At 40.4% G+C, this 1,042,149-nt stretch overlaps 1 protein-coding gene, 11 long non-coding RNA genes and 2 pseudogenes across 21 annotated transcripts, besides 32 other annotated features; 8 read left to right on the top strand and 6 right to left on the bottom strand.

The window, feature by feature from the left end:
• Positions 67,502-68,086: an enhancer, noted in NCBI's record as "NANOG hESC enhancer chr3:66050608-66051192 (GRCh37/hg19 assembly coordinates)". NCBI's record gives its function as "activates a minimal SCP1, AML or CMV promoter by ChIP-STARR-seq in naive H9 embryonic stem cells {active_cell/tissue: H9 hESC(naive)}" and the evidence as "EXISTENCE:reporter gene assay evidence [ECO:0000049][PMID:30033119]".
• Positions 76,418-76,940: an enhancer, noted in NCBI's record as "NANOG hESC enhancer chr3:66041754-66042276 (GRCh37/hg19 assembly coordinates)". NCBI's record gives its function as "activates a minimal SCP1, AML or CMV promoter by ChIP-STARR-seq in primed H9 embryonic stem cells {active_cell/tissue: H9 hESC(primed)}" and the evidence as "EXISTENCE:reporter gene assay evidence [ECO:0000049][PMID:30033119]".
• LOC105377128 (uncharacterized) lies at positions 92,725-94,066 on the bottom strand. Its single transcript, XR_001740440.2, has 2 exons — positions 93,821-94,066; positions 92,725-92,967 (listed from the first exon to the last, which is right to left on the bottom strand). It is a non-coding gene; the product is annotated as an uncharacterized LOC105377128 (long non-coding RNA).
• Positions 94,014-94,133: a silencer, noted in NCBI's record as "silent region_14503". NCBI's record gives its function as "represses an Ori minimal core promoter by ATAC-STARR-seq in GM12878 lymphoblastoid cells {active_cell/tissue: GM12878}" and the evidence as "EXISTENCE:reporter gene assay evidence [ECO:0000049][PMID:35858748]".
• On the top strand, positions 94,101-779,493 carry MAGI1 (membrane associated guanylate kinase, WW and PDZ domain containing 1). Of its 6 annotated transcripts, none has more exons than NM_015520.2 (25): positions 94,101-95,023; positions 510,931-511,047; positions 639,388-639,507; positions 654,221-654,427; positions 662,535-662,736; positions 679,679-679,761; positions 684,962-684,997; positions 690,170-690,227; positions 693,007-693,140; positions 695,772-695,864; positions 702,138-702,320; positions 702,879-703,499; positions 731,549-731,580; positions 741,661-741,877; positions 745,793-745,876; positions 749,396-749,487; positions 750,950-751,142; positions 753,465-753,758; positions 757,074-757,274; positions 768,073-768,166; positions 768,294-768,354; positions 769,411-769,554; positions 771,682-771,820; positions 773,867-773,955; positions 775,887-779,493. In NM_015520.2, the coding sequence occupies exons 1-25, from the start codon at positions 94,711-94,713 to the stop codon at positions 775,941-775,943; spliced, it is 3,864 nt and encodes a 1,287-aa protein (NP_056335.1). In that variant the 5' UTR covers positions 94,101-94,710; the 3' UTR covers positions 775,944-779,493. The 6 variants fall into 6 exon arrangements, with proteins under 6 accessions (NP_056335.1, NP_001352833.1, NP_001352832.1 ...); NM_001365904.2 differs by having other exon boundaries at positions 662,532-662,736; NM_001365903.2 differs by having other exon boundaries at positions 662,532-662,736; positions 757,071-757,274.
• Positions 95,086-95,913: an enhancer, noted in NCBI's record as "H3K27ac hESC enhancer chr3:66022781-66023608 (GRCh37/hg19 assembly coordinates)". NCBI's record gives its function as "activates a minimal SCP1, AML or CMV promoter by ChIP-STARR-seq in primed H9 embryonic stem cells {active_cell/tissue: H9 hESC(primed)}" and the evidence as "EXISTENCE:reporter gene assay evidence [ECO:0000049][PMID:30033119]".
• Positions 95,914-96,741: an enhancer, noted in NCBI's record as "H3K27ac hESC enhancer chr3:66021953-66022780 (GRCh37/hg19 assembly coordinates)". NCBI's record gives its function as "activates a minimal SCP1, AML or CMV promoter by ChIP-STARR-seq in naive H9 embryonic stem cells {active_cell/tissue: H9 hESC(naive)}" and the evidence as "EXISTENCE:reporter gene assay evidence [ECO:0000049][PMID:30033119]".
• Positions 96,742-97,571: an enhancer, noted in NCBI's record as "H3K27ac hESC enhancer chr3:66021123-66021952 (GRCh37/hg19 assembly coordinates)". NCBI's record gives its function as "activates a minimal SCP1, AML or CMV promoter by ChIP-STARR-seq in primed H9 embryonic stem cells {active_cell/tissue: H9 hESC(primed)}" and the evidence as "EXISTENCE:reporter gene assay evidence [ECO:0000049][PMID:30033119]".
• Positions 108,705-164,304, top strand: LOC124900543 (uncharacterized). The gene is made up of 2 exons (XR_007095951.1): positions 108,705-157,063; positions 158,267-164,304. It is a non-coding gene; the product is annotated as an uncharacterized LOC124900543 (long non-coding RNA).
• Positions 121,646-122,238: an enhancer, noted in NCBI's record as "OCT4-NANOG-H3K27ac hESC enhancer chr3:65996456-65997048 (GRCh37/hg19 assembly coordinates)". NCBI's record gives its function as "activates a minimal SCP1, AML or CMV promoter by ChIP-STARR-seq in primed H9 embryonic stem cells {active_cell/tissue: H9 hESC(primed)}" and the evidence as "EXISTENCE:reporter gene assay evidence [ECO:0000049][PMID:30033119]".
• Positions 121,831-122,125: a silencer, noted in NCBI's record as "tiled region #976; HepG2 Repressive non-DNase unmatched - State 14:Gen5'". NCBI's record gives its function as "represses a minimal TATA promoter and a strong SV40 promoter by Sharpr-MPRA in HepG2 cells {active_cell/tissue: HepG2}" and the evidence as "EXISTENCE:reporter gene assay evidence [ECO:0000049][PMID:27701403]".
• Positions 123,153-123,653: an enhancer, noted in NCBI's record as "H3K4me1 hESC enhancer chr3:65995041-65995541 (GRCh37/hg19 assembly coordinates)". NCBI's record gives its function as "activates a minimal SCP1, AML or CMV promoter by ChIP-STARR-seq in primed H9 embryonic stem cells {active_cell/tissue: H9 hESC(primed)}" and the evidence as "EXISTENCE:reporter gene assay evidence [ECO:0000049][PMID:30033119]".
• Positions 132,407-132,921: an enhancer, noted in NCBI's record as "H3K27ac-H3K4me1 hESC enhancer chr3:65985773-65986287 (GRCh37/hg19 assembly coordinates)". NCBI's record gives its function as "activates a minimal SCP1, AML or CMV promoter by ChIP-STARR-seq in primed H9 embryonic stem cells {active_cell/tissue: H9 hESC(primed)}" and the evidence as "EXISTENCE:reporter gene assay evidence [ECO:0000049][PMID:30033119]".
• Positions 132,922-133,436: an enhancer, noted in NCBI's record as "H3K27ac-H3K4me1 hESC enhancer chr3:65985258-65985772 (GRCh37/hg19 assembly coordinates)". NCBI's record gives its function as "activates a minimal SCP1, AML or CMV promoter by ChIP-STARR-seq in primed H9 embryonic stem cells {active_cell/tissue: H9 hESC(primed)}" and the evidence as "EXISTENCE:reporter gene assay evidence [ECO:0000049][PMID:30033119]".
• Positions 168,036-169,235: an enhancer, noted in NCBI's record as "P300/CBP strongly-dependent group 1 enhancer chr3:65949459-65950658 (GRCh37/hg19 assembly coordinates)". NCBI's record gives its function as "activates an origin of replication core promoter dependent on BRD2, BRD4, P300/CBP, MED14 and CDK7 cofactors, with strong dependence on P300/CBP, by STARR-seq in HCT116 cells {active_cell/tissue: HCT116}" and the evidence as "EXISTENCE:reporter gene assay evidence [ECO:0000049][PMID:35650434]".
• MAGI1-IT1 (MAGI1 intronic transcript 1) lies at positions 178,461-260,205 on the top strand. The gene is made up of 3 exons (NR_145422.1): positions 178,461-178,579; positions 230,211-230,422; positions 257,969-260,205. It is a non-coding gene; the product is annotated as an MAGI1 intronic transcript 1 (long non-coding RNA).
• Positions 207,722-239,203, bottom strand: MAGI1-AS1 (MAGI1 antisense RNA 1). Its single transcript, NR_046575.1, has 3 exons — positions 239,102-239,203; positions 218,838-218,928; positions 207,722-208,119 (listed from the first exon to the last, which is right to left on the bottom strand). It is a non-coding gene; the product is annotated as an MAGI1 antisense RNA 1 (long non-coding RNA).
• Positions 217,171-217,465: a silencer, noted in NCBI's record as "tiled region #14829; HepG2 Repressive non-DNase unmatched - State 19:H4K20". NCBI's record gives its function as "represses a minimal TATA promoter and a strong SV40 promoter by Sharpr-MPRA in HepG2 cells {active_cell/tissue: HepG2}" and the evidence as "EXISTENCE:reporter gene assay evidence [ECO:0000049][PMID:27701403]".
• Positions 229,327-230,226: an enhancer, noted in NCBI's record as "H3K27ac hESC enhancer chr3:65888468-65889367 (GRCh37/hg19 assembly coordinates)". NCBI's record gives its function as "activates a minimal SCP1, AML or CMV promoter by ChIP-STARR-seq in primed H9 embryonic stem cells {active_cell/tissue: H9 hESC(primed)}" and the evidence as "EXISTENCE:reporter gene assay evidence [ECO:0000049][PMID:30033119]".
• Positions 230,227-231,127: an enhancer, noted in NCBI's record as "H3K27ac hESC enhancer chr3:65887567-65888467 (GRCh37/hg19 assembly coordinates)". NCBI's record gives its function as "activates a minimal SCP1, AML or CMV promoter by ChIP-STARR-seq in naive H9 embryonic stem cells {active_cell/tissue: H9 hESC(naive)}" and the evidence as "EXISTENCE:reporter gene assay evidence [ECO:0000049][PMID:30033119]".
• Positions 231,451-231,745: a silencer, noted in NCBI's record as "tiled region #7664; HepG2 Repressive non-DNase unmatched - State 19:H4K20". NCBI's record gives its function as "represses a minimal TATA promoter and a strong SV40 promoter by Sharpr-MPRA in HepG2 cells {active_cell/tissue: HepG2}" and the evidence as "EXISTENCE:reporter gene assay evidence [ECO:0000049][PMID:27701403]".
• Positions 263,870-264,371: an enhancer, noted in NCBI's record as "H3K4me1 hESC enhancer chr3:65854323-65854824 (GRCh37/hg19 assembly coordinates)". NCBI's record gives its function as "activates a minimal SCP1, AML or CMV promoter by ChIP-STARR-seq in naive H9 embryonic stem cells {active_cell/tissue: H9 hESC(naive)}" and the evidence as "EXISTENCE:reporter gene assay evidence [ECO:0000049][PMID:30033119]".
• RPL17P17 (ribosomal protein L17 pseudogene 17) lies at positions 288,545-289,142 on the bottom strand (annotated as a pseudogene).
• Positions 341,798-341,970: a silencer, noted in NCBI's record as "fragment chr3:65776724-65776896 (GRCh37/hg19 assembly coordinates)". NCBI's record gives its function as "represses an EF-1alpha promoter that drives an FKBP-Casp9 reporter gene in an ReSE screen in HepG2 liver carcinoma cells {active_cell/tissue: HepG2}" and the evidence as "EXISTENCE:reporter gene assay evidence [ECO:0000049][PMID:32094911]".
• Positions 350,407-413,848, top strand: LOC107986018 (uncharacterized). The gene is made up of 2 exons (XR_001740441.2): positions 350,407-351,691; positions 387,431-413,848. It is a non-coding gene; the product is annotated as an uncharacterized LOC107986018 (long non-coding RNA).
• Positions 370,428-371,065: an enhancer, noted in NCBI's record as "OCT4-NANOG-H3K4me1 hESC enhancer chr3:65747629-65748266 (GRCh37/hg19 assembly coordinates)". NCBI's record gives its function as "activates a minimal SCP1, AML or CMV promoter by ChIP-STARR-seq in naive H9 embryonic stem cells {active_cell/tissue: H9 hESC(naive)}" and the evidence as "EXISTENCE:reporter gene assay evidence [ECO:0000049][PMID:30033119]".
• Positions 444,362-445,763, bottom strand: ILF2P1 (interleukin enhancer binding factor 2 pseudogene 1; annotated as a pseudogene).
• Positions 534,514-535,065: an enhancer, noted in NCBI's record as "NANOG-H3K27ac-H3K4me1 hESC enhancer chr3:65583629-65584180 (GRCh37/hg19 assembly coordinates)". NCBI's record gives its function as "activates a minimal SCP1, AML or CMV promoter by ChIP-STARR-seq in primed H9 embryonic stem cells {active_cell/tissue: H9 hESC(primed)}" and the evidence as "EXISTENCE:reporter gene assay evidence [ECO:0000049][PMID:30033119]".
• Positions 592,813-593,721: an enhancer, noted in NCBI's record as "OCT4-NANOG-H3K27ac-H3K4me1 hESC enhancer chr3:65524973-65525881 (GRCh37/hg19 assembly coordinates)". NCBI's record gives its function as "activates a minimal SCP1, AML or CMV promoter by ChIP-STARR-seq in naive and primed H9 embryonic stem cells {active_cell/tissue: H9 hESC(naive and primed)}" and the evidence as "EXISTENCE:reporter gene assay evidence [ECO:0000049][PMID:30033119]".
• Positions 622,796-623,491: an enhancer, noted in NCBI's record as "NANOG-H3K27ac-H3K4me1 hESC enhancer chr3:65495203-65495898 (GRCh37/hg19 assembly coordinates)". NCBI's record gives its function as "activates a minimal SCP1, AML or CMV promoter by ChIP-STARR-seq in primed H9 embryonic stem cells {active_cell/tissue: H9 hESC(primed)}" and the evidence as "EXISTENCE:reporter gene assay evidence [ECO:0000049][PMID:30033119]".
• Positions 623,492-624,187: an enhancer, noted in NCBI's record as "NANOG-H3K27ac-H3K4me1 hESC enhancer chr3:65494507-65495202 (GRCh37/hg19 assembly coordinates)". NCBI's record gives its function as "activates a minimal SCP1, AML or CMV promoter by ChIP-STARR-seq in naive H9 embryonic stem cells {active_cell/tissue: H9 hESC(naive)}" and the evidence as "EXISTENCE:reporter gene assay evidence [ECO:0000049][PMID:30033119]".
• Positions 724,194-724,733: an enhancer, noted in NCBI's record as "OCT4-NANOG hESC enhancer chr3:65393961-65394500 (GRCh37/hg19 assembly coordinates)". NCBI's record gives its function as "activates a minimal SCP1, AML or CMV promoter by ChIP-STARR-seq in naive H9 embryonic stem cells {active_cell/tissue: H9 hESC(naive)}" and the evidence as "EXISTENCE:reporter gene assay evidence [ECO:0000049][PMID:30033119]".
• Positions 730,116-730,615: an enhancer, noted in NCBI's record as "H3K4me1 hESC enhancer chr3:65388079-65388578 (GRCh37/hg19 assembly coordinates)". NCBI's record gives its function as "activates a minimal SCP1, AML or CMV promoter by ChIP-STARR-seq in naive H9 embryonic stem cells {active_cell/tissue: H9 hESC(naive)}" and the evidence as "EXISTENCE:reporter gene assay evidence [ECO:0000049][PMID:30033119]".
• Positions 730,616-731,117: an enhancer, noted in NCBI's record as "H3K4me1 hESC enhancer chr3:65387577-65388078 (GRCh37/hg19 assembly coordinates)". NCBI's record gives its function as "activates a minimal SCP1, AML or CMV promoter by ChIP-STARR-seq in naive H9 embryonic stem cells {active_cell/tissue: H9 hESC(naive)}" and the evidence as "EXISTENCE:reporter gene assay evidence [ECO:0000049][PMID:30033119]".
• Positions 742,451-742,951: an enhancer, noted in NCBI's record as "H3K27ac hESC enhancer chr3:65375743-65376243 (GRCh37/hg19 assembly coordinates)". NCBI's record gives its function as "activates a minimal SCP1, AML or CMV promoter by ChIP-STARR-seq in primed H9 embryonic stem cells {active_cell/tissue: H9 hESC(primed)}" and the evidence as "EXISTENCE:reporter gene assay evidence [ECO:0000049][PMID:30033119]".
• Positions 742,952-743,452: an enhancer, noted in NCBI's record as "H3K27ac hESC enhancer chr3:65375242-65375742 (GRCh37/hg19 assembly coordinates)". NCBI's record gives its function as "activates a minimal SCP1, AML or CMV promoter by ChIP-STARR-seq in naive and primed H9 embryonic stem cells {active_cell/tissue: H9 hESC(naive and primed)}" and the evidence as "EXISTENCE:reporter gene assay evidence [ECO:0000049][PMID:30033119]".
• Positions 745,873-751,970, bottom strand: LOC124906246 (uncharacterized). Its single transcript, XR_007095952.1, has 3 exons — positions 751,893-751,970; positions 747,392-747,532; positions 745,873-745,949 (listed from the first exon to the last, which is right to left on the bottom strand). It is a non-coding gene; the product is annotated as an uncharacterized LOC124906246 (long non-coding RNA).
• On the top strand, positions 801,809-873,374 carry LOC107986094 (uncharacterized). 2 transcript variants are annotated; one of them, XR_001740740.1, is made up of 4 exons: positions 801,809-802,850; positions 821,026-821,078; positions 821,446-821,539; positions 873,277-873,374. It is a non-coding gene; the product is annotated as an uncharacterized LOC107986094 (long non-coding RNA). The 2 variants fall into 2 exon arrangements; XR_001740739.1 differs by lacking the exon at positions 873,277-873,374 and having other exon boundaries at positions 821,446-823,601.
• A 66,141-nt stretch (positions 873,375-939,515) lies between these two features.
• On the bottom strand, positions 939,516-958,080 carry LINC02040 (long intergenic non-protein coding RNA 2040). 2 transcript variants are annotated; one of them, NR_183715.1, is made up of 5 exons: positions 957,943-958,080; positions 944,123-944,313; positions 943,653-943,750; positions 941,456-941,615; positions 939,516-939,748 (listed from the first exon to the last, which is right to left on the bottom strand). It is a non-coding gene; the product is annotated as a long intergenic non-protein coding RNA 2040 (long non-coding RNA). The 2 variants fall into 2 exon arrangements; NR_183716.1 differs by lacking the exon at positions 944,123-944,313.
• LOC105377127 (uncharacterized) lies at positions 954,040-971,392 on the top strand. 3 transcript variants are annotated; one of them, XR_001740735.2, is made up of 5 exons: positions 957,681-958,436; positions 965,527-965,859; positions 967,108-967,282; positions 967,416-967,580; positions 971,306-971,392. It is a non-coding gene; the product is annotated as an uncharacterized LOC105377127 (long non-coding RNA). The 3 variants fall into 3 exon arrangements; XR_001740736.1 differs by lacking the exons at positions 957,681-958,436; positions 965,527-965,859 and adding an exon at positions 954,040-954,288; XR_940926.3 differs by lacking the exon at positions 965,527-965,859.
• Positions 978,516-979,289: an enhancer, noted in NCBI's record as "OCT4-NANOG-H3K4me1 hESC enhancer chr3:65139405-65140178 (GRCh37/hg19 assembly coordinates)". NCBI's record gives its function as "activates a minimal SCP1, AML or CMV promoter by ChIP-STARR-seq in primed H9 embryonic stem cells {active_cell/tissue: H9 hESC(primed)}" and the evidence as "EXISTENCE:reporter gene assay evidence [ECO:0000049][PMID:30033119]".
• Positions 985,993-986,752: an enhancer, noted in NCBI's record as "OCT4-NANOG-H3K27ac hESC enhancer chr3:65131942-65132701 (GRCh37/hg19 assembly coordinates)". NCBI's record gives its function as "activates a minimal SCP1, AML or CMV promoter by ChIP-STARR-seq in naive H9 embryonic stem cells {active_cell/tissue: H9 hESC(naive)}" and the evidence as "EXISTENCE:reporter gene assay evidence [ECO:0000049][PMID:30033119]".
• Positions 1,010,601-1,010,770: an enhancer, noted in NCBI's record as "experimental_70913 CRE fragment used in MPRA reporter constructs". NCBI's record gives its function as "activates a minimal promoter by MPRAs in K562 erythroleukemia cells, with activity observed for the non-introgressed 3:65108009 variant allele {active_cell/tissue: K562}" and the evidence as "EXISTENCE:reporter gene assay evidence [ECO:0000049][PMID:34662402]".
• LOC105377125 (uncharacterized) lies at positions 1,017,865-1,025,467 on the top strand. The gene is made up of 3 exons (XR_940925.3): positions 1,017,865-1,017,989; positions 1,024,097-1,024,219; positions 1,024,994-1,025,467. It is a non-coding gene; the product is annotated as an uncharacterized LOC105377125 (long non-coding RNA).
• Positions 1,025,468-1,027,222: 1,755 nt separating this feature from the next.
• Positions 1,027,223-1,029,340, top strand: LOC107986017 (uncharacterized). The gene is made up of 3 exons (XR_001740438.2): positions 1,027,223-1,027,352; positions 1,027,993-1,028,573; positions 1,029,045-1,029,340. It is a non-coding gene; the product is annotated as an uncharacterized LOC107986017 (long non-coding RNA).
• Positions 1,031,218-1,031,418: a silencer, noted in NCBI's record as "peak4686 fragment used in MPRA reporter construct". NCBI's record gives its function as "represses an SCP1 promoter by STARR-seq MPRAs in K562 erythroleukemia cells {active_cell/tissue: K562}" and the evidence as "EXISTENCE:reporter gene assay evidence [ECO:0000049][PMID:32103011]".

Here is a 1,042,149-nt window from a genome sequence, read left to right as displayed (position 1 = left end):
CAAACCTGCACATATACCTTCTGAACTTAAAAGTTGGAAAGAAAAAAAAAAAGGAACTGAATAGATGTGAGTTTAAATCCAATTAACCATTTATTATACAGTCAGGCACCCCATAATGATGTTTTGGTCAATGATAGCATATAAAACAGTGGTCCCATAAAGATTATAAAGGAGTATAAAGAAAACCTATTCTGTTTTCTTTCTTCAATAATAAATTAACCTTAGCTTGCTGTAACATTTTTCCTTTTGAAACTTTTTAATTTTTTAAACTTTTGACTCTTTTGTAAAAACACAACTTAAAACACAAACACATTGTACAGCTGTACAATTTTTTTTCTTTATATCTTTACTCTGTATTTTTTTCTATTTTTGAAATGTTAAATTTTTTTTTTTTTGAATTTTGTTGAAAACTAAGACAAATACATACATTAGCCTAGGTCTACACAGTCAGGATCATCAGTATCACTGCCTTCCACCTTCACATCTTGTCCCAGTGGCAGATCTTCAGTGGCAACAATAAGCATGGAACTGTCACCTCCTACAGGGACAATGCCTTCCTCTGGAATACTTCCTGAAGGACCTGCCTGAGGCTGTTTTACAGTTGATTTTTTTTTTTTTTTTTTTTTTTTTTTTTGAGACGGAGTCTTGCTCTGTCGCCCAGGCTGGAGTGCAGTAGCAAAATCTAGGCTCACTGCAACCTCCGCCTCCTGGGTTCAAGTGATTCTCCTGCCTCAGCCTCCCGAGTTGCTGGGACTACAGGCATGAGCCACCATACCCGGCTAATTTTTTTTGTATTTTTAGTAAAGACGGGGTTTCACCATGTTAGCCAGGCTGGTCTCGAACTCCTGACCTCAAGTGATCCATCCGCCTCGGCCTCTCAGAGTGCTGGGATAACAGGCATGAGCCACTGCCCCAGACCAACTTATTTTTTATATATGTAAGTAGAAGAATGAAGCCAGGCACAGTGGCTCACGCCTGTAATCTCAGTAGTTTGGGAGGCCAAGGTGGGCAGAGCACTCGAGGTGAGGATTTTGAGACCAGCCTGGCCCACATGGTGAAACCCCATCTCTATTAAAAATACAAAAATTAGCCAGGAGTGTTGGTGCACACTTCTAATCCCAGCTACTTGGGAGGCTGAGGCAGGAGGATTGCCTGAACCCGGGAGGCGGAGTTGCAGTGAGCCGAGATCTCACCACTGCATTCCAGCCTCGGTGACAGAGCAAGACTCCGTCTCAAAAAATAAAAAATTATCATATCCTGTAAATATCTAAACCAGTAATGTAGTCGTTTATTATCAACTATTATGTACTTTACATAATTGTATGTGCTGAAGTTTTATACAACTAACAGTGCGGTAGGTTTGTTTACACCAGCATTACCATAAACTTGGGAGTAATGCATTGTGCCATTGATGTTAAAGGCTAGTCAATAGGCAATAGGAATTTTTCATCTCCTTTATAATCTTTATGGAACCACCGTTTTATACACTATCTTTCGTTTACCAAAACATCATTATGAGGTTCATGACCGTATAATCAATGCTTAATTGGATTTAAACCCACATCTATTCAGTTTCTAAGTTGATGCCTTCTCCCTTATGCATTACCTCCTTATTGAAAAATAAGCTTGTATTCTTTTTAAAATTGACTTTACGGACAGGTGTGGTGGCTCACGCCTGTAATCTCAGCACTTTGGGAGACCGAGACAGGCAGATCACCTGAGGTCAGGAGTTTGAGACCAGCCTGGCCAACATGGCAAAACCCTGTCTTTACTAAAAAATACAAAAATTAGCCGGGTATGGTGGTGCATGCCTGTAATCCCAGCTACTCAGGAGGCTGAGGTGGGAGAATCGCTTGAACCCAGGAGGTGGAGGTTGCAGTGAGCCAAGATCACACCACTGTACTCCAGCCTGGGCGACAGAGCAAGACGTTCTCAAAAAAAAAAAAAAAAAAAAAAAAATTGGCTTTACATGTTTATTTTAAAAATAATTCCAGCTATGGCCGGGCGCGGTGGCTGAAGCCTGTAATCCCAGCACTTTGGGAGGCTGAGGCGGGTGGATCACGAGGTCAGGAGATCGAGACCACGGTGAAACCTCGTCTCTACTAAAAATAGAAAAAATTGGCTGGGCATGGCGGTGGGCGCCTGTAGTCCCAGCTACTCGGGTGGCTGAGGCAGGAGAATGGCGTGAACCCGGGAGGCGGAGCTTGCAGTGAGCCGAGATCGCGCCACTGCACTCCAGCCTGGGAGACAGAGCGAAACTCCGTCTCAAAAATAATAATAATAATAATAATAATAATAATAATAATAACAATAATTCCAGCTATGTAAGAAAACACAATAAGAAAGTAAAAACTACTCAAATTCCCACCATGCAGTGGTTAATACTTGGATATATTATTTTCAAGGTTGTTTTGATTGCTGTTGTTTTTGTTTTTGAGATGGGTTCTCACTCTGTCACCCAGGCTGGAGTACAGTGGCGCAGTCACAGCTCACTGCACCCTCAAGCTCGTGGCTTCAAACAATTCTCTCACCTCAGCCTCCCAAGTAGCTAGGACTACAGGCACATGCCGCCATGCTTGGCTGTTTTCCAGTTTTTAAAATACATCTTACAAAACTGAAATCATCTAGTAATAACATTCTATAACCTCCTTATTTTCACTCAACAGGATATCAGTACCATTTTTTCATTAAATATTTTAAGAACATGGTTGCTTATCACTGCAAATAACTCCTTCATATTAATGTACTAATTTATTTAAATGATTCCAGTAACATTTTAAACCAATTTTGGTTATCAAAATCTTTCATCTTAGATGTTTATTCTATAAGTGGAGTTATTGCGTGAATAACTCATAGAAATCAGAAATTAAGACTATAAGGTTTCCAGCCTGGGCAACATGGCCAAACCCCGCCTCTACAAAAAAATATAAAACTTTGTTGGGCATGGTGGTGCACGCCTGTAGTCCCAGCTACACAAGAGGCTCAGGTGGGAGGATTGCTTGAGCCTGGGAGGTTGAGGCTGCACTGAGCAGAGATTGTACCACTGCACTCCAGCCTAGGCAACAGAGTAAGACCCTGTCTCAAAAAAAAAAAAAAAAAAAAAAAAAAAAAAAAAGACTATGTGTTTTATCAACAGTTGCCTGTGCAATGGGCTAAAGAGCAGGGACTTCCAAACAAAGAAAAAAAGAGTTATGTATAATAAAGTATAATAAAGATATTAACGTGTCTGAATGCTTTATAACACACATTTCTTTTTTTTTTTTTTTTTTTTGAGGTGGAGTCTCACTCTCTTGCCCAGGCTGGAGTGCAGTGGCGCGATCTCGGTTCACTGCAAGCTCCGCCTCCCGGGTTCACACCATTCTCCTGCCTCAGTCTCCCGAGTAGCTGGGACTACAGGCACCCGCCACCACACCCGGCTAATTTTTTTGTATTTTTAGTAGAGACGGGGTTTCACCATGTTAGCCAGGATGGTCTCGATCTCCTGACCTTGTGATCCGCCTGCCTCGGCCTCCCAAAGTGCTGGGATTACAGGTGTAAGCCACTGCGCCCGGCCTATAACACACATTTCTTAAAACTAAAAAGAAAAACTTTTCATTTAGGCAGCACTTACACAATACCAAAAGATTCAGGTCAAGAATGAAAAATGATGAAGATGGAAAATTATCAGGCAGTTTTGTCTAAGTGCTGAATCATCTGTATGATTTTGGTAATATCTGGGATGAAAGTGTACTTAGTCTTTAAAGTACAGGGGGAAAAACAATACAACCACGCTGCAATCTAGAAATGAAATGCAATGAGATATGTTTTGAACATTTCTATATGAAGCATAAAAAGTCACTGGGAAATGTGAAGTAAGGTGGTATTACAACCACAATGTTCACTGACATTTTTCCACCCTTCACCCTGTCGAGTCTCTTGCAAGCAGACTTGAACACACCTGCTGAGTTGGGTCTAGCCAGAATTTTATAGGAGCTATAGTTCTCAACACACAAAAAGGGGTTTGCTTGCATGTGTAGCATATATTAGATAAAGGATAACTATAGCATAAAAATATTGGGAGAAAAGAGCTGGCAGCAAGAAACCATACAGCAACAGCCTCAAGAAGAAATAGGTTCAGTAACATTTAAATTGCTTATCGTGACTAGCCAGCCTTGCAGATGTAAAAAGCACCTTTCTCCATAACAACTGACTTACTAACATGAGCATGTGAGAGCCCTTCTAAGGCTATGTGGATTAGAATGTGGCATACCAAGAGTTTCACCCAATGCCACAGAGATCTTCTTCTTTGATAGACTGGCTAATAGGTTAAACAGAATTTTCCTAGAATTATTCCCTCTCTTATAAGTTGCCCATATCTCACTTATTTCCCTGAAAAAAAAATTTTTTTCTGGCATTAAGCTTTTTTTTTTTGAGATGGGGTCTCGCTTTGTCGCCCAGGCTGGAGTGCGGTGGCACGATCTTGGCTTACTGCAGCCTCCACCTCTTGCCTCCCAGGTTCAAGACATTCTCCTGCCTCAGCCTCCTGAGTAACTGGAATTACAAGCGTGAGCCACCACGCCCAGCTAATTTTTCTAGTGTTAGTAGAGATGGGGTTTCACCATGTTGGCCAGGCTGGTCTCAAACTCCTGGCTGCAAGTGATCTGCCCACCCCGGCCTCCCAAAGTGCTGGGATTACAGGTGTGAGCCACCTTGCCCCAGCCACATTAAGCATTGTTAGGCTTTAAAAAACAACAAGGCCGGGTGTGGTGGCTCACGCCTGTAATACCAGCACTTTGGGAGGCCAAGGTGGGTGGATCACCTGAGGTCGGGAGTTCAAGATCAGCCTGGCCAACATGGAGAAACACTGTCTCTACTAAAAATACAAAATTAGCTGGGCGTGATGGCGCATGCCTATAATCCCAGCTACTCAGGAGGTTGAGGCAGGAGAGTTGCTTGAACCTGGGAGGTGGAGTTTGAGATGAGCCGACATCGTACCATTGCACTCCAGCCTGGGCAACAAGAGCGAAACTCTATCTCAAAAGCAAACAAACAAACAAACAAAAACAACAACAAGCAAAAACTCCCTCTCATGCTCCATTCCGTGATCATTTACCATTATTGTCAAGGAACCACCTTAATTTTTGCTATCTGTGAGAGAGAGGAGGGAGGGAAGGGAAGGGGAGAGAGAAGCACCAGAAGGAGAAAAAAACCTCATCACAGCTCTGAGAGAATGTTTAGGAAAAATAAGGATGATTTATCCCACATCTTGAAGGCTGGATTTTAAAGAATTAGGTAGACATAGTTATATGCTTTCTTGACTGGGATTACATTATAACCAACAAAGGATTGGTAAAATCACAGTTGATCTTGGCAAAGTCGCCTCTGCCTCATCATTCAGAATTCAGCTCCGATGTCACTTCCTTGGAGAGCTGCTCCTTTGACTCCCAGGTATAATATAGAACCTGAGTCAACTTCTAACTCCCCCTTATTATTAAGGACCCTGCACAGCACTTGTGGCTATTACATTTGGAATTTTTTACAAGTTGGTGTGTGTTTGCTTCCTTGTTTTCTGTTTGCCTGCACTATAGTGACAGCTTCAAGAGAACATGGTTATTAGTCTTATGGACGGTATTGCTAGTCACCTACCCAAGATGCATTTAATTGTACCCTACTTCCCAAGTTTGTTTACAGAAAACAAGGAGCCCATCAAAGAAAACAAAAGCAAACAAATGCTACATTTCTTAGCTCCCCTGCTGCTAGGGGTAGCCACAAGATGTGCAAAGAGATACGACCAGAAATTGTTGTGTAGAGCTTTTCGGGAAAGCATCCTGGAGGGAGGAATCCTCTGGAACATACCTTCTCCCCTTCCATTTCCCCTTCCTTAATGGAATACAGACACTGCTGGAGGGAGAGCAGCAAGCTGGGACGACATAGAGAAGGTAGAGGCAGGCATGGTCCCCAGTGGCCCCTTGGAGCCACTGCGCAGGCACTGGACTGTCTGTGTCTAGACTTCTAATTACAGGAGAAAAATAAAACCCTTATTTGGTATAAGCCATTGCTGTCGGTGTTTCTGTCATTCCCTGACAAAAGTCATTCCCAGTTGATATATCGCAGTATTCCTAGTACTTTGAACAGTGTCTGGCACATGGTAGATGTTCAACATTTGTGGAGGGGGGTGAGATTGAAGGTTATTCACCATCAGGCCCTAATATAAAATAATAGATATATATTGGAGTTCGAAGATGCCAATTAACCATATTCCTCATTCCTAAGGATTCCAAGTCAATTGACAATAGACGCAGAAAATAAGAGTTTCTAAATGACCTTTCACTCATTCATTCATTCGATATTTATCGAACTCCTATTATGCAGCACACACCATACCAAGCAATGCGGATAAAGCAGCAGATGTAACAGACCAAAATGCCTGCCCACGTGGTGCCTTTATTTAGTGGTAGAAGAAAGACCATAAACAAGATATATGTGTGTTCTAGGAGTTGGGGGACGATTTGAAGAAGAGAATCACAAAAGTCCTCCCTGAAGAGTCATTTGAATATAGTTCTAAGGGAGCAATATGGGACTATGCGAGGGAAGAATATTCTAGGCAGACAGTAGAGCAAATCTGTGGGCCTGTCGTGGACATTTTCAAGGTCTTGACCGTATGCCTCAAGTTTTCCCATTTTAGTGCCAGCCTGATGTCAAATGACCAGCATCATCACCCCTTATGCCTGAAGGCCTTCTCTGGGCACTGGACCCTGCCTTACCCCAGGCCTGAGACAGTCCCCTCAGGAGGGCTAAGATTGTTCACCCCCGAAGTGCAAGCTCTACACCGGCTCCCAAACCTTGCCAGTGGAATTGAGATCAGTTGCCCACAGGGGTAGTTGGCTGAGGGGCACGCCCTTTCCTTTCCATCTCCTTTCCCAATTTCCTTCACTTTCCAAAAAAACAATTTATATTCAAATCCTTGTCTCCAACTCTGTTCCTGGTGGAGGACACAAAGTGAGAAAGACCCTGAGTTTGGATATGTAAGGAGGCCGGGATTGCTGTACCTGAGGGAGGGAATGGAGAGAGTGACATAGAGTCATGGCACAAGGTCTTGTAGGACCCCACACACTCCAGCTTTTATGCCAAGATAGGAAGCCTTTGGAGGGTTTGGGGTATGGCCTTGACTTACGTTTTAAATGTTCACGCCAGGCGCCATGGCTCACACCTGGAATTCTAGCACTTTGGGAGGCCAAGGTGGGTGGATTGCTTCAGCCTAGGAGTTTGAGGCCAGGCTGGGAAATATGACAAAACCCTGTCTCTACTAAAAACACAGAAATTAGCCCAGTGTAGTGGCACACACCTGTTGTCCCAGCTACTTGGGGGACTGAGGCAGGAAGATCGCTTGAACCTGGGAGGTCAAGGCTGCAGTGAGCCGAGATGGTGTCGTGACACTTCATCCTGGGTGACAAAGTGCAACCCTGTCTCAATCAATCAATCAATCAGTCAATCAATCAATCAATAAATGCTCACTCTAGCTGCTGTGCTCAGAATGGGTGATAGGAGACAATGTCGGAAGCAGGGAAACTTTTTTTTTTTTAAATAGAGATAGGGTCTCACTATGTTGCCCAGGCTGATCTTGAACTCCTGAGCTCAAGTGATCCTCCTGCCTCAGCCCCACAAAGTGCTAGGATTAGAGGCAAGAGCCACCACACCCGGCCTGGAAGCAGGGAAACTTCTAATAAGGAAACTATTACAACTAGTGCAGGTAATAAATGATCGGAACTAGGGTCAGAGTGGTAGCTTTATGACTGTCAAAGCTGGAGTGAAGAACACTGCCTAGACACAATGCCAGCATGATCTTCCCGTCCCTGGTCACCTCAGTTGAATTCATCCTCCAGTAGAGCAGCTGGAAAACCTCAGACCTCCAGGTGCTGAGCAGAGTCAGCATTCACAAAGTCACACACTAGGGTCTGAGTCCTGGCTTCATCACTTACTACCAATGTATCTTTGCCCAAGGTGCCTAATGTCTCTAAGGCTAAAATATATTACCTACCATATAGGACTGCTGTGAAGAATTAAATTAAACGAGAGAATGTTTGTAAATTGCTGAGCACAATGCTTGGACCAATAAATTACAGCTTTAATATGATCATTCTGATTATCATACTTCATCAATTATAAGACATCATAGCTACTAAATGCCTTGTTATTTATCTACCTCCAAGGAAGAATAAAAATGAGGCCACTTAAATATGACGCAAGGTCTTAATGACAGTCCTGCATTACACATGAATGAGACACATCAGCTCTTCCCTGCTTTGAAGTATCTTTTTTTTGAGACGGAGTCTTGCTCTGTCACCAAGGCTGGAGTGCCGTGCCACGATCTCAGTTCACTGCAACCTTTGCCTCCTGGGTTCAAGCCATTCTACTGCCTCAACCTCCCCAATATCTGGGATTACAGGTATGCACAACAACGCCCAGCTAATTTTTATATGTTTAGTAGAAATGGGGTTTCACCATGTTGGCCAGGCTGGTCTCAAACTCCTGACCTCATGATCTGCCCATCTTGGCCTCCCAAAATGCTGGCTTTACAGGCATGAGCCACTGCACCCGGCTGAAGTATCTTTCATCTGTTCCAAGGAATTTGGCCATTTCTCCTGCCTTCAGTTGCATGATGTGTGATGGGAAATGCTTTTGCATATATCTGAGAAACAGCATGAACTCAGTATAACTGGCAGCTTCATCTCCTTGAGGTTGTCTGTCTTCTTAGATTCCTTCCACAAAACACTTAGAGGAATTGATGTCATTCCTCCTTTGACAAATATTTGTTTCAATAACATCATTTGCACCCTGCTACTTTACTTCTGTAGCCACGAAAACTGTGAAAACCGTGGATATAATAACTTTTCTTTTTAGTGCTGAATCACTGTGTATTCTTTCATAAAGTATATAAATGTCCATGAAACTGAACATGTATGGTTCCAACCATGGGCAAAATGTCATTGAAGCAACACTTTTGGATGTATCTGACTAAGTTAACAGATTCATAAGCAAGAAAAACTACATCATGACCCAACAGAAATGGATACTCATGTGTGCTAAAACTCACATACTATGTTTTTAGCAGCAGTAGGGGAGAAAAAGTAAGATCTTTTCCTCACCCATCACAAGGTTCATGGCTGAGGCCCCTGTAACAAAAGGTGACCTAACAAGAGAAAAGCATACAGATTTATTTCATGTAAGTTTTATGTGACATGGGAGCCTTCACAAAAGAAGACCTGAAGAAACAGATACAAGTGTGTACTTTTATGAAGAATCATGTCAAAGTATAATTGGAGGACAAAAGGGTATGATCTAATGGGAATAAGCTGGGGGGAATTTACAAGGTCTATTTCTTCAGATTCTTCTTGGCATCTCTGTGTCTTCATTCCTTTCCTCCAGGTATAGGGAGGACCTCTCTGGAAGGAGAGTCTAATCACCTACTCTCAGGGGAAGGTCAGCTAGTTTTCATGGACTACATTAGGGGAGAAGGGTGAGACAGATCAGAGAGACCTTCTTGCTTCTGTGGTTTTCTCAAATGCCAAGGTGCCATATTTTGGACGTAGCATGTCCTGAACCCCATTCACAACCCTATTCATAAAAGCCTCAGACTGGAAACCTCCCAAATATCCATCAATGGCGGAATAGAGAAATGTTGGTATATGCGTACTATGAAATACGCAGCAATGAGAATGAATAAAAAAGTACTAGCAACAACATATGTAAACCTGACAGATGTAATATGGAGAAAAAGAAACCAGATAACAAAATACAATTCCCTTTCTATGAAGTTCAAAAACAATCAAAACTCATCTATGCTGTCAGAAGTCAGGAGAGTTGCTACTTGCGGTGGGGGTGGAGTTGAATAATGACTGCTTTTGAATAAGAGAGGAGCATCTAAGAGGCTGATAATGTTCTCTTTCTGGAGTTAGGTGCTGACAACATGGGTGTGAACGGCTTATGAAAATTACAATTCACTGAGTTGTGCACTTATGACTTTTTCTGAAGTTATTTTCATTTTTTTTGAGACAGGGTCTCACTCTGTCACTGGCACTGGAGTGCAGTGGTATAACCATAGCTCACTGTAGCCTCGGATTCCTGCGCTCAAGCAATCCTCAACCCTCAGCTTTCTCAGTAGCTGGGACTGCAGGCACGTGACACCACACCTGGCTAATTTTTATTTTGTAGAGATGGGGGTCTTGCTATGTTGTCCAGTCTGATCTCAAACTCCGTGCCCCAAGCAGTTCTCCTGCCTCAGCCTTCCAAAGTGCTAGTATTACAGGTGTGAGCCATTGCACCCGGCCATTTTTCTCTAAGTATACTATAGATCAAAAAAGTTAAAAATACTGAAGACCCAGAGTGTGTTTACATATTTATATGTGTATATATATAGATATATACACACATACATACACATACATGTACATAGCTATGTGTACATGAGTGTATATAACTATAAAACTGATCTTTATTGGGATGAAAAAGTGACACTTGAGTGAGGGATGACTTGTCACATCTTATAAAATTTTACTGATTGAAATTTTATGTAAAACATACTCAGAAGGCTGAAGCAGGAAGATTACTCGAGGCCAGGAGTTCAAGACCATCCTGGGCAAAATAGCAACACTGTGTCTCTAAAAAATATATATTTTTTTTATTGAGACAGAGTCTCACTCTGTGGCCCAGACTGGAGTGCAGTGGCGTGATCTCGGCTCCACTTCCCAAGTTAAAGTGATTCTCCTGCCTCAGCCTCCCAAGCAGCTGGGACAACAGGGGCACACTATCACACTCAGTTAGTTTTTAATTTTTTCGTAGAGAAAAGGTCTCACTATATTGAAAAATATTTTTTTTAAACTTTTCTGCAAAACAAAACAATCAACACTTACTTCATTCTTTGCCTCTTGCATGTAGTTGCAATCAGAAACATTTTATTGAATAAGTAAAATAACTTTCTTTTTATAATTTTATTTTTGTTTTCTTTCAAGAAAAATTCCCATTGAACCTGCATGCACCCCAAACACTCACCTATGCTATGTACTGAAGTTTGCTCTTCGTTTAAAGTGTTTTTATCTAGTGGTAGTTTTCCTCAGATAATTAGGACTTCCTGTGAGTGGAAACCGCTGCAGAAACACAGCAGAAGAAACAAAAATTTCTTCCTTGGAAAAGCTTGGAAAGTATTCCTGCAGAAATGTGTAAAACTGTGGCTTCTGACACAAGAATCCTCAGCTCAGAAGGTCAAGGCTCAATCATTAGATGAGATGAGACTGATGAACTAGAGGAATGCCCAGGATTCAATGGCATTGTTTTCTCTGCACACTAGAAAATTGTCTCTTGTTATTTAGGCTGCAATTTACCAAACTTCCAGTCATTTCCCTTCACTTCTGTAATAGCCAAGGAGGTGAAGAAGACTGAAATATTCTCCCCAGGAATACCCAACCTTCTTTTCCTACACACTATAGTGTAATTACTTTTCATATGTTCTTACATGCTTGGCTGCACGATTCAGTTTACATTCCTACTCCATGAGTAGATTAATTTATCAACCAGTTGAAAACTATCAACAGACTTCCAGATACTCCAACTAGATTAGAAGAATCACCCAGCCCAGCCCAGCCCAGCCCCGTCTCTGCATCTGCGAAATCATGACATATAAGAAAACGGGGGCCGGGCACGGTGGCTCACACCTACAATCCTAGCACTTTGGGAGGCCTAGGTGGGTGGATCACCTGAGGTCAGGAGTTCAAGACCAGCCTGGCCAAAAATATTAAAAATACAAAAATTAGCCAGGCATGGCGGAGGGCACCTGTAATCCCAGTTACTTGAAAGGCTGATGCAAGAGGATCACTTGAACTCTGGAGGTGGAGGTTGGAGTGAGCTGAGATTGTGCCACTTCACTGCAGCCTGGGCGAAAGAGCAAAACTCCATCTCAAAAAAAAAAAAAAAAAAAAAGAAAAGAAAAGAAAATGGTTGATGCTTTAAGTCACCGGGTTTTGGTGAAGTGTGTTATGCATCAATACATAACTGGAACAGCAGCAATTTGTTTCCAATGATGGGTAACTATAAGGAAATACACTAATTTTTGTAGATTTGGGAAAAGACTGAGAAACTTATTAACCCCAAGAGAATTGCAAAATAAGATAACTGAAATAAATCTTAGAGACCCATTGGTACCAATGGGTCTTTTATTTTATCAATTTTTTTTTTTTTTTGAGACAGAATCTTGCCCTGTTGCCCAGGCTGGAGGGCAGTGGCCCAATCTTGGCTCACTGCAACCTCTGCCTCCTAGGTTCAAGCGATTTTCCTGCCTCAGCCTCCCGAGTAGCCGGGATTACAGGTACATGCCACCACACCTGGCTTTTTTTTTTTTTTTTTTTGTAGCGATGGGGTTTCACCCTGTTGCCCACGCTAGTCTTGAACTCCTGAGCTCAAGCGATCCGCCCGCCTCAGCCTCCCAAAGTGCTGAGATTAGAGGCGTGAGCCACCACACTAGCCTCTGATTCCTTTTTGTTTATCTATTTTTTTTGTAAGAGACAGGGTCTCACTCTGTTGACCAGGCCGGAGGGCAGTGTTAAGATAATAGCTCAGTGCAGCCACAAACCCCTGGGCTCAAGCAACTTTCCCACCTCATCCTCCCAAAGTGTTGGGATTACAAGCATGAGCCACCACGTCCAGCCCCAACCTTTACCTTTAAAGTTTCAAGGTCAGCCCGTGTTCCTCTGCTCTTTTCAAATACACTCAATCCTTTGGTAATTTCTTTCAGTCTCATGGCTTTAAACATCATCCATATATCCTTAACTCCCAAATTATATCTGGCCCAGACCTTTCACCTGAACTCCAGACTCGCTTATTAAACTACTTACTCAATTTCTCCTCTTGGATGTCTAATACATATGTTGAAATTCGCCTGGCCAAAACTTGACTCCTGTCCTTCCACCCCACCCCTAACTTGTTCCTCATGCAGTCTTCCATATTGCAGCAAATTTCAACTCCATTTATCCAGTTGCTCTGGCCTAAAACCTTGAATTTCATCCTTGCATGCTCTCTTTTTCTCACTTTCTGTAGCCTATCCACCAGAAAATCCTGTCGGCTCCATCATCACAATGTATCCAGAATCCAACCGCTTCTATCACTTCTGCTAACAATAAACACCCTGGTCTAAGTCATCATCATCTCTCCCCTGGATGAAGCCACAGCTCACAGCAGCTGGAGGATGGATGCCCCTCTAAGTAAAGGGGATTTGAGCAGGGCACTGACAGCATCCACTCCAGTGACAGCACACAGAGCTGCACCTACCACCCATGTCATCAGGCTCTCCATGTTAAAGCTCTTTGCCTTGCAGCACAGATACTTACTCACTCATTTGACAGACATATTGTAAACCAAAAAGTATCTGAGACAAGTCTCAATCACTTTAGAAGTTTATTTTGCCAAAGTTGAGGACACACCTGGTAGACAAGTCTGTACCTTTCTCCAAAGATGACTTTGAAGGCTTCAATATTTGAAGGGGAAAAGCAGGCTGTGGGAGAAACAGGGAGGGTACGGTCACATTCCTGAATCCACACGTTGCAAGAGAAAAGGAGCAGGTAAGGGAAAAGCTTACTATGTGTCCTTCTTGTTCTCAATAAATTGTCACTTTCCACAAGATAAGGTGAACACAGAGTGGAGACATTTAACCTTTAATCTGCTGCTATCCGCTTAGGAACAAAATGAAAGGCAGTTGCTTGCATCATGACTCAGCTTTCAGCTGAATTTTTTCCTTTTGGCTTAGTGAATGAGGGTCCCAGAGTTTTTATTTTCCTTTCACAATATCCTGAGCACTTACTCCACGCCATGCGCGTTTCTTTTTTTTTTTAGACGGAGTCTCACTCTGTCGCCCAAGGCTGGAGTGCAGTGGCGTGATCTCGGCTCACTGCAACCTCCGCCTCCCGGGTTCACGCCATTCTTCTGCCTCAGCGTCCAAGTAGCTGGGACTACAGGCACCTGCCACCACGCCTGGCTAATTTTTTGTATTTTTAGTAGAGATGGGGTTTCACCGTGTTAGCTAGGATGGTCTTCATCTCCTGACCTCGTGATCCGCTTGCCTCGGCCTCCCAAAGTGCTGGGATTACAGGCATGAGCCACTGAGCAAGGCACGTGAGATTCTTGGAGCTCATACATTTGCCCCCTAATATTCTAGAGGGGACAATGACAAGCCTGGACTCAGCAGTGACCAGATTGATTCTTTTGCATTGTCCCTATAAGATCCAGAATTATTTTAGTTTCTTCCTTCTTACTCTGTATATAAATTGGTCTTCAATTAAATAGGAAAAATAGGCTGGGCACAGTGGCTCATGCCTGTTAATTCCAGCACTTTGGGATGCTGAGGTGGGCGGATTGCTTGAGTTCAGGAATTTGAGATCAGCCTGGGTATTATGGCGAAACCCCATCTCTACCAAAAAATACAAAAATTAGCTGGGTGTGGTGGCATGCGCCCATAGTCCCAGCTACTCGGGAGGCTGAGGCAGGAGGATCACCTGAGCCCAGTTGAGGCTGCAGTGAGCTGTGATCAGGCCACTGCACTCCAGCGTCGGTGACAGAGTGAGACTTTGTCTAAAAAATATACATATATATATATGAGAAAAATAAACATGTACACATATAACATACACACGTGTATATATTAATATGTATTTGTGTATATATACATATATATGTTTGTATAAATATAGGGAGAAAACCAAAAAAGTTTTATACGTACATATACATTTTTCTAGTTTCTGGGATATGTGTGTATACATATGTATGTATGTATACACATACACACTTACCTTTAAAAGTTAGAAGGCCTCAGGGTAGACCCTGGCCTAAGCCACCAGCTTTTCTTCTTTCTTCATCTTCTGATTTCTCTAGTTGATGTCACCCAGTCCCACGGCTTTAAAATCCACCTACTTATTTGTGGATGACTCCTGGTTAAAAGAGAGGAAGGGAAGTGCTTAGTGCGATGCACTGGCAATGAAGGACCACCCGTTCAGGCTTCATTTGAAGACACAACCTTAAAAGTGAAATTGCCGGGTTGGCTGGCTCACGTCTGTAATCCCAGCACTTTGGGAGGCCAAGGCAGGCAGATCACAAGGTCAGGAGTTTCAGATCAGCCTGACCAACATGGGGAAATCCCTGTCTCTACTAAAAATACAAAAATTAGCCAGGCGTGGTGGTGCACACCTGTAATCCCAGGTACTCAGGAGGCTGAGGCAGGAGCTTCAGCCTTGAACCTGGGAGGTGGAGGTTGCAGTCAGCCGAGATCGTACCACTGCACTCCAGCCTGGGCGACAGAGCGAGATCCATCTCACGGAAAAAAAAAAAAAAAGTCAAGTTGGGGAACTTACAGCAAAACTAAAAAAGCTTTTTCCAAAGTGAAGAGTCCACATAAAACATGTGGACCAGAGTGTGAAATTGAGTATCCTACCTTCTTCATTTCCCACTGGGAGAATTTAAGAATATAAACATGCTGCCTGGACCCACATGTGAGACAGCTGGGCTTCTGTGTAGTTATAGATATACTCTAAACATCACTAAGGCTAGGGCTATGTTCTCAACCGGGGAGTGGTTTTGCCTCCATGGAACATTTGGCAACTGACTGGAGATTTTTTTCAGTTGTCAAAATTGGAGGGGAGGCCGGGTATTGTGGCTCACGCCTGTAATCTCAGCACTTTGGGAGGTGGGCAGATCACCTGAGGTCAGGAGTTAAAGACCAGCCTGGCCAACATGGCAAAACCCTGTCTCTACTAAAAATACAAAAATTAGCTGAGTGTGGTGGTGCCTGCATGTAGTCCCAGCTACCCAGGAGGCTGAGGCAGGAGAATCAATTGAACCCAGGAGATAAAGCTTGCAGTGAGCTAAGATCAAGCCATTGCACTCAAGCCTGGATGACAAAGCGAGACACTGACTCAAAAAAATAAAATAAAAAATAAAAATTGGACGGGAGATGCTAATGGCATCCAGGTAGAGGCCAGGAATACTGCTAAACATTCTACAATTCACAGGACAGCCATCCAGACATTATCTGGCCCCAAATGTCAACACTCCTGAGATTTAAAAACCCTGGGCTGAGGATAAGTCCTTTCTCTTGCCTGTCCCCTCCACCCTCCCATTCTATCCCGCTTTGGAGCTCTCATCCCTTCAATGATGTTCTAATTTAAATACTTATGACTCTATCAGTTTAGACAACTACTTTTCACAGTCTAAGTCTCAGTTTCTGTAGTAGCTAACCTGCAAAGATTGCCTCCCATAAAACACACCTCTTGTATTTATGCCCTCAGATAGTCCTCTATCCTTGAACCTGACTCATTTTAACCAAAGGGATGCCGCAGATGTTACACAAAGCTGGATCTGGGCCTAAGCCTTAGGAAGGCCTGGTGGCTTCTGCTTTTGGGGGCGTGAAGGTGCCATGTACGAAGTCAACATGGAGAGGCCATGTAGACAGAGAGAAGCTCTGAAACTGCATGAGGAGAGAGAAAGGACCTGTGTCCCAGCCGAGCCCAGCCTTCTGACTATTCCTGTCAAGGCATTAGACAAGCCCATTGAGCCTCATGGTAACTGTAGGCAATGCAGACATCCCAAGGAACAGAGGAACTGCCCAGCTGAACCCAGTCAGCTCACAGAATTCTAAGAGGTAACAAAACAGCTATTGTTTTAAGCCAGGGAGTTTTGAGATAGTTTGTAATGCAGCAACAGACAACTGAAACTGTTACCTTATCTCTCTACAATGAAAAGATGGTATGAGATCAGATTTCAAATTATTTTTAGACTCAGAATCCTAAACAAAATCTTATCTGGAAGCACAATATATGTATATCTGTGAGGAATGCTTTTTGAGACGCAAGGACAGAAAACTCTGCACTGGTTTAGACAATAGTGGCTTCTTCCTCACATGGCAAGAAGTCTGGAGCCAGGTGGTTGCCGGAATTGGTTCAGTGACTCACGGAGGTCAGAGCCAATGTTTCTGAGATTCCAGGCATTCCTGTGCTTACAGCCACATGGTCACAAGATTGCTGTTGTAGTGGCAGACATGATGTTAGCATGGAAGGGAGGAGGAAGACAGGAAAGGACCATATCAGCCACATATGTCCCTTTTTAGTAAGAAAATAAAAGCTTCCTAAAAACTTTAGCAGCAACTGCTAAAGTGGCTTATTCTCACATTTCATGGGCTAAAACTGGGTCATATGCCAATCCATAGCTTCCAGGGAGACTGAGAAACTGAGGAAGAGGATTGTCATGAATGACCTTGACCACACTCCATAGCTTGAAGTTGAGCCCATTTCCCTGCACACAAAAATCAGGGTCAGGAAGAAAGAGTGAGGGAAGGGTTCTGAGCAATAAATAACTAGCTTCTGAAACAATGTAAAAAAAAAAAAAAAAGCATAAAATGCAGTTAATCTGATTGAATTAGGGGAGATGGGGCATGTATTTCTATCAGCTCAGCTCCTCCTCTTTCCTGGCTATTTCCCGCTATATCCTGGATCCCAGGGGACTCCAACAAAACCCCAGTACTCCAGAGACCCACGTCTAAAAATCACTCAACTATATCTTAACAAATCTTCCTGCTCTAACATTCTGGAATCTGTACAGTCAATTGATGTAATTTCTTGTCGTTATCAATTTACATACTTTCTATATGGTGGGATAAGCATCTTAAATTTTACCACCTGTCTCAGATTGTGAGAGCTCCCCTTTCAGTATCATGATATTTCATTGTCATTCTTTCATTTATCAAGGTCCTTTAGGAAACCCTCATATCTCTCCCAAGTGTAAAACCAGTAACAGAATAAAAAATATTTTATCGGCCAGGCGTGGTGGCTCACGCCTGCAATCCTAGCACTTTGGGAGGCTGAGGCAAGTGGATTGCTTGAGCCCAAGAGTTTGAGACCAGCAAGCTGTGATCAAGCCATTGCACTCCAACCTGGGCTACAGAGGAAGACCCTGTCTCAAAAAATATATGTATATATTTTTTTCTTGATCATTGTTCCAGTGATCTTCACAAGTACTCTGTGAGGTAGGTATTATTACTCCCATTTTACGGATGAGGGAATGAAACTCAGGAAGACAAGAAACTGGACCACATTTACACAGTTCTGGAACTGCCACCCAAATCATCTGAGCCCATATCAAGAACTCTTTGTACTTACTAAATTCTACAATCTCAGACAAGCATCACGCCTGTAATCTCAGCACTTTGGGAAGCCGAGGCAGGTGGATTGCTTGAGCTCAGGAGTTCAACACCAGCCTGGGCAACATCAGAAAACCCTGTCTCTACCAAAAATACAAAGCAATAGCCCAGCATGGTGGTGCATGCCTGTAGTCCCAGCTATTTGGGAGGCTGAGGTGGGAGGATCGCTTGAGCCTGGGAGGCGGAGGTTGCAGTGAGCCGAGATTGTGCCACTGCCCTCCAGGCTGGGCGATGGAGGGGGGACCCTGTCTCAGAAAAAAGAAAGAAAGAAAAAGGGCTTAAGTTAATATTTAAAAATGTAAAAATATATTAAAAACAGAGGAAAAAAATTCTAGAATTCCTTCCAGTACCTGGGAGTAGAGTAGAGAAAAAGTCAAATGAGGTTTTTGCTCTCATGGTATTTATTTTCTAGATGAGAAAAACACTAAAAAGCACAAACTGGGGCAAGTAAATAAAGCCATGACTCTAGCTAGTACATTAAGGAAAAGATACAACAGGGCAAAGTGTTGAAAGAGTACTGTCAGGATAGGGTGGGAGCTCCTCTCAGCCGGGTTATTGGGGAAGCTTCTCCGAGAAAGTGGTCATTTGTGCTGAGAAAGTCTCAGCCATGAGACTGGGGAAAGAGCTCCAGGTCATCATGAAGAACTTGCGTATCTGAGGCATTTTAAGGAGACCACTGTGGTTGGACTGGTGGAAGGTAGGGAGGAACTGAGGCCAGAGGAGAGGTGAGAGAGGAGAGTGGGAGCCAGCTTGTTCATTTGTACACAACTGGTTACTTCACAAAGCCCACCTTCCCCAGGATGCTATTCAGAAGATGCACTCTGCTTTCACTTTTATCTCCTTTGAGGATCAAGAACTAGAAAGTTCAGACCCCATGATGCAGATTCTGGAACCTAGTGGTTTTCTAAAAGTAGGCTTGGAAGAGAAATGGAGACAGAGAGTCAAAGGATGAATCTTCCTAATCATCTTTCTTTCTTTTTTCTCATTTAGAAGCTGGCACTGACTAGATGAATCATTGTCTTTGCAGCTAAGAATTGCTGCGTCAAGAAGATATGACACTTTATTTTATGGGGCATACACTCCATCTGTAATATATCTCTCCTGGGGTTAGGGAGCCAGTGCAATGATACATGCTCCAAAATAGGCAGGAAGAGTCCTAATGTTCCTAGTTCCACAGCTTCAGAATTTATGGGATAAGCCCTGGCTTTCTATTAGAAACCAACAAATAGAATTGATAACTTTAAAATCCCTCTAGGGTAAGGCAAACAAATGGATTGATGTGTCTGCCAGCAATTAGCAATACCACAGCATTATTGCCCTAATAAACTTCACATAAGGCGTTTGGGTGTTTTTTTTTTTTTAAATTAAGATAAAGACTGGAATTAGAAAGTTAGATGTGCTCCTTTTAAGCTAGAGCACCAGAAAGCTTCCACAGACAAGGAGAATATTTTAGTGTGCAGGTGAGACCTGGAACCTCCACAGGGATTCCAACAAACCCCGAACATCATTTACAAGTTTTCTTTTTTTTGGGATGGAGACTCGCTCTGTTGCCCAGACTGGAGTGCAGTGGTGCAATCTCAGCTCACTGCAACCCCTGCCTCCTGTGTTCAAGCGATTCTCCTGCCTCAGCCTCCCAAGTTGCTGGGATTACAGGCACCTGGCACCACACCTGGCTAATTTTTGTATTTTCAGTAGAGACGGGGTTTCATCGTGTTGGCCAGGCTGGTCTCGAACTCCTGACTTCAGGTGATCTGCCCGCCTTGGCCTTCCAAAGTGCTGGGATTACAGGCGTGAGCCACCGTGCCCAGCACAAGTTTTCATAACAAGACACTGGGAAAGAAACTGGAGGTAAGCACCTTTGCCCTTTGATCAGAGGGCTAAGATACTTTTTTAAAAAGTTCAACATGATGGTGGTATAACCTGAAACAAACCAATGACTGAGGGGTTGATACTGTGCAAGCACCATCCTCACGTGCCTGCATACCTGACGATAATTGCTAGTGTCCCTTTACTGAGATGAAAGGTCACTAAAGACCCTCAAATGTTAAATACCTTGACCAGTGTCAATATTTTATTCTGCAGTCCTCAATGGAACAATAGTAAGCCATACAATAAGATGATGATGATGATGATGATGATGACGACTACTATGAAAACAATAGCTTCTGCCATTCACTGAGCATGTATTATGTGCCAGGAGCCTGACATGTTTTATCTCATTTAGCCCTTACAATACCCATGTAAGGTGGATAGTAGTATAACAGATATTATTATTATTATTATTTTTGAGATGCAGTTTCACTTTTGTTGCCCAGGCTGGAGTGCAATGGCATGATCTCAGCTCACTACAACCTCTGCCTGCCTCCCGAGTTCAAGTGATTCTCCTGCCTCAGCCTCCCAAGTAGCTGGGATTACAGGCACACGCCACCAGGCCTGGCTAATTTTGTGTAACAGATACTATTATAATACTGCGTGGTGTTACAATGCCCATTAAACTGCAAATAAAGCTGAGTCTAAGTGTTCAGTAACATTCCCAAGTTCACTGAGATACTTAGAGGAAGATTTAGAATTTTATGCTTTTGAATCTAGAGGATGTGAACTTAGTCACTACGCATTCAGACTCTCAAACAGCAGTTGTGCCAATATGATCAATTTTCTGTTTTTAAAGGTCACTGGAGAGCAGCCAGATGCTTCCACTGAAGCCGCTTCTCATTTTCAGTGAAGGGTCTTTTGCTTATCTGTTGCCCAGTGGCATAATCACAACTCACTGCAGCCTCTACCTTCTACCTTCCTGGATTCAAACACTCCTCCCATCTCAGCCTCTCAAATAGCTGGGGGCTACAGGCACATCCCACCATGCCCGGCTTTTAAATTTTTTTGTAGAGACGTAGTCTCATTTTGTCTTCCAGGCTGATTTTGAACTCCTGGCCTCAAGATATCCTCTCACCTAGGCCTCCCAATGTGCTGGGATTACAGGTGTGAGCACCATGCCCAACCTAATTCAGTTGCATTTCCAAGTTCACAGGTTCACAGTAAAGAAATATGTCAGGCCCAGACAGAGGCAGCCTAAAGTATATTCTAACTTGGTTGGCTAGTAGTCCATATTCCATGCCATATGGAAAGGCCAGTTTGCACATTGCTTGTTTTCTAGGAAAAATGCCATGAAAGAGTTCAAGCTTCTTAACAAAACAAAGGTAATCGCAGTAAAATTTCCCGTTTGGAAGGAAGGAAAGAAGGAACGGGAGAGGAAAGGGAAGAGGAAGAAAAAATGAAGAAAGGAAGGGAGGGAGAGAACACTTTCTACAGCATCCTAATGCACATCCATGGGTTGTCCTAAACCTCATTTAGGTTTCTGCAATGTCTAACAAAAACATTCCTAGGCTAGAAGAATTCTTGGCCGAAGATCAAGGGAGACGCCCTTCTACCTATCAGCCTCTGATCAATTAGTTCTTTTTGCAAGGTACTGAGAAACCAACTCAGGACTCCAAAAGATGGACATCAGTTAGAAAAGTTTTCATCAAAGCCCTTTTTATTTTCCACTCAAAATGCCATTAAGTAATATATTGGAACACAGACCCAGTAAACCTTCTCAGGTGCTTCCCCTCTCCTGGTCCATGCCCCCCATTCATGTGGGTCACCGTTCCATTCCCAGGGTGTGGGATCTGCTTCCTGAACTGTTGCCAAGGGGATGGGTTACACAACAGGAAGAGAGGAGGTGTTGCTCCTTATGGGCGTAAGCCTCGGCCAGTGGGAACAAACCAACGGGAAATGCAAGATAGGAGGGTGAGGAGCAGATGGATCTCCCCTGTTTTTCCTCTCCCAGGGACTATTTCCAGTCATAGTTCCCCTCTGCAACCCTTGCAGAAAGAACTGTGTGCAAACCAAACAAGCCTGCTGAGCGGCCCACGTGCCTCCTCATGACTGGCTTGAGATAGAAAGCATCACCTTGCTTCACATATTTCCTTGCCTGGCTTGTCTTTTGCCCTCACCATCTCGCTGGGTTTGAAACTCCCAGATCAAAATTGTAGTGCCTTCCTCATGACTGCACAGATACAGAACAAACTCTTTGAGCTGAACGGCTATTTGACCAAGTTCTTGCTTGTGGGATGTGAGCAGATGTGATATATGCAAATTCCAGAAAATGCCCCTAAAAACAAGCAAGTTTATACCTCTCCCTCAACACCCCTTCTCTCTCTATCATCCTCCTCCTCCCTTTCCTTTCTCTTTCTCTCTCTTCATCTATCGCCACCCCACACAATGGCTGAGAATTGGCAAGAGTTGGAACAATCTTGGATGCTATATATCAGTGGCATAATGAACCAGTCAATACTGTGTTTTTAAGTGAAAGAGACACAAACTTTTATATTTAAAATAAAATTGGACTGGGTGCAGTAGTTCATGCCTGTAATCCCAGCAGTTTGGGAGGCTGAGGCAGGAGAATTGCTTGAACCTAGGAGTTCAAGACTAGCCTGGGCAACACAGCAAGAAGACTCCATCTCTACAGAAACACAAAACAAAATGAACAATAATAATAATAATAATAATAATAATAATAATAAAATTGCATTAGGCACCTTAAGCTTTGCCTCAGGCTCTACTTTCTAAAGAACTCAAGCCAAAGCCAGTCTTAATTTGTATTTTGTTTGCCAGCTCTCTTCTGGTGAGGACCCTTTTTGTTTTTTGTTTTTTGGTTTTTGTTGAGATGGGGTCTTCCTCTGTTGCCCAGGCTGGAGTGCAGTGGCACAATCATGGCTCACTGCAGCCTCAATGCCGTGGGCTCAAGTGATCCTCCCACCTCAGCCTCCCAAGTAGCTGGGACTACAGGTGTGTACCACTGCACCCGGCTAATTTTTGTTTTAATTTACTTTTTGGTAGGGACAGGGTCTCACTATGTTGCCCAGGCGGGTCTCAAACTCCTGGGCTCAAGTGATCCACTCTCCTTGGTTTCTCAAAGTGCTGGGATTATAGGCATGAACCAACACACTCAACTGAGGACACTTTTTTGAATTCTACTAGAAGTCCCAGCTAAACTAGAAGTGCTGCTCTGATTTAGGAGGGCAAGTACATCTGAAAATAAATTCTTCCATGGTCGAGCATAAAGACATAACTTGGACCCAGCTTTTCCCTCTGCTGGATGACTTTCTTTCATGACTGAGATGATCGGCAGATGACATCTGAATGCAACTTCTTTCCTTCTCTTTGGAGTATTAGGCAGTTGGTTGCCTCTATTCTCAAATAGAAATATGACAAAGACAGAAAGTATGCTCAAATTCTCATGATGTAGAGAAAGACAGAAGTCTTAAGAACTTCCCAGGCTTTTATTCTCTTCCTGGTAAAAATTTTTAAATTAACTCTTAGGAATGAGCTAGCCCAGGCCTGGCAGTGCTATCTTTAGTGTTCAACTCTTGCAACATTAAAGAAAGACCCCTACAGAGCAAATGGCCAAGGCCTTGGCCAGCTGAGGCAGGATCAACCAGAAGTCCCCTGGCAAAATATCTAAATCTAAGGGCAATATATCTGGAAGTAGAAATTAGGTGGATTACGAAGACGATATGAGAAAAAAAAAAAGCCCCAAACATTTCCCTCTGATCCAGCAATTCTTTTAAGAATTTGCCTTAAGGAAATTATTAAACAGTTAGGATTACTATAAAATGATACTTACGATAGAGTTGTTCATGTTAATATAATAATACAAAAAAACCCCACAAATTAACAGAATATGCTGTTAGAAACAGTTATATAAATTCTAGTATATCCACGTGATGCAATACTAGGTTGTCATTCAAAATGATGATAGAGATTTCTATTTTTTGACCAGGCGCAGTGGCTCATGCCTGTAATCCTAGCACTTTGGGAGGCTGAGGTGGGCAGATCACCTGAGGTCAGGAGTTCAAGACCAGCCTGGCCAGGATGGTGAAACCCCATCTCTACTAAAAATACAAAAATTAGCTGGGTATGGTAGTGCATGCTTGAGTACCAGCTACTCAGGAGGCTGAGGCAGGAGAATCGCTTGAACCCAGGAGGCAGAGATTGCAGTGAGCCGAGATCGCACCACTGCACTCCAGCCTAGATGACACGGCAAGACTCTGTCTCAAAAAAAAAAAAAAAAATTATATTTCTCAAGCTGAAAAAGAAGCCCATGATATATATTATTTGACTTTTTTTAAAAAATGTTACTAAATGCAGTAAGATGGTGTCTGTATTCTAGAATAATCATTCTTGAAGTGTGGTCCCTTGACCAGCAGCCTCAGAGTCACTTAGGAACTTGATAAAAATGCAAATTCTTGACCTCATCTCAAACCCACTTAATCAGAAACTCTGACAGTCAAGTCCAGCAAGCTGTTTTAATCAACTCTCCAGGTGATTTTGAGGCATGCTAAAGATTGAAAACCACTGGTTTAGAACAAAGAGGAGGTTGCTAAAACATATTTGCAGGGGATAAGTAAGAGCCTTGTCTCCCCTTTGTTATTCTATGTTATTCTAACAAAGCCCAGTACCAGGGGTATTAGGTGGAATGGTCAGTAATAGAAAATACCAGCTCAAATGGTCTTAAACAATTGGTCAATTTGTTACTTCACATAAACTTGGAATATGGCAGGTTCCAGATCCTGTATTTAAGACTCCACCTCCATTTGTTCTGATTCTTTCATGGATTTGCTTCATTTTCGGCTGGCAGCCAGATGGCTGTTGCAGTTCCAGGCATCACATCCAGACATACCACATCCGGAGGCAAAAAGGGGCCGTCTCTGCTGGAGTCTCTTTAGCACTAAAAAACCATTCCCAGGAGCCCTCCACTACAGAGCTATGCCAGTGTTCCTCATATCTCATATTTTATTAGCCAGCCTGGGTCACATGCTCATCCCTAAGCTAATTGCTGGTGAGAGGAATAAGAAAGCCCTGATTAGGGCTGGGCACCATGGCTCACACCTGTAATCCCAGCACTTTGGGAGGTTGCGGCTGGAGGATCACTTGAGGTCAGGAGTTTGAGACTAGCCTGGCCAATATGGTGAAATCTCATCTCTACTAAAAAATACAAAAATTAGCCAGGTATGGTGGCTCGTGCCTGTAATCCCAGCTCCTCAGGAGGCTGAGGCAGGAGAATTACTTGAGCCCAGGAGGTGGAGGCTGCAGTGAGCCAAGATCGCACCACTGCAGTCCAGCCTGGGGCGACAGAGAAAGACTGTCTCAAAAAAAAAGAGAAAGCCCTGATTAGCTTAGATGAAACAAGATTCGCCCCTAAGCTAGGGATAAGATCACCTTCCCTGCTGAACATGCTGAACAAAACTGAGGTCCTGCTAGAAAGACAGAAAGGGAGAAAATGGCTTTTTTTTTGACAGAGCTTCGCTCTCGTTGCCCAGGCTGGAGTGCAGTGGCGCAATCTTGGCTCACAGCAACCTCTGCCGCCCGGGTTCAAGCGATTCTCCTGCCTCGGCCTCCCAAGTAGCGGGAATTACAGGCATGTGCCACCACGCCTGGCTAATTTTTCTATTTTTAGTAGAGACAGGGTTTCACCATGATGGTCAGGCTAGTCTCGAACTCCTGACCTCAGGTAATCCACCCACCTTGACCTCCCAAAGTGCTGGGATTACAGTTGTGAGCCACTGTGCCCAGCCTGAAAACAGCTTTGGGGTAAAAAACAAACTGCCTGCTACATTTGATCTAGGCTCAAAACAGCTTTTCTGTATTTTTCTATAAAACCCATGACTGCCACAAGTAACTTGTTAGGTGTGTTTTAAAAAATGGAGGTTGCTGGGTTTGTTTTGTTTTGTTTCTAGCCATTTCCTGTTTTGGAAATGACTCTTGAGTTTCAAGAGGAAGAAGAATTATGTCATACAAGGTTTTCTTTCTTCTTTTCTTTTAAGGCAGCTTCAAAGACTGACAATACTCCCGGCCCCTCCACTGTCTGGGCCGCTGTGCAACCTTCCAAGTGTGAAGTGACAGCCTTGTGTGTGATCTTTCTGCCTTCCCCAAGTTTGCATTTTTGACATTAAAGTTTACTTTTTAATTAAAAAAAAAAAAAGACTGACAATACTATGTGCTAGCAAATTGGTACAAACACTTTGAAAAACTCTTTGGTATTATCTACCAAAGCTAAATATTCATTTATCCTATGCCCAAGCAATTTCACTCCTAGGAATTCTGAGAGACATGTGTGCATTGGTGTGCCAAAAAAAAAAAAAAAAAAAAAAAGTTCATAACAGCTTTCTTCACAACAGCACCCAACTGGAAACAATTTACATATGTATAAACAAAATACGGATCGATCAGTTGTGGTAGAGACATACAAAGAAATAGGACACAATACTGAAAACGAACAAGGTGCGGCTACTTCCAACAGCATGAATGTATCTCACAGATACCAGATCAAATGAAAGAAGTCAGACATAAAATAACAGATACCATATGATTCTATTACATGAAGTTCAAAAACAGGCAAATTCAATCTAAGGTGATGGAAGTCAGGAAGAGTTGTTACCTACACTGAAAAAGAAAAATTTCAAAGGTGGTCTTGCCTCACCAGACCAATAGATTTTATAATCAAAGCAGTGCAACGGGTGCAAAAAAAAAAAAAAAAAAAAAAAAAAAAAAGACAAATAGACTTGTGGAATAAAATGCCCAAATATAGATTCAAATTGAAATGAACACTTTTAGCGTATGATAAAGATGGCACTTCAAATCACTGGGGCAAAGACAGATTTTTACTAAATAGGGCTGAGAAAAATGAATAGCCACTTGTAAAAGATAAAATTAAATGCATATTTCCCATCACGCACAAGAATAAACTCCAAATGGACCAGGAAGCTAAATGAAAAAGGAAAAAATAAGTAAAACTATACATATACTAAAAGAAAACATGGGTGAATTCCTCATTAACCTTAATGTAGGGAAAGACTTTATAATGACTCAAAAATCCTGAGGCAGTAAAAGAGGGATAAATTTGACCGCATAATGTGTATTTTGTCACACACATTAACAATTATGTATGACAAAAAGACAACTGGACAAACCTAAAGAAAATATTTGCAATATGTATATATAAAAAAAAGACTAATATCTCTAGCTGGGTGTGGTGGCTCACACCTGTAATCCTAGCACTTTGGGAGGCTGAGGTGGACAGATTGCCTGAGCTCAGGAGTTCAAGAACAGCCTGGGCAACAGGGTGAAACACCGTGTCTACGAAAATAAAATAATAAAAAATATTAGTCGGGCATGGTGGTGCACGCCTGTACTCCCAGCTACTCAGGAGGTTGAGGCACGAGAATCACTTGAACCCAGAAGGCGGAGGTTGTAGTGAGCAGAGATCACGCCACTGCACTCCAGCCTGGGCAACAGAGCAAGACTCTGTTTCCAAAAAGAGAGAGAGAACATTTTGAAATTAGATTAAAACTAATAAAAGAAGGGGAAAGACACATGGACAGACAATTCAGCACAAAAAATACATATGTACAGATGGTCCTTAAAAATACATATGTACAGATGTACAGTTGACAAGATGTGCAAACTGCCCCCCAATTAGATAAATGTAAATTAAAACTATATTGAAATACCATTCCCCACCTGCTAGATTTGTAAAAATCAAAAGGTATGACACCCTGGGCGTGGTGGCTCACTCCTGTAATCCCAGCACTTTAGGAGGCCAGGGTGAGCAGATCACTTGAGCCCAAGAGTTTGAGACCAGCCTAGGCAACATGGTGAAACCCCAATCTCTTTAAACAATATAAAAATCAGCCAGGCATGGTGGCGTTCACCTGTGGTCCCAGCTACTCAGGAGGCTGAGGTGGGAGGATCACTTGGGCCTGGGTGGTCGAGGCTGCAGTGAGTCATGATCAAGCCACTGCACTCCAGCAGGGGTGACAGAGCGAGACCCTGTCTCAAAAAAAAAGTATGACAAATCATTCTGATAGCAAGATCATAGGGAAATAGACACTGTCATACACTGCTGATGGAAATACATGATAGTACAATCCCTACAGAGGGGAATTTGGAACTACCTGACAAAACTACCCACTAACATGTTGAGCCAGCAATTCCCTTTCTAGCAATTCATAGTGGAGACACATTTCCAACAATATAAAAATACACACAAATAATTACAGCATTGTTTGTCATTGTAAAATATTGGAAACCACCTACATGCCCACAGATGGGATACTGGATGAATAAACTGAAGCACACTCACACAATGGAGTATTGTGTTGCTGTAAAAAGAGAATGAGGAAGCTCTCAATGAACTGGTATAAAGTAATTTCCAATAGCATGTTTCAAGTGAAAAAACAGAGTATCTGTAGTAGGCTACCTCTGTGTAAGAAAGAAGGAGATGAAAGGAAATATACAAGGGATGGACACCATGGAAACTAATGAGACTGATTAACAACAGAAAAGTGGAAATGGGGTGGAAAGAATGGGGAAATGGGAGTGGGGTGGAACATATGAAAGGAGAATGACATACTTCTGAGTATAGTTCTAGATTCCAGAATCATGGTAATGTTTTACATCCTAAGGAAATAAATACATAATTGAAATCAACCAGAATGTAGGGAGAAAACAAACAGAATACAAACATTAACAAATAAAACTGAGACACCACTAACAATAATCACTGGGTGTAGGGGTTGAGCAAACTAACCTAAGTAAATTTAGAACACAATATTTTTTTTTTGCTACGTATTACAAGACTAAAAAAATGTACACAAATATTGTATTCTAGTTAAATTTTATCTTCAGAGGGGTATGGATTACCAACTCTGAAGCTATGCTATGTGTGTTCATGTGCCACCACACCCAGCTAATTATTAAATTTTTTGTAGAGACAAGATCTCACCATGCTGCCCATGATGATCTTGAACTTCTGAGCTCAAGTGATCCTCCCGCCTCATCCTCCCAAAGTGCTAGGATTACAGTCATAAGCCACCACGCCCAGCCAGAACCACAGTTTTATAGACATAGCTACACAGCTATACAGATAGATGTAGAAATAGAAGTAGATGCGTGTGTATGTTAGTATACACATGTATGTGTCCAAGTGCTTTCTGCTCAAAGGACCTAGAAGCAACAAAAGAAATGACACCTCACAAGCAATGAGCCCAGGTCTGTCTCTATGCCATTCCCCAGTGAAAATAATAAGGGTGTCTTGGCTGCTCACAGTGGCTCATGCCTGCAATCCCAGTACTTTGGGAGGCCGAGATGGGAGAATCACTTGAGGCCATAAGTTTGAGACCAGCCTGGTCAATGTAGCGAGACCCCATCTCTAGTTTTTTATTATTAAAAAGAATAAGAGCTTCTTAAAGAAATGATTGATTCCAGCACTGGGGCAGGAAAAGCACAAGACGAGTCTGGAACATCTTATGGTTGCAGAAAGTAGACACAGGAGCAAGCATGAAGGCAATCCCAATGACCAAAGCTGGGACAATGTGAGCAACAAACACTGGCAGTGATGGGTTATAACACAAAAAATAAAAGAAAATAACCGTGAGTACAGGCTGACACTAAATGAATAGTTGGTAAATAAATATATAACATATATAATTATAAAACAATTTTAAATGTACTTATTAAATTATATTTAGTATATAAAATTTAAGTAACACATTTAAATATTAAGTATATAATTGAATAAAGAAGTAAATGGGGGCTGGGCGCGGTGGGTCACGTCTGTAATCCCAGCACTCTAGGATGTCAAGGCGAGCAGATCATTTGAGGCCAGGAGCTGAAGACCAGCCTGACCAACATGGCAAAACCCCATCCTAAAAATACAAAAAATTAACCAGGCGTGGTGGCGCATACCTGTAGTCCCAGCTACTCAGGAGGGTGAGGGACGAGAATCACTTGAACCTGGAAGGTGAAGGTTGCAGTGAGCTGAGATCGCGCCACTGCACTCCAGCCTGGGTGAAAGAGCAAGACTGCCTCGGAAAAAAAAAAGTAGGCCGGGTGCTCACGCCTGTAATCCCAGCACCTTGGGAGGCTGAGGCGGATGGATCACTTGAGGTTCAACACCAGCCTGGCCAACATGGTGAAACCCCGTCTCCACTAAAAACACAAAAATTACCCAGGTGTGGTGGCGGGTGCCTGTAATCCCAGCTACTCGGGAGGCTGAGGCAGGAGAATTATTTGAACCTGGGAGGCAAAGGTTGCAGTGAGCTGAGATCACGTCACTGAACTCCAGCCTGGGCAATAAGCAAGACTCAGTCTTTAAAAAAAAAAAAAAAAATTAAATGGGGAGAAGGGATACCTCTTTCTTACAATAGAATTCCAATTCATAAATGTAGAAGGAATGATCAAAGTAGAGAACCACTATTTGGCAAACAGCAATAATGGGTGCTAAAATTAGTAGGTAAATGTATGATGAGTAACAAGATATTTGCATCATTTCAAAATATCTCCCAACAAGATATTTATTAATTAGAAAGGCAGAAATAATAACTTTAAAGTTGAGAGATCTGGAAGATATCGCCTTTATCATGTGATCAAGGCTAACATCACTACCAGTGAGACATCATCATGTACCTCCAGATAGTAAGCACTAAGAAGGGCGTAAGATCTCTGTCACAGCATTGCCAAAAATGCATAGCCTGAATTTAATCATGAGGAAACATCACACAAACTTAAATTGAGGGATATTATATAAAATAACTGACCAGCCTCTTAAACTGTCATAAAAGACAGGAAGGACAGAGGAACTGTTCCAGATTGCATTAGGCTAAAGAAACATAACAACAGGATACAATGTGTGAACCTGGCATTGATCCTGGACCAGAAAAAAAGATATTCGTGGAAAAATTGGTGAAAGGTCTACAAGGTCTATAGAATTCTATTGACGTTAATTTCCTGGTTTTTATAAGTATTTCATGACTTGGGAAAGGTGAGTGAAGAGTAGGCAGGGATACTTTATACTACTTGGCAATTTTTTTGTAAGGCTGAAATTATTTCAAAATGAAAAGTTAAAAAAAATTTAAATATTAGTTATCCTTGGAGGAAGTACCAATTAGGAAGAGTATGAGAAAACCTCGGTGCTGGAAATATTCTCCATCTTGATCTGGGTTGGAGGTATGTGGTTGTATACTTTATTTACTTACTGATATTTTTATTTTTATTTTTTGAGACAGAGTCTCATTCTGTCGTCCAGGCTAGAGTGCAATGGTGCCATTATGGATCCCTGCAGCCTACACCTCCCAGGCTCAAGCGATCCTCCCACCTCAGCCTCCTAAGTAGCTGGGAATACAGGTACATGCCACTATGCCCAACTAATTTTTTTTTTTTTTTTTTTTTTGGAGAAACAAAGTCTCTCTATGTTGCCCAGGTGGTCTCAAACTCTTGAGCTCAAGCAATCCTCCCTCCTCAGCCTCCCAGTGTTGGGATTATAGGCATGAGCCACTGCATGCTGCATGTGTACATGTTTAAATTATGCAGAGCACTGAACACTTAAGATTTATGCACTTTGCTATAGGTACGTTATTCCTGAATTTTTCTAAGTGTTGATAAAAACCTACACAGATTTACTTCAGCCAAGTAAAGTTAAAGAGTAAGGCTGGGCGCAATGGCTGATGCCTGTAATCCCAGCACTTTGGGGGGCCAAGGCTGGTGGATCACCTAAGGTCAGGAGTTGGAGACCAGCCTGGCCAACATGGTGAAACCCTGTCTCAACCAAAAATAGAAAAATTAGCTGGGCATTGTGGTGGGTGCCTGTAATTCCAGCTACTCAGTAGGTTGAGGCAGGAGAATCTTTGAACCCGGGAGACAGAGGTTGCAGTGAGCCGAGATAGCGCCACTGTACTCCAGCCTGGGTGACAAAGTGAGACTTCATCTCAAAAAAAAAAAAAAGTTGAGGAGTAAGCTCAGTGATTTACATTGAGCTAGGCTCCATAAAAGTCCAGAAAACTGGATGCAGCGGCTCATGTCTGTAATCCCAGCATGTTGGGAGGTCAAGGTGGGCAGATCACTTGAGGTCAGGAGTTCGAGACCAGCCTGGCCAACATGGTGAAACCTTGTTTCCACTAAACATACAAAATTAGCCGGGTGTGGTGGCATTGATCCTTCATGACCTAATAGCAGAGGAAATTATAGTACCATTCTAATTTTTTTTAAAAGATAAGGAAACCAAGTCTCAGGGAAATGAGAAGACATTGGCCCCCCAGCCAGAAACTGGCAAAGCAAGCATTGCCAAGCTGGCTGTGTCTAACTTCCAAGTCCAGAACGTTTCCTGCATCCCACATTGCCTCAAACAGGAAGATTTTGACTTTTATTTTTTAAAAAATGAATTCTGAGTTATTTTCTATAGCTGTAATTGTTAAAACCTGAACTCTGGTCACATTTAGCTGCATGCTATTTTTAAAAAACCACAAAAAGGAACAAGATAATGTCCTTTGCAAGGACATGGATAGAGCTGGATGCCATGATCCTCAGCAAACTAACGCAGGAAAAGAAACTGAAATACCCCATGTTCTCACTTGTAAGTGGGAGCTGAACAATGAGAACACATGGACACATGAGGGGAAACAACACACACTGAGGCCTGTCAGGGGGCTGTGGGGATGGAGAGCATGAGGAAGAATAGCTAATGGATGCTGGGCTTAATACCTAGGTGATGGGTTGATCTGTGCAGCAAATCACCATGGCACATGTTTACCTATGTAACAAACCCGCACATCCTGCCCATGTACCCGAGAAATTAAAATAAAAGTTGAGGGAAAATATGCCTAATTAAAGAAAATTTTGGACACTTAGTTCTTTTTTATTTAAAAAAGAAAATGAGACTTCAAATATTGGAAGAAAAACCTCAAGTCCAGCTTTTATCAACTAGACTTTTTTTTCTCCTTTGGCTAACTTTTGGGTTTCACTTCATTAACTTTCCCTTTAATTTAAGTTGATCTATCACTAATCATAACAAGATAATAGAACAAGTTCAGATAGACTCACTGCCAAGTCAATGGACAATGACTAATTTCTTAGCAAAGTGCTTCTTTGTATTACTTTGCCACACATATTAGAAACTGGTCTATTGCACCTCAAACATCTTTTATTGCAATTAGTCCAGGAATCCGGAAATCACCTCAATGGATTCATGGATTCACATAGTTTAGCTGTGTCCTCTGTGGGCTGCCTATTGTTTAAGACCACCAGCCTTAAAATCTGATATACCTAGTGCAAGTCCTGGGTCTGTTGAGTTGTTGTTGTTGTTTTGTTTTTTTTCCAATGGTATACCTTGGGCAGTGTATTTAACTTCCCTGAAATCTAATTTTCTTATCATTAAGGTGAGATAACTATTACTCCTTACTGTCCTTGGGTTGCTGGAGGAATAAATGAGATAAAGCCTGTAAAACACTTCGCATATTCCTTGGCACGTAATCATTGTTAACTATTATTATTATCTGACACTAATCTAAGCTGACTGGTATTATATTCATTGTTCAATTGCTCATTCCAGGCGGCTTCACTGAGGACCTACTATGCACAAAACACTTTGAAGGATATCCTTTTATTATGTCAAAGCAAAATAATTTTACTCTGGAATTCATTCTAAAGACGGTGAATGTCACAGAAACAGAAAACCAAATACTGAATGTTCTCACCTGTAAGTGGGAGCTAAACATTGGGTACTTATGGACATAAAGATGGCAACAATAGACACTGGGGACTACTGGCTGGTGGAGGGAGGGAGTAGGGGCAAGGGCTGAAAGACTGTTGGATACTATGCTTAGTACCTGAGTGACAGGATCATTCATAACCCAAACTTCAGGATCACATCATATACCCAAGTAACAAACCGGCACTTGTACCCCCTGAATCTAAAATAAAAGCAGAGAGAAGGGAAGGGAAGGGGAGGGGAGAGGAGGAAGGAAAGAAGGAAAGTTGTTGAGTGTGTGTCTACAAAGTACCAGCCATGGTATCAGGTGTGGGGAAAACAGTGGCAAATAAGACAAAGTCCCTGAGCTCCTGATGCTTATGTTCTACTGAGAAGAAATAGACAATAAACAAGTAAACAAAAACACAAGATGATTGCAGTCAGTGGAGAAGGTAAAACAGGTTTACGTGATGGAGAGTGCCTGAGGGAGCCACTGGTTGTCTATGGAAGCCTCTCGTTTTCTGCCCTTTCTGCCCTGACCTCTCTGATTGCTTAACTGCTCGAGGAGCTCGAGCAGACACATTGGAATGGAAGTAGGAGACACAGATGGAAGGGGCTTTGATACTGGGCACCATTCTTTCTACACCAGCTTCTCTTGTCTAAGCCACTGTTATTTTGTGGTTTTGGCCCTCATCATCTAGCTTAATAATAACCAAAACAGTTACTTTCTTCTGAGGACATTTCAGCTCCCAAAATAAACAAATATGAAAGTCTGGAAGAAATTGAGAGTTTGATTCATAAAAGTAGAATGTCAGAAATTACAAAGTACAGTAGTAACAATTTAGGTATATTTTGTGAGTATCTTTAATTAGCATTTATTGATTACTAATTTGTAAAGCATCATTCATATTCTTTTAAACATCACAGTAACTTTGTAAATTACCTACCTTGAGCCTCATTTGAAAGACAGACAAACATAATCCGAGCAAACAAAAAACTTCTTAAATAAGTGACTCAGCCAAGATTTGAACCCAGGTATGAGTGAGCTTTGGGTCCAAATGCCTAACTCCTTCCTCATACCATCTCTAGAGTTAACAGGAAAGTAGAAATGAACTGAAAAGATAGAGGCACGTGACAGAGATAAAGGAAGTATCAAATAAATGACATGCATAAAAGGAGGTGAGAGCAAGAAGGACGATGGAAATGAAGAAATGGTGAAGGCCACGTACATGGTCCTCTCGCTGGTGACTTGTTCTAAAATTGTGTGGCTGGAGACAATCATACACATTACAAATGAAAGCACTGTCTTATAATCTAAGGGTACTACCCAGTGCAGGATTTCCTACCTAGGAAAGAAAGCACTCAAGCTTTGTTCTATGGCAAGGTATGGCTTTTGGGCCAAGATGTGCCTGAAGTCTGTTTTTATAAATAAAGTTGTATTGACACAAAGCCATACCCATTCATTTATGTGTTGTCTCTGACTCTTTCACACTATAACGGCAGAGATGAATAACTGCAACAAAGACCTTATGAACCTCAAAGCCTTAAATATTTACTATCAGGCCTGATACAGGAAAAGTTTGCCAACCCCTGATCGATGATATAGCTGACAATCCAAAGATCTCCCTGGTTATACTATTGCAAGCTCTCCTAACACATCAAGCTGAAGCATTGGGAACAACAATCTATTTCCTCTACTTTTTCCACTTTTGAACATATACTATTCAGGGGAAATGCTGAACTTCTATATCCTAATGAAAACTTAAATTAAATTCTCAGCAAAACCAAATCCATTCTGACTCCCCTCCTATGTGTGAGTGATCCATTTAATTCCCAGTATCTCTGAGACCGTACCAGGAGACACTTCCTGAATCTTGTCAGCATACGTTTTCATATACACCTGCTACCTTGCTTAAAAACATGACAGTAGCTTTAATTAAGCTTAAATCCACTGATTCAATTTTTATTAAATCATAATAAACTAAAGCAAAAGAAAATAGGGAAACTTGCTACAGGGAAGATGGCTTGTAGAATGTCATTGGTAAATACAGTGAAAAAGGGCATCTTGGCTATATTTTTGAACTGGCAGAAAACTGCAGTGGTTACATTATTCAGGAGTAATATAATACTCTCACACATTCCCGGAGGGCAGAACCTGGGGTTTTAATCATTTAGTAGTGCACTTGCATCGAATCTTGCAGATTTGTCAAATGCCATAAATGAACCACGATTTCATCTATTTTGCTCTTTTGGGGCCCGCTCAATTTTTTATCCACAGCATGAGCATAGAAAGTTGGGAAGAGAAAGCATCTTTCCCAAGAACTCCCAAATCTCCAGGTTCTGGCCAAGCTGTTTGAGAAAGAAGTTGGCGATGGACTTCAGATACCTCCTATAATCCAGGTTTCCCAGAAGCCTATGAAACCGCCTTTGTGAAGATTATGACAGTGAGAAAGTCTAGCATGGCTGACTCCTTCTTGCTTCTAGCCTCACAGGCTGGCTGTCCTCGCTTATTCCCAGGCACAAGCCAAGCTAACCATGGGAGGAATTTACTTTATGGTTTAACATTAAAGAAAGGATGATAATAGTCCTTCCCTAAAACTGACACTCTCCTTGTTCAGGGACTGAAACTGCCTTTGTAAGACTAATGAAAAGCCACAGGCTGGGCAAAGTGGCTCATGCCTGTAATCCCAGCATTTTGAGAGGCCAAGGCAGGAAGATTGCTTGAGCTCAGGAGTTCAAGACCAGCCTGGACAACAAAGCAAGACTCCATCCCTACAAAAAATTTAAAAATTAGCTGGGCATGGTAGTAAGTGCCTGTAGTCCTGACTACTCAGGAGGCTGAGGCAGGAGGATCACTTGTGCCCAGGAGTTTGAGATTGCAGTGAGCTATGATCGCATTACTGCATTCCAGCCTGGGTGACACAGCAAGTCTCTGCCTCAAACAAAACAAAACAAAACAAAACAAAACAAAACAAAACAAAGGCCTCAAGATTAGAATTATAGGAGTGGCTTGAATTTTGCTAAAAATGTAAGTGTAGCTTGCCCCTCTATAATTGGTTACTGTGCTGGAGGTCCTACTTCCCCAATTGCTTCTATAGATAACATCACTATTGTAGAACCTAAGGTTGGTCTTTTGAGATGTTTTTCAAACTTCTGCATTCTAGTGACCAACTGACTTCACTTGGACCCATGGCTCATGATAGCTGGTCCTGTGGTCCCCACCCAGAGGCTGATTCTGTGCAAGAGGATCATTTTCCACATTCCTATAATTTCATCCCCAATAAATCAGCAGCACACATTCCCTATCCCCCGCTAGCCAAAGTGTCCATGAAAACCCCAGCCTTTGAATTCTGACAGACTAAATTTGAGTAATAAACTTCCCATCCTTCCATTTGGCTAGCTCTAAGTTAATTAAACTCTTTCTCTATTATAATACCACTGTCTCAGTGAATTGGTTTTTTCTGCACAGTGGGCAAGATGAGCTCATTCGGTGATTACACCTCCTTTAAGGCAGGAGAAGCAGAAATAACTGCAACATTGAAATTTTTTCTGGGCCTCTAATGGGAACCACTTTTGGTGATGTTTGATTTACATGCTTGGTTCACAGTGGCCATGTGCATCTTATGACGCTTGCCTCGATGTGATCCTTTTCCTGTGTAATTTCAGCCATGTGTCATTTCTGTTTCTTCTTGGCTTTAGTCACACTATCATAAGGCTTTCCGGGGTAGGGGGAAGTGTACAATCAATCTCCCTGGGGATTATTCACTGGGTGGATTATACATGGTGTGTTTCTTATCCCAGCTGGAGTCTCACATACCACCAAACATGAGCTCAGCAACACACTCCTCCATCATCTTGTGTGTTTGGGAAACAAAAACCAGTTTGAATGAGTTAACTCTGGCATCCACCTAAGAAAAACAGTAAAGCTGGGCAATTAAGAGGACAGAATTTAGCAGTAAGACCAACTTGATTCCAGACATCAGTTTTGCCTCTGCCTGGCTGTATGGCCTGAAGTCACTTAACTATTCTGAACCTCTGTTTCCTCATTTTAAAAATAGTCTGGCAATACTCAGTTCCCAGGCTTGCTGAGGGTTAAACAAGTACACACATACAGAGAATTTAGCTTAGACTAGAGAGGTGAAGGAGAAGGATTGCTTGAGCCCAGGAGTGTGAGTTCAGCCTAGGCAACATAGCAAGATACATCTCACAAAAAAAAAAAAAAAAAAAAAAAAAAGAAAGAAAGAAAGAAAGAAAGAAAAAAGATCTTTAGAATAAATGTTCATGAAGAAGACTAAATTTTCCTCTGAGAAATTTTGAAAAAAAATCAACAAAGCAATAGCAATATGACCAAAAGACATTGACAGGTCACAAAAAAAAAATATAAGGGTCTCTTAACCATATAAAAAGACATTTAATCTCATTTTTGTTTTGTTTTTGAGACAGGGTCTCACTCTGTTCCCCAGGCTGGAGTGCAGTGGTGCGATCATGGCTCACTGCAGCCTCAACCTCCCTGGGCTCATGTGATCCTCCCACCTTAGCCTCCTGAGTTTCTGGGACAACAGGCACATACCACCACAGCTGGTTACTTTTTCTATTTTTTGTAGAGACAGGGTTTCACCACGTTGTCTAGGTTGGTCTCAAACTCCTTGGCTCAAGCAGTGCACCCACCCCAGCCTTTCAGTGCTAAGATTACAGGCGTGAGCCAACACACCTGGCCTAACCTCACTTTTAATTAGAAAAATCCACATCAAAGCTATGCAGGGATATCATTTTTTTCCCTATCAAGTTGGCAAAAATCCAATCCAAAAGTTTTACAACATATCTTATAATCAATAGGAGAATTAAGCACTCTCATCCATTGCTGGTGAGAGTCCAAAATGGTGCAACGCTTTGGGGAGCTGATTGGCAATCCCTATCAAAATTACAAATGCATTTATTTTTTTACTCAGCAATTTCACTCCTGGGAATTTGTTTTACAGCTAAACCTAAACCAGCACTATATGAAGTTTCAGATACACCCTTGTATCGATTGTAGAGTTGTGTGTGAGCCAGAGGCTGGGAATACCCAAACACTCATCTAGAGATGAGTGGGTGAATAAGCCACAGTACTTCCATACAATATTCACAGCTATGAAAAAGAGAATGAAGTTCCCTATGCCCTGTGAAATGTCACAGGAAAACAATTAAGTGAAAAAGGTAGCATGCAAAACAGTAATATAGTATGCGAACTTCTACGTAAAAGGAGGGAAAATAAGAATATATTTATATCTGCACAAAAATAAATACCAGAAGGCTCTGCAGAAAATTAATAAGAGTGGTTACATACAGGAGGCCGAAGGGTAGTAAATTAGGTAGGTTGGGTCAGGAATTAGAGTAAGACTTTTGATTCCACTTTTATTTTTGAACCATGTGACTAAATTATCAACTCAAAAAATTAAATCAAGCTAAAGAAAATGATTAATGTCTTCTAAAATGAAAAAAGACTTCCAAAATCAGTTGGAACTCATATTTGAATTACCTGTCATTTTGGATATACTGTATTTATGGCCCCTTGCTGGGTTGTAAACCTTGAAGATGGAGCATGCCTTATATAAACATCACTATAACCTGGGTGGCCAGCCATATGTCTTCCTCTCCATCAGAGTTAAGTGAATACTTTTTACTAAACCAATGAATACATGAATGAACTTGCGGCTTTCAGGTGCAGAGACAATGATCATTAGCTGACTATCAGAAAACTATCAAACAGTCAAGAAATGACATGAAAACAATGAAATTTTTCTTTCTTTCTTTCTTTCTTTCCTTTTTTTTTTTTTTTTTGACAAAAGACAGAGTCTTGCTCTGTCACCCAGGCTGAAGTGTAGTGGCACAATCACTGCTCACTGCAGCCTCCATTCCCAAACCCAAGCAATCCTCCTACCTCAGCCTCCTGAGTAGCTGGGACCACAGGTGTGTACCACCACATCCAGCTACTTTTTATATTTTTCATAGAGACAGGATCTCCCTATGTTTCCCAGGCTGGTCTCAAACTCCTGGGCTCAAGCAATCCACCTACCTCGGCCTCCTGAGTAGCTGGGACTACAGATGGTGCACCACCATACCTGGCTAATATTGTTTATTTTTTTGTAGAGAAGGGGTCTTGCTATGTTGCCGGGGCTGGTCTCAAACTCCTAGTATCAAGTGATCCTCCCTCCTCGGCCTCCCAAACTGCTTCAGTTAGAGACATGAACCACCATGCCCCGCCAAAATGTTCATTTTTATAATGGGAAGTAGAAAGTAGACCCACTGAAGAGCTCGACAGAAAAGGAAAAAACCCAACAACTATAAATGTATTCCGTCTCTGAACTCTACAAACTACTCTAATCCAGTTTCCTCTGGGGGACTACATTTGAAACTGAAACCCAAACGCAACAGCAGCGCTTTCTTGACAAAGCTGGAAAAGTCCACAATTCTGCCGCTGTTCCTGTCAAACCTGAGGAGTGCCTTGTTAGGTCAGAGAACAAATTTCTAGACAGAACTTTCGACTCTTTCCTCATCACCAATTCCCTTAATAAGCATCGGGGGGAAGATCGTCCCAAACAGATGACTGATAAGATGTTTCCTATGCCCAGAAGACAATAAAAATTTGTTCATCCACACTTTTACTTCCTGGATCCACAATAATTTATTTTAAAATGTCATCTCCCTTACTGCAGGGTGGCTGATTTATAGATTAGGCATCTGTTTCATATAAAGGTCCCCAAATGGAACAACAATCTTATGTTTTAACAAAACAGAGAACTCGTTTCATAAATCACTTCCAGCCTATCTGGTATCTCACACTGAATATCTTTTAAATCCAAGCAGATTTCCTTCTCTTCAGAGCTTGTCCTGCAAGTTGCTATCAAGAACAGGAAAGCACACATATACTTCAAGCTGTTGCAAGACTCCAAAGAAGTGTGGTGGCTCATGCCTGTAATGCCAGCACTTTTGGAGGCCAAGACAGGCAGCTTGCTTGAGCCCAGGAGTTCAAGACCAGTCTGGGCAACATGGTGAAACCCCATCTCTACAAAAAATACAAAAATCAGCCGGACATGGTGGTGCGCACCTATGTAGTTCAGCTACTCGGGAGGCTGAGGTGGGAGGATTCTTTGAGCCAGGGAGGTGGGAGCTGCAGTGAGCTGTGATCACGCCACTGCACACCAGCCTGGGTGAGAGTGAGACCCTGACTCAAAACAAAAACAATAACAAAAACAAAGAAGCAATAATAAATCTAGAAATCAGTCTCTCTCTCTTTATTTTTATCCTATAATAAAACCATTTTAAAATATTTTCAGGATGAAAACATTTAAGATAGTCAATGTCCTCAGAAAGCTCCTAACCCAGAAATTTGCAAACAAATGGAATTAGTTGGTCACTCCCTATTGCCTCGCCCACAGCAGACATGCCTAATTCATTGATCCTTTCCCACTGAGCTTGCTGAGGCCCTGCTGTACTTCTCAACCCAAAGTTCCAGGCAGCCTCTATCAGGAACAGCAATTAATATGCAGGATGGAATAATCCAATTCAATCACTTTTATGGTAGCAGAACTGAGAAATAGAAGAGGTAAAAGACATTGCCAACATCACACAGTGAATCAGCGATGCACCTGAAATATATTCTTAAGTACTGGCTCTAGCATTCTTCTTTGCCTACACCACCACATGACTTACATTACCGAGGTCAAATTTGAGTTTGTTCTATGTCTGTGTGTGATCTTTGTTTTACAACAGAGCAATTCTCCTTTCTAAAAAAAAAAAAAAAAAAAAAAAAAAAAAAAAAAAATCCTTACACATCAAAAAAAACATATGCTGCTTTCCAAATAAAGAATTTACTTGGCTGGGCACGGTGGCTCATGCCTATAATTCCAGCACTTTCGGAGGCCAAGATGGGTGGATCACCTGAGGTCAGAAGTTCGAGACCAGCCTGGCCAACATGGCAGAACCCTGTCTCTACTAAAAATACAAAAAAATTAGCTGGCCATGGTGGTGGTCGCCTGTAATCACAGCTACTTGGGAGGCTGAGGTAGGAGAATTGCCTGAACCCGGGAGGTAGAGGTTGCAGTGAGCCAAGATGGCACCATTGCACTCTAGCCTGGGCAACAGAGCAAGACTCTGTCTCAAAAAAAAAAAAAAAGAATTTACTAATCATTCCAATACAAATGATTTGGTAGCTGCTGGCAGCCCGCCACTCTAAATATCATTTTGTTTTAGCAATAATCTTCTTTTCTTATCAAATATGCTTCTTCCTCAATACAGGAGGGATAATTGTTATTAAACAGGAAAAGACTTTTCATTTGGGCTAACAAACGACGAAGTGATGAGCAGGGATGCATGGACAATACCCTCCATCACAGTTGCACAGCAACACGGTGAAGCTGTAGTGGCTCTTTCATCAAATTGTTACCAGGTTTATTAAATTTTTTAACCGGGCTTTATTTTTTCTTTCGCTTCAACCAAAATTTCTTAGAATTACACAATGTCAGAGCCAGATGAGACCTTATAATTCATCTGATTAAACAACTACAAAAATGTTGGAGAATCCAAGAAATGATTCAACCAGCATAACACAGGTAGGGCTCAGATCTCATGATTCTGAGCTCCTTCCATTTCAGGGTCCCACAATACTGAGGTCAAAGTGAGGATTTTCCTGTCTAGGAGAAAATGTAAAACATACTTAGTTCTCAAATCAATGCTTTTCAAACTCTAATGTGCATATGGATCACCTGGGGGATCTTGTTAAGCTACTGATGACGTAAGTCTGGGATAGGGCCTGGGAGTCTGCATTTCTAGCAGCTCCCAGGTGATACTGATGCTGCAGACCCATGTACCAGTGTTCTGTTTAGTCCAAAGAGAACCACCTGGTTCTAGCAAAGAATCTTCATTAGATTTCTAACTAATGAGTCACACACAATCACTGTCAATCAGGTTATCTCATGTTGCATATAACTGAAATACAGTTTACATGGTAATGGGGGTTTATAGGGAGAAACTGGCTAATTAAATGAGTTGGGTTTGATAAGGTACAGAAGGAAGTAAATTCATCTCCCCCATTGCTATCTTCAAATTTTCTCTGTTGTGTTTTCCTTCCCTACCCCAACTGAACATCCAGGGCAGATTGCCTGGCATCTCCAAAAACATTCAAGTAGTAACAATCATTTTCAGGACTACAAATGTCCAATGTAGCATAATAGCAAAACTTCAGTTTCTCATCCAAGTAAAGCTTTTCTCTCCAGCAGCTCAGACCTAACCCCAGATGAGAAAGCAAGAGGGATTTGTTGTTTCTTTCCTTGTTCTGCCTTCTCTCTCTCTCTCTCTCTCTTTTAGCCAGAGCCTTGCTCCATCTCCGAGGCTGGAGTACAGTGGTGCGATGTCAAGTCACCGCAACCTTCGCCTCCCAGATTCAAGCAATTCTCCTGCCTCAGCCTTCCAAGTAGCTGGGATTACAAGTGTGCGCCACCACACCCGGCTAATTTTTGTAATTTTAGTAGAGATGGAGTTTCGCCATGTTGGCCAGGCTGGTCTCAAACTCCTGACCTCAGTGATCCGCCTGCCTCAGCCTCCCAAAGTGCTGGGATTACAGGTGTGAACCACTGTGCCTGGCCTTTTTACCTTCTTTTTTAACCACTCTCTGATACTCCTATACCCCATAGGATTGGGATTGGGAGTGGGAGAGGAGCTTATGGAAGGGAACAATATGTTCTCACTGAACTGGTGATATATCTCAAACATTGCCTCTTTTCCTACTGGGGCAGTTTTATCAGTCTTTCGAGACTCACCATCCCCCACACCCCCAAACTAGGGACTTCTTTTTTTTTTTTGAGACAGAGTCTTGCTGTGTCATCCAGGCTGGAGTGCAGTGACACGATCTCGGCTCACTGCAACCTCTGCCTCCCGGGTTCAAGCAATTCTCCTGCCTCAGCCTCCCAAGTAGCTGGGATTACAGGCATGTACCACTGTGTCTGGCTAATTTTTGTATTTTTAGTAGAGATGGTATTTCACTATGTTGGCCAGACTGGTCTTGAACTCCTGGCCTCAAGTGATCAACCTGCCTCAGCCTCCCAAGTAGCTGGGATTACAGGCATGCACCACTGTGCTTGGCTAATTTTTGTATTTTTAGTAGAGATGGTGTTTCACTATGTTGGCCAGACTGGTCTTGAACTCCTGGCCTCAAGTGATCAGCCTGCCTCAGCCTCCCAAAGTGCTGGGATTACAGGCGTGAGCCACTGTGCCCAGCCCAAACTAGGGACTTCTTATGGTGGCCAATTTCCTTAGTAAATGCATTATTTTGCTGACTTCTTATGTGGCCCTTCCTGGCCTACTCTAGTGGTACAGCCCATACTGCCACATTCTGCTACACTCTTCTGCAGAGTGGGGTTCTTTCAACAGATTAAAACAAGGCTACCATGCCAACAGGGCATCCACCCTCTTGGTTCAAAGCTCACCCTATAGGCTTTGCCACCACAATGTTCCCATCAGCCTCTCACCTTCAGGCTTTTCCATATAAGTCAGGTTTCCTCCAAAGTCTGGGAAACTATTCAAGCCCTTCTAAGAACATTTCCATTGTGCCCTAGTGGATGCCATGTTGCCAGTTTAAAAAAAAAAAGTATCGACCAGGCACGGTGGCTTACACCTGTAATCCCAGCATTTTGGGATGCTGAGGCAGGCAGATCACTTAAGGTCAGGAGTTTGAGACCAGCCTGGCCAACATGGTGAGACCCCCATTTCTACTAAAAAAAAAAATACAAAAATTACCTGGGCATGGTGGTGGGCACCTGCAATCTCAGCTACTTGGGAGGTAGAGGCAGGAGAATCATTTGAACCCAGGAGGCAGAAGTTGCAGTGAGTGGAGATGGAGCCACTGCACTCCAGCCTGGTGACAGAGCGAGACTGCCTCAAAAAAAAAAAAAAAAAACATGAAAAACTGTACAGAATGTTAACCTATGGGGTTTTAATTTCTAGAGCTATATATCTGTCATCCAAGAAAAGGTTTCCAGAGTACAGAATAGCTTTATATTTTCAATAAACTGACACATTCTACTAGCATAATAATTGGGTACATGGCATTCATTTCAGTTAATTAGAGCAATTGAGCATATACTAATTTCCAGGCACTCCTTGAAGTGGTAACACAGTAAGATTGCTATGAATTGATGATAAAAGTATTATTAGAACTCTGGTAGCTGACATTTTCATTTTTCCCCATGGAAAAAATATATCATAAAGACCATTAATCTTGTGGTTTTGAATCCTAGAATTGTTCAAATGGTAGGACTGAAGCACATTTCTAGAATGTGATATGACTAGCTATCTTACATGATGGTTCCTGATCCTACCAGTGCTAGGGCTAGTTCACTTTTTTTTTTTTTTTGGAGACAGGGTCTCACTGTGTCTCCCAGGCTGGAGCGCAGTGGCACAATCTCTGCCCACTGCAACCTCTGCCTCTGGGGTTCAAGCCATCCCCCAACCTCAGCCTCCTGAGTAGCTGGGACTGAAGGCGCGAGTAATCACCCCTGGTTAATTTTTTGTATTTTGTGTAGAGCTGGGGTTTCACCATGTTGCCCAGGCTGGTCTCAACCTCCTGACCTCAAAGGGATCCTTCCGCCTCAGGCTCCCAAAGTGCTGGAACTGTAGGCGTGAGCCACTGCGCCTGGCTAGTTGATATTTAGTATTTCTTCATAGTCAATTCAACATAATAACATTTCTAGAGTAGACACCAAGCCCCAAGCACTTGGCAAGGAGGTTGAAACTATCTGTGTTGCAATGAGATTTCTCTTACACCAAACATTTATTAACATTCACAGATTCATCCACAGTGAAAATGATCATGGTACTCCATTAATAATTTGCTTTATATGGTCCTAATCAAAGGGACTTAACCAAACAAGCTAGTGTCAGTGCTTGCCTTGCCCACAGCCCCCTTCTAAGGCTTCTTTACACTTAGGTTGCACTCTTTTTTCTTTGAGATGAAGTCTTGCTCTGTCACCCAGGCTGGAGTGCAGTGGCGCAATCTCGGCTCACTGCAACCTCCGCCTCCCAGGTTCAAGCAATTATCCTGCCTCGGTCTCCCGAGTAGCTGGGATTATAGGCACCCACCACCACACCCAGCTAATTTTTATATTTTTAGTAGAGACAGGGTTTCACCATGTTGGCCGAGCTGGTCTCGAACTCTTGACCTCAGGTGATCCGCCCACCTCAGCCTCCCAAAGTGCTGGGATTACAGGCATGAGCCACTGCGCCTGGCCATAGGTTGCACTCTTGAGCCATGTGGGACTCCACCACTTAGCTCAAAACTGACTGAAACTGACAGCAGCACTTGAGCCTACAGCAGCCACCTGTAAGCTGGACAGTGCCCTAGGAGATGGTTCAGGACCAAGAATTTAAAAAGTCCATGGTCATTTCAATTACATTCTTCCCTAAGGATACCAACCAACTTCTTTTCTAAAGAATCAAAACCTGGGCCAGGCGCAGCGGCTCACGCCTGTAATCACAACACTTTGGGAGGCCGAGGCGGGCAGATCATGTGAGGTCGCGAGTTCGAGACCAGCCTGACCAACATGGAGAAACCCCATCTCTACTAAAAATACAAAATGAGCTAGGCATGGTGGTGCATGCCTGTAATCCTAGCCACTCGGGAGGCTGAAGCAGAATTGCTTGAACCCGGGAAGTGGAAGTTGTGGTGAGCCGAAATCGCGCCATTGCACTCCAGCCTGGGAAACTCTGTCTCAAAAAAAAAAAAAAAAAAAAAAAGAATCAAAACCTGAACCATCTTTTAGTCTCAACTTGTTCAAAAGCTGAAAAGGGTATGGAAGTGGGGAGTGAGAGGGGAACCTATAAGAGATGATCCCTGCCCACAACCATGCAGGGTACAATACACCAAAAATAAATGGTCCCTAAGCCTGAGAGCTTACTGTTAAGAGTAAAACACAAACTAACAAGGCACTGTAGGAATCTAAAATTTGTCATCTCTGTTTTTTGACCCAAGAATGCTACTTTTAGGAATGGATCCTAAGGAAATAACTAAACAAGTACCAAAAGATGTATGCATGGGATCATCAGTAGCAATGGCAGTTTTCATAAGAAAGAAAAAACTCAACCTAAATCAATAAGAGATTGGGTAAATAAATACATTTACATAGTGAACTATCTACCTACATATTATTATAGAAAGAACTCCATGATAGATTTAGCCAAAATAATGTTTATATAATGAATCATATACAGTATGTAGTTATATATATATTTTATAAGAATATAGGCTATAATGTTAATTAAAATGATTCAGCTTAAAGGAGAGCTTTTGCTTTCTAATGTATGCTTTTCTGTGTTTCCAATAGTTTTTACTATGTTATGATACATTTGTAATCAGAAAAAAGATAATTAAAAAAATAAGTAATGAGGCCGGGCATGGAAGCTCATGCCTATAATCCCAGCATTTTGGGAGGCTGAGACGGGAGGATCGCTTGAGCTCAGCAGTTTGAGACCAACTGGGCAACATGGTGAAACCCTGACTCTACAAAAAACACAAAAATTAGCCTGGTGTGGTGGCTTACATCTGTAGTTCCAGCTATATCGGGACCTAAGGTGAGAGGATTGCTTGAGACTAGGGAGTTGAGGCTGCAGTGAGCCATGTTGGCACCACTGCACTCCTGCCTGGGTGACAAAGCAGGACTCTGCCTCAAAAACAAACAAACAAAAACATCAACAATAAACAAACAAATAATGGGCTAGGCCCAGGGGTTCACACCTGTAATCCTTTGGAGGAGGAGGAGAAGGGAGGATGGCTTGAGCCCTGGAGTTTGAAGTGACAGTGAGCTATGACTGTGCCACTGTACTCCAGCCTAGGTGACATAGGGAGAGTCTATCTCTTAAAACAACAATAAACAAAACCAAACTAATAATGATGCTATAAAATGAAAGCCCTAGGCCACCACAGTGTCTCATGCCTGTAATCCCAGCACTTTGGGAGGCTAAGATGGGCGGATCACCTGAGGTCAGGAGTTCGAGACCAGCGTGGCCAACATGGTGAAACCCCATCTCTACTAAAAATACAAAATTAGCTGGGCATGGTGGTGCATACCTGTAATCCAAGCTACTCAGGAGGCTGAGGCAGGAGAATTGCTTCAACCCGGGAGGCGAAGGTTGCAGCGAGGCAAGATGACGCCATTGCACTCCAGCCTGGGCAACAAGAGCAAAACTCCATCTCAAAAAAAAAAAAAAAAATTTAAGCCCTAGTTTTTTTACTTTGTATATGTCTTTTGTGAAGAACCTACAATATACTAGATTAATGCATCCAAAAGGAAATGTAATGAGTCACAGATGAAATTTTGTATTTTCTAGTTCCTAATAATATATCTTATGCAGCCCAACGTCTAAAAATTATGATTTCAACATATAACCAATATAATGACACTGAAATATTTACATTCTTTTTTTCCTAAGTATTTGAAATCCTCTGTGTATTTACATAGAACATTTCAATTCAGACCATCTTTCAAGTGGTCAATATCTACACTTGGCTACTGTATGGGATAGTGCAGTTTTTTGTTTTTGTGGGGTTTTTTGTTTGTTTGTTTTTTGAGATGGAGTTCGCTCTTGTTGCCCAGACTGGAGTGCAATGGTGCCATCTCGGCTCACCGCAACCTCTGGGTTCAAGCAATTCTCCTGCCTCAGCCTCCCGAGTAGCTGGGATTACAGGAATGTACCACCACGCCTGGCTAATTTTGTATTTTTAGTAGAGACGGGGTTTCTCCATGTTAGTCAGGCTAGTCTCGAACTCCCAACTTCAGGTGATCTGCCTGCCTCGGCCTCCCAAACTGCTGGGATTACAGGCATGAGCCACTGCGCCCGGCAGTAGTTGTTATTTTTAAGGAGGATAATTTTTAAACTTTTAGGTGCATAATTTCTGAAGTTGTTTGATTCTGTTTAAATGATTGTTAATTAATATTATTTTGGTAATCTTTGAAAGACTGTTGCTAGGTTTTTGGTTTGTTGCATTTTTTTAAAGAAAATGCTGGTGTAATAAATACTTTTTCCTGAACAAACACACCTTGGGTGAACTCTTACCTCTCTATTTCTCCTTTCCTTCTCAGTTGTTGACAGGCAGGGTCAAAAGTCAGAATCTTTAGTAGATATATTTGTTGCCGGTCCCTGGAAGGAGGAGGGGCGATGGACAGCAATAAAAGGTCACATTTATCAGAGGTCCCTTACTGCACCACTAGAAAATGACTGCAATTATTATCAGGGCTCCCTGAATAATCAAAACGACATATATCAAAGGTCTGACTCATTCTGAAGAGTTACTCCCCTCCCCTTTTTTGTTTTTTTAGTGTTTTACAAAGAGTAGCACCACCAAGGGGATAGTTATATTATCTGACCATCAACAAGAGGGGTAGGCTACAATAGAGACCACAGAGCACAGTGAAATCAGGCAGATCTGGGCTTGGGTGTCTCTGGGCTTCCATATCCTCAACTGTAGAGCAGAGATTATAACACACAACCTATTTCAAAAGATTCATTTTTAAACAACTTTGTATCAAGTGTATAATACATAGAGAAAAGTGTACACATCTTAAGTGTAAAATACAAACTTCACAAATTAAATATACTCGTGTGACCATCACCTAGATCAAGAAACAGAACACTCTCAATACCCAGTAGCCTCCTTCTCATCCCTACCCTCTGTGTTACGTTTCTACTGCAATGTAACCTGCTACTACAAATTGAGTAGCTTAAAACAACACAGATTTATTATCTCAGTGTTCATGGGTCAGGAGTGCGGGCACAGCTTAGATAGATCTCAGGTCTCACGAGTTAGCAATCAAGGTGTCAGCCAAGGCTTGGGTTCTCATTCAGGACTTGAGCTCGTTGCAGTTGCTGGCAGAATCAGTTCCTTATGGCTGTATAACAGAGGTCCAGCTCCCTTGCTAGCTGTTGGCAGGGGCCCACTCTCAGCTCCTACAGGCTGCCCAGTTCCTTGCTGTGTGGTTCCTGCCCCCATATACAGGTCACAACTGTGGGTCCCTTCCAGGCCAGAAGCACCTTGTTTGTCACTGTGACTTCTGTCTCTGACCTCTAACTGCTCATTTTAAGAGCTTGCCTGATTAGGACAGGTCAACCCATGATAGTCTCCTCAGTGATTAGGGACCTTAATAACAGGAGGGATACCCCACTAAGTCACAGGTTGCACCTGTACTCAAGGGACAGGGATTATATGAGGGAGCAACCTAGGGGGCAGGTATCATGTCCCCCACCTTAGAATTCTGCCTGCCTCACCATCCCCTAAGACTAACCACTACCCAGTGTCTAACAGTATTTTTCAAACTTCATAAAAATGGAATGTTTGTGAAATATACTCATCTTTTGTATGTAATTGCAGATGATTCATTTGCATTGCTGCAGAGTGTTCCACTGTGTGAATATACCACAATACCATAATTTATTTACCCTTTTAAAGGTTGATAGTTAAACTAGTTATAATGTATAGATTTTTTTAATGAGTAGGAAAGACAAGGAAACAACTACCTCTCAATTAGGAGTTGCAGAATAAAAATCATTTTAAGCATATGCAAAGAATTTGAGACATGAAAGAGTTTTACATATCATCTTAGAGAAAAAGGTGGTGTTTGGTAAGTTTTTAGTTTTTTTGTTTTGAGACAGAGTCTCGCTTTGTCACCCAGGCTGGAGTGCAACGGCATGATCTTGGCTCACTGCAATCACCACCTCCCAGGTTCAAGCAATTCTCCTCCCTAAGCCTCCCAAATAGCTGGGATTATAGGCACCTGCCACCATGCCTGGTTTGGCTAATTTTTTTTTTTTTTTTTTTTTTTTGAGACAGACTCTTACTCTGTCACCCAGGCTGGAGTGCAGTAGCATGATCTTGGCTCACTGCAACCTCTGCCTCCCAGGTTCAAACAATTCTCCTGCCTCAGCCTCCTGAGTAGCTGGAATTACAGCCGTCCGCCACTACGCCCTGCTAATTTTTGTATTTTTAGTAGAGACAGGGTTTCACCATAATGGCCAGGCTGGTCTCAAACTCCTGACCTCAGGTGATCTGCCCACTTCAGCCTCCCAAAGTGCTGGGATTACAAGTGTAAGCCACCGTGCCTGGCCTAATTTTTTCCATTTTTTTAATTTTATTTTTTCGTAGAGACAGGGTTTTGCCATGTTCCTCTGGCTGGTCTCGAACTCCTGACTTTAGGTGATCCACCCACCTCAGCCTCCCAAAGTGCTGGGATTACAGGTGTGAGCCACTATATCCAGCCAACATTAATTTATCGTCTCAGTTTTTGCAGGTCTGAAGTCTGGGCATGGCTTACCTGGATTCTTTGCTCAGGGTTCTCATAAGGCTGAATTCAAGGGGTCAGCCAGGCTGCATCCTCATGTGGGGCTTGGGGTCTTCTTCCAAGCTTATATAGATGCTTGCAGAATTTGATTCCTTGTGTTCCTAAGACTGAGTTTCCCACTTCTTTGCTGACTGTCAGCTAATGTCTGTGCTCGGCTGCTAAAGGGCCCCACGGTTCCTTGCTGAGCGCTCCTCTCCGTAGGCGGTTTGCATCACCACTTCAGAGGAGCAGGGAAATCCCTCCACGTGAAGTTACTGGCCCTTTCGAAAGGGGCTCCAGCATGATGAATTTAGGCCCACTCAGAATACTCAGAATAATGTGCCTTTTAATTAACTCACAATCAACTAAGAAATCAGTCAATTGGCTGGGTGCAGTGGCTCATGCCTGTAATCCCAGCACTTTGGGAGGCCAAGGCGGGTGGGTCACAAGTTCAGGAGATCAAGACCATCCTAGCCGACGTGGTGAAACCCAGTATCTACTAAAAATATAAATGTTAGCTGGGCATGGTGGTGTGGGCTTGTAATCCCAATTATTTGGGAGGCTGAGGCAGGAGAATCCCTTGAGTCCAGGAGGCAGAGTTGGCAGTGAACCAAGACTGCACCACTGCACTCCAGCCTGGCGACAGAACGAGACTCCATCTCAAAAAAAAAAAAAAAAAAAAAAAAAAAAATATATATATATATATATATATATATATACACATATATATCAATCGATTAATCAATCAAGGTTGATGGGCATTTGGGTGGGTCCTATTTTGGGGCTGTTACTAGCAGTGCTGCTACGAACATTCTAGAACATGTCTTTTGGTGAACACATGTATTCATTTCTGCTCAGTATATACGGAAGAATAGAATTGCTGGGTCATAGGGTTTGCATACACTCAGTGTGGAAGATACTGCCAAACAGTTTTCCAAAGTGGCATTACCAAGCTGTGTACCCACCAGCAGCGTTAGAGCAGCCCACAAGACTGTTTGGACAGTTAAAAGATGAAATCATGATAAATAACTTAGGACAGAACCTGGGATATAGTAATGACTAAATAAAAGGATTTTCAATAGAAATTAATACTAACTGTTATTTTCTGCTACTCTGTTAAAGTCTATGGGGTGTGTATGCCCAGCTTATTCATATATCCCTAGTGGGTCGCCGAAATTTATTAAATAGCCAAAGGAACATGTCAATGTTGGCCTCTTGTCCAAAAACAGTTTCTTCAGACTTTCATTTACTTTCCTTTTCCTTGGCTCTTGCACCAAGGCACACAATAAGGGGGTACTGAGGGATCTCCAATGTTAATACCTGAAATTAGTCTTCATAATAGGCCTCACAGAGAAGGTGGTTTCTTTGGGCCTAGGAGCAACAGGCTATTAGGCTATACCATCCAGCCTACGTGTGTAGCAGACTACACAATCCAAGTTTGTATAAGTGCTCTCTATGATGTTTGAACAATGAGGAAATACTCTAATGCATTTCTCAGAAGGTATCTCCATTATAAAGCGATGTTTGACTTTATTTACATAGCATTTACATTGGATAGGTATTATAAGTAATATAAAGATAATTTAAAGTACACAGGAGGATGTGGCTGGGTGTGGTGGCTCACGCCTGTAATCCCAACACTTTGCTGGGGCTGAGGCAAGAGGATTGCTTGAGCCCAAGAGTTCATGCCCAGCCTGGGCAACATAGTGAGATTCCATCTCATTAAAAAATAAAAAATAAAGAAAAAAGTATACAGGAGGATGTGTATAAGTTATATGCAAATAATACTCCATTTAATTAAAGGGACTGAGCATCCTTGCATTTTACTCCCCACCAGGGTCCTAGAACCAATCCCCCTTGAATACTGAATGATGACTGGCCCTTGCTTTGAAACCTCATCTAGGGAAAGATTCTGTGTCCTTTTGCAGGGAATTAAGTGAAACTCAGGCCACATAGCAACAATGAAATGTTAATCTTCTATACTTAGCTATTTTTTTATCCAAGGGCTCAGACATGTTAATCAATTCTTCCTAATTGCTTATTAGCCATTATTCCTAATAGAGGGAATGAGTCACAAGCTTCAGCTGCTTGATTCAAACTCTTTGAAGGCCAACTCAAATCAAGAGAAGTAGTAATCAAGAACTAGGAACTCTGCAGACTAATTCTCAGATAAATCAAAGTTCTTGCCTAGGCCCAAAGATCTTTAGCAGTTGGCCTGGTTTCAAAAAAAAAAAAAGAAGAAAAAGAAGAAGATAGACTGATTTTAATCAGATGGTCACTGAGCCTAACTTCCGATTCCTCATTTGTAAAATAGGGCAACGGAGAGCATCTACATTATAGGGTGTCAATCATTCATTGATTTAACAAATATTTAATTTCTACTTTATACCAGGCTCTGTGCCAGGCAATTAATAAGTATTTCTTAGATGTTAATCATGTATCAGCTATTATCACTGTAAACACTTATTTGCATATCGACTATCAACCTTGTGGGACAATAACTGAAAAATGTGGTCTTAAGCTGGCTTTACACTCCCCTTCAGACTCACCCTATTCACATACATAATTTTCTTTTTCATTTCAAATACATAATTATATGCCCACTGTCTACCACTGGTGTGGAGCCAACTCCTCAAGCCTGAATCCTCAATTACTGTGGTCAGAGAATGCAAACTAATTTTATTATCAGCCTAAGTGCCTCAAAATTTAAAAGGCAAACATGCCACACTTCAAAGTTACAGGGGAAAGTTTTGGGGATTAACTGTCATTTTGATTATCTGCCCCACATTTCCCCTTCCATTAGCTAAGAAACATTAGGAGGCAGATCACTAGACACATCTGAAAGTGGACAGGTTCACTTTTACAGGAGAGATTCCATTTCCTCCTATACCCCCAGGCCCCCGCACCCCAGCTCCCAGGACTCTACGTGAAACTATCAGTGGGAAAACATTTCCAAAATGCTCTTTATCCCCATCCTCATAGAGAAGACCTCAAATTTGCTTTCAGCCTTATTCATATGGTTCAGGAACAAATATTAAATTAACATCAGCAGAGGAACAAAAGAAGGTTGCAGAAGCAAAAGAACAGTATTGAATAGAATATTCATCTCTGAATATTCATCTCTGAAGCCAAAATACTTGGGTTCAAATCCTGGCTGAGGATTGCCTGGCTTAGGGTTGCCAGATAAAATATAGGACACCCACTTAAATTTGAATTTCAGATAAACAACAAATAGTTTTTTAGTATAAATATATCCCATATGCAGATTTAAGACATATTTCTGCTAAAAATTTATTTGTTGTTTATCTGAAATTCAAATTTAACTGAGTGTCTTGTATTTTGATTTGCTAAGCCTGGTAACCTGACTCTGTTTACTAGTTTTGTGATCTAGGATAAGTTACACAAACTGTCTGTGTTTGTTTTCTCATCTGTAAAATAGGAACAGCAAAAGCATATTCTTCATAAAATGGTTTCAGTAGTCATTTTTGCTGTTCAACAAATGTGTCTGGTTCTCTTCCTTCCAGAAACATGGCAGGATAGCACTTCCCCATCTTCAAAGTTAAAGGAAGCCTGTGACTTGCTTTAGCCAAAGAAAAGTGAGCACAAGGGAAGTGTCATTTCCAGGTAAAAGGGTCCCCTATCCTACCTTCTCCTACCAGATCCAAGGAAGAGACAACTGTGAGGGAGAAATATACACATGAGGTTCTAAACATTGAAATCCAGGAGTTGTCACTGCAGCATAACTTAGCTCATCCTGACTGAGTGTGTTGTGAAGATTGCAAGAGTTAATAATTGTTAAGGATTTAGAACATGCCTGGCACATAGTAGGCACTATATACTTATTTATTAGGTTAATAAGAAATCTGCAACCTTTTCCTGGTACTAAAAAAGATTGAGATAGGCCTTGCTTGCTAGCTATCATTCAGCTCAGGCTGCCATAGCAAAACACTGTAGACCGGGTGGCTTAAACAACAGACCTGAATTTTCTCACAGTCCTAGAGGCTGGAAGCCTGAGATGAGGTTCTAGTGAGGGCTCTCTCCCAGGCTTGCAGATGGCCACCTCACTATGTGCTGGTCTTTCCTCAGGTGCATGCATTGCACATGTGGAAAAGGAGCAAGATCTTTCTCTTTTCCTGTTCTTAGAAGGCCACCAATTTTATTGCATTAGGACCCCACCCTTATGACCTCCTATGACCTTAATTGCCTCTTCAAAGCCTTCCCTCCAAGTACAATCATATTAGGGGTTAGTGCTTCAATATATGCATTTGAGGAGGAAACAATTCAGCCGACAGCATCATACAAGGTTTGGTAATACACACTTATTGTCCAGCTTTCCTTCTCCAGGCTTAAGAAATCAAATCTATCCCTTTTCCATAGTGATTGGTAATAAACTCTCTAAAGAGCAGCATTTAGCTTAGGGAGTCCCTTTAATCATTAGACAGAATGTTTATGCCTAAAACACTTCTGATATGGGTCCACTCAAATTGCAGCATGGGTTATAACAGAGCAGTGGACTCAATTGCAGATGACCAGGGCTGAGCAATCTGCGGAAGCCAGCCATGTGCACAGTAATTCAGAAAAGGCAGAGAAACCGGATCCAGGGGGAAAATCACAGGCAGTTAATGAGAATCAGATGCAATGTAATTCAGACCGCAGTGCACATCCTGATCTCTGGGCACAGGGAATTACATCCATAAACAGACCAGACTTGATTTTATGCAGCACTTTCATTCCCCAAAGAATCCCAAAAGCCTTCCAAAAGCACACTCTTGTTACTGGTAGCTCAGTGGTGTGGAAGACAAACAGAAAAATGTTGTGTTCATAACTCAGGCACAGAAACTTTGTTAGAATCCAGGCCATCCACGTGGGCTAGCTTGACTGGAATGCCAGGTGACCCTTTACTGGTATGAAAAATGTACTTTTTTTTTTTCCTTTTAGATGAAAACATCCTTATAAAGGAAATCCAAGTATGCACGAAAGAAGCTTTTAAGCTTAGCCAGGGAACCACAGTTAAAAAGTACGGCATACATATCAGACTCACTCCATGGATATCTACATGTATGTGCATATATATTTATGTTTATATACCATGGAAACAAACTTTATAAAATATTACTTATCCTTATTATATGTGATGTATTCTGCACTAGATCTTAGCCAAAAGGCCAAGAAGTGATATGTGATGTGTTCTGATGCTATGGATCCTATTTTACTTCTTTTTTAAGTTGATCATTATTTGGTAATTGATATGTTGATTTTAAAACCACTTCTGTGTACAATATTAGATTTTGAAACCCATTTCACTAAAGATAATGAAAGAGAGTAGAAGGCTCTGATACCATGACACTTCAATCATAATACAACATTTGGCCCTGGGACAGTTACTTTACCTTTTTAGGTCACGAGTCACTGGGATTCTTTCACTTTTAACTTGTCAAGTTTTTATTTATCTATTTATTAGAGACAAGGTCTCCCTCTGTCACCCAAGCTGGAGTGCAGTGTCACCATCATAGCCCACTGCAGCCTTAAACTCCCGGGCTCAGGTGATCCTCCCACCTCAGCCTCCTGAGGAGCTAGGACTAAGAGGCACACCCCACCATGCCTGGCTAATTTTTTTTTATTTGATTGTAGAGATGGGGTCTCGCTGTGTTGCCTGGGCTGATCTCAAACTCCTGGGCTCAAGCGATCCTCTTGTCTTGACCTCCCAAAGCACTAGGATTATAGATGTGAGCTGTTGTGCCTGGCTACCTGCTGAGATTTTTATGTATGGCACCTATATATAGGTAAAGCAAAAACATCCTGAAACCAACTTCATGTGATGAGATTATTTTGGAATTCCTATGTTGATTCAAAGTTGTGGGTTACAGCAGGCGGAGGTGGCAGTGAGCCGAGATCCCGTCACTGCACTCTGGACTGGGCAACAGAGTGAGACTCCGTCCCAAAAAAACAAAAACAAACAAACAAACAAAAACAAAGTTGGGGGTTAAAAATAGGGAGAAAATCCATTTTCTTCTGGCACTACACTGAGCTTTGGGTGGCCCCTAAATTTGTCAGAATTTTTTTGGTTGCATGTAGCAGAACTTCCTCCCATCCAAACAACACAGAAAAAATTACTGGCTTAAAGTCAAATGGTCCAAGGTCTGTATAGGTGTCAGCATAGCTGGCTCCTGATTCTGAGATGATGCCACTATTCTTCTCCATCTCTGGGTCCTGCTTTCCTCTCTGTTTGCTTTATTCTCTCCTGTTACAGACAGGGCACCCCCTTGCACCAGAGAAGATGTTTAGTAGCAGCCTGACAACCGACAGGAAAGAGGGTACCTCTCCTGACTCTTTCAGCAAAAGCTCAGGCTTCTCATGATCCCAGCTTGGGCTACATGCCCATTTCTGAGCCAATCACTGTGAACAGGGACATGCCTTTCTCCAGTTACTCAGGTCTGCGTCATGTGCCTACCCACGGTGCATAGTAGTGGAGTCAGATCAACCAAATCAAACAAATTTGAGAATGTCATTATTACACAAAGGAAAACCAACTGGCCATTTCTAAAAGACAGGGGCAAGAATTTTAAGCGGATGATGAAAACAATGGCCACTACTGTCCTCTAAGCAGATGTCTTTGTCTGTTTTGTGTTGCTATAAAGGAATACCTGAGGTTGGGTAATTTATAAAGATGAGGTTTATTTAGCTCACAGTTCTGCAGGCTGCATAAGCAGCACAGGGCTGGTGTCTCCCTAGTTTCTGGTAAGGGCTTTTGTTTTGGTTTGTTCGTCTTTTGAGATGGAGTCTCTTTCGCCCAGGCTGGAGTGCAATGGTGTGATCTCACTCACTGCAACCTCCGCCTCCCAGGTTCAAGTGATTCTCCCGCCGGAGCCTCCCGAGTAGCTGGGATTACAGGCACCCACCACCAATCCTGGCTAACTTTTTTGTATTTTTAGTAGAGCCAGCGTTTCACCATGTTGGCCAGGCTGTTCTCGAACTCCTAACCTTAGGTGATCCATCCGCCTCAGCCTCCCAAAGTGCTGGGATTACAGGCATGAGCCACTGCTCCTGGTCTAGTAAGGGCTTTTGAGTTGCATCAAAACATGGTGGAGAAAGTCAAATGGGCACCAGACACGTGTGAAGATGGATCAAACCTGGAATCATCCTGGCTTTATAACAACCAATCTGGTGAGAATGAATCCATTCCTGAGAGAGCAAGAACTGTTATATCTGTCTCCATGATCCAAACACCTCCCACAAGGCCCCACCTCCCCACACTACCTCACTGGGGATCCAATTTCAACATGAAATTTGTTGGAGACAAACACGCCACATCCAAACCATAGCCCCAGATATACCACCAATCCCTCCCTGTTATTTATTTATTTATTGAGTATCTTTTTTGAGATGGAGTCTTGCTCTCTTGCCCAGGTTGGAGTGCAGTGGCGTGATCCCAGCTCACTGCAACCTCTGCTTCCTGGGTTCAAGGCATTCTCCTGCCTCAGCCTCCTGAGTAGCTGGGATTACAGGCGCCCACCACCACCCCCAACTAATTTTTGTATTTTTGTAGAGACGGGGTTTCACCATGTTGGCCAGGCTGGTCTCCAACTCCTGATCTCAGGTGATTCACCTCGGCCTCCCAAAGTGCTGGGATTACAGGCATGAGCCACTGCGCCTGGCCTCCCTCCCTCTTATTTAATCTTAAAAGTACAGAGAAGAAGCTGGAATTTTATCACTATACTTGGAGAATACTTTTCATCCAGAGAAATCCTGACATTTTCTCTCTGCAATGTCTTAGAAGTTAGAAGGTGTGACAAGGGATTCTCCTAGCTTTCAGATGGAAAACTTAATGTGCCATGAATTTCTGGTCATAAGCCTAAGAAGTAAAAACTCTTTGGGGCCTTTTAGAAGTTATCTCTCTAGCTTTACACTCATGGCTTATAATGTCGTAATTGCCTGGTGGTTGTACTGCAGCTGCCTTTGCAAACGGAGTTTCAACCCGCAGGTCACCTTGGATTAACCAATGTATTGTGTACTCAACCGACGGGCTGAACTGCCAGAGTCATGAATACTTGCTCTGTCTCACACTGAAAAGCACATAGAAAGGGAAAACACATACATACATACAAAACCTTAACACAATTTGACAAAAAGGGGGAAAGCATATTGGAAAAACATGGCTTGAGTGTGATTATTTTCCTCCATTTCACCGAACACCATTATTCTGGGAAGCAATGCAAACAGAGCTGAGGCTTTCAGACTGCAAATATTATTGCTCTGCATTGACGTGATAAACTTGCTGAAACAGAAGAAGACAGAATAGAAGGAATAGTCATGGACATTTTAGCATACAACCCTCTATGTAAGACTAACAGGGCCAGAGTTTGGGGTTTTGCTCGTTTGCTTGCTTTGTCTTGTTTTTTTTTTTTTAATTAGTTTGGATTTTGTTTTTGTAACAATTTCTCATAGAATATTTCAGTTCACATTGGGGAAAGGCTACCTGGCTGTGATGTAGGCACATTTATCATCATAAGAAATGGACAGATTTCCTTTGATAACACTATTTTGCGTGGGGTTTTAGACACAAAATACAATAATTATTTCTTTGTAGATACCACATACGAAACACAGAAACTAGTGGTTTTCTCACTGCATAGAACATTTTCCCTTCCTTTACCCTTGTATTTTCTCAGCCTTCAGATCTTGGCTTAAATGTCAGGCCATAGTTTCTTAAACATTAAACATAAGCAAAAGTAAACAAAACAACCATACCATCAAGCAATTCCATTTCTAAGAATCTATTCCAAGAGAAATAAAAACATATATCCACAAAAAATCTTGTACATGAATATTCATAGCAACATTATTCATGATAGCCAAAAAGTGGAAACCACCCAAATATGCATCAACTGGTGAATGGGTAAACAAAATGTGGTAGAGCTGCCCAATGGAATATTATTCAGCCATAAAAAGGAAAGAAGGCCAGGAGTACTGGCTTATGCCTGTAATCCCAGCACTTTAGGAGGCCAAGATTGGTGGATTACTTGAACTCAGGAGTTCAAGGCCAGCCTGGGTAACATGGTGAAACCCCGTCTCCACACACACAAAAAAAATTAGCTAGGTATGGTGCTGTGCACCTGTAGTCCCAGCTACTCAAGAGGCTGAGGTGGAAGGATCAATGGATCCCAGAAGGTGGAGGTTACAGTGAGCTGTGAACATGCCACTGCACTCCAGCCTGGGTGACAGAGCGAGACTCCACCTCAAAAAAAAAAAAACAAACCACGAATACATGCTACAACATGGATGAATCTACAAAATATGCTAAATGAAAGAAGGTGACACAAAAGAGCACATGCTGTATGATTCCATTTACATGAAATGTATCGGAAAAATACATCTATAGAGACAGAAAGTAGATTAGTGATTTCCTATGGCTGGAGGTGGGAAGAGGGATTAACTTAATCAGGCATGTGGCTTCTTACTGGGGTAACGACAATGTTCTAGCTTGTGTTATGATGATAGTTATACAACTCAGCATATTTACTTTCTCTTGTTACCTAATTTAGAACTAGGCTGCCCAGGTTTGAATCCACTCCCTAACTTTGTGACCATGAGCAAGTTATTTAACTACATTATTTCATCATTGGAAGATGGAATTTTCATGAGATGTTAAGGTTCTTGTAAAAATTAAATGAGATGATACACATACATGTTAATACATGTGCAGTGCTTAGAACAGTGCCTGGGACATAGTAAGTGCTTCTCAGGTGTTTGTTATTATCTGTATATCCCATATCTAGACAGATACAAAATAATGTACGTCTGCTTGGCTTTTGACTGCCTAGAAGTGTTTGTGTTCACTTTAGGCTTGCATCACAGGCATCTGTACACTCTTCAACAGCAAATGCTCACAGGGTCTCACTCTGCCACTCAGGCTGGAGTGCAGTGGTGTGGTCATGGCTCACTGCAGCCTTAACCTCCCTGGACTCAGGTGAACCTCCCACCTCAGCCTCATGAATAGCTGGGACTAGAGGTACATGCCACCATGCCCAGCTAATGTTTGTGGTTTTTGTAAGGACAGAGTTTCACCATGTTGCCCACACTGGCCTCAAACTCCTAGGCCAAGCAAACCACCCATCTTTGCCACCAAAACCAAGAGATCCTTTAATCCCTAGTCTTGGGTTCTCATCAATGTAGGTTGTCTTTTAGTAACAACTCAACAAACTCTTATTTTATTTTATTTTATTTTATTTTTTAGACTGAGTCTCACTCTGTCACCTGGTGGCATAAACTTGGCTCACTGCAACTTCCGCCTCCTGGGTTTAAGCAATTCTCCTGTGTCAGCCTCTCAAGTAGCTGGGATTACAGGCACCTGCCACCATGCCCAGCTAATTTTTTTCATTTTAGTAGAGACAGGGTTTCACCATGTTGGCCAGGCTGGTCTCGAACTTCTGACCTCAAGCAATCCACCCACCTCGGCTTCCAAAGTGCTGGGATTACAGGTGTAAGCCACCATGCACAGCCAACAAAGTCTTTTGTACTAGCATTTATTCCATTTGTTCATCGATTAATTGAACATTTATTGAATATACATTAATTGAATGCCAACGATATACCAGTGTCCTAGGTGCTGGGGATTATATATGGAATGAGACACAATCTCTGTCCTTAATAAGTTTATAGTCAGAATGAGAGGTCCCCAAAACTAACTGGGCATGAGAAAAACAATAGGATAATAAGGTGGGATGTGGAGCAGGAAGGTTTTAGCCTTCTCTCTCTCCCGTCACTAACCTGCATCAATCCCTGAAAGCTACTTCTAATTTAAAACACAATTGTTTTAAAACTATGTAATATATGAATAAAAACACCTTAGAAATAGAAAACTTTGCTATTTTTGTTGATCTGTAAGAGGCAACGTAAAAGCAGTGTGGTTGTTATGCAGACAATTTTATGGTAATTCTCCTATGGGTCACTCTCTCAAATTCCGATCCTGAGTTTCTTCTCTATAGCAATTCTGTAGCTTTCAACATGCCGTAAAGTTTTGCTTATTCGTTTACTCTATTTTTTGAGATGGCATCTGACTCGGTTGCCCAGGCTGGAGTGAAGTGGCGTGATCACAGCTCACAGCAGCCTCCACCTCCTCAGGCTCAGGTGATCCTCCCACCTCAGCCTCCTGGGTAGCTGGGACTACAGGTGTGCGCCACCACGCCTGGCTGATTTTTTGGTAGAGACAGGGTTTCACCGTGTTGCCTAGGGCGATCTCAAACCCTGGGCTCAAACAGTGCTCCCACCTTGTCCTCTCAAAGTGTTGGGATTACAGGTGTGAGCCACTGGGCCTGGCCAGGTGGTAAGTTATAAAGCATAGATCCACTAGACTTTCTGAATCAGAATCTATAGGGGTAGAGCCCAGGCACCTATTTTTTGTTTTTAACATAAAAATGTTTATATTGGTCACATATGCAGAAGCAAAACAGAAGATTATAAGGGGTATTAATGAACAGAATCATGTGATTAGTTTTGTTTTTTCTGCTAGGTGATATCTTTTTTTAAAATTTCAATAACTTTAGTGGTACAAGTGGTTTTGGGTTACATGGATAAACTGTATAGTGGTGAAGTCTGGGCTTTCAGTATACCCCTCACCAGAGCAGTGTACCCTATACCCAAGAGGTAATTTTTAATCCCTCACCCCTTCTAACCCTCCCCTGGCACCTATATTTTTAACAACCTTCCCAAGGGTTCAGTTTATGGACCTGCTTTTGGGAACCACTGCTGTAAATCATGGGTTGAGGAGGGAATATGAATTAAACTAAAGGTATGGAGGCCAGCTAGGAGGTGAGAGATTGGGACACAGTGAACCAGGCTAGGAGGTTGTAGTAGGCTCAAAAATAACCCCCATGGATGGCCATGTCTTAACCCTTGAACCTGTGAATGTTACTTTACATGGCAAAAAGACTTTATAGATGTGATTAAGTTAAGGCTCTTGAGATGGGGAAATTATCCTGAAGTATCTGGGTGGGCCCAAGATGTAATTACAATTGCCCTTATAAGATGGAAGCAGAGTGAGATTTAACTGTAGGAGAGGAAATAGGTCATGTGACTGCGGAAGCAAAGAGAGAAAAAGTGATGTAGTAGAAGGAAGGGGCCACAAGCCAAGGAATGTAGGTGACTTCTAGGAACTAGAAAAGACACGAGGCCCAGGTGCGGTGGCTCACGCCTGTAATCCCAGCACTTTGGGAGGCCGAGGTGGGCGGATCTTGAGGTCAGGAGTTTGAGACCAGCCTGACCAACATGATGAAACCCCATCCCTACTAAAAATAACAAAAATTAGCTGGGCGTGGTGTCGCAAGTGCCTGTAATCCCAGCTACTCAGGAGGCTGAGGCAGGAGAATCGCTTGAACCCAGGAGGTGGAGGTTGCAGTGAGCGGAGATCACGCCATTGCACTCCAGCCTGGGTGATAGAGCGAGACTCAGTCTCAAAAAAAAAAAAAAAGAAAAAGAAAAAGAAAAAAAGAAAAGAAAAGATACAGAAATGGATTCTCCCTTAGAGCCCCCAGAAGGAATCAGCTTTGCTGACACCTTGATGTTAGACTTGTAAGACTCATTTCAGATTTCTGGCCACCCAAACTGTGGGAGGATACATTTGTGTTGTGTGAAACCACAAAGTTTGTGGTTATTTTTTATAGCAGCCATAGTAAACAAATACAAAGGGAAAACCAAAAAACCTAATACAGACGTAGTAGGAGGAAAACCATTAAAATTTAGCAATTGATAGGGTCTATTTAGGTTAAGAGAGAGGAGGAATCAAGAATGAGCCTAGATTTCTAATCATAGATGGCTGCTGTCATATCAATAACAGGAGGAAGGAAAGAATATAATTAGTTGTTTGGCCAGGTGCGGTGGCTCACAGCTGTAATCCCAGCACTTTGGGAGGCCGAGGTGGGCAGATCATTTGAGGCCAGGAGTTCAAGACCAGCCTGGCCAACATGGTGAAACCCTGTCTCTACTAAACATACAACAATTAGCTAGCGTAGTAGCGCATGCCTGTAATCCCAGCTACTCAGGAGGCTGAGGCAGGGGAATCACTTAAACTGGGATGCAGAAGTTGCAGTGAGCTGAGATCATGCCACTGCACTCCAGCCTGGGTGACAGAGCAAGACTCCACCTCAAAAAAAAAAAAAAAAAGAATATAATTAGTTGTTTGGATGGTTGCTAGTATGATGCACAGGTAAAGAGGGCCAGCAGACATTTGGATATGCAGGGCTGAAGTTTTGATTCTGTCATTTGCAAAATGGACAAAATAAAATATTCTTGTCTAATGGTTGTGAAGACTAAAGGTAATACATTCAGAAGTCTAGCATGAATAGGTATTCAAGTGTTAGGGGAAATATCTTTACCACAATATGGTTCCAGGATCTGGGATTTGTTGTCCATCCCAAGGCATGGGATGAGACTCTGCCCCTAATCCCTACCCTCTTCCCATCAGCCTATTTGGCAGAATGCAAAATAGTAGCTGGAGCAGTCACTGAAACGGTCATTAACACCAGCTAAGACTTTGTGGATTGCAGATTCAGCGCCTGTGGAAAGTAACTCTATTGACCATAGAAGAAGACACGGGCTAATGCAGCTGGTCAATATTTTCTAATCGAGTAAAGCCTCATTGAGACAGAGGCTCAGCTGAAGTTTATCTTTTCCTCTTTTTAAAGAGAAAGAGTTTGGGAAGCAAATGAGTTTAACAAGATTTCCAAAGGGAATATTTAAACGGCTTAGAAAACAAAGTGCTTTTAATCACCTTCAAACACTTGAGAAGCACCATTTGCGATCCAAGTGATACTTGAATCGCACACCATTTTTTTTTTTTTTTTTTTTTTGTGAGACGGAGTCTCGCTCCGTCTCCCAGGCTGGAGTGCAGTGGCGCGATCTCGGCTCACTGCAAGCTCCGCCTCCCGGGTTCACGCCATTCTCCTGCCTCAGCCTCCGGAGTAGCTGGGACTACAGGCGCCCGCCACCACGCCCGGCTAATTTCTGTTTGTGTTTTTAGTAGAGATGGGGTTTCGCCGTGTTAGCCAAGATGGCTACTATCTCCTGACCTCGTGATCTGCCCGCTTCAGCCTCCCAAAGTGCTGGGATTACAGGCGTGAGCCACCGCGCCCAGCCAATTGCACACCGTTTCTAACTCTTTATTGCGCAAGTGCTCAGGGCAGACCTGGAAATCATTTTATAGCCCGGTTCTTTTTCCTGAAAATCATGAAACTGTTTCCTTTAAAATGTGTCTTCATTCCTTACCTTCCACTAATTCTGACTGGCTTTTCTCTAATAAGGAATCAGGCTAAGTTTTGATGGATGTTTTTCCTCCACCATGTCAAACAAAAACCCAGTTCTCAATAACATCTTCTTCCTCATGTCCATATCAAAGCCATTACCGAGACCTAACCATTTCCCTCCATTTCCTTATACTTTCACCTTCAAAATTCTAGTCCCAGCTTCCATCATCTCTTAGCTAGACAGCTGCAACAGGTCCTTCTGTGGTTTCCTGAATCCTTTCTAGTGCCCTTCCAATTCTCCATCCTGACAACAGAGACTGATCCCAAACAAAGTGTAGCATCTGAAGTCGGACTGAATAGGATCGCTAGCTGTGGGGGCTTTAGCTCACAAGTAATCTTAATGAGGCTCATTATCTTCCTCTACAAAACAGGATAATAGCAGTAACTGCTTCTGAGGTTTGAGGTAAGGATTAGGTGAGTGAAGTGCTTCTCATAGTGCCTGCAAATAGCAACTACTCAGCAAATATTCGGTGTGGTTACTGCTACCAGCCTATCAGGACAATCTCACTTGTTATTATAAACATGCACATGTTTATTATAAAACACTCATTCATCTGTTTATATAGGTGAAGTGCCAAATGGCTCAGGACTTTTCTTTCCCATAATTTTTGAGGCAAGCAATAATTAGAAAATGCATATGATTTAAATGAAACCAATCATACTTCTGAACAGTAAATTATACACATTATATAAAAGGAATATAAAAAATATGGGTAGATAGACAGTTTTATGGTTCTCCCCTTAAATAAGTTAACAAAATTCCTTTCATGCTCCTCCCAGTCTCTTCTCCCAAAAAAAAAAAAAAAGGATTTTTTTTTTTTTTTGAGATGGAGTCTCGCCCTGTCGCCGAGGCTGGAGTGCAGTGGCGCGATCTTGGCCCACTGCAACCTTTGCCTCCTGGGTTCAACTGATTTTCCTGCCTCAGCCTCCTGAGTAGCTAGGATTACAGGCGCCCGCCACCATGCTCGGCTAATTTTTGAATTTTTAGTAGAGTTTGAGTTTTGCCATATTGGCCAGGCTGGTCTCAAACTCCTGACCTCAGGTGATTCAGCCATCTCAGCCTCCCAAAGTGCTGGGATTACAGGCGTGAGCCACCCCACCCAACCAACAAAAAAAAAAAAAAAAAAGGATTTTTAAAGAAATAAAAATCAAGTAGCCAGAGTGGGCTATTAAGTATTCAGAGGGGCACTTTATCAGAATATGAAGAAATAATTAAATCCTTAGCTGACCAAATATAAACCATGAAAAGTCAGAAAGTAATGCTGCCCCCAAATTCTCCTCCATTGGCAACTCTTCCTAAGCACCAAAGTGTGTTTTCTGTCAGGTGATTCCTTTTATCTTAGGAGCCCCTCTAATCACTCAGAATGTGCTCTGCATTGGGTAATTCAAAAGCAAAATCTCTCACAACCGAATTTTTCAGGAAAAGCTCATTAACTCAATGTGAGGGAAGCATTCCCTGAAGCAATGAAAATAATATTTTTAAATGAAATGCCGTTTTCTTACTTTTAAAGGACCCAGGGCTGGAGTTAGAACTTCAAAAGGCTCTAAAGACTGACGAGGTTCTGATGGCCATGCCCATACCCTACTTGGTATTTCAAAATAAAATCCCCCTTATGGCCAGGCTCGGTGGGATTATGAGTGGCTCACACCTGTAATCCTAGCACTTTGGGAGGCCGAGAAGTGTGGATCATTTGAGGTCAGGAGTTCGAGACGAGCCTGGCCAACATGGTGAAACCCCCATCTCTACTAAAAATACAAATATTAGCCAGGCACGGTCGTGCATGCCAGTAGTCCCAGCTACTAGGGAGGCTGAGGCAGGAGAATCACTTCAACCTGGTAGGTGGAGGTTGCAATGAGCTGAGATCACACCACTGCACTCCAACCTGGCTGACTGAGTGAGACTCTGTCTCAAAAAACAAACAAACAACAAAAACAATTAAAAAAAACCTAAAGTAAAATAAAAGCTGCCTGAAAAGAAGGCCAAAGTTGTAGTTTTCCCGCCAATACTACATCATTGATTTTCTTGAAACAACATATATTTAATTCTTTCTTTTTTTTATTTTTGTCGATGTGCTTTCAGGAAAGTGTGTGTGTGTGTGTGTGTGTGTGCGCGCGCGCGCGTGTGTGTGTGTGAAATTGCTTTGCTGGTAACTAAGTACATGTTCAATGTGCCTACCAAGGGCTGTAAGGCAAGAACTGTAAGGACAAGGGCCTGCATATGCACATCAAACTAGTCTGGCACAGAGTGATCTAGCAAAGGTGGAATTTAGAGGCCTGGGCTCAAATCCCAGCTGAATCACTTACCAGCTGTCTGATCTTGGGCTAGTTACTCTCTCTGAGCATCAACTACCTTGTTTGTTGTTGAAACACTGATGTGTGGCGATTACAGCAGGTACACAGAAACACAGTAAGGGTCCCCTAAATGGTAACTAAATAACAGTATACAGCGATTTGCCATTAACCAACCACTTATATGTAAATAAAGCCTAAGCAAAGCACTATTGATTTCCTTAAGTAGACTAGCCTGGCACCCTTACAAATGCTTAGTTTTTCACAATTCTCTTAGCATATTTAGAGGACAAAGAATTGCTCAAAAACTCCACAAATTTTAATTTAGCAGAATCGAAGTTAATGAGTTTTCGGTATCCTAAAATGTAGAGAGAAGGAATGAAAAGAGAAGGGAAGAAAATTATATTTAAAATGACCTAAGGAAAAAATACAACAGAATACATACGATGTCAGAGGATTTTAAGCATTTGGAGAGTAAACAAAATGTTATTTCCAGGAGTATGTTTATTTTATTTTATTTTATTTTGAGACGGAGTCTCGCTCTGTTGCCAGGCTGGAATGCAGTGGCACAATCTTGGCTCACTGCAACCTCCGCCTCTCAGGTTCAAGTGATTCTCCTGCCTCACCTTCCCAAGAAGCTAGGATTACAGCCGTGCCACCACGCCCAGCTAATATTTTGGTAATTTTTTTGGTAGAGATGGGGTTTCACTGTGTTGGCCAGGCTGGTCTCAAACTCCTGGCCTCAAGTGCTCTGCCTGCCTCGGCCTCCCAAAGTATTGGGATTACAGGAGTGAGCCACTGTGCCCTGCCTGCAGGAGAATGTTTAATGTCTGCTGGGAAGACCTACTTTTCTGAGAATATGAAGGCTTTCAATGCCTGCTCAATTATTTTGTGTCTTGTCACAAGACGCAAAGGATATCCTTGTTCTTAGGAAATACACACTAAAAATAATAATATTTAATACTGAGGATGATTTTTTTAAAAAAGGAAGCTGGGTGCAGCAGTTTATGCCTGTAATCCCAACACTATGGGACACCAAGCTTCCAGGAGGAATGATTGAGCCCAGGAGTTTGAGACCAGCCTGAGCAACATAGCAAGACCCGTCTCTGTTAAAAAATTTAAAAATTAGGGAGGCGTGGTGGTGCATGTGCCTATAGTACCAGCCACTCAGGAGGCTGAGGCAGGAGGATCACTTGAGCCCAGGAGTTACAGCGAGCTATGATGGTGCCACTGCACTCCAGCCGGGGAGAAAGTCTCTTAAAAAAACAAAAACAAAACAAAAAACAAAAAAACAAAAAAAACCCTCCTATAAATCAGTAATAAAAAGACAAATAATCCTGTAAGAAAATGTGGAAGACTTAATGAACACTAGAAAATACACCAAAAGTAAATAACCATTTCAAAAAGATTGAGACCTTGTCTCTAAAAGAAAGGAAAACATGGCTCACGCCTGTAATCCCAGCACTTTGGGAGGCCGAGGTGGGTGGATCATGAGGTCAGGAGATCGAGACCATCCTGGCTAACAAGGTGAAACCCCGTCTCTACTAAAAATACAAAAAATTAGCCGGGCGCGGTGGCGGGCGCCTGTAGTCCCAGCTACTCGGGAGGCTGAGGCAGGAGAATGGCGTGAACCCGGGAAGCGGAGCTTGCAGTGAGCCGAGATTGCGCCACTGCAGTCCGCAGTCCGGCCTGGGCGACAGAGCGAGACTCCGTCTCAAAAAAAAAAAAAAAAAAAAAAAAAAGAAAGGAAAACAAGAGATGCTGTCATTTAACACATCTGAGGACACTTCCTCACCCCTGGGGTAGTCATTCATTCAACAATCTACTGTCAGCCCTTGTATTAGATACTGAGGATAAAATGACCAAGATTCATGTGTGCCCCTCACTCACAGGGAGCATAGAGTTGGTGATGGGAGGGAGAAAAAGTGTACCCTTGAGGACATTTATTGAGACGTACCTATGTGCCAGGCACTGCTTTAAAACATTATATATGTGGCCGGGCACAGTGGCTCATGCCTGTAATCTCAGCACTTTGGGAGGCCGAGGCGGGTGGATCACCTGAACTCAGGAGTTCAAGACCAGCCTGACCAACATGGTGAAACCCTGTCTCTACTAAAAATACAAAAATTAGCCAGGCGTAGTGGCGGGTGCCTGTAATCCAAGTTACACGGAAGACTGAGGCAGGAGAATCACTTGAACCCAGGAGGTGGAGGTGGTAGTGAGCCAAGATCGCACCATTGTGCTCCAGCCTGGGCAACAAGATCAAAACTCCATCCCCCCCGACAAAAAAAAATCATATATACAAGTGGATTTATTATGGACTTCAGTGACAGTACTGAGTCAAAAGCTATGTAATTCTCATCTCTCCTTTTCTTACAAAGTTACCATTGAAAACTGTTAACTGAAAAATGGCAACAACCATTAAATTTAGGTTTCTTGAAAAAAAGTCTATGTAAGCCATTTTAAAATAGGTTTGTGTTCTTCAGAAATGTCATTATCATGAAAGACAAAGAAAGGCTGAGGAACTGATCAAAATCAAAGGAGGCATAATTATTAAATGTAACATGCAACCTTGGTCTGGATTCTGTACTGAAGAAAAAAAATGCAACAAAAGTTCTTTTTGGGTCAATTGACAAAATTGGAGGATAGATGGTAGATTCAATAAAAATATTGATCAATATTTAATTACCTGCAGCCGGGCGCAGTAGCTCACGCCTGTAATCCCAGCACTTTGGGAGACCTAGGCAGGCAGATCACAAGGTCAAGAGATTGAGACCATCCTGGCCAACATGGTGAAACCCTGTCTCTACTAAAAATGCAAAAATTAGCTGGGCATGGTGGCATGTGCCTGTAGTCCCAGCTACTCGGGAGGCTGAGGAAGGAGAATCGCTTAAACCCAGGAGACGTAGGTTGCGGTGAGCCAAGATTATGCCATTGCACTCCAGCCTGGGTGACAAGAATGAAACTCCATCTCAAAAAAAAAAAAAAAAAAAAGAAAGTTTTGCATATGACAAATGACAAAGTAAATAGGCAGACGTTAACAGTTTGTGAATCTATGAAAAAGGGATGTGAGAGTTTTTTAATACTATTCTTATAATTTTTCTTGACACTTGTAATGATTTATGAAAAGAAGTTTAAAAATTACATACATATAAAAAACAGCATTCCTAATAGCACAAAGGTAGGAATGAAAATTCCGAGCACACACCCTCTGCAGCTGGGTATCATTAAGAATGATGTCCCATTGTGACCAAATATTAAAAGTTTGATCCGCCATGGTGAATTTCCATGAATTTGGGCAATAAAATGAAACATTCTCCCAGTCTAGGGTTTTATTATCATTCCCCTGGGAATGTATACTTGGTCAGATATTCTTTATTTTGGCACCAGGTCACCCGCCATTCCAGAATGTGTTTTGAAGTCAATTCATCTCTTAGGCCATCCAAATATTGAAAATGTCATTAAAATATAAGGTAAAACTGAACAGGTTTTTATCCTGAAATTCCCCCAGTCCATTCCTATTTCTCTTCATCATTGGGGAATTTTTGCTTGTAATCTGAAGTCCCTAATGAGCTTAGACTCTTGATTGGTCAAACATAACTTTGCCCCGATTTAAAGTTTTTTCCTCATTTAACAATGTGATTTATATGCTAACTTACACATATCTCAGGAGGTGAAGGATTCAAATACCAGCCATGACTTGGGACTTTAAAAGAAATAACTTTGTGTAGGCTCAGTTATACATGGAGAGAAAATTCTTACCTCATGGAGATGATGTAAGAGACAATTATCATTTGCAAAACGTCTCAAGGTCTTAAGATGAAAGGGGTCATTTGGGTGTATCAGACTGTCATTTTTATTATGGGTTCTCTCACATTTCTTTGATATTATACAGAGCACAATCATTTTAGCCTGTTTCCTCAGAAGTCTATGAAGGTGGTTGCCTCATTTTGCCCATTAAACAAATGAATTTACTTTCCCTTGGCTGCAGGAAATGTTCCTATCAATGGAATAAAAAATAAAGAAACTCATAGGCCTAGCCATGTTGCTTCTCCTTTATTTTCACTGGGTGACTAACTTAGCTATTTTATTTTCAATTATTGTTTGGCTTTATTTTTTATAAGAGATGAGGCCTCGGTCTGTTCTGAGGCTGGAGCACAGTGGCCATTCAGAGGCACAATCATGGCACGCTACAGCCTTGAACTCCTGGGTTCTGGATCCTCCTGCCTCAGCCTCCCAAGTAGCTGGGTCTACAGGGGTGCACCCCCATGCCTGGCTTGTTTTACTCAATTTTTGTCATGTTATTGTTTCAGTTTAATTTCATTAAACAAACTAATTTTACCTTAGTATGTTTGAATCATAAGCACATGGCCAAATAAATTCCACCAATAGTTATTCAGCACCTACCATGTGTTAGGCACAGAGAGAAAACGGATAGACAAATAGACTCAGTCACTGATCTCATGAAGCTCAGAGTCCAGTCAAGGAGAAACAAGAGAAACAATCACACGATTAAGTATTTAATTTTATTTTTCTGTTTTTATTTTTAAATGTTTTTAGATGGAGTCTTGCTCTCTTGCCCAGGCTGGAGTACAGTGGCCCGATCTCAGTTCACTGCAACCTCCGCCTCCTCAATTCAAACTTTTCTCCTGCCTCAGCCTCCCAAGTAACTGGGATTATTGGTGTGTGTCACCATGCCTGGCTAATTTTTTGTGTTTTTAGTAGAGATGGGGTTTCACCATGTTGGCCAGACTGGTCTTGAACTACTAACCTCAAGTGATCCGCCTGCCTTGGCCTCCCAAAGTGCTGGGATTACAGGCGTAAGCCACTGCACCCAGCCAAATACTTCATTTTAAAGTTTGGCAAAGGCATAAACAGAAAGTAAAGAATGAGACAAGGGATTATAAAGATGGGCTTGATGTAAATCAATTTCTAATAGATCTTTCCAGTTCTGGTTGTAATGAATGTGATCACAGATTTTTCTCATAGGTCAGTTATTTTAATAACACATTAATTTGTCAGAAACCATGCATCTAGGCCACAGGAAGAGTTCAGAATCATTTTCTTATCAATGCTTCTTATTTTCTCAGAGTTTTAATATTTTTGAGGATTACATGATGAAATGGAATATTGCAACTGTAGAAAAAAATGGCAAATACTGAGCCAAAATTGGTTCTTACATACTTGTTGGTAAAAATCAAGAGGAAATTAAATATTTTTTAAAAGCACAAAATAAACAATATTGTAGCAATGAATTAAGGAACAAACTATAGGACTCACTTCCATTCCTGAGATAACATCTAGTTAGTTATTAAATGCTTTCTATCTCTATAGAGTAAAGGCTCAATAAATGATACATTTGTTGGGCTCATACTGCCTTTTTCACTTAAAAGTATTGAATAATCTTGCATAGAAATGACCCCCTTCTGGTACACATCCAAGATTGAGTACTGAAATAACTGTAAAACTCTCATAGGCAGTCTCTTAAGTACAGTTACACATCGCTTAACGAGGGGGTCATGTTCTGAGAAATGTACAGGTAGCAGATTTCCTCATTTTTTGCACACCGCAGAGTACACTCACAAAAACCTAAATGGAACAGCCTACTACACACCTAGGTTTTATGGGATAGCCTGTTGTTCCCAGGCTGCAAACCTGTGCACCATGTTACTGTGCTGAGCACTCTGGGCAATTGCAACAGAATGGTAAGTATCTGTGTATCCAAACATATCTAAATATAGAAAATGGGCCAGGCCTGGTAGCTCACGCCTGTAACCCCAGCACTTTGGGAGACTGAGAGAGGAGGATCCCTTGAGCCCAGGAGTTTGAGACCAGACTAAGCAACATAATGAGGTTCTTGTCTTGATGAATTTTTTTTAAAAAAACTAGCTGGGCGTGGAGGTGCACACCTGTGGTTCCAGCTACTTGGGAGGCTGAGTTAGGAGGATTGCTTAAGCCCGTGAGGTGGAGGTTGCAGTGAGCCATGATCACACCACTGCACTCCAGTATAGGAAACAGTAAGACCCTGTCTCGAAAGAAAGAAAGAAAGAAAGGAAAGAAAGAAAGATGAAAGAAAGAAAGAAAGAAAGAAAGAAAGAAAGAAAGAAAGAAAGAAAGAAAGAAAATGTATAGTAAAAATACAGTACTAAAATCGAATGGGACCAATGTTGTATATGCAATTTGTCACTGACTGAAACATTGTTATGTGTTGCGTGGCTTGTGTTAATAGGTCTAAATAACCACAGAGGACTAGACATTCATTGGACCTATCACCTGCTTCTTAAATAAGCATGTGATATTAGGCCCTGGAGGTAACAATCAGCACTTAAAATACTCCCTGGCACATACTGACTGCCCCAAAATATTTGTTGATAAATGAATGGATGGATCAATGAATGAGAAAAAGAAATCTATCTATTTGTAGGAGAAAAGAGGGTTATATGCCAAAAACTAAGCAACCAAACCCAGTTTTTGAATTCTTCTACTCAGCATCTCAAATTTAAAACTTTTGGTTCAACAGCCTGTGTTTACATAGGCTATTGTTTAGAAGAGTTGATACAGCTTTCAAACAAAGCAGCATGTACAACACTTGTTGCAGCTTTGTATATGGTAGCTAAAGGTTACAGCCTGTAATCCCAGCACTTTGCGAGGCCAAAGTGTGAGGACTGTTTGAGGCCAGGAGTTCAAAACCAGCCTGGGCAACATAGCAAGACCCTGTCTCTATAAAAATCTTTCAAAATTAGCTGGGTGTGGTGGTGCGTGTCTGTAGTCCTAGCTACTTGGGAGGCTGAGGCAGGAGGATCTCTTGAGCCCAGGAGTTCCTGTTACAGTGAGCTGTGATTGCACCACTGCACTCCAGCCTGTGTTACAGAGCAAGACCCTATCTCAAAAAAAAAAAAAGTTAACAACCTAAATGACTCCCTGTAGGAGCTTGGTTAAATAAATTACAGAACCAAAAAATGAAATAGTTTGCAGCTGTTTAATAATTTTAAGTACACTTCCTCAGATACCTGAGAAGGTATTTGTTGCTGTTGCTTCATTTCACTGATTAAACAAATTCCCCCCACCACCCATTTACAGGTAGGGTTCATAGCAATAAAATGAAGAATGAAAAATTTTGGTCATGTTGCCCTGTTTAAGAAGCAGCTTAAATATTTTCTGATGCGGAACAACCTCTAAGATACATTTCTGAGCAAAAATAGCAACGGTAATATAGTACCATTTGTGTAAATTAAAGGGAAGATCTATGCACAGAATATCTTAGAAAGTACACACAAGGAAATGTGCAACAACTAAACTGTTGCCTTTGGAGAGAGGAACTGAGATGAGTAGGATGGATACCCTCTTCTCACTGTATACCTCTTTGTATGGTTGGCATTTTTCTAAAAAAACACACATATTTTTACTTAGTCAAAATTTCATTTTTATATTTAAGGGATAAACTCTTGGAAGATTTCACTTAAAAACAAAACAACTTAAAAGAAGATGGATCTTGGAGCAATTCCACCCTCATTCTGATATTCTATAGATGCTGCTGTATTTTTAGAGTGCACAGAACTGTTTCTGGATTTCTATCACCCTTACCAGCTAGGACAATTTGGATACCAGTTACAGAAGTTCCAATTTAAACAATAAATAGAATCTAGGGCCTTACCTAGCAGAAAAGTCTAGAAGCAGAGTATGCTTCACATGTGATTTGATTCCAGGCTTGACCCCTGTTTCTCTTCAATTCTTTCAATCTGGCCTCCTCTAAATTAACACTGTCCCCAGGCTTGGATCCCCTCTTGGTGGCAAAAAAAAAAAAAAAAAAAAAGTCGCCCCCCACCCCACCAGGCCCTGTACCTACACCATCATCACCAAACTGTGCAGAATGAAGGGTGCCTCTGTCCCTGCATTACAAGTACAACCAACCAGCATATTTTATTTATTTTTATTTTTTGAGACAATCTTGCTCTGATGCCCAGGCTGGAGTGCCGTGGTATAATTTCAGGTGACTGCAACCTCCACCTCCTGGATTGAAGTGATTCTCCTGCCTCAGCCTCCTGAGTAGCTGGGACTACAGGCATGCGCCACCACACCTGGCTAATTTTCGTATTTTTGTAGAGATGGAGTTTTGTCATGTTGGACAAGCTGGTCTCAAACTCCTGGCATCAAGGGATCCACCAGCCTTGGCCCCCCAAAGTACTGGGACTACTTCCCTGTATGTTGCGGGAAGTCAGGAACATGAAACGGAGGGACCGGCTGAAGCCATGGCAGAAGAACGTGGATTGTAAATCTTTCATGGACATTTATTAGTTCCCCAAATTAATACTTTTATAATTTCTTATGCCTGTCTTTACTGCAGTCTCTGAACATGGATTGTGAAGATTTCATGCACACTTATCACTTCCCCAATGGATACCCTTGTCATTTCCTATGCTTGTCTTTACTTTAATCTCTTAATCCTGTCATCTCGTAAGCTGAGGAGGATGTATGTCGCCTCAGGACCCTGTGATGATTGCGTTAACTGCACCAATTGTAGAGCATGTGTGTTTGAACAATATGAAATCTGGGCACCTTGAAAAAAGAAAAGGATAACAGCAATGTTCAGGGAACAAGAGAGATAACCTTAAACTCTGACCGCCGGTGAGCTGGGCGGAACAGAGCCATATTTCTCTTCTTTCAAAAGCAAATGGGAGAAATATCGATGAATTATTTTTCTCAGCAAGGAATATCCCTGAGAAAGAGAATGCGTCCCTGAGGGTGGGCCTCAAAAATGGCCCCCTTGGGTGTGGCCATTTTTTATGGTCAAGCTGTAGGGATGAAATAAGCCCCAGACTCCCATAGCGCTCCCAGGCTTATTAGGACGAGGAAATTCCCGCCTAATAAATTTTTGGTCAGACTGGTTGTCTGCTCTCAAACCCTGTCTCCTGATAAGATGTTATGAATGACAATGCATGCCGAAACTTCATTAGCAATTTTAATTTCGCCCCATCCTGTGGTCCTGTGATCTCGCCCTGCCTCCATTCGTCTTGTGATATTCTATTACCTTGTGAAGCACGTTATCTCTGTGACCCATACCCTATTTGTACACTCCCTCCCCTTTTGAAAATCACTAATAAAAACTTGCCAGTTTTATGGCTCAGGGGGCATCACGGAACCTACCGACATGTGATGTCTCCCCTAGACGCCCAGCTTTAAAATTTCTCTCTTTTGTACTCTGTCCCTTTATTTCTCAAACTGGCCGACACTTAGGGAAAATAGAAAACAACGTACGTGAAATATCAGGGGTGAATTTTGCCTGATATCTGGCTGAATTTCCCCCGATACCTGTAGTTACAGCTACTTGGGAGGCTGAGGCAGAAGAATCACTTGAACCCGGGAGGCGGAGGTTGCAGTGAGCCGAGATCATGCCACTGTACTCCAGCCTGGGTGACAGTGAGACTCCATCTCAAAAAAAAAAAAAAGAAAAAGAAAAAAGAATACTGTTTTACCATGTGGTCATTTCACTTATTAATACAAAGTATTAAATGAGCAAAGGAGCACCCATCTATGATATGCACAATCACCAAGTCAAGATAGAAACCCTGCCCCAACTCAGTATCATGAATGTCCCATTTGGATTCCTTTCCCCCACGGAAGGAGTTCCCCATGGTCCTGGTCAGCTTCTATCTGTGGTTTTGAAATAGAAATCACAGCTTTGAATACTGCCGAATTTGCTGGCCTTTTCTAAACCTGGAATCTGGCAGAACCAACTACTCCCAAAATGCAAGCTGCATTTTCACTATTGAGGCTTTCAGATGGTTATGTCAGATTGTTTGAGTTGTTAGACAGCCAGTCAGCCAGTCAATAAATACAAACTGTGCCCTTTCTGTGTGCCACATTCTGAGTAGGTACTTAGCATGCAGTAGTTAACAAGACAGGGTCCCAGCTGCCCCCCTACCCCTTGCCCAGCTTGGTCCAGCAGGGAAGGCAGACGGCAAACATATTTATTTAAACAGCTACATACAAACTGCAAGAAATCCTGTGTGATTTGTCCCTTGCTCCTGTCTTTCAGCTCCTCAAGGATGCCTCCCCCCTCATTCTCTGCAAGTCAGACACTGGATCTTTTATTTCCTAAAACTAGAGCTGTTTCTTTTCACCCCTGTGAACAAAGACTCTTCCCTCTATAAGGGAAACACCCTTCCAGTACCATATTCTTTTGTTGTTTTTTTGAGACAGTCTAGCTCTGTCAACCAGTTTGGAGTGCAGTGGCAGGATCTTGGCTAACTGCAACCTCTGCCGCCCAAATTCAGGCGATTCTCGTGCCTCAGCCTCCCTGCTAGCTGGGATTACAGGGATTACATCCCATGGCCAGCTAATTTTTGTATTTTTAGTAGATATGGGTTTTACCATGTTGGCGAGGTTGGTCCCAAACTCCTGGCCTGAAGTGTTCCTCCTGCCTCAGCCTCCCAAAGTGCTGGGATTATAGGCATGAGCCACTGTGCCTGGCCTGCAGGAGTATGTTTAATGTCTGCTGGAAAAACCTACTTTTCTGAGAATATGAGGGCTTTCAATGCCTGCTCAATTATTTTGTCTCTTGTCACAAGACACAAAGGATATCCTTGTTCTTAGGAAATACATACTAAAAATAATATTTAATATTGAGGATGATTGGTTAAAAAAAAGGAACCTGGGTGCAGTGGCTTATGCCTGTAATCCCAAAACTATGGGAGGCCTGGCCTCTTCCAGTACCATATTAATCACTTCTTCTTCTCTGGATTTCAGTTGAAACTACATTTCCTAAGGGAATACTTCCCTCAGATTCGATCAGGTGTCTTTATAGTGTCTTCCAGCCATGTCTGCATTTTCCGCTTGGCACACAGTCCCTTTAGAATTAGACATTTATTAGGCAGATATTTGATTACTATCTGTCTCCCCAGCCAGACTCTATGCCCCATGAGGGTAAGAGTATTTGCCTATTGTTTTCCACTTTGCTTTTCCATGCCACACCAAGCAGACTGTCATCTCAGGGCCTTGGTTCTTGCTGATCCTACTGCCCAGAACACTGTCTCCCAGATAGCTACTTGATCCACACTCTCACTGTCTTCAAACCTCTGCTCAGTTCTGAACTTAGCCACGAGGCTTCCCCTTATCACCTTGTACATAACAACAATCCTAACCTTGGGCATCAAAAGTCCCCCTTTCCCCCTCCATAGCACCTATCTTCAGAGACTCTATTTTCTACTTTGTGTATTGCCACAGTAGAATGTAAGCTCCATGAGAAGAACGCCTTTGCCCAATTAGTTAAGGGCTTTTCCCCCACTAGTTCAAAAGTGCCTGACATATCTTAGGTGCTCAATAAATATTTATTGAATTAAAGGACGAATCATTACCTAAGGTGTAGCAAATTGGCACATGATAAGCCTTGCAAATATTTTGGGAATGCCTGCATGAGGACGTACACGTGCTGCTAAAACAAATACAAGACATTTAACCTAGTTGGAGGAGTCACGTAAGGTAGAATGGAATAAGAAAGAGGGGGCTGGGCACAGTGGCTCAAGCCTATAATCCCAGCACTTTGGGAGGCTGAGGCGGGTGGATCACTTGAGACCAAGAGTGCAAGACCAGCCTGACCAACATCGTGAAACCCCATCTCTACTAAAAATACAAATATTAGCCAGGCATGGTGGTGTAGGCCTGTAAACCCAGCTACTCCAGAGGCTGAAGTGGGAGTATCTCCTGGGCTTGAGCCCAGGAGGTGGAGCTTGCAGTGAGCTGAGATCATGCCACTGCACTCCAACCTAGGCAACAGAGTAAGATCCTGTTTCAAAAATTAAAAATAAAAAAATAAAAAAATAAAAAGAAAGAGGGTTTCAGCCCTTTTGATGATGTTAATCCAGTAGGTCAAATGTCAGTCAAACTTTCTTACAGTTGGTGGTTAGACTAGAATGTACAAACAGGAATGGGAATAGTGTTAAACCCTTCACTCCCCAAATTTCCATCTCTCCCAACCCCCTTGCTCTTCAACATATTTTCATTCAGCTGGCAGTTTTTGTAGTTCTGCAGTTTCTTGCCAAGAACAGAGATTGAAAATGTCCCACAGAGAAATCAGCATCAGGGTTAACCAACTGGAAGCCAAACCCTGCAGTTATTTTCCAGCGTTCCTCAACTCCCAGGAGAATCAGAGCAAAAAAAAAAAGGAGCAGAGGTTAGAGGGCAGGGTTCTAGAAGTGTCATTCTCTTACATACAATGTCTGAGTTGTGTGGGTGGAGGGACTGTAGAGGGTATGGAACAGAGAGCCTTGTGCCTGAATCTTTTGGGAGATGAATTTCCTCTCCCTCTTTACATGTTCTGGTCTTTTACTTACTAATGATACTAAAGGAGCTATATGGTTTCTCCTGGAGCTGTGTCAGGATTTGCTCCATAAATTACCTGGGAGGATGCCATATGCAAATACAAGAAGAAATAGCAGTCTTAGTATTCATGGTGACAGCTTAGTTATCCTCAGGGGAAGGGAAGGAGAAGTAGGTATCTTTTTTCTTAATAAAGTTTTTCCTATCACCTCCGAATTCCATAGCTGTTCTTGGAAACAGGTTGGAATCAGCCTAGAAATTTTAGTAACAACAATTTAGCCTAAATTTCAACATAATGCCATATAATAGTTATAGTACATTGCTATACTCCTTTGGAAACTACTTTAAAGATCTATTCACACAATACTTTTCTGGGATGTAGGAAGCCTCTCAAGGAGATAAAAGCCATTCAAAATATGATTGTTATCTCCCTAAACCCAGATCAGTTTGCTTTTAATGTAGTTATCACTAAGAAGATTAGCAACACTCAATTCATACACAAAGAAAGAAAGAAAGGAACAAACTATATATTAACCATCAACATCATTATTGTTAGGCTAAATGACACCTCATGTGAAAAGTATTTCATAATAATAGCAATCATACTCATTTTATGGTTGAGGACAGTGGAGCTGATATAGGTTATAAGACTTCTCTGAGGGCTGGGCTCAGGCCTGTAATCCTAGCATGCTGGGAGGCTGCAGTGGGTGGATCGCCTGAGGTCAGGAGTTCCTGGTTCAAGCGATTCTCCTGCCTCAGGCTCCCTCCCAAGAAGCTGGGATTACAGGTGCCCGCCACCACACCTGGCTATTTTTGTATTTTTAGTAGAGACACGGTTTCACCGTTGACCAGGCTGTTCTTGAACTCCTGACTTCAAGTGATCCACCCGCCTTGGCCTCCCAAAGTGCTGGGATTATAGGCATGAGCCACCATGCCTGGCTGAGCATGGGCTTTTATAACTGGCAGAATCAAAGCCCTGTGCTTTCACATAATGTCTAGACATCCTCAGGCAAGTCTTTTTTTTTTTTTTTGGAGACATTGTTTTGCTCTGTTGCCCGGGCTAGAGTGCAATGGCATGATCTCGGCTCACTGCAACCTCTGCCTTCCAGGTTAAAGAGATTCTCTGAGATCGTGCCATTGCACTCCAGCCTGGGCGACAGAGCGAGACTCCGTCTCAAAACAAACAAACAAACAAACAAAAAAACCCATGCTCTAAATCAAGATGTTCTGAGCACTATAATATTTTTATTTTCTGTAAGTTATATGTTTATATTATATACCACATTCTATATTATTTTAATATGTCACAACTTTGTAATGTTGCCAGAGTGGTTTTTTAAAAATTATTTTAGGCCGGGCACAGTGGCTAGCACTTTGAGAGGCTGAGGCAGGTGGATCACTTGAGGTCAGGAGTTTGAGACTAGCCTGGCCAACATGGTGAAACCCCGTCTCTACTAAAAACTACAAAAATTAGCCAGGCGTGGTGGCAGGCAACTTTAATCCCAGCTTCTCAGGAGGCTGAGGCAGGAGAATCACTTCAACCTGGGATGTGGAGGTTGCAGTGAGTCGAGATTGCACCACTGCACTCCAGCCTGGGCAACAGAGGAAGACTCTGTCTCAAAAAATATATATGTATTTAAAATTTATTATTATATATATATATTTTAAAAAAACAGGTCTCACTATATTGCCCAGGCTGGTCTTGAACTTCTGGACACAAGCAATCCTCCCGCCTCAGCCTCTCAAAGTGCTGGGATTGCAGACGTGAACCACTGTGCCTGGCCTTTCTTTTTTTTTAAATGAATTTTAGGTAAAATTGATATAAAATAAAACTCCCCATTTAACCATTGTAAAGTATATGACTCAGTAGCATTTAATAAATTCATAATGTTGTGCAACCATCACCACCGTCTAGTTCCAGAACCTTTTAATCCCCTCCCAAAATAAATCCCATAACCCTTAAGGAGCACCATCCTCACTCCTCCTGTCTTCAGCTCCTGACAACTACTAATGTATTTCCTGTTTCTGTGGATTTGCCTATTCTGGACATTTCATATAAATGCGATCATACAATATGTGGTCTTTTGCATTTTCCTTCTTCCACTCACCAATGTTTTCAAGGTTGTTTTATGTTTGAGCATGTATCAGTACTTTCTTTCTTTTTATGGTTGAATAATATTTCATTGTATGGATATACCGCATTTATTTATCTATTAATCCATTGAGGGACATTTGGGTGTTTCTGAATTTGGCTGTTGTGAATGTTACTTCTATGAACATTTTTGTACAAGTGGTTTGTTTGCACACCTGTTTTCAGTTCTGTTGCATATATATATACCTAGGAGTGGAATGGCTAGGTCATACAGTAATCCTATGTTTGACTTATTGAGGAACTGCCCACTGTTTTCCACAGCAGCTACACCATTCTACAGTCTCTCCAGCAATGTATGAGGGTTTCAATTTCTTTGCATTCTCACCAACATTTGTTATTCTCATTTAAAAAAAAAATATACTCATCCTAGTGGATGTATAGTGGTATCTCCTTGTGATTTTGATTTGCATATCTATAATGACTAATGATGTTGAACATATTTTTCATGGGCTTCAGAGTGTTTTAAGATAAATTTTAATTTTAGAAAAGTCTTAGGTTTATAGAAAATCTGCAAAGATTATATAACAGTATGTTAGTAACACAATCCTCATGTAAAATGTACTGGAAGGTATCTCTATGCTTCCTCCACTTCTTCTGTCTTAGGCCTTAAATTTTTTGATAGAGAAACATGTCATTGGAGCACACTATAGTTATATATTTATTTAGAGATGGTGTCTCACTCTGTCACCTAGGCTGGAGTGCAGTGGTGTGATCATAGCTCACTGCATTCTTCAGCTCCTGGGCTCTAGGGATCTTCCCACTGCAGCCTCTTGAGTAACTAGTACTACAGACATACACCACCATGCTCGGTTAATTTTTATTTTTGTAGAGACAGGGTCTCCTTTTGTTGCCCAGGCTGGTCTCGAACTCCTGGCCTCAAGGGATCCTCCCACCTTGGCTTCCTGAGTAGCTGGGATTACAGGCATGAGCCACTGTACCTGGCTCACACTATAATTACTAATGAAGGCTCTAGCAATATTGCTTATTTTGCCTTAAAACCATAGGGTAGATATTACAGGGATGTTAGAAATTAATAAATGGAAGTATATAGCACAGTGGTTAAGAACATGGTCTTGGTCCTTAGTCTCAGTGACAACAGGTCTGAATACTGGTTATGTCATCTTTGGCAAGATACTTAACCTCTCTGAACCTCATTCTAAATTTGTAAAACAGGGATAGCATCTACCTTATAGTGTCATGAGGATCAAATGAGAATGGCATTGAAAGCACTTATGTGCAGTGTTAGGCACATTGTAAACACTCAATAAATGAGATGTTTACTTTGTTTGCTTGCATTTACTTCATTTTATTTTTGAGATAGACTTGCTCTGTTGCCCAGGCTGGAGTGCAGTGGCACAAACATGGCTCACTGCAGCCTCAACCTCCCGGGCTCAAGCGATCTGCCTGCCTCGGCCTCCCAAAGTGCTGGGATTACAGGTATGAGCCACCATGCTCAGCCTACATTTAAAAGCACAGAACAATCACCTAATTTGTCTGTGTTCTCATAGTTGTTTAGGATCCATGGAAGACCATCATTCCATCTCAAGGTCCTTCATTCATTCACGCATGTATTCATTCATTTTTCAAATATTCATCGAGTCCATGTTGTGGGTCAAGTTGGCAAGGAGCTACCAAGGTAAATAGTAGTCAAAATCATTGAACCAGAAGCAGAAAAACCTAGAATCAAACCCCAACTGCCATTTCCTAGGTTTGTGATGCTCTACAAGTTACATAGCCTTATCAAGCCTCTGTTTCCTCACCTGTAAAATGGGAATGCTAATACTCCCTGCCTTATAGGGTGCAGAGGATTAAATACATGTATCACATAACGCATTTACCAAAATGCTCAGCACCATGAGCACTCCCTCAAAAAACGTTAGCCATTGTTGCTATTGTGGTCATGATTTTTGTTAAGACAAAGACAAATTATTGTAAAGATTTAATGTGACAGTAAATGCAAAGATTTGTAGCAGTGCATGCCATGTTGTAAATGTGTCTCCATATAAATGTTATTCTTCTTTTGATTTGTTTTTCATCCATTTAAAAATGTAAAGCCATTCTTAGCTCATGAGTCAGACAGGGATAGGTTAAGGAATGGATTGACTATGGGTTGTAACCCCTGGCATAGGGCATTGTAGGCAGAAATGATAATTTTTATTTTATTTTATTTTATTTTTTTTGAGACAGAGTCTCACTCTGTTGCCCAGGCTGGAGTGCAGTGGCACTATCTAGGCTCACTACAACCTCTGCCTCCCAGGTTCAAGCGATTCTCCTGCCTCAGCCTCCCAAGTAGATGGGTTTACAGGTATGTACCACCACGCCTGGCTAATTTTTGTATTTTTAGTAAAGACGGGTTTTCACCATGTTAGCCAGGCTGGTCTCCAACTCTTGGCCTCAAGTGATCCACCTGCCTTGGCCTTCCGAAGTGCTGGGATTACAGGCGTGAGCCACTGTGACAGGCCCAGAAAGGATAATTATGGTTTCATGAAAAGTTTGTTTCAACCATATGTATATATGTGTATGTGTGTGTGTGTGCTAGTGATAAAAATACATCTCCTATTGCAAACAGCAATCAGAAAAGTTTGAAAAACATGACTCTAGAGAAGGTTCTCAGCTATCTGGATAGCAGTATCAGGAAATACCAGCTTGCCTTAGCAAGCAGATTGCATAGCTTTAATAGTTTCAGGCTTTAGTGGTATCAATTCAAAAAGTGAAGTCATACTGAGATTATATGATAAAATTAATAACTTAAGGAAGGTAAGTCTAGTCTAAAACAGTCTAGTCTCAAGCCAGGTAACCCTGTATTGTAAGTGAGTTAAAAAAGAAAAAAAGATTGTTTTCTAGTTTTTGCTTCCATCACTCAGCTGTGAGTATTCCCAGCACTCTCAGAGTTCTAGAGGCAAGGTCACAAGATCAAGGTCAAACATCTGAAAAATGTAGATGCTGTGAGTTTGGAAGCAGAAACATTCCCAAGCATATGCCAGCTTGTGCATTCAATAAAGCAGAGGGCTAACTTAATAATGAAAATTGCAGGATCTTCCAACACTTGGCTTAATTCAGCAGTTCTCAGCTGCATCTAAAATCCCTGGGGTACTCCAACTCGGGCAGGCTGAATATCCAAGCCAGGAGTGTCAGGAATGTTCAGGACACAAGGACTCCAAATTTGGGCACTGACTCCCCCGGGGATGTTGCTCATAACCACTCTGGGTTTGTCTAAGTCTCCCCTCAGTTAGGCAACAGTCCATAAAAATGAGTTTAAAATTCTAGGAACGTGCTAAATCTGGAAAGTGAGTAATACATTATCTTTCTGAGTCCTCATTCATCTGGCTATACAGTTTGGTGGGGGCCAATTTTCCAAAGATGGCACAGTTCAAGGAGCAAGGTTGCTCAGACTCCAGATTGCTTCGTTATCCCGAGTCATTTTTCAAAACCCCACCTAGTGTTTGCTGGATCAGCTTTGTGGCAAGATAGCATTGTCCTTTATGGAACTATATATTCACATCGTGGGCAACTTTAACCACCTTAGAACTCTGTGAATGCCTCCATAAAACATATCTTTGAGTATCATAATGTAATCATAAAGCTGGACTTTGTCTTTCACTTCTCAAAATACTTGTAAAATAAATTAGAGGAGAGGAGACAAGAAATTCTTCTAACAATGGCACTTTTAATTTCTAATGCCATGTTTACAAATTAAAATCCTCCCTAATGAGATGTCCTCCACGGTAACCTGGGTTTCCCTGTCATTGACCTTACCAAGTACTGATCTTTTTTCTTGTTTCAATATCAAATTGGGAGGTAGGCTTCCTCCGGGGGTTGGGGTGGGGGGGAAGTGTCTTTTAGTGCTGTGCCATCAGTCCCTACAAGGAGTTGACAAAATAAGTGTTTAATCAATAATTGCTAAAAAAAAAAAAAAAAAAAAAAAAAAAAGGCCAGCTGTGGCCAGGTATGCTGGCTCATGCTTGTAATCTCAGCACTTTGGGAGGCTGAAGTGGGTGGATCACTTGAGGTCAGGAGTTCGAGACCAGCCTGGCCAACATGATGAAACCCAGTCTGTATTAAAATACAAAAAATTAGCTGGGCATGGTGGCAGGTGCCTGTAATCCCAGCTGCTCAGGAAGCTGAGGCAGGAGAATTGCTTGGAGGAAAAAAAAAAGTCAGATGTGGTGGCTTACACTTGTAATCTCAGTACTTTGGGAGGAGGAGGCGGGAGAATGGCTTGAAGCCAGGAGTTCAAGAACAGCCTGGGCAACATAGTGAGACTCAGTCCCTGCAAAAAATAAAAAAATTAGACAGGTTGGTTAGTGTGTGCCTGTGGCTGAGCTATGTGGGAGGCTGAGGTGGGAGGATTGTTTGAGCCCAGGAGTTGGAGGCTGTAGTGAGCCATGATTGTGTCACTGCACTCCAGTCTGGGTGACAGAGTGAGATGCTATCTCAAAACAAACAAAAATTGCTGGGCTGGGCACGGTGGCTCATGCCTATAATCCCAGCACTTTGGGAGGCAGAGATGGGCAGATTGCTGGAGCCCAGGAATTCAAGACCATTCAAGACCAGCCTGGGCAACATGGCAAAACCCCGTCTCTACAAAAAATACAAAAACTAGCCAGGCGTGGTGGTGTGTACTTGTAGACTCAGCTATTAGGGAGGCTGAGGTGGGAGGATGGCTTGAGCCCAAGAGGCAGAGGTTGCAGTGAGCTGAGAATGCGCCACTGCACTCCAGTCTGGATGACAGACAGAGCCAGACTCTGTCTCAAGAAAAAAAAAAAAAATTGCTAAATGAATGAATGAATGAATGAATAAAAACAATCTACCAACTGTCATGTGCCATCATGGGATATTTAATTGTTATTTTCAGTTTAGCCTCAGAGAAACTCAAGACTCATTTTGGGACATTTGAAATCAATGTTATGTAGTTTAACGAGCCATCTGTATTAAACAAGTATAACACTTGACTGGCTTCCATTGTAAGGGGTTCAATCCTGCAGTGTTGCCAGCTTTAGAATATCTTCAAAACATCTATAAAAATATGGGCCAACCACTGCAGCTTTGATTGAAATCAAACTCCCACTATACTTGAATTCGTGGAACCTTTAGGTAACTGCAGAAAAGGAGACCATGATAAGAGTCTGCAGAGGAACCCACCTCGATGAGGTTTCCCTAAGGAGCCCCAAACACTCTGCCAGGCTTGATTAGGCAGCTGATGAGGTTTTTGAATCACTCGTGTTTATTGTGGAAGCCACCGCAAAGCAGGCAGACTCTACCTCTACCCTCAACAACTGAAATTGCTTTATTAGAGACTGAAGTTTCTCTATTCCTTTTCCCTCCTGTTAGTGAAAATCTCCTTTTGGCTGGGATTGCTAAACCTGGATCATGTAGGCTGCTTGTAGCTAGCTATCTTTCCTGGCTGGCTGGAGAAGACCCATCTGTATGTAGTGGGAGAGGGTGAGGGCAAGACAGCAAAGGAGAATCAAGACACAGAGAGAGAGAGAAAGCTGAGGATGTCACTTGAACCTCTTCATCCAGACATATTGAAAACTAGTTTCACCTCTGGTCTTGCCACTTACATGGAGTAATATATTTCATTTTTTGCTTAAGGTAGTTAAACTGGGTTTCTGTCTCTGACAATCAAAAACACCCTAATACAAATTGTTATTTTAGCCTTCTTCAGAATCCTAATCATCAATGGACTATTAAGATTAAATAAATTTGGAAACATTCAGAGAATAAAATATTATTCAATTATTGAAAGTAATAAATGCAAGTTCATGTAGGTCCAGTATAAGATTCACCAAATATAAAAAGTGGTTAATTATTGGTGGTAAGATTACAAATGATTTAATTTAATGTGCCTGTTTACTTGTCTGTTTTAAAAATTTCTTGCAAAAATTTATATTAGTATGGTATTTTTAAAAATATGGGCATTTTACCCTTAGTTTCAATGTGTATTTTCCTTTTTCTCCCTCTCAGTTCTGTTTTGGTACAGTAAATTGATAAAGATATACAATAAAGAAGAGGAAGGTTGGGTGTAGTGGCTCACACTTGCAGTCCCAGCTACTCAGGAGGCTGAGATGGGAGGATCACTTGAGCCTGGGAGGTGGAGGCTGCAGTGAGCTGTGATCTTGCATTCCAGCCTGGGCAACAGAATGAGACCCTGTCTCAAAAAAAAAAAAAAAAAAAAAAAAAAAAAAAAGAAGAAAAAAAGAAATATAGAGTAAGCCATGTTCTAATTACCATATTTTGACAAAGTTGATGGGAGACAATATAAAAGAGGTACACACGTCTGTTCTCGGGAAAATGAGAGTTTCCTGTTCTCAAGGAAATTAAGTGTTAGTAAACCATCAGGTATAGTTTCAGTGGAATTATGGAGGATGATAGGATAATTTGAGATACTTAGTGTTTTATATAGCTGAACCATTTGGGAAATTTTAGGAGAGATACTCGTGATACATTTTTTGATTTCCCTTGGTTCCTCAGACCAAAAGTCTAACCAAATATTCCAGTTCCCAAGATTTATTTTTTTTTTGCACTTAAGTGAAACAGAACATTAACCAGGATTTAAACCCTTCCTGGAGTTACTTCCAGGGCTATTAAAATAATAGTTCATATATGATGTCTTGAAAAGTCACACAATTGTCACACAATTTAATATTTTATTTATTTATTTATTGAAATGGAGTCTTGCTGTGTCACCTAGGCTGGAGGGCAGTGGCATGATCTTCGCTCACTGCAACCTCCACCTCCTGGGTTCAAGCAATTCTCTTGCCTCAGCCTCCCTAGTAGCTGGGATTACAGGTGTGTGCCACCACGCCTGGCTAATTTTTGTATTTTTAGTAGAGATGGGGTTTCACCATGTTGGCCAGGCTGGTCTTGAACTGCTGATTTCAAGTGATCTGCCTGTCTTGGCCTCCTGAAGTGCTGGGATTACAGGTGTGAGCCACTGTGCCCAGACTTATTTTGTTTTTTATTTTTATTTTTTGAGACAGGGTCCTGCTCTGTTGCCTAGGCTGGAGTACAATGGTGCAATGATAGCTCACAGCAGCCTCGACCTTCTGGGCTCAAGCAATCCTCCTTCCTCAGCCTCCTGAGTAGCTGAGACTACAGGTGGATGTCACCACACTTGGCAAATTTTTTGTATGTGTTATAGAGATGGGGTTTCACCATGTTGCCTAGGCTGGTTTCGAACTCCTGGGCTCAAGTGATCATCCACCTTGGTTTGCCAAAGTACAACATTTTATTTTTTCTTGCTTAGCTGAAAGTACTAAAGGGAGGAATACTATGGTCAGAGGAAGCTACCCTGGCTTCAATCTCCCCTACTGGTCTTCTGCCCTGAGTTACCTGTTTGGAGTCGGTTACCCTACCGTATATAACCTATTTATACTAAAACCTCTAATGTATGCCTCCTGATAGCTTTCTTCAGAAATTAAAAAAATAACCAATTTATATGTCCTCCTTTGCCCCTGCAACTGACCAACTTATTTCCCATCCTCATATTTTCAGAAAAAGGAGGAAAATTACCACTTTAAACTGCAATGACACATTTCTTTAATCACAACTGGAAAACTTTGGAAAGAAATATATTTCGGAGAAGGGAAAGAAATGCACATTTCATATTCGTTTTTTTTTCTTCCCCCTAGTAGAACTAGCTATATACAAATAAGATCTTAATTTGTCTAGTGTTTATTCTGTTATAGTTTATTTCTCAGCTGAATCTACCCTCTGTATTAGGAGTTCATTGTTGAAATGCTTATGCAATAATATAAGACTGTTTGGCATGTCACCTGTACTGCAGCCTAAACACTGTAGAAATGTTTGCAAATTAATTCTCTTTGCATTCCTGAATTATTTGAATCTTCAAAGCCCATAGATGGAGAACAGGAGATTGAGTTCTGGAGTGAAACACTGTATCCTTTAGCTTAAAGTGAAGAGACAGAAAGGAGGGGGACTTAATTACTGTGTATACACTATGTAGCAGATTCAAGAGTCCAGAGCATGCTGTTACCCAAATATGCTAAATGGCCACATCCTATCCTCTCAGACTACAGTGTTCTGAGCATGGGTTTTGGGTCATGCCTCCGGGTTCACTTCCTGGTTTTGTTACTTGTAAGCTCTGGGGCAAGTTTCTTCACTTTCTTAGCTTCATTTTCCTCAGTTATAAAATCAAGGTCATTCCTGATAGTTCCTACCTTACACAACTGTGGTGATTGCATAAAATAACTCACATCAGCTGGGCGCGATGGCTCACGCCTGTAATCCCAACACTTTGGGAGGCCGAGGTAGGTGGATCACCTGAGGTCAGGAGTTTGAGACCAGCCTGGCCAACATGGCAAAACCCTGTCTCTACTAAAAAAGCAAAAATTAGCTGGGCATGGTGGTGTACTCCTGCAATCCCAGCTACTTGGGAGGTTGAGGCGTGAGAATCACTTAAACCCAGGAGGCTGAGGTTGCAGTGTGCCGAGACGGCACCACTGCACTCCAGCCTGGATGACAGAGTGAGAGTTTGTCTCAAAACAAACAAACAAACAAACAAACAAAAACCAAACAAAAAAACCCCCAACTCACATCACTACGCTGACATATACAGTAAGCTTGAAAGTTAGGTATTTTATAGCATTATTTCTCCCAACAGAATGTATTGCCAAATTCATAGCTAAAGTGAGACAAGTCAGAATACTAGGATCTTAGATCTATTCAGGAAAAATCTACTTCACAATGACATAACTATAAGCTCTTTTCATTGAAAGTAATGGCAAAACCTGCAATTACTCTTGCACCAACCTAATATAAATACCCCTGTTTTGGCAACCAAATCTAAACTGGCTTTGGATCAAAGGTCACATATTACACAATTTCATGTCATACTTCATCCATTTATTCAACAATTTCATGTCACACTTCATCAATTCACTCAACAACTGTGTATGGTGCACACTCCACACAAGGCATGGTTCATGGTTTTTGGTATTGAGGTTTCAAAGGTTGGATAGGAGAGAGATGATCTCTGCCTTGAACTTCTCCAGTCTGGGACACAGGAACTAGACCAGGTGAAACACCAGCCGGGAAGATGCAGAGGGAGCATCCTGGAAACTGGCAGCCTTGGCTACTTTGAAGGTTCAAATTATTTTTCCTTTTCCTGAATTAGAATAATGTCTATTCTCTCCATATTGCCCTCTGTGCCCACAGGTACTACTCCTTCTTTTGGGGCTTTTCCACATCTAAAACCTGACGTATGCTAAATTCCAAGTTCTTTCCTTTCTCAGCTGCTGTGGTGACACCTGGAATCCTGGCAAGAGGGGGATGTTGTTGCATTGGGAGGAATCACAAAACGCCTGGTCTTGTCCAGCCCTTGGACTCCCCCAGGCAGAGGTGAGAGTTGAGTGGAGAGGTAGGGGACTCCTAATTCAAGGTTGGTTGTGGGTATTCTTAGCAAACAATTACACTTTACTAGAATATGAAGTGGCAAAGTGGGGAAACACACAAGGCTAAGCTTACTAAGCTTACTAATGATTTGCAGGGGAATCTGTGACTCCCCACTAACATGGAAAGTAAAAATGTACATTTTTGTGGAAAGAGTCATTTGACAAATATTTTAGCATTTGCTAGTACGAGGCACCATTCTAGGAACTGGGAATAATACATCAGTAAACCAAACTGTCAAAGTGTCCTGACCTCCTTGAGTTTTTATTTTACACAGAGATGTGGATCACAGGTTTATTTGACAAAAAGGTCTGGGACCCAAACAATGCTTTGGAATCAAGATACTAAACCTATGGTGCTCAGCGTTGTGTACCAACAACACATAAGGGGAACCTTAAAAGTTCAAATGACTTAGCCCTTCCTTGACATTCTGATTGGCTGGATCTGTGCTCGGGTTTGATAATTTATGTTTTGAAGTGCTGTTCATATTGACCTAGATTGCTTCTGAAAAAAAGCTGGAGACAAAGTTCCTCTCACCAAGCAAAGCCATGGAAAATTGGTCACCTCCTTTTTTCAGAAACACAACAATGCAATGGGATTTTCAGTTCTGGATATCCCAAGAGAGAAGCATCAACATCCCTCCTTACTTTTATTAGCTTAGAATAGCACCCTACAATGCTTTAAAAGGATGTTTAAACGTATGCCTAAACCAGGTATGGTGGCTCACATCTATAACCCCAGCACTTTGGGAAGCTGAGTCAGGAGGTTGGCTTGAGCCCAGGAGTTTGAGACCAGCCTGGGCAATCAACATAGGGAGACCCCCCCATGTCTACAAAAAATCAAAAAAATAAAACTAGCTGGGCATGGTGGCATGTGCCTATAATTCCAGATACTCAGGAGGCTGAGGTGGTAGGATTGCTTGAGTCCAGAAGTTCGAGGTTACAATCAGCTAGTCGAGCTACTGCACTCCAGCTTGGGGACAAAGCAAGACCACGTTTCTAAAAACACCACCACCACCATCAAAAAACAAACACACAAAGTATGCCCATATTTTCTAAGTTCTAGAAAGGAGAGGATAAATTATCATACTTACTAACTTGAATCCCCAAATGATTTCCCAATTTTCTTCCCAAATAGTAATACTACTATTAAGAATATAATGAGTTTTTATTATTTGCCACTTTATAAGTGTTTTCCCACGTAATACTTCCAAGAACCCTGTGAGGTCTTGTTCTACTTATTTGATCAGCGAGAAACGGAGGCGCGGAGGTCACCAAGCTTGCTCAAGGTCACACAAGGGTGGACCCCTGAGCCTACCTCTCAACCTCGACTGCTGTGTCCATCCTTTCTTCATCGTTTCAACGTACCCCCCTCATTTCTTGGAATCTCTCCTGTGACCAAAGATGAACAAAATTATACATCACTAAAGAGGAAAACAAACTGCTGGGGAGACTACTCAGCAGCCTGATTTGAGGAGTATTTGGGAAGGGCAGCCTTCCTGTGGTATGGGAGTCTTTCTGTCCGCCACCTCGCCGGGACAGAAGTCACTCCATCCGCACCCCCGGGCGACCTCCGGAGGCCGCAGCTACCCCCGGGCTGCGAATTCCGAGTTCTCTCACGCCCCCGCGGGCGCCAGGACGCAGGGCATGTCCGCGCCCGGCGGGGATCCTTATCTCCTGGCCCCGGAGTAGGTCCGCAGGCTTCTCGGCCCTGCCAGGAACTTGAGGCCGGGGCAGATGATTGACTGGGTCCAGCAGTCTCTGCTGGCAGGGCAGTTGAAAAGCTAGAGGGATCTCTTTTTTGGTTGAATACCTGAACCCACACTAGCACCATGGCTTCTCTCTCTTGCCTGTAGTTTCCCGTGTCCTAAAAAGTTGGTCCCAAAGTTTAAGGATGCGGGTGTGTGTAAGAGCGCGTGTGACCCGCACAGGGATCCCAGTTGGGGAACCGGAGGATCCCACCGTCCCCCTCCCCCGGGTCGCAGAGACCCTGGCAGACCCCGCGCCAGGACCCGAACCCGCAAGCGCAGGGCAGGCAGGGAGGCGGCGAGCGCCCCGGGGCGGGTCTCGGGGGTTTCAGTGGGACCTGCGGCAAGGGGGGCGGCGAACCAGCCGGGCTGGGTGACCGACAGCCTGGCCAGCCACTGGCCGAGGGCGGTTAGGAGGCTTAGGGCCGGCGCGAGTGCGTGCGCGTGTGCGTGAGTGTGAGCGCCAGGGTGAGTGTGGCAGCCTCCCCAACCCCCACCTGTTTGAAATGGTTTTCAAATGCCAAAGCCAGATTGCCCGGGTTTCAAAAGTTGCAAACAGTTGGAGTAAAACACGTGTGCGGCCCTCCAGCCCCAAAGGAATCCGCGGAGTCCAGGGCACTGAAAGAAAAGGAGAGAGGATAGGGGTTCAGGAAGGGTTGGGGGGGAGTTGCCTTCTCCCGGCAGGTCGGTTTTAGGACCCATCGGGAAGCACGTTGGAATCTCTCCCTTCGGGGAGGAGGGGAGGGGTGGGCCGGCCGGCTGGCGGCCGCGGGGCGCATGCGCGCGCGTCTCCTGTCGCCGGCCGCTGCGCTCCGCGGCGCGGAATAGAATGAACTGTAACAAAACAAGCCGAGCCTTTGTATCTGCTTAAAGGGGCCGCGAGCACTTACCTCCCGCCCTGCTCCCCGCCGCCCCGCCACCGCGTCTTCAGGGCTCCCGGCAACTGGCTGGAAGGGCTTCCCTCACCCTCAGTAACAGCCTGCCAGCGAGGAGAGGCGAGCCGGGCGGGAGGCAAAGAGGAGGCACCGCATTTGTAAAAGGCAAGAGAGAAAGGAAGGAAGGAAAAAAAAATAACCCGAGCGGCGCAGAGTGGACTCTGGTCCGGGAGAGCACGGGCGGGCGCCGGAACGTGGACCCAGAGGCACCGGAATGCAAACAAAGCTCGCGGGCGCCTGTGCGGGGCTCGCGGGGAAGCCCAGAAAGTTTGTTTTATGATGGCTTGAGTGCGCGAGCGTGTGCAGGGGAGCGAGGCTGCCAAGTTTCTCTCTCCTGTTTTGTGATTTGGGGAGAGATGTTTCTCCCATGAACAAGCGGAGGCTTGGGGGCTCGTGCTGTGGGGGGCACCTGTCTCTCGTTTTATTTTTTTGGAGGAGGGGTGTAACTCATCATGTCCAAAGTGATCCAGAAGAAGAACCACTGGACTAGCAGGGTTCACGAATGCACCGTGAAGCGGGGACCCCAGGGCGAGCTGGGGGTGACGGTGCTGGGAGGCGCGGAGCACGGGGAGTTTCCGTACGTCGGAGCGGTGGCGGCGGTCGAGGCAGCGGGGCTTCCCGGCGGCGGCGAGGGCCCGAGGCTGGGCGAAGGGGAGCTGCTTCTGGAGGTGCAGGGGGTCCGGGTGTCCGGCTTGCCCCGCTATGACGTGCTGGGGGTCATCGACAGCTGCAAGGAGGCCGTCACCTTCAAGGCCGTCAGACAAGGTAAGGCAGGGCGCGCCTTTGGGGGGCGCCCCGAGAAAAGGAGGGTGGTCTGTGGGCTGCCCCTTATTCTCGATTTCCTGCTTCCCTCCTCGGAGCGCAGTGAAGAGAAGTTGAGGCCGTGCGCCCTGTGGTGGCGGTGAAATACACAAAGTTGTTGCGAGGTTGAGGGTTGTTTGCCCACCTGCGTTTCGAAGAGGGGGCTGGGTTTGCGCAAGGTAGCGGGGGGACGTTTCTCAGGCCTGGCTGGCCAACCTGTTATCTCCGCCACTAAGTGCAGCGCAGTCTCGCCTGCACCCGAGAGAGAGTTGGGGAACTGAGTCAGGGGCATGGTGGACGCTGTCCTGGCTCCTTGGGGGAGGGATGCAGCTGGCGTTCTTTGGCCACGAGTCAGTTTCCATACCTGCTGAGTGGGTATACAGAAAGAGAGGGTCTGTAGTTTATTGGACCTCCCCCATCAGAAAATCTGCTTCACCCCGCGACCCCTCCAGGTGAGCTAGGACACCACTGCCTGGCGGTTCCTGAGCCCGCCGCCAGAAGAGCCTGCATTCACCCCTCAGCCGGATGACGCATGTGTCTCCACCGTGTGGCTCAGCCATACACTTGGGAGGGGGAGAGGGGGAAGGGGTGCTTGCTTTTAGCTCGAATCGGGTCCAAGTTTACCCTCCCACCACCACCATCATCGTCATTATTGATGATGAAAATGAAGCTACTATTCATTGTTGGTTTACTACATGCCCGGCTCTGTGTAAAATACTTTACTTGCACTATCTCACTCCGATTCACAACAGTTCTAAGAACGAGTTGTTCTTATTTATATACCCCAAATTAGAGATAAGGAAACTGGGATTGATACTGGTTAAGTGACTTGCTCAAGGTCACACAGTTGCCAAAAGCGAGGGTTTGAGCCCTTGCTGCAGAGCCTTAAGTATGGAGGAGGAAGGAGTGGGGGGATGACCCTACCGCACTGAAGGGGCTGATTCCTGAGGAGGGAGTGGAAGCAAATTCCTCTCTCAGAAATCTGTAGAGGCCTTTTAAAAGATGCATTTGCTGGCTGCTGGTGATGTAGGTCCCTTACATCTCACTTTGGTACAGACAAGGGGCTGTCCTCATGTCAACCCAATGGAGACCAGCTGAGGCCCTTAAAGGGCTCCCTTGTGCAAGCAAGTGCCATGACGCAGGTTCTCCCCAGTGAAAGCACCGAAGGAAGTCGTGAAGTTGAACATGGTGAAAAGTTCCCATGTGTTTCCATAAGGACAGGCAGCAGCTGGAGGAATGTGTCAAAGGAAGGGCTGGGCCTAGCTGGTCCTCTCTTGGAAACAGGCGTGCTCCAGATGAAATGGAGGAGGGGGCGGCCGACTCGCCTGGCCTTTTAGCAGCTTTGGGAGCTGAGGAGCTGACACTTAGCTATGGAAAGCTCCTTGTATTTATGACTTCATTCTCCACTGGGATACCTCCTCCAAGAAGCCCTCCAGAATCCTGCTAGGATGCACAAATTCTTCCTCCTTTGGGCTCCTTTAATGTCTACTTTGTGGCTTTTTTACTTACTCTGAACTCTGAGTTAGGTCCTCATTTCCATACAAGGTAGTGAGCTCATTAAAGGGAGAGATTGTGCCTCATTCCTGGCATACCTCTCCAGGTTTTGCTTGAGGTTCAAAACCTTTCCTGGCCTGACAATGCGTCTTCCTCACACTGGCTTTCCTGTGGGTATTACATAAGCTAACACGTGGAAAGTGCACCCAACAGTGCCTGTACATAGTAAGTGCTCCATAAAGATTAGCTATTTATGTTTGAATTGATTTTAGCAGCTATTTATTTCTGAAACTAGTTTTTAGTGTCAGGAACCTGGATAATTATGACTTGATAGGGCTGTAGAGAAAATACTGTGTGAAGGCATAGGATGGGAGCAGCTGCAGGTCTCAGTTCAGGACCATTTTGGAGAAAGGGTGGAGGAAGGACAGGCAAGGGTACCTGCCCAACTAGGGGGATGCCTCGCAGTGTCTAACGGGTCCTGAATAGGGGCTGGCTTGCAGTGTTTGCAGTGTGCAAGATGCTGCATGGGCTTGTGTCTCTTCCTTCCACTAGTTGCCAAATTTCTGGGAGGCGATGTCCCAGGGCTCTCTCATCATGGAGTTTAGGAAGGCTTGGTGAGATAATCAAGTGGGTTTGGAAACAGACACCTCTGAGTTGAAAGGAAACTGTAGTGTCTCCAGGTGTTAGCTCTCTTCACCCCTTGTGCACAGATTGTTCACAGCAGGGGCGAGTGTGTGGGTATGTTTCTGTGTGTGTGTGTATATGTATGTATGGATGGATGTACGTGAATCTACTTGTAATGGGATAGAAATATGATACTGATTGGGAAACCTGAATGGCCTGGAATTCATTGCAGTCTGAAAGTGACTATTTCATGTAATAATTACACAGGCACAGTTGGATCTTCTGACGTCTTCATTACCAGTAATGATGGCCCTAGAAACCATTTCACCAGTTTTCTGCTCCCTCTTCCATGTTGAGAATATGATTTAGATTGTATGACAGAATTGCTCTTAATGTGTCTTCATTACTGTGCCTTTTAAAGTCATATCAAGCAGGCTCATACTTGGTATATGGTAAAGAAAAATACTACTTTTGTGTTGTTTGCATCCCAAGTTAGCCACTTCCAGGGACACAGATCACTCTGGATACTGTCTACATGGTGGGAGAAAATTCTGTTTTTCTACTTCATGGCAGTTCTCTGGAAAGATACATGGACCAAAACTGTCTGTGACAGGACTGGATTGTGCAGGAATCAAACTCAATGGATCTGCCAGGTTGGACTTGGTTCATTTTAAATGGAGAAGACAGTCCTTTGTCAGGTTGGAGTTGGTTCATTTTAAGTGGGGAAGACAGTACTTTGTCATAAAATGCCTTTACAAAGTTATATATAATTATGTGTATTCAGGTATCATTTACCTATAGTAAAATGCATATCTTAGATATATAATTTGATGAGTTTTAAGCGATGTATGCACTCATGTTAATCACTCAAATGAAGATAGAGAACATTTTCATCACCCCAGAAATTTTTCTCATGTTCCTGTCCAGTTAATTCCCCCCTCCCCCTGCACCATAGATCTACCATAGAATAATTTTGTCTTCAACTTCATAAAAATGAACTAATGCAGTATGTACTCTTTTGTGTTTGGCTTTTGTTACTCAACAAAATATTTTGGAGATTTCGTTTTGTTGCATGTGTACTTCATTTGGTTCTTTTTTTATTGCTAAGTAATATTCCATTGTATACACATACCAGTTTGTCCTTTTGCTTGTTTATGGACATTTGGAGTATTTACCATTTTTTACTATTACGAATAAAGCTGTTATTAATGTTTCAGTTGCTCTACATCTTTGGCCATCTTTGATTTTGTTTGTCTTTTGAATTTTAGCCGTCCTAGTATATGCTTCGGAAAAATGTAATTAAGGAAACTTTGATACAGGATATAAGATGTCGCTAGTATGTATTAAGATCTTGCCTTAGAATATAATAGGTGCTTGGCTAAGCTGATGCTTCGTGGGCATTCTCTTTTTCAGTCCTTACAATTGGACTCAGATGTTAGAAGCTGAGGTTCAGAGAATTTGGGTAACTTTTCCAAGGGTCATACCACAGTGGCAGTAGAGCTGCAACCCAGCTCTGTCTGATTCCAAAGCCTGTGCTCCCAATTCCTGGGACAGTAGGTCTCCAAGTGAGGTCCTCAGACCAGTGGCATTAGTATAGTAACCTGGGAACTGGTTAGAAATCCAGATTCCTGGGCCCCACCTTAGTTCTACCAATTCAGAAGCTTTGCGGGGGATGGGGTTGGGGTTGGGGGGTGGGGTAACAACCATGGGGTGTTTTAATAAACCCTCAAGGGATTCTGATGGGCTTATTAAGGGATTCAAGGGTTCAGTTTTAAGAACTACTGTACTAGGGTATAGACCAAAATTGAGAAGATGACATCAGATGAGACAGGTGACCTGGGTTCTAGAATAAGCTCTGCCAGTCACATTCTTGGAGCCTACATTTCTCTATGCCAAAAATAAGTGGGTGAGCCTCTTCAGGTTATTTGTGCTCGTGAAATCCTTTGTTTCCATGAATCACCCAGACTCCAAAGGTTTAAAATGGTATGATTGTAGTTTCCCAAAGTGGTGTATTACAGGTCATGCTTACATATTTTTGCAGGTGAATTTTGTGGTTTTTCAAATTACCCAGGAACTGTAACTATCCCTCTACTTTTTGTGTATGTGTGGCAGTGTGGAGATAATAAAAGAGATACAATTTAAAAGCCAAACCAAACCACCACCAGACCCTTCCCCTCACTGTAATGAGGGAAATTGTGATCACATATGGTTGAATATAGTTCTTTGTGTGGTTTTTTGTTTTGGTATTGTTTTGATTCATTGGAATGTATGACAATAACTCTCATTTTAAAACACAGGGCCTTGTCTTTCAGAGTTGTTTGGTTTCTCATGAATCTCTGGTCTTGCTTCTTTCTCCTCAGTGACCTCCTTCTGGTGTGCTGTAAAATGCTTAACAACCAGTGCTAGTAGTGGGTAGACCCTGATTTATAGCATAGCTGGAGTTGGGAAGAGACGCGTATACTTGCTGTTCCCAAGCCAATGTGAGCTGGCCCCCACACACCACTGACTGCATATAAGATAGTGCCCTTGTGGTGGCTCACCTGTAATCCCAGCACCTTGGGAGGCCAAGGTGGGTGGATCACTTGAGCTCAGGAGTTTAAGACCAGCCTGGGCAACATGGTGAAGTCTCTACCAAAAAATACATAAACTAGCTGGGCGTGGTGGCGAACTTCTGTAGTCCCAGCTACTCGGGAGGCAGAGTGGGAGAATCGCTTGAGACCAGGAGGCAGAGGTTGCAGTGAGCCAAGATTGTACCACTGCACTCCAGCCTGGGTGACAGAGTGAGACCCCCATCTCACACACACACACAAAAGATAGCTCCCTGAGTAAAGTGCCATTCCCTCACCCTGTTTGTTCCTTCATAGCCTTGACACAATCTCGTATTATCTTCTGTTGTTGTTGTTGTTGTTTTTTTTTTTTTTTTTTTTGAGATGGAGTTTCGCTCTGTTGCCCAGGCTGGAGTGCAGTGGTGCGATCTCGGCTCACTGCAACCTTTGCCTCCCGGGTTCAAGCAATTCTGATGCTTAGCCTCCCGAGTAGCTGGCATTATAGGCATGTACCACCATGCCTGGCTAATTTTTTGTATTTTAGTACAGGTGGGGTTTCGCCATGTTGCCCAGGCTGGTCTCTTGAGCTCAGGCAATCTGCCTGCCGCCTTGGCCTCCCGAAGTGCTAGGATTGTAGGCGTGAGCCACCGCAACGGGCCCTGTTTCTTCTTTATTGTCTGTTTCCCCTCCCATGAGAATAGAAGTTCCATGAAAACAAGAAGCTTGTCTCTCTTGTTCACTGCTGTATTTCTCAGTGTCTAAAAAAGACCCAGCAGGGCCAGGCGTGGTGGCTCATGCCTGTAATCCCAGCACTTTGGGAGGCCGAGGTGGGTGGATCACAAGGTCAGGAGTTCAAGACCAGCCTGGCCAAGATGGTGAAACCCTGTCTCTACTAAAAAAAAAAAAAAAACAAAAAAATTAGCCGGGCGTGGTGGTGGGCGCCTGTAATCCCAGCCACTAGGGAGGCTGAGGCAGAGAATTGCTTGAACCCGGGAGGCTGAGGTTGCAGTGAGCTGAGATCGCGCCACTGCACTCCAGCCTGGGTGACAGAGTGAGACTCATCTCAAAAAAAAGACCCAGCAAATAATAGGTGCTCACTAAAATTGGTTGGATGCCTGAATGACTATTCCATTGTTTCGGAAGGTAAGTGCAACTAGGCCACTTGCAACATCTTTCCTCCCTTTCTCTCGATTTGTCTTTTACTTCTTGTTTAGGATCCAGAGGTCTTCACTTTCTCGTAATCAGATCTTCCAATTAGCAGGCTTTCTGTGTCTAATAATTTATACTGGGCTATAAATGACTGACAAGGATTAATGAATCCTATTCAAGTATTTCTGCCTGTTGACTCTAACTGAAGTTTAACAAGTGAGCCTCTAAACGTGAAATTTCAGATGTTCAGCAGGCAGGATGATGAGGATTTTTTTTGTTGATGTGGGACCTGTGTCCTCATGCCTAAAAATGATTCTTTCCCTCCGTTTTCTTGCAGCATTGTCCCTGTGTACTTTTTTTTTTGGCTAATAGCAAATCAGATCTTTGCTACAGAACACAATCCAATTTTAGCCCTCTCGCTCTTAAATTGTACTTTGTATTTATGTCTTTTTTTTTTTAACTTAAACTTTCAAAAATCAACCTGTTTTTGTTCTTGGTGCCAAAAGACCACTCTTGGAAGGATATTTTTAGGTTACACTGTGGAACACTGTACAGGTTTTACAAAAAATGAAGCAAGGACGTACAACGCACTTGTCCATCGTTTCCAGTGGCCACCCCTTGTCATTGGCTGTGTTATTTAAAAATAGATTAACTTGACCTTCTGTGGCAATGGCATACAGTTGGCTCACCGTGTTTCTTGGCATTCATTACCCAGCTGGTTTTAGATGGCAGAATTGATGATATCCACCAAGGGGAATTAAGTGGTTTATAAGAGAAAACATTCTGACATCTCCTTACCACAAGGGTTTACATGAAGGATGTTGCTTTGTAAACGAGGGTTATTTAATGCAAAGCACCACTCTCTGGTGTTAGTGGCCCTTTCCTTGAGTTTGTATATACAAGTAACAGGATATACTGATTTTGTATACACTGAGAATAAAGGCTGTCAAATTCGTTAAGGGCTGACATTCACATCCTAAAAAAGTAGGTTACTGCATGCCTGCCTGTCTTTTTGCAGCTCATATGTGAGATCTGTAACCTTGAAAAATCCCTAGTACACACTGGTGCATTGCTAGACTTCTCCCCTATGGAGGTCGGCATCGATGTAGTATTTCTTATGAATTCATTTTGTTGTTTCAACAGATGTCAAGGTTGGTCCTATCATATTGACTCTGCTTTCTAGTTAAGTGTCCTGTGGAGGGTCTAATGTGTTCTGGATGTCAACTTTTCCGAAGGCATGTAGCAAAATTAGAAAATGTAATTTGAGCAGTGTCTTTTATGATTAAATAGAAATCTTCTCTTTTTATGGCTCAGTAATTACATAATGGAATAATCCATTATTAATCATTTCTGTAGTCTCTGTATCTGAGTGAAAGCCGAAGTCCTTATAGTGACTTCCAAGGCTGCCCGTGACCTGTCCTAAGGATATTACTTCTCTTTCTCTGTCCTGCCTGCTAGTGCCCACCTGATCATCTTACAGGCTTGCTATCTCTTGAGCTTCAAGTCTTTCTGAAATGTCACCTGCCCAGTGAGGCCTCTTGTGAGCACATTATTGAAAACCATAACTCCACTGCCACGTGTCATTCCCTGTTCCCCCTCTCAGCTTTATTTTACTCCATAGTATGTAGATCGCTTCACCACAAGTAAATTTCTTATTTTACCTCTTTCTCTAGAATGTAAGCTCTGAGATGGCAGGAATGTTGTCTTGTTCTCCCACAGTATCCCCAGTAGCAAAAACAGTGCATGGTGCCTAGTACTTGCTTGGGTATTTGTTAAATGTTTACAGTCAAGTTTAGAACTAGAATAAATCTCTTCTGAGGTCAGTTACCTCTGAAAATGTAGATATATAGAAGTCCCTGAAAATTTAGGTGACTGATGATGGATCACATTAAAGTTGGTTAGAGTTTAACATTTACAGTCAATGGCTGGGGCTAAAATAGAGCTTAGCCGATTGATCCAGGAATATTCTTAAAGTCAGTGAACATTGCTGGCCTGCTTCAGTTGGTCTTAGTATTATGGGTTTACAAGTAAGAACATGTGGGTCCTTGGTTTCTTGTCAAGAAGGGGAGGGAAGAGTCCACTGGAGTCTCCTTGGAGTCAGAGATAAGGTCACATTTCCAATTTTAGGTTTCCCTGCATGGAAGAGGTCCTTGACTTTAAAATTAATTGAGTGTCCTGATTTTCAGAGGTTACTTTGATTTGGGAAATGACGGTAACAAGGGGTACCAGGTGGCTGATCCAAACAGGAGAGCTGAGGCTACTAGAGTCACCATGAAGATCTTGTCGAGTTAGGGATAGGTCTGTGCACAGCATCCCTTACTTAGCCAAGTCATTGGCCTCAGTCCACTTTCAGTCCTGTGTGCTCCCCACCAACATGAATCCCTAGAAGGCAACTCTAGGTCAGGATTTGAATGCACAGGGCTTATCTGGGAGGTGCTCCCAGGAAGTTCCAGTAGGGCAAGGAAGAGGTGAGACCAGTGAGTCAAGAAGGCCAATGGAGATGCTTTAAAGAGCAAGTCACCACTGTGTGTCTAAGGCAGCCCCATGCTGAGTGTGTCATGGAACTTTGCAGACTCTCTCACCCCTAAACAGACTGAGAGGTTCTTCTGGCTGTGTGTATAGACTTTTTCTGTTACCATCTCCAGTGTCATGAAGATGAGTTCCATAAGATAATTACATTCTCATGGCTAAGGTATCAACCCCACCATTACTGTGGATGGAGGCATTTGTGTGTCTGTTTAATGGGCCACAGTTATGCTTCTTACAATAAGGATAATCTTTACTCCTTTATGAGACAAGACTCGAGGCTCTCTTTATGGACAGGGGCATGATGGTGCAATTAAAAGGCGATCGTGCCCTGATTATAAGCCATGTTTCAAAATTACTGCTATATATAGTGTCATCAGGACCGTAGTACTGCTCATAAAATGATCCACAAATAGCAATTTACTGATGTGTCATAGAGTCAGATTTTGGACCCAAGGTTGGCTTGGGTGAAGAGGCAGGCTTTACACTTTATGAGCTGGGTGTTCTGGGGCAAGATGCTGAACCTCTTTGTGCCAGGTTTCCCCCTCGGAAAATGGGGATAATAATGATACCTACTCTCTAGGGTTGTTGGAAAAGTAGAAAGTAAACCACATGACACAGGGCTTGGCACATAGTGAGTGCTCAATAAATGTTGGCTTCTGTAATTGTTTGAATGCTCCCCATTTGAAAGCCCTTGGGAGAGAAGAAAGAATCTCTTGAGAGATGGAGATTGCAGTGTACAGTTCTCTGGAGAGCTTTTCAAGTCTAGAAAAAAAACACTCTTTTTTCTGCTTGATTCAGATGCTGCCTTTTTGAAAGGCTGAGACTGGATTAGTTCAGACAAGTAGGAAGGAAGCCTCCGGACCTCACGGAGGTTTGAGTTGCCCGAGTTTCTCCCACATTGTCCTCGGTGAGGAATTGCTTTTAATGATTGTTCGCAGGTCGCAGGTTGTGGTAGTGTGGAGGGAGGGCGAGTTCTTGCGTGTTCAGGCAGGCTTTTACCATCAACGATGATTCTTGAGAATGGGACTCTGTGGTCCTCTCATCTTCCTGGTACCACGTCTGGGCTCCTACATCAGGAATGGCTGGGGAAGCAGTGGGGCTTAGTGGTCATAAGGGTTTGGAGTCAGACCGCCTGGGTTCAAATCCAGGCTCTCGCACTTCCCAGCTGAGAGACCAGGGACAGGTTAGCCTCCCAGAACATCAGTTCTCCCAGTTGAAAATGAGAATGTTACCTGTGTCATAAAGTGGTTGTAAGGATTAAATGAGATAATGTATGTAAAACTTGTACTACCCTGCCTGGCTCTTAAGTGGTGCTCATTGAAGTACCTACCCTACAAGCAGCTGTGATCTTTTCTTTTCTTGATCTCAGCTCACTGCAACACCCACCTCCTGGGCTCAAGCGATCCTCCTACCTCAGCCTCCTGAGTGGCTGGGACTGCAGGCATGCACCCACCACACCTGGCTATTTGTTTGTTTGTAGAGATGGGGTTTCACTACATTGCTCAGGCTGGTCTCGAGCTCCTGGGCTCAAGCGATCTGCCTGCCTTGGCCTCCCAAAGTGCTGGGATTACAGGCATGAGCCTTCGTGCCTGGCCAGCTGTGATATTTTCAGCTGAGAAATGGAGGTACGTCAGTTAGTGCCTCTGAATCAGTGGTTCTCAGCTGGGGGCAAGTTTGTTCCCCAGGGGACATTTGGCAACGTCTGGAGCCATTTTTGGTTGTCACAATTAAGGAGAGGGTTGCTTCTGGCATCTAGAGAGTAGAGGCCCGGGACCCTGCTGAACACCCCACAATGTACACAACAGCCCCTCAAGGGAGAATTATCCAGCCCAAAATGTCAGTAAGGCTGAGGTTGAGAAAGCCCCTCTACAGGCATGACTCCATGCTTGATACTGGGAATCTGAGTTAGGAGGGATATGCTAGTAATTGTAACTATTATTTATTGTTCCTCTGATACATCACTTAAACCCAGGTTAAGGGTTTGTCTAGGTAGATGAGCTTATTCTCATTTCAGCTGTGAGAAAATTAGCTTGAGAAGTCAGGTTCTCCTGGTTCCCTGACTGCTGACCTAGGTGAGATTCAAACTCAGATCTATCTGATTCCAATAATCTTACTCTAGGTTTCCATGTTAGAAATGCCTTGACAGCAGGGGCATGGTGGTTCATGCTTGTAGTCCCAGCTACTAGGGAGGGAGGCTGTGGTGGGAGGATTGCTTGAGCCAAGGAGTCCGAGGCTGCAGTGAGCTATGATGGAACCACTGCACTCCACCCTGGGTGACAGAGAAAGACCCTCTCTTTTTTTATTATTTATTTATTTATTTATTTATTTATTTATTTATTTATTTATTTATTTGAGACGGAGTCTCATTGTCACCCAGCTTGGAGTGCAGTGGTGCGATCTTGGCTCGCTGCAAGCTCCACCTCTGGGGTTCACGCCATTCTCCTGCCTCAGCCTCTCGAGTAGCTGAGACTACAGGCACCCGCCACCACGCCTGGCTATTTTTTGTATTTTTAGTAGAGATGGGGTTTCACCGTGTTAGCCAGGATGATCTCGATCTCCTGACCTTGTGATCCGCCCGCCTCGGCCTCCCAAAGTGCTGGGATTACAAGTGTGAGCCACCGCGCCCAGCCGGTCCTCTCTTTTTTTAAGAAAAAGAAGAAAAAAAAAAGAAAAAAGAAAGAAATGTGTCTACCCCATAGCCTGGAGCCCTCATGTCAATGTAGAGACACCGGTCTTAGGCTGGCCCTTTTGCTGCCAGAGAGACATGCTTGGTGACCCCACGGAAGATAGTCCGATAAATAAAAAATGGTTTCCCAAAGTGTTTCCTGCCAAAAAACGGTGTGCTGCTATATATTTTCAAGCAATTCTGCTTAATTGCCGCCATCTCCTCTTCTCTCTGATCAGTCTCACCAACACTGTCCATTCTTTCCTCCCGTGTGCCCTCTCTCTATCCTCCATGCACTTCATTATTTCAAAGAGTCACAATGGTGCCTTGTAACTATAGTTTTGCCCAACTGTCTCCCATACTAGATTATGTGTTTCTTGAAGGCAACATCCTTATTTTATGGATCTTTGTAGTCTCTGCCCTCTGTAGGTACTCAGGAATATCTGTTGAATTGAATTCTTTTTGAGGGTAATGAGTAGGCAAAATTAAAAAAAAAATTGTCTGAGATCTTGTTGGCTAGAAAATCCATGTCTTATTTTTAAAGCATATTAAATATACTTAGCCATATGTCTGACTTTTCCGTGATGATTTAAGATGGTTGTCTGCCAGTTGTTGTAGCATTTTGAACTATAGAGAAAAATATTGAATTAATTATGTTGAAGGTCTTAGAGGGCCTTTATTCTGGCCAGATGTGTGCATCTGCTTGCGCCTGTTGCTTATGTAATGTGGCCGTGGAAGGTACCACCTTGGCCTGGTTTAAATAGTATTTTACCACCTGGATTCTTGGCCAAGCGTTAGAATTTACATCTGATAGGGAGAGCATGTTCATTTCCTCCTCCATCTATCAGCCTGTTTAAGTCTGTGTGAGTTAGTTAAGAATTCAGAACTCAAGATCAAGTTGTTAAAAAAAAAAAAGCTTTCTCCGGTGTTGCAGCATGTGTTTTTTTAACATTTTATTTTATAAAAAGCGTAGGCATCTAGATTTTGGTTTCTAATCTTTTAAAAACTTAAATAGTATCGTGACCTTATATGACTATCAATCACTATCTAAAATTGGTCTGTGATTCCACAGCTTATGTATTTTCCTGGTGAAATTTAAATTTTTTCTCATTTAAACAATGTATACAATACAGAAATATGTTAATATGGCAGAAAAATATGTCCGAATTGCCCGTAATCCCACCCCAGAGAAATACATGTGTTAACACTATTTTTATCCAGACGTACACATACACACACACAGACACACACACATACACAAACAGAAACACAAACATATACTTTTGAAGATGGGGGGGCTTTTTCTTATGAAAATAAGACTGTACAGTACATGCTGTTTGGGTGGGAGTTTTCTTCATGCCTAACAGCATATCATGGACTTTTTTTGTTTGTTTGTTTTTTTGTTTTTTTGTTTTTGAGACAGAGCCTTACTTCTCTGTCGCCTAGGCTGGAGTGTAGTGGCACGGTCTTGGCTCACCTGTATCTCCTGGGCTCAAGCGATCTTCCCATCCCAGCCTACTGACTAGCTGGGACCACAGGTGGGTGCCACCGTGCCCAAATAATTAATTTTTTTTTGGGTAGAGACAGGGTTTCACTGTCTTGCTCAGGCTGGTCTCAGAATCCTGGGCTCAAGCAATCCACCCACCTTGGCCTCCCAAAGTGCTGGGATTACAGGCGTGGGCCACTGTGCCTGGCCAATCATGGACTTTAAAAAAATACTATATGTAGATCAAGTTGACTATTTCAGTGACTGCAAAATTTATTTTTGGTTACTTTATAATATAATAAGCTCTACTTTAAGGTTGAACATTTAGAGTGTTTTCAGTTCTCTTTTATATAACATATTGATGACTACCCTCATACATACATTTTAGCGAACATCTTCAGATATTTTCTTTGGATAGCTATCTAGAAATAAAGCTGTTGGCTCACATGAATTATTTCTTTTTAAGGCTTTTGGTATCCATCATCATTTTACCCCCCCAGAGAATATATTAACTAATATCCCTTCTGGCTGTATATCGAGAGTCCTGTAATTTTTCACTTATCTCACTTGTAAAGATAATACCTTCTACTGGAATTGTTTATTTATGGTGGTCTTCACAAGTCAGAAACTGAGTAGTTTTTTGTTTGTTTGTTTGTTTTGGAAACGGAGTCTCACTCTTGTTGCCCAGGCTGGAGTGCAATGATGCGATCTTGGCTCACTGCAACCTCCGCCTCCTGGGTTCAGGCAATTCTCCTGCTTCAGCCTCCCGAGTAGCTGGGATTACAGGCATGCACCACCACACCCAGCTAATTTTGTATTTTTATTAGAGACAGGGTTTCACCATGTTGGCCAGGCTGGTCTTGAACTCCCGACCTCAGGTGATCCGCCCACCTTGGCCTCCCAAAGTGCTGGGATTACAGGCGTGAGCCACCGCGCCCGGCTGGATACTGAGTAGTATTTTAAAGGACAATTAGGGAGTGGTGGGGACTAGGATTACCTGGAAGGGCTTATTCTGTTCAATGGGAAAAGCTGCCATTCTGCTTTGGCCTCTTGCTGCCATGTAGGAACATTGGCCCGGTGTTTCTAGTGTAGATTTTTCAGGTTTTCAAGAGAACCAGAAGCCTGTTCTTTTTTTTTTTTTTTTTTTTTTTAATGAACTTTGCCAGTTTTAAAGCACTGGTTCAAAGTTTTCTTTTTTTTAAAAAAAGGGTGAACCAAACAAAACACATCTGGGAGCCATATTTGGTCCTCAGATGACAAGCTTGCAATGCCTTGTTTATATATTTGTCTCTCACTTGGTTTCTCTCATACTTCATCTCTCCAAAAGCAGTAATTGCATTACTCTTTCTGTATTCTCAGGGCCCAGGATACTGACCAACTCACAAAAAGGGTCAGGAAATGTGTGTTGAAATGAATAGTACATTTTGGAAGTGGTCTACTTTGGCATTATAGTCCATGTAGGTTTATTTGAGGCCCAGCTGGTGACAGCTTTCCAATTCAAGTTATGAAGAGCTGGGGAGAGAGCATATTTTGACAGCTGATCATAATTCTTGGAATATTTTGTCCCAGGGCCCTGGTCTGCCGGGTCTTAGAACTGGGTGCAAAGTCACATCTTGAAATTGATGTTCACGTGAATTTGAGTTCTTAGTACAGGAATAGAATCTATTCTCTGCCCTGAAGTGATTTGATTGTGAAATGTGTAGCTTTACCAACAAGAACGAATGAAGTTTATGTATACCATTTAGGGAGGTTTTAAATTTGGCAGGAAAGTTCCTAATAATACAACTTGTTTGGACTTTTCTATAGATAAATTGGGACCCTAACCTTTACCCCAGGAGTGGACAGTGTCAGAACATGATTAACCTCTAAGACCGGTAGTCATCTGTTTTTCAGTGCCAGCATTACATGGTAGAATTTTGTTTTTTGTTTTTTGCAAACCAGTGTAGCCCTTCTTGCTTTCCTGCCTGCATAATGGATTGTTCTGCATTGCATAATTCATGTCGGGCACCAGGTTTGCTGCACTAGGATGAGGAAAGGGATTCAGGTAATTCAGATGAGAAATTTAGTCAGTGCAGTTTTTTTTCTATCAAGGAGCCAAGAAAGGTCCTCTATTAAATTAAAACTATAAAATTGTCAGCAAAAGTCCAATGCAGGGTTAAAATCTTACTTGGTTTGGACTTGTACTGTGTGTCTTTTCTCTCCTTCTCTAGTCCCCTTTCCCCCTCCATTTCCATATCAGAATGGAACATTCCAATAGACTGTCTAGGAATTCAAATTTTAGATAGGATATTCTATATGTAATCCAGAACTTCTGATGTGAGATGCAACTTAGGAGAGTTTTCAAGTTTAGACTACTGTATGCCCCGATCCACTTCCTTCATTGTGGTCACTGCTTTTGGAGCACCCAGAAGTCCCCTAGCTTGGCGTGAAGTTTGACTTCTTTCTGCTACTATAAAATGCTCAAGGATAATGTGGCACAAAAAGCTTATATTTCATGGTGTTTCAGGCTGGGCGATCCCAGGTTAAATTTCTGTGCTTTCGTCTTTGTTAAAGAGTTTAGCCATGTCACAGTGCAAATGCACAGTTAAGTTCCTCCACAGTGTATATGAAACCTGTTTTATTTCAGTTAGGATTAGCAGAGCACTCTAGCTGACCCTAAGTGAACTCTAGGTACATATGTGATAAATGCATATTGCTATATGCCACTGAGGTTTCGTGATTGTTAATTATATGGCATTATAATGGCAATAGGTAACAGAGACAATGAGATTCCATGTTCGAATGGCTGACACGTGTCCAAAAGCTATGGGTTAATTTGGGACTTTGAATCTTGAGTTTAGGCAAAGATGGAAAAAAATCCCCAGTAATTGTTCATTCCAGTGTAAGGACAGCAGATGAGACTGTTGTTTCGGATACCTACATCCAAGGAAATGTCCTGGCTTCTGCCTATTTGAATCTATGAGCCACATTTATTAACCCTATAAATTTATTTTTCTTTTAAAATTAAAAAGAGAAAACTTTTGAAGACACAAAGTGTTATCTCAATATTGATATATTATACATGTGTCATTATTTATAAGAGAAAAATCGGGAAAATAGGATGCCCAGCAAAGGAAAAATTCATGTAGCTGTTGCCTAGGTATGTCTCTTCAACTCCGTGGGAAAATACTGCCATAGGGAAGAAAGGCCCTGGCTTTCTTAAGCAATGTGAATTTGTTTCTGCGACATTTTAGCTAAAAATGTAAGCTCAAGATATTCTGTGTGAAATAAATTATCCCAAAGAAAGATAATTGTGAGAAGAAGCCATTAATGGGAATAAGACAGCTGGTTGTAAGGATTGGAGGCTTTTTTTTGGTGGAAGGAGCTTATCCATGGGGTTTAATACAACATGGTGAGTCACCCTGTTGCCTGAATTCCAGAGGGGAAAGAGACATTCGGGAAAAGGCTGCGGGGGAAATTTGCAGTCCTGTGCACCTGTTACCAGGCACTTATATTCACCTGATGGCTGCTAACAGATTGCAGGCACAGCTTCTTGAAGAAAATCATCAACTTTGAACACAGTACCCCACACATTGGATTTGGGTGAATGGAAAGTATATCAGAATTACCTGGGAGAGTTTTCAAGTTATAGTCACCGGGGCGTGGCTTTATTAGTGATTCTGACTCATGTCTCCCTGCTCAGCACAGTCCTGATACTCCACCTCCAAAGAGTGGTCCACAGAACAGCCACTTACATAGAATCAGGCAGGGTGTTTGTTAAATATGGGGATTACTAGACCCCATCCCAGACCTACGGGATCAGAATCCTGGGGGTGTGGACTCTGTGAATCCAGTGTTTAAAGGTGCTCTGGCTGAATGTGGCAAGTCCAGCGTGTGATGCTCCAGGCTCTAAAATATTGGCCTTTCTTCCAGTTATCTAACAAGTGATGGTAACAGACCCCACTGTACACTCGAATGAACACTGATTGTGGGAGGCAGTCAAGAATAGAAAGACAAATTGAGTTATTTGAGCTGCAAGTTCTTCTAGGGGGCAAATGCTAGGTGTGTGCATATGTGTTTGTGGAAGTTCATTTTCTTGCTTCAGGGTTTTAGTAATTTAGAGGGACCTTTTCCTCTGTACCATGCTTGCCCTTTTAAGGCAGAAAGGGAACTCCGGTGGAAAGACAGCATTGACTAATAGAACTTTCTGTGATGATGGAATATTCTTTATCTACACTGTGCAATATTTTATTCCCTAGCCACATGTGGCAATTGTGTACCTGTAATGTGGCTGAGGAACTGAATTTTACATTGTACTGACACACAGTTTAAATCTATCTGCTTGTGGCTAGTGTCTACCGTATTGAATGGCACAGAAGACAGTGCCTCCACAAATAGTGAGGACAGTTACAGATCTTTGGTGTCACATCCAGCTGCTCCAAGACACGGTTGGAGTGATACGTTGGGTTGATGCTTCTTAACTTTGAAAGCTTGGGGTAGATCATGTTTTAGTGTCCTTTGGCCTTTTTCTTTTTAATCGGTACATTTACCGATGACAGTTTTCTTAAGCTCAGCATATGGTAGTGCGCTCATTGTCCCAGGTGAAGTAGGTTAGGGGTGATGTTTTCTCCTGTTGACTGCTCTGTCTCCAGCACCTGTAATGAGTGAATATAATGGATGACTGAAAAGTGATTTCAACTTGAGTATTTTATGCAGGGTGGGAGACTCTGTGTTACCCCGAGGTTGTATAGTTAAACTGTTGTATCACTTGATGCTTTTGGTTATAATTAATTTAAAAAATGCAACTCAAATGGCTTAGGTAGCAAAGGAGATGAACTGATGCATATAACTTAGAATTTCAGAAGGATGGAGCTTCAGGTATGGCTCAATCAGCGTATGGGTCCAATTTCTCTGTAATTTGCTTCAGAGCTGCCGATAGTCTGTATTGACTACCTGTGAAGATACAACCTACATATCTGTAATGGACAGCCTTGATTCTCTCAGAGCTGCTGTTTTCACCCTCCTCCTGTCTTGAGCCTCAAAATGGCTCTTCTTTTTGAGATAGAGTCTCGCTCTGTCACCGAGGCTGGAGTGTAATGATGTGATTTTGGCTCATTGCAACCTCCAGGTTCAAGCGATTCTCCTACCTCTGCTTCCCAAGTAGCTGGGATTGTAGGCGTGCACCACCATGCCCTGCTAATTTTTGTATTTTTAATAGAGATGGAGTTTCACCATGTTGGCTAGGCTGGTCTCAAACTGAGCTCAAGTGATCCGTCTGCCTCAGCCTCGCAAAGTGCTGGAATTATAGGCGTGAGCCACTGCGCCCGGCCAAGATGGCTCTTATTTGCAGATGGATAACAGGGGCAAACGGGTGATATGCCTTGTTACTCACAGCCAGGGAGAGAGAGACCCAGAGGAACGTCATGTACTGTGTGCTGAATGCCTTAGTTCTGCAATCCCTAATCATTGATGCTTATGCAAATTGGTGCCCACTTGCAGTAACGGGTGGGGTCAGTCCTTATCTGGGCCTTTTGACTGTTGCACTGGGAGCAAAACATGGTTCCCTAAGGAAGAGGGAGGTGCTGTTGAGAAGAGAGAAGCCATGGAATAGATGCCAGGTCAAGTAACCAACTGATCCCCACTTCTGACAGCTACCTCCAATGGGATGGTGGATTTAGAGAAAGGTCAAATTGGACAGGTGCCATGGGAAATTTAATTGCAATTGAGTATGGATGAGGTAAGAGTGGACTCCTTGGATATGAGTTTTAACTTGACCCGATGAGTTAAAAAATACAGCTCCCATTTATTGATCATTTGTTACCTGAGCTCTTGTCAAACTCTCCACAGACACTATCTTATTATTATTATTTTTGCAACAACTTTGCAAGTAGATAAAATTTAACCCATTTTAGTGATGAAGAAACCAAGTCTTAGAGAGGTGAAGTAATTTGCTTTAACTTAACAGCTAGTAAACTGCAATTCTAATCTGGTTCTAATTGCAGAGCCTGTGCTGTTAAATAGTATTCAAGATCAGTGGTTTTCAACTGAGGTAATGTTGCCTTTCCAGGGAACATTTGGCAATGTCTGAAGACAGTTTTGATTGTTACATCTGGGAAGTGCCACTGGTATATAGAGGGGTAGGGGTCGGGGTACTGTAAACATCCTTTAATGCACCAGAGAGCCCACTGCCAACAAAGATTTATCTGGCCCAAATGCCAATAGCAGCAAGATTGGGAAACCCTGCCTTCTAGTTCTCACAGAATTCCCCATAGATTCACTCACCATCTCCTGAGCTCACTTTATTTTCTTCTTAGCTCTCATCACCATCTGAAGTTAGCCTGCCTATTATCTGTTCCACTGGAGTGTAATCACTTGAGAGCAGGAATCTGATCCATAATCCATGTATTCTACTCTCCTTATGGCCAGGCAGTACCTGGCAGCTGAGCAGCATAAACATTTGTGGAATGAATGAGTGAATGAATGAACCAATCAAGATGGCATCCTTCTTGGTGTGGGTAGGTACCTTCCAATTGGATATGGCTCAGGGAAGATACGAGAATTTACCGGAAGCCTTGAACAGTTCTGGGGAACAATGGAGACACACTGTGGCTTCCCAAAGGGAAGAGCGAGAGGTGATCAGACAGCCAGTTCTCATTCTTGCAAAACTTGACAAGCAATGACTTGAAAGAGGAGGATGGGAGGTAAGTAATGAGACCAACCCATGCTGTGCTGAGTGAGGTGAGAGTCAGAGCTCAGGTGGCTGATTAAGACCCCGAGCACTCAGAATGCAGAAGGCTGCAAAGAGGGTCACCAGCCCATCAGCGGCCACCAAAGGCTGTACCAAGTCCACCTGGAACCTAGCCACAAGGGATGGTGATCATGATCCATGTGAGGCAAGATAGTTTACTGGTTACAGTGGTCACTGGCCTATTTTCAATTCCTTCACCGGCCCTTACCGGCTGTGTGACCTTGATCACTTGCTTAACCTCTCTGTGCCTCAGTTTCTGCATCTATTAAAAAAAAAATGCCTGGCTCTTTGTGCCTGGCTGGAGGCCACTTAGCCTAGAATTTTGGAATCCCAGGGTTTAACTCCTGGCACTGAATACCCTTGTTGGAAGGTAGAGAATGGGATGTCACCTCTGGGGTACTAGAGTATGGCCAAATGCTGTTAACCAGGCAGTCAGTCTTTGGAAGAAAATACTCTGCTTTTACATCCCCTGGTGGTAGCAGAAAGTTACACGTGTGAAAATATGCAGGGGCTGCTCCTGTGTGTGTTGGGGTGAGGGTGTAGTGGAGGTTAAAGGTATTTTGTTCCAGCCAGGCTTGTAAAAGAAAACAACATTAAATGGGCATGTGCAGACACCCCCCCCCCCCACCAAAGTGTCCTTCCTTATCTTTGTCTCCTGGTTGTGTGTTCATGAAGCACAACCACCAAAAATTGTGGACCGCATCTCTGACCAAGATCAAAGGAGGAAAAATAAATGAGTCCAAGACAAAGCAATTTACAGATATTAATTCCCAAAGAAGAGTAAAGATGTTTGCTTTTTCTCTCAGCTTGTTGGTTCTCAGCATTCTCATTGTTTAACTATTCTAATGGTTTCTGCCTCCTTCTTTGTGTTTTCCTAAGAGTCCTTTCTTTTCAAAGTTGGGATGACTTCCAGCTCTCACCTGCCCAATCTGTCCTGTCACCTGGCTGTTGGGCTTCATGTATGAAAGTGAAAACCGAGGAGAGTAGACCTATACGGATGATAACAATAGTGGAGCTTGATTTAGTGCCTCTCTACTCAGGCTTTGCACTGAGGGCCACACGTGCACCATCCTTCATCCTTAGCACGTGCTGTGAAGTGTGTGTACCATCCTCTCCAGTTTAGCGGTCAGAACCCTGAGCCTTGGAAGTTGTTACTTGTCTGAGATTAGGTGACAGCAGATTAGGTGACAGCGGTGGGTTTCCTCTAGCTTGGTGTTCGTCAGGAGGCTGCATTGTTGCCTGGTGACAGGTGGCAGGATCCCCTTCAGGGTGTGATGTACCATTGTGTGAATTAAGGGTAGGTGACCCCCTGGAGTTTGATCTGAAGAAAGCTGAGGCCAGGCACCCTTCCTTGCACCCTCCGTTGGGAGGGAGACGTTGGTGCCTTGGCGATGGTTTCACTGCGAGCCTGGCTCATTGCAGCGCGGAGCTTCCCGGTTTTTCCATCTGCAGCCGCGCCCTGCGCGTGTTGAGACACAAGTGCTTGCGTCTTCCCGCACTGACTAACTCCTACTTTCTCCTTGGGGTTCCCGGCAGTGCAACTTGGCACTTCATGAACGTAGCAAGGTTCTATGAGACTTAAACAAAATTGTGGTAAAATATACGTAACATAACATAAAATTAACCATTTTAATTATACAATTAAGTGGCATTAAGTATATTCAGGTTATTATGCAGTTATTACCACCATCCATCTCCAGAACTTTTTCATCTTCTCCTACTGTGCCTATTACCAACTCCCCATTCCCCTTTCCCCTGGCCCCTGGTGACCTCTAAATTTCTTTCTCTGTGAATTTGACTACTCCAGATACCTCATAAAAGTGAAATCGTACAGTGTTTACCCTTTTGCGACTGGCTTATCTCAATTAGTGTAATGTCCTCAAGATTCATCCACGCTGCAGCGTGTCAGAATTTCCTTCCTTCTAAAGTCTGAATAATATTCCATTGTGTATGTACCCCATTTTGCTCACCCTTCATCTGTTGATGGAGATTGGGTTGTTTCCACCTTGTCCTATTTGACTTTTATCTTCCCACTCCCCTTGGAAGCAGGTGGAGTCAGATTTTCTTGATGTCCTGACCTCCTCCATTCTGCTTTTCTTTCTTGCTCAGTTTTGCCTGACTTTCCCTGGGTCTCTCCGGAGCACCACTTACCCAAAGTCTCCAGCTCCGGTGCTGGGGCACATATTGCCAGAGTAGAGCCTTGCCAGCAACGTGTCCTCGTCGCTTCTTTGCAAAGGGTGTGTGTATTGGTCAGCTGTTCTTCGGTCCCGCCATCAGCTTTGACCCAGTCGACCCTTCCACCTTTCTGGCTTGGAGGCTGTATGCTCAGTAATTATGTGCACAGGATTTGAATTTCATGTAGTCCGGGTTCAAATCTGGTCCTGCTGCTTCCTTGCTATGTGGCCTTGGGTACATGTTTTTACTTCTGTGAAGTAGCAGTAATAAGAGCACATATCTTATATGATTGCTACAGGGATTCAATGAAATGATGCAGTCAACTCTCGGCATGGAACACAGAGCAAAGGCAACACTGAATGACTGATAGTTATTACCATATTAATTTTGTCAGTTTTCCTCCTTTGAATCTGATCACTTGATTCTAGGCTTGTGGAGGCGCTGAATAGACTTCGTAATTGACTCAAAACACTTCTGTTTTAACACTCTGGGTTTTTATCTTCTTTCCTGGCACCACTACCTCCTTTGAGATTTTATAGAGCTGAATTTGTTGGACCAAATTATATGGAGCATATTTGATAGAAACACATTCTAAGTATACTGTCTTTATGTCCTCATGTTATTTCCTTTCGATTTCTTGAAGTCTCAATTTAGTCACCACTCTGTAGGAAGCTACAAATGATGATAGAGCAATTAAGTGATCCCTGAGTCTTTAGTGTTCTAGAATGATTGATGTACAGATAGAAAGAGAGAAAATGCGTATAGACATTTTCCAATAAACTTTATGTCAGGGTAGTTTCCTGGTTTGGTCAATTTTTCTTTCTGTTGATTATTCCAGTGTAGATGGGATAAAAATTAAGCTACTAGACATTTATTGCTTATAAACTTTTTGGCATATTTAAAAAATATCATCTAATTGTTATTTTAAGGCAGTAGCTATAGAATATCTAGCATATATGTACCCCTTACTCTATGCCATCCTTTGCTGGAAGTGCTTTTTATCAACTCATTTACTTCTCAATCAGCTCTATGAAATGTGTTATAATCATTCCCATTTTTGAGAGTAGGAAATTGAGGCACAGAGGAGTTAAGATTTTTTTTTTTCACTGCTGTTAATGGTAGGCAAAGTTGGGAAACAAACCAGGTTCTTAGGTTCAGGCTGGGAGGGGGTTGGCTGCGTCCACAGTTATCAATGAGGAAATGGATGCCTGCAGGACGTAAGGTGCTTTACTGGGCTCAGCAGAGCCAGGGCTTTATATCCAGGTCTTTTATATATCCAAAGCTTATTTTTATTTACCATAGCTGTCTTAATTTATCAATTAGTACGTGTGTATTATGTCTTTGTATTTCTATTTTTATTTTTTAGATTTTTTTTTTTTTTTTTTGTAGAGACAGGGTCTCACTGTATTGCCTAGGCTGGTCTTGAACTCCTGGGCTCAAGCAATCCTCCTGCCTCAGCCTCCCAAGGTGCTGGGATTACAGGCATGAGCCACCCTGTCTGGTCTGGGAGAGGGTGCTGGGTGAGGGGATGGTGGTGGGGCAGGATTAAACAGTGCTGCAGGCATTCCCAGAAGGAAAAGATCATGTAGCGATGATTTGTTGTCAGTTAGGGTTAGAACTGGCCTTAAGGGGAAGGTAGTATTTGTCTGTAGGATATTTATAGAGATGGGGTGGAATGTTATTCTAAGTGGAGGCAACAGTGGGAGCAAAGGCCTGGAGGCAGGAAAATTCCAAGTGTACCATGGACCCAGAGTGTCTTAAGTTAACATTTAAGAAAATGACGGAATGAGATAGCATGTGTCCTTTACCAGCCTGGCAGAATTTCACAAGTGTTTATTAACTCTTGGTCTTGAAATGATTTGATAAGGCCTCTTTGGAGAGTATTGAGAAGAACCTATTAAAAATGGTAACATTTTGACCTAGCCTTTCTACCACTAGAAACCTATTCTTTGGAAATACTCAAACTCATAAAAGATATATGTGGGGCTGTGTTCTCTATATAGCATTGCTTGTAAAGACAAAAATTTCAAGTTGGCTTATATGTGTTGTGGGTGGTTGAAAAATTATATGGTATCTCCCTACAGTGGCTTATTCTGTAGTCAGTTAAAAAAGTGAGGTGGATCTCTGTCCTGACATGTAAACAGATGATGATATATTAAATAAAAAAGTAAGAGACAGCATCTATAGGATGATCCCATTGTTATATCACAGCTACTGCTGACCTGGTTGGGTATGCTTGTGTGTGCCTTAAAAATAAAAAAAGATCTGGAACAACAAGGATATGTTCCCTGTGGCTACCTCTGAGAAGGGTGACCATATGTCTCGGTTTGTTTGGGAAATATCTGGTTTACACCTGTTGTTCTGGTATAATTATTAATAGTACCCTCTTTCAGTGTTTGGTGAACTGCTTTGGATGGTGAATTATGTGTTTACCCTACCTTCCTCTGAGGATTGGAATTGGGGCAAGAGAAATGGGAAATGGGCTGTGACATAGGTGACTCGTTGGTGTAGTTTACAGCAAGCAGGTATTATTTTTATGAGGGAAATTGAGGAAGATGGCCCTGATACATTATGTAGTGGTTCACTGCGGAGCCACCATTGCATGGTCTTTATCAGGGGAGAAGTTACCTTTTTTCTTTTCGTCAGGTGTATGAGTATCTCCGTTTTACTTAAATAAGTCTTCAGTCAAATCATTGACGATGTTTTCATTGTCTGAGAAAAGTGGGTAGCATTGGCCCTAACATGCTTTTTCAAATACCTAGTGGGGATGTTTGCATTTCTTTCTTTCTTTTTTTTTTTTTTTTGAGACAGAGTCTCACTCTGTTGCCCTGGCTGGAGTGCAGTGGTGCGATCTCAGCTCACTGCAAGCCTCACGTCCTGGGTTCAAGCCATTCTCCTGCTTCAGTCTCCCGAGTAGCTGGGACTACAGGTGCCCGCCACCACGACCAGCTAATTTTTTGTATTTTTAGTAGAGACGGAGTTTCACTGTGTTAGCCAGGATGGTCTCGGTCTCCTGATCTCGTGATCCGCCCACCTTGGCCTCCCAAAGTGCTGGGATTACAGGCTTGAGCCACCGAGTCTGGCCTCTATCTTTTTCTTTAATTTGGTTCCAAGGTAGTTGGATTGAAGTTCTTTTTTTTTTTTCTTTTTTTTTTTTTATTTGAGACAGAGTTTCACTGTATTGCCCAGGCTGGAGTACAGTGGTGCAATCTTTGCTCACTGCAACCTCTGCCACCTGGGTACAAGTGATTCTCCTGCCTCAGCCTCCTAAGTAGCTGGGATTACAGGCATGTGCCACCATGCCTGGCTAATTTTGTATTTTTAGTAGAGATGGGGTTTCTCCATGTTGGTCAGGCTGGTCTCAAACTCCTGACCTCAGGTAATCCACCCGCCTCGGCCTCCCAAAGTGCTGGGATTGCAGGCGTGAGCCGCTGTGCCCAGCCAGAATTGAAGTTCTTCTTTGGGAAAACAGCACACCTTTTTAAAAAATTTAAAACTGTGACCCTCCCCACCCCTGGGTTCCTCAAACATAAATTTAGACACAATAGGAGTTAAAATGATTAAATGAGCTACATGCAAACTATTGACCTAGAGTGGGCTTCAGAGTTGGCTAGGTTCCTCTTTTCTTTGCTTCCCAGTAAAACCCTAGAGGAAATGGGGATGGGTGGGAAAGAGCTGCAGTTAAAAAATAGCAGTGATTCAGATTTACCGGACATTACAGGGGCACTTCTGATGTGCCAGGCACTGTGCTAGATGATTTCACATCTGTCCCCTTATTTATTCTTTTTTTTTTTTTTTTGAGATGGAGTCTCACCCTATTGCCCAGGCTGGAGTGCAGTAGCACGATCTTGGCTTACTGCAGCCTCTGCTTCCCAGGTTCAAGTTGTTCTCCTGCCTCAGCCTCCCAAGTAGCTGGGATTACAGATGTGTACCACCATACCCAGCTAATTTTTGTATTTTTAGTAGAGATGGGGTTTCGCCATGTTGGCCAGGCTGGTCTCAAACTCCTGGTCTCAAGTGATCCACTCGCCTCAGGCTCCCAAATGGTTGTCTGTTTTTATCTCTCATCCATTTCTACCTCTGCTTTTCTGAAATTAGCTAGTTATTACTGAGTCTTAATATTTTTTTTTTGTTTCAAGGTAAGACTGGTGATATGGAACTTTTAATACTACCTCTTCTCATATTTATATTTATAGGAAAAACTTGGAATGAATGTTTACTGCATAAAGTATAGTTTGTATTATTCATGTTGAGTGGATCATGGTGTAATTCCTTTTTATTTGCCCTCTGCTAAAAAAATAATTTCTAAGATGTTACTTGATAACTTGTCCAAGAAAAGTTTACTTAAAAGTTTGACAGATTAAAGCCTGTATGCATCTGGAAGTTTGGTGTTTTGGGTTAACTGAGCATAGAATGTTTCAGTGGCTGTCATTCTTTTGAATTTGAAGGATGTAACTTTGAAATACCATTTTGTTGCCCATCCTAACTAAAACAAGCAAAAGCAAATCGATATAGACAAGGTTGTGTGATGTAGGGGGAGTTACAGCTAAGGAAAAAGGAAGTATTGGACATCTGTTGGGTATCCTATTGCCCTTTAAAAAAGTTAACTCATTTTTTTCGCTAGAATTGCATTTTACTTGACCTTGAAAAAAGGACAATCCAAATAACTTAATACTATTACCTGGCCATACTTCACTATCTCTCATTCCAGTTTTTTTTTTTTTTTTTGGTTCAGCATATTGTCTGGCTTCCTGGAAAGCAAACTCAGAGATGATTACCATATAGGACATTGGTTAGGGAATGCTTTTGGAATCAATTCCTGTTGAAGGAATTGGGCTGGAGGAGAAGTTAGGCTGTGAAGTCGTCTCAACCAAGGCCCAGCCGACCTGCAGGAAGCTCTGACATTGAGATGGTTCTTCAGTATTGTCCTGGGTTGGGATGATAGGGCAAGGCTTGTATACCCTCAAGTCAACAAGGATTGGAGGCGGCTGTTCTGGGAAGGCTATGTGACCTCAGGGAAGGTGACTCTCTGCAGCCAACACAAGTCTTGGAGGGGGATCCTGGAGGCGGGTGGCATAGTACAGCATAGTGTTCACTGCATGTGGGCATATGACATAGGGGTGTATGTTTGTGTGTGTGTAATTGGCTTAATAAGCACCACCTTCTTCAGTAACATGACCAAGAACACACATCTGGGAAGTGGGTGTGCTTGGATTTGAGCTCATGTTTGACTAGCTTTCAAACCTATCTTTTCGTCGCTCTAGGACTGTTGCAACGTTTGTTGTCGAGAAAAGAATACTTGGGCCGTTCCCTTTCATTTTCCCTTTGGCGCATTTATGTGTGCTGCCATGTGGGGACACCCTTGAAGTTAGCTGAATTGGCTTCCTCTGGTATCTCCAACCTTTTGTCACAGAGAGTTGAAAGGAAAGGTAAATTCTTTTGTCCTAAATGAATCATCAGCTGGAAGAAAAGTCTGAACTCTAGCCCTCTATTATATTCCCCAGCCAGGGATGACTTTGGGCAAATTGGTGTCCCTCCAGTTCCCTGGGAAGGCACTTGACTCAACAGGCCTCTTTCCATTTAAATACCACAGGTAACACTTGGCTTCCTCTGAGAAAGCTTTCAAGTCCTGCCCCTTTGCTTACAGCTGGCTGGCATTCTGTGTACCCACTACGGCACTAGGATGAGACCGGCCATAAAATATTTGCTCTATGCTTTTATCACTGCCTGGAAATCCTGAGGGCAAAGGTGCTTTGTAAACACCAAGTTGGTAGTGAGTGGTGTGCAGAAAATTTGGAAATAAACACAGTTCAGTTCATGTAGGGGTTATGGGACTTCTCCAAATACCACAAACTGGAAATTCTGAAAAGAAAGTTAGATTTTATCAAAATTTGGGTGTTTGGGATTTTCAAAGAGCTGTCCTACTAATGACATCAGAGCCCCATATAGCCAGAGAAAGCTTCGTTTCATTATAATGGTGTAAGTGAGGAACGCCTAGAAGTGTGCTTGTTTTCAGCCTCTTATCATCTGCCGGCCTGCACCCTGGTCAGAGGATCAGATTCTTTCAAGAGGCAGTTTCTTTCATTCAGCCTTTTACTTGAGTGAAGCAGGCTTGTTGGGCATCAGTGAATATCATGCTAAGAGTTCCGTAGTTCAAGGAGACCTAGAATAAGGGGGAAAGCACTTTGTGAATTGCCCAAGTTATTGCCTAGGGATATGCATATTGGGAGCCCTGAGGAGTGGCCAAGGCACCACAGAACAGAGACTCACACTCAGTACCTGAGCAGGCTCCTTACTTTCTGTATACTTTTTGTTGTAAAATGGAGTTAATAGCAGCACCCATTTCATAGTGTTATTGTGATGACTTACTAATACATGTGATGCTTAGCATTGCTTAATGTTGTGGCTAAGCATTTTCTATATGTTAGTCGTTATTGTTTTTAAAAATAAACAATGATTCTTTTTTTTTTTTTTTTTTTTTTTTTTTGAGACAGAGAGTATCACTTTGTCACCCAGGCTGGAGTACACTGGGACAATCTCAGCTCTCTGCAACTTCCACCTCCCGGGTTCAAGCGATTCTCCTACCTCAGCCTGCTGAGTAACTGGGATTACAGGCACCCACCAGCATACCCATCTCATTTTTGTATTTTTAGTAGAGACAGGGTTTCACCATGTTAACCAGGCTGGTCTGGAACTCCTGACCTCAAGCAATCCACCTGCCTCACCTATCTCGGCCTCCCAAAGTGCTGGGATTATGGATGTGAGCCACTGCACCCAGCCAACAATGATTCTTTTAGGTTGAAGAGTTAATGTGCTCATGAGGGCAGGTTGAGAACCACAGTGCTGTGTAAAGATATACATTTTTTATTGAACACCTACTATGTGTTAAGTTTCATGCTTAGAGCTTTGTAGACACTACTGTTTAATTCTCTCAGTAACATTATTATGTAGGTATCGTTAGGCATTCTTAGGAACCTTGGAAAGTTTACCTTGTGTAGGTAGTCAGGGGTAGAACCAGGTCTTGAATTCAGATATTCCTTACTTTTTTTATTTTGAGGCAGAGTTTTACTCTTGTCGCCCAGGCTGGAGTGCAGTGGCATGGTCTTGGCTCACTGCAACCTCGGTCTCTGGGGTTCAAGTGATTCTCCTGCCTCAGCCTCCCGGGTAGCTGGGATTACAAGCACCGGCCACCACGCCCGGCTAATTTTTGTATTTTTAGTGGAGACGGGGTTTCTCTGTATTGGCCAGGCTTATCTCGAGCTCTTGACCTCAGGTGATCCGCCTGCCTCCCAAAGTGCTGGGATTATAGGCGTGAGCCACCGCACCTGGCCGGATATTCTTTATTTTTAAGAATCTGAAGTACTATGCATCACTCCCTCCAATGTCCTGGGGCAGCCACCAGGCATATTCATCTTTGTGTGTGTTTTTCTTTTGCTTTAGCACTGGGGCACTTCTTGCTTATTTCTTTGGTAGGAAAGGGGCTCAGTTTGTCTTGTGGGGTTGGTGGCAGGCAGGCCGGCTTACGCCTGATACGGCCCTGGGTTAGAAGGGAAGGGAAGATAAACTTTTATACAAATGGGGATAGCTGGGGTCTGAGACCTGCTTCCTCAGTAAAATTCCTGGGATCTGCCTATACCTTCTTTTCTCTAACCTGGCATACCCTGCTTAAAGCCTCTCAGGGCTTCTCTCTGTTCTTAGGATCAAAGTATTTAGAGCTACAAGAGCCCTCATGGTCTGGCCCCTGCCCCCCGGCCAGCTTCATTGTACATGTGGTGTTCTCTTGTCGTTCCTGTAATGTGGTATGCCATGGGGTCTTTGCACAAGCCTTTCCTCTTTGGCTGGACACTGTTCCCTGCCCCCCCATACTCTTCCTACTTAATATGTAGTCATCCTGCAGATTTCAATTCTAACATCATTTTCTCCAGGGATCCTGGCCTGACAGAATCTCATCTTGTTTAATGCTCTCATAAGACCACTTGTTTCCCTTTTGCAGCACTTGCCACTCAGTTGTATCTTTATGTGCGTTTGTGGTTGTATGGGTTGTGTCTGTTCCCCAGAATGCCCAGCTCTGAGCTGCGTGAGGGTCAAGGGCATTGCTGTGCCTGCCAGGTATAGTGCCTACATGTGGTGGGTGCTCATGTTTTAGAGACTAAATGGAGGAGGAGATGAGGAAAAGATTGAAATCTCTCGGTTCACCAGATGGTGTAGGGCCCAGCATTGTAAATTCACACGTTGACTGTGCTTGTGAATTATCTGGGGATGCAGGTCCTGATTCAGTAGGCCCAGGTTGGGCATCTCTAACAAACTCCCACGTGATGCTGATGCTGGTCCTATGAACTATACTAAATAGTAAGAATCTATGGAGCCAGGCTGGGCATGGTGGCTCACACCTATGATCCCAGCACTTTGGGAGGCTGAGGCAGGCTGATCACCTGGAGTCAGGATTTCAAGACTAGCGTGGCCAACATGGTGGAACCCCATCTGTACTAAAAATACACAAATTAGCTGGGCATGGTGGCACATGCCTGTAGTCCCAGCTACTTGGGAGGCTGAAGCAAGAGAATCGCTTGAACCTGGGAGGCGGAGGTTGCAGTGAGCCGAGATCAGGCCACTGTATTCCAACCAGGGTGACAGAGTGAGACTCTATGTCCAAAAAAAAAAAAAAAAAAAAAATCTATGGAGCCAGATAAGCTCCAGAGGACTAGTGTGTGGGGCACACATTCTTCCCTCCTCCAATTTAGTATCTTTCCTTCTCTTCTGCCCTAAGGAAAGTATAGCAAATACACTGAAATGGTTATTGCTGTACTAGGGCTCATCTCACTTATGAGCTATGTTCCTTGTTGTCTGCAGTATATTTTCTTGTTTGAGTCAAGCCCATCCATATTACTGCTACCAGTTCCCTTGATAAATGGTCCTGAAATGTTTCCTCGGAAGCATCAGCAACAGACCTACTGACAACAGCTGCTTAGGATGCAGTTAAGGAATTTCTCTTCAGCCTTGCACCATTTCCCTTATCCTGCACATTTATGCTCTTGAGTTTCCTCTTCCTCGCTCTCCTCCTCCTCACTAGAGTTGGACTGTGTTGGTGACATGCTGTGTCCAAGTGTTTAGAGTCAATTCCTGATTTCTCAGGCAGCGATTAGATTTTGAGTGTGTTGCTCAGCTTTCCTGCTTTTTGGCTTCCTAATTCTTCTGTTTACAACTTGATTCTTACCTGTTAATGATATAGGAAAAGAGACAGTGTGTCATTGGGAAGATAGGATCGCCGTGGGGCTTAAAGGAGACAATGAGATAGAACTGATAAAGTTCTACCGAGGCAGGTCCAGGGACTCCTTCCCTCTTGAGCGCCATGGGACCCAGCATCTGCACTGTACCCTGAGTGTAGTCAAGCTTAATAGACTTTACGTGACATATGTGATCTTCAGGCCAGGTGTGGTGGCTCACACCTGTAATCTCAGCACTTTGGGAGGTCGAGGTGGGAGAATTGCTTGAAGCCAGGAGTTTGAGACCAGCCTAGGCAACGAAGTGGGACTCTGTTTCTACATAAATAAATAAATAAATAAATAAATAGCTGGGCATGGTGACATGCACCTGTAGTTCTAGCTACTTGGGAGGCTGAGGTGGGAAGATCACTTGAGCCTAGGAATTTGAGGTTGCAGTGAGCTATGATTGAGCTACTACATTCCAGACTGGGTGAGAGAGTGATACTGCATCTCTAATAAACAAAACAAAACAAAACAAAACAAAACAAAACAAAACCATGTTCTTCAAAGAGAGGACCGCTAAACCAAGAAAAAACTGAAACAAAAATTTAAAACTCATAATCCCATTCCCCTGTTTTATTTATGTGTCTGTGTGTTGATATGTTTTTATGTCATACTTTCTTTAAACGACAGTATTATATGTGACATCATTAGAAACCTCCTTAAAGTTCTGGTACCATAGGATGATCAGAGTCTAAACAGATGAAAAAGCTTTACTTCAGCATTGCCTAGGGTTTGACATATGCTGAAAATAAACCATTCTAGTTTGTCTTACTCATATGTATATGTATAGACACATATACATACCCATACACACATATATACATATATACCTACACATAAACACATATACATGTATACCTATATGTGTGTATATATGTGTCACAAGTGAAAAGTTACTTGTTTGACTTTAGGAGAAGCTTTTAAGACTTTAACATTTGAAATAAAATGCTGGGCAACTTTCTGTCTTTAGAAGGTGGGATTTCATTTTTTGTCGTATCCAATACTGGCAGTAATAGTTTTTCAGCCTCTCATGAGTTAATTCACATTTGCTGACATTATTCATATAGCAGCCAGCCACACAAGTGCTTCCATACTGGTTGCTGGTTCCTGTCTGGTGGACAGCTAAATCCTCATGAGCAATAGACAATAAGGGCTAAATGAATGTGATAGATTTCTGTTTACTTGGCTGTGTCTGGTAGTGGTAAAGTCACAAATTTCAGTGATGGGAAGAATTGAGTTGTCACTTAACAAATTACTGATCTCTCTAAATATAATTTTTTATCAGCTCAACATAACCCAAGTAAATCCAGAGTTTTGAAGTGACTGACTCGAGGCCCAGTGTGTCATTCAAAGAAATCCAGTCCAGGAACCAACCCTAGAAGTGATTGCAATCTTATTGGAAGTCAGGTGATTCCCTTTTGCAGCCCTTCCTAAGTGCCCTTTCCCTCTCTGTTTATTTGTCATCATTCCATCTCTAGATTCCTGGTAGATCCATGGGAGATGCATGGAAGATCTCTTTGTGGTATGTTTCTTGTCCTCTACCAAATCTCTCCCTGGCATGGTGCTGCCATTCCTTTTTGTGTCATCTTCTTTCCTTGTCTTTGTCCTTCAGCTATTTTCTTCTCTCCCTTTGATTTCCCCCCTTCCACTCACACACACTGATGGCCTCAATATGTATAGTAAGACACAAGGGGAAGGCGTGGGAGATTTAGGAATGGGGTTAGTGCTGAGTGGGAAGTGCTAAAGATTTTCTTAGTGGGTGAGGAGAGGCAAAGAGGCTGTGAATATTGATTTTGAACAGCTGAGGATGAGGCTGTTACTTATAAGATGAGGATATTATCCTGATGGGAATGGTGTTCCTGCTTAGTGATGTAACCAGAAGTCTGAAAGGTGGGCCTATTTTGTCCTTAAAACATAGGAAGAGCCTGTAGTATCATTTTTAGGTTGAGACAAAAGAAAATCAAGATATGGGCCACTCATTGCAGATGATCTTCTCTGCCTCCCCATCTCCTGCTTGGCCCAAAAGCAGCCTGCTGGGAGATGCAGCATTATTGAAGACTGTGGTCTCCCTTGCAACACATTCAAAGATCTGTAGGTCACATTGATTCTTAGTTAAACCTAACCCACAGCTTTGCATATGGGACTGCTTTAAAACAGCTGCCCTCTGTGATCCATTAAAAATAAAAAAGCCATTTAACATGGCAAATTCATAGTTTCATAGATTTTATCTTGATGTCATCTGAACTTTGGAATTATAATTCAGCAGATGTTTTAATACTCTTGTACATTAAATCAGATGTCAATGGGATACAGAAGGAACCAAGCTGCAATAAAACAGCAAAGGTATATACAATAATATATGTTGAGGACCCTTCTAATTGTTGCCAGGAGTAGTGTTTGTAATCATGGCTTCAAAGGCACCTTGGTGGGCTTCTGTGGCTAAAACCCCATTCTTCTAGCTCTCTCCTGTGATCTTTTGCCTGTCAGAGTTTGCTTTAAATCTGCGATAGTCGAAGATGCCTGAGACTCAGAATTTTTGGACTTACCTTGTTCATGGGATTTCATCTATCAGTGGTTTGTCTGCAATGGCAGATTGCATTTTTTTCCCAAAGTTGGTGGCAAAAAATAGCTCCCATGCCAGATACAATGTGAACTTGACTGTGCTTCCATGGGAGTGGGGAAGGTGATGTCTATATACCATCCTTTTAAACCTGGACAGACCTTTGTGATTATCTGGACCAACAGAGTATGACAGAAAGTCACACCATGTGACTCTTGAGGCAGGACCGTAAAAATGCCATGTGCTTCTGCCTTGCTATCTTGGGATGCTTGTTCCTGGATCCCAGCCACCATGCTATGAGGAAGCCCAGACTAAGCCCACACAGAGAGACCACGCAGAGAGGCCACGTGTAGGTGTTTCGGCCGACAGCCAGTGTCAACCTCTAGACATGCGAGTGAAGATGCCTCCGGATATTCCAGCCTTTAGCCATCAAGTCACCCCCAACTGAAGCCCCAGACACTGTGGAGTCAAACTGTCCCCATTTCTGTCTGACTTCCTGAACCACAGAACCGTGAGCATAATGAAAGGGTTGTTTTATGCCACAAAGTTGAGGTGGCTTATTTTGGAGCATTAGTAACCAGAGAGAGAGAATGAGGAAAGTCCTTGGCTTCTAATAAAATCCGAGCAGGATTTTTTTCCCCACATCTGTTTTGGCGAACAGGAGCGTCAGCTTCTGAATTGTTTTAGATAGTCTCACAGGTATAAAGGAAGTAGCATTTTAGTTTACAAAGGGGGTGGGAGTAGATTATTGTGATGTCCCCCGCCTTCTCTTGTTACTATTATTATAAACAAATAAACAGCTTGTCTGAGTGCAGTGGTGTTTACAACTGGTTGGTCACAACTGGTTACAGATTTCTTTGTTCTTTCTCTACTCTCACTACTTTACTTGACTAACCAAAAACCAAACAAACAAAAAAGTGAGAATTTGCTCTACACAGTTACCAAGTTACCCTTAAAAACAGTTGAAGCTGGCCAGGTGCGGTGGCTCACGCCTGTAATCCCACCACTTTAGGAGGCCGAGGTGAGTGGATCACTTGAGGTCAGGAGGTCAAGAGCAGCCTGGCTAACATGTGAAACCCCATCTCTGAAATACAGAATACTAAAAATACAAAAATTAACTGGGTGTTGTGGTGTGTGTCTGTAATCCCAGCTACTCAGGAGGCTGAGGCAGGAGAATCTCTTCAACCTGGGAGGTGGAGGTTGCAGTGAGCCAAGATCACACCATTGCATTCCAGTCTGGGCAACAGAGTGAGACGAGGTTTCACCATGTTGGGCCAGGCTGGTCTCGAACTCCTAACCTTGTGATCCACCCACCTTGGCCTCCCAAAGTGTTGGGATTACAGGCATGAGCCACCGTGCATGTCCTGCCTCTCCTCTTTAACCTTGAATCAACAAGCCAAATCTCCACTCTCCATTACTCTGTGGCTGAATTGCAGTTGCTGTGGTGTGTCCTTGTCTCCACATGGGGAGGTGGTGGCGAATGGCTGGTAAGAAGGAGAGGGAAGGAGGGAAGAGTTTGTATTAGGGTTTATGGCTGCCCCTGTGACTCTGCTGTTCAAGGGGAAAGGGCTTTGTAGTTTTGCACCAACTGCCCTGTTCATCTTCACAGTCTTACAGGTATCAAAGTTATCTCTTCTTCTTTCATATGTTCAGGGCAGATGGATCAAAGCAGTTCAAAGGGAAGTTTTGCCTAAATACATGACTATAGATCTAATACTCCCTGGGACTGTGTATATGTGTGTGTATGTAGTGGTTGTTGTTAATTCCAGCTCTGTACTATTAATAATTCTCCTGTTAGTGTCAATCATTAGGTGCAATTTACCTGTCTGGACAAATGGCCCTTACTATGCTTGTTGTACCTGAAAATACCAGGAAGGCCACCTTTGAAGTGCAGTGAATCAGAAGCACTATTTTTGAAAAATAGGCCAGGTGCAGTGGCTCATGCCTGTAATCCCAGCACTTTGGGAGGCTGAGGTGGGCAGATCACCTGAGGTCAGGAGTGCGAGACCAGCCTGACCAACATGGAGAAACCCTGTCTCTACCAAAAATACAAAAAATTAGCTGCGTGTGGTGGCGGGTGCCTGTGATCCCAGCTACTCGGGAGGCTCAGGCAGGAGAATCCCTCTACCAGGGAGGTGGAGGCTGCAGTGAGTCGAGATCGCGCCACTGTACTCCAGCCTGGGAAGAGAGTGAGAGTCTGTCCCCAAAAAACAAAAAAAGAAAAGAAAAATAGTCTATGTGGGACAGGTGAGTTTTAAGCAGCATCAAGTCATTTCAGAAAAGACAGAGATCTTCACCACCACCCCCCACCCCATGAAATGTCCCTAATTCCTACCTAAGAGCTAGATCCTTACAAATAAAATTGGAAATGGTAGTATTGTGTTCTGTATGTTTGCATTAAAAGGAAACAAAATGTCAAGTGATTAAAATTGGTACCTCAGGGAATTATTTATTATAGAAACATTTAATGCAGTGAGATCTCCCCTCCCCATCCAGACGTGTTTTTTTCTTTTCTGCAAATTTGCCCAGTGTTTCTGAAAATGCGAATTTAAAATGCCTTATTTCTAAGCTAAATATTGAAGTTAATCCTTACCTGAGGAGAACTAATGCAGGCCCCTTTATTGCCAAGAGATTTTTGTGCTTGGCATTTGTTTTTGTTTATGAGACTCAATCTATGAAATTGAGGCAGGAAGCCTGTCAAGTGGCTTCAGAAGGTCTGAGCACACTGGGGCTTATAAGACTTGAGGCGGGAAGTGGTTGATCAAACCTGAGCTTGCTTTGGGAACAAGTACTGAGGCAAGGGGAAGGTTTGGACCTTGCTAGTGATCATATAGGATCACTTTTGTTTAATATATGTGAGAGCTTTCAGCTTCCGTGTTTTTCTAAAGGCTTTAACAGCTTGGCCTGTGGACAAGCAATTATTTAATTAAAATTGGCACAGATGTCCAAAATTTTCCATTGTTCTTCAGACTACTTGTTTTTTGTTAGGTAGACACATTGTTATGAACTGGACAGGAAGCAAAATTGGAAGGGCAGGTAGGAGCAGCTGTTAAGGCCACGGACATGTAAGTTTCTGCATTATATAGGGTTGGGGTCTGCTTATTTGTCATGTGATTTTAAGCCATGTTATGTAACCTGTCTGAGCCTCAGTTTCCCCCTGTATAAAACAGGGATAATTATCGGACCTGCCTCCTCCAGTTGTGAGGATTCAGAGGGATCTTGTCTGTCAAGTGTTTACATTTTAGATTTTTATTGAGTCCTGTGAGGCTGATACTCTTTTCTTTCTAGCATGACATTGCAGTCGTTTTATAAATCTTGGCATATCTGAACTTTGGTCTGTGGATAAGTTGGTGGAGGTTTTAGTGGTTTGGATCTAGCATAATCATAATAATTTTTAGATATTATATATCTTTTTTGAATATTCAAAGTTTATTTTAAAATTTTCTTTTTGAAAACCTCACTGAGGTGAGTTCTTTACTCCTGGGAGGTCTTCATCCCCCTTCACCTATTCCATCCTAATCGAACCAATTCCTACTTGTTCTTCAAGACTGAGCTCAAATACCATGGCCTTGAGATCCTCCACCCCCAAATACTTAGGGGCCTTCTCTGGGCACCCTGAATTTGTTTCTTCTAACTACATTCTATTATTTTCTAAAGACCTTTCTGTCTCCCCTATTTGATAGCAGGTCCCTTGAAGAGAATAATTTCATCTTTTCCATTTTGCTATGTATCTCCAGCACCAGGACAAGACATCTTTATAATATCTTAATACATGCCGACTGCAACTTTTGGAGCTTCAATTTCCTAATTGTTCACTGGGTCATTGGGATGACTAAATGAAATAATGGCTGTGAAGCACTTTAGACAGGGCCTGGCCTGCCATGGGTTTTCATTAAAATTGGTGGGCTGAGAGGATAATAATTGCTGCCCTTCTGTAAAAGCCTGATATGAAAGGTTTAGCCTGTGATGCAGGATGTTGCCCTGCCATGGACAGGAAGTAAACACCCATTAACTGCCCATGTTGGGCCAAGCCCCTTGTGCTGAGTCCTGCCCCACCATGGGGGCTGAGCAGAGCTCTCTGGCTCACCTGCTTCCTGGTTGAAATACTCCAGTGTGGAATACCTTTCATCATGTCTGGTGCCTTTGGACAGTTTTAGCTTTTATTTCCCACAAGGCCCATCTTGTGCCATTATTTACCCTTGGTAAGTAATCAAGGTAGAAGCATCACAGTATATGTGTTGGGATTATTTTTGCCTTAGTCGTATTAGGTTTAAAAATTTTTTTTTTTAAACCCTGCGTTTATTTCAATAAGAAAATTTAATTGGGGTAGGAAGAAAGAGATGGAGAAATAGAGATTAAAACAGAACATCACCTCCCAGCCTGGTTTCTTGAGCCCAATTGGAGGCCTTAAAAGGCATCTGGGGAAGGAATGTCAAGCTGTTTTATCATTAAAAGGGAACAAGGGCTGGGCGCGGTGGCTTGAGCCTGTAATCTGGGCACTTTGGGAGGCCGAGGCGGGCAGATCACGAGGTCAGGAGATCGAGACCGTTCTGGCTAACACGGTGAAACCCTGTCTCTACTAAAAATACAAAAAGAAAATTAGCCGGGCATGGTAGCGGGCGCCTGTAGTCCCAGCTGCTCGGGAGGCTGAGGCAGGAGAATGGCGTGGACCCGGGAGGTGGAGCTTGCAATGAGCCTAGTTCGCGCCACTGCACTCCAGCCTGGGGGACAGAGCGAGACTCCGTATCAAAAAAAAAAAAAAAAAAGCGTGGGGGGAACAAGACCTGATTAACCAGAGTACATTTTCTCAAGATATGGTTACCTAGTTTAACTAAAATGTCAAGTTTCTTTACTTTTAGGTAGAGTAAGGTTAACTCTGTGTGGTTACAGTGGCTCTCTCGGGGGCAGATAGGTTACTTATTAGTTCGAAAGCACAATTGGGGAACACAGACTTCTCGAACTGGGCTGTATTTGCAAAACATGATGCAACTAGTTCTTAATGGCAAAACGATTGTGGAGCATTGGTGTGTCCTATTGTGGCTTAAAAGGGAACTTAGCAATCAGATAATAAAGAAAGGAATAAACCAACATTAATACCATGTGTAGAAAGTGATTTGAGATGGAGAAAACGATTAACTTCCCAAGGTGGTCTGAAAGTATATGTTAAAATAGACTTGTTTTATTCATGGAATATTTCACCATATATTTGCCATAAGGCCTGAAGACTCTGTTAGGTGCTTTTCCCATTTTTTTCCCCTCACACTTGAGGGGTAAAGAAAGATATCGGTAGGTCATAATCATTTATACATGTGAAATTTTGATATTGCATATGCTTGGCACATTGAAAGTAAGCATATCAGTACCATAGATGAGGAAGCATATTGCTCCCAGATTTTATTGATTCTTTCTCATTTCTGCCTGTCTTTCCTCTCCTTATCCCCCTAAATTATAATTTCATTGAAAAAGGGCTTCTTTTCAACACACACTGGTGCCTGTCAGGGAGTGCGGGGTTGTGCGGAGGAGAGCATCAGGAAAAATAGCTAATGCATGCTGGGCTTAATACCTAAGGGATGGCTGATAGGTGCAGCAAACCACCATGGCACATGTTTACCTACCTAACAAACCTGCACATCCTGCACATGTACCCCGGAACTTCAAATAAATTTTTTTTTTAAAAAAGGGATTCTTTTATAGCCCTTACCTTGAGTGATAAAGGGTCAGAATGAAAAGGTACTTCTAGAATGTAATGCGATTTTATCCCCATTTAGATGTGATTCTATTCTCTGTTAAGAAATGAAATAACTGTAAACACAATATGTAAGTGAACTGTTAAACTACTTCCATTAAATGTTTCAAGTAATGGAAATACATCAACACTAACCCTACAAGCTATGTGCCTTAAAAGTTCATAGCCTCATTTTTATGAGCTTCAAGGCTTTTTGCATTAGATGAAAGGAATAGTACCCTGTAAAAATTGGTATCTTATGGGCTTGAAGCTTTCACCAGCATTTTAGGAAAGGAAAGGGTAAAAAAAAAGAAAAACCCCCCAAAAAAACCATCAAATGGTTTCAGAGTATAATCTACAAATGGGATAAGTGATCATTATCTTTTGGCTCTAGTCAAATAAGGAAGGCCTAACAGATTAGTCTTGGTCTCTTAAATCTTAACCTCTAAATATGTAATTTTTATTAAAGGAGTATATTCTAGAGTAAAAACTAGGCTTAATACTTGATTTGTTGCAGAATTGTCACAATTAATGGGTTTTTGCAAGTGCTAACAAGTTGAGTCTTTTCATTTGTTACTTCAGCAAATGTTTATTGAGAGCTTGCTGTATCACTCATTTCTTGGCACGAAAAAGCTATGTAACAAACTACCCTAAACTGTGTGGCATTCAGCATGAAGTATTCTCACACTCAGGGGTCTGCAAGTTGACTGGGAAACTGTGCTGTATGTGTCTCATTCTGCAGCCTGGTCCTGGGACTGACATGACACACTGTCATTTCAGCACATACCCAGAGCAAGTCAGGGAAGTATAGTCTTCCCATGAAGGCTGGGGGAGGAGGAGGGAGAGAATATTTGCCAAAAAAAATAACGGAATCCACCACAACTACTGTTTGTTTTTTTTTTTTTTTTCCCGAGACAGAGTCTAGCTCTGTCGCCCAGGCTGGAGTGCAATGGCGCAATCTTGGCTCACTGCAACCTCTGCCTCCCGGGTTCAAGCGTTTCTCCAGCCTCATCCTCCTGAGTAGCTGGGGTTTCCCCCTGTTGGTCAGGCTGGTCTTGAACTCCTGACCTCAAGTGATACACCCACCTTGGCCTCTCAAACTGCTGGGATTACAGGCAGGAGCCACCACACCCAGCCAACAACTACTATTTTGCCTTGTCTTGTGAGACTAGAGTTGGCGAACAGTCCTTGCTCTCATGGGTCTTAGGTTCCTGGTGTCGAGGGGGAGAGGGTGTGTGTGGAGAGGGAAAAGAGGAAACACAAAAGCAATAGTTGAACAAGAGAATTTTAGATGGTGGGTAGGTTGACTTGGTACAGAACTCCATGAAATTTCATCATGGATATGATATTTTCTTTTTGAGACGGAGTCTTGCTCTGTCGCCCAGGCTGGAGTGCAGTGGCGCGATCTCGGCTCACTGCAACCTCCGCCTCCCAGGTTCATGCCATTCTCCTGCCTCAGCCTCCCGAGTAGCTGGGACTACAGGCACCCGCTACCACGCCTGGCTAATTTTTTGTATATTTAGTAGAGATGGGGTTTCACCATGTTGGCCAGGAAGGTCTTGATCTCTTGACCTCGTGATCCACCTGCCTCAGCCTCCCAAAGTGCTGGGATTACAGGCGTGAGCCACCGCGCCTGGCTGATATTATTTTTACTGAGTTCTGTGAGGCCGATATTCTTTTCTTTGTAGCATGACATTGCAATCATTTTATAAATCTTGGCAAATCTGAATTTTGGTCTGTGGATAAGTTGGTGGAGGTTTTAGTGGTTTGGATCTTGTATAAGGTCTTGCACAGTGCTGCTGGTGGTCAGGGTATGTGAGGAGGTGCTGCCAGACCACTTCCACTGAGGTAGGGTGGGTACATAGATGCATTTTTAAGTACTCCCTACAACAAAAACCATTCCCTGGGGAATGTAAAGTGCTGGAGGCAAAATAATCTGCAGAAGAAAATCTAAAGAACCATATATATCCCAATTAAATTTCTGCCTCTGCTAAGCAAATTGAGAAAATCAGCAGTCTGGTTCCTTTTCAGCTGTGAGAAAATTGGGAATAGAATACCTGACAAGGTGTGTGTTGGAGATGACGTCATTCGTGTATGACAACCACAAGAGTTGCTTGTTAAGAAGCAAGTATGCTAGTCATTTGATGACTTAATCTTTTATCTTGGCCGCCCGGGGCCTTCAGTTCAGGGTGTTGATTTCATCAGAACTAACCTAGAAAGAATGATATGAAACTTCGTGAGTGCCCGGCCCTCCGATGGTCCCAGCTGTCCCAGCACAAGCTGGAGTGTCTATTGCTTTACCTGGCAGAGAGCTCCGGGCTCAGAACAGGAAATGTGGGAGTTCTCCACCCAACTTTGACAGACGGGAGTGGAAAGGAGTGAAGCGAGCGGAAGTCTGACTTCATTTTTGGTTTTCAGACTGTCAGACTGGAAGGGTAACTTTAAGTGGGGGCTCGCTTCCCCCCCCCCCCCCTTAGTTTTTCATTTATAGTTATCACTAAATATATTCCAATGATGGAAAATTACGGCTTTTTACTTGCCATTTGGCAGCTGTGCCTGTATCTCTTTTTTAGTTTTTGGTGTGTATTTTAAATTTAGTTAGGATTGAATGGGGTGGAATTATGAGATTTAAAAAAAAATGAAGTGTTGCACTGTTAATTTAGGGTTAGGTGCAGTATAAAAAGACAAGTTATAATAGTAGCTGGCAATTATTGAGAGCTTATTGTGTTCTGTGTTGCAGGTGAAGACCTTGAAATACATGGTATCATTTTTTTTATCCTCCTTAACATTCTAGGAGGTAGGTGCTGTAATTATTTTCATATTCTAGATGAGGAAACTGAGGCTCAGAGAAGTTCAATAGTTGCCCAGTTGCGAAGTTCAGTAGTGTTACCTAACTAATGAATGGTGGGTCGTAGATTCCAATTTAATTTGTAGGTTCTGGGACCCAAATTCTTAGAACTCTGGTTATTTTTTAGAAAGCTGAAAAAGATCCCGTTTTTGTTTTGTTTTGTTTTTTGAGAAAGGGTCTTTCTCTGTCACCCAGCCTAGAGTACAGTGGCACGATCATAGCTCCCTACAACCTCAAACTCCTGGGCTCAAGAGATCCTCCTGCCTCAGCCTCCTGAATAGCTAGGACTACAGGTGCATGCTACCACACGCAGCTAGCTTTTTAATTGCCGCACAATTTTTTGTCTGAAAATATTCACAGGATTCCCAGAGAACAGACTTAGATAGCTGTTGAGGAGGATAGAAATGAATGCACTGAATAATTACAAATGGGAATAGAAGGGCCCGGTGGAGCAGCGCATGCTCAGCTGGAAGAGATTATGGGAGGTTGTTAAATTTGCTGCTTCAGGAATGTGCTTGCTGGTCTGTCATTTTCTCTCCTTCCCTGACAATAGTTTGAATAGGATTTGAATTTACCATTTGGGGCCTCGTGATACATTTAGGATCTGATCTCTTTCTCAAAAAAAAAACCCTTTAAGGGAGCCGTATATCCTTATGGGGAAATGGATGAAAAGGATGTGTCCTCTTGTCTGTATCACCTCTACTCTTTGAAAAATATTTAAATTTCTTATTAACTTGAGCTTTCAGTGGGATTGAATTGACCTGTCTTATTATTTCTTGGCTCTCCTGCATTGGGACGGTGTGAGCCACTCACCTACTAATGACTCATTGTAATTATTGGCTATTGCTGAACTCCTCTGGACAGCACCATTGTGTAACAAGTCCATCTCTAGACCATATTGCATTTGTTATTTATGTTTTTGCTTATCTCAGCACCTTTATGGAAATGTGTTTCTTGTTGTCTGTCTTCACCAGGGAGAAGCCAAGGCTGAGTGACTCATCAGAGGATCACGGTTCCTTCCGAGTTTTCTAGAGCCTGCAGTATGGGCAAGAGTTGAGGGTCAGTGGGGAACAGACAATGTTTTTGTCCCCGAGAAACTTATATGTGGATGGAGGAGCTTTCTGTCTAAGAACTCCATGCCCCTCAGGTTTAGCACCTGACCACTTAACCCTTTGTTTCTTTCCCATGGTTAAGGGAAACAATGAGTTAATTTCCTCTCTGCAAATGACTGGTCTTTGTGGAGGACAGAGGAAAGAGGAATGGAGCCAGTGATTGAAGTTTGTTCATTCATTGATGTGTGTAAGTTACAGTCAGCTGTTGGCTAGATAGCCTCAGTGAAACCCACTTCATGTGCCTAGAGAGTCCCCTCCTGTTGAAGGTACACAGGGCTTGTGCACCACTTTAAGAGTGTGGTAGAAGTGATGATACTGTGATTCCAGCTAAGCAATTTGAGCCAGCACCCAGCTGTCTGAGCCATTCTAGCTGGGACCCCAGATGGTTCACCCCAACAGATAGCTCAGGGAGCTGAGACAGAAGATACTGCATTCCCTGTTCACATTCTAAATGCACAGAGTTGTAAGAGAGATGAAATGGTGGTTGGTTGTTCTAAGCCACTAAGTTTTGGGTAGTCTGATATAAAACAGTAGATAATTGAAACAGATACATTCAAGAAGTCTTTAGTCAGCACCCAGGGTGGACCGACTGGGTTGCCTGTCTACCTCAGGGGGTGCTTAGCATATGAGGAGGGGAGATACTAATAAGCATTTCTAAGTTGAAAGTATTTTGAAAAGGGCACTGAGTCTCTCACTCTTTGCTGTGTTCTAGAGCATTGCATCTTGGAACCACTCACTTTCATGCTTTAGTCATTTACCAGTGTTTTTTTTTTTTTTTTTGAGATGGAGTCTTGCTTTGTCGCCCAGGCTGGAGTGCAGTGGTGTGATCTCGGCTCATTGCAACCTCTGCTTTCCAGGTTCAAGTGATTCTCATGCCTCAGTCTCCCAAGTAGCTAGGATTACAGGCACCCACCACCACGCCTGGCTAATTTTTGTATTTTTAGTAGAGATGGGGTTTCACCATGTTGGCCAGGCTGGTCTCGAACTCCAGACCTTTAGTGATCTGCCCATCCCTGCCTCCCAAAGTGCTGGGATTACAGGCTTGAGTCACTGCATCCGGCCTACCATATTTGTTTTAGTGTCTCATGGCTGTGGGTTGTCCTCTCTTATTTAGGAGATGGTAAACTTCTTGAGGGCAGGCAGGGAATTACCTTTCTTCTCTGGGGAGGGAGCACAGACTAGAGGTTATGGGCATGAACCTTGCAATCAGGTAGAATTTTGTTCCATTTCCAGGGTTAGCTAATTGTGTTACCTGGGAGAAGTTGACTTACTGACCCCAAGCTATGTGTGTGTGTGAGTGATTTATTAGCTACAGGTAATGCTTACTTCACAGAGTCTGAAAATGATGTAAGATGATGTCACACAGTGGTTGATGAGATCACACTTGAACTGCCTAACTCACAGGCTTGTGATCAAGTTTCATTCAATTTGATTAAAAGAAAATTAAGCGTATCAAGGGTGTAAAGGCTACAATGGTGAACAAGTTTTTGGGTTCAGTCCATGGAGGCTTGAACAGTGCTTGGCACCCAATTAGTGCCCCATAACTATTTGTTGAATGAAAGACTAATGTGTGAAGTGTGTTTCTCTGTGAGTTATTCTTGTTCAGTAGGTGTTCAGTAAGGGCTTGCTGGTTCTTCTAATTGCCTGTGGGTTTCTGCTGCAAATCACCCATCTCTAGCTACATGGGTTCTTGTTCTGTCAACATAGGTCCACACCCTGTGGAATAAGTGAGGCAGAGGTGTCATTTTAAGCCTCAGTGGGGAAACTGGTATCAGATGGGTTGCTGGTAAAACCATGTAAAGCAAAAAAAAGAAAATGAGTAATCTGTCATTTATAAGCAGCTCCATGTGGCCTGCTGTGATGGCTCTCAGTTAAATGGGATGCTCTTAGACATTTCATTTGCATATGAAGCATCTGGAAATAAAGCTGTAATGAAGCCAGGTGCATGTAGTCCCAGCACTTTGGGAGGCTGAGGCAAGAGGATCGCTTGAGCACAGGAGTTCTAGACCACCCTGGGCAATATAGTGAGACCCTGCCTCTACTAAAAATAATTAAAAAAAACATAGCCAGGCATGATGGCGTGTGCCTGTAGTCCCATCTACTCAGGAGGCTGAGGCGGGAGGATCTTTTGACCCAGGAGATTGAGGCTGCAGTGAGCCATGATCATGCCACTTCACTCCAGCCTAGGTGAGAGAGTGAAACCCTACAATAACAACAACAACAATAAAAATAAAGCCGAAATGATGCCCAGATTCTTGGAAAGAGAAAGGAATTTCTGATAAAGTCTCTGCCCCTTGTTCCCTTGTTGTCTTTCCTGGATCTGGAAGGCGTTGGTGGTATTGAGGGTTTTATTACTCAAAATATGGTCCATGTGCCAACTAGCAGCTTTCACATCTCCCGAGAGCTTGTTAAATACAGAATTTTGGTTGCCCTCCCAGATGTATTAGATGATAATCTGCATTTTAACAAGATCCCCTTGGAAGGGTCCTTGGAAAGCTTTGGTTAGACAGTCCTGGTATTGAAGGGAAGCAGAGTGTTGGAAATCAAGGGAAAGGTACTGCTTTCTGGCAGGCAAGACATAGCTACCACAGTTCACTGTTTTTTGCTCAGGTTTTCTTCAATGCAAACTGCACTCAGTCCATGTTATTTCACCACAGACAATAAAGGCTAGTACTCAAGGATCTGGAGGAGTAGAGGAAATACTTGTACTAAATAATCTATGGAAGGACTGTCTTTGTCAAGATATAGGTGAGTCACTGTTTCCTTAGATGTGCAACTGTGTGGGTTATTCAAGAAAGGGAGAGCTGACATTTATGAAGTGCCTATTATATGCCAGTTAGTGTATGAGGTACCTTCTGTGCATTTTTTCATCTGATTCTCCTACAACTTCTTGAGGATGTTATGGTTTTGTGAGGTTAACTTACCCATGACCAAACTCCGACTTTCTCTGGCACCCAAACCCTTCCATGCCATCATCTTGCATGCTTGTTTCTCATGGCATTCGGATTTATGTATTTTTATTTTTATTTATTTATTTTGAGATGGAGTTCTGCTCTTGTCACCCAGGCTGGAGTGCAGTGGTGCGATCTCGGCTCACTGCAACCTCTGCCTCCTGGGTTCAGGCAATTCTCCTGCCTCAGCCTCCCGAGTAGCTGGCATTACAGGTGCCTGCTGTCATGCCCAGCTAACTTTTGTATTTTTAGTAGAGATGGGGTTTCACCATGTTGGCCAGGCTGGTCTCAAACTCCTGACCTCAGGTGATCCACCCACCTCGGCCTCTCAAAGTGCTGGGATTACAATCACGAGCCACCGTGCCTGGCCTGGATTTATTTTTTAAACTGATACCACCGTGTGATTTAGGGAAGAGTCTAAGCAAGAAAGATATCTAGATCAAAACTCATATTTGGTCAGTCAGAGCAAAGTCTTAAAATGTTGTAGTGTTTGTTAAGTATTAGAATTTCATTGCATCAGAAACAGGCCAGGAGGTAGTCTGCTTGCATTAGCTCACCCAAGCTATTTCCTCAGTTTCCTGGGAACAAGAAAAAGCGACGTCTGGTTCTGTCACCTAGGTTTCATAAGTACACTGACACTGGAGAGGAACACTTTCATAGTACCATTGAGGAAGGACACTCAGAAATGGTATTGGAGGCAGAAGTGTCAAATGTAAGTCACTTGGAAACCAGCTTCATGAGTTTTGCCATATTCATATATTACAGTATCATTAACTTTCTTTTTTTTTTTTTTTTACCTTTTTTTTTTTTTTTTAGACAGAGTCTCTCGCTCTGTCGCCCAGACTGGAGTGCAGTGGCAGATCTCAGCTCATTGCAACCGCCACCTTCTGGGTTCAAACAATTCTCCTGCCTCAGCTTCCTGAGTAGCTGGGACTACAGGCGCATGCTACCACGCCTGGCTGATTTTTGCATTTTTAGTAGAAATGGAGTTTCACGCTGTTGGCCAGGCTGGTCTCCAACTCCTGACCTCAAGTGATCTGCCCACCTTGGCCTCCCAAAGTGCTGGGATTACAGGTGTGAGCCACCGTGCCCAGCCTCATTTACTTTTATTTTTTAGAGACAGGGTCTCACTCCATCACCCAGGCTGGAGTGCAGTGATATGATCATAGGTCACTGCAGGCTCAAACTCCTGGGCTCAAGTGATTCTTTTGCCTCAGCCTCCCAAGTATCTAGGACGACAGGCATGCACCACCACATCCAGCTGAGATCTGAGATTCAAAATCAGAAGGTTTGATAGAGAATTAGAAAGGAAATAATTTTTCCCAAAATATGATTTACCATTATTTATTTCTGTATCTGTATATATACCACCTAAGTTCTTCTGCACAATGGCCTATATATTTGAAGATGACTAAGTTTTTATAGTCAGCATTCTCTTTCTGAGCAGGTCCAGTTTACAACACTTGGCCTTTAGGAATGTTACGTTATACTGGGTTCAGGCTCATCATAGTTACTCTGTGCTAAGAGGCAAACCGGCTCAAAGGAACATCATGCCATAGCAGGAACTGAAATCTGAAGAATGAATCTTGAAGCATGTGCTTGAGAATGGCCTGACAGCTATGCTCATCTGGTGTTAGAAGCTTCGGCTAAACAAGGAGAGTCTCCCTTACCAGAGGGTCATTCTTTGGTAGGCGGTACTCATCCTAAGAGACTTGTAAATCTTCCGTTAGGGAACAAGCCTGAGCGGTTGATTTAGATGTTGGTCTTCCCTCAGTAACCTCCCTAATCTTTAACTTTTCCATTTTTGCCAGTGGTGGAATGCTGACCGAGAACCTGCCTGGTATTTATAGTACTTGGAGCAAGATACTGAACTTGAGTTCATGATCCCGCACCTTGCCGTGGTGACTTGTATTACCTCTTTCTTTCCCTCCCCTGCCTCACGTTAATCTCACTCAGGTCTTGCCAGCTCTTCCTCCTGTGTCTGCTACTTCCTCTTTATTTCCTCACAAGATAATCCTCTTCATTATCATCATCATCATCATCAGATCTCTAGACTTTAGTCATTCTTGAACTACTTTCTTAATTTCTTCATATCTGTGTACCACCTGAACCAGTTTTATTTATATTTTTCTTTCAATCAAATTACTTCTTAAACTTTAGTCTGTAAAAACTGTAAAATCATAGGTTTTATATGACAGCTAACTTTCCCCAAATATTCAGTAAAATGAACACAACAACTGTATAACATTAAAAAATTATGTCTGGGTCAGGTGCAGTGGCTCATGCCTGTTAATCCCAGCACTTTGGGAAGCTGAGGTGGGCGGGTCACTTGAGGCCAGGAGTTCGAGACCAGCCTGGCCAATGTGGCAAAACCCTGTCTCTACCAAAAATACAAAAATTAGCCGGGTGTGGTGGCTGGTGCCTGTAATCCCAGCTACTCGGGAGGCTGAGGCAGGAGGATCACTTGAACCCAGGAGGTGGAGTTTGCAGTGAGCCGAGATCATGCCACTGCCCTCCAGCCTGGGTGGCAAAGCTAGACTCCATCTCAAAATAGATAAATAAATAAAAATAAATTTATGTCTGGTATTACAAATTCATCTCACGTACCACTCCTGGCTCATGTACTGTTTATACTAATCTTTGACCTATAGCAGTGGTTCTCCACAGTAGCATTACATTAGACTCATGTGGGAAGATATAAAAAAATACCAATGCCTCATGCTTCACTGATTAAATCAAAATTTATGGGAATGGAGTACAGAACTTCTAAAAAGTTCATTGGACAAGTCTAGCGTGCAGCCAGAATTTAAAAACACTGAGCTGAGAATGTGGTCAAATATCCTTCCCATCTTCACTCTCTACCTGTTTGAATGTATGTTTTACATTATTTCTATATAAATCCTCTTAAAATCTTCCATGTTTGAGGCTTACTGGTTATATAAAGGCAGTGACAGTGCTTTGAATAGTGTCTGCATAGGAAGCATTTTAAATGTGTAATTTTGTGATGGAGCGTTGGTATAAAACTGAGCAAACCTAGGTTCTTGGCTCTGTCCTTCGACTTATTAACTTGAGGATTACAGGCAGTTGTCTGCATCTTTCTGAGCCTTAGTTAAGTCAGCTGTCAGATGGGGAGACTAATCCTTACCAGGCATATCTCCCAGAATTGAGTAAGGGTCGAATGAGAAAATATATTTTTAAAATGGTCTGTTAACTGTCTTCAGGGAATCAGGGCATAAAAATATTGTTAATAAGTCAGTGGGTGGGGGTGGTGATAAAAAATAGAATAGGAAAAGTTTGAGGACAAAATATTTCATATTAGGTGTGATAATTCTTAAAAATGAGTTCTTTCTAATTATAATGATAGAAGCTGTGCCATGTTTTTGCTCTTGGACTGTTGATTGTCCTCAGAATGAGACAGCTGGGCTCATCTTAGTGCTTGAACTGAACAACAGCTGCTAATTACAACTCAAGGAAAAACTACAGGCTGATCTGATTATGGTTTCTAGAGGTTAGACTCCCTTTCACTGTATCTCATTGTGTTCTTTGTTGTGTTTCTGCTATGGTAGGTTAACTCTGGTTTTGCCCTCATTTGTAGGTAGATTCCTGGAAGTGGCACATCTCTACGTTGTTAGTAGAAATCTTGCCTTGCAGCCGCTGATGGCTCATCTGGAGTGATGTGACTGAGGAGAGACCTCCACCCTCCCAATCTGCCACTGTACTTAGGGGTATTGTCTGCATAACCCCCTTCACTGGGGCCAGTCGCCAACATTGTCAACAGCACAGTTATGCCTGCTTTAACTTTCACCTCAAAAATAGCTGACCACTCTGGCTTCTGTGTTGAATGAAAAAAAATAGGATGTCACCAACACAAATGGATATCCTGAATTTCGGGACAAGTGTAGATTTGAGTAACTTGTAGGGGTCCCTGAATGTTTCCTGGTACTTACTGACTTTGTTTTCATACTTGATTGGAATGTCTTGAGCCCCAAATAGGCTCTGAAAAGCTGAGAGGTTTTTTGTTTTGTTCATTTTTTAAGCTTTTAACAATGTGTTCAGATAATAACTTACACTTATATCTTCAACCCGTTTTCAGATTCATGGTCTTATTTTGTCCTTATAACACTAGGAGGCAGGGGCATGCAAGTGCAGGGGCAGTCCTTGAATTTATTTACAGTTTTGATATGTAATTCGTGATGGACTTTACCACACTAATTTTTATTTTTAAAAGTACTGTAGTCGGGAGCAGTGGCTCATGACTGTAATCTCAATACATTGGGAGGCCAAGGCAGGCAGATTGCTTGAGCCCAAGAGTTTGAGACTAGCCTGGGCAATGTGGGGAAACCCCATCCCTACAAAAAATGCAAAATTAGCTGGGCATGGTGGTACTCACCTGTAGTCCCGAATTGCTTGGGCCCAGGAGGCAGAGGTTGCAGTGTGTGGGGATCATGCCATTGCACTCCAGCCTGGGTGACAGAGTAAGACTCTGCCTTAAAAAAGAAAGGAAAGAAAAGCAGGCAGGCAGGAAGGAAGAAGTGAAAGTATTGCATTAATTCTTAATTCTTGAGGGTTTTGGTGCCTCTTAAATTTTGCACCCAAGGTAAGTGGCTCGCCTGCCTCACCCTAGTTCCTACCCTGGCCTCCCACCTCTAATGTGCAGTTACCTACATCTTAGCTTCATATGCCAAGCACTGTGTTCGTTGACTTACAAATGTCTGTTATGTCTTTGATTTAATCCTTATACCAACCCTGAGGGGTCGGTACTGATGCCATCTCCATTTCATCTAGGATACTAGAGCACATGACAAGGTGCATGCCTTGCCCAAGGATGCACATTAGGAATAGCAGAGTTCAAGCTCTTCCCTCCCAAAGTCACATGAGTGAAATGTGTAGCTATACTGGTATCCCTTGACAGGTAGGCTTAAAATCCCTTCTTTAGGCCAGGCGCGGTAGCTCACGCCTGTAATCCCAGCACTTTGGGAGATCGAGGCGGATCACTTGAGGTCAGGAGTTCGAGACCAGTCTGGCCAACATGGCAAAACCCCGTCTCTACTAAAAATGTAAAAATTTAGCCGAACATGGTGGCGTATACCTGTAGTCCCAGCTACTCTGGAAACTGAGGCAGGAAAATCACTTGAACCTGGGAAGTGGAGGTTACAGTGAACTGAGATCATGCCACTGTACTCCAGCCTGGGCAACAGAGTTAGACTCTGTCTCAAAAAAAAAAAAAAAAAATCCCTTCCTTAATTGCACTACTTACCTTCATTGTAAAGAATGGACAGCTGATAAAAATTACATTATTCTCAAAGTACCAGTCCAGAAACAGCTTGTAAGAAGACCGTTGGACTATCACAAGCTAAACATAAATAATGTGACACCTATCTTAAAGAATATTTACGCAAAAAGCTTCTAAGGTGCCAGACGACATTTCAAACACGAATAACAACCCACAGGAGAAAACAATCTCAGCTTCCCAACCTGAGCCAGAACCAAGCTTTTGGAAATCCTGGTAAGGCCTGCACACATCTTGAAAAGGAAATCGGGTGCATCCAGAATGAAAGGACCAAGGCTGTGTGCACTTGCACCTGGGGAACATCAAGGCAAGAGCTAATTTTAGGACTGGCTGTCCTGCTCCTGCCCTTTATCTTAATTACATACTTCTGTTAATAGAGCTTAGCAATTGGCCCTGATTCAGATGCAAGAGACAAATTCAGGTGCACATCTCAACTCATCTAGGGATAAAATTAGCGTTTAGGTTGTAAGGGTATTTATAGAATCTATTTCTTCAGCTGAGCTTAGATATTTCTACTAAGATAAGACAATCTTTTTTTTTAAAAGTTAATATGGGTAAAATTGGGACTACATCAACAGAAAAAAACAATGTCATTTATCAAGGATGGTATATAAGTTTCATGTGCCAATTCCAATAGAGAATGATGTTGCAAACATGCCTGTGTTTAGTGAGAAGAGGCACCATGATCAATCAGCTATGTCTGGCTGGAAATGGAAGGAAATGACCACAAACATCTGGCCCATTTGCTCCTTCTATCCTATACCCTTTTACCCTTGAGCTGATTCTCCAAAAGCCAATGAAGGGCAGAGAATCTATCAACTAGGGAAGACGTCTTTACAAATACAGCATTTAATACATTCTTCTTGACTAACAGTTCTAAGCCAAGTCACTGAGCATGTTCAAATGGGGCACTAGTTTAATTGCTTTAGTTTCAAAATTGCCATTTTCTATTTCCAGTTTTCTTGGGTTTTCTGCAGTGCCACTCACTATCCTTTTCATCTGAACTCAGAGATGCAAAAAATGTGAGCCAAACTGGGTCTATCCCAACTGACTACTGAAAACCACCCCCTCTCCTTGCTCTCTTGTGAGCAGAGCTTCCATTGTTCTGAGACAATATGACATTTCCTCCAAACAGGTAGTTAGTAAATAAACCATCAAATACTGGAAACGATGTTTATTTTAAGTTTTCAAAGTACCAGGGGAAAAAAAGACGAGAGATTTCCACTTAAGAAAGTCTATTAGTCCTGTCCTTATTTCAAAAATGTTCAATTCCATGTAATCTTTTGGAGTATGATACCTAAAGGAATTTTCAATGAGACTTGAGACAGGTGCATTTCCAGCTTTTCTCAATTGCTTGGTGTGTACATTTCCAAGGAGGAGCCTGTATACCAACTAATTCTAACTCTCAAAGTCCATTGAGAACATTTCTGCATATGACCAAAATGATCAGGCTACCAAACTGGCCACTATGATCATTCTAGCTGTTCTCATAAGAGATTAAATTCATGAACAAGGTGTCAGCTTGAATGCTTCTCTGGCCTTACTTGACCTGCCACCTCCCATTCATATAATGTTAACAATAACTTGTCATGTGTTTGTGAAACACTGTGAACTTCTCCATCCAATAATATTCAGTATGTTTCCAGTCACATGGTCAGGGTAAAGTCATGGCTATCTCGCTCCTCACAGAAATCAAGAGAGTAACAGAGCCTTTTGAAAGTCACACATGCTCAGTAAATGAGGAAACACTGGGGTTGACATCAGTACCAAAGCTGGGGTAGGAAGGGCTACTACAGAGAACTGGATGGAGAGTTAGAAGGCCTGGGGCCTCTGCCCCATTTTAAATGAACCTCAGACAAGACCTCCAAATATCTGTCCTCAAGTTGCTTCATCTACAAAGAAAAGAGAAAACTTCCCCTTGTCTCCATGGTACAAAATTAATCTGAGAATGAAATGGTATTTTGTGCCAGGCATGGTGGTTCACACCTGTAAATCCTAACACTTTGGGACGTTGAGGCTGGAGAATCACTTGGGCCCAGAAGTTCAAGACCACCCTGGGCAACATAGTGAGACTCCTATCTCTAAAAAAAAAAAAAAAAAGAAAAAAAAATTAGCAAGGCATGGTGGTGCATGCCTGTGGTCCCAGCTACTCCCGAGAGTAAGGCTGAAGTGGGAGGATCACTTAAGCTGGGGAGGCTGAAGCTGCAGTGAGTGGTGATCGTAACACTGTACTCCAGCCTGGGCGATAGAGTGAGACCCTGTCACACACACACACACACACACACACACACACACACACATTTTATTTTGAAAATATTATATTAAACGTGTTTTAAAAGAAGGAGAGGGGAAATATGAACATGCAGATTGGTCATCACAGTTCCATGAAGCACTTACATCCCAGTATCAACAGAATTTTTAATAAATAAATGGTGTGTTTGAGGATCCATGAATGCAAAACCGCATCTTTCTACTAACCACCAGATTCCTAGTACCCAACACACTATTTATATAGTTTTTAGATGGTGTCTCACTCTGTCACGCAGGCTGGAGTGCAATGGCACAATCTTGGCTCACTGCAACCTCTGCCTCCTGGCTTCAAGTGATTTTCCTGCCTCAGCCTCCCAAGTAGCTGGGATTACAGGTTCCTGCCACCATGCTTGGCTAATTTTTGTATTTTTAGTAGAGATGGGGTTTCACCATCTTGGCCAAGCTGGTCTTGAACTCCTGACCTCAGGTGATCCACCCGCCTTAGCCTCCCAAAGTGTTGGGAATTACAGGCATGAGCCATTGTGCCCGGCCTACACTACCTTTTAAGAAGGCACTCAATTACTATTTGATGAGTAAAATATGACAACATGAGTACTTCCTGGGTGCTAGGTACGACTTCAAGTACTTTAGATGCATTAACTCATTCAAACCTCCCACCAACTTATAAACTGTACTATTATAATCACCTTATGGGGTGAGTACCATCACTATTCCCATTTTACAAATATAAAAAACTGAAACATAAAGAAGTTAAGTAATTTGGCAAAGTTACCCACCCTGGAAGCGGCCATTGTCAACTAATGTTCTCTCTAGGAGGAGTGCTGAGTGACTGTGTTAGCCAGGGCATCAGTGAATAAGTGACAGAATAATTGGGAGGGAGAGAGAGATAAGGAGGGGTGGGGAAATGACTTATTTAAAAGACTGCTATCAAACTCTAATTTCATTTTTAAAAAATTTTAAAACATAATATTCACCTAAAAAGAAACTGTATTTGGAGAAGAGCACCGAAACTTAGAATCAGGCTATCTAAATCTCATTGTCTGTTGAAATTCTTTTCATCCAAACTATGTGAGTGAATTTTAAAAGACAGAAAAGTCCAGAGTTGAAATGCTCACCAGTGGTTTTAAAGTCATTTCACAGAGAGGCCTCGGAGAGTCTCATTGTACTCCACATTATTCACATAAAAGAACTTCACTTAATTTTCCCCAGCTTCAAAGGAGAGCACTACTAAACATTGGTTCATAAATCAGTAACTACTGAAGCAGAAGGCAAGACCAGAGAAATAAATTATATGCACATATAAAGAAAAGCAAATATTTATGTCAGAAGGCAAACAAGTTTTACTTTATGATGTGTCTTGAACTTTTCCTCTATTCTGAGAAACCCCTTGCATTAAAATATTCATTTTCCCAGCCTGGGCAACAAAGCAAGACCCCATTTCAACAAAAACAAAAATAACCTGGGCATGGCAGCATGAGCCTGTGGTCCCAGCTGTTCAAAAGGCTGCTGCAGAAGGATCCCTTGAGCCCAGGAGTTGGAGGTTGCAGTGAGCTATGATTGTGCCACTGTACTGTAGCCTAGGTGACGGAGGGAGAGCCTGTCTTTAGAAAAATAAAAAAATAAAAAATCATTTTCCTTACTGTTAAGAAACAAACAAACAAAAATATATATTTTTTGAAGTAAGCCAGGACTTGTGCTCTCAGGACCTCTCATGAGAGCTTTTAGTACCTGGGATGCATCAGTCACAAAGGGCTTCAAATGTAGATTTTTGGCACTGGTGCCTACTGAGCTTAGATATACAGTCACTATAATGGTGACTGAAATGACAATACAATCATTACGATGTTACACATGAGCCCTATTACCAGACCACACACTCTACAATACAAGACACTGATAATTAATATTTTTTATGAGACCATAATTGTCTCGTAATGGCAGTCACTCCACGTGGCATATTATGTAGGCATTAAAAGCATTGATTTATTAGGTATTGATATTTAAAATATACCATCATTTTTACAGCTGTATTCTGGCATTTCTTCCCTTTTTAAATGCACCATGGAAGTTGCCCAGGTGTCTCTGGACTTCTGCTCAGGGTGGATGGCATGAAGCATTTCCCTGGTGAGAAGGAGAAAGGTCAAGAGCAGGACTCTGCCTTTTTTTCTGTAAAATGCACCTTGCAGATGATAGACCTTGCACCAAAGAAGGGGCATGTGGCATGCCCAAATGTCGGCCAAGAGATAAGCAGAGGGTGGGAATTAAAACCCCAGGCCAGTCTCAGGCTGAGAGGATCATGGAAGCCTTCTTCCTAAGTCAAGACCTCTTCCCAAAGCCACAGGAGAGGGCCGATGCTCAGGGAACTCGACCAAGAGGTGCAGGCACTTGTTAGAGTAAATCCAGCTCTGGTCAAAATGGCACTGCAGGAAAAATCTTCCTTCACTGTTTTATTTTAAGTTACATAGTGAAAGTCTCCAACCCTGCAAGGGGAGAAAGTGTTTTAAGAGATTGGTCTCTGGAGGCAGACAGATGCCTCGACTTACGAGACCTGATACAAATGATAAACTCTATGTAAAATACATACATGCTATCTCTTGAGCATTTAATACTGTATTAGTCTGTTCTCACACTGCCAATAAGGACATACCTGAGACTAGGTAATTTATAAAGAAAAATAGGTTTAATGGACTCACAGTTCCACATGGCTGGGGAGGCGGCACACTCATGGTGGAAGGTAAAAGACATGTCTTACATGGCAGCAGGCAAAAGGAAAAAATAAGAACCGAGCAAAAGGGGTTTCCCCTTATAAAACCATCAGTTCTTGTGAGACTTATTCACTACCACCAGAGCAATATGGGGGAAACCACCCCCATGATTCAGTTATCTCCCACCGGGTGCCTCCCACAACACGTGGGAATTATGGGAGCTACAATTCAAGATGAGAAGGGTGAGGACACAGCCAAACCATATGAAGTACTAACCACATATATCTAATACAGTCTCTCATATAATATTTTATAAGTCTGTGAGGGGCTATTATTATCTCAATTTTACAGATGATGAAACTGAAGGCAAGTTGTTTGTTCAATGTCAGGCAGGATTTGAGAAACCAGAATCAGAATCTGAAGTCAGCATAACTCCAAAGTTATGCTTAATGGTCATATTTTACCAACTCCTCAAAAAAGCCGAAGTGGGAGCCAAAAGGTTCACCTGCTTGCTAAAGCAGTACTGTCCAACAGAACTTGCAGTGATGTTTAAAATGTTCTACAGTGGAGCTATCCAATATAGAAGCTAAAAGCCACACATGGCTACGGAGCTCTTGAAATAAATGTGGCTAGTGTGACTAGGAAATTAAATTTCTTTTCTTTCCTTTTCTTTTTTTTTTTTTTTGAGATGGAGTCTCACTCTGTCACCCAGGCTGGAGTGCAGTGGCGTGATCTGCAACCTCCGCCTCCCGGGTTCAAGTGATTCTTCTGCCTCTGCCTCCCAAGTACCTGGGATTACAGGCACACGCCTTGATGCCCAGCTAATTTTTTTGGATTTTTAGTAGAGACTGGGTTTTACTATGCTGGCCAGGCTGGTCTCGAACTCCTGACCTCAAGTGATCTGCCTGCTTTGGCCTCCCAAAGTGCTGGGATTACAGGCATGAGCCACTGCACCTGGCCGGGAAATTAAATTTCTAATTCTATTTCATTTTAATTCATTTAATTGTAATTATTTAGATTTAAGTAGAATAAACATTGGACGGGGTAAGCTCTACAGCACATATATAATCTGTGGCTGTGCTTGCACTAATAAGCGAGCATTCCAACTCTCAGGCCAGGGCCTCTTCCACAATACCAAACATTAGGGGACCTGTGTACTAACTAGTTCTCTTATATATACCCATCATTTAACCAGTCTGCACCTCAGCTACTGATAAGCAACTCTGTGCTAAGTCACAATGACTTCTCTATCTTGCCTTTTTTTTTTTTTTTGAGATGGAGTCTCAGTCTCTTGCCCAGGCTGGAGTACACAGTAGGGCGATCTTGGCTCGCTGCAACCTTCACCTCCTGGGTTCAAGCGATTCTCCTGCCTCAGCCTCTCGAGTAGCTGGGATTATAGGCGTGCACCACCATGTGTGGCTAATTTTTGTATTTGTAGTAGAGACGGTGTTTCACCATGTTGGCCAGGCTGGTCTTGAACTCCTGACCTCAGGTAATCTGTTCACCTTGGCCTGCCAAAATGCTGGGATTATAGGCGTGAGCTACCACACCCAGCCATTACCTGTTTATTTTTCATATACCTATGTGCTATATTTCAAATGATCTCCAAAAGTATGGCTTAGAGAGGCTAAGTAATTTGTCCAGTGTCACACAGCTAATAAGGGGCATGACCCAGAATTTAAAACACCTAACTTTTTGGCCCCAGCTTTTTAAAAGCTGGACCTTAAAGCCACCACTGTTTGCTTGTATAATTAATCCCACCACTGTTCACTTGTCCCACCCTCATCCAGATGTGTCGGTTGCCCAGGGACAAGGCCATGTGCTGAAGGCCATGTGCTCAGCAGCTTTTCCGGGAATGATGGTCAGTTTGTAGTGACCCACTCTAGAGGCCAGTTCCTCTTTAATCACCCGCACATACTTTCAAGATGACTCTCTGGAGTCCAGGGTGCTGCTTAATATTGGAATATTGCTGAGCTCACAGTTTATTGAGAAGACTGATTCTGAATTTTTGGTCTCTTGGCCTGGTGCTGGAGCCATCTGAGCTATGCAGCCCGACACTGGAGTAATTGGCATGTCCTATTAACACCTAAGCTTTTCCTTTATGAGCACCCTTTGGATTGCAAGCCATCAAGTTTATCTACCTATCGACTCTTTGCAGAGGTGTCACATGGTTCCCAGTTTCTGATCCTGACCTGCATTCTGAAAACAAAATGAGGAACAAAGAAAGAGAAAGGATATTCATTTCTTTGGGTACTTCAAGGTTCTAATGAATGAAACAGAAATGCTGCCATTAAAATTCCCTGAAGCAAGACAACAGTGAGTTTTACTAGCACATCACCAAAGAAGTTAATCAGGTTTCCTTGGGGTTGCTGGGCTACGTTGCTTTGAAGAAAAATAGCACTTCCCTGAAGAGTAAGAATAGCTGAAACCACATGTCCCAGCGAGCTTTCAGCCAACTGCTCCTGAAGGAAACGGAATTTAACTGCGAGAATGGTTTTTGTTGGATGACGTTTTGATTAAGCAACAGGCTACTTTTCCACCCCGGGAATGTGATCATTTGAAGATAGATATATTATGACCCAAATAGAAGCTGGAGTAGAAGGAAGGGCTTGTAGGCTGAGGTTATGCCTTATTTGGTAAATTACTATAAGAAAATTGAACTGGGTGAGTTTAATATTCAGTCCTTATTTTCTGTTCCAGACATCTTGATATCTCTGTGAGTAGCTGTGGGGGGTGGCGGGGGGGGGGAAGAAAAGAAAAAAACTTTGGCTGTTCTTTCTAACTTGACTTCTTTTTCCAGAATTTTAAAAAAACGTGAGTGAGATGGATAGTTGGGCTCAGTGAATGAAGGAAGAGATGCTTTCTGAGTCCTCGAAATTATTGCTTTGTGAATGAAGAAATTAAGAGCTGAGCCAGGCGTGGTGGCTCACACCTGTAATCCCAGCACTTTGGTAGGCTGAGGAGGGCAGATCACTTGAGGTCAGGAGTTTGAGACCAGCCTGGCCAACATGATGAGACCCCGTCTGTACTAAAAATACAAAATTAACTGGGCGTGGTGGCGCATGCCTGTAATCCCAGCTACTCAGGACGCAAGGCTGGAAAATTGCTTGAACCTGGGAGGCGGAGGTTGCAGTGAGCTGAGATTGCACCATTGCACTCCAGCCTGGGCAACAAGAGTGAAACTCCATCTCAAAAAGAAAAAAAAAAAAAAAAAAGAAATTTTGAGCTGAGTCACCCCATTGTAGGATTTCAGATGACACTTGCAGTGATGGAACTGAGGATACTGTTAGGAATGGGGGATAGGATCCCTGGGTTGGAAGTATTTGGGGTATGATAGGAGAGAAAAAGGAAGTCCACCTAGGCTAGGAGACAGTCAGCTCCCTCCCCTGGCCTTCTCTTCCAAGCATTCTAGGCTCCTGGAGATTCAGCAGTGAGCAAGACAGAGCAGGTCTCTGCTCTTGTGGGAAGGAGGCAGAATTTCCTACTTATCAGTGTGGATTCTAGAGCCACAAACTTCCAGACTTGGATCCCAGCTTTACCATTTAGTGGTTGTGTGTCTTGGACAAGTTACTTAACCTCTTTGTGCTTTAGTTTTCTCATTTGTAAGAGGAGGATAATATTCTTACTTGCCTTATAGGCTTGTGAGAAACTGAAGTGCTTAGAACTGAGCCTGTCACATAGTAAATTTTCCATACAGTGTAAGCTTTAGCTTTGATCAGCTGCTATTATTATAAAGCTTACCATCTTGTGTGCACACATATGGCACGTAATAGGCATGTGAGTGAATAAATGCGGAAAAAAATAACAGCTAGTTTTGAGAGATAATGGGTAATGCAATAGGTGTTAGATGCACTGGTCAGGGAAGGCCTCTCTGGAAGTTAGAAACTTGAGACAGGACCTGGATTTTGAGTAGGAGTTGGTCTCCTGGTGATCTGGGGGCAGAGGACAGCGGGCAGAGGGAGCAGTGCCAACAATTCACCGAGGCGGCAAAGAACGTGGCAGGTTTGAGGAAGAACTAGCAGATGAATGTGGCTCAAGTCGGGCACAAACAGGAGATGGAGGCCTGTAGGGCCTTTCAGGTCATGGAGATGAGGTTTCTTTTTTTTTTTTATTTGGTAGTGGCAGGAGGATGGAGTCTCACTCTATCATCCAGGCTGGAGTGCAGTGGTGTGATCTCGGCTCACTGCAACCTCTGCCACCCGGGTTCAAGTGATTCTTGTGCCTCAGCCTCCTGAGTATCTGGGACTACAGGTGTGTGCCACCATGCCCAGCTCATTTTTGTATTTTTAGTAGAGACGAGGTTTCACTATGTTGGCCGGGTTGGTGGTGAACTTGTGGCCTCAGGTGATCCACCTGCCTTGGCCTCCCAAAGTGCTGGGATTACAGGCATGAACCACCGCGCCCGGCCGAGTTTTGATTTTATTATAAGGGTGGCAGGTCCAGCTGAGCGGTGGCGTGATCTGGTTTCGAATACGCTGTTCTGGGACACTGAAAGCATACTTACCTGTACCTAAGTGTGTTTTCAGGATGAAGTCAAGTGGAGTCCTCGTAGGTTGAGGGTGACAGTGACAACAAAGTGATGATGTTGACAACCTTTCACATATGCCACTGCGGGATGGTGGTGGGGCCAAAGGATTAGACTCCATGATGACCTATGGTCTCCTTTCCAATGTTGAGATGCCTAAAGCACAAGTTAGATGGAAAGAAAACCTATAACATCACAATCATTTATAAGTAGGTATTGAGCATCACTAAAAAGCCCAGGGTGCTTTAATTGACATTTTGGTTTCCTGGAATTGGGATTTGAAAGATTACCTGCTGAGATGGTTTCCATTTCTTGTTAACTTGTAATATGTGCACAATTTCTGCTTGAAAATACCTGTAAGAGACACCACTGAGAGTGAAGCTGTCATTTGAGGATGCCTTCTACCTGTTGTACCTTTTGAACAAAGCAAGTGTGAAAGCATGTAATTTGAATTAGGGCAGGTAATAAAGCTTCTGCTAATTTACGATGACACTGCACAGCTTCTAAGTCTTCTTCATGGTTTACCTGTGCCTTAAGCTAAGTGTGTTTCGATTAATTCTTGTATGTAATTGAGTTTGGTTCAAAGTCAAACGTGAGGGTAATTAACTCCAGAACATGATCAAAATATTTTTTAGCCATCGACAAACTCATTAGTGAGAAAGGTCTTTTTTTTGTTTGTTTGAGACAGAGTCCCAGTCTGTCACCCAGGCTGGAGTGCAGTGGTGCCATCTTGGCTCACTGCAACCTCTGCCTCCCAGGTTCAAGTGATTCTCGTGTTGCAGCCTCCTGAGTAGCTGGGATTACAGGAGCACACCACCACACCTGGCTAATTTTTTGTATTTTTAGTAGAGACAGGATTTTGCCATGTTGGCCAGGCTGGTCTTGAACTCTTGTCCTCAAGTGATCCACCCTCCTCCGTCTCCCCACAGTGCTGGGATTACAGGCATGAGCCACCATGCCTGGCCCAAAAAAGATCTTTTAAATAAATTTTGTATGGCCTACATCTTAGCATCCCTCATCCCACTCCGTTTAAAAAATGGCTATATATAAGTAATTACATCATTTAAGGTATTGGTGATGGTTTGCTTAATTCGTGAATATCTTATGACTTTTACAATATCATCTTATGTCACATAGGGGTTGTCTAGGGAGGAGCAGCAAAAAGTCACCACCAGTGCAGAGAGACATAGCCGAGTTCACCAAATGTTCCTGGCTTCTTGGCACTCAGAGTAGAACTGGGATGAAACACTTGCAAAGGACAACTTTGAAGGCACCAACCTAGGATGAAGCCATAAATAAAGACTGTCCTTTGGAATGGAGATTCTCCATCATTCAGTAGCAACTGACTTCAGCCTGGTATTTGTTTCTCTTGAATTTCCAGCTCAAAAATATAATTTGAAGTATTTTGTATTAGTACATGCCAGCCACTGCCACCATCCCTCAGAAGCATCTTACATAAGGAAGAATGTGCAAAATAAGGATACTCAGGCTTGATACGGTCAGAGAAGAGCTTGAGAGAGTCAACAGCTGTCAGTTATGACTTAATCTTAGTCCAAGTCTGAGTGACATTTCATTGCAAAGGAAAAACTAGAGAGAAATCAGTGTAAAGATTTGGTGATGCAAAAATCATCTTTCTTTATTATTTTATTTTATTTTTAATTTTTATCTATTTATTATTTTGAGATTGGGTTATGAGACTGTCTAATTTTTGTATTTTTGGTAGAGAGGGGATTTTGCCATGTTGCCCAGGCTGGTCTTGAACTCCTAGGCTCGAACGATCCGCCCACCTCCACCTTCCAAAGTGCTGGGATTACAGGCTTGAGCCACTGTGCCCGGCCTAAAAACCATCTTTCAATTCAGACTTGGGTAATAAGGCATTCTAGAAAGTATTTTCTTAAATTTTATGCCTTATATAAAATGTCGAAGACCCCAGCATTTCAATATGCTGGTATGAAGACTAGAAATGACAGATTATTTTGTGGTCTAAATTCTTTTTCCTTTAAGTTTGGCCTGTGCTCCATAAAGAGACAGACATAATTTTGGAAATTCGCTTTCTTGGCACTGATGTGTTTGCTGAGTCAAGTCTTGAATTTTTAGAATGAAAACGAACTATTGCCATGAGTTGAAAGTTGGGCAGGAAGAACATTTCAATCATTTTTGGGTTAGGAAGAAAATCCAAGTTGACATTTCTCATGGATATTTACTGTTTTTTTTTTTTTAAATAGCTATTTCCCTTTTAATCTTTGCAACATAATATGAATGATTTGAATAAGTTTTTGCAGCTGTACAAAAATAACCCTGCCTATGGTACTATGTTAATTTGTTACTGGCTTTGCAATTTAGAAGATTTGATTATTTCAAACTCCACAGCCTCTATGATGTCCTCCAATGATCCCTGCCTTCTTGTATTTACACCTTCGTGCAGTCTGTTCCCAGGTCTGTGAGACCAATAGCCTAATGATGGCGTTTCACTTCCAGGATAAGGTTATAAAAATCTGCCTTCTGTCCTAGTCATCCTTTCTATTTCCCTCTCTCTTGGATCTCTTGCTCTGGGAGAAGCTATGCTGTGAGCAGTGCTGTGGAGAGGCGCACACAGTGAGGAACTGAAGCCCCCTGCTGACAGCCATGCGAATGAGCTTGGAAGAGTATCCTTTGGACCAGTCAAGCTGTAGATGACTGCAGCCCCACTAACACTGCAGAGGTGTGAGAGATGTTGAGCCAGAACCACCCAGCTAGGCCAGTCTTGGATTCCTGACCCACAGAAACTGTCAGATAATAAATGCTTATTGTTTGAAGCCAATAAGACTGGGGTTACTTGTTACACAGCAATAAATAACTGATACAAACTGGCAACATAAGGTTGGTTAATCCATGCATCCATCCATCCATCCATCCATCCATCCACCCATCCACCCATCCACCCAGCCACCCGCCCACCCGCCCACCCATCCATCCATCCACTCCTCCCTCCCTCCCTTCTTCCCTCCCACTCTCCCTTCTTCCCTCCCACTCTCCCATTTGCTCACTCTTTATGCTTTCAACAAATGTTTGAGGGCCTACTATTTCCCAGGAACAGTGCATAGTGATTAGGATGCTAAGATGATTGCCACAATCCATGCTTTGAAGGAGCAAAATATCTAGTTGTCTTCAGCAAAACAAGAGTTGAATTCTACTTTGTTACTTTCATAGTATTAAATTTGAATTCTAGAAGTAAATAAGAAAGATTTTATTTTTCTGTACCTTTCCTTTTTTAATATTCTTCATGCTAATTCTGAAAAAGGAACAATCAACATCCATTTAAACCATATTTGATGTATACTATAAAACTGAATTTTAGATGAAATTAATGCAAAGCATATTTTATGGCATCAGCATTTATAAATTATGTAATGCTTTAAGTGGATTATTTGTCTTCACTGTTTACATTTTTTTCCCTGATTATATGAATTGTTCTGAAAACAAAAAGGTACTAAGGAATTTAAGAAAGAAAATGAGACTTGGGTCAAATAAATAATAATATTGATAGAGTGCTTTCTCTATGCCATACTCTGTGCTAAGCAATTTATGTACATTTCTTTTATTAATCCTCACAAGGAATTGTAAGTATTATCCCTATTTTATGGATAATGAAACTAAGATTTAGAATAATTAGGAACAAAGTCCAAAAATCAGTAAGAATTGAAGGTGAATTTCAAATGCAGAACTAAGCTCTTAGCTGCTCTGTTGTGCATATGTTTATATGGCTGTGTAGTGACATGCAGTACCATGCTTCGGGAGTGCATAGTTTGGCTAGGAGACATTCACTTATACCATCTCCTGTGTGTACACAGAGCCCTTAAAGCGTGGTTTGGCCAAATTTGTATCAGAGTATCATGGGAGCTGCAATAGTCAGAACTTTAAATGGTGTATCTTATTAAATCGTGTACAACCCAAAGGAAATTTTTTCTACTTCCCTTACAAAGGTACTGAAGATGAAGAAAAAAGAGTAGAAAATACCAGGTTAGAGAACTTAACAAAAATTTACTTTATCTCATAACATTTTGGTGACTGTTAGGAAAGGGGGCTGAGATGAGTGAGAATAGGGGGCACCTGTTCTGCTGAGAGGAGAACAAATTGCCTTTTATTTATTTTATTTTATATTTTATTTTATTTTATTATTTTTTGAGACAGGGTCTCACTGTGTCACCCAGCTGGAGTGTAGTGGCATGATCATAGCTCACTGCAGCCTCCAACTCCTGGGCCCAAGTGATCATCCCATCTCAGCCTCCCAAGTAGCTGGGACTACAGGTGTGAGCCACCACACCTGGACTGCCTTACTTTTCATCTGAGTAAAAGTGTAGTTGGTAACCACCAGGAGGTAGTATACTAGTGAAGTGGTTGGGAGAACAAGACTTGATTGATTGGCTCTGGCTTTCATAGGAGCACCGCTGTCTTTCATATGTTTAACTTTCATCAACTTGCTGGAACTCATTTGAGCTTATTTTCCATATATAAAATAAGAATAAAACAAACATGTTTTTGTGTTGTTCTGAGGATTAAGTGTATGCGTATATGTGCCTAATAAATGTGGACCGTGAATAGTTGAGTATCTGACTGCTTCTCTTGATGTTTTTCCCCTTGTTGTTCTTCATCGTTATTCTTATTGTTAGCAGCTGATCTCACCCAGTCCTAGCCCTTCAGGGGGGATCATAATGATTTTAGCAAAAATACATGATATTTTGGACTGAATAGAAACTGCAAATAAAAGGAAGTGAAATGGCTCTGGCCGAGTAAAGATCATATAGTGCCTACTGCCCAGAAGTTGTTTACATAATAGAAACAAAGTTAAAAGGAATACCTAATTAATTAATTTATTATAATTTTAATAAAGGAAGAAACATGTATATGTCACAGGCATATGTCTTAGACATAGGAACCTGACTGCATCAGAAAATATTTAAAACTACCAAGATGTAGTCAATTAACCAGCAAAATTTCTTCTGCTGGACATTTTCTAAAATATATTCTCTGCTCCTTTCTCGCAATAGTTAACAATTTGAATTAGCAACAATGGCTTTATGTTATAAACCTCTTTCCACGGTCTTCTCTCCTTCACCTTCTTTTCTGCTGCTAGTGTGTGTGGACTTCTTGTCTGCTGTCTTCTGTCCCTGTCAGTTTTTCAAATGAGAGATAAGAACTGCTTTGCAATGTGAGGTGGCAGAATTAGGGACCAGTCAGGCTGCCAGGCTGGAGGAAGGTGGGCCTGAGCAAGCCTTGCCCAAGCACCTCCTTTCTTATTTCCTAGAATAGTCTGTTGCCCTTTGCTAGTTCTCTCATCCCTGGCTAACAGCTTGTCCTATTTGCCTTTGGATTTTATTATCTGCTCCTTCTTGCTGAGGTACGACATGATTATTAAGTGTGCCCAAGAGGAAACTCCATTGAGCTCTTGGGGTGAAGCAGCGTAAGAAGTTTGCTCCTTAGGAAAAATAAAAATCTTAACTGGTTCTGGTCCTTGGTCACTGGTACAGAGGTGGAGAGAAGTAGAGCTGGTTAAAGTCCAGGGAAGTGTGTCAGGCAGGAAGCTGGGAGGGCTTCTCCCAGCAGGGTGCAGGAAGGCTTCTGTGTCTTGTGGAAGTGATGATGTGCCCGAGTCTGCTTCACGAGTCTTTGTAGATGATAACAGGGCTCCTGTGAGCCCTCAGGTTGTTCACAGTTTGTTTTCTTTGAATTGCGTGAAAACATGTGCTTGACTTGGATGTAGATTTTATTTCCTTTCAGGGTGGAGGGTTGCAGACAGTAGAAGATGTTGGCTGCCAGCTTGGAGTGACTGCCAGGGACAGCTGAAAGGGGAAATTTAACGAGAATGTTGAGGCCTGAAGTGCTTCAGGGAGCATTTCAAATTGCATCTCTTTAGAATCAGATGGTCTCCAGAGATCATAATGGGTTATGAGAGGTGCCAGGGTTTGTTTTCTTCAGGCTCAACATCACTTAAGACCATAATCCATAGACTCTTAAGGAATGAAGCACAGTTCTACATTGGACCCACCTTCTTCAAGGATCTGAGGCTTAGTGGACCTTTTAAATAATGATTCATCAAATGTCATAGTTCATGGTTTTATTTATGTATTTTTGAGACGGAGTCTCGCTCTGTTTCCAGGCTGGAGTGCAGTGGCACAATCTTGGCTAACTGCAGCCTCTACCTCCTGGGTTCAAGTGATTCTCCTGCCTCAGCCTCCCGAGTAGCTGGGACTACAGGCGCCCGCCACCATGCCTGGCTAATTTTTGTATTTTTAGTAGAGATGGGGTTTCACCATGTTGGCCATGATGGTCTCAATCTCTTGTACCCGTGATCCGCCCACCTCGGCCTCCCAAAGTGCTGGGATTACAGGCATGAGCCACCGTGCCCAGCCTATTTATTTATTTTTTAAAACTGATCTATCTGTAGTTTTAGAATGCAGCTGATCCTTAGCCACACTGTGGCAAGTATTCATTATTCTTTCAATGTTCTCTTGGTGGCAAAGCCATGACCATTGAGACTTAATGTATCTGACTCTTGCTATAAACATGCTGTGTAACAAACTTCCCTGGAACCCATAACCTGCAACAGCAAGGATCTCATTCTCTCAGTCATAGCTTTGTAGGGTAGCTTTACTTAGGGTGTGGGTTGGCTGGTGTTGGCTCCAGAGTGTGGGGTTGGGTTCAGGTTTGTTCCATTTATTTCTGGAGTATAGGGATGCTGTAAAGAATTGTGAGCAATGGTTCAGTCCACCATACCATATTAAGCTTTCTTGATTCTTTTTTTTTTTTTTTAACAAAATTGTAAAGTATACCTGACACAAAATTTACCCTTTTAGCCACTTTTGCATGTACACTTCTGTGGCATTAGTTATGTTTATATTGTTGTGCAGTCGTCACCACCATTCCTCTCCACAACTTTTTCATCTTCCCAAACTGAAACTCTTTATCGATTACATATTAAGTCCCCACTTCCTGGTACCCCCGATCCCTGGCAACCAACATTGTATTCTAGCTCTATGAATTTAATTATTCTTGGTACCTCATATAAGTGGACTCATAGAGTATTTGTCCTTTTGTGATCGGCATAGTTCACTTAGCAAAATGTCTTCAAGGTTATTCACGTTGTAGCATGTGTCAAAATAGTGTTCTTTTTTAGAGCTTAATAAATATTCTGCCATGTATGCACACCTCGATTTGTTTATTCATTCATCTGTTGATGGACAGTGGGTTGCTTCTGTTTCTGCTCCTTTCTCACTGAGTTCCCATTTTTCCTATGGGTGGAACCATCTGAGTTGGTTTAATGACTTTTGCCAACCAAGACCCTGAGCCCAATCCTATTCATTCCTTTATTCAGCAAGTACTTATTAAGCCCCCATGGTATGCTGGCAACTGTTCTAAAGGAGCTTAAATGCTCTCAGTACTTAGAGCTGTGCTGTTAGGTGGTCGAGGGTTACATGTGTCTATTTAAATTTAATTAATGAAAGTCAAATAAAAAATTTTAAAATGCAGTTCTTCGATAATAGGAGCTGTATTTCAGGTGCTTAATAGCCCCATATGGCTAGTGGCTGCTGTTTTGGACAGCACATGATGGATATCTTCTTGCAGAAAGTTGTGTTGGACAGTACTGACTTAGAGGGTTTAGGGAAAGCCCTATAGCAGTGGTAAAGAGCAACAACTCCTTAAACCACAAGCTTATGAAGGGGTCACCTTGTGAGTGCAAGCGTGCTCTAGTTATTCAGCCACATTTGAGCCAAAAGCTAGGCAGTCAGCGTCCTTCCCCAGCACTTGGGAAGGTGAATGAGCAAGCAGTTCAGTTTCTCCCAGGTCAGTGGCAATTTTATCCCCTAGGGAGCACTTGGCAATATCTGGAGATATTTTTGGTTATTGCAACTACGAGGAGGGGGAATGGAGGCCAGGGATGCTGATAAACATTCTACAATGCACAGGACAGCCACCCCCCAGCCCCTAACACAGAACCATACCAGCCAAAATGCCAGTACTTCCAAACTTGAGAAATAACTCCGCTCCCGGTGAAATGGTTACAGATAACAGCTAGGAACTGTGAGAGCAATGTTTTGTGGCATGTGGAAGAAGCTACTATTGTACAGTGAGAGGAAATGAAGTCATGAAGATGGAGAGACTCCCCACGGTGTTCAAGTCTTCACTTCCCTTGTTCTCCAGACCAGCCTCAATTCTTCCCTTGGGTTCTATGAAGGACCTCAGTATGATAATAACTTTACTCTTTCGCTTGAATTACTCTGAGCTGAGTGTTAGCCTTTTGCTAAATGTTCCTAATACAGCAAATTACGTAGTCCTTCTTTTGATTGTATCCCATGTAAAACTTGGTCTACAAATATGCTCTCTGACTACCTTGGATTTAAGGTCGTCTCATCAAATGTTTAGCATACGATAAGCATTTAATTGCATGAAACTTACAGGGATGTTATGACTAAATTTCAAACAAACCATTACATTTCCTATGAATAAAAGTTTATTTTAAATGGTCTTATGTAGAATATTCGTATATATGTAATTTAAAGTGAGAAAACTGTGTAGAATTAAAAAATTCAATCATAATAAAAAAGGGTATAGAGTGAAAAGTCTCTAATATCCTGACTTCTCCAGTTTCTTGTCCTAGAATTGTTTATACGTATACAAGTATACTTGTTTCCCCTCCTTTCTCTTGCTCGCCTTTAAAAAAATATAATATATATATATTATATAGAGAATCTGTGTGCATATACACACACACCTTATTTTAAAAATGATATGTGTATATGAGTTTCTGCTCCTTGTTTTTTTCCACTTCACGTTTACAGCTACATTTTAGAGCTCTTTTTCCATCAGCACCAAGATGGATTCCATTCTTTTCAATGACTTGGAGTTTACCTTTGAATCAGTGTTCTGTATGTAATTCATTAAGCCTGTCCTCTGCTGATGAGCATTAAGGTTCTTTTCAGACTTTTGTTTTTACAAACAATGCTGGAATCAGTAATATATCGTTGTATTTTGATCTTTATGCACATATAATTGCATTTGTAAAATAAAATCCCAGTAGTGGACTTTCCTGGTTCAAAAGGTGGACACATTTCATGTTTTTGTTCGATATTGCCAAATTGCTCTTTCAAAAAGATGCATCATTTTTCACTTTTGCCAACTGTATAAGAACATGCCTAAAATTTAATTCCCTTTCTTACCATATTTTTCTTTCCATTTCTGTCTCTCATTTACTTGCTTCCCTTAGACCTAGTCTAGAAGCTGTCAGGCTTTCAGTTCAAGGGTTTATCTCATTACATTCCGTACAGCACCAGTCATAGGAGCATTTGTGAAAGACATAACCTGTCTCCTTTGAGAGCACTGCCTCAGTTTCCTCCTTGACCCCCAGGTGTGGGCATTACCGCTGCAGACTCACGCCTCCTCCCCTTTAATCGCTGGCTCAGCTTCACCTGGATGAAATCCCCTTCCTCACTCTTCCTTCCCTTCCATCCCCTGGGAGGTCTTCAAGAGCTGGTACTCATCTATAGAGCCTGAGAAGTTGAAATCTGTTAACTTGCCTTGGGTGCTTGCCAGTACTTAAAGACAGGCCTGGTTGGACCACTGCATTCTTTGTCTTTGTAGGAGAAGCCATATTTGTTTGCATGTACAGCGTCAAGAAACGTTTCCTGTCGACTGCTTTGGCCTGGCATTTCCATTAACACTTTCAATTGGGAGATGGTTTCTCTAGCTTAGCTGGCAGAGGACCCAGTTTTACAGCCCATCTGCTTCTCTCTGTTTCTCAGCCATTGGCCCCAGTTGGGGCAACCTGTAACTGGAATCTGTGGCCTATAGATTTTAACTGGGTTACTTTTTGGAGGGGAGGCAGGTCGGGGTGGGGAAATCCTTTCATCCTGACATTATTGGCGTAACCTTTTTTTTCAGTACGCTTCCATCTTTGAGGAGGAGATGACACTCTGGGCTCTTCCTTGCTCTCCTCCCGATGTTTTCTTATGAAAAATTTTAAACATACAGCAACGTTGAAAGAATTTTTTAGCAAACACCTGTATGCCCGCTACTTAGATTCTGCCACTGACATTTTACCATGCTGTTTTATCACATAGCTGTCCAACTGTCTATCACTCTGTCTACCTTTTTGGGCTTTTTCAGTGATGTTTCTCCAGCATTTCAAAGGCACCATGGTATGGGTAGTTAGGAATATGTGCTGTGGTGCCAGACTGTCTGGGTTTGAATCCTGGTCTACTGTCCACTAACTCTGTGACTCTGGGCAAGTTGCTGAGCCTCTTTGTGCCTCAGTATTGTCATCTGTATAATGGAAATCGCGGTAGTGCTAACTTCATAGAGTTTTGTGAGATTAAATGTATTAATACATGTACGACACTTAAAACAACGGTTACTGTCTATTAACCATTTGGTATATGAAAGAGAGTAAGTGCTAAAGTAATGTTCATTTCATGGATTTAAAAAAGACTAATTCAGTAGGTGTCATGGATTTTAGGGAGAAGCAACTGTGTGCCTGGTACTGTGCCAGACATTTTATGTACATTGCCTCATTTGGTCTTCAAAACCACCTTAAGCAGATTATCCCCACTTGCAGATGAACAAGCTGATGCCTCGTAATTAGCAGCAATGGGGTTTGATCACAAATCTATTTTATTTCTATGGCCATAATCTCTAGGCTTTGGCCGCGCCCCCACTCTCCCCGCTCCCCCCTACCCCTGCCCACCTATCCTGGAGTACAGTGGTGCCATCATAGTCCACTGCGACCTCGAACTTCTAGGCTCAAGCAATCCTCCTGCCCTGGCCTCCCAATAGTTGCCCTTTCTCTTTTTGTCAGTCGCAAGATGCAGAAATTTCAGGATTCTATAAGGTGGCAGAGATTTCTGTGATTGAATAAAACAAATAGGTAGACGCACCTAACTATTATTTATTATTATTATTATTTTGGTGTAACTTTTAGCTATTGAAAAGTCAGTCTTGCAGAAGAGAGAACACCTTGCTGTTTTTTGTAGTTTGGTAAAATACTGTCCCTTCCATTAGTATTTCCAATTCAGAGGGCTTTTGCTGTATGGGCTTTAACTGACTTAGCTGAATAGGAATTACCATGGGGTATTTTGGCAGTGCCATCATTGGTCACCTGTTTAGCTTCTGAGATGCTAGCAAATTACTCTTAGTTTGTTGTCCAAAATATTTTGTGGGAAGAAGGTTAGAAAATAGAAATAAGTATACTACTGACTCTATCTCATACATGGAAGTTTTGAGGACAAACCACACTCCAGTTGGTCATTTACCCTAGATTGTGGCATTGATACCGTCTTCTATCTCTGAGAAGTAACCCATAGTAAGCAGTATAAAGAGGAGGGTGACTGGTGGGGCGTGATGGCTCACATCTGTAATCCCAGCACTTTGGGAGGTGGAGGCAGGCGGATCACTTGAGGTCAGAGTTCGAGACCAGCCCAGCCAACATGGCGAAATCCCATCTCTTAAAAATACAGAATATTAGCTGGGCATGGTGGTGCATTCTACTAGGCAGACTGAAGCAGGAGTGTTGCTTGAACTTGGGAGATGGAGGTTGAAGTGAGCCACTGCACTCCAGGCTGGGCGACCGAGTAAGACTCCGTCTCAAAAACAAACAAACAAAACCAAAAAGAAAAAAAAAAAGGGTGAAACAGAGTCCTCAGATTTTGTCTTCTCACTTGAGTTCCTGCTTCAGTTCAAATTCATTCCTTTCCTCCTCTTCCATTAATCCTTTCTCAGTTCTTGAGATTACATCAAGTAAGTCTCTATCAGGTGTTAATATGTCTTCAGCACCCCCTAACATTTGCTAATTTTCCTTCCTAATTGAGAGACCATACCTTTTAATGGCAAGATTTTGCTTTCAATGTATTTGCTTTTAGTTACTTCATTTTTATGGCAGCTGGTTCTGCATGTCTATTCCTAGAGGTGATATGAAGTTTCCATTTAAAATATATTTAATTACATGAAAATAAAGTGGTTTTAAAAAGGGTAACGTGGAATAGTAGAAGTGGTACCCATATGTGGCAAAAGTCAGGAGGCTGGGATGCAAATGATGGAAGTTCTTTTGAACACTGAATTAAATGATCCTCGGAGTTTGTATGTCTGGTCTCCATTGACAATGGATACTCTGGGCAGATGGAACATTTACCAAATAGTTGCATCTGTTTTGAAGGTACTCAGTGGAAAACCATTTATACTCTACATCTGTTTCTTGGCTAAGAAAAATATATGCAGTAGATTCTGGCCACTTAGGAAAGTTTTAGAGCAAGGCTAATTATGCCTTGGGGCTTTGGCGAATGTGCTTGTCTTTATGAAAGAGTCCTTGGCATCATCAGTACCTAGAAGTAGATATGCATATGCATATAGTTTCCGGGAGAGTTTCTTATTGAAATTCTTTCCATTTCTTGTGTGGCCTGGACATCCACAAAAAGGGGACTGTGTATCTGTTGGACTTGGGGGTGGCTTCCTAAGGCTGTTGAACATAAAAAAGGGGCATCCTCAGGGAATCCCCTGAAAGTGAACCTAGGATATGCCTGAGGATTTGCATGATTCCTGGGGATTCTGGTCAGGGAGACAAAGGTGTGCAGCTGCTCAAAAAATCTGTCTGAGTGGAGTTAGTGCTAAACAACCTGAAGTTTGGAGAGGAGTGGAAGTTAAGGGCGATAGCCCTGCCTTGAAAAGAGAACCACATACTCACCGGTGATAACTTGTGGACAGTTCATGGAGCTATGAGAATGGGAGCAAATGAAAGAGATGGTGGTTCCCCCCGCCCCCGCACTACCCCCAAGATGTATAAAAGGATATACCTTTCTTTCTATCTCAATAAGAAAGGAACCAGTGACTCATGCCCTGTTCTATGAAGTGTTCTTCTCTCTATGACTCATTCACTCTCTGACCCACAGATATAAGTCCCTGTTTGGAGTGTCAAGGTGATTTCAGATGACCTTTCTTTCTCCTTTGTAGGGTCTGATTTTGATATCAGTAGGGAGGTGATACTCCCACAGTTAGGGCTGCCATACCTCAGCAGGTGAGTGGTTTGGCTTCTCTCAAGTCTTAACATTGTTTTTGTTTGTGGATCTCTGACGCTAAGGTAATTACTGGGGGCAGAGGTACACTGTGAATGAGACAGGGACAGGATATTGAAAGACAGGGCAGGGCAGTTGCTGTGCTTAATGGGTTAAAATTGTGTTGGTTTCTCAGTCTTCAGGATGGTGGCTCAAAGCTTCCTTGCAGAAATGTGATGCAGTAAAGATTAATGTTAACACCCTTAACAATTATATTAGATGAACTAGACTCAGGAATCTGACTCACTGCCCTTCATTGGAAGCTTGGCTTAGTCATTTCCCAGCCTTGTGGTCTCAGACAAATTTCTTAATCATTATGAGCTGTATTTGTCTAATATATGAAAAAGTGTTGACCTTCAGTCCACAGATATCATTAAGTACCACTCTATCCCTGGCATTGTGCCAAATCTTGAAATAAATAAATGTATACAACAAGCAAAGCTCTCTGTCTTTATGAAATTTTTCTCCTGTTTTGGGAGTGTTGTGCGATTTCAAGTAAAATAGTGCATGTTAAAGTAGTTCGCATAGGGCCCTTTTAAAATCATATAAGAATTATTATAGAAAAGTTACAAACTGCCCATCCTACATTACATTGTCATTATTTTTATTTATTTATTTATTTAGAGACTGAGTCTCGCTTTGTCACCTAGGCTGGAGTACAGTGGCGCGATCTTGGCTCACTACAACCTCCGCCTTCTGGGTTCAAGTGATTCTCCTGCCTCAGCTTCCTGAGTAGCTGGGACTATAGGCGCATGACACCATGCCCAGCGAATTTTTGTGTTTTTAGTAGAGACGGGGTTTCACCATGTTGGCCAGGATGGTCTGGATCTCTTGACCTTGTGATCCACCCACCTTGGCCTCCCAAAGTGGTGGGATTACAGGCGTGAGCCACCACACCTGGCCGAGCTACTTTTTTTTTTTTTTTAAGAGACAGAGTCTCGCTCTGTTGACCAGGCTGGAGTGCAGTGGTGCGCTCTCGACTCACTGCAACCTCCACCTCCCGGGTTCAAGCAATTCTTCTGCTTCAGCCTTCCCAGTAGCTGGGACTACAAATGCCACTCCCAGCTAATTTTTTTTTTTTTTCCCCACTGTGTTGGCCAGGCTGTTTTCGAACTCCTAAGCTCAGGCAATCCATCTGCCTTGGCCTCCCAAAGTGCTAGGGTTACAGACGTGAGCCACTGCGCCTGGCCAGATTGTCATTATTTTAACAGCAGAACTCTCTGAACAAATTACTTCATTGTTTTATATGCAGTGTTTAAAAAAAAAAACTCATCTTGTTTTAACTTTTTTTTTTTTTTTGCTGACACTTGAGGTAAAACCTAATTTCTCTGCTCATTTTTTTGTGACTTTCTTTTTCTTTTCTCCTCTTCTTCTTCTTTTTCTTCTGCTTCTTTTTTTTTTTTTTTTTCCCCCCGAGACAGAGTCTCGCTCTGTTGCCCAGGCTGGAATACAGTGGCATGATCTCTGCTCACTGCAACCTCTGCCTCCCATGTTCAAGTGTTTCTTGTGTCTCAACCTCCTGAGTAGCTGGGATTACAGATGTGGGCCACCACGCCCAGCGTTTTTAGTAGATATTGGGTTTCACCATGTTGGCCAGGCTGGTCTTGAACTCCTGACCTCAAGCAGTCTTCCCACCTCAGCCTCCCGAAGTGCTGTAATTACAGACGTGAACCACCTCGCCTGGCCAGTGTCATGACTTTCTAATGGACGTTTTGATGTAACAAAGCTGATCTTCCTAAATAAGCAAGTTGGAAAGTACATTTGTTGTGTGTGTAGTTCCTGGAGGAACTTTAGTACACTTGAAAAATACAATTCAGAGGCCGGGCGCGGTGGCTCACGCCTGTAATCCTAGCACTTTGGGAGGCCGAGGCGGGTGGATCACGAGATCAGGAGATCAAGACCATCCTGGCTAACATGGTGAAACCCCGTCTCTACTAAAAATACAAAAAAAAATTAGCCGGGCATGGTGGCGGGTGCCTGTAGTCCCAGCTACTCAGGAGGCTGAGTAGGAGAATGGCGTGAACCACTGCAGAGCTTGCAGTGAACGGAGATCGCACCACTGCACTCCAGCCTGGGCGACAGAGAGAGACTCCGTCAAAAAAAAAAAAAAAAAAAATACAATCAGATTAATGTCCATGAGAACAAACAGTCCAAATATGCTTTCTTCTTATCTTGAAACTACTGATATGACGGATAGGAGGAGACAAACAACCTCTTCATGAAGACTATGCCCAGTCACTTCATGGAAGCTGTCCCAATTTGGAAATAGCTTTTTCCAAAGCACTTAGCTGATTTGCTCAGGTGGCTCCCAGACTCTTAGCTCTAACCAAGCAATTTGCTGTAAACTTCTTTCTTCTCAGCACAATGGAACATTCATGATGTTTATCTGGCAGAAACTTTATTAAGGGAAGCCTGACAGGAAGGTTGGGGGAAGAGGAATGGAGTCTGTCTTTATTGGAAAGTTTGTTTCTTGAAACGTGTAAAATGACACGAATGGATGTGGTTCTTTGATATCAGTTCACCTCCTGACTGCGCTGAATACAAGGAACCCTGTTTTCTGCGGAATGCCTTAGTAAGGCACTATCTAGGCACTCACTAGACCTTTAAAAACAAGTCATTAGTTTCTCCAAGAGGGCTTCATTTTAATATTATTTTCTAAGATACCCTGCATAGCATATTTAAGGGTCTTTCTATGTTGAATGCACAAATGATTTTTCAGTGGATTTTTGGGGGGTTTTTACATGTTTTCCTTAATTTACATGAGGACTCTTTATTATACTGATCATCTATTTAGTTAACAGTGTACAGTTCAGTTATGCATTTTGCAGTGTTGCATAAGGAACTGGAGTTGAAAATAACAGTTGTAGTTACCACCCAGGAAGGGAGGGGCTGAATAACTGAATGAATTTAAAGAGGTGAGGGGAAATGCATTATGGGTAGATAGTACCAAGCTCAAGGTGACTTCTGTAGATTTGTGTTGACTAATTCTTCGACTGGACAGAGACCAGTTCGTTTCCTAGCTGTCTGTCCTACCTTTAATGCATTGCAGTAAGTGGTAATAGCCTGTTGCAGGGGTACACCAAATGGACACAGGAATGCCCCCTTCTGCCTTCCCCTCTTATCCCTAGATGAATGGTGTCATGGAAATTCAAAGGTTATTCCGGGATTTCATGTTAGTTGAAAGCAAGTTTTCTTATTTCTCATTTGGCATATCAATTTTTGCAGGCCTGCCATTTCAGGCTGGCCCATGCTCTGTACTGCCTATAGCATAGAAAAGACAGATGAACTTATAGCTTAGAGCCAAGGTACAGAAAGTAAATAAGAGTGATGTCTTCTTAATAGACAAGGAAGGAATCTATTTAACTGGGGTATTTCAACTCTTTTCTCAGAATTTTCTTTGTGGCCATATAGGAGCAAGGATGGTGAAGTTATATGGAAACAAAGGTGGGGAAATTACAGACAGAAATGGAAGAGTTGAAAGGAAGGAAGGATAACAAGAGCCCACCTCCCTGCAGTCTGCTCAAGGGAAATCTTGTACAATTTGTGTGGACAATGAAATTTATAATTTTGGCTTCAAGCTTGGGTGACTTTCTCCTCTCTGATTATAGGAAAAAATATTATAATTAAATTAGGATTACGCACTTTTTCCCCTCTTCAGTGTCCTTACATAGGACAGACATCCTTCTTGTTTGGTGACCACAGGGACCAGTGACATCCTAGTTTTCTTGGAATTGTTTGTACTTATTGCTTTATTAGAAACCGCCCTATAGTCAGATGTCTTGCCCACCCTTCTTCAGTTCTTTTCCCCCAAGATGTCAAAACCCTGGTGAGGAATCTGTGAAATGTGAACTATGATTTGGTTGTATGAGGTTCAGTGAAACAGCTGGAGGTTTTCCCAGCAGAAGGCTAACGCAGAATTGTCTAGACATCACTTTTTTCTTATCTAGTCAAGCTTTTCTGGGAGCTTTTCCACATGAGGAATCTAGGCTCAAAGGAAAATCAGTTTGACTGGCTAAAAGCTCATCTGGCAAGTTTAAATCACTCCGGAAACATACAGAGCTGCAGTCATTGGTTTGACAAGAACAGAAAGATACTTGTCTCTGTTGTTGCTAGTATTAAAAGAGAATTTATTGGCCGGGCGCGGTGGCTCACACCTGTAATCTCAACTCTTTGGGAGGCTGAGGCAGGCGGATCATGAGGTCAGGAGGTCGAGACCATCCTGGCTAACACGGTAAAACCCTGTCTCTACTAAAAAATACAAAAAAATTAGCTGGGCGTGATGGCGGGCTCCTGTAATCACAGCTACTCTGGAGGCTGAGGCAGGAGAATGGTGTGAACCCGGGAGGTGGAGCTTGCAGTGAGCCGAGTTTGCGCCACTGCACTCCAGCCTGGGCGACAGAGTGAGACTCTGTCTCAAAAAAAAAAAAAAAAAAAAAAAAAGAGAGAATTTATTTATTTGTCCATTAAGACATTAGGATGGGCGTGGTGCCTTACACCTGTAATCCCAGCACTTTGGGAGGCTGAGATGGGAGGATCACTTGAGTCCAGGAGTTTGAGACCAGCCTGGGAAACATAGGGAGACCTTGTCTCAATAATAATAATAATAATAATAATAATAATAATAATAATAATAATAAAAATGCTGGGATGGTGGCCCATGTCTGTAGTCCCAGCTACTTAGTAGGCTAAGGTGGGAGGATCTTGAACCCAGGAAGTAGAGGCTACACTGAGCTATGATCACACCACTGCACTCCAGACCCTGTCTCAAAAAAGGAAAAACCAAAATAACAAAAAGAGCATCACTCACTTACTGTGCACAGACATAGTGCCTTGCCCTGGGGAATCAGTGATGGGTAGAATAGTGATGTTCTTTGTACTGAATTAAATCATTGTATAGCTAAGAGGATAAAGACAACTTGAGTAAAGGGCAAGTAGGAAAGGAATAATGTCTTAAGGGAGTAGAAGACAAAGGATGCAGTAGAGAGGAAGGAGAAATCAGAGAACGTTTGAATGCAGTAAGCTTGAGGTGAGCCTGAGATATTTTTGGAATTTAACCAAAGGAAGGGGCTGTCAAACAAAGCTAGTTCAGAGTCCCAGGATTTGTATCTTTTGGAGTGACTGTGCCCTCAGAAACTTCCAGAGACTTTTAGAACTCATTCAGGCTTTGGCTTTGGCAGTTGTAAGAAGCACCACAATTCTTTCTACTCTGGACAAGGGGCAAAATGTGGTTTTTTTTGTTGTTTTTTTTTTTTGAGTTACAGTCTCACTCAGTTGGCCAAGCTGGAGTGCAGTGGCACGATCTCAGCTCACTGTATCCTCTGCCTTCGGGGTTCAAACGATTCTCGTGCCTCAACCTCCCCAGGAGCTGGGATTACAGGCACACGCCACTGTGCCCAGCTAATTTTTGTATTTTTAATATAGACAGGGTTTCACCATGTTGGCTAGGCTGGTCTCGAACTCTTGGCCTCAAGTGATCCTCCTGCTTTGACCTCCCAAAGTGCTGGGATTATAGGCCTGAGCTCCCCCGCCTGGCTAAATGTGTATTTTTGCTCACAAGCACCATGGGCATCAGCTTTAAACCTCCGATATATGGGCCATATTACCCGGAACTCTGTTGTCTTCTGTACGACTTTTGGAAGTTAAGTCTACCCATGCAGATAAGGATATTTAATTCCACACTAACCTCAGCTTCTCTTAGGAACCACTGCAGAGAATGCCCAGTTTTTACCCAGTCTAAGGCTATTTTCGGTCAAGGCATGAAATGACTTTGTCATTGCAGTAAACCCTAGTCACTGTGCAGGTAAGCCTCTTCTTGAGATGGATTGCATGCATACCTTTTTGATGATACAATAAGCAGGTCTTTATTGGATGTGAACAGAGTTTAAAATGTTGCTGAGTTGAACATTGGAGGGTGAAGGGATTTCTCCATAGAGTTGTTCCTGCATGTTAAGAATATTGAGCTAAATTTAGAATGTCTTACACTGTACCTATTTTTTCCTGTGTAAGTCTCAAAAACTTGATTTAGACTTGAAGGTTTTATGAATGTCCCTACTTTTTTGTTTTAAGAGGGAGGAAGAGGGAAGGAGAGGGAGGTCATTTGATTGAGAAGGGCATAAATCGCAGTGGATGAGTTACCACAAAGTCAGTCCATATGGGTTACAACAGTTCAATCAAGAACTAGGCCAGGCGCGGTGGCTCACACCTGTAATTCCAGCACTTTGGGAGGCTGAGGCGGGTGTATCACCTGAGGTCAAGAGTTAGAGACCAGCCTGAACAACATGGTGAAACCCCCTTTCTACAAAATTAGCTGCGCGTGGTGCTGCATGCATGTAATCTCAGCTACTTGGGAGGCTGAGGCAGGAGAATCACTTGAACCTGGGAGGCAGAGGTTGCAATGAGCCAAGATCATACCACTGTACTCCAGCTTGGGCAACAAGAGCAAAACTCCATCCCAAAACAAAACAAAACAACAACAACAACAACAAAGAACTAAAACATAATAGCAACCAGGAAGCCCCCGGGTAGGCTCGCTCCCTGGTAACCATTGTCCTGACCTCTATTCCCATTTTCTTGTTTTGGAACTTTGTACAGATAGATTCACTCAGTATGGATTCTTTTATACCTGACTTCATTTCCTCAACATTGTATTGAGATTTGTCCATGTCGCATGTAGCTGTAGTTCATTCCTTTTTCTTTTCTTTTTCTTTTTTTTTTTTTTGAGATGAAGTCTTGCTCTGTGGCCAAGGCTAGAGTGCATTGGTGCAATCATGGCTTATTGCAGCCTCCACCTCCCAGGCTCAAGCGATCTTCCCACCTCAGCGCCGCGGGTAGCTGGGACTACAGGCATGTGCCACCATCCTCAGCTAAATTTTTTTTTTTTTTTTTTTTGTAGAGACAGGGTTTTGCCATGTTATCCAGGCAGGTCTTGAACTCCTGGCCTCAAGTGATCTACCCATCGACGCCTCCCAAAGTACTGTATTATAGATGTGAGCTAGTGTGCCCAGCCCATTTTGACTTCTGTATAATACTATAGCATGCATATATCTACATTTACTCATGTGTCCTACTTTTGATGAGATTTGTGTTGCTTGTAGTTTGGACTATTACAAATTATTATACTGTCATTATGCCTTTTGGTATATATGTATTTTCATTTCTCTAGGGTATGCCTCAGAGTGGACTTGTAGGATTGGGTTAGACTATGCATTTTTCTAATCCCAATAACATAATTTTTTTTGAGAAGGATTCTCACTCTGTCACCCAGGCTGGAGTGCAGTGACGTGATCTTGGCTCACTGCAGCTTCTCCCTCCACGGTTCAAGTGATTCTCCTGTCTCAGCCACCCAAGTAGCTGGGATTACAGGTGTGTGCCACCATGCCAGGCTAATTTTTTTGCATTTTTTATATAGAGATGGGGTCTCATCATGTTGGCCAGGCTGTTCTTGAACTTCTGACCTCAAGTGGTCCTCCCGCCTCAGCCTCCTGAAGTGCTGAGATTACAGGTGTGAGCCACCATGCCCTGCCTTCAATAGGTAATTTTAAGCAGTGTTCCAGCTCTTCTAGTTTATGTTACCACGAGTAGTCTATGGGTTTCCATTATTTAACGTCCTTGTCGGCGCTTGGTATTGATGATCTTTTAATTTTAGCCACCTGAAAGTATGCCTACTTTGAATTTTTTAAATTTCTGTGTTTCACTGTAAAGAAATGAGAGTGAGGTTTAGAGCCAGAAACTCTGAATGAGTTTAGCTTTAACCCTGGTTGAAGGGCTACTAGGTGATCATTTGAATCCTTAACTGAAGGTGGGGCCATTTTGTTAGACTTCACCCTACAGAATCTCACACACCAAGGTCCAAATGCCGGTGGCAGGCTATGTAAACCTACATAGTTATTTACCTCTTTGAGACTCAGTCTCCTTATCTGCAAAGGGATGTCATTTTAAATTCCTCACCGAGTTGGTATGAAGAGCATCAGTCATTCCACCAAAAAGCACTTAGTTCCTGGCCCATAGTTATTATCAAACAGTGAGTCACAGGAAGATGCGGCTAGCTACATTGCTGTAGAATACTCTTATATTTATTTTAGTTTATCTATTTTTAGGGGAAACAAAGTTATTTCACCCAGAGCATTAGACGTCAAAAGTCGATATATCCTTTCTGGAACTGCCTTGTTTGTTTGATGTCCTGGTGTTTTGAAGGCTGGCATGTTTATGGCCGGGCAGAACCATAAACACTCCTTCGGCCCAGGGCTGCCCTGGATTTGTGTATATTTCATACATGGGCAGTGGAGAAGGAAATCATCTTCAGCTTGTGTTTTGACACAGAGAAGTTTTGCTTTTCGTTTATCTACTCTCTGCATCCTCCACCGAAAACAAACAGAACACTCTGGCATGGGTAAATATTGTGACTGGCGGCCTCAGTGGTGTTGTTTTTCCCTTTGCTACAATTGCTGAGAGACTGATGGTGGCATTGTAGAAGATCCATGGTTGTCATTCTGATACTTCAGCCAGAACCATAGCAGTTCTGGAAATGAAAAAGTGAAGTAAAGAAAAATAAGAATTACAAGACAATTTTTTTTTTCCAAGGGAAATTGTAAGGCATTTCAAGGATGGAAAGGCAAAAATGTTATATGGTTTTGCATTTCTTCTCCTAGCAGCGATATTCATCATGCCACCACTCCTGAGCCTTAGAATAGATAGACTCTTCAAAGACAGCTGAGCTTCATTTCAGGTGGGTTCCCTCCGAGCCTTCTCCTGCTTCATTTGCCCTGCTTAGTGAAACTCAGCTAGAATCAAGGTGCAACTGGTCTAGGAGGCTAGGAGAGGTGTAACCACTTACTATGTAGCCACTGAGAGTTTGGCCTGGTGGAATTTCATTTGCAATTAATTACGTTTATTTATTTATTTAGTTTTAAGAGGCAGTGTTGTCCAGGCTGGCCCTGAACTGCTGGGCTCAAGTGATCCTCCTGCTTTGGCCTCCCAAAGTTTTGGGATTACAGGCGTCAGCCACCACACCTGGCCAAGGTTATTTTTTATTAGCTTAAAAAGTTATTTACCTCTAACGTGTTTTCTTCGCTTCCCCCCTCCTCCCTGTCTCTGTGTTTCTCCCCATCTCTCATTCTCTCTTTCTGTCTCTGTCTCTCTCTTTCGGGAAGTTAAGTAAGGGAAGAAAGACCAGATGAGAGAGGTTAAAACTGCTGGGCTCTGATTTCACAAACAGGTAGTCTTTTGCTAACTGCATGATTTTGAGCAAATTCCTTCATTTTTCTAAGTCTCAATTCTTTCATCTCTCAGTGGAGGTAACAGTTGTACCTCTTTTGTTATGAGGGTTATGTTCAGAATGACAAATGTCAGAATTTGCACAAATAGCAACAGCTGCCCTTACCTGGCACTTCCTCAGTGCCAGGCACTGTTCTGAGTACCTGCTTGGTATATATCCCAGCAGCCCTGGGGGTTGGGGCCTGTGGTTTATAGGTGAAGAAACTGAGGCAGAGAGTGTTTAAGAAACTTGACTTAAGATTCCTCCAGCAACAAGTGGCAGAACTGAGATTGGAGTGCGAGGCTGTGTAGTCCAGAGTCGAGGTCCTCTGTCGCAGCACTGCCATTTCCCCGCCGTGCCGCCTGACAACACACCCCGCCCCTCCTCCTTCTCTCTGTAGATAACTATTTCAGTTTGGCATAACTTCCTTTGTAATTTGTAGCAACAAACCTGGGGTCAGACACTCCACTGCCTGTGCATCTTGCCTGTTTCCGGATCCGCCGTGTCACAGACATTTTCTATGTCAGTGCCTATGGCTCTACCCAGGTAAAAAATTAACCACCTTGGCAAGCGCTGCCCATGTCGCTCCTGCTTGCCGGGGCTGGCTTTCTTTCAGAGCAACCCCGTTCTAGCTGGCCTGCTGCCTAGGCCCTGGCTTTCTTTCCCACAAAATAGCTTCTGAAAAAAACTGTGGGAAACAAATGGCTTCAGAGGTTTTTAGAAACAGAAGTGCAAACTCTAACAAATTTCATCTGGCCCAAAAATGTTATTACCCAAAATCTTGAAAATATTTTCTTATAGGATTATTCCCCCAAGGTTGTTAATCTGAGAACGATCCAGGCCTAATAGGCCTGACTTTTTGCCCCCTGATGTTGGAGTCTTGAGTAGTTGAGTGCCGGAGTATGGGGGGTTGGGGTAAAAATATTCCTCTGGAGGAAATGAAGTCATTTTATTTAACATTATAGCTACCACTGGGACTCTATCATTTTAGAAAGGGAATGCCAGTTCACACAGCCAAATGAAGCTTTTAAATTAGTCCAAGAAACCTTTTAAAAGGTAGCACTAGGTTTTCAGTTCCACAAACATTTATTGAGTCTATCTGTCCTAAAGATTTTTGCCATAGTTAAATTTTACCTAACGAACATTGCCTTTCTAGATAAATGTTATTGTAACATTATCTGCTTCTCTCTTTCAGTGGTTGGCATTTTACTTTCGGTGCTACAGAGTGGCAGCAAGCTACACTGTTTCTGTGCTGAGGTTGTTGTCTGAGAGAGATTTATCTGGCCCTGTGAGCCCCGCACAGCAGGGAGACAAACCTTGATTTGTTCAGTGGAGGAAAGAATGTGGCCTTGTACACCTGCCTCCCTGGATACACCTGTAGGGCTGGTTTCCCTGCTGAAACCTCCCTGTGGAGCTCTTGACACTGGTGCAATTGGCTCAGCCCTGGCAACAGTGTCAACAGAAACTGGGCTCGGAGGGACCCAGGTTTCCGTGTCCTTCTCTTGCTGGTTAAATCCCAAGTATGTGTGTAATCGCTCTCAGGCTGGGGAGGTGAAGTTGAAACCTGGCTTATCACTGGGCCTAGATTCTCCTGTAGCATATTTTAGATAAGAGTGGAAAAAATGCCAGGCCCAGCATTAGCTGCCCTGAGACTGAGGAGCTTTGTTTTTCCTCATGAAGGCCTTTGGTTTCGTCTGGAAATCTGCCTGTGAATAGGCCAGAAGGTATAAAGGCAGCTGTCCTTACTTATCTAGTTTTAATTTTTCAGCAAGTGATTTGGAAGCAAGAATGAAGATTTGATCAGAACCTTTGCTCACTTGCAATGAGTAGAGTCTTGTTGCTTGTTTTCGTTTGGCATTGCCCTCCCTTTGAGAACACCATAGGCAGCTGCTCTCTGTTGGAATTCCAATTCTGTGACCTTGGGCAAATTACTTAACCTTTCCCTGAGCCTCAGTTGTCTCATCTGTAAAAGGGGGATAATAATAGTACTTGACTCATAGGTTGTATTAGGGATTGCAGAGTTAGTATTTGTAGTCCTTAGAACAGTATCTGCACATGGTAAGTGTTATGAAAGTGTTTGTCAAGACAAACAACAGGAAATACTTTGTACAGTTAATTATATGAAGTGCCAGTGATATTTATGTGGCTTTTTGTTGTTGTTTGTTTGTTTTTGAGATGAAGTCTCGCTCTGTCGCCGAGGCTGGAGTGCAGTGGCATGATCTTGGCTCACTGCAAGCTCCACCTCCTGGGTTCACGCCATTCTCCTGCCTCAGCCTCCCGAGTAGCTGGGACTACAGGCGCCCGCCACCACGCTTGGCTAATTTTTTGTATCTTTAGTAGAGATGGGGTTTTACTGTTTTAGCCAGGATGATCTTGATCTCCTGATCTCGTGATCCACCCGCCTCGGCCTCCCAAAGTGTTGGGATTACAGGCGCGAGCCACCGTGCCCGGCCTTATGTGGTCTTTCTGGTTGGTAAATATTCTAACACACACAAATTAATCATTAGATCAAAAGAATTGTGTTTTGGTACGTAGTTAAGGTGCTCTTTTCTTTTAAATATACACTCCTTGCTGTTCTTCCTGTTCCCTTTGCAGAGCAAAAGTATCGGAAAAAAACAAGTGCAAGCACTTCCTTCTAATATTGGTTTAGTTGTGGTCAAAAACAGGAATTATGAGTCATGAACACCAAATTGACAGGAATGAGCCAAGGCAAAATTACATCCTAAGGATGGGGGTCATCTTTGACAAACAGACACACAGATTCATCAGGCATTAAAACAGCATTCTTAACCTTGGAATCCACGGGTCCCCAAAAAGTCTGTCAGAGAAATAGGGGATCTGCAAATTTGGGTGGGCTAAGAGTTATCTATCTACACTTTCACTAACCCCTAACTGAATTTGAGCATTTCCTTGAATTATGAATGTAGGCAACAAACCACAGTGACAGAAGCAATACTTATGACTTTGTCGTCAGTAGGAATCTCAGATATTTTAATATCACATTGCAATCTCATTTACTCTTATCACTACAGTAGCTAATAGATTCACCATTATTTATTTATTGTTCTTCAGTGCCTTAAGAAAAAGCATGATTATTTAAGAATATTTTGCTCACTACAGTTCAGTATAATTAGGTTCCTTTGGACTCTTACATATTTTATTCATTTATAAACATTATTCTGAGGTAATAATAGTCATCACCAGACTGCCAAAGAACTCCATGCGTAAAAATGATTAAGGAGTTTTAAAGTTGAAGGCTTAAGCTGATTGGAATCTCTAGAGCTGTTCTGTCCAATAGAAATATAATGCGAACCACTTGTAATTTAAAATTGTCTGGTAGCTACTTTAAAAAGAGTAAAAAAGAAGTGAAATTAATTTTAATAATACATTTTATTCAATTAGATATATTTAAAATAATATTTCAACAGGTAGTCAATAATAAAAGTTACTTGTGAGATATTTGACGTGTTTTTCATACTGTCTTTGAATCAGATGCGTAATTTATACTTCAGAGTATATCTCCATTTCGATGCAACAGTTTCATTGGAAACATTTGATCTGTTTTTACGTTTAACAAAATTTCACTGAAAAAGTAGATTCAGGTGGTTCCAAACACAATGAAATGTTTTCCACTAACAGCATTGAGTATTTTCAATTTGAATCATTGAAGATGAAATAAAACGAGAAATTCAATTCTTCAGCCATGTGAGGTATATGACAAGTCCTCAGGGTCTGCTGGGGGTTACCATATTGGACCATGCAGCTCCAGAGCCTGACTACATGCAGAATTCTCTGGGAGGAGAAAACAGTGATTGAATGGATGCTTTGAATGCGGCCCAACATAAATTCATACATTCATGAACTTTCTTAAAACATTATGAGATTCTCTCTCTTTCCCTCTCTCTTTTCTTTTCTTTCCCTCCCACCTTCCTCCCTCCCTCCCTCCTTTCCTTCCTTCCTTCCTTCCTTCCTTCCTTCCTTCCTTCCTTCCTTCCTTCCTTCCTTCCTTCCTTCCTTCCTTCCTTCTCTTTCTTCTCACCAACTATCATTGTTCCTAGTGTATTTTATGTGCGGTCCAAGACAATTCTTTTAATGTGGCCCAGGGAAGCCAAAAGAATGGACACCCCTGCCCTGAGGTATCCCTGCACTCTATCTGTCCCTGAGTAGGTCCTCATGTTGGTAGTGACAGCACACAGTGCATACCTCTGTCTGGGACTTCATTTGATTCAAGGGAAGCTTTTCCATTTAAGTGGTGGCTTTTGCCGACCAGTGGGGGGTAGCATTTTGTAATTTCCGTTCCAACCAGTTGAAGAGGGATTTACAAATTCTTGGAAAGATGATAATTTTTTTTCCTTTGAGCAATCTTTGGTATAACAACAGAGTTTAATTTACATAGGGATTTTTAGTACTTTGCTTATATTCTTTGTTTGTTTTTCTCCTGTAGTGTTTTCTAGAGAGGGTGAGCTGCAGGGCACATTTTAATCTTTTAAATTAGTTTTTCATGGATTCTCAACATACTTTCTCTGAGGATCCTTCAACAGCGAGGGCGGGGTACAAGCCTGGGCTTTTAGTCTTTTGGGGCCATGGGAGAATATGCAGATCTATGCAGAGTACCCTTACCAGGAGGGTTCTTTGAGGCTTCAAAGAACCCAGATCTTTGGCTAAAGTTGTTAGAAATGTCTTTTCCTTTTCAGGAGTGGTCTCTGAACTAAAGCTAGGTAATTTCAGCCAGTGCTAAGTTACCCACTTGGGTGGTCTAGTCTACTTTCATCTCCTAACTTGTTTAACTTTAATACTGAATGTGGCTTTTCGTTTCTTTTGATTAAAATTGACAAGCTGTAAAGTAAAAAAAAAAAAAACAGTAATATTGCTAGTTCTGTTTTTTTTTTTTGTTTGTTTTTTTTTTTGTTTTTTTTTTGTTTTTTTGTTTTTTTTTTTTTTGATGATCTGGCTCTGTTGCCCAGGCTGGAGTGCAGTGGTGCCATCTCGGCTCACTGCAGCCTCCCCATCCTGGGCTCAAGTCATCCTCCCATCTCAGCCTCCTGAGTAGCTGGGAATATAGGCACATGCCACTCTGCCCGGCTAATTTATGTATTTTTTGCAGAGGCAGGGTTTCGCCATGTTGCGCAGGCTGGTCTCAAACTCTTGAGCTGGGATTACAGGCATGTGCCACCGTGCCCAGCCCCAATCTAGTTTAAATATAAAACTGGAGCCAAGATATAAAAGTAAAAGAAACTTTTTTCCCTAGATAGGAAAGTTTAAAAACTTGGGAATTTAGATAGATGTGGAGGTTTAAGTTTAGATCCTACCAGTAAGTAGACTCTCCCCATGTAGCACTTGTGGTATATCTTAGCACTTTGGAGAGAAAGTTGAACTCTTTTCAGCCTTAGAAACTTGGAGGCATGTCTCATACTTCAGCTGAATGCTGGACATGTTGAATATTATACTGTGCTAGGGCTTGTGACCAACAATAAAAAGTACATTTCCTTCTTTTGAGGGATTGTAGTCTTGGTAAAATGAAGCAGTAAACTTGGTCAAGTCTAAATGACGATTGAGACAGAAGATAACATTTGTCAGTGAATTCTGTTTTGTTTTCTTAAGTCTGCACCTAACAGGAACTTAGCAATTTCCAGCCAGCTAGTAGTAATAACAACAGAAATAGCAATTGACCTTTAACACCTCGTCCAACAATGTTTAGTGGGTGGTTACTCTGTGTTAAGCATTATTCTAGAATATAGGGACACAAATGTTGGACACAGCTTGCACAGGTTTATTATGCAGGTGATGGGAAGGTTTCTGATATGACACGTGCTCTGGACCAAGGGCCTTGCATTTTAATAAGTGGAGTGAATAAAAATTTATAGCCAAATGTCATGTTGGCAGCAATGGAAGTGTGCTCCGGAGGTGACAAATGCTTTGAGGAATATAGAGTGTCTGACAGCACAATGTGAAGAAATGACAGCTGCCATCTTTGCCTGTCTTTTTCTCTGTGCTGCATTTGCTTTGCTCTTGTCACCTTTCTTAGGCTGGTTACTGGGCAGTTGGAAGAGACTGTGGAGAATTCAATTCAGTTGTTTGGCTTAGGGACATAAAATTGAACTGCATAATTCATGGATAGGTATCTGCAGCATCGTCTTCGTGCCCTGTAGAATGGGTTGACTGCCAAAGGATTTTACGATTCTAAAATCCTAACAGATTTTAACAGTTGCTTAAATATTATTTCTTGGCATATATAGCTTTTTAAGTCTGTGGGTCAAAGATAGATGTACTCATTTGAGACTTAGTGATTTGTTTTATAAGTATGTTGAATAAGTTGAGCCAGTTTGAATTGTGTCCTTCTCTTTTAAAGAAAAGATTTCCCAAATTTAAACCTGGATTTAGATGTTTTTTGGGTTAACCCTACTGAACTTTCCAAAATTTTCAGGCTTCTGGGCCTAACTCAAACTGTAATTTCATGAGGCCGGCCAAGTGATTTTTAATCTCATTTAAAAGTTACCATAAGCTCTACTTGAACCATTTGGGTTTTAGTATAATAAAAGGGCACATGTATTGGGTTTTTTATTTAGGCTATTGCAATAAAGAGAACTTTCATTAATGAAGAAAGTCTCAAAGAAAAGGCAGAAAATTTGGGGTTTTATGAAACAAGGGAGTCATTTAGGAAGGCTGGAGATATATCTTATAATATTCCAGGGCAGAGTGTCCATTGCTGCTAGCAGCAATTATTTTTAAAAAGATACTGCCAGGCTGGGTGCAGTGGCTCATGCCTGTAATCCCAGCCCTTTGGGAGGCTGAGGTGGGCTGATCACTTAAGGTTAGGAGTTTGAGACCAGCCTGGCCAACATGGTGAAACCCCGTCTCTACTAAAAATACAAAAAAATTAGCCTGGTGTGGTGGCATGTGCCTGTAATCCCAGCTACTCAGGAGGCTGAGGCAGGACAATCGCTTGAACCTGGGAGGCGGAGGTAGCAGTGAGCCAAGATCGTACCAGTGCACTCTAGCCTGGGTGACAGAGTGAGACTCTGTCTCAAAAAAAAAAAAAAAAAAAAAGAGAAAGATATTGCTGATTGCTGGGCACAGCAGTTGCTCAATGCCTGTAATCCCAGCACTTTGGGAGGCTGAGGCAGGAAGATTGCTTGAGCTCAGGGTTTGGGACCAGCCTGGGTAACATAGTGAGATCTCATCAATACTAAAAATAAAATAAATTAGCTGGGCATGATGGTGCATGCCTGTGGTACCAGCTACTCAGGAGGCTGATGTGGGAGGCTCGCTTGAGCCTAGGAGATCCAAGCTGCAGTGAGCTGTGATTGCACTTCTGTACTCCAGTCTGGGTAACAGACCGAGACCCCGTCTCAGAAAAACAAACCAAAAAACTGATATTGCTGATTAAAGCTTTCACTTGAAAGCCTCAACAGTTAATCAGAAACGTACAATTTATAATTAGTGTAAATTGAGCATAATAATTTTATTATAGCTTATCTCAGTGTATTCATTTGATGATTTAAAAATATAAATATAGGAGTTTTCATCCCTTAAATTTATGTCAGAATTTAGAGACATGTTGTATTATTCTTTGTGTTCCTCCATTTTAGGTTGATTGTATAATTTTTCCAGGTTTTAAATATATTTAGGAGATATTTATACCTTACATATGCTGTTTGGGGTATTACAAATTCTAATCCCAGAATTACTATAGATAAAACCATAAATATAAAATGATAGGGGCCTATTATCTTAGCATTTTGTTAGTCTGCTTTTAGGAACCATTTGCTATGGCTTACCAATACAATTTTCTTTCAACATTAGGATCCTCTTTCCTTGAAGAACTACAGGAAACACAAGCTCGGGAGTTATTTTACATAACAATGAGGATGAGATGTTATTTGTTTATAAGTTATTCAGTGTCTAAAAGCCTTAGGGTACCAAACATAACACAAGATAGAAAAGAAACAAATTTGCCTTGACATTTAGCTGTAAATTGAAATTAATTCATATAAAATACTGAGGTGAAACACTTCAGTTGTAGAGTTTTGCATACTGCTTAGCTTTCATGATTTTGTCACTTTAGATTTTAGTTCAAAAGTGTGCTTTTAAACTGTATAAACTCATTAGCTGCATAAAATTCTCCAGCTATCCACTTTTTCCTATATTTTCTTACTCTGCAGGTGAAAACAGCATTTTTAATATTTAACATTCTTAAGTGATCTGTTTCATGTGGATTGTTTTTCGTTTTCTTGTCCCTGGCCCTACCTCTTCTGGAGTCAGCGCAGGCTGGTGGGTGCGCTGCCAGATCTGGGTGTGCGTGTGTGGTGTCAGGATACCATTATTGGGAAATGGATGACTGCAAAACAGTGAGGCCTACTTGTAGGCAGATGACATAACCAGCAGCTCACTGAATGCCATTGCCAAGACAAATAGGTTTGAGCTCTCCCCTCTTGGTGGCTGTTCTCGTCCATGCTGAAAGTCATTGCCACCCTTGGCTCTGCTTTTCTCTAACCTGGAGGAGGTTGCTGAAATTTCTGCCCAACGGAAAAAAAAACCAAAGGGACCAAAACAGGATGTAAGCAAAGTTTTAATATTCCAAACCAGGAAATAAATGATGAAATGCAGAAAAGGCAGGGAGGAAATTCTAACTGGCACCAAGTTGGGAGGTCAGCGTCAATAGCCCACAAGACGCTGACGAGGACTTGTAGTTCCCGAAAGTTCTTTAACTTGTGTTTCTTGTGAGTTGAAGTAACACATTTTTTATTCCTTCTTCATCACCACCCTTTCTAATTCCCAGTCATCACCCTTAGTGCCCTGGGAGGGCATGCAGGAATGGCAGGAAGTGCCAGGACCTCACTTGGACAGATACCCTCGGTGGCCACCCCCTTCCAGTGTCCATGCTGTAGGCGGACCCTAGGGCCAGGCCCAGAGAGCTTTCTAAGGTGCATTTCCTCTTAAGTAAAACATAAATTAGAGAGCAGGAAAATGTTGGCTCTTGATTTTTTTTCAGGGAATTTATTTAATAAATACTATTTTAATACTAAAGATTTTTAAAAGAATGATTACCACTTTATTGCTTGCCTCTCAAGTGTGCCTTTAGCCACTGCTCTGTCTCTAGCACCTAGAACAGGGATTGGCAGTGTTAGAAGAACAACTTCAGCCAAATTAAATTTAAAGAAGTTTAAGTGAGCAACGAATGATTCACGAATTGGGTAGTCCCCAGAATCACAGCAGATTCACAGAGACTCCAGGGATGCCCTGTGGTCAGAATAAATTTATAGGCAAGAAAAGAGAAATGACATACAGAAATCGGAAGTGAGATACAGAAATAGCTGGATGGGTTACACCTTGGCATTTGCCTTATTTGGAAAAGAGTTGAACACTCAGCAGTGTATGACTGGTTGAAGCATGGCTACTGGGATTGGCCAAGACTCAGCTATTGTTACAGCTGCATACTCCTAAATTAGTTTTTCACCCTTGTCTACCTATTAGACAAGGTTGGTCCACAAGGACTCAAATATAAAAGTACAGAGTCCTTCTCAGGCTATACTTAGTTTGCTTTCACAGCAGATACTACATACCCATTAAGTTTTCATGAAATGAATGTGTGGTCCCCAGATCATCAGCCTCAGAATCTCCTAGGTGGTCATTACAAAATAACTATTGGGTACTAAGTTTAGTACCTGGGTGATGAAATAATCTGTACATCAAACCCTCATGACACGAGTTTATCCATATAACAAACCTGCACATGTATCCCTGAACCTAAAGTAAAAGTTAAAAACAACAACAAAAAAACCAAATGCAGTTTCTTGAGTCCACCCTGGCCCTTCAAAATCAGGATGTTTGGGAGAGAGCCCACAGACTCTGCATTTTAAAAAGGGCTTCCCCACCAGATCCATTGGTGCTCCCAGATTTGAGCACTCTTGCCCTACGGACACACCACTTGTTTCCAATTTCCTTGTTGCTTTTCATATATGTTGTAACGTGATGGATGAATTTGGTTCCCGTCCTCTATTTCATGCCCCATCACAGCAATATTATGTAATGGATATCCTCAATATAATGAATGAATGCTAATATTACATAATGAATATTTGCCTGGTTGTTATATTTTAATGCTGTCGGACAAAATTGACACTCTCTTTATTACCTAACCATTTCCCTATTGTTGGGTTATCCACCTCTCTACCCCAACTATCTTCCCTTATTCTGTAATGCTGCAAAGAGTATGAAATTTAGACATATATCTTTGTTTTATTTTTTAGCTATTTCCTTGGTGAGCTGGTCATACTTCTAGAAGTTTCTTGCACACAGGAGATCTAATATCCAAAGGACTCCCTTCATGGCTCCCTCCCTCCGTCCCTTCCTTTTCCTTCCTTCTGTTCTTTCTCTCTTTTGCTCTTCCTTTCCTTAGTTCTTTTTCTCAAAAAAAGGCATTGGAAAGCTATTAGCATTTAAATAGCACTTTATTTTTTTTTCCCTTGAGATAGGGTCTTGCTCTGTTGCCCAGGCTGGAGTGCAGTGCTATGAGCATGTCTTACTGCATCTTCAACTTCCTGGGCTCAAACTATCCTCCAACCTCAGCCTCTCGAGCAGCTAGGACTACAGGCACGTACCCCACATCCATCTCATTTTTTTATTTTTATTTTTTGTAGAGATAGAGTCTCGCTATGTTGCCCAGGCTGGTCTTGAACTCCTGGGCTCAAGCTGTCCTGCCTCTGCCTTCCAAAGGGCTGGGATTACAGGCCTGAGCCATTGCACCTAGCTGAGCACTTTCAATTTCTGCTATCTTGCCTGCTTAACAAGTAACATTCCCTTTTAAGGGAAAAATAATCCAGGGTCACTTTTTATTAAATTTTACTAAGAAATGGCAAAACTGCTTAATGGAGTTGAACCAGGATTCTTAAACAGCTACTTGAGTTAGGCACAGAGTTAGGCACTTTTAGATTCAGTCAGAAAGAATGTTTTTTTCCTGGAACTCAACTTTTTTCATTTGAGAAATATGAAAATTGGCCCACAAGCTATATGATGCTGCCCTGTCACAGTGGAGGAAAACAATGCCCAGTTCACAAATAAGTTTTGAGTTCTGTAGAATGAATATATTTCTTAATTGCAGGATATCTAATGACTTGTACTGTTGTTAAGGTGTACAAAGTAAGGCTTTCTCAAACTTTCTTGAACATGAAACTCTTTAATATGTTGTGATACTGCTTCTCTACAGAATATTCTTCTTGGAATACTCATCTAAAGCAGTGTTTTTCAAATTGTAGGACAAGATTAGTGACTGTAGTGAAATCTGTACTGTGGATTACAAACCAGAATCTATATACACACATATATATATACACACACACACACACAATCACACACACAATTAGTGCATCACATATAGTAGGGTATTGTTTCCTGAGAAGTTTTTTTTTTTTTTGAGATGGAGTCTCGCACTGTCACCTGGGCTGGAGTGCAGTGATGATCTTGGCTCACTGCAAGCTCCGCCTCCCGGGTTCAAGCGATTCTCCTGCCTCAGCCTCCCGACTAGCCGGGATTACAGGCGCCTGCCACCACGCCCAGCTAATTTTTTGTATTTTTAGTAGAGACAGGGTTTCACGATGTTGGCCAGGCTGGTCTCAAACTCCTGACCTCGTGATCTGCCCACCTTGGCCTCCCAAAGTGCTGGGATTACAGGTGTGAGCCACTGTGCCTGGCCCTGAGATGATTTTCTTTTTTCTAGGGCATGAGTGAAGGTTCAGAGAGAAAAAGGGACATTTTCAAAGAATGTTTCTCCATCTTCTCCCAGCAAAAGAAACACAGAACAAAACAAAAATACAGCCAATCTGGCACGACGAATGCAACTGTAAACATTATAATTTCTCCATCAAATAACAAGAGTTATATAGATTGTATTTGTTTAACAAGCACTTATATACCACTTGCTATATATAAACAGTATTGTGAACATTTTACAAATTTGTTTTCTTTTGAGACAGAGTCTCCCTCCACCACCCAGGCTGGAGTGCAGTGGCATGATCTCGGCTCACTGCAACCTCCACCTCCCGAGTTCAAGGGATTCTCTTGCCTCAGCCTCCCGAGTAGATGGGATTACAGGTGCACACCACCACGCCCAGCTCATTTTTGTATTTTTAGTAGAGATGGGGTTTCACCCTATTGGCCAGGCTGGTCTCGAACTCCCAACCTCTTGTTATCTGTCTGGTTTGGCCTCCTACTAAAGTGTAGGGATTATAGGGGTGAGCCACCGCACCTGGTCGCATTTTACAAATACTGATCCTCAAAATAAAATTTGATCTGCATAACAACCCTCTAGGGTGTAGGTGCTATTATCTGCCTTTATGGATGAGGAAAGTGAGGCACTTGCTAACATTCTGTATGATATACTTAACTGTAAAATCAGAAAGTGACAGTAATCATTAGAACTTTGACCTCATATTTAACAGTGGTAGTTAGAAACCAAAAAGGGAGCCAACCCTTTTATATTAGAGTCGGGATCATGCCAAATGTTTTTTCTGGCCCCCGGGTAATGGGGCTGGGAGACCAAGAAAATCATGTCCAAATCCCAGAATGATCAACTGTCTGTTTGAGGCTACTAAAAGATAGTAGTTCTCCAGAGCACAGATAAAACGTCTTCAGATATCATTTGCTCATTACTGGGCAAAGCATGTGAAAGCCAATCACTCTCAGTAAGGAATTCTTTTGGTTTACAACTGAATATTTCACTAATGTCAGGATTTCTCCTTTTGGTGGTTTTGTATGTGTTTTTTTTTTTTCTGCAAATGGTATTATATTAGCCATTAAAGTAACACTTCTCTCAGACTGTGCTGTGCATATAGCAACATGCTGTGTGGTAAAGCTCCTGGTCACAGGTCAGGAAGGAAAATGGCATTTTCTAAGAAAGCTAAGGCTGGGTATGGTGGCTCACGCCTATAATCCCAGCATTTTGGGAGGCCAAGGCAGGCGGATCACTTGAGCCCAGGAGTTCAAGACCAACCTGGGCAACACGGCGAAACCCCTGTCTCTACAAAAAATAAAAATAGTTGGGATGATGGCTCATGCCTGTAGTCCCAGCTTCAGGAGGCTGAGGTGGGAAGATTAATGGAGCCCGGGAGGCAGAGGCTGCAGTGAGCCAAGATTCCACCACTGCACTCCAGCCTGGTCAGCAGAGTGAGACCCTGTTCCAAACAACAGCAGCAACAACAACAACAGAAAGTTAATACTTTTCCTTTAATGCCTGAAAGCCATTGGGAAACAGTTCTTATTTCTGAGGATGTTATTTTCTTCATTTATGAGAGAAGCCAAACTCAAGAGCTTTAGACTTTAAAGTTGGGGTTTTCATTTCAGTGGTGTTCAAATAGCAGTGGTTCTTAAGGGGAGGTGGGGGTGGGGATGTTGTCCCCATAGGGGACAGTTCACAATCTAGACTTATTTTTGGTTGTCAAAACTGGGAGAGTGCTACTGCATCTACAGGGTAGAGGCCAGGGATACTGCTTCAACATCCTACAGTGCACAGAAGCAATAACTAGCGCCAAATGTCAATAGTACCAAGGCTGAGGAAGCCTACTTTGGAGCAATCTGATGCCGTTTTGTATTAGTGAACTGTCTTGGTTTTAACTAGGGGCAATATAATTCTTTTTTTTTTTTTGAGACGGAGTCTTGCTGTGTCACCTAGGCTGGAGTGCAGTGGCTCAATCTCGGCTCACTGCAACCTCCACCTCCTGGGTTCAAGCTATTCTCCTGCCTCAGCCTCCCAAGTAGCTGGGATTACAGGCACCTGCTACCATGCTCAGCTAATTTTTGTAGTTTTTAGTAGAGATGGGGTTTCACCATGTTGGCCAGGCTGGTCTCGAACTCCTGACCTCAGGTGATCCGCCCACCTCAGCCTCCCAAAGTGCTGGGATTACAGGCATGAGCCACCGTGCCCGGCAGGGGCAATATAATTATAATTCTTTGTACCTTGGTTCCATTTATAGTTTTTTTCTTGAATACTGTTTCATGTGAAATTACAAATTTTGAGGGTGGAAGCAGGGGAGGGAAGAGGTGACATCTGGTGTCAGTTGCCAGGAAAACTGTAATACCTCTTAGAGTTTCCCTAATTGAATATGACGGGATGGTTTAAGGTTTGGGGTTTGTGAGGAGTTGAGAGATCTTCCACTGAAACGTGCTATGAACAAACTAAATCATGGTTAATACCTTGTGGGTTGCCTCTGGATTGTGCAGTCTGATACGCACTTTGGTTACATTTATTTTGTTTACTCCTTGTAGTAGTTCCATAAAATTCAGAATGTTACCAATACTAAAGCTGAGGAAACAATCTCAGTAGAAAAGTAATGGGACCCGTGTTATAGACTGAATGTGAATCTCCCCAAAATTTATATGTTGAAATCATAACCCTCAATGTGATGGTGTAAGGAAGTGGGACTGTTGGAACCTTTGGGAGGTATTTAGATCATAGGGGTGGAGCCCTCATGAATGGGATTAGTGCTCTTATAAAACAGACCCCAGAGAGCTTTCTCACTTTCTTTTCTGCCACGTGAAGATACAGTGAGAAGATGGCAGTCCATATCCCAGAAGAGGGTCCTCAGCAGAATCTGACTGTGCTGGAACCCTGATCTTAGACTTCAGCCTCCAGAGCTCTGGGAAATAAATTTCTGTTATTTATAAGTGACTCAGTCTATGATATTTCGTTATAGCAACATGAACGGACTAAAACATCCCCTAATTTCTTGTGAGAGTGTGGCATACAGAGTAAATTCTTTGAGCAGCCATTCCTAGTATTGCTTTCCCTAAGCGCTCTCTGCTTTGCTTGGAATAAGAGGTAGGAGGGTTTGGAGAACACTCCCCTGGGTGTTATTCTAGTGCTTCACTGCTTTCCCTCTTAAAGGGCGGCCTAGCCTAGCTCCTGGCACATGTTTGCCAGTGATGTAGAAATTCTGTTTCTAAGGATTAAAGAGGTAGGGATGAAAATAATTAGGCAACTTGCAGCCTCTGCCACACTCATATTTCAAGATTCTTCTTTGATTTTTTTCATTTTAGTCACTTAATGATTCTTCCTTCTTGTTTTATTCTTCCTTGATCTCCAGGGACTGTAAAACAATCCAGAAACTTAGTAATATTATGAACAAGCATTTATCAGCTGGCCACAATGTGCTTATTAATGTTCAAATACTATGAGGAATGTCAGCTTTGCTCCCCAAACCTTGTTAGACTCAAACCCTCATGAGACTTGATACCATGACTACTAATGTCCTTTTATTCCCCAAATCGATTTCCCTTTCCTTTCTTACTGGGTTTTAGATGCAGATGACACAGTCCAGGGAAGATCGGAGGGCCTGTCTGAGTATGGAGAAGTACGAGCTGGTATTTTATATAGCCTATGACACTCCTACTTAATGACTTAGATGGGCTCATAATTTCACATTCACCATTGAAATATTTTTTCTGAAGTTAGAAAATGAACCATCGTTAGGGCTATTTGACAATATTTCTTTGGGATACTTTTCCTCATTCAGTTTGTTTATGAGTAATTTAAGATCCACTGTCATCATCTACATTTAGCTGTTGGTAATTTGTGCGGAGTTCACATTGAGTTATTGATTTTACCCCCTACAGTGTAAACATGAAAGACTATGAAATAATGATCTTGCTGGTGAAATGTTTGTATATTTTTTAATAATGAGGACTAAACATTTGGCTGTATGAGTCTTCCTGCCCATAGGAATAGAAATGTGGAAACCTGCAGGAGATACAAAAGGCATTTTTTTTAAAAAAGGGAAATAGAAAGACTCTTCATGTACAACTGTAGGGCCACAATAACTTCAAAAGAATTTATTTCATTGATGACTTAGTAGCCCATTTAATGCATAATCCATGTTAGTTCAAAGTAAACTAGTTTATGTGTTTTTCTTTTTCTTTAGCAATATAATTTTAATAAATTGATTTTGGGATGGGGGCGCAAACGAATTACTAGTGCTAGTGTTTTACTCTAGTGGCTGAGGTCTCCTAAATTAATGAGTTAAACAGGACAGGATATAGCATCAGAAGAGAGTTCCTGCTGTTTACCTACAATGGTTGCATCCTCACTAAAAAAATATGCACTGCCCTCTGCTACAAAGACACCCACCAGTTCTTTTGTCTTTGAGGACTGTTTCCCCTTGTGCTCTGCCAGTCTATCACAATAAAATGATTTCAGTGATGTGGTCTCATTGCAGGAAATGTTTAATGAGTCTCAGGAAAACTATAAATAAATCTTAGGTCATTGTTACACCGAAGAACATCTTCAGGCCTTAGATAATTAGGATGTCCCGCCTAGGTTTATTACGAGAAATCTTCATTCAAAGAGGTGCATGCTTGATACTTTATTTTAATTTATTTTATTCTGGGCTTTAAATTGTCCTGTCTCAGTGCGGAAAAGGAAGAAGTGTCAAGTCTCTTGGCGAGTAGGGAGGTTGTCATTTTTAACAATGTCCTTATAAGATGGAGGGGACATTCAGAGGTTGGTCATCTTGTCCATCTCCAGCCTGCAAATATTAATAGTACTCGAATCACCTTGAACAGATAAGTGAGAACAGAGCTTGTTGTTAAAGGTCCTTAAAGACCTTTATTTATATTAAGTTAATATATTTAATATAATATTTATATTAGTTCATTTAATATATTTATATTAATTTATTTAGTATAATTATGTTAATATATTATAATATTCATATTAATTTAATATAACATTTACATTAAAGCACATTTCAAAATTGTTTCCCCAAGTAACATTTTAGTTAACTTAAATGGAAAGAAACTGTTCCTATCCACTGACCTAATTCTTTATTTCTCATGGAAGCTCTATTTTTATTTGTAGCTTAGGTAATTGAAGAATGTTCTTGGTAGCTTGAAGTCTGTCTTCCTTGTATGCACTTGGATTTGATAGGAAGAGTGATCATATTGACCCATAATATGGAATATACTTTTTAAGGTCAAGTTATCTGGTCAGCCATTTATTTCCTAATAGAGTATTGCTTGATCCGTATTCTCTTGATTCTGATAATGTCTCTTTTTCTTTTTTTATAAAAGTACATTAAAAAAATAAATGCCATATTTTATTTTCCAACAAACGGAATGATAGCCTGATTAATTCTTATTTGGGCTGGAGTAATCATCTAACAGAACAATGTCCCTTAGGCAAAATCTTACTTAATTTTGGTGTAGTTTCATTACTTATCTCTTTCCCTTTTTTTGGTGTCAAACCTTACTGTCTGCAGTGGCTCTTCTGCTTGTCAGAAGTTAATTAAGTTGTAACTAAAAAAACCCCAAAAAACCCACAAAATAAAAGAAGTGGCTTAAAAATTCTATTTAGCAGGTTAGGCATAGCCAGTTGTGCTTGTGCTTATCCAAAGCAAGCCACCTAGCAAACACACATGCACCCTGATGGCTTCACACCGCAGAGGCTGCCGGTGCCTGTGGTCAGACCATCATCCACAAATTGCTTCACCAGGGGAGTGCTCTCAGCCCCTGACACAACCTCTCTCTTTCTCTGTGGGCCTGTGGGCCACCTCCAGGAAAAACCTGACTTCTAAACAATTTCCTGGTGAGCCAGCTGGGGAAGGAGAGGATTTCCGTAGCTGAACACTGAGCACGGCCATTCAAAACAGACAAAGCTAGCAAGCGTTGGAAATCTGAGGCAAAAGGGCAAGGGAGAAGTGTCAGGGTGGGGCTGGCTGAGGTCTGCAAATAGGCTGCAAGAGTTTTCAAGGTGTTTGTCAGGCTGCCATTCTTTTGACAGCTCTTCAAAATCTCAAACAGTAATAACTTGCTATTGGAATTCAGATTTCAGAACATAGGCCTCCTTGTCTATTGCTAGTTTATTTCCCTGATGAGATTCTCTTCCTGGGACAGTGGGTGTGGTGTAGGGTTTGCTCTTGGTAAGCTATACAAAATTGTTAATCATCAGGAGGAGATACTGTCTGTGGAGAAAATTAGGTAGAGATTAAAACAACCACCACCACCACCATCACCACCACCACCACCATCACCACCACCACCACCATCACCATCACCACCACCATCACCACCACCACCACCAACAACAACAACAACAACTTTGAACCTGAGCTCAGTGGCGCACACCTGTAGCCCCAGCTACTCAGGAGGCTGAGGTGGGAGGATTGCTTGAGTCCAGGAGTTTGAAATTGCAGTGAGCTGTGATTGTGCTACTGTACTCCAGCCTCGATGGCAGAGTGAGACCCTGTCTACACACACACCACACAGATACACACACACCCCGCACGAGACTTTGAAGGTGTAAGGTACTTTGGAGATTGCCCTCTTCTATAACTAACATATTAAAATGTACCCACCTTCCTGATGAAATATAATATATATATATCTACATAAGATTTTTTTTTTTTTTTGAGAGGGAGTCTCTGTCACCCAGGCTGGAGTGCAGTGGTGTGATCTTGGCCCACTGCCTGAGTAGCTGGGATTACAGGCGTGTACCAGCCACACCCAGCTAATTTTTGTATTTTTAGTAGAGACGGGGTTTCGCCATGTTGGCCAGGCTGGTCTCGAACTCCTGCCCTCAGGTGATCGGTATGCCTCAGCCTCCCAAAGTGCTGGGATTATAGACGTGAGCCACTACACCTGGTCACTACCTAGGAATTTTTGATTTGCAGTTGACTTGCTGTGGGTTACGCTTAGGAATTTTGATTCTGCTGTTTCTCTTTGTATTTTGCAGTCAGTTCCCTTCCTCCCACCATATTCCTGTTATTTCTAGGGCCTTGGGAGGTTTGTTGGCATAGGTACTGTGTCTGTGGTACTAATGGATTATGTCAGTCTGTTCTTAAAACCCTTCCATGGCTTTCCATTGATTTTAGGATGAAGGTCAGTTGAAGTCCTTAACCTGGTCCTGTGTGTTGTGGCTTTTTTCTGTCTGCTGCCTAACAAAGCCCCCAGGCTTAGTAGCTTTAAAGAAAACCAATGATTTGTTATTGCTCATCATTTTGTGAGTTGGCCAGATAGTTCTTAGGCTGGTTTCACCTGGGCTTACTCATCTGCCGAGTTCACCTGGGTGGTGGTTGAGCTGGAAGTTCTGATGTGACTTCCTTCACATGTCTCTGGCCTTGGTACTGGCTGTCCTCTGAGGCACCTTGGTGTCTTTTCCACAATGGTTTATTTTCCTCCAGTAGGCTAGACTGGCTTCCTTATTTGGCAGTTTCAGGGCAGCATTTCAAAAGCAGGAAGGTGGAAGTGGCAAGGCCCCTTGAGGCCCTTTCTTCAGAGCTCACACAGTGTCACCTTTACCACATTCTATTGGTCAAAGCAACTTCCAGGCCAGCCAAAATTCAAAGGGTGAGGTAGTAGACTCTACCTCTTTTTTCTTTGAGACAGAATTGCGCTCTATTGCCCACTCTGGAGTGCAGTAGCAGCCTCATGGCTCACTGCAGCCTCAACCTCCTGGGCTCAAGCGATCCTTCCATCTCAGCCTCCCGAGTAGCTAGGACCACAGGCACATACCACCACAGTCAGCTAATTAAAACATTTTTTTTGGTAGAGATGGGTTCTCACTTTTTTGCCCAGGCTGATCATGAACTCCTGCCCACCTCGGCCTTCCAAAGTGAACCACCATGCCTGACCTCTACCTCTTGATGGAGTTTGCTGCAGAGAATTCAATCTACAAAACCATTCTTCTTATTCATTCCACATGCCCCCTTTTGTTCAACATTGTAATCACTAAACCTCTTTCAGTTCTTTAAACTCACCTTGTTCTCCAGCTTTTGGCCTGAAAACATGTGTTTCTCTCCACCTGAAATATTCTTTCTTGCCTGTTTTTTCTAGCTGACTGCTATACATAGTTTAGGTTTTAGCTTCAATGTCATTTACTAAGGATATTCTTCCTTTCCAAACACCCTAGATTTGGGGAACTGTAACCTCTCTTCTTTGATCGAATAGTTCCCTATGCTTTCCTTGTCATAATAGCACTAATCATTCCTTTACTGGAATGTTTACTTTTTGTTTTTGTTTTGTCTTTCCTGATAAAGGCAGGACTGGTATCTGTGTTGTTCTTTACTGTGTTTGTACCAACCACAGTGGCTTACTATAGATAGGATTAAATAAATACTTGTGCAATGCAGATTAAATTGGTGCAGATTACTTATTGATGTTTGCTCACAAGAGGATTTCAATGTTCCCCTTTGGAATGTCCCACCACAACCTCCCCTTAAAAAAAAAAAAAAACAACAACTTTTTCTTCTCAGCCCACAATCTGGCACCATTAAATGGCCCAATATAAGAGGGACTCGGTTTTATAATTAGGTTGGGAGCCTTTTTCTTAAATGTACTGCACCACAATCTGGCACCATTAAATGGCCCAATATAAGAGGGACTCGGTTTTATAATTAGGTTGGGAGCCTTTTTCTTAAATGTACTGCACCATTAGTCCTGTTAAATCACTTGCTAACATCAAATGAATGTTTGGAAAAAGTCCTACTTGTAGTCTATAAAATAGATGGTTAAAGATGCCACCTGAAGGTAAGCCTTTATTTGTAAAGAACAGAGAAAGATTTTCCCCTGCTTTATCCGACCTATTGTTTCTTCTTTTTCTGAACCTCTGTTGTATTTAGAATCATGCCTATAATCCTACCATTTTGGGAGGCTGAGACAGGAGGATCCCTGGAGGCCAGGAGTTTGAGACCAGCCTGGGCAACCCAGCAAGATCCTCTCCCTATCTTAAAAAAAAAAAAATGGTAAAATATATTAAAAAAAAAAGAATCAGTTCATTACCCTAATTACCCTCTAATTATTCTTGTGCACATCTTGGTGTCTCACCTAGATTCACCTCTTTGAAGGAATAGGGATTTGTTTTTGTTTTTGTTTTTTGTTTGAGACAGAGTCTCGCTCTGTCGTGCCCAGGCTGGAGTGCAGTGGCGCGATCTCAGCTCACTGCAACCTTCGCAGTTCAAGTGATTCTCCTGCCTCAGCCTCCCGAGTAGCTGGGATTACAGATGCCCACCACCAAGCCCAGCTAATTTTTTGTATTTTTAGTAGAGATGGGGTTTCACCATGTTGGTCAGGCTGGTCTCGAACTCCTGACCTCAGGTAATCTGCCCACCTCGGCCTCCCAAAGTGCTGGGATTATAGGCATGAGCCCCCGCACCTGACCGGAATGGGGATATGTTTATAATACATTTATTTGCTGCTGTGCATACATATGATGATAAACAATTAATAAAATAGGCTCATTTAAGATATCTTTCTTCTTTTACTCCGAATACTATATTTAGTGTAACTTTGGAGTTTCAAGGAGTATCTATCCTAATCTAGCCAATTGTAGCTAGCCTCCAAGACCCCTCCTCTCCTCCCAATAATTTTCACCTCCATATATTCATGGCCTTGTATGGACTCCTCCTAAGCTGAGTAGGACTGACATTCAAGCCAACAGTATGTGGTAGAAATGGCACAGTATTGTTCCCAAGGCTAGGTCGTAACAGAATTGTGGCTTCTGCCTTGCTTTCTTGGATCTGTCACTCTGGGGAAGGCTAGCTGCTATAGTATGAGGACAGACAAGCAACCAATGAGAAAGGTCCACGTAGCATGGAACCAGGGTCTCTCATCAGCAGCCATATTAGTGAACCATTTTAGAAGCAGAAGCAGATCCCTCAGCCCCAGTCAAGCCTTCAGATGAGTGCAGCCCTGACCAATATTTTGATTGCAACCACATGAGATCCTGAGCCACGAACTAAACTGTTCCTTACTTGTAGAAACTCTGTGAGATAATAAATGCTTATTGTTTTAGGCCACTGCACTTCAGCCATTTTGCATTCTCTCTGGACTCCAAGGCTAAGATATGGCTTTTGTCTTCAAGTGGATTAATATTGAGTTTAGTCCTGGAACAGGTTCTTTCAGCCATACACACTTAAACAAAATACTTATTGAAACAAGTATAACTGTAAGCTTCCCTGAATGCCTGATTTTCAATGGAGCATTTGGTCTTAGGTGCTGCCTAGAGGCAGATGGTATTCTCTTTCATATCAAGATTTAAACTTTGAAAAGATAGGACTGTTAAGTAAATGTAGTCTGGTATAGAGTAATGTAGCATCATACTTTATTTAAACATAATTATGAATCAGCTTTGGTTGCAAGTAATAGCCTAAGCAGGAAGGATAATTTATTATCTAGAGACGGCAAAGTCTCATGGAACCCAAGGGGAAGGATGGAGAGGGCCTCATGAAGGATCTTCTTTCCTCTGATTATGTTTCTTTCTATAGATGGGCTTTCTCTGATTTTCCATCTACGAGGTGGAATTTGGAAGCCCCTTTGGCTCTCTTATTATATGATGGCTTTAGTCACAGAGAGTTTCTGTGGTTTAGCTTCCTGGAAAGAGAGAATTTCATAGGTAGAGCTTCAATTAGGTGCCGATGCCTAAGGCAATCAGCCATTGCTGGGGTGGGTGGAACTCTAGGGCTGCCCGGAGCTTTTTTCTGTTGATGGTATATATATGTTCGGGATGGTGGGAATGCTGAAGGGGATTGTGTTCCAAAGAAGAAACCTAGGGGGCAGACACATACCTCAAAGTTACCTGCTATGGGAGAGAGCAGTTTTAGAAAACATATTACCTAATCTTTCTTTTTTATTTTTGTTTCGTGAAACTGAGTTTCACTCTGTCGCTTAGGCTGGAGTGCAGTGGTGTGATCTCAGCTCACTGCAACCCCCGCCTCCCAGGTTCAAGTAATTTGAAAAGAACATAATCCATAGTCTTCGAACAGACCTTGTTTGCATTATTTTATGTTGGTTGGGAGAGAAAATGTGCAAGAAAATAATCTACAAGTCGTATCAGAAGAGTGCAAGTTCAAGGCATTCTGTCCTAACAAATAAAACAGTTTAGTGAAGTATTTTGAAATATTTGTAAGCATTTGTGTCCACAAACATTAGAAAACTCGATACGATTTTTTCCCCTGTTTCCATGTGTTTGGATTTTCAATCTGTTGATTTATCTCTGTGGCTGATTTTCTGGACTATTTGGTAACTCCAAGTTTCAGGAAAGTATTTAAAAATGTGATAGTATTACAATGGAGAGCAGGTAGTTTGGTGTCATCAAGCTTTTCTATGAGTTGGCGTATACACTTACCCTTCTCTAGTCACAGTGCAATAAAAAATATAGGTAGTGATTTTCATTGGTTTCCAATGATCTGTTTCATTTGAACCCACAATTGGGTTCAAATCCACATGTAATGGCAGGTTTTCATATGCCACAGAGAGGAATAATAGCGGAACTGTTTTTTTACCCTGTAATATAAGTTGAAGAGAGCACAAGAATGCAAGTGGACTTTTACTGTTGTTGTTGAGACAAGGTCTTTCTCTGTCACCTGGGCTAGAGTGCAGTAGCACAATCTCGGCCCACTGCAACCTTGACTTCTGGGCTCAAATGATCCTCCCACCTCAGCCTCCCAAGTAGCAGGGACTACAGTGTCTGCCACCACACCTGGCTAATTTTTGTATTTTTTATAGACACAGGGCTTCGCCATGTTGCCCTGGCTGGTCTGGAACTCCTGTGTTCAAGCTGTTACTGGAAAGGGGTCTCGATCTAGACCTCAAGAGAGGGTTCTTGGATCTCACATAAGAACTTGAGGCAAATCCACAAAGTGAAAGGATGTTTATTAAGAAAGCAAGGGAGGGCCGGGTGCGGTGGCTCATGCCTGTAATCTCAGCACTTTGGGAGGCTGAGGCGGGTGGATCACGAGGTCAACAGATTGAGACCATCCTGGCTAACACAGTGAAACCTCATCTCTACTAAAAAATATAAACAATCAGCTGGGCGTGGTGGCACGCTCCTGTAGTCTCAGCTACTCGGGAGGCTGAGACAGGAGAATGGCTTGAACCTGGCAGGTGGAGGTTGCAGTGAACCAAGACTGTGCCACTGCACTCTACCCTGGGACACAGAGTGAGGCTCTATCTCAAAAAAAAAAAGAAGCAAGCAATGGAGTAAAAGAATAGCTACTTCGTAGGCAGAGCAGAAGCATGGACTGATTGTTGGCTATTTTTATGTTTACTTCTTGATTATATGCTAAACAAGGGGTGGATTATTCATGAGTTTTCCAGGAAAGGGGCGGGCAATTCCCAGAGCTGAGGGTTCTTCCCTTTTTAGACCATATACGGTAACTTCCTGACGTTGCCATGGCATTTGTACACTGTCAGGACACTGGTGGGAGTGTCTTTTAGCCTTCTAATGCATTATAATAAGCATATAATGAGCAGTTAGGAGGACCAGAGGTCACTTGCGTTATCATCTTGGTTTTGGTGGGTTTTGGCTGGCTTCTTTACCGCAACCTGTTTAATCAGCAAGGTCTTTGTGACCTGTTTCTTGTGCCGACCAATCTGATCCTGTAACTTAGAATGCCCAACCTCCTGGGAATGCAGCCCAGTAGGTATCAGCCTCATTTTACCTAGCCCCTATTCAAGATGGAGTTGCTGTGGTTCAAACACCTCTGACAAAGTGATCTGCCTGCCTCTGCCTCCCAAAGTGCTGGAACCACAGGTGTGAGCCACCGTGCCTGGCCACAAGTGGACATTTTGATAAATACGTCTCCATCTTATTTGGGGAAGTTAGTAGTAAAGACTGAGACACAATGGAAAGACCTTGGTTTTTCCTTTAGATACAAATAACATTTTTTTTTTTTTTTTTTTTTTTTTTGAGACGGAGTCTTGCTCTTTCGCCCAGGCTGGAGTGCAGTGGCGCTATCTCGGCTCACTGCAAGCTCCGCCTCCCGGGTTCACGTCATTCTCCTGCCTCAGCCCCCTGAGTAGCCGGGACTACAGGCGCCCGCCACTGCGCCCGACTAATTTTTTGTATTTTCAGTAGAGACAGGGTTTCACCGTGTTAGCCAGGATGGTCTCGATCTCCTGACCTGGTGATCCACCCGCCTCGGCCTCCCAAAGTGCTGGGATTACAGGTGTGAGCCAACGCGCCCGGCCTAGAAATATAATTTTTAATGTGATTTGCCCTTCTAGGAAAGCTGTGAGATACACAGGGGAAGTATTTTCCTCTTTGGCTGATAAAGGAAACTGCAACTTGGTTCAAGTGACTTGCCCAAAGTTTCATAACTCTTAGTAAAAGTCAAAGAATGGATTAGACCCCAGAATTTCTCCCCAGCCCACTCTCCATTCCACAGGCCTTTGGTGTAACTCAGCTTCTTACCCTGAATTATTACCATGGATTGATTTGCTCTTTGAGGCCCTTTTGTTTGTGGGCATTTGTTGGAGTTTTAAACTTTTATGGCTTTTGTGCCCCGAAAGGGTCTCAAGTTATTCAAGATAGAATTATCTAGTATCTTATGTGGATTGCATTGTTGAATTCTTGACGTAAAAATCTTCCTTGGCTGGGCGCGGTGGCTCACGCCTGTAATCCCAGCACTTTGGGAGGCCGAGGTGGGTGGATCACGAGGTCAGGAGATCGAGACCATCCTGGCCAATATGGTGAAACCCCATCTCTACTAAAAATACAAAAATTAGCTGGGCATGGTAGTTGGGGGTCCCAGCTACTTGGGAGGCTGAGGCAGGAGAATCGCTTGAACCTGGGAGGTGGAGGTTGCAGTAAGCTGAGATCGCGCCACTGCACTCCAGCATGGTGACAGAGCGAGACTCGGTCTCAAAAAAAAAAAAATCATCCTTGATATCTGCATGTGTGATGACTGAGTTTTTGTCAATTTTAGAAAGCCTACATATGAAATGAATTTGAGTTAGATTGAGGAGAAAGGATGAAAGGATGAATGAGGTATATAGATAGGTTGTCCCAAACAGGGGTGCTCTACAAACAGGTTCATTGTCACAGGTTTTTTTCTTTTTTCTTTTTTTTTGCGGCATTGTCTCCCTTTGTCACTCAGGCTGGGGTGCACCGGCAGGATCATGGCTCACTGCAGCCTCGACCTGCTGGGCTTAAGTGATCCCTCCCGCTTCGGCTTCCCAAACTGGTGGATTATAGGTGTGAGTCTCTGTGGTTCTGGGCCTGCTTTTTTCATTAAATAAGCTGAAAGCATCAATGATAGCCTCTTATGTCCTGCCCACCCATTATCATTGTATCTCAGAAAACTCATGCTAATTGCATTTTTAATTAAAACTGTTTCAGTCATCTTCGGGGTCCTTTTGAAGTACAGAGAAGGTTTCATTATTTTGCTTAGAGGCTGAAATAATGGGCACCCTGCAAGGTGTGGTTTTCCTTATGTAACAGCTCTCATTGTGGTTGCATTTTTATTTGAAAACGTAGGTTTTAAAAGGGAAACTACACATTTCATATTTAAAAGAAGGCATTGACCCATTTTCTCTAGTGATTAGAACCGTGGAAATTAGACTTAATGTAGTTTGACATGTACTATAGAATTTTAGTCTTTCGGCTGAAAGGAAACAATGGAATACAGCAACTAACTCAAAGTTACTTGCTTGCCACCGTGACAATGTTGAGAGATGTAGTTGAGATTCCTGCCCTCATAGAGCAGTTGAGGCCAGCGGAAAAGCAATACATTGATTTCATCTCATGTGCTCCTGACAAATGAGGTCATCCAGTTTCTGTTGAAACAATGGTACCAGTTCAATATCTGAAAAACTTTCTTTAAGTTCATTCTTATATTCTTGTTGCCTCAAGTTCTCAGAGCAAGTGCAATCAGTGCTAGTTAATGGTTAAGAACCAGCTCTGGGCAGGGAGCACTGATTGTAGTGTTTGCCAATTTCCTTTGTATAAATGCTCCCTCCACGGCCAGTATTAAGTGACCACTGTAAACTCAGTGAACCTAGTATTGGGAGGAGTTGCACACAGTTGGCTGTCTGGTGTTAATATGTATCAGTCATTGCTCTACACACCAGGGGTGCATCAGTGAACACTGCTGTAAAAAAATCCTTGTCTTCATGGAGTGGGGCCGAAAATAAATTCATGTAAAAGTAACTCGTGTTGCATATTAGGAGGTGAAAATTCTAAGAAAAAAAAGAACAGAGTGAGGGGGATTATGTATACTGAAGGGACTTGGGTTGCAATTTTAAGTAGGGTGATCATATTCCTCAAGTGGCTTAATTTTCAGATACTCATCATTCTTGATTGCTTTTTCTGAAAAGGACATGCTGTGTTAAGTAGTTGATTTTCCTGAGCGCCAGGTGTGGTCTGCTTGGCTCACTGTGAGGACAGGATCTCCCTTCCCTTGATTCAATCCCTGACAGGTTAGGAATGAGCCTAAGAGTCCCTTCTCTCACCTCAGAACCCTGTCATACTCTTGGCTGATGTTGATCTTGTGGTCAGCCCAAACCACAGTCCCTTTCCACAGGAACTGCCAGCCAAGCCAGGTTTTCCTCATTGTATCATTTTACCAATGATTGATTGAACCTAAAAGCAGTACTTTACATTGATAGCTTTGATTTCTCATTATGTAAAAAACCTACAGAAGCACCCTGATTTCTTGGCAAATAAATCTGCATTTGTGACATCCTTAGTTGTTAATGCTGCTTGAAGCAATGTTTTCCAGTGTGGGACCACCTGTGATGGGTGAGGGCATTGGGAGCAGTTCACACTTGTGGCATTAAATGGCTTTGGATCCTGCAATGAGACAGACCCTTTGCAGGTCACATTCAGTGGGCGTGATTATGTGGTGGAGAAAATGTTAGTTTGGTGCCTGTGAGTCTTTAATATCTTCTTGCACTAGCAAATCTACCTTTTCAGGAGATGAAAAGGCAGAGTTGTTACCGGAAAGGGGTCCCCATCCAGACCCCAAGAGAGGGTCCCTGGATCTTGCACAAGAAAGAATTTGAGGCGAATTCATAGAGTAAAATGAAAGGAAGTTTATTAAGAAAGTAAAGAAATAAAAGAATGGCTACTCCATAGGCAGACCAGCCCTGAGGGCTGCCGGTTGCCCATCTTTATGGTTATTTCTTGATTATATGCTACACAAGGGGTGGATTATTCATGAGTTTTCCAGGGAAGGGGTGGGCAATTCCTGCAACTGAGGGTTTCTCCCCATTTTTATTTATTTATTTGAGACAGAGTTTCACTCTTGTTGCCCAGGCTGGTGTGCAATGGCGCAATCTCGGCTCACTGCAAACTCCGCCTCCTGGGTTCAAGTGATTCTTCTGCCTCAGCCTCTTGAGTAGCTGGGGTTACAGGTGTGCACCACCGCGCCCAGCAAATTTTGTACTTTTAGTAGAGATGGGGGTTACACCATGTTGGCCAGGCTGGTCTTGAACTCCTGATCTCAGGTGATCCATCTGCCTCAGCCTCCCAAAGTGTTGGGATTAGAGGTGTGAGCCACCACGCCCGGCCCCCATTTTAGACTATATAGGCTTTCTGATGTTGCCATGGCATTTGTAAACTGTCATGTTACTGGTGGGAGTGTAGCAGTGAGGACAACCAGAGGTCACTCTCATCACCATCTTGGTTTTGGTAGGTTTTGGCTGGCTTCTTTACTGCAGCCTATTTTATCAGCAAGGTCTTTATTACCTGTATCTTGTGCTGACCTCCTGTCTCATCCTGTGACTAAGAATGCCTTAATTTACTGGTAATACAGTCCAGCAGGTCTTAGTCTTATTTTATCTAGCCCCTTTTCAAGATGGAGTTGCTCTGTTCCAACCCCTCTGACAGAGGGAGGTGTAGGGAGGGAAAGAGGGAGAGAGAGAGAGAGAGAGAGAGAGAGAGAGAGAGAGAGAGAAAAGAAGACTTCAGTCTTGGATCTTCTGCAGATGACAGTTTTTAGGTAACAATAACATTCTTTTATTTACATTGTATTTATTTTTCAGACTACCTTCTATTTAGTGTAGGTGATAACACACAATAATGTAATAAAATTTCCTTTCAGGTTAAATCTATTGAAGTTAAAAAATGACTTCATTTAAAGAAATACTAAATAACAGAAATGATTTTGATTTGAATTTTTCTTTTACTAGTTGTGTGATCTTGAGTAAGGTACTTAGTACTTGCCACCTCAGTTTACTTATCTGCAAAATGGAGATAAAAGCATTTACCTCAAAGGGTAGTTGTGAGGATTATATGAGTACATATGGCCAGGTGCAGTGGCTCACGCCTGTAATCCTAGCACTTTGGGAGGCTGAGGCAGGTGGATCGCTTTAACCTAGGAGTTCAAGACCAGCCTGGGCAATATGGTGAAACTGTCTCTACAAAAAATACAAAAATTGGCAGAGTGTGGTGGCTCGTGACTGTAGTCCTAGCTACTCAGGAGGCTGAGGTGAGAGGATGGCTTGAGCCCAGGAGGTGGAGATTGCAGTGAGCCAACATTGCCCCATTGCACTTCAGCCTGGGCAACAGAGGGAGATCCTGTCTAAAAAAAAAGTTAGTCCATTAAGGATGGTTAAGGTTATATGAGAGAGCTATTACTATTTTTTTGAGAGGTTGGGGTTCTTTATTTTTATCAATCTAACAAACGTTCTAATTGTTAAAGGAGTATTTAGTGTTCTAGGTTATAGAAATAGAAAGAGGAATAACCAGTATTGTGTGACTATAGTGAACAAAGTTCCTGTTGTTTTTCTCTTAACTCTGCATCAGGGAATTATGTGGTCACTGGCCTTGGGTTGTTTGCAGTTGTCCTTGTTGGGTCAAGGTGGGCCTTTTTACATCAAATCTGGGCAAGGTGCCCTTTATTGTCATTCTGTTTGGCCTTTCAGCCAGCTTTTTGTGTATAAGTAATACAAAAACAAAAAAACAAAACAAAAAAAAACACTACCTGCACTGAGGCCTTTTATTACCTTGGAATTTATTTCCAAAGGAAATTTCAAGGACAATTCAGTGGAAGAAGAAGTGGAAATCTAAAGGTGACTTAAACAGGCATCTGGTTTTTTCTTCCTCAGCCATCTCATGGCTTAAATGATAAAGTCTTCTCAATTCCTGGATGAGCAATGGAAGTAGACGAGGCAGAGACACAGTCGTCATGGAGCAGTGTATCCCATGGTGAGCTCTACAGGACTTGAGCTCCCCCAGTGATAGAAAATGTTTTATGGGGAGATCAAAGGATCTTGTGGTCAGACAAATTTGGCTAAGACCGGCATATGTAAAGCTCAACAGACTTATTTGTTTTCATGACTTCTCTCAGAGGGTTTTTATGGACAGAAATTCATCAAATGCTCTACAAAAGAAAATAATAATAACAATTACCTTTTATTTAGCACTTAACTATGTGCCAGGCATGACTGTGAGTACTTTACATGGATTAACTCGTAAATTCCCACAACAGTCTTATGAGGTAGGCATGGCTGTTTATTCTCATTTGATATATAAGAAAACTGAAGCATGGAGCAGCGAGGGGCAGTGTGGGATGTGGGGTTTCCTAACCGAATCTGACCAGAGACAGGTTTAGTGGTGGACCTTCGGTAATTAAGAGCCCACCAAAGCAATCTGGGAAACCTGCTCTAGTACTCTAAGCAAGCTGTGACTTACAGGTAGATAATTTGGGGATGCGGGATGGCCTCATTCTTGCCTCATATTGTTTGAGCATTCTGATTCCTGCCACGGAAATGATGGCTTCTCCTAGAATCCTTGTGTTATATAAATTCACCTCCCAATGATATTCTTGCTTGGTTTGATGCTAGAAATTCTTGAAATGGGACTCATGTATCTTAAAGTGACAGGCTTAATTTTCTAATTTTACAGTGTTCTGGGGAGGGAGATGCAATCCCACTGCTGTAGACCGACCTTTCTTAATTCGGGCATTTTAGTAGCTTCTCTGGAAGGCAAGAATTTGATATGTGGAAAGGAAAGACAGGTTTGAATAGGGCTTGTGATCCTACTTTAGTCCAGTGAAACAGCACTTGATTAATAAATCATTTAAATCTTCCTAAAGTTAAAATGATGGAAAATGCTACTTTTTAAATCAAGGTTTTAAATGAGTGTCAATTGGTAAAGAGCCATAATGGCATTTTTTACAGATGGTCTTAGCTTCAATTATTCATACATCTCCTTGAATTATTTTAGTATTACCCAAGAGATGAAATAATGTTGGATAAATTACTGCTTCTGCTTCTGTGGACAGCTGAGTCTAATACTTAAAAAACACTTTAATTATTTTCTGTTAATATTACTCTTAATATAAAATTCAGGTGCATTGATGCTGCAAGATTAGGTGCTTATCCTCTACAGTTTCAGAGCTGATGCTAGTTGGAATTGCTTCTTTGTGGTAATGAGGAAACAACGCTCTTTTTTGCATATGGAGAGAGCTGTACCTTAGGCCCAACATGTTACTTGGCCAAATGTGCTTGTGCAGTGTACCCCCTGTACAGCTGTATGTGATTGGCCAACCTTATCTCTTATCTCCCATAGCAGCCTTAATGTCTCCTTGTTAACTCTCATCTCACTTAAAGTTACTTGTTGAATGTCTCTCATTCTTGCTAGAGGGTAGACTCCCTCAGATATGGCATATACTTGTCATATTTATTCCAAGGACATAACAGTGCCAGGTACCTAGTGGGCTTTTTATGATGTTTATTATTTAAGATGTTTATTGAGGCCAGGCGTGGTGGCTCATGCCTGTAATCCCAGCACTTTGGGAGGCCGAGGTGGGCGGATCATGAGGTCAAGAGATCGAGACCATCCTGACCAACATGGTGAAACCCCATCTCTACTAAAAATACAAAAAGTTAGCTGGGCGTGGTGGTGCGCGCCTGTAGTCCTAGCTACTCGGGAGACTGAGGCAGGAGAATTGTTTGAACTTGGGAGGTGGAGGTTGCAGTGAGCCGAGATCACACCACTGCACTCCAGCCTGGGTGACAGAGCGAGACTCCATCTCAAAAAAAAAAAAAAAAAGATGTCTGTTGAATGCAAGCTTAACATGTGCATGCATGGACGGGTGGATGGATACATACGGAATGGATAGAGCAAGTATAGGTCTTACATAGAAGAATTAGAAATCTTTTGCCTGGGGCATGTGATCCTGGGATCTTGGAGTCAAATTGCAGGCCAGTATGGAATAATCAAATTTTATCTAAGCACTTCTAAGCCCTAAGGGAAGCTATAATTTGCAAATCTCCTCTGTTTTGAATCTCTTATGTTCAGCATAGCCAGATGTTCCTGTTATCAAGAAAAAAATGTTATGTTTTCCTATTATGTATAGTCCTACCAGAGTTCCTCATAGACATAGTTGTAAGTTGGGTCTTCTAAAGACTATAGGAAGGAGCAGGAAATACGCCAGTGGTTATTATTTGACAGAAACCTGCTGAACTTCCAACTGGCTGGTTCTTATTACTGTCTCTCCTTTCTGTACACCAATTTTCTTTGGGGATGAAGTGCTGGCATTGCAATGCTCCGTTGATTCATCGTGTTCTCCTCTCAGGTGTCATCATTTCCCTGGGCTGCTGTAATAAAATATCACAAACTGGGTGACTTAAAACATCAGAAATGTATTCTCTCATAGTTTTGGAAGCTAGAAGTCTGAAGTCAAGCAGGGCCTTGCTTCCTTTGAAGGATCTATAGATCCTTTGCCTTCCTTGTCTCTTTCTAGCTTCTGGTGGTTTCCAGCAATCCTTGGCATCCTTGGTTTGTATCTGTGTCATTCCAGTTTTTACCTCCTCTTCACATGGCTGTCTTCCTTCTGTGTGTGTCCATGTCTCTGAGTATCTGCTCATTTTTGTAAAAGGACACCAGTCATATTGGTTTTAGGGATTACCCTGATTCATTATGACCTCAACTGATTATATCTGCAAAGGTCCTATTTCTAAATAGGGTCACATGTGGTTCCAGGTGGACATGAACTTTGAGGGGATGCTATTCAACCCCGGTATACCAGGTTTTATCTCTTGCATTGGTTGCTAATGCATGAATCTAGGTCTAGTCTCTGCTGTATTTTTGTGTGTGACCTTGTGCATGTCATTTCATCTCTTAGAGTCTCTGTTTCTGTAAAAGGGAACTAATAATAGTACCTGTATCTTAGGCGATTTTGAAGGTTAAATGAGTGATGGAGATAAACCATGTTAACAAGAGCTAGCACATGGCAGGTACTTGATACACTCCTATAATTATTATTATTCGTTTTTCATATCTAACCAAAATGCATTTTGTATATTCTTTCCTTTTGTGTAGTGTGTGTGTGTGTGTGTGTGTGTGTGTGTGTGTGTCGTGTGTGTGGTTGGAGATAGGGTCTCACTCTGTTGCCCAGGTTGGAGTGCAGTGGCGCCATCGTGGCTCACTGCAGCCTCAACCTCCTGGGCTCAGGCTAACTTTCTTTCCTGATTTTCTTCTGTGTTCCTTTAACTTTTACTAGCAGGCTACAGACAATTGTCAATCATTTTGATTGATTCTCCTTTGATTGATTTTGTGGAATGACCTTTTCTTGAGGAGGAATGGATTAAAAGAGTGGTAAGAGCTTCTGTATTGATTGGAGGTTATTCCAATATGGTGGTAAAGATCTTAAGAAAATTATAAGTCAGCCGGGCACGGTGGCTCATGCCTATGATTCCAGTACTTTGGGAGGCTGAGGTGGGAGGATCACTTGAAGCCAGAAGTTCGAGACCAGCCTGGCCAACATGGTGAAACCCCGTCTCTACCAAAAAATACAAAAATTAGCCAGGCCTGGTGGCGCATATCTGTAGTCCCAGCTACTCGGGAGGCTGAGATGGGAGAATTACTTGAACCCGGGACACAGAGATTGCAGTAAGCTGAGATTGTGCCCCCTGCACTCCAGCCTGGGCAGCAGAGTGAGACCCTGTCTCAAAAAAAAAAAAAAAATTATACGTCATTGCTAAAATACAGATTGATTTAATAATCTTATCTTCTCAAATCAATTTTTTTTGTTATACATTGGCCTGAGCAAAATACCACGTAGTAGCTTTCTTCCAACATGGCAAACATTGTTAAATAATTCTGCAGTGGGTTAAAATGATAGTAAAAGTCAAGATTATATGTTTGCATTTTCTGTGCAATTATAACTTCTGAACTGAACTCAGTTTGGCAGTAGCGTCAATTGTAACTAAAAACTGCAGCCCAATTCCATTTTGTTTTTTTTTTTTGAGACAGAACCTTGCTCTGTCACCCAGGCTGGAGTGCAGTGGCGTGATCTCGGCTCTCTGCAACCTCTGCTTCCCGGGTTCAAGCAATTCTCCTGCCTCAGCCTCCTGAGTAGCTGGGATTACAGGTGCCCGCCACCTGGCCCAGCTACTTTTTGTATTTTTAGTAGAGACGGAGTTTCACCATGTTGGTCAGGCTGGTCTTGAACCCCTGACCTCGTGATCCACCCACCTCGGCCTCCCAAAGTGCTGGGATTACAGGCGTGAGCCACTGCGCCCTGCCATTTTGTTCTTACCAAATGTAAATGTTGTCATATAAATTAAAACCCATGGGGGGAGGGTAATTCAATTAATCTTAATTTTCATTTTCTTCTGAAATGTGAAATTAAATAAAAGTTGTTAAAAATGTTTTTGGGAAGGGGAAGAATGGGCTAAATTTAATTGTACTATATTGTTTTAAAAATATTTCTTAAGTCCCAGAAGAGAGTGAAGCTTATAAATATGGAATGCCTTGAGGTGATTGAATCTAGGAGAAGAGAGATTAGGTTTTCACCTGACACATGTATTATACCTTAAAAAGAGATGGTTCAGGATTAGAAATTCATACGGTGTTTGTGTGTGACTGTCAGAATTTGATGGAAGATCCAATATGTTCTGTTCCCCACTGCTTAAAACTAAAAAGAAGATAATTTTAGAGCCCTTGTTTTTTAATATCACTGTTTTTAATGACTATCACAGGGGTCTTTGAGAAATTGAGGGCACAGGTCGAGGTGTTTAGCTGGAAGGAAAAAATACAGCAGGATGCAGGTGGAAACCAGCTCTTTAAATAGATGGCTAATATGTGTAAATGAAGTTGGCCAGATTCTGTGTGGGCCCTAAAGGATGTGAACAGGACTGTTGTGGGTAATTTGTGATGTGCAAAACTCCCTAAAATAAGTGTGGCTGCCAAGAAATGTGGTTTGTTCACTGATTCAGAGCTTTCCAAGTCTAGTCTGGGTCATTGCGAGAAGTTTGTGTGAATTTAAACATCGGACCTGAAGTTAGACCAAGTGACCACTTAGATTTATTTCATTCCTGAGTTTCCAGGAATCTTAAGTTGGTGACCAATGGGATAAGATTGAAAAAAGTTAAAAGGGGTTAAGATGATGGAAGGTCTGTGATGTCTGGCTAAAACTGAGAGTTCTAGTGTTCAAAGCAGTAGTTAGATATCAGGAAGCAGGCTGACAGACTGTATGAGAGAAATTATTCCAGCCGTGTATAATGGTCACTGTTAACAAAGCCTCGAATGGGGGAACGTTGCCTTTTTCTAACTTGAAAAATGTGAGAGAGAGAGAGAGAGAGAGAGAGAGAGAAGGAGAGAGAATGAGAGAATGAAAATATATCCAAGTTACCTCCTGATACCTTCTCTTGTGTAAGCATTTTTTGTTTGTTTCTTTTTTGTTTGTTTGTTTTTTCTTTTTGTTTTTTTTTGAGACAGGGTCTTGCTCTGTCACCTGGGCTAGAGTACAGTGGCACAACTGTAGCTCACTACAGCCTCAAACTCCTGGGCTCAAGAGATCCTCCCCCTTAGCCTCCCAAGTAGCTGGGACCACAGGAGCGTGCGCCACTCCTGGCCAATTTAAAAATTTTTTTGTAGAGATGGGGTCTCCCTGTGTTGCCCAGGCTGGTCTCAAACTCCTGGGCTCAAACGATCGTCCTGCCTTAGCTTCCCAAAGTGCTGGAATTTACAGGCATGAGCCATTACATCTGGCCCTTGTGTAAGCATTTTGGAGGTTAAGAAGTAGAAAATCAAATTGTTTTTACATTTATAACTTCAGAATGAGAAGTCAGCATTTTGTCTCCTGGGGGGAAAGCTCCCTCAAATTCAATGAAATTAGTTTAGTGTTCTCCAAAGGAAAAGCCAGTGAAATTCTGTTGAGCAAGGATCATGAAAACTGATAGTCTTCAGTCTTCACAGATCAATGTTAACCATACTATCTGGTTTCATGTGTAGTGAGTGCCCTTGTGGGCACAGTATTGTTTCCCAGAATAATTTGGGATTCCAATTTTATACCCTTTTGGCTAGTTTACATTTTGTTTTGTTTGTTTGTTTTTTTTTTGAAAATGAGGATTATTATCCTTCCTTGAGAAAAACAGATCACTCTGCAGTATAATTGAACTCCTCTTAACTTTTTGTAAGCATTCTCCTTAACTTGCATTTATTTGTTGGTAGGGATAATTTGAAGAGAAGAGCATTTTAAATTCTTTGAATTTAAGCAAACAATAATTTTAAGCTGACCTGCGTAGTCACCAAGCAATAGGATGAAAACAACTCATTTGTTGGCAAAAGAAATCAGTTTAAGAATGTTGTGGAGGCCGGGCGCGGTGGCTCACACCTGTAATCCCAGCATTTTGGGAGGCCAAGGCAGGCGGATCATGAGGTCACGAGATTGAGACCAGCCTGACCAACATGGTGAAACCCCATCGCTACTAAAAATACAAAAATTAGCTGGGCGTGGTGGTGCACACCTGTAATCCCAGCTACTCGAGAGGCTGAGGCAGGAGAATTGCTTGAACCTGGGAAGCAGAGGTTTCAGTGAGCCGAGATCGCGCCATTGCACTCCAGCCTGGTGACAGAGCGAGACTCCGTCTCACAAAAAAAAAAAAAAAAAATGTTTTGGAGCAAGAGTATAATGCACAGGTGAATATATGTTCCCAACCCCAGATTTTTAACCAAGAGAAGCAAAAGTAGAGTGCAGAAAATTGACCTGAGAGAGTTATGTAAGTTTCTTCTTAAACTACAGATGCCCTTCTAGGTATTTAATAAAAATGCTTAATGATAGGAATTCATGTTTACTGATTCTGACCCTACCTCAGTGTGTAGATATTCTCTTTGTAACTGTAAAATTAGTTTCATTCTTTTATTTTTCTGAGTAGCTGTTTAAAAACAATAGACTTCGTTAGAGCATTTTTAGATTCACAATAAAATTGAGAGGAAGGTACAAAGATTTCCTATGTACCCTCTGCTTCCAGCCTGTGCACAGCCTCCCCCATTATCAACGTCCCCCACCAAGGTGGTACATTTGTTACAATTGATGAACCTACATTGACACATCATTATCACCCAAAGACCTTAGTTTACATTAGGGTTCATTCTTGGTGTTGTACATTTTATAGGGTTGAACAAATATGTAATGACACGTGTCCACCATTATAATATACAGACTAGTTTCACCGCCTAAAAATTCTTGGTGCTCTACTTATTTATCTCCCCACTCCCCTAACTTTTGATCTTTTTACTGTCTCCATCGTTTTGCCTTTTCCAGAATGTCAGATAATTGGAATCATATAGTATGTAGCCGTTTCACATTGGCTTCTTTCACTTAGCACTATGCATTTGTAAGTTTCCTCCATGTGTTTTCATGGCTTGATGGTGTGTTTCTTTTTAGTGTTGAATCATATTGCCTTGTCTAGATGTACCATAGTTCTTTTATCCATTCATTTACTGAAGGATGACTTGGTAATTGCACATAAAGCTTTTATAAACTTTCATGTGCAGGTTTTTGTGTGGACATAAGTTTTCAACTCCTTTGCTGAATACCAAGGAACATGATTGCTAGCTAGATTGTGTGGTAAGATTATGTTTAGTTTTATAAGAAACTGCCAAACTGTCTTCCAAAGTGGCAATATAATTTTGCATTCCCACCAGCAGTGAGTGAGAGTTCCTGTTGCTCCATATCCTTGTCAGCATTTGGTGGTGTCAGTGTTTAGGATTTTGGCTTTGCTAATAGGTGTGTAGTGGTATCTCATTGTTGGTTTTATTTTTCAATTTCAAAAGTGCTACTAGTGATGTAGAAGGATAGAGGAGAAAGGAAACCCTGTAGCCCCATGTAACTCCTCATCCTTTAGAGTTAATGGTATAATATGTATCTTTCTAGATGTTTCTCTCTTTATGTGTAAGAAGGTGGAAATGTCTAAGGATAAGCTTAAGAAATAAAAACAGATTATTTCAATTACCTTTGACATTATAAATTTAAAATATAAGAAAACACCTGGCAGTCCAGACAAATTTTTAAAGAAGTCAAAGTTAACTTTTTTGGACCATTAATATATTACGTGTATGATTATCCAAGATTTTAAAAAGTATACAATGAGAACAGTAGAACTTATCCCTGACAACTGTCTTCTCCTATCCTCATTATTTCATTATTTGGTTTCTCTGGAGGTAGTGGCAGGGTGTGTGTGTGTGTATGTGTGTGTGTGTGTGTTAGTGTGTGTATGATACATGTACTTAAGTAAGAAATTCATGTATATAGGCCAGGTGCAGTAGCTCACATCTGTAATCTCAGCACTGTGGGAGGCGATTGTGGTTTGGCTGTGTCCCCACCCAAATCTCATTTTTAATTGTAGCTCCCATAATTCCCATGTGTTGTGGGAGGGAGCTGGTGGGAGATAATTGAATCATGGAGTGGTTTTTCCCATTCTGTTCTTGTGGTAGTGAAAAAGTCTCACAATATCTGATGGTTTTATAAGGGGTTTCCTCTTTCACTTGGCTCTTATTTTCTCTCTTGTGTGCCACCACGTAAGGTGTGCCTTTCGCCTTCTGCCATGATTGTGAGGCCTCCCCAGCCACATGGAACTGTGAGTCCATTAAACCTCTTTTTCTTTATAAATTATCCAGTCTTGGGTATGTCTTTATCAAGCAGCATGAGAACAGACTAATACAATGGCTGAGACGGGAAGATCACTTGAGGCCAGAAATTTGAGATCAGCCTAGCTATCATGGCGAAACCCCGTCTCTACTAAAAATACAAAAAAACTGGTTGGGTGTGGTGGCATGTGCCTGCAATCCCAGCTTCTTGGGAGGTTTAGGCATGAGAATCGCGTCAACCCGGGAGGCAAAGGTTGCAGTGAGCTGAAAATGTGCCACTGCGCTCCAGCCTGAGCAACAGAGCAAGACTCTGTCTCAAAAAAAAGAAAAGAAAGAAATAGATGAATATATATATATAATATACTGTGTATTGAATATTATAAATTATATGTATATAAATATATACATATTATATATATTCACATTTTATATATGTATCATATAAATGTATATGTATTTCTTACACAGAAATGATAATAAATACACAAATTTGCATCTTGCTTTTTCAACATAAATCAAAGCTTGATTCACTAAGTTGAGTCCTTTTTTCAGGGTTATTTATTTTTAGAAATAAGGAAGCACAAATGAACTGCTTTGTCCATAGAGAGGAAAGCCAGGAAGTATAAAATGCCATTAGTTACCTGATAGTCATCATTTTACCAAGCAAAGAGAAGGCAGTTTTCAGGAAAGCATATGGAATATGGCTCTTGATGGAACTACGTGCCACTTGAAGGATACACTGGATAACCCAGAGGGATGATTCACAACCAGTGCAGCTGTAAACTTTTCTTTTAATTAGGTAGGAAGCACCTGTGTGTTATTCATCGTTTTTCCTCTTCCCAGTCCAGTCTCTTCAGGGATTTTAAAAAAAGAAAAAGACCCAAACAATTTGGAATTTAAATTTTCTGTAGGAGAAAGCAGCCAGTGTCTAAAAAGGGGCAAGTGTGCAGATCATCTGCTGGAAGACAAGGTGAGAAGAGTAACTTGAACGGGTGTGAATTTTAGAGGGCAAATGACTGTGCACATTGCAAGGTGTTTGGCATGGAGCGATGTGTTAGCATCCCGTTGGTGTTTGGATTTATGCTTCTGAATTGAGTATTTAAAAATATTTAACAGAATTAATGCTAAATATGTACAAGCTGCTGTTCAAATGTGAACAGTCCTAGCATTTGTATCTCCTGTGGGCTCTGAGCATTACCATGAGATGGCACCAGCATCCTTTCATGACCTCTGTGTGGCAAGAGGCTAAGTGAGACTGGTCATATGATTAGCAGTTTCTTGCAAGGGACTGATCAACATCATTTACCACACAATTTGCCTAAGAGATTGACTTTGTCCTTGAATGAGTTGTTCTAAATGTGCATTATAATGCTAGCCTAAATATGCTTTGTAAAAAAATTATCAACTATCATTTATTGAGTGCCTACTACATGCTGAGAGCTTTACAAATTTATTCCTGTGTAACTTTCACTACTATCCCAAGGGGGTGCTATTATCTTCATTTTATAGATGGGGAAGTTGATGCTCAGAAAAGTAACATATCTTACCCGAGGTCATGCAGCAGGTTACTCTAAGCAATTGAACTCTGTTGTACAGTGCTGAAACCCTTTGTATATGTACATATATCCTGTAAATATCCATCCACCATAAGCAAATTTGTTTGGCACATTTGGGTTGATACTGTTCTCAACTTTGTGATTTGTAAATTTAATATGCTTATTAGGCATTTGTCGAACATTAGGCTCAAATCCTCTTAAGGATGGTGGCCTTCCCAGAGCTCTCAAACTGGTAGCCTGTGGGCTGGATTTGGACTGCACCTGTTTTGTTTTGTCTGAGGGGAGCTAGAGTCAGCACTGTGTTTTAATTGAATTGAGCGTGAATGCCTTGAGGCTTGGCTTGAACTCTCAGGTCCCCTCTTAGTCTCCATAATTCTCTACTTTTTCAGACATTGTCTGCTTCACTAGTTGAGGTTATCTGCATGGCCCCTGATGGCATTTGAATTTGTGATGAAACCAGGAAGTACCCCAGTTTGAATGTGTTCATTTGTGGGTTCAGATTAATTAGTTAACAGATCGATCTTTGTTCTGAAATAAATGTTGCTGGATTTATGTTGCTCACTATGCAACAGAGAGTTGACTTTTTTTTCCAGGCTTTTCACAGGAGGCCCTCTGTTGGTAGAAGTCCCCGCCGGGTTTATGCTGGCTGAGTATGTATGCTGACCTGTGGATGTAGTCATATGGTGCATCTCTTGAAGGCTGATGTTTGGTTGATTGTAGTATGCCCTGAGGTGATTTTGATCATGAAGCTAAACCTAATGGAGAAAACATGAAAGCCAATTAGTTGTTAATAAGCATTAGGGGAGAAAGCAGGGTCTAAGATCCTCTTTTCTTCCTTCTTTGTCTCCCTTTGTCCTTTCTAATGGTCTCTCTGGGTTTAAAGCAATTGCTTTCTGGGTCCATGTGAGTGTTTTCTAAATTGCCAAGAATATTCAGGAGTGTTAGAACCCCTTGAATTGAAGATAAAGACCTTGGGATACACAGTCAGTGGTAGAATTCCTCCATGGTACTCTACTCACATTGCCTTCAAAAAATACGATATGTTCCGAAGGAATTTCTCCTCCCTGTATTTCCTCTGTTAACTGTCTTCTGCTGTGTTTTCAGTTTGTTTTCTGTGGAACACCTGCCTGAAGGATGCTCTTTGCAAATAAGTTTGCAAAATGCTTTTTATTCCAATACTTTGTTAGGGATTTGAAAGGCATCTCATGGTAAATGCTCCAAGCAGTACTGTGTTTAAGGAACCTGTTTTGCCCAATGCAGCATTTCCCAAATTAGTGAACTAACAGAACCCTTTCTGGAATCTCTCCTTTCTGAACACTACCTCCCCATCTTCCGAAACAACCTATACCTATTAGCTTTCTACAGGCCATACTTTGGGGTTGCCTCTCCCAAATTTAGGTCAGAATTTAGGTAGAAATTACCTGAAAGCATTGAACCATGTTTTGGATTTTTTGGGGGGGTTGGGGAGGAGGAATAATCCTAATTCCATCTAAATGCAATTTTGTCAAATATGAAAAAATGGTTCTCAAAGAATTGAACTTCATGGCTTGGAAGTGTTTATTTATTATTTTTTGTTTGTTTTTTGAGACAGTCTTGCTCTGTTGCTCAGGCTGGAGTTCAATGGCACAATCTCTGCCCACTGCAACCTCTGCCTCCTGGGTTCAACCTCCGCCTCCTGTGCCTCAGCCTGCTGAGTATCTGGGATTACAGGTGTGCACCACCACGCCTGGCTAATTTTTGTAGTAGGGTTTTCACCATGTTGGCCAGGCTGGTCTCGAACTCCTGACCTCAAGTGATCTGCCTGCCTTGCCTCCCAAAGTGCTGGGATTATAGGTGTGAGCCACTGCGCCCAGCCCCTTATGGCTTGGTAGTATTTAAAGAGATCAAACTAGATAAAAGTTTACTTTATTCTTCATGATGTCTGATAGGTTGTTTGCTGATATAGGTGCTGTGTCTGGTTTTCCTTTCATGACTTGTACCTAGTGTAGCTATTTATAGTGTATTTGACAAACTTTTCCACTTGTAGACTCAGGTAGGCCTGCTTGACCTCCTCTGGGGATATTTGTTAATGTCTTGTCAGAGTTGATAAAATTTTCCATGTTCATGCTTTCTTTTGATTCTCATAATAATCTTCTAAGGTAACTAAAAAAGAATCCTTATTTTCACATTTGATTAAGGAAGCTGGTCCTAAGAGATTAAGTCACTTGGTCAGGGTCTCTTGGTGAGGTACTTAAGTGAAATTGGTTTTCCAGGTGCTGGTCTTCCTTTTCCAAACTAATCCTACTTTGCGTGTGACCTGAAAAACATTTTTTTGTTACCTGTTTTTGTTTGTTTAAACATGTACTTGTTTATTAGACGAAACAGGGAGCCCAAATAAAACCAGATGTGAGCTGCTTTTAACCATCCCTGAATCGTAATGATCCATGTGTGAATTATCCCTTTGTAGCTAGTTTTTAATCCCAGACTGGGCTCTTCCAGTTTTTCAGCCTGCTGTTCAAGTCTCCCCAGCCCCTGACTTGGTTTTGTCAGAGCAGATTAGAGAGAAATTCTACAGTGCGAGAACACGATGTGTATGATTTAGGAAGCAGAACTCTTTTTTTTTTTTTTTTGAGATCAGAGTTTTCTTTGTTTTCCATTTACCTGAAGTAATGCATTGTTTCATTTAAACTTAAATAGCTTTCAAGATTGGGTTCATGAACATGTCAGTGGGCAGAGTTTCATATCTAGACTCGAGAGATGACAAAATAAATATGTCTAAGATAGAATTATTTTCACACCTGCCTTTTCCCTTTCAAGTTCTATCATCAGTGATTGAGAATTTAGGCTTTCAAGGGCACACTTGGATTTAAATCTCAGTTTGTCCATTTAGTAGCTGTGAATGCCCTTGGGCAAGTTAATCTCTTTGCCTTGGACTGGTTATCCTCCAAATGGGATAACCCTACCTATAATGAGGAATGAAATGCAGTAACGAACAGGAAGCCACTAAGCACAGTGCCTTACACAGAAACTTTAATAATAGATAAAAATATTTGTATCACCTTCTGGGTGCCAAGTTTGATGCTAGGAAATAATCCAATGGGCTATAAAAGTATGATTTGGTAATTTGTTTGGAGCATGGGTAAATGAAAACAGTAAGAATACATAATAGGCTTATATAAAAGTTTTGAAGAGAGAGCGGTTATGCTGTTGGGGTGTGGCTTTGAAGGGCTTAAAAATAATCAGGGGTGTTGAGTTTTGATCCCAAGGTTTAAGAATGACTTTAATAAGCATGCAAGTTAGGATATAGTTTGGTCCTAAGTGCAAAAAAAATCTACCCTGAATCCACCCTAAGCAGAAAATAAATTTGTTGTGAACAAACAATAGATACATGGAGCAGTTTACAGGATCTGAGAAACACCTGAAAAATGGGATCAGAAAGGTGGACGCTGGGCAGCTCTGGGGCTGCTGGTGGAGGGAGCTGAAGCCACATCTCTGTAGAGCGTCCCCCGGAGGATGAGCCAACTCCAACCCTTTTCTGTCTTTTTCTGCTTGAGATTCAAATTCCATGGACAAACGTTCAAATGTCCCAGTTTGAGTAAAATGTCTAAACCAGCCTATGGAGATAAGTTATTTTCATTTGACAAAACTGGGTTGCTTCTATCAGAAATGGGGAAAATAGATGTTGGATAGCAAAAGTCCACCATGTCCAGGCCAGGCGCTGTGGCTCACTCTTGTAATCCTATCACTTTGGGAGGCCGAGGCAGGCGGATCGCCTGAGGTCAGGAGTTCGACACCAGCCTGACCAATATGGTGAAACCCCGTCTCTATTCAGAATACAAAAATTAGCCGGGTGTGCTGGCGTGCACCTGTAGTCCCAGCCACTCAGGAGGCTGAGGCAGGAGAATCGCTTGAACCCAGGAGGCAGAGGTTGCATTGAGCCAAGATCATGCCACTGCACTCCAGCCTGGGCTACAGAGCGAGTCTCCATCTCAAAAAAAAAAAAAAAAAAAAGTCCACCATGTCTGAAAGAGGCCTCAAGGTAGACACCCATCTACTGTGTTGGATAGGTGATGAGCAGAGATTTAACTACTAGGTCAGGACCTTCATGTCGAGAAGTAAAATTAAAGAGGTATTTTGGGATTATGGCCTGAAAGTGATAGGAAGCTACTGTAGAGTTTTGATGGAGGTTGGGGGCACTCGTTTCTAACGCAGGATGTTTTAAGTAAGTAGTTCTTTAATAAGTAGTAGTGACTCTTTTCTCAGATTAGATGATCACTTTCCCAGCTATCTCATGCTTCCATGTCCTCCATCGTATCAGTGTTTGGCATGGTGCTGCCCCAACAACCACTTCGATTAGTATGTAAACAGGAAAGCCATTTGCAATGGTGGCGTACTTTATTGGTTGTTTTTCAGTGATTGATTTTCAAGGGTGCTTGTTTTTCCTCTGGAATATGCATTTGAAAGACTTGTGTATTTTCAACAGTACAGCATTGCATTTATCCTCATTTTTAAATGTGTTTTCATTGTGATAACTTTTTCATGGGGGGATAAAAGATCTTTTTCCAAATTTGAGATTCTCAATTATATCTATCTCTTAACAAAAGTACTCTGTAACTCTTCACTTTGGCAGCCTCAAATACTTAAACATGTTTATTGTTTTATATTCAGTTATTTAAGGTAATATTATCCAAACATAGACAGAAGGTTATGAGCTAGATGAGGGGTCCCCAACCCCCAGGTCATGGACTGATGCTGGTCTGTGGCCTGTTAGGAACTGAGCCGAACAGCAGAAGGTGAGCAGTGGGCAAGTGAGCATTACTGCCTGAGTTCCGCCTCCTGTCAGATCAGTGGTGGCATTAGATTCTCATTGGAGTGTGAACCCTGTTGTGAACTGCACATGTGAGGGATCTAGTTGTGCGCTCCTTATGAGAATCTAATTAGTGCCTGATGATCTGAGGTGGGACAGTTTCGTCCCCAAACCATCCCCCACCCCTGGCCCATGGAAATATTGTCTTCCACCAAACCGGTCCATGGTGCCAAAAAGGTTAGTGATCGCTGGTGTAGATACTATCTGGGTTTGATTATCTTGCTTGGAATCCCCACATCCCTGAAATAAAGCGGGCAGCAGCTAATTTACATTCTTTTCTTTTTACATTTTTTTAATTTTTGGGGATACAGGGTCTCACTCTGTCACTCAGTCTGGAGTACAGTGGTATGATCACAGCTCACTGCAGCCTTGACTTTTTGAGCTCAAGTGATCCTCCTGCATCAGCCTCCTGAATAGTTGGGATTATAGGCACCCACCACCACACTGGCCTAATTATTATTTTTTGAGACAGGGTCTTGCTTTGTCACCCAGGTTGGAGTGCAGTGGTGTGATCACGGCTCACTGCAGCTTCAACCTCCCAGGCTCAAGCCAGTCCTCCCACCTTGGCCTCCCAAGTAACTTGGACTACAGGCATGTGCCACAACACCTAGCTAATTAAACAATTTTTTTTTTTTTTGTAGAGATGGGGTCTCAACTTTGTTGTGCAGGCTGATCTTGAACTCCTGGGCTCAAGTGATCCTCCTGCTTCTGCCTTGCAAAATGTTGAGATTACAGGCATGAGCCACCATGCCCAGACTATATTAACTCCTTAAAGGTGGGCTATGGAAATAATGTTGATACTAGCCCTTCAGTGATGGTGTCAGTACGGGAAGAGAAAATTTATATACTTGAGTACATTTTGAGGGTAGCTTCATGAGGCACTGTGAGCAAAGGCTTCTGGTAATGAGAATACTCTACCTGGTCATAGACACACCTTAACTTGATTCCCAATTGTGCATGGAATTGGCATTATAAAAGACCATCCCTAGAAAATGGGTTATTTGATCACAACTAGAAGTCATTCTCTATATTTTAGAACCATAAATTTATGACTTTTATTAAAAAATTGACTCATGTCAGCATTACATGCTGAGAATAAGCAGACTTCTGAGTGTCTGCCCCACTGTGTTGCAGATTGAAATGTAGACTATGAGTGGTCATTATGGTTAATGACCAAGAGAGTCCTCTAATGATAAGGCATGCTGGAGAGCTGCCCCAGGAGTCTGTTAGAAAGGCTGATCCACATTTTCCAGAGGGGAAGTCGGCCAGGGAGTCCTAATATCCTTTACGCTGGACAGCTCAGATACTAGTTTTTACGTAGCTGATTTTTGCAACCTCACTTATTTCATGGAGAGAAAAATATAGAAGATGATTTGCAGGAATTAAAAGTTGTTTCATTCGGAAATAATAAGGATTGGCCGGGTGCAGTGGCTCACGCCTCTAATCCCAGCACTTTGGGAGGCCGAGGCGGGTGGATCACGAAGTCAGGAGTTCAAGACCAGCCTGGCCAAGATGGTGAAACCCTGTCTCTACTAAAATTACAAAAAATTAGCCGGGTGTGGTAGTGGGTGCCTGTAATTCCAGCAGAGAATTGCTTGAACCCGGGAGGTGGAGGTTGCAGTGAGCTGAGATTGCACCACTGTGCTCCAGCCTGGGTGACAGTGTAAGACTCTGTCTCGATTAAAAAAAAAAAAATTAAGGATTATTGTGGACAGTATTGGCAGAGAGAAGAGTGTTCAACACCAGGAAAAAGAGGTTGGTGTTTTGTTGTTTCGTAGACATTTTCTGCGTATACTACCTTTGAATGTTTCTTATTGTGTGGTGTATGTGAGCTAGCAAAATATTCAATATTTGATGTCTTCTGTTATTTTGGATTCATTTATAAGAACTTTTCCTTCAGGGCATGTTTGTTTATGAGTGGCGTTTGGTGTATTTCTTGTGTTAACTTTGATTCTTTTTTAGTTGTGTTCGTGTGGTATTTGCATGCTCCATGAATCGTAAGAATTTCAGATAATCATAAGCACTAGAGAGAAAGTGAAACAGAGGGATTCCACAGAGAGTGATGGAGCCGGGGTAACACGTGACAGGGGACATTTTAAGTTGAGACGCAAGTATGAGGCCAAGTCAGGCAAATGGATACTGGGAACAAGAATGTTTCCTAAAAAGCCAGTGACAAACACCAAGACTCTGAGGCAGGAACAAGCCTGAAAAGACCATCAGATGCTTGAGAAGGTAGTTGGGGTGGAGAAGGAATAGCCTCAGGCTCACAGGAGGTTACTGTGAAGTCACCTAGAGGGAGCTATGGCAACTCTGAATGAGAATTCAGAACTGGGCATCTGAAAACACCAGATCCACTGAAGACTTCAACCTGAAAAAGGTAAAGTCTTTTGGTCATTTCCAGAAGGCAGTGGATTCCTAGATTTTTAACCAATCTGTGCTTTTGCTTTTAATGTGCCCGTTTTACTTCCAACGTTGCTTATATTTCCATAGCCAAAGCTTTACTGGCTGAGTTGTTGTAAGTTCCAGGGAAGGCGGGTGTGGGGGGATAAGTACTTTGCATGTGGTGACTTTCAAAGGATTTGACAGCAGAGACCTGGGTTTAAGTCTTGGTTTTGTCACTGACAAGCTGTAGGACTTTGAGCAAATAACTCAGCCTTACCAGGTCTCAGCCTGTGAAAAGGATAATCTCATCCACCCACTAGAGTTATCTCAAGGATCCATGGGAATAACATATATGTTAATAAAATGTTTATTTTCAATAATACTATGCATCATGCTATATTTGAAACCAAAGGGAGTTAAGCAGTAATATTTTTAGCAATTTGAAAAATCTAATTAAGGGCTCTCCTTAGGCAGTAGAGTAGAATTCATGTTAATTTTGTCATCGAGCCATTTCTTTTTACAAATCCTTAGTCTTCACCAAGTGGAGTGTTTTTTTTTTTTTGTAAACAAGAGGCAAGATTTTTCTCACTGAATTTGTGGATCAATGCTAGAGACAAAAGGGAAATCTCATTTCTCTACCACTGTTCAGGTCCAGAAGTACATTGTCAAGTTCTTTTTCTTTTTTTTTTGCCAAAATTTACTAGGATGTCTGTAGATTTTTTTTTTTTTTTTAAGACAGAGTCTTGCTCTGTTGCCCAGGCTGTAGTGCAATGGCGTGATCTTGGCTCACTGCAACCTCCACCTCCTGGGTTCAAGCAATTCTCTTACCTCAGCCTCCCTAGTAGCTGGGATTATAGGTGCCCACCACCACGCCCACTTAATTTTTGTATTTTTAGTAGAGATGGGGTTTCACCATGTTGGTCAGGCTGGTCTCTAACTCCTGACCTCAAATGATCTGCCCACCTCAGCCTCCCAAAATGCTGGGATTCCAGGCATGAGCCACCACACCCAGCTAAGATGGCTGTATATTTTGATTTTGATTATTGAAACTTTTCTTTGTCTTTGGCATTTCCCTTGAGAGTTTAATGAAAACATTGACTTTTGTGGATACTTTTGTGGAGGGCAGGAATGGGCCTGGAAGAAAGGTGGGGGTGATATCCCCTGGGAAAAGAAGCCCACCCATTGCATCTTCCCCTTGCTGTGGTTCAGCCCTGTATTAAACTGACCAGTGGACATGCTGCCCTTTCAGACTGGGCTGAAATTCCTTCCCTGCTCCCATCTGCCTGCCTCATCCTAACCTCTCTTTAAGCACCCAGCCCTGGTGCTTCCTTCTTCATGGAGCTTTTACGTGCTATTCCAACCCACATTGATGTCTCCCATCCTTGAATTCACTTCAGACCATCAGTCTCCCTTTCCTAGTTTAGTCCTATTTCGAGTAATATATTCTTTTTATTATTAGATGCTACCATTTTCAAGATGTGCCTTCATAGTAACAGTATATTTTCAGGGAGAAGAATGACACACTTCTGCATTATTAGCTAATGGAAAACACATGCTCAAATATAGTGATGTTAAAGAAACCAAGTGAGCAAAAGCAAGGTTATGTTTTTAATAAGAGAATGCCTTAATTGTGGATAAACCATCCCAGAAACTCTTTTATTTCGGTATTTTAAAAACACTTGGAGAACTCTTTCTTATATCCGGAAAGCACCACAAAAATCTGTCAGATGAAAAGTCTGTTCTGATCTGTGTGGTGCATTCCTGCCTAGATATGTAGTCATTTACTACTGTGTAGTATAATTTGAGTAGAGTGCAGTCCTCAACTAAGTTGTTAGACTACATTTTGTCCTTTTTCTGTAACTTCTGAGTAGTGTACTCTAAATTTGCTCTGTAGACCTGAGCTGAGGTGCAAAGTCTGTTTTTGTTAACCTGTGCACAATGGTATAAATATAGAAATTGAGACTTAGAATTTAGAAATGTAATAGTAATTGGCTGAGTGTGTAATCCTAGCTCCTTGGGAGACTGAGGTGGGAGGATCATTTGAGCCCAGGAGTTCAAGACTGATGTGGGCGACAGAGTGAGACCCTGTCTCTAAAAAAATAAGAAAAAGAATTTTTTTTTTTTTTTAAGGCAAGGTCTTACTCTGTCACCCAGGGTGTGTACACCACAATGCCCAGCTAATTAGAAAAAAAAAATATTTCATAGAGATGAGGTCTCACTAGGTTGCCCAGGCTAAGAAAAAGAAATGTAATTGCACAAGACAGTTGTCTATCTGTTGAGTTTAATAATTAAAAGTTGGGTCTTGTATTTTGTAGGGTGTGCTTGTGTTTTTTCTGGTCATTAATTTTTATTATCTTTTGATACTTTGGGAAATAAGAAACAGCTGGTCCTTTCTCACAACTAGTTTGAGAAGCAGTGCTCTAAAACAGTAGTTCTCAACCCTAGCTGAATATCATATCATTTAAATCACATAAACCAGATTTAATATCAATTAAATCAGAATCTTGGGGATATAGCATAGGCATCAGTATTAGTGTTATTCTTATTTTTAGTATAATTTTTAAGCTCCCCTGTGTATTGTAATGTGGGGTTCTGGTTAAGATCCCCTATACGGAGTACCTAATTTTGTTGAATCATATTGATTTCCATTGCAGAGAAAGTTCCAGGATGAGGCGTTTTCTTGTCCTGTTACCTGCTTAAGCTTTGTCTCCAAATGCTGTCCAAAGAGGGGATGGGCAGCCTCAAGAGGCAGTCACCACCTTATGTGCCTGGTCACCCTCCCCATGTGGCAGGTGCTGCATCCACATAATGACCAGCATATGGCCCTGACCTCCTGGAGCTTCCAGTCTAGTGAGGAGAGGGAGGCAGGCTGTAAACAATTAAACTCTTCACTATTTTGTCAATGATACTTGTGAACTGAATGGTGGGTAGGTGATCTGTCTTAGCCAGGGTGGTCTAAGACCTGGAGAATGAGAAAGCCAGAGATAGGATTGATGGAGAAAGGGCATTCTGGGCTGAGGGATGGTGGAAGCTACATCCTAGAAGTGGGCAGAGCTTGGAGTGTTGGATGAGGGTAGGTCTGGGGTAGAACAGTGGGAGCTGGGTTGGGAAGGGCAGCAGAGGCCGGGCCGCAGGGCCCTGAAGGCCGTGGTCAGGGTTTTGGATTTTGTTCTAAGGGCAGTGGCCATTCACTGGAGGGGTTTTAGCAGGAACCAAGTTTCCTGTCACCCAGTTTGATATATCAGAGGGTGGATGTCTCTTTGAAGATGTGGTAGGTGAGAAGGGGCCTGAGATTGTGTGACCTTATCACCCTTCTAATCCTGAGAGTCAAGCAGGCAAAACAGAAACTGACATAGGGTTGGTCATTCCAGGCCATTCTTGCCCTCATGGGCTCTCCTTGCTGCATATTTTGTGAAATATCAGCCATCAGGGTAGTGGTGTCTCATTACTGTCTGGAATTAGTTGGAAAGTTGAGAACTGAATCAAAAAGTTATGGCACAATCTTGACAGCTTCCTCAAAGATTAAGTAGTCTGTGCTCCTTTCTAATTTGCTAGATTTACATGGTTTTGAGGAAATTAGAATGATTTTCTTTCTTTCTTTTTTTTTTTTGAGAAAGAGTCTTGCTCTGTCACCCAGGCTGGAATGCAGTGGCACGATCTCGGCTCACTGCAACCTCCACCTTCTGGGTTCAAGCGATTCTCCTGCATCAGCCTCCCAAGAAACTGGGACTACAGGTGTGCACCACCACACCTGGCTAATTTTTGTATTTTTAGTAGAGACAGGGTTTCACCACATTGGCCAGGCTGGTTTTGACCTCCAGACCTCAGGTGATCCTCCCACCTCGGCCTCCCAAAATGCTGGGATTACAGGTGTGAGCCACTGCGCCTGGCCTAGAATTATTTTCTGTGCCTGATTTTAGGCAAATCGAAATAAGCACTTAGGAAGTTTGAGTAAATCAAGCTGACTGGCAAGGATAAAAACAAAACCTTTCAGAAAGTACCTTCTTTTCCCTCTGTCTTAGGGAAACTGATCTCTGGAGAAGGTGTGTGTACGTGCAGGCATGCGTGTATGTGCGTATGTGTGTGTTGCATTACATTTGATAAGAACATTTCATGAGTGCTCTTTGTGTGTCAGAAATTTCATTCTTATGCTGCCCTAGGAAGTAGGCATTGCTGTTATCCTGGTTTTTTAAATGAGGAAACTGAACTCTAGAGAGAAGTTACTTGCCCACAGTCACACCTGAGTTAGAAACGGCATCCAGGATACATACCCAGGACTCCTAGTCCAAGCTTCCACTTGCCACTCCTGTACTAATATTAAGACTTCAAGCTGTGGTGGCTTATGCCTGTAATCCCACCACTTTGGGAGGCCAAGGTGGGAGGATCGTTTGAGCCCAGGAGTTCAGAACCAGCCTGGGCACCATAGAGACCCTGTCTATACAAAAAATAAACAACATTGGCTGGGAGTGTTGGTGTGTGCCAGTAGTCCTAGTCCCAGCTGCTTGGGAGGCTGAGGTGGGGGGATTGCTTTAGCCTGCGAGGTTGAGGCTGCAGTGAGCCGAGATTGCGCCAGTGTACTCTAACTTGGGTGACAGAGTTATACCTCTCCCCACCACTCCCCCCAAAAAAGACTTTGAGCTGAGAACCCCTGCTGATTTTTACTGGATTGACCTTGGTGTTCTCATTCTAGCCATTTAGTGACACCTATGACCCTTTCATTCTATTCCTTTTGATCCTTAATTTCTGATTTTGTTAAAGCTCCTTAAGGCAATTTTCATTTTCTCTCTGCTTTCCTGGTAATGTTGGCAGGGTGATGCTGCTGATCTGGTCTGATTCCCAAGCTGGAGGTAATGGCGTGTGTCCTGCCCTAGTGCTGCTCCCTGATGGGGAGCATGCTCAGTTTCCTGCATTCAGGTACGAGCAGAGACTTGGCAGGATCCGCCCCGTTCAGAGTTGCAGGAAGAGCCCTGGATGCCTGTCGCAAATTGGAATAAGTGGGAGGGAGCCACAGGCTGGTACAGGTAAGAGAGCTCAAGCTCTGTCTTTTCACAGCTAAAACTTAGCCCTTCTGCTGTGATTCTTAGGAGGGCCAGGGGTGCTTCCTGCAGGAATGAATGACTTGTAGGAGCTTACTTTACATACGCAAGGGGCTGGGCTGTGGCTGCCTTCTCAAGTTCTCAAGTCCGTGTCTAGGGGCTGCTATCTTCCTGAATTGCTGCGAATTTTACTGCTAAGGAACCATCTTGGCTGAGTTTGTTTTCATTCTACTATATGAGGTTGGGCTTGCATTCAGACTGGGAGCAGTCTGTGGCTTCCCTCCTTGTCAGATACTTTGGAGGTGGGAGCAGTGTTCAGGAACCTGATTCTCTAGGCAGACACAATTGCGATGTGAGAGTTTTCTCTCTCCTACAGCTTTGCTTGTTTGTCTCCCTCGTATTTGTAAAGCAGTAAAATACCAACCTGTAAGATTATTGTTTAGTAAACATAAGCAAATCCAGACATTTATTCCCTACTATTGCTATATTTAGAAATGATCATTAATCCATATCAGAGAACTCTCACAAATATATGTTATTTTTGCATTCCTTAGCGTTTAATAAATATCATGGGGAAACATTAAGAAGTATGTTATCCTTTTGAGGAGACCAGTCTTGGTAGTTCTTTTTGTGTAGTGAAAATGATGTATTAAAAAAAATAATGAATTTTAAAACCTCGTAAGTATTTTCTGCAGCAAAATAAGGATGTACTTGTAAAAGTGCTAATTATTGGAACCCTGTGGGATAGCAGGCATTTGTGAGTTTTTAGGCATTCTGGGATGTATACATGCAAAATTGTGGAGGGTGCTGAGGAAATGAGAACAGTAGAATTAGTCTATACAAAATTTGCCTTTTTCGCAGAATCTGGGGATTGGACCAGAGCCCCGATATAACTTGAACAGAAGTTATTTGTGTATGTAGATAAATGATTTTCACCGTTCTGAAGCTTAACAGAAATATTTTCAATAGGGAAAAAACCTTGCCGTTGCAGTTCTTTATTTTCCACAGCGATAGCAAGCCACAAGTGAGAGAATGTTTTTAATTGAAATCACATAACTTCATCTCAGCCAACTTCCAATTGCTTCCCCTTTGCAGCGTTTTGCCAGAGTTTCAAACAAGACTGTACAAGAAAGGAAAAGAATGTGGTATTCACAGATACTAAAACATTGTAAAAACAACGCTCATATCTCCAGCCAATTTCGTCACCACGTGACTCTCACCCTTCCACCGAGGATGAACAGAAATGTCATCCATACACTTTCTCTGAGCTCCCAGTCTCTGGTCTGGGCCTGCATGGTGGATTCCTCATCATTGGAAAGACCACCCTGGGCTATTTTGCTCTTCCTTTTGTGTGGCGTCATCTTTTATTTTTTCCTTGTCTCTGGATTGTTTTGGTTAGAGAGGAATAGTCTTTATGTTGGGCTCTGCGTTGCAAGTAGTATAAATGCTCTTGAGCAAAAATAAAAAGAGGATGTTTACTGTAAGGGTATCTGAAGCATACCCAAGGTAAGGGTTATCCAGTGTAGGCCAGTTTTGGAAACACCCCGGGACTAAGACTTTGAACCTTATCAGGTTTTTCTGTAGGTATTTTTCATTTCCTGCTGAATGCGCTCTTACTTCATTCTTCTGTTCTCTCAAAATAGACTGATCTGCTTCCCAGAGCCTGGCTGTCCACACTCCTAGCATATACTTCTTCCTCTCAAGGGTTCATCCAGACTGAAGCTGGAATCTCTTAGTTCTGATTGTAAATACCAGGGAGAAGGATTCTCAATGGTTCATAATAGGTCAGATGTCTGCACCTGTGGCCAGCGTAATGGCGTTCTATGCGAAAATGATGGCTGAAAGTATGTCTTTTGTAACCTATAGGGGTAAGAAAATGGCTAGAAGACTGGGGAGACAGGGTATTCATCTGGTAACCTGGTGGTGTTCACCACAGTTGCCTTTTTGTGTTTCTTTGTGGGGCCTCTTACTAACTCCCTCTTCACGCCAATTTCAAGTTCATCAAAACCTAGTCAAATGGTGAGTATTTATATGTGTGGTGTTGGACAGACAGATATGGCTAAGTAATTCTGTACTAGTATATTATGATTAAGTGAACATTTATTGAGTGCTTACCATATACTAAGCCCTTTTTCAAGTCTAACACTAGGCAAATAATACATGACTCTTTTAATTTTTGCTCACACCTTTATCACCTCTTCCCAATTATAACACTGTGTTTTCTGTCTACCTCTTACACATCATGTTCATTGTAGTGAGTGAGAAGTTATCTTGAAGGTTGGTTAGTGATGTTGTGACTTTTACCTTTTATGTCCTGGGTGATGGATGGGATTTTTAAGAGTTAATGAGTCCAAGGATGCCTGACATAGGAAAGACACGATGTTGCGTGTGTCCTTGCAATAACGTGCAAAGCAAGACGATGGGTGTATACTGCCTATCTCTTGTCCCCAAGACAAATCCATTAGTGTAGAAAGCTCGTTTTTTTTTTTGGGTCCAGGTAATTGTAATCATGGGACACATGATAATGTAAAAGCTAATCTGAAATTCTTTTGGAACTTTGATTACTCCCTTTGATCTAAGTATGTAAGTGATTAACTGCAAGATATGTGAAAAATGTTCCTTTCCCCTCATCTTTGGAAGCAAGATCTGTATTTCTGTGGGTGCAATGCCATCTTAGCACTCTCACTTTGGACTTGACCAAGACTTCTATGGTATCTGAAAAATTAGTGCATCAGGAAGGGTTTATTTTAATTTGGGTTCCTTAATCCAGTTTTAACTTTATCCCCCTTTGAAAGTCCCATTCAGAATGTAAGCAAGTTAGCAGAAGTATATATGAAACTGTATTAGATATATCTTTGGGGCTCCATATGTATGGAGAATTAACATTGGCACCAAGGCCCTTGCTGCAAATTCATTTTTCCAGCATAAAACATGAGAATAGGTCATAGTTGTTCTTTCTGTTTTCAGCTCTCTTAATTTTATTCCCCTGGTATTGTTGTCTGTAGGGATTTTTATCCCAGTTATGTCACAAAAGGATGGTAGTGTTTTGCCATGGTGGCATTTCCATTATCTGTCAGCACCTCTGAAATGATCTCAGTTTTTTCTGAGGTTGACATTTCCTCCCCTGCCTTCCTGTGATCTGTTTTCATTTCTTGATAAGTCTGATTTCTTCAGCGGAATGGTCATAATGGGACATGTTATTAGTAAGAATTGTAAAGAGAAAATGGACCTGAGTAGTTATGAACTTCCTTCCTCTGATGACTCTTTTCCTGGAGCTGAATCCTCACATTTTACTTTTTCCACTGTGAATGTATTTTCTGTTTTGAAAGATATCCATTTAGAATATATTACTTAAAACACCTTTAGGCTGGGCGTGGTGGGTCACACCTGTAATACCAGCACTTTGGGAGACTGAGGTAGGAGGGTTGCTTGAGCCCAGGAGTTCCAGACCAGCCTGGGCAACATGGCGAAACCCGTCTCTACAAAAAAATTAGCTGAGCGTGGTGGTGGTGTGTGCCTGTAGTCCCAGCTGCCCAGGAGGCTGAGGTGGGAGGATCACCCGAGCCTGGGAAGTTGAGGCTTCAGTGAGGCAAGATTGTGCCACTGCACTTCAGCCTGGGCTGCAGAGTGAGACCCAAGTCTCAAAAAAAAATTTTTTTAAATTTTCTTTAATTATTTAAAAATATATTTACTTAAATTGACAAATAATAATTGTACATATTCATGGGGTACATATGATATTTTGAAAACATATAATGTATAGTGATCAGATCAGGGTAATTAGCATATCCATCTTCTCAAACATTTATCATTTCTTTATGTTGGGAATGTTCAATATTTTCCTTCTAGCTAGTTGAAACTATACAATATATTATTATTAACTATTACTTTGCCTTTGGTTGCTGTCATTTTCATTTGCTTTTCTATGTCAGTATATTTTGAAGGACTTTGTATACTAAGTGTTTCAAAATAATAGGAACTTTTGTGAAATGAGACATAGCAAATGAAGGAGCCATGAACTTACTCCTATTTTCTATACCTGTCAACAATTTGAATTTCAGGGTTCTTTTGTTTTGTTTTGTTGTTTTTCTTTATTTGTGTATATAATTTTTTTACACGTACATATGTACACATACAAATGAACAAGCCTGTGTGCATTTAATTTTTACAAGTAAATGCCTACTTTTTATGATGCCACACTAAACTCTTCCATATTACTGCCTTTCCCTAGGGTTTTGTAAAATAGTGCTTTATCTCCAAGCTACTACCCAGCCGCCTTTTATTTAAAGTGTTCAGTGGACCATTATTTGGGATGAATAAAAATTCGATGTTATGCCACAGAAAGGTAGGATTTTGGGGAGAAACAAATACAGGAAACAGGTGGAAATAGATACATTGAGAAGAATCCTTTTGAGCAGGGATTTTTGTAGAAAACATTAAACCAAATCGTATATCAAACTCTCTGGCTGGTGGTCAGTCTAATCACAAGCATTTATTCTTAAGTGTCCTACAGAGAGAAAAAGCTGTTTATGGCTGTATCTTGAGTTAAATATTTGGATTTGGACTGCAAGTTAATTTTAGGGAGAAAACATCTGTCTTTCTGAAAACAGTATGCCTTTAAAAGTGATCCCTGTGGTAGAATGTTGTTGAAATGCTTAAATGCTTTCCATTAAGTTTTTTTTTTCCCCCCTTTTCCTTTCTTTCTTTTTTTATTTTTTTTGGACAGGATTTTACTCTGTTGCTCAGGCTGGAGTGCGGTGGTGCTATCATAGCTCACTTCGGCCTCAACCTCCTGGGCTTAAGTGATCCTCCCACTTCAGCCTCCCTAGTAGCTGGGACTGCAGGGGTACACCACCATGCCTGGCTGAATTTTAAAAAAAAATTTTGTGGAGACAGGTTCTTTTTTGTTGTTGTTGTTGTTGTTTTTTAATTATACTTTAAGTCCTAGGGTACATGTGCACAACATGCAGGTTTGTTACATAGGGGTACATGTGCACAACATGCAGGTTTGTTACATAGGTATACATGTGCCATGTTGGTTTGCTGCACCCATTAACTCGTCATTTACATTAGGTATTTCTCCTAATGCTATTCCGCCCCTGCCCCCCACCCCACAGCAGGCCCCAGGGTGTGATGTTCCCCACCCTGTGTCCAAGTGTTCTCGTTGTTGAATTCCCACCTGTGAGTGAGAACATGCGGTGTTTGGTTTTCTGGGAGACAGGTTCTTGCTGTGTTTCCTCAGCTGGTCTGGAACTCCTGGGCTTAAGCTATCCTCCTGCCTTGGCCCCTCAAAGTGTTGGAATTAAAGTCCATTAATTTTCTAATGCAAAAGAGTGTGGTACATGTTTATTACAGAACTATTAGGAAGAGCTAACCCAAAAACTCACCTGTTTTTCCACCTATCAAATATAACCAGTTTTATTCTTTAGTGATGTACTAAATATAGTACAAATAAAAAAACAGTATAACAACTATTTACATAACATTTGTATTGTATTAGGTATTATAAGTAATCTAGAGATGATTTAAACTATACAGGAGGATGTGCATAGGTTTTATGCAAGTACTGTACCATTTTATATCAGAGATGTGAGCATCTGTGGATTTTTGGTATCCAAGGGGATCCTGGGAACCAATTTTTCTCGGATATGGAGGGGCAATTGTATTATTCTAGTTGTATTATGTGTAGGTGTATAAAATCAAAATTTATATTGAACAGTATACATTTTGTTACTTGAATATTCATTTCCTGTGAAATCATGAACAGGTTGCCATGTCAAAGAAAAGCCTCACCTGCTTTTACACTATCATTTTAAAGTTTTACTTAGTATTTCATTGTATGGATGTATACTGTCCATATTATTGTTGGGTATTTAGGTTGTTTCCAGTTTGTTTGTTTGTTTGTTTGTTTGAGACGGGGTCTCTGATGCCCTGCCTGGAGTGCAGTGGCACAATCATAGTTCACTGTAACTTCAAACTTATGGGCTCCAGCGATCCTCCTGCCCCAGCCTCCTGCATAGCTGGGACTACAAGTGTGAACCACCGTGTCCAGCCAGTTTTTCATGTTTTAAACAACTCTTTGTTGAATGTCCTTGTAGCTAAATCTTTGTCCACATGATTCGTAGTTTTCTTGGACAAGCTCCACAGATGTGATATTCCTGAGTCCAAGGTTTTGATAATTTCAAGTCGTTTTTTCTTCTTCCTAAACCACATATAACTAAATTGTCCTCGATTGATAACCTTCCTGTCAGCCATGGGCATGGTTGTACTTTTTTTTTTTTGTCGTGATTACTGCTGTTAGTGATAATAATAAAAATACTTATTATATACGCTGGTGGGTTTCAGTTTTGACTGGGACTTCAGTTTTCTTCCTTGTCTGAGTCCTGTTACTTATGCCTGAATTTAAAGTGAGTGGGAACATTGGCCTTTTGTCTATTGCCTATAGGGAGAAAAATACCGCAGTGGGTGGAGATTTTGGTCTGGCTGGGGGCTTCCCCATGTCAGCCAGGCTGTTAGGTACTATTGAGCTGGTCCTTGCAGCATCACTTCTTGAGGTTTACAGAGATGCAATGGTAGTGGGTCAGCCTGTATTCCTCTCCAAGCTGGGGGCAGGGGCGCTGAGTGAGTGTTTCCAACAAAGAACAACCTGGGTATCTATCTGCTTGTAGGCAGCTAAGGAATGCTGAATAATTAATAGCTTTCCAGGGAAATATTACTTGCTATAGTTGAATATTCTTTTGGATTTAATGCCAGCTATAGTTTGATGATTGAAAAGTCCCTTTGAGGAAAAAGTGTTTAGAAGCAAATATATTGATGGTACTGATAAATACTGTTTTTCAATGTTAAAATGGAGGGTAACTGACGTAAGTTTGGATGGGGCTTCATCATCTCAATGACTTTGATTTTAGCCATTACTGTGCACTTGGCACATGAAACTATAATGAATTTAGGTTAAGTTATTCCCTTTGATACAGAAAGCTGCCGGATAGATAGATGGTCATTGATCATATAAAGAGTCTTTGTAGGGATTTGGAAAGAAAAAATTAGATTATTGTTTGAAGACAAAGGTAGTGTCTACCATGCCTTGCCTTCTCGAATGAATTGTAGTACTTTTGAGAATTCTGGTCTCTGACCCTGAGGGTGGCAGTTTAATTTCTGAAACCTGAAGGTGTCACACAAACTCAGACCAGCAAATTGCCTGTATATTTCACATGTTGTGTTCCTTAATGCCCATGGTTAAGACATTGAGTGGAGAGAATAGGGGCTGGAGAAGAGGTGCTGAAGTTTTGAATGGGGGACTCTGTGTGTTGTACTAGCTGTGAACCCGTCTAGGGAACAAGTGCTGACACTGCCCACTTAGAAGAAGACACATTTGTTAAAGAAGTACAGTTGCCTTTATGTCTGGCATTTTAGTTAACCAGTAGCAAAATAAAGGACTGATGGATTTATTATCAGATTATGCCCAACCATGCACATATTGCCAAGTCCTCCATGAACATCACAGATATCTAAAATAAAAGAGACGTTTTTATTTGTTTTAATAAATAACATTAGCTAGCACCTCCGTTTCCAACCATTCAGTCCTGTTTGGAAATGCCACAGTGATGGGTGTGTGTTATTTTGAACTCATGTGAAGGTTCCATGACAACGGTAAACATTCATATTGCACATTTTCATAAGGCAGTGAATCTGGATGAGGCAAGTGGCCTCAGCCGGCAATAAAGATGTGTTATGAAATTTCCCATGCCAGAAGAGACACTCATAGCTGGGATTGGCCTTTTCAAAAGCAGTTGATGGTGATGAGTGATAACTCCCCTTTTAGTTTTGGCATCAGATGGAGTTTGTAGCTCATTGGCTTCATTGTGTTGCCTGGGTATCTCCTATTTAGACTTAATTGGATGGTTTGCACCACTGTCCTAGGTGGTTGCTAGTCTTTTCAAGGACTATCCTTACTGAATACTCTTGGTATTGTATTTCTCTTTTCTTACACGAATCCTCAATTACAACAACAAAGAAAATGCTAACATTTGACATCACTGGTAAACTAAGAATGCTTTAGATTAGGATTTCCATTTGCTGCCTTTCCAAATTTGATAATTTATATTTGGATATCCTTTTAGCATATTTTTGGTGGAATGGTTCACTTTATTATTATTTTTAAAAGATGGATGTGTCCTAGCTTTCACCAAGGAACAACTCAGTTTAGATGGAATGTTTTATAAATATGATGTAATGGAAATTGAACAGGATTTGGAGTCACAAGGGCCTGTGTTGGCATCTTAGTGCCATTATTTATTGTGTGACCTTGGGCAATCACATAGCCTTTCTGAACTTCCATTTTCTCACTAGTAGGTAGGGATGATATTATTGATTGTTATTTAGGGGTTGTGGCAGAAATTATGCTGTTCTTACAACTTTGAGATTCTTTCCATAGGGAGGCGGGTAGTGATGTCTCGTTCCTTCTTTTTGTATGGAGGGGTGGCCATGTGATTATGGTGGAGCAGTGCTGTGAGACTTCCAAGATAGGGTCATAAAAGGTGGTATAGCTTCTACCTGGTTCTTTTGGGACACTTGACTTTGGAAACCAGCTAGGAGGCTGCAGGGGAGCTCAAGGAGCCAAATGGTGAGGCCACATCCAAGTGTTCCAGGGGAGGTGAAACACACCTGAGGTTTCAGATGATTCTAGCCCTGGGCCATTGAGTTGCCTGCAGTCTTCCCAGTGTAAGATTCAGACATCAGGAAGCAGAGACAAGCATTTCAGCTGTGCTTTGTACAAATTCCTGACTCACAGAAATTGTGAAAGATAATAAAATGATTGTTGTTAGTTTAAGCCGTTATATTTTGGGATGATTTATTACGCAGCAGTAGATAATTGTAATAAAGAAATCATGAATTCAAATAGTAGTTCTTCTTCTAATTTTGCATACTGTCTTTACCACTTAGTAACTGTGTAACCTGGGGCAAAATTTGTAATTTCTTTGTGTCTGTTTTCTTAATTGTAAATGGGACTCGCGTAATTCCCTCTGGACTTCTGATGAGAATTAGTGATTTAATACTTGATACGCTCAATAAATGTTGCTTGTCATTATTTTCTATTAAACTATATTGTTGGATTTTTGAGAATGCATGAAGAAACTTAACGTTAATTGTGTTTTGATTTTTAAAGGCGTTATGTAAATTTTGTTTTGTGCTTTTCTCCAGGCAAGAAACCGGTTTGAATGTAATTTTCATGAAATGAAAAAAAAAAAGAAAAATGAATAGTAAATCTGATGTTAGTATCTGCCATTTATTTCACATTTTTTTTTCTGAGGTTGTATATGTCTGGGAACCTTTGGCTTTGCTTGGTAGAAAGAGGACTAATGACTCCAATTAGAGGACATCAGTAGAGAAGAAGGGATGAAGGATGGGAGATAGGAAAGAAATCTTATTTTCAGTAACTTATGTGCCAGAAACTGCACTGTAGCCTTTTACCAGTGTAGCCTTCTTAGATACTCTGAGAGAGATAATAAGAGAAGAATGGATTGTTACTTAATTTTTATCGTCCCTGAAATTGAGGTTGTTAGTGTCCTTCTCTGGTGTGTTACCTGGGGAAAGGAACAATGATTGCAGTTTTACTTTCAGGCTAAAAGCTACAAATCTGAGCTCACATTTCTGTTTGTTTCTGCCTCTGACCCTGGGTGGCTTTGTGACCTCTCTAAGCCTCAGTTTCTTCAGTTGTCAAATGGGTCTAATAGTGTTTCCTATTTCCTGTCATTGTTAAAGAAGAGCCCATGAGAATCTGTTTCCTAACCTAGCTTGGTCATAAGAATGATTGTAATGCATTTTTTAAAATAATGGGACCCATCCCAGAGCTACAGAATTAGAATTTCCAGGGATTCTGTGATTAAGTGCCCCAGGTAAGTCTTACTGTTAGGCTGATTTGGGAGACATTAAAACAATGTGTAAAGTTGAACAGTTAACACCTAATACATAAATGTTAGCTGCTGTTATAATTATACTTAACATTAATTTAATGTTTTAGGTAAGTTCTTTTATATACGTTCTTTAGATTTGCTTTGGTAGGTTTTGATAATTTCTAAAAAATAAACACAAGAATGCCTTGTATGCCACTTAATAAAATGTTGGTATGCCACTTAATAAAATCTGATTCTGCTATTATTATCTTAAACAAAATCTGATTCTGCTATTATTTTATGTCCATCAAAAAGTTATGCAAAGTTTTCTCTTTTTCTTTCCTCTCTGAAATATAGACGATCATAACTAAGTTAATGAGTTTCCTCCCAACCTTTCCTCTTGAAGCTTAGGAGGACCATGGATTGAGACATCTTTTTCTGTAACATAATTAAAGAAAAATAGCTTCACAGTTAGGGTCACTGAACCTTGAGGGAATTTGCCCATTGGCTGCCCATCAGGCTGTGATCAGAAGTTTTCGTGTTATGTGTTACATAATTAAGGATGGGGAATAGCTATTTCAGAGACTCTAATTAAAGACTGTGTTCTCTATATAATGAGTATCTATAATGAGTTTTCTGTATAAAGTATCTATTTAGAACAATATGGGAGGGGGTGTATCTCATTGTCCAGCATAATCCTATAATAACTGGTTACTTGTCACAAATTTGAATTGGAGCAACACGGGTATATATATATATATATATATATATATATATATATATATATATATATATATATATATTATACTTTAAGTTCTAGGGTACATTTGCACAATGTGCAGGTTTGTTACGTATGTATACATGTGCCATGTTGGTGTGCTGCACCCATTAACTCATCATTTACATTAGGTATATCTCCTAAAGCTATCCCTCCCCCTCCCCCCACCCCACAACAGGCCCCAGACAACAGGGGTTTGTATCCCAGTCTTCCAACACCTTAGGGCTATTGTCATGCATGTTGCTTGTCAAGTATTTTGCTGAATACTTTGGAGTATGGTTGCTTTTGTCACCCTTGGTTATATTGTGTATCACGTTGACTCCTGCAAAATAGTGGGGAAAAGTAACCTTGGTAATGTATAATTAACTTATGAAGTAGAAAATACTTCTGTCCCTTAATCTAACATTTTAGTTTGTTGGGGCTTATTGTGCTAGCAGCCCAGGCTTCTCTTCCCGTTGTGCTTTAAGGGTTTTATTGATGGTGCTTACCTAAGTCCTAGTTCAGTGATTGGTCAGTGATGGGTGGTAGCGCCTGGCATATTACCAGATTTGTAATAGGTGCTCAGTAAATGACTTCTTACCATTACAGTTATCTGTCTCATTCTTTAAAGAGCAAGTAGTTGTCCATGTTACAAACCCATTAGAATAGTTTTTTTCTTCTTGTTATTGGTTTCTTTCTTTCCTTTTTTTTTTTTTGTGTGTGTTTTTCTGTGACAGGGGCTCACTCAGTCGCCCAGGCTGAAGTGTAATGGCGCACTGCATCCTCTGCCTCCTGAGCTCAAGCTATCCTCCCACCTCAGCCTCCCAAGTAGCTAGGACTACAGGTGCATGCCACCGTGCCTGGCTAATTTTTGTAATTTTTGTAGAGATGGGGTTTTGCCGTGTTGCCCAGACTGGTCTTGAACTCCTGGCCTCAAGCAATCCTCCTGCCTGTCAGCCTTCACAAAGTGCTAGGATTAGAGGTGTGAACCACTGCCCAGGCTGGAATAGGTTTTGTTGTCTAAACAAACGAGGCGATACATTTTATTTTTGTTTTTCTTTCCAAGTTAATGTTTTGTGCTGTTCCAGCTGTCTATTGACAAGTACAATAGGAGGAGTTCAATCAATGTAGCTTATTGGGATAGTTCTAAAATTGGAATCTGGGTTGCCATTCCAGCTGTATGACTGGCCTTGGGCAAGATCCTTCAACCATAGTGGTTCTCAACTTGTACCTCTTATAAATGGATGGGCTGATATTTTGTGACTTGTTCAACTCCTGAGTTTTTGGCTATGTGAATCTGCTCGTTCTTTTAAAGAAGTGTTTGCGTTGGATGTGGTGTTAAAGTTGGAATGTTCTTGCAAGTCCTTTGGGAAATTTTGGTCCTTGGATCTGTGCTGGGCCTTGTTCAGACATGAAATGAGAAAAATATTGTTGAATTTTATAAAGCTTAATGTTTTGAAGTTGGATGCACAAGAACATGTTTCTGACCTCCTCGGTGTGTGTGTGTGCCTGTGTGTGAGTTGGGAAGGCATATGATGAGTTTTTTTGTTTGTTTGTTTTTTGTTTTGAGACGGAGTCTCGCTCTGTCGCCCAGGCTGAAGTGCAGTGGCGCTATCTCTGCTCACTGCAAGCTCCGCCTCCTGGGTTGACGCCATTCTCCTGCCTCAGCCTCCCGAGTAGCTGGGACTGCAGGCGCCCGCCACCACGCCCGGCTAATTTTTTTGTATTTTTAGTAGAGACGGGGTTTCACTGTGTTAGCCAGGATGGTCTCGATCTCCTGACCTCGTGATCCGTCCACTCGGCCTCCCAAAGTGCCGGGATTACAGGCGTGAGCCACCGCGACTGGCCGGCATATCATGAGTTTTTAATGTCATCTGGAGCTAAAAACTGGTTGCCCACTTTTATTTTTTTCTGTGAACAGCATGAGGTAGACATTAAGATAACAATCTGTTGAAAGGCACAAAGCTTGCTTGTGTGCTTTGGCTTTTATAAGGAACACTGCAGTGACCATCTTCATACATGTGGCAGCATCCTCATGCTTCTCTGTTGTGAACACATACCAATACATTTCTGTATATACCAGTACATTCTGCTTATCTTTTTGGTGTTGGCTCAGGTGGCTCCCCCTCCAGGAAGCCTTACCTGACAACCCCCCATGCCCCCATACTATGAGTGTAAATTTTCTCAATATAGTAGCTCTCAATAGATGGTAACTGACATTATTATTTTCCTTATTAGTACAGATTCTTTCACTGTTGTGTTACTTACTGTTATGTTAAGGCCTCCCAAGTTAAACTCCTGTGTTGCACTGACTTTGGAATGCAGACTACTGTTTCTGGCAGCAGCTTTTAGGCGAGTATTTCTCCCCTGCCTCACAGATGTTCAAAAGTTGGTTGGCATGAGCTTAGAATTTTTTGAACGTCACCAGTGGTATTCAAGAATAGTCATTACTATGACTCATGATGTAGCTGAATAGAGGAGAGAACAGAGAATCATGACTCTGTACTGAAAATGTTGAGTGTGTCGCTAAGCCCAGAAGAGAAAAGTCTGTGCAGATACAAAATATGTAGCAGCAACTGGTCTTCTAAAAAGACAGAAACAGAAGGGGTTCTTGCCTTTTTAAAGTGATGGATCTTTCCCATCTCCTTGCCCACATTCTCTCCTACATATCAGATGATTACTTTCTTTGCTTATTTAATTCAGCCATCTCACTCTGACCCATGGACATTATATCAGCCAGGTCAACTGAAGGATCACTCTGGATTAGTGTGGTGGTTTCAGTCTTTTAGAGGCTATGCTTCAGAAAGTTTCACAGATGCTTACTTAATATTAGTTGTACTTTTAGCGTCTCTTGGTTTTGGAAAACTGCTATGAATCTGATAATGAATAGTACTAGCCTATAGAGGTCATTATACATTATATCTTTGTAATATTATATTTGTTACATATGTATACATACACACATATATAAATATATACATAAACATACACACATATATGGCATCTGTATATTATAGAAAATACTTTTACTCACATTTTTTTAGCGCACAGATAATTTCTGGTGTACCTGTAGAATCCCAAACCCCTTGGAATAACCATTTTCCATCTGTCAGATTTTGTGGTTCATAGTTTTTGGGAGCATTGAATTGGAAGGTCTTGGGCATCCTGGCCAGTCTTCTGGCTTTTTTCTTTTTTTTAGAAAGGAGAAATTAAAGCTTTTAGTTCTTTAAACTCAGTATTTCATTTTTGAGTGTTTAAAAAAAATCTTAAAGATTCTTAAATGTGTATGTACTTGTGTATATGTGTGTGTTTAAGACTTGTGAATCCAGTTGCTAGTTTTAATTCTAAATCTCCTTTCATTTCTAATGTCATTAAAAATTTTATCCCATTTACTACTTGTATAATTTTATTTTCTTAACATCTGCCAGTGGTAACTTGCAATGTATTCCAACATGTTTTTCTTCTTAACGTAGCCTCATAGGAATTCTTTTGGACATAAAGGTTTATAATGGGCCTCTTGAATACTTTGGTTGCCAATGCTAGACATATACTAATTCCCTGCTCAGTACTTCCCTTGGCTCTGACTCTGAAGATGAAAGACATAGTCTTCCTTTCTCAACCTCTCCTTGACTATTCTTGTGCTTTTGTAAAGTTATTGAGATGGGTTCTGATGCTTCATATGGCTTCTTAGATTTTAAGTCCTGTCACCATTAGGAAAAATCTGTTCTAGGAATGTTTGAAGTTCAGGGCCTTCACACACAATTATGTAGCAGCTTTCTTACCATCAGGTTGGATAGTGGGAATTGTTTTCACAGTAGAGAGAAGGTAATTTCGCTAATCAACTGGGCACCTTTTATAAAGATTGGGTTTTGCTGATCTCAAAAAATCTTAGTTTGGTGATAGGTTCTTTATGAAACACAGAATATACCATATTGAACTAATATCAACTTGAATGATACAGTCAGTTATTGAGAGTGTAATATACAGGTTCTAATAGTTGCTAACGATGAATATGATGTTAATGTTTGTTTTATGTGCATGATCATTTAGGATACTGTATCTATGCTGTTCTCTTGTGTGGAAATAAATTCAATGAATAATAGGTCACTCAGTAAGTGAGATAATGGGCAATGTACCATATCCTCATGTGGTCTTGAAAGCTTTAAGACATTGATCGAAGCTCAAAGATGAACTGACTTACTATCCAAATTGAAAACACTGTGCCTTAGATAATAGTGGTGTCCTATGATTGTGAGCTTATTAACGTCCTAACCAGACATAGAATTTTTATTTTTCTGTCTCTTTAGTTTTTCATGAGTTTTATGTTTACTGTCTCTGTCTAAGAGAAATTGTGGTATTTGGTAAAGGTAAGGAAGTTAAAGAAATAGATACAGGTTTTATGGTATGTTATAGTTTTTTTTAATGCACAGTAGAAGTTACAGGTTTATGAATTTACATCCCAGAATTCAGAAGGCTGTGGTTTTATTTGTAGATAGAAATCTTATTTCCCCCTCTTGCCCCTGCCCTTTTTTTTTTTTTTTTCTGGTATCAGTCTGCTGTACAGAGTTCTAATATGTGCTTTATTTTTGTAGTTTTTGTGTATTACTAAAGTAATACATGTTTGTGGCAAAAATTCAAATAAAACACAGGAATATAAAGTAGAAAACTAAATTTTTCCTGTTATCTCCTTCTGTTCTCAACCTAAAATTCTAATCCTCCAGAGGCAACCAGTTTGGGATATATTTTTTCAATTTTTCTATACAGATAAAAATATGCATATGATCTTTGGAATCTTTTTTTGAGATGGCATACATACTTATTTTACTCATGTCTGAGAATCTTGGTTTCAACTTAGACTATTCTTAATCAGTATTTTATATTTATTTTAAGTGCACCTTGTATTTTATGAGTTTGCACAGAAGCCTTTGACATTAACTAGGTACTTTATTTTCTTAAATTATTAAGAAATGACAGTGGTGTATACCCATTCTGAAATGTTTTTTGGAGAAGAGATGTGTAGGATCAGGTAGGAGAAATTAATAGTTTACTGGTTCAATACTGGTTATTTTGTTCAAGCTTTCTGTGTATCAGCCAACATATAGGTTTGGCTGCATTAGCAGTTACCTCAAATCACAGTGGCTTCAATATAGTAGAAGTTCATTTCTACCTTATGTAACGGTCTAGCCATGTAACAGTCCTACGCTACTGTGATTCTGCAAGGTTGGGGACTGAGATTCTGTCTCATATATTGCTCTGTCATTATAGAGATATTGTCCTCCTGTGCATTCTGGCTAGTGAGACGGAGACAAGAGGAGAGCAGGTCTCTTCTCTTCACAGACACGGCTTGGAAATGACACACTGTGCTTCTGCTCACATCTCATAAGCCAGACCTTGCTCGTGTGGCCATAACTAGCTGCAACAAAAGCCTTTAATGAGGGCAGCCATATGCTCAACTGAGAGTTTGGAGGAAGGGGAGAATGTATTTTTGGAGGTAACTCAGTCTTTGCTGAAGATCATGCCTTTATTATTTTTTTAAAAAGAGAATCTTGAGACACGCTTATTTGAGATTAAATGAAAAATCCCTTTGATGTACCAAATGAAAAAAAATTGCTATTTAGAATATTTTCTTGTCCTCATCCATTTATGCAGTTTGACTGTCAAAAAATACAACATATAATCTTGCTAATAATAGGACATTTACATATGAACTTTCTGTGCAGAATTGGTGTGAAACAGTATCTTATTAGGTAATAAAACTATGCAAAATAGGGAGATACGGAATATAAGAGCCTATTTCTCAATGGAATGAAAGGTTGGCCCATTACAGTTCTAAACTTAAGTATATAGCACATTATTCTTTGTAAGGTGATTTTTGCTTTCAGTTATACTTGTTTGCATAGTTAGATAATATAGATAAATAAAACTGTAACATCTCCGCTCAGAGATAACCACCATTCAATATTTGATTTTTAAATAGTATTATGTAGTATGAGTGTATATGTGTGTATGCATGTATACACATGCAGACAGATGCCACCTATAAGCACATGAGCATTTATTGTATAAATTATAACCATTTCGTACTGTGTTAGTTCGTTCTCACGCTGCTAGTACACACATACCTGAGACTGGGTAATTTATAAAGGAAAAAGGTTTAATGGACTTACAGTTCCACATGGGTGGGGAGGCCTCATAATCATGGTGGAAGGTGAAGGAGGAGCAAAGTCAAGTCTTACATGGTGGCAGGCAAGAGAGCGTGTGCAGGGGAACTGCCCTTTATAAAACCGTCAGATCTCATGATACTTATTCACTATCATGAGAATAGCATGGGTAAAACCCACCCCCATGATTAAGGTACCTCCCACTGGGTCCCTCCATGACATGTAAGGATTAAGGAAGCTACAATTCCAGATGTGATTTGAGTGGGGACACAGCCAAACCATATCACACACTCTGAGTTTTGTTTTTCCCCCTCATTATACTTGATAGGGAATAACGTTCACAATATATGTGAAAACTATTTTTTTTTTTTTTGAGACAGAGTTTTGCTCTTCTTGCCCAAGCTGGAGTGCAGTGGCACAATCTCAGCTCACTGCAACTTCTGCCTCCTGGGTTCAAGTGATTCTCCTGGCTTAGCCTCCCAAGTAGCTGGGATTACAGATGCGCACCACCACACCGGGCTAATTTGTGTTTTTGGTAGAAATGGGGTTTCACTGTGTTAGCCAGGCTGGTCTTGAACTCTTGACCTCAGGTGATCTGCCCACCTCGGCCTCCCAAATTGTTGGGATTACAGATGTGAGCTGCTGCGCCCGACCTGAAAACGTTTTTTCATCCAGGTATCTATTTTATGACTGTTTTGTAATTTATTTTATATGTGATTTTTTTGTTGAATATTTAGGTTGTTTCTGAAGTGCTTTCATAAACAATGATGTGATGAACAATTTTTGTGCATACAGCCTTATATATCTCTCTGAATATTTCCTTGAGACAAATATTACATGTGGAATTACTTGGTTTTAGATCTTTAGGTTTTGGTACATATCATGCTAATACAAATTTTCTTATACTCTCTCCAATCCTTAAATCTCTGTTCCTCTAACAGAAAACCAAATTCCATGTGCTCTCATTTATAAGTGGGAACTAACGTTGAACAGCAGACACTGGGCCTCCCAAAGTGGGGATGGAGAGATGGAGGAAGGGGTTGAAAAATGCCTGGTGGGATTGTGTTCATTACCTGGGTGACAGGATCATTGGAAGCCCAAACCCCAGCATCATGCAATATACCCATGTAACTAACCTGCACATGTACCCCCTGAATCTTAAAAAAAAAGAAAAAAGAAAAGAAAATCTTTGTTCATTTGATAGCAAAATTAGTTGTTTAATAGCTCAGTATTTTAGTAGTTAGAAAATGGATTCAAGTTGTCTTAAATGTATTCTTCCTTAATTTTATCTCACATTTTGATGCCATGCTTTTTGTATTTAAGGGAAGTACTTTTTGGCCATTGTTCACCTATCTTGTGTGTTTCTAGATGGGAGCTTGGTCAAGTTCTCCCTTCGTTCTTCCACCCCATGTGGTACAATTTTTCCTTGTGTATCAGTAATGAGTCTGCACTTGGATACCTCATGCACAGTATCGCTATGTGCTATATGCACAGTGTCACTAGTTCCTTGTTGTATCTAAGAAAAGGCAGCACATGGCAGGGTGGAGAGAGTTGGTAGGCTTTATTCGGACGTGTTTTTCTTTCTGTTACATTGTGAATTCAGGAATCTAATTAGTTGACCATCACCTTGAAATCCCTTTAATAAAACCTGTGGTTGGTTTCTTCTACTCTCTGTTTATCTTGCTCTTTTCATTCTTGTTCTTTTCCCTTTAAGATAAGTGTATTCTGTCTTGCTTTTCTGCTAGAGTCTCATTTCATTTTCCTTCTTTCTGATTTTTTTTAAAAGCCTTTTAGGGAATGATTCAGAAAGAATTCTTTTCTTTTTTCTTTTTGGTAGACTGGGGAATTAAGACTGAAAAGTTTATTTCTTTCGATGAACAGGAAATGTTCTGGCTCCAGTAGTTTATTCGGGGGAGTGACATTTTGCAAAACGCCCACAGGCAATTCATGTGTACACAAAACCTAAGATAAACAGTTGTTACTGCTGCAGCCATTGTTTCTCCCTCTGTCTGAGGGCAAGAGACAGGGAAAATCAGACTGAGGAGAGGGTTAGAACAGTGGGAAATGCAGTGGCAATTCAGGAAGGTGTCATTTGTCTCACAACTGGATAGTCTGATGCCAGTGTTTAAAGCAACACTTCTTTTTCATAGAATATCTTCTGAAACTTGTGAATATTAATAATTCAGTAAAGGACACATTCCATGTAAACTGGGTGGTCTTCCAGAAGTAGAATCTCATAGCAAATTGCCAGTTTCTGTACAATTCCAGAGCTAAGTCTTTGTTATAATTGTTGTGAAGAATTGTTTGTCTAGCAAGTATTAAATTCTTCCTTACTGTGACCCACCCTGTTTATAAAATATATATTCTTGTTTATTCTTGAGGGTTGCGTTTCAGAATTATTTGATTTTACTTCTTTTAGACTGGAATTTGCTAGTACAACTTCTGTGGAGGAGGGTTTTGTGAAATATTTTTTTCAACTTGTTTAGGTAACACAAAATCCAACTTCAATAACTGTTGTGTAGTAAAATGCCTGAATCCTTTTTTATGCCATTTGCTAATATTTTGGGCTCATTTCGAACATATGCTTTTAAACTGTACTCTTCACTTGAGTGGCTGTGGTATTGCCAGACCTGTGACGTTTTACTACAGCTTGAGCCACGAAATGACTGGAATGTTAAAAGAAACTGGGGAGATAAATGGGTGTATAAATTGTTGATGTAGGCCACTGGTTAGGGGCAGCTAAGATACCTGACTGCTTGTTTGTGAGGTCAACTTGTCCTTTCTCTTCCCTTTTCCCTTTTCTTTCCTTTCTTTTTTCCTTTTTTTTTTTTTTTTTGAGACAGGGTCTTGCTCTGTTGCCCAGGCTGAAATGCAGTTGCGTGATCATGGCTCACTGCAGCCTCAACCTCCTGGGCTCAAGTGATCCTCCCACCTCAGCCTCCCAAGTAGCTGAGACTACAGGTGCACACCACCATGCCTGGCTAATTTTTTCTGATATTCTGTAGAGATGGGGTTTCACCATGTTGCCCAGGCTGATCTTGATCACCTGAGCTCAAGCCATCTGCCTGCCTCAGCTTCCCAAAGTGCAGGGATTACAGATGTGAGCCACTGTGCCTGGTCAACTTGTGCATTTTTGGCGTGCACATTTTCTTTTCTGATTTATTCTCTTCTTTTTCCTTTCTTTCTCTCTCTTGCCTCCTCCTTTTTTCCCCCCAGTTGAGGAATGTCTCCCTTAGTCTTAATGGGATGGTCAACCGAGGTTCCCTGCCATCCTGTAGATGGGAAAACATGTAACTTAAGCTCTGTCAATCAGACATACTCTTCCTGAATTTGAGTATGGAACTGAGTGATATAAAAACTATTCACCCAGAGGTGAACAGAAGAGATTGCTAGTTCCTGCCTCCTAGGTCTTTAGAGTTATTTTGATTTCCTACCTTCCTAAGGCGATTTCTTCAGCTTTGTCTTTTGTGTCCATGTAGTAAACAGCTTTTTCTTCTTTAAGTTAGGCAGAGTTGGTTTCTGTTACTAACTGAAGAAGCCTGTCTGAAAGGTACATCTTAGAGTGATCCCAAGGAGCCTCACAAAGGGTGTTTCCCAAGAAACTCACATCAACCCACCTCACAGAGAATGATACAGAGATCAAAATGACTGCTTATGAATTTACAGAAAGAAAACCAACTTTCTTTGGATAGAATGTTTATTGTTGCATTTTAATGCATTTCTCCCTGTTGGCAAACCTCAGAGGGGAAGTCAGGAGTTTCCTAAACTGAAGGTTGCTTGGGGAATAGGAAGTGTTGTCATTTGATCTGTGATAGAACTTGATCTCCTCTTGACAGGCCTTGGATGGGCACTGCCTAGCTAGGGCCGTTTCCTCTACTGGCTTTCCAGAGGCTCTTATGCCTTTTTGACCACAACCTACTTAGATGAAGAAAGGAATTTAAGGGCTTCCTCTCCTATTCAGCCCAGTTGCTAAAAAAAAGTGCTTGGATGAACACTAGGAGCTGAATCCCCCTCCCATAGACTTGAGAACACATTCCTGTACACCTAGACGTTCTTAAGACAAAATAAAAATCATTTGATGAGCTTACAAATGTGTGATGAGCTTATTATACTCATATGGAAGTCCTAACTTTTTTTTTTTTTGAGGAAGGGGTCTGGCTCTGTCACCCAAGCTGGAGTAGAGTGGTGAGATCATGGCTCACTACAGCCTCCAACGCCTGGGCACAAGTGATGCCCCTGCCTCAGCCTCCTGAGTATCTGGGACTATAGGCACACACCACCATGCCCAGCTAATTACAAAAAATTTTTTAGAGATGGGGTCTTGCCACCCTGCCCAGCCTAGTCTTGGACTCCTGGCCTCGAGTGATCCTCCTGCCTTGGCCCCCCAAAGTGCTGGGATTACAGGTGTGAGCCACTGCACTTGGCTTTGTCAAGAGATTTAGATCCATCATTTATGCATTGATCAGATATTTATTATCTGTTTCCTAATACCAGGTACTCTCTTATCTAAGAGTATTGGGTGTTTAGCAGTGAACAAGTCCCAGTGCTTGCCTTTCTTAATCTCAGGGTGCAGAAGAGTTAAAATCAGATGCCAGAGTGGCTCATTTCTGTAATCCCAGCACTTTGGGAGGCTGAGGCAGGTGGATCGCTTGAGCTCAGGAGTTCAAGACCAGCCTAGGCAACATGGAGAAACCCTGTATCTACAAAAAATACTAAAATTAGGTAGCCCCAGCTAGTTGGGAGTCTGAGGCGGGAAGATCGCTTGAGCCCGGGAGGCAGAGGTGGCAGCATGCCACTGCACTCCAGCCTGGGTGACAGAGGGAGACCCTGTTACATACACACACACACACACACACACACACGCCAGAGATATTTTATTTCCCATGAAAATGCGGAAGAGGACGAAAGTGATGAGATATTGCTGAGATGTGTCCCAGGCCAACAGTAGTATCTTTCTCTTTTCTTTAATTCAGGAGGTTACAACTAGTTTTTTGGATTTTACTCTCAGTGCAGTGGAACTAAGTGAATAAAACTTAAAAGTGTTTCTTCCCTGCCTTTGCTGCTGTGATGGGCTAGTGAGGATGTTCTCCCGGTGGAATCTAGTTGTCAGCCGTTTATTATCTCCTCAAGTTTGAAGCGTGGAATGCTACTTTTATGACATGGCCATTTCATATGCTGATTCTCCCACCTCATCTGTCATAAAGATATTTGTTTTGGGACCAGTCAGCAGTATTTCTTGTTCATAATTGTCCTGCCAACATATAGCTCTCCTTTGGTGATACCATTTCCAAATCCCTGATGTTTTGGCTGAATTGTGACACATGGAGTCCTTCCTGACAGGGGATATGAGATGTTGTATATATACCATTTAGCCCACAGTGACATGCGCTAAGGGTCACTGATTTTGGCTACTACTGTGATGATGACAGCAGCCATCACTGCCAGCACTACTGTTACTACTGTTATCATTACTACTGTGTGGGTTTTTACAGGAATTTTCTTCCAAGGCTATTTTTTTTTTTCTTTCTTGAGACAGGGTCTTGCTCTGTCACCCAGGTTGGAGTGCAGTGGTGCAATCTCAGCTTAATGCAACTTCTACCTCTGAGGCTCAAGCAGTCCTCCTGCCTTAGCCTTCTGAGTAGCTGGGACTACAGGTGTGTGCCACCATACCCAGCTAATTTTTATATTTTTAGTAGAGACTGGGTTTCATCATGTTGCCCAGGCTGGTCTTGAACTCCTGCTTCGGCCTCCCAAAGTGCTGGGATTACAGGCGTGAGCCACTGAGCCCAACTTTTTAATCACACAGATTCTAGTAGCTGATGCCATGTGTCTGTTAGGGATGACAAGGGCAGGAACTACAAGGGGAGAGGAGAGACTGTAATAGGTAATTAGAGAATGGGCTTCAGAGTTCATCAGACAGACCCAGTTCAGCCCACTTATCAGCTGTGTGACTTGAGACAAATTTGTGATTCTTTCTAAGGTTGGTTTCCTAGTCTGTAAAGTGGGAATAATAATAATAACCATCATGAAATGATAATGCTACCATTTTGCTCCTTTCTATGTACCAGGTATTGTACCTAGACTATCAACTTCAAACCTTATAACTCTAAATTGAGTTGTAGAACTCATGATTATTCCCAGTTTACAGATGATTCTGAGCACAGAGAGGTTAAGAACTTTGCCTGAGAACACACAGCCAGCACATAGTAGAGCTGGGATTATGTCACAGGTGGTCAGGTTGCCCAAGGTTGTTATAATATGTGAAGCTTTAAGCATGATGTCTCCTAGGTAACATTTATTCCAAGTGTAATAACATGATCATAAGGTAGGCTTTAATTGTTAAAGAGACCTGTTTCTTCCCTTAATCGCCTGACTTCTCTCTGCTTGGAACCTTTACTCCCATATTCAGATTCTGCCTACTGTGGTGGATTGGGGCCAGGTCTTCCACTGTCCTTAGCAATGCAAAATGATTGCCGAAAACAGGGGGCTTAATGGTGGACCCTGGGACTCCCAGCGAACTTAAATGCTTCTCTTTGCTCTCCGCTTCCACCTTAATGTCTAGCTTTGTATCAACAAGTTGAGAAATTTTCGGCCGAGTCTGGTGCATTGATGAGCTGAGTCACTCCCAATTAGGCTGTGGGCCTGCCTGGTGGGGATACTCTTGTTTACCAATGAGCACAAGTCTTTTTGGTGGTTGTTTTTCAAACGTGGATTGATGGTATGGAAGCCATTCTAAAGTGAGGCTTGTATTGACTTTGATCACTGCAACCCCCAGCAGGAGCTCAGGCAGCAGGGGCAGGTGAAAGGAAGTCAGGCGGGCTGAATGATGTGGAGGAAGGCCTTGGAGAAGGAAACTGCCCACTGCAGAAAACCATACTCACCTCTGCTCTTTCCCCTACCTATACCTGTTTCGTAGATAAATTGGAGGCAGCTTCTGGTTGGAGATGGTCGTTAAATCAGTCCAGGCAGCCTTCCTTTGAGCTGTGATCAGGAGCAGGGCCCTGGGCTATTTGTAACCAGCAGACAGCATTGAAGCAAAGTGTAATATTTAAACTGCCACAAACGAAATATGCATTCATGGTGGGAAACATATCCATTTTGTCACTGGTGTGCTTTATCTTTTACTTTTATTTCTTCCTTCTAATATTGGGGTATAATAAACACTTATTCGAGGATGGTAGAGAATAATAATTTATTTTTTCTTTATTTTGGCAAATAAAAAAATAAGTCTGCGTTCTTTTTTTTTTTTTTTTTTGAGACTGAGTCTCGCTCTGTTGTCCAGGCTGGAGTGCAATAGCGCAATCTTGGCTCACTGCAACCTCTGCTTCCCAGGTTCAAGCAATTCGCCTACTTCAGCCTCCCAAGTAGCTGGGATTACAGGCACCCACCACCATGCCTGGCTAATTTTTGTATTTCTGTCGAGACGAGGTTTCACCATATTGGCCAGGCTGGTCTTGAACACCTGATATCAGGTGATCTGCCCGCCTTGGCCTCCCAAAGTGATGGGATTACAGGCGTGAGCCACCGTGCCCGGCCAAGTCTGCATTCTTATATCCAACTTTTGACTTGAAGCCTGGAAACCGTGTTAGGTGAGGTTTTGCCAAAGCCCAGTGTGGTTTTGTGATGTCCGTGTTCCTGTGTTTTTTTTCCTTTTTTTTTTGAGACAGAACCTCACTCTGTCACGTAGGCTGGAGTGCAGTGGTGTGATGATGACTTACTGCAGTTTCCAACTCCTCGGCACAGGTGATCCTCCTGCCTAAGCCTCCTGAGAAGCTGGTGTCACAGGTGTGCGCCACTGTGCCTGACTAATTTTTTAAAACACTTTTTGTAGAGACAGTGTCTCACCATATTGCCCAGGCTGGTCTCAAAGTCCTGGGCTCAAGCAGTCCTCCTACCTTGACTTCCCAAAGTGCTGGAATTACAGACATGAGCCACATGCCTGGCCCCATGTTCCTGTTTTGTTATGGGGTGTTCTGTTCTCATAGATGATCAGGTTCTTTTCCAGTGATCAGAAAGCTTTTGAGTTTGTCTCTACAAAAATACAAAAATTAGCCAGGCATGATGGTGGGTGTCTGTAATCCCAGCCACTTGGGAGGCTTAGGCAGGAGAATTGCTTGAACCTGGGAATCAGTTAAACTAAAATACAGGTGACTGTTTTGGTAGGAAAATATTTTCCCACCTTCTTCTTACCTTACTGATTTCATGTCTGAGAGCTAAGACACTTTCTCCAAGTGTCTTAGAGGCATGCTGTCTTCTTCTGGATTCAAATTGAGGTCATCTCTGGGGAACCTCTCTACGTGGATACAAGTGGAGAAAAACACATTAAAATATCTGTGGGTGTTTGAGAGCTGCTCACATTTTCAGGGAGGCTGCCAACATTTATGTTTGTGCCCTAAGTATTGTATAAGTCCATGCCCTGAGATGTTACTCATCCCAGTTTCGTGTTTGTTGGTAAAGAGGGAGTTGTACCTTGTAGAGTTTCATTTCTTCTCTCCCATACATTGACTCATATTGGTGATTATGTCAAAAACTACTTAATTTGTATAAAGGCATCTCCAACAGCAGTTTATATAAATCCCATATGGGAAAAGGTCCCATAAGTTGGACCACAGAGTATGTTGATCACAGCCTGGAATTTGGACTCACACTTGCATTTGAGTCCCAGCTTAAACTTGGATAAGGTTTTTGTTTTGTGTTAATTTAATTTTTACTTAAAAATTAGAGCATAGGCCAGGCGCAGTGGCTCATGCCTGTAATCCCAGCACTTTGGGAGGCCGAGGCGGGCGGATCATGAGGTCAGGAGATTGAGACCATCCTGGCTAACATGGTGAAACCCCGTCTCTACTAAAAATACAAAAAATTAGCTGGGCGTGGTGGCAGGTGCCTGTAGTCCCAGCTAATCGGGAGGCTGAGGCAGGAGAATGGCATGAACCTGGGAAGCGGAGCTTGCAGTGAGCTGAGATTGGGCCACTGCACTCCATCCTGGGCGACAGAGCAAGACTCTGTCTCAAAAAAAAAAAAAAAAGCATGATACATGCAGATAATCTTAAGAAATTCAAAAGTACTTTAAGATTTATCACAAAAACATTAATCTTTAATATCACTGCTGCCCATTCTTCAGTGTGACATCACAGAGGGCACCACCTTTAACTCTGTAAGCTGTTCCTTCTGGCATTTCCCTCTATATTTAGAAATGATATGTTCATATTTATATTTATTGTGATTTCAATTTTAGGTATTATCTATTGTTATTTTCTGTTATCCCTGGTAAAGAAGTTGAGGATTTAATTTTGTTTTACTCCGTAAAACCCACACTTTTTTCCCGTCTACCTTATTCCTAACTACATAGTAGTATCAGTACATCAGCATTTCTCAGCTGAGCCACATAGGACACTATAATTATATTGCCTTTTTTGGGGGGGGTGGTGAGTGGGTTAGGAGATGGATTCTTACCATATTGCCCAGGCTGGAGTGCAGTGGCTGTTCACAGGCGTGATCGTAGCACACTGTAGCATTGAACTCCTGGGCCCAAGTGATCCTCTTGCATCAGCCTCCTGAGTAGCTGGGACCACAGACATGTGCCACTGTACCCAGCTGTATTGCTTTTTTATGACGTGAATAAAATGCTTTGCTTTTTTTTTTTTTGCTTAATTTTCTTCATCCTCATCTCTAATTCTTCCCTAAACTCTCCAGCAAAACTGAAAAACCCTCACAGCAGAACTGAAAAACCCTCACAGCATAGCTAAACCTATTAAAGAATCCATCAGTCCCTTAAAAAACGAATGCTTGGTTTCCTCCCTCTTACTGTTTTCTGTCCACTTGCTTTAATGTGGACTGGTTGGTTTCTATGTTGATTCCACAACTCTCATCCCCTCTCAGCCACAGTTCCTCATCTGTGCAATGAGGATAACAGCGGTCTCAGGGAGGTGTTGTGAAAATTTAACGAGCTGAGACAGGAACAGCAGTGGCGTGAAGTAAGAGCTCAGTCAGTACTAGCTGTTATTATTCCTTTATCTTCTTCTTCATTATTATGTTAGGCTGTGGTCACTAAACTGTAATGCATCTTTAAGAATGAGGATATAGTAGGGCTGGAAGGGAACTACAGTATGACCTATTGTAGTCCTTCATTTTCAGAGAGGCCTGGAGGAGATAAGTGTCTTTACCAAGGTCATGGGGCTGATCGATATGGAGAGGCAGAGCTACAAATAGATCTGTGCACCTCTGACATTGGTCATAGTCATGTGTTTTTTCCATTTCCTCATGCAACCTCAGTAGCCTTAAGGGTTTTGTAAAAAACATTTTGTAAATTTCGTAGTCATTTATTCTCCTTTTTCCTGATTCCTTTCTTTTCTGAAATACATAACAGCTTTATTAAGATATAATTCAAATACCATACAAATCACTCATTTAAAGTTTACAACTAAATACTTTAAATATATTCAGAGAATTGTGCAGCCATCTCTGAAGTCTAACTTAACATTTTCATCATCTCAACAACAAACCCTTTACCTTTTCTGTATCACTCCCCTACCCCCAAGTTCTAGGCAGCTACAAATCTGTTTTCTGTCTTTTTGGATTTGGCTATTTATATTTCATATAAATGTGAACTGCTGTGTGAGGTCTTTTGTGACTGGCTTCTTAGCATAGTATTTTCAGTATTATTTACATAGTAGCATGTGTCAATTCTTTATTCCATTGTTTGTTTATTTGTTTTTTGTAGAGACAAGGTATTGCTGTGTTGTCCAGGCTGGTCACAGACTCCTGGCTGCAAGTGATCCTCCTGCCTCAGCCTCCTAGAGTGCTGGGATTACAGACGTGAGCTACCACACCTGGCTTTTCATTCCTTTTAATGGCTAAATAATGTTCCATTCTATAGATACATATTTTTTTCCCCATTCATCAGTTGAAGGACATTTGGGTTGTTCCTAGTTTTTGGCTATGGTGAGTAATACTGCTATGGATATTCATGTACAGGTTTTTGTGTGAACATATGTTTTCATTTCTCTTGGGTACATACCTGGGAATGGAATTGCTGGTTCAAATGGAAACTCTTTAAGTTTTTAGTAACTGCCAGACTGCTTCCTAAAGCAGCTGCACCATTTTACATTCACACCAGCAGTGTATGAAGGATCCAGTTTCTTCACGTCGTCACCAGCACTTGCCTGTCTTTGTACACCAATCAAAGGTGTATGAAGTCGATCTCATTGTGTTTTTCATTTGTATATCCCTGATGGCTAATGATGTTGCCCATCTCTTAATGTGTTTATTTGGTCTTTTGTACATCATCTTGTGGAAAAATGTCTGTTAAGATGGTTTGCCCATTTAAAAATAGTGTTATATGTCTTTTATTATTGAGTAACAGTTCTTTATATGTTGTGGATACAAGTCCTTTATCAGATGTGTGATTTTAAGTATGTTCTCTCATTCTGTGGGTCATCTACACGTTCTTAAAAAATTTTTTGAGACAGAGGCTTTTTAAACAAATTTTTTTGAGACAGAGTTTACCTCCCAAGCTGGAGTCCAGTGGTGAGATTTCGGCTCACTACAACCACCACCTCCTGGGTCCAAATGATCTTCCCACCCCAGCCTTCTGAGTAGTTTGGACTACAGGTACATGCCACCACACCTGGCTAATTTTTGTATTTTTTGTAGAGATGGGGTCTTGCTGTGTTGCCCAGGCTAATATCGAATGCTTGGGCTCAAGCTATCTGTCTGCCTTGGGTTCCCAAAGTACTGGGACTACAGGCGTGAGCTGCTACACCTAGCCTGCATCTTCACTTTCTTGATGGTATCATTTGCAGCACAAAACTTTTATCTATTTTTTTTCTTTTGTTTGTGGTTTTGGTTTATATTTAAATAGGCTTCACCTGACCCAGGGTTTTGAAGATTTACTTTTATATCTTCTAAGAGTTTCATAGTTTTAGGTTTTACATTTAGGTATATGGTCCATTTTTTTTGTGTATTGCATAGGAAAGGGTCCCAACTTCATTCTTTTGCATGTGGATGTGAAGTTTTCCCAGCACCATTTGTTGAAAAGGCGATTCTTTTTCTGTTAAATTTTCTTGGCACCTGTGTTGAAATCAAATATGCAGAGGTCTTGACACACTGTTACTGTCCAGTCTCTACACATGCTGTCCTTCTCTCCCACAAAGTGTAATAATGTAATAATGCAATAACGTGCCTGATAACCAAATGAGTGGATTTCAGCAGTCCCCCTTTGTCTGAAACCTTTGTGATCAGAGGGAATAAACATCTTAGAGGCATGAAGCCCTTGCTCAGATAAGGAGAAGATAGAGAACCAAAGTGCCATAATGTACCAAGTAAAAAGCATCAGATGTGCCAGAAAATAAGCAGTAGGAATTAACTTTGAGGGTTATCACAGGAACACTATGTAGAGTAAGCACAAGCAGCTCAGCTGTGGACGAGCTTTGCTGTAGATTTTGCTGCAAACCTCTGCAGGCCTGAGAGCTTGCCGTGGGTCCAGAGAGCAGCAGATGTACTTGGCTGTGACGTCACTGGATGTGTCCTGATCTACTCCTTCTCCTTCTCATACATGAGGTTATCTGAGGTCTCAGCCAAGAGACAAATCAGCACTTTACCCACGGACAGCACCAAAGCTCGCCATCTTGGCCGCTGCCCCAGAACCTTGGAAACTTCTGCAGTGAAATGGATTCTGATTATTTTTATTACCTTTGTTCTTTTTTTAGAATTGAAGTCTGGAATACATAAAGTGTGTTAATATTAAGTGCAACTTCGTGACCTTTTAATTGAGGTATTACTGTGTAACCATCACCAGATTAATATATGGAACATCATAAGTACCCTGGGAGACTCCTTGTGCTATTTCCCACTCAGTGCTCTCCTCTTAAAGAGGTCAGCACTGTTCCGGTTCTTCTATTACCATATATTTGTTTTGCCTGCTCATGAACTTCAAATAAATAAAAACTATGGTATGTACTCTTTTATGTCTGGCTTAATTTGTCCAGTATGTTTGGGAGACATGACCCTTGTGTTGTGTGTGTCAGTAGTTCATTTTTATTGGTTGTATAATATTCACTTGCATGTACATACAATAAAATATTTATTTTTCTATTCATATGCATCTGGGTAGCTTGTAGTTTGGGGCTATTTTCAATAAAGCTGCTCTATTTATTGTCTGAGTGTTTTGGTAGACATAAACACTCCTTTCTTTCATTTGTTTGGCTTTAGAAGACACTGCCAATAGGTTCTGATTTGTATCCTCTTCTGTTTTAATCTCACACTCAGCTTTATGCTTAGAGTGTGTGTTTGTGGCCTCCAGTGTGTGCAGGTTAGGGACAGGAAAGAGAAAGAGAAATTGATGAAGGTAGAATGGAGAAGGGGACAGGCTAATATGTATTAAAGAAAGGGAAGACAGTGGAGAGGAAGAGTTGGAGACAAAATAATTATTAGTTGGGTACATAAATTTTTAATATGGATTCAAATTCTAGCTCTGCCATTTACTAGCTACTTAATGTTAGAAAACTTAAGTCAACTCTAACAAGCACCTATATTATAGGGACTGTGAGCAGTATATGAAGCATTGCCTAAAAGTAACAGCTCACATTTACCAAGGGCTTTCCATTGCTAGTCATTGTGCTAATGTAATTATTTAATTTGATCTTTACAACAACCCCATGAGCTATGTTCTGTTAATTTTCCCAGTTTTCCCAGTTAGGAATTTGGAAGTCTGAGAGGGTCAGTCCCCAGGTTACACAACTGGTTAGTAGAGCGAGAACTCTGATAAGTTGACACCAGTGTATTGACTGCAGAAGACTGGGAGGCAGACAAAGAGAATGTCTTTGCTTATAGACAGGAACAGGTGGAGAACTGTTACCGACCCAGGCAGAATAGAATAGCAGCCAGTGATTCATCCAGGGCTTTCTGGGCTGCTCCAATAAGGGACAATGACTGCGTGGGGTTAGGGAGAAAGGAAAGTTGGAAATTTTCTTTTTGTAATATTTAGCCTTATCTGAAGGGCAAGGTTTTGAGTTTCTGTCCCAGCATTCAGTAGAAAACTTTGCACAGAGGTAAACCTAAGTAGTTATGATTCCTGCTCACCTTACTTTAAGTCCCCCAGCCTGATTTTTCCTAAGCCGGATCCCTGAGCCTGCGTGTTCCTTCCCTCCACCTCACTCCACCTGCTGTGTTTCCAGCTGTACTGGCCTCATGCCAGCTCTTGACTGCTGACTGCTTTGGCCTCTAAGCTGTAATACTGGCCTCCTGGGAAGCACCCAGAATTCCACAGTTATTTTCCTCTCTTTCCCCTTCAGCAATTCCCAAATTTGCTTTTCTCAGTGTTGTGCTTTCAGCTGGCTGGCTGTGCTGCAGTCACGCTGTCCCAATCCTGGAGCAAGTCAAACATTAATTACACAGGTGCATGAAGAAAGAGTGCATGCATTCTTCTCTCCCACAACCCCCAACCCCAGTTTCAACTCTCCCTCACTCCCACCTTGAGGCATTCAGTGTTACCTGGTTGAATATATATATTTTTTGTTTTAAAAATATAACTATTAGGCTGGGCATGGGGGCTCATGTCTGTAATCCCAGCACTTTGGGAGGTGGAGGAGGGTGGTTTGCTTGAGTCCAGGGTTCAAGACCAGTTTGGGCAACATAGTGAGACACCATCTCTAGAAAAAATACAAAATTAGCTGGGCGTGGTGGTGTGTGCCTGTAGTTCCAGCTTCTCAGGAGGCTGAGGTGGAAGGATCAATTGAATCCGGGAGGCAGAGGTTGCAGTGAACTGTGATCGCACTACTACACTCTGCCCTAGATGACGGAGTGAGACTGTGTCTCAAAAAAAAATTTTGTACTTATATTTATATGTGTATGAGATGGAGTCTCATCTCAATTTATTGCCCAGGGTGGACTTGAACTCCTGGGCTCAAGTGATCCTCCCACCTTGGCCTCCCAAAGTGCTGGGATTACAGGCATGAGCCACCATGCCCGGCCTGAATATCTTTTCACACTTGTAGGAACATATAAAAGTCTTAGTCTTTCTTCATTTCCTTTTCATTCTTTCTTTTTTTTTTTTTTCACTAAAATGGTAAAATCCCACTATGAACAGTCCTAGTTTTCCTTCTTCTCTACCCTCTTTCCTACCCCCCCCACCCTGCCTCTCTCCTGTCTTTCTCTGTCTTCCTTCCCTTCTCCTCTCCCTCCCTCCTTCTCTACTTGATTTGACTCTCTTACTGTCTTCCTTTCTGCCTCCCTGTCTTCTTCCCCTCCTTCCCTGCTCTCTTTCTCATTTTAGTGAGTCACTGCCTTGGTCCATTCATGGAGCCGGGGCCAGGGGATAGATAGAAAGATGCATTAAGACACACCCTTGCCCTCTAGGTCCTAGAGAAGAGATCAGGGTGCATGGGGAGATCAGAATGTGAATAGCTCATTGCTACACAGGCTTTCCCTATCATTTGGACAGTCTTTCTCTTTCACTTAATGAATGAAACTGAAGGGTTGTTGGAGGCCCAGGCTTCCAGTATTGAATTGACGTTGGATCCTGGGAATTAAAAAAAAAAAAAGTATCTCAGTGCTCAGGCAGCCTATTAAATTAAGTTCAGTCCCTGCCCTTCCTGTGTTTGTTTACTGATCATTACGCACATTTGTCAACATTATAGGCTCCTGTCTATGATAGAAATAAATGCTCAGCATCCGTGTAGAACAAATCGCTCTTTCTAAGAGGAAATGCATTTAATGAAGAATGGCTCTCCCAGATTCAGAAACAACTTGAGGGTAGTAATCAATGGCCTGAGCTATGAAGCCAGGTACAGAATGCAATGCAGATTTCGATTTCTAGGGTAAAGAATAGGAGAGATGCACTGAACGCTTACTGCGTGCCAGCACTGGGCCACGTGCTGCACATGTGTCTCTTGCCTTCTCATTCTCATGAAATAAGCAGCACTACAACCGCTTAATTGCAGGTGAGGAATGTGAGACACCAAGCGGCCAGGATCCTCATTTCATTTCAGTTGGATTAGAAATATTTATGGAGTACCTACTATGTGCCATGCTCTGTTGTAGGCCCTTGGAATACATCAGTTAAAAAACAGTCTTGGCTGGGCGCGGTGGCTCACTCCTGTAATTCCAGCACTTTGGGAGGCCGAGGTGGGCGGATCACAAAGTCAGGAGATCGAGACCATCCTGGCTAACACAGTGAAACCCTGTCTCTACTAAAAATACAAAAAATTAGCCGGGTGTGGTGGCGGGTGCCTGTAGTCCCAGCTACTCGGGAGGCTGAGGCAGGAGAATGGTGTGAACCTGGGGGGTGGAGCTTGCAGTGAGTGGAGATCACGCCACTGCACTCCAACCTGGGTGAGAGAGCAAGACTCTGTCTCAAACAACAACAACAACAACAACAACAACAACAACAACAACAACAACAACAAAAAACCAGTCTTGCCTTTGGGATCTGTACATTCTAGTGGGGATGGCAGGTAGGGTAGGATAGATGACACATTATAAACATAATCAATTAGTTGTTGTTTTTTTTTTTTTTTTGAGACGGAGTCTCGCTCTGTCACCCAGGCTGGAGTGCAGTGGCGCGATCTCGGCTCACTGCAAGCTCCGCCTCCTGGGTTCACGCCATTCTCCTGCCTCTGCCTCTCCGAGTAGCTGGGACTACAGGCGCCTGCCACCACGCCCTGCTAATTTTTTGTATTTTTAGTAGAGACAGGGTTTCGCCGTGGTCTCGATCTCCTGACCTCGTGATCCGCCCGCCTCGGCCTCCCAAAGTGCTGGGATTACAAGCGTGAGCCACCGCGCCCGGCAGTAATTATGAGGTATGTTAGAAGTTGATAGGGGCTATGGGCAAAGGAAAAAGTAGGGCAGGGTCAGAGGGTTGAAAATGTCCAGGCAGGTAGCAGGTGGTAGTATTACATGGGGTGATCAGGGTGGACTTTGTCGAGAAGTCAAGAATTCAGAAAAATATGCAAAGTATTGAAAAAAGCTAGTTTGTCTTAGAATCTAGCTACAATTGTTTAAGAACTCATTTAACAAGTCTTTGCTGAGCTGGGTCATGTAGGAATGGTTCTTGTCACCCTTGCCCTGTAATGGCCTGTGGTTTTTTGAGGGAGATTAGTTAGCTCCCAACATATAATTAGGTGCTCAAGGGAATAATGCCGACAGATTTCCATTGGCATTAAGAGCAGGAAAGACTGGATGTGGGTAAGCATTCTCCCAAAGATATATGCTGAGTGCATTTGTGATACCCCATAACTGATACAATGAGACACTAAGGCATTTTTCCAGGGTGCAGGGAGTCTGTCTAGAAGGTTATGTGGTGAATTCATGACAGGCCCTCTGTTCAGAGTCAAACAGCATTTTGAATCTGCGCTCTACCCGTCAACATTTGGTGTGTTGTGTCACGTCTTTGAGATTTGTTTTCCTCCTCTGTGAAATGGGAATATTCATACTTAGCCCAAAGGTTGATGTAAGGATTGCTGAGAGCATTTAGTTTGGGGTCTCACACATGTTGAGTATTTACTGTGCAGTGGTGATCACTGTCATCCATCCTCAGTTTGCAGGATCATTTGAGGTTTTGCCTCAAGGTAAACCTCACTGGCAAGGTGGCTGTGATAACAGTTAGTTTCTTAAAGGTAACTGGAACCTAGGCCAGAGGAGAGGCTGTGGTAGGAAAGCACTGGAGCGTCTTTCTTTCTCTACCTGAAACAGGGCCAACTTTCCAGAACAGCATATGGACCCTAAGAATTCATGGGGATTTTTCTCAGCAGGCAGACTTGTAAGCAAATGACAGGGCAGGGAGGAGCAGCTTATGGATTCCTGATAGATCAGTGGTTACAAGGAGGCACTTTTGGGACTGCCATCTGTTCCCATCCTCCTCAGACCTGACGCCTCCTCAGACTCCTGGACCCTGAGTCTCCAGTGCAGAGTGGAATTCAGAAAGCACAGTAAATGGCAGGGCTTCTTGGGGGCTAGGGTGTGGAGCTGTCTTACTGTGCTTGTTGTACAGCCCACTCATACCCCCACTCCCACCCCTTTTTTGATTCAGGGTCTCGCTCTGTTGCTAAGGCTGGAGTGCAGTGGTGAGATCATGGCTCACTGCAGCCTTGCACTTCTAGGCTCATGTAATTCTCCCACCTCAGCACCACCACCTCCTCTCGCCCCCACAGTAACTGGGACTTTAGGCGTGGGCCACTATACCTGGCTAATTTTTAATTATTTGGTAGAATCAGGGTCTCCATATGTTGCCTAGGCTAGTCTCGAACTCCTAGGTTCAAGCAGTCTTTTCACTTCGGCCGCCCACAGTGCTAGGATTACAGGCGTGAGCCACCATGCCTGGCCTCCCACTCACACCCTTTGAAGTTAGGGGAACTGGGTTGATGATGCCAGAAAAGCGTTGTGGAGCTTAACTTTTTAGGAATTGTTCTACAGTTGATTGATGTGTTCAGAAAATGCTGCTGCCAACAGCGTGCCAGGAATTGGACAAATGACGATAGCATATCTTCGTCCCTCAGGGACCCCCTGGCCCTCAGGTAGTAGCAGCCCAGGGGTTGCAAACTGGTGGCCAGTGGATGCTGGTGGTTGGAAGATGATGAGTGCCAAATGCTTACTCTGGGCCTGGTAACTTTCTAGGTATTCTGGATAGATTAACTCATTGAAACTTCACAACAACCTTGTGAGAGACATGTTCTTAATGGTCTCCAATTTCCAGATCAGGAAACTAAGCAACTCACCCCAAGGGCATGCTCATGGACCCTTGAAAAATAGAGAGATTTCCCAGACATCTAGGTCTTCAGCTTCTCTTTAAAAAGATCTGAAGCTAGGTGGATGTTGCTGAGTTCACATCCTGTCCGGGACAGCCAGCAGCAGTCCAGCTGATTGACCACAGTCTCCACCATCCACTCTTGTGTGATGCCTCCCTTCTTCCCTGTTTACACCGAGTAGCTGACTTCTTTTGCTCTTGGTAAGGGACCACAAGTTATGTTTGTTTGTTTGTTCTTTTTTCCTAGCTGATTTGATGAACATGGCAGTGCCTTAGGAAACAATCAAACTTAGAAGACAGAAGTTTAGACCTCTGGGATGAGGGGAGGTGACAGAGAATGTAAGAAAGGTTTAGTAGGCAGTACCCACAGTGGAATTCATATGTCAGCCCTATGTATATATATAAATGAGATGCTGCATCTCTTTAGTTCTTTTGTTCCAAAGTTCAGGTTATACAGGTTAGTCTGTCATTGCCTGGTCTTTCTGTGCTGGTGGGAGCAGGTAGCGGTTGGGTGGGAGGGATTATGAATAGTCGTTCAAGGCCTACTGAGATCTTAGATCAACCTGCTTTTCTGAATCCCAGCCTAGGATTTTCTTTTCCTTTTTCTTTTAGTGTTTCCTTTTTCTGTTACTGCTTTTTTTCCCCTCTTAAATGCACATTGCATTAAAAAAAAAAAAAAAGAAGTAGGCACTCAGGAGGTTGAGGTGGGAGGACCGCTTGAGCCCAGGAGGTTGAGGATGCAGTGAGCCATGATCACACCACTGTACTCCAACTGGAGCAACAAAACAAGACTCTGTCTGTTAAAAAAAAAAGAAAAAAATTGAAAACAGCAAATACCAACAATTCCCCCAGCCACAGTTATTCTTTATACGTAGTATATATTTTATATAATTTACATGTTTTATATTTATATATTTAATGTATTTATATATTGCATGTTTACTTAATAATTGTAAATTATATGTTTACATTACAAAAATTGAATCAAAACAGTGCATAATGTTTTGAAACCTATTTTTCTCTCAGTCATATGTTATGAACATCATTCCATGTCAGCTGCTGCCATTGTGGTTTTAAAAGCTTGCAAAGTATGGCCTGGCATGGTGGCTCATGCCTGTAATCCCAGCACTTTGGGAGGCTGAGGTGGGTGGATCACCTGAGGTCAGGAGTTCGAGACCAGCCTGGCCAACATGGTGAAACCGTGTCTCTACTAAAAATACAGAATTAGCTGGGTGTAGTGGCGAATGCCGGTGATCCCAGGTACTCTGGAGGCTGAGGCAGGAGAATCGTTTGAACCTGGGAGGTGGAGGTTGCAGTGAGCCGAGATTGCGCCATTGCACTCCAGCCTGGGCAACAAGAGTGAAACTCCATCGCAAACAAAACAAAACAAAACAAAAAAACACTTGCAAAGTGCTTATTTTTTATTTTTATTTTTTGAGACAGGATCTCACTCTGTCACCCAGGCCTGGATTGCAGTGGTGTGATCTTGGCTCAGTGCAACCTCTGCCTCCAGGCTCAAGTGATCCTCCCATCTCAGTCTCCCAAGTAGCTGGGAGTACAGGTGTGTGCCACCACGCCTGGCTAATTTTTGTATTGTTTGTAGAGATGATGTCTCACCATGTTGCCTAGGCAGGTCTTGATCTCTTCAGCTCAAGCGATTGCCTCGTCCTCCCTAAGTGCTGGGATTACAGGTGTGAGCCACTGCACGTGGTCAGTGCTTTTTTTTTGAAGTTTAACAGGTGCCGTTTAGGATTTTTCTGATTTTTTATATTGGCTCACATCCTAGACTATTTATTTGGTAAAAATCTAGGAGAAAATTATACCATCAAAGGGCAGAGAATGTGAGTTTATGCTGACTTGGTTTCCTTCTGGTTTTTTAGTAAACATTATCGTATGTTATATAGACCCTCTCTGTAGGTGTGTCTATGTAGTTGTGTGTATGGCATAGTTACAGATGTACATATCTACAATATTGAAGAGGAGTGCTGCTTAGTGTCTATCCGAGTGTTATATCAACCCTCTCTGTATGTACGTAGGTGTGTGGATGGCATAATTACAGGTGTGTATATCTACAGTATTGAAGAGGAGTGCTGCTTAGTGTCTTATCATTTTGATAATGATGACCATTTGCATATCTTTCTTTATCCCTGCCAGCCTTTAAAAATATTGATTTTCCCAATATTTGTAGCCTCAGTAGAATCTTCATTTTGTGACTGTAGTTTAGATTTGGACAGTGGCAGGTTGAGTAGGCAGGACTTCCATATTAGTCTAATATTTCTGTCGAATGGCCATGAAGAGCCACCTGGTGTTCCTCCCACAGCCTGGAGGCAGGTGGCAGAGTTACGGAGGCAGAGTCTTGTTCCCCACTCCATTCTTCACCTTCTCCTCTCTGTAGTAACCTGGTTCAATCTGGGAAACCAGAATGAAAAGTACTGTTTTTCCTGATTCTGCTATGCAGCTGTGCAGGGCTGGATGTGGCCAGTGTAGCTGTGTGGCACGTGACATGGAGTCTGCCGTCTCGCTGACGGGTGGCCTTGACAGTCCAGGCTTCCCCATCACAGCTGCCATTTTTGTAGTTGGTGAGCAAAGCAAGAAAGCAGGCCACTTCCTCCACATGTTTAGGAAAGCTATTTCATCCATCACTTAGTAGGAAATTAACCCTGGCCTGTACCAGGGAGAAAGAAGAGCCTGAATGAGGTCATGATCACTCCACATAGATCCTTTCAACCTTGGCTAGAAAAATCCAGTGTTGAGCTTTTGGTGAAGAATCTTCCAAAATTTAGGTTATACAGGTTATTTATTTATACGTTTCTCTATGTCTGTGTGTGTCTGTGTATGTATTTAGGTTGACAGATGGGTATAACCTTTTTACAAAATAGGATCATGCTATACATGCTATTATATAACCTTATTTTTTTTGGTTTACGTTTTTTTCATTTTGTTTCATATTCTGTTGAATGTTTATTCATTCACTCACCCTATTTACAAATAAAAAAGAGAAATATTCTTTCCACTCTCATTTATTTAGTAGTAGTTAGAGAGCAAGACAATAATCAATTAATTATACCAAATCAATGTGAAGGAGCTCTGAGGGAAAGTTACTCTGGGAGTGCCTAACAGAGGGGACCAGTTTCTAAGGAAATGACACTTCAGCTAGAATCTGAAGACTAGCATGTGGAGGTAGAATTGGGGTAGGAAAAGAGGGGACTATGTCGATTTTTATAGATGTATAATATTTAATTTATGGATATGCCATAATTTATGTATCAAGTCATTTTGGGTTGCGTTTAGATTATTGCTGATTTTTCATCTATTTTATCCATTTTGATGGATGGATTAGAGGCTTTGAACTCTTAGTCTAGCAGTAGAGTGGATCTGTCTGAATTTGCCAACGTTCTCATTTGTCTTTCTTATGTCCAGTGACCCACATTTGTATATCTCAACCAGGGCTGTCAACAAAGGTAATTGACCTGCAAAGAACTTACATCAAGGAAGTGGTCTCACTTTTATGATATTTGAGGCCAAGTAGTCATTTCTGGGCATACTACTTAATGATACGTGGAATGTGCCCTTATTTCTTTATGATTTTAAATTTACCCTATACAACATACCAAGTTCCTACTCATTCCAGCTAGTGTGTTAAGGATTAAGAATATGAAATTGAAAGGCTCTTAGCCTCTCTCTCCAGAAGTCCTCAGTAGTGTGAAAACACAGAGAGACACTTGGCTATATATCATAAGTAATAGTCTTGTAGTAAAGGAGTGAGCATAGTCTGTTCTGTCTATTCTGGTAGCCAGAAGACATGGTAACCAGTATCACATGAGCTCCTCAGAGGAGATGGTATTTGAACTGTTCCTTGAAGATTGATCCGAATTTTGTCAACTATTAAGGAATTTGGTCCTTTCTGATAGAAGGAACTCTGAGAGCAAAGATTTTGAGGATTGGGAAGGTTTATTAATGCCTGGTACTTATGGAAAGTACTAGGTACATTACTGGCTTCATGGTGAGAAAGGGGCTTGGAGAGTAGCTGGGCCTGGATTAGGGGAGACCTTGAATGCCATGCTAGGGAGGTCAGGTTTCATTCTGTAGATAGTGGGAACATACCAAATGTTTAAGAATGGAGAAAGGTAATGTTAGCTGCCATAACAGAGAAACTCCAGAACCTCTGTGACTTAATCTGTGAGAAATCTATACTTTCTTCACAAAATTTCCAAAAGAGGTGTTTCTAATTAGCAGGTGACTCTCTTCTAAGTGGTGATTCAGGGCTCTAGGCTCTGCATTTTGTGGCTCTGCCATCTGCAGCATGTGGTTTCCATGCCACTATGCACACTTGTGATGAGCTGGTGGAAGAGGAGAGAACATGGACTGTCATGAAGTTTTTTATAAGCCAAGCCTGAAATGGTCTCATGTCACTTGAGTTCACATTTCTGTTAGCTATAGAACCCAGTTACATGGTCCCACCACGTTACATGTGAGGCTGTGGAATAGAAACTAGGTGTGTGATGCAGGGTGAAGAGGAACAGAGTGGTAGATCCTGCTGTGCTGCTGTTTATGGCAAATTAATTGTGATGATGCTGGTGTTGAGAATGATCTAGAGGAGAGAAACACAGAGACAGAAAGGGAAGAGGGCTCATGGGGAAGGCATGAGTAATTAGATTAATGAAGTCTAACATTTATTGAGTATGAACTCTGTGGCAGGTGCTGTTAAATACTTAATACACATCAACCATATGAGAATAGGTACTGCTCTTTCCCCATTTTATAGAAGAAAAAACTGAGCTTATGGGGTAGCTTGCTGAGAGAAGAACCAGGATTTTCAGACCCTGGCTAGTCTTAGTCCAGCGCGTGAGCTCTTAACCTCTAATGAATGCCTCTTGCTAGGCAATGTTACCTTTCTGGGTATTCATAAAGAAGAGAAGGTAAACAAAAGAACCATGTCTTACATGAGGTGGACAGAGCCTCATTAGACATAGTGCAAAGAGAAGAATTGAAGATAAATAAGATGTCAGTTCTGGGAGCCTGGTGGTGCCAATTAGAGAGACAGGGCATGGTCTTTGTGACTTTTTGTGCAAGAGGTCTTACCGGTTGTTCCAGATCTGCCATCTTATGATGCGTGACGTGATTTAGCACTGTGGACTGCACATGCCTGCTAATATCTCAACAAGTTGCTTTATAAGGGTTTTTGTTGGCTGCTCTGTGTTGGTTTTTCAAGAAAAGTTAGATCCACATTTTAGACGGGACAATGAAGGCCCAGTCCCTGTGATTCAGCCATTGAGTCACTCTGCTCTTCATTGTACGAGTGTCTTTTTTTTCACGGCGCCCCTTCCCTCTGCAAGCTCCCACTCACCATTATGACTGAGGTCAAGTGGCTCCTCACTCTGAAACTTTTCATTGCCTCCTTGGACAGAGATGGATTTCCCTCTTCTCTGTTCATGCTGCACTGTTACCCATCTTTATTTATAATAATCTCTTCTGGAGTCTATTTTCCCTATTACAGTACTAACATACCCAGTTTCAGTGGTTTATATACAAGAGGTGTTAGTAAGAGGGGTAATACTTTTTCTGCAGATAAGGGGTTTAGTTCTTTTCTCCCCATGACTATATAAAACAGGGATTGCAAACTCCAAGTCTTTAGAGTCAAGAGGGTAACTCAAGAGTGACACTGGCCTGGCTGAGAGGGTCAGAAACTTTGGGTGGGGTGGTGACTGGACCAGAGAGTACTCACCTGGTATAAGAAATTCAAAACTTAATTAAAAATCAAACAAACATTTTGTTGGCACGTCAAATATTTGCAACAGCCTTCTTCAGCCTCCACGTTTCCACTTTGTGACTTCTGTTAAGGAATACGGCTCCTTGCCTCCCTGCAGCTGGAAAACTAGAGCGAGGGGGGCTTGCTTTCTGTCACTCATCCTTTTGAGTGTGTCCCTGGCCCCATGATCAAAGGCCGCGTTGTGGCTGTGCTTTGGCTGTCCCTCTCACATCCATGGAGATGCTGCTGAAAATAAGAACCTTCCTTAAAGAACAACCTATGCCCTTCTTATTTGAATTCTCTGTTACCCTAGAAGTAATGGGTAAAATAATGATTATTGTTTGTTACTTTGAAATGGTATTTGAATTTGAATTTGAATTCGAATTCTCTATGTTACCCTAGAAGTAATGGGTAAAATAATGATTATTGTTTGTTACTTTGAAATGGCTTGACAAATGTATTTGTCGTGTTGGACCTGGCTGAAATCTCTGAAGGACAATCTGCCTTCTCAGAGAAGCTGGGGAAATGGAAGAGGGAATATTCCTCACCGTGAACCTACCGCACGCATCCTGCCTTTCTCCCCCATGGAATCTGTTCAGCAGCACTGGCTGCCACGGGGAGGACAGACTCTTGACACCATCCTAGGGGACCTTTCTCTGGCACCTGGCTGAGCATGCCATTACCATGGCAGATCCCCATGGCTCCTGTTAGAGATCCCTGCAGCACACTCCGAGGACCTGTTCCTCTTTTTAATCGGTGCGGAGGGAGGGGAACGCGCGGGCTGCCCGGATCGGTGGCTTCTGACATGCCCCTGATCAACTCTGCCTCCGTGTCTCTATCTGTAAAGATGGCTCTGTCAATACCCTTGTCTGCAGTTCTGATATAAGGATTAAATACAATCACATATTTGTCAAAAGACAAAATTACAGTAAACTTAGTTATAGATCTAATTGGCTTTTATTTGCGATTCATAAATCTGAGCAGCCTCCTTCGAAATAGAATAAGGGCTCCCTCTGGGCAGTAGTAGAACAGTGAGTTTTGTTAGGTGGGAATGGGGAAATAGAAGAATAGAAAAAATACCTGATTAGGCTGGATGCGGTGGCTGACACCTGTAATCCCAACACTTTGGGAGGCCTAGGCAGGTGGATCACCTGAGGTGGGGAGTTCGACACCAGTCTGACCAACATGAAGAAACCCTGTCTCTACTAAAAAATACAAAATTAGCCAGGCATGGTGGTGCGTGCCTGTAATCCCAGCTACTCGGGAGGCTGAGGCAGGAGAATCGCTTGAACCCCGGAGGCAGAGGTTGCAGTGAGCCGAGATCGCGCCATTGCCCTGGGCAACAATAGCAAAATTGTGTCTCAAAAAAAAAAAAACAAAAACAAAAACAAACAAAAAAACACCTGATTGGTTAGCATAGGTTACTTTTTGGTAAGGGTTAAAGCAGAGGGGACCTACTTATTTTGCTGACTCAGGTAGACTGGAATCTCCTGTTTTCAAGAAAACCTGGTCTGTTTGGGGGATCTATCTGCTTCCTTAAAGTTTTTTTTTTTTGTTTTTTTGAGATGGAGTCTTGCTCTGTCACCCAGGCTGGCGTGCAGTGGCATGATCTCAGCTCACTGCAACCTCTGCCTCCCAGGTTCGAGTGATTCTCCTGCCTCAGCCTCCTGAGTAGTGCCACCTCACCTGGCTAATTTTTGTATTTTTTGTATTTTTAATAGAGGCGGGGTTTCACTGCATTGGCCAGGCTGGTCTCAAACTCCTGGCCTCAGGTGATCCACCCACCTCAGCTTCCTAAAGCGCTGGGATTACAGGCATGAGCCACCATGCCCAGCCCTGCTTCCTTAAAGTTTTAAGTTGCTTATGTGGCATTTAGCATGAGTGACTCCATGCTAAATGGAGTTTCAGTTTTTTCTGATTTGTAGGGGTCTAATGCAGGTGCTTAGCTAAAACAATGGCCTCCCATAAAGTTTAGCTCTTTTTTTTTTGTAGACGGAGTCTCACTTTGTCACCCAGGTACCTCCTGGGTTCAAGTGATTCTTCCACCTCAGCCACCTGAGTAGCTGGGATTACAGGCATGCGCCACCATGCCCAGCTAGTTTTTGTATTTTTAGTAGAGACAGGATTTCACCATGTTGGCCAAGCGGGTCTCGAACTCCTGACCGCAAGTGATCTGCACACCTCAGCCTCCCACAGTGCTGGGATTACAAGCGTAAGCCACCATGCCTAGCCAGTTTTAGCATTTTTAAAGCACATAGCACAATATCTGGCACACAGCAGGCCAACGTGTACATGATTCCTTCTTCTCATCCCTCCCTTTCTTGCTCTTTAAGTTTGACAGCTCCAATTATACTTATGGTGGATACAGAGAAACGTGGTGTTAGCTCATTCAGAAAGGAAGAGGAATTAACTGAAATAATAATACAAGCCAATCAGAAAATAGGATTTGATTTATTACTATTTTAATTTATATGCAGTTGGAGCAGATATATTTGCATAAAATGTTTCTTGAAAATTGCACTGTGGTTTCACCCCATGTCATCACAGATGAGTTTTTTGCAGAGATAATTAGACCAGGTCATTGGTGGTTTTAAAAAGCAAAGATTTCTGGTCACAAGGCTATCTTCCTCCTCCTTTCCTCTTCTCCAAAGATAGATATTCATAATTAGATCCTGTGATGAGATAAAGAGTACAACAGATTTAAAAGGAAAAGAATCTTCATTTCCTTCTGGGAAGAAGCAATTATTTAGTTATTCTTTATTTGAACTTTGAAAATCTTGGTTCTTATCTTTTACCAATTTATTAATAGCATTACCCAGCCAATCAGAGTCACAGATCTATAAGATGAAAAAATTAGTTGAATGCAGCAGAGACCCATTGATGTGTTGTCTCCACAACTGGCTTGTGTCATAGATGGTAGGCTGAGCTCCTTTTCCTAATCATTATGTTTATAAATCACAACATCACTTCGTATTATGTCAACATGGAGCAGTGAGTTCTTTGTCAACTTACCATATTATGTCAACATGGAGCAGAAGTCTTCTGGAAAGTTCTGCTGGTCATGAGTTTTGTTTGATGCTAAGGATGGCATTTATGCTTAGGCCATTATTAAAATATTATATTTGTTAACATCATTTTAGAATTAATATTATTTTTGTTTGTTTGTTTGTTTTTGAGACAATGTGTCTCTCTGTCACCCAGGCTGGAGTGCAGTGGCACAATGTTGGCTCACTGCAGCCTCAACCTCCTGGGCTCAAGCAATCCTCCCACCTCAGCCTCTGGAATAGCTGGGACTATAGGCACAAGCACCATACCAGGCTAGAATGAATACTATTTAAAACACTAGGTTTTCATGAATCCCTGCCTAATCACCTAAATGTTGTGTGATTAGACCCATTTGTTCCCCCCCTTCTTGCCTTCCTACCTCTTTTTAAATGTCTAAGGGATGTTTTCACTGTGTCCCCACGAAACGAATGTCACACAGGTAAAGCAGGCCCTTCTGTGTCTGTCCCATCTATGTGGGTGGCAGACTACAGCACCACCTGACTAGCTTCCTAGTACATAGCAGTTTTAAAAATTTCACCAAAGACAGCATCTAAAGTTTATAAACCTTTATAAGGTCTTCCAAGGGGCAATATACTTGGAAGAGCTAAAAATCACAGCTTTGCTGACCAGCTTTCTACGATATGGTATGGCAAATATCTCTACCAAGGCAGCCTGAGCGATTAGCTCTGGACCCTGAACCGTGTGACCCAGCAGGACCCTCTGCTCTTGTTTTCTTCTGTGTGATTTGGGGCTGATGATAGCTGCCCTGGCTGGAGTAATGCAAAGATTAGCAGTTGTAAATTAGAGAATAGCTAAGAAAGTCTTCTGATTTGCAAACAATCATAGGGTGATAATGAACAAAAGTTTATCAATTTTTAACTTCTTCAAATGTGAAGAATAGGACATCTCTGCAGCATTACTTGGTAGCATTTCTGTGTTTTGATGGTTCATAAAATCTGAACCAGTACTAGATTTTTGTGCTGTACTCTCTCATGTTTCTTTTCTCCAGGAAACTACTTGCCAGTCCTTGTAAAGATTAGCTCTGTTTCCTGTTCTAAATGCTTCTGACCATGACTCTGGCAACTGACCTTAAGAACAAAGGCCAACTGCTATTGAGAAAGAAGGGCTGCCTTTCTGCCAGGTGTAGCCTGTGCGTGTGCAGTGGCCATGAGCCCCAATAAGCCCCATTACCTCTGTTGGAGCTGGCCAACTCCTGTCAAGTAAACAGGGCCGTCAGGGTGTATTGGTTTTCATGTGATTCCTGTGTTTCTGGTAGGTTAGTTGACAGTTTCTAATATGTCACTGGATTAAGAGAAAAGGAAGTCTGGATCCATGGGCGATTTGAGTTCCCCTTCCGTTAGGCGTCTCATGAACTTGAGCATGCCCAGAAACTCCCATGGAGAGGCAAGGTCCTGTTAGTTTGTGCGGCTGGCTGGAGCCAAGAGACCGTTGTAGTTTTGCAGAGAGGGTTAAGACCATCAGCTCCCAACTTCAGTGTCCCAGGCATCAGTATGGAGGGGACACACTGACCTCTTGAAAAAGTGCCATTGACATTGAGGTGTAGCACGTGATGATGTCCTTACTTGTTCATCTGAGATATGTCAGAATGGAGGGGAGGAAAGCCTGGCGTGTTGTCTTAGAATCATTGTTTTCTATAGTCATGCAGCATCTGTGTCACCCGATGACCTTCTCCAGGCAGGGCTGTGAGGAAAGAACACAGCATTGGGCAGCATTGCAGTTTGGGTCAAATTGGATCAGATACCTGAGTTCATCGAGTCTTGCTCTGGTCACACTTTATTGAGTAGGACATTGAGTGTCACCATCTGCCATTCATTTTTAACTTCTGCCATCTGGGAGGGTATGTTACAGGGTTGTGGGAGGCAGGAATGGATAAGCTGTGCATTTGATTGGTATAGAGAAAGTTATGAGTATACAGGGAGGTAAAACCTGCATTCTACTCTTCTGGAGTCTTCTATTCCCTTTTGCTTTTTCTTCTCCCCAACCCGAGGGCGATGCCTGGACACCCTACCTAGACCTTTACTATCCACTATGGTAGCCATTAGCCATATGTGACTATTTAAATCGAAATATAAGTTAGTTAAAATTAAACATAATAAAATACTCCTCCCACCCAGTCCCTCAGTTGCCATAGTCATATTTCAAATGCTCAGTAGACACATGTAGCAATCATATAGGGCAAAGCAGATCTAAAATACATCCATCATCAAGAAAATTCTGCTGGTCAGTGCTGGACACAGTAAGCTCTGGAAGAGTCCTGTGTTGGTCTAACACCATGTCCTCAGGCCAGAGCCAGGGGTGCCTGGCATGCGAGAAGCTTCCAGTGACTAGCTGTTGCGTAAGTGAGGGAAAGAATGAGTGAGTGGATACACATGAATGAAGGGCTTCATTTCACATTTGCTTGAATTGGCATGGTGCTTTTCCCCACCAGAGCCAATGTATCTATGGGGGTTAATGGGCTATCCGGTGTTGGTTCTTACAAATCTACATGTGCTATCTCCTACTTTCTGATTTTATTTAATTATGTTTTCTTTTCTTTTCCTTTCTTTTCTCTTTTTTTCCTTTCTCTCTCTCTGTTTCTCCCTTCCCCTCCCCTCTCTCCTCCCCATCTCCCGTCTCCTCCAAGGTCTTACTCTGTTGCCCAGGCAGGGATGCAGTGGTCTCATCATTGCTCACTGCAGCCTATAACTCTGGGGCTTAAGTGATCCCCCCTGCCTCAGTCTCTGAGTAGTTAGGATTACTGGTGCAAGCCACTATGCTGGGCCATTTTATTTTATTTTATTTTTAAAGTTACTTTATTTTATTTGTAGAGATGGGGGTCTTAGCTTGCCCAGGCTGGTCTCAGACTCCTGGCCTCAATCAATTCTCCTGCCTTGTCTCCCAAAGTGTTGGGATTACAGGTGTGAGCCATCGCACCAAGCCCTTTCCTCCCATTTCTTTGGTACTGTTTATCTCTTTCTGCGGATCTCAAAGCAAACATTTCACAGGCCTTTTTTTCTCTTGTGGACTCACAAGGCTTCCTGCTTATAATGGCATCTTTTAATGAGCACATCCTGTCTGCTGGTTAGGGTGCTAAGTGCTTCAGGCTGTAAACTCACCCCCGCCCCCCACGGATTTGGGCAGGTTTTTATCAGCCCAGAGTTTAAATAATAATTTTTATGCTTCAGGTGTGGCACACCCTCTGCAGCTGCAGCCAGCACCATCCATCCCCTCTTGCATAATACCCAGCAGATGTTGTACGTAGTTATTTATATTACCTTCCTTGTCCCTGTAGACGTTTGACTTTGCAGCCCTTGATTAGGGGATGCTGTTTACGTTTCCAAGGTGTCATACTTCTCCCTTTGGTTGTGGACTTCTGTGGACTTCTCCCTTTGGTTGTGGTTGTAGGTATTCCCCTTTCAGTAGTGTGACCATCTGTCATGGCTTTGCACCCTGGGAGGTTTGCAGGAACTGCGAGTCATGGTGCTACCAGATGAGCCAGGCCACAGCAGCTCATTTAGGTGACAGAGACTAGCTGTGTTTTTAGGTTTGTGCCTCATTTGCAGAACCCTCTCGTGGGACATTTTATTCAAATTCTTCCAAACAAAACTTCCTTGAGTAGTATTTGTAAGAACAGCATTGAGCTTTTCCATGAACATATTGCAAAGTTATCCATTTTTCAGAAAAGGTGGCTGTTTATTTTAATCACATGGAAATGGTGGTTGTGAAGACGCTGGCATGGGAATTTCTGAGCTTTTGAGGAGAACTCAGGATTTTCATGGAGAGATGGAGGCACATTATTGCCTCATGCACCTATTCTTTCAAAGTTGTATGTACAAAGCACTGTCACATTTACTGGGACAGCAAAATCCTTGAGTGAAAAGGAGAAAGTGTATTGCATGTACTCATGTCTCCTTGTTTCTTTCTGCTACTTCTTTGTTGTGTTTTGTCTTAAATTTGAAACAGGGTCTCACTTTGTTGCCCAGACTCTTCTGAAACGCCTGGCCTCAAGGGATCCTCCCATCTCAGCCTCCTGAGTAGCCGATGCTTTTTTTTTTTTTTTTAAACCTTTAAATAAAAGATTAGAATTTTTACACAGCTAACCTGTTTTTGTCAGGGCAACTTTTTTTTTTGAGACAGAGTCTCGCTCTGTTGCCCAGGCTGGAGTGCAATGGCATGATCTTGGCTCACTGCAACCTCCACCTCCCTGGTTCAAGTGATTCTCCTGCTTCAGCCTGCTGAGTAGCTGGGGCTACAGGTGTGCACCACAACACCCGGCTAATTTTTTTTGTATTTTTAGTGGGGATGAAGTTTCACCATGTTGGCCAGGCTAGTCTCCAACTCCCAACCTCAGGTGATCCACCAGCCTTGGCCTCCCAAAGTGCTGGGATTATAGATGTGAGCCACCACACCTGGCCTGTCGGGGCACTTCTTGATTGAGATAACCACTTTCTCCCTGGAAGGCTTCCATATTGAGTATCAGCAGCAAAATGCATCAAACAGAGAGAAGCATTTTGAAATCATTTAATAAAATATGGTCTTGTGAGGATAGAGACTGCTTTTGTTTCCTTGCATTCAGCTGCCCTTTTTTGGATACGTCTCAGGTTTTACTTACTGATCCAGAAATTCATTGCTTGTCTCCCTAATATTAAGTTAATGGGGAGGTTAGTGTGGGCAGAACTGAGAAATGAATACGTTTTGATACATTCCAACTTCCCAGCAGCTGGTAAAAGCATGGTATGCATTTTAGACTTTTGATATTGAAACATTTGAGGGATGGAACTCGTGTTAAAAATTTCGTCAGCACAAAGTATGCATAGGTGAATGAATTAAGATCTTATCTTTGCCCTACTAGGAATTTACCTATCAATGCATTAAACATGTACTTATAGAACTATTTATATCACACAAGCAAGGTGATGTTTATGGTTTCAGTTGAGCTGTTTACCACATCATGTTGGGTTGGGCTATCATTAATCTGAAGACTTATTTTTAAATCTTGAGTTATGAATTAACAAAGATGCTGCTGATGTGTCCCAGAGTAGAAACCACAATTAATTTTTTTTTTTTTCTTGAGACGGAGTCTCGCTCTGTCGCCCTGGCTGGAGTGCAGTGGCACAAATCTCGGCTCAATGCACTTGGTTCCCGGAGGGAACCTCCACCTCCTGGGTTCAAGCGATTTCCCTGCCTCAGCCTCCCGAGTAGTTGGGACTACAGGCACGTGCCACCATGCCCGGCTAATTTTTTTTTTTTTTTTTTTTGTATTTTTAGTAGATACGGGGTTTCACCGTGTTAGCCAGGATGGTCTCGATCTCCTGACCTCATGATCTGCCCACCTCGGCTTCCGAAAGTGCTGGGATTACAGGTGTGAGCCATGGCGCCCAGCCAAAACCACAAATATTTTCTGATACTTTGCCGATTGCTTAAAATTTGTTGTTGGCCAGGTGCAGTGGCTCACGCCTGTAATCCAAGTACTTTGGGAGGCCTAGGCGGGCAGATCACCTGAGGTCGGGAGTTCGAGACCAGCCTGACCAATGTGGAGAAACCCTGTCTCTACTAAAAATACAAAATTAGCCAGGCGTGGTGGTGCATGGCTGCAATCCCAGCTACTTGGGAGGTTGAGGCAGGACAATCACTTGAACCCGGGAGGCAGAGGTTGCGGTGAGCTGAGATCATGCAGTTGTGCTCCAGCCTGGGCAATAAGAGTGAAACTCTGTCTCAAAAAAAAAAAAAAAAAATTGGTGTCAAGTGTGTCTTCAAACATTTTTATGGTAATGGAGGTGTGTGTATATACGCACGTCTGTCTAGTGTTTACCTACTGGGTAGAGTTTTACATGTTGTTCCACCATCTGAAACACAACGTGAGAGCAATAGTAACAAGCAAGATATGTTTGCTCACTACCCTCCTCTTCCTTTCTGGGGAGGCTCAAAACTGATGCTGGCCAGGTGCAGAGAGCCCATCCTAGACAGCAATGCTACTTCCATCGCCAGCTACCTTGTTACCTTGTGGAAGACACCAGCAGGATAACCTTGGCAAGGATTTCTTCCTTATGATAGGGCCACCAAGGAGGACAGATATAGGTAGTGATGATGCATGAACTTGCTTGGTATTTAGGCTGTTTACAGCCCTACCAGATATCTTCCTGGTTTGACAAGTTTGCCTTGGGCCCACAATTCCTTGAGCCTTCCCACTTCCAGCTCAATGTATTCGCTTTTATTCCTACTTAAAAACCTTCCCCATATGATTCAACTTTTGGCCTTTATCCACATTCCTCTCAAATTCTTCCCCCGTTCTTGCCTCTTTCGCAGATCAAAACTATGCAATATCTTCCTCCTTATGATGCATATGTTCTAAAACTTCTTTGATTAAACTTTTTTATATTACTGAACATAAACATTCGACTTCTGCCTGTATATTTTTGAAAATATTTCCAAACATATGTGGCCATCTTGTATGTGTATGTACATGTTAGCCTAACACATTTTTTTTTTGAGACAGAGACTTGCTCTGTTGCCCAGGCTGGAGTGCAGTGGCACCATCTCGGCTCACTGCAGCCTCTACCTCCTGGGTTCAAGCGATTCTCCTACCTCAGCCTCCTGAGTAGCTGGGATGACAGGTGTATGCCACCACGCCTGGCTAATTTTTGTATTTTTAGTAGAGATGAGGTTTTGCCATTTTAGCTGGGCTGGTCTGAAACTCCTGACCTCAAGTGATCCGCCCACCTCGGCCTCCCAAAGTGCTAGGATTAGAGGCGTGAGCCACCGCGCCTGGCAACCTAACAGATTTTTTTTTATTTAGTTTGCAAGCTTACACTCCATCACCAGTGCCCATCAAAATCCAAATAAGGCAACAATGTAATACTCATAAGTCATTGTGTGGGAGAAAATAAGGTAATCAAGAGATCTGCAAGATAATAGTCACTTTTGTACAGTTCTTGTTAATATGCAGAGCACTTTTATGTATATGATCTTCTTTGATAGCGTCAACAATCCTGATGTGGATATTAGTTTTATCCCTGGCTGAGAGATTTAATTACTCATTTAGTCAAACTCCAGGCATAGTTCTAGGTACCAGGCATACAGCAGTGAACAAAGCTAAGTCCCTGCCTTCTAATGAGGCATTTTTTTTTTCTCCAGATGAAGTCTCGCTCTTGTCCCCCAGCTGAAGTGCAGTGGCGTGATCTCGGCTCACTGCAACTTCTGCCTCCCCGGTTGAAGCAATTCTCCTGCTTCAGCCTCCTGAGTAGCTAGGATTACAGGCACCTGCCACCCTGCCTGGCTAATTTTTGTATTTTAAGTAGAGACAGGGTTTCACCATGTTGGCCAGGCTGGTCTCGAACTCCTGACCTCAGGTGATCCGCCCGCCTCGGCCTCCCAAAGTGCTGGAATTACAGGTGTGAGCCACCACGCCGTGCTTGAGGCATATTTTTAAAATAAAGGTAGCCTGACTGGGGCCTAGAGCAAGGTTAATGACTGTTCTCAGCCGTGGAGAAAGTAAGGGAGGGAGTGAACGTTGCATCCTGGTTGTTTCTGTGTCGGTGGCTTTTCTTCTAAAGCACTGCTTATTGGTCTTTTTCTCCAGTGTGCCCCTGTAAAAACAGAGGACAAAAAGCCCAACATTACTTTGACAGCTTGAGTTCTATTCTAAAAGTTCATCCAGAGTTTATATCGTATTCTATTATATATCTTTGTTTTAATGGAAAACTCTTTTAGATGATGTAATGTTCCTCCCTTGTATCTTTACATTCCAGGAAGAGGTGTCTTGCTTATCTTGACACTTCAAGGATATCTTTGCATTAGGATGACTAGCCATCCTGGTTTACCCTGGATTGAGAGTGTTCCTGGGATGCAAGACTTTCAGTTTTAAAACCCAGAAAGCGCCGGGCAAACTGGGATTAAGTTTGCATATGGTTTCCAGGTTTTTCCATACTAAAAGTGGTCAAGACTTAGGCAAATTGTGACAGTTGGTCATTCTAGTTTGTATACTGCAAAAGAAGGGGACTGCATTTACCATAATTTACAGCATGACACAAACACATGGGTTCAAACTCTTAGTATGTTCTGTAACATACATTTAAATTAGCACTATTTTTTTATATATATAAAGAAATAGGGTATTCAAACAAGTTTGGCTGGTAATGTTTTATTTCACTTCTAATATCAGTGATTTAGAAAAAAATATAGGGTATGACCCTAGATCATAATAGTATATAAATGATATAGTACATAATTGATAAATTAATTTCAGATACATATTCTTGCTTTGAACCAAATTAGTAAAGTGACTAATTTATCTGCATTTCAGAGAAATTGTGCAGTTTAAAGTTGAATCTAGAGAGGGAGAGCTGGTTTCTTTGGGGTTAAATTTCTGTAGATTCCCAAACACTGACATCAAATCTTTAGTGGAACCTGGAAAAAGGAAGGAGAAAGTATTTTAGCTCAGTTAATGTTCTTCCTTCGTTAGATGTGATGAAAAATACACAGTCTAACCATTGTGTAGAAGAAATACTTGTTTCTTAACAGCAGCAACAAAATGTCATTTATTAAGCACTTACAGACATCTTACCAGGCTTTATTCTTTATTTCATTTAGTTGTTACAACCAGCTTATGAAGTAGTTTATCAGTCAGTATTAGACATCTAACAATAACAGACCAGCAACCCTCAAATCCCAGTGAGATATATATATGTGTATATATGTATATTTGATGATATATATGTATATTTGATGATATATATATATGTATATTTGATGATATATATATATATATATGAAAGTTTACTTTTAGCTTAGGATACTTGTGCAGCAAATAGGTCAATGGTAGGGAGATGGACTGTGCTCATCACTGTCATTCAGACTGACAAAGAGGCTACCCAACATTGCTGGTGTTTGTGCAGAAGGGAAAAGAATGGTCTGGGTCAGGTGCAGTGACTCATGCTTGTAATCCTAGCACTTTGGGAGACTGAGGCGGGTGGATCACCTGAGGTCAGGAGTTCAAAACTAGCCTGGCCAACATGGCGAAACCCCGTCTCTACTAAAAATACAAAAACTTAGTCAGGCGTGGTGGCACATGCCTGTAATCCCAGCTACTCGGGAGGCTGAGGCAGGAGAGTCACTTGAACCCTGGGGATGGAGATTCCAGTGAGCCGAGATTGCGCCACTTCACTCCAGCTTGGGCAAAAAGAGCAAAACTCCATCTCAAAAAAAAAAAAAAAAAAAAAAAAAAAAAAAAAAAAAAAGAATGCTCTGAATAGTCTTGAGCTGCCAGTTAAGTGTTTGGAGTGCAAGTGATTTGCTTCATTTTGCATACAACTCACTGGCTAGAACCAATCACATGGCCCCACTCACTCACAAATCAGTAAGCCAGGAAGTGTCCACAGCAGCAGAGAGCTGGAAACATTTGGTGATCTGCTGTGGTGTGTACTATGGCAGGAAGTCTTCTCCACTTGAAGATGGGGGACCTGAGGCTAAGAGAGTTTAAATAACGATCAAGAACATTCAGCTTGCAGGTGACTGGGCTCAAACTCAGGCCTATCTGGGTCTAGGACCCAGGTGTTTAACTGCTAAGCTATAGGTTTTTCATCTCTTAATTAATTGTAAAATCAGTTTCTTCCCTTCAGTGAAAACTCTCAGCTTAGAAAGAAAATAAAAAAAAAAAAAAGAATACAACTTATGTTGGGTAACTTAAGAGAGCAGTTGTTTTCTTTGTGCAAACTGTGCCTCAAGTTATTTTCAGTGTATTTTAATTAAAGATTGCCTGTCAGCTCTTTGGAAGTGTCCCATTATTGCAAGTTGAACAATAATAGGTCCATGGGGCCAGGAGTAAGTGTACTTCAGTGCTGAAGTAGATTCTCAGGCCATCAGATATCGATGTCAGCTTCTTATTAAGCCTGCTCAGAACCAGCGTAGGATACGAAACATTCTAAGTTGCTTCGCTTTGCTTCACTTAGCTCGCCACTTTAATTCTTCCATATGTTTCTCATTTGGTTTTCTTTTATATGAAGTTTCATTTAGGATAACATGCAGTTCCCCATGTTCACCATTCTTCCAGTAAACCAAACAGAGACACGTGGTCTGACAAAGTGGAATGCTTCTGACTTCTTCTTTTTAATTCTGGCAATAAATTGGGGAAATGAATTTCCTGTCCTTTGGGTAACTCTTATTCTCTGGTTGTCTCCTTTGTTCTTCTATCGGGGAAGGGTATTGATCACTTCTGAGCTATCCAAGATCAACCAAAATGTTGAAGTCTCACTGTGTTGCCCAAACTGGACTCAAACTCCTGGACTCAAGGTATACCCCAACCCCAGTCTCTCAAGTTGCCGGGACTACAGGTGTGAGCCACCATGCTTGGTTCCAAAACTACATTTAAATCCCAGCTCTGCTATTTCTGTGACGTGAGACAAATTCCTTAGTTAGGCTGAGCTTCAGTGTCCTCACTTGTAAAATAGTGAAGAGCGTAGTACCCAGTGGAATTTCATCATCAAAAGCACATTTAACTTATACAAAATCATCTCTGCATCCTTAGCATAAAAGAATAAATAAACGATTGAGAGGATGAATGAATGATAGTTGAATGATGTGTTGGTTGTTCCCCATGATGTGTAAGCTCAAGAGTACTCTCGGGATTTTAAATTCATGTATTTTGATATTTATCATACACATTGATAAATATATTTAAGAAAATGCACTAGAGATGAGACTATCTCCATATGGATAAAAATAAAATTTGTTTAATATGTTAGTTAGAATTATATGAATATGAAATTAAAGATTTCTTCCGTGGATCACTTTGACAACAAGAATGCTGTCCAGATCTTAATTTTATGGCCTGTGTGGACTTAGATTTTAGAGGAAAAAAAACCACCAGGTGGTGCCGGCCAGAAAAGAAATAGAAACCTAGCTAGGGTATTTCCATCCAGGATACCCTTAACAATTTGGGAATTCTAAAGCATTGAGCCATCTGCCTCAGATTTTATGTTATTAAGTACATTGAAATTCTTGAGCTTTAAATCCTCATGTAGAAGACTCTGTCTCTGATTTGTGATTTGTCATGCTACATTCTTTTAGCTGATAGGATTTTTGTATTTATAAGAAAGAAAATTGCCTCTAGTGATCAGCTGTTGCTTTTTGCACAGTCATTTCATTATGTTGGCAGTGTTTTCATAAGTACCGAACTTCAGGGTAGTAAAAATTTGGTTTAGGAAATAATTGTCCTAAAATTGGTATAAACAAATGTGCTTAGGGTTTTTTTTTTTTTTTTTTTTGTAAGACATTGCTATTCTTTGTAATCTGAAAGGACAAGTCAATGTTTCTTTCCTTTGTTTGGGGGAGTAGGACCCCAGAGGATGAAAGCACCAGATAATTATATTTGTCAACCCATCCATCCTTTCAAATATGTATTTAATGCTTCCTCACAGAGGCAATGTGGTATAATGGCTAAGACCATAGGCCCTGGAATTAGACTGCCTGGATCTGAGTTCTAGCTGTACCATTTCCTACCTGCCTTGGGTAAGTTACTTTACCTCTCAGACCTTCAGTTAATGCCATCTGTGGTGGCAATAATAACAGAACCTGCTTCAGAACTGTTACAAGGCGAAAGCACATATTTTTACAGAGTGTGTGCTCAAAACATATTGGTGATCATGACTGCTGGTACTTTGAGGCAGTTGCTACTCAGACTTACTATAAGGACCTTTGTGGGGCCCTATTATGACTCTGGTGGCAGAGCATCATTTAACTATAACACTCTGGAAGATCTAGATCATGACCCCTGTTTTACAAATGAAGTGTGGTTAGAGTAGCTAAGTAACTTACTAAGGTCACTCAAAGGCCAAACCTGCATCCATTGTCTCAACTTTGCCCTTGATTTGCAATTTTGCAGAGTTTGGGGTGAAGTTTCCCTTTCCAGCTGCTATTCACTTGAGACCGCACTACATAAGGGCTTGCATCCTAGAATAAGACTAGTTTTCAGGCAGACTCTAGCCAACTTTAGGAGTCATTTTCATAGATTCTAGTGATGATCTTGAAAATAATACTTTCACATAGCCACTGCCTTCTGTTGGAGGGGCTGGTGGCTGCTGGATTTATAGCTGCCTGGTCCCTGTTCCTTTGCTCTGTGTATGTCTACCCACGCACAAAGTCAGTTTCGATGGCTTCTGACCTTGGCAAATGAAGTGTTGTTGCCAAGTAACAAGTGGCATTGTTACTACTGGTTTGAGGCTTTTATTCCCAAATTTTATAAAAGAAAGATTTAAGCTTTTTTAGCCCGGCTGTCTACCTGCTTTTCATCTTTGAACCAGAAAAGGACAAAAGAATCTGATAGGCTTTGCAGGTTAACTTGTCTGGCGGATCACAAGGCCAGCAAACTATTGGCTGGCATCCTGAATGATACTGGAAGCAAAACAGCAAAACTTACCTTTCGTAAAAGACTGTGAAACTTCTAAAATTCAGGTTGTCATTTGGAACCAGAGAAGGTCGAGACAGGTGTGGCTGGAACAGATGGGGAGGAAGAGCTAAGAGCTGCCACATGGGAGTGAACTTAACACATCAAGTTCTTCAGTCTGGCAGTGCAAAGGCATAGCAAAGACATGAAATTGGTGCAGTTGTGAGTGATGTGGTAGAAATATGTTGAGGTGTTTGGACCCGGCTGGAAACTAAAATTGGTTAATTTAAGATCTGATGCATTGGATGATGAAAAATGTAGCAATAGGTGGCATTTTTTGAGTGCCTACTCTGTTCCAGACACTGTGCCAAAGCTAAACGAGAATTATCTCATGCATTCCAGTGTGGTAGATATTATTATTATGCTCATTTTTGGATAAAGATGGTGAAACTTAGTGAGATTAGTTGACATGTATAGTAAGTGATGGTCAGATAGCAAGTTCAGCGTTACTCCAGGGGCCCATCATGTTAACCACGACACTCTATGTGCCCAAGGATTGCTTTCTTTTCTTTTCTTTTTTCTTCTCTTCTCTTCTCTTTTTTTTTTTGAGATGGAGTCTCCCTCTGTTGCCCAGGCTGGAAATGCAGTGGCACAATCTCAGCTCACTGCAACCGCCGCCTCCTGGGTTCAAGTGATTCTCCTGCCTCACCTTCCTGAATAGCTGGGACTACAGGCGTGCACCACCACACCCAGCTAAGTTTTGTATTTTTAATAGAGACGGGGTTTCACCATATTGGCCAGGCTTGTCTCGAACTCCTGACCTTTTGATGCTCCCACCTCGGCCTCCCAAAGTGCTGGGATTACAGTGTGAGCAACCGTGCCCCGCCTATGCCCAAGGATTTCAATGGGCAGAGGAAATACTCAGATGAAGGAAAGGGTTGAGCAAATTAATGCATGGCCACAAAGAGTGCTGATGTCTTCCTAAACTTTAAGAGTGGAGTTAGGGATCCCTGGGGTGTCCTTTAGTGGGTGATTGGTAGGTAATAGTCTGTATCATTTTTCGTAATTTAATTCTATGTGTTTAGATTGGATCCAATCTGCACTGGAAAATGCTCTAAAATAAGCCCTAGGTCTTGCATGAATTGGGTTTTCAGTTTCTTTTTAAGCTGCACTTTGAGAACTGCTTCTCTGGACCCCTGTTCCTGAAGTATGCCATTTAGGATTCTGGTTCAGTAAGATCTCAGTTGATCATGATGTGTGTGGAGGGTGTGTTTTGAAGTTAAGTGGAGTTCTTTGGCAAGATCAGAGCTTTCAATATGTTAAAACTTCAGGGCTCTCTGAGAAGAGGACATAGCTTGTAGTGTTCTCGAGACATTTAAAATTGTTTTACTTGGATTTATTTTATGCCAAATTTATTCTTGTGCCATACGTTTTTGTTTCTTCAGTTTCTTCTGGGATATCCTTTTCTTCTGAGTAACTTTCTGTTCTGCTTTAGGAACAATTTGTACCTTTTCAGTCAAGATCATCTAGATGTGGCAGGGAGAGCTCGTGTATCAGTTAATCTGACCGTGTGAGCTCTGCAAGTCCTGTAGCACATCTTAGGTGCTTTGTTCACCCGGATCTGCTCAATGACCAGAGAATCTATATCCAAACTCTTAAGTTCAGCATGACTCTCTGCATTTTTACACATGTGCAGCAAAAATTTAGCACTCTTTTTGGGCCACCGACCCAGTGTCCAGCCCCACTGTTTGGCCCAGACACACCTACCAACTCCACTGTTGTAGCTTTGGAATGGCACACATTGCTTCTGTCAAGTGACATCTTTTAGATACTTGGTGGCTTTCATATCTGCATACCCTCGATGGCCTGGGTGGTTCCACAGGTGTTCTTGCAGTGAAAATGAAAATTTTAACCTGTCAATTTGCATGCTTTTTGTGGGGGTTTCTGGGTCAAGAGAATGGTGAACCATTTTCACCTCAGGCCATTTAGGGGAAGAGCCCCAAACATTTTTGACCATAAAACTCTCTTCTCTCAGAGCTTTGCTGAGACTGGAGTTGAAACTGGACTAAAAGTTTAAACCTTGCTTTCTTTTAGTTCCATTCTGTTTTGGTTGCTTTGATGTCAAAACAAAACAAAACAGTCCATACTGTTTAAGTCATGGTGATGACTTATTTCCCTATACCAGGAACCTGATGAGGAGAGCGAAATGAAGAAGGGGTCCTCTAGAATCTGGGGGTCTTTGGAAATGAGTGAGTTAACTGGTGGGTAAATAAGTCTTAATCTTGGCTGTGGAAGTCTGTAGCTGGGAAGGTACATTAGTTATCTAGTGCTATGTAACAAACTGACGTTTATTTACTTTACTCCACAAGTTTTTAGCTTAAAACAACAAACATTGAGCATTTCCTTGTTTCTATGGGTCAGTAACTGAACACAGCTTAACTTGGGATCCTGAGCTTCAGGTTTCTTATGAAGATACAGTCAGACTGTCAGTTGGGCTGCAGTCTCATCTGAAAACTTGCCTGGGATGGTGGGGGAATCTCCTCCCAGGATCATTCTCCTGGTTGACAGTCCTTGCTCCCTTATTCCGTGGACCTCTTGACAGGGCTGCCACATAATATGGCATGTGGATCCTTCTAGGAAAAAGGATCCAGGAGATAATGAGAGATCACCTAAGACAGAAGACAATCTTTTTATAACATTATCTTAGAAGTGACATCCATCACTTTTGATCAATTCTTTTTATTAGAATTGAGTCAATAAGCCAGTACTACATTTATGGAGAGAAAAGTATTCAGGGTTATGAATACCAGGAGGTGGGGATCATTGAAGACCATTGTAGGAGCTACATATTATGGATGTGTAAGAAGGGACAGAGATTTTTTGGTAGGGGAGACATTTTTCAGTTTTCATTTTATTTATGGTGAGGAGACAGGGAAAAGTGTAAGAGAAAAGCCACTGTCTCCCATTGGAAGGATCATATTCCACAGTCTAAGAGTAAGTAGAGAAGATTAACATACATGTCAGACTGAATAAAGAGCAGTAGGTCACCATGACTTCACCTTCCAGGAGAAGCGCCCTGTTGGCTCTGAAGCTTGCTAGAAAAAAGAAAGGAAGGAACAAATTATAGAGAAGCATTTTACTATGGTCCAAATATTTGTTTCAGCCAGATTAAATTTTATGTTAGAAGTACACATTTATGGCTGGGCGCAGTGGCTCATGCTTGTAATCCAAGCACTTTGGGAGGCCGAGGTGGGTGGATCACCTGAGGTCGGTAGTTCAAGACCAGCCTGACCAACATGGAGAAACCCTGTCTCTACTAAAAATACAAAATTAGCCCAGCGTGGTGGCACATGCCTATAATCCCAGCTACTCGGGAAGGCTGAGGCAGCAGAGTCGCTTGAACCTGGGAGGCGGAGGTTGTGGTGAGTCGAGATTGCGCCATTGCACTCCAGCCTGGGCAACAAGAGCGAAACTCCGTGTCAAAAAAAAAAAAAAAGTACACATTTATAAAATTTCAGGGGATATGGAACATTGAAAAAGAAAGAGAAAACAGGTGTGAATTCCTTTACTTGATTAAATAATCTTTTACACCTCCTCCCTAACTGGATTGTAAATTTTAGTGTTACAAAAAGATGGTATTGTTTGTTATCTCTTAGACACCCAGGAGAGAAGATCAGTTTCTTCTTGCTCTCTAGGAAAGGGCTCCATAACTCAGAGCATTGACATCTGTTTTGACGTTTGAGAAATGGCAGTAAAAATTTGAGTCAATACTCTTCATATAGTGGAGGTCTGGAGCAGGAACTGGAAAGGTAGACTGAGAAAAATGCTCAAACTGATATTTATTTACTTATTATTTAGATATTTTGTTAGTAAGATTGAGTTCCTTCTTGTCTATAGTACCAAAATAGATAAGGATCCTGTTTTTTGAAATGAACCCCAGTTGCGCCTTAGGCATTGTGAGTTGGCTCATTTCAAACCAGTTGTAATATGGTTTTTTATTCTCTAAATTTCGGGACCTGATGCTAAGGAATGTGAATATACAGTTAGGTTCCTGTGAACCCTGTGTTGGTTCAAAAAGGCTGGTGGAGGGAAATTTATGACACTAAATGCTTATATTAGAAAAGAGGAAAATTGGCCGAGCACGGTGGCTCATGCCTGTAATCCCAGCATTTTGGGAGGCCGAGCCAGGTGGATCATGAGGTCAGGAGTTCAAGATCAGCCTAGCGAACATGGTGAAACCTCGTCTCTACTCAAAATACAAAAATTAGCTGGGTGTGGTGGCGGTCACCTGTAATCCCAGCTACTTGGGAGGCTGAGGCAGGAGAATGGCTTGAACCCGGGAGGCGGAGGTTGTGGTGAGCTAAGATCGCACCACTGTACTCCATCCTGCATCTCAAAAAAAAAACAAAAACAAAAACAAAAACAAAAAGCAAAACAAAACAAAACAAAAAAACAAAGAAAGAAAGAAAAGAGGAAAATTTCAAATAACAGTTTGGAGCCCCTACATCAAGAAACTAGAAGACGAGGAGCAAAATAAACCCAAGGCAAACAGAAGAAAGGAAATAAAGGTAACAGAAATCAATGAAATTAAAAACAGAAAACAATAGAGAAAATCAGTGAAACAAAAAGCTAGTTCTTTGAAAAGTTCAATAAAATAGACGGTTATCTGGCAAGACTAACAAATAGAAAAAAAGATACAAATTATTAATATAAAAAATAAAATGGAGGCTGTCACTGTTGATGTCACCATGCAGATACCAAAAACGTCTAGGGGAATAATACTCTGAACAACTCTGCGCATATCAATTTCATGACTGAGATGAGATGGACCAATTTTTTGAAAAGCACAAACTACCACAACTTACTATCAAATGGATAATTTGAATAGCTCTATTATTTTTAAGGAAATTGAATTTGTAATTTGGCTCTCCCCCATCTCTAGGCCCAAATGATTTCAATGAAGAATTGTAGCAAATGTCTAAAAAAGAATTAATAGCAACTGTATATAATTTCTTCCAGAAAATAGAAGAAGAGGAAATAATTCTAACTCACTTTATGAAGCTAGTTTTATCCCGATATCAAAACTAGACCAAGATAATACTAAAAACAAAAACAAAACAAACAGCTACAGAACAATATCCCTCATGAATCTAGGCCACCCCCCACCCACACCAAAATCCTTAACAGTATCTTACCAAATCAAAGCCAGCACTATTTGAAAGAATTCTACTACAACATGACCAAGAAGGGTGTATTGTAGGGATATAAAGCTGGTTCAGTATTTAGAAATCAATCAAGGTAATTCACCTTATTGACAGGCTAAGAAAGAAAAATCACATGATTATATCAATTGATGCAGAAAAATTATTTGATAAAATGTAATGCCTATCCATGATAAAATCTCTCAGGAAAGTATGAATAGAAGGAAACTTCTTTAAACTCAATATGGAGTATCTACATAAAACCTGGAGCTATCATTGTACTTAATGGTGCAAGACCGAATGCCTTCTGCCTAAGGCAGTGAACAAAGCATAGATGTCCGTTTTCTCCACTGCTATTCAATATAGTACTGGAATTTCTAGCTAGGGTAGTAAGGCAAGACAAGGAAATAAAAAACATACTCTGGAGATGAAGAAATAAACTACATCTTTGCAGGTGATATCTTTGTCTACAGAGAAAAGCCTAAGAAATCTACCAAAAAAAAAAAAAATCTTAGAACTAATAAAGGAGTTCAGCAAGGTCACAGGATACAAGATAAGCTTACAAAAATCAATGCTATTTCTATATACTGGCAATGACCACATGGATACTGAGTTTAAAATGTATACCACTTACAATTCCACAAAAAGGTATACTTAGGTATAACTCTAACAAAATATATACCAGATTTAGTATGGTGACAACTATAAAGTGCTAATTAAAGACAATAAATGAGACCTAAATGAATGGAGAGATACCTCATTGCATATATTGAAGACTCAACGTCGTAAAGATGCTTTACAACATGACTATATTTGTTTTGCAAGTAATGTCTCTCAGTTCATAACTTATTTTTTCATCTTCACAGGTCTTCTGTGTAGCAAAAGTCTTGAATTTTGATAAAGTCCAGTTTGTCAGTCTTTTCCTTTTATGGATCATGCTTTCAATGTCGTGTCTAAGAATTCTTCTCCACGCCCTATGTCCTGAAAGTATTCTCCTGTGTTTTAGCTAAACAGTTTTATAGTTTATATTTTACATTTACATCTCTGATCCATTTTGAGTTAATTTTTATTTAAAGATGAGCTTAGGCTCAGCTTATTTTGCCACTATTTGTTGAAGACTGTCCTTCCTCCATTGAATGTGTTTGCGCCTTTGTCACTCATGGAGCGGTCATTTCCTGTAACAATGTCCTCTTCTGGAATGCTTCCTGAAGGACCTGCTTGAGGCTGTTTTACAGTCAATTAAAAAAAAAAGTCGAAGGAATACATTATAAAATAATGATATAAAGTATAATATAATAAATACATTAACTGTAACATTTATCGTAATTATCAGGTATGCACTGTACATAATTGTGTGTGCTGTACTTTTCTATGTCTGGCAGCACAGTAGGTTTTTTTTACATCAGTATCACCACAAACACATGAATAGCTAGAATCTTATGATGGCTACAGTATCACTAGGCAATAGGAATTTTTCAGCTCCATTGTAATTTTATGGGACCACCATTGTATATGTGGTCTGTTGTTGACTGAAATGTTATGCAGTGCATGACTTAATAAAGGACTCATCTAGAATTTATAAAGATGTCTCAGAACTGAACATTAAAAACCAAGCAATTCAATTATAAAATGGGCAAAAGACAACACAGATGGCAAGTAAGCACTTAAAAAGATGTTCAACATTACTAACCATTAGGGAAATGCAAATTAAGACCATGATGTGTTATTACTACACAGAGAACAGCTGAAATAAAAGATAGTGGCAACACCAAATCCTGGTGAGGATGCAGAGAAGCTGAGTCTCTCATACATTGTTGGTGGGAATGTAAAATGGTACAAACACACTGGAAAATGATATGTCCATTTCTTAATTAATTAAATATACATTTACAACAGGACCCCAGTCATATTCCTAGGCATTCACCCTAGAGAAATGGAAACTTATGTCCACACAAAAACCTGTACATGATTGTCCATAGCAGCTTTGTTTATAATGTTCAACAACTAAAGTGTGCTACAACAGCTGAATGGTGAAGCAAACTGTGGTACATCCATGCCATGGAATACTGTTCAACAATAAAGAGGAACAAACTATTGATATACACAATAACTTGGATGGATCTCAAAGGCATTATGCTGAGTGACGAAAAAACAATCTCTAAAGGTCATATATTGTATGATTCTATTTATGTAATATTCTTGAAATGATCAAATTATAGAGATGAAAACATAATATTGCCAGGCATGTTGTGGAGAGGTGTGTATGCACTAAAGGAGTAGCACAAGGGAGATGTTTGTGGTGATGAAATATTTGTGTATCTTTTTTGTTTTTGTTTTGTTTTGTTTTGTTTTGAGTCTCACTCTGTCACCCAGGCTGGACTGCAGTGGCGGGATCTCGGCTCACTGCAACCTCCATCTCCTTGGTGCAAGTGATTCTCCTGCCTCAGCCTTCCTAGTAGTTGGGATGGCAGGCGTGCGCCACCACACCCAGCTAATTTTTTTGTATTTTTAGTAAAATACTGTGCCCAGCCAGTTGTGTATCTTGATTGGGGTGGTGGTTACACAAACCTTTATGTGATAAAATAACATAGAACTCATACACAAATATTGCAATGCCAGTTTTCCGGCTTTGAAGTTGTACTACGGTTATGTAAGATGGAACCTATGGGGGAATCTGGGTGAAGGGTATGCACAACTTCTCTGTTCCATCTTTACCACTTTCTGTAAACCTAAAATCTTTTCAAAATAAAAAGTTTAAAAATAAGACCTTCATGGGTTGGTCAAACTGAGTTTGAGAAACCCTGTATTAGACCTTTAAAGACGAATAAGGAAGTGTGAAATTTGAGGTTGTGCCTTTTAGGAACTAGCTAAAAATATCAAACAGGACACCAGAGATGAGCAAAACAGACCAACATAGATTTAAATGCTGACTGAAACCACTCCTGTGATTTTAAAAAGAAAAATGTAAAGAAAGAAAATGGCAAATTTGAGTTACTTCGCGCTTTGCATTCGTATTTAGTGTTTATACCTTAGAGAAGATGCTCACTGTTACCAAGCATCAGGACGTTGGCCCCCATGGTTGGGTAAGCAGCTGGGTGGGGTCGTGGCATATTTTATAGAAGCAGAGGACGAAGGCATCTACTGGTTATGGTTCCCTTGTGTGAGCTGGACAGATATAATGGTCATCTGACTTTCCAGGTGTGTGGGCAGTGGAGAATGTTGCTGGAAGAATTCCAGGAACTCTCCTATCTCTGGGAGGTCGTGGCATCAACCATCCCTATTTTCATATTGTGCTTTATCTTCCGTCAGCAGGTGTGGCAGCTGAAGTTGATACTCATCTGTGGGGTTGTTCAGACAGCTGCTGTAGAAATGACAGCCCTGATGGAGGTGGGCAGCGCCAGGCAGGCACACATCTGCCTTTTTGCCTGGAATTATTTCTAGCAGGAGGTGATTCCCATATTTTACCTGTGTCTTCTTGGAGCTGAGGTACCATAATACTTCGTGGAGAAGCAAGTTCTGTGTTTTTTATTTTTTTATTTTTTTTGCATTGAAGAAAACCTTCATTTTTTCTGTCTTGATGGTGTCAGTAGTTACTTCTTAGGAACCTCTTCCAAAAGGTGTCACATTTAGGACCTATCTGTGAGGAAAGGTCACAGGTATGTAAGATGGTGGCATTATTCTTGTTATTATAACACCTCCCATTTATATTACAATTTAACAGTTTCAAAGACAGTGAGCCAGGGCAGATGATTGCAGGTGTGGTGTTTTTGGCACCAGATATTTACAAAAGTGATGGCTCCACAAAAAGCACAGCTCGCTCTTTCTCTCTTTCTCTTTCTCTCTGTCTCTCTCTCTCTTTCTCTTTTTCTCTGATGGAGTCTTGCTCTGTCGCCCAGGCTGCAACCTCCGCCTCCTGGGTTCAAGCAGTTCTCTGCCTCAGCCACCCGAGTAGCTGGGATTATAGGCGCCCACCACCACGCCCAGCTAATTTTTGTAGTTTTAGTAGAGATGGGGTTTCACCATCCTGGCCAGGCTGGTCTTGAACTCCTGACCTCGTGATCCACCCGCCTCAGCCTCCCAAAGTGCTGAGATTACAGGCGTGAGCCACCGCGCCCGGCCTCTTTCCCTTTCTTTAGACAACCATCATCTTTCCTATTGGTCTCGTCATACCTATCTGGTCCTGTCTTTGTCCTGTGCTTCCTTATTTTTGTCCTTTATTCACGATCCTTATCACTAAGCCACTAGTCCTCAGCCATTTTATACTTTAGAGATTCTTTAAGAAACCAGAAAGGTGAATGAACATTATACTGTGCCTGCAGAGTTAGATTTATTTCTTTGTTACCATCCAACATATCACTGAGTAGAGTGGTTTATTCTTCTGACTCAGATCTTGCATGTGTTCATGGAGCAAATTATTCACATTTTGCAATGATGACATCATTTTTTCTTTGGCTTTGTAATGTTATGCACTGTACCTTTTACCCCTTACTTGGGAATGGTTGTACCTCCCTTCCATCTTTGGTCTGACAACCTGCTCAATGCAATGTCTGGTTGGTAGATGACAGCACAGCAGTGTGCCCCTTGGGAAATGTGGATGAGATGCCACAAGCCACCAAACTTGTGCCTTGACATTGGGTCCTCAGTTGAGCAGGTAACCCCCAGCTTGCTTGCCTGCAGTGATGTGGACTTCAGTTCTGCTCTCATCTCTTATCTACCATACCAATTTTTATAATTAAAACAGGAATAAACAAGGTGCTTAATGTAATCTGCAAGGGAGAAACAGGGCGATTGAACAGAAGGGCTGCATTCTGGTTTCAAGCACAGGGCGGGAGAGTCTATATATGGTGCAGAGGGTGCTAAAATTGTAAATATAAATTCTTAAATCTGCCAAATAATGGTCTGTAAATAGTGTAAAATAAGAATGTTCTCATTTACATTTAAATAGTTTAGATTTCTTGTTTTTCACTACAAAAATATAATATTAGTGCAAATATTATCTGGCAATGAAAGTAAATACACCAGACAGAGTCGTTGATTTCTTGTATATAGTCATCTGTTTTCAAACACTGGCTTATCACGAATGGCCTTTATCATACTCATGAGTTCTATTTGTTAAAGTGGCAAGAATCAGAAACTCAGGAAATGCAAATGCATGGGATTAGGAAATTCATTGGCTTTGGGTTGAAAGTGAATATTTTCTCTACTTGCTTGATACAAGTTAACTTGCTGGTACATTTGTCATTGCTATTAAGTGGCCCCTTTAACACTATTTTCTCTTCCTGCCAGACAAGTCTGAAATAATGAATTTTTTAACGTCCTTATCATATAACTGTAGTTTCTTGTTTCCTTGATGTGAATAAGGTAGTTACATAGTACTTAGTCCCTGACAGTAAAATAAATATTATACCAGAGGGGCACTTAAAAATATTGTAGAAAAACCAAAATAGAGCTTTTAAAAAAGTTTAGGCAACCCAGAACAACGTAGAAAAAGTAAATTGGAGAAAAGAGAAACAGAGAAGAAACAGAAAACAAAAAATAGAATAAAAACCTTAAGACCTAACACATTAACAATTTTATTAAAAGCAAATGCTCTAAGAACATCAGTCGAAAGACAAGAGATTGGCAGCGTGGACTAAAACATGACCCAGCTATATGCTGTCTTCAAGAAACTCACTTCAAATGAAACAATATAGGCAGGTTCAAAGTAAAAGGATGGAAAAAGGTGTGTAATGCAAACACCAATCAAAAGAAAGCAGTAATGGCTGTATTAATGTCAGATAAAGTAGACTTCATAGCAAGTAAAATTACCAGAGACAGAGAGGGACATTTTATAATGATAAATAAAAGGGTCATTCCACCATGTCGACATAGCAATTCTAAATGCCTATGCAACAAACAAAAGACCTGCAAAATATGTGAAGCAAAAACTGCTAGAGATGAAAGAAGAAATAGATACATCCACAATTATAGTTGTAGACATCAAAACCCCTCTCTCAATAATTGATAGAACAACTAGAGAGAAAAATCAGCAAAAATGTGGAAGAACTCAACACCATCAGCTAACTGAATCTAATTGGCATTTATAGACCTTCCACCCAACAAAAGTAGAATAGATATTATTTTCAAGCACCTACAGATCGTATACCAAGAAAAACCATATCGTGAGCAGTAACACAAAGCATGAAATTTAAGAACTGAAATCATACAGAGTATATTCTCCAACCATAGTGGAATCAAAGTAGAAATCAATAAGAGAAAGATAGCTCCAGCTACTTGGACTTCCTGAGCTATTTCCTGAACATGTTAAGCTCATTCACACTGTTTGAGGTTTCTGTGTGGAATGCTCTTCCCTCAGATTTTTCTCCTGGATGATTCATTCTGAGCTTTAAATTCAATGCCATTTCAGAAACTTCTGTAATTACCCAATCTAAAGTAGCCTTTACAGAACCTCCTTTAGCTAATATCTTCATGTTCCTACCTCCTCTTACTTTCATACCGTCCTGTTATTTTCTTCTTAGCACTTATTATCTGAAGTTACCTTTGTTGTTTATCTATCAGCTGGTGTTAGGCATAAGAATTTCAGCTGCAGAAAAGTGGGAATTACATGTGTTGTGTTCACCACAGGATCCCCAGTGTCTAGGGAAGTAGGTGCTGAGTAAGAATTTGCAAATGGACTGTAGATTTCTGTTACATAGCTAGTCATGTGTACTAGTAATCTAAAGATATTTTCACTGCTACAGAAAGCCACTGGGGAGCTTGTGAAAGTTCATAAACTTTTTCCTGCATGCAAATGAAACTAAGAGATCTAGCCCCTCTCTCTTCAGCCAACTTTTGGCTTCATGTAATTGTTTACTCAATTAAGGAAACTTTTCTGGGAGCTCAGATTGTAGTAGGTTGAATATGCTCAAAAGCATGCTGAAGCCTGCCACCTAACTTGTGGAAAAAAGCTGGCACTTGCTTCAAGTTGGTTGTAATAACACAACAAAAATCTCATAAAGCCTGGAATTTAAAAATGAATATTCTCTATTTTATATGACATAGTAAAGACTTACAAATAGGTAAGTCGTCGATGATTACACTAGTAAATAGATATTTGAACATATACTTGCACATTCAGTGAAAGTTCATCTTCAGTCTTTCTGTTTTGAATTGGAGTTGTAACTATGCTGTTGGTCTCTGATGCTACTGGGGAAGCCGGAGAGATTGTATTGTATGGGTGTTAGAAGTTCAGTAGACCTAGGCCAGGCGTGGTGGCTCAAACCTGTAATCCCAGCACTTTGGGAGGCTGAGGCGGGCGGATCACTTGAGGTCAGGAGTTTGAAACCAGCCTGGCCAATATGGTGAAACCCCCTCTCTACTAAAACTACAAAAATTAGCTGAGCGTAGTGGTGCACGCCTGTGATCCCAGCTACTCGGGAGGTTTAGGTAGGAGAATCTCTTGAAGCCGGGAGACGGAGGTTGCAGTGACCCCAAGATCACATCAGTGCACTCCAGCCTGGGTGACAGAGTGAGATTCTGTCTCCCAAAAAAAAAAAGTTCAGTAGACCTCCATTCCAGTCCTAGCCCACTATTACTGATTGACCTGTTTGGAGATGTTGGAAAAGTCATTTATTTACCTTCCCAAGCTCCATTCATTCACTTCATCCATACAAATGGGAATATAATTGCACCATTGTAGAATTCTTGTGAGAATTTTAGTGAAATGTAGTAAGAATGCATATTTAATCTGCTTCCTTGATACAGTCATATACTGGGTGAAAGCAGTGAGTAGGATTCAAGCTCCCCCACATTGAGTAATAATAACCAGACTTGAAAACAAAATAGTATCCATAATGGTTTGCTATTTTCATCAAAGTGGATAGAGACCATGATGGTTAGATTGAAGGCAGATGCTTTGCCTGATGGGTAGTCATTTCAGTAAACATTAAATATCTCTTGTATGCCTGGAGCTGCCCTAGGATGTGGAGGTATAGAAATAAGAGGCTCAAGTCTTCTGAGAGAGATGGTCAGAAAAATGAATGGCTCCAAAACACATGGTAATTGTTGGAAGAGAAGCTTTGGGCTGAGTGCTTTTGTGGCACAGAGAAGGGAGCATCTAGCTTCATCCAGGAGTCTTGAAAGATGAATGAACAGAAGTTACTTGCCAAGCAGATAGGCATGGAAGACCATGTCGTATTCAGAGACATGCTAGCAGTTTGGTTATGAGGAATTGCTGTAAGCCTTTTATTCTTTTGTGATTCTCCATCCCTAGGAGTTTTCTTTTCAGTGTGTTCAGTTTCATTACATGTGCTAAAACCACACTGGAAGTCTTTATTGTTTTGAAGAATCTCTCTTAGCCCCTCCCTTGGCATCATTTGTAAAGGGCTTAACCAAATTATAAGGCACAAAGACTGCACAGAACCAGCTGCATTTGCAGGCACTGATTGGGAGACATCATTTCTGCCAGTTAAATGTGGTGCCTAGTGGATCTGCACTGTGATTTATGCTGATGGCTGTGCAGTTGTTGCCTTTCCAGCTGCAATTAAACATTAATCTTTGGGCAGTCAAGAGAAAGGTGCTCTGAAAAAGAGGGCTGGTTGGAAACATCAGAGACCAAAAGGCACTCTTGAATGATGACAGCAAAACGTTAAAGACCTCCTGATAAATGGTAATGTAAGGTCTCTCGAGATTATTGGCGCAATATGAAAGGCAAGGCCCCCACAATTATTACTCAACATTCAGTAAGTCCAGGAATGGGTAAAGTATGTGAATTGCAACTTTGGCAAGCTGTAACCTTGTGGCCCACATATGTGGTGACACATTTCAGATTTGCCTTTTTAAATTTCAAATCTGTAGTAAAGACTGCCACCTTTTATTTTCTCTTTAAAGCAAATGTATTTCAGAGAGGCATTTTATCTAAAACTTCCATTCACACAAGTAAATTCTCTCCAGTAGGTGCTTTTTAAATATTTGCAAAAATCTATGTGGAATTTTTTTGTTTTGGCCTCATGAGTTTCCTGCCTGAATCGTAAGACCAGGAGTCATTTAGGTCTTTGCTTTTTAGTTCAAAAACGGCATTTTTATAGTGGTAGCATGCCAACTTTCAAGAGTTAGAGGCCAGTCTTCAAATCTCCTTTATGGATTAAGTGTGCTGTTTTGTGTACTTTGGAAGAGTGGTTAAGTTCAACCGTGTATGTGGTTATACAATAAGATGCTTTATCTCTATACTTCTGCTCTTCACATGCTCCATCCTTAAAAGCATGGAGGAATTTGAACTCACTAGCTTTGGGTTTCAGCCTGTACTTGTTTTAGTTTTTGATGCAAAACATCCAGGTAACGCTACTTGTATTCTGTAAAAAATTTTTGCCAGGTGGCCCTGTTCATCTTCCTCAGAATTAGCGGAGGAGGCTCTTAGCGAAGGAGAAACTGAAGCTTGTTGGGGAAGTGACACTTGCTTGAAGTTGTCCATTAAGTCAGTGGCAAGTTGCAGAGTAATGTGCTGGTTTCTAGCTTGAAGTTAGAAGTGAGGAACAGGACAAAAAGGTCATTGTTAGGGACACTGCCAATTCACTTAGCATTCATGAATTTAGAATGCAGAATCAAATGCAGACCAGTCTCCTCATTTCACAAATAAAGGGGAATATCATTTAGCAATTGGAGCTCAGAGAGGTCCAATTGCTAAAAGTACATATAGCTGATTACTGGCAGAGTCTAAATGAGTTTACATTTTAAAGATACTGTGTAACCTTTCTAAAACCACCCAATGTCACCCTCTCCATAGTTTTGCATGCTTGTTTGCTTCAGTTTAATACTATAAATCTTTTCATTTGTATTAGCAGATGTCACAAGTGGGACTCCTGGTAAACAATGGAGGTCCCATTGTTTCTTTATATTTACCTTACTGAAAACATGGAGGGTATTACAACCTTGGTAAAGTTTGGGCAAGCAGTCCCATGTTTCATCACTTGGACACATCTGATTATTAAAATCTGTCTAACAGATTGCATAATATAATACTGTGAATCATAAATCAATGGAAAATTGTTAGCAAATATAAGTCAGTCTTGTTTAAGGCACCTCTATTGATAAGGAGTCTGATACAGAATCTGGCTATGGAAATCTGGTGTGAAATAGTGTCCACTGAGAGAAGTTGTGTTGTGGCAGCCCATTAACTTAGCATTGATTTAAACATATTTTGTGTTTTGCATGAGAGCTGTTACTGGAGCCGTGGTTGAACCAATCATTGGTTGGTTGGTGATAAACTAAATTATGCCAGCTATAGCTACCCCATGTCTTTATTTGGAAGTGAACTTTATATGTTTTCTTTCTCTCTCTCTGTGTTTTTTTTTTTCTCTCTCTCCTTTTATAAGATTTTCCCCAGGTGTGGTTTTAGCATTACACAAAAAGCCTCAGGAAGATTTGATTCCAAAATCAGACTTATCCTTAAGGTGGAAATTAGAACAACTGCGATGCCTCAAACAGATGTTTCCTCTGACACAGTATGTGCCAAGACCTTAATGGTAGTTTTCAATCCACGACACTGGCTTTCATATTAAAGATCTGGGCAGTGCTGGTGGTCAGAACTCAGAAAGATCTTTGCCTCTGTATGTGTACCAGGCTTCATCTGCATAAATAATGATCTCACGTGTGTCTGGAATGTCATTTTTCACGTGTATGTAGATACCGTTGTGACTAATAAAACAGTTTATTTGTAAGCATTGCTGAATCCAAAGTAGAATTGGAGGGAGAGTCAGTCAACACCTACTGAAAGCACAACTGTTTATGTAGGGATCCATGCCATAGTTTTGCCATTATACAAACATATTACACTGGAAAAAAACTTGAGATTCCTGATCAAGCTTAATTATCTTTGGCTTTCAGAATAGTCTGGAATGATTTAATATCTTTGAGAGTAATGGCTCAGAGACTTTCCCCAACACCTACAGCTGTCTTTGGCATTGCAGATGTTGCAAATGGGGTTTTGTACAACTCTCATGCTTATTAAAAAACATTTGTAAGCAATATACCATGTGTCTTAGTGTATTAGGGCTGCTATAACAAAATACCTTAGACTGGGTAATTTACAAGCATGAGAAATTTATTGCTCACACTTCTGGGAGCTGGGAAGTCCAAGATCAAGGCACCAGCAGATATGATGTCTGGGGAGGTCTTCTTCGTCATAGATTGTGCCTTCCTGACATGCCAGAAGGGGTAGAAGAAAGCAACCTTGAGCCTCTTTAGAAGAGCACTAATCATATTCGTGAGAGCGGAGCCCTGATGACCTCATCTCTTCCCAGAGGCCCCACTTCTTGATACTATCACACTGGGTATTAGGTTCCAACATAGGAATTTTGGGAGGACACTGACATTCAGACCATAGCACTATGCAGTTGGTTCCTTTTGATTTTAAAGACCAAGAGGCTAAGAAGGTGTTCAGAAATGCTCTTCATTTTGCCTGAGCCTATATATTAATTTTCTGTTGCTGCTATAGTGAATTACCACAAACAGAATGGCTAAAACAACACAATTTATTATTTTATATTTGTGAAGGTCAGAAGGCTGACGTGGATGTCACTGGGCTAAAATCAAGGTGTTGAAAGGGCTGTGTTCCTTTTTAAAAGTTCTGGGGTAAAGATCGTTTTCCTTGGTTTTTTGGGTTGTTGGCAAAATCAGCTCATTGTGGTTGTGGTACCAAGATCCCCTTTTTCTTGCTGGCTGTCAGCGGAGGGCCATTCCCAGCCTCTAGCGGCCACCCACATTCCATGACTCATGGCCCTCTGCCTCTGCTTTTAGAGCCAGCCACAGCAGGGTTGAGCTCCTTTTCCTTTTGGAATCTTTTCTCTTTCTGTCCCATCTCTCTGATAGAACAGGAAAAGTTCTCAGTTTTTAATAACTCATGTGATTAGATCCGCCCGACTAGGTAATCCAGAGTAATCCCCGTATCTCAAGGTCCATACCCTTTATCATAAATTGCAAAATCCTTTTGTAATGTAAGGTAACACATTTGCAGTTGTGCAGATGAGAACGTGGACATCATTAGGGGGCCATTATTCAGCCTGTTACTTGACTTTAAAACTTGAAACTGTGTTAATTTGCTTAGATTTCTGCCCTTGGGGTTTGGAAAGTACAGCATTATCATTAACCACTTAGTGACATCAATAGGGCTCATTCCTTTTCTTTCAGTCTCCCATCTTACTGCTAACTGAAAAAAGGGGCTGTTTAAAGAATACATAGATGTGAGATATACTACCCTGGAGAACTACAACAGTGCAGAGACTGGATTTAGCCATAAAAAAGTGTTTGAGTTTGGGGGGTGAGAAATCTTATTGTGGGATAGACCTTCTCCTTCCTCCTATAAAAGTTCAGCTCCACAGTTAGCCTGTGATGTTGGTGCTTGATGTTCACCAGGTTTGGACAGAACCTGATGGTCCTCCTCTGGCCAGTTGAAGAAGTCTGATGAGATATGCTGAGTTAACAGTGAAAAGTAGAACTAGATAAGAACTAGTTGCAGATGGAAATCATTCCAGACTCAAGCCTCCCTTAAGCTGATTTGAAGTCCATCACTTCTCCAATGCCAAGAAAGCAGATGGGCTCTTGTCACTGCAGAATGAAGCTATGTTAATTAATATCTTATAAAATCAACTCTAGTTGAACATGTATTTTGTGTGAGTGAGTGAGTGGTTCCTGGTTCATCTGGAAGGAAATGTTCAGGGAATCTTTTTGGATGGATTTCAGCCTGACTGTTTTCATGATAGACATAAAGATGCTATTAATTTTACATATAACATTAAAAAATTTTTTGCTGCAGGCAATTAGAATAATATAATGGGAAAATAACTTAAATGTTATATAAATGTGAATATAAATATACTTCTGAGTACTGACAAGAGACAAGAGAAAAAATATCCCTCTCTGTAATAATTATCACAATAACATTATGCAGCTTCTTCCATGCCAAAAGTTTGTAGCTTGGGACTTTATTGTAGGAGAATGTAGTTGAGTAGACCTTGAAGTAAGGGTGCGTCTGACCCATCTGTGTTTGACCCTTTTGATTCAGCCATCCTAGGTCCAAGGCGTTTCAAAGTTTAGACCCTGGACTGCGTGGAGGGAGCAGAGTATAGAGCTTAAGGCAGTGGGCTTCGGAGCAAGAGCAGTTTGGCTGTGTTGTTAACTAGCTGTGTGTGACTTTGGCATTATGTCATTTTGCTAAGTTCCAAGTGATAATATTGCCTCTTGAAGAGGTTTATGAACATAAAGAGACTTTAAAATGTTTTTTTTTGTAATATTCTTTGTGCTGTGCCTAGCATAGTGTAAAGTGATTAATAAATGGAAGTAGTTGTTTTTGTCTCCTACGTCTTCCCCACTTACTGTCTTACTTCCCAATTTGGCATCAACTTTCGACATTCTGAAAGTCTCTTAGGCTCTTGGTCATGAATGTTGCTGTTTTGTTCCTGTATCAGGGAGAAGCACAGAATATAGGAAAGAAAAAAAAGGAGAGCTACCCAGATAGTTGTGAAAGTTTAGATTTATAACCAGCCCCTGGTTCCTTGGGACTGGATAAAGCAAATCCTTACTTTAAAAACCTTTAATCAGGTGATTACTTTGGATTATAGAAAGTGAACCCCAAGGTTGATGCTGAACTTCTTTGAGAAATAAGGAAACATTGTTGGAGCAGCAGACCGGGGGATGGTGGCACAAATTCATATTAGAGCAGGTCAGGTAATATGAGGAGAAACTGAAGAACATTGCTGAGAGCAGTGCTATTAGAATGGATGAATTTCCTTTTATTTATTTTTAAAGGCTTCCTTATTCCTCTCAGTAATGTTATTGATAATGTGTTTAAAAATTGTTAGAAAGAGAACTATTTGAAATCTAAAGTTAGTCGTGTTTTCCATCTTTAAAACCCACTACAAAGGGTTTATGGAGGATCTGAGATGGTTAGCATATCCTAATTGCAAAAGCGTTGATGTCTCAATACAGTGCCCTTAATGTAATTAGAGACAATTTTTTAAAATCCATGCTGATAAATGTCAGGCTGGTCTGGTCTTGTGAGTTGGGCACAAAATGTACCAATTGTTGAATGATGAAGGCCAGCATATGTAATAATAACTAAGGTCAGTAAGAAAAATATTCTTCTCAATTGTATATGTTTTGTTTTCAAAGTTTCATCAGACTGAGTAGCCATACTTAATTAGCCCAGAGGCAGATGAAAGCTCATTTAGGCACAAGTAACAGGTAAGAATTTGCACAGAATGCTGATATCCAGTCTCTTTCAACACATGTTTAAAAATAATATTCCCTTCTACTTCTTATCCCAAATATAAGTAGCTCATAATACTGGCATTGAAATGCATATGCTTATGCCAGTATAATAATATTGATTTCTTTTTATTTAAGTTTTAGTATGATCTCCTACCTGTTATGAAATAATAGCTGTTCATTCTAAAAACTTTGCAAAATTCAGAAAAGTAAAATTAAGCAAACAGAATTCAGTCATAATCCTTCCAGTCATTGATAATGTGTTTTTACCATTTGGTGTATTTTTTTCCATGCATGTATATGTGTATACCATGCATGTATATATGTGCACATACACATCTACACATATATACAACTACTAAAGTGGTATACCTATAAAATACATATGCATATATATATATAAAATTCAAAAATTTTATTATTATTATTTTTTGAGTCAGAATCTTGCTCTGTCGCCCAGGCTGGAGTGCGTGGCACGATCTTGGCTCACTGCAACCTCTGCCTCCCGGGTTCAAGCAATTCTCCTGCCTCAGCCTCCCGAGTAGCTGGGACTACAGGCATGCACCACCACGCCTGGCTAATTTTTATATTTTTAGTGGAGACGGGGTTTCACCATACTGGCCAGGCTGGTCCCGAATTCTTGACGTCGTGATCTGCCTGCCTTGGCCTCCCAAAGTGCTGGGATTACAGGCATGAGCCACTGCGCCTGGCTGAAAATTATCTATATTTTTAACTTAAAAATACTGTTGACACCTTTCCTCATTGATGAATATATAGTTTTATGTTACCTTTTAGGTGTTTTAGAAGTCCATTGCATAACTGTGCCATAATTTATTTAACATTTCCCTTTTGATGGGCATTTTAGCCTCACTAGTAGCTAGGAAGTATTTAACTACTGACTCTCTAGGGAAGAAAGAGCTCTGATTTATAGCACTTGCCGATTTCCATGGTGTCAATGTATCCACCATGGTTGATTTCAGACTACCAATATGAAGTCACTGAATGCGAAGTTGGGGAGAAGTGCTACTTTTGTGAGCCAATACAAGCCAGCTTCAGCACAACCACTGCTTAGGTTAAAGTATTTAAATAATTGATTTTAAGGATAGTTCTTTAAAAGAAGTATTGTTCAAATGGGAGATAGATTCTAAAGATGAGAAGAGTCCCTGCCTGTTAGTGGAAAAAAAGAATGTGCCATGGGCCAAAATGTTTAATTGATAAGCTATAAGCTCTCTTCTTTTCATGCTTAAATTAGTTTTCCCAAAAGTAACCTCAGGCTTAGATTTTCAAAGATAAACTTTTAAAACATCTCAGACCAATATGCTTTCTAAGAGCGCTTCATACATTTTCTGTGTCTGCGCTTTTGAAGATAAGTTACTCTTCCCTCTTCTTTACTTTATGGGTGTTTTACCGTAAGCCATTTGTGTGTGTGTTTGCTCATTGGGGGCAGGGAGTACAGACATGCTTCTTTCAGGGAATAATTTTGAAGTATTTAGTATCCATGTACTCTTACAACATTTTAAAATATTCCCACAGATGCTTTGGTGTCTGGTAGCAAAAGAGGTTAAGACAGAAAAAAATATGACATTTTTCAGTAAAGAGATATTTCTTATAACTTACTAAGAGGTTAAATTATTGGTAGGCAAGAAAATAGCCATGACTTGTAGTAACATGGCCTTTCTGGGTAAAACCCCCAAGCTCTGAATGCTGCATTAGATGTAGAAGGTATTTAGGCAGACAACTTAAGGAGGGAATGGAGGGCTACTGTGTCTCTTTGTTCAATTCATGAATTCATTAATGTTGGAAAGAGATTGGGTCAGCTGATAGCAGAGGACAGATTTATTTTTGAAGATAAAGACACACAAATTCTTTCTACAACTTAGTTGGCTTGTATATGCAGCTTTCTTAAGGTCTCCAGCACCGTTCACATGTTTTCTAACAGCTGTAGTTTGGGAATTCACCTGGGGCCTCTATACCTGCTGGGCCCCTCGTTTTTCTCCCACTCATGTAATGGTATATGTTCATTGAAGACATGTTGCTTTGGACTTGTGAATCACTCTTGGCCACCTAGGAATTGGAAAGCAGGCCAGATGTGATGTGAAAGCAAGCCCTACTATTTGCACATCTGCAGCTCTGGCCATTATTTACATCCGTCCTCCAAGATCCCACATGGGCTTAGGGAAAAGGCAGAGCAGGGATTCCTGAAATTATGTCAAGTTCCAAATTCACAGGGACGTAGGCTAGGCATGGGTGACGTGGCAAAATAACTTTTATTCCTTTTTTAATGAAAACAATTCTTAAAATTTTCCTAAGGAAAAAAATTGTGTGGTAAAAATAATCAGTAACCTGATTGATTGTTTTGTACTTGGCATTGTGGTAGGAACTCTAGGAAATAGATTTTAAAAGATTCTTCATTTTATCAGTGAGGACACAGAGGCACAGTTTAAATAATTCACCCAATGTCCTACCATCTGGTAAGTGGCAGAACCAAGATTCATACCCAGTTTCTTAAATTCTGGAGTCCAGTGTGCACTATGACCTCTCATATGGTGAAACTGGGGAAGGAGGTGTGTGTCCATCGTTAAAAATGGAAGGTTCACGAAGCATCCTCAGTGCTTATACGAAGCATCCTCAGTGCTTATAGGTCAGCTCTGGCACATTGTACAGGCTCAATAAATATTTTTTATTTTTTAAAAGTAGATTGCTTTGGGTAGGATTTTTCTCAGTTTTATTGCCTTCTCATAAAAATAGAGATTAGGTATAAAAGCTGTCAGTACTGCAGGAGAAGCCACCTGGAGGTGTAACAGTAATGACAGTGAGAAAGAGAATAAAGATAGGTTGTTGACAACAGTGTATGCAATGTGTGTGTCAGGAGAAGCAGGCTGTGGAAGGCTTTATATAGCTTTATATGGCATACCACATTGCTCCCATGAGCCTTGGACTAGTGGAATGAATAAGAAATGTTCTCTCTTTCATTTAACAAATATTTATTGAGCTCCTACTATGTATTAGGAACTGTGCTGGGCACTGGAAATAGAACAGAACAAGATAGCTAACATCCCTGCTTTTGAGGAAGTTTTTTTCCTTTTCCTCTAGAAAATATAATGGACCATAGAAAGAGTAGACAGAATAACATAAGACACCCCATTGTACCGTCATCCACTTTTGCAAACTCTGCTTAATTCTGTCCAGGCCCACTAGCTTCATCCTTCCTATTTTATTATGAAATAATTTTTAGATGTCAAATCACTTTATATGATATATATTTCAATATTTACATCTAAGAGGGGTATTTTAAATATATGTGATTAAAACAGTTAAAGTTAAAAAATTTAGCTGTAATACCTTAGTTGTCAAATATCCAGTATTCAAATTACTAATTGCCAAATGTTGCAAAATATTTTTTCTCTTTGTTTGAATAAGGATCTAAGTGAGGTGCACACATTGTATTTGGTTGGTGATATGGTTTGGATCTGTGTCCCCACCAAATCTCATGTCAAATTGTAATCCCCAGTGTTGGAGTTTGGGCCTTGTGGGAGTGATTGGATCATGCAGGTTCAGCAATGGTTCACAAATGGTTCAGCACCATCCCACTAGGTCCTGTCCTCTCAATAGTGAGTTCTCGCAAGCTCTGATTGTTTAAAAGTGAGTATCACCTCTACCCTCACACTCTATCTTCCTCATACTCCTGCCATTGTAAGATGTACCTGCTCTCCCTTCACCTTCTACCATGATTGTAAACTTCCTGAGGCCTCCCCAGAAGCCCAGCAGATGCCAGCATCATGCTTCCTGTACACCCTGTGGAACTGTGAGCCAGTTAAACGCCTTTTCTTTATAAATTACCCAGCCTCAGGTATTTCTTTTTATTTATTTATTATTTATTTTTTACTTTTTTGAGACAGAGTCTCGCTCTGTTGCCCAGGCTGGAGTGCAGTGGTGCCATCTCAACTCACTGCGACCTCCGCCTCCTGGGTTCAAGTGATTTTTCTGGCTCAGCCTCCGGAGTAGCTGGGATTACAGGCATGCACCACCGCACTCGGCTAATTTTTGTATTTTTAGTAGAGACGGGGTTGCACCATGTTGGCCAGGCTGGTCTCAAACTTCTGACCTCAAGTCATCTGCCTGCCTTGGATTTAGGTATTTCTTTATAGCAATATACAAAACTGAATATACAGTCTAATACAATTGGTCTTTTATGTTTCTTTTTATCTATTAAATTCCTTTTTCATTTCTCCCCTCCTTCCTGACCTTCCTCATCTCTCTTTCTTCCTGGAATTTATATTTGAAGAAACTGGGTTGTTTGCCCTGTAGTTTCCCATAGTGTGGATTACCTGATCCCATCCCTGTGGTGTTAGTTTACATGTTCCTCTGCTCTTTGTATTTCCTTTAGGTTGGTAGGTGTTATAGGCACTTGATGCTTTCCATCTTTGTATGAATGAATAAAAGGAGTGATCTGGTCAGGTTGAAATGGTCATCTTGAAATGTGGAAAAGAACTTCTGAAAAATCATATTTGTCTCAGGGTTTATTAGTGTGTCTAAGCCATCATGCCTTGTTAGGGTTTGAGTTGCCTTATCATCACTGACATCTCACTCTCTGCCCTCTGGTATCTTAGCTGCTTGTCTTAAATTTTGCCCACATCTGAATATGTGAAGTCCTAGGGGAACCAAGCATCCCCTTTGCCCAGGTAAATTGATGACTGTATTGTGATGATGATGTTGCTTCTTTTGGTTTGACATTGGCTGTAGGTTCGGAGTGATTTCTGTGCTTTGTCATAATAGCTGCTAGAGCCATGCTGGTGGGTAAGAATCCAATGTCTTTACTTTTGTAACATCTTAGACCTCTGAGAAGATTGGATTGACAAAGTCTTTAGTGGTTCACTTGGTAAGAAAGCATTTGCAGATAAAGATCCAAGGAAATATCCAGGTGTTATGGCTGTATTTTAATGTATTCAGTTTCTCATCCAGGAGACACTGTTGACTTCCAGGAAGCATGCCAGGCATGCAGCAGACATGGCAGACGTGGACGTTAATTATATGGAGCTTGTAGTCATGGGGAGGATACCAGTCACATAAACATATATGCTATGACCAAACTCTGGCAGACCTCGGGGCCTGAAACAGGGCAGGGGAATGATTCAATCTTGGGGAGTCCAGAGAAGGTCTCAGGACCTCCAGGACCCCAGGTTCATACTTTGAGAGTTGCTGGTTAAGATCACTTTGTTTCCTTGAGTTCTACAATCCTGTGATACTAAGATTCCAATGCAAAGGTTTAGTCTACTTAAATTCAGTCTGTAGATTGGGAGTTTGTAACTAGCACCCATGCACCTGTCTTCCCCCAAGAGCCTCCTAGATTTACTTTAACTACCACCACCCTTTCCTTTGCAGATTTGACCCCCGGCTCCTGGGGTCAGCATGTGGCCCAAGATTGGGCAAATAGAGAATAACATCGTTTTGCCTACAGTGATTGATTCAGGGACAAGCATGTGACCCAGTCAGAAAAATTAGAATTATTACTGTGAGTTTTGTTGGTGTGTCAGGAGAAGGGTACCACCTTCTTTCCTGTGGCCTTGAATCTGGGATGATATTGACCTGGAACAGTTAGTTGCTATGGTACTAACACAGGGTTCCTAAAAATAAAGCCCCAAGTGAAGAGAGCCTTGATGATGCAGACTACTCAAAATGTGCCTGAAGCACATTATTTACTTAAGACAACAGAGTCCTGGGGGTTAGGGAACTTGAGTTAGTTTGATTTAGATTTCCTTTTTCTTGTGACCTGAAGAATCCTAGGTAATCCACCTACATTGAGGGGTGCATGAATAGACTTAAGAAATTGCTTTCAATATTTTGTGATTCTAGGGAGTTGTGACACCATAGGCTCATGACCCCGAAAGATTAAGGACGCCTAATGTGTATGTTTCTAAAGTAGGGTGGACGCAGTACTCCTCGACTTAAAAGAGATCCCTATGCCATAACTACCCCTTGTATCCATCAGCCCCTTGACATGGAGGATCACACTGCCCATGTGACTGGAGATGAGATGTGATCACCACAGATAGGCTGTAAACAGCAAGAAATCCTGGATAAATCTCAGAGGATAATGAATGAACAAGCTTCTAAAACTGTAGCAGAAAAGCACCAGGGTCTCCTCTCTGAGGATCTCCCTGATAATGGTAAATTCTATGCAGTGCAAGCTGAAAGGCTGAAAAAAATTGCCACAGTAAATAACACTGCCTACAAGTGTGGCAGTTTTTTTTTCTCACTTTGAAACCTTGCTTGTGTGGAAGTAAAGATTTGTTTCTGTTTGGTTGCTGATTGTCAGGTATTCTAGTAAGTCTGTTCAAAGGTCAATCAACTGATTAATAAAATGCTGGGACAACATCCCAGTTGTCCAGTGGGATGATTCTTGAGTTATATACACATGCCAGTGCAGTATATTTGCTTAATATAAAGATACATAATTCTGCTTAGCAATTTCTGAATTGATAGTTTCTGTTGACCTAAGCAGCCTTTATTCCTCAACCTTCCTTTTTTTTTTTTTTTTTTTTTTGAGATGGAGTCTTGCTCTGTGGCTAGGCTGGAGTGCAGTGGTGTGATCTCGGCTCACTACAACCTCTGCCTCCTGGGTTCAAGCGATTCTCCTGCCTCAGCCTCCTGAGCAGCTGGGACTACAGACATGCACCACCACGCCCAGCTAATTTTTGTATTTTTAGTAAAGACTAGGTTTCACTATGTTGGTCAGGATGGTCTCGATCTCTTGACCTCATGATCCACCCGCCTTGGCCTCCCAAAGTGCTGGGAGTACAGGTGTGAGCAACTGTGCCCAGCCTCAACCTTACTTTTTTTTGCCTTAATGCTGGGGTGGATTTCAGCATTTAAGTTGATGTAATCAACTTTGTAAATAAATGAGTTAACTTGGTTTGAAGGAAGATCTCTCTAGCCCTAACTGTCCTGCTGTTATTCACTTGTATACATTGGTCACTAGGATGACCAATGTGAGGGTGGAGGGAAGGGGTACAGTGCATAAAATTTAGGTCAAGTGAATTAAGCAATGATAAAACAGTTAAAATCGCATATTCTGTTGCTGGGAGATCATATGCCTTGTTTATTTTGTTGTTGTTGTTTGTTTGTTTGTTTTTTGAGATGGAATTTCATTCACTCTTTTTGCCCAGGCTGTGCAGTGGCACGATCTTGGCTCACCGCAACCTCCGCCTCCCAGGTTCAAGTGATTCTCCTGCTTCAGCCTCCTGAGTAGCTGGGATTATAGGCATGCTCCAACACACCCCGCTAATTTTGTATTTTTAATAGAGATGGGGTTTCACCATGTAGGCCAAGCTGGTCTCGAACTCCTGACCTTGTAATCCGCCCTCCTCAGCCTCCCAAAGTGTTGGGATTACAAAGCATGAGCCACTGTTCCTGGACCATATGCCTTGTTAATAAAGCATGATAGAATTATAAATTTTTCTGAGGGTACAGTTAAATAGATATGTTTTCTAGTATGAATGGAATTCAATCAACGTTATTGATCTTTTGTTGAGCCGTGATAAACTACTTTCTGGGAGCTAGTGTTCTAGGAGTCTTCTGCATTCTGGCTTCCTGCACGCTCCAGTCTTCTCTGTGCAAGGCTGCTGTAACAATTGTCCTATAAAACTCAAATCTGGTGCCCTCGTGCTCTCAGAATAAAAGTTGAAACTCCTCAGTAAGATGTATGAGTTCTTCAGTGACTACTTCCTGCTTATTCTCTGGCCTCATCTTGAACTCCCTGCCTTCCCCTTGAGTTATTAAACGTTGGGTTCCTCCTTCATGCAGTGTTTTGTCCATTGCTGCGCTGTTGTACAAGGCATTTCTTGGGCCAGCAGTGCTCTCAACTCCTTACCCTCTGCCCCTCTGCATCTTCTGTGGCTAACGTGGATTCACTGTTTGGGCTGCATCTTCTGGGAAGTCTTTCCTTTCTCCCACGTCTGGGTTGGACCCCCCTATTTGTTCTGACTGCACGCTGTGCTTACTCTCTTTAACACTCAGCCCTTTATTCAGCTGTAAATCTAGATGCTGTTCCATCAGACCAGGAAACTTACCATGTTTATTATCAGGTCTCCAGCACCTGGTATGGTGCTTGGCAAATGGAGCCTCAGTAAGTATTTGTTGAATTAAATTGAGACAGACATAGAAACTAACCAAAATAGCACAGTGAATGCTTGGTAGAAAAATGTATGTGATAACTCATGGAGGACTAATTAATCAGTGTTTTCTGGACTGGGACAGTGTTTGAGTAACATAGAATATTGTGTGTGTATGTGTTTTAAGGACTGCAGATTTAAAAATAATTCTCTTTAACAAAGGAAAGTCAAAGAGAGAGACACACACACACACACACACACACACTCATAATTTTACTTAGTTGTTTTCTAACTGCAGTTAATGCATTATGTCTTTTGGCTTTCCCTGTGTAACTAGAATGGAACAATTAGTTACCATGGTCTCTTGCTTTGGAATTGACTGTTTTAAGCCATTATCGTAGTCCAAATTTCTTTTACGATTAGCTTTTCTTTTTTATTAGACCATTGTGTCTTGTTCTATTACATTTGCAATGTCATTAGCTTAAAAACACAGGCAAAGCCTCCTTTTTTGTTACTGTGATAAAAGTGGTGTTTACTGAGGCCACAGCAGTAGTTGTTACTTTGATGACATAGAGCAGAATAGGAATGGTCCAAAAGAGTTGTGTCCTCAAAGCAACTGATGAATTGAGCACATTTTACACATTTTCAGTGTCATTAATCACTCTCCCTCTTTCTTTTCTAACACTACTCAGTTGTTAACCTGGCTTCATCTTGGAAAAATGGGAGGAAATGCGAGTATATTATTGGACCAAGAAGTATATCAGTATGTTTTTAGCTTTTCCTCTCCAGGCAGTTTAATTTTTGAAGCTAAGCTCTTGTTTTCATGTAGATTGGTACCATGCCTGGGTTTTAGTATTACTGCGTATAAAGGCAAATGTAGAGCCATAAATGATGTCTTCTTTTTTGCAAGCTCCATTCAGAATATAATAAAATTATTTTTAACTATGGAGGGATTTATACGTACAATTAGCTAAGTATAATTTACTGCAGAGCATTTCTAAATTAAATTAAGTTCAGATATAATATATGTGAACATCTGATATACAAAATTCAAATAATCTGAGACCTTTAAAAAAGCATATAGTTCTATATCAAAATTTTGGGGAATATGCACATCTTCAGAATTAGTCCATTGACATATGTAGTCATGTAGTTCAAATTAAGGAATGTATAATAGCTCGGTACACAGGCATGTTATGCACCTAAGTAGGAAACAAATTTTTATTGAAATAAAAGTGAGACATATTGGTAATTTTTATGAATTGCAATTTATGTCCAAACCCTTTTATTCTGCATGTATGATTGACTACAATATGCAAGATAATGCATAAATGCTCCATTATTCCGCTATCATTAAATTATTTTTTAGTCCGTTGAATAGATATTTGAAGTACTGGAGTAGGTGCCAAAGATATGAAGATGAAAGAAGAGATTCTTTTGACCCACAGTAACAGCAGAAGTTGTTGACAAAACATTTTACATCCCTAAATTCTCTTCTTTCCTCTGCATTACGGTGATGATATTGGCATTTATACTGGCCATGGCTAGCAACTGGTTCTTGCATTATAGGGAGCAAATTAACACTGACCTGAAGAATTATGTCCTTAAAGAGTATTTAGCTAAATATATTTGACATATTTTCCATGGCATTGATCTTTTTTTTTTTTTTTCCCCTGTTAGCTACTCAGAGCATCTGACTTGTTAACAAAGCTCCATTTTGGACAATCGGTCATGTCAAATAATTGATATGGACAGTAGGAGCTCATGTACTTGCCACTTTGTTTACGGTCAACATCTCAGTTGACACATTTCATCAATAAAGCAGAGGCACATTGACAGATCTCTGCAGCTGTGCTGTCCAGTACAGTTCCCACTACCCCATGTGGCTATTTAAATATAAATTCATTGAAATGAAATGAAATGTAAAATTCATCTCCTTAGTCACAGTAGCCATTGTTGCCATTGGCGACCACATTGGACAGTGCAGATTATGGAAATTTTTCATCACTGAAAGTGTTTTTTTTTTGGATAGTCCTGTTCTAGAGATTTCTAAAACCTTGTTTGTTCACTAAGCGTCCTCTATGAACGTTTAAGTTCTACTCCAAATCCTTCTAGATGGTGATTTCCAACCATGACTCTACATTAAAATCACCTGGGGAGTGTTTGAAAATGCCAATTAGAATCAGAATTGGGAGGGGGAGGGGGCTCGGACCCAGGCACCACTATTTGAAAAAATGCCCTCAGTGATTCCAATCAGCTGCCAACTTTCACAACTACCATTGTAGACAATAATACTTTATTTTTTAATATACAAATCAGTGTCTCCTGAACTTAGTACCTTTCTTTTCCTTTGTCCTCCTTTGAATTCTGCTTAGAGAGAGGCAGTGGAGTATGTTAGATCTCTGCGTTGGGGAGTCAGTTCTGCCTCTTACTAGCTGAGTAGCTTTTGGTTAGTTATTTAGCCAGTCCAGGCTTTTGTTACTTCATGTGTAAAATGTGGACACTGGTACCTGCCTTGAAACAAGTGAGGATTAATTAAGATAAGGTATATGAATCACTGGTGACAGTCTCTGGCACATAAGCCCTTAATAAAAATATATTTTATGATATAATTTTAATATTTCAAATGTATATGACAAGTAATAAAATATATTTTAAAATATTACATGTTTAATAGTATAGAATATGCTATTTTAAAATAACATTCTTGCTAAGATAATACTATATGATTTGACTTCATGGATTTTGCTCTGCCTGTTAGGGAACTTTTAAATATTTTCTTTAATATATCCAATGACGAATTAAGGTGGGAATTTAGGCACTCCTTTCAAGTGAGCTGGGGGAGGGGTAGGTATTTTGGCGTAGGAAGGCATCTATAGAGTCTGCTCTTATCTACCAGAAGTTGCTTGCTCTGCTTTCTTGGTTAGATCCTTGAAACTGCTCAGTTGGAATGAATGAAAATGCCCTTAGCAGGTGTTTTCTCTTGAGAAACAGCTAAGGCTGGTAGTGCTTCGTTCTTTAAAGCAATCAACAACCGTGTGTTGGCCCCAGGCTGGATTAGGACAGATATTTCATTCCCAGATCATGGGCCCCAGAATTGTCAGACTTTTTGACGAAAGGAACTTCTATTCAGTCCCTTGAATCATTGAGATTTCCACTAGCTCAGCAGCACAGGTTGCAGGGAGAGAGCAGATACGAATGCTGCCGCCTCCCTCTAGAGAAGGGGCTCTCATGGCAGCAACTGGTGGGGAACTGTACGAGGCAGGACTTAGAAATACAGCTGCTGTGTTTCCCAAGTGGATGATCTTGCAGCTTTCCCAAATCAAAACTAAAATGCAGTTAAATTTTATGAGCTTCATTCATCCTTTTCCTCTCTGTAGATATTAGTATTTTCTTTCAAAAAGTATGTTTTCATAAGCTGCCTATTAAAATGCCAACACTCTTAGCAACTGGTTATATAAATGAACCATTTTATGTCTTTGTTTTAAAATGATCAAATCAAATCACTATAGAATTGAAATCTGAATTATTGTCATTTCTTAGAGACATAAAAAGATGACAGCCATATTTTTCTTTATAAAAGAGTTCTGTAAGATTCTGTGATGCTCTGAGCATTCTATGAGCAGTCCTGTGATTTTGAGGGAAAGATAGTCTGCTGGGGTTGTTAGTGCTGAGGTGCGGTTGCTTAAGAAATGAAGTGCTTGCTTTCTTAGCTGAAAAACAAAACAAAACAGAACAAAAAATCCAAATTATGTAGTTCAAAGACTGGAATCCTCTGGGCGAAAGAAATCATTTTTGACTTTTTAAAAGACTTGATTTCATGGATGCCTTCCATGAAAGTCAGGAGGTCTGAGCTGATGATGATTTCAAATGCTGTGTGAATGAGAGGTGAGGAATAAATACTGGTAAATGTGAAATTCTAAGCCTTAGATTGATATACATTAAAAGAACTTCTATGATGGAGTATTGTGTACCAGTCATTGAGGTAAACACCATTACATGCATCATCTCAACTAATTTTTACTACCACCTTAGAGAATGAATTTTATCATGACTGTTTTATGTAGATGAATATGAAAGAAGGATACCCACTATTAGGAGTTTATTAGTGATGAGACACCCTGTGTCTGGCAGAGTAATCTATATCTTTAGCAGCTACTAAAGACCCGATCTCCTCTGAAGCTTACTAGATACTGGGGTGCCACTTGTTCTTTTTAGTTTGTGTATATTTTTATGTAACATGATTTATAATGGCTGCATAATAGTCCTTAGCATCTAACCATTTTGTGTTTGCTGCTTAAGCAGTAGCATCATTTCCGTACCCATAATTTTATGAGGATGGCTAAGTCTGGGATGAATGGGAGCAAGACCTGTCTATTGGGATTCATTCATTACTCCTGCAAGGTACCTTTAGATATGTCCGAGAGACTCATTGAGCTTTTCAGAATAAAGTTTGAAGAACCCTGGACTTAATTATGTGTGTTATATTTCAGGGAACCACTCCATTAATATGGAACATTTAGATTGGCACCATTATCTCCCTATTATAAATACCATTTTATGACTTTAATTGTTCTAAACATCTGTGTACCCTAAGCATTCTGCGTATTTCTCATTATTTCTGTAGGATAAATTTCTAGAAGTGGAATGGCTGGGTCAAAGATGATACATATGTTAAAGAGATGTGCATTGCTAAAATTCCTCCCAGAAAGGTTGAAACAAGTTACTTACCCATAGTCAACTCTGAGACTGCTCTTTTTCTATATCCCCACCATTACTATGTAGTATATATTTTTTCTGAGTAGTTGCTAATTTCATAGGCCCTAAATAGAAGCTCATTTTGTCCATTTGATTTGTTTCTTAATGGTCATTTTTTTTCATAATTCGCATCTCCTTCCTATTTCCTTGTTTTCTTCCTTTTCCCCCAAATTGCCTTCCATTAGCTTTTGCTTAAGGATGGTTTTGCCATGCTGTAGGATTTCCTGGAGCAGCCAGTTGAGGAGTGAACAATAAAAGGAGCCTCAGTTGTTACAGGCCTCACCCAATCCATGCTAGATTCATGAACAAGCTGGGAGAAATGGGGGTGTGGCGCTTGGTGAGACAAAGAGGATAGCTTGGAAGTCAGTTCAGGTATATGTGCAAATGCCATGTTCACCTCTCACTCCTTTTGGATTCTTTCAGAAGAATGAAGATGGTTTCGTTTCCTTGAATGCTGTTGTGACTGTGTATTTTTATGTTGCTTCTCTTTAATAAAAAAGAAATTGACTTTTTTTTTTTTCTTTTAGAAAATGTGAACTAGGCTGGGCGCGGTGGCTCAAGCCTGTAATTCCAGCACTTTGCGAGGCTGAGGCGGTCGGATCACCTGAGGTCAGGAGTTTGAGACCAGCCTCACCAACATGGAGAAACCCCATCTCTGCTAAAAAATACAAAAATTAGCTGGGTGTGGTGGTGCATGCCTGTAGTCCCAGCTACTTGGAGGCTGAGGCAGGAGAATCGCTTCAACCCAGGAGGCGGAGGTTGCGGTGAGCTGAGATTGCACCATTGCACTCCAGCCTGGGCAACAAGAGCAAAACTCTGTCTCAAAAAAAAAAAAAAAAAAAAAAAAAAAAGTAAACTAACTTTAACCAGTCAGTTTATATCATTGATTTAATGTGGTCTAGCATTTCTTTGGAACATAGAATGTATCATTGCTAACTCTTATAATGATCCTATAATTTTATTCGGTCCTTGCTCAGTACTGGCTTGTAGTTCTGCCAAACTTGAAACCATAAGATACTTGGATAAATAAGTCCTGAAATAAAAGAAAATGATAGAGAAGTGTGTGTGTGTGTGTGTGTGTGAGAGAGAGAGAGAGAGAGAGAGAAAGAGAGAGAGAGATTTTATAAAATTATAAAATCCTGTAATTTTTTCAACCGTAATGTATTTAGGGTCACAGCAGTGTGTGCCCCCATCATGCTAGCCCTGCTGGGGAGCACTGGGCCAGGAACAGGTAAATAATAACAATAACAGCAACAATTAACATTTTTAGAATACCCGCTTTGTGCCAGCCTTTATGTTGCATCTGTACTGAGTCAGGAATGTGATAAGATTAGTCAGGTTGGTGGTATATTATTCTTTTCTTCCTACACTTAAAAAAAGTATTTATTATGTGTCTGGTGTCTGGGAAAAAGCATTTCCTGAGAGCTATTTAAATAGCTTGGCTTTGAGTTACGGAGAGACACAGATCAATTTCAGGCTGGCTTAATGCAGAGATCATGAGATTACCTCCTCTCCCGCCGAGTTTTTGTGGGAGTTTGCGCAAAAAGAAATAGTTTTGTGTTTATAGCTGCGAGTGCACGCTCTCTCTCTCACACACACACACACACACACACACACACACACGTAAACATACAAAAGATTTAAAAATTCTCAGGAAATTAGATTATACATGTTATTTATAATCAACTAGCTGGTAATGACTAGCTTAAGTAAAAGAACAAGGGGGGATTCTTTATAATAAAGCTACAGGGTTAGCTCATGCCACTTGGGCAAGAATGGACTGGTACTTAGGAATGGACCTGAAAGTTTATCAGTTTACCTCTCTGTCTTGGCTCTGCTTTTCTTGTTTTTTTTTTTGTTTGTGTATTTATTTATTTATTTTTGCTACATTATCTCTTTCTCTGCAGCCCAGCTTTCATGTGAAAGAAAACATGAATAACCCTTAGCTCGTTCTGCAGTTTCAGGAACCCACAGAGACTGACTAGCTGGCTCTCAGTCATAGCTCCACATTTCCTTAGAAAGAGACTCTGCTTTGCCAAGCATGAGTCAGGTGACTGCTCTTGGTCGATGAGTGGAGGTTGGATTCCCAGTCCAAATATGGCTGCCTGGGGGCTCCCCATGGAGATCTGGCAGGAAGCTTCCCAAGAAGAGGGTTGGCTTCTGGGCTTGGCTGAGAATCTAAAAATGTCTAATGGAATAAGAAAAAAAGCAACCCAACATTTAGACACTAGTCTCCTAGCCTCTTACCGGGGAATGTCAGTGAATATAGTCTTTCATTGTTTGTTCATGTCAGTAGAGGCTGGGTGATAAGACGTTGCTATCACAATAGGTGCTCTTCAAATGTTGAAGAGCCAAGATGCAAGGATTATCCTATGAAGTTGCCTGTAGGAAAATAATGAAGGCTGTGTGGCAGTTTTTGGCTTTTCTGTATACATACTTTGATACTGTATTTTCTATAGTTAGTTTTCAGAACCTAACATTCAATACTTGATTGAGAAGGCAAGTGTGCTTTCGTTTGTCCATGTGTGACCATTCATTCAATTGTTTATCAATCTTTTGTTTAGAAATCAGCAGATTAATTATCCCAACAAACATGTATTAAGTACCTACTATATGCCATGTACTTGCAAGGTAATGAAGGTACTGCCTGGAGCCCTCCTGAAATATGTAATCTCATGGAAGAGAAAGAGGAAAGAGCTAAATGTGTCCACAAATAACAAAACAAAGTCAATTACGAGGTGTGTGTGCACCATGAAGGGACCTAAATAGGTTGCTGGAGTTGAAAGTCAGTAGACCTGGGGAGGGATTCTACTCCTTGCATTTTGTGGAGTGCGGGCTTTCCCTCGCTGGCTGATTGCAGAAATGCAAGAGCTCCAAGGGAGAGCTGCCATCATCTTCCCCGGCGATAGACTCCCACCATTCCTGACAGAGATGAAACCTTTATTAGATCCTTGGAAATAAGAGAAGGAAAACACCCATCAGTTCATTCGATTCTCTCCAGGGAGCCACGCTGGAGTTCGTTTTCCATTTGTTGTTGTGGTTACGAGTTTCTTGTCTGGAGCAGTTTCTGACTTGTGTTCCTAATCAACACTGTAATGGAATTACTCATGTTTCATTTAACAGTCTGTCTTAAAATAACCTTTTGGAAGTACTGAATTACTTTTCTGGGTAGAGGCATTACTGCCACATTCATGAGCCGTTTGGGTGTATGGGATAGAGACTGGATAAAAGAGAGAGGCCTTCTGCTAGTTAGACTTCATAGGCAGCCTCTCTCTGTGGCATGAATTGAATGTCTTTGGGAGAAGGGTCCTCTTGGGCTTGCCCAATGTGCCAAAGTATCTAAAATTCCACCATTAGCATGCATTTCTTTGAGTTAAAATGGCTTTACCTAATATGTGAAATTATAGGTAAAGATTTTGATAGCACTTTTTGATGGATAAATTCATGTACTGGCTCATAGTTCTGTCATACTTGAAACCATGATACTTTGGTAAATAAGTCCTGAAATAAAAGAAAATGATAGAGAAGTGTGTGTCTGTGTGTGTGTGTGAGAGAGAGGGAGAGAGAGAGAGAGAGGATATATGTGAGGTTGTGTGTGTAGGAGCAGCAGTGGGAGAAGAGTTGGGGTGGGGAATTCAGAATGGGGGTGTATAGCAGGGCACTAGAGAGGAAAGGAGCCTAGGTGAATTTTGAAGACAGATTGTGAGCTCCTGTAGAAAGAGGAACTGGACAGGAGTCATTAATTTCTGTGCAAGACAAAACGGAATGGAATGTCCAGTGTATCTGTTTTGCCTGCATAATATCCATTTCCCTTCCTTTGGTAACTGGGCGCCACTTTTTATCTGGGCAACTGACCTTCTCCCTGGCCTCAGGGCTCCAGGGCTGGCCATGTCACTAGGCCAGTAAATGAGAGCGTCCCATCTTTAGTTTGAGTTGAGTTTTCCATCACAGCTGAAAGTTTTTTGATTGTTCAGGATTTCTGCAGGATGGTGGGACTGGGTAGAAGGTATTTCTGGAAGACCTGTAATTTAAATTGTTCTTTCCCACCCCATTCATTTCTCTTCTCTGTCACCTTTCTTGGCTCCAGTCCTCTGACTTGGGTAAGCAGTATTATTTCTATAGGAACTTGAAATGGATGACGTTGGAGAACTGAATTTCTGTCATCTTGATAAAGTTTTACATAAAGTTTTCTCACCTTCTTTTTCAGCTTCCCCTTGGAAATGGTGACAACTGTTACCATGTCCTAGTGGTCTTAAATTTTTCTTCTACACTTGACCTGCTGAAGTGTCCGGAAACAAGTTTAGGGTCCCACCGTGGGCAGTTATCCCAGTTATTAGAGCACATCGTCACTGTCTGTGCTGGGAATGCTGTGTGAAACCTTTTTACGCTGCTCTGCTGTCTGTGTGTAGCATAGTATTTCAGTGTAAATGCATTTCTTAATAACCTACCCATGGGCCCTGTGGACCATAATCATTGGCTGAGTTCTCCTTTGGAATTCCCAATATCCAAATATTTCTCTCAGATTAAATGTCTGTACTTTAGATTATTCACACTCTGAGTATTACTCTCATTTTCCCAGCGTAAATCTCCCCTTATTTCCTTTCCCTTTTAGATTACCCATGGAGACACATCATTGCTGTACCTCACATTTCCCAGCAGAGTTTTAGCTGAGAAGTTAATTAATGTTCTTGTAAGAGGAGAATGCACTTTAAAAAAATCTGCTTTTACTTAAAATGAGATATAAAAAGCTGAGACCCATGTAGGTCCTGTGTGCGGTGCAAGTCCTCTTGAGTGACGGAAGAGCAGAATGGTCCCCAATTTGTGAGGTGGGTGGAGAATGATGTTGGAGTTCTGTTGGTGTCGTGAAGGTCTCATCATGCAGTGGGTCCCACGGGTATGTAACTTGTGTCAGTTCCTGCTGAGAGCGTGCTGGCTGCTTACATTAATATTGTCCCTTGACCCATAAAATCATTGTGCTGGAAGTAAATGAGGCTCAGCAGTCAGACCAGTTTCATTTTATTTATTTACTTTTATTTTATTTATTTGTTTTTTTGAGACAGAGTCTTGCTCTGTCATCCAGGCTGGATTGCAGTGGCACGATTTGGGTGACTGTAACCTCTGCCTCCCAGCTTCAAGCTATTCTCCTGCCTCAGCCTCCTGAGTAGCTGGGATTACAGGAGTGTGCCACCATGCCTGCCTTTTTGTATTTTTTAATAGAGACAGGGTTTCACCATGTTGACAAGGGTGGTCAAGAAGTCCTGACCTCAGCTGGGCGCCATGTCTCATGCCTGTAATCCCAGCAATTTGGGAGGCCAAGGCGGGTGGATCACCTGAGGTTGGGAGTTTGAGACCAGCCTGACCAACAAGGAGAAACCGTGTCTCTACTAAAAATACAAAATTAGCTGGGCGTGGTGGCGAATGCCTGTAATCCCAGCTACTCGGGAGGCGGAGGCTGGAGAATTGCTTGAATCTGGGAGGCAGAGGTTGCAGTGAGCCAAGATCACTCCAGCCTGGGCAACAAGAGCCAAAAAAAAAAAAAAGTCCTGACCTCAAGTGATCCGCCGAACTTAGCCTCTCAAAGTGCTGGATTACAGGCGTGAGCCACCACACCTGGCTGGGTCTCATTTTAAATCTTGGCTCCATCAGAAAAAACAGCCCTGTGATCTTGGATAATTTACTCAATCGCTCTGTACTCAGTTTTCTCATCCGTAACATGGAGATACTGGTATCTATCTTGAGAGGTTGCTCTGAGGATTATCACGTTGTGTTTAAAGCACATGTTATTAATAGGGAAGATGAGCATTTGCAGTCTGGTGGCGGCCTACTTCACTCACTACCAGACATTATCTGTTGTATCTTTTGGGTACTGTGTTCTCCATTTACTTCTGTTTGGAATAGCCGGTTGCTGGGTTCCCAGAGCACTCTCATAATTCTCTGTGTGGTGGAGATGGCAATATATAGCATGTTAGTTAAAATTATGAACTTGTAAGTTAGGCTTGTTTGCGAACCCCTGGTCACCCTCTGCTATGGTGTGAAAGTGTCCCTCTCCTGCCCCGGAATCGTGTTGAAACTTAATTGCCAATGTGATAGTGTTAAGAGGTGTGGCCTTTAGGCTGTGATTAAGTCACGAGGGTGGAGCTCTCATGAGTGGAATTAGTGTCCTTATAAACAGAGGTTGAAGAGAAAGCCGGTCCCTTTTTGTCCTTCCTATATGTCAATGTACAGTAAGAAAGCTCTGTTTTGAAAGCAGAGATGAAGTCCTTGCCAGACACCACATCTGCTGGAATGTTGATCTTGATCTTCCCAGCCTCCAGAACTGGGAGAAGTGAATTTCTGTTATTTACAAATTACCCAGTCTAAGGCGTTCTGTTATAGCAACAGGAACAGATTAGGACAGCATCTTACTGTGTGACCTTAAATAGGGCATTTAACTTTCCTGAGCCTCAGTTTCTTTACTATAAAATGTGGAAAATTAGAATACCTGTCTCATAGGGTGGTCTTACAGAAGAAAGTGTATATAAAGTACTTGGCATAGCATCTGAGTAGAGTACTGAATAGGAGGAAATTGTTTTTATTATTTTATTGCTATGATGATGTTTCCATCGTTATCATCATCAACTATGTCATCAGTATAAATCAGTAGTTCTCAAATGATGGATGGTTATTGCACTGTCTCCTCCCTCCCCTCTTCAAGGGGGACATTTGGAATGTCTGGAACAGTTTTTATAGTCACAAACTATGGGGTGTGCTACTGGCATCTAGTGGACAGGGTCCAGGCATGGTATATTTAGATCAGTTTGATATAAACTAATTTTCAGATGACATCACTGATTGGTGTGCACAATTCATTTGTATCAGTAAATTGATATTGATAAAAACTCCAGCAGAATTAAATTTAAAGGAGTTTAACTGAGCAATGAATGATTGGGGAACTGGACAGCCATCTGAGCCAGAGAAGTTTCCGAGATTCCAACGCAGTTATGTGGTGGGAGACTTACGGGCAAAAAATGGAAAGTGACGTACAGAAAACGGAAGTGAGGTACAGTAACAGTTGAATTGGTTACAGCTCGGCGTTTGCCCTATTAAAACACAGTTCAAACAGTTGGCTACATTTTTTTTTTTTGAAATGGAGTTTCCCTCTGTTGCCAGTCTGGAGTGAAGTGGCATGATCTCAGCTCACTGCAACCTCTGCCTCCCATGTTCAAAGGATTCTCTTGCCTCAGCCTCCCGAGTAGCTGGGACCACAGGCGCACACTACCATGCCCGGCTAATTTTTGTATTTTTGGTAGAGATGGGGTTTCATCATGTTGGCCAGGATGGTCTTGATCTCCCGACCTTGTGATCCACCTGCCTCAGCCTCCCAAAGTGCTGGGATTACAGGCATGAGCCACCGTGCCTGGCCAGCTATATTTTTGAAAAAAATTTTTAATTTTTAAAAAATTTCTTTATATTTTATTTTAAGTTCCAGGATACATGTGTAGGATGTGCAGATTTGTTACCTAGGTAAACATTTGCTATGGTGGTTTGCTGCACTTATGAACCTATCACATAGGTATTAAGCCCTGCATCTATTAGCTATTTATCCTGATGCTCTCCTTTCCCCTGTCCCCCACCTGACAGGCCCCAGTGTGTGTTATTCCCCTCCCTGTGTCCATGTGTTCTCATTGTTCAGCTCCCAATTATGAGTGAGAACATGCGGTGTTTAGTTTTCTGTTCCTGTGTTACTTTGCTGAGGATGATGGCTTCCAGCTCCATCTATGTCCCTCCAAAGGACATGATCTTGTTCCTTTTTATGGCTGCATAGTATTCCACGGTGTATATGTGCCACATTTTCTTTATCCAGCCTATTGCTGATGGGCATTTAGGTTGATTCCATGTCTTTGCTATTGTGAATGTGCTTCAGTGAACATACACGTGCATGTACCTTTGTAATAGAATGATTTATATTCCTCTGGGTATATACCCAGTAATGGGATTGCCGGGTCAAATGGTATTTCTGGTTCTAGATCCTTGAGGAATCGCCACACTGTCTTCCACAATGGTTGAACTAATTTGTGTTCCCACCAACACTGTAAAAGCATTCCTGTTTCTCCACAGCCTCGCCAGCGTCTCTTGTTTCTTGACTTTTTAATAATTGCCATTCTGACTGGCATAAGATGGTATTTCATTGTGGTTTTGATTTGCATTTCTCTAATGATCAGTGATGTTGAGCTTTTTTTCATACGTTTGTTGGCTGCATAAATGACTTCTTTTGAGAAGTGTCTGTTCTTGTCTTTTGCCCACTTTTTAATGGGGTTGTTTGTTTTTTCTTGTAAATTTGTTTAAGTTCCTTATAGATTCTGGATATTAGACCTTTGTCAGATAGATAGATTTCAAAAATTTTCTCCCATTCCACAGGTTGTCTGTTTGCTCTGATGATAGTTTCTTTTGTTGTACATTAACTCTTTAGTTTAGTTAGGTCCCATTTGTCAATTTTTGGTTTTGTTCACAATTGTTTTTGATGTTTTTGTCATGAAATCTTTTCCCATGCCTATATCCTGAATCATATTGCCTAGATTTTCTTCTAGGGTTTTTATAGTTTTGGGTTTTACATTTAAGTCTTGAATCCATCTTGAGTTAATTTTTGTATAAGGTGTAAGGAAGGGTTCCAGTTTCAATTTTCTGCATATGGCTAGCCAGTTCTACCAGCACCATTTATTAAATAGGGAATCCATTCTCCATTGATTGTTTTTGTCCGGTTTGTCAAAGATCAGATGGTTGTAGATGTGTGGCCTTATTTCTGAGATCTCTATTCTGTTCCATTGGTCTTTGTGCCTGTTTTGGTACCAGTGCCATGCCGTTTTGATTACTGTACAGTTGGGTACATTTGATTGGGAAAAACTTGGTGATTGGCACAAGTGTAGGCTACGGTCCGTTTACATTGCCACTTGCTATAGTTCATGATGTGTACAGAAAAACCTTTAGACCAAATTTAAAATATGTAAAGAGGCAGCTTTAGGCTAAACTTGATTTAATAACGTAAATATCAATTTATATCAGTATATAACATGTATTAATATAATATCAATATAATTTATATCAGTATAACATATTGATATAAATATCAATGTAATTTATATCAATTCATATCAATATTTATATATATCAGTTTATACCAATAAATTTATATCAATTTATTGATATAAATACATTGCTTATACCAGTCAGTGATGTTATCTGAAAATCTCTCCCCTCTCTTAATGTTCTGATGTCACTGTGTGTGTTTTTTTTTTTTTTTACTAAGCCATCTGAGAAATGTTCTGTTTTGCAAAATGGTTAATTCTTTAGAATGTTCTTATTTGTGGCTTGTGCCACGCAGGGTCTCTGCCAGGCCATTGGAGGAGCTAATAGTGTGATGCTTTTCTGTTCTTCTACATCAGTAAGATGAATGTTTGTTTTTCGAATTTCTTCAGTGTTATAAAGGGGACTTGAATGTTCTTAGAGTTTTCTCTTGGAAAGATGCAGAGTGGAATTTAGGGATGCCTCAGTTTGTGCTAGGTTCTTGTTAATCTATCATGATTGTCTTAAAGGTTTAAGGAGTCTTCCTGAATCTTGGTTACAATTTTTGTTGAAGCACTCGTGTTATTGTTTCTGAGTTAGAGGAGGTGTGAGATCTTTTGTCATATGCAAAATTCATTTAAGAAATTATTTTTCAGTACTTGGTTTTCTCTTCTTGTATGAGTTTGCTAAGCATAATGGCCTCCAGCACCAATACTGCATGTTCTCACTTGTAAGTGGGAGCTAAATGATGAGAACACGTGGACACAGAGAGGGGAACAACAGACACTGGGGCCTACTGGAAGGTAGAGGGTGACAGGAGAGAGAGAATCTGGAAAAATAGCTGTTGGATACTAGGCTTAGTACCTGAGTGATGAAATAATCTGTTCAACAAACTCCCATGACACGAGTTTACCTATATAACAAACCTGCATATGTACCCCTGAACCTAAAATTAAAACAAAAAAGAAATTATTTTTCCTGCTGACATGCTCAAATGATGGATTGAACAAGATTTCACAGGGAATAATTTAAAGATGAGAATGTAGAGAGGTCATGTAATATCACATCTAAAATTTCCTTTTAGGAAATTTTAAGTCTATCTTTTATTTATAGTCAGTAAGCATGTAAAGGAAAATTATTTAAGCATTGAGCATTGAGGGAAAATGTATTAAAATTAGAAACCTTTGATATTTTTTCATATGTACAATCTCTATTACAGTAAATTTCACCTACAATATTTTAGTCCAAACAGTGTTAAATTGTCACCTGCTGTTATAATATCGCAGGATTCCTAATACTATTTTTAATTGACATCACTTTACTGGATTAGAGATGTTTGCTAACTCTAGTTAAAAAAAATCAGCTCATTTAGCTGTTATCTTATTCAAAGTGAAATACTTTGATTTTGCAAGTAGCAGAAAACAAAGAAACAAAAAAATGGGCAAGGATGTTATTAAAATAAGGCCATATTGAAGCAGTGTGGTGGGAGTACTGGTAATGTCCTCTCTCTCTCTTCATCTGCATGTTGGTTACATGGATGTCTTTATCAGTAGAAAATGTTGAGGTTATAGAGATGAAATTTGTGTTTTTCACCATAGATGAGTTAGATGCCAACAAAAGACACACACACACACACACACACACACACACACACACACACACAGATGAGATGATCTTTTGAGTGGAGTTTTGGAGAGTGTGTTGAAGTCACCATGGAAGGAAAATGGTTAGGCATTCGGTACTTGAGGCAGGAAACTAGGCATTCTTCAGTCATCCATTCAGTCAGCCATTTAATATTTACCTAATTCAGTGTTTGTTTTATGCCAGGTATTGTGTACTTGATAGATGTTACAGGAATGAACAAAAGAAAGATGGTACTTGCCTGAGTGTTGCTACCAGATAATTGAACTGAATTGATATGAACAATTTGCAAGAGCCACTGCTTTCTGAACCCCAGGGTGCAATGTGGATTTGGGCACATTTTTAGAGGGCCTTGAAGTAATTCTAAAGGACTTTTTATTTTTCTAGACATTTCTTACACAGATGCTCTGTTTACCATCTTTTATTTTTAATTACACGAGTAACTCATGAATGCGTTCACATGGTGAAAAATTACAACCCCAAGGAGGAATGGAGAGTTGCCTCCATCTTCCTTGTCTCCCCCATCCCTCCCATCAAATAGAATTTAGAATTCTCCTATCAGAATAACCATTTTGTTCAGACCTTTTCTGATAGGATATGGAAAGGAGGGAGGGAAGGAGGAGAATTTTAAGGGCAGAATTGTACCTCAAATGCTAAGAATAATGCGTTGCACATAGTAGGCTCTCAGAAAAATTTTAACTGAATGAAGATGTTTTAGGGCAGTGGTCCCCAACCTTTTTGGCACCAGGGACCGGTTTCATGGAAGTCAAATTTTCCAGGAGGTTGAGTGGGGCAGGGAGCATGGTTTCAGGATGAAACTGTTCCACCTCAGACCATCAAGCATTAGTTAGATTCTAATAAGGAGTGTCCAACCTAGATCCCCAACATGTGCAGTTCAAAATAGGTTTCATGGTCCTCTGGGAATTGAATGCCTCTGCTGATATCACAGGAGGCCCAGCTCAGGAGGTAATGCTAGTTTACTGCCCCCATCCTGCTGTGTGGCTGGGTTCCTAGCAGGCCATGGACTGGTAGCAGTCTGTGGCCCGGGGTTTGGGGACCCCTGCTTTAGGGGTTAATAAAGTAGAAAATCTTATAGTGAATTGAAAAGTTTTTGTTTCTATGCATTTTCTTACCCAACAGATATTTAAAATATAATTACTGTCATGTTAGGTTCCACTAAACTTTAAAACCTATCTGCATTTTTTAAAGAGTTGAGAGCCATTGGGTTAGAATGTAGGAGAAGTGATTGGTCGAGGAGCTGTTAGAAAGTGAAGGAGGCTGTCAGGGAGATGGAGACCTGGATTTGCAGAGGTCTTCCTCAGATCTTGATAATGGAGAGCTTTTTTCCAGCCAAGTTGGCCTATAATGCTGTTTCTGCTAAGTGATCCAAGTACGGTTATTCATCTCTAAATTTGGTCATCACTTTGATGGAATCTAAGACTTAAGCGACCGGACATTTTTCTAGAATGTTATAACTTTGCATCTGACTTCAAGACCTAGCTACTTTGACCATTTCAAAGCTTTGGATTTTCTTTCCCTCATCAGACCTTTCCTTTGGATGCTCTGTATTAGATCTCAAAAGACTCAAATGATTGGTATTGTCTGCATCAGTGTTTCTGTTTAACTTGAAGCTAAACCCATGCTGTTCTTGAAATCTGTATTTTTTCTTGACTTCCTATTTTATTTTTCCATTTCAGGAAGTGATTATTTCATTGGAAACATTAGATCTGTGTTGCCCAAGAAGAGTTTTACCTGAAATTATTCTTTATCTCTCATTTTCATAAGTGTCTCAAATATAAACCAATGGTGCTTGACAATTTGCAAATAAATATAAAGTGACAGAGGAGAAGAACTAAGTAGGAACTTCCAGGGAGATTTGCCTGTGAGCACCTGATTCATCCAACTCTGTTTTATCCCAGGGGAAATATTACATTGGTGCAGAAGTGACTGCGGTTTTTACTATTACTTTTAATGGCGAAAACCACAATTAATTTTGCACCAACCTAACAGGAACAATAAACTGTGTGACAAATAGATTCACTCTAAGATAAAGGAAGAAAATATATGAGAAAAATATCAGGCAGTCCTGGTAGAAGCTAACATCAAAATACTTGGAAACCATAGGAATGGATACATATTTAAAAATTTTATTTTATTTTTAGTTTTAGTTTTTGCTATCACTCCTTTTCAGAAGCAACAATTTTGCCAATTTCTTACATCAGTTTTTTTTTTAATCTAATTAAAAAACGTATTTCCCATGGTGGGAGTTCATATCTTATTGGATGCATTTCTGATTGTTTGAAGCAGTCCATGTTCTGCCCTTCCAAGCACCTGTTCACTGGGCCTGTTTGCTGGGTTATAAAGACTATGAGACTGGACAATTGGACTCACTGATACACAATGTCTGGTTTTGCTAAGGTTTCCCTCTAACTCTTTGTGGGGATAAAAAAGAAATTCACAATTACTAAAAGATACTCTTCAGTGTATAGAAAATACTCCAAGGGGAGGGAAGGATTGATTATATTTAATATTTAACATGCCACCCCTAAAACTTTGCTTGCTCCTACATTGAACTACCCTGACACCTTTAAATGTAAGAACCACAAATTAATGATGAAGAAGAAAAAGAAGCTGATGATCAGGATTAGCACTTACTAAAGGCTTGCCACGTGCCAGGCATTATTCTGAATGCTTTACATGTGTTAAGTCACCTGTTCGCCACTAGAACCCCATATGGAGCAGGTATTATTAGGCTCTCCATTTATGGATGAGGAAACTGAAACTTGGGAGGAAAGTAACATGCCCAACGCCATTCAGCAAAGTAAGTGGTAGACTTGGAATTAGGCAGTCGGAACCTTCAGGAAGTCTGAATAATTGGGAAACGTAGTATTAACTTATTTTAAAATGGTACATTATTTGTGTTTAAATAATATGCTTGCTTGTTTTATCTATTTTTTTCAACTTCCAGACATCTTCTCAGCTGAAGAATATTTAAATGTAAAGCGTTGGGTACAATTATTAATGTGAGGGGAAAATGTGCAATACACTACAGAGTTTTCAAAAGTTGTGGAAACATCAGCCCAAATAAATATTTTTTAAAAAACACATAAATATGAGTTTTGTTTGCATATTCATTTAAAACTACAATTAACTGACATGTCAGCTGCTCTTTTATTATGTGTAGTCCTCCTTTATCTGCAGGAGATATCTTCCAAGACCCCCAGTGGATGCCTCAAACCATGGAATAGTACCAAATTCTATAGTATACTTTGCTCTTCCCCATACATACATATGTATGATAAAATTTAATTTATAAACTAGGCACAGTAATGAGATCAACAGCTTCTTCAACTCTGCTGGAAATGTGACAGCTGCTTCTTCATCAGCAGATAGAGACTCTCCAGTAATTTTTGTATTTTTCGGTACAAGCTTATCTTGAATCTGCACAACCATTCGCTACTTGCAACAAATAACTTAGTGTCACTCATTTTAGGGGATCCCTTGCTGAAGTCTTTGTATAGGCTCGGTGCTTCCTGGTGCCACATGTTTCAGTCAGTTGGAACCCATTTCTGTTGATGTCTTCCACCCAAACATTTTTCTTTCCTTTTGAACTAAGTACTTGTAATGCACTGTGGCCATAACTTTTGTAGTTTGAAGTGCAACAGAAAAGTAGCACGAATTTCTTTTTCCTTCATTACAGTTTCACAGATAGAATACTATAGAGCTCAGCAACCTCAGCATATGATTTTTTTCTTTGCTTATTAAATCGAGAATTTTCACCTTTTTCACTAACAGAAGCACATTACAGCTTCCCTTTTGGCTGTTTGACTTGCTAGCCTCACTAGTCTTGCACTCTCGGGTCATCATTAGGTAAAATAAAGGTTTCTTGAACACAAGCACTGTGATACTTTGACAGTCGACCTGCTCACTGAGGTGGCCGATATGTGATTAATGGGTGGTGAGGGTATACGGGGTAGAAATGCTGTCCTAAAGGCCGGTTCCCCTTTGAGCTGGACACAGTGGAATGGTGAGAGATTTCATCACATCACTCAGGACGGTGCATGATTTAAAACTTATGAATTGTTTATTTCTGAAATTTTTCATTTAATATTTTTGGACTGTGGTTGACCGTAGGTAACTGAAACTGCAGAAAGCGAAGCCGTGGATAATGGGGGGACTACTGTAGCTGTAGTATTTCTAGAAATTCTTTTCATGAAAGGAAATTTCAGTTCACAAAGCTCCTGGGAATATTTATTTTGACTGCAATCAGCATGAATCTGCGAAGTTTAAGGAAACCCAGAGCATCCTTCCTAAGCCATGGTAAAGAGGCAAGAGCCATGGTAAAGGGCAGCACCCCTACACCTATCTTGGCCCGAGGCCTACAGTTGGCGGCTTCCTTTGGAACTTCAGAGTGTCTTTGATGTGCCTTTCAGAATGATGTCTGCTCCATGGGTCCTGATGACTTATGTTTCCCGGGAGGAAGAAAGGCATGGAATGGGCGAGGGGTTGTCATTTTCAGTGCTTCTGAGGCTGTGTTTGTTTGTTTGTTTGTTTGTTTGTTTGTTTTGAGATGGAGTCTCGCTTTGTTGCCCAGGCTGGAGTGCAGTGGTGTGATCTCGGCTCACGGCAAGCTCCGTCTCCCGGGTTCAAGTGATTCTCTTTTCTAAGCCTCCCAAGTAGCTGGGATTACAGGCACACCCCACCATGCCCAGCTAATTTTTGTATTTTTAGTAGAGACAGGGTTTCACCATGTTGGCCAGGATGGTCTCCATCTCTTGACCTCGTGATCTGCCTGCCTTGGCCTCCCAAAGTGCTGGGATGACAGGTGTGAGCCACTGCACCAGGCCAAGGCTATGTTTTTAAGGTGAAGAATTGAAGATGCATTTTAGAAATGAGACAAACTATATTCCTTTCAAGGGCTGTTGCTCCATAGCTGTAATGCCCATAAACAGTACAGCACAGTCCAATCCAAGGTTACGCTTAGATTTGAGTGTATCCTTAGATGACAAAACTTCCCAACATACATTGAATAATCTCCACTAGAAATCTGTGTTATTTTTCCTGTCCGTGCTCTGGATTCTTCAAAGTTCTTAAATATTAATATTGGTTAAAATATTAGTATTTATAGAAACTAGATTTCTGTTTTCTTTTTTTTGAGACTGGGTCTCACTGTGTTGCTCAAGCTGGAGTGCAGTGGTGTGATCATGGCCTACTGCAGCTTCGAACTCCAAGGCTCAGGTGATCACCTGACCTCAGTCTCCCAGGTAGCTGGGATTACAGGCCTTTGCCACCACACCAGGCTAATTTTCTTGTAGAGATGGGGTTTTGCCATGTTGCCCAGGCTGGTCTCGAACTCTGGGGCTCAAGCCGTCTGCATGGCTCGACTGCTCAAAGTACTGGGATTACAAGTATGAGCCAGTGTGCCTGGCCGGTTTCTGTTTTCTTTCTTCTCATTTTAAATCTATTTAATCAGAAGCAGCAGTTGCCATACATAGATCAGAGTAATTAAAAATCTATTCTAGAATAATGTAGTGAGTCATAGACTCTTTACAGGTATCCTGCCCCTATTAAAGCTTCCTTAGATGCATCCTTAATGTTTACTGGGCTAGTGTTTACCTGCCTCCACTCTTTCTTTTGAAAATGTAAGAGACCATTGCAGCTGGATAATGGCTTACATTGTCTGCACTAATTGGACTTGCCTTGTATCTCAGAGACTGAGGACTTTAATATTTTTTTCCAAACACTTAAAAGTGACTAGCAAATAACCACTTGAGCTTCATGTTTAATAGATAATCAGAACTCATGCGGCATAGCTAAGGTTTTCTGGATGAAAAGTAAATGCTGTTGGAAAAAAAAAATACAGATGATTAGTTTCAATCCAAGATCACACCCTTGGAAGATGAGAGAAAGAATGAAAAGTACCTGAAATTTTGTTGGTAACAGAGGAGGCATCCTCAAACTATGGCCCTGAGGCCAAATCTGACCCACAGCCTGTTTCTGTAAATAAAGTTTAGTGGTCACAGCCATTCCCATTTGTCATGTATAGTACAAGGCCGCTTTCCCATGACAGCAACAGAATTGAGAGGTTAGGGTAGAGAGCATATGGTCTGCAATGCCAACAGTATTTACTATCGGCACCTTATTATAGTTGAAATATGCCGACCCCTTGGTTAGAGCATTAGGAATAGCATATTATTATTCAGAAGGTTTAGGCATTTAAAAAGATTTAAAGTAAATGAATATAAATACTTTTAATTTTATTTCATGGCAAAACTTATTAATAGCTAACTTGCCCCACATAGATATAGCTGATGTCAGAGACCAACCGCTGTGGGAGCCAGTGTGTCCGTTTCCCCTCATATTTTCTGCTTAGTGACCAAAAGCCCAGCAGAAAAGAGATGAAACAGCAGCTGTAATGGTTAATTTTGTTTGTACTTGGCTAGGCCACGGTACCCAGGTATTTGGTGAAACACCAGTCTGGATGTCGCTGGGAAGGTATTCTTTAGATAAGAATAACGTTTACATTGGTATTAATAGATTCAGAGCAAAGCAGATTACCCTTTCCAATGGGGATTGGCCTCATCAATCAAATCAGTTGAAAGCCTTAAAAGAAAATAGACTTAAAAGAAAATAGCCTTAAAAGACAAAGAAAATAGAGCTCCTGGGAGGAAGAAGGAATTCTGCCTGGAGAGTGTCTTTGCATCAGTTCTTCCCTGGGACCCCGGCCTGTGCCAGCTCTGCAATTTTGGACTCGCCATCCTCCGCAGTCCTGTGAAGCCAATTTCTTTTCTTTTCTTTTCTTTTTTTTTTTTTTTTTTTTGAGACAGAGTCTCAGTCTGTCACCCAGGCTGGAGTGCAGTGGCACGATCTCTGCTCACTGCACCTTCCGCCTCCTGTGGTCAAGCAATTCTTGCGCCTCAGCCTCCTAAGTAGCTGGGATTACAGGTGTGCACTACCACACCTGACTAATTTTTGTGTTTTTAGTAGAGACGGGGTTTCACCATTTTGGCCAGCCTGGTCTTGAACTCCTGACCTCAGGTGATCCACCTGCCTAGGCTTCCCAAAGTGCTGGGATTACAGACATGAGCCATCACACCCCTCGGCCTGACCAATTTCTTAAATCTCTATCTCTCTCTCTCTCTCCGTGTGTGTGTGTGTGTGTGTGTGTGTGTGTATCTTATCATCTTATGGTTCTGTTTCTTTGGAGACCGAAATAGAGCAGGCTTCATTTTAAGTTAAACTTCTTATTCTGAGATAATTGGAGATTTACAAGTAGTTGTAAGAAATACTACAGGGCCATCCAGTGTATCCTTTGCATAATTTCTTCCAATGGTAATATTTTACAAAACCCCTCTCAGTCACTAATATGTTCCCCATCTCTACAATTTTATCATTTCAAGAATGTTATACAAATGGAATGACACAGTATGTAGCCCAGGATTATGGTTTTCATGCAGCGTAGCCACCTGAGGGCGTCATCCAGGTTACTGTGTGTATCAGCAGTTCATTTTTAAAAATTGCTGAGTAGTGTTACATGGTATGGATGAGCCATACTTTTTTTTTAGCCACTCAGCTATTGAAGAAGATCTGTGTTGATGGTAGTTTTGGCTATTACTGATAAAGTTGCTATGAACATTTGTGTATTTCATATGCACATGTTCATAGTGTATGAAATATGCAAATGTTTTTGTGTGTTTGAACATAAATGTCCTTTTCTCATTTAAAAGCACAAGAGAGCAATTGCTGGTCACATGATAGTCACCTGTTTAGTTTTATAAGAAAGTGTCAAACTGTTTTCCGTGACCTCACTAGTGTTTGCTGTCGTCACTGTTTTTGATTTTACCTGTTTTGATAGGTACGTGGTGGTATCTCATTAGCATTAGTCATTTGCGTCGTTGGATAGTGATGTTGCACACATCTTTTCATGTGCTTATTTGCTGTCTGTATATCCTTTGTGGTGAAATGTCTGTTTATATATTTTGCCCATCTTATACCCGGATAGTTTGTGGGTTTTTTTTTTTTTTTTCCTGATGAGGGTTTGTTTTGTTGTGTTTTGTTCAGCTTTTTATTGAACATATTACATAAAAGATTTAGTCAAAAAGACCAAGGCCCATGTCATCGTGGGGCTCCTCAGATTCTCTTTTCTTTGCCCCCTCTTTTTTTCTGAGTGAGGACAGCAGGGTGGAGGGATAGGGTCTCCTGCTGGGGCATCGCTGGTTGTGAGGCAGGTCCCCTAGGCTCTACACAGCAGAGGGGGCTCCTGAGGCTGACATTGGCTAGGCCAGAAAGGTTCACCATTGACACCAGCTGCTTTAATGAGGGTTTTGATTTTCATTCTGTGACTATCACCTCACTGTCCTGCAGAATGAGTGGATGCAGGTGAGCTCAGAGATTGAGGCTGCGTTATGGGTGGGGGCTGGGGAAGTGGCTGCTGGGCGCAGTCTTAGTCACTGGATAAAGAGAAGGCCATACCCCAACAGGTCCTGAGCTTCCTCAGAAGGACCAAATGCCTTAGCAGCAACTGAGGAAAAGGTGCTGTTGAGTTTTGAGAGTTCCTTATGTATTCTAGGTCTCAGTCTTTTGTTGAGTCTGTGGCTTGCAAATGTTTCCTCCCTGCCTGTGGCTTGTATTTTTAGCCTCTTTCCACAGAGCACAAGTTTTAGTTTTGATTAGGTCCAATTTTTGAGTTTTTCCTTTTACGAGAAGGAAAATGGCCATTCCAGATCTTCTGGCAATGGCTTGCGTCTCATCCTTTTAGTGTTACTGCTGTCTTCTAGCCTTAGGGTGTGGTCCAGGTCGAGTCGTGTTCTGTATTGTGGTAGCGCAATAAATCACAGATATGGTGGCTGTCTTGCTCCGAGGAAAAAGGAAGGCAGTGGGTTTGACATAAAGACAGCAGGTTTACAGTGGTTAGTCATCAATTGAGAATGTTGTATAACTTCTTAGACAACAGAAACTTTACGCAGCATCTGTATCTACAAAGAACCAGCATCAAATAGCAGAAAATTGAGTTGTTTTTGTCTATATGATGTTGGTGCAGAGATATAGCTGTGCAATATATTTTCTTGATCTATTCCTTAACTGGATTCTCCTTCAGAGTTGGGAGAAGGTAAACTGAAAGGAGAGACTAGTGGACAGACTGTCCTGGAAATGCAGTCCTCCCAGACAGATGCAGACCTGCAGCTGCTCCACCCAGGCCAGCAGTTGCAGGCATTTTCGCAGCTGCTTTCATCAGTATCTCAACTCAGATTCTTAGGCTCAACCCTTGAAGTGAGCTCAATGGTTATTCTAATTCTTTAATTTATCCAGAGTATCTCTCAACTGCTTATAAATACTTTGAAGATTAAAGCTCCCAGCTCCATGCCTCAGTTATATTGCTTTTCTTCTCAGTAAAAGGTAAGGGTTTGGATAATTTCTAAGTTCCTGTTCTCCTTTGGCATTTCTGAGATCCTGGGATTCACAGTGGAAAGTAATTGGTTTAATTGCCCCAGACTCTGTGAATGAGAGTTCATCTCACTAGCTATCATTGTTTACAGTTGACCAACATGTAGATCTTTTGCCAGGGCCTGAATAATCTTATGAAAAGTTGTCACAGATAGATTCATTCTGTATTCCATCTATCCTGGCTAAACTGGCTAAGCCCTGAGAGCGCCAGCATGGTGCACACCTGATAATGTGATGAAGCCCTGCCAGCAATTTCCACCTTGATTCCTTGTGCCTTCCAACATCCCTGTCTTCCCAAGCATGACTTCTTCAGAGACAGTTCTCAAAAAGTTTCTTAGCAATAAAAGAAATACATTCAACTTAGCTGGTGGATGAGACTTATCTCTAGGGTCAGAATTCAGCCTTATGAGTAACCAGTTTTCCAAACTCAAATGCCCTATTTCTCCTACTTTGGTGTGCATGAGACTCCCTGAGAGAGACTTAAAATGCAAAAACCAGGCTCTTACCTTGGAGGTTGTGATTTATAGTAGCGCCTGCCCTCCCCCGCGCCAATCCATGGTTTTGCTTTCCGTGGTGTCAGTTATACACGGTCAACTGTGGTCTGAAAATATCCAATGGAAATTTTCAGAAATAAACAATTCATAAGTTTTAAACTGCATGTGGTTCTGAGTAGTGTAATGAACCTTGAGTCATTTTACTAGATTCTCCCTGGAACGTGAATCCTCCCATTGTCCATCGGACCCATGCTGTATACGCCACTTCCCTGTTAGCCACTTAGTAGCTGATCAGATCAGGTGGGACAGTATCCTAGTGCTTATGTTCAAGGAATCCTTATTTTACTTTTATTATATTGTTATAGCTAGCTATATAGCTAGCTATAACAATATATTATTAGCTATTCTATTAGTTTTAATAAAAAACTGTATTAGTTTAAAATAGTTATTAGTAACTACTATTATTATCATCGTTTGAGAGAGTCTTACTCTGTCACCCAGGGTGGAGTGCATGATCTTCGCTCACTGCAACCTCCTCCTCCTTGGTTCAAGCAATTCTCCTGCCTCAGCCTCCCGAGTAGCTGGGATTACAGGTGTGTACCACCACACCCGGCTAATTTTTGTATTTTTAGTAGAGACGGGGTTTCACCATGTTGGCCAGGCTGGTTTTGAACTCCTGACCTCAAATGATCCTCTCGCCTCAGCTTCCCAAAGTGCTGGGATGATAGGCATGAGCCACTGCTTCTGGCTTGCTATTAATTATTAATGGCTATTTTATTAGTTTTCTATTAATAGCTATTTTATTAATAGCTATATTATGATTAGCTATTGTTATTAATCTCTTGTTGTGCCTAATTTATAAATTGATTTTTTTATCAGAAGTATGTATGTATGTATGTATAGAAAAAAAATACGTAGACTTGGGTATTATTCATGGTTTCAGGCATTCACTGGGGTTCTTGGAATGTTTTCTGGGCAGATAAGGGAGAACTAGTGTAAAAGGATTTGGATGGGGCTAAGATCTGTGTTTTGAAAAGGCACCTGAAGGCAATTGCATTGCCTGTGGTCCCAGCTCAGACTGTCCTTTTGAAAAAGCCTTAAAGAAACACCCAGAACATTTATCTATATATTTGAATGTTTTTCTGCTATGGAAGTAATATATATTCAACGTAGAAAATTTGGCAAATGGAAAAACACACACACACACAAAACAGAGTAAACACTACCCATAAGCTACCAATAAGAACGTTTACCTCCTCATTAATTTAATTTGGGATGGAGGATAGCATATGGTATTGATTTCATTTCTGTGACCATCCTCCACCTCTTCCTGCCTTCTCTCCCATTCTTTTATTCATTTTCTTTGTCTCCTCCCTCCCTTTCTCTTTTCTGTGTTTAAAATATGTAACTGTATACCCTCCAGTATAATAAATATTCTCATTTGTAGCCTTCTTCCATGTAATGTCCCTTAAATATTTTCTAATATTAGTATTTTTTCAGCAGTGTGCTTTTGAATGTCTATCGTGGTATCAGCAGGCTGTAGGCTTAAGAATATTCTTAACCAAGGTTGATTGAATTCATAGATGTGGAACTCATGGATACGAAGGGCTGACTGTACCTAGAATTTGTGTCTTCATTGTCTGATGCGCCCCTCTTGGGTTTTTCAGCTTCGAAGGAGGAGAGTGTGTGTTCTTCCCACGCAGGCTGGGTCTGCACCAGTCATTGGCTTGGAGCGAAGAGAGGTTGGCAGTAATGGAGGCATGGACAGCACGCGCTGTGTGGGGTGTCTGTTTTAAAAGAATTGCACGTATAAAGCATGTTGATTTGCACATTCTTTATTTTTATTTTAAGGTTTTTTTTTGAGGAGTCTTGCTTTGTTGCCCAGGCTGGAGTGCAGTGATGCGACCTTGGCTTACTGCAACCTCCGCTTCCTGGGCTCAAGTGATTCTCCTGTCTCAACCTCTCCAGTAGCTGGGATTACAGGCGCATGCCACCACACCCAGGTAATTTTTGTATTTTTAGTAGAAATGGGATTTTACCATGTTGGCCAGGCTGGTCTTGAACTCCTGACCTCAAGTGATCTGCCTGCCTTGGCCTCCCAAAGTGCTGGGATTACAGGCATGAGTCACCGTGCCAGCCTGCACAATCTTCGTTGTACCAGCCTTGTACAACTATAGAACCGAAAAGCACAAGCATGTTCCCCCGCGAGGCTGAGGTTGTTAGCTGAAATGTCATGATGCTTTGGGTCTGGGCTACCCCTTTCCCACTTTATTAGCTTGAGCTTGACACTTTTTTCCTCTACAGCTGACTCCAGAGGACTTATAAAATGCTACCTTATCAAGATCTAACTCTGTGTTGTAGGAAAAATAGGCCGTCTTTTTGTCTTCTGCCTAACCATTCAAGAGCATTAACCCTTAAAATGGCCATCTAATTTGGCTTTTAGTAAAAGGAGAAGGACCATTACTGGACTTCAAAGGGGTTGGATTAAAAACTTGTGGAGTCTAGGTTAATAAAAGATTTATTTAGGCAGAGCTTTGCTGGACAACTATTTTGCAAGGAGGCCTCAGTGGACTTCCATGTCTTTTTTGTTCTTTCCTTCCCAATTATGTGAACTGTTGTAATTAAGAAGGCAATAGGATCAGAAGGTCAAACAAATCGTTTTATCTTTTATTTTCCTTTTTTCTCACTATGGGCCAGTGGTCTTATAGTTCTTTTTAATTTTAAGTATTGCATCTTGGCTTTTAAACGTTGGGTTTATTTCGTGAAATCGGGGTAAGCGTAAACTTGCCTAGCCTGTTAAGCACATATACAACTAGTTTTCTTCCCAAGTAGTTGTTGGCTTTTTAAAAAGAAAATCTTTCTGTTAGACATCTTTAGTTAGGTCTGTAAGTTTTGAAGTAAAAGACATGCAATACATTTAATACGTTAATAATCATTACTGATTCTGCTTATAATGTTTCTGATCCTGAGCACTCTGGGCAAGAGCTTTATCTCATGGACTATGAGATTTTTGTTTGTGTGCAGAATGCTTCCTTTTTGTGGAAAACAGAACAAAGACAGGAAAATTTGTCCAAATTATTGAGATTGCATATTGCTCAAGGACTTTTGAAAAGGAAACTTTTTTTGTTTCTGTTTTTGTTTTGTTTTTTTCTAGGGAGTCCTCCATAAACCCCACCTAGTGCTCATCAGTTTTAGGTCCCTAATTGCAGCCATAGGGCCGTGGGCGAGGGAGATCCCGGCTAAATCAGCCACTTTACGTGCTTCGGTTCTGTCCTTTAATACTTAAAGTGGCTCAGTAAGTTTGGGCTCAGAGACTTGGATTTTATTTCTGAATTTTCCTTAGACTGGCCAATTAACTTTAACTTACCTAACTTCTCTGGTGATCATCTGCCTCAAGTGTAAAATGGGAATTGGCTAAAGGATTAAATGATACTCAGTAATGTTTGGAACTGAGGGGCCTTATAGCCAAGCAAAATGTTCCTTGTCCTGGAACTGTAGAATGTAGTGGGGAGATTTCAGGGTCTATGCCATTCTCTTGGCCACCCCGGTATGATTTTCAAGGGCTTTTATTACAGCCTAGAGGAGCTCTTGACTGGGGAACGTTAAGCATCCTTTGGGAGTGGTGGGGGTGGGAAGAATACCACAGGACTGGTGGCACTATCTTACTACTTTATGTACTTGCTTTCCTTTCTTCCCCACTGACTGGACATTTTGGTCATTATTTATTTATTATCATTTGTTTGTTATTTTTTTAGAGATAGAGTTTTACTCCCACCCAGGCTGGAGTGCAGTGGTGCGATCATAGCTCACTATAGCCTCCACCTCCTAGGCCCCAGCAATCCTCCCGCCTTAGCCTCCTCAGTAACTGGGACTACGGGTGGGTGTCGCCAAGCCTGGCTAATGTTTTACATTTTTTTTGTAGAGATGGGGTCTCACTATGTTGCTCAGGCTGGTCTTGAACTCCTGGCCGCAACGGATTCTCCTGGATTGGCCTCCCAAAACACTGGGATTATAGGCAAAAGTCACCATACCTGGCCTCATTATTTATTTTTAATTTTTTGTTTGTTGTGTGAGCTTGGGGCTTTGGGAATAAATAAACTTCTCTAAATTTTCCTTGTGTTTTCACTGAGCAACTCCCACACATAATGGTTGATTTATGGCTAGTATTGAGCTAATATTATTTTCCTTTGAGGCTGCCTCATTTCTCTGAACACTGATTTATTTAATGCTTTCTGAGACACTTCAGTTTGGTGTGGGTCACAATAAACAGAATGCAAACTGGAAGTAATTTAGAGTGAGCTACCGTAGAGATGATTTTATTGCCACAGAGGGTCTTGAGTGCAAGCCAAACTTTGAACTGTGAGCAGACCTCTGCAACGCAGCTGGTGATGGGGTGTGTTAGGATTGAACTTGGGCATAGAACTGCAAGAGCAGTTCCCTAGAATAGCTTGAAATGAATAATCTAAAATGCATAGGGGAAAGTGGTCATAATGTAGGTACATACTAGCCACTGGCTTCCAGAAGGAAGCAGCTGTTATGGTGGCAAGTAAATGATGTTTGGAATTAGACCAGAGTTCTGTTCCTGAGTTCAAGACCTTGGCTAGTCCATTCTCCTTTAAATAAAAATTATTATTTGTAAGATTGGGATGAGAAAGCGTGTGGGATCATTGTGTGATTCCCAGGACAAACTGCATTTGAAAAACATTCGAAAAACCTTCAAGCACTTGTAACATATGTGTGACTTGCTAGTCCTGCCCTCATGGGCTTTTGGAGATTTTTTCATCATTGTTTTATGTGAGTTTACTTGGGCACAGTTGAGTTTCAATTTATGTTAATTACTTCTGAGACTTCTGGTTTGACCTCAAGGAAACCTAGAAAGGTCTAGTAAAAGTGGGGGAAGAGGAAAAATGCAACCTGTAACTTTGCAGGCCATTGCAGGGATGACTCCCTAAGGATCAAGACTAAATAAACTTTTTTCTTGATTGGCTCATGCTTACTTTCTTAACCCCGTCACTTTCCATGCTTGGTTTCAACCATCCTGAGCTCTCTCTTACTTCTTGAACTTGCTGAGCTATCATGTCTTCAGTCCTTGGCACAGGCTATTATTTTCTGAGAAATATGCCTTTCTCCCCATATTTTAACGGCTCCTAACATTCAGCGGTGTTATCATATCCATTTATAGTTATTTTTAACCACCCAAGGCTAATTAGATGTTCAACCCCTGTGTTCCCATAACACCATGAACTTGTCCCTGACAGTCTACTCTGTTTTATTATTGCTCATTTATTTGTCCATCTGGCCTACCAGGCGGTGCAGTCCCAGAGGGCAGGGAATGTGCCCTGCTTGCTGTTATATTTCCAGCATCTAGTATAGCCCTCAGTTACACGGAGTAATTTTGAGGAATATGAGTGAATGATGTGTGAGAGTTAGTTCCCTTGTCACTCAAACACAATGTGTTTTGGCATTCTATTTAAAGTTTCTGGGCTGCCTAGAACCGACTAAACATAACATCTTTGTTTTGACAGTAGACTGTTCACTAAAAAAACGGCAGAGGAAGACTTTTCAAGTTGAGTTTATCATTTGGTGATCCGGTTTCTTTTATACTATGTTGCTATGAAAATGCTCCAGTGGCTTATAAACTCGAGGTGTCTTAAAGATGACCGGGCCCTGTGTCTGTAAAAGCTCATCCTTCACCCATTCATCACATCCCAAATGAAAAACCTTTCAGAGATTGCCTTTCCATGCCTAACTTTTGTTGTGACTGAGCTTAGAGTAAAAGTTTTTGTAACTGAATGTGGCTTCTGGGGAGGAAATAGGGGCAGTTTTATTGTTGTTCCATAAATTAGTCTGATGTCAGACCCCTTGAAACATGAGATAGGAGAAGAATCTGGTTTCCTCTAATGAAATGTTGTGTGCTTGTGGCTTAGTAAGAGGTGCATTGATGGAAAAACATTAAGTAGGAATACAAAAGGTAACACAATGAGAGAGATGTGTTGGTCAGCATTAAAAGATTCTTGGGGTCTTGCGCGGTGGCTCACACCTGTAATCCCAGTACTTTGGGAGGCCGAGGCGGGCGGATCACGAGGTCAGGAAATCGAGAACATCCTGGCTAACACGGTGAAATCCCGTCTCTACTAAAAATACAAAAACAAAATTAGCCAGGCGTGGTGGCGGGCGCCTGTAGTCCCAGCTACTAGGGAGGCTGAGGCAGGAGAATGGCGTGAACCCGGGAGGCAGAGCTTGCAGTGAGCGGAGATCGTGCCACTGCACTCCAGCCTGGGTGACAAAGCAAGACTCTGTTTAAGAAAAAAAAAAAAAAAAAAATTCTTGGGCCAGGCGTGGTGTCTCATGCTAGTAATCCCAGCACTCTTGGAGGCTGAGGTGGTAGGATTGCTTAAGCCCAGGAGTTCAAGACCAGGCAACATGGGGAAACCCTGTCTCTACAAAAAATACAGTAAGTTAGCTGGGTGTGGTGGCGCATGCCTGTAGACCCAGCTGCTTGGGAAGCCGAGGTGGGAGGATCACTTGAGACTAGGAGGTTGAGGCTGCAGTGAGCTGTGATCATGTCATTGCATGCCAGCCTGGGTGACACTTCAGTTTGGTGTGGGTCTCAATACACAGAATGCAAACTGGAAGTAATTCAGAGTTGTTGATTTCAAGGCAAAAAAAAAAAAAAAAAAAGTTATGATTGGCTGGGCGTGGTAATCCCAGCACTTTGGGAGGAAAAGGTGGCCAGATCACCTGAGGTTAGAAGTTCGAGACCAGCCTGGCCAACAAGGCGAAATCCCATCTCTACTAAAAATATAAAAATTAGCCGGGTGTGATGGTAGGCGTCTATAATCCCAGCTACTCGGGAGGCTGAGGCAGGAGAATCACTTGAATCCAGGAGGCAGAGGTTGCAGCAGTGAGCAGAGGTTGCAGTGAGCCCTGATTGCACCACTGCACTCCAGCCTGAGTGACAGAGCGAGACTCCGTTTCAAGAAAAAAAAAAAAAAAGTTAAGATGACAGCAGGAATAAGGGGGAGGTCGGGAAGGATTCATGGCCTAAAAAATTACACTTGATTTCACACAATGTCTCTGTGAACTTGTTTCAGAGATAGTTATTCAGTGAAATGATTGTGATGTTTGGTATGGGTGAAAAGAAATATTTTGATGTAGTCTCCAAGGTAGGTGAAATTTTTTCTGAAATTTAAGAAATGTTGATTTCACTCATTCATTCATTTATCTCATTCATTTAATAAATATTTATGGAGTGCCAATTATGCTAGACATGGTTCCAGGTGCTAGAGATAGAACAGAGAACCAGAGACCACGTATTTATAACATGTTTCATTTCCTGTGATGATTTATATTATCTCACTGAATTTTATCCTAAACAAATAAGTTTGTATAACCTCTTGTATGACAAGAAGTGAAGGAAATGAATGCAGTGCAACATTATCCGTAGTTTCTGTTACTGAAGTTTAATTTTAAACATTTACTTTTTATCTGTGTATAAGTCATGATTTTTCAACCTGTCACCAACCTTGGTGACACTATTGTCTTTAATGTGTTGTATGAAACATACTAATACCTCATTCCGTCCAAGAAAAGGGGGAAGAATGAAATCAAATTGGTAAATAGGACCCCTGTATGTTAGACACTCGGTTTTCTGTAGCTGTGAGGAAAGCGCCCTCTTGTGGTTATATATGCTTCTCCTACAAATACTTCTTAAAACACCTACTTCCTTAAATAAAAATTACTTAGTAAGTAACTCATGAATACATATGGGATACAGAAGTTAAATCACATTTTAAATAGCGGTATTGAGATATAACTAATATGTCATACAATTTATTCATGTAACATGTACAATTTAGTATTTTTAATAGATACACAGCGTGTGCGACTATCAGTATAATCTAATTTTAGAACATTTCTGCCCTCTCCAAAAGGAATCCTATATCCATTAGTAGTCATTTCCTTCTCTGCCCTCCACCGCCACCCTCTCAAGCCCTAGGTAGCCACAAATCTCTTACAGATTTGCCTATTCTGGACATTTCATCTAAAGGGCATTGTAAAGTATGTGGTCTTTTGTGATGTGCTACTCCACCTTATCTTGTTTCAGGATTCATCCATGTTGTAGCATGCATCAGTGCTTCATTTCTTCTTCCCAAATATTATTCCGTGGTTTGACTATACCACATTTTTTTTTTTCTTTTCTTTTTGTTGTTGTTGTTGTTGTTGTTGAGACGGAGTCTCGCTCTGTCGCCCAGGCTGGAGTGCAGTGGCGCGATCTCGGCTCACTGCAAGCTCCGCCTTCTTGGTTCACGCCATTCTCCTGCCTCAGCCTCCCGAGTAGCTGGGACTACAGGCGCCCGTCACCGCGCCCAGCTAATTTTTTGTATTTTTAGTAGAGACAGGGTTTCACCGTGATCTTCATCTCCTGACCTCGTGATTCGCCTGCCTCGGCCTCCCAAAGTGCTGGGATTACAGGCGTGAGCCAACGCTCCTGGCCCTACCACATGTTTTTTATCCAGTCATCAGTTGATAGGCATCTGGGTTGTTTCCACTTTTTGACCTCTTATGAGTAATACTGCTATGAATATCCACGTACTAGTTTCTGTGTGGACATATGTTTTCATTTCTCTTGTATGCATACCTAGAGTGGGATTGCTCCTAGGAATGTGGTAACTCCATGTTTAGCTTTTTGAAGAACTCCCAGACTGTTTTCCAAAGTGGCTGTACTATTTTGCATTCCTACCAGCAATGATGAGGGTTCCAATTTCTCTGTGTGCTCATTACTCCTTGTTATTGCACCTTTTTTTTTTGAGATGGAGTCTCACTCTGTTGCCCAGGCTGGAGTGCAATGGCACAATCTCAGGTCACTGCAACCTCCACCTCCCAGGTTCAAGGGATTCTCCTGCCTCAGCCTCCTGAGTAGCTGGGATTACAGGTGCCTGCCACGATGCTCAGCTAATTTTTGTATTTTTAGTAGAGATGGGGTTTCACTGTGTTGGTCAGGCTGGTCTCGAACTCCTGACCTCAGGTGGTCCATCTGCCTCGGCCTCCCAAAGTGCTGGGATTACAGGCAAGGGCCACCACACCTGGCCTGCACTTTTTTTAAAATTAATTTTTTTTTTTTTTTTTGGTACAGGCTGGGTGTGGTGGCTCACACCTGTAATCTCAGCACTTTGAGAGGCTGAGGTGGGCAGATTGCTTGAGCCGTGGAGTTTGAGGCCAGCCTGGGCAACGTGGCAAAACCCCATCACTACTGAAAATACAAAAAAAATTAGCTGGGCATGGTGATGCACGCCTGAAGTCCCAGCCACTCGGGGAGGCTGAGGTGGGAGGATTGCTTGAGCCAAGGAGATTGAGGCTGCAGTGAGCTCTGATCGTGCCACTGCACTCCAGCCTGGGTGGTGACAGAGTGAGACCCTGTCTCAAGACAAATTTTTTTTTTTTCTTTCTGGAGACAGAGTCTCATTATGTTGTCCAGGCTTGTCTTGATCTCCTGGCCTCAAACAATCCTCCCACCTGCCCTCTCAAAGTGTTCGGATTACAGGCGTGAGCCCCTGTGCCTTGCCTTATTTTGCCTTTTTGATTGTAGCCATCCTAGTGGGTGTGAAGCGGTGTCTTGTGGTTTTGATTTACATTTCACTATTGTGTAATGATGCTGAGCATGTGCTTCTGAGCTTATTGGTCCCTTGTATGCCTTCTTTAAAGAAATATCTGTTAAAATATTTGTCCTATTCTTTCTTTTTGTTGTTGAATTGTAAGAGTTGTTTTTTTTTAATACATTCTGCACACTGGACACTTATTAGATATGTGATTTGTAAATATTTCCCCCAGTAGGTTGCCTTTTCACTTTCTTGATGGTGTTGTTTGCAACACCAAAGTTTTTCATTTTGATGTCATCCAACTTCTCTTTTTTCTTCTTTTTTTTGTTGTTGTTGTTTTGTTTTTAAAGGTGCTTTGGGATTATATCTAAGAAACCATTGCTTAACTCAAGGTCATGAAATTGATTTTTCTCTTTTTTTTTTTTTAAGAGTTTAATAATTTAGCTCTTACATTTAGGCTTCTGATCTGTGAAATGACTTTTCACAGATGGCCCAGTACTAATAGTGTCTGGCTCAAAGGTTGTGAGGACTTAATAAGATAACACTTATATTGCAAACATATTAAAAGCTCAGTAGATGTTAACTGTTGTAGGTATTACACCTGAAAACAAATCAACTTGACTAAACAGAGTCCTTCAGTATATTATGTTTATACCTAAGCTACAGTGTTGAAAAATGAACCTTTCATCTAACTTTTTTTTTTTTTTTTTTTTTTTTTTTGCTTAAGAAATCCATATACTTTAAAAAATAGTTTTTATTCTCCTTTGGTCCAGAAGGGTTAGGAACAATAACTCAGTAGTTACTTCCTGTATTAGTTTCTTATTTGCTGCTGTAACACTTTTTCACAAAGTGAGTGCCTTAACACACATGTACTTATTATCTTACAGTTCTGACTGGTGATGCTGGGCTAAAACCAAGTTGTCACAGGGCTGTGTTCCCTTCCTAAGGCTTTATGGGAGAATCTGTTTCCTTGACTTTTCCAACCTAAGGACATTCCTTTCCTCCATCTTCAAAGCCTGCTAGCAACGTTGTATCCTTCTGTGCCATTCATCTACAGTCTTATCTTTTACAGATGCTTATGATTATATTGGGCCCACCCAGATAATCCTATTTAAAGGTCACCATAATTAGTGACCTTAATTCCCCTTTGTCATGTAACATAGTCACAGGTTCTGGGAAGCAGGATGGGGATATCTTTGGGGTGATTATTCTGCCTATTATGCTTACTAATGATAATTTCTACAATCTGTGATTGACAAGTGTTTCCCTTTGATAGTTAGGGTCTCTAGACTTGGGACATGTGATAAATGGACATGAAATGCATGCCATCCCCCAGAATATATGGGAAAGTGAAATCTACCAATCTGCTCAGGAGACCCCTCTGTTTACCAGCGAGTCTGTTTTTACAGAACAATCTTAGGTTTATAGTGAGGGGGGGTTCCCCAGTCAGATGGTTCAGACTTCCACTGACTGACTTCAGGAAAGCTGCCTGTACTCTCTGTGTTTGCGTAGTTGCAGAGTCAGGGTGATGGAGATTAATGAGAGAATCAGTAGAAACCTTTAGCAAATCTCTTCCGTGGTAGCTGTTATTATTATAGATGTTGCCATTATTGGCCAGAAGCTATTTAGGATCTTGTAATGGCCTCTCAGCCATGAGATGAAAACTGAATTATCTATAATACGAGTTTAATGTCAAGTCAATTTCATTATATCTTTGGTCTTTGAAAAGCGGCAGTTGCTATATAATTTGTATAATAATTTTTTAAATGAATCTATTTCTGTGAAACAAACCACTACTGTATTTAGTTTTAAAAAACCTATTCCATGCAGCAAACCACCACGTACGTGTTTATATATAACAAACCTGTACATCCTGCACATGTACTCCGGAACTTAAAAAAAAATCTATCCATTTCCTGATCAAGGTAGATAGGCATTTGCGAAGATGAAACAATCAAATGTTCAGATGATCAAATGGAGCCATTAGCAACTACTGCCTAGCACATGTAAGTATACTCAATGAATGCTGTCAGATATCTTGTATTGTGTCAGTATCTGTTTGGGAAGGCTCTGTGTGCAGGTACTATTCTGTTTTCCATCCGAACTTTTAACTTTTAAATTTTGTTCTTTTTTTTTTTGAGACAGAATCTTGATCTGTCACTCAGGCTGGAGTGCAGTGGCATGATCTTGGCTCTCTGCAGCCTCCGCCTCCCAGATTCCAGCAATTCTCCTGCCTCAGCCTCCTGGGTAGTTGGAATTACAGGCATGAGCCACAACGCCTGGCTAAGTTTTATATTTTTAGTAGAGATGGGGTTTCACTATGTTGGCCAGACTGGTCTGCCTGCCTTGGCCTCCCAATGTGCTAGGATTATAGGCGTGAGCCACCATGCCCAGCCCATCCAAACTTTTAAAAAATACAATATGCAAAGTAGTGAAACATAAAACAGAAAAATCACCCGTAGTCATGGCCCTTACATAGTATACCATAAGCAGTGCAAATCCCTTCTTCTGCCCCATGTGGGCTAGATTCTTTTCCTTCTCATCAACCCCCTTCTGTAACCCATGGTTGATAATGTGGTGGCCATCCTTCCTTAATTTTCCTACGTTTTTTATAATCAAGTCTGCAAATGAGCATAAACTGTATAGGGGGCTTATTCATCTGTTGGATCAAAGTAATGATTTATTTTTAATGTTAAAATTTTTTTTCAAAAATGGATTCTTCACTCAAAGAGGAAACTTTAAGTCAGCTGTTAACCATTTCTGACCCTGTGTAATATTGAGTTTGAGTATTGAGACTTTCTGTGAATACATATGCAAGTTAGCTCTCCAGGGCTCTTCTCTCAATAGTTTTGGACCTCATTGTTAGTCGTTTGAATCTCCTTAGTACTGTGGTTATAGAACTTTTGCTTTAAATCTTCTTCAGTGCTTTTGCAAGTATTTAGGCCAAGTTGGTAATTTCAGAATTAAGCATTGACTGAAATTAATCAGTATATCTTAAGATGACAGCATAGGCTGGGCGTGATGTGTCACTCCTGTAATCCCAGCACTTTGGGAGATTGAAGCGGGGGGATCACTTGAGCCTGGGAGTTTGAGACCAGCCTGGGCAACATGGCAAAACACAGTCACTACAAAAAGTACAAAAATTAGCCAGGGCTGGTGGTGCATACTTGTAGTCCACAGCTACTTAGAAGGCTGAGGTGGGAGGATCACCTGAGCCCACAATGTCCAGGCTGCAGTGAGCCGTAATTGCACCAGTCCACTCCAGCCTGGGCCACAGAGTGAGATGATGTCCCCCCTGCCCTTCCCCCCCCAAAAAATTGATAGCATGTTCTCAGATCTCAGGACCACCCCCTTTTCAAGTTTGTCAAATGTGTTAGGAAACTAAGGACTGTGTTACAAGTGTCATTTTTTTTTCTTTGTTAGTGCTGTTATTTTCATGATAGTAAATGTTCCCATCACATGTAATCGATAACAGGAACTAGCTGGTAAGAAAAAGGTTAGAGTTACTTGCTACTGCTTTTGCTTAACAGCATACTCGTCACTTTCCAAAGATAGATCTTTTTTGGAGACCTTAAGGAATCAAGATCTTTCTCTCCATGGTGCGAATAAAATTCATTAGACTATTAGACTGTTACTTTAAAAGAAGCCTTGTGTTGCCACAGGAGAACTTTTCATCTAAGTAGACTTATAAATCTTTAGTTGAGTTTTTCTGGGAAGGGGCAGAGGCTATCAAATTAGGGGATAAATCTGTCAAGCGATTGTGCAATTCTTGGTCTTAGAAAGTTCTGAGATTCAACTTTACCTTTCTAAAGTTTGCTTTTTAAATCATCTCACAGTTCCTTATGCAAGAACACACAGGCAAAGAAAACTGCATTGCTGGGTTGAAGATGAATTATTTTTGGAAAAAAGTTGAGTGCTTTAGTGTATGGCATCTGATATAGTCCCCTCCCGGCCCTTCTTACCTTGGGCTGAGCCCTTCCAGAAGCAAATTTGGGACTTGCTTGTGTTCTCTTGAGACCAGAATATTCTATTTGTGCACATTTACATGGAGAAGAGGGCCACTCACATTAACGCTGCCAGAGCCCTGGGTGTGATGGAAGAGGTCATACTGGCAGTAATGTGTACTGAAGCGTAAACTTAATAGTGAAGAAAAAAAATGAGTGAGGCTAAGTGGTTATTCCTGTGGAATTCTAGAGCATGACTAAGCAAAGTACAACTTTTGGAAAGTCAAAAAATTTTCATTTTGTGGGTTGCTACAGGGTTTCTTTTCCTATGCACTGGTGACATTTTGGACTGGATAATTCATTGTCTGGGGTTTGGGAGCAGGCAGCTGTTCTGTGTGTTGCAAGTTATTTAGCAGTATCCCTGGTCTCGACCCCTAGATGACACTAGCACCTTCCTAATTGTGATAACCATTAATGTCTCTGGACATCCCCAAATGTCCCCTGGGGGGTATAACTGTCCCTGGTTGAGGACCTCTGGAGTATATTGGAATCTTTGGAAAATTATTAATAGGAACTTGATCCAAGATGCGAGTTGTCTTTTTAAAAGTCATTAAAAGTGAAGACACATTTTGACTGGCTTCAGTCATCTTAGTATTTTTCTGTTTGGCAAATATTAAGAAGTTGGGCAGAAATCTAGAGTCAAAAGCCAGGTAGGTCTAAGTTTGAACTGTGGCTCTTTGACCTGAGTGGTCCTGGCAAGTTGCTTAACTGCTGTTTCCTCACCTGTGCAATTGAAGTCATGGTCCCCATCTTCTGGGTGTGGAGTGAGGACACAGATTGCATATGTAAAGGGCACTATATGGGGCTTGGAATGTGCTGGATATTCAACAAATGTTATCTTCCCTTTGAACCCTTCCTGCATTTCTCAAAAGACTTATTTATTTATTTTTTTTTTTTTTGAGACAGAGTTTCACTCTTGTTGCCCAGGCTGGAATGCAATGGCACTATCTTGGCCCACTGCAACCTCTGCCTCCTGGGTTCAAGCGATTCTCCTGCCTCAGCCTCCCAAGAAGCTGGGATTACAGGCACCCGCCACCATGCCCAGCTAATTTTTGTATTTTCAGTAGAGACAAAGTTTCACCATGTTGGCCAGCCTGATCTTGAACTCCTTACCTCAGGTGATCCGCCAGCCTTGGCCCCCCAAAGTGCTGGGATTACAGGCGTGAGTCACTGCACCTGGCCGAACTTTTCTTTTTAAATTAATATTTTCTTCATTAAGTTAGTGCTGTAAACTGTGTATCACATGGCTGTTGTGGGGCTTTAAAGAATACAGTATCTAAAATGGCCTAATATGATGTATGTACTCATTAAGTATTTGATGTCTGAATAAATGATGCCCACCATATGAATTATTATGCATACCTATTTAATCATGATTTACCACACTCTCTAATAGAACTATAGTAGTGTTAGTTAGGATTATTGATTGTTTACTGCATGCCAGTTTTCTTGCTAAATTTTTTATATAATTTAATTTAATCTTTCACAGAAAACGTATGCAATGGGAACTATGATAATTCCATTTACAAATTGTTCACACGGAGGTCCAGAAATTACACAGCACTGCAGTCAAATAGGTGGGATTTGAAACCAGCTATATACATTTGTTTTCTATCTTTTAGGAGACCGAACATATTTTTCTTTTCCCTTTTCTTTTTCTTTCTTTCTTTCTTTTTTTTTTTTTTTTGTGATAAGAGTCTCACTCTGTTGCCCAGGCTGGAGTGCAGTGGCACAACAATCATGGCTCACTGCAGCCTCAACCTCCCAGGCTCAAGTGATCCTCCCACCTTGGCCTCCCAAAGTGCTGGAATTACAGGTGTAAGCAACCGCACTTTGCCATGAGCACGGTTTTCAAGTCCATTTGGTATTTATGCCAAATATAGTCCCTTTATTTTAGTAAAATGGTGATAATGAACCTGATATTTATTTGTCAGTACTTACTTTTTTTCTTGACACATAGTATTTTCCAGTCATTCGTCTAAGTACATCACAAATGGTGACTAATTTAACCCTCACAGCAACCACTTGATTAGGCACTGTTAGGGTCTCAATTTTATAGATGAGAAAACTGAAGCCCAGAGAGGCTAAGGAACTTCTCTGAGGTCACACAGCTAGTGAGCACATTATCTGTATGTTTGCTTCTCAAAAGTCGAATATTTCCCTTAATAAATATAATTTTAGAATCCAGAAAGTCTTTGAGTTTTCACTGTTTGCGTTTTGTTCATACATTCTTTATCCTTGCACATGCTCACTTACCCTACAGTCCATCTACCCACAGCCTTGGTTGGGCATCTGCTATGTTCCAGGTGCTGTGCTAGGCCCCAGTGCCCTTCAGGGAGATGAAAGATGAAAGCAAGGAGAGGGTAGAAGAAGGTTCCTTGTTGGAACCTGTAGTATAATAGAAATAGGGAGCCCTGTTCAGTGCAGACATAACCAGGGTATGAATGAAGCAGCCAGCGATGGATAGAAACAAAAGTGGCTGAGATGCAGAAAAGTCTGATGGAAGAGATCGAATGACTCTTTGTTCATGAATCACACAAATCACACAAATGTCTTTCAGCTGCTCCAGGCTGGAGGCCTGTGGATTCATGTTTTACATTAAATTCGTGGTTATTCTGTGTGTGTGTTGCGGGGGGAGTACCGTTTTCTGTTGCTGTCATGAATTCTTTTTCATTGGGATGCCTGAAAGCTGGCATTAATTATTGTAGTGGTATGTCTACCCAGAGATTTCCTGCAGCTGCCTGGAAAACCAGATATTCGAGGAGAGCCAGAAAATCACCCCAGATGTGTTCTATTACAGTTTAGAAATCAGCCTGTACAAAACTGATGTCCAATTTATAATTTAATATATTTGACAAGATCTCTTTTTATTATGTGTTTAAATAAGGGTTACCATTTTTAAAAATTGTGTTTCCTGGGACTCAGAGGCTTTGAAAAATTTTTGGAAATATATCTTCCATTCTCTTACCTAATCACTTTTTTTTGACATTAATATTTGTGTGGCCTTTTTAAAAAAACAATTGAGAGTAGGATTTAATTAATGGAATGTAAAACATTCAGAAGCCATAAAAAAAAAAAAAAAGAAACCCAACTATATGCCAGTAGTGTTTCATATAGCAAGTAGTAAAGAATGCTACATTGATTTTTAAAATACTTTCTGCACCACCTATGTAGAAGACAGGAGGATGAGCTATTTCAAAAGGAGTGGCAAAAATTGCAAACTAAGTAGGAAGGACAACAAAAAATTCTTATAGTAATTTATTTGACTAGATTTGGGGCACACTAAGTAAGTACGGGATTTATGGCAAAAATGTTTGTTTAATGTTTTTGTTTTGCAAATAATTTAAATTCATCAAAGAATAATTAGAAACTTTTTTTTTTTTTTTTAAAGACAGGGTCTCACTCTGTGACTGAGGCTGAAGTGCAGTGATGTGATCATGGCTCAGTGCAGCCTCAGCTTCCCAGGTTCAGGTGATCCTCCCACTTCAGCCATTGCATAGCTGGGACTACAGGCATGTGCCACCATGTCCAGCTAATTTTTTATATTTTTGGTAGAGACATGGTTTTGCCATGTTTCCCAGGCTGGTCTTGAACTCCTGGGGCTCAAGCAACCCGCCCACCTCCGCCTCTGAAAATGCTGGGATTACAGGTGTGGGCTACTGTGTTTGACCAGAAACCACTGTTAAAAAGAACTATATAGTATCACCTTTCATAATCATAGTTAATACTTTGGTGTATGTAACTGCACATTTTTTGTCTGCATATCCATTCACATAATGGACTATGTTTTCTTTAAGATGCTTTTTTTTTTTTTTTTTTTTTTTTTTGGCAGAGTGGGTGAGAAGAGAAAAAAACACTTAAAAAAATTTTTTTTTTTTTTCCAGAGAAGGTCTCACTCTGTTGCCCAGGCTGGAGTGCAATGGCACAATCTAGGCTTACTGGAACCTCCAAGTCCTAGGCTCAAATGATACTCCTGCCTCAGTCTCCCAAGTAGCTGATACTACAGGCATGTATGACAATGCCTGGCAAATTTTTTTGTATTTTTTTGTTGAGATGGGGTTTTGCCATGTTGCCCAGGCTGGTCTGAAACTCCTGGACTCAAGGAATCTATCTGTCTTGGCCTCAGAAAGTGCTGGGATTACAGGTGGGAGTCACCACGCCCAGCCTGAAAATACTTTGTTATATTCATAGGATTTCAGAAATTTTAGAATTAAAAAAATGCATTTGAGATCAATCAGTCTGTAGGTTACATTCATGTGGCTCTTTGGGTTGATAAGAATGATGATGATAATAAAAATAGCCAATATTTATTGAGCTCTTATTGTATGCTGGGTACTATGAAATTCATATACATTGTCTTGTTTCACTACTATCCCATGATGTTGACAACATTTTTATCCTAACTTTATAACTGAAGCTTAGAAAGGCTAAGTAATTGACTCATGTAGCTATCAATAGTGAAGACAGAAATCAAAATCTTCTCCCTATTGCCTAAGGCGAGTTAGTGTATCTTAGAACCCCTTGTTAGGCACAGAACATAGGCCCAGTACTAGTTGGCTCTTTGGTTGAATTTCTTGTTTTCCTCTTACTTAAAAATCACTTGTGATCTATATGTTCCATGTACTTGTTCATCACCAAATAGGAAAACATTTTGTGTATGCCATTTCTCTTAGGCAAGCAGATGTGAAATGTCAGGGTTAAGAATGGGTGCACAGTATATCCATAAACTATGTGAACAAAAGCTTGGTAGACTCTGAGTTTTTAGGGGACACAAGCCAACAGGATTATAAGGAAAGTATGAAAGCACTTATTATGAATTCTTTTCCACCAAAACCTGGACATTCAAAATAAGGAGAATTTTGCCCCAGGAAGATTTTGAATATATAACAAACATGGACTTCAGAAACTAATTATCCAAGAGGGATACAGGACACAATTTTTGCTCATTTCAAATACATTTTCAATAAATTCATGGGTGAAAAACATCACAGGAAGATGGTGGAGACAACAGTGGTATTAAGATAAGTATCTTCCACGCCTTTGACAGTAACATCAAAGATGATAACTACCATTTCACCCTGCTCAGGACTTCTTTGCTTGTGTAAAACAGAATTTTGGTTTAGCCGGAATTATATGTCAGTTATAGAAACTCATAACCAGGAAAAGTTTCACCCAATGTTAGAACAAAACCTTATTGTTAGCAATTAATTTTTTTTTTTTTTTAACTAGCCAGTGGATCTGGGGCTATGGAAACAGATGCCCATGTGCCACTTAGTTACTGGGATGGTTAGCATTATGGGAATCTGTAGTGTGTAATTTCTGTAATAAACCTGTTTATCCTTTGGAATTTTTTTCTCTTCCTGTGAAGTTTCCTTCATATCGTTCCCGGGAAGAAATTGTTCTAATTTGTACCTTGTTCAGCAACCACAAGTAACTTGTATTAAAAGGAAAACACAATGAGATATAAAAATTTTAATCTTTATATCGAATTAAAAAAGTCATTAAAATGAAAGACTCAAGTATGATTAAGGCATAAACACTCGAATCAAGGCAGTCTGAGACACAAAGAAAGCAAATTAGAGTACAGTTACATTTTCCTTCTGAATTCACCATGTTCTCCAGAAGGTAGGCTTGTGAACTTCCAGATGATAAACAAGGAGACTGTAACTTAGAATTCCAAGGCATATACATTAGCATCACAGCCAGACAATCCGAGTGATATGGATAGACCTTATGCTAGTGTATTCTGAGTTTACCTACCAGTGATCCCACCCCCACTCTTTTTTGTCTTTTTTTTGAGACAGTGTCTTGCTCTGTTGCATAGGCTGGAGTGCAGTGGCCCCATCATAGCTCACTGCAAACTCCACCTCCCAGGCTCAAGTGATCTTCCTGCCTCAGCCACCTGAGTAGCTGGGACTACAGGCATGCACTGCCATGCCTGACTAATTTTTTAATTTTTTATGGAGATGAGGTTTCACTGTGTTGACTAGACCAGTCTTGAACTCCTGGGCTCAAGTGATCTTCCTGCCTCAGCTTTCCAAAGTGCTTGGATTACAGGTGTGAGCCATGGTGCCCGACCCCCTACTCTTAAGGTTGTTAATCTTTTGGGGGTGTTGGCTGTTGTTTTAATATATTACTCCTACATCATAGTGATTCAGGGTTGGTGAGAACTTGAGAGCTCTTTTTCTACTCTGTCAGGTACTTTTATGAATACTTTACATATATGATTTCATTTATTTCTTACAACAGTCCTGCCAGGCAGGTAGAGTTTTTTTGCCATTTACCAGATGAGGAAACTGGTCCGTGGTAGATCAAAGAGGACGCTGGTGTGAGGTGGAGTCTGTATCTTCACCCAGTTCTGCAGACCTCATGACCTCTGTGCTTCCTGGTAACTTTCATCTGGTAGTCTTTCAATTCTTGCCTCCTCCCATTGCTTCCCCTCCTTAAATTCACATGCTGTTAATTGCTTTCTGTGCATCTTTTCTGTCATTTGTAAATGCAAGAAATTCTCATCAGCCTGTGCAGTAATCAGGAACTGGGTCGTAAAACCAGGTCCCTGGAAACATGTCTTGTCCCAAACTTAGACTCATTTACCTGCAATACTGCCCTCAGTGAGCCTGAAGTTTGTTAGCTTCCTGATTTATGAAGCTTATCCTTATGCTGTCTCGTTTTCCTTTTCTCTGCTCCCTGTTTGCTTCCTCTGTGTTTGCTTCACTCTCACGAAGTGTTCTCCATGTGGCAGCTCCTGGCCTACTTCCTTCTTATGGCTGCTGATCCCAGGGAAAGAGGTGTCCCTCCCTTGTAGCACCATGATCATTCTCTGCAGAGAACTCAGTTGGCTCAGTTAGGTCTTTTGCCTACATTGGTGGTGATTGGCCATCCCAGGTCCCATGCCCACTCCTGTGGTGAAAAAGCCAGGGTCTCATGATGGACAGCTGTACTCAAGTCCCCCCTGAATCAGTGCAGAAGAGACAAAGAAGGAATGGCTTTTCTCTATGGTCTGACAATGTTAACAGGGAGACACAGGTTCATAAAGTCTCTGTTTTGATGAGGAAAGAGGAAATTGGCCCCTACAAGGAAGGGATTGGGCCTAATAGGTTATATTGTTGTCTTTTTTTTCTTTTTCTTTTTCTTGAGACGGAGTCTTGCTCTGTCGCTCAAGCTGGAGTGCAGTGGCATGATCTCAGTTCACTGCAACCTCCGCCTCCCAGGTTCAAACGATTCTCCTGCCTCACCCTCTCCCTGGGATTACAGGCACCCACCACCAAGTCTGGCAAATTTTTGTATTTTTAGTAGAGACAGGGTTTCACCATCTTGGCCGGGCTTGTCTTGAACTCCTGACCTTGTGATCCACCCGCCTCGGCCTCCCAAAGTGCTGGGATTATAGGCGTGAGCCACCGCGCCTGGCCAGGTTATAAAAGATGCCACAGTATTCTTTTAAAATAGTCAAACCATAAATTAAGGTCTTACATGATCTAGCCTCATAGAATGGACTTCAGACTCCAACTAGTCCCTGCTTCTCATAGCATGCTCCATACAGCACTGGGGATTCCTGGGTTAGGCTGAAGGAGAGTCAAATAATGATGAGGCTTATTGAATAAAATTAAATCCATTAGATTTTGTTTTTTATTAAAGGTTTCAAAATTTTTTGTGCTGACTAGCTTATTTGCTTTCTAATGCTAGCAGAACATAAAACATTATAAGCTAAATAGCAAATAACTATTAATCACATTTGGAGAAGGCTGGTTATACCTTATTTTGATAGCTAGTTTTAAACAAATTGCAGACATGTAAACTGTGGTTGTGCTTTTATATTACACAGTTATAAAATTTTCTTTATTTATGATGAAATAAAATATCTCTATGTTTCCCTGTGTTCTGTAAAGAGATACTCACTTGCCCATGGTGCTATACTACCTGAAATAATTAAGAAACACCTTTAGGACTTTCCACCTCATATTCACCTACTATCTGAGCTGATATTTGCTGAGTAATCGTCTTCTTTTTTTTTTTTTGAGACATTGAGACAGATTCACTGTCTGTCACCCAGGCTGGAGTGCAGTGGTGCAATCTCGGCTCACTGCAACCTCTGCCTCCTGGGTTCAAGCGATTCTTCTGCCTTAGCCTCCTGAGTAGCTGGGACTACAGGTGCATGCCACCATGCCTGGCTAATTTTTGTGTTTTTAATAGAGACGGGGTTTCGCTATGTTGGCCAGGCTGGTCTCGAACTCCTGGCCTCAGGTGATCTGCCCGCCTTGGCCTCCCAAAGCGCTGGGATTACAGGTGTAATCTGTAATACCACACCCTGCCCAGTAATCTTCTTTAAAAATAAAATAATTTGCTGGGCGTAGTGGCTTGCGTTTGTAATCCCAGCACTTTGGGAGGCCGAGGTGGGTGGATCACGAGGTTAGGAGATCAAGACCATCCTGGCCAACATGGGAAAACCCCGTCTCTACTAAAAATAGAAAAACAAATTAGCTAGGCATTGTGGCACATGCCTGTAGTCCCAGCTACTTGGGAGGCTGAGGCAGGAGAATAGCTTGAACCAGGGAGTCAGAGGTTGCAGTGAGCTGAGATTGTGCCACTGCACTCCAGCCTGGTGACAGAGCGAGACTCCACTTCAAAATAAATAAGTAAATAAATGAATAATAATTTACTAAAAAAGGATACGCCTATATGCAAACATCTAATATTTTTCTAATGCTCACATTACCTATTAAAAGCATCTTTCATACCTGTCCCTCAGCTCTCATGGTTTGTGAGTCATACTTTGAGAAACACTTGAGGCACACAGGTATCATTTACACAAGAGTAAACTGAGGCATGTAGAGTACCTTGCCCCTATTAAGGGTTGCTGGACATTATCAGAACAAGAGCTGGCCAGTGGGTTTCCTCGTGTCAGTTTCTTCCTGCACGTGGCAGGATGGATGGGAGCTTAAATCACCAATGCCCTACGGTACCTAGAAGGCAACTAAAAGATGAACATATGGTAGCATTTTTCATACTTTTAATAATTAGTGCTTGACCAATTTTGATGAAAAAAGTGGGAATTCTGATGTTAGTTTTCTATGAGACAGTCTTTGGAACTAGGAGAAGTCATAGAGTCTCTGGGAAATGCTGAATGGCCACATAGGCCTTGACACACTGGTTGTATTTCCGCAGGCAGGAGTCTAAAATAAACTCATGGTAAGCAGACAGAGCAGTTTTTGCCAGTGATGTGTCTTCTTCTGCCTCTCTCACCTTTCTTGTCCTCTCAGTAATAAGGTTCATGAGAGCAGTAATAGCATCATGGGCCCAAGATAGCAATCCTCCCAGATGGCACGTAAATCTCCTCATGGTGAATTTTGAAAGTGAACATCTTTGCCCAAGGGCCCTGTTGGATACTGTGACTTTAGTTGGAGGTTTTGACAGGAGAGGCTATCTCACTGATGGTTATTCAAGCTACTTTACTGGGGAAGTGATGCAACAAAGGAAAGCTCTTTCCAGCCACCTTCTATCCGAAAACCTGAACTTGAAGATGCCTTCTCACCTTTTTTGCTTTTAACAGGCACTGTTACATAGAGATAGTAGGCACATTTTTAAACCCAGGTAGACACTTATCTTCCTTGGTGTCCAGAGACACGTGTTATCAACATCTACATCTTATCATCAAAGTCAAATAGGGAATGGTGCTCCATAAAGTATCTTCCCGGCTATGGCTTCTTCATTTTTCAATTGCATGTCCATCACCTTGAAATGCTGTGAAATTGCAGCTTGTACCTGGATGGGGCCTGGGACTGTTTATTTCTAGGAGGCTTTGTGTGATATTGATGAACTTTATTTTTATTTATTTTATATTTTTTTCTTAGAGTCTTGCTCTCTTGCCCAGACTGGAGTGCAGTGGTGCGATCATAGCTTACTGCAGCCTAAAACTCCTGGTCTCAAATGATCTTCCTGCCTCAGCCTCCTGAATAGGTGGGACTACAGGTACACAACATCATGCTCTACTACGCTTATGAACTTTCAGTAGGAAGTTCAAAGTGCATGTGCAATGTGAGCTCATTTTTATAAAAAGATCAAAAGAAAACCAAGTAAAAACCCCATTATATGCATATATGAGGATTATATACCTAAGTAATCATTTGGTTTTGTCTACTCATTATTTATTTTTGTCATCAGAAAAAAACAGATCGACAACTTTTAAAGAATATTTTCCTATTATTTTCTTCAGTAAGAAAGCCAATATTGAGTTCAAATTTTGCAATTTTTTTAAAAAGGCATTTCTTTTTTTTCAGGCCCAGTGGCTTTAAAATTGAAATTCATCTATTTAAGTTACCAAGAGGCTCTTTGCTGGTTTCAAGTTTCAAGGAGTTTCTTAGCACTAGGTTTGCTTTGTCAAAATCCTGGTGGGCTACAGTAAAATGACACTGGAAAATTTGCTTTGTCCCTGGAGTTTAAAGGGGAAAATATTATTCTCTGTACGGAGCAGTTTTTATCTTCTTAAACACATTTTTCACATTTTCTAAAAGATAATGATTTCTTTAAAGTAATGCCACTGTAGTATTTTCTAAAGCAGAGATATTAAAAATTAAATTGTAGGAAGGTTCAAACTGGGACTCCTGTGTGTTCTACCACAACTGGAAAAATCTGAGCCTCCACTGCTGCATTTCATCTTTGCCATTTATTAATAGATGTGAATAAAGTCATTCTACCCATAGCTGGCTGTTATTATGTGAGCCTTGCAGGAGTGATTAGTTTTTTAGAAAGCATTCTAACTTTCTGCTATTTGATTTCAATAGTCTTATTTTTGGTACTTTAGTGAAGCCAAACAATGAAGAAAAAACTTGACTGAGACAAGCAACCTTTGCTTTACCACTTCTTGAATTTAATATGGTGGCACCAGTATCCTTAAGTAATTTCTTTTTTTTTTTGAGATTGAATCTTGCTCTGTCACGTAGGTTGGAGTCCAGTGGCGTGATCTTGGCTCACTGCAACCTCTGCCTTCCGGGTTCAAGTAATTCTCCTGCCTCAGCCCCCTGAGTATTTGGGACTACAGGTGGGCACCACCATACCTGGCTAATTTTTGTATTTTTAGTAGAGACGAGGTTTTGTCAAGTTGGCCAGGCTGGTCTAGAACTCCTAACCTCAAGTGATCTGCCTGCCTCAGCCTCCCAAAGTGCTGGGATTACAGGCATGAGCCACCACACCCAGCCTGCTTAAGTAATTTTTTAAGCAACTTGTGTAAAGGGTTGCCAGTAGGAATAGAATGCTTGCCTATTTTGGTTGTGTTAAAACACAAAATTTCAACAAATTAAGTTTAAAGATCTTATTTGCTTTTAGTAGCAATTCATGAATTGGAGAGCATGACATCCAAAGATTTAGAAAAGGCACTCCATTGGGCATGCAGAATGGTCAGTTTTTATATGATAGCTTAAGCCAGGAACAATGAAATTGCATAATACAAAAAGTGGCTTGGTTTACATTAAGCTACATCAGATTGCTTTTCCTGTAAGGGTTAAAGCAGAGGTGATTTCCCTTTCATGCCAGCTAGAACTGCCTGAGGATTTGGCTGTCATCTTTTTTGTCATTTCTCCTAAGCTTAGACACTTTCATTTTGTTTTGGTGAATGGAACCTTAGCATGAGTAACCCCATTTTGGTTTGGTCTGTTCTGTTGGGGCCTAGTGCAGGAGATCAGTCCATAACAATGGCCTCCTAACGTAAATTTCATGTAACAATTGTCAGAGCTTCATTTAGGGGAAGTTCTTTCTTGAGGGAAGGATGAATGTCTTTGAGCTTTCTAAATACTATAAAACTATTCTCCAATTTAGGATGACAGGAATTTTGAAAATGCTTTGAGTAAAGTCTTTATTTATTTATTTATTTTTCTTTTTTCTTTTCTGTGTTTTTAGTAGAAACGAGATTTCACCATGTTGGCCAGGCTGGTCTCGAACTCCTGGCCTCTAATGATCTACCTAATGTGGCCTCCCAAAGTGCTGGGATTACAGGCATGAGCCACTGCCCTGGCCTAAAGTCTTTATTAAAAAAAAAACTAAACTGTGGGTGAGTCAGAAAGAGATACTATATATAATTTTAGATCTGTAAGAAATATAATAGAACTTGGGGGATAACACTCTTGCTTGGGTCAGGCAGGTAAGTTAAATGTGTGAATAGGTGATTATTGATAAATAGAGAGGCAGACTTGATGATCTGGAGAGTTCATGCTAGCCAGACAGAACATGTGTGCAGATTGATTTTGCGTGTCATGATTCTGTCATTCCTGCTACCTAATCTAGACCATGCACTTATGTAAGAAAAAAGAGAGAGAAATGGAAACTCAGAGAGGGCAATATGACCTGCCCAAGACGGTAGTTTGTTACCAACCAAATTCGGACTAGAACCCAAGCATCTTTTATCCTCAGGCTAGTGTGCTTTCTCTTATTCTGTTGTTATTATTACTATTTGAGATGGAGTCTCGCTCTGTCACCCAGGCTGGAGTGCGGTGGTGTGATCTCGGCTCACTGCAACCTCTGCCTCCCAGGTTTAAGCGATTCTCCTGCCTCAGCCTCCTGAGTAGCTGAGATTACAGGTGCCTGCCATCACACCTGGCTAATTTTTTATTTTTAGTAGAGACAGGGTTTCACCAGATTGGCCAGGCTAGTCTCAAACTCATGACCTCAAGTGATCTACCTGCCTTGACCTCCCAAAGTGTTGGGATTACAGGCGTGAGCCACCGCACCCAGCCTCTTATTCTGTTATAATAATGACTGTGATTAAGATAATTCTTGCGGCCAAGGGCCGTGGCTCATGCCTGTAATCCCAGCACTTTCGGAGGCCTAAGCAAGCGGATCACCTGAGGTCAAGAGTTTGAGACCAGCCTGACCAACATGGAGAATAGCTGTACAATCCCTTGCAACGTAGTTTCGAATTTCTATTATCCACATCCTCTTTGGAAACAATCTAGTTTATGTTCCTCCTAAAATATGGTACCCGGAAAGAATCACAATAGCTTGGGTATATTCTAGCTGTTGTCCACCAGGCCAGGAATTGGGACTCCTTCTCCCTTGTTCTATATAACATACTACATTGAATGTAGCCTTAGCTTATTAAACTCCCGATTTCTGAGTTGAAGAAGGTATCCCCCACTTTACCCAAATGAAGTTTTTTTGAAGATTAGTTTGTTGACTTGTGCCTTATATATAGAAAGAGCTGTGCTAAATCTGTGAGTTTTAATTAATACCAAATATGTTAGGAAGGCAAATGTAAATATCCATAGCTGTTAAATAAACAAGCAGGAAAATGTTAGGGATACTTTAGTCCTGCCTACTCATCTCAACTTAATAAGCAGGGAGAAGAAAGCCACAGATGGGACCGAGGCTGGGATGATCAGATGAAATTATTTAGTTAGGTCAGCAGATGTTTTGGTGACACTACCAGGGTTCACAAATGTTTTAAAAATTTAGGCAGATATTGCAGAAAGTGACTTTTGTATAGGAAGAATCATTGCCTTGCTTAGAAGCAAGATTGAGAAAGACAGAGAAATCCGAAAATGGCAACCCATGTTGAAGACTGTCCATTGACTCATATAATGGAAATATCAGTAGATTTCATGGGGAAGGAATCACTAGCATTCCCCAGCCAGTGATTAAGTTCTTTACAAAATTAATTCCAAAAGGCCATACAGCCTCTGGTTGAATATTTCTAAAGAGCAGGAGCTCAAACTTCTCAAAGCAACTTAAGGTTAGAGGAAAGGCACCACAGCCTCATGTATCTGGTATTAGGTTGTCCTGGGCCCGAATCCTGACTCTTCCAACTCTCTAGCTAAACGACTTTGGATAAATGACTTCAATGTTTTAAAATTCAATTTTCTTTATTATGTAAGGTAGAGTAGTACACCTCTCCTAAGTTTGTAAAGGGCATTAATGAGACTCTGGAGCTTAATAAGCAGTGGAACATTGGTTTCTTTATAGTTGTCCCGCCAGTGCCACAACCAAATGCTTGGCCTTACCTCAAATAAAAAAGTGCTTAGTGGCAATCCTGTTATGGGATCATGGGATCAGTAGCCTTTCCCCTCCTTTGGTAAAGGTTCATTCCCAAAACCAGACCTATAAGTAGGATTCATTGTCTTTGCCAAATGTTTTTATTCTACAACAGTTGATCACATATGTTATACTTTTAATGGGAACAGGCAAGTCAGATAATGTTAGATAAATTCTGTAGCACTGAGGACACCATGTTAGGTGCCATCCATTGACTTCCATGATGGGAAGGATGCATTCCTTACCTTGGGGACACAGGCCCTTTATGAAAATCAGCCTCACTGTTAGGTTGACTTAATTTAGTTCCTATAATTTCTTTAATGATTGTATCCATTTTTCTGCCATCTTCTTGGTTCAGTGCTGAAACCCCAGAAAATTAGTACATAGTCTGTTGCCATGTCACTTTGTGAGCCAAGTGAAAAAGGACAAAACAAGCGGTTCTGTTTTTAAATATCTAGGAGAAATCAACAAGCTTCAGGCATATACTGAATCTGTGTGTTTACGCCTATGCTTATTCCAGAAACTAAAATAATTTCTGAAATTCCTTTCAAAAAGCCAAGTTAAATGACACGACTTTCTCACTGTATTCTAAAGAAGATGCTTAAAGAAAAAAAAAGAAAAAGAAAAAGGAAGCTGATTTATGGTGGATGGTAGATGTCTGCTGTCTGCTTTTGATGAATTTTTCCCCTAAGCATTCTGTAGAGTGAGGTGATCTTTCCAAAAGGCCTCAGCTGTCAGCCTTTTTTAAAACTTTAAGGTAAATTGAACTTTGATTTAGAGTAAAAAGTGAAGAACCAAATTAAATAAACTGATGTTCCTTTTCTTCTAAAATGTTGGTTCTTTTGAAAACATAGCAAACATAGTAAAATAGAATATCAGCAACCCTTGCAATGTCAGAGCTAGACATCCAGCTTTTCCTTTCCTTTTTGAATAGTGGGGGAGAGGGGAGTGGACAGGAGTGGGAGAAGCATAGAGAATGAATCACAACCATAAGTAATATCATGCTGGCTTGCTTTACATTTTTACCTGAGAATCTCTTGATCATTAAGTATCATGCCATTTTCACGTCTACATTCTTTTTTATGGTGGGTGGGTGGGTGTGGAACTAGAAATTTTTATTACTGTATTTAAGGATTTCATGTTGATCATAAAAGGAAACGGAAGACCATAGACCATGTTAATACCCAAACTATAATTCTTTTGAACAACAAGGTTTTTTTTTTTTTTTTCTTTTTTTCTTTTGAGACAGGGTCTTGTTCTGTCATCCATGCTGGAGTGCAGAGGTATGGTCTTGGCTCACTGCAACCTCCACCTCCGAGGGTAAAGTGATCCTCTCACCTCAGCCTCCCCAGTAGCTGGCACTAAAGGTGCCAGCGACCACACCTGGCTAATTTTTTTATTTATTTGTAGAGATGGGGTTTCTCCATGTTGCCCAGGCTGGTCTTGAACTCCTGTGCTCAAGTGATCCTCCCGCCTCAGCCTCCCAAAGTGCTGGGATTACAGATATGAGCCACTGTGCCTGGCCTCAGGATTTTCTTTTATTTATTTCTTTTTTTTTTTTAAAAGCACTTGTGCGATATGAAATATGCCTATGCTTCCACCTAGAAGACTGTGCTATTTTGTTACCATTAGTGTAGGGAAATGCTTATGCGCACAGATATCCCATTCAGACAGTCTGGGTTGGAATCCAGCCCTTGTGCTTAGCAGCTTTGTGACTTGGGAACATTATTTTTTTTCTTTATGCCTCAGTTTTCTGGGGTTGTTTTGAGGATTAAATGAGTTACTATAGAAAAAGTGCTTGATAAGTGATGTGTGCTATGTAAATGTTGTTATTGTAGGATAGGCAAACTTTTACCTTCACCTTCCTAGTTTTTTTCAGCCAGGCCTGAGAATTAAAGCACTGTGAGAGTCACAGGAGAAAAGCTTACAAATTTATGTAATATAAGTCTTTTGTGACATGGGAACCCTTATATGGAAATATAGATCTAAGGAAGTGGCAAAACCTAGATACTTTTATATTTGGTTGAACACAGAGAGGCAATTCTGGAAAAGTAACTGAATTATGTAGGGAGAATGAAGGAAGGTAAGAATTATTTTAACAAGGTCTGTTTATACAGAACTCTCTTGGTCTCAGCTTCCCATCCTTGATGATACGAATGTGACTTTCCTACTAGTATAGGGAGGATACTTGCACATGGGGGTTTTATCACTGCTTTCAGGAAGGAAAAGAGTGGGGTCAGAGAGCCTCTTGCACTGCAGATATCCCCTTGAATGGCTGTTCCCCAAAGTAGTAGTGATGGTTCAAAAAATGTACCATCCCTACTTTGGGAAACAGGTGTTGTTTCCATTATTGGTTCCAGATTATGTTGCAATGAATATCCTTGTATATAAAGTTGTGCCTGCATTTAGACCACATTCTGGAAGTGGTAGAGTGACGCTTGTATGAATTACTGTGCAGACCAGAGTTTCAGTCCTATCTGAGCCACTTACTAGCTGTGTGACCTTTTGAGATACTCAATTTCTGAGGACCTCAGTTTCCTCATCTGTAGAACAGGAAAAACAGTAATACCTATGTCAGTGGGTGGTGTAAGAATTCAATGAGAAAATCATGTAGAGGACTTAGCAGAGTGCCTAACCTATAATAACACACCCATGTTATATAACTAAAGAAACAAATAGAAACAAAGTAATTATTGTTACTGATAGCATTTTTGTTTCCCTGGGCCCTGCTTATGATTCTCCAGTGAATGAACAAATGAACAATGAGTAGTTCACCCTTTTCTTGGGATCATTATAATGTAAAATAATGATGGCATCCTTTGGAGATCTGTGTGTTTTTTCTTCCTGTTTTTTTTTTCCGCCTTCCCATTCTTTGTACTTCACTTGTCCACCTGCTGTGCAGTAATGAGATTCGTAGGAGAGGCTGGTGTTCGGAGAATGAATTAATGCCTTGCAAGTCGCCTCTGCTACATGTATCTCCTTTATCATCACTAACCAACTATTTAGACTTTCAAAATCTGAGAAGGAAGAAATGGGTGTTCAAGGAGCTGAACTGTTAGTGGGACCCACTTCAGGAGGCATTTGTGATTCTCGTTGGAGGGGGAAAGGAACCACTTGAGCTGTGATTGTTCATAGACTGCCCTCCTGGCAGGCGCTGGGTGCTGGAAGTGGCTTATACCTAGTGAAATGCAGCCATTCTGGGGTATTGTGAGCCCTGGATAGTGAGTTACCATAAAGAAAAAATGAGGCAGTTCCCACCCCCACCCTGCTGACCTCCTGAAAACTTTTTAGGCTCTTACTCCAGTCTGCTCTATTGAGGTGTGGATATGGAAGGGTTAAGCAGTCCCCATTTTGTGTCTATTTAAGCCCATTTAAGAACAAGATGGAAAATGCAGCTTTTCATCTTGTCAGGACCATTTTTCATTTCTCACAGTACCATCCCCACACCTGACGTGTTTTCACAAGCACTTGGGAGCTCAGCAATCCTTGAAGGGAGGGTGGAGATGAAACAGATCACATTCCCTAGTGAGTGGTACTGAGAGGCAAAAACAATCAGTTTTACCTGCAGCCATCATGGGCATCTGTTTTCTGTGATTAACACGAAATTGTGCATTCTAGGTTCATTCTCGGCTGGTTAATGAGGAACCCGCTGGCTGATGGAATAAAGACTTCTTTTGTGGCATTGTGCATTTGGTTTGTGGCTGGCTTGAAACAAAATGGCTTGCTCCTCTTAACCTCCCTGCGTTTGCCACTAGAAAAGAGACAGACATAAAAGCGTTTGGAGAGGTTAGAAATGAAACCTCATGTAATTACTGTAGGAAATGGCTTAACGTTGTTGGAATTTAGCATTTTGCTGCAGTTCTGAAGAGTCCTTACTTGACAAGACTGGTACTAGGTCTATTGGAAATATAATTTATCCTTTATAAAAATGTCTAACAGTATTCTTCATTTGACTCCATTTGTCCTCTTTAGTTGGGCAGGACAAGAATCTTCCATTTTAATCTCGTATCTGATAATTATTACCCTGTAATTTAGTTCACAATCAGGTGGCAAATGTGTATGGATGTTAAGTTGGGATGTCTGAGAGCTGTTTTCCCTAAAACATACCATCTTTTGCCTAGTACATCCCAGGGCGCTCTGGAAATTGAATGTGCCTGGTGAAAGTCAAGAGGACTTGAAGATTCCAGATCACATAAGTTGTTCAGCTGCATCTATCCTGTGGAAGGGTCCCCTTCTTTCATCCTCAGATATCTGCGTAACTTCAGTGTTTGGGATCTCTGATTCTGTCTTCAGGGTACCTATCCGTCTATGGGCGCTACATATGTTTAAAATGGCAAACAAGCTCATTGCATGCAAAGACTCTTTCCTGCCTACCTCTACCCCTTGTTTCAAAGAAGTGTTTCTACGAAGCCTCCCTCTGACTGGCCATCTCAGGAGTGTGGTTTCTTTCCCTCCTTCTCAGATGGGTCTCATCTGTTGAGATTTTATGTTGATGAGAACTTCCTTAAACCCTGTTTTTCACTCTTCTTCTATCATAAGGCAGTGTTGTGTGGTAGCTAGGGACAGAGGCTTTGCGGCCTGACCATCTGGGCTCAAATTATAACTCTAGGCTGGGCCAGTGGCTCGTGCCTGTAACCCTACCTCTTTGAGGACCAAAGGAAGAGGATCACTTGAGGCTAGGAGTTTGAGACCAGACTGGGCAACATAGGGAGACCCCGTCTTTACAACAAATAAAACAATTAGTTGGGCGTAGTGGTGTGTGCCTGTATTCCTGTCTTATGTTGCTATCTATTCCTATCTTCTATATTCCTGTGTTCCTGTCGCTTGAGCCTAGGAGTTTTAGGATGCTGTGAGCTATGAGTGTGCCACTGCACTCCAGCCTGGGTGACAGAACAAGACCCCATCTCTTAAAAAAAAAAAAAAAATTACCGCTCTGTTACTTCCTTGCCGTGTGACCTTGGGCAAGTTTCTTATCCTTTCTGGTCCCCAGTTTCTTCCTTTTAAAAAGAGAATAATAGTAGTAACTGCCTCTTAGAGCAGTATCTAGTGTGTCATAAACAATTATTAATCAGCAGACATTTATTGTGAACCTCCTGTGAGCTAGACATAGAGCTGGACATTATAAAGGAGGACGGGGAGGAGGAGGAGGAGGAGGAGGAGGAGGAAGTTGAAGACAATGATGACAACAATCATAGTAACAGTGGTTAGCATTTATTTTCCATGTGCAGTATTCCAGACCCTATGTTGAGAGTTTGACCTGCATTATACCATTTGACTTCCAACACAATTCTATTACATGAAGGAAATACTTTCGTGCTCTCCAATTTTTGCTCAGGAAAGTGAAGGTTAGAAAGGTTGTGTAGCTTTCTAATAGTCAGGGCTAGTTACACACTAGAGCCAAAATTTGAATCCAGGCTAATTCTAGAGCCCCGAATCTTAATTTCAGTGCTATATCACTCAAATAAAAATGGGCCCCCTTTTGAATCTTTCTCACCTCTTCACTACCTCTTTAAATAAGGAGGTATAGACTCTATCAGTTTTACTGGAACACATCTCACATTCAAGCACAAACTTGTTAGTCCCAGCATTGCCCCATGACGTTGAAATGAAGACCTTTCTTTTATGCCTTTAATAACAGAAAAGGAAATAAATGCAAGTAAATGTTCAAGACTTCTGTTTGTTCGGTCTTGTGCTCCATATAACTTGAAATCAGCCTCTTCTACCCCCCACCCACTGCTGCTGGCTGAGATAGATAGTATTTTGCAGTAGATGCTTTTTTTGTATGTTGGGTTTTCTATCCCAACCTTTTGGTTGCTTGCTTAAATACTGTTCTGGTATAATGACACACATTGTCCTGAGATCCCAGTAATAAGAATAACAAGAGCAGCTGCCTTTTCTAGTTGAGTGCTTCTTTTGTGCTAAGCACAGATGTAAGGAACATTATCTCCTCTATTCCTCACAACACATCCCCATTTTATAGATAAGGAGACTGGCACTTAGGCGGGTTAAATGACATCCATGAATATATGGCATTGGATGAGATGGTTACAATTTTAGCAGCTCAGTTCAATATTTTAAAAACTGTCCTAGAGGAGGGCATCATGTATTGAGAAGAACAACACTAAAATTAGGGACTTGATCCGATTCCTTGCTCTCCTGCTAACCCATCGGGAGACACTAGATAAGTTGCTTTTGACTTCCTTCAGTTTCACTTTCCATTTTTTTTTTTTTTTTTTTTTTTTTTTTTTGCACTGGGCCTAACAGTTCTCCTTTCTGGGGCTGTGGTAAAGAAAATATGTATGAGATCATATATGAGAAAGCTTGCAAGGATTAGATGGATTTAACATTTGAATTCTAACATTCACCAGCATATATGTTCCTTGAGTATCTTATTTTTAAAATGTGGGGACTAAGTAAACATTTGCCTATTTTTCAGAATTCTTGGAGGTGTTTGTTGGAGTCAGTAAAGAGTTTGGAGTCAGAAAGTTTACGTTTTTGAGAAACACTGCCCTCATTGAATGAAGGCAACAAAAATATTATTAATTGATTTCTCACAGTTTCTCAACCTTGCCATATTTGAGGCCGAATACTTCTTGTTGTAGGGGCTGTCCTGTGCATTGTAGGGTATTTAGCAGTATCCCTGGTCTCTACCCACTAGATGCCAGTAGCATCCTCCATTTGTGACAACCAATAATGTCTCCAGACGTTGCCAGATGTCTCCTGGGGCATGATATTCCCCCCCAGTTGAGAACCGCTGCTTTGGGAATATATATTGGAAATTAATTTACTTAACATATTATGAATATGCTGCAGACTGGGTAAAATGTGATAACGGGAATGTATGGGCAGTTTGCAAAATCTGGCTCACTGAGGACCAGAGTGCTATTTTCAGAAATGAGCTCCAAGTGATTAAAAGAAAAGAGCAGTCAGACTGGATGTCTGATATTTGGGTAGTTTTGAATATAATAAAATCAACAGTGTAAGTAAGCATCTTTGAAAAGGACGAATGACCTTTCTCTTTCTCCTTTCCCCGAGTTTTGTTTGTAAGCTTTATTTCTCTCCCCAGATGCTCCGCTTTATGTCTTGCTGTGGAAAGGTGATTGGCTCAACAGCTCCATTCTAGGGGGTCTTTTCTGCACCTCTCTGAAAAGAACCAACTAGGACTGGGAGATTTATCTCCTCGAGTCAACAGACCTTTGAAGTCAGCGAGTGTTGTTGTTGTTTTGGTTAGAACCCAGTTAATTTGACCCTAGGATTTGAGGTGCCTTAGAGCTCTGTGTGTGTAAGATGCTGTGACATCACAGAAATGGGTCTCTCAAGCCAGTTTTTCCTGAAGGAAGTTTCTGGAAAGAGAAGAAATGCTCTAAAGTATCTCTCTAGAGAAGATTATGTGTCTCTATTGTTTAAGGGAAATTGGGTGATACATTTAGTTAAAATTGAAGTTTGTCTTGCTTTCTAAACCAATGAATGTCTTAACTTTATAAACCAGAGAAAGCAGAAATGAGTACTTAATTTCTCAAATAATTTATTTTAGGATTTCTTTCTTTAAATCATGTGGCTGACAAACCTAAAAGTTGAAGCAGTTAATAGTTCCTGCATAAACTGAAACACTTCTGAGAAGATGGTTTAAGTCATTAGGAGGGTATGGTTCTATTTATAGAAATTAATAATTTATTGAGATGAAGTCTGGCTCTGTTGCCCAGGCTGGAGTGCAATGGTGTGATCTTGGCTCACTGCAACCTCTGCCTCCTGGGTTCAAGCAATTCTCCTGCCTTAGCCTCCCAAGTAGCTGGGATTACAGGTGTGCACCACCGTGCCCAGCTAATTTTTGTATTTTTAGTAGAGATGGGATTTCGCCATGTTGGCCAGGCTGGTCTTGAACATCAGGTGATCCACTTGCCTCAGCCTCCCAATGTGTTGGGATTACAGGCGTGAGCCACCATACCCGGCCAGAAATTTAATTTATGGTACATTTTTGAAAAATGTGACCACTGGTTATATAGCTACAATGGAGTTTATTGTAAAATTTCAGAAAACCTCTTTTCTATAGAAGGTCCCTGGCCTCCAGTTTTGGTCCTCTGGAATGGTTATAAGTCAGTGCTTCTTGTGCCCTCAAACTCAGTGAAAATTAAAAGAGTTAACATAGACAATCAAATATATTTTTCTCTCCAAGTTACTGTTAAAAAGTAGCAAATGGAAAGCTACATAATTTGAGAAGGGCTCTTGAGTGATTTTATAAACCTCCCGGCAAGGAGGTAGCAACCCAAAGCTGTGATAGATTATGAGATTCTGCAGTATGTTTTCTTAAGTGTCTGAAAAGAATTATTTCAGTATGGTATTTGAGTTATTTTCTTTAACTAAAATACTTTCAAATTTGGCATTCCGTGTATGGGTTCAGATGTAAGTTCATTACCAGAGGAATTCTGTTTTTCATCAGGGATAGGTAATAAAGTGTCTTCCTTGTATGATGGTGTGTTTGTGTATGTGGGTATTCTGTTGTTTTAGTTGAGGCTGTATAGCTTTCATTTTAACTCTATTCTCTGAACACTCTGTATTGAAGGTAAGACTGTCTCCTGATGACTTCCGAATATGTCATCTGGAAATATGACTGTAATTTTTCATAAAGGTAGTTTACAGGAAGAGACTGTGGCACCATAATGCACTTCAGAGTGTGTACAGTTGGCAAAGGACATATCTCAGGATGTACAGAGATGCTTATGAAAGACTTGTTACAGTAGAGACCTCTGCTGACACCAGGAGCCAGACGCTGGGATGAACATATATCATTTATAAAGCCATGCTCCTGTTCTGTCTTAGGGCAGGGTTTTATTTAAATAAGCAGGGTCCCCATGAGAAGTATGACCTTTGCTCATGTTTTTATGAGCTATTTAAAGTGTTCTAAATTTACTAGTACATGCAACTTTTACCGAAATCTTGCAGCTTCTCTTTTCTTTAGATCCCCATCACTTGTGAGAACATTGTTCTCATCCACACCGACATGCACCACCATTTAACTTATTTATGCTGTGTAAAAATGCACACAATTTTTTTCCCCACTGGCCATCTTTAGAAGAGTTTAGTCTCTAACTCTTTATTTTTTTCTCAGGGATCCACTAAGTGGAAAACTACATCAAATTGTCCCTTTTCTTCTCTGTAAGAGGGGATCAATTACAGAGCGAACTAAGTTGGAAAAGAGAGAAGTCTATAAGCCCCGACACGATAATTTTTAACTTCACGAACATTGTGTAGTTGTTCCCAGTTATAGAAAATCTTTGGAATCTTTCATTGTGAAAGTTGAAATTATTTTAAAGACTTAAGGGGAGAGCTTATCTAGAAGTAAGAAATGGTTAAGACTATGAATTTGAAATGTAAGTGATCAGAAATGACAGATTTTGATTTATCTAGGTTTAGATTATTCAGTGTTTATATTGCAGCATGATAATGCATAAGGTTGCCTGCAGGGTAACAGTTTTCTTAAATTAGAACTATCTGAAATGAGTTGGCATGAGGTTAATAAGATTTTATTTTAATAATAATGGTAACTTTGCAGAATAGCTGTTGCCTGAATTTTTTTTAGGCTTACTCAATTGTGGGTAAGTTAGTTTCATTATTCACATGAGAAAATACTACAGCATTATGCTAACCTTCCTGAAGGCCATAAACATATATAGTTGTAACCTTGGGTCTCATTTACATTTTCTTAGAAGACTTATTCATTTTATATGCCTATGTGTAAATTCCTACCACTTGATGCTGAATCCTATCACAGACTGTCTAGAAGAAATGAATTCTAATTACCACCCCCACTGTTCCCTTGCCCCCGAAGTACTCTATACAAAATAGTGATTTTTAATTCAGATACACTTTCACATGCTTGAGTGAATATTCTGATATCAGAGACCAAAGGTATAGAGCAAAGAGTATGGGTTGGATCATATCAGATATGACCCTGAACATGTCTGAATGACTTAAGCTTTCTAAGCTTTTTCTCTTTGATTGTCAGAAATAACTACCTCCTTGGGTGAATTGTAAACATTAGCTGATATAATGCAAATGTACTATTTGTGGCCGAGCGCGGTGGCTCACACCTGTAATCCCAGCACTTTGGGAGGCTGGGGCGGGCAGATCACCTGAGGTCAGCAGTTTGAGACCAGCCTGGCCAACATGGTAAAACCCTATCTCTACTAAAAGTACAAAAATTAGCTGGGCCTCGTGGCACGCGCCTGTAATCCCAGCTACTAGGGAGATAGGAGAATTGCTGGAACCCAGGACATGGAGGTTGCAGTGAGCCAAGATCACACCACTGCACTCCAGCCTTGGTGACAGAGTGAGATTCCATCTCAAAAAAAAAAAAATTTAAAAAATAATAAATAAATAAATATACTATTTGTGGTGTAACAGTTATTTAATTGGCCAGCCCCTTCCTCACCTCTCTTTGTATGAAAGATAACTTCCTTTTAAACATAGAAAACTAGCTGATACTTACTCCAAATTAAGTTTAATCTCCAAGATTTAGTCTCCGATTTGGACAGTAATCCAAACTGGTTGGCTAAGATGTTGCCATATGTTCATTTGTAACTTGGCATATTTGGTTTGAAATAGTGAGAATAAACTATTTGAAAACCCAGTGGGCCTTCTCCAAAGCTTTGGTTCTTTTAGCTGCCTAAAACTAGCACTGCCTTTAAGGGGAAAACCCAGTGTACACGAAACTATTTTCCTTAAGACATTGCCTTTGAAAGTGGCAGTGATAAAAAGGCAGGCTCAACATCAGAAAGTGAATCATGAAATACATCTAATAAGATACTTGTTTCAAAGGCTTATGGAATAACTTTCTTGATCTTGAAAAGTGATATTACACACAGAAATCTGGGGACCAAAACAAGTGAGTGAGCATAAAATGAGCACAGGAATGAATTTTCCTGTGCCCTATAAGTCCTTGATAGATGTTTTAGATAGTTATTTTTTCCTTTCTTCAGTAATTAGCTCATTATTTTTTTCCTACATCACTTGAATGAGGATGGAAATTAATCGTAAATGTGCCATTGTTTTTACATCAGATCGTGGCATATTTGCTTGATTCTTTGTTGCGGTAATCAAAATTCTGTCTCTCAGTGATAAGAAGGAATTGTGGATTTTGCTTTTATCCTTTAAAATCATTGGTAAAAAGTCACTATATTTTAGCAATATCTATCATGTGATAGATTTCAAGCAAACAGAAAATGAGGATGGGGAATTGAAGAAAGTTCTTTGGGAATCCCTAAGATCAATGAGAAAGATTTTGTATAATTATAACTAATGCAGAGGGCACAATAAGTTATTCATTCTTTACACACTGTGTTCAGTCAGACATTCTCTACAGTCTATACCTGCAGCTGTGTGGTCCTTTCCCATGCCTATGATCCGAAAGTTAGGTGGTTCGCTCCTTCTGGGCCCTTCTGCTTTTCCTAGAATTTCAACTTTACTTTTCTTTCTCCTGGATATTACTTCCTGGGAGGCAGTTTTGTGTGGTGATTAAAAGAATGGGCTTTGGAATCAACTTGCCTGGGGTTGAGTCTAGACTCTTTCACTTGCCAGCTACATAACATGGGTACAGATTACTTTTTTTTTTTTTTTTTTGAGATGGAGTTTGTGGTGGTGCGATCTTGGCTCACTGGAACCTCTGCCTCCCGAGCTCAAGTGATTCTGCTGCCTCAGCCTCCCGAGTAGCTGGGATTACAGGCATGTGCCACCACGACTGGCTGATTTTGTATTTTTAGTAGAGATGGGGTTTCACTGTGTTGGTCAGGCTGGTCTCGAACTCCTGAACCTCAGGTGATCCTCCCGCCTCGGCCTCCCAAAATGCTGGGATTACAGGCGTGACAGATTGCTTTTTTAACTCTTAGTTTCTTTACCAATAAAATGGAGATAATAACCATACTCAGTTCATAGGTGTTTTTGGTGAAGATTCAGTGAGATAATATGCAGGAGAGTGCTTCGTATTGGTGTTTTTCTCAGCTTTCTCATTGGGTTGATGATGGCAGAGTGTCTATAATACCACAAATTCTGACGAGCCTGGACAGTTTAGGTCTCACAAAGTGAGCTGAGTGTGTGTATTTGCAATGCATCCCTGTGGTTCTCGGGCACTCAGTTTCAGTTCAGGATATACAGATCTTCCCAGATTTTCTCATCTCGGTCTCTGCCATCTTTGGTGTTGCACTATGACGTAAGTTCCTCCTTCTTTCCCTATTTCTCTTTTAGACATTGTTGAGGAAAAAAATCATTCTGACACTTGTCAAAATGGTCAGGAAGACTTTACTGAGGACTGCTGTAATAGGGGTATTACAGTAGAGGAGGGAGATCAGGCTCAACTTTGAATACAGCCAGGACAAGTGGGATTTATAGCTAATGAGCAAGGGAGGGTGTGAGGGGAGGTCAGTGGGTGGAAAATGACTAAGAGGAGATATCAGAGGTAGAAAGATTTTGGCTGCACTGACCTAACAGGATTCTTGCTGAAAGCAGGCCAAGATGATAAGATGTCAAGGATTGAAGTCGGGGTGGGATATGACTGAGTAGGATTCTTTGCTAAGACTGGGCTGGCCAGCCAAAGACAGGACAGGGGTTAAGGTTGAGGCCTAGTCCAAAAAGAGGGCTCATAGGAACCAGACTAAAGTTTGATCAAGTAGAGAGTCTTTGTGAACACACATCAAGGCCTTGTCCTCAACCAAAAATACATGCCTGCATGACACCATAACCTTAGTAGCTTGCTTCTGTATGCTTAGAAATTATACCTCTGAGATTATAGATGTAATTTTACAAGATTATTTTTAACGTTTTGTGGAGAACAACCATTTTGGATTAATTATGTCATTAATTTTGACATTAAATTACATTGATTTGATTGGTTACCAATTATAAAGCACTTTCCCATGCATTATTTTATTTATTCCTCACACCAAACCTAAGTAGGCATTTCCTCATCTTATAGAAGAAAATTAAACCTTAGAGAGGCTAAGTTACTTACCTAACACCATATTAAAGTAAACAACAGAGGCTGAGTTTTGAATCTGATCTTAAAGCTACTTCTAAGTATCTTTGCAGTGGGTCACTCTTGTAATCCCAGCACTTTGGGAGGCCAAGGAGGGCACGTTGCTTGAGTGCAGGAGTTTGCAACCAGCCTGGACAACATGGTGAAACCCTGTTTGTACAAAAAATACAAAAAAAAATTTAGCCAGGCCTTGTGAGTTGCGCCTGTAGTCCCAGCTACTTGGAGGGGCTGAGGCGGGATGATGGCTTGAGCCTGGGAAGTCAAGGCTGCAGTGAGCTGAGATTGTGCCACTGCACTCCAGCGTGGGTGCCATAGCAAGACCCCGTTTCCAAAAAACAAACAAACGAAAAAATCAGACGATATCTTTAAGGATAAGTAGCTTTTTAAAAAGTTCTTCCATAAGAAATTCTGTTTGTAAAAGAATAGAATAAAGAAGGAAATTTTTTAAAATTGGATGGAGATCAAGTCTTTTGACTCTAAATATTGTATATCTTTTAAACTATAAAATTGAATGTAGAGTTTTAATATATTTTCTTCAGAGAGAGCACATATATATGGAATGCACATGCATATGTAAATCTGCACACATACATCCTTACATACACACTGCCCACATTTGACTCAGTGATACTTGCAAAGACCATTCTTCAGTGACATTTGGAAACTGCCTTTGTCATCTCTCTCTTTCCTAAGGCCTCTATTAAATGACAAGATTATTGTCTTGTCCTCTTGGTAAGAAGTCCATACTGCTAGCATCCAGGAAGTGTTTTTTAGAAAGCGGCTTATCAGAACCGTGTAGAACAGTGCCCTTTTCTCCGAAGGTCAATGCAACATCATAATGTTAGATTGAAAAGAGACATCAAAAGTAGACAAAGGGAGAGACACTGTGTGCTCTTTGAAGCTGACCCTGCCACACAATGGGAATGCTCCAGCCTGGCTGTGATGCCGGGAACATTTCTCAGGCTCTTTCTGTCAGTGCACCATTGCCCAGCAGGGGGCAGGACAATTTCTTTCTTCATGAGAAGCCTCCAGCTGAAGGATCTTTACATTTATTTCAGGTCTCTGAGCTAGAGTAAGGGCAGAAATGGGATCGATACCTTTCTCATCTTTTGAATGCAGGACTAGTTTTAGGGTTTTAATCAGATGTTTCCCCCAAATAATTATAGCTTATACTCACCAAGCTGTTTCCCAGTGCCAGGCACGTGTGCACACAATAAACACATTAGCTGGGTCAACCCTCATCACAAATTTCTGAAACTGTTTTTAATCCCCATTTTAAAGATGAGGAAACAGGTTCAGAGAAGTTGAATCACTTGCCTGGTGCATCTTATATAAAGAAAGGTTTCAAGCCACTTTGGTAACTTACTTTAATGTCTCATGACACCTAGCACTGTAATATTCTTTCTTTTCCTGCAAAAATTTCAAGTAGTACTATGTTTCGTATGTTGATTGAGAAGAGTTAATATGTAAGAGCCCTTCCTACAAGGTCTACTTGCTCTCCCTTGGTGGCTTTCAACTTTCAGCGTATGTAAAATACCTTGCGGGGAACTTGTAAAAAATACACATTCATGAAACCCGAGATTCTAATGTTATAGATTTGGGATTGGACTCCAAAGTAAGCATTTTACCTCAGGTGAGGGAAATGTAGGCTATTCGTTGACTGCTTTGGAGAACTTCTGATTTACACAGCAAAATTTGACTTCTCAGAGTTTTGATTCCCATAGTCACTAATTACATTGCATATGTTTCTAAAATGTGTGTGAACCAGTATTTGTTAAACAAATCAAATCACTATTTAGAGTAACTATATTGTTAGGTATTTTGTAAACTTTGTGAACTCATTCTACAGTTCATCTAGCTTGTTAATTTGATTGTAATGGTAGATTTTTTCTTAGAGGGAGATGCATTTCTACTTGAGAAGCATCATTAAAGATCCCTTTCTCACCACTGTACGTATAAATCCCTGGTACTTGTTCCCTTTTTAAAAAGCCCGTTTTCCCAACCTCCTCATCACATATGTAACTCCTTTTAGGTTCTCCAGATTTCTGTTCCTGCCCTCCATCAGCACAGTGACCAGAATTATAGGATGGTTGCTTTGGGGTCCCAAACTATTATTTTGCCAATTACGGGACCATCTTGTTTTGGTGTTTGCCAGTGGATTTATGCCATTTGGTTTTAATTTGCAGAATGTGTCCCAGCCTCAGCACCCTCAGGAACCCCTTTCTGCTCTGCCTGCCCTTAACCAGAGCCTTGGCCACCAGGAGTTTGGGTTTTCCTCGTTTGTTGTGCTGCAGCCTTCCTGACCCCATCTCTCATTGCACCATCATTTTGAGTTTAAATGCTTCCCCCTGCATTATGGAGTAGGTGGAAAAAGTAAGCTCTGTATCATCTGGATCTTGCTTGGGAAGGCCAAACAAAACCTCTTTTTAAAAATAAGGATTCCAGAACATATCTTGAGGCCTCCACTTTTGTTTGCTTGGTCAGCATTTGATTCAGCGTATCATTTCTACTGGCTATAACCCTCAACCTCATTTGCATAACGAATGATTGGCCCACAGCAGTTTTTTTTTTTTTTTTTTAACTCAGACTAGACCTGGTTTTATATATTTATTTTATTCCCATAGGTTTTTGGGGGAACAGATGGTATTTGGTTACATGAGTAGGTTTTTTAGTGGTGATTTCTGAGATTTTGGTGCACCCATCATGCAAGCAGTATACACTGGACCCAGTTTGTAGTCTTTTATCCCTCATCCGCTTCCCATCCTTTCCCCTTGAGTCCCCAAAGTCCATTGTGTCATTCTTATACCTTTGCATCCTCATAGCTTAGCTCCCACTTATGAGTGAGAACGTATGATGTTTGGTTTTCCATTCCTGAGTCACTTCACTTAGAATAATAGCCTCCCATCTCATCCAGGTTGCCACAGAACAGTTTTGCAACTGATTTTGGTCATGTTTTACATAGAATCACATCACCTTCACCTTATTTGATGGATGCTCAGTTATAAGGATAGCTATGGTAACAGTAACAACAGCTCTTATGAATTGCATCATGCACTTACAGACATTGGGCACTCTCTTCATTTAACCTTCACTATCATGATCTCTGAGGTTTGCTGGCTACCACTGAGTGCCTTGCATCTTAACATGATGAAGTCTTGGAAGCCCATCAACTCTCCCACTGTAGAGAATTGGATGGCTGTGCTGTGTTCCTCTTATTCCTCCTATACCTCCATTTATAGTAGTGCCTGAGCTCTGTCAGTTTTAACACATCTACTGTCCACCCCTACTGCCGCTGGCCTGTTTGAGGATACCATCTGGATCACCATTGCCACCCCTATTACTCTCCTGCCTCCAATGTTATCCCCCTTCCCAGGGCTGCTTTGGGATCCTGTGTTGTTTCTGCCCTTTTGTCCGTGTCATTTCACCAGTCTTAAGTGCTGTATACCCCACTGTTTACTAACCTGGCCAAACATCAATCCCCCACCAGGCCTTGATTTTGACAATAACTCCCCCAGGAGGTCATGCCTCTCATGTCCTTCTTTTTGGGGGCCCATAGCATCCTTTCTTTATCTCTCTTATTACATGTGTCAAGCTGTATAAATGTGGCCTGTTTTTTAAATCTCTTCCTACAACTTGGTCACCAGCTCCTTGACATCAGATGTGGCACACAGTAGGTGTTTAATAAGTATCAGCTGAAACAATGGAAGGACAGGTGAACCTAGCCTGCCCCTCACTGTGTTGCAATACAAAGCGGCAGCTGCAAATTCTTATCCTTTGAATAGATACATAACTTTCCTTCTATTCTGGACTCTCTGGGGGTTCCTGCTCAGTTTTAGAAAATCTTAACTTAGAGCAGAGCCAGAACATCTAAAGGCCCATATCCTACCCTGGGCTTTGCATTAATCATCCCCAAAAGACTTGAACTTGAGAATCAGAATATTCCTGTGGCTCACAGTTTTAGTGTTCTACTTGACACACAAGAAAGTGGGCATGGGGCCTGCTTAATGTCACTGTTCTCAGCAACTCTTTGAGGGCAGTTTTTGTTACCTAATAGATATTAAAATAACAACTACACCTTAATTCCTTTAGGAATAAAATAAGAGCAAACTTGAAAAATCTTCATGTCTAAATTTGGCTACTAAGGAGCACCCTGGCCCATGCTTGGAGCCTGACTGCCTCTGAGACTCTTAGGTTTTCCTTGTCCCTCTTAGCTATCATCAGTTTCGGAGAGAGGAGGAGTCCTGTTTCTGGCAGGAATGCTGTGAAGCAATATCTTTTTAAAAACTGTGTTTAGAGCCACATTCTGGTCCTAATTACTGGCACCCCGAGTCTTGGTTTCCCAGCATTTGGCTCACTGGCTTCTCTGCCCACCACCCCTGCCTCGCCCGCTGGCTTTGCTTCTGCCTTTCTGTAGGCCAGTGGTTCTCAAACTTTTTGGTCTTGACATTCTTTTAGACTCTTTTTTTCCCCCTTAAATAGACCTTATTTTTTAGAGCAGTTTTAGGTTTAGCAGGAAGATGGCGCAGAAAGTAGAGTCTCCATGGACGCCTTCTCCTCCTCTCCCGCAGTTTCTCTTCTTAACATCTTGCATTATTGTGGGACATTTGTTACCATTGATGAATCTATATCAACACATCACTTAACTGAAGTCCACAGTTCACCCCTCTGGACTCTTAAATATACTCGAGGACACCAAAGAGCTTTTATTCCCTGCATATTTACCTTTTTAGAAATGGAAATTGAGAAATTACAAATGTGTATTAATTCATTTAAAAAAATTACAATAATATCCCTATTATGTATTAACATAAGTAATATTTTTTAAAGAAATAGTTTCTAGAACTAAATATTTAGTGAGAAGAGTGGAATTTTGTTAGATGTTTGGCCATCTCTGGGCAGTCTGGTTTAATGTAGGGCAGCTGGGTTCTCATTGCTGCTTCTGCCTTCAGGCCTGTAGCCTCTGGAAAACATAACTGTAAGATGAGAGTGAAAAGGGCATGTACATCTTTGCATGATTAAGTAATGGTTTTGAGCTTATGTATCTCCTGAAAAAGTGTTAAGACTCCTCAGAGGGTCCCCTAAACACAGTTTGAGAACCACTTTCATACACCTAAATGATGCTTTCCTTTAACTCTTATTCATCCTTTAGGTGACTGAGACACGGTCTTACTTTGTTGCTCAGGCTGGCTTTGACTTCCTGGCCTCACACATTCGTCCTGCCTCAGCCTCCTGAATAGCTGGAATGTCAGACATTGGCCACCACGCCTGGCTTAGATCTCACTCTAAATGTGCCTCATCAAGGCGTCTTCCATTAGCCCAGACTAGATCACCCTGTTTGGCCTTCCCATTACATGTGCTTGTACTAAAATATGTGTATTTGCTACTAGACTGTAAGTTCCCCAAGGCCAGAGATGGGGCTCTGTTTGCTGCTGTATTATGTATTCCTAGCCCAGAGAAATGCTCTGAATATACTTACTGAGTCAGTGATTGACTAGGCAGAAGCAGTACAAAGTAATATAATTATTTTCCAGATATTCACCAGTGAAGAGGGAAGAGGCTTGAATATAGTTTATTTCTATATTATATTTTAATGCCCTTGATGGCTGGAATCATGCTTTTCCCCTCCATGTCATCAGCAAGGGTAGTTTGTGCTCACTAGATGTGCCGAGTGAATGGATAGATACCCAAGAAGAGGACGGGTGAATTCAGGGGTTGGATGAGATGTCAAGTAGGACTTTAGGGTCCATTTGATTATGTGATTGTTATGTCCTGGAAATGACTAATTATACTGTCAATGATATAGTTATTTCTGAGTTATGTTTGATATAGTGACTCCATATACTTGCATCAGAAACATTTATCATCCTATATAGGAGAATTTATCATCCTATATAGAAACATTTACATCAAATTAGTCTTGAATCAGGGAAAAATATGCATTGAATTAAGAATTCAGGGCTGGACGTGGTGGCTCACACCTGTAATCCCAGCACTTTGGAAGGCCAAGGCAGGCAGATCACAAGGTCAGGAGTTTGAGACCAGCCTGGCCAACATATTAAAACCCTGTCTCTACTAAAAATACAAAAATTAGCCAGGCGTGGTGGCAGGTGCCTGTAGTCCCAGCTAGTTGGGAGGCTGAGGAAGGAGAATCGCTTGAACCTGGGAGGCAGAGGTTGCAGTGAGCTGAGATTGTGCCACTGTACTGCAGCCTGGGTGACAGAGCAAGACTCCATCTAAAAAAAGAAAAGAATTCAGTATCTGGCCAGGTGCAGTGGCTCATGCCTGCAATCCCAGCACTTTGGGAAGCTGAGGTGGGTAGATCACTTTAGGCCAGGAGTTCGAGACCAGCCTGGGCAACATGGCAAATCCCTGTCTCTATAAAAAATACAAAAAATTAGCTGGGCATGATAGTGCACACGTGTAATCCCAGCTACTGGGAGGCCAAAGTGGGAGGACTGCATGAGCCTGGGAGTCTGAGGTTGCAGTGAGCCAAGATTGTGCCATTGTACTCCAGCCTGGGCCACAGAGCGAGACTCTACCTCAAGGGGGGAAAAACAAAAGAGAATTCAATATCCACTTGCCGTAGGCACCTTGCAATGAGAAAAAGAAATAATTGATTAAACATATGTCTTAAATTACTAAGAAAGGCATAAAATTTGCCTATTGAATTTTAATGTGTGTTATGTGTTTATGTTTTTCAGGTAAGGAATTACATTTGGTTCTGCCTGGTTTCCTAAGGGACTTGACAGATGCTGTCTTCTTATGTTCATTTGTAACCTGCCAATTCATGCAAAATATGCTTGCCTGCGAAGTTAGGGCTTCCAATTGTAAGTAATACGCTCTGTATTTTTGTCAGTGGATTGGATCTTGTGGTAAGAACTGTGCAAGATGATCTTGGTTATCTGCTAGGCTGATTTCAGAGGTGCAGTCTGACTTACTGACCACTAATCCTTGACACCACTCCCTGTGCCATTCTGGGGGCACTGTCTGTCCTCTGCCCTGTGCCCCTTTGCCTGTCTCATTCCTCCTGCTTGAGATACCTTCTCTTTCCTGCTTCTGTTTCTCTGTAGCTTACACCTTATTTGAGACACAAAGCATTCTGGTTCCCTGTATATAACATTTCCATTGTAAAAAATAATTTAATATGCGAAAATAGTTTTCCAAAAAATCACTTGTGGAAAAACCTTGAAAACATTATGCTAAGTTAAATATGCCAGATGCAAAAGGACCAACACTGTATGATTCTGCTTGTATGGAAGATCTAGAATGGGCAAATTCAGAGAGACAGGATGGAGACTAGAGGTTGCCAAAGGGCTGGAGGGAGGGACAGAATGGGGAATTTATTGCCTTATAGTTAAAGAATTTCTCTTCCAGGTGATGAAAAAGATAGATAGTAGTGATAATTGTATAATGTTGTAAATGTTACTAATGCCACTGAATTACATACTTAAGAATGGTTAAGATGGCAAATTTCGTTTTATATATGTTAATGTAATTTTTAAAAAGGGAAAACAAAGTTGTCCATAATCCCACCCCTCGGAGATTTCACTGTTAATACTTTCGCATCTTTTTCTTACCTTTATTAAAAAAAACAGAAAACAAAAACATTTCCTGACAGTCTTTCTTATCATTGAAATTAGGATCCTAGAGTATAATATAGTCTATATCTTCTATAAAATCAGTCTATATCTTCTTTAATTCAGTCTTCTTTCTTAAGCATGTTTCCATACGATTGGAACCTTTGCATCAGCCTGGTCAGCTACTTAAGATTTCATTCTAACCAGACTCATTCATTTAAAACAGTGCCACTATAATCTTTCTCAGCCTATTCTTGTTATGCTGACTTCCCCATTTCATTTATTCAGCAAACATTTACTGAGCATTTGCTATGTGCCAGTTATACTTTGGGCCCTCGGAGGGAGGTAGAAGCCAGTAATGGGGTTCAAAATCTGGAGTCACATCGTCTAACCTATGCAAACCAGTTCTCTGTGATATATTTTGAGAGACATTGGGTGATCTATAGATTCTATACTATTCATCTGGTCCTAAAATTCTCTGATATGGGGCATTTAGTTCTGAAACCTGAAAACTAGCTAGAAGAAACCTGGCCATGAACAAACTGTTAGAAGCACATTTTAAAAGTTAGCTTTCACTGTTTTTCTCTATTAGGGAGATACCCATGAAGCTTTTGGCCTTTCCTAAAAACTGATTTGAAATGTAATGAACAATTTGAAATTTTCATTCCCAAGAACAAAACAAAACACCCAAATACATCCCCTTATTAGGAGTCTAATGAAGGAATGTTAAGTCTCACTTTTTTTTTTTATTTTAAAGTTTTAGAATAACAAAGCCCACACATAATCATGGTGTCTTGGTGAGTATATATTATCTTTATGTGTAAATTAATTTTCCCCAGACTTTATTTTATTATATTAAAATGTGTTCCACTCAAGACTTGAGAACCAACACAAAAAATGAATATGTGTTAAATATACCCTAGAGACAGAAAAAATAAATAATTACTTTAACAAAACCCTTAGTGACACGAATAGACTTTTCTTTTAGACTTTTTTTTTTTTTGAGATGGAGTCTTGCTCTGTCACCCAGGCTGGAGTGCAGTGGCACAATCTCAGCTCACTGCAGCCTCTGCCTCCCAGGTTCAAGCAATTCTCCTGCCTCAGCCTCCCGAGTAAGCTGGGATTACAGGCCTATGCCACCACGCCCGGCTAATTTTTTGTATTTTTATTAGAGATGAGATTTCACCATGTTGGCCAGGCTGGTCTCGAACTACTGACCTCAGGTGATCTGCCCACCTTGGCCTCCCAGAGTTCTGGGATTACAGACATGAGCCACCACGCCCGGCCTAGATATTTTAAATACTGGCAGAGATGAGGACTGCTTCAGAGATATTTTTCTTGGGTGATTTAGAAGGAAGATGGTGGAATATAAAGAACTTGGTGGACAAACACTTAGGAATCTTCTAGACTATATCCTGATTTTATAGTATCAGGCACATAGTAAAAGCTTGGTATAAAGTTGAGCAAATGAATGGATTTTGAAAGGACTGAACTTTTAACATTAGAATATGAATATTATCACCATGGGAAAAAAGATACATTATTTATTTTAACAAGTGATCTCAAGAGTGATAATGAGATGATGTGGTATGAATCATCTTTGTATGCCTAGACGTATCTAGCATCCAGGAAAATATGCAGATGTCTTTGTAGAGAGAAGTCATGTAGGGTCTCTTTCTTTTTTTTTAAGCAATTGATAGAATGAAGTTTATTTAACCCTGTCTCCCATTTACTCCTTTCTTCAAAAGCTAATTTTCATATCTGTTTTCAGACTTTTATGTGGACAGATGTTTCAGGGTTTGTTTGCAAACATTTCCCAGACATATTGTTGATCAGCAGGTTTCTGCAATTAACAGCATCTTCTTAAGCCTGTTTCCTACATTCTGATTGACTGTATGACAAATGCTGTAGGTTTTCACAGATGCAGGGAAAGAGAAGGTTACCAGCTCAGCAGAATCCTGTGGAAATCAGATATGAGTCTTAGGACAGTTCATTGGAAATGGAATTCAGTAAAAGGTTGAGAGCGCATGAAGTAGTGTGGTTGTAGGTGGCGTCTTGAATAAAGTCAGCTGTTGTGCATGCACCCCAGCAGACACTGGGGAATGCACAGACACATTCACTCACACACAATATCTCCTTTAATCGTCTGAAGAATTCTGGGAAAAGCGACTGGGGTCTTTATTTCAGCGATGAGGACAGAGAGGCTCAGAGACCACAGAGCTTGCCCCAAAGCCCATATGAACATTCATGGTGGAGCCCCAAGTCACATTCTGATGTGTCTGGCTCTGAAGCCCTTACTTGCTCTACATAAAAAAGTATTCATTAAAATGAGAAGCAGGCTCTGGGTATATTGGATTTTCATAATGGGGAAAAAGATGCATTCATTGTCTCAAAACATGGGCGCAGGAGTTCTAAGAATTTTTTTCTTAAAATTAATGAAATAATGATGTAAAATATTTGGCAGGGAACCTGATTCATTGAAAGTGCTCCAAAGTAAGGCCTGCTGTTGCTGTTGTTTTTGTTATTGATATGCAACAACAGGAAACTTTGAAGAACAGCCTTTGTTCTTCTTGGACTTGATACAGTGTTAAATATTGTAGAATTCTAAGCATTTTGATATAAATATATTTAAATATCATATCCCCATGCGAGTGAACAAGGGCAATGAAAGCCACGTAGTATTCATTTTGTAGACTGCATTCCAGTGGATTCCAAACATCCTACTCTGTCAAGGTGGCACCTCCTCTATGCTGTCCTCATTAGGCTGTACCTAGTTCCGGGCATGACACTTATTAGTTATTTGTTGAATGAATGGGTGATTAAAATTGGTCGTGGGGATTAACTGTCTGCAGCCTGGATTGGGTCTCCATGTTCGTGGATTTTCTAGAGTGTGGATCTCCTTGTTGAAAGCTTTCTGCTGATGTATAATAAATTTTATTCACAAATGAAACACATCCTTTGATGTCTATGACATGTTGTGATCCTAGGGTATATTCCTCAGCATTAAAGCCATTAACTTATCCCAGTACAGAAGCATGGTTTAAAATGAGTCTTCTCAACGTGGCTTCTTTAAAAACTCTGCAAATTGTAGCTCAAGGAAGATAGAATTACTCCCTGTTAGGTTTTTAAGTTCTTTTGTAAATTTTAAAGATTGACACAACTGCAGGAGCCAACAACAAGAACTTTTTATTTCATCAAATGTGCTCATCAAATGTTGTAGCTTAATAAATAAAGCAATAGGCCAGGCGTGGCGGCTCAGGCCTGTAATCCCAGCACTTTGGGAGGCCGAGGCGGGCGGATCAGGAGGTCAGGAGACTGAGTCCATCCTGGCTAACACGGTGAAACCCTGTCTCTACTAAAAATACAAAAAATTAGCCAAGCGTGGTGGCGGGCATCTGTAGTCCCAGCTACTTGGGACGCTGAGGTGGGAGAATGGCGTGAACCTGGGAGGCGGAGGTTGCAGTGAGCCGAGATCGCGCCACTGCACTCCAGCCTGGGGGACAGAGTGAGACTCCATTTAAAAAAAAAAAAAAATCAATAATAGCAACCTCTTTTATTTTGATGGAACTGCAGTTTCCACAGTTGATCAAGTTCTCTCTGGTCATAACCATAGTCTTTGATGTTGTTTACATGATTATAGAAGGAGCTTCAAAATGTGCATTTCAGAAGCAGCCCAAAAGGCATTAAACTCTTCTCACTATTCACCCAAAGCTGTCATTGAATCATATTTCCCCCATTACAAAAACAGTAAATCTGAAATACTTAGGAAAGATAGAAAAGCATAAAGAAGGAAAAATAGTGATCTCAAAGTTAATGGCTGAACATTTTTGTTTATATTTTCTAGTGTTTGTGGATGTGTGCATACAAAAATGGGGTCACATATTTACAAGTGGATTTTTATTTACTTAGCACTATGTGCCTTAAATTTTTAAATCTTAATATGTATTTTTTCACGACCTGACCTTAGTGGCTGAAAGCAGTGGTTTTATAGAGATAGAGGTTTCCTGAAGTTTTCAGAATGTCTATTGATAACAGTTGAGAGTAGATTATTTCTTAACCGATGCAAAATAATGAACAGTAATTAAGTTTTCCATCGTTTCTCCCCACTATCACTGGGATTTTCCTGAGACCTTAACAGTAAATGTGAAAATAATGTGTGGCCCTACAGCCAGACACCCTTATCACTGCCCTGTTCACCTTCCCTGGAAGAGGCAAGTAGGCATGGCTGTTAGAAACAAAGGGTTCAGATTTGGGCTTTCCAGGTTCAGATCCCAATATCTCAGTTTACTGGGTGTATGACCTTTGCAAGCTCATTAACAATTCCAAGCACTGGTTTTTGCAGTGGTACAATGGGGATAGTAATTATACTAACCTCCTAGGATTTGTGGGAGCATTAAATTAAGATAATGTAGTAATGTCCCTCACACGATGACCAGTGCCCAGAAAATATTATTAGCATCATTATCAGTCCAGTAAATTGTTTTAAAAACCAAAAAGACACTAGTGGAAATTGATTTGTGGTGTTTCCTGGCAGAAAAATGAATATGGGTTGTTATGTTTCTGTGTGTTTGAGGGTGTGTGGGAGTACGCATGCATACTGAATGCACATTCCTATCAGAGGCTTCAGATAAACTAGTGCTTGAAAGCCATTCCAGGCACATCCTTTTGATTGTGTCCCTCTATTGCACTTTGCAGATACTGCATTTTTTTTTTTACAACTTGAAGGTTTGTGGCAACTTTGCATTGCCCAAGTCTATTGGTGCCATTTTTCCAACAGCATGTGGTCACCTTGTGTCTTTGAGTCACGTTTTGGTAATTCTCACAATATTTAAACTTTTTCCTTGTTCTGTCTGTCTTGGTGATCTGTGATCATTTATCTCTGATGTTACTGTTGTAATTTCAGGGTGCCACAAACTATACCCATATAAGATGGCAAACTTAATAAGTGTTGTGTGTGTTCTGACTGCTCCACGGATCCCCCTTTCCCATGTCTCTCTCCCTCTCCTGGGGCCTCCCTATTCCGTGAGCCACAACAGTATTGAAATTAAGTCAATTAATACCCTGCAATGGACTCTTTAAGTGTTTGAGAGAAAGGAAGAGTCACACATCTCTCACTTTAAATCAAAAGCTAGAGATGATTAAGCTGAATGAGGAAGGCATGTGGAAAGCTGAGAGCGGCTGAAAGCTAGGCCTCTTGAACCAAACAGTTAACTAAGTTGTGAATGCAAAGGGAAGAGTTCTGGCGGCAAATTAAAAGGGCTATTCCAGTAAGCACACGAATGGCAAGAAAGTGCAACATCCTTATTGCTAATGTGGAGAAAGTTGGTCTGGATAGAAGATTAAACCAGGTACAACATTTCCTTAAGCCAAAGCCTGATCCAGAGCAAGGCCCTAACTCCCCAGTTCTGTGAATGAAGGCTGAGAGGTGAGGAAGCTGCAGAAGAAAAGTTTGAAGCTGGCCTATAAGTTGGTTCATGAAGTTTAAGGAAAGAAGCTGTTTTTATAACATAAAAGTGCAAGATGCAGCAGCAAGTACTATTGTAGAAGCTACAGCAAGGTATGCAGGAGATCAAGCTAAGATAATTGATGAATGTGGCTATACTAAACAACAGATTTTCAGTGCGGATGAAACAGCCTTCTATTGGAAGAATATGTTGTCCAGGACTTTCCTAGCTAGAGAGGAGAAGTCAATGCCTGGCTTCAAAACTTCAAAGGACAGACTCAGTCTCTTGTTAGGTGGTAACGTAGCTGGTGACTTGAAGTTGAAGCCAATGCTCATTGACTATTCTGAAGATTCTAGGGCCTTAAAGAGGGTGCTAAATCTACTCTGCCTGTGCTCTATATATGGAATAACAAAGCCTGAATGATAGCACATCTGCTTATAGCATGTTTTACTGAATATTTTAAGCCCTTGTTGAGACCTACTTCCTCAGAAGAAAAAAGATTCCTTTCAATGTATTGTTACTGCTACTCATCGACAAGGCACCTGGTCACCCAAGAGCTCTGATGGAGATGTACATGGAGATGAATGTTGTTTTCGTGCCTGTTAACACAGCATCCCTTCTGCAGCCCATGGATCAAGGAGTCACTTAAACTTTCAAGTCTTATTATTTAAGAAATACATTTTGTAAAGCTATAGCTGCCGTAGATAGTGATTCTTCTATGGATCTGGTCAAAGTAAGTTGAAAATCTTCTGGAAACAATTTACCATTCTAGAGGCCATTAAGAACATTTGTGGCTGGGTGTGATGGCTCAAGCTTATAATCCCAGTGCTTGGGGAGGCTAAGGTTGGAGGATCACTTGAGGCCAGGAGTTTCAGTGCAGCCTGGCAATACAATGAGACCACATCTCCACAAAAAAATTTTTTTTTTAAATTGGCTTGGGGTGGTGGCCCATGCCTATAGTCCTAGCAACTCAGGAGGCTGAGGCAGGAGGATGGCAAAAGTTTAAATATAACTTTTATATGTGCTGGAAAACCAAAAAATTTATGTGACCTGCTTTATTGCAATATTCACTTTATGGCGGTCATCAGGAACCGAACCCACAGTATCTGTGAGCTATGCCTGTATAAGTATTCTCTGAGGATATTGATGGGATGAGTGCCACTGTCAGTGCAAACCTGTTGTGATTTAAACACTTTGCTCCTGCAGTGAGATGTGGCCTAAAGCCATTAGCACAAAGAGGAAGGAAAACTGGAGGGCTTTGAAAGCACTAGTTGCCTACAGTGAGTTTTTATTTTCAAGTTAGAATATTGTAAGGGAATGTGGAATCTGATTTTAGGAGTCCTAATGAGGCAGGTTTAATGCGCTAATGGCGTGTGTGTGTGTGGAGAGAGGTGTGTGTGTGTTGTTTTCGGTAATTGGTTAAGTGAAACTTCAGGCTTCCATCTTCACCCCTTCCAACCCATTTGCCATATGTGGGTAGAGTAATGTTGATAAAGTAGAATTTAGTGATCTCACTTCCTCATTTAAAATCTTTCATTGGTTGTAATTTGACGTGATTAGCCTGGACCTTTGTGGTTTGACCCCAGCCACCTACCCATGTAAAATCTTTATTTTCTGCCTCTTGGAAGTATTGGAAAACCGGGCACCATATGGCAGCCAGTGATTGTGAGTGAGCTACCACCTGCCATGCTCCCACAATGCTCTCTCCTTTCCTGTATTGGAACAATGTTACATTATTGTCTTATTTCCTGTTGTATCCCCAGTATTTAGCACATTGCTGGATTCTAACTCAGGGCATACCTGGTGAATAAATTAATTAGTTCCAAACATTGACTTGTTCTTTACTGGAAGAAGTTGCTTTTATTCATTAAATTTAAGGCTGATTTATTCATCCATCCATCTGTCCATCCATCCACCCGTCCGTCCATCTGTCCATCCATCCATTCATTTTAAAAGTCTTGATGCGCTGGGCGCAGTGGCTTACGCCTGTAATCCCAGCACTTTGGGAGGCTGAGGCAGGTGGATCACGAGGTCAGGAGATTGAGACCATCCTGGCTATAACACGGTGAAACCCCGTCTCTACTAAAAATACAAAAAATTAGCCAGGCGTGGTGGCGGTGCCTGTAGTCCCAGCTACTCAGGAGGCTGAGGCAGGAGAATGGTGTGAACCCAGGAGGTGGAGCTTGTAGTGAGCCGAGATCGCGCCACTGCACTCCAGCCTAGGGACAGAGCGAGACTCCGTCTCAAAAAGAAAAAAAAAAAAAAGTCTTGATGCAAGTGTGACAGTATTAACAATCAGTTCTGGCTGGTGGGCACAAAGGTGTTTGTGGTATTCTAGGAATGAAGTTGCCTTTGAAATTAATAGTGAGATGGTTAATTTTGTGTGTCATCTTGACTGGGTTAAGAGATTCCCAGGTAGCTGGTAAAACATTATTTCTGGGTGTATCTGTAAGAGTGTTTCTGGAAGAGGTTTGCATTTGAATCAATAAACTGAGTAAAGAAGATCTGCCATCACCAATGTGGATGGGCATCATCCAGTCCTTTGCTGGCCTGGATAGAACACAAATATGGAGGAAGGGCGAACTTGTTCTCTCTTCTTGAGCTGGGACACCCATCTTCTCCTGCCCTTGGACATTGGAGCTCTTGGTTTCTGGGTCTTCGGTCTCTGGAGGATTTATACCAGTGCTGCCCTTACCCACCCCAGGTTCTCAAGCCTTCTGGCTTGGATTGGGAGTTTATACCATCATGGATTGAAATATACCACCAGTTTTCTTGGTTCTTTAGCTTGCAGACAGCATATTGTGGGACTCCTTGGCCAATTCACATGAGCCAGTCATGTGAGCCAATTCCTATAAATAAACTTCTTCTTATATATCTGTATATATATGTCCTATTGGTTCTGTTTCTCTGGAGAGCCCTGACTAATACAAATAGCATTCTTTTAAAAGGAGTCTCTGTTCTTGTCACCTGGAACTCCATTGATCTAAAAGTCACCACTGGAAGATCCCACATAGATGAAGCTGCTACTTTTGCTGGGAACTTTTCTTACAGGTTGGAAATAGAATGATAGAAATCAAAGTGCTCTTTTGGCAAGACCCATAGAAAACCATAAGAGAATTGAATGATGGTAACAGAGAATGAACCTTCGGCTCTCTGAATTCACTTTCAAAAATATCAGTGTTACTTCTGAAAATTCTGCGTCTGGGAGATTTAATTGTTGGAGTGTCTCAGGCAAGAGCAGTGTCTTTAGAGATGAAGATGTGGGTTCAGATTGCTGCTCGGGCACTCACTGGGAGTAGAACTTTGATCAGGCTATCTAATCTCCATGGGCCTCTATGAAATCTGACTGTGGAGGTAAGAATGGTCCTCACAGAGGCTTCAGTTATTGACATGGTGCCTGTAAAGTGCTTGATAACCTGGCACATTCTAAGCATTTAATGAGCGGCAGCGGACATCAATGTTAATATATGTGTATTGGCAAGTCAAATTTTTTTTGTTGTAAGTGAAACTTAGCAGAGGGAGAATCTTTAACTGTGGAGCCTCCTTGGTCAGCACATGTTGCTTTTCTTTTTGTCTTCAGTAGGTTGTTGATAATAATGATAACTGAGGTGCTGCTGTGGGGCCTGGGGGTTGCATTTTTATACTAGCTCAAGGATCATTCACTGGGTTGGACGGATCCCTAGCAAGAGCCGTGAATACCAAATTCAGTGCTGTCTGACCATCTGTGGAGGCTTCAGATTGCCCTGGATCTGTTGACAATATTACATGATAGATCAACTTAATGGAATCTCGCTGATCTCACTCATCTTATTGGTTCTTATGTAGGTCTCACCATCTTGCATAACCTTAGGAATCACCTCCAATATTTATATTTTCTGTTGATCTCCTGTACACACACACACACACACACACGTGCAGACACACTTTTAAAAACAGGCTTTATCCACTTTTAAAATGAGAACCCCCCCAAAAATCCTTAACTTCTGTTTCCATTTGTCTATTATTAGAACACTTGCAGACAGCAATCTATAAAGTGAAATTTTAAAGCAGTCTACATGGCTCTTATTCATTCATTTTCAAGAAAAAAATTAAATGCTAGGAATACAGCATGATTCCAATATGTATTTGATGAAACATCTTCAGAGGTTAAATGACATTCATAGATATTTAAATTTAGCTTTGTGTTTCAGGAGTAATTTATTATTAAATAATAAGGGTCTTTTGCCAGATTCTCAAGTAACTCAATTGTATGCATAGGTATATACTTTCTTTTTTAATAGAGAGAAGCTTTTATGTGAATTGTAATGATCTATAGGATAATTTTAGGATTTGTCTTCCTTCCCCCTCCCCTCCCCTCCGCTCTCTTCCTCCCTTCTCCTCCCCTCACCTCCCATCTCTTCACCTCCCCTCCCCCCACCATTTCCTTCTCTGTCCTCCCCTCCTGCTGTTTATCTAGATGTGACACTGGATTTAGCTTCCCTGGAAATTTATAATAAATCCATACACACATTCAAGAGGACTCGCTTATTGTTAGATTTTAACAACTCTGCTTCCTTCAGGAATCTTCAGCAGTCATATATTTGTGTTGGAAACAGTCACTAAAGAGTTTTCAATGCTGTTGAAATAGAGATTTGACTAATGATAATGAAGGTTATGTAGACAAGACAGTTTCTCTCTCTCCCTCTCTCTCTCTCTCTCCCTCTCTCTCTTTCTTTCTCTCTTTCTCTCTCTCCCCCTCTCTCTTTCTCTCTTTCTTTCTCTCTCTTCCTCTTTCTCTCTTTCTTTCTCTTCTTTCTTTTTTTTTTTTTCTTGACAGGGTCTCACTCTGTTGCCCAGGCTAAAGTGCTGTGGCATGATCACGGCTCACTGCTGCCTCGACCTCCTGGGCTCAAGAGATCCTCCTGCCTCAGTCTCCAAAGTAGCTAGGGCTACAGGCAAGTGCCACCATACCTGGCCAAGTCTTTAAATTTTTGTAGAGGCAGGGTCTCCCTGTGTTGCTCAGGGTGCTCGAACTCCTGGGATCAAGCCTTCCTCCCACCTCCTGCCTCAGCCTCCCAAGGTGCTGAGATTACAGGTGTGAGTCACTGCACCCAGTCAAGATAATGTTTTTAACCTGCAAATGAAAAATGAGTTGGCATCCTCATCTGCTATATCTGTTCTCCAAACCCTGTCAGCCATGGGAAAAATCGACTGAGACGATGTTCTTCTTTTTGAGAAAGATAAATGGACCTCAGAAAGGGACATTATAGTGATAGGAGGAGTAGATTGGATTTTAAATCAGACCCAAGATGGAGAAAAGTAACACTCAGAATTAGAGCAGGAATTTCGGTGTTAAACAGCAAACCTGCATTGCCCTTCCCTGGGAGTGGATTAACAACAGCTGTAGTGACATGGCCTCCTACAAACATGTGAAGGTGGTTTCATTGCTTCCATTCCCTTCTTGGAAGTGTCCATCTGACTATCTTCTGTGCTTCTGGACTGAGCAGGCAAGGAAGAAATATCCTAGATGGTTGCAGTGATTTATTTATGCCTTAATATGCCATATAATATAGCCACTTTGTTTCAAGATTAAGATCAAACATCCAAGGAAGGGACTGGCTGAAGATTTAAACGGTCTTCAAATTACCACATCTGCTACATCTGTCCCTATAAACCAGATGGTTTTTTGATAGGATGACTCTCATTGTGTGAGAGATGGATGAGGTTTCCTTCTCTGGTTTTTCTCTTGGATTGCAGTTGCCACTGACAGATAATCTTAGAGCAGAAATGTCTGCTCTGATGGGCTAAATCTTCAAGATATTTCATTATTTGTTTTTCTTATTACAGTGTTTTGAGGTCAAACATTCTAAAATATAGAGATTTTTACATACAATTAATTTTCTGGCTTTTCATTTAAAAACACAAAACACAGCTGGGCACGGTGGCTCACGCCTGTAATCCCAGCACTTTGGGAGGCTGAGGTGGGCGGATCACCTGAGGTCAGGAGTTCGAGACTAGCCTGGCTAACATGGTGAAATCCCATTTCTACTAAAAATACAAAAAATTAGCGGGGCGTGGTGGCAGGTGCCTGTGATCCCAGCTACTCGGGAGGCTGAGGCAGGAGAATTGCTTGAACCCAGGAGGCGGAGGTTGCAGTGAGCCAAGATCGCGCCATTGCACTCATTGCACTCCAGCTTGGGAGCAAAACTCCATCTCAAAAAAAACAAACAAAAACAAAAAACCCACAACAATGACAGAAAAAACAAGTGATCTTGGAACCCTGAGTCCAGACAATCAGCAAGAACTTAATAGATTCTTACCCCATTAATGGGGCAGGAGATTCCCCAGTTTGCCACAGTCCTCATCATTCCCTGATATTTTACACCTAGTTCATTTTTCTCATTTGAGTTTCTCATCAATGAATTCAAGAATCAGAGTCATAGTTTTTTTGCCAGACCTTAAAGATACTTCTTAGCATATAGTTTAATGCTTTGAGTTAGTACAAACTCCAGGAAGTGGATCAGACTTGGGGAATGAGGGAAGATATGCATAACTTTTGCTTAATTGTGATGTATAATCTGTAGCAGGATTTTTGCATAATTTTGTTATGATAGTTGATACTAAAAACAGAAGTCTCAAAAGAGTTTTGTATATTATATTGAAGGAATCCTCATTCTATTCAACTTCACATTCTTGTTTTCTAGGTAAGTGCCGCGCTGTGATTAGCAGTCTTTCTTCTTTACTGTTGTAATGCTGATATCCTCTAGAGGGTAGCAGAGAGCAGCTTGATGTTAGAGAGTCTGGGGAAGGATGCTGGTGGTTTGAAATGATTCAGAAACCGTTTCTTTCCCTTTCTCGCACAGCTAATCCTGGGAGCTCTTGGAAAGTGTGGCAGGAAGGATGAGGTTGTACTCTTCACTAGTTACTGCTTATCAGTATCCCCAAGGATCAGTCTAATGAGAAGTGGGTTTGTGTACAAAGTCTTTGCAAGTTTTCATGTCTTGTAAATGAGAGTAGCCAAATCTGGCTTGTCTGTGTGTTTTACCTAAGTGCAGAGCACCTGGACTGCAATCCTAGCACACAGACATTGAAAAGAGGCAGGAACTTTTCTTCTCTAGATTCTGTTATCTCTCTGAGGTTGGTGCCCTCTTCTTTATGCAGAGACTGAATTCGTTTTATTTCTGAACAGTTCAGCAGGGGCTAATTTGCTAAATTGATACGTGAATGTTTTCTACCAAGAAGCTATATAATTTAAAGGGGAAAAATATTCATAATACTTAAAATAGAATTGTTTAATTGCGACATTTCAGTATCCCAGTATTATATCAGAACCACAAGTAATCAACTCTGACAATATTGTACACAACAGTTTCTAAAATTTAGACCCTCATTCTTTCCTGTGCTTGTAAACTTAGCAAGAATGGAGATTACACCTTATATTCCAATTCTGGCTACTATCCACATTTAACATTCTTCTTAGTATCAGTCTTCGAATCCTGGGGATAAATAAGCACAGCTTGCTTTTAGGCTGAATTTTCAGAGCGCCATTTATTATTTAAAGCACTAAAAATGCCTGATTTATGCATGATAATGTAAATTTCTTTCTTTCTTTTTTTTTTTTTTTTTAAATTTTTTGAGACAGAGTCTCACTCTGTCACCCAGGCTGGAGTGCAGTGGTACAATCACAGCTCACTGCAGCCTCGACTTCCCAGGCTCAAGTGAATCTCCCACCTCAGCCGCCCCAGTAGCTGGGACTACAGGCATGCACCACCATGCTCAGCTAATTTTTTTTTTTTTTTTTAAGAGATAGGGCTTCACTGTGTTGCCCAGGCTGGTCTTGAACTTCTGGACTCAAGTAATCCACCCACCTCAGCCTCCCAAAGTGCTGGAATTATAGGTGTGAGCCATCATGCCTGGTCATAGATTTCCTTAAATGCTGTTAGAATTCTATTTAACCCGACTGGAGCCAAGTTTTAAGGTGGACTGTGTGATGGTGTTTTTAGCCATAGCACGAAAATTCCTTTTATGTATGTCTGACATGGCAAACAAACATTCCCATATTTGCTCCAAAGCTATTACATTCTGAAGACAGGGTTTCTCTCTTGAGAGTATTTGTAAGTTCAGCCTTTTACTTATATACCAGTCATTAAATCATGGGGTATGGGTTATATGTTTTAAATGGACATTTTGATCACCCTTCAGGGAAACTGGAAGAAATGCCCTGTTGCACGGTGGTTACCTTTTGAGTTATCCAGTAACTAAATTTGGGGGCTAGAAGATGCCTCTAGAGGTAACTTGATTCATTGTGATTCTTTTCATTGAATTTGGCAAAACTACAATGGAGGTAACCATTTCACTTATTAAAAAGAAAAAAAAAAACAAAAACCCCGGGGGGGTGGGGAGAGTTAGACAATAACAGATTCTGTTCTACAGCTCTGACAACACTTCAGCCTCTCACAATATTTTGCTGTAGAGAAAACAAAAATGAACTATTACTTTTTTCTTTTAGTGACCATTTATTCATTTGTTTATCCGTAGATCTTTCCATTCTAGGAAACATTTGTGGGTTACAGTGCTGTCCTTATCTCCTCAGTAGCATCTCTCCCTGTTCCCGCTAACTGACCCCTGATTTTGTGTCTAGTCAGCACAATTACTTGATCTCAGGCAAAGCAGGCCTGTCCCAGGTCATACGTCGTGAATCACAGTTGGTCTAAGCCAGTCTCGTCAGTCCATTCTGCCACACCAGTGACTGGTCTAGAGTTGTATATGCGACCCAGCTCTGGCCAATGAGACGTGAGGGGAAGTAGAAGAGATTCCCTTCCTTAGTAAAGATGATGGATACTCATGAAGATAGTCATTTCGCCCCTGTCTCCTGCTTCCTGCTTTAAATGAGGATATGTTGCTTGGAAAGGTAGTAGCATCTTGTGAAAATGAGGTGACAGGCTTGGGGAAGAAAATTCACATGCTGAGAATGGTGGAAGCCATTTTTTTTTATAGCATTGTTGAAGAGCTGAAGCAACCCCAGGGATCACTTCCAGATTTTGTGAGATAAATAAGCCACTAACTGTTTAAGCTACTCTTAATGCAAAGATTCTCTTATTTGCAGCCAAAAGCATTCCTAACTGATAAACCACCTAAAAGGCAAATGATGTAATGGAGATATTCACCAATTCCACAGCAGTATATTTTGTCTCAATCTGCTCTTCATAAATATTTTCTTTTGGCCTGGAAAGAAAGACAGATGCTGAGAAATGTAATTAGACTCTTGGTATGTGTGGCCAAATTTTAATTTCTAATTGAACATGAGGCCCCAAAATGTTTAGTCACAGAAAGAAAGTAATACAGCATCTCTTATTCAATCAAGTCATTCTGAACTACTTATATAACCAAAGGTCAGTGGTAGCAGGATTGTATTACATGGTGATTTTAATGTTCTGCCTTTTGTTGCTAACGGCTTGTTTTAAAATCTAGTTCAGTTTCCTGCTTAGATTGCAGTGCTGTATTTGCAGTAGACAAATTCAGAGATTCTCTTGGGAGACTCTGGTTATGGCTGGATTCCCAGAACAGCTGAAAAGGTCAGGAAGTAGAGTTCACTTTTCATTAGCGATGGGGAGCTTCAAAGATGGGTTCCAGGGTCAGCAAACACACATTTGCTCAAGGAATTTGGCCTTGCTGGGTAGTGGTTGTAATGTTTAGTAAAGCAGGATTGGCAGTGGCTCTTCCCTGAGTTAGATTCAGTGTTGTTTCTAAACCTTTGGCTGGAAGTTAGTCCACTTAGACATTCAGATAAAACCAAATCTTAAATGACTGTATAAAATATATATGTTTTATGTTTTATATTGTCTACTGTGCATAGTATTATACCCAAAATGCTCATACATAGTGATTTCATGTGATTTTAGCCAACCTCAAACTTTGATCCTAACTGTATTGTTAGCTGAAGTCATTGAGAACTTTCAGCCAGGAAATATTTTTAAATGAATATAGTTTGTTTACCAATGTAGGTGCAGGCAACCTCAACGTATGCTTACATAATGTAATAGAGATTTTGGAGTGACCTGCTGTCAGGAATAGATAAGCAGTTTATAATTAGTGTGTTGGTCCTATATGAATATACTTGTAGATGGCTTGTTTTCTTCAGAGTGAATATCATCCCCCCCCCCCCCCCCGTTCCATTTTTTGTTAACTGCTAATTTGTAGGACAGATTTGTTTTTATTGGATAATGCAGAACACAGATTCAGACCATGCCAGGTCCAAATTTTTGCAAAACTTGATTTAATCAGATCAAAATTAGTCAGGTTTTACTGCATGTCATTCCTATTTAATCTCAAGAGTTATTAAACACAGTAAATGATCATTTTGTGAGGAGATGTCATATGAGTATTGATTAGGAATCACAGTAAAGCCTTACTATTTTAAAAAACAATTGGCTTCATTACACACTCAAGTTCTACTAGAGGAATAGTGCTTATGCAGTTAAAAAAGTTTTATCCCCAAGTTCCTTTAAGATTTTTTAAAAAAAGTGTTAAGAATAGTGGTGTCCTAGACAAAATAATTTTTTAAAAAATACGGTTTTTTCTTTGCATCATTTCTTTGGGACAGTTGTTTCTCTTCTGACAATACTGTTTGAAGGGTAAAAGTTCAGCTGTGCCACAGAACACCTGCTCTTTGCTTAGCTGAATGACTATCTAGTTTGACTTATTTCTCCAGGATTTGGAATTTTAGGCCCTGGGGTTTGAGGAAGTAACTTACCATGTTTAGGGGTGAATTACTTCTCTTCATCTTTTCAGCTTTTCTTCTTGCTGTTTCCCACACAGCAGCAGCTGTTTTTAACAACAGAAATCATGTCATAGCACTTTCCTGCTGAAAACTGCTGAGCAGCTTCCTGCAGACAAAGATCCAAATTCCATACCATGGGCTCTATGATCCCACGTGGTCTGTCTCTCTTTGCATCTCCAGCTCATCTTAGGCCACCTTCTGCGCCTCACAGGGTGCTCCAGCTCCAATCATCCTGTTCTGAGTTTTCCCCAAGCTCATTTCCATCTCAAAGCATTTGCTCCTGTCATTTGCCTCATATGGGAATCTCCTTCCCTAGATCTTTCTTGACTGATGCCTTCTCATGGTCCCAGACACAGTTCCTATGCCACCTCCTTAGAATAGCCTTCCAGACTTCCAGACCCTTCCTGAGTGTGGAAAATGCTATTCTGACAATACATTATGTTAGCTTACATTGAAGTTGCCTGCACCTGTATTAGGAAACAGACTATATCCCTTTACAAATGTTTCCTGGTCTATTTTGGGTGGGGGTACTAATTGACTTTCTTCTCAAATAGTACTCCCACCCAAATTTCCACCTATAGTCACTCTCCCTGACATCACCCGGATTGATATATCATCCTTAAAAGTATAACATAATTTTCACTTCTGAATAATATATATCTGCTTTCCTATCATCTGTCTGCCTCTGTGAAAATAGAAGCTCCGTCTTGCCTACCTTGTTGATCCATCTTGTCTGTCTCTCTGAGGGAGACTGGGTGTCCCAGTGCCTAGAGCATATAGGAGACACTCATAGTTACTCATTGATTGAAACAAAAGAAAGGGAAACAAGCAATGTGTGAATGCATCTGGAATATTTTAGAAGTAAAATAACAGAATTAATTTAGGCCATTCACATATATTACTCACATCTCCCAGGTTACATTCAGTTTATCATAAAATATCTTCCTCATTGGAAGCTTCATTTGGAGTAACTCCCATAGAGCCAGGGGCAATGGCACACACCTGTAGTCCCAACTACTCAGGAGGCTGAGGCTGGAGGATTGCTCGAACACAGAAGTTCAAGGCCAGCCTGAGCAATATAGCAAGACCCCACCTCAAAAACAAATAAATAAATGGAATAACTCCCTGTTTCTTTATATATATAATAATTCGATTGTAACTCAAATGTTTATTGAAGTCCTTTTATCAGGTAACACAAATGTGTAAAGCAGTGGTTTTCAAACTGTGTTCTGTGAATTCCTAACTCTGGTAAAATTCCATTTAAATAAGTGTGCTGTCAGATAAGTTGTTGAATTACAACAGTATCATATTCTTTTAACATGTTCTATCAGCATGTTAAAGAATTTTTGTAAATCCTACAGTGAAGAAATTTCTATTACTTTGTCTCACTACTTCCTACACATATTTGGCCACAGAATTTTCTCCATCCCATATATTTTGTTTTCTTCCAAATTCCTGTTAACATTGTGTGGAATTACAGGTTGAATATTCCTCATCTGGAATGCTTGGGACCAGAAGTGTTTTAGATTTTGGATTTTTTTTTTTTTTTTTTTGGATTTTGGAGCATATTGGATTTCAGATTTTTGGATTAGGGATACTCAACCTGTTTATCCATCTCCCTTTATCTGTTCCATTCTGCCTCTCGTCTTTTGCATGCCATGGCTATAACGGATAATGGTGATACTTGCCTGGGGATTTGAAGCCCTATCAAGATGCTCGTAGGATAAGAGACCATTCTGAGGTCCCTAGGTGCCTGAAACCCTACCCAGGCCCCCAAGAGCTGAGGGCGTCAGTGTTTCTAGGAACCCTGGTGAAGTTGTGCTTTATAGCACACTTGTGGATGGTGTCCTAGAGAAATTACAGCTTTCTTTTGGATCAGTATGTATAAAAGACAATAATTCTCTCTAGCCATTTTTGAGATATCACCAATGAACTGAGGGTGGCATTATTTAGAGATTTCTGGGCTTCGTGAATGCTGCAGAAACTTGATACCTCAACATAACCACAAAAATAGGGCAATATATGCCTGCCTTGCTGTGTGATTTTCAAAGGTTTGGTAGAGTTTCTGAATCTACTTCTCATTTGTAGGAAAATGTACATTGCAATAGTTATTCACTGTCAGAGACTCAATATCTTTACCAGATTGAATGGTTAGCATCCTGTATGCTGAATATTCTATTCTCCTAGACTTCCATTTTGTCATAATTTAATTCAAAATCAAAGTTTCTCATTGTGAAATATTAAGCCAAGGTGTTTTATATAAAAAAGCATTGAATTATCTTATTCTCCAGGTGGCATAGCTTAAATAAGATGGAAATGTAAATCTAATCAATGACAAGACTGTGTCTATTTTATACTGTATAGCTTCTTTAAAAAAGACTGATTCATATGCAGCAGTAATTCATTTAATCTCAACAAGTCTTTGCATAATTTCATATTTCTTTACTATACTCTGCCAAGAATATGTTCATATATATTACTTTAACCCTGCTAAACTGGCTTCAGAAAATACTTGAGAGGCAACTAGACTGTTAACCCTTTAAATAATAGTTTCTCTTTTCCCTTTCTTTCCTTTATTTTTATGACGAATTAACTTACCTGGAATCAAGTTTTTTTCAGAATTTGAGTTCCAACCTTTTTCCTGTTATGCATAGACTTTTCTAACGTTGGAGCAACCAGCTTGGAGAGTCTTGAAATTCTAACTTCTAGATCTTTTGTCTTTGATCATCGGCTAAGACTGTGCTGCTCCCATTTTAAGTAGGCTGGAATGGAATGTGCTGCTACTTATTCCAGGATCTGGCAGAGTGAAGAAGGAGATGTACTAATTCCTGTCTTTCAGCATTGTTAGCTTGGTGACACTCAAGTCCCTTGCATTTCTTCTTTTCCATGCTATGCCAGAGAATGTCAAAAGGTGAGTCCACATGCCTACTTGCCAGCCTTAGTTTCTCAGTGACCAAGTTGTCGAGCCCCAGCCACCAGGGTTTGGCAGAGTTGAGACAATGGAAGACTGTCTGATAATTGTACCTCTGTCCTCCTGCTGTCTTGTTAGACATGTAACAAGATCTGTGATACCCTGTGGGGGGTGGTATAATAAGAACTCAAGGATGTTTTATTCATCTTTGTAGCTATAGTGTGTGCTCAAATGGTAATAGCTGATGTTTGAGATAGGTCCCATTACTCTCCCTGTTTTTCAGATGGAGACACTGGGGTACACAGAAGTCAAGTGGTCCCTTCAAGGCTATAAGGAGATAGAGCCTGGTTTCACATCCTGACATTATTGTTCCAGAGTCCATGCACTTAACCATTGTACTGTCCTACTTCAATTGAATGACTTAATTATAACTGAAAGGGATAAAGAATCAAACTGTGTTGCAAAGGAATCTCATTTGGAGTTGTTTCCTTCTAAGCATATTGAAATATTGAGTTTTTTTGACTCAAATCCTGGGTGTTGTGATTTAAAAATGAAATAGAGAGATTTCAGCTGGGATTTTAATTTATGCTGTGTTTTTCATGGTGATTGATATGGTTAGGCTTTGTATCCCCACCCAGATTTCGTCTTGAATTGTAGTGCCCATAACCCCCGAGTGTTGTGGGAGGGACCCAGTGGGAGGTAATTGAATCATGGGGGCAATTTTGGCCATGTGGTTCTCATGATAGTGAGTGAGTTCTCATGAGATATGATGGTTTTATGAGGTGCTCTTCCCCTCTTTGCTCTGCACTTCTCTCTTCTGCCACCATGTGAAGAAGGACATGTTTGCTTCCCCTTCCGCCATAATTGTAAGTTTCCTGAGGCCTCCCAAGTCTTGCTTAACTGTGAGCCAATTAAACCTCTTTCCTTTGTAAATTACCCAGTCTCAGGTATGCCCTTAGAGCAGCATGAGAACAGACTAATACAGTGATCATTTATATATTTAACAAATGTTGAGCACCTAGTATGTGTCGGGCATTATCCTAGATAACAGTGGCTCACCAATGAACAAAACGGGAAAAGCCCTCTTTTCAGATAGCATCCATTCTAATGGGCAGTATAGATTTATCTGATCCAGGTATCCAGTAAAATTTCCTACCCAAAGACTTTGTAGTTATGACTATACTCAGGTGAAGTTATGGCTATGCTCAGGTGATTGAGAATAATGGTAGTCCCATGCTGAAAGGGCTGTCTTCTAGACTGCTGAAGGATAACTTGAGCAAGCCATTCTGACAAAAACCTGAGAGATGAAACAGAATCAGACATCTTTAGTGTGGTGGTGATTTTTGTTGCTGTGGTAACCATTTCTGTTAGCATCCCTCTCCATGACTACATTATAATTTTCACAGGACAGTGTGAGTTTATATACAAACAAACACATGTGCTTTTATAAAGCCTTGTTGAGGTGGAAGAAAGCTCGAGGACATGTGTTGCCTTTTTTAAGACACACAGTGTTTGGGCTAATTAAACCTGTCTGTTCAGGCATATCATTGTCAATGCTTTGCTCAGAGTATTAAGTTGCTTTCTTTGAAGTGATGATGTATGTGTCTGCAATTGATGGGATTTTTGAAATGTGTGTGTTCACAGGTACACCTAGTAGATTTTTACTTTTTCCAATCCCCAAACATGCTAATTTCCACACAAAGTTCTCTTGCACTCATGCTGAATCTCACTAAAGATTAAATACTTGAGGCTCTAATGAGACCCTCCTATATAATTAAGATGATCACTCTCACTTTAGCATAAGTTCTCCACCAAAACTGTGATTATGATGTGCATTTTTACATGTCAAAAGTACTAATTTTGCCATTTGTTGTTGTTAACTTTCTGAAGTTAATGAGAATGTACTGTTTAAGAGGAGCATATGTGTAGAGGAAACACAGATCCCAGTTTATTATCTGTGTCGACTGATGTTGCTAGATATGTTACACATATAACATCTATAGAACTCAGTCCCCTTTGTGACAAACACCATGAGCAGGGAAAGGACTTGGAAAGGAATAATTTTGAGGAGTATAAATGAGTCCTGAAACTTTGAAAACTGCTGCTTGAGGAGATTCTACAGCCAGAGGTGCCAAGAGATGGCTCTTGCTATTATTTCTGCCCCTAGAGATTGTCAGCTTTCTTTTGGAGCTACTTTGGGGTGGGGAAACTCTTAACACCTTCCAGATACTGGATGTTCTGCATGAAAAGTCCAGGATTGAAGCATCTTGGTGATGTAGCTCTTTTCTTCAATAAGCTTATGGACACAAGATGCTCTTGTAGACACAAGATGCTTATAAACACACACACTTCCTCCGAGGTGTACCCACAGTGCCACAAGGGGTTTCACTCCTAGCTGCACTCTGACCTGAACTGTGTCTCTTCTTAGTTCATCTAGGTTTTGTTGAGCACTGGCCACTAGTTCAGACTCTAAGGCAGGTTCTCCATTGCGCCTTCCTGACATCTTTTTCTGACCTGTATGATGACAGTCCGGGCAACCTAAGTCCATGAGGGATGTCCTAATATCATTGCTCCTTCTCAGTGATCTTTGAGCTCCAAATTCTCATTTGTGACTTTTTTTTTTTTTTACTACAACAGATATCTACATCTTGTATCTATAAAAATCAAAGGTAGTATTCAAGTTCCCTCCAGCCCCTCCACCCCTCCCCTACCCCCACAAGTATTCACCGTTAGAAACAGAAGTGGCTGGAAACTCACATGGTGTTTCTTTTGTTCCTTTACAGAAATGTGGGCCTATGGAGGGCTAAATTTGCTCATGTGAAACTTCTGCTAACGTTGTTCATAATTTCTTGAGGCTTTCATGTCACACTAATATTTTATGATTTAGATAAAATTTAGTCTTTGTTATCACAGAGTTTAACAACCATGTAGAAAGAAGATGAGTCCAAAGTAATTTTTTTGTTTTTGAGACAGGGTCTCGCTCTATGGCCCAGGCTGGAGCGCAGCGGTGTGATCATGGCTCGCTGCAGCCTCCAGCTCTTGGGCTCAAGCAATCCTCCCATCTCAGCCTCCTAAGTAGCTGGGACTACAGGTACATGCCACTGTGTCTAGCTAATTTTTTTTTTTTGGCAGAGACAAGGTTTTGCCATGTTGCCAAGGCTGATCTCGGACTCCTGGGCTTAAGTGATCTGTCCATCCCTGCTTCCGCCTCTCAGAGTACTGGGATTATAGGTGCGAGCCACTGTGCCTGGTCCCCAAAGTAATTTTTTTATTGTCCGGCTTCTCATCTGTTTCCCAGAGTTTTCCCATTCACTAGGTCATTTAATTCTTAAACAAATCTAGGTAAGGTGGATAGTGACAAATCAACTGTGGTGAGTACTTGTATCACGACATACTAAGTTTAGTTTCCTGATATTCAAAGTAGAAATATTCCACCTACCTCTCAAGACTGCTGCACGAATTGGTTGACTCAGTTCTTAAGCCATGGAACTTGCTCTACTGTGAGAGCACTGTGGAAAGAGCAACTGACCCTGAGTAGTAGGATTGGAGGAGGGAAGGAGGTCAGCAACAGGGAACTCATAGTGGAAAGCAAGACTTGTAAGGGCAGAGTGAGAATGTGGGAGGACATTCCAGGAAGAAGAAACTGGATAGTCGAGAGCCCAGAGTTGAGACACACTGGGAAAGTAGGGAATTACAGATTCCTTAGTCGACCTCCAGAATTAGAAATCAAGTCTATGTAAGCTTACTTGAAAAAAAAAACAAAAAACAAAACAAAACATACAAACAGAAACAGCCATTTTAAGGAAACCAACTGAGGCAGTGTGCAATGATTTAATTCCATAAGTGTTCATTGTCACATTCTTTGGAGTAGCATAAATAAGAGGAGTAGTATTTTCGAGTACATTAATATGTTTTTCTCTTTTACATTTCTGTGTAAATGACCTTCTTTCCCAACACCCAGAGGCATCCATTTGCCTCAAGGGATTATGATTCTTAAAGCAGGAAGGCAGGAAGGAGTCAGTGCTTAAGTTTTGTCTACCAAAATAAGATTTTCTAAATCCCTTAAGCCTACATTAGCATATCAAGAACAAGGCCCAGTGGTGAACTTGAATGTCAAGTTTAATGTAACTAGGGTGACCACACTTACTAGCTTGCTTAGGACAGCTCTAATTCATGCACCTTATCCTGACCTAATTATCAGTAGCACCCCTTTTACTCTCAAATGCATCCTGGTTTGGATGATGAATTATAAGTAAGGGAAGTCCCTGCCTCAGAAGAGGTAGAGTGACATGGAGCCCAGCCCTTCGGGCCTAGTGGAGTGTGGGGATCAAGGAAGATGGAAAGGGAGGGAAGTAACAAAATATGTATGTGTGTGTGTTATGTTATACCCTGGAGTCAGAATTCCAGTGTATGCTGGGAGTGGTGGCAAACATATTAGTTAAAAGCAATAGGGCGTTGGTCTCACTACCTCTGGAACTCTAGGAAGGCTACACTGCAGGGCCATCCCATACCAAGACAGGTTAACAGCAGCTCGGTAAGTTTAGGAGAATGGCCAGGGATTTCAGGTGGGATTTCACACCTGAAATCCCAACCCTTTGGGAGACTGAGGTGGGCAGATTGCTTGAGCCTAGGAGTTTGAGACTAGCCTGGGCAACATGGTGAAACCCCGTCTCTACAAAAAATTAGCCAGGCGTGGTGTTGTGCACCTGTAGTCCTAGCTACTGGAGAGGCTGAGGTGGGAGGTTCTCTTGAACCTGGGAGGTGGAGGTTGCAGTGAGCTGAGATTGTACCACTACACTCCAGCCTGGGCAACAGAGGGAGACCCGGTCTCTAAAACAAAACAAAAAAATAAAACAAACAAAAAAAGAATAAGAGCATATCAGGCTCAGGCAGAGCGAAGGCCTGAGAGATCTATCTATCCTGAACTTCCTCATCTCCCACTTGGTATGAAAGGGAAGCTTTACGTGTTTCTTGGGGGATGTATAAGGTCCTGAGGAGAGAGCCTGTGAGCTTACCGTGGGTGATGCTTTAGTGATGGTGAGCTAACATTCTAGAAGTACAGGCTAAGATGGGCTAAGTCAAGGATTGGTTAGGGGATGGGACTGAGGCCCAGAGGTTCATCAGAATTTGAGGGGGTTAAATTAGGATGGAATTGGTAAGAGAGAACGTAGCACTCAGTCCAAGCCTGGAGAACAGAGCCAAGTCTTCCAGGGTAGGCTTCAGTGTCAGATGCCCATGGGGCATACACTGGGTAACCTGGCAGGTAAGGTACTTCACAGCAGAGAGAGCAGAGGACTCGGTGACCAGCACAGGACCCCTCTTCCTACTGCCACAAGATTGTGTGAGCCTCCCAGATACCTGGATGTCATTGTAGGGAGGATTTGCATTAACATTAAAAAAAAGAGATGGATTTGTTCATTTAAAATATATTAATCCAACACTTACCCTATGCCTGGCACTACTGTAGATACTGGGAATACAGCAGGAAATGAAACTGAAAAAAATCCTTGCCTTCGTGGAACTTACATTCCAGTGACTTCACCCAAAGACTCCATTTAAAACACAAGAAATTGAGATACTGTCAACAATAACTTAGCACTACTCCGCTACCTGTCAGGGTAAGAGCTCTTAAGGAAGGTTAAATAAACTATAGACAATTAAGAAGTTGCATTTGTTTTGTGCATCTGAATTGTAACATTTTTAAGTTTGACACTGCTGTCATAACTGTGCAAGATAGGAAGTTGAGTAGATGGGCCAGGTGCAGTGACTCATGCCTGTAATCCCAGCACTTTGGGAGAGCAAGGCAGATGGATCTCTTGAGCCCAGGAGTTTGAGACCAGCCTGGCCAACATGGCAAAACTCCTTCTCTACAAAAAAATACAAAAATTAGCCTGGCATGGTGGTGTGTGCCTGTGGTCCCAGGTACTTGGGAGGCTGAGGTGGGAGGATCACTTGATCCTGAGAGGTTGAGGCTGCAGTGAGCTGTGATTATGCCACTGTACTCCAGCCTGGGCTACAGAGTGAGACCCTGTTTCAAAAAAAAAAAAAAAGAGGTTGAGTAGATAAGTTATGGTACTTCTCTAATAAAATACTATGCATTAACAATGATGTTATAGATGAATATTTATTTATATATAACAGTGTTCACAATGTATGATGTAAATTGTAGAAAGCAAGTTAAAAAAATCATACATAATATTTTTAATTTAAAATATATATACATTAAACATTGTATAATATCCACATTCTACAAAAATGTATATATGGTAAGCCCAGATATATATATATGTATATACACACACACACACACACATATATGTGTATATATATGTATGTGTGTATTGTATGTAATATATATCCATATAAGCCCAATTCAAATAAATCTATAGCAGTGTCTTGGTTACATTTATGTAGTTAGACTGCTGTTTGTGGATCTCTTTGTATTTATCTGTCTTCTGATGCTTTTGTTATTAATACACAATGTTTTGGTTTAAAAAGTTATTTTTCAAATGTTTTTTTATTGTTTTTAGTATTCAACAATTTAGGGCGTTTGCTTTGTGTCTTTTTTTTTTTTTTTTTTTGGTAGGGTTATGTGCTACTGGGTAGAAGTTCTGAAAAACAACATATAGGCTGTGGTGAGGAGCAGAGAGAGGGCAGGAAAAGGGAATTGACCTTTTCTTTTAGTGCTTTTTGAAAGGAAGGGAGGAAGGAAACAAAAGAAGGAAAAATACCTCAGCCCAATTGGAAAGACCAGATGGAAATCTGTAAAGGATGCCTCATGATACCTGCCTTGGGAAATTTAAATACAAATGTGACAAATATGTTGTTTCTGGGAGATTCATATGAAAAAGGATTTTTTTTCATCTCCGTTTTTATGTTGTCCTCAGTGTTATATCAGTTTCTAGGCACACATATTTGTACGTGAATCCTGTAATAATTTGATCTGAGAACGTGCTCTGAAATCTTTGTCATCTTTCATCACAGGCTACTTCGGCTGTTTATACCAGAGTCATGAAAATGTGAAATAACTTAAAGGCAAGATGCATTACTAGTATGTAACTAAAGTGAACCGCCTGTGATTTGCAGAGAATAGAAGTGTGATAGAAGTAGATTGGAAAAGATAGAGCAAAGGTACAACATTGTAGGATTTGCACTGGGGCACGAGGTCATTTCTGTTCTCAAATGTATATTGATATGGCTGTTCAAAGATTGGTTCATCTCCATCTCGTGCTGGAAACACGTTCTGTGAAAGGAATTGCAAAAAGTTCTCACCGTTATCCTTTTTTTCATCATCTTAGGAAGCTATCTCTTAGGTCCAGCCAAAATGTTTCTGGCAATACTGGGTAACTTGCTTCTGCTGTTAGAATGCCCGGTCATGGCTTTCTCTAAAAAAAAAAGTTTGTGTTGACCAGTATGATGTCACATTAACCACAGACGACATAGCCTATCAGTTGTATGTCACTGTGACCTTGTAGAACACCTTATCAGGAGTTAGAGTCACAGACCAATCAATTCAAGGTCCCGAGTGTAGGTACAGGGATTTCTGCATGGAAGATGTTATAGAATGTTCATAAAAACCTTCCACAGTAACTCTGCCCACTTGGTTAGACAGAATCTACCATGGTAGTAGAAGCTTGGGGGAAAAAAATCTTTCTTATGTTGTTTGCTCTTGGTGACCACACTCTGCTATTACAGTAGGTTTATGTGGAGCTGGAGCTGATTCAGCACTTTTGGCCCTAGGGGAGGGCAGATGACCAAGCTTGGGCACTTAGGGTAGTGCTCCATCCTCATGGCCACTGTGATTAGTTCAGGATTCAGAGGGTGGTCTAAGCTGGACCAATCAGAATCAACTCAAGGGCTTTTGCCAGACCTATCTAAGAAGTGATTCCTGGAATGGAAAGTTTTGAGCTTGAAGCTATAGGGGAATGTCTAGATATTGCAAGATGTTTTCATCTCCGTTTTTATGTTGTCCTCAGTGTTATATCAGTTTCTAGGCACATATATTTGTACGTGAATCCTGTAATAATTTGATCTGAGAACGTGCTCTGAAATCTTTGTCATCTTTCATCACAGGCTACTTCGACTGTTTATACCAGAGTCATGAAAATGTGAAATAACTTAAAGGCAAGATGCATTACTAGTATGTAACTAAAGTGTATATTGATATGCCTGTTCAAAGATTGCTTCATCTCCATCTCGTGCTGGAAACATGTTCTGTGAAAGGAATTGCCTCTACCTACTGGGTGCCAGTAACACATTCCCCCAACCCTAGTTGTGATCATCAGACATGTTTTCAGGTATTGCCACATGTTTCCTAAGGGACAAAACTGTTCCCAGTTGAGAACCACTGGTTGAGTCTAACTGGGTTTGAAGACAACTCTTTGACTTTTCGGTTGTTTGTCCTATATTAACTTTCTTTCACTGTCTTTTAGATGAGCCTGCTTCTGTTATCATATATATTTCTCTGACTAAAGCCAGGAAAAGGCCTCCTCTTTTAAAAGATTCATGTGATTTGCCCATCCAGATAATCCAGGATTGTCTCTCCATCTCAAGGTCCTTTACTTAATCATATCGGCAAAGTCACTTTTGCCATGTAAGGGAACATATTCACAGATCCTGCAGAGCAGGATGAGGACGTATTTGGGGAGCCATTATTCTGCCTACAACATTCACCAATATTTTTCTTTTTGGCTTTAGCAAGTTGATTTGACTTCCAGTTGCTGCAACTAAGATTTTGTGATAAACTGTGACATAGTTTGGAAAACCACTTTTTAAATCATGCTGCAGTTCATAGGCTGATTTTTTAAAACCCCTAGCACCTAACACAAAGCCTGGTCAGTGATGGGTCCTCCATGTGTACTCATTGAATGCAGAGTTTATTCTTTCGTTTTATCTTGGGTCCCATGAAGAAGAGTTATTAGAAACTACCACAAGAATTGTTAGGCAGAGCTTTGGGAGAGAGAATACTGAGAAAGGAAGTAAACATTCCCTGCAAAGATAAGCAATTAAGTGATTTTAAAGAGCTGGGAATTTCAGAGTCAGGTAGCAAGAAAGGAATTGCTGTTCCCCACTGTTCCTACCACTCTGTGAAATAAGATAGTCTGCCTTTGTGTCGGCCTAATTGCTGCTCTTCCCTTCCCCTCATTTTTGTGCACTGCACATCGAGGTAAGTGACTGATAAATCTATCCTAGATGGAGAAGAATTTATTATTTTTATTTTCCTTCTCAGAGCAGTTTCTCAGGATGAAATATATTTATGTTCACAGCCTCATGTATTCTGAGGTCTGTGTGTTTTCTAACAGATTACACAAATCCCTTTGGGATTACAATCAGCTGGCCTGTAGCATACACAACAGTCCCTGTATCATTCTCTGTGTGAAACTATCCCAGATCCTTAGGCTAGTCCTGAATCTGATACAGTGTCTCAGTCCTAAGAAGATGGTGTCTAATACATCAGTTCCTAAGTTGAGGACAAGAGGATGCCTTTAAAACAATTTGAGGGGGCTCGAATGGTTTAATTTTGTAAACGATTTTTTTGGAATATAATTGTTTGTTTTCACAGGCCTTAGAATACAGAACTGAGTCTCGGATACCTTTGATTGTAACACAAACTTTTTGAAAGCTCTACTTCAACAAACCACTTCCAACACCTCTGTTGCTCCAAGGAACATCTCAACTGAGATGTGCAGCTGTCTTGGCTTTGGTTTACTAAATTTACAAATTTACAAATCCAAAACGGAAGGAATTCTACAACCTAAACTCTTCCTGCTTTTTTACTTAAGCAGCACAAATTTTTGGTTATAAAATGAAGTGTTTTCCTATAATGAGTGCACATAAATATTTCATTGATGCAATTATCTTTCACATGAAATAATTCCACAGCATGGCGAGTGCCTGAGAGAAGTGATAAATCTGCTTCCTTTCCCCAAGTGATTTCTTTTTTAAACAAACAAAATGTGTGTCTGAAACGGTGGTGCTTGTGTGTACGTGTCTTTTTGTACCTGCCATTTCCTTCCCTGGATTGTGCACGTGACCCCTAGGAGTAAGTGGTAATCAGAGAGGAAAGCAATGTTGATTTCTGCAGTCAAGATGAAATAGACAAATGCTGGTCCAACTGGAATTTCCAAACTCCCAGCAGTATGCTTAATTAAAAATGCATTTCAAATTCTGAGCTTTTGGCATATATAGCAAGAAATAGCAAATTGAACTTACACCTGTATTACTAAAACCAAAACAAAAAATCAAAATCCTGACCTGGAGAGAAGGATGAAAATGCTATAAGGGGACCAAGAAAATGTTTATGACCTGCAAAAACTATAATTGTTGTTTGTGCATTTTTTACTTTAATTTGGGATGCAGAAAATTGTTACACCAATTTAGCATCTGATGAGAGTGATATACCCTTGAGAAAATGCCTTTTTGCAAAGCATTGCTGATTAAAATGTCTGAGGTCGTTTTTCTTCCTAGGTAAGTCTTCACTTTGAAAGCAAATCTGTATACTACACCACATTTAGATTTCCCACCTTCTTTTTTTGTATGATTCTTTGGCCATCCCACCCCCCACCATCTCTACCCCTCTCCCCATCCCACCCATCTTATATCTTTGTCACCATCCTTTGTCCAGATTCTAAACCTGTGTCTGTGGTCCCTGCTCCTTCTGAGTTTCGGGGAGAGCAAGACACCATCATTAATATCTATACTATTTTTCCTGTAGTGAGGAACAGAAGAAACTGCCAGGCTTGGTCACAGTGGTAAACAGAAATTTCAGATGATTTAAATTGGTGTTGTGGGGGGTGTGTGTGTGTTCATTTTATGATAATGGCACTTAAGAGTTGTCCTTAAAAGAGACTGTGATGTCAGAGAAGAAATGATTGAGGACTTGATTTACCTGTAGAAAGCTAAATTGAGGCTCACTGATGATTCTTAAGAGACAGTATCAGGCTTCGGTTTTTTTTAACCCTACTTACAAGCTAATAATTTAGCCTATTATACAGTTTCATGCATGCTGGCAACCAACATGAGACTCTTGGGTCAGAGATAAAGGCTGTTATTGCTCACAGCACAACAAGTGGCATGAGCATCATGTTTACGTAGGCTCCCATGCTCCCCAAGTCCTGAGGAGGGTGATTCGAAGGGGCCCAGGTGGAGATTGTACACACTGAGTTTGCTTTGCCACTGAGAAACCCTGAGCTGGGGGAATCTGCCTCTTGTACTGCAAGCCTGCTCTTTCCTGGATGGAGACATTACCTCATCTCTCAAGATTGTTCACTGCGAACATAACCCCAAGCAGTGGTCCAGGCAGAGGGTGTTCAGGCCTTAGTGTTCTTTGCAGGAACATTCAGGGGTCAGGGCCATTGGAGGAATGCCTCTCCCTACAAGAGTCACTCAAGGCACTTTCATGTGTCATATTGATAATAACTGCCAGTTACGGAACGTCTGTGTATGCAAGCACTGTGAACACGCTTTACATGGGTTAATTTTAACCCTTACGTCAACCCAGTGCGGTGGCATGCCTGTTTTACAGATAGAGCAGCCAAGACTTAAAGAGTTCAAGCAACATTGCCTGCTCTGACCGCAGTTCCAAAGTCAGGTGCTTTTTATGATTTTTTTGTTTGAGCTTTTCGTATGTCCCCTTCGTGGTTCTTATAATAATGTTATTTTATTTTAACTTTTTTTCCTCTTTTTCCAGCATTGGAGTGAAAGCTCTTTAAATTCAAGGACTTTATTTTGTTCACCTTTGTTTTCCCAGCAGCTAAATTAGTGCCTGGTGGTAGGAAGCAGGCATGCAGTAAATGTTTAGGAACCATGTCTGTTTTGTACCCCAGGGTTTTCTCAGTGTTTGACAAAACTACCTGTGACGTAGTAGGCACACACAAAATACTTACTGAATGAATACATAAATGAATGAATGAACTTACCAGGTCCTGAGTAATGGAGCCAGGACTTGAACTGAGGTCTCTTTGGCTCTTAAGCCTTGTGCTTAACTATTATGTATCTCTGCCCTTCTCGGTTAGTGGTAGAATCAGCTCAGTTCTCAAAAATTGTTGGGGCTTAGGCTTCTGTCTGACTTGTTTTAGTAGTTCCCACAGGGTAGACAGCCAGTATTATATTGGAAGGGACTTTGTAATAAAAGAGTTTCTTTCTTTTTTTTCTTTTTTTAAAAAATCTCTCTTGCAGCTTGATAGGGGGAAAACAATGGTTACCTCCCAGAATCTGAAAGAACCATTTTTACTCAAATACAAGGCTCTCTTTCCAGAGCTCCCTGTGGGTGACAGCATGGAGGGTTTGACCAAGAATGTTGAGTTTCTTCCCGGGCTAGTTTCCATGGTGATGGCTGCAGCTTTGCTAAGGCTGGTATGGCAGGGAGAGGAAGCAGAAGACAGGGTGATGTTGCATCACTCAAGCAACCAGAATGTTTTATGCCCACAAACAGCAGGGCCTGCTGCAAATGCCAATGAACAGAAACTGGCTCAGGAGTAGAAGGAATGGGGCCTGGAAAGCTATTCTCTCTCTAGGACTTTCTGTCTTTACTGCATTTTGAAAGCTTAGGCTGTATTTAGGGTCAAAACTGAACAGTAAGATTCCTTTCCTAGCTATGAGCTTCCTGAATGAATATTTAATTGGAGAGCCTACCAGTGAGAGAATAAAGGTAGAGTGATGGTCACTTGCTGAGATTTGCAGAGACATCCCAAAGCATTTAGGGGCAGCATTTGTAGAAAATTCCTAGAAAGTGTTTTATTGAGCAACTATTTATAGAATGCTATTTAGGTCATTTGTTGCTGCATAGCAAATCACCCCAAAACATAGTGACTTGAAACAATTTCTTTGGGAGACCGAGGTGGGTGGATTACTTGAGGCCAGGAGTTTGAGACCAGCCTGGCCAACATGGTGAAACCTCGTCTCTACTAAAAATACAAAAATTAGCTAGGTGTGGTGGTGTGTGCCTGTAGTCCCGGCCACTCAGGAGACTGAGGCATGAGACTTGTTTCAACTTGGGGGCAGAGGTTGTAGTGAGCTGAGATCACGCTGCTGCACTCCAACCTGAGTGACGGAGTGAAACTCTGTCTCAACAACAACAACAACAACAAAAACAAAAACAAAACACAATTTTATTATCGCGCATGGCTTTTTTTTTTTTTTTTTCTTGCTTGGGGTCTCTCGTGGTTGCAGCCAGATGGTAGCTGCAGCTGGATTCATCTGGAAGGATTCCTGACTCACATGTCTGGCAGTTGTTGCTGGCATTGTTTGGGACTGACAGTGAGGACCATCAGCCAGAACCTACACATGGCCTCCCTGTGCGGCTCAGTTTCCTCAGAGCATGGTGGGTGGGCGCCAAGACTGAGTATCTAAGAGAGAGGAACTGGAATTCTCTTAACCCTTTGACCTGGAAACTGTCAAAAATCACTTCTGTCATATTCTGTGGGTCAAGTCTAAGAGCCCAAATTAAAGAGAAGGGCACATGGACCCTACCTTTCAATGGGAGGAGTGTAACAGAATTTTTAGGTTGTGTTTTTAAACCATCACAAGAGCCAACCATTTGCTAGGCACTTTGGAGAAACACCCTCTCTTTCTGTCCTCATGAAGTTTATAGCCTGGGAGATAGATATCAATCCAAAATCACAAGAATAAAAGATAAATTGCAATATGGTAAGGGTTCTGAAGGAGATATGATCAGAGAGTCTACAATATGGGGATTGTATTAATTTGCCGAGGCTGCCATAACAAGGTATCACAGACCAGGTGGCTTGAACGATGGACTTTGTTTTCTCTCAGTTCTGGAGGCTAGAAGTCCCAGATCAAGGTGTTAGTAGGTTTGGTTTCTTCTGAGACCTTGCTCCTTGGCTGCCAGACTCCTGCTGTTATCCCTCTGTGTCCTCACCTGGTCTTTCTGCTGGATACATGCTCATTCTTGTCCTAACCTCCTCTTTTTCTCAGGACACCAATTGTATTGGATTAGGCGCACCCATATGACCTCATTTTGCCTTAATAACCTCTTTAAAGGGCCTATGTAAATACATTCACATTCTGAGGTACTGAGGATTAGGATTTTAGCAGATGAATTTTGGGGGGACAAAACTAAGCTCATAGCAGGGAATTGCCTAAAGATTTTTTTGTGTTTTTTTTGTCTGTAGGTATTTCTTGTTATGGATATAAACTCAAATTTTGGAGTTTTGAATTATCTGTTTTTAGAGATTGTTTATCTAAAACCTTTTTACATTTGAATAAAACGTTTATGTGGTTCCAAAGTAAAATCTGAAGCCTGTTCAAAGAAATCTGGCTTCCAAACTTCAACCTCATTTCCTCTGAATGTCCTTCTCTATTTGACCTTGGTATAATACAGTTCATAGTAATTGTTTCTTACTAGTAATTATTTCAACCCTTCTAGACTGCAAGCTTCATGAAGGCAGAAACTTTTATTCTCTTGTTCATAGCATCATCCACAAAAAATCTAACACTGTACCTAGAACACACTTGGTGTTTGGTGACTAGTTGTTGAATGGACATGTGGCATTGGAGTTTAAGGTGTAGACTGGAACCAGTAGGTTTGGGAATTGTCTTCATTGTCTTCATAGAGGCTATGAAAATGGATGAGACCCATCTAGTGGGATGAGTTACAAAAAGAAAAGGCAAACAGTTGAAGGTCTATATTTAGGGGACAGAACAAGGACGGTAAGCAGAGAGAAAAAAGGAACAGTTGGAGAAATGGTAGGAAAGTGGGAGAAAGTCTGTATCAATGGGCATTGGGAAAGCATATATTTAAAACGGACTCCTTAGTCAAGAAGGGCATGGTTGAAAAGTGCTGAACTGGACACTGGAAGACATTGGTTCAAGTTTTGCTTCTACCTTGATTTGTTGTGTGACCTTGGGCAAATTAGTCTCTGAAAATCAGTTTCTTCACGTGTGGAATGAGAATCACTGTATCTATCTGCATTGTCTACCTCGTAGGGTATATGAGCTTCAAGAGATAATAGTGTTAACTCAAATCTAGAAACTTCTTAGTGCTTTAGAAATGTAAGGTTAAGGCTGGGCACGGTGGCTCACGCCTGTAATCCCAGCACTTTGGGAGGCCGAGGTGGGTGGATCACCTGAGGTCAGGAGTTCGAGACCAGCCTCAATATGGAGAAACCCCATCTCTACTAAAAATACAAAATTAGCCGGGCATGGTGGTGCATGCCTGTAATCCCAGCTACTCAGGAGGCTGAGGCAGGAGAATTGCTTGAACCTGGGAGGCGGAGGTTGTGGTGAGCCAAGGTCGCGCCATTGCACTCCAGCCTGGGCAACAAGGGCAAAACTCTGTCTCAAAAAAAAAAAAAAAAAAAAAAAAAAAAGAAATGTAAGGTTAATAAGTGATTCACCAAGTAAAGACATCTTCTAAACTTACCTAGTTTAAGCTTGCCTTTTCACTGATCGCTTGTCTGCCTTCTATTTTGCCTTATTATAGTATTTTGCTTTTTAAAACCATTCCTTTAAAAAAAGGCTTGTGAAATCTTGGGGAGTAACCTCTTAACATACTTTCTCTAACAACAAGGTAGTCTACAAAAGACAACTTTCAGAAGTCAAAAGCTTGGGCTTTATGTGGCACATTTCACTATTTGCTCACCAAGTCAGCTTTTTGGAGAAGCTTTGATTGTAAGGTCACTGGTTTGGGATGCAGTGTTTCTCATAACTTAATTCACACCAGATACTTCTAGGCAAGAGAGTATCAATCATGATTTGATTTACACCAGTTATGGTTTATGTTTCAATTAATGTAGAGGCTAGTTCTGTACGTCAATTAGAGCTACTAAAATTCTTTTCAAATTGCTTGACAAAAACATATCTTCAAGTTTTAATCTGTCAAATGCAACGTGAAAACGTGAAATGAGCACTCTTCTCATATTCAGATGAAGGTGGCAAAATTGGGTGTCAATGTGCTTAAAGACATCTCTAATGGATAAGTTATGGAAAGGCTGATCCGAAGTGCATCTGGTCTTGCTAGAAGCTCATGTTGGCAAAGAAAAGCCGTAAGACTACTGACGTTTCCTGTTGTCTCTAATTTGGTATCTTTGCTTTCCCAAAACTCACCCATGATGTTCCTAAAAGAGGTTTAAATATTTTATCCTCCAATCTTGCTCTATTCAGTGGCTCTTAAAGATGAAGAGAGACCTCAGATGTATTAATAGAGGTAGGTGAGTCAACTCACTTTTAATGACAGAGACTTGACAAAAGACAGCTTCAAAGATACCTGTTCTTAAAACTTTTGAAGGCTCTGTAATCCAGTGTGCTAAGCATTGGACTGGAAAAAAAAGAGATAGCAGGTTTTCATTTCTGGCATGCCACTGACTGCCCTTGCTTTGGAGATTGGTATAAGAAATGTGTTGAGCTGCATATTTTCTCGTTGCCCCTTTTCATTACTTGGAAAAAACCAAGCGAGAATGATGTGAATGCTGAGCACATTTCTGTCACCAAAAGAGAACGGCCATGTAGTGTATATACATATTCATGTTTACTTGAAAATCACTGGCTAACTTTAAGCATAATTTCTGTTATGCCAAAGCCCAGATGTGCAGGCTTGTCCCTCTTCTGAGGTCCAGGTAAATTAGAACCCTTATAAAACCTCTGTTAACCTTTATAAAACCTCAGTTTGCCCCTCTAAGGCCACAGAATTTGTGAGGCATTGGGAGATGGGTGATAGAGTTGGAAATTACTCCTTCCTGCTTGGGTGGATTTACCGTTTCTCCTTTCTCCTCATGTTCATCACCTACCCAGGTATCCTGGAATTTGGTGAAGAAGAAAAAGAAGAAAGAAGGGAAGGGTTGATTGAGAAGAATGGCAGTCTGTCTGGAAGCCACCAGAAGAGATATAATGCTAGCTCTTGTCTGTTCTTTCTCTGTCCTTCCCCCGTTTTCTTTCTCTCTTCTTTCTTCTTTTGCTTTTTACTCTCTTGCCATCATTCTCCTCTTCTTCCCTCCCTTCCTTTTTTCTCACTTTTTCATCCTTCCTTTTTTCTTTCCTCCCCACCACCAATGACCGATTTGCCCACCTGACTGCCCCCAAGCCTTAACTAGAAGAAATAATTGAGCACTTTCTCCCCAAATTCAAGTTTCAAAAGAAAGAGATGTTCTGAGTTAAGTGAGGCAGTGGCATCTCCCAGTCCGTCTCTGCTTCTTCGTCTCTGAGGGGTCTGTCACCTCTATCAGTGAAGCAAGCACCTGGCTGCTCCTCTGAGCCTGTTCTGTCTCTCTTCCTCAGGCACAGAAGAGCTTCTCACTGGTAATTACAAGAGGACAGAGGATACTTATCCCAATGAAAGCTAACCTTCCTCTTCTTTTGGCGTTTACTACCATCTCTTTATTCTTTTAACAATTCATTTCCATATTTAAATGCCATTGATTTCTTTAAAAGGGGGGAAAAGCCAGGTTGGGTCCTATCTGTAAATCATTGTCCTGTCTTGAACCTCAGGTAAGAGAGGCATTGGCTTTGTCAGGTTGATTCTAAAGATTATTTTTCAACTCCAGGAAGTGGGTTACATTTATAGGGGTGATTATTTTGGTAAATAGGACATATGTAGAACTATGTCCAATTCCATACTTTTTGATGGTGAGATGCTTTTAAAGTGTGTAGACATTGATACCTTATCCAATATTACCTCATTCTTTCTATGTGCCAGTTTTATATTCTTCACACAGTTACAGCCGCAGGTTGGATTGGCATGGCCATGACTTTGGATTTTTAGCGACCTCCTAATTTTATTGGCTTGCTTTCCTCTCTGGTTCAGCTATCAATATAGTTTAAAGGTTTTACTGAGAAAGAAGCTTGAGAGGGTGTGTAAAATCCATAGTTGGTGAAATATCTTTTTATCTTTGTGGCTTAATAATTATCTTTTCTCCAGGGATTCTTTTGCCAACTTTTTTTTTTTTTTTTTTTTTGAGATAGGGTATCACTCTGTCACCCAGTTTGCCGTGCAGTGACCCCATCATGGTTCACTGTAGCTTCAACCTCTCAGGTTTAAGCAGTCCTCCCACCTCAGCCTCCCAAGTAGCTGGGCCTACAGGCACGCACAACCATGCCTGACTATTTAAAAAATTTTTTTTGTTAGAGAGACAGTGTCTCACTGTGTTGCCCAGGATGGTCTCAAACTCCTGGGCTCAAACAATCACCTGGCTCGGCCTCCCAAAGTGCTGGGATAGGGAGCCGCTGTGGCTCAGGCCGGTTGCCCTGGCACTCGGGGAGGCGAGGCTGCACGTCCAAAGTGCTGGGATTACAGGTGTGAGCCACTGTGCTCTTTTGCCATCTCAATTGCATGGTTTGATTCTTGACAAAGTGCTTCTATGTGGCATAGCATCAACCCTGAAACATATCAGTCATTAAATATTTAATTTGGAAGTGTGAAATGGCAGGTTCACTTTTTAGATTACACATTAGAGCCCTGCCAATCAGCACTGAAGGAAAGTTGCCTACATCTAAGGTTTGGTCAGACTTTGGGAATAGAAGTTTATACAACATCTACAGTAACTACGGCAAACACATTCGTGTTTGATCAATGAGCTGTCATTCCCTGAAATCTTTTGCCAAGTCTTTAGTTTATCCGACTGCCATGCCGAGACGGTGGTTCACTTGAAATGATAAATGAAATCCACAGGTGGTTTTGGTATGGACATTTTTTGTTTATGTCTTGTGAGATGGAATTATAGGACTAGGATTTAAAGCAAATTGAGCATCCTGAATAAAGTCTTTCAGTGTCTTCCTGTTGCAATTAAAATAACATGCTGGAACTTATTACCATGGCTGAGAGAGTCCTGTGGTCTCTGGCTCCTGCTTGCGTTTTCATTTCCATCCCATACTGTTCCCCCCACCCACCCATCCATTACGCTGTAGTCAACATGAAGTCAGTAATGCTGTCAGATTTGCTTTGTCTCTGGACCTTTGCATTTCCATTTCCCCTCCACATCTCTTTCCCTTCTCATCCCCTGTCTGGATCCTCCTTATCTTTCACTCCTCTCCAGGATATTCTGGACTCCTAACCACCTCAAGCCTTCTTCTGTCCTTATTTGGCACAGTCTGTTGTGATGCTGTTTGCCAGCTCATTGAGAGAGAGGACTTTGGCTCATTTTCGACAGTTTCCCATTCAGACCACTGTGCTTGGCACCCAGGAGGTGCTGGGCGCACATTTGTTAAGTCAGTGAATGGAGGCTGGGTAATTTCAGGGAAGGCAGAGGCTATGGTATGGCGCCTTAGTCTTTCTGGAATAGTTGCTAAATATCCCAGTGAGGCTTTTAAGAGTTCCGCTCAGATTTAGCTCATTCATGTCAACAGTTGCCATGGTTTGCTATTTCAGAGCATTTTTTAAAACATAAATTTTGGTCCTTTCAGACAGAAGCATCAATTTGGTAAAGATTATTTTGTTTTAAATCCCATTTGCAAAGCAAAATGAAATTTAAACTAGCCCGTGTACCATCTACTAGTGGTTTTCCTGACAAAATGTAGCAAAAGTGCTAATGTTTTCATTACATTGATTAGAAAAAAAAATTAATTGGAGAACTTAGTTTGCTGAGCTGTTGAATAGAAAATGCTGAAAGGCATATTCTCACAAATACAGTCAGTTTGTACTTTACAGAAGGATTTGTTACTCATGGACTCAGAGCTGGGTTTGTATGATACCACATTTCATCTACAGAAATATACTGCAGATAAGGAAATATATCTTCACCATAAGAATTTATTTTGCCAATCAATAAGAACATTAATGCTAACACTCCATTAGATTCTCTGTTGAGAGGAAGGATTAGCCCCAAACCTATACATTAACCCTGTCTGAACAAGAGACTTAAAAGTTCGTTTCATATTAGTGAGCTCAAACTTTTGTAGCCATTTGATTTTGAAATTCCTTTTCCAAACTCAAGTAATCTTTGGAATGGGACACATTAATGTCTAATTATCTAGGGGTATGTGAAAATGTTCAAGATCTGTTATGACTTAGCTTTTGAGAATTATTCAAAGCCATAAATTAGGGTTTCTGCAATTGAATGTGATACTCATGGCTGCTCCCCATGTGAATAAAGAAGCATTACCATCAGAGGTTGTTTAGACTGACTTGCACCTTGTACAATTTCTTTTTGTACAAATCAGGGTAAAATTCACATAACACAAACTTAACCATTTTAAAGTATACAATTCAGTGAATGCTCACAGTTGCTTTTTTAAGGGATAATGTATTGTTGGTATTGCTCCTCTTGAGGGCTTACTAAGATACTCTGTATTTAATTAGAATTTCAGTAAATTCAAAAAGCACATCATAGCTGGCCTTGGTGTGCCACTGAATGTTAACCACTTTGTGAAATTTTCTAGGGCAGAGAAAATACTCAGTTAAGCTAACATACTCTGAAAACATTAAAGTACTTAAAATAGCACTTTATTATCCAAATGTAAGCTTAGAAATTTTTTTTTCTTCAAATAGGCCTTGATAAGAACTTAGTTTGACTTAAAACCATGACAATGAGAGTTTTTGCAAAATCTTCTGAAATTCTCTGCATTTCTGTCCTATCTAGTATTTGTATGAAAGTAATATAAGATGAATTGTGACTGATCCTTAACCTCAGCAAAGGTCTCTAGAAATTCAGCCAGGCAGAGCCATTTTTAATTGGTTGGGGATTTGAGGAAACCGCGGAGGAGTCTGTGCAGTAGTAGAAAGCCGTGTCTTGGGTCTAGAAGGAAAATAGGGATTATTGGGAAGGGTAGGTAAATATGAGAAGTGCACATCTACTGCAGACTGTGATGAGACGGGGTCTAGAGGATAACTGAAAAGAAGGAGAGAGATTTAGCTCACCATAGAGGCGCATTTCTACAAAGTGTTAGCTACTTGTGCCTTTTTTTTTTAAATGAATTTTTATGTCGTCATGCACTTGAATGCACACAAATTTTCAGAAACTGATTAAAATGATTGTTGAAAAAGAAAATTGAAGTGACTACCATAGCATTCCTAAATTTTAAAAACCACATAAGCCCCATTGACTCTTTTGTCAAATGTGCAAGTTCTTGGTGCCAAGTCAGATGAGGAAGAAAAGTTTCAATTCAAAATAATCTCTCTGGACAGAGATAATAAGGAACAGAGAAGATCGAGGGCAGGAGAAACCTGGCAAGTGGTAATGTCTAGAAACCCCGTAGGAAGCCTGGGGAAAGGAGGCAATCTAGGACAGCCAGCCTGATTTGAGCTTCCCACTGGAAAGGGTAGATGCTCCCTCCTCACATGGCAGTTGAGTTGACACTTGGGGCTGGTGCTCATTTGGTAACAACTGTGTCTAAGAACATTGGAATGAGTTGAAGCTTGGAAACAAACTGCAAATGAGGTGTCTCCTAAGGAGGACAGAGCTCTGTTCAGGGCTGGGGAAAACTAAGCCTGTTCGTGTTGGTGGAATAAAACATAGAAGAAATGAGGCAGAACAGATAGCCAGCTGGACTTGGAGGATGTTGTAGGATGGTCTTTTCCTGTGAGGATTAGTAAAAGGGAATAGTGGATTGGTGATGCCCTGCCTTCTTTCCCCTCTTCTCATCCCCTGTGCTAGGAGATACTTCATTAACTGAGACCCTTAAAACGCAAAGTAAGCAATAAAAAGGGTTGTTCAGATTGTACCAGCTTCCCAAAAAAACTCACTGAATTCTAAGCAAGTGAATTTCTTGAAACAACTTTAAGCCCATGCATGTCTAAGAAATCCCTAGCTAACACTGAAGTTAACAGTTCCCAGGGTTAATGGGAGGTCAGGTAGAATTTTATTGACATCCTCATTGCTATTACTAATCTAGAACTCATTTTCCTGAGGTTCATTTACCCAAGCAAGTTGGTACAATGGCACTCTCCCTCCTTCTCTCCCGCAGGCATCCCCGTCAATGAGGTGGAGGCATCTGGGCACACTGGGAAGCCTGTGTATATTCTTTGGTGTCATCTAAACTATAAATTAGCCTGCCACTTTCTATTAGTGTGACCTTAGGTGAGTTTTGCACATTTTGAGTCTGAGATGACTGCAAGATATCCAAGTAGCAGTGTCCAAGAGGCAGCTGGATTTCTGGGAGGAGCTCAGGAAGAAAGGTCCTGGCTGGAAGATCCATCAGCAGAGAAAGAGCAATTGAAGCCTTGGGCTTGGGTAGAATTGCCTAAGGGCAGTTCATCTAATGAAATGAGAAAGGGCACCTGGAGTATATTTAAATATTCTTAGACAATTTTTTTTTATTGGGTCTTTATTCTAATCAGGGAGAAAACTTGTCCAGGGCAATCTTGCTAGCATTTGAATAGACAATTGACTGGCCAGTCATGGGTCCTCACTTACACCCTACTCCTGCGTCCAGCAGATGCCCTTGTGGTGTTCATTACTCTAGTTAAACTCACTGGGCATTGGAGCAGTTGTCAGATTTGCTCATCTTCTGGTTCAGTAGTCAGGAAGCACGTATAGCAGCAAAGACTGAAAGCCAGCCACCCCCTGCCAAAACAGTAGAGAGATGCGCATCATGCCTTGAAGGCCAAATGAGGCAGATTGTCAGGTGCAGCATGGTGCTCCTGAACGTGGAGGGTGGGCTGCCTCTCCAAGCCCGTCCTCTCAGTGTCTCTGCTCCAGATTCTGCTTGCAAGTATTCTATGAAGGTGGGTACCTTCCATCATTCTCAGCAGGGGGTAGTCCTGCATCTCAGAGATCTAAGGAAGACGGTTTCTCACCACCATATGCTGAGCCCAAGCTTTTGGGAGTGGAAATAAAAAGGAGGAGCTGCTTATTTATTTATTTATGTGATAAGTGTGCATTAAGGCTTTAGGAATATCCTGGTTGTCAAGATGGACAGGGTCCCTGCTTTCAAGGAGTTCAGATCCTGAAGGAGATAAGTAAGTAAAACAAACAAAATAAGTACCAGTGGTTGTAGTACATACAGGTGGCCTAACAGAAAATAATTGGGTTATCTTCTTTAGCTAAGGAAGGCCTCTCAGAGAAGGGAGCTTTAAGGCTGTGCCCTGAAGGATGCAAAGGCGTGTAGAAGAGTCAAGAGCATTTAAAGAACAAGCAAAAAGACCAGGGTAGGAGAGGGCTTGGTAATTAATTCTAGAAAGTGAGAAGAGGCTAGCAAGACTAGTTAATAGCTTCTGGCCTGGATTCTGCATATATATTGTAAAATTGACACCTTACTGTCGTGTGTGTCACCTCTGCCATGTGAGAGATGTCTCCTGGGGTAGCCTGCACATGGTCCCATGATAAATTACAACATTGACCTTAAAGGTTATGGCAGTATTGGGTTCCACTGTGGAAACTCTTTCTGCCTAATGACTACATCCAAGAGGTGGTTTGTTGTGTTTGTGCGTTGATTTTTAAAGAAGCAGGGTGGCTAAAGATTGCCTGTAACTAGGGTGAGGCCTTATAAGCTGACACTTAAAAAATATATGTATATAAATTCCACTTGATATTTGGATTTAATGCTGCTATTATGGGGGACCAGTGGGCTCGCTCGTAAACACAGGTACTGAATACTGATCAGAAACCTTCAGATTTGTCATCTTCAGTATAGCAAATGTTCCATCTAGAGTGCTGAGCCAAGGGGGTAGATTTCCTAAGGGCCACATCCTAGGGAGAGCAAAAAAAATAAATAAATAAAATAACAAGCGTCGGGGAATATATGCAGGCATTGTGTGGGATTTGCATATAATTTGCATAGCGCTTGATAAGCTAAAATCTGTTCTCAGAAAATGTTCAAATTAAAATTTTATCACGGCTACCAGTGCAGCCATTTCTTACTATTTTCTCCTCTATTTTATTCTTTTGCTCATATTGGCTGTCTCTGATTCATATATCTTTTTGTTAGAAATGTACAGCTGTGATTCTGAGCATCAAGGAAGAAAAAAGGGAAAAATCTGAGTCCACCAGAGACCATTTCTTGGCAAATGAAGTTCTTATTCAAGCTCTTCCTAGTCACATCTTTTTCAGTCCTATAATAAAAGTGCCTTTATTTGGGGTCTGTCTTGGAAGCTCAAGGGAGCCATGTGTGTGACAGGAAAAAAAAAAGAAAAGTGAACCTTGCATTAAAAGCTACTTGGGACTGGGCGCGGTGACTCACGGCTGTAATCCTAGCATTTTGGGAGGTCGAGGCAGGCGGATCACTTGAGGTCAGGAGTTCGAGACCAGCCTGGCCAACATGGCGAAACCCCGTCTCTACTAAAAATACAAAAATTAGCTGGGTGTGGTGGTGCATGCTTGTAATCCTAGCTACTTGGGAGGCTGAAACAGGAGAATCGCTTGACCCCGGGAGGTGGAGGTTGCAGTAAGGCAAGATCACGCCATTGCACTCCAGCCTGGGCGACAAGAGCAAGACTCTGTCTCAAGAAAAAAGCTACTTGGAATCAAGTTAGAGCTTTTCTTTTATGAGAATTTTAGATAATCTATTGGTACATCAGTTTTTTTCATTAGTAAACTGGGGATACATGAAAACCTTACAGAGCTATTGTGAAAATTAAATAATATGTGAATAACACTTAGTGCAAGGCCAGCAATTAATATTGGTAAACCTGTTTTTAGAAACTGCCCTTAAGCTATATTGTGGACATAATTTTTGTGTTTCCAAGTTGGTAATGAGCCCCCTGATGGTGGCCGCATTGTGTTAAAAAGGGGCGGTTGAATAAGTGATTTGGGGGTCCCAGCCTTCATGTTCTAAAGGATTGGTGGGTGTAAGGAGTATGTTGGTGACCTGAAGAGCTGTACTTCCTCTTAGAAGTACTCACATTTGCACTTAATATTTAATTAACACATGCATCAACTTCATTAGAAGCAATTAAAGAAACAGCTTCAGGTAAAGATGTTTGGTGAAATTTTTGGATGTGAGGCTGTTAGAGATTCACATTTTCTATCCTTTGAGGGTTTCTTATACGACGTGTTACAGTCATTTTTTAATTGGTTGATCCCTACTAATTATCAGAACTGCTACCCAAAAAAATCACAACATTAGGATGAAATCAGATGTGGTTGTTCAGTTTTATTTATAAGTAGATCCAGGGCAGCCATGGAATACAAAGCTTGATTTTAGGAAAATATTTAAAACATTAGATCAATTCATGTATGATTACTATTCAAAATTATAATTTGGTCAAATGGTAGAATGAAATTTGCTATTGTTATTATTATTATTTATTTATTTATTTATTTTGAGATGGAGTCTCGCTCTGTAGCCCAGGCTGGAGTGCCCAGTGGTGTGATCTCCACTCATTGTGACCTCCGCCTCCTGGGTCCCGGTTCAAGCAGTTCTCCTGCCTCAGCCTCCTGAGTAGCTGGGATTACAGGAATGCACCACCATGCCCAACTAATTTTTGTGTTTTTAGTAGAGGCCGGATTTCACTATGTTGGCCAGGCTGGTCTTGAACTCCTGACCTCGTGATCTGCCCGCCTCGGCCTCCCAAAATGCTGGAATTACAGACGTGAGTCACCGCGCCCAGCCTGCTATTGATTCTTTAGAGGCTATCTCAACCATCTTATAAGGAATGTCATATTTTTAATGTACAAACCAAAAATGTCAAAATTGTATGTAGTTAAAAATCAGTTTCTAAAATCTCACATTTTTCTTTAGGGGAGTAGTTTTCAAACTTGAGTGTGCTTTGGAGGGTTTGTGAAAGTACAGATTTCTGGGGCCCTACCTTCAGAGTTTTTGATTCAGTAGGTCTGGGGCAAGGCCTAAGAATTTGCATTTCTTTTTTTTTTTATTTTTTTAATTTTTATTTTTTTATTATACTTTAAGTTTTAGGGTACATGTGCACATTGTGCAGGTTAGTTACATATGTATACATGTGCCATGCTGGTGTGTTGCACCCACTAACTCGTCATCTAGCATTAGGTATATCTCCCAATGCTATCCCTCCCCCCTCCCCCCACCCCACCACAGTCCCCAGAGTGTGATATTCCCCTTCCTGTGTCCATGTGATCTCATTGTTCAATTCCCACCTATGAGTGAGCATATGAGGTGTTTGGTTTTTTGTTGTTGCGATAGTTTACTGAGAATGATGATTTCCAATTTCATCCATGTCCCTACAAAGGACATGAACTCATCATTTTTTATGGCTGCATAGTATTCCATGGTGTATATGTGCCACATTTTCTTAATCCAGTCTATCATTGTTGGACATTTGGGTTGGTTCCAAGTCTTTGCTATTGTGAATAATGCCGCAATAAACATATGTGTGCGTGTGTCTTTACAGCAGCATGATTTATAGTCCTTTGGGTATATAACCAGCAATGGGATGGCAGGGTCAAATGGTATTTCTAGTTCTAGATCCCTGAGGAATCGCCACACTGACTTCCACAATGGTTGAACTAGTTTACAGTCCCACCAACAGTGTAAAAGTGTTCCTATTTCTCCACATCCTCTCCAGCACCTGTTGTTTCCTGACTTTTTAATGATTGCCATTCTAACTGGTGTGAGATGGTATCTCATTGTGGTTTTGATTTGCATTTCTCTGATGGCCAGTGATGATGAGCATTTTTTCATGTGTTTTTTGGCTGCATAAATGTCTTCTTTTGAGAAGTGTCTGTTCATGTCCTTCGCCCACTTTTTGATGGGGTTGTTTGTTTTTTTCTTGTAAATTTGTTTGAGTTCATTGTAGATTCTGGATATTAGCCTTTTGTCAGATGAGTAGGTTGCGAAAATTTTCTCCCATTTTGTAGGTTGCCTGTTCACTCTGATGGTAGTTTCTTTTGCTGTGCAGAAGCTCTTTAGTTTAATTAGATCCCATTTGTCAGTTTTGTCTTTTGTTGCCATTGCTTTTGGTGTTTTGGACATGAAGTCCTTGCCCACGCCTATGTCCTGAATGGTAATGCCTAGGTTTTCTTCTAGGGTTTTTATGGTTTTAGGTCTAACGTTTAAGTCTTTAATCCATCTTGAATTGATTTTTGTATAAGGTGTAAGGAAGGGATCCAGTTTCAGCTTTCTACATATGGCTAGCCAGTTTTCCCAGCGCCATTTATTAAATAGGGAATCCTTTCCCAATTGCTTGTTTTTCTCAGGTTTGTCAAAGATCAGATAGTTGTAGATATGCAGCGTTATTTCTGAGGGCTCTGTTCTGTTCCATTGATCTACATCTCTGTTTTGGTACCAGTACCATGCTGTTTTGGTTACTGTAGCCTTGTAGTATAGTTTGAAGTCAGGTAGTGTGATGCCTCCAGCTTTGTTCTTTTGGCTTAGGATTGCCTTGGTGATGCGGGCTCTTTTTTGGTTCCATATGAACTTTAAAGTGGTTTTTTCCAATTCTGTGAAGAAAGTCATTGGTAGCTTGATGGGGATGGCATTGAATCTGTAAGTTACCTTGGGCAGTATGGCCATTTTCACGATATTGATTCTTCCTACCCATGAGCATGGAATGTTCTTCCATTTGTTTGTATCCTCTTTTATTTCCTTGAGCAGCAGTTTGTAGTTCTCCTTGAAGAGGTCCTTCACATCCCTTGTAAGTTGGATTCCTAGGTATTTTATTCTCTTTGAAGCAATTGTGAATGGGAGTTCACTCATGATTTGGCTCTCTGTTTGTCTGTTATTGGTGTATAAGAATGCTTGTGATTTTTGTACATTGATTTTGTATCCTGAGACTTTGCTGAAGTTGCTTATCAGCTTAAGGAGATTTTGGGCTGAGACAATGGGGTTTTCTAGATATACAATCATGTCGTCTGCAAACAGGGACAATTTGACTTCCTCTTTTCCTAATTGAATACCCTTTATTTCCTTCTCCTGCCTAATTGCCCTGGCCAGAACTTCCAACACTATGTTGAATAGGAGTGGTGAGAGAGGGCATCCCTGTCTTGTGCCCGTTTTCAAAGGGAATGCTTCCAGTTTTTGCCCATTCAGTATGATATTGGCTGTGGGTTTGTCATAGATAGCTCTTATTATTTTGAGATATGTCCCATCAATACCTAATTTATTGAGAGTTTTTAGCATGAAGGGTTATTGAATTTTGTCAAAGGCTTTTTCTGCATCTATTGAGATAATCATGTGGTTTTTGTCTTTGGCTCTGTTTATATGCTGGATTACATTTATTGATTTGCGTATATTGAACCAGCCTTGCATCCCAGGGATGAAGCCCACTTGATCATGGTGGATAAGCTTTTTGATGTGCTGCTGGATTCATTTTGCCAGTATTTTATTGAGGATTTTTGCATCAATGTTCATCAAGGATATTGGTCTAAAATTCTCTTTTTTGGTTGTGTCTCTGCCTGGCTTTGGTATCAGAATGATGCTGGCCTCATAAAATGAGTTAGGGAGGATTCCCTCTTTTTCTATTGATTGGAATAGTTTCAGAAGAAATGGTACCAGTTCCTCCTTGTACCTCTGATAGAATTCAGCTGTGAATCCATCTGGTCCTGGACTCTTTTTGGTTGATAAACTATTGATTATTGCCACAATTTCAGCTCCTGTTATTGGTCTATTCAGAGATTCAACTTCTTCCTGGTTTAGTCTTGGGAGAGTGTATGTGTTGAGGAATTTATCCATTTCTTCTAGATTTTCTAGTTTATTTGTGTAGAGGTGTTTGTAGTATTCTCTGATGGTAGTTTGTATTTCTGTGGGATTGGTGGTGATATCCCCTTTATCATTTTTCATTGTGTCTATTTGATTCTTCTCTCTTTTCTTCTTTATTAGTCTTGCTAGCGGTCTATCAATTTTGTTGATCCTTTCAAAAAACCAGCTCCTCGATTCATTACCTTTTTTTGAAGGGTTTTTTGTGTCTCTATTTCCTTCAGTTCTTCTCTAATTTGCATTTCTAGCAAGTGTTCTGGGCTTCTGATGCTGAGTCCAGGGATCACATTATGAGAACCACTCCTTTAGGGAAAATTTGTAAGGGTTTGGCTTTTCCCCTATTCTTGTTTCTTTATTATATGTATGCTGTGGTGTGATACATTAATTTTTGTTGAGAATCCAAATGTATATTTTATTTTATTTTATTGTATTGCCACAAATGTTAGGAAATTCTGTTTTTGGTATCTAGCAGGAGGGAAAAAAAACATGAAGCTCATGGACATGTATTTTCATGGGCAGTTAAGCTATTCTTTAGATGAAAATGGCCTTAATCATTTTAATTATTTTAATTATAAGTGGGGAATACATTTATTTATTCATTCAACAAATATTTAATGGGGACTCCTTATGTATCAACTACTGTTCTAAGTGTTAGAGATGCCCCATGAATGTAAAGGATAAAATTCCTTTATATTTATATTGGATAAAATCCAATATAAAGGTATTGGATGGGGAGGCTACAAAGGGTGAATGAAGAAAACAGATAATTAAAAAAATGTATCTCAAGTGGTAGGTGTTATAAAGAAGACTAAAGCTGAATGAAATGGCAGAAAGTGATGGAGACAGAGGGTTTCTTTACATAGGGTGAGCAGGGAAGGCCTCCTTGATAAGGTGAGTTGAATAGGTACCTGCAGAAAGTTAGGGAAGGGGGATGTTTCTGATGGAGGAAAATGCTTCTAAGATAGGGAGGCAGGAGTGAGCTCACTGTATTTGTAGAATAGTAAAGACGCCAGTGAAGCTGGAACCCATTTGGTGGGAAGGGAGATGGACGGTGACTGGCCATTGGATTTTATCTTGAGTGAGAAGAGGAGCTGTTGGAGGGTTTGAGAAGTGTTGTGATAGCATCTGCCTTACCTTTGGGAGGGTCATTCTGGCTGCTTGTGGAGGGTAGCAACAAGGAAAGTATCTTAGGTGATGTAGGATGAGTAAAGAGTGAGTAAAGCACAAATATTGGTGGCTACACTCATGGCAGACATCACAAATCAACCACAGAGGCCTTTCCCAGTGTCCTGGATGTTGACTGGGACAACTTCCCGACATGGCCTGCAGCTGGAACTGAGAGCCCTTGGAATCTGCACAGCAAATGAAGTCTTTTTATTTCTTTTCCAACAATTCAAATATCAAATGGCTTTCCAGTGCCTTATCTCTCCTTAAAAGAGGTCTAGGCGTCTACTGTAGATTCATTCATCCCCCAGCAATACCTACTGAGCATAAAAAAAGCAAGTCTATAAATGGATGAACTTCATAATTTCAGATCATATGTCCTGGGAAGAAAAAGGATGTGACTGAGACCTGGAACATAAGGAGTTGGCCCTTTCAAGAACAGGGAATGGGCAGTCTAAGCAGAGGGAGCAAGTACAAGTTCCAAGGTCCCTGGAGCTAGGAGGACTGAAGCGGAGGATATCCAGGACCTCCTTCTGTTTTCCTTTGGTTCACATGTATCCTTATGATCTGCTTCCATAAGGTGAACTCTGCAAGTCTTACCTCCCTGGGACAAGATTGGCCACATCTATTATTTAATGGGGGTGATGCCTGAATCAGGCCGAACTTTGTCCCAACAGTCTCCCACCTAAAATACATCTTTTATCCTGTATTCATTTTCCCATTTTTGTCTTTCTTCCTTGAATTCAGTTCTCTCTGACCCTCTTTTTTCTACCTTATCGGTTATCTCTGTTGAAGAGAATTGTTCAGGGGAGTAGAAGAGAATGGATTTCACATGGCATTTGTGTATTAATAAGATTATTAATTTGGGGACCTTCTTCCCTTTCCTTCCTGCGTAATTTTTGGTAATAAATGCCCATCTAATTTACTAAATATTCCCTTGAGCACGAGCAGCCTTATATGCAAAAGAAATTTCACACTTTGTACCTGAATGTGGTAGTGGCTAATACATACACACAAAAAAAGTAATTCAGTAGGAAAAATAAAATGTAAAGAAAACCAATTATCTCAGCCTGTTCAAAGAGACAGCCAGCCAGGTAGTGAGTAGTGATTGCAGTATTTTGTTATGGAAGTCTTTGGTTGTAATTAATAGATTTCTGCCTTTTAGTAAATTTGTTTTATTATGCATTAGAGGACCTTGCTTTGAGTAGTGCAGCTCAGGGGTTAGTCACAGGAGTACAAGTTAGGTGGAAATACCTGGGCACTACTATTTGCAGCACATTGTAGCTGTTTCCAGGTATTGCTGGGAATGAGCCGAAGGCTTAGCCAGAATCAACTTTTGGTGTTGCCGAAACTGTCCTGATTAAGTCCCTTTTGTTCTCTGACCCCTGAGGATGGCTTATCAAGGTTCAGTTTACTCATCTGAAAAATGGAGTTGAAGAAATCCTCCTTAGAAGGTTGAACCCCGGGTGGTGGTGATGAGAACACTTCATATTTTTTTTAGCACTTACTACCCGCCAGGCATATTCCAAAGCACATTATGTATACCATTTCAATTAATCCCCACAACAGACAGGTGGGGTAGATGCTGGCCCTATAGATTAAACCATGGCATGGAAACATTAAGTGATTTGCTCAAGGCACACTGCTTAGTGCAGTGTATGACACTTCTTAAGTATTTATATGAAAATAATAACCACAGCTGCTATGGCTTAGATATAACCTTTTTTAAAGGAGTTTGAGTGTATTACAGAATGTAGGAAGTCTGATTCTCAATGCCTCTTGTTTTCTGTTTGTTTGGTTAGTTATCTGGCTCTATTTTACATCACCAGTTTTCATCTTTATTGATTTTCTGCTGATTAAAAAATAACCTGTCTGTATATTTTACTCATTTTTTTGGTCCTCCGTTAAGAAAGTGTTCTGGGCTGGGCACGGTGGCTCATGCCTGTAATCCCAGCACTTCGGGAGGTCGAGGTGGGTGGATCACCTGAGGTCAGGAGTTTGAGATCAGCCTGGCCGACATGGTGAAACCCCCTCTCTACTAAAATCAAAAATTAGCCAGGCATGATGGTCCACGCCTGTAATCCCAGCTGCTCGGGGGCTGAGGCAGGAGAGTCGTTTGAATCCGGGATGTAGAAGTTGCAGTGAGTCAAGATCGTGCCACTGCACTCCAGCCTGGGTGACAGAACAAGACTCCATCTCCAAAACAAAACAACAACAACAAAAAACAAAAACAAAAAAAAACTGTTCTGAATATGGATACCCTGTCAGAATTCAACATCTGCTGGTCTTCTTGGATCAGGCCGCCTTTGGTCTCTCCAAAGAGGCTAACCTGGATTCCTCTTTGGTGAGAGGACAGTAGACATTTCAAATAAGGCATTAAAGCTCCTCCAGGAAATTATGATTGTGGGCATTTCCCTCACTTTTTCAAGTTTCCAGTGTCTTTAGAATCTCACTTGGCCTTCTTAGAAACGTGGGCAATTCTTGTGCTATATTTTATGGTCCAGGTGCCTTGGAACCCGGTTGTATGGGGGCACTGTGGACAAGGGTCCAAGTCCTTGCTCTGCATTTAAAGGTTACATGATCTTAGGAAAGTTTTCAACCTTTTCAAGTTTTAGCCTCTGTCTTAGTCTGTTTTCTGTTGCTGTAACTGAATCCCTGAGACTGGGTAATTTATAAAGAAAAGACATTTATTATGTGGCCAGGCGCAGTGATTCACACCCATAATCCCAGCACTTTGGGAGGCTGAGGCGGGAGGATTGGTTGAACATGGGAGTTCCAGACAAGCCTGGGCAACACAGGGAGACCCCATCTGTATAAAAATTTTTTTAAAAAATAAAAATAGCCAGGCATAGTATCTCATGCCTATGGTAGGTCCTAGCTACTCAAGTGGCTGAGGTGGGAGGATCACTTGAGCCCAGGAAGTCAAGGCTGCAGTGAGCCATGATTGTGCCATTGTAATCCAGTCTGGGCAACAGAGCAAGACCCTGTCTGCTCTGTTGAGACCCTGTCTCAAAAAAGCAATATTTCTTACAATTGTGGAAGTTGGGAAGGCCAAGGTCTAGGACCCCATTTGATGAATACCTTCTTGTTTGTGAGGACTGTCTGCAGTCCCAAGGTGGCTCGGGACATAACATGGCAAGGGGGCTCACAAGAGACAGCCAAACTGGTTTTTGTAACAGACTCAGTCTCATGACAACTCACCCACTCCCTCGATAACCCATGCATTCATTCATTCATGAGGACAGAGCCCTCATGACCCAATCACTTGCCAAAGGTCCCACCTTTCAACACAGTTGCACTGTGGGACAAGATTCCAGTACATGAATTTTTGGGATACATTCAAACCATAGCAGCCTCCTTATCTACAAAATGGGGATGGTGATGATGATGATGTTGGTGATGACACTGGCTATCTCTCAGGGATATATGAATTGTGTAAGTCTATGTAGGGTAAGTCAAGGCCACTGTAGGCTTTTTGTGAGGGACTCAGGGCTAGGACTTCAACATATGAGTTTGGTTGGCAGGGAGGCACAGTTTCACCCATAACATGAGGGGAGGCTCTGTCCCCATCACCTAGTATAGTTCTTAACCCAGAGTATGCCATCAGCAAATATCTGCTAAATGAATTCATGTGTGCTGACAAGCAAGAATGAATCAATGAATAAACGATATCTGTCTTTGTTGACCATTGAAACATTTAAAACATGGATTTTGTATCGCATGTTCTAACATTGAGAGTTCTCAATGATGCTTATTCCTTGAGTTCTGTGTCTCACTGTGCTAAGTTAGAACATCTGATCTAGGAATGTCCAGATCACATTTTTTTTTTAAAAAAAGGTCTTATATACCTATACTTGTCTACTTGATTTAGCTCAAGTAGTGTTAGAGTCATGTAATTCAATCACAAATACAGAATATTTAAATTTTGACTTTGGAGTAATTAGCTACAACTTGAATTTTATTCTGTTCTGAAATGTAGCACTTTGGATTTTGATTTAATAATGGCTATTTGGTTGCATCAAGCAGGATTTTAGGTTTTGTGAGAAGCTAATTAGGTTGGAACTGGTTTAAGCACTTATTTTCCTGGAACGATTTCAGTCCAGTTAGCCATGCCTTTTTCTTCTTGCTCAGATGTAAACACACCACAGCAGTCTCAAATACAGAATTGATAAATGTACTATAATGCTGACAGTATAACTTCTGGAACTATATTATTTTGATTCACGCTGAGGTAGTGAGATTTAAATTCTGTTAGATTTGGAAATTCAAGGTTTTTTCATTTTTCTCAATACAGCAGTAGACTAGAATAGGAATTTGTTTAAGGTGGAGCTGGTGGGCCTTTGAGTTCAGTGTTTTCCTGAACATAATGTTCTGCTAAAAGTTTACACTTGCTAAAAATAAATAAAAATAATAATTATAAAAGGAAGTTATGTGGTCAAAGAAGGAAAACAGATTTCTCAGTGTAGAATATTACAGAGCCCATAATGTGTCAATGTATTTAGGTTGGTGCAAAAGTAATTGTGGTTTTTGCTATTTCATACATTTTGACTTCCCAAGAGGGGGCTGTGGTATGCAGACTTTGCCACATACATTTGCTCTGAAACCCCTTTTTTCTTTTTCTTTTCTTTTTTTTTTTTTGAGACGGAGTCTTGCTCTGTCGCCCAGGCTGGAGTGCAGTGACGCGATCTCGGCTCACTGCAACCTCCTCCTCCCGGGTTCACACCATTCTCCTGCCTCAGCCTCCCATGTAGCTGGGACTACAGGCGCCCGCCACCACGCCCGGCTAATTTTTTTGTATTTTTAGTAGAGACGGGGTTTCCCCGTGTTAGCCAAGATGGTCTCAATCTCCTGACCTTGTGATCCGCCTGCCCCGGCCTCCCAAAATGTTGGATTACAGGCCTGAGCCACCACACCCAGGCTGAACCTCTTTTTTCTTAAGGCACCAGTGTCCTAAGAAATACTCTCAGGATGGTCACTCTGGACAGTCTAAAATTAGGTGCACATTTTGCTAGTTTGGTAAGTGGGGCATATTGGTCAGAATTTCTTTTGCTCAGAATATCATAGTATTATATCATGGTATTTCATAGGCATCATTCAAAATATCAATTTTTAACATAGACTATAATAGTGGTTAAAATGTAGATCTAGGCTGGATGTGGTGGCTCATGCCTGTAATCCCAGCACATTGGGAGGCTGTAATCCCAGCACATTGGGAGGTGGATCACTTGAGGTCAGGAGTTCATAACCAGCCTGGGCAACATGGTGAAACCCTGTCTCTACTTAAAAAAAAAAAAAAAAAATTAAAAATACAAATGAGCCGGGCATGGTGGCAGCTATTTGAGAGGCTGAGGTACGAGAATCACTTCAACCCAGGAGGTGGAGGTTGTAGTGAATCGAGATTGTGACACTGCACTCCAGCCTGAGTGACATAGCAAGACTGTGTCTCAAAGAAAAAAAGAAAGAAAAAAGAGTTGTATATTTAGTGCTGTTTTTGACTAAAAAAATTCAGCAGTTTTTAAAAAAGCATTTTAAAACATTTCTGCTAAGACTTTCTTTAAAAGTGTCAGAAAGCCAACTCCAACTGTCTACAGCAATAACAGTGTGACAGTGTATCAGGAGTGGGGTTTTTAAGCTAAAAGAGTGTGTCACCAGGACTCAACCCTTCTCTGTCCCTTGGTTTTTCTCTTCCTCTGTATTCATTTGATTCTCAAGGAATATATTTGCCTGTGTAATCAAATAGACTCCATGTAGTCTACTCTATTTGCAGTGGAAATTAAACCTTTATTTCCTATCCTTCCAACAAAGTCCCTGATTTAAATCTCATTGGCTGATTTGGGCCCAGTGAGTCCTTTCCTTGCAGCCACTCCTATTGCTGTGGTAGGCAGAGCTGGATTGTGTGCAGCTCTTGTGCCAAGGAGTAGGGTCAACCTCATTGAAACAACATGTGCTGAGCCGGGGAAGGGGCACGGGATACAGATCCCCAGAAGAAAATAGAGGTGGTGCGGCCAGAAGCAGCAGACACGTATGCCTGGAGGGTAAAAATGACAGGTATCCCGTATACTTGCCCTTAGCTTGCTGGCTTGTGAAAAACCTTTTTTCCTGTGAATTGAATTAAAAAGATTTCAGTTAATTGACCTTCTAGTTAGTTAAGTTGCAGCTAATTAGGTTAGTTAGATTACTAGTTGCTGATGGAGTAAATCAATGAGCACTTGGCACAAAAATAAAGTTAACAGGTCCTGACATTTCACTGTGGGAAGCAGTTGAGAGGGAGGATTCCAAGATGACTTTGAATATTCCAGACGATGTAACTGTAACCAGCCCAGGAGTTTTCCTTGTCTGTGGGCTTCTCCACTAGGGGGATGATGTGTCTTTTGCCTTGGTGTCACTGTGACCTGGCACGTAGTTAATTCCGAAGGATATTTTATTATTGTAGAACTAGGAGATTGGAGTGGTTTTTTATTTTTATTTACTTTGGGTCATTAACTGAAATAGGGAGCAAAGGACAAAATGTAGGTTTAGGAAAGAAGATACTGAGTGCAAATTTGAAGGTGAAGTGTATTTGAGCTGCTGGTGGGACACTTTGGTAGAATTGAGCAGTTAGGAACATGGAACTCAGGTCTGTTTTATTGTATCCTGGGAAAATCCAATCTTGTCTTTATTTTGGTTCAAAACAGAACTTACTTTGATAAAAGCTAAGGCATATTTCCTTGTGAGAAGCAGTAAGGTGGAATGCTTTATCAAGTAAAAAGATTGTTCAAGGGAAGTGCTCCTAGAGCTTTTGTTTTCCCTTGAAGAGACTGATGTCTGGGTTTCAGAGGGACTATGTGTTTCCAGATGTTTCCATTTGTGAGTGTCAAGTTGCATTAGATGCCACATTTTAGTGACTTAACATCTCATTGCCTCAGTGAGGACAATTTGGGGCACAAAAATCATAGTCGAGGAAAATTTACATTTGCTTCTCTTGCAGTCTGTTTTTCCAGAGTAGGGATAGTGTAGAAAAATAAAGGTACAAACAGAGCTGCCAGCGTCAATAGTTTCTTACTCAGTAGTTCTCAAGTCAGTGCCTCTCTGATTTGGAATAAATATTTTCAATGTGTTCCCTTTATTATCCTAATATAAGATGAATAGATAATTCATCCTGCTAAGTATTAGTTAAGAGAGGGGTTTTCAGGAGGTGGGGATTCTAGAATATTAGGAAAATATGTTGGTATCCTCCTTCATTGTAGATGAATGTCATAGGTCATAATGCCATTCATCTATAATGAAGAAGGATACCAACATTTGATATTGGCTGCTAAGCCAATGTCAAAACCCAGTGGAATGACACTTCTGTAGAGTTTATTTCCCTTCCTGCTATCTTCCCTACCCCACGGAAATGTCTGTCACCATATAAAGCACAGTAGCACCTACCAGTAGCACCTACCTTAAGCCTCAGTCTTCCCCCTTGGGTAGGAAAGGGAGTGAAGGGAAGGTCACTTTTGAGTTTCCATGCTTTCTTCTTCCTCTCCTTGAGGTGGTTCTTCTGTCTTCTCTTCTTCCTCCCTTTCCTTTTTCTCTAATGACTACTGTAAGCCTTTTCTGAAGGTGTTACTATCACTCCATCCCAGGTAGATATTTCAGAAGTAAGATGTCTGGCATCACCCTCCTGGCCAAGGATCTTCCTAAAGCCACCATGTGAGAGGATTCAGACCAGAGTCTGGGCTGTGTAGCAGACTATGTCCTGCTGTTCTAGGGTCATGACTGTGTGTACTCTGAAGTTGCCGCTCTCACGGGGGTCAGTGATACCCATGGACCCTGGCAGGAACAGTCCTGCACCTAGAATCTGCAAGCAACACCTATGTGCAGTGTTCAGGGCCAAAGGCTGTCTGTTGGGGTTATCACAGCATAATGACTTAGTAGGCCTAGGATCCAGGGTGTGAGGGGCTCAAAGCCAGGAAAACGAAACCCTCAAGTCCTTCAGTAGTCTGATGATAACTTTAACTGTGAACTGAGAGCCATTTTCCTTGAACCAGCGGGCATGCCGAATGGCTGCTAAGGCACCCTGCAATACCTTGATATCCAAACGGAGTTCTGGGTCCAGTTTTGGAAGACTGGGTGGCACTGTTGTAATGACAGTCTTCACTGTAGCATCAGAAGAACTGATTTCCAAGCCAGTTTCGTCAGCATGGTAGGCATGGTCAAAACTTCAGAAGGATCCTGTGCTCTCAGGCTTCCCCCGACTTTGTTTCCCAGGGCAGCAACAGCTTCCAGCCTTGGCAGAATCTTGTGTATTACCAGCGGGGCAGCTGCACTGTGGCCTGTAGTGACCATTCTCTTTTTATAGGATCCCACCTATCCAACTTCTTCAATTTGCACTTCAGATGTCCCTGGAGCCACAGATTGTCAATCACATTGTTTATTTTTGTCACCAGGGAAAAGTAAGAGGCCTGCTCAGCAGAATCAGGAGCTGGGTCCTGATTGCTCTTCAGGAAGGCCTCACTGAAGGAAGTTGCATCAGGTGTTGGCTTGACCCAGGGGAGGGCCATTTCACACAAATAGAAATCAAACGGGATATGTGGTACAAAGGGCCTGAACTCTCCTCCTGAGCCTCTTTTGGAGCCCAAGTGTCCACCACAACCATGACCTTTGTCACTCTTCGTGGTGCCTTAAATTCCAAATGGAAGCCGCATCAATCACCCCTTCCTCCCCTGCCCCCCTCTCTTTTAAAATCTTGAGACAGGATCTTGCTGTGTTATTCAGGCTGGTCTTAAACTCCTGGGCTCATGCGATCCTCCTGCCTCAGCCTCTCAAGATAGCTTGGATTTCAGGTGCATGCCACCAGGCCTGGAGATTCTTCATTTCTAATTAACTCCCAAGTGATGTCAGTACTGCTCTTCCGTGACCACGTTTTGAGTAGCAAGACTTTTTAGGACTTAATGAAGTAGTGAGATGCTTGCACCTATACATAGAATCACTGTGAATGTTTCAGCTATAAAAGCACCTGCTACAGATTCATCGAATGGGCTACCGTAAACCAGAAAGACCTTGCTGTTGGAGATTCAATATTCCAAAATGATAACTCTTAGTAAAGTTACAAAGAAAAAGTAGCAGTTTCCTCTAAATTTACATGGTTTAGTGTGTGATGTGTATTAAAACTATAAAAAACATACTGTGCATTTGTTTTTATGTGAAATGAAGGAAGATTCTTGGTTCAGATGCTTGGCGTTTCACTTCCTGTCCACTGAGACAGTCCTAAGTCATGCATGCCATAGCATAATTCATTAAGAGATTCTGCCTGTTAAATCCCAGTTTTGGTGTCCAGTTGCTGCAACAATCCCCTTCCTCTCTGCATTTAGAAAACAACCCTACAGGGCTGGGTGCGATGGCTCATGCCTGTAATCCCAGCACTTTGGGAGGCCAAGGCGGGAGTATCATGAGGTCAGGAGATCGAGACCATCCTGGCTAACACGGTGAAAACCTGTCTCTACTAAAAATAAAAAAAATTAGCTGGGCTTGGTGGTGTGCGCCTGCAGTCTCAGCTACTCAGGAGGCTGAGGCAGGAGAATCGCTTGAATCCAGGAGGCGGAAGTTGCAGTGAGCCGAGATCGTGCCACTGCACTCCAGCCTGGTGACACCGAGTCTCTGCCAAAAAAACAAACAAACAAACAAAAAAACACCCCTACAGATTTCCAAAATGCCCAGAGGAGAGATACCATCTATGGAGAACCCCCAAATCCAAAGGCCAATGAATGGGAACAGGCCATAAGATGACTCATAGGTGTGATATGACTGCTTCTAGTTTGTTGAAGCAAATTGTCCCCAGAGCCAGGGGCCAAAGAAAATCAAGTAGAGAGTCACAGTTATTGCACAGAACATGACAGCAGAGCCGTACAGTCTTGCCGGAGGTGTTTTCTCTGCTGTTCACTTTGTTTCCCTAGCAATTGGGGAAAAAGTTTCTATGGCCATATTTGCAGCTGACAGATTTGTTTTGCACCGTGCTGCGAGAGGGTGTTAAGTGGAGGCCTGTGAAGAATCTGAAGCAAATGGAGATAATTTTCAGGGGAAGAAAACGTGTCTAACTTCCTAGTAACCACAGACTGAATTGTGTTTTTCCAGCTTAATTTCTGTCTCTCTCAGTAGTCCTTGAGTGTCAGAGACCACTGGCATTCTTCCAGGACTGGAAAGGCAAGAGAGCAGTTATTCAGAGCAACATACTCCTCTGAAGTTCAGTTTTCCTGAAAGCCTTATTTTTACTAAAATAGAAACTGATGGAAATGATCAAATGAAAATAGCAATATGTAGGGTGAGTTTTATTGATTGAATCAAAAGATGTATTTATTTGCTACTTCTAAATTAACATGACCACCTCAGATAGTTTCTTAACTGAAAATATTTTAGTCCCCAGACAAGCTACGTTCTTTGACATTGTGTGTAATACAAAATATATATGAGATGGATTTTTCTGCTTTTGATATCAAGCAGTTTTTATAACACTGGAATATGAAAACGATATATTCATTAGAGACTGTTTGAAAACTAAGTTTAAAATTTGAGGAAAAAGTTAAAATGCAAATAAAGGTATGTGTAATTCTACCACCCAGAAATGACAAGTATTAACTGGAATTTTCTCCTAATCTTTTTTTTTTTTTTAAATGAAGAAATATACAAGCATGTGCTTACATTTTAACAAAATTAGAATAGTTTCACTACTTTTGTATGCTGGTATTTTCACTTCTGTTATGCAGTATGCATCTTAATGATACTAATTTTCAGCACTTTTTTATTAATGGAAAATTTTGAGATAATTGTGGATTCATAGGCAGTTTTACAAAATAATACAGTGAGAGCCCTTCTACACTTAGTTTGGTTTCCTCCAGTGGTATAATTTCCGAAAACTATAGTATAATATTGCAATCAGGATATTGACATTAATACAGTCTACCAGGCCAAACATGATGGCTCATGCCTGTAATCCTAGCAGTTTGGAAGGCTGAGGCTGGTGGATCACTTGAGCCCAGGAGTTCGAGACCAGCCTGAGCAACATAGCAAAATCTCATCTCTACCAAAAAAAAAAAAAAAAAAAAAAAAAAAAATTAGCCAGGTGTGGTGGCTTGCACCTGTGGTCTCAAATGCTTGAGAAGCTGAGGTTAGTGGATTGCTTGAGCCTGGGAGGTTGAGGCTACAGTGAGCTGAGATCATGGCACTGCACTCTTGCCAGGGTGACAGAGGAGGACTCTGTCTCAAAAAACAAAACCAAAAAAATCCTACCAAGTGTAGTCAGATTTCCCCAGTTTTACTTATACTTTTTTGTGCGTATGTGTGTATTTAGATTTATACACAATTTTTTCACCCATGTAGGTTCATGTATCTACAACCACAGTCAAGATATTGAACAGTGCTAATACCACCAAAATCCCTTCTATAGCCACACCCATCTCTCCCCTGGCTCCCTTCAAATTCCTGACAACCACTAATCCGTCTTCAATTTCTGAAAGTTGGTCATATCAGAAATTTTATATTAATGGAATATATAATTTTTATTGCTGAGTAGTATTTCATGATATGTGTATACCACAGTTTAACCACTTACCTGTTGAAGGACATCTTGGCATCTTGGCTGATTCTAGTTTTTAGCTATTACACATAAAGCTGTTATGAATGCTGGCATACTGGTGGTTGTTGCAGTTGTTTTTTTTAATTTAAATTTTCCTTTTTCTGGGATAAATGTCCAAGAGTACAGTTGCAGGTTGAATATTTAGTTTTTCTTTTCTTTTCTTTTTTTTTTTTTTTTTTTGAGACAGTCTCTGTTGCTCAGGCTGGAATCCAGCGGCATGATCATAGCTCACTGTAGCCTCAGATTTCTGGGCTCAAGCAATCCTCCTGCCCCAGCCTCCCAGGTAGCTGGGACTATAGCTGTATGCCATCCATCCTGGATAATTAAATTTTTTTTTTTTTTTTTTGTAGACATGGGCTCTCTCTAGGTTGCCCAGGCTGGTATCAAACTCCTGGGCTCAAGTGATCCACCTTTCTTGGCCTCCCAAAGTGCTGCAGTTACATGAGTGTGAGTTTTCTTATAAAAGTACTTGCCAGAGTGGCTATACTATTTTACATCTCACCAGCAGTATGAGTGTAATCCAGATTTTTCACATCCTTGCCAGCATTTGGTGGCGTCAATATTTTCATTTCATCCATTCTGATAGGTGTGAAGTGCTCTCATTGTGGTTTAAATTTGCACTTTCCTAATGCCGAATGATGTTGAGCATCTTTTCATGTGCTTGCCATACATATATATATATATATATATCCTATTCAGTCAGATGTCTTTTCAGGTCTTTTGCCCATTTTCTAATTGGATTATCTGTGTTTTCAATATTGACTTTGGAGAATTCTTTATATGTTCTAGATACTTGTTCTTTGTCACCTGTGTGATTTGCATGTATTTTCTCTCAGCCTATAGCTTGTCTTTTTTTTCTTTTCTTTTTTTTAATAAGGCTTTATTTTTTTAGAGCAGTTTTAAGTTCACAGCAAAATTCAGAGACATGTCTGGAGGTATCCCATATACTCCCTACCCCTGTACGTGCACAGCCTCCCACATTATCAACATCCCCCATGAGGGTGATGCTTTCATTACAGTTGGAGAACATACACTGACACATCATTATCACCCAAAATCCATTGGGTACATTAGGGTTACCTCTTGATGACATAAACGACATAGCTCTATGGGTTTAGATAAATTTATAATGACATGTATCCACCATTGTATACCAGGGGTCCCCATCCCCCAGGCCACACAGTGGTACTGGTCTGTGGCCTGTTAGGAACTGGGCTGCACAGCTGGAGGTGAGCAGCAGCAAGCAAGCATTACTCCCTGAGCTCTGCCTTCTGTCAGATCAGCATTGGCATTAGATTCTCATAAAAGTGTGAACCTTATTGTGAACTGTGCATGTGGGGGATCTAGGATGTGCACTCTTTATGAGAATCTAATGCCTAATGATCTGAGGTGGAACAGTTTCATCCCGAAACCATCCCCTTCCCCGTCCCCATCCGTTGGAAAAATTATCTTCCATGAAACCGGTCCCTGGTGCCAAAAAGTTTGGGGACCGCTGTCATACACAGTATTTTCACTGCCCTGAAAATCCTCTGTGTTCTGCCTGTTACTGTTCTTTTTCATTCTCTTCACATGGGCTTTCACAGAGTGAAAGTTTTAAATTTTGATTAGATTCAATTTTCCTTGAGTGGATCAAGCTTTTGGTGTCATGCCTAGTAACTTTTTCTCTGGCCCTATATCCTAAAGATTTTTTTCTTAAGTTTCTTCTTAAAAGTTGTATAGTTTTACATTTTACATTTAGGTGCATGAGCCATGCCAAGTAAATTTGGTGTAAGAGATAAAGGTCACAACTGACTTAGTGTAAAGTGTGAGAGGCAGGTCAATGCTCCTTTCTTGGCCTGTGAATGGCCACTTGCTGTAGCTCCATTTGTTTAAAGATTATATCCTTACTTTGCTGAATGCTTTTTGAACTTTTATCAAGAATCAGGCATACTTTAGGTCTACATTTCTGGGTTCTACATTCTTCTTCCCTTGATCTAGGTCTCTTTCCCTTTGCCAGTACCACAGTCTTGATTACTATGGTTAAATGATGAGCCTTAAAATTGGGCAGAGTGATTCCTCCCACTTCCTTCTTTGTAGGGAGTATTTTTGCTAGTCAAGGGCTGGGCTGCTTGTTGTCACTGGGTCTCCTTTTCTGGCTTTGCATGCCCACCCTTGATGCTACTTTTGAATCTTGGATTCATTTTCTAGGTTTCTCTCCAGAGGGGTTTTTGTTTTACTAAAGGAAATAAATTCCCCTTTTCCAGGGAATTTTTTCTTTTTTCCTCTGAGTACGCTAAAAGCTAACCCTAGAAGTTAAAATTGTGGATGTGAATGATGTTATTTTTGCCCCCTTAAACCTGCCAAACTCAGCTGGACAAAGTAGCATGTGTGTGTAATCCTAGCTATGCAGGAGGCTGAGGTGGGAGGATAGCTTGAAGTCACAAGTTCAAGACCAGCCTGGGCAACCTATCGAGACCTCATCTTTTAATTAATAAAAAAACAACAAAAAAACAAAAAAAGCCAAAACTCTTATTAAACATCTTGCTGTGAACTTGTTCTGCTTTGGTATCATCTACTCACTTGGGCATCTAATTCTTAAGTTCTTTTCATTTTGTTCAAATTTAGCTGTATGATTGAGAATGGGGATGAAGATATGGAAAGTACTTGTTATCTATGAGTGCTTTGTTTAAAAGCAAGATAGCTTTGCACTGAGTCTCAGTAAACTTGAACATAAATAGAAGTGCAGAGGGTCTGCTAGTATTTATTTATACAGAAAGTTTTCAGGGGTTATCTTCTATGGAAAATGTTTCTAAACAGTGTGACAGCAAAATGATAGTGTAAATTGTAATGTCTGTCCCGGTTGGATATATAAACATATGAAGTGCTTTTTTCTTAAAAATGTTTGGGTGGTTCATTTAGAGTAAAAAAATGATATAACTCACGTTCTAAAATAATGATAGGATAAAATAAGGATTTTATCTTTCAGTGTCATTTAGGTGCTTTGTTACTTTCCAGGGACTCTCGTGAGAAATGGAATTATGGGCGTAGCTTATTTGGGGCAGATGTTTGTAGATTGTGGTCTATAAATGAGACCCAGGTCTTTGGAAGAGAGAGGGAATAAATTCAGGGAGAAAGGATTTAGAATTATTCTTGGTGTTATAAATAATGAAGTGGTTGCGCTTAAGTAAATATAATGGCATTTTAGCCAATAGACAAAATAGTACCTAAGCCCTGTTTTCAAAGTCCCTGAGACACTAATGCACAGATGATAAATCAAAATACAAGAATGTAGGTGCTTTGTCCCTAAGCCCCACTATAGATATTGATTAAATAGGTCTGGATCTGTGGACCTATGGAGAACTCCTTTGCCAGAATGGCTTAAAATCTAAAGTAGGCCAAAATCAATTCTTCATCTTCCCAACTCCGAAACTAAAATACTGAATCTTTCCGTCCCATTACAAGAAAAACTCACACTATATTTTCTCGACTTGCCTGGGAGGATAATTCTAGTATGTGTGCCTGGTTGTCCCATAATTGCTATCATTATTATGATTTTAATAATTATTAAAGTATATCATATCATATCATATCATATCATATCATATCATTATTATATTATTTGAAGTGCTGGCTGGGTGTGGTGGCTCAGGCCGGGTGTTGAGGCTCACTCCTGCAATCCTAGCACTTTGGAAGTCTGAGGCCGGAAGATCACTTGAGTTCAGGAGTTCAAGACCAGCCTGGACAACATAGCAAGACCTTGTCTCTACTAAAAATTAGAAAAGAAAAATTAACCAGGTGCGGTGGTGTGTGCTTGTAGTCCCAGCTCCTCAGGAGACTGAGGCAGGAGGATCACTTGAGCCCAGGAGGTTGAGATTCTGTGAGCTGTGATGCACCACTGCTCCCCAGCCTGGGCAACAGAGCAAGAGACTGTCTTTAAATTAATACATCAATCAATTGATCAGTCAATAAGCTCTCCTTCACAAGAGCTCTCCTGTTTGAATGATAAATGGTATGGTCACCATAGTCTTATCATATTCAAATCAGAGACAGATCAAAAGGAAGAAATGAATGACCTGCCAGAGATGGTGCCGTATAGCTTGTCGAAGACCTGCTGAGGGCTGCTGTCCCTTGATGGGTCTAGGCTGAGGTGAGGATGGGTAGGGCACTGGAATCCAAGGGAGATGCTAGACCCATACTACCTAATGTCATGGAAGAATAGAAAATGTACAAAGGAAAAAGTGAGAGCGGTAAGGCCTTTGTCTATAGGATGCTGTCTGAGCTTTCTTGTCCCCATACTTAGAAGGGAAAAAGCTTTGGGATCAAAGAGAGAGAGAACTAATCTTTCTACCCTCTAAGCAAGGACCCTGTATGCCTTCATCCCACTTAAGAAGTAAGCCTGAAATACGAGTTATTTGGCCATATCCTGGTCCTACAGTAGTCCTAGTCTTTGCTACCACCCAAGCCAGCTTCATGGAAACTAGGCCATATTGGCATGCAAGACCGAGAGTACTGTTTTAAATAAACATGCCCTGGATTTATTCTAGTTTATAGGAAAAATAAAAATAATTTGCAAACCAGCAACAATTATTAACACAATTTTTGGTGACATTTCCCCCCACCCCTGTTGGAAAACAGTGGGTTTGAAAACCGCCGACCAAGAGTCGTGGGCCTTGAGTCACAGGCAGCGTGCAGAACCTCCTGAGGATGCTCCCTGTATCTGGTTCTGTGTTTCTGTGCCCTGGACTGCCGTTCTCCTTTCTTCTTGATAGCCTTTCTTTCCATGGGCTTTTTTATTTTTTTTTTCCGGAGACAGAGTCTTGCTCTGTCACCTAGGCTGGAGTGCAGTGGCATGATCTTGGCTCACTGCAACTTCTGCCTTCTGGGTTCAATGAATTCTTGTGCCTCAGCCTCCCAAAGTGCTGGGATTACAGATGTGAGCCACCGTGCCCGGCCCCAGGGGCATCTTGATTAAGCAATAGGAATGCAGTTAAGGAAGTGATGAAATTTATCAAAGAATCCTTAGGAAATGTCAGCTATAGCTCTTATCACCATGGCTGTCTGTAAAAGGGTGGTCCTGAGATGAAGTAGTCGCTGAGTGCTGGATTTTAAGACCTGTCTCACTGTATGGAATTCATATATCAAACACAATGAAAATGAAGCGTATGTGTGACAGTTGAGTATGAGACTTTTATTTTATTTTGTTTTTTTTTGAGCTAAGGAAGTAGGCAGGTAAACAGAAAACCTTCACTGCAGAATTGACACACTGTAGGGGAAAATTGCTTTGTCTGTCCAAAGATATGCTTAGCTGACGAGAAATTAAACAACATGATTGAGGAGGAAAACCTGAATAAGTGGAACACGGAAGTAAAAAAGGATTCTGTCACTATTTACGCCCATTATTCAAGTTGGAAGATGGGATGATTCTTAATTATTTATTTGGGTGTCAATGCGGATAGAAAATCACCATCATAGAAGGATACATTAAAATGAGTAAGAGATTTTCAAAATTCACAGAATAAGTATGTCTGGAATTTTGCAGGTTTTCAGGAGCCTGTTGAGTTCCAGGGTAGGAGAGAGATGTCACGCCAAATGACAGTTTTCTTGTTCAAGGAGCGTGAACACAACAGGCTGACAAAATTTGAAAAGAGCAGTGCTGATGAGCAAAAGGAAAGAGAAGAAAGGACGGCTCTGGGCTTCCTGCTCTCAGTGAGGCAAGCTGTGGGTTAGTGTCAGTTAACCAGATATGAGTATGCTTCCAGGAGTGTGGCATGGACTTGAGGAAGTGCCAGTTACCTATTCCCTGACATGATCTGTTCCCTCCACTCAGGGCCAGTGGACATCTGTATGTACGTTTCCCTTAATCCCATTATGTTTTTACTTGATACCAAGTAGCTCTTTTGTTTTGTTAGCAACAAAGCTTGATTTAATTTCTTGGTTTGCAGAGTAGATACTTAAGAAAAATGCAAAACTACTCTCACTTTGCTGTATAAGCAGCTAATTTTTTTTTTACCTTTTTATTTTATTTTTTAAAGGTTTTCTTTTTTTATCATTATACTTTAAGTTATGGGATCCATGTGCAGAACATACAGGTTTGTTACATAGGTATACATATGCCATGGTGGTTTGCTGTACCCATCAACCCGTCATCTACATTAGGTATTTCTCCTAATGCTATCCCTCCCCTAGCTCCCCATCCTCTGACGGTCCCTGGTGTGTGATGTTCCCCACCTGTATCCATGTGTTCTCATTGTTCAACTCCCACTTATGAGCGAGAACATGCGGTGTTTGGTTTTCTGTTCCTGTGTTAATTAGCTGAAAATGATGGCTTCCAGCTTCATCCATGTCCCTGCAAAGGACATGAACTCATCCTTTTGTATGGCTGCATAGCATTCCATGGTGTATATGTGCCACATTGTCTTTATCCAGTCTATCACTGATGGGCATTTGGGTTGGTTCCAAGTCTTTGCTTTTGTGAACAGTGAAGTGGCTAACTTTTCAAGGGACAGGAAATACAACCTGCCAATGATTAATATGGTGTTGGATTTTTGTCTTCATGTGCAGCACTTCCAGTGATTTAGTGCATTCCTTTGTGGATTGGGGTTCGGCCAAGGTGCCTCTTTTGGCATATGAAGAGTTTGACCTTTGACGTGGATACGAAAGAGTGGGAGAAAGTGCAGAGGTTCCCACCAAACTCCCATACTAACTGCAGAAAGCTGTGAGGTGTGGAGAGTGAAGGAACACAAAGTGATGATTCTCTCTCTTAAATCATAAGTCTGGGTCCAGTGTTGACTTTTAACTACCTTCCTGTTTCCACATGCTGAGATTCTTCTCTGATACCTTAAGCACTCTGCTCAGTGTTTTTCTTCATTGCATCTGTCAGTTACATGAAAATCCCCTTTGGTCACTGAGATCCAAACCTTGCCGGTGTGTCATTGAGCCAGGTCAAGTCTTCGATATGACTGTGCTCCTACCCTCAACCCAGCCTTTGGCGTTTGTGCCTTAGTGACTGCAGAAGCCTCTTAGTCTTCCCATCTCCACCTTGCTCTATACCCCTGCCTTGACCCTAGCTGGCCAATAGTAAAAATCCCCTCCCAAAATATTTTTAAGTAAACAAACAAACAATACAAAATAACGTTTAAAAATAGAAAATGAAAAGTTAAAAAAAATCCTAAATGTTTATCTCCTCACCTTATTTAGCCTAGTCTGAACTCTAAAGATTTTCCTAGTGCTTCAAAAACTATAATGTCTGCACGTTCTCCTAATCTTAAACTACCCTGAATTGTTTATCTCTTTCTCATCGTGTATGTCCCTCTCCACCATAAAATTTTAAATTTCCGAAGGGTCCTGCACAGCTCATAATAAAATACCAAGAGCACGGGAGTCATTGAATTAATAATTGTTGAATTAAATTAAGTACATCTGGTAAAATCCCTTTGAATAGCTCATTGGTAATGGAATCTGGTATGTTTGTATGTGGGGAGCAAACTGGGATATGTCGTTCTGTATTGTTGAACACAATAGTGTCCCTCCAGAAAAACACTGTTGATTTTGTGTGATTCATTGACAGATTCAAAGGATGGTGTAACCATCTGTTTTCTAAAGCTCCTGAGAAAAGAACAAAAGGATTGGGCTTGGAGTTGAGAATGAGAAGAAGGGGGTAGATAAAATGTAGAATTTTTTGCACTGCTTAGCTTGTGTAACAATTGACCGGATTAGCCAGGAACTCTGCCACCTCCTTCCTGAGTATGAATAAAAAGGAGTAGTTTCTCCTTTGATGGAGATGCTGGACACAGCTTTTCCTAGATGACCTTTCTGGCCTGGTCCAATTCTGCATTTTTAATTGGAGTGTTTTTCTTCCTTATTCTCCAGATTTATTTTTTAAATTAACAAAAGAAGTACGTTTTTTAAAAAAAATCTGAGGATTCAGAAATTTATAAACCAAAAGCCTCTGCTCCAATTACTTTTCTTGGAACTAACCGTGATTATTGCAGTCATGATTATTTGCTCTATGTATTTTCATGCTGTTTAAATAGAGACACGTGTGTGTACATGTCATGGCTTTTTTGAAAATGTGATTAAGGTTTTCATCCTGTCCTTCAGTTTGCATCTATCCTCATCATTGTCATGTGTGAGTGCGTAAGTCTCATTTCTTTTTAATGGTTATGTAGAGTTTCTCTGTATAGAGAAACACCATAATTTTGTAATTGTGCCCATATAGATGTATATTTGGGTTTTTCCAAAATTTACTGTTAAACATAATGCTACAAATAGCCTTTGTGCTTTTACTACAAGCTTGTCAAAAATATGAACTCAATTTATCACATGCTTTCTTTACATTCTTTGCTGAGATAACCATGTGGTTTTTCTCCTCCAAACTATTGACATATATAGGGTAGCTTAAAGTCGTCAAACAAGGTGAAAATTGAGTCCTGCCATAATTATCTTTGAAAATCCATTAAATCATCCCTGTTTGTGCTCTAGCATTTCTCAGTAAGAGCAGCTCAGCCCAATTGTTTTTTTCCAGTATTGGAACAGAATGTTGTTTCTTTGGTTGAACCCATATGAAGTGGTTGGCTTGTGTTCTAGAGCCATCTATTATCAAAGACAATTGTTATCAGTTTTGTTATTGTTGTTGTTTGATTTTGTCTTGTTTTTAGCTTACATCGTTGAAATTCATAAACTAGAGGTACATGTGCCGCTGTGACACTGTAATGAGCCACCTCATTAGATGGCTCCTTGAATTTTTGAATTAAGACCTACTTGGTCTGTGATGGGTTTATTTTTTTGTTCTGCTTTTAATACACTGGTGAATTCATTGTGCTGCCCCGTTTTGTGAATTCATGTGAGTTTTTCTCTGTGTATTCTTCACAAGTTCTCTAATAAATAATTTTTTCTGTGTTCTGTAATGTACTATTAATAAAACTTTCAAGTGGTATTTTTCTGGCATTTCCCCCGTTTTTAAATCACCATTTATACTTTGGCAGAAATTACTTTGAGATTGATGACTGCAGCTTTCCAAATTGATTTATTCTAGGCAAGCATCTTCTACTATTCTTGAAATTTGGAGGCCATGGAGGTTCTGTTTTTAAGGCTGATATGTTGCTGTTTCAAATTATACTTGAAACTCCGAACATATGGAGCTTTTCATCCACCCTTCCATCACCCACGTAAATGAATATCATAATTTTATTTTCATTTGGCCTCATGAATCTCAGTGCCCACACATTGTGATTGAGACTGACAGTGTGGTTGAAGTTTTGTTGGGGAGATCAGAGAGCATCTGGTCAGAATGTTTCTCCTCCTCTAATTTCTGATTCCTTTATCTTACGAGATACAGCAGAGCCAGCCCCATGAACACTTGGAAAGTGCAGCTCTGGAATATCAATGGAGCCCTCTCTCCTGTCTGTTGGGAACCAGGAGCAAAGGCAAATTGGGAATGCATTTTTCAGTGTCTACAGGAAGTTTGAAGTGTATTTATTAACACAAAATGCATCTGTTGGGCTGCAGTGATGAGATTAATCCTCATTTTTAAATATTTGATCTGTAATTGATTAAGCCCTTGAAGCTTTTGCTGTAGTACAAATTTAGACTACTGATGTGCCTGGGAAGTGCACCAGGTTCTGAATTATACAGCGGGTTGCATAGTGGGCAACCTTCAAACCAGAGAACACCTGGGGCCAGCAGGAGTGGGAATACTGAAAAAGTGAAGGGCGCACTGGAATTTTTTAAAATTTATTTTGGTGATGACTCTGAAGGGAAAGGCAGTGTTGAAACTGTCTGAGAACATAAAGCCTTGGAATTAACTGCTGCTAGAAACGAGGGAAAGCCAAACTGTGTTAGTTAGTAAAAGAGAAAGAAGGGGTTGTTCTTGTGATGCATAGCCTCTGACACCTTGGCCCCTTTCCTAAAAATATAGTTCCCATATGTGGAGTTTCACAGGCACCTCATGGGCTTGGGAAGGTCTGTGATCCTAGGGGAGAAATAAAATGACTGGTTCTTGAAAATACATTTGAGGGCTTGAATTCTTCAGCTTTGGCAAGAATCTTAACCAAAGGTCTCATGCTGATAGGGCTGAGATCGGCTTCTCTGTGCTTGTGTATTGTCTTGTTGGGCTTGTCCAACATCCAAAATCCACAGGCCATAACATGCAGAAATCTTAGCTACTTAACATCATTTTTAAGAGCTCTTTTGTTATGGTCATTGCTTATATCTTTAATGTCATCTCCTGTTGCATTCTTGAACACTAGACCTAACCTTATTGAGCTGTCGTATAAGCTTAAATTATTAGTATTTTTTGAGATGGAGTCTCGCTGTGTTCCCCAGGCTGGTCCTGAACCCCTGGGCCCAAGAGAGTCTCCAACCTCAGCCTCCGGAGTAGCTGGGACTACAGGCACATGCCACACGCCCAGCTGTGTATGCTTAAATACGAGGTGACTCTAATAGAAGGCATTCCTCCATTTAGCTAATGAGAAGAATGAGGGAGAAAATGCTTTTGTTTTGCCAACTTGAGTAGATAAGCTTTTAGGACTATAGGTGAAATAGGAAACGCCTATTTATAATATTTATTGAACTAGACATACAATAATATAATTTACAAATCTCTGTGCCCACATGTTATAGGAATGTGCACGCAGGGCTCACCAGTAGTGAGATGAGTGAGGTGTTTGTGTCTGAAGATCCAAATGACTGTTGTTTCAGAGAATGTCAGAGCTGGAAGCACCCTTAGAGATCCTGTCCATGGTCCTTACCTCACAGATAACGAAACTGAGGCTCAGTGTGGGCACACAGCAGGCTGTGGCAGAGCTGAGTTCCTACTTTTTCTCAAATTGGAGTAGGAGTATCTCTGGAGGATGTAGGTATCCAAGGTAATATGCCCCAGGGGCTAAATATGGTACACCTCAACAAATTATCTATTTAACCCGAATATTTGGTCATACAAGTTAAGTAGTTGAACTATAAATATTTTATACATGTTTTTACGTAAAAAAACAGACACAGGTTACTCTGGTATACAGCACAAGATTCATATAAAAGTTTAAGATAAACTAAGACATCAGGAAATTTGAGGCAGTTATTTTAGGCTTCACCTCCAGATCATTAGAAGAAATTCATTCAGTGTCTGGCCATGTAAAAGGGTATAAACATTAGGAGAAATGTTTAAGAGCTTCTGCACTACACCACTTAGAGTAGTGTACGGATGCTGTCCCTCATGTAAAACTTCAGTCATCGAATCTTAATTTAGGTGAACAAAAACTCGCAAGCCCAGGCACAAGTGCAACAGCTCTGTGTACCACCGACAGATGGCGCTGGCGGTCATTTATGTGATGCCCTTTTGAGTTGGGAACAAATATTTTTTAATACTCACCTTCGCAGAACCTGTCATAACACATACATTGAGAAACTAGGATAGAAGAAAGCAATTTATCATACTTGATTATGGCCTGGTGGCATATCACCTAAGATTAATTGATTCCCTTCTACTATAATTTTATACTCATAAAGAATTGAAATAATTTCTTTTAACACTTTAATAGTGGTTAGGGCCCACCCTTGATAGAGTGCACTGGTAGTACGTGCTTTAAAGGAATGAATTTGAATTATAGTTACAAGTCTGTTTCCTCCGAAATCAGTTTCTAGTAAATGGATTTATTGGTATCTGATCAACTGAATTGATAACATGCAATTTCTGAGCAGAATTCTATTGTGGTTTCATAATCCAGGACATTTTCTCCTTCTTCTCCGTGCCTTACAGACACCCTTCTATTCAGTATCCTTTTAAGGATGTTTTTCCCCCTCTTCAATGAAGATTGTTCCTATTTTTACTTTAACAACCCCAGGCACTTTCAAATGTAATCATTTTCATCCTATTTTTACACATGGGTATATAAAGTAAGTGTGACCTAAACCGATATAATCTGATATATCTATAAATTAGTAAAATTTTTTAAAAATGGCTTCTTTGTCAGCGATTTATCATCAGCAGTTTCTCCTTTGGAGCTTAATTAGCATATACAAATACAGCAAAGACTAATTCTCTAAAGTACTTTCTTGCCATGGAACAGATTTGTTTTGAGTTGGAGATAGGATCTGGGATTGTCAGACTAAAGCCTCCATGTCTGAAGTGTAGACAATGCCCACTTTTTTCTTTTGCATTTTGCTTCTTAAATGACATGAAAGCATTTCATGAATCTGAAAAGAGGAGCACACTCCCCAGTGTCATTTGGAGTCAAGGTTTCTAGTAAATTCAGTTTTGGCAATACTGGTTTGGGGATTTTTTTTTCCACCCAGGAATGCAGCAACCACTTTGCATAATGGGAAAATTGCATCTCCAATTTGGGATTCAGTTTTTACCTACCTCAGGTGTGTGAAGTGGAAACTAACCTTTTTGTAGTGATAATTGTGCCCAATTTTGTATCTATGGTGAACTGATTGTAAGTCTATCACGGGTCAGCTTTTGGCCAGATTTCCTTATGAGGATTTCCTTATGAGGATTGGAGTTGTAGGAACTTTTTTTGGTCATTACACCCTCTCTGTGCAGTGTGAATAGAAGCCTGTCAAGGAGGGAAGTGATGGGTATCTGAGTGATTTCACAGACTGGATTGTTAGCCATGGAAAGGTTTGACACACAGTCTAGCTTTGCCCACTCAGTAGCTAGATAAAGAAATTGAGGCACAGAGAGGGCAAGTAACTTTCTCAAGATGACATAACTAATTGGTGACAAATGATGGACTATTCTATGGGACCCCTTGACACTCTGATTCTCTGAATCAGTGATAAGACTTGCTATCTGCATTTTTAACCCATTAAAAATATACCCTAGGCATTTCTAATATGTAGCCAGGTTTAGGAATTCCCTACTTTCTTTCTTTTAATTTATAGCAGTGGTTTTCAACCGGTGGCAGTTTTGAATTGCAGGGGGCATTTGGCCAGCTCATTTGGGTGAGTTGGTTCCTATGGGAGACATTTTTAATTGTCACAAATGTCGATTGCTCCTGGTATCTAGTCAGTAAGAGCCGAGGATACTGCTGCACATCCTACAGTGCATAGCAATGCAGAGCAAAGATTTATCCAGCCCCAAATGCCAGTAGTGCCAAGATTGAGAAACACCTGCTTTACAGTGATTCATAGCATTGGCTCTAGAGTGCCAAATCCCGGTTCAAATTTTAGCTCTTACCAGCTCTGTAGTACTAGGCAACATAATCAGTCTCTTGAAGCTCAGTTGTCTCATCTGTAAAATGGGGATATTAACAGTTTTACTTCACAGGGTTGTGGTGAGGAGTAATGTAAAGTGCTTAGAAGAATTGCATGGCTGATTCTACATTCTCAATAAGCATTAGGTATTATGATAAATATTAACATCATTACAATTCATGAGTTTCAGTTATTTTACATCATAAAACAGCTAAAAACAGTGAATGAATAGCTCCCAACAGGAGAAAGTTACATAAAGCACTTTGGTACATTCTAGAGGCTTAATACATGCTTGTTGGTTTTTACTTAATTAAAGAATATGAATGTGGTTGTATATGTGCCTGTTTACCTTGGCTATTTTTCTGTTTATATCTAGTAAGAGTGATAAGTAGCAAATTTGCCCAGTTTCAGGGCAAGGGCTATATTTATCTGCATTAACTATGGAGACCACTGAGGTTCCCGGGGAAGAGATGAACAGTGGATAAGCTCCATGGGTACCAAACATGATCCCAGAGAAAGAAACACGTACCAACTATGTGGTTCATTAGCTTTGCAAAAAATCTTAGCAAGATTGTAAACTCATTGCAGGTAAAGACCTTTGTTATAATTCTTCTGTAGTCCATAATGTCTATGGCTATGTCAGACATATTGATGGTACTCTATAAATAATTATTTTGGGGTTGAGGATTTGAGAGCAACCTCTAAATTTTCATGAAACCTACATAAAAGCCAGGAATTCAAATAACTCAGATTCTGCTTGAGCCATATTAAAAAAAACTTCAATGTTGGCAATAATGAAGCCAAGCACTTATGTGTATATATATATATACACACATGGCATATGTGTTATATATGTGTGTATGTATACATATGTATGTATATGCATATATATGAGGAGTCTTCAAAAAGTTCCTGGAAAGTACACAATAGGATACAACTATACATGGATTTCAATGTTTTTTCCCCACAAGAAACTCATACTAACTTGTTATAAAGTAGCTGAACAGGATCTAGTTTCAGGTACTAAGAATGATGAGACATCAGTTTGAAAAGAACTTCTAATCGAGCAACATGAATTCTGCTAAAATCGAAACAAGAACAAATATCAAATTTGTGGTGAAATCACTGATGCTTTACCAAAAGTTTATGGGGGCAATGGCTCAGAGAAATCCACAGTTTACAAATGGATAATTCATTTTAAGAAAAGATGAGATGATGTTGAAGATGAAGCCCACAGTGGCAGACCATCCACATCAATTTGCAAGGAAAAAAATTGATCTTGTTTGTGCTCTAATTGAAAGGGACCGACAACAGCACAAATAATAACCAACACCATAGGCATCTCAATTGGTTCAGCTTACACAATTCTGGCTGAAAAACTAAAGTTGAGCAAACTTTCCACTGGATAGGTGCCAAAACCATTGCACCTAGATCAGCTGCAGACAAGAGCAGAGCTTTCAACTGCAATTTTAAACAAGTGGGATCAAGATCCTGAAGCATTTCTTTGAAGAATTGTAACAGGAAATGAAACATGGCTTTATCAGTAGAATCCCGAAGACAAAACACAATCAAAGCAATGGCTACTAAGCGGTGGAAGTGGTTTAGTCAAAGCAAAAGCAGACTGGTCGAGAGCAAAGGTCTTGACAACAGTTATTTGGACTCTTCAAGACATTCTGCTTGTCGACTTTCTGGAGGACCAAAGGATGATAACATCTGCTTATTATGAGAGTGCTTTGAGAAAGTTAATCAAAGCTTTAACAGAAAAATGCCAGGGAAAACTTGACCAAAGAGTCCTTCTCCACCATGACAGTGTTCCTTCCTGCTCATTCCTCTCATCAAACAAGAGCAATTTTGCAAGAGTTTCAATGGGAAATCATGAGTCAACTTTACAGTCCTGATTTGGCTCCTTGTGACTTCTTTTTGTTTTCTAATCTTAAAAAGTCTGTAAGGGACACCCATTTTTTTCTTCAGTTAAAAATGTAAAAAAGGCTGGGTGCAATGGCTCACAGGGTCAGGATTTCAAGTCCAGCCTGGCCAAGATGGTGAAACCCTGTCTCTACTAAAAATACAAAAATTAGCCAGGCTTGGTGGCAGGCACCTGTAATCCCAGCTACTCAGGAGGCTGAGGTAGAGAATTGCTTGAACCTGGGAGGTGGAGGTTGCAGTGAGCCGAGATTGTGCCCCTGCACTGCACTCCAGCCTGGGCAACAGAGCGAGACTCCATCTCAAGAAAATAAACAAATAAATAAAGATAATGTAAAAAAAGACAACATTGACATGGTTAAATTCCCAGGACCTTCAGTTCTTTAAGAATGGACTAAATGGCGGCTGGGCACAGTGGCTCACACCTGTAATCCCAGCTCTTTGGGAGGTCGAGGCAGGTGGATCACAAGGTCAGGAGTTCAAGACCAACCTGGCCAAGATGGTGAAACCCCGTCTCTACTAAAAGTACAAAAATTACAGCACGCCTGTAACCCCAGCTACTTAGGAGGCTGAGGCAGCAGAATCAATTGAACCTAGGGGGCAGAGGTTGCAGTGAGCTGAGATTGCACCACTGCACTCCAGCCTGGGCGACAGAGTGAGACTCCGTGTCAAAAAAAAAAAAAAAAAAAAAAGAAAAAAAAGGACTAAATGGCTGGTTCATCACTCACAAGAGAGTTTTGAACTGGTTGGAGCTTGCGTTGAGAAATAAAGTTTATATTTTTAATTTTTATCTTTTAATTCCATTTTTACACAAACTTTTTGAAAATATGATGTTTATGTGGTATGCTGATAAATGTTTAACACCTGGCTCTGGCAGGGGATGACTGATGTCTCTGAGTACGAAGGTAGGAAGAGGTGCTAACATTTGACTCTCATGAGCCAGTATAAGCTTACTCCAGTGCACAACTATTTAATAGCACTTGTGTGCCAGGTACTATGCTAAGTGCCTTATTAAGTGTATTCGTTCATTTAAACCTCACGTCAACCCTTCTGGTGTAGTGGTATTATTGTCATCCCCATCTTGCAGATGGAAAAACTGAGGCACAAAGAGTTTAAATGCCTAGCCCAAGGTCACATGGCCTGTTAGTGACAGAGTTAGGATGAGAACCTAAGCAGCCTGGGTTTGGAGTTCATGGTCTGAATCTCAACATTATACTATTATCTCTCAGAAAAACCTGATGTTACTAATTTACGTTTTCATTAAATTAACAGAAACATTACACAGGGAGCAAACTCTTAGTACGTAGCTATACTTGATGAAAATCCCTTGCACTGTGCCATACACATGTCCAGCTGCAGGTGGGAGTGTTAAAAAAAATTGGTTTCTTCTTGGCTGGGTGCGGTGGGTCATGCCTGTAATCCCAGCACTTTGGGAGGCCAAGGTGGGTGGATTACTTGTGCCCAGGAGTTCGAGACCAGCCTGGGCAACATGGCAGAACACCATTGCTACAAAAAATGCAAATATTAGCTGAGTGTGTTGGTGTAGTCCTAGCTACTCAGGAGGCTGAGGAGGGAGGATCACTTGAGCCCAGGAGGTTGAGGCTGCACGGAGCCATGATTGCACCACTGTGCACCAGCCCGGGTGAAAAAATGAGATCCTGTCTCATAAAATAATAAAATAAAATTCAATTGGTTTCTTCTTTAAGAGTATAGAATTCATCCTGAGAACACAGTCATTCCTCCTGGTGCTCTCACTTGTCCCACACACGCAGGCATTCCTTCCCCAGTCTGTGCAAAACACACATCACACTTCTCATGCGGTAGCATCTCTGATGGCCTTGGAAAGTATAATTAAGTTTTACCTTCTGGCTGCTTTTCTCCCAGGAATCGGCCACCGTGGAATTCTGATGAACCAAACTGTGTTCTGTATTATATTCGTTCATGCTATTTAAATCATTTTGAAACCTCCCCTCCCATGCTGGTCCACCCATCTCTGATACCCACATACTGTAGTCCTACTTTCCCAATTTTGAATTGTCCCTGAAGGCCTAGCCCATTGCCCCTTCTTCATGGGAGCCTTCCTCATGGCATCAAATAATTTAGATAAATGATTTTTGAAAATGAAAGTGTCTATAATTTGAACACCTTTTTTCCTCTGTTCTCATTCCGGGCAGAAGGAATGCCATTTTCACTCACTGCGAACAAATAGGACACTGCTGTTTATCTTGCAGGAGACCATTGTTTTTCTCATGCTCATCTTTCCCAGTGGGATAATTGTAGGTATGTCTGAAGGCTTCATCTAGTTTGGGATGGATGTTTTCATGGAGGAAAGGGTATTGAAGCGCAGCGCTCATCTCCCCCTAATGGTGGACCTTGCCTGTGGTCATGAGCAAAGGGTGCAGCTGTGGAATTTCTGGAAGAGTCCAAAGCTGTCTCCGTGATTGATCTGTGATGAATCCTTGCACTGGAGAAATAAGGGTAAGGAATTTTCATCAGAATGTGGAGATGGCCATGAGGGGGAGGTTGTTTCATCTTTTTCTATGGCCTCCACCAGCAGGATAATAAAATAACACTTCTCAGCATTGTTTCCTGGAACTTATAGGTTTGTAAAGGAAACGCATGGTCAAATCAGTTTGGGAATTGCTCACTGAAACATAGTTTAGACATGTGTCATTCCTATCTTCCCTTCAGGGCTTCTCAGAGCTTTTACTATGCTAATATGTGATTGAATGTCTATAAGGTTTTATAATAAGCAGCATTTTCCAAACTCACCTGCCTTGGAATTTTTTAGTCTCAAAGCATTCTCTCTGACTTGTGTTCAGTGGAATAGCCTTTGGAGAATTCTATACTGGAGAGAAAGATTGTTGGACATCTGGGGATGGCCATAAAAATCTATCCTGAGCATGAGTCTTGTCATCATTCTCTTAAGGAAGTATATTTCCAAATCACTATTTATAGTATCTCTGATTATCTTTTAATGCTCTTTGTACAGTGCCCTGGCTACTAAGATAATAGTACATTGTGAATGCACACACACACATGGAAAGTTTTAAAGAGGTGGGAAATTTGCCGAGAGTAACAGGGAGTTGATGGTGAATCCCTGCTCTGGACTGATCAACATGAGTCAGTGTATCTGTGATTAGTACTGAAGGGCTCCTAACTCAGCAGGTAGACTTCTGGCTAGAGTTCTGGGTGGAGTTACTTTTTCAGTGACCATATGGAAAGTGTTTGAATTTTTTTTTCCTTAATGGTTTAAAAAAGTTGTGGCCTGGAAGCAAGGATATAAGCCAAACAATTTCACAGCATGAGCCCTCTGTAACTGTAAGGCGCTCTATGGTATACAGATTTATCAAAAGTAGGAAGAATAGTTTTTTTAAAGATTTTTGTTGGTTTTGTTAGCATGATGTATCACAGTGGTTCATAAACATGGGTCTGTGGATGAGGAGCCTTTAAAACATTTAGATTTCTGGGCCCCGCTGTTGAAATTTAGGAACTTTGAGGGGAAAGCCCAGGAAATGTTCCAAGAGTGATCCACATACTGTCAGTTCTTGTTTTTGTGTCTGTGTGTAGTTATGTTGTATAAGGTCACCATGAACACTTAATTAGCAAATACTGATCTGCTAAGGGAAATACAGGATTAGGTTCCTGTGAACTTCTGGTCACATTTTCATCAACTGATCAATACATAATTGTATCTTACTTGTATTTCTGTTTAATGACACTTTAATGTTCATTTCTTTCAAATCACATATGCAGTATTTCTTTATAATAAGATGTCACTGAGAAGGGTTGAACACTTTCCTGATCCTTTACAGCAATGCTGTTCACTATGTTTTTTCAAATTTTTCTTCTCACAAATCCACAAATTTAGCCTGTTTTCCATCTTTTCCATAGCCTCATCATGCACTATAGATGTTACCTTGGCAATCTGTGGCTTGGCCTCAGATCAGCCAATTTCCGTTTTCTTTTTCTGGACATATATTATTGTGGATTCATTAACACCGAATTCACAGCTAAGAGCCCTGTAACTCATGCCTGAATGAAGCATATCCAGCACACCATTTTCTCTGTAAGGCTGGTAAGTTTTAAAGAGGTAGGAAATTTGCTGAGTGTGACAGGGAGTCAAGGGTGAACACTTGCTTTAGATTGATAGCATGAGTCAGTGTATCTATGATTAGTACTCAAAGGCTCTTCTGCCTCAGCAGGTAGACTTCTGGCTAGAATTTTGGGTGGGGTTACTTTTTCAAGACCACATGGAAGATGTTTGAATTTTTTTAATGGTTTAGGGCAGTTGTTGCTTGGAAGCAAAAATATAGGCCATATACAGCCTTCTTGCACTTAGAAACACTATATAGACTTCAGCACTACAATTGGAGGTCATTTTAAACAGAGAAATTACCATCAAAAAGCACAAAAATGTGAAAGAATGGCACTAAATAGACTGTAAAAAGCACATTTGTTCACAGTGTGAGACCTGAAACAGAAGGACAGGCCATGGTCTTGTTTGATCTCCACTGGAAACATACTCATTGGGCAACTACAATTTTTCACTGCTCTGTACATGCCCATAAAATGTCGTGAAAGTGCTGTGAGTATTGATTTTGAGGTTTCAAATAAAATTCAGTGAGTAGGCAAATATGCAAATATGGAATCTGTTAATAGTGAAGATTGACTATTTTTCTCCACAGAAACTGGAATGAGAAACCACTGGTGTGGTCGAGTTCAAATTCCTCCCCTTTGCCACTTGGATAAGTTATTTAATTTATCTTGGCCAGAGTTTTTTCGTCTGTAAAATGTGGCAATATCAGAAGCTACCTTGTAGGGTTGTTACGAGCATTAAATGAGATTATGATCTGAGAACAATAGCTTATACATATACATATTCTCTGAATAAGCGCTATTAGCCTTTATTGTTATTGGTGGTAGTAATGATGTTACTAGACTCAGAGACAGTAAACCTGAGTATAGTGTCTACCTGGGCCACGTTATGCAAGTGGCTTATTTTTTCTGGATCTCTTGTTTTGTTTTTCATGAAATACATACTGTAATAATTTCTTGGCGAACCTGTTATGAGCATTCTGTGAAATATCCTAGGTGACAATTTGTTCAGCACTGAAGCCCATTGCAATAGTAGTTGGGAACTGTTGCAATGGCATGGAGCAGTATGAATGTAGCCTACCATTTGTAATGATCATAAGTATCACTTAGTTGAGATATATGTTTCATAATGAACATATTATTTCTTCATGAGGATTTAACATTTTTGGGTTAAAGCCCTATCTGTCAACACGACTTGACATATTATAGTTGTTATTAACTGTAACTATCATTCCTTTGCTATAGGTCAGTGGTTCACAGTGGGGTTGCTTTTGATCCCTAGGGGACATCTGGCAATGTCTGGAGACATTTTTGGCCATCACAACTCGGGGAGGTACTACTACTGACTACTGACCTAGTGGGTTTAGGTCAAAGATACTGCTGAACATCTTACAGTGCACAAGGAACCTTGACAAGGAAGAACAAGGCAGCCCCAAATGTCGGTAGTGTCAAGGCTGAAAAGTTCCCCACTAACTGAAGGCTCCCCAAGGGCTGCCACTGTGGCTTGCTCACTGTCCTGAACCCTGGCACAGGAATGGATACCCAGTGGGCCCTCAATAGATACCTCTTGAATGAAGTAATCTGTAAAGACACAAAGCCCTTTAGTTTGGCGTTTCTGCAGTTGGTTTCATGACCTTTGAATTTTAGGATTCCACATTTGACTCCTCTTCTCCGTTCTGATTTTATTTTTAAGATGTTAATTGTGCTATATTTCAAACATAAGGAAAAAATAATATAAGCAGTGCCCAAAGTGTGGTCTGTGGACTGGTACCACGGTAAAACCATTATCAGTCCAGAGGAAGGCAAGAACAGAAAATGAGAGTAAAACTTTAGACGTTTTTGTAGCAATTGACCAATGCTGTGATGTTTCTGCTAAATATACATAAATATCCTTCTGTAGCAATATGGAAATTAAAAACCCTGGTAGTCTCAGAAGCACAGATAACCAACATTTGCGTTTCCACTTCCCAGGCTTCACACATGTTGACATTTTACTATGTTAAATTTATATTTGTATATTATTTTCAATCTCACTTTGTTACCCTTTAGTTCCCTTTTCAAGAAATAAAACATCGTGGACATATGTATTGAATTCCCAGTATGTGCTAGGCATGGGTAGGTGTACCTCCTTTGAAACAGGGTCTTCTTGGCTCCTCCAGCACCCGTCTCTGGTCTACCATCCATGCCCTGCTCACAACTGAAGGTGGAACTTCAGGAAGTGGACAGAAACATTGGTTAGGAAAACAATGAACAAAACCTGTCTACCAGCAGAATAGTGATTACCAGGGGCAGGGAGTTGGGGCAGAATAGAGATGTAGGTCATAATGTGTAAAGTTGTAGTTATGTGTGGTAAATAAGTCTAGAAATCTAATGTATAGTATGAGGACTATAGTTAATAATATCGTATACTGGAAATTTGCTAAGAGGGGATTTTAGGTACTGTTGACACAAAAAAAGAGGTGACTATGTGAGATGATGGCTATGTTAATTTGTTTGACTATAATAATCAGTACTTATATGCATATCAAAACATCATATTGCACAACTTAAATTGATACAATAAAAAAGAGAAACATCATTAGAACATACAAACAAACAAACATATCTGTCATACTGACCTCTCAAACTTCTATTTAGATCAGTGATTGGTAAACCACACCTGTCCCAATACAGTTTTACTGGAACGCGGCCATGGCCATTTGGTTGCATATTGTCCATAGCTGCATTCACACAAAGTGGCAGAATCAAGTAGTTGCTACAGAGACCGTATGGTCTGCAAAGCCTAAAATAATTACTGTCTGGCATTTTATGGAAAGTTTGCTGCTCCCTAATTTAGATGAGTACATTTTCATTTAAACCCAGGCCAGGCTGCTCATTTGAATGTCATATGTAAACAATTTGGCTTCTGCATGGACTGAGTATGGCTTACTTGTTAATTGAAGGAGAGAGAGGGCACAGAGTGTACCCAGTGTTCTGATTATTTTTATTTTTTTCTCCTTTCATTCACCTTGTGGTTTATTCCACTTCAGCCTCCATCCTGAACTTGTGAAAGTTCTTGGTAATTCCTCTGTTTTTTTCTTGGCAGCAATAATAAAGAAATACAAAGATGAGGCTGGGCATGGTGGCTCATGCCTGTAATCCCAGCACTTTGGGAGGCTGAGGCAGGTGGATCACGAGGTCAGGAGATCGAGACCATCCTGGCTAACATGGTGAAACCCCGTCTCTACTAAAAATACAAAAATTTAGCCGGGCATGGTGGCGGGCACCTGTCATCCCAGCTACTCGGGAGGCTGAGGCAGGAGAATGGCATGAACCCAGGAGGCAGAGCTTGCAGTGAGCCATGATCTCGCCACTGCACTCCAGTCTGGGCAACAGAGCGAGACTCCATCTCAAAAAAAAAAAAAAAAAAAACAGAAAAAAACAAAACAACAAAAAAAGAAATACAAAGATGATTTTAAGAATACTAAAAACAGGTAACACTAGTGCCAGGTGTCATGCTATGAATTTCATATGCTTCCCATCACAGTAAGTTTATCCTCTGTTTTCAAATGAGGAAACTGAGGCTTAGAAACAAGAAGTGGCTTGCTCAAGGTGTCTGGTTTAGAAGAAGCAAAGCCAGGATTCCAATGCAAACATCTTGACGATAGTCTCAGACTTTAACCATACAGCAGGGCTTGATGGTTATTCATATGTTGCTGTGGTTTATTTGGACCCACTTTTTTCCCTCTGAAAACCAAGATGCCATTTTAAATGGCTTCTTTCCTCTGCATTTGCCCTTGTTTAATTATGAAAATGACTTGTGTGTTTAATAAGGTGCCACTTCCAAAACAACATACAGAATTCATTTTGTTGACAGGAAATCACTCATTCTGTAATTTACATATGATAATGGGGGTTTTGCCTGACATTTGCTTTTCTCCCCACTAGTTCTAGATTTTAGACTAGGGATCCAAAAAGGCTAATTCTACCCCCAGGGGACATATACTCACAATTAATCTAGTTATACACCATCCTGTGAGCAAATATGTGTAAGAATATACATTGGGGGCTTTTCAATTTGTTTTTTATTTTTTAGAGCTCTAAACTGATGTCAGGAAAGATGGTTCTGTGTCCTGAAGGTTACCTAATTTACTTTAGAAAATTAGTATTCATCTTGGAATCCTGGGGTGTAGTTTAGTGTTTTGTTTGATGTGCCTGTGAGGTGTCAGTTTGATGAGTGTATTTTTGCTTGAACGTGATGCATTTTTCTTTACCTATCTTGTTCCCAGAATTAAGATTCTAGTAATAATTGGTCCTTTGGCATTATGGATATGGGTCCAAAGTATTGTAATAGCTTATTATGGAAGGCGAGACATGGTGGCCTCCCATAGAGATGATGGTCCCTCTTCATCTTCTTTCATTATAGCAGAATTTGTTTAATCTGAAAGTGAAAAGCATCATTAGAAGACAGATGTCAGAAAACTTTCTGACTTTCCAGCTTTCTGTGAGTTTAACCATAGTTTGAAGTAATTATATGTTAAGAACAAATATTGGGTTCATTTTTCCCTAATGAGATCTGGAAACTTTTCCAGAAGACAATAATAATCTTTGTTTGCATTGAATGCGTTGATTTCAGAGTTGTCAGAGGACCATCACTTTGTGTAACTAGACCTCCCTGTAGAAGACTAATCAATGTCCATGTTTGTTTATCTTAAACTTGTCTGAGTTTCCTAGGATGTATTGTCTGTGCCCCTAGACAAGGTCAAGTTTCACAGAACATCTTGTACTTCACCCTTGTAGTGTTCACCACTATTGTGATTATTTGTATAATTATGCATTTAATGTCTATCTGTCCTTTTTGACTATAAACTCAGAGAGGGCGAAGCCCGTTTACCATGTTCACCTTCATGGCGTTAGTGCCTTAGAGAGTGCATGACATGAGACACTCACTTAGTGAATATTTGTGGAATGAATGAATCAACAAGTCAATGAACTTTTACCTCACTATGGTAAAAGTTCACCACAATGAACTTTACCTTTACCTCTAAGAAAGTTGGACTTTCTTTGAAGCTGAAATTATGCCTTCTCTTTTTTTGTATTTGCCCCACAACATGTAACAATTGGCATAACGAAATCATTTTGTAAATACCAGGTAGATTAAATGGTTGAGTGCTTTCTATGTGGCCAACTTGTAATTTGTGTCTTGTCAGTATGGTTCTGGGTGGGTCATAAACTATGATCTTGATTTAGCACAGAGAGATTGTAACCAAACTCTGGAAACCTTTGCCATCCACTCATTTGGAGATTGGGGGTTGAGAAATGTAGAACCCAGGCCAACATCACTGTGACACAGAGAGTGGTTTTGGTTTGGAGGAGGTCCCCAAACGCCGGTGGGACTTCAGTTCCAGCTGATATCCAGGCTCTTGGCCCCATTGCAAGAAGGAATTCAAGGATGAGGCAGAAAATAGTTCAAGTAGCAAGATTTATTGCAAAGTGAAAAATACATACTTAAGAAAGGGGAGTACGGGTTTACTCAGGAGAAAGTCATGCCGTGGGGTTTGCGGTTTCCATCTTTATGGGTTTCTTTAACCAAGGGGTGGGATATTCATGAAAACTCCTGGAAAAAGGTGGAGATTTCTCTGAACTATGTTGCCTTCCAGTTTTACACCAAATATGAGTGTTTTTGGAACCGTCCTGGCACTGGTGAGTGTGTGGTTTAGTATGTTAATGAGCATATAATGAGGTTCTAGGTGAAACCTAGGTCAAATGCAGCACCATGTTGGGTCCAGTTGGTATTAGCCAGCTTGGTCCATGCCTGTTTTTCAGGGTCTTATCAACTCATAGCTTTTGTAGCTATTTCAGTAGTCTCTTTTTTGCTAGTTATGTGAAATTACTCCCTGGAATTTTCCATTCTCCTGTGATCACCCTGTTTTATTCCTGCCTCATTTTCATGTCATTTTTTTTTCCTCCAGAAACAGAACTGGAAGTTCTCGGGTAACTGTACTTCATAACACAGTGGTTAAGAACATGGACTTGAGAGTCAGACTGGCTCTGTACTTCCTATCTGGGTGACCTTGGTGAAATTATTTAGTCTGACTGAATCTCCCCTTTTCTTCTATAAAATAGGAATAAAAATAGGACTTACCTGGCTGTTGTTGGCATTTATCGTACAAGAGGAGCCGGCAAGAAGTGCATAAAAAGGAAGCAACTGTCATTAATCCACAAGTAAAGAAGGTGTGGATATAAGTTCTAGTTGATTTCTAGTATTTATTGTGCATTATTGCATGCTCATGTGGATATGTCAAAATACAGGGCAAGAAAACCCTCAGATTTAGACTGGACACAATATTGTGCTTTGCACTTATTTCACTTCGTTTTGACATTGGACAGAAACTTCCTCTGAGATGGGAGGGCAGAAGATGGCTTGTGAACGGATGAACAAGTCAAAGCTGGATTAAAAAGAGAGAGAGAGGGAGAGAACTTGTGTTCCATAGCCTTGCTCCTCCCAGCTGTGGTCCAGGGACCAACAGCATTAGCATCACCTGGGAGCTTTTTAGACATGCAGAATGTAAGGACTCATCCCAGTCCTACTGAATCAGAATGAGCATTTTAACCAAATCCCTAGATAATTGAGATGCGTATTAACATTTCAGAAGAACTGGTCTGAAGAATTCAGTTGTTCAGTCAGTGTTACAATTTGGTTACCAGTAACTGGAATCTCAGTGCTTATACACTGTGTTGGAGAACAGAGCAACTAAACATTTTAAACAGTCAAACTGGACTGTTAAAATAGCAACATTTTACCAGATCATTTGGTTTTCTCTGAATAGCAAATGCAGGAAGTTTTGTTCCTGTACTGATGTATTGCTATTTGGTCCATCGCGTCCTTATTAAAAGTCAACAGTGATATTTATAAAGAGAACTGTAACATTCTCTAGAACCCAAAAGGAAGGGTTTTAAAGTGATTTTGAGCCAAAATCAGTTAATTATAATCATCACCTCATTCTACCTTCTCAATATAAATTGTTCTTTTCAGCATTAAGGCTCATTCCCCCAGGGAACACATGATAAAGTTCGTGATTTTCCTTCGTGTGACTTCCACATCATTTTAAAGTCCTAGCATATTAAATTAACATTAAACCTCAAATTATTTTCTGTGTGCACACTTAGTGATTCATTGGTAATTATACCAGACATTGTGCAAACCATTTCACACACATTATTTCAATTAACAGTGACCTTCTAAAGAAGGTATTGTTATGCTAGTTTGACAGATGAGAAAATTTCAGTCCTATAATGTAAGTGACCTTCCCAGTATCATCTGGCTATTCAGTAGCAGACTCAAGATTTAAACCAAAGTTTTCATGCTATCACTTCACTGGGGGTCATCATGCAAGGTGGTTTGATTTTTATTGGACTTGGCTCCAAACTTAGGAGCAAATTTCATTGTTACCAGACAAAGCTCAGCTTAGAATGCAGCCAAGTAAAGATTTTAAAGGAAACAAACAAAAAAAATTTCTTTTAAACTTTCGTGATGTTGTCATTCCCCAGTTGCTAGGGATTCAACTTACTGACTCCTTTAACAGAGAGTGGTGTTCATTTGGGCAATAAGTACAACTGGCTCCCTAAATAAGTAGCTTCCTACAGCTTTCCATGTTGCTCTCTGTTGTGTGCACAGAATAGAGGACACTTCCCCCACTCCTCTTAATTCAAAGACAAATTTATGTGTTTTTTTTTTTTTTTTGATAGAGATGGGGGTCTCACTGTTTTGCCCAGGCTGGTCTCGGACTCCTGGGCTCAAGTGATCCTCCCACCTCAGCCTCCCAATGTGCTTGGACTACAGGTGTGAGCCACCACCCCTGGCCTCAAAGGCAATTTTCTATTTGCTTACCTGGGAGGCAGTATTACCACTGGCTCTGAGTTTGAATCCCAGTGCCACACTTATTGTATCTCCTTGGGTAAGACACTTACTTAGCCTGCCTTTACCTCCATTTCCTTATCTTTAAGTTGGGGATAAGAATAGTACCTACTTCCTAGGGATGTTGCGTGGATTCCAGGTAGGGGATGTATGTAAAGTTTTTAGCCCAATACTTGGCATGTAGTAGACATTCCATAAATATTAGCCAATGATATTGTTATCCTTATCTTCATTATCATCTTTTTTGCTATTGTGTCTTTTTTTTTTTTTTTTTTTTTTTGAGATGGTGTCCTCCTGTGTCACCCAGGCTGGAGTGCAGTGGAGTGATCTTGGCTCACTGTTCAAGTAATTCTGCTGCCTCAGCCTCCCGAGTAGCTGGGATTACAGATGCATGCCACCATGCCTGGCTGATTTTTGTATTTTTGGTAGAGACGGGGTTTCACCATGTTGGCCAAGCTGGTCTCGAACTCATGACCTCAAATGATCTGCCCACTTGGCCTCTCAAAGTGCTGGGATTACAGGCATGAGCCGCTAGGTCTGGCCCTGTGTCTCTTTTTTGATACCTCTTGATATATTCTATGTTTGATGTGGAGTACAATAAATATCCTTTATTCCCATCTTTGTTAGGTGGCCTTTCTTCAAATCCGCCTCCCACCCCCACTCGGAGTAAGAAGTTTGCTCTAAAAGATTTTCAAGTGTTCTTTTTCCTTTGATGTTGTCTTATTCCATTAACCTCTTATATTCCATAACATTTTACTTGCATAATGTTTAGAATTGAAAAGCACCTAAAACATGTGTACTGTTTTGTGTTTAATGATGGTTTGGCATATAAAATTTGGTTCTCTTTTAATCTGAGACACTTTGAAAACGGACACCAGACTTCACCTCATTTCCAATATTAAGCCCTTCGGGAGGCCAAATGGAACAGACCCTTGCCAGTTCAGTGTCACAGGCAGCTTAAGAGACAGTAAACTGCATCAGAGGCAAAGGGGCTTTGAGATGGATGCAAGTTTTCTAACTTCTGACTAAGGAGAACAAAATTTTCTCAATATATGGTCCAGAATTTCCTTGGTGATATCGAGGGAATTTTTTTTTTTCAAATTTAACACTTCTGAAACTTAATTTTTCTGTCCCCATTGCAGACTTGATGACATTAGGAGATTATATTTTTATTAGGAAACTGAAATCCAGAATGGTTAGTGAGGAGGCCCACACCTTCATGCATACATAGACAGCACTAATGTCTGACACAAGAGCTTTCTGGGTTATCAGTGAATTCAAGATGTAGCCAAGATTTGAAGAGAGACAGAAATAAAACCTGAAAAGATTATTTCTGTTAAATAACATGACTTCTCACACAAAGTGTGGAAGAGCTTCGACTTGGGAACTGAACTGGAGTTGGAATTTACCTGGGCATTGGAATTGGAATTCAACTGGACATTGGAATTCAACATTGGAATTCAACTGGAATTCAGTTGCATTCAAGTTCAAATCCAATTTCTACCTCTTACTAAGCTGTGTGAACTTGGGCAACTTTCTCAGCTCGTCTGTGCTTCCATTTCTATTCTGTCTGACTGAGGTAATGATAGTTCCCATATCAAAGAGTGGTGAGGACTGAATTAAATAATGTATGCGAGCACTTAGCACTGTCCGGCAATAAATTGTACTTATCATGGTGATGGATGATGACAACTCAAAAATTCTCCTCTGCATGTCAAGTTGAGGAAAATGGGAAAACTCTTTGAATTAATAGATCTGTATGCATTCCATTGTACCATCAGTGGAAGGAGGAACAGAAGAGCTCTTTATTTTGTCATCTGTGTTTTGCTGGAGTTTGACTCAGTTATATTTCAGAAGTCACAGTTGACTGTGTATGTAATAATCTGTACCATAACTATGTATGGTTGGATGTAGATTTTTTTCCTTTTAATTAGTGCATTGCTTTATGTGTTTTTTGAGCCTTTATGGGTTTACAGTAAAGTATCTTCCAATGCCATCTGGGACTACAGGTGGTGAGACACTGTTTTTTCTCCGCTCTACGTCTCTGTCTGTCCTCACAGTCATCATATTGTCATAATGCTAGAAGGCCGGGAAGTTGAATGAGACATCCCCGCTCCACTCTACCCTGCTTTACACTGGTAGGAAGACACACTGTGTGTAATAAAGGGAGCTTATAAAGACTCCTATAATGTTTGCAACTGGGCTTGCTATTCCAAGGCTGGAGCCAGTATTCACCTTTTGAAATTGATATAAAATAAATTGGGTAATGGCAAGATGCATTTTCATTTGAACTTAAATGATTTGACAATTATAAAACACATATAATCGCTCCATAGGCAATCTATGCTTAAACTTTTACATTTTTATAACAACTGGGCAATAAAGTCAATGTAGCTTGTATTCTTACATTTGAGCCCAGCACTCAGAAATTTAGAAAAAGAAATGCAGTGGGCAGTTGACAGAGCAATTGGTGGGCCCCACACAGATGTTCACTTCATGCCCTGACCAAGACCCATACTGCAGCTTCTGGGTGAGTAGAGGAGAGAGTATGTAACATTTAGCACATGGGTATCTAATCACACTCATCATGTTATACCCATAATGAAAAGGATATTCTTCAATGTAAAAAAAAAAAGTCATTACTCATATGTCACTAGCACACAGAAAGAGACTCAATGGTGTGTGTTGAATGGAGATTTGAATTTGAAGCTTTTAATATTCATGGAATCTTCTATTTGAAAGTGCTGGCAGAGAAAGCTTTTCACTGATTATTATAAGGCTGCCATACTTCATAACTGTTTTTCTCTCTTTGTTTACAGTCATGATAGGTCACCATTCCACAAAACGGCACACAGGCACTAATATTCAACTGCAACACTTAACAGATTCACTGGACATTTTTACGCCCTCAGTTTTGTATATCTCCGTGTGTACGTTAAAAACCTTAGAGATGATTGATTTTGGGGATGACGTGTGAAAGCATCAAATGACAACAGTTTCCATTCTGGGGCTGTTATCTGGGCATAAAGATCTGCAAACTGAGAAGAATCAGGGCAGGTGATAAATCTTTTCATTCTAAAACAATTTAATGTTACCTTTGCCATGTATTCTATATCTAGGTCCATATATTAATATAAAGACTTAAAGTAACCATTTAGAGTTTAAAAAAATTCCATTATTGATAGTGGAACATACATGAAAGTATTGAGAATCAAATTAATCATCTCTAATCTCACCATCCAGAGATATTCCTGTTCACATATGGCTGTATTTCTTTCTAGTTCATTTGCCTTGCATATTTCACTGTGTGTAGCAATCCCCTCCTCCTCACCATGGAAATATAACGCCTATGTGTATGCATATTTTGAACATAGTTGGAGTTGTGTTTTATATACTGGAGTCACATGGTAAGTGCAGTGAGACTCCACCAGTGTAACAAAAACTCTTTATAAAAAGAAAGAGAGAGTGAAATTTTGTTAATTATGCCTCTTCTTCCCCAACTCACAACCCTGCTAGATTTAAAATAACCTTGGCCTAACTCCCTTTCACTGCCTTAGGAAGGGTACAATAGAAATGCAAAGAGAAACTTAGAGGGGTTGATTCTTGGCTTTTGAGCTCCCAAAAGTCCAGATTCTGGAAGTTTAGGGAATTGTTAAATGCAATTTGTGCTATCAATGATTCGGGTTTTATAAACTCCTGTAGTACAAAATCCTGCATAAGTGTGATTTCATTGCACATGACATTGTGTTCTGTGCCCCACATCCATGACACCTTATATTAAGTCATGGTCCTGATAACACGGAAGCTTGCAGGTGTCTGTAATTTATTCTAAGCACATCGGAAAGCCCATGAAAGAATGCAAACTGGAGAAAGGCAATCAGATTCGTCTTTTAGAAAGATTGCTTTATGTCTGGTGGAAGGGGCCAAAGTGGAAGGTAAGCGACTGATTAGGAGGCTTCTGTAATGGTCTAGTAGTGAAAGGTGTGTTGGAAAAGAGTGGGCTCATTCAAGAGCTGTACAGGAGGTGGAATTAGAAGAACTGGGCAGTTGATATGTTGTGAAAGATATGGAAGATGGAGGGAGTCAAAGGTGACTTTGTGGTCCAAGAAGGTGCTCTTTATTCCTACTCAAGTTGTGATATTAATGCATATTTCCGCTGGGGAAGAAAAAAAAGTATACAAGTTTTCTCATCTCATTGAGATTATTCTGAAACTACAAGTGACCCGGATTCTTGCTGGATAAGCTCTCCTGGTAGACTTCTGATGACTCACATGTCCTGGACTCCAGCAATTTAGGCTAATAGGTGGTCATATTTTTGATAGTAACTTAGGCCAGGACTATAGCTTTCTTGTCCGAAGTTTTGGGCATCATGGCTTTCTCAGGTATGCCCCATAATAATTCCGGTCATTGGTGTCAGCCTTCCGAATTACATCTTTAGTCTCTTGAAAACCAGTGGCCAGTTAATATTGCCATTATTTCAGTCCCTGTAAAGCCTCGCCATGGCCTTGCATTACATGAAAACCTACTAAAACTCAGGTGATTCCTAAAATGTGGTCATAGGAAGCTAAATGGTGACAGTCATTCTATTGGGTTTGCAAACCACGAAATCCCTAGAGGGCTAAAGGAGAGTTGAGTTACATTTGAGAATTCAACTAGGTTGCCCTAGTCCCTAAGTTAAAGCAGTAGCTCTCAACTGAGGGTGATTTTATTTTCCAGGAGACATTTGACAATGTCTGGAGATGGTTTTGGTTGTCACCAGCTGGTAGGGAATAAGTACTGGCATGTGGTGTCTTGTGGACAGAGACCAGGGGTGCCGCTAACATATCCTACATGCTGAGCAAGACCCCCTTCTCCCAACAACAAAGAATTATCTGGTCCCACGTGTCAATAGTACTAAGATTGAGAGCCCTGATTTAAAGTGATAATTTATTTTTGTAGGTTATCTCTCCCCGTTAGTCACTTTGAATGACTATGAATCCTATTTTCTTCTTGAAACATTTAAATAATGGCAATGGCAACATATCTAGAAGTGAAAACAAAAATTTTTACAGTGTTGAATTATTTATCTACCCCCTTTGATAATCAGAGTTTAAAAATATTTAAATAATGGCTCCACTGCACAGGCGTGACTAGTCTAGACACGATAATAAAACTCATTTTAACCATTTCTCATTTGGTTTTCATTTTGGATTGCATGTATATAAATAATTGTTGAAGTTTGGAAGTAGATATTGTTTTGTTCATCCAACTTAGCATTAGTGCTTTAATTAGAGTGGGGTTTTTTCCCTTCAGCATAATAGCTAGAGAAGATACGTTTTTAGATGTTTACATATAAATATTCCTAGAGCATGTTTGAACTGGAGAGATACATTCTCCAAAGATGAGCTGAAAAGTTTGTCTGAAATGTAGTCACTTTGAGATGAGTGGGGAGAAGGTTGACTTATAGGCCAAATCATTAGAAAAATTAACTTTGGAGGTGAATGGGGCACATTGTTGCTTTCAAATATGCAAAAAAGGATTCTCTCTTGGATCCTCTGGATATCTGGTGGTGTTTTCTTGGTGTCATATGCAAGGATGGCATGCCTGGGATGTCTGTCTGCAGTGAGAAAAAGAAGGAGACAAATAATTTGACAATTGACTCACTGATGAACAGTTAATTGACTTCATTGTCTGGTGGATGCTGATTCCACATGACTGGCAAAGTGGGCTTAATGTGCAGGTCCACATGCCGCAATATACAGGGAAAGGTCTCCATGTGCACAGCTAACCACCATGACCATCAAGGCACTGAGTGTTTCCTGGGGTTCTAGCTGCCAGATCTGCATCCTGGAATAAATGTAGACCCAAAGATTTGGACTTGCATGGAGTATGGCTCTACTGGCTACTTTGCCTTAGCTCCAGGGTGTGTTTGAACTGCTTTGGGTGTTTCTTCAAAAGATAATTATCTGGAGCAATGTTTTGTTTTGTTCTTCTTATATGAGGTTGAATTGGCTAAAACCAGGCAGGTTCCTTGTACACCTGGTTGTTAATGAGCCTGGATAAGTCCATAATGTGGGATTTCATTCTACTGTGTGACGCGTGATCCTAGAAGAGCAGTGGGCAAAAAAGGCAAATGCCGATCTTCATGTAAGTCTGCTGGCCTTAAAAAAGTTATCATAAAATAAATTAGCAGAATTATAGAGAATAAAATGAGGACTAGGTGGGGTTGGGGGAGTTACAATCCCTTCACCTTAAAGAAACAATTTTTTTGGTCTTGCTTATTTTCATTCAGACTTTGACTATATACACACCAAGAAAAACTAAAAATATGCATTTTTCAGATATGCACCTTACTTATTTTACACGTTGATAACTAAATACTTTCTACATTGGTACAAAAGTCATTGCTGTAAATTGTAAGAATCGTATAGTAGTTTATGTCAATGCCTCTCATACTTTAATTGCATTCTTATCACCTGGGAGCACTGCTTAAATCCAAATTCTGATTCACAAAGTCTGGATCAGGACCTGAAAATCTGGACTCCTAATAGGTTCCCAGGTCACTGATGTGGCTGGTATACTCATTTCCTGTGGTTGCTGTAAGAAATTACCACAAACTTGTTGGCTTAAAAACACAGATATTTATTCTCTCACAGTTCTGGAGGCCAGACGTTGGAAATCAAGGTGTTAACACAGGGATGTGCTCCCTCCACAGGAGACTCTGTCCCTTGCCTACACAGAAGGCCCCCATTTGGCATTTCTCATTCAGTATAATTCCCTGGAGATTCCTCTAGGCTGTTGCATGTATCAATAGTTCCTTCCTTTTTATTGCTGAGTAGTATTCCATGATATGGATGTGCCACAGTTTGTTTAACCATCTATCCTAAAAACACGTGTGCACAGGTTTTTGTGTGGGCATGATTTTTCATTGTTGTGGAATTAATGTCAAGGAGTACTGTTGCTGGGTGTCTTGGTCCATTTTGCATTGATATAACAGAATGTCACAGACTAGGCAATTTATAAAGACAAGAATTTTATTTATCATAGTTCCAGAGGCTGAGAAGTCCAGGGTCAAGAGGCCTTCATCTGGCACAGGGTGGAAGAGCACCAGAGCATTTATGCAAGAGCATGAGGTGCAATGCAGACTCATCCTTTTATGAGGAACCAGCCTGTTCTTGAAATAATAGCAGTAATCCAGTCATGATCACCTCTTAAAGGTCACACCTCTCAACATTGTTGCATTGGGGATTAAGTTTCCAAAACATGATTTTTGGCAAGATACACTTAAACTATAGCACTGGGTCAAATGGTAGTTGTGTTTAGGTATTTAAGAAACTACCAATCTATTTTCCAGAGTGCCTATATCATTTTAACATCCCCACAGGCAGCGTATGAGTGATCCAGCTTTCTGTATCCTAGCCAGCATTAGGCGTTGTCAATATTTTTGCCATTCTGATAGGTGTGTAGTAATAGCTAATTGTGGTTTTAATTTGCATTTCTCTAATCACTAATGATGTTAGACATCTTTTCATATGCTTATTTGCCATCACTATCTTCTTTAGTGAAAAGTTCATATTTGGAGTCTGTTCATATCTTTTATCTATTTTCTTCTTGGGTTATTTGTTATTGTTGTTTTACTATTGAATATTCAGAGTTATTTATATGTTCCAGATAGACACTAATCCTTTGTTAGATATATAGTTTGCAAATATTTTCTCCCAGTCTTTTCATCCTCTTAACAGAGCCTATTGCAGGAAAAAAAGTTGTTAATTTTCATAATGCCCAGTTCATTATTTTTTCCGTTTATGGATTATGGTTTTGTTGTCATGGTGTGAGAAAACTTTGCCTAGATCCAGATACCAAAGACTTCACACATTTTACTTTATTTTATTTGCTTAATTTTTAGAGATAGGGTCTCTGTCACCCAGGCTGGAGTGCAGTGATGCAGTCAGCTCACTGTAACCTTGTAATCCCGGGCTCAGGCAACCCTCCTGCCTCAGCCTCCCAAGAAGCAGGAACTACAGGTGCACACCACTCCACCTGGCTAATTTTTTGTATTTTTTTAGAGATTGGGGTGGGGTGTCTCACTGTGTTGCCCAGGCTGGTCTTGTACTCCTAGCCTGAAGTGATCCTTCTGCCTCAGCATCCCAAGTTGCTGGGATTACAGGTGTACTTCATTTTTCACACACTTTATAGTTTTATATTTAAGTCTACCATGCATTTTGGGTTAATTTTTGTGTAAGATATGAGGTTTAAGTTAACATTTGTCCTCTTTTGGCTGTGAATGTCCAATTGTTTCAGTATCATTTGTTGAAAAGGGTGTCCTTTCTCCACTGAATTGCTTTTGTATCTTCATGAAAAATCAGTTGGGCATATTTGAATGAATCTGTTTCTGAGTTCTGGATTCTGACCCATTAATCTGTGTGTCTGCATCCCCATCAATACCACGTAGTCTTAAATATTGTAGCTATATATTAAGTTGTAAAATCAAGTAAGCTGATCTTTATTCTTCAGTTTCAAAATTTTTTACTATTCCAGTTTGTTTGCCTTTCATATGAATTTTAGAATAATTTTGTCTATATCTACAAAAAACATTCATGGGATTTTGATAGGAATTACGTTAAACCTAGCAGTTTGAAGAGAATTATACTATATTTACTGTGTCGACTCTTTGAATTCTTGATTGTGGTGTATCATCACTATTTATTTAGGGGATCTTAATTTCATCACTGTTTTCTAGTTTTCAGTAAACAAGTACTGAATTTGTTAGATTTATACCTAAATGTTCTTTTTATTTTGATTTCATTGTGTTCATTGCTAATATATAGGCATACATTCATTAAGGCCAGGTGCAGTGGCTCACACCACTTTGGGAGGCTGAGGCAGGAAGATCCCTTGAGTCCAGGAGTTAGTGAACAGCTTGGGCAACATAATGAGACCCTGTCTGTGTGCACGCGCACGCGCACACACACACACACACACACACACACGGCCTGTAGTACTAGCTTCTCTGGAAGCTGAGGTGGGAGGATTGCTTGAGCTCAAAAGGTTGAGGCTTCAGTGAGCTGTGATAGTGCCACTGCACTTCAGCCTAGGTGACAGTGTTTCAAAAAAGAAAAAAAAAAAAGAAATACATTCATTTTCAGATGTATATCTGGTATCTTGTGACTTTTCTGCATTCACTTATTAGTACTAGGAGGCTTTTTGTTTTTAAAACAGATTCCTTGGGATTTTCTATGTAGATAATCATGATATTTGAGGAATAACAAGACAGTTTAATTTCCTCCTTTCTGATTTATATGCCTTTTATTTACTTTTCTGGCTCTTTTTTGCCAACACTTTGGCCAGAACTTCTAGCTCCTTGTTGAACAACAGTGGTGAGAGCCTTGTGCTGTCCCAATCTGAGGGGGAAAAGTATTCCATTTTTCACCATGAATTATTACGTCAGATGTAGGGTTTTGGGTATTCTTTACCAGCAAGATACCTCTATTTGTAGTTTTCTTTCTTTTCTTTTTTAATTTCACATAAAGAATGGAACTTGCATATTTGTAGTTTTCTTAAAGTTTTTGTCATAAAAGAATGTTGAATCTTATCAAATACTTTTAAATCAGTTGATATGATCATGTGGTTTCTCTTCGTTAACATATTAATATTGTAGATTATAATAATTGATTTTCAGGTATTGAACCAACCTTGCATCCCTGGAATAATCACCCCACTTGGTCATAGTGTATATTGTTTTCATATATTGCTGGATTCAGTTTGTGAGATGTTTTTTGTTTGTTTGTTTGTTTTTTAGAATGCTTACATGTAGGTTTGTGGGAGATACTGGTCCACTGTTTGTTGTTGTTGTTGGTACTGTCTTTGGTTTTGGTATCAGAGTAATACTAGGTTCATAAAATAAATTGGGAAATCTTGTTTTCTCTTCAATTTGCCTAACAGCTTTCAGACTGTCCAAATTATATATTTTATATGGGATGAGTAGTGGTAGTTTGTGTTTTTCAAACTCCATTTCATCTCAGTTGTCAAATGTATGTTTGTAGATTTGTTCATAATATTCCTTTATCCTTTGATGTATGCAAGGTCTTTAGTGATATCCTTTGTTTGCTTCATATTGTTGGCAGTTTGTGTCTTAAGTTGGTTTTTCCCTGTTGTCAGTCTTGCTAGAAGTTTATCAATTGTTTGGTCTTTTCAAAGAATCATCTCTTTGTTTTATTGTTTTCTGTTTTTACTTTCATTGATTTGTTCTCTTTTCCTTATTATTTCCCCTTTTCTCCTTGTTTGGGTTTATTTTGTTCTTGTTTTTGTGGGTTCTTGAGGTGATAAGAGAGTTTATTGATTTGAATCTTCTTTTCTAATGTGATCCCTGTAAATTTTCCCTTTAGCACTGCTTTACGTGTAATTGTACAATTTTGACACGTTGTTTTTTTATTTATGTCGATGTGTATTTAAAATTTCTCTTGAGATTTTCCCTTTGATCCATGAGTTTTGTTTTAACAAGTGTGATTTCTAAGCATTTAGAGGTTTACTCCTATTTTTCTTTTATTTATTTCTAGTTTGGTTCTCTTCTATTTAGAGAACACATTCTGTATACTTTCGACGCTTAACATTTGTTGAGATTTGTTTTATCATACACAACACGGTCAATCTTGGTATATGTTCTGTGGGCACTTGAAAAAAATGTGCATTTTGCTGTTGCTTGGTCAATTGTTCTGTAAATGTCTTTTGGATCCTGTTGTTTGAAGGTGTTGAGTTTTTCTACATCTTGGAAATTTTCTAATTCTACCAATTATTGAGAGAGAGAAAGAGAGAGAGATGTTAAAGTCTCTAACAACGATTGTTGATTTGTTCCTTTCTCTTTTCTGTTCTATCAGTTATTGCATTATGTATTTTGCAGCTCTCTTGTTTAGTGCACACACATTTAGGATTGCTATGTTTTCTTGGTGGGTTGACCCCTTTATCATTACATAATGTCTCTTCCTGTCTATGTTAAGTTTCTTTGCTGTAAAGCCCACATTGTCTGATATTAACATAGCATTTCTATTTTATTTTCATTAATGTTTGCATATTTTTTTCTATCCTTTCACTTTCACCATGCCTATAGTGTTATATTTGAAGCAAGTTTCTTGTTAACATAATATAGTTGGGTTATGTTTTTAAATTTATTCTGCTAACCTCTGTCTTTTAATTGGTGTGTTTAGGTGATTTACACTTCATGTAATTATGGACATGTTAAGCCTTAAAAATTATGTCTTTTTATTTTTTATTTTTCATTTATTCTGTCTTATTCTTTTATTTTCTTTTTTATTCTTCCTGTGGGTTGAGCATTTATTAGCATTCTATTTTGATTTATCTATAATGTTTTTGAGCATATCTCTTTTTAGCCTTTTTAGTATTGCTTTATGTGTTACATTATATATAATACTAAAAGGGCTGTAAAAATAGATATACTCAAAAGTATATAAAATAACTATATGTAGAATGGTCATTTTACCAGTTTGGCTGAATTGCTGAAACCTTACGTCTCTTTACATCCTGGTTTATAATATCATTGTCTGAAATATTTCCTCCATGTACTCTTAGAGCCACATGAGATAGTTGAGCTTCAAACCTAATTTAGAAAACTCAGTAGGAGAAGAGAAATGTATTTGCTTGTACTTTTACTCTTTTCATTGTTTTTCTTCCCTCTTTTTGTCCTAAAATTCTTACTTTTATAACCACATTTCAGAGAACTTCTCTAGTCATCTTTTTAGGATAGGTTTACTGTCAATGAAGTCTATTAATTTTTTGTTACCTGAGAATCTCTTGATTTCACCTACATTCCTGAAGAATATTTTTACTGGATGTAGAATTCTGGGCTGACAGTTCGTTTCTTCTAGGACTTGAAAAATGTTGTACCCTTTTCTATTAGGTTTCCATGGTTTCTGATGAAAAATTTACTGTCACTCTATTTTTTCTATGTAAGGTAGTATTTCTCTCACTGCTTTCAATATTTTTTTTCTTTCAGTTCTCAAAAATTTGAGTATATTTTGGTGTGGATTTTTAAAACATTCTATTTTGGGTTTGCTGACCTTCTTGAACCTCTATTTTTATATATTTTGCTAACTTTAAGAAATGTTTTGTCATTATTTCTTTAAGTAAATGTTTAACTCTTTCTTTCTTTTGGGCCTCCAGTGACATAAATTTTAGGTCTGTTGTTAGAGTCCCAAAGATCCCTGAGGCTCTGTTTCTTTTTTCCATTCATTTTCACTGTTTTTTTTTTCTTTCTTTTTATTTTTTTTTTTGAGATGGAGTCTTACTTTGTCACCCAGGCTGGAGTGTACTGGTGTAATCTCGGCTCACTGCAACCTCCGCTTCCCAGGTTCAAGTGATTCTCCTACCTCAGCCTCCCAAATAACTGGGATTATAGGTGTGCGTCACCATGCCAGCCTAATTTTTGTATTTATGGTAGAGATAGAGTTTTGCCAAGTTGGCCAGGCTGGTCTTGAACTCCTGACCTCAGTGATCCATCTGCCTCAGCCTCCCAAAGTGCTGGGATTACAGGCGTGAGCCACTGTGCGTGGCCTTTAATTTTTAATATCCTACCTTCAAATTGACTAATGTTTTTCTACTGTCTCCTCCATTTTCTTGTCGAGCCTATCAACTGAGCTTTTTATTTCATTGGTTATAATTTATAGTTCTAAAATTTCTATTTATCTTTATTTCTTCCTCTTCTTTTCTTTGAAACAGGGCTTACTCTGTCACTCAGGCTGAGTGCAGTGGTACGATCACTGCTTACTGTAGCCTCAACCTCCTGAGCTCAAGAAATCTGCTCGTCTTAGCTTCCTGCCCTGCTATGTCTTCTGGGTTTTTTTTTTTTTTTTTGGGCTGAGGTTTTATACTTCTTTGTTTGTTTCAAGTGTGTTCATAATTGTTCCTTGAATCATTTTTAGGATGACTGTTTGAAAATCCTTGTCAGATAATTGTAACATTTTTGTCATCTTGCCTTTTTCATTCAGGTTGAGTTTTTTTTATTCTTCATATGATGAGTGATTTTCAATTAAAATCTGGACATTTTGCATATTATGTTATGAGACTGAAACTTACTTAAACCTTCTGTTTTAGATGGTTTTATCTGACACCACTTTGTTAGGGGAAGGAGATATGAGACCTTGTTACAGTCCAGTGGGGGTAGAAGTCTAGGTTTCCCACTCCTCTTCTTCCTTTGACATTCAGTGGGAGGAATGACTTCATATTACTGCTATGTGGGGCAGAAGTGCTGAATTCCTCTGGGGTCTCCAAAGATGATGAAGAGCGGATAAGGAAGAGGGGATGTGGGGAGAAGAAGAGATTCCACCCATGGGGTCGAAGATTCTGTCTTTACTCAGTCTTCTTTGACAGTACCCCAGAATGAGGAGCAGAGATTAGGTGACCCCAATACAGTCTGAAAAGGGCGGAATTCTAAGCTCCCCATTCAATCATTGCTGGCGTGGGTGGTGGTGGAAGTATAGTCTTTTCCTGTGGTATTTGGCTGAAGTAGAGCCGTTATTGTGTAACAGTTTTCCTTATTGCCAGTTTCCCTCCTTCTTCCCTAATTCTTTAGCTAGAGAGAACAGGCTTTGTTGTTGTTGTTGTTGTTGTTTTCCTTCATCCCACTTGGTTTTTACCCATTCCTGGGTTCTTCAGCTCTGATTCTGGGATATATGAGACATAAAGAAAACCCATGAAACTCATCACCATGTTGAGGTTTGTCCCAAGGTTCCTAGTTGGTCTGCCTTTTTCTCTTTACATTTCAGACATCTTCTTAATTTCCTAGATCCAAGGCCTATAGTTGTACTTAGTGGGAGGAATAGGGAAAGGTATGTCTGCCCTATCTTTACAGAAGGGGAAGTGTCACCCTCTTTATTTTTCGTAGATAGCAAATGAGACATTGACTTGACTATATAATCCAGAACACTTACTAACAAGAGCTGTTGAGTTGGCATGAGGTGTTTGCTAGTAACATGGTTTTAAAGTAGAATAATAAGTACTAAGAAAACTAGTTCTATGTATTTATCCAGTTCTTTTATTTCCAGCTCTTCTAAGGGACCCTGAACTGAGAAGTCACTAATGGAAGGGAAAAGTGGGTGAGGAGCTGAGAAATGAATAACTCACCCCACCATCTGGTCTGCTGCAGTTCAGAAAGTCACATGGTGCTACCAAGTTAGATCTTCTCCTCTGTGTTTACTGGAGGTGCCAAATGCTATATTTAAGCCAAGAACTGATTTTGAAAATATTTTTCTACTTCTGTTTTGTCAAACGTGTTCTCTGGCATATTATGTTAGGGCTTGTTCTGCTAAAGCTTAGCAGAGCCTTCTGTTTCTTCAAGCTGATTTGGCTTGCACCACTCAAAACATTAGACCCTCATTTTGGAACAGAAGTCTTCTCTAGAGAAAGCACTAAGTATGATTTAATTTCCAGGCAGGTAATACCTATCAAATGAGAGATGGAGCTTTATTCCTTAATTGTTATTCTTTTATATAAGGCACTTTTTAAAAAAGCTATTTTCTGCTCAAGCCTGTTTGACTACATTTTCTCTTTCCAGAATCTTTCTAATTATGGGGAGAAAAGCAAATGTTAAGCTAGCCTTCTTTTTATCAAGAAAAAGGATAGAAAATGTAACCGATTTACTTTCATGATTTGATTTTGCTTGAACTTTTGAGATGCCAGTATGACTTCAGTATGTATAAACAGAGCTTACATATCAAGGTTATAGATAGGGCGGACTGTCTAGCTAAGTCATTATAAAAACACTTTATTCAAAATTTTGGTATCTGGTTGAAGAAGATGGTTTTCTGCTAGCCTTAAGTATTTTTGGTTTGCTGATGTAAAATTCTCAAAGGCTTTTCATTCCCTTCGAGTCTTCCGGATAGAAGGTTTGATGGTCATAGCATGTTTGACCAGTGGCAGAATAATGTCTCATTAAAGAAAATTGATTGTTCTTGTGAGCACTGAAGGGCTTGATCAAGATATGGGAGTGGCTGCAAGCATTCATTGGTGCTGGTGCTTGAAGAAACCTTTTGAGGTAGCACATGGTTCAGTGTTAGCTGGAGTGTAGAATCCATCAACGAGATAATTACCCAGCTCACAGCAGTCATGTTGAGTTGTGTTTAATTTTGGGGAGCCTTCTATTTGTTCTTTCATCTTTTCCAGTGCTTTCTAAATGTGTTGGTGCTTTGTGCACCTTCAGAAGTCAGCCTGTGCAACTTTTAAGACATCATTATTATGATTTCAGTGTGGGAAAGCCCTGCATTTGTGATCCCAGCAGGCCCTTTCTCACCTTGTTCCTTGTCATCGATCACAGCCTGGCAGAAACCTTGGGCCCCTAACCCATCCTTTGTATTTGATGTCTGTTCTTCAAACTACATATCAGTTACTGATGACTTTTCTCAGGAATTGGTGTGAAAGAGAAAAGCGTGGCTGAGCCACAGTGAGAGACATCAAAGTACAGGTCACTTGGAGTCTCCTGATTCTTTTAGATGAAATTTCTACCCAGCTAATTTCAGTTTTCTTCCTTAGTCAGGGCAGGCAGAAACACGATTTAAATTCCCAGGGCTGTGACTCTAAGAGGGTGTTAGAATTTTTCCACTTCCTTATCTCATTGATGTTCTTCACTCCCGTACCACTCTCTGCACCTGGTTCAGAGTCTTATATTTCTTCTTTGAAGCTAAGGGCACTTCATCTTAGGAGATTATACAGGATGCTCTATCAACAGAAGATTCTGTGTGTATATTTTGACAATTAGTGAATCTACCGTGAATTCACAGTCTGAGAAGTAGGCTAGGCTTAGAACCCTGGCTACACTTTGGAATTACTAGTGGAGATTAGAAAAAAAATACCGATGCCTAGTCCTTCCCTATAGATTCTGAATTGGTCTGAAGTGGGGGCCTAGGCGCTGGTGCTATTATAGACATGCCCCAGGTGATTTCAGTGTTCATTGAAGTTTACTTCCCTGTCTTAGAGGTAACAACATTCGGTTGCCACTTCCACTCTGAGTAAGCCTGGCTGATGCCTTGTCGTTAGAACATTCCAGGACCCCAAGAGAGAGCAGCTCTGTGCTTTTGCTGTTAGAGCCATGTGGGGAAGCTTAGTGAACTGAATCCCTTCAGGTTCTTACTATAGCTCTCAGTCACCATCACCTACTTTTTTTTTTTTAATATAGGCTTATTAGAAAGCAAAAATTCTCAATTGTGGTTTGGTATCTCCAAGGGTGTGGTTTGGTCTCAAAGGGCATTGCAAAATTTATTTAAAGTCACATGAATGGGTAAAGATAATTTTCTTTCTCATAAGGACTGGTTTGGAATCAAGCAACAAAAAAGAGGGTGTCACAGTTCCCAAAGGCTGAAGTGTGGACCTATTTCAGTTTGTTTCAGTGACAAACGTTTGATCTCCTTCTGTGTTTTGGGAACTATAATGTGTCAGGGACTTTCTTCCCTAATAGGAACACTCGTTAGTTGGATTTATTGGTGCATTTGGTATCTTCCTTGCAGTTTTAAAATGTTATTTTAGGATTCGGGTAAATACGTCAGTATATAAGCAATATATTCGGAGAGGAAGTTAAGAGAATTCAACTGCTGCAACCCTTGTTGTGAATAAACATACAACAATGTTGAATTTTTGTGAACTCTTCAGCTTCCTTCCAAAAAGGTGAGGACAATCAAACCAGAACAGGTTTCTATGTAGCTGGAGCCTGTTAGAATTACTTCTAAGCTGATTAGCTGGGAGGGAGCTTTGTCGCTTTTTCTGAGAAGCACAGCCGAATTAATTTTGGTGGAGGACACCTGAGGGAAAAGGAGTCATTGGAATGGAAAGGTGAGAGCAAGATAAGTATCAGAGGCTCTTAGAACAGGAGAGGCCTCTGGGGTTGTCGAATCCAACTTATTCATTTATACATATGTGAATTAGAGCCGATGTATTAGACATTCCAGCAATATTCATTAAGAATTGAGTAGAATGCTTCATGCTATGTTGGAGCTAAAGGAGGCAGATGATGTATTAGTCAGTGTTCCCTAGAGAAACAGAACCAGTAGGATGTATATATAGAGAGAAGGAGATTTCATTTAAGGAATTGGCTCACACAGTTATAGAGACTGGCACATCCCAAGACCTGCACATGACAAGCTGAAGACCCAGAGGAGCTGATGGTACTCCCAGTTTGAAGGCTGGTGGACCTGAACCCAAGAAGAGCCCATGTTTCAGTTCTAGTCTGAACACAGGAAAAACTGATTCCCAGCTCAAAGCAGTCAGACGGAAGTAATTTTTTTTTTTTTTTTGAGACGGAGTTTTGCGCTTGTTGCCCAGGCTACGATCTTGGCTCACTGCAACCTCTGCTTCCTGGGTTCAAGCGATTCTCCTGCCTCAGCCTCCTGAGTAGCTGGGATTACAGGCATGCACCACCACGCCTGGCTAATTTTGTATTTTTAGTAGAGACGGGGTTTTTCCATGTTGGTCAGGCTGGTCTTGAACTCCAGACCTCAGGTGATCTGCCCACCTCGGCCTCCCAAAGTGCTGGGATTACAGGCCTGAGCCACCGCACCTGGCTGGAAAGTAATTCTTTTATTTGGAGGAAGGACAGTAATTTTGTTCTATTCAGTCCTTCAACTGATTGGATGGGGCCCACCCACACTAAGGAGGGCAATCTGGCTTACTCAGTCCGTTGATACAAATGTTAACCTTATCTCAAAACCCCATCACAGAAACACCCAGAATTCTGTTTGACCAGATACGTGGACATGCTGTGGCCCAGTCAAGTTAACACATAAAATCAACCCTCCCAGATGACTTCCCGAAACTCAAATACCTGTGCAGATTTAAGTCTCAAATCCAGGCCCCCTGACTCCTTGCCCAGAGTTCTTCTATTTCGTTATTTTGTTTTCTGACTCATCTGTAGTAAATTAATAATAGAGAAAAAATAACCATAAAAATTGATAAATTAGACTTCATTTCAACATAGAACATTTCCACTCATCAAAAGGCATCATTAAGAAAATGAATTGGTAACCACAGACTGGGAGAGAATACTTGAAAAATGTTTTTCTGCAAGGGACTGATATGAGGGATATATAAGGGGCCTTTACAAGTCAACATTAAGAAGACAACCAATATACACTGATGAACAATTTGAATAGAAACTTAACAAATGAAAAGACACTTCTGTTAGTACTTGACAAGACTAACATTGTCAGTCATCAGGGCAATGCAAATGAAAATAATGGGCAGCATGCAGTGGCTCATGCCTGTAAACCCAGCACTTGGGGAGGCCAAGGCGGGAGAATCGCTTGAGCTCAGGATTTTGAGACCAGCCTGGGCAACATAGCACAACCTTGTCTCTACTAAAAGTCAAAAAAATAAGCCACGGCCACGCCTGGTGGCTCACGCTTGTAATCCCAGCACTTTGGGAGGCTGAGGTGGGCGGATCACCTCATGTCAGGAGTTCAAGACCAGCCTGGCCAACATGGTGAAACCCCGTCTCTACTAAAAATATAAAAGTTAGCTGGGTGCAGTGGCACATGCCTGTAGTCCCAGCTACTTGGGTGGTTGAGGCAGGAGAATCACTTGAACCTGGGAGGAGGTTGCAGTGAGCTGAGATCGCACCACTGCACTCCAGCCTGGGTGAAAGAGCGAGACTCTGTCTGAAAAAAAAAAAAAAAAAAAAAAAAAAAAAATCAGGAGAGCATGGTGGCGCACTCCTGTAGTCCCAGCTACTTGAGGCCTGAGGTGGGAGGAAGGAAGGAAATTCTGTCTCTGCTTGCACACCTTCGGCCATACAGTGTAGTACAAACAGAAGCGGGCGTGTGAAAGCAATCTGGTGATAACACACCAGTTTTAATTAGTTTGCAGTCTGGAGATATGGAAAGGCTGGCTTGTTTAACTCATTTGTTTTGTACATTGTCATAATCATGAATCTTAAAAAAAATTCTTTTCTGTTACCTTCTTGGAGAATAGAATTTCATGAAAGGTATATTTGAATCATGTCACTTTCAAGTCAGATGATGAAGGAAAGGGTAGCTCACATTAGTGAGCATTACGTTGTATATTCTCATTTAGTCCTCATGACAGCCCTGTCAGGTAGATGCTATTCTTATCCCCATTTTTCTGATGAGGAAATGGAGACCCAGAGTGATTAAGTAAGTTGCCCAAGAACACACAGAGGCAGCAGATGGCAAAGTCAGGATGGGAACTTAGGTCTGCCTAGTTCTGCTTTAGCCACTGCCTGTGTCATTTTAATTAGCAGTATCATCCTTTATTCACTCACTTGTTCAGTCACATAGTCTATGCCAGCTCCTCCTGTAGTCCAAGAGACTCTATTCTAGGCTAAGAGGATCTCAGTCTTCATAGGAAACTCTCATGGTTTGGGGGGTGGGGATGACAGACAATAAACAAGATAAATATATAAATAAGAATTTCAAAGAATCATAACTGCTATGAATGCAATAAACCAGAGCAATAGAACAGACACTGATGGAGCAGTGTCTTTTAGATACAGTTTTCAGAGAAAGCCTTTCGTACCTGTGTTCCCAGCCCTAAACCGTGCTGCCTTTCGCACAACAGCCCTGTGCTAGAAGAAATGTATGGAAATATATGCATGTGCATATCAAATCTCAACAATTTGGAATCATCACCAATATAAGCCCTTTTGCAATTTTCTTTCTTTCTTTCTTTCTTTCTTTCTTTCTTTCTTTCTTTCTTTCTTTCTTTCTTTCTTTTTTTGGAGACAGGGTCTCAATGTCACCTAGGCTGAAATGCAGTGATGCCATCATGTCTCACTGCAGCCTTGATTTCCCAGGCCCAGGTGATTCTCCCAACTCAGCCTCCCAAGTAGCTGGGACTACAGGCATGCACCACCATACCTGGCTAATTTTTTACATTTTTTTTAGAGACAGGGTTGTGCCATGTTGCCAAGGCTGGTCTTGAACTCCTGGGGTCAAGTGATCTGTCTGCCTTGGCCTCCCGAAGTGCTGAGATTACAGGCAGGAGCCACCATGCCCAGCTTGCAATATTTTTTTTTCTAATATGCTCTTTGCTCTAAAAGAAAAATAAGAAAGAAGATTCCACATATGTGTAAAGGGGCACTTAAGTATAACTGTTCCCAATTTCTATATGTTTACCCAACCCCTGGGTGGGACTGTCACACTAGGTTTGTCACAGTAACTAGGGAATACACCATGCATTTAGTTTGGAGCTGCCAAGAACAGGGAGGCTGAATGTCCAGAGTTTCATGGAACAAATTCACAGTGACAAAGAATTGTCCTGCCCAAGATGGCAGTGGCACTCCTTTTGAGAAACACTAGGCAAAGCCTGCAATGGGCTTAACCTTGTGTATATTGAAGCCTTTGTGCTGAGGGGATAAGATTTGGTCGGCTGGGTCTGAAGTTTTTTGTTTTTGTACTTGGAATTCATTGAGGTCTTTCCTATTTGATGGCAAGTGCCAGGATTTTTACCTGATCCAGTTTACTTCATTCTATGCCTTCTCTCCTTTCTCTGGATATGTTAAATGACAAGACAGAAAATAAATGGCTTAATGTGTGTGTGTGTGTATGTGTGTGTGTGTGTGTGTGTATGTGTTTTCCCTTATAAACATAGTTTAAAAAAAAAGCTGTAGAACTTTGGGTTGCCCGTTTGCTCTTTAGTCAAGAAAAAAATGATCATTAAGGGCAATGTTAATACGTGACCAGTGAGCCTGTCAGAGGGGAAACCAGGATGGCAGATGTGATAGGGTTGTCTTACATAAATCACCTTCCATTGTCAAGATTGGCATATGGCCAGTGAGTGTCCTAATTACTGAATGGCTTTTATAGCCCCATTATTTATAATCACTTTTGAATAGCAGCTGGAAGACTACAGTGAGGTGGAATGAAAATAGTGGAGTGTGCAAATTATAATCGTTTATGGAATTATGGAGATTAGAAATATCTGATAATCAGCCTAGAACTCTCTCCCCTAAATATTTTTTAAATAAGAGCACTATGTACCACATTCTTGAAAAATGAGAGCTGTGGTCAATCAGAGAGATGAATCTTAATGGTTTGAGAATGTTTAACTTAGTGGGTTGGCAACATATGAAATAAGTCTAGAACTTGTTTTGTACACAACCACATTTACATAAAATAGGTGCCCCTCTCCTCCCGTATCCCTCTTCCTCCCTCTGCCCCGGGACCATGGCGATTACTTGTGACTCTCTCTTTTGTTTCTGAATTTGAAACTATTTAAAGAGAGGCGCTGTGTAGAGAATAGACTCAAGGATGCTCTGTTGATGGGAAATTGTGTCACTTTTTTCAGACCCATCAAATGATGTGTGTATCACAGTGGTTTCTGCTCTCACAGTCCAGTAGAAATTGAAGTGGCATGCTATACTGTAATGCAGTCAGAATGAGATTTCCCAATGTAGGTCAGAGCACCTAGAACTCTGGCCCCAGCCAACTGTTGCATGAATGACGTCAGATCATATTAGAATACAGTTTGCAATCCAGATTATCTATTCCAGTCTGTGAATAAATTGGGGTGAGGCTGGGAGGGTAGGAGAACATTTGTGTTAATTACTATGGATGTTCAAGGCTGTGGAATACCAATGGGATCTCAGTTGTATTTGCATAAAAACATTTAAAACATCTTACCTGTCAGCAGATTCCTAAAACCCTGGATTACAAGGGTTTACCCCTGGGTGCTGGCTCATGGAAACAAACCTTGCTCTTATGCCTTGGCTGAGTGTTCTCTGGAAGTCTGTGCCATTCAGATGTCACTCTCTTGGTTTCTTCATATGGTAGGCATTGAGAGGGCCATTTGGACAACTTTATGATGTGGCAGGTTAGAAGGAAAGTCAGTCTTTGGTTTTTATATTGAGATTCACATAGATGTTTTACAGTGTCCTTATGACTGTAACTGCTTTTAAAAATAATTATTGGCTGAGTATGGTGGCTCACACCTGTAATCCCAGCACTTTGGGAGGCCGAGGCAGGAGGATCATGAGGTGAGGAGTTTGAGACCTCCCTGGCTGACATGGTGAAATCCCATCTCTACTAAAAATACAAAAATTAGCTGGATGTGGTGGCACACACCTGTAGTTCCAGCTACTCGGGAGGCTGAGGTGGGAGAATCACCTGGACCTGGGAGGTGGAGGTTGCAGAGAGCCACGACCACACCATTGTACTCCAGCCTGTCTCAGAAATATATATATATATTTTATTTTACTTTTTTACTTTGAAAGTTTCCAAACCCACGCTAGTGTTGAAAAAACAACAAAACATGTACTCCCATCACCAGGATTCACCAGCTGTTAACATCTTGCTACACCCATGCCATCTGTCCATATTTACACCTATTTCCATTTTGCTAGGTTATCTGAGTTTAGGGTACAGATATCATGATAACTCATCCCCAAATAACCAAAAATTACCACAAAATGATGACATTTTCCTACAAGCCATGATGCAGTTGTCACTTATCAGCATTCGTTCAGTAACATCATCGAACTTTGAGTTCATAGTCAACATTCCCTTAGCTGAGCCATAAACGTCTCTGTTGTTCTTATTTTTTTAAATTCCAGATCTAATCAAGCTTACACACTGCATTGTTATGAGCCTTGGTAAAAGTAACAATTTACTGCACACTTACTATGTGTTATACTGGATATTGCGTTAGTGCATGATCTCATGAAGCTGCACAGCCCTTTTGAGCAGATACTATTATTATCCCCACCTGATAGATTAGGGAACTGAGGCTCAGAGAAGTTCAGCAACATGCCCAAGGCAAGCTGGTGAATTTGGGGCCTCGATCTGAACTAATCAAGCCTCGCTTGAAGTTCAGCACTCTTAACCATATACTACTGAAAGAAACACACTCTGTGGGGACACTGATCATATCAACAAATTTCTACAGCACCAGCTATGCTTTTGGGAGACTTCCCAGAATCAGGCACTGGCTTAAAAACCTTTGCAAGTACAAGAACTTGAATTTAGAAAGAATATGTGTTGGTTTTTTGCTTTTATTTTCTATACTGGTGCTTCCTGGTTTGTCTTTATTATCATTCTGATTGTGAACATTTCCTAGACCTCTCTGGTCAAGAACACAGACAGTCATACTCCCCCGGATTTGAGTCCCGTCTCCTCTGTTGCTTGCTACCTGGGTGATGGGGCAACTTCTGAGCCTCAGTTTATACTTCTGTAAAATGAGACTAGTAATCTCATTGGGTGGGAGTAAGGATTATAAAGTTATTGCTTCATATTGCTATCTGGCTCATTGAAAGTACTTAATCAGTGTTCACTGTCATCTCGAGTCCAATTGGTCCAGTTAGAATTCTAATAGAGTATCTTTTCAAGAATTTAGAATATTCTCAAAGGGCACAGACACCCGTATCTTTAGATTCCACTCAGCATTCTGAATGTAGAGACACTTGATTTCAGCTTTTGGTGAGGCTATGCAGCTGTTTACGAGGGCATGCCATAAGCTCACATCAGCTATATTACTTTACCAATAGGGGAACATTGTCTTTCTGCTTTCTGTATATAAATCCTTTGTTATTTTTTTTCTGAACAGATGTTATTCCACTATCTTAGTGTAACTGGAATAAATACAAGAAGCACCAAAGGCTGTAAATAATGAAAAAATCAAGATGATGGCATTTAAACCTAAGCTTGCTTTTCTTTCCATGCTTAATTCAAATTTTTTCTCACTGCGGGATGAAATTTATAATAAAAAGATTCACCAAGAGAAAAGAACAGAGAAGGCAGGCAGAAAATAATAATAAAGTGGATTTCCTGAAGTGCTAGCAAAATGTTTCATGCTTGCTCATGTGGGGAGTTAAATGTAAATAGTAGCTTCTTGAGCTTCATCAGCATACATAAATCTGTCTCGCAGCCTCTCTCTCACATCACACTCACCACACGTTTCTTTTTTGTTTGTATTTTTTAACTTTTACAGAAACATGACTAAAAGAACAATAGTCTTTGTACCACTCGGGGAATAGCTTCCATCTCTGCATGTGTGTTGAGGTACCCCGTGTCTGGAGTCATGTGTGGTGTGTGCCTGTTATTGTCAGCCGCACAGTGGGGTGGCAGCACTTGAGATTAGCAAGAGATGAGGACCTGCTGTGAGAAATAGAGCCTAGCTCCCCATATTTCATTAGGACGTTTTGATGTGGCTGAGACCATTGGTCCACAAACTTTAGCAGGTATTAGAATCATCTGGAAGGCTTGTTAAAACACAGATTGCTGAACCTCCACCCCTAGAATTTCTAATTCTATCAAGTCCTGGGGTAGAGACCAGTCATTTTTATTTCATGTAAGTTTCTGGGTATTGCTGCTGCTGCCAGTCTCATGGGACCATACTTTGAGAACCACTGGCATAGACTAACCTGGGAGACAAGGAACACCCTCCACCTCCACACCAAGTATTACTTGAACTCTACCCCAACAATTACTTAAGGAGAATTCCTTACCTGAAGAGGCATGACCAACATCTAGACCAGGATTTAGAAACTATGGCCCAAGGGACAAATCTGCCTCTTTCTGTAAATAAACTTTCACTGAAAAACAACTTCATGTACATCTTGTCAATGGCTGCTTTCACACTACAGAAGCAGAATTGAGCAGTTGGATAGAGTTCATGTGCACTCTCAAGGCTGGAAAATAGTTATCTTAGCTTTTTATGGAAATATTTTGCTGACCCCTGACCTAGACCAATGCTTGAATGTTTAGAGAAGGGAGGTTGGAAGTAATTGTGTAAAGAACACATCCACTGAATGTTCTTTATTTGTGTATTTTTTAGATGTGAGAGTTTTTGTTTTTTTAGTTGAATAAATATGATCATGGCAGTCATTCATTATTTCTCACTAAGCCATACTCCAAATTAATTTTCTTACTAGAACAAGCAGTTTCTCAAAATGAAAGGGGACAGTTTTACCATCATGTGGTCTCTTTAATACATTGTTGACATCTGTTCAAATTATTGGTGGAAAATTCTTAAAAACCATAATTAAAATGGGAAAAATTAGTCTCATTTTGACACTGTAATTGTCAGTTGAGTGATGCTGAATTTCTTCCAGATTTGGTAGAAACTGCCATAACCTTTAGGTAATGCATTTTGTGAGTATTTATCAAGAACCTTTAAAATAATATTCATACTCATCAATCTAGTAATTCTAGGAAATTTCAGCAAATTTTATGTTTAAAGTTTTTTATTACAGCATTATGTATAATAGTTGTTTTAAAGAAAGACATGCAAATATCTGTTTTTTTTTTTTTGAGACGGAGTCTCATTCTGTTGCCCCGGCTGGAGTGCAGTGGTGTGATCTTGGCTCACTGCAACCTCTGCCTCCTGGGTTCAAGCAATTCTCCTGCCTTAGTCTCCCAAGTAGCTGGGATTACAGGTGCCTGCCACCACGCCCGTCTAATTTTTTGTGTTTTTGGTAGAGGTGGGGTTTCACCATGTTGGCCAGGATGGTCTCGAACTGCTGACCTCATGTGACCTCATGTGATCCACCTGCCTCAGCCTCCCAAAGTGCTGGGGTTACAGGCATGAGCCACCGCATCTGGCCACAAATGTCTATTAACATGAAACTCATAATATTGCCATGAGTTTACGTACCTACTTTGGAGCTATTTAAAATAAAGCTGGAAGAAGGAAAGCTAATATGATCTTTCTGGAGGGAATTTGTATCAAGGGCCTTAAACATTTTTTGTGCTTTTTGTTTCAATATCTCCAAAGATCTCAAGAAGATAATCAGAAGTACACAGATAGATTTTGTTCAAGGAGGATAATCAAAGTAGAAACAATTTTTATGCCTACTAATTGGTAATAGGTTAAATAGGTTGTGATGAATTGATGAGATAAAATACTACGTAGCCCTTAAAACTATATTTTTGTACACTAATATTGCAAATGCTCATGAATTATTTGTTAGAAAACATAGATATAAATCCATATATGTGGCATGATCCTACACATCCTACACTTAAAAGATACCTAATAGATCTCTGTATTCCACTCAAAGCTGTTCATTACCAGTTAAGCACAAACATTGGATTCCTTTTTGACTCCATTGCATGTGGTGTCTTCCTCCATCATGTCACCAAACTGTATCAGTTCTAGTTTTAAATTACATCTCTTCTCTGCCCCTTCCTGTCCTTCTTCCTAGACACTCCCTTAGTCTAGGCTACTTCAGGACTTGTGTGATCATCAGCTCTACTGGCTTCTTCTGACTTCCACCTCTACACATGACCCTGCGTGTGCATACACACTACACAACTGCAAAAGAAACGTTGATATTTAGACCACGTCCTCTACCTCCATGGCTCAAATCCTCTCAGTGCATTGTTACACACGTAGAATAAAATGCAAGCTCTTTATCATGGCCTGCAAGGCACAGAATTGTCTGGCGACTGCTTCTCTCTCTCTCTTTTTAAAAATTTCAGTAGTGTTTGGGGTACAGGTGGCTTTTGGTTACATGGATGAGTTCTTTAGTGGTGAATTCTGAGATTTGAGTGCACATGTCACTGAGCAGTGCACACGGCACCCAGTGTGTAGTCTTTTATCCCTCACCCACCTCTCAATCTCCCCTCCTACATCCCCAAAGTCCATTAAATCACTCTGTATGTCTTTTTGTCCTCATAGCTTAGCTTCCACTTATAAGTGAGAACATATGGTATTTGGTTTTCCATTGCTTCACTTAGAATAATGGCCTCCAGCTTCATCTAGGTTGCTGCAAAAGACATTATTTTGTTCCTTTTTATGGCTGAGTAGTATTCCATGGTGTATAGATATCACATTTTTCATTATCCACTAGTGCTTCTCTTTTTAACCTCAACCTGAGCCACCCTCTGTCTGAGCTTCATGCTGTTTCTCTAGCATACCAACCTCTTTCCTCCTTCGAAACTTTTGCATATGCCATTCACTCTGCCTGGAATAGTCTTTCCCCAACACTTTGCAGACCTAGCTAGCCTCTCATCCTCCTTTAGTTCTCACCTTAACAATTGTCTCTGCCTGGAGGTCATGTCTGTTCGTCCTTCCTAAAGCAGGCATATACCCTGCTGCTCAGGGGCTCTGTATTGTCCTTGTTGCATCCTCAGGGCTCACAGGGTGTTTAGCTCTAGGCACTTAATAAATACATGTTGAATTAGTGAATGAAACTCCCCAAATGTTTAAGTGTATTATAAGTGTGCATGTATGTTTATAGGTACATAGGCATACAGAGGACACTGTACCAAAATATTAATTGTGCTGTAAATGAAGTCACAGGTGATTTTAACTTTGTTTGTTGTACGTTTGTGTATTTTTAAAATCTTGTGATTAATTCATATTGCTTTTTCATTGTGGTTAAATATATATAACATAAAGTTGACCATTTTTCCCTTTCTTAAGTATGTGGTTCTGTAGCATTAAGTACATTTATATTGTTGTGCATCCGTCACCGCCATCCATTTCTAGAACTTTTTCAGCATCCACAAGTGAAACTCCGCACCCATTAAAGGGTAACTCTCCAGTGATTTATATTGCTTTTACAATAAGAAAAAAATATAGAAAAATATATTAGAAAAAGCAAGTAGCAAACATCCTTTTCAGATAAAGCTCACTTAAATGAATTTTGGATTGTAAGTTTGAGTGACTATAAAACAAGCTAATTTGTTTTTCAATTTATAATTTTGTGTTTAAAAAATCCTATTCTTTATAAAACTGAAGTGCTGAACTGATGGATTTTTTTTTTTTTTGCTGTAATAGCACCACTGCAGTACATACCATTTGTTGTTGTCCTAATAAATGGACTTTTCCTACAACTATAATCATTTTTTTGAAGAAATTGTGTGCTAAAGCAGAATCACCTGAAAGTGTGATTAGTTCAAAATCCTTATGCAGGTTCTCCTTAGCATTGAAAATTTGAACTGTATTAAAGTGTCAATTCTAATTGTAATGAAATACCATTCTTTGACCTTCTGGATGTGGATGTAGCTGTGGAGCACATGGAATACACACAGGGAATTGTATTCTGCCCTCTCGGTCACAGATGGATACATTAAGAAGACTCAAAAGTGTTCTCTTGGGAAACCTGGTTTCTTGACCACAAAGATTCTTTCTACTGAGCAACATTCCTTTTCAGATCTCTATCCTAGGAGATAGAGATCAGTCCAAGCAGGGTCCCCTCATCATCCATCACCTTGAAAAGATGCTTCTGGTAAGAGTTGGTATGTAACAGAAAAAGAGACACGACACAACTTAGTTATATTAGGGGATCATTTCATGTTTAAATAATGGCAAGAAAAATTTATACCATAAATAAGTGCTAAAGGAACCCTATCTAGAATATATAAGAATATCTTTTTATCAAGAATAACTAGATAACCTAATAGGAAAACGTATAAGAAATGTGAACAGGCAAGTCACAGAAAGGAAAACATAAAAGACAATTTAAAAACTATAATAGAATGCTCACTCTCAGTTGTAATCAGTAATTATAAATTAATATAACACCAAGATATCATTTTATCTTTAGTAGATTGGGAAACATTTATAAAGTTGGAATGTGCAGAAAAGAGTTAGTGGCAGCTGGATGGAATGCTAAGGTGGCCCTTGGCTGGCATCTGGGAACTTGCATTTCAGGGAATTTCTTCTATTCTGATAACTGGTAAGAGTGGCTCACTATGTCTAGACTGCATGCCCAAATGCTATCATTTATGCTTTTTTTCCCCGAGAGTCTGGAGATTTATTTTGTGCCAGGCAAAGGCTGCTTACATGACCAACTCCCGGGCCCTGGGTGTCTAAGGAGCTTCTCCGGTGGGCAGCTTTTCATATGGGTTCTTTGGGGAATGTGTGTGTGTCCTGTGTAATGCCATTTGGAGATGACACTTGGAAACTTACACCCGATTTTCTCTGGACTTTGTTCTGTGAGACTTTTTCCTTTGCTGATTTTACTTTGTATCTTTTTGCTGGAATAAACCATAGCCATGAGTACAACTATATAACGAGTCCTCCGAATCTTCCTAGTGAATCATCCAATCAGGAGTGGTCTTGGGGACCTGAAAAATAGTGACAATAGCCAATGTTGGCCTAAGTGTGGGAAAACAGGACCACCAAAACTATTTATGGAAAGGCAAATTGGTACCACCATTTTGGGGATGAATTCAGAAATGTTAAGATAAATCAAAGATATCTATGTCCATTTTCAGGTTTAGATAATCTAGAGGGAAAAACCCCACACATTTGCTAAAAAAAAATTAGGGGAGGGAGGCATTACAATGACATTTATAGCAGCATTGTTTATATTGGAAATAGCTTAATTTTCTATGAAGGATAAATAAATTGTGGTTTATTTTAATATTGAATATTATACAACATTTAAAATAAGAAAAACTACATCCATCAAACATGCTTAACATTCTGTAAACTCATGTGGGTGAGAAAAGCAGAGTTACATTGCTGTAAATTTAGAAGACACAGAATTCCAGATATATAGATAAGATACAGAAATATAGCTGGGCTCAGTGGCTCAAGCCTGTAATCCTAGCACTTCAGGAGGCCAAGGTGGGCAGATCACAAGGTCAGGAGATCGAGACCAACCTGGCTAGCACGGTGAAACCCCATCTCTACTAAAAATACAAAAATTAGCTGGGCATGGTGGTGGTCACCTGTAGTCCCAGCTGCTCGGGAGGCTGAGGCAGGAGGATGGCGTGAACCCGGGAGGCGGAACTTGCAGTGAGCCAAGATCGCGTCACTGAACTCCAGCCTGGAGGACAGAGCAAGACTCCATCTCAAAAAAAAAAAAAAAAAAAAAAAAAAAAAAAAAAAAAAAAGATACAGAAATATAAAATAACGGCAAATCAAGAGAGCATCTAAGCCCCATTTTCCTCAGTTAAAATATAAAATTGTCTTAGAATAAACTCTGAACCCCTTTCTTGGAAAAAGTTCTATATATAGTCATGGTTGTTGCATAATGACTGGAATACATTCTAAGAAATGTGGCCTTAGGTGATTTAGTCATGCACACATCATAGAGTGCACTTACATAAACCTAGTTGGTATGGCCTACTAAACACCTAGGCTGTATGGTATAGCCCGTTGCTCTTGGGCTACAATCTGCACAGTATGTTACTTTCCTGAATACTGTAGGCATTTGTAACACAATGGTAAGTATTTGTGTATCTAAACATATGCAAACATAGAGAAGGTACAGAAAAAATACGGCGTTGTAATTTTGGACCCATGGTAAGTATGGCTTTGACCGGAACTTTGCTATACAGTGTATGACTGTGTTTCTGACCTATGTTCTCTTTTCTATTTACAAAATAAATCTTGAATTTCAAAGAAAGTGAAGATGCTATGACAAACTGTCTTCCAACTTATTTTATTGGCTCACTGCCCTTGACAATTAGTAGACAATTTATAGACATGTCTCTTGAATAATTGGCAATTAATTTGAGATTAGATGCCAAAATGTACAGTATTTTTAATAGAATGTGAAGGTTGAGACTTTTCATGTCCAAATGTCATGGAACTCAGAGTAAATGTTAACTGGCAGCATAGTAAACTCTGTCTTTTTGCACATCTGCAGTAGAGGGGAGTTTTAGTTTGATGACCATAAACCCTAGCTACCTTGGCTAGTTTGAATATAAGCTTAGGTGTAAACCAAGAGCTTATACTTAAGAATGCCTTCCAGGTGGGGCATGGTGGCTCACACTTGTAATCCCAGCACTTTGGTAGGCTGAGACAGGAGGATTGCTTGAACCCAGGAGTTCAAGACCAGCCTAGGCAACATAGTGAGAACCTGTATCTACAAAAATTTAAAAAATAGCTGAACATAATGGTGCATGCCTGTAGTCCCAGCTACTTGGCAGGCTGAGGCTGGAGGACTGCTTGAGCCTAAAAGGTCAAGGCTACTGTGAGCCATGATCACACCAATGCACTCCAGCCTGGGTGATAGGGTAAGACTCTGTCTCCAAAAAAATAAAAAAAGTAAAATGGTTTCCAATCTATATGTCCCTGGTTTATCTTGATAGTTACCACATATGATCCATAAGGATGTACAAATCTTTGTTATATATGTGATAAAAAGTTACTGTATCTGAAAACTCCTTTGGAATGTTGCTTTTGATTTAAGCATTTTGGATATCATAGACGTCTTTGCCGTGGCTCAAATGATAAATGTTAGTGTCTTTTTAATGTCAAGAACTCTTGTCACCTAAGAGAAATTTAAAACCCTACATTGCAGGCAATGGGAATTTTGCTGGTAAACATTATTTTTTTACTCAATTTCTAGAGTGCCTTATACCTCAAGCTGGAGTTAGCAGGTAGAGAGATCACATATCAGTGACTTACTAGTTGATTTCATTTCCTGAACTTCAGCCCCAGCACAATGCCTGGAATACATTAACCACACACTAAATGTTTATTAATGAGTTTACATAGGTCCACACTATTTTAGCACAGGTAGATTTTTATTCACTTCTAGAAACACTAGAAATATCCTTTCATCCAGATCTCCTTAGGTCTATATTTTGTTTCTGGCTATTTCTAAGCCAATAGAATAAATTTGGTTTGCATGGATTTTTTTAAAAAAGAGTAAGAGTTCATGTTTGAACTGATTTTCTTTCTTTGCCCCCTCACCTCAATAATCGTCCATTCAACAACATCATAATTATAATTTCCATCTTTCACTGAGTGTTTTCTTTTTGCCAGGCACTGTCTGAATGTATCATCCCATTTAATCCTCACAACAATCTTGTGACAGAGCTAATATTACATCAGTGTTCTATTTTTACAGTTGAGGAAAGCAAGGTTCAGAGATTAAGCCCTGTTCTCAGACTCACCAGCTAATAAACAGTTGAGCCAGGATTCAGAAGTAGGCACGTCTGGCTTAACTACCTAGATTTACTTTCTTTTTCCTTTACTTCAACTCTCTAAAGAGAGAACTACGCAACCTGAACATTGACTCACACATAGTACTCATCCAATCATCCAATCACTGTATATATTTTAAACTTTTGAAATCGATTTTATTGGTATAGCTTACATATAATAAAACATACTTGTTTTATGTATACAGTTCTGTGAATTTTGACAAATATATAAACCAATGTTATTAATCTCAATCAAGAATATTATATTGGGGCCAGGAGTGGTGGCTCACACCTGTAATCCCAGCACTTTGGGACGCCGAGGTGGGCAGATCACTTGAGGGCAGGAGTTCGAGACCAGCCTGGCCAACATGGTAAAACGCCATCTCTACTATAAATATGAAAACTCGCTGCGCGTGGTGGAAGATGCCTGTAATCCCTGCTACTCGGAAGGCTGAGGCATGAAAATCGCTTGAGTCTGGGAGGCAGAGGTTGCAGTGAGCTGAGACTGTGCCACTGCACACAAGCCTGGGCAACAGAATGAGACTCCATCTTAAAAAAAGAAAATATTATATTGGCATCTCCTCCAGAATCTTCCCTTGTGTTCCCCATTTTAAAAACTGATGTTAAAAATATTATATATTCACAGGATATTATAAAAAATAATATAGAGGCCCCGTGTATAGAATCCTCCATGTATAGAAGTCATGTAGAAGTCCTTCACCCTGTTTTCTCAATTTCCAATGGGGAAGACCCATAGATCCATAGATTTTATTCCCTTATGCCCTTTGCAGTCAGTTTTTGCCTACCTTCCGCTCTCTGTAACAACTGAACTGTTTTCTCTCACTATAAATTAGTCCGTTCCAAAATTTTTTAGTCCATCCCAAAACTTTCTATATGAATGAAATCATGCAATATTTTATCTTTTGTGTCTGACTTCTTTTGCTCAACATTCTGTGTTTGAGATTCATCAGTATTAATGCATGCATTAGTAGTTTCTTTTAATTTCTATGTAACACCCCAGTGCTTGATTATACCACAGTTTGCTTATTCATTCACCTTTCGATGGACATTTGGGTTGTTTCCAATTTTTGGCTATTTGTAAGTAAAGTTGCTGTGAAGATTCATCTACGAGATTTTTTTTTTTGTGGACTTGTTTTCATTTCTGTCATGTAAATAAGGGTGGAATTGTTGGGTCACTTGGCTATTGAAGGTATGACTTTCTAAGATATTGACAAATTGTTTTCCTAAGAGGACGAACCATTATGCCTGCTAAACAGTATATTTGAGTTCCTGTTTCTCTACAACCTTGCCAACACTTGATACTTTCAGTCTTTTTACTTTTTGTTATTCAAGTAGTTACTTAGTGGGATCTCATTGTGATTTTATTATTTTTCCTCTAATGACTAATGATGTCTAACATCTTTTTATATGCTTAATAGTCACATATATTCCATTGTGAACTGTCTGTTCAAACCTTGTGCTGATTTTTTTGGGGGGTGGCTTCATGTGGCATGTGGGTGTCTTCATTCAGTAAATACTTGATGAATGATTGAATGACCTAAGATTGGTTTGAATATATGTATTTTTCCTTTCGGTGACTTGAAACAGTAGATAGAATACCAAATAAAATAGCTCAAATTGGGTTTTATTATCTATTTCAAAATGAGCAGCTGTAGCTGGAATCTTATATTGAATGTGATATTAAAGTAAAGATCAGTAGTTTCCTGCCCTAGGTAGGAAATACCATCATCTTAACCATCACTGTCATCCTCATGATTTACTCTTTTTGACCATAGGGAAGTTACCATTTGAAGGCATGAGTTTTGTAGCTCACGTGACTCCTGGGTTGCTGCATTGTTTCTCTAAGGCTAAAAATGCTCTTACCTAATTTGTATCTTGTCTAAAAATGGAAAGACAGTCTCAGCCTAGTTATTTTTAGCTGTCATTGAAGCATCTTTCTCCATTAAGAGTGAATGCTAGTTAGGTTGATCTACAAGCCTTCTGTTGATCCTGTAGACTGTAATTTGTGATTATGATTTTTTCAAATGTATCTCTTTTCTATGACACATTTTTGTGATAATATAATATTTTTAGCTTTTCTTTTGTTCTCTTAAGTGTAGAGAATTGCAAAGAAATAAACACAGACTCACTTAGATAACTATGCTTAACAATAACAACAACAACAACAACCAAAAAGCAACATACATTTAGTGTTTGAAAAGCAACACAGGATAGGGAGATGTCTATGTCTATGTCTCTCTCTCTGTCTGTGTGATGAAGAGTGAAGTCTACTTATTTATCCCCAGCTCAAGTCCTTTTTTGTACATGAAACTGTTGTTAAAACTTTCATATGATTCCTCGTATTACCCAGTCTCTCCTTTTCCAAATTCATTTTTACAGAAAAGGAATCAGACATTATGCACAGTTCCACACATTTTCTCCCAATGTCAACCCATGAAAATCTAGCTTATGCAAAGTAGTTGTTATATGGATGAATTGTGCTTTAATTGCTCCCTTTTGGTTGTTTCCAGGTCTTTGTTTTTATTTATTTACCGTCATAAAAAAAGCTATAGTAGGGCCAGATGCAGTGGCTCACACCTGTAATCCCAACACTTTGGGAGGCCGAGGCGGGCGGATCACTTGAGGCCGGGAGTTTGAGACCAGCCTGTTCTACATGGTTCTGAAGCCCTGTCTTTACTAAAAATATATAAATTAGCTAGGTGTAGTGGTGGGTGCCTGTAACCGCAGCTACTCGGGAAGCTGAGGCAGGAGAATCGCTTGAATCTGTGAGGCGGAGGTTACCGTGAGCTGAGATCGCGCCATCGCACTCCAGCCTGGGTGACAGAATAAGACTCCGTTTCAAAAAATAAAAATTAAAAAAATAAAAAAAGCTGTAGTAAATTCATGGAAATTTGAAGAGATTACAAGTATACCTGTAGAGTAAATTCCTACCATTCGAATCCCTGGTCAAAGAACATTTTATGATTTGACAGTTATTGCTGGATTGTCTTCTTTAAGGTTTCAGTAATTTATGCTTCTAGTAATAGTGTCTGCAAGTGTCTATGGCACATATTTAAATGTAATAGCCTACATTAAACACTTTGATATTTTGGCCTTCTAGTATTATGTGAGATAGGATCTCTAAATTAATGCATTGCCAGTGCTGTTTTATCTTTATGACATTCTGGCTTGACTTTACCCCTGCAGAGGAAAACCTAAAGTACATCCTCCTAATGACTAGGGGTGGCAGGCTAGAACTGCATCCTGTGGCTTTCTTGCAATCAGTTCTTGGCTACTTCTTTTCTAGGAGGCCCTGTGTTGATGTGGTATGTCTATTTTATGTATTTCCTGCAGGAGGAAGGCTGAACAAGGACCTGCGACATTTTCTCAATCAGCGATTCCAGAAGGGGTCTCCTGATCATGAGCTCCAGCAGACCATAAGGGATAACCTTTACCGCCATGCTGTGCCTTGTAAGTAGTTGGACTTTGGCATCTCACTGCTGTGTGTGTGTGTGTGTGTGTGTGAAAAGTCCAGGGGAGAAAGGAGATCTCAACAACTGGTTCTGGAACACCTGGTGGTTGGCCTACTGAGTGACTCCTTAACTCAAGCAAATCATAATTCAATAACAGTGTCGTGGTGTGCCTGGGTTTCAGTCATGGCTCTGCAATGTGGGGCAAATTATCTACCCTTTGTAAGGCCCACTTTTCACATTAGTGGAAAGGACGTGTTAGTAATACTAGCTTCATGGAACTGCTATGAGGAGTCAATGAGATCAGGCACAGAAGGCATTTTCTAAGGTAATGGTGTGCTGTGAGCCTCCATAAATGTTAACATTTGCTGTTATTAATGGAGTAGACCTGGCCAGCGGCCTTCGGACTGACCTTTGTGGAGACCCCCAGTGAAGGGAATACCCCAGTGGGCTCTGTCTTCCTTCCCAGGGTTCTCCTTTTGGCCAACTTCATCAGATTCATAAGTCAGGATTTTATGTATAATTTTGTTCAAAGAAATGATTTCCACAGATAAAAAATCCAAACCCCCAAACCATTAGATTACACCAAATCTGAAAAAACAAGACACAGAACATAGGAATGCTGAAAGCAGAGTGTCTTTAAAGAAAGGCAGCCTGTCTGTCTATGGTTGGATAAATTCGCAGCTCCGTTGTAGTGAAGTATCACTGTACTGTGGCACACTGTGTTCCTGGTTGTTTAATTTCTTTTAAAATACAAGGGAAGAATGATTCTGGTTTTATTACTTAGAATTTATTACTTAGAATTTTCCTTTCTCCTCTCTATCACCCAGTCCTTTATTTTCCTAGACATACCATTTTTTGAACCAGCAAAAGAAAGGAAGAATAATTTAATGTTCCAGGTATCGTGTTTATTTCTATGATTTGTTTGCTATAAATGGTTTTCTTTTAAAAAAAAAACTTGCAAATGATATGCTAGAGTGCTAATGTTTTCTGATAAACATTAGCTAATTCTTTCTGTAAAAGAATAAGCAGAACTAATCTCAGGCATTCTGTAGATTTTAAAGGACTTAGACTATAGTTCTAGATGATAACCTCCACAGATCAGATTCTAGAATAGCCCCTGGCTTTCCATTTTACTCATTAATAAAACAGAGGCTATGAGAGGAGAAGAGGTTTGCTGCAAGTAACTTGGGACAGGGCCCCAAGGTTGCCTCTGTCCATGGAGTGGCTAAGCTGCATTTGACGGAGAGGAGGTTGTGATGATGTGTTAATGTGAACTTGTGGTCCTCAGTTCTTTTAGTCTTTTAGCATTGAAGTTATAAACTGTAGTCCTAGTAATAACCTCGTAGTAATTTCTTATATTTTGGCTTAATAATAATTAATTCCTAATGCTAATCACATAGGTAGGGCAGGGATTATCATTCTATTTTTACAAATCAAGAAACTGAGGCAATGAGGAAGCCAATAAAATTAAAGCCATAGGTGATCAGGGCTTCGAGTCTCCTGAGTTCACCATTGCCCTGCTTCTTCTGCACTGTCAGGCATTCCTCCTATAGTAACCCTTTGAAGTTGGGGGTCTTTAACACCCATTTTACGGATGAAGAAACAAAGTCACGGGGAGGGTCAGTAAGTGGCAGATCTGGTCTTTTTCACTCTTATGTCATCTAGGGCTGTTTTCATAGGTGCCCTGTAGCTGCCTCTGAAGTTATAGTACAGCAGGTTGAATACAATTTTGCAGAAATCAGTAATTGCAGAATCATGATTGTTCTCTGTGTAATTTTTCCCCTACTTAGATTCCAATTTAAGAAATGGGGATGAAGCAAATGAGCACACCATTTCTTGATGCATCTGTGGTGTTACCATGGTTACATTTTGGCATGCTCTCCCATTTATTTTTTCCACTGATTTATTGGACCTGACTGTGAGCTAAATGGCTTGATTTTAAGCTTACCACTATGTAGGAATTGGGGCAAAAACGAACTCTGTCTTTTAAAAACAGTGGAAAAATCATGTTTGTTTTTGCTGGTATAAAGCCCCTTGGCATTGATGTTTTATGGCTGTGAAACCAGTAAATCAGGAATTTGGAAAGCAGAAATGGTGTTCCTACTAAAAGAGAAAACAGGTAACAATTCATTTTACACTTTCTTCATAAAATGGGAAGGAAATTCAGAAGAGGTCTGTTTTGGAGTCTGGTGGAGCGTGTGTGCCTTTGAACATGAGTAGACTGGGGCTTACTTGGGATTCTTTCGACTTATGTTACTCTGGCCACATTTGTGTTTATTTTGATTCTATGGCCCATGTGACTGAGAAAGCCAAGCTCTCCACCAGCCTGTTGTGCTAATGGATTAGGAAGCCGTGGATTTGGGGAATGCATTCTCTTGATGATGATGTAACTGTGCTGCAGGGAAATGGGCTCGTGTAATCTGTATATTCCAGAACTTCCTGCCACTGACATTTCATTGACTTCGGTATTTTGAACAGAGGTGACCTCATGAACAGGTGCTTGTGGTGGGGGTAGACATCTTTCCCTGTGCATTTTAGGAGGCTCATGGGTCATTGGAAATGAAGAAATAAAGCTCCTTCATTCTCAGGTTATTTTTAGCATTGCCATAATGTAGTGGAGCTGTATGTGCATCATAGCACACTTTACCACTTACGGCTCAGTTTATCTTAATTCTCTGGCAAAGGAAATGCAGGTAATAGCACCCCTGTTTTACTGGCCAAAAGATGAAGCAACAAAATTGAACTTTCTCAAAATTGTACCATTTGAAATGCCATATTACTCATTCCTCATCTGCTGCTATTTTACTTTTTAAAATTTGTAACGGCGTTGTTGAAATATAATTCACATACCATACAACTTACCTGTTTAAAGTGTTCATCCAGTGCTATTTTTGTTACAGTTATTATTATTCTCCACTCCCCTTTTATCTTCCCTTTATTCAAGAACTTTTATTATTTCTACAGTAAGAAGAAAGGGCATGTTAGTTGAAATTTAATTATATTTACCATTCAAAATACCACTAGAAAAACCCCAACAGAAAAGAGATGCAGATGCAGAATGAGTTCAGGGGCCTGTTGTGAAGTCTGAGGGCTACTCTGCTGGCTGTGTGGCCTGGCACAAGTCACATAACCTCTCTGAATCTCGTTGACCCTTCAGTAAAATGGAAATAGTAGTACTGACTCAACCACTGTCTTATCAGATACACATAGCAATCCTATAAGGTGAGTCTTATTAAAGGAAACAGAGGCTCAAGAGAGGTTAATAGTTTGCTTAAGGTCACACAGCAAGTAGCATTGTCAGGGTTAAACCAATTCTTTGTAACTCTCAAGTTGGGTGTTATTAGTAATAGCCTGATTAGAGTAATATACAAACAGACTATTGAGAGTAAAAGAAAAAAAAAAGTTTCTGATGGCTGAATTTAGAGCTCTAGTTGCTTAAAATAATGACGTTTTATCTGGTGGGTTTGGAAGCAATGGAAGGCACAATACCTTAAAAATAAGTATATTCTCTCTGATGTTCAAGTAATTCACTGGTTGTACAATATAATTTTAATAATGATTATTCAGATTCAAAAAAATCATTACATGATTTTCTTAGCATATCTAAGTTTATCTTATTTTCCATTAGATCTTTTCTTTGTGTACCTATGGAAAACCTTTGCAATGCTTGTAAACATGCCTACTTCTCTCATTCCTCAGAACCATCTGGCTAATATTTCTCTTTCTCCTCCTCCAGTTTTGGTCACATTCCCAACCCCTCCCACTCTGCGCTTCAACCCTACAAACTTCATATTCCAAACACACTTTGTGTCTTCTTATAAATGAGTACATATTATTTTTTCCTATTTCGCTGCCTATCTATCTGACCAGTTCACAGTCTTCTTTTTAAGTTTTAGCCAGATGCCACTTCCTCCACGAAGTCCTCCGTTGCTTCTGCAGATTGGGCCTGTTGCCCTCTCCCCCTACTCCCCAAGCTGCACTCCGTGACCTCCTTCATGCCTGTTTTGTGCCTGATTGTAGTGCCTGCTGCATGCCTGCCTGTCCTAATTAGATTCTAACTTTCATGAGTCAGGCAGCGTATCTAACTGAGTGACCAGGCCACTCCTAGCTTAGTGCCTGGACTATAGGATAAGTATTTGTTGAACGCATGAACAAATGAAGAAATGGAAAAAGATATTCTTTCTTTTTCTTCTTTTATTTTTTTCTTCCTTACTTAACATTTGAGAAAAACAGCAGAATTGCTTTGACCATAACGCTTTCAGAATATAAGGAAGGTCAGAGTCTTGAGCCCCAAAAAGGGTCATAGATGACTGATAAGGACTTCACTAATTACTTGGCTGGTACTCGAAGCACACAAGAAAAATGTCAAAGCTCCCATGAGCTTGGAGCTGGAGTGCCCGTTCACAGCTCCTCTTAATTGTAGTCTAGATATCACCGTACCTCCTGCATTGATAGCCTTCTTGTTTTATGACTTCTTGTCCTAGCTGATGTGACAACATCTGAGATTCTTGCTTTGGAATGGCCGCTTTTCCCATGAAGATAAATGCATTACCTGACAGGGCTTGTCATTTACTATACTGCTGCTGTCAAAACGAGATACAACTCATCCAGTAGTTCTGGTTCTCTGGAATGCTGTACAATGCCCCTCCCATTCCTCCTCACTTTTCTGGACTCAACTGTCATCTTTCTTTTCAAGCAAAGGTCACCTAAAAGAGGAAAGGATAAGTCAGTTTTGTTCTGCAGCTTAACACTTTGTTCATCAAGGCTCTTCCCAATACTGAGACCATTGTAACCAGTCTAAGAGGTATTGATCATTGACTTAAAGGACTTTACGGAGGGATTACATGTGTTTGATCTACAAGGCAATTTAAATTTGATGTGGTAAACATAGGTGATACTGGTCTTTATAAGATAGCCATATTCAAAAGGGCATTTTAGCATCTGCTATCATTGCCTATTATTTTAAATGGGACCATAAATTACCATTAGTTCTATTTGAACTTACAGTTTTCTCTTAAACATAGTTGTTTCCAGGATGGCTTGCCTAAAATCAACCACTTTTCCTGTGATCTTTGACAATTAGAGCTGATAACATGAACTAGACCTATTTGTCAGCAAGTGTCCAGGATAAAGAACTGGATGTTGGAAAATAGTTTGTCTCCTGGAATGTGCATACCTGTGTTCAGGTTGTGTTGGACACTGGTGGAATGCTTCCGGTCATAACTCATGAACTTGAGAGTTCTGCAAGCATCATAGGACTGATCAGATAAAGAGATAAAGGTCACTGGAAACTTTCTCTCTATTGCTGTTTCTCTGCCCTTGTCCTCTATCTAAACTAAGGGCTGTCTAAAAGGATTGCTTTAGCCTTTACAAAGCCTAGCCTGTGGCAAAACTATGACTAGTAACAATAGCAATAGCTCTCCAGCTTTTGGGTACCTACTGTGTACCGGATCCTCTGTCATGATATCTCTCTCTATCCCTTTCTCTTTCTCTATCATGTCATCTCTAACTTTGGCTTCATCTAAAGTACAACTCTTAAGGATCTGAACGCTTCGACTCTATCTCTTTTCTATTTAACCACAGATGTTTGTTGCGTATAATGTAAACAACATTTATCTTGATCAGCTTTCTACTCTTTTTCTCCCCTTCTCTTCTACCCATCATGACTGTATTTTCCCATGTGCCCTTGGCTTGTCTGTGATACGGGGACTCCTCCCACCTACTGACCCACCCCTTGCCTGCTTACACCTGTCCTTCTCCATTGAAACGTATTTGCTATGCATCGGTTTGCTAGTGGGCTTCCTTTAAGAAGACAAGCATTAGAACAAAGAAGTGAATGTTTCTTATTGTGGTATGAGGTTCCCTTGTCCATCATATATTTGTGACTTTAAATGTGGTTCTGTCCAAATTATCCTGTGTAAGAGGATGTTCCAACAGAGGACTTTCATGGCTAGCAACGAATTCTTAGGCTTTTGATTTGTTTTTGTACTCCTCATAATGTTTAGCACAAACTGTGTACATAGAAATCACTTTAAACACAAGATTGCCCATGTCAAGGGCGTTACTGTGTCAAGGATATCACTGCACTGCTTGTACGTGGTTTCCTATTTCACCATGTATAAGGTGAGCTATGATTTATGTTTCGCGAAGTAAGGTAATAGTCCAGGCAAGGAGTTTTGTGCCAAATTAAAAAATCATGGGATTAGATAACAATACTTTTTGTTTAGATGTGATTTGGAGCTTAGAGTATGGGCTCAGATAAGTGTAAACACATTTTTATCCATGGGACTCTCCGATGGAGCACTGGAAGGTGGTGAGGGAAGCGGGAAGGTTCTTTGTTATTCTGGAGTTTTATTCATTGAGGAACTTGGAGCATCCCTGGAACCCTCCTCATAAATGCCAGCAGCATCCCCCATATTTGTGACAACTCAGCAGAAAACCACTTTGCATTTCTACAGTGCCCCTTCAGGAGCATTGAAGTGTGGAATCTATATTTACCTCTTGCTAGGGGAGAAGTGAGTTTTCCTGTTAGTGAGTTTATGAGAAGGACCTGGACATTCCTGACCGTGACAATTCCTCTTCTCTTGGGGACTCTGTCTGATCCCAGGGAAGCGTGCATTCACTGTCCATCCCTGCTGGAAATCTTTGGGTGGGTCTCACGGGGAAGACAGTGGTTTTGAGATTTGCTGGGGAATGGGTTTGGTAAGTGTAATTTTGGGGGTGATTTATTAACAGTCCCCTTGTTAACAAAGATCTAAAGCCATTTTCTCCATTGTAGCTTTTGTCAGCAATAAAACTGACATTGTGATGGGTGGATTATGCCATTTATTACAAGGCTTTGTTTATGCTAGTCCATGTCAGTTACTTCTATTGATACTCCACCTTACTTACCTTTTTCTTGCTTGGTTTTTCTCTTTCCTTCTTTCTTTCTTTCTTTTTTTTTTTTTGGAGACACAGTCTCACTCTGTCTCCCAGGCTGGGGTACAGTGGCATGATCATAGCTCAGTGCAGCATCCAACTCCTGGGCTCAAGTGATCCTCCCACCTCAGCCTCCAGAGTAGCTGGGACTACAGACACATGCCACCATGCCTGGGTCTTTTTTATTTCTGTTTTTGATCTTATGTATTTTATCAGTCCTTCTCCTTACAGCTTATCTAGAGCCATTTTTTTTAAAGCTTTTAGATCGGCTCTGAAATTCTAAATTCTGCACTAGACAGGGCAGCTGGCATTCATCACTCTTTGTCAGTAAAGAGCCTACGTACTTTACAAATATTGTTTGGTTAGTTGTACCATGATGCTAGTGGTAGTTATTACTGTCATTACATATGAGGTAAAGGGGGAGCAGAGAGGCTGAGTAACTTATCTGATACCATGCTTTCTAATTTAAAAATTGATACCTTTTTTTAAAAAAACCAAGTTGTGTTTATTGAGTATGCCCAATGTGTCAGGAACTCTGTTAAACACATTACTTACATTATTTCCTTTTATCCTCTTAATCTTTTGAAGTATAAGCTATTATTATATCCATTTTCCAATGAAGAAAATTAGATTTATAGAGGCTCAAGTGCATACACTTACAGAGCTGAGTTTGATTTCAGTCTGATAGACCCCAAAGTTATTATCTTAAACCACTGCATTTTACAGCCATTTGTACTATTAGTTTACTTTAGCACAATGGCGTATGTAATGGAAAAGAGAACCACTGGAAAGGCCCTTCCAGCACCTTCAGGCCACCTTTCAGGGCCCATTCAGCATAGTACACTTGGACTCATGCCCTGCCCCTGTGTGTCATTAGCGCTTGTCTTGTTGAGTCTAGAACATTCAGATGTGATGGGCTTTCAGGTGTGGTGGACCTGAGAGGCTGGCAGGTTCTACCACTTACCAGTTTTGTTGGCTTGGGCAGGTTACTCATGCTTCCTGTGACTCAGTTTCCTCATTATCTTTACTGATGTTTAGAAGAAGTATGGACGCACCCAGCCATGAGCTTGATACTTTGTAGGCCCTCTGTTAAGACTGATCCTTCTTCCTTACCCCTTTCCCTTCCCTTTCTAGCATGACTTCCCAAACACTCTTTTCAGTTTCTCTTTAGGCTTTGAGGCCTTATTTATATGAAGATTCTTTTTTTTCTTTAAACAAGCTAAGTTTTAAAAAACTGACTTTCCGGCATTTGTTGAGTAACAACCCAACACTAGATGCCAGGCAAGAATATAGTGAAGATTAATAATTGGATGATTTAGCCAATAATAGGCATGCTTGAAACAGCACATTTTTTGCCTTTTCCCAGCATCAGCTAATTCCCCAATGTTCTGTTTCTTTGTATTTCTTATTATACGTTGTTAACCCTAATTGCCATTGTATAGTTGCTGAGTGGATAGAGTCCTATTGGAGAAAAAATGGGAAAAAAATTACAAACGTAAAAGCTCATAACACTGGACTTGATTTATATGTGTCTGTTAATAGATTCAAATAAACATGGTTTGGCTGGTGTTCTTTATTGTAAGGTTCTCAGGGATGTAGAAAAGGGAAAGCCATGGGAGTTTTAGATTAAATTTAATTAGAGTTGTGGTAATTTATAATCTTCTTGTGAAAACATGTTAGATCAGACCTCACCACTTAATAATAACATCTGTCATTAATTGAGCACTTACTGTATGCACCAGGCACTGTGCTAAGTGATTTACAAGCTGTGTTAGCCATCTCTGAACCCTGTAGGGCATAGTGTTATCAGTCCTGTATTCTGTATTCTGTAGTATGAGTGCAGCATTTGAGGTGTGGAGAGCTTAGGTAGTGGCATCTCCAGGGAGGCACAGTTAAATAATGATGGAACTCAGATTCAAACCTAGTTCTAACCACCTCCACAGTCCAAGCTCTTGGTTTATTTTTCTGCCTGCAATCACCTTAAAGACCATTTTTAAAAATTAACATATTAAATTTTAAAAAAGAGTCTCCTCCTAATAACATATGGATTAGTATTTGGCTGAGTGTAGGATACTAATATATCTATTTGGCAGTCATGTTAATTTATTTAATTGCTTTATAATTTTAGCTGACATTTTCCATCAAGATTTGTTGCAATTATAAAGCAATTTCCATGACGATTTATGAAGGCACATGAAAGTTTTCACAGTATCCTTACCATGTATTATTTATTTTGAGGAAAGGATATTTTAGTTTCCCAAGAATCATTTGAGTCAAGAGAATGAGAAATAATATATTTTAAAAAATTTCCTTGTATCAAATGTGTTCAATAAACGTAAGTAAAATTTCTGGCTTCTATAGTGGATTGTGTGTATTTCTTCTGTGGTCCAAGTAAGGAAATTTCACCAATTGTGTTCTGATTGCCCTACCTAGTTTGTGTTGGGGAATGAGCTGCCCAAAATTTAAACAAGAAAACGTCAATTGTGTTATTTTCACTACAATATGAATAAAGTAGACTTTTAAAATGATCAATGACATATTTTTTTATTGCATTTAAAATTAACCAATAACACATCATTATTTTTAGGAAATACATGCTAATGTATTTAGGGGTAAATGGCCATGGTGAATGATGCAACTTATGCTCAAATGGCTACAAAACATTAAAAATGGTTACAAATATATTATGTGTGGGAGGAGGGAGAGAGAGGACAAATGACAAGCTGGTAGGTTAAAACGTTAGTAACCAGCAAGCCTGAGTAAAGTGTGTATGGTGTTATTTGTACTATTCTTATTCTTGCACTGTTCTGTAAATTTGATATTTTCTATAAAAGGAAAATCAACCTATACCAAAAAATAAAAAATAATCAAACAATTATAGTTTGGGAGAAAGGGGATTATATGTGAATGTTATGTTTTTGTCTCTCTTCCCCCTTACTTATATCAGTGTTTTTAGTCTAGAATTGAGATTTTGTTACTATGTTGATAGATCGTGTTCATTAAAGTATAGAGAGACTAGCCTGAAAGATATTGTGCACATATTAAAACAAGAATCTAGCACTTACAGAATACCAAGTTTATGCTAAGTGTTTTCATTATAGTTTCCTATTGAATACTTGTAGAAATCTTATAAAGGAAGTAATTACTATTAGTATCTTCACTGATGAGGAAACTGAGGCTAATAAAGTTAAGTGGCTTGGCTTACAATTATCGAATAGGACTGCAGCTCAGTCAGGTTGGTTACAAGAACCCCCACTAATAACCACCACTGTTTCTTTCCTCCGACTATATATGTGTATATATACTATGTATGTATACACATACAGTATATAAACATATACTATATACTGTATATACACATGTATGACACTATATATAGTATACTATAATAGTATAGTATATATAATACTAGTATATATATATACTGTATATACTAGTATAGTATATATATACTGTATATACTAGTATAGTATATATAGTGTCATATATGTGTATATACAGTATATAGTATATATAGAGTATTCTATCTGCTGTATGTACATATATAGTATATGTGTGTGTATACATGTGTGTATGTATAGTATATATACAGTATAAACAGTATACTATATATACTGTATATACAGTATACATACATACTATATATGTATATACAGTATACAGTGTTCTGTATATATGTATATATACTGTATATAGTATACTCTATATAGTATATGTATAGTATATAGTGTACATATATGTACATATAGTATATACACATAGTATACTATACTATTTATAGTATATATACTATATATGTATATAGTATATATAGTATATACTATAGTATATAGTACTACACGTGTGTATACACACATATATACCATATGTGTATATACAGCATAGATGGAATACTGTATATATACTATATACTATTTATACTATATATTATATACGTATATAATATACTATATATTATATATGTATATAGTACATATACTATACACTATATGTATGTATATATGTATATAGTATATATACTATATACACACTATATGTATGTATATATGTATATAGTATATATACTATCTACTATATAGTGTCTATATACTATATAGTATATACTATCTACTATATATACTATCTACTATATAGTGTCTATATACTATATAGTATATACTATCTACTATATTACTATCTACTATATAGTGTATATGTACTATATAGTATATACTATCTACTGTATATATACTATATACTATATATACCTATATATACTATATATACTATATACAGTATATATATATGCTATATATATACTGTATATATACTATATACTATATTTGTACCTAAATGAACCTGACGTTTTTCTCCTTTCCCGTCTCATAGGATAAGATTACAAACAGACCTTATAGAATTATTGGAGTTGCAGTTTCTGTATTCTTAGATTTCATCAATTGACTTGAGGGATACATATTCCTTATTTCCATCTCGAAATGGCTTTACACAGTCTCAAGTTCACTTAATTAGTGACTTGGGAAAAAAAAAGATATATCTGTTTCAGTGGAATTTTGAAAAAAAATAGCTGCCTGAGTTGTAGGTAAAGTGTTCTTTAAATGTATAATATGACTTGGAAATAAGACATCATGTGAAATCATCAGGTGGACTGAAATTCTGTTCGAATTCTATCAGTGTTGCCTGCCTGACCCTAGCTAATTCTGGGAATCTAGATGGCTTTTTCCCCAGTGGATAGAAGTTTGTGGCTAATACAGGTTTCATTAACTTTTTTGTTTGATGTTCAATTCTAGTTCTCCCAGAGGCGAGCTATTGAAAGGTGGGCATTCAGTGTCTTGCATTGCTTCAGAATTAGATACCCCATTCCAATCCACTTGAGTCAAGGATGCTGTAGGGGAATTTTGTAACTTCTTAGCTTACTGTTGAGTGGATCATTTATAAATCAAGAAACAGTTAGATATCTAAGGAACATGGAGTAGGTAAAAAAAAAATGTTGTTGATATAATAATTGCTGTTTTGTTCTGAATTTGTATTATATACTTAAGGGTCTGGCCTGTCCGGGCACATCAAAGTTTCTTTCTCTTATTCCAGATTCTGGCAGTAGAATGCAACGATTGTGAACAATTGCTTGTGCTAGTCATATGCGGGTTCTAACAGAGACCCTTTAAAAAAACTGAAGGAAGCAGGGCGTGATGGCTCAAGCCTATAATCCCAACACTTTGGGAAGCCAAGATGAGCAGATCATTTGAGCCCAGGAGTTTGAGACCAGCCTGGGCAACATTGGGAGACCCCATCTCTACAAAAAATTACCCAGGTATGGTGGTGCACACCTGCAGTTCTAGCAATTCAATAGGCTGAGGTGGGAGGATCACCTGAGTCTAGGAGGTCGAGGCTGCAGTGAACTATGAGCATGCCACTGCACTTCAGGGTGGGCAACAGAGCCAGACCTTTTCTCAAAAAAAAACAAAAACAAAAAACAAAAAAAACCCGGTGGCTCGTACCTGTAATCCTAGCACTTTGGGAGGCTGAGGCAGGTGGATTGCTTGAGGTCGGGAGTTCAAGACAAGCCTGACCAACATGGTAAAACCCCATCTCTCCTAAAAATACAAAAAATTAATTGGGCATGGTGGCACGTACCTGTAGTCCCAGCTAGTTGGGAGGCTGAGGCAGGAGAACTGCTTGAACCTGGGAGGCAGAGGTTGCAGTGAGTCAACATCAGGCCACTGCATTCCAGCGTGGGTGACAGAGCAAGACTCCATCTCAAAAAAAAAACAAAAAAAAGAGAGAGAGAGAGATAGAGATGAAATAAATATAGCAAGTTATAAAAATCTTAACTGCATGGTTTGGTAAATTTTTACGCACACACATGCACCACGCACACTCATCCATATAACCATTTCCCAGGTCAATATTTTGAACACTGAGGTTTTCAGCAGCTCCCTTGTGTCTCCTCTTATTGAACGCTTCCCTTCCTTCCCAAAAGTAACCACGATTCTGATGCTATCACCCTGGATTATTTTTGCCTGTCTTTGAATTTCATATAAATGGAATGATAAAGTATGTATTCTTCTGCTGTAACTTTGTTTGCTAACATTACTCTCTGAGATTCATCCATGTAGTTTGAATGTAGCAGTAGTTTGATTTTTTTAATTGCTGTGTAGTCTTTGATTGTATGAATATACCATGATCTGCTTACCCATTCTTCTGTTGATTTGTTTCCAGTTTTTAGCTACTGTTGTGAGCATTCTTATACAATGGACATATGTGCACAATTCTAGGAGTAGAATTGCTGGATTACAGTGTCGTCATATGTTCTGCTGTAATAAATATTGCCAAATAGTTTCCAAAGTAGTTATACCAATTTGCACTCACACCTACACCGTGTAAGAGTTCCAGTTGCTTCTCATCCTCACCAACATTTGGTATTATGAGTCTTTTAAATTTTTGCATATCTTGGTGGATGTGCAGTGGTATCTCATTGTGATCTTAATTTGCATTTTTCTGATGTAGAATGATACTGAACACTTTTTCAAATGCTCATTGTCTATTTGGATATCCTCTTTCATGAAGTTTTTATTCAAGTCTTTTTCCATTTGTCCGTTTTTTGTTTTTGTTTTTTTTTGAGATGGAGTTTCACTCTTGTTGCCCAGGCTGGAGTGCAATGGCGCAATCTCGGCTTACTGCAACCTTTGCCTCCTGGCTGATTCTCCTGCCTTAGCCTCCCTAGTAGCTGGGATTACAGGCACCTGCCACCATGCCTGGCTAATTTTGTATTTTTAGTACAGACTGGGTTTCACCATGTTAGCCAGGTTGGTCTCAAACTCCTGACCTCAGGTGATCCGCCTGTCTCACCCTCCCAAAGTGCTGGGATTGCAGGCATGAGCCACTCCACCCGGTCCCCGTTTGTCTTTTTAATCGGATTGTCATTTGCTTTCTGATTTGTAGAAAAAACTGGGTTTTAAATTTTGATTCTATTGCTTATTGGCTGTGCTTGCACTGGTTGTCTAACCTTTTTGAGCTGCTTCTATGGAATGGGGCTAATGATACCTGCTTTGTAGGTTGTGGTGAGAATCACACGAGGATTAAGTAGTATTAAAACATTTTTTTAAACCTATTCTTAAATTAGGTGAACAGTTCATTAAGTTATTCTGACATTTTTTTCTTCTCTTTTCTTATGTGCTATTCTCTTTTTTATAGTTGTAGTACAAAAGGAAAGACAGTGGCCGCATGCATAATACGCAGTAAGCCGAAACACCTGATTTGTTCAAAGGAACACTTGAGGTCATATCAATTCTCCTAAGAAATTTTTCTTGTGATGGGAACAAATGAGGACCAGAAGTGAGTTTCCAAAAAGAGAGAATAAGATAAAATATAGACATAGGACTCAATTAAAGAAATTTACTTGTCCAGGGTAGTAGTAGGGAGCACATAAGAATAGTCAGTGAGCTTTGTGTTTTATTTCCTCTCACTCCCTTGTCAGTTTCTCAGAGACTCAGTTTTTTTTCATTTGCAAAGCAAAGATAACAATGCCTATTTTAAAGGGTTGTTGTGAGGCCTAGAACAGTGCTTGGACTCCTGTAAGCACTTTATATAATGGGGGCTGCTGTGATGTGTAATGGTCATGATGGGAGTGAGGATGATGTTGAAGGTGATGAAGATACCACTTCTGTTAACAGAAGCATTGCCTGCCTTTACTGTTGCCTGTTGGAAAGTTGCTTCAGGGGCATATACAATAGCAGTTTCAGGGAGTGGTGTGACCTGTAGCAGGAAGGGGAAAGTCAGGAGAAAAGAATTTTCTTCTCTGCAAGAGACTGGGGTAGGTACCAGCTATTTGACAGGGAGGCACTATTCTTGGATGTCCATCTGCACACTAGATTCATGAGTGTTGGGGATTACCTGGGCATCCCAAACCATATTACAGTGAATTATGTTATTGTTATTTATTTAACATGTACATATATTTTCAAAATATATAGAAAATGTCAGAATCGGAAAAAAAATCATAGGGACTTAGGCAGTTATTGGAGCTTGCTTTAAAAACCCATATCAGTGTTGACCAGTATCTGGGTTTCAAGAGAATTGTCAGGAAAAGCAGTCTTAGGTCAGGAGTGGTGGCTCACACCCATAATCCCAGCACTCTGGGAGGCCAGGGTGGGTGGATTGATTGAGCTCAGGAGTTTGAGACCAGCCTAAGCAACATGGTGAAAACCCATCTCTACAAAAAATACAAAAATTAGCCGGGCTGGGTGCGGCGGCTCACACCTGTCATCCCAGCACTTTGGGAGGCTGAGGCGGGTGGATCACTTAAGGTCAGGAGTTCGAGACCTGCCTAGCCAACATGGTGAAACCCCATCTCTACTGAAAATACAAAAATTAGCCAGGCGTGGTTGTGGGTGCCTGTAATTCCAGCTACTCAGGAGGCCTAAGCAGGAGAGTCACTTGAGCCTGGGAGGTGGAGGTTGCAGTGAGCAAAGATCATGCCACTATACTCCAGTCTGGGTGACAGAGCAAGATTCGATCTCAAAAATAAACAAACAAATAAATAAATAAACATCCGGGTGTGGTGGCATACACCTGTAATCGCAGCTACTCTGGGGGCTAAGGTGGGAGGATTGCTTGAGCCTGGGAGGCACAGGTTGCAGTGAGCCAAGATTGTGCCACTGTACTCCTGCCTGGGTGACAGAGCAAGATCCTGTCTCAAAAAAATAAATAAATAAACAAAATAAAAAAATAAAGAAAGTAAAAGTAAAATAACCTTCAGGGCACTGAGAGGCACGGTGCAGTGGTTGCTGAGTAAACATAGGTTTTGGATGTGGAAAGATACGTGTTTGACTCATAGCCCTTCTGTCCTCTGGCTTTGTGATCTTGGATAAGTTCCTACCCGAGGTTTTGCAATTTATAAAATTGGGACAATAGTATTATCCCCATAGACTTGTAGGGAGAGTTAATTAACATAATACATGAAAAGCACCAAGAGAGGCTCTGGCACATAGTAGGTGCTCAAACTGCAAAAATATGTCCATGTATCTGATGAGTAGAAATGCACATTCTGTGCTAATTGAAATAATCATTTAGTAGGCAGAGTTGAATGGATGCAAAGGAGGAGGGAAGGGATGTTTTACATGTAACTACCCTGCACAAAGTAGGACTCGCCGGATCTCCTCTCTGGGTTGTGGGTAGAAGTGGACTTTCATTTCAGAGTTTGATTCTGTAATTCTTTCGTCAAAATATTTGATGTTTCCTAGAGCAGTTGCAATTGAGATATGTTTCCTATATAAGTAATCTACCATTGAACCTGAGTTGGACAATGTATACTTTACTAATATAAGGCACACTGATGGGCACACTTAAATAGTAAGTGTGATATTGTAGACTTATTTTTTCTCTCTCCTTCATTAACTCTTATCTGCTGAAAGCCCTTCAGCATGCTTTAAAAGTAGGTCAGACACTCTAGAAGGGTCTGGTTGGCCTACAAGGGCTGGTTTTTCTTTTATTGCCAACTGTTAGGCTCTCCATCATTGAGTTTGTCTGTCTGCAGGAAGAAGAGCACTTCTTACAGTTGTGCATGGCCTACAGGAAGCACAATTACTTTCATATCATACTCCCCAGCAAGTATCAAATCTATAATTTCTCCCCCCTTTATTTATTCACTGTGGCAGATTTTTTCAGGAACTCATTTGGCTGGTATGTGAGTGTAGTGTAAAGTTTCACAGGTGAAATTTTTCAAAGATGCACATGGTGAACATGATGCTGAGAGCCATAATTTGTGTTCTGAAGCCAGCAAGAGTCACAACACAAAATACAAAAGGATGATACCAGCACAGGTTCATTGTAAATTGTGCAATTTTAAGGATAAGTGGATGTGGTCTTGTAAAACAGGTCATTTATAGTGAGGTCTCGTCATGCAAATTGAAAGGGTCGTTATGACATCCCTTGTACAATAAATGTTTGAAGTTTCTGGAACTTTATCTTTGTTAGAGCTGTCGTAGAATGGTTCTTCTCTCATTAGCTATCTTAAGTTGCATATTTTCATGGCATGAGTCATTTTCAGGCATAACAACTGGAAGCTTGCTGCTTTTGTGTTTTCTTGGAAAGCCTGTAAAAGAGCCCATTTGAGTACATTCCAAGAAGATGGTCATGTTTTGCACCTTGGAGGGAAGTACTGCTAAATAGTAACACATTAAGGAAAATGTTCCACATCTGTTCTATTTTCACTTCTTGTTGAAATTTACAGTCATAGGAATTTTGTTTATTCCCCATTTGCTGTTTGATTTTCCAGTTGACTAATAAAAGCCAGAGACTTGTCAATAGTTTTTTTTTTTTTTAAATAAGCAGTTCACTTCTTCACACATTTGTGGCAATTCAAGTTAAAATCCAGTAGGAAAATAGCATTTCAAGTTGGTGTTTTTGGTTTCTTTTTTCTTATATGATGGAAATCAAAGGTTCTTATAAGGAAAACCCCCATCTCTATGAATATATAAATAACTGTGAAGTGATTTATTATTTGTCTCTGACATTATATGAAAGTCATCGTATTCCACAAGCCAGGAAAAACATCCACAGTAGCAACTCTGATATCGTTTCTCTGTTATTATTTTTAGGCCCTTGGCCAATTTAAAAAGCATCAGATAAATTGAGGCACTTTTGTTTTGCTTGCCTTTCTCCAGCAGTATTTGCTATTTCTTAAATAATCATTATATATTAATATCAATATATAACTAAACATCATTATCCAGGCACAACTTTGCTGTAGAATCCAACATAGCTTCAAATGTTATCATTGGAAGAGTGTTTTTCATTTTTATTAGTGTCTTCTTTGTCATATAACACCAATATTTCTTGATCCTCAGATACTTTTTTTTTTTGCATTTGGATGTTTTTAAACATAAATGTGCATATTTAATGCCGTAGTTTTCTTTTCCCCTGAAAAGCCATAAATTGAAAGTTGAATCTTATAATTAATTACATCTTAGAACTAAGGAAATTTTGATATTGTGAAAATTACAAAGTGCTATAATGTGAATGTATCACCCAAAATTCACGTGTTGAAACATAATGGCCAATATGTAGTAAGAGATGGGGCCTTTCCGAGGTGATTCAGTCATGAGGGTGGAACCTTCATGGATGGGAATAGGATCCTTTTAAACAGACTTGAGAGAGTGGGTTTCCTTTCTTCCAGTCTTCTGTCATGTGAGGACCCATCATTACCCTTCTGGGGGATGCTGTAACAGGGCGCCATCTTGGAAGGAGAGACCAGGCCCTCAAAAGACAAACTTGCCAGCACTTGGATCTTGGAATTCCCTGCCTCCAGAACTATGATACATTTCTGTTCTTTATAAACGACTGTCTCAGGTATTTTCTTATAGCAACACAAAGAAAGACAAGGCTATTCCTTTTTGTTAGTTCTGCTTTAACTTTATATTCAGGCTTACAAGACCAGCATGTAGGCTTTTCAGTTTCTTAGGGATTTTACCTACAATTAGAATAACTTTCTGTTCGATGGCAGTAATGCCTCCCTTTTATCTACGTTCTATGGTTCAATCAACTAGACAGAAAATTTAATGCATGTTTCCAAATAATACCTTAATTTTTTATTCCAAATAATTGTCAAATTTTTATTATGTAGATTGTCATATAAATTTTTTTATTCAAAATGGAAGCAGCATCGTGAATTTCATTGTCCCCTTTGACCATCTCAACACTGTGCTATATATATTTTTTGGTCTGTTAATCATAGATTATCATTTTTTAAATATTCATCTGAGATCTTTTTCTAATTATTCTTAATATGTATGAACCTGTAGAAAATATATAATAAACAGTATGGAAAGTATTTGTGTTTGGAGTTGTATAAAGGGTATCACACTTTTCTTTGAAAGCTTGGTAAAATCTGTCCATAAAATATCCTGGCCTGGTACGTATTTTTTTCTTTGCAGTAGCTAGGAAAAGGGAAGGAGGAGATAGTTCTTTAACTTCATTTTAGTTACAGTCATTGCTCTATTCACATTTTCTATTGCTTCTTAAGATAGTTTCATTAATTTATTATTCTAGAAAATGAACCATTCTGTCTAGATTTTAAATTAATTGGTATAAAGTTGTACATGGTATTCTCTTATACATGAAAATAAATCTTTTTAATATTTGTATTGCCTCCTTTTTTGCTCCTAAGGTTGATCATATATGATTTCTCCTTTCCCCACTCATGGTCCTATTTGCCAAAGGTTTTTCTATTTTAATAGTGCTTCCCTAGAAACAGTTTTTGTCTCTATTTTTTCCTTATTGCCAATAGTGTCCAGTATAAATTTCTACCTTAATTTCATTATTTCTTCTTTCTACCTTTTAAAAATAGTTTTATTGAAATATAGTTCCCATACTACATAATTGACCTATTTTTAAAAATCATTATTTTTTAGTTTATTCTCAAGGTGTACAACTGTCACCACAAAATTATAGAATGTTTTTATCACCCCGAGAAAGAAACCCTATATGCATTAATAGTCACATCCCATTTCCTTCTAACTCCCACAGCTATAGGTAACTTCTGATTTACCTTCTGTCTCTATACATTCACCTATGGTGTAGATTTCATATAAATGGAATAACACAATATGTGACATGTTGTGTCTTCTTTTACTCAGCGTGATGTTTTCAGGTTTATCCATGTCGTATCAGTATTTCATTCCTTTTTATTGCCCAATAGTATCCTCTCATATGGGTGTGCCACATTTTATTCATTCATCAGTTAGTGAACATTTGAATTATTTCACTTTTTGGCTATTATGAGTAATAATGCTGCTATAACATTCATGTATATGTTTTTATGTGGATGTATGTTTTTATTTCTCTTGGCTGTATACTGAGGGAATCATTTGGTCATATCATAAATTTAACTTTTTGAGAAACTGCCAGACTGTTTTCCAAAGTGGCTAAACCATTTTATATTAGCATACAGGACACTTCCAATTATCAACATCGTTACTTACTTGTCCTTTTGATTATAGCCATTTTAGTGGGTATGAATGGGATGTCATTGTGGTTTTGATTTGTTGAGCATCTTCCCATATGCTTGTTGGCCATCTGTGTATTGTCTTTGGAGAAATGCCTATTGAATTCCTTTGCCTATTTTTAATTGGATTATTTGTCTTTTTATTGTTTAGTTGTAGAAGTTTTTCACATATTCTGGATACAAGGACCTTATCAGATAAATGCTTCACCAGTATTTTTTTTCTTTCCATGGGTGTCTTTTCACTAACTTGGTGATATTGTTTTCAGCACAAAAGTTTTAAATTTTAATACACTCTAATCTGTCTAATTTCTGTTTTTTTTTTATTTGTGCTTTTGGTGTCACCCAGGATAAAAAAGATTTACTGCTTTTTTATCTTACTCTTAAAAGAGTTTTATAATTTTAGGTCCATGGTGCATTTTGAATTAATCTTTGTGTTTGGTGTGGAGGTGGGGGTCCAACTTCATTCTTTTGCATGTGGATATCCAGTTGTCCCAACACTGTTGAATTTTCTACTTTTGTTTTTTAATTTATTTCATTTTAACTTTTACAGCATCATGCATAGAAAGCATAATTAATTTCTGTCTCTCTTATTCTCTAATAAATGCATTTAAGGCTATAATTTCCTTCTGTGTGGGCATATGGGTACATCCTGCAGATTTTATTATGAATTTTTGCTTTCCCTTTGACTGTTAATGGCTGTTCTTACTACATTTTAGTCAGTGAATGTGGCCTGTGTTATGTGAGTTCATATTTTATCCAAAGGACATTTCTATTAAAAAAACAAACAAACTATAAAACCCCTTTCTGACCCCATGGATATATTCTGCCTCTTTATTATATCCAACAGAGCTATATGCTTGGTATGTGCTCAATAAATATTTGTGGAAAAACATATGCAGAGCAAGCATTTAGAGGGAATCCACACCTAAGAGTTAGCGTGTTGATGTGCCAGTAATAATACTTAGTCAGCACTTTCTCTGTGCCGGGAACTCAGATCTAAGTACCATGCCCTCTATTCACCCAGTTAGTCTTCATCACAGTTCCATGAGGCAGGAACTCCTTTTACTCTCATTTTACAGGTGAAAAAGTAGAGTCATTGTAAGGTCAAGTTTGCCCAGTGGTTCACACTGAGAAAGCCAGAGGTGGGGTTTTGAACTGGTCTAGCCCCAGATCCCACTCTCATAACCAGTATGTTCTACTGCCTCGCAAGTGGTCACTTTTCCACAGCATTTATTGTGATTCCTAAACATTTCTCTAATTACTTTCAATGTGTTCAGTGAGAGAAACTCTTGGCCTTTTTCTCACAGTTATTTCTCAAAAATTGCCAGTAAAGAAGTGTCTACATTTCACTGCCTCTCTAAACTGTGCTCTCAAGGCACTGCAGCCATAGCTTGCCCTTGGCTCTATAAGCCAGGCGCCCATGAAGCTGGCTAGCCCAGGACCTACTGGTTTTAATTTTGTGTGTGCGACAAAAGAGACTTTAAAAGAAATGCAACTAAGCATCTCTCCTGGCTTCTGCTGGAGACCACACAAGCTGGGAGAGCCTTGGTTTTTGAGATTGAGTGTGTCAAGATACTACACCTCTGAGAAAAACCAAGTAGATTTTCATGGACTCTTTTTCCTGTGCTTCTCTTGCACATAGAGAAACCTGGTCTTTGGAGCTCTGATTGAAAATAATTTGTTATTATTAGGGATATTTCCTAACCAAAATGACGGCTATTTTTCTTTCCCTATTGAAGACTGGAAAGCTACATCCTTGAATACTTATTGAATAAAAGTTCCCTTCTTTCTCTCATAAAAAGAATGCCTTTTGTATTTTTGTTCCCTTCAGGGAAGTCTCTATGCAGATTCCTTGCAAAAGAGCAATTTAATTTGTACTGTACAATCATTTTCTTGTGGAAAACTAATAAAATACAAATTCCATTTTTCAGCATTAGCTTGTGGCAAAAGGCTTTTGAAAGTTTTATGTAGTATCTGCTTTTCTTTTTCCATTTTTAAAAATAATGATTGAGAGGAAAAGTGATGTAAATGCTCGTATGTATTATGTACATGGTTGATAAAGTATTCCCTTAAGTTTATTGTTTCTCTCAAACAAAATAGGTAAGCAAATACTTTGCATGTAACTCTTAAGGCCTTTCACCTTCCTGCAAGTAGATGTGAATCAAGAATGAAGCCAGCGAATCTGTGTTTCTTCCGAGACATCTTACTCGCTTTTTTCTGGCAGGTCCAGGATGTCTAGGGTTCTGGTGTTTGCATTTCACTAATTGAAGCCCTGGGAGCTGTTCCATTTTGCAGGTCCCCTCAGTAGTAGAAGATGAACACTTTCATTTGGTTGAGATGTTTTATATAGAAACAATCATAATAGTAGCAGTAGTGATAGGTGACATTTAGTGAGCACCTGTTATGTATGGTGAACTGTACCAAGCACTTTGTATGTGTGATCTGTATAACAAGTAGAGAGTTTTTGTTCCATTTTGTACACCAGGGGAAACAGGCAAGTAATTATCTACAGTCACACAGCTGGAAAATGGAAAGATGGAGTTGGAACCTAGTGAGTCTGACTCCAGTATTGAGTCTTTTGACCACAGTGAGTGACTAGAAGGAAAAGGGGCCTTAGACATGCTGTCCTTCCACACCCTGGATTTTTCAGATGGACATGCCTAGGTTTACTGAGTAGCAAATATGAAGGAACAACATTTATTTTCTCATCTGCTATGAAATCCAGCCGATACTGCATTCGAAGGAAAGATCTGTGCTGCCTTGTTATCTAAATGGCCCACTGCCCTCTCACCTTTCTCCCGCACCCGTAAAGCCTGCTTTGCCATCCTATGATCCACCCATTTGTAATCTAGCTTCTGCATTGCCTCCCCCAACATACCCCAGAAAGAGGTATGCCCTTGCTTCCTTTCCCCTCTTGCCCTATTTTCTTGGCATTCTTCCTCTCAGAACATCTTGCAGCCCCTTTATCTCCTCCTGTCCAAGTTGTAGTAATGAATTCTTGGAGGATGCTTGCACGTGACTCTGTAGCACCTGGATTATGAGAAGGAAGGCAGTGGATAGCGTCCTTTCTTTGACAGTCTGGAGGCATTCACTCTCTTGCTACAAGGTGTAGCTTCAGCAATGACTGACCATTTGAAAATAGAGAAAACTTACCTTTCCAAAGCTAGAGGTCTCTCAATAAAGTTTTCTCACTAAGGTGGATGAAGAGGAAGGATCCCTCAAAAGAAACAGGGTGGAGGTGATACCGCCGGCTCTTAGAGAATCTTTTAAAGAGGCAGCTTTGCCAACCATCTGCACCAGAGGCCAGCCTCCCCCTATCCACTATCCTATCACTCCTTAAAAACAGTGAGTTTTAATGACATAGAGGTGAGCAGTAGAGAAGCAGCTTGATTCTGAGTCAGATTGTACCTTTGATTCTTGAAGTGTCAATTCCTTGAAAGTGGATCCTTCAAATTCATTTTCTAAGCCACTCCATCGTCTTTATTTTAACTCCAAAGGAAGACAATTATTTCAAACATAAGAGTTATTATCTATTGGAATTCCTTCCAAAGTTGGGGAAGAGGCAGAAAGGCAGAAGTCAGTTTCATCAGAAGGGACTTCTGTCCCTTGCTCTTGGGAAGTCAGGGTTGTATCCCTAACCAAGAAAGGGAGTCACGCCCCTTCCCTCGCCCTCACCCACCCACTCATGCACTCAGCCTCCAGCATGTCGCAAATGGGGCAACCCTATTTCCCGCCTTTCCATGTCCAGGGGCTCCCACAGGGCCATGCGGGTGATGGGGACCTGACACGCCCCAGCAGGGAGAGGCTCGCTCAGTCCCCGCCCCCTCCGCAGGTGCAGCCCCCTAATCCCCCCGGCCTAGATATCCGGCAGCCTCTAGGAGCCCGGGCTCTGTGATGTAATGCTCTTTTTTCACACTCCCGGCTTAAATACAGATGGAAATTGTTGTCATGTGTTAGAAATGTCGCCAGTAATATAAAAGGCGCAAGCCTGGGCATCTTCTCTCCCTTCTCGCACCATCAGCTGCTCCTGCTGCCAGCACCTCTTCCCTCGAAAAACCGCTCTGTGGTCAGGTGGCCGAGGCGCCCCCAGCTCTCCCAGGAAGGGGTTCGGTCCCACCCCCCCCCCACCCCCGCCTCTCTTTACAGCCGCTGCAGAGCCAAGGACCAGCGTGGTGGGAGGCGGTTTCAGGCTCACAAAGGGAAGGATTAATCTTGGCGATTGGGCTGGGGTTTGCAGGCAAGTACAAGTGGTCCATGATCTCCTCTCGCCACCCCTCCACCGCCCCCTGCCCACCTCTGGATTCGAACGCTCCGCTGCCGGAGGAAGCCTGGGGACAGGCAGGCGGCGGCAGAGGCTCCCTGCCACCGGAGGTTTGAGCTTGGGTTGTGGGAATATCCATGGAGGTGAAGATGCCGTGTGTGGTGTGTGGACCAGGGAGGAGGGGCGGGGAGAAACCCGGCCAGCTTGGGAGGGCCAGATGGCTGCGGCTGCGTTTTAATTCACCAGGCAGGCCCGTTTGGCCAGGCTGGGAGGAAGGGGGAGGGGGGAGAAAAAAAAATCAGAGGTCAGTGGATAGGGAGAGGCCGGGCTCTGGAGCAGATGCCTGGCGAACAATGGGGCTTTTGAAGGGGATGCTGGAGGAAGTGTGGCGCGCGCTTTGTATTGCCTCCTCCGCATTGCAGGTTGGAATCGGGCAGCTAAATTTTAATGAAGTGCATTCCAAAGTGTGCTCGTCAGCCCGGGCTTTTGGAGCGAGGGGCTCGGCTGAATGGGGACTGGGGGTGGGAGGGGGAGGGGGCCGGCGAAATGAGTTCCTGATGGATGGTAAAGGAGGAGATGAAAGCCTGCTCAGTGTGGAGGGCAGGGGAAGGGAGGGGGGAAAAATCAGTACGTCCCCGTGCATATTAATAGGCTCCAGCAGGTGTTGGTAAATGTATGTTGCTGCATTGTTCCGGCGCCCAGGCTGGGGAAGGCAGGGGAGAGGGAGAGCTGCTTCCCCGGGCAGCGCGGTGGGCAAATGCCTTTGCACTTTGGAGGGCTTTGTAAGCTCTCGGGGAAAATTAGAAACGGAAGGGCTGCGATTCTCCTCTGTCCGTTTTCCTATTTCTAAAAGGAAGAATGTACATGCGGAAGGCTTTTTAAGTTTGCTTCCTGGAAATTAACATTTGTATGTTAGAGCACTGTGTTATCTAGGTAAGAGATGTATGTCTGTGGGCATCAGAAAACAGAATCCAGAGTCTGGCTTGCTGAGTGCTTGGGAGCTAAAAGGCTTTTCTCCCTGTCTGGTTCTGTAAGTGAATGGGCCAAACCCGGAAGGCTGGGGGATTTTTGAAGATTCAGGAAGGCTATGCCTCCCTTCCTCTTCCTAAGTCCTAAGTCTAACTGACCTGGGTACCAGGGGGCAATGGAGTGTACAAGGAAGCTGTCTTGTCCACAGTGTTGGTATATAGACTTTGTCTCACACACAAAGGGAGTGGATTTGTGCCTGAACTAAATTATTTGAGGGTATGTATGGCTTATTTTTAAGGATTAGGTATGTTGGGCCCTTTTCTCTTTCCCAGAGTTTACCATGCTCAACACCCTGTCAACTGAGAATCAATTAGGAGACTACTTATGAGTGTGTGCTAGCCAAATAACCCTTGCTGGTTTATAGTGTTGTTTGTTTTACTACTCCTCTTGAATGAGTATTCAGTGCTTTCAAAAGATTCGGACACATTTGTTGGGGGTTTCAGTAAAACGGGAAGCTTTTGCATGAGGGCATTGTGACTTTTATATTGAAAACATAAAAATTCCATATGCACATGGTAACCCACGGAATGACATACTGTCTTTGGGGTTCTGGGAAAATAAATGCATTTCTTAGTTGAGAAAAGCTTGTCTTTTATCATCTATAAGGCTCATACTTTCTGAAAAACTGTTGTTTTTTGATCACTTGGAAGCCTGTATTAATTAGATATGAAGTTGGATTCTTTTCGTGATTTAACTTGCACTGAAACTCGTCGACAAGGCGCAGCTCATCACTTGCCAATGAATTTTAGTGCTGTTGAAAGCTTTAGCAGTTTAATGGTATCAACAGAGACTCGATTCCTCCATTTCTCAACTGAGCAAACAGAAGCAGTCTGCCCCTGTCTCTCAATGCCTTTCCTCTTTTGGCTTTGGGAAAGGGGATGGGGCAGAGGGAAAGGATTCTTGATGAGGATACTCCTAACTCCCCACCCCCACCCTACCCACCCTACCCACCCCAGAGAGTTAAAAACGGAAGCTTACCCATTTGCTTCCCCATGTAGTTTCTTTCTTAGGCTGTATATTTCAAGTTGTATTTCTGTGTTTAAAAAGATGCTTGAGGTTTGGTGTTTGGATTTGTTGTGTTTGTGCTAGAGAGACGTGGAATCGGTCCGTTATTCTTTTTACTCAATTATGGCTCTTAAATCGGTCTGTTCCTATGATTAGACTTGAGGCTCCTCTCCCGATCCTTGCTGAGCAAAAGCATGGGCATGTGTGTTTGATATGAAACCACCCCCAGGGGAGACTAGAGCCTCACTGCCTCTTCAGTTTAACTGTGGCCAGAAGAGGCAATTTGTGAGGTGGCCCCTGGTGTGTCCACTGGAACTACCAACCCTGAGTCTAGATTCTCTAAAAGCTTGTGGCAAAACAGTTTCACATGGGCTTTATTAACAGAAAGGAGCTCTTTGAACCTATACGTTTGATACCCAAGACTGTTTTTGTGATAAACAGTTGTATGGATCTTTGACATTCTTGTGTATAAGAACAGAAACTATGCCCATGAATTAATGGTGCCATAGAAGTAATGACTATAGCTGATTTTACTAAGACACATCTAGCAAAGGCTTCTGATGAGGCAGCCTCTCCTTTCCCCTTGTTTTCTATTCATTCTTGGCATATGGATGGGGGTAGAGGAGTGGAAAAAGAAGACAGAGAGAATAAGATCTCCATATTTACAAAGGAGCTAAACACCGTGCTTAATTGACACCAGTTATTGAAAAATTTAATTGTAATTTCTCTTTGACCCTGTGCTGCGTAATATAAAGCAGGTGATGTGATACCGACTGAAACTGCCTGTTTAATGATTTCAATAAATAAATACACAGACCCATGCATTATTCTGATGTTGGCTTATTAGGCTTGCATGGAATAGAATTTGGGAGACACTGAGCACTGAAGGTAAAAGGGTTTCTAAAGCTGAAAGTAAATATAGAGTTGATAGTACTAGAAAAAGCTAAATCAAAAGACACCCCCCCATCAGAATACTGCAGATATTTCTTTTTCTTTGCAACTGTATTTGCATAACAAAATTCTGTTCATTTAGTAATCACCATTTTCTCAGCATGTTTGTTTTTTCCTTTGAAAAAAAAATTTCTTATGTTGATAATCAGACCCCAAATATTTGAATGTAAGCACATCCCTCGCAGTCATACTGACACCCTCTGGCACCAGAAAAACTGTCATAGCATTTTTTGAGATGTCTGGTGGGAAGAAAGCAACAATGCCAGCCATTAATTCAGTAACTCTGCTGATCTCTGTGTCTGATAGTAGGCCAGCTGTTGATGACTTTTAGGCTTTTGAAGTGTTATAAACACTAAAAATGTAAAGATGCTGCCTTCCTTTGCTTCCTCGGTCTTGTTGACAAGTTTCTGCTACTGTTGGCCTTCAGTAAATTTACATGACTAATTTGGGATGTCAACACTCAGGAAAATTATGACTAAACAATGTTTCTAAATAGTGGGATCTGGGATTTGCCATTTTGTTATTGGTAAACCTGTTTGACAAGTGATTCCATTTGATAAAAATGGCACTCAATCCACTTGCTTTTCAAGAATCTAGTGAGTTGATGACTGATGCCATCTAGATATCTGGTTTGGTTTTGTTTTTTCAAATACAGTCCTTGAGCTGCTGTTGCTGATTATTATTTCTTCATCCATGGCGGTTGACATCCTTAAAGTTTTGATAGGTGGCCAGATTCAAGAATAAAAACAGGATGGAGAAAATGTTACCTGACTTTTACCAAAATGTTTGAGAAGATCTGAGGCATGAGAGTAAAGGGGAGGTCTTGGGCTTGAAAGTGACTCATCAGGCTGAATGTTCTTGAGCGAAAAGATTTTTAAATGATTATCTGACCTGAAAGGGCAGGAAAAGAAAAAAACATATTTCTTTTAATTCCATTCTGTGAGGCTTTTGTTTGTGGAGATTTTTAAATTATTTCTCTTTCAATATCCCAATATAACTATATCCATATAATGAGATATCAATATGTTTCCCGTATTTCTATATCTAGTCGTAAGCACAATGCTTAGCAGGTAATACACGTTCAATAAATACTTGAATGAATGGACACATTAAGAACTTTGACCTTATGCAGTCATTATGAAGTTCAGGCTGTTTCCTAGAGTGCTATTGTAATTATCAAAGCAATGCAAAAAAGTACAACTCCTTGAAAAATCATTTTGAAAATAGAAAATGAAACATAAGTTTGTTTGTATTTAATGATACATATTATTTTCCACCAACCAGATAGTTTATCCTATATTCTATTGGAAGTAAAAAATCATTTAGATTTCTACTCTGCTCACTGTTGAATTGTTCTGAAAAGTTCATACTGCTCGCCTGATTAAAGAATCTCCTTTCCCCCCCATCCTTCACAATCTACTAGTCCTTGCATCTGAATTATTGCACTGGGTATATTTCTTTGCCACAATAAAGATTAGATCAGTGGGAATCTACAAATTTGACAAAGACTGTATGAAATAACTTGGCTATAAGACAGTAAGTGCTATAATTTTCTCATTAATTGTGGAGTCATGCCAAAGAGAGTTGCTTTAAAAATACATGATTATAGATAGTGACCTGAAAGGGAAGCCAAAAAAGTCTGTAAACATTTAAACTCCTTTTTATGAGGCTTAACACTCCAGTTTATGGATGCTTTTGCTATATCCCTTTCTAGCTTGGGACTTTTTAATTTACTACTTTTAATTTTACCTGAAGGTGACCTTATATTGAGAATAACTTATAATATTTGAGTGCCTACTATGTGGTAGGCGCTTGTTAGGCACTGGGGAATCATAGCCCCATCAACAAAATATAAAAACCCCCTGCCCTCCTGTAGCTTGTATTAGAACCCATCTTAATTTACTTCTAATAAGATCAGGGAATAGGGAATAAGGTAAAAATGATTAGTTAAAATGAGATCTTTCCACTATGGGAAGTTTTTCCCAGAAGTTACTGTGGTTGGCAAAACAAAAGTTGGGTTCGTTGCTTGCAGAAAAGTCAAGCACAATGGAAAAATGCAGCATAAAATTACACACTAGCCCTCATTCTTTCTGAAGTCCAACTCTCCAAAAGTAACTGCATGTGCGTGTGTTCCTTTGTTTCCCTCCTAACTTTTCTGCACTAATATATATATGCACATAGCTTTTTTCTTTTTTCTTTCAAAGAAGATGCTATCACACTCTACCTCCTGTTCAGTCAGTAAGTCAATTTCTTTTCCCCATCTGAAATTGACATCTTAATATGTAACACAAATATCCTACCTTATTCTTGGTGACAACCACATAATGTCCCCAAGTATGGTGGGAAGATGGTATAATATGTTTAACCCTTGCCCTGATGGTGACCTGTTAGCATGTTTCTAGTTTTTCAGTATTATTGATAATGCTCTATTAACTCCCCTTTGCATGCTAGTTCAGTTGCACACTTTGTATTCAGTTACAACTTGACTTTTCTTATTGTCTTTACATCTGGGCAACTTTCCATGTCAGTAGATGCATGCCTACTTTATTCTTTCTAATAATAATTGGAACCTACTTTTGTTAGGTTGCTATGTGCTAGGGCTGGCTGATTTAGTCCTCACAGAAACACTAAGATATATTTATTTATTCAACAAGTATTTATTTAACAATCTTTATGTGCTAGGAACTGTGTTCTGCCTGCCTGGTATATATGATCAACCAAAACAGATGAAGATCCCTTATAGGGTTTATGTTCTAGTCAGGTGAAATCAAAACAGTACATGTAATAGTTGAGTGAATCATTTCGTATATTAGAAGGTGGGACATTATACGAGGGAAAAAGCAGAGCAGAGTAAGGGGGTTGAGTGTGGAGATTGGGCATGTTGCAGTTTTTAAATAGAGTTTTCAAGGTGTCAAGGGTCGACCTCACTGGAAAAGTAACATATAAGCACAAACCTGAATGCATGAGGGAAGGAGCCATGTGCATAACTGGGTAAAAGCCAATCCATTGCAAAGGCCCTGTGGCAGAAGTGGTACCTGCATTTTCAGAGGAACAGCAAGGAGGCCGGAGTGGCAGAAATAGAGTGAACAAGGGTTAGAACTATGGGAGGAGAGGTCAGAGTATAAGGAAGAATGACAGATTATGCTAGACATTTTAGACCCTAACCAACCACGCCACCCAGAATGAAATAGGAGCCATTGCAGAGTCTTGATCCAGGCAGTAACATGCTCCCAATGAACATTCACAAAGCCTCACTGAAGGTAGTAGGATGAGGTTTTCCGAAGGAGCGGAAGCAGAGAGCACTGACAGGAAGTTGTTATGACAGGAAGTTGTTATAATCCTGGTGTGAGATTATAGTGGCCAGACCAGAGTAATGGTAGTGGAGGTGTACAAAGTGGTTATATATATTTTGAGAGTAGACTCATGCCTGATGGATGACCTGAGGGGTGTGAGAAAAAGAGAGGAATTGAGAATGACTCCAAGGGTTTTGGTTTTTTGCTTTTTAACATGAACAACTGGAAGGACAGAATAGTCATTTGCTAGATGGGGGACACCAGGCGGGGGTGGGTCATCTCTTAGTTTAAGATCAGGAGTTTCATTTTGGACATAGTGAGCTTGACAGTCAGGACTCTCAAGAAGTCAGTGGTTGTAGATGGTGGAGTTCATGGAAAATTTTGCTGTACCATGATTTAGCCCAACATTCCCCAGTTTTTGAATGATGGAAACGGTGATGAAAGGAACATCCTTGCACACGTAGCTTTGTGTGTATTGTGAATTCTTCTGTAAGTTAAACTCCTGAGAGTGGCATCACTGAGTTAAAGAGAATGCACATTTTAGGATTTGAAAAACTCCCAAATTGTTCCACTAAAAGAATTATATAATTTACATTCTCATCAGCATGTGTAAGCGTGTTCATTCTCTTGTTTCTTAAAGTTTTGCTGGTTTGATAGGTGAAAAAACATGGACTTTTTATAGTCTTTACCGCAAGTTCATGTTTCCTTTGGCCTTAGAGGCTCTGTCTAGATTCTGGAAGATGTAGGAATTTATCCTGTCCTGTGAAGGTTTGCCTATCCTGGGCACAGTAGTGATGTAGGTCACATTTGGTAGGACAGACTAATTGCTTGAGGACTTAGCTCTCTGCAAGGATGTAATATATTCAGCATTGTTCAAGCAGCTAATTAAAGACGAATGGGGGGGACAGCTAAGTAGCAGTTTTAAAGTACATCTCCTTTAAAAGGGGAAATTTTGAATTATATCATCCTCAGAAAGAACAGTTTATTCTGACATTTGGACAAGTTTTAATAGCAAGTGTTGAATTAAAATAGTTGGCACAACCAAGATAGTTAAGAGCACCGAGTGAATTCAGATTTCTTTACAGTTATACAAGGTCAAAGGAGTACCAAGTTGAAATCTTTATGATTTTTTTACCGATTAATCAAACAAATAGTTGTTATGACCCAAATATGTTTATGAGCCCGATATTATGCTGGGTGTTAAAGATACAAAGATGTACAAAATAGCTTTACCCTCACAGGGGAATTGGTGGTGGTGAGAGACACATACATGGCCAATGACATCCCACCGTCACATGGGTTGTAAGAGAAGTATGTCAAGGTGCTGGGGGAGCACAGAGACTGACCTGACTTTGTCTAGAATTCAGGTCAGGGAAGATTTCATAGTAGAGGAGACACTGGTGATGCGTTTTAAAGGCTGGATGGGAGTTTTTCAGAGGAAATGAAGACATTCCTGGAAGAGGACGCAACCATGTGTATATCAAGTCATAAGAGGCTGGTGTTTCTGGGAAGGGATTAAGTCATGGATCGTTGAGTGTGCAATTTTAAGAGTTATGAGACACAGACTCGGGGATGGACACAGAGATGCCAAGGAGCCTGGAACTTATCCTGAAGGTGATGGGTGTCTTGGAAGAGTTTAGGAGAGTCACATGGTACTATTTGTTTTTTTTTTTTTGAAAACCACCCTGGCAACCATCTAAAGCAAGGGTCATTCAAGTAGGGTCCTGAGGTCAGATTTGGCCCACTGCATGTCGTGGTAAATAAAGTTTTACTGGAACCTGGTCATCTGGTTATTGTATTTTTTTTTATGGCTGCTTTTATGCCACATTGGGAGTGTTGAGTAGTTGTGACAGAGACTACACAGCCTCCAAAGCCTATTTTCTATTTATTATCTGACCCTTGACAGAAAAAATTTCCCAACCCTTGATTTAGGGAATGAAGTTAATGCAGGGGGGGTCAACAAGGAAGCTACGGTCAAAGTGAAAAAGCCCAAGCTAAGGCAAGGAAGACAGGGGAGATACCCAATAAATAAATATTTAGGGAGAGAAAGGACTTGGTGAATACTGGAGCAGGAAGTGCAAGGGAGAGGAAGAGGTCCAAGATGACATGCATGGTCCTAGGAAGGGTGACTTAGTAGACGGGAAAGTCACAAGGGGCATGCAAGTGGGCTGTCCAGCAGAGTGTGGGATCTATAAGCCTGGGAGTGGCCTAAGTGATTGTCCAAAACAGCGTGTTTAAGTTTGAATCTGTTTTCATAGTATCTTGTTAATATATAAAAATATAGAAGCACCTTATTTCACTGCCCCATTGTAAGGAAATGAATCCTTCTTGCCATCATTTTAAATCATTTTCAACTATTCAAGTTTCCTGTCTCCCCAGTTTTCTGTCCACATACTGCAGGAAGCCGTCCATGCATACTGTAAACTGTTTACTCTGACCTATCCCTGCTCTGAACCTAACAACATTAGAAAACTCTTTACTTCCTAGATGGTTCTCTTCTTAAGCTAACATTTCTTGTTTCACTATCTAGAATATAAGTTTAAGGATAACTTCAGTGTCTCATACATTTTTGTGTTCCTAGCGTCTGTTGTGAAGTCACAATTTAGGTATATAAATATTTATTTCTTAATTACGGAACCCGATAATCAAATGATGGAGCCAGGCAAACTTATCCTGACTCTACTATCATTCATCATTCGTTCAATAAAAATTTATTGAGCATGTTGTATATGCCAAGCACTCTGCAAGGTACCAAGGGTACAATAATTAACACTTCTTTCCCTTGGGGAACTTTTATTTTAGTAGAGAATGACAGACAGTACATTGCCCTTTGTACTTCCTTAAGTCCTAGAACTATAGAACATAATATTGCAAGAGAACTCAGAGATGTTATTTCTGTTCAATCCTCTCATTTTACAGATACTTAACCTGCACAGAGATAGAATTTGAACTGCCCATCTCACCATTAGAGTAGTGAGACTTTCATCTACATTGCCTAGATTGAAAAATGTGATTTGATTCACACTGAAGGGCATAGTCACTCATTGTTTTAATGTGCCTTTTACATATGGGGAGTAGTTTGTCATCTTTGGTCAGTGTTGATTCTGAAGGTAGCATTTTTTCTTTTTGTTATTAATACACCCCTACCAGACTTGCCTTTGAATGCAAACGCTCCACCTTAATGGGGTCAAATTTAGGGAGGAATGCTTCACCCTTAGAGCAAGTTCTTATCTCATATAACATGCTGCTATCTCTATTCTTGAAAACTGACTATCTATATTCTTGGAAGGCTATCTATATTCTTGGAAAATAAAGGAGCATAGAGTTTCCGGCAGCTTCCCGTTTTCATCGTTACAGGAGTTGAAAGCATCAATTTTCATTTCATGCTTTGAATTGCTTGTAATATGGGTTTTTAGCGAGTCTTTGGTAGGCAGATGAGCCAGCGATTTGGGGCTGTTCAGAAAAGGAGCCTCTAAGGAAAGCCGGAGAATAGGCTCTAGAGCCTTGGGAAAAGAACCAAATGTGTGCTGGAGAATTGAGATCCAGATGGATCCCAACACTGGGAAGTTGAGCTTCTCTCAGGCTTGCCATACATTTTGTAGAATTACTCCCTGATTGAGTGCTTCTGTTGTTTCATTGTGTTGTAATGCGAAGAAGGGAGGGAGGGTGTGGTTAATACAGCTGGTCGGTCGAGTTACAACTCAATCTCTCAACTTTAAAATGGTAAAGTAGGCTGGGCACCTTGGTTCACGTCTGTAATCTTAGCACTTTGGGAGACCAAGGCGGGTGGATTGCTTGAGCTCAGGAGTTTGAGACCAGCCTGGGCAACATGGTGAAACCTCATCTCTACAAAAAAATAGAACAATTAGCTGGGCATGGTGGCATGTGCCTGTAGTCCTAGCTACTTGAGAGGTGGAAGCTGGGAGGTGGAAGCCCAGGAGGTAGGGGTTGCAGTGAGCTGAGATTGCACCAGTGCACTCCAGCCTGGGCGACAGAGCGAGACCCTGTCTCAAAAAAAAAAAAAAAAAAAAAAGAAAAAAGTAATAATAAAATAAAATGGCAAAGAAATGCCATATGTATTCAGTAGACACCATACTTCGAGTATCCACACAACTGTTCTGTTTTTTACTTTCAGTACAGTATTCAATAAATTACATGTGATATTCAACACTTTGTTATAAAATAGGCTTTGTGTTAGATGATTTTGCCCAGCTCTAGGCTAATGTAAATGTTTTGAGCACGTTTAAGATAGGCCAGCCTAAGCTATGATGTTCAGTAGGTTAGGTGTGTTCCCAGTAAACCAGTGGTTTATTGGGACATAACTCCAAAGTGAGTCGAGGAGCATCTGTATCCCAATGGCATTAAGAAAAAAGTAGCAAAGTCTTGGGCCCAGCAATATCTTATTGGGGAATGTCAAAGATTTCAAATGAGCTTCAACCCCAACCTCAAAAGCAAAGCCCTCACACAGCAATAGTTAGGGATCTCGGGGTAATTCACCAGGTTGTTCTTACAGTGCCTCTTCCATAATGGGAAAGCAGCAAGCCTTTGGGAAATTTTAGCTTCTCCTGTGAAGAAAAACTGTGCATCAGCTTTTGTGACCTGTTACAGGCTAAGGAGAAACCTTCATTCGCCCATACCAGAAGCTTCCCTGTGCCCTGTTTGCATTTTCCAGAATGCAGAATGAAGATATTGGAGCGAACTGTTCTGCTTGCCAACTAGTGAGAAGGTGTTAAAAAAAAAAAATCTGTTACTTGCCAATTTGAAATTGTTCATGTTCCAACATTTTGTCATTAAGAATACGTCTTGTAGTTTGGGATGGCTTTAGGCAAAATTTTAGTATTTTTGTGTATCTTTGTATATTTTTGTGTATTTAGTATTTTGTGTATTTAGTATTTTTGTGTATCTTTGTGTTTAATTTCTGTCATTCAAATCACATTTGTTGAAGCAAATTGTATTCATTTTGAAAATTAACTTGCAACAAAAGTTACTCTTTTTGGTATGCAGTGCTCTGAGTTTCAGCAGTTGCATACAATCATGTAACTACCACTTCATTCAAACTATAGAATAATAATACTATCACCCCTAAAAATCAGCATTCCTAAAATTATTTTCTACTGACCATTTGTAGTCAATCCTTTCCACCTCCTCCAAGCAATTATATCCATTTTCTATTCCTAATAATTTTGCCTTTTTTTCTGAATATCATGTAAGTGGGATAATCTAGTGTATAAAGGTATTAGATTTAGCTTTTCTCACTTAATAAAATGGACTTAAGCTTCATCCCTGTTGTTGCTTTTTTTTTTTAGACAGGGTCTCTTTCTGTTGCTCAGGCTAGAGTACAGTGGCATGACCATGGCTCACTCCAACCTAAACCTCCTGGGCTCAAGCGATACCCTCACCACAGTCATCCAAGTAGCTGAGGGTACAGGCATGCGCCACCAACGCCCTGATAATTTTTTAAATTTTTTGTACAGACAGGGTCTCACTATAGTGCCAGGGCTGGTCTCGAACTCCTGGGCTCCGCTGATCCTCCTGCTTCAGCCTCCCAAAGTACTGGGATTACAGGTGTGAGCCACTGCACCCGGCCTGTGTTTTTGCTTGTGTCATTATTTTGTTCCTTTGTATTGTTGCATATTATTCCATTGTATGAATATACTATAGTATGTGTAGCCATTCACCAGTTAAAGGGCAGTAGAATTGTTCTCATTTTTGGGAATTAAGAATAAAGTTGCTAAAGGAGACTTCAAAGACAGCAAGAGAATAGGTTCAGAGGGCCAGAGAGATAACTAAATATGTATTAGATAGGTATTTGTGTCAACAGTGGTTTTCATTTTGCTAGGTAGATACCTAGAATTGAGATCTCTGTGTAGTATGGCACATATATGTCCAACTTTATAAGAAACTGTCAAGCTTTTTCCAAAGTGGCTGTACCATTTTTCATTTTCATCAGCAACATCTAAGAGTTACAGAAGCTCTGCATCTTCACCTGCCCTTGGTATTAAAATTAAAAACATTTTTTCTTTGCCTTTCTAGCAGTGTGGTGACATTTCACTGTGATTTTAACTTGCATTTTCGAAATGATTAAGGATGTTGAACATGTTTTCATCTGCTTATTTGCCATCTGTATATTTTCTTTTGTGAAGTGTCTGTTCAAATCCTTTATCCACATTTAAAATTGGGTTGTTTATAATCATACATTTTAATGCATTGCACAAGCTGTCAGTCAGTCCTGCTCACCATTGATTTGCCTGATTCTTTTAATACCAAGATGATATCTTATTTTCAGACATTAAGCTTATGATAGGAGTTGGACAGATCTGGGTTTATATCTTGGCTCTGTCCTTGACTGTCTGAATGACCCTGGCAAATCATTTGACCTCTGTAAGGCTCAGTTACCTCATCTATAAATGGTCTTAATGACTAATTGCTGATGTTGTTAGGATTAAATGAGTCCCTCACATAGAACCTGAAACATGATAGGCATTCAGTGAATGGTAGTTCTTATTACACATCAATAAGTCTTACTGACTTAGGTGAATCAATTTGGCCCGTCTGCCTTTCTCACAATGGATATGAAGGTCCCTGAATGCGGGTCCTTGTTGGGTTCAGTTTCCCATTATAGCACCAGTGTCTAGCACAGTACCTGGTACAAGAAAGATTTAAATGAACTGGTCGAATGGATAAATGAATGAGATAAAAATGAGTACTGTTATACTTGACTTGGCAAGAATATCACAAATATAGTTTTGCGAGGCACTATCCTGAATCTAGAAATGTTTGTTGAACTATATCTTTATTACATTTTCCATTTATTTTAGTGCTGTAGTCATTGATAATCTTTGTACCACACACTTCAAATTTATTTTTAGGTAGACTGAGGGCATAAAGATGTGAGGATGTGTTGTACTTGCTTCCTTCCTTCTGCTTTTATATGTTTTTTCAAAGGCCAAAAGAGCTGTGACCTGTGTCTTGTTCCTAGGTTTCTCGTCCACTTGAATGTGAAATCTTTGAGTAATTGCTAAGTAAATCAATGGCTTCCCAGCTTTGTGTCAAACACTGCTTATCGCTCAGGTCTACTGAGGTTGCTGCCAGTTGTGTCTTGGCTGTTTTTAGGATAGTGGGTATGTTGTAGTCTGGTTTTTTTCTTTCTCCAAGAAACCAGGCCAATAGATATAGCATCTGGGTTCCTATAAGCTGACCCTATTTTAAAGAAATTGCTGACTTTGGCAGGGTACTGTCAGAGCCTCACCAATTCCAGCATTGGCCTCCTGAAAACCATTGTTCCAACTGGTCTCTGCTGAGTCAGCTGTCAGAATTAGGCCAAAGTAGCTCATTCTGTAGGCTGGGCAATGCTTGATAACAACCTTCCATGGAAAGGAAAAAAATTCACTTTAAGCCAGTTTGCCTTTTTTTTTTTTTTTTTTTTCAAGAGTAGATTTTTGAGGCCCTGACTAATGGAAATAGGGGTAGAGAATGTCAGAGTCTGGATGTGCTGTGATGTGTTAATTATTATTTTATTGCTATGAACTTCACACCACTGTCACTGTGGAAAGTTCTCCAGATTGAACTGCCTTTCATATTCTTGTGATCTGTTTCACCTTTGAAAGACTAGTAGAGGTCACAGTCTCATCTTCAGGGAGAAAATGACAGAGCTTTTCTTAGTATAGATTTTCAAAACAACTTTCACCTGGTGAATTAGCACCTAACCTGAATGTGTTCTTTAGTTCTTCTTCATTTAAAACTTGGTTAGATCATTCCTTTGAGTCCTTAAAGAGCCCTATTCTTCTTCAGCCTCATTTTGTACCTGTTCAAACACTAAGAGCTGGTCCATGGGAGTGCAGTTTATAGTGAGAAGGTGATTGTACTTGAACTTTCTCCTGCTTTCAACCTCCTTTCTGTTGCTGTTCAGTTTATCTTTTGGTAGTGGTGTTGGCAGAGCTGTTTAAAAAAAAAACCTTGTAGTTAGTTCCCATTTCCCTGCTGTCAGTAAGAAATATCATTCTTAGAATCTTAGGAATGTCACTGGAATTCAACAAAATGGGGTTCTAGTTAGAGATTAGAGAAACAAATATATTATTTGTGACTCTGAGAGACAGGGTAACTCTATCCTGGTTAGCAGCCCTCTCCCACTGTAACATAGCTTCATTCAGCTGTCTTGCAAGACGCATGTTTTGGTGCTGAGAGTAATGAAAGTAGTGTCATCATAGGTTAGAAGACTTTCAAAATCAGTTCTAAGATCCTTAAATAGTGTAAATCTAAGAGCAGCAATAACAACTTGGGAGAGAAGGTGCTTGACATCTGGACTCACACTGTCCAGGTCAGTGGTCACTAGCCACATGTGACTGTTGGGGCCATTGAGATACGTGGTCAGTGTAAAGTGGACCCCAATTTTGAAGACTTAGTATGAGAGATAAAAGGCAAAATATCTCATTAATAATTTTTTATTGATTTCATGTTGAAATTACAGTAGTTTGGATATATTGGGTTAGAGAAAATACACTATTAAGTGCATTTCACTTGTTTGGTTTGACTTATTTTTAACATTACGTAACTTAAAATCATATATGTGGTTTACATTATGTCTGTGTTGCACAGTGCTGATGGACTGGTGTGACAATGATACCTGTAATTCTAGAAGTTGTAGAAGGAGAAGTCATGTCTCATGTCAGCGTTCATTTGCTGATGTGGCGTATGTATCTTTGGAAAACACACATTCATGGAAGCAAAACCTTTAACAGTCATGGCCAGTCAGAGGTGATTGGAGTAGATGACTGCTGAGGTGACTTCCATGAGGCTTTGGGGTCGTAGTGGCCTTGGTGTAAAGTTCAAGACAGAGAATTGAAGTAACCAGGATGCAAAGGGAAATCCCTGCAATTTCTCTGGAGAAGCTTGCTTTCAACAGTAAGTCTTATTTGACCTGGATTTTGTACTCAGAATCGTCAGGCATGTCAACATCAGAGAGCCGCTCTTTGATGTGATGCACCTAATAGGAATTCCAAAGAGCTGCCACCTGAAGTAAAGCGCTTATGCAGCATGTTTAAAATCATCCTCTCCATTACTACTCCTGAGAATATTGAGGAAGGCCTGTGCATATTGTTGCTAACTGTGATTTTTTTGAACCAACCATGAGGAGACTAGGTAGAGTACATAACCAGGGCCGAGCCTCTCCCACGTGCCTGGTGCTCTTCCTATGTGCTGGGTAGAATCAGAAACATAACACATACAAGACTCTTATTCCTTGTTCACAGGGAGCTTACTCATTCACTAAATATTGCATGCTTCTCTATGCCATGTACTGTTCTAGGGCAGGGAATGCAGTAGCTGGAAAGCAGCCTAAAATCCTTGCCTTCAGGGCGCTTACATTCAAGTACAGCCTATAATCATGTCTAAAACACTCACTTGGAATGCATTTATGAGCTAGAGAGGACTGGGGGATTATGTAGGCCAACCCATTTATTTAACAAAATAACAGTCATTTTACATGTTGAATCTACCACAGGGGCTAGTGCAATGCCTGACATACACTAGGTTCCAGTTGTGTACACTTTTTTTCAAAAGATATTTATCAAACATCTACTATGTTCCTGGCACTTTTCTAAGTGTCAGGAATATATTCAGGATTGGAAGGAAAATTGTTGTTCTCAGGGAGTTTAAGATTCTAGCTGGAGGTCAGTAAGGGAGAGTTAGATAAGGACCGCAAAGTATTAGTAAGTGAGTTATATGGTATATCTGAAAATGATAATGCCTGTGAATGGAAAAGGAAAAATAGAGCAAGGTAAGGGGTATTGGGTATGCTGATGGGAGATGAATGGCAGGTTTCAGTAGGGCTTAATTAGGAATGTGATGTTTGTGCAAGAGATAGAGTGGAGAGTATTAACTTCACAAATGGCAGGGGAAGAGGGATTCCAGGTAAAGGGAACAGCCAGTGCCAGGTCACTAAGGGAGGACCATGCCTAAATTGTATGAATAGCAGCAAGGGGGCAGGGACAGTGTGGCTGGGACAAAGTGAGCAGAGGAAGTGAAAGTACTAGAAGATGAAGTTAAAGCAGTAATAGAGAATCGGGTCATGTGGCAACTTCAGCATGTACAATATAGGTTTTTGGGTTTTTGAGCAGAGAACTTCCGTGGCCTCATTTGCCTTTTTTTTTCTTGTACAGTAATTTTCCTTTTTACTGGACAGTAAAATTCTCTTATTCATGTACATTTCTGTGATCTTTAGTAAAGGTTCATATACAAGTCATATCGTCACTACATCATTCCAGAAAAGTCCTTTGTGCTGCCCCCTTTTTGACTCAACATTTCAAAGAATGATTCTGGATGCTCTTTGGATATAGAGTGTGCCTCTCAGACTGTAGGGAGTCAAACTTGGATGCAGAAGACCAGTTATGAGGCTTGCACAGCTATCAAGGTGAGTGGTGATGGGAGCTGGCACAGGGTGTGTAGATATTTTTGATGGGTGGTATGAGAATAAGACAGGAGAAAAGGATGATATTAATATCCTGACTTTTGCCCTAAGCTCAGAGAAGGGCTGGAGTCATCCGTTACTGAGATGGGACAGGCTTGCAGGTGGAGCCCATTTGAAGGGGAAGATAATTGTTTAACTCTGGGTATTTTGAATCTAAATATCTATTAGATATGCAAGCAGAGGTATCACCAGGGAAGGCTGCTGAATTGAAATGTACACATTAATGTGTGGAAACCGGTGTGCACACTGTAAGAGAAACAACTGACAAAAAAATCTGTGATTCTTATAGAAGCGACTTGTCAGTCTTAAGCATTCAGAGGTGCTTGAGTAATCTGATAGCCCAAGATTGGTATCTGCCACATATTTTTTTTTATTGTCCTTCACTTCTTTATTCATGCTTTGGTAGAAAGATATATTTACTTTATGTGCAGAAAATACCACAAAGTTCAGTACAGCTCTAATTGTCCTGGTGTTTGCGTGACTTGTTAATTGAAAAAAATAACCTGTGTTAGGAGTAAGGAAGAACTGGTTCAGAGGATTCTTTTTATTCTGCAAAAGTTGTTTGACTCCAGGAAGAACTTTTGGTGTTTGACTTTGGGTCACTGTGTATCGATTTGCTCACTTCTGATGTCTGTAGCTGTCATTGCACTTGAATTGAAGAAGAGAGAACTGAAGAGAAGGTTAAAATTAAAAGCAAGATGCGAGATTACTTGGCCAAGAAAAAAAAAAGGAGAAAAAAGAAAAGACAAACCAAATGGGATACAAAATTATTTATATAGTCTCATCTCAAATTAGATTGAAAACTTGTATGTACATGTACAGAATACATTCTGGAAAGTGCTAACAGTTGTTATCTCTGTGTTGCTAATTGATGGGAGAGTTTGCTTCATTTTAAATTTTTTTCCTATGTTTTCAGGACTTTCTCAATGAACAGATACATTTTTCTTTTTAAAACTTGTTCAGGAAATGTTTATTTAATATGGAGTTAAGTCCTGGACTTGGGATAGACCAGTGAACGAGGCAGAAAAAGTCTTTGCCCTCAGAGAGCTAATAGTTTCATAAGATCATGTGAAATTGTTATAATTTTTTAATCAGAAAAAAGATACAGTAATTAATGAAAAAAGAGTGCCAGTGAGCTTGTCTAGTTTCATTGGCTTTTTTAATGTCCCAATGATACTGAGCGAGTTTTTTTTTTTTTTTGAGATGGAGTTTCGCTCTTGTTCCCCAGGCCAGAGTGCAGTGGCGTGATCTTCGCCTACTGCAACCTCCACCTCCCAGTTTCAGGTGATTCTCCTGCCTCAGCCTCCCGAGTAGCTGGGATTACAGGCTCCTGTCACCACTCCCGGCTACTTTTTTGCATTTTTAGTAGAGACAGGGTTTCACTATGTTGGCCAGGCTGGTCTCGAACTGCTGACCTAAGGTGACCTACCCGCCTTGGCCTCCCAAAGTGCTGGGATTACAGGCGTGAGCCACTGAGTCCGGCCAGTGAGAGAGTTCTTTATGGATCATTCTCCATTCGTGTTTATCCCTGTTACAGTTGTCTCAGAGGGTCTAAGAACAGACATTTGTGACTGTGGGGACTCCTGGCTGCATTTTGGAAGTCACTTGTGTAGTGTGGTGTATCTGGTAGTCATAGGGCATGGGTAATCACTTCACTTAACCACAGAAAGGAACTGTATAAGGCCCAAATATGTGGCAGTCCTGGGATCAAATGGTCCCACCACAGAGCAGCAGAAAGCATCCTAGTTTTTTGGCAGAAGCTTGGGTAGATGGTTGCACCTGCTGCCATCATGACCTGGGTAAGACAAGTCACCTGGTCTTGCTAAGCCTCTGTTACCTTATCTGGAAAATACTTGGGATGAGCTGGTAGAATCTGAGATGTTCTGACTCCAGGATTTGCACAGTGGTGGGGCTGGACAATGTGATTCATACACAATGGATATGTGTATGAATGTAATTATCCAATCTTCTTTCTGCTTTGGGAGGCTCAGTGCCAAGTCTATGTTTTGTATTAGTGACCCCCACCCCTCCCCCGCAAAAAAATGCATCGCTTTAGGAGAGCTTGCAGGGAATATCTGTTCGTTCTCTCTCTCTCTCTCTGTCTCTCTCTCTCTCTCTCTCTCTTTGGAGACAGAGTGTTACTCTGTCACCCAGGCTGGATTGTAGTGGCGCGATCTCACCTTGTGGCAATCTCCATCTCCCAGGCTCAAGTGATTGTCGTGCCTCAGCCTCCCAAGTAGCTGGGGGTACAGGGATGTGCCACCACGCCCCGCTAGTTTCTTGTATTTTTAGTAGAGATGGGGTTTCACCATATTGGCCAGGCTGGTCTTGAACTCCTGACCTCAAGTGATCCACCCACCTCGGCGTCCCAAAGTGTTAGGATTACAGGCGTGAGCCATGGCATCCGGCCTGAATATCTGTTCTCATTGAGAGACTTGGACCCATGAAGATTTCATTTTCCCCCATGACTGTCTCTCCTTGTAGGGTTAAATATGTTTACTGAAGTTGGCATCCAGCTCTTATATTTGTTAGTGATTGGCTAGATGCCACAAGTGGGAACAAAGAAGAATAGGAGAGGATAATTTTATACTTCAAGATTTGGAACCTGCAAAAAATGTTTTTCTGATATCTTCTCTATACTGGATCTCATAGCTGGTTGATTTTTCACCCTCCTCTTTTTTTTCCCTTTCTTCTTGTGTGCAAATGTTGGTAGGGTGATTTCTTTCTAATTTTATCAAATACAGTATGTCCAGAAACAAAACAGAACCATGTTTCTGTGTGTGATTCCTGGCAGAAATGGTGCGATTTCATCTCAGGATAAAACTGTGAATTTATGGGAAGCAACATGGTATGGGTGCTTAGGGAAAGCAAAAGGAATACATAGCCTGGTTGCCAGAGTCGCCTTTGTCTTGGCGGCTGGAGGAAATCACTAGTGATTTGTGGGAGCTGAGGCTCCTGAGGATGGAGGCAGAACCCGTCAGTCGCTCAACAAGCAGGCATGCTGGGTAGAAGGCCAAGGGGCGGACAGCATTGCATTTCCAGTAGAATCACATTATTTATTCATTCAAGTTACACAAGTCGTGTGTGAGAGTGTGTGAGAGAGAGAAAGAGAGACAGAGACAGACCACAAACAGGAGCGAATAAAGGCAAATAAAAGAATGTGGTTGATTCTGCCTGCCTTAGAGTCTGTGCCTGAGCCAGGGTGAGATGAGAGACATGGTTCGACTATTCTCAGTTCCCAGAAGCCTCCCATGGCATCAGCACCTTGATGAGCCAAGTGTGAGTCTGCTGTGTAAAGACACACATTTTGTATACAGCCTGGCTCCTTAAGTGTAAGCCATCTTCTTCATCCAGGGCTCACCTGGAGAAACGTAGCACTGTTCTAACACTAAAGGCAAACTGGTGGTGTTGAATTTAGTGAGAGTAGAATATTATATTTTGTGGATAGTTTAAGGGATTCTTCAAGGACTGTTTTGACAGCTGTGCAGGGCCAGGATTGGGGTGACACGAGGAGGCACTCACCACCGGCACAGAATTGAAGGGAGTGCTAGAAACCTCAGTAATGAGGATAAATAATATTTTAATGTAATATTTTTTAATCAAAATTATTTTAAGTGAAGATAGGAGCCGTGTTTGATTTTTCATTTTGCCTCAGGCTTTGATATGGCTCAGTCCTGCACTGCTCTGATTTTGCCTTTGTTTAAAACTGATGTTTTATTCATAATGGATTCTTTGCATTATTTTTATTTTAAAAAATATTGCATGAAATATTATTTCTTTCATATGTGGAGGGTTTTTTTGGCGTATCCTTTAAATTTACATTCCAGGATTATGATTCATTTGTTTCACTCTAGTCCAGCTCTGCCTGTGATATTTGCCTTGACTTCTAACTATAGAAACCCTGAGTAAAATGTAACTCCAAGGGACAAAAAGAGCACCTAGGGTGACTGTCTTCAAGTAGCTGAGTTATTATAGAGTATTAAGTGTGTATGTGGATCGAACTTAATGTGCCATGGTATGTGAAAGACTACTTACATATTTACTTACAGCTATTTGTTGAACACTTACTCTGTGTCTGGCACTGTTCTAGGCACTAGGGTTATATAAACTAGACAAAATGTCTGAATTTGTGGAGTCTACATCCCAGGGGTAACCATACATCATCTCTAGTCCTGAAGACAACTCTGCAATATAAGTATCAATTTACAGGTAAGAAAAGTGAAGCTCAGAGAATAATCCTGGTGGCAGATACCTAAATGTGGTATTGTGTAGCAAGGAATCTAGTAGTGAAAGGATTCAGAAAAAGTCAAGTTTATTATGACCTGAGCTTAGTCAATAGGAGGCTTCCTGGAATGTATGAGTTCTGAATTGGCTCTTAAAGGAAACCGTTACTTAAATGCAAGACAAAATGCAGATAGCAGTACAACGCCCATTTTTCTTGATTTAAGCAAAGCAACAAGATAGCACAGAGACAGCCTGGCAAAAAGATGAAGATAAAAACGTATTTGCCTACTTCAGTCAGGCATCATCAGCATCATCAACAAGACCCCTGGATGGCAGAGCGGGTTCACCATTTGTATTAGCTCCAGCCTGTTAGAGCTGGAATCTTTTATTCAGGCTCAGAGAGGAAGAGTGCGGGGATTGATTAGCATTGTCTACGTAGGATTGACAAGGATCACCACTAATTTCATGCTAATGTGTCACACATGTCATGATATTGGTGTCACTATATTGATTGTTCTAGCACCCTGAGCTGAATTTTCAGAGGGCCACTGTTAGAATTATTATCAAACAGGTTATTAATACGTGTTACTTGATTAATTAGATATTTAGAAACAAGAAGCAAACAGAAAACCGCTAAAAATGCTAAGTATGCATGCTCTACATTTTATAAAATCTGTGTGTATATATACATAAAGTAATTAGAAAACAAAATTAGACAAATATCTAATGACTCTAAAAACATCTTTACTGAGGTAGAATTAATATACAATATCCTGTCCATGCTTAGAATGTATGATTTGATAAGTCTTGACTTGTGCATATACCCATAAAACCAGCACCACAATTAAGAAAACGAACATACATTAGCTCCCCCAAAAATGTCCTTGTGCCCCTTTATAATCACTCTCCTCTACCCTGTATCTCCCGATTTCAAGACAACCAGTAACATGTTATCTGGTGCTAAGTTTGTTTTATCTAGAATTATATGTGAATGTAATCATGTGGTATGTATTTTTTTTGTGGCATCAGGAATCTGACTTCATTCGTAGCATAATAGTGAATTATACATCATTCACTAGCAGAATTTTTTGAGAGCCATTCATGTTGTAGCATATAGCAACAGCTCACTATTTTTGTTGCTGAGTAGTATCTCATGGTATGGATGTATCATCTTTTGTTTGTTTATTCACCCATTGATAGGTATTTGGTTTGTTTCCAGTTTGTCTATTACAGATTAAGCTGCTATGAACATTTGTGTGTAAGTCTTTATATGGATGTATGCTTTCATTTCTCTTGAGTAAATATCTGTGGGTGGAATTACTGGGTCACATGGTCATCTCTCTTTTTAAGAAATCTCTTAACCTTCCCAGAGTGATTGCATCACTTTATATTCCTGCCCAGCAGTGTAGGAGAGTTTCACTTCTTCCACATTTTCATCAATACTTGCTTTGGTCAGTCTTTTTAACTTTAACCTTTCTAATAGTATATCTTGGTACCTCATTATGGTTTTAATTTTTATTTCTATAATGACTAATTTTTCATGTGCTCATTTGCCATCCATATGTCTTTTTTGTTAAAGTGTTTAATTCAAATATTTTACTCTCTTTTTAGTTGGTGTTTTGTTTGGAACTCTATAGATTCTGAATATAAGACCTTTTTCAGATATGTGATTTGTACATACTTTTTCCCAATATGTGCCTTACGTTTTCATCCTCTTAACAGTGTCTTTTGGGGAACAGAGATTTTTAACTATGAAGCAATACAAATTACCAATTGTTTCCTTAATAGATTGTGGTTTTGGTGTGATATCTGTTTTTACTTAACCTAAAGTCACAAAAGTTTTCTTCTATAAGTTTTATGGTTTTCGGTTTTAGTTTTATGTCTATGATCCATTCCGAGTTGAAGTTAATTTTTTTAAATGTGAAAGTCCAATTGTTTTAGTGTCACTTGTTGAAAAGATTTCCTTTCTCCACTTAATTGTCTTTGCATCTTTGTTGGTAATTAGTTGTCCATATATGTGAGGGCTTATTTCTTGATTCTCTATTCTGTTTCACTCATATACTCACCTTTCTTTACACCAGTACAACACTGTCTTGATTACTGGAGATTTATAATGTCTTGAAGTTAGGTACTATTAGTTTTCCAACTTTATTCTTCATTTTCAAATTTGTTTTTGCTATTCTAGGTCCTTCAATATTCCATGTAAATTTTAGAATCACTTTGTCCATTTTGACAAAACGTATGGTAGGATTTTGGTTGGGATTGCGTTGAATATCTAGATATAGATGAATATGTGGAGAATGGACATTTTAAAAGTATTGCCCATGAATAGGGTAGATTTTAAAATTTCTCTCAGTACATTTTTTTTTTTTTTTTTTAGTTTCTATGCAGGTCATTTACATCTCCAGTCAGATTTACTGCTGGGTATTTTATATATTTTGTTGCTGTCATAAATGCTGTGTTAAAATTTTTGTTCCTGAAAATATCTATTGGGTACTGTACTTATTACCCAGGTGATGAAATTACCTGTACAGAAAACCCCCATGGCAAGCAGTTTACATATATGTATGTATATATATATACATATATATATGTAAAAACCTGCACATGTATCCCGGAACCTAAAATAAAAGTTAAAAAATAAAAAATAAAATTTCTATTTCTGATTACAAGTTACAAGCAGAAAGAAATATAATAGATTTTTATATATTGATCTTGTATTCTTTAGTGTGTCTAAACTTGCTTATTACTCCCAGTAGTTTTATTGTAGATTTTATCAGATTTTCTACATAGATCAGGGGTCAGCAAACTTTCTTAAAAGGCCAGATAGTAAATAATTTAAGCTTGTGTGTGTCTGTGGCAATTACTCAACTGCCCATGGTAGTTGAGTAATTAGTAGGGTGAAAGCAGCTGTAGATAATACACAAGTGAATGGGTGTGACTGTGTTCTTATGAAACTTAATAACAAAACTGCCACATTTTGCCAAACCCTGACACAGCTAACCATGCCATCTGAGAAATAATAAAAGTTTTACATCTTCCTTTTCTATTCTAAATGCTTTTTATTTCCTTTCCTTGCTTTATTGCACTGGCTATAGCCTCTAGTAAAGTGTTAGACAGAAAAGGGTAATGAAGATATTCTTGTTCTCAATTTTAGGGAAAAAACATTCACTCTTTCACCATTAACTATGATGTTAGCTGCAGGTTTTTCATAAATTCTTTTCATCAGGTTGAAGAAGTTCTTTGCCATTTATAGATTACCAGGAGTTTTTTTTTTATTTTTAAATCAGCAATAAATGTGGGAGTTTCTGAAATACTTTTTCTGTGTCTACTGAGAGGACTATGTGGATTTTATGTAGTTTATTAGTGTGATATATAATTTATTAGTGTGATAAATTATATTAATAGATTTTCCAATGTTAAAATAATCTTACATGACTGGGATAAACTCTATTTCCCTATTTGCTCATGATGTATTATGCTTTTTATTTATTGTTGAATATGATTGGTTAAATTTTTATTTAGAATTTTTGCATCTTTGTTCCTGTGAAATATTGGTTTGCAATTTTTTTGTTCTAATGATTTTAAATATGTCTATAATATTAAGTAGAAAAAATGAGTTGTATAATATGTGCAGTTTGTTTTTATTTTGATTAAAATAAATTAACCCCTTATATATGTATCTATATGTTTATAGTTTTGTGAAAGGAATGAATATCAAACACAAAAATATTAACACTGGTTATTTGGGGAATGTAATTGGCAGATAGGGATAAGATGAGTAACTTTGTCTTCATATCTGTATAACATTTTTTTTACTTGTCAAAATACGTGCAAGTCTAAATTAAAATTCTTGAATAGACTACACCTCTGAGAAATGTAAATGTTGGAGAGAAACAATCTGTTCTTTGGCCAGAGTTTGACCCTTCTGGAAACAAATCAAATGTTCCTATGATCTAGTTGCTGCTTTGGGGAAAAAAGGTAGTGTAGTGGGCATGGGTTTTTGTAACTAGACAGGTCTGACCTTGAATCCTGGACCTGCTATGGGCCTTTGATTTCTCTGCGTTTAAGATGAACATAATAATACTTATGGGACAATATTGTTATAAGGATAATAAGGATAATAAAGGAAAACAGCATATCATAAATGGTAATTTCTACTACCACTACTATGGCTGCTTCTACTTATAGGATCAGAGAAACTCAAGGTCTCTAGTTCAACTTTGCACTCAATGCCTGAGTCCTGTCTCCGTGTTTGACAGGCAGCCTCTTGCCTCTGCTTAACTACTTTGAAGGATAGATGTCTGTGACCCTGTGATGCAGTCTTTCTTCCCCTGGAGTGGACAGTAGTAACTCCCCAGCTGGTTATTCAGTTTCCCCTCATTTTGTGCAATGCAATAGAATGCACTCTGGAAACATTGGCTGGCTTTCTTTCCCTTTAACACCATTTGCTTGTTCCTAGTTCCTGGTGTTTACATTTACTGCCCTCTTAGCCTTGGCAAATTCAGCTCTCCTCATTTAAGGTCATTTGACCTTAGATCATCCTCTGATCTCTTAGAGTATTAATTTAATTGTTTATAAAAATGAGATAATTATAGTTCCTTTCTATAGGGTGATATTGATAAGATATTATTCTTAAAGTATTGAGGATGGTACCTGGCACATAATAAATGCTCAGTATTGTAAACTAGTCTACTCTGCCTCATTTTTGTTAGTCAGAATTAAATAGGATGATTACCTTCCTCGTTTTTCACATTATTGTCCTGTTAAAGGATAATCTTTTTCTGTCCCTTTCTCCTGTATACTTTTTTCTAATTTGTGCATATATGCTTATTTTTTATCTCCACCCAAAGAGTAGAACTTTAGTTTTTTAATCTGTTATGAGGTTGGGTATATTTGCCAAAACTGAAAAAATGAGTTAAAGCCCTCATTTGGTGCCTAATTTTGTGCATCAAATGATCAGTACTGTCTTATAGCTATTTTTGGTCAGCATGCCATTTATGTTTTTGTTTAATACATGTGCACATTATTAATGGGACAAAATCAAACACAGAGGCCAGTGACATCTCTCAAAACGTATTCATCAACTACACCTATGGGTGTAGTTGTCCTGTTACGCATGGCTCCTCCTTTATAGAAAAACCCTACCAAATGTCTTTTTGAAATCTAGTTGCCCTTTGCTGTATTATTTGACCTATTGTCTAAAACAAAGTGTAATAAATTACTCAGAGAAGTTGGTTGCTTATCGCTTTTTCTGAATAAACCTATGGTATATTCTAGTAATCATTACTTGCTTTTAAAGGATACATTTAGTGAACTCATTAAGTAGTAAGACTTGTTAGTCTTCTGAAATTTTAGCTAGGGATTCAATTTAAGATCATTTGGATCCTTTTATAAATAACACTATACCATTTTCTTTGAGTGATAAGCCCTCATCACATGTATTCATCATTTAAAATACCATTTAAAGAGCATTTATTTCTTCCACATTTTCTGAAACACAAAATTTGAGGAAAAATTTGTATCATATATTTGTATTGCCTTGATGAAAACTTATATAAAATAATTTGTATACAGTTGAGTAAAGGGAGGAAAATGACCCTCAGTTTCATTCACTGCAATTTTTAAAATAGAATTTTCCAAGCCGTTAATCCCTAATGCAGGCAGGTGCATTTGGGTTTTTCATTTTCTGGAAATATTTCATGTTCAAAATTGTAATGAAAAGCAATAAAAAGCAAACTGGTTTATAGGTTTTTGGAAAAAGAGATGACTTTTCTGTTTCTTCTCTTCAAGTTAACAAAATTAGCAAGTGCATCTGATTTTGAGGCTTTCCAAAAAAATGTAAGCCTCCGTTTCTACAGATACCATTGGCAAAATTGAGTGTTATTCGGTAATTGAGTTTGGTTTGCTTGTTTTGTCCTAGCAGTTCTTTTGAACCATTGTATTTGAAAGAGCCCCCCAAACAACCAGGCAGCCTGAAACGGGGTAGGAGAGTGAGAAAAAGAGTTTAGTCTCTATTTCTTGCTTATTTTGTTTTTATATGTAACATGATCTGGATTTTTTCCACATAAGTCAAAAGAATGGTGCAATGAACTTAGATGCCCAGATGCCCATCATGTAGCTTCAACAGTGGTCAACTTTTAGCCAATCTTATTTCATCTGTATCACCATTCTGGTTTATTTTCCTGCCACCGAATTATTTTGTAGCAAATCCTGGATATCATACAATTTCATTTTTAAACATTTCCATGTGTTCAATCTGATTTATAAGCCTTAAATATAAATGGCATTCCTAATATTTGACATTCTTTATACTTTAGTGCAACTTTTAATTTCTAAGCTATATATAATTTTTCTTCATTGTTATATTTTTAATCTGAGCTGATTAAACATTTTTTTTTTTTTATGAAGTATTGTAGAAAGGCCAGGTGTAGTGGCTCATGCCTGTGATCCTAGCACTTTAGGAGGCTGAGGCTGGTGGATCACTTGAAGTCAGGAGTTTGAGACCAGCCTGGCCAACATGTTGAAACCCTGTCTCTACTAAAAACATAAAAATTAGCTGGATATAGTGGTGCATGTCTGTAGTCCCAGCCACTTGGAGGATGAGGCAGGAGAATCTCTTGAACCCAGGAGGCTGAGGTTGCAGTAAGCCAAGATCGCACCACTGTACTTCAGCCTTGGCAACCGAGTGAGACTGTGTCTCAGAATAATAATAATAATAATAATAATAATAATAATAATAATAATAATGATAATAAAGAAAGAAAGAAGCACTGTAGGAATGGAAAGAGCTCACCTAGTGGTTGAGAGAGTATACTACCTCTCATCTTTCTAATGTTGCAAAGTCCTCCTTGCCTTGTCCCATCTAAGTATTTCAGTAAAAATAATTCAAGTATTTCAGTAAAAATAATTCACCAGATAAATATTCTTGAAACTTTTTTTTTTTTCTGAGACAGGGTCTCGCTGTATTGCCCAGACTGGAACGCAGTGGTACAATCATGGCTCACTGCAGCCTTGATGTCCCAGGCTCAAGAGATCTTCCCATCAGCCCCCCAAGTAGAAGGGACTACAGGCGCATGCCATCATGCATGGCTAATTTATTTTTTGTTTTTAGAGACAGGGTCTCATTATGTTTCCCAGGCTGGTCTCCAACTTCTGGGCTCAAGCAGTCCTCCCACCTTGGCCTCTCAAAGTGCTGGGATTACATGCACAAGCCACCGTGCCTGCCGTCTTAAACATTTAAATCTTAAAGGATCCTTTAAAATTGTGGAAGGATTTATATACTTTAAACTTACCTACAGTTTTGATTTCCACAGTGCACACATATTCATTTGTATAAGTGGAGAAGGTTTTTTCAATCTTTTTTATAGTGGTAAAATATACATAACAAAAATTTACCATTTTAACCATTTTAAGTGCATATTTCAGTCACATTAAATACATTATGCTATTGTGCAACCATCATCAACATCCAACTCAAGAACTTTTTCATCATCCTACACTGAAACTATGTACTCATTAAATGACAGTTCTCCATTCTCCTCCCTCTCGCCCCTGGTAACCACAATTCTCCTTTCTGTCTCCATGAATTTGACTATTCTAGGTACTTCTTATAAGAGGAATCATGCAATATTTTTCCTTTTGTGTCTGGATTATTTCATTTAGCATAATGTCTTCAGAGTTCATCCAGGTTGTAGCATGTGTCACAACTTCATTCTTATTTAAGGCTGAATTGTATGTACCACATTTTGTTTATCTATTCATCTATCTATAGGCACTTGGGTTGCTTGGCAAGTTATTTTTAAAAAGAATTTAAAGTACTGTGTGAGCCAAACAAAACATTTATCAGCTGGCTGGATTTAGCACATGGGCTGCTATTTGATGTCAACTGCTCTATATGGAAAATAAAATTATACGTGGATATTATTATGAACTCATTGCTATAGGTCATAGAAACTTTGGAAATGCGGAGGATAAAGTAACCCTGGAAATCACAATAAAATGACAGACCTCTTTCTATTTAAAGGCTTGACTAATTAGAAAGTTATGGAGCATTATCAGAGACTTTACTGAACACCCTGAACTGGTATTTAATAGTCAACATGGCTCAAGCCCTAGAGCAAACTTGGCAGCAATCCTTCTCCTTTGGGAGCCAACATACAGCACCCTGCACAAGGTTTTGCCCAGAGCAGGCGCTAAACAGGTGTAGAACGAATGAATACATTTTAGACTTGAGTGTGCAGTCCCTATTATCCAGTACACTGCTATAGAAATGAAATCTATTGGCAAATCAGCCAACCTGAGCAGAGCATGAGTATAATCAAGTGAGAGCTCCTTGCTCATACGCAGTGACTCCCCGACTCACTGTTTCACCAAGTTGACACTATTATGTGCCCTGATTTGATGATGGTTAAGGTTTTACCTGATCAACCATAACAAGGAATCACCTATATTGCCTGCATGGATATAACAAGGGCTTTCTAGCTCCTGTGCACAACCAAAAAGAAAAAAAAAAGTGTCCAGTCAAAAAATATTTTATTTTTATTGCCATGAAGCTTGGGATATGAACTGGGGAAACGAGAGGGAAATGATATGGGGAAACAATTCCTGCTTCACTATCAACAAGTGCCTTGCCTGCTCCTTACCCAGATGTGTGAAGAATGAATGATGAGTTGGTCTTTGGGTGGGAGTTTGGCCCTTCACCAGTCTTCCACGTTAAGTGCCTCTGGTTGTGTCCTTTACCCGGTAAATAGATTCCCTTAGGACTGTGCTTTGAAAGGTTTCTGTGTTGGAATTGACATGGATTCTGACCTCAGGATTTATATCCTGATATCCCTTTGAAGGAAACATTTAACTACCAAAGAGATTTGCTAGAGTCATGTTCAGCCTAAATTAAATATAAATATCACATAACATGCCAGTGGGATACGTTACAGCAACGTATGAAGATTGCATGAGCTTCCCTTTTTTTTGTTGTTTTTGTTTTTGGAGAAAGAGTCTCCATGTGTCACCCAGGCTGGAGTGCAGTGGCATGATCATGGCTCACTGCAACCTCTACCTCCCAGGTTCAAGTGATTCACCTTCCTCAGCCTCCCAAGTAGCTAGGATTACAAGTGTGTGCTGCCACGCCCAGCTAATTTTTGTATTTTTAGTAGAGGTGGGGTTTCGCATGTTGGCCAGGCTGGTCTTGAACTCCTGACCTCAAGTGATCCACCAGCCTCAGCTTCCCAAAATGCTGAGATTACTGGTGTGAGCCACTGTGCCCAGCCATCCTTTTCCTCTTTCTTCTTTGGTTAGATGTGATGAAATGATTTGGGATACAATTACAGGGCTTTCCATCAATGCTTTCCGTAGTAGGACTTTTTTTATTTTTAAATTTTAGTAGTTGTCCTTCTGTTAGAGCTATTTTCTGGTCTTTATCCATCAGCCTTGCCTGTGTAATTTTTTTTTTCATGGTCAGTGGGGGTCATTCCTTTTCATACTTTTTACACAGTCAGCGTGAGTGTGGAGGGAGCAGGAAGCAGGAATGGCCTCAAATGTAGACTTTTGTCATTATCTCCAAACAAAAGTTGATGTACAGCCATGTGGATACATTCACAAGATTTTAATTAATATATCTAAAAAAAGCTCATCTTTTAAAACCACATTTAGCTATCTCATACTAGAGGTCTTAACATTATGAGTGTCCTGGGCCTCTTCTGACATCTCAGAGGTCCTGCCAGTTTTGTCTGCTTTCAGAAGCAATGCCACTTAAAAGTGTCTGTATGTCATTCCTTTTCATACTTTTTACAAGTCAGCTCCCTCCCTGTGGAGGGAGCAGGGAGCAGGAATGGCCTCAAATGTAGACTTTTATCATGATCTCCAAACAATGTCGATGTACAGCCATGTAGATGCATTCACAAGATTTTAATTAATATATCTAAAGACGGCCGGATGCTGTGGCTCATGCCTATAATCCCAGCACTTTGGGAGGCCCAGGCGGGTGGATCACCGGGTCAGGAGAGGTCTCAAAAATTATGAGTGTCCTGGGCCTCTTCTGACATCTCAGAGGTCCTGCCAGTTTTGTCTGCTTTCAGAAGCAATGCCATTTAAAAATACATTTAAAAATATATTGTCTTTTGGGTTATTTATTGCTGAATGACTAAACTCTTGGACACAATTATATGATCCACATTCCAAAACAAACAAACAAACAAACAAACAAAAACCCAGTAACACGGACTTGGGAAAACTGACTTCTGAGTATGTATGCCACCTTAGACAAAGCCTTAACTTTGGAACCAGATTTCCCTGGGTTATTAGTGGGAGGTATATGCTTTTTGCTTTTGCTGCCATTTACATGTAACTATCACAGAGATCATTTGTGTTAACTATGGAAAAAAAAAAAAGGTGAGCAAAACAGCAGACATAAAAATCACCCTGAATCTTACTACTCAGTCCCTGTTAATGTTCTGATGTTAACAGCCTTCATGCCTTTCTGAGTACATAGATAATATATGTAGATAAGTGACATGTGCCTATATTAACCAAACTTGCTTTATGTCCTTATTTTTATTTTTTATTTTTTTTTGAGACAGAGTCTTGCTCTGTTGCCCAGGCTGGAGTGCAGTGGTGCAGTCTCAGCTCACTGCAGCCTCCACCTCCTGGGTTCAAGCGATTCTTCTGCCTCAGCCTCCCGAGTAGCTGGGACTACAGGTGCCTGCCACCATGCCCAGCTAATTTTCATATTTTTAGTAGAGATGGGGTTTCACCATATTGGCCAGGCTGGTCTCGAACTCCTGACCTTGTGATCCGCCCGCCTCAGCCTCCCAAAGTGCTGGGATTATAGGCGTGAGCCACCACAAACTTAAAATATTATGACGTTTTTCTCTGCCTGTAAATATTACTGTTGCATCATGTGGTAAGGACTTCCTCCAAATCCACTGTCCGTTGTGTGATAGCAATGTTTCTTTTTTTTTTTTTTTTTTGACACGGAGTCTCGCCCTGTCGCCCAGTCTGGAGTGCAGTGATGCGATCGTGGCTCACTGCAGCCTCTGCCTCCTGGGTTCAAGCAATTCTCCTGCCTCAGCCTCCAGAGTAGCTGGGATTATAGGTGTGCACCACCACACCCGGCTAATTTTTGTATTTTTAGTAGAGACAGGGTTTCACCATGTTGACCAGGCTGGTCTTGAACTCCTAACCTCAAGTGATCTGCCTGCCTCAGCCTCCCAAAGTGCTGGGATTACAGTCATGAGTCACCGTGCCCGACCATAAGCAATGTTTCTTAATGAGAGTAGTGTTGTCCAAACTGAGCCACACTGTCATACTGGAGAAGTTGAGGATCTGAGAAGTGAAGTCACTCAAAACACTGACTTTAACAACCGTGAACACAAATGACCACTGAGTTTTGTTTTTTGTTTTGCTTTTGATTTTCTTAACTACTACTGTCTTGAAATATTTTCTGGCCATGAATGGTCCTATGTATTTCTAATTAGTATTGACATACTAGGTTTGGCTATATATTGTGGATTAACATTAAGGAATATGATAGACTATTGATAAAAATAATTATTTTCTATTGGAGTTAGCCTGCACCTGACATAAGCTACAGCATCAGATACTGAAGAAAAGGGAATGGAAAAAGATGTCTTAAATCATGCACCTTTTTTCTCTTGCTCAGCTGTCACTAGAGATGTGTTTCACCTTTAATGAATTGTTTGTGCCCGTATATATGTGTGTGCACCCGTGTGTATGCTGATGTGCTTGCAGGCTTGTTTTGGAGCCTATTCGTGTTATCTAGGTTTGGAAAGAATGAAATAATCGTCACAGTATCTCAGCAGTTCAGCTGGCCTTGACTGAAGGTCGATTGTTTTTAGGTCCTCTGGGTAAGAGTATTCAGGAGATGGAGCCCCCACTGGCTCATCTCTAAGTTGTCACCTCACTTGGTCTACAGGCTTTGGAAGCATATTGTGTTTCTGCCATTGATGAGCTGGTTGGCAGTATGGGGCCAGTAAACTTATTCTCACACAGGCATTTAATGATGAGAAAAAAATTGTGATATCATTTAAGAGCACTTTTGACAACTAATCCCTCTGCTAAAGACCCTAGCTGCAGGTTAGAGTACTGTTAGGACATCGGAATGCACACAAATAAATCTTTCCGTTGCTATTGAACATGAGACGAGGCTGTGTCTATGTTTAATTTCCCAGGGGATTCAGGACTAGCCACTGCATGGCCTACTATTTTTACTTATTTATTTATTTATTTTTGGTCTTCATGTTGTTACTATTGTAAATTGGATGACAATTCTTTGTCCATAGTTATTTCAAGATTTCTGCTGGGAGTTATTTATAAGCCATCTCTTTTTAAAATCTCATTCATTCTTATGCCATCTCATTGTCTCTTTGCCTTGGCTAGATCTATTCAGCAAACAAGAAAAATCAGAATTAGATATGGAAGAAGGCCAAAAACAGGGGCAGAAGATGGCAGTGGAATTATTAAAATCAGGACATTCATGCAGCACATTGTAATTGTAAAAGGAAGGAAAGAATCTTGAAAATAGATTTGTTCTGCCTTTTTTTTTTTCTTAGAAGATTTGTTATCCATTTTCGTAGCCTTGTCTAAGGCAGGGGAGCTGGTCCAGGCTTCATGAGGTCATTTGCCAGCCCTGCACTCCGTTCCAGTTGGTTTTTCCTGACCTAGTCAGGAGGACGGCTTTGAGAAGAGTGAAACAATGGGAAAGCGTAAATGCAGGAGCTCCGATGGCCCTTTCAGCCTCTGGAGATATGCATCTTGTTCCCTAGGAGCCCAGTTTCCAGTTGCATGAAAGCCTAAATGTCATTACATGTGCCATTGCTGGAAGCCACATTTATTAAGTATTTCCCATGTGCCAGGCACCATTATCTACTTCAGTAAATGAGAAGGACTGTGAAGGCTTGTAACCATGATAATAATGAATATGAATATAAAGGCTTGGCATACTGGTCTCATACAAGTAAGCAGTCAGTAACTATCAATTGCCAGCAATATTTGTCTTGAATTTGTAACAACTCCTAGTAACTACCTAATGAATCAGCACCATCATCAACCAATTTTACTGAAGAGAACATTGAATCTTAGAGAGCAGAGTAACCTTACCCAGGGTTACTCTGCTACTAAGTGGCTAAGTCTGGGTTCAAATCCAGGTTGGTCTGATTTGACTGTTTGGTCCACTCTCAAGGTGTCTCACTCACATGTCAGGTCAGTTCACACTGGGTTTTGGCAGGAAGCTATGTGGACTTCTCCCTAGGGTTGTTTGAGGGATCTCATGGCATGGCAGGCAGCATCCCTAGAACAAAAGACCAAAGACAGAGCAAGTTGGAAGTTTTAATGTCTTTTATGACCTCACTTCAGGAATCACATTCCATCATTTCTGCAACATCAGGCCAGCTCTCTTCATGTGGGAGGGAGACTAACTACACTGGAGCTTGAACACCTGGGGGCAAGAATCATTGAGTGTCACCTTGAAAGCTGGTGTTCAGTTGCATACTGATGTTCCCACTGTGAGTTGCAAGCTGTCCAATAGTCTGTTGTTTGTTTTCAAACTTGCTTATATCATTGTTACTCTAACAATATAATTTAATTAAATATTATATAAACCAATGAAATGTAAGTGGGGAGGGAAAGCTGATATTTCCCTGAAAATTTATTGGAATCCATTAGGACAACTTAATAAAGTTCTCTTGCTTAAAAATTGTGTTAAATTAGGTGTACGTAAAGACTGTAAAATATAAAGGGAAGTCATAAAAAATCTAAAGCACTCAAATTGGTTTGCAAGTGTGTTTACATTATCACTGTGTTTCAAATAAGCCCAAATTAGAAATCATAGACACTGAATTATAAGTATGGTTTATATCATGAAAGATACTACAGATCCCAAACAGGGAACCTAGGTTCAAAAAAAGTTAATCTACTTTAAAAGATGGATGCAAGAATGAACACTGTGTGTGTTAAAATAAAATGCTTTAAATACATATGAATAATTTTATATGATTTCTTGCTTTGTGCAAGAATTAACTCATCGTTTACTGGTCTCATTTTTGTGTTGGAACAAGGGCTTTTAATTTATGAGATGTCCCACAAGTTCTTTCTTACCTGTTAATTATTACAAAAGGAAGTTTACCATATTGTGTTCTTTCAAGAGTCATAAATCAGTTTGGCAAATTGGCTTGCACTTGTAATCCCACCTCCCCAGAAGGCTGAGATGGGAGGATTGCTTTAGCCGAAAAGTTCAAGGCTGCAGTGAGCTATGATCTTGCCACTGTACTATAGCCTGGGAAACAGAGATAGAGCTTGTCTCTAAAAAACAAAAACAAAAAACACAACAAAGAACAAAGCATAACAAAACAAGCCAAGAGTCCTATAAGTCATTACTTTTTTACAATACTATATTTATCAATTCTAAGATGCATAGTGTTCTACATTTTAATATTTCAGAATTCAAAATGCATTCTACAATGAGTGGCATTCTGTAACTTAATTGGCAGTATTTCTTCTGCCTTGTTGCTTCATAAGCTATAATTGTTGCCTCAGATTTGATAAAACGTGGTAAGTTTTATGGTTTTGTTTTTTAGAAAATACAGTAGTCCCCTTCTTATCAACAGGGGTACATTCCAGGACTCCCAGTGGAAGCCTGAAACTGCAGATAGTACATAACCCTATATATACTCTGTTTATTCCTATACATACATACATACCTGTGACATGCATACATACCTATGTTAAATTTATAAATTAGGGACAGTAAGAGACTAACAACTATTAATAAAATAGAACAATTATAATGATATACTGTAATAAAATTTATTGTGAATAAATACATGTAGTGAATATGGTCTCTCTTGAAAAATATCTTATTGTACCATAAGCACCTATTGTCAAACTGTGGTTGAACGAGAGTATCTGAAACCACAGGAAGTGAAACTGTATTGGGGGGGTTACTGTATATTAAATTAATGTGAATCACTGGTTTGTTAGAGTTGAGTTGCGTATTTCTGCCCAGCTGTAGTTTGACTGACTCTGTCTCCACTTGCTAATAAAGTTTTAAAAGCAATGGCTTGATTTAAGAAGTGAGAAACTCATTTGATTTTCTTTCAGTGAAGGTGGTAAATATCACATCTGTATGTCTTAGTTTTGTCATGTATAAAACGAGAGTTGATGTAAATTATTTCTAAAACTCCTTTTCAGCTTGTGCATCTCAAGATTCTGAGTCTTTTCTAGAAGAAACCAGAACTTCATACTTAATCTGTCTCATGTCTCTTGTATTTTCAGGGTGTTCATAGACCCCCTAAGCTTGTTCCTGAACACTTCAGGATCCTTTGAGTTCAAGTTAAGCACCTCCTTGAATTTTGCTTCTTGTGTTTAGATTTTTCTGAGTGGTGGGTTTCGTTCCTTAAGGCTCAAGCCTTTGCAAATAATCCCCTCCTTAGTCCTGTTAGAGTTCTTAGTACCATTTGCCCCAGCCATAGATTGGGTGTCCTGTTGTTAAGGGTGAGGGAGAAAATACAACAATACGGGGGAAACAAAAGCTCTCAAAATACTTTAATAAAATGAGCTTTCTGCTATGAATAACTCATAGCTCTGCCAAATAGGGAAGATTTATTGATAGAAAAAGAAGATAGCTGTCACATTTCCAAGTTTTCCTAGCAGTGTTTGAAGATCTATAAAAGCTTTTTCTACCTGGAGGTACAAAGTCTTGACAAAAACCTCAGGTACAGAGTCCATTAGAGAAACAGGGAAAGTACCAGGTCTAACGCTGTCTAAGTGCCTTGGACAGCTTGTTTTTATTTATTCCCTGTATATCTGCCATACTGATAGTTTTGTATCCCTAAGAATTACTGAAGGAAAGATCTACTGGCGTAACCATTTTTAAAAAGTGGGCTTCGTTTGTGCTGATGCAAAAATTTATGAATCACTTTCTCTGATGCTCATATTAGCGAATGTAGTAGTTCCCATCTGGACTAATCACTGAGCAGTCTTCCTCCCAGACTTCCCTAGTGTTTGGAGATTTTGCCACATGTCTTTTGTTGTTTTTAGTGGGCACCATAGTAGAAAACCCACCCACATTGGCCTGCCTCATCATTGTGACTTTGTACCAGATGGGTTTCACTTGGTGGCTTTTCTTTGTCCTTTGCAGAGCTGTTTCTTTCCTATGTCCCTCTTTTCCTATCTGGAGGGGGAGAGGAGTGGGAGTAGCAGGAAACAGTTTACATTTCCTCCAGTTTCATTAAATTAATTGCAGATGACCGGCTCCTTTAGAATCTAGAACTATCTTTAGAATTTGTTCTAGCAGTTATAGTTTCTCCTTATTAAAGGATAGAAAAGATGATGAGTACATTTAAAAAATTCCCTAAAAATTTTATTTTAAATTTTCGTGGGTCCATAGTAGGTATATGTATTTATGGGGTACACAGAAATGCAATGCATCATAATCACATCATGGAAAATCAGTATCCATCCCCTCAAGCGTTTATCCTTTGTATTACAAACAATCCAGTTAAGAGGCGTACATTTTTCAGTGCACCATCATAATGGACGCTTTTAATTCAAAACAGGCTGATTTAGCGGCAGTAATGTGATACTTTCACTAAAGTGATAGAAAATCAACACTGATATGTACCAGGGAATCCCCTATATATTTCTCTTAAAATAGTATTATTAATTTCACAGTGGGAAGATATTAAATATTTTATCCTATATATATGGAGTTTTGTATTTTGCTAAACAGACAAGCTTTGAAGTCAGATGTGTGTTTTCATTTGTTTGTTTTTCGAGACAGGGTCTCACTCTCTCGCCCAGGCTGGAGTGTAGTGGTGCAATCTTGGCTCATTGTAGCCACGACTTGCCGGGCTCAGATGATCCTCCCACCTCAGCCTCTCGAGTAGCTGGGACTACAGTTGCATGCCACCATACCCGGCTAGCTTTTTGTATATTTTATACACATAGGGTCTTACTATGTTGCCCAGGCTGGTGTCGAAGTCTTCAGCTCAAGGGATCCTCCTGCTGGCCTCCCGTAGTGCTGGTATTACAGGCGTGAGCCACCATGCCAGGCCAAGATGTGTTTTAAATCCTGGTTTGTCACCCATGAGCCAAGAGAAGTTAGACAAGTTTTGTAGCCTTTCTGGGCTTCCACTTTCTGATCTATAAAAAGGGAATAACGATCCCTACCTTGTAGGAGTGTGGACTGATTAAAAGAAGTAGTGGATGAAATCACATAGTGTAGCCCCTGGCACACAGTAAGCACTGTATGAATGTTAGAATATTAGAGAGAAATCTATTTCAACAGAGGGCAAAGAAAAACAAGTAGAATTAAATTAAAAAATTTAAAGTAATATGTAGATAAATATTTTCAAGTTATGATTAGTATTTTGGAAACTGAAAATATTATGGACTCATTCAATCAGGTGGAAGTATCCCTGAAATTTTCAGATAGATTGATTTAAAAGTAGCTTGAGAGTTGTGGTCAAAACCTCCTTCTTCTTCATGACCCATGAAGGATGAGAAAGACTGGCTAAGAAAACTGTTAGGATTATTTAATCCTCTAATTTGGAACATAATGTTATTTAATGTAATGAATAACTGACATGAGAAAATAACATTTCTGCTAATTTTCCTTAGATGCTCAGCTTCTGAAAGGGATATTCTTAAAGAGATACTAAAGTCAGTTTTTTATTTGTGAGTTCACTGAGGAAAATGGACTCCAAGAAGAATTCTTTTGTCTTCTTTGTTGTTGTAAGACTTTTTTTTAAACTTCACCTATTGTGAAAAGGACTTGAGCTGTGACGTGTGCACTATGTATAATTTGGCCCTTTAGTTCCTTTGTGAGAAGCCTAATCTAGCAGAGGAGTAGTACTTGAGAATGAAGTTACTTAAGTTTTTTGCTTTAGAAGATTCATTGTTTTCCTCAGTTTTCTGTCATATGACTTAGAACAAATATTTGGATTTGTAGCTTATTATAATGGAAGGGGTTTTAGGTGACATATGAGCTTTTATGTCTGGTAATATAATCTATTTTCTGAGTTGGTGGTTAAAATTGTAGATTGCCAGGCTCGTCCTCTGGAAATTCTGATTCGGTAGATCAGGATGGGGTCCCAAATCTGCAGGGTTTTTTTTGTGTGTTTGTTTGTTTTTAGCATGCACCCCATTTGAAAATCAGCCAACCCATTGGAAGTGTTGGCTAAAACTCATGGGTTTCGTGGAAGTGAAACTTAGCTTTTCTGTACCATAATAACTGAATTTGAGGAAACGAATGAGAGAGAATGATGTAAGAAGATAACAGGATCTAATGTCAGCTGTTTTTTTGTTTTTGTTTTTTTCTAATAAAGAGACAGGGTCATGCTATGTTGCCCAGGCTGGTCTCAAGTTCATAGTCTCAAGTGATCCTCTTGCCTCAGCTATCATCAGCTTTGATTAAACATTGTGTGCTGATGGCCTGTCTGCTCTCTTCGTGATACTACTGGCTGTATTTTGCTTAGTAATTCTTTCCACTTGCAACCAATAGTCATAGTATTCCAGAGAGGAGGCCAATAAAGTGTCTGTCATCCATGAAAAATAAAAATCAACCAATTAAAAATGGAAACGTTTAGAAACAGATGGGGGCACTTGGACTCCTGATTGGGTATTGATAGCCTCTACGTCTATTAATAAGCAGGACATTGTACTTAACATGAGAATGATGATAATTATCCTTCAAGGGTGAGAAAGCCTATTGGTGCCCTGGACTCATAGATCTGTAAGACAGTGACAGTAGAGAGACTGCAGTCCGGACAGACCTGGATCAGATCCTATTTTATTGTTATTAATTGACTCGTGGGTAGAAGGCAGTTTATCTCCCTATTGAAGGCATACTGCAGATTGAAACTGATGGTGGATGAGGCCATGGTTGGGGGACCTCTCTACATGGTTATCTTCTATTAATTACTGATTGATTTTAGGGCTCACGTTACATGTTAACTCCCTACCAAAAGCAAATTTATCAGAGCAATTCAGTGATTGAAGGGAAGTCTTCCAGTTGTATTGCTAGGACAATTAATTCACCCACCTAATGTTTTTGAGGCCTGTCACAGAGTTCTGGAAATACTGTGGTAAGATTAGGAGACAAAACTGATGAGGAGACTGGCACTGATCGATTTCGTTAAACAAATACGTAATTACCAAGTGAGATATGCAAAAGGAGCAAGATTCCACAAGAGGATATGACAGAGGCATCTAACCAAGCATATTCATTATCTATTGCTAAGTTTTAAGGTAATTGCTTACTGAGAAAGCTAAAACGATATATTTAATGATCTCACACAGTTTCTGAGGGTCAGGAATCCAGGGGTGGTATAGCTGGGTGGTCTTGGCTCAAGAACTCTCATGAGGATACAGCTGGCTGTCAGGCAGGGATACAGTCATCTGAAAGCATGGCTGGGGCTGAAGGATGGACTTTGATTATCACTTACATGGCTGTTGACAGGAGGCTTTAGTTCCTCACTATGTGTGGCTCTTACCACGTGGTAGCAGGCTTCGCCTAAAGTGAATACTCCAAGAGGAAGACAGAGAGAATGCACAGAACCAAGGTGGAAGGGACAGTGTCTTATAACCTAATCTTAGGGGTGGCATACTGTCACTTCTCCTATATTCTATTAGTCATCCAGACCAGTTTTGTGCGCTGTGGGAAGACAATACACAAGAGTCTGAATACCAGGAAATGGGGCTCATTAATGGCCATCTTGGAGGTCAACAACATACCGAGTCTGGGGATTTGTTGGAAAGTTCTTCTGATAAGTTGCTGTTCAAGTTGACACACAAAGAATAAATAGGTGGAAGGAAGGGTACTTTGGTAGAGAGCCTTTCCCAGGTGGTCAGAGCATGGAATGTTCTGAAACAGTGAACGAAGGCCAGTACGGATTGAGCAGAACAAGTCTGGAATCATATACTGAGAGATGATGCTGCAGCAGTTGGCAAGACACCAGACCATAAAAAGACATGTCCTTTTAGGTCATATTAAGGATCTTGTTCTTTGGAGACTCAAGCTGTTGGAATGACATAGTCAGATTTACTTTGTGTTGGTTTTTACTTTTTAAAAAGATCTCTCTGCCTTCTGTAACAGCGTGGATTATAGGTAGGAAAGCCAGCTTGAAAGCTATTATAGTAGTCTAGGCAAAAGATCATGGTGGATGAGAATATTGGCAGGAGAAATTGTAGTGAATGCATGAAATATATTTAGGAGGAAAATTGTCAGAATTTAAAGACAAAGTGAAGAGGGTTGTCCAGGATGAATTCTCAGGCTTTAGCTTTTATAATGAGATGGATGCAAATGACATTCACTGATAATGAGAACTCTGAAAGCGGACCAGGCTTATGAAATACATTACAGAACTGATCTTGAAATTAGAGACATCACTATATGTAGTGAGTAAATGTCTCAGGTGGTTCAGGGCATGGGGACCAGCAGGGAGGTGTTTCCAAGAAAAATGTAATTCTAGTCTAAGCGACAAAAGCATGTTGCATTTTTAAAGCCATATGACAAATTTGGTTTTTAATTTTAATTTGTGTAAGTAGCTAATGTCTGGAAAAGTACATCAGAGATTTCTTGGTGTTTCTTTTTTGATGATCATTCTTGTCTTTCAAAGTGAGAAGATGCAATCTTTTAAGTACCAGCTTATGTTTTGAAGTGTTAAGGTCCATTGGGATGTACTAGTTCAGGTCTCTATTTCTCTGTTCCGCTACTTCCACACTAATTCACTAACTCTCTCTCATACAATCTCTCCCTATCACAGAAACACACATACATTCTTATTTGTCAAAGAATCAAGCATAACGTGTCATAAAATTATAACATTTGAGAGTCCGCAGAGACCAACAGCTGATCATTCTTACATTCTAGGCAAGAAACATGTTAAGTGAATGCCTAGTTTCCATCAGGCTCTGTATCAAGCGTGTTTGGTTTTTTGTTTGTTTGTTTTGTTTTGAGACAGGGTCTTGCTCTCTCAGGCTGGTGTGCAGTGGCATGAACATGGCTCACTGTAGCCTCAACCTCTGGGCTCAAGCGATTCTCCTGCCTCAGCCTCACAAGTAGCTGGGACCACAGGCACGCATCACTATGCCTGGCAATTTTCTTTTATTTTTTTGTAGAGACGGGGTCTCACCTTGTTGCCCAGCCTGGTCTTGACCTTGGCTCAAGTGTTCCTCCAGCCTTGGCCTTGCAAATTGCTGAGATTACAGGCATGAGCCACCATACCAGGCTGGGTGTTCATATTTTTTTAAATGGCACCACCTCTCACCTATCAAAGATCTACTGTGTTCAAGCAGTGTTCTAGGCATGTGCTACGTACCAGGCATTGGACATAGGAGCTCACCTCCCCATCCACTCCCATGAGCAAAAGGCAGAGAACAGGAGCCATATCCTGTCCCTAATGTGAGGAGATATGACAAGAGCAGATGAATTTGACATGGCAGTAGTGGACAGGATAAGACTTATAAAGCATGGCCTCATAGCTATTCTGAGGCAGAAAGGAATCCGGAAAATACTATGTTAACCATGATATTAGGGATTATTGTCTTGTTTTGTTCATAGCTGATTCCCCAGCCTCTGGAAGGGCCTAGCATGGGTGGGCCTTTAAAATACTTTTGTTGAAAAAATTGAATGAGTAAATCACCATTTAAAAAAACCTTTTAATTTCGAAATAATTTAGACTTAGAGAAAAGTTACAAAAATTGTATGGCGTGTTCCCATTTATTCTCCTCTCAGCTTTCCCTAATGTTGACATCTTACATAACCATGGTATCATGATCAAAATCAGGAAATTAACATTGGCTATTAACTAATCCATGTACTATTAACATGTACAGTACTATTACCTAAACCATGACTATTTGGAGTTCACCATTTTCCCCTCCACTAATGTCCTTTTTGTGTTGCAGGATCCAAACCAGTGTCTCACATTGCATATCTTTGTCATGTCTCCAATGGAGACAGTTCCTTAGTCTTGCCTTTTCTTTCATGATGTTGACACTTTTGAAGAAATGTTCTGGTTAGTTATTCCATAGAATGCCCTTCAGTTTAAATCAGGGTTGTCTGATGACTGAGGGTTCTTTGTGCTAGAAAGATTTCATGAAGGAAGTGGGACCTTTGGTGGGTTTGATGTAGGTATGAGACTTGGATGGACAGAAGGGTAGAAAGAGGATTTTTCAGGCAAAATGAACTGTGCCTAAAAGTATCTATTCTGGAGCACTTTGGTGTTGTGTTGCTTCTTCTTTGCATGTGTAAATGATGGGTAATCTTAGCTGACTCATTAAGAGAGGTGATCACCCTTGTCCAGCTGCCCTGATGCTTTGCGTCTCTCTTTTTCCCATCGGTAAGAAAGTAAGAAGGTCTTCTTGGTTTATGCTCAACCCCAGCCTCCAACAGACTTTTTATTGTTGGATTCAGGCTTTGGTTTCCTGGGTGTCAGAGCTGATGTGCCTCTTGTCATCTTTTGTCAGACTTTACTCAAATCTTCTCTAGTCTAGGGATATAGAATCATATGTTTATTTTGATGATTATTACTGTTATATTTGCTAATATTTAGCAAGCACTGCATGACTCTATATCACATAGTGCCAAAGTGACTCTTGACCATGCCTTCTCAAAGGGAAGTGATGTCTCTCCTAAGGGAGGTGAATACTGGTTCTTGGGGAGTGAAACAAAACTTACCCTTTTTATGTAGAAAGTACAGATCTACCTACAATACCTAAACAGATATACAGTATATCTGTGGTATTACAATTTCACTGGAAAGCAGGGGTTGATTAGGAGAAAAAAATCTAAAAAAGCTCATTGCTTAGAGCAATAACGAAGAAAAGGGTGAGCAACACTACTGTAGTCCAAATGATTTGCCTATATTGTCTCATTTAATTTTATAACATTACCTCGAGGAAAGTATTCTCAGTTTCTTCATTTGTATTTTGTAATAGAGATAATGAGAATTAGCGAAACTGAGAATTAGCCCAAGTGAGTATGGATCATGGGGATACCCACTCAGGACAGACAGACTGCAGAGTCCAAGGTCTAAACATAGTTCATTGCTGTCCATTTGTAACCTTACTCACATTAAAAAACAAATAGAAAGTCCATGGAAAAAATATATAGCATATCCTAAAACCAGGGAAAAACTTTTGGACTCTTATTTATTCATTTGTCTTAATATGTCCCCTTGCACCGCTGTTATTAGGGCTGATAATTATAGTGCACTCTATATACACTTGCGACATTGATGTCAGGATTCTGGTCAGGCACAGGTATCTCATCACCGTGTCTGTTCACTGTTACATCTCCATTGTCTAGAACAATGCAGCACATATGAAGTGCTTTAAAAAATGTGTTGACTGAATAAAGGAGACGGGATGTTATATTAAAAAAATTTTTTTTTCAAAGCCAAACTGAATTCATTCTGTTTAATGTTAGGGCAATACTGTTTACACTTAAAAAATAAATGAACATGACCAAAATGTAGGACAAGGCTCATACCTACCACAGAGAATATAAGTTCTGGGTGGCCAAGTGAGTTTGATGTAGAAACTACCTCTAGCTACTTACACTCCAAATGTATGACTTAATATTGTTATACCGTGCATAGCTGATAGATTAAATCAGACTTAATTTTTCCATCCATCTTCAGGGGCTCAAAAAAAAAAACCAACAACTCAGTATTGTTATTTTAAATAGAATGGTATTAATGCAGTTGAGTGAAGTTATAATTAAGGCATCTTTTTTTCTTTTTCATCTGAGTATCAGGAATAGCTATTTATGTTTGAAGTGGGGACTAAACATCCCTTAGATGTATTACCACGCTGAACAGATCAGCAAAAACCTCAAGTTGCAGGAGGATATAATTCCCTCTCCTGGAGAAATTTTACGTTTACCATCTGTGAACAGGAGACATAAGTTAATCAGGATATTACACAAAACCTATTAATTCATCTCATAATTAAACCAAGGCATAACACATGCATCTGGTTGAAGGTTCATATGTCATGTCAAGAGTGGCTGTGGAATGAATTAAGTTAGATTTCCTAAACTTCCCTCTGTAGGCAGATGCAAATTTCAGTTTTCACAGGCCCTTCCCGAAGTAAGTAATTCATAGGATCAGGGCCCCAAGAAAAGCTAGATTTGCTCAAAGGAGGCCCATTTTCATCTATATGAGTGGAGACAGACAAAAGAATGGTGACATCACCACCAAGCCCTCATTTTCTTGTCCCCAGTTGCATTTACCCATAGTCTTGAGAGGGCTTCTAAGAAAATCTATCATGAGTGCAAATGAAACTAGCAAGTTGTGTAGCTCAGAATCCAAGAGTGGTTAGGAATTTTGCTGGCTGCTTCAAAGGATAAGCCACTCTTTTACCCCTGTATTAAACGGAAGCTTCTTTTGGAAATGGGTTCAAATACCTTTTTTCTCTAAATCACTGTTTGCTTTTAATTCTCATTTTCCCACTCCCCTGAAGCTTATAAGATTTGGCATAATTAGATGTTCATGTTGGGAAATTGGAATGGGGACACACACACACACACACACACACACACACCCCTATACACACTCCTGAGCTGAGCCCTATTACCTGGACAGGCTGTACTCCAATCCTCTTCATCAGAGAGGGTGGGTGCTTCAGGGCTTCTAATTACAGGCTTTCTGCCTCCTAACCCTCAGCCTTTGAGAACCCTCTCAGCAGGAATGCCGTGTACTACAGACACTCCATTCCAAACAATGAATGACCTAATATAATTATTTGAAATTGAAAATCACTTTCACTCTGACAGGAATATCTCACTGCCTCCCCCACTTTGGAGTTAGCAACTTACACATTCCTTTTCTGCCTCTTATCAGCATCAGGCTTATCTAGTCCTCTGATGAGCCCCACACAGGGAAATTGTACCAGCTTTGCTTTGGTGAACCTCTCATGTCAAATTGCTCCTCTTTGTCTGCTTTAAAAAGAGACAGGAGTAAATGTGATGTTACTCTCTTAGCTAATGCATTTATGCATTTCCACACTTGTGAAGGAAGGTCTGTTTCAGATGCTTAGTGTGGATTGTATAGTCTTCTGCTTCTGTAAGTCACATGGAAAAATCATTCTAGTATTATGTGAAGTGTAACAAATAATTGCTTTTGGCTTTCTTCTTGGGTGTGTTAGTCCATTTTCACACTGCTATAAACTTCCCTGAGACTGGGTAATTTATAAAGGAAAGTGGGCCGGGCGTGGTGGCTCACGCCTGTAATCCCAGCACTTTGGGAGGCCGAGGCGGGCGGATCACGAGGTCAGGAAATCGAGACCATCCTGGCTAACACAGTGAAACCCTGTCTCTACTAAAAACACAGAAAATTAGCCGCGCGCGGTGGTGCGTGCCTGTAATCCCAGCCACTCGGGGAGCTGAGGCGTGAGAATCGCTTGAACCAAGGAGGCAGAGGCTACAGTGAGCCAAGATCATGCGACTGCACTCCAGCCTGGGTGACCGTGTGAGACTCCGTCTCAAAAAATAAAAATAAAAAAGGAAAGTGGTTTAATTGACTCACAGTTCCTCATGGCTGGGGAGTCCTCAGGAAACTTAGAATCACGGCAGAAGGGGAAGCAGGCACCTTAACAAGTCAGCAGGAAAGAGAAGCAAGCGAAGGGAGAAGAGCCCCTTATAAAACTCTTAGATCTCCTGAGAACTCACCATCATGAGAACAGCATGGCAGAAATCGCCCCCATGATCCAGTTACCTGTCTCCCTCCACACATGGGGATTACAGGTCTCTCCCTGGACACATGGGGATTACAATTCCAGATGAGATTTGGGTGGGGACACAGAACCAAACCTATCACTGGGAATTCCGTTTCTTTTTAAGACAGGGTCTCTGTTGCCCAGGCTGGAGTGTAGTGGCACAGTCACAGCTCATGCAGCCTCAGACTCCTAGGCCCATGCAATCCTCTCACCTCAGCCTCCCAAGTAGCTGGGACTACAGGTGCATGCCCCCACACCCAGATAATTTTTGTATTTTTTTTTTTTGTGGACATGGGGTCTCCCTCTGTTGTCAAAGCTGGTCACAAACTTCGGGGCTCAAGTGATCCTCCTGTCTTGGCCTCCCAAATTGCTGGGATTGTAAGCATGAGCTATGGTGCTTAGCCTTGGGAATTCCAGTTCTTCTTGCCATTCCAGGCAGTGATGTGAGCATGCTGGGGGCCAATCCCAGTTTAGTCAAATTGATTGTTTCCCATCACTATTGCTGTGGTCCACCTGAAACTAAAACTAAAGTTGTATATGAATAAAAGGAAGAGCTGCCCGGAGGTGACAGGTTCAAACAGGGCTCTCTGGGATTTTCTTCTTGGCCTAGAGAGTCCAATTTCTTTCAAGTTTTATTCTTGCCAGTGAAGAGGTGAGATATCATCCAGAACTCAAAAGGGTGTGATGCCCTCTTGGCCTTAGAAGTTTACTAAAAACAGTAGCATGGAGAGACCAAGATCCAGGACTTTGAACTTGGACTGACCTGGGGCATTGCTCCAGCATTTCTTAGCTGAGTGACCTTTGGCAATTACTTAACCTCTCCGAGCTTTGTCTTTCTGATCTTTAATAAAAAGACAAATACTTAACCCCCTCCTGGGGTCTCTTGAGGGTGAGATGCATCAGATTTGAGGCTAAAGAGTAGGACCAGGATAGAAACTTAAGGGCCCTTGAATGCAGAGCTAATGTGGGTAGCTTTTCTTCTATGGAATGGGGCCAGCAGAGGTTTCCACTGAGAAGAGGGAAGATGTGATTCTGTCTGTATTAACCAAAGTGCCAGGTGGTGGACCCAGAACACACAGGCTTTTAAAATGTTCTGTACCAGAAGAGAATTTTTTGGCTCATAGTAATCACTTAATAAAATGGCAGATGCTATTTAATGATAATCATAAGTAAAATAGTGGTGATGATGATAATGAAAGGTTCAGCTCTCTTCCTGCTGTATTTCGAAGTCAACCCCACACTCCCGTGTTTGACCGGCACCTCCCTATTCATTTCAAGGTGCTAGCAGCTCTTGGTGGGCCCCTCTTACCCTGGCTACCCAGGGCCAGAACCATGTGACTCCCTTCCCCTAGTGGGTGCCCTGAAAGCCATATTTGTCTCCCACCCCTACCCCCGTCCAAGGCCCTGAGGATGGGGGCGGGCAGGCAGTCGCGCACTCCCGGGGGGCGTGTAGAGGGGTACCAGCCGCAGCCCGGAGTGTGAATAGCGCGCATTGACGCCGCTGCCGCCCGAGCGGGCTGGGGACACCCTGGCCGAGCCTACTGCCTGCGAGCCCCATAAAAGGAGCAGCTGCCGCCGGGCCGCTCAGACGCGCGGGGATGAGGCGGGCGGCCACCGAGCGCGCGCCTGGGCTCCGGCAGTGACCGAGGCGAACTCCGGGGCCGCTCCGGGGCCCGCAGGTAACGGTTTTGTCCTTGGGTTTGGAAGTGACAGCAGGAAGAGGGGAGGGGAGGGGGTTAGGAAGGGAGGAAGGAGACTGGGCGGGAATGAGGAAGAGGGAAGACGGAAAGAGGGAGGAAAGGGAAGGAAGGAGAAGGCGAGGAAGTGGCCGCGCCGGGGAGCGGCTGGAACGCGCTGCACTTGCCGCCCGCCCGGGCGTTCAAGTTCCCCCTTCCCGCCTCCCCAGGCTGGCGGTCGCGTCCCTCCCGCGCCCGGAGGCTCCAGCCAGCCATGTTTCTTGGGCGAGCATCTCGGCCCGCGCCCCGGAGCGCAGGGCCCGAGCAGGGGCCGCCTTGGCTGCGGCGCCAGGGCAGGTGCAAGGAGACGCGGGCGGCCCATCAGCCGCAGGCTCGTTCCGCCTAGGGCCAGGGTCCCTTGAAGTACAGTTTACTTTGGCTCCAGTGGGTTGAGAGCCAGGTTCCCTTCCCCCTTGCTGCCTCCCGTTCCCGCCGACCCCGCTTCCCTGGCCTGCTGCCACTTAATGAACTGTTGGCTCACCCCACCCCTCCAGTAGCCTGCATTTTGAGCTTAAGAGTGTTGTTTGCAGCCGGGAGCGGTGGCTTACACCTGTAATCCCAGTACTTTGGGAGACCGAGTTGGGTGGATTACTTGAGGTCATGAGTTCGAGACTAGCCTGGCCAACATGATGAAACCCCCTCTCTATTCAAAATACGAAAATTAGCCCGGCGTGGTGGCGCATGCCTGCCGTCCCAGCTGCTAGGGAGGCTGAGGCAGGAGAATAGCTTGAACCTGGGAGGCAGAGGTTGCAGTGAGCTGAGATCGCGCCACTGCACTCCAGCCTGGGCGAGAGGGAGAGACTCCGTCTCAAAAAAAAAAAAAAAAAAAAAAAAAAAAAGAGTGTTGTTTGCATAAAGCTGGGCTCAGCTGGAGCAAATGGAGAGGAGTTGAAAAGGGAGGCCCTTTTGTGCAGAGCCTTATTGTAGAGCCACTTTTCTCCCCTGGCCCTGAGCCTCTGGTGGTCCCCAGTGCAGGGAGAGGGGATGGTAGGGTGCCTAGGCCTTCTTGCGAGCTGTGTGCCAACTGCCCCTCTTGTCCCTCATTGGGATGCTTCATCTGTGGGCGGAAGGCTCCTCTGAGGTGGTGAGAGCCTCATTTCACCTGGGATGCCCCCAATACCCCATGGCTCTAGTTTCTGTGGCTTCCCTGCTCACTCACAGGAAATGTAACTTCTGGCAATCAGGCCTGTCTGCCATGAGCAGAGCTTCTTCCTCCAGAGCAAAGCGTATTCACATCAGACTGAATGGGTTCCAGTCTGCAGAGCTGGTTATTGCTGGTTATTGCCGCAGGGTTGCAGGAGGTTATTGGAGACCTTTGCTTGAGGAGCTCTGGGATGGTAGTTTTGGAGTTCCTCAATTACTTCATTTACTCCTCATTTGAACATTGTTCTTAACTTTTCTTCATTGTTCTAAGCTCCCAATGAACTTCATAGTTGACCTTTTTTCTCAACATGTGGTATGTTTGAACTCCAGGCTCTGCCCTGAGTCTGGGATAGAACATACCTGATTGTAATTCTGTTATGGAGTGAATATGGGCAAATAACCATAGTTGCAAGCTGTATGGAGTACCTAAACATAGGGCAAACACTGCTATCAGCTCTTCATATATATATTCCTCTTCAATACACTCAGCCACCAAGAATATCATTCCCACTAAACAGATAAACAGAAGTGGGATTTGTCCAGTGCACACAGCTACCATGTGACTGTGCTCGGATTTGAATCTAGGCAGTAGCCCTCCAGAGCTCCTGCTTTTAACCCTGCTTCTTTGCAGAAAGTGGGCAGTACAACTTCTCCATGGTTTCATTCTGGGGTACCTTGAGGTGACAAAAAAGAATACCCAGATGTGGAGTAGGTAGATGTGGGTTGAATAATGGATCCCACATTTATAAAAATCATAAGGTAACCTGTATAAATCCTACGTGATATGTTATACTCTGGTAATAGATATAAAATGCCATCTCATAATTTATAAGCAGATATTATCAGATGTATTTAGAAGTTAACAATAGTGTCATACCCTTTATAGAGATTTTAAAGCAGAGGCTGTCTACGCTGACATTCAGCTCTATCGCTTAGGGGTTGAATTAACGTGGCAAAGTATCTAAGCCACTGTAAGAGTCAGCTTTCCTATCCTTACATTGAGTTATTTTGCATAAGAGATGCGCTTAAAACAGCACAGAGCCTGGCACACATTTTAGGTGCTCAAGAAATCTTGGGGTTATTGTTTTATAAGTCAGCATGGACTCTTGTATTGGTTATGTATTTATTTTGTAAGATGGATTGATGTAACAGTGGTTCAGCATTACTCCTTCAGCTGCAGTGCATCATAGACCTTCTATGAATGTTAGCTTACATACATGTACATGCATCCTCACATGTATGCATAGACACAAATGCATACATATATACACGTCTATACACATACACAGTGCCCAGAAGGTCTACATTTGAAATTAGAAGACCTTAGTGAATTCTGACTTGTTCAGTAAGGGCTCTGTTTTTCTTGGCAAAGCAATCATTGACTTTTTTTTAAGGGTTAGAGAAACTTCAAAGTTAATTTTAAAGCTGTCTGAAAACCAGCTGGGAGAATTAACACCACACCTAACAGTTGCAAGGAAAAAAAATGGATTGACTATGACATTTACTTTCTTCATAGGCTGTTAAAAACTGTAAGGTAATTTGCTAAACTGTTGCAAATAATCAACTGGAATCTTAACTTAGTTAAACAATTCTAGAATGAATATCTTCTCTGATGTGGTTTTATAGATGTTGATAAGTGAAAACTAAGTCATTGAATGAGGCATTTTCAAAATACAACCTTGACATAGATGAACGTGTTTTAAACAATTGTTCAGGGTTTGGCCAAAATATTTGCTTATAAAAGAAGAGGGTGCTGCAAGCCCAATATTTATAAAAAAGAATGTGCAAAGTAGAAAGCAAACTGAATGTTGATCCATAAAGGACTGTACATTGTAGCATGTACTTACAATAGAGTGAAAATACAGTTATCGAAATAATGACGTATTGTTTATATGCTGTATGGAATGGCCCACTGAGATACCACCTCCATGGGGGCAAGAGTTTTGTCTGTTTTGACTGCTTTTTTAGTGGTTCCTAGAATAATTGCTGAATGACAAGTAAATGAAGGAGTGAATATTGTTCAACGAGACAAAGCAAAGTATTTAACAGGGTCTATAGTTAGTGGCCATTTATGATTTTAAATGTATGTTTATATGCAATTGTGCGTGTGCATAGAAAACATTGGTTGTTTCTGGGGAGGGACTGGAAGGCTAGGGTTGGGACAGAGGGAGATTTATTTTTGTAGTTTGAGAGTGTGTGTGTGTGTGTGTGTGCGTGTGTGTGTGTGTGTGTGAGATCATACCCCATTATGCCCATGTACTAATTAAAAATAAAAGTTCAGAGGACCTGGTTCCCCTGAGTTTGGTCTTATTTTTTATTCTGCATAACCTACCCTTTCTGTGACCCGTTTACTACATACAGGCTGTTTAATTTTCTCGCCATGGCTAAGTGCCTGCAAGCTTTTGATGGGATCATCACATTTTTTTGAGGGGAAGGGTGTCTACTAGATGGAATTCCTATAAAATAAATGGTGCATCATCCTGCCTGTAGAGATTGCTCATGAGGGAGGCCTCTCGAGAAGTCTTCATGGACCTCTGACACCTTAGATCAAGCTTGGTCCTTCTTAGGAACTCTGTAGATGCTTAAGAATGAATAGATGGCTAGAATATGAGTCATCTAAGAATTTATAATTTCATCACAATAAAGGCCTGTCTGAAAGTAAGGAAGTTTTACTTCACTATGGGTACTTCCTGGCCTTTGACACACATCTTATGTACAATTCCACTATTCTGACCTCTTGTAATTAGGTCTTTTAAGGAAGTAGTCTCCAAAGTGAGAAATGACCCATGAGAATACAGGAAGAAGTCCTCAGGAGTTCCATGTATATACATTTTTAAAATGTTACCTTTTTAATATCATATATACACCACATGTTACTGGTATGCCATCTCTCTCTCTCTCTCTTTGGCTGAACCATCAAAAGTAAGTGGCTGACATTATGCCACTTCACCTTTGCCCCCATTTTCCATTTCTCAAGTTTCTTTTAAGTTACTCTATTTTGGGATAGGTGTTAAATTTTTTGCTTTCTCATGGGTTTGTCAGAAGTGACGCATTATGAGGGGATGCGTATTTTAAGAGTTGTGTCTGAAGTTTTCATATGTGTCCATTTCTAAGATTTAGGTCTTAATTTCCGTCATCTCTAACCATTTTGGTAAACTGAAACTAATGTACAAGTTTCCGTTGCAGCCCGCCCCTTTCCAAAGATATAGATCCTCCTGCACTAGATGAGATTGATATAAATGACAGTGATGGTGAAGATATTAGCAAATGGTAACATGCATGTGGCTGTTTATATTTATAAATCACACTCACATGTATTACTTAATCTACAAAATAACCCCATCAGGTTTGCATTATGTTTGTTTTCAGAAATAACCCTAATCATACTACCTGCCTCTGAATATTTCTGACAGCTTATATATTCTTTGCTATTCGGGAACTGGCCCGGTGCTATCAGTTAGGCATTGGGGTTGCTCGTGGCTTGGTGATGGATCAGAACAAAAACGAGACCCCTGGTAATCATGCCTTAACACAGACAAAACATGAAAATTGTCCAAACCACAAAAAAGACCACACATCCTCCCATTCTGGCTGGTATGAGTGACTGCTGCTTCTTTAAATATTAGAGTTGTAGCATTGCTTCCTTCTTTCTGCATGCTAGGTAAGATTTATTAGGAAACACAATCATGGAATTACCTCCATGTCTTAACAGCATCTAGTCTAGAACAAAGCCCTACTACTTTGAACCCTCCCCCAAATCACATAAAATTACCCAACACATGCACAAATCCTATAAAAGTTCTTTGCAATCTCCTCTTTCTGAGATCCCCCAGTTCCCCACAGTGTGCATTATCCCTGCTGCATTGAGTGATACGTTGACTAGCACAACTACAGGTATGTTCCTAATGGTCTTGGAAGCATTTGCTGTTTAGTTGTTTACAAACAGAAGAACTTTGCAGAAGTCATTGGGTAGTATTTTATGGTAAAATACAGCATTTTAAAATAAAGTAGTCATCATTTATTATAATTTGTAAAATATAAAAATATAAAAGGCACCAAGAATAAAAGAAAAATATGCATTAATTTTATAATCCAGTAATAATCATGGTGAATATCTGGATATATCTACTTTATATATCTGCTTCTATGTCTACTACACCTCTCCCTTTCCCCATATATACTCATATGTCATATGAGTATCTTGTCATATGAGAATAGAAAGGTGTTCTTTCATTATTTTGTCTAAAATGATTGGCTTTTCCTTTTTAAATAGCTGTGATAAACATCTTCCTGTGTTTTATTATTATTATACTTGTAAGTTCTGGGATACATGTGCAGAATGTGCAGATTTGTTACATAGGTATACACGTGCCATGGTGGTTTGCTGCACCCATCAACCCATCATCTACATTAGGTATTTCTCCAAATGCTATCCCTCTTGTACCCCCCCCCATCCCTGACAGGCCCCAGTGTGTGATGTTCCTCTCTCTGTGTCCATGTATTCTCATTGTTCAACTCCCACTTATGAGTGAGAATATGTGGTGTTTGGTTTTCTGTTTCTGTGTTAGTTTGCTGAGAATGATGGTTTCCAGCTTCATCCATGTGTCTGCAAAGGACATGAACTCATCCTTTTCTATGGCTGCATAGTATTCCATGGTATATATGTGCCACATTTTCTTTATCCAGTCTATCATTGATGGGCATTTGGTTTGGTCCCAAGTCTTTGCTATTGTGAATAGTGCTGCAATAAATATACGTGAGCCTGTGTCTTTGTAGCAGAATGATTTATAATCCTTTGGGTATATACCCAGTAATAACATTGCTGGGTCAAGTGGTATTTCTGGCTCTAGATCTTTGAGGAATTGCCACACTGTCTTCCACAATGGTTGAACTAATTTAGACTCCCACCAACAGTGTAAAAATGTTCCTGTTTGTCTACATCCTCTCCAACATCTGCTGTTTCCTGACTTTTTAATGATCGCCATTCTAACTGGCGTGAGATGGTATCTCATTGTGTGTGCTTTGCATTTCTCTAATGTCCAGTGATGATGAGCTTTTTTTCATGTTTCTTGGCCACATAAATGTCTTCTTTTGAGAAGTGTCTGTTCATATCCTTTGCCTACTTTTTGATGGGGTTGTTTGTTTTTTTTTTCTTATAAATTTGTTTAAGTTCCTTGTAGATTCTGGATATTAGCCCTTTGGCAGATGGATAGATTGCAAACATGTTCTCCCATTCTGTAGGGTGCCTGTTCACTCTGATGGTAGTTTCTTTTGCTGAGCAGAAGCTCTTTAGTTTAATTAGATCCCATTTGTCAATTTTGGCTTTTGTTGCCATTGCTTTTGGTGTTTTAGTCATGAAGTCTTTGCCCATGCTTATGTCCTGAATGATATTGCCTAGGTTTTCTTCTATGGTTTTATGGTTTTAGGTCTTATGTTTAAGTCTTTACTCCATCTCGAGTTAATTTTTTTATAACGTGTGAGGAAGGGGTCCAGTTTCAGTTTCTGCATATGGCTAGCCAGTTTTCCCAGCACCATTTATTAAATAGGGAGTCCTTTCCCCATTGTGTGTTTTTGTCAGGTTTGTCGAAGGTCATATGGTTGTAGATGTGTGGTGTTATTTCTGAGGCCTCTGTTCTGTTCCATTGGTTTATGTATCTTTTGGTACCAGTACCATGCTGTTTTGGTTACTATAGCCTTGTAGTATAGTTTGAAGTCAGGTAGTGTCATGCCTCCAGCTTTGTTCTTTTTGCTTAGGATTGCACTTTTTGGGTTCCATATGAAATTTAAAGTAGTTTTTTCTAATTCTGTGAAGAAAGTCAATGGTAGCTTGATGGGGATAGCATTGAATCTAAAACTTACTTTGAAAAGTATGGCCATTTTCACGATATTGACTCTTCCTATCCATGAGCATGGAATGTTTTTCCATTTGTTTGTGTCCTGACTTATTTCCTTGAGCAGTGGCTTGTAATTCTCCTTGAAGAGTTCCTTCACATCCCTTGTAAGTTGTATTCCTAGGTATTTTATTCTCTTAGTAGCAATTGTGAATGGGAGTTCACTCATTATTTGGCTCTCTTTGTCTATTATTGGTGTATAGGAATGCTTGTGATTTTTGCACATTGATTTTCTATCCTGAGACTTTGCTGAAGTTGCTTATCAGCTTAAGGAGATTTTGGGCTGAGAGGATGGGGTTTTCTAAATATACAATCATGTAATCTGCAGACAGGGACAATTTGACTTCTTCTTTTCCTAATTGAATACCCTTTATTTCTTTCTCCTGCCTGATTGCCCTGGCCAGAACTTCCAACACTATGTTGAATAGGAGTGGTGAGAGAGAGCATCCCTGTCTTGTTCCCATTTTCAAAGGGAATGCTTCCAGTTTTTGCCCATTCAACATGATATTTGTTGTGGGTTTGTCATAAATAGCTCTTATTATTTTGAGATACATTCCATCAGTACCTAGTTTTTTGAGAATTTTTAGTATGAAGGGGTGTAGAATTTTATCAAAGGTCTTTTCTGCAGCTGTTGAGATAATCATGTGGTTTTTGTCACTGGTTCTGTTTATGTGATAGATTACGTTTATTGATTTGCGTACGTTGAACCAGACTTGCATCCCAGGGATGAAGCTGACTTGATAGTGGTGGATAAGCTTTTTGATGTGCTGCTGGATTCGGTTTGCCAGTATTTTATTGAGGATTTCGCATCAATGTTCATCAGGGATATTCACCTGAAATTTTCTTTTTTTGTTTTGTCTCTGCCAGGTTTTGGTATCAGGATGATGCTGGCCTCATAAAATGAGTTAGGGAGGAGTCCCTCTTTTTCTATTGTGTGGAATCGTTTCAGAAGCAATGGTATCAGCTCTTCTTTGTACCTCTGTTAGAATTTGGCTGTGAATCTGTCTTGTCCTGGGCTTTTTTTGGTTAGTAGGTTATTAATTATTGCCTCAATTTCAGAACTTGTTATTGGTCTTTTCAGGGATTCGACTTCTTCCTGGTTTAGTTTTGGGAGGGTGTTTGTGTCCAGGAATTTGTCCATTTCTTCTAGATTTTCTGGTTTATTTGCGTAGAGATGTTTATAGTGTTCTCTGATGGTAGTTTATATTTCTGTGTGATCAGTGTTTTAATATATGTTCAGATTTCAGTTTTTTTCTTTAGGATAGATTTCCCTTGGAAAGAATATATCTTTTCAAACTTTTTTATGTCTTGCCTGATTATTTTTTAAAAATTGTTTTTGATACATACACCATCCAGATTTAGTAACAGTTGGGCCCTGGGGCTTGCTGCACCACGGGGAGCCCTGAATCCCTCTCTCAGCCTGGCTGCTCTTCCCAGCACATCTGCTTCCTTCCTCTCTCACAGCAGACTGGTTATTATATTTTACCAACATGGCTGCATTTGCAGTCACCATGTGGAAGAAGGGAGAGAGGCACTTACCAGTGAAGGAAGAATGATTGTGCATTGAGGATGCAACCCAGTGTGTATGAACTAAAACCTCTTTAAGGGCATACTCTGATGAATCATTACCTCTTTCTTAGCACCTGGCAAACAGCTTTGTGAAATGCTCTGTCCAATAGATAGTTTTTGAATAAATAGATAAGAAGTCCATTTTAGATGTAAAGCAACCTGCAGTATCAAAAATCCTTTTAATAAAATACAACCCACTCTCAAAACAAATGTAAAAATTGATAGCCCCCTATATTTTTAAAATGTATATTCATTCTACCATCCTGCAGGTATTTATTGAGGGTCTCTGTTTGCCAGGCACTTTTTTAGGCACTGGGAATATAGTAGTGAATTCAACCAAGCTTACATTATGGAGCATGAATATAGAAAAAAACACCCAAAATAAATATAAAATGCCAGGAAGTGATATATGCTGTTATGTAAAATAATGAATCAGGGTGAGGGGGATAGAGAATAAAGGGGTTTGATGTAATTTTAGATAGAGTAGTCCAGGAAGGCATGTATAAACTGAGAAGTCTCTCTCCTATTGGTTGTGATTACTGATCTCGAATATTTCTTTTAGCTTAGAAGTTACTGAACATAACATATAGCATAAGTTGTTATAGCATAAGTTGCTGTTGTATGTGGTTTGTGACTTTCCCTTTGAGCCCATCTTGATGTTAAGCACTTTCCATATGTTGTTTAATATTCCCATTGATCTTATGAGAAAGCTCTTAAGCCTTTGCTGTGGAAGTGAGTGTAGGGGAAGTGAGAGAGGTTACCTTACTTGCCTGAGTTCAGGTAGTAAGTGGCAGAGCTGATCCTGAAATCCAAACTTTGTTTAAAGCCCCTGGAAACCTATCATTAGCAAGGACTGAGAAGCCTAGGGTTAGTGCTCTCCCAGGTTCCTGAGGCTAAGAAGGAAAATGCACTTGTGGTGAAAACTACTGTGGTGAAAGGTTAATTAGAAAGCATTGGTATGTAAACTGTATTTATATTGACGACAGACTGCTTTTGTTTCCAGAAAGTGGGTAAAGGCACAGGCCTCTCTTCATATGCTAAATAGTTGCCACAGTCTGCTAGAGTGCCCAGGAAACCAGCTCCCTTTGTGTCTAGGAATAGTGTGGAAAGCCTGGCCAGGCTTTTGATCCAAGTATATTTCCTTGCACCCTCCTCATTGAGCACTTCTGCTTTGGCCATGATCACAAATGAGGATACAGGTTAAAAGGACACAGGCATCTTTTTTGTTTGTTCTTGGTCCCAGAGAACACGGTATCCATTTCAGATGGTTGCTTGGCAATATTGTGCAGAAGAGGTTTTCTCTTTGACAGTAGCTGATATGTGTTTCTGGTTGACAGTAGTTGGTGTGTCTTTTTGATGGTAGTTGGTATGTGTCTGTTTGACAGTAGTTGGTATGTGTGTTTGTTTGATGTAGTTGGTACATGTTTCTGGTTGACAGTAGCTGGTATTTGTTTCTGTTTGATGGTAGTTGGTATGTATGTCTGTTTGTTGGTACTTGGTGCATGTTTCTGGTTGACAGTAGTTGGTATGTGTTTCCAGTTGATGGTAGTTTGTACATGTGCCTGTTTGATGGTACTTGATATGTGTGCCTGTTTGACGGTAGTTGGTACATGTGTCTGTTTGACGGTAGTTGGTATGTGTTTCTGTTTGATGGTAGTTGCTACGTGTGTCTGTTTGATGGTAGTTGGTATGTGGTTCTGGTTGATGGTAGTTGGTATGTGTGTCTGTTTGATGGTAGTTGGTACATGTTTCTGGTTGATGGTAGTTGGTATATGTGTCTGTTTGATGGTAGTTAGTACATGTTTGTGGTTGACGGTAGTTGGTATGTGTTTCTGTTTGCCGGTGTTAGTATGTGTTTCTGGTTGACAGTAGGCAGTTGGTATGTGTGTCTGTTTGTTGGTAGTTGGTTTGTATGACTGCTTGACTATAGTTGGTATGTTTGTCTTAGTTAATAAAAGAAAAATGTTGAGGATCGAACAGAGAAACGAGTCTGCTCTGGGTCTGACTGCTGCCCTTCCTGTCCGTCTGGTGTGGATATTAATGTTGCTCTGAGGGTTAGATGAGAGCATGGCATCTAGTGGACCTTCCTGATTGAAGAGAATCACATTAGGGCTATAATTAATTTTTCAGCTCAATTACAGGCTTCTTTTGATATCCTTCATATTGTATTTGCCAGATTTCTAAGAGCTTTGGTATATTGCAGTTCAATGCCAGCCTAACTTGGTATAAATTTAACTGTAGGGAATTGATTTCTGCATAGTTACTTGTTTTAGAAAATGCTGAACACATGAGAAAAATGTTTTTGGATGACAGAGAAGGAGGTAGATAGAGATCAGTGTTTTTTATCACCACATGGAAGGATGGTGTGTATCTTTTAATCTGGCCAGAGAATATCCCCTGAGTCCATGCCACTTAAAGCATTATTCTTAGCTGTGGTATTTTGTTGTTTATATGGAGAATTTACAAGTCTTGAGGTCATTGTTTTTCTGGTTCCCAATAATGCTGTCTTCTGGTTTTATCCTTATACTCCAACCTATAAGTTAGTGGAAAAGGCAGAGGGTGTTGTAAACATAACTGTTTACATTTATTTTATTTATGTCTTTGTTTTTGTTGAGCTAGAGCTTCGCTCTTGTTGCCCAGGCTGGAGTGCATTGGTGTGATCTCAGCTCACTGCAACCTCTGCCTCCTGGGTTCAAGCGATTCTCCTGCCTCAGCCTTCAAAGTAGCTGGGATTACAGGCACCCACCACCACACTGGCTGATTTTTATTTTTTTATTAATTTTTTATTTTTTAGTAGAGACGAGGTTTCACCATGTTGGCCAGGCTGGTCTTGAACTCCTATCCTCAGGTGATCCGACCGCCTTGGCCTCTCAAAGTGTTGGGATTACAGGTGTGAGCCACCGTGTTTGATACATTTAAAAGATAATTATCTTCATAATCTTTCTCTTTAAATGTGTAATTTTCAGGGGGTTGGGGAACAGCATGAGATCCTAATTTGACTATTAAATAACAATTGTTTCCTTTGCATTCACTTAAAAAATCTAGTGATTTTTTTCAGTGGAAGGCGAAAAGTTGGGAGGTCATTTTTAATCCAGCAATGATTTCCTGATTATTGTTTTTATTGCAAGGTATACCCAAGTTCTGAAGACTCTTGTTCAGAGTCTATCCTTCTTTGCCCTGCATGACCATAACATTCCCCCACTGCCATTCTTTCCTCCTTCTCACTTATTGAACATTAAACTATGAGGAGATAAAGATGAATAAGTTACAGTTTGGGGAGAAACACATGAATAAATAACAGTGAGCCAATGTGGCAAATGCTACAAGGTGCCATAAATTATGGGGAAAATGCAAAAGGGAACACAGAGAAAGGAGTGAAAGGGAACATGGAGAAGGGAGTGCCTGCTCCTGCTTATGAATGGTATGGCTTCCACAGAAAAACGGGCTTTGTAGGATCAATAGGAGTTTCCTGGGCAGAGAAAGAAGGAAAGATCTCATAGGGAGAGGTAATAGCTTGAGCAAAGGCATGTTGGAATAAATGTGTTTGATCTATTCACGGACAGTGTATAGTGGAGTGCATTTAGAACTTAAATTCACAGAATGGATGAGGGATGATGGCAGAGGAGGTTAGACAGCGTAGGTTGGGATATATTGTAAAGGACTTGAGTTTTATGAGCCTGTGCAATCCCCCGTAACACTTCTATTTCACTTAAAATTCATTCCATTGTCATAGCCAGAAGAATTCATACTCAAACAGAAAAGAGAATTTATGTGCTTACCTAATGAAAACGTCCAAAGATAAACTACCTACGGGCATGGCTGGCTCTGGGTACCCAAACCATGTTAGCAATCTGTCCTTGTATCTGTCTTCTGCCCTCTGCTGTATTGGTGCCATTCTCAGTCTTATCTCTGGTGGGAAGAGGATTGTTCCTAGCAGTGTTAGAGTCCCATCCTTGAAGCTTAGCATCCTTCATGAAAAGTGAATTTCTTTTTCTCCTTTTTCTCAATGGTTACAACCAATGTCCCAAGATTGAATCTGGTTAGATTAACCAGGATCATATGGCCAGCCCTGAACACTTTGACTAGAGAATGGATCATGCTGATTAGCTTGCTCAGGGTCACATGCACCTCAGGAGCTGGGAACTGGTGGCCAGAAAATGGGTAATAGTGACTAGATAGACTGAAACAGTGCATTTCTAATATAAATCTCACCCTACCGTATTAGCTCCTTTGAAAAGACCCTGGAATCCTTTTTTTATTCCTTTTGCCTTTATAACTGTTGCAAAGGAGCCAGCCAGAATGCTCATTATCTTTTTTGTACAAATACCCAGGAAGGGTATGCTCTAGCAATATTTCAGGGAGAGAGATATGTATGTATCCAGGTCACTTTTTATTTTCATTCATATTATCCCATGCAGGTTTCCTGAGACCTTCCGATATGGGAAGTTCTAGAAGCTAGGAATCTATAGTATGCTAGGAGTTATTATACAAAGGTGAATCTAGGCTTCACAGAACTTGTAGCTTAGTAGGGGTGATAAGATTAGAAAAACAACAAAAATATACAGGGAAACATCAGTATATATGTATGTAACAGACACCAAATCAACAGTGTGTACTAACTTAAAGTTCAGGGGAAAACGTATAAGTGTAAATAACACAGTCCATGCCAGCTGCCTTTGCATATGGTGTGTAAAGGTCCCAAAGTGAACAGGAGTTTAGTCATGAGTTGGATTTCTCCATTTGTTTTCAGTTCCCATGTGCCCCTCATGGTGTGAGCACCTCACCAAGTGGGTGTTTATTCTAGTGTCTTACTCTATATTTTAAAAAATTCAACATGGTCCTTAAACTCAAGCCAGCTTCCTCAGCTGCTGTTTAACCAAAGAAACAGCAATGAAGGGTGATTTTGACTTTAAGCTGTCAAGAAAAAATACTGAAGTGTCATAATTAAGATAGAGGTTACCTAACTGATCTCTATTTTAAGAAATATTAATTTTCATTTTGCCAAATAAAACCTTACATTTTTTCCTTTGAATCATCCCCTTGTAGTTACATGCATAAAACAGCTTTCAGCTGAATGAGTGATGGTATTTGAATGCCATTGATAGTTTCATTCCATTAGAAGAGAAAGAAACTGAACATTTGGATTGCTTTTTAGATTTGAAAGAGTACGGTGTTCATTGTTTTCCTGGTGTGAAGCATGCCTGAATTCTTACAGAAATTCACTGAGTCCTTGTTCCCTGTTCTTTTTCTTGAACACAAACTTTACTCGTAGAAAATGGGTAGGGTTGAATCTATACAGCTTCCTTCTTCCTCTTCCTGTTGCTATCTCTGGCTTATTGACTGGAGTCAACAGCTTATTTCAGAGCTGCAAGAGACAAGGCATCTCATTTAGTTCACCTGCCTTCTTTTAGAGACAAGGAGAGTGAGGTTGTTAAGCTTCTTCAAAGTTAACAATAATCTCTTGAAGCACATCTTCCCTTTGAAGAGCTATTCCTGCACCAGGCTTTTAGGAAAAAGGAAAATTGTTTTAATGAGCTGGTATTAGAACTCTCCACTATCATCAGACTTCCTTTTCCTCTTTCATATCTTTTTCAAATTCATGGTAAGGAGTGTCAGTAGAGTCCCTTGGGGAACAAGAACAACACCACCAAGAAGGAGCTGACCTGGGCTGACTTCTACCAGCCGTGTTGGATTCTGCCAGAGTTATTTTTGTCCTTGGCAGTCTTCTTCCTTCCTAATTGCTGGGCCATATGGTGCCTTGTCCCCCACATGGAGAGTTGGCACTTCCCCTCCATTCAATCTCTATCCTTTCTGTTGCACAAATTACCTGCCATGGTGATGGGGTTGAACAAACTCACCCCGTAGAGGCTCGGCAGCATCCATGCCTTAGAAATCAGAGCTGAAACCTCCTACTGATGCCCTGGATTGGTGGCCAAGAATGAAAAAACTGAACAAGAAATAGTGAAATGGGATTGAATTTGGAGGCAGCCAGACCTGGGTTCAAATCTTGGTGCTCTCTTGCCATCATCGTCAGTGTTCTCACTGACATCACAGTCAATGTGAATTGAGTGCTTACTGTATGTGTATGCCAGGCACTGTGGTCTCACTTCCTGATCTTGTTTGTTTGTCATGTTAGCTCTCAGCGAACTGTGGCATGGAATGGTTATGCAGACACTTGCCCAAGTAACATGGCTTGGGCTAGTTTCAAACTCTGATCTCTCTCTCTTTCCAAATCCCACACTCTTTTTTTCTTTTTTAGAGACAGGGTCTCACTCTCTCACCGAGGCTGGAGTGCAGCAGTATATTCACAGCTCACTGCAGCCTTGAACTCCTGGGCTCAGATAATCCTCCACCTCGGCCTCCTGAGTATCTGGGACTACCGGTGTGCACCACTACGCCTGGCTGATTTTCATTTATTTATTTATTTTTGTAGAGATGAGGTTTTGCCATCTTGCCCAGGCTGGTCCCAAATTCCTGGACTCAAATGATCCTACCACCTTGGCCTCCTAAAGTGCTGGGATTACAGGCATGAGCCCTGCACTTATGGTATGTGTATAATTTGGAAATAGGACTGCCAGTGATCATGCTGTAGAAACACACACACACAAACATACAACAAACATTTATTCTCTCACCAGGTTTCTAAGGGTCAGGAATCCAGGAACAGGAATCCATAATCTGGCTTAGGTAGTTCTGGGTAGTTCTCTGTCTCACAAGCTTGCAATCAAGCTGTCAGGCTTCAGTCATCTCCAGTCTTGAGTATGGCCAGAGAATCCACCTCTAAGCTAGTGCTTGTGCTTTTTATAAAACATTCTGAGTCTAGAATTTACATAAGCCATATAAGGTTTCATGAATGATCTTACCTAGTAGTGGAGAATTTTGGATTGGATGGATGTAATATTTGGGATGATTTCATGAGACTTTGCAGGTTGAATTTTTAAAGCCTCCACCAAGAAATGGTCTTAACCACATGGATTCTAATGCTCAGAGAATGTTTTGATAGAGGAGATCTTTTAGAAGCTGCCTCATTGGGGGAATATTTGGTCTTGTTAAAAGAACTCTGTATATAGCTTTCTACATGGTTTTGGTAGAATTCTACATGTCACTTTCCTCAGAGGGTAGTGAAAGTCTTTGAATTCTAGAAAGTGATTTTGAGGCGATCATGGTACACCGATGGAATTTTTCAATAATTACGTATTTAATGACCTTTTGAAACTGTATTTTGGAAGTTGTCAATATTTTGTGATAGTCACAACACTAAAGTAATGATTGCAGTGTGTTTAAGAAATGGATCCAAAAATGACAATTACGGGTACAGTCTGAGTTTCTTCCTAAGTAAACACAACGCAAAAGTTACTGTCAGCTTATCTATTCCTTCAGTATTTGATTCTGTGATGAGAAGAGCAGATTGCAGTGTTACTATGAAGCCCCTGGGGTCAGTGACCACACCTCCTTTGGTCTTTATCTCTCCAGTGTCTACCACAGTGTCTCCACCCAATAAGTGCTCCGTAAATGTTGGACTGAGTTAAATCTACTAATTTGAGATGAGAAGGAAAACCACCCAGGATTTGGAAGAAACACAAAGCCAGGTCATTCAACATACCATAAGTAAGCCAGTCAAAAAATAGGGATTGCATTCTTTTTGCAATCCAGGAGCTGTTCTAAGTGTGCGGGGCTACAGTGGATGCCCCCCAAAAGTTTATCTTTAGGTGGAAGGAGGCAGACATTTACAAAGTAGATAAAGAATTCCTGTGCTATCACATGCTGCAAACAAGAAAGCATAGAGTCACGTGGTATAGATCAGGAGAGAGAGACGGTCCTGCTAAACCAGCGACACCCCTAACGTTGTGCCATTTGAGGGGAGACTTGACCGGTGAGAAGGAGGCAGCCACACATGGATCCATGGGGAAAATTGCTCTGCAAAGAAAAGGGGAATGATCATAAATTAAAGCAGCTTACAGGATAGGAGTGCATTGTATGTTTCTTCTTCTCCAAGGTAAGTAACCTAGAGCTGATGATGCAGCTTGATGATCACCTGGACCCAGATTCCTTCTGTAGTTTTGCCTTTCCCTCCACAGATTTTGGCTCCTTCTCTCTTGTTAATTGCATTTTTCCAAACACACGCTCCAAGCTTGGGCTGCTGTTTTTGCACTGTAGCCAGTCTGACCCAGAAAGAGCAAAAGAGAGATGTGCCTTCTCTATTTAAGGTCTTTTCCTGAAAGTTACACATACTTCTGCTTAGATCCCATTGATAGAATGTAATTGTTTGGTTATGTCTAGCTGCCGGTAGGCCACATATGTAGTCTGTATTCCAGGGCATCATGTGGCCCTGACAAATTGAGTGTTCGAAAGCACGGGAGAATGAATGTTGGAGATTAAGTCGCAGTCCATGCCACAAACAGCAAGTGCAAAAGCTTTGGCATGCTCAAAGCCATTGTGTCTTAGTGAAGAGAACAAAAGCAGATGAGGTCAGAGAAGAAAGCAGGAGTGAGATCATAGAGAATTTTTTAGGCCATTATTAAGAGTTTTTCAAAAAAATTGCTCCCAATAGGAAATGATTGGAACGTTGAATAGAAACCATTGGAGTAAAAGATAAGATGATTTGGTTTAGGATTTAGAAAGTTTTCTCTAACTATTACAGAAAATGAATCCTAGAAGGAGAAGGCTGGGAACAGAGATATGATTGGAACTGTACGGATTTATAGGAATTGATGATGGTGGTGGGGTTATACTAGAGTTGTTGGCAGCTGAGAGAGTGAGAAGTGGTCAGGTTTAGAATACATGTGGGATGTAAGTGCAGGGCTAAGGGAAAATAATAATAGTGATGGCTAATTCTTTATTGAAAACTTACAATGAGAAGTGGACCATTTGAAGCACTTTAGTGTATTAACTCACTCTTTTAATCTGTATAATAACTGTGTGCTATAGGTTCTATTTATTCTCATTTTATGGATGGGGAAACTGAAATATTGGAAAGTCAGGGAACTGGCCTGAGGTCACTTAGCTGGAAACTGGAAGAGCCATGACTCAAACCCAGCAGTCTGGCCCCAAGGCGTGTATGTTCTTAATGCTATTTTATTCCACTTGAGGGTGATGCCCTAAGTGCTTCATCTGAGCAATTGTTTGGACAGTGGTTCATTTACAAAGATGGATAGGGAATTGGAGCCAGAGAGCAAACCTATAGTAGTTCAGTTTGAGAATGTTAATCTTATTATTACTAGAAATAAGTATTATACTGTAAATAATAATTGTGTGTTATAACTATTATTTTAAATAAATATTATAACTTTAAATTTTGAAATAGTTTGACTCATATAAAGTTGCAAGCATAGTAGAGTTCCTGTGTACCCTTCACCCGAGTTCCCCTGACGATAATGTATTAGGCATGCACTGTATTAATTCTAAGCTGTCTCTTACGGGTCTAAGTGGAGATTTCATGTAGGCAGTTGGATGATAGGCAAGTCTGTTGCTCAGATGACAACCCTAGCTATAAATTTGAGATACAATTTGAGATCCATTAGTATATTGATATAAAGCTGTAGGTCTGGATTGGAGCATTTGGGGTTGATTTTTTTCAGATTTTTTTTTTGTGTCCTGAGAGAATTTAATGTAAAAAAAGAGATTTTGCTTATGCTAGGAACCTACTTAATTAATGGTAAGCAGTACCATTAATCTGTGGGCCAGGCACTTTGTTAAGCATTACACATGACTTATGTCATTTAATTCTCATAGCAACTTCAAAGCATGGGGATTATTGTCCTTATTTTTCAGAGATGCAAATAGAAATTTATGGGAACTACGAATAATAACAGAGCCAATGCGGATTCCAACACTGGGCTGTTTTTCTCCAAACCCCACCCCTCCTCTTTCTCTCTCTCCATATATATATATATGTGTGTGTGTGTGTGTATATATATATATATACGTGTATATATATGTGTGTATATATATATATACGTGTATATATATGTGTGTATATATATATATATACGTGTATATATATGTGCATATATATATACGTGTGTATATATATACACGTGTATATGTGTATATATATACACGTATATATATATGTATATATATATACACACACACACACACACACACACACACACACACACACCACACACACATACGTATGTGTCTTGCTGTGTTGCCCAGGCTGGAGTCGTGTGCAATCTTGGCTCATTGCAACCTCTGCCTCCTGGGCTGAAGCAATCCTCCCACCTCAGTCTCTCCAGTAGCAGCTGGAACTACAGGCACACACCACCACACCCGGGTAATTTTGGTATTTTTTGTAGAGACGGGGTCTCATTACATTGCCCAGGCTAGTCTAGAACTCCTGGGCTCAAGCAATACACCTACCTCAGCCTCTCCAAACCTATATTTTTAGCCACTGTGCTATATGGTTCTGGAGGAGTTTGTGATGGAGAAAAGGAGTGAAAGACTCGCCTAATTCAGTGACATGGATGAATTAGCACTCGCCTAATTCAGTGACATGGATGACATTAATGACAGGTATCCAGAAAGTGACATTCAAAGTAGCACTCTGAACACTAGGGATCACCTTCTCTATTTTAACCTTGGATATGATTATGGCGTTGATCTTGCTACAGGTGCTTGCTGTATTTGTGCTATATGCAAGGTATTGCTTCATTCATTCATTCATGCATTTTTTTTCCAACAAATACCTACTGAATCCCTAGCTAGGCACTCTCACACATATATGGGTAATATGTAAACAGGTGGGATATGGAGAGGACTTAAAGTCATTTAAGACATTCCAAATGTGAAGGTGGGAGAGGGTCAAGATCAGCTAATGATGGAGAAAGAGAGGGAAAGGCCTTAACCAGGCAAGTATAGCAAAGGCTTACTACTGCAGAAATGAGCTACTGTGTGTATATTATATTTATGTATATATGTGTATATATTATATGTGTATATACATTTTTATGTGTGTTATGTCTGTATCCATATATTATCTATGTGTGTGTATACATAGGTAAAATCTATTTCACTCCTAGGTATGTACTCATAAGAATTGAAAAGATTTTTAAATAGAAACTCATACATGAATGTTCATAACTGCACATAATTCACAGTAGCCAAAAGTTGGAAACAACTTAAATGTCCATCAACTGATGAATAGATAAACAAAGCGTGGTATATCCATGTGAGAGAATACAACTGCTCAGCCATGAAAAGGAATTAAGTACCGATACATGCCACATTACATGCCTTGAAAACGTTTCACTATAAGAAACATCACACTGCAGGAAGACAGGCACAAATGGGTACATATTGTATCATTCCATTTGTATGAAATATCCAGAATAAGCAAATTCATAGTAGTTGCCAGGAACTTGGGGGAGAGGAGAACAGGGAATTAATGCTTAATGGGTATGGAGTTTCTGTTTGTGGTGATGAAATGTTCCAGAACTAGATAGTGATGATGGTTGGACAACATTATGAATGTACTGTCACTGAATTATACAATTTAAAATTGCTCAAATGATGACTTTTATGCTAAGTGTATTTTACCAAAATGTGAAAAGTATCTACTCAAAATCTCTTTCTTTTAACCTGGGAGCAGAAAGTCCAAGCCTTTTTTTTTTTATTTTAAAAAAAGAATATTTACCAATTAGGCATTACTTAATGACAATATTTTGTTTTTGTTTTTTGTTGGTTGGTTGGTTGGTTTTGAAACAGGGTCTCCATCTGTTGCCCAGGCTGGAGTGCAGTGGTGCAGTCTCAGCTCACTGTAACCTCTGCTTTCAGGGTTCCAGTGATTCTCTCACCTCAGCTTCTGAGTAGCTGAGACTAGAGATGTGTGCCACAATGCTTGGCTAATTTTTAAATTTTTTTGTAGGGACAAGTTCTCACTCTATTGTCCAGGCTGGTCTCAAACTTCTGGGCTCAAGCAATCCTCCTGTCTTGGCCTCCCAAAGTGTTAGGATTCCAGGTGTGAGCCACTACGCCTGACTCCATAGTATTTTGAATGGTAAAATAATGTTTTGGTACAGGGGCCAGTTTTTACCTTGAGAAGAGGGGAAATATTGGGAGTTGACATTTGCTGAGCATTTGTTCTCTGCTACACATCCTGCAAAGTGCTTAACTCTTATAGATTATCAAATTGAAATGATCACAACAGCCCTTTGTGATAGGTGATATTTTCTTCACATTACAGGTTCAGAAATTGAGATGCAGATGGTTCTGTGACCCGCCTTTTATCTTACTAAAGAGAGGTATAAGTTCATTGGAGTTTCCACTCCATGGGGACAGACACTACATCTCCTTATATATCCATGGTGACTTTAGGCCCTAGTCCCTGTCCTGCCATGGTGTATCTATTGAATCTCTTCCATGAATGAATGAAGGACTTCGGCTATGTAAAGTAGCACCATGTTTGACAGCAATTTCGCTGTGTTGAAAATCTTAGTTTTGAGAAACGCTTAGATAAATTTTGCAATATTGGATGAATTTTGCAATGTTATATCAATTTGTGACAGTTGACGTGGAGTGAAAGAAAAGCGAGGTAAAAATAAAGTGCTTCTGTTAGTTTTCAGTCTAAATTTCAGAACACCTTTTTCAAGGTGTTTCAGTTTTTTTCTTGATGTAAATGATAGCAGTGGAGCAAGGAGAAATTAAAAAGCCATTTTTTGTTAACTTATGATACTCTTAAAATCTTTGTAGTCTTTCACCCAACTGAAAAAAAGCAGTCTGTAAAAATGCCTTTGTTTTATGTGAAGATCAGTACTCCCCACCCCACTTTTTAAAAAATTGCCAATTGGTACTTCTTATGATCTCTCTTAAATATAATTAACTTTTTTTTTTTTTTCCTGAGATGGAGTCTTGCTCTATTGCCCAGGCTGGAGTGCAGTGGCATGATCTCGCAACCTCTGCCTCCTGGGTTCAAGCAATTCTCCTACCTCAGCCTCCTGAGTAGTTGGGATTGCAGGCATGCACCACCACTCCTGGCTAATTTATTTTTGTTTTTATTTTTTATTTTTATATACATTTTTTGAGACAGAGTCTCGCTCTGTTGCCCAGGCTGGAGTACAGTGGCCCAATCTCGGCTCACTGCAAGCTCTGCCCCCCGGGTTCACACTGTTCTCTTGCCTCAGCCTCCCTAGTAGCTGGGACTACAGGCGTCTGCCACCACACCTAGTTAATGTTTTGTATTTTTAGTAGAGACGGGGTTTCACCATGTTAACCAGGATGGTCTCGATCTCCTGACCTCATGATCCACCTGCCTTGGCCTCCCAAAGTGCTGGGATTACAGGTGTGAGCCACCACGCCCGGCCAACTCCTGGCTAAGTTTTATATTTTCAGTAGAGATGGGGTTTCACCATATTGGCCAGGTTGGTCTCCAACTCCTAACCTCAAGTGATCCACCTGCCTCAGCCTCCCAAAGTGCTGGGATTATAGGCATGAGCCACCGTACCCAGCCCTGAAATATAATTAACTCTGAACAATGTAAGTTAGGTGTGAGACTCAGTGCTCTTATGGTAGCATCCCAAGTTCGGCAAGCTGTGGAAATGCCAGTGTTAAGGGCTGGGTCTTTGCTTCCTAAAAGGAGCCACTGGTGTGACAAAGGAGCTGTTGCTCATCCTCTGCAATCTCAGCCTAAAAGCAGTGATTTAGGTTGGCTGTTTGAGAAGTCAAGACAATCACCAATGGAAGAAGAGAAGATACGTGAATCTTAGCCTTCCTAAAATATCATAACCATTCTAGAGTTTTTTAAAGCCTGCTTTCTTTGCTTTATATGTATCTTTCAGGCCTGGAATTAAGGACTTAATATTCTTTTTTCCTTTCTCACTCCTGCCTGCTGGTGGCCTTTGAAGGTCCCAGGAGTTACTGTTAATGATTGATGGCAAAACTGGGCGCTAACAGCTGTGGGTTGGATGACCGTTTAATTTTTTAACTATTAGAGGATTGTAGGAATGTTTAATCACCAAGTTACCCACAATGTCAGTTGAGGGAATGCTCCCATCATAGCACTGAAAGAGTCAGGCCTGTAAAAGGTAGCCTAGAAATCCCCCTCTTGGTTGTTCTTGTATTTAAAGTGATGAGAAGGTGGGTTAAATACAGTGGTCTGGGCATGTGAGGAGAGAATTGGGCTTTTCACTTTATAAGCAATTGCAGGTATGTCCAATGTGTTATTAAGGTAATTGAACTGCATTTCCATAAAGAGGATAGTTTCATTACCAAATTCTTTCTTTAATACTGTCATAATGGCAGCTGTAGCACATATAAACTAATTTGCATGCAGATAAAGAATTCTGGGCAGCTTGGTAGCATAATTGCTGCATAACATACGTTGCAAGTAAGAGCTGGAGCTTTTACTAGAGGTATGCTTGTGGGACCCATCTCTCTGACTTTGTTAAATTTCAAATGAAATACAATCAAGGAATAGCCATTTCAGTGACGCCCCATTTGTTTTACAGGCAGTAACTTCCCAAGTTACCTTAATTTGAGCAGTCATTTTGGCAAAAAATGGCAAAGATGTCAACAACACCTTCACAGTGAACTGAACATCAAGGAGGGCAGGAAAAAAAGAAAAGTGAAACAAGCATATATCCCACCCTGCCGCCACTGGAGTGGAAAAGCACAATAAATATTTCTCACTTGCAAATCACATTTATTAGGTGATGTAGATTATGATAGAAGTGGAGAATTTACCATGAGTTATTTAAAAACTAATTACATATAACAAAAGATTCTTTGTTTTTGCAAAGATTAGGAAGCCTTTTTCCATATACATTTTCTATAAATTGTGATTTCCCCCTGTGACTTGGTGAAGTTACTGAAGTCCCCAGCAAAGTAAGCAATTAAAACAGGGGACAATGTGTGCCTCCCTTATATGGGGCACGCTGATTGAACACAGTGGGTATTCAGGAAATAATACCTACTAATTGTATACTTGTACAATTGTGATACCTAATTGTATAATTAATAAGTGGCTTCCCACCATCAAAACCCAGATGTTGAGTTAAGCACATTCTACCGCTATATTATTGACAAGGTAAGTTGTTTTGTTCTTTTGTTTTTTCATAAATTTTTACAACTCAGGGGCTCTCTGTGACTGTAATTGAATGACCATGTAATTATAATCTCAGATGATTATACAGTGCTTATTCCAGACCAGAGCATTCGTTGAAAGTAAAGATGCCATTTTATTTTACCATTTCAGAAGCCATGTTAGTGGACTTAAAAACTCAACATTCCAAACAGAACATTTCTCAGATTACTGTTGATTCCTTAGTGAGGATGAAATCTTTGGGTAGCATGTGTGTATCTTAGTTCTACAGATTTTAAAAGCATTCCAAAGGTTAGTCAGTTGTTTCTCTGCAGATTATCCCAGTACAGCAGACAATGTGTTTGGCTACAAATACTGTAAAGGAGAAGAGAGAAAAAGAAAAACCTACTGAGGGTTGAGGGTGTTTGTGAGGGTCATATTGAAGCAGAGTTGCAGATTTGAGAAAGGTACTCCTCTGCTCAGCATGTGTCTGTCCATAGAGAGGTGGTGTGGCTTTGACATCGGTGCAGTGGGATAGTAGTGTCTGGCAGTCTTGCTGATTGATGGCAGTGAGCTGGAAATGGGTGCATTATAGGGAGATGAGAATGTGTAAATTTGAGTCTAGGGATGCAATTCCAAGTAGGTGTTTGAAATTATGACTGAGGGTGCTGGAGCCAAGGGGAGAGGAGAATGATTTCTAGCAAGCAGCACAAGTGAACCTCGATGGTGAAATAATTGTTTCTGGAAGACAAACGTGAGGCTGCACCTCCAAGTCCTGTGGCTTGAGTATTTGATCTAAAGGGTACCATTTGCAGATCATTAATGGGCTGGGTTGGGACCTTTGCCAGTTTTCCTATTACATGTTTCTGGATCCTGGCCAAAACCTTGTGGATGAGATCCAACCTCCAGAGAGAGCCCCTTGGAGCTGAGAGAGAGTTAGAATGCGAGTGACCACTAGGAATTCTGCATGGCCTGATGTATCAGATATCCACCTGTTGCGATCTATCATTCAGCCTATCTTGGTTCTGCAGTAGAGTCTACATAACTTCAATGCCCTTCACTATTTTCAGACTCACACACCAGGGCAGCAGAGTAGGATGTGTTGACACTTTGTCGACTGGGATGCATTTATTCATTGTTTCTACATCCTCGTTTCTATTTGAGCATGGTCCACTGTGGAATTGAATGATGCACTGAAACCCTTCCATATTTGCTTTGGGAATTTGACAAAAGACAGTCCAATTTACCCTACATGTCTAACTTTTCTATAAGAGTAATGAAACATGACTAACATATATTAAGTCCTGTAAGTTCCCAGTCCTGTGTGAGAGAAACTTTCTATTCATTATTGCTTAGACATTCTTACAGCAATTTTATGAGCTGCTGATTAGAAAAGAGTACTTCTGTTTTACCTATGGCAATTGTTTTTCTTCTCTTGAAACCTATGAGAGACTCCATCGTTTCCAGATAGAATGCATCAGATATTTTCCACTGGGTAGTATTGCCTGTTGCCATTGTACACCAACTTTGTGATTTGAGAGTACATAGTAAAATGTTCGTTGTGAAAGATTGCTGTCAAAACTTTCCCAAAGACCAAAATCAACTTTTCATTCTTCCTTCCTACCTTTCTTCCTTTTTCCTTTTCTCTTCCCATTTTTCCTTCCTTTTCTTCTTGCTTTCCTTCCCTTTCTGCTTTCCTCTCTTCCCTTTTCAAAGTTTCATTGAGCATTTGCTTTGTAACAAACACTGTAGTAACTTGAGGTCTGTGTTTCATGTGATCTTTGCGTTTGAATTTCTGTTGGTGACAGCAGTAATAGGACATCATAAGCTCTTCTGTAGCGTGCACTCTCAGGCTTCTTACTCTGAAAGTATTTGTGCTGGTGATTTTAAATGATACAAAATTGTAGAAGGGATATTTTTACCCCTAAGGCTAATTACTGTTTGTGTTTCACTTCTAACCACTATTTCCAGTTATTTCCAGGACTGAGAGAAAAATTCTTTCTTAAAATACTTGTGCAGTTGAGTTCTAACTTACATATGAGTTCCTTTTCAAGCACATGAGGCAAACAAAATTGTTTGAGGTCAAGATTTCCCTTGAAATTCTCTTAATCTGTGCAATATCTAACACTCCATGGAACAGGATGCATGTGAAACAGAGACTAGTGGGAGAACAGCCTCCAGTCACCTGGTCACTCCAGGACAGAAGTTCATTTACAGGGAGAAACAACACTACTCTTTAACTTTCTTTTTTTTCTTGCATTCTTTGCTTTTTCTTCCCTCCCCCACCCCTTGCCTCCCTCTCTTCGCCTCCCTCTCTTCCTTTTTAAAATTTCTGACCTTGCTTATATTATTAAGGTTGCCACATTAAATGGTGTTTATAGTGACTCCAGTAACCCTCTGTTGAACTTTCACAGTTGTGTAAACTAGAGCATGGCCTCATGAAACATTCCTATTATCTGAATTAGAGTTTTCTACTCTTGAGATAAATGGTGGGCATGCATTAGTTCAATAATAATTGGCTAATATGGTAATAGTATCATACACAGTAAGATTATATGTATTTTATTGGTTGACTGTGGTATAAAAGACTCTGGCAAACATAATATGTGTGCTTAGACTCCATCTTTAGCACCCAGGAAATATACATTCTGGTTGAGGAGATCAGTAAGGGTGTCATTCCAATGGAGAGTGGGATATTCTAAAGTGTGGGAAAGGAATGAATGCTATGAGAACCCATAGTAATGATACTAAGCCCAACCTTTTTGTATCAGACAAGGTTCCTGGAGGAAGTGATGTGTAAGCTGAGCCTGAAGCCAAAAAAACATATGGGAGTCTTCCCACCCCTACTGCAGCAGGAATTGGTGGCATAAATATTTTTTTGGTAGTGGAATTATAGGTATAGAATCTCCAAGTGCAGACAATCAAACTAAGTGCCAGAAGTACCACATTCAGCTAAATTAGCCAGGGCTTGTCTGCCTTTGAAGCATTTACTTTGGGGAGAGGTTTGTGGGGAGCTAAAAGTACCCAAATTGAAGTCTTGAGTACTGACACCTATGACTGGGGAAGAAACGATGAGGAGGTCATAAAGAAACTTTCAAAAGCTTGATTGACAGAATTTGTGTTTTACTGTGTAGAGTTTGGGAAGCTACTGGAGGGACTTTAAACCGGTAAGTGATGTAATTAAATTTGTATTTGTTGTTGTACACTGGGTCTAGAAAGTGTACCCTTTCTCATACATCATTGTGAGATTTCATCCTGAACTTGGCTTTATGTAGGGGAGAAAATGAGAACAGGAATCCTTTCTTGATTTAGAGATCCTTTAAAAACCCAAGTAAGTTACCTATGAGATTAGGGAAAGTGGTACTTAAACTCCAGCAGCCTATGCTTGTGCTTATAGAACACTAGTCCTATGAAATGCTCCGTGAAGAAAGAGTTGGGTAAACACAGCATAGTTTATTCTTTTTGGAAACTCTCAATTAATATCAGCATATTCAACACCTTTGAGAAGTCTTGCAGTGAAGAATTCTTTTTAATTGGGTTGAACTCAGTGCTTTTTGACATTATTTGACTCATATCTCATTATTGCTGGATATATATTAACACTTTTAGGCCATGTTGTGGCAGAAAATACTGCTCTTGGTGAAGGCCATTGTAAGAGTGAAGGAGGGTATGAAATTCCGTTTGGATTTTTTTCCTCTGTGATAGTATTCCCTCTGTATTGCTACTTTTCTGTTATAATAGAGATTTGGGAACTCATCATTACCTTAAGCTTATGTAGCTATGAAGAAGAATAGAAATGTCAGAGGAACACATCCCAGATACATTAAGTCCCATTGAAATAAGCAATCAGATTAATCACCATTATAATTTAAAATAGCAAAGCTATGGTTTATGCATCAGCAGAGAAATGGTAGCTTCTTTGTAAAAACTGAGTTTTCTGATTGTTATCCTATAATGACTTTCTAATGCCTTACAACATAACATCCAACTTTTCATAAAGCTCTTGGGCCTGAAATGACTCATTAATGTATGGCAAAGAGTATAACATTTATTACCATGTAACAACCACCCAAGAGGAAGATAAATCACTCAGGAACTCAGGTATGCATATTTACATTAAAATAGTGAGTTTTCATTGTCCATGAATATTCATTGTATTGTATATTAATACTCAGTAAGTAATACAGGCCTCAAGTCAATATTCCCTGAAATCTATATTTCATAAACTAATGGCATGTTGGCATATGTATTTAAATATTTATTAAACCAATTCTAAACATCTCTTGTACTTGCTCCTAAATCGTGGGCTATTGATATTTTTAAAGCAGCATTTCTTTCCAACATCCTTCCAGTGATATATCTTGAAGGCTGGTTGTTTAATATAGAGATATATGCTAGGAGGTTTCTCTGTTTTGTTATAGCTGTGAGGTCAGAATTTTATTGCTTCTGGCTAAAGGCCATAGAAAGAGTTTTATTGTTAAAAATCAGTTCTCTATTCAGCGTAATCTCTGTAATAAAGTGGAAGTGGGATGTGAGTAGTATCTCTAACAGAGATCTGTTATCAAGCTTAGGTTAATAAAGTGGTAAATTGATCCTTCTGTTTGAAGTGCCTTCCACTGTCTGTGGTACATATTACATCTCACATCTAGACTTATATAATGGGGTTTGCACTAATTGTCAGCAGCAAGATTTGGGATGGATTGATAAAATCATGCCCTTTTTCCTCTCCTTGAATTTGCAGAATCTCTTAAGTTGGTGTCATAATAGTTTGCCCTCCACTGAATTGGCTAATATGTTTGCCAAAATAGATGTGATAGTGTTAAAATTTTGGAAAGCTATTTTGCTGAGGGTTGGTGATATTGAGTTAGCTCCCATGACTACCATGGTTTATAAGTCACGAAAGGCTTCTGAAAGGCAGTCTGGCAGTTAATCCTATGACATCTTAATAAACACTGTTGATGCATAGAAGATGGCTAGTCAACTGTGGCTCTTGTTTCTCCTGGGACTATAACTCTTTTTGCATCTGGCCTCTTAATGTAGTGGAAATCCGGGAGTTGTGCCACAGAAGCTTCCATTTTTGAGAATGTTGAATGATATGGTGCCATTTTTAAAATGGTAAAAAATCAATCCTATTAATAGCTCACTTTTTTTGAGTACTCATTAAGTGTCAGGCATGGGGCAAAGCATTTTACCTACATTATCTCCTTGTAACCTCACAATATCTCAAGAAACTAGGCCCCATTACTCTTCCCATTTGCAGATGAGGTAACTGACTGAGGTTCAGGAAAACTAATTAATTTGCCAAGGGTTACCTGTTAAGTGATACAACTGTGTTCAAATATAAGTTTTTCTGGCTCCAAAACCCCAAGTTCTTAACCATATTATTGAAGGATCTTCCACATAAGTGCATTAGGAACTATCTTTTCCCTTACGGCTAGTTTGAGCTATCGTGAATTCTTTTTTTGGTTATCTGTTGCTGTGTCACAAATCACTCCAAAACTTAGTGGCTTAAAAAATAATAAGCATTTATTTTGCATATGAATCTGTAATTTGACTAGGGCTCAGCGGGATGGCTTGTGTCTGTTTCAGGAAGAGTAGGTGGGGTGGTTCAACGGGATCTAGCCAGTCCACTTCTAAGATGGCCAACTCATTTTGCTGCAAAGCTGTGCTGGTTGTTGGCTGGGAGCCTCCTTTTTTCTCCTTGTGGGTCTCTCCAGCTTTCTCCGAGTGAGGCAGTTATGTTCTAAGAGCTGCTGTGCCAAAGGACCAAAGCAGAAGCTGCAAGTATTCTTCTCACCTAGCCATGGAAGTAACACAGCACCATGCCTGCCTTATTCCTTCAATCAAGCAAGCCACTAAGGCCAACACAAATACACAGGGGGTGGAATTGGACTCCACATCTTAATGGGAAGAATAACCTATCACAATCTGTAACTTCAATTACTGTAATAACCACCAAACTGTTGTTCCTCTTTCCACTCTAGTCCATCATAGAGTTTATTCTCAATTCAGTAGATGGAGTGATCTCTTTAAAATCTAAGTCAGGGCCAGGTGAGGTGGCTCATGCCTGTAATTCCATCACTTTGGCAGGCCAAAGTGGGTGGATCACGAGGTCAGGAGTTTGAGACCAGCCTGGCCAACGTGGTGAAACCCTATCTCTACTAAAAATACAAAAATTAGCCAGCCGTGGTGGCAGGTGCCTGTAATCCCAGCTACCCGGGAGGCTAAGGCAGGAGAATCACTGGAACTGAGGAGGCTGAGGTTGCAGTGAGCCAAGATCGCACCACTGCACTCTAGCCTGGGCAACAGAGCAAGACTCCATCCAAAAAAAAATTATATATATGTGTGTGTGTGTGTGTGTGTGTGTGTGTGTGTGTGTGTGTGTGTGTGTGTCAGATCATGATACTCCTGTGATGAAAACTTTCCAGTGGCTTCCCATCTTCCTCATAAGATACAAAGTCCTTATGGTGGCCTCTATCTCTCTGTGTTGTCAAGTCCTCATTGTCTCTCTGATCTATTAGGTTGGTGCAATAAAGAAAGTAATGGCAAAAACCGCAATTATGTTTGCCCTAACCTAATAACATCTTTCTCTTACCCCACCCACTCTGCTTCTTACTGTAATTCAAACACATAGCTTGCTCCTGCCTCAGGACATTTGCGTTTGGTGTTACCTGTTGTGCCTAGAACACTTCCAGGCCTGGCCCATGGCTCCTGCTCTCATTTCCTTTAGTCCTCTGTGCATATTTTACCTTCTCAGTGAGGAATTCCCTCATCATGTAAAATTGTAATTCTACTTCTACTTCTACCATTGAAAATTTCCTACCACTCTTATTCTGCTTTTTCTCCCTCACGTTAAGTGACATATTGCATATTTACTAGTTTATTTAATGTGTATCTCTACTGACTAGAATATCAACTCCATGGAGACGTAAACTCGGTTTATTTATTTATTTTTTTTTTGCTGCATCTACCGTCTTCAACATTACTTGGCACATAGTATGTGTTTAGTACATATTTGCTGAAACCATAGAGGATTTCAACACAGGTTTTAATTTTTCATGGTGTCGATGTTTGTGAAGTATTTTAATTTGTGACTATAACAATGTCTCATAATACCACCAAATCAAATTTGGCTTAACAGCTATTTGGGATTCCAAGTCACATCAAGGAATTTAGGGTACAGGATCCCACTGAGATCACTACTAATTCCCATCTCCTACCTTTTCTTGTGGGAAGAGCAATAAAATGTCCAAATGATTATTTTCTCGTGAAGTTAAGCCCCAGTGTACCTTTATTTCCACGAAAAATCATGCAATTACTGCGTGCCTAGCCTGCGCTAGTCACTGAAGATGTAGTGGGACAGACACAATTCTAATTCTTATGATGTTAATATTATGGTGAATAAGAAAGATAAATAAATATACAGATACAGAAAGTCATTTTACAGATTGTAAAATGTGCCGTGGTAGACTTATGCAGTGGTCTGTGAAGGAGAACTAGAGGGGATCTACTTTAGTTAGGGTCAGAGAAGCCTTTGGGGTTAAGATAGTCTTTAGGCTGAAACCTAGACAATGTCTTCTGGTTAGTTTTAAGCTGCTAACTAGAGGGATACATTCATTCAGCTGATGTTTATTCAGCACCTAATATGGACCAGATACTACTCCAGGTGCTTAGGATTCAACAGTAATGAGACAGACAAAACCCTCTGTTCTAATGCTACTGTGGAAAGATTATTTTCTAAATTTTGTTTAAAAATCTAAAGTTATTACATATTAAGTATATCATTTGGGATCCAGTCAAGAAAGCAAAAATCATACTAGGTTTTTCAACAGAGGGACTCTGTTATGGGGAATTGGTGTTGGAGATCTGAAAAAGCAGAAAGAGAGCTCTGAGGTCACACAAAGGAAATAACTTCAGAAAGCAGCCTGCATGGTTGGGTGGGAGGATCAAAATAAAGAGTTTGGAGTTGTTTGAGTCTCGAGGCTCAGAGGAGGGATCCCTGTGGCAGAGAGCTCAGATGTCCGAGAAGGTGGCACTGGTACCTCTTAGGATGCGATGAGACTGACTCGGGAGTTGGAGACTGGAACCAACTTATGCTGCCAGGGCGAAGGGCCTCTGCTGGGGACATACTGACAGGAACAGCAAACATATGGGAAGTAGCTAGTCCACTCTGACCTCCCACTTTCTTCAGTTTTCCCCTATTGCAGAATAATCCTGGGAAATACAGTTTGTAGACTCCTAACTTGAGCATTGCAGAAGAGTGTTTGGAAGGGTAGATTTGGAGCCAAGCCACTAGTTTAATAACCAGCAGAGATGTTGATATGTGCTGTGGAGAAAGATAAAGCAGGATAGGTAGTTCAAGGGTGGGAGGAAGAGCTTACGATTTACAGTAAGCCATTAGGAAGCTCTTTACCAAGAAGGTGACATTGGAGCAAATTCTTGAAGGAAGTTTGGGAGCAAGCACTGGGGCTGTCTTGAGAAAGAGTGGCCAACTGAGACAAGAGTGTTGTAGGGAGGAGTAATAGCAAGTGCAAAGGCCCTGAGGCATGATTCTTTCTGGAGTAGTCTAAGAATAGAGGACAACATGCTTGATGCAGAATGAGATATGAAGCCAGGTAGTGTAAAATTTTAGAGCTTAGCTTCCAGAGTAGGAAAACCTGGGTTTTAATCCCAGTTCAGCCCCCTTAAAGAGGTGGGATGGGGCCGGGCGCGGTGGCTCACGCCTGTAATCCCAGCACTTTGGGAGGCCGAGGCGGGCGGATCACGAGGTCAGGAGATCGAGACCATCCCGGCTAAAACGGTGAAACCCCGTCTCTACTAAAAATACAAAAAAATTAGCCGGGCGTAGTGGCGGGCGCCTGTAGTCCCAGCTACTCGGGAGGCTGAGGCAGGAGAATGGCGTGAACCCGGGAGGCGGAGCTTGCAGTGAGCCGAGATCCCGCCACTGCACTCCAGCCTGGGCCACAGAGCGAGACTCCGTCTCAAAAAAAAAAAAAAAAAAAAAAAAAAAGAGGTGGGATGTACTATGTTTCTTCCCAAATCCTCATTTGAAAAGTGGGCTTATTTTAGTATTTTGCTCATGATTGTGATAAGGTTTTAGGGGAAAAGAGAGTACAAAGTACTTGCAGTGCCTGACATGTAGTAAGTGCTTTATAACTCTGTTGTGGTGATAGTGATATTAACAGACCTCTATTATTAGTTAAGTGCATGCTACTATTTATTATTATTATACTTTTAAAAAGAGACAGGGTCGGCCAGGCACGGTGGCTCATGCCTGTAATTCCAATGCGTTGGGAGGCCAGGCGGGCGGATCCCAAGGTCAAGAGATCGAGACCATCCTGGCCAACATGGTGAAACCCTATCTCTACTAAAAATACAGAAATTAGCCGGGTGGGGTGGCACATGCCTGTAGTCCCAGCTACTTGGGAGGCTGAGGCAGGGGAATCGCTTGAACCCAGGAGGTGGAGGTAGCAGTGAGCCAAGATTGGACCACTGCACTCCAGCCTGCCAACAGAGCAAAACTCCATCTCAAAAAAAAGAGAGAGAGAGAGAGGGAGACAGGGTCTTGGTATGTTGTCCAGTCTGGACTTGAACTTCTGTGCTCAGGCAATTCTCTCACCCTCAGCCTCTTGAGTAGCTGGGACTATCAGTGTGTGCCACTGCACCCAGCTTATTATTACACTTTTTAAAGGACCCAGAGCTTGAAAACTAGGGCAAGAAATTGTTTTTGATAATTTCTGCTATTTCAATTCCCTGTGCCCCTGTAAAGATTTTTGAACTGTGCATCAGTCAGTACTGCCTTCTCCAATAAACTTTATGATGTGTTCTCACCCTCATTTTCAGCATTTGTGTAACCTGAAGCATGTAAGTGCCAGGCTTGCTGTTGTGGTTGTAAAAAATAGCAATACCTTTTCTCTGTAAAGTATTGGACCATATGATTTGGTGTTGATTACAATGAAGCCTGAAGTGACAAGTGACAATTCTGATGGCTGAGAGTTTGGCTGAAGATTCCCAGAATTCATCCTGGGCCATGGGTTGGTGCCATAGACTTTGGATACTTAACTGTTGATAGGGTTTATTTCTGGATGGTGGGGGTACTTGTTGTCTTTGTGTTCTTTCGTAGATTCTACATTGTCTACAGCATTAACTTTTTATATCTGAAAAGAGAAATAAGGGACAACTACCAAAGATTTGATCAGGCCCTATTGTGTGAATTTTATATTTTCCATGGCTTGCTTTTAGTGTAAGTGTCATTCATTGACATTAGTTAGTATTCATTTAAGCATTTAGAAAGCCACTTTTTTTCTTAGATGTTTCATTTTCTGTTTTGCTTATGTAAAACAAAACAAAAAATTCTTGCACAACATTTTATAAAGTGGTTAATTTAAAAAATTGCTGTCTTCAAATGTAACTTTTTTTTTTATACTTTAAGTTTTAGGGTACATGTGCACATTGTGCAGGTTAGTTACATATGTATACATGCGCCATGCTGGTGTGCTGCACCCACTAACTCGTCATCTAGCATTAGGTATATCTCCCAATGCTATCCCTCCCCCCTCCCCCCACCCCACCACAGTCCCTAGAGTGTGATATTCCCCTTCCTGTGTCCATGTGATCTCATTGTTCAATTCCCACCTATGAGTGAGAATATGTGGTGTTTGGTTTTTTGCTCTTGCGATAGTTTACTGAGAATGATGATTTCCAATTTCATCCATGTCCCTATAAAGGACACGAACTCATCATTTTTTATGGCTGCATAGTACTCCATGGTGTATATTTGCCACATTTTCTTAATCCAGTCTATCATTGTTGGACATTTGGGTTGGTTCCAAGTCTTTGCTATTGTGAATAATGCCGCAATAAACATACGTGTGCATGTGTCTTTATAGCAGCATGATTTATAGTCCTTTGGGTATACACCCAGTAATGGGATGGCTGGGTCAAATGGTATTTCTAATTCTAGATCCCTGAGGAATCGCCACACTGATTTCCACAATGGTTGAACTAGTTTACAGTCCCACCAACAGTGTAAAAGTGTTCCTATTTCTCCACATCCTCTCCAGCACCTGTTGTTTCCTGACTTTTTAATGATTGCCATTCTAACTGGTGTGAGATGGTATCTCATTGTGGTTTTGATTTGCATTTCTCTGATGGCCAGTGATGATGAGCATTTTTTCATGTGTTTTTTGGCTGCATAAATGTCTTCTTTTGAGAAGTGTCTGTTCATGTCATTCGCCCAGTTTTTGATGGGGTTGTTTGTTTTTTTCTTGTAAATTTGTTTGAGTTCATTGTAGATTCTGGATATTAGCCCTTTGTCAGATGAGTAGGTTGCAAAAATTTTCTCCCATTTTGTAGGTTGCCTGTTCACTCTGATGGTAGTTTCTTTTGCTGTGCAGAAGCTCTTTAGTTTAATTAGATCCCATTTGTCAATTTTGTCTTTTGTTGCCATTGCTTTTGGTGTTTTGGACATGAAGTCCTTGCCCATGCCTATGTCCTGAATGGTAATGCCTAGGTTTTCTTCTAGGGTTTTTATGGTTTTAAGTCTAACGTTTAAATCTTTAATCCATCTTGAATTGATTTTTGTATAAGGTATAAGGAAGGGATCCAGTTTCAGCTTTCTACATATGGCTAGCCAATTTTCCCAGCACCATTTATTAAATAGGGAATCCTTTCCCCATTGCTTGTTTTTCTCAGGTTTGTCAAAGATCAGATAGTTGTAGATATGCGGCATTATTTCTGAGGGCTCTGTTGTGTTCCAGTGATCTATATCTCTGTTTTGGTACCAGTACCATGCTGTTTTGGTTACTGTAGCCTTGTAGTATAGTTTGAAGTCAGGTAGTGTGATGCCTCCAGCTTTGTTCTTTTGGCTTAGGATTGACTTGGCGATGCGGGCTCTTTTTTGGTTCCATATGAACTTTAAAGTAGTTTTTTCCAATTCTGTGAAGAAAGTCATTGGTAGCTTGATGGGGATGGCATTGAATCTGTAAATTACCTTGGGCAGTATGGCCATTTTCACGATATTGATTCTTCCTACCCATGAGCATGGAATGTTCTTCCATTTGTTTGTATCCTCTTTTATTTCCTTGAGCAGTGGTTTGTAGTTCTTCTTGAAGAGGTCCTTCACATCCCTTGTAAGTTGGATTCCTAGGTATTTTATTCTCTTTGAAGCAATTGTGAATGGGAGTTCACTCATGATTTGGCTCTCTGTTTGTCTGTTGTTGGTGTATAAGAATGCTTGTGATTTTTGTACATTGATTTTGTATCCTGAGACTTTGCTGAAGTTGCTTATCAGCTTAAGGAGATTTTGGGCTGAGATGATGGGGTTTTCTAGATATACAATCATGTCGTCTGCAAACAGGGACAATTTGACTTCCTCTTTTCCTAATTGAATACCCTTTATTTCCTTCTCCTGCCTAATTGCCCTGGCCAGAACTTCCAACACTATGTTGAATAGGAGTGGTGAGAGAGGGCATCCCTGTCTTGTGCCAGTTTTCAAAGGGAATGCTTCCAGTTTTTGCCCATTCAGTATGATATTGGCTGTGGGTTTGTCATAGATAGCTCTTATTATTTTGAAATACGTCCCATCAATACCTAATTTATTGAGAGGTTTTAGCATGAAGGGTTGTTGAATTTTGTCAAAGGCTTTTTCTGCATCTATTGAGATAATCATGTGGTTTTTGTCTTTGGCTCTGTTTATATGCTGGATTACATTTATTGATTTGCGTATATTGAACCAGCCTTGCATCCCAGGGATGAAGCCCACTTGATCATGGTGGATAAGCTTTTTGATGTGCTGCTGGATTCGTTTTGCCAGTATTTTATTGAGGATTTTTTCATCAATGTTCATCAAGGATATTGGTCTAAAATTCTCTTTTTTGGCTGTGTCTCTGCCTGGCTTTGGTATCAGAATGATGCTGGCCTCATAAAATGAGTTAGGGAGGATTCCCTCTTTTTCTATTGATTGGAATAGTTTCAGAAGGAATGGTACCAGTTCCTCCTTGTACCTCTGGTAGAATTCAGCTGTGAATCCATCTGGTCCTGGACTCTTTTTGGTTGGTAAACTATTGATTATTGCCACAATTTCAGCTCCTGTTATTGGTCTATTCAGAGATTCAACTTCTTCCTGGCTTAGTCTTGGGAGAGTGTATGTGTTGAGGAATTTATCCATTTCTTCTAGATTTTCTATTTTATTTGCGTAGAGGTGTTTGTAGTATTCTCTGATGGTAGTTTGTATTTCTGTGGGATCGGTGGTGATATCCCCTTTATCATTTTTTATTGTGTCTATTTGATTCTTCTCTCTTTTTTTCTTTATTAGTCTTGCTAGTGGTCTATCAATCTTGTTGATCCTTTCAAAAAACCAGCTCCTGGATTCATTGATTTTTTGAAGGGTTTTTTGTGTCTCTATTTCCTTCAGTTCTGCTCTGATTTTAGTTATTTCTTGCCTTCTGCTAGCTTTTGAATGTGTTTGCTCTTGCTTTTCTAGTTCTTTTAATTGTGATGTTAGAGTGTCAATTTTGGATCTTTCCTGCTTTCTCTTGTGGGCATTTAGTGCTATAAATTTCCCTCTACACACTGCTTTGAATGCGTCCCAGAGATTCTGGTATGTTGTGTCTTTGTTCTCGTTGGTTTCAAAGAACATCTTTATTTCTGCCTTCATTTCGTTATGTACCCAGTAGTCATTCAGGAGCAGGTTGTTCAGTTTCCATGTAGTTGAGCGGCTTTGAGTGAGATTCTTAATCCTGAGTTCTAGTTTGATTGCACTGTGGTCTGGGAGATAGTTTGTTATAATTTCTGTTCTTTTACATTTGCTGAGGAGAGCTTTACTTCCAACTATGTGGTCAATTTTGGAATAGGTGTGGTGTGGTGCTGAAAAAAATGTATATTCTGTTGATTTGGGGTGGAGAGTTCTGTAGATGTCTATTAGGTCCACTTGGTGCAGAGCTGAGTTCAATTCCTGGGTATCCTTGTTGACTTTCTGTGTCGTTGATCTGTCTAATGTTGACAGTGGGGTGTTAAAGTCTCCCATTATTAATATGTGGGAGTCTAAGTCTCTTTGTAGGTCACTCAGGACTTGCTTTATGAATCTGGGTGCTCCTGTATTGGGTGCATATATATTTAGGATAGTTAGCTCTTCTTGTTGAATTGATCCCTTTACCATTATGTAATGGCCTTCTTTGTCTCTTTTGATCTTTGTTGGTTTAAAGTCTGTTTTATCAGAGACTAGGATTGCAACCCCTGCCTTTTTTTGTTTTCTATTTGCTTGGTAGATCTTCCTCCATCCTTTTATTTTGAGCCTATGTGTGTCTCTGCACGTGAGATGGGTTTCCTGAATATAGCACACTGATGGGTCTTGACTCTTTATCCAATTTGCCAGTCTGTGTCTTTTAATTGGAGAATTTAGTCCATTTACATTTAAAGTTAATATTGTTATGTGTGAATTTGATCCTGTCATTATGATGTTAGCTGGTTATTTTGCTCATTAGTTGATGCAGTTTCTTCCTAGTCTTGATGGTCTTTACATTTTGGCATGATTTTGCAGCAGCTGGTACCGGTTGTTCCTTTCCATGTTTAGCGCTTCCTTCAGGAGCTCTTTTAGGGCAGGCCTGGTGGTGACAAAATCTCTCAGCATTTGCTTGTCTGTGAAGTATTTTATTTCTCCTTCACTTATGAAGCTTAGTTTGGCTGGATATGAAATTCTGGGTTGAAAATTCTTTTCTTTAAGAATGTTGAATATTGGCCCCCACTCTCTTCTGGCTTGTAGGGTTTCTGCCAAGAGATCCGCTGTTAGTCTGATGGGCTTCCCTTTGAGGGTAACCCGACCTTTCTCTCTGGCTGCCCTTAACATTTTTTCCTTCATTTGAACTTTGGTGAATCTGACAATTATGTGTCTTGGAGTTGCTCTTCTCGAGGAGTATCTTTGTGGCGTTCTCTGTATTTCCTGAATCTGAATGTTGGCCTGCCTTGCTAGATTGGGGAAGTTCTCCTGGATAATATCCTGCAGAGTGTTTTCCAACTTGGTTCCATTCTCCCCATCACTTTCAGGTACACCAATCAGACGTAGATTTGGTCTTTTCACATAGTCCCATATTTCTTGGAGGCTTTGCTCATTTCTTTTTATTCTTTTTTCTCTAAACTTCCCTTCTCGCTTCATTTCATTCATTTCATCTTCCATTGCTGATACCCTTTCTTCCAGTTGATCGCATCGGCTCCTGGGGCTTCTGCATTCTTCACGTAGTTCTCGAGCCTTGGTTTTCAGCTCCATCAGCTCCTTTAAGCACTTCTCTGTATTGGTTATTCTAGTTATACATTCTTCTAAATTTTTTTCAAAGTTTTCAACTTCTTTGCCTTTGGTTTGAATGTCCCCCCGTAGCTCAGAGTAATTTGATCGTCTGAAGCCTTCTTCTCTCAGCTCATCAAAGTCATTCTCCATCCAGCTTTGTTCCGTTGCTGGTGAGGAACTGCGTTCCTTTGGAGGAGGAGAGGCGCTCTGCGTTTTACAGTTTCCAGTTTTTCTGTTCTGTTTTTTCCCCATCTTTGTGGTTTTATCTACTTTTGCTCTTTGATGATGGTGATGTACAGATGGGTTTTTGGTGTGGGTGTCCTTTCTGTTTGTTAGTTTTCCTTCTAACAGACAGGACCCTCAGCTGCAGGTCTGTTGGAATACCCTGCAGTGTGAGGTGTCAGTGTGCCCCTGCTGGGGGCTGCCTCCCAGTTAGGGTGCTCGGGGGTCAGGGGTCAGGGACCCACTTGAGGAGGCAGTCTGCCGGTTCTCAGATCTCCTTCTGCGTGCTGGGAGAACCACTCCTCTCTTCAAAGCTGTCAGACAGGGACACTTAAGTCTGCAGAGGTTACTGCTGTCTTTTTGTTTGTCTGTGCCCTGCCCCCAGAGGTGGAGCCTACAGAGGCAGGCAGGCCTCCTTGAGCTGTGGTGGGCTCCACCCAGTTCGAGCTTCCCAGCTGCTTTGTTTACCTAAGCAAGCCTGGGCAATGGCGGGCGCCCCTCCCCCAGCCTCGTTGCCGCCTTGCAGTTTGATCTCAGACTGCTGTGCTAGCAATCAGCGAGATTCCGTGGGCGTAGGACCCTCTGAGCCAGGTGTGGGATATAATCTCGTGGTTCGCCTTTTTTAAGCCGGTCTGAAAAGCGAAATATTCGGGTGGGAGTGACCCGATTTTCCAGGTGCGTCCGTCACCCCTTTCTTTGAGTCGGAAAGGGAACTCCCTGGCCCCTTGCGCTTCCCAAGTGAGGCAGTGCCTCACCCTGCTTCGGCTTGCGCACGGTACGCGCACCCACTGACCTGCGCCCACTGTCTGGCACTCCCTAGTGAGATAAACCCGGTACCTCAGATGGAAACGCAGAAATCACCCGTCTTCTGCGTCGCTCACGCTGGGAGCTGTAGACCGGAGCTGTTCCTATTCGGCCATCTTGGCTCCTCCCCAAAAACAAAACCCAAATGTAACATATGTTATGTGTTGAGATTAGGAGCTCTCTGGATTTCCCTACTGCTTCATTTAAATACCTGTGTTTTGTTTGTTTATTTTGATTGTTTTGTTTTGAAACAACCCATTGGAGGCCAAGGCAATAGCTTCAATTAAACACTTTGACTCTTTGCTTCCCTCTGGGCAAAAATGTGGGTTTCCCAGAAAATGAGAGCCTAACTGCTAGATAAATAGGTTAAGAGGCAAGTATCTGGTGAAAACTTCTTGTAAGAGCTCCAGGATCATGCATCGTATCACCAGGTCTTCCCTGGCTCACAGGAAGCTAATGGCAGTCTTACCCTGCTGCCAAATGGAGGAAATAAAGATTGCCTCTGCCCTCTCTTTGCCCTTGATCAGCAGTTGCTGTTGACAGGGATGACAAATCAGATGGAACCCAAGAGTGAGAACCAGTAAGCATTGTGTGATAATGACACTCACTTAATACACATGAAACAAAACACAACAAAAACAAAACTCCCCAGTTTTTTCTTTTGTTATTTATATGTCACAACAAAGGTATCCATTTCCTTTTAATGAAAATTATCTCTAATACAGATTCATTGACTGGATTGTATCTGGACTCACATTGGGTCCAGTTTGAATAGATGACAAAGGCATAATCTGCATTCTTGGATTAATGAGAATCCTATAGGCTTAAAGTAATGTGACTGTCTTAGAAGGCAAAGCACTCACCTGACATCTCTGAAATAAGGAAGGCTTGTTTGAAAAGGCCCAATTTCTATTAGATTCTATTTAAAGACTATTGTCTTTATATAACATAATAATTCAAAGTAACTTATAATAATAAAAGCTACTTGATTTTATTTATTTTTATTTTTATTTTTTTTTGAGACAGAGTCTCACTCTGTCACCCAGGCAGGAGTGCAGTGGCGCAATCTCGGCTCACTGCAAGCTCCGCCTCCCAGGTTCACGCCATTCTCCTGCCTCAGCCTCTGGACTAGCTGGGACTACAGGCGCCCACTGCCACGCCCGGCTAACTTTTTCGTATTTTTAGTAGAGACGGGGTTTCACCGTGTTAGCCAGGATGGTGTTGATCTCCTGACCTTGTGATCTGCCCGCCTCGGCCTCCCAAAGTGCTGGGATTACAGGCGTGAGCCACCGCGCCCGGCCGATTTTATTTTTTAAAAATTGGCCACTACTTTTCTGATAATACCGTTGATACCTCATATAGTATTCTAATGAGATAGTTATTTTTAAAGTCAGTGTGGGTAAAGACCAGAACTTGGGTTTATCACATCAGCACAGGCTTCTGTTCCTCACTGTCTGCATTTTCCAAGCAAATGTTTAGAAGCATTAGTAATTGGGTTTTTTATGTTGCTGTTGTTAAAAAAAAAATCACCTCTAAAAGCTACCTAATTTGGCTTAACAATGAGACTGAAAAAAAATAATTTCTATGACTCATCTATCTAGAAACTATATAGTCCATAACATAAAATGAGCTATAGTTGTAGCCAGAGAAGTACCACATAATGTGAGAATGTAATTGCTCACTGAAACATGAACTAATTGAAATGAGGGCAATAACAGTTAATCAGCTGGGTCTAAATGATTTTGCCGTTGCTCCAAGTCCATATATTTTTGGATTGTGATTTATAGTTATAGAGATCGTTGGCAAACATTAGATAAGGTAATGGAAGGGGCTGGGAATCAAAGCTGTAGTTTAGTTTTCTAGGAATCTGCTGATGTCATTATTTATGGGGGAAAACATAAGCATGTTACGAACAACACCAGAGTCCCAAGAGTGAAATCAGCTGCCTGAGAACCCATATTATGACCAGGCTAACACATGTGTTGTCTCATGTAATCCTCATACAATTTTATGTGATATTTAAATGCTCATGTTTCTCAGCCTTTGCTCATGAGACACTTTTTGAATGTTTGAGTTTTTGATGCCAAATCTAAAACCCCTTCAAGGTAAATACCACTATAAATATGAGGGAAAAAAGCATGTGTTAACAAATGGAAAGATATGTTCAGTTTTATGCTACTTACTCTGTAGACCTGCTTCAACATGATACTGCTGTGTGGCTAGAAATTTTACTGCCCCAGTAAGTTTTCTTCAATACTATGAAGACCATGCACAGGTAGTACTATAGTGTACCTTTCTTTGGTGTAGGCTTAGTATTGTACCCAATTCTTCTTTATTTTTTCAAGAAGTTATATGTTGCACTCTGTGGTATTTCCTCTTGTTTACTTTGATGTAGCCATATGTATACTTGATGGGAGTGAAAATAAAATTTACATGTTCGTGACTATTTCGCTGTATACTTGAGAAGGCTTCAGAACTATCATGCCTATGTCAACTGAGAACGAATGTATTTGTTAAATGGGCATAAACTCCTTTTTTCTTTTATCTGTTTTGAATTGCTATTGTAATTGCTTTGTTTTAGTCCTTGATACAAATTTATTTCTCGTTTTATATCTAGTTATATAATATTTGCTCAATAAATATCACATTCATTTAATTATAGAAGGCTTTGATTATGTGAAGAATAACATGGTTAACATGGAATTAGGGCAATTGAGATCCTCAAATTTAGACATTATATTTCAATAAGTAGGCATTTTCTTATGGATCCGTGCTAGTGGCTAATGACTAGAATGAGGGTATTTATAGAATGTGTTGACTTTGTGATTTCTTATTGAAAGATAATCCAAAAAGTTGTGGTTAGGAGCTATATAGATTCTTGTGTGACTTTGAAAAATGGTGATTAGGGATGGAAAATTTCATCAAGGTTGGAAAAATATACCCCTCTTGGAAGAATTAAATTAGGCATTATGTATAGAAAACCTGTGCTCTTTGTTAGAGATATAGTAAGTGATCCATAGTCTTCCTTCTTCCATAACCATTTCCCTTTAGAAGCACAGAGTATGTTGTTGGGGGCGGGCGTGGGCAGATACTGTTGTTGTCATGGTTAATGCATATTATGACCAGGTTAAGCATTTTACTTGTGTTATCTCATGTAATCCTCACACAGTCTTATGAGGCATGCATTATTATTATTCCCATTTTAGAGATGAGGAAACCAAGACCCAAAATGTTTACCTTGTCTATGGTTGCACAGTTTGCAAATACCAGAGCTGAGATTTGAACTCACCAAATCTGGTTGTAGATTTTTTAACAGTTTCTCTGGACTGCCATTCTGAAAGAGCTTTAGATCCCTGCAATTTTTAGGAAAACGACATAACATGGTCAGTGATTGCTGATTTCACTCTTTAAGTTCCCATATTGGGAGGACTAATGAAAGCAGCTGTTAAATTGATGAAGAGTAAATTATACTATTTATTATTATTTATGGAAATGTAACAATGCCTCAGCTAAATTATAATATTCATGAGAACAGTGATCATGTTTTGCCCATCTTTACATCTCTGCAGTGTAAGAGTTTTTTTAACAACTTTATTGATACACAATTTATACATAATAATATTCACTCCTTTAAAGTATATAATTCTTTAGTTTTCATTATATGCACAGAACTGTGCAACCATTGAAACGATGTAATTTTAAATAATGTTCATTATTCCCCAAAGAAACCATGTAGCTATTAGCAGTCATTCCCTATTATTATTATTATTATTATTATTATTATTTTAGACTTTGTCGCCCAGGCTGGAGTGCAGTGGCACGATCATGGCTCACTGCTGTCTCAACCTCTGCTGGTCTTAAGTGGTCCTCCCACTTCAGCCTCCCGAGTTTCTGGGACTACAGGCACGTGCCACTATATCTGGCTAATTTAAAAAAATTTTTTTAGAGACAAGGTTTCACTATTTGCATAGGCTGGTCTTGAACTCGTGAGCTACCATGCCTGGCCCCAGTTATTTTTTTTTTTTTTTTAACTAAGCAAGAAAGCTGCCGAATATTAGAAACATTCAGTATTTAGCATTAACCATGCAAAGTCACCTAATTTGTGGAAACTTGATATTCTTAATTAATCACAGCTTTTCACCAAAATAATTATTTTCTTTTAATATGCTTTTGAAAATTATCTGGTTGAAATTGTTGGAAGTAGTTCATTCCATTTTACACAAACAATTGCTATAATTAATCAGAGAAAGTGAAAGTATTATTACCTGCCATAATGGAGAGAGTCTATCTGCTCTCATCCCCTTTTCTCATAGACAACTTTTAGCGCTAGGGTATAGCGTTACTGGTTTCCTGAATCCCTCTTGGAACAAAAATGCCTTCAAGGATAATCCTCAAAAGTTGATTTCTGATAAATGTGTATCTAATGCTGAAGATTCTTATCCTTTATTTCCTGGATGCTTTTTAATACTGTTTGAAATGAATCAGTTACAACCTGAGAACTCTCATGTTCCTGACTTTAATGAATGCGAGGTTTCCATGAGTTTGTATGTGCCAAAGTTCCCTTCCCTGAAAAATGAGGAAAAATGGTTAATGTTCATGTTCAGGTTGACTTTCCTGTGGAATGTTTTCTGGTCCTCCTCAGTATTCTGGTTAAGAGGCAGTAAGACATAGTTCCTGACAGTTTAGGTTTGGGATCAAAGAGGTTGTGGGGAAGGGTTTTACCAGCTTTCTTCTCCCAGACCGTCAACTCCATCAGCTCCCTGCTATGTTTCCTGGATGAAGACAGTGTTGATTTATTCAACCCTGGGTGAAGAGCTGTGGAAATTCAGCTGCACCTCGCTCCTCCACTAGTTTATCCTCCCACCCCTCCCCAATGTCTTCTTTGTGTACAGAAGTTCCCACCTAGTAACAAAAACCTGGTTTCAAGTCCTGGTCCTGACACTTACCAGCTGTGTAATTCTTGGCAAGTCACATAATGTGTGCATGTTTTCTCATCTGTGACATAGGATAATAATATTAACTACTTTATAGTGTTGTTGCAAGGATTAAATGAGATAATGCATATAAAGAATAGACGTTGGCCTAAATACAGATTTTTTAAATGAACATAATTTTCTAATGCCTTTAATTTGCTGAGGGGTTTGTATCCTTGCACATGAATGTATTTGGTCTCACAATCATTCTGTGATATAGTCAGAGCAGTAGTTACCCTTTTTGTTTTACAGATAAGGACATTGAGTGCATAAAAGGGAATGTTCCAAGGTAGTCACATAATTAATTTAGTGGCAGAGCTGGATCAAGACTGGTTCTTCTTACATCAGCTCCTTGAGCTGCTGTTTTTGTTTATTACTGGGAACCATTTGCTTGCCCTAGACAAACATATACTCTCTTTTTGTATTATATGATTCATTCAACAATCTGGAAGGTTCACATTTTTCTTTGACATAATGTGGATCTCCTTGAAAGGTAACATGTTTACACTTAACTGAGAGCACCTGGCTTCCAGGAAAAGGATACATGGACGGTTTGAATAGTTCCTTTGGAGCTACTTGGATTTGGCACTCAAAACTTCTTCTTTTCCTTCATCCCATGTCATAGCTATAGAGAAAAGAGCTAGAAGTAGGATCATGAAAACCAGATCAGATGCTTCCCATCTCTCATGTCTAGGCCACTTTTGCAAATCATCAGTACAATGGAATAAATGCCAAGTCCTTATTTATTTCAAGTATTGTAGGTGTGGTTTTTAAAACGAGATTCCAATACCTTCATCACACAGTGTTCTTCCATGCAAGATGGAACCTGAAATGGTCTGCTGATCCCAAACATGCAAGTTATAGCTGGAATAAAATAATTGTCTTTACACACCTGCTGTTGAATGGCTTGGCATTATTCCATTTATGAGACACAATTACTGACACTACTGTGTTGAGATCTGGGATAGAAAAAATAAGGGTCCTGTTTCTGACCTTTGTTATCATAGTTGAGAGTTTTGGACAGAGAATGCCCCATTATTCAAAATGGTGCTTCTAGAAAGGATCCATTTATGTTGCCCTGAGTGGCCTTGCTTCCTTGTGAAGTGATTTGTAGATTACCACATATAAAGTGTTAAATAACTCAACAACTTCCCCTGATTCCTGAGGAGGAGGCTGGCCTTCTTTATTCGTGTTTATTTTATAATGTGTTATAGGGATGACAATCAGTCAAGTCTCTTTTAGCTGCTTTCTCATTTACAATGAGGCATCAATTCTGATTAGACACAGACCCAAACTGATTCCAAGTTCTCAGAAGACAAGGATCTTACCTTTTCAACTTTGTTCTGCTGGAGGTACAGCACACCTGGGAGTGGGGAGGGGGCAGTGTATGTGTGTGTGTGTTGCTTAGTGACACTAACAATTTGAGTCACATTTATTCACGTGACCCTTTTGAGTCTACATAGCTGTCTCATCTGGGATTACCTGTATCATGGATTTTTACCCCCTCTCTCCACTGTTCGTTTTCTAACCACTCCCACCCTCCAAAGTAGTATGAGCCATAGATTTTCTTTCAGCCCTTTCCTTGGCACCATGACCACCTTACCCACACACCTTTTCTTTTCACATTGGAATTGTTTCTGCTTCAACGCACCCTTCTGTCTCCCTCTCTCACCTTTGGGTCCCTAATTCCTAATGTAATGGTATTTGGAGGAGGAGCCTTTAGGAGTTAATTAACCAAAGGTCAGATTCTCGTGATGGAATTAATGCCCCATGTAAAAAGGGGAAGGGCTTTCATTTCCTGCCATGTGAAGATACAGCAAAAAGGCAGCTGTCTGAAAATCAAGAAGAGGGTCCTCTCACCAGACAGTTCTTGTTATGTTACCCAGGCTGGATTTGAACTACTGGGTTCAAGCAATCCTCCCACTTCAGCTTCCCTTGTAGCTGGGACTCCAGGTGTGTGTCAAAATGCCTGTCTCAACAATGCTTATTGTTTAAGCCACCCAGTTCATGGTATTCTGTTATAACAGTCCAAACTAACGAAGACAAATCCTTATGCTAAGCAGAAAGTCTCAAATTGACATTAATAGGTATCTAAGATATTTCTAATGTTTGTCAATCCCCTTTTGTGATAATAGGATAATTCAGACCTCGGGCTCAGAGCCTTAGGCTACAGATAAAACAAAATGGCTTTATTTTTGTGGCATTTATTTTTAGTTACTTACTGTTTATGGCAGGATGAAGCTGATTTTCCATTTGAGGTAAAGCTAAATGTTTCCTTTTTTAAAAAATTATACACAGTAAAAATCACCATTCGTGGTGTGCGCTATGGGTTTTGACCAAAGCACAGTCGTGCAACCACCACCGCAGGCAAGAAACAAAACAGTGTCCTCCTCCTTTCCCTAATTACCTGTGCTGCTCCCACCCTACATAGCTGGTAACCACTGCTTGATTCTCCATCTCTATAGAATATATAGAATATAAATGGAGTAATCATACAGTGTGTAATCTTTGAGTCTGGCTTCTCTTTCCCTGAGCATAATGTATGTGAGACTCGTCCATGCTGTGTGTATCTGTAGTTTTGCTGAGCAGTAGTTCTTTGTAGGGATGTGCCACAGTGAATTCATTCACCAATTGAACCACATTTGGTTGTTTTCATAAAGTTTTGGTTGATTATGCATAAAGCTCTTCTAAACATTTCTGTATGGGGTTTTGTGTGAATATGTTTTCATTTCTCTGGGGTAAACATTTAGGAGTGGGATTGTTAGGTCATATGAGAAATTTATGTTTAACTTTTTAACTAACTGCCAAACTCTTTCCCCAAATGGTTGTACCATTTTGTATTCTTCCCAATAAGGCATGTGAGTACTAGTTGCTCCATATTTTTGCCAGCATTTGGTATTACAGAAACATTTTTAAACCATTCTAATAGGTTTGTGGTGGCTAAGTATTTACTTTTTACCCAAATATGTTTAAATTTTTTTTTTTTTTTTTTTTTTGAGACAGAGTCTCGCTATGTTGCCCACACTGGAGTGCAGTGGCACGATCTCAGCTCCCGGGTTCAAGCAGTTCTCTGCCTCAGCCTCCCAAGTAGCTGAGAATACAGGTGCCTGCCACCACTAATTTTTCTATTTTTAGTAGAAATGGGGTTTCACCATCTTGGCCAGACTGGTCTTGAACTCCTGACCTCATGATCCATCCACTTCGGCCTCCCAAAGTGCTGGGATTATAGATATGTGCCACCGCACCTGGCCTGTTTAATTTTTTTTAAAAGCAGTTTCAGAAGGGGTTTTTCATATTAAATAAGATGTCTGTTTCACCACAAAAGGCAGTTTGATTTGAGGGATAGATATCAAGTAAATTGTAGTGCTGATTGTCATATATGGCAAAAATTGTGTGAGAGGTAGGTAACTGAGTGAATTTGGAGGACTAATACATTCTACTGTGCTCTAGCTCTATCAGCTAAAGAATGAACTGCATGAGGCTGTCCTGGATATCCAACTGATACTCTGGATATTTATCAGATGCAAATGATTGTGTTAGAATAGGAAAATGATGATCTGTTCTTAACACGTAAGCAGTTGCAGTGACTGTCATTTTTTGAAGTCTTGTTAGATTTTGACAAGCAGGACCCTGATTAATTTAACAGCAGGTGATATCATGGAATATTGACAATGTAATCTTTGTGGGCTGATTATTTTCCTTTAACAGTCTGGCCATAAGACCATTTGGACAGTTGTTGAGTGAGATCTCAACATCTTGAAACCGCATGGCGTTGGGAAGGTGAAGCAGTGGGAAATGGCTTATCAGAATTTCACCAGTAGGATTTTTCTTTTTCTGCCTCAACTGGATATTTCAAGAGAATGTCTAGAATAAAAAGATAGCGCAGATAAGTTCCCAGTCCAGTTTCCTTTTTGTAGTCATGGTTTGTGGATTTCAGTGATAAGGAAGGTCACTTTCTCATTTCCTCAGCAGGAGTCTCTGAAGCCAGATACACTGCAAGTTTATGAACCATAAAATGTGTGTAAGAAGCAGATAGCCACTCAAGCTTTACTGGATGAAGTTTGGGGGCATTGCTAATTCTTTCTGAGACACTCACTAGGACACAGCTCAAATTAATTACTTAAGTTATTATCTAGTGGTGGGAAGGGTTGATATTCACTATTCTAGTACAAATCTTGGAGGTACTTAAATACTTAAAAAGGACCCTGTTTAAGTGATGAGCAGTTTGGGGTTTAAAAATAAAATCAAGTGGAAAAAATAGTACCACTTTCTCAAATCTACTTGTAGTATATTCCTATTCATCGGTAAGGCAAGTAAAGTATTGTTGACCTTGAGGCTGGCTTTCTATGAGATGGGAAACCTTGAAACATTGTTTGTGTGATTCAGCTGGAGTCTATAAGTCGTTTGCATGTTTTTTTGTGAGGACTAAGTTACTTTTGAAAGTACTTGAATAAAATATCCAAGAATCAGGTCTTAAAATATTTCTTAAATAATGATTTCATTCAGTTTATAAAATGCCAAGACAGTTACCTGCCTATTGATACCATTTGGAGCATGAGAGTTGTTTAAACAATCATTTCATCTCTTCCCATTTCTGAAGCTACCCTCCTGAGGTTACCACTGTTAAGGGTATAGTATTATTATACCCATTTAACTATGTGAACTCATAAAACTCATAAACTTGTAAAACAAGCCATATTCTGTTTTTCAATGAAATGCAGTGATAGTTTACATCTTAATCTGTAATTTGTTTATATCACTTCAGTGCACATTAAAGGCATTCCTTCAGGTAACTGCATGTAGATTTAACCATTCTTTTTTTTTTTTGAGACGGAGTCTCAGTCTGTCGCCCAGGCTGGAGTGCAGTGGCGCAATCTCAGCTCACTGCAACCTCTGCCTCAGCCTCCCAAGTAACTAGGACTACAGTTACCTGCCACCATGCCTGGCTAATTTTTTGTATTTTTAGTAGAGATGGGGTTTCACCGTGTTAGCCAGGATGATCTCGATCTCCTGACCTCGTGATCTGGCCACCTCGGCCTCCCAAAGTGTTGGGATTACAGGCATGAGCCACTGCACCTGGCCAATTTAACCATTCTTTACCATTTACCATTACATAGCTAAAACATTTTCCCAAGGGTGGATCAACCATATTTCATTCAATCATTTCCATATTCGTGGACACTCATTTTTTCTGTGTCTTGGAGGGCTGCTTTTGTTTTGGTCTTTTTTGTTTTGTTTGCTACAAACCATGCTGTCACAAATATCTAAGAACATTTTTTTTTTCCTAGAGACCACAGCCAATAGGAATCAATGGAATTTTTAAAACAAATCGTGGAGTTGACTAGATAGTTTTTCAAAGCATATGAGAGTTTTTTGTTTTTTTTTTTTTAAGAGCGGTTTTCTTCTATCTGTTTGAGATGTCATGCTGTTTCAGGTAAGTATGTTTCTTGTTCTTATTTTGAGTGCTAGAAGTTGTTTGGGACATGGTACTGGATGTAGTGTAATGAAGGCAACTCAGATATTCTCATGGTTGAGAGCTGTACTGACCAGGCCAGTAGCCACTAGCCACATGTGGCTATTCAAACTTAAAGTTATTAAGATTAAATAAAAGTTCACATTCAGTTTCCTAATCACACTGGCCACTTTTTAATAGCTACATGTGGCTAGGGGCTACCAGGATAGACAGCACAGATATGGAACATTTCCATGAAGGACAGGTTCCATCAGACAGTGATGGTTAAGGATGAGGGATGCTGCTGTCACATTGCCTGTGTTCAGACAGACCATGGCTCTGCCCAACTTGTTATGTGACCTTGGGCAGGTTACTTCTCTGAGTCTGAGCTTCTTCATCAATAAAATGAGGGTAATAATAATCCTTACTTCTGTGTTTCTTGTGAAGATTATATACAATAATAGTATTGATTAAGTGCTTAACAGCTTGCTTGGGACATAAGTGAACATCTGAGAAATGGAAGCTATTATTTTTTTCCCAGCGTTATATATTTTTTTTTCTTTTTTGGGGGGTTGGACGCTGTGCTTATTATTAGCTTAAAGCTAATAACTGCAAGATATCGTTGGCCCAATTTCTAGCTAGAAAAAGAGAAGGCAGTATTGTAGGCTAAGGAAAATCCCAGTTTGTCAGCCTGGTCGCTTTTTTTTTTCTTTTTTTTTATATTAGTACGCTGTCCCTGAGAAACATGGTAGAATTTGTTTGACTCGTCTTCTGTCAGGAAGTAACCCTTCTGGCTTTGTTAGAAGCATGGTTTATAATAATTGTACCCAACCCAGATGGCTCCTGAAAACCCTTTGAAATGCCATCTGCCAGGCGTGTGTCCAGCCAGCAGCCTGCCATTCTGCTACAAGAAAAGAGAAGGCGGGGTCCCCTCCCTCGGTCCTTTTCTCCACAACATCGGTGAATAGAGCCTGGTCAGGTTGGCCCAGACCCAGGGCGGGCTGCTCAGAGGATAGCTGGGAAACCTCCTGCTAGCCTGAGCATGGAAAGGTTTTGTCTGGGTAATAAACCCTGAACGTTTTGTGGGTGGAGACTTGCCCGCCTTCCCACTCCCTTCCCATGCTGCTCTAAGGCATCCTAAGCATATTTATTTACATGGAAAAATGGGATCTGCTAGTTTCATGTTTCTGCTGAAATGTAGCATTTTTGACGTTCTTGATTATTTTGAATCCTCTCAGGAAATTAAGACCCCAGGGTGATTGTTGTCTTTAAGGTAAACCTGACAAATTGGATCTGAAAACATCATTGAAAGAATGGCAAAGATGGCTGCAGGAGAAAAAAATCAACATTGTCTAGTTTGGCAAGACTATGAAACTCAACAGATTTTTTGTTTTGTTTTATTTTGTCCTCATTTTTTTTCAAGATGGATTAAGTTAATGGAACTTTGGTATGGAGGCTGAAGATGAGAGTTGCCATATAGAACATATTTAGGACAGATCCTTTCACAGCAAGTTTCAAAGAGATTCTATTCTTGCACTGCACTGGAATTCCCAGTGTGATGTAGACTGTTTGTGTTTTAGAGGTAGCTGGCTGAACAGCTTTTTCACTTGGCTCCAAGACATCACACCCTCCTCCTTTGCTCCTATCTTGCTGGCTACTGCTGCTTAGTCTCCTTTGACGATCTTTCTCTTATTCTCATCTTCGAAAAGTTAAAAGTTCTTAGTGTTCAATCCAAACTTCTTGGCTTTTTTTCCCCTAAACTCTCTCTGTAGATTTTATCTTTCTGTCTCTTGCCTTCAAATGCCATTGGTTTACTAATCAACTGATCACTCTTAATATTATTATTAAGTTTACATTCCACCCTCTACTCTGACCTTCAGACTTTTAAGGTCAGCTGTGCTCCAACTCTCTGCTCGTAGGTGTCTGTTAGGCATTTCAAACCTAACATGTCCAAAAGTGAACTTTTGATTTTCCCTTTTCCCAAAACCTTTCCCCTCAGCCTTCTCAATCTCTGCAAATGGCACAGCCCATTTGCCCAGGTCACAAAATAGGTATTTCTGTCTTTATTCTGTCTTTCTTACATACAACATCCAATCCATCAGCAAGTTCTATTAGTTCTGTCTTCAAAATATAGACCTAGCATGGTGTGATGAGCTGACATACTTTTTAAAATTTATTTTTATTTTAAGTGCTAGGATACTTACCTATGACATGCAGGTTTGTTACATAGGTAAACATGTGCCATGGTGGTTTGCTGCACCTGATCTTTGTATTAAGCCCCACATGCATTAGCTATTTATCCTGGTGCATCTCCATCCCCCTGATGCTCTCTGTCCTCCATTGGTGGGTGGCATGGAGAGCATCAGGATAAATAGCTAATGCATGTGGCGCTTAATACCTTGATGATGGGTTTTACTTTTAATATGTCTGTTCTATGGACTATGCTGTAGCTCTTTAAAATACTCATGTTTGTAATAGAAATCTCACTGCTTCTTATCACTTCTGTCCTATTCTAGTCCATATCTTGATTACCATTCACCTGGACACTATGGTAACCACCCAACTGGTCCCCCTGCTTCTATTCTTGCCCACCTCCTGCCCTACTCTCCGAAAACTTGTTCTCCTTGAAGTCAAAGAGCTTTAAAAAGGAAAACCAAGCTGAGTGTGGTGGCTTATGCCTGTAATCCAAGTAATTTGGAGGCCAAGGTAGGAGGACTGCTTGAAGCCAGGAGTTAGAGACCAGCCTGGGCAATATAGTGAGACCCCCCATTTGTACAAAAAAAAAAAAATTAGCTGGGTGTGGTGGCACGTGCCTGTAGTCCTAACTACTCAGGAGGCTGAGGTGAGAGGATCTCTTGAGCCCAGTAGTTCAAGGAGATAGTGAGCTGTGATTCCTCCAGTGCACTCCAGCCTGAGCGATAGAGCGAGACTCTGTCTCTGAAAAGGAAAATAAAAGAAAAACCAAATCAACGCACCCCCTTGCTCAAAACCATTCTAAGGATGACATTCCATTATCCTTAGAATAAAATATGAAGTGTTTTCTATGGCCTACGTAATCTTGCCGCTTGCTTTCGTTTCCAGCCCTTTTTTCATCACTGTACCGCAACCATGCTGGCCTTTCTGCCCTTCCCTGAACACACCAGATCACACCCGTATCAAAGCCTTTTCCCTTCCCTCTGCCTGGATGCATTCCCCATCACCTTTTCTATTAGCCAGGCTCTTCCTCATCACCTAGCTAATATAGCTTCCCTACTTCTCCCTTGCTCCCTCCCTCCAAGACACTGTCTAAACCTTTAACCTATGTTGCTCTGAGATACTTTCTAATCTTTCAGTCTGTAGAAGAATGATTTCCTCCTGATATTATATGCTATATTTATTTATATACATATTTGTTTTCTGTGTCTCACAGTAACATATAAATTCCATCAGGGCATGAGCTTTGTCTTGTTCACCAGTGTTTTCCCAGTGCCTGGCATGTGTTGGGGCCTCAGTAAATATTTGTTGAATAAATACAATATATAATGCCATGAATACACACACATATACATAAACAGAGATATATTTATATGTATATAATAACAGATTATTATACTGGGATTTGAACGGTAAGATTCTATCAATTCATTCTAACAAAAACATAAACTATAATGTCTACTAAAAATTATTGAGCAAAGCCCTCAAAAAGGATTATCTCATTCAATACACACAACAAACTTATGGATTAGGTGCTATTATTATCCCTATTTTGCAAACAAGGATACTGAGAAATAGACACTAAGGAACCTGTCCAAGACCACAGGTTGGAGAGGCAGACCATGAACCTAGGATTCCCACTCCAGACCACTGTTCTTTAACAGTATATGATACTGTCTCTATGTTTCCTGTGCCTGACACTTGAGATGTAAATTTAAAAGTTGTGAACTACCTCAAGGGATTTGTCATCACCTGCCAGGGGAGGCACGAAACGGGAACAAATTAGGAAACAGTGTAAGAGTAGACTTTTTAACCTGAAGGTTCTAGCATGCTGATTATGAGAAGCAAACATCTATACTATAACCATCCTATGCCCAATTTGCAGCTATTTAAAATATTCAGATTTCAGATAGAAGAATTATGTGCACTAAAAATACATTTTGCCTGAGTAAAGTGTGTACTAAGTGTTGAGTGTTTTTGACTTATGAAAATTGTGAATATCCAGTGTAGGTGTGGATGCGGTTATTCACATGGGCAGATGATCAGAGACTGCACAGTGCTAAGAACTTCAGCGCCACTAGGCACATATAGTCGGTTATTTAATTGCATTACATTTCAACGAAGAGATCCTAGACATAGGGAAATATCGTTGCTTATTATATAGGAAAACGTTGACCTTAAATCACCACCGCAGGTAATAATGCCTTGCTAAATGAGCTCTGTTGAATGTAACAGCAGAAGTCACATTTTTTGCTCTTTTTTTTCGTCTCATAATATTTAACATAGGCTCCTAATACAGGGTACATAATTGCTGTTTGGTTTATTTTCCTTTCTTGACTTATGTGTAAACCACATTCTGCTCATTGCTTCCACTTTGTTGACTGAGATTGGGCTAAAATGATAAATCCATAGCCCAGCACCTGAGCTGGATGACTTTTTTACTCTGGATGCTCTGCCTTATTTCATAAGAGGAAGCGTTACATTTGTTAGCCACTGAGAAGATGACCAGATTAATGCAGGGGGAGAATTTTCTAGCAAATGCAGCGTCCTTTCTCCCTAGTCAGAATTCATGGACGGCCTCTTTTTGCCCAACATATTAATTACATGAGGAGCAGCAGCATTTTAATCCCTGGGAGATGTCCAACCACAGATCTCAGGCAATCATATTTCTCTGGTGATGTGTTTATGCAGCAGGTGTCATTTTCTTTAAAGGGCTTTGGAACTTGCCGGTTGTATTGAGGAATACGAGAATCTCAAGGCCTGTGATAAAAACACAAACCCCTTAGGCTCTGAGCTTAAGGTGGATACGTTTTTAGTATTTACTGGAGTCGTAAAAGCTGCTGACTGTGAATGTTGTCTGTATAAAATCCAGTTCACCTTTTTTATTCAGTGCATTATCAAAAATGGTATAAAACTCTCTCTAGGTTACCCAGCGGTGCTTGGTTTTCTCTCTCTCCCATTTGGGGTCCCAGGCACTAGAGTGTGGAAATGAGAATGCTGTTGTGTTGTATTAGAAAGAAGTTGCCTTTACTGTGTCCCTGTCTGGACAGATGAGGCAGCAGAGTCTTAGGTACGCCCTCTTACTGAACAGGTTATTTTAATTACACCTGGATGTGGAACTTCCTGTTTTAGTTGATTGATGGTTTGTTGTGCCTTTGTATTTTCTGCTACAGGCACAACCCGATCTCCCAGAGAAGGAGAAGTGCCTGGCGTGGACTATAACTTTCTGACTGTGAAGGAGTTCTTGGACCTCGAGCAGAGTGGGACTCTTCTGGAAGTCGGCACCTATGAAGGTGAGTTACTTGTACGACAGCATAAAAAGCTTCTCTCCTGGGTACTTGAGAGGAGCCAGAGCCATCCAGGCAAAAATGTTTTGTGGAATCTGGAGGTCTAAACAAATAACAGGAGATTTCAGTTCACCTTAATATGACGAATAATAGACAAAGTCTATGGAATAAGGCTTTGTGGAGTTCTTTAAAAATAGTTTTAGTTTTTCTCTAGGAGTTTTCTTTTTTAATTTACCTATTCAAGTATGTGGGTGTGTTTTGTTTTTAATACGGACATGTGCGGTATTAGGAGAGAAGGAAGAATCATGGTTAATCACAAAATGTGATCCTATAAGTAGTGTTGTTTTAATCTTGAAGAAATAAAATATCACTTTCCTACTGATTGGTTTTTAATGTATTTTTATGTGATTCATAAAGCAAACTTTTTTTTTTTTTTTTTTGAGACGGAGTCTCGCTCTGTCGCCCAGGCTGGAGTGCAGTGGCGCGATCTTGGCTCACTGTAAGCTCTGCCTCCTGGGTTCATGCCATTCTCCTGCGTCAGCCTCCCGAGTAGCTGGGATTACAGGCGCCTGCCACCATGCCCGGCTAATTTTTTGTATTTTTAGTAGAGACAGGGTTTCACCGTGTTAGCCAGGATCGTCTCGATCTCCTGACCTCGTGATCCGCCCGCCTTGGCCTCCCAAAGTGCTGGGATTACAGGAAAGCAAATTATTTTAAAAATATTTAGCTAAGTAATCTTCATATACCTGTCTCCCACCTGCCTGATTTAGGATTCAATATTATAAATAATCTGATTACCTTCTGAAGTTTATGTCAATACAGACATGCGTGTGCACATGCGTATGTACATGTGTGCATGCCTGTTGTATGGATATTCCCATTTCTTCCCAGTTTTCCCCAAAAGGTAGTATATAGTACATGCTGTTTGGACCTTGCTCTTTTTGTTTAACAGTATGTCTTAATAGGTCATTGCAATTCAGTAATAAAGCACTTCTGGTTTTCTTCTTTTTGAAATATAATTATAAAAATTATAATTCCTTTGTATGGGCATACCGTAATTTATTTAACCACTTCCCTCTGAACAAATATTTGAGTCAGTTTCAATGTTTCATATTTCTAAACACTGCTGAGTCGAATGACATGGATGTATCATTTCATACAGGTGCAAACATATCCATAGGATCAGATCCCATTGCTGGGTCAAAGCCAAATGTGGTGGAAAAAAGTCACATTTTTCTGAAAACAGTATTATAGCTTGATTACTTTTTGGAGTGTTATTATTATTTGAGGCAGAAGTGGTGTAATGATACTATTAACTAGGACAGATTATTAACTTGGTCAAGTTATTATGTGTATCTCTTTACAAACTCTTTAAAATTTGGATTTATTAGGCATTCACGGGGCATTTTAAAGATTAGACTTAAACATAAAGGGTAAATACAAAGTAGATTATTATTTTATTAGGGACATTATAGCTTTAATGTGATAATTGCTTCTGTTACAGTGACTAACACTCATATCATGATCATGAATCTTAGAGATGGCTGTTTCTGGTTTGATGTTCTTTGGAGAAGACGGGAAGGAGCATTGTCTTTGTACATACTGCTCCTTTCCAAATTGTGAATATACAGTAGACAGTGTATATTAATCAAATTCCTGCTCATGAATCAGGAATTTTTGTTTGTTTGTTTTTGAGTGTTGCTAATTATCAGTTGGCTTAGTTTCCTGAAACTACATGTTGGGATGTGACTGGGTGGCTGGTGGGCTGGGCAGGGGTCTGAGAGTAATCGAGGTCTAGGAGTGTATAGAGGGAAGGGAGGGGGGCTGCGGGAAGGTACAAGGAGCTTCTTCAACATGTTGTCAGCATGCTGTCCTCACATGTTGTACATGTGAAGAGGAGAGCATGTGTGACTCCTCTTTGGTTAGCAGAGAGAGAAATGTCCTCATCTGCAATCAGTTATTATGCCCATCTGGGGGGCTTCAGTCGTCAAATATATAAAACATCTATTTGCATTTTTGGAGAGGCTGGGGTGGGAGTGGTTGTACAAAGCAAAAGAGGATTGGGTCGGAAAGGAAAAACTTGTGATTTAGACTCCAATTTAACTTGGAAGATGGAAAGTAAACTCACTTTATTCGATGTTAATGGAACAAATGATATATAGGTGGAGTCAGTTCTTTTTCTCATTTAATTTTATCATTGCAACAGAGGCGGCTATTATCTTCACTGAATTTTTAGATGGGGACACTGAAGCCAAGTGGTATTAAATAACTATTTCAGAGTTGCACAGCCAGTTCTAGAATGCTAGAGAAGGAACCAAACCCAGCTCAGTGTGACTCTCAGATCCTACACTCTTTCCTAAAAACCCGAAGAATATCCTAGATATAACTAAGAAGCTAAGGAAAATAACCCATTAGTACTTGAAGCTAACTTCCTGGTGTATAGCAGTAGAGGAATGGTTTTCAGAAAATGTCTGATTGTCTTGTAGAAAACGGTGCCTTTGTGAATGTTGCATAGTTATTTTGGAATTGGAATTTTCTTAGGCACAGGACTAATCTTTTCCAGTTCTAACCCATTTGTACAGCGTTCTTCAGCCTTTGGCCTATTAGCAGCGAAATTTCCTTACCATATGAGAGGGCTCATAATTTTTCTTTCTTTTTTCTTTTTTTTTTTTTTGAGACAGAGTCTCGCTCTGTCGCCCAGGCTGGAGTGCAGTGGCGCAGTCTCAGCTCACTGCACCCTCCCCCTCCCATGTTCAAGCGATTCTCCTGCCTCAGCCTCCTGAGTAGCTGGAACTACAGGTGCATGCCACTGTGCCCGGCTAAGTTTTTATATTTTAGTAGAGACAGGGTTTCACCGTGTTGGCCAGGATGGTCTCGATCTCATGACTTCGTGATCCGCCTGCATCGACCTCCCATAGTACTGGGATTACAGGCGTGAGCCACCGAGCCTGGCCGAGATGGCTCATAAGTTTTTGGAACTGACCAGAGTATATTATATTGACTCTTAAAAGCTGAGAGCCAAATGGAATGTTTATTAAATGCCATATACCCTCATCGGAGTAGGGCTGGAAAGACATTTAGAGAACTTCCACTGTCTTTGCCTCCCCTGGACAAGTCCCCTGATGGTGGCTGCTGTCTATTGGTGGACACTAACAAGCATGCAAGCCCTGCTGTCACACTGCCTGAGTTTGATTCTCAGCCCCTTTGCTATTGAGCTGTGTGCCCTCCGGCAAGTTGCTTAATGCTGCATGTCTCCATTTTCCCATTGGTAAAATGAGGATAATAATAGTGCTTCCTCAGAGGTAGGGCTAAATGAGACAATAATTGGAAAGGGCTTAGCAGAGTGTCTGACACATGTAAGCTCTCCTTCAGCATTAGCTTTTGTATTTACACGCACCTAGTTCAAAATTGCTCCTGTAGTGGATCCCTTTCCCCTCTACTAGTCAGTAAACCAGCAGATTTGCCAGTAAAATGTCTTTATTTACTTCCCAGGTACTCACCATCTTTTTTCCCCTCCTGAAATTGCTTTCTCCAGACCTCTGCTGGTTCCAGAGAGGAAAAGTCTACCACAACAACACAAAGCACTCTTTAAAGGAAGACATATATAAATGTTTAAGTAACAGTAATAAGTGTACATGATGGAATAGTTCCTACAGCAAAAGCCTTAAAACTAGCTAAGTCCTACTTGTTTCCCCTCTTCCATATAGGTAACCACTATTAAAGATGCTAGTGCAAATATTCAGAAAACTTATATGTACACAACATATATGTATATCTCGTTTACTTCACTCTGTTATTGCCGTTTGCCCTTAACATACCCTGGAGATCTTTCCACATTACCGCATACAGTTTCACCTCATTCTTTATAAATGCTGCATAGTGTCCCAGTGAATGAGTATATATATATCTCTACATCTATCTATGTATCTATCTGTCTATCTGTATATAAATATATAACTTATTTAACCAGCCCCCTGCAGATGGACATTTTAAATGTCCCCTGCCTCACCTCCCCCTTCTGTTTTTGGTGGTCGTGTTATAAACAGTGCTTCAAGTATATTGTTACGCAATTATGAGCATAACTATAGGGTAAGTTTCTGGCAGCACAGTTTTAAAGCAAGCCTTTTAATGCATATATAGTTTATTTCAACAAATATTTATTGAGTATTTATTTCAGGTCAGACTTTTTTTGTGAGGCAAGGGATATGATGTACAGGGCAGTAGACCAAAACTACCTGACTTTGAAGGTGCTTATGTTTTTTAATTAATTATTTTTGCTAGGGCTTGTGTGGCACATAGTAGGTGCTCTTCAAAGTGCATTATATGCACAAATTCATTTAATCTTCCTAACAAGCCTATGAGGTAGGTTCTATTTATGTCCATTTTACAGAAGAGGAGTATGAGGCCCAGAAATGCCAGTAATCTCTTCTTAGTTCACATGGTAAATCAAAGATAGAGCTGGGATTCAGATTCAGGCACTCTGGCCACAGAGTCTACACTCTTCCCACACTCAGTCTTGTGAGGCAGATTAAACATAAACAATTTTGCTGGGCGTGGTGGCGGATACCTGTAATCCCAGCACTTTGGGAGGCTGAGGTGGGAGGATTGCTTGAGCTCAGGAGCTCGCGACCAGCCTGGGCAACATGGCAAAACCCCATCTCTATAAAAAAATACAAAAATGAGCTGGGCACGGTGGCGTGCACCTGTAATCCCAGCTACTCGGGAAGCTGAGGTGGGAGAATCCCCTGATCCTGGGAAGTTCGAGGCTGCAGTGAGCCAAGATCACACCACTGCACTCCAGCCTGGGCAACAGGAGCAAGACTCTGTGTAATATATGAATGAATGAATGTAAACAATTTTAAGAAAAGTGATGAGTAGGCCGGGTGTAGTGGCTCATGCCTATAATCCCAGCACTTTGGGAGGCCAAGGCAGGCGGATCATTTTAGGTCAGGAATTCGACACAAGCCTGGCCAACATGGTAAAATCCCCTCTGTACCAAAAAAAAATATAAAAATTAGCTGGGCTTGGTGGTGCATGCCTATAGTCCCAGCTACTTGGGAGGCTGAGGTGGGAGAATCACTTGAACCCAAGAGGCAGATGTTGCAGTGAGCTGAGATTGTGCCACTGCACTCCAGCCTGGGTGACAAAGTGAGACCCTGTCTCAAAAAACAAAAAAAAAAGAAAAAAAGTTATGAGTGTTTTGAGAGAAACTACACAGCGCTCCAGAAGCTTATAGAAAGCTTCATCTAGTTTTGGCAGACTCCCTAGAGGAGGCGAAGCTATGAGAGGACTGTGTTAGGTCAGGTGAGAGGCTGGGAGATGGTGTTTGAATTTAGTAATCAGCATGGGCCATGGGGCCTGAATCCACAGAGAACGATGTGATGATGAACCAAGAGAGGATTAGAAGGATGGCTTCTAGAAAGGGAGGGGAAGCAAGCACACCCTGTTTCCCTTAGAACCACTGCTATCCTGTAAGAACTTCCTTCCATGCTGGGAATGTTCAGTATTCTGTACTGTCCATTATGGCAGCCAGTGGTTCTTGTGATTGAGAAACCAAGTTTTAAATTAACTTTAATTCAACATAAACTCATTTAAATTTAAGTAGCCACACATGGCTGGTGGCTTCAGTTTTAGAATAAAAGCTTCTGAAAGGAAGGTTGAGGACCTGCTCAACAAGATCTCTGTCCTCACCAGCTGACTTCACAAAGCAAAGCAGGTCTTAAGAGTTAAGCTCCTTTAAAAAAGAATCATCGTGTTGAATCTTCCCAAAGAGGATGTTATGCAGAGGAGTGGTGATCTTCTTTTGTGGATACATTCTATGACAGGCAAGATGGCAGACAAATAGAGTGAACCAGTGAAGCCTCAAGGCCCAGTAACCTTCAGAATTCTCTTTCAGGCCCAATATTTGCTTGATTTACATTGGTCGGTTGTAGGACTTTACAGCTGGAAATGCAGTAAAGTTAGTTTCTTCAGATGATAGAACTGAAATCCAGAGAGAGCTTGCTTTAAGATACTTCAGGGAGTTAGGGACATAGCCTGGCCAAATGTTGCAGGACTGGGATGCTTTTATTTCCCTTTGCCTGAAAAGTAATGCTTCTTTTGTAGCCTCAGTTACTAGTTTGTGAGTTCATTCATTTATTCATTAAAGATAAAATGCTGAACAAAAGCAGATATGGTTGTGGTCACTGTCTTTATGGGTCTTAAATGTCTAGTGAACAAGACACTTTATTTAAATAAACGAATATCCAATTGTAAGTGTGCGAAGGTCTTTAAAGGAGACCATAAGACAGGGAGAGTGGATGTCTGTGGAATCAAGAAAAAGTACCTCTGTAGAAGTAGTAATTGAAGTGAGATCTGATGGTTGAGCTGGAGTTAGGTTGCTGGATTTAGCAAATAAAAACGCGGAACACCCTGTCTTGCATTTCATCTGGCAACCACAGTTGGAGTTGGCTTTGAACCACGTTGGTGATGGTGGTGGTAAATAGTCAGCTGAATCTGGAGATATTTATGTGAAAAGCTGAATTTGTTAATGTATTGGTTATTGTGAGAACGAGGTAGAAAAGACAGATGATGACAATCCTCCTAAGATAACTCCTAGTTTCTGTCTTCTATTACTGGATAGATAGTGGTACCATTTGTGAAAATAAAAAATACTATAATTGGGGTAGGTTTGCCGGGCAGGGACTCCATCCTGAAACTTTCTATCCACCGACAGCTGTAATGCTGAGAGTAGCATTATACTCCCAACAGAGTAGAGCCCCTTCCTGGCGATGTAAAGAATCTGATTATCATCCCTCACAAGGCATAGAAGTTATTAGTAGAGTTTGTCATTGATCTCTGCTTTACAATTTGAACCAGCTCCTCATTCTGTCACTGAACAGAATTGGCATCAAAGCAAGGTAAAGAAGACAAGAATAAGCACATCTTTCCAACTTGGCCCAACTTCCTAATTGTGGCACTGAGCTTATTTATTTGATATGGTGCTTAAAATAAATCAGCTGAACCATTTCCCTTTTCCCTTGCTTTTCTTTTTTTTTCTGTTGACATTTTTGCTCTGCAAGACAGGTCACTGCCTCAGCCAGCCCTTGGGACTTCTCTAGGAGAGAGTTTACAAGGGATGAACTATTCAGTGGAGGGTGGGGATCCAGACATGGCTGTTTTACAAATGCCTCTGGGTAGAAGAGGCTGATTATACACTTTGAGCATTGCAAAGGTTTTCCTTCAGCATAGAAGTGCAGTGCCAGGGTGACATTTCAAATTGGAGTTATGGGTTGCATATTTCTGCATGTTAATTAGGAAGAGGATGTCAGCATTCAATAATGTTATTGTTTTGCTTCCTAGAAGGTCTGCAAAAAGGCAGCTGCCAATGGTATAATTTTTGGGGACACAGAGATAAAATAGGGGTGAAGAGAGTTCTTGTTTCTGGTTAAAGAAAGCGAGACTGTCTAGAGTCCTGTTCTTTGGCAGGCCTTAGAAGCAGTCTGTTGTGATGAGCTCTGTTGGCAAACTCTGTCGTAGAATGTTCTCTGTTGATAATGAAAGTGACCAAATGAAATCTGTGCTATAATTGGCTGTTCTTCTGCTTATGAAGATGGGGGGAGCTGGCGAAGTTTTCTTTAATTCCCTGCTTAGAGATCCCCAAATATTCCTGGAGTTAAAAGTGTAGATGTCAGAGACAGACTAATCTGTATTTAAATGCCAGTCATCATCTTTGACTTGTGTAAATATCAGTTTCTTTATGTGAAAATGGGAATATTGATGCCTTTTTTTCTCTAAGATTGTTTATAAAGATTAGAGTAAGTGAATATATGCGTAGTGACACTTAATATGTGCACGATAAAGGTAACTTTAAAAAATGTTGTTCTTTGAATATGTGTTGTGATAATACACTCTTTTACACATTAACCCTATTATCTATCTACAACATCAGGCCTGATTGGAGACTGGCAGAGTTGATTATAGGCTAACATTGTGTCAAGCACAGTGCTGGGTGCTTTATACACATTATCTAATTTAATCTTGACAAAAACCTATTAGGTTGCCATGATTTTTGTCTTTATACTGTGTGAACTGAGGCTGAAGAGAGAGAGGTCCCTTACCTCACTCAGGGTCGTAAAACTCTTATGTTCTCCTGTTTGGTCTTGTATTAGAAACCAAATGGCACTGGCAAGAACAAACTGCTAATTATAGAACAGTGGTTTATTGTCCTTCTGTGCATGAACATCCTATTTTTGTAGGGTGGGGCAGGTAGGAAAAGGAAGAGTAAAAAGAAAGTATTGCAGTTTTATGAAGGAACTATCATGTGCTGAGCAAGCAAGTAGCAAAGTGAAGTGATGCAGATCTTGGTAATTCAAATGTAATTGACCGACTGGAAAGAAAGTGTTGTGAGTCATGCTATTAAAAACTGGATCCACAATACAGGTTTTTAGGAGGATCCCAGGCTGGAATTCATGTGCACTATCTGCCTTTATTCATTTACTCATTCTGCAGTGAATTACCGGGTAATGGTATGTGCCTGGCACTGCGTCAGGCCTGAGAACACAGTGGTACACAAAATCAGATGTGGCTCCTGGCCTCTTTGAGTTTATAGTCTAGAGGTGAAGACAGGTACTGATTAATTAAACAGTCTGCTATATACAATAAAGGGCATTAGGAAGGGGAGGTATGTGGTTCCTTGAGAACATATAAGAACTGATAAGGACAGCTTTGATCTAGTCTGTGGGGTCAGAGATACTGTTGCTGAGGATGAGCAGGTAGTAACAGGGTGAGGAGCAGAGGGAGGAGTGGGTGCAAGAGCTGTGAGATGGGGGAAGGGGGCACAGTTTACATGCTGGGGGCTGAAAGGCAACCAGTGAGGTCAGAGTGAAAAGAACAAGGTGAAGGCAATCAGGACAAGTGCTTGGAGAGTGGGCATGGGGCAGACCACTCAGGACCGTGAGGCCAAGGCAAAATCAGATATGCTGGATGTCCATGTATTCATGTACTCTATACATATTTGCACTATACATAAAGAGAGTAAGGTTTTTGTACCTCTCTCCCCCTCAAAAAAGAAAACAATTTTTGCCCCCTTGGGGGTGATATTGCCCCGTTGAAAATGCATGCTGTAGATTCCCAGCCATAGGTGGTCACTACCATCCTGTTCTCAGGCTTATTTGCAAAAGCTTGTCTCATAGGAAGAAGACAGACAAGTACCCCCAATTCCCACCCCCATTTACCTTGGACCAGCCATGTAACTCCATGGCAGGCGTTTCTGCCACTTTGGGCCTTTATGTTTGTCATCTGCAAAAGAGGAATGATTTTCTCTGTCCCAAATGGCTTTGCTACACAAACAGTGTGATCCATGGATCTCAGGCCCACCCTGATCATTACTTAATGTAATTTAATTGTTTGCACATTGAAGCTTGACAAAACTGATGTATGCCATATAGAATGGTTGTGAAGATCGTGTTTCAGTCCAATTTTTACTTTGTATTTCCCATGCCTGGCATTAAAAAGGTTTTCTGTAAGGAAATGAATGAATGAATAGTAAATTTGTATAATTTGAAAGCCATATAGATTTGATTCATCCTAGCTTAAATTCCAGGGTTACAATCCTCCTTAAATATTTTATAAAGCCCTAAAAATTGATTTGCAGTGCCTATTAATTTTTAAATGTGTGTCAGAAAAATATTTTCTTTGGCTTTGTCCTGGCCAGAGATTTTGCTTGTTAATTAAGGCCAGCAGTGGCTTCCTCTTAAGTCCTCCTTTGCCCTCCGCTTTCCTCCCTGGCTACCCTCCCTGTTGAGATTTGTTGTAGAACCAGTTCTGAAAATAGCAGCAGAGAGAACAAGTTTCCACTTGGGAGGGAGCCCAGCCACTGCAGGAAACGTGTGTTGGATAACGCAGAGCCTGTGGGATAATCAGCCTCACGGCTCCTAGACACTGTGCAGCCTGCCAAGTGATAGCCCCAATTAAGTTTTTAATCACTTACAATTTTTCAGATGATTTTTATTTAATACTGTTAAGTCGCGCATACTGTCTGTAAGGTTTGTGTTTCTACATGGCTAGACTTTGTAAGGTTTGTGTTTCTGCTGTGGCTAGACTTTGCTTGATTGTGATGAGAGTGCAAACCATTGCAAAGGTGGAATACTTTCTGGAAGGTTAGAGTCATGAACTCAAATGCCTGAGGGGCCAGACAGGTCAGGTAAGAGGGTGCATAGAGGCAAAGAAGACCACTGGTGACTGTGGCAAACTGGAGCAAGCATGACCCATCCTGCCCATTGCTGCACGGTAAGGGCAGTTCACAGCAGAATAAGAGAGCCAGAGTTGAAATAAGACAGCCAGAGTTTTTGTCCAAAAGCCCAGGGCCGAAAGCAAGCTCTCCAAAAATCAATTCACTCAAAGGCTAATCTGTGAATTATTGAAGACTTTTTGAAGTTTAAGGTTTTTTTACATCTACTCATGCCTCTGCTCATGCCCCTGTATCTGCCTATGCCCTTGCATTGCAGCAGCCTGAGGGCACTGTTCTAGATGGGGTCCAAGATCTTTGTCTGTCAAGGGTCAGGCAAAACCAAGAGGAGGAGCAAAAATTTCTCTGCAGAAATCCTTGATTTAGTATGTTCATGTGAATTGGCTTTAGACACATACTTGCTTTTCAACATCCTCTATAAGAGATGGAGTCCCTGGAACCAGACTTTACAGTTTGTCAAACAGCATTGAGAATCCAGACTTAACTAGAAGCTTTCTAATTTTAAATGTTGGTCACTAATCCAAATTATTTTGAAACAGTGGCGTATGAAAGTTTGAACACTCTGCAGTTAGAAAACCACTAGACAGAATCTTTTCTGTAAAGGTTGTAGGTTTCAGTACGGGAAATAAGAAATAGTGGAGAGATTTGGATAATTATAACACTATCTCATATTTAACACCTTATAGTTTACAGAGTACCTTTGAAAACTCTGCATTAGTTAATTTTCACAATAATCCTATGAGGTTGCTACAGCTGGTGCTACCATTCCCATTTCACAGAGAAAGTACTAGAGAGACTGAGTGTTAGAAGACTTGGTTATTTGGTTATTGACAGGTTTGCTTGCTTAGTGCTCAGTTACCATGTGCAGCACTTTGCATACATGATCTCTTTGATCCTCAAAACAATGTAGTATGGGTGTCATTTTAAAGACTGAAAACATGTGATAGCAACTTTAGGTAGCATTTATCTACCCTCACCATAGTGGCAGACTTCAGCATAGGTTAAAGGCAGACCGTCTCATTTTGTCTTCCTAACAGCTATTCTAGGTGTAAACTAGGTTCTCTTAGAATCCCAAGTTAAAGGCGGACAAAGACTGGCCCAGAGTCACACAGCCAGTTAGTTAGTAGTGGGCTTTCAACTCTGAGCTGTCTCTTCCAAGCCTTTTACCCCATGATATGGTGTGCCAAGGCTCTGCAGTATTGCTCATGGGCCACTCATTAGATTAAAGCCAGTGAAATTGCTTATGTTTGACAGTTTATATCTTCTACAACAGCAATTTCATATGGTTCAATCTAATATTATCTACTTTATCTGCCTCCATTCAATGTTAAACTAATTTTCAGAAACAGGAAACCATTGTGAACAAGTGGATTGTTTTGGGTTGTTTGTAATTGCATTAACAAATCTGCTAATCATTTATTAACTTAAGAAAGATTTTGAACTTGAAAAGTGAGGGTAGGTACCTAATGGAAAATCCACACATATTTGTCAAAGTTAAGTGGAACTTTTATTTTCCAAGCACTTATTATTTCTGCCATAAATGCAGATGTTGAAGTTTTCATTGATTTTAAATGATTAATAATTTTATGAATGCTACTTCAGTTTAATGGCACTGAAACTGAGTGATATGGTTAGGAAATTATGCATATAAAAATTACGAGGGAGGGGTTCCACATCTTTCAGTAGAAGTTTCTTATTTATAGACATTGGCCTTAATTTAACATCTAACTTGAAAATGTACATGATGTCGTGATATAATAATGATTAAGGAATGAAAATTAAATTCATTAGAGCTTTGTCTCTCTCCTTTTTTTCTCACTATGCAGATTATTTTTAAAATAGTTAACCATCATACTTTCCTAAACTTCACTAAAGAGTCTTCAGTTAATGAGAAAGTTAACAGTTTGGCCTAGTTACTTACACCTTCAATGAAGGCATGAGACATCCTTTGATACAACCACTGTAGAAATGCAAGATTAAGTGCATTTCTTGTTTGACACGTGCTAATTTCTTCTTTGCTCAAGTGTTAGCCCCTAAAGACACATGTGGAATGCCTTTCTTCAAGCTGATTCGACTCAATTCTAGCGCCTGTAAGTTGGAAACCTGAAAGAAGATTTTTGAAGATAAGGATAGATTACTTCCTATGAAAACACTTGAATGATTGAGTTGAGTATAAGCCACCAGAATGTGCGTATCAGGTTTCTACCTGGCACCCTTCAAATTTGAACGTGATGCTCTTTCATGTACTGCATTTAAAAAAATGTGTATGTTGAGTTTTCCTGCTGATACAGACTATTACACTCCTCTCAAAGAAAGTGGGTGTGTATCTCTATAAATTTTGATGATTCAAAAAACATTTTAAAAAATTTTAAAACTTTTTATCTTAAAAAAGAAACCTTATTGGCCAGGCATGGTGGCTCATGCCTGTAATCCCAGCATTTTGGGAGGCTGAGGCAGGTGGATCACCTCAGGTCAGGAGTTCCAGACCAACCTGGCCAACATGGTGAAATCCCGTCTCTACTAAAAATACAAAAAAGTTAGCCAGGCGTGGTGGTGCATGCCTATAGTTCCAGCTACTTGGGAGGCTGAGACTGGAGAATCGCTTGAACCTGGGAGGTGAAGGTTGCAGTGAGCCGAGATCGTGCCATTGCACTCCAGCCTGGGTGATGCAGCAAGACTCCATCTCAAAAAAAAAAAAAAAAAAGAAACCTTATTTATAAGAATAAAGCCTGATAGAAGCAATTTTTTTTTTTTTGAGATAGGATCTAGTTCTTTCACCCAGGCTGGAGTGCAGTACCACGATCTCTGCTTACTGTATCCTTGACTTCCCAGGCTTAAGAAATCCTTCCCTCTTCAGCACCCCCAAGTAGCTGGGACTACAGGAGAGTACCACCAAGCCTGGCTAATTTTTGTATATTTTTTAGAGACAGGATTTTACCATGTTGCCCAGGCTGGTCTTGAACTTCTGAGCTCATGTGGTTAGCCCGCCTCAGCCTCCCAATGTGCTGGTATTAGAGGCATGATCCACTGTACCCTGCTGAGAAGCAAATTCTTTATTATCTGTATGTCTCACGGAGACCAGGCTATTACCGTCTCCTTTTGTGGTTTTTTGTGTTTTTTTTTTTTTTGGTGCTTGTGTAATAAAATGTGTTTGTTATGTAACTATGTACTGAGGTTAGACAATGGGGTTGGATCCTTAGGAAGATACAGTGTGTACAGGATTTATTATTATTTACAAATTCTGTTTTACTAAGCATAGAATTACAAACATTAGTTAGGATTGATCCAGCATCTCAGAATCATTTCCTGTCTTCCTGGCCTTACTCTAAAAGATGTGAAGTGGTAAATGGATCGATGGCATTCTAAGGTTGATGTCTTTTATTATGTAGCCGCTGAATATTATTGATTATCAACTGTGTTTTTCAAACTTTGATCTTGATGAACCACCCTTTGTGATTTTGTTCATATGAGAACATGTATTATTTATTTAATGTTATCTTTAAAATAACTTTAAAAAAATAGCTTACTTTTTAACTTTTCAAAAGGAAACTCTTATTACTACCATCCCTATTATGTATTCAGCTGATTAATTTCTTATTATATAAAACTGTCTTTTTAAACTTTAAGTGAAAAATAAGTCAATTTTTTAAAGTATTGCTTTTTTTCTTAAATTCTAAAGGCAAACTTTATATTGGTATCATAACTTACCAGTGAGATTTCTCTATGGCAAATTAAAAATATATGTATCTATTAAAATAAAAAAATTAAAATGTAAAAATCTATTTATGTACAAGTGAGAGTCACATAGCACACTATAGTGGGACCTAAATCAAACTGGGAAAGAGTGGCTGAAAGTGAAGATGGGCCACTACTGGAAGAGTGACCCATACTGGGTGCCACCATTGACACAGGGTTTTCTGTTAAAGCTTGGCAAGGGTTTTTTCCTACCCCGCATGACTCTGAGAGTCAAGCCTGCCATTCAGCTAAAGAGGCGCCACGTGGGGTTTACTGTCCTCCTTTTTAAATATTGCCCTGGTTCCCTCTTGACGAGTCCCCTTATTAAGGGAAAGTGACCTCAACTTTTTAGGCCTGTAAGGATGCCGGCAGTAATGAATTTTTTAATCTTCTGTGAGGCTTGCTCTAAATTGGATTCAGCATTATGCTGGTGCATATATGTAAAAAGATGACCAATTGATATTCAAATGTAATGAGGAGGAAGGTTTACTATTCAGCATAGCCTCCTTTGTTTTTAGCCCTAGTAGGTTGTTTGCACTAAAACAATACAGCTTTCCTCTTCCCATCTGAAATTACTGTGTCTAGCTGGATAGGAAAGATATCTCTTCTAACCCACTCCAGAAATAAAATACAGTTTGTTCTGGTTTTCTAGTTTAATTTTTTTTTTAATGTGCCTAGAGATTTGGATGTGAAGTCTTAAAAAAAAACACAAAGTATTCCTTTTGAAACATGCAAATGTGTCTCTCCATCACCTAGGAAACTATTATGGGACACCCAAGCCTCCTAGCCAGCCAGTCAGTGGGAAAGTGATCACGACGGATGCCTTGCACAGCCTTCAGTCTGGCTCTAAGCAGTCGACCCCGAAGCGAACCAAGTCCTACAATGATATGCAAAATGCTGGCATAGTCCACGCGGAGAATGAGGAGGAGGATGACGTTCCTGAAATGAACAGCAGCTTTACAGGTAAAGGTCAGATCATGTTGCCCTCAATGGACCTGGGGAAGGGATGACGAGGAGGCTTTTGCATAGAGTTTTGAAAAGGATGCTGTTCTCAGGAGGGATTTTGTAGAGTCGCCAAAATTCAAACTTGGACCACACAGTGCTTGCAGAAGAGATGGTCCTTTCCCTGGTCTTCTTTTCATGCCCCTTTACAAGAATATTTTAACTTCATCAGAATACCTTAAAGGAGCTGGGGGTGAATGTATGAAGAAGGCAAACGAGAAATCAGCATGGTTTCTTTCTCTTCAAAATGATATATGTATATAAATATCTGTATTTTGTTCATTGATTTTTTTTGGGGGGGGTAACTTGCAGCATCTCTATCATTATGGCTGGTTGCTATGAAGCAAAATATGAGAATGTGTTTTATCAGTTTAATGTCAGTTGATGCTGTATAGAAGGCCAGCAGCATCCTCTTATATCTTTGAAAGCAGAGATATAATGGAAGGATATTATGTGTTCAGTTAACTTACGCAAAATTGTTATATGCCTTAAAAGGGAGAAAGATGGAAAAGTAAAATTCTAACATTATATCTATATATGCATTCTATATTATATAGCCTATGTATTACTGACTATATTATATATATTTTATCTATATTCAGGGCTGTCTACCTCCGAGCTTAGGTATGTTGTATTTTATGAAGGGATTTTCAAGGACAAGGCCTTTGGGTAAGGCCATACAGGCTGAGTACTGCACAACTCCAGGGGGTACCATTTGCAGGGTATGATGTGTGTTCCCTGAAGGGCAAAGATTGCAGTGAGCCGAGATTGCACCACTGCACTCTAGTGTGGGTGACAGAACAAGACTCTGTCTCAAAAAATATAAATAAAAAAAAAAAAATAATAATAATAATAATAATGTTGCGTGTTCCTTGGGTTAGTGCAGTGACCCAGAAGAGCTCAAGAATATTTTTTACTATATGAAGATTTGACCTTACATAGTAACTCCAAATGTAACAGCTGAGTAAGATAGGAGTAACTTCAGTCTACAGTGTTGTGGATTAGACGAACACCTTGTTTCTTCTGTTGTTATTGTACTTAAATATTGCCTTTAATATTTTAGAGTTATAGCCATGAATAAGTTATCCGTTTTCAACATATGAGATTATCCTCTCCCATAGTGGCCTTTTCTCACATTATTATACTTTGGTCATTGTTTGATTAGCATCAGCTCCAATGAAGGTGGAGATGAGTGGACTGTTTTCCCCTGTGCTACCAACTCTAACAGAATATTTAGGAAAAGTTTGTTATTTATGAATGCTGTTTGCAACCTGTATGGGCCTCACTTAGGTTTTTTAAAATTTATTAGCTAAGCTCAGAGGACTAAAATTTATCAAATGGAAATAAAATTTTTTGGATGAGTTTATTGTCATAGCAGTAGGATAGCCAAACATCTGTGCAAGAAGTGTTAGGTAAAGACAGAGGAGATTTGTTTGTTACCCTGGCTTGGCTCTTGGTAGTTGTCTTTTTAGAAACATTATGCCTAACTCATCCATATGTAAAATGACTCGCTAGGATTGGATCATGTCTGAGTTTCCCCTTTTAGCTGTATGAATTTGACTCCATGAAAATTTCTGTTTTCTCAATTAGAATGGGTTAGGCCAGTGCCTGCCCAATAGTTGTAATATCTAGAAGAAATTTGCCACCTTGTACCTATGTTTTAATTGAAATCAGCTGTTTTCATTCATTTAGGAATCTTTCATCTGTTTATAGTGGCCCTTACCAAAATGAAAACAGATCATGAAACATGTTAACATTTCTTTCAAAAAATCTCATACTTTAATGCCTTGATATTTTGATAAATAAGAATAGCAAATCATGGTATAACCTAAACCATAGTTGTGGTCACAGAAACAGAAGACTTTGGGGGTAGTGTGCGGCAAAACAGTTCTGCCAAGCAGATTGGGTGGTCCCCAAGAAGCTTGTGTGCCTGTATTTGTCCTCTATTTATTAAATAGATTTTTTGGTAGAAAGAAGGAACAAAGTAGAGGTAGTTTACTGTAAGTCTAGATGCAATTTCCTGTTTCTAACTACTATCAATCTCTCTCTCTAGAAGCCATGCCTCAGAAAATCTGACCTCATAAAATCCCCACTTGAAATCCTGGCATCTTAGAACAACTTGTGGGCCCAGATCATCATGGCCAAAATCAGTCTGATGATTAGTTTCCACACAAAACAGAAAGCCAAGTGACACCTGATTGTGTTCCTCACGTTCTTGTCTGATACCAAGAAGGCCAATAGGGTGCACTGAGGAAAAAGTGGCCTTGAGATATGCACGTGATGGGACCTCTTCACAATGTATGGAGCACGTTGACTGTCCCCTCACTTACAACAGTGTACCTGCGACAGCTGACAATCTGTCATACACTAACTCATGCTAAATCTTTCAAATAATTAACACTACCCAGTCCATAAGTATGTGAAACTAGTGGTATCAAAGCATTTTGTGTTCTGAACCACATTAAATAGGAATCCACCAGCCAGTTTGCACGTAAAGTGACAGTGGCATAATGAGGTGTCGGCTTCTGCTTGGGCCAGCTATGATAAAGGCATGAGCATCATATCAAAATGTAGAAATATTATGAAGCCATTAAATATTATATTTACCAGGATATTTTTAATAACTTGCTGCTGTTTCTATCTTAGCTGCCTTTTGCTTGAGTGTTTTGAAGAAGGTATGTCTCACTAAGACGCCTAAGTAACGTTGGGACTGTGCAGACAAAAGATCAAGGAGCCTATTGGCCAGAAGCATCTGGGAAGGCAGCCCACCCCTCCTTTCTGCAGTCATTGATTAAGGCAGAAGCTGAACAGTGAGCAGTCATCCCAGATGCTCACCATGGAACTGACTGTGAACACAAAGCAATGGGACAGTCTTCTACAAATTGTGCCCAAATTATTGACCTAAAAAGAGCCCTTGAGAAAGAACACTTCCTATGTGGGCTTAATGAAGGTAGAGTTAGACTGTTGGCCAAAGCACAGATATATACACAAACAAAGACTTTTGCAAAAATATTGTGTTTATTAGAGACAACTTAGAAAGTGTGTAACAAGGATTACATGCCTGTAATCCCAGCACTTTGGGAAACTGAGGCGGGCAGATCACCTGAGGTCAGGAGTTCAAGACCAGCCTGGCCAACATGGTAAAACTCCATCTCTACTAAAAATACAAAAATTAGCTGAGTATGGTGGTGGGTGCCTGTAATACAAGCTACTCAGGAGGCCAAGGCAGGAGAATCACTTGAACCCCGGAGGCAGAGGTTGCAGTGAGCCGAGGCTGCACCATTGTACTCCAGCCTGGGTGACAGAGTGAAACTCCATCTCAAAAAAAAGAAAGAAGAAAGAAAATGTGTAACAAATCACCACAACTAAAAAGTAACAGATTCATTCATGAACACCTCTGAGAGACATCAAAACATTTCTTAATCATGTTTCTAGGCTTTTTTTTTTCCCAATAATCCCTGATATTCTTAAACATTAGGTTGCTGACACTTCTTTTTTGTTGGTAGAGAGTGATAAAGCATTGCTTTGGAAAGTTAAGAGATAATCATTTCTATAAGAGCTAATGTTTCTCAAGTATGGACTATATGGCAAGCACTTTGCTGAGTTCTTTATGCATATACCAGGGAGGTCAAATACCTTGTCCAGTATCGCAAAACTGGTGAGGGAGGGTCAGAGCTGCCACTGCAACCCAGAAAGTCTGATTCCACAGCCTGAGTGCACACCTAGTATGCTATTTGTGTTTTAAATCAAGTTCATCAGCTTTATGGAGCCTCAGAGATCATGATTGGTTGTACACAGTGGGAGATACACATAAACCTAAAAGCATGTATAATTTAAAACGAGCTTCAGAAATCTTCTTTGACTTGGCTTATGTTGTTGAAGTCACCTTGAAAAGTCCCCAAGAGTGAGTGAGTGTGCATGTGTGTGTGTGTGTGTGTGTATAAAAGCTTGGAAGCTTCTGATTTACTATTAATAAAAATGTCATTCATGTTCGTTTCTGTTTTACAAACGATTTTTATGTGTATTCCATAAACCTCCTGAAAATCTTGAGAGAGAAGCAATCCATATATTAACTTCCCAGTTTTGCAGATGAGAACCCTGAAGGACTGTGTACCTGTTACACCACTGAACAATGGGAAAACCAGGTTCCCTGTCTCCCCATTCCATCTTGTTCCAGTATTCCATTCTACCTGTCCTCTTTGGATTCACTGGTAACCTTTAGTAAGAAAGTGGTGGCTGTGCTCCTAAATCTTTGGTAAATTAAATGAAAGGTTTTGTTTGTTTGTTTGAGACAGGGTCTCGTTCTGTGACCCAGGCTGGAGTGCAGTGGCTCAATCACAGCTCACTGCAGCTTCAACCTCCCAGGTTAAAGTGATTCTCCCACCTCAGCCTCCCCAGTAACTGAGACTATGGACACGTGCCACTACACCCGGCTAATTTTTAATTTTTTGTAGATATGTGGTCTCACTATGTTGCCTAGACTGGTGTCTAACTCCTGGGCTCAAGCACTCCTCCTTCCTCAGCCTCCTAAATAGCTAGGATTACAGGCACATGCCACCATGCCCAACAAAAGATTTTTTTGAAATCACAGCATGTGTCAGAGTCAAAACCATGACTAAGGCTGTGAATTCTTGAGTCTGCCGTGTGTCTGTGCCAGCAGCTCATTTTTGGACTTTCCATTTTCTTTCAGAGAATGAGATTCAGATTCTGTTGAGCTGAGAAGAAGATATGGAAAGCATATAAAATAAAAACAAATACTTGGATAATTTAAAGTAAGATCTCGTTGCTGAAGGGATTTTTTTTTTTCCTCCAGGAAATTAAAATTACTAAGAGATTTTCCCAGAGAGCTAATATTCCATCTTCACGCATTGTCTGGGAACATTGGCAGGACTTTTTTTTTTTTTTTTTTTTTTGTAAACATGTAGACACTCAGCGTTAAATTGAGTGCATCTCATTTCATATGTAGTGGCACTACCCTTTTCCTGTTATATCCAGTTTCTATTAAAATAGGTTAATTAAAATTTTCAAATGAAATTATTCTTTCTCCTTATCATCCTAACAGTTTACTGCCTCCTAATTGAAAAGGCTGTCACCGAGTTTGGACAGTTGTAGTTGCAATAAGAGGTCTCAGTCCCAAGCACCCATTGAGCATGCCCCAGGTGCCAGGCACTTTGCATGTGTTAATTCTGTTCTTATGCCATGTACATTATGCCCATTTTACAGATCGAGAAATATGTGCTCAGAAAGTTAAAGCCACACAGCTAGAAGCAGACAAGACTATAATCTGTGGTTTGATGTTATAACCTATCCTTCTTCTACCTATTTGTAATGTATTTGCAGGCTGGGGGACAGGTCTGGCCTGAAGACAAAATTAATCATAATTTTGATGAAGATAGAGGTACTTTTGCTGCTGGCAACTACCTACTATGGCTCACTATGTGCTAGACACTATTCTAAGCGCCTTATCCATTTAATCCTCCCCACAACCCCGTGAAGTAGAGATTGTTTTTGTCCCCATTTTCCAGATAAGCAAGTGAAGGCACACAAGGTTAAGTACTTTGCCCACATCAGTAAATGGTAAAGCCAGGATTCAAACTCGGATAGTGTGGCTCCAGGGTCAGTGTCCGTAATCATGACCTTTCATTTTTCACTGATGTCATACTGCATTATTTTTTAAAGAAATTAAGATTGAAAACTTGGGAGATTTTACATAAAAATACAGATTTCCAACTTGTCTTGAAAAATCAGAAGTTTGGCAACCCCAAGTCCACTCTCCTCCAGGGCACAAACTGTCTGGCACTGAGTGCCCAGCTCCCTTCAGCCTAGACCCACTCTCTACACGTCTCATTTGCATCTCTGGCCTGGCACTGGTGCACGGAGGAGTGTGTAGCCAGAGACTGCACCACTCTCTGCTCATTGGCGGCAGGGCAACACCTGTCCTAAGAGCTGGAGGTCCTGGTGATTCTGGAAAATGACAGGTTCAAACCAAGAAGCAGGTAGAGTAATTCCCAACTGAAATTAGAACTTTTTAAACAATTGGTTTTCTACATCATTTTTTCTTTTAGTTCATGGGAGAACTCTTAGTGTCTTTGTCTTTAAAATGTAGTTATTATACCACCTGAATATTCATCACCTGGGTACTTAAAAAGTGTACATTTTGGAACCTTACCCCAAACCTGTTTCCTGGAGGACAGAGCCAGAAATATGCATTTTAACAATCTCTCCAGGTGATTCTTTTATGCACTTAAGTGTGAAAAGTCTACCTTCCAAAGATATGCCAGAAATGAATCTTTGTTGGCTTCTAGAGAATTAAAGGTGACTCCTTTAATTCTTGCCGGGTTTTGAATTTATTTTGTTATTGATTAGTAATTTCTAAATTTTTCTTCTATGTTGGCCTAATTCCTTTCTGTTCCCTTACTTATAGTTGATCTATTAATCTGCACTCTTGGGTGCAAGTTGCAAAACTAACTCAAATTGGTTTAAGCAGGAAAGTGAATTTGGGGGTTCAAGCAAACAAAATGAGGGACATCCTTGATTTCAAGTATGAAATCAGAGATCAGAGGCTCAGTCAGTGATATTAGATGACTTTCTTCATCTTTCACCTCTCCTTTCCTCTGTGTGGACTTAATTCTCTGGCAGGTCATGTCAAGCTTTGTCAAGATGGCTCCAGCACCTGCAGCATGAGAACCTATTAGCAAACAGGCTCCAGCCTCAAGCGACCACCTCTGGCTTCATGGTTCCAGTAAATCTTCCATGTCTGACATTCAAATTTGTTTGCCTTAGATCATGTACCTATTCCTGACCTAATAACAAAGACAAAAATGATAGAATACTCCTGATTGGCAAGGAGTATGATGTAGAGCCAGGAGTAGGTCCCGTCCTGGACCATGTGGACCTGGAGTGGGGAGGGGCACCACAAGGATACCTGAGTGGTGCTAGCAGGAGAAGAGCAAATAGATGCAGGGCTGGGAATACCTACAGGCAGCCTCCTCAAGGGTGGTAGATTATTGGTGGTGGTGGTGTTAGTTTAGTAGGCTTGGCATGTCTTCCATCCAGCTTTCAGATTACCTTTACTCTCATGTGTGTCATTGGGAGCTTCTCATCAGAGAAAGCTTTGAAAACAGCCTTTTATCATTCTTCACTCTGTTTTTGCTAAATCAGAAATGTCTACAGAATTACTGTGGGAGATAGAAATTCACTACATACCCTGATTATTCAGTTTTAAAGCCCTGTGGAGATTGACATTTAATATCATCGGCCTCTATAAAAATTCAACCAGAATGTCAATAATGCCATTCGGGGATACTTTGATGACATCACCCCTGATGTTTCTAGTTAATAAGAAGGCAAGGAGACTCAAGTATTTCGAGCCTTCTTTTAAGACTCAAGTCATATCAGTCCACCCACATGATACTGTTCTGGGGGTAACTCTTGGTTTTCACAGGAACATAACTTTTTCAAAAGAGGTTCCAATCTGACTCACTGGTATAGCTCTCTCCATATTCTAAACTTTTGTATACGTTTCAGCTTAATTAACCATTCTTTGATCTTTGCCAGTGTCTACCAAAAATATTTATACAAATATAAAAATAACTTATAAAATCGTTTATACAAGAGTGGACAGTAATGCCACTGTGTCTGTGTTTTCACCCTGGATACTTTTTTGTGCCCAAACATCTTCTGACTAATGAAATCAAATGATACCTATGGAATGAGGGTGCAGATCCATCTGTGTTTTGATGGCCTTCTTAGTTTAAGAGTTTGAGTCATGAATTGGTTTCTTCTTTGACATTTCCAAGATTGTGAGCAATGCATTACTTGGGATTTTTTCCCCCTTCTTTTTAAGTAAAATAAATTTCATTGATCATTTCGATGCTTTCTAATTAAGGCACAGACATCTAAATGAAATCGAAGTAATAGTTAATGGCCAGGAATTAGGAAAGGATAAGAGCATTTAAGAATATAGATGTGTATAGTTGCATACTTCCCGGGTATGGGGTATGATTGCTGAATACCATTTTTTTTTTTTCTCTCTCTCTCTCTCTCACCTCTTCACATGATTAAGCAGCCGATTCTGGTGAACAAGAGGAGCACACTCTCCAAGAAACAGCATTACCACCTGTGAATAGTAGCATCATCGCTGCTCCCATCACGGACCCTTCTCAGAAGTTCCCTCAATACCTACCTCTTTCTGCAGAGGATAATTTAGGTCCTCTACCTGAAAACTGGGAGATGGCCTATACTGAAAATGGAGAAGTCTATTTTATAGAGTAAAGTATACCATTATTTCTACCTAAATCTCTCTCTCTTTCTTTTCCCTTCCTTCCCTCTGTCTAGCAGTTGCCAATGTAAATTACATTTAAGGGATTGATCACCCACTGATGGTATTTTTTAATAAGGTTTAATAAGTTTTGCATAAAAAGGTAATTAATTATTACCAACTTATCGATTCTCAACAGTTTGAGGAAGCATAAGGTTAATCATTTCCCTAAAGGTTTAGACAACTAAATTATGGTATATAGAAATTATGACATAATATTCAAAGAGCATATTTAACCATTAAAAATAAATATATTTTTATATATTTAAATATTTTAATAAATATTTAAATATATTTATAAATATTTAAATATATTTAAAAATAAATATATTAAAAATAAATATATTGCTTTTTTTTCTTAATTGAACTACAGTGTCCTTATTGTTTTAAGACTTCTTCATATATTCTGGATATAATTCCTTTATCATATATGTGATTTGTATGCATTTTCTCTAAGTCTGGCTTTTCTGTTCATTGTCTCCATCAAAATCTTAATTTTGATAAAGTCTCATTTATCAGTTTTCTTTTTAGTCAATTGTGCTTTTGCTGTAGTAGCTAGGAAATCTTTGCCTAACACAGAGTCGTAAATATTTTCATTTTTTACATTTTGTGTTTAGGTCTGTAATGCGCAAGTTAATATTTTTCCATGGTGCAAGGTGTATGAATTAGGTTTGAGAACAGAGAGACAGGAAAGTCTTTCAGATTTATAAAATGTAAATACTAGCTTTTCTGAAAAGGAAAAAAAAAAGCCGACATTTGAAACCATTCTGGAAAATCTAAGATAATGTGGTTTTCCTAACCAACAGTAGTCAGTTTTTAAATGCAGTATTTTGACTTTATTATCCTATCATTGAGATTCACCATGTTTTAATGTACCACTGAGAAAGAAAAAGAAAATGGCTGATTAAATTTAAAAAAAATACCACAGATTCATCTGTTATACTCGTATAGATTGAAACTGATCTACTGTTAAGTCAACAATAACGAAGGGGAGGACATTGCAGAAAACTATGAGAAGGATCTCAATTTTGCAAATTATACATGTATACACACATATCCTACATCTATTCTCTGTGAGCATTTGTTTCTGTTAATATGTAGATCAAGTTCTAGGCACAGAAAGTTCTAGAAGTATCTATTAACAGTTGGGTTTGAGTTAAGTAAATAACTTACTTTCTAACCACATTTTTCATTGATATGCGTTGTGAATTTTTTATACTTTGTGTGTGTGTGTATACACACATTTATTTATTTATTTATTTATTTATTTATTTATTTATTTATTGTTTCCCTTCCTGAGATGGGGCCTCACTGTATTGCCTGGGCTAGAGTGCAGTAGCATGATCATAGCTCACTGCAGCCTCTATCTCCCAGGCTTAAGTGATCCTCCTGCCTCAGCCTCCCAAAGCGCTGGGATTACAGGTGTGAGTCACCAAGCATGACATACTTAGCATATGTTTTATAATTAGAAAAAACAATGAAAATTAGGTAGTATGATTTTTCTAAACATATGAGAGTTAGAGAAAAGGCTTGGAACTCAGAACACCCTCTTTGACAGCCGGGTGCAGTGGCTCACGCCTGTAATCTCAGCATTTTGGGAGGCCAAGGCAGGCAGATCACCTGAAGTCATGAACTCTAGACCAGCCTGGCCAACATGGCGAAACTCCATCTCTATTTAAAAATACAAAAATTAGCCAGGTATGGTGGTGCATGCCTATAGTCCCAGCCACTTGAGAGGCTGAGGCAAGAGTATCACTTGAACCTGGGAGGTGGAGGTTGCAGTGAGCCGAGATTGCACCACTGCACAGCTTGGGTAACAGAGCAAGACTCTGTCTCAAAAAAAAAAAAAAAAAAAAAAAAAAAAAGAATACCCTCTTTGAGAATCTACCCGGGAAGAGTTCTGAGATAAGTGAAATAGAGCTTCTGTGCTATTTTCCAGCCAGAGAGAGGGGACAACCCATGTTTCTGTCTTCATGTTAATGACAAATGCTTTTTAAAGATAAGGATAAAAGAAGCAGTCTTTTCTTGAGAGTCAAGAAGTGTATTAGTTAAGAGCTCAACTAAAGGGTCATGTTGTTTCCATCATTTACAAGTTATTTGACCTTAGGAACTTGAGTTTACTTCTTGCATCTCAGCTTTCTATACATATATATAAAAAGAGGACTTGAATATTATGAATTGTACCTACCTTGTCAGACTGTTGTAAGAATTAGAGGAGATAGAGAAGCTAAAGTTCTTGGGCTAGTAGTAATTAGTGATCACTATTGTTATTGTTACCATTTTCATCATCATTATCTGTGGTTATTCTGAGGAGTTTAAACATTGTTATAAAAATGGATACCAACCATAAACTCAGGATTTTTTACTTAGCTTTTGCATTAAATTGCCTTCGAAATTATGTCACATTAGTAAAGAAGAATTACGCTGAGAAAAGGGAAGGATAATAGGTGTTCCTGGTACAGAATAATCTGTGAAACTCAGATTCTTAGAAAAGAATGTACCAGTAATTTTGTTCAAGACTGACTTGATATATTGGAAAAAGGGAAGGTGGATATCTTGATGGTTAGCAGGATGCTGGCCTCCTAAACTATGGCTGGCTTACAAGAGAATGTAGTGATTTGCCTACTTTTTATAACTTAGGTTTTAGCTGATGTGAAGCCAATGTTTCATTTACCTAAGGTTTAGTAGAAAACTTATACAAAAATGTGGCTAATGATAATTATGGGATTTGGGCTGCAACTATCAAATTTCATATATATTAAGTGATTAGATACATATCATTTATATTTTAGCCTAAATTATATATACTTGTTACTTTGTTTTCATGTGTTTTTCATTCCGAAACACTTCTTTTTAGGATATCTTCCATTGAATAGCAAATTAAACCGCATTAGAACCAGATCTACCTTGTTTATGCATGTACGTGTATGTACACTCACATGCAAATATATACACATTTGTTTTATAGTTTTTGGGAAGTTGAAGAAATAGTAGAAATTTAAAAGAACATTAAAAAATCAAGCATGGATTTATAAACCTTTGGCATTGTATAGAAAACAAACATAAGAAGACTTTGAAAGGAAGAGCAAATAAGACAGACTGGCTAGGGAGCATGGGATCAAAGGAATACTAGGTGGTGAGTTCCCTTTCTGTTTTACTCCATTTATCCAGACTTAAAGCTAAAGAGCCAGCAACCCAGAAATGCCTACAGATAGAGGCAAATAAAGCCCTGATAAAAGCGTGCTCTCTCTAGCCAAAGGATCAGGAAAGGGGCATCCTACAAGACAGAAAACTTTTATCCAACAACCATTCTACTCCAGCAACAGTGCAGAAAAACCTGTGGTCCTACGCCCCAAGGGTAGAAGCTTGACAGGCTGTGGGACTAGGAGCTGAAACCTCCCTGCTGGGTGGCGTCAGAAAAGGCCAAGTGTAGAGCTGGCACTTTGCATCCAGGCAGTAAGGAAATTCCCCTTATTTCCACATAGATTTAGTGGAGACCACTTGAGGGAACTCAGGACTTCCACCCCACCTGGCAGTAATGAAACACCCTCTTCCTCCCCACTGGTGTGGTGTCAGAGGAGGTTTAGAGGAGAATCAGGATTTTTACCCCCATCCAATGGTGAAGAGCCCACCCTCTCCCTGTGGAGTCAGAGAGGCCAGCTTGGGAGCAATAGTGAGATAGTCCTACCCCTCCCAGCCTAGCTGGTATCAACAAAGGCCTGGTGGGGAGCTCAAGCCACTATCCCCACCCAGCGGTAAGAAGGAGCCCATTCCCCTCTCCGGTGTCAACAAAAGCCAAATGGAGACCCCACCTAAAAGTAACAGATAGCCCCCTTTCCTCTTTTCGGCCATATTAGGAAAAGCCCATAGAAGGTTTAAGATCCAGACCCCTATAATGTAATACCAAAAAATCCATGTTAATAAAAAAAATCACTTATTATCCTAAGAATCAGGAAGATATCAAAATGAGTGAAAAAAGGCAATGAGTAGATACTAACACAGCGATAACAGCACTGTTAGAATTACCTAACAGATTTTAACGCAGCCATCATAAAATTACTTCAGCAAGCAGTTATACCATGCTTAAGCCAAGTAGAAAATTAGAATGTTTCAGCCAAAAATAGAAAGTCTCAGCAAAGCCATAGATGATTTAAAAAAAGTAGAAAATTTTCAACTGAAAAATACAGTAGCCAAAACAAAAAGCTTAGTAGATGGATTCAACAGCAGAAGAGAGTGGGGAGAGGAGAGAATCAGTGGACCTGAAAATAGAAATTACCCAATAAGAACAATAGAGAGAAAATCAACTGGGGGAAGAAAACCAACCAACCAACAAACAGAGCTTCAGGGGCATTTGGAACAGTAACAAAAGATCTAACATTTATTTCATTGGAGTCCCAGGGGAATAGAAAGTGGGTAGGACTGAAAAGAAAAGTACTTGAAGAACTAATGGTTGAAAATTTTCTGAATTTGGCAAAAGAAATAAACCTACAGATTCAATAAGCTGGCTGAATCCAAAGAAAACTACAGCAAGACACATTCATAGTCAAATTTTTGAAAACTAAAACCAGAAAAAGGTTGAAAGCGATGAGAAATGACACCCTATGTATGTTAGTGAAACAAGTAAAATGACAGCATATTTGTCATCAGAAACAACAAAGGCCGAAAGGAAGTGGCATAGCATTTTTCTAGTGCTGAAAGAAAAGAAGAATTAACCCAAAATTCTACATCCAGTGAAAATAACCTTTAGGAATCAAGGGAAAATGAAAATATTCTTAGACGAAAGAAAACTAAGAAAATTTGCTGCCAGCAGGCCTACTCTCAATAAATGGCCAATGGATGTTCTCTAAACAAAAAGAGAATTCTAAAACAATACCAAAATTCTAAAAAAAAAAACAACCAACAAAAACAATGAGGAAAAGAGAAGAATGGAGAAAGTAAAACTATAGATAAATAAAATACTTTTCTTCATCTTTTGAGTTTTCTTTTTTCCCATTTTTATTGAGATATAATTGGCATCTCTTTAAATTTTCCAAATTAGGTTTGAGTGTTGAAGCAATAATAGTACTGTTTAATGTTTCTAAATGTGTGTAGAGAGAATATTTAAGGTAATTCATTATAAGTGAGGGAGGGTAAAAGAATATCAATGGAGATAAGGTTTATCTACTTCAGTCAAAGCGGTAAAATGATAATGCCAGTAGACTATAAGATATATAAAATATATTTATAGATTATATATATATATATATAAAATGTGTGCATATATATGTAATGTAGTACCTAAAGCAGCCACTTAAAAGCTATACAAAGGAGATATACTCAACAGTACTGTAGATATATAAAAACAGAATTCTAAAATATTCATGTAACCCACAGAAAGGCCAGAAAAATAAAACAGAGGAAAGAAAAACAGAACAAAAAGAAAATTACAAACAAAATGGAAGACTTAAGCCCTAACATATCAATAACTACATTTAATAAAGTGAACTAAATACAGCACTTTAACGATGGGGAATGGCAAAGTGAATTAAAAAGCATGACCTAATTGTGTGCTATCTATGACGCATGATTTCAAATGTAGCAATATAGGTATGTTGAAAGTAAAGGATGGAAAAATATATCTTGTAAATGTTAATCGAAAGAAGCAAGAGTTGACATATTAATGTCAGATACAGTAGGAAAATCTCCAATGAATTAGAAGCAAACTAAACAACATACTTTTAAATAATCTATGGGTCAAAGAGGAAGTCTCAAGGGAAATTAAAGATAAGCAAATAAATTGAACTGAATGAAAATGTAAATACAGCACATTAAAATAGGTGGGACACAGCCAAGGCAGTGATGAGAGGTAAATTTACAGCACTAAACATATATATGAGAAAAGAGGAAAAGTCTCAAATTAACAATCTAAACTCCCAGTGCAAGAACCTGGGAAGAGAAGAATAACTTAAGCTCAAAAAGATGGAAGGAAATAATAAAGGTAAGAGGAGAAATTGTCAAGAGCTGAAAAACAATAGATAAAAATCAATGAAAGAAATAGCTGATTCTTCAAAAGGATTAAAAAAATTGAAGAACCTCTAATAAGATTGACAAAGAAAAAAATGAGAGCAGACCAAATTGTCAATATTAGGAATTAAGTAAGGAGTCACTATGGACCCTAAAGTCATTCAAGATAATAAGAGGTGGAGATTCCTCCTCTCTGGCCAGGGCATCCCTGAAAGAGAGAAGAATAGAATAAACACAATAAAAAATGATAAAGGGGATATCACCACTGATCCTACAGAAATACAAACTACCATCAGAGAATAGTATAAATACCTCTATGCAAATAAACTAGAAAATCTAGAAGAAATGGATAAATTCCTGGACACATACACCCACCCAAGACTAAACCAGGAAGAAGTTGCATCCCTGAATAGACCAATAACAAGTTCTGAAATTGAGGCAGTAATTAATAACCTACCAACCAAAAAAAGCCCAGAACCAGATGGATTCACAGCCAAATACTACCAGAGTTATACAGAGGAGCTGGTACCATTCTTTCTGAAACTATTCCAAGCAATAGAAAAAGAGGGTCTCCACCCTAACTCTTTTTGTGAGGCCAGCATCATCCTGATACCAAAACCTGGCAGACACACACACACACACACACACACACACACACACACACACACACATTTCAGGCCAATATCCCTGATGAACATCGATGTGAAAATCCTTAATAAAATACTGGCAAACCGAATCCAGCAGCACTTTAAAAAGCTTATCCACCACGATCAAGTCAGCTTCATCCCTGGGCTGCAAGGCTGGTTCAACATATGCAAATCAATAAACATAATCCATCACATAAACAGAACCAATGACAAAAACCACATGATTATCTCAACAGTTTCAGAAAAGGCCTTCAATAATATTCAACACCCTTTCATGGTAAAAACACTCAATAAACTAGGTATTGTTGGAACATATCTCAAAATGAGAAGAGCTATTTATGACAAACCCACAGCCAATATCATACTGAATGGGCAAAAGCTGGAAGCATTCCCGTTGAAACTGGCACAAGACAAGGATACCCTCTCTTACCACCTGGAAGTTCTGGCTAGGGCAATCAGGCAAGAGAAAGAAATAAAGCATATTCAGATAGGAAGAGAGGAAGTCAAATTATCTCTGTTTGCAGATGACATGATTATATATTTAGAAAACCCCATCATCTCAGCCTAAAAACTCCTTAAGCTGGTAAACAATTTCAGGAAAGTTTCAGGCTACAAAATCAATGTGCAAAAAATCACAAGCATTCCTATACACCAATAGTAGACAAACAGAGAGCCAAATCATGAGTGAACTCCCATTCACAATGGCTACAAAGAGAATAAAATACCCAGGAATACAACTTACAAGGGATGTGAAGCAGCTCTTCAAGGAGAACTACGCACCACTGCTCAAGGAGATAAGAGAGGACACAAATAAATGGAAAAACATTCCATGCTCATGGATAGGAAGAATTAATATTGTGAAAATGGCCATACTGCCCAAAGTAATTTATAGATTCAATGCTATCCCCATCAAGCTACCATTGACTTTCTTCACAGAATTAGAAAAAACTACTTTAAATTTCATATAGAACCAGAAAAAGAGCATGTAGCCAAGACAATCCTAAGCAAAAAGAACAAAGCTGGAGGCATCATGCTATCTGACTTTAAACTATACTACAAGGCTACAGTAACCGAAACAGCATAGTATCAGTAGCAAAACAGATATATAGACCAATGGAACAGAACAGAGGCCTCAGAAATAACACCACATATCTACAACCATATGATCTTTGACAAACCTGACAAAAACAAGCAATGGGGAAAGGATTCCCTATTTAATAAATGGTGTTGGAAAAACTGGCTAGCCATATGCAGAAAACTGAAACTGGATCTCTTACTTACACCTTATACAAAAATTAACTCAAGATGGATTAAAGACTTAAACATAAGACCTAAAACCATAAAAACCCTAGAAGAAAATCTAGGCAATACCTTTCCGGACATAGGCATGGGCAAAGACTTCATGACTAAAACACCAAAAGCAATGGCAACAAAAGCCAAAATTGACAAATGGGATCTAGTTAAGCTAAAGAGCTTCTGCACAGCAAAAGAAACTATCATCATAGTGAATGGGCAACCTACAGAATGGGAGAACATGTTTGGAATCTATCCATTCAAAGGGCTAACATCCAGCATCTACAAGGAACTTAAACAAATTTACAAGAAAAAAACAACCCTATCAAAAAGTGGGCAAAGGATATGAACAGACACTTTTCAAAAGAAGACATTTATGTGGCCAACAAATATGTGAAAAAAAGCTCATCATCACTAGTCATTAGAGGAATGCAAATCAAAACCACAATGAGATACCATCTCATGCCAGTTAGAATGGCAATCATTAAAAAGTCAAGAAACAGGCTGGACGTGGTGGCTCACGCCTGTATTCCCAGTACTTTGGGAGGCTGAGGCAGGTGGATCATGAGGTCAGGAGATCGAGACCATCCTGGCTAATACGGTGAAACCCCATCTGTACTAAAAATACAGAAAATTAGCCAGGCGTGGTGGCGGGCGCCTGTAGTCCCAGCTACTCGGGAGGCTGAGGCAGGAGAATGGCGTGAACCCGGGAGGCGGAGCTTGCAGTGAGCCAAGATCACGCCACCACTCTCCAGCCTGGGCGACAGAGTGAGACTCTGTCTTAAAAAAAAAAAAAAAAAAAGTCAAGAAACATTGGGAGGCCAAGATGGGCGGATCATGAGGTCAGGAGATCGAGACCATCCTGCCTAACGTGGTGAAACACCATCTCTACTAAAAATACAAAAAACTAGGCGGGTGTATTGGCACGAGCCTATAGTTCCAGCTACTCAGGAGACTGAGGCAGGAGAATTGCTTGAACCTGGGAGGTGGAGGTTGCAGTGAGCCGAGATCGTGTCACTGCACACCAGCCTGGGCGACAGAGCAAGACTCCATCGCAAAAAATAAATAAATAAATAAATAAAAAGTCAAGAAACAACAGATGCCAGAGAGATGCTTTTACACTGTTGGTGGGAGTGTAAATTAGTTCAACCATTGTGGAAGACGGTGTGGCAATTCCTCCAGGATATACAACTAGAAATACCATTTGACCCAGCAATTCCATTACTGGGTATATACCCAAAGGATTATAAATCATTCTACTATAAATATACATGCACACGTATGTTTATTGCAGCCCTATTCACAATAGCAAAGACTTGGAACCAACCCAAATGCCCATCAATGATAGACTGGATAAAGAAAATGTGGCACATATATACCATGTAATACTATGCAGCCATAAGAAAGAATGAGTTCATGTCCTTTGCAGGGACATGGATGAAGCTGGAAACCCTCATTCTCAGCAAACTAATATAGGAACAGAAAACCAAACACCCCATGTTCTCACTTATAAGTGGGAGTTGAACAATGAGGACATATGGGCACAGGGAGGGGAACATCACACACTAGGGGACCTGTTGGAGGGTGGTGGGTAAGGGGAGGCACAGCATTAGGAGTAATACCTAATGTAGATGACAGGTTGATGGGTGCAGCAAACCACCATGGCACATGTATACCTGTGTAACAAATCTGCATGTTCTGCACATGTATCCCTGAACTTAAGTATAATTTTTTTAAAAAAGAAGAAGAAATAAGTAATGCAAGTAGTATTCCCAGGCTTAAATGAGGAGTCACTCATCACAAAAAAAAAAGATAATGAGGGATGAATTTGTATATTTAAGAACTCCTGAAAAAGGAATATTGAACTATTACACTATTTCTACATAATGTCTTCCAGAAAATAAAAGAGGAAGAACACTCTACAGTTATTTTTATGAAGCTAATATTACCTTGATAACAAAACTAAACACAGTACAAAAAAGGCATAAATGCAAAAATCTTTAACAAAATTTAGTAAGTAGTAATCAGCAATTTCCCATGATCAAGTGGGAATTGTTCTAGTGCTTCAAGGCTTTCTCAGTATTCAAATAAATCAATCAGTGTAACCCACCATGTTAACAGGCTAAAGAATCAATGCTCATATGAATCGATGCAGAAAAAGCATTTGACAAAATTCAGCAGTCTTCACATGGGAAAATAGGAATTAAGGGAAATTTCTTTGACTTGTTAAAGAGCATCTACAGAAAACCAATGACCAACGTTATACTTAATAGTGAAAAGATGAAATGCCTTCCCTGCAAGTGTGAAAACAAGCCAAGGATGTCAGTTGTCCCCACTCTTTTTTCTTTTTTTCTTTTTTTTCTTGAGACAGGGTCTCACTCCTGTTGCCCATGTTGGAGTGCAGTGGTGTTAACGCAGCTCACTGCAGTCTTAACTTCTCTGAGCTCAGGTGATTCTCCCACCTCAGCCTCCCAAGTAGCTGGGACTACAGGTACATGCCACTACACCCAGCTAATTTTTTGTAGTTTTTATAGAGACAGGGTTTTTCTGTGTTGCCCAGGCTGGTCTCCAACTCCTGGGCTCAAGAAATCTACCTGCCTCAGCCACCCAAAGTGCTGAGCTGTTCCCGTGGTTATTCAACATCATGCTGGAATTTCTAGCCAGGGTTATAGTTCAAGATAAAGAAGTAAAAGCCATACAGATTGAAAAGGAAGAAATAAAACTACTCCTGTTTGCAGATTATATGGTTATCTTAGTAGAAAATCATGAGAAACGTACAAAGAAAATTTTATAATAAGCGAGTTCAGCAAGGTTGCAAGATAAAAGATAAGCATATAAATAGCAGTTGTATTCCGTGTTCATGGATTGGAAGAATCAATATTGTTAAAATGTCCATACTACTCAAAGAAGTCTACACATTCAATGCAATCCCTATCAATATACCAAAGATATTCCTCACAGAAATATAAAAAACAATTCTAAAATTTATATGGAACCACGAAAGACCCAGAATAGCCAAATATATCCTGAGTCAAAGAATAAAACTGGAGGAAGTACATTACCTGACTTCAAATAATAGTACAGAGATGTAGTAACCAAAGCAGCACAGTACTGGCATAAAAGCAGACACATAGACCAATGGAACAGAATAGAGAACCAGAAACAAATCCATACATCTACGGTGAACTCATTTTAGACAAAGGTGCCAAGCACACACATTGGGGAAAGGATGGTCTCTTCAATAAATGGTGTTGGGAAAACTGGATATCCATATACAGATGAATGAAACTATCCCATATCTCTCTCCATATACTAAAGTCAAATCAAAATGGATTAAAGGCTTTAGTCTAAGACCTCCAACTATGAAACTACCGAAACAAAACATTGAGGAAGCTCTCCAGGACATGAGAGTGGGCAAAGATTTCTTGAGTAATACCCCATAAGCACAGGCAACCAAAGCAAAATGGACAAATGGGATCACATCAAGTTAAAAAGCTTCTGCACAGAAAAGGAAACAAAGTGAGGAGACAACCCACAGAATGGGAGAAAATATTTGCAAACTGTCCATCTGACAAGGGATTAATAACGAGAATATATATAGGGAGCTCAAGCAACTCTATGGAAAAATCTAGTAGTCTGATTGAAAAATGGGGGAAAGATCTGAGTGGACATTTCTCAAAAGAAGACTCCAGATGGCAGACAGATATGTGAAAAGGTGCTCAACATCACTGATCATCAGAGAAATGCAAATCAAAGCTACAATGAGTTATCTTACCCCAGTTAAAATGGGTTTTATCCAAAAGACAGGCAATAACAAATGCTGGCGAGGATGTGGAGAAAAGGAAACCTTCTCACACTGTTATTGGGAATGTAAATTAGTATAATCACTATGGGAAACGGTTTGGGGGTTCCTCCAAAAAAAAAAAACAAACAAACAGAAAAACTAAAAATAGAGCTATCACATGATCCAGCTAGGTATGTACCCATACCTAAAGGAAATCAGTATATTGAAGAGATACCTGCACTCCCATGTTTATTGCAGGACTATTCGCCATAGTCATGATTTGGAAACAACCTGAATGTTCATCAACAGATAAATGGATAAAGAAAGTGGAGTCCATATACCCAATGAAGTACTGTTCTGCCATAAAAAAGAATGAGAACTAGTCATTTGCGACAACCTTTGTGGAACTGGAGGTCATTATGTTAAGTGAAATAAGCCAGGCACTGAAAGGCAAGCTTCACATGTTCTCACTTATTTGTGGAACTAAAAATTAAAGCAATTGAACCCATGGAGGTAGAGTAGAATGATGGTTACCAGAGGCTGGGAAGGGTGGTGGAGTGGTGGTAAGGGGAAGTGGAGATGGTTAATGGCTACAAAAAAATAGAAAGAATGAATAAGATTTAGTATTTGATAGCACAGCAGGGTGACTGTAGTCAATAATAATGTAATTGTACATTTAAAAATAATTAAATGAATATAATTGAATTGTTTGTAACATAGAATAAATGCTTGAGGGAGATGGTCACTTCATTTACCCTGATGTGATCATTACACATTGTATGTCTGTATCGAAGTATCTTCTACACCTCATAAATATGTGCACCTACCATGTACCCACAAAAATTTAAAATTTAATAAATAGCAAGTGTATATCTATATACTAGAATACTTGGTTACCAAAATCAAAAATAAAATATAATTTAAGGTTGCTCAAAAAAATAATACAGGTGTCAATCTAACAAACCATATATTGGATCTTATATACTGTAAACTATAAAATGCTAATGAAAGAGGTCAAAGAAGTTCCTTATAAATGGAGAGATATACTTAAACATGTACATGAATTTTTATAGTAAATTTGTCCAAATAGCCAAAAACTAGAAATGATCCAGATGTCTTTGAGTGGTTAGACAGGCTGTGTGATACATTAATTTCATGGAATACTACTCAGCAATAGAAGAAATTGATTATTGATATATACAGCAATCTTGATGAGAATTATGCTGAGGGGAAAAGCCAATCATAAAGTATTACATACAATGATTCCATTTATATAACATTCTTTTTAAAATTATTTTTATTTTTATTTTATTTTGAGACAATGTCTCGTGGACATACAGGAAGACTCAGAATTGATAGAGATGTCAGTGCTCCCCAAATGGATATACAGGTTTAATGTAATTTCTGTCAAAATCTCAGTCTTTTTGTAGATACAGACAAGTTTATTCTAAAATATAAATGGAAAGGCAAAGGAAAGAGAATAGCTAAAACAATTACAAAAAGGAAGAATGAAGTCATAGTAATTAGTCTGCTTGATATCAAATGTACTAATTTACATATTGTGACTTTATTATATAGTCACAATAATAAAGACTGTGTGTTATTGGTGAAGGAATAGACTCATAACCTAATGGGACAGAAGGCAGAACCAGAGATAGATCCATAAGTGTGCCCAACTGATTTTTTACAAAAGCAATTCAATTTGAAAGCATTCCAATGGAGGGCAGATAGCCTTTTCAGTAAATGGTCCAAGAGCAAGTGGACGACCAGAGGCATGTAAGCTAACCTCCACCTAAACCCCACACTTCATACCAAAAAATTAACCCCAAATAATTCAGACTCTGAAATGTAAAACATAAAACAATAAAACTTTTAGGGAACCAAAAAACCAGAAAATTTTTGAAATACAGGGCTAGGCAAAGAGACATCAAAAGCAAGATCCCTGAGAAAGAAAAAATGATAAATTTGACATCATTAAAATGAAAATTTTTTGATTTGTGGAAGAGTCTGATAGAGGATGAAAGGACAAACTACAGAGAAAATGTTTACAGACTCCACACCTAAAAAAGGACTGGTATGTAGAATATACAAAGGACTCTCAAAACTCCGGAGTGAAAAAAAAAAAATATCAAACCATTCATTGAGAATGTGAACTAAAGAGAGGGACAGAGGGACAGACATTTCACTGAAAAGGGTATATAGATGGAAGATATGCACATGAAATATTAGTTCAGCCCTAGGGAAAAAATTAGTTAGCTCTAGGGAAATGGAAATGAAAACCACAATGAGATGTCATTTGCTTATTAAGATGGCTAAAGTAAAAAATAGTGACAACACTAAGTGATGGTAAAAATTCAGTGAAACTGGATCTCTCATCCATTGCTGGTGGGATTGTCTGGCATTCTAGAAAACAGTTCCTAAGAAACTAAGCATGCAGCTCATACCATTTGGCAACGACACACGTGATCATTTATCCCAGAGAAGTGAACACTTAAATTCACACAAAAACATGTACATGAATGTTTATAACAAATTTGTCCAAATAGCCAAAAACTAGAAATGATCCAGATGTCTTTGAGTGGTTAGACAGGCTGTGATACATTCATTCCATGGAATACTACTCAGCAATGAAAAGAATTGATTATTGATATATACAACAATCTTGATGAGAATTATGCTGAGGGGAAAAGCCAGTCATAAAGTAAGACATACAATGATTCCATTTACATAACATTCTTTTTAAAATTATTTTTATTTTTATTTTATTTTGAGACAGCATCTCACTCTGTCGCCCAGGCTAGAGTACAGTGGCACAGTCTCTGCTCACTGCAACCTCTGCCTCCTGGGCTCAGGTGATCCTGCTACCTCAGCCTCTCCAGTAGCTAGGACCACAGGTGCGCACCACCACACCTGGCTAGTGTGTGCCACCACACCTGGCTAATTTTTTTGTATTTTTTTGTAGAGATGGCATTTCACCACATTGTCCAGGCTGGTTTTGAACTCCTGAGCTCAAGCAATCCACCTGGCTTGACATTCCAAAGTGCTGGAGTTACAGGCATGTACCACCCCGCCCAGCGCTATATAACCTTCTTGAAATGACAAAATTATAGAAATAGAGGACAGATTCGTAGTTACCAGGGATTAAGAAGAGGGTTGGGGGGAATGGTTGGAAGGTAACCAGTTGTGACTATAAAAGAGCAACGTGAGGGACCCCTGTGATGATGAAAATGTTTTGTATGTTGACTGTGTCAGTATCAGTATCCTAGTTGTCACGGTATACTATAGTTTTGCAGGATGTTATTATTGATGGGTTCTAGGTAAAGGGTGTGTGGGATCTCTCTTCTTTCTTTTAACTGAATGTGAATCTACAGTTATTTTTGTTTTAAACACAGTTTTTTTCTTAATCCTGCATAATCTCCTCTCCTAACAATGATCCTTGTTATTATCTTACTGTGTAGGAGTAGTGCAGACTGTGGATTCTAGTGCAAAACTTTCTGGGTTTAATTCCCAGTTCTGTGATGTCTCAGCAGGGTGTCCTTAGACAAATTGCTTTACCTTTCTATTATCAGTTTTCTCATTTGTAATATGGGGAGCAATAATTTTAATGCTAATAATACTTCTCTCATAGGGTTATTGTAAGAACAGATTCTGGCAGTCATACGTGGTGGTGATGGTGGTGGTTGCTATATTACCTTTTGTTATTTTTATTTTAACACAGTTGATATGACGTGTATACATTCGCAGATTCTGTTTTTCTCTTAAGCCATATGTTTTTTTTTTTGACAATTAATAAGATTTGAATCAAAAATAAAAAACTTTGGCAAACCCTCTTCCCTGCCAACTCCCAAATTTACAACCGAAATGTCACAGTTCAAAAAAAGTTTTAAGTTACTGCCTGAACTTAATTTTTAAAAAAACTTCTTTTTTTTTTGTAAAACAAGTATTTTTTTATTATTATTATTATTATTATTATTATTATACTTTCAGTTTTAGGGTACATGTGCACAATGTGCAGGTTAGTTACATATGTATACATGTGCCATGCTGGTGCGCTGCACCCACTAACTTGTCATCTAGCATTAGGAATATCTCCCAATGCTATCCCTCTCCCCTCCCCCAACCCCACAACAGTCCCCAGAGTGTGATGTTCCCCTTCCTGTGTCCATGTGTTCTCATTGTTCAGTTCCCACCTATGAGTGAGAATATGCGGTGTTTGGTTTTTTGTTCTTGCAATAGTTTACTGAGAATGATGATTTCCAATTTGTTTTCATGTCTAGTTTGTAGCCAGAACTACTGGACTGGAGTTGTTTGCCCCACCCACTTAGCTGCATGGTGCCCTGGGGGCTCAAGCAGAACTTTGTCCCAGCCACTGCTTTGGGAAGCACAAAAGCTGAATGCTTCCAACCATTCTGGTGACATTTCTAATATGATTGAATGGCGATATCTTTGGGAATGTGTCTCTACACTTTCAAATCTGCAGGGCCCCAGTCACCATCTGTTGAAATACTTCATCTAGAATTGAACTTTATCCCTTAAAAGGCAGTTGAGTGACATGTTTAGCCTCTCCAAGCTTATCCTTGGTCCAGATTCTATTTATGACGAGTAATTTGGGGCTGCCTTCATTATGTCCAAAGCATAATTTAGGACATTGTGATTTAATGATGTGTATTGGTAGTTTTGAGTCATTTATGTGAATTAAGGTAGTTTCATGCTGTCATGAGAATTCTTATGTAATATAATGAATGAAATAGCAGCCCTCTTTGTGAGTTTCAGCATCCAAGACTCAAGTCATAGATATACTTAAAATAAATGGAAGTTTTCTCTGTGGCAAATGCAAAGCCTAAAATAATCTAGACAAGGGTAGATGGTATACGCAAGGGGTATCATTTGTAACTTATTTTTCAAAAATAAAACTGGTATTATTTTTTAAGCTTTCAGTAATTGAATAATCATATGTTAGGTAAGTAAAAAGCCTACCTAAGACCCTCCCCAAGCCATTTTATAATTGTAAACTCAGGCTCTCTTCTGGTTTGGATTTGCTGTTGGAAAGCATCTTTGTTGTAGTTAAGGAAGAAATATTCAAGAGTGTGTAATTCCGTCATTGGGCTTCTTGCTTTTTTTTTTTTTTTTCAAACAAATTTCTTATTTTTGTTTCTGGATTGCAGCCATAACACGAAAACAACATCTTGGTTAGACCCTCGGTGCCTAAACAAGCAGCAGAAGCCACTGGAAGAGTGTGAAGATGATGGTAAGGGGCCAGGCAGGTCTTGGGTTAAGTGAATTGGGGGCACTGTTCACATGTGCAAATTTTAAAGAGTCGTAGCCAGGTCAGTCGGGTCTTATGTTGAGTTTTTAAAAGGTAATCCAATTTCTGCTAAATGGACTGTGGTTTACAAAAGCAGGAAGAAAGTCAGAGTTGTTTCAAGAGAAGAATTTGTTTACACATAAAGACAGATGCTTACTAATATCTCCATTAGAAGCAGAACAGTCAGAAACTGTTCAAATGAAGATACGTCCTCTGTCTTCAGGAACTTAGAGTAAATTCTAGAAAGTCTCTAGGAATAAAGAAACCAAAGACGGTCTGGTCAGTCACACATTCTCAGGTTTAACCCTATCTTATAAAAGTCTTAGGGGGAAAAGTTGGGAGTTTTTCTTGAACTGTACATATTTCACATACTTCCCTAGTCTTGGAGGTAGGGGAAACAGATCTAGACATGTTTGAGAATCTCTGTGTAACTTAGAGTATACCCACAATATGTAGTAAGTGTATTCTTTTGAGACAGAGGTTGAGGTGTTACCTAGAGCACCACTCTCCCTGTTAATCTTGGAAATGAACTAACTGGCTGTAAGAGCTTTTGTTGAAAAAGTTCATTTCAAGGCTTTGGGTTTTCTAATTACTTCTCCAAAATGAAAAAAAAAAAAAATTGAAACAGAGCTAGTGTGTCCCTTTTCAGTACACCAACGTCTATCCCAAGTTCTACCAAAATTATTTTTTGATGTGGAAGAATGAAAAGGGAAATGGTTTGCTTCGCTCTGCTTTGCTACTCATTATTCAATTCTGGCATGTGAATTAGTAGTATAATTATTAAATATGTATTTTACTGTAAGATAACAGAACTTTATTATTCGTCCTATAGTGCAGAATGGTTGTATATATAAACTTGAAGATTTTTTGAAAATGCAAGGCAGTATTTTATAGTATAATACTGTGAAAACCTTGCACTCCATGATCCTTCTATTATACATGGTTTGCAGATTACGTTAAATGACATAGACTATTGTGTTGGTATTTATCTGAGTTACTTCAAATGGAAACAAAAGTCCTTCTAACTTAGGAGGCATGACCAAGATGTTTGTTTTATCTTGGTTGCTTTGTTTTATCTTGGTTGCTTTGTTTGATTCCTGAAGAAGGAATAGAACAGGTTCATTCAGCTCTGGTATTTTGCATGCTTGGGAGATAATAGACTATACTGATTATTTCAGTATTCTGTTTAACATGTAATACTGGTTAAGTATCCCTGATCCCAAAATTTGAAGTCCAAAATGCTCCAAAACTGGCCAGGCATGGTGTGGCTCATACCTGTAATCTCAGCACTTTGGGAGGCTGAGGCAGGAGGATCACTTGAGCCAAGGAGTTCAAGACCAGCCTGGGCAATGTAGTGAGACCTTGACTCTACAAATAATAAAACAAAAATTAGCTAGGCGTGTTGGCATGCGCCTGTGGTCCCAGCTACTTGGGAGGCTGAGGCAGAAGGATCACCTGAGCCCAAGAGTAGGAGGCTGCAGAGAGCTGTGATTGTGCCACTACATTCCAGCCTTGGTGACAGAGAGAGACCCTGTCTTAAAAGAAACAAACAAAGCAACAACAGGCTCCAAAATCCAAAACTTTCTGAGTGTCACCATGATGCTCAGAGGAAATGTTCACTGGAGCATTTTGGATCTTGGATTTTCGGATTAGGAATGCTGAGCCAGTAAGTATATTACACAAGTATCTCCAATCTGAAAATATGCAAAATCTGAAACCCTTTTGATTCTAACCATTTTGGATAATGACTACTCAACCTGAACATAAATAACCAGTTTTCAAAGATCATAGCATAAAACACATTCAACCCTAAAATTTCATGGAACAATAATCATTATTTGATGCCTTATGATTTTGAAAGCAATTTAGGCACTTATTACCATAGGGTCTTCAATGTCAATATCCCTTTTGTAATTATTCTGGGAATGTATGAAAATGCTTGTTAATACAATATTATAAGTGATAGAATACTGCAATAGCTTTTACTGAGAAAAACTGTACATAGAGTGAAAGTATTGAATGGAATTGGCATTTTTGTTACCAAATCTAGTAATTTTTAATTCTTAAAATTCTTATCTTTTTGTGTTAATGTTATTTCCTTTGGAACAAGAATGTATTCATACCAAATGCAGTTAGTTTATAATTATCTCTTTAATATTAGAATTCATATATTCTGTTTCTAGTAGAAATTCTATGTATATCTGTGTGCCTGTACACACAAACAGTATAAATATATAATCAGATTATGGTAAGTATCAGTTTGCATTTTCTGTTGCCAGTTAACGCAAAGCTGCCTTGTTATTATTTATAACACAAAGCAGAAAAACATATTGGTTGCAAATATTGTCCCTGTATTTCTTTCTGTTCTCTGTAGGTCATACATATGAGGTGTAACAGTATAGCATCATACTTAATTATTATAAAGATTTAATATGTTCTATTTCCTATCTCAGAAAATCGAGAAACTGGTTTGAGATTTTGATGTTAGTGAATGACTCCTTCTGTCACTGCTGTGTCCAGTTCAGTTAGAAGCCCTCAGTGTTGCCTTTGAACTCCAGACCAATATTGTAATCCATGTGATTGATAATGTCAACGATTGTCTCAAAGATACTTCGACTTAGTCGTATTAAAACCATTAAAACTGATGATCTTTCCCCCCAAATTACGTAATATACAAAGTGTTTCCTGTCTCCATTCATGGTAAATTTATGCATACTCAAAATTCCCCCTTGATATGTCACTTTTCTTCACACCTATTTCTAACCCGTGAACCAGCTGAATTCAGTTGGCATCCTAAATATCTCTTGGATCCATTCACTATTTTTTTCACCGCATCTTCCATTCTCATCTGGGATCATGCTCATCTCCCATACAGACTCTTTTCACTCTCCTTTTTATGTTGTACTCGGAGAAATCTTTTAAAATGTAAATGTGATGATGTTATCGCTGACAACCTCCACAGGGTCTGCTTAGGAAATGCCAGGTCCATAGCTTGCTACTCTGAGCCCTGTGTGGTCAGCCTCTCTAGGTTTTCTCACACTATTTCTCTGCTCTCTGCTCTTCATCCCCACTAGTCCTCATTGAGTTCCTGCCTCATGTCAGTTAAATGTGCATTTCTCTCTTAGAATACGCTTACATTTCACTATACTCTTATATTTCACAATAGTTATTGAATAATTTCTGTATGTCACGTGCATCCTAGGTATTCGAATGTGTCAATGAATACAACAGACATTAAACTTTGCATATCCTTCAGGTTATACTTCAGGGAATTTTTCCATGACTTTGCCCCCAAAAATATGATTAGGTCACTCATGTATCTTACTCTGTTGAGAACTTATCATGGTTTTAATTTTAGTTTTATTTGTGTGAGCCTTGGATTTGTCTCCTGTTCTGGAAAAGTAGAGATGTCTGATTCTGTTTTTTGAGATGGAGTCTCGCCCTGTTACCCAGGCTGGAGTGTGGTGGCATGATCTCTGCTCACTGCAACCTTTGCCTCCCTGTTCAAGCGATTCTCCTGCCTCAGCCTCCCGAGTGGCTGGGATTACAGGTGAGCGCCACCTGCCTGACTAATTTTTTTGTATTTTTAATAGAGTCGGGGTTTCACCATGTTGGCCAGGCTGGTCTCGAACTCCCAACCTCAGGTGATCCACCCACTTTGGCCTCCCAAAGTGCTAGGATTACAGGCATGAGACACCACGCCTGGCCCCTGATTGTGTTCATTTTGATATGTCACCTAGCACAGTGACTGGCACATCATAGGTCTTGATAAATAACTACTGAAGAAGTGAACAAATGCTCCCAAAGACATTAGATAATATCCAAATGGGCATTTTCACAGATGACTTTGTGTAAATTAGATTCTCCTTTTAAGAAACGGTGCCAATCAAAACTTACCGCTGGCAGTGGGATCATTTTTTTATTATTATTATACTTTAAGTTCTAGGGTATATATGCACAACGTGCAGGTTTGTTACATATGTATACATGTGCCATGTTGGTGTGCTGCATCCATTAACTCGTCATTTACATTAGGTATTTCTCCTAATGCTATCCCTCCTCCCTCCCCCCACCCCACAACAAATCAAGAGTTTACAAGGTGTCTAGGCCCATGTTGGTTATTTAAGTCAATCATTGATTGATTGGTTCATTCATTCATTCATCAAGAAATATTTAGTACCTAACATGTGCAGAAGGCTACACTGGGCACTGAGCGTATTGTGGTACTGAAAACAGGCTCAATTCCTGTGTTTGTGAAGCTTATAGGAGCCACTTGCCCTGACCCTGGGGAAACATTATGTATGAAATGATTTTTGTGTGTTCTCCCATGTTTTCTTCTCAACAATAAGAAAATGTTGTACTGACAGCAAGAGGACGAGGTCAAGAACAGAAAGGATTTGGACTTGTTTTGCTCCCTGAAATTTTTGAGGACATTTTAATTCTAATATTTCTGAGCTCCTTGACTTAGAAAGTGTGTGTGTGTGTGTGTGTGTGTGTGTGTGTATGTGTTTTCTCACAAAACCAGTTAAATGCCTCCCAACACTCCTTCAGGGCAGTTTTCAAGGCTTTCTTCTTTGATATATTTTATCTTGACGTAATTCATCTTTCCAGCTCCTTTTTGAAAGACATCAAAGTTAGCTCATTATACAGTCTGCACTTTCAATTTGACCTCACCTTCCATTTTTCAAGCAGCACTGTTACTTGTAAGTTAAATAATGCTTTAATTGTGAGTATAATTGCCTCACTGATTAGAGGATTATTGAAGGATTAAAAGGACTGATAATGAAAGGTCTAACAGCTTTGTTTACTCCCAATAAGGTCTGTAATAAGTGACTTCCCACTTAAGAACATTGAAACCGCAAAGGTATTTGTCATCTTTTACAACCAATCAAATCCTATTTTGACATGCAAGGAAATGAGCCATGTAATTATTTTGCCAATATCAGCTCTTCCCGTTTTGTGATTTACACTGAGGTCGCAAGTTTACTATCCAAGCCAATGAAATAAGCCACAATGCAGGTAAGGATGAACTAGAGTGATGTGTTTGCTGCTGTTTTCCTGAGGAGATTTCCTTTCTTGGTGCTGGTGTCTGAATTTTGCTTTCTCTCTTTTCTGTCTCATTCCTGCTATTCCTTTGGAGAAGAAGGGGTACACACCGAGGAGCTGGACAGTGAACTAGGTAAACCCTCCCTGCCTGCTGCTGCTGCATGACACGTGCATGACATGGCCTGCATGGTTTTCTTCCCCAGTGAATTGCTTAATCCCTGTTTCTTTAGTTTGCACTCCTCCAATTATGATTTTCATTCTAGCTTATCCAGGAAAGGTCAGTCTTACAACCTGCGTGTCTGCCTGCAGGCATCACGCGGAGTTGTAGTACATTATGTTTACAAAGAAAATGTCTGACTGAACAGAGACTAGAACGAGAGTTAGCAAATTGGTAATGGGTAGTCTTGTAAAGTGAGGATTGGGAAAGAACCGAAGAGATGCTCGCTGTGTCCCTTGAACTTTGGCATAACCTGTCTCAGTCTTATTTCTTTATTTGTTTAGTACGGATGGTTATTTGGGTAATACAAAAAAGCCAAGCAGGACAAACAAAAATCAATTAAGACTAGTTTAAGGAACATTATAGGAGCACTTGCAATAAAAGAAGGTCACTGAGGAATTGAATAGTTAAGTCTTAGGATTGTGTTGTTATTACGTCCCAGACCACGTGTTGTTGACCTTGCCATTGTAGTGAGTGGTTGTTTATATAGTGATGCAGCATCTGTATGTACTGTTTGCCTTAGAGTTGTGTCAATGCAAATCAAGTCTTGACTACTCTAGTTATTGTTGTTTAGGAATAATTTATACTAGCAGATGATGCCAAATTCTTGTTTCTTTGCTATTGGAATATATTGAATTACGTTTGCTATTACGTTCAGTCCTTTATGTTCAACCTTGAACAACATTAAAATTAGTTTGCATTCCGTCTGATACATTTGCTGATGGATACATAGGAAAGCATAAGTTTCAGCTAAATTGCTGATGAAAGCCTCGGCTGATGGAAGATTCTTTAGCAATTGAAGATTGTTTAAGTAGAAGATTGTTTAACATCAGTATGAGTGGAACTGTACTAAGATTATTGAATCTGCCTGGCATTTTTGAGATTGCCTAAAGACCTGAAAATATAAGTCTATTTAGTATAGATTATTGCATTCATTTGGTTTTCTTTATTTTTGTTACGTGAGATAAAGATAATCAGTCATGGTTGGCTAGAATTATGATAGAATAGAACCAAGCTCTGTTTTTCTTAACATTTGGAACCTGTCTGTTGTAATTGATGCACATGCCAACAATGGTCAATAACTATTGATGGATCTATTTTTAAAGATGTTTAATAAGTTGTCTTTGTGGTCATTGTGAGAGGGATGACTTAAGGTTCACCCTGAATGATAGAACAATTTGAAACTAATTTGATCAAAAAAAGAATTTGTCAATCCAATGATATTAGATAAAGTAAATGAAAGAGACAGAAATAGGTTTTCCAGACACAAAATGAGTGTCTTAATCATTTGTTCAGCCAATTTCAACCACTCTTGCTACCTAAGTAATAGGTGTGACAGATCACTCTGCTGTCTGCTGGCAGCCAGTGGAGATAGCACAGCTGTGTACAGGAGCACAACCTTATTTGCTTCTCTGGAAATTTGAATTTGAAATTTTCAGGAAAGAAGTTTCTGCATTTTACCCACATGTAACTGTGATATCGTGGTGACTTGCTTGTGCTGTTAAAGACTCTAAACATGAGTTCTCTTGGCTTTCTCTGGGTTCAGATCAAACTGTGTGGCTCCCCTGCTTACTGGCTATGCAAACTTAGACAAGCTATTCACCTTCTTTTAGCTTCCCTTTCCTTATCCATAAAGAGGGGCCAAAAGAGTAGCTCCCATGGTGCTTATGAGGTGACTTAATGAAAGCGTGTTTTAATATTTGTCCCTGTGATCAGCACATTCTATTAGCTATTTGCAGTGTTGTTATTTATTACCTAATTCCCTCTTCTTGGATTTTTCAGTACTTTCTTATGGTACTTTTTTCCATTAACACAGCACAAGGGAGGAATGTGTTCTATATTATAGAAATGGCCCAAATGTGTTCTTGTAGGAAGGGTAGAGATAAAACCTTTGATTTTTGCCTGCACATGTCCACTGTGTAAAGAGTAGCACACGTGCACACACACTGTTTTCTGTTGCATTCACTCCAGATTCTGTTGACAAGCTCACTGCTCATTTTCTTAATAAGAGGGTCCTAATTTCAAACAATAGCAACTGTCAGGTTTTCAGTGAACAATGTAATTCCAGATGTGACAAGGAAACCCTCTTTGTAATCGGCCTCTGAGAGGCGTGGGCAGTTGGCTTGGGTATTGGACACAGATCATTTGATTATAGAGTTGTCATTTCTGAACTCTGTTGTTTGAGCTGGGTCAGTTGCTCCATTATGTACTTTGGTTTGCAGAATTTATCACGTCCTCTGCAGACATCTCCCCAGAATTAAAAAGCACCTGCAGAACCTTCTTTTGGAATTATAGGGTATCCATGTGGTGAAACCAACTAGGGGAGATAGAGCCAAGAAAGTAAGTTCTCCTCCCACCCAAAACTAAGTCACAGTTTTGAAATGTATCTCTGATTTTGAACATGATTTTCAATCTATATACAGAGAAATCTCTTTGAAAAGAACTTAGAACCTTTGACTGCTCAATGTTTGCTCTTTGGAGACAAAATAGTGCAGCATGAGATTTTCAGAGGCAGGAGTAGCAAGTACACAGGCCACAGACATCTGTCCTATTCCTTTTGTGCTTTCCTGGAACAGCTGCCATTTGTTGGACACTTTCTATGTGCCAGGAACTGTGCTAAGTGTTCAGAAGTATCTTTGTTTAATCCACCATTGACTTTTGAGGTAAATCCAGGAGAAAGATGTGGTTCAGAGATGTTAAGTAAGTAGCCCAAGGCCACAGAGTAGTAGAGATAAATGAAAGAATTAAGGCTCAATCTTATATCTGGGCAATGCCAAAAGGATCTTAGCCACTTCAAATCTCTGTGATAGGTTGTACTGTCTAATCTGCTCCCTGACTGTGGTTAGTCATACGAGGATTCCTTTTTAAGAGTCTTTAGAGTGTTTGCTTAAAAAATTATAATGTCATTCTGGACTTAAATATTTTCTGCCTTTTTCAGTCTTTTAGAACCAAATGGCAAATTCTAGGACAACCATCTTCCTATTTAAAATCGATGACCCATTTCTATTTTAAGCATTAGGAGACTAATTTCTATGATTAAGTTAATGACCACATTGGAAGTGAGAAACTATCTTTTCAATTTCTGGAGTTTGCTCATCTGTTCCAAAAGATGTGTTTAAACTGACAAATGTCCAGATATGCCAGTTGACTGGACCCATTTTTCAACTCTAGAATATTAAGTTGTTGACTAGGCACTAGAAAAGAAGTCACGGGTACCTTCTTTTCTAGTACCCTCCTCGGCCCTCCATCAAAGCACATACCACGTGGCTGAATTTTCTGCTTAGATGATGCACTTGCGTTTGTCTTTGTGTCCCTGGTGCCTAACACACCCTCGGGCAAAAAGTAGGCATTCAACAAATGTTTGTCAAATTAATAACTGAGTAACTTAAAAGCTTAGTATTTCCCCTGTTTTATCTAAAGATAATCAGGCCACATATCTCAGTTTGCAGATTTTGAAAAGAGATGGCGTTTCTATGAAACTTAATGCGGTCTCCTCACATCCACCCACCCTTCTGCCCTATACAAATGTATGACTGTGCACCAATTTGCATTTTTTTAATCTTCGATTTCCCAACTCTTTGGTAATATTTTCCTGGTTCATTTTCATTTAAATGGTAATTTCCAGCTTTGTAAGGGGAAAGCATTTCCTAGGCATTCAATTTGCATCGGTCCGCAAGACTCAGTATATACAAATGCCAAGTTGTATCAACATCTGCAAATTGGACCTGTCTTGCATTTTAGTAGCTTATGTCTCCTACAAGTCAAAGACTTCTTTAAAACTTGCTAAATGTTTTTTCTTTTTGATTTAGAAGAAAAGGGGGGAAAACCTGTCTCTTTGTTTGCAAACAAGTAACATGTGGAGCAAAAACTATGAAATTAATGTCTCTTGATGTGCAGCCAAATCTGAACAAAACATAAACTTTGAGTAATTAGCCTGTATGTGTTTGTGTGCATGTGCATGCCTCTACCTCAGTCTGGAACTGTTTGTGGTATATGTAAGCCTTCTGCCCTGATGACATCATTATTTAAATTAGTGACCACATGATTCCTTGAATTAAACAAAAATCTATTTCAAATATTTCAAGTTTGTAGTATTCTATCAAAGTTGGTCTTAATAGCTACTTCTAGGACTAATTATTCACTTTAGAGTGTGGTGTTACATAAGTTTGCCTTGACTACGTGTATCAGGGAAGCTTTAAAATTAAGTTGAATAACTGTTGTTCTGCCTGAAAGGATTGTTTAATGACAAAAAAAACCCACAACCTAGTCCCTTCTTTCACCAAGTAAAATAATATGGTGCAGTGGGCCTTTCCACAACAGATTCTTGTTCAGACAGAACTATTACCTGTTTAATAAAGTTTTGGCCTTTGATATGAAACCTTAGGAAGTTCTGTAGAGCATGGTTGAGTTTTCAGAAAGGCACATACATCCCCCAGTGCCATTGTACCACCACATTTAAAGAAATAAAATCATCCGCCTTAGATAGTGAGCTCTTAGGGATCAGGAGCTGTGTTACTGCTTTCACAGGTTAAGTGCTGAGAAAGATGGGCCAGCCCAGAGATAGCAATTGAGTGATAGTTGTGTGCAGTTCAAAAACCCAACTGCATTTTCATTAGGAACAAGGAGAAGATAACATGCAGATTTTATTTTATTTCAAGGAGAGCAAAACAACACTATTGTACTGAAAATGAAACATTAATTTTCATCCATTTTTGCTTGTGTAATAAGATGGCCTAGGAACAAAATGAGAAAACCGTAAACATTTAAGATAGGAACTAGGCATTCAAGGCAAGTTTAACCTATATTTTCACTAAAATCTAATTTAATAGTGATTTAGAATAAAGGCTGCATTTTGTTAAGTTTTATTTTCTTGCATAAAATACCAGTAGATAAAGAAATGCTGTTCATGTAGAAAAATACACTTATAAAATAATAGATACTTTTTTTTTTTTGGTTAGGATATACAGTTTTAATTGGATTTAAAGCATTTTTATGAGTCTTTCTCTTTTTGCCTAACTCAGTTGTTGAAAACACCCAGGCTCTTCAAGAATATGCTCTTCTTGCCCTAAATGTTCTTTTATTTTTCAGAACTGCCTGCTGGTTGGGAAAAGATTGAAGACCCTGTCTATGGTATCTACTATGTAGAGTAAGTGCCCATTCACAATCCACACATTAGTTTATACCTCTCTATAATTATGTACATTTGTGTTAAGTACAGCCTGACATCATTATAAGGCACAAACCAATTAACAATATTAATTTTATGATGAAAATATGTATGCATATATTAATGAATGAGAAAATATTCAATAAATCTGAAAATAGCAAATCATATTATTAAATTCACATGGGCAGGATCCATGTCTTTTGTTCACCACTGCATCACAAAGGCCCAACATCGTCCTGGTATATGGCAGGTACTTAATGAGTATTAGTTGAATGAATGAATGAATGAGAAAAGCCAGGATTCAGTAGACCAGATGAAGAGGGATTGTTTATCTTTACAAGGAGTATCTGATTCGTCTACTTTTTGCTCTACCCAGATCTGAACTCCTTAGCAATTACTTCTTTATTCATTCATACATTTCAAAAGGTTCAGCCACGGTAATTTATGAAATGTTGCCAGGATTGAGGAGAAAATGGAGAACTAGCCTAGGATGCAGACTTTGTGTGTTTCTTTGTTTCTCTCTTGCCTGAGGTTCTGGTTTCCCATTTTTAAAAGTCTAAAACCCTCGTGACTTTACTGTGTGCCTTATTCTAGCATTGGGCTCCCACTTTTTCCTTTCATCAAAACTGTTGATGGATAGGATGATATTAAAAGAAACCCAAAGGTTAGGACATTGAAAAAAAAAAAAAGCTTTGTATTATGTAGTTTCCTCAGAGAAAAATGAGAGGTAACTAATAAAAGTCCCTTCAAAAGAAGCAAATGCCATATAAATGTTGTAGAAACATAATCGTACCTGCCACACTGAAGATGTAACTGTCATATTTTCTTTCCTTTATGCTGCTGGTGATGAAAAGTCATTTGTATAATACCCTGGTGATATGAACACAAGATGAAAAAAGTGCCAGGCCATAAAATAGATGCCCAGCATCTTACTGTAGAAATTATGAGTTCAATATAGCAAGTGTCCTTGGCCAGTACTAACTTTTACCTCCACTTTGCCTAACAAGAGGGATTGGTAATATGGGGCATCAGAGAGGCAAACTTGGCTGCCCCTCTGACCCTCAGAAAATAAATTTCTTTTGTGTGCCCCAAAGATCATCTTTCTCACAGATGTACTGTGGGGTTTTTGCTATTTGAAGCTCATTTTGAATTGTCCCTCAACTAGTTTATGCATTAAGAGAGAGCAGGAACAGATGACAAAAGCTTTTATGGGTGAAGACACTAGTTTGAGGGGCAAGTTATTATCTTACCACACACTTCTCCATCTGTCTTTTCAGATTCATGTGCCTGTTAATGGTAGACCATTTCTTAGAATGAAATTGCTACAAGAATTAGGAAATAAACATGTAGGCCTTTAATAGAAATTAAGAGCAATCAGTCTATCCTTTCTATTGATAAACCTGCTTAAAAAAATAAAGCCTAGCTTTTTAAAAAACTTAGAGTTCTAAATAATCACAATACTATGCTCCTAAATTTCTAATAAACTATTATTTTGAATTAAGAAAAATAAGTTCAGGCATGGTGGCTCATGCCTGTAATCACAGCATTTGGGGAGACCAAAGCAGGTGGATCACTTGAGGTCAGGAGTTCGAGACCAGCCTGGCCTACATGGTGAAACGCCATTTCTACTGAAAATACAAAAATTAGCCGGGTATGGTGATGCACGCTTGAAATCCCAGCTACTCAGGAGGCTGAGGCAGGAGAATTGGTTGAACCTAGGAGGCAGAAGTTGCAGTGAGCCAAGATCGCACCACTGCACTCCAGCCTGGGTGACAGAGAGAGACTGTCTCAAAAAACAATAAATAATGTATATTTATACGTATATGCTTGTGTGTGTGTATATGTGTGTGTGTGTATATATATATACACACATATGTACCATATATATGTACATATATGTGTATACATATATATGTATACATATGTATATATGTATATGTATACATGTACACATATACATATGTATACATATATATGTGTATATATATAATTAGTTTTGTAGCCATCTAAGTGTTTGGATCTTTGTCATTTTGAGCACATCACATCTACTTAGGTTAACTTTATTTGGATTCTCTCTGCCTAAGGCCTGTACTTTTAATTGTGCCTCTATGTTTAGTGATCAAAATAGTTAACAGATGTGAGTGGAGTTCTTTGTTTAACTTCATTGTTTGGATGAATGCTTATGCTTCTGTGAACCCTACTGCAGACAGTTACACAGCAGTTCTGGCATTGTATGTTACAGACAATGTCACATAGCCACTTTAATCTTATGTCTCAATAATTCCTTAATCTACTTCTTATTGAATTAAAGCAGCTTCCCCTGTCAGGTGGTATCTTGGACATTTGGAGTGGGGTCAGTGGTTAAAATCCTGGGATTTGAAAGCAGGCAACCCTGAGCTTGCATGCCTGTTTCCTGCTTACTAGCTATATTATGCTAGATGAAGTATTTAACTGCCCAGACACTTACTTTCCTTATTCATAAGATATGAATAAAAATAGGACTTACCTCCTGGCATTTACTGAGGACTTTTAAATAAAATGCATATAAAACTGGTAGCCCAGTGCTTAGTGCATATAAGCAGTCAGTAATGGAAACTTCATTTTTATTTCCTCTTTCTAACTGAGCATTTTAACACACGAGGGTTAGCATCTCAGACCACCTGCTCTGCTCAGTTTGATTCCAGGGACTTGGTCTGATTGGCATTTTGCTGGTGGGATGAACTGTTTCAAGCTGAATACTATTTGCTATCTTCCCCAGCCACATCAACAGGAAGACACAATATGAGAACCCGGTTCTAGAAGCCAAACGGAAGAAGCAGCTTGAGCAGCAGCAGCAGCAGCAACAGCAGCAGCAACAGCAGCAGCAGCAGCAGCAGCAGCAGCAGACAGAAGGTTGGCCTCTTTCCTCTAGGCTTTTTCTTGATCAGGGGAGCATGGGGTGAAATCTGAGCGCTGACACCCTCGTGTGGTCAGAACTGGCCTCGATGATTGAGTCCTCTCTTGCCACACTGAAGAGCTGATGTCCTGTGGGGAGGAAGAGAACCCCCTCTCCATGTTCCTCTGGATGGCCAAAGTGGAGATCCTAATTCAAAGTCACTCAAATCTCCATTTTAATTTAGAAAGGAGCATCATTAGATCAGAGAACTTTCTGATGGGGGAGGAAATTTCTTGCCCCCGCAGTATTTGCATTGCAACTGGTAGCTAAATCCAAACCACTTTTAGCATTTTTACTTTAAGTGGAGTTACTGGGCATGAAACTAACTTTTAATTTTAGGAACATTACATGTAAAGAATCAGAAAGAGCTGGTAGTTTTGGGTGCTTTTAAAAATTACAGACTAATTCATGCTCTTTGTAAAAATATGGGCAATTCGGGAGTATAGAACATTAAATTCTCCCCTGGTTGCCCCCTTCCCATTCTCAGAGATAAGCCCTGTGCAGAAATTTTCTAGGGATATAGATATACGCATATTTTAACAAAAATCTGATAATAATTTATACGTATATAGTATGTATGTGAGACCTGTTTTCTCACTTTTTATTTCTTGCACATATTACTAAGTTGGCTAATATAGATTTAGCTTATACTTTTTAATGGTGACGTAATATTCCATTTCATGAATGCCTCTGCTTTATTTAGCCATTTGTTTATTACTAGATACTCTGGCTTTCCCCAGTTTTTCATTGTGATCTTTTAGAATCATAGGCTTAATACTCCCATCAATATAATATGTGAATATCAAATAGAATATCAAGTATAATGCTTCTGTTACTATAATATTGAATATAACAAATGTAAACCATAGACTACAGGTTGGCAAACTTTTTCTCTAAACAGCCAGATAATAAAGATTTTAGGCTTCGTGATTTAAACAGTCAATCTCTGTTAGAACTACTCACCTCAGCCATTGTAGTATGCAAATAGCTGTAGACATTATGTAAATGAATAGGTGTAGCTGTGTTCAAATAAAACTTTATGGGCACTGTAATTTCAACTTCATGTAATTTTCATATGTCACAAAGTATTCTCCTTTTTATTACTTTTCAACCATTTGAGAATAAAAGTTATTCTTGGCTCACAGGCTGTATCCAAACAGGAATTGGCCCCAGTTTGGCTAGTGGGCCATAGTTTGCCAACCACTGCCCTGGACTGTACAATTTAGAGAGAGTAGGTATGTATGTCTGTGTACATTCACCCATTGAAATGTTATCTACCTTAGTCTCTTTTCTAGCTAAAAAGAACTCTTCTCATATACATTTAGTGGGTACAAGTGCAGCTTTTGACACATGGGTATATTAAGTGGTGGTGAAGTGTGGACTTTTAGTGTAACCATTACCCAAATAGTATACATTGTACCCATTAAGTAATTTATCATCCTTCATCCCCCTCCAACCCTTCCGAGTTGCCATGGTCTGTTATTCCACACTTCATGTCCGTAAGTACACATTATTTAGCTCCCACTCAGAAGTGAGAACATGTGGTGTTTCACTTTCTGTTTCTGAGTTGTTTCACTTAAGGTAATGGTCTCTAGTTCCATTCATGTTGCCGCAAAAGACATAATTTTATTCTCTTTTTTATGGCTGAACAGTATTCCATGGCATACATACCACATTTTCTTTATCCAGTTATCCACTGATGGACACTTAGGTTGATTCTGTATCTTTGCTGTTGTGAGTAGTGCTGCAGTAAACATACAAGTGTAGGTATCATTCTGATAGAATAATTTCTTTTTCTTCAGATACCCAGTAGTGGGACTGCTGGATTGTATGGTGGTTCTATAGAGGTTGCAGTAATTTACATTCTCATCGACAGTGTATAAGCATTCCCTTTTCTCTACATCCTTATCAACATCTGTTATTTTTTGTCTAAAAATTTTTTAATGTATCTTTCCTGAGCTGATGAAACTTGGTAGTGTTAGAAAGTGCAGTTTGCAAATGAGAATGTACAATTGAATATGTTAGCTGAGCTGGAAGTGATTCTGGGGTGCCATCTCAAGGGTCACTCACTGTGAGTTATGTCTGGCCTTCCAAGGTGAATAAGACTACAATTAGGACCCAGGAGTATTTGTAATAGGTCTCATTTGGATTCAGAGATAACAGAAGAGCACACCCTTAGCAAACTGCTGAAATCTACCTTCATCTTCCTCCCTACCTAAGACAAGCTGGCCTCAGCAGCCCAGCTCATGTCTGAATCAGATTAGAGAAATTTCTCCCTTATACAGCTGCCATTAGTTGACTGTATGTCTTTCCTGACATTTTTTAACTGACTTCACTTTGGACTTTCCAGCCAGAGAGAACTGGAGTTCTTATTCATTATATCGTAATATTTCTTTCCCAAAACGTCTTAGACAAGAAAAAAAAAAAAAAAGAGCTTCATAGAATGAGGTCAGATAACAACTTCTTTTTAATCTAAGCTATCTGCCCTTGGTTTATTGCCTTGAGTATTATTAATAATAAGGTGAATCATAAGTAACTCAATGAGCCATTTGAAGGAAAAATAGGAAACTTTCTTTTCTTTTTCATAGAATGGACAGAAGATCACTCAGCCCTTGTGCCTCCTGTTATTCCAAACCACCCTCCAAGCAATCCAGAGCCAGCCAGAGAAGTTCCACTTCAGGGTAAAGTACTTGTCTTTCTAATTGTGTCATGGTTTTAGCTCAAAATCTAATTTTTTTTAAGGTATTTTGAAAAGTGGAATCTCGTAACTCCCAAGTCATTCCTTTGATAGTGAAAACCATAAATAATGAAAACAATGATAAATGTATTGTTAGACTTGTCAAGAAAAATTAGGAATCTTCCTGAATAATTTTTTTCCAACTATTTGTAATATTTTAAAAATAAAGACTACTTGTTAAATGATCATTCAAACCAACGTTTCTCAATCTCAGCACCATTGCCATTTTGGGGTAAGTAATTCTTTGTTGTGTGGGTTTGTCCTGGGCATTGTGAGATGTCCCCTGGCCACTAGATGCCAGTAGCACACAGCCCACCTCTCATTGTGACAAGGAAATTGTCCCCAGACATTGCCAGATGTCTCTGGGGAGCAAACCCATCCCAGAGATAGGAATCACTGACTTAGAGACCACAGATATTTAATAGTATGTTAAAAAAGATAAATCTGAAACTCAGCATTAGATATTTCAAGAGTCTAGCCAACATATTAGGTTTTGTCTAAGACTTTCCTATAAATGAAAATGGTTTGATATTGTGTTTTCAGTTCTCATTCCCTATTCTTGCTGCAGTTTTGGTATTTATGCATGTTTACAACGTTTCAATAGGTCTTGTTTGTTTACATTCACACATAGGATGAGGCCTTTATAGAGGATTATTCTTGAAAATTGGAAGCTCCAGAACCTTGCAACTTTCAGGCCTCATTACTCTTAAATTATAGAAAATATTTGTGTTTAGTTTTCTTTTTCTTTTAAACAAGCATCATGTTTGACAGAGTTGGGGGATGTTTGTGGTACAGAAACAATAAAAATACTATAAAATTTGTCTTCCTTTCTATATTTTAAAAGATTTAATTGTGTTACATATAAAAAGATAAGTAGAATAATAATTCATTTCTTTAATTTTAATTCATTATAATTTTCATAAGAAAGAAATTGTTTCTCTGCTAGCTGACATTGTCACTAGATTAGAATTAGTATCAATTTATGTAAAATAATTTCTTCTGGCATGAATGCACTTTTTAATGGTGATAATGGCTTTAATAAAGATGGGATATAGTAGATAATAATGTTGATTAGTATCAACATGACTGTGGAGTCCTCAGTTTTGTGGGGTTTTTTGTAAACATAAAATTCCTTCTGTAGGCTCATGCCTTCTTACCTTCCCCTCTCTCACAGTAAGTTAGCCTCCTTTCAGTTCTTTTAACCAGCAAAACTGTGAACCGCTTCTGAGCCTTTGCAGAGGCTGTTCCTTCTGTTTGCAGTGGCTGTTCCTTCTGTTTGCAGTTGTCTTTTCCTCCTACTTCTTACTCTGCTAACTCCTGTTCACCTCAGGTCTTTGCTAGATTCCCCTACCATGTTTACTCTTAACCATCCTGTACTTCACATTTATGAAATTTAACCATTATAACTAGTGTTCATTTGTGTGCTATTATTTAACAATAGTTTCCTCATTAGACTTTAAATCCCATGGAGGCAAGAGACTATGATTCTCTGTTTTTTGTTTTTTCACTGTGAGATAATCCCAAACTAGGCATAATCCCTTGATATACATTTTCTGATGACATTATTATTGAGTGAAACAGTATCCATCCATCTTCCATCCATCCATCCATCCATCCATCCATCCATCCACATATACATATAGAATAGCCAACCAGACTTTCTTACATAATTATCTTAGAAATTAAATAAATTAAAGCTGTAAAGGTTCAGGTTCTGAGTGCCAAATGCTTAGTGCACCAACTAAGACTTGAGACGGTATTTGTCTGTATTAGACACTTCATCTCAGATTCTTACTTTTCTTTAACTCAGCCTTTTTTTCTTTTTCTTTTTTTCTCTTCTTCCTTATTTCCTTATATCTCTTCCTTCTTTCTTTAGTCATCTAATGATTGACTAAGACATCCACTGGTTCTTCATTCAGGCTGCTATAACAAGTTGCCATAGACTAGGTGGCTTAAACACCAAACATTTATCTATCAGTTCTGGAGACTGGGAAGTCAAAGATCAAAGTGCTGGCAGATCGAGTGTCCAATGAGGGTCCACTTCGTGGTTTATAGACGGCCATTTTCTCACTGTATCCTCATGTGGTGCAGAGTAGAGAGAGAAAGTACTAGTTCTCTTCCTCTTGTAAGAATTAGCCCATCATGTGGGCTCCACTCTCATGGTATAATCACCTCCCAAAGGCCCCACTTCCAAATACCATTCAATAGTGTCTGAAGGTTCAGGCTCACTGAACTCTCCTTGAGATTGACTCGTTTATTCTTACCACCCTTCTACTGTGTAGTCTCTCTGTTGATCCACACGTTTCAAGCACTTTTATAATCTTTGGAATATAACTGATACCAAAGAAACCAGTTAAAATCCATACCATTTGGCTCCAAGCTGTGATTTCAATAAACATTAACCTAGACTTTAGCCTCATTGGTTATAACTCTGGGTTACCTGCCTACCGGTTAAGTGTCTTGATTAGCCATCTAGTGTCTAGTGTCTTGTATCTTGGGCAGTATCTAGTGTTGATAGACTGTCAGGAAGAAGCCATATAGCTAATTTGGTTAGATTGTTTGGTAGTAATTTTGCCAAGTTCACAGGCCAACTAAATTCTCCCCTGATCAAGAGTGTACTTCTAATCTTAGCAAGTGATAATTTGGAGATTTGCTCTTATGAAAACTCTCCAGCTTCAAGCTTATGCTTGGAGAGAGATTTTTGCAGCTACCCCTCCACCACACTCACTCTATCACCACCGCCATCAAAACAATAACTCACTTATTGAGCTCTTATTATGTGCCAGGTACCTTCCCAGGCACTTTACCTACATTATCTGCCATGGTTGTTTCTCACAACTATCATGTGAAATAGGTATCATCATTACCTCCATTTATACTTGTGATACTCAGGCAGAGAGGTTTAGTAACTTGCCCAAGGCCATATAGCCACTAAGTAGCAGAGCACAGATTTGAACACTATACATGAGGAATAGTTTAACTTCTGTTTGAAAGGTTTTTGGTTGTTTTAGTTTTTGTGGGATACCTCATTTGTGTAGTCTAAATCTATGCTGTTCGGTATGGAAGCCAATGGTTACATGTTGCCATTTAAATTTAAATGAATTACAGTTAAAAAATCAAAAAATTAAGTTTTTCTGTCTCACTAGCCATATTTCAAGGGCTCAGTGGCTACATGTGACTAGTGGCTGCCATATTGAACAGTGCAGGTGCAGAGCATTTCCATCATCACGGAAAGTGCCATTAGACGGTACTGGTCTAGGGTATTTAAACACTAGTGTCAAGAAGTGACATTTCTTTCCCCTCCCCCCATCCTGGCAGGGAAACATGCACCTAAGGTTCATTCAGGTGCAGAGTTTTGGGCCAAGACCCAGAACATCCTGATCAGTGAGTCTAAGGAAGGAAGTGAAAATGAGTACATTTTAAAAAGCTACCCAGGGGATTTTCCCTGGGTAAGACACAACCAAGTCTTACCGCTGGTGACTGGTAAACAGAGGTTAGGATCTTAGAAAATTACATGTACCACAGGGCTGCAGCTGAGAGCTCCAAATTCCACTGCTTATGGGGTGAAAAGCGTTTCTTTCCAAAAGCTACATTAACTAATGATCCACCCATACGTAAAAAATAATAAAATGTGCATAAATGTGAAACCCTCTGATTTTCCTTCCCTTGTTAAACATTGGAAAAGGAAGTCAGTCGTATAATTTCAAAGCTCTGCTCATGTCTTTATTAAGTTAACATTCTCAGCACAAAATATGCTAATGTATTTTTTTTTAAGTAGATAAACTGCCAGGCACATTTTCACGTTTTCTAACTTAGCCTATAATAAGAGTGAAAAGCTCCAACAACCAAACACCTCTTTTCAGCCTTCTCAAAGACATGATAAATATCATTTCTGTGTGCTTTTATTTGTTCATTCATTCTCTCACTCAACAGAAATTTTTGGAGCACATAAAATGTACCAGACAATATTCTAGATACTTGATATACGTATAAAAATCCTCATGGAGCTAACATTCTAGTGGTTTTATGTACCTGCATATCAATGCCACTCATGCATGGGAGTTGGGGATAGTAAGAAAACCAAAGCAATAAGTAAGATGTATATTCTTTTGGAAGGTGGTAAATGCTAAGGACAAAAATAAAGCAGGAAAAAGGGATTGGGAATGTTGGAGGTACTGCAATTTTTAGTAAGGTGGTTAGGGAAGGTCTTGCTGCGAAGGTAATGGCTGTTGATGTCTCTGCATAACTGAAATGTGTTTCCCTTCAGGGCCCTGGAATGCCCTAGCAGCACCTGCTACAAGAGTGTAGGCCAGTCACCCTCCTCCCCCTAAAGTAAACTTTGGGGGTTATCTTACCTCACCTCAATTTCCATCTGATAATTGTCTTGGCAGCTGTCTCCCCAAAGCTCTTGGTGCAAGTGACACCACCCTCCCAACGCCTTGGCAGATGACTTTGCGTGGCGAATCCTTGTAAGTCTTGCCTTTCTTTAGCCACTATGACAGGGCTGTAGTTTGTCAACCTTCCAATAAGCTTTGGGACTGCGCTAGAGAGCAGGTTAGCGAAAGGACCTCTGATTGCAGGCAATTTAAAAGAGCCTTCTTTGCAAGAGCCAGAAACTTTTAAAATATGCAATTAAAAATTGTATGCATGCCCAGAGACCTTTTAAACTCTTTTAGATATAACTAACCAAAAATAACTTTCTTTCCTAGGTGCCAGGCTCCTAGTACAGGGGTGTAGGGGACTAATGTCTCCCTCTTTCTCTCTCTCTTTTTGTTTTGGATAACATTTTTGATAGAAAAGAAACAGGGCAGATGGAGAAGCTGTGTGTGGCAAGGACAGGGTATAAGAAGTAAGTAAAGTTAGAAGAGATGAAAGAAGCTGCTCATGAAATTAGGTCTACTACTTGGGATAATCAGAGAAGTTCCAGTAAGTTTCTCAATTACAGAGAAGTGCCTAGTAAAACCCAAAAGAAAACGTTTTGGTTTATGTTCAAAATGTTATTTGTGAATGTATCAAGAAAACTCAATAAAACCTTAGGTAGCATGTTTGGAAATAATTTAGCGATACCTCTATCTGTAAATTTATTTTATTTTTATTATTTTTTTGAGACAGAGTTTTGCTCTTGTTGCCCAGGCTGGAGTGCAATGGCGCAATCTCAGCTCACTGCAACCTCTACCTCCTGGATTCAAGTGATTGTCCTGCCTCAGCCTCCCAAGTAGCTGGGATTACAGGCATCCACCACCTCATCTGGCTAATTTTTGTATTTTTTTTTTTTAGTAGAGACAGGATTTCACTATGTTGGCCAGGTTGGTTTTGAACTCCTGACCTCAGTGCTCCACCTGACTCAGCCTCCCAAAGTGCTAGGATTACAGGCATGAGCCACCACACCCCCAGCCTAATTTATTTTAAATAAGACAGCTGAATTTGGAGCTGTGTGGCTACTGTTAGTAACTACTTAGTTTAGGGATTTTGTGTGTGTGTGTTGTGGGGGGGGTTTCTTTGTTTGTTTTTTTGGTTTGTGTTTTTTAAACAAATATCCTAAACTTGTTTTAAACAGTAATTCTTAGCCCTAGGCATGCGTTGGCTATATCACAAATTTAATAAAAGATCAGATAAATAGGAAAAAATCAGTTGAATTTAGAATTCAATTCAAAGTAATGACCCTTAATTTTGAAAATAGTCATTCTACATTTTTGTCAAATTATTATTTGTGACTATAATATGTTTTCTGGTATTATCTGTGCATTTTCAGCCTGGATTTTCCGTTTGATTAGTTCTGTTGGTTTTTCAAGTGGAAGCCAGGCCCAAAGCAGCACATCAGAAGCCATATAGCAAAATAAAATTAAAACAAAACAAAAGACATAAAACAGACCAGTTCCATTTTCTGTGAAGGGGTTTGTGGCAGCTCAATTCCTGTCAAAGTGCATGAATGGAAACCAAGAAGTGTGTCACCTGACAGGGACTAGTTTCATCCCTCTCTTGTAGTTTCTTTTGGACCCTGGAGTTGACATACTCAATGCTTTACCTCCCTCCATCAACACTGGGGCCTAGGAACATCCTTATTCCTCAAATTAAGAGAGGACTTTCTTAAGATGCTATATGCCCAAAGGCTCTAGGGCATAAGCGTGAAGAATTATCTATATGTTGTCTCAAATCTTGTTTAATTCTCCTTTTCACCAGTGGTGACATTCCTTATGCGTTTCTTATTTTAATCCAGGCAAACCCTTTTTTACACGAAACCCTTCTGAGTTGAAAGGCAAGTTCATTCACACAAAGCTGCGGAAAAGCAGTCGTGGCTTTGGCTTCACGGTGGTTGGAGGGGATGAACCTGATGAGTTTCTCCAGATCAAGAGCTTGGTCCTAGATGGTCCTGCTGCATTGGATGGCAAGATGGAAACAGGTAGCGTCAACATGGCCTTAGTGTGTTCTGTGTGGTGAGACTCCAATCCAGGAGATAAACATGTGCAATCATGATGTTGTTTGTTTGAGCAAGACCAAGCAACGTCATGATTGCACATGTTTACAGCTTTAAACACCTTGAGAATGAGCCAGGTCTCCACATTACATAAATTCATCCCTTGGGACAGATTAAAACCTGTGAAGTCATTTTAAGTTTGGGAAACTGTTTGAGTACAGTAAAGCAATGAGTTACTAAAACTGTAGATCCCCATTTAAATAAATGAATTCTAAACTTGGATTTCTGCAGTGAGATTTTTTTTTAGGAGAAAGCTCCAATGTTCTGTGAGTGATTATTACATTCTCATTAGCAGGGAAGACACTAGGTGCTGAAAGAACACTTTATTAGCTGTTAAAATCAGTAATAGAAGCACTTTATACCCTATAGTATCACACCCACATGCAGTTTCAGTTCAGCTTTATGTTAGTGGGAGATATTATAATACTGATGACAATTTTCTGGGTGCTGTTTTCTTAACCCCCACACTCTTGCCTTCTACAGGGGATGTGATTGTAAGTGTGAATGACACCTGTGTTTTGGGACACACACATGCTCAAGTTGTGAAGATCTTCCAGTCCATCCCCATTGGTGCCAGCGTGGACCTTGAACTCTGCCGAGGTTATCCATTGCCTTTTGATCCAGATGACCCCAATACAAGTTTAGTGACCTCGGTAGCCATTTTGGATAAAGAACCAATTATTGTGAATGGGCAAGAGACCTATGATTCACCAGCTAGCCACAGTAGTAAAACAGGCAAAGTCAATGGCATGAAGGATGCCAGGCCAAGCAGCCCAGCGGACGTGGCTTCAAATAGTTCTCATGGTTATCCTAATGACACTGTTTCTTTGGCTTCCTCCATAGCCACTCAGCCAGAACTCATAACTGTTCATATTGTCAAAGGGCCAATGGGCTTTGGTTTTACTATCGCAGACAGTCCTGGTGGGGGTGGCCAAAGAGTGAAACAGATTGTTGACAGCCCAAGGTGCCGAGGCCTGAAAGAAGGGGATCTCATAGTGGAAGTTAATAAGAAGAACGTGCAGGCCCTAACTCACAACCAAGTGGTGGATATGCTGGTTGAGTGTCCTAAGGGAAGTGAGGTCACATTGTTGGTGCAACGAGGAGGTAAGTAGGGTTGTTTTGTTCTTTGAATTTTTTTTTTATCCCAAATTCATTGCTTAACTTACTCATCTTCAGATGACCACTGGGGGCTTTTTAAATTTATTTAAATGTTTCAAAATGCCTACTGATTTCTCCAAATACTAACCTCTTTAGCATAAAAATTGTGGTTTATACATTATGACAGACATATGCAGTTAGAATGATACCTTAAAACAGAAATCAGATTTTGCCTTTTTAAAATGTTAAGATTTAAAAACCTAAGTTGGGTGTGGTGGTACCCACCTGTAGTCCTGGCTGCTTGAGAGGCTGAGGCAGGAAGATCACTTGAGCCCAGGCATTTGAGTCCAGACTGGGCAACATATTGAGACCCCATTCTCTAAAAAGTTTTTTTATATATATATAAAAAATAATAACCTTTATCCTTTAAATCTCCTGAACTTGGCCTGCATAGCCTGCAAAATGTGGCTATGGTCACTCCAAACTTGTCTCATGTTCCTCTCCTCCATCTGATGGTGCTTTAGCCACACTGGCTGCTTTTATGGAGCTCCTTTAATGCTTCAAGCCTTTTCTTGCCTCAGGCCCTTTGTATTTACTGTCCGTTCTGCCTGGAATGGTCCTTTCCCAGCTCTTCCCAGCTGGCTCAGTCCCATTCAGGTCTCCTTATGAGAGAGGGCTTCTCCCATCACTTTATCTAAAGTAGCTCCCAACACTTCCATATAATCTTTATCACAGTTTTTCATAACCTTGATCATCATCACCTTTTTAGCACAAGACGTTATTTCATGCTTTTATTTATTTTTCATTATTTGTCTTTCATTAGAATATAAAGCTCCATAAAGCCAGGGCCCATGTGTGCATGTGGACAGCTGTTATCCCCAGCATTTAACACAACACCTGACTCCTTTTAGGTATTTATGAATGAATAGGTATTAAGTGAATAGGTATGTGATTATTTCTATTTGGCAGAAACAAGAGGTCTGCTAATCATATTAAACACTTCCCTCCACATGCTCGCGTTTAGTAGTTTAGGATCTCAGAGATCTGGGTTATTCTAAATCTCGAGGCATTAAGCTTCCTCCTTTCTCCTTGAGTCCGTATCCCACCCTCTGCCTCACCAGAAAACACAGGACGTCACACTGAGCAATACTTTCCACCATATTGAAGTGTCTTGCTCCTGGAATATATACTTATATGTGATTAGTCGTGACTGATAGTTTTACACAGTGGGCCTGAGAATGGCTGTTTCCCTGATCCTTGCTACCATGATTTGTTTCATGAACAACATATTCAGGCCTTTTGAAAAGAGATCAAGAACCAGACTTTGACTTCCTTTTGGTTTGTTGCAACAGGAGAGCTCATTTGTGTCACAGCAGCCAGATTCTCATGTTTTCATGAACCTGTGTGTTCTGCGATCAGAATGGCTGGGGTCATTTGAAGGAAACCCAAAATACAGAGTAGCTGTCTATGTGAATTGAAATGCTCAATGAGCCTGGCTTAGGCAGTTATAAAAGGCATTGTGCAAATTTTATTTTTTTTAAAATGTCATTTCCACCAACTAATTTTCAAGTCTCTTCTTGTACCTAGATCACTTGACTGCTCAGAGAACTGGTTTTAAACAGTAGCCAAGATGTATGTAGTAGGAAATGACTTGGGTATAAGAACGATTATGACAATAATGATGATGGTGATGATGAAACCTGGCACTTATAGAAGAATCAGTGATACACAAAGCACTTTCATACCTGCACGTGCCTCTCCACTGATATTTGTCACTTCCCTGTGAGGTAGGAAGGTGCCACCCCACAGTAGTTCTGAGCTGTTCACCCTGGCTCTGTGGTTTCCAGTCCAATGTTCTGCCCTACTTAACTGAATAACACTGATTTTTGTATAGTTGCTTAATACTGAGGCTGACAGCCTGGAAACTTTCAAATAATTCTTGGTACATCAGGTGCACCTCTGATTCAGCCACTGCTCATTTGACAGACACAAACCACCTTGTTCTCCTAACTCATCTATCCTCTTTCTCATTTCTGTTATTGATGTGGTTTATTATCCCATTAGATTCACTTCTAAGGAGACCAAACATAAAGTTTCATTATAGCCAACTAACTTACACATGTATTAGAACCATATTGTAATGAATTCGCCTAAGCCAGCAAACAACTGATTATAGAAACGTACTCCTTGATTTTATTTTTTATTTTTATTTTTGAGACAGGGTCTCACTTTGTCACCCAGGCTGGAGTGCAGTGGTGCCATCTCAGCTCACTGCAGCCTCAACCTCCTAGTTTCAAGCGATCTTCCTGCCTTAGCCCCCCAAGTAGCTGAGACTATAGGTGCATGCCACCACTCCCGGCTGATTTTTGTATTTTCAGTAGAAATGATTTCTCCATGTTACCCATGCTGGTCTCGAACTCCCGCGCTCAAGGGATCCACCTGCCTCGGCCTCCCGAAGTGCTAGGATTACAGGCATGAGCCACCACACCTGACTATACTCCTTGATTTTAAATATGTTTGCATTCTCTCTTCTTAATTCCCAATGCCATCTTCTCATTAATGGTGTTACATTTTATAACATTTATATGAAAAATCCGGAATATATTGCCATATTCATCAACATCTACATGGTTTATTTCAGAACATGAGTAATTTAAAATCACTGTGACATCAGCAGTCTTTAAAATACACCATATGTCTTGTGTATGATTTATGTATAGGATAGAAAGTTTGTACATCTGCAGTTGGCAGGCTAGCACTAGATACTATTAATCTTTCTGGAAGGCATATAAATATATCTGTTTCTGCCATACATTAGTTGCTTGAATCAGGGCTGACATTTAATCATCTCTTCTGTATAGTGGGGATGTAATGAGAAGGCTTGATGAAGGTGCTTCAAGACAACAGCTAGGTTCAATGAGAAAGTAAATGCCCACTTTACCGATTCTTTCTAATGAATCTAGTTTATTTTGTAACTGCTAGTAAGATGACTGATAAACTCATCTACACTGTTCCATGAGTCTCAGGAATTCCTGTCGTGAGGTTGTGGCTTTCTATGCTTTAAAGAACGGGCCATTTTTACTTTGGGACAGAACTGGCTGCTATGTTTGTAGCACCCATTTTAATTCCTCATCTCTAGAGCTCGTTTTTGACATTTGTTCTTGTCAAGATCTAATACATTTCATTTTTAGTAGTTTTAGTCCATCCCCCTTCCCTCATCTGGAAATCGAGCTGAAGGTTGAAATATCATTTGTAAATGTCCAGGGTCAGACAGTTTCCTGAGTCAGGCTTAGAGCTGCTGTGCAGTGTTCATCCATACTCCCAAGTAGCCGGGACCAGTCCTGATTTGCTTACAAATCTCCTCTTCATCAACATCTCCCTGCTTGCCAGTCGATCACTCAGGTTTTTAAAGGGCAGTTCTTCTCTGTGTCTGGCTCCCCTCTTCCAATTGTGTGTCCTTACTCCTTCTCCCTCTGCTGTCCAGTCAGGAAAGTGCTTTTTACCCTTCTATTTTGAACATAGCATCTGCATTCAGAAATCCTGTCACCTGACATCAGTGTGCATCTAGAGACTTCTTTGAAGTGTTTGGAAAATCAAACTAGTTTGTGGATTTTTATTTTTAATTTGTAAAAGCTATCGAACTTGTCCCATAAGGATTTTTTACTTTTTTTAAAAAAGGCTCATGTAGATAGCGTAACTACCTGTGCCCCTCTGTGTCAAATATTTTGGATATTCGGCAAATTCACACCTATCAGTAGGTGTGACACTCTTTAAAATGTAATTTCATGTTGAGTCACAACACTCCGTTTCAAGAAAAGATTTGGCAGCACTGTATGCAAGTGAAGATCCTATGTTTTACTTTTGAGAGAAGGCATGTATTAAAAAGAAAACTGAACTTGGGATACCAGGAGCTGACCTTGAGTACAAACTCTGCCCGTAAGCTTCTGCATATGCTTCAGAAGGGTACTACTTCTACCCTGACACTTATTTTTTTAATCTAAAAGATGAATGTTTTGAGCTAGAGAATCTTTCAGGCACTCCATTCTGGCTCAAATTTTATGCAAGGGATGACCTTATTGTTGTATAGAGGAAAGACCACAGGACTGTGGAGACAGAGGATGCAAGTTTAAATCCTGGCTTCTGCTCTACTTGCATTGTGACTTTAGGCAAGTCACTTGCCTTCTCTGAGCTTAGTTAGACTTCTGAAAAAAATGGGCATGATGTACATAGATTAAATAAGGTAGCATTTGTGCCAATTCCTGACGTAGTAGTCATCACATGATAAAGCAATAGTGGCAATTGGGTGGGGAAGCATTAATATTTTATTTTTTATAAAAAGTTCTAGCTGGGCCGTACAGATTGTATGATGTTTAGGCATGTGTGTTTTTTTTTGTTTTTTTTTTTTTTTTTTTTTTTTAGAAGTTCTACTGGTAGGTTTTTTTTTTCTTCTTCTCTTGATACAGGGTCCTGCTCTTTTGCCCAGGCTGGAGTGCATGATCATGGCCCATCACAACCTCAAACTCCTGGGCTTAAATGAACCTCCTGCCTTAGCCTCCTGAATAGCTAGGACTACAGGCATGTGCCATCTTGTGAGGCTAATCTCTTTTAAAAAATTGTTTTGTAGAGACAGGGTCTCACTGTGTTGCCCAGGTACCACTGGTGATTCTGATATACAACCAGAGTTGCAAAAAATGTTAGGCTTCTGCCTCTACGGTCCCTTCTAGTTTTGATTCTTTGACCTATAAGTTGGATGAAAATAAGTTTATAAAGCTTATTTTAATATTTTCGTTTCTGAGTAATGTTCAACTTTTAAAGTCTGTTTTGTAAGTGACAGACTTTTCAGTCTTCCCTAAGGTCCATTTCAGCTCCCACATTCTACATTTTTCTACTTCCAAGGAGAATAGAAAGGGGACTTGCTATTGGAGATGCTCATTTAGAGTGCCATCTCCCACTGGCTTTTGCTGATCACAACAGTAATGGAAGTGAAATTGTCCTTTCTAGTTTGCACAGACCATATACTGAATACTTTGGTCAGGCCGCTAAATAATTTCAGGGTCTGATTATACATTCATGAAATGTTAAAATTCCTAGAGAGCAGTAATGTGTTTGACTCTTACTCTTGTGTCTCTGGCACTTCCTGGGGAACCTGGCAAGTGATAAGGTCTCAGTAAGTCATAGCTGAATAAATTAAACTTGATCCACCAGTCACAATGGAAGATTAATCCTCTAGCTTTATAAGCACACTTTGTAACTCTAGAAAAATGATAATGAGAGTTAAAAGGCAAAACTTAGATAAGAAAATGGTGGTGGTGATGGTAATGATAATGTCACTACTGTCATTTCCTGAGTACTTACTATGTTCAAGCTGTGTTACCATGATACATGCAATACACATACATACATTCATGCACACACACATGCCCAAGAAGGTAAATAAAACCTTTCAAGACTTCATTGTTGCAACCACATTGAAACTGCCACCAATTTGCAATGTGATGATGGGTTGGATCCTTGTGAAATGAAGGCAGTGATTGTTAGCTTCTATGCTAGGACAAAATACAAGAAGGAGTTGTTTTTGTTTTCCCACAGCTTAATTTGGTATAAATTAGTATAAAGCAAAGGAGAAAATTCTGTTTTAGTTGGGAAAACCTGCATAAGATTTGGAATGAAAACAATAAATGCTTCTACAGTGTGCCAGGCATGCTTCTAGACATTTTACATATCATAATTCATAAGAGTCCTCTGAAGTAAATACAGTCTTAGCTCCATTTTGGAGAAGAGGAAGCTGAGGCCCAGGGAGTTTCTGTGGTTTACCCAAATTAGCTGGTTAGTGGCAAAGCTAGGATTGGAACCTAGGAAGACTGGCTCCAGACAGTGCTTAAACACTCTGCCCAAAAGCCTCCTGCCTTACAGGCAAGAAATTGCTCCAGTACCATAATTATTGAAGACTATATCTTATGCATAAAGAAATGAGTAAAGCCTGAAGTCTGTGGGCAAAGTAATGCCTCTTAATTCTCATCAAAATTTACTGATGATATTTAGTTCATTAAATCGTCATTGATCCAAACAGAGAAAGCAGTATCTAATCTCGTTAGCTAAGTGCATCATTAGCATTAGCTCTTCTCTGTGTGTGTGTGTGTGCGCGTGTGTGCACGCACGTGTGTTTTTCTGAAATGATACAAAACCATCATAATTAGAACCACGGTAAGCCATGCACAGAGAGTTAAACCCAAGTGATCAGGCACTTCTCCTCTTTGCCCTCTGGTCTTGGACCAGAGAATGAATTGTACATTGTACTGCTTAAGTGCTTGACTGCCACAATGTCTCAGATTGAGCTGTAGGGCCCCAGAAAGGGGAATTCAGGTTGTGTATAGAGTGATATCTTAATAATGTTGGGGTCCTATATGTTCCCATCAGCAAATACTGCCAGTTCTCCCTTCTCAGTGTACTCAAACTTGGTTTACATCTCACCCCATCCCTGGCCTTTACCACCCATTGTAGGGCACCTGGCCTTGCAGTGGCCTCGCAACAGGTCTCAGTGCTTCCTCCAGTCTGCCCTCCAGCTACAGTGCTTTAAAGTACATCAGATCAAGGCAGTTCCTCATGTCAGAATAGCTTCCCATCATTAAGCGTGAACTCCAAAGTCCTGTGTCAGGGCCCTAGCACTTACATCTCCTTCTGTCTGTATTTTTCTTCTCCCAGGTAGCCACAGGACCTCCTCACTCACATCTTTCAGGCCTCGGCTCGGAGGTTATTTCATCCCCTTTCATCTGAGGAGTCTGCCGTGACCATTCCTCATAAATCAAGCAGCATCTCCCACGATCACTGTCTGTTCTCGTGATCTTTCTTATGTACTATACCTACCTGTGATCCCCCTCAGATAAGGGACTTGGTTGCAATCACTACTTTATCCCTGCTGCCTAAAATGGTGCCTAGTCCATTATAGGTATTCAGAAAATCATCTGCATTGAATGAAAAGATGAGTTAATGCAGGACCCTTTGATTTCATAAGTGCTAATCCTGAGAGAACTTTCTGAGGTTGTGAGCATTATAATAGACTGACCACCCCCCAGTCACACAGCTAAAAAGTGACAGATCCTGACTCTGAACCCGGGTCTGTTTGTTTGCCATAGCTGTGTGCTCTGTTCACAGGCTGCCCTAAACAGCTAGTAGATGCATTGTTCATTGTGTCCATAGGCCAAGATGTGGGAGCTTCATGTCAGTGAATCATGTTGGTTCCAAAGCCTGTTCTCCAGCATCTTGTCAAGTAGCCACTATCTCATGATTAAAATTATGTAAGATTTAAATTTCAGTTTCTCAGTCCATCTGTCCGCACTTCAAGAGCTCCATAGCCACATGTGGCGAGTGGCTACGATATAGGACAGTGTAGACAGAGAACATTTCCACCATTGCAGGAAGTACTGTTACGCAGCACAGTTCTAGAGATTTTAATTATTGCACCCTCAGAAGTGAGAAGCTGGATATCCTTTATTTTACCCTTTCTTTTGTTTTTATACATTTGAATAGAAGAAAAATATGAAATTGAAGGCACGTGCATAGTTAATGGATTTATTTTTATGCAGAGAGTGATAAACATAGGTCCTGTTTATTACATCATTTCCATGTTTAGTAACTGCTCTGAGTTCTTTATATGTGTTAACTGGATGTTAGGGGATGCAAGGAATTCACACTCAGAGGATTTAAGACTTGTAAAGTATAAGTGCTTGGGGGCAATCTCCACTTTCTCAATCCTGGCATGGTGTCATCAAGTTTATAAGCGGGTTACAGGACCTCCACCTGGCTGGGAAGCATCTCAGCTTTTATACTAGACTGATGTTATTTAAGGAGCTTAAATTAAATTATTTCATTAAAGTACCTTTAATCTAAAAAATGGAAGAAACCTCAAAACACGAGAAAAACTCAACTAAAATTTTTATATATCAAATATGTATAATCTGCCATATGAGCTATCAGCAAGTTACAATTTGTCAGAAGTCTGTTTTAAAGGGGAGACTTTGAAGTCTCCTTGGTGTATTTATCTGATTCATTGATTCAGTATCTCAAACTCATTGACCTCACTCACCACTATCTGTGGTGCTTGTATTTTCTAATAATTTTGTAAGTTGAGTCCTCTTGTCACATCCAACGTGCTGCCTAACATCTTCTAGCTGTTAAAAGTTGTTCAAGTTAAAATTAGCAAATTTTCTAGCACTTCCACCATGCTAAACAGGATGGCATTCCAATTTGGTATTAAAGGAGCCTTCTGGCCTTTATTCATAATGCAGTTTTAAGTTGCTATTTTGATTTATTGCCATGGTTTAAAGTTATCAGGGATTTTATTTGAGAATTCTTTGTAGAGTGACAGGTCACATTTATATTTGAGATGACTTACAGCAAGAGATGAGATAAATATAAAAATGTTTCTATTTTGATTCTGTCTTTCATTATATAATGCTTAAAAATTATTCCTCACTTTCACATCTTAAGGAATTCTGGTTTCTTTACGGATTTTTGATCTCATGGTTTTTAAACTTAAGCAAGCTTTACTTATTTAACATTTGTATGCAACTCAGACTTTATTGGATGATTTGAGTTTTATTTCTGTTATATTCACAATGCAAAGTGGTTGGCACACCTAAAACTTTTACTTTTGTTCTACAAAGCAATGTCTCATTCTCCTTGAAGGTAAACTTAATGCATTGAGTTACTTACTTATATGCATTATTTATTACAAATGTGTTCGTGTGTGATTTATAGTTCTCATTAAGGTGTGGTGTCATCCCTTCCCCTTTCTGGAAGAGTGGTAGAATTTCATTCCCTTGGCTGGCAGGCTGTAGAATTATTGTTCTGTGCTTTTATTTAAGTGTGGAATTTGAATATAAAGAAGTTGCTTTGTTGTCTCTTTTTGGGGGACAAATTCATTAACATCACGTGCCTGTCATCGTCTAGGCACTGGGAATAGAGCAGCGTCATCTGCAAATGAAACAAACAGGCTCCTGATTTCATGAGGCATTTATTCTAGGGGAAGGGGAGAAAGGGCAAAAATAAACAAATGAACAAAATCATGCCAGCCAAAGAAAAGTGCTGTGAAGCAAATCAGAGCAGGTAAAGTGAACAGGTGTGGCAGGCCTGGCAGTGAGGGGGCTCTTGTAGATTAGAGGTGAAACTTGAGTGACCACAGAGAAGGAAACGGTATTCCAGCAGGAAGGGACAGTTAGTGCAAAGACCCTAAGAAAGAATTGGAACAGAGACCTGTGTGCCTGGAGAAAGGGGAGCAGGGGATGGGGATGGCTGAAGTCAGAGACTGGAGGCCAGGACCTGGAGTTCGAATTCCATTTGCAGTGTGAGGTCCAGATTCACACGGTGAAGGGACAGGCTCTCAGTAACGTGTTCAGATAGTCCCTGTGGCATATATATGAAGAATGTATTTTAGGGGAACAGGAGGGGAAGGGGAGACCTGTGAGGGCTTTTGCAGTAGTTCAAGCAAGAGTGTTAGCAACTTGGACTGTAGGGCAGACAGAGGATCACGGCAGTGGGGGACTTGGGACACCTAAAGAATAGTCAGCAGGACTCCACAGGTTGACTGTAAAGTGGGGGGACACACTTTTTCTATAAAGAGACAAAGGGTAGACATGTTAGGCTTTGTGGGCCCTACAGTCTCTGTCCCCACTACTCTACTCTGCCCTTGTAGCAGGCGATATGTAAAGGAACGGGTTGGTTGTGTTCCAAGAAAACTGTATGTGTCCCATGGGCTGTATTTGCTGACCCCAACTGAAGGAAAGGAAAAGGGAGGGAGCCAAAATGACCCCAGAATTTTTGACCTGGGAGGAATCTTTGCTGAGATGTGGATCCTAGGGTAGAAACAGGTAGGACTTGAGCTGTAAAATCAAGGGTTTCTTCTCACACTTGTTAATTGTGAAAGCCCATTTGACATCCAAATGAAACAGAAATGTAGGCAGTTGTCTGGAATCTGGGGTTTGGTGGTTGTGAGGTTAGGTCAGGAAAAATACGCATTTATGAGCCATTATTGTCTCAATGAGTATTCTATAAACTGTGGGCTGTGACCTATTACTGGGCTGTGAAATCAATGTATTGGGCTACACCCAGTGTTTTTCTTGGAAGTGAAACAGAAAACATTAGAGTGTATCACACTCACTGAAGATAAGTCCTTTTTTATGAAATATTTACTGTGTGTGTATACCCACGCATGCATACATGCATACACACACACACACATTTCATAAAATGGGAAATACAATTTGTAACACATTCATACACTTGTGTGTGTGTGTGTGTGTGTGTGTATGAATGTGTTATAAAATGTATTTCCCATTGTGGAACATAGTCACATAAGTTTGTAAAAGATAGAATCAGAGGTTATTTAGAGCCATGGGGCTGAATGAGATTACTGAGGGAAAGAGCAGGAAGGAGGGAGAAAAAGTGCAAGACAGAACCCTGAGGCACATCACCATTCAAGGGTCAGACTGAGCAGGAGGCCCCAGTAAAGATGGAGCCGCCAGCGCAGATAGAAGAAAGAACAGGAAAGCGTTGTATCACAGAACCCAAGAGAAGACAGTGTCACAAGACCATTGTAGCAGCACTCATGGGTCAAGAGGTGGAGGCCTGCAGGGGTGAAAACACTGCCTGTGGCATAACGTCCCCTGAGGGCAGGACCCATGAAGTGTGGCTACTAATGCAGTCGGGCTGGAGAGGCTGGAGAGGGGAGGAGGTGGGATAGGGATTGGGGTAAGCTGTTCGAGAAGATCTGCTGTGCAGTGGAACAAGTCCTGGAGACGGGTGTGGAGTCAAAGGAGAGGGCTTTGTTTTGTTTTGAAGATGAGAGATACCACAGCGTTCTTGTGTATGGATAGGGATGACTCAAAAGACAGGAAGAAAGTAATGATTGGAGGAGAAAGGAGGATTCATTGCACTCCCTCTTTGCAGGAGTGAAGTATTTAAGAAGGGGAAGAAGATGGGATGCAACATAGGTGAGAAGGGGTAGGCCTTGGGGTTAGTCTGTGTAAACTGTGCAGAAGATGGAACTAGATTTGATCATTCTTTTTCCCTCTAAAAGCAAACTATTGAAATTTCTATTTATTTGAGGCTTTCCTATTTAATTTCATAGTCCTAGTAGTAATAGCCACAAGCCTCTTTCCATTTGACCCATTCTTGTTCTTCATGAAGGACTGAGGATATTGTTTGTGCACAGTTCTGAAATAAGGAGAAAATAGTACTCACAATCTAGTTAGGGAGGCAAGACTAACAAGTGAGCTTTACCGTCAGTAATATGTAGTCTGAGTCTGTGCCATACATATTTGGATAATAGGTGAATGGTGGGGTACGGAGGATGGACAACAGTCTGCTGGAACTGGAGCAGAGTGCCCCAGCCTCCACAGTTTGTCATTTTGGGCCAGACAGTTATCTGTTGCGGGAACTCCTCCTGTGCATTGTAGGATGTTTAACAGCATCCCTGGTCTCTACTGAGTAGGTACCTGTCACATACCTGCCCCCTTTCTCCAACGGTGACAGTCAAAAACATCTCCAGACAATGACAGATGTCCCCTAAGGGGCAAAATCGCCCTCTGCTAAGAACAGCTGGACTAAAGCAGTGCTTTGAAATATAGGAAGGATTTAAAGTTACCAACTGGTCCATGGGCAGTATTTGACATGACTCATCATGTATTTTTTAATCAGTCTTAAAAAAAATATTTTCAGATCTGAATGCATTTAGCTGGAGCCAACAATTCCAGCTTCCCCCTGGCCTGCTGTTTCTTACATCTGTCCTTACTCTTGCCCATTGTGTGCCTGTGGCCCACAAATCACCTGAGTTTGAGACCCAAAGACAGCATACACAAAAACATCAAGAAAGGCAATGATATCATACATGAATGTGCAGGCCTGTTGTGGATCCATTTCCTAGGACTTTCTTTTCACCATCATCTCAAAATCCCAGTAACTGGCAACTTTTCTTTTCTTTTTGGTTTAATTTATGCTTTAAAAAAAAAAAAGAAACCATATATCATCAGACATTTCCCCCCTTAACTTTGGAGTTTGTTTCCTACCCTTACTTTGGTTCCATGTGAAAATTAGTTGATTAGTTGTCAGCAACTTTGGATAATGTTTCCCATTTGAAAAGTCTTTGCTATGAGGAATATTATTATGATTAGCATCCTCCATTATATCAGTCTTTTTTTCCCAACTTTAAGTTCAGGGGTACATGTGCAGGATGTGCAGATTTGTTCCATAGGTAAATGTGTGCCATGGTGGTTTGCTGCAGATCATCCCATCACCTAAGTATTAAGCCTAGCATTCATTAGCTATTCTTCCTGATGCTGTCACTACCCCTGCCGCCCTCCGACAGGCCCCAGTGTGTGCTTGCAGCCTCACTTTGTTGAACTTCTCTTTATTGCAAGAGATATCATCCTACTTCTATCGGAAGCATTTTTCAGTTCTGAGCATTTTCGAAACCGTTATCTGAGACAGAGTTTACCATGTGTAAAATGTTCCCACCTTCCTTCATTTCCCTCAAATGAAATCACACGTTCTTTACCACCATCTGGAGGGAAGTATTTGCCATGGTGCTTACTGAGTCTGTCTTTGCAGTGTCACCTGTAAAGTTAAAACTTCTACCTTACCTGGTATTTCCTTTGTTTGTATTTCTGCTTAAATATTAATCATGTCCCCTATTTGTGAACATAATCCTTTTTGGTTCAAACATCTTGCAGGTAGAATCTTAATGTCTTCAAAAATAGCCTGGAGCCCTTAGGAGTAATATGATTCCACTGGCAACGTGGAAAATGCCCTTTATTGTTTGCCAAGTTGTTACCTGGGCTTATTTCAGACTCTTGTTAATAGTGTTCCTTTTTGCATTTCTAATGTTCTCAACATTTTTGGTTCCTCACCATATGCAATAAGTGTCATTCATTCATTCATTCATTCAACAAACTTTAGCACCGTGCTATTCTCTCATTATAGAGGAGTGCCGTGAAGGAAACATCAAAAATACAGTGTGGTTAATCACAGCTTCCCCATTGTCTCATGCCTAATGCTTTTTCTAGAAATCTCATTTGGTGTATTACCTTTGCCATGAAAAATTCTAATAGACCCTTTTTGTGATCTTTGTATTTGTTGCAAGGTTGTTTAAAGGTCCTTTTCCACTGTGTCATAGAATAGCAGTCATAATAACTATGAAGCTGCAACATGGACCAGCTATGACTTTGTGATGGAGGGAATCCCTTTCTTTCCCTAGCATTGGCTGTTGACTCCACTCATTCAGCAACCTGAGTTTTTAATTAGGCTTTTATTTTTGCAATCGGTATGCAAAAGGGGTCTTGGCATGATGAACCTGTGTAAAAGCTATGTTTTAAAAAGCTTTCTTATAGTTACATAAACATGAATTTGTTTTCAAAAATCGCTTGGAAATAGTTGGAATTAGGTCTACACGCTCTTAGGTATTTTTGTTTTTTCTAAATTTAAAAATGGCTTGCATTCTGTGTAGTTACTTTTGCCATAGAGACCACTTACCAAAATGGCAGATGATTGCATTGAAAAAATAACAGCACTGCCCATGAATTAATGGGATTCTATGTTTATATAGTTTGTCTGCATCTGCAAATCAACTTTCACGTAGACTTTGGTAACTAAAGGAGGAAGAGAAGGCTGTTTTATAACCTAGCACTAGCTGCCGGTAGCACCCCCGTCTCCCCAGTTTTAACAACCAATAATGTCTTCAGACAGGGCCAAATGTCCTTTAAAGAGCAAAATTAGATGTGCTTGAGAACCACTGCTTTAACCCCTTCAACACCCATTTGGTTTTGCTTCTTAGAAACTCTGTGTTCTGTTTGTTTAGGTACAAATGAAATCCACTTCTGGGTTATTTTTTGTTGAATATGGATTGAAGAAATTTTATTGGAGAATTCCCCACTTCTTCTTAGTGTTGCCTCTGCATCTCCTCAGTAACGGAGTGGCAGTGTAGTCAGCTGTGAGGGTCTCCAGCGTGATCTCTGCTGTCACCCAGCAGTGCAGCCTGAGCCAGCCCTGGGCTGTGTCCATGAGCCTCCAGATTATCATCTGAAGTATGGGTAGGACTGCACCCTTCTCAGCACTGTCATGACGATGGAATAAGAAGAGGGCCTGTTACACCTTCAGCGCTGCCCTGTTCTGATGAAGAGTTTCTTATTTTCTGGCCCCTTGCTCTGTCATATTGAATGGAGCTTAAGAGAAAAGAGGTGGAGGAGAGGCTGAAGCAGACCTCCTGTTTTCAGTACCTTTGACTTAGTTGTCTGGAGTAGAGAAAAGGTTAGGGAAGGTGAAAAGGAAGAGCCTGGAAGGAAAGGTGGTAGGAGATGTGTTCCTTTTGGTCTGTGACAGCACGTTCCTTCAGTAAACAATAATGAGAAAAACCAGGATGGAGTAGTAGGTTTTTCATGAAGTGAAGATTTTCCAATATGAAAGATTCTTCTTTATAGGTAATGATGTTCTTCTTCTTCTGTTTTTTTTTTTTTTGTTTTTTTTTTTTTCCCAGGCTGGAGTGCAATGGCATGATCTCGGCTCACCACAACCTCTGCCTCCCGGGTTCAAGCGATTATCTTGCCTCAGCCTCCCGAGTAGCTGGGATTGCAGGCATGCACCACCACACCCGGCTAATTTTGTATTTTTTTTTTTTTTTTTAGTAGAGACGGGGTTTCTCCATGTTGATCTGGCTGGTCAGGTGATCTGCCTGCCTCGGCCTCCCAAGGTACTGGGATTACAGGCGTGAACCACCACACCCAGTGCCTCTTTTTTTTCTTATGAAAAGGTTGTTATCATTTATCTCCTCCTTTTTAATGTTCTTAGTTCACAAAAGAAAGAATTGGCAACTTAGGATCAATTGCTCAGTTCTATGTTTTCAAAATCTGCTGGCTTATGAAATGTAAAATCCAGGAATCACTGCTCTAGGGAAAGGCCCACAGGAGGTTGAGAATAGAACAGGATACGAAAGCAGAGCTGCCGAAGTAATGTGTGAGTGGGGCTCTGGCATCCAAACCTCGGGAAGAGCAAATGGGAGCTCCCCTCTTTCTTTGATCATTGCTTCCCCTAGATCTTCATTCAGGAAGAAAGCGTTCGGATTCAAGGCCGGGGTTATATTCGTCACTCTTATGTAACGCAACATCTATAACATCTATTAGTCACGCCCTTTTATGAAACTCTTTTGTCCTATATAAGTTATCGGGGTAACCCAGAGAAGTGAAATCCAAAAGCAAGACAAAAATGGGGTGAACCGAGCACCTTTAGTGTGCTCGAGGGCACCCCAAAATATCCATAGCTGGTTTCTTGTATGTAAAAAGCAGTCTCAGAAACTTTATGACAGCTTTCAAAAATTCCTTTCAAGTTGTGTTTGCTTGCATTAAGATCACCATCTGCATTGACTCAAAGCCTGATTAGAGCTTCATTTACCAAGAAATAAATAAACAGTAGGAAATAGCCAGAATCAGACAAGAGAGAAAGCAAAAGGATCTTGGCATTTATTTTCCACAGTGAGAAAGTTGTTGACTTGAGTGCTTACTGGGTCAGCATGTATTTCGTTTCCATTGTACTTACTCTTCCCTGCCATAAATGCAATGCTTTGTTACACATCTTGTTCCCAACTAAAATATTTCATTAAACGGCCTCACAGTTCTTGCATTTTCCTGCATCTCCAATGTACTGGACCTATAAAAGTTACTTCTAATTGAGGCTTGTCCTAACTGGGATAGTGTGTGGGTTGGGGTGTATGTGGGTGAAACTGATTCCTGTACTCAGCCTTTAAGCAAATCCAATTGGTACAGTGAGCACTGCCTCACCGAAACCTGAAATCTAATAGCTGAACAAAGCCCAAGCGTCTCCTGCCCTTCATAGCTATATGGGGCAGCAATTCATTAGAAATTGACATAGTCAAGGAAACAGCTTTTTTCCCTCTAAGTCACATAATCACTTAGACCAGTTCAGATACTCTTTCAGCAAGAGGATTTTGAAGACATTTAATATCTCCATGGGAGATGAATGGGGCTGCTCACTGTATGTCCATGCTCTTTGGAAAACCTGACCCCTCAGTAAATGACTTCTTTAGGTCTGACTTGCAGACACTTTGAATAATGCAGTGCGGCAGGACTTGAAGCCCGATCGCCTTGCTGTTGTTAACCATGACCTGTGTTTTCTAAGGCTTATATGATTTCTTAAATTTAAGATATTGGAGTAAAGCTTGATATGGTACCAGGCATGGCCTCTGTTGCAATTAAGCAGTTTGGGAATAAAGCTAATTGAAATTGCCAAACAATGTACCCCCCTCCAGAGCAAGCTGGAAAATTTTCCTATTTTGCAGAAGTATCTTGTGACAAAAAGTGACCATCACATCAATCAGTCTGTTGAAACTGCTCAAGAGATTCATGGATTTGCCCTAAGAAAAGGATCTGAGATTTTTTTTCATCAGCATGTGTTCGCTTTTTGTAGGGAAGAGTGAGGCATTGAGAGGCATTGAACCCAGTGCTGTAATAAAAGTTTGCTTTAGTAAGTAAGGATATGAAGCTATCCTTACCTGAAGATTTAGATCTCAAAGAATCCTTGAGAACATATCCATTTGCTGGAGTGGGGAGCTTATAGGGTTTGGTGTTTCCCTCTGAGCTTTCAGTTTGTTCTGAGACCAAAGCTCATCTGTGGTGATGGGAAGTCAGGACACCAGGTGGCACAGCGGAACCTTGTTCTCTGTGCTGAGTGAGGCAGTTGTGAGTTGAGCCGAACCTGGCAGCTCACCAATAAATCAAGGAACAGACCAAGGATCAAGAGCTGTTAAACAGTCACTGCAGCAATGATGGCTATAAAAAGAAAGGCCAAGCAGCTCCTCCCCTTTGCCTCATCAGCTCTTCCTGCAGCTTTCAAGGTGTAAACTCATTTCATGAGCTCTGCACATTCATACATGCATTTGAGAGATACAGGTGTTTATTGAACTGTTGACCAGATACTGTTCTAGGGATAGACCGATAAAATAGAATAGGTCCCTGAAATAGAGACAATCAATAAGTAAACAATAAACAATATAAATAATAGACAAGTAAACAAGGTCATTTTAGAGAGTGATAGGCTCAATGAAAACAAAGACACTGGGTTGTGTGAATAAAGTGGGTCAGAAAAGGGCCACTTCAGATCTGCTGGTAGCCTGCCTGGATCTCTGGTTGGCTCTCTGAAGGAGTCACCTTTGAGGAGGGTCCTGAGTGAAAGGCAGGAGCCACCCACACATAGATCTGCAGGCATAGAGTTCCAGGCAGAGGGAGCAGCCAGAGAAAATGCCCAGAGAATTGCAAGGAGGCAGTTCCGCAGTGGAGGGTGCCAACCTGGCTGGAGTGTGTGTCCAGGAGGAGGAAGTAAAGAGATAGGAGGGGTCACATCCAGGAGGGCTTAGTGGGACACTGAACAAAGAGTTTGTCTTTAATTGAAATGGTTTTGGGAAGCCATAGGGACATGGAGCCAGGAGACAGTACAATCTGATTTCTGCCGTTTAAAGTTGTCTCTGGCCTCGGTGCGGATAATAAAGAGGATAAACCATAAAGCAGAGACCAGTTTCTGGACTCATGTGGTCATCTAGGCAAGAGAAGGTAGTGGCAGTGGAGATGAACTTGGATGGATTCAGAATGCGTTTGGAGACGGATATGGTGGGAGAGAGAAAAAGAAGCCTCAGGCAGGGTCTTAGGTTTCAGGGGTTTGGTGTCCTATAAGGTTAAAAGCCCGGATATTATTCTGGGTTTCTATCTTGGTCCTGAGCCTAACTTACATTACTAAAAATAAGCAGTTGGGATAAGAAACAACCTAAAAGTCAGCAATGCAAAAGAAAAGGGCCCCAGCGTGTATTTTTTAACCTACAAGCTTCTCAGCACCAATTACAGTGATAGGTTTTCCTTTGGGGCCGGTGACCTTAAAATAAGGGCCCACACAGCATCCTGTTTTTCCAACCCAGAAAAGGAATCCTTATCAGTGTTTTCTTTTGGTGAGCTATTTTGAGCTATTGTTTCATAATCCCCCCGTACATCCTATGTAGTTAAAAATCACCCTCTCAAATTTGTAGGAACTGCATGGGGCTATCAGGCCACCATAGTTTCACCTATCTTAGGGAGACCTCTGTGAATGAGCTGTTGATAAGAGGAATGGGTTACATGGTCAACCCTTAAGTATTTGCATAAAAAGCAATTCAAATTTGAAATATAGGTACTAGAAGCCTCAAGTTGTCGGTATGGTAGTTAAGGAGTCTTCCTTAGAGGTAGAAGCATTTTTAGATGAAGACAAGACCCGACTTCTAAATGCCACAATTACAAATATTTTTAACTTACATAAAGTTAGAGAGCTTTCCTAGAACCATATGAGAAACTAGCTTAATTCTACCCTTAAAAAGTAGATCTTGGTAGGAATATTACCTAGGGTAGAAAGATTGACCTCGTGGTAGGTACATCTTGACAAATTAGTGGTTGTTTTAAGTTAACGGTTCTTTTTCTTTCCTTTCTGGAGAGAAGATGCCATAGTTCACTCCACTTCTGACTCATTCCATATCTTTTCTCTAAGCCCATTAATAAAAAAGAAATTTTGTTATTAGGTAGCGTCAGGAAACATTTGCAAGCTAGAAAAAGCTCCTGCCCACTTTGAAACTGAGTTTTTGTGGCCAGTCAACCTGTTAGTTGTGTAGCTTTAAAGACATGCTTCATTGTCCCAAATCAGAGACTGATCTCGTTGTATTTTTAGCATGTGTAGCCTTGAATGACCAGTGATTTAGGTACTGAGACTTGGAGTAAAATATCAGGGATGTGTTAAGAAATTGATTGACTGTGCATACACTCTTCGGCTATCTGTAGAAAAGAACTGTCTTCCCAAATGCATGTCGCAGTTATGAGCCCTAGATACCTTGACCCCGTTGACCTAGCAGTTGTCAGTGGTAGGTCCATGTATTTCATAAAGCTATATTAAAAATTTTCTGTAAATGCATTTGGTATGTATGAATGGCTATAGGATTAATCTTATCGTAGTAGACTCTAAACCAAAATAATTAAGGAACCTTTGAATGACAGCATATAGTTTAAAAGCACAGGCTTGGTTTTAGACCAAGTATCCCCAGCTATTCACCTGACTGTGTGACATTGGCCATGTTACTTGACCATCAGTGTCTTGGTTTTCTCTTCTGCAGAATGAGAAGATATTAGTACTTAGAGTGCAGGTACGAAGAATAAATTTATGTCAAAGACAGGCTCTGAATACTTTTTAGTTATTTTTGCACTAAGCTTTCAACCTTTAGGCATACTTCACATGTTTTCAAGAGTAGCAACAATAGGATCATCCATATCATTTCAATGACACCTTCTCTGGAGTGACCATTTATTTCTCAGGAATTGCATGGAGACAATTCATCCATCTTACCCAGGTCTTTGAGCAGTCCAAGGTATTTATGACTTTAGGTCTTTCTTACCTGTGCCAGGTCAAGGCTTGTGACTTTGAGGTGAAAGGCTCTGTAAGCCATCAGGAATCACCAGCTTTGCAAGCCATTTATTTCTACTGGGACATATTTATTAGACTATGTGTACTGTGTAATTGAAGCAGACTTCTCTGTAGCTGTAAAACCAGTACAACTATGTTCTTAATCTTCTTCACAAAATGCCAGCTGACACTGCCTTGGGAGCTACTTATTTCAGACATCTGAAGTCCAACTATCTCTCTAAATTATGATGGTCAAAATACTTCATAATGACCATTATTAAGTCCCCAAAGGAAAGAATGTCTTCATCTTTTTGGAGACATTGGGTCTGATACTTATGTTCTTGGCAGCTGGTATCATATTTGTATTGAAAAATTATGCTACGGGGTTATGATGGTATTTAGCCAGAAGAAGGAGAAAAAAAAAATGAAACATGTTCAAACTGGGATCGTTTTTTCATTCCTTTTTATGGATTCAATTTTGTGATATATAGTGTTTATAAAGTCCTTCAGTGAAAATGTACTCTGGTTTCAGCTTGGCCTTGAGTTTATGCTGGTACACTGATTTAGCTAAAACAAAACAACAACAAGAAAAGCTTATCATCATTATTCACTCAAGCATCAATCATTGCATGTGCTTCCACCCACTCCCCCACCCCACGATTAAATGCTAGCCATTCTTCACTTCAGCTCCTCCCTCTGCCCCCTTCTTCATATCGGATTAGATTTCTCTTCCCTGTATTCCTGAAAGCAACAGTGCTCCCTTCTCTCCTGGCATGTAACACTTACCACTGTGAATTATAAAACGGTTGCTTTGCTTTTTCTCTTTTAAAATAGACTATGAGCTCCTCCAGGGCAGGGGCCATGTCTGATTTACTTTTATCTCTTAGTGATGCTTTGCTAGGCATATGGCAGAGCTCAATAAATCTTGTATGAATGAATGGTCTCATGACTGGTTCCTTCTCATACTTCAGCTCTTAGCTCAAATACGGTCTCTTCAAGAAAGGCTTGCATGATCACCCAACATAAAGTAGTTGTGCATCCCCGGCACAGCCTGTTCCATTGTCCTGCGTCATTTTCATCACAGAAGTTACCACTCTCTGAAATTGTTTGCTAAGTTGTTTATTCTGTCTCCCCACAGAATGTGAGCGCTGTGAAAGCAGGACCCTGTAGGTCTTGCCCATTGCTTTATTTCATGCCAGTTCCTAGGCTGTCAGCACAGTTTGGTTACATGAGTGAGTGAATTTTCCCTGTTTTCCTTCCTACCCTCAGTGGAAACTGTGAAGGCTGAATGTACCTTTTCCTGTTTTCTGGACTGTCGTTAGCTTTTTATTGGTACAGAGAGAACAGTTTAAATTTATTTCATGGCTTATATATTCTCTATTAAACAAAGAAAACAAAAAACTGGTTGGCAGGAAATGATGCAGATGGCTTTTTTTTAGAAGGGTTGCCGGCCATTGATGTTCATTGTTTAGAACCACTGGATTGCAGTCAAATAATCATCAATTCTGATTGGCTGGGGAAGTCTCAGATTGTTCTCAATTTGTCTTTCCTGCACCCCATTGTGACTTTGCCTCGATAATCTCTTACTGTTTTGACTCATCAACCTACTACCCCCAACAAATAAAAGCATGGCCTAGGAGGCACATTCCTTTTACCAGGGAGCAGCACTTTTGCTGAAAATTACCTGTGTTCTTTAATACAGTTCCTCTCCTCATAATTTTTTCAGATGTGTCTTTTAAATCTTTCCAAGAAAGAAGGCGAAGTAAGCAATGCAAGTTTTACCTTTCTGTTTGATCCTTCCCATTGGCCCCTCTACTTATATGCTGCTCTTACTGAAAATAAAAGCTAAGCTAAAGTAAATCTCACCCTAGGAATTGCTTCTAATGCTATAGCCATATACTTGGACAAGGATGATTTAACTTAAGGACTATAGGCCCCAATAGAGTGGGTTTCTGAGGGTCACTAGTGAAGGTTTCAAAGACTCCCTGAAATTATATGCAAAATTATGTGCTTCTGTGCAGCTTTGCTTGAGAGGGGCTATAACAGCTTTGTGTCACATTTTTCAATCAAGGCCATGACCCAGTAATTTAGGAGCATAAACACTTGAGTAGAATGGTAGTAAGTCATTGAGCCAAAGGAGAGATAGAACAAACTCCAGTTGTTTTTTAATCTAGCACTGCGCTAAGGCCAGTATGTGCCATTGTCCAGGCATGCTACATATTGGCTGCAGTACTGATCCTGTTGATGATTATTGCCACATTATGTGTAAAATCCAGCAATCTTTGAAAATACTGAAAATAAGAATATGAATTACTTATTAATCCTAGTGTTTAGAAAAATATTTTAGTGCATTTCCTTTAGTCTTTGGGTATATGATGTGTGTGAATATATATGTATATCCACTTTTTAACAATGAGTTTATATATTCTATGCACAGTTTTTACCCTGCTGTTCATGTCTTATATCATTATTATTTCCCCCAATCACTGAATATTCTTTGTTGTGCTCATTTTTAATGGTTTCATAATTTTTCATCGTATTGATATAACACATCTCTCTACTCAGTCCTCCGCTCTTGGAAGTTCAGATTGTTTCCTTTTTTTTTTTTTTTTGAGACGGAGTCTCACTCTGTCGCCCAAGCTGGAGTGCAGTGGTGTGATCTTGGCTCACTGCAGCCTCCGCCTCCCAGGTTCAAGTGATTCTCCTGTCTCAGCCTCCCGAGTAGCTGGGATTACAGGTACCTGCCACCACACCCAGCTAATTTTTGTATTTTTAGTAGAGATAGGGTTTCGCCATGTTGGCCAGGCTGGTCTCAAACTCTTGACCTCAGGTGATCCACTTGCCTCAGCCTCCCAAAGTGCTGGGATTACAGGAATGAGCCTCCGCGCCCTGCCTGTTTCCATTTTTTATCATCTTAAAATAGTGCTGTGTCGACCATCTTTTTATAGGAATTTTTGCAAGACTGATTATTTCCTTAATACAAACTCCTAATGATCAGTTTACTGAGTTAAAATTAATTGTAAATTTAAAGTCCTACATTTAGAATTATGCATTGATAGGTTTTCGAATAACAGAGAAGGCTCATGTGGTCTGAGATTGTGCTCAGAAGTACTTTTATCTTCTTTGGTATCTAAGACCAGCCCTTGACCAAGACCTCACAGTCATTTTCTTTCAGTGGCTTTCAGTGGTCCCTGATGACTCCCTCTCTAGCTCCTACTCTCTCTGTCTCTCTCCCCCTCGATATATATATATAGAGAGAGAGAGATCTATAACTGTGTGTGTATGTGTGTATACATATATATACACACACACAGTTCCCTGCCCCTTGCACACTGTATTACCTAATCCAACTCCAGGACAGTTTTTCAGTTTTTATTGCAACATTTGCCTTGCGAAACTGTAAGGTATCCCATGTGTTCAGTGACATGTGGATTAGTGACACAGCATTTGTTGGAATGCTTAGGAGGAAAGCAAAATGTTTCCACTAAAATGCTGAAGTCGGGAGACCCAAATGCAGAGGGGAATGAATATCACAATGAAAAAATGTAAATTGATGACAAAAATAGTACATTTTTCTTATGCGTAGATCCATTTTGTATGTGACAGACACTTTAGGATTCACCCTTTCAAAGCCTCTTTGTGCAGTTTTTCTTGATTCATTCAGTTAGTGAGGTTGGTTGGCATTCCCACTTCCTTTAAACCTGGAGGAAATTAGGTCCAGAGAGGTCCACTCTCTTTCCCAGCAACTCAGGTTTTGTTTGTCTCAGTGCTGAAATGGCAATGCTCGGCTTCTGCTTGGTTTCCCCAACAGCCCAGCTGAGCTCTCCTACTTCTTCCGTATTTACATTTAATCAGTAGGACAAGCACAGGTCCTAATCTATGAGGGTTCTTTAATAAAACTATATGTATGCATTCATTTTGGGGAAAAGTAAGCAACTCTTGGAGGATATAGAGATCAATGATGCTCAAGGGATTTTAAAATGCAACAAAATGTTCTGAAATATGCTGCATTTATCTTAAAAAGCAGTATAGAGGCCGGGCGTGGCGGCTCACGCCTGTAATCCCAGCACTTTGGGAGGCTGAGGTGGGTGGATCATGAGGTCAGGAGTTCGAGAGCAGCCTTACCAACATGGTGAAACCCCATCTCTACTAAAAATAGAAAAACTAGCCAGGCGTGGTGACGTGCATCTGTAATCCCAGCACGTTGGGAGGCTGAGGTGGGTGGATCATGAGGTCAGGAGTTTGAGAGCAGCCTTACCAACATGGTGAAACCCCGTCTCTACTAAAAATACAAAAATTAGCCAGGCATGGTGACGTGCACCTGTAATCCCAGCTACTCAGGAGGCTGAGGCAGGAGAATTGCTTGAACCCGGGAGGCGGAGGTTGCAGTGAGGCAAGATCACACCATTGTACTCCAGCCTGGGCAACAGAAGGAGACTCTGTCCAAAAAAAAAAAGAAGCAGTATAGAGTTTTGTTTATTGTGGTATCTGTGGATATGTATGTGTGTATTTATAAATAAATAAAGCTTTTCTTGATGTAGAGATACTAAAAATAGTTAATAAAGCCACGCATAATCCCATGAGCCAAAGAAAATACTGTTTTCGCACATAACCTTCTAGCCTTTCTTTGCAAAATGGTATGTATTCTGTTACAGCTTTACTTTTTTCATATAAATTATTTGTGTACAAGCATTATAAAATTTCACCAACTATGACATTCTGCCATTTAGTTATAGTTTATGGCCTTGATATTTAGAGGAAAACAGATTTCTCCTCCTTACATTAGTTGGTCAGGTCCCAGTCACTAGCAAAGAATTTGCCATTCGTTTTTTCCAAAATGACACCATTTTAATAGAGAACTTTAGATACTCAAGTCCCAAGCTTTTCTCGCTCCTGCAGATCACACTTTGAACATACACTTCCCTGGAATAGTTTTCTGGGATCCCTTAGAAGTAATATTTGCTGCCTTCTAAGGCCCTAAGAGCGGATGCTGCCATCCATAAACTCTTTCTTCTGCCTCTTCTGAGAGTTCCCCTTCCTTACCCTGAATGGACCAGACAAGCCCATTAAGACAGGTGCCGTATGCCTTATATGTATGCCTTATATGTGATATGTGACATGATTTGTAGAACACAGACTTCCTGCTGCCACAAGGCATACAAAGTGTTTGCTTGTCTAGGGAAGACCACTGGTATGCCATGAAGTATGGGATGATGTTGCTTCCTATGGCCTGGCTGGTAGGGATATGTCTGCAGTTAACCAGTTACATACTCGCTATCTCCTTTGATAGGTCTTGGAGCATTCTGTCTTGGCAAGCAGTGACCTTTTGAGTCTTTTCTGTTAGGTCTCCCAGCTGTTTTCAATCCATCTGAATAGTTTGGGCTAAAATAAATTATAAACTAGTAAGGTTTTTCCAGCATTCATATGTATTAGATTTTAAGATTTAATGACCATGTGGGCCTAAAACAAATCTTTGAGTTCTTTTTTTAAAAAGCAATCAAGTGGAGTCTCTTGATTTTGACTATTTAAATATTAATTTGTGGTCGTAACCTGCTTTTGGGCTGCTGTAAAAGGTGTGGCTTTTTAAAATGAAGGTTTTCAGCAACTAGCCGGCAAAGAGGAACAAATGCCTCTTTAAACAAAGGTTTTCTTATTTGTTGTAATATACGGTTTGTTGTGTCAGTTGAGCTGGGATCTTCTGGAATATTCCATGGACTACTTCCTCAGAGGAAACAGACCTCAACTGGTTACCCCCATATCCTTCAGACTGGTTGGCTTTGTGTAGTTAACAATGAAGGGGCCATTAATTAATTAATATTTATTTTTGAATTAGTATTTTATTGCATCAGTGATATGTGAAAATGCTGGTCTTAAAAAAGAATTCTAAATAAGGCTAAAGTCTCCTTAAATGAGTCCCTCTGATCCTTGCCCCTCCTTGCCACTATTGAACATATCCCCATTATCCATTTGATGTGGACGTTCATGGAAGGCAAAAGCCACACATGTGTTTGAGTGTGTGGAACACCTGTCTCCTGCTGTGCCTGCCATTCTGCAGTGTGGCATTTTACTGAACATTATGTTTTAAAGACTATGTTGTTACCTGTAGAGATAGCTCATTCCTTTTAACCTAGCTTTGTAGGTTGGCTGCCCCACAGTTTTTTAGAATTTCCAGTTGTTTCCAGTTCTCTTTTCTACCAACAATATTGCACTGAACATCGTTGTGAATGCACCTTTGAATGTGCATTGCTAGAGAATGAAAAATGCCCTTTATTTTATATATGAAGCTCTTAAGAGAAGGGATTTGAAGATCAGCCAGAGTCTTACAAATGATTAGCAGAGTATAGATTGAAACCATTTTCCCTGACTCTACTTACCTAATGGGGGATTGTTTCCAAATTTTCATGTAGGTCATTGGGATCCTGGGCAGAGTCAAGTGCAGTAAAAGATAACTATGGTGAAACCTTGCTGATTCCAATTAACTAAGAAGGTCTCTCTGAATTAGGAGAAAATATGAATTTAAAGATGTCATCTTATATAATTTTGAAGTTTATACAGTGACCCACACTTATACAACCTAATAAAATTTCTTAAGGGAATCATATTAATAAGCCAAAAAAAGCACTTAATCGTTATTTTAAAAAATAAAGACATATCAAAATTGTTCAACACAGTTATTTGTATCCATAGGTAAAATATTTTCTCCTATAATCTTTTTTATATTTTAATATGCTTAGCAGATGATTTTTCTCTAGTTAGTGCAAGATAACTATACCACTTCCTTTCTGAATGATGTAAATTAGCTAAGGAGGGTGAAAAGGTGTAGACATTTGAGTAACTCCTCTGTGCCAGGTAGGAGGCTTTTAAACATTTTCTCTTGTTTCATTATCTTAATAATCTTGTGAAGTGAGTCTTACTATTTTCCCTTTATAAATGGAGAAACTGAGACAGAGAGGGCCCCAAAGCACTTTGTTAAAGGATGCCTATCTGAGTTTGCCTGATTTGAAAGAGTAATACTCTACCATATCAGAGTTTCCTTAAATATGGTCCTCAGATTCTCTGTATCAGAATCTCCTGGAATTTTTGTTAATACTGCAGATTCCTCGGCCCCCAGTGGTGGGACCTGGGCTGCTGCATTTCTGACAAACTACTGAGTGTGCCTTATGCCCTCTGAGGTCTGGGAGCCAGGCTTCCATGGTGACCTCATTTTGGTGATGCAAGGAACCTTGCCAGAGAGTGCCCTCATGCCTCCCACGACGAGTAATCCTCATCATGCCTCACTCCCAGTGGGCACTCTGCCGGCTCATCTGGGCTGCTTCCTCCTTACTCACCCACTTGCCTTGCCTCGCCTCATATTACTTGTGCTGAACTCAGCATGGCTCATGGTTTGACAAGTCACTTCCAAAAGAGTTGAGATCGTCACACTCCCTAGGAATCACTTTGAAAAACAGGTTGAAATCTCCGGTGCAGCATCACCAGATCCCAAGCATCTCTTGTGTGCTTTATACAGATAGAATCTGTATTTTGCATTCTAACTCCTGCCCAAAGAAAAAAATCAAAAGAGGCAACAGCTTGCAGAAATGATTACTTTTGAAACACCAGTGTACGCTTTATTTTCCTTTCTCGCCTGTCTTTCGCACCCTTCCCTGGTGGTAGATTTCCCATAAGTCTGCCCCCAATTGCTCCTGACTTCCCTAGAATTGAGGAGATCACTTGTCCCTTCCAGCTCCAGCCCTCCCACTAAGGACAGGGTTTTGGAAGAGCCAGCTGGATTCAATGACCACCTTTGCCTTTCTTTCTCCATTATTATCTTTTTCTTTCAGCTTTGTGCAATTTTTCTTTTTCACTCCCAAATGACATGCTTTCCCTCCTGAGGGCTAATCCTGCTCCATTCCTTTCCAACAAGCTGTGAGTAGGAGGTTGCTTGGATGACTGGCAGACGTTGAGACAGACATGTGCTGATGATCCAGAGGGGACCCTAGAGCAACTTGGATTTGTGTTCATTTGTTAGCATTCTGTGTTGGCAAAAGAGCATCCGTCTTTGTTTTGGTATTGAGCTCATCCAAATAAAGAAAGCATTTCCTCTTCCGAAAGGCAGAGGAAAAAAAAAGAAAAGACCAAAAAAATTTTTTTAATTTTAACCATGTACTCCTTTGAAACTAAATATATACCCTTTCCTCTGTCCTGATTGGTCCGTTTCAATTGACAAGTGGATCGTGTGGAAAGGAAATAACCTGGACTTAATTGTAAGTTAAGTCTCTCTTAATCCAGAAGAGCATTTGAGATTCTGTCCAAGTGTTCAATTTCCCAGGCCGCTGAGGTCTGTGAATTTCTTTTCCCAGCCTCCAGGCTGCTGCAGTACAAGTCAGCATAGCTAATGCAGATAGATCTCCTGCCTCTCGCTCTCCTCCTCCCTCTGCTTTGATTCGATATGAACAGCCTGGTAACTCCGATGCTGGGGAGAAATCTGACATAACTCTGCAGATGGCTAGGTTGCCATGGAACACCTGGGGATTGTTCTTTAAGGAAAAGGTAACATTTATATGCTAATGATTTCTTCCCCCCTCCCCTCCTTGTTGCATTTTTTCCAGGGCTGCCAGTTCCCAAGAAGAGCCCAAAGTCGGTAAGGACTTGTCAGTTACTTGGTGCTTGTTGGGGCTGGGGTGGATGGTGGGGGGCTGGAGGTGGGAGGGTACTCTGTGTGGCTTCACTTCACTAAATGTGTTTTACAGTGGATGGGGGAGACAGGAGCCGGGGCTCATTTTCTTAAGTTCTGGGGATCTGTTTGTTATACAAGGTATTTGGGCTTGTCTTTAACTGTATAGTGATTTGTGGGCAGGCTGCAGGAGCCAGGATAAAGAATGCATGTTTGAAATCTTCTCTATACAAATGCATCCACACTCTCCTTCAAAGGGATGAGTTTCTTAGCCGTTTTCACTTGATACAAATGCTATTGTTTCCTTTGGAAGGAGAGAAAAAAAGAAAGCTCCACCTGCTCCGTGAGTAGCATTGCTCTCAACTGGTGTTCCCAGCCGTTCACATGTCTACCCATTCTCTCCCTTAGCTTTCTTAGGCGCCGGAGGATGAATTATTTACAAAATAAAAAGCCTGTAGGTTTAAGGAAGAATTGCTTTGCCCCATATATGTGACCATGCTCAGATGGAACAATGTTCACTGCCCCAGCACTGAGAATAGGACATTTCCTTGCTGTAGAAATGTCCTTTGTTGTTTTGCCAGCTTTAGCAGCATTATGCTGCAGGTATAGGATTCTTAAAAAAAAAAAAAAAAAAAAAAAAAAAAAAAAAAAAAAATCAATGTTTTGCTGTCCTTTCCAATCTGGTTTCCCTGAAGATGCATTACCTAGTTGACATGTTAGCTAATAGCTTAGAGGCTATAGTGTTTTGCTTGGTGGTATGGGTTTATGCTCCCGGGGCACTAATGACAAATTAAAATGCTGCTTAACTCAACATCTGGAACTCCAGTGCCTGTGAAATTGATCTGGGTGGAAGGGGCTTCCCAATTCATTAACATTAGGATAAAGAGGGATGTTTCCATGTGGTTTAGAAGATTTGGGGGAGGGAAAATGTACAGCCTCGTGCCATCCAGGAAGGGAGAACCTTGAAAACTTTGCGGCTTACGGCGCTGCAGCTGAATTCTTTCCACCTGTCTCCAAGCCTGGCAGCATGAGGCAGAAGTTTATTAAGGAGATGAGAGAGGGAGCTTCCTGCATTTTAAACCTCACTCCTAAGTTCTCCAAAGAGAAAAACCTGCAATAATTGATGTGATTCCGATGGCATAGTGCCGTGGTGATTGGAACTTTGACTTCAGGGCTGGTTTCCTTGTCAGTGTGTGTTAACGTCCAGGCAGAAAAGTGCTGGTTGGTGCCCACATTGGAACCACAAAGATGCCAAAGTGTGTGCATGTGCGCATGTGTGTCTCCCTGTCCCTTGGTCATAGCCAGTAACCCATCCGCCTTCAGAGAAATGGAAGGAAATCCAGAAGATGTGTCTCATAAGCTTGAGTTAGCACGAACCCTCCTTTTTTCTCCCCAACCCCAGCCATGCTATGTTGATACATGGGCTTATTTTACACACCCTACATGGAATGGAGTCTTAACAAGGAGTGTGCTGAGGGAGACATAGTAGTTTTGCACAGGTAGCATGACGTCAAGTAGCAAGGTGTTCTTTTCCATTTTGCATTCCATTTAAATTTAGTGTGCAAAGGATTTTTGTAATTCATTTGCATTTCTGTTTCCCCCAAGTGTTTTGGAATTACCTGGTGAACCCAAAGGCTATCAAATAGGTATTGAACCTGCATTCACCAAGTCAGTTAAGAGAATTCCCTATGACAGTTAATTTTTGCAGAAGCCATATCATTAGCAAGCAGCAAGCCAATTACTTGGGCTGCATTCCTAAGAAAGAAGCTCTCAACTGCTTTACCCATAGTCTGCTGGTTCTTAATTACCACAAGCTAAGAGAGTGATGTGTTGCTGGGTTAGAAAATAATAAGCCCCCAGCTTGGGGCTTGTCCTTACCTGATTTCTGTGCCAGGACAGGGTTGAGGGTTTTCACAGCATTGCTGGCACACACTGGCAGTTGCTGTACAAAATTTGGGAGCTGTCGGCCAAGGGCTGCTGTTGGATGTAAAGTGCTGCTAACATCTGTGATCAGTGAGAGTTCTGTACAGGTGGCTTGAAAGTGGTTTCCCTTTCCCAGTTTGAATTTTGATGATGTCCTGCCAGGGAGACAGATGATTATGGGATTTTTCTGGTGGGGTCAGAGGGAATTCACAGGGAAGCTGGATGTCCTGGTACCAGAAAGCCATTCAAGTAATGACACATAAGGTCAATTATGCAGGATGCATAATTAAAAGCACACTGATTGTACCTGGGTTGTGACTCACTTAGATTTGGCAATAGCTCTGTGCATATGTGCACAGTGGTCTTAGCTCAGGACCATTGTGTTGTGGTTGTTTTGTTTATTTTATTAGAGGCTCCTGACAATGTTGGCTTGCTCATGTGATTGGCAGCTTCCTTTTGCCCTCATACCTTTTTTTTTTCTTAAGATTTTCAATAATTAAGTAGTTGAGTTTTTATTAGAACAGAAGGACTTATCTTTTTTTATCTTGTTTCTTCTCCTGGATAGTCCCTGTAGCTTACTCTTAATAAGCAATTTCACCTTCAAGATTTAGTTTAAATGTTGAAATTGTGGTTTATATACTCATTGGGGACAATGGCAGTATCTTAATAAAAATTTATTAATTTAATACCTGGACTTTCATAACATCAGGGATTTTTCTGCCAAATAGCAGAGACAAAAACAAGACATATTTTCTGTCAGGTTTTAGACCTCTCTGGGAAACTGATTCTGTGGCCCAACTTAATCATCCTGACTGAAAACTCATTTCACTGAGACTCTCAGTCTAAATCACCCACAAGGATGTTGTGTATGAGAATTTAAAACTAAATATCACACCAAACCCTGAATTTTAAGTCAGTATCCACCGTTTTCGTATGAATTCATTTCCCAACTCTTCTCCCTTAATCTGTCCCCTCTTTTTTTTTGAGATGAGGTCTCACTTTGTCATCAAGGCTGAGTGCAGTGGCACAGTCATAGCTCACTGCAGCCTCGAACTTCTGGGCCCAAGCAATCTCTTGCCTTAGCCTTCCAAGTAGCTGGGACTGTAGGTATGCACCACCATGCCTGGCTAATTTTTATATTTTTTGTAGAGGCGGGAGTCTCACCATCTTGCCCAGGCTGGTCTCAAGTGCTCCTCCTATCTTGGCCTCCCAATGTGCTGGGATTACAGTCATGTGCCACCACACCTAGCTATCATCTTCTATTTATCCATCTGTTGCTCCACCTACATATTCATCTTTCATCCATTCATTCATCCATTATTCAGAAAACTAGTATTTAGAACCCATTAAATAACAGGTTTGGTGTGAAGCACTGGAAATACTATAATAAATAAGGTGGTCATGGCACCTCTCTTCTTGCAGTTTGCAAACAAACCGTGTATTGATTGCTCCTTGCAAAAAAAAAAAGATTAATTGCCACAAATTTCCAAAATGTTTATGCAGTCATTTCATCAATAAGTATTTATTATTTTATGTGTGCCAGACCCAGTGCCAATATTGGATAAGAATTAATCAGAAAACATCCCTGCCCTCATGGAAATGGGGAGGGAGAAATAATAACCACATTAACAGGCAGATCTACAAAGATCCTCACCTCATAGGGATTAAAGTGTGATGAGCATTAATAAAGCAGAAATATAACATGGAAGCAAGTACGCACATAATGTAATCATTCCACTCTTAATTATAATAACTTATAAGTCATCATAAAATGCCAACACCCACGATTGAATAAGTGCTGTGATTGAGCTGTGGAGTACTTTGGAGTTCCCCAGCAGCCTAGGCAACATAGGAAACCACATTCTTTACTTAGCTATTATTGTCAGATGAAAGAAAGTGTACCATATTCACTAAAGAGACAAGAGTTTCCTGTTCACTAAAAAAAAAAAAAAATCCTACAAAAAGTTTTTATATAGAGGACCCTGGATGGTGGGCAAAGCATCCAGTGCCCATCCGCATTGAAGAAGCAGTCTCTTCAACAGCCTCTTTAGAGCAGACATAGCAAGCTGTCGGCAGGGTAGCCACAGTGATAGGTTTTTGTTCCACTATCCTCTCTGTCCCTTTCCCCTGCAAGAGATGCTAAAGGAAATTGCTGAAAACTAGTCATTAAGAGATGTGAGGGAGAGACTCCTTTTACACACACACACTAAGTGACCCTGGCCTAGATCATTCCGTTTTATGTACCCTGCCTCTTTCTCAGACTCACACAGTTGTGTGGCACCTGTCTTCCTTTTCCCTGATGCCACTTGTGTGACAACCAGCATGATGATTGATCCCATCAAAGCTTCTACAGCCTACAAGAAGAAACAGTGAGAGTAGTAGATGGGTGAAGGCATAGGATCACTTCAGTCAGTCTCCTTGCCTCTCACTTCCCGTGGCAACTCCCCTTCTCTGCCTTTTGGAGCCCTGGAAGATGGACTTTGCCATTGTATTACATTCCTTTAAAACATGCAATGTGAACCAGAACCCATTTTCATATCCAGTCAGTGCCTGCCTTTTCTTCTGCATTAACTCCTCTCGCCCACCTTTTTGGAAGAAATCGTTTGACTTAGACCCATAAATGATAAAAGAAACAAACAAAAGGAATGACCATCCTCTGCACTGGCTTGGATTCGAGTCTCTGATTTTCACACACCCTTTAATGACGTTGGCCTAATACCTCATCAGCACTTGGAGTTTTTCCTGTTGTCCATGTAAATCGCTGCAGTAGCCTTCGCTCTTGGCAGATAAGTGAACTGTAAATAATTTTGCTTTAAAATGGATCAATTTGTCATTTTTAAGCCACATGAATTCTTTTCATCATTTAAGCTCCTAAGTGCTGTCTGTATTCATTTGCTCTTCCAAGCAAATATTTTCAGTTCACTTTCTAAGTACCTACATTTTGAAATCATTCTGGGAAATACTGATGAGTTGATTTTTTTCGCATTTCCATTTATAAAAACCATTATGTCTTCCCAATTTCCCTGGCCTGACAGTAAGTAAGGGAATCATTCATTTCAGAGAGGTTGGTACAGTTTTAGTTTTAGTTTAAAAGGTCTTGTGATACAGGTTCATGGCCAACATGTGGCCAAAGACCTTTATGGAATTTTTTTAATTGAGCCCATTTCCATATTCCTAGTTGGCTATGAATTGAGACTCAGCAATAAGACTCTTGCTTCAAAAATATCAGCATAATGACAACAATTAGCATTGGAAATTCCTATCTTAATATGTGGCACCCCTTCTCAACCAGTTACTCACAGTAGAGATGTGGTGCATGGATATCCTTGTTTCTAAGCTCTCCTCCTTTTGGTGATCCTCTTCACCTCCCTTCTCTCCTGTCCCCTCCATCCTCCTGCTCCTAAGCCTCCTCCATTCAGTCTGTCAGCAATCCCTGTTGAATTTGGCAACAAAGTGTCTTCTGACCTCACTTGTTCTTTTCCTGGGTAACTCCAGCTACCCTGGTGTTGCCCACCTCAGGTCCCCACATTGACTGCACCTGGGGCTTCCTGACTGGCCTCTCCGCATTCACTCCTCTTCCCCACCAATCCATTCACCACCCAGTAGCGACACCAAACTTTCTGGAAACATGTTGGCTCTTGGAACATCCCCACTTGAAATTCATTAATGGATTCCCCCTCTTGAAACTAAGAATGAAACCCAAACTCCTTACGTAGCCCACAGGGCTCATGCGTTATGTGGCCTCCCAGTTCCTCTCAGGCCACCCTCCCTTGCTGTGTCACATTAGCTTTTTTGTTCTTCAGAAAGTCCACTTAGCACACCCTCTTTTTTTTTTTTTTTTTTTTTGAGATGGAGTCTCGCTCTGTCACCCAGGCTGGAGTGCAGTAGTGTGATCTCAGCTCACTGGAAGCTCCACCTTTCCAAGCGATTCTCGTGCATCAGCCTCCCAAGTAGCTGGGATTACAGGTGCATGCCACCACACCTGGGTAATTTTTGTATTTTTAGTAGAGATGGAGTTTCACCATGTTGGCCAGGCTGGTTTCGAACTCCTGACCTCAAGGGATTTGTGTTCCTCGGCCTCCCAAAGTGCTGGGATTACATGTGTGAGCCATCATGCCCAGCCTTCTCTTTCTGTTAGTAGGGTTCTTCCAGAGTCCTCTCTTTACCACCTTTCTAAAGGACATTGCAGTGTGTTGCTATCAATAGATTATATTTTATTAATATTCATCTACACACACTATGTATACACACACTTAGATACATTCCCAGGGATAAATTTCAAGAGCTCAGGTACCATCTATTCCTTATTTACATGTTGTTTCCCTCAGTATCTGGCACACAGCAGGTGATCCTATGTATTTATTGGGTTAAGTGAATAAATCTATTGCAGGTAGGGCAGCACACTTAGGAGGGCCTGGGCTGGATGTTATATCATTTGTGTACTAGGTTTTTCCATTTTTCCATGTTCTTAGTATGCACAGGGTTTCGTTAACAGACTTAAAAGTATACTTTTAACTACAGCTACTTGTCTTTGGGCTAGTGTCTCACCTAGGAAAATGAGGTGAAATACAATTGCATTAAATGCAAATCTGCTCCTGTGTCATAAATAGTTCAGAAGTGAACGTATTCTCATGCCCCTAGTCTTCTGGGAGGTGATCCAGACTGCTGAAAATGCACACAAGTTGACTTTAATTTGGGAGATATATAAACATGGTTTTTCTCCTGGACAGTTCTGGGCTCTAACCAGATAAAGGACAACCTCATAGCTAATTAGAATGCTAACAGAAAATAAAAAAAAAATTACTTTGAACTCCCCTCACACCCACAGCATAGTTTTAAAAAATCCAGAGTGCCCACAAGATATTAAATTACAGAATATGTCTTCAAATTAATGAGTTTTCATAATTGAACTTGAGAAGGAACATAGAATGAGGTTAAGTCTTAGCAGGGAGAACATCCAAAAAGCTTCCAGATTATTGTGTATTTAGCCCACTGGTGTGCCATTTATATATGCCAGTTAGAGATAGTTGAGTGGTGGCACAGTTTTTAGAGCATATTCTCAGGATGCTCCTTTACTTTTATTTTCCAGTTTGAGGTATAAAGTTTAGATGGCATTTAAAGGAGACTCAGAGGTGCAGTTTGACCGAGAGGCAGTTTTGCAAACTCATTCCAGATTGTGTCTGTCATTTGGTGTTAAATTGGACCTAAATGAGTCATTTATTGGGGAGGTGAGAAAGGGTGTTATAATTTGAAAAATGGCCCAAGCATTTCCAGTAGACTTCATTTGCACTCTCTATTTCTGGTGGAACCATCTCTTCAGTTAAATGTAAGAGATCTAGGTTCTTCCATGTCAGGGATTTCTTATACTGGGACAGACATGAGAGGGTTTCAAAAACCCATGACGTGACATGCTGAATCTCTGCACATGCATGTACAGGTATGTATGTAAAAGCACATACGCATTTTCTCTGGGAGACAGGTCCAGTACTTTTATCAGACTTTCTCAGTGGGTCAGGGATGCCAGAAGGATATTTCTCTCCAGTTCAGGAAGAAGAATCAAGTGGAAAAGGTTTGAGTTAGGCTTCAGGAGGTAATGGCCCAAGAAGACAATGGAACAGAAACTGCCAATAACCCTACAAAAGAAGCAGCAGCACAAGGCTGTTTCCTGCAGGTAATCCTGCAGTGTGCACGCCTTTGTGAAGCGTAATTTCAACACGATGAGACCAGAGCTTCCAGGGTCAGAATTTAGTGCTTATAGGCCGACCCTGGAATCAATCTGGCATCTATTAATTTGAGGAACCAAAAGAGAGTGGTCCTTTGAAGGGAGGCATGCCACTCTCAGGGTAAATGCAGAGGTCTTTTATTGAGTTTTTTGCTTTTACATTTAAAATATCTTTCCCCTTCAGAGGTGAACAAAAGTAAAACATTACTAAAATGTAAAAAAATAGGAAGTAGCAGTTCCCGTTAATTCTATTTACCAAGGTTCATTTTGAAATGAAAATGACTTTAAATTTTGTCTTGATTATAAAAAGTATTCTCTATGCACCATAAAAGTAAAAAAGGTAGGTAATATGGGAAAGTATAATGATAAGAGGGAAAAACTCCACCCATAATCCCATTTTTTCTATGTGTTGTTATGTAGGTTCACACAAAAAAAGGGCTGATACTGTACATGGTTGTTTATAATCAAGACCCTTGTAAAGACCACATTGAAGAGGGGGGGAAAAAAAGCAACTGTCCCATGTGCATGCAAAAGAAAATGAGTATGGTATCCATCATTTACATTTTCTCACTCTGGCCCTGGGAGCTGAATTCACTGTTGGAGGAGAAACTGTTGAAGTTGGCAGAGCCAGGTTCTATCAACTCTGGAATGGCAACCAAATCTGAGCTGAGCACTTGATCCTCAAAAGAGAAAAATGGTGACGTGGGATTATGATGGTGTTTGTTCCCACCCAAACATCAGCGTGTTTTCCTGGCATCTGCAACAGTGTATGTTTTTCCCCTTGAATTGAAGTGAATTAAGCCTCTCATACAGTTTTCCCAAGACCTCCAGGATAGGTTAGAATATGGTCCTCAAATTTCTCCTGCAGGCACATCAAGTATAATTTTAAACAGTCTACCTTGCCTTCATTGAATGCATGTCCAATTGTTCTCAATTTTGAATCCTTGCCAATACCTCCATTCAAATCTGTAATAGTCAAGAGCAGATGAAGTTTTTGTCCTCCTTGGGCTTTCTTCAGATACTTGTTTCAAAGCAATTACTGGAAGGAGAGGAAGTATAGGGACCTGAGAATTAAATGAAGGGACCTTGCAAATTTCCAGCAGAATTCCAGGGGAATGAAAGATGAAGGATACTCGGGGAGACAGCAAGGAAGAATGGCCTTGATAGGATTGATCGGAACACCTGGTGGAAGATTTGGGCTCTATAAAGAACTTCAGGGATCTAGAATGATCAAGGTCAAAGCTCTTATAAAGTACTTTAAAACCACGAGCTCTACAGGATCTATAAAAGAGAATGGAGAGCCCTTTCCTGTCCTCTACCCCATACAATGCTTTAAATCAGCTAAGTATAGTGACATGGTGTCTATGGTATATGAGGCATGACTGCAGGATTTTTTGTTTTGAATAGGGAATGCTAAACACCTGAGATTACCACAGTCTTTTATTGGAGAAAATAAGAACTACAGTTATTTTCTGTTCTACCCACTATTTTCCTTTCCATTAGGTCTTACTCTCCATTCATTCCCCATTCTAACAGAGCTTTTTGTAAAATGAGAAGGGTCTTTGCTGAGCAGATTTTAATGAACAAGGACTTGGTTATTCAACTGAAATTTAAATGGAACTCTTCCCCTTTGAATATTATAATACTTGGACTTTGGAGAAGTTGCAGATCTAAGAAGGCTGGCCCCCAGAGGTCAACTCATATACAAAGTTTGATCTTGGTTTTCAACCAACAGTACTATCGGCAGTTTAAGAGGTGAAGTGTAATGCTTGCCAAATTGATTAGCTAAGAATTATGGAAGTTCTTCATATATTAGTAATTTCTACACCTAGAAATACCAGTAAACATATAATACTAGGCATGATTTTTAAAAGATCTGACCTCCTTTTTTTTAATAGTCGAAAAGAATGGATAGCAAACTCTTAGAGAGGAATTGGGTATTTTATTATTAAAAGGTACAAGACATGGAGTCCTGAGGAGCATCTTTAGCCCTGATTATATTTCTTCTGGATATTATAGCCTTATCCTAAACCACTCATGGTATTTGGTGTCACATATTTTTGTGAAAATGAAAATGTTAAAACTGATCCATCTTGCAGTAAACGAGCATAGCGTCTTAGCTGAGAACCTGTGATGAATATCAGATTTGTTTTCCGCTGTAGCCCAGAGAGCAGTATGGGTTATGATTATGTCTTCCTATCTGGCCCACCCCTCTGTTTGTCTGCCAGTCACCTGGGGATTTATCTACATTCAGCATTAGCTGGAGAAAGGTGGGAGCCAAAATACTGTTGATATGTATGTGTATGCAAAAGTGCTAAACAAAGACAAGCTGGTGGAAAGCACCCATTCAGAGAACCAATAATAATCTTTTCTTCTTGCCCCTCTCACTTGCTTACTTTCAGCAACCACTGGAAAGGAAAGACAGCCAGAATAGTTCTCAGCACAGTGTTTCCAGCCACCGAAGCCTGCACACAGCATCCCCAAGCCACAGCACACAGGTGCTCCCCGAGTTCCCACCTGCAGAGGCCCAAGCTCCAGATCAAACTGACAGCTCTGGCCAGAAAAAACCAGATCCTTTTAAAATCTGGGCCCAGTCCAGGAGCATGTATGAAAACCGACGTGAGTAGCATCCTGGCCTCTGTCTTACCCTGACCCCTCCGCAGGGCTCTACCTTTCTCTTGAAGGTTATTGAAAATAGATGAGTTGCAGTGTGTAAACTGGGTAAAGTGAAATCCGCAAGATGCAAAAGTATCACAGAGGGAGTGGACTCTGCTGGCTATTCATGGAGTCTCCACTATGCCTTCACTTTGGGGAGGGGGTAGAAGTGGATGGTTATCACATAAATGCCCTGGGTAAAAATGGGTTTTTTCGTCCCTTCAGTTAAAAGGAATGGTAGATAAGAGCTGCTGTCTCATTAATTCTCCGAGTGGAGATTGTGATGTGCTCTGAGCACAAATCTGATATGCAACAGAACTTAAACATGTTTGACTGGGATTTTGGGCTAATGAGAAGAAATTAAATGCTTTTTAAGTGGTCTCTTGATTTTTAAAAATACTGGTAATTTTTTTTAACCATTATAATCTCTCTAAACATTCCCCATGAAAAGGAAAAAACCATAGCAGTGAGTGGTTGTGCTTTAATTACTTATCCAGTGCTTTACCTTTTCTATAAATATGAGCCAGTGATAGTATACTTTGTAACTTCTTGGCTTGTATAAACATAATATCACCCTCATGTTTAACGTCTTTTTATTATGAAATGATTTCCAAAAACTATTCACCATAAATAATATTCATTTATCTTACCAATGAAAGTTCCTAAAAATGCCTTAATTTTAGGCGATGCAAATTGATTGTTGTTGTTGGGTGGCTGTTTTCTGATGTTTTCTTATAATGGTCAGGGTGAGGCAGCTATGAAGGACAGATACCTCATTTTCTCTTTTTGGTATGGGGTAGGAGAGAGGTGTTGTGATGGTGGAGATTCGGTTTGTTGAAGGGTCTGGGAGAAGCTGGAAGAGTGAAGGGAATCATTTTGCTCATCCTCCCCTCAGCACAGGTTTCATTCCTAGCTGCAAATGTGGTCACTGCTCAGCAGGGTCCCCATCGAGAGTCGTGGCAGAGAGGTTGTGTGAGGTGTGGGTCCCTGGCCTCCCGTCCACTACACAGACTTGGCCATGCTGTGCTTCCTTTGCCGGCCGAGGTGCATGCTGAAAGTCGACTCCTCTGTGACCCAAGCAAAATGGGGCAGTGAGGCCAGCATCCTTGTCTGAGGAGGAAAGTTGGTCAGTCCACTGAATGATGCTCAGCAGTTGGGGGGCAGAGGTGAGCCTGGAGTCTTGCTGGTTATCAAATGTTAGGAGTCACTCAGGGCTTCATCCTTTTCCTCCTCAAGGGAGAAATATTACTGCCTTCTTGGTACCACAATGCATGGAATTAAATAGGCTGTTTTGGCTACAAGTTCACTCTGCTGACAAAAAGCCCACTAATTTGAGCAGGGACTTATTTAGTCGCTGGACTAGAAAGACACCCCTAAAGTACCCCTGAGGCCTGACTAAAGGAAATGAAGTTCCATTTGGAATGACCTCATATGCAGTGGATGCTAACCAGGAACCAGGTTCTGTCCTCATTGTGTCTCCTCGCTCACTGTAGTGATTTCACTGAAGAAAACCATTTAAGAGATATTTCCAAAGAGGAGCGTTTTCACATTCCCCGCGCATTTCTCTCTGAGCTTGTGGCTCGTCCAGTCAATGGCCCAACTTCAGTTAATGTTGAGATATTGCTTTATTGACCGAACTCCTGCTCTCCTCAATACAGTACACATTTATGATTGAGTTTTCCTGTATGAATCTTTTTGTGATAAAATGAATTGCATTCTGAAGGGCTGGCGGGGGCGTCCTGGGTTGACAGGACAATTGTAAAACATCCGTTTAATAGAAGGCTCTTGCTCAAATGCCATTTTTACCCTGGTGGCGGCAAATTTTCTTAAGAATTTGACTTAATCAAATGTGTCTAAAAAGTTTTCACTAGGAAAAAAAAATTAGGAAAATATGTAATGTGGCCATAGCCAGCTACTGTAAGTACTGAAGTTGCTCAGGTGGCAGCCGGACTGAAATATTCGGGGCCAGGCGCCACGGCTCAGTCATATAATCCCAGCACTTTGGGAGGCTGAGGCGGGCGGATCACGAAGTCAGGAGTTGGAGACCAGCCTGGCCAATATGGTGAAACCCCGTCTCTGCTAAAAAATACAAAAATTAGCCGGGTGTGGTGGCGTGCGCCTGTAGTCCCAGCTACTCGGGAGGCTGAGGCAGGAGGCATCACTGGAACCTGGGAGGCGGAGCTTGCAGTGAGCCGAGATCATGCCACTTGCACTCCAGCCTGGGCGACAGAGCGAGACTGTCTCAAAAAAAAAAAAAAAAAAAAAAAAAAATTCGGAATGGTGCCAGTTTTGTTCCTTCACTTTCTTTAACATCTAAGGAATCGGATAGAGCAGCACAAATGAGAACCTGTTCCTTTTTGGTAATTGGAGTCTCTGTAGTTGACGGATAGATAGTAGCAACCTAATTGATGTTAACATTCACATGGATTTCTTCCTCACTACTAAATGAGGATAATGATGAGACCTCCCCCTGGCCCCCATGGTAATTATTCAGTATCTGTCACAGATTTTCTTATTTTCACAGCACCTAGGAATGATCGTGCATCAATCTCGTCTTTGAATCAGTATTTTTCTTTATCTGAGATCAGTTTCTGCCATTCTCTTAGGTTGTTTTGTATCTTGTCTTTCAAAGAGAAAAAAGTGTATAGCCTTGTTAGATGTGATTCCCTGCCCCCTCCCCCCAAGACAGTAAAATGAGCAGAGTAATCCAGGAAAAACAGGAAAATTGAAGTCAGCAACAGCAGCTTAACTGTGCCATATTACCCTCTTTTTGTTGGAAATACATTTTTCTTTTTCTTTTCTTTTATTAGGGGCAATGTGGAGATTAACACAATCTGTGAACGCATTCCTTCACATGGTCTAAATGTGTTGCAATGTACCATATTTTTGATATGGCCATCTCTCAAGGCAGCAGTATTAGAATGAATCAGTCTGAATTACAAATGTGTTCATGAATCCTTTTGAAGGGTTTCAATGTTTAATTAAAAACAAAGACGAGCACTGAAGTCCTTTAAAAGCCATGTTGCCTGTTTTATGGTTTCTCTAGAATTGTGCACATCTTAAAAACGACAGCGATGCAGTGTTATTAGTAAATGTTTAGGAAAATCAGATCCTATCCAGTAGCATTTACTACAAAAGAAATTATAAGGCTTATAGTTGAAACTTTGCCTGTTCACTATATAGTTTGGAAAGAAAAAACTGAAAACTGTCCTATTAACCAACATTGTAAATCTGTCCTGCCTTGGAGAGACATGCTTACAAGTTTGGAAGTGGCGATTGAGCTTCTTTATCATAGTGAGCTTAAGAAGCTTGGATATACCTCCAGATTTTAAGAGCAATTATGAGTTTGTATTTGTGTGTTTGTTCAGTTCTCGGATAGATCCATTGATCTGCATCTCTAAATATAAGACTATTCTGGCTTGAAATGCTTAGAATTCACCTGAACAGATATTAGTACAAGAATGAATTTCATCCTGGACTTGATACACTTTTGAATAAATGCTGTAGTATAGTGGTAGCACAAATATACTTAAATTTTTCAAAAAGCAATAAGGTTTTAGACAAACCATGATTGAAGTAAGGCCATTCAAGAATGTGTACTTTAGAATGTCATTAAATAAGGAGAGTTTAAGATAGTAATAGGAGTTATAGGAAACTCTCAGTGGTGCAATTGTAAATTCTACCTTTTTTACAAGTAAAGCACTGTAAAAAAAAAAAGAAAGAAAAAATGGAATCAAACTATAGTCTTTTAACATAACAGCCATGACCTTTATTGTGAAAGCTGAACTGACTGTTCCTTATCAATCAAAACTAAATTAAAGTGAACTAAGAGAAAGAATGTACATTAAGCTTTGCAAAATTGTGAAATTAATATTCCAGCTATGTCACCTTCACCTGCGTCGGGATTGAGCAAGGGTGAGAGAGAGAGAGAAATCAATTCCACGAATTTTGGAGAATGTCCGAGTAAGGATCCGCTGAAAACTTTTGTCTCTCCGTTTTCATTCATCTTGTTTGATGTTCTCATTGGTCTGGGGGCCTGGGGAGAAGTTCAGAAAAGAGAGGGAAGAAAAAAGGGGCATGAAGGGAAGTGCTTTGGAGCTCTTGTTGACCAAACGCAAACCAAAGACAAGATGGAATAAAAAGGGTTTTGCATGCCCTTGTCAAGTCTGGAAATGTGTTAGTTTGTCTGTAGTAATGGAGACACCAGGCAGTTTCTTTGCAAATCTGGTGGGTCCATTCTTTCTAATTATCAAAGGAAGTCTTTTGACTGCTTTATTGAATTGTCACTGGCATTACCCAAAGGAGACTAACTGCAGAAACTGTTCATATGCAGGGGCTTACAAATGAAAATTGGACAAGGTTTTCTTAGCTCTATTTGATTTAGCCTCACTCAAAAAAAGTGATATTAATATTGGGAAAATGGTTCTACCTTACTGCCGCCTAAAAACTTAATTCTAATAAAATCTGCCTGAAGTAAGGAAGAAAACCATTTTGGGGGAAGTAGTTTAGAAACTTCAATGCCTCTAAGAAGAGGTGGCCTCAGAGGACACAGAAGAGAGAAATTTTATAATCCCATAATGTGTTTCAGTACTGATTTATTGCCAAAGTTATAAATTGGGGTAAATGGCATTTAGTTGGTAGAAGAGTAGAATTCTTAAAATACCAAAATTAAAGTAGCAAGACTTTCTTTGTAACGTGTCTGTGTGTCGACGTTTATGTCTGTGTTTTCTGGCTCACTCTTGTGTCTTTAACATCCCTAGTGTCAGTGGGCATCTTCCTTTTCAACAGAAAACCTTTAAATAAATTTGCCATTTACCACTGATTCTCAGAAGGAAACGAAGCTTTTTTTTTTTTTTTTCCATGTGGCCTAAACGGTGTGATAAGCCTAAATCTGTTGGCCACAACCTCCCATACCATGCTAGCTCACACCTAAATGAGCAACAGTAGGCAGAAACTTGTTACATTTGGTGTCACTGTAGGATGGGCAAATGTTCTGGTGTTAAATGATGCTGAGAAAAATGGGTCTGGGCTGGAAGTCTCTGCAGAGGCCCTTTCGTTGTTCCCAGAAAAGCCACACACTCAGCAGACCTAAAACAGACTCTGCCAGGAGCCCAGTGCTGGCTGGAAAGCACCAGTGGTCTATTTCAGTAATAATCCTCTTGCTTGAGTGACTCAAAGACGGAGACACAACTTGATTTAATTTGTTGTTTCATTGAGGCTATTACAGCAAATATCCTGTAGCCAGCTACTCGAACAGAAAGAAAATATTGTTACCTTAGCGTGCTCAAGAAAATATTACTCTCAAATTGTGTTTATGGGAGTCCTGTGCAGTAGCTTAGCTCCATGTTCTGGGTGTTTTGCAGCTTAGCCTCAGCAATTATAATAAAAGCAGTGGATAGAAAGCACCCATTTACAGCCCTGGCACTGAGATAGCTCAAGTAAAAAGATCAGATTCAAACTCCTCTGACTTGTACTTACTGGTCACTTGGTTTCTTCTCTGTTGGTGTATTCATTCACTATACATTTTAAGTTTGTGGGTGAATCACTAAAAAGGGACATCTCTTCGCCAACCTAAAATCTAAACATCCACCTTCTTCTTCCCTATTCCATTGTACAAAACTGGAGAAGAAAAGAATTAAATTCTCAGGCCTGCGCTTTCCTTCAGCCCCAAATCCAGTTAATTAAATAAGAAGGTATGCACTATAGCATTTGAAAATCTCCTTTAGGATTCACTGCAACTGAAATATATATTTTTTCTCTTTAAAAAAATGATATATCATTTTATAGGTCATAAAACACCCTATGTATACATTAAAATATTACGTAAGAATTAAATAGAAATAACTCTTTTACTTTAGTGAAGTAACAGAGTGGTGTATAGAACAATTTCATGTATAGTAAGTATTTTCTTATGGAAATTGCATTTGTTTTAAAAAACAAGATATTCATTTTAAAGCCCTGGACCATTGCTGAGTATTGAAAGTAAAATATCAGGTTACTGGAAAATGAATTAATACTTTTAATGCTGAAATATCATAGGCAAATTCTAGAGTAAAGCAGTCATTTTGGCAATGAGATATATGATTCATTAACATAGACTTTTTGTCATCACCATTGATCTTAAGGATTTGGAGGCCTGGCTGATTTTGGTAATAGTATTGAAATCCTAATAAAATTTGTACAGTCACCCCTCAGTGTCTGCTGGGGATTGGTTTCAGGACACCCGCATCCCCCACCAAGGATATAAAAATCCATGGATGCTTAAATCCCTAGAAAATAGCCTAATATTTGTGTGTAACACACACACACACACACACACACACACCCCTTCCTATATTATTTATTTGTTTGTTTGTTGTTTGTTTATTTATTTGAGACAGGGTCTTACTCTGTCACCCAGGCTGGAGTGCACTGGGGCAATCATGGCTCACTGCAGTCTCAACCTCCCTGGCTCAAGTGATTCTCCCACCTCAGCTCCCGAATAGCTAGGAGTACAGGCACACACCACCATACCTGGCTCATTTTTTATTTTTTGTAGAGACAAGGTCTCACTATGTTGCCCAGACTTGAATGCCTGGGCTCAAGCGATTCGCCTGCCTTGGCCTCCCAAAGTGCTGGGAGTGCCACTGTGAGCCACTGCACCCCACCTCCTATATACTTTAAATCATCTCTACATTACTTATGACATCTAATACAATGCAAATGCCATGTAAATAGTTGTGATACTGTATTACTTAGGGAATAACGAGAAGAAAAAAATCTGTACGTATTCATCACAGCTAAAACCATTGTAGGTCTAACAAATTTTCTATCTGTGATTGGTTGAATCTAAGGATGCAGAACCCACAGATATGGAGGACTGACTGTATGCAGAAATACTAGGATGTTTTAGAGTAATTTTTGGCAAAAATGATCTAACAAAGCCTATTAGCATTGCTAGCCTTAATTATTTTAAGGAAGAAGAAAGTGACTTAAAGATAAATCAGAAAGTCTGTTTAAACCAAGCTGTTCTCTTTCATCCTCTAGTAGAGGAAACATCTGGTGACTTAACATGACTTCCGAATCCTTAGATCTGGCTTCAGAGGTGACTCTGACTTAGCCTGAGTGTTCTTGGACATGGACACCTGCTTTGTGGTGTGGCACATAATAATTTTAATTTACTTAATTCTCCTTGCAAGAATACTGAGGAAAGCAGTTAATGCTGACTATTTGTAGTTAAGGATCATGGCTTGGGCTTGATTCGGAATTATCAAACAGTGATGGGTCCTGTGAAGAACTTTAGGGCTCAGTGACTATTCCCACTGTTTATCCCCGTGTCTTCCATTATTTCACCTGTTCAGAGTATTTTGTTTCTTTGCCTATATTGAAAATCTTCCATCTGATCAAGCACCACCATTCTTGTCCTGCAACTGTGTTCATCTTGGGGGTATCATTGCTTTTATCAGTAAAATAATCCTTCTCTTTTTTCTCCCCTCTCTGCAGTTCCAGATTACCAGGAACAGGACATCTTCCTCTGGAGAAAAGAGACTGGATTTGGATTTAGGATTCTGGGTGGAAATGAACCAGGGGAACCTGTGAGTCTTTTGCTTGTCTCTCTTCCCAGCATATTTTTCTAAGGCTTCAAAGCAAATTGGCGACAGTGACAAATCACCAAGATTTAAGTCCAGCTAGATGCAACACTGACTCTTTAATCTTGAGTAGTGTGGGTTTCTCATTGGGTTTTGTGGAGCTCTCTTTGTCTTGAGGAAGAAGAGACTAGATTCTTTCTAAAAAGTTTGTATGAGTGTTTGTGAAAGGTGGGAGCTGCCTCTGTAGACCACCCCTTTTCCCCCAAGGGAGATGAAAACAGAAAGCAAAACAGGAATAGGCATCACCTAATATCACAGTGGCCTGGTCCTTCTGGCCAGGTCCCTTCACTCTGCCAGCAGGTAGTAGGCTTTGTATGTTGAGTTGCTGGTGTGCAGAGAGTACTTCGCAAAGCCTTATGAGACAGTGATTGGAGAATGTCAGACCCCTGCCTTTACAAAACTTGAGAAAGAACCCTGAGTAAGGGTCAAGAAACATTGAACTTCCCTGGGCCTCAGTGTCCTCCATTTTGGAATAAATTTAGAATAACATAACAGGGTTCCTTTGAAGGAAGAAAAGAAAACTGAAATAGGTATCGTTAATTTCCTTGTGGTAATAACAGCCATTATTCATCGAGCGCTTACTATGTGCCAGGTTCTGTGCTAAAGGCTCTTAACATACATTCTCTCATTTATCCGTCAAACCCACCAGTTTATCCCGTTTTCACATCAAGGAAAAGAAAGGCTAACTAACTTGCCCAAGATCGCAGAGCTACCAAATGGAGGGACTGACAAATAAGGTCTGACTCGAGTTCATGTTCTTAGCAACTATTTTGTCAAAGTTCTTTGTAAACTATAAATGCCACGTAAAGGTAGCTATAGCATTATTGTCTGCTGGAAAGGCAAGGCAGGCACAAATATTTTAGCTAAGGTTTAGTGAATGGCAAATATAACAGCAAGACACTAACTATAAAGAGTGCTCTGCTTTCGGGTGCTAAAAGACTTCAAAAATGGAGATGTCCAACCAACTTTTGCTTCATTCATTCATTTAAGAGTATTTATTACAGATTCCCTATTCCTAGGCATGATGCTAGACCCTTAAATAAAAGTAATATTAATATTTTAATTAGCAGAGTTTTATGGAAAGAGAGTTTTTAGGTAGCTACCAAAGAAGAATAGGGTATATAATGAAGGGAGAAAAGTAATTTATATCTGCAAAGGGGAAAAAGAGAGTGAGTCATCAATAGGCCACAGATAAACATCTGGAAACTAAGCAAGAAATACTCTTTCCACCATTTAAGAATTGTTGCAGTGCTTAGCACAATGTCTTGTACACAGTGGGTGCTCAATAAATGTTTGCGGCATGCCTGCAGACATGAATGAATGAATTGTTCCCAGAGATGTGAAGGCTATTGATGTAACAGTAAACATAGGAGAGCAATGTTTCATCCATCGTTCAATTACTCAACAGATTTATATTGGTCACATCGTACCACTGGGTGCTGCTGATACTGACGGCCGCCTGAGGTCTGGAGATGAATTAATCTGTGTGGATGGGACGCCAGTAATTGGAAAATCACACCAGCTTGTGGTCCAGCTTATGCAACAAGCTGCCAAGCAAGGCCACGTCAATCTCACGGTGCGGCGTAAAGTGGTTTTTGCGGGTATGTATTTCATTCATTCCTTCAGACAGTGCGTTGTCACTTTATTCACAGAAAAGGCCTCCTTCCTGTGTCTGCCTCCTTGAGCGTCTATTTTAGCAAATGTTTGCAAATGTGATCAAGCTCAGAATTTCCAGATGGCTTGCTTCTCTCAAACCCTGCAAAAATTACTGTCATTCTAAAGTACTTTAATGTGCCGTTTGCATGTGTTCAACAAAGGCTTCCAGAGGAAGGCTAGTTGAATATATATTACTTCCCTTCTATCTCCTTGCAAATCAGAACTTAGCCATCCTCTTCATTTGATGCTAATCCTCAGCAAATGAGGTCATTATGAAAGTCAGAAGAGTTGTAGCTTCATATCAAGGGAACAAAAATCGGGTTTGTGCTACAAAATAAGCTCATAAAAAAGTTACTGATTTCTTACTGTCCTATGTATTAAACCAAGATTTTTTTTTTTTCTTTCTACAAGAAAGTTGTAGAGCTGGCCAGTTCTAGGTCAGCTTTGATTCCTTCTTCCTGCCCATAAGCTTTGAACTTTAATTCTCAAAATACTACATATCCTTTCAGGCTCAGCTCAAATATAACTTTCTTCCCTTGGAAATTCCTCCTTCCTCCAACTGCCTTCAGATTTTAGCATTCCCTCCTTGCCATTCTAGTGACTCATGGTTTACTGCTGTATCAGAATCTGCCATTTTGAGACAGTGAATTGTGTGAGTGTTTGTCCTTTCCCTTGAAAGCTCACGTTGAACACACCTTGGTTGTTCACCTTTGGATGCAGCTCCCACCTTGAAACCTTTAAGGCAGAACCCAGAGTGCAGCAGAGGTGATTGTCTTCTATCAGTGGAATTACTGGAGAAATATGACCTGAAATATTATGAATTCTCTTGGCATTCATATTAGTGAAACAGATACCTGTCAGATAAAATTAATTGGTAACTTCTTTTAAAAAAAAAGAGTATAACCCATTTTAAATGGTATATGATTAATTATAGAATTAAGATGTTAAATTCCAGTGTGTTTGTGACCTCACAATCCTTCTTAACATACTATTCCATGTAGCTAAAAGCAGTCAGCTGGAACGAGTTTTTGAGATGAGATGAAAACTAACTATCTCGCTTCCCTGGCCCAAATAGAAATAGTAAGGCAATGTGATTTTTTTTGTTGTTTCAGGTTTATTTTTTTAAATCTTAAATATTTTGGATTTTTAGCTCTGTGTAAAAGGCGTGTCAAATCTATGAAGAGACATTATGCAAGTGAACTAGTCACAAAAGGAGAAATATTGATTCCCTTTATATGAGATACCTAGGGTAGTCAAATTTATAGAGATAGAAAGCAGAATGATGGTTGGTGGGGGGTGGAGGAAATAGGAAGGGGAATTAGTTTTTAATGAGTACAGAGTTTCAATTTGGGAAAATGACAAAATTCTGGAGATGGATGATGATGATGGTTGCACAAAAATGTGAATGCACTTAATACCACTCAACTGTATGCTTAAAAATGGTTTAAAAATTTGTTATGCTTATTTTTCCAAAATTAAAACAATCTATGAAAAGAGAAGCTTTTGGAAATAAATACAGTCTGATCCAAAACTTGGACACAACACACATTTTGTTTTTTGGCATAGTTGGTTCCACCTACGGTGTTGGCTATTTAGGAGTGCTTTACCTTGCAGTCTGATGGTAACACTAGAACGGTGACTAAATTCAGAAGGAGGCCAGTGTATCCAGTTCTGTGATCAGAGTCGATGTTGACACCTGGAAGCTAAGAAGAGAAGCATGTGTATGTCTCACAGGTGTTGTCATGAACCCCACATAGGGCGGGTAGCCTCAACGTTACCATCACCTTACTGTTTGTCGCCTGATGGAAAAAGCTGGGTGGAAATGTGACTGGAAAGTAATGACAATGTGAACGTGCATCCAAGGTTGTATCTATGAAGCCAAGATGGCGGTCTTCACGGGTGTAGCCCTCACCTACGCTTAGGCCCTTCCCTTTGTGCAATGGGGAAATATTTCACAGCAGGCCGATCTTGCTGCAGACTTGATTCTGAGTGTGGATGTCGACATATAGCATGCTATAAACAACAAACGCTATTTGGGAGTCCCATTTGGTGTTAGGTGGGATCAATGTTCGTAGATACTGAATGGTTAATATTTGTCAAGAGAAGCTGCTTTCAATCCGTATATCCAGGTATTGTGAAACCAGGTGCTGTCTCCTCCCCTCGGTTCACGTTTTGATTTCTAGCAGGAGTTGCTGGAAGGAGGGAGGGGCAGCAGGATGGAGGGGCTGCAGGACACGGTGATGTACGCGTGCATCTCTCTGCTACAGTGCCCAAAACCGAGAACGAGGTGCCCTCGCCAGCCTCCTCTCATCACAGTAGCAACCAGCCGGCCTCGCTGACAGAAGAGAAGCGCACTCCGCAGGGCAGCCAGAACTCGCTGAACACGGTGAGCTCGGGCAGCGGCAGCACCAGCGGCATCGGCAGTGGCGGCGGCGGGGGCAGCGGCGTGGTCAGCACCGTGGTGCAGCCCTACGACGTGGAGATCCGGCGCGGGGAGAACGAGGGCTTCGGCTTCGTCATCGTGTCCTCGGTGAGCAGGCCCGAAGCAGGCACGACCTTTGGTGAGTGCTGAACGTGAAATTACCCAGGGTTTCCCACCATGCCTGGGAGTTTTTGTTCTCTTGCGAGTGAAAGCTGACTCAGACCTCACGTGCAGAAATGCTTTATAGCTTCTTGCTCTGGGTAATTAAAGACTTAATTGGAGATGGAGTTGATTTGGTAGCTTTTTCCCTTTTGAAGGTTGGGAATATTTGTTCAACCCTTTCAACTTCCACACTGAGAATGTGATCACGCATACACAACTTAAAGCATACATCAGATTTGCGTGAAATTTGAATAGCAGCCGGGCGCTGTTGCTCACGCCTGTAATCCCAGCACTTTGGGAGGCCGAGGAGGGTGAATCACTTGAGGTCAGGAGTTTGAGACCAACCTGGCCAACGTGGTGAAACCCTGTCTCTACTAAAAGTACAAAAAGTAGCTGGGCGTGGTAGTGCATGCCTGTAATCCCAGCTACCTGGGAAGCTGAGGCAAGAGAATCGCTTGAACCTGGGAGGTGGAGGTTGCAGTGAGCCGAGATTGTGCCACTGCATTCCAGCCTGGGTGACACAGCGAGACTCTGTCTTAAAAAAAAAAAAAAAAGAAAAGGAAAGGAAAGAAAAGAAATTTGAATAGGAACCCCTGGACAGCATACAGAGTCTACAGTTTTTGCCAAAGCAAGGCTTTCGAAAGGTCTTGAATAGGATAGCACTAATTGCAAGGGCCTCAGAATGGTCTTAAGAATGTCTTAAGAGTTTTTACAAGGAGCATACGGCTGTAAAAATGCTCTAGGAAAAACAGAGGTGTAAGGAGTAAAAATACTACATGAGATGCTAGTCTGCCTCATCTGTGTTCTTTCTCTACTCTATCCCCATAGGAATTTTTTTTAATTTTAAATAATATTTTTACTGTTGCTTGATTTAAAGTCTGGTTAAAATCTGAGTTAAGAGTCATTCGATTTTCCTGTCTCGTCCAGACATTGAGGGTTTCAGCAAAGTATGGAGAAACACAGTTGTCACTTTCTCAGAAGGATTCACTCTCTTCTGGGTACACTAGCAAAGACCAATAGAAACCCAGATGATTGCAGAAACTAGTGATATATGAATCTGCTTCCCATTGCAATGGATTGATTATAGATGTACACTCCAAAAATGATCCACCTTCCTGATTGGGTAAAAAGTCATTTGTTATCTCCCAAGCACATTTGTTACTTACTATGGAATACAATGGGAGAAGGGGAAGGGCTGTGCAGGCTGTGTGGGCTTTTCATGTACCTCAGCTCTATCCCTGAATGACTTATCCACATGGAAACTGGCTAGAATCAGCAAGGTGCTACAACCCTTTAGCATTCTCATCCAGTAGAGCTCACTTGGCCTCCATTTAATCCTGGTGTGTTGCTTCCTGCTGGAGCTGTCTCCCCGTAAGTTTTATGTTTAACAGGGGACAGTGACTCAGCCAGGTCTATGCATGTGTGGCTGCAGTAACAAACGCCTATTACTAACAGTGCTTTTTGAGCTACATTAATAAAGTCATCATAGCATGTCATGGATGGATGACCTGACATCAAAGCAAGGTTTTTTGGTTTTGTTTTAAAATTAATTTCAGAGACTTTCTTGCTTAATATAAAAATAAAGAGAAGGAAGAGGGGAGAAAGAAATCCCAAATTATTTTCTTCAGATCTACAGTTTGACTGTCTCCATGCATCCTGTGACGTTCCTAACTATTTCAGAATTGTCAGTTTCACCTTCTAGAAAGAAATAGCAAATATGTCAAGTGGCAGGTTATGTGTTATATAATGAATATTGTATTCACACTCACAATTTGGTCTTTGATTGTTTTCCTTTGGCTCTTACAACGAACAAATTAAACTTTCCCTAATACCTTGCATGAGGCTTCTGAGCTTTGCTGAGCTTTCCTCAGACCTGCTGTTCGATACCTTTGTTATACCAATTGTCCTTGGAGATCAACTAAACTTAGTCAAGACCTTGAATTTGAGTATGGGAGCATTCCAGCACACCTACCTATTGTATTCTAATAGACTGTTAACTTTTAAAAATTATCTTACCTTGGTGTTCCATTCTGTGATACAAGCTCAGGCAAATCTGCTGAAATTCAAAGGAATTAAAGTGCATTTTCCCACACACTTTACCCTTAAGGTCCAAATCATGACAGAAGAGCCTACTCAGTTAGTTGTAATGTCCCTCATGTTATTTGTCACCCTTTCCAAAAGGTAACTCAACTGCATAACTACCTTCATAGTCCCCAGAAAGACAAATTCTCAAAGTAGGTGAATATGCATAAGAACTTTGAAACTCAATACATGATTAACTAGATTAACCAGAAATCCTATGTCAGGCCTCAAAGCCAGCCACCTCTCTCTAGAAGTTAGCAATGACATGCAGTGCCTCAAAGTGCACGAATAAACCTTTCTCTCCAAATGCACTTTTCTCGGTCTTTGATATGGGTAACTGATGATGAGAAAGGAGATGATTAAAGGAAAAAGGGTGAGGAATGATTTGAACCTAGCTTTGGATCAATGTCCTCAGCCTGAATAGGTACTAGATTTTCGTAGTCCTTTGAGGGGATTTTTGTGAGGCAGCAGAATGATTTCAGAGCTAATGAACCAGTCAGGCCACGCTCTGAAAGCACATAAGACTAGCTGCTTGAGCAAAGGTCCTAAAAGGAAAAATAAGCTTCAAGGTTGGGTGCTTTCTTGGCTCATCTCTTATAATTACACCCTTTTTCTAAAGCTTTCATCATTCTGGGGAGAAGGCAGAAAGTCTGAGTGTTTGTTCATCAGGTGTTTTCAGATTGAATTTTTGGTGCTAGCAGACTCTTATGCCTCACCAGATGCCCAGTGATTATTTTTCTAAACAGAGAAAGAACAAAACATTGGCAGAAGCTTAAACAACAGCTGGCAAAAATGAAGTGACATGAACACAGAATGAGTAAAAGCATCCATCCCAGCCTTGGGTTTCACATTTGCAGTCCCAAAATAAGCGAACAGCCAGTTATTTTGGGGCTCTTAAAAATCTTTGAAGTTGCCAACTATCCCAAATTTTGTAATTGGTTTAAGGAGGAAAGCTGGGGATTCCCCTAATTTTGAATCTGGAAAGGATGGCAGCAATGAATTCTAGTTTCAGGGCAGTAGCTCCTTATACAGACACCCTGAGTATTGCCAATGTTTTGACCATCGGTGCAGAGCTCTCCTTTAATAACATTTGCTTAATGCTTTAATTTATTAACACTTAACCTTCTCTTTCCCTTTTCAACCCTTTTTCTCTTCCCTTTGCTATATTCCCACGTAACTTTAAAAAAATTAAAACTCAATATCAAAGCAGGCAATGCATGTGTGGCTATGCCTCACAAAATAGGTCGGATTATTGAGGGGAGCCCTGCTGACCGCTGTGGCAAGCTGAAAGTAGGAGACCGGATCTTGGCAGTAAATGGATGTTCCATCACCAACAAATCCCATTCAGACATTGTGAACCTAATCAAGGAAGCGGGAAACACAGTTACCCTCCGCATCATTCCTGGGGATGGTAAAGTATACCTATTATCTCTCTCTCTCTCTCTCTTTTTCTCTCTCTCTGTCTCTGTCTTTTCCTTTTCTCTTTCTCTCTCTTTGATTAGTGTTCGTGTAACTGAATAGTATTAATTTAGTGGCAGCTTTATTCATCCCTAACTAAATATACCCATCAGGTAAACGTGAGCCATTGTTACTAACCCATACCTCACCCTCTTGTGTAATTAATCCTGTAGCCCTGTGACCCTGTGTTGCTGCAAATATAAAAGTTTCAGGCCGGGTGCGGTGGCTCACGCCTGTAATCCCAGCACTTTGGGAGGCCGAGGCGGGTGGATCATGAGGTCAGGAGATCGAGACCATCCTGGCTAACACGGTGGAACCCCGTCTGTACTAAAAATACAAAAATTAGCCGGGCGCGGTGGCGGGCGCCTGTAGTCCCAGCTGCTCGGGAGGCTGAGGCAGGAGGATGGTGTGAACCCGGGAGGCGGAGCTTGCAGTGAGCTGAGATCGCACCACTGCACTCCAGCCTGGGCGACAGAGTGAGACTCCATCTCAAAAAAAAAAAAAAAAAAAGTTTCAGAAAAATCTTCACCCTTTCCTCAACTTATTTAGCTTTTTGTGTCCTTGTCTTCAACACTATAAAATAGTTTTAATACAGGTGGTACAGATCCTCTGATATGTATAATATGAGCTGTATTATATGGTGACATGAGAAAACCTGCATGGTGGCAATTCAGAGCCAGTACTATGGTTTTTTAGAATAAGTGAATATATCAAAGTTTTTCATTTAATGGGAGAATCTAAGAGTTTGTGTCTACTGGATTTTCCCTAATTTTTGGATGTGAATGAAGAAAGAATGAAATCTCTATATTTTTGATAAATTGTATCTGCATTAAACTAGGCCTGTCCTTATTTGTTTTTGTGATTAGTTAAATTCAAATCTTTGGTTCTTTTATGTAAGTGGTGATTCTGCCCCCCAGGGAACATTGGCATTGTCTGCAGTGGGTGTGAGTAGCATCTAGTTAGGTCAGACATGCTTCAAAACATCCTACAGAACACAGAACAGCCCTCACAATAAAAAGTTACCCAGCACAAAATACCAATACTCATTGTATTATTCATGTTTAATAAAAATTAAGTTGAGGCTGAATGCGGTGTCTCACGCCTGTAATCCCAGCACTTTGGCAGGCCAAAGCGGGTGGATCACCTGAGGTCAGGAGTTTGAGACCAGCCTGGCCAACATGGTGAAACCCCATCTCTACTAAAAATATAAAAATTAGCTTAGCGTGGTGGCACATGCCTGTAGTCCCAGCTACTTGGGAGGCTGAGGCAGAAGAATCGCTTGAGCCTGGGAGGCGGAGGTTGCAGTGAGCCGAGATTGCGCCACTGCACTCCAGCCTGGGCAACAGGGCGAGACTCATCTCAAAAAAAAAAAAAAAAAAAAAAAGTTAAGTTGATACACTAAGGCCAGGAAGTATAGATCCTTTAGAGAATTAGTTCCTGAATATTCACTTTATTCTAAGCTGACTTTGCTCTTGGGAGGAAGGTGACACTTGTCCCAAAATGTTTAAATGTCTTTTTTCAGTCTTGCTATACATGTTATAAAATATATATTCTAAAAGTGAGTATTTCTCAAGAAAAAATCTAGTTTATGAAGATAGTGTGATAAAAACTCTATGCCATGTATCTATAAAATAAGAAAATTAGGGTTTCATCTGAAAGTTATTTACCAAATGAGTATTTTTATATACTAACTGCTAGAAAGTGAACTTTATAGTTCAAGATTTGAAAGGTATAGCCGGTGCCTTACGGAAAAGGTAAATGCAAAACCAAACAGTAAAAATTTAAAATTGTTGATTCCAAGAACAGAGAACTTTCTCTGCACCAAAAATATCCCACACTAAATGTGGAGGAAAACACTGGCCTCTTGAATGATGATCTACTTGACCCTCCTTCAAATGCATGGTTAGTCACTTACCAACTGGTCTGGAGTTCATTCCACCAATTCACCACTCTGGAAAGCTGTTACAATTTAGGAAAGTGGTCACAAGATGATAGAACATAGGTTCCTAATAGGAAGGATGAAGGAAGCCAGAAAATATAGTGAGAAGTGATTGAGAGAGCCAAATGCGGTCCAGACATCCCCCCTTTCATTGCACTTCATTTTATTGCGCTTTGCAGGTACTTCATTTTGTACAAATTGAAGGTTTGTGGCCACCCTGCTTCGAGCAAGTCTGTCAGTGTCATTTTTCCAACAGCGGGTGCTCACTTTGTGCCTTTGTGTCACATTTTGGTAATTCTCACAATATTTCAAGTTTTATTAGTATTAATTATTATTATATCTGCTGTGATGACCTGTGATCTCTGATGTTACTGTTGTAATTGTTTGGGGGTGCCACAAACCATACCCACATAAGATGACAAACAATAAATGTCATATGTGTTCTGACTGCTCCACTGACTGGCCATTCCCCATCTCTGTTCCTTTCCTCGGGCCTCCCTTTTCCAAGATAAAGCAGTATTGAAATTAGGACAATAAATAACCTTACAATGGCCTCTAACTCTTCATATGAAAGGAAGAGTCACACATCTCTCACTTTAAATCAAAAGCTAGAAATGATTAAGCATAGTGAGGGAAGGCATGTCAAAAGCTGAGATAGGCCAAAAGCTAGATCCCTCATGCTAAACATTTATCCAAGTTGTGAATGCAGAGGAAAATTTCTTAAAGGAAATTAAAAGTGCCACTCCAGAGAACACATGGATTTTAAGAAAGCGAAACAGCCTTATTGCTGATATGGAGAAAGTGTGAGTGGTCTGGATAGAAAATCAAACCAGCCACAACATTCCCTTATGCCAGAGTCCAATCCAGAGCAAGTTCCTAACTCCTCAATTCAGTAAAGGCTGAGAGAGGGGAGAAAGCTAGAGAAGATACTTTGAAGCTAGCAGAGGTTGGTGCATGAGATTTAAAGAAATAAACCATCTCCGTAACATAAAAGTATAAGGGGAAGCAGCAAGTGCAAATATAAAACTGCAGCTAGTTTTCCAGCGGATTTAATTATTAAGATCATGGATGAAGGTGGCTACACAAAATGACAGATTTTCAGTGTAGACAAAACAGTCTTCTATTGAAAGAAGATGGTCATTTAAGACTTTCCTAGCTAGAGAGGAGACATCAATGCCTAGTTTCAAAGCTTCAAAGGACTGGCTGACTCTCTTGTTAGGGGCTAATGCAGCTGATGACCTTAAGCTGAAGCCAGTGCTCATCTGGCTATTCTGAAAATCCTAGAACCTTTCAGAATGATGCTAAATGTACTCTGCCTGTGCTCTAGAAATGGAACAACAAAGCCTGGATGACAGCACATATGTTGTGCTGTGGTTTATTGAGTATTTTAAGCCCACTGTTGAGACCTACTGCTTAGGGGAAAAAAATTTCTTTCAAATATTACTGCTCATGGACAATACACCTGGTCACCCAAGAGTTCTAATGGAAATGTACAAGGAAATGAATGTTGTTCTCATGCCTGCTAACACAGCATCCATTCTGCAACTCGTGGATCAAGAAGTCATTTTGACTTTTAAGTCTTACTATTTAAGAAATGTATTTTGTAAGGCTATACCTGCCATAGATAGTGATGGCTCTAATGGATTTGGAAAATCCATTTGGAAAGATTTGGAAAATCTTCTGGAAAAAAATTCACCCTTCTAGATGCCATTAAGAACATTTATGATTCATGGGAGACATGTTGACCTTAACAAGATTTTAGAAGAGGTTGATTCCAACCTTCATGGATGACTTTGAGGGGTTTCGAGACTTCAGTGGAGGAAGAAGCTGCAGAAGTTCCTTTGTGGTGGAAATAGCAAGAGAAGTAGAATTGGAAGTGGAGCCGGAAGATGTGACTTAATTGCCGTAATCTCATGATAAAACTTGAACAGATGAGGAGTTGCTTCTTATGGATGAACAAAGAAAATGGTTTCTTGAGATGGAATCTACTGGTAAAGATGTTGCAAACTTTGTTGAAATGACAACAAAGGGTTTTGATTATTAAATCAACTTAAGTTAATAAAGCAGTGGCAGAGTCTGAGAGGATTGACTCCAATTTCAAAAAAAGTTCTACTTAGGGTAAAATGCTATCAAACAGCAACATGCTGCAGAGAAATCTTTCATTGAAGGAAGAGCAAACTTCATTGTTGTCTTATTTTAAGAGGTTGCCACAGCCACCCAACCTTCAGCAACCACCACCCTGATCAGTCAGCAGGCATCAACATCAAGGCAAGACCCTCCATCAGCAAAAAAAGATTACAACTCACTGAAGGCTCAGGTGATCATTATTTAGCAATAAAGTATTTTAAAATTAAGGTATGTAGTGTTTTTAAACATAATGCCATTGCACACTTAATAGACTATAGTATAGTGTGAACATGAATTTTATATGCACTGGGAAGCCAAAGAATTTGCATGACTCACTTTACTGGAATACCTGCTTTTTTATTGCCATGATCTGGAACTGAACCCGTGATATCTCCGAGGTATGCTTTGTGTATGGATTTAGACACGTTTATCAACATGTCATGGAAAGATATCAAACAGACTAACCCAAAAGAACAGGACGCAGGGATTGACTTGCTGGGTTTATAATTGGTCAATCTTATTGTGGGAATGAGAACATCCAAAAGAAGGAAAGAAAGTACTCCCTGAGTGAAGAGCTTAGAAAAAGAGTTTGAAGTCAGTAAAGACATAAATACTCAGAAGCGACTTATTCTGCAGTGTAGATAGTAGATGTTGACTTAATTTAATAAAATACACAGCTGGGTGCAGTGGCACACGCCTGTAATCCCAGCACTTGTGGAGACTGAGGCAGGAGGATCACTTGAGCTCAGGAGTTCCAGGCCAGCCTGGGCAACATAGCGAGACGTCGTCTCTGCTAAAAATTCAAAACAATTAGCTAGGAGAGGTGGCTTGCACCCGTAGTCCAACTATTTGGGGCAACGGGCAGGATACGCTGGCGGGAGGATGGCTGGAGCCCAGGAGGTTGAGGTCGAGCTTCAGTGAGCCCTGATCATGCCACTGCACTCCAGCCTGGATGACAGACTGAGACCATGTCTCAGAACAAACAAAATAAAATACCCTGGAAAAAAAACTTTTAAGCCTGAACACCAAAAATTATCATGCAAGGTGGATTATCCAATAACAGTTGGCATTATAAAGGCAATTTTAAAATTTAAATATGTAGGAAATATAAAATTCACATAGACACCTTGTGCTACCTTGGTTAGAAACAAGTAAACATAAAACTGGTACAACATAGTTGAGGATTGATATTTTTTAAGGCAATACATGTTCTGCTGAGCATGTGATTTCATCCAAGATGTTTCAGGAATTTGGTTGATATGATAATAAGCCTCTTCTCTAGTTACTTTGTAAGTGCCAGAAGCCCGGTAAAGGGAATCAAGTCTGGCAGAGGGTGAATATGTGATGCTCAATTTTTTTTTTTTGAGACGGAGTCTCGCTGTGTCACCCAGGCTAGAGTGCAGTGGCATGATCTCGGCTCACTGCAAGCTCTGCCTCCCGGGTTCATGGTGATGCTCCTATTTTAAGTGGGTCTGAGAAACAGCATTTTGGAAATTAGAGTTGAAGCAGGGGAGTTAGATTTCTCAAAAGATGTGGGAGATCCAGGAGGATTTTGCAAACCCCCAGAAGACAAAGAGTGAGCATTACAGTTCAGTGAAGAGATAATCACACTGGATCCACTTCCTTTCTGTGAAAGCGTGTTGGACATAGTTGATTCCAAGGTAAAATGGAGGTGCCTATGCCTCAGGTCTCTTTCAGATTTTTTACTCGAATATTTACTTCATCAAGTGGCCCAAAAACCATTTGTTTCATGATATCTACAAGGAGACTGAAGGTCTTAACTCAGAGTGGTTTCTAAGCTCTTAGAAATCCATCACGTCTGGGGCCGGGCATGGTAGCTCATGCCTGTAATCCCAGCACGTTGGGTGGCCAAGGTGGGCAGAATGCCTGAGCTCAGGAGTTCAAGACCAGCCCAGGCAACATGGCGAAACGCTGTCTCTACTAAAATACAAAAAATTAGCCAGGCATGGTGGCGCGTGCCTGTAGTCCCAGCTACTTGGGAGGCTGAGGCACAAGAATTGCTTGAAACCAGGAGGCGGAGGTTGCTATGAGTCAAGATCATACCACTGCACTCCAGGCTGGGAGACAGTGAGACTGTGTCTCCAGAAAAAAAAAAAAAGAATCCATCACGTCTGGGACACTGTTCTCGAAACCCCAGCAGGCCCTTTGAAAAGATGCTCTGCCCTTTGTGCAGTGCGTGAGTCTACTCTGAGTCCATTTCCATGTCTAGTTCATGCTATCTAATTCTTTGCTCTTGTCATCGGTAGCCTTATTCTTTCTGCAGTTTCACTCATCTCAGTCTTTAGTTTCCCTCACTCTGCTTCCCACATTTTTCTCTGACTTTTCCAACAAAACCTCCAAAACGTGATTCCTCTTTCCTTGGCATTATTGTATGTTAGAAGGTCTGGCAGGAGTGTTTTCACAGCCTTGGTCAGGCCAAGGTTGGGGGAGTCCTTACCTTCATTGCTTTGATTCTCTTTGGGACCAGGGTGGACAATGGGGGAGGGCAGAACCTTCTCTCCTGTGAGATATGGGCAAGGGATGAATGAATAAATACACAATGGCAGCACAGAAGGGCCCAGAGAATAGCTGAACTTACTGAATCTGAACTTGAAATCTAAGAAGTCAAACAACATTTGCATTGTATGGAGATGCCCCATGGAGTGGGAGAGAGACTTTAATCAGACAAGGACAGAAGCTCCCTGAGCCAGGTAACATGGAACCATCAGATTGAATCAAGTTCAATATAATGAAAATCTTTAGAAGCTTAAAAATGCTTTATTTGAATAATGGTCCTAAATTTGCACTTCAGATCACTCTGATTCAAAGTATTTGCTTATGTAGGAGGTAGAGCTTGGCAACATATAGATATTGCTGTTTCCTTGGCAAAGGCATTAGAATAGTAAAAAGTCCCCCAAAACTTTTCAAATATTTATGGGATTCAAATTTCCCCATGCCGCCCTTAGATATTTATTACATACGTGTTTATCCAGTAAAATATTTACAACAGGAATAATTGTATCCTTTGTTGATTTGCTTGGCTTTCAATGTGGATTCCGTAAGGGGAGGCTGAGGATATTAATATGGGAACAAGGTTAGAATTGTAATTGCTTGTCACAGATAGATAGGTTGAAACCCAAGATGGAAGCTGCTGTTGGAAGAGTAAGTGCCGAGATTTGGAATAGTCCCTGGACAGGGCTGTGAGAGCTGGGATTTGCTTCTCTTGATACATGACTGCTATTGAAAGTGTAGTAATCTCCATTTTCACTCCTCTGGGAGAGCTAAAGTAGGTATAAACACTGTTTAATAAAGGATGTTGGGTACTTTCTGGAATTTGTCATAAAGTACCTAATCTGTCCATGTGCCTTGCAGTTTTAAAAGTCAAATACATTGACACCTCTTTCTAATACTGTTTCTGGAGGGCAGGGAGACTCATACTCTTGTTTCAGGCCCTTCTTTTATATTTTTTCCACCGTAAGTAGTCAATTTTGCTTTGGGATAAAGCTCTTTTTTATAATGGGCTCATCTTTATATTTTAAAGCGCTAGAGAGCATTTCAGCAAATACAATCCTGGTTTAATTCCAAATGAAGAAGTAAAAGTTCATTAAAACAAGCATAACTTTATTGATAGTATAAAAACATCCTGGAAATCTAGGGTATACCTAAAATTATTTTGGTGCTGCTCTGAGGATGGCTTATAAAATCTAGCCATCAAAGCAGGGTGTTTCATATTTTAATTCATCTCTGATACTGCTTGGTGAGGTTGGTAGTATTTATACAGTAAAATAAAATTATTTCTTTTTTGAAAGGAATGTTCCAATTAGATATGATTTCCTCAATACCAACACATGATTCCTACGTAAACCAAAAACTAAAAGTTCACTGTCAGGCAGGTCCTGGGTTTAATTCCCAGTATCTCCACCTGCTGCCTGAGTGACCTTAGACATATTACCTACATTTTCTACACCCCAGTGTCTTCATTTGTAAACTGGGGCCATAATTGCACCTATTTTATTGAGTGGTGAGAGTCAAATGAAGTATGTGGTAATGGACTTAGCACAGTGCTTGGCACGTTTAAACCATCCTTAAATGGTGGTGCTTCATAGATTAAGATAAACAACAAATGAGGAAAATTCAGCAAGGTCAAATCGACATTTCCATGCTAAATGTTAATTTTACTATGCTTAAAATTAAGCTTCAACCCAAAAAAGAGTTTCACAGACATACAGATGAGGAAAAAAAATAGCAAATAAAGGATGGGAATAAAAATAATAAAGGAATTCTGTGTATTGGGTGATTATCTCATCAAATTATGAAAGCAGCAGAAAAATAAAAATAATTTGAGAATGGAATCTGATCTGCTCAGAAAACTCTGGCTACCAACAACACACAAGAACTGTAAAGAGGAACCTCTGTACAATTCAATCATTATAATCACTTTGATTACAAGGAGACATTCTTTTTAGTATCCTGATTGTGATTTCCCCATGGCCTGAACAACCTGGTGATTTCTGAGAGTCTCCATAAAATTAATTGCAATGAGCAATATGAAGTTTGCTAAAGGACCAATACACGTGTTTATGAAAGTTCTGGAGAGTCACAGCGATGGGCTATACAGCTTGTTTGTCCTATTTAGTGACACAGTGAGCGTACTTTATAAAATATCACTGATTCATCACCTTGGTTCTGCTGGTTAACTGCCCTCAAATGGGAGTCATATGAAGGAGCTAGTTTTCCTCCAAAAGCTCTGAAAATAATTTGCTGTTAAAATAGCGTCATTAAAATATACGAACAATATGCTTTTAACATTATGATGACAATAATAAACACATGGTACCAAAAATATGCTAATCACTTCTGAGCAGTTTTTGTGTGCCAGGCAGTATTCCAAACAATCTTCTTGGATCATCTTTGCCCCAATTTCCTTAGATAATTCTCTTATTCCCAATGTGCACACGAGAAAACTGAGGCACTGAGAATTTAAGTAACTTTGCTTAAGTCCCATCCAGGAAATTGAAGAGCATAGAATGCAAAGTCAGATAAGACAGTCTGACTCCAGAATCTGACCTAGTCACCATTGTGCTAAACTGTCTCCCAGTAAGCCTGAGAAACACCACCTCCCCAGCTTGGACGGTCACAGGCATATTGGTGTAGTAAAGACTCAGAGGAGTGCATAGGAAATGATTGGTAAAACAGATTTTGGGAAACATTGTCCCAAAACATGAATGGGATTCACCTAACAATTCACTTGATTTAGTTATTTTCTTCTTACTCTTGTGCCTTAGCTAGAAGAATAATGGGCTTTTATGGCTGCAGTAAATTAACTGTTGAAATCATATTTCGACTTTCTCATTTTGCAGAGAGCTTAAATAACTTATACAAGGTCTCATAGTAATAAAAAGTAGTAGCTGTAATAAATGTGTATTGAGTGCTTATTGTATGTCAGGCACAGAGCTTAAACATTGCATATACTTTTATCCATGAGAGGGGAATTATTGTCATCACCCCATTTTAACAGATGAGAAAAATAAGGCACACAGCTAATGAGTAGGAAAAAAAGGTGATTTGATCCCAGGTCTGAATCTCAAGCCCATGCTTTTAACCACTATGTGTCATGAAAATAAAATAACAGGAAGCCGGACCAAAGCTGAGTAAGATCCTTGGGAAATGTAAATGGAAGATAGACCACAGGTAGTTGGGATTTGTGGGATGTCTTTTGTTCCAGGACTCCAGTGGAAAGATATATATTATAGGTATCTCAGTTTGGAATAGTTAACATATTTTCCCATATAATAGTTAAATGTGATGGGAAGATACATGTATTCAGTAAACACGAAAGTGCCTACTATAAGCCATAGGTCTCCTGGTAACTTCTAGATTTGATGGTGCACTGAATTAAATGGGCATGCACAGGTGAATCTTATAATGGAACCTAACACCACATTTAGCATTTTCTTTGTTAGAAAATGTATGACGAGTTTCAGTCAACCTACAATTAAATATTAAAAATACAACTTGCTCATAGTTGGTTGCTACTTGCCTTGGTCTTAATGAAGAAATTATTAGTAAAGAACATATAGCTATTACTATAGGACTTTTCATGAGTGATACCAAACAAGATCTGTCAGGAGTTCCATATTTTCAGTTGTGCTTTATTAAAAGCAGTGGGAAAGAAAGTGGATATTATATGTGTGTTTAACAAGTTGTTAGTACACTTCTGATATTAATATTCAGTTGAGGAAATTAAGCCGACTCACTAAATATTGCTGATAAATTGCAGGAAACATTGGTAGAGACATTAATTATCAGACTTTAAAGTTCTGGAAGAGAATTCTGCTGTGGTGCAGCACTTTGATGGGACTGCCTTTTTTCAGTGGCAGGGGAGGAGTGAGAAACATATACCTTGGCTAGAATTTTAGAGCAGTGTTTTCTTTGGCAAACTCTGTTTTATTTGTGGAGATGTCTGTTTGGGAGGAGGGTCATGGGGACATACATGACCCACATCAGAGAAGATCTTAAAATGGTTTATTAAACTCCTAATTGTCTAGAAATTCAAGTCAGACTGCTTGAAATGGGGACAGAGAAGTCACACTTGTTATTCAGATACAGGGCTTCTGCACACCTCCTGGCTGGAGGATGTCTTCTCTGGGGTCTTCATTTCTTTATGCTCTGTCCCTCTTTGCAGAGTCCTCGAATGCCACCTTGCTGACCAATGCAGAGAAGATTGCCACCATCACCACCACACACACCCCTTCTCAGCAAGGGACCCAGGAGACAAGGTCAGACATGACTGGTTTCCTTTGTTAAAGGGGAAAAAAGTAACTCCCAGCATGACAATATATGTCCTTGATTCTTTCTCAGTTTGCTAATGGGTTGCTCTTATATTTATTTCTTTCACTTTGGCAGGAATACCACCAAACCAAAGCAGGAATCTCAATTTGAGTTCAAAGCACCCCAAGCAACACAGGTGAGCACCATGTCTCTTTTTTCTCTATACTTTGCACGTTTCCTTCCAACTTTCTCAAGCTACTTTTATGGGATATTTTTTGAAGCACCTTTAATTTAAAAGAAATAACCTTTTGTGAGGTGATTTACCAAACGTATACTTACATTTGATTGTCTAGGAAATAACATGTTATTTTACTACCTTAAAATATTCCTAGATAGCCTTTTCTAGGGGAAAAAAAATGAAAAGCAGTAATTGTCACAAGGATCGGCAGTTAGAGAAAGCAAAGCAACCAATATCTACTCATAGTATTCATAAACATGCTTCTGCCAAGAAAATGTCTTTGTGATAAGGTGTTTTTCAGGCTTGAGAATTTAAGGTGAGATCCATAGAGCAAAATGCCTGTCCTCAGGATGGCGAGGGAGAGTGTGAAAATACTAGCAGGTGAAACAAATTTGAGGAACTTTGGGTGATGCAAAATTAAACAGATTCCTTTTTTTTTTTTTTTTTTTTTTTTTTTAAGAGACAGGGGTCTCACTGTGCTGCCCAGACTGGACTGAAACTCCTGGGCTCAAGCAATCATCCTGTCTCAGCCTCCTGAGTAGCTGGTATTACAAGTCCCCAGCTGGGTTCTTTCTTTACTGGTTGCCTGGGGGCTTTCAGTTATCCCTTCATAATTTTCCTTGATCAGGATTTGGAGAGGTTTTGTTGGTATCCTCATGATGGGCACAGCCAGCATTTATTGGACACAGGTCAGGGAGGCTGGGCATCCAGCAGCCAGGTGGCTGGTATCATGTAATGAGGAATTGTCCTTCCCCAAATGCAAATCACAGCCTCACTGATTAAATTTTAATCCACATGTTATAATAAATACACAGATGCATATAGACATGCTCATAACTGTTTTCAAATTCTGGATCTGTGACTTCTGAGATTAATGAGGATGAATCAAGATTATTAATAAACAAGAGTCACCAAGAGGGGGATAGAGATTGTGCCTTTTTGCCAAGAATGTTTAGGAAGAGTCCTATGGATATTAGTTCTCCTAGAATGATTGCATTTAATTTCTTTAAATAGGAGCAAGATTTTTACACTGTGGAACTGGAAAGAGGAGCCAAGGGATTTGGCTTTAGCCTTCGAGGAGGCCGAGAGTATAACATGGACCTCTATGTTCTGCGCTTAGCAGAGGACGGTCCTGCGGAGAGGTGTGGAAAGATGAGGGTAAGTGGAGAGAGGAGTCTGGGGTAGGTGCAAAGAAACCATCTGCAGTGAATTCTTGTCATATATGGTTAGAATGTTCATGTTCATAAGAACTACATTTTCTATAGCTTTCATGATTCTCTTAAGTGCATGACTCCTACCCTACCAAATATTTCTGCCTAAAGCACAATTAATTATAGCTGCTAAAGTTAGGTGAACACTTCCAACTCTTTGGGGTTGATATAGGGAATAAAGGATTTAAATTACTTTCAAATATATTAAAGTAGATATTTTTCAGAGCCCATTTCTATAGTTTTTGTGCTTAATGTCATGGGGCAGGCACATCACTTGACAGGAATTCTGGGGTACCCTGGGATGCTTAGAAAGCAGGAAAGCCATATGGCCCTGTAGATTCTGGGCAGTGAGGTCTACTTATCCTCTAGCTGGTTACCAGTGGTCTTACCTTAGGCTCAGAGACAGCAAGTCTACTCTCTGCCTTAGCAAAGAGCCAGGGCTCTGTGGCATGAATATTCAGAGTTGCTCTGTAGTAAGAGCTACAGATTTTTAATACATAAATGCCAAAAGTCCACTCTGCTCTGTTTCGCTAATATCTGTTACTGTAGATGAATGTGCTGTTCTCCTGGGCAGATTAGATGATTAAGAAAACATAAATCATCTACCCATAGATAGGTCACATAGATTGGGAATTGCCCATGGAGAGCCATTTACAACAAATTAAAAGAAATCAAGACAGTCAGGCCAGGAAAGGAAAAAAGTGAATGCAGTTGGGCCTGAGCAGAAAAAGGGAAAAACTGATTAAGGGTGAGGATCGTAACACTTGCACTTAAGCCACAATCTTGATGTTTAAGTTTGTTCAGCATGAATTTTTTAACATTTAAAATTGAGAAGGTAGAGCATTGAATGTGTTTTAAGAAAATTAAACAGTGAAAAATGTAGTAAAAATACAGTGTCCAGGGCCAAACAGTATACCAGTTTCTCTCATATTCTTTTCTTTTGCATGTATATATTCAAGGGGAGATACATGGTGGTACATATTTTTTTTGTTTGAAATTTCAGATATAAGGAATTTATTTTCCCTTGCCTTTTAATCACTTTAAAAAGTTAATTACTTTAAATTACTTTACTTTAAATTACTTTAAAAATTTAATCTCTTTAAAAAGTTAATCAAATGAAATATTATTATGCTACTTTGTATAATGGTGTATAGTTTACATGACAGGTTTACATGTATTACCTGATTTGATGCCAGCAGCTTGGTAGGTGTGAGTGGTATTATCAGCCTCTTCTATAAGTAAGAAAGTAGACTCCAGGAAGTTAAAGTACTGGGAGCAAATCAGTTACCAAATGATAGGATTCAAATTAAAGACTGTAGACTTGAAAGCCAGTGCCATTCCTCCTCTTTTTAGAATATAAGCTCTATTTGAGTGGGGATCTGCCTCGTCTTATTTATTCTTTTATTTCCAGTGTCTAAAATAGTGGCTGACACAAAGTGAATGCTGCATTCAATACATCAGTCAGGATTATGGTCTCATCTGAAGTCTCACCTGGGGAAGGGTTTGCTTTTTAAGCTCACTCACGTGGTTGTTACCAGGATTCAGTGCCTTATAGGGCAGTCCCTCATTTCATTATCATGGGACTCCAGAGGATAGCTCATAACATGCATCAGGGCAAACAAGTGAGAGAAGAAAAGAGGGCAAGTAAGACAGATGACAAAATCGTTTTATGACCTGATCTTTGAACTGATATCATGTTTGCCATATTCTGTTTATTAGAAGCAAGTCACTTGACGTAGCTCACATTCAAAGGCAGGGGGAGATTACACAGGTTGTGAATGCAAGGAGGCAGAAATCATGGGAGCCTTCTTAAAAGCTGCCTACCCCAACCATTAACATGCCCTTACTGCTTTTTTTCCCCCCTTTCTCATGTGATTTGGCATATATGTAGTTTTCTAATTTTCTTAATTGTCTTTCCCTCTTTAGAATATAATCTCCATGAGGGCAGGGATTTCTGTTTGTTTTTGTCACTGCCACCTCCAAAGCAATAGATGTTCTGCCACGTGCTTAATAAACATTTGGTGAATCCGTACATGAATTTCAAATCTCACTTAGTTTTCTTTTGCTTTGGCAGATTGGTGATGAAATTTTAGAGATCAATGGTGAGACCACCAAAAACATGAAGCATTCTCGAGCTATAGAACTGATTAAGAATGGTGGCCGCAGAGTTCGTCTGTTTCTGAAGCGGGGAGACGGCTCAGTACCAGAATATGGTGGGTCAAACTATGAAAACATTCCTTCCTTCCCTGGCATGACTCCATGAATTTGTCTCCAGAACGGCAGCAGGAAAGTCTTTTTTGTTTCCCCTATTCACCAGTGTCTTACCAGCCTCTCGCACCATGTGATTATTTGCCTCGCTTGTTCTGAAATCTCTACACATTTCATCCTTTTGCTTGCTTACGTGGACTGGGGCATGGCCTAAGACAAGATCTTTATAGCCCCCTTTCTGATAATCAGAGAGAACGTTTTGTCTAGTCCGACCAAGAGCGAAGGAATGTTTGTTTGTACTGTGCCAAACTGTTCCTCAGATCCAATTGTTAGCACAAAATGACTATATACTCCTTTTAAGAAGCAGGAAAGCAGGTTTCCTGAGTGATATGTTGAGGCACAATTATTTTTTCCTTTTTGGTTACTTGGTGTCTTTATTTAAGAGGCATGAAATTTTGAGAGATTTGGGGGCTTTGCTAACCTCCCTTATGCTCTGTATACAACACTTCTCCATCCCCCAACTGGTGTCTTACCCCAAATCAGACCATCTGAGCCCACTACTATCAAACAAACAAACAAAAACTGTTAATATATTAGCCATAATGTTTTTAAATGATAAAGGATGAAATAAATTCCCAGTGCTCATCATGAGGGAAACATGTGACTATACCTTTCCTATGAGGAAAGCCAGGTTATACATAGAGTTCCTTTGTCATATCTTTAGACTTGATTTGAGTAGACAGCAATGATCTTTACATAGCTTAGTGTTCTGATGGCAAAATATTGTATATGATAATAATTATGTCCTATTTATTTGAGATTTGTGTTTAAAATTAAAAAAAAAAAAAAAAAGAAGAAGCTATGCCCTAGATGTAGGGCTTTTTTTCCCAACCAAAGGTCTACCAAAGTTTCTATAGAAACTGTGATTGAATGGTCCCCAGATACGTTGGTCCCCTTTATTAGGGATTTATCTATTATCACCCTCTTTTCTGAAAGTCATTCTGCACAATTCTCAGTTGCATTTTGGACTTGATGAGATGTTTAATTCAGATGCAGCTCAAGGAGAAGGATAGCTCCTTGGAGGGCCAGCCTTCCCAGGTGTTCGACATTTGTACAGGTGCAAAATACGAGGGGTCCGAGGTACAGGGGGAGGGTGGGTATTAGACAAGGCCCCTATAGACATGGCCAACCACAGGGGAAGTATTTTGACAACATTAAGATGCCGTGGCTGTGCACTGTACTGAACTTCTGACCATTAGGTGTATTGATACCACTGAAACTGTGTAACATTGTCTCCCTTTTCTGTCTTCCCTATGCTTCTGTTGGATGTGATATTTCATTTGAGAGTCATCGTCAGTAACCTGTGTACCTTCTCAAAACCTATGTCTGTTGCACTGAGGATGAAAATCCAACACTAACAAATGTTCTTTGGGCTAAAAATAAAGATCATTTAAATACATGGTTTTCCAAGAAGGGTTGAACCTGCCACAGGGTTGTGCTACTGTAATGTCTCCATGCGTCACTTGGACTAAATCTCTCTAATTCCATTGATTAGAGTCACAAATGGGTTATAATATGTTAAGTTCCAATATTTTTCTGACTTGATTGGAACCTGCTTCTCTGTGAGGCTATTTTTGTAATGAGTTTTTTGTACTTAATTTAACTGCCGCGGTCTTTGGTGGGGGTGGGAAGGGATTTTGTTCTTTTGTTGTTTATTGTTAATGCTCTCCTATGCCAGCCTGTCATTGTTCCAGTTGTTTGAAAAAACAAAACAAAACAAAACAAAAAAGGATGCATTCGTTGTCTGGGTTCTCGAGTCACCTTATGGCTGTCTAAAAATGTCACTGTTCCGATTGCGGTCTCTGCAGCCTTATTTGAGTGTTGCCTTAGACTGTCTGACTGGACAAATAAACTCTCTTTGCCCTATGTTAACAAATGTAGATTTTTTTTCTTTCCTCTGTGTTATAGGGAATCTAAATGTTCAACTTTTTCTCTTTCTCTCTTTCTCCTTCTCTCTGACTGTTCTTGGTGCTGGGCCCTCCCTTCCACAGCGATGATACCTCCTAATATCGCTGCATGTATGAGAAATGAAAAGCTCGGGGAGGCTTGCTTCTACCTTATGGGCCATAATCAAACTACGGTTTGTAGCTCAATCAATACTAGGTGTTTCTGTGCTGTGGCCTAATTTCCTCATTGCTTCTGCTTAGCTCTGTTTTGATATGTTTGGCAATTCATTCTGAGCACCCTGCGTTCTTTGAATTGTAAGTACAACGCTGACCCTGTTGAAGTGTTGCCTTCCCTTGTCTTAAAAGTAGGCATAAGAAGCCACTGGTGATCCAAGTGCCTTCCTGTATCCACATCTTCACATGACCTTTGTTAAGAACCTGTTTTTTGTTCATTCTCGTAGCCAACCCAGTATTTAGAAAGAATGAACCTTGTTTCATGGAGCCCTGTATCGTAGGGCTTTGCTAGATGGGAAGACGAGATTTCCTGCTTGGTCAGGTATCTCTTTGCAAACTGCAGTCCATGGGCCCAATCCTGTCCATAGCCTGTTTTTGTAAGTAAAGTTTTATTGACACATAGGCACGCCCATTACTTTTGTGTTGCCTGTGTTTTTATACCACAGTGGCAGAGCTGAATAGCTGTAACAGAGATGGTGTGGCCCAAAACACCCAGATTATTTACTATTGCCCTTTAGAGAAAGTTGGCTGACCCCTGCTTTTGGCTTTTCACTTGCTTTTTGTTAAAAACCCACTCTAGGTTTTGGGAAGTTGTCATGAAACAGGTTAATTGCTAAATATTGACCTTGTTGGCTCATGAAAGATCCTTAAAGAGCCCCAGTGACCCCTTAGTCTCTGACTGTCATACAAGTCTGCCCTCCAGACTGCAGTGCCTTGTTTCAGGTGCTTTGCTTGGAATGGTGTCATGTGGATGACTTGTTGGGTTTAGTTGCAACAAAGCATCCTAGCTTTGAAAAGAGCTCTCCTCAATTCAGGACACTGCCTAAAACATTTGCACTGTCATTTCAAATATTGAATAATGATAAATAGGGGCCATTATGGGCTGCCCTGCTTTTAAACCTGTAGAAACCTTGATGTTATAGGAAGCAGCCCAGTGACTCCAAGCTCTTAGATGTCATTATGACTGCCTCCCATGTCATAAAGAAAAAATGCCTCTAAACCAAAAATTTTATTTGACCCCCATCCAATCTCAAATGTGTACTTAGCAGCTTCTCTTCCCCTACCTTTTATCTATCAGAAAACACCTTTTAAAAACAGTTCCTTATTTTTTAATGTGTGCAAAAGTAGAGAACGTAGTTGAATAATACAGATAGGACAGTTTAATGGGCCCTTGCGTACATATCCCATTTGCCAGTCGTCAACATCTGGCCAGCATGTTGCCTCTGTAATCCCCTTTGCCTGCTACCCTGGATTTTTTTTAAATAGAAGTATACTTCTGCATATGGTAAAATGCATAAATCCTGAATATACAGTGCAGTAGATTTTTCACTTCTGTATGCGCCCATTTAATCACCACCCAGATAAGATGTAGATGATTCCTGCCCTGCTCCAGAAAGCTTCCCAGGTGCCCCTTCTTCACATCAATACCCTAAATTATTTTTAAGTAAATCAAAACAAGTATTCTTTAAAGCAAAGAATATTTTCTTGGGTGTGGGAGACGGGTGGGCACAGGGGAAAAGGGTTGGGGGGGTGGGAAAGGAAGAACAAGGGATAGCTACAGAGAGGAAATTTTGATGCCTCTAGACAGACTATTTGGATTGTGCCTTTAAAGACTCAAATCATGACTGATTTTTGTCAGTTCTTTAATGATCTATGTCTCGGGTATGGAGAACATTCAGTCAGCCAGACGCTGAAAGCCACAAGTACTAGTTTTTAACCCTAACTACGTGCAGTTATCCTTAAGTTAACAGATTCAGTTGGCTTTGAGTCTGACTGCTTTAACAGTTGTTTGCTTGTTGTGACTAATGAGGTCTCGAGTGTGGGTGGGAACGGGGACAGGAGCCGAGGGACCTTCGTACCCAACTGTTGCTCTCGTTTATTTTCCTGGCAGACCCCAGCAGCGACCGCCACGGCCCCGCCACCGGTCCACAAGGTGTTCCGGAAGTGAGGGCCGGGCCCGACCGCCGGCAGCATCCGTCATTGGAGTCCAGTTACCCACCCGATCTTCACAAATCATCACCACATGGGGAAAAGCGGGCACACGCAAGGGATCCGAAAGGCAGCAGAGAGTATAGCAGACAACCCAATGAACACCACACCTGGAATGGGACTTCGAGGAAACCCGACAGCGGGGCATGCCGACCCAAGGACCGGGCGCCGGAGGGACGGAGGGACGCGCAGGCCGAGCGCGCGGCAGCCGCCAACGGCCCCAAGAGGCGGTCCCCAGAGAAGCGGAGGGAGGGCACCCGCAGCGCCGACAACACTTTGGAGAGGAGGGAGAAGCACGAGAAGAGACGAGACGTCTCTCCGGAGCGGAGGCGAGAGCGGTCACCCACCCGCAGGAGAGACGGCTCCCCCAGCCGGCGGAGACGGTCTCTGGAGAGACTCCTGGAGCAGAGGAGGTCCCCCGAGCGCAGGAGAGGGGGCTCGCCCGAGCGCAGGGCCAAGTCCACCGACCGGAGGCGCGCACGCTCCCCCGAGCGCAGGAGAGAGCGGTCCCTGGACAAAAGGAACAGAGAGGACAGAGCCAGCCACCGAGAAAGGGAAGAGGCGAATCTGAAACAGGATGCCGGCAGAAGTTCCAGACATCCCCCGGAGCAGAGAAGGCGACCTTACAAAGAATGTAGCACCGACCTCAGTATCTGAGACGCTGAGTCACATTCCAACCTTTACCGTGTCAAAGGTTCTAAGAGGAAAGTCACAAACCTGAAATTATTTAGTTTCTTACCTAATGAAGCATCTGACACCTGATGATCCTATGAATAACAACAAACATTTTATGCATTTGAAATCTTATAAGAAAAAATATATATGAAAAGTATTGTGCCTGATGTATCATATTAAAGAAAGTATTTTTAAATGCATACTTTTTTGGAAATTATTTGCCAAATGCTGGCCCAAAGGGATATAAATTTTGTTTCTACGTAACCTGTAGAATCGTCAAGAATTGTTCCCGTTTTGGGGCAATCTTTTTCTCTCCTGGTTAAATGGGGCTGTTGATCATTTTCTCTACGTAAGGGAATTTATTGATTAAGTTTAATTAATTTGATATAGACTGTCATGTAGTGATGTAGTGCTATACTGTAGTCGGAAGTTTTTCTTAAAAGCAAAGAGCAAAAATGCAAAGTTTTATTTGTAAAAGCTGAGGACCCTTGGGGATGGATTAGGTTTGCCGATGATCCTAAAAGTAAGCAAACTGTATGACAAGACTACTATTGCAAATGAAGGATATTTATAGCTAAACTGCGCAGCACAAAGAAGTTTTATATTGTGAGTTATAGTTGGTTCAGAAAACAGTTTGTACTCTCCCTGGCCCAGGAAGGCACACAGACAAAAATGTCGGCCACTTTTACTCAAATACAGCCCAAGCACAGACAGTCAGGTTCGTGATCATCACCAACATCTGATAAAATCTCATTGAAGGCAATGCCATCACAGCTTTGCTCAATTACTACGAGGAAGAGACAACAAGCATCTTTCGTGTTGTCTCGTCTGATTGGAGGCTGAATAGTAGATGGAATGGGGGGACAGTGTGCCTGGTGTGAGGAAGACGTAAGATCCCCAATTTGGAAAGCATGCCCCCCTCCCTTTTAGTAGAAGCCCATGGTTGCCCTTTGCCAAACTGGGGAGGAGGCAATGAGCCTTGGTGGAAGGAACCTCTCTGTTGATATTTAAAGAAGTGAGGGCTGTGGGTATTCATTGTTAGAAATGCCAATTTCACTTTGAAACCATAGTCCAAGTCTCTAGGTTGGTAGAAGGGAAAGGAAGGAAGTGGTCCCAGTGATTCTAGGTCTGGTTGGGAAACTTCTGCCTCATGACTCTGTCCTTTGAGTCCTTTGGACAGCAGCACAAAACATAACAATTTTTATTTTTAAACAGACCCATTCTTTTTGATCCCACAGGAGCTGTGGTTGGGTCGGCCGTAGCCCCGGGATGTGGTTTAAGTGGATTACTGCCTAGCTGAGCCAAAATGTTTGCTTGTACCTGTTGGACCACTACAGCAAACCGCTGCTTACAGTGCATTGTGTATTTCTGTAGTACTGTTTTGCATTTTCCATAGAGACAGAAAACTTTGCAAGTCAATCACTGTTGTTCCCATGGTACTGTAAGAAAAAAAAAAAGGAAAAAGAAAAAAAAAAAGAAAACCAGCCAATCATTGCGTGTACAGAGCTAAAAATTGTAATTAATAGAGCCTGTTGGGAAAAAAAAGAAAACAACTGTTGCCTTTTTTTCTTGTATAAAAGAGAATTTATGACAAAATTTAGCTGTGAGGAATGTGATACGTGTTTATATTTCTGAATATGGAACAAATTGATTCATGGGGATATATTTTAATGTAAACTAAATCAGGTATGTAAAGTTGTTTTAAAATGGGAGACTATATAAGTAATTCTCTAAAGCTTTAGTTGGTTTGAATATCATCATTTCCTCCATGGTGAGCCTGCTTGTGAATTATTAAGCACTTGTTTGCATTCTCTGTTCTTCACTCATTTATTTCTTGCAGTGTGCTATGGACTTAATGCTCTTTCTGTATTGATGAAAAGCAGTATGTGGGCCAATCTTTTTATAAAACACTATGCATATATAAATATTACATTGTTCATAGCTTTATTTGACTTATGGGTTTATACATAACATTAGAATGAGTAGCTGTAGTTGTGTGGACATTTATAAAACAAGTTCCTTTCCTGGAACAGACACAATATACATTCTGTAGCTAAAAAGGAGGGAAAAGTCTGTGAATGCTATTTTTATTATTAAAGTTTTCCATACAAAGCATACATTGAGCTGTAGTAAGGCTGAGGAAGAGTACAACTGAATAATGATGTTCTTTTTCATCAAGTTCCTAAGAGCTGACTTGGAGATTTTATTCCCAGGGCTCCACTGCTAGGATTCTTCTCACTAGTTCTAACAAAATCTGTGATGTTAAATGACTGATGCTCTCAATTGTGATCCAGAGTTTTAAATAAATGAAATCAAGGTGGATTTTGGGAATATATCCTGAAGTTAACATCTTGATGTCCTTCTTGTTGTAAGATGATATTTGGCAATTTAAAATCTATGTGCTACCCACCTGGGCTTGTCTCAATCCGTGGACTTTTTGGTGTGGCAGTTTCACCTGAATTCCACACATCAGATTTGTTTGGAAATATTGTACTGTACAGGGACTATGCATTATGCAGAAAGATATAGTTTTCTTTGAACTGCTGTAACCTTAAATTGGAAACTGATTCTTGTGAGCCTACTTTCCTTAATCCCGCCGCCCCCCTCCCCCACTTAATGTAAATGTCTTGATGAGAGATAATGGATGAGTATTTTGTATGATGAAATCAAACGATTTAGGAATTTGTCTCCCTCCGTTACACAGTTGATGCCTGAAAGAATGTTGGGGGGGAGGACTCAACACCCTAATTGTATTTTTTAAGTTTCTTTTGTGAAAGATTTTTTAATGCATTTTTACTGTAAAAATACATGGAAATGTATGCATTCCACAACCACTATTGCTTCTGGATTGATATCTTCCTTGTCTCTATGTTGTCTCAAATGTATCAGGGTCAAGTAATCAATTGAGGGCCCCTGACTCCAACTTGATGAAATGCCGTTGTGTTGAAAGAGCAGGATCTATGCCATTGCAATAGCATAGTGCCTTGCTACTCAAAGTGTGGTCTGTGGACCAGCTGCCTCATCATCACTGAGGAGCTTGTTAGAAATGCAGATTCTCAGCCCTACTCCAGACCTACTGAGTCAGAATGTACAGTTAATAAGATCCTCAGCTATGCCTTATGCACATGAAAGTTTAAACAGCACAGCACAGTATAGCACAGAACCCTGATAATAAAACAAATCCTGCCAAGCTAAGAGCTTCATCACTTCTGGTGTGATTCTTGGGCACATTCCTTAACCTCCTCTGAAGCCTCCATTTCCTCATCTGTAAAAGGACATACTTCACAGAGCTAAGAATAGATACACATCTTTGGCAATCAGAAGAGTCCTCAGTAAATGACACGAACTTTTTTTTTTTTTTTAATTGAGGAAGATTTCTGCGTGGCAATGAGTACTCTACTCTTTTTGTTGTCCTGGTTTATTTTCCAATCAAAATAAATGAAAAAAACTTTTTTTTTTTTTTTTTTTTTTTTTGAGACAGGGTCTCACTCTGACGCCCAGGCTGGAGTGCAGTGGCATGATCGCAGCTCACTGCAGCCTCAACCTCCCAGGTTCAAGTGATCCTCCCTGCTCAACCTCCCGAGTAACTGGGACTGGAGGGGCATGCCACCATGCCCAAATAATTTTTGGTATTTTTATAGAAATGGGGTTTTGCCCTTTTGCCCAGGCCGGTCACAAATGCCTGGGCTCAAGCAATCTGCCCAACTCAGCCTCCCAAAGTGCTGGGATTACAGGCATGAGCCACCGTGCCTGTAAGAAAAAATTATTTTCTCACTCTATTAAAATGGGGAAGAAGGCCTTTTAATTATGAATAGTATAGTACATACTATTCAACAAAATACTACACTTAACCATTGCTGAGGAATATGAAACCAAAATGCTGTGCTGTGAAAACTGAGACAAAGTCATCTCTAAGTCTAACTTCAGGAGGTAGATGTGTGTGGAATTAGATATACTCCCAAGTCACACTAGATACGAAAGTTAACCATTCTCAAGTGACCTAACGTTCGTGGGGGTGGATCAGGTAGTGTTGAATAACTTTCCAGTTTCCTTCACACAGTTTTTGGTTGTTCCTTTTTATGACTTAGTGTTTGGGGTTTTCCTCCAGAACCTAATCTCCTGGGCGTTCAAAAGGCATTTTGTTGAATAGTAGGCCTTCCTCCAACCCATCTCCTTTGCTGTATTTTGCTTTGTCACCAGGATGGTAATTATGAACTCTGCTCACTTCCCTAGTATCTCCTTTATAAAAGATGGCATCTCAAAGTGGTCCCTGGCTTAACCAACAGTTGAAGCTGTTTGTAAAGCCCTTATGTCATGCAAGTTCTTTGCCTGCCATAAACAGCCACACCAAATGTGCAGAGACTCAATTATGCCGTCAGGATTTTTCCAGCTGGGGGCAATCCGAGACCACCTTTGGTGGCCTGCATTAATCATAAAAGGAAAAGCCCTTTCAAGTTCCTCCAAGCGATTTCTCCTTTGAGGCAACACCATCAGCATCGTGGATGTTTAGCACAGTGAGATCCAAGTGCTTTGGCAATACAAATCATTAGAAGCTTATGTGAAGGGAAATGCCCTCTCCAACACAATGATTTAGGGTATTTTTTGCAGGAGTGGATCTTCTGTGAAAATTGTTTGACTACTCCCTCCCACCCCTAAGTGATGTCTTTATGCATTGTGGTCATTGTCAGAGGCAAGAGGAGTGTGGCTTTACTTCATTAGTGTAGTTATTAGGTGTCCAATGGATCCAAAGCACAAGATCTCTTTGCAAGTACATGGATTTAAGCAAAGTAGTGATAACTGTTGAATTATACAGTAAATACTCAAGTATTGCATGCGACTGCTACCCTTGACTGCATCACCTTTCCACCTAACTGAAAAGTCTTTATTGTCATGTCTCTGGAGGGAATAAAGGCATGGTCTTCACAGCTGAGAGCTCTAAACACCACTCCATTAAGTGCTGTACTTTATATTTATCCCTCAGAGAATAAATTCTCTTTGGTCTCATAAGATTGTGGAATTGAAGGGAAAATATCTCAGAAAGGCTGTTCATTCCTGCATGTGTAATAGGCAAGGCTTGCTACTCTATTTCTCATTTCCTCAACACATTTATTGAAGATCAGCTCTGTGCCAGGTACATGGTGGGGGCTAGAAATGCCTGGTTCCTGGTCTCAAGTGCTCGTAGTTGGTGGGGAGAAGACAAATGCTTGCAAACTGCATACCAAGCAGAAGCACGGGGTCCTCTGATAGCAACTAATAGGAAATTTAGCCAGATTGAAGAAGGTTATAATTCAAGTGAGGCCAGAAGGAAGAGGAAGCTAATCAGTGAAAGAAGGAACAAAGTGCAGGCTGAGCAAAGGCCCAAGTGCAAGGGAGTGTGGTCTAGAAGGGAAGGGTTGCATTGTGAAGGGAATAAGGGTTGTGCCAGGCTGGACTTGTTCCAGATTGTAGACTTCAGAATAACAGAAGACCACTGAAGAGTTTTAACAGGGCCTCCGGCGAGCTGTGTGTGTGTTCGGGGAGGGAGAGGTGACCAGCTCAGGTTTAAGTTTGAGAAAGATGGCCTCACAGCACCATGGGAGAGCGGACTTGGAGAGAGGTGGAAAGAATCCAGTTAGCCACCGGGGCTGTCCAGGGCAGCAATTGTTACCACGAAAACCCCTCCTGTACCATGCAGTTCTCAAAGTTCAGAAGTCCCCAAGCCCATGTTTACCTTCCTCTTACTAAAAGAGTTCATTTTATTTCCAACCTAAATCCTTCAGCTTCTCTTCCCTATACCTTAATTAATACGTGCAGAACACTTTGTACCCAATTTCTTCTGTTAGGTAAGGTCCATCATTTACTATTCTACTGGGTTTTCTACAGGTTTACAAATTCCCACCTTACTAGCCTTTTTTTTTTTTCCAGATCCTTGTTTCAAACCTAATCTTATTTTCATTTTTTTTAAGTTGACCACATCTTTCTCAAGTTACAGAAGCCTGTCTATGTATTATCCAGTCTTTGCTAGCCATTCCCCATGTTTGAGTGTGAAGAAAGAAACCACTCAATCCTATGATACCCCATTTTTAAAAGCAGTTTTTATTTACAAAACGAATTCATATTTACAATACGAATGCATATTTACAAATGCATATTTACAATAAAAGATTCAAGCATTTCAGGAAAGTATAAAAAGTGACATTCTTCCTTACACCTGTCAATCCCAATCCACAGAAATAACTGTTATTAGCAGCTTGATTCGTGACATTTCTAGTCTTTCTGTGTGTGTGTGTGTGTGTGTGTGTGTGTGTATAACTGTATGGGTATATGTGTACGTATATATAGTTTTTATGAAAAAATGGGCCATTAGCCCTTACTATGTTATGAACTGTTCCTTTACCTTACATATTGTGGGTATTTCTTCAAGTTAGGAGTATGTATGTATATATAGATATACACACACACATAAAAATAAAGCCTTTTATACGTCACTCATTCCCATTCTTTGTCCTTCTCTCTCCCCCACTCTTGGATTAGCTTCCTTACGGTTCTCTCTGCCTTTTCCCTGTGCCACCTACAGATTCCTCTCCCTGTAGCAGGCAGAGCTACTCTTTTAAAATGTCAAGTGAAAGGTCAAAGTCCTTAGAGTAGGCTCTGAGGTCCTCCGGGATGGGGTTGGCCCCTCTTTTCCACTCTGGCACACTCAGCCTTAGGGGCTTTGCTCTAGCTGGTCCCCTGCCTGGGACTGGTCTTTCCTCAGATATCCACGGCTGACTCCCTCCCTTTATTCAAATCCTCGCTCAATTGTCATTCTTCCAATGCATCCTACCCTGATCACCCTATTTAAAATTGCAAGTTGTGTCCCGTGTTCTACTCTTTTCCCCACTGCGGCACTCAACACCTTCTAACGTGGTGTGTAATCTATGTGCTTACTCATGGTCTATTTTTTTTTTTTTTTTGAGATGGAGTTTCACTCTTGTTGCCCAGGCTGGAGTGCAATGGCACGATCTCAGCTCACCGCAACCTCCGCCTCCCAGGTTCAAGGGATTCTTCTGCCTCAGCCTCCCGAGTAGCTGGGATTACAGGCATGCGCCACCATGCCAGGCTAATTTTGTATTTTTAGTAGAGTCGGGGTTTCTCCATGTTGGTCAGGCTGGTCTCAAACTCCCAACCTTAGGTGATCCGCCGGCCTCAGCCTCCCAAGGTGTCTATTGTTTATCACCTGTCTCCTTTATAATCAGGGCCAGCTTTGTGGAGATGCAAACTGTGCACTCACACAGGGCCTTGCACTTAGAAGGGCCCTTTGCTTGATTTAATGCTCTGCTCTCATGGTCTTGAATTTTCAGTAATTTTTGAATAAGGACCCCCACATTTTCAATTTGCACCAAGTCTTGCCAGTTACGTAGCTGGCCTCTTCTAGAATAAGTTTCTTCATTAAGTTTCATGAGGGCAAGAATCTTTGTCCTGAATCTGATGAATTCCAAGGTCCTGGAGTAGTGCCCAGGACATAGTTTGTATACTCAGTAAACAAAAGTATTGTGCTGTCTCTTCATAGCTGCATATTCTAAAGTTGACCACAATTTACTTAACCAATCCTCTATGGACACGCAATTGTTATTACAAAAACATGCTGCAGTGAAGAACTTTATACTTTAAAACCTGGTACCATTAAGTGGTTTGTTTAAATAGTTTTGAAGAGATAAATTGTGACTCCTAATCCTCCTTTTTTCTGGTGACACCGATGTTACTGAGAATTTGCATTCTTTTATTGGGAGCAGCTGTTTTTAGCAAAGTGCTTGCAGTCTGTGGGACCTTTTCCCATCAGATGAGAGTTACCAGGCTCAGCGGAGCCGCTGAACCAATGGTTCGTACCTTGGGTGCACATTGGAATCACCTGGGGAGCTTGAAAAGCGCTGATGCCTGGGCCCACTTCCAGAGATTCTGATGTGGTTGCTCTGGGTGTAGCCGGGGTTTATAAAAGGCCCCAGGTGATTTTAATAGAGAGCCATGCCCTTGTCCATCAGCTTTAACCCCATAGCCTGATGGGGATTGAATGTGTCTGCTTTGCTTTCTCTTTTCTTCATAAGGTGTCTATGCTTGCCTTTTTAAGGTTGCGATGATGCAGCAGCTCAAAGAAAAGATGGTGTGAGATTATTTTCCGAAAGTAAACTAAACAACCTTCCTACTTGCACAAAATTATTAGCCAAATATAAACATAATGGACATGTATATATCAATTGTGAATTCTGTTTTACATTCCTGTCACCACTGAATTTATTCACTAATAAGGACAGTTGTTCTCAAGAACAGGTCAGAAACACCATCATTTAATCAAGATTAAGCTATAGTATTTTTTCACTTAAATTCTTTTGAGAAATATTTTATGTTCTTATTTAAATAGAACATGTGGTATGTTAACAAGAGAATATTGAATAGTTGACAATCAGCAGTCATGAAGAGGGAAAATTATTTCTAGCAAGTTCTTGGTTTCCAAAGTATTTATGATGTCTCTGTCCCCATCTCTACCCACAAATAATTTTAGCAGGCAACTTTGGGGCTGAAAAATAATTGTGTTATGAGTGAATGAGTGGAGTGTGACATTCCTATGACCAAAATAACATACAAGCCTTAAAATTTAGGGGAAAAATACTCTTGGGAAAATGCTACTGACAAAAAGTGTCATTTACGTAGAAGCTCTAGTATTTATGTAAGCAACTCTAACACTGGTCCAGTCCAGTGACCCAGAAGGTACCATTGATATGACCAGCCCTAATTTGGGACCAAAGGAGAAATCAAGAGTACATTTGAGATAGTCACGAAATCTAGAACTAGACAGTATCTCTTTTATTGGCTGCAGAATGTGTCAAGACTAGTGAAAATGTCATCTATCTCTCCAACCCATCTATTTGACAGTCCTCCCTATAGCCACCCCCTCTAGGAGGAATTTTATGATTTAGATTTTCCACTTATCCCTGGGAAATTATACCTTAGCTGACCTTAACTCACTCCATTGTCTTCTAAAAATATAAATCAGGCCAAAGCAGTTTGTTAACAAATATGTACTGAGTATTATTTTCCAGGCTTGATGCTGGGCACTCAGCGTCAAACAAAAGCAATAAAACTTCAGCCTTCCTGAAGTTCAGAATCTGCCAGGAAAGACAGACATTGGATAATTGAGTTAAATTGTGGTAACAGCTATGGAGTGTATGTGGTGCCCTTGAGTGTCTGTAATTGGAGGACTTAATCTTGATAGAAGAAAAAAGGGAGGCAAGAAGGAAGAGCTCTTTCCAAGGAGGAAGCAAGACCTGAGCAAAGGCCTCATGGCCAAGGGTGTGTGTTTTATTCCAGGCATGGAGGGAAGGCCCATGAGACTAAAGATCTACCATAGCCATGGGGAGAAATAGAAGCAAGAAGTGAAATATGTCTGTGAGCCTTAGGGAGAAAAACTCACTGCCTATTCCCATAGAGGAAGAAAGGAGAGACAAAAAAAAAGCTATTTAGAGGGGACCAAATGACCCTCCCCATTGCTAAAATAAAAAGCAGTGAGAACAACCCACATTCAACATGTGGATCATCCTAAAACCTCTTAGAATTACCACAAACTATGTGAAAGGAAAATGATGTGCTCCTCTCCTTTTTAGAAAGAAGCAAAGATTTTATTTATTCTTCCTACCAGGGCCAACAATTGGGTTCCAGAGAACACATTTGGGCTGGGAGTACCTTTGTTTCCAGTTGCTTTCTTTTAACTGGTCTTATTGGAAACTTGTAACACGGGAACCATTTCCTGTAGCTAGATGTGCAAAATTGTTGTGCACTGTCACGGGCCCTGTGAAATCACCCCAGGAGTCTGGCTGATGATGTTTTCTCCCCTCAACTTATTTCAGTTTTATTTTTGAAATCTATTTCATGGGGGTTATTTTTGTTACTTTGGTGTATTTTGTCTGGATTGGTTTTTGTTTCACTCTTTATTTTTATTAAAAATGTATTCCCTCTCCCTTCCTGGATTCCATTAAAATGGATGAGAAATTCCACAGGCGCATGCCTGGATAATTAAAATGTCTCAATCCTTGTTCCTATTAATGAGCTTTATTTTGGATTTTGAGGAAACTGTTCTTTCTTCGTGCCCCTCCCCCACTATGTCATTGATGGTTACACTGAAACAGTGGGAAATGGTCTGGTCCATTTATAGAATTTAAACCAGAAAGAATGCCATATTCTCTATGATTTTATGCTACTTTCAGGAGGGGCCTGATGTGGGTGTCACCAAGAACATGATTCAGGCTTTGAGAAGACTAAGAAGAGCAGTTGAGACCAAAAAAACAAAAAAACCCAAAACAGAAAAACCCTTAATATTTTGTTTTACGATGCAAGTAATGCATACTACGTTAGTTTGGTTTTTTAAAAAAGTCCAAATAGTGTAAGATAAAAACTCTTAACCACTCCCTTCCTCAATTCCAGTCTCTTCCCAGAGCTAACCACTGTTGCCATATTGGAACGCTCCTTCCAGACATGTCAGGATATCTGCTAATGCACAAAAGCATATGTGTGTGTGTGTGTGTGTGTATGTTTTTTGTCTGTGGGGTTCTAAAATTACAAGTGCATAATAATGTACCTATTGTTCAGTGGTGTTATTTTCTCCCACTTAATTCATCTTTTGAATCTATGCCTTTTTTTTTTAACTGCTAAATTGTACAGTCATCCCTTGGTCTCCATGGGGGACTGGTTCCAGGACCCTCTGCAGATACTAAAATCTAAAGATGCTCAAGTCCCTGATACAAAATGGTGTAGTATTTGCATATAACCTACATCCTCCCATATACCTTAAATCATCTCTAAATTACTTATAATACCTAATACAATATAAGTGCTATGTAAATAGTTATACTGTATTATTTAGGGAATAATGGCAAGAAAAAGGTCTGCACATGTTCAGTAGACAATTTTTTTTCTCAAATATTTTTGATCCACGATTGGTCGAATCTGCAGATATGGAGGGTCACCTGTGTTCTATAGCATATTAGTCAGCTAGGGCTTCCATACCAGAATACCACAAACTGTGTGGCTTCAACAACAGAAATGGATTTTCTCAGAGTTCTGGAGGCTGCAGGTCCAAGATCAAGGTGTTGGCAGGGTTGGTTTCTGGTGAGGGCCCACTTGCTGAATTGCAGGTGGGCACCTTCTCACTATGTCCTTAGGTGGCCTTTTCCCTTTGTGCGTACCCCTGGGGTCTCTTCCTCTTCTTATAAAGACACCAGTCTTATCACATTGTGGCCCCACCCGTATGACCTCACTTAACCTTAACTGCCTCCTTTAAAGGCCCTATCTCCAAATACAGTCACATTGGGGATTAGAGTTGCAACATATGAATTTTGGGGGTAATTTAGTACATAGCAGATGTATGTATCTCCTATACTTTAATACTTTGTACTTTGTCTGCCATGGGATAAATTCCTTTACATTTTTTCTTAAAAAGCTTAATATAGTATGATTTTGCCTCCTTGGTCTAAAAGTGATTAAGATTTCCTTTACCTCTGAGGGTAGGGGGAGGCAAGAGAGGAAATGGAGATGGGAAGGGATGCGGGGGGAAGGGATTGATTATTTTTAAGGCTGATATCCAATTACTCATTCTCAATAGCCCGCAGGGTTTTCAGCTGCTTCTCTGCCTGCTAAGCTACAAAGTGGGAGAATTTGGCATTTGAGGATGCAAAGTTGGAGGAGGCAGGCAAGGCCAGAAATGTCCTGTGTGGGATGCAAGCCTTCCTTGAAAATTAGCATTGCCAGTGGGAAGCCTGGGAGGATTTAAAAAGTTCTGGGCCCCAGGCAGACACCTCCAGCTCTCTTTCCAGTCGCTATGCAGACTGAGTTGTCTGGGTGAGTAGCACCCAGTTACCAAAATTCAGCATTTACCATTTTGTGCATCTTTAAGGACCCTCTGTGCTGGCTCACCCACGTCCCCTCATGTCATGGGAAAATCTGAAATTCTTTGTTCATTTGGATCAGAGTAATGGCTCAGGGAAGACAAAAACATTTTTTTTTTAAATCTACAGGGGCTCTCTGGATATGTGCAATACTGGAGAGAAATACTCTGACCTCTTGTCTAAGGTAGTAGTTCTCAGGGGCAATTTTGCCTCCAGGGTACAGTTAGCAATATCTGCGGACATTTTCATTGTCACAACTTGGGGAAGAGGTTGGTGGGCTACTGGCATACAGTAGGTAGAGGCCAGGGATGTTGTTAAACACCCTACAATGCACAGGAAAGCCTCCCATAATGAGGAATGATCCAGCTCTGTATCAGTCTGTTCTCATGCTGCTATGAAGAAATACCTGAGACTGGGTAATTTATAAAGAAAAGTGGTTTAGTTGACTCACAGTTCCACATGGCTGGGGAGGCCTCAGGAAACTTATGATCACGTTGGAAGGCACCTCCTCACGGGGTGGCAGGAGAGAAAGAATGAGAGCCGAGCAGAGGAGGAAGCCCCTTATGAAATCATCAGATCTCACTAGAAAAGCATGGGAAAAACCATCCCCATGATTCAGTTATCTCCACGAGGTCCCACACTTGACACATGGGTATTATTACAATTCAAGGTGAGATCTGCCTGGGCTCACAGAGCCAAACCATATGAAGCCCCAGGTGTCAACAGTGCCCAGGTTGAGAAACTCTGCTCTAAGCCAAATGATAAAGATTTGCTGGGGCCTTGCAATTGGGAGAATAATTTCAAAGAACGTTGACATCTTAATTTTGCAGAACATGTAATTTTAGGTAAGTCTGCATCCCTCCGAAATTGCTGATTTGAATGCTTCTTTGAAACAGCGGGTATCTCAGTAAACGATTTCCTTTTCTATGTTTCCAATGGCTGCTGAGGCAGTCTTCAATTGCTTAGTCATAACATACAGGATTCTTGGAGAGCAGTTTGTGAAATCCAAAGCCATTCTATGTTTGGTTACATTTTCAGTTGGGTTACTTCTATCAAGTGGCCTTATTTAAATTTCAGCCACTAACTAAAGCTTCACCTTGAATGTAATAATAATGCACACCTCACAAGGTGTTATGACGATTAATTAGTTAACTTTTGTAAGGTGCTTTGAAGACAGGAAGTCCACTCTGAGTTCTATTATAATTCGGCAAATTAGGCAATTTTTAACCCGAGTAGTGGCTTTGATCCTGCCTGCCGTCTCACATACCTGAGCAGTTCGGCGGGAGGAAGGATATTGGAATAAGCAGTCATGGTCAGCAGTGGAAAAATGCAAACCTCATTTGTGATAGCTATTTTCAGGTTCTTTTAATGGTGAGATGAAGAGGAAAACACCCCAAGGGAAATTAATATCCCTTAGTAGTGAGGGAAGACTTCAAGTTGTTACCCCTGAAACCCCAACAGGTAAATTAGAGAAATGGTGTATTCTCTCACTCATAGTTATTCATTCATTCTGTCTCTTCCCCCTCTTTCCCTTCTTACTGCCCCTGCCCTTTTCAGAAAAGGAAAGCGTGATGACGAGACTCTGCTGAAACTCTATCAAGTAAACCACAGGTTACATCCAGGAAATCTTCATTTTCTGTGTGGCTTCTATCTTTTAACTCCTCTAGAGTTTGCCTCCTTCTTCCTTTATAACCATCATCATTGTTATCATCATCATCTGGTATTTGCACAGCCCTTTGCAGTTTGAAAAAAAACAAAAATTGAAGCCAAAAACACCTCCAATGTGCCAGGCACTGTCCTGGGACTCCATCTATTCCTCAGAACACCTATTAAGATAGGTACGATTACCTCCTGTTTACAGTTGTGATAACTGAGGTTCAGAGACTGCTATCAAGACCATGGTCACTGACCTGGGAGGTGATGATGGTGGGAGTGCTTGTTCTAAAGTCGGTGTTGTATTCTTTCCGGAACCTCAAGCTAAAAGAAATTTCACAGCACCTTGTTTTTCATCTGACTTTCGTCCTCTTGGTAGTCTAGTAGGGAAGGTGGCATCTTCTTTGCTTTTCAGATACGGAAAAAGAGGAGTAAAAGGGTTTGCTTATGAATACCAAGTTAGCTGGTGCATCGCCTCGCTCACCGCTCATACACGCCTCACCCCCTGCAATTTGGCTTCCACATCGCCCCCTGGTGGCCCTCAGCCACCAAGGCCACCTGTCCTAATAGACAAGTCTAGTGCTACCTTTCTTCTCTTCCCTTTCTGCAGCCCTGGACACAGGGGACCACTGCCTCCTGGATTCTCTCCCCTTGGCTTTGATGTTTCCTTCCTCCCCCTGTGATGCGTACCCTCCCTTTGTTTTCTCCTGGTCCCTCTGCCCGCTTTATGCACTGATGGCTCCCCAGGAATCCCTCTTGGGCATTCGTTTCCATTTTGGTGATTTCATCTATTTCCATTGCTTAGATCAGTGGTTCTAAACTTTGCTGCATATTAGAATCACATGGGGGAGCTTTCAAACTTCCAGACTGCACCATAGACTAATTAACGGAGAATCTCTGATCATCAGTAGTTTTGTTTTTTCCGCATATCTTTCCTGGTGATTCCAAAGTGCAATCAGGTGTGCAAACCAGAGGCTGAATAATCTACTATATGTGACTCTCAGGTGTGCACTTCTAGCCCAGACCTCTTCGTTCAATGCAAGACCTATATCTGCACCTGCTTACTCTGTCCCACAGACACTTTAAACTCAGCACATCCAAAGAGTATGGTTGTCAGATTTAGTGATTAAAAATACAGAAGGCTCTGTTACATTTGAATTTCAGATAAACAAATCATTTTTGAGGGTATGTCCCAAGTACTGCATGGTGCAGTCTGGAAGTTTAAAATCTTCCCCAGGTGATTCTAATCTGCAGCAAAGTTTAGGAACACTGATCTAATACATGGAAATAGGAGAAATACTTTTAGGGTAAGTATATCCTAATTATTTCATGGGGGCATACTTACCCTAAAAAATGATTTGTTGTTTATCTGAAACTCAAATGCAACTGGGCCTCCTGCATTGTATCTGGCAGCCCTCCCAAAGAGAAAATGACTTCTCTTGGAATTGCCTCTCTGCCTGTGCCCGGTAGCTCAGGGAAAAGCTTTACCATCCTCCCTATCAACCCAGTGGTGAACCTCAGAGCCTTCTTTAACCCATTTCTTTCTCACTTACCTCACATACAATCAATCACCTACTCTTTTGACCATCCCTCTGCATCAATGCCAATGTCATTGCTGTAAGTCTACCCTCCTCTCCCATCTCATTCTTTCGGGATTATGTTAACTTTGTACCTGGATCCCTTTGCCTCTACACTTTCCTCTAACAATCCAATTTTCATGATTGGCCAAAATAACCTTTTAAAACACATCTGATCATGGCACCCTTCCCCCATAAAAGCTTCTGATGGCCACTGATTGCTGAAAGACAGGGCAGCATGTGCCTCGCAGAATCAGACCCCAACTCACCCCAGATCCAGGCCTCCAGTCCTAGAGCATGGCCTGGCCCTTTCCTGCATCCTGGCTTCTAATTGGCCTGGACTACCTCACAAAATTCTGCTCATTCAAGGCCAGAGAGGACAAAATAAAAACCAACAAAACCAAATCCACCTTGGAGTCATCCTTTTCACTTTCTGATCTATTAGTAATTCCTGTGAACACTTCCTTCCTTATAACTCTTCCCAGCTGCCCACCAGCTCGCTCCTTTCTCCCCACTAATGCTCTTTCAAGACTTTGGCGTCTTGCGCCTGGACTCATGACAGAGCTTTCTGGTCGGTCTCACTGCTTCTACACTTGCCTCTTCCTCGTGTGGGCCTTTTTAAGCAGGTAAGATCTTGTCACCTATGTACCTATGTACGCCTTCCCTATTTTGTTACACCCACTCCCCTTGCTGGTATGGCCAGCAACTGTTTCAGAATACACCGACTGGACCTCCATCCCATGGCCAGGTTCTGAGCCTCACTGCCTGTGAGCTTTCTCTGGCTGGTGGAGCCAGCTCTCCTCATGCAGGCAAGCAGGCTGGCAGTGACCAGCAGCCCTCAACCCATGATCGACAGACCTTGGGTGGATAATCCACACTGTTCTCAGAGTTCCCCAGCAGGATTAAGCGCAGTTGCCCACAGGGATGATTTGCTTGTTAATACTGTTCATTGGCTCCTTCTATTCTTCCCATATTGGCATTTACTGGGTTCACCTCCCAAATAAGCAATTTGCCCTCGAATCTCTGACTCGGAGCCTTCTGCTTAGGGCCCCCAAACTAAGACACTGGTAAACTGTTAGTAATCTTCTCAGTGTGTTAGATCATCCTCATAAATGCCCCTGATGAGTGGGAGAACATACAAAATTGAAGGGCTGTGCGGAATCAAGAGAGTTTGAATACATGACTTGATGACATCACAGGGTTGACCTCTTTTCCTCCTTCTTATTGAAATCTCTTCCTAAAACTGGAGAGAATTCCTATCATAAGCTCTTTTGACGTATACTTATGTGACTCCCAACAACCCCTTAAGTGCCTGTTTCACCCACAAAGGAGGGGTCCTGGGAACCTTGTTTGTTGTCTCTGACCCTGGCTATAGATGATTGAACCAGAGTGGACTTTATTTGCTAAGCTGGGCAAATAAAGTCCGATCTCTCAGGGATATGGAGTTAGGACTTAAGACAGTTTAGCTCAATCCCAGCTGAGAAAAATAAAACCTAGGAACAATGAGACAGCCATTTTCCATCACATAGTTATCACTACATAGGCTAAAGCCAGTTTGCAGAGAGAGAAATAAAGGAGGCAGAGATGAGAGGAGGAAAGTACTCTCTTGGTCCCTGGCTGCTTTCCAGCCCCTTCCTAAAGCTCAGCCGCATCTTTGTCCATGGCTTCTGAGAGACAACCTGTATCCCTGTGATGTGTTTTTATTTTCTTCCTCCTTTAAGCACTTTAGCTAGCTCAAGTTGGTTTCTGTTACTTGCAGCCAAGGGGTTCTAATAAATAATGTTTCCATGGAGCTTTCTACAAAAGAAATGAGACAGCTTTGATGTGATTTCCTGCTGGAAGATTTTTGTCCAGACTACTGAGGTGGCCAACAATAAGCATCCAATGCCCAAGGGGGGCTGTCTGGAGGAAGGTGGGGAGCACAGTGCATTGTGTTTTTGTTTCCTGACAGGCTTTTGTTTTTTGTTTTTTCTTCCTTTAATTTGACCGTACAACTGGAGTATTTTGGTGCCATTTGGCTTCTTAAGATATCTCTGTTAAGACCCAACATTGCGACGTAGGCATATCCTATGGCAATCATCCTTAAAATTATAAAGCACTTCTCTTAAGCATGGTTAAATATGGGAAAATGAGCAATGCCATCTTTCAGCTATCCTAAAAATCTAATGTATTAGAACATAGGTTTTCAAAGAATCCGTCAATCAGTTAATTCTCCCACCCTCCCCCTGCTTAAGTGGTATTCCTATCCTGAAAGCATGCCAGTAATGAGCTGGTGTTGGAGTGGTCATGGTGGTAGATTGGCTCCACTGATGACCCCAGTTAAGGGCTTCTCTGTATTCAATTCTTTTTGTCCTGAACCTTTACAGTCCTGTTTCAGTACAATTCTGGGCTAACCTTGTGACTTACTGTAACCAAAAGAATGCAGTGGAAATGAGAGCATGACTGTTCTGGGTCTAAGTCTCAAAAGGTCTTATACACTTCACATGCTCTCTGACACAGTTGGTCTTGCTCACTCTTGGACTCCAGCCATGCCATGAGAATAATCCCTGGATAGTGTGCTGGGGCACAAGAGACCAGGTGGAGCAGGACCAAGTCATTCTAGTCAAGGCTATCTGAAACAAGCAAGCCCTACCCAACTTACCAATTGACTGCAGACAGCTGGGCAAGCCCAGTTAAGATTAGCAAACCAGGCCAGATTAATTCAGGTGATCCATAGACTTCGGATAAATGGTTGTTGTTTTGGGCTACAATGTTTCGGAGTGATTTATTATATAGCCCTATTGTAATAACAAGCATAACTGATATACCACCAAATACTTACTTACTCTATTGGAATTTCAAATGCCTAAATCCCTAACATGAAACTTGAAAAGAAAATATATTATAGTTCTACCTATAGGTATTACGATAGATTTTCAACAGATCTATTGGAAGCTGTATTTTTGTTTTGTTTTATTTATTTATTTATTTATTTTGAGATGTTGTCTCACTCTGTTACCCGGGCTGGAGTGCACTGGTACGATGTTGGCTCACTGCAACCTCTGCCTCATGGCTTCGAGCGATTCTCCTGCCTCAGCCTCCCAAGTAGCTGGGATTGCAGGCTAGCACTGCCACGCCTGGCTAATTTTTGTATTTTTAGTAGAGACGGGGTTTCACCATGTTGGCCAGCTTGGTCTCGAACTCCTGACTTCAGGTGGTCCACCCACCTCAGCCTCCCAGAGTGTTTGGATTACAGGCGTGAGCCATGGCGCCTGGCTGGAAGCTGTATTCTAAATGACTGACTTAATATGGGCTATACTGTGTACCTGGAAGTCACTCTACAGACATTTGGGTATCATCTAAAAGATTAATCCTCCAGAGCAGAGGCGAGTGGCCATTTACAGCCCATGGCCCAAATCCTAGCCATGGCCAGTTTTTGTAAATAAAATTTTATTGGAACACAGTCACACTCGATGATTTACATATTGTCTGTGGTTGGTTTTGTACTGCAACATTAGAGTTGCATAATTGGGATAGACTGTACAGCCTGCAAAGTCTAAAATATTTACTTTCTGGCCTTTCGTTTAAAAAGTTTGCCAACTCCTGTCCCAGAGAATCTGAAATTAAGGTTCCATGTGCTAATAATTGGAAGAGCTGTGTTGTATGGATTAAGATGGCCAAGGAAGAGAAAACAATGATTTCAAATAAAAAGCAAAAACCTGAAGTTGCAGTGGTAGATGCTCTTAATGGCAGCCACCCACTTGGGATGGAGATGCTTTGCACAGAGACATGTGTGTGCAGCATGCTCCATGGAGAATCAGCAGGAGGTTATTTAAATAATGACCAATAGCAATTTCTCGACTCAACAACAGGGAGCCCAGTTTGCTCTAAATATAAACATCACCCTTAAACTCCTTAAAAATCACTTTTTTTCTGTAGTTAACAGCTCAGAGTGTGTAATCTTTCTCCCAGGAGTGTAACTTTTTTTGGAATGTGAGAAACCATAGGGAAAATTTTCTAAAGAGATTTGTTTCAATTAACTCTGCCATTGATTTACTCCTTAATAAATAAACAGAGGGAGAGTCATGAAGATTAACCAAGATTCTCGTGGATGATGGATTCCAGATACCCAAATAATTTCTCTTATCAACTCTCATATTTAAGGAAAAGATTGGAAGCAAAAATGTACAGGTGAATGAGACAGATAAAATTTTTGGGCCGGGTGAGGTGGCTCACACCTGTAATCCCAGCACTTTGGGAGGCTGAGGCGGGTGGATCACTTGAGGCCAGGAGTTTGAGACCAGGCTTGGCAACATGGCGAAACCGTGTATCTACTAAAATTACAAAAATTAGCCAGGCATGGTGGTGCACACCTGTAATCCCAGCTACTCGGGAGGCTGAGGCATGAGAATCACTTGAACTCGGGAGGTGGAGATTGCAGTGAGCCAAGATCGCGCCACTGCACTCCAGCCTGTTTGACAGCGCGAGACTCTGTTTAAAACAAAACAAAACCAACAAATAAAAAATTCTATCTAAATTTGTCTTAATTGAAATATATGAGAGAGATGCATACTTTAAATGAGGAGTTCATAAGCCGTGGTGAAGTAAATCATGTAAATCATTTTATGCTCTTATTGTCCAGGCATGTCTGCTTTTCCCCTCTTCTTGCCCCCTTGACTGATCCCTTGCTATGTGTCAAGCATTATGCAAACCCCCCACCTGAATGCTGAAGAAGCATATCGAAGTAGACTTGCCCAAGAAGACAGCCTACTGATTCCTCCACCTAAACCTGCTATTGCTCAGTTCTCCCCAGTCCCATTTGATGGCAGCAGCCCCACCCAGTTGTTCATGTCCAGTCCTAGGCAATTCCTTGGCTTCCTTTCCTTTTATTTCCCATCCAATACATCATCAGATTCTATCAGTCCTTCCACTGAAGTAGAATTCAAATCTGGCAACATCTCCAAATCCCCATTGCCATCACCACAGTCTACAGAACGAGTGTCTCGTTTTGATGCCTGGACAAGCCTCCTACGTGGTCCTGTTGCTTCTGTTCTGCCCTGTGTTCAGTTCTCTACACAGCAGCGAGAGTGAGCTTTTCAAGGTGTAATCAGGTCAAATCCTCTTCCTGCCCAAACCTTACAGTAGTTTCTCTTGCCACTCCAGTTCCAAACCTCCCACGGCTATCTACAAAGCCCTATGTGATCTGGTTCCTCACTACTTCTCTGACTCTCCCTTTGACCATTTCCTTCTCCTCTGACTTCGGCAGTCTACGTGCTCTAAACTTCTTCCTGTTCTTCTAAATCACCCAGCTTATTCCCACCTATATGCCTTTCACTGGCCCTTCCTTCTACCTGGAAGACTGACTCTTTCATTCTCTCTCCTACTGTACTTCCAGTGGTTCTCAGCTGGAGTGCCCTCACAGGGCACACTGGGTAATGTCTGGAGACATTTTTGGTTGTCACATCTGGGATAGGGGATTGCTACTGGCTTCTAGTGGGTAGAGTCCAGGGATGCTGCCAAGCCTCCTACATTAACCAGAACAGCTCCCATAATAAAGAATTATCTGGCCTTATATCAGCAGTGCGGAGGTTGAGAAGCCCTGCCCTGTTGAGTTCTCTGCTCAAATATTTTCTCTTCCGAGAAAACTTTTTCCACCTACTCTTTCCAAAAGGGCTTTTCCCCTCTTCTTCCTCCATCACTCCGTAGTTCCTCATCCAGTTTGACACTACCTGGAATTTGAGCATATATTTCTGTTTTTTGTCTCTCATCCCCACTCGAATGTAAGCTTCCTGAGGGCAGAAGCTCTACCTGGTTTGCCACTGGTTCTTCAGCATCCAGGCCAATATCCAGCACATAGTGGGCCTTCAAAATATGCTGACAGCTCTCTGAGGCTTGGAGAGGTTAGCTAACCTGCTCAAGATCACACAAGGCTAGGGAGAAGACAAGCCATCGGGTTTTCTATCAGTCCTTTTAAGCTACTGCACATATACATACAATTGAAGGAAAAGTTTGTGCTGCTTATGAGAATTCAAATTTAAGACAATTTTCCTAGCTTTCTTCTTCCAATTTTCCATGCTTTCCCCATGCCCTGTTGCCAGTCCCTCCTATGTAGAAATTCTATTTTCATTAAAATCCAGAAACTCTCACCACTCCCACTTCCCCGCCAAATACTTATTTCTTGAACACCTCTGATTTCTCTTTCTAATTCAAATATGGCTACAAGTGAGGTGGAAATGCTAGGCAGCCTGGAGCCCGATCACACATGAGCTGTCTGTCTATCAGCAAACCCCACTGTCAATATTGGATTAATTGCTTGCATAACCTCACATTCTCTGTAGCTTTCCCCTCCGAGACAAAATTACCAGTCTCCTTCAGCACCAACTTGGCAATAAGAGGAAGCCTTGAAATGATTATCCTAATTTAAAGACAGCATGAATTCCTGGCTCTCTTTTGGGAACGTAAAATTGTGAGTGTCCTTTGTTCTTGCAAAAGTGATGCACTTAAAAAAAAAGTCATTTAGTTTGCCTTCTTGACTTTTCTGAACTTAAAGATTACTTCCAGTTTTATTTTTCAAAGACTTGGCATTTCAGTATTTTAACATTGGACATTTTAACTTCAGCCTTTGAATGTTTCTATAGATTTTTTTTTTCTATTCCATTTCACCCCTGCTTCTCTAGCTCCCTCCTCCCCACATTCACCAACTGACTGCTCATTTCTCATGCTGAATAAATAGCCATGATTACTATGGAAATTGATGAAGGATGGCTGGTTGTCAGAGGGAGCCCCCAGCTGGACACCCCCAGGGTTGCAAAATGAAGGATGCCACTCTCTCCTTGGAAGAAGGTCCCAGACTTTTGCTGTCAGCTTGCTTTTTTGCCCTTATCAAAAGTGGTGTACTTTTCTCTGCTCCAAAGCCTGTTCCTCAGTGAATTAATTTCTTGGCAACCCTCGCAGTGTGCAGCTGAGCACTTCAGTTTCTCACTTAGGATTTCCTGTCAACCTTGACCTCCCTTGGCTCTTGCTGGGAAAGTAGCCTGCAGACTAGCCTGATTCTAGCCTCACTTAGGCTGAATTACTTCTTTCTTAGGAGACAAGCTGCATTTGTTCCCTCTCCATAATCCCTCTGAGGTCTTCTACTTGAGAGAAGCCCTGAAGCTCTTTGAATCACATTTGAGCAGCAGTTGTGTTGGCTGCAAAATTTAAATTAGCCAAGCCCAGGAGAAAGTGACTAAGAAAATCAATGTTTCAAGGAAGTAGTATATATGGAACATGAGGCAGGAGGTCACAGAGTGGAAATAATTCAAGCTTTTGTAAGGTGTTGGGTCAACTTCGATTCAAATGCATAAACACTGCGTGACCCACTGTCGGCCACTGAACCTCTCTGGGCTTCGATTTCCCCCACAAAATGGGATTTACGCTACCATTTTAGAGTTTGTGGAAGGATTCAGAATAGAGTATGAATAGTACCTACTAAAGTGACGGACTGTTATTAAGAGCTATTTTTTTTTTTACTGAAAATCTTTTTTTTTTTTTTGGAGACAGTATTTGTCTCCCAGGCTGGACAGTGGTGCCATCGTCGCTTAATGAAGCCTGGAACTCCGGGGCTCAAGCAATCCTCCCATCTCAGCCTCCCAAGTAGCTGGGACTATAGGCACATGCCACCATGCCTGGCTAATTTTCACATTTTTTGTAGAGACGGGGTATCACCATCTTGTCTAGGCTCCTGGGCTCTGGTGATCCTCCCACCTCGGCCTCCCAAAGTGTTGGGATTACAGTGAAAATCTTAAATACGACTTGTTACTCTCTGTGAAAACCCCAGCCTAGTGCTTATGTTTCCATATAGATTCAGTCACAAGTGGACTCTAATCAGGCTTCTTTCAGTACCTATGTCTGTGACCTGGGCTCATATACTTCCCTTCCCTGGGCCTCTGAGATGCCACTCATTAAGGAATCCGAGATGTCTTTCTAGTGGGTGTGCTAATTGGTGGATCCCCTCAACCTCATGGCTTTGTTTGTGGTAAATTGTTTGGGTAATTGACTGAGTTTCTAGCCTCATTCTCTGAGCACTCTGGGCCTGGCTAAGGTTGAGTTGCCTCAGCCCAGCCTTTTCTTCTGGGCATCGGCTGAAGAACAGTTACAACTGGCTTTGAAAAACAAAAGCCCTTACGTTTGTATTGAGTTTTAAAGCTTTGTAAAGTGGCATGACAACACAATTTCTCATTTATAATCCCATATAACCCTGGGAAGTGTATATGATCATTTTGTGCCCATTTTGTAGGTGAGGAAACTGAGGCCTTGGAGTGTAATGATTTGCCCAAGTTTGGACAGTTAAGGGATTAAAGACAGATCTCCCACCCCACTGGCCTCTTCATTACAGTGTACATGTGGTGGTCTTCATGTTCAGATTGATGGATGCCTTGGCTCCAGGGGCTCAGAACAGTCTGACATTGTGCTGATGTTTAGCCTCTATTAAAGCATCGCCTCTTCAAACCTGGGTAGCTTCTCCTCGTTTGCAATTTTCAGTCAGTAATGGCTTTTTAACAGAGGACCTGGATGCCTTTTGAGAGAGCATGAATGGACAATAATGATGGTGATGGTGAGAGTAATAGCAGCTAATGTTTTTTTCGGGACTTTCAAAGGCACTGTGGTAAGTGCTCAACAAAAGTGACCTTATTTAACTCCTTTAAGAAGCTTCATAATGCAGAAGAGCTTCTGTGAAGAAACTTGTGTATCTATCCCCATGTGATGAAAGAGAAAACTAAGACTTAGAGGGGCAGGGTCACTTGTCCAGTATCACGTGGTAGGTATGTGGAAAAGCCAGGAGTAGAGCTCGGATTCTACAGCCCATATGCTTCACAATTCAATGCTGTTCTGCAGTAATAGTTTAAATTTTTTTTTTCAGAGTCTCTCTCTGTCACTCAGGCTGGAGTGCAGTGGTGCGATCTTGACTCACTGCAACCTCTGCTTGCCAGGTTCAAGCAATTCTCATGCCTAAGCCTCCCGAGTAGCTGGGACTACAGGTGCACACCACCATGCCCGGCTAATTTTTAATATTTTTTTGTAGAGACAGGGTTTTGCCATGTTGCCAGGGTGGTCTCGAACCCCTGAGCTCAGGCAATCTGCCTGCCTCGGCCTCCCAGAGTGCTAGGATTACAGGTGCAAGCCACCATGCCTGGCCCATTGTTTAAACTTTCAATGGACAAACCCACTCAGAAAAACTTTCCTGTATGCCTGCTAGATGCCCAGCACTGCATTAGGTTCTGGGCAGACGTCACTGTATTAGGTGCTGGAGAGGCTGTGAATTTATGGGGAAGATAGCCAGAAAAGCAAGTCATTCCAGTTCTACAAGCCAAATGTTATAGCAGAGGGATTCACAAAGCAGTGTGAGGACATAGCGGGGGGAACAGAGGCAGGTCTTGAGGTTGAGAAGGATTTATTAGGAGGATAATTCAAAGTGCACTCAGAGGAAGTTTGAATATTTGTTGCCTTCAGCCACATTGGAATCTAGGATCTCAAATAATATCAGCAGGAATCTATCTCCCTCTCTCCTTACCTAGGTTCTGCTTGCATGCAGTGCAACTTGAGATCTTTGTGTTCTGTAACTAGGAGATACAAGAACATGCTTGACAAGCACAGATGACAGCTTCTACCCTCCTCTACAGAAACTGATATCTTCTCATGCATTGTTTGTAGATGCATGAGTTTTCATCATTGAAAGTTAGAGCTGGGAGTAACCTTAGAAATCTGCTATTGCCAGGCCGGGCGCGGTGGCTCATGCCTGAAATTCCAATACTTTGGGAGGCTGATGCAGGCAGATCACTTGAGGTCAGGAGTTCGAGACCAGCCTGGCCAACATGGTGAAACCCCATCTCTACTAAAAATATAAAAATTAGCCGGGTATGATAGCGCACACCTGTAATCTCAGCTACTTGGGAGGCTGAGGCAGAAGAATCGCTTGAACCCGAGAGGCAGAGGTTGCAGTGAGCTGATATTATGTCACTGCACTGAGGCTGGGCAACAGAGTGAGACTCTGTCTCAAAAAAAAAGGAATCTGGTATTGCCAGATAATTTCCACCTCAGCCACCTAAGATGCTACATGGTGCCACCCAGGCCAGGAGCCCAACTCTGGTGATTCCCAGCCAGTAACACACATCTGTGGAGTCATCCTGGGATCTCACTGTGGAGTTTGATCAGTTCATCCAGGAGACTTTCATATACTCCCCATCCATGTTGTCAAGCAGCCCAAGCCTTTCCTTTGGATTCAGATGTTGAGTTGCTTTTTCATAGTTACTTAGTAGCTAGGTCTAGAAGTCCTGGCTCTTGAATCAAAATCTGGACTTCTGTGGAAGAGACTGTTGACTAGACACCAACAGTCATATTTTCTTCTTCGTTTCAGTTCTGTGAGACCCTGGGATAGTCAATGCACTGTCCATGGAAGCCATGAACTCCACTTCAGCACTGGCCCATGAGCCTTCCCCACTTCTTCTGGGCTGTTTTTTCTTCCTGCTGGTTCAAACGGGGACAACTCCCAAGCGACCATGGAATTTACATCTTGAAGATGGTAGCTGCTCTGCCAGCTTGGCTCCTCCAAATGACTGCATGGGAAGTACCCCTGGCACCCTATAATCCAAACTGTTATACAAGCAAGAAATAAACCTCGAATGTTTGGCGTGTATTGGTTATGCCAGTTAGCCCACCCTAACAATCAGAAGTTGTTTGCCTGTTAGTTTGTTTCACTATACGAAGCTTATTCTGTTAGATGGGCTTATGTAGGATTGCAAATAATATTTCATTTTCTTAATGCAAAATAGGTGAATTCAGACACCATGGTGATCGTATTTTGAAACGGATATCTCACTGTTTATCTCCCTGTTGAATTCCCTCTGTGAGTTTGCTTTGCTCTGAATACAAAGACGGGAGAAATGACGTAATTTCTTCAAGATCTTCAGCAACACTACAGTGAAATTGAAACTAGAAGCAGAAAGCCATGCATCATTTTTTGCAAGAAGCTTTCAACTTCATCACAATAGCTTTTTTCTTGAGTTTTCCATGGCCCTTGGTCCGGTTCCCAACGCCTTTTCCCTTAAGGTTAGTGTGCCATCTGTGTTCTCAGAGGACTCTGTATTTCCCTTCTCCCTCAGTGGTTCAAAGAAAGACTCCAAATGAGTTTTTTGTGATGAAAGGGGAGGAAGGCTTGCTTGTACAATCTTTAGCTGAGAGAGCCTGGCACCCAGGAAAGAGTTGCAGGAGGCCATGACAATGGGAATGAGGGAGGCATTTATAGAACAACAATAACAATACAGTCACAGCTGCTATTACTGCTCCTGCTTGTTAAACTCTTCCCTTATGCCAGTATGTATATTACAGACATTGTATTACTAAATCATCACAGCATTATTAGGGCAAGCATTACTACTGCACTTTACAGGTGAGGAAACTGATGTTTGCAGAGGCCAGATAGCTTATTCCTAGTTAGTAGTGACATGGAAGCCTGGAGTTGAAGCAACTTGCCTGGCTTCTAAACCTAGAGCTCAGAACCAGTCTGATAGATTTCCCTCCCCACTGGTGTGTTGGGGAAGGCAAATAGTTAACTGAGTTCCCTGAAGGTGGGAATTTCTATTTGAAGAATACATAGAAGGAGGAAGACTTTTAGGAGAAGCAAAACAGACAGAATATTTTATGGATGGTGGAGTTGTGGGTATAGTTGTTGATAAAGAGAGTTGTGTGTTGTGTTGTGTTGTGCTGTGTTGCAGGGTTGTCCACAGGAGGAGTAAGTATGTTGACTTTGCCATTGACTGAATATCTGACCGACAGACATGTGAAGATAGCTGAGCTTGAGTTGATCTAGTCTGAGTAGCCACCAATGACCCGCATGTAGCTTCTGATTCACCCCTTTGTGACGCATGGACTGCATCTATATACTCTCCCAAAGTCTTTTATTTTATACTATTTCATGTTATTTTATTCCTCCATTTTTTCTCTCTTAAAAACATTTATTCATTTTGTGGGTGTCTTAGGTTGTACTTCCCCAGAAACAGGCTGTGAGGCAAGGAATTGCGTGCAAGTAGTATATGTGGAAGGTGATCCTAGGAAGCACTGGGAAGGGGATGAAGAATTGAGACAGAGAAAAGAAGGAAGCCATTACAACGAATGTTAGGGAGCAGGCTACCTCTGGGGGAAACCGGCTTAGTCCCTAGGGAAGAATCCCAGGGAGGCAGCACAGAACATATCTCTGAGATGTCCCGCCAGTAGTAGAAGCCACCAGCTGAGAGGTGAAAGCTGAGTGATAATGGTTCAGGAACACTAGAAGCATCTGTCACATTGGACAAGGTAAAGAAAATAGAGTCTGGGAATGAAGAGGGCTGAATTCTATCAGGGAGTCAGTGCAGTCTTGGTAAAAGAGTCCCAGGCCAGGAAATCAGGACTGCTTTCTAATCCCAGTTTACCTCTCTTCAGCTGGGTAAGCTTGGGTAAGCGACTTCCCTTCTCCAGCGAAGGGAAGTTTTCTCAACTGTAAAGGAAAGAGCCTGGGGTAAATGATTCTGAAGACCCCTTCTGGCTCAGAGGGTCCATGTTTCTTTGAATCAAAGTCTTGTGATGGACTCAAACAGATCAATCTTCTACCTCTGCATTTTAACCTAAAGGATAGATTGTGATAGCTATCTTCTATTGAACAAGTCCTTGCAACAAACTTAAAAGTATAATGGAGTATTTTATTTCATCTTCACAGCAGCACTATGAAAACAGGCACTGTTTTTATCTCAATTTTGTAAAAGAGCAAACAAAGCAAGGTTGATTAATTTGTCCACACTGCATAGACAATATGTGATATAGCTGGGGTTTGAGCTCATGCCATTCTGAGTCATAAGCACTATATTCTGCTACCTCCTACTTTTGTGGTGACAGCCCAGAACATCTGTGATATAGAATCTTCGCACATGTGAATATTTATGTGAAAATACAGTGGAACCGGTTGCTCTATAATGTGCCGTGGGACATATGGATTATAAACACACTCCAGGTCTGTTCAGTAGACATCTATATTATGAGCTGTGTCCCAGAATGGGAATCGATAACTGAGGTACAGTTTTCCCAAGATCATCCTCATCATCATCACTATCATTGTAGTGTCAGTCACTTTTTGATGGCTTACTACATGCCTGGCACTGTTCTCAGTGCTTGACATTACAATGCTGAACATATCAACTTGTTCAGTCTGTACTCTAACCCCATAAGGTAGTTACAATTATTACCCCCATTTTGCATATGAGAAAACCCAAGCACAGAGGAGTCGAGTAGTTTGGCTGGGTCACATGGCTAGTACGTGGCAGAGCCAGGAGTCTGGCACCAGAAACCATAGTTCTTCCCCTACCACAAGTCTACCTTTCCAAAGGCTCAGAAGCATGGCCACTGTGACGTTTGTATTTGCATGGTGGCCTGCTAAGTTAGAGCTTGGACTTCATTTCGCTGTGTGACCTAGAAAGCGATGGGAAGGAGTGACTGAGAGCCATTTTAGTCAAGGTTATCAATTGTCGATATGTGACTTAAAAGGGAGCATTCCCAGGTCATCTTTGTTTCCTGGTATGTTCTACTTATTGCAAATGCTCATTGTCTGAAAGTTGGGTAAAGTCCAAAGAGACTTTTTGTTTTTTAACCAATTCAGGGACATGGCATCTGCCTTGGTCCTTAGGATTGTTTGAATGCTGTGTTGCATTCCAGTGTTCTCATAGTACCCATCCTTCATCTGCCGCCAGTTACTCCCGAACCAGGGCAAGCAGGGTTTTTCTGCACGATAATGAAGCTCCATTGGTAAATGTGCTGCTGGCTGTAGGATCTGAGTGAGGACACCCATGCTGAGACTGGCCATCCGTAGGCACTTGTGATGATTTCTTCACCTAGTTAATCTGACATCCATTCATCGACTCATTTCTTTGTTCATTAATTCAACAAATACACCCCAATTCATTGTCAGATTCTGTATGAAGTACCATAGGGAACACAGAAAGATGAACAAGATTTATTCAGAATCCTTAAAAATTCACTGGCAAGCCTATTAAAATAGAAAATTGAGGCATAGATAAGGAAAGAACCAACTAATCATGGAACGAAATTAGGAAACAATCATGTTATTCATGAAACAAACATTAAATAGTGAAAAGTCACCATGTTAAGACTATGTAAGACTATGACCTTCAGAAAACAATAGGAACATTTGACTGCGACATGAGAAAAGAATGTCTTGAACTGGAAAAAAAGAGGAGGGTAAAACACGGCATGTTTTTTAAATAAATAACAATTTAGTTTCAAATTAAAGGTCATCTTGAGATTTTATTTTTTTGAGAAGTGTACTTAACTTTTTCCTTTGGTTGTTTAACAGGTTTAAAATCAGATCAGATTGTATCGGTAGCTCATTTGAACTCAACCTCTGATGTTAGCCTTGCACAATCTCAAGGCTTGTTGTCAATCAGGACGTATTTACAGTTCCTTCATGGATCTGAAAGCAGTTTGTAATTAAACAAGAAGAGGGAGAAAGACTTTGTTTGTTCCTGAAGATGACAGTTACAAGTGTTGCAGTGTGGACTTCTCTCAGCAGTGATAGATTCATTTGTCCTCTGGAGAGCAGAGAGTGGAACACAGGCTAGGGAAAATATCTCCTTGTGTTAGTCCATTCTCACGCTGCTAATAAAGACATACTTGAGACTGGATAATTTACAAAGGAAGGAGGTTTAGTGGACTAACAGTTCCACATGGCTGGGGAGGTCTCACAATCATGGCAGCAGATGAAGGAAGAGCAAAGGGACTTCTTACGTGGTGTCGGGCAAGAGAGAATTTGTGCAGGGAAACTCCCCCTTTTAAAACCATCAGATCTTATGAGACTTATTCATTATCACAAGAAGAGCACAGGAAAGACTCATCCCTGTGATTCAATTACCTCCCACTGGGTCTCTCCCACGACAAGTGGGAATTGTCGGAGCTACAGTTCTAGATGAGATTTGGGTGGGGACACAGCCAAACCATATCACTCCTTTTCAGGGAGCATTGCCCATCCTGACCTCTGCAAATGACTTGGCTGTATTATTTAAAGAGGATTAGAGATAACATGTATGGGAGATGTCTGTGATGAACCAGGACGTGGGCCCCATGATCTATTGAAATGAAAACTGATGATGATCATTCAAATTCATATGCCTTTTCTTCCTGAGTCTTCCAGAATCCTTGAGCTGTAAATAGTAAGTGTACCCTACGTTCCTCTTACTTGTTTCTCTCACAATGTGAATGTCAACCACTGGAGTTATAATGTTCTGTCTGCCTATCTTCATAATCGGTCCACTTCCTATTTTCCTATCCACTTACCCCTTTTCTGATCCCCAGCCACAAAGAGGATCTTATTCCAGTCCCGTCTTTACTTCTGACAGTTGTGCCACATGTCCTTTATCTCCAAAGACTGACAAAACAGATTTCTGAGTAAAGGAGGCATTTTTTACATGGAAGATGTGATACTGTAGCAGCTTGCTATTTGCAGGCCATCTACCTAACACCTCATCAGGAACATCAGTGAAAAATCAAAGCCAAGAAATAAAAGATCCTGAAGGATAAAGCATAGGTCAGAAAGCCCAGGCACAGAATCTCCTAGGAAAATTCATCAGGCCTTGACTGATATTTAGCTTGCTCTTACTATGAATGGTTTTAACAAGCTTGTTTGGTTGGTCCCTCAAATTAGAAAATTAATTACTTTGAGGGTAGCCGGAGTGGATGTTTCAGACCAGTACTGGCCAATAGAACTTTCTGCAGTGATGGAAATGTCCAATATAGTAGTGGCCAGCCACATGGGTCTATTGAGCACTTGAAATGTGGCTAGCACAACTGAGGGGCTGAATTTTTATTTTACTTAATTTTAATTGATTAAATTTAAATCCAAATAGCCATATGTGGCTAGTGGCTCTCATGTTGGACAGTGCAGCTCTAGACAGATTCATTGACTGTAGTGAAATGACCACAGCACCATGGTATGAGGTTATTTAGTATAGAGACAAACAGGCTTCTAAAACTCCAAGAACTCCTAAATCTCATTGAGTTATAGCTCTGATAATTCACTTATTTATCCATTCTTTTATTTGGTAAATATTTATTAAGCAATTACCATGAGCCTGCACTGTTCTAGGTGGTGGAGATGTAACAGTGAACAGAATGGATAGAAATCCTTGCTTTCATGCAGCTTCCTGAAGGGATGTCTCCACTAAACAAATACATAATCAAAATATATAGGATGTCAGTTGGTCCCAAGTAATATGTACAAGTCAGCAAGAAGGGATAGGGAGAAGGGGAGGATGTGGGAGTTGCAACTGTAAATAGGAAGGCCAGGGAAGTCCTCAGTGAGGAAATACAAAAGGGAAGGATCAACCTTGAGGTTACCTGGTAAAGAAAGAGCATGCAAGTTATAGGGAACAGTGAGTTAAAATGTCCTGAGTAGGGAGGGCTCCTGGCAGGTTCAAGGAATAGCAGTTGGAGGAGTATGGCAGTAAAAAGAATAGGAGGAGATGACCCATGATGTTAACTCATGCCAGGGTGGCAGCAGTGGGGGTGAGTCTTTGTTGATGGTAGAGCCATTAGCACTTGTTGACAATTTGGTTGTGATGTATAAGAACAAAAGATGAGTTCAGGATGATTCCAATGATTTGAATCCATGCAAGTAGAATGATGAAGTCATTTCCTGATATGATGGACCATAATTATAATATAATCTTGACTTATCAAGAAGAGGTTAAATCAGGTATGATGGATACTTGGAAGTGAAGTCATTTCTTCATGCTGCATCCATGGCAGACATTAAGAATGGGCTTGAATGTGGCCTCAGAATCCTTAACATAGTTCTCCTGGAAACCACTATGTGTCTAAGTTGGCACTCAAGATAAAACCATCACTAGATTTAATTATGCATGTAATCGAGTGAGAAAGGTGAGGAAAGATGTGATTCATTTCATGAAGCATTCAAAGAGAATGACTTCATTTGTATATAATATAATTGCTTATATTAATGGGATTGGATTCTCCAAAGTACATTTTTCCAGAGAACCAATGCAAGTAAAAGATTCTCAGAAACTTGGAACCCTCTGTTACCTGACTATAACATCTTTCATTGTCGAGTGGAGTCTCCTGTGATGCGGGGCTGACTTGTACCACTGTATCACGATTCTCTAAAGCACAAGAGCCATTTTCATTCATATCCTTCTCCCCAGTGCTTGGATCATTGTAAATGATCAGTAAATGCTGGTTAACTTGAACATTTCTGAATTTAAAAAGGACCTGATTTTAAGGTGACCTCACCATATTTAATAACACTATTAAAATTTTATTAAATACCTACTATGTGCTGGATATGGGACATCTAATAGTGCCAAGTGTGAGAAGACCCATACACGTGATATTTAATCATAATTAAACCAATATTTATTGAGAACCTACTGTATGTCACAAACTAGACGAGACAATACACAGAGCTGTGTAAGATTCAATTTGTGCCTTCATGTTGCTCAAACCTGGAGGCTCTCAATGTAGTGTAATTGTTTCACTGAGTATCACAGATTCACATAAGCATGGATCTTGGACAGAGATCTCAGACTTCCTGTTCTTAGGCATGTCTATTCTCTGTTTTCTAGGCAAACAACTGAGGGCCAAACAGGATTAGTAACTTGCCCAAGAACATGCACCTGAGCCTTTATGGAAATTGTTCTCAACTGGGTCAATTTTGAGCTGCAAGGGACATTCAGCAATGTCTGGAGACATTTTTGGCTGTCACAGCTGGAAAGATGCTACGGGCATCTAGTGATTAGAGGTCAGGATTGCTGCTAAACTTCCTACAGTGCATGGCACAGCCCCTATAACAGAGAATTATCCAGCCCCTAGTGTCAATTGTTCCAAGGTTGAGAAATCCAGCTTCATGTCTACCCTATAGTGCATCAGAGTTGTGGATTTACTTTTTTTTGAATCTGAAGGAGGGGACGAGGCAAGAAGTATAGTTTCAGAAACTTATATATTGACATTTTGCATCTTTAAAATACGAGGACACCCTGTATGTCCACTCTGGAGAATGTGGAAGTATTTGCTGACCCAGGTGCTCCGGATGGCTCAACTTTGTTTTCGTCTTACCAGGGTTTGGACTTTGTTTTGGCTGTGTTTCTGTGTTCTGCGTCAAACTAGATGGTGTTTGTTCAGAGAAAAATCAGGAGGTTTGCTTAGAAAAAGAAAAAGGAGGCCGGGCATGGTGGCCCATGCCTGTAATCCTAGCACTTTGGGAGGCCGAGGTGGGCAGATCACTTGAGGACAGGAGTTTGAGACCAGCCTGGCCAACGTGGTGAAACCTTGTCTTTACTAAAAATACAAAAATTAGCTGGGTGTGGTGGCACGTGTCTGGAATTTCCGCTACTCAGTAGGCTGAGGCAGGAGAATTGCCTGAACCCAGGAGGCAGAGGTTGCAATTAGCCAAGATCGTGCCACTGCACTCCAACCTGGGTGGCAGAGCAAGACCCTCTCTCAAAAAAAGAAAAACAAACAAACAAACAAACAAAACAAGGTTTTTGCTGTTTTGTTGGAAACTTGCCATTGACCTCACAAATGAATCCAAGAGGAGAAAAGGGACAAAGGCTTTGGTGCAAGGAGACAAGTAGACTAGGTTCATGATGGTGAGCCTTGCCCTGTGGGAACGCCACAGGCTGACGATTTTGTAAATCCTCCATCCTCTGAAACAGATGGAAGAGAAACTGTCAGTACAAAGTCAGGACAACAGTAAGAGTCAGAAAGAGCTCATGAAATATAATACTTTGGTCTCTCACTACATGAGTGGATCTTGAAAAGAAATTCCTTACTCTCTGGCAACTTCCTGACACACTTAAAACACCAAAATCCTTCCTATGAGCTTCAAGGCCTTGCCAATCTCTCTGACCTTCTCTTTTGCTTGTTGACTTCCCTTGCACCTCACTGGCCTCCTTGCAGTTCCCGGAGCACACCAGGCATGGTCGTACTGCAGGGCCTTTGCCTTTGCTGTTCCCTCTGCTTGACTCTCTTTCCCTACATTTCCTCCTGGCTTGCTCCCTCATTTCCTTCATGTCTCTACTCAGAGAGGCCTTCTTTGACCATTATCCCCCCCAACATCTTTTAAAATTCTTACTCTGTTTACCAACTGATGTAATTTAATTTTTTGGTTTGTTTGTTTGTTGTCTGTCTCCTTCACCTAGTATGTAAGCTCATGATGATGGGACTTCTTTTGCTTCATTATTACTGTCCCTCAGCACCCAGAACAGTACCTGGCACATTATAGGCATCCAAGACTTATTTGTTTAAAGAATGCATATGGCTAGTCGGGACCGGTGGCTCACACCTGTAATGTGAGCCACGTTTGGGAGCCCTAGGGAGGCTTTGGGAGGCTGAGGCAGGTGGATAACTTAGGCCAGAAATTTGAGAACTGTCTGGGCAATATGGTGAAGCTCCATCTCTTCTAAAAATACAAAAGTTAGCTAGGCATGGTGGTGCTCACATGTAATCCCAGCTACTTGGGAGGTTGAGGCACAAGAATCAGTTGAACCCAGGAGACGGAGTTTGCAGCCAAGTGACAGTCAAGTGACAGCCAAGATCGAGTCACTGCACTCCAGCCTGAATGACAGAGCCAGATTCTGTCTCAAAATACAAAACAAAAAAACCTGATGCATATGGCAAATAGAGAATTTTAGGTCATGCTCACAGGCAGATGTTGTGTAGCAGTATAGAAATACTGGAAGTGTTATGCATATTTGTCCTGCCCCTCAGCAGCTGTGGAGTCTTGTGGAGTCGGCAGCTTCTAAAACAAATCCCAATGACCCCTGCCTCCTGATGTCCATGCCCTTGTGTACTCCCCTCCCCTTGACAGAGGGTTGGACCTAATGATTTTCTGTAATGAATACAATGTGGCTAAAGTGATGGAATAGCACTTTCAAGAGTAGGTTATTTTGGGATGCTGAGGCCGGAGGATCTCTTGAGCCCAGGAGTTGTTGCAGTGAGCTGAGATTGTGCCACTGCACTCTAGCCTGGATGACAGAGCAAGATCTTGTCTCTAAAACAAACAAACAAACAGAACAGGTTTTAAAAAAACTGTGGCTTCTGGATTGCTTGTACTTTTTCTCTCTGACTCTTCTTGCTTTCTGCTTCTGATGAATCCAGCTGCCATGTGATGGGCTGCTCTATGGAGGAGTCCACATGGCAAGGAAATGAGGGTGGCTTCCAGCCAACAGAAGAACTGAGGACTTTAGGCCAACAGCCTACAAGGAATCTAGTCCTGCTAAGAACTATATGGGTGAGCTTGGAAGTGGATTCTTCCCCAGTCAAGCTTTCAGATGAGACTGCAGCCCCAGTGACCCTGTCTTGTAGCTTTGTGAGACAATGTAAAGCAGAGATTCATTTGCACCCAGATTTCTGACCCATAGAAACATAAACAGTAAATATCATTAAGCTGCTAACTTTGGAAGTAATTTGTTAGGCAGCAATAGTTAACAAATACATCTCATGTAGGGGTTTGGTGAGGATTAAATGAGAAAAAGATGAATAAGAAATGACTCCTCCCATCAAGGACAGTATAGCCTAGTGGGAGGTTTTATATCAGCTGTGGAGCATTAAGTATGAGAGTGAGATGAAAAAGACATTCCAAGAACAGAAAATGGCATGACCAAAGGAATGGTAATGTGACAATGCATGGCAGGTCATCTGAGGCATAGATGTTTATGGAAGGCGTTGAGCCTGGGATCAGGCCAAGGACAAACCCTTGAGAGGCTTTGTGTGTCCTGAGAAGGGGCCTGAGAGATTTTCCTGTAGGTAATGTGTACACTGAAGTATTTTGAGCACTGGAATATGTTGGGAGGAGATGTGCCATAAAGGATTTTAAGGTCAAAGCCAGTAGGATACACCTTTAAATATTTACTTCTTTTAGTATTTTTAAAATGTGTGAGTAATGTGTATATTTTCATTGTAAACAAATAATACAAAGTAAAAAAAATCACATTTTAAACTCTTTAATTTCCCATTTTCCCCTTCTGAGGACACCATAATTTTGATTTGTTGTGTCACACACGATGACACAATGTACAGTGATGTGCTGGAGCTGGCTTATAGCAACCCTTGTGTTTAGTGACAGCATGTTAATAGCTTGAAATTGAGCATATTTGCATCATAGACATTGGCAAAGACTACAGGCCACTTCCCCTCCAAAAAAATAAGCTTGCTTACAGGGATGCCACTGGTTGTGTGTATCCTTTAAGATCCTTTTCTACTAAGGTACATGTAAAAATTAATTTCAGACGGATAGTAGAAATATGCAGTTAGTGGCTGAGAGCACAAATCCTGGAGTCAGACTGCCTGAGTTCAAGTCTTGTCTCTGTCATATGCTAAGTGACCTTGACTGAGTTATTGAAACTCTCAGATCCTCAGTTTCCTTCTCTGTAGAATGCAGATAATAATAGTGACTGCCTCATAGACTTATAAGGAGGATTAAATGAATGAATGTGTGTACAGGGCTTGGAATAGTGCCTGCCACACTGTAAGTACCTATAAAGGTTAGTTAATATTGACATAAAAGGGGCCATACTGTAAATAATGTTCTACAACTTAATTTTCTTTAAACAGTACATCTTGGAGAGCTTAGAGATAGTATTCCTTTTTTTTTTAAAAAAAAAACTAAACTTTTAATTTTGAATAACTGTAGATTCACCGGCAGTTCCCACAAAAAAAAAAAAAAAACACAGAGATCCCTTGTACCCTTTCACAAGTGTTACACAATGGTAACATCTTGCAAAACTAAATTAATATCACAACCAAAATACTGACATCATACAGTAAAGATATAGAACATTTCCATCACCAAAAGGATGTCTCCTGTTTTCTTTTCATTGGCACACCTACTTCCCTCCCACCCCCCAATTCCTCCTCAAACCCTGGCAACTACTAAATGTCCTCTATGTCCTCTATTTGTATAACTTAGTGATTTCAAAGATTTTATATAAATGGCATATTACAGTAGTTAACCTTTTGGTATTGACCCTTTTCAATCAGTGTAATTTTCTGGGGATTCATTTAGGTAGTCGCATGTATCATTACTTCCTTTTTATTGCTGAGTAGTATTCCATAGCACAGATGTACTATGGTTTGTTTAACCTTTTTACCCATTGAAGAATATCTTGGTTGTTTCCAGGTTTTGACCATTAGGACTGTTACAAACATTAATGTGGAGATTGGGTTGTCAGCATCTTCAGCTCCAAATCTTGGGTTATTAAATAAGGCCAAAAAGAAAACCCAGGGCATTTCTCACCGTGTCATTCCTTTGATCACAGATCCCTAGCTGGTTTGCCTTCTTCGTTCCTCCCTTCAGAATTTACTTACATTTGTGTTATATACAATGTCCGGAGCTTTTAGTTATACTAAACAGGAAAAATAGGAAAAAGTGTGTCTAATCTCTCTTCTCGCAAGCAAAAGTCCTAGCATTCTTTTGAACTGCTGAGTATCACCCTATACAAACGCCTATATTTTGATAGGTACTCCAAATTGCCCTCCAAAAAGGCTTTCCCAGTTTAAATTCTTACCCATCCTAATACATACCAGGTACTATTTTGTGGGCATTGCACTCATCTGATGTGTACAGGTTCATGTGGAGTGAAGTGAGGTAGGCCTGTCATGATCTGCATATGGACTCAGACCTGAGCTTATTTTTTGTGCCTCTGAGCATGAAATATTTTAAGTGGCAGCCAGGTAGCTGGTGAGAGACCAGTCTCACAGCTGTTTGCTCCAGTGAGCCAACAGCGAGGGCCTTGTTGAGGTGACTGGAGAGGCTGACTAACAGGAAGATTCCTAATTAAACCCTCATGCCTCCATTTAAGCATGTGAGAGAGGGTTTGGTTGGCTGGGGAAAATTAGCATGGATTCAAAGCCAAGAAGAAACTGGGTCACAAGTCTAAATCTGGGGGTGTCACTGAAATTTGGAATGTTGCTAGAGATTGCTTTTGTTGTAGAGAGAGGAGAAGGGTTGAGTGGTGGAAAAGGAGGTGTGATAGGCCCAGGGAAGCACCATCAAAAGATCATGAGGAAACGATCAGGCAGAGAGAGTGGAGTACTGAGCATATATGTGAATTCATGATGATCCCTGTGGAATATGTAGTACCATGTGAGACATTAAGGCCCAGAGTCATCCATGTGGGAAAACGGTGTTGAAAAGAGGCTGAAAATCAAACTGCTTGGGAGGTCCTTGGATAAATTGTCAGGTTTTAGGTGAGAAAAAGGTGAAAGAGAGATTTCAGATCTGATTCTTGAAAAAGGGGCAGGATTTCCAAAGAAGAAGAGCATTCTAGAAGGACAGCACAGCACTAGCTTAATTTGTTTCCTTGTCTGTGTAATAAACTTGGCAGCTTCAAGCAATATACATTAATTATCTCACAATTTCTATAGGGCAGGAACCTGGGTTCTCTACTCAGCCTCTTACAAGTTTGCAGTCAGGGTGTTGGCCATGGCTGGGTTCTCACCAGAGATGTGACTGGAAAAGGATCCACTTCCAAGTTCCCTTAAATTATTGGCAGAATTCATTCCCATGTGGCTGCAGGGTTTGTGGCAGCTTGTTAAAGCAGACGGAAAAGTGAATGAGAAAGAGAGAGAGAGACTCCAAAATGGATCTGCTAACCATACAGAGTTTATAGCATAACATAATCACGGGAGTAACATCTCATGACCTTTACCACATTCTATTTGTTAGGAGCACACATGCAAAGGGACAGGACGAGAGAAAGGTGAGCACCAGGTGTTGGGGGTTATGGTGGCCACCTTGAAGTTTGTCTGCCACATGGCACAGGCATGAAGGGTTATTAGAATATTGGGTTCAAGGAGGAAGAGAAGGGATAAATTGGCTGTTGAGGAACATTAGATATAAGGATGGATCTAAAGATTGGGGCTCCATCCTGCAGAAGAACCTTGAAGGCCAGTTTGAGAGCTTTACCCTTTGGCATTGTGGAACCTATGAATGTACTCTTCCAACCTTGGCCTCCTGTTGCTTCCTGAAGCCCACATGCTTGCTAAGAAATACAGTTTTCATTTCCATTCTCTGCTCACTCATTTCCTAAGCAATCATTTCTTTTAAAAAGCGTTTTAGAAACGAAATGATAATTGTATTTAAAGTGCAGTATCTGCATCGAATTAACCTTGACCATTTTCTATAGTTTCATTATTTGGGGAGTTGTTGAAGCAGTACACACAAATGAAAGCATTGAGAAGCAAGATAATAGGTAACCTTCCCAACTTTTATCTAACTCAACTCCTCAGTGGGACTAATTGTAGAGAATAGAATGAGCTACTTGCTAAATGCATCATGACTTTATCCTCTCTTCTCAGTGTCTATTTAAACAGCTATGTTAGAAAATTAAAGATTCTAATGGAAATATTCAGGAAGGTAAAAATGCATGGAGATGGGGTGCATTTGAATTATGTCAGAAATTGTTCTCAAATATAAAAAAGATTAAAAAACAACTGCAGTGCCAAATAAACAGTTCCCTGTAGGTGGAATTTATAAGCCTTTAATACTGTGATTAGCCCTGTTTTAATTGTCAAATACTTTTTGAACTTCCATATGATGATGGTGGTGTGTGACTATTAGCATCCCTTGGTCGATAAGGTATATATTGACCAAAAGTAAAATCTTTACAATGAATTTATAATTTTTTGAAGATGACAATCACATGGCTGATTATTATTAGTATTTTGGTGAATCTTATTATTAGTACTTTGTGAATCTTGGTGGGAGCTGTGGACTTTTCTCTTGAAAAATGCTCATATACAGAAAACTACATACAGTTTTAAGAGGTTCATGAGCCCCCTGAAATCACCCATTGTGGACCTCCACAAATCTGACACTGAGAAACCTTGAATAACATATCTTTGAAAATTATAGTAAATCCACATATAAGGTGTATAACTGACTCAGTTAGTACCCAGTGATAGATGTCCTACGGATTTGAGAATCTTTCCAGGGCTATTTTGGACCAATGGTCTATGTGACAGATTTTATTATATGTTTGAAGTTCTCATGTCAAATTCTGGATGTAGAGGACTATAAAGAACTTCTTTGTGCTGGTATTGGAATTTTGTTTTCTAATAATGTTCAAAATTTCTCTACATAGAAACTTGTTTTTCAGACAGAAGTTTTATTGTAATAGTGTGGGAGACATGTAACAGTCTATTTGGGGTTGATGATAAAGATAAGACAACAATGCCCTTATGTGTTTGTGTGCACATGCATGTGTGTGTGTGTGTTTGTGTGCGTGGCTGTGTGTGTGTGTGAGAGAGAGAGAGTCAGTGAGAGAGAGAGGTGAGAAGAGAAAGGGAGATGAAGGGAAACAGAGAAGAGCAGAGAGAAATACATACAGACAGGACCACAGAGACAGAGATATGCAAACATAGAGGCAGAGGGAAACTCACATAGTGACAGAGAAGTGGAGTTAAAGGGAAAGGAAGAAACAGTCATAGAAATAGACAGAGACAGAGATTCAATCAATCAGTGCTATGATCTAAATGTTTGTGTTCCCCCAAAGTTCATAAGTTAATACCTTAATCCCCAATGCAGTAGTATTGAGAGATGGTGTCTTTGGGAGGTGATTAGGTCATGAGGGTGGAGCCCTCATGAATGAAATTAGTGCCCTTATAAAAGAGGCCGGATGGAGCTTGTTTGCCCCCTCCGCCATATAAAGATACAGCTAGAAGGCACCATCTGTGAGGAATGGGGCCCTCACCAGACACAGAATCTGCTGTTATCTTGATCTTGGAATTTCCAGCCTCCAGAACTGTGAGCAGTACATTTCTATTGTTTATAAATGATCCGGTCTAAGGCATTTTGTTATGGCTGTCTGAATGAACTAAGACAGTCAGATTGTTGGGAATATGGACAGACAAACATAAGAGACAGGCAGTATGAAAGGCACAGAGTTTTCAAACCAGTGAGCACCCAGGGGTGCTCCTATCTGTTGGCTGATAGTAGGATGCCAGCAATGCATTTTATCATCATGATAGGGCCAGGTAGGGGCTGGTGGGTGATTAAAGAGGCAAGAGCTTGCTAGATGAATTACTTCCTGGGTAAAAATTAAATGATTCAGAAAGGACATTACTACTGGCCTTGTGCCACCTGTGTTAAACATTGTCTGGGACAGTGCTGCTGGGCTGAAAGGAACTGACACTTCTTAGCTTTCCAGGAATTTTTTGTTGAACTTCTGAAAAATTTTGCTGAACTTTTGAAAACGTGTTTATTTTATCCCTCTATGAAGGATTAGATGAACATTTAAAACAGAACATGCTTTCATCTCTTCCCAAAAACTTGCTAAGGTTTTTTTTTTTTTCCTGAATACCTAGTTTGTGAATGTTACATAAGTCAAAAAAAAAAGTCATTTAAAAAGACATTATACTAGTCTTTCATGAGGGATCAGCCAAGGCCAGCATTAACACCGAGAGGGAGGGTGGTACGTTTAGAGACAACATCTTTTGATGTGCAAAGAATTACCCACTGGTTCCCCATACAGTACACGGCTGTAATTCATATGGTGAATGATCAGTGCCTTTAATGTCTTGTAACATAAAAATACTTGGATTTTAAAATCTTGTTTGAAAAAATAACTCACGTGTTAGTGCATATGTCCCTGATAAACATATGCTTTGAGCAGATATTCAATCTCTCCTGTATGCTGAGCTGACGGAAACTCTAAGGAATTTACTGGAAAGCCTTCTTTTAATGTGTCCATCACATTACATTAGGAATGTAATTTGTGTCAGAGGATGACTTATTTTTAAATCAAACCTTGACACGAACTGTTTTTCAACCACCAAAATTAAACGTCAATTGTGGTTTATGTTGTAGAGGGTTTGTTAGGGGACCCACTAACTTGAGAAACCATGAATTAGAGAACAGAAGTGAAATAAAATAATCTTAATGAATCATATTCCATAAATAAAGACAGAAATTTTATAGGTAAAGATGATATGAACCATCTTTAAGGGATGAAATGTTATAAGAATTGACCAGAAAGTACATGATATGAAAGGATCTAGAAAGACATTTTGGACTGTTGGTGGAACATAGGCTTGACTAAGATACTTGGGATCAGGAACCTGTCTACCTTGTTGGTATTATTTAACAATGCTAAACTCAGAACCGTGCTTGGTTCTTAGTAGGTGCTGAAAAATACTTTTAATGAATGAATGAACAAATAAATAGTGTGTTAAACAGAAATATGAGTACATTAAAAGAAGGATCTAGAAAATACATTTCAGCAATAAAGAATTGTTCATTTAAAGAGAAATGAGATGACAGGAATTTTAGCAGACCACAGTAGATAACATGAAACAGATGTGGCTAAATCCACAATGGCAAAAGCATTCAAGTAATCACTTAATTTGGTTTCTTTTTATACCTCCAGTCCCCCTACTTATTTACTTAAACAAAACACTTTGTCTTAATGAGAACTGAGTCATTAGGGACAGTTTTGGGACCCTGACTTTTTGGTAGGAAAAGGATAAACCTGATCAATTAAAAATACCAGTCAACCGTGGTGGAAAGCAGTATGGTGATTCCTCAAAGAGCTAAAAGCAGAACAACCATTTGACCCAGCAATGCCATTACCATTTATACCCAGAGGAATAAATCATTCTACCATAAAGACACATACACGTGAATGTTCATTGCAGCACTACTCACATTAGCAAAGACATGGAATCAACCTAAGTGCACATCAGTGACAGATCAGATAAAGAAAATATGGTACATAAACACCATGGAATGCTATGCAGCCCTAAAAATGAATGAGATCATCTCTTTTGCAGGAACATGGATGGAGCTGGAGGCCATAATCCTCAGCAAAGAAATGCAGGAACAGAAAACCAAGTACAGCATGTTCTCACTTATAAGTGGGAGCTAAATGATAAGAACTTATGGACACAAAGAAGGAAACAACAGACACTGGAGCCTACTTGATGGTGGAGGGTGGGAGGAGGGAGAGGAGCAGAAAAGATAACTGTTGGGTACTGGGCTTAATTCCTGGGTGATGAAATAATTGGTACAATAAACCCTTATGACATGAGTTTACCTATGTAACAAACCTTCACATGTACCCCCGAATCTAAAATAAAAGTTAAAAAAAAATACCTGTAATGTGCAAACCCTTTATTAGTGGAATCAATGTTTGAGCAATCATCATCACTGTAGAAGTAGCTGTAAATAGCATTTTCCACTTGCTCTGTGCTGGGCACTGTACTATATGCTTTACTAGCTTTTTAATTATCAAAGACTCCTTCATTGTTGGATATTATTACCCTCGTTTTCTTCATGAGGAGAATGGGGCTCACAGACGCTTTGTAACTTACTCAAGGCTGCTCAGCTAGACTGGAAATGGAAGTATGCATACGCATACATTTCATTCCATTTCCAATTACTCTTATTTGTAAACATTAACTTCCATGTGAACTAATTTGTATGTGACATAGGTACTTCATGGTTCAAGAATGTCCAGGATTCATTCTTTTATTCTGTGCCAGGATGTATTTGCATGTGTATCAGTGTCAATATTAGATTACTAACTCTTAGAGGATAGAGTTGGCTCTTTAAACCTCTTTACAAAGTGCCTGGCTTTGTGTCCCCAGAGCCTGACACTTAGGAAGCATTCAGTAATTTATCCAACAAGTAAATGAATGAGTGAGCAAGCATCACATGTAAATTAGGACCTTTCCTTTGGGCTCATAAAACCACTTTTAGTGTATTAATAAGGGTGTGCTTTACGTGCTCATTATACACAAATTCAAAAGTATCAGAGAAAATGATCAAAAATAATGTTGAATTTTACATTGTAAAAGCTTTTGTAATGCTGATGAGACACTTCGTTTTGTTTCTCTTGGGGCCAGCAGGGGAACCTGTGGCTCATGTCTCACTCTCTGGGTTCAACACTGGAGATTTCAAAGTTCCTTTGGGAACAATTATAAAGGGACTCATTGGGGAAGGGGATGGCAGTGCTCTCTCTACCTATTCTCAAGATTTTTGCAATAGCTGTTCTTTGGGGGTTAGACACATTTTAAGCTACCATAGCCTGATTTCCTTCATGATTCTTAACTTCCTTTATGATTATGTTCACGTTCCACTTCCTGTGGGCTTTCTAAACATAAAATGGGAAGAGGAGAGAACACATAACTAAAAAGTGAGTTCTTAAAAGAACCCTTGGATTTTCTTTTGCAGGTGCCCATGAGGTGGTCTGGACTGGTACATCACAGCATTGTTTCTGGCTGCAGGTATGATGGTTAATTTTATGTATCAACTTGACTAAGCCATGGAGTGCTAGGTATTTGGTTGAATATTGTTCCCAGTGAGTCTGTGAGGGTGTGCTTTTGGATGAGATTGACATTTGAATTGGTAGACTGAGTAAAGCAGATTGCCTCCCTAATGTAAGTGGACCTCATCCAGTCAGTTGAAGGACTAAATACACCGCAATGGCTGACCCACCCAGGAGTCAGGGGAGACTCCTCTGCCCCACTGTTGGAGCTTGGAACACTGGTCTTTTCCTGCCTTTGGACTCCAGCTAAGACCTCAACTCTTCTTGGGTCTGAGCCTACTGGCTTCCAGACTGGAACTTATAACATTGGCTGTTTTGGTTCTCAGACCTTTGGACTTGGACTTAACTTATACCATTGGTTCTCTTGGATCTCCACTTTACTGAATGCAGATGTTGGAACATCTCAACTTCTGTAATCATGTAAGTACATTCCTTATAACAAATCTCTTTGTATATATCTGTATCTGTATTTATCCCCATCTCTATCTCTATCTCTTTTGGTTCTGCTTTTCTGGAGAATCCCAACTTGTAACAAAACCCTAACTTGTAACAAAAAAAATCAAGTAAACTTAAATGAATAAGATGGCTATTTGTCACATGAGAAGTAATCCAGGACTAGGCAGTACAGGGCTGGACATGGCAGTACAGTGATAGCATCAAGGACTCTGACTCCCTCTACCTTCCTTCCATACCTTTTTGTGTGGCTTTGTTCTCATGCTCTCAGGATGGTTGTTGTACATCCAGGAGTTGTGTTCACATTCCAGGCAGGAAGGAGATGGAAGGTCAAAAGGCCAAAGGAGCTTGCAGGAAGTCTCATGTGAGGGTGCCACTTATGTATGTCATTGGCCAGGTTCATGCCACATGGACACCTCTAGCTTCTGAGGGTCTGGGAGCTAAAGCATTAGCTCAGCACATTACTACCACAAATAAATTTGGGGTTCTTTTGGAAGAGTGGGGTATGGATTTTGGTAGGGCAATGCTCTCCATGGATTGTTAGATAACCATGTCAAAAAAAAATGTTAGTACTTCACTGGTTTGGGAGGTTATATAGATTCAAAATAAGTGTGAATTAAATATTATTTATAAGTTTCTCTAGCAGAGTGCATCAAACATTATTTCATGGAATGAGGCAAGAATATTTACATTTACAGAGCTTCTATGATATGCCACACACATAGCCATTGCTTTACGGGCATTATCTCTTTTGATTCTCACAGCCCTATGAGGTCATTTCTATTGTCCTCATTTCACAAATAGGGAAAATGAGTCTGAGAGAGTTTACTTAAGTTATCTAAATTTGCACAGCAAGGAAGTAGAAGAATAAAATTAGAACTCAGGCCCATCTTGACCTTACAAAGTCCTTATAAAACTTTATTCTTACAGGAAATCTTATATATATCTTTCATATATGATAACATATTTTAAAAAAACTCTGATGCTTAGCACAGTAAGCTCCCAGGAAATGTCTGCTGATCACATCTGCTTTTCTCATCGTAGCTACTGAATTCGATGCTCCTTTTACAGGTGTCTCTTTAAGTCCCAATCCAGAACAGGCGGCTCACACCTGAAGTCAGACAGTAATGTCAGTAATATGAGAATGTCTTCAGTTTTAAGGATATTCAACAAATATTTGTTGCACACTTATGTTGAGTCAGGCACAGTGCTAGGACCTAAAGGTACAATGCCACACAACTCAGGAAAGGTCCTTTGTTCATGAAGCTGAACTTATTTTCTGTGGGAAAGAGACAGGCAAGACTCTAGTAAACAAGTGAAGATGACAATTGGAGAGAATGATGAGTGTGCCAAGGAAATGAGCAGCACAGTAGTATAATGACCTGAGAGGGAGGCTGCTTTAGAGAGGATAGTCAGGAAAGGCTTTCTGAGGAGACACCATTAAAATGAGGACTGAAAGATGAGGAAAAGCCAACCATAGAAAGAACCAGAAGAGCATTCCTGGCTGTGAAAACAAAACAAAAACTGTGCAAAGGTCCTCAAGCAATTACAGGCTTGGGATACTTGAGCAACAGGCCGTAGATCTGGACAGTGAGGAAGAGGGAGGGTTGTTGGGAGACAGTGTACCCAAAGGCAGGAACCAGATATATCCTTCTAGGACATGGTAAGGGCTATGCATTTAATTTGGGGCAATGTTAAGCTAGAACTTGATTTATGTATATAAAAGTTCAGACTTGGAATCTAAACAATTAATCTTCAAGGGAACATGACGTATTGCAGAAAACAGTCTGTGCATCTTTCTTCATTTATAACTTTTCTCTTGAAATCATTATTAAAACAATGAATGCAACATATTCCAATGGAAGGCTAATGTTATCAGTAAAAGGAAAATACACCCATTAAGAAAATTTAAGAAAACACAAATGTCAACGAGACAGCTAAGTCTCAAAAATGATGATTTTAATCCTGCCTTTCTTCCCCTGCAAACCTTTAAAAACACATTTTAAAAATTATTTCACCCATGTTTGGAAGCCCCATATTGACTACTGAAGTCTTTCTGCTTGAAGTTAAAGTTTTGCTGTTGCTTTTAGTTTATTTCAAGACTTTTAAATGTGTTTACAAACTTTCCAAGAAAAGATGCTTCAGTCTTTGTTTGTTACATGTTCTTTGCTCTCCATTGCTTCTTGCTAATACTTCTTCCATCTGAAGTCACTTTTCTTTTGCCTAAAGTTTATCTTTTAGAATTAGATTTTTGTAGGCAGTCTTAGTTTTTGTCTAAAAATGTCTTCACTTTTGTTCTTGAATGATTTGGTGGAGGTGGGTAGAGGATTCTTAGTTGGCTGTTATTTGTCTTCAGTAAATTGACAATACAACTCCACCCATCTATTGTCTTCTGTTAAGAAGTCAGCTATCAGTCAACTGCTGTGTTTTTTTCTCCAAAAAAATCTTTTTGCTTTTAAACTTTTCTAAACTTTAGTTTCCTGCGATTTTACTCTGGTATATTTAGGTTAAGATTTTTTTTTTAAATGCCCTGTTTGGAAGTCATTTAGCTTCTTGAATCTGTGGACTGACATCTTTCACCAGTTCTAGAAAATTCTCTCTTCATTAATGCTTCAAATATTGTCTCCTTCCTTCTCTCTCTCTCTCTCTCTCAATCTCTGTCTCTCTTCTTTCTTTTCCTTTCCTTTCTCTTTCTTTCTTTCTTTCTTTCTTTCTTTCTTTCTTTCTTTCTTTCTTTCTTCCTTCCTTCCTTCCTTCCTTCCTTCCTCTCTTTCTTTCTTTCTTTCTTTCTTTCTTTCTTTCTTTCTTTCTTTCTTTCTTTCTTTCTCTCTCTCTCTCTCTCTCTCTCTCTCTCTCTCTCTTTCTTTCTTTCTTTCTTTCTTTCTTTCTTTCTTTCTTTCTTTCTTTCTTTTCTTTCTTTCTTTCTTTCCTTCCTGTCTCTCTCTGTCACACAGGCTGGAGTTCAGTGGCATGATCACAACTCACTACAGCCTCAACCTCTCCTGGGCTCAGATGATTCTCCTACCTTAGCCTCCTGAGTAGCTGGGACTACAGGCATGCACCACCATGCCTGGCTAATTTTTGTATTTCTTCATAGAGACAGGGTTTCATCATGTTGTCCAGGCTAGTCTCAAACTCCTGAGCTCAGGCAATCTGCCTGCTTCAGCCTCCCAAAGTGCTAGGATTATAGGTGTGAGCCACCACCTCATTTTCTTTTATATCACTTAAAAAAGGTTTTAAAAAATGTATATTAGGTTTTCTCTTCCCCTCTCTTCTTACTTCCCCTCCTTATATTCTTGTTCCTGAGCCTTTTTTCTTTTCAATTATGTGCTCTGTGTGCTGCATTCTGGATAAATGTCTTCTATTCTCTCTTTCAGTTTACTTAGTTCTTTTTCATCTGATCTGTGGACCAATACTATACCTTAAGTTTTAAATTTTGGTTATTGTATATTTTATTTGTGGAAGTTCAATCATGTTCTTCTTCAAATCTGCTATGATATTTTGTTTAGTTTCCTATACCCTGCATTTATTTCTAAGTTTGTCTTTTATTTCTTTAAACATAGAACATAATTTTTAATAATTTATGTCTAATAATTGCAATATCTGAAATCCTTAGGTGTCCATTATTTCTGCTGGTTTTCACCCATGGCGTATTATTTCCTTAAGTACTTTGCTGTCTTTGTGAAGTGTTTATTTCCCTTAAACAACTCTATATGGGGTATTTCCCAATGACTGAATAACTATTTAAGTTAAAATCATAGTTTATACTTCTTGGATCACTTAGGTGCTGCAAAATTGGTGATGTAAATCCTAGAGAGAAAGTGCCCATGCTTCGCCTCCTCTCAGGGACAATTTGTCTATGTTTTCTCTTTCTTTCCTTCCTTCCTCTTTATTTCTCTTCTCCAGCTCTTCTTAGTCCAAGGTATCTCTCCCTGCAATCTACCCGGGTGGAAGGAGATAGGTAGATATATTGATTTATCCGTTCCCCAATACTGTATACCTTTGAGAGCTCGGGGTATTATAGATGGAGGTGATTTACTAGACACACGACATTGAATGGGCCTCATCCTTTAGTTATTGCTTCCTCCATACCACAAGTCCATTAAAAGGACAGCTTAGTTCCTTCCAAATTGGCAAATGGCTTCAGACCTAAAGCAACTACAAAGTTTTCCATTTACATCTTTTATTTTGGTACTTGGTATTTCCTTTTTCATTTTGCCAGCTCTTTGATGCTGTTAAAAGGACTAAAAATGTTTACTACGTCAGTTTTAGTTGTTTTTAGTGGAAGAGTTAGTCCAAATAACCTAATCTGTCATTGTTGACTCATCAACTTTTAAAAGCTTAAAAACTTTAATAATTTTTTCCTGTAAAAGTAACTTTTCCTGACTAGAAAGTAAGAAAAAAGCTAAGACATTAGGGAATTCTTCCATCTTTTATGTGATTTATAGCTCAGTCTTTTTTTTTTTTTCTAACTTGGAGATGATTTTCTACTTCTTGGGACCTGTACTATTTTCCAATGATGCCATCCATTTCAGAACGCTAACGGGAGATGAGGTGAACATATGGGAACTACGACAGAGAGATCTGGGCTTCGCTGTCATCTATACTGGATGTGGGATTGCATACATAGCCACATTTATTTTTGTAAATTTGGCCAAATTGGCTATTTTAACATGTTATCAGAATGAAAGTGGTCAGAAATATCCATGAAGAGGTACATTGGGAGGGGAAGTGTGAGCTACCCACTTCCTTAATAGGAATGCAATTCCAGGTTGCGCAGATTTTGCAAGTCTTAAAGTTAACTTCCTTCACTCAGCCTTTTCATTAACCTGTAGCTGTATTTTTAACATGCTCCAGGAAGTACACCTAGGACCTCAGTTTTGTTGTTATGAGAATGTTACATAAGCTGTGTTATCTTCTGTTTAGTGAGTTTTTTAAGAGTATGATTTTTTCCTTCACTCTCTATTATAAATGTCTTTTTTCCTTCCCTTTTAAATTATCTGTGGTTCTACTTCGATGTTTTATGTTCACTACTCATCTCACATATATTCAATTTGCCTTTTTTTTCCTAAACGGAAATAGTTTTGCTTTTATTTTCTCATTATTTGAGTGATGTATTTCTGTGAAAAGGACATCCTCTCTAACAGCCCTTTCCAGAGAAAATTACTATAACCTTTATTAAGAGTTTTGGTAGATACCATTCCAAACTCCACTTTCTCTTCTCTATATATCTGTGTAAATTTATGATACACACGAGCACACACACATGTGTACAGTCATGCACTGCATAAAGGTGTTTCAGTCAACAATGAACCACATGTACAACAGTGATCCCACAAGATTATAATGGAGCTGAAAAATTCCCGACATCTAGTGACTTTGTAGCTGTCTTAATGTCACAGCACAATGCATTACTGACGTGTTTGTGGTGATGCTGGTATAAACAAACCTACTGTGCTGCCAGTAGTATAAAAGTCTAGCACATACAATTATTTACAGTACATAAAATAAATGACTATGTTACTGGTTTATGCATTTACTCTACTTTTTATCATTACTTTAGAGCGTACTCCTACTTACTAAAAAAAAAGTTAACTGTGAAACAGCCTCAAGTGGATCCTTCAGGCAGTATTCAGAAAAAGGCATTGTCATCATAGGAGTCAACAGCTCCATGCGTCTGATTGCCCCCGAAGACATTCCCGTGGGATAAGATGTGGAGGTGGAAGACAGTGATATTGATGATCCTGACCCTTTGTAGGCCTAGGCTAATGTGTGTGTGTATGTCTTTGTTTTTAACAACAACAACAACAACAAAGGCTAGAAAGTAAAAATAAAAAAAAAGTTTTGTTTTGTTTTGTTTTGTTTTTTTGAGACGGAGTCTCGCTCTGTCGCCCAGGCTGGAGTGCAGTGGCGCAATCTCGGCTCACTGCAAGCTGCGCCTCCCGGGTTCACGCCATTCTCCTGCCTCAGCCTCCCGAGTAGCTGGGACTACAGGCGCCCGCCACCACGCCCGGCTGATTTTTTTGTATTTTTAGTACAGACGGGGTTTCACCGTGTTAGCCAGGATGGTGTCCATCTCCTGACCTCGTGATCCGCCCGCCTCGGCCTCCCAAAGTGCTGGGATTATGGGCGTGAGCGACTGCGCCCGGCCTAAAAAAAGTTTTAAAAATAGAAAAAAGCTTATAGAATAAGGATATAAAGAAAAAATATTTTTGTACAATTGTACAAAAAGTTTGTTTTAAGCTAAGTGTTATTACAAAAGAGTCAAAAAGTTAAAAAATGTGTATAAAGTTAAAAAGTTATTGTAAGCTAAGGTTAATTTATTAAAGAAAGAATTTTTTTATACCTTTAATGTAGCCTAAGCGTATAGTGCTAATGAAGCTTACAGTAGTGTACAGTCATGTCCTAGGCCTTCACATTTGCTCACGGCTCACTCACTGACTCAGCCAGAACAACTTCCAGTCCTGCAAGCTCCATTCATGGTAAGTGCCCTATACAGGTGGACCATTTTAAATCTTTTCTACAATATGTACTGTACCATTTAGATATACATAATGCATAATTGTGTTACTTATTGTGTTACAGTTGCCTACAGTATGCAGTACAGTAACATGCTGTAGAGATTTATAGCCTAGGAGCGATAGACTATACCATACAGCCTGGGTGTGTAGTAGGCTAGCCCATCTGGGTTTGTGTAAGTGCAATCTGATGTTCACACAAGGACAAAATTGTCTAACTATGCATTTCTTAGAATGACTCCCCATTGTTAAGTAACACATGACTGTAGATGTAATATATATCTATACATATATAATATATATAGCACATCATATATAAATACATATATGAAGTATGTGTATGTGCATACATACATATATATTTATAAAAATGTGTCCAAACTATGTGTAGATGTGAGAAAAGACAAACTGTACTAAAAAAATGTGCAGTCACATCTGTCTTTTTAAGGGATGGCAACACTTGTTTCTGGATTTGTTTATCAAAATATATTTATCAGTAAAATGATGGTCTCTGTACAATTCTTAAGGTAGAAAATGGAAACAAAGATAACTGAATTTTGGCCGGGTGCAATGGCTTATACCTGTAATCCCAGCACTTTGGGAGGCTGGGGTGTGTGGATCACTTGAGGTTGGGAGTTTGAGACCAACCTGACCAACATGGTAAAACCCTGTCTCTACTAAAAAAATACCAAAATAATAATAATAATGATAAAATAAATTAGCTAGGTGTGGTGGCAGATGCCTGTAATCCCAGTTACCCAGGAGGCTGAGGCAGGAGAATCACTTGAACCTGGGAGGCGGAAGTTGTGGTGAGCCGAGATCGCGCCCCTGCACTCCAGTCTGGGTGACACAGCGAGACCCTGTCTCAAAACCAAACCAAACCAAAACAAAAAAACCCAATAGGACAACTAAAAAACCATGGATGGCCAAAATCCAATCTTCAGCCAATCTCTGTAAAGTGCTGTGGGTACACTTCCCCTCCTCTGCCCTCTGCCCGTTCACTCTTTTCTAAGCCATCTGTAGAGGAACGCATATACTATCCTTTGTCTGGGTTGTGATGTGGAGTGAAGGCACTGGGGTGGTGTCCAGTGAGGCCTGACACTCTTCAGAAAAGCACAAGCAGGAAGGCGATTCGGAGCAGTAATGGAGAATTCAGAATGGATAGGAATGGGAGCGTGAGTTGGTGAGAAGACATGGACTCACACCCAGACTCCTGGCAAACCAAGTGCTATGCTCTTAACCACAAGTGTTCTGAGCATGTTGGCTCCGTCCTTCTCACCCCGTGAATTGCCTTTAGCTATAGTCTGAGACCAATATTGTTTCCCAACTGGCATTGCATGCCTCACCACATAGGGATTTCTCAACTCCACTTACTACTGCAGCCTCATCCCACACCTGTTCCACAATTCTCCCACACAGCTTTGACAAGTTACCAACAAATGCCATCTCTTCCTTTCCACATCATATATAAGGTAAGACACTTTTAAAATCGTTCTTATCCACTCAAATGGCAATATTTGAGGAGAAGATTTGTTTGATTGCAGCCCTCAAATATAAGAAATAAAATTTTTAAAAGTCAGCGAAAATACCTGGTATACTTTAAGCCCTAAAAAATACTAACTTTCCTTTTTTATTCTGTATTCATCTAACACATCACTACTTAGGGCAGGGGTAATGAATGGGGTTGAACACACAGAGAGACTATTTGAAAAAAAAAATGGAGCAATAAAAGCCCAGATTCCCTGTCCATTCTGCTTCACCAGTATACTCTCCTCTATCCACTCTCTCTATCCAACTTGATGAGAGACTAGCTGTTTCTTTTATTTTTTTATTTTAGAGACAGGGTCTTACTCTCTTGCTCAGGCTGGAATACAGTGGTGTCTTGACTTCCTAGGCTCAAGAAATTCTCCCACCTCAGCCTCCTGAGAAGATGGGACTACAGGTGTGCACCACCATACCCTGCTAATTTTGTTTTTATTTTTATTTTTTAGAGATGGAGTCTCACTATGTTGCCCAGGCTGGTTTTGAACTCCTGGCCTCAAGTGATCCTCCTTCCTTGACCTCTTAAAGGGCTGGGATTACAGGTGTGGGGCACTCTGACTGGCTGAGACCAGGTGTTCCTTTTCTGGAGAAACTGAATGTGAGAATTAGGTTATTGTATCAGCACACTGAAGTGAAACTCTCCCATTCATACAGAGCTTCTAATGTGATTTTTTAGTATTGCACTTTTTAGTAAGGACATCAAAAGATCAACACGTTTGAGGAAAGCCTTCAACTTGAAAGACAGAGACATTTCTATCTTCCTGGAAGAAACAGAAACAAAGTAAGAACCCAAGAAAACTTTGAAAAGAAAAACATAACAGCAGTAGCAGCAGCAACAACAACCAGTAATTAATTTCCTCAGAGATATTACAAGATACTGCATCCATGACATGAGAACAAGAGGCTATAAAAAAGGGAGAAATCTGAGAAAAAGAAAAGACTTTTGGAAATTAAAAAGCTGAAATGAAATGGAAACTAAAGCTGAAATGTAAAGTTCCATAGATGGGCATAACAAAAAGAAATGGACAAGAGAGCAAGGATAGGAAAATTAGACGATAATTCCAGGAGGTTCGGGATGCAAGTTACAGAAATTTCAGGGAGCAAAACTAGAGGAAAGAGAGGAAAGGAAAACATCAATTAATCAAGAAAAATGTCTGGAAGTGAAGGAGGTGAGTTCCAGAATGAAAGGAACTCATGAACACTACAGTGGCTTTGATATGGTCCCAAACGCCAGTGGGACCTTGATGCCAGCCAGTGTCCATGCTCTTGACCCCATCACAAGAAGGAATTCAAGGATGAGTAAAAAAATATTGAAAGTACAGACATTTATTGCAAAGTGAAAAATACATACTCAAGCCGTGTTCCTGCCACTGCACTCCAGTGTGGGCAACAGAGCGAGACCTTGTATCAAAACAAAACAAAACAAACAACAAAAAAAATGGGGAGTGTGGGCATACTCAAGAGAGAATCACATAAGAGACATACAAGAGGGTATGGGATTTCACCTTTATGGACTTTTTTTAACCAAAGGGTGGAATATTCACGAAGATTCCTGGAAAAAGGTGGAGATTTCTCAAAACTGATGCCACCCATTTTTACACCAAATATGGGTATTCCTGGAACTGTCATGGTGCTGGTGGGTATATGTTTAGTATGTTAATGAGCGTATAATGAGGTTCTAGGTGAAACCTAGGACAAATTCAGTGCCATGTTGAGTCCAGTTGGTCTTAGCCAGCTTGGTCCACACTCTGTATTTTAGGGTCTTAGCCCCTAGGTTCTGCAGCTATTTCAACAGTTTCCTTTTGCTAGTCATGTGAAACTGCCCCTGGAATTTTCTATTCTGTGACCATCCTGTATTATTCCTGTCTCAGGTTGAATGGTGTCCCCCCAAAATTTATGTTGACCTGTAACTTCAGAATGTGATTGTGATACTGTGAAATATATATTTGGTCTTCAACCCCGTTTTCTGGCATAAAACTGCTAAAATTCTTAGAATTACCAAAATGATGTCTGTTTATATGCTACTGATTGACTGGTGGCTGGCCATCCAAGGGTAGCTTCAGGATGGGGCAGATCACAAGAAAGATCAAGGCAGGATTAGAGGGCTGGGACTTTCAGCCCCACCCCTAACCTTCAGGGAGGGGAGAGGGTCTGAAGTGCAAGTTGATTACCAATGGCCACTGGTTTAATTAATCATGCATATGTGATGAAGCCTCCATAAAAACCCAAAAGGACAGGGTTTGCAGAGCTTCCAGATAGCTGGACATCATGGAGGCTACTGGAGGATGGCTCACCAAGGGAGGGCATGGAAGGTCCATACCCCTTCCCATACCTCACCTTACGCATCTCTTCATCTGTATCCTTTGTAATATCCTTTATAAGAAACCAGTAAATGTAAGTGTTTCCCTGCATTCTGTGAATCACTCTAGCAAATTAATCAAACCCAAAGAGGGAAGCATGGGAACCCCAACTTGGAGCAGTTGGTGAAAAGTTCCAGAAGCCTGGACTTGCCACTGGGGTCTGGGGGAGGAGGGAGGCAGTCTTGAGGGACAGCCCTCAACCTGTGGGATCTTACTCTATCTCCAGGTAGAGGGTGTCAGAATTAAATTAGGGGACACTCAGCTGGTGCCTGCTGCTTGGTGAGTAAGGAAAAACTCCCACTCATTTGGTCACAGAGGTATTCTGTGTTGGTGGTTGTTGGTGGTGTGAGAGAAGAAGATAAGACAGTTTGAGTTTTTCCACGCCTTGATCTTATTTGGAAATATAGTTTTTCCAAATAAGTAGCAGATGTAATCAGTGAAGCTAAAATGAGGTCACACTGGATTGGCATGGGGCCCATATCCAGTGACTGGTGTCCTTATAAGAAGGCCATACAAAGAAATAGAGGAGACGCACAGGGAAGAAGTCCTCATACAAATAGAAACTGGAGTGATAATGCGAATTTAGCCAAGGAATGGCAAGCATTGCTAGCAACCATCAACCCTTGGAGAGAGGCAGGGAACAGATACTCCCTCAGAGCCTCCAGAAGGAGCCAGGCGTGTTGACATCTTGATTTTGGACATCCAGCTTCCAGAACTTTAATAGAATACATGTCTGTTGCTTTAAGCCACTCAGCTGGTGGTTCTTTGTAACAGCAGCCCTAGGAAATGAATATAAGCACCTAGTGCGATGGATGAGATCAGACCTGCATGAAAGCACATCATCATGAGGTTTCAGAACCCCAAAATTGAAGAGCCAGTTCTGCAAGCTTTAAGAGAAGAAAATAAGTCATGTGGTATTGGGAGTCACGTATGGGTTATCAGGAGTCATTTCTCATCAGCAGCAATCCAGAAAACTGGAAGCAATAGAGCAACACAATTTTGAGTGAAAAGAATCTTCAAGCTAAAATTCTACTCAGCCTATCAACTTAGAATAGACAAATGGTGTTGTCATACTTGTGAGGATTCAAAATATTTGCTTTTAGGGCAGCCTTCCTTAGGAAGATTCTGGAGGGTGTGGTTTAATAATGGGGTCAACAAAGACAACAAAAGCAAACATGGAATTCAGAAACAGACACTTCAAGACAGGAGAACTGCAAAGGACAGGACCCAGAATGTGACCTGGACAGCAGGCACGGAAAGACAGGTCCAGAGTAGAGGAAATGGATGTGAAGTTCTGGGAGGGAGGTCTTTGGGATAGAAAATAGTGGAACTGATGTGTCTAAGTAAATGGAAAACATTATTCATAGGTGAGAAGGCAGAGGTGTTGGGGCATTTGGAAAATACTAGCAATTTGGGCTTAGAAAATCAGACAAATTAAAAAAAAAAGACAACTCTGAGACAATGATTGCCTCCAGGAAAAATGAAGGATTGCCCAAGGAAGAAGTTATGGTGACAGTATACAGATTGATTCAAAAGTAATATAAAATGTATAGATAATGTGTGAAATTGCTAAGTTAAGAAACAATAGTACACGGATTGGTTAATGGGTACAAAAGTACAGGTAGACAGGAGAAATAAGTTCTAGTGTTCTATAGCCCTGGAGGGTGACTATGATAAACGATAACTTACTGCATATTTTCAAATAGCTAGAAGAATGGACTTTCAGTGTTCTCAACACAAAGAAATTATAAATGTTTGACGTTTTGGATATGCTGATTACTCTGATTTGATCATTGTACATTGCATACGTGTATTGAAATATCATACTGTACTCCACAGAAAAAAGGAGTTGGCTGGTCATGGTGGCTCACACCTGTAATCCCAGCACTTTAGGATGCTGAGGTGGACAGATTCCTTGAGCTCAGGAATTTGAGACCAACCTGGGCAACATAGTAAAACCAGTCTCTACCAAAAATATAAAAATTAGGTGGGTGTAGTGGTGCATGCCTGAAGTCCCAGCTACTCGGGAGGCTGAGGTGGGAGGATCACTTGAACCCAGAAGGTTGAGGCTGTAGTGGGTCATGATAGCACTGAAGCCTGCGCAACACAGTGAGACTGTGAGACCATCTAAAAAAAAATTGACATAAGTGTAATTTAACTTCATAGAGCAATTGAAAATTTTCCATTTAGTGTTAGGAAAATGTTACAGTGTTTCATTTAATCAATTATCCAAATAGAAACAATAAAATTTTCATTATACCAGAAAAAAAGCAAAAAGGCATAGTTTTTTTAAAATAAATATGAAAGTAAATATTAAGGGAAAAAGCTAGAAGGATTGAGGGCTTGTTGCCTATGGAGAATTGGACTGAAGTATCCAGAGAGGTTGGGTAGAGGAATGCTATTTTTCATTATAAGTCATTAAGTATGCTATTTAGTATTTGAAACAAAGTGCTACATTAGTCTGATAAACATTAATCTAAGAAACAGACAATGTATTTTTTTTTTTTTTTTTTAGACGGAGTCTCACTCTGTCACCCAGGCTGGAGTGCCATGGCATCATCTCGGCTCACTGCAACTTCTGCCTCCCAGGTTCAAGCAATTCTCCTTCCTCAGCCTCCTGAGTAGTTGAGATTACAGGCGCCCTCCACCACACCTGGCTAATTTTGTATTTTTAGTAGAGATGGGGTTTCACCGTGTTGGCCAGGCTGGTCACTTGTCCAGGCTGGCCTCGGACTCCTGACCTTGTGATCCGCTCATCTTGGCCTCCCAAATTGTTGGGATTACAGGCGTGAGCCACTGAGCCCGGCCAATGTATGTTTTTAATACAGCATTTTATACAGCTTATTTTAATATACAATTTAAAAACTTTATCTGGTGTTCAGCTGAGAAGTTTTTCAACACTCAAGTAAGATAATTTGTTTTGGAATCACTGAGAGATATAATAGCACAATGATATAAAATCAAGTAGACTTGATTTTGAGTGATTTAAAAGATTTCACATGATAATTTTTTAAGATAGGCAATTTTTGCCTTACTCACCAATTAAGAAACTAACCCCATGTGAGATAGGATTTTATAGCAGCAGAGACTGGAGTTGCAAGATTTAGCAAAAACAGACAAGCAAGCAAGCAAGCAGACAAGCAAGCCAGTTACCAGTTAGATTCAAGTTTCAGACAAACAGTACCTTTCTTTAGTAGAAGTATGCCCCATATACTCACTGGGACCTTTTTATACTAAGACCTTATTACCTTGGGACCTTATTTTACTAAATATTACCCATTGTTTACCTGAAACTCAAATTTAAGAGGATGTCTTGTTTCCTATGTGACAACGCTAATAGAGGTTCAATAGGCAATCGTTGAACTTTTTTTCTTCTTGATAACCCATTAAGATCTGTTATCCAAGAATTGTCAAAATCTGCTTGCAATCTGCCTCTATTTTCAGGCTGTATCCAATTCTAGTGTTAATGAGTTCCATAAGGTAACCAACCGCCCACAACTTCAGAAGAGTGGTTCCATCGATGCTGCTCCATCATAAATTTATCTGACACTAGACAATGGCCAAAATAATGACTTGAATGCAAAACTTAACACAGCCAGGTAAATGTCAGGGTAAACAAATATGGTAGCATTTTTTTTTCTTTGGTGGGTAAGGAAAGGACAGCATATATGAAATGGAATGCCGTATCTGAATAAGTTGGCATATACTTGGTAGAGGGTGGTAACCTTGTCTAAAGGTGGCCAAACATAAAGTTGCTCTTATACTCTCTTTGAACTCAGGCTCAATATTGTAATAGTCTGGGCTGTCACCAGTCAAGCTTTTATCCCAAGTCAATACAATTTTTGTTAGAATTGTTCCCTGGGACCTCTTTCACCTTTAATAGAATTGCAGAATAATTCATTCTTCTTCATTGGCAATTAGATGGTTAGGGTTGGTATGCCCAGTTTTCAAATGCTTTCCAGAAATCAGCTCTTCAAACAGCTTGGAGTAATCAAAGAAACCAGAAAGTGGTCAATTGCATGCTTCTGTTTTCAATTATTTCTAGCATTGGTAAAGATTCTATCTATGATGGCCTTATGAGTATTAAATCTCTAACTTTATAATGTGTTGTTTTCTGGTTATCAAAGAACTGTCTGAGACTAAATGTGTCCTGCTGTAATTACTCCCCCAGCTTGTGCTGTTCTTCCCTCCTCCTGCCCCTCATTTCTAAAAGGCACATTTTCTCCTTGTAATTCCCATGTCTTTGGTTTTCCATATCTGTCCAAAAATGTCAATATGCTTCTCTGTCTGAAGATTGTTGGCTTCTGAAATTCTTGTAACTTCAATTGTGTAATCCCTTTATTTTTTTTCAACTTAGTCTGTTTCAGTTACTTTATTCCCCTCCTAAAACTTCACCCCGAACTATGAAACCCCAAATGGCCCGTGTTAGTAAGACTTCTTTTTTTTTTTTCTTAGAGACAGAGTCTTACTCTGTCGCCCAGACTGGAGTGTAATGGTGTGATCATAGCTCAATACAGCCTCTACCTCCGGGGTTCAAGCGATCTTCCTGCCTCATCCTCCCAAGTAGCTGGGATTACAGGCATGTGCCACTCTGCCTGTTGAGATTCTGAATTGAAAATTATAAGCCACTGGTGGAAAGAGCCATACAAATCCAAATTGGAATCCTGGCTCCATAATTTTCTGTGTATTTATTCTGATTACCCATTTTCCCCAGCTATAAAATAGCGATAACAGTACCTGCCACAGAGTTTGGGCTTAAATAACGTGCGAGTAAAGGGTGCATTGTAGCATCTCTCACATACGGGTCACACAATAAAATGTAGCTATTTAAAAGCACTTCCACACAAAATACCATGTTTTTTGGTCAATCCCAGCCCACCACCCAAACCCATAATGTTGGCAGGAAATATCTCAACCCCACACAGATGAATTGCTTCATGCCTAAGGGCTTATACCTGGAAACATGGGGCTTAGGATTCAAGCATTCAGATGCTCTCTGCTTTTCTAACACACCATACCACCTCATGACTTCATTGGTAAGAAGCTCTCTTAAAAAGCATCTACTTTTCCTGAATTAACTGAAAAAACTCTCTGTCTTGCACTTTTGTTAGATTTTAAAATGTTTTTCATTGTAGAATGTATCTCTAGAGTCTCTCTGGCCCAACCAGGAATGAGAAATAGTAACCCAAAAAATCAAATTTGAAAAATAATGAAAAAAGGGATTCATTCTATGCTAAATGCTAAGGTGCATGGTATCTGTGGTTTTGAAATGTGAGAACATTTTGTGCTACCTCCCCAGACTATGAAGTGGTCTCCTGAATTATGATGGTGAGTGAAGCAAGATCAGAAGTATGTAGGGGCAGTGACAGTATGCTTTGGTTGAATTGTCAAGTGGTTTTATTGGTTGATGTCCTTGAAGAGCCTTCAGCAAGAAGAAGCCAGATTTCACTTATCCATCTGCCTCTGAGAAATGATGATGTAAAGAAGGTTAGATTCTTCCGATGGGTGAATGTGCATTTGCCCTATGGCTCACCTGCAAGTTTTGTCTCTCTGACATAGAAGCTTGTCAATTATGGTAACTCTTTTCAGTTATCATGAAAGTATTTCACTTTAGATGAGTTTGGCCTGGCAGGGGTGGAATAAACCATCATAATTTGTGGGTGCTTTTCTGAAAAAATGGTTTTTTCAGAAAAAACCACTAGGGCAGCAACGTGCTGAAGCCTGGGGAGTGAATCGTGATTGACTTAAACAATACCCTTGCCACTTACCCTTGTGCTAGGATAACCATTGGCAAAGCTCTAACTTATCAAGTAAAGTAGAGTGTGCTAAAGCATCTTGGAAAAAAGCGGGGCTTGTTGGTGTCACCCTCATCCCTTCCTTTACTGTGGATGTGTCACCTTTTCTGGGAGCCTTTCTCTGCTCTACTTAAAACAGACTCCCCTCTCCTGCTATCACAAAACTACTTACAACATTTTCTTCTCCTTAGCCCTTAGCACCAACTAAGGTCCCTGAGAACAGTGTTGTTTTACTCTGTTTTAGTTAATGCCATAGCCTCAATACCCAGAGCAGTTCATGCTAGAGGCAATATTTGGGGAATGAATGAATGGGCGTTTTGTTCCGTAACCTGCACTCAACAGCCTGGCTCCATCTCCCACCTGTCTCACATGCAAAATAATACATAAAAATATCCACTGGCGTGTCAGACTTTTGTTTTTGAATCTGAATAACCCTTTTGCGATAAGAGAATACTAACTTTAATCCACATGACTGTCAGTTCTTACTCCTCCTCTTATATCTTCTTAGTCTAGACATCAATAAAATGGAAAGAATTTTAGGTGAGATGTCTACCAAAACAAGCAGATCCTAGTTTTCTAAAAATGGTGCCTATTTCATCAGCATTTATACTGTAAAATTTGCTTAATAAATTCCTGATGATGATCTTAGGGAAAAATAAAGTCCAGAAGGGTTGTAATTGCTTGGTCTTGTCCTCAGGGCTAAGAGTTGAAGGAGCCTTAGACTAAATACTTGGAAGATTACAAAACTAGTTTTCAAGGCCTCACATTGGCCACCACAATATAATTTGTCAAAGAATCAAGGCCAGGGGCATCTACCCAAGGCTTTGATCTAGAATAATTGCTAATCTAATGAGGCTTTTATATTAAGGGTATTATTTCACCCAACAAACTCTTCTCTATGGAAGGAAGTAGAGAAGAGGGTGATGTGATAATAGAGTTCAATTCATATGAGCAGCTTTGGAAAGAATTATTTAAAACATTATGCTTTTTGGCTGCTCAATACCGGCTATTCTTTGTCATCTATTCTCTGTTCTAAGGAGTTTTGCTAATATTTGGATCATTCTGTGTTTTTGTTAATGTTTAGCTCATCTGTTGTAAGTAGTTTACACCCTTCCTGTGTCTGAAACTGGCTTTTGTTAAAATTTTGGGTTAGTGGCCATCTGGTATCTTCCTCTATTTCTCTTGCAGTCTCTCTCCCCATCTCTTTCTCTATCCCTTTTCCTCTATATATCTTAGGATATCTCAATTGAAAGTAAGAAAATCCTAGTTCGAGCTGCTTTTGAAAATAAGGAGAATTACTGGCTGGCATACGTGAAAAGTCTAGAGATAGAGCTTCAGATGTAGTTTGATCTAGAAGTTTATAATATCACCTGATAACCAGATCCTTTTCTCTAAGATTCACTTGCTTCTACTGTCTTTGTCATCCTAAGATTATTTTCCTTATGATTGCAAAAATGGCCAAGTTCCCACTTCAGTAAACCGTACATCCTGGGGGAGAATATGCACCTGTTTTTCAGGATACCAAACCAAAACATGAGGACCTAAAATAGTCTAGGCCACAAGCCTGGAAGAGGCTACTGGGTTGACCTCTCATATCTTCTATCCCCTTCTTTTCTAGTAATGGAATTTTATCCAGGCACATAAATGCCTGATAAAAAGACTATATTTTCCATCTTCCCTTGCTGCTAGCGTGGCCATGTGACTAAGTTTTAGCCAATAAGATATAAGTGAAAGGTATTGTGTGCAATTCTGGTGTTTTGCCCCTAAACTAAAGAAGAGGAAACATGGGAGCTTTCCTAGTTGTCAGCAATCCTGAGACCACACAGACAAGAGCAGCACTCTTAAGAATGGAACAGCAACAAGATAGAAGGTGCTTGTGGCCCCCTGATGACTCCACAGAGCATAGCCATTATACGAACTTGAGTTTTATGTGACAGAGAAATAAGCTTTGATCTTGTTTAAGCCAATGGTAACTTTGGCTCTCTGTCCCATTCATAGCCAAACCAACATTTTTTCTTAAATACTTACCTGCTCCTGAATTGTGACCAAGTGGATGGAATGTGTGGCTTGGGGTGGGTGGGCTCAGCTTCCCAGAGCCATGTGGGTCTCTAAATGAAAATGGAAGCCTGTAGAGAAAGAAGTGGGAGGAAGCATGGGAGATGACCATCAACTGTCTACTCATTTCTTTTCCTTTCTCTATCTGTGTTATTTTGGTTTTAATACCCATGACCATCTTTGCCTGCAACCCACAGATTGTTGTTGGCTTAAGTAGCTCAGACAGACAAGCAAACAACACAGAAACCAGGAGGTTGCCCCAATATCTTGGAAAATGGCAATACTCAAATGATTATTTGAAGACTGCTGCTTCTTTAGCAGAACTAAGGAAGACTGAGATGCACGCTTTACCTTGATTTTAGGTTTTTATGAGTAGGAGCCGTGTGTTCTTCACAAAGGATGTGCTCAGTACATGTTTGTCACTCGAATGTGCTTAAAATAGAGACAAGGAATAGATTGTAAAAATATGGAAATAACGCTTACTAAAAGAAAATAAATTTCCCCAATGGCACAAAAGTGTAAGTTTAGGACACATAGTTATATTTAGCACGTTTATGTAGAGAAAAGAGAAATAGGGATAGAAAAATCTTATAGTAGCTATCCCCTAAGTTTGCCTGCTTATATTTACTTTCATGGTTTTTGCTTGTTCATCTGAAATTCAGGGATGGGGTATTTAACATGCTGGTGGCTTGTTTTAAATACATATTCCAGGCAGGAGTGGAGGGAATAGAGCTGAAAGGCAGTTTGCTTTCCTGCCTGTTCACATCCTGAAGAGCTCCATCTCACAGATTGAAGTAAATTGCCACCAAATAGCATTGCTTACCCTGAAACCTTCCCTTGTGCAGAAAATAAGGCATTTGAGCCTTCAAAGGGCATTGCCCCTATGCTTCTTGAACAGAGTTAAACATCTGTATGAAAAATCCATGAATGTCAGTGGAGGAAGTCTCAAAATGTACTCTATCAAGAAGGATGAAGCAAAAGTAATAGTATGGAAAAACCACCAGCCTATAACGAAGAAATTGCCACGAAGGTGCTAGTGTTTATATTTGCTCAAGGGCTCCAGCTATATGCATTGTTTCAACTAAATATTTTATAATATGTCACCTTGGGCTGTTTCACACATCAGTCAAAGCTGGGAACTTTTTCTCAGTGTCTCTCTTTCTATTGTTGTGTGAACAATGTGCTTCAAACGCTTGTCTAAACAAGTTTTATTGCTGTGCAGGCAGCAGCAATGACTGCTGGGAAGTTATACTAGAAAAGGGGGAAAGAATTTAGCAGCTGAGTGGTGTCACTGCATAGACAGTCCAGGCTTGGATTAACCTGGTGCCCATTGACTTTGGATGCTGTTGGATGCATTTTCCTGAGTTATTAATCTATAAGCATAGGTGCCACACACCTTTAATGACTTGCTGGGATCATATGGTGAAAATGGTTGCTTCGTTTGGACTGAGCTGACAGCCACATGTACACAGCCCTCAGCTCTGTTGGTTTTACAGATTATAGAGAACAACTTCTAGTCTTGGTTAGCTGCCTGCTGAGAGCAAAGTTCATTTTAAGTGTTTCCAAAAAATCAATAGAGCTTTTACTTGTTGCAGTGAATTTGTGCCAAGCATACAACAAGACCACTTACACCATTAACTCCTCTGCTCTGAGCCTGCATGGAGAATCACAATGGGACCTTTTGGCCTTGAGTCACGTGGAGAAGATTGGTTATCTCCTTGGCCCGACCATGATCTGGGGGACAAGGGATGGTTTTTAATAGGTAGCCTAACATTGTATGAGAGAGTGGGATGAAAGGAGGAAGAGCTAGGTCACAGACTTCATCTGTCTATGAAGCTCAAGATATTTTAAAGGACTATGGTCACAAGCTACAACTCATGATTTATAATGGGACTGAAATTAATATTTGAGTGGCCCTTATGCCTGGGCAGAGAAAACTCTTGCCTTTGATGTAGAGAATTGGCACCTGGAGTGAGTCCCTGCCTGCTGAGTTATACCTGGTCCCAAGTGAGTTTGTACTGCAGGAAAACAATTCTTTGATATTGGTGGGAGACATGGCTCTGTCTACTCTGAAGGCCATGGTGAAGGAGGGGGGCTACAGTTAACTCTCTTCCAGGGCCTTGGTTTTCTACAGCTGGGGTTTCTGGATTCTTTTTATCTCTAGGATCACCTGGAGAGCTTTAAACATACTGATTCTTGGGCTTCCCAGCAGACTTACTGAATGGGAGGCTCTAGATCTGGGCCTTGAGATAAAGTCTTTGAAAAAGTCTCCAGGGGGATTCCTAGGTTTGGACAGACCTGAGGAAGTGTGGGGAGTTTGAATTAGATGTACAGAGTCAATCCCTGCTTTGCTACTTCTCAGCTATATGAGCCTAAACTAGTAACCTAACTTCTTTATACTTCAGTGATGGCATCTGTACATGGGGGTTATAATAGAACATCCTCACTGTACAAGGACTGAGGACGAATGTTGGAAAGAGCTCAGCATAATATCTGGCACTCAATCAATACTCTGTAGAAGATAACTATTATTTGGCTATTAAGGTGATATTAGTCCTTAAGAGCCCAATCTATCCATACCTTCCCTACCCATCAAAGTCCCTACCCATCAAAGTGCCAATGATAGCAATGGCAATAGCTAAGAGTCCTTGTTTACTGTGTACCAGTAAACACAAAGTTCTTTCCAATTATTTTCTCTTCATCAGAACTAGTCACTGAAGTAGGCAGTATTAATATTGCTGTTACTTAAAAGTGGTGTCTGATGCTCAGAAAAGTGAAGTAATATGTCCAGAGTCCTGTCCCTTGAAGCTTGTGAGTGGCAGTGTTGGCATTCAGACACTGGTCTATTGGACTGACCCCAAAGACCTTGTCCCCAACAAGGTTACTTTCCATCACTACCCTGGGTCTCTCCTCTAGATGAGGCATTTGTAGGCCTTTTTAAAACCCGAGTTTCCTCTATATTTTTCACTTTCTTCTGTGTTTCTGCACCAGCCAAATAGTTGTCATTTTTTTTGGTTTATGATATGGAATCCTTTTTCAAATCTCACGTGTCTCCTTTCTTTCTGCTGAGAGTCACTGTCCTTGAACATGATTTGTCTATTTCACAACTATGTTCTTGGATAAATGCATTACTCCTATTGTTCATTGCTGTGAGCCTGTTAAGGACAATGATAGTGCTCTATGGTTCTTCAGCCTCCCACAGGAGGCACTGGGGCCCTGCCCCTTGCTGGGGACACAAGAGGAAATGGGCAGATGCTCATGGAGTTCTTCCTTGAGAGCAAACTTAACCATGTTTGGGGTCGCTAAGGATTTTCTGTCTGATAGGTCTTTATTCAGAGTGTAGACGGTGTTCCTTTCTCTGGAAGACTTAACTTTTCTTATTCTCAACTATATCCAAGGTCTATGTTGGGAGTCTTAAAAAGGAGGATTCTCAAATGAAACTTACCTAGCTGGTTTGGCTTGCCTCTCACTGCCCTTGGTCTGTCCTAGAGCTGACTCTCTATTGCTCTCTAGCATCAACATTCTCTTTTTAACTTCAGACATTTCATAATTTTCTTTTGTGTCCAGGGATGGTCAGAGGGACCTTCCTTACAGTCTCATAGCACTCTATTTCTCATTGCCATTCATCATAATCACTCCAAGCATATTATCTGTATGTTTACCTGACTAATGTCTCCCTCTAGCCCCAGTCTCCATGTCTGTTTTGCACATCACAGCATCCCGGTACCTACCAGAGGGCCTGGTGTGTGACAGGTGCTCAGTGAATATTTGCTGAATGAGTGAATGAATTTGTCATTCTTCTACTTGTGGAGAACAAGCGTGGACAGAAATACAACTCGAATTGGCTCTATTATGAAAAAGGAATTATTGACTCACACTATTGAAAATTCAGGTGTAGACTCAGGAATGGATGCACTAATGAATGTGTCCTAATGCTCAAGTAGGGAGTTTCAAAATCTGCTTTCCTCCATCTCTCAGCTCTGCCTCTCTTTGTTATCTTTATTCTGAGGCAGTCTATTACCATATGGTGAATAGATTGCCACTAGCTGAGATAGCATCCTCAGACTTTAGTCATCTGAATGTAAAAAAGCGACTGTTTTTCAAATCTTCCATCAGAAATCCCAGACTTAAATACCACTGGCCCAACTTGGACAATATGCCCATTTCCTGAATGAATCATTATTGCCAGAGGGAAGGATGATGACAGTTGTCCGGTTTTGCTCATGCCCATGCCACGATTAAAAGAAGGTGTGGTCAGACCCACCAGGACCATGTAGTCTGAGAGTAGAGGAGGTGTGTTTCCTTCCTGGCAGACTCAGATGCTATTTCTGGAAGGAAGACCAAAGGGAGCTGGATAGGCAAAACTAATACGTCTCCACTGTGGTGCCAAAATGCCTCCACGTCTGATAAATATCCCTGAAGCCAAGAAGTGGACCTGCCATTAGCAAGAAGAGCTGATAGGCTGGTGCAATCCAGGCCTCACTAGATCACTGGGTATGGACCTGCCATTAGCAAGAAGAGCTGATAGGCTGGTGCAATCCGGGCCTCACTAGATCACTGGGTGAGGCCCACAATGACAAACTCCAAATTAGAGGGAAAAATGACCTGTGAAGGTTTAGTCTTCACTTCTTTCCTATTAAGAACCCCACTATAGTTATGAGCTGTGGCTTCTTATGGTGAAGTGAAGTGGACTGAACTGGGAGAGCCTTGTGATAGATGTTGCAGTGCTAAGCAGGGCTTAACCAACACAAGCCTTTGTAAAAGCTTATTTCTTTAAGGAGCACTGAAAATGTCTTCCTCTCTGACTTCAGCACATCTCACAAGGCTAGGAAGGTGTTGTGGGGTTTCATGTGTCCTACTAGCTTCTGTTTTCACTACTTTAACTAATGGACCCCAAGAAGTATCCATGTAATGGCAGGTGGCCCAGCTCTCTCCTTCTAGACTTTAACTTCCTAGTAAAATTATCTTGGAGAATAGATTTATGTATAACCTAGAATAGCAAGCACTTGACTTTGATTGGCTCAATAATCATTCATCTTCCTAAAGCTTAGTGCTAACAGTTTTTTTTTTTTCCTTTTAGAGAATTACTCCTTCTCCATGGGGTGTGGGCTTCTGTCTTATTACAGAAGCTGGAACACGGAGGTGGGAAAGAGAGAACCAATTCTGCCTCTACCTACTCCTGCAAGGCCAGGAGCTGGATCTGTGACTTGAGCTCAACCAATCAGGCACTTTCATCTGAGACATTAAATCTTGAACTAGTGATAAAAACATAAAGAAAATGTTTGGAGGAACTTTCATGACAATTGGGAGTAACGGCAGTAACAAGTGCTGTTAGCTGCAATATTCTGATCAAACTATTTCTGAAAGGAGACAGTTGTTGTGCTTTCTGCTCCCACAAAATCGGCCCCCAGAATCCCAATATTCCTAAACCCCTCCTTCCAGCCATCTGTTGATATGGAGCCCTTTATATTTATATTCTTCCAGTAAACCCTTCTCTGTAAAGGTGGTTACAGTTGGTTTCTCTTGGGAAATCCAAACTGATACACTTAGGTTTTTGTTTTTTCTTTTAGATGGAATTTTGCTCTTGTCGCCCAGGCAGGAATGCAATGGCGCAATCTCGGCTCACCGCAACCTCTGCCTCCCGGGTTCAAGTGAGTCTCCTGTTTCAGCCTCCCGAGTAGCTGGGATTACAGGCATGTGCCACAATGCCTGGCTAATTTTGTATTTTTAGTAGAGACGGGGTTTCTTCATGTTGGTCAGGCTGGTCTTGAACTCCCCACCTCAGGAGATCTGCCCGCCTCAGCCTCCCAAAGTGCTGGGATTACAGGCGTGAGCCACCGTGCCCAGCCGCAGTTAGTTTAAAAAAAATTGCTTAACTGTATTTCGTAGACAAACTTCCACTTTAAGAAAAAGCCACTGTGCTGGGAAACAGTAGAACTGAATTTAAATCACAATTCGGTAGGTCCTTAGCAATACAATTTCCATTATGTTATTTAATGTCCATCTCAGTTTCTTCACCTATAAAATGAGAGTTGGAAAATTTTCTGCTTGTGGGGCTGTTATGAGTGGCAGTGAGACAGTGTGGCAGAGCCATGAGAAACATAAATGCCATATCAATTATAAATGTGCAGTGCGATTATATGGGTCATCCATAAGTGGATGGATTTGATTTAATCCTTTAGTGTTGCAGTTGTACTCTACCTCTACCCACTGCATGCTAATTACTGACATTGAGATTCATGAAATCATTCTAGAGAAATTTATTAAATACCCACTATGTGCAAGATATCAGCTTTTAGTTAGAATTTTTATGAAATATCGATCATCTGCTGTCTGTCTGTCATCTTCTTCCAGTTCTATGGAACACATTACTCAGATCTCTATGCCTACAGGAGGAAACGCTGACTACTTCACAGGTGTCTTGCCTTCTTTGCCAAGAGTCATTTTTTTCCTCCAGAGAAAACACTGATGAAATAAACAAAGGCAACCAGGAAGCAGCCTTTCTTTCTTGCAATATCCTTCCTTTCCCCAGGAAAAAACTTTCAAGATGTAAGTGGCTTTCTTGGTGCCATATTCCCTTCGGGCAGCTTCTGAAGGTGTGCTTGCTGCCCAGGGGAGAAGGCCATGATTAGCAAGCGTTATGACTCTTTTGTGAGTAAGGATTGGCAGAGCCAGTGAGGGGCAGATGATAATTTCAAACATCAACCGCAGCTGACACTGCTTTTTGGAAACAGAAGAAAAACCATGTAACAATGTCATAAAGACGTTGGCAAATAAAAAAATAAAAACCAGCCTCTTAAGCATAATACCAAAAGAACTGTTCTTAACTAATGAAGTTTTTTTTTTTTTTAACTTTATTGCTTAGTTAACAGTAGACAAAAAGTGAAAAAAAAAGAGGCGAGGACTTCAATTCAATTAATGAGTACAGTGCACATGCCCTAAAATCAAATGTCTTTGATACACATTGAGAGCTACATTATGTGAGCAAGCATTCAGAATTTCAGAAGAGGGTTGTGGTTAACAATGATGGCTGGGAAAGCTCGGCAAGTAGGATTTATTTGGAATGTACTAAGTATCTCCTACTCCTATGAGAGCCTAAGTGGTCTCTTCTTTCCTAGTCAAAAGTAGAGACAATTTAGCTGGGAGATTTATTTGTCTGCTTTAATAGAGCTTTGAAATTACACTATCTTCAAATGTTAATATCTAGCTAATCCCCCTGAATTTTGCCTGGTAGCTGGGATGAAGAACCATGTTTAATGTCGACTATTTATAATTCTAAAGAGAACACAAAGAAGAGAAAGTTTCCTTGCTGCATAATTATTCGAGGTGATTCAATGTTTCTGGAGTGCCAGTTCTACCGCTGGCATGCAGGAATGAGCACAAAAGCCCCCATCAAGAGGGGCCATTAGCTTTTGTTCCATGAAGCTGATGGTTTTCGGTGAGGTGGACAAGCCTATGCTGGGACTACTTTTGGTTTACCATCTAAAAAGCAAGCTCTTGCAAAATCTGATGTGTTAAATGTTGATTCACAGAATGTGAGAACTGAAAGGGACATTGGAGATCATCAAATTCAGCCTCCCCCTTTTTCCAGAAACTGGAAGCTAGACAACCTGGATACTAAGAATAGTGACAAATGTCATACTGGAATCCAAGACTTTGAGAATGTCAAAATCCTGCCCCCTGCTATATTGTCTTTTCATTCTTTTAAAACAGACCCATTTGAAGATGTAGCACAGTTTAAATGAGTGACTGCAGTGGCTATTTCAATCTACCAGGGGAGGTCTTTGCATCTTATTTATTATGGATTATCTTGCATCTTTAAATAGATTGCTTTCTAAAGTAATGTGGAGTGGAGAAAGGGAGGAGCAAATGCCATTTTCTATAAAACATCTCCTGTGAGAGCCAACAGAAGAGAAGCCTGGAAAGTGTGAGAGACTTGGCTTCCTGAAAGAGGCTCTGTGGGCTTGATGACCTTGATGTTCATGCTATAGTTGTTATGGCAACAGGAAAGTGAAATTATGGTTGCTAAGGGACACTGAACTAAAGAAATCTCCATCACTTGCTGGTCACTCCACTCTGCAACTCAGAAATCCACCCAGAGCAGGGATGAATCAGCAAAACAAATTTTAAAGATTGAGCTAAAATCGAGCTGTATTTAGTAGTATTTGTTCTTGAAGAATGTCCCAAGGTTTTGAAAGAGTGTGGCAATTGTTTTTAAAGTCTTAAATGACTTAAATGTGATAATCTTCCAAATGAAAGGAATGCTCCGAGGCACCACAGCACCATTTCATTTACAAACAGATGATTTTTGAAACAGGAAATACATTCACAGTGTAAATCTTTGCCTCCAGAAAGGTCAACATAATCAGTGAAGAGAAAACTCAGGCTATACCTGAAAATGATTCATGAGTCACTAAGTGGAACATCTCCCAGTACCATCCTGGGAGGACAGTCAGTGACATCAACGTCCATTTTCCTGAGTGATAATCCTCGCTCTTCCACACATTTGTCAAAATGCACCGTGTGCATGGGATTTTTTGTTGACCAAATCGTGCAGGGGAAAACTTGGATATCCATTACATACGGTAGAATCAAATGTCTCTGTATTTCCATGCCCAGGTTGGAGACCACATATGTAAGTCACATGTTATCTTTCCATCTGGCACATAGCAAATGCTCAATATATATTTGTTAACTGTTGGGTGGATTACAGAAAAGGGCAGGCTACTGTATACATGCAGCCTGTGGAAGAGCATTTTTAAACATCAGCTGTGAGCTAAGTTATGCCAAAAATGGTTCCCATCCTTTAACTCTTCCTCCTTCACTCTGTTCTTCCTGCCCTTTCCTTCCTCCAATATTTGCTATTTGTGTCTCATCTACCAGGTACTCTGACAGGTGTTGGGGGATACAGAAATAAATATGGGTGTGCCCTTAGTCTTGGAGGAGCATGTTCAAGTTGAGATCATGGACTTGTGAACAATGATGACATGGTGCACTAAGTGTTAACACAGAGATATGAAAGGTGCAAAGGGACTAGAGAAGAGCTAAAGCTGCCTGGGGTGTGGGTTTAGCTTGCTTCATCCAGTGTACTTAGCCACAAGTGTGCATGCACACAAATACCTTTTTCTCTCATGGGTGTATAGGAGAACTTATAGGTCTGTTGAGTGATGTGTGACAGGTTCTTTGAGAAGGAGATACAGGTAGAAGTGTGAGAATTATTGGGGATAATGCCTATGAGTGGTAAAGAGGAAGGAGGCAGGAGCAGGCAGGTAAAGGCTTCAGACCTTGAAGTAGGTCTGTCATCTATGAAAGGTAAAGAGAAAAGAAGGAGGAAGAGCCACAGACTGCAGAACAGCCCACAGGGAGAAGTGGCATGAAGACTGGCTGTAGAGGCATCTGATGTTAGTGAGCGCTTGGCTGGAATGTGCTTGGGAACTGGGTGGTCTTGGCTGAAAACTGGTGCAGATTCTGAAACACTCACAGCTTAATAGCACTCCTTGAGTCCACATCTCTCTCTCTCTCTCTCTCTCTCTCTCTCTCTCTCTCTCTCTCATTATGGTCAAAAACCTATAACGTAAAATGTACCATCTTAACTATTTGTAAGTTTACATACAATAGGGTTAACTATTTGCAACTTGCTGTCTAACAGATCAGATCTCTAGAACTTTTTCATCTTGCAAAACTGGAACTCTACATCCTTTGAACACGACTGCTCCTTTTCCCCTCTCCCTAGCCCCTGGCAACCACCATTGCACTTTCTGTTTCTGAGTTTACTATTTTAGATACCTCATATGGGTGGAATCATGCGGTGTTTGTCTTTCTGTGACTGGTCTATTTCACTTAGCATAACATCCTCAAGTTTCTTTCATGTCGTAATGTATGACAGGAGTTTCTTCTTTTTAAGGTAAAATGATATTCTATTGTATGTATATACCACATTTTCTTTATCCATTTATCTGTTGATGGGCCTTTACATTGCTTCCATCTCTTGGCTGTTTGTGCCGTGTTTACTGCACAGTGAACATGAATATGAATATGCGAGTATCTCTTCGAGATGCCAGCATCTCTCTTGAAGGGACATCTGAGTAGTGTAACCCCATGGCTGCAGTGCTGTTAGAGTGCACATTTCTTTTTTGGATGGATTGTCATAATGCATAAGTGAAGATGCCCATCATTGAGCTGTTTAAGAGAAGCCAGACGATTGAGACAAAACATTCATTTTAACATCTAAGGGTATTCTTGGGGCTACTTTTGGGCTGCCCCGTTTTCTGAGAAATTGTCATTCTCCTCACACAAAGAAACATGACCTTGTAGACATGATTACATTACCTAATTATACTCCTCCCTGACTCCAACAGATTGGATGAGGATAGACAGCTGAATAAGGTGAGTCCATCTATTGGCTGGTGTCAACCAATCAGATGTTCTCACCTGGGAATTTGGAACTGGGATACAGGAATGGTAGTTAGCTAATTGGAGGCATTAGAATTGGAAAGCAGTGGAAGGCATCCAGGCAGCCACGTTTTAATCATGTTTTTGAAGAGGCAGAGAAAGCTGGGTTTGAGGAAATGTGCACACGTAGAGAGAGAGAAAAGTGAGAGACCAGGAGACGATGTGGCAGCCAAAAAGGGAAGAAAGCAAGATGGAGAAAATAGCTTCCTCAGTCTGAGTTAGCCTTTGGTTTTCAGTTTCTCAAGAGCCTTGAGATTACATGAAATATTCCTGATTCTTTAAAATGAATCTCCTCTTATTTAAGGCAGCCTGAGTGGGTTTCCATTTCTGGCAACCATGTGACTTTGAATCTTTGCCAAAATGAAATTAGCATTTATCTCATCTTTTTTGACGTGCAACCTAAAGTTTTCACCATGAGTCTGAGAGAAAGGTAAACTGGCTATGAAATGATGTGGCCCATTTGTGGGATGGAGGAAAGGATTTGGGTTCTAGACTCGTATAATCTGAATTTTAGCTACCACTTTGCTACTTTTTGACTGTGTGACTTTGGAGAATCACTTATTCCGTGGGCTGACATTACCACATCCTTAAAATAAAAGTTGCTTCCTGTCTTAGTCCATTTTCTGCTGCTATAACAGAATATCTGTGACTGGGAAAGTTATAAAGAAGAGAAATTTCTTTGGTTCATGTTTCCAGAGGTGAAGTCCAGGAGCATCTGGTGAGGGCCATCATGCTGCATCCTCCTATGTTGGAAGGCTGAAGGGCAAGAGAGTATGCTTGAGAGAGCAAGAAGGTGCCAAACTCACTTTTATAACAACCCACTCTCACAATAACTGTTCTACACCCAAGATAACAACATTAATCCATTCACGAGAGCAGAGCCCTCATGACCTACTCATCTCTAATTAGGTCCCACTTCCTAATACTGTTGCATTGGGGATTAAGTTTCCAACACAGGAACTTTGAGAAACACATTCAAACCATATCCCTCCCGGTTCGTAAAATACTGTTTCAGTAACACTTACAGGGCAAACTGTATTAATGAACCTTGACAGTCTGTAACAATAGCCAGCATACAAATGGGGGCCATTTTTTTGATACACAGTTGGGTGAAAGGCAAACAGGTTAGCTGGTGCTTTGTAAAAGGTGATGTGATAGAAATATATATTTAGGCTTGCATATAGTAAATACTAAACATTTTTAGCAGCTGTTTTCAAGCCCATTGCTCGTCTCTTTACATACCTTTTCTTCCTAACATGATCATGACCATCATTTCCCTTAATAGTTAATTAATATTCATTAAAATGACTTTGGTATGCCTAGCACTGTGAAAGTGAAAATGATGGAAAAATGATCCCCTATTAAGTGACCTCTGTGTGGCAGATAATGTAAATTTTTCCAAATGTCTTATTTCATGTAATTTTCACAATGATTTTGCAAAGTAGGCATTTGTTCTTTTACAGATGAGGGAACTAAGACTCAGAAAGGTTAACTGACTTGCAAGGTCACCCAGCTGGGAAATACTAATACGAGGACTGGACCCTGGCTTTCTAACTTCTACTATTCTGTACTCTGTGGTAGGAGTAAAGATGCAGCCCTGGCCCTCAAGAAGCATATATCTAGCCTAGGGCAGAGTCAGGTGGGTTGGTGGATGGGAGTTCTAGGCAGAAACAAAACACAACCACCCAAGGAATAGCAGGAGAACAAAACCTGACTCTGAATCCAGTTAGTGTATTCCCATCACTACACTAGCTTAGAGAAGAGTCAAAGGGCATTGGATGATTCTCAAAGGACATCATAGAGGAGGAGGTCTAAGGGAACCTGGTCCAGTTATCTAAGCTCTCCAAGACAGGGATCCCCATAGGTAAAATAGGAATAACAATATTTGTTCTTCTTTCTTCATGGTCATTTTGTGAGATCAAATCGCTTGAAGTGTGTTACAGAACTTTGAACTATCCAAGTGCTTTCTAAATGTGAGGGAATGATTTTATAAATAAGGATAGGTAGGATTTTATATGGCCAGAGAGAGAGAAAAAGAGAAGGAATTCTAGGAAGGGAGAAGAGCATAAGGACAGAGAGAAGTAGAATGACTTCAGGGCTCTCTCTCTTAATCTCTGAGTCTCTTGATCTCCACATCTATCTAATTTCTATTTCCATTATGATTGCTATTTCTATCATCTCTAGAGAAACAGCTAATGGAGAGAAATATATAGATCTAAATATATGAAAGAGTGAGCTAGGGAGAATGGGGGAAGGGAATGGATGAATGGGGGTAGAGAAACTGACTTGACTCCATAGAAAAGTTCTAAATGAAACTCTAAATTGTCAACTGTTAATGGCAGCATCTTACTTGATACAGAAAAGTATTTGAGCATGCAGTGGACATATGCCATTTTATTTGATTGCCCAGTATCCATGCCCTGTCTTATTTATGCACAATATCCTATTATGTGTAGTTCTTTTTGGAAAACTGAAGGAGGCTGTCAAAACAGATCCTGAGACAGATGTTTGCCTGCAGGTGGTTCGCTGGGGAGTACTCTTAGGAACAACACAGGTAGGGGAGTGAGGAAAGCTGGATGGGGCAGAGGGTGAAGTTGAACTGTAATGTAGTTTGCATAAAGGCCTCAGTCAACTCCACAAGGAGCTCTGAGACTAAGATGGCTCTTCAGAGATATCCCAAATTGAGGCACAGTTTGCAGGCATTTGTATTCCTTTATCAACTGTCAGAGGCATTAGAATCAGAGGGGAATCCATCTTCAGTGAGGGCTAGGAAAAATGAGGCTGGGGCTTGCGGGAATGCATTCACAGAAAGTGAGGTATTCCTAGCCTCTAGATGTTTATGATTAAGGGAACAGATTGATAATGTTTACTAAACAGACCCAGACTCAGGAAAGTCCTGATATCCCAATACCTTGAGAACAGAAGCATTCCTAATTTTGCTTTAAAGATAATAATATCGATTCTTGCAAAATATAGTAATAAAATAAATTCTTTATCACAAACCCTTGTAGCAGAGCACTTATCCCCATGACTTTTTGTTGTTGTTGTTGTTGTTATCATGTATATAAACAAGCATTGTACCTAGACTGGGTGCGTTCTTCCTGTTACAATCGGGAACACCCTACTCTGTCTATGGAGCAGCTGTTCTTTCACCACTTTGCTTTCTTAATAAATTTGCTTTCGCTTTGCACTTTGGACTCGCCCTGAATTCTTTCTTGCATGAGATCCAAGAACCTTCTCCTGGGATCTGGATCAGGACCGCTTTCCAGTAACATACCCAGGCATTGAATGCAGGCTGCCCCCAGTACAGAGTGTACCCTTGGGTGAGGCAGCTTCTCCCAGTGGAGGACAATTCCAGGGGAGGGATTTATCTGGGAACCATCAGCAGGCAATATCCCCAGCAGCTGGGGGAATTGAGAGCCTGGGTCTTGAGAGATCTGTCAGTGTACCACAGCATCCCCACCAAGGGTCAGCTTCCCCTTCTCCATGTTGCCTGCCTGCTGGGTTAAGGGCACATGAGCTAGGTTTGGCCCATCAGATTCTCTCACCAAGGACTTTATCTTGAGTAGATGACACAAAGATGAAAGATCCAATAACATTCACTTAGGCAGCAGTAGTAGGCACGGTTATCTTTTCAGTTTTGTGGCAGTAGTAGCTGGCCAAAATATTCCTGAAACACAGCTTTTGCCAGTGTCCTGTGGTTCCTTAATATTTTCTAATCCTTGGTCTTAAATCTCTGGTTGATGCTGTGAGTCTTTTCTTTCTTTCTGGTAAACTTCATTTTATCTTTAGATATTGAAGCTTGGTTTTGGTTTCTTAAAACTAAGGAACTCTGATAAAGGGAATAAATGACAAAAGAGAAAAGGAAAGAACATTAAATTTTAGAATAATGCTTATTACCTATGCTAGTATGAGTACAAAGAAGGTATCATACCTTTTAATAGACTATGACAGTGGTAATAGTAATTTGATTATTATTTTCCTTCAAGAGTTTCATTTTTTAACCCCAGAGAAGGGTATATATATATATATATATATACAGAATCTTATCTCTTTTGACAGGCTGCTTGGCAAAGAGATACTCTCCATTATATATACTTCTTTTGCATCATATTCTCAAGCTTGTTTGTAAAAATGAATGAGTTTGCAGAAGACAGATCTCACTAAACAGGTTAATTAGTTGAGAAAAATGAGAAGCCACTACTGGGCATTTTAAAATCACTTACAGGGCCAAGGTGGGTGAAGTCAATTAAGAAGTACAAAAATTCACTAAGACTACGGTGGCAATTCTTTTAAGGCCCCTTTGGATAATGCAGAGTTCAAGGCTGAAGAGTATGTGTGCAGAACATAAGGTGAGATGGAGATGCCAGTAAGGTGTATAGCAGATACCCAGAGGCAACAGCCTCCAGAAATCATTCCAAGAAGTGGAACAGGAGGGTGAGAAGTAGGAAGGTAGTTTAAGTATTAATGACAGCATGTTTAGGGTGTTGAAATCTTTGACTAATAGCTTAATAAATCATGGATTAATAGTGAGATTTCCAGTAGGAAAATCAAAGTTCTCAACCAATTTACTTACATGTAGATAGAGTGCTCCCTGGGTTAGGTCATTAAAACTTCGTCAGAATGTACTTAGTAAAGCAAGTGGTACTAAACATGAGGCTAAATTGCCTTGCCTTGTTGACCGGATTCAAAGCAAATCAGCTCAAGTGGGTTCCTGCCATCCCTTTTGGAGTGTGCCTGCTGACAGAGGAAATGGATCCCAGCAGGAGCAGATTTCTGAGTATTTAATCTCCCATTGCTACTGTTGCAGCATCCACAGGCTTGAGATGGCTAGGGTAAAAACTGAGATTTCTGTTTTTGGTCTCTTTGAAGCAAGGGAATAAGGAGGAAACCCTAGAAGAAGGTACTAAGCTTTCTCTTTTGGGGAGGTGGTGTTGCAAGATGTTGGGTTTTGGAGGAGGAAACACATGTTCTTTGGGATGGGTGGTCAGAGAAAGGCTCATTTACGAGGTAGTATCTAGGTTGTGACCAGTAAGATCAGAAGGAGGAAGCCGTAGAAGGACACCAAGAGTGAGGCTGGGAGAAGTGAGGAAGGATGTTCCAGGAAGAAGGGACAGAGCATTGCAAATACTCTGGGGGAGGAAAGAGCTTGGAATCTTTGAGGAAGTGAAGGGTGACCAATGTGGCTGGAATTAGAGGGTGAAGATTATGGTGGGGAGTGGGGTATTTGGTACCGAGACCCAGGTAGAGAGGTAGGAAGGGGCCCATTATTTTGGCTAGCTGGATCATGATATTATACAAAGCTGGGATTTTGTTTGACGTGCAACAGGAAGCCATGGAGGAGTTTTAAGGCAAGGAGTGACATGATCAAATTTCTATTTATAAGATGCCACTGTGGCTTCTACAAGGAGAATATGTTGGAGGAAAACAAAAATGAAATCAGGCAAAATAGTAAAGAGGCAATTACGAAAGTGTAGGGGAGATGTGGTAAGCGTTTGATCTAGGGAGGTGGCCAATTGTTGTCAACAGAAGCCGACGGATTAAGGGTATAGTTAGGAGGCAGAAAAAGAAGATTTAGTGATGAATTGGCTGGTGCAGAGGGATCATTAGAATGAGATAAATCTAGGATAACACCCACATTTCTGTCTTGAGCTACTACTGGTATGTAGCAGTCATTTTCTGGCTTGCCTTCTAGCCATTGGCCCCGTTTTTAAATTCTGCAATTTTATTCCCTTCACCTCTTGCTAAGTCAAGATCTCAGGCACTGCTCTTCTTGTCACCCTCATGCCTGCTTGGTGGTCAGAGAAAAAAAAACAGCTCCTCTCATGAGTGAGTTGTGTCTCTTGTCAATAGAATTAAAAAACAGAGCTCCTTCTCGGGTATCAGCACCACGCGACTAGCCTCTCTCACATGCAGTGCTGGATCCTTGAGTGATTTAGAATCAGCATTTCTTACTCAGCCTTGATATGAATGCATTGCCTGTTGATTATCTCAGACACAACTTATTACCCTGAATTTAAGACTCCTTCAGCGCTGTTTCAATTAATGTGGTGGTGAGTGTGAACATTAGAATGGCCAAGCACAGCCAGGATTTAATTGATTTAATTTGCATATCTTATTCTGAAAGAATTATATGTTGTAAATTCACCCACTGGCAGGACCTGACCACTGCTACCTTCTTTGTGAATACAAAATTAGCTTCTCTGAAGGTTTCCCTAACCCTGGTTGTCTTTAGATCACTTAAGACCTTTAATGTTCGTTCCATCTTTTTAGAGAAGAGTACAGAACCCTCTTGGGAAATAAATGCCAGTTTGGGGGAAGGCTGTGAGTATGACTACATTGCTTATAAGAGGAGCATGTGCACTGAGAATAGTGTCATTTTGGAGCCATCTGCAAGGGATCTTTTGGGGACTCTGGTTTTGGGAGCTGAAGTCAGAGCAGATGCTTCTCTGATGGAGACTAGGTTGGGAAAAGGAGTTATTGTATCTTTCTAGGCCAAGACACATTTCCCAGAAATCTTTCTGGGTACTGTTAGAAGTTTTATTATAAAAAATGTGTAAAAGACAAGCTAATGGAAATCTTATATTGCATACATACCTGTGTATGCAATATATTTAAATATGTTATACACATGAACACCCACACAAATAGCTATACATCTGGTAATCACCAAGTATGCATCAGTACACCTGTACCAGTTGATGACATATTGAAATATTTTCATTGCACTTGGTAAATAGATGCTGCCCCTGAGTACCCCTCTGGCTACCTGCTGTACCCTCTGGGGCTCCCCTTGATCTGCTTGATGTGTCCAAGTGGAAACACTTGGCTCTTGAAGGATGCCTCCAGGCCTCTGTCCTGATTCTACAGCCAGAGTCCTTTCTGATGAGTCTGTGAATTTACAGGTTGTTAGCCATTTTGAATACCACCTGTGTGCATGTGTGTAAATGTTTGGGATTTGACCTCATGTTGAAATTTCTTTCATTAATTCATTTGCACACTGAGGCTGACGAGGCTGATTTCTTTCATTAATTCATCTGCACAGTGAGGCTTGCCTACTATATGCAAGATACTTTGCTAATTTCAGGGGATATGAAGTTGAGTTAAATAGTCCCTGCGCTCAAGGAGTTTAGTCCAGGAGTGGAGACTGACACATCAATGTGTAAGTGTCATGACAGAGATAAGCAAACAGAATCACAGGATTGTTGGGGGCTCCTAATCCAGCATGGGATTATGGTGATATAAGTAGTCAGGGAAAACTCCTTGGAGGGAGGATAATTGAGCTGAGTCTTACAGGATGAGTGGGGATTACCCTTATGAAGGGGTGGGGGTGAGGCAGGGTGTCCACTGAGATTCACTGGCAGGGAGTGTCCAGAGGAGTGGGAGAAGAGGGTGAGGCAAGAACAGGGAAGATCTGGCATATGCAATAATTGTTATTTTGTCTGCACAGCATTCTTTCTCCTAACAGAATGTATCTCTTTCTTTTGGGTTACTCTACCTCTCTACTCTCAGACTGGTAGTTTGGAGGTGATGACTCCCACTTCCTGTTATGCAGGTGGGTATGTAACGGAGGTCTGGGTAAATGTATCCTCTGTTGCTTTGGCACAGGGATTGGTTCCAAGATAGGCATGGACCCAAGTCAGTCTGGTAAGAATCAGCTCCAAGATTCATGATGGATACATTGGAAAAAGGAACCCTCTCTTTTTCTGCTCATGGGGCTAAGCCCCTGTTGGCCAACTTGCTATTGTTAGGAGAACCAACCAACCAACCACCATTCAGGAAGGCAGAGTTGAGACATAACAAAAATAGATTACTGATAGATACATCTAAGCAATTGGATTCCACTGTGCCAAAGCCCATATACCCTGGGGTTTTTTAAATTATATGAACAATACACTTTTCAGTTTAAGCCAAATCAAGGGCAGGGCCTAGAGTGTGCAAGTGAAGGAAACCCAATGAGCTCATGTCATCCAGCAGAGTGAGCCACGAGGACTCTTGGAAACAGTGCAAACTAAGAAGTGAGTGGATGCAGAGGACTTCACCAAGGATGCAAAGATGGAAATGTCAGAGAAATGGGAGGAGAACCCAGACAGTTGCTTGTACAGAGAGCTTTCTGACAACTTGAATATAGCTTTTCCTTTTAAGTATGTCTGAGCAGAATCACGTTTGCATTCTGGCTTCTTGTTTCTGTTCAGATTGGTCCTATTCAGTCTATATAATCTGCATTTCACCATTTTATTTGCTTAAAAAACATTTTTTTAAAAATCAGCACTTCAGAGGGAAGTGTCAGTGAGGCATTTTCCTTAACATCACTGAATTTGAAGTAGTGGATTTTGATTTAAGAAGGTTTATCAAAATGCCCCCAAACCTATCTTAAAACACTGTACTCCCTCCCTCCTTAATTACTACAAGTTTGTCTGGGGACCACTTTATTTTGTCATTTGCACTTTGGATTTCATGGCAAGCTAACTTAATAATGTGGTAATATAAACAATAACAATATTAATCACTTATTCCATGCCCAAGAGTGTTCTAAGCTCTCTGTATGCAACTGGCCTGTGAGATGACCACCATTATAAACCCTGTTCTATTTTATTTTATTTTTTGCTTTTTTAATTAATCGACTTTATTTTTTTAGAGCAGTTTTATGTATACAGAAAAAGTGAACAGAAGGTACAGAGGGTTTCTATTTATCACCCCTAACCACAGTTTCCTATATTATTAACATCTTGCATTAATGTAGTAAATTTGTTATAGTTGATGAACTAATATTAATGCAATATTATTAACTAAAGCACATAGTTTATATTGATTCACTCTTTGTTGTACAGTTCTGTGAGTTTTTATAAAAGTATGATTCATATATCTACCATCATGGTATGGTACAAAATAGTTTCACTGCCCCCAAATTCTCCTGTACTCCAACTATTCATTCCTCCCTCCCTCAACATGAATGCCTGGAAACCACTGGTCTTTTTATTGTCTCCACAGTTTTGCCTTTTCCAGAATGTCATATACTTGGCATTATCCAATATGTAGCCTTTTCACACTGGTTTCTTTCACTTAGTGATATGCATTTCATGTTCTTCTATATCTTTTCATGACTCTGTGGCTCATTTTTTTTTAATCACTGGAACATAGTCCATTGCATGGCTGTACAACAGTTTGCTTATGCATTCACGGATTGAAGGACATCTCGGTTGCCTCTCAGTTTTGACAGTTACAAATAAAGCTGCTATAAACGTTCATTTACAAGTTTTTGTTTGGATATAAGTATTTATCTCATTTGGGCAAATACCAAAGATCGTGACTGTTGAATTGTAAGGTAAGTGCATGTTTAGCTTTGTAAGAAACTACCAAACTCTTCCAAAGCAGTTGTGCCATTTTGCATTCTCACCAACCATGAATGAGGGTTCCTGTTTTTCCACATTCTTGCCAGCATTTGGTGTCAATATCGTGGATTTTAGCCATTCTATAGGTGGTAGTGATATCTCGATATTGTTTTAATTTGCAGTACCCTGGTAACATATAATGTAGAGCACCTGTTCAGATGCTTGTTTGCCATCTGTATATCTTCTTTGGTGATGTATCTACTCAGACTTCTTGCCCATTTTTTAATTGGGTTGTGTGTTTTCTCATTGTTGAATCTTAAGAGTTACATTTTTAAGAGGTATCTAATTTATCAAATTTGTGGGCATAGAGTTCTTCCTAATATTTATTATCCTTTTAATATCCATTAAATCAGTAGTGATGGCCTCTCTCATTTCTGATATTAGTAATTTGTATCTTCTTTCATTTATCCTTAGTTAGCCTGGCCGGAGGTTTAACATCCTATTGATCTTGTCAAAGAACAAGCTTTTGATTTCATCATTTTTCTCTATTGGTTTCTTATTTTAAATTCCATTGATTTCTTCTCTGATGTTTAGTAATCCTTTTCTTCTGCTTACTTTGGATTTAAATTGTTCTTCTTTTGCTACTTTCCTAAGGTGAAGCTTAGATTATTGATTTTAGTTCTTTCTTCTTTTCTAATATTTGCATTCAATGCTACAAATTTCCCTTTGAGCACTTCCTTTGCTGCATTCACCAAATTTTTATAAGTTTAAAAAAATTTTTTTTAGGTTTGGGGGTACGTGTGAAGGTTTGTTACACAGGTAAACACTTGTCACTGGAGTTTGTTATACATATTATTTCATCACCCAGATATTAAGCTCAGTACCCAATAGTTATCTTTTCTGCTCCTCTCCCTCCTCCCACCCTCCACCCTCAAGTAGACCGCAGTGTCTATTGTTTCCTTCTTTGTGTTCATAAGTTCTTATCATTTAGCTCCCACTTATAAGTGAGAACATGCCGTTTTAGTTTTCTGTTCCTGCATTAGTTTACTAAGGGTAACAGCCTCCAGCTCCATCTATGTTCCCTCAAAAGATACGATCTTGTTCTTTTTTATGGATGCATAGCATTCCATGGGGTATATGTACCACATTTTCTTTATCCAATCTGACATTGATGGGCATTTAGGTTAATTCCATGTCTTTGCTATTGTGGATAGTGCTTCAGTGAACATTTGTGTGCATGTGTCTTTATGGTAGAATGATTTGTATTCCTCTGGGTACATACCCAGTAATGGAATTGCTGGGTTGAATGGTAGTTCTTCTTTTAGCTCTTTGAGGAATTGCCATACTGCTTTGCATAATGGTTGAACTAATTTACCCTCCCACTGACAGTGTATAAATGTTCCTTTTCTCTGTAACCTCGCCAGTATCTGTCATTTTTTCAGTTTTTCATGATAGCAATTTTGACTGGTGTGAGATGGTATCTTATTGTGATAAACTCCATTTTAAAGATGAGAAAACTGAGGTTTAGAGAGACTGAAACATTACCAACTCATACAACTAGTGAGTGACAAAGCTGGGCATAAAGCTTACCTTTATTCCATTTTTGTGAGGAAAATATTTTTTCTATTACAGACATCCATAAGAAAACAACTAACCTTAAAGGCCTATATTTTTATTTTATTTTATTTTATTATTATTATACTTTAAGTTTTAGGATACATGTGCACAATGTGCAGGTTTGTTACATATGTATACATGTGCCATGTTGGTGTACTGCACCCATTAACTCGTCATTTAGCATTAGGTATATCTCCTAATGCTATCCCTCCCCCCTCCCCCGACCCCACAACAGTCCCCGGAGTGTGATGTTCCCCTTCCTGTGTCCATGTGTTCTCATTGTTCAGTTCCCACCTATGAGTGAGAACATGTGGTGTTTGGTGTTTTGTCCTTGAGATAGTTTGCTGAGAATGATGATTTCCAGTTTCATCCATGTCCCTACAAAGGATGTGAACTCATCATTTTTTATGGCTGCATAGTATTCCATGGTGTATATGTGCCACATTTTCTTAATCCAGTCTGTCGTTGTTGGACATTTGGGTTGGTTCCAAGTCTTTGCTATTGTGAATAGTGCCGCAATAAACATATGTGTGCATGTGTCTTTATAGCAGCATGATTTATAGTCCTTTGGGTATATACCCAGTAATGGGATGGCTGGGTCAAATGGTACTTCTAGTTCTAGATCCCTGAGGAATCGCCACACTGACTTCCACAATGTTTGAACTAGTTTACAGTCCCACCAACAGTGTAAAATTGTCCCTATTTCTCCACATCCTCTCCAGCACCTGTTGTTTCCTGACTTTTTAATGATTGCCATTCTCACTGGTGTGAGATGATATCTCATTGTGGTTTTGATTTGCATTTCTCTGATGGCCAGTGATGATGAGCATTTTTTCATGTGTTTTTGGCTGCATACATGTCTTCTTTTGAGAAGTGTCTGTTCATATCCTTCACCCACTTTTTGATGGGGTTGTTTGTTTTTTTCTTGTAAATTTGTTTGAGTTCATTGTAGATTTTGGATATTAGCCCTTTGTCAGATAAGTAGGTTGCAACAATTTTCTCCCATTTTGTAGGTTGCCTGTTCACTCTGATGGTAGTTTCTTTTGCTGTGCAGAAGCTCTAGTTTGATTAGATCCCATTTGTCAATTTTGGCTTCTGTTGCCATTGCTTTTGCTGTTTTAGACATGAAGTCCTTGCCCATGCCTATGTCCTGAATGGTGTTGCCTAGGTTTTCTTCTAGGGTTTTTATGGTTTTAGGTCTAACATTTAAGTCTTTAATCCATCTTGAATTAATTTTTGTATAAGGTGTAAGGAAGGGATCCAGTTTCAGCTTTCTACATATGGCTAGCCAGTTTTCCCAGCACCATTTATTAAACAGGGAATCCTTTCCCCATTTCTTGTTTTTGTCAGGCTTGTCAAAGATCAGATAGTTGCAGATAAGCGGCATTATTTCTGAGGGCTCTGTTCTGTTCTATTGATCTATATCTGTGTTTTGGTACCAGTACCATGCTGTTTTGGTTACTGTAGTCTTGTAGTATAGTTTGAAGTCAGGTAGCGTGATGCCTCCGGCCTTGTTCTTTTGGCTTATGATTGACTTGGTGATGCGGGCTCTTTTTTGGTTCCATATGAACTTTAAAGTAGTTTTCTCCAATTCTGTGAAGAAAGTCATTGGTAGCTTGATGGGGATGGCATTGAATCTATAAATTACCTTGGGCAGTATGGCCATTTTCATGATATTGATTCTTCCAACCCATGAGCATGGAATGTTCTTCCATTTGTTTGTATCCTCTGATTTCCTTGAGCAGTGGTTTGTAGTTCTTCTTGAAGAGGTCCTTCACATCCCTTGTAAGTTGGATTCCTAGGTATTTTCTTCTCTTTGAAGCAATTGTGAATGGGAGTTCACTCATGATTTGGCTCTCTGTTTATCTGTTATTTGTGTATAAGAATGCTTGTGATTTTTGCACATTGATTTTGTATGCTGAGACTTTGCTGAAGTGGCTTATCAGCTTAAGGAGATTTTGGGCTGAGACAATGGGGTTTTCTAAATATTCAATCATGTCATCTGCAAACAGGGACAATTTGACTTCCTCTTTTCTTAATTGAATACCCTTTATTTCCTTCTCCTGCCTAATTGCCCTGGCCAGATCTTCCAACCCTATGTTGAATAGGAGTGGTGAGAGAGGGCATCCCTGTCTTGTGCCAGTTTTCAAAGGGAATGCTTCCAGTTTTTGCCCATTCAGTATGATATTGGCTGTGGGTTTGTCATAGATAGCTCTTATTATTTTGAGATACGTCCCATCAATACCTAATTTATTGAGAGTTTTTAGCATGAAGTGTTGTTGAATTTTGTCAAAGGCCTTAAAGGCCTAGATTTTTAAGTTTTCTGAAATTTATGTTATATGGTCCTTGTCAATAATTTACAGGACCTCTCAATAACAACAACTAGTAATGCTCTTTTTTCTATGCAAATGTGATGACCTGCCTGTCTAGCTGTTTCCGCACCTGTTAAAAGTTACATGAACCATTTCATGTGATTTCCAAAACCTTGCAACTGATATTTTATCTTTGGTTGTTTAATAAATATAATCAACACTACAACCTTTAGCATTTTGTGGAAACTACTCTAATTTCTCAGCAATAATGAATCCATCTACCAGAGGAATAGCCTTGGGGGACTCTATTTATTGTAGAACAGAATGAAAAATTTTGCCCATAAAGCAAAACCAGAAAATCTGGGACTTCCCTTGGTACTATTTCATGATTTTTCACTGCTCAAATGGCTTTAAGCTCTGTGATTGTCATTCCTCAGTGTCATAGCAGAAGCAAATAATTTCTCAAGTGACTGTTCAGAGATCTAGGCTTAGTCCAGGTCTGATCTTTGATGAGTACTAAAAGTAGGCATGGCTTTCTCTGGAGGAGCATTTTTTTGCAAAATACCAAAGCAAAACATACACAAGATGGTGAAATTTCCTATATTTTGAAACCTTAAATTCTTTGTAAAACATGTTTGAATGAAGTCTCCTACTTACTTTTATTGTTTTATTTTTGCTCACTGAGCAGAAATTGTTTTTATCCCAATCATCTTTTCTGTTCTGCCAAATAAAAATGAAATATGATCATATACACACACACAAAGCTTCCTGAGAGAATCATTCCAGAATCTCTCAGCTTATTAGCAGTGAGGAGGAAACAGAGCAGTTGTCAGAAATGAAGTCATTCCTAGCAGCTGCCTCATGTGGGAGAATTGCCTGTCTCACCATGAAAAGGCTGCTCCTTGACAACAGCGTTTTAATCACTGTTTTGTTTGAGGGAAGACCAAAGTTTTGGTTATTATGTGTGTTAGTCTATTTTCATGCTGCTAATAAAGACATACCCAAGACTGGGTAATTTAAAAAGGAAAGAGGTTTAATAGACTTATAGTTCCATATGGCTGGCAAGGCCTCATAGTCATGACAGAAGGCAAAAGAGAAGTAAAGGCACACCTTACATGGCAACAGGCAAGAGAGCGTGTGCAGGGGAACTTCCCTTTATAAAACCATCAGCTCTCATGAGACTTATTCACTATTACTAGAACAGCATGGGAAAGACCCGCCCCCATGATTCAATTACCTCCCACTGGGTTCCTCCCACAACACATGGGAATTATGGGAGCTACAATTCAAGATGAGATTTGGGTAGGGACACAGCCAAACCATATCATTAAGTTTTTCAAAACGATTCATCCCTTGACTGTATCCAGACTTATTTTCTACCACTTTGGATAAAATCGTTGGGACATTGTATACAACTTTCTAATGTTTTGTTGTTTCGCTGTATAATCTGAGTGGAATGGGTTTGAAATGCTATCTCTGGATCCCAGAAAAGTAAAATGCCCCTGGATTATGGCAGATTTTGTAATTTGGACCAACCCTCCCACTGATGACAAACCAGAAAGCTGGACAAAATATCATCTATTAAAAAATCTGTTTTAAGGCTTTAGGGAACTAACTAGGTTGTGAGGAATTATTGAGCCCAGATTTAAGAAACAGAAGTACTCAAAAGAGGCGCAATAACATTTTTGGCTGCTGTAACCCTGGGTGGGCTTGCAGATTCCAGAAGAGGCAGCTGAGACTGGAGCAGCACTTTCAACAGCCTAATGGAGTTGGAAGTAGGTGGCAAAAGTTAGAGTTCAGGACCTGCTTATGGTAGAAACCTAGTAAGAGCTCTACACATTGAATTGGGAATGTAAAAGCCTGCCCCTTAATTAGAAAGTGTGTACCAGAAGCAAAACTGTATTCTTAGAATCCACATCTTTGGATTATCTGGGTGGTTCCTGAAATCAGATAGATACTATTCCAGATTTCTAATGCCTCTAGTTGCCTGACAAAAATAAATAAAAACTCCTCCTTAGAAGAAAATAGCATGATTTGAGTTCAAATTATTTCTACAAACACTTTTTAAAATGCATTTATAGGCACACAACTCACAGATAGTCAGGCACATAAGACTACACATTGAGTGAGTACAGACGGAACAGCTGGCACGAGATAGGCCCCACCCAGATGTTGGAAAGTTCAAAAACATTTAAAAATAACTGCTTAGAAAATTAAAATGTTTTGTCAGAAAATTGGAAAAATGACATAATGTATTTTAAAACAAAATAGAAATACAGAAATTGAAAATAGCAATAACCAAAATTAACATCTTAAGAGATGAGTTTAACAGTTGATTATAAAGAAGAAGAGAGAATTATAGAACTCTAAGGTGTCAAAAATAAAAAGAAAATGGTATCTCAAAACTGCTGGGGGCCACAAATGATGGGATGAACTCATGGAAGGTATAGCCTGATTCTGCTAAGATGGATTCCATGAATCTATCATTTGTAAAAAGGAATCAGAACAAAGTTTTATTTGTACAGCATTCTTCAGAAATTGTAGTGGATAACTGCGTTAGGATCCATACTCTACCTGATTCAAATAGAAAGGGACTAAATATACAGAGATTTAGGGGCTTACACAATAATTGAAAAGACTAAGCAAACAGGCTGCAGGCTGGGCTTCCAAATGGTCACAGAGGTGGTTTACCAAAAAAAGTTCATCTTTTGTAACGATTAGGAAGCCACCACCACAGCTGGTGGCTCCAAGACTACATTGCATTAGCCATGACCCTTAGTAGCAAATTAGGTTCCTGAGCTCTATTTCTTGCTACACATGAAGCTGGGACCATCTGTAAGGATCTCACAAGAGCGTCCATGAATGCTCTTGCTAGAATAAGTAGTGTAAGCAGCTAGATTTTGCATGATTGTGTCTGTTGGCAGAGGCTGCCCATTGTGAACCTGAGTTGGAGGGAACCGTGAATGAGTAGTTTTTAGCTTCTTAGCCTCTAGCATCTGTAAGGCATACTACAAAGGGAGGAAATAAAGAGGCATGAGTCCATCTGCCACATCTACCACATCTGTTGTTTGTGTTTGCCTGGCACCACATCATCCTGTTTCTTATGGAAACAGAACTTTTTTTTTTTTTTTTCCTGTAAGGGAATAATGCAGTCAACGGTATACACTGACTCAGATCTACCAGTTAGACTAATCTGTCCCCTAGACACTGTAATTTGTTTATAGATGTGCCATTGATCCATTTTGGTTCTGGAAGACTCGTCCCCAAGGCTCCTCTGCCAAAGCTATGAAAAGAGACTTGTTCTTACTACCAAGAATCCTAAACATGCAGGATATGAATGTGGGCTGCTGTTGGTGGTTTCCCACCATGAATCGAGGGCATATTTGAAAGTGAAATGAAGTAGATTCCAGAAGAGAAAAGAAATGGGAGTGGGGAGTGTTCCTTTGATTTTGCTTAAACCCTGGGTCAAACTGTGCCTAAGCCTGTTCCCCTTTTGATTCCTCAGTTATATGATCCTATAGATTCTCTTTCACTTTTTCTAGTATGAGTTGGGTTTCTGTCATCTGCGATATAGAGTTCTGATTAGGAATTATGTGAACTAATGTGTTTTGATATGCACCATCTTTACAGCTGGAAAACATCTCTCTTTGTAAAACTGACGTAAAGATTGTGGCATCTTATTTCCCTTAGAAATCTACATTGTACTGGTCAGAGGTCTGTGGGAGGGATTCTGAGAGCTTCCCTTCAGGCCTATCCTGGACCTCCCTGTGGGTGGGAGTCTGAACAATCCAGCCCTTTGTGGTAGTAAAGTATTTGGCAAGTGAGGTTGTGCCATTTAAAACTGGGGTGACCGGACCAGCAATAAGCCTTACATTATATCTTGTACTTGTCTCAGGAGTCTTCTCAAGAATTCACCTATTTTGATATAAGGCTTGTTTCTGCATTCGTTCATTTATTCATTTAACATTTTGGAGTCTCCACTTTGTAGCTTAGGGCAATTAAGTTTCAAAGAAATGGCTATCCAACTCCACTGTTTACAAACTTTTAGTGGCTCCATGCTGCCTAGGGAAAATGGCCAACATCTAGATCCTTCTGCATCCAAGCCTGACCTGCGTTTGCAGTGATATCTTGGCCTGCGCCTTTCTAGAGGGTCCATGTGGCAGGTGCTTTGTGATATTCACCTCTATGTGGCAGGCGCTTTGTGATATTCACCTCTGTGTGGCAGGTGCTTTGTGATATTCACCTCTATGTGGCAGATGCTCTGTGATATTACCTTTATGTGGCAGGCACTGTGATAGCTACCTCTATGTGGCAGGCACTGTGATATTCACCTCTATGTGGCAAGTACTTTGATATCCACCTCTATATGGCAAGTGCTCTGTGATAGTCACCTTTATGTGGCAGGCACTTGGATATTCACCTCTATGTGCAGGCACTGTGATATTCGCCTCTATGTGAAAGGTGCTCTGTGATATTCACCTCTATGTGGCAGGCACTTGGATATTCACCTCTATGTGGCAGGCACTGTAATATTCACTTCTATGTGGCAGGTGCTGTGATATTCACCTCTATAGGGCAGGCACTGTGATATTCACCTCTATGTAGCAGGCACTGTGATATTCACTGATACGTGGCAGGTGCTGAGATATTCACCTCTATGTGGCAGGCGCTCTGTGATATTCACCTCTACGTGGCAGGCGCTGTGATATTCACCTCTACGTGGCAGGCACTGTGATATTCACCGATACTTGGCAGGCGCTGTGATATTCACCTCTATGTGGCAGGCACTGTGATATTCACCTCTATGTGATGGGCTCTGTGATATTCACCTCTACGTGACGGACTCTGTGATATTCACCTCTAAGTGGCAGGCGCTCTGTGATACTCACCTCTATGTGGCAGGTGCTCTGTGATATTCACCTCTATGTGGCAGGCACTGTGATATTCACCAGTACGTGGCAGGCGCTGTGCTATTCACCTCTACGTGGCAAGCATTGTAATATTCACCTCTATGTGGCAGGCACTCTGTGATATTCATTTCTATGTGGCAGGTGCTCTGTGATAGTCACCCCTCTCCTAAGGAGCCACAATTCCCACCCACACCCCCACTCCCTTGCTTACATGACTCTTGGATATTGATGCATTTCCTTGCCTATTCATTTTTCATAATTTGGATCAGGTGGCACTGATTTCAGGCCCTGATCTTTACATTAAGATCAACCTTTCCTTTGTGCTCCCAATGTATTTTTTTCATGTCACTCTTGTTAGATTTATCACATCCCAATGATGTCATTTTATTCTTGTTTTTCCTTTATTACCCTGTAAACTGCTAAAAACTAAATGTAGTACCTCATTCACCCTTTTATCTTCAGTGCTCAAAACAAATACTAGGTCAATTCCTCATTCCTCAATTATACACTTTTATAGCATCACTTACTTCTTTGTAATATTTGTCAAGATTGGAATTTTATAGTTGTTTTTGTGAGTTTTGGATTAATTTGTATCTTCTTTACTAGATCAAAAGCCTAAAAGGGGTAGGGTCATGACTAATTTTGCTTGCCAACATATTCCTCCTGCCTAGTGTAGTGGCTGACACACAGTAGGTGCTAAACACATTTATTGAAGAGATGAGTGAAATCTTTGTTGAATAAATGGATGGATGATAGATAACAGACTGTGTTAATCCCCTTCAGGAATACTAGTAGTTTAAAAAGAGTAGCCTAGAGGAGTTTTCTTCTAATGGAAAGGACCAGTAATGTCACTATTAGTGGAATTTCAGGTACCATAAGACCCTGGGTGATTTAAAAACAATGTTTAAATTTCTATCTTACAGAAAAGTTGAAAAAAGAGTACAAAGATTTTTTCCCCCTGTAAGTTGCAAACAGTCCCCAGTCATCCTCTCATACTTGAGTATATCTGATCTAAAGGAGAATATTCCCCTATATAATTATAATACAACCATCAGTATCAGGAAATTGACATTAATAAATGACTACTATTTAATCCACAGGTTCCATTCAGCTTTTGTCAGTTGTTGCAATAATGTCTTTTTTTCCCAGTCATCAGGCTAAAAATTTATTTTTTTTCCTTTTAAAAATTTTAAATTCAGGGGTACATGTATGGTTTTGTTGCATATTGCATGATGCTGAGATTTGAGCTTCTAAAGATCCTGTTGCCCAGGTAGTGAACATGGTACCCAATAGGTAGTTTTTCAAGCCTTGCCATCCTCTCTTCCTCCCTGCTTTTGGAATCCTCCGTGTTTGTTGTTCACATCTTTGTTTTTGTGTGCACCCAATGTTTAGTTCCCAGTTATAAGTGAGAATATGTGGTATTTGGTTTTCTGTTTTTGCATTAATTCACTTAGGATAACAGCCTCCAGCTGCGTCCATTTTGCTGCAAAGGACAAGGTTTTGTTCTTTTTTTTGGCTATGTAGTATTCCATGGTGTATACCACATTTTCTTTATCAAGTCCACCATTGATGGGCACCTGGGTTGATTCCATATTTTGGCTATTGTGAATAGTGCGGCAATAAACATATAAATAAGGTCACGTGTCTTTTTGGTAGAATGATTTCTTTTCCTTTGGGTATATACTCAGTAATGGGATTGCTGGGTCCAGTGGTAATTCTATTTTTAGTTCTTTGAGAAATCTCCAAGCTGCTTTCCACAGGGGCTGAGCTAATTTGCATTCCCACCAGCAGCATGTAAAGTGTTCCATTTTCTCCTCAACCTTGCCAACATCTATTTTTGACTTTTCAAAAATAGCCATTCTGACTCGTGTGAGATGGTTTCTCATTGCGGTTTTGATTTGCGTCTTTCTGGTGATTAGTGGTGTTGAGGATTTTTTCTGGTATATTTGTTGGCTGCTTGTAGATCTTTTGAGAAGTGTCTTTTTTTTTAACTTCCTTTTTTAAATTATACTTTAAGTTTTAGGGTACATGTGCACAACGTGCAGGTTAGTCACATATGTATACATGTGCCATGTTGTGCTGCACCCATTAACTCATCATTTAACATTAGGTATATCTCCTAAAGCTATCCCTCCCCACTCCCCCCACCCCACAACACGTCCCAGTGTGTGATGTTCCCCTTCCTGTGTCCATGTGTTCTCATTGTTCAATTCCCACCTGTGAGTGAGAACATGCGGTGTTTGTTTTTTTGTCCTTGCGATAGTTTGCTGAGAATGATGGTTTCCAGTTTCATCCATGTCCCTACAACGGACATGAACTCATCATTTTTTATGGCTGCATAGTATTCCATGGTGTATATGTGCCACATTTTCTTAATCCAGTCTATCATTATTGGACATTTGGCTTGGTTCCAAGTCTTTGCTATTGTGAATAGTGCCGCAATAAACATATGTGTGCATGTGTCTTTATAGCAGCACGTTTTATAATCCTTTGGGTATATACCCAGTAATGGGATGGCTGGGTCAAATGGTATTTCTGGTTCAAGATCCCTGAGGAATCGCCACACTGACTTCCACAATGGTTGAACTAGTTTACAGTCCCACCGACAGTGTAAAAGTGTCCCTATTTCTCCACATCCTCTCCAGCACCTGTTGTTTCCTGACTTTTTAATGATCGCCATTCTAACTGGTGTGAGATGGTATCTCAATGTGGTTTTGATTTGCATTTCTCTGATGGCCAGTGATGATGAGCATTTTTTCATGTGTCGTTTGGCTGCATAAATGTCTTCTTTTGAGAAGTGTCTGTTCATGTCCTTCGCCCACTTTTTGATGGGATTGTTTGTTTTTTTCTTGTAAATTTGTTTGAGTTCATCTTTTATGTCTTTTGTCCACTTTTTGATGGGTCATTTTTTATTGCTGATTTGTTTATGTTCCTTATAGATTAGAGGTATTAGTCCTTTGTTGGATGGATACTTTGCAAATATTTTCTCATTCTGTAGTTTGTTTACTCTGTTAATATTTGACGTGGCTGTACAGAGCTCCTTAATTAGGTCCCAGTTAACAATTTTTATTTTTGTTGCATTTGCTTTTCAGGACTTAGTCATAAATTATTTGCCTAGGCCAATGTCTATAAGGGTATTTCCTAGGTTTTCGTCTAGGATTTGTGTAGTTTGAGGTCTTACATTTAAGTCTTTAATCCATCCTGAGTTAATTTTTGTATATAGTGAGAGATAGGGGTCCAGTTTCATTCTTCTGCATATGGTTAGCTAGTTTTCTCCAGCACTGTTTATTGAATAGAGTGTCCTTTCCTGTGTTGATAAAAATAAACAATGCAGAAAGAGTATCCTATTCAGGAAGTAGGAATGCCTTTATTTCAGTGGTTTCTATTCTGTTCCTTTGGACTGTGTATCTATTTTTGTACCAGTACCATGCTGTTTTGTTCACTGTAGTCTTATAGTATATTTTGAAACCGTATATAGTATATTTTGATATTTAATATCATGCCTCTGTTTTTTTCTTTTAGCCTAGGATTGCCTTGGCTATTCAGGCTCTTTTTTGGTTCCATATGAATTTTAGAATAGTTTTTTTCTAATTCTGTGAAAAATAACATTGGTAATTTGACAGGAATAGCATTGAATCTGTAGATTGCTTTGGGCAGTATGGACATTTTAACAATATTGTTTCTTTGAATCCATGAGCATGGAATGCTTTTTCATTTGTTTGTGTCTTCTGTGATTTCTTTTAGCAGTGTTTTGTAGTTCTCCTTGTTGAGATCTTTCACTTCCTTGGTTAGATGTATTCCTAGGTATTTTATTTTTTGTGTGGCTCCAGTAATGTCTTTGTAGCAAAAGGATTATCCAATAAAGGATATTATTGAAAAAATTGACGAAACTTGATCTAATCTTGGATCACATGGTACATTGGTTGTCATATCTCTCTTAAGTCTTCAGTCTGGAAAAGTTCCTTAGTCTTTCCTTGGCTTTCATAAGCTGGAGACATTTTTCATTATTACACTTCATTTACTTTGTAAAGTTTCCCTTGATTTGTGCTTGCCTGATGTTTTCTCATGATTAGATTCAGTTCATTCCTCATTGGCAGGAGTATCACAGAAAGCAGTGCTGTGTTCTTTTCATTGCTTCCTATTACAAGAGAAGTTTACTTTGATCAGTGGTTTCTTCACTGTAAAGTTTTTCTTTTTCTTCCTTTTATAATTAAGTATTTTTTTAAGGAAAGAGACTTTGAGGTTATGCAAATATTTCACTTCTCACCAAACTTTCAGTGAAGGAGATATATTTGAGCAAAGAATCCTTTCTGGCATTCTCAGATGCAGTTTTACCCTTAGACTTAGACAGGAGGGACTCCTTGCTATGGGTGAGCCCTTAATTTAAAGGTACCTCATCTCCTTTTCCCTTCCCTTCCCTTCCCTTCCCTTCCCTTCCCTTCCCTTCGCTTCCCTTCCCTTCCTTTCCTTTCCCTTCCCTTCCTTTCCCTTCCCTTCCCTTCCCTTCCTTTCCCTTCCCTTACCCATCCTTTCCCTTCCCTTCCTCTCCCCTTACCCTTCCTTTCCCTTCCCTTCCTCTCTCATACACACACAGAACTTCTTAATGTAGGTCCCAGTTATCAATTTTTATTTTCATTGCACACACACACACACACACACACACACACACTATTAGTATATATGAGTACATCTGTCATTTATGATCCAGTGCTCAGCTTTGCTACAGGGAGAGTTGTAATCCTAAACGTCAACTGCCATGACTAGCACCTCTCAGGTCTCAGAGAACCACTTCACAACTTCTCTTGCCCAAGGTTCCTGAAGCAAAAGATGACTGAATCTCAACGTCACTGAACCTGGAGCTTTGTGGATTGTGCTGCTGCCTACATCAGGGACACTGCTCCACGGTACGGGAGGGCTTAAGTGACAGAAGGTAAGACAGAAGTAAGAAAACAGATATATTATTTAACATGTAAAATTCTTCCTTTTGGATAACATTAATGCAAGAATAGATTTTGCATACCAAGAATCTTGTTTTAAGGCTACTTAGGAGTCAGCTGTGGATTTATAACAGTCACATAAGGCAGCTAAGGGATAATGTACAATATTAAAAAATTTTCAATTTATTTAGTTCTAGATAAAATGTGAATGAAGCATAATACCAATTATTTGCACACTTCAACAGTAAGCATTAGAATTGTGAGTAGTTTTATTTCTACACACTTAATGAGATTTAAAAGAAATATTAAATATTTAATAAGAATTTAAAAAAATTAAATAAAATATGTGTTTTATTTAGTGTTGATTTAAAATTTGAATACTCCATTAATTATTTTAAATTTTGTCTTTTAATTTTAGTAGATAATTTAAAACATTTTAGAAGACAAAATGTGAAGGCAATACTTTAAGTAATATTAAATAGTTTATTAAATAATGTATAATAGACATAAAAATGATAAAACATTAAGTAATAATTTAAATAATTCTTTTTACCTTGTTACATTTACTTTAATATAACTTTTGAATAAAAATATTCTCAAATTTTGTGTATTGTGCATATAATTTACATTTTATCTAGAATTCTTTAAATTATTATTGTTAATAGAACATAGATAATGTGAAAATCTTGATAGTAATATTAGTGAAATGATTATAAAAGTGATTCTGTGGAAATAAGGGCAAGAAAAGTAAAGCTTATGGCATAGATAGGTAACAATTTATGACTATGTATGGCTTTATTTTATTACTCATTCAAATGCTGCTGGCCCATTTACAGAATACTCAGAGCTGTACAATAATCTTTCCATTCAGTCATCTTTGATATGTTATTGATTTGTGGTCACTTAAAAGCCATGGTTTTACATATTTTCCATTTCATCTTTGTGGAAAAAGTAGTCATCAAGGTAGGGAGACAGAACACATTTTATTTAACAGTTTTTAAGCCTGATTTATAAAATAGACATACAGCTTATGGGCTTCCATTTGAATTCTTACCCCAGGCTCTGCAAGTGTTATGGGTGAGCTTTCTCAGACCCCCTACCCACCCCACCACTTATGTAACTACCTAGATTTATGATGATCCTGAACTCTGGGGACAACTCATATTATTTTCAAATTCTGTGCATCAGATAGGATTGCGTATTTTTGTCTGTAGAGTAGCCATTGGCATCTATTTCATCATCAGATAGCTTCGTGGACTATTGGGGGACTTCTGTGCACATTGCATCTTCTTTTGGGGAAGGTCTGATGACCATTAACAGTTGAAGCTGAGCTTTAACAAGAAGGTTAATAAACTTCAAAAGTGAGTCCAGTGTTTTAGGGCCGGCTAGTGTATCCTTTAATGCCCTCTCCATTGGTTGGCATGGATCTGCAGGATGGTTGATATGGTTTGGATATTTGTCCCTGCCTAAATCTCATGTTTAATTGTAATCCCCAATGCTGGAGGTGGGGCCTGGGGGGAGATGTTTGAGTTATGGGAGCAGATCCCTCATGGCTTGGTCCTATCTTTGAGGCAGTGAATGAGTTCACATGAGGTCTGGTCATTTAAAACTGTGTGGCACCTCCCCACCCCCCACTCTCTCCCTTGCTCCTGCTTTCACTCTGTGATGTGCCTGCTCCCTCTTCACCCTCCTTCATGACTATAAGTCTCCTGAGGCCTCCCCAGACACAGATGCTGCTATGCTTCCTATACAGCCTGCGGAACCGTGAGCCAATTAATTAAAATACCTGAGACTGGCCAGGCATGGTCGCTCATGCCTGTAATCCCAGCACTTTGGGAGGCCGAGATGGGTGTATCACTTGAGGCCAGGAGTTCAAGATCAGCCTGGCCAACATGTCGAAATGCTGTCTCTACAAAAAAATGCAAAAATTAGCTATGTGTGGTGGTGTATGACTGTGATCCCAGCTACTTGGGAGGCTGAGGCACAAGAATCGTTTGAACCTAGGAAGGAGGTGGAGGTTGCAGTGAGCCCATATCATGCCACCACACTCCAGCCTGGGTGACAGAGCGAGACTCTGTCTCCAAAACACAAACAAACAAATAAACAAACAAAAAACCACCACCAACAAAAACCCTGAGACTGGGTAATTTATATAAATTATATGTTAATTAAATTTATATAAATTATATAACATATAAATTATATGTTAATTAAATTTATATAAATTACCCAGTCTCAGGTATCTTTTTTATAGCAATGCAAAAACAGCCTAATACAACAGTGTTGTGTTTGTGCCCCACCTCCTCCTAGGAGGCCCTGTGGGATTGCAATTTGAGCAGTGCAGCAGGAAGGTCCAGTGTTCTCTCCCTTCTAGTAAGGGGCTAGTGGATGTTGAAAATTGTCTCCATTCTACCCTTGTCTCCGCTTGTACTTTGACGGTGTGTGAGGATTTTTTCTTTTCTTATCACAAAAGCAATACATGTTTATAGGAGGGGGAAAAAAAGATAATGAAAGAGAAGAAAATAAAAACACCAATAATTCCACCAGGCAGAGACAGCCTCTGATAACATATCTGTTTGTATCTTTAGAATCACTTGGGGAGCTTTTAAGGAATATCAGTGTCTGTTGCCCATTCCCAGAGATTCTGATTCAAATAGTCCGGAGTGTGCAGGACTAGTTTTTTAAGGTCTAATATGTAGCCATAGGTGAAAAACCACGGGTCTAGACATTTAGTGTATAAAATGTATATTTTTACCAAAATGGGCATTCTATAATACAGTTTTATTACCTGATCTTTATAATTTTATTACAAACATCTTTCTATAGAAGGATGAGAGAGCAAACCCATCTTTTTTAATGACCTCACAGTAGAATTTAATTTGCTTACTCATTTCTTTGTGGTTGGAAAGGCAGAATGTTTTCACCTGGGCTGGGGAAGGGGGGTGGGGTGGGGAGGTTGTGGGCAAAAAAGGACTGAAATATCCATACTGGCATCAGAAAGCTCACAGATGCAGAGAAAACTAAGACAAGCTCAGCTTGGGTTATGACAGATGACACAAATACTAGAATTGTTTGCTATAAAGCTATGGTTGTCAGTGGGAAAGTCTCCGTATAATTGCTTATTAGTCATAGATACACCTGGAAGTTTATTCCGTTACTTATTTCTCATTCATTCATTCAACACATACTGAGCATTACTTAGGGCCTAACACTGGGAATACAAAGATAAGATTTTGTCCTTTAGTTCAAGGAATTTATAATCTAAGAGAAAGCACAGACAGATATACAAATAGCTACATGTGTATTTATTGAGCGCTTAACTCTGTTCCAATAACTCTTCAAACCATGCTCAGTGAATTTCCTCAATTTTCACCACTACCTAAATGAAATCAGTAGTATTATTATTATCCCTTCATGCAGATGAGGAGACTGAGGCACAGAGAGGTTACTTTGTCCATGGTTACTTAGCCAGTAAGTGGTAGAACTAGGAATCAAGACAAGGCACTCTGTCTCCAGAGTCCAAGCTCCTAATCTCTATTTTCTGCTGCATCAAAGAGTACATCAAAGAACAGTAGGTTCCAGGACAGGATTCATAAAGGAAGAAGTGGTAAGCTCTAATGTGGGAAGGGATTAGAAAAGAGGAGTTTCAGGAAAGACATTGGAACTCAAAAAATTATTTCATTTTAAGAGAAAGTCCAATAAGGAGGGAGAATATGTAGATGCTTGGCATACATACCCACAGTACTGTAACTCTGGCTTGTCAGAAATATTTTATTTTCTATTTGTCCTGTATCTGCCTACTGTGTCCCAATATTCCATGGGAGCTGCAAGAGGACCAGTTGAAGTAGTCTGATAGCCCTTCGAGTGTGGGTGGGCCCACAGATGTATCAGTGTCTGGTGGGACAATGGAGCCACTGGGCTGAGGAGAAGGATGGAACACTTGCATTGGGAGTAAGGCCAACTCTGTGGCCTTCATCCAGCAGATAAAAGTGCATCACTGTATTAGTCTGTTCTCATGCTGCTAATAAAGACATACCTGAGACTGGGTAATTTATAAAGAAAAAGAGGTTTAATGGGTTCACAGTTCCACATGGCTGGGGAGGCCTCACAGTCATGGCAGAAGGTGAAGAAAGAGCAAAGACACATCCTACATGGTGGCAGGCAAGACACAATGAGTGCCAGCAGGGGAAATGCCAGATGCTTATAAAACGATCACATCTCGTGAGACTCACTCATTATCATGAGAACAGCATAGGGAAAACCACCCCCGATGATTCAATTACCTCCACCTGGTCCCTCCCACAACACATGGGGATTTGTGGTGTTGGGTCCCTCCCACAACACATGGGGATTATGGGAACTACTATTCAAGATGACATTTGGGATATGGCCAAACCATATCAACCACCAAGGAAGGAAGGTAGCATCATTCAAAGACCCTCCTCACAAGAGGAAGCTATTGAACCAAGTGCAGAGAAGATAAGACTCAGGAGAAAATTTAACTTATGCTAGATCTGAGGCGAGTGCTCAAGGAGCTCTCATTAGTGAATTTATCTAGAGGGATATCTCAGAATGCCTACCATTAAAATTCACATTGCTATAGGTTCCTTGGCTAGCTGGAAGAGGATGCTGCTTAGGAAAATTCACTGTACCCATCAAGCAGAAAAAAGCACAGAAATAGATCTTCCCAAAGGTGAAGAAAATCCCATTAGAAAACAGCCTATATCATACTGAATGGGCAAAAACTGGAAGCATTCCCTTTGAAAACCAGCACAAGACAAAGATGCCCTCTCTAACCACTCCTATTCAACACAGTATTGGAAGTTCTGGCCAGGGCAATCAGGCAAGAGAAAGAAATAAAGGGTATTCAAATAGGAAGAAAGGAAGTCAAATTGTCTCTGTTTGCAGATGACATGATTATATATTTAGAAAACCCCATCGTCACAGCTCAAAATCTTCTTAAGCTGGTAAGCAACTTCAGCAAAGTTTCAGGATACAAACTCAATGTGCAAAAATCACAAGCATTCCTATGCACCGAGAACAGAGAGCCAAATCATGAGTGAAGTCCCATTCACAATTGCTACAAAGAGAATAAAATACCTAGGAATACAATTTACAAGGGATGTGAAGGACCTCTTCAAGGAGAACTACGAACCACTGCTCAAAAAAATAAAAGAGGGCACAAACAAATGGAAAAACATTCCATGCTCATGGATAGGAAGAATCAATATCATGAAAATGGCCATACTGCCCAAAGTAATTTATAGATTCAATGCTATCCCCATCAAGCTATCATTGACTTTCTTCACAGAATTGGAAAAAACTACTTAGAATTTCATATGGAACCAAAAAAGAGCCCACATAGCCAAGACAATGCTAAGCAAAGAGAACAATGCTGGAGGCATCATGCTACCTGACTTCAAACTATACTACAAGGCTACGGTAACCAAAACAGCATAGTACTGGTACTAAAACAGATACATAGATCAATGGAACAGAACAGAGGCCTCAGAAATAACACCACACAACTACAACCATCTGATCTTTGACAAACCTGACAAAAACAAGAAATGGGGAAAAGATACCCTATTTAATAAATGGTGTTGGGAAAACTGGCTAGCCATATGCAGAAAACTGAAACTGGACTCCTTCCTTACACCTTATACAAAAATCAACTCAAGATGCATTAATGACTTAAATGTAAGGCCTAAAACCATAAAAATCCTAGAAGAAAACCTGGGCAATACCATTCAGGACATAGGCGTGGGCAAAGTCTTCATGACTAAAACACAAAAAGCAATGGCAACAAAAGCCAAAATTGACAAATAGGATCTAATTAAACTAAAGAGCTTCTGCAGAGCAATAGAAACTATCATCTGAATGAACAGGCAACCTGCAGAATGGGAGAAAATTTTTGCAATCTATCCATCTGACAAAGGGCTAATATCCAGAATCTACAAAGAACTTAAACAAGTTTACAAGAAAAAAACAACCCCATCAAAAAGTGGGCAAAGGATATGAACAGACACTTCTCAAAAGAAGACATTTATGCAGCCAACAAACATATGAAAAAAATGCTCATCATCACTGGTCATTAGAGAAATGCAAATCAAAACCACAATGAGATACCATCTCATGCCAGTTAGAATGGTGATCATTAAAAAGTCAGGAAACAACAGATGCTGGAGAGGATGTGGAGAAATAGGAAAGCTTTTACACTGTTGGTGGGAGTGTAAATTAGTTCAACCATTGTAGAAGACAGTGTGGAGATTCCTCAAGGATCTAGAACTAGAAATACCATTTGACCCAGCATCCCATTACTGGGTGTATACCCAAAGGATTATAAATCATTCCACTATAAAGACACAGGCACACGTATGTTTATTGTGGCACTATTCACAATAGCAAAGACTTGGAACCAACCCAAATGCACATCAATGATAGACTGGATAAAGAAAATGTGACACATATACACCATGGAATACTATGCAGCCATAAAAAAGGATGGGTTCATATCCTTTGCAGGGTCATGGATGAAGCTAGAAGCCATCATTCTCAGCCAACTATCACAAGAACAGAAAACCAAGCACTGCGTGTTTTCACTCATAAGTGGGAGTTGAACAATGAGAACACATGGCCACAGGGAGGGGAACATCACACACCAGCCCTTTCGGGGGGTGGGGGGCTAGGGGAGGGATAGCATTAAGAGAAATACCTAATGTAGGTGAAGGGTTGTTGGGTGCCGCAAACCACCATGGCGCTTGTATACCTTTGTAACAAAACTGCATGTTCTGCACATGCAACGCAGAACTTAAAGTATAATTGAAAAAAAAGAAAAAGAAACTAGACCACCCCTGGAGAGTGTTAAAAAAAATTCTTACATTCATTGATTATCTTCTTTAACAGAGTGGATCCTGGCCTTGGTTCTATGAACGTCCTGATGGGTTTGTTATACAAGTATGAAGGTCAGAACTGTAGAGATGTGAATTACTGTTAAGATGTTTTAGGCTGAAAAAAGGAAAACAATGCCCCAAATGAGCTTAAGGATTAAGTAAAGTATTATCTCATAAGAGGAAGGTTAGTGGTTGAAAGACTTCAGAGTTTGTTGATTCAGGAGTCAAGGAATGTGGTTGTATTAATCAGGTTGAGTAATGATATGTGCTATAACAACAAATTAGTCCTGAGATCTCAGTGGTTTAACACACAAAAAGACACTAGTCATTCATGTAATCATTTAATGGAAATAGAGGCCTCTACTACATTCAAGAACTTTGGCTTCTTCTATGTGATAGCTCTGTCATCTTCAATATGGCTTCACAATCACCCTATCATCATTCAGCCTGCAGATGGGGAAAGAGCAAGGATAGGGAGGATGAACCAGGCCATTTTAAAGGCCAGGCCTAGAAGCTGTAAACATTACTTTCATACACAATCCATTGGTCAGGACTCAATTTTCTGGTAATGCCTGACTTCAGGGGAGGGGGCAGGGTGGCTGTTAACTGTAGTTTATTCTGTGCTCAGGAGAAAAATAAAATGGGTTTGGTGAATTCATTGTCTCTATCTCCTGAGCTTTTTCTCCTTTTCTGCTCTGTCATTTTCAAAGTCACTCCTTCTCTTCTGGTAGCAAGATGGCTGCAGCAGTTCCAGGTGCCCTATCCAACTACCACAGCTGAGAGAAGAAAAGAAATAATTTCTTATTTGTGTGTCTCCCATGAATGAGGAAACTTTTCCCAGAAGCCCCCAGCAAATCTTCCCTTATGTTTCATTGGCCGGATTTGGATCACATGCTTTTTTCTGTAGCAATCCCTGAAAGGGAAATGGGATTGCTGTTTGACAAGTCAAACCTGTCCCTGAGGCTGGTAAGGGGCAATGTCCTCTGGAGCACACAGTTGTTTGTACATGTGAATCTCTAAAAAATTTCAGGGTTCTGTTAGGATGCAAGAGGGAAGTGTTGTCTGGTATCCATGCAGCAGGGTCTGGTGTAGTTACTGTATGTACTCAGGAGGAACTAAGTTGGTTTCTCTGGGCACTGAGTGAGGAGGACTGTGAGGAGAAAGACGGGTGATGTGGCAGGAGATCTGAGGTGACTGCTCTCTCAGTTCCGTGTCCTTCAATACATTCTTCCTCTTTCTCAGACTGCTTTTGTACAAACTGGCAAGGGGCTGAATTTCTTATCTAGGTTGACAAGGAGGGAAAAGGAACAAATGCAGGAGCTAGGGATAGAGGAGATCTAGGGAAGTGGTAGAAGCCATTGGGAGGGCAGTGTAGTTGGGTTTTAGCCAAGTTAATCTACATTGCAGGTTGCAGACAGGTTGCACACATCACAGGTGGTTGCAGACAGGGCCTCAGCAACCACCTGGGTAACAAGATGGCAGCCACAGACTGTGTGGATTTTAACCTGATAGCATCATTCTTCCAGAAATTGTAAGTAACACTGAGAACAAAACCTTGGGGCTGGGTGAATTCTTTGGTTAGTTTAATTAATGTACCATTTGCTAACCACAAAACACATGCTGATTTTGACTTCTTCCCTTTGTGTTGACAAAAGAAGACATGGAAGTCAAGAAATAGAAGACCGTCTGGGAGAGTGAGATCCTAGAAGTATGGATGGGAACTGGGCTAGGTGAAGTGTGATTTACTTCCTAGGAAGTGATGCAAAGATTTCTCAGTCACAAAGTTTTCCATGATGAAAATGACCCATAGTCATCCAGTGAAAAGGTGACAGTCTGAAAGTCTACCCAGTGAATGTCCCAAAGGCTTTGAATGCTGTGCCCATGGGTGACCAGAGCATATTCCCTGGGAAGTGACACAGAGGTTCAGAGCATTGCCTCTGGGGTGAGACAGTCCTGGGTCTCAAGTTTCGTCCTCTTTCCTAGCTCCTTGATCTGAAGTAGCTGTCTTAACCTCTTTAGACTCAGTTTCCCATTGGCAATATACATTAGGGTCATTGTGCAGCTTGTAAGAGATATTTAACGTAAAAGTGATTGGTAGAGTCCCTAGATGGCAGAAAATGCCTAATAAATTCTAGCTATTCTTTCTCCTGAAATTTTAGTCTGTAACACAGCAGCTATGGTGGCAGAAACTGAGATGCACTTTGTGGATGACAGAAAGGTGAATAAAAGTGCATGCATGGGACTTTGGAAGAAGGTAGTCTCAAATGCCTTTTTAAGAGAGATTATATTGTCACTTCTCTGACAGTGTGGAAGATAAAACTGAGGGTGCAGCACTCTTCTTGGGAGGAAGAGCCCTGCTTTGACCTTGACATCTGTTGGTGCATTTAGCAAAACTTATTTTAAACAACTCCTAAGAATTTTATTCAATGTAAAACTTCTATATGTATCTGGATGGAAATACTGATCTACCCTTGATTCATTTTATCCATCACCTATCTTACCTTATCCCACCTCACACTATATCTTATCTTATCTTATCTTATCTTATCCATCTAGTCTTGTCTTGTCTTTCTGTCTGTCTGTCTGTCTATCTGTTTCATACATCATCCATCCATCTGGTTATGTCCATAGGATGTAAATGATAAAGAACTTTCTGCCCTCAAGTTGCTCCTAAGCTTGGAGGGAGACATTCCAATAGACAAAACAAGAGGACCAAAGTATTCATGGGATGCTTTAATGCAGCACAGAGGGTATCCACTGCAGATTGGCAGTGGACCGAGAAGGCTTCCGAAGGGTTAGTAAGAAGAATCCAGGTAAAATGTATAGACAAGAGGTGGAGAAGGATGCTGGTAAGGACATTGGTAGTAGAATCCCCAGTCAATGCAAAGGCCTGGGGGCAGGCAGGTGAAAGACACCTTAGGAACACACTGAGTAGTTAATCATGGATAAAGCAAGGGCAATGCATCCTAAATGCTACTGAGCATAGAAGGCACCGAGAGAGCTTGTTAAAATGCAGATACACACACAAAATATATTTGAAAAAAATACAGACACCATGACCCACCACAGAGATTCTGAACCAGTGGATCTGGGATGAAGTCCAGAAAACCAGCATTTGACACAAAAGGCCCTAGATAATTCTCAGGCAGGTGGTTATCCTACAGTCCACTAAGAAACAATTGTGTGATGTTACAGAGACAGTTTTATATGTGGTATATCTGAAGCGAAAGCTGTGGTCCCTTGCTACTCAAAGTGTGGTCCTTGAAGGAGTAGACTTCGCATCCCCTGGGAGCTTGTTAGAAAGGTAGAATCCCAGGCCTCACTCCAGAACTTCTGAATCAGAATCTGCATTTTAAGAAGACTGCCAGGTGATTTGATGCACATTAAAGTTTGTAAAGCACTTTATCAGGCAGGGATAGCACCTTAAATTGTTTTATCAATAATAGTGAGATACTTTATATAATAGGTGATGGCAAGTCATTGAAAAGCTGTAGTTGAGGGAGTGGTGTGGTTCAGTTTGCTCTTTAAATTAAATATTTAAAAAAATTTTTTTGAGGAGTCTGTATTCTCCCTGCCTTTTCCCTTTTCTCTGTTCCAAGAAGGAGTCATGCCCTTGATATTTCCTTAACTAAGCTTTTTAAATTTTCATTTTTGTTCTCCGAGATTGAGAGCCAAATTTGCCTAAACAAAATACTGTTTCTGCCTCTCCAAAAAGCCTAAGTTTGTAGAAGAGATGAGACAAAGGGTCGAAGCATGTAGAGCAGAGGGAGGGTGTTCAAGGTCAAGGATTGAAAGTAAGGATGTGTTTGCAGGAACTGGAAGTGCCTAAAGATGGTGAAGCTCTGCCGGAACTGAGGTTAGCAGATCCATCTAAGGTTTTTTCCCTAGACTGGGGAGGAGTGATGCCTACCCAAGGCACCCAGAGATGGGGTCATAAACTCAGGACTCAGGACTAGCCCAAGATTCTCAAGTCACCAGCATGGCACAGCCGCCACGGAACCTCTCCTTGGAAACAGTGTGCCACAGATGCCCTATTGGGTAGACGAAGTGTCACCTCCCACTCTCTTGCTTGGGGTTGGGTAAGACCCTGGGATGTTGGTGCATCCCTGGGAGGGCAGCAACAGCAATAAGCACTGAGAGGTATTTGAGCCCATGGTCAGATGGGCACTGGGAATCAGACAATTTGATTTAAATAGAAAAAACCATTTCTTGCTCATCTGAGATTAGGAACTAGATTCATCTTCCAACATTTAGAAGGTTCACCTTGATGCTTTTGTGAATTTCAAGAAGGGTTAAAAAATTGTAGTGACGTAAACACAGTTGTCTTTGATGGCAGAGTCTGGGCTGTCTTCTCCTGTATTTCCTCTCCCTCTCAGCAATGCAGAAGCATAGAGAAGCAATCAGAGCTCCCTCACTCACTTTGGGATATTCATGGAGGACAATGCACATGTCAGTCCTGCTGTCACGGTCACATCATCCATCTGCCCCCTTTTCTCAGCTGAAAGGCTGAATGCAACATTTCTGTTAACAACAGGATCTACTTTTTCATTTTACCATTTTATAATTCTAAACTGCAGAGCTGTACTAATTCCAAACTTCCAACAGTTTTAAGTCCTTTCTGGTTTCCATCAAGCAGTGCTTTACCCTTGGTGGATGGAATATCAAGTGCTTCCTTGCATATCTGAGTTTGATAATTGTCTTTAAGTATTTCTAATATCTTTCACTGAATGATTACTGTGTCTATTTAGTTCTCTAAGGATAACTAGTAATTTGCTTATCTGGGCCTGGGTATATGGATGATATCACATATATGTTCTACCAGCATATATACATATTAAAATGTCATCTTTTCAATGAAGCCACCCTCTCATTCTTTCCTAGAGCAAATAACTTCATGTTTTTCTGAATCTCCATATCTGTCTAGCTATACCAATCATTCTCAAACATGGCCACACATCAGAATTACCTGAGGATACTTTAAAAACAAATATTCAGAGCCTTGCCCCAGACAGATGGAATCAGGATTTCCAGGGGAGGGACAGAGGCATCTGCATATATATTTTTTAAAACTCTCAAAGTGATTCTGATGCATACTGAAGGCTAAGATCCACCGATCTCCACCTCTCTGATGGTACTGATGCTTTTCTACTTGGTGATGCAGTTATCAGTGGATATGACTCTTCTGCTTTTCTGGATTTAAAACTCTGAATCTCATTAGTCTCTGTCATTTCTCCTATTCCCAATACATGTACACTGACTACCTCAGTGCTATATACATAATAGGTAATGATTTATTGGGTGAATATGATTATCACCCTACATCTAATAGTAATAGCTACTGCTGCAAAAGAAAAATGTCTATAATATATGATAAAGGGAAAGGTATGATTTTAACATCCAAAATTTGGTACAAAGTTCTTAAACAAAAAATTGCAAATATCCAAATCCATAAAAAGTCTTTGAAAAATGGAAAGTTTGAAAAAAGTTTTAAAAACTTGCTTGTTTTTCTTATTGCAGAAACATTTTATGTTCATTACTGAAGCATTAATAAATACAAGCCAGGCAAAAAAAAAAAAAAAAAAAAAAAAACCACCAAAAAACACTTTTTTCGTGGCTCTCTCCCAGACAAATACTATCATTTTTATCCAAAGAGGCTTTCTGGTAGTTCAAGACATTGAAAATTTTCAGAGCCTTAGGCAAAGCTGAAAGTTCTGGACATAGTAAAAAGAACTGATCATAAAGCAAAGCATGACCTAAAAGGGAGGGGGAAAAAACTCATGGGCCCCTTTTTTCTAAGTACATAATCTTCAGACATCCATCACTGACCAAAGCATACATTTTCAAAGATAATCATGGGGATGGAGGCTAGATAAAGAAAACCGAATGGAAATGGAACAGTCGTCAGAAGCTCTGCTCTCCTGGAAGAGCGAGCAGCACACCTCCAGAGGCATGGCTTATGCAATTCCTGTCTTTATCTTCTTATCTTAGAGGTCAGCTCGGCTGCATTTTTTCTGCCTCAGTGATTTATAGAACGTTCAGCATTTTCAGAATCATTTTCCTACCCGTCATTTCTTGCCCAGAGTGCTGAGGAGTGGCTAATCAAGAGAAAAATACTAAGACCCAATTTTTGAGCTAGAAATAAGGCTCAAAAAGTGGCAATTTGTGCGTTATCTGATGTTGGGTTATGCCCTTAAATTACTTATTCCTTACAAATACTTTACTTTTTTGCAAACCAGAATCACTGACTGTCAATTTTATGAGACACACTGCTCAGAAGTCTCCAGAGCATGCCCCCATTTAAAAAAAGAATTCTCTGATCTGTCTGACTGAGTTGAGTTTTAGGTTGTGATTAGAACTCCTAGTTAATCTCTGCAAACATGGAGATGTGGAAAGGAACTCAGCAGAAAAGCAATTGAGGGGCTCTCTATGATTGTTTTTCCCATTAACCAAGTCTATTGCAATCCCTAAGCCAGCTGTGGCAAGTCTATTTAATAACTTTATTTTCATTTCCTGATTTTTTACTCAGTTTCTCCTGCAGTCCTCATTCCCGGACAGCCTGGATTCATTGTTTGTTATTTCCGTCCATATGCTACTTTAAAATAATCACATGTGGATTTATGTTGAAGTCTGTCCTTAGCATTGGTTTCCTTGGCCAGCAGTTATCAGTGATGGAAATCAATGTAACAAAAGACTTGGATAAACCATGAAGGGAGAAAAACAAGAAAGACATCCACTTCTCCAGCATAATGTTCCATAGGGTGCTGAAATGTTACGTTTTATTTTTAATTGAAAATAAATTTTTCCACACAAAGGCCCCTTGTGTGGTGAGGCACAAGAGGGCAGTGTTACGTTAAATTACGTTAAATTAAACTTTATGAAGATGTGATTAGTTGTGGAAACCTGGAGGGATTCAATTAATCATAGTGTTGGAAATGCAACTTCTGTGCTAGCGGCAGTGAGAACGTGAATAGGTGAATAGTGCACAAGGAGAGATCAGAACCCAAGTCCCAGGGCTCAGATCTGTTGACCGTGCTTTGTGACCTTGGCAAGTGGACAGAGATCTGAGAAGAGATAGGACATTAGCCCTCTGCAACTGAGCCATATCAGGGATTTTGCAGACCATGACCTCTAGAATACATTTCTCATGACCCTTGGATTTCGGAAGCCTTGCTTTTCTTGATAATTTGATATTGCTTTAGAGGGCTCTAGAGAGCTGGTACAGGGCCAAGAAGAAGGGAGAAGATGAATGGTTGAGATGAAAGTGTTTGCTATCAGTGTTTTAGGGTCAGAGGGTTCCAGGGCTTCACTTAGCTTCTGGGCAGCTAAAGGTTTCATTCAAGCTCCAAAGCCAGGAAGCGTTGGTGTTCCCACGTCTGCAAGGTGCTAGCCAAGGGGTATGATTGGCCTTGAACCAAGCCAACTTCCTTGTCTTTGCTTTGTCTCTCTTGCCCTGTCTCTTCTGCTATCTTCCTCATTTCCTCCTGGATGCCTTATCTTTCCTCCACAGTATCCCATTTGCTCCCTGAAGATTCCACAAGTCACTTCCTTGTGCTTCATTTCCACATTTGTGGAAAATGGCCCCAAATGAAGCTATAATATTTACACATGAGATAAAATGAGGAAAGCACCTGTCAGAATGACTAGGATATACTTTCTTTTTAATAAATAGTAAACAATTTTATTATTACCGTGACTGTCAATCTATAATATAGATGATGTTGCAAATGAGTTTAACTTCTCTTATATTTTAAAATATTTTCATGAACCCGGGAGGCAGAGCTTGCGGTGGGCAGAGATCGCGCCACTGCATTCCAGCCTGGGCGACAGAATGAGACTCCGTCTCAAAAAAAAAAAAGAAAAAATTCAGCATCCAAACACTCATAAACTGTAAAAAAAAATTTAAGGAGATTTACTACGATTAGGTTGATTCTATAGGTATAATTTATCATTCAAGCTGGGACAACTTTGAAAGTGAAAAGTATCGCTAGTAATAATTACACTAGGACAACAGGTATAAACCAGGACTATCCTCGCCCAATCAGGATGTATAGCCATGCTAATATAATGTGCAGATTTTACTGAAGCAATAAATTCAGATTTGAAATGCTGGGGGACTGTTAAGTGCACAAGCATGCAATGGGAAGTGTCTGTTGGGATAGAAGCTCTATCCTTAGGGCTTTTGGTATGAATATCTCTCATATCCAAGGAAAGAAATCCATGGCCACATCCCTATGTTGATCCCCCGGTCCCAATGCCTTAAAAAATAGGAGTTTCTTCTCTTCCTGGTGATATTTTCTTCACTCCAGTTTTCATAGCCCTTAAATCTGGGTAAGGAGTTGTGCTTTTGTTTCCTGACACCTGTGGAGTGGTATTTGCAGATCCTCTTGGGAAAAGAGCTAGGCCTAGGGAGAGGAGGCCTTTTAAATATCACCCATTCAGGGTAAGACTACCTGAATCTAAGCCCACTCCAGTGTCCCTCCTCTGTGGCCCATGGGTTTGTTTTTTCTTTCTTTCTTTCTTTTTCTTTTTTGCACTGATCACGTCACATTGTGTGTGTTGTCCATGGAGGACAAGAACTGTGTCTCATTCATCATTGTCACCAACCAGGAGGACAGTAGCTGACACACAGTTTAATATCCTTGACTTAAAGGAGGAAGAAAATAATGACTGGAGCCCTTGAAGAGTTAGAAATGAAAAGGCCAGCCAACTCACGTAGAGACCTAGAGGACTCTTCCAAGCAAGACATACAATTTATAATGATAACAACTAAATATTTATTGAGCTCTTGCTATGTGCCAGACCTTGCTAAGCACTTTACCTTTTTATTTCATTTAATATCACAACAGTTTTATTTCTGGTTTAGAGATGGGGAAACTGAGTCTTACAGATTTGGGGCAGCTTGCCTTAGATTCTACCTCTGCTAAGTTAATTTAGATCAATGCTGACTGTTCCAGACAGAGCTACAGAAGGAACTTTTGAGAGGTAACAGAGACAATGAGGCCTAAAGTAGATGAGAGCCACTCAGATGCTGCAACTAACATGCGACCATCACTGCGAAAAATTTTATGAGCTTTTCCTTCCAAAAAATGCAGACCTATCCACCAAGTCATCTGCCTATTCTTCCTCTGTTCTCAGAGAATCTTTTTTTCCAGGTTGAATTCGGACTCCAAGTGACTTCTCCACTTTTTAATGATTTCTCTTTGGAGAGATCACTTGTGCTACTTTTAAGAAATCCAATACTGGCCTATCTAGGGCCTCTTGCCACAGTGGATAATGCTTGTGGACTTGTGCAAAGAGTTTTGAGTGGTTAAGAAAGATGCTCTCTAAGTAGTTAAGAGAAGTTATTTACTTCTCTGGTTGGTACTGCTGATGAGTTCACTCCAATCCCACTAGCCTATTATAATTCTTCCTTAGAAACTTCCTAAGAACCGGGTATATTTTCCCTTTTTCTTTGCCTCACAGTTTCGCAGATTTAATGGACAGTGGTTTACTTTACAATGTGCCCACTTCTCTTCCCTGCTCATTGACAGGCAATGGGGCTTAAGAGGACAGATTCTAGAGTTTTGCAAATGTTCTTGTCACTGCTCTGACACCACTCTAGAATGTATTTTTGGTGGTTAGGAAAGAAGGAAACAGCAATTGGAATCATTTTCCTAGTATTATTTAACAACACAGTTATCTTAAAAGAGTGATCACATGGTGTTTGGTATTGAGCTACAATTTAATTGTAACTTTGAAACAACAACAAGAAGAAAATCAATATTTTAGCCTGCTCTGAGTATGTGCCTGAAGGCTCCTATTTGAGCTAAGGGTCTAGGAGTTAAAACTTCATGGTTAAAGCTTCCAATTATTTAGAGGATGGAGTATTGTTTTTCTGCACAGTATCTATTCTATATCAGTTAGGATAATTCAGGTTTTGCCGCTGTAACCAACAACCCCCAAATCTTGGTGGTGCATAACAAGAAGGACTTATTTCTTGCTTAGATGCATGACCATAGCGGTTTGTCTGAGGGCTGTTCTCATGTGGTCTCTCAGAGACTGCGGTTGAGGGAGATTTCCTCTTGATATATGCTTCCTTGATTTCTCTGCAACAGTGGGTGGGAACATAGAGAATCACAAATTGGCCTACAAAGCTTCTTCTAGAAATGATACTAGCTTATATCTCATAGGCCAAAGCAAGTCACTTGTCTACATCTAAATTCAAAGAAGCTGGGAAGTATAAACTCACCATGTTCTTTGATGGCAGAGAGCTGAAAATTTTAATGAATGGTGCTCATGACCTCTGTGACATTTTTCCCTGTAACACAAAAGTTACCGACATTCAACATTCATTGAAAATGAATACATGGAACATCCATATGCCATTTATGTTTAGACTCAACAATTGTTAATTTTTGCCATATTTATGCTCCTCTCTATCTTGCTCTCTCTCTCTCTCTGTGTGTATGTGTGTGTGTGTATACGTGTGTGTCTTCTGCTTCCTCTTCACATTAAAATACATGAATTTTGCTTTGAGGGAAATGGATTACCCATTCTTAGTAATGTGCCTTTGGGGGATTGACGGCCTCAATTCTGGCAAGCTCTTTTGCAGGAACTATCAGAGAAGACTTCACTTCCTTCTCTGCATGATGCAGTACACGGAAGTGATGCTCAAACTGCTGCAGCCATTTTACATCCATGAACAGAGAGCTCAGAGCTGCCAAGGGCCCACTATGAGACAGGCAGCACTGGAGGAATCAGATTGTAGAGACAGGCAGGACTTGGGTGCTTGATGGCATTGTTTGCGTCTCCCCTGAAATCATCTTTAGACTTTTCTTTTAGGTAAGAAAATAATTTCCTTTTTTTGGAAAATACTTAAGAGTGTCAGTAAAAGACCAGTGGAGAGGACCCACGTGAGTGCCATGACATCTTAGGTGTGTTAAATGGCATTTGGTCTGTGAATGATGACAGAGTGAATGATGCTCATATATCATACCCGTCTTCTTCATGTGCCATCATCAGTTTTATAATAATACAGAGAGTGATGATTTATAATAAGAGCACTATCCTTATCTAGGTCTTTGTTTTCTGGTGTTTGTCAGGCAGCTTGAAGTTGGAAGTCATCAATTCCCAAATGACTATAAGCCAAACGTGGCTCACTTAACTGGTAGGTTTTGTGTTGAGGAGCTGAATTTACACGTTCAAATTGTATTTCCCTCATCCTACATGAAGGATATGCAGAATATCTCTCCTCGAGATGAAAGGAAAAGAACTGTGACCATTCCAGAGTCACATCGTCCCAGTTAAGTCATCTCAGCAATAAGAGTTGCTTCTCTCTACCTGTATCCATTTATGACTACAGAGAAGGCATCTGCTTGAACCATCTAGCCCTTGTGGATCAATTGCTGTTGCAGGGAAATCAGGAAACAATTTTGCCCAGGTGATCAGGGAGGGGAGTGGACGACATGCTCAACCACTCTTGGAGTAGGTGGTAATGGTGGTGGAGAAATAAGAAATGAGGATGTCTGGCAGATCAAAACAGCAAGGCCCTCTACCTACCTACTCATCCATTTTTCCAGCTAAGACAAACAAGCAAAAATAATAGACATGTACTAAAATCTTACTATAGGTAAGGCAATGTGCTAAGTTCTGTGTGAGACTCCCAAGGAGTATTGGGCACAAATATTGCCATTTAGGAGCAAATAGATCTCACAAATAAAGATAATGCAAAATCAGAAGTGCCAAGAAGGGGAAGACGGGTATAGTTGAAAGGCTACACATTTTTAGAGGAAAGAGTTATTTCCTATTGCTGGGGAAATTAGAGATGACTTCTCAGAGGTAATGCTGACATAATGATTAAACACATACATTACTGGTCCCTAAAAGACAAGGGTTTGAATCCTGGCTCCACTGGTTATTAGCTGTGTGACACTGGGCAAGTTATACTCTCTGAACTCATCTCCGTATCTCCTAAGTGGGAGTAATATAGTATCTGCCTCATAGGGATGTGGCATGGAGATGAGACACGTGCGGTCCCTCAGCACAAGGCCTGGCATGAAGGCTCAATGGATGACAGATGTCGTGGTTTTGTTGTAATTGTTTTTAGAGCTTTATTTGAAAACTTCCACCTGGAAAAGAAATACAGCATCCTTAATGACAGTTGTGAATGTGCTGAGGCTATTGAAAGCCGGTATGATTGTAAGAACACCAGGGGCTCGTCTGTGGGAATGAGGGAGGTAGGGGGTCCTTGTTTTCACATGATGGACAGTAGCCACGTGGTGGGTGGCAGCTAGATTGTGTCATACCCATTTGTGTGCCCAAAGCTTTGTGTTTTCTATTGGAGAGGACAAAGAGACAATCAAAGAAAAATAGACATGAATTATAGGCAAAAGGATGCTGGGTCTGTTTTGGATTAGTGGAAATAAAATGGGTGGAAAACATTTGGTTGTTTGATCATAAGGAGAGCTATTTTAAAAAGCCCCAGGTTTGTATGTTCTCCAGAATATTTATTCTTAGTAATAATGCCAGGAAGTCATGTGATGTAGGAAAAAAGATGTAACTTGGAAGATCTAACCTGAGTCTTGAATCCACCAGGCTCTGTTATGTGAATATGGGAGGGCCCACTTAGAGTCATCAGCATCAGTTTCCTCATCTGCACTTTAGGGTGATGCTCTACTTTCCTTGCAGGATTTCTTTGGTGGGGGTGATCAAGTGATTTAATGAGATATAAATTGTTGGAAGAGTCATTAGCACTGTGGAATGAGCTGTGGAATAGAGCAAAGAGTATCGGATGCAGGGGTCAGAGGAAGTGTGTGGTCAAGTGAAGACAGCACGGGTCGAATCATAGAGTGGAGCTTTTCTAACTAGGGGATTTGCTAAAGTTTGGAAATGTAGCCCTGTCTTTGGAGGGTGACTTGTTTGTTATGAGGGTATTTCAATACTGTATTTTTCATTTTGATGAAAATCTAACAAAAACAATATAAGCCTGTTTTGGATCATCTGGTTCTCCTTATAACCAAGTACTGCCATGCAATGCCAGTGCCTACATTTGCACTGGTGTTTACAACAGTGTTGGAGCCAAGACAAGAAAGACCACTTTGATTATCACAGGCTAAAACGAAGGCAGATCTTACACATAAATGATGAATTTTAGCCAAGGGAAGGCCATATACTATTGTGGGGTGCTGTATAAGAAACTCATGTAAATTTACGAGTGGTGATTTAGGGTCAGCAAAATCATCATGTTTCATATTATTACTACTAGTAGTGGGAATTTTTAGTTTTGTTTGGATTCAAGTTTTAATTTTTTATAGTCGTATAAATAAAAGTATAATTTATAAATAAAAATGCCTGGTTTTATGTTGCTATGTATTTTGTTCATATTATAATAAAATTAAATATCATTATAAAAGTAAAGGAACTTTGGGGATTGATATGGTTTTATTTTTTCTTTTAAGAAGAATCATACTGTATGTGTTTGAGAAACAGTGATGTTGAGTGTAAAAGCTTGCACTTGAAATAAGCACATGAAAAAATGCTCAACATCATTATTTATTTAATGGGGAAATGCAAATTAAAGGCATAGTGAGATATCACAACATATCTATTAGAATTGCTAAAATTAAAAGACCTGGGTCTTACCAAATGTTGGCAAGGCTGTGGAGCAAATGGAATTCCCTAAGCTGCTGGTGGGCATGGAAAATTGTGCAGCCACTTTGGAAAACAGTCTAGCCATTTCTTGAAAAGTTAAATATATAGTTTCAGTCATTCCACTCCTAGGTGTTTACCCAAAAGAAATGAAAGCATACATTAACATAGAGATATTACATGAATGCTCACAGCAGTTTTATTTCTAGTAGTCCAAAACTGCAAACAATCTGAGTGTCCATGAACAGTGAACAGATAAACCAATTGTGGTATATCCATACAATGAACGATTACTCAGCAATGAAAAAGAATAAACCATTGATAAATCCAAGAGCATGAATAAATCTCAAAATCAATGTGCTGAGTAAAATAAGCCAAAAAGTATATGTAGTGTATGATTCCATTTACATAAATCTCTCGAAAATGTAAACTAAGGTATCATGACAGAAAGATTAGTGGTTGCCTGGGGATGGGGTGAAGACAGGGAGGGAGGGATGGCAAAGAGCATGAGATAACTTTTAGAAGAGATGGATATAGTCATTCTGTTGATTATGATTATGATTTCCTAGGTATATACATATTTCAAAACTCATCAGATAATACCCTTTAAATATGTACAATGGATTTGCCAACTGTAGTTCAATAAAATTGTTAATCAGTGGGCAAAGGACATGAACAAACACTTCTCAAAAGAAGACATTCATGTGGCCAAAAAACTTGAAAAACAGCTCAACATCACTGGTCATTAGAAAAATGCAAATCAAAACCATAATGAGATACCATCTCATGTCAGTCAGAATGGCGATTATTAAGAAGTCAAGAAACGATAGATGATGGAGAGGTTGTTGGGAAATAGGAATGCTTTCACGTGGTTGGTGGGAATGTAAATTAGTTCCACTATTGTGGAAGACCGTGTGACTATTCCTCAAAGATCCAGAACCAAAAAAACCATTTGACCCAGCAGCCCCATTACTGGGTATATACCCAAAGGAATATAAATCATTCTATTACAAAGACACACACACACATAAGTTCATTGTGGCACTATTCACAATAGCAAAGACATGGAATCAACCCAAATGAAATGTCCATTAATAGTAGACTGGATAAAGAAAACATGGTACAGCCGAGCGCGGTGGCTTACGCCTGTAATCCCAGAGCTTTGGGAGGCTGAGGCTGGGGATCACCTGAGGTCAGCAGTTCGAGACCAGCCTGACCAACATAGAGAAAACCTGTCTCTACTGAAAATACAAAATTAACTGGGTGTGGTGGCACATGCCTGTAATCCCAGCTACTTGGGAGGCTGAGGCAGGAGAATTGCTTAAACCTGGAGACGGAGGTTGCGATGAGCTGAGATCATGCCATTACACTACAGCTTGGGCAATAAGAGTGAAACATATACCACGGAATACTGTGCAGCCATAAAGATGAATAAGATCATGTCCTTTGCAGGGACATGGAAGGAGCTGGAAGCCACTATCCTCAGCAAACTAACACAGGAACAGATAACCAAACACTGCATGTTCTTACTTATAAGTGGGAGATGAACAATGAGAACACATGGACACAGGGAGGGAAATAAGACACACTGAGGCTTGTTGGAGGGTGGGATGGAGGAGGGAGAGCATCAGGAAAAATAACTAATGCATGCTGGGCTTAATACCTAGGTGATGTGTTGATAGGTGCAGCAAATCACCATAGCACATGTTTACCTATGTAACAAAGCTGCACATCCTGTACATTTACCCTGGAACTTAAAATTAAAAAAACAAAAAACAAAAAACAAACAACAACAACAACAACAACAACAAACTTCACCAAACTTTGCCATCAGAAAGACCTGGTTTTGAATCCCAGCTTGGCTCTCACTATTGTTCACTTGGGTAATCGCTTAACATTTTGAGTGTCACATGTGAAATGAGTCTAATGATACCTACCCCAGAGGGTTGCTGTAGAGCCAAGTGAAATATATGTATCTTCTAGCAAAGAATTAATAGTACACAGTAAGTAACCAATAAGTGGCAGTTGTGGGTTGGAGATTTCACCTGGCAGAAAGCAATTTGGACCTTATTTCCGTGCTGACATCTATTTTCTGGTTTTGGAGGATCATGCTGTGCACTTATGATCTGTAAATACTCCAAAAAAAAAATGTGCTGCCCTCTCACCTGAAAGCCTACGTGCGGCTACGAACAACAAAAACTGCCATTGCTTATGCTGGCCTCTACATGAGTGAAATCAGAATCTTGAGGGTGAGGGAGTGAGAATCCCACATCAGTATTTTATAAACGTCTGCATGATTCAAATTCATAGGGACATTTGAGAACTAGGGCTCTCTCGCTGTGCTACTCAAAGTGTGGTCCTTAGACCAGCAGTATCACATCATGTGGGACCTTCTTAGAAATGCAGCATCTCAGGCTAAAACTCATATATGCTGAATCAGAAGCTTCATTTGAGCAAGAACCCCAGGTGATTTATATGCACATTAAAGACTGAGAAGCAACAGATGGGATGATCTTGGAGGATCCTTTTATTTTTTTTTCAAATACTGTGCCAAAGTTTTGAATGTGATATGATAACATAATCTCCCATGTTAAATCTTATTGGGAGGAATCAAGGAGACCAGAAGATTATACCTCAGAGAGTAAAGCAGGTCAGAGAAAAATTTACCAGAGGAGATGCTTACTTCTTGGAACAGAAGGCCCTCAATTAGTCCCTTATAAAATGATAATTGGGGAAGATTTGGGAAAAATTGACCTCAATAGAAACTCTGTATTTACATATTTACCATTTATGTGGGTTGTTTTCAAACTCTTTCCAAATATTGCAATTAACGTAGTTTTTTTCTAAGAAACCTGATTTCATGGCCAACATTGCAGTTTGCTTATCGTTAACTTCTATATATTAAATATGTCTATCTGCTAGCCTCTGTGCAAGAGCTTTTGCTACCCTGTCTTGTTTAATTTAACCCTCATATTAACGCTATGAAATGGTTACCATCAGTAAACCCATTTTTACAAATAAGGGCAGTGTGGCTTAGGGAGCTAAGTGACTCCCTAAAAGTCCCATCCAGCTAGAAATTGGCAGCACAGGGATTTGAACCCATGTTGGATTTGTGTAAATCAAAGCTTGGGTGTGTACTAAAGCTAGCAGAGCAGAGAGATGAAGACCATGATGCTGGAGCTGGCCTGCCTGGGTTTGAGTCTTAACTCCATGTCGAATGGAAGAGTGAATGAATGATTTTGTTGTGCATAAATAAGTGTGAGTCAGGGGACAAGGTCTAGACCAGCAGATGCTTTAGACTAGTAGAGATGAGGCAGTGATTTCAGGGAAAGAAAGGGCAGAACAGTGGCACTCAACATCCAATCTGGAGGGTTTTTTTTTTTTTTTTTTTTTTGAGACGAAGTCTCTCTCTTATCCCCCAGGCTGGAGTGCAAAGGTGCCATCTCGGCTCACTGCAACCTCTGCCGCCCGGGTTCAAGCGATTCTCCTGCCTCAGCCTCCTAAGTAGCTGGGATTATAGGCGCCTGCCACCACGCATGGCTAATTTTTGTATTTTTAGTAGAGACGGGGTTTCACCATGTTGGCCAGGCTGGTCTCAAACTCCTGACCTCAGGTGATCCACCCACCTCAGCCTCCCAAAGTCCTGGGATAACAGGCGTGAGCCACCACGCCCAGCCCAGTCTGGAGGTTTCAGAGTAGGGCATGGAGTAGGAGGTGGAGGATGGAGAAGGGGAGGGGAATAATGTAGTTAAGAAGTATAGAGTTTCAGGGAGATGGAGGTATTGATCACAAACATCCCTGCATCATATCTTTGCCCAATTTAAGTGACAACGTGTAACAATTCTGTTTGGCATATGGCCCGACACCTAGTGAGACTTAGTAAATGGTAACCTATCACTAGATCCAAGGACAAATCTACTGTTACTATTTTCTATCAAACAAGAGCCTCTGCAGGAACCAGCTGCTTCATCTCTTGTCATTCCATTATCTTCCGTTTCTAAAGAAAGTTACTGCAAACTGAAAGCCCAGTTCCACCCAGTGCCATTTAGTCCCATACTAAGACTCTACTTCAAAGATTATGAAATACCTCTTTGTAATTGTTTTCCTGTATTCTTTATTTATTTAACTTGATTTTCATATCACCTTATTTTAAAAATATATATATTAAACAAGAAATATAATTTTGTGAAAAAATAGAAAAAACATGTAAGCAAAAATAAAGAAAACATAATATGTAAATCCAGTCTTTCATTGTGTAATATTTAGGTAATTGGCAATATGTTACCATTTACAAATGATGCTGGTATGAACATCCTTATCTGCAAACCTTTGCACGTATCCTTTATTATTTCATTAGGACATATTTTTGAAGCAGAGCCAACAAAGCCATTTGTCACTGGTTTTCACTGTGTCCTCTAGCACTAGGTTCAGGGTATAAACCCCCAGGTCGAAATTTTGGGGAAAATGACTTAATAAATGGTAAAAATTTGCCCTTCCTGATTTACATCTATAGCTTCCCCTGAGACTGAGTCTGCTCTGGGATATTTCAGAGGTAACATTTCAAAATGGTATTTGGGAAACTCACCTATTAAAAATGCCCAAGAGCTGCATTTAATTCTGGAGTTCCTGGGCCCCCACAGCCCCCTACCTTGGGTTTTCCTGCATAGCTGCCTCTAGCTCCAAGGTCTGAAATGCCAATAGGAATCACGATCTCTCTTTTTTTTTTTCTTTTTTTTTTTTTTTACGTCTTTTTTTTTTATTATACTTTAAGTATTAGGGTACCTGTGCACATTGTGCAGGTTAGTTACACGATCTCTCTTTTGAGTATACAAGTTTCTCCACGCTTTGAGAGAACTCAAGCTACTATTTTACTTTTATACAGCCTGAATCCTGGAAAGTTGTATAATTTTACCATAAATGAAGACAAACTAGTTCAAATTGGTCATTCCAGTGATCACAGAGAGAACATCCATATGAACAGGAACCAGATTTAAGTCAACCAGTCATATTTGTTATAAAATAAACTTTCTCTAAAAGCAAAGTAAAAATTAGAAAGAAAATCAATACTCTTCATTAGGAAAAGAAAGAACAAAAAAGAACATTGCAAGTCTTGATGTTGGAGAAAGCTCACCTGGGCCTACCAAGAAAACATGAGCGCTGATGAGTGATTTCCCCAGAAGCTGACAAAAAGATTATTTTTGAGGCCCAGTTTGGTTTATAAGCACCCTGAGTCATTTGTGCTGTGTTCAAATTTCTTATGAGAAAGGAGAGAGATGTGGTTGCTGACCTGAAAGTTAAGGAGCAAAATCCTCCCCAGCTGGTTCCTGGGGGAAATTCCACCCCCAGGACGGAAATTCCACCCCCACCACTGCATGACGGTGGCAGTATCTCCAGTTTTGTGGCCTGAAGTGGACCTCTAACCTCAAGACTCGGCTGTCATGTGTTTTTTCAAGGCTTCTGTCTGTCCAATAAACAAAGGGAGGTAACCTAAGCATATAGCAAAATAGAATTCCTGTTTTTATCCTCTCGTTTATAGTACTTGAACAGCTAAAATGTTTATCACGTGATTTTTATAAAATACTTATGTGGAAAACCTGAAACTAAAACCATGTTAGAGATGGCAGCCTAATTGTTTTTTAAGTGGACAGAAAACTTGTACCAACACATTACAAAAGACGATAACCAGATGGACAATAAATATTTGAAAGATGACCTACATCATTTATTATCATGGAAATGCAAATTAAAAACACAATGAAACATACTACAAATCCACCAAAATGGCTAAAATTGACCGTATGTCATCAAGGTGAATGCATGTATATTCAGTGACCCAGTAATTCAGCACTGACTTACACATCCAAAAGGAATGTGTATACCAGAAGGCATGTACAAAAATGGTCAAAGAAACAGTCTTTTTAATAGCCATAAAATTGGAATCCACCAAAATTTTATCAACCGTAGAATGGATAAGTTGTGTTGTATTTCTGCAAGGGAATACCACACAGCAATATAAAAGAACAAAGTATAATGACACACAACCACATGGATAAATCTCAGAGATGCAATGTTGGACAATATAAGCAGATGTACAGTAAATACCATGAGATTCCATTATATTAGGTTGGTGCAAAAGTAATTGTGGTTTCTGCCATTGCTTTCAATAGCAAAAACCACTATTACATTTGCACCAACCTAGTGTAATATTTAAAACAGACCAATCTGATCAGTGATGTTAGAGATCAAGACTGATTACCTCTTGTGGGGAGGGGCAGTTACTGGGAGGGTAGATGATAGAGGCTGGTCACATTCTGTTTATAGTGCCTGATTACCTTAGTGGGAACACTTTGTAAAAATTAATTGGAGCTGGCCAGGCATGGTGGCTGACTCCTGTAATCCCAGCACTTTGGGAGGCTGAAGCAGGCAGATCACAAGGTCAGGAGATCGACACCATCCTGGCCAACATAGTGAAACCCCGTCTCTACTAAAATACTAAAAAAAAAATTAGCCGGCTGTGGTAGTGCATGCCTGTAGTCCCAGCTACTTGGGAGACTGAGGCAGGAGAATCGCTTGAACCTGGGTGGCAGAAATTGCAGAGAGCCACGATCGCGCCACTGCACTCCAGCCTGGTGACAGAGCGAGACTCCGTCTCAAAAAAAAAAAAAAAAATATTGGAGTCATACATTTTTATGTACGGTGCTTTTCTGTAGTATGTTACAGGTCAATAAAATAGTTTATTTTTAAAAAGAGATCGCAAAGGAAGATGTCTGATAAATAAGTAGACCATCCCATTTTATCAGGTGAAGAAAATGACTGTGATTGATTCAGGGATGATGATTTTCATAATTATATCTTATTTTGCTCAGTGAAGAAAATTTGTGGGCAAACATTTTGCTAAATTGCATCTATTCTTTTTAAGGAGATCCTGCTATAAATCATTTTGAGAAGGTCCTTGCTGTCTAATTCATCTCATCTATGAATTAAGACTTTTATTCATTAGGCTTGCTTTCAGCAAGGTGCATCTGAAATGCTTCAAATATAGGTCGTTTGCTCTTCTGTTTATGTTTAAGTTAAGCTCTATGCTCCAGTAGCATCTACATTCCCAATAGCACTAGCTTCCTAGGGCTGCCACAACATATTACTGCAAACTGGGCAGATGAAACAACAGAAATGTACTCTATCATGATGGTTCTGGAAGCCAGAAGTCTAAAATCAAGGCATTGATGTGGCCTTGATTTTTATCATGTAATCTTCTCGACAATCCTGCTGTTTTGCAGATGTCACAACTGCAGTGGCACAGAGAATTTACGTAACTTTCTCAAAATCACATGACTAATGAGTGATTGAGGTTAGGTCCATCTGCTCCAAAAAGCAGATGCCTGCTCTTAAAATTGTACCACGAGGCAAAGAGCATTAATTGCATGCGCATTGCAGACCAGGCCCCAAATTAGACCACAGGAGATAGAAATAGACCATGGGCCCTGGCTCTGAGAAGCTCATAACCTATGTACTTAATTAACTTGAGAGTATAGATGGCAAACCATTCAGTCAACAAATCTGCAATGAAAACCTTGAACATGCTAGGCATGGGTTTAAGCACTTATGTGACTTTAGTAAACATGACCCACAAGACCCTGCTCTCTTGGGGTTTATAAGTCTATTGGGGAAAACAGAATACTAACAAGTAAGCAAAGAGGAAATCAGATGTGTCCAGATTGTGATAAATGTTCTGAAGGAAATGAGCTGGGAAATTAATAATAGCTTGGTTTCACCCCTTCTGGGCAAGTAATAATTTAGCAGTGACCTTTGAGAGCAGAACCATGTGTAGGCACTGGAGGTGCTAGAGGCTGGTGGTTAGGTTATAAAGCTCCGCATAAAGACTTGGGTAACCCCTGGCAAGTTACTTGAAACCTCATCTGTAAAACAGGGATAATAATGGTCCTCACCTTGGAAGGTTGCTTCACCAATTAAATTAGTTAATAGACTAAAAGGACTTTGCATTTTGCCTAGCATGGAGCAAGGGTTCAACAAAAGCTGTGACTCATAACTTCCATGGTTATTATGAAGTAGGCAATAAGGCTAGAGAAGGGGATGGGGTGGTAAGGAGTTGCTAAAGCACTCCTGTCTCTCCCTGCTCATGAATGCCACTGTGCATGTGATTTATCTCCACAGCACGGGAGGCTGGGCTTCGTAGCAAGCGCATACTCAGTTTAGGGAGACAATGACCAACCATGAGAGAGGATGAATGAAGTGTTCTCTTTCTTAGCATCCTGCTTTTATTACTCCTGATGGCGTACAGCCTTTAAACTAAGCCCTTTCTCACCCTGTGTTCATTAATACTGTTTCCTACCTCCTCAAAGCTGCCCATGGAGCTCCCCGGCCCACTGGCTAGAACTGTGTTGCACTGCCATTGCTGATAGCATCTCATGACGCATGCAGGGCAAGTTTAAATGTTGACAGCAGTGACTGGTCGCTAGACACACCCCACAATTGCAGAGCTGATTTCTCTCTCTGCCCCTACAGTAACGTGATAGATTTTGTTCCCAGAGAGCTCTGCAGGCAAGATTTAAGTATGTTTTTCCCTGCTGTGAGCCTGGAATAAAGTCTTCACAGATAGCCAAAGCAGGCTCAGTGAATCACTCTGGCTTTCCGGTGCTCCTCGTTCCTCTGCACGGAGGACACACCCTGATTTAGTAAGTGTCACTCTCACCTTCCATTCATCACCAGCCTTAGACACACTGCCGGGTGGTGAAACTCAGTTGCGGATGTTCCTTTCAGCCCATTACATGAGCAGAGAGACTTTTCACAACGTAGCTTTTCAAATAGGAGATTGCCCTTCTTCAAGAGACAGGATTGCAATGTGCCAGGGTCACTGTGTGGCCTAACAAGCCAGTGATTCCTGGGTCCAATTCTGAAGCATCAGCTCTGGAAAAACTCCGTGTTAAAGCTTATGGCTTTTGACAGGATATAGAATTTTGTTTACAGAAGTTAAATATACTGGCTTAGGAGTGATCTGGTACAGGTTCGACTCTATGAATTACAGTCTTTGTAGCTTTGGACAAGTTGTTTAACCTCTCTGATCCTCAGTTTGTTCATCTGTAGAACAGCACTTAATTTAGGGGGTTGTTACGTGGTACAATGTACTTAGCTCAGTGCCTGGCACCTAGTGCTCGGTAAAAGTTAGTGGTTTTTAACGCTGTGGTTATTCCTGCTGTGTTAGTGTTATCATTGATGTTATTTGCAACCAGGCTAATGGTTAGCCCAATCCTGTCTTTTCTCTTAGCCTTCCTTTGTGGAGGAACTGAAGGGACAGTGTTTTAGAAAGTGTCATTTTGCTCCCTCTGGGCTGACTGTAAGTGAAAAAGTTAGGATGCTATGGTTTGAATTTGTCCCTTCCAAAATCCAGGTGTTGTCAATGTGATAGTTCTAAGAGGTGGGGCCTTTAAGGGGTGATTAGGTCATGAGGGCTGCTTCCTCGAGAATTTGATTAAGGCCCTTCTAAAAGAGACTTCATGCAGCGTTCAGCAAGCTTGCCCTTCTGCCATGTGAGGACAAAGCCGGAAGGCCCTCTCTAGATCAAATGCTGGCACCTTGATTTGGACTTCCATGCCTCCAGAACAGTAAGAAAACAATTTTCATTTCTTATAAATTACCCAATCTTAGATATTTTGTTGTAGAAGCACAAAACAGACTAAAACATGAAGCGACACATTATGATGTTAAGAAAAGAGACAGCACTGGACTTAGAGTCCCAAAATGTGATGTTAAGTTCATGCTTCTCCACAAACTACTTACTGGAGTTAGGTCAAGTCCCTTAAGCCCTTTTGAGCTTTCCTTTCCTCTCCTCTCACGCCTCCTTCAAATGGTTGCTGTGAGGATTAACAATGATTTCTCACTCTTACTAGTGCAATATCTACGATCTATTGAGTGCAGAGTATAGCTCAGACACTGTGAGCTATACAGCTATACATACAGACATCAACCTAATCATCTCAACAACCCCGTGACCCCAAAGCCCTTATATTTAACCTTCACTGTCTCATAAAATGAGATCATGTGTTTGAAGATAAAAATTCTCAAAATCTTTTTGGTGTCCTGCAATATTAAATCCAGATTCCTTTATGTGCCATTTAGGGGCCATTCAGGTCTCACCCAGACCACAGTTCCATCCAGGTCCTGTCTATAGCTGGGATCTGTGCTTCCTCTACTGCAGCCATAATTCACTTGCCATTTCCCAGAATTTGTATTTCTCAAAAAGACTTCTGAACCTTTGCATATCTGTTCCCTTTGCTGTAATGTCCTTCTGTCTGCTTGCTTACCTGGGAAAATTCTACTACTGTTCTTAGGCTCAGAATAGGTGACCTTTACTATGATTTGTGACTCTGACCTCTCAGGTATTACCTTGTCCTTTGTGTTTTCAGTGCACCCTGCATATGATTTTCACACAGCACATATCACACCCTGCGATGATTATCTATGAGAATCTGTGGTCATTTCTATTCAAAATGCTAAACAGGAATCAAATTGCCAGTACCAAATACAGTACCTGGCACACAGTGCGTGTTTGATACATGCTTATGGAATGAATGAATGGAATGTTCCCAGTTGCCTGGTGAGGTTTGCTCCCTGCTACACTTCTTTGACCTTCTCCAACCTCACCTGTGATGGGGAGATTTTTTTGGCTCGGTAATGTGTTTAACACTATAACATATGCTAGGACTGGAGACCCATATTATTATTATTTTTTAAATTTTACTTTAAGTTCTGGGATATATATATGGAATGTGCAAGTTTGTTACATATGTATACCCATATTATTTAGAGAAGTCTGGTTTGTTTATAGGAGAGCTCAGGTAAATGGCTCTTGGCTAATGCTGGAGCTGGGAAGCCCACTTGGCCTTATATGCATCACAAACACATACTTGGCCCTATCAAGAAATTTATCCTGAGATTGTAATCAGTACTGGTGAGAATATTTTATCTTTTTGATATTCATCATTGTGTTTTATATAATAGCAAATAATTTATGAAAAAATCTAAATGTCGTACAGTGAGGGATTGGTTGAATAAAAGATGGCAGCTCTATATAAAAAAATTAAAGTGGTCCATTAAAAATAATATTGTAGATGAACATTTTGATATGGAAAGAATGTTCCCATACAGAGTAAGAAAAGATCACCAAAGGTTATATACAGCATGATTCCTTATTTATAACAATTTATTATCTGTAATTTTATAATTTTAATTTTTAGTATATAGATAATATAAATGTATCTGTGTGTGTGTTTCTGTGCGTATGCTTGTGTGCATTTGACACAGTTGGGAAACGTTTTGAAAGGTTATACATCAAGGTTTTGACAGAGCTTTCTGTCTGGCTGATGGAATTACAGGCATAGCAATTTTTTAGGGGGTACAAAAATATTCTGAGGTTATATTTAATATTAAAGTATATTTATATTCACAGCAGTGTTCAGTAGAATTTGTTTTCTAAATGCTAATGTTTCCATTACATTAAAACAAAAATTTTCTTCTTCAATGACATAGTGAAATGATGCTGGCTGCAACTGATCAAAGTCTCCTCTCTATGATATGTGACAAACTATTCTGAAAGTGACGTCTTTTGGACAATTCACGATTGGATTGCTGGGGTGAAAAATTATCTTGGTACAGGCAGGAGGAAAGGGTGAATTATAATTGCCTCTTTAAATGGATTTTATGTTGAGAGTTCTAACTGATTGATTTATGGTTTAAATCAGGCTTTCTGTAACTCCCCCAAATATATCAGCCAACAAAAGTCGTTAACCCATTGAGGATCCAGAGATAGTATTATAATGAGACATTTAAAATAGAGATCATGAGAAAGTACTCAATTGCAGGCAAGTTGCCATCTGCAAGGCTAATGTAATTATATAGACCAAATCTCATATAGTTTTTCTTTTCACCAAATTCCTCTGGTACTTAGGTCCTTCCTTCACAATCTGGCCCTTGATTATGTAGGGTCTTATATTCTTCCCTTCTTATTTTTTGGAATAAATTATGTTCACCACATCACACTGTGAATTTCTAAAGGTAAGCATGTGCTGTGTACTTTTTTTCTTTAGCAAATCGACACCCAGCTAGGGATTTGTGAGCAGGGAATAGTGGGTGAGGATCCTTAACCTATTTTTAGTATTTCAGAATATCAGCCAGACATGGTAGATTTTCCCATCCTAAAGCCATTTAGGCTAAAATGTCAATTTTCTTTGCTCTTGGCTGGAAGTATATCAACAGGATGGTTACCTTGGTTATTTTTTGCTTGCTAGATGTGCCAATTGGTTGCTGAAGACATTATAGAAATGTCTGGGATGTGTGTGAAGGATCAGTTATCAGAGCCCCAAGGTTTGATAGTGAAGAATTGCAAACCATTGGCTGAGCTGAACACAATGTTACTGTTTAATATTTGTTAGTTGACTCGAGGGGAAAAACACCTCTATTTCATCAAGACAATTTATTCAATCTGTTTGACCTCAAATCAAGCAGACCCAATAGTTGGCTATTGACTGAAATTTTCAATTCCAACTGTTTTGAGATAGTGATTTCCCATATGTTGCATCAGAATCACCTGGGCAACTTTTTAGAATACAGATTCTCTCACTTCCCCTTTTCCTTCCCTCCAAGGTTCTGATTTAGTAGGTCTGGGGTGAGGCCTGGGGATCTGAATTTTGCAAGCACCCAGGTAATTATTATGCACAGTTAAATTAGCAGCTGCTAACACAGATCAATATTAAATAAATCTAATAATAGGTTTAATTTTTTTAAGCCTATGAAACAAATTATTTTTTCCCCCTATTTAAAACCAAAGGAGATTCCTAGAGCTCTACTCCCCTACTTTCAAGTGTCCTGCCTTGGAGGATCGCTAGAATGTCCCAGATCTTGTTGGCTGTTGTTTCTCCCCCATCTTATCCCTGGTAAGCATCTTCTGTGGGACGTTCCCTTGATGAAATATGAAGACTGCATTACTTGCCATGATGTCAGTGAGAATTCTCTGCTGGGAATAGAGGAACTCGTTTTTCTCCTGATTTCAAGGATGTGGAGGCTCTAAAGGCAATGAAGGAAACACAAGAAATAAGCAGGTGGCTTTAGTATAAATTATTAATTCAGAAAGGAAAAAGGGCATAATTTGCGTCTAGATCATATTCCAAGAGATATACCTGACCTAACTAATATTCTCCTTTCCTTAAAAGATCACTTGTTTTTCCAATAGTATAGGCAAGGCAGACTCTGATCCTGAATGAGTTTGAATTCAGAGTGTTTTTCCAGTTTGGAAGCAGAACCCTGGCACTGTAAATGTTTTATTTAATGTAACAATGCAGTGAGAGGCCCCACTGCTGTTAGGAAAGTTATAAATAGTTATCTAAGTCATCAAACCCAATATATTTTAATAAAAATAATGCCTTGAGTTAAAAATAAACCCATGGAAATCCACATAGAGGAATTTTATGTGTAGTAAACACATTTTGGGGGAAGAATAATAACATTTAAAATGTTCAAAGCACATTGCAAAGTGATAAAAACAAAAAGCATATACTAGCATGAACCAAATTTTGGCAGAAAAACCCAAATAGAAAAAAAATTGGCTAGCAGGAACACTCCAAAAGTACTATCAGTGGTTATTTCTGGATGATAAAATTAATTACAGTAATTTTTATTTATCTTATATCATAATAGTCCCTTTATTTTCTAAACTTACTACACAAAACATAACTTTCTAATCAGAAGACAAACCAATTTATTTTGTAAAGAATATCCACATATATAATACCTTAGGTATTAGTCCATTTTCATACTGCTATGAAGAAATACCTGAGACTAGGTAATTTATAAAGAAAAAGAGGTTTAATGGACTCACAGTTCCACATGGGTGGGGAGGCCTCACAATCATGGCAGAAGGTGAAGGAGGAGCAAAGGCATGTCTTACATGGTGGCAGGTAAGAGAGAGCTTGTACAGGGGGACTGCCCTTTATTAAACAGTCAGATCTCGTGAGACTTATTAACTATCATGAGAACAGCATGGGAAAAACCTGCCTCCATGATTCAATTACCCCCTACCAGGTCCCTTCCATTACACATGGGGATTATGGGAGCTACAATTCAAGATGAGATTTGGGTGGGGACACAGCCAAACCATCTCACCTTAGATATTCACCTAACTTTTATTTATCTATACCCATACAAACGTTTGAATCCTGGATAAAGAATGCAGATAGAAGTTTCTTTAAAGACATGAGGCTGTAGGGTCAAATAAGAAGGAAACTGGGGCCTGGGGTTGCAAGGATGGCAAATGCCTGGCAAGCTTGGGGTCAACTACCACCTTCCATATGAAACCCCTGGCAGATATTATCATTGGCATTGATCCTCTTTCCCATAGAAACTTGGTATCAAATTTCCCCAAATCCCACCAATTACCAGTAGTTGTTTGGAGAAGGCACACAGGGAGCAGCTTACTGGTCTTTGCTGGCTTAATATAGAGTCCCTGCCCCAAGGCCCTATATATAATGAGGAGACACAGCAAATATAAAAAAAGAAAAGCATAGGATTGAATTCCCAAGTCGAAATCACAAGAGAAAGAAGAAATGTCACAAGGCTGTCCATGATTAATTACCAAATGAATGGTGGGAGAAGATCATTTTATTTTGGGTTGGTGAGAACATAAAATATTTTCCGATATGTACCAGCTATGTCTATATGATGTCAAAATTTCCGAAAGAAAAATGTCTGTCTCGGGGCAGCCTCCTTCCCACTCCTGATCAGAGCTGACACGCATCTAGTCAAACAGTGAACTTGTTGCACTTCAGCATGTTGGTTTATCTCTCTGTTTTTTTTTCTTTAAAGTGAGTTGGCAGGCTTTGCTATGAGAGGTTGTGGCAAATGTGATAATATGTAAATATTTTGCAACTGTAGGAGAAAGGCATGAAGGTTATTTAAGTATAGTAAAAATCCACTTTAAAACTGTCTTTTATTTTCATAGACTCAGTTTATTCCAAGTTTCAAATGATAACCTCTCTTCTGCTGTGATAAAGCATTCTTTTCACTGTGTTTGGGATGGTTCACAAAACAGATGAATTGTGACATGATAATTAAACTCTAACCCCCCTCTCCCCTACTTGTAGGGTGTCTGTATTGCTTTTCCTTTGTATGTTGATATAGTTACAGAATAGACTAAAGCATATTGCAGAAGCCATAGGACAGTTATTGAATGAATGAATGCAAGTTTTATTGCTTTCCAATAATGGACTATGACAACTTCACTTTAATTTGTGAAAGCACAGTATTTTGTCATGAGGTTTCATAGCAGCAGAACATTTCATATACATTTTGGGCTGCTTGCCAAATGAGGAAGAACATGAGGGCAGAGATGAATATACCATATAATGCCAATATGTGGGCATTTTCACATATATATTTCACAATACTTTTTCAGGGTTGTACTGGTAGTCAGAAAACCTAGCAGTTAGTCCCAACTTGGCCACTTACTAGTTATAAGTCCTTGGGTATTGTGAACCCCTGTTTTGTTTTATTTTTTTCTACACCCAACTCCCACTTCTCCTTTATTAGGATAATAGTAGCCCAATACTCATTTGAATAACTGCCCTTTTGCTATTCATTGCCCATCTCTGAGGGACTGGCGTACAAATGGACCTGGTCAACCAGAGCAATAATGACTGAGAGATGAGTACGAAATCCAAACTGGGCCACTTAGAGTGACTCCTGAGATATTACTAGAACTTTTAGGAGGAATTATCATTTACATTGGATCTTAAACCTGTAGATATAAAGAAATACCTGAGGCTGGCTAATTTGTAAAGAAAAGAAGTTGATTTGGCTCACAGTTCTGCAGGGTACAAGGCATGGCACCAGCATCTGCTCAGCCTCTGGTGAGGCCTTAGGAAGCTTATAGTCATGGCAGAAGATGAAGGGGGAGCAGGTGTGTCACATGATTGGGGGCTAGAGGGAGGAAGAAGGAGGAGGAAGAGGAGGAGAGGGAGGACGAGGAGGAAGTTCGAGGTTTTTTTTTAGACAATCAGATCTTGCATGAACTCATGGAGTGAGAACACACTCATTGCCATGAGGATGACACCCAGACATTCATAAGGTATCAGCCCCCATGACCAAAACACCTCCCCAGGCCTCACCTCCAACTTTGGAGATCACATTTCAATGTGAGATTTGGAGCAGACAAAACATCCAAATTATAGCAATGGCCATCTCAACACTCTTGGGAGCATCTGCCTAAGAATAAAGCCAAACTAGAAGAAGAGATACAAAAGAAGAGAAAGACATATTCTAGACAAATATGACTTGATTACCAAGACTCAGCCACTACTAAAACTAGAAATACCTCACTGGGCCTCAGAGTCCTGTGAGTCAGTAAGTTAGTTGATTTGCTTAAACTTTGAGTTAGGTTTTTGTGATTTGCAGCCAGGGTTTTAACCAATTGGGCATTATTCCCCTTGTGTGATTCAGGTTTCTTTTCTTTCAAGGGTTAGACATTTTAAAAAATTATTATTTTGCTTTCTAATTAAAAAATCAATATATGCTCATTGTAAAATGATAACATTATAGTGAAGGATTATTAGGTTTTATCTGCACTTATCAGTTATTTATCACTGTGTAACAAATCTCACCCAAATCCAGTGGCTTGAAATAATAAGTGTTTATTATTGCCCATGACTCTAGATGTTAGTTAGGTGGTTCTGTTATTCTGATCCAGGCTTAGCAGATCTAACTGAGGTTGCTTATGTGCCTGTGATCAGCTGGTATATTAGCTGAGTGCTGACTGCCGGGGCAGGGGGAGAATGGGGTGTCCAGACTGTATTTCTCTTATCATCCAGCAGACTAGCTTGAGGCTTGTTCTCATTGAGGTTGAATAGGGCCTTAAAAGAGCAAGTGAAAGACTTTTGAAGCCTAGGTTTGTGACCGACATGCCTTTACTCCTGCTGCTTCTATTGGCCAAAGCAAGTCACAATGCCAGCCCATGTTCAAGGAGAGAGGAAATGGACTCCACATCTCTGTAGGAGGAGTTGCAAAATCACATTGCAAGCAGCAGAGATATGGGAAAGGGAATAACTGAGGCTAGTTTTGTAATTTATATATTACTTCATTCTCTCAGAAATAATCGTTGTTAATATATTAATGTACAGTCTTCTGGATTTCTCCACAATACATATCCTCTACTCTATTTTCTAGAATATATAATATATATACTTCCAAAAAACGTATTTTCTACTTAGTTTTATTTTTGTGGTTATGTTGACAGGCAATTGATAGGTGTATTATCCTGCAATTTACAGTTTTCAACTTGACAATATGTCTTGGAACATATTTCCATGTCTACACACATTAAGCTCTTCTAAGAGATTGAATATAGATGATTTCATTGGCTCTGACCTTCTGGGACTCTGGAATTCTATCGCTCATTATGAACCAAATTCCCAAAATCCTCAAGCTCATATCCTCAGAGTGACAGAAGAACTGCTAGATACCCAAGTAGCTAAAAAGTTGAGCCTATAATCCTGACTGGGCATATGTGTCAATTTCAAGTATTGAGTGATTTTGCCCTGGCTGGTTAGAAAATTACTTAGCATTATTATTATTAATTATAATGATAATTAAAAGATGGTTTCTGTTGAAATCCCAGTAATTGACTCTCATTAGCCCATGAAAGAATGTGCTGATTGTTCCAGATACATTGCTTGTCTTCTGGTTTGCACCAATTCAGCAAATAAGCTAAAATTGGAAGACAGAACAAGCTGCTAAGAATAGGTAACCCAGTTGTAGTAAGTCAAGTGCTCACCAAACGGATCCCACAGCAATCAAGTTAATGAAGGACTGGACTCTGGCTTCTTTCCAGCTACTTGGTTTTGATAAATCAATGAAATCTTTAGGGCTGTTAACGTTTCTTCAAAGCATGCCCTCATAGTTCTTAAGCATCTTCAGCCTCAAGACAGCTTATATTGTAGAAACTGGCTTTGGGAATCTGAAGGATTCTTTTATGTTATGATTAAGATCTTTTTGGAAATTTTAGTTAATAAATGTTAGCTAAAAAATAAGGCAGTTATGGATCCTTTGGTAAGTAATTCATTACTAAAATAATATCCTTTCAATCTCTTTCCTTTCCAAAGTAAACTTTGGTAATGTCATCAGTGACACCGACTGACAATTGATCAGATCAATGTGACATGAGCTCGGCTTCCGTTCCAAGATGGCAGAATAGGAACAGCTCTGGTCTGCAGCTCCCAGCGTGATCGATGCAGAAGATGGGTGATTTCCGCGTTTCCAACTGAGGTACCTGGTTCATCTCACTGGGACTGGTCAGAAAGTGGGTGCAGCCCACGGAGGATGAGCGGAAGCAGGGTGGGGCATTGCCTCACCTGGGAAGCGCAAGGGGTCAGGGGATTTCCCTTTCCTAGCTAAGGGAAGCCATGAGAGACTTTACTGGGAAAATCGGGACACTGCCACCTAAACACCGAGCTTTTCCAATGGTCTTAGCATATGGCACACCAGGAGATTATATCCCACGCCTGGCTCAGCAGGTCCCACACCCATGGTGCCTTGCTCACTGCTAGTCTGAGATCAAACTGCTTGACTGCAAGCCTGGCTGGGGAAAGAGCATCTGCCATTGCTGAGGTTTGAGTAGGTAAACAAAGCAGCCAGAAAGCTCGAACTGGGTGGAACCCACTGCAGCTCATGGAGGCCTCCCTGCCTCTGTAGACTCCACCTCTGGGGGCAGGGCATAGCTGAACAAAAGGCAGCAGAAACTTCTGCAGACTTAAACATCCCTGTCTGAGATTCAAAGAGGAGCTGGTACCATTCCTTCTGAAACTATTCCAATCAATAGAAAAAGAGGGAATCCTCCCTGACTCATTTTATGAGGCCAGCATCATCCAGATACCAAAGCCTGGCGGAGACACAACAAAAAAAGAATTTTAGACCAATATCCCTGATGAACATCGATGCAAAAATCCTCAATAAAATACTGGCAAACTGAATCCAGCAGCACATCAAAAAGCTTATCCACCATGATCAAGTGGGCTTCATCCCTGGGATGCAAGGCTGGTTCAACATATGGAAATCAATAAACGTAATCCATCACATAAACAGAACCAAAGACAAAAACCACATGATTATCTCAATAGATGCAGAAAAGGCCTTTGACAAAATTCAACAGCTCTTCATGCTAAATACTCTCAGTAAACTAGATATTGATGGAACGTATCTCAAAATAATAAGAGCCATTTATGACAAACCCACAGCCAGTATCATACTGAATGGGCAAAAACGGGAAGCATTCCCTTTGAAAACTGGCACAAGACAGGGATGCCCTCTCTCACCACTCCTATTCAACATAGTGTTGGAAGTTCTGGCCAGGGCAATCAGGCAAGAGAAAGAAATAAAGGGTATTCAGTTAGGAAAAGAGGAAGTCAAATTGTCCCTGTTTTCAGATGACATGATTGTAAATTTAGAAAATCCCATCATCTCAGCCCAAAATCTCCTTAAGCTGAGAAGCAACTTCAGCAAAGTCTCAGGATACAAAATCAATGTGCAAAAATCGCAAGCATTCTTATACACCAATGCAGATAAACAGAGAGCCAAATCATGACTGAACTCCCATTCACAATTGCTTCAAAGAGAATAAAATATCTAGGAATCCAACTTACAAGGGATGTGAAGGACCTGTTCAAGGAGAACTACAAACTACTGCTCAATGAAATAAAAGAGAACAAAAACAAATGGAAGAACATTCCATGCTCATGGATAGGAAGAATCAATATCATGAAAATGGCCATACTGCCCAAGGTAATTAATAGATTCAATGTCATCCCCATCAAGCTACCAATGACTTTCTTCACAGAATTGGAGAAAACTACTTTAAAGTTCATATGGAACCAAAAAAGAGCCCGCATTGCCAAGACAATCCTAAGCCAAAAGAACAAAGCTGGAGGCATCACGCTACCTGACTTCAAACTATACTACAAGGCTGCAGTAACCAAAACAGCATGGTACTGGTACCAAAACAGAGATATAGACCAATGGAACAGAACAGAGCCCTCAGAAATAATACCACACATCTACAACCATCTGATCTTTGACAAACCTGACAAAAGCAAGAAATGGGGAAAGGATTCCCTGTTTAATAAATGGTGCTGGGAAAACTGGCTAGCCATACGTAGAAAGCTGAAACTGGATCCCTTCCTTACACCTTATACAAAAATTAATTCAAGATGGATTAAAGACTTAAATGTTAGACCTGAAACCATAAAAACCCTAGAAGAAAACCTAGGCAATACCATTCAGGCCCATAGGCATGGGCAAAGACTTCATGACTAAAACACCAAAAGCAATGGCAACAAAAGCCAAAATTGACAAATGGGATCTAATTAAACTAAAGAGCTTCTGCACAGCAAAAGAAACTACCATTAGAGTGAACAGGCAACCTACGGAATGGGAGAAAGTTTTTGCAATCTACCCATCTGACAAAGGGCTAATATCCAGAATCTACAAAGAACTTAAACGAAATTACAAGAAGAAAATCAAACAACCCCATCAACAAGTGGGCGAAGGATATGAACAGATACTACTCAAAAGAAGACATTTATGCAGCCAAAAGACACATGAAAAAATGCTCATCATCACTGGTCATTAGAGAAATGCAAATCAAAACCACAGTGAGATACCATCTCACACCAGTTAGAATGGCAATCATTAAAAAGTCAGGAAACAACAGGTGCTGCACAGGATGTGGAGACATAGGAACACTTGTACACTGTTGCTGGGACTGTAAACTAGTTCAACCATTGTGGAAGTCAGTGTGGCGATTCCTCAAGGATCTAGAACTAGAAATACCATTTGACCCAGCCATCCCATTACTGGGTATATACCCAAAGGATTATAAATCATGCTGCTATAAAGAAACATGTACACGTATGTTTATTGAGGCACTATTCACAATAGCAAAGACTTGGAACCAACCCAAATGTCCGTCAATGATAGACTGGATTAAGAAAATGTGACACATATACACGATGGAGTACTATGCAGCCATAAAGAAGGATGAGTTCATGTCCTTTGTAGGGACATGGATGAAGCTGGAAACCATCACTCTCAGCAAACTATCGCAAGGACAGAAAACCAAACACCTCATGTTCTCACTTATAGGTGGGAATTGAACAATGGGAACACTTGGACACGGGATGGTTAACATCACACACCAGGACCTGTTGTGGAGTGGGTGGAAGGGGGAGAGATAACATTAGGAGAAATACTTAATGTAAATGATGAGTTAATGGGTGCAGCATAGCAACATGGCACATGTATACATATGTAACAAACCTGCACATTGTGCACATGTACCCTAGAACTTAAAGTATAATAATAATAATAATAAAATGTGGCACATATACACCATGGAATACTATACCAGCCATAAAAAAGGATGAGTTCATGTCCTTTGTAGCGACATGGATGAAGCTGGAAACCATCATCCTCAGCAAACTATCGTAAGGACAGAAAGCCAAACACCGCATGTTCTCACTCATAGGTGGGAATTGAACAATGAGAACGCTTGGACACAGGGCAGGAAACATCACACACCAGGGCCTGTCGTGGGGTGGGGGTTGGGGGAGGGATAGCATTTGGAGAAATACCTAATGTAAATGATGAGTTAATGGGTGTAGCAAACCAACACGGCACATGTATACATATGTAACAAACCTGCACGTTGTGCACATGTACCCTAGAACTTAAAGTATTAAAAAAAAAGTGACATGACCTAAGAGCAGGTGGACTTCTGTATCTTCCGTAAAGCAATTTTTTTCATTCATTCATTTGTTCAATGAAAAAATGTTGAGCATGTGCTGTTTGCTAAGCCTGCATTATGATCTGGGAATATAAAGATGAATAAAACACACTTTTTGTCCTTAGGTCTTACATTTTTGTAGAGGGAGATTGATTCTTACAATGTGATATGAGAGTTCCATGAACAGAAATTGATTTAGTAGTCTAAAAGAAAATTGAGATGGCTTATAAAGATACTTAAAATATGGCCTGAATTACATTACAATAATATAACAGCCCATGCTTATGTAATATTTCTATCCTTCCTAAGCACTTTGTATGAATTAACTTATTTAATTCCCATAAAGCCCTGTAAGTGCCATTATTTTCTTCATTTCACAGAAAATACACATGAGGCATAGAAAGGTTATGTACTGTATTAGTCTGGGTTCTCCAAGGAAACAGAATCAATAGCGTGTGTGTGTGTGTGTGTGTGTGTGTGTGTGTGTGTGTGTGTATGTGTGTGTGTGTATAGGAGCCAGTTTCCTAAATTGGCTCCTGAAATGTGCAGGGCAGGCCGGCAGGCTAGAGACCCAGGGAAGAGATGTGCTTGAGTGTGAAGACAGTCTGGAGGCAGGATTCCTTTTTCCTCAAGGGACTTCAGTCTTTTTCTCTTAAAGCCTTCAACTGATTGGATGAGGGCCACCTCCATTATGGAGAGTAATCTGTTTTTCCCAAAGTCTATTGATTTCTATGTTAATCGCATCTAAAAAATAACCTTCACAACAAAACCTAGACTGATGTTTGACCAAAAATTGGATACTTTGACCTAGCCAACTGGATGCATAAAATTAACCGTCACAGTTCACCCTTTGCTGACTTTGTACCCACACACATCTTCTCAAACCAGACTTACTCCCCAAATAAAGACAATAACAAGGTCGTACTTCTGCTTAACATGATACAAATATCCTGTATACAACTGAAAATCCACTAACCCTTTCCCATTGGGGAAAAGGATGCAATGTCCCTGGGTAGTATTCACTTTTCCTTGATATGATGTAACTTAAATACTATGGTATAAAGTTAACAATACTTAAATACTGTAATACAAAGTCAATACAGCTTATGTTGTATGACAAGGAGATAAAAGGAAGAAAACAAAGATATTTGAATATGTGTATATATTATGTATATATGTGAGTGTATGTACATCCTCTCATTCTCTAGGGCCTCTCCAAGAGGGCTCTCTTCCACCAAGCTAGCCTGCACATATTTCTACACACACACACACACACACACACACACACACACATATATATATACACAATATATATATACATACACAGCTAGGTACACACACACACACACACATTCATAATAAAATGAGGAAATGCTTATAACAATTACAGGCCTCTTTTCTGCAGTAAGTCAGATAGTCATAGCTGGTCTTTACCTTCTTTCATTACGCTTTCCATATTCCCTTTGCTTGCCCTCAGCAAACACCTCAGCTTGTCATGATTCTATTATTAAAGATTAGAATAAATTTACAATTCCATTACTGAAGGATATGGGACGTTAGTAGTCCTGCCTGAATTGGGTTGGTATAGTTTTCCATTGTCTTTAATCACAGGGGATGGTAGTGTTAGGAGACACCCTAAGAGAGCTCCTGTACTCCAGCCATACCCTTTCTTACCTTCAAAGTGGAGTAGCAGTCCAATTTCTCCCTGGTGATCAGGATCAATCACCCCAGCCATCAGAGCCACTCTCTTCTTTGCTCGTTGATTCAGAGGCATGAGGAGCCCAAAGTGTCAGAGCAGCGGTCTTAAATTCCAGGTCAGTGGATTAATTTTTGTTTCTCCTGGTGGAAGTATTCCTCCTTTTAGGATAAGGCCTCTAGATTGGCAGAGAATAAGGTCTCAGGGACAGAAAATGAAACTTTTGGTAGTGGATCACTAGGGGTCTATGCCAGTAGACCACCCCTTGATTCCTGGACCCATGAATGCTAGCTATGGGAGAAGTAACACCATATACTGGATACTGATTCAGAGCATTTACTGCCTCCTGGAGCACTTTGTCCCAGACCTTCACTGTAGCTGGCACTGTAACTGAGTCTTCGAAAGGCTATTCCGTCATTCTATCAAGCCAGCTGCTTCAGGATGGTGAAGAATATGGTAAGATTAGTGAATCCCATGAGCCCCACTTCATTTGCTGTGAAGTGAGTTGCTTGATCAGAAGCAATTGTAGAATGCCATGAGGGTGGATAAGTATTCCGCTAGTCTACAGATGGTAGTTCTGGCAGAAGCATTACATTTAGGGAAGGCAAATGTGTATCCAGAATAAGTGTCTATCCCAGTAAGGACAAAATGCTGCTCTTTCTATGGTGGAAGGGGTCCACTGCAATCACCCTGCCACCAAGTAGCTGGTTGATCACCGAGGGAAAAATGCTGCCATCTTGGGGACTTAGTGGTTATCTCTGTTGCTGGCAGAGGTTTCAGTCACACAGGTAGTAAGGGAATGTGCTTCCAAAATCATGTCTTAACTGTTTTGCCTTAGCTGACCTGTTACAGTGAGAAGTGATCCAAAAAGCAGGCACAAAAAATAAAGTCCCCTCTCTAAAATTCCATGTGTTGAAGATGAAGTACTGAATAAGATTGAGGAAACCTGACTTTGATTACAAGTCAGTCAGAAACTTCTTATACTTCTTGGGAAGCTTCCTTTCTCCTTCTGTGCCTCATCTGTAAAATAATGGTCTTCATTTAAATCATGGATCTTGCACTAGAAATACCATTTGACCCAGCAATCCCATTACTGGGTATATACCCAAAGGATTATAAATCATTCTACTATAAAGACACATGCACACGCATGTTTATTGCAGCACTGTTCACAATAGCAAAGATTTGGAACCAACTCAAATGCCCATCAATGATAGACTGGATAAAGAAAATGTGGCACATATACACCATGGAATACTATGCAGCCACAAAAAAGGATGAGTTCATGTCCTTTGTAGGGACATGGATGAAGCTGAAAACCATCATTCTCAGCAAACTACCACAGGAACAGAAAACTAAACACTGTGTGTTCTCACTCATAAATGGGAGTTGAACAATGAGAACACATGGACATAGGGAGGGGAACATCACACACCAGGGCCTGTCGAGGGGTGGGGGGATAGGGGAGGGATAGCATTAAGAGAAATACTTAATGTAGATGACGTGTTGATGGGTGCAGCAAACCACCATGGCACGTGTATAATGTATACCTTGTAACAAACCTGCACGTTCTGCACATGTATCCCAGAACTTAAAGTAAAAAACAAACAAACAAACAAACAAACAAAACAAGCTAACTTAAAAAAAGAGAAAGAATGATTTACAGAGGCCAAACAGGTGAATTTCTGAGTGCCCTCCCCTGGCCATCCCACCAAGAGAAACTTAACTTTTATCTAGTTTCATCTATTATAGTTTGAAGATCTCTAGACTAGAAGATTGAGACCTTTTGTTTTTTAACATTATAGAGGAATGAGACTGAGATTTGGCCAACATTACTATATTAGAAGTTCCTCTCCTTATGAGCGTTCAACCTAAAAATTGCTTTCGGTTACTTATGACTTAGTGGCTTAACACAACCATGTATTTTCTTACAATTCTCTCAGTTGACTAGGGGGTCTTTTCCCCAACATGGTGTTGGCTGGGATACCTCATGAAGTTACAGTCAGCTGGTGGCTAGGCTCGGCTGTGATCCTCAAGCCCTTCCCTCACATATCTGAGGTCTCAGTGCTTGCTGATTAGGAAGGCTTTGTTTTTCACCTCCTGTTCTCTCATCTTCCAGGGCCTCTCCCTGAGCCCCCTCTTTCACCAGGCTAGCCTGTACTTGGGTAGCATGATGAACTCTTTAGGTAGCATTTCTGCCATATTTGATTGGTCAGTGAAAATCACAACAATCCAGATTCAAAGAGAAAAGAGATAGACCCCCACCTCTTGGTGGAAGAAGCTGCATGTGTGTACACGGAGGAGAGGAATTATTGGTGGCTTCACTTTGTTTCCATTGATTTTTCTCTATTGTTTCTCTCTTCTCTGTTTCATTAATTTCTGCTCAAATCTTTGCTATTAATATTTCCTTTGTTCTATTCACTTGGAATTAGCTTACTCTTCTTTTTCTAGTATCTTAAGGTTGAAGGTTATGTTATCAAGATCAAGACTTTCTTCTCTTTTAATGTAGGCATTTACAGCTATAAATTTCCCTCCAAGCACTATTTTATTACCTGCATCCTGTGAGTTTTGATGTGTTGTGTTTTCATTGTTATTCATCACAAAGAATTTTCTAATTTCCCTTGTGATTTCTTTGATCTATTGGTTATTTAGATATGTGTTGTCTAATTTTCACATATTTGTGAATTCCCCAAATTTCTTTTCGTTAATGATTTCTCATTTTATTTCATTGTGGTTACAGAATATACTTAGTATGACTTCAGTCGTTTTACATTTTTTGAGAATTGTTTTATGGCCTAGATATGGCCTATCCTGGAGACTGTTCCATGTGTAATTGAGAAGAATGTGTATTCTGCTATTGTTGGTGGAATGTTTTGTAGATTTCTGTTAGGTCTAATTGGTTGATAGTATTGTTCAAGTTTTCTTTTTCCTTGTTGATCTCCTGTCTAGTTGTTCTATACATTATTGAAAGTAGAGTATTAAAGTCTTTATTATTGCTGAATTGTCTATTTCTTCCTTCACTTCTGTTAGTTTTACTTCTTATATTTTGAGGCTCAGTTTTAGATGAATAAATGTTTATCTTTCTGTATGACTGGCCCTTTTGCCATCATAAAATATCCCTTTTTATCTCATAACTTTTTATTTTTTTTTTGAGATGGAGTCTTGCTTTGTCCCTCAAGCTGGAGTGCAGTGGCGCGATCTTAGCTCACTGCAACCTCCACCTCCTGGGTTCAAGTGATTCTCCTGCCTCAGCCTCCTGAGTAGCTGGGATTACAGGTGCCCGACACCATACCCCGCTAATTTTTATGTGTGTGTATTTTTAGTAGAGACAGGGTTTCACCATGTTGGTCAGGCTGGTCTCAAACTCCTGACCTCAAGTGATCCACCTGCCTTGGCCTCCCAAAATGCTGGGATTACAGATGTGAGCCACCATTCCCGGCCTCTCAAAACTTTTTATTTTAAAGTTTATCTTAACACTTTTTGTTCCAAAGTGTATTTCTCTAATATTAATGCAGTTTTAAAAATGGTTGCTCTTTAAATAATATGTCTTTTTCTATCCTTTTACTTTCTCTGTATTGTGTCTTTGAATTTAAAGCATGTCTCTTATAGAGGTATATAGTTGGATCTTGTTTTTTTTATCTATCTCTGCCTTTCAACTGAATTGCTTAATGCATTCACATTTACTATTATTACTGTCTAGTTGGATTTATGTCTGCCATTTTGCTTTTTACTTTCTATAGGGCTCATGTCTTTTTTGTTCCTCTATTCTTCCTTTACTGCTTTCTTTTGCATTAAGTATTTTCTAATAAAACACTTTAATTCCTTTAATGATATTCTCACTTTTTATTTTTAAGTTATTTTCTTAGTAGTTGATCTAGGGTTTACCACACACATTTGAAATAATCAGAATTGACTTAGATTTATACCAACTGAATTCCAGTGAGATACAGAAACACTACTTTGATATAGTTCTATTCTGTTTTTCCCCTTTTAAGTCATTATTATTATATGTATTATGTTCATATATGTTGCAAACTGTATTTTTTGTAATTATTGCTTTATATAATTTTATGTCTATTAAGGAAACTGAGCCTGGGCAACATAGCAAGTTATCATCTCTACAAAAACAAACAAACAACCATCAGAAAAATTAGCCATGCAAGGTGGCACATGCTTGTGGTCCCAACTACCTGGGAGACTGAGGTGGGAGGATCACGTGAGCCCAGGAGGTCAAGGCTGTATTGAGCCATGTTCATGCCACTGCACTCCAACCTAGGCAACAGAGCAAGCTCCTGTCTCAAAAAATAAAATAAAATAAAAAATAAAGAAAGAAAGAAAAGAAAAAGAAAACAGAGAAGACAGGAGAGTACATACATGTTTGTAGAGTTTTTTTTTTAATATTAATCATCCTATCTGCCATTTCTGTTTCTTTTCATTTATTTCTGTGGATTCAAGTTACTGTTTGGTGTCATTCCTTTTCTTCAATACAGCTTTGCCCTTACCCACCATCTTTGTGTTCTTATTGTCAAATATTCTGTACTTCTGTGTGTTACAAGCCTATAGCAATACAATTATATACATATGTTTTATACAGGTGCTTTGTAAATCAGTTATTACAAGAGGAGAAAGGAGAAGAAATTCATACTATCTTTTATAATAACATAATTACTTTTACCAGTGTACTTGTTTTTTATTTTGTTTTTCATGTGGATTTGAATTAGCATCTGGGATTACTTCGTTTCAGCCTAAAGAACTTCCATTAGTATTTCCTGTAAGGGGAATTTGTGACAATCTTTGGGGAAAATCTATGTCAAATAGTTTCAGAATTCAATAAAGCCACACACTGGACTAGAAGCATATCAACTGTACCCACCACCAACAGATGGCATTAGAGGTTCCATCAATAGCATCATCAGTACACTTATGATGACCTTCCTTGCAGCCATAACTGTAAGTAGAGGGAATTTCAATGATGCTGAGGCGAGTGCAAAGCAATCCTTCTGGGAAGAGACCCTAGGAAGGTCAGAGGAAGGGAAACTCTCAAGCATGGGCCAGGGCTGCAGAGCTGTCAAAGTGTCTCCCTTGGTTGATATGATCCACAAAGCAGAGGAAAGGAGGCTTACAGCTCTGGCTCCTTCCCAAGACAAAGAAAATATTCCCAATTATACTGTGGCAGCTTGAAAATAGGTCATATCTACTGTCTCAGTTATTTTGCAGTGACCCTGTAATCTAAACCAGCTTCCTTGCTCTGTATTTAATTTGGAAAAATCATTAAAACAAAACAGAACAAGAGCCCAATTAGGAAAGACCTGCTGCATAACAGATAATTATTGCTTTTCCAGAAAATGAGTATCTTTGGCTATACCTGGATTGGGAGAGGCAGTGCCAAACACCCTGGGTCTGGTACTGTGCTGGACATCATCAACAATTTCTCACTAATGTCTCATGAAAACAATGCTGTGAGTCAGATGTTATTATCTTCTGTTTATAGAAGCAGAATCTGGAGCCCTGAGAATTTAAGTAACTGAAATGTGGGTCCTTGTGTCCCAGATCTCGTGACAGTTGTAAGGGTCAAAACGGTAAATTTTAGATTGTGAAAGCACTTTTTAGCCCTTCTGGTTTAGCTAGGACCATTTTTCTTAATCAACATCCCATCTTTCTGCTTGCACCCAGTTTATGTTCTGTAGTTAACTCTTTTGTGTGTAGACTGATACCCTAATGTAAGTACATTCTATTGATTCAATGGTTTGCAAATTTTAGCAAAATAATGATTGCTTTCTAGTCTTCTCACTGATGCAAAGGAATGCATGGTGCCACATTTTTCTTCTCAGTAGTTAAAGCTTTAACTAGGATTTGTTTGTGTGTAAAGTTGTCTTGCAGCTCATGATACACTGAATGCTTTCATGGGAGCATTATAATAGAAGCTAATTAGATACCTGGTTGCTGGGTTAAAAAAATGCCAGTCTGGCTGCCAGGAGATCTTTGTTGCATTTCTATTTGTACCATGAACCATTGCATGACCTAGAGCAAGTCATTTCTCCATCTGGAAAAAGAGAGGGTTGTATTTGATACTACTAAGTTTCCATTGCCTCAGTACTAAGACTCTGTTGTGGCCTCATCAGATCCCTAGGGGTTGGGAGAAGAGCAACTTGACAGACCTGGAAGCTTGTTACTTGTCCCACCATCTCTGCAGCCACAGGACACACAAGCCAATTGCCTAGACACTTGCCTGTCTAACTTCTTCTTTCCCACCCAACTTGTCCATTTCCATTTGAAGCCTCATATATTGTTACTCTCTGAGTCCTTTGGTTTCTGAATTCATAAAGTCACTTTTTTGGCACCACTTTTCCCCCGAAACATTAATACAGTGGTCACACTTGCTGCCTTGTGTTGAGCCCCACTATATCCCTGTTATGTTCTGAATGCCTACTATATGCACTGCTAAAACCATTTTGCGTGGACAGTCTCATTTAACCCCCACAACATGCCCTTAAGGAGGGGTACCATTATAATCCCCATTGTAGAAATGAAGAAAATGAAGGCTGGAGAAGGTAAGAGGCAGAACTAACATTGGAACTTAGGATCTAACACCAGCACCTGTGCTGTTAGCCTTCAGGGCACCCCGCCCCCCCTGATAAGTGAAAGACCGGAAAGCGTCAGCACCGCTCACCTGGAGTGGGAGTTTTGAGGGTGAGGCTCTTCTTCCCAAACTGTGTGTCTACTTTGCTATGGGGGAGGAATTAAGTGAATATTAGAAAATCACAACAATGTCCAGTCTAAAGGTTTTGGGTAAAATTGCTAAAAATAATTTGTGTCCATACAGGAAGTTATCAGTAGTTCGTAACTAAGAGCTATTTAGGAAGGCAGGGGGCCAGAGCATAGAAAAGGTGACTTTGGTGTTTCCAAAGGCAGGTAGGAAAGATAGGACCTTCCCACTGAGTTGGAGGATCTGAGAATTAAGATCGACAGTTCAAGCTTTTGGCTATCATATCTCCTGTCACAATTACACCCAGCTGAATTATATATCCAAGCAAGTCCCTTCAAAATGGCTTCAAGGACTATTCCATCTTGGGAGTTCCCGGCGTTGTGGACCTCTGGCGTCATCCCTTTGGCCACAAGACCTGAGAGCTGCTCCAGCGAGCTCAGACCACCCCCCAGCCCGCCACCCAACATGAGATGCTTCTCATGGAAAATACTGAGTGAGGTAACAGAGGGGAGACACTTGTCCCTTCTTACCTTGCTTCCATTCTTTCAGTTGAAGGGATTTTAGGAAGAGGGAGGAGCATTACTCACAGAAAACTCCAAGCGTTAGACTTTGTGCTCAGGTTGTTCATAATTAGCTTGGGAATTAACATTAAGGAAGATTTATTACAATTTTGAAGATCAGGACCACTGATGTGCAATTGAAAAAGCATGAATTTTTCTATTGTTATTTTGGTGATGGAAAGAAGTTTTGTAGCAGAGCTCTCTGCTGACATATAATATTTCTCTGTACATCACATATCCTGGCTTAATATCTAGATGGCAGGTTATGTGTTGTGTTTGAGTGAACTTGGCACATACACAACTTGAATCAAGCTGAGCAAATTCTCATGTTGCCAAAACCAATCCCCTATTGGTGATTTACTCTCCACTTCTGCGTTGGTCCTCCACCTGGGAAACATGCACGTGAAGGAGATCTTCAGGCTACTTGCCAGTGCCTATTGTTCTCCAGGGACAATCTGACATTGTCTTTTATATGGAAAGGAAAATAGAGGTACTTATTTGAGAGTAAATAGCAAACATGCAAAATCTAGATTGTACCCCTCTATGTAGTGGAAAAAAGGCCCTAAAACATAATAAATAATAGTTCCTTCTATAGATACTTCTCAAAAAAAAGTGAAACTATTTTTTAGAATAAAGCACCTTGGGGTATAAACCTTTTAAGATTCTAATTTCAATAATATCTATGCAAATGATTTTATTTTTATTCCTTGTGCCAAATACAAATAATGATAGTCCGTTCCTAAAGCTTAACAAAGAGCTGTTCTAATGGTGTTGTTTTGGTTTTATGGATTCATTTAGCTAGAGGCACATGTTTACAATAGCCAAACAGGATTTTATGGAGTAATTAGTGGTTAGAAAGAAGCAAACATAAACATTTTTCAAAACAGAGGGGACCCAAGTGCTTCTGATAAGCAGATAGCTTGCAATGTTTTTCCCATTCCACAACAGTTGTCTACTCTGAACACTAGCTATAATTCCTACAGGTTCAAAGGCACTTATGTTCCTAAGCAGTGGTGCCAGGTAAGAGTGCCCTCATTGGCTTGGATAGGAAGACCTGGGTCTAAGATCAATCTTCCTTTAGACAAAGAAAGGTGTGGCTTTTGTGTTACGATTCAAAAAGTTCTGATGCTGGCACACATGCGGCTTGGAAAAGATCTAATGACATCATAATGTCCTTTTACTATACCTACCCCTCAATAGCTCATCAACAAGCTAAGTAAAAAGAATGTGCTTCCTAGGTAAATGCAACTTTAAGACAAATCAAGTTTTCACCCTCTAAAGACTGTTGACCACAATCCCCTAATATATGAAAATTCTGGAGCTAACTAGGTTTTGGAAAACCCTTCCCTCCCTAAAGGGATTTAACTGCATCATCAGTTTCTGTACTTATAACTCTGTCATAAGACAGTCTGGCTTTAAGTTTGGTCTCTGAACACATAGAAGCCCCTGTGAAGTGAGGATACTCCTTGAAGGATGCTTGGCTTTTAATGGTCCCTGCATCTTGCCTTCATGGTCTTGTGTAATCCTCTTCTCTTAGGAAGGATGGACCTAGTAACTTGCTTCTAAGGGATAGAATAGGGCAAAGTGATGGGATATCGCTTCTGGGATTGGGTTTTCAAAGTCTGTGATTTCTGTTTTGCTCTCAATCCCTCACTCTTTCTCATTTGCTTGTCCTGATGGTAGCCAGCTGCCATGTTCTTAACTGCCCTTCAGAGAAGTCCATGTAGCAAGAAGTGGAGGGAGTCCTTTTGCCAACACCCAGTGAGAAACTGAGACTCTCATTCTATAGCCTATGGGGATATGAAACCTGCCAACAATCATGTCAGTGAGCTTAGAAGTGGATCCTTCCCCAGTTGAGCTTTCAGATGAGACCCCAGCCCCAGAGAGACACCTTGATGGCAGCTTGAGAGATACTGAGACAGAGGCCCCTGTACACTGCTCCTGCATACCTGACCCAAAAAAACTCTGAGATAAAAAATGTTTTAAACCATTGAGTTTTAGGTCTCAAAGTAAAATGTCCAGCCTAAAGTAATATAATTATTAAAGCTGATTTCAATCTTTATCCTGAACCTTCAATTTTGTACTTTTTATTTCTTTGTCTTCCTTTGTTATATTCATAAAAATAAATGGCATATTTTGTTTTTTCACACAGGCATGTAGCATTTATTTGAATAATTATAATTTATTTCTGGCTAAAATTATATATACCTCTTTGGATCTTTCCTGGACCTTTTTTTCTAAAATCATATTGAATTCTTAAATATGAAAGAACCCTCTTTGCAAATAAAAGAAACCAAACTCAAGTTAAAGGAAGAAGAGACTTTATTAGCTCATGTGTCTGAAAAGTCCAGGACAGCGAATCCTGGCTTCAGTATGACTAGACGCAGGAGTTCAAATGTTGCCATCATGATTTAATCACTCTCTCTGTTTCTCCACTATCCTCAATCCCTGCTTTCCACACCTCTATCTCTGTATTCTGCCTTCTCTTATCCTGTCTTTATTCCCAGGGCAACTCTCTCTCTCCTGTTAGCTGAGATACCACTCCAAAGCTAGAAAATCCAGAGAAAAGGACATCATCTCTTTTCTCCAGAGTGGGCATTGATCTCCCTGGAGGTCTCTGATTGGCTCTGCTGAATCATATGTCATGTTCCTTGAACCAATCACTGTATCCAGGATATTCTGATGGGCCAGGTTGGACCACATATCTGGCCACGACACAGAAGACTCCAAGTTGCCTAGTAGATAACCCAGAAAAATCATGTGGCATTGGGAAGGAAAGAGTTCCTAAAAGGGAAAAAGAGTCCCAAGCAGTCAAAAGGTACCATAAGTACACTAAGTAGAAAGATAATTTATTAGAAAGAAATTGTTATTTGTTGCTACATACAATCACCGCAAACATAATGGCACAAAACAACAATAGTCATTTTTTATTATTGCTGATAGTCTTCTGGGCTGAATAGACTTAACTAGATGATTCTCACATGGGGTCATTAAAACAGTTGCAATGAAATGGTAGCTGAGCTGGTGTCACCTTGAAGGCATCCTCACTCATGTATTTGGTGCCTGGACTAGGATCACTCAAACAACTGTAATTCCTTTCTCTCTCTCTTCCTCTCTCTGTGGTCTCCCTATATGGTCTTTCCAGTATGGTGGTTATAGGTGGCCAGACTTCTTACATGGTGGCTCAGGGCTCCAGAGGCCTATGTCCCAAGAGGAGAGACAGCCCGGCGCCTTTTATGGATCTAGCCTCAGTAGTCACACACCACCACTTCCTCTGCCTTCTCTTTGTCAGAAGTGAGCCACGTTCAATGGGAGTGAAATAAGATTCCATTCTTGATGAAATACACATCCAATAATTTGTGGACACATTTTAAAACTATCACATTCAGATTTTAAAAACTGTTTTCTTTCTTTCTAGACCAGCATATAATTATGAATTATTCCCTGGTGAGGTCAAGATTTGACTGAGACCCAAGTGTGGTCGATAGAGGAAGGTGATAAAGTCATCAAATCCAAGGATTGAGGTTTCTAATTTCTGAACTAGAAAAAAAATTAAATTTATATTCTTAATCAGCACTTATAATCCTAATGAAACATGATTTAATACACAGAATGTATACACATGCAGATATGTGTTTGTTCGTTTGTTTATTGTCTTCAGCAATCCTCATGGTGAAGGGCGGCCAGGGCATGTGCTCATTTATAAGCCATTGTATTTCTCATGCATATGGAGGATTCTGGACATGTTCAGGGGTTTCTTTTCTTGTACAGATAATCATTTTTATTAAGGAAAGATATTCCAAGCAGTAGAATTGCTTTTTGCTCTGTGAATTTGTCTGCTCTCTGCATTCCACTATTTGTAATATATTTCCCAAGGTTTTCTATACTTACAGTTCTCTGTGTGTGTAAATAAATGATTTAAAATGTTTGATTAGTAAAACCAAGGGAAGTGGTCCTTCTTTTCTCTGTGAAAGAAACTTTAACGATTGGTCTTATCAACTGTATTTGCAACAAACTGGGATTGTGATGTTGGGTAAGTCATGTCATCTTTATGTGCCTCAGTTTGTTTGTTGGTTTACATTGGACATGGAGTTTAATGCATTCAGCTTATTGCACATATCTAAATACACAAACTTTACAACCTGAGGTTCAGCATGAAACAAACACAAAACAAAAGCCCTCCTGTCTGTGTACGTCACCAAATTCCTTCTAGATGTGCTTCAACCCCACAAATTTTAAAGTAGACATGCTCAGTCTCCCAGTAATTCTCTGCTGCCTCTGGGCCACTGCCATTTACTTTGATTCCTCCCCTGCTGACAAGATACAGGAAGAGATGAGGTGGCAAAATGGATTTTCTAATACCATTATTTCCCTACTGGTAAGATACAGGGAAAAGAGGAAAAACAACATGCATTTCACGGTATCATTTGGGGTTACTTGCTATGGTGTGAGCTGTGAATACAGCTGAGTCTCCTGATATTACAGTAATTGAGCTCATAAATGCAGGCAGAGTAACAAACCAGGCTGACTCTTAGGAAGGGAATCCTCTTAATATCTTTTATCTGTAAACAAGGTCCAAACTAGGGGAACATTGAAGGTCTGGTCAGCAGTAAGCCCTTGCTTTCAGAACCTTATTTACCCACTGCCTAGTACATAGTGGGAGTTCAATAAATATTCATTAAGTTAATTTATCCAAGTAGCAAATTCTGTGGAAAGAGTATAGCTGTTGAATGCAGACAGACTTGAGTTCCATTCTCAGTTCTTCTTTTAACTATTACCTTGGAAGTATTACATGTGGCTTCTGTATCAATCCAGATGCAACTGAAAAAAACAGAAATCACTCAATGTATTTGAAATTGAAGGGATATAGTGCAGATAATTCATTACACAGATGATAGAAGCGAGGCTGAGAAGCCAACAGGAGTCATTGAGGCAACCCAAACAGAAGCAATGGAAGGAAGCTTATCCCATGCCTGGGGTGGGGGTCAAAGAGAGGAGGTAAAATTACTGAAGCTCTGGGCCTGGGGTCAACTGACACGAGGCCACCAGCCAAGAAAATTTTGGTTAAGGTTTCTTTCTGTTTTTTTTTTTTTTTTTTTCTGAGATAAGTTCTCACTCTGTTGCCCAGGCTGGAGTGCAGTGGCACAATTTTGGCTCACTGAAGCCTCTGGCTCCTGGGTTCAAACGATTCTGCTACCTCAGCCTCCCGAGTAGCTGGGATTACACGCACGTGCCACTAGGCCCAGCTGATATTTGTGTTTTTAGTAGAGATGGGGTTTTGCCATGTTGGTCAGGCTGGTCTTGAACTCCCATCTCCTTGGCCTCCCAAAGTTCAGGGACTACAGGTGTGAGCCACCGCGCTCAGCCTGAGCTCTCATTTTTATAGTTTGTATCATGGAACAGAAAATAAAGTAATTAAAAATATGTATTTTTTTCAAAGTACCTGTGTCTCCATCCCAAACCTAAACCTAGTAGTCTCACTTTGTTATGAATTACTGAATAAGACAAATGTAATCAGTGAAGAGAAAGCCTGGTTCATGGCAGATCCTTAATAAGTTTTTCAGCAAAATAAAATTGTAATGGAAACATCTGTGGAGAAGGTAGCGTATTAAGTTGCTGTCACCTTGGGGCAAAATAGTTTATGATATCTTTTCCTGTACATTAGGTGATAGATGGGCCTGGTACCTGCTGTGGCGAAGTCAAAGCTACTTAAAAACATGAGCAACCCAGATCTTTTGGCATAATTGAATTACAAATGTCTGGTCTAAAATCTCCCATCAACCCCAAAGATATTACCTGGTAGATAATTCCTTGCTCTAAGCTAAGCTTTGATATGGGTATCTTATATACATTTTAAGAATTCAAAACAACTCTAATCCCATCTATCCTAATAAAAGAAAAAAGTGCATCCAGTCATACAGAGACTCAGAGTAACCGTGAATTAGCAATTTGTCTTGCTCTTTTTTCACCTCCTTGAGAGAATTAAGCCTTATCCTGTTTTCTCTATAGGACAATCTTTTTGATATTTGTTGAGATGACACTTCATTTGCTTAATCCTGATTTTCTAACAAGGATAGAGATAGACTTAAACTGAAAGAAGGCGTTTTTAAAAGTCCAGATAAGAATCTTCCTGTGAGCTAGAGGAGGGGTGAATTATTAATAGCAGTCTGAGAATTCTTTTTCCCAGAAGTACTGTCTTTCACAATATTTCTACTGGCCCCACGTATCTTTCCATGTCCATGATCAGAGGACATTCTTTTGAATGCAAATCTATAAGAATACAAAGTCTTCATCTAACTATGAAAAATAATAAACTGCATCTGAAAGAGAAGCTTGTTTGTTTTCTGGGAAGAAAACAAGCCAACATTTTAGAATTACTAGAAAATTATTAGAAAACTTTTCCCTTGTTGTTGTACAGAATTGCCAAGCTGGGTCCTGTCTCATGGTCTTTGTGCTTCTGTCCTGGCAGGACTGCTCTTCCTCCAGCTTCATCCCTTGTGTCTTTCAGGGATCACTGAGGTCCCTGCTCATATGTCACCTCTTCAGAGAGGCCTTCCTTGACCACCTGAATGATGAAGTTCCTGCTTCCCAGAGAGTTGACCTTTCAGAGGGGGAATGACAAGCAGATTAATGTTTTATATGACAAGAAACAAATTAAGGGTAAGGGACATCCAGAATAACGGGGTGGGAGGCTGGGAGAGGGCTCTATTGGCTGTCAGCTGAGGCCGCCCTCATGAGTTGACATTTGCACAAAGGGCAGGAGCTTGCTCTGTGCATTCAAAGAAAAGGAATCTAGAGGGCCGAACTGGAGTTACCAAGAGGACAAAAGTGGGAGATGTGATCAGCGAGGTAGCCGATTACAGTCCAGGCCATGGAAGCCAAGATAAAACTTTGGATTTTGCTGAAGGAGATGGAATGTTCTAAGTAAAAAGGTAACATAGCCTAATTTCCTTGTGATCATTCTGTTGCCTTTTGGAAAATGGACTGTAAGAGATTAACAAAGGAAGCAGAGAGACAAGGGTTCCTCCTTTGGCATTTCCTTGGGTAAAGAGATCACATGTACTTTGAACTCCCTTTTGGTTTCTGAACTATGATCCACTGACTGCCGCTCTCTGAACTCCATCAAGGCTGTCATCCTGGACCCCGGGATTTATCTTCTTTCCTTGTGCATCTGGTGTTCGTGGTATGCCAGCTGCAGTGCAAAGAATAGGGACAAAAACCTGGCAACCTGCATTTATTGATAAAACCAAGGGATGGCATAACCTGGAATAAGGAAAAGTTACACGTTTTCAGATGTGCCTGCTTCAGCCAGAGATTTTAGTACGTCTATGAGGCTTATTTAACAGAAGAATGTTTCAAGGGGTGGAGTGGGAGAATTAGCTGCTTTGTTTTTCCTTTCCCTCACTCTCCTACTTGTAAAAATGTTTGTGAGACACGCACATGGCCTGAACATCAGAAGGAAGATTAGCAAGGAAGAGGAAAAAATCAGATTTGTGCTTTGAATCATCTGGCAAGGGCAGAGAGGTCCCAAGCTCAAAGGAGGCTCTTCTGCCTGAAATAACTCATTTTGTCAGTTCAGCTCTGTGGCAGGGAGAGGTTTCAAAGCCAAGCTTGCATCCCGGCTCTAGCTTACTTGAAGGAAACCCCTGGAGTGGATTCTAGCAGGGACACAATGCCATTGGTTCAATTTGGGACCCCAAAGTGCCAGGGGGTGAAGTGTCTATGTGGTGTGAATATTATTTCCAGGCTCCCAGTGGCTGGCAGCCAACCCAGTAGCATCTTGTTACCATGACAACGAGGGGACCACATCTCCTGTGACATCCAGTGATGGCTGCAGGCGAAAGGACCATGAAAAATCATGCTATAAAGCTTTCTGCCGTTGTGTGTAATTTTGAAGAGCCCACTGTCTTGAGCCTTTTTGAAATAGAAAATGAATTGCAGATGGACTTGTATGAGAGCTGCTCTGGAGAAAATGCCTTTGGAATCTTAGAGCATTCCTGTTCCCCCTCCCTCTTTGCTTGGTATCAGCTGGTAATGAAATGGCTTTTATTCATCCTAGGTATCACCTTGAACTGGAGTTGAAAGTGTCTGCAATTCCACCAGGACCAAAACTTGGGGAGATAAGACGATTGGTACGCCAAGATCAACAAATAAATTACATCTGTGTGATAGTTACTCTGTTTTCCTAACATGGCCTGGGCTCAGGTTAACATTCATTACACGGAGCCTCTCTGGGTCTTAATTCTAACTTGAACCTTAACATTCCAAGATTTAAATAACTACCTTTCGTGGCTTATTTTGCCTTGTTTCCTTGGGGGCACCGGGAATTTGCATAATGCTAGGTCAAAAGTCCTTCAAATGTATGATACAGGAACGTTTTGTAGAACAAGAATGATCTTTGTGCTGTGAAGGAAACCAGTTAGTGGCAAGACTTTACACATTGATCTAAAAACTTAACCTCTGCCAATCAATTATTATCTCCATGTCTGTTCTCTTTTTGAGAGATAGGAAATGTAGACCACAACACAGGGCAGACAATAGATCTATCAAGGTGCCTCATAAGGCAGGCATCGCAAGGGACATCAACTGGATGGCTCCTCAGAAGAATGTGAACAGGGGCTATCTGGAATTATGATTTACTGACTTCAGGAGTGGTGTGCACTCCAATCTGGTCAATCTGATGGGTGCATAAATACTCTACAGGAATCTCAAGCTCCTTTGTTCTCCTAGTAGCATCTATTTGCCTATGATTTGACTCATCCTGTGTCTCTATTTTCACTGGGAGGCTTTTGGTAATGGATGGGATGGAGCAGGGCTGCTGCCTTTGCACAGTTCCAGGGCTCCCCATTCTAATTTTAGTCTATGTCACTGAGTTTTAAATGGGGATGATTCCCACCCCCCGAAAAGGAAACATTTGACAATATCTGGAGTCAATTTGGTTGTTGTCACTGGGAGGGGGTTTGCTAGCACATGTAGTGAGTCGAGGCCAGGGATGCTAAACATGTTGCAATCCACAGGACAGACCATCGCCCCTCCATCTCCCTGGTCATCAACGATTATCCTGCCTCAAACATCTCTAGTGAGAGATGGAGAAACACCGCTTTACATAAAAGAGCTGGTCTTCTATACAAATGGCCAAAAAACATATGAAAAAATTGCTCAACATCACTAATGATAGGGAAATGCAAATCAAAACCACAAAGTGATACCATTTTATTCCTGGAAGAATGGTCATAATCAAAAAATCAAAAAAATAATAACTGTTGGCATGGATGCAGTGAAAAGGGAACACTTCTACACTGCTGGTGGGAATGTAAACTAGTACAACCACAATGGAAAACAGTGTAGCGATTCCTTAAAGAAATAAAATTAGAACTACCATTTCATCTGGCAATCCTACTACTGAGTATCTACCCAGAGGAAAAGAAGTCATTATACGAAAAAGATACTTGCACACGTATGTTTACAGCAGTATAATTCACAATTGTAAAAATATGGAATCTGCTTAAATGCTCATCAATCAAGTGGACAAAGAAACTGTGATACACACACACACACACACATATATATACATATGTACGTGTGTATATATATATATATATATACACACATACACACACACACACAGTGGAATACTACTCGGCCATAAAAAGGAATGATGAATTAATGGCATTCGCAGCAACCTCGATGGGATCAGAGACTATTATTCCAAGAGAAGTAACTCAGGAATGGAAAACCAAACATTGTATGTTCTCACTCATAAATGGGAGCTAAGCTATGAGGATGCAAAGGCGTAAGAATGACACAACGGACTTTGGGGACTTTGGGGGAAAAGGGTGGGAAGGGGGTGAGGGATGAAAGGCTACAAATTGGGTTCAGTGTACACTGCTCTGGTGATGGGTGCAGCAAAATCTGACAAATAACCACTAAAGAACTTAGTCATGTAACCAAATACCACCTGTTCCCCAAAAACCTATGGAAAAAAAAAAAAGATCTGATCTTCAACATACTCCCACACCATTCTCCCTCATGCCAGTATCCTTCAAGGTGGCCCTGCAAGGATCCAGGACAGAAAATATGCATGCATTTTATTTTACTTCCAGATTTTAATAGTCTCTGTCCCACTAGGGAATATCACATTGTTATTGAGAGCAAATGGGCTGTGGAGTGAAATAAACTAGGATTGCTTTCTTCAGGTCCGCCTAATACTAGCTGCATGGCCTTCAACTAGTGACATAACTGCTGCTATGAACTCAGTTTCTTTATTTGTAAATGAGGAGAGTATTATCCGTGGTGAGGATTAGAGAAGAAAATGGGTTTAAAACACAGAACACCCTGTCTGCCCCATAGTAACACCGAATAAGTGATAGTTACCCAAAGAAGCTAGGGCTAGACTTCTTAAGCTGAACCTTTTAACAGGCACCATCAGCAAGCAACTGTACTAAGCAGAATGAGTGATTGCTGCATTTATTATTTTTATTGCAGGTAGTTGGGAAAATATATAGCAGTCTCTGTGTCAGATAAAAATCCACTTGACCACCATCCACTCTGTGGGAAACTGGTGCTGTATGTGCAGTGTATGATCTTTGGTACGGAGGTATAAGAAATCAAGATAGAAAATATTTGCAACTACAAACAAAAGCAACTGAGAGAAGAAGAAATGCCAAAGTCATAAAAAATTAAACAGTCTCTTGGATTTTGTTGTGATATCATTTTGGAAAAACTCTAATTAGGAAAAAAAGTGCTCTTTGGGGGAGATACTGCTCTAATCTTGAGCCATTTAGTCTAATGATATTTCCCTGTACCTCCACCCCCAACCTGACTCCCCAGAAATGTTTTGGAGATGTCAGAATTTCCAAGCAAGTTTCGCTGTGTTCTAACAGGATTCTGAGAATGCCTTCAACATGGCTTATGATGGATGTTTGTGATGGAAGGCCCCTGTGGTTTTCATTTTGGACTTGACTTAATCAAAAACAATCATGCTAACAAAAGAGGGGGGAAGGGAGTTTGCTTCTCCCAATTTTTCTATTGTGTGGCCAATTTAATGTCAGGATTTCTCAAGGGGCTTTAAAATACAAGACAGCAGGAAAACAATTTAATATAAAAATGCCAGTGTGGACTAAATCTAAGTAGAATAAATCAAGCATGAAGAGGTAGAGCGTCTTAAGGGTATAGAGTTTTTTTTGTGTGTGTTTTAGATTTTAGTATTCAATAGCCCAGTGCCGTGGTGTTTGAGGTTCCATGCATGAACATAACTGCTCAGAAAAGGCTTTCAACAGATACACACCAGCGGGTACAAGAGCACCTCTCACAGGAATCTTCAGCCAGTGTGATTTCCCTGTTAGTTAAATATGATGAGAATTTACAACACAATGCTGGCATCCCATGCCTAGATGGAAGAAGAAACTGATTACATCATGTGACATCCAAACCGACTGAAAATATTTCTCCCAGTCAACAAGCATACCTGAAATTCCTCTGTAAAATTTTCCTTTGGGTCAAAGCATTGTAGACTCTAGTTAAAGTACAGACATGATATTCTAACTGGCAATAGCAATGCAGTGGCTATCAACCTTGGCTGCACATTAGAATCCCGTGGTGAGTCTTTCACAAAATATTGATGCCAGGCAATATCCACCAGGATGTATAGTTTAATTGGTGTCAGCATGTAAAAATTCTCCCATGTATTTTTCTAATCTGCAACCAGGGTTGAAAACTATTGCAATAACAATTTCAGCTCGGGTCTTTGGATATACTTTTTTCTGCTTCAAAACACCTGTGCATTCCCAGAAAACTTCTGTCACAGTGACTCACTTTGACATTGATTCATGAGACAGAATCTTGGGTTGGAATAGGGAAATAGAGAAACTGGAGAGAATTGCAGGAATGACATACGTAGCTGGAACAAGCTCCATAAGCCGGGCGATGTTAAGGTATTTAATGACCCATATAGCATGGGCCCTGAGCTATCAGAATAGAGGCTACTTAATACTGGGTGTGTTTGTTGATATTCCCCTAACTTTGAGAATCTCAGTATGAAGACGTTGGCACCTGCTGATTCTTTTACACTGTGAATTTGTACTACTGCTAGCAGTCTCCTAGCAAAAACCCAAGTCAGAGGAGGAAAGGAGGCAGTTAAGAGAATTTGGGGACCAAGGGTGCAGCATGTGTGACAGCCATGGCTATCTAGTTGGGGAGGGAAGGGTTAAAAATAGAGCAGTGCTAGACAGAAGGCTAATAGGTTTGGGATAAAAAAACAGATGTTACCTACTTCCCAGGGTTGCCTTGGTTCAGCCATACTCTTGGGTGTTCAGATGTTTTATAAACATAGTGCCCTTTGTAAGAATTCTAGAGATGAACTATAAAAAACTTGGAGTTTTTTTTTTTTTTTAAGGCCTTCTAATGAGAACCAATGGTTCTCAATAAATTCCCACAGGTCACATAACAACCAAACCATAAATTGTAGAGCTTGAGACCGAAGCGAGCGGTCACCGTGATATTGTGCATCATTAAACTGGTGACTCTTGGTGGCCCAGGGAGTCGTGGTGGGGGGAGCTTTCTCCTGCAGATTCAATCATTTCTGTTCCCTGAGAGCCCAAGAATTTCCAGGGAAAAGAGGAGACCTTTTTTTTTTCAACTGTTCCTCCAACCGCATCTTGGCTTCAATCAGCATTTTTTTTCCTCCTGCAACCTTCCCTCTGGCAATCGTGGTCTGTTTGTACAAGGCAAAATTTGAAAATGTAAGTTGGTGTATAATTGAAAGTTCATCCTTAAAAATTGTTGTGTAATTGTCCTCTGACATGGGAAATTTGCCGTGTCACATTAGTCAAAGATGTTCTTTGACATTAGTCCACCTTTAACTAATTTCAAGTTGATCTGGAAAAGTGATAAGAATTGAAATAGGCATCTTCTTGCAGATATTGAGCATGTTCAAGACCTTAAGATAAGAAATCTAAAAATCCATTTATGCCATGTGCCTTCAGACACATTTCTAAGTTGTAGTGATTTATTAAAACATTTGCCAGACACCTTCTCCCCACTTTCTCTACAAATGCTTAACTGCTGGTGGACAAGATTTTCTTTGACAACAATGAAGCATTACATTGCCGAGCTGTTACTTATGTGATTTTTGAGGTCAAGAGGATATTTGATCCCACCATCACTACCACCTTCAAAGACAAGATGAGTTAATCTTATTTCCTAGCAGTTCACTAGTAAGTGAAAAATGTCCCAGTGGCGAAGATGGATTGTTAGTTAAAGGTCATTCCAGCTTTACTGTGGAACACCCTTCATTCCTGATTCAGAATCAGTATTTAATGTTTGTACAAATGATTAATGACAGGTTTTCATAGACAGCCTTGAGACTGTATTCCCAGCCCTGTTGAGACTGTGTCCGTACTCATCTTTTATTCATTTTAAAAAATTTGTTGTTGTGGATCTGTGGCAGAATGGTTTCAGGTTAATTATACTTTCTGTCACATTACATCCTTGTCCAGTGAAAAGATCCTCTTTTGTTCTTTTTGGTCATCGTTCATCCATTTGATTTTCACGTGCTTCACCCCCATTTATGCAGATGATATTATTTGTTATTTTATAGATTTTTTTCTATTTTTTACCATTTCCCCCACTAAGATTTGCAATGCCCAATAGGACATCAACTGCATGATACAGTGTTCTCTTCCAAATAAGTGGAAATGAGCTGGCTGTGATTGGGAGCTCCTCCCCTCTCCCAGTTGGATGGGCTGTATCCAGCCTCAGGTCCCTCGAATTCTCTAGATGCTATAAGCATGAGCATGCAGCTCCTCTGAATAGCCAGCACCCAAGCATAGGCTATTTTGTCCCTGCTTGCAAGGGCTCTCACTAGTCCTATAAAAAAGGGATAGGTTTCTCTCCTGGAGCATAGCCCATGAGACATCTAGCTACCCTCTGGCCTAAGAACACCTCTCCATAGAATGCTGTAATAAAAGGCAACTGAGCATCCAATATCCTGCTGCAGCCCTTCTCCCTAGACCTTCTAGTCTGCCCATTTGAAGTTTCTATAGTGTGTGACAAAGCCCTGCGCTTAACAAAGAACTCCAGTGGGGCCGTGTGTAGCCCTTTGCTTCCCCTGCTGCATAATGCTCTGTGATGTACCTCTACTGCTTACCTAATCTCCTCTCCCAGTAATGGACGTCCAATTTCTTGCCCCCACAAACGTGTACAAAGACCGTACCCCTGCCTTTTCATGAATCTTTGTGAAATTTCCCCTGGAGTAGAAGTCCTAGGTCATAGGAAATATATATATATATATATATATATATATATATATATATATATATATATATATATATATATATATATATATATAGATGTAATTTGCCTGAGTAGTTCCAGATTGCTCTACTATGAAAACTTGCCTCTCTGCACAAAGCTGATTGGCCTCAGGTGGACAGCTGATCCAGGCTGAGTCCGTTGGATTCCCTCTAGAAATTTAGAGTCAGGAAAGGGAGTCTGTCTAATCATTTGACTTGGGGATCTGCGGTCTTGAGAGACAGGGGTGGGGCCTGTTTCTGTCACGCATGCGTAGAGTGACAGAGAAAGCCTTTCTACAAAGAAACGAGTGAAGTGAGCTGTGATGAGGTGAAGAGAGGAGAGACCACCAACGGCAGAATTGGGGAGATCCGGGACTGGCAGTCTTGATTCATTCTGGCTTTCTAGTGCTTGGGTCTCATCCGTACTGAACAGTTTCCTCCGTTCTGAGTTCCATAGTGTGTTCTTGCACATTCCCCACTCCAAAGCAAGACACAATGAATTTCCATTACTTGTGACCAAATGAGCTTTTAATATAAAAGAGATTAATCCCCCTGAAAATCAATAACAAACCCAAATTTGATCTGAATATTTTACGAAGTTTGCTGAAACCTGTGTTCTACAGGTTTTGATAAAGGAAGTTTTGGTTTTGAAGAAACGCTGAGTATTATCCATTGATTTTCTCATGAGAAATGGGATTCTTCTGTCAGATATAGGCAGTAAATATTCATTCTTGAATTTCTATTAAAAGATAAAAAAATAAAACAATAACATATATTAGAAAAATTTTACAGGACCAATACCCTATAGAAATTAGATAGCAACTAGCAAATGTGAAGACAGCTGTTTTAATGTGTGACTTTCAAGTAACCTGGTTGGCATCATGTACAGAGTGTATATATGGTGAGTTGAACTTTTCCTATTTAAATATTTTGTATCATAGTATATATATTGCCCTTCTGCCTTTGGCTGTAAATGTTAGCATAACCTTTAACATTGTAGGCTTTTCTTTTCTTTCTTTCTTTTTTTTTTGTGATGAAGTCTCCCTCCTGTCACACAGGCTAGAGTGCAGTGGTGCAATCTCGGCTCACTGCAACCTCCACCTCCTGGGTTCAAGTGATTCTCCTGCCTCAGTCTCCCACGTAGCTGGGATTGCAGGCGTGTACCACCACGCCTGGCTAATTTTTGTATTTTTAGTAGAGATGGGGTTTTGCCATGTTGGTCAGGCTGGTCTTGAATTCCTGACCTCAGGTGATCCACCTGCCTCATCGTCCCAAAGTGCTAGGATTACCGGCATGAGCCAGCGGCCCAGCCCATTGTAGGCATTTCTTTAGTCAAGTGATTCTTCTCAATCCTGTCCTTTCACTAAAATGTTTGGATGGTTATACTCAGGTTTGGGTGGTCATTAGCTTTTCATAACATCTTTTCATAAGGCTGGTTAAAAAAATGTCTGAGTTGTGTTGGGCCAGATATATGGGAGTAGATGGATTTAGTATCATTGAAAATGGTTGCCCTCTTTTATGACTAAGAAATATATGCAGGCAGTGAAAAGAAATTCTTGATGGCAGGACATAAAAATATGGTTGATAAAATGCCAAGATACCTTTTCTTCTTCTGGGTAGCAACAACACTAAAGGTAAATACTGCTGTTGCTATAGTTTTATGAAGAAAATGGTTTTCTTCATTCTGTTTCATTGGGACTACCCTGTTCACCCTCCTTTATATCCTGTCTGAGGGTTGTTTCATCTTCTGTGTAGTTGTTGCCCAATAATTTTATCTTTTCTTTCCTCCCATTGTATTTTTCTTGGTTCATAGCCCATCAGTTGTGAATCTCAGATAAAATGTAGTAAAAATTCATATTTATGGCTAGGGAAAATCAGAATCAGGTGGTTTGCAGTTAAAGAGAAACAGGTTCATAATGGCAAAAATCTAGCAAAATCACTTGCGAACCTAGAATATATCAAGGCCTCTTTCTAGAAAAAATAAGAAAGATAAGTAAAAATGACCAGGTGCTTTCATTTGAACATTTCTGCATGGTCAATGCATAGATCAGAAAAAAAAAATTGAGGTGGAAGGGAAGCAGTGGCCAAAGGCCTGTGAGTTTACCAAAAAGAAACTTTTTTTTTTTCCAGTTTGTAAGCTCTTGCTTTTCCCAGGAAGATAAAAGGCAGAATTTCAAAGCCACATTTTTTTTTTTTTTTTCTCCCAGGAAATGTTTTTGTGTTCGTATTATTGTTACAAAGTTAAACTTTTTTCTCTTTCTTGAACAAATGAATGGCTGGATTATGCCACATGTTGAAGTTGTTAACCTCTTTTAGTAATTTAAACTTTATGAATCAGAATAAGTGAATGAGGGCATTCTAGTCCTTGGCTTCCAGGTTATGGGACAGCCCCTCTCACTGAACTTGGACTTGTATGGATACTCTCCTTCCTGTGAACAGAACTTGCCTTCTGAAATCAGACGTCTTGGGGGAGAGAATGTGGTGGTCATCTGTTGGCTACCAAGCCTTTCTTCCTGTGAGAGTTGCTTTTAAAATAGGTAGGATTTGGGGGAGTAACTTGCGGGAACAGAAAGCTGCAAAAAAGCCAGCAAAGCTTGGCCAACAACCTAGGGTTTAAAAGAAATGTGAAAATTTCATTGCATGCTCTACAACTCCTTTTTACTAACCCCTAGCATAATTCATGCATTCTTCTGCCTGCTTGGCCCCTATGGGGATTTTGTAATTCCTGGTTTAGAGGATAGACAAATGGCAGCCCAGACTATTCACTCATTCATTCATCCATCAATCCATCCATCCATCCATCTATCCCTTAACAAAAGTTTACTTAGTGCCTTCTCTATGCTAGGCACTGTGTTACATGTTGAAGATGAAACTGCAAGCATTATCAAGTCTCTGTTGTCCAGGAATTTAGAGTCTGGTCCAAAAGATAAGCATTACTCTTAGCAATTCTACTGAGTGGGTGCATAATAAGAAACAATTAGAAACATATTTAAGCCCTGTAAAGGAATGAAACTGGCTCTAGACTGGGAGAAGGAATGTGATAAAAAGATTCTTCCCAGCAGAATAACTGAGCTAGGATCTTAAGAAGAAGCAGGGGTTAATGGGAGAGAGAAGGGTGTGAGAGGACACTGTAGACTACGGAGGCAGTGAGCACAAGGCCATATGACACCAACAGCTTGGTATGGCCCACAGGACAGTCAGAGGGCCAGAGCAGCTGAGCACATGGGGAACTGGCTGCATTTGAGGCAGATGAGCTACATGCACAGTGGGCATCTCTGCGAGGGCCTCACAGACTGATTAGGGCTTTTGCTCATTATCCTAAGAGCCATGGGAAGTCATTGAAGGAACATCAACAGAAGGCAGTGCGGTGACATGGTAGATGTTTCACAAGGGACACTCTGGCTGTTAAGTGGAGAATGGAGGAGAATATAGCAAGAAGGAAGCAGTGAGACAGGAGTAGGCTAGGCTGTCTCTAGGAGAGAATGGTGGCTTTGTCTAGTATGGTGACAGGGAGCTAGGACAGTGGTTGGCAATCAATTGATGGAAAATAACAATAGACAGCCCTAGGTGATAGTTAGGTGTAAGGTGAGGGAAAGACAAGGGCAGGCATCAAGAATGAAAGATTCCGAGATTTTTGCCTATGGAATAGGAGGGATGGTAGTACATGTTGGTGCAGTAGGTTATTATGGAGGGTGAACAGCCCTGCTGTATCTTAGTCACTAGTGTCTGGCAGCCTCCCTCTGTTTGTCTGTGTTTCATTTCCAAGTCAGTCTTCTCTGAGCTGCAATTTGAGACATGATGTAATGCAGAGATTTTGAAAGGTGACCAGTAGCAAAAGGAAGAACAACCTTTTACCAAGCACTTATGTGCCAGGCAGTGAGTTAAGCATTGGGATTCCAGGAGTGAGGAAAATGAGATCACGTTCCTGCCCTCTAGGAGTGTCCAGTCTAACAAGGTAGACAAATAGTAAATAATTATGATAACTTTGTTAGTGATTTTTGTTTCTGTGATACGTACCATGAGAGTATGGCTAAGTGAGCTGATCTGCTCTGGTGGGAGGGGGCAGGGTCAAGGTAGGTGGAGAATTGCAGCTTAAGTGAAGACCTGAATGATTAGTTGGCAATGAGAAGAAAAACAAAACCTTCCAGAAAGAGGAAATAAACATTTTTTAAGGTCTAAACGAATAAAAAATATGAAATGTTTAAAGAACTGGCAGAGATGTCCTTCTATCTGATGAAAGTGGGGGATACAGGAGACAGTGACTTCTGTCAGGAGTGGAGTATAGACAGGTTCTGGCAGATTGGTGCTCCTGGCTTTCACTTACTTGGCATCTGAGAGCTGTTTTTTGCCTCTTCTCCTCATTCCTTAGAACTCAAAGGACACACGAGGAACTGAATTGGGAGAGGCTTGGCACTAACAAAGCAGAAATTGTCAAGGGAAGGGGGAAGAGGAACTATCTACCAGTGAGAGCAAGGAGGGTGGTCTCTGGGAAGAGCTTTTGACTCCCTATTTCTGACTCAAGCCCTGATTCATCCCTTTTATTTTTTGCAATTAGCTTCTTGGTCTGGGATAATTTTATTTGATTACCCTTTAGTTCCCATTAGTTTCTGAGCTTATTTTGACCAGGGTTATAGAAAATGTACCATATGGTAACCAGCTTCTTCAAGTCACCCACAGAAGTGTTTTCTCTTGACTACTTCCCTGGCTGCCTTCTCCAGATGACGTGGCTGTCATTCTTGTCCTGGGTGAGAAAGGAGATTAAGATGGTTTATGAGAAATAAGAAGTCACAGTGAAATAGTCTCAAGGCACCATGTACCTTGCCAGTTTTCTGTTCTAACATGTATTATTTGGTATAAGGATACCCTATAATTCTTAATTTTTTATTTAAAAATTTTTCTCCAGTCTCTTTTCTCAGCTTTAACCTCTTTGACCCACCCAACAGAGCACTCTTTTATTGTGTTTTAAGTTCCTTCTGTGGACTACAAGAAAAATAGGCCTTATGAAGAGCTCTGCCTCATAGAATAACTTACTTGAAAGGAAGAAAAGTGTCAGGGAGCATTTTAACCTTTCTCATTTTCTAGATACACTCAGCTGAACATTAATTTGAGGTACCTCTTTAGGAAGGAGATCATGCATGTCTTATCTCAACGGCTTTTCTGATAATTCGAGCCGTGTGCCTGTTCCGAGATTGGGAGTTTCTTCTTGGGCGGTTCTGGGGACAGCATGATTGGTTATATGTTGGAAATGAAATAATCTCCCACTTGTACAGTTTTGCTATCACAGATTTTCAAGCAATTGCTCCTCTGTATGAATACAGAAAAACATAAATAGCTTTTAGGTTTGTTTTGCAACAGATTAGGCACCCTCGATCTTTTTCCTTGGTGTATGCACATGCACGTGCCTTTATGTGTGTGAGTGCGTGTGTGTGAGTGCGTGTGTGTGTGTGTGTGAGGGGGGCAGCAGAGAAAACACATTGCCATGGGAAGAGTGCACAGGACAGGGAATTCGAAATTCCAAATTAGAATCTTGGCTCTGTTTGTCTTCCAGCTATCCATGTAACCCTGAGCAAATCATCCCAATGCCCGAGATTCAATTTCTTCATGTGTAAAATGGAAATAACAATAATAATAATAATTCCCACCTACTTCATCAAAACACTGTATTGAAAATATGAACAAATGCTTTATACATATGAGAAGACAATTATTAGAATTACTGCTTCTCTCTCTCTGGGTAGTCATTCATTCATTGGTCCCTTCATTACCGAAGGTGGGGAGTGGCATGATCTGACTTGCTGGTAGAGCACGGCATGGAGGAGAGCTCAAGTGGAGGTAGGGGTGCAGGACTGTGGTGGCTGCAGTTATCCAGGAAAGAAAGAGCACAGCGGTGACAGAGAGGTTGGAAAAAAGTGGAGAATTGAAGATAAGATAGAGTGGACTGATTAGAATTTTTATGGGGGAGACAAAACTTGAGTTTAAATCATTCAAGAATAAGGTGAGTTCTTGGGGACAAATATGTAGAAAAGTGTGCTCTGGGAAGGAATAGGTCAGCGAGGATTGGGTGGAAACTACTCCTTGTTTTGTTTTTAATGTCCAAAGTCATACATTTAGAAACGCAAAGGAAGAAAGTTGTTTTCCATGTAAAAGATCACAAGCCATCAAACTGATGATTTTTCGTTGTAAGTAACACATGGCATGAATAATTTCTTTATTAACTTCCAATCACTTTGAACTAATTTCTCACAGTATGGCAATGACAACCTCATAACCCCAAAGAAACTTAAACCTTATAGCATAGTTGAAAATGACTTTTATGTTTTATTGAACAAAAGGATCACTTAAGGGAGAAACACAATGTCCATGGAATACAATAAAACACAGGCTCACATTGGCTGGTACACGCTCATTGTTAATAGAATCAGAATAAACACATCAATACCAAACTATGCAATAAAACCTGCATTATTAATCTACAGAATGGTAATAGAGCTATTACCTGATTTACTTATTCTTTTTTTAAAAAAATATTGCTGAGTGGCAAATGTACAGCATGTGGATATGAGTCAGGTGTTTTGAAATACCACAGCAGCAGACAGTACGTTTTGGAGACTGTGATTGAATTGAATGAACTACAATAAGTAGGTCTACTTTCATTACATTCTCTACTTCTAGATCTGCTAGTAGATATTTTTTATGAGAGGAGTTAGTACACCATTATTATTCCATTGAAATAAATGAAGGACACATGTATATATCACTTTTCATTAGCAAATTATTGTATATTATCTAGCTATATTTGGGAGAAAATATTTTTTAAATTTCCTAATTATTCTTGCATTTGGTAGGCATTTGTTTTACCATATGGGAGACATTGTTCCAGGCATGGAAATTCACGGAGGACAGGCAGATATTATTTCTGACCTTCTGAATGGGAAGACTGACACATACCCCAAAATGAAACATGCCAATTAGTAAAATAACTGCAAGTTGTAACATTATGCAGGGCCTAGTATATGTGAGAGGGCTTTGGGCTTTAGTCTGAGTATGATGGGTAGGTTATGTAAAGTTCTGGGCAAGGGAATGTTGAGATCAGGTATAGTTTAAAGACTATAATTTTGCTACCTGGTAAAGAATAGATTGGGCAGAATAGAATAGCCAGTAAGTGAAATACAAGAGGCTCAACATCATTAGTCATTAGAGAATGCACATCGAAACTATAATGAGATACCACAGTGAGATATCACTTCACATCCACTAGGAAGACTGTAATCAAAATGACAGGTGTAGTAAGTGTTGGCAAGGGTGTGGAGGAATTGCTAGTGAGAATGTAAAATAGTGCAGTCACTTTGGAAAACAGGCAATTCATCAAAACGGTAAACACAGAGTTAACCATATGACCTACCAATTCTACTCCTATGTATATATCCAGGACAATTAAAAATATGTGTCCACAGAAACACTTGCACATGAATGCTAATAGCAGCATTATTCAAAGCAGCTAAAAAGTAGAAGTAAACTAAATGTTTATCAGCTGATAAATGGATAAATAAAATGTGGTATATCTACACAATGGAATATTATTCAGTCATAAAAAGGAATGAAGTTCTGATATATATCACAACTTGGATGAACCTTAAAAACGTTATACTAACTAAAATAAGCCAATCAGAAAAGACCACATAATACAGGACTCCTTTTATATGAAATGTCCAGAATATGCAAATTCATAGAAACAAAAGGTTGATTAGAGTTTGTCAGGGGTTTGGGGGTGGGGATGAGGGATGACTGACAATGGGTACAGGTTTTTTCGGGGGAGCAATGATAATGCTCTGGAATTAGTGTTGATGTTTGCAAAACTCTACAAATATACTAAAATGAATCATATATTTAAGTGGATGAATTGGATGGTATGTGAATTGTATCTCATTACAGATGTTGAGAAGAAGAGAAAGATAAATGAAAGGGGAGACCAATGAGAACATGTGTTACGTGACTGCCCTCTCTTCTTGCTTTAGGTCAGAACTGGCCAGGCCATGGAACTGCTCTAGGGGAATGAATGTGCCAAATATATAAGTACTAGCAGTCAGGATTCCCTCCATGTCTCCTTCTGTACCTCATGTACCAGCCCCACAAAATGACTTGCCATTTCTCTGAGCGAGCCATGCACTTTCTTTCTACTTACCTTTGCTGAGGTGTGACTATGCTTTCTTTTCTTTTTCTCTCTACTAGGAAAAAAAATCACCAGTTCTACAAGCTTAGTTCATATTCCCCCTTGAAACTCTCCTTGGTTGCCTGGCCCTATAATACGTCATTCCAATTTTCTGTAAGCCCTTGACATGTGGCTTGTGCCTCTGCAAGATCTCAGCCATATAGCATTTCAAAGACTCGCTTTGAATTCTCTCTTTCTCTATCTCCTTCTCTCCCTTCCTCCCTTTTATCTTTCTTGCTTTCCTTTCTCTCTTTCTCTCCAACTCCTGTCTCTGTCTCCATCCACGCATTTTTTCACAACCAAAAGGAGTTTCTTTGCCACTTTAAAGTCCCTACACTTCTCTCCTGTTATCCAGTATCCATAGTTCTGTTCACCATTGGTTTCCTAAGTAAGGCTATATGTATAACAGACATTCATTCTTCTTACAGAGGTCCACCTTATTCTCATTACAACACTTCCCTTCCTTCTTACAGAACTTGAGTTCTGTTGGAGATTTTCAGCAGGATATAATAAGTAAATTTTTCATAATTCATTCAACAAAAGTTTTCAGTAAGTATTTATGGAGCACTTACGACGTGCCGGGCACTAGTTCCTAGGAATACAGCTGGGAAGAAAACAGTCCAAGGATTTCGGTAATATATAAGATCAGAGCATGGCAAGTGCACTGCAAAGACTTATATTGAGTGATGTTAGAAAGGATGAGTGAGAGGCAGCTTAAGTTTGTGTGGGCAAGCAAGGATGGTGAGGAGGTAGCATTCGAATGTGATCTGAATGACAAGGAGGAGCACAGAAGCCTTTCTGGTAGCGGGAACAGCTCAGGAATAGCCTAGTGTCAGAAGGCACTTGGAATGTTCAATGAACTGCATAATGTTTAGCATAACTGTAATTTGGTACGCAAAGGAGAGAGAGAAGCATAGACACAGTTGAAGAGTTAGGCAGGGGCTAGATCTTATGTTTGAATGTTGGGGTAAGGCATTGAGATTGCTTTTAACCGCAAGGGGACACCATAAGAAATTGACACATGCACCAGTCTTTAAATGGGTTGGAGTTTAGAGATTTCATGTGTTTATTTTTATTTTTTGCCTATAAAGAAAGTAACACACTAGTCCAGAATGTGAAAAAAAAAAAGTAGAGAAATGGGCAAGAGGAGAAATGAAGCTGTTTACTCTACCTGAGCATCCAAAATGAAATACACAAAATATTGATCTCCAAGTGAACAAAAGATAACCCCTAGGGATGCTATTGCCAGAGGTGGCGCAATAAGTATTGTGGATTTCATATATTTGCATAATTCAATTCCAGCTCAAAGACAACAGGAAAGAATTCTTTTTTTTTAATCAGGGAGAGTTTTAAAAGCCTTTCTATTGCTACACAGAAGACAATGTACATCTTTTAAAAAAATTTTTTTTATGTGGAATCTCACTCTGCCAGCAGGCTGGAGTGCAATGGTGTGATCTTTGCTCACTACAACCTCTGCCTCCTGGATTCAAGCGATTCTCCTGCCTCAGCCTCCCAAGTAGCTGGGACTACAGGCATGCACCATCATGCCCAGGTAATTTTTGTATTTTTAGTAGAGACAAGGTTTCATCATGTTGGCCAGGATGGTCTCAATCTCCTGACCTCGTGATCTACCTGCCTCGGCCTCCCAAAGAGCTGGGATTATATGCAGGAGCCACCGCGCCCGACCGAGAATGTACATCTTATGGGGGAACTGATGAGAGATCCTATTGCTTAGAGAGAGAAAGAACCATAGCATCACATATTTCCAACCAGAATTTGAAAGAGCATTTTAGGGGAAGCAATGTATCCCAACAGAAACCCATTAAATAGATCAGAAGCTTCAGTAATGTTTATTCCTTTTGGGTATCACAAATTCCACTCCCAGGAATTTATCTTAAAGAAAAGATCACAGACTTGCACAAACATGAGGGGATGTTCAACCATTTTTTTTTTAAATAGTAAAATTTGGAAACCTAAATAGCCAGTAATAGAGGAATAGTTAAAGAAATACTCCTACGCAATGTAGTATTCTGCATAAGGCACAATAATGTTTCGAAGAATATATAATGACAAAGATTTTTCCCATGAAGTATGATTAAGTAAAAAATATGACATCCCCCCTTACCCCATAATTGGTGGTTAGATGGGAAAAAATTAGGTTATAAAATATCATATACACTTTGGTATTAATTGTACAATTGTATATTTTAGAAGAGAACTTTTTCAAAATGTTTAAAGTGGCCATTTCGAGATATTCCATAGCAGAAGTTTTGAAACTTTCTCCCCTCCACTGTTTTCTGAAATTTCTAAAGTGAATATAAGTAAAAAATTAATAATTTATAATGATTAAAAATTAGTAAAACTAGCTAAACATTTGCCTGCTGTGTGCCAGGCACTAAGTGGTTTACCTTATCATCAATAAATTTATTTATGATAAATGATTACAACCATATTCTGACACAGGTACTATTATCAATCCCATTTACTTTTGATAAGATTGAAGCAAAAATAGATACTAACAATGGGCCTGGCGCGGTGGCTCACGCCTGTAATCCCAGCACTTTGGGAGGTCGAGGCGGGCGGATCACGAACTCAGGAGATAGAGATCATCCTGGGCAACATGGTGAAACCCCATCTCTACTGAAAATACAAAAATTAGCTGGGCATGGTGGTGCTTTCCTGTAATCCCAGCTACTCAGGAGGCTGAGGCAGGAGAATTGCTTGAACCAGGGAGTTGGAGGTTGCAGTGAGCCAAGGTTGCACCACTGCACTCCAGCCTGGTGACAGAGTGAGGCTCCATCTCAAAAAAAAAAAAAAAATTGTTAATAATGTACCTAAGTTGCTCACCTATCAAATATTGGCACTGGGTTTAGCACTGCAGGCAGTCTGACATCACAGTCCACCCCGTCAATGGTGGCATTATACTTCTATTAATAGCAAATGCTTAAGCAGAAAGTAAAGTCTCTCTGTGACCAGACAGTGTGAAACTGTTTTGCTCAAAGTCATTGTTAAGAGATGATCACCAATTCCTCAGTGAGGAATGGCTAGAGACTACGCGTCATTTATTACAAATTTTATACAATGTAGATTTCCTTATAGAATTAAGATTCCATTGTTTTCCACGAGCCTCTCAGGTTTTATGATTAAATAACATATCAGGGTATTCTCATATGTAGGTCCTTGGACAAGTGAACCATACCAGACTTTATGAGTCAAGATTCTGATGTCTCCACAGTGGGAAAAATCAGACAAGCTGACTTTACACAATTCTCACTTACCTGGGCTTCATTCTGTCTGGGTTTGCAGTGTACTCTACCACCTTCACTTAACGGTGGCCTTATTGTGCCTGTTGGCTTGGGTTAGATCTTGTTATGTACACTTTTTATAGAGCTAGACACTATCTTTGAAACAAGAGCATGCAATACGAGGCATGAAAAGAAGACTTTGTAGCTGGGGTGAGACTGGAATGAAATTTAGAAAGAGGCTGTAGTGAGAATTGTCCATAACTGTGACAACAGCATGGATCACGTGATATATATTATTGAGTGCCTGGTACTTGCCAGGCATTGCACCAAGTGCACATAATATATGTTATCTGCATTTACTCCTCACAATAGTCTGTGAGATGGGTATTATTCTCCCCACCTTATGCATGAGGAAGCTGATGTATACAGAGGTAAATTGTCCACGGTCATGCAGCCAGTACTAGTGTTTCTGATCACAAAGCTATTTTTGCTTCCACAATGGCAAATGGCATCTTTCACAGCCACTAGCATGTCTCTGTTCCTTCCTCAAAAATAAATCCTTAAATTATTGTTTCAATTATCATTTTACTTATACTACGTGATAAAGAAATTAAATTTTTTTCTTTTTGTGAGCTTTCAGACTCCTTTGGAGAGAAAGAATCTTTTCCCTCTTATTATAAAAACTCTTCGTTGAAATGTCTGTGTTCCTTCAGCTGCCCCTGGGGATTCATGTTCCTGAGTTGGACTGGCAGAGAATGTGATGTTTCTCCACGAGGGACTCTGGGAGTAGTCTGATCATTGTGAAATGATTTCAGTAGTCACTGAAACAGAGTGGCTGGAAGACTTTGGAATCTGACAAATTCACACCCTTTTTTATTTACCTGCCACTGTGGCTTACTCTGGGTATTCCCAGGCAACATGGCTGATGTCCCGGTTACTCTGGTAACTGTAAGGAACTGAGAGGCTTTCTTGCTTTGTGTCTTTCTAGCCTGTCCTTCAGGCAGCATCGGCGGCTACCACTACAGGAAGAGCTAGTCTTTGTCAGAGAACTGGGCTCTTTTTTGGCCTTGTAAGAAATCACAGCCATGTTACTGGGACAGCCCCTCTGTCTTTGCCTGCGTCTTGCCAGAAATTCCTAACTGATTGTCAGCAGTTATGCTGTGTTCCTTCCAACTGGACATTCCCATTTAAATGTATTGTCACTGCAGCCAGGGTCATTTGCAGCTTGTTTTTAGCATGGTACCTTTCCCCCATGGGTCTTCTATACCCCTTGTCCACTCTCATGTTGGTCCTGAGAAAGTTACCCTTTTTCACTCTGATGTTTAACACACACTCTCAGGGATTACGGTGTTTACAATGTCACTTTCAGCACTGCATTTTTCTTTTAGTTTATTCCTCAATGAATGATAATGCATTTTTAAAAAAATCACTCTTTTTCTTACACAAATAATAATAATGTTAATTTTAGAAAATCAAATAGAAAAAAATTAAAATTGCCTACAATTAAAGTGGCCAGAGATTACTAGCGTCAACATGCTGGTGTCTTCTCTTCCTATTGGCATGCGTTCTGTATTTTATGGGTAGAGGTACACATACAGCTATGTAGTTATGAACACTTATTTTCAAAATTTGGGAAGAAACACAGCACATTTAAAAATTTTGGCCTGGCATGGTGGCTCATACCTGCAATCCCAGCACTTTGCGAGGGCTAGGTGGGAGGATCGCTTGAGGCCAGGAGCTTGAGACCAGCTTGGGCAACATAGGAAGACTCTGTGTCTACAAAATATTTAAAAGTTAGCTGGATGTGGTGATGTGAACCTGTGGTCCCAGCTAGTCAGGAGGCTGAAGAGGGAGGATTGCTTAAGCCTGGGAGGTTCAGGCTACAGTGAGACATGATTGTACCACTGTACTCCAGTCTGGGTGACAGAGCAAGACCCTGTCTCTCAAAAAAACAAAAAACAAAACAAAACAAAACAAAACAAAAACAAACAAACAAAAAAAACCCCGAATCCCCCAAACTGGCTGTGGTTTTAGCTGATCTTCCAAGGAAGATGAATACATTTCTGTTTGAGGTAATTGTTGTTTTGTTTGGGCCAACACTTATGTTTCCCTTGATAAAAAGCTATAATGTGTATATATTATAGTATACAAATATTAGTGTAGAATTTGAGAAATTCTTACATATGTATATACACCTATATAACCACAACCAAGATCAAGATATAGAATATATTCAGACCCTATCCCTAGAAGGTTCCCTCATGACCCTTCCCAGTCAGTAACCCCTTTTCCCTAAGAGGAAACCACTGTTATAACTTCTATCACCATAGATTAGTTTTGTTAGCTCTTGAACTTCAGGTACATGGAATCACACATTCTTTTGTGTCTGATGCTTTTGCTTAATATTGTGTCTGTGAAAGTCACCCTTGTTGTTGAGCTTAATGGTAGCCCTTTTTTTTTTATTACTGCATAGTATTCCTTGTCTCAGTATACTACAGTTTATTTTGTTGATGGAGATTTGAATTGTTTCCTGTTTTAGGCTCTTACCTACAAGAATGACGTTCTAAGGCTGAGGCCTTTGCTGTGATTGCATCGTCTCCCAACTTCTTCCTCTGGCCTTCCCTTTCCCCACCACTGTCAATCTTGAAGAACTCCCTAATAATCTTTTCTCATGCTAATAATCTCCATCTCACAGTCTACTTCTTGACCTGACCTGCAACAACAGCCCTGATGGATTTATTTTATCAAATTGGCTATGGTGTTTTACTTTGCTCTAAGACTTAGAAATTCTGAACCTTATGAGTCAAGTTTTCGTAAGGCCCTGAACACAAAAGAGATAAAAACTGGCATGCTAGGTGCACTGTCAGAGTGAATGTCATAATCAAAGGTGATTTTCTAAACATGAATGAACATTTTGTAGGTTTCTAGGCAAAAATTTCATGTAAAATGAGAAAAGTGGTGTATTAGGAGGTATAATCTGGCTTTGTATGTACGAAATGAATTGGAGAAGAAACCTGTTAGACAAGTACAATTGTTCCAACATAAGGAAACAATAAGGAAGAAGGGATGCGAGAGCCTTGGTGGAGAGAGGAGGAACAGGTTGAGGGCACTGTGGCTGTGTGTGGAATTGTCAGTGTGGAAAGTGGAGAAGTTAATGATAACACCAATGCTCTGAATCCAGATGGCCAATGTAGCATTTCTCATTCCATTCATTTGAGCTTTGGGGAAGAAGAAAAGAGTGTAAAGGAGCAAACTTTTGAAAAATATAGATGTCAGGAGGAAATACTGGTGTGTGGTTAAGGAGATGCAGAGTTCAGTTTTAGAGCTGGTGGAATGATAAGAAAAGGATGCATCAAAGAATAGGAGAGGTGAGCCTTTTGTGTAAGGAAGGAATTAAAACAAAAGAGATAAAGATTGGGGCAGCAGGGTTATATCTTGTATTAGTTATCTATTGCTGTACAACCAATTACCCTAAAATGTAGCAACTTAAAATGACTACATATTTACGATTTCACAGATTCTGTGGATCAGGAAACCAGGTGCCACGTATAGCTGGGTCCTCTAGCTTTGGGTCTCTCACAGGGCTATAGTCATCTCAAGGCTTGCCTGGGGAGGATTCGCTTCTAAGAACACTCATGTGTTTGTTGGCAGGCTTCCAATCCTTGTGGGTTGTTGGAGTGAGTTTCAGCTCCTCATAAGCTGTAAACCACCCTTGGTTTCTTGCCACGTGGGCATCTCCATCGGGCAACTCACAACATGGCAGCAAGCAAGCAAGAGGGTAAGAGAGACTGCCAGCAACAGAGACAGAAAGCCAGCGAGATGCAGGTAAGACTGCAACCACATCATGGAAATGACATCTCATCACCTGTGCTATGTTCCGTTTGTTAAAACTGAGTCAGTAGGTTCTGTGCACAAAGGAAGGGGATTCCACAGGTGCCTGCGTACCAGGAGGCAGAGGTCGCTAGGAGCCCTGTCAGAGCTGCCGACCACATCTACATAAAGTAATATTCGAGGACATGGTGCTACTTCACTACGGAAAAGCTCTCTAAGCATTTTTTGCCTCCTACAGCCTTGCTGTTAGAAACTTCCATAAAGTATTAGAAATGTTTTCCTTCGATAGAAGACCATATGTCAGTGGAGATGTTTTTGTCATTTACTAATGCACTCAGTAACTTGATTAGAAAAGTGAACTGTGCAATACTGTATAATTTCAAATGCTTTTCTAGCAAAAATGTATTACCTTTAATTAGACTGATTTAAAGCTGTTAAGATTCTTGTCAGAAATAATTTTTAAGTGGATGTGTCAAGATAACAGCAGTTGTCAAGTGAAGCAAATGGTAATTTGTGCATGTGCTGTCTGGCTTATGAGCAACTGGGTCTTTAAATACTAGCTGAGTGTTTGTGCTTACAATCCCTTTTATAGCAGCCACTCTGGCAGTTAAGGATTCAAACTGTTGAAATGCTATTGTTTGTGGTAAATATTTGTCCTATGACTACGGAATTAAATTTGCTTCCTGCCCTGTAATACAGACAAAAGCACCACTAAGAAGGGAATGCATTTAAGCAATTCAATTTACCAATTGGTCCAGCACAGAACATAAGCAAAGCATTCTGGGTGATTACAGTGGAATAATGATAATCATAAAGACCATTCTTTGATGAAAGCAAACCAGGTGACTTGAAGCATTTGAAAAAACTTGAATTCTATCTTGCAATCTTTTTAGGTTATTCATTTCTTTAGCAAGCTTTTGTTATTGGGCAGTGGAAAGGCGGGCTTTTTCTTGACTTTGTGGCGGGGTTTCTTAGTAGTGTCACTATTGACTTTGGGGACATATAATTCTTTGTTGGAGGCAGGGGTTCTGTCCTGTGCACTGTAAGTTGTTTAGCACCATTTCTGGCTTCAACCCTCTGGATGCCAGTAGCTCTGTTCTTCCCCACCCCAACCCCAGTTTTGATAAATAAATATATTTCCAGACAATGCCAGACATACTCAAAGGTAGGGGGAAGAAGGGAAAATCACCATGCTATGGGAATCAACATAGCTTTTTGATATGGTTTGGCTTTGTGCCCCCACTGAAATCTTATCCTGAATTTGTAATCTCCAGGTGTTGAGGAAGAGACTTGGTGGGAAGTTATTGGATTATGGGGGCTGTTGCTTTCATGCTGTTCTCGTGATAGTGGGTAGATTCTCACGAGATCTGATGGTTTTATAAATGGTAGTTTTTCCTGAGAAGCTCTCACAGGCTCTTCTCTCTCCTGCCACCATGTGAAGAAGGTCCTTGCTTCCCCTTCCATCATGATTGTGTTTCTTGGGGCTTCCTCAGCCATGTGGGACTGTGAGTCAGTTAAACTTCTTTTCTTTATAAATTACTCAGTCTCGGGCAGTTCTTTATAGCAGTGTGAGAACGGACTAATACACTTTTGGCTTAGGAAATTCGAAATTAACAGGATTTAATATGTTAAATTTATAAATATTTTGTCTTTTCTGTTAGTCCTCCAAAGCATCCACATGCTATATAAGATTATATATTCTCTTATTGATTCAGTTAATAGGCATTTGTTAAGTGCTTACTACCTGCAAAAGACGTTACCCAGGTATTAGGGAGATAAGGAGAAAAACAGATATAGATTTTTGTTTTGTCTTGAAGAAGCTTGAGATGTGTGGCAGTGGGGCAGGGACTTAGGTCATTCATACACATAACAGTAATGCAAGTAGAAAGCACCAAGTTTGACCAAAGAGCTAAAATTTTCTGAAATGTAGATTTCAGAAATAATCTAATGTAATTATTTATAATGTAAATTATTTCCTTCTATTTCAGAAATTTCAGAAATAATGTAAATAGAAGGAAAGGAACTTCTATTTTTCTCTTGCAGGCAAGTGGTGGGTTAAAAGCTCAACCCTGAGCTGAATTTAATAGGGTGAGGTTGACCTGTAGTTTAGGCATATGAGAGTAGGTTTTGGGTTGGGACTGAAACTCCGGAATATAACATCAAGTCTAATGGGGCAAGGCAGGGAGATGGAAACCCAGCCTGAAGCCCATGGTTCTCAATTACAAGTAGCAAAATGGAGGCAGCACATTCAAGGGGACCAACAGAGACAGGCACTGGAGAAGGTCCCAGAAACACAGACAGCACCTGGTGCCTTTGGTAGGAAAACTGCTCATAGCTCCCTGGAGCAATGAGAGATGTAAAAGGGCTACACTAGTTTGATGAAAAGAGAGGCCTTTCAGTGGAACCAAAATGATTATTCTCCAATGTATAGTGCTCAGAAACTCAGCAGTGGTGTATGGAGAGCAAGTCCAAACCAAATAGAGGCCGCAGAAGACGAGATATCAAAAGGTTCTCTTTCCCAGTACCTACCACAGGCTGGCTGCTTGCCCAACATCTCCATCAGTAGAGTTCTGACGTTTGAGCCAGCCTTCTGAAAAAAGCAAAAATTCTCCCGGAGATGGTATTAGTAGCCACAAATCTCTTGGTGGTACAATTCTTGAAGTATATTCCTAAGACTTTTAATGGGTGTTATTGTGAAGAGTTCTATTCACAAGTGTGTTTTTGGAATGACAGGTAAAACAAGAGAAACATCTGCCTTCACTGTAAAAATTGTCAGTCTTTCAGGTACACTATAAACCTCAAATCGAGGGATATGATGGGAAGCCTTTCCCAGATTTATTTGACTACAAAGCTATTTCACTGTGTAGCATCTGTGCTTTGGTAACCCTGCCTTGTTGTGAATGAGTTTGTGAAATAAGTGGCTTTTGCCAACTCTCTGAACTTTAAGTGAATAGGGAGATTGCAGGGAAAATACATCAGCATGTGAGTATGCACAGACCCCTCCCTCCCTCACCTGCTATGAAAAACCTGACTTTGCCTGCCTGGCCCACCATTTCTCCTGCTCCACCTAATAGGTCGCTGGCTTGATCACCAACTTCTTGGTTTTTATTATTACAATCACTGTAAGTGGTGAGGTCTGGAAATTCTAGCTCATTACTCTAGAAAGGTCAAAGAGTAAATGGTAGGAGAAAATAAATAGAACTATTTAAGGGGAAATTAAAAGTGGGACTGTTTGGAGGGGGCGGGTGTCAGTATCTGAGCAGGCAGGTGAGTGGCCTTGAGAGCAGCCTTTGTGCATCTTGGAACTTTCGAAAGGAGGAATGGTTGGTAATTGAATGTTTTTTTGAGTTCTACAAAAGTAATTCTGAAGTTTTTTTTAAAACCAAACTGTAGTAAACACAAAGTGTTTTTTATTTACTTATGACTTCTAGGATGGATTTCTTTAAATGTGAAAATGAGATCAAGTGGGATTTTAAGGCAGGATTTAAAAGGTCTATGTTTATAAGAATTATTCCAGAAAATATTTAATGGGAAGCAGAGGTCATGGGTTAAAGTGAAAGAGGGTCAGAGGATGTGTGTATTCTGGTAATAAAGACAGAATGGGATGATATGGTAAATAACTGTCATTTTTTTGTCTTTTCTACTTACCTCTCAGAATAACAAGCACCCTATTTCTAGGAACAGCTCTTCCACTCCATGTGGTTCTGAGGAGCTGCCAATCACAGGACATGGCCCTGCAGCCGTAGGAATGGACATAAAAAGTAGGCCTGGCCAATCATAGTAACTGGTTTCCATGGCCACAGGGATGAGCACATGACCCAATTTAGGCCAATCAGAGTCCTTCCCTGCAGTTTCATAGAGAGAGATAATGGAATAGAGAAGCTCTGGTGTTACTAAGCAGGAAATGAAAGCCCAGAGTTGTCTGCATCCACACCTCTTTTACCATTTCCTCATTCAACCTGGCCACGAGGAAGAAGCCAATCTATAGAAAAGGAAGAAGACAACATGTAGAACCTGAGCTTGGAGATGGAGGGAGATGGTAAAATGTAATCACATTGTCTAAGTCACTGGGCTTCCTGGGGCCAGCTTACTCCTGGACTTCCCTGCTATTTGAACCCATCATTCCAGTTTGGCTTAACTCAGTAAGTTTAGTTTCTGACACTTGTAACCAAAGGAGTCCGGGTGAATCAATGTTCTGAGTGCCTGGAGGACAGAAAGCTGTCAGTGGCTGCAATGAGGAAGAAAGGCCACGCTGATGGGGTGAGAAGGTGTTGCTGTCAACTTCCCATGAGCCCTATTTGCTTAGAGCAGGTCCTCATGGTATAAAGAGGGAGTGGGAATCATATAGGGGTGAGAACTGAGAAATTAATGTCCTCTTTTGCCTTGAGTTGGCTGCCTTCCTGGGGTGATGTGGCAAGAAGAGTTGGGTTCCTTGAATGGTAGTTTGGTTTTGTGTTACCAAAATTTATGCTATAAATATTGATCTGTTTTCTCTCTTATCTGTTTCATTGCTGTAGTTGCTATGCTACATTTCAGTTAAAAAATACATGTCCACAATTTTTATTTGTTGCTTGTTTTAATTATTTCTTTATGGTTAGATGAGGCTGTATATGCAAAGAAACATGTGATGCTTCTTTAAGGTCATCTGGCATGGTCTACAGACATGATGAAATGAGGCACAGTCTACCCACATTGGCTGAGTGTGATGATTCATAACACCAATGCAGGGAGGCGTGTTTTACTACATTGGCCTCTATAGTTTCTCCTCAAACACACTCCCCATGTATTTCCTTCAGAAATTCAATTCATGCTGCACAAATTAATGTCTCATTTTTGTGTCTTTATGAAAGGCAATAACTTAGATGATACGCTTTGAAGTAGGAAGCATTGGAGTTCTTGAAAGAAAAGACAGACACCGTATTGATTTTTCACTGTGAACCAAAAATGCAAATAAGAGCACTATATGTTTTCTTTTTCTTGTTATTTATGTATTTTTTTCTTTTCTTTTTTTTTTTTTATTTTGAGAAGGAGTCTCGCTCTGTTGCCCAGGCTGGAGTGCAGTGGTGTGATCTTGGTTCACTGCAAACTCTGCCTACCGGGTTCATGCCATTCTCCTGCCTCAGCCTCCAGAGCAGCTGGGACCACAGGCACCCGCCACCACATCTGGCCAATCTCTTGCATTTTTTAATAGAGATGGGGTTTCACTATGTTAGCCAGGATGGTCTCAATCTCCTGACCTTGTGATCTGCATGCCTCGGCCTCCCAAAGTGCTGGGATTACAGGCATGAGCCACCGCACCCGGCCATTATTTTCTTTTTTGTTAAACAAAAAATCCTTTTGCAACTGTCCTGGGTCTTAGACTGTCTCCTCCTCCTCTTCTATTCCTATAGTGTTGATGTAGTATAGACTCAAGCTGGATTAGAAGTCCAACTCTAAAAGTAACTGAACTGGGAAATTCACTTATTCTTTGGTGTGTGTACATGGGCATTAGGTGTGGGCCTGGTTTGGTGGGAGGAGATGTGGCAATCAACTTGTGGTCCTAGTCAGTAAACCCCCATAACTTGGCAGCAGAGCTAGGGAACTTCTTATGATAATCCAAGACTTCTCCCTAGATAAAAGGGCATTAGGCTATATGTCCTGGGGGGACTATTAAATGTTAACTGATTTTTAAATAGTTAATGCTATTCTGCATTTGTTGAAGAAACTCAGGATGTGTAGCCAAGTGAATGGAAAGGCATGTGGTGAAAGTGATGATGATGATGATGGCTAATACTTACTGAACACTTACTACATTTAGGGCACTGTTAGGAGTACTCTGCACCTGTTCTCACTTAATTGCTACAACTTCATCAGGTTACCCATTTCTCAGATGAGGAAACTGAGGCTTTGACATTGACTCACACAGCCAGTGTGCATGGACCCAAATCTCCATGACTTCTGATCCCAAGTTATAAAGGAGCTGATTGGGACTCAGCTAGGGAATGATAATTTGATGTGCTTGTCAAGAGAACGGCTATTCTGCCAGGCTATTCCTGGGCATGTTCAAGCCTAGGTTGGAGGACTATTGTCAGGGAAGTTGTGAAGGGAATTCTCATACATTGGGTAAAGAGATGAGGGTGCAGACTGAGAGGGGAAATGCGGCATGTTGGGGAGTGACCCGAGCAGAGGTTGGACAAGTAAGCCGGGGTCATATGTTATTATAAGGATTTGTTATTTTAATCCTAAAGGCCTTGGGAAGCATTTGAAAGGCTTAAAGCCAAGAGGAACTTACATTTTTTGTAAGATTAAATTGGCTTCACTTTAAAAAACAGATCCAAATGGTTGGCCGGGTGCAGCAGGACCTTTTAGGAGGTCATTCCACTTATACCATTGACATGGGAGAGCTAATGATGGCTTGAACTAAGCCACTTGATTAAAAGAAATTAACCAATTTAGACAATATCATCCCCAAATGTCTAGTCCGCCAAACTCTCATTCATTCCTCCTGCCTTGTAAATTATCTCCATTGCTCATCACTTTCAGCTGGTCAAGAAAACTTGGGGCGGTTTCTAAAGAAGCCATTCAGCAAATATTGACAGGCAGGGAGGATTAGGGCGCAAATAAGTTATTTATTAAACCCTGTCCTTGGATGCACAGAAGTTTGTGGGTGACAGGATTGTTATCTCTTTAGAGAAGATGGAGAAAGGCAGATACCAAGGGCTAGGTTTGCTGTAGGGAAGAGGTGGAAGAATTGAAGTTACCATTTGTTCCCAAGTCAGGCATCTCAGGGAAGTAGAAAAAGCTATGAACTGAGAATCAGTAGATTCCTCTTTTTAAATTATGGGACCTTGGCCATGTCACTTAACTTCCTCAGTTGCTTTATCTAGAAAGTAGACATTCCTGCCCTGTGTTTCTTATAGGATTACTGGGAGGATTCAATAAAATGGCACATATGGAAATTCTTAAAAAGTCACAAATCATTCTATACACACTAATTGTCATGTTCAGTCATCGAGGTAAGAGGCACTTTACGGGTGCAAAGGGCAACTTTACTGAGAAAGCATGCTCATGTTTTAAAATCTCAGTTTTCTCAGGATCTGAGTATCATTCCTAGTATCTGATTATACTTTCCACTATAAATTGCTACTTAACTTGCACTTCTGTTTTGGGGAAGCAGTGCTATCCAGTGTTAAGAACATGAGCTTTAGAGTCATACAGATATAGAGTTAATTTTCTGCTGTGCAATTTGACATCTTTTTAATATTTAACTTCTCCAACTCAGTTTTCTCTTCTGCAAAATGGGTCTATTAATAGAATGAACTTTATAAGCCTGGTTTGAGGATTAAAAGAAATATTACATGTAAAGTTGTTAACACAGTCGTTAGCCCATGTTAAGAGCTCATCACATGTTAATTATTATTTCTATATCCTTTAAAGTTTTCAGGGTACTTTCTAGCTCCATTTGCTAATTTAATTTTTCTTAACATTATCAATAGGTGGCTGATTATTATCCATCTTCCTTCATTTGTCCACTTAGGTAGGTCTTGCATGGACTACATGAAGGGTCTTCCACCTCCCTCCACCTAAAAATTCCTTGGGAAATTACCTAGGAGAAAGAACCAAATCCAAAAGAGGCAGAGACAGCTGATTTTTCTAAGGGATAGTGAGAGTAAATGACGTTAGGCCAGTTCAAATTATTGACGTCCCCAGGGCCACTGAGCACCCAGAACTATAGTGAAGTTCCCAGCAGTCCTTGCATCATCAGTGGTGTTCCCTCGTTGCAGACCCATGGGAGAGCACGTAGGTGCCATGTTCCTAACGTGATGCTGACGCACAGCTTTGCAAGTTTCCAACCAGTTACCGGGAGGCAGTGGGCTCTGGGCCAAGCTGGGACTCATGACATCACAGAGGAATCTCGGCACTTGAATAGCTGACAGTGTCTGCCTTTGCCAGCTATGCACTGGAAGTTGGAAGGGAATTTGGCCTCCAGAAAGCACATTTTTACTCCAGCCTGGAGCCTGTCAAAATCAACACGAGACTCTTAGCAACTACAGAGTTATTCTGCTAATTGTTGCCGACACTTAAGAAAGTGAGGAAATGTTAAAGGGCTGCCTCCTTGTCCTGAGTAGCAACGCTGATCCTCTCTAAGCAGATGGACCAATAATTATTCCCATCAATAAGGGGCAAGTGCACAGCTCTGCCTTCTGGTATCTGACCTAGGGGTTCTCTGTGTTGTTTGCCAAAGCCGAGGATGAGAATAGAGCAAAAACTGTAGGGGGAGCTATTTTGTTTTGAATGCAGAATGTAATCTGCCTTTTTGAGTAAGCAAAATATTAAAATTCTCAGAGTCTCTTTTGGAGAAAAATTTTACTTTCTGGGATGTTAAGAAAACGCTATAGAAATAAGCCTTGTTCACAAGATAAGAAACATCATATAATATGCATCAATATGAATCTAAATTAGAAAATGAATTCCCCCAGTTATTTCAAGTGATATATGGGCATTTGGTGGTTGAAGTGGTGAGAAAAACAGACTTGGGTTCGGATCCCAGCTCAGCTGTTACTAGCTGAGTGGCCTCGAGCAAATTGCCTCATAGCTCTGTAATATGGAAGTAGACTGCCTTGCCACACCCAGAGTTCTTATTTGGATTTAATTTTACAATGCATTTAAAGCTTGACAAGTAGCAATTGTTCAAAGAATGATTTTTTCCCACCTCCCTTATTTCTCTCAAGTGTGAAATATCATACCCATTCATATCTATCTATGAATTATGGCCAGGTGTGGTGGCTCATGCCTGTAATCCCAGTGCTTTGGGAGGCCGAGGAGAGAGGATCATGTGAGAGGCCAGGAGTTCAAGGCTTCAGTGAGCTATGATTGCAGAACTGCACTCCAGCCTGGGCAATAGAACGAGACCCTATCTCACACAGAACAAAACGAAGGAAATAATTTTGCTTCTCTGATTGGCTTCCTGCTTTTTTTTTTTTTTTTCCGAGACAGAGTCTTGCTCTGTCACCCAGGCTAGAGTGCAGTGGCACCATCTTGGCTCACTGCAATCTCCACCTCCTGGGTTCAAGCAATTCTCCTGCCTCAGCCTCCCGAGTAACTGGGATTACAGGCGCCTGCCACCACGCACATCTAATTTTTGTACTTTTAGTAGAGACAGGGTTTTACCATGTTGGCCAGGCTGGTCTTGAACTCCTGACCTTGTCATCTGCCCGCCTCGGCCTCCCAAAGTGCTGGGATTATAGGCGTGAGCCACCTCACCTGGCTGGCTTCCTGCTTTTTCTATGGACAATGTGATTAGGTATATAAAACAGGGTTTGTAGTCACAATGAGTTCTACCGTGAGGCTGAGTATCCTGCAGTTATTTCTTTGATAGGATGGTTTGAGGATGAAGCCTCTGCAGAACAGTGTTTGATGCTGCTGGACAATGTATTTGTGCCCAAGCCCATGTCAGGATGAAAATCAAGACAGAATGGCATTTGCTTCTTTGGAGAGGCCTGGGTAGTGACTTGAAAAGGATCCTGGAACAAAAGTATATTTCCTGGCATACCAAGGATCTATAGTTGTGGCAGCTCAGGGACTGCTCTGTTCCTTAACCAGACATAATATTCTTCTCAGGTTAAGCCTCCGTCAGAACCCAGAAGGCCACGAGGTACAGCAAGCCAAAATCTCAACTTCCAGTGAAACAAGGATTGCCTTTGGAATCTGTTTTCTAAATCACAAATGGGGGTTACTACAAGGCTAAGAAAACTATTAATATTAGTAGTTAACCAATAAATGGAAACAAGGGAGGAAAAACAATACAGATCTGTGAAAGACCAGCAACATATCACAGGGGAAAACATTTTGCTGCTTCTTCCTCCTTCTGCTGTGCTGGGCCGGGATCTCTTAATAAGAAGCCATATCCTCTCAGGATATTACCTCAGAGACTATCAGAAGCCTTGCTCAGAGGTTGCTCTCTCACATTTTTTTTCTCCAGTCACATTTATACAAGAGAATTCCATATTTGACAGCACACTGGTACTTCCCTTGTTTAACAAAGGCATCTTAATTTTCCATGACGGTAACATTTAAGTTACCATAAGTTCAGTCTTAAAATAATTGTTACACTTAACGGGTATTCTTAGAATAAGGCCGGAAGGAAACAGAAACAATCACTCCAATTCCCTCATTTTATAGGTGACAATCTGGGGGCCCAAGTTTAGTGCCTTTTCAAAGCAACACTATGTCTGGGCTCAGGGCTGGGTTGAGAAGTCAGATTTATATTTCCACACTGACGCTCTCTGACTTTGCCTTGTCATCATTTAGGGGTGGGTAGGTAATAGAAAACTTACAAGTGTTAACAGGGGTTTAAGTATAAGAGAATACTACCAAATAGTCCCACTGTGGAAAATCATGATACACAGAATTTTATGAAGGAGGGATATCATGAGGTTTACACAAAAATCGTGAGGGTTACATTTTACAGTTAAAGAAAATGTGGCAAAGAGAAGTTTAGTGACTTGCCCAAGGCAACATAGCTAATTAATGGAGCCAGGATTTGAACTCATTGTATCTGGCATATTTGGTACAAGTTAGAAATTAAGCTGGAGTTGCTTATAGGCATTTATGTTATTCCTTGAGGTTTACTCATCGTACTTCACTGGTCTGGGGTGAAGCTTGCACTTTGGGAGCACATGGAGAAGGCTGGGATTGGGAATTCTGCCTAGCCTGAATGTGGAGAGTTATCCAATGTTGTCTCCATTTCTGTATCACATGAGTGAATAGGTTGGCATAACAGAAAGACCCTAAAGAATTTTGAGATCTGTTTGTATTATGGTGGGGACTGTGTTATGCTGGGACTGTTTCCTCTTCTGTCTCTCTGCTTTCTCAGAGACCCTGCCTTAATGCCCCAAAGTGGCAATCTTCACAGCTCCTCTGATTGGACTAGGGGTAGACAAAAAATGACTTCTTTCAGAATCTCTCGCCATGGATTTTGAAATTAGCGTGAGTTTGAATTAGTTTCCTTTGGAGAGATGAGTTGGAAAGTCACATAGACTTGTGATCGGAAGTCACCATCTTAGGGATGCTGTGGTCATTGATGTGTTTTTAATCAGAAAGTAACTGCTTAGAGAGAAACAGGAGTAGATGAATGAATGAATGAATGAACGAATGAATGGGTTCAGTCAAATCCAATGAGGCACAATGAAAATCTTGCTTATGCTTCCTCTTCCCCCAGCTATAAAAAGTACTTGAGCCTTGATTTTTCAGGTGTCACTACAAGCTTTAACGTCTCAGGTCCTGACCATAAAATCAACAGAGGAAGACAGAGTGGAGATAAGGAGTAAAAATGAGTCCAATGACATCATTTGGATCCTGAATTCATTTGTGCCCTAAGCCAACATCTACCCTGAACGTTTCTGATAGAGGAGAAAATATCTTCTCTCTCTCAAGTCAATTCAAGTTAAGTTTTCAGCCCCACTCAAGATAAAGAGTTCTGACATATGAACCTCATATCGCCAATACGTTTCTTTGTTTTGCAGGCTGCCCAGCCAAACTTCAAGAAAAAAGGAAAAGAAGTGCTGGGTCAGCTGCCTTTTGATGGTAGTTGTTTCATTTATTATTTTCTGTTTTGTTGTTTTTGTAAAGAACATGTAAGAAACTCTTCAACTGAATTCCACATGGTGCCTAGATCCTAATCCTTCTGAAGCAAAAAATGTTTTTCTGTTCTCTGGGTGGTTCCTGGGATACTGCAGTTCCAAAAGAATAAGACATGGAAAAAGTTGGCCAGAGTTAGAAAAAAAAAAAAAAAAACAACAACCTGAAGAGAGGGAGTAGAAATGATTAAAGCAAAACAAAACAAAAACTAAAAGTGAGTGAAAATGGATATCCATGAATTAAAAGCAGTACACATGGAAACAGAGCATCTCTCTTTCAAGTTAGAGCCCTGGCATTGAATACATTGACTCATTGGCTACAATCAGCCTTGACTGAGCTCCTTTGTTCACCTCTAAACTAATCACTATGGCTCCAGGGATGTGATGCTGTAATTGATCAGGCTTGGATCACCTGACCACATGTGGTGCTGTGGAAATGACAAACACCATCCTACTGAGATTATGGAAGGGGCAGTTCCTCAGGATGCAAAAGACAAGTGAATGAAAGTCAGGCAGATAACAACAGAAAATATCCAGAGTAGAGTTCCCTCTAAAGTAGCCACTATGTAGAATCCAAAATCCTTTAATGACGTATTTCTAAGTGAAACATTTTTGCCTAAGATAAGCATTTCTGTAAGATTTATAAAAAATACAGCTTTTCTGTATGTTGGAAATTTCACACTAACAGGAATAGTTCTGAAACACTGAAAATCTTAGAAACCTGTAGGATATCTGTAATAATACTGAGAAAGTAAGGATTGAATATTATGAGATTGTGAAAATTTCATTTTCAGTTTTTTTGTTATATGTCCTTATTATAGACTCAGGATTTCCTTTGGAGTTCATTAATGTAAATAATTTCAAAATTACATTAATAATTTTTATGAAACTGTAATTTTTGTGAAACTATCAGCCCTGGTCTCTTTTAATTTGTCATATTCTACAACTGTCTCAAAGATGCAGCTATAAAGAAAGAAGAAACTGCTTGGGGTGACTAGTTGACCATCCCAGAATGGTTTCTTTAATTGTTTTGGCCCCTTACAAGAAGTTTCTTTAAAAAAAACAAAAGTATATATTGTGCTGTTTCAGACTAGGGTTGAAAGTGTGATTTTTCTCATCACACTCTTCATAATCCTTTCAGAGAATTTTGATGCAGAAATAACTTATTAATTTGGAAATCTTCCCTCACACCTAGGAAATACATCTCACTCTGAGATGAATATGGATGGTTACAATAAAAATTAAGTGCATGTACGGTAAATGGGCATTGTTGGATAAATGCAGTGATGGAAGAAAATAAGATGGTGGTCATGCCATTTCTACCTGACTTCCTTTTCTCCAACTTGATGATACTCTACCTTCAGAAACAGGTGAACAGGCCATCCATCATATTCTTTTCTTTGTAGTAACTTTTATTGGTTTGAATTACCATATGTTGTTCGCTTGTGCAGTGTTTGAGTTGAAAGAGGCATAAGTAAAATTACATCTTCTTTTTTTTTTAAGGAACCTTTGTTCTTAAACAGAGGAAGTTGTAAACTCTCCAATAGCAAATTTTATTAACTCATAGGCAATACTATAAATGATGGTACTCTATTGAGTCAATGCCTTCAACATGAATCAGGAGATTAACTTTTGCTGCAAACTGTCAATCTTTACTCCCAAATTATGGTAAGTAGTTAAGTTTTTTTGTTTTGGCTTTGAAGTTGAATGATTCTCTTTGCTCAGTTGTGTCAGTCAGAAAAGGGGATTTTTCTTCTCAGCTGAGCTCTGCATGTTTTTCTTTAACAAATTATCATCTCCCCCCCAACCCCCGACTATGTCATTACATTGTTGTTATTAACATTCATCAATTTCTAAATATTTCTCTAAAGTTCTGAGGGATTTGGCAGTTTAAACTGTATGCCATTATTGACAATATTAAATAAAACTTTCTGAAAACCCTTATGCAGGCTTTCATGTGGGTTTCTGTCAGGTTTGCAGTAAAATGTCATAATGTCATATTTGCATGTTTTTTTGAGAGAGAGAGAAAGAGAGGACAAGAGAGATGGTGTTCTGAGTCACTTGCTGAAGCTTTCTATACACATTTTTAGACCAAAAACCATGGTCTAGGAGAGAAAAAAAAATCAATTTCTCAGAAGCATTCTATGATATCCAGTCAACTGGTATATGAGCCTAAGTGCACATGATAGTTGCCCAAGAAAATTCATTGCTGCTTTATTTGCATCAGCTAAAAAACGAAAACAGAAATAACCTAAATTTGTAAATCAATGAAAAGTTAAATAAACCATGACATAATGTAATGTTATGTAGTATTTAAAGTAGATTTACCTGAACTCACTTAAAATGAGGCTTAGGAAAATATTATTAGGAATAAAAAAGCAATTGCACAACGTTTGACATAGTGGAATCATTTTTTCTGTAAAATATATGTCTTCATGTCTTCACATATATGAATGTATACAAACAGTTAACTATAGTTACCTCTGAGTAGTGAGACTGTTGGGTAATGAGTAGGGAGAACTTTGCTGTTATCTTGACATACCCATGTGTTAAAAAAATGATGAACATGTATAACGATTGTAAAATGTACATGCACAAAAGAAAATAGGCTATCAAGCACTTTCATTTTACAAGTGAGAGAACGGAGCATGGAGAAATTAAATGACTTTCTCTGGTAACAGAGCTCATTAGAGTCAGACTTTGAATTCAGAACTTTAGACTTCAACTTCTGTATGATTATTCCTCTACCAGATCAATCCTCTTTAATGTATCAGAAAAAAAAATTTTAATCATGAATGCCTGCATCTTTGAAATACAGTAAAAATAACCCCTCCTGCCCTCAAACCTTGGAATTTAAATTTTAGAAGTTCAGATCTTGCTTTTCCTCAAGATATCTATCTATAAATGCGCTTTTGTATATGACTTGGAATTAAATGTTTCTCTTTAGTTTTCAAATGAGTTTTATTATCATCTGATAAGTAGGGTAACCCTAGTGCAGGGAATAAATATCTTAATTAACTGATGAGTGGTCAAATCAATCTACAAAATTAAGAGGAGGAGGGCAAAGGGGCAGGAGGGAAGGCTGCCTTCTATGCTGCTTTGTGTAATAATCTAATCAACCAACATTAGCAAAAGTCTCCATGGCTCAGCTCTTCCAACAAAGGTGTTCATTGTAGTGATATCCAGGAATCAACCTCACAAAACCATCTATCCAGGTGGGCTTTGAATTGAGCTCTGTTTCTTCTACTTTAACTTGGTCTCATTCATTTCTTCCTCCCTGGCTACCCATAAAAAGTTGCTCTGGAGAAATGCTCTGGCACCTAAACTCACCCTGTGGAGTACTTTATTCATTGTTTTCTTGTAGTCCTCTTTAAATTGCAGACATTCAAACTTATTAAGCTGTGGCATTCTATTTCTATCTGGGGGTGGGATCTGAGTTAACTGAGTGCTGAGGAACAAACATTGTTAGGGATGTAGAAAGGGCATGATCGGAAGAATAGGGAGATTCTGAGCTAAATTTCAATATCAGCTAATATTCAGTATCAGCTTATCATCATCAGTCACCACCAACATCAATATAGACCTTGTTAACTTCAGAGATACCATTTACTGGGCATTGACTAGGAGCCAGGCAGTAGGGTAGGCATTTTACAGGAACTCAGGCCTCATTACAATCTGTTGGGGGCAGATACTGTTATTATTCCCATTTGTATATAAGGAGATTAAAGCCAATAAAGCTTGGACTGGTTCAAGGTCACATTGGCTAAGGACTGCATTGCTTGTTTTACAGGAAAATTGTCTTCTCTCAGAATTCAATCTTTGTGTAGGAAAACAAGCCAGGGGACTATAACAACATACTCAACACAGAAGTGGGATCTTCCAACACTTCTTTCCCCCAGTGGATTCAGCTTGTTAGTATAGAAGGAAACTCTTTGACTTTTTGAAAATACCTATTGATTTCCTTGTGTGGGGAAATTTACAATTTATATGCTTCAGATGCCATTGAACCATTCACTGCTTTGTTGCTTTTTCATGGGCAGGAAAGATGTTTGTGAAAGGAAGGCCAAGTGGCATCCTCATTTGGCCTCATTTGTGCAATAGATAACTGTGATCTTGGCACTGAGAAGGATGCCCCGAAGCCACTTGAAAGATGAAAGGGCCTATCTTGAAATAAGGTTTGCTGGAAGATCACAACCCAAGCATCTAAAATGTTAGTCCAGAAAAAGGATGGCAAAGAACTACCAGAGTCTTCAAATAGGAATTTCTAATTAGAATTTTAACAGCATGAAATTATCCTTGCTCCACCCTTGGAAACTGCCTTTTCTTATAGGAAGTAGATAAAATTTTCCTGTCCCTTGGTTATGGACTTCAAAGATATGCAAGGATCAGTTTTTTTTTTTTTTTGTCATTTTGTGCAGCTTTGGTATCTGGGTGTTCCTGCTGAATTCTATAGTCCAAATTCTTGTCTACAGCTCAAAGCTGATCTTAATATAAATGGCAGGTTTGTCTTACCTCAGATGCTTATTAAAATGTCATTCAGCAATTAGCTGAATCAAGGAAAGGAACATAGTATGCTTTTATTCTGTCTCAAAGCTTGCCCATATCTAAGCTGAGAATCTTGGTTTGCTCCCATCACATTGAAGCAGCTGTTGATTAGGGTGCCTAAGTTATAAATATAGAAGGAGCAAGTGCTGTGCTTTGGAGATATCTGAAGGAAAATAACTTCTGCTACCTTCTGCTAACAGCACCAATCAATTTTGGAAGTGATAAGGATAGATTCCCTGGGGGCCATCAGCTGCTCTGTAACACATCCTGAAATATAAGAATTATATTGAAACGTTGCTATTTCATATAGCACTTTACACACATTTTTAGATTTAACCTTGAAAGTTGGATAGAAAGGGCTATCAAGAAAAAAAAAACTTAGCCCCTACAAAATCCATACTGCATAATGTATGTTATTGATAATATTGGTGAGACTTTTTCTTCCTCCAGTGAATTAGAGGGAATCCCTGAGATATTGACATCACACTAAAGGGTTAAGTTTTTAGGGCAAGCATGAAAGAGTTTAATTTTTCTCAGCACCTTGCTTCATCTCTGGAAGTTGCCACAACATGCCTCACTTTGGTAGCACAGCTATGTTGACATCCTTTGGGCGTAGAAAAAGTAGTAAAAACAGGGAATCTCCCCTTCTCACTCTCACTAGTGAGTATCATGAAGAAACGTAATAATGGATTTGCATGCTTAGTATTCTAAGGACATTACTTCCAATACTATTTGGATCTTAATTGATAGTAAGCAAATAGAAAAGAAACTTATAAAGAATGTGCTGCATCACTTAAAAATATTTCAAGTACTTTAAATTGGCAAATTAATTTTTCTTTGTTTTTTAGAATTGACAACTACTCCATCAATGCCCAATTCTTATTAAGTGCATTTTCTACTGGCTCAAGTTCTATCTTTGATTGCTCTTTTCGGAATTCTGCAGTAAGAATCTCAATAAATAAATAAATAAATAAATAAATAAATAAATAAATGCATTGGGCTGACTTCTAGAATGATTAAGGATCTCTGAAAATTCACTTCTTCATAAAAGAAATGAAGAAATAAGAACACTTGCAAACAAACAAATAAACAAATAAAACCAACCAACCAAACCAACAAAAAACCTGTCAAAATCAACTTTTGAAGAACTCTAGAAATAACTAAAGGCTTACAACAATCTGAGGAGTGTTTATTTAAGAAAAATAATTGAAACTTTGTAAGAACAATTAGATTTATAGCACTTTAAAATTTATAATTCTTTCCTCTTCCCCAGCCATAGTAGCCTTGAAAACCATCAGGATTACAGTTATGATTGCTGTGAAAACCAGTAGCCTATCAGCCACTGGAAGGGAAAAAATAGGTTTGGAGTTTTCCTAAAGCCTGATCCCCAGAGAATTTCCACTATTTGGCTTGTCTGAAAGCTTGCTGAAAAGCTCCATTCTCAGGGCTTGTGTTTATTTGACTTGATTCAGAACTCACTCTGTATGAATAGTGTTATCTTCAAGATACTTGTTGAAAACAATTGGCAGCAAATGTTTAATATTACAGCTGTCTGAGGTGCCATTACCAGTTGGGGCTAACGAGAGGTTGACCAAGAAACTTAAATGGAAAAACTGAGGAATGAGACATTTGCAGGGGTCTTTGAAGGGCTCTGACATATTCCTGGGACTCTAAAAAGCCACAGAAATTCTATATAAAAAATCATAGTGAATCCACAAAAGAATTATTGGAGTTAATAAAGAAGTTCAGTAAAGTTGCAGGACACAAGATCAATACACAAAACTCAGTTATATACACCAGCAATGGACAAATTGAAAATGAAATCAAGAAAGAAATTCTCTCTACAATAGCACAAAAAGGAATAAAATACTTAGGAGGAATAAATTTCACAAAAGAATTGTGAGATTTGGCACTGAAAACTAAAAACCATTTCAGTGAAGTTAAGAAATACCTAAATAAGTGGGAAGACATTCCATGTTTATAGATTGTAAGAATTAATACTGTTAAAATGGCAATACTCCCCAAATTGGTCTACATATTCAATGCAGTCTCTTTCAAATCCAAGCTGCCCTTCTTTGCATAAATGGAAAAGCAAATCCTGAAGTTCATGTGGAAATGCAAGGGGCCCAGAATAACCAAACCAATCTTGAAAAAGCAGAATGAAGTTGTAGGCTTTGCACTTTCTGATTTCGAATCTTCCTATGAATTTATATTAATCGAGATGATATAGTACTGCCATAAAGATAGACAAACAAGACAAGTACATGAATAATGTAGAATTAAAAGCCTAGGAAAAAACCCTAGCATTTATAATTAATTGATTTTTGCCAAGAGTGCCAATTTAATAAGAAAAGCAGTCTTTTCATCAAATGATGCTGAGACAACTGGATACCCACATGCAATAGAATGAAGTTGTTCTCCCTACTTCACATGATATACAAAAATTAATTTGCAACAGATCATAAATTTAAATGTAAGAACCAAAATTAATTTTTTGTGACATTGGATTAGATATGGTTTCTTAGAAATAACACCAATGGCATAAGCAACAGAAAAAGAAATTGGATGCCATCAAAATTAAAAACTTTTATGCTTCAAAGGACACCATCAATAAAATTAAAAGACAACCCAGATAATGGAGAATATATTTTCAAATCACATATGTGATAAGGGTCTAGTATCTAGAATATTTAAAGAACTTTTTACAACTCAACAATAAAAAGAAACATCTAATTTAAAAATGGAAAAAGGATTTGAATAGATCTTCCTCCAAAAACGATATATAAATAGCCAATAAGCACATTAAAAGATGTTCCACATCATTATTCATTAGGGAAATGTACGTCAATGCCACATGAGATATCATTTCACATTTATTAGGATGGCTATATCAAAAAGACAAAAATAACAAGTGTTGTGAGGATGTGGAGAAATTGGAACTCTCATACATTGCTGGTGGGAATGCAAAATGGTACAACCATTTTGAGGACAGTTTGGAAGTTCCTCACAAATTCAAGATAGAGGTACCATATGACCCAGAAATTCCAACTTTAGGTATAGACCCTAAAGAATTAAAAACATATGTTCACATAAAAACTTTTGCATGAATGTTCATAGAATTAATAACAGCCAAAAGGTGGAAACAACACAAATGTCCCTCAATTGATGAATGGATACACAAAATATGGTATGAACATACAATAGTATTACTTAGCCAAACAAAGAAGTAAATACTTCTATCTTCTACAACATGGATGAACCTTGAATAAGGGAAAGGAGTCCTTCATAAAAGGCTGCATATTGTAGCATTCCATTTATATGAATTGTCCAGAATCGGCTAATTTATAGAGACAGAGATGGGTTAGTTGTTGCTAGGGGCTGGATGAAGGAGGAGGTGGGGAATGGCTGCTAACAGGCATGGGGATTCTTTTTGGGATAATGACAATATTCTGGAATTAGATAGTGGTGATGTTGCACACCTTTGTGAATATGCTGAAAACACAGAATTGTATACTTTAACAAGATGGATTTTATGGTATGTGCATTATATCTCAACAAAGCCGTTATTAAATGAAAAAAAAAAAAAAAAGATGAAGGCATTCCCCCAGCTGTTCTCAATTGCTGTTCTCAGGACTTTGTGGATGAATGACTCAGCAGAACTCACTACTTTTTTGTTTTATGTTATTTTATTTATTTGTTTATTTATTTATTTTGAGGCAGAGTCTCGCTCTGTCGCCCAGGCTGGAGTGCAGTGGCACGATCTCAGCTCCCTGCAGCCTTGGCCTCCTGGGTTCAAGCTATTATCCTGCCTCAGACTCCTGAGTAGCTGAGATTACAGGCACCCGCCACCACACCTGGCTAATTTTTGTATTTTTAGTAGAGACAGGGTTTCGCCATGTTGGCCAGGCTGGTCTGGAATTTTTGACCTCAGATGATCCGCCTGTCTTGGCCCCCCAAAGTGCTGGGATTACAGGCGTGAGCCACTGCACCTGGCCATTTCTTTTATTTTTTAAAAAGCAAGACTCTTTTGCCACACAGAAAACATATATTAAACAAAATATATTAATCACATATCACTGTTATAATCTAGATAAATAAATAGACTTCTTCACAGACACCATATGGAGATGGGATTCACCTACAAATATAGACAAATACTGTGGTAATTTCACTTTGAGCTTGGGTTGGCAGAGAAAAAAAGAAGAAGTTAGGGAGAATAATTCAGGCCTGATGATTCTCCTCTTGATCAACAACAAAAAGCCTGTCTTAGATTCTTAACCATCTAGCCTGGTTCTCTCTACTGATTATCTACAACAGATAATAGTTTGTCTGCCAAGTACTGGTAATTATTTTAGATTGTGAGATTTCACTGTGATTAAGCGAGTTAAAATCTGTCTCCCTGGCATCCTAAATAAATCCTATACCTCTCAGAGTTTAAGCAATCTTTTTTTCTTAAGATGGAGAATGGTTAAAAAGAGATTGATCTCTCCTTGTAAAAAACAACAACCTACCCCCCGCCCCCACCGCCACCACCAAACACACACACACAAACCCCTCTGACTCTTCTAGCTAATGTCACAATAAAAGATGACAATCAACAAAAGATTGAGCCTTTTGGCAATGGAGATGGCTTTAAACCTGAACAATTCTGTTGAGGTTTTTGTTGGTCTAGTCTGTTCCTTTCCAGGTAAACATCTTTGTTTATTTAATGCACACATTTTATTCTAACATTCTAATGCTAATGTTTTATTTCTATCCCCCTGGACCTAAGAATACATTATGAAAAGATAGTATCCTGCCAAGATTTCTTTTTTTTTTTTTTTTTGAGATGGAGTCTTGCTCTGTCACCAGGCCGGAGTGCAGTGGTGTGATCTCGGCTCATTGCAACCTCCACCTCCTGGGTTCAAGCGGTTGTCCTGCCTCAGCCTCCCAAGTAGCTGGGACTACAGGTGTATATCACCACGCCCAGCTAATTTTTGTATTTTCATCACTGAAAAGGAGGCACACAAGAAATTTCAAGTTGGAGTTTCATGATTTTTGTTTTTAGTGTGTTCATAGGCATAAATATTTATGTTTTGCTCTGCATTTACTAACTTAAATCTTGCATGCTTATATAATCTTGATATAACCAAGGTGGTACACCTGAGGAAATGTAATTGTAAAATTGGATTGTCATTTAAATGTTCCATGGAAGCAAACTAAGGATATTATTCATCTTATGGATTGACAAGTTATTTCGGGGAGAGGTTGAAACATAGATCAAGCAAAACTCTTCCCCTTGGTGAACCTCTTTTGGCCACTTGACAATTTTTCTACTTTGGACATATTTATCATAGGTTTGTAACAAGAAGGCAAAGAGGAAGGCTTTGAACTGTCATCTGCAAACTGAATTACCTGATGTCATTTATACATCTTATGCAATCTGGGGGCAGAACTTGTTTATTTAGATCTGATTTATACTGTGGAATTCCCATGTGGGTATGAATATGGTAATATTGAAGGGTAATTTAGGTTTTCTGTTGCCATTTCCTAGTGACTAGTTTTGCAAAAGAATGCATATAAATTAGAAATTAGAAGGAACCATGTCTTTAGGATTTTGTACTTATATTAGTGATGGAAGCAGCCTGGCATTGTTAAAAAACAATTGAAGGATCTGAAAATGTTTCCAAATAAAGTGGAAAGGTATTGTCCCAGTCCTTCTCAGTGACATGACTCCTAAAAGAATAAATTAGTAGGAAGTTGGGACTGGCTTAATTTTGGAAGAGTTACATCCAAAATGGAAGTGAGTTTTTAGGTCTTGGACAGAATCTACTTAATCTCTGAAAGTTTTGGGAATTAAATCCAGAAATTTCAGGGAAATAGACCCTCAGCATGCTAGCATGCATGGCAGCACCCTCATGTCCCATGCATGGTGGACATCATGAATGAAACAGGACAAACTTTCATGCTGAACCCTAAGACAAAGTATGATAGCCAGCCTCCAAGATCTTCCCCAATGATCCTAGCCTCTCTCGTGTATCCATACCCTTGTATGGTTCCATCCCATATTGTATGAGGCTGGCCTGTTTGACCAATAGAGTCCTGCAGAAATGACTGTGTGTGACTTCCAAGGCTAAGTCATAAAAGATATCATGACTACTGCCTTGCTCTTGTGGATCGTGTCCTCTGGGGGAAGCCAGTTGCCATGTCAGGAAGACCCTTAAGCAACCCTGTGGAGAAACTCACATGGTAAGGCCAACTGCTAACAGCCAATACCAACTTACCAGTCACCTGAGTGAACCATCTTGGAAGTAGATCTGTCAGCCCTAATCATGCCTTTAACTGATGGCAACCTCATGAGGGTCCTAGAACCAGAGCCTCTCAGCCAAGCTTCTCCTAATTTCCTGACCTATAGAAACTACAAGAGGTTATAAATGTATATTGTTTTAAGCTGCTAAATTTGAAGATAATTTGTTACATTGCAATAGATATCTAATGCGTAGTGTTTGAAAGGTGATTCCCGGAAGTTTAAATGAGTGAGGAAAATGAGACAGGGAAGACAGAAGTCAATATGTTGATGAATGAGTTACTGCTATAGACAAATGGGTTCAATCCCACTGGGGATCCTGCGATCCTTGTATAGGATGCACCTGAGAACAATGCCCATGAAGGAAGGGGACGCTTGCTTATTTTCCCAGTGATTCCCATTTCTTCACTGGATAAAGTTTTCCTCTGGAAGCATTAAATCCTTAGTACTTGCAGGCTGCCTTGCCCTTGGGTTTCCAAGGAATCAGAAAATCCTTAGCCAGAAGAGCAGAGAGTTGCACGTGGTGGAAACAGGAAGCTACCCTAAGGCAAAAGAACTGTCCACAGAGCCCAGAATTGAGCTCAGGGGTGAGTTGGACTTAGTGAAGGATGGGTTGGATGATGGTGGCACTTGGGTAATGCCTGCCACATAGCTTCGTAGACTTTGTCATTGCCACACTTTGAGAAGGCACTCCCAATCAATTAGAGTTAGGGTTTGAGATAATGTTCATTTGTCTTCTTCAGTTGATAATGTACTCCCCACTCTTTTTTCTGGCCCCTCCACTTAACACCACTTTCCACCTGGTGAATTCTCGTTTAATTCACAAAGGTCAAAGGATACCCACTCCATGAACCTTTCCTAATTATGCCTCCTTAGCCTGGCTAAGTTAGCTTCCCTTTCTTCTGATTCTCTGTTTTCAATAGTTACATGGATTGTCACTGTTTCTTGATGTGTTTGTCTCCCACCTGTGGGTGAGCTTTTGCTCATCTTTGTATTCTGAATGTCTGGTATGTATTAGGCCCTCAAAAAATGTCAGCTGCTGGTCATAGGTGGAAGCTAAGAAAAGCTGATCTCATAGAAGCAAAAAGTAGAACAGAGAATACTGGAGGCTGGGAAGGGTAGGGGGAAGGGAGGGAAAGGGAGCCATTTGCTAAAGTGGCAAAATGACAGCTAGCTAGGAGGAATTAGTTCTAGTGTTCTATAGCACTGTAGGATGACTAGAGTTAACAATAATATATAGTTTCAAATAGCTGGAAGGAGGATATTGAATGTTCCTAACACAAAGAAATGATAAATATTAAAGATGATGGATATGCTAATTACCCTGTTATGATCACTACACATTATATGAATTGAAACACTATGTATCCCATAAATTTGTATAATTATTATATGTCAATTAAACAGAGGAAAAAACTTAAGAAAGAAAAAAATGTGAGCTGAAAGCAAAACTAGAGGAGTCGGGGAAATGTCTAAACCGCAGTGTTCTACAATATTCTCTCGGTTTATTTTCCCTACAGAGGTACTCATAGATGTTTTATTATGGTTAAAAGAAAACTATTTACGTCCTTCAGGATTACCGGGATTTCTCTGTATAGCAGTAAGCCAATTGAGAATGAAGATTTGCCAAACTGACCAGGTTTGAGAAGATGTAATGTTAAGCCTCAGGCCATCCAATACCTGAATTAACTTACCATATGTACTTTTCAATCTGTTCTATCTTATCTTGGTAGAGAAACTTTTGCACTTAAAAAAAAAAAAAAAGATTCTCCAAGGCAAAGGCACGAAATGGATATGTTGCCATGTTAACTGTGGTGCATGAGATTTGGTTGCTATTAAAGTTCGAAGAATGAGGTTTACATCTGAAGGGAAAAAGTGACCAGCAGCATTTCAGAGCTGGCATTGTTTCTAAAAGTGCCCAGGGAACAATCCCATCCCCAAACATTAACAGATGTCATTCTCTTGTCCTGGATTGACCCGGGGCCCTTACCCATGGTTCACTTGTGATTTAACCAGCGTGGATTAAGTTATCTTTCCCTTCAGGGCAGGACAAGCAGAGAGAAGTTTCATTTTGGCTTATTTTGTTTTGTTTTTACCCCCTCTGAGCCATTCCATGGCTTATGTTGGGTGCATTGAACAGTTGCTGGACCCGGAGAATCCCTTGTTCTCAGATGCCAAGAGTTAAATGGATTCAGTGCATTGTCCAGGGGGCGTTATGAAAGGTGCTAACAGATGCGGATTTCAGCTTTGTCATTAAAATGCTTCTCAAACGCCACCTGATGTCCCTGGGTTAGAGGTTTTCTTTCAGCCTTTTCTCATTACATTTTAGCTCTGTTTTGTGAACTAAACCTTTGAAGAAACTTGAGAGCTATTTTGGAAACCCAAGAATTAGAAAACATGAAATGTCTATAGCTCTGAAATATGCATGTGACCTTATTCCCCATGCCTGTGGTGCAGGGAAGGCAAAAGCAGATGCTAAGTGTTTTTCTGTGCTCTGAAAATATCATATTCCTTAAAAAATTTGCCATTAATTATATTATAATGATCTGTACACAATAGTTTCCACTGCGGTCTTTGTAGAAAATCCTTAAAATTGGGTGCTAAAAAGATTCATACCATGTTTGGATCATAATAATGTGTGGAACTTTTGAATGCTTTTATTTTTCCTAAAGGTGTACATAATAAATCTAATAATAAGCACCCAAATGCTCTTTCTTCTTTTTTTTGAGACGGAGTCTCGCTCTGTCGCCCAGGCTGGAGTGCAGTGGCGTGATCTCGGCTCACTGCAAGCTCCGCCTCCCGGGTTCACGCCATTCTCCTGCCTCAGCCTCCCGAGTAGTTGGGACTACAGGCACATGCCACCACGCCCGGCTAATTTTTTGTATTTTGTTTAGTAGAGATGGGGTTTCACCATGTTAGCCAGGATGGTCTCGATCTCCTGACCTTGTGATCCGCCTGCCTCAGCCTCCCAAATTTCTTTCTTCTTATAGTTACCTGTAGTAAAGACAAAGACTAAATGCCAGTATCAGGCTCAGGATTTACATTATTAGGAGTGGTTTGGGACCCATCTAACTGCAAGTAAAATAGAAATCTTTTAATTCAGCTGATTTCATTTCACTTCAGCTCTAGTGGCACAATCGAGTTTTGCTGGGGTCTGATTCAATTAGGATTGTAAGCAATTTCTGGCTATTCACAGCAGAAAAGCAGTGTCATGTGCATCTCTGAGGATGCCCTTTACACAAATAATCCCGCTTTCACCAATTAGGAAATGACCTATTATAGGCCTGAAATATCAAGGATATGTCTAGTATTTGTTGGCCAAGCATCCCATCTCCTTTCCTTGGAGAACCACCCATTTCCCACTCCCACCCTCCTCACTACCCTAAGCCCTAGATGGGGATAATTCTATTTTGAGGGTCCAGGGGTGCGTTCAAGACTCAGGCCAAGCCAATTCAGGATCAATTTTCCCTGATTGCAGTGATTTGGTTCAGGGATGGGCACCTGTATTAAATTAGGCCCATCAAGAGCTTTCCGAGGAGTTTTGCTGGAATTATCAGACAAGAGTTCCACTTGTCTTCAGACTGAGATTTTAAGAAACTTTTCTATTCAGAATTGTAAGTGGCCACTTTTGGCACCAAATGGAGAGAACCCACCATCAAAATTAAGAAATCCAGAGGAGAGAGGAGCCAAGGAAAGGTGAGAGAGTTATTTCGAGGAACTGACTTTAGCCTTCCCTATTATATGAGCCAATAAGTCCTCCTTTCGTTGTTGTTTTGGCTCTAGAAGTTGGAATCCAAACTAATATACAGAACTACCTTGGAGATCCTTGGCAGGCTGACTGGAGTGTGACCTCCTGTAGATGTGACACGGTCCTGGGAGGTGAGGCGGGGGTTTCCACAAAGACATGACCTGCTCTGGCTGTCATTCCATTTTTTTGACTTGAATACCCTAATTTTAGGCAGTTGTGTTTTTGTTTGTTTGTTTTCGTTTTTGCCCATTTTTGGGGGGTGGAGGAAGCCAGAATGAATGCAGGACAGGTACATGAGTTCTCATCCTTGCTCTGCACTAACCCGTGACCTTGTGCAAATCCTTTCCAGTGCCACAGCCACTGGCTTCCCCTCTGTGGATTGCAGTTTCTTTGATGTTGAACCTATGTTGGTAAAGTTTAAACTCTTCTGAGGCACCCTCGCATTTCTGGGAGGAATTCACCTTAGGAAATAGAGATCAAGTCATCCCAATTCCGGCTCTTTACCACATTTCCCTCCCTGTTCAACCTGCAAGTAATCTTTTACCTATTTTATGTTTAAGATTGCACTTGAAAAAGAAAAAAAAGTCCCTTTTTAAAAAATGTTTGAAAACCACTGAAGAGGTCTCTAACCTTCCTTTCAGCTTGCTTCGCTGACGTCATCAAGATACTAATCTCTGAGAACGTTATGTTGAAGGAGTCAGAGCCTGGTCTGCACATGAGCTGGGCTAAGCCTCCTTATAGATCCTCAGGCCCTATTGATACAATGAGCCAAAGGCATTATGTTGCCCTTTTCCCTTTTTAAATGGTGGGTTTGCTTTCTCGATAATTCTAAGGATATTTAAATCCGTGACCTTCTTTCCCAAAAGGACCTATTTGATAAATAGTGTATTGTATTTATTTCTTATTAAGATGAATGGTTTACACAATTTAAAAATTATATAAATAGTACTTGCTCATTATAGAGATTTTTAAAAATCAGAAATTAAGAAAAAAAAATCCATAGTCTCATTATCCAAAGACAAGCCAGTCTTCTGCTGAAGTCTCCCTGATAGCTTTCCACTGCCTTTGGGAGCAAATTTCCTTGCCTGGGTCTGACCCGGCATAGTTATAACCCTTGCCCATTCCCCTTTTGCAGTTAATGTCTTCTCTGACTTCTTTTAGTCCACTGAAAGGGCTCACTTGCTTTTACCACTAGACCTCTGTGTCTCCTGTTACCACCTTCTCCATCTTGCTGGTTCCTCCTTGAGTTGCAGATCTCAGCTGAGATGGCTCTACCTCTGGGAAAACTTTTTTTCCCAACAGGGGCTCTGATAGACACTTGCTCTCAAAATATCTTCTCTTTTCCTGAGCATTTACCACAAGTTGGTATTGTTACTGGTTTATTTACCTATGTCTCCTCTGTAGCTCCATGATAAGAAAAACTAGTTGAATTGTTTTCCCCATTATTACTGCCAGTGCTTAGTCCTCATCTGATACAGTTACTCTGTGTAGATTGGCTCAATGAATCAGTGTTGTTTAACCACTGAATTGTTCAGTATATTTCTTTTGTCTTATTTTCCTTATTATTTTTAAACATAGTTTGTGCCAACTGTTGAAGTGTTGGTTGTGCTCTGGATGTTCTGTTAAACAATTCGTGCAGCATGTGAGAGCCTTCTCTCCTTCTCAATTGTTGTCTCTTCCATGCTAAGGCATTAATATTATTTATGTGCCCCCTTCTCTGTGCCAGACACTGTGCTGGGTGCTTGTCCATACACGAGCTCTGGTGTATCATCTAGGGCAATGCAGAACAGGGAGACTTTATCGTTCTCATCTCTACACTAGAAATTGGAGCCTGTTAGAAGTTAAGTAACTTACCCAAGGACACCCAACTGTCGAGCGTCTATATTGAGATCTGAACTGGGATTCAGATGTTTCTGAATTAAAGGTATCACTTTACCTCTTGTCTTTTTTTCATTCAGGTTGCTATAACAACATACCATCAACTGGGTGGCTTATAACCAATGGAAATTTATTTTTCATAGTTCTGGAGACTAGAACGTCCAAGATCAAGACACTTGCAGATTTGGTGTCTCATGCCGGCTTTCTGGTTTCTAGATAGTTCCTTCTTGCTGTGTCCTCACGTGGTGGAAGGGGCAAGGTGACTCTCTGGAGTTTCTTTTATAAGAACACTAATCCCATTCATGATAGTAGAGCCCTTTTAACATATTTTGGGGAGACATAACATTTAAAATGTAACACCCCTTTGTTTCTTGGCCTGTGAACTCAGGCCAATCTAAAAGGAAGTTTTGTTGGTCTCTATTGAAGTTTTCACTGGGCCGCAAAGTAAAGAACTTTAAAAAAGTAACATCTTCTCCTAATTCAATCTGCTAACCAGAGGGTAAAGTGACATAGTACAAATGCAATCATAGGTAAAAGATTAACCTATTTTAATATGGAAGGTCTTTTGTTGTTGCTGCTTTGGAGGAGTTGACTTAGCCCATCTGGGAATGAGGTACCTTCCTGATATGCCAAGTAAATACTTCCTCTCACTGGCAAGAGGTAGAAATGAAAGAATTCTATTTTAAAGATCAAGTCTTCCCTGTCCTCAAGGAAGTGACAACCAAATTTTTGCTTGACACATTTGGATTCTGTTTTAAATGAGGCACTGAAGGTTTCTAGTAGGCCAAAAAAGAAAACAGGATTAGGGGGTGGTGGATAGTAGAACGGTAGTCTGTGTGTGTGTGTTGGGAGAGGTGGCAGAGAAGCACAAAGAAAGGAAACTAAAGCCTGTCGCTCTGGGAAGAAGGGATTCGAGGTGACTAGGCTCTGCTTAGAAGGTGCCTGGTGAAGTGCCCTGAGAAGAAGCACTGGGTCGAGAATTTATCAATACACTTATACAAATTTAGAAAATAAGCATGAACTCTGCAAGAGCTCCGCCCAATTGACAATCCAATTTTCACACCAGGGTTCTCTAATTACTCTTAGCAATGACTATCTCGCACGAACAACACGTGGGCCCAAGCCACAAGGCCTTTTTCTACCCTCATCTGAGGACATGGAGGAAGGTACGTGTACCTTCCCGCATTGTTACCAAGCTACTATAGATTTGAAGGGGCCCTTTGAAGCGGGATGGAGGTGAGCACTTTCTATGTGTGGAATGGGGCTGAGCACTGGGGAGGTATGTCTCTGTATTAGTCAGGGTTCCCCAGAAAGACAGAGCCAATAGGATATATATATATAGATAGATAGTTATAGATATAGATATAGATATAGATATAGATATCTATATATATCTATATCTATATCTATATCTATAACTATATATATATATATAGAGAGAGAGAGAGATGGGGAGATGGGGATATAAGTAGAGAGGTAGGGAGATAAGTAGGTAGAGAGGTAGGGAGATAAGTAGGTAGAGAGGTAGGGAGATAAGTAGGTAGACAGGTAGGGAGATAAGTAGGTAGAGAGGCAGGGAGATAGGTAGGGAAAGAAATATACATAGATGAGTGTGGATTTATTAGGTGAATTGGCTCATGCAATTATAGAGGCTGAGATATTCCATGACAGGTCATCTGCAAGCTGGAGACCCTGGAATGGTAGCAGATTGGCTCAGTCTAAGTCCAAAGGCCTTAGAACTAGGGAAGCTGATGGTGTAACTCTCAGCCAAGGCCAGAGGCCTGAGAACCCAGTGGGCTGCTGGTGTAAGTCCTGGAGTCCAAAGGCTGGGGAGCCTGAAGTTGTTATCCAGGGACGGAAGAGGAGGACTATATCCCTGGCCAGCAGACAGATCGACACATTTGCCTTTTCTCTGTTTTTGTTCTCTCCAGGCACCCAGTAGATTGGATGGCACCTGCCCACACTGAAAGCTATCTGGGATTGTACGCATTAGTTCCCCACTTACCTGCTGTTTCAACCTGCAGATTTATATCATAGTGACTGGCACAGTGCCTAGAGCTTCATTTAATTTATTGAATGGATTAATAAATTTGTGCATGTATGCATGCATAAAAAGCAAAAAGTTATTCATCTATGGATACCATGATGAAACTGAGAAGCTTAGAATACTGTAGCGTGAAGGGTTATTATCTCTTATCTGAGAAGTACCCTAAATATTAATACAACACTGAGAACCAACATAGTGAACTGCCTCTCAATCCCTAGCAGTAAGGAGGGTGTTCCGTGTAACTGAGCCAAGTCAGTTCTCTTGGTCAGGCAATGCACAGGGAGAGCCTGTCCTAGGTGGCCTCTGCAAGAGTGACAGACTCACTTCTCACTGCTGGGACATTCCATGTACTGCTTCAATCCCCTATTTGAGTTTAAACTTAGGCAACCTTAGACAGTATCTAGCCTGGCCTCCCATTTAAAGAATGAATATATGGGGAGTGAGGTGATGTTACCAGTCTCCTAGCTAGAACCAAAATCCCTTTATCTTGCCTTTTCAGAATCCTTTCTCTATGACTTCTCCTTTCCTCTAAATCAGACTCATATGTTTCAATGCTTTATGGGAACCTAGTAGGAAACATGCATAAGAGAAGCTGTCATATATATGACAATAGGGAGTAGTGGTGAGTATGACAAACTACAGCACATGCCCCATCTAAAGGACAGACCTACATTTCAGCTCTAAGTGTTGCATAAGGGAGGACGTGTGCAGTGTGGACAAACCTGTTCCTTTTAGAAAAGTCTAAAATCTGAATATTTATGTGAAAAATTTCAACTTTTACATTTTGGCAGCAAAGTTTTAAAAAACTTTAAAATACCATATGGGCAGAATAGAACATGTATTCAAGACCTGCCAATGGGCTTTCACTGGTGACTTCTGTTCTATACCTTCCACTGAACTTGACCACAGAGCAAGGATATACAGGTATAAGTGCTGTGTCAAGCCATCAGATAGTAGTGACCCTCTCTTTACCAATGTCTGAAGGTAACCTTCTTTTAAAACATATATATTTGTGTGAATTTAAAGTTCTCACTCTTGTGCTACTGTCAGTCTCTTTGCACTTTGTTGAGTTGTATTTAGGGTATGTAGGCTACTCTTAAATTTAAGGTATTTAGGGTATTCCTCAGAAAAAGATGCAGTCACATTTATGTCCCTTAGCAAGCTGCAGAGTTAGTGGTCAGGAACACAATCTCTGGAAACTTTCTGCCTGGGTATGTGAACTTAGGCAAATTACTCAATCTCTCCATGCCTTTGTTTCTTTATGTGTGAAACGAAGTTAATAACAGTAGTGCCTACTTTGTAGTGTTGTCACAAGGAGAAGCTAAGCTATACATAAATTGCATTAGAATAGTGCCAGGTAGTACCTAGGAAGCACACAGTGATTTTTGCTGTTACTTGGATTAGTTTGTTAGTATTGCTAGTGAATTGTTCTTTTCCTTGAATCTATCCACGGATTGTGTCCTTCATGTGGATAATAGCTGAACAGATGTATGTACTGCTTTTTACAACATGTAGGCAGATAGGGGCTGAGAATAGTTAAACATAATCCCCTGGTCTTTTCATTTGGATATCCTCTTTTGGGGATCAGGAAGCCATCAGGCTGTGGAGACCTTGGCAAAATAGAAGGAATAGAATTGGGGTGGGGTTGAGAACCTGCTGAGGTGGCTTCTGAAGTTCTGAGATAGGGCTCAGGATGGTTTTAAACTGGGATCTCTTTTAAGCTAGACTACTTCTGACCTTATCACTAATATGCCATTAAAACCAGCAACCTCTGTTGCTCTGATTGGCTATTGGGCTATTCAATGTTCTTAGAATTTCTACCAAGTTTTAATATCCTTGGTGTCACTTTCTAATACTTCAGCTTTTTATTAACTTAAACTACATTATTGAATTTAGTAATTATCTTGGTCATTATCTTGCAATACACATATGTCATCTTAAAGCATATGTTTTCTAGCTGATGGAACAGGCTGGAACCTCTCATGCGGGTGGAAAAACAAACCCTTTCTATATAGACAGGGAGGTGTCCAGCAACAAATCATGTAGTTTCTTGTTTGTTTCTCAGCAATGCAAATTGCAGGCGTATGATAGCTGTCATGCAACATAATGGTGGGAGGACAAGTTCAGGATCTGATTTCATAAACATTTCAAAGAGTTGTACTGTGTGTCTCCTGACCTGCATCATTCCTTTAACTTGAGGCCACCTTGCCATGTGCAGAAACCCTCTCAGGAAATGAGATGAGTACATCTCTGCAGGTGGCAGGCAGGTGTAATAGGAAAGGAATGTGGAGACTTAACGTTGAGTTTCTGTGATGTGGAAATCACTGCAGTTTCTCTTTGAGCTGTCGGAGAGGCAATGGTGGATTTGTAATGAGAGAGCTCCTCCTCTTTAAGAAGGGTTCTCTTTCATTATTCTTTTTTCTTGTTCTTCTTTTCCTTTTTAGGGAGAGAACTCTATAGAGGGTGGTGTCAGAAATTTGCTGGGGCCTGTTCTCCAGACCCGCCCACCTCCCAGACAGACATTTATGAGACAGAAAGAAGATGATCTAGAGAGTCTAGTTGATGTACAAATGATGGAAGGGATGTGATCATTTCCTGGAGTAGAGGAAATCTTGATAGGAGGACTGTGACAGATACCCACAGCTGATCTCCACTGCCTGTTCTTAGAAACTCATTTAGTGGTGGGCTGTGCAAGATAAGGCTGTCCATGCTGACCCTTTCGGGTTTACTTCCAATGTCATCTATGTCTTATCACTCTTGTTTCTTGGTCAGGCCTTTCTCTTGCCATAAAAGGCTTAGGGGGACCTAAACTCCATTTATCTACAATTCTGCTTATTAGCATCATGAGTTTATTGCCCTCTTATGCCTGGAGTTAAATGGGTTTTTTGAACTCTCTTCTAAAAGTCAAGTCATCCTTCTGAATCTCATCTCTGATTAGTAGAACATAAACTTTATTTCTCTATTTTGATTTTCTTTTTCTTGAACCATGACTTCCCCCTTTTGATTGGAACAGAAATGACTTGATTATATTCTTTCCCCCTCCAGAAATTGTATCAAAATGAGAGACATCGTGGGCTGTTTCTTGAGCTGTTCCTTGCATAATGTCTTCTTGATAGGCCAATTACAGTGAACAAAACATTTTAGATGACATCTAACTGGAAACTTGTAAACTACATTGTCACTTTGATTTCTGTTCTATCACTTACTATTGTATTTTTCCCTATTTTAGCTATAATCTTCCATGTGGTTTTTAATTCAGCCCAGGTTCTGAAACTTAAAAATGTGTTTGTGTGGCCAATATGTTACACCAGAATGGTCTCTTTTTATTCACAGTAAATGTGGGGCTTGGTTTATATGTGTTTGTACCAATTCTTGTTCCTAAAACTCAAAGCCCTTTGCATTTTTGTGGATATTACTAAAGAAGTTATTCATACACTGGTATTGCCATGATTAATACACACTCCATTTTGTGGCTTATTGCATCTCTGACTGTAGATGAAAAATTCTTGGTAGTTATGCATTCTATTTGAAGTTGTGATAAGAACTGACTTTTATGTTTACTCCTGATAAAGGGATTTTTTAAGATGTCTACTTACTGATGCAGCATTGGAAATCCTTTATAAGCTGAAAGGAAAATAACATCCCCTTGGCATCTTGGCTCCCATGTCTGGAAAGTCTCTACCTAAGGCCTTCAAGCAGCAAGTGTGGCAACATTGCCATCCAATAGAACTTTCTGCAATCCTGGAAATGTTCTATTCATAGCTAGTAGCCACATGTGGCTATTAAAATTTGGCTAGTGTGCCTGAAAAGTTTTTATTTCATTTTATTTCATTAATTTGAATTTAAATACTCACATGTATCTAATAGCTATCTTATTGGACTAGGTATAATCAGGAACAGGAAAAAGTTGATTATTGAGGCTTCTATTAAGTTTGTAAACTTTTCCCTTTTTCTCTCTTGTGTTTAACTTTGCCCTGAAAAATTAGTAATAGTTATAAAATTTTTGAGTCCTTATTATGTGCTATCTGTGCTACATGTTTTAATATGCACTATTTCATGTAATCTTCATTTCAGACTACAAGGGAGCTACTACTTCATTGTTGTTAAAATGGAGACAAAGAGAAAGGAAGTAACTTGCCCAAGGTTACACAGGGAGTTGGAGTTACAGCCTGAGGCCAAGAGACCCCATATGGGTGCTTTTATCTCTCTACCAGTGCCTCAGTCTGTTTGGGCTGGCATCACAAATTACCACCAGCTAGGTCATTTATAAACAATAGGAATTTATTCTCATAGTTCTGGAGCCCGGGAGGTCCAAGATCAAGGCGCCAGCAGGTTCAGTGTGTGGTGAAGGTTTGCATTTTCCTTTCAAGATGGCGCCTTGTTGTGTCCTCACCTGTTGGAAGGGACAAACAGACTCCCTCAAGCCTCTTTTATAAGGGCACCAATCCCATTACATGAGGGTTAGGATGTCCTTTTTGGGGGAGTGGCGTATGCAATTCAACCCACAATAGGAGCCTGTTTTTTTCTGTTAGGAATGGAACTTTCTTGCATTCTGAGAATGCAGAAATCTTGGGTAATTTTACATTGAGATTTTCTGGAAGAAGAGTAGTATAATGGAAAGAGTACCACATTGGAAATCAGGAGGGCTGGATTTGAATCATGAGGGTGTTTTAGTCCCTCCATTCCTTGGTTTTCCCATCTGTGAAATGGGGATAACAACGGCAGTAGACTGGTCTTGCCTCTTTTTCTGGCAGGCCTTGCTAAGTGAGTGATGAATGGAGGCTGCGGCCAGCACAAAGCCATTTCCTCCACAGGCTGAGCCTGCCAGTAATGCCTATGGCTCTTTCTCCCATATCTCTTGTCCCCACAGCAGGTCTCAGGGCACAGCCCTTCTTGAAAGTTCAGGAGAAGATGGGAAGGTGGTGGCAGAATTCAGCATGACATCGTATACCCATTGTTTTTAAGACTCCCAAGGATATGCTGGTATTTTATGATGGGTACTACCGGTAGGAAGGAAGTGGCAGGGGTGGTGGCACCCCCATGTAGCATGATGCTGGAGAGGAGGCTGAGCAGCTGAATGCCCCTTTCTGGGTCCAGCTCTGCAGTCACCAGCTATGTGGACGAGGTGGACTCACCTCTTCTCGGAGTCCCAATCGTTTCCTCTGTTGCCAAAGCAGAATTAGATTCTGTGTTCCCTTGGCTCTTTTCTGCCCTTCCTAACTTTCTCTTGAGGGATGCAGAATTAAGCCAAAGACCAGTGAGGCCTTTAAAAGGTTTTGCTTATTTGTTTAGCCCACACTCATTTTCACCTTTCTCAGACTTAGGTTTGCTTTGGAAGCATGGAAGTAAAGTTTAACCTCAGATGAGCAGCTTAACACGGGTACCTCCTCAGAAGTTAGGGAGTTAGATGTGGATCAAAGCTGCTCACCTTCCCAGTGTCCACAGGCTTGAAAGCTCAAATACACCCTACCACTGATATCGAGAAAGTCTGGCAGTAATTCTTCTAAATATCTCTTACTCCGTGGTCTTGCAATGAGTGGCAGTGTGTGTCCTTCCTTCTGTCCTCTGTGCCGTAGTCTTCCAGTAGGGCTCCTGGGCTTATTGACTCAGGTCTTGTGCTGTTCTTTTTCCTGTGTGAGGTTTATCAAATAGGAAAACACAGGAGGTAATCAGGCAAGTAAAGATGAAATTAGGACTGCATCCATTCTTGTCTCCAGATTAGCTGTGTCCCAAATTATACACAGAGATGGAATCCTGACTTTTATAAAATTTATCTGGTATTAGGAAGACAGAAACAAAAGAAGATGCCACCATTGTAAACAATAGCTAGCTATCATGCTGTGAGCAGACTTGCTCAGGTTGTTGGAAGGTGATTACTTGCTTCTATTATTATAAGTTGGCTTTTCAAGAAACTGCTTTGTTTAGTAGTATGCAGTGATTTGAGGAATGTGTTTTGTAAGTGATTCTCTTTTAAGTGGACATCTCAACTCATGATGCAGCTGTTCTTCTAAATAGTTTGCTATTGTCAATAGTGCTGCAGTGAACATATGCATACATGCATCTCTGTAATAGAATGATTTATGTTCCTTTGGGTATATACACCCAGTAATGGGATTGCTGGGTCAAATGGTATTTCTGGTTCTAGATCTCAGAGGAATTGCTACACTGTCTTCCACAATGGTTGAACTCATAAATGGGAGCTGAGTAGTGAGAACACACAGACACAGGGAGGGGAACAACACACACTGGGGCCTGTTGGCAGTTGGGGTGGAGGGAGGGAGAGCATTAGGAAAAACAGCTAATGCATGCTGGGCTCAATACCTAGGTGGTGCATTGATAGGTGCAGCAAACCACCATGGCACCCATTTACCTGTGTAACAAACCTGCATATCCTGCACATGTACCCCAGAACTTCAAAATTACAATTAAAAAAATTGCTTATGGTATATACTAGCTTTGCTCCTTCTTAGAATTCTGAAGGGAAAATTTATCTTCCAATTATGAATATGCCAATTTTCTAAAAATGTACAATAACTTCACAGAGGAGCTTAATGAGTGTTTAATATTCAGCACTGGATTAGATTACATTTCCATGGGAATAACAGAAAAATCCCCAAATAGCAGAGGGTTAAAGAAGATAGAAGTGAATTTCTTTCATACATTTAAGAAGCTAGAGGCAGTCGACCCAGGGATGGCATGGTCTATGGCATAAGAGAACAAGATTTCTTCTATCTTACTTATCTTGTCACATGTGTTTTTCTTTCCCATATATGTCATGGTCTAGGATGGCGGCTTACCTCCAGCCTTTACATCTACATTCTAACCAGCAGTAAAGAGCAAGGAGTGGCAAAGGGTACTCTCCCGTCCTCTAAGTGAACTTCCTAAAAGTTAAGTGGCCGGGTGCGGTGGCTCACGCCTATAATCTCAGCACTTTGGGGGGCTGAGGCAGACGGATCACGAGGTCAGGGGTTCGAGATCAGCCTGGCCAATATGGTGACACCCCGTCGCTACTACAAATACAAAAGTTAGCCGGGCGTGGTGGTGTGCACCTGTAATCCTAGCTACTCGGGAGGCTGAGGCAGAAGAATCGCTTGAACCCAGGAGGTGGAGGTTGCAGTGAGCCAAGAGCATGCCACTGCACTCCAGCCTGGGCAACAGAGCAAGACTCCATCTCTTCAATTATATGCTCATTCATATCATTATCTGATGACCTTCTTTTTTCTCCACTAGACTATAAGTTTCTTGAATGTAGAGATTATGCCTGTGTTTTCACTGCCAAACCTACTGTGGCTACCAGTGCTCAGCATGTGATGAACACTTAATAATATATGTAAAAAGAATGAATGAATGTAAAAAGAATGAATGAATGTATCAGTAGGCTGCTATTAGCTCCATAGTAACTTCAGTCTCCATATTAATGACAATAATTTTTCTTTTACTAATTAGTTTGTTTACAGGTTGTCTTTGTTCATTTTCTGCTGCCATGACAGAATACCACAGACTGAGTAATTTATAAATAATAGAACTTTATTTGGCTCACAGTTCTGGATGCTGGGAAGTCCAAGAGCACAGTGCTGGCATCTGGGTCATCTCATGGTGGAAGATGGAAGGACAAATCAGCACACCAGACAGAGAAAGAAAATCAGGTTGATTCTTTTATCAGGAGCCCAATCCTGAGACAGTTAACCCACCTGAGTGATAAAGACATCAATCCATTCAGGAGGGCAGAGTTGATAATGGAAACAGGAGAATCCTTCTGTTTCTACCTGTACAAACGGCTTTACACTCCATGTGTGAGTTTTCTCATTTAGAGATGTGGATAGTAGGGGAACCTGTCTTTGAGATACGTATTGGTTTGGATAGGCCATGCTGCACTAACAAATCTTCCCAAAATACAGGTGCTCAATACCACAAAAGTTTATTTCTCATCAACACAAAATCTGCTGTGAGCCAGGTGACTCCCCAGGGCAACTACTACCCATTCACTGACTTACCAGTGATCTAGGTCACCTCAAACTTGTGACATGCATTAAAGCCACTTTACTGCAGTGCTTTAAGGAAAGCAAGAGAGAGCTTGGGAGAAGGGGGATCATTATTCGCCCCCCATCTCTTAAGTGCTTCAGATAGCAAGGGACAGATGTCACAGCCACTCACAGCCCACTGGTCAGAACTAGTCACATGGCCTTACCTGATGGCAAGAGGGCAAGACCATGTGCGAGAGCACACACGAGTAGGAAATGAATCAGCCATGGCGTAACTGTCACAATTCAATATTTGACGATGATGATGACATTCTGAGAGATGTTTCCTTGAGAGCAGAAGTTTTATTTCTCCTTATCCCTCACCCCTTCCTCCCTCTCCACAAACAAACAGGTAGTAATCAGCACATGATTAATACCCTCTAAATGTCTGCTGAATAATAGAACACAAGGGGGAAAAAACAGCCGCATTCAATAAATGATAGCTTCAATGATGAGGAGGATGATGGCATTCCAATGAAGGAGCAATAAATTGCAGCTAAATACACCAGGAAGTTTTTGTGGTGATATTGAATGTATTTGAGCTGGCTATGTAGGTCAAATAGGATTTCAAGGGGCATGTGGCGAATCAAAAAAGAGGACTAATATGAACGATGTTCCCAAAGCATCAAGTGTCATGTGTGAAGGGAGGTGATTGCATGTGGCCAGGCCAGGAGAAAGGGATAGAGGCAGACATGAGCATTCTCATGAGGGGAGCATCTCAAGTATTAATCTGCTTTAAAAAAAGGGTTGACTTCAACTAGACTGATGGTGCAGCCCATTTATCACCAGGTTCCTGTCCCTATCCGGCTCTCCCTTTTTGCTCCTTCTACTTTCAATGTGCCAGATCCCTAAGAAAGGAAGGAGCTCACATTTTTGACAGACTCTGATATTTAGTGAACAAAGAAAGCCTTTCCCAGTCTCCTGACCTACCCTATAATTTGTATATACTTTGTGATAAAAATATGGAAAATGGGCTTTGAAACAAAAATATCACCTTTGTATTTTTTTTCCTGACACTTTCATCTAATCTCCCTGTTACTCTCCAGTAGCTGTCAGGGTTGGGTTAGCTCAATGTGGGCCTCCATCTCTCTCATCTATTTAAGAAAGAGAGGTTGGAGAGGAGACCTTTGATTTGTCTTTTCATCTGCTGTTTTTCACGTTTTCAGAGAGTGAAAACATGTCATTGGCCTTTATTCCCCTTTTCTGAGTAAAATATCCTTTCTATTTCTATGGAAACCCTCTGGAAGTGCTACCATTATTTTGGTAGAAGCCACTGATTCTTTATGCTGTAGGAATTGTTTCTCCCTGCTGTAAAAGTGAGGTATTTTTCACTGGATAGGGCCAGATTCTCTTAAAGTGTGTTCTATATTTCTTCTAAATGTATGTTTTTCATGATATCCCAAGAAGGGGGCAAAGATGCTAAATTTATCGTGGAACTTAAGGTGAAGGATGGTTTTCAAGACATCCCAGCTTAGAAGGTGAGGCTCCAAGTTGAGTTTGAGGGAACCTGGGGAAATAATAGCATTCCTAGGTTGAATGTGGTAGCTAACAATATCACACGTTTCTGAGAGTGATTAGGAGCTAAAAATGAAGGCTCTTGTGGAGTGGAATGGTACATTAATCAAGGAAATTGGAATCCTCATGCTTTCTTTATGCATACTGGAATAAATTAAGGTAAAAACTAATTCATCATGGCCATTCCACGATGCAGGCACCTTGCCTGGAAAATGAAAATTGAGGGAATGGAATTGCATTGGGGGGAAGGCACGTTACACTCGACCCAACTGAATTAATGAGTGCTTGGCAGGGGTCTGGCAGGCAAGTGAGTTATCAGCTTGTTGGTATCACTCTAGTAGTCTGGGAATTTAAGATAATGGGAAAAGAGAGGGAGGACTGGGGCATAACAGGCTAAGAGAAAGCAGACTATCAGATGCCCATGGGAGCAGAGAGCTTAGATGTCATTAAAAAAATGACCTGGCTAGCAACAAAGATTGATGTGAAGAGAAGAAAGAAAAGGGAAGGACCTTTTGAAAGTGCTTTTGGCTTGATCAGGAGGTAATTTATTTACTGTTTAACATGGCAAGAAATGCAAAATGAGATTCCTGGGTTGGAAAGGGGGTTTCATATTTGGCCATCAGTCAGGGGCTTAAAATAGAGTCTCCTGAACCTGTAGGCCAAACAGGTATGGCAGTTTAGCAGTCTGTGCCTCAGGATTAGCCTACAGCAGTGTTGGAGGATGGCAAATATCTGGTGATTGTCATGGCACATGGATTTAGAGATACAATGTAGAAGATGTGAAACCAAGTCAAAATATAATGCCAAAAATGTAAGGAGGAAGGTCTCTGGGCCAGACAGTTTTCATCAAAGTAATAGTTTCCATTTATTGAGATTAAACCATGAGTATATCATTAGATTTAATCCTTACAACAATTTAGAAGTTAGATCAAAGTATTGTGTCCACTTTACAGATGGATGGACTGAGGTTCAGAGACGTTAAGTGATGTGAAGAGAGCACCCAGCTAAGATAAGGTGGCTTAAGATTTGCGATACCTAATGCCAGCTAGGTATTAGGTATCTCAAATCTTAAGCCCCATCATGCAGAGTTCAAACTCTGAACTGCTGCCTTTCCTAAGAGACACATAAAAGACAGAATATGCTCATGAAGATCAAGGTAGGCATGTATCCTGACTTAGGCAGCAGTTAAAGGGCAAAAATACATGTTGGAAATCAAGATGGTTCCTGTGCACTTTTCTTGACACCATTACCTCAGATCTCTGTACTGATCTTTTTTTGTTTTGTTTACTGTTCTTTTCCCTTGCTTTATTTGTACCCACCATTTAGACTGTGGTTTTGATCTGCCTTCTCATTCTGTGCTGTTCTTTGTTTATATCTAAGCAGTCAACATATAATGGTGGTTAAAGGTGTGGTTTCTGCTGCTGGGTTGCCTGGGTTCAAATCCTAACTTGGCTACTTGGCTAGCTAAGCCAGTGGCTTTTTGTGATTCAGTTTCTTCATCTTTTTTAGTTACCCATGGCTATATAACAAACCGCCCCACAACTGAGAGGCTTAAAAAAATTACAATCACTTGGCCAGGCACGGTAGCTCACACCTGTAATCCCAGCATTTTGGGAGGCCAAGGCAGGCAGATCATGAGGTCAGGAGATCGAGACCATCCTGGCTAACACAGTGAAACCCCATCTCTACTAAAAATACAAAAAAGAAAAAAAAGTTAGCCGGGTGTGGTGGAGGGCGCCTGTGATCCCAGCTACTCAGGAGACTGAGGCAGGAGAATCACTTGAACCTGGGAGGTGGAGGTTGCAGTGAGCTGAGACTGCACCACTGCATTCCTGCCTGGGTGACAGAGCAAAACTCCATCTCAAAAAAAAAAACCACCACTTAGTTGTTCACAATTCTGCAAGTTGACCAGGGCTTGGGATGGGTGGCTTGGCATGGGAGGCTCATCTCTGCCCCCATGTGCTGTTGGCAGTGGAGGTGATCTGGGGGTGGAAAAGAGGAGTGGGGAGAGCTTGACTAGAGCTGGAGGATGCAAGATGGCTTTGCTCACATGCCTGGGGCTTCGGCTGGCATAGATGGAACTGCTAGGGCCTCGCTGACCCTCTCTGTCTCTCCATATGTTCTTTAATCATTCAATAATCTAGCCCAAGCTTCTTGACATGAAGGCAGGATCCCAGGAGGCCAAATGCAGAACCTGCCACGTCTCTTAAGGTATAGGCCCAGAAATATTAATATATGTCACATAACATCCCTTCTGCTCCATTTTATTGATCAAAGAGAGTCATGAGTCCAGCCTAGGCTTAAGGGCTGGAGAAATAGACTACACCTCTTGGTGGGAAAGATGGCATGTGTGTTAAAGATGAATGGAATTGTGGGAGGCCATTTTTGCAGATAATCTACAGGGAGGATAAATGATCTTTCCTAACTGGATTATTGATACAGGTAGTTCACATTACTGACTTACTTAATTCTGACCACAACTTTAAGAGTTATCAAGAAAAAAGTATAAGGATTTATAGACTGTGGGGTTCTATTTTAAGATGAAACATGCACCAGAGCAGATTTGAAGCAGGGCGTGAATTTACTGGCAGTAACCCTCATTATAAGCAAGTGGATGTGCTAAAGTGAGAAGTTAAAACATCGATCAGTTAGGTGATGTTTTGTTTCCTTCAAAGACAGGGATGTGCTAAGTTTTTCCAAACAGCTCATTCTCTCATAATTATCTACATTATAATTCAATTTCCATGAGGGTTTAACAAAATTGTTATTACAGAAATGAATTTGTTATTTGCAATAAAGTCTACTTGCTTGACAATCCAGAAATTTATAAAGGTTTTTCTTGTAAGTGGTTATTATAGGCAATATGCAATATTCCTGTCCAGTGCTTTTGACAACACCCATGTCACAGCATGTTACACATCATAAATACATGGAACCTTTTAGTGCCAGTGCTCCCATAACCTTGTTTACTGAAATTTATCGTGACTTCTGAAAAGGATCCCATGAGTGATGGCATATACAAGGTCATCCAGGATGGGATCACATAGGAGCCTTAGTAAATCCAGCAAGCTAAAAATCTTCAATCTCATGCTGTGTTATAGATATCAACAACTCATTTTCCCTTTTCATGTGAAATCCTGCAACGCTCCTTTTTTTGAAGCTTTCCATGTCCCACTCTTCACACACAGAGTGAAGCACTCAGTCTTCTAGGCCACTTCTGCGGGAGGACCATTATATGCCCATCTGTCTTAACTGACTTCAGGCATACTCAGTTGAGACCCCTAATGCTTTGCCCATAAACAGGCAGTGAATGAAATTTAGCCAGGTGGGAAGGTAAAACACAGAGGAAGAATGAGTGAATAATACCAGGGGGTTTGCCAACACAGAAACATCAGATACCTTGCTTAGGAGGCAGTTATGACTTCCTCAACCTTCTGCAGGAATAAATGGAAGAATCATTTAAGGGCCATGAGAAATATTGACTATCACTGTGCTTTCTGGGTGACCTAGAGGAAATTTAGATTGTGCCCAATTTTCATCTTTAAACACCACTGTCTTGGTAAGATTAGGCTCTACCTCTACAATTCCATTGTTACTGTACTTAAAGTACTCTATTGTGTTTGCTTGCCTCCTCTATTTATTTTTTTGTTTTTGTTTTTCTCAGTGGCAGGGTCTCTCTCTGTTGCCCAACCTGGAGTGCGGCAGCACAGTCATAGCTCACTGCAGCCTCAAACTCCTGGGGTCAAGTGATCCTCTCACTTCAGCCTCCTGAATTACTAGGACTACAGGCATGTGTTACCACGCCCTAATATTTTGTTGTTTTTATTTTTTGTAGAGACAAAGTCTCGCTGTGTTACCCAGGCTGATCTCAAACTTCTGGCCTCAAGCCATCCTCCTGCCTCAGCCTCCCAAAGCACTGTGATTACAGGTGTAAGCCATTATACCTGGCTACCCCCTCTATTTGGATATAAGTTAGGTTACAATAACAGAGACCCCAAAATATAGTGGCTTAAATAAGATGGAAGTTTTGTTTCTCCCTCATAGAACAGTCCAAGGATGAATAGTCCAGAGTAGTTGTGCCATCCTAAATGTGTGGCTTCCATCTCTGGGCACAAGAAAATGGCTAGAGTTACTGTCATATCCCAGCCACTGGGAAGGGAGGAAAGGATAATGGGGGGAGTGCAAGCAGCTTCCTTCACAAGATCATGATCTAGAAGTTGCAGGTATCATCTCTGCTCACATCCTATTGGCCAGATTTGGTCACATATTTATACCTGATTAAAAGGGAGGTTGGAAACACTAGACCTCAGCAAGGCAGCCGTGTTCTTCACTAATACTTGAGTTGGTGGTGGAGATTCTATTAAAGAGAAAAATGGGAAACAGTTATTGCAGGGTGATTAGCAATTTATACTCCTCATTACACTGTAAACTCCCTGAGGGTCAATACTTTTAATTATTTGGCACAAAGCAGGTACTCATGAAATGCCTGTTTAATTCAATTAAATGTAATTGTACAGAATTTTCCTGAATGTATATTTATGGTCATGTGTCTCTCTTATAAACTCCATGAAAACAAGGAATGCTTGTTTGAATCAACTCACCAAGATGTCATATAGCAGTTTTACACAAGGTAGACATTCGTTCATAGACAACAGGTACTTATGAAGCACCTACTGTGTGCCATATACTTTGCTAGGCTCTGGGGATTTAGCAGAGAATGGCAGTTACATAATCCTTCCCCTCCATAATCTTCATCTAGTGAGGATGGCTGACATCCTGCAAAAATAATTCTAAATAACTAAGTAAATAATCTTAAGAGTACAGAGTCTCACAAAGGAAAAGTCCAGGATGCTATGGGGTTATACGATATGGAACTCAACTCGGTCTACAGAGTTAGGAAACCCTCCCTGAGGAAGTACGTGTTGAGGTTAAGTCAGTCAAGAGGTAATTATTGAGCATCTTCTATACCCTGGGTACTTTTCTAGGAATTCAGGATAGAAAAGGAAAAAGGAAAGAGTAGAAAATGCCTAGAAGAGAGTAGGGAAGGACATCTCAGACAGAGGAAATGCCATGTGCGTTGCCCTGGTGAGAACTGGGAGAGAGCCAGGAATATTCCAGGAATTGAAGGAAGTCAACATAGCTAGAGCCAAGAGAGGGAAGGAGGAGTGGAAGAATGGAACAGGGCTGGAGAGGGGGGCAAGATTCACATCACGCAGGGCTTTGTAGTTTGCATTAAAGATTTGGATCTTAATTCTACAAACATTAGGAGTGGTTAGAGAATATAAGCCAAAGAATGGCATTCATTCACTCATTTTCATTTAACAGATATTTTGGGGACCTTTATGTCAAAGATTGATCAGGTAGTGGGTATAGAGCAGCAAATACAACATAAGTTTCTGAGATTAACTGCTTTCTGGTATCAGTTTTCCCCTACTTCTGCAATAATAAAACCCCTGCTTTTTGTCTGGGCCTGTGCAGAAATATAAGCCACATTTCCCAGCCTCCCTTGCAGAAGGCATGACCATGTGACTAGGTTAAGCTAATAAGATGTAAGCAGAATAATATTTAAAGGACAGAGGGCCTTGCCTCTTTTTACCTAGTCTTCCTTCCTCCTGGTTGGAAAAGAGATGCCATGACTGGGCCTGGAGATAAAAGCCTTGTAGGAAAGAGAATAAAAAAGAGAGAGAGAGCCTGAGCCCTTTAGAGATCTTGGAGCCACCTTACCAGCCCTGGACTGCTTACCTCTGGATGAAAGAAAGAAAGAAGTTTTAATCTTAAGTCACTGTTAGTTTAGATTTTCCATGACCAGCAGAGGAAGCTCATCTTAACTGGTATAACAGGTCAGGTTCCAGTTCTCAAAAAATTTATGTTCTATTTGGGAGAAACAGGTAATAAACAATGGAAGGGAAAGATCACTTGGAGATCAGCATTCAGAAGAATATAATGCTGGATGGTTCCTTCAGATTTATGGTCAAGGAGATGTCTTTGAAGAAGTGACAATTCAGCTGCTGCATGTGTGAAAGATTGCTGGCAGAGGTATAGCAAATGGGTTATAAGAGGGGGCATTCTCCTCCTATTAGACAGGGAAAAGGGATAGAAGGTAACAGTCTGATTTATGTTGGTTTTCTTTCTTTTTTTTCTTTTTTTTTTTTTTTGAGATGGAGTGTTGCTCTGTCACCGAGGCTGGAGTGCAGTGGTGCGATCTTGGCTCACTGCAACCTCCACCTCCCGGGTTCAAGCAATTCTCCTGCCTCAGCCTCCTAAGCAGCTGGGACTACAGGCGCCTGTCACCATGCCCAGATAATTTTTGTATTTTTAGTAGAGACAGGGTTTCATCATGTTGGCCAGGCTGGTCTCGAGCTCCTGACCTTGAGTGATCCACTCGCCTCAGCCTCCCAAACTGCTGGAATTACAAGTGTGAGCCACTATGCCTGGACTTACATTGGTTTTCTAAGATCAGTCCCTACATACTCTCATTCAACTGCCCAAAACCTGTACCATAAAAATACCAGAGGAGAAATCTCAAATAGAAGTCCAAGGGGACATCAACTTATTCAGCTTGCACCACCACACTCACAACAGTTACCAAAGTGTTCTTCTACCTCCAGCCAAAGGGACAGACTGCCCAGAACCTGAACCAGTGACCAGAGGTGAACACATTTGTGTTTCATTTGATGACAGACTTTGTGGTTGATCCCACCAACCTCCATCTGCAAATCACACATTTTAGACCAGCACAGTGGCATCACCCCATGTTAAAGCTGATTAACCCTTTGGAAAGTATCTAGTAGATATTTAGAAAGGAAAAGTATCCTCCTTTCTGCAGAGCATCTTCTATACCCTGGGTACTTTTCTAGGAATTCAGGATAGAAAAGGAAAAAGGAAAGAGTAGAAAATGCCTAGAAGAGAGTAGGGAAGGACATCTCAGACAGAGGAAATGCCATGTGCATTGCCCTGGTGAGAACCGGGAGAGAGCCAGGAATATTCCAGGAATTGAAGGAAGTCAACATAGCTAGAGCCAACAGAGGGAAGGAGGAGTGGAAGAATGGAACAGGGTTGGAGAGGGGGGCTGGGTCCTCCTCCTGCAGAGAAGCGGAACTTCACCCACCAGTGAGGACACTGTTTCCTTAGCACTCTGAAATTAGGACATTTGTTATTGGACTACAGGTCGTGTTCAGAGCAGTTGTTATATATGGTTTTTCTCTCCTGACTTTGCTCTGTCCTTTCCCCAGCATCACTTTGATTCAGTAGGGCTGACAGGCTGACAAAGATGCTCTTTTGAATGATTGGGGAAAAGATGTGGCATCAGCAATCTTGTCCTGTGGACAGAGCATAACCAGATACTTTACTGATCTCTTCTCCAAGCAAGCAGGAATTATAAGAAAGGCTTCTATAACCAGGGTTTGGAGGGGGCATTTGGATACCTTTTATGGCTATGGTACCTATTCATTACCTCTAACTTATATTGTTGGCATGAAAAAACCACCACACTTCTCCCTTATCAAGTTTGCTTCTTTCTTTGTTTTGAGACAGGATCTCACTCTGTCACCCAGGCTGGAGTATAGTGGTGCGATCTTGGCTCACTGCAACCTCTGCCTCCTGGGTTCAAGGGATCCTCCCACCTCAGTCTCCCAAGTAGCTGGGCCTGCAGGCATGTACCACCATGCCAGGCAATTTTTTTGTTGTTGTTGTTGAGACAGGGTTTCACCATGTTGCCCAGGCTGGTCTTGAACTCCTGGACTCAAGCAATATGCCTGCCTCAGCCTCCCAAAGTGCTGGGATTACAGGCATGAGCCACCGTGACCCACCAGGTTTGCTTCTTCCTATCAAGGTTAACATCGTTACCTAATATTTACCAGGGAGGTATGAAGAGGTTCTGAGATGATGATGGTAAGAACCCCGGAACTTGATGGAAGAGTGGTTCATGTCCTGAGTAAGGCATTTCATGATCTACAGGTGAGCGCACTGGCTAGGAATCTGAAGACTCTTGTTTTATTAAAAGTTGTAGGCCAGCCCACTCTCAGTACTCAGGAACTCTGTGAGGGTAGAATATCATAACGTTCACACTCACTGAGCTATTAGGAAGGCCAGAGCTATCAGTAATTCTGAACATGGAAGCTGATTAATCATTGCATTGACTCATTCACTAGGCTTCTGAACATCTGGAAGAAAACATAAAATAGTGATTAAGAGTGTGGATTGTGGAGGCAGGGAAGCATGGGTTCAAGGACCTGTTCCGCCACTTTTAGCTGTGAGACCTTGAGAAGGTAAGTCTCTTCACTTCTCTGAGGCTCAGTTTCTTCATATGTCAAGGAAGAATGAGGAAAATATTACCTTCCTCTGAGGGAAATGTGACAGTGATGTAAGTCATGCATGCAGAGCACTTAGCACAACACCTGGCACCTGGTAAACACTCAGTAAAAAATGGCTTTAAAATGTGTTATCAATAATGATTCACCAACTGAGTGAACATTTTAAATACACTGTATATTGATATTGTCTCTTGGCTTGATTCATTATTGGACTGGCTAGTAGTGTCACAGCCATTGATGAAACCTTGAGACCACACACTTTAAGATTTCTCATCTCTGTTTTTAAGTATGATTTTCTAAAAATCCAATTCTAAAGGGCCAAGCTTAGAAACTTGCCCAATCCCATGGCTTGGCAGCCTCAGAGAAGAGGCAATCGGACAGACAGTTCTGTACCAACAACAAAACTAGGAGAGAATGCAGCTTAGGAAAGAAGCAAAAAAAAAACAGCACTAACTGGAAGGTACGAAGTGTGAAAGAAGTGCTCGAAGGATCCTCAAAAGAAGGAAATTTAGAAAATGGAAATTTCTTGGTAGGTTGTAGAAACTTATGTGGTAGACAACATTGCATTCTCCCTTCGCACAGAGAGAAAGAGAGGTTGTGTGTGTGTGTGTGTGTGTGTGTGTGTGTGTGTGTGTGTGTGTGTCTGTGTGTGTGTGTGTCATTTTCCTTTTTCTTTTTTTTTTGAGACAGAGTCTGGCTCTGTTGCCCAGGCTGGAGTGCAGTGGCGTGAGCTTGGCTGACTGCAACCTCCACCTCCTGCGTTCAAGTGATTCTTCTGCCTCAGCCTCCTGAGTAGCTGGGACTACAAGCACCCACCACCACACCCGGCTAATGTTTGCATTTTTGGTAGAGACAGGGTGTCACCATATTGGCCAGGCTGGTCTCGAACTCCTGACCTCATGATCTGCCTGCCTCAGCCTCCCAAAGTGCTGGGATTATGGGTGTAAGCCACCATGCCTGCCCTTTTCTTTTCAATAAAATGCCATTTCCCCCCCCAGATATCTTCCTATCTCCATTCAGTGAAGAGGACCCTCTCTCCAGCCAAAGGGTTAGTTTGATGTGTTTCAGCCAACTGAGTAATTCCTCTTGCTAGTAAATTATTTTAAGGGTGGGCATAAGGCCTAGCTGTGGCCGATGAAAATAGTGTGACTGGCTGGGGGACTTCTTACAATTTTTCCAGAAGAAAATTCTACTTCACTCTTAAACTCAGGAATAGATTGTCTCTTTCTTGCCACAACTTGTTTCATCCCCGTAGGAATCCTGGAGCTGTTTGGGCAGCCATCTTGTGACCATGAGGAGAGTTATCCTGGAGTAAAACTCCTACATTGAAGATGGTGGAGTCTAAAAACTAGAGACAATAATTTTTCTAACGCAGGCAACACTTTGAGACAGTGACTAATTCTCTTGAAATATGCTTTGTGTGAACTTGGGTCTTGAACTAGAGACAGTAATTTTTCTAACGCAGGCAACACTTTGAGACAGTGACTAATTCTCTTGAAATATGCTTTGTGTGAACTTGGGTCTTGACATTACCCATGTGTGTCCTTGTCCTGTTCTCCCAATATCGAAAGTATAGAACTTGGTTTACGATATTATTTTTAGCCATTGCCTACTTGAGGGCCAATCACGGAAATGATCTATTGTCTTCAGGGGGCAAATTATCCAAGGGGCAAAGGGGTATCTTCTGGTAAATCAGCGGTGGAATAACAAGAGCAAGGTATTCTTAGCCCAATACATGAATCCTTCTCTTTGAACTGCCACTTGTTAACCATGGGAATTTAGACAAATTTCCTTTCTCTCAGCCTCAGTGTCATCATCTTTAAAATGATGTTAATAACACTGACTTTTTTATTTCCCTTGCTGTAAAGGATCAAGTAGGATCGTGTGTATAGAATGTACAATGACAATTCTACAATGGTATAGGAATGCAAAACATCAATGATACCGATAGCAATTATGATATCTCATCACAGGTCTACAGCTAAGGGGGAAGCATACTGTTGACGTTTTGAACTGCTTTCACTGTTTTCGTTTTATCTCTGTGATTCACCAGAAGAGAAATTCAAACTGACTTTTGTTCCAGGGTAACTTAAGAAGGACAACCCAGAGGGAATAAATGTATGCCTCTTTCTCTTAGAAGCATTAAGCAGTAAAAAAGAGAACTTACTCATCCCCTTTCACAACAGGTGAGGGCATTCCCCCACCTCGGGTTCCCATTTCACAGGCCAGATAAGGAGAAGTTTACTTTTCTCCCCGGTGAGAAACGGAATCCAGCGTGGAAGCTCAAGAATGATACTGATCATGTGTGGACACGAGCAAGCTGCTCTCCTGATTCAGATATCACAAGGTAAATGTCTTTTGGAGTTTCAGCACCCCATCTCAAGGGGAGTAGAGAAAACCTTATAACTTCTGCCTAAAAGACAAATCTCAGTATGTGTGTGGAGTGGGCAGTTTTTTTCCTTAAATTTTTGCCATTTTTCTCTAAAGGTACAGTCATGTGGCAGGCCATGGGACTGGCAGGTTTCTATGTTTATTTCATTAGAATTGGACTTTCAGAGAATTATACTTAGAAACAGAGGTGAGGCTAGGCACAGTGGCTTATGTCTGTAATCACAGTGCTTCGGGAGGCTGAGGTCGGAGGATCGCTTGAGGCCAGGAGTTTGAGACCAGCCTGGGCAACAAAGTGAGACTCTATTTCCATAAAAATTTAAAAAATTAGGTAAGTATGGTGGCACATGCCTGTAGTCCTGGCTACTTGGGAGGCTGAGATGGGAGAATTGCTTGAAGCCAGGAGTTTGAAGCTGCAGTGAGCCATATCACGCTGCTGAACTCCAGCCTGGGTGACAGAGCAAGATGCTAGTTCTAAAAAGTAAAAATAAAAGCAGAGATGTAAAAACTTAGGGTGTGTGGTCTCAAGGTCTCATCAATGGCTATGACACCACTAGTCAGACCAATAATGAATTCAGCCTGAAAAAAATATATATCAAAAAGAGGCTATCAAACCAACCATTTAGTGTTGTGGAAATTGTGGGTCTCAGTGAAATCACCTCTCTCTAGGAGTTGTATAGCAAATACATGGATGCAATTTTGGTTGCTCCAAGGATTGGAGAATATCTGTAGCTTTTGTTTTTCTGTTACAGATGAAATCATCTGACTGCTTTATTACGATTTCCAGTTTAGAGCCCAAACATGCAAATATTAAATGCATATTATAATAAGTGACTTTCTTTTTTCCTTCCTATATATTAGGAAGGAAAATGTTTGTTTATTTAAATTACATGTCAGTAGGTTATATTATCTGTGAATTTTATTTCAGAATGGTAATGAAGATGTGGCAAAATAAATGGCCGATAACCACAAGAGAAAACTTCCTTGTGGTTCAGCAGAATTCTTTGATTTTTATAACCAGTTGATTCAGGGTTGTGGGGATATAACCTCACCCCTGGCAGAAAGCATTTTGTCTGTGCCAACTTCTCCCAGCTCAAAAAGCGTTTGAAGAAAAGAAAATTCATTCACTAGCAAATAATTTAGTAATGAGTCAGTGGAGAGCTGGTACATTAGGAGAACAATTTAGAGGATGATTTTGTATGTTTCTGGATAATTAATCTGTTTCATGATTTATAGTACCGATTACAAATGTTTATTTGCCACATGTGACTCTCTCTTTCCTCCTAGGTTATTTTTGTATAGGTAGTTTATTTCTTAAGCTGTGTTTCTTTGTTACTAATTTTCAAAAGAGCTGAAATGTCCATGAGTAATTAATGGGGAACGTTGAGCTAGTTTAAATGGGCAAATTGTACTATGGTAGAAATTGCAACCCAGATCTCTTTTGTATGCTCACAAGATGCTGGCCCATTCTGTGCACAGGTTGATAGCTCATTTTTTTGTAGCACCTTAATCTTGAGGTAACCAGACTTTTTGATGATTGTTTTCATGAGCACAGAAAGTAAGCATGCCATTCCTGAGCTGAGATCATAAAGTGGGCCTGGCCATTTGCGTATGATGCAATAAGCCACCAAAGTCAGTGAGTGCAGATGTGTGTGAGAAAGTTTATTCATCATGCCTCTTAAAGGCCACAACTTGAGTTAAAATGTAAACATATTATTCCAAAAGCATAATTCATTATGACATTCTCACTTAGTCTTACTCTAAAACAAAGTACTTACAGAATTAGCCTGGAAACTGGAACATAACGAATAAGCCGTATCATGAGCCATATCACAGGTCAGTTGAGGTTGAAGGGACACTCCATGGTCTAGCCCCTCATGTAGAGGTAAGCTGAAAAAAATGGGAGCAAAATATTTGGTTAAGAGAGTCTAGCAAGTGATGGAGTGAAGTATGTGTTCAAGATGAAGCCTGTCAATAGAAAACACATGAAGGAACAGATTGGAGAAAGGTAACTTGTGTCCTTGTTCAAGTTCCTGTTCCTGTAGAAATAAGACCTGATGATTTTGGCACTCTTTCCTGTTAAGGAAAAAGATAGCCTTCTAAACACAGAGCTCTAGGAATCCACTACCAACTCAATCTGTTTTTTTTTCTTTTTTTTATTATTATTATACTTTAAGTTTTAGGGTACATGTGCACAACGTGTGCAGGTTTGTTACATATATATACATGTGCCATGTTGGTGTGCTGCACCTATTAACTCGTCATTTACATTACGTATATCTCCTAATGCTATCCCTCCCCTCTCCCCACACCCCACAACAGGCCCCGGAGTATGATGTTCCCCTTCCTGTGTCCATGTGTTCTCATTGTTCAATTCCCACCTGTGAGTGAGAACATTCTGTGTTTGGTTTTTTGTCCTTGCGATAGTTTGCTGAGAATGACGGTTTCCAGCTTCATCCATGTCCCTACAAAGGACACGAACTCATCATTTTTTATGGCTGCATAGTATTCCATGGTGTATATATGCCACATTTTCTTAATCCAGTCTATCATTGTTGGACATTTGGGTTGGTTCCAAGTCTTTGCTATTGTGAATAGTGCCGCAATAAACATACGTGTGCATGTGTCTTTATAGCAGCATGATTTATAATCCTTTGGGTATATACCCAGTAATGGGGTGGCTGGGTCAAATGGTGTTTCTAGTTCTAGATCCCTGAGGAATCACCACACTGACTTCCACAATGGTTGAACTAGTTTACAGTCCCACCGACAGTGTAAAAGTGTTCCTATTTCTCCACATCCTCTCCAGCATCTGTTGTTCCCTGACTTTTTAATGATTGCCATTCTAACTGCTGTGAGATGGTATCTCATTGTGGTTTTGATTTGCATTTCTCTGATGGCCAGTGATAATGAGCATTTTTTCATGTGTCTGTTGGCTGCATAAATGTCTTCTTTTGAGAAGTGTCTGTTCATATCCTTCACCCACTTTTTGATGGGGTTGTTTGTTTTTTTCTTGTAAATTTTTTTAAGTTCTTTGTAGATTCTGGATATTAGCCCTTTGTCAGATGAGTAGATGGCAAAAATTTTCTCCCATTCTGTAGGTTGCCTGTTCACTCTGATGGTAGTTTCTTTTGCTGTGCAGAAGCTCTTTAGTTTAATTAGATCCCATTTGTCTGTTTTGGCTTTTGTTGCCATTGCTTTTGGTGTTTTACTCATGAAGTCCTTGCCCATGCCTATGTCCTGAATGGTATTGCCTAGGTTTTCTTCTAGGGTTTTTATGGTTTTAGGTCTAATATTTAAGTCTTTAATCCATCTTGAATTAATTTTTGTATAAGGTGTAAGGAAGGGATCCAGTTTCAGCTTTCTACATATGGCTAGCCAGTTTTCCCAGCACCATTTATTAAATAGGGAATCCTTTCCCCATTGCTTGTTTTTCTCAGGTTTGTCAAAGATCAGATAGTTGTAGATATGTGGCATTATTTCTGAGGGCTCTGTTCTGTTCCATTGATCTATATCTCTGTTTTGGTACCCGTACCATGCTGTTTTGGTTACTGTAGCCTTGTAGTATAGTTTGAAGTCAGGTAGCGTGATGCCTCCAGCTTTGTTCTTTTGGCTTAGGATTGACTTGGCAATGCAGGCTCTTTTTTGGTTCCATATGAACTTTAAAGTAGTTTTCTCCAATTCTGTGAAGAAAGTCATTGGTAGCTTGATGGGGATGGCATTGAATCTTTAAATTACCTTGGGCAGTATGGCCATTTTCATGATATTGATTCTTCCTATCCATGAGCATGGAATGTTCTTCCATTTGTTTGTATCCTCTTTTATTTCGTTGAGCAGTGGTTTGTAGTTCTCCTTGAAGAGGTCCTTCACATCCCTTGTAAGTTGGATTCCTAGGTATTTTATTCGCTTTGAAGCAATTGTGAATGGGAGTTCACTCATGATTTGGCTCTCCGTTTATGTGTTATTGGTGTATAAGAATGCTTGTGATTTTTGCACATTGATTTTGTATCCTGAGACTTTGCTGAAGTTGCTGATCAGCTTAAGGAGATTTTGGGCTGAGACGATGGGGTTTTCTAGATATACAATCATGTCATCTGCAAACAGGGACAATTTGACTTCCTCTTTTCCTAATTGAATACCCTTTATTTCCTTCTCCTGCCTGATTGCCCTGGCCAGAACTTCCAACACTATGTTGAATAGGAGTGGTGAGAGAGGGCATCCCTGTCTTGTGCCAGTTTTCAAAGGGAATGCTTCCAGTTTTTGCCCATTCAGTATGATATTGGCTGTGGGTTTGTCATATATAGCTCTTATTATTTTGAGATACGTCCCATCAATACCTAATTTATTGAGAGTATTTAGCATGAAGTGTTGTTGAATTTTGTCAAAGGCATTTTCCGCATCTGTTGAGGAATCATGTGGTTTTTGTCATTGGTTCTCTTTATATGCTGAATTACGTTTATTGATTTCCATATGTTGAACCAGCCTTGCATCCCAGGGATGAAGCCCACTTGATCATGGTGGATACGCTGTTTGATGTGCTGCTGGATTCAGTTTGCCAGTATTTTATGGAGGATTTTTGCATTGATGTTCATCAGGGATATTGGTCTAAAATTCTTTTTTTGTTGTGTCTTTCCCCAGCTTTGGTATCAGGATGATGCTGGCCTCATAAAATGAGTTAGGGAGGATTCCCTCTTTTTCAATTGATTGGAATAGTTTCAGAAGGAATGGTACCAGCTCCTCCTTTTACCTCTGGTAGAATTCGGCTGTGAATCCATCTGGTCCTGAACTTTTTTTGGTTGGTAGGCTATTAATTATTGCCTCAATTTCAGAGCCTGTTATTGGTCTATTCAGAGACTCAACTTCTTCCTGGTTTAGTCTTGGGATGGTATATGTGTTGAGGAATTTATCCATTTCTTCTAGATTTCCAAGTTTATTTGCATAGAGTTGTCTATAGTATTCTCTGATGGTACTTTGTATTTCTGTGGGATCGGTGGTGATATCCCCTTTATTATTTTTTATTGCATCTATTTGTTTCTTCTCTCTTTTCTTCTTTATTAGTCTTGTTAGAAGTCTATCAATTTTGTTGATCTTTTCAAAAAACCAGTTCCTGGATTCATAGATTTTTTCAGCACCACACTGCAGTTATTCCAAAATTGACCACATAGTTGGAAGTAAAGCACTCCTCAGCAAATGTAAAAGAACAGAAATTATAATAAACTGTCTCTCAGATCACAGTGCAATCAAACTAGAACTCAGGATTAAGAAACTCACTCAAAACCGCTCAACTACATGGAAGGGTTTTTTTTTTTTGAAGGGTTTTTTGTGTCTCTATCTCCTTCATTTCTGCTCTGATCTTAGTTATTTCTTGCCTTCTGCTAGCTTTTGAATGTCATTCCCCTTGCTTCTCTAGTTCTTTTAATTTTGATGTTGGGGTGTCAATTTTAGATCTTTCCTGCTTTCTCTCATGGGCATTTAGTGCTATAAATTTCCCTCTACACACTGCTTTAAATGTGTCCCAGCGATTCTGGTTTGTTGTGTCTTTGTTCTAATTGCTTTCAAAGAACATCTGTATTTCTGCCTTCATTTCATTATGTACCCAGTAGTCATTCAGAAGCAGGTTGTTCAGTTTCCATGTAGTTGAGTGGTTTTGAGTGAGTTTCTTAATCCTGAGTTCTAGTTTGATTGCACTGTGATCTGAGAGACAGTTTGTTATAATTTCTGTTCTTTTACATTTGCTGAGGAGTGCTTTACTTCCAACTATGTGGTCAGTTTTGCAATAAGTGTGGTGTGGTTCTGAAAAGAATGTATATTCTGTTGATTTGGGGTAGAGAGTTCTGTAGATGTCTATTAGGTCCACTTGGTGCAGAGCTGAGTTCAATTCCTGGATATCCTTGTTAACTTTCTGTCTCCTTGATCTGTCTAATGTTGACAGTGGGGTATTAAAGTCTCCCATTATTATTGTGTGGGAGTCTAAGTCTCTTTGTAGGTCTCTAAGGACTTGCTTTATGAATCTGGGTGCTCCTGTATTGGGTGCATATGTATTTAGAATAGCTCTTCTTGTTGAATTGTTCCCTTTACCATTATGTAATGGCCTTCTTTGTCCTTTTGATCTTTGTTAGTTTAAAGTCTGTTTTATCAGAGACTAGGATTACAACCCCTGCCTTTTTTTATTTTCCATTTGCTTGGTAGATTTTCCTCCAACCCTTTATTTTGAGCCTATGCATGTCTCTGCATGTGAGATGGGTTTCCTGAATACAGCACACTGATGGGTTTTGAGTCTTTATCCAATTTGCCAGTCTGTGTCTTTTAATTGGAGCATTTAGCCCATTTACATTTAAGGTTAATATTGTTATGTGTGAATTTGATCCTGTCATTATGATGTTAGCTAGTTATTTTGCTCATTAGTTGATGCAGTCGCTTCCTAGCCCCATTGGTCTTTACAATTTGGCATGTTTTTGCAGTGGCTGGTACTGGTTGTTCCTTTCCATGTTTAGTGCTTCCTTCAGGAGCTCTTTTAGGGCAGGCCTGGTGGTGACAGAATCTATTAGCATTTGCTTGTCTATAAAGGATCTTATTTCTCCTTCACTTATGAAGCTTAGATTGGCTGGATATGAAATTCTGGGTTGAAAATTCTTTTCTTTAAGAATGTTGAATATTGGCCCCCACTCTCTTCTGGCTTGTAGAGTTTCTGCCGAGAGATCAGCTGTTAGTCTGATGGGCTTCCCTTTGTGGGTAACGCGGCCTTTCTCTTTGGCTGCCCTTAACATTTTTTCCTTCATTTCAACTTTCGTGAATCTGACAATTATGTGTTTTGGAGTTGTTCTTCTTGAGGAGTATCTTTGTGGCATTGTCTGTATTTCCTGAATTTGAAAGTTGGCCTGCCTTGCTAGTTTGGGGAAGTTCTCCTGGATAATATCCTGCAGAGTGTTTTCCAACTTGGTTCCATTCTCCCCATCACTTTCAGGTACACCAATCAGACGTAGATTTGGTCTTTTCACATAGTCCCATATTTCTTGGAGGCTTTGTTCATTTCTTTTTATTCTTTTTTCTCTAAACTTCTCTTCTCGCTTCATTTCATTCATTTGATCTTCCATCACTGATAACCTTTCTTCCAGTTGATCAAATTGGCTACTGAAGCTTGTGCATTTGTCACGTAGTTCTCGTGCCATCGTTTTCAGCTCCATCAGGTCCTTTAGGGACTTCTCTGCATTGATTATTCTAGTTAGCCATTCATCTAATCTTTTTTCAAGGTTTTTAACTTCTTTGCCATGGGTTCAAACTTCCTCCTTTAGCTCAGAGAAGTTTGATCATCTGAAGCCTTCTTCTCTCAACTCATCAAAGTCATTCTCTGTCCAGCTTTGTTCCATTGCTGGTGAGGAGCTGCGTTCCTTTGGAGGAGGAGAGGTGCTCTGATTTTTAGAATTTTCAGTTTTTCTGCTCTGTTTTTTCCCCATGTTTGTGGTTTTATCTACCTTTGGTCTTTGATGATGGTGATGTACAGATGGGGTTTTGGTGTGGATGTCCTTTCTGTTTGTTAGTTTTCCTTCTAACAGTCAGGACCCTCAGTTGCAGGTCTGTTGGAGTTTTCCGGAGGTCCACTCCAGACCCTGTTTTCCTGGGTATCAGCAGTGGAGGCTGCAGAACAGTGAATATTGGTGAACAGCAAATGTTGTTGCCTGATCATTCCTCTGGAAGTTTTGTCTCAGAGGAGTACCTTGCCGTGTGAGGTGTCAGTCTGCCCCTACTGGGGGATGCCTCACAGTTAGGCTACTCGGGGATCAGGGACCCACTTGAGGAGGCAGTCTGTCCGTTCTCAGATCTCCAGCTGCGTGCTGGGCAAAGCACTACTCTCTTCAAAGCTGTTGGACAGGGACATTTAAGTCTGCAGAGGTTTCTGCTGACCTTTGTTTGGCTATGCCCTGCCCCCAGAGGTGGAGTCTACAAAGGCAGGCAGGCCTCCTTGAGCTGCGGTGGGCTCCACCCAGTTCGAGCTTCCCGGCCGCTTTACCTGCTCAAGTCTCAGCAATGGCGGGCACCCCTCCCCCAGCTTCGCTGCTGCCTTGCAGTTTGATCTCAGACTGCTGTGCTAGCAATGAGTGAGGCTCCGTGGGCATAGGGCCCTTCGAGCCATGTGCGGGATATAATCTCCTGGTGTGCCGTTTGCTAAGACCGTTGGAAAAGCGCATTATTAGGGTGTGAGTGACCTGATTTTCCAGGTGCCATCTGTCACCCCTTTCCTTGTCTAGGAAAGGGAATTCCCTGACCCCCTGTGCTTCCCAGGGGAGGCAATGCCTCTCCCTGCTTCGGCTCATGCTTGATGTGCTGCACCCACTGTCCTGCACCCAGTGTCCGACAATCCCCAGTAAGATGAACCGGGTACCTCAGTTGGAAATGCAGAAATCATTCATCTTCTGCATGGCTCACGCTGGGAGCTGTAGACTGCAGCAGTTCCTATTCGGCTATTTTGGAACTGCTCCCAACTCAATCTGTTTTTATTTTTCTTCTTGAACTTTTAAATTCCAGGGTACATGTGCAGGATGTGCATGTTTGTTACATAGGTAAATGGGTGCCATGGTGGTTTGCTACACAAATGAACCCATGACTTAGGTATTAACCCCAGCATCCATTAGCTATTCTTCTTGATGCCCTCCATCCCCCCACACCACACTGACAGGCCCCAGTGTGTGTTGTTCCCCCTATGTGTCCATGTGTTCTCATTATTCAGCTCCCACTTATAAATAAGAACATTCAGTGTTTGGTTTTCTGTTCCTGCTCTAGTTTGCTAAGGATAACTGCTTCCAGTTCCATCCCTGTCTCTGCAAAGGACGTGATCTCATTCATTTTTATGGCTACATAGTATTCCATAGTGTATATGTACCACATTTTCTTTATCCAGTCTATCTCATTCTTGACACATGAAATGAAGCTTATCTTTCTGCACACACTGGGGTGTCTACTGTAAGTGATGTCAGCATATGAATGATCCCAGGAATATAATGGAGCCAAAGCTCAATCTGGAGATGTGCATGAAAACATTTCTTTAATTGGTACATGGAGTTGCGTAATAATTATGGAGTTCTTGTACTGGAAGATATCTCAAGTAGTCGGCTTGTCCATAGGATGAGTACCCTAAAATAGGTACACACAGAGGGAGGCACAGGCACATGCGTGTGCACACAGAGAATAATCTTTAAGCATATACCCACACACATTGACAGTCCAGTTAATCTCAGGGGAAGCAAAAGTCAAAACAAAAATTCAAAGTAACTCCTAAAGGGAAGTCATTTGTCAGTTGTACATGGAGACAAGAGATAACGACGCCTTTGGTTTTGCAGACACAATTGCCTAATCTATCATTAGGCACACTTTTCAGATTTGCTTTTTAATATTTGGGTTTCATGAAAATGTACAGCAAATATCCAGCTTACTGGTAGTATTCTCTTGTGAACACCTTATAGTTTTGGTCTTAACTGGGAACTTTCACCCTAACCCAGATAAGAAAAAGTAGATATGGCAATCAGAAAAATCTTGGTGATGCTCACTAGGAAACATGACTATATAATGAGAAATATCTCCTTTGCTTTATTCTGTTGGGAAACAAAATGTCTCACAACAACTAAATATATTGTATCTTTCCAATGTCTCCCCTTGGATTTTCTAACTTAATTCCTGAAGCAAATGGATGGTGCCTTGTTCTTCTCAGCTTTGATGAGTGTGAGATGCTCTGGAGGAACTGAATTTTGATGTTGTGAGTAATTCAATTTCTCAGGGCAGAGGCAATGGAGGACCAAACAGAGCCTAGAGTCTTCTTAGGAGCAAATAGAAAATGCCACAAGTCTGTCTACCCCCAGGCAGATTTATGGCTTGGTGTCTGGTGAATCTTTAGATTAACGCTCTCCAACCCCTATTGTCTAGACCCGGCAAAGGTGGAAGATTAATGTCAACAGGGAGGCAGCCCGCACTAGATGTTGGAAATACAGATCCTACCTGTGTCTGGGCTATAGATCAAAAAAAACTTTCCGTTTAGACAGACTCTGGAAAGAGATTTGCAAATCAGAGAGAGGCATTCATGTTGAGAGTGAAAAAGCAAGGTGTCTGAAAGAAAAAGAAGGTGCATAATAACTTAAGTGGAAAAGACCACAGCCATCTCCTGTCTTAACCTAGGCAACTTCTGGCTCCTGTTAGTTGGAAGTCGGGGCAAGGATGAGGGTAGAAACCTTGGCTGTGGTTACAAACTTCATTCTGTGGTGACAGACATGGGGTCACCTCAAAGATCTCACATGTAGAAGTTGGGTATTTGTTTAGCACCATTCAGTTCCCACTCAAATGTGTGGGTTTAAAAATTTGCTTTCATCGAAAAAATTTTAAAGGGTATGTTTGGAGAGATCATTTACCTTTTCTCCTCCCCTGAGGAAAGCATTTAGATGATTTACTTCTATGGGAGGTAGGAGGATTAAGATTAATCATAAAATGCATTCTGTCTGAAATATGAGCAGAGGGCTGGCTGACCCAGAACAGGAGTGCTCAGTGGTCCTGACTTCTAACTGGAAGGGTCGCCAATGGATATGGGGTGAGTTTCTAGGACTATAATTCACTCCTGGCTTTGATTCATTCTTTGGTTCCACTGTTTATTAATTCTTCATTGTTGATTTGTTCACTCAACAGCCAAATGCTACAGTTTCTTTAGTTCCGTGCTTGGCCTTAGGTTTTAAAGTCTTATTTATTTATTTATTTATTTTTGAGACACAGTCTTGCTCTCTCGCCCATGCTGGAGTGCAGTGGTACAATTTCAGCTCACTGCAAGCAAGCCCCGCCTCCCGGGTTCATGTCATTCTCCCGCCTCAACCTCCCCAGTAGCTGGGACTATAGGTGCCCACCACCGTGTCTGGCTAATTTTTTTGTATTTTTAGTAGAGACAGGGTTTCACCACGTTAGTCAGGATGGTCTCCATCTCCTGATCTTGTGATCCACCTGCCTCAGCCTCCCAAAATGCTGGGATTACAGGCGTGAGCCACTGCACCCGGCCAGGTTTAAAAGTCTTGACTGTCACAGTGGATCTCACCTGATGTCCTTCCAGCCTCTTTGCATTCCATTCCCCACACAGAGCCAGTGTGTATGCTTTAAAAATATAAATCACATCAGATGGTACCTTTACCTGACACCCTTCAATGCCTCCCCATCTCACTTAAAAGAACATCTGAACTCCTTCCCCTGCCTTCCAAAGCTGACGGGAGTAGTGCCTCACCTCACCTTGCATCTTATCCTTGTCCCCAATGCTTGCTGTATGATCTTTTCCTTTTCCTCAAATTTTTCAAATTTGGTGCACCTAGGGACTTTGCACTGATGTTCCCTTTGGTCCCGTATTTTGGCATGACTGGCTTCTTCTTGCCATTCAACTCTCAGCCTAAACGTTATCTCCACAAGAGTCCTTCCTGAAACCTGTATGACTTTCTTTCTTTTTTTGTTCTTGAGAGGCAGTGTCTCACTCTGTTGCCCAGACTGGAGTGCAGTGGCACAATCATGACTTACTGAAGTCTCGGCCTCCTGGGCTCAAGTGATCCTCCCACCTCAACCTCCCAAGTAGCTGGGACTACATGTGCGCTCCACCATACCGACTAATTTTAATTCTTTTGTAGTGACAGGGTCTTCCTATGTTGCACAGGCTGGCCTCTAACTCCTGGGATCAAGCAGTCCTCCTACCTTGGCCTCCCAAAGTGCTAGGATTACAGGCACAAGCCATTGTGTCCAGCTCCTGACTTTCTATCTTAATATCCCGTTTTATTTACTTTGTATCACATATTGATGTCAAGTATCCTCCTTTCTTTGTTTCACATTAAAATGTAAGCACCAGGAGAGCAGTAGCCTTGTCTAAATTGTTCACTGCTGTCCCCTCAGCATCTCAAAGTGCCTGGTACACAGGAGGATTTATTCAGTATGCATGGAATTAATGAATCCTAGGAACACTTCAAGATCTCTAATGGATATGTTTAAAAATGCAGATTCCTGCATCCCACCTTGGAGACCCTGAGGTGAATCGCAGGAATCCTTGCTTTTAGCAGTTCCACAAATGATTCTGATACATAGGAGTCTAGCTGTCTCTAAGCTCTTTGACCACCCCAGCAATAGAAACATTTTGAGGAAGGAATACAAAAATATATGTATTTGCTTATTTACAAATTATGTTCCTATATCACTGTGTTATGTTATATTTAAGTCATTTTTATTAACATAAAATCTCTTATATTCTTAAGTAGATTAATAATCTGTATGCTTAGCTTTGAAATGTTCTTGCTAATTATATTTTCATATTATCAATAGGTCAAGGTTCAGTATATATGAAAGTTAAGGATCATTATTAACAATAGTAAACACGAAAATAAGTTCAAATACTTTTTTTGATAATCACTTTCTTCCTGGCATTGCGGCAAATCTGATTCAGTCATCGATTTTAACATGAAAGAAGTATGGATTTGGAGTATGAGAAGTGTCTGTTCTGCTGTTTTCTTGTGGTTGCTTGTGTTTCCTTTTTTGGTATTATCTTCTAACTGGAGTTTCTTGGTAGGCATTAGATTACATAGTCCACTGTTCATTTTGGCAATTTAGTTATCATTGGATAATATGACTTTAGTGTGATATGTCAATGAGAAGATGTGAGGGCACCTCTGTTCATGTCTCCACAGTCCAGAACTCCTGAATGGTGCCCAGCTTACCTGGTGAGTGAGCCAGGATGACCGGGGTCACCAGGGTGAAAGTGTCTGTTGGTGTTACTGCACCTTAACTTTTAAGATAATAAATACAAAGGAGACTGATGGAAAGTAATACAGGATGAGTTTGGAGAGGATGGCAAGGCGTTTTAAGTAAGAGTAAAGAGTTTTGCTTTATCCTAAGTGCAAGGAAAATCATTGAAGGGTTCATGCAGATGGGTGATATGATCATATTTTTGGTTTTTGTTTTGTTTTATTTTTTGGAGAGTGCTTATTTTTAATTTTATTCTTTTAAAACTAAGGCACATTTGACAAAAAAACGCATATATTGATGGCATATGAGGTGATGTATTGATATAGGTATACGTTGTAAAATGATACAATCAAGCTAATTAACAGATCCATCACCTCACATACTTATTTTTTGTTGTGAATAGAGTTGAGATCTAATATCTTAACAATTTCCAAGTATTCAATACATTATTATCAACTATGGTTACTATCCTACAACAGATATCCAAACTTATCCAATTTGTGTTTATCAGATCACTTGGGTCTCCATGTAGAGAATGCACTGAAGAGGCCAAGGATGTAAGTCCAAAGCCCAGGGAGGAGACCACTGGAGTAGCTCAGGTAGCGTGGGGAAGATTGGAAGCAAAATTAATGGGGTTAAGTGTTAGACTGGACGTGGGGTGAAATGAGGGACAGAGGAACCTTGGTTGATTTATGGTTGCCAACTTCTATGTGAGGTATCCTTTCTTATCCAGGATTCAAATGTGGCTACTTTGAGAACCATTTCCAAAGCCAGCTTATTGGCCTCATCTGCTGCTAACATGCAGAGTTTAGCTTTTGCCTGTTTTTGGCAAAAGTGTGACTCACCATGTCAGGAGCATAGTGGGCTTGACTTAAGAGACTGTCAAACCAAGATGTTCCAACAGCTTTTCTTGAAAGTGAATGGATCACAACATTTTCAATAAAAGTTTATGGCTTTGGAATAAAAAAACAAACAAATGAGTTGTGACATGTTAATGATACTCATCATTTTTAGAAGAGGACGGTGAACAAATACATTGTCTTGAATAATAGAAATGTAAGTAAAAAGTCTAAAATACAGGATGACTAAAGACTTTCTGATGTGGACCAAAAATTATTGAATATAGAGCTAAATGCATTTTGACCAGATCTTACAAAAATACAGAATATCAACAGTAACATATCTGTAATATACAGTTGAAAGCCTGGCACCATGGGGATGCTCTGAATGAGATTCTTTCAGCTAAAAGTCTTGGCTGTCTTCAGTACCATCTTGCAAAGTGTAATGTCTTTTCACATTTTCAATTGAAATGAGCTAATAATTTGGCCTAACAGCCTGGTGCTGCCTAAGAAGTCCTCTCCCACAAGTCTTGAGTTTTGCATGTGAACAGTTAGTCATTAGTCTTCATTCTGTACCACTTACAGCTGGTCCTCATATTGTTCAAAGCAAGTGACATCATGAGTTTTCCCAAAGATTGTTAATGTCAGTGGTAATACACCAGCTTCTAATGATTCTAAATGCCCTCTGAAGTCCTCTATTCTCCCCCCAAAAATGTATTAACCTGAAATCAAAATTATTAATGGTTTGAGTATTGCCAACAGGAAATTCAGTGTTCTGTTTGTCTTTATAAAAACAATTTTAAAATCAGTATTATTTATAATATGCTGTCAATGTGCCACATTTGTTTGGCATATCCTCCAAAAAGGTTACATAAGCCTTTTCTTCTTCCAGAGGAAGGTTTTAATCAGGGATTTTTCTCTTGTATTTCATCTGACATGTTTAAGGACTTACTAACCCTTCCTCTGTCTTCTTTTTCTCTCTCTGCCACCTTTTCTTCTTCCTTCTTATCATTCTTCTTCTGTCTCCATGTCTTCCTCCCATTCTTCTCCAAGCAGCTGATCTTTGAGCTCTTTCATATGTGGCAGGTGACAAGGGCCCTCTACCTGAAGATCAGATAATTAAATGGGGGAGACCAATTCAGAAATAAGAAATTTCAGTATTAGTAAAAGGGACTCTGACAGACATAAATGATTAAGGAGACTTATGGGACTATCTGACTCCTATCTCTTCTCTGTTTTATTCATTCATTCATTCATTCATTCATTCAGTTAACAAATATTTATGGAGTCTCTATGTGCCAGACAGATAGTACTTAGAAATATGGAGTTTAAAGCCTAGGAGAAAAGGCAGTAAAAAATAATTGGATATATAACAGTAAAACTGCAATTGTGGTAGATGTACTCATGGAGAAGTTGCAGGTCCTGTGGGATCGCATAACAGAGGTAACAAACTACCTAGTTTGAATGCTGAAGTTTGGCTTCTCCTAATGCCTTGACATTTGCACTGTGACTTGACGGATGAAGGGAAGAGAGAGGTTAGAAATGCAGTGGGCAAGGGGCAGGGATGTGGGTCAAGGCCCCGTGATGAGGGAAAAAACCAGCATGGCTGAAGAATAGTCAGCTAAGGGAAAAATGCTGAGCAGGAGCTAGGGAGCTGCGAGGCTGCGCAGGACTGTGTAATTCATCCTGCAGATCTTGACCTTAATTTCGAGAGCCATGAGAAAACATTTAAGCAGGAGATAGACAGCATCTTGTTCGTTTCAGCATTTTGCTTTCCCTTAAAACTCCCTGGCCTTGACTTTCAGCCAGTTTCTCCAATGGATCTGGCAGCTGTGGGATTGGAGATCAGTACCTAGGAATAGTGTATTAACTGTAATTAGAGTTCATATACTGACACCACAAGCCAGAAAAACACACTGACCCTGGAGCATGGCCCAAGGACTTGCATGTCTACTAGTAGATATGGTGCTTGTGTTATGGAGGTTTACATAGTGAGGGTTGAAGGCAGCAATCAACTCAACACAATTTCTTGCCATCATGTTTGTATTATAGCCTGTGAAGCACTTGAAATGTTGTAGCTTTGATAAAGCATTTGTAAAGCACATTTAGATCAGCAACCTTCCTTTCTCTCTCTCTCTCTCTCTTTAAATGTGGAAGACTTCGTGATATTCACACCAGCAATTAGAAGTAAATGCTATATAAACTGATGACAGGTACCCTATTTTAATAAAGTTTAGCACTTTTCTCACCGTGTGTGCGTGTGTGTGTGTGTGTGTGTGTGTGTGTGTGTGTGTTTTAAAGGCCTCTTACCGTGGGCTAATTAGATTCTACCTCAGAGAGAAAGGGCACCTAGTCTCTTGAAAGTCTTTGAAATTGTTCTGCAGTTGAATGCGTGGTACTATATCTAAGTCAAGCAGGGTTGCATGTTACCACATGGGCAATGCAGCATCAAAGACTATGCTTAAATTGAAACAAAATTCTTTATTTTTGTTGTCATAAGAATCCCCGGCCAGGTACTGTGGTTCATACCTGTAATCCCAGCACTTTGGGAGGCCGAGGTGCCAGATCATGAGGTCAGGAATTCGAGACCAGCCTGGCCAACATACTGAAATCTCATTTCTACTAAAAATACAAAAATTAGCCAGGCATGGTGGCAGGTGCCAGCAGTCCCAGCTACTCAGGAGGCCATGGTAGGAGAATCGCTTGAACCCGGAGGTGGAGGTTGCAGTGAGCCGAGGTTGCACCACTGCACTCCAGCCTAGGCGAAAGAGTGAGACTCCGTCTAAAAAAAAAAAAAAAAAAAAAAAAAAAAGAATCCCCCAACCTTGAGTTTAAATTAAACACCAAAAAGAGCAAAAGAGCCAGGTAGAGTTGCCTTCTGATGTTTTCTCCTGATCTAAAAACTATTTTTAAAATAAATGTTTATGAGAGTTGTTTTCCAAGGAGAACCATCACTTCATCTCTCATACCATTCAAGATTTTCCACAACAAATTATTTTTTGTTTTGTGATTTTTGTTTGGTATGGAGATTATACAGAGCAGCCGTAGGTACTGAGGTTATTATATTCTACCAAGTTTGATTTATGAATTCCTTTTTTTACTATCACTATCATTCATTTGGGCTTCAAAATTGATCCTCTTTGTTATGTACATAGAAAGGATAATGATCATTTATGTTCAAGCAATTCATTTAGCTAAAAACCAAGGCTGGAATATTCTTACTGCTAATTTAATTCCACAAGTTGGAGATTATTTTCAATTTTTTTCCATTCATACTAGACATAGACATACAGAGCTAAAATCAGCTCGAAGGATCTATCTGGTCCATCTCTTTCTAGTGTAACTGGTAAATCACAGCTCTTTGGGGATTTAGCTCTAATTTAACATCATTAAATAATTCAGTGCAGAGATCTATGAAAGTCAACAGAAACATTGTGAAATAATGAAAAAAAAATCCTTCCTTTTTGGAAATGGTATAGAATGGGAACTGCATATTGCTGGATTTTAGTACTTGTCTTAGATTTTTATTGCCTTTTCCACCCTCCTACCTAAGAAATGACAACTAATATATAACTAATATAAAGCTAGGGTTTGTAGTAGTAGCCCCTTCTCATCTGGTTTCACATAAAAAATATTAGTAGTGACACCCAAAGATAGTTAAAAAGAAATTTAAATCTCTTATGAAGTCTTTCAAAGAATGGCTGATGGAGACATTGTATAGCAAGACTTCTTCTAATTTGCTTTCCCTCATCTCTTTATTTATTTGCAGTTGCCCTCCATTTCTCTCTCCTCCTGTCTCTACATTTCCCTGAACTTTCCCATAATCTCCTCCTGCCTGAATATTTCTCTTTGCACTTCCCCTCTCTATTCACCCCTTCATTATGTATGTCTGCTTAACCTCTCCTATGTCTTTCAATTCTCTTGAGGCTATCCATGTGTAGATAAAAATCAAAGACAAGGCAATTGCAAAGTGAGTAAGAAGGCTTTCTCCTTAATAGGGTAGGTAAGTTCGAGGAGGAAGATATAACCTAGACCTGTGCTTTCCACAAATGAATGTGCACATGAACCACCTGAGGGACCTTGTTAGAAAGCAGATTCTGATTCGTTAGGTCTGGGATTGAGCTCATATTCTGCATTTCTAATAAGTTCTCAAGAGAGTCTCTTGCTGCTGGTCCCTGGACAAGTCAACCTAGAGACCAAAAGAGAGAAGTCTTGGATGTAAAGAGAGCAGCTAGACATGATCTCCATAAAGATGATGACAGTGTCTGCATTATTTACCACTGTAGCACATGCTCTGATACACAGTCCACCCTGTTCAGTAATTTGTTTATTTATTTTTGCCTGATGATCTTGAATACAAACTCTGAAGATATGTTCCTTTCTTTCCTTTCCTGTCTTCTCTTAAAACTTGAAATGCCTAAGCAATGCTACATTTCTTAAAGCAACCCAGTTTATTCCAGGCATCCATCTGGCATGTGATTTACACTGAATCCAGAGGCACTCAAGTATTTTTGTCTGACCCTTGCAGTCTTCAGAGATTCATTCTTCACTCCCAAGTATACTCACACCCCACACTTGGCCATAGCTCACTTCTGACAGGCCAGTTTGGATCTTAATCACAGCTCCCAAAGTTTTAGTTAACATAGCTTCATCCATGAACTTAATCAGCAGGCTCTCCACTCTAACATTTCAACCATTGATCAAACAACAGCCACTAAATCATAGAGAGCCCTGGTTGATCCCTGAAAACTATGCCCATGCTTGATGCTGGGCCATTGATGGAAACTATTTTGTACTGCCTTTTAACCACTTATTTACCAGTTTTATTTCAACCAGATTGTCTCAGAATAACTCATGTAAGACCTGATTTTATTTTAAAAATGCAAAAATTTGGAAGCATATAATATAATAGAATTTTTCTTCATTCTTTCCCTAATTTCACTTCTCTCCTCAAAGGTACTCACTAGATAGATTTTTTTTTCTTTCTGGAGCTTTTAAATTTGCATTTTGCATCTCTCTCTCTCTCTGTCTCTGTCTCTCTGTGTGTGTGTGTGTGTGTGTGTGCGCGCGCGCATATGTGTGTGTGTACTGTTAGAAATATTTACTGTATATCCATGTGCTCTTCCCAATTCCAGTTTCCTTGCAGCTCATATTGGCCTTGAGACTAGCTTAGGCCCATATACTATAAACAGAAGTGAGGCCAGGCACAGTGGCTCATGCCAGTAATCCCATCACTTTGGGAAGCTGAGGCAGGAGGATTGCTTGAGGCCAGGAGGTCAAAATCAGCCTGGGTAACATAGCAAGACCCTGTCTCTACCAAAAAATTTTTTAAATTAGTTGAGTGTGGTGGCATGCATCTGTAGTCCTAGCTACCTGGGAGGCTGAGGTGGGAGAATTTCTTGAGCCCAGGAGTTCAAGGTTACAGCGAGCAATGATTACACCACTGCACTCCAGCCTAGGCAACAGAGCGAGACCCTGTCTCAAAGAAGAAGTAATATTTGTCATTGCTGGGCTGATGCATAATGGTAAGAATGAGTTTTCCATGAGCCTTCTTACTTTCTTGTGAAGACTGAGGAGGCTCCATCTTCTAAATGTTACATATGCAATGTGATGGAAGCCTGGGTCCCTGAATGACTATATGGATTAGCATTCTTCTCTCATTGTGCATATGAGTGTTATATATGTACCATGAACAAACTATATCTTCCTTGTGTTTAATCACTGAGATTTCAGAATAAGCTAGTTACCACAGCAAAACCAATTATAACCTAATACATGAATCTGTACTTAGGATATTTTTAAAAAATTCAAAGGATTATAGTATATATATTGATCTGCAGCTTATTTTTTTCTCTTAACATTTCTAGACATCAGTCCTTGTCAGTACATATCAACTATCCTGATGTTATAAAGTCATACTCTCAGAACCATATTTTGACATGTTAATAACCATCCACTTAACAAAGAGTCTGACTAAATTTATTTATAAGGTAAATATTGAATATATACATGTCTGTAAGTATGCATCTGTAAACATTTGCCATTTAGTCATTTGTAAATGCATTTACAATAATTATGTATAATTTTGTATGTAAAGTAGTATAACATGACAGGTTCTGAGAGACTTGAAGAGCATTCTCATGAAGAAAAAAAGTTGAAAGACATTTTCTGGAGATTAAAAAAAATTAAGAAGCAGCAAAGAATGTGCCAAAAGGAAAAAGAAAAATAGCCACTTGTCTTTTAGGAAATGTCATAGAAAAGCATCAATTTGTTTATAGAGGATAAAATTTAGTATACCTAAATCTTAAAGTCAGGGGGCATAATAAAAGATGAAAACATAAATATGACAACTACAAAAATGACTGAAAGTATAGCTCATTTTAGTTTTCAAGAGATGATCAAACAATATTTTTACATTTTTAATGAAAATGTTAAGAGGTCAGAGTTCAATTAACCTAGCGATTTTATTCTTGAAGCAGACTCACAGGATAGGAAAACTACATTGAGCTTTTATTTCTATTTCTGTTCTATGAGGTTAGGGAAAGCTTCATCTTTTTTGGAACATTGCATATATATATTTTTTCTTTTTGTTGTTGTTATTTTTTAGCATCTTTGCTTTTCAGTTCCCCTTCATTAAGCTGTGAATGGTTGGAGCTCAATGTAAGATAAGACTAGCTCACAGAATCAATTCTGTGTGGATATTGTTGTGTTTTGGTTGTTCAACCTCATTGTCCTTTCCTAACAGTACCCTGATTTCCTTTCAGGGAACCCCATTTTATGCTGTCTTGGCAAGACAAAGAAAATCCAAGTTGTGCATGGCAGTAAAGGGGAGCCTGGAAGCATCTCTGGCAGTTCCTTTCTTTCCCAATTCTGAAGTGGGAAAAAGTGAGAAAGAAGAGAAAGTGGAAGTAATGATGAAACAAATGTGCAAAGACTGACCCTTACTGATGTGCATCAATGAAAGGAGGACAAAGCAGGCTTCTACCTCCTCTTCTTTTTGTATTTTCTTTCCTCTCTTCTCAGTTTTTCCTATTTCTATTTTTCTTTCTCTTCATAAGCTTTCTTCTCAGTTTTTACACTCCCACATTACATTTCATCTTGGTCTTTGTTTTTCTTCCAATCCTGTAATTTATTTGGTACCCAGGGGATATATCTCAGGAAATCTGTTACCCTATGTCTCTTTGCTGTCTAGTTATTTGACAATGTTTCCTTCTCTAATAAAGTTTTCTCCTTCTTTATGTTCCCTCTCATATGTTATCCCTTCATTATATTAAGATACTCAAAGAAAGGAAAATGCCTTGGCTGTCTTTTCCACCAACCAAGCTGGATGTAATTCCACTGTTTGCTGAGAAAAGAATTGCGTGTGACTCACAGGGTTTATCTTTGTCCGGACGCTCTGTTCATCACGGGTTATGTTGTTTGGCTGTGAAAGATGTATATTATGCCCAAATTATGTCATCTGCCCAAAGATTTGCAACAAAAGCTGGTCCTGGTACCTCCAACTTCTGCACATACTGATTGCTTTGTTTAGTTCTCTGCATCTAATTTTTATATTTTTAAATCCTCTCCACTGAATTTTAGCTGGAGCAGCACAACCCACCATAATTTAAACGGTTTTATCAATTGTGCACAAAAGGCCAAATAGCTCCAAGCACCTTGCAGCTCCCTCAACTGCGACCTCTATTCCTGTCTCTTATTCTTTCCCTACCACTACCCTTCTCCCCAGTACACTCTTCCTTATATTTTATAGTAACAGTACTGTTAGAAAAATAACACATAAAGGCAAATTCTACTGGAAATTGTAAACCACTGGCTGGCCATCAGACCAGTATCACTGGTATTATACAGACATCTATTATTTCCCAGCAGAGGAAACGGATGTTGTCAGAAGTTCTTATTCTGCACCCGCTATAAAGACAATGAGATTATACAAATGCATAGACTCAAGAAATATGATCAATGCCCTTGTGGTTTCTGTGATCGGTTTCTGTGATGAATGGCAAGCTGCTAAGAAGGATCATTTAAAGTGGAGGGAGGAAACCTCAGGGTTATATAAGATGGTGCTTTTTAAAGTCAGCTTTGAGTATTTCCTTGTGCGTTTCATGAATCTGATTATTAGCACTGCTCATGATGATATAGTGTGGCTATCTCAGAGAAATATTGGGGCACATTATTATTTGATTGAAATAAATGGGAAGAAAGAAAACTATACTCAAAATATCATTCTTTTTATACCAGAAAGAAGTTCAAGATGACCCGGTCCAACTCCCTTATTCTTCAATATAGAAGCTGAGTCTCAGAGAAATTAAAAGTCTTGCTCATGTCACATAAGCATTTCTAGACAAAATCTGCTCCAGGATCAAGATCTCTGGTCTCTAAGATTGGTGCCCTTGTCACCTCTTTGAAATTCATAAATATGTAATTTTTCTCTCATGCTAATTCTCGTGATAATTTTTGTATTTCTCTGCATCGCTAGGTCATTTTTGATAGTTGTAACAAATTCAACAAATATATATTCATTAACAATTTTCCTTTTTTTTTTTTCTGAGACAGAGTCTTGCTCTGTCACCGAGGCTGGAGTGCAGTGGCACAATCTTGGCTCACTGCAACCTCTGCCTCCCAGGTTCAAGCAATTGTCCTGCCTCAGCTTCACCAGTAGCTTGGATTACAGGTGCCTGCCACCATACCCAGTTAATTTTTGTATTTTTAGTAGAGATGAGGTTTCACCATGTTGGGCAGGCTGGTCTCAAACTCCTGACCTCAAGTGATCCGCCTGCCTCAGCCTCCCAAAGTGCTAGGATTACAGGCGTGAGGCCAACACCTTTACTTTTTAAAGCTTATATGCAAAGAATTATGCCTGTGTCTTGAATAGCAGTGGGGGTAGCACAGTTATGTTAGTTTTCTGTTGCTGCTATTACAAATAGTGAGAAACCAGGTGACTTAAAATCGTTCTTTTTTTTCTTTTTTTTTTTTTTATTATCTTACAGTTCTGCAGGTTAGAAATCTCACAATAGTGGTAAAAAGTTTTGGGATTTAGAGCTCACCTGGCTCAGTTTGAATGACAGCTGTGTGATTTTAGACAACTCACTTAACTATTCTGATTCAGTTTCCTTTCCGTAAAATGTGAGTATTGATAGTACCTGCCCCTTAGGGTTGCTGTGAAAATTATAGAAGTTGATTCACATTTTACATATAGAGCAGTGCCTGGTACATTGTAAGTGTGTGCGTGGGTGTATGTGTGTGTGTGAGAGAGAGAGAGAGAGACAGAGAGAGAAAGTCTTACTGCTATAATAGTTCTTACTCTAAAACTTGAACAACAGAATTCCTATTTGGGAGCTTACAGTTGAATTGTCAAGAAACAATATGAATCATCTGAGTATTTGAATGGTTTCAATAAGATGAGTGGGCTTGGTGTACAAGAGAAGGCAGGACTTTTTGAGCAGGGGGCAGCACAAGAAAGGCTTATATCCAAAAGGAAAGTTGAATCCAAATATGGTTTATCCAGCAAGCAAGCTGGACAAGTGTTGCAAATAGACCTAAACCCGTTTATTTGTTCACATGTGTCAAGGTCTTTCAGCAAACATGGTTAGCCCCTAATAATGAGAGCTGGGTGCAAGCTAGATGTTCCCTTCCCTGTGTATAAACTTTTCTGCCAAGTGGTACGTTCATGAGAGCAAGGCTCAAACCAATTTCTGCCACACTTCCAAAGGTTATTCACAAGTCTCTGTAATCCAATGGCCGACTCTGCTCTCTGTTGTTTCAGGTTCTCCAATATCATATATGAAAGGGTCAGTTGGAGACAGATGTGGCTATGATCTGAGGTAGCAGTAACCTAATTGCATCAGGCAGCAGGAATATCCACAATGTGCGCCTACACAAGACTGAATGACACCACTGTGGCAGCATCATTAGGCTCCTGGCTCACCAGATTCTTATGCCCCATCTTGGTAAGGGTGACAGCTCCTCTATAGCTTTTTAAATCTAATCCATCCTCTTCACCAATGTACAAATTATTTCCAATGTCTGTTATGCTGATTATGAATCTTCTGGTTATCTTTAGGTATACAGCCATGCACTGCATAAAGACATTTCGGTCACGATGCACCACATGTATGATGGTGGGCCCATATGATTATAATAGAGCTGAAAAATTCCTATTACCTAGTGATGTTATAACTACCATAATGTTATAGCACAATTATGGTATTTTTAAAATAAATGTAAGTAGACAGTGTTCATAAAGTTTACAGTGGTATACAGTAATGTCCTAGACCTCCACATTCACTCGCCACTCATTCACTGACTCACCCGGAGCAACTTCCAGTCCTGCAAGCTCCATTCATGGTAAGTGCCTAATGCAGGTCAACCATTTTTTATCTTTTATACTGTATTTTTACAGTATCTGTTCTATGTTTAGATGTGTTTAGATACACATCTAAGCACATGTGTTAGATACTTTCCATTGTGTTACAATTGCCTACAGTGTTCAGCAAAGTAACATGAGGTACAGATTTGTAGCCTAGGAGCAATAGCCTATATACTATATAGCCTAGGTATGTAGTAGGCTATATCACTCAGGTTTGATTGAGCCACACTCAATCATAGTGTTCTCTGGTTCTTTGTGCTTGTATATTTATTCTCTCATCCTAGATCGCCAATCTAGTCATCATAGCCTTGAGAAAATACCTGTAGTGGTTCCTCTCAAATTTTCATCAAAAATCTCTCCTCTGAGTTTTAGTCTTATATATTCAGTTACTTATTTTTCTCATGGCATATTCATAATCTCATATAGTCAATTATTTATTTTTCTCACAGCATACATGATATGATGTTTGCACAATGATGGAATCACCTACTGACAGAATGTAGTCCTGTCATTGAGACACGTGACTGTATTTTAATGATCTCCATCTTCTATGTAAGTCATTCCTCCCAGTGTCTTGGTCATGTGTTCCTGATTAAAAGAGGGAAAATGCCCTGATTGGATGAACTGAGTGTGTAGGTACGGCTTGTCAACTTTGAGGTTTACTTCACGGCATCTGGGTAGGTCATTTTTGGATGAACTCTCAATGTAAGTGTCTTTAGGTTCTTTTCCCTTGACTTGGTCAGGTTCCCAGGTATATTAAGGTTCTCTAGAGGGACAGAACTAATAAGATATATAAATATATGTATGTGTGTGTATATATATATATATCCTCCCAAATTTTCATCAAAAATCTTGTGTATATATACATATATACATACATGTACATATAAAATACATATATGTATATGTATATATGTATATAAATACATATATACGTATATATGTATATAAATACATATATACGTATATATATATGAATATATAGAGAGAGATATATAGGAGCTTATTAAGTATTAACTCACATAATCACAAGGTTCCACAATAGAGACTCTAGTTCTTTGTGTCTTATATTTATTCTTTCATCTTAGATCACCTGTCTACTCATCACAGCCTTAATAAAATAACCTGTGTTGGTTCCTCCCACATTTTCATCAAAAATCTCTCCTCTGAGTCTTCGTCTTAAATATTCGATTAGTTATTTTTCTCATAGCATATTCTATTTAATATAGTTATTTGCATATCTAATTGTATCCTCATTTTCTTCTTAGACTCTGAAGTCTATTAAGAAGAAACTGTGTCTATCTTCCTTACCATTGTTTACCTAGTATAGTACCTGTCACATGGTAGGAATTCAATAATGTTAATGTTAGTTCATGTTCACACTGCTATAAAGATACTACCTGAGACTGGGTAATTTATAAACAAAAGAGGTTTAATTGACTCACAGTTATGCATGGCTGGGGAAGCCTCAGGAAACTTACAATCATCTTGGAAGGCAAAGGAGAAGCAGGCACCTTCTTCACAAGGTGGCAGGAGAGAGAGAGCACAGGGGAAACTGCCACTTTAAAAACCATCAGCTCGCCGGGCGCGGTGGCTCACGCCTGTAATCTCAGCACTTTGGGAGGCCGAGGTGGGCGGATCACGAGGTCAGGAGATTGAGACTGTCCTGTCTAACACAGTGAAACCCCGTCTCTACTAAAAAATACAAAAAATTAGCCGGGCATGGTGGCGGGCGCCTGTAGTCCCAGCTACGCGGGAGGCTGAGGCAGGAGAATGGCGTGAACCCGGGAGGCGGAGCTTGCAGTGAGCCGAGATCGTGCCACTGCACTCCAGCCTGGGTGACAGAGCGAGACTCCGTCTCAAAAAAAACCATCAGCTCTCGTGAGAACTCCGTCACTATCATGAGAACAGCATGGGGGAACTGCCCTCACCATCCAAGCTCCTCCCATCAGGTCCCTTCCCTGACACCTGGGGATTACAATTCGAGATGAGATTTGGGTGGGGACACAGAGCCAAACCACATCAAATGTATACTGGATTAATGAATACACACACACATACACATACACACACACACACACACACACACACACACATGAATATGACTTAGATTTTGGCCCTATATTCTTCATTCTCCACCATATTATGCCCTTTTTCTAGGACTGAATTGAAGACTTTTCAGATCATTGATGACTTGTATAGATCACTGCCCTTGTTTTATTCCCCATCCCCGATATGTGCCCTTAATAAGGCTTTAGAGAAAAGATTCATCCAGATGGTAACATACGTTTAAAATCAGACAGCTGAGGAAAAAAGTCATCAATTATATTAGGGGAGTTGAGTGTTGAGTAAGAGCTTTTTCTAAAACATCCATTTGATTTGTGAAAAACTCCAAACTACCAGCACTTAATTTCTTGCTCCAAATCCCAAATTAAAAAAGAACCATGGTTCTCCTTTTTTCATGTTCTATAGCCTTCCACAGGGGAGAAAGCGCATCATGAGACTGATCAGGCACCACCTGATTATGGGTTCTTGCCTAGTTCTGGAGTCTACATTAACTCCTGACATCTTTATTTGTGGAAATATTACTTTGGGGAACCAAGTAGAGCAGACATGAAAACCAGAGGATTTCTGACAGCTTCCTGGCTTGAAGTTTCCTTTTTAGTTTTTCACATTGCCTGAGGAAGATAAGCTAAAGATTACTGAAAAGAAAACAAAGCTTTGCCAGGTACTGTGATATGGAAAGCCAGGGCTCGCTGTTCAAAGAAGTACACCTCCCATGCTGTTGAAACAGCCTTGCTTTATCATGTGTTGAAATCATATTTTAGACTCTTGGCTATTCTTCCATGTCTCTTGTGGCTGAGCCTGTCTCTGATATGAGTTCAGCTGGGCATAGATTAAAAACCAATTCAGTTCAAAGAGCATTTGAATCTAAATGCTAACTATTCTTGGCCAGTAAAACAACCCCATGGGAGACTTTTTTTTTTTTATTTAAATGATGTAAAAGTCACAATTAGCTTGATAATGATTGGTACAATTTAGTCATTAAAATAGTCTAAGCCATTTTATTCACATTTTGAGGAGTTACTATACAACAGAAGCTATTGTGGGTACTATAGATATTGCAGGAGGCAGAAAAGTTGGAGGAAGACAGAAAAGAAGCAAATATATTGAAAATAATTTTGATAAAAGAATGATTAAATTGTATCAATCATTAACAAGCTAATTGTGTTTTTTTAAAATCACTTAAAAAGAAGACTCCTGTGGGGTTGTTTCACTGGCCAAGTATAGTTCATATCGAGGTTCAAAAGCTCTTTGAACTGAATTGGTTTTCTATCTAGGCCGAGTCAGACTCATACCAAGGATAGGCATGGCCACAAGAGACATGAAAGCATGGCTGAGAGTATAAATACCATTTCATATAAAGAGTGTGATGTGATAGAAAACATCTTAGAGTAGGTGTATGTGTATAGGTTCTTTAGACCAAGGTGATCATGGAAGACCTGTTTGAGGAGGTACATCCATGCTGAAAGCTGGAGAATAACAAGGAGCTAGTCATTTGAAGACCTATGGAACAGCACTCCTTGTGGGAGAAATGAGGCCAAAAACTTAGGTCATTAGAGAACTTGGTGTGCAGGCAGAACTACAGGACCAGTGTGGCTGAATATAGTATGGAAGGGGGGATAGTGTTTGGTGGTAATGTTAGAAAGGTGAGTGGAGCTTGAATCATGGAGGACAGTGGGTCTCAAAGACTCTGTTCGAAGTCACCAAAATACTTTGGAGAGTCCACAAAGCTAAAATAATTTTCATAATAATACTAAATATTATTTTCCTTTTTCACATTGGTTCTCTGATGAACATACAGTAGAGTTTTCCAGATGCTACATACAATCATTCCTAAATCTCTCAGATTGCTGAGGTCTCAGGGAAATCAACTCATCTGAAATTTAAGCAAAGACAAGTACATATAAAGAGAGATGGACTACTAGCCATACAAGCTGATAAGAAGTTTCAGCTAAAAATTTTAATGAATGAGCTAAAATAGAAGGTGGCTAATATGAGAGTATAGAATCCTTGGGAGCTGCAGACACAAGGGGGCTTGACACTCACTCTCAGGCTCTTTTTTGTGGACTTTACTGGATATTCATGAGAAAGATGAGAGGCAGGTAAGAGTCCAGAGGAAACCTCCGTTGTGGTGCAAGGCATGGAGGAGGGGAACAGCAACATCCCTAGGAAAGGCGTGAAGCCCCACCCAGGTCCTTCAGTTGGAAATATCAGACAAATAATTTAAATTATGTTTAAATGATAAATATAATTATCAAGCTAATGGATCTGGTAGAAAAATGAAGACCATGCAATGTCAGATGATGAACTTTAGCAGAGAGATGACAATTATAAGAAACAATCAAAATGCTAGAAGTGAAAAACGGATTAAATGCCTTTGACAAATTTATCAGTAAACTCAATACAGCTGAGGAAAGAATCAGTGCGACTGAAAATAGGCCAATAGAAATTACCCAATTTGAGACACAAATAAAAAAAAGGAACTGAGTATCCTAGAGTTGTGGAACAATATCAAGTGGTCAAATGGTCTAATATACCATATGATTGAAATCCTACAAAGAGAAAAAAAAACATGAAAGAAGCAATATTTGAAATATATGGCAGAGAATTTTCTAAAATTAATGATGGATGACAAACTACAGCTCTAAGAAGCTTAGAGAACAATACAGATGTTAAAAACCCTAGACACATCATATTCAAACTTCTGAAAACCAAAGATAAGGAGAAAATCTTGAAGGCCATGAAAAATAAAAACATGGCATAAAGAGAAGCAAAGATAAAAATTATGAGCCACTTCCCCTTAAATCTCTGCAAGCTAGAAGACAAAAGTGACATCTTTAAAGTGCTGAAAGAAACAAATTATACAAAATTATTACATGTACCCTGGAAATATGTACATCTATTATGTATTAATAAAAAAAATTTTAAAACCAAACTGTCCATCCAGAATTCTATATCCAGCAAAAATATCTTTCAAAAATACTTTTTCAGGCAAAAACTTGGTGAACTCATGACCAGCAGACCTGTTCTGCGGAAAAAATGTTAAAGGAAGTTCTTCAGACAGAATGTAATACCAGATTAAAGAAACTTGGACCTACATGAAGAAATGAAGAGCACTGGAAATGGCATTAAAGAAGGTAAGTATAAAATTATTTTTTCTTCATTTTAAATTGCTCTAAAAGATAACTTTCTGTCTAAAGTATATAGTAATGTATGGTATATTTATAGCATATGTATGAGTAAAATGTGTAAAACAATAGTAAAAAGAGGGGAGAGAGGAACCAAAAGAATATTGTTCTGAAGTTTCTTGCCTGCCATGTGAAACTGTATAATATTTGAAGGTAAACTGATTAAAGACATATATGTGTGTATACATATATATATACACACACACACACGTATATATACATATATACACACACATACGTATATGTAAGACCCTGGAAGAGCAACCACTAAAAATGTATTTAAAAGAGATATAAAAATATCCCAGCTTTAGTTTTTAATCTGGTAAATATCAATAGATATAACCAAGCTCTTTGCTTTCCTTACTAATTTCTAAAAGTGTGAGAGAGTCCTGAGGCCAAAAAGTTTAAAAGTTTTAAGGTAGCACCTTGAAGGCCCTGGTAAGGAATTTCAGTTTCACTATAAGTGCAATTGGAAGCCTTTTGAGGTTTAAGCAAGGGTATAACACACCACATTTGCATTATAAACAGATGTGGAGAATGGACTATAGAGAGCAAGAATAGAGGGAAGACCGGTCAGGAGGCTACCGTAGTCATCCTAGCCACGTGTGGTTGGGGCTTGTACAATAGCGCTGGCAGTGGCAATGGAGAGCAGTGGATGGATTAGGATGATTTTTAGACGTTGAAGGGATTGCATTTATAAATGACTTGAGGATGATGGAAAAAGATCAGTCAAGGATAATGCCTAGACTTTTCATCAACCTTATTGATGAAGTTTTATCCATTTAAAACATACACCAAGATGAGTATAGAAAGATATATATACCTATGAAACCACACCACTGTAATACAGAAATGTCAATTTTTTTAACCAATTCTAAACAATTCTTTGTGCTCCTTTGCAAGACCTCCTAGATTTTTTACTTTAGCAACTGAAAAAAATAATGGTGTACATTTCCAAGGTGCATCCATTAAGGAAGGAATATAGTTAGAAGAGGGAAGTGCATGGGAATTGAGAATTCTGGCACTAGATTGATAGGCTATTTCCAATGGTTATGCTTCATATCCTCCAAGAAGACTTCCATACCCATTGCTCCTTGCTTTTCTTCAGCTGGTCGAGAGCCCAACTCTGCCCCGCGATGGTACGCTGCAGTTCCTGCTATAGTACAGTTACTGTGCAGCTGCACTGTAATTGCCATTATATCCTCCAATACAAAGAGCGCCTAAAAACAATAACTGCATATTCCTGCACAGGGTTTGTACATATGGACATGCAATAAATGATTGCATAAATAATCATTCATGAATTCCTGATGAATAAATGAATATGAACAATTCTTAATTTGCTGGAGTTTGCCGTCATTAATGATGCCATTCTTCATACCTCACTGGCATACATACAAAAAAATCCACCTTCACCACCAGTTGCCTGTGGGCTGTTTTACTGGTGGAGAAACATCTTCCTTGATGTGACTCTGGCTTTTCCAGGCAACAGATAGTATCTGAAAAGGCATTTTCAGATTGGGATGAAAAGGCATTCTAGGATTAGAGTGATGATAACTGATCTGTAGAGATTCCAGCTTCTTGAGCTCTGAATGCTAACATAAGGCATCAAGACAGCCTTCAAAATATGCCCTACCCATATTTTCTGTAACATACTCAATGCCATTACAGAAATATCTCCTGGGTGAACAATGAGGAAGGCTTAACTTGTGCATCATATTGAAAAAAAAAATCTAAGTATAATACATATACAATTAAGTACATGATAAGTTTTTACACATGTATCTACCCACATAACTATCACCCAAATCAAGATATAGAACATTGCCAGTACCCCAGAATATAAGAGTAAACTAAGAGTAAAGAGAAGAAAATTGACTGGTCAGTCTGAATTTGTGAAATACACTAAAATACAGAGAATTATAGCTTAAAGTATATTTTAATTTCCATCTATTAAATAAGGAATGTGATTCAAATGCCAACTTGCATGCCATGGGAAACAGTATAACATTACTTGAAAGTAGATTGGTTAATTAAAGATGTAACACTAGGGCAACCACTAAAGATTCTTTTAAAGAGGTATAAAATTTAGGTAATACATGAGTAGCTATATTTATTCATCACATTTCTTGTTCTTTTACATGAAGATGTATACAAAACTTTTAAAATATTTTTAACTTGCTCCTCCAAACTCATTATATTTATACTTCCATTTGCTTCACAACTAGTTTTATCAAAGAGAACAGAAAGAAAAAAATTCAGCACAAAAACAAAGAAAAAGAAAAAATTCAGCACAGGCTCAGTTGAATAACTGAAATGTCCAAATTAGTGGGACCTGAGCTAAAATGGTTGTACAGGTAATAATAAAGAATTATGTTCTGCATTTCTTGTCTTGGTCAGCTGCATTACAGGTAATTAGTGACGGTGTTCTGGGGTGGGAAGACCACACTGCCTCTTTGAGTACCTTATGGATTCACTCGCCGATTTGAAATATGTCAACACTCAGAGAATGAAAACAAGGGATATGAAAATAATGTCTGCCTGCATATTATCTAAAGTCAGACTTACTGGAATAGTTTTAAGGGAATAATGCATTCATCCAGGAGAATACCGTAGAAGAGACTGACAGGCATTGCATAACTAATGTTCTTCCAATAATAACAATACCTTGCATTTATAAGCTGCTTTTAACTTTTCACTGGCTTTTACATATCTCATTTAAGAGCATTTTCAGTGTCTCCTAAAGCACACATAAATGCTGGATTTCAAACATAGAAGAAGCTTACAACTGATTTTGAAGTAGTCATAAATTGCTGTGGATGTACCCACAGGAACACGTCCTCTGTAACAAGAACAGTGTGTGTCTTTAAACCTCTAGTGTTAAGAGGCTGACAGTTGATAGATTACTGTAAGAGCCAAGCTCTTTTCCAAGTCCCCCCCAGGAATCATTTGCACTTTTTTCAGATATGGAGTATTCAGGATTGTTTTTAATTTGGAGCCAAGAGCTTTGTCTTCTCAGCTGATTCCTTTTCTTGTTTTTACCTGTATCCCCTTAAGCTGGGATTCTAAGGAGAGTGATTAAAATCAAACAGATAACTTCTTCTGTGGCCAGGGAGGGAACATTCTTTAAGGTAGGAGGAATTACTGGTAGAAGAAACAGCAGATTTTAAGTAAAACTTTCCAAAATGACATTAAACTAGACATTTCTTGGGGAGCTGGTATTGCTTGAGGGCACTATAAAGTTGGGGACAGATATATGGTGGTTCCAAAAATACTGGTCAAGGAGGAAAATAGAAACCTGCTGAGATCTATTCAGTGCTGTTCATAGTGAATAATCTGAGAGCAGAAAGGCTGCCACTGACTATATGTACAGTTACTGTGGTAGAGCTTCAGAGAATGAGTTTGGTTTCAGACTGGATTATGTTTGATTCCTAACTCCATGACCTAGGGTAACTTATTAAACCTCTCTAGGTCCTCAGGGTTTTCCCTGTACAATGGGAATATGCAGGAAAACTCAGCACAAAGAAGTTAAATTATCCACCCAAGGTCACACACTCAATAAGCAGCAGTGTTTGTGTTTGAACCAGGGCAAATGACTCCAGAGCCCTAACTCTTTCCCTCAGTGGCTTGATCAAGGCCAACATTAAGCCAGAGCATTATTTGCTTTTAATAGAGAGTCCATACGTCCCAAGTTGCCGGAGACAGTCCAGTATATGCCTGGTATAGTTATTAACAGCACCCCCTTTCACTTTCCAAATCGTCCTGGCCTTGTCTGGACCATAAATGTTATGGTCTTCCTCATCCTTGGTTACTCTTTATCCTCATCTCTCATTGGGCCTCATACCTCCATTTATCACCATTCCTTCAGGCCCCCAGGGCCTTATGATGCCCTGAGCTGCTTCCACTCCTCTGTGTTGCCACCTTTCAAGGCTAGATGGCTACAAATGCCAGCAGAACTGCCTTAGCTCCTGCAGACGCTGTAGCTACCCCTCTTCCCACCATGATACCCTTCACTCATCTTTGGGCTTCTCTGCCCACTCTGACACTATGTCTTGATTCCCCCTACTCACATGGTGGTCTTTGCTTGGGAATGATCTCAGCATCCACTTTGGATCTGGCATTTGTTCCTCAGTTCCATGCACTCATATGCCCCTGATTCCAAAAAATTCTCTACTGTGGTTTTGAAACAGCCTGGCTTGGCTTTGTGACTATGTTTCTTTTCATGACATGCTGATGATTGCAAATTATGACAAGTGTTCTCCAGCTGGGTGCCCTTCCCTAGAAAGAGGCTGTTCACCCTCTAGGAGGAATGAGAACATTGAATATCTACATATTTTCTGTTGAAAGTATCACTTTTTAAAAAATTATTCTTTTGCAAAATATTTGTTTCACATAAATGTGTATGTGTCTATGAATAGGTTATGAAAGACTTGCCTCTGATGTTACAAACAAAAGAATGTGAGATTAAAAAAATGAGCCTGTAATTTTTACCGTTAATTTTTTTTACCCTGTTAATTACCCTGTTAATTTTTACCCTGTTAATTACCTGTAATTTTTACCTGTTAAAGGGGTAAAATAGTGAGTTCTTTGCTTCTGGTCAGCACCCTGTTGTGTCTCCCTGGGGACTCGGCTGCAAGGCAACAGCAGCCTATTGACCCAGTCCCTTTGCTGGCCCATTCCACATGCACCCAGTGGCCTGAGGCTAAAGATTTGGAGGCAGGGAGCATCTTTTCTTGAGATCAGCTTCAGATCTTGATGGTCCAGCACCTTCTGCCATTTCAACTCAAAAGATCTAAACTGAAAGTCCTATTACAGAACTGGGGAGATCATTTCATGAGAAAGCATGTGCCAGACACACAGTGGCACACACAGTAAGTACCCAAATGTGTTCCTTCAACTAAAATGGAATTTAGAGTGGCTCTTCCTTAAAACAATTCGTAGTAATCATTCAATAAATTCCATAAACATTTAAAGACTCCTGATAATCTTCTCCATCTCTGTTTCAGTTACGATCTTATTATGACCTTATTTACCCTGTGACATAAATAGTATGGTTTCAGTGTCATCAGGTGAATGCCTAGCTCAAGGTCACACAGCTAGCCAATGCCTAGCCCAGGCCCAAATTCAATATTCTGAAAAATTCCCTCACATATCTCTTCACTTCTTTCCAACATAAAACCAAAATAGCCAAAGATGTGAAAATCTATCGTGTGACAGAATATTTCTTTAGACAGCTTGTTCAAAAAACAGACCTAGTATTGCATGTAAATGAACATTGTGGCCTTCATTTATATTCAGGCAATTTAATGTGTAGAAGTGAAGCACAGAGCAGGGTATGACCATTATCATGCTGTGTTCATCTAATGCATCTGGACAGCTTTGAAGATATACACGCAAAGAATTTGGCAAATGTAAATGTCCTCTGACATTTACTTGGTAGTAAACATAAGCATCCAACTTCCTCAGCTTCGTTTGCTTCATTACTCAAAGTATACTCTTTCCTCTGTCTTTTTCTTATCCAGTTTAAAAATTTCCATTAAATTACTTTATATTTTTTAAAAAATGTCAGAACACTGGGGAAAATGACAGGACTCTAAGTTCAGCAAGAATTTTATATCAGTAACTTGCCTAATGTAAAAACCGGAAAGGAGGAAAGTAAAGTGGGGGAAAAAACATTTAAAGTTGAATCCTTATACCCAAAGGAAATGGAGTTTTAAGTCACAGAATTTGCCTCTATGTCACAACTTCAGTGCTTAGCGAGGATCCCTTCCTTGCTAACATCTTGAACTTTTTCATTTCTGTGTTCATCAGGGATGGCTGATGTTTATAAAAAGAATTCTCAAGCTTGCTCGAATAAAGAGGAAGGTAATTTCAGGTTACAAGAAACACCTGGTTTAAGAAGAACATGAACTTTGGAATAAGACAGAATTGAGTTTGAATCCTGTCGCTACCAGTTACTAACCATGGGACTTGTGTGAGCACACTACTTAAGCTCTCCAGGTCTCAGTTTTCTCAGCTGTAAAATGGGAATAGTAATAGTTCTTTCTTTATAGGGTTGTTTGAGGATGAAATGAAACAATGTATGCACAATACTGTATGGTTATGTGTTCAGAAATATTAGCCATTGTTTGTTTATTGGATACTGAGTTTGGATACTGAGTCTTCATGAAGATGGAAATGAAAAGTTGATAGGAATGGAAAATACTTCTGTGTCCGGAATTGGTTCCTTCCTGTGGGTGTTTGGTCTCACTTCAAGAATGAAGCTGCGGACACTTACGGTGAGTGTTACAGTTCTTAAAGATGGTGTGTCTAGAGTTTGTTCCTTCAGATGTTCAGATGTGTCCAGAGTTTCTTCCTGCTGGTAGGTTCGTGGTCTCGCTTGACATCAGGAGTGAAGCCGCAGACCTTCGCAGTGAGTGTTACAGCTCTTAAAGGTGGTGCATCTGGAGTTGTTTGTTCCTCCTGGTGGGTTCGTGGTCTCGCTGACTTCAGGAGTGAAGCCTCAGACCTCCACAGTGAGTGTGACAACTCATAAAGGTAGTGCAGACCCAAAGAGTGAGCAGCAGCAAGATTTATTGTGAAGAGCCAAAGAACAAAGCTTCCACAGTGTGGAAGGTGACCTGAGTGGGTTGCCGCTGCTGGCTCAAGTGGCCAGCTTTTAGTGCCTTATTTGGCCCCACCCACATCCTGCCAATTGGTGCATTTTGCAAGTGCTGATTGGTCCATTTTACAGAATGCTGATTGGTCTGTTTTTACAGAGTGCTGATTGGTGCGTTTACAAACCTTTAGCTAGACACAGAGCGCTGACTTGTGCATTTACAATCCTTTAGCGAGACAGAAAAGTTCTCCAAGTCCCCACCCGACCCAGAAGTCCAGCTGGCTTCACCCCTCACTTCCATCTCTGTGGGGCCACACATTCATTCATTTTTGTCTCTTTTGTAGTCTTCCCCTTTTTTCTTTTAGTATTTTCTCTCTCTTGAGGGAACTACTCAGTTTTCTATTTGTGTCTCTTGACTTACATGGTCCAATGGAACCGCTAATCCTAAATCTACTTGACTATATTCTGGTGCCCATCAACAATTGACTATAGATTATCAATATCTTAGTTCAAACTAAGTTCAATAAAGACAATCTGATTAGCTGCTGGTCAGCCAATGGATGAATACTCTAGGTCAATTTTTCACTCATAATGTAGTCAAGCTAATGGTCAAGTTGTTGACTTTTAAGGTCAAATAAGTATTGCCATTCATCCTGACTTTGAGACACACCATGGTTCCTTCCACCACCCTAGGTCCTCTGGCCGGTAGTTTCAAGGCCTTGAGTAAAATGCTTTCCTTGTCTAAAATCCAAAAGGTCTGTTACTTAATATGTTTAGGCTTCTTGTAAGGTCTGCAAACCTTTCAAAGGGACATTTCAAAAGCTTCTGGACTTAGATAATTGTGTCAAAAGGGAAACAGCTGTTTCTGTATTTGCAGAGAAGAATGAAATTAAACAAATGCAGAGAAGAGGCTCGTGTATAATTAGAATTGGATTTTAGCAGTGTTTGGACTCACCACCCGGCAGCTTGATTCTTCTCTATCCAACCTCTTACCATTTCTTGATTCTGTCTCACGCTGTATACCCATCTTTCATTTAGCATTTCCCTTACGTTTCACTGGAATCCTTCGCTTCTTGCTTCATAGCACATTTCCCCGTCCTTAGACTTTATCACCACTTCTTTCCTTTCAAGTTTCTTTTGTTCATTTGCTTTTTGTTTGCATTGTCTGTTGTGCTTTGCTTTTGGCTAAGAGAAAGATAAAGAAGAAATATAAATTCTTACATTGTTTTTGTTTATTTCTGGGAACAATCATTTTCTCGTTTTCTGTGGTGAAATCTCACAGGCCTCATTCAAGCCAGTTTCAAAAACACAGTATTAATCTCTTGCTGTTTACATGTAAGCAATTTCAGTGAGTTTTCTAAATGTTTAAATACATGGTCAGAAGCTGTGGTTTACCTCCCAACTTTGTTTGGAAAAAACAAACTAAAACAGCAAGGCTTTTTCTCTTTAGCCTTGGTTCACGACCACAGAGTTTCTCCCTTGAATCACATTTTCATCATTCTGTTGTATCTTGAATGTTGTAAAGTCACAAGTAACTCACTCTGAAAATCTCTAAGTTCACATCACTCAGAAAATATTTATGTATGGTTATAAAGGTGTGAGCATTTTTACTTTTATTAAAATATCAGCAACTGTGGATCAGCAGTATTTTTAATTAGTTTGTCCCATAAATATTTGTTGAGCACCTACTAAGAACTAGAATCA

This window comes from Homo sapiens, chromosome 3, assembly GCF_000001405.40.
Source record: "Homo sapiens chromosome 3, GRCh38.p14 Primary Assembly".
NCBI classification, from domain to species: domain Eukaryota; kingdom Metazoa; phylum Chordata; class Mammalia; order Primates; family Hominidae; genus Homo; species Homo sapiens.
Note: the sequence above shows the minus strand (reverse complement) of the source record. Positions and strands in the feature narration are given on the sequence as shown.

Excerpts from the sequence above, each read along its gene's own strand:
- MAGI1 (NM_001033057.2), top strand. The coding sequence starts at position 94,711 with ATGTCCAAAGTGATCCAGAAGAAGAACCACTGGACTAGCAGGGTTCAC. Across the intron at positions 690,228-693,006 it reads TATGGTATCTACTATGTAGA|CCACATCAACAGGAAGACAC; the intron begins GTAAGTGCCCAT and ends TATCTTCCCCAG. Across the intron at positions 693,141-695,771 it reads GCAGCAGCAGCAGACAGAAG|AATGGACAGAAGATCACTCA; the intron begins GTTGGCCTCTTT and ends TCTTTTTCATAG.